Source organism: Corythoichthys intestinalis, chromosome 6 (assembly GCF_030265065.1).
Source record: "Corythoichthys intestinalis isolate RoL2023-P3 chromosome 6, ASM3026506v1, whole genome shotgun sequence".
Taxonomy (NCBI): domain Eukaryota; kingdom Metazoa; phylum Chordata; class Actinopteri; order Syngnathiformes; family Syngnathidae; genus Corythoichthys; species Corythoichthys intestinalis.
The window spans coordinates 12,538,350-13,494,458 of record NC_080400.1 but is presented as its reverse complement, the minus strand read 5'-3'; the positions used below and the strand labels follow the sequence as shown (position 1 = coordinate 13,494,458).

Here is a 956,109-nt window from a genome sequence, read left to right as displayed (position 1 = left end):
TAAAAATTCAAGGGGGCGCCACTGAGACATTTTGTTCCTTTTTTTCGCAATGTTGCAAAATAATCGAAATTTATGCGAAGCCGCAGTATGTGCAAATTCTGGTGAGTTTTTGAGCATGTTCAGGCCTCCAAAATGGCCATTTTCATTTGCCGAGGTGAATAAATAATAAGAATCCTTTGCATCACATTAAGGCTCTCGCACATTTAGTGCTCGGGCTCTAATTCCGGTTGAAGTAGGCAATGTTTTGACAAAGTTAAAACTGCAAAATTAAAGCAGAGGAACTCACGAAATCTCCATAAATGGATTCAGCAAGATGTAGATGAGACGCAGATGAGACAGTATGATTTTTCTTATCAATTCGTTGATCATTCATGGACAACATTATAACCTGTCAGCCTGTGTTGACGTGAGGTATAGATTGATACGCCGGCCACTTGAGTGACTAAAACGAGATGAAATTACACATTATATTACATTTGCCGAATATAGAAGGGCTGACACGGATTTTGTTGTTACAAGGACATACTACAAGGTATGTATTGTACATATAAACAAAAAATAGTATGTCATTCTTTTTTATAGCAGATAATGATCGTAATAAAAAAAAAAAAAAAAAAACATTTGGACAACTTGATTCCATTTGTTTCATTTAAAATGATTGGTGCATGTGCAAAATAGGTCAATAAATCACAATTTGTAAAATGTTTAGAAAAATATTAACGAAGGTTGAGCATACGAGGAATGTGTTATCAGACAGCAGAGCTTAAGGGAGCCAAACTTTCACCCGACATTACGAGACCCTCGGTGGCATTCAGACGGGCTTTCTCCCGCTGTTCTCGGTAATTCCAGCTCCAATAGCTTATCTTAAAGTTGCTGGAGTTAAAAAGTTTGTACCGTATTTTCGGACTATAAGTCGCACCTGAGTATAAGTCGCACCCGCCATAAAATGCCCAAGGGAGAGGAAAAAAACATATATAATTCGCATTTTGGGGGGAAATTTACTTGATAAAATCCAACACATAGAACAGATATGTCATCTTGAAAGGCTATTTAAAATAAAAATACAATAGAAAACAACATGCTGAATAAGTAAACAGTATGATAATGTTACATGATGCATGAACAACAAAATGCGAACGTGGCCGGTATGTTAACGTAACATCGCTATTAAGAGTTATTCAGATAACTATAGCATAGAGAACATGCTAACAAGTTTACCAAACCACCAGTGACCCTCCAAAGCACCAAAATAAAATTTGAAATGATATAATAATGTGTTAATAATTTCACACATGAGTCCCCCAGCCAAAATATGAAAAAAAACTGACTTATAGTCCGAAAAATATGGTAGTTGGATCTTGGGATCGAGTTGACAGTCCGCCACAAGGCGAACCACCGTCTATCCCAGCCCCTGGGTCTTGGCCGCCCCCCGGGTCTTGGCCGCCCCCGGGAGTCGAGCTGTCCATCATCAAATGCATGTAGTCTCGATATTTGTCCATCAATGTACAAGTCGTCTACCCTTGCAAAACAAAATTTTCCAGCTGTAAACAAACGAACAAAAATTTTGTAGTAAAAACTGTTAAACTTCATAATCACAATCATCATCGTGATATCAATAGCAAAAGTAACAAGTCGTTTCATGTTCCAGATTTTAGGTTTCATATTTTTAATTCAATTCAATTTTATTTGTATAGCCCTATATCACAACAAGGTTGTCTCACAGGGCTTTGCAGAGTCAATATGATACAGAGTCAGATACAGTAAATGAATTAGATGAAGTTCATGTCCTGGGCATCCCCCATCCTTAGACCCTCCATGGTGGCAAGGAAAAACTCCAAAAACCCAGTGGGAAAACAGAAACCTTGGGGAGAACCACAGTCAGGAGAGATCCACTCCCAGGACGGACAGGCCATAGATGCACCAGGACTGATGATGGGTATTAGCATAAGGAGTCCAGTTTGTAGAGATGCAATGGGGTGAGGGAACAAGAGGGGGTCCATCTAGCCAGATGAGACGGGGGGCAACGAGGACGTCCATCCAGCCAGGGGTCAGGATAGTCAGGCGGCTGTGGCTGAAGAATAGCCCCTCCCCCAGAGGGGAAAGGGGACACCTCGTGACTAGTGATGAAGAGACTAGTCAACTAGATATTAGAATTAGAAAAGAGAAATAAAGGTAGAGTGAGAAACAGGGGATAGGACTCAGTGGCTGTACTTTCCCCAGCATTATAGCTTCTACTGCAGCTTAGACTGAATGGTGAGTCCAGTCTGTTTTCAACTAGCCTGACCATAAGCTTTGTCAAATAGGAACGTTTTTAGTCTAATCTTAAATGTACAGACTGCATCGGCCTCTTTAACCCTTGAGAGTCGAAGGACGCGCCGGCGCGTCCTCAGCGCACGTCGTCTTTGAAGCGCCCTCACGTTTTATTTACGTCACCCACATGCCGTTGGTTGGTCTCGTTTTAAAGTGCGGAAGTTGCGGTTTACTCTCGTTATTATTTGAAGTCAATCGACCAACTAAAACGTGAGATATTGTCATTTAAGTTTTATAGTTTTATTGCCCTCTCAAAAAATCATTAAAACGCTGCATGGATCATTTGTTTATGTCTATATTGCCATCATTTCTTGTCCTTTTTCAAAACGGAAGCTCCATGAAAAAATCACAAATCAAACGAACCCTTTCGAAGTCACAGTGGAAGCACAAAATGCATTTTTTTTTTTTTTTTTATAAATATAACTGCCGTGCGAGGTTCTACCGAACGAGAGGGAGGAGTGTTCTGAAGCAGCGAGGTGGAGAGCGACGGCCGTTTGGATCGAGCAGCGACTTTGTGTGACTTTGAGAATGAACGGAAAACTAAATTTAGCGCAAGCAATTGTGCTTTTTGATCAACTTTAGGAAGAGGATGATCCAAATTCGTCATCATCGTCTTCTTCGGAAGAGTCCTCGAGTGAAGATAGTGACGGATTTGAACACGTGGGTGACGCCATCGACGAGCAGAGGTAAGCCAACTCACTTTTTTTTTTTTTTTTTTTTAATGCTGAAAAGGTTTCTTTTGAAAGTTTCTTTTGATATTGCAAGACAAAGTTAATTTTGATGCAATATAAGTGTGTGTTTGTGTATATAATAATAAAATGTGCATATCAGATCAAAGTCGTACGTGCACTGTGGGTATCCCAGGCAGGAATTTATAATTTGTGGTGTTCTTCTTTCTATATGAAGATTAGGGATGTAGCACATATTCAGCTATGGTATTTTTTCTATTGTCATAGATATAGATTTCCATTATTATTTATTGCTGTATATATTTTTATTTTATACTTTATTATTTTCATAAATACTGACTTTTTTTCATGTACATTTATAGTGACAATGAAAGTAAAGTGAAATGAAAATGGAAGGGTGGAAGGAGGACCGACACCCCATGGAAGTGTGGGCTGTGTGATGTAGCCCTGTGTCTAATTCCAGGACGAAACTGCTTTTCGGAGTGGCATGCCTGAAAAAAATGTAACTTGTTTATTGTAAATATTTTTGAAAAAACTTTTTTTTTCCAATGTTATATATATATTTCCCCCCCACAATCAGTCTTCTCAATTTGTGTATATAAATGTGTGTTAAAGAAGCTTGATTGTGTGTACATAGTTTTCATCAGGTGATGGGCCGCAATACCTAAACTCTTAAAGAGATGGCCTCTAAACACTTTTTGTGTTAGATGGTATATATTTTTTCACTGTTCTTCACTGTTAGGTCTGCTGTATATAACCTGTTTTGACTAGAGCATGTATAAAGGCAAAAAACGCCTATGGCTATACCTGTTGTTTATGTTGAATTGTCAAATATAAGACTATTTACTCTAAATTTTTTTGGTTGAATATTCATCCTAACATGTTGAATAAATATTACAAAGTTTCAAAACGGTTCGTTACGCATGTTTGGTTGTCAATTGGACATCAATATTAAAAATTTTGACAAAACGATTTTGGAATTTTTGGTCTTTTTGGGCCCAAAATGATGATTTATAATTGGTCAGTGAAGGAAACAACAGTTTGGACATGAAGTTCAAGGTGTCACAAAAAAGGGACCAAACCAGGCCATCGTAAACAATTCTTTCTTTGAATAATAAAGGCAACTTCAAAGGCATGCAAAATCAGACAAAATAGGCCCAGACCTTAAAGGGTTAATATTAGCTGGAAGATGATTCCATAAGACAGGAGCTTGGTAGCTAAAGGCTCTATCTCCTACTATACTTTTAGAGACCCTGGGAACTACAAGTAAACCCGCATTCTGAGAACGGAGTGTTCTGCGGTATGGAACCAGAGTATCTGTGAGATAAGATGGCCCCACACCATTAATGGTCTTTAAATGTAAGAAGGAGGATTTTAAATTTAATTCTAAACTTGACTGGAAGCCAGTGAAGCACGGGGGCGATGTGCTCTCTTCTATTAGTTCCTGTTAAAAGTCTTGCTGCTGCATTCTGGACTAGCTGAAGACCTTTTAGGGAACTTTTAGGACAAGCTGCGAGTAAGGAGTTACAGTAATCCAATCTTGATGTAACGAACGCGTGAATTAAATTTTCTGCATCGTTTTCGGACAGAATATTTCTAATTTTGGCTATGTTGCGCAGGTGAAAAAAGGCTGCTCTGCAGGTTTGTTTAATATGAGCTTTAAATAATAGGTCTGGGTCAAATAGAAATCCTAGGTTTTTAACTGTGGTGCTGGAGGCTACACTCACATTGCCCAGAGTGACTATCTGGGCAGTTAGAGAGTCTCTCACACTTTTAGGGCCTATTATAAGGACGTCTGTCTTTTCAGGGTTAAGTAAGAGATAATTAGTGCTCATCCAGGTATTTACATCTCGGACGCAGGTACTTAGTTTATCCACTTGCCTGATCTGATCAGGTTTAATTGATAAATACAATAGTGTGTCATCAGCGTAACAATGAAAATTAAGTTATGTTTTCTGATGATATTGCCTAAAAGCAGCATATACAAGATGGGCCCAAGGACCGACCCTTGCGGCACACCATAACTGACTGGAATACGGTGATGATTGCTTATTTACATTGACAAACTGGTACCTAAATAGGATTTAAACCAGCAGAGGGCTGCTCCTCTAATGCCTATGTCCTATTCTAGTCTCCGCAATAAGATATTATGGTCGATTGTATCAAAAGTTGCATTCAGATCCAACAAAACCAGAATTTTAGAGAACATAACTTCCATAACACAGTAGCAGCATGACTACACGAACACCCAGGACCCGTGATATATTTACAGCCTGCAGTTTCGATGTCTCCGTCCGGTGTTACACAGCACCCATGGTTAGTGGTACGAAGCATTGAGGGACTGGCTTGGTTCTACATCTGCCTTCATTAAGAGAAAATTCCCGTGTTCATGTATGTGGACACATCCAACTTTGTGGCTTTGCAGGTACTGGAATGCCTCGGAGCTTCCTAATGGCGTTTCCATCCACTGTCATAGAGTCCATAAAATACGATAATATTTTACTTGTGGTCACCCTCGGCCACTTCTTCATGTTGTCTACCCATGTCGAGATGGCAGAAGGATGCGGTATTTCCAAATCGTGGTTTTTCAGGGTTTTTAGTGAGTGATGCCACTCCAGCGCCACTGAAGTCAAGGCAAGCTAGGCACTAATAACGCACAGCTGCACCGCTACCGTAGCATCTCTCTCGCTTTTTCATGACGTAATTGCTGCATACATTCCGATTTGAGAGACTGGACAGTACAGACCGCCACGACAGTCTGGAAAAATGTGGCCCAGATCGGATTTGAACCACATACGAAAGTGACCCAGATCGGATTTGAACCACATACGAAAGTGACCCAGATCGGATTTGAAATGGTCCAGTTCTATGCAACTTGTCACGTTCAGACCGTCAAATTAATGCCTCACTCGAGGCGGAAAAACACGAAAAAATCGGATTCATGCATTAAGACCTGTAGTATGAACGTAGCCATAGTGTCATCCAGCAAATTACTATGTCCCTTGAAATGGATGGAAAAGATCCGCTCTGGACATAAATCGAGTTTGTGACGAAATTTGCCAGATGACACTTAATGACATCTGTCATAAACATTCATTAATGCCCATGACAATGTCATGTCATAATTATGACGGTTTTTTGAGGCCGCTGTCTAATAAAGTGCTACCCAAATAAATCAACAAAAAAGCCACACTGGACTATAACACGCAGGATTCAAAATGAGGGAAAAAAGTAGCGGCTTGTAGTCCGAAAATTACGGTAAACTGTAAGAAATGTAGTGATCCAAGTTCCCTCCCTAGTTTTTATTTGATTTATTTGGTCTTAAAGCAGCCCAATGGAGCTTTCATTTTTTGTTGCTATTTAGGTGTAAAATGACCAACTTTTGGATTTATGTTCTTAATAAGAACAAATAGTAATTACTTAAAGTAAATGGAATAATCTCACGCAGTAAACTGTTAACTAGGCTTTAACACTCAAAACAAGATGGAGAAAATTATTCTACTAGATTTAACAAAAAAAATATCAGATTAAGACATTATAAATTTGCAGTGTGAAAGTTTGTATAAGTCAATACAGATTTATTTTGCATTATTCATTTAGTTTATGAATTAATTAGGCTCATAGTAGTAAGAAAGGTCGCTCTGACCCCCGTCCACTCAATCTGTTTGGTTTTATTAATGTCCTGTCCCCAGCAAAAAGTGTACATGCAGGTTATGCTGTTATATGGTCCCTACCAATATTGAGACCAAAACTATGCCTTTGATTCTAACACACTGATAATTTTCACAAAATGATGCTATTGGTCTGGCCCCATTATGTGTGTTGTTTTTATGCATTAACCAATTCAACTCAGTCACTGCCAGATGTTTTCAGAGCAGCCAACCCAATACTGAAAGCTATTTTGGAGCAATTTGATAGATTTTTCAAATATTCTTCACTATATACACCAAATTCATGTATTATTTATAGGTCAAAGCTCTGCTTACAGTTCTTCTCATTTCATTTTTTTTTTTTTTTTTTTTTTGTAAATGTACTTTATTCATCTTGTTTTAATATATTGTTTTCTTAATTAAATGTGTAGTTCGCTATGTTTTATAACATTTTTTTCAAAATTACAAAATTTATGTTGTCATGAGTGCAAGTGCCACTCCCATGAGAAAATAATCCCTGATGCACATAACACGATTGCTGAAAAGTGCCATTGTTTTGCTTACTAATTGAAATTTTCCTAACATTTTATCTACTTACAAAAAGAATGCCGTGGTCTATTTATTTTTCGCTCCGAGGGGTACGAGACATGTTTGTGACTGATGCCCCTACTGCTGTTTGGAGTGCAGATTTATGGCAGCACCGCATGTGTCAACCTAATTTGCACTCCTACCTTTTTGCCCATTAATTGTGGTTTCTACATGCTTAATGGGCTGTTTGCATATCAATACATCTGCCTGTTGTGACAGGTCCGGTGATCGATTTAAACAACGAGCGTTTAGTATGCACAAGCAGTAGTACTTTATGCGGCTCAATCTTACCCCTGAAAGTAGAAGAGTCAGATAAATAGCATTTCAGGTCGTAAAAATTCAACGATGTGGCATAAAATTGCATTTGTGTCTTTCTATCTTGTTTAATATTGCACTACACTATACTTCTGTTGCAACTGTGGCTGAAGATGAACCTGTCTTTGGTAACCATAGCAACATAAGAACAGCTTTAAATTGTAGAATTTGCAACGTATTTCAAAATGTAAAGCAAATTGCTTGAACACTAGATCCCTAATGTTGACACCTAAACTCCTTACATGCCAAATCCTACATGTCAGCCTAAAATTTACCTCAAAATGCACCATCAAAGCCCAAACCCTATTCTCTACCACTAACCCCCTAACCCAGGGGTCGGGGACCTGTGGCTCGCGAGCCAGATATGGCTCTTTTGAAAGCTGCATCTGGCTCACAGACAAATCTTTAACTCATTTGCTCCCAAAAAAGTATGAATATGTTCTATTTTTAATTGTTTTAGTGTCCCAAAGACGTATTTATACATCTTTTAGTTTTTTTTTTTTTTTTCACAAGAGACATCTCTAGGTTCTGATGCAACTTAGCTCTGAAGCACAACGCTGAAAATCCATTTTAAAGCAATAAAACTGGCCACTGAAGGGCGGTAGCGCATTTGGTAAGACCTGCAACCCGATTCAACCGAACGAAGGGTCGGGCCGCACGGCCGGGGCGCCAGCGGAAGACGACCGAATGGACGTACAGGATGCCAGCCGGCGGACAACCGAGCAGAACAACCTGGAGGATGCCCAGGATGCCAGGCGCTGGACGACCGAGCAGAACGACCGGGACCAGCACTGCAGCGGACTATGCCATTGAGTCCGTGCTGCTCGCCGAGCAGAGCTCGTATCGCCGTGCTAGGCCGCTCGCGTCCCTCGCATCCTCCAGTGTCCCGCGAATCAACCGGAAACGCGCACGGCCAAACCAGTTCCCCCCCAGGAACACAAGTTCCCCAGGCGAACTCTGCCACGAGGCAGTGGTCACCACAAAAGAAAGACTCAAAGAAATCCATCTTGATGAGACAGACGGCGATGAGGGAAAAGTTTACCCCGGCTGTCGCGGCCACAACAGCGTCATCTCTCAGTTCAATAGTTTAGTTATGTGTAAATAAATTGTTACTTTGCTATCAAAAGCTCTGTTTGTCTTGTTGTTTGTTATTTTGTAGAAGGAAAACATTATTCAGATGTTTGGGGTGTCACAAAAGCTAAAAATAGCTGTGTTAAAGTCAAAGTTATGTTTGAAATGTATGCTTTTACAAAAAGCTGAATTTCTGTGGAAATTGGAAAATTGCTCAAACTAAGCTATTTTCTAATGCTGATATCTAAAGAATCGAAAAAGATATGAACTTTCTTTTTTCATGATGAAACAAGAGAGTCTAATCTTTCTTTCGGTGGGTTCCATGTTAAATAGCAATAAAACAGAATTTTCTGTGGGCTTTGCAAAATCAGTCAAAATCCAGTAAAACGGCCTGGAGCGAAGGGGGTTGCTCCTCCGGTGAAAATGGCTGGGAATGAATGAGTTAATTTTCACAGTCATGTTTACTTGCTATCCGAATGTTTTATGTGAATGAGAGAAGTAAGTATAGTGTTGAAGTGTGCCTTAACAATGTATAAACCTTTTTAGTAGATGACAGTTCCCCAGCTAATAATCTCGTTGTATTCACAAGCCGACGCGAGCTAACCGCTAGCTGCCGAGTGCTAATCGCTAATGCTGATCGTTGGCCCCTTTGGCTACATTGTCGAGGCTTAGAGTTTTTTATGTTTCCAATTCACTTATTAATTAATCTTATTTCCTTTCCTGCTTAATGTGTATGCTGAATGTTGTCAATGATGAGCATTGTATGCATTGTGTGAGCAATGTATTTCATTTTTATTGTATTTAAAGTTGATCTGTTAATTTAGGCAGATACTAGTATGTTTATACAGTATATGCTCGTGTATATAATATCACTGACATGTTGCATAATGTCATACTGTATTTGCAGAAAAACTACACACACACCTAGGCTCATCATCATTAAAGTAAACAAAATAAATCCTGAACGGCCTGTTGATTCTCTGAACGGAGTGACAACTTCATAACTTTACCGGCTTTATTCCATGCACCCACAGAGAAATCCAAATTAGCGCTCTTTTTCATACATGTCGTTGTGTCTATCGATCTATTTATCTCTCAATCAATCGAGACACTGTTCAAGTGGCGTTGAAGTATTTTGCTTTCGAAAATAGAGTCCGATGTCCGTGAGATCAGTTTTCAGTTTTGTTTTCCGTGTTCTCAGCTAATTTTAGAAACCCTTTTGAGAAGATGGCAAAAAGAAAAAAAAGACGAGGAGGATCGGACTTTTCAGCAGGACATAAGGACATAAATGCGGCACTGTTTTTTTTTCTCTCGCTTTGGATGGGTCAACAGATGTAAGCAATTTATCCCAGTTCAGTGTGATTGCAAGGTTTTGACTATGAAAGGGACGACAAGAGGGGAGGATTTGTTCAAGTCCTTCACTTAGTCCGCTAAAGAAAAAAATCTACCGATGGATAAACATGTTTTGTTGTGCACTGATGGCGCTCCGTGCGTGGTGGGGAAAAACAGGATTCGTGGTGCATCTTTGTGAACATGAAAAGAGACGCATCCTACGTTTCTCAATGCCTGTATGAAGCTTAACCCCTCCAAGTATCAACTAGACTTAAAAGCCATCAGCAAAACCATCCAGCACCAGAAGTTGCATTAATGGTAGGAAATACTCATCATTGATTAGCAACAGCATAACAGTGTTATTAAAAAGAATTCAGAGACTATGTGTACCTTAAAAGTGTAGAACTTAAAATATATTGTATTTTTAGTTTTAAACATATTGTATGGCTCTCACGGAATTACATTTAAAATTATGTGGTGTTCATGGCTCTCTCAGCCAAAAAGGTTCCCGACCCCTGCTCTAACCATATACCCCATACTAATCACCATTACCTTAATCCCAATTTCAAATTTGAACCTAACCGTCACCAAATTGCTTTGAAGTAAAATGGTTTAACTGTGAAAAATAAAATTACAGTGGTACTTCTACTCATGTCTCTACAAACGTTATTTTCAGGTGATGACACATTTAAATGGGAAAAATATTGCCTCCTGTTCAGAAAGGGCACTTTCACATCAGACCAAGAGGACCAGGGTCCAGTTGGAGAGCTACCTTGCAGCAACACTTGCAAATGAGTTGTTGAAAACCTTCAGAATTAACATTGCATCAACCGAACTAGCATCACTCGACAAAAGGCATGCTTGGACAAAAAGAAGAGGAATTACCTCCCTCCTGGGGCGTGAGAGAGCGCAGAGCGTCACAGCATGGTGCTGTGATGCTGCACGTAATTAATGTAGCATAGCATTATTTAAACATATTAAACTGTATATAGTGGGGCAAATAAGTATTTAGTCAACCACCAATTGTGCAAGCTCTCCTACTTGAAAAGATTAGAGAGGCCTGTAATTGTCAACATGGGTAAACCTCAACCATGAGAGACCAAATGTGGGGGAAAAAAAGAAAATCAAATTGTTCGATTTTTAAATAGTTTATTTCCAAATTAGAGTGGAAAATAGGTATTTGGTCACCTACAAACAAGCAAGATTTCTGGCTGTCAAAGAGGTTTAGCTTCTTCTAACGAGGTCTAACAAAGCTCCACTCGTTACCTGTATTAATGGCACCTGTTTTAACTCATTATCGGTATAAAAGGCACCTATCAACAACCTCAGTCAGTCACACCCCAAACTCCACTATGGCCAAGACCAAAGAGCTGTCAAAGGACACCTGAGACAAAATTGTAGACCTGCACCAGGCTGGAAAGACTGAATCTGCAATAGGTAAAACACTTGGTGTAAAGAAATCAACTGTGGGAGCAGTTATTAGAAAATGGAAGACATACAAGACCACTGATAATCTCCCTCGATCTGGGGCTCCATGCAAGATCTCACCCCGTGGCGTCAAAATGATAACAAGAACGGTGAGCAAAAATCCCAGAACCACAAGGGGGGACCTAGTGAATGACCTACAGAGAGCTGGGACCACAGTAACAAAGGCTACTATCAGTAACACAATGCGCCGCCAGGGACTCCAATCCTGCAATGCCAGACGTGTTCCCTTGCTGAGGTCAGTACACGTCCAGGCCCATCTGCGGTTCGCTAGAGAGCATTTGGATGATCCAGAAGAGGACTGGGAGAATGTGTTATGGTCAGATGAAACCAAAATAGAACTTTTTGGTAGAACCACAGGTTTTCGTGTTTGGAGGAGAAAGAATACTGAATTGCATCCAAAGAACACCATACCCACTGTGAAGCATGGGGGTGGAAACATCCTGCTTTGGGGCTGTTTTTCTGCAAAGGGACCAGGACGACTGATCTGTGTAAAGGAAAGAATGAATGGGGCCATGTATCGAGAGATTTTGAGTGAAAATCTACTTCCTTCAGCAAGGGCATTGAAGATGAGACGTGGCTGGGTCTTTCAGCATGATAATGATCCCAAACACACAGTCAGAGCAACAAAGGAGTGGCTTCATAAGAAGTATTTCAAGGTCCTGGAGTGGTGTAGCCAGTCTCCAGATCTCAACCCCATAGAAAATCTGTGGAGGGGGTTGAAAGTCCGTGTTGCCCAATGACAGCCCATAAACATCACTGCTCTAGAGGAGATTTGCATAGAGGAATGGGCCAAAATACCAGCAACAGTGTGTGAAAAGGTTGTGAAGAGTTACAGAAAATGTTTGGCCTCTGTTATTGCCAATAAAGAGTACATAACAAAGTATTGAGATTAACTTTTAGTATTGACCAAATACTTATTTTCCACAATGATTTGCAAATAAATTCTTTCAAAATCAAACAATGTGATTTTCTGTTTTTTTTCCCACATTGTCTCTCATGTTTGAGGTTTACCCACGTTGACAATTACAGGCCTCTCTAATATTTTCAAGTGGGAGAACTTGCACAATTAGTGGTTGACTAAATACTTATTTGCCCTACTGTATATATATCCATCCATATATACATATACTAGTATATGGCGGAAAACACTCAGGTGACTTAAAGTTCCGCTCTGAGACCCCCTGGGTGCGCTCAAAGCGGACCGAGACCCACGATTTTTGAGCGAACCCTTTACCCAGAAACTTATATCCTTATTCTAACATGAACCCCAGCCTAACCCATGAAAGACAAGAACAATGTTTTAATTTTGATCAAACCTTAAAAAAAAAGGCTAAAAACAAACTGTACGAGCACACAAATATTTGAAATAGAAAACAAATCCAGTTAAACAGTTCCCGACATCAAAAAACTATAATAGATGAAACATTTTATACATTTGCTGTTACTCAAAATTCATCCCGTCTTAAAAAAAAAAAAAAGATGTCTCATTTTCACATATTTGCATTATTTAATCGTGAAAGACTAAACAAGGTCATGGCTAGCGTAAAAACTCATTTCTTTTTAGTGATTGTGTCTCGTGTCTGATGACCCAAACTGCTTCATTAACATCCTTCCCAAATGAGGAGCTAATTAAGCTAACATCTGCGTGGCTTCATCTTTGGAAAACGCACGTTGCAGATGTACATGTGAAAAAAATTCTGTTTATTTATTTATTCTTGTACTTTTTTTCAGTCTTGGTTTCAGTAAACGCATGTGCTGCAGATCAGGTGTCTTCAGAGTTCTGATTTTAGACAACAGCTGAGAGTAAATCTTGAGATACTTTATATTTGTTAATCTTTCGGCTTTCTTTAATGAATTGAAAAGAAATGGTGATAGTGATGTGATGTTGTAATTTCATTTACACTTAAGAACATGTTATTTCCGTCGACGTACTTCCGATTTGCTGTTTTACATAACATAGAAAATGGCCACTCGCACCTAGCAAACGAATGCGAATGTGTTGAACTGTCATGCCAAGTTGTTTTAAATTTAATTTTTCAATACTTTATTCATAGTGTGAATATATTATCCCTTTTTTGTCAATTCTCGGTATTTGAGACACCAGAACTGTGACTTGAGTCAAAACATGGAAGCAACCCAGATAGCAGACCGACATTGAACAAGTGATGATTTTCAATCAAAATCATCAGTATAGTTGACATAGAAATTTTCTGCGAACATTGTTGAATCAATGTATCAAATAAAGTGGTATGAAAAAGTATTCGAACAGTTTGTAATTTCTCACATTTCCACATAAAATCACCATCATATGTGATCTGATCTTTGTCAAAATCACACAGATGTCAAGACAGTGTCTGCTTTAACTAAACCTTCTGCCTAAGGAGACTTAAAAAAAAAACAATTGAAACCAATTTTTTACCAAACAATTTAATTCCGGTGTGTGCCCAATCACTGATGAATGGTTTAAAGCTGCCCTGCCCACTATAAAACACACACCTGGTAAGAGTTGTCTTGATGAGGAGGATTGCTTGATATGCATCATGGCTAGGTCAAAAGAGCTGTCTGAAGACCTGCGATCAAGGATTGTTGATTTGTATAAAGCTAGGAAAGGATACAAGACCATCTCTAAAAGTCTGGATGTTCATCAATCGACAGTCAGAGAAGTTGTCTACAAATGGAGAGTTTGACACTGTTGCTTCTCTCTCAATGAGAAGCCGTCCTCCAAAGATGACGCCAAGAGTTCAGTGCAGAATAATCAGACAGGTGAAAAAGAACCCTAGAGTCTCTGCTATGACTTCCAAAAATAAATGGCCAAGTCCAATATCTCTGTGCACACATCAACTATATGTAAAACTGGAGCCAAGAATGGTGTTTATGGGAGGACTCCACGGAGGAAGCCACTGCTGTCTAAAAAAAGCATTGTTGCTCGTTTAATGTTCGCAAAAAGGCCAGTGGCGCCTCCAGAAATTTTTCATAGTGGTGGCCAGATGAGGCCACTTAAAATCTTGGGGTGGCCAAAACTAAAAGCCATAATTTAAGGTTTTCATTATATTATTTCAGTAAAAATGTCAGGGGAAAACTATCAGAAAGACTTAAGGACACGGCTACTGATATACTTTGGTGTATTGTGTAATATTTGATGTCACTAATAATTTAATGTGCATAGTCCATAACTGTCCAGTCAACATTTTGAGTTCCACAACATTTCTGTTTTATTGTGTTATGTATATATTAGGCATAAGGTGTACATTTAACTAGGGCTGTCAAATGTATAAAATTTTTAATTGAGTTAATCACAGCTTAAAAATTAATTAATCGTAATTAATCGCAATTCAAACCATCTCTGATATATGCCATATTTTTCTCTAAATTATTGTTGGAATGGAAAGATAATACAAGATACATATATAATAATAATAATACAATAATACATATATACATTCAACATACTGTACATAAGTACTGTATTTGTTTATTATAACACAAATCCAAAAGATGGCATTAACATTATTAACATTATTTCTGTGAAAGGGATCCACAGGTAGAAAGACCTGTAATTCTTAAAGGATAAATGTGAGTTTGTATATTGTGACTATGTATGTAAATGTAAATGTAAATGTGATGGTTTACATACTTATTTTTCCCCATCTGTCATTTTCTGCATACTATCCTCATTAAAATATGAAAACCTATAAATGTTTGGGTGGCTTTAGTTAAAGCACTGTTTTTTTTTTCATCTGTGCGATACTGACAAAGATCAGATCACATTTGATGGTGATTTTATGCAGAAATGTGACGAATTCCAAAAGGTTCATATACTTTTTCATACCACTGTACCAATGACACATGGCAGCGACGTTGAAACAACGTTGTTCTATGTGTAATCCAGGTTAACACTGTCACCAAATTAAGAGCCCATTGATAAAGACAACCTTAAAAAGATTACATTATTAAACATTAAATTGGAAAGTTGTTTAAAAATCTATGTTTAAAAAAAATCAGTATACTAACAATTATTTGATTTAAAAGAAATAAAAATTAAAGATTTCCGCTACGCTTTTATTTTGAAAATCTTAATTGGCGAAACGCACTAACCTGTAGAATGCACACTTTCACCGCTATTGCTAATGCTCGTTCATAATTGAGGAAGAGATTAGGGAATCGGTGAGTCCACTTAGAGTACTGCTAAAAAGATTAAAATATCATCAATATATGATACTAAAACATTTTTTTTTAACCGTGAAAGGTGTATTTTTGGATTATTCACAAGCACTGTTCATCTTGGTGACAAACTGCTTGCTGAAAGGGACTTGGTGAGTTCGAAATTTTACTTTGTTATATTTGGTGAATATTGAGTTCATATTGTATTAGTCAGTGTATGCTAAAAGTATTAATTCGTGATATTTCTGTCACACGATTGTTGAAAACCGAGAAAGGGTGGTTAATTGAACGTATGACGTCGCAAAATGTCTCCTTTTTCTCTAGCCTAGCCACCTGCTCTGTCAGTTTATAAACTACGTGTGTCACTGCACTTTTGTCGACTTCACTCGACGATAACTTTACTTTTAGTCATGCTTAGAGCTCTTTAGTGTGCGAATTAGTTTATTTATTTATGTATTTTTGTGAATTCGATAGGCTATTAAAATTTGATTCAGAAGTGACGGAACAATTGTTGGAGAGAGAAATTCCAACCGAGATACAAGATGGCGAACTAATCCAAAGACGAACCATTGAACTATGCCTCACGCAGGAGCGAGACGCACGCGAGACTTCGGTTTGACATCCTTCAATCTGGTAGGATCCACCATCTTTTTTGTTGCCCCAGCAGAGGATTTTTCCCCTCCTCTGGATCACTAGAAAGCAGCCAAAAAGACTGTTAAAAAAAAAAAAAAAAAAAAAAAAAAGGACATTGATACAGCGAAAAGACAGACTCCTTTCTATTGGAGCTGTTCAGCCTTTTGCTGAATTATTTTGAGTGTACTATTTTTGTCAATTTTAATTTTTCATGCATCTGTCTTTAATACTTTAAGTGTTATTGACTTAAGAATTTTGTTGATCAACAAAAGCAAAACCATTTGATGGAAATAATTGAATATTGAAACTCAAAATAGAAAGCAAACGTCTTTAAAATTGAGGAGATTGAAGAAATCAATTGATTAAAAAGGAAAATTAGAAATCTGAAAAACAAAAACAACCCGGGTTGATAGATCCTAAAAATAATCAAAAATAACTGATTATAAGATAGGAAAAATAGTTGATAAATGGATCCTACAAATAATAAAAAATAACTGATTATAAGATAGGAAAAGTAGTTGATTGATAGATCCTACAAATAACGGTAATCAAAAGTAACTGATTATAAGATAGGAAAAGATCTTAACGGGAAAAAACTGACTCATTCAAAATAACTGATTATAAGATAGGAAAAATAGTTGATAAATAGATCCTACAAATAATAAAAAATAACTGATTATAAGATAGGAAAAGTAGTTGATTGATAGATCCTACAAATAACGGTAATCAAAAGTAACTGATTATAAGATAGGAAAAGATCTTAACGGGAAAAAACTGACTCATTCAATCAGGGAACAAATTTCCTTTTTTCGAAATTTGTAATTTTCAATTCTTGGTTAATTGTATGTCCATTGTATGTATGTTGTATGTGTTGTTTTGTATATAAAAAAATAGGCCGGCAGTTCAAAACCATAACTTGTCAGAGTCATTTATTTGATTTATGCATATACTGCTTCAGTAATTGAACCTAGAACTAGCCCATAGCATAAATAATTGACTGTAATCACGTCATAGGTGTTACATATGATATGTCAGTCGATAGTTGGGTTAATGTTTTATAGTTGATGAACTAATGTTGACAAATAGTTAATTCGTGATTGACTGGGAAATATGATTGGAAAGTCATCGAATTATGGATGAGCGGGAGTTTTGGTTGAAAAATAGTTGTGTTCTTGGTTGACCAGGAAGACAGCGACTCACCTCGAATGAACTCCACTGGAAATGCCTCATTTAAGGATAGCCATATTTAAAGGTAAGCCTGCTGCACTTTTTCAGTGCCTTTAACAGCAATGACGGTATGGAACGGTAGAAAGAACTGCGTTTGTAATTAATACTTGTATATAAAACCCTTTGCCTGTCGCAATGTGACAAAATTGCTAAAATTGTGAGAAAGTGTGGCATTTGCTGTGATTGGCATTCAAGCGAAGACCTACTTAGCTTGAATGTTAGCTAAGTAGAAATTCAGGCAAACTAAATTCCTTTTCCAATTCAAATACTGAAATCGCTAGATATTACACAACCGAGCCTAGTCTAAATGAATTTATTGAATACAAAGACAGTGCAGGCATTTTTCCATTGTAGCTAGCACCTTTCTCACATGTAGCCCTAATTTGGTTTGAGATTGGTTGAGAAACTCACTTCACCACAAAATACTGAAGCATGTTAAACTAACCCATGATATCTGCTTGAATTCCATGATATGAATTGACAGCGAATGCCGTTTTGTTTGTATTCTTCAGATTCACTGAAGAAGCAGATGGGGATGGACGTGTCAGAATACGCATTCGCTGCTGTTGTGCAGAAGTTGCCACGCTATGCTCCATCCCGCGTTTGGTGGCAAAGTTCACAGTGAAGCTCGTCAGACTGAAAAGGAGGCATGAGTTGAAATATGTTTCCTAAGCGTTGTTAAAAATAATTTGAAATCTAGACATGTTTTTACTTTAATTATTTTTTTAATATAAGTCGGCCTAGCTGTTTCTTCCGTCTGTAAATAAAGCAGGACCTTTAAATAAAGGCATATTTGAAAGCAATAATAGTGTCATGGTTGAAAATGAAGGAAAACATAACATTTATTCAGCGTTCTTCCAATATTATTAATAATCAAAATGACATTGAGGTTTTTTAAGGATGAAACAACATTAACTGAGGGTGCAACAGTGGTGACAAATCAACGTCGAGTGTCAATGTTGATTGAACGATATAAGATCGAGAGCGGAATGATGATCAAACACCTTTTCAAAGTCTGTCCGCTATCTGGGAAATCTGACTCTTCACATAGAGGTCCTTTCAGTTCTTGTACACTCCTTCTAAGCAGATGGGGGACACCATGATGCTTAGCCTGGAGAAGAAAAACTCCCGAGAAGAGCATTGAGTGTAGCCCATCTTCACACAACCATCTGCTGGGCCAGACTTGCGCTCTATCTCCTTATGTTGCATAGTCTGTTGAGTCTCGTTTTTTCGGGGGGGGGGGGGGGGGGGGGGGGGTTTGGACAGCACAGTGTCAATGTTGTATCATATGTCATGATACTCTTACAGCAACTATAAGAAAAGAGAAACTCTGGACTGGTTGCCTGTGTAGATATATTTAACACACTTACCGTCACTCAGTAGGAAATGAGCCAATGTGGCCTGGACCAAAGTCATGCTACTGTATGTTTATTCAATTTTAAAAAATACAATGGTACCCCTACTTACGAACATCTCTACAAATGGAATTTTCAGGTCACGACATGCCTCGAACGCAATATATTTCCTCCTGTTACAGAAAAAAAAATTCAGGATACAAGAGCCAAAAATGCAGTACAGTACTGTAAAAGATACGTATGTACTTTCTGCTTTTAAATGTTGCGCCATAAGATCCTGCTGCCCTACTTGTCATTATCTTTCCAATCATGCTTCAGTAATGCGATTCTGTTCTCTTATTGGCCTATTGTTGATGACGTTTCAATTTGGGTGTCACTGTATGATGACATGCACAGGCGTGATGGTGTTGTTGTTATAGCGGGCTCGACATCTTCGCTAAAAGAGCAAAAGTCTTTTCTTTTGTCTCACCAACAGGCATGAAAATCTCTCACCTTTCGGCGAAATTCGCCGTTATGAAGTCAAAAAGGGTAACCTACATGAAATGCGTAGATCCGGCAGAAATTATTTTTGGGAAGGTGGGGGGGGGGGGGGGGGGTGTTTGGGAGATTTTATTTAATTATTATTATTATTATCATCATGTGATTAATGTAAACTGAGCACTTCAGAAATCAGTCCTTTAAAAAAGTGACACTTGGACAATTAGCAAATCCTTCAGCTGCTTCGCTGACGAGAACCAATCATAGGCCCAAACTGCGTTCCATTATTCCAGTCGTGTGCACGCGCACTCTTTAAGTGTACATGGAGTGCTTGGAGAGCCTTTGGTTGCATTGCAAAGATGCGAAAACAAAAAGCAGGCCTTATCCACACCGGGGCAGACCAGAGCGCAGCGTACACACTTGCCTGCATTTGCCAGCAGATTGAATTTGATGAGTAATGGTTTCAATCGTTTTCATATTTTGCGATATAATGAAGTTACTGCCATTTGTTGCAGCTTGCGTTGAACATCCCAAAGCTAGGCAAATCTCCCGTGAAAAAATAGCTCCCGTTAAATTAGCGTCAAGCTTGTGTATTTAGCGGTAATATAAACGAAGAAACACACTGTTGAGTCAAATTAAGCGGCATGCTCTCGGATGGAGGGGGGGCGCCTCGCATTGCTCCCGTCGTCCGCCTGCGTGTTTAATGTATTTATTCAGATTTTATATTGGAAAAAAAGATACATTTATAAGACATGCCCCCCCCTCCCCAAAGTATCATTTATAAATGGCATTTAAGCAATTCAAAATGTAAGAATTATGAAAAGTTTTAAACATGTTACTACCCCACCGAATTACTTTTAAACAAGAATAAAGTAGTAATAAAATGTTTGGCTTTATTAAATGCTTCATAGTGAGTCTACTCAAACCCTCTCAGGCTGCTCACTTTGTTAAAACGATGGTTGACACATGTGCAGATATTTTCTATGATTTAATTTTTTATTGAGTTTAAAAAAAGTAATAATAAATAAAATTTTTGTTTGAAGCAACTCATTTTTTGATTGAATAATAAAGACACAAATGTCCTAGCCAAAATGTGGCCCTAACGCAAAAACAACATTACTTCAATGGAAAAAGTTCAAGAAAAAAATCAAAGAAAAATGGTTTTCAAATGCTTTTTTGTCTAATTTATTGTTGTAATCAAAAACATTTTTTTTTTTTTTAATTGAAGGGACTGTTTTGGGATTAAAAATATTTTGATCGAAGCAACTTTTTTTTTTTTTGATTGATTGAATAATAGACACAAATCTACCTCCATAGTTATTGAGAAAGAAATTAAGAATGCTTTAAAAATAAAAGCCACCGGGGAGTCTGATTTTTTTTTTTTTTTTCCCCAAGATTTATATTTTATTATATAGACATGCCTCGTAAGGAAAGGAGATTGAGGGATAAAACAAGGAGTTGGATGAGGCTGCTAAAGGGAGTGGATACCTCATCAGCTGAGTGAATGGCACACTTGGTAAGAATAAGTTTGCAAGGATAGTCGGGTATAAAATACAATCATAAACACAATGACAATTGATTATTAGGCGCTAGAGTTGTTAAGTATGGATAATAATGAAATAATAGTTTTGAGAAAACTGTGCCGTTGGTAGCTCAGTGACCATCTGATGTGTTTTTTTTTTTCAGATGAACAAGTTGAGGCAGGAAATTTTGATGCAGAGGTTGAAGGAAGAAAAGAGGGAGACTGACTGAGTCACACCCAGAAAGTGTTGATGACAGTGTTGATTTCTATTCACTGTTGCCCCCTCCCAATTAAAGTATGTGACAGTCGAAGCCAATTATTATATAAAGCTGGTTAAAAATGAAGTTATGTTGTTTGAAGGTGTATTAAATACTTGTTCGTGTGCCCCTTTTGATTTACGAGCACCCGCCCCTCCACCGGTCTCTGTATGGCTCTGCTGAAACACAGTGTGGGTCGACAGAGCTCAATATTTTGTTGGGTTATACAGTGTATCGAAACATATTTCCTCCACACCGTTCTCAGCTTTTTAATCACTGACCCATTTTCATGCCTGCACCAAGAGTTTTTTTTTTTTTGTCAGCCCACACACGGTTCACTACATTAGTAGCACATTAGAGCACAGGTCTCCTCGCGTTTTTGTATCATGAAGAGTGAGATAGGAGTAAGGGACGCACTTTGTCCCGTATTATGATGAAAATTGAAAATAGTGTTTTATTTGTAGAATGAACAAATACTAGTATGGTGCTTTTCAAGAATATGTAGGAGGGCTAATTTCCCCGCCTCTCCTGCTTTCTGAAGAACGAGCTGACAGAACAATGACAATCCTGCTCATCTCATTGGTCGAGGAGGTACTGTCACTTGCCATGAGGAAAACAGAAGACAACAAGCGTGGGAGATAAGAGGTTTGACTGAAGCGCGAGTAAAAAGCATGTTCAAAATGATGATCACTTGTTCTTTTCTGTGTACTTTATTTTCACTATTTGTATTATAGTTTTGTGTTCTGTCAATTATGTTTGCGAAACTGTTACTGGTGCGGAGGTGACTTTAAACGTACCTAAATTGTTAAAAAGAAAATAAACTTCACCTCAATGGTTGCAAATTTAAAAAAGTATTAAAAAAAAAAAAAAAAAAAAAAAAAAAAAAAAAAAAAAAAAACCTCAAAAACGCACCCCCAACTCCTACACACAAAAGGCTTCAGACCTTAAGGGTTGAACAGTTTTACATTTTTTTTAAATTTAGCATTACTGATGTTAATTTTGTTTGTACTAAAAATGAATTGCTGATGATTGTTTTCAATATGTACCTAATGAATTAAGTTTTGAGTAAAATTGTAGTACTATATAATTTTAGTTAGAAAAAAAAATCACTTATCACATCGAAAAAAATAATCAACTGGTGACTGTTATCGGGCTGGTTGGCTCCACAAATGACGTGTACCTTATATTTTGCTACAATGCAAGCTAACTATATATAAAATGTTACACATTGTTAACATGTGACATTTTCATTTTCGTCTCGTTCTCGTCTTGTCAGACGAAAACTGGCATTCGTCTCGTTATGTTTTAGTCACCCACAAGACATTTTTAGCTTGTTATCATCTCGTTATCTTCAACAAAAAAAGTTATTTGACAAAATATTTTCATTATCGTTGACGAAAACAACACTGGACCTGCAGTCCCAATGAACTGAATTGTAATCCCGCAAACTGGTTTGGACATGGACCTCATTATGTATTGACATGACATATTTCCCATTTACTGCGCCACTCACGCCTTCCTAAAGGGGGCCTTCCAACACTGCGCTTCATTTATTAGCAGTCGGTCACATGCCCCGAGCTAACACCGGATTTAGGTTGAAAAAGTATGAAAGCTGTACTGCATACAGAAAGGATGGTCTCAGGAGTGATTTGTTCGAGAATTCAGGTTAATAGTTATATTTTTCGTGCCATGCATGCATTTTGAAACGTTGTGGGAAAAAATCAATGGGAGAAATTAGCCACTCCAGCATTGGCATTATACTTTAAATATTTAAGCAAAATAAATGCTGTCTGCACTTTTTTTTTTTCTTTTAACCAAGATTTGAGACTAGTACGTCCATATATATAAAGACTTCAAGGATTTAAGCATTTATTCACAAGAATTTTCACTGGAAAAAGCTCTTTGTTTTACATATGGCGGCCGCTAATTTCCTTACTGACTACCATCATACTTTGCAATAATTACGTAAAATAAATGCTACCTTCACTTTTTTTTTGTTTTTGTTTTGTTTTTAACCAAGCATTGAGGCTCCAGTACGTCCATGTCTATGAAGAATTCAGAGATTTAAGCATTTATTCACAAGAATTTTCACCGGAAAAAGCTCTTTGTTTACATATGGCGGCCGCTAATTTCTTTATTGACTACCCTCATAGTTCGCAATAATTACGTAAAATAAATGCTACCTTCATGTTTTTTTTTTTTTTTTTGCTTTTAACCAAGCATTTAAACAGTTTTACGTCCATATCTGTAAAGAAATCAGGGATTTAAGCATTTATTCACAAGAATTTTCACCGGAAAAAGCTCTTTGTTTACATATGGCGGCCGCTAATTTTCTTACCAACTAGCCTCATAGTTCGCAATTACGTAAAATAAATGCTACCTTCACATTTTTGTTGTTGTTGCTTTTAACCAAGAATCGAGACTGTTTTAACGTCCATATTGATAAAGAATTCAGGGATTTAAGCATTTACTCACAAGAATTTTCACCGGAAAAAGCTCTTTGTTTACATATGGCGACCGCAAATTTCCTTAATGCCTACCCTCATAGTTCGCAATAATTACGTAAAATAAATGCTACCTTCACGTTTTGTTGTTGTTGATTTTTTTAGCTTTTAAACAAGCATCAAGACTGTTTTACATCCATATCTGTAAAGAATTCAGGAATTTAAGCATTTAGTCACTAGAATTTTCACCGGAAAAAGCTCTTTGTTTACATATGGCGACCGCAAATTTCCTTAATGCCTACCCTCATCGTTCACAGTAATTACAGAAGATAAATGCTACCTTCACGTTTTTTTGTTTGTTTGTTTGTTTGTTTTAGCTTTCAACCCTTTAAGGTCTGGGCCTATTTTGTCTGATTTTGCATGCCTTTGAAGTTGCCTTTATATTTCAAAGAAAGAATTGTTTACGATGGCCTGGTTTGGTCCCTTTTTTTGTGACACCTTGAACTTCATGTCCAAACTGTTGTTTCCTTCACTGACCAATTATAAATCATCATTTTGGGCCCAAAAAGATCAAAAATTCCAAAATCGTTTTGTCAAAATTTTTAATATTGATGTCCAATTGACAACCAAACCTGCGTAACGAACCGTTTTGAAACTTTGTAATATTTATTCAACATGTTAGGATGAACATTCAACCCAAAAAATTTAGAATAAATAGTCTTATAGAGCCTACCCACGTACCACGTGCTCGCTGTATGGTTCCGCCCACTTGTCCGTCAAAACATAGTGTTAACCTGTTACGGCTACGTACATTTCTCCTATTTACGGCGTGTTTTTCTGCTCCTTAACATTAATAATCAAAATGGTGAAGGCGTGAGTGGCTGTTGGTTGCACTAACAGAGAAGATGGAAGGAGAGACTTGAAGTTTTACCGTATTCCGAGGTATCCAAAGAGGAGAGCGAAATGGACGGCTGCAATTCGACGTGAAAACTGGACACCAAAAAATCACCACAGACTATGTAGTAGTCATTTTATATCCGGTAAGATGCATTTAATATATATTTAGAGGGTTTTGGCCTGACAACCACAATTAAGATCATTGCTAGGCTAATCGCCGACAAAATACGACGTACTACGACAGTTTCAAATTCAAGATGTTTGTGACTTCCCTTTCTTCCACCATTGTTATTTTTTGAATAATATTTAGCTGGTACCAAGTGAAAGAAACTGGGCTCGTCTACGGGGCTGACAAATAACCACAATTAAGATCATTGCTAGGCTAATCGCCGACAACATACGACGTAGTACGACATAGTTTCAAATTCAAGATGTTTGTGACTTCCCTTTCTTCCACCATCGTTATTTTTTGAATAATATTTAGCTGGTACCAAGTGAAAGAAACTGGCCTCGTCTACGGGGCTGACAAATAACCACAATTAAGATCATTGCGAGGCTAATCGCCGATAACATACGACGTAGTACGACATAGTTTCAAATTCAAGATGTTTGTGACTTCCCTTTCTTCCACCATCGTTATTTTTTGAATAATATTTAGCTGGTACCAAGTGAAAGAAACTGGCCTCGTCTACGGGGCTGACAAATAACCACAATTAAGATCATTGCTAGGCTAATCGCCGACAACATACACGTATGTATGTAGTGAGTGCTATCGCTAAACCATATAAACATTAAAAGCCCTAGCTCCATTGACAAATGACATGAAATACATTAGACTTGACAGTGGATGTTAGCAAGAACAAAAGATTTTGAATTGAAAATTTCGTAACTCACCTTCCGAGCACAAGATTCCTGCCGAATTTTCGTGTGCGAGGACCTGTTTCACCCAACCAGCAACGTAGCATTTATAAGCCTCCAAGCTCTTAAAGTTTTTCAAACTTTCGTGAGAATAGGCTGATTTTGTGTGGACAAGATAGTTGTAAATATCAGGGTCAGGCAGAGACAGTGAAGGCAGCCGGTCAAAAATCATCGATCTAGGCATCAAATATGGATCTGGCGACTGTATAGAACGAAGCTTTTCCACATAACGCCTTTTATGCAACAGATCCAGTGAGTTTGCGGCATCAGAAAGCACCGGGTCTTCCATGAAATGCATTTTAAATTCCGCCATCAATTGAAAACAATGCTAATACAGAGTCAAAATGACGGACAAGTGGGCGGAACCATACAGCGAGCACGTGGTACGTGGGTAGGCTCTATATTTGACAATTCAACATAAACAACAGGTATAGCCATAGGCGTTTTTTGCCTTTATACATGCTCTAGTCAAAACAGGTTATATACAGCAGACCAAACAGTGAAGAACAGTGAAAAAATATATACCATCTAACACAAAAAATATTTAGAGGCCATCTCTTTATGAGTTTAGGTATTGCGGCCCATCACCTGATGAAAACTATGTACGCACAATCAAGCTTCTTTAACACACATTTATATACACAAATTGAGAAGACTGATTGTGGGGGGAAAATATATATATAACATTGGAAAAAAAAAATTTTTCAAAAATATTTACAATAAACAAATTATATTTTTTTCAGGCATGCCACTCCGAAAAGCAGTTTCGTCCTGGAATTAGACACAGGGCTACATCAGACAGCCCACACTTCCATGGGGTGTCGGTCCTCTTTCCACCCTTCCATTTTCATTTCACTTTACTTTCATTGTCACTATAAATGTACATGAAGAAAAAGTCAGTATTTATGAAAATAATAAATTATAAAATAAAAATATATACAGCAATAAATAATAATGGAAATCTATATGTATGACAATAGAAAGAATACCATAGCTGAATATGTGCTACATCCCTAATCTTCATATAGAAAGAAGAACACCACAAATTATAAATTCCTGCCTGGCATACACACAGTGCACGTACGACTTTGATCTGATATGCACATTTTATTATTATATACACAAACACACACTTATATTGCATCAAAATTAACTTTGTCTTGCAATATCAAAAGAAACTTTCAAAGGAAACTTTTTCAGCATTAAAAAAAAAAAAAAAAGTGAGTTGGCTTACCTCTGCTCGTCGATGGCGTCACCCACGTGTTCAAATCCGTCACTATCTTCACTCAAGGACTTTTCCGAAGAAGACGATGATGACGAATTTGGACCATCCTCTTCCTCAAGTTGATCAAAAAGCACAATTGCTTGCGCTAAATTTAGTTTTCCGTTCATTCTCAAAGTCACACAAAGTCGCTCGTTCGATCCAAACGGCCGTCGTTCGCCACCTCGCTGCTTCAGAACACTCCTCCCTCTCGTTCGGTGGAACCTCGCACGGCAGTTATATTTATAAAAAAAAAAAAAAATGCATTTTGTGCTTCCACTGTGACTTCGAAAGGGTTCGTTTGATTTGTGTTTTTTTCATGGAGCTTCCGTTTCGAAAAAGGACAAGAAATGATGGAAATACAGACATAAACAAATGATCCATGCAGCGTTTTAATGTTTTTTTGAGAGGACAATAAAACTATAAAACTTAAATGACAATATCTCACGTTTTAGTTGGTCGATTGACTTCAAATAATAACGGGAGTAAACCGCAACTTCCGCACTTTAAAACGAGACCAACAACGGCATGTGGGTCGCGTAATTAAAAGGTGAGGGCGCTTCAAAGACGACGTGCGCTGAGGACGCGCCGGCGCGTCCTTAGACTCTCAAGGTTTAAGCAAGCATCAAGACTGTTTTACGTCCATATCTGTAAAGAATTCAGGAATTTAAACATTTATTCACTAGAATTTTCAACGGAAAAAGCTCTTTGTGTTTCCACTCGGTCAGCTTTGACTGCGATAGGCCCCCTATGAATCGGCCCCACGCCTCGTGTCCTGGCAATACATTATGAAGTCTATGGTTTGAATTGTTCCAGTTTAAAACTGAATTGTCCTTGAAGCGTATCGCACCCTGCATCTCCAGATACGTATTGAATCATCCTCAACGGAGGGATGTGCACACAAAAGGTTGTGGGTTTCAAATTTGGCTTTCAAGGATTTGAGAATTCATGCCATGGTTCTCTGTCTGTACAGGTGTACCTAATGTTGTGTCCCATGAGCCTCTTGTTTGATAGTTGGCTGCCTGAGGAAGTCACTTGGCAAACTCTCAATTGTGGCATTAAAACTCCATCAGTGCCCAATGAAGACTGATGGCTTTTGTTGGTGTAGTGACATCTGCACAACACTGTGGATCACTTCAACTTCTCAGCATTGGCTGCTGGAAGGGGGCAAAAAAAAAACAAACAAAAAAAAAAACCCCGAAGACTTAAAAAAGATAGAAGGCCACAAATAGAGAAGAAAGGACATAGTTGAAAAAGGGCAAACCATTCGTCACTTTCTTGTCCAGGAAAGAACAATATCATTAGTCTCCTGACATTTCAATATGGTATTAACCTTTCTACTGCTAACTATTCATCCAGTTCATTAGTCTATTTTCTTTTTTTTTTTTTTTCTTTTGATAAAATAATAATCGATACAGACGACCCCAGACCAATCAAACGTGCTTCCTTTATCTGCTCCGAACAATGAAGGCCACTCGCATAAGGTGTGAAAAGAGGCTGAGATGGCTACACGCCAGCTAGGAAAAATCGATTGGATGAAAAAAATGAGTCAAGGCCGCAGCAACACTGTGAAAATTTGTTAAATGAAAAATATTTACTCTTTTTCACCAGGCAGAATCAATTATTGCCTTGAAACTCTAATTCTAATTCATTGAATAAGATGTATTCATTGCAATTGTATGCAACTTACTATAATTAAGCTTTTGTATTGGATGTCATTAGAATGTGCAGGTGTCCTTAATGACATGTCTGCTGAGATGTTTGACCTGATGGAACTATCAGCATGTCTTCTGAGCTTTCCATTTTCATCTTGCATGCCCCGTATTAGGTCCAAGTTTTAATCACCTGGACATAATTAGAATGATTCCTTGTCTTAATATATATTTCAATCCACCTGTACAATTACGATATCCTCCCCCCAACTATCTTCCTCACTAGATCGGCAGCAATTAAGCACCATGTTGAGAGAACGAGGAAATTACTTCTTTTGTGGTCTCATTTTTCACACGCGTCAACAATTAATGCATCACGACAGTGTGTGTACACAAAACCCCCATCACCCCCCCCCCCCTATATATTTGCATATTACACCTTCACTCATTAGCCACACGCTGTTATGAGATGAGGGGTCGTCTTTAGGGCACAGCAGTGCTGAACCGTTGCAGAGGCGTGGCAAGCAGACAGGCAAGAGAGGAAAATGCTCGGAGCCCTGGCTGCTAGGGGCGCCCCGACAACTGCCAAGATGTACTCCACAGAAACGACAAGAATTAGCCATTAGAAATGACACAGTGGTGTCGTTTCAAATGATCAGTGGCGTACCGCAAGCAACACGTCACTTTTGCACATTAATATTCATGACGTGAGCAACAGTGGCGGTCTTGGCAATTTTGGGGCCTAAGGCGAACATATCCAGGGGCCCTCTTCATGGGTCAGGGGTTAAAAAGGTGAGAAGGGTGTGGAGGAAATATGTTCCGGTACACTAGGGCTGTCCTAAACGACAAATTTTCTCCTGATTAGTCAGCCGACTAGTTTTACGATTAGTCGACTAATCTAATAATTTACTTTTTTTTTTTTTTTTACTAATTTAGCAATGAAATTTTTGTTGACACTTATTAATTCACAAAACCATTTTGGAACACTTAAATTCTTTATTAAATTACAAATAATCATGTAAATAACAATAATTAATCACAAATAAGCAATGAGGTTAAATGCTGATAGGATTTACTAGTGCAAAAGAATGGAAAGTAAACAGATTCAGAACACTGACTTTGCCTTTCCAACATTATTCAAAACAATTATTTTAAAAAAAAATCTAGCATTATTATAGTATACTACTATATATAATAGTAATATAATAATTATAATAATTATTCATTGCCAATCATATTTGTCATAGTGTCATTTGAAAGCTATTCTTAGTGTAGAATCTGTATTCTGTAGTATTTACTCTAAATATTATAATATTAATTCTGAAGTATGTGTGCTTAACTCCAGAAACCGTTATTTATATGACGAACATGACGCGCTTTTATTTTGAAAAGTTCACCGGAGGTACGTTCGCTAAACTGCTAACCGAAAGCGTTACACTCCGTAGAAAAAAACATTCTTCGTCATTGCTTGTGGTGTCACTAATAGATTTAATTTTTTTTTTCGTTAGCAAATGCTGTTAACCAGCTGTTGAGTGTTATTGTATGACTGATTGGAACTGTACTGCATTGTTTCGCCACAGGGTGTGCTGTCGTATATTTTATGTTCGGTGTGAAGAAGAAGAAAGTTAAAAGAGGCATTAGCGTCCTGTTCTCAACTTCTCCCTCACTCACTGCACTTTGGCTCTCATGGAGAGCACGTTCGTTCATCTGTTAGAAATAAACGATAGCCGATGTGCAAATTAGCAAGTGAGCGGTAAAAATAGCGAGCTTGGTGTGAAAAACGCGGGAGAGCGAAGTGAAGCTAACGAACAGCTAAGCGGAGCTAAGCGATGGTAAACGAAGCTAAGCGAAGCTAAACGGCTCTAAATGAAGCTAAGCGACTCAGTCCGTCGTCGTGGAACAGTCCATTGTAGTGTGTGTGTGTGTGTGTGGGGGGGGCGATAATATAAATGCGGCATTCAAATGGCTTTCTTTTTTGTTTTGTTATTTGTTTGTTTGGTATGCTGGCATAATTATACATGACGAATAGTTGGGGGTGCTACTGGCTCCGGTGGCCCAAGCCCTTGTTCGTTGGGGCAAGGGCAGCTGGTTGGGAGCCTCCTACTGGTTGGGGGCCTAAGACTTTGCCTGAAAAGTAGATCCGCCTATGGTTAGCAATTGCTGCTAGGTGGGTCAACCTCCCGTTTGTCCTTAAAAGTAAATACATGGAAATAGTGTACAAACAAGTTGTTTACTGAGATGATGTCTGTGGTGCCCAACTCACTGGTAAAGATGTGGAAGAATATAGAAATGTTCAGTTAAAGAGATGGCTTGAGTGTCGAGGGCTGAAAAAGACTGGGATAAGAGCCGATCTGATCCAGAGTTAGCTTTTTTATGGACAATTTTTTTCTTGTGTGCATTGCCTTTCGCCACTGACAATGACATTCTCCTGTTTCAACAATCTATCCTTTACCACCATATGCCATTTCTTTCTTATATTTTATATCCTCTGGTTGTCTTACGTCTTTGACCTTTCTTGGGGGCAATTTACATTGCTGTTTTTGTGTAGCGATCGCAAATGCTACACAGTGACAGCCAACGAGCACTTTAAATTTTTTCATCATCAACAAATCATAATTCTATCATTAATTGACATTCCCCTCTTACTAAAGGTGTTGTTTTTACAACAGAAAAGGCAACAGTGGCAGTCAGGTATCATTTTAATTTTTTTTCAGGTCATTCTTTGTCAGCACGGCAAAACGCCACGCTGAAAAATAAGTAAAAATATCAAAATAGCTTACCTTTTCTTCCTCTGTAGGACCATGGCCCCCAAAAGAATGTTTACTGCATATAAAATGGCTTCACTTTGCTGGCATTAAAACTGGTCTTTTGGACGTCCGCGCAAGTTGATCCATTCTTCACATTTTTTACACCCAGTTTTTGGTTTCGGGAAACGTATGAAGAAAAGATCCTTCATTTGTCGTAATGTCTAGAGTCGTTTGAACAAGTTCCATAGCAACAGTGTTTGATCGGCATGTTCTTTTTTTTTTTTTTTTTTTTTTAAAGATTAACGGAGAAAACAAGCAGAAATAACATGGATTGCATGCGAGGGCGTGTCTATAATGGCCGACTTCCGCGTTACGATGGCGACGTCACAGACTAAAAATAGCATTCGTGTGGTACGCAATTCAAAGGGGGCTTTATCAATGACACCGCCTTAGCAATTACCCTCATGCGAAGCCTCCACTCCATCTGTGGCAATCTGCACTTGACGCCATTATTGGGGACCTCGCTTATGTTTCGTATTGTATTGTAAGTGTATTGATAATCAGACTATTTTTATGTATATGACTTCCCACTATGTCTGGTTTACTTGAAAAAATGAAAATGAGTTATCCTTCTGGAGCTGAAAAGAAAAAGCAGAGAAACGCAATGGAAGAAAAAAGAAAGATGGTGGTAAGTGCATTGCTGTCTACTGTTATTGACTGGTTGTGTCCCTATTACGGACTCAATAGAGCAGCGGCTGAACAAACTATTCCATTCCACAAAGGGCCGTGGTGGGTGCGGGTTTTTGTTCAAACCCATCATGAGGACAGCACTGAAATCTCATTTGTTAAACCAGTGCTTCTCAATTATTTTGTTACGCCCCCCTCAGGAAGATGTAAACATTTCACGGCCCTCAACTCTCTGCAACAACTGTAAATAGTACCATTTGACTTATGCCCTATATTCTGCTTGTTTTCCTTAAACTATGGTATAAGTGCGATTTATTTTGTATTGGGTGTGTTAGAGTAATACAAACAGTCAAACAGTAAATACGAGAAACAATACTATTCCCTGATTAATTATATTAACTGTGTTAGGGTAATGCAAAAAGTTAGACGGTGCCTACGAGAAAAGGTACGATCTCCTTCACTCTTTGGCTGCCATTGATGGCAATAGAAGTCCAAACCATTTTAACTGGGATGGGCTGGAAGCCATCATTCGATCTAAGTGGGACATCACTGAAGGGCTACATGTAAAATGCACGGCTCAAAATACAAGCACTTGTACTGGACTAAAAATACTGCGCTGGTAAAAAATTGATACATTTTAATTTTTGACAGCAGTACAAAATAACTGAAATGTTACTCTTCCAAACATTTGGATCTCTCATACACACTATATTTTCTCCTCTTTGTTGTTGGTATGGACGCGTTGTGATGACATCACAGATGGCCTGACTTTCTTTCATTTCCTCCTGTCGTTTATCATTACCCAGTAGACTGCTGCTATCTCGTCCTCGCAACACAGATCTGTGACGTGTCTACCCAGTCCATCCATGAAGTCCTGAATTAGCTGAAAAGCCAGTTTATCACACTCCTTTTTTTAAGTAGAGACTGTTCAATCAAGGAAGGAAGCGAGAATAAAGAAGAGAACATGGATGTTTGAGGTTTTAAGCTTGGCTACGAAGTAATTCAGTCCAATTTTACCTTTCTGCCGTAAACATAAGCTATCTATCTTGATCTATTGTCAGCCTTTTTGGAACATTTAACCTGGACCTTGACCTCCTTCGCATCCTCGCTTTCCTTCTTCCGTGCTGACCCTGAAAGATGCGTCCCATTGCTTCATCACTGTCAGTCCTCTTCATTCTTAGTGATTTGCAACAGACCATTTATGCAGGGGCAGGAAAAAAAATCCATCTATTGATCAATCTGTTAGTAGCTCTATTCATCTGTCAGTCAGTCCGTCTATCCATCTGATCAAGGAAAGTTAAAAAAAAAAAAAAAAAAAAAAATTCAATCCTAACCTTTGTTTGAAACTCTAATCTACATTTAAAACGCTAAATGTAAAATGGAGACTCTACTGTCGAATATCGGTTTGAACTCATAAATTAAAATCCTAAAGTGCAAAACAGAGTTTTTGGATGTTGATTTTGGGTCAGCTCCTATGGAGCCATTCCGACTCAGCTTTGAAAGTGAACAGCTCTGAATGAAGAACCCTACATTCAAACCCCAAACCAGTTGCAGTGGTGTGAAAAAGTCTCTGAACCTTTTGGAATTTCTCACATTTCTGCATAAAATCAAAACCCAAACATTTCTAGGTTTTCCTATTTTAAGAGGATAGCATGCAAACAATGACGGGGGGGAAAAAAGTCGGTGAACCCTCTGCCTAAAGAGACTTAAAGAGCAATTGAAACGAATTTTTGGCAAACAATTTAAGACAGGTGTGTGCCCAATCACCGATGAGTGGTTTAAAGCTGCCATGCCCACTATAAAACACACACCTGGTAAGCATTGTCTTGATGTGAAGCATTGTTTAATGTGCATCATGGCTCGGTCAAAAGAACTGTCTGAAGATCTGCGATCAAGGATTGTTGGTGTGTACAAAGCTGGAAAGGGATACGAAACCATCTCTAAAAGTCTGGTTGTTCATCAATCGACAGTCAGAGAAGTTGTCTACAAATGGAAAGAGTTTGGCACACTGTTGCTTCTCTCCCAAGGAGTGGCTGTCCACCAAAGATGACACCAAGAGTTTAGTGCAGAATACTCAGAGAGGTAAATTTAAAAAAAAAAAAAAAAAACCTGGAGTATCTGCTAAAGACTTACAGAAATCACTGCCACAGTCCAATATCTCTGTACACACATCGTGTATATGTAAAACTATGGCCAAGAATGGTGTTTATGGGAGGACTCCACGGAGGAAGCCACTACCGTCTACAAAACACATTGTTGCTTGTTTAATGTTCGCAAAAAGGCACTTGGACACTCCACAGAGTTATTTGTGGACTGATGAAGCCAAAATTGAATTGTTTGGGAGTAACATACAACGTCATGTGTGGAGGAAAAATGGAACAGGTCACATACATCAACACCTCATCCCCACTGTGAAGCTTGGTGGAGGGAGCGTCATGATTTGGGGCCGTTTTGCTGCCTCAGGGCCTGGACAACTTGCAGTCATTAATGGAAGAATGAATTCAAAGGTTTATCGGGACGTTTTGCAGGAAAACCTGAGGCCGTCTGTCAGACAGTTAAAGCTAAAAAGAGGATGGATGCTGCTACAAGACAGTGATCCATAACACAGAATTAAATCAAATTCAGATTGGTTTCAGAAGAACAAAATACCCTTTCTGGAGCGGCCAAGTCAAAGTCCAGAGTTGAACCCCATTGAGATGCTGTGGCATGACCTAAAGACAGCGATTCATGCAGTTTTGTAGTGAAGAATGGGCCAAGATTAGTCCTGATCGATGTGCCAGACTGATCTGGAGCAACAGGAAGCATCTAGTTGCAGTAATTGCTGTCAAAGGGGGGGTGCACAAAATATTAAATGTGATGGTTCACTTGCTTATTTTCCCCCCCTTCTGTCATTGTTTGCATACTGTCCTCATTAAAATATGAAAACCTATAAAAATTTAGCCTGGAACTCCAGACTCACCGCTGTTCCAGCTATAGAGTCTGGCGACCGTTCGGTGGATCAAATTCCCAGGGTGGAGCAAGCCACAGCAAACAGACAGCGGAGTGGACCAATCAGCGACGGCCGGACGTGACGTTGGTAAAGCGACAAGAAACTTTAGCGCGAGGACATAAATATACGAGGAGAGCGGAGAAGTTTATTCAACATGGCAACCGCGAGACAGTTGCTGGGGTTTTAGTGACTGGATGTGCTTTTGGTCATTTAAAACTGAATTTACCGTGGAATGGAAAATATTCTCGGCTCTCCCGTTCTTCATCTGTGTTGTTGTAGAGACGACTTCCGACACGCAAGAGTGATGTTGCTCGTCAAGAATACGTCACGCAAATAAATCTGATTGCACAGTCGATTTCATTCGGGCTCGAGAGGCCATTAAGGGGCTGGATCCCAGACTATTCTCACTGTGTTTGAAAAATACAGGGAGAACAGTCTGGTCATGGCAGGAAAATAAATGTTTGGATGGTTTTAGTTAAAGCAGACAGTTTTTTTCATCTGTGTGATTTTGACAAAGATCAGATCACATTTGATGTTGATATTATGCAGAAATGTGAGAAATTCCAAAAGGTTTGAATACTTTTTCACACCACTGTATTTCCTTGATCTGGACACTACAGACTTTTACTGTGCTTTTTGTATTACTTTATGTAACAGGGCTCTCTTTGCAGTACTTTACGTAAGAGTTTGCCAGGTCTCATTTTCATCCCCTATGGGCTGGAAAGTGTCCCGTCAGCTCGGCTTTGTTCACATCACGGCACTCACTGGATCACACGGCGTGAACGTTCTTCTGGTTCCCCTGTCAGTTGCACCAGGACCCGACCTCCACGTCCTCGCTAGTTTGTCTTGTGTTTGTTCAGCCGTGAGATTTGCGGCAGCAGCGTGAAACTTCATGGAGGAAGTGAGTGGGAGCTGCGTCGACTAAGTCTCAACAGTAACCGTTTGTGCTCCAACTCCAAACACTGCTTTATCAGATCAGAGATTCCCGTTTTATTCCTCCCCCATAGCTTATCTTGCTAAGACATTATATAATGAACCATGTCAGTGCCAGTGTTTATATAAATTATACATAACTCAATTAGCCTACATAATGATCTGATTTTAAAAAAACAACAACAACAAAAACTGGAAAATGAAACCCTCAGACAGCAGTCAGCAAACAGACAAGTGTGTCAATATTTTTGTTTAATGACGATCCACACAGACACAGGTAATTTTGTCCTCACATAGAGGTACAGTTTGGAATTTAAAAAATGACGAGTAAATGCACAAGCCTCAAATCTTAATCCAGCTACTACCCATAAACTCTAAAAACCTTCTCTCCTGGAGATACATTTGCTGTCAGTCGTTCATCACAATCATCGTGGGGCCAGTTGTCCTAAGTGTTTCTTGGTCATACTTCTTACATCAATTTGGGCGTGATTGGTACATGCATTTGCGGATCTATTATTAAGGCGAAGTAGGTGATCGCCTTAGGCCCCCAACCAGTCGGGGGCCCCTAACCAGCTATCCCTTCCCCAACGAGCAAGGGCCTGGACCACCGGAGCCAGCAGCATCCCCAACTATTTGTCATGTATAATTCTGTCAGCATACCAAACAAACAACAAAACAAAAAAGAAAGGCATTTGAATGCTGCATTTATGTTATCTCCCCCACACACACGCACTACAATGGACTGTTCCATGACTACGGAATGAGCATAAGTATAGAGTAACAATCAAATTTTTTTTATTGAAGTTGCTAAGCCTGTCGCGATATGCAATGAATCCATTTATCGCAAGGTAAATAAAAATGAGGGCGGTAATTTTCACGGCAGCATTTTATCACCGCATGTGTGCGTGCTTACATTTGTGCCTGCGCGTAGATGACATATGAGACTCCAGTTTCTTTCGCAAATGTTTATTGGTCAATCAACACGCCGTAGAATTACAGTTCAGACATAAAAATTAGGAAAAACATCTATATTAAACACTGTTAACGTTAGTATCGCTACATTGAGGCTAATGGGGAAAAAGACAACCTACTTAACCTGCTATAAAACATTGTCAGTCTTCTCCAAAACGCAAACTTGTGGTTAAAAGGTGACACTTCAAACATGAAAAATCGCTGGTTAGCAGTGTCATACGCTGGTGATATGATGTAAAGAGCAGACGTGACTTCTGCGGCGTAGAATAACTTTTTTAATACTCAACAACACTTGCGCGCTTCACACTAGATATCATGAACAAGCAACTTAGATGCGCTCCGTTAGATCACTCCAAGTCCCATGCCATTGGCTGCCTGAGTTCGGGTGATCATGGGACACGTAGTCCATATACTACAAACAGCATTTGCTAACAAAAAATGAAAAAAAAAATCTATTAATGACACCACAAGCAATGACGAAGAGTGCTTTTTACAGAGTGTAAAGCTTTCAGTTATCGGTTTAGCGAACATACTTTCAGTGAACATTTCAAAATAAAACCACACCATGTTCGTCATATAAATAACGATTTCTGGCGTTAATCCCACATGCTTAGAAATATAATATGCAAATACTATAATACTACAGAATTCAGATTCTACACTAAGAATAGCTTTAAAATGACACCCTTCATGAAAAACATGATTGGTAAAGAATAATAATTATTATTATAATATTACACATATTATACTTTTTTTTTTTTTTAAGAATTGTTTTGGTGTACTTGGGATGGTATTCATCATCCTTCTTCCCCAAACACTATGAGTGGAATTAAGACCGTAAAGTTCAATTTTAATCTCATTTGACCACATGACTTTCCCCCATAACACCTCTGGATCATCCAAATGGCCATTGGCAAATTTAAAACAGGCGTTGACATATACTGGTTTTAGCAGGGAACCTTCCGTGCCATGCGTGATTTTTAATCCATGACATCTTAGTGTATTACCAACAGTAACCTTGGAAATGGTGGTCCCAGCTCCTTTGGGGTCATTAACCAGCTCCTCCTGTGTAGTTCTTGGATGATTCCTCACAATTCTTAGGACATTTGAGACCCTATGAGGTAGATCTTGCATGGAGCCACAGTTTTAGGGAGATTGTCAGTCATGTTTAGCTTCTTCCATTTTCTAATAATTGCTCCAACGGTGGATCTTATATCACCAAACTGCTTGGCAATTGCATCATAACCCTTTCCAGCCTTGTAGAGGTCTACAATTCTGCCTCTGGTGTCTTTGGACAGCTCTTTGGAGTGTATGGTGTGGACAGGTGTTTATATGCAGATAATCGCCTCAAACAGGTCAAAAAGTCAGACTCAAAAATTCCACCTGTCCGAATCAAAATGTATGTTACAGAGTTTGAAAAAACCTTTAAACTTCACATTGTGTGACCTTTTTTGTTTTTTGGGGGGGGAGAAAAAAACAAAACCATGAAAAATATCACCAGCTACTTTGCCAAGTAATTAATTACTCTTACATCCAGTTAACTGAGTTACTAACACAATTACTTTTTGGGAGAAGTAATTTGTAACTGTAATTAATTATTTTAAAAGTAAGATTAACAACACTGGTGCTGATGAGTACAGATTGGGAGGAGATCACTTTATTTATGGTTTAGTTTATGGATGACTTGACACATTATGCAAGCATTTTGAAAGTAGTTGTGTTCTTTTAGTCTCACAAGGTCGTGGTGGTGGTTGTGGTGAAATTAGTTGGAGCATGCAACTCGGACCATGTTAGGGCACGTAGTGTTTTTCTGTAGTGTTTCAAGCTTTTATAGGTTGGAAATGTGTTGCATTATATGATATTACAATATTTTAAATGTGGTTCAAATAAAGATTTATATAGAGTGAGAAGGGGAAACACCTACAAATCTCGATTACACCCTCTGTTGGTCATCCAAAAAAAGCAATACGGATTATTCATAAGGCAAAATGCACAGCACATACACATGAGTTATTCATCAAATCCAAGTTATTGAAGCTGTATGATTTAACAAATTTCAAAATGGGACAGATGATGTACAAAGCCTCATCTAATAGCCTTCCGTATAACTTGCAAAGTCGTTTCCAGGCTAGGGAATCGAAATACGATTTGAGGGGAGAAAATGTGTTTAAACTTAACTATGCTAGAACAACACTAATATCATTTTCGGTTCCTTACTTTGGTGTAAAGCTTTGGAACAAACTAGATTCTGCTGTGACCAGCCCGGAAAACACCTTAAAGTCTGGATATTGTGGAGGATAGCTAGAGTAGATGGTGGCTGCTGTGTCTGACCACACTCGAAGTGGAACGATATCGAGGATGTTTCCTTTTGGTGCGCTGCTGGCAGCTACTTTTCTGATTGTACCAGGTGGGACAGTGATCGCTGGGACGGTCCTTATGAAGGACCTAGCGACGCTAGTCCCCCAGGCCATGAGTCCACAACCGGAATGGCGGTACAACTGTTAGGTTTTGTGTTGGGTTTTTCCTAGTGTGACTTGTCTCTGTGATTACCCATTGATTTCACCTGTGTGTGTTCTCCCAGCGTATCCTGCGATCTGCATCCACCTGTGTTACCCAGCTGTTCCTCGTCTCGTTACCCCTTGTCTGCGTGTGTATATAATGACCCAGTTCCTTGTCACCCCTTGTTGCGTCATTGTCTATGTCTATGTCCGTCTCTGCCAAAGTCAAGTCCGTTCCAAGCCCTCGTGTATCCGTCCCTCCGATTTAAGTAAGTTTTGTTTGAATCTTGCCCTTTTGATCCCCAGTGGTTTTGGTTGTACTTTGTGTTTTTGTTAGATATCATTAAAACGTTTTTTGAGTTCACTGCCACCTGCCTCGCTGCCTTTTTCGTTTTCCCTGCATTTGGGTCCACACAACCTGCCTGCCTGCCCGCGTACCTGACAGAATGACGCAGCCAATTGTGGACCCAGCGGGAAAAAGCCGGCACCGGCGTGCACGCCGACGACCATCCGCCCGTTCCCCTGATTATATTCTGCCTCGCCACGTTTTTTTGGATTCTGATTTTTCGGTCTTTGAGGAGGATCATAATTTATATGATCTCCAATTCTCAGATTCTGATTCAGACCCTGATTTTGATTTCACAGCCTCTGTTTCCTCTGATCATTTTTCTTTTTACCCCCCTACCTCTGTGTCCCGTTCGGAGCTCCTTGCCAGAGACTCCTACCTGGGGTCCCGTTGGGCCATATATCGGGGACCCCCCCGGGGTGGTCTGCGGGGTCGCCCAGGCTCATTGCGGCCTAATGGGGCTATTATGAAGCCCCTGCCACCTGAAGGCGCTCGGCAAAAGCCTCGGCGTGGTCGTCAACGCCGACGGTGTGCGGCTGAGCTGACGTCGTGGCTTCCCGAGGCTCCCGCGCCGACTCCCCGCAGTCAAGTTCCTCCAGCGCCGACTCCCCGCAGTCAAGTTCCTCCAGCGCCGACTCCCCGCAGTCAAGTTCCTCCAGCGCCGACTCCCCGCAGTCCTCTGCCCGCGCCGGGTCCCCGCGGCCAAGTGCCCGCACCGGCTCCCCGCGGCCAAGTGCCCGCACCGGCTCCCCGCGGCCAAGTGCCCGCACCGGCTCCCCGCGGTCAAGTGCCCGCGCCGACGTCCAAGCTGCCCGAGGTGCCAGTCCCGGCGCCTCGTCGCCTAGTCCCTGTCCCGGCACCTCGCCGTCTGGCCTCCGTTCCAGTGCCCGCGCCGACTCCCCGCAGTCCAGTGCCCGCGCCGACGTCCAAGCTGCCCGAGGTGCCCGTCCCGGCGCCTCGTCGCCTAGTCCCTGTCCCGGCACCTCGCCGTCTGGCCTCCGTTCCAGTGCCCGCGCTGACTCCACGCAGTCCAGTGCCCGCGCCAACGTCCAAGCTGCCCGAGGTGCCCGTCCCGGCGCCTCGTCGCCTACTCCCTGTCCCGGCACCTCGCCGTCTGTCCTCCGTTCCAGTGCCCGCGCCGACTCCACGCAGTCTAGTGCCCGCGCCAACGTCCAAGCTGCCCGGGGTGCCCGTCCCGGCGCCTCGTCGCCTAGTCCCTGTCCCGGCGCCTCGCCGTCTGGCCTTCGTTCCAGTGCCCGCGCCGACTCCCCGCGGTCTTTTGAGCGCGCCGAGCACTCCTGTTTTCTCCTGCGACTCCGCTGCTGTCCCGCCAGCAGATTCCTGCGACTCCGCTGCTGTCACGCCAGCAGACGACGACGACAACGACTCAGGCGCTGTCACGCCAGCAGACGACGACGACAACGACTCAGGCGCTGTCACGCCAGCAGACTCCTGCGACTCCGCTGCTGTCCCGCCAGCAGACGACGACGACTCCGCTGCTGTCCCGCCAGCAGACGACGACGACTCCGCTGCTGTCCCGCCAGCAGACGACGACTCCGCTGCTGTCCCGCCAGCAGACGACGACGACTCCGCTGCTGTCCCGCCAGCAGACGACGACGACTCCGCTGCTGTCCCGCCAGCAGACGACGACGACTCCGCTGCTGTCCCGCCAGCAGACGACGACGACTCCGCTGCTGTCACGCCAGCAGACGACGACGACTCCGCTGCTGTCACGCCAGCAGACGACGACGACTCCGCTGCTGTCACGCCAGCAGACGACGATGACTCCGCTGCTGTCACGCCAGCAGACGACGACGACAACGACTCAGGCGCTGTCCCGCCAGCAGACTCCTGCGACTCCGCTGCTGTCCCGGCAGCAGACGACTCCGCTGCTGTCCCGCCAGCAGACGACTCCGCTGCTGTCCCGCCGGCAGACGACTCCGCTGCTGTCCCGCCGGCAGACGACTCCGCTGCTGTCCCGCCAGCAGACGACACCGCTGCTGTCCCGCCAGCAGACGCCGAAGTTCCTGGCCCTCGCCCCGACGATGCTGCTCCCCGCTTCTTGCCACGGCTTGGCGGCATGAAAGACCGAGCACTGCCTCGTCTGGGACGCCCACCTGATCGGCCCGTGCGGTCGCCCAACGTCTGGCGCCCTGGACGCCCTCCAGATCGACCCTTGCGGTCAACCCATGTCTGGTGTCCTGGACGCCCGCCTGACTGGCCCTGACGGGCTGGTGTTGCTCCCTCCCCCGAGCAACCTTCTGACTTTTTGTTTCTTCAGGACGTCTGGGATCCGTCCTTTGAGGGGGGGGTACTGTTAGGTTTTGTGTTGGGTTTTTCCTAGTGTGACTTGTCTCTGTGATTACCCATTGATTTCACCTGTGTGTGTTCTCCCAGCGTATCCTGCAATCTGCATCCACCTGTGTTACCCAGCTGTTCCTCGTCTCGTTACCCCTTGTCTGCGTGTGTATATAATGACCCAGTTCCTTGTCACCCCTTGTTGCGTCATTGTCTATGTCTATGTCCGTCTCTGCCAAAGTCAAGTCCGTTCCAAGCCCTCGTGTATCCGTCCCTCCGATTTAAGTAAGTTTTGTTTGAATCTTGCCCTTTTGATCCCCAGTGGTTTTGGTTGTACTTTGTGTTTTTGTTAGATATCATTAAAACGTTTTTTGAGTTCACTGCCACCTGCCTCGCTGCCTTTTTCGTTTTCCCTGCATTTGGGTCCACACAACCTGCCTGCCTGCCCGCGTACCTGACAACAACCTACTACGAAGCTGCGCAACCTTGAGATGAATGTTCGTCGGGAGTCAGAATGAAAACTGCGACGAAGATTAAGTCGACAAAAGGAGGGTGGCGGACACGGCCTACCATCGGTCCTCAGCTATTTCCTATCTTCTGGATCGAATCAACTGAATAAACTAAATACTGAATTAGGAACTAATCTACTGGATCTAATCAACATAACGAGCACATTGCCACGATCGACAATGGACTATTGGGAAAATGAACAATCAGACGGGATGGTTACTATAAAACAAAACAAAACTTGTAATCACTACGAAATCTGAATGTCAAAAATTGATATTCGATATTTTCTGCGTCCTATATGGTATACAGGGGACGGGTTTCAATAAGCTTCGGCTTCTCCCGTCAGCCCTTTTCGGGTTGAATTAATTGTAAACACATATAAATGCTGTATGTTTGTTTGGACTTGTCATGCCTGAAGGGGAAAAAAAATAATAATAAAAAAAATAAAAAATAAAAAGTGCGGAGATTGGGATATACAGTAATGTCGCAATTTAAAAAACAGCTGCATATTTCGACAGTTTATATGTGAGCTCATCAATATGTTTTTTTTTAATTAAGGTACTCATCAATATGGACCCCCAGGAATTTTGTAGAGCAGACTCTTTCAATGGTTTCTCCATTAATGTTCAAGCAGATTTCTTTGATAGGCTGTTATTTATAGGAGCGAAACCCAATGTCATTTGTTTTATTGATATTTAGAGAGAGTTTATTACATTTTAACCATGTGTCTATTTTCCTTAGTTCACTATTTATGGTTTGCTCAAGTCCAGAGGGATTTTTATGGGAAAATAATAAATTTGTATCATCAGCAAACACTGTATTGGCCCGAAAATAAGACTGTGTTTTTTGCATTGAAATAAGATTGAAAAAGTGGGGTTCGTCTTATATTCGCGGTCTAGACGTTATACCCATTCACGACGCTGGATGGCGGCAGATACTGTTTCATTGAAGCGATGTTCTGTAATGACACATCTCAGTTACTCTCAAGTTAAACCAGTTTGCATTATTTTATTGCACTGTTTTTCCTTATTCAGATTTGTTTCAAGACTACAGTTACAGTCAGAGGCGTAGCGTCCCATTAGGCATATGCAGGCAATTGCCTAGAGCCCCCAGCCAGCAGGGGCCCCCAGAGGGCCAACAGGATTGGCTTTATGGAAGAACTTTATGAAAAGTCCTTTCTGTAATAGTTTATGTTGGTTTTCACAGGCCACCTCATTATTCATGTGACTACTTAAAGAAATGGTGATTTTTCCAAGAAAGTCTATTAATGGGTCTATCGTATTCCTCGTTGAATACTCTATAAGAAAAAATATAACATATATGCATCTAAAATAATCCTAAACGATTTTATTAGCAATTTTAATACTCCTTTTAGCAAGGTTCCTATGCGGTATGCTGCTGCGTACGTTGCCATAGCAACCAGTCCTGTTATTGTCCTACGTCACTAGCATTGCATATTCTGAGAACCAGAATAGGCGTAAGCGTAAGGTGCACATTTCGAGCAGAGGACGGCCAACCCACCTGTTAGAGGATTAATCTGTGCCTCCATGAATGAATGTAAGTATTTCCTCTTCATGCCATAAAGTTCTTATGATAAGTTCTAATGAGCGTTCTTTACATTATATTCGCATTGCACATTTGCTTTAAGAAGGAAGGTGTTCGTTTAGCATCTTAAAATGATGTTGTACACCCATATGAGTGTAAAGTGCTTAGTTTTCGCCACTTTTATGGCCAAGATGACCACACACAGCGCGCACTCGAACCCCCCTCACCTTCGTGTTCATTTTACTGCGCAAATATGTATGTGTGTCACGTGACTCAGAGTGAGACTGGGCGGCGATCGGGCCTTTTTTTAATTGGCAAAATGAAGAGAAGTTATCCGTCTGGAAATGAAAAAAGGAAAAAAAAAAGCAGAAGGCAAGGCAAGGCAAATTTATTTATATAGCACAATTCAACACAAGGCAATTCAAAGTGCTTTACATCACATGAAGATCATAAAAATCACATTTAAATCAACACAACGTAAAAACCAAGACAAAAGATCGCATTTAATCACAGAATAAAAATAAATAAATAAAAATAAAACAAAAATAAAAACAAAACAAAAACTACTACTAATAATTGAAATCAGCAATGGAGATAAGCACAAGAGGAACAGAAAGCAGGTAGATTGAAATATATAGACAGTTATGGATATGCAGTGCTAAACAAAAGTGGTTTTAACCCTGATTTAAAAGAGCTAACAGTTTGAGCATACTTCAGACGTTCGGGTAACTTGTTCCAGATGTGAGGAGCATAATAACTAAATGCTGCCTCACCCTGCTTGGTTCTTGTTCTTGGAACATGCAGAAGACCGGTTCCAGACGACCTTAGGGGTCTAGATGTCTCATAGGAATCTAACAAGTCAAGCATGGATTTTGGTCCAAGGCCATTAAGTGTTTTGTAGACGAGCAGTAGTATTTTATAGTCTATCCTTTGACTCACTGGAAGCCAGTGTAGCGATTTCAAAACCGGTGTAATGTGGTCCAGCTTCCTTGTATTTGTGAGGATTCTGGCTGCAGCATTCTGTACTAGCTGCAGCTTCCTGACTGATTTTTTATCAAGACCTGTAAATATACCGTTGCAATAGTCCAATCTGCTGAAAATGAATGCATGCATAAGTTTTTCCATGTCTTGTTGAGTCAGAAGCCCCTTAATTCTGGTTATATTTTTTAGGTGGCAATAAGCGGATTTAGTGACGGACTTTAGATGGCTATCAAATTTTAGGTCTGAGTCAATAATTACGCCAAGGTTTCTGACTTGATTTGTAGCTGTAAGTGACATTGTGCTAAGTTGGCTGCTTATCTTTGACCTTTCCTTTTTTGGCCCAAAAATGATCACCTCTGTCTTCTCCACATTTAACTGGAGAAAATTCTGGCACATCCATTCATTGATTTGATGAATGCATTTACTCAGGGAGACTAAGGGACTATAATCATGTGGGGACACAGAAATGTACAGTTGTGTGTCATCTGCATAGGCGTGATAGGAGATGTCATACTGTTCCATTATCTGAGCTAACGGAAGCATATAGATGTTAAATAAGAGTGGTCCAAGAATTAACCCTTGAGGGACTCCACACGTGAATTTGGTTCGTTCTGACTGATAGTTTCCGATTGACACAAAGAAATCCCTATCATGTAAATAGGATGTGAACCACTGAAGAATAGTGTCAGTAAGCCCTACCCACTGTTCCAATCTGCTGAGTAGTATGTTGTGATCAACCGTGTCAAATGTGGTGCTGAGATCCAATAGTAGCAGAACAGATGATTTGCCTGCATCGGTATTCCGACGAATGTCATTTAGGACGAGGAGAAAAGGAAGCAAGACAGCAGTGAGTGTACTATGTTACTGTAGTTTTATGTCCTAATGTATCTGAAGCACTGCAGACTAGAAGTAGTAGTAGTATTTTTATGTCCTAAACCAAATAACCGCCTTGACTTGTTGTAACTAGCTTGTTAGCGTTTGCTAACAGCATTGCAGCGTGCTAGCGTTTCTTCATACATAAAGTCCCCCTTACTTGCACATGCTCAAAGGGCCCCATGTTGGCTGTTGCCTGGGGCCCCCGCGGACCCTTGCTACGCCTCTGGTTACAGTTAGACTTCACTTTGATGGTTAATGCAGTTATTGCAATTTTGTTGTTTTATCACAATGGATTGGTTTATTAACATTTCAAAAACCAGAAGCCATTCATTTACGTATGTGATTGCACTTCAGTTTACATATTTAAATGTTCAGCTATTAAGATCTGAATGAGGCAAAATAACATACTTTTTCTCTCAAATATAAAATATTGTATAATCATTTGTTTCAGATGTACTGGAATTATTTTCTGTATAAAAATTGGTGTTCAAAAAGTATTTTTTTCAAACGAGTCTTGAAAAAGAGGGGGTCCTCTTATAATCAGGGCCGTCTTTTATTCGGGCCAATACGGTAGTACTTTATAAAACACGGATGGGGAATTAACAAAGTCATTAATGTACATGATGAAGAGGAGCGGCCCTAAGATGGAGCCTTGGGGGACTCCATGATTGATGAGTTTGTATGATGATTCTGAATTATTTATGTTGACATACTGATGCCAGTCAACGCTAGTGCGAAGCGTGCTAAAGAAAATACAACTTGGAGCATGTACTGTATGAAAAAAAAAACCCTCAAAAGAATATTTCTACTATAAGTAACTTGAGTACAACCTTGGCTGTGGAATGAATTCATCTCTTGCGTCAACATACACGCCATTGAATGAGTCAATCAATTGCCAAATCTCTGAATTCTCTTCATGCCAAGCTTAAAGCTGATAGTGAGAGACTGTACAATGCTACACAAGTTTTATTGCTTCGGCAGAAATAACCATCCGTACAGAAGGTGCAAGAAAAAAAAAACCAGCATCGTTCCCATGCATCTTCTCATCATTCCACCGTCTCCTCGTGTTAATTTGCTGCTTCAGTGACACACATCATTGAGGGGGGGGGCACCTTTTTATGCCCTCCTCCCACCCCTCCTTTGTACAAGTCATACACCCACTCAGCATTCAAATTATGAAGCATAATAACGACAACGATGCACTTATAAAGGCTTTGCTTCATGCCTGACATGAATGCCGCCATTGTGTTCACGGCACCCACGCGTGCACCGACCTCTGCCACCCACCCACTGCCGTCGCCCTTTCCATATCTCATCTTTAGGAGCCGAGACACGTACCGAGCTGCTGGGTTGAATTATTTCATTTCCATGAGAAAAAAATGCTCGTTTGTTATCATGTCACACATTCAGAGGTGGCCCATATTACAGGCTTTCAAGGAAGGAAGGTGAGTGGGTTCCCCTTCCCCGAGACAAAGTGCCATCATTACTCATTCAGTGATTCATGCACATGACTTATTTTTCTGCTCTCAGCTGCTTTTGTTGTCAAACAAGCCAAACACTGAAGAAAACACTCAAAAATGAGCTAAATGAGCTGTTTTCCTTGTTGTAGCCAAATGAAAATTAAACCTTGTGCTATTTTATGGCAATCTGCACAAACAAATGTCCCTCCTGAACTCTTGCAATTATTATTATTGTTTCATTCTCTGTTTAACAAGGTAAGCTTTTTGAGAACAGTTTCTAACGTCTGATGCCAACCTGGAGAGAATTTAGGAGTCAGGATTCAAACTGCCACTTGACAACCTGCTCTACAACTGAACCACCACTTTGTAGACCGCAGCCATAGACTTTATAATTATATTGACGGGGCGCGTGGCCGATTAACCCTTTAACACCTAAGCTTTTTTGGCCGAATTTGCATGCATTTGATGTTACCTTTATATTTCAAAGAAAAAATTGTTTACAATGGCCAAGTTGGGTCCCTTTTTTCAGGACACCTTGAACTTAATGTCTAAACTGTTGTTTTCTTCACTGACCAATTATAATCCACATTTTGGACCCAAAAAGACAAAAAAAAAAATCCCAAAATTTTTTTTCAAAATTTGAAATGTTGATATCCCATTGACAACCAAACATGCTCGACCAACCGTTTTGAAGCTTGATAATATTTATTCAACTTCTTAGGATAAACATTCAATAGAAAAAATAAGATTGAATAGTTTTATGTTTCACAATTCAACACAAACAGCAGGTATGGTCATAGGCGTTTTTGGCCTTTACACATACTATGGTCAAAACAGGTTATATACTGTGCAAAATAGTGGGGAAAAAAAACTATATCATCTAACACAAAAAGGGTTTGGAGGATATCTCTTTGTGAAGTTAGGTGTTGTACCCATCACCTTATCAAAAGTATATACGTACACGCAATCAAGCTTCTCGAACACACATCTACATAAAAAGTGAAAAGATTATAGTGAAGAAAAAAAATATATATAACATTGAAAAAAAGTATTTGAAAAAATATTGGCAAGTAGTTCAGTTCAATTCAAATTTTTCAGGCATGCGACCCAATACTTTTTTTTTTTTTGCGCACTCAATAAAGCTTCTTCTTCCAATGTCACACCGCCTACTCTTTCGCCGTTTGCGCGCTGCTGTCACTACTACTCGCCGAGACGCCGACTCATCCCAAGAAAACAACGACAAATACGGATCATCTTCTTCTTTGAGTTGATGAAATAATGCATTAGCTTGCGCTAAATATAGTTTTAGATTCATTTTGCACGTTTCAAAGTCGCTCGCTCAAACCAATCCGCTGTTGCTTGCTTTGCATGCCTCCCTTTCAATAGTTGGCGCTTCGCTCAGAAATTTATTAAAAATGATCACATTTGGTTCGTCCTTCCTGACATCACAACGGCTCTTGGGATATGTAGTCTTTTGTGCTTCTTTCGGTTTTGAAAAAGGACAAGAAATGATGGAAATATGGAGATGGATACATGGTCCGTGCAGCGTTTTAATGCATATTTATGAGTGCAATAAAACTATAAAACTCAAATGACATTATCTCCCATTTTTCTGGGATGATTGACTTCAAATAAAAACTGGTGTGGACATCAACTTCCGCACTTTCAAACGAGACCAACCAGCGGCACGTGGGTGACGTAATTACAGCGTGACGAAGCTTCAAAGCCGATATGCGTAAACACGTCGCTGCCGACCCGTTTGGTGTTAAAGGGTTAATAGGGGGCCTGCATTGTTGGCGTGGCCATCCAAGCTGATCGAGTGGAATCACAAAGAGCTTTTTCCGTTGAAAATTCTTGTAAAAAAAAAAAAAAAAAAGCTTAAATCCCTGAATTCTTTATATTTATGGACATATAACAGTCTTGATTCTTTGTTAAATGCAAAGCAAAAAACATGCATTTACCATTTATTTTACAAAAATATGTCAAAGTACGATGCTAGTCTGTCATTCTATGTGAACAAATCACTTCTGAGACCATCCTTGGTCAAAAACGGTCAAAAAAAAAAAACGTTTACGTGAATAGGTCGAAGTACAATGCTAGTCTGTCAGTCAATGCTGCAGCCGCCATATGTAACCAGAGCTTTTCCGGTGAAAATTCTTGTAAATAAATGCTTAAATCCCTGAATTCTTTATAGATACGGACGTAAAACAGTCTTGTATCTTGGTTAAAAGCAAAAAAAAATGCAGGTAGCATTTATTTTACGTAAATAGGTCGAAGTACGATGCTATTCTGTTAGTCAATGTTTCTGCCGCCATATGTAACCACAGCGTTTTCCAGTGAAAATTCTTGTGAATAAATGCCTAAATCTATGAATTCTTTATAGATATGGACGTAAAACAGTCTCGATTCTTGGTTAAAAGCAAAAAAAAAAAAAAAAAAGTGCAGGTAGCATTTAGTTTATGTAAATAGGTCGAAGTACAATCCTAGTCTGTCAGTCAATGTTGTGGCCGCCATATATAACCAAAGCTTTTTCCGGCGAAAATTCTTGTGAATAAATGCCTAAATCTATGAATTCTTTATAGATATGGACGTAAAACAGTCTCGATTCTTGGTTAAAAGCAAAAAAAAAAAAAAAAAAAGTGCAGGTAGCATTTAGTTTATGTAAATAGGTCGAAGTACAATCCTAGTCTGTCAGTCAATGTTGTGGCCGCCATATATAACCAAAGCTTTTTCCGACGAAAATTCTTGTGAATAAATGCTTAAATCCCTGAATTCTTTATAGATATGGACGTAAAACAGTCTCGATTCTTGGTTAAATGCAAAAATAAATGTGCAGGTAGCATTTATTTCACGTAAATATTGCGAACTCGAAGTATAATGCCAATGCTGTAGCGGCTAATTTCTCCCATTGATTTTTTTTCACAACGTTTCAAAATGCATGCATGTTACGAAAAATAAATAATTACCTTGAATCCTCGAACAAATCATTCCTGAGACCATCCTTCCTTTTTGTATCCGGTACAGTACAGCTTTCGTATTTTTTCAACATAAATCCGATGTTGGATAATTGCATGTACCGCTGCGACCGACTGCGAATAACTGAAGCCGATTGTGGGATGGCCCCTTACATGAAGGCTTGGCGGACTGAAGGTCGAATCTGACCCGTCAATATCATTATGAAGTCTATGCTTATTTCATTGGCTCCCGTTAAAGGCAATAGACACCTAATGATCAATTACACGTGTATCACTGTCAATGGCACTGAAACATGGGCATTAACTGACAGCTTTTCAGTTTAATTGCAGAAATGGCAAATCTCTTAGGAACAAAAATCTTCCAAAATGATCAGTGATTATAATTAAAAAACGTTCATGTTGCACTTAACCGAACAAGGCTTTTCATTTGCTTTTAAAATAAATATATATATTAACGCAGCAAACAGATGTCCCGCTATTAAAGACAATTAAAGCAGCAGCTACGCCATCTGATGTCTTCCATGATGAACAAACTAACGAGCGCCAACCAACAAATTTGGAACGTCAGACTTTTGTTTTTCTTTAAATAAGTTATTTACCGTATTGGCCCGAATATGACTCCCCTAATTATAAGACAACACCCTCTTTTTCAAGACTCAAGTTTGTAAAAAAGACTTTTTGAACACCAAATTTATTTTTCTACAGAAAATAATTACAGTACATCTGAAACAAATGATTATAACAATATATTTGAGAGAAAAAGCATGTTATTTTGCTTCATTCAAATCTTAATATCTGAACATTAAAATATGTCAACTCAAGTGCAATCACATTCGTAAATGAATGGCTTCTGGTTTTTAAAGTGTAAATAAACCAATCTATTGTGATAAAAAAAACAAAATTGCAATAACTGCATTAACCATCAACCATCACTGTAGTCTTGAAAAAAAACGGAATGAGGAAAAACATTGCAATAAAATAATGCAAACTGGTTAAACTTGAGAGTAGCTGAGATCTGTCATGACAGAACATTGCTTCAATGATATCTGGTGCCATTTAGCGTCGTGAATGGGGAGAGTAGCTGAGCTCTGTCATGCCAGAACATCGCTTCAATGATATCTGGCGCCATCTAGCGTCGTGAATGAGTATAACGTCTTGACCGCGAATATAAGACGACCCCCTCTTTTTCAGTCTTATTTCAATGCAAAAAACACTGTCTTATATTCGGGCTAATAGTGTAATTTTTTTTTATTTACACATAGCATTCACATTCAATTAATTTCTTTTGTATTTGTATGGCATTTGTAGGCCACAGTTTCTGCCTCATGTTGCCATGGAAACAACTTGGTTTCATGTGGCATTCTTTTGTATTAAACAGACTGATTTTAACTTGAAACCCCGAACTGAATTCCCCTTGAAACCTCCCACCTCGGTAAAAGAAGCCCCAGAAGTGTTTTAAAACCCTGCTACACCGTTGTTTGCCACTAAAGGCGGCCTTCAAAACAGAGCAATATCAAAGTAAAGCTGTTTAAAACCACACACTTTTATTTTGGATTGTATGCGGAGGCGGCACCATCGTTTTGGGCAATGTTCACAATGTCTTAGAGTGGATCATAAGTGGAAAACACGCTGTTACATTTTTTTTAACTTGAATGTAGAGTTGAAACTTGAACACATTGCAGTTTTGTGATAGTGATGAATGCAATTTACCAGTGTTGTTTTGGTCTGTTTGCTGCCTCAGGGCCTGGACAACTTGCAATCATTAATGGTAGAATGAATTCAAAAGTTTTTCAGGATGTTTTGCAGGAAAACCCGTGGCCGTCTGTCAGACAGTTGAAGCTAAAAAGAGGATGGATGCTGCAACAAGACAATGATCCATAACACAGAAATCAACTTCAGAATAGTTTCAGAAGAACAAAATACACGTTCTGGAGTAGCCAAGTCAAAGTCCAGACTTGAAGCCCGTTGAGATGTTGTGGCATAACCTAAAGACAGCGATTCATGCTGATCTGCAGCTACAGGAAGCTTCTGGTTAAAGTTATTGCTGCCAAAGCGGGGCCACAAAATATTAAAATGTGATGGTTTACGTACTTATTTTCCCCCCTTCTGTCATTGTTTGCATACTATCCTCATTAAAATTCTATAAATGTTTGGGTGGTTTCAGTTTTTGCAGACATTGTTTTTTCATCTGTGTGATTTTGACAAAATCAGATCACATTTGATGGTATTTTTTGCAGAAATGTGAGAAATTCCAAAAGTTTCAGATACTTTTTCATACCACTGTTAATACAGTTTCCTTTCCCTTACACTCACACAAAATAACTTCATTCACAAAATTATGCAGAGCTAAAGTCATTTCCTTCACTCAAGACACCTTTATCACTCCAGGCGTGTAGAAACTCAACTTTTCGAAAAACTGTGGAGTCAAAGTCTTACTTTCTAAAACTGACAACAGAGCCCATCAAGTTTCCTAAATGCAGGATGACTGGATGCCCATATATTAGGAGTGTGACAAAATATCAAAATAGTGATATATCGTGATACTTTGTATCCCAAAAGGTTATCAATATGCTCCTGTCAAGAATTGAGATATCGTTTCATAAAGGTGTCAATGTTTAAAAAAAAAAAACAAACAAAAAAAAAACATCAAGTTGCTACCAAAATCTTCCACCAAAATAGTGTTTCAGTTAACTCTAAGGCTGCCAGTGACTGTGCTCGACGCCCAATCCATTTAGACAGGGAACGTTCGTTTATTCAAAACCAGATCATTCACAGTCATTCGGTCAGATTTTCGGGGCATTAACAGGTCACTTGCTGTTCATTTTAGGGCATTTCAAGGTCATTTCCTGTTGCATTTGAGTCACTGCCTATTCATTTGGGTGATTCCCAGGTCACTTCCTGTTCTGTAACTCAAAATAAAAAGGAAGTTACTGTAAATCAACAGCTACAGTGGGGCAAATAAGTATTTAGTCAACCACTAATTGTGTAAGTTCTCCCACTCGAAAATATTAGAGAGGCCTGTAATTGACAACATGGGTAAACCTCAACCATGAGAGACAGAATGTGGGTGGGAAAAAAATCACATTGTTTGATTTTTAAAGAATTTATTTGCAAATCATGGTGGAAAATAAGTATTTGGTCAATACCAAAGGTTCATTTCAATACTTTCTTATGTACCCTTTGTTGGCAATAAGGGAGGCCAAATGTTTTCTGTAACTCTTCACAAGCTTTTCACGCACTGTTGCTGGTATTTTGCTCCATTCCTCCATGCAGATCTCCTCTAGAGCCGTGATGTTTTGGGGCTGTCGTTGGGCAACACGGACTTTCAACTCCCTCCACAGATTTTCTATGGGGTTGAGATCTGGAGACTGGCTAGGCCACTCCAAGACCTTGAAAGGCTTCTTACGAAGCCACTCCTTTGTTGCCCTGGCTGTGTGTTTGGGATCATTGTCATGCTGAAAGACCCAGCCACATCTCATCTTCAATGCCCTTGCTGATGGAAGGAGATTTTCACTCAAAATCCCTCGATACATGGCCCCATTCATTCTTTCCTTTACACAGATCAGTCGTCCTGGTCCCTTTGCAGAAAAACAGCCCCAAAGCATGATGTATCTAATTGGAAATAAATTCTTTAAAAATCAAACAATGTGATTTTCTGTTTTTTTTTTTTCCACATTCTGTCTCTCGTGGTTGAGGTTTACCCATGTTGACAATTACAGGCCTCTCTGGTCTTTTCAAGTAGGAGAACTTGCACAATTGGTGGTTGACTAAATACTTATTTGCCCCACTGTAAATGACCTTAAATGGCCCAAAATGACGTCATTGCCTGGCATTGGCTGCCACTTCCCTCCATAGATGTTCAATCCGTTTGAAGTGGGAGGGATGGCAGCGAATGAACATGCTGCCCCCCTCCCAGTTCAAACGGATTGGACGTAACTCATTCCAATTCACAGCAGAAGCTTGTTTTTCTGTTCATTAGTTGTTTGTAGAATATCCTAGAATGATTTCCTGACCAATGTATCGATAATCATTGTATCGCCATATCGTCAGATCATTGTTATCGTGAGCTTTGTATCGCAAATTGTGTCGTATCGTGAGGTAACAAGAGGTTCCTACTCCTACTTTATAAACGCATAGGCCCTACAAACAAGAAGTAGATTGGAGAAAAATGCATTTTAGCGTCGCAGAAGTGAGAAAGTGTTGGAGATAAACTAAGCGCAAAAAGTTGCTTAGTCGGCAAAAGAGAGCAGAACCCATTAATGATTCCTGCTGAGCGACCTGACCGCGTTCCCCCCGGAGCGCCTGCACAGGAAGAGGTGTGAAATGGGCTGCTGATGAGTTTGTTTAACGGGTCAGAATGAATGCGCTGAACCTTTGAATTCACAAAGCGTCCACGCCATCAAAGGAAAAATGTCTTTTCTCACTCAGCGTGAGCTCGTCACACTTTTACTTTTTCACGTTTGTTCTGCAGCCACAGCACAACAGCAACAAAAACTTGTGTGCTTGCAATAAAACAATCCACATTTTCAGGTTACAAGGAATGCCTGACTAATGTGGATTTTATTAACTTATGTAAATGCATGAATAAAATATTTTCATACCATCCCCTTTACACGTACTTGTATATGAAAGTACTTTATTTAGAGTTGCGGATTTAGGCCAAAATGGGTCATAACTAGAAATGTGACCGAAAATTTGGCGCCGAAAACCTTCGGCCGAAAATAGCTAAAATTGCATTTTCGGTTTCCTGTTTAAAGACTGAAAGTTTACCATTGAATAGTGTGAAGAACCGTAGTCCTCTTGTGATGTCATCAAAATACGGCGAAAACCAAAACTACTGGCTTAGAGCTAACATTCCTCAGTTAGGAAGTATTTCGAGGTATCAAAGAAATATAATTTATATGATAAATTTGCTTAATCGCTGTTACACGCGCACTCAGAGGTTACTTTCAATTGAGGTCCTGCGTCACATTGAGTATAGTGCATTTGAGCCTGTTCGTGAGTATTGGAGTTTAATCAAGCGAACGGTATATAAAGAAGTAGTATTTAAATTAGAGGTCGGAATCTTGGAGCACCTAATGATTCGATTATGATTCAGAGGCTATGATCCGATTATAAATCGATTATTGATGACCCCCCCCCCACACACACACACACACAGTTATTAGCTGCTTTTAATGTTTCGTACATTAGGTACAAAAATTATACAAAAATCCTCTCAGGCTTAAATAAACGACTACTTCAGTATCAAGACAATCAGTTCAAAACAAATAAAATACTCAAGTCCTCATTCTGTATCGGCAGCTTTACACTATATTCAATTTAATGTCAACCATTAAAGTGCCTGTGACAGCATGAAAAAAATCTTAAATAGCATTATTATGTGAATTAGAATCATATTTTGAGACGATTCAACTATACACAACCATTTGGCAAAGCGCAGATGACGAGAATTTAGTCTTTTAATCTGCCGTTTAGACCCGCCTGTCATAGCGCTCTAGCATCCCCAGCTGGAGGATGACGTCGGCAGGATCAAGAGTTCATCTGATTTCGAATTCAGTCCATTCAGGGGGAAGATTCAGAACAAGGAAAATATGACAAAGGGAGCAGCAAAATGTCATCGTTTCAATCTCTCTACTCCAATATTTTTACAGGATATTCTTTTTATCTATGTATTTTTCCCCAATTGCTAAATAAGTGGTATGGCAATGACAAATAAGTCTTGTGCTAAATCAGGGCTGGGCAAACAAGGGCCGTAGTGGGTCCAGATCTTTGCTTCAACTGATCTAGCAAGGAAAGTTTAACCAATGAGGTTTCTGCTGGAACGTAAAGCACCTGACTGCGATCAACTGATTGCGCTTGCAAGACACCAGCAGTGGCGCCACCAGGAGGTGGCCACGGCCCCCCCTATAAATCTGGCCACCCCGCTTGCCAGTATATTGTTAGATTGTTGTAGCATCAGTTATGCATTTCATTCCATTTGATCCCTGTTGGGAAGTACTTTTTATTTTTTTGTTCATTCAGTAATCATTATTTTTGTGTCACATTAACATTGTGTTGGAAAATATCCAGTTAAGATATGATTGCCTCTGTACTTGCTTTTATTTGTATCGGCCAGCACCTGCCTTTCCCCAGTAATTATTTTGTTTTGTTAAATGTACACCTTATGCCTAATATATACATAACACAATAAAACAATTGTTGTGGAACTCAAAATGTTGACTGGAAAGTTATGGACTATGCACATTAAATCATTTAAAGATGTCGATCGGGTCCGATCATGTCATTTTCAAAGTATCGTAATCGGCAAAAAAATATCCGACATGCCTTTTTTTAATATATATATATATGTTTTTAATTAAATCGTTTTCTAATTGTATTTAACATTACAGACAGAATGTCTTACACTCATCCAGAGTCTTTAGTTTTGGCTTAAAGTAGGGCTATCAAATTTATCGCTTTAACGGCGGTAATTTTTTAAAAAGAGTAATCACGTTAAAATATTTAACGCAATTAACGCATGCGCTGCACGACCCACTCATGCATTGTCGCGTTCAATCTATAATGGCGCCGTTTTACCTATACATAGAGCTAAAAGGCAGTAAATAATGAGTAGAGTGAATTTTGGCAGTTTTTGGAGCCTTTTTTTAAATGGCTAAAGCCTTACAATCCCTCTCTCAACAATTAGATATACCGTGGGAAGCAATGTGGGGAAGAAAGGAAAGTAGTTGATCTTTTTCTTAACAACCTATGTTATTTCCCAACGCAGAGAAGATATATCAATGGGGGCCACTACGCACAGTCAGGGTTGCACTTCCCATCATGCATTTGGGCAGAACAGTTAAATGGCTACAGTATCATTTATTGAAAGCTCAACAAATACACTAGATGGCAATATTTAGTCACAATATACAAAGTCACATTTATCCTTTAAGAATTACAAGTCTTTCTATCCGTGGATCCCTCTAACAGAAAGAATGTTAATAATGTAAATGCCATCTTGAGGATTTATTGTCATAACAAATACAGTACTTATGTACTGTATGTTGAATGTATATATTCGTCCGAGTTTTATTCATTTTTTTCTTAATGCATTGGCAAAATGTATATGATCGGGTAAAATTATCGGGAATGATTGGAATTGAATCGGGAACAAAAAAAAAAAAAAAGAGCAATCAGGTCGGGAAATAGGGGGATCGGCAGATACTCAAACTAAAACGATCGGGATCGGATCGGGAGCAAAAAAAAAACATGATCGGAACAACCGTAAAATCATTAGTAACATCAAATATTACACAATACACCAAAGTATATCAGTAGCCATGTCCTTAAGTCTTTCTGATAGTTTTTCCCTGACCTTTTTACTGCTATAATATGATGAAAACCTGAAATTATGGCTTTTAGTTTTGGTGTGCCACCCCAAGATTTTAAGTGGCCCCATCCAGCCACTCCTATGAAAAATTTCTGAGGGCGCCACTGGACACCAGATTGGTAAAAAGGTTTCCTCTTGATGGGTTGGAACAGAAACCCGCACCCACTGCGGCCCTTTGTGGAATAGTTTGCCCACTCATGTGCTAAATGGAATATGAAATATTCAAAATGCATCTATTTAGTACAACAGGGAAAAATTACTGCGTAATGGTCAAAACTGTCGACTTCTTGCACCTCTCGAACGATATCTTATGCCATCGGAGTTAGTCTGGCTTTTGTCATTTCCCTGCCCTAGCTTCGGAAAGCATAAACAAAAAAGGAGGCGTGACAGCTAGCCGACATGCTAATCCGAACCGAGCAACGTTTCCAAGTTTTATTCTCACCTTTCTAAAACGAAAAAATTACACAAAAACGACCCTGGATCATGTCACACGGCGGCGGGTGTCGATTGTCTTCACCGATCGGCAACTTCCCGGCGGCGACACCTCGTCGTTTCCCTGCTGCGGGCAGGAGTGCTCCTTGCAGGGGAAGAAGCTGGAGAATGACCGCCGGACAAACCGGCCGACGTCGGAGGAGCGCGTAGCTGCCCGGGCCCAACCTGAGGATAGTCGTCTATTGGTGGACACACGAAGAGGGCAGAAGGGCTGGAAGTCTGGACGATATGGAGAACCGCAAACGAGAGTGGGGGCTGCATAAGCATAAGCCCAGGACAGGAAAACGCATTCTCGGCGGGCACGCGAAGAGGACCGAGGGGGATGTGCGACAAGCCGCCGCCGGTCGTCAGCCGAGTGGCCTTCTCGGTGGACGCATTGAGCATTGTCAGTCACAAAATGCAAGCCACCTCCTTATTAAAATGTGTGCCGTGATCCCAGTATTTGACATAATACAAAACACGTAGTTTACTCACTTCCTCGAAAGTCCAATGCTCCCACAGTTGTCGGACTTGTTTTGGCAAATCTCCACTGTGAACGGCAACTTTTTGAATACCAAAAAGGCTCACACGCCTCTCCCTGGTGCAGCAACAAAAACCTGCAACTTATTTGGCTGGCGTGATGCGAAAAATTACGATTTAATCTGCAAAATTAGATGAATCTGCAGTCCATCTGCATGCTATAAAGCACTGCTATATTGTGAGATGCTGACCCAGATGATGTCACATTCCTATTCACCCTCAATCCAGCAAGTCAATGATCTTAATGGCGCTGGATTAAAAAAAATTGAATACATGAATCAATCGCTTCCACACACATCAAAGCGGTCGATTTCGTTCAGGAGCTAAAGATACCACATGAAATATGAAATAAACATGCTTTTTGCTGTCATAGGCACTTTTAAAGTTGTTAAAATTGCTCCTGTTAACCCATAATTTCCCTTCTGTCAACTTTCGACATGTGAAAGTTTCAAAACTTTTATCATTTAACGAAAGATTCAAGTCAAGATTTTGCTGACTTAGGAGTATTTTGGATAAAAAGTTAATTAGGTTCGCTCGGAAAAGGTTCGCTACAACAGCCTTCCAGAGAAGTCTACTGCTTTAAGATGGCGGCTGTTTACTAACGCCGCCGAGTCTGTCATTTCACATCCAGTTCTTTATACATGTGATATCTACCGTAGCATTATCTGTGGGTAGTTTGTAGTGGCTCTCGGCCGCAGTCAGGTATTATTGTTTTGCGTGGCATGAGTTGAGCCACAGCCGTGAGTTGAGCATGATGTTTACTCTCGGTCCGTTCCTTATTGCGTCCTGAGGACTGCGCTGACTGTGCTTTACTTGGCTTATTTCAATAATCAGAATTTAGATTTTTGTGAATCGTTCTTGAGTCTACCACGGCCGAATCACGGATAGTCTAAGAATCGGAAATTTTGCACACCTCTAATTTAAATGCACATTTGCTGTAGTTTAGTACAATAATTTTATGGCACGACCACTTTCTCTTTTTGTAAGATTTTTTTCACAGGACTTCCACACTCCATGTGCCAGACACCGTTAATCCGCGTGGAGCGACTTCGTCTGGCTTCTTCGCCGATAGAACTTGCCTGACTCTCAATCGATTCCATTTGTTGCACAAGAAAACACTGAGTCTTATTTTGAGGAGTAGAAAAGATTCTAATAGCCTTGTAAAGAGGTTTATTAGTTTCGGCGAGAGCGGAATAGTTTTTTGTTGTTGTTGTGAGCGACAGTTCCACACAAACATACATCGAGATCTCATTTAGCTTAACAATTGAAGGCGTGAGAGCCATTTTTCGAGTGTCCCAAACTTCCAAGTAAGCGTATTTACCAAGGTTTCATTGCCCAGTGACGTGTGTGAACAGAATGCTACAGGGGTGCTGGAAGGCAATCACAGCAGGGGGTGCTGAGGATCTTTTTTAGTGTTTCTCGACCAAAAACAGAAGTTTCGGTCCAAATTTGTCATTCTCACACGTTTTCTCCATACAAGGTGTGCCCAATAGCAGTACGCGCATGCTGAATAGTTTACGTACTACTACTAGGCTTCTACAAAGACACCATTCAATTTCACATACAGTGTGCGTCGGGAGTTTTTGTATTGGAAATAAAATCACCCGTTTATTATTACGCAAATCAGTGCAGCTAGGCGGCGCAATGTCACACTTGAACACATTTGAAAACTAAAAGGTCCAATAAGCCTCAGTTTAACACCTCCTTTTCACAACACTAAAATAAATTGAGGAGCCTGGATATAAATAACTCTCTGACTTCGAACTGAATTTTAGAAAACTTTGTTGTTTTTGTAAAGAAAAAAATGGCTAATTTGTTTTTGCACCATGTTAACGCCTCCTTTTTCAAAGTTACCTTGTCCAGTTGAGCCTTATTCAATGTGACACTGTAGCAAGGAAGTTGGTGACCATATTATTAACAACAACAACAACAACAAAAATTTCAACGTACAGTGATCTTTCGCGAGTTCGCTCTTCAAATTCCGCGCCCTCAGTCTGTTGCAGATTAGCTGTCTGAGCCAATCGCGTAGTCTCACTCTGACCCCCACCCTCCCTTTCCCTGCTCTTTGTTGGTCAGGCAGTGCACTGGAGTTGCTTATTAAAGTTAACGATGATTGACAGACAGACAGATTGGAAGGTTTGATCTTGCCAGATGCTTACTTCAAGTCAATCATCGTTTAACTCGTTTAAAAAAAAGTGAAAAAACGTGTCTTATATGTATCTCTTTCCAATGCTAAATCTGAACGAATACACACAAAAAAATTAATTTGTTTTGGTTTTGCTACTTCGCGGTTTTTCATTTATGGCGGCGAGTTCTGGTCCCCTTTAGCGGCGAAAAACGAGGGATCACTGTATATATTTAATCCCCAAAGTTAAATACTCTATTGTTTCAATATGTTTTATTTATTTTTCCACAAAAAAAAAAAAAGAATCTACCAACAATGGGCACCACACCACTTCTCGTGCCACTGGAGTGTTATGACAGTGCCAGTACCTTTGCTATGGAACGCGTTCAGAATTTGCCACAAAATGCTCACTGCTGTCGGGAACACACCCTTCCATCGGGTTTCAGAATTTCACCTTTCAAACTAAATTTCTCGAGTCCCCGGGGTTGTACAACCAATGCCAAGGCAGAGGACATCAATCGTAAAATAATGAAATAAAAAAAAATAAAAAATAATAATAATAATATAATGGTAACACTTTACAATAAGGGTCCCTTCATTAACATTAGTTAATGCATTTTTAGACAATAACTCATGTTTAAGTAACATGACAATAATTCATTTAATCCGCTAACATTTATTAATATATTAATTAACATGAGTTAATGCATTAAGTTAATGCATTAGTTAATGCATTTTAAGACAATAGCTAATGTTTAAGTAACATTACAATAATTCATATAATCCCTTATTTAACATTTAGTAATATATTAATTAACATTAGTTAATGCATAACCAGACAGTAACTAATAGTTTGGTAAAATAAAAAAAAAAAAAGGCCTATATAGGGTTAGGGTTTGTTAACTTAAGCATTTATAATTTCTTAGTTAAGGGACACTATGTGCTACACTTTACAATAAGGGTCCAGGGTGGGGGGGGTGGGGGTGGGGGGTGACTTAAGCATTTATAATTTCTTGGTTAAGGGACACGTGCTACACTTAACAATAAGGGTCCAAAAAACATTCACTAATGGTTAATTAAGGTTAAGTAATACTTATGAGGTACGTTCACGTGAAATAATACCATACTTAAGGTTAGGTTATAATATATAATATATACATATAATAACATTAATTTACATATACATTCGTGCATTAATAAATAGTTATTAAAGTATACTGGAACTAGTAAGTGATATTTTAAAATGAGAAACATTGCTCTGTGAGTCCTTGGGTGCTGCTAACCCAGTACTTCTCAAATAGTGGGGTGCGCCCCCCCAGGGGGGAGCAGAGCGATGCCAGGGGTGGCGCATGTGACCTCGGGGAACATGTTTTTTTTTTTTTGCTGTAATAGAATAACGTGTATTTGCACATCCACTCAGTGGGTGGCAGTGGCGCTCGCATTTTCAGAGTGCGCGCAGTATTTTTGAACTAAGCAAGAGCACACAGAAAAGAGATATGAAGAGGTGTGCGCCGTTTTCGAAAGCCGTTTTCCGGCCAGACTCACGCAGCGACCCACTGTCTTCTCCAGTTCTCACGTGTCCGCCCGAGAAGTGCCATTTTCGACATGGGATCGTCACGACGACCGCCCTCAACTACGGTTCTCCCTCGGCCGCCGAGAATGCGCTTTTTTCGGGCCGTTTGCCTTTTGGCTTTGACTTTTAATGCAGTGGGAGATGAGAGAAGACCACTGTTTACCGCGTCCAAAAATGATTATAGCGCACAGCCGGAAACCAGATCAATTAACACGCCACTTAAAGTCATTAGACTTCAATCTCATTGATAAGCCGCTTGATTGTTTTTCAGCGAAAACGTACCGAATATTGCCAACAATCTTCCCACTTTGTTAGTGTTATATCAGTAAACCAGTGAGCACTGTTAGCATGCTCAGTGCAAAATAACCCCACACCATTGCAAAGGTGATTCTCTGAGCAGCGAAAATAAAAACTGTCCTTCTGTCCAAAGACATTTTTTTTTCCTTCTATTCAGCTTTGTTTTTTCGGTCAATTTTTTTGGCATATTGTCCTCATGAGTTAATGTTTCTAATCAATTTGAATTTGTTATTATTTACTGATTTTATTACTTTTTTTTTCAGTATCAAATGGTCAAAAAATGTACCTTGAGTGAATTTTTATAGTTTGGATGTCTTTTTTTTTCATTCAAGCAAATTGATGCACGTTAAGTCTTTTCTGTTACAAACAAAACAATGCTAATAAAGTTACTTTATTATAATTGGATCTACGCTACTTTTTTTCTTTAATAGGAAAAAAAGGACACAATGTTAGGCAGAGGCGTACTTATAATAGTAATATTATAGACAAATGATAATATTTACAGTGGCGGCAGAGAGTTTGGGGGGGGCGCGAAACATTTACGTCTTCCTTGGGGGGGCGCAACAGAAAATAATTGAGAAGCACTGTGCTGACCTTACCTTAAACCATTACAGAATGTTTTTTGGACCCTTATTGTAAAGTGTAGCACATGTGTCCCTAAGTAAGAAATTATAAATGCTTAAGTTAACAAACCCTAAACCCTAACCCTTTATAAGCCTATATATATTTTTAATTTTACCAAACTATTAGTTACTGTCTGGTTATGCATTAACTGATGCATTAACTAATGCTTTAGTTAATGCATTAACTCATGTTAATTAATATGTTAATAAATGTTAGATAAGCAATTATATTAATTATTGTAATGTTACTTAAACATTAGCTATTGTCTAAAAATGGAATTAACTACCGTATTTTTCGGACTAGAAGTCTCACCGGAGTATAAGTCGCATTTTTGGGGGGAATTTACTTGATAAAATCCAACACATAGAACAGATATGTCATCTTGAAAGGCAATTTAAAATAAAAATACAATAGAGAGCAACATGCTGAATAAGTGTACAGTATGATAACGTTACATGATGCATGATCAACGAAATGCGAACGTGGCCAGTATGTTGTTAATGTAAATTAGTTATTAAGAATTATTAAGACAACTATAGCACAAAGAACATGCGAACAAGTTTACCAAACCATCAGTGTCACTCCAAAACACCAAAATAGCATGTGAAATGATATAATAATGTGTTCATAATTTCACATTTAAGTCGCTCTAGAGTATAAATCGTACCCCCAGCCAAACTATGAAAAAAAACTGCGACTTATTGTCCGTAAAATACGGTATTTTTAATTTTTTTACGAAACCATTAGTTACTGTCTGGTTATGCATTAGCTAATGCATTATCTAATGCTTTAAGTTATGCTAATAATTAATAAATGTTAGATAAGAAATTATATTATTATTGTAATGTTACTTAAACATTAGTTATTGTCTAAAAATGGAATTAACTAATGTTAATTAAGGGACCCTTATTGTAAAGTGTTACCAGTTTCAGCCAAGAATTTTACTTTCAGTACACCCCTCGTCATAACAGGTTGTAAGTTGTTTTAGCCGGGCTAAACCAGATTGGACCAGTTTGCACTCGCCTGAACCGGTTGACACTTTCATAGGACATTTTCATAAAAAGTATATAAACTCCAGGAGACGTTTCGTCATTTTTCAAAAATATTTTATTTGATATTGAGGCGGGTACAAGGGGGGAAAAAAAGAACATGAATTCATTTTTATCTTACAGGAACATGGCGAGATGTGTACGACCGTCAATTCTTTTTTTTGGACGAGGAGGACATGCAAGTGAATACAGAAGAAGGAGGACGAGGAAAAGATGGCTTACAAAGCAAATAAAGGGACTGTAGAAAGGACGGCGGATCGGGACTGTACACAAAGATTTCACCCGACCACTTTTTTTAACCAGCATTTTTTTCCTTTTCAATTTTTTTTCTTAAGAAAAAGGCAACACACACAAAGGCTACAAAGAACCAACAATATCAAGAGAAAAAAATAAAACCCTAAATTCTTTGGCTCCTGCGCACTGTAACCACTTCACGCAGAGCCTTGCGCACTCGACTTTACAAACCCAAAAACAAAACAAAAAAAAAGACACGTTTCTTACACCACATATCGTTATGCATATTTCACGATGGACTTTTTAATCAGCATTGTCTTTTTAAAATAAATTACAAAATGAAGCCGTGGTTCTCAAGTAAAAGTGGGGAAACAAGATCACTGGACATTTGAATTTCAATTTGGTCTTCTTAATTGTCGGAATGTGGGGGCTGCTTATGAATAGACTATGCATACATATGTATGTATATATAAATATACACATATATACATAAACACAAGCAGATGTAAAAGAACCTGAGATACTCTCTTGCACCTCATTTCAAGAAACACTGGCCACTGTGTGGGTTAAGAAAACATCACAACCTTGAGACCCTTCAGCAATTAAAAAAGCTTATACATTAAAAATAAAACATTTAAAAAAAGAAAAATCCTAAACAGTGAAAACATCGAAGAGCAGCAGAGTTTTGGTAAAAGGCAAAGAAAAAACAAGGACAACATCATCTGATGTTTTCTTTGTGTTTGTGCATGTGTATTGATGCAAAGCTTAGTCAGAATTTATGAGTTGTACATTATGAAAAAAATTACATTGGCATTTTTTTAAACTTTCAATTTTAGACATATTCACATTAAATTAGAATTCTCTTGTAATTTTCGCATCAAATCATAATTGTTTTGTATTTGACAATTCATACTGGATTTCCTGTAGGAAAATCATAGCATTGACACTTTTCAGTCACTTTATGGTCTGATTTTTTCCCTCCTTACAACACTCTGACTTTTATCCCTTTAATAATATTCATTTTTACAATAACATTACAACTGAAGTTGCAAAATGGAATTTCATTCTCATAAAAAGTAGCATTTTGAGTGTAAAGTAATAACAGTAAATTGTTAAAAACACTATTGTAAAGCAGCAGAATTTAAAGGGGAATTTTTGACATTAGGTTTAATTGTCGAGTTAGCGGGGGTATAATTAGTCGGTGGAGTTGCTTTCAACAAATTCCGTGTAGTTTGTTCGTTTTTTTTTTTTTTTTGGTGCAGGGATCCGGAGTGGCTAAGCTAGCATGAGACAATGGTGCTTGCTAGCATGCCAATAAAACAAAACGATATTAACAGATCTAACTGTTCAAATGAAGCCATGTTGTGGTCAAAGAGTAAACAATACGGTGCTTCAGGGTGACTGATTGGGATAGGCAGTCTCCTTCGTTCCAACAAAAAAAAATCAGCGGCTAAAAAAACGTGATATCACTCCGCTCTGCTTACCTCGACAGCCTCTAGCCTGCAGAGCTGCTGCATTACAAATGTTCCTGTTCATACAACAGACATGCACTGGCTTTTTTAAAATAACTTTATCCTGAAAACATAACCAACACTATTGATTTCAAGGGTCATCGGCAGAGGTGGGTAGAGTAGTCAAAAATTTTAAGTAAAAGTACCGTTACTTCAAAACAATATTGCTCAAGTAAAAATAGTCAGCCAAAAAATGTACTCAGGTAAAAAAAATATTTGGTGAAAAGAATACTCAAGTAATGAGTAACATTGTAAGTAACTGCTTAAAATGTTTGATTTTTTATTTTTTTAGCAATTTAAAAAAAAAAAAATTTTTTAATCTATGTGAACTATTATTATAGCTTGGTGAAGAATAAGATTATACCCGACACAAGCCGCATTAAGAAATAAAAAAAAATAAAATAAAATCATTGAATTCTGGCGAGAGAAAAATATCCAGGAATGAAGCATCATTCATTCAACGAGCATGAATGCCCACTAGTGGGGAAAACATATTGCCTTTTATGAAATTAAAAGTCCGTGGTCAGTCGGTGCCAAATAAAAACTGGGAGAGAGGTTAAAATCTGCACTTTTGAGTAAGGGAGTGCCAAAAATCAATTATAGATGCATTGTGATTCGACCCGTGACAGTTCAATTACGATTCATAAATGTTCAAAAACGATTATTTTTCCCTAATAACTCTGACAGCCGGTCATAGCGGAACAAAATTCAATACACGTCTGCCGCCTGGATACCTTTAACGAACGCACGCACAACGTTATGATGGATGCTGCCGGTTACTAAGCGAGAGATTTACTCCTTTTCAAAAGACTGGAAAATAGATTTGTGTATGAGACAGGCAGGGACCCGGCAGTCGTGCTTCTGTGCGCAAGTTATTTTTTTTAGAGCGAGAGGGGAACAGAGATAGTTCGTTGCTCCTTGTCTTTCAGTTGTCCAGCAGCAGTTTTGAGTCGTGTCAATTGAAAAATTTCCTGAGTGTGTTGCCAAGACCCGTGTGCGTCTATAAAAGATGAGTGCAGGAACCCTCTTGTACCGTTTGGCCTTTATTGTTGTTGTTTTTGAGATGTTAACAGGAAGTTCCGGGCGCTAAGCTAATTAGCTCATTCGCTAAAGTCTATTTCCATGTCCATTTGAGCATTGTCTGTTGGTGTGCAAAAGTTACTCCATATGCAGAACGTGTAAAACCATGATTAAGTACAGCGGTAACACTACAAACATGCGAAATAGTACAGAAATCTGGAAAAAAAGTATATTGGTTAATAGAAGTCTTATTTCTAAAGACACTTTGTTTCCAGAAAATGTGGAATTCATTCCACCAGTGTAAAATTGTATTGTAAAATGGTTAATGTTTTTGCACTTTCTTGTGTAAAAAAACAAAACAAACAAAAAGCAATTTAAGGGCAGCTTTTTGTTGTATCTGCACGTTTCCATCGTTCCTGTTGAATCATTAGGATATTCTAAATAAGTAGTGGACTTAAATTTGTTTGGCTACTTTATTAATTAGTAATGTGTGATGCATCGATAATCGTGATAACCGTGATCATCGTCAATACCGTAATCATCGTTCAATAATCGAATCGTAGCACCCTGAATCGTAATCGAAACGAATCATAGGGTGCCTAAGATAGCACAACCCTACTTTTGAGTCATATTGATGGCAGCTTTCTATGCCAAATACTTTTACATTTTTTACGATGGTTTAAAGACGTTACATGATTGAACAGGCCGCTGTGATCATAGAATGGCAAGCTTGAGTCTGATTAGGATAATGAAGTAATGTGAGTATTGTTGTAACGTCTCATTGGTGAAACTGGTTGAGCCACTTTTGGCACATCTGGCAAAAATAAATATATGAAATCAAATCTTACATGCAAAATAAAGAGGAAAAAATGTAATGTCTAGTGTAGCCCGAAGTAGCTGAGTAAGAGTAGTGTTTCTTCTTTACAAATCTACTCAAGTAAAACGTATGGCTTAGTAAAACTACTTTTATAAGTACATTTTCCTCAAAAATTTACTCAAGTAAATGTAACGTGTTACTACCCACCTCTGGTCATTGGTGATTCTCATGTGTTGTTTTTTTATTGGCATGCTAGCTAGCAATTGACTCGCGCTAGATTAGCCACTTCGGAGCCCTGCAACTAACAAATAACTAACAAACTGCATGGAATTTGTTGAAACCAACTCCACCGACTAATTAAACCCCTGCTAACTCGAAAATTAAGATGAATATCAAAAGTTTTGAACTTCCCCTTTAACTGCTGTGTATATTTGTGTTTGGTGTTCCAACGTCCACGGTCCGTCTCTATCGGGATTTAACAAGAAACCTTCTAAAAGCTGCACACAGGCGGCCAATGTGCAAGTGACTCGAATGAGGGTGGATAACATAAATTTCGGAGCATAAAAAGTTTAAGTTCTCCCCAAAAATATAAATCCAAAGTATAAATTACATAATAAACAAAACAGATACAAAATTAACATGTAAACATTTTGGAGATGCTTCACATTTGCCCAAGTGCTGAAACATCACCTCAGTGTGGTCAAATGTTTAAAACTAGAGTTAATAACAAAATAAATACCCCCAAATGAGTATTAAATGTGTAATTGGTCGCCTTAAAGTGACAGTTTTCTTTCCGAGCCCCAAGGACTTCCTGTCTGCCTCACCTTGTCGCCAATCTTTTAAAACAAAACATCTCTCTGTACATTTCTCTGTATATAATTCTCTTCTTCTCTTTACAGTACAGAAACTCCTCTTCACATCATTTTCTTCATGTCAGCAGGAGCTATGGTCTTTTTTTTTGTGCTTATCACCAAAAAGTTGCAGTGCAAAACAACAATAATTAATAATTAATAATAATAATTATAATAATTAATGGCAACTTTTTTTAAAAAGAAAATTTTATGGCACAGCAGCCACACCGTTCACATATAGTACAACAAAAACAATTAAAAAATAAACTGTTGGAGGCTTGCATAGCAACAGCAAGTTGAAAGAAGATATTTACACGGAAATTCTAAATTAAAAAAGGGCGGTCACCAGAAAGTGTGTGTTTTTTCAGACAACCCCTCCCTCCCCAAATACAGTAAAGTTTTTCCTCAAAGACCAAAACCATAGTGAGATGTACAATATGTCTGTGTCTATACATCGTACGTCGAACATGTACACTTGTGACACCCCGTCGTTCCTACCACCAGGATGTCCTTCTTTCAAGGAAGAGGACAAAACGAGAATTGGCAAGACGTCATTGTTGCCTTTGATGAGAACATGGACATGAACGGTCCACCATCATTTTTTTTCGTCAGATCTTCGTCAAGTGAAACACTCTGCAGGGGGGGAAAAAAAAAAAAACTGAATTAACGAAAAGCGTAAACCAATCTTAAAATAAGACTGCCCTAAACTATTCAGAAAGATTTTGTCGCTTTTAATAAAGCCCTAAAACATTCAGAAAGATTTTGTCGCCAATAATAATAATAATTAAAAAAAAAAAGATTTGGCAATTTGAAATGGTAAAACCATAGACTTTATAATGATATTGACTGGACACATTCCCCAGACACTGCGCCACGCCTTCAAGTAGGCCGCTTCAGTCGGTAGAAATCGGTCGCAGTTATTCTCAAACACATGCAGCAATCCAACACCGGATTTAGGTTGAAAAGTACGAAAGCTGTACCGCGTACACGCAGGAAGGATTGTCTCAGGGGTGATTTGTTCGAGGATTCAAGGAAATTATTATATTTTTCGTACCATGCATGCATTTGGAAACGTTGTGAAAAAAAATCATGGGAGGAATTAACCGCTAAGGCATTGGCGTCATAATTCGAAATATTTAAGTAAAATAAATGCTAACTGCCCGTTTTTTGCTTTTAGCCAAGAATCGAGACTGTTTTACATTCATATCTATAAAGAAGTCAGGGATTTAAGCATTTATTCACAAGAATTTTCAATGGAAAAAGCTCTTTGTGGTGCGACAGTGGCTTAACCCTTTAACACCTAAGCCTATTTTGGCCGAATTTGCATGCCTTTGATGTTGCCTTTATATTTAAAAGAAAAAAATATTCACAAAGGCCAGGTTGGGTCCCTTTTTCCAGGACAACATAACCTCCATGTCCAATCTTTTGTTTTCTTCACTGACCAATTCTAATCAGCATTTTGGACGCAAAAAGACAAAAAAATCCCAAAATCTTTTTTCAAAATTTGTCATGTTGATGTCCCATTGACAACCAAACATGTTCGACCAACCGTTTTGAAGCTTGATCATATTTATTCAACTTGTTAGCATAAACATTCAATAGAAAAAGATAAGACTGAATAGTCTTATGTTTGACAATTCAATACAAACAGCAGGTATGGTTATAGGCGTTTTTGGCCTTTACACATACTATGGTCAAAACAGGTGATGCAGTGCAAAATAGTGAGAATTAAAAAAATAAAAAAAGATAGAAATAAAAAAATAACATATAGTGGGGCTAATAAGTATTTAGTGTAAGTATTTAGTCAACCACTAACTGTGCAATTTCTCCCACTTGAAAATATTAGAGAGGCCTGTAATTGTCAACATGGGTAAACCTCAACCATGAAAGGCAGAATGTGGGAAAAAAACAGAAAATGACATTGTTTGATTTTTAAAGAATTTATTTGCTAATCATGGTGGAAAATAAGTATTTGGTCAATAACAAAAGTTAATCTCAATACTTTGTTATGTATCCTTTGTTGGCAATAACGGCGGCCAAACGTTTTCTGTAACTCTTCACAAGCTTTTCACACACTGTTGCTGGTATTTTGGCCCATTCCTCCATACAGATCTCCTCTAGAGCAGTGATGTTTTGGGGCTGTCGTTGGACTTTCAACTCCCTCCACAGATTTTCTATGGGGTTGAGATCTGGAGACTGGCTAGGCCACTCCAGGACCTTGAAATGCTTCTTACGAAGCCACTCCTTTGTTGCCCTGGCTGTGTGTTTGGGATCATTGTCATGCTGGAAGACCCAGCCACGTCTCATCTCCAATGCTCTTGCTGATGGAAAGAGATTTTCACTCAAATCTCTCGATACATGGCCCCATTCATTCTTTCCTTTACACAGATCAGTCGTCCTGGTCCCTTTGCAGAAAAACAGCCCCAAAGCATGACATTTCCACCCCCATGCTTCACAGTGGGTATGGTGTTCTTCAGATGCAATTCAGTATTCTTTCTCCTCCAAACACGAGAACCTGTGTTTCTACCAAAAAGTTCTATTTTGGTTTCATCTGACCATAACACATTCTCCCAGTCCTCTTCTGGATCATCCAAATGCTCTCTAGGGAACAACAGACAGGCCCAGACGTGTCCCCCTGCTGAAGCCAGTGCATGTCTGGCAGTGCAGGATTTTGAGTTTTGTGTTACTGATAGTAGCCTTTGTTACTGTGGTCCCAGCTCTCTGTAGGTCATTCATTAAGTCCCCTGTGTGGTTCTGGGATTTTTGCTCACCGTTTTTGTTATCATTTTGACACCACGGGGTGAGATCTTGCATGGAGTCCCAGATCGAGGGAGATTATCAGTGGTCTTATATGTCCTCCATTTCCTAATAATTGCTAATAAAAGCGTTTTACCTATTGCAGATTCAGTCTTCCCAGCCTGGTGCAGGTCTACAATTTTGTCTCTGGTGTCCTTTGACAGCTCTTTGGTCTTGGCCATAGTGGAGTTTGAAGTGTGACTGACTGAGGTTGTGTACAGGTTTCTTTTATACCGATAATGAGTTAAAACAGGTGCCATTAATACAGGTCACAATTGGAGCCTCGTTAGACCTCGTTAGAAGAGGTTAAACCTCTTTGACAGCCAGAAATCTTGCTTGTTTGTAGGTGACTCTAATTTGGAAATAAATTGTTTAATTTTCTGTTTTTTTCCCCCACATTCTGTCTCTCATGGTTGAGGTTTACCCATGTTGACAATTACAGGCCTCTCTAATCTTTTCAAGAAGGAGAACTTGCACGATTGGTGGATGACGAAATACTTATTTGCACCACTGTATTTACGAAAAATAAATGCTAACTGCCCGTTTTTTGACGCAGACAGGCCCCCTATTTATTGACCTCCGCGCCCCATGTCCCATCAATATACTGTATTTCGAAGTCTGTGGAAAATCACTCCAAAATATCACTCTGTATCACGCTATGAGTTTAAATGTTCCTGATTCGATCACTCGATTTGTCGAACTAACTAGTTGATGGATTCATCGACTACTAAAATAATCGATAGATGCAGCCCTAGAAATAATTAATTTCACCTAAATTCGCAGAGTAATTATAAAATTACAGTTAATTTCCTAAAACCTATGCACGTTAAAATAGAGTGTCAATGAATCCCCCCCAAATTGAAGACTAATATGTAATACAAAGATGAACTCATAAAAACATGACTAATGTTTAGGCTATCACGAGCCCACCTCCCAAATTGCGGCATTTAAAAAATAAATAAATTTTAAAAAACGCTGTAGCTCCCTCAACAATTGCACATTTAAAAAACTGGCTTGCGTGTTAGTCAAACTTACATAACTCTCCTGAGTACTGCCCCTGTCCATTGGTCCCCAGGAAGTCTGCGTGCTCCATGGCCGTCCACTGCTGTGGCTGCCGCGGGCCGTCTGTCTTGCGGGGGCCCGTTGAACCCTTGGAGGAGGTCGTCCCCGATGAGCTGTGGCCACCTGGTGACGGGAAGGACGGTTTATGGTATGGCAGGCATCCGTCCTCTGAGGACACAAACATTGAGACACCATCAAACACCGACGTAAGGAATAGGTTGAAAAATTTGGCGCATTTTCTTTTGCCACGACATGATCACTGCATTGATGTCTGCACAGCTGACATGAAATTGAATATGGCGAGGTCAATATGAATTATGAGACCTGAACGAGGAAAATCAATGGATAAATAAATATATAGATCTGCAAAAAATTCTCTCAGCTCGTTGTGTTAAAATGTGCAAACAGTAGGACTGCTAGAGTGCGTAAAAACAGGACAGCAAGATTTTGGGAGGGCCGAGAGAACAATGGGCACAGTAAAACTCCCGCGATGACAGCAACAACAGCAACTAATGGTCTGTTTGCAAAGTCACCAGCCTCACTAACGCCAATGAAAAGCAGATAAATGTATGGGGGTCCCGCAGAGTTCTGACGAGCTCGCCCAGATGGGGAGATCACTCTGTCTGCCGCCGTCACGGGGACAATAAAAGCCAAAGTCATTTCATCCGTTTGCGCAGAGCAACGCCTGCCAAACGTTGGCCGCGGCATTGACGAGGGAGGCGGGGAACAGGGGGGTGGCGGAGCATTTTTGAGGCTGAGAGGAGGTGAGGGACACAAGGGGACATTTGGGGGGCCAGCACAAGTGTCAGACAGTGCCATCTGTTGACGACACTGTAGCATGAGCGCTAGCTTTCACAAGGACCAAAAAAGGAGAGAATCCCCCAACTGTTGGGATATGAGACTGTTCGATGAAGCATAAATGTTAAATTATGCCTTGAAACACAGCACAACAATAGCAAAAGCATTTGTTTCATGCATTCATATCGAAACAAATATTTTTGCGGATGAGACACCAAAAAAGATCATTCAGATCATAATATATTGATGGAACACGGGCTGCAGGGCCGATTAATAGGGGGCCTATCTCCGTCAAAGCTGACCGAGTCGAAACACAGACAAAGAGCTTTTTCCGTTGAAAATTCTTTTGAAAAATTGCTTAAATCCATGAATTATTTATAGATATAGACATGAAACAGTCTCGATTCTTGGTTGAAAGCAAAAAAACGGGCAGTTAGCATTTATTCTAAGTAAATATGTTAAATGTGCTGCTCGTCTTTAAGCCACTGTGGCGCCACCTTATCACTACAAAAAGCTTTTCACGTTGAAAGTTCTTGTAAATAAATCTGTAAATCCCTGAATTCTTTATAGACATAGAAATAAAACAGTCTCGTTTCTTTGTTAAAAAAGCAAAAAAACGGGCAGTTAGCATTTATTTTACGTAAATATGTCGAATGTGCTGCTCGTCTTTAAGCCACTGTGGCGCCACCTTATCACTACAAAAAGCTTTTCACGTTGAAAGTTCTTGTAAATAAATCTGTAAATCCCTGAATTCTTTATAGACATAGAAACAAAATAGTCTCGTTTCTTTGTTAAAAAAGCAAAGAACCGGGCAGTTAGCATTTATTTTACGTAAATATGTCGAATGTGCTGCTAGTCTTTAAGCCTCTGTGGCACCGCCTTATCACCACAAAGAGCTTTTTACGTTGAAAATTCTTGTGAATAAATGCTTAAATCCACGAATTCTTTATAGATATGAACGTAAAACAGTGTCAATTCTTGATTAAAAGCAAAAAAAATGGGCAGTTAGATTTTATGTAAATATTGCGAATTATGACGCCAATGCCGTAGCGGTTAATTTCTACCATTGATTTTTTTCACAACATTTCTATATTCATGCATGGTACGAAAAATATAATAATTATCTTGAATCCTCGAACAAATCACTCCTGAGACAATCCGTCCTGTTTGTATGCGGTACAGCTTTCGTACATTTTCAACCTAAATCCGGCGTTGGATCGCTGCATGTGTTTGAGAATAACTGCGACCGACTTCGACCGACATAAGCGGAGTGTGGGACGGCCCCTTACTTACAGGCATGGCGCAGTGTCTGGGGAATAATATCCCTACGAAGTCTATGTTCAGATGATAACAAAAACTAATTAAAGTAACTAATTAAATTATTGCATTTGGAAGTATTCCCCCCCTCCCAAAAAAGTGCTTGTCAAAAGTACAAGCAATTTTGAGCAATTTCAATACAAAATTCCTGAATTTTAGTTCGATTTTAGGACAGAATGTTTATGTCTTTAATTATACGTCTGGTTTGGACCGACATTCAATCGCGGATAATTGCCCGGTTAAATCGTGCTCCTTATTGAAAGCGTTCTCCAACTTGCGGCGTTGCATCAAATTAGAGCTGAAACGAATACTCGAGCAACTTGAGAAACTCGAGTTTAAAAACTGATTCGAGTAATTTTATGCACCTCGAGGAATCGTTAAATTTTGCCAGCTCTAAGCATCACGTTTTGCCCGGATTACTTTTAATGCGGGACAACGCGCTGACGTCACGTGCGTAGAGGAAGAAGCAATTAAAAAAAAAAAAAAACTTACTGCAGCCGACAGCCGCTACAAACTACGCTGACGTTGCTAAAAACTACGCCCGCATGATGCTAGTGTGGTAGCAGGTAGTGTCCGATGCGTCTCATAGATATCGCATGTATTTAGGACTAGATGCGAAATGACAGACTCGGCCGCGTCTGGGCAGCGTTTGTAAACAACCGCCATCTTTAAGCAGTACACTTCTCAGCACTAATAAATATAACGTTACTGTCACTCCCTCACGTAACGTTAGCCCTTCGGAGGGCTAGGTTTCTATTGATTATGACCACTGTCGATGCGTGGCTAACGTGTCTTACATACAGGCTTTATTTAATCTGTAAAAACACAGTGCTGTAGAGTGATGAGGGTGTAAAATTAAAACATAATAAAGCTAACTGTCAGTTTTAGCTCAGTAGTCGTTGCTGAATAAAACACCAAGTAGCACTGTTCCCTAATGTGTTCCAATACAGCAGGTACATATTATACATTTATTTTGAACACTGCAAAAACTCAAAATCCTATCAGTACTTACAGTTTAGACTAACTTAAAACTTAACTAGAACTTAAAAATAGTTTGACACAAATGGCAATTCAATTGAAACATGTGGGAAAAACACATAGCTTTCAAGTGATGTGTGTTATCAAGCGTAATTACATTTTTAGGTAAGAAATATGTTTTTTTAAAATAAGATTTTAAGTTTTTTGAGTGAAAGCAGTGAAATTTTTTTATAGTCACATTTGAGATGCAATTGTTGGCTGTTTTCTACAATGTACATTGGAAATAAAGACTGATTGACTGAAAATGGTTCAATATTGGATTAAATGTCTTTTTTTCTCATGTATATTTATAATTGCTCTTTACCTAAAAAAAAGTTTTATCCAATTACTTGATTTATCGATAGAATTTTCAGTCGATTACTCGATTACTAAAATATTCGATCGCTGCACCCCTACACCAAATCTCACGTACCAGTCTTATAACCTCTGCGCACATCGTCGCCTCTTTCTGCAGAGCCCAGTCGCTCTTGAGCCTGCCGGTGATGCTCCAGGGTGGCACGTGTCATTTGCCTGTCGTCCGCCATAGCGGACAGTGGTCCCGACATGGGCGGGCGCTCCAGAGACGTCGCCTTTCTCTCCGGAGGGGGGATCATGCTGTTGATGCAGCGCCCTGTCTGGGCTCGGGCTTGGCCCTGGCCAGGTGGAGGCTCAGGAGGGGGAGGTAGGTCTGCTTTTGAGAGTGAACACACGTGAAACGTCAATGAAATTGCTGTATAAACAGAATGAAGAACCTCCAAAATGCAGATCGAGACCTGTGATTAAATCAATTAGTACCCACCGTCTGCGCCGGCATCTCTGCGGTGGGGTGCCGTGCCTTGGTTCCGGGGTTTGCGTGCTGGCCTTTGGGCCCTCGGGTGGCCCAAGCTATGACTTCCTACTGTGCTGCCATCTGTTGAGAAAGGACTGCCAGGCCGGTGTCTTTGGGACAAGCCTTTATCTGTGAACAGACACACAAAAAAAGCAGGCTGATTAGTAATGATGTTGTCGCAGAGGATCTCGGTCCAGAAGGCGAGGGAGGTTGCAGCCATCAGAGTTGAAAGCCAGGTAGACTCATTCACAATCTAAAAGTGCCATGCACAAGGTCTCAAAAGTGTAAAGAATAAACACCAGGAGAAGCCTTTAGAGAGCAGAAAGGATGAAGATGTGCCCCCACAGAGGTAGAAAGCCAGCACTCTTGCCAACACACCGACCTCTTTTACACCGACCACGCTTGCTGAGGCTCGTGCCGTCCAGCTGGTAACCTGCTTTGTCCGCAGCGGCCACTAGGGCCTGGGCAAAGCTGCAGTGGGTAAAGATGGAGCCGTCAGACGAGCTACCCAAGCTGGAGCGGTGGCTGGAGAAATTGCGCTCGTCCTCAGAGGCCGAGCCCCAACCGTTCACCATGGAGCCTGGAACACCGCAGTTGGTCCGTAGGTAAGATTTTGTTGGGAATACTTGTATTCAACTGCTAATGGCTGAAGTAGCTCTCATAAAATAATCACGTAAGTTAAAACCATCTAACTGCAATTAAATACCGGGATTTAAACGGGTAGGTCCAGGCAAATTTTTCAGGTCGACGGACACGGAGATAATGTTCGGGTTATAAAATCTCACCCCCATTCCTCCCCCGCACAGAGAGCAGCGAGTCGCCAACACGGAACAAGTCTGAAAGTGTTCAACCCGGATAATTCCCGGAACATCTCCCTATGTCTCAAAGCCATGACACGGGTAAATCCCACGTCATTTTACACAGGAATTTACCGGGCTATAAGTCTGATTGGGGCTTGAGGGGTCTAATATGTTATGGTTTTATATAGGGTTACAAGCCAAAACTGATTGTTCGGTCTGAATCTTACGGTTTACCCCTCTTTTTCAAGACTCAAGTTTGAAAAAAAGACTTTTTGAACACCAAATTAATTTTCATACAGAAAATAATTACAGTACATCTGAAACAACAATATATTTCAGAGAAAAAGCATGTTATTTTGCCTCATTCAAATCTTATCTGAACATTTAAATATGTAAACTAAAGTGCGATCACATTCGTAAATTAATGGCATCTGGTTTTTGAAATGTAAATATACCAATCTATTGTGATAAAACAACAAAATTGCAATAACTACGTCAACCATCAAAGCAAAGTCCAATTGTAAATGTAATATTGAAAGAAATCTGAATAAGGAAAATCATTGCAATAAAATAATGCAAACTGGTTAAAGAGCATACGACAGGAGAAAAAAAAAAGTCTTAAATGGCATTATTATGTGAATTAGAATCATATTTTGAGACGATTCGACTATATACAACAATTTAGCAAAGCGCAGATGACGAGAAATTAGCCTTTTAATCTGCCGGTTAGCCACGCCTACCATTATAGGGCTTTAGCGTCCCCAACAGATGGATGACGTCAGCGGTAGACTGGGCTCATCAGTTTTACTATTCAGCCCATTGAGGGGAATTATTCAGAACGAGGAAAACGCGACGAAGAGAGCCGCAAAATGTCATTGTTTCAGTCTCTCTACTCCAATATTTTTACAGGATATTCTTTTTATCCAAGTATTTTCCCCAATAGCTATATTGATGGCTTGAGAAGGACCAGTCAGCCCGTCGAGGGGGAACTAATCACAACGAGGAAAACGCGACGAAGAGAGCTGCAAAATGTCATTGTTTCTGTCTCTTTACTTCAATATTTTTAATAGTATTTTCCCCAATTGCTAAATAAATGTCATGGTCATGACAAATAACAGTCTTGTGCTAAATGGAATATGAAATAATAAGAATGCATTTATTCAGGACGACATGGCAAAATTACTCCGTAATGGTCAAAACTGTCGACTTCACCTTTACTGTCGCACCTCCCCAACGATATTTTATGACACCTAAATCGGACATATGTAATTTCCCTTCCCCGGCTTCGGAGAATGTAAACAAACCAAAAGGCGTGACAGCTAGCCGACATGCTAACCCGAACAGAGTGATGTTTCAAAGTCTTCGACATGCTAACCTGAACAGAGTGATGTTTCAAAGTCTTCGAAGCGGAAAATCACACATAACGAGCCTGGATTTATTGACATGACGACTGGGTTGTCGATTGTCTTCGCGGATCGGCAAACCGCCCGGAGGAGGGTGGCTGCAGTTGTTGTGCAGCTAACGTGCTGCTAATGTGCATGAGTAGAGCTTTTTACATGCCTATCAATGATCAAACGTAAGTAGTCCTTTATTTAAAGAAAGTTTGTAGTGTTTACTTTGTAATCGCTGTATTCGTATTTGACATAATACAAAACAAGATGTTTACTCACTTCCTCGTAAGTCCAATGGTCCCACAGTAAATTTCCACGGTGAATGGGAACCTTTTGAAACTCCAAAAAGGCGCATACGCCTCTCCCTCATACAGAATGATTTTTCTGCAGCCGTTTGGCTGGCGTGATGCGAAAAATAAACGTATTAATCCGCAAAATCAGCTGAATCCTTTGTCCTCATACACAACAGTACGCTGTACAGTGAAGAGGACGCCTTCTACCGTACACGTCACAGCGCCCTCCTCCTCAATGCAAGACCGAAGCTGGAAGTCACTCATTTTCATGGCGCGGGATTAAAAAAACTAAATAAATATAGGGATCGCTTCCACACACATGCAAGCGGTTCATATTATTCAGGAGCATAAAATGCAGCGTTTATTATGAAATAAACATGCCTTTTCGTGTCCCGTGCACTTTAAACTAGTAGCTGAGATTTGTCATGACAGAACATCGCTTCAATAATATCTGGCGCCATCTAGCGTCGTGAATGGGGAGAGTAGTTGACATCCGTCATAAAAGAACATCGCTTCAATGATATTTGGCGTCATCTAGCGTCGTGAATGGGTATAACGTCTAGACTGCGAATATAAAACGACTCCCTCTTTTTCAATCTTATTTCAATGCAAAAAACACCGTCTTATATTCGGGCCAATACGGTAGTTTGCTGTCTTTTTACGAAACAAATACATATGTAGTACTTGAGCGATCAAGTATACATTTCCTATTTTACACTATGCCCCTCATGGTCATTCAGTGGACTGGCATGAACAGTACAGCGGCTTGTTGTCTTGTCATGAAACTTTTCACAAATGAAGAAAAAAATGTCACCAGTTTGTCATGGTGTACCCTTTGACCCAACTTTGACCTTCCTCCGCCCTCCTCCCGCATTTGCCTTGTTAGCACTCTGCGCCCCCCAATAATGTGAGCAGAGCACTTGGGCAGACGCCACGTAAGAAACGTGTGCCAAAGCAGGCCCACTGAAAGCTGTCATATTAACTGACTGCTCTCGCGCTCGCCAAAATCCCAGATTTTTACTGGCGGGCGGACGCCTCCCCCCCCTCATTTCTCTAAAAGTGGTCTTGACTTAAAAGGTATACAGAGCACAAAAGATACAGTCCCTTTTCATACACAGACAGCAAAAACCTCAAGCTTGAACCTCAAGAAAAAAATTACAATTGTCCATGTTGATAGTATAAGATGTAGATATAGTACTGTATATCATTAACTGTAATTCAAAAACACATTTAATTTCAGATCATGCAGTGATTCAGACTCTTTACTGGTCCGTTGTGGGGAAAAAGGAGCTGTGCCAAAAGGCGACACTCTTTATTTACCCTTCCATCTACGTTCCTACCCTCACCTAGCGCCAGTGTCATGATCGAAAGAACAAGATCCCGGATACAAGTGGCTGATATGAGTTTCCTCTGCAGGGTGTCTGGCATAAGCGGAGTTTAAGAGCGGGCCAGCCCCCCCGGTGGCCGAAAATTGTCATTGCATGTAATTGACTTTCTATACCCTGTATATGCTTTTAAAATTAAGAGTTTTCTGTCTTCTGATATAGTGTCTATATAAGTTGTTAAGCAATGGAACAAATAACAAAAATGAACAAAAAAAAAGGAATAAAATATAAATATAAAATATATAACAAAAAAACATTTTTAAAATGGGTCACTTTTTTTTTAGAACAGATCATGTGACTAGCACCTTAGACTGTCATTTGCTTTGTTTAGCAAAAACCACCCGAGGACTGAAGAGACAAGAAGGATATATGTAATTTTTTCATACCTAAGCTTTCAAAAGCGACAACTACTACTGAGCATTAACCGAGGATTGAAAATGTGGACGGTGAGCGGAGTTTCAATTTGCCCCACTAAAGACGCACAACAACAAGTAAAACAGAGCCACCCCCGGTGTCTTGCCAATGTAGTTCTCCCGTCAAAAATTGTGTCCCCTGGCCGCGAGAGCGAACACACACACATTAGTTGTAAGTTATGTCGACTCAATTATTTAAAGCCAGAAAAGAACCACAGTTGTACATTTTGGACATCAATGTTTATTTAACTGGAGAAACTCTATAGAGGACTTGAATTACAGTAATAACAGTTATAGGTCATCCTACGAGTAAAACAGTGAAGTATTTTATGTTTACTATAACATATGGATGTGGATGTGTTTACTTCTGTGGTGAAGGGTCATATGTACAGAACTTCAAAAGTTGTGTTATAGAAGCCAACCAATGCTTGAGTAGCTCAAGCTAGTGTGCTATGCTATACACATATTAGTTGTGTATATAAGTTTATTGTGCAGTTTGTTGTATATTGAGTATTGGATATGTGTATTTTTCTGTTGTACTTTCACAATATTAAGACCAGTGTCTTCCCATAAAAGCAAGGAAAGACCAAGCCTTGTGGTTTATGGAAGTGCATTCATTTTTAGCTGGCTGTCGGGCAGTGCAGAGCGAACCGCACTGTTTTGTTCATGTCATTTAGAAAAATCTGATGAGATCAAAGGCAAATCTATGTTGAATCCCCCACTAGTTTTTTTTTTTTTTTTTTTTTTTTAAAACCTCCAGGTGTTCAAAAACTTAACTCAAACTCAAAAAAGGTTATACATTTAAAAAATTATTTATTATCGGTTATCGATATAGGTATCGTCTTTGAGGAGCAGGAAGTTATCGATATCGGTTTCAAAAAATGGATATTGTGCACCCCTATTTTTTTTATGGATGGGCCATGTTATAAAACCTCATAGATAACTACATCACCAAAAATCAAATCAGTGCAGCGCAAGGGATACAATTTTTGATGGGGGTAACTACATTGGCACGACACCGGCGGGCGTACCAAATTCAATGGATGACAATCTTGCCGAAAAGTATAGCTGTCCTAAGCAGCCTGATTTAGAATTCACTTAAGAATGATGGGAAACAAAAACCGCTCATTTTCAACTTAGTATTATAAGTATATTTGTTGTAAGTTAATTTTATTGTTGACATTGCGTTTCGGGGTCATCAACATGTTGTGCCCGCCCTGCTCCAAAAGTCAAACTCCGCCTATGGTGTCCGGGCTCTTTTAGAGATAGGGTGAGAAGCTTAGTCATCCTGGAGGGACTCAGGGTCGAGCTGCTACTCCTCCGCGTTAAGAGTAGCCAGCTGAGGTGGCTCGGGCATCTGGTTCGGATGACTCATTGACTGCTCCCTGGAGTGTTCCGAGCATGTCCCACTGACGGGAGTCCCTGGGGATGACCCTGGACACGCTGGACAGACAACGTCTTTCAGCTGGCCAGGGAACGCCTTGGGATCCCACCAGAAGAGCTGGTTGAAGTGGCTGGGGAGAGGGAAGTCTGGGCTTCCCTGCTAAAGCTGCTGCCCATGCCCCGACCCAGGATTAAACAGTAGATAATGAATGGATTGATAGAGGTTCCACAAGGAGAACAAAATACAAATACAGTGGTACCTTAGTGATGGTCTGTGACACAAAATAGCATGTTTATTTCATATTACAAACGATATTTTATGCTCCTGAATGAAATGGACCGCTTGGATGTGTATGTGATCGATATATTTACTCAATTTTTTGAATTCCGCGCCATGAAAACGAGTGAATTCCGGCCGGAGTCTGGATTGAATTGAATTGGATAGAATGCGAATGTGATGTCGGCAGACTAATCATTTTCACAGCACACTATTACTACAGTATGCAGAATAACTGCGTATTCAGCTGATTTTGCGGATTAATTCGTTTATTTTTGCGTCACGCCGGCTCAATGTGCTGCAGGCTTTTGTTGCTACACCAGGCTGAGTGGTGTGAAGCTTTTTGGATTTTCAACAGCTCCTGTTCACGGCAAAGAATGGGCAAAACAAGTCCGACAATCTAGAGACCATTGGACAGATGATGAAGTTAGCATGTCGCTTAGCTCACAAGCCTCCTGTTTTGTTTACACTCTTTCCTCTGTTTCCAAAGCCGGGGCAGAGAAATGACAAAAGCTGGAGTAGCTCCCATGGCATAAAATACCGTTCGGGATGTTTAAGAAGACGACAGTTTTTACCATTATGCAGTAATTTAGCCCTGTCGTACTGAATAAATGTGTACTGAATAAATGCGTTTTTAATATTTCATATTCCATTCGGCACAAGACTTATTTGTCAATACCATACAATTTTTTTAGCAACTGTGGAAAAATACTTAGATAAAAAGAATTTTCTGTAAAAATATTGGGTACAGAGACTGAAACAATTACATTTGGCTGCTCGCTGTCGCATTTTCCTCGTTCCGAATCTTCCCCCTCAATGAGCTGGATTCTAAATCATCTGAAATCGTTACTCTGACGACGTCATCACCCAGATGGGGGCGCTAGAGCGCTATAATGACAGGCAGGGCTAAACAGTTTAAAAAACTAATTTCTCGTCATCTGCGCTTTCCCAAATTGTTGTATATAGTCGCATCGTCTCAAAATATGATTTTAATTCACATAATAATGCTATTTAAGATAAGTCACAGGCACTTTAAACTTACATTTTCAAAATTACAATTTACCTCCTTTATTATCTTGCTTTCATTTTTGCGTCATTATGATGCAAAACACCATTGTCAAATAAACCATGCGTTGAAATAAGAATGTTTTACAGTTTAAGTTAGGAGCAGACTTGGAAAGGATGATGATGCAGTCCAGACCTCACATCAAAAGAGACGAATGAACTCATCTTTTGCAGTATGGATGGTAATGTGATTATAATTTATTTAGATACACTGGGAAATCCCCTTCAAAGAGCTTCCACTTCAAGAGTTGCGCCTTCTCCGGCAAAGGTTGCAACATACTTTCACTTCTGCTGCAGTCAGAAAGTTCTGAGATGAAAGCAAACTTCTCAAAAATATATGCTTGCGTGAGGTGGAGGAAGCTATCAACCGCCCACCCTCTCAGCCACCATTTTTTCTTCTTCTTCTTCTTTTTTTTTTTTTTTTTTTTACAGCTGAAATCCAAGGTGGTAACTACTTTGAGCCCTCCATCTTGCCTCCTTTTATCCTTCCTTTTTGAAATTCCTTTTCAGAGTTTCTCTACGAGACAGAAAGACAGCGATTTCCACCGGGTCCAATCCTGCCGTGAAGAATAGTACAGATAATGAAGTGGAGGCAGTGGCAGGCAAAAGCTGCTAGAGCTTTGGAGGTGGAACACTGCCTCAGCATATCACATCACAGAATGACTTTTTTTCCTCCGTACGTTCTTTTTTTCCCCCGCTAACAGGCACTTTCTACTGCAGCGCTTCCATTCGGAGAAATAGCGGCGCAATCAAAACTGACGGTATTGTAACGCAATTTGATAAAAATTCAATCAAGTTTTCTCTTTAAGCTCAGGGGAAAAGTTGCTCTGGGTTCAAAACCAACTTAGGATTACTTATGCCACTCAACTTGAAAAGAATACAGGTCTTAAAAAAATTAAATATTAATTGACTTCAACTAATGGGAGCCAGTCCCAGCCATGGTTTGATCCCCCAATGCTGTTAGGCGGCCATACCTTGTCAAACCAGCTGGTGTCTTCCTGATGGTAACATTTAGAGGTGAAAAACAACTTTGAAAAACAGATTACCAAATTTTTGGACTACAAGTCGCACCAGCCAAAAAATGTGCAATGGAAAGGAAAATAACATATATACCATATTGGCCCTGATTATAAGAGGACCCGCTCTTTTTCAGGACTCAAGTTTGAAAAAAGACTTTTTGAACACCAAATTATTTTTTATACAGAAAATAATTACAGTACATCCGAAACAAATGATTATAACAATATATTTGAGAGAAAAAGCACGTTATTTTGCCTCATTCAAATCTTAATATCTGAACATTAAAATATGTAAACTAAAGTGCAAGCACATTTGTAAATGAATGGCTTCTGGTTTTTGAAATGTAACTAAACCAATCTATTGTGATAAAACAACAAAATTGCTATAACTGTATTAACCATCAAAGTGAAGTCTAACTGTAACTGTAAAAACTCACCTTTTTAAACTAGCTTTTAACTTATAATTATTTTCTTTGTTTTGTTCTGTTCACGTTGTTTGCTGTTTCTGTTCCTACTGTAAAGCGTCTTTGAGCATTGGAAAAAGCGCTCTACAAATAAAATGTATTATTATTATTATTATTAACAAATCTGAATAAGGAAAAACATTGCGATAAAATAATGCAAACTGGTTAAACTTGAGAGTAGCTGAGATATGTCGTGACCGAACATCGCTTCAATGATATCTGGCGCCATCTAGCGTCGTGAATGGGGAGAGTAGCTGAGATTTGTCATGACAGAACATCGCTTCAATGATATCTGGCGTCATCTAGCGTCGTGAATGCGTATAATGTCTAGACCGCGAATATAAGACGAGTATAACCAGAGTATAAGTCGCATTTTTTAGGGGAAAATTATTTATTTTTTGCTTCCTTTTTTTTTTTTTTTTTTTAAACAAACTCTTGCTGTGCTTCTTATTGAATAATGGGTATTTTGGATAATTATTTTACTGTTTTGAATGTACTTAAAAATGAATGAAAGCGGTTGGTTGTAGGTTTTCTTTTTTTTTCCCCACACAAACATGCAGGTGTGGACGCAATTATTTTCCCCCGACGTAATAGGGCAGAATTCTCATTTTTTAAAAAAAACCCTGCTACGTTTAGACATGGCCTTAGCTTGGGGTGGGGATGTATCAAGTATTCAAAAAAGTACAAGTTATCCAATCTTCTCAATATTTGTCAGACAGTTGCGGGAACACGAACATTTCTTAAGAACATAAAGTCTGGTCCCCATTCATCTTTATTCTGCTGTTTTACATATTCCTCAGTATGTCTAGTTGAGGAATGATACCTTATGTTGTAACTCTTGAGCAATGCATATTTCTCTGTGCATACAATATACGTATTTTACAAGCATAAACAATGAACGTAGGTTCGCAGCAGTGTTTCTTTCTCTCTCCCTCGCCCAGAGACTCTGCGTAGCTGTCAGTCTTCTTCTGGCGTGTGAGCGCTCATCTTCGCGTAAACAAGTGGGCGTGAAAGCGCCACAAACTAAAAGCATGCATTTCAATATAAAAAAGTCAATAATACAATTGAACACACATTGACAAAGGCAGAACGCGAACGTGGCCATAGCTATTAAGAGTTATTCAAATAACTATAGCATAAAGAACATGCTAACACGTTTACCAAACCATCAGTTTAAGTGTAAGGACGCGGGTGGAATACCCCACAGCAACAGAAAAGATGATATACACGGGTGTTGCCTCTGTAGAGATATTTTACAAGCATAAACAATGAACGTAGGTTTGTAGCCGTGTTTTTCTCTCGTTAACTCATCCACTCACTCAGAGCTGCGTAGCTGTCAGTCTTCTTCTGGCGTGTGAGCGCTCTTCTTCACGTAAACAAGTGCGAGTGCGCCCACACGTGGGCGTGAAAGTGCCACAAACTAAAAGCATGCATTTCAATATGAAAAAGTCAATTATACAATTGAACACACATTGCCAAAGGACAATCTTATATGATGCATGAACAACAAAATGCGAACGTGGCCGGTATATTAACGTAACATAGCTATTCAAAAAACTATAGCATAAAGAACATGCTAACAAGTTTACCAAACAATCAGTGTCACCCCAAAACACCAAAATAAAATGTGAAAAGATAGAATAATGTGTTAATAATTTCACACATAAGTCACTCCTGGGTATAAATCGCAGCCCCAGCCAAACTATGAGAAAAGCTGCGACTTGTAGTCGAAAAATACGGTATATCCACACAATGTTTGTGATATGCTGCATAATGCTCTATGCAAACTACCAATTTTGTATTTGTCTAAAACAATGACAAATCTATCGAGCCTTGACAGGAAGTGTACTGTTATTTGTACAGCCAGCGAACAGTAGCCGCTATAAATCTTCTGCCGTCACAACTGGCACCATTTCTATCTTCCCCTTATCCCCCCCCTGCTCTGGGTGTCAAGCGACAGGATGGGGGGGTTGTGACCGACGAAGAGATTAGAAGAAATAGTGCTGTCTTCGGAGTAATACAGTGCAGGCGAGATGTGGCAGATTAGGGCGCCATTGCCACTTTATATTCCCTTAAATACATCAGTTGCAGCATGTGTCAGCACAAGCAAAACCACTGTTCCATCATGCAATGGAAAAGTACTTTACCCGCCACTGACGGGTCGGAGCAGCGAGCCAAACCTTTTATTCCCTTTGGATATTTTCTGCTTCTTCTTTTTTCTCTTCTGCTTTCAACCCATTTCCTGATAGACTTTCTCCACTTAAATTGGTCAAAGGGGAAAGGCGTCCCTCGTTTTACATCGCACCAGCCAATTTGATGGCCAAACGCTGGTTGTTTCTTTTATGCGGTCTTTTGTGGCGGTCAGTGTGTTAGCGGTAGTGGCCATGTCGTGCCCTTCATATGTCCCAACCCTCCCCTCTCTTGACAGATGGCAGTAAAAGTTTTCAGAGAGTTGTAAAAATGGAAATGGTATGGAATGGAAATACTGCCACACGTGAATTTTATTTCAAATCTCCTTCATGAGATACAGCCGCACGGCGCCAGACACCCTTTTAATTTCCCTCTCACTTGCCTGTTTAAAATTCATGGACTTTCTTATCGTCTTTTTTTTTTTTTTTTTTTTTTTTTTGGGGGGGGGGGGGGGTAGGGGGGTGATAATTATAATTCCCCAGAGTGTGCCAGAGGTGCTTAAAAACTTGATGGAGGGACATTGCTTGTTCATGTTCTTATATAAATTAACCCATTGCAGAGCCATGTGCAACACGCCGCATGAACGACAACAATCAGGAAACTGTCACAAGAGATGAGAAAACAACTGAGACGTGACGCCGCAGCATATTCATTAATGTTGGGGAAAAAAAGAACTGAGGAAGACTGAAACACATTAAAGACTGTGAAATTTTAAAAAACTGACACGTTAAGAAAAGGCAGCCTTAAATACAAGGGCGTACAATGGGGCAAATAAGTATTTAGTCAACCACCAATTGTGCAAGTTCTCCTACTTGAAAAGATTAGAGAGGCATGTAATTGTCAACATGAGTAAACCCTAACTATGAGAGACAGAATGTGGAAAAAAAACCCAGGAAAACACATTTTTGGTTTTTAAATAATTTATTTCCAAATTAGAGTGGAAAATAAGTATTTGGTCATCTACAAACAAGCAAGATTTCTGGCTGTCAAAGAGGTCTAACTTCTTCTAACGAGGCTCCACTCATTACCTGTATTAATGGCAACCGTCTTAACTCATTATCGGTATAAAAGACACCTGTCCACAACCTCAGTCAGTCACACGCCAAACTCCACTGTGGCCAAGACCAAAGAGCTGTCGAAGGACACCAGAGACAAAATTGTAGACCTGCACCAGGCTGGGAAGACTGAATCTGCAATAGGTAAAACGCTTGGTGTAAAGAAATCAACTGTGGGAGCAATTATTAGAAAATGGAAGACATACAAGACCACTGATAATCTCCCTCGATCTGGGGCTCCATGCCAGATCTCACCCCGTGGCGTCAAAATGATAACAAGAACGGTGAGCAAAAATCCCAGAACCACACAGGGGGACCTAGTGAAAATTATGTCCGCCAGGGATTCGAATCTTGCACTGCCAGACGTGTCCCCCTGCTGAAGCCAGTACACGTCCAGACCCGTCTGCGATTCGCTGGAGAGCATTTGGATCATCCAGAAGAGGACAGTGAATGTGTTATGGTCAGATGAAACCAAAATAGAACTTTTCGGTAGAAACACAGGTTCTCGTGTTTGGAAGAGAAAGAATACCAAATTGCATCCAAAGAACACCATACCCACTGTGAAGCATGGGGGTGGAAAAATCATGCTTTGGGCCTGTTTTTATGCAAACAAACCGGGACGACTGATCTGTGTCAAGGAAAGAATGAATGGGGCCATGTATATAGCGATTTTGAGTGAAAATCTCCTTCCATCAGCAAGGGCATTGACAATGAAAATGATTCCAAACACACAGCCAGGGCAACAAAGGAGTGGCTTCGTAAGAAGCATTTCAAGGTCCCTGAATGGCCTAGCCAGTCTCCAGATCTCAATCCTACAGAAAATCTGTGGAGGGAGTTGAAAGTCCGTGTTGCCCAACGACAGCCCCAAAACATCACTGCTCTAGAGGAGATCTGCATGGAGGAATGGGCCAAAATACCAGGAACAGTGTGTGAAAAGCTTGTGAAGAGTTACAAAAAACGTTTGGCCTCCGTTTTTGCCAACAAAGGGTACATAACAAAGTATTGAGATTAACTTTTAGTATTGACCAAATACTTATTTTTCACCATGATTTGCAAATAAATTCTTTAAAAATCAAACAATGTGATTCCCCCCCCCCCCACATTATGACTCCCATGGTTGAGGTTTACCCATGTAAAAATTACAGGCCTCTCTAATATTTTCAAGTGGGAGAACATGCACAATTAGTGGTTGACTACATACTTATTTGCCCCACTGTAAGTTTGCATAGGGACGGAAGGGCATACCAAGGGGGCAACTGGGTATGTTGTCCCGGGCCTCAGGACCATAGGGGCCCCTGAATGACTACTTTACATTAACATATTTCTTTTTTATTTAAATCATTGTCTGATTAAATATTATGTTCTACTCGATATATACATAAAAACTTTAACATATTCAATACTTCAAATATATATTTTTCCCCCTTTTTTTGCACAACGCCCCCACCCTGTCTTAGCAGAGAATGGTTTGACCCCGCTCTGGCGCACTCAAGTGCTACACATTTTCTTGTCTTTGCCAGTGACTGTAGCTGGAGGAGAGCGAGCCTTCAGTAAAATGAAAATAATAAAAAACTACCAAGGCTCCACCATATGGATGTTTCCGAACTGCACTTTATGGTAAATTGCGGGGCTCTCAACTCCACACCGTAGTGTGGAGTGGATGGGTGGACGGCTCGCTTGTCGTCACTTTGTCCGGAACTTCCTTCAGGATGGGTAATTTAGATTGCCTTCCATAAAAAATAGTACATTTGCAAAGACTACAGTAAATGCACCACATGTTACACTAATTCATATATTGTAAGACTGCCCTCAAAAACTGGTTGAAAACATCTGCCCACCTGTCAAAGAGCTGTCCAGGTTGTCCATGCTAGACCCTGGCGTGTGCTCGATTCCACGGGGATGCCTGGCTCCGTACCCTTCATCTTCCTCGTCGTCGTCTTCCTCGCCTTCGTCGTCCGGCAGGTCCGTCTCCATGTCGGACACCATTGTGCTTGACACATAGCCCACCGGAGGGGCCGGAGCCTGGGGCGGAAGGGCCCCCCCTTGAATGTGCCTGTCAAGCAAGGAATGTTAGAATTATGAGTGGGAACCTCTTGGTCCCTCACGATATGATACGAATTGCTTTACAAAGCTCACAATAACAATGATCTGACGATATGGCAATACAACGATTATCGATACATTGGTCAGGAAATCATTATTCTGCAAAGAACTAATAAACAGAAAAACAAGCTTCTGCTGTGAATTGGAATGAGTTTATCACTAGTAGACATCCAATCCGTTTGAACTGGGAGGGTGGCAGCGAATGAACATTCGTTCATTCGCTGCCATCCCTCCCTACTTCAAACGGATTAACGTCTCTGGCCTTCAGTTGCAGCCAATGCCAGGCAATAAGGTAATTTTAGGCCATTTAAGGTCATTTACCTGTTTATTTTCAGTAACCTCCTGTTGATTTTGGGGTATTTTATGGGTCACTTCCTGTTTATTTTGAGTTACAGAACAGGAAGTGACCTCGGAATCACCCAAATGAATAGGCAGTGACTCAAACTCAACAGAAAATAACCTTGAAATGCCCTAAAATGAACAGCAAGTGACCTGTTAATGCCCCGAAAATCGGACCGAATGACTGTGAATGCTCTAGTTTTGAATGAACGAACGTTCCCAGTCTAAATTGATTGGGCGTCGAGCACAGTCATTGGCAGCCTTAGTTAACCGAGACCAGAGGCGTCGCATCCTATTAGGCAAACCAGGCAATTGCCTAGCACCGCCAGCCAACAGGGGCCCTAAGAGGGCCAACAGATTTAGCACACGCAGCTTTACTGCACTGTTGCAGCGACAAGTGTAGGGCGTGTTTCCCAGGGCAGCTGTGGTTACAATAGAAGCTTACATCCTCTGAGTGTGGAGTGAATGAATAACACAATGGGGGTGGGGCACTTTGAGTGTCCTAAAAAGCGCTCTATGAGAGCGAAGCGTTATTAGACTTTTATTAAATATGCTATTGCTCCAAGTCCAACTGTCCCCCTTACTTGCACACGCTCGAAGGCCCCATGTTGCCTGGGGCCCACGGAGACCCTTGCTACGCCTCTGACTGAGACACTATTATGGTGGAAGATTTTGGTAACAACTTGATGGTTCTTTTTTTTATTATATTTCATTTAAAAAAACATTGACACCTTTATAAAAACGATACCTCAATTCTTTACAGGAGCATATCAATAACATTTTGGGATACAAACTATCACGATATATCACAATTTCGATATTTTGTCACACCCCGAGTAAGAACCAGAATAATCATGCTGTATAAGCATCCCGCTAATTCTACCGAACATACACAATGACCCATTAATGTGGAATGCAAAGAAGTGTGCGTTCCAGAGTCGGAGGAGGGTCGTCGTGCTCTACATTGCTTGTGTTTGATGTTGGCGTGTAATTACCAACATTCTTGTTTTGTCACAAAAGCTCTCGAACCAACTTAGTCATTAATGCAACTAACATGACATCTAGTTCCTGACAATAACCACTCACTCTGTGCATGATTACCAGTGAATATCCGAATATCAGCATCTGTTCATCCTTTTCAGAAAGAAGCATGGCCTTTATCTGACTTGCATGAGCACAACAGCGCTGGAATGTATTGCATGTTCGTGTGTGTAAATACGAAGACATGGGGTCTGGAAGCACAGTAGCAAGAGTGCCATTAAAATGAAATGATTAATGGGTTTATCTCCACTGCACACACAGGCGACACAGAGAGTAAATGTTAGAGCAGCAAAAGAATCAATCCTGCTGCCGCTGGCGAATATGCGTACAGTAAGCGTTTTAAAATCCCATACAAATATACGTACAGGTTGTGTGTTTTTTTAAACTGTCAGGCTGAAGTAGCAGTTTATATTTAATGGTGTGAGTGCATTTTTTTCGCTTGCTGCAGGCATTTTCTCTCCCAGAGAGAATTTGTGCATCGTGTTCTTCAGAGAATTTTACAATTTTCTGTGGGAAGAAAAATTTTGAACAGGAGGGCCTTTTTAAAAAATAAATAAATAAATAAATAAACAGCAAAACCCTAACTGGAGGTGATAGCAAGTGAGAGCAGAATTAAAGACGCCACAATTTTAATGTGATATTATCGCGTACTTCCTTTTGATCCAAAAACTCCATGTAGCATGTATCACTGAGTGTCAAAATACAGCTGTGAATGGCCACAGCTGGATTTTTGGGGGATTTTATGGGTGAAACATGGTAATATAACAAGGGTCGCGATGCAGAAATCGCAGACATCAAAGAGTGGTTGAGATTTTTTTTCTACATATATTTACCCTTTTAAACGTTGTTTTTAATTTTTCTTTGTTTGGATCGATTATTTATCATCTAACATATCGGAGAAAATGCGACAGTAACAAAAAAAAATACAATTAAGCGATAGTTATGAGGTACATATCCGTGACTTTTTTATAGACACCATTTTTTTTCATTGTGACATTATTTGCTTAAAAGTTTAAAATATGCAAGTGAATAATTTTTTTAAAGTCGTTTTTTTATTTTTAAACAAAATATTTGACATCAATTAATGATTCTAAGTTAAAAATGACAGACATTTTGAATAATAAATATAAATAATTACCTTCGTTTTATGGCTGAGTTGAAACAAAAGCAGTTGCGCGATGTCTGTAAACAGGGGTTTCCAGGGTAAGACGGACAAATTAAAAATAGTTTGGGGGCTTAATGCGCCACGAATCTGCTATGGCAGCATATAGACATATTGTTCTATCAAAAAAACAGTTGTTTTGGCTTAAAATACAGCAGTTTCTTTTAAAAAGGAGTGCAACAGCAGAAACTGCTTTTTCAGTTTTCCACCATATATATATATATATATATATATATATATATATATATAAACAAACTAAACTGTCCGTTTTACCCTGAAAACCCCCGTTTACAGACGACGCGCAACCGCTTTTGTTTCAACCCAGTCATAAAACGAAGGTAATTAATTATATTTATTATTCAAAATGTCTGTTGTTTTTAGCTTAGAATCATTAATTGATGTCTCATATTTCGTTTAAAAAAAAAAAAAAAAAAAAAAGACTTAAAAAAAATATTCACTCGCATATTTTAAACTTTTAAACAAATTATGTCACAATGAAAAAATGGCGTCTGTAAAAAAGTCACGGATATCTACCTCATAACTATCACTTAATTGTATTTTTTTCATTACTGTCTCATTTTCTCCAATATGTTAGATGATAAATAATCGTTCCAAACAAAGAAAAATTGGAAAAAAAAACTTTTAAAAGGCTAAATATATGAAAAAGAAGAGCTCGACCACTCCTTGATGTCTGCGATTTCTGCATCGCGACCCTTGTGATATGACCATGTTTCACCCATAAAATCCCCCCAAAATCCAGCTGTGGCCATTCAAAGCTGTGTCTTGACACTCGGTAACACATGCTACATGGACTTTTTGGATCGAAACAAGGTAAGTCTATGATATCTCGTTAAATTCATGGCGTCTGTAATTCTGCTCTCGCGTGCTCTCACCTCCAAATAGGGTTTTGCTGTTTAAATTTATTTATTTTTTTTCAAAAATGCCTTCCTGTTAAAAATGTTTTCTTCCCCCAGAAAATTAAGATTTTAAGCTTTCCAATGATGTATCACACATGCGTATAGCACAATTTTGAAATTTGACCAAATTGGGGGTCTCAGAGCGGAACTTCAAGTCACCTGAGTGTTTTCTGCCATGTATATATATATATATATATATATCACTTTTTCAAAGTTTACTACAGGTTTGTGACAGTTGACAATCATTGTGAAATTGTAAGATGTTGCTTGTTCGCTGGTGCTGTAACGCTCGAGTGCTGTAAATGCTTACTTTAGTCTATTCAAAAACTTGCTGTAACGCTTGAGTAACGCTCGAGTGCTCTAAATGCTTACTTTAGTACAATATACAATACAAAAACGAATGAAGCAAGCAATCATAGTTGAGTGTACGGTGTTGTTATTATGTTACCATGTTTGCTTGGCCATGTCCATTTGGTAGGCTCGGGTCAGCTCGTCCAGATGTGCCTGGAGCATGGGCTGCATCTCGTCCCGTGGCGACGGGGTGAGGGTAGCCGTGGACTGCTGTCCGAAGGAGACGGCGGCTGGGGAAGACGCCACCCCCCGGACGGGCGGGGTGGGCACACGCTCCTCCTCTTCTTCCAGCTCATCCTCCAAGCCCTGATGGAGGTACGTCTGCACCGGCATCGGCGGACCCCAACCGTCGCTCTCATACCTGATCGGGAAATAAAATGAATTTCAGGAGAATAATTTCTTTAACAAAAGTATGCAGAGGACACACCTAAATATGGGAAATTTCATGTTTACCTAACTCAGTGCTTCTTAATTATTTTCTATTATGCCCCCCACCAAGGAAGACGTAAACGTTTCGCGTCCCCCAACAACTCTCTTCTGCCACTGTAAATAGTACCATATGTCTCTAAAATTATTATTATAAGTATAAGATCTGCATATAAAAAAGTAATATAGATCAACTTAGAATAAAGGATAACTTTATTAAAATTGTTTTGTTTGTAAAGGAAAATACTTTTTGGAAAAAAAAGTCACATCCTAACTGTAAAAATACATTCAAGGTACATTTTTGACAATTTCATACTGAAAAATAAAATTTAATAAAATCAATAATAATTAATTCAAATTGATTAGAAACATTATCTTGTGACGACAATATGCCAAACAATTTGAGCGAAAAAAACAAAAAATAGAACAAAAATGAAAGTGTTATTGGACAAAGGGCCAGTTATTGTTTTTGCTGCTGGCAGTATCAGCTCCTTTGCTATGGCATAGGGTTTGCACCGGGTATGCTAACAGTGCTCGCTGGTTTACTGATGTACAAAAGGGGACGATTGCTGGTAACATTTGGCGTTTTTGCTTAAAAATAATCAAGCGGCCAATCAATGGGATCGTGGTCTAATGTCTTTAAGTGACTTCTTAATTGATTTGGCTTCCCGCTGTCCACTGCAAACATTTTTAGACATAGTCAAGAGACTGGTCTTTCCTGGTCTCCTACTGTATTAAAAGTCAAAGCTAAAAGCCAAACGCTACATACGCTTCGTTATATATCCTTGTCTATCTCTTCATATCTTCAGTGCTCTTTGTTGTGTGCTCTTGTTTGGTTCAAAAATACTACGCACAATCTGAAAATTAGAGTACCATTGCTACCCACAGTGGGTGTGCAAGCACACTTTATTCTAATACGGCAAGAAAATATGTTTCCCCGAGGTCACACACTTCACCCCCGGCATGGCTCTGCACCCCCCTGAGAGGGCGTGCCCCACTATTTGAGAAGTACTGACCTAACTGTATGGGATTTGCTAGCTCATGACTCATGATAGAAGGAAGAAAATTTACATAAAAGAAATTTGTCAGTGCACCCTAGTGTAGAATAGTACACCTTTAATCTGCTGCCATGAAGAGATTTACAGCACACATTGCCCCTCATTTGGCACCCAACCTAATAAAGGAGATGACTCTCCGAGATAGGAAACAGAGAGCAAGGGGACATGTGAGCTACCTGACAGAGGCACCCCAAAAGAGATGTTTCAGTGTTCGTGACATTCAAGCCATCATCAAGACTCCCATGTGGAATCAGGCAAATAGATTCATTTGAAACCATATGTGTTAGTTGTGGATTTATTCTGCATTCATGAATGCGTCCTATAGATTAGGGCAGTGTTTTTCAACTTTTTCTGAGTCACGGCACATTTTTACATTGGAAAAAATCTTGCGGCACACCATAACCCAAAAATGTTCCAAAATTACTTTCTGTACAGTATATTTAATTATAAATTGTTTTCTCAATATTTTTTTACTTACTCAGTATGAAACCTGTGTCTGTTTAGATGAACACAATATCCTGGCAGGAATCTTATTCAACAGCTCTCTGTACTTCTCTATTTTTTTAAATTTTTTTTTTTAGCAGTTAGACTTGAAAAGCTCAGAATTATCAGAGAGGGGGACTTTACCAATGTCTTTAACGCCTTCAGGGCCAAGCATCTCGCTGACAATGGCTTTGCAGGCAGGTAATATTAATATCTCTGCCACAGTGTGGGACTTTTTGGATTTAGCAACAAGTTCAGCAGCAAGGTAACTGGCTTTGAGGACTTTCTTTGTAGTTTTTCTCAAAAAAGTTGCCTGTCTCTCTGTGTTTTCACGAAGGCCAACAAACTAGTCCATTGACTTGTTTTGAAGCAACGGGTGTTTCATTTGGAGATGACATATAAGCTCGCTTGGCACCATGGCGCTGTTGGATAGCTGCTAGTGTCGTGTTCAAGAACTGCTCGGATTTCTAGCCATCAGCCACCTTCCTGTCCTCAACAATGTGTTGGAATAAAACACGGGGAGGATTGTCCCATATGGATAAAATGGAAAGGACACTTTCGTGTATATTGACACTTGACGAGGCTAATCAAATGATGTACAATGCCCTCCATAATTATTGGCACCCCTGAAAAAGATGTGTTTCTTAGCTTCTAATATATATTTTTTTTATTCAAATAATATGGGACCTTAATGGAAAAAATGAGAAAAATCCAACCTTCAAGACAAGTGCATTCATTCAGTGGGGAAAAAAAATCCCACATAAAGACAAAATTATTTGACATCAAATAATGTGTGTCACAATTATGAGCAAGCCTGGTGTTAATACTTTGTACAACCCCCTTTTGCCAACAAAACAAGGTCTGGGGACTGAGATGGCCATTGGAGGAGCTTGATTTTGCGTCTGGTGAACCATTTGTGTGTAGATTTGGCCATATGTTTAGGGTCATTGTTTTGCTGAAAGACCCAGTGACGACCCATCTTCAGCTTTCGGGCAGAGGGCAGTGGGTATGAGGTGCTTTTCAGCATGCGCATCTTTCGTGGCACGCCAGACTCACTTAGAGTGTTTGTTGCCAAAAAGCTCAATCTTGGTCTCAGGACCGTGTGTAATTTTGTGTGAGACCAAGAAGACCGGTTGAAAAACACTGGATTAGGGAATGGGTCTGGAGCCATATGCACATTATTATTTTTTTAATGATATAGATGCTTCTCTTTGCTGCAGATCCACGGCTTTACAAATATCAGCAGTGGTGAAAATATGAAATTCTTGGACAAAAGTATTCCGAAAACTGTCAATTTGACAAAACACAAATTTTGGGTTACATTTTTTAGAGGTAAGATCGGGCCTAAAAAACCCAGCCCGACCCGGCCTGAGCCCAATCAATTATCTTGATTTGCAGGCCCGTATCCTGTACCCTACCTGTAACATTTTTTGCCAGTACTGATATGATCTCATTAAACCTACCCGTCGTGGTGCTCATTGGGATAGTGGTCCATGTCTGTGCCAGGAAGCGGGTGAATGGGGGGAGGGGGTAAGGGGACATTGGCCCAATTGGAACCGTTGACTTTCGGGGGCTTAGAACCGGCCTTTGTCTTCTTCTTCTTTCCTCCCTTGCCACCTAAAACAGACCATTTCTATTAGAGAACACGTAGTAGTAAATATAAATCAGACTACACAAAGAAATTCTTATCCAATTAGAGGCAATTTCAGCACAGGCAAAAAAAAAAAAGACGAAAACCCTTGAAAATGTCAGTGAATTGGAGGCTTTCAACAAGCTGCTGCCTACACACAAAAATTCAAGGTTGCCTGATGAAAAGCATCCTCCCATTGATCGATTGGCTGAAAAGCCTCCGATCTCCATAGAAACAGCAGCGAGGAGCCGTTGACAGACCTTGGTGCTCCACCCATCTCTCACCCAACCTTCTTTCACTCCACGCTTTTGGTTCCACAGTGGAAAAAAAAAAATCTCACTCTCTGCCGCATCATCATAATGAATGGCTTGTGTGGAGTCGGTGTGGTCCTAATGCAATTCGCCCAGAGTCTATTACTACTTTCATTTCTTTTATTACACCAGAGAGCCACTAACCCCATCCATTTTCACCCGCATCCTTCCAAAAACTGATTCCCCTTCTGTCCCATCCGTCTTTGTACAGCTGCCGGCTGGGTCAGCAACGTGTTTTATACAAGAAACCCCCTTTTTTCCCCTCCTCTGTTAAAAACACACTTCAAAGACTAATTTTGTCGTGGTTCATGCAGTATTATCCCTAAAAGACACCCAAAGGAAATTTTATGCTATTCAAAACTCATTTTCAAGCCATTTTAGATCTGTCACATGAATGTAGTTCCATTTTAAACACTGTTTGGACAAAAAATGTTAAAGTAACACACACAAAAAGGTTAAAATGTCGAACAATGTATTATGCAAAATACCAAAATTTGACTTTGCTACAATACATGCGTAAAGTACATTTACATCTTTGGTAAAACCGTACTACAGATAATATCTAAAAATAATAATGACCAAATAATGAATAAGATTGCAAAAAAATCAAAATGTGAGGAATAACAGACCAAAATATTACTCATTCACTGTCTTTGAAGGATCACATATCAGTCCCCTTGACAGCGATAGAAATTGCATCCATTTTGAATGGGAGGGCTGGCAGCAAATGGATTTAACATTTATTGCCATCAGGAGCAGCCAGCAACTTAATTCACAAAATAACGTTCATGATGTCAAAGAATAGTAGGAAAGTTGTTGATATATATATGTATATACTGTATTTTTCGGACTACAAGTCGCACCTGAGTATAAGTCGCGCCAGCCATAAAATGCCCAAAGAAGAGAAAAAAACCATATATAAGTCGCATCGGCGTATAAGTCGTATTTTGAGGGGCTATTTACTTGATAAAATCCAGCACATAGAACAGATATATCATCTTGAAAGACACTTTAATATAAAATACAATAGAGAACAACATGCTGAATAAGTGTACAGTGTAATGTTACATGATGCATGAACAACGAAATGCAAATATACTGTCCTCACCAGGACGCTACGGCTCGGTTCTGGCTATACAGTGAGCTAAACTCCAAAATGACTATGGTGGACGTCCATATAATTTGCTGAATCAATTTTGTCCTTGATACCAAACAGGTTCGCATCAACGTAAATAAATGATAATTGGGTGCTATTACAGCAATGACACAAACGTTTAGCATGAGTTCGCTAGCATTAGCACATCGTTCAAACTACCACACAACTGGCTCTAAGTGTCCGATTGTGGGTGGAGAAAACAAAACAACAGAAAAGATGATACACAGAGGCGTTGCCTCTGTAGAGATATTTTACAAGCATTAACAATGAACGTAGGTTCGCAGCCGTGTCTCTCTCTCTCTCTCCCTCTCTCTCGCCCACTCGCTCTCGTAGCTGTCCGTCTTCTTCTGGCGTGTGAGCGCCTTTCTTCACGTAAACAAGTGCGAGTGTGCCCCCACGTGGGCGTGAAAGCGCCTAAAACTAAAAGCATGTTGCCTGGCACAGCCAGACTATTCTCCTTGTATTTTTCAAACACTGTGAGAAATAGTCTGGGACCCAGCCCATTAACGGCCTCTCGAGCAAGGTACAACATCAATCGTCCAATCAGATTCGTTTATTTGCGTGACGTGTTCTTAATGAGTAACGTCACTCTTGCGCGCCAAAATTCGTCTCTACAACAACACAGATGGCGTACGGGAGAGCCGAGAATATGTTCCAATCCGCGGTAAAAACCAGTTTTAAAATACCCAAAACACATCGAAACAAGTCATTGACAACAGTCAACATGGCTCGCGCTAGTCATTTTGAATAAACTTCTCCATTCTCCGCTCACGCTAATTACTTGTCGCTTTAACAAAGTCACGTCTGCCCGTTGCTGATTGGTCCACTCCGCTGTCTGTTTGCTATGGCTTGCTCCGCCCTCGGAATTTGATCTGCCGGACGGTCGCCAGAATCAATCTCTGGAACAACGGTGAGTCTTGTATACCAGGCAAAAAGCATGCATTTCAATATAAAAAAGTCAATAATACAATTGAACACACATTGCTAAAGGCAGAACGCGAACATGGCCATAGCTATTAAGATTTATTCAGATAACTATAGCATAAAGAACATGCCAACAAGTTTACCAAACTTTCAGTGTCACTCCAAAACACCAAAATAACATAAAAAATGATATCATAATGTGTTAGCAATTTCACACATAAGTCGCTCCTGAGTATAAGTCGCACCCCCAGCCAAACTATGAAAAAACTGCGACTTATAGTCCGAAAAATACGGTACATTGATTATGTACACTGCTGGCCAAAAGTATTGGCACCCCTGCAATTATGTCAGATAATCCTAATAGAAACTAATACATCATCAATTACTGACAGTTAGGGAAAAAGACTAGTTCGTTATCATCCAATAATTCACACTCGCCTTCTATTTGCAGCAAAGTGACGTTCAGTGAAATATTGCAAAAAGAACAAAATTTATTGTATTATTATATTAGATATATTTTCTATGTGGGTTTAAATCAAACGACTGTAAATCTACTAGTGTGTAACTGATCAGATGTACACGAGTCCTTTTCTTCAGTTTATTCTACTGGAGTTTGAACCAACACTGTTGCTGTGGCAGTCAGGTGTGCTGACTACTGATTCTGACTACATTCTAGCTTCAGCTGCTAATACACTCTTTTAAGCTCTCGGGGAGTCATGTTATCCTAACCTTCTAAACTAGGGGTGTGACAAAATATCAAAATGGTGATTTATCGTGATACTTTGTATCCCAAAAGGTTATCGATATGCTCCTGCAAGAATCGAGATATCATTTTAAATAGGTGTCAATGTCTTAAAAAAAAAAAAAAAAAAAAAAAAAAGAACCAACAAGTTGCTATCAAAATCTTCAACCATAATAGTGTCTCAGTTAACTCTAAGGCTGCTTTGACGGTGCTCGACACCCAATCCTTTTAGACTGGGAACGTTTCAGGGTATTTATAGGTCACTTGCTGTTCATTTTAGGGCATTTCCAGGTCATTTCCTGTTGAGTTTGAGTCACTGCCTATTCATTAGGGTGATTCCCAGGTCTGAAACACAAAATGAACTGGAAGTGACCCATAAAATACCCCAAAATCAACAGGAAGTAACTGAAAATCAACAGTTAAATCACCTTAAATGGCCCAAAATTAACTCATTGCCTGGCATTGGCTGCTACTGACGGCCATAGACGTTCAAACGGATTGGACGTCTACTAGTGATAAACTGTTTCCAATTCACAGGAGAAGCTTGTTTTTCTGTTTATTAGTTCTTTGCAGAATAATGATTTCCTGAACAATGTATCGATAATCGTTGTATCGCCATTAGTGCTGCAGCGATTAATCGATTAACTCGAGGATTCGATAAGAAAAAAAATATTCGAATTAAGTTTTTTGCCTCGAGTATTCGTTTAATTAAAGTGGCGTTGTAATGGTTTATTTTGTAAGTGTTTACATTTAGTTTTATTGATTAGGGTGGATACAATGCCCTCTGATCTGGCTCATTTCACATGGCTGAATTATTGCTCCCTGTTAAGACCAACGTAAGTTTTTGTTTGGGCTAATGTTTTTTAATGCATTCGTTATTTAGTCTACAGGTATAGTTAGCCGTTTTTGTTGGAATATGAGTCCGAACCATTTGTCAAGAGCATTGTAAAAAAACCGTTAGTATTGTATAGCATTTAAGCTAGCGAACTTTTGCTATGTAAGTTAGCCAATTGTTCTTTTGTTGTACATAGATCCTCATTTTCATTAATTCATTCATTTTCCATGTATTTATTTTTTTATACCGTTTGAGGCTCATTCCAGGTATTTTAATTTTTCATGTTCTTTAAGCGATTACTCGATTATTCGAACTAACTAGTTCATCAATTAATCAACTACTAAAATAATCAATTGCTGCAGCCCTAATCGCCATATCGTCGGACCCTCGTTATCGTGAGCTTTGTATCTCAAATCGTATCGTATCGTGAGGTGTCAAGAGGTTCCCACTCCTATTCTAAACACAGAGCACCTTTTCCAATAAGTCTGCAGATAAAGGTGGTGGGGGGGGGGGGGGGGGGCAATGAGAGAAGGTGCGACATGATGTTACCACCATCAAAACTGGTTACATATCAATTCCAATATCATACATAACAATATTTTTATTTGCTAGCATTTTTTAGGTTTTAAAGTACATTTTCCAATCTTAAGGGTTGGAGATAGGCTTTGGAATTAGAATTTCAAAGTATATTTAATGCAGATTTGATACTCCTCGTGAATTAAATGCTTCTTCAGGGCGACACTTGACTTGAGCAATAAACATCAGCAATAATACAAATGACCCTCTTCTGGTTCTTCTTGGAAAAAGGATGGTGGTCTGGCACCACAGTTACCCTCCAAATATGAAAAGTACAGAGCGCGAGGGCTGCGGCCGGGCAGCGAGACATGAATTACACAAGTAGTCGAGCCATCTTCTCCGACGTACAAACCAAAGGGGCCTCTCTGCTCTTCAGTGAGCTTTCTAAATATAGTCACCCTTTTTCATATTTATACCCCAAGGTTTTTGGGCACTCCCAGCATACCGAGTAAGTGCAGGATGTGCGGGCCTGACTCCCGCTCTGTTTTCATTGGGTGCTGAGATGGGGAAGCCGCAGGGCAGCGACTCTGAGCCGCACATAACTCGTGAGCGGTGACGGCTATCAAAATAACCATAAAGCATCTTGTATTTTATTTGGCTTGGTGGACAAAAAAACAAACAAAACAGTAAGGTGAGATGACAAAGAATATATACGCTATGCTTACGACAGCACTAACACACACAGCACATGCACTGGAACTTTGGAGCAGTCCAAGTTGTTTGGTTTGGTTGGTTCATATCCGTATGTGGACCGAAATAACAGGTTCTCGTGGGAATTTGCTTGGAAATTGTACGGAACGTTAAACACTATTATTTTGTAACATAGCGTAACGAGTGTCGATAATGCATCTCCGCATGGAGGAAGATGGCGTATATGCTATGTTATTAAAACATCATTGAAAGTTAGATAGTTTGCCACACAAATGCAGTCTACACCCATGAGTTTTGCAGGATTCAAGACATAATTATCAAACACAATTTCACCAAAATATAATGCCCACTGTATATTAATAGTGCTACTGATCACTAATATACCCTACCCACCGACGTCACAAAACCACGTGCTCGCTGTGTGGTTCCGCCCACTTGTCCGTCATTTTGTCTCTGTATTAGCATTGTTTTCAATTGATCGAGGAATTTAAAATGCATTTCATGGAAGACCCGGTGCTTTCTGATGCCGTAAACTCACTGGATGTGTTGCATAAAAGGCGTTATGTGGAAAAGCTTCGTTCTATACAGTCGCCAGATCCATATTTGATGCCCAAATCGATGTTTTTCGACCCACTGTCTTCGCCCTGTCTGCCTGACATCTGCTACGCTGATATTTACAATTATCTTGTCCACACAAAATCAGCCTATTCTCACGAAAATTTGAAAAACTTCAAGAGCTTGGAGGCTTATAAATACTTCGTTGCTGGTTGGGTGAAACAGGTCCTCGTCCACGAAAATTTGGCAGGAATCTATCTTGTGCTTGGAAAGGTGAGTTACGAAATTTTCAATTCAAAATCTTTTGTTATTGCTAACATCCACTGTCAAGTCTAATGTATTTCATGTCGTTTGTCAATGGAGTTAAGGCTTTTAATGTTTATATGGTTTAGCGATAGCACTCTCACTACATACATACGTGTATGTTGTCGGCGATTAGCCTAGCAATGATCTTAATTGTGGTTATTTGTCAGCCCCGTAGACGAGGCCAGTTTCTTTCACTTGGTACCAGCTAAATATTATTCAAAAAATAACGATGGTGGAAGAAAGGGAAGTCACAAACATCTTGAATTTGAAACTATGTCGTACTACGTCGTATGTTGTCGGCGATTAGCCTCGCAATGATCTTAATTTGGGTTATTTGTCAGCCCCGTAGACGAGGCCAGTTTCTTTCACTTGGTACCAGCTAAATATTATTCAAAAAATAACGATGGTGGAAGAAAGGGAAGTCACAAACATCTTGAATTTGAAACTATGTCGTACTACGTCGTATGTTGTCGGCGATTAGCCTCGCAATGATCTTAATTTGGGTTATTTGTCAGCCCCGTAGACGAGGCCAGTTTCTTTCACTTGGTACCAGCTAAATATTATTCAAAAAATAACGATGGTGGAAGAAAGGGAAGTCACAAACATCTTGAATTTGAAACTATGTCGTACTACGTCGTATGTTGTCGGCGATTAGCCTCGCAATGATCTTAATTGTGGTTATTTGTCAGCCCTGTAGACGAGGCCAGTTTCTTTCACTTGGTACCAGTTAAATATTATTCAAAAAATAACGATGGTGGAAGAAAGGGAAGTCACAAACATCTTGAATTTGAAACTATGTCGTACTACGTCGTATGTTGTCGGCGATTAGCCTTGCAATGATCTTAATTGTGGTTATTTGTCAGCCCAAAACCCTCTAAGTATATCTTAAATGCATCTTACCGGATATAAAATGACTACTACATAGTCTGTGGTGATTTTTTGGTGCCCAGTTTTCACGTCGAATTGCAGCCGTCCATTTCGCTCTCCTCTTTGGATCCCTCGGAATACAGTAAAACTTCAAGTCTCTCCTTCCATCTTCTCTGTTAGTGCAACCAACAGCCACACACGCGTTCACCATTTTGATTATTAATGTTAAGGAGCAGAAAAACACGCCGTAAATAGGAGAAATGTACGTAGCCGTAACAGGTTAACACTATGTTTTGACGGACAAGTGGGCGGTACCATTCAGGAGAGCGGAGTTGTGACGTCACGTGGGTAGGGTCTATACATGTAAGGCTCCTATTTTGAATGTGGGTTTTAGCCCTGGGTTTGGGTTTCAGATGAGGTGTTTGATTTAAAATTTGAGTATCAAGTCTAGCCGCAGTTGACGCCAACAGCAAAACATGAACAGAGAACGTAAAATCTTTACCGAACGTTTGTGCATTCAGGTAGAGCACGCAAAATACGTCCGCCACATCAGAATCCGATTCATTACATAATTACAGGAATTATTATATTATTATTATTACAATTTTTATTTAGAATTTATTCATAACTTTTGTATAATAATTTGTTCTGTTATCTGTCATTGCCAATTGTAATAGTACAATCAGTGTTTACTAAGGAATTAGTGCAGGTTTTTGGGCTGTGGAACGAATTAATGGAATTATAATGTATTCTTATGGAAAAATCCTGCTTGACATACGACCATTTCGACTTACCAACAAGGTCCTGGAACGAATTAAATTCATATGTAGAGGTACCACTGTATATTGCAGGTTGAATTGAAATAATTATTTATATTGCGCAATGAAGCTAATAAATAGTTGAGATAATTGGAACGTTTCACTCTAACTTTTAGGTAGAATTCAGTAAATAATTTGAGGCAAAGAAAGAAATGTTACTGTGTGTTTCAAGTCCATTTGTCTTCTGGATGTAAGCAGTAGAATACACATTGTTGAAAACTATACTGTACAGTGGTACTCTACATATGAATTTATTCCATTCCAGGACTTATGTCGAGCAGGATTTTCCCATAAGAATACAGTGCCCTCCATAATTATTGGCACCCCTGGTTAAGATGTGTTTTTTTAGCTTCTAATATATATAAATTCTAATAATATGGGACCTTAATGGAAAAAAAGAGAAAAATCCAACCTTCAATACAAGTGAAGGCTTCAGATGAGACCAAGATTGAGCTTTTTGGCAACAAACACTCTAAGTGGGTCCGGCGTGCCACGAAAGATGCGCATGCTGAAAAGCACCTCATACCCACTGTGAAGTATGGCGGTGGGTCAGTGATGCTGTGGAGCTGTTTTGCTTTCAAAGGCCCTGGGAGCCTTGTTAGGGTGCGTGGCATCATGAATGCTTTGAAATATCAGGACATTTAAAATCAAAATCTGTTGCCCTCTGCCCTCAAGCTGAATTATGCTAATTGCTCATTCTGCGGGTAAAAAATGTTATCTTTAGGGCATTCTGTACCTAACCTAAATATATATTGTTCACTCACTTAGTACTTCAGATTAAGGCAGAAGAGGTTGGGCTTCCACCAAATGACATTGTAATTTACCAATATAGTGTTAGTGTTGCAGGTGGTGGTGAGGGACACCATTAGGGAAAGAAGGGAAATGAGGATGGTACTCTCACCACTCTAGCCAGCCGAGCATCTCAAATGGTAAGTACGAGTGTGCATATGTACAGCTGTCTGTCAGACTCTTATATATATATAAGCGGTGAATGAATAAAAAAAAAAAAAAGAGGAAAACTGTTTCCAATGAGGGTTTCATGCAAGTATTCCGCTTGAAAACTGTGGTTAGTGTTTAAAACCCAAGATTTCAAATAGGACTGCTATGTGTATTAGATTAATCAACAACTATTTTGTTTTGTCGATTAGTCGGAGACATCGTCGAATTCTAAATTGTCTTATCTTTAATGTTGTATTTTTTTTTATGTGTATTTTTTTAAAACATGTTTTTTCAAGAGATTTTTTAAGGAAAAGGAAAACCTACAGTGAAAATTATGCTTCATTTTATATTTTTTAAATCAAAAAAGGAAAAAAAAAATAATTCATGAATTTATACATGTATTAATTGTGTTTATTTTGTAATTAAATATATATATAAATATTCACTGCTTGATGTAGCTTTCGATGAAAACATAGGATTAACTTTGTAATTAATCAATATTACATACAGTGGTACTTCTACATATGAGGTTATTTCGTTCCAGGACCTTGTTTGTAAGTCGAAATGGTCGTATGTTCAGCAGGATTTTCCCATAAGAATCCATTATAATTCCATTAATTCGTTCCACAGCTGAAAACCTACACTAGATCCTTAATAAATACTGTTGGTACTATTGCAAATCGCAACTACACGGAGCAAAACAAATAAATTATTAATAAAAAATGGAATAATAATATAATTATAGTAATAATAATAATACATGTAATAATGTAACGAAACGGGTTCTAATGTGGCAGACGTATTTTGCGTGGTGTACCTAAATGCACCGCGTGGCTGTCGTGTCAGCGTGAGGGAGGACTTTTTACTTTCACTTCACTTGTTCAGCTGCGCGGACAGTAGGCATGTTGTGTTGCACAAGTTCTGAAATAAATGATTAAAAACCTGACGAAGCTGGCGATTTCTTTGGCGATGTTACAATAATAATTGTCACTAGAAGCGTGCGAAATTTCCGATTGTGAGATTATTAGCGATTCGGCCGTGGAAGATTCGAGAACGATTCACAAAAATCCTAATTATTGAAATATACCAGGTAAAGCGGAACTAAAACACCGTCAGCGCAGTCTTCGGGAAGCAATGAGGAACGGACAGAGAGTAAATATCATGTTCAACTCTTGCCGCTACATTAAAAAAAAACAAAAAAAAAACAATAATACCTGACTGCGGCCGACAGCTACTTCAAACACTGCCCAGTTGCTAGTTGCTACAAACATACGGCCACATACGGCTATAGTATATATCACATATATGTAGAACTAGATGCAAAATGACAGACGGCGCCAGTAGAACATGTAAAAAGAACTAGATGCAAAATGACACACTTGCCGTTTAGTAGTTGCCGCGTTGTTAACAGCCGCCATCTTAAAGCAGTAGACTTCTCTAGAAGGCTCTGTTGTAGCGAACCTAATTAACTTTTAATCTAAAATACTCCTAAATCGGCAAAATCTTAACTTGAATCCATCTTTAAATGATGAAACAGTTTTAAAACTTTGACATGTCGAAATTAGACAGAAGGAAAATTATGGAATAACGGGAGAATTTTAACAACTTTAACGGTTGATTCACATTATTAAATTAATTGAATGTAGTTTAAAGCTGCTGATACAGAATGGGACTTGAGTATTTTATATACTGTTTTAAACTGTTAACATGATACTGAATTATTAGTTTGGTTTAGCCTGAGAGGATTTTTGAACAATTTTGAAACTAATGTACAAAACAATAGAAGCGCGGGCGGGCGGGCGGGCGGGCGGTTGGGGCGATGTTTGGTGGGGTGGGGGGGTTAACATCAATAATCCAATTATAATCGAATCGAAGCCTCTGAATCGTAATCGAATCATTAGGTGCCAAAAGATTCCCACCTCTAATTGTCACCTTAACTTATAAAGGCCTGCGAACGGAGGATGACCGCCGAGACCATAGACCGTCTACGGGCGTTTGGTTGAGCCAGTAAATGGATGCGCACCCCACGCTCATATATATATTTTTTTTATATCATTTCCATCTTCATCTCAATGGTAAGCCTCACCTTTTTACTTGTTCACCACCTGCACTAACATTGTTGGAACCCATGTTGATTTTTCACGTTTTCAAAATCCTAGGTGAGTCCGTCTTGCTGGAAAACAAAAACCGCGGCGCTGTCATAAATCATTGTATTTCGAGCATATCGTCGGATGTAGAAACAAATGGAGAGTAGGGCTGTCAAAATTATCGCGTTAATGGGCGTTAATTAATTTTTTAATTAATCCCGTTAAAATATTTGACGCAATTAACGCACTAGGCCCGCTCAGACAGATTTAAATGTCAGTACCGTGAAAGGCCAACTTGTTAATTGTGTTTTATGGAGTTTTTCTGCCCTCTGCTGGCGCTTGGGTGTGACTTGCATATGTTCTGTGGCGTAATGTCGCCCTCTGCTGGCGATTCAGTGCAGCTGATTATTTGGGCTTCGGCGCGCTTTTCTGACGTGATTATACGTCGACGCGAACTCACACTAATAGACAGTGCTATTCAGACCAGCTAACGTCCGCATCCAGTATTCAGTGGCAGTTCTCATAGCCCATCACACTGTTTGTGTCTAATACATGCATCGCTTGTGAGTTATATTCCTCCTTTGTTTATATTCATGAGCATTAGATAGTTATTGATGATGTGTATTTGAATTTGTTCACATATATGGTGAAATGCAGTTACATTATGAGATGCTTGTGAGCTAATTGGCTAGTGCTACTGCTCAAATGGACACGTGTGTGTACATTTTATGTTATTTTGTGATTTATGCAAGTTATTGACACATTGCCTTGTTATTTTCAGTTTTACAAAAATACAAGAAACGTGCTCTTGTCAAAAAGAGATGACTTCAGTAAAGCCCATGCAACTTTGCCACACCGTCTGATTTCTTTTTGGAACTTATGTTCGCTATCTGTCAATTTGTGTACTCACACACATTGAGAACAGAATAGGGCTACTAGTTTATTTTTTGATTGAAAATTTTACAAACTTTATTAACACGAAAACATTAAGAGGCGTTTTAATATAACATTTCTATAACTTGTACTAATATTCATCTTTTAAGAACTACAAGTCTTTCTATCCATGGATCACTTTAACAGAATGTTAATAATGTTAATGCCATCTTGTTGATTTATTGTTATAATAAACAAATACAGTCCTTATGTACCGTATGTTGAATGTATATATCCATCTTGTCTTATCTTTCCATTCCAACAATAATTTACAGAAAAATATGGCATATTTTATAGATGGTTTGAATTGCGATTAATTGCGATTAATTACAATTAATTAATTTTTAAGCTGTAATTAACTCGATTAAAAATTTTAATCGTTTGACAGCCCTAATGGAGAGTCAAATTTTACGTAGGATGTCGAAAATATCGTGTGTCGAAGCCATTGATGTGGAGGTACCACTGTATTTACAAATACTTGCTTTTGCTTTGAAAACAGTTAAGATGTCATAAGTACAACTTTATCCAGCGCATAGTTGAATCCAATGCACATTTACAGTGAAAATATAACGCACTAAATGGAGAACATTCAATAATATGGTTTATAGACAGGAGTACACACAAGTGGTCCGCATGCGCGCATGTGTACTGGACGTAGACAAACGCACTGGCCCTCAACGGCTTCCATACGCTTTTGCGTACCGATGGCTGACCACTGACCACTGTATTTGCAGCAGACACGAGAAAATCACTTCTCGAAATGTGACCCACTTAGTAATTATTTCTGTGTTCCCCCACCCCCGTCAAAAGACAGACACGACAGAGACGTCACCGGAGCTACTGAAAAAAAGGACTTTTGCTGAAAAGTAGCTGCAGGAGGTACCATGGCTAGAAGCAAATGATGCTCGCACAGAAATGTGGTGCAAAATGTGCCGTGAGAATCCCAATGTCACTGATAAGAGCAGCGCATTTTATGTAGGGTCAAAGAATTTTAGCCATCCAAACTTTGAAAAGCACGAAAAAAACAGAGCATGTGGCAATTAAGCAAACTATCAATGTCAGACAGGACCCCACTCGCCCTATGGACAAGTGGTGGAATAAAGTTAATGAAGAACAGCGTCATGCACTGACAAACGTGTTTTTGCTCGCATTTCACAAAACTAAACATTCACGTTCAATGAGCTCTTATAAGGAGGACATCCCACTTTTACAAAGGCTTGGAGTTAATGTGGGAGCCGCATATGAATGCCCTTTATTTTGAATTACTGCTTTTATCTTTATTTCTTTGCATTTCACTTCAAAATAATGGCAATTTTGTTGTGCCAGTTGATGTTAATCAAGCGTTAATTGTTAATATAATTAATTAAAGGTAATTGGCTCTAGTAAAGCTTGTCATAATTTTATCGCATCAGGCGGGTCGGCTCTCAAGCTCAATGAGGACCAAGTCACATCTCCAGGTCCTCCTCTGAGAACCTGGGCAAGAAAAATATGTGCATCCCTGTTTATATACCAGCTGATTAGTCGACTAATCGCAAAAATAATCTATGATTACCGTATTTTTCGAACTATAAGTCGCAGTTTTTTTACATAGTTTGGCTGAGGGTGCGACTTATATTCAGGAGCGACTTATGTGTGAAATTATTAACACATTATGATATCATTTCACATGTTATTTTGGTGTTTTGGAGTGACACTGATGGTTTGGTAAACTTGTTAGCATGTTCTTTATGCTATAGTTATCTGAATAAATAGCTATGGTGTTCTGCCTTTGGCAATGTGTGTTCAATTGTATTCTTAACTTTTTTATATTGAAATGCATGCTTTTAGTTTGTGGCACTTTCACGCCCACGTGTAGGTGCACTCGCACATGTTTAGGTGGAGAAGAGCGCTCACACGCCGGAAGAAGACGGACAGCTACGCAGTGTCTCTGAGCGAGTGGGCGAAAGAGAGAGACAGGGCTGCCAACCTACGTTCATTGTTTATGCTTGTAAAATATCTCTACAGAGACAACGCCTTTGTGTATCATCATTTCTGTTGTTGTTGTGTGTTTTCCACCCGCGATCAGACACTTAGACCCAGTTGCGTGGTTGTTTGAACGATGTGCTAATGCTAGTGAACGCATGCTAACTGTTTGTGTCATTGCTGTAATAGCACCTAATTATCATTTATTTACGTTGATGCGAACCTGTTTGGTATCGAGGACGAAATTGATTCAGCAAATTATACGGCCGTCCATCGTCATTTGGGAGTTGAGCTCGCTGTATAGCCAGGACCGAGCCGTAGCGTCCTGGTGAGGACAGTATATTCGCATTTCGTTGTTCATGCATCATGTAACATCATACTGTACACTTATTCAGCATGTTGTTCTCTATTGTATTTTTATTAGGGCTTAGCGTCCTGGTGAGGACAGTATATTCGCATTTCGTTGTTCATGCATCATGTAACATCATACTGTACACTTATTCAGCATGTTGTTCTCTGTTGTATTTTTATTAGGGCTGTCAAAATTATTGTGTTAACGGGCGGTAATTAATTTTTTAAATTAATCACGTTAAAATATTTGACGCAATTAACGCAAATGCTCCGCTCAAATTAAAATGACAGCAGTGTAATGTCCGCTTGTTAATTGTTACCTGTTTTCTGTTGTTTGGCGCCCTCTGCTGGCGCTTGGGTCCAAATGATTTTATGGGTTTGGGGAGTGAGCATGGTGTAATGACATCAACAATGGCGAGCTACTAGTTTATTTTTTGATTGAAAATTTTACAAATTTTAATAAAACGAAAGCATTAAGAAGGGTTTAAAATAAAATTTCTATAACTTGTACTAACATTTATCTTTTAAGAAGTACAAGTTTTTCTGTCCATGGATCGCTTTAAGAGAATGTTAATAATGTTAATGACATCTTGTTGATTTATTGTTATAATAAACTAAAACAGTACTTATGTACCGTATGTTGAATGTATATATCCGTCTTGTGTCTTATCTTTTCATTCCAACAATAATTTACAGAAAAATATGGCATATTTTATAGATGGTTTGAATTGTGATTAATTATGTTTAATTAATTTTTAAGCTGTAATTAACTCGATTAAAAATTTTAATCGTTTGACAGCCCTAATTTTAATATTAAATTGCCTTTCAAGATGACATATCTGTTCTATGTGTTGGATTTTATCAAGTAAATTTCCCCCAAAAATGCGATTTGTATTCCGGTGCGAATTATATGTTTTTTTCCTCTTCGTTGGGCATTTTATGGCTGGTGCGACTTATAGTCCGAAAAATATGGTGGTCAACTATCAAAACAATTGTTTGTGGCAGCCCTGGTGGACAACAATTAATTGGGTCATGACATTAATTTGAGAAAATGTAATCTTACAAGAGCATGGAAGCAGTGGAGGCTGAGAGACAGCGCAAAGCATCACTGGTGAGAGATGGTGTTAATCAAACCCGCCATGGATGTCAGCTTTGTACATGCAAATTCCAAATCAATGAAGCAATTAGAAGAGCTGTCAATCATAAGGCGGAGAACCCCCGAGGGGGCCGGGGGGGCTGTCCCGGACGCGCGAAAAAAAGAACCAACCAACCTGAGAGACTGCCGCTTCGCTCTGAGCTGTTGTGAGAGCTGGTGGTGCTGAAATCTTGCGATTGGTTGTGTGGAATTCGATTAGACAGCCCGTCGGTCAGTCGGTAGTCGGGAATGAAAAGAAGGGCTACAAGTGGGGAGTTGAAGAGGGCAACAAAAACAAAACAAAAGAAAAGCAAAGCATCACAGTGGCGTCAGGTGACGGGAAGCACGAGCACATGCAAACGCATGCAGTTAGAGCACTGGGCGAGCAGGATAACAAGGTCAATAAGGGTGGGGATTTAACCTTTGTGTTTGCTGTCGGTCGAATTGATTCGTGTTATTTTAACTCATATGCTGCTACTGATGTCACCATCAATGGCACTGAAACAAGATCATCCACTGGCAGCCCTCCCAGTTCAACGGATTGGATGTTTATGGCCGTCAATGGTAGCCAATGAGTTAACCACACTGCTGCTGGATAAAGTGGGCCCATTCAAAAATTCACATTCAGGAAAGAACACATCTTATTTGGATCTGACAAAAGTATTAATTACCTCGTTGAAAAACTAACGCGTATACAAATTCCATCTGCATTTTTTTTCTTGTCTGCAAAGTTATTAAAGCAGGACTGACACACATGGGTAAAAAATGGGTCGAGATCTGAGGGGAAGGATAAAACAGAGGGCTAACAGATGTGTTGGCTTATGTTGCTGACGCCCACAAATTATTTGTAATATTTTTAAAGGGATTAAGAAATGAATTTGAATTCACAAGGTATATCAAATACATTGAACCAATTGATAAGGTAAGATGCTAAAGGAAGTCCGTAGGGCCAATAAATGTACTGAATTAGTTGTCGTAGTATAGAAACAGACATACAAGTAAGTTCCAAAAGACACCGTATGTCTTCCTTCACGGATACAGTGGTATGAAAAAGTATCTGCACCTTTTGGAATTGCTCACATTTCTGCATAAAATCACCATCAAATATGATCTGATCTTTGTCAAAATCACACAGATGTAAAAGCAGTGTCTGCTTTAACTAAAACCAATCAAACATTTATAGGTTTTAATATTTTAATGATAATAGCATCCAAATAATGACAGAAGGGGGACAAATAAGTAAGTGAACTCTTTGCCAAAGGAGACTTAAAGAGCAATTGAAACACATTTTTAGCAAACAATTTAAGACAAGTGTGTGCCCAATCACTGATGAGTGGTTTAAAGCTGCCCTGCCCACTGTAAAACACACACCTGGTAAGAATTGTCTTGATGAGAAGCATTGTCTGATGTGCATCATGGCTTGGTCAAAAGAGCTGTCTGAAGACCTGAGATCAAGGATTGTTGAATTTTATAAAGCTGGGAAAGGATACAAAACCATCTCTAAAAGTCTGGATGTTCATCAATAGTAGGAGAAGTTGTCTACAAATGGAGAGAGTTTGGCACTGTTGCTTCTCTCCCAAGGAGTGGCCGTCCACCAAAGATGATACCAAGAGTTCAGCGCAGAATACTCAGAGAGGTAAAAAAGAACCCTAGAGTGTCTGCTAAAGAATATCACTGGCACAGTCCAATATCTATGTGCACACATCGACTAGATGTAAAACAAGAACTGGCCAAGAATGGTGTTCATAGGAGGACTCCACTGAGAGAGCCACTGCTGTCTATAAAAAAACTTAGTTGCTCGTTTAATGGTCGCAAAAAGTCACTTAGACACTCCACAGAAGTTTAGGCAAAATATTGTGTGGACTGAAGAAACCAAAGTTGAATTGTTTGGGAGTAACACACAACGTCATGTGTGGAGGAAAAATTGAACAGCTCACCAACATCAACACCTCATCCCTACCATGAAGCATAGTGGAGGTAGCGTCATGATTTGGGGTTGTTTTGCTGCTTCAGGGCCTGGACAACTTCCAATCATTAATGGAAGAAAGAATTCAAAAGTTTATCAGGATTTTTTGCAGGAAAACCTGAGGCTGTCTGTCAGACAGTTGAAGCTAAAAAGAGGATGGATGCTGCAAAAAGACAATAATCCAGAATGCAGAAGTAAATCAACTTCAGAATGGTTTCAGAAGAACAAAATACATGTTCTGGAATGGCCAAGTCAAAGTCCAGACTAGAACCCCATTGAGATGCTGTGGCATGACCTAAAGACATCAATTGATGCCAGACAGTTTTGTAGAAAAGAATGGGCCAAGATTAGTCCTGATTGATGTGCCAGACTGATCTGCAGCTGCAACTGAGAAAGCTTCTGGTTGAAGTCATTGCTGCCAAAGGGGAGAACCACAAAATATTAAATGTGATGGTTCACAAATTTATTTTCTCCCTTCTGCCACTGCTTGCATGCTGTCTTCATTAAAATATGAAAACCTATAAATGTTTGGGTGGTTTTAGTTAAAGCGTACACTGTTTTTTCATCTGTGTGATCTTGACAAAGATCAGATCACTTTTGATGGTGATTTTATGCAGAAATGAGAAATTCCAAAAGGTTCAGATACTTTTTCATACCACTGTATATAATCATGTTATTCATAATGATAAAAAGTGGAAACATTTGTCACATAACCGTGCAGATTTTATGGCTACAAAGTAAAATCAATTTGTTTTTAGACACTTAGCAAATGAGATCATACATATGCATTAGATTACAGCTAAGGAATACTGATTTCACCATTTACAAGTAATTAATATGTTTATGTGTTGGAATACGAGTCAAGCATAAGTGAATTATAAATCACGAAGGAGCCAAAGCTTGTTTATTCATGCATGGCGGAAATGTAAAATGACTTATAAAAGAAAACCTCACCCTGGCTATACTATAAAGTGTGGTTATAAATGACTACAGAGGCTTTGCATGGAAAAGAGTTTAACCGCCTTGTTCAAACCACTTTTGAGAGACGACTATAATCGGAAAATCCCATGCCGCTTCCGACTTACTGTTGTTGCAGGTGTTCTTGTCGGGTAGCGAGTAGCCCAAGTTGGCCATCTCCTGCTTAGCCTGGAGCGAGGCCTTCCATTGAGCCTCAGGAAGATCCACGGCCAGCTCGTGGATGCTGCTCGTGTGAAGGATTTGAGTAGTGGCGTAAGGGGTGGCCTGTGACGCTTGGCCCGGGCTGCTGTAGTTGCCTTTGGTAGTGAAATCGATGCTGCTGTAGATGGCTCCGTCTGAAAGCATGGTGCCTGTTTTGTCACCTTGGTTGCTTGTGATATCTGCAAGATGGAAAAATTTGGGGAAATGTAGAGCGCAAGTTCCAGAGAGCAAAAAACCAGGAAGACACAGATGTTACTGGATTTTCTGACATTGTGGTCTTTAGTTGCGCACTTTCCGAAACTAGTTTCTTCATTGCCTTCCACGTAATTTTGCCAATAAAAGTAATTTATCGGCGGAATAATGCCAACATTTTTCTGTCGTTCCTTTTCAAACAAGACTTATGATACCTGATATTGCTATGTAAGTTGAGTGGGGTAGTGGAGTCCTAAAACGTCTAGTCCCAGCAACCTTGATAATGCCTCTAAATAAAGATGTCCCGATCAATTGAGATGGATCGCTTCCGATCACGTCATTTTCAAAGTGTCGGAATCGGCAAAAAAATATCGGACATGCCTTTTTTTAATATATATACTGTATATTTTTTAATTAAATCGTTTTCTAATTGTATTTAACGTTACAGACAAAATGTCTTACACTCATCCAGAGTCTTTAGTTTTGGCTTAAAGTAGGGCTATCAAATTTATCACGTTAATGGCAGTAATTAATTTTTTAAAAAAACTAATCACGTTAAAATATTTAACGCAATTAACGCATGCGCTGCACGACCTACTCACGCATTGTCGCGTTCAATCTATAATGGTGCCGTTTTACCTATATACAGAGCTAAAAGGCAGCGTAAAATGAGTAGAGTGAATTTTGGCAGTCTTTGGAGCCTTTTTTAATTGGCTAAAGCCTATCAATCCCTCTCTCAACAATTAGAAATATCGTGGGAAGCAAAGTGGGGCAGCAAGGTAGTAGTTGAATTTTTTCTTAACACTCTATGTTATTTCCCAACGCAGAGAAGCTATATCAATTGGTAGCACTACGCACAGTCATGGTTGCACTTCCCATCATGCATTTGGGCAGAACAGTTAAATGGCTACAGTATCATTTACTGAAAGCTCAACAAATACACTAGATGGCAATATTTAGTCACAATATACAAAGTCACATTTATCCTTTAAGAATTACAAGTCTTTCTATCCATGGATCCCTCTCACAGAAAGAATGTTAATAATGTAAATGCCATCTTGAGGATTTATTGTCATAATAAACAAATGCAGTACTTATGTACTGTATGTTGAATGTATAAAGTCGTCCAAGTTTTATTAATTTTTTTCTTAATGCATTGCCAAAATGTATATGATCGGGAAAAATTATCGGGAATTGAATCGGGAGCAAAAAAATAAGCAATCGGATTGGGAAATATCGGGATCGGCAGATACTCAAACTAAAACGATCGGGAGCAAAAAAACATGATCGGAACAACCCTACCTCTAATGCTTTGTCGGAAGAAATCTAATTCATTGCTTAACTTTAATTTCCTTGTATGGTATATTAGCTGAATTACAAGGTCAATTTTAAAGGCCGACAAACCCTGGATTGGTCGACAATCCATTTATTATAACAAGAATCAGGTTTGTGAACCACTGCACTACCAATTAAGAAAAGACCAATGAAGGCGAACTTTCCTGATGATCCATTAAGGAAATGCTTTAAAATCTCCAATCCTAGTGTCTAAAAGCCCCTCCCTTCCATATTTGTATGCATCAAGCACATCAGTGGCTCTGAGTCAGAGTGAGCCCGGGAAGTGGCAAGCATCTCCCACCCTGCGTGCATGCCCAACCAAGGGAAGATGATGTAGAGCCACAGCGGAAGCGTCTGCATCTGCGCCAGCCAAGCTGAGCCTGTCCTTCACGACTGGCTGCGCCACACCGTCCTTTCGCACAGCACATCCCTCCCCCACAACCACCATCAACACCATTGCCACTACCTCCCATCTGCAGCTCGGAGGTATGGGGCTGTGACAGCAACAGGATGAAATGTTCTCCATTAGTCACCCCGGTGACAGGGAAGGGTTTACACTGTGTGTGTCCTATGCATATATGCACAGGATTCATCCATGTCGACATCTTGTAGATAAAAGCACGGAAGAGAAATCCCTCTCACCTCCTCGGCCAAAGTTGGTGAGGTCATTAGGTCCTCCGGAGCTGCTGTTGACAGGCAAGCTGGTGGCGGGCCAGGAGTCAGCCAACCAGGGGTAACCTGGGTCGCTGGGATTGAGTAAGCCTGGTCGACTGAAAAGTAATGCAAGAAGAGAAAGCAGAGTTTAGTACAGAAAAGTCGGAAAATCCATTATCAATATTTTAATCTCAGACAAATACCTAACCCCTAACCTCTACTGCAATTATTCATTATACTGTACATACAGTGGTGCAAATAAGTATTTAGTCAACCACTAATTGTGCAAGTTCTCCCACTTGAAAATATTAGAGAGGCCCGTAATTGTCAACATGGGTAAACCTCAACCATGAGAGACAAAATGTGGAGAAAAAAAAAACAAAACAGAAAATCACATTGTTTGATTTTGAAAGAATATATTTGCAAATCATGGAGGAAAATAAGTATTTGCTCAATACCAAAAGTTCATCTCAATACTTTGTTATGTACCCTTTGTTGGCAATAACGGAGGTCAAACGTTTTCTGTAACTCTTCACATGCTTTTCACACACTGTTGCTGGTATTTTGGCCTATTCCTCCATGCAGATCTCCTCTAGAGCAGTGATGTTTTGGGGCTGTCGTTGGGCAACACGGACTTTCAACTCTCTCCACAGATTTTTTTATGGGGTTGAGATCTGGAGACTGGCTAGGCCACTCCAGGACCTTGAAATGCTTCTTACGAAGCCACTCCTTTGTTGCCCTGGCTGTGTGTTTGGGAACAGTGTCATGCTGAAAGACATAGCCACGTCTCATCTTCAATGCCCTTGCTGATGGAAGGAGATTTTCACTCAAAATCTCTCGATACATGGCCCCATTCATTCTTTCCTTTACACAGATCAGTCGTCCTGGTCCCTTTGCAGAAAAACAGCCCCAAAGCATGATGTTTCCACCCCCATGCTTCTCAGTGGGTATGGTGTTCTTCAGATGCAATTCAGTATTCTTACTCCTCCAAACATGAGAACCTGTGTTTCTACCAAAAAGTTCTATTTTTGGTTTCATCTGACCATAACACATTCTCCCAGTCCTCTTCTGGATCATCCAAATGCTCTCTAGCGAACCGCAGACGGGCCTGGACGTGTACGTTCTTCAGCATGGGGACACATCTGGCAGTGCAGGATTTGAGTCCCTGGAGGCGTATTGTGTTACTGATAGTAGCCTTTGTTACTGTGGTCCCAGCTCTCTGTAGGTCATTCACTAGGTCCCCCCGTGTGGTTCTGGGATTTTTGCTCACTGTTCTTGTTATCATTTTGACGCCACGGGGTGAGGAGGAAGTTGAAAGTCCGTGTTGCCCAACAACAGCCCCAAAACATCACTGCTCTAGAGGAGATCTGCGTGGAGGAATGAGCCAAAATACCAGCAACAGTGTGTGAAAAGCTTGTGAAGAGTTACAGAAAATGTTTGGCGTCTGTTATTGCCAACAAAGGGTACATAACAAAGTATAGAGATGAACTTTTGGTAATGACCAAATACTTATTTTCCACCATGATTTGCAAATAAATTCTTTAAAAATCAAACAATATGATTTTCTGTTTTTTTTTCCTCCACATTCTGTCTCTCATGGTTGAGGTTTACCCATGTTGACAATAACAGGCCTCTCTAATATTTTCAAATGGGAGAACTTGCACAATTAGTGGTTCACTAAATACTTATCTGCCCCACTGTATATCTCGCTGGGAATTAAAGAATCAAGAACAAAAAAATGAAAGCAGTCAACATACAAATATGAAATCCACCATATGTAAGCAAGTTGTCAGGTGTTGCGCTTGAAAAACGAAAGAAATACAGCGATATATTTTTCCCTTTCACAAAGTCAGAATTCCATCAGGCACAAATCACTTTTAATCTCTGCTGTTTCTCACAACAAGTCTTTGTCACGCAAGAACATTAATTAATACATTCACTTTCAATTTCCTTAAATGTTTACTTTTTAATATATTTTGCAGCATTTTCTCCATCAACCTCTCACAGCAATGTCTAGAAAGCCTTAAATTTCTTTTGATGTGACATCAAGCGCCCACCGTGACGAATAGGACCCGCTGTGTGGGATGCTGGTAAAAACAGGAGCTGGGTAAAACGGGGGCGGGTGGCTCCATTGAACAGGTGTTCTGTGCCTCCTTATAGAGGACGTGAACCATAAAAGTCAGCCATTAAGAGTGTAACCTGTCATGGGTGACAGCACCGGGGCCATTAAGGCCAATTTACTGTACGCTCACGTCTGCACTTCATTAGTGTGGGCGACACAAAAAGAATTTGAGTGCCCCCCCCCCCCCCAAAAAAAAACTTCACCTTTCTATCAAACAAAATTCTGACAATGGCTAATAATTGAGGTATTCACAATCTTATCAATAATATCCATTGTTTTCCTTGAACCGAACTTAACCGAACCTAACCTAACCTAACCTAACCTAACCTAACCTAACCTAACCTAACCTAACCTAACCCAGTGTTTCTCAATTATTTTCTGTTACGCCACCCCAAGGAAGACGTAAATGTTTCGCGCCCCCCCCCAAACTCTCTGCCGCCACTGTAAATAGTATCATTTGTCTATAAAATTACTATTATAAGTACGCCTCGGCCTAACATTGTGTACTTTTTGTTCTATTAAAGTAAAAAAGTAACATAGATCAACTTATAGTAAAGTATAACTTTATCAACATTGTTTTGTTTGTAACAGAAAAGACAACCTGCAATTTGCCTGAATTAAAAAAAAAAAAAGTCACATCGAAACTGTAAAAATACACTCAAGTTACATTTTTGACCATTTGATACTGAAAAATTAAAATTTAATAAAATCAATAAATAATAAATTCAAATTGATTAGAAATATTAACTCATGAGGACAATATGCCAAAAAATTGACAGAAAAAAACAAAACTGAATAGAAGAAAAAAAAGAGTGTCTTTGGACAGAAGGACAGTTTTATTTTTGCTGCTCACAGTATCACCTCCTTTGCAGTGGTGTGGGGTTATTTTGCACTGAGCATGCTAACAGAGCTCACTGGTTTACTGATATAATACTGACAAAGCGGGGTGATTGTTGGTAATATTCAGCACGTTTTCGCTGAAAAACAATCAAGCGGCTTATCAATTAGATTGGGGTCTAATGTCTTGAAGTGGCGTCTCAATTGATTTGGCTTCCGACTGTCCGCTATAATCATTTTTAGACGCAGTAAACAGTGGTCTTTCCTCATCTCCCACTGTATTAAAAGTCAAAGCCAAAAGGCTGGAAAAAAGCGCATTCTCGGCGGCCGGGGGAGAACCGTAGGTGAGGGTGGTCGTCGTGATGATCCCAAGCCGAAAATGGCACTTCTTGGGCGGACACGCGAGAATGCAGAAGACAGTGGGTCGCTGCGTGGGTCCAGCCGGAAAATGGCTTTCGAAAATGGCGCACAGCTCTTCATATCTCTTTTCTGTGTGCTCTTGCTTAGTTCAAAAATACTGTGCGCACTCTGAAAATGAAAGCGCCACTGCCACCCACTGAGTGGATGAGCAAGTACACTTTATTCTACTACGGCACAAAAAAAAAAAAAAAAAATGCATGTTCCCCGAGATCACATGCGCCACCCCTGGCATCGCTCTGCGCCCCCCTGGGGGAAGTACTATTTGAGAAGTACTAACCTAACCTAACCTAACCTAACCTAACCTAACCTAACCTAACCTAACCTAACCTAACCTAACCTAACCTAACCTAACCTAACCTAACCTAGCCTAAACTGAAACTAAAATTACTATAACCTAAACTCATGATAACTCTAAAGTAACCAAAATGTAACTTTAACTTAATTGCAAACAATAATCTTCGAACCTCCGTAGCCTAAAACAAACCCCAAGCCACTGATAGCCACTGATACTTCATTCTAGCCTTCATCCACCATAAATGTGTTCTTTATATTCCTTCTATTCATATCCCATTTTTTTTCCTTTTCATCCAGAACTAACAAAAGAAAGAAAACCTAATCCACATCTGACTGTACCTTGTACCATAACCTGCTGTTCATCTTCTACTTCTATTGACATACACTTGACTCACAAACAAAGGCTATTCGAGGGGCAAATGGTCACATCAAAAAATCTGAATTCAACCTGTAACTGAACATGACTTTGTATCTATCACTGAAGGGCTCAAAACTAGAACACACACAATCTAGTATTAGATCCACGTGAGGGAAACGGCCAAAACATGCTTTCATTCTTCCTCACCTTGCACCCGTCACCCCTTATTTAAAGCATTACTTGGTAACTTTTCAGTTTTGGTGGATTTTAGCGACTCCGGTGGACAAAAGCTGTCGTGCTCTGCCTTAAGGAAGTCTGCGTTTCAAGCGCTGCGTTTTCCATGTGGACCGGCGCACACCCAAACAATGTCGTACAATCATCAATCAATCAATCAATCAATCAATCAATCAATCAATCAATCAATCAAAAATCATTCTCCCGGTCGCCTGTAGATGGATCAAACAACATTTTTGTTCCCAGTGGCTGTGTGAAAGATCAATAGTGATAAGGTAATGAATCCAGTTGTGGCTAAACAATACTAGCAGCATATGACTGTAGTATGGCTAAAACTAATCAGCGTTGACGAAATCGGTTAAGCGTGGGGGGGTGTCACGCCAGATGTTTATTGGCCCATGTTTATTCATAGACTTCATAATATATTGACGGGACATGGAGCACGGGGCAGGTTAATAGGGGGCATATCTCCATCAAAGCTGACCAAGTGGAAAGCCGAGCTTCTTACGTTAAAAATTCTTATGAATAAATGCTTAAATAATTAAATTTATAGATATGGACGTAAAACAGCCACGATTCTTGGTTACAAATAAAAAACAGGCAGTTAGCATTTATTTTACGTAAATATGTCGAGTATGCTGCTAGTCTTGAAGCCACTGTGGCACCGCCTTTTCACCCTAAAGAGTTTTTCAGGTTGAAATGTCTTGTGAATAAATGCTTAAATCTCTGAATTCTTTATAGATATGGACGTAAAACAGTCTCGATTCTTGGTTAAAAATAAAAAACAGGCAGTTAGCATTTATTTTACGTAAATATGTCGAATGTGCTGCTAGTCTTTAAGCCACTGTGGCGTCGCCTTATCAATACAAAGAGCTTTTTACGTTCAAATTTCTTGTGAATTAATGTGTAAATTCCTGAATTCTTTATAGATATGGACGTAAACCAGTCTCGATTCTTGGTTGAAAGAGCAAAGAACCGGGCAGTTAGCATTTATTTTACATAAATATTGCGAATCATGATGCCAATGCCGTAGCGGTTAATTTCTCCCGTTGATTTTTTACACAACGTTTCAAAGTGAATACATGGTACGAAAAATATAATAATTACCTTGAATCCTCGAAAAAAATCACTCCTGAGACAATCCTTCCTGTTTGTATGCGGTACAGCTTTCGTAGTTTTTCAACCTAAATCTGGCGTTGGCGCCCTGCATGTGTTTGAGCATAACTGCCACCGACTTCAACCGACTGAAGCAGAGTGTGGGACAGCCCTCTACTTGAAGGCGTGGCGCAGTGTCTGGGCAATGTGTCCCGTCAATATCATTATGAAGTCTATGGTTTATTCTGTATATCCAGGAAGCCTCCCTCTTTCCCTCCTCAGAATTTTTTTGGGTCTCTTTTGTTGCTCTCCGATCTTTACAGAATTCACGCGAAAGCGTTTGCTTCGACATCCGTTGCTATAATGAATGGGGAGAGAGGGTAGTGACGTATGTTTATAGTTTTTTTTCATGTGGCAGGGTTCCTGCTACCCTCCTCAAAGTTAATCAGTGCCAGTGAAAGCGATACAGACCCCCCCTCCCCCCAAGGTATAAAAGAGCTGTCATTTAACCAGTTGTCAGTCGACATGTTATTACAAATGTTATAAAAAATATTTTATAAAGGTTGAAACATGACCGTATTTTTCGGACTACAAGTCGCACCTGAGTTGAAGTCGCACCAGCCATGAAATGCCCAACGAAGAGAAAAAAAACATATACAGTATGTCGCACTGGAGTATAAGTCTAATTTTTGGGGGAAATTTACTTGATGAAATCCAACACCAAGAACAGATATGTCGTCTTGAAAGGCAATTTAATATAAAAATTAGGGCTGTCAAAATGATCGCGTTAACGGGCGGTAATTAATTTTTAAATATTAATCACGTTAAAATATTTGACGCAATTAACGCACATGCCCCGCTCAAACAGATTAAAATGACAGCACAGTCATTTTACACACAAGTAACAAGCCAACTTGTTACTTGTGTTTTTTGGAGTTTTGTCGCCCTCTGCTGGCGCTTGGGTGCGACTAATTTTATGGGTTTAAGCACCCATGAGCGTTGTGTAATTATTGACATCAACAATGGTGGGCTACTAGTTTATTTTTTGATTGAAAATTTAACAAATATTATTAAAACGAAAAAGTTAAAAGGGGTTTTGATATAACATTTCTATAACTTGTACTAACATTTATCTTTTAAGAACTACAAGTCTTTCTATCCATGGATCACTTTAACAGAATGGTAATAATGTTAATGCCATCTTGTTGATTTATTTTTATAATAAACAAATACAGTACTTATGTACCGTATGTTGAATGTATATATATATCCATCTTGAGTCTTATCTTTTCATTCCAACAATAATTTACAGAAAAATATGGCATATTTTATAGATGGTTTGAATTGTGATTAATTACGATTAATTAATTTTTAAGCTGTAATTGATTAAAAATTTTAATCGTTTGACAGCCCTCATAAAAATACAATAGAGAACAACATGCTGAATAAGTGTACAGTGCATGAACAGCGAAATGCGAACATACTGTCCTCACCAGGACGCCACAGCTCGGTCCTTGCTATACAGCGAGCTAAACTCCCAAATGACGATGGACGGCCGTATAATTTGCTGAATCAATTTCGTCCTCGATACCAAACAGGTTCGCATCAACGTAAATAAATGATAATTAGGTGCTATTACAGCAATGACATTAACGGTTAGCATGCGTTCGCTAGCATTAGCACATCGTTCAAACAACCACACAACTGGCTCGTCCGATCGAGGGTGGAAAACACACAACAACAACAGAAAAGATGATCCACACAGGCGTTGCTTCTGTAGAGATATTTTAAAAGCATAAACAATGAACGTAGGTTCGCAGCCGTGTTTCTCTCTCTCTCTCTCGCCCACTCGCTCAGAGACGCTGCGTAGCTGTCCGTCGTAAACAAGTGCGAGTGCGCCCCCACGTGGGCGTGAAAACGCCACAAACTAAAAGCATGCATTTCAATATAAAAAAGTCAATGCTACAATTAAACACACATTGCCAAAGACAGAACGCGAACGTGGCCATAAGTATTAAGAGTTATTAGCATAACTATAGCATAAAGAGCATGCTAACAAGTTTACCAAACTATCAGTGTCACTCCAAAACACCCAAATAACATAAAAAAATTATATCACAATGTGTTAATAATTTCACACATAAGTCGCTCCAGAGTATAAGTCGCACCCCCAGCCAAACTATGAAAAAAAAACTGCGACTTATAGTCCGAAAAATATGGTACTTAGTGTTGCTTTAAAGCAGGGATGTTTTTTCTCTGTGGTACTGTGTTGCACAGGTGTAAGAGACTGCAGAGCACCATTGCTTCGCAGTCTGGCTGCCTAGTGTGCCCTTTTTGTCTTGGCTCCAGTGGGAGCTGATGAGCTGGCTTGGAAGGGACTACAGCAGGTGGGCAGACGCCTCTAGCTCCAAGGACGAGGTGCTACAGGTTCTAATGAGAACAGAGATGGAGGCGTCTGAATCCACAGCAACCCTGGCGAGCTGTGATGGGTTCCTGAATGCCAAAGCAGGGCCGCGGGGGGAGACAAGTCATTCAAATTGATGGCTGTGCATTAGACACATCCTCACCACCTACTGCTATCACTCTACCGTGACCTCATCGACCTCCCTCTACTGATAAGTCGAGGTTTAACGGATGGGCCCAATAGGGTTTTGTGAACCCTTCTGCACAAAAGTCCACGCTAAATAATTAGTCTAACTTGTCCTTCTGCGTGCGCATGTGCGTCCCTCCTCACAACATACCCAGTTTGAAAGACGAGCACCTGACAGCTGAATGGCTGCGTCGTCCTTGTATCCGTCACACTGCAGCACTCCCGCTCGAGATAATTAGAATAAGACTGATTTCTACTGGGGATATTTGTTATACACACTCTGTGTGTGGATGGCGGGGGGTGGGCGGTGGTCATACATCTAATGAAAAGTTGACAACTAACTTTTATTCCCCTGCCAGAGTGAGAACTGATGGCAACCTTGGTGGATCAAATCTCATTGGTATCCAGTTCAGCCGATAAGCACCTCACCATAAATATACCAAGCATGATGATATTTAACGGAGAGAAAGTTCATTAATCAGGTGTTTATTGTCTCCGTCAATAAACTGTATGGAACTCAGATTAAAAGCACTGATGCGAGCAGGCGTCTGGATCAATGAGAATTCATTCTGAGAGCTATCGTTCAGTGTTCAAAGCCTGGAATTGCCATGGCAACAATGTCAACACAATAGCACACCTCGTTCTCGCTGTCTTTAGAAGTAAAATATCGTTGAAATATTGATCAAAGCTAAAATCGGAAGTTATTCTCATGTCTCGTAGAACTATGGAATAAAACTAGGGCTGTCAAACGATCAAAAATTTTAATCGAGTTAATTACAGCTTAAAAATTAATTAATCGTAATTAATCGCAATTCAAACCATCTATAAAATATGCCATATTTTTCTGTAAATTATTGTTGGAATGGAAATATAAGACACAAGACGGATATATACATTCAACATACGGTACATAAGTACGGTATTTGTTTATTATAACAATAAATCAACAAGATGGCATTAACGTTATTAACATTGTCTTAAAGCGATCCATGGATAGAAAAAAATTGTAGTTCTTAAAAGACAAATGTTAGTACAAGTTATAGAAATTTTATATTAAAACCCCTCTTAATGTTTTCATTTTATTAAAATTTGTAAAATTTTCAATCAAAAAATAAGTTAGTAGCCCGCCATTGTTGATGTCATTACACTATGCTCACTCCCCAAACCCATAAAATCATTTGGACCCAAGCGCCAGCAGAGGGCGCCAAACAACAAAAAACAAGTAACAAGCGGACATTACACTGCTGTCATTTTAATCTGAGTGGGGCATGTGCGTTAATTGCGTCAAATATTTTAACGTGATTAATTAAAAAAATTAATTACCGCCCGTTAACGCAATAATTTTGACAGCTAAATAAAACCGGTGTTGGCTTTTAACATTTTTACATGGGAAGGTCATGAAATCAAATCTACCGATCTGAATCCTATTCTTTAGATAATCATTTATTTTCCGATAGCACATTGTTTTGGCATTATAGAATAGTTGCGACTTAATTTTCTATTGTCTGATTAATAGACAAAATAAACATGGTCATGCTATGAAAATGTTGCATTTTATCTGAGGACCAGATGGGAAAGTTGCAACATCTGGAATATGACAAATGAATTGGAGAGCTCCTGGAGGCGTCCTCTATGCTCCGCTAACTTCGGATAGGAGGGGGATGTTGTTTGAGTTTGATGCATCTTTGTACGGTGAAAAGTGCTTGAGTGAGGAAAAGCCTTTGGATATGGATGGATTTGTCCAAAGCTTGTTCCAATCTTTGAAAAAATTGTTACCATGAAGCTTCGGAAAAGCATCAATATTAATCTGGTTTAAATTTGTAAGGAAATTAAAGATTCAACTGACCATCATAAATATATTTTCTGGATGTGAATAATTCTACTCTGGTACCGTAATTTCCCGAATACAAGCACCCCAAATTTACTTGTAAAATCTCGGGAAAATTATTGTCCCCGTTTATAACGCGCACCCTCATTTTAGCACCAATAAATAGAAGAATACAAAAAAACAGAGCTCGTGTACATATACAGAAATGTCATTTTACTGACTGGTGAAACACAGCACAAGCATAGCATATTGGTAGTTCAAAACATTACCATAAACTGACAATATTTACGGTAATAATATGATTTGACAACTTCTCCAATTTACCAGAATCTAGGAGAAAACAAAACAGATGTGACTTTTCTTTTAAAGGCTGCTGTATAACTTGCTCGTTTCATCATGATGAATAAATGTTTCTTCCATGGATTGATACGGTAAAATGAAAGTGAGAACGTAAGTCGGAAATCAGAGAGAGCTCATCGCTGTCGACGCTGTGACATATTGGTATTCAATGATATGTTTTTCTATGTTGTGGCACTGGTGGATCCATGCTGCTGTATTGCCATATCTATGTTGTGATTGTCTATGAGCCAGAGAGCGCTGAGGCTAGACAAAAGAGTGCCGCATTATAGCCGGACTGTCGGCATTTAAGTTCATTGAAAGCAAGAAATAAAACGTTGAACACAAGTATTGTAGTTTTTTTCAAGACAAGATAAAACAGACACGACAGTAACAATAGGAACTATTGTTATTTGGGTTTGAGTTTCCCGAGGGACAGATATAGTTGACGGACACACACAGGAAGTCTGTGTTGCTACGTTTGTTATGGTCCTGAGTTGCGGAGCTGCAATATACGTTGACTCAAATGAGTTCAAGAAACTAAATTCTGTGCTTTATGAAGAGTGAAAAAAGCAGAATTTAACACAGACGAAATCATTCGGCCGATCAGAGTGAAGTATTACCGAAACAAAATGGTGACGTCAGGTACCGTAATGGTCGGCAACGGATTGCCGCGTACGTTTCTTCAACACAACGTGGCCGTGTCAATAAAAGAAAAAACGGTATATATATATATTTATGTCTCCATCCATGTACCCGTTTATAATGCGCACCATGATTTTAGAAATTGATTTTGGGGAAAAAAAGTCTGCGTTATATTCGGGAAATTACGGTAATTCTTCCTTCAGTCCATAGACTTCACTATCAGTTGACGAGACAGCTCCTACAGACATAGCGCCACGGCTTCCCGTAGGGGACCGAGGCAGGTAGAGCGTCGAGGCAGCTTTCCCTGCAATAAACTCAAACACATGCTGTATTCAAACGCCGGATTTAGGTGGAAACAAAACGAAAGTTTTAGTCCGTACAAGCATGCAGGAGTGTCTAACGAGTGATTTCGTCGAGGATTAAAGGTAATTATTAGTATATAAAATAGCACCATGCATACACTTTAAAATGTTGTGTAATAATTGAATGAAAAAAATTACCGTTAACTTTAGCTTGAAATATTTACGCAAAATGACTGATAAATGTCCTGTTTTTTTTTTTGTTTTTGTTTTTTTTTTGCTCTTGACCAAAAATCTAGACTGTTTTATGTTCATATCTATAGACATTCCGGGATCTACCTATTATATAGTAGTACAAGAATTTTCAACTTATAAACCTCCTTGTTTTGTGATGGCTGCCATGTTGGATTTTGTATCCATACACATTAGCGTAACTTTACATTCAAATAATCCGTTATTTTTTGGACAAATGCCCGTTTAAAAAAATAAATAAAATTTTAAAAAAATAAAAAAATTGATTAAAAAACAAATAGGAAAATGCAAAATTTGCTTTTGTTGAGTAAAATTAAGATGCTTCTACATGCTTTTCTCAAGTATTAGGTTTCTGATGTGAGAACTGAGTGATTTATGAGTTGAAAACTTATGTCAAAATTGCGCTAAATCAAAAATAAGTTGCTATTTTGGGCAAAAACTTAAATGATATGTTAGATATTGTTATTAATCCTGAAAATATAAGTGATTATCTCTGCTTTTGGTGATTCTTGTGCATCTAGTGTAAAATCTGAGAATTCTATAGCCATTTTAAGTTTTTTTATACTTATATAAAAAATAATCAGGATTAGGGAATGACTTAATTTTTTGATGCCGCTTCTCATGGAGAGTCATATATGCCTAAGGGAGGTGCCTGATTTAGTTTTAGGTCACTAGCGGCTTTGGTTTTGGTTTTCTCCGCAGACCTTTCACTAACATGCACACGAATGGAGTGGTCTGCACAGAGAGAGGGCAGGGAGACGCGCGCGCGCACAAGCATACACCTTTCCCCTGGGTAATTATTTTTACATTATTACACGTGCTCAGATCCCGGCCGCCCACGCGAGGTGACAGGCAAATTCATCACTCGGGAGGGCTCCTGGCTTCGCCCGCAAAGATAAATGACAAAATAAAAGCCCTCTATGCTTAAATTGTTTCGCTTAATTCCTCTGAGGAGATTGATGAGTTCATCTAGCGATGCATGAACACAAAGATGGGGCCGGAATGTATATTTTTTGTATAATGTGCAGCTTTTTTAGGAGCTGAAGGAAGCATAAACATCTGTCGTGTGGCTCACAGGCAGCCCGCAGTGGGGCTTCTTGACGTGTACTGTATGTTGTGGATACTTTGAATTACAATGTGCAGAGCTTAGGATGGAGGATGACAAATGGAGTAATAAAGTTCCTGCCCAACTTTCTGTTTTTGTGGCCCCCAAACAAACAAACATTCATTATATGGTCAAGTAAATTTCTGATGTATTTATGCATTTATAATATAAAATATAACATATTAAACATAATGTGTTGTATGACTTTTGTTGTAATTATCCCATAATAGAAGGTGGGTATCCATGGCTTATATGTCAACCAATACAGCTTTCTTGTGAAAATTTTGTGGGTTTTTACTCACCTCCCGTTGCTCATTAGACCACCGTCGACTCTCTGGAATGTAACTACAGAAAAGGACAGAGAAAAGAAGAAGTATATTAAATTTCCATCACTGTCTTCAGTAAAAGTATATATATACACACTGCTGGCCAAAAATATGGGCGCCCCAGCAATTTTGTCAAATAATCCTCAATTTCTCCCAGAAAATGATTGCAATTGCAAATGCATTGGTAGTTATATCTTCATTTATTTTGCTTGCAATGAAAAAACAGAAAAGAGAATGGGGAAAAAAATCCAATCATTATCAATTTTACACAAAACTCAAAATATGGGTGAGACAAAAGTATTGGCACCCTTTGAAAAATCATGCGATGCTTCTCTAATTTGTGGAATTTACAGCACCTGCTACTTACCTGTAGCACATAACAGGTGGTGGCAATAACTAAATCAAACTTGCAGCCAGTTAAAATGGATTAAAGTTGACTCAACCTCTGTCCTGTGCCCTTGTGTGTACTACATTGAGCATGGAGAACAGAAAGAAGACCAAAGAACTGTCTGAGGACTTGAGATGCAAAAATTTAGGAAGCATGGGCAATCTCAAGGCTACAAGTCCATCTTCAAAGACCTGAATGTTCCTGTGTCTACTGTGCGCAGTGTCATCAATAAGTGTAAAGCCCATGGCACTGTGGCTAACCTCCCTAGATGTGGACGGAAAAGAAAAATTGACGAGAGATTTCAACGAACGATAAAGAACCTCGACTAACATCCAAACAAGTTCAAGCTGTCCTGCAGTCCGAGGGTACAACAGTGTCAACCCACACTATCCGTCGGTGTCTGGATGAAAAGGAACTCTATGGTAGGATACCCAGGAAGACCCCACTTCTGAACCCAGAGACATAAAAAAGCCAGGCTGGAGTTTGCCAAAACGTACCTGAGAAACCCAGAAACGTTATGGAAGAATGTTCTCTGATCAGATGAGACAAAAGTAGAGCTTTTTGGAAAAAGGCATCGACATAGAGTTTACAGGGGGAAAAAAATGAGGCCTACAAAGAAAAGAACACGGTCCCTACAGCCAATCATGGCGGAGGTTCCCTGATGTTTTGGGGTTGCTTTGCTAGCTCTGGCACTGGACTGCTTGACTGTGTGCATTGCATTATGAAGCCTGAAGACTACCAACAAAATTTTGCAGCATAATGTGAGAAAGCTGGGTCTCCCTCGAGGTTATGGGTCTTTCAGCAGGAAAACACATTTCAAAAAGCACTAGAAAATGGTTTGAGAGAAAGCAATGGTGACTTCTAAAGTGGCCAGCAATGAGTCCAGACCCGAGTCCCATAGAATACCTGTGGAGAGATCTTAAAATTGCAATTTGGAGAAGGCACCCTTCAAATCTCAGAGACCTAGAGCAGTTCGCCAAAGAAGAATGGTCTAATGTTCCAGCAGAGCATTGTAAGAAACTTATTGATGGATACCGGAAGCGGTCGTTCGAAGTTATTTTGTCTCAAGGTTGTGCTACCAAGTATTAGGCTGAGGGTGCCAATACTTTTGTACAGCCCATTTTTGGAGTTTTGTGTAAAATGACAATGATTTTTTTTCTTACTCTTTTGTGTTTTTGTTTATCATTGCAATCAAAATAAATGAAGATATTACTACCAAAGCATTTGTAATTGCAATCATTTTCTTGGAGAAATTGAGCATTATCTGACAGGATTTCAGGGGTGCAATACTTATGGCCAGCACTGTATATAAAAGAAACAAAAACAAGGACAATATTGAACACAGTGTATTACCGCTTCGCAGATGTTGGAGCCACCATGTCTTACTCAAGGACATGACAAGCAAAACTCATTTTGTCTTCTTTTTGCTACTGGCTTATTATCATCAGGTGCATGATTAAATCTAAAGAAAATGATTAAAAAAGGCAGCGGGATCATTAATCAAACTGTCTGAATTTGCAGGGGCCGCAGAGATAACAAGCAGCAGCTAAAAAAGTCCAAATGAGACGTCTGAATTGGAAGCTTGTTGTCTCCTGATGACAAATGTTATGACACACTCTAAATTAAAACCCTAACTCACTTAAAACCCTAATGCAGCATTGAAATCCAAACTTGAAACTAGGGTTGTTGCGATCATGTTCTTTTTCCTCCCGATCCGATCCCGATCGTTTTAGTTTGAGTATCTGCCGATCCCGATATTTCCCGATCCGATTGCTTTTTTTTGCTCCCGATTCAATTCTAATCATTCCCGATATTTTTTCTCGATCATATACATTTTGGCAATGCATTAAGAAAAAAATGAATAAAACTCGGACGACTATGTACATTCAACATACAGTACACAAGTACTGTATTTGGTTATTATGACAATAAATCCTCAAGATGGCATTTACATTATTAACATTCTTTCTGTGAGAGTGATCCACGGATAGAAAGACTTGTGACTTTGTATATTGTGACTAAATATTGCCATCTAGTGTATTTGTTGAGCTTTCAGTAAAGATACTGTAGCCATGCCCAAATGCATGATGGGAAGTGGAACCATGACTGTGCGTAGTGCTACCAATTGATATATCTTCTCTACGTTGGGAAATAACATAAGGTGTTAAGAAAAAGATCAATTGCTACCTTGCTTCCCCATATATCTTCCCAAGATATTTCTAATCGTAGGGAGAGGAATTGTAAGGCTTTAGCCAAATAAAAAAAGGCTCCAAAGGCTGCCAAAATTCACTCTACTCATTTTACGCTGCCTTTTATCTCTCTATATAGATAAAACGGCGCCATTACAGATTGAGCGCAACAATGCGTGAGTGGGTCGTGCAGCGCATGCATTAATTGCATTAAATATTTTAACGTGATACATTTTTTAAAAAATGAATTACCGCCGTTATCAGGATAAATTTAATAACCCTACCTTAAGCCTAAACTAAAGACTCTGGATGAGTGTAACATATTATGTCTGTAACGTTAAATACAATTAGAAAAAGATTTAATTAAAAAATATATGTATATTTAAAAAAGGCATGGCCGATATTTTTTTGCCGATTCCGATAATTTGAAAATGACGTGATCGGACATCTCTACTTGAAACCTTAACTGAATTTTAAAACGCTTAACTTGGAATGGAACCGTCTTAGTAGCGACCACTTAAAAAGTGTCTACTAGTATATCAAATCTTTGATTTCAGGAAGCGCTGAGTGATTTTTTTCGACGGAAATCATCAACTCATCCCCCCCGCCCCCAAAAGAAAAAAGAAACCAAGTGATCTTCTGATGTTTGTCATTTGCTCCCACTTGTTCAACACGCACAGATGAGACAGTGTGCTGTAAATTCCTCCACAGAAAGCTTTCTACACTGATCAAGGAGATGTCGCAACAAGTTCAAGCCGGCGTGAATATCCAGAGGGGACGTGGAAGGAAGGAAAGACGTAAGGGTGTCTTTGGAGAGGGCAACGCGGGAAAGGGAAACTCCAACATCAGCCTTCAGGAGTAACTATCATCACTTGGTTGAAATTCATTACATCAAAGCAGCATCTGTTTCTGGATCGAATCCTTAAAAAGAAACCTCGGACTTAAAGAGTTTTAGGCTATAAGAGGCCACAATTGTTCTCTTTTACTAAAATATGTTATAAAAAACACATAAAATATAGCTATTGATTTAAAAATCTATAATATTTTGTACATTTTGACGTACGGCGGGCGCCATGTTTTATGCGCGCAATGGACGAATCTTATGAACAATAGGACTTTTGTCTTTTTAATTTTAAGTGGGCCAAATCAATTATATTTAAAAGTAAATTGACGGAAATTGTTGCTGTATTTTCATTCTTTTAATAAGCCATGTAACTTGTTATGATCCAAGGTTTTGAACAGGAGTGATACTGGTGTGTGGCCATGGCGTACACATCTGACGTTGCTCACAGTGGTCCTCAGTTTTCTCAGGGAGTTTGTGTGTCTGATTAGACACATGAAAAATTAGAGGGAACATTGCCGGTGTTCTACAATTCCTTCCTACGTGGCGAGACATCCCACACATGTGCAAATTGGTTAAGAGCGGCGGGTACTTCCTATTTGTGTTCTATTTGAGTCTTTTATTACCTTTTCATTGCGTTAAAATACTTTTTGCATGTGTTTCCTTCTCATTTTTTTAGCATTGTGTTTTCTTGTGGTAGCTTTAAAACAGATTGTTAATCTGTTGACCACATTAGTCAGGTTGCGTATTTAAACCACCCTTATTTGATATTACTTCATTTAAGGTTTTTTTTTAAGGCGTCTTTAGTACAGTATGTTCTGTCTGTATGCATCTAAACAAATTAGGGCTGTCAAAATTATCGCGGGTAACGGGCGGTAATTAATATTTTTAATTAATCACATTAAAATATTTGACGCAATTAACGCACATGCCCCGCTCAAACAGATTAAAATGACAGCACAGTCCAATGCCAACTTGTTACTTGTGTTTTTTGGAGTTTTGTCGGCCTCTGCTGGCGCTTGGGTGCGACAGATTTTATGGGCTTAAGCACCCATGAGCATTGTGTAATTATTGACATCAACAATGGCAGGCTACTAGTTTATTTTTTGATGGAAATTTTTTACAAATTTTATTAAAACGAAAACATTAAGAGGGGTTTTAATATAAAATTTCTATAATTTGTACTAACATTTATCTTTTAAGAACTACAAGCCTTTCTATCTATGGATTGCTTTAACAGAATGTTAATAATATTAATGCCATCTTGTTGATTTATTGTTATAATAAACAAATACAGTGCTTATGTACCGTATGTTGAATGTATATATCCATCTTGTGTCTTATCTTTCCATTCCAACAATAATTTACAGAAAAATATGGCATATTTTATAGATGGTTTGAATTGCAAGTAATTATGATTAATTACGATTTATTAATTTTTAAGCTGTAATTAACTTGATTAAAAATTTTAACCGTTTGACAGCCCTAAAACAAATCAAGCTGAAAGCGCATGGTAGTATTTTGGGTGTCAAACTCACCTCTTGTCTTTTTTTCCCTACATTCGCCTAGTCTCATCCCGTCTTTCCTGTTCATTTTGCTTTTGCTGCTCGTTTTGTGAAATCTGCACAGTGCGGTCATGCTCATTAACGTTCCTCTCGGGTTCAAATTGAAAGGGTTGAATTAATGACATTTTTATTTCGCTAGAGTCATACTCTGGTAGCCCGGCAGCGTAACCCAGGGACATCACCACCATGCGACGTCAACAACAATGGCGACCTACCAGTTAATCTAATTTTATAAATTATATAAAAATGAAAACATCAAAAGGGGATTTAATACCAAAATATTTTAACTCATTATAATAGTGCTGCAACGATTAATTAACTCGAGTATTCGCTTAGAAAAGAAAAATCGAACTAAATTTTGTTGCTTCGAGTATTCGTTTAATTAAAGTGGCGTTGTAATGGTTTATTTTGAAAGCATTTCGTATTATTGATTAGGGTTGGTACACTGCCCTGTGGTATGTCTCTTTTCACATGGCTGAATCCAACTGCTCCCTGTTAAGACCAACGTAAGCTAAGTTTTTGTTTGAGCTAATGTTTTTAAATGCATTCATGATTTAGTTTATAGGTATAGGTTTTTTGTGGGAATATGTGTCTAAACCACTTGTTAAGAGCATTATAAAAAAATTTTTTAAAAAACTTTAGCATTTTATAGTACTTAAGCTAGGTGAATTTTTCTATGTAAGTTAGCCAATTGTTCTCTTGTTGTACATAGATCCTCATTTAAAAAATATATATATACCGTTTGAAGCTCAGCTCATGTATTTTTAATTTTTCATGTTCCTTATCCGATTACTCGATTATTCGAACTAACTAGTCCATCAATTAATACACTACTAAAATATTCGATAGCTGCAGCCCTACATTATAACGTTTATCTTTTAAGAACTAAAGTCTTTCTATCCGTGGTTCACTTTAACATATCTTCAAACCTTATTTTGAATTGCTCACCCTGTTTAAAAAAAAAAAAAAAAAATCAACTTAAACAGCTATGAACCCATATTTTGAAACATTACCCTAACTCGAAAACCTTTTTTTATTTTTTATTTATTTTTTTATTTTTTAAATTCGAACCATGCTAATTCGACATTGCAAAATCAACTTGAAACCTGTTTTGTAATCCCTCATTGAAAGCCTTAACTCATTCACTCCCAGCCATTTTACCCAGAGCAAGGCCCTTCGCTCCCGGCTGTTTTACTGGATTTTGACTGATTTTGGAAGGCCCACAGAAAATTCTGTTCTATTGCTATATAAACATGGAACCCACCAAAAGAAAGATTAGACTCTTCTTTCAGCAGAGAAAAAAAGTAAGTTCATATCCATTTCAATTCTTTAGAACTCAGCATTAGAAAATGGCTTAGTTTGAGCAATTTTCCAATTTCTGATGAAAAAACGGAGGAAATGAGATTTTTGTAAACGCATACATTTCAAACATAACTGACTTTAACACTGCTATTTTTTGCTTTAGTGACATCCCAAACATCTTAATATTGTTTTCATTTTACAAAATATCACAAACAACAACACAAATAGAGCTTTTGATAGCAATGTAACAATTTATTTACACCTAACTAACTGAAAGATGACACTATTATGGCCGGGACAGCAGGTTAAACTTTTCCCTCATTGTCACCTGTCTCAAAAAGATGATTTAAAAAATTTTTTTTTTTAAGTCTCTGCGGGCTTTGCTCGCGAGCAGCATGGACTCAAAGGTACAGTATCTAGTGGTCCCAGTCGTTCTGCTCGGTCGTCCGCCACCTGGCATCCATTTGGTCCTTTTCCGCCAGCGCCCTGGCTTTGCGGCTTGGTCATCCGTTGCCGGTTTTTTTGGGTTGCGGGTCTTACCAAATGCGCTACTGCCCTCCAGTGGCCAGTTTTATTGATTTAAAATGGATTTTCAGCTTTGTGCTTTGGAGCTAAATTGAATCACAACCCAGAGATGTCTCTTTTAATTAAAAATATACAAAACGTAAAAGACTTATAAATAAGTCATTGGGACACTGAAACAATTAAAAATAGAACATATTTATCCGTTTTTGGGAGCAAATGAGTTAATCATGCCGCAATTTTCCATTTAAAACCATATCCCTGCTTGAAACAGTTGTTTTCTCAAAACCACTATTTTAAAGTCTTAAACTTGTCTTGAAACCCTAACCCTTGTTGAAAAACTTTCCTTTTTTGCATTGTATTTGAAACCAACATCTCTTTAAATTAATAACTGCAATCCCAAAAACACTTTCAAGCGGCTTGACGTCTGCGGCCTCTGCCACCGTTTCTGATAAGCGCCTCATCCCACTATGAATGCAGATGAATCCTTTTTAATCAGTGCTAAAGGCAGGCAGGGCATCATCAGTGTATGCAAAAAAAAAAAAAAAGCCATCAAATCTCCTCATCTACTGATTTACCTTCTCTCAAGATGACAGTTTTAGGAGGCCAAGACAGGACACTCGCAATACATCAAGTTGTTGTCAATACCGGGAAGAGCAGAACCACTCTTCAGACTAATGTTGTAAAAATCACCTCACTAATCTTTCCACAATGTTTGACCTTGTTCAGAATTTTTAAAAAGCAGATTAACCACTAAAAAGCGTAACGTAATTTCTGATGTAATACACATTAAAAAAAAAAGAAAAAAAAATACCTGAAATTTTGAGCACGGATTAAAGTAAGTGAAAATAAATATAAATCTAACAAGGTATTTTGTGTCTCACGTATTTTGAAACATAGACTTCATAATGATATTGACGGGACACCTTCCCCAGTCACTGCGCCACGCCTTCATGTAGGGCGCCGTTGTCCCACACTCCGCTTCAGTCGGTCGAAGTCGGTCGCAGTTATTCTCACACACATGCAACGATCCAACGCCGGATTAAGGTTGAAAAAGTACGAAAACTGTACCGCATACAAACAGGAAGGATTGTCTCAGGAGTGATTTGTTCGAGGATTCAAGGTAATTATTATATTTTTCATACCATGCATGCATTTTGACACGTGAAAAAAATCAATGGGAGAAATTACCGCTAGGGCTTTGGTGTCATAATTCACAATATTTATGTAAAATAAATGCTAGCTGCCCGTTTTTTTGTTGTTGCTTTTTTTCAACGTAAAAGGCTCTTTGTGGTGATAAGACGGCGCCACAGTGGCTTAAAGACTAGCAGCACATTCGACATATTTACGTAAAATAAATGGTAACTGCCAGTTTTTTTTTTTTTTTTTTTTTTTTGCTTTTAACCAAGTATCTAGACTGTTTTACGTCCATATACATAAATAATTCAGGGATTTAAGCATTTATTCACAAGAATGTTCAATGTGAAAAGCTCTTTGTGGTGATAAGGCGGCGCCACAGTGGCTTAAAGACAATCAGCTCATTCGACATATTTACATAAAATAGCCTAAATGCTAACTGCCCGTTTTTTTTTTTTTTTTGCTTTTAACCAAGTATCGAGATTGTTTTACGTCGATATATATAAAGAATTCAGGGATTTAAGCATTTATTCAAAATAATTTTCAACGTAAAAAGCTCTTTGTGGTGATAAGGCAGCGCCACAGTGGCTTAAAGACTAGCAGCACATTTGACATATTTACGTGAAATAAATGCTCACTGCCCGTTTTTTTTTTTTTTTTGCTTTCAACCAAGAATCGAGATACGTCCATATCTATAAAGAATTCAGGGATTTAATAATTTATTCACAAGAATTTTCAATGTATAAAGCTCTTTGTGTTTCCACTTGGTCAGCTTTGATGGAGATACGCCCCTATTAATCAGCCCCGCGCCCTGTGTCCCGTCAACATAATAGGAAGTCTATGTTTGTAACTATCCGACAGTATCAGTAAATTATAGGGTTGTTCCGATCATGTTTTTTTGCTCCCGATCCGATCCCGATTGTTTTAGTTTGAGTATCTGCCGATCCCGATATTTCCCGATCCAATTGCTTTTGTTTTTTTTTTGCACCAATTCATTTCCAATCATTCCCGATAATTTTTCCCGATCACATACATTTTGGCAATGCATTAAACTTGGACGAATACATACATTCAACATACAGGACATAAGTACTGTATTTGTTTATTATGACAATAAATCCTGAAGATGACATTTACATTATTAACATTCTTGCTTTGAGAGGGATCCACGAATAGAAAGACTTGTAATTCTTAAAGGATAAATGTGACTTTGTATATTGTGACTAAATATTGCCATCTAGTGTATTTGTTGAGCTTTCAGTAAATGATACTGTAGCCATTTAACTTCTGCCCAAATGCTTGATGGGAAGTGCAACCATGACTGTGCGTCGTGGTACCAATTGTTATATCTTCTCTGCATTGGGAAATAACATAGGGTGTTAAGAAAAAGATCAACTACTACCTTTCTTCCCCACATTGCTTACCACGATTATTCTAATCGTTGGGAGAGGAATTGAAAGGCTTTAGCCATTTAAAAAAAGGCTCCAAAGGCTGCCAAAATTCACTCTACTCATTTTACGCTGCCTTTTAGCTCTATATACTGTATGGGTAAAACGGCGCCTTTATAGATTGAACGCGACAATGCGTGAGTGGGCCGTGCATCGCATGCGTTAATTGCGTTAAAAATTGTAATGTGATAAATGTAAAAAATATTAATTCTCGCTATTAACGTGATAAATTTGATAACCTTACCTTAAGCATAAACTAAAGACTCTGGAAGAGTGTAACACATTATGTCTGTAGTGTTAAATTAGAAAACGATTTAATTAAAAAAAAATATATTAAAAAAAGGCATGTCCGATATTTGTTTGCCGATTCCGATACTTTGAAAATGACGTGATCGGACCCGATCAATCGGGACATCTCTAGTAAATTATATTGTAATTTATTAAATAGATTCTAAATCATGATTTGCTATTTTACTTTGTAAAATGTAAAAAAAGACAATTGAGTTTATGGAAATTATACTTAAAGATTTCTTGAAAAAATGCATACATATACAGTACACATTGACAATGTACAGTAAATTGCTGTTATTTTAGTCTTTATTTTCCTTTTCAATTTTTTTTTCAAAATGTGAGGTTTTCGTTTCAGCCTCTAATGCAGGGGTGTCCAAACTTTTTGCAAAGGGCGCCAGATTTGGTGTGGTGTGGACCCGACCTTGGCTGACGTCCTTTACGTAAAACAATATATTTAAGCAAATTTTAGCAAGCCATTCTGTGTGTCACATTATCTTTTCGACTCTCGGGCTCTTGCGAAATACTGCTGCTGTGAAATTAAACTAGCTTCAAGTTGCTTCAATTTCTCGCTACGTATCTTCCCTGTAATCTTGTCGTACATGTCAGCGTGTCTTGTTTGGTAATATCGCCTCATATTGAACTCTTTAAAAACAGCGACTGTCTCTTTGCAAATGAGGCAGACACAGTTCTTGCGTATTTTAGTGAAGAAATAGTCCAATTTCCACCTATCCTTGAAGCGACGGCCGTCGCAGTCAACTTTTTTTTTTTGTTGATTGTCGTCATTTTACAAAATTGGGAGTAAAGGGTCACATGTGGTAACGTTGCTTATAGTGCTGCTGCCTTTTAGTGGGTAAATGAGGAGCAGCATTTAGTGTTAAGCTAGTTCTTAGTTTTTAATTAAACTACTTCATATGCTTGTAGCAGTACTGCTCACCAATTTATTAAGTCTGTGTGCGGGCAGACGTTTTATGACAGATGATTTTATGACAGAGGATGGGGGCCGGATGAAATTTGACCACGGGTCGCATTTGGCCCCCGGGCCGGACTATGGACATGCCTGCTCTAATGTGTCCTTGCGTGACTTCATGGAATCACCTTAATTACTTTAATTTAGTAAAGCTTACCAAAACATTTTTTTTTTTTTTTTTTTTAAACAAACAAAAGATTAGACAAATATAAAAACTAACTGATGCAAGGTTCAGTTTGGAACGATGGAAATAATCAGCCACCATTAATTTTCCCAGGCAATAGGCATTTTTTTTTTTTTTTTTTAACAAAAACCACTGGCCGTAACACGCCCCCACACAAGCAAAACCCAGTTGGCAAACACATAAGAGACATTTATTGGCCACAGCTGATAAGAAACAAGTTCCCAGTTTTTTTGTTTGTTTGTTTTTTTGCTCAAGGTCCACATTACACTATTAACCAAGAACTAAGCAACAATCACAACCCACCCCCGCCCCAAAACTAACCAAATTAAATCATAAACAGTTTAATTTTAATCAAACAAAAGGTCGAAATAAAAACAACAATATGGCAGGACAGATAAAAAAATGTCTGGAGGGCCCAATTCAAAAATGAAGCTGACTGTACATGGCCCCGAGGCCCTACCTTACCCAGTCTGCTTCATCGTCCTTGTAGGATTAGTGTTAGCTGTGAGCATTAGCCTGGCAGATTTTATAAGCGGGCAGAAGGCGGACACAGGGTAGGGGGGTGAGCTTTGTGGAGGGGTGAAAAGACGGGACAAATGAACAGTACCTGCAGGGGTGAAGGTGAAGGACTGAACTGCAAAACAAGAAGACAGAGAGGTTGTGTGTTAAAAGCCTGCAGAGAAAGCAGACGCTGCTTTGGGTGAGGTGGGCATGGCTGATGTGGTGAAGGTGGTCTGAGTGGTGAAGCTCGTGTAGGTGGTGGTTTGCAACCCTAACATAAGTTTCAAACACTGACAGAGGCTAGAAAGTGCTAAAACCCGCATTTTCAACTGTAGCGTGTGTTTGAACTCATTGTTCTTGTTTTAAGTACGAACTTAAATCCAACACAGTTGTTTGATATACTTATTAAGGTTTGAAACTCTAGGTTGACATTGGAATTTAAAACACAAGCCAGACTTTAACGCCATGCTTAATTTACTACCTCAACTCTGTCTTGAAATACGATACCAAAACCCAATCTAAAACCCTAAATTTTGTTTGAAACACTAACCCAAACTTAAAACAAATTTTGAAATCATGGCTTTGTCTCGTTACCCAATTTTTATACTCTAACAATTAGAGGTTCTAAAAAAATTTTGATCATTTTTAAAAATGAAAATGACTCAACTAATGTAATTTTACATGTACAAAATGAATTTGGCACTCGAATCTCCATGTCTTTTCCCATTACATGGTTATTTTTAGAGGCGCGCAAAATTTCCGATTCTTAGATTATTCGCGATTTGGCCGTGAAAGATTCGAGAACGATTCACAAACATCCAAATTTCGATTATTGAATTATACCAGGTAAAGCGGAAATAAAACACAGTCAGTGCGGTCTTCAGGATGCAATGAGGAACGGACCGAGAGTAAAAATCACGTTCAACTCATGCCGCTAGATAAAAACAAAACAAAACAATAATACCTGACTGCAGCCGTCAGCCGCTACAAACAGCGCCCAGTTGCTAGTTGCTACAAACATACGGCAACATACGGCTATGGTAGATATCACATATATCTAGAACTAGATGTGAAATGACAGACTTTCCCGCGCTAGTAAAAAGGCGCCATCTTAAAGCAGTAGACTTCTCTAGAAGGCTCTGTTGTAGCGAACCTAATTACTTTTTATCTAAAAAAAAATCTGCAAAATCTTGACTTGAATCTATCTTTAAATGATGAAAGAGTTTTAAAACTTTCACGTCGAAAGTAGACAAAAGGGAAATTATGGAATAACGGGAGCAATTTTAACAACTTTAACGGTTGATTCACAACATTATATTAATTGAATGTAGTTTAAACTGCCGATACAGAATGGGGACTTGAGTATTTTATTTACTGTTTTTAACGGTTAACTTGATACTGAAATAGTGGTTTGTTTAGCCTGAGAGGATTTTTGAACAATTTTGGAACTAGTGTACAAAAAATTCAAAGTGTGTGTGTGTGTGTGTGTGTGTGTGTGTTTCGAATCGTTAGGTGCCCAAAGATTCCCACCTCTAGTTATTTTATCTAAAACAATGCATCAGTCTGGGTGTGAGGTCACAACCATATTTGATGATCGCCCAAGCTTTCTAGTGCTGCGCTAGCTAGCTAGCTAGACAGAATGTTAAAATGGCAAAAACATAATAGAAAGCAATGGATAGCATGTTAGCAGACTGAAAAAAATCTGTCACTTATTTTTTTATGGATTTGTGTCAAAAATATGGTCTACTATCATTTTAAAATACTAGCTGTGGTATTTTATAGCATCTTTATATGCTTGAAAGCCAACCCAGGTTTTGAAAGTTAACACTCTCATTGAAACCTTATTCGAACTTAATTTGAGAAAATGATATGAATACCTATCTAATTAAAAGATACACTCAGACTTTGACATCCTAACATTTGCTTTGCACCTAATCTGAAAGCATATCCTTTGCGTGAAAGTCTGACAAAGGATTTAAACCTTAAATCTGTCTTGGAACTCACATTTAAACAATTACTTAGGAAGGTGGAGATCCCTTAAAAATGTGCTATTGGGTGGCTTAATTGGCTTCTATTGATTGCATCTTAATCAATGGCAATAAACGAGATAAAGTCCTGCCAGTGTGCACAGCCAAAGCCTGAAAAGCAGCTGGAGCTGAGAGGCCACACAAAAGCAATGAAAAACAGAAAAAAAACACAAAATGTCACAAACACAAATGAAGAGCAACATAAACTGCCTTGCACTTATTAAAAATAGTGAATGTCAGACTGCAAAGCCTCCTTTTTGAGTGTGGGTTCAGAGAGGGAGAGGAGAGTTGAACCAGCTCGACCTGGCCGAGAGGGTTCATCCCGCCCACTCGGTTTGAGCGCCCTTTGGCCACAAAACAACACATTAGGTGGGTGAGTGTACTCGGCCTACAGCGCCAGTGGTCCCAACCTGCATAGTTGCTCAGACCCTTCCTCTTCTTCCTCCGCCAGTACAGCCAGATACTGAAGCCCATGAGGATGACCCAGCAGGCGCCCCCGATACCGGCAATGAAGGCCGGCTGCTTCACCACGTCAGTGATCTGCTCTGTGATGCTATTGTTGCGGTTCCCGTGGATGATCACGTCCTGGAAAGCCTTGCCTGCATATGTGGAGAAGTGAAGAAAGCAATCAGGCAAGTGCAAAAAGCAGGTAGGCTAACAGAAATGCCAGCCATGCCAAAATGGAACATACTGTACAAGCCAATTGAGGATTTACTAGCATTAAGGCTACATTTGAAACATTAAAAATCTAACGAACACCCGCCATAGACTCCACCATGAGTTGAAAAGACAACTCCCACAGACTTTTCGTCACGCCTTCCCGTAGGAGGCCGACCCATACAGCGTTGAGGTGTCTTTCACTACTCACTGTGATAAATTCAAATACACGCCGTGGCCCTCGGGTGGCGCCCGCACGGCGTCTCCGCTAGTCTGCGTGGCTGTCGCGTGTTTGGGGGTTCGCACGCGGCTGGATATGATTGGGCGCACACAGGTGGTCCCAGTGCTGAGATTGGCGATGGGGCAGCATAGAGTCGGTTGCCGACGGGCTTACACTTACAAGGGATTCACACGATTACTGGTTTCTAGCTCACAGAGCTGATTTGCGTACACTCCACCCCTTCCAATCACTCAGCTTACAGATTCCCCCACCCCCTCCCCTTCTTTCCCTGGTCAACAGGCCCCCCACATGGTGTCAACCGGAAATACATCTAGCTGACGATAGCACCAACATATTCAAAGTTAGTGTCGGCGTTCAATGTCTTTCTTGTTGTTGTGTTTTTTTTCTTTCTTTTCTTTTCTTCTGTTCCCTCGTGACTCCTTCCTGTTCACTGCTTTGCCATAATAAACAAGGTATGTTGAATGATCACAATGGGAGTATGTCATACTCTCAATGTGAAACATTAAAACTGTTCAGACCAACCGGACACTTAGACTTCCTTTCTCCGTGTCAAACAGCTGAACAGGACAGGTTTAAAAAAAAAAAAAAAAACGCTGCGTTCTAACACCGGATTTAGGTGGAAATAGGACGAAGCTTTTACTGCATACAAGCAGGCAGGAGTGTCTCAAGATTGATTTGGTCGAGGATTTAAGGTAGTTATTATATTTTTCGCACCATGCATGCACTTTGAAACGTTGAGAATACAATGAAATGAATGGAAAAAAATTAGCCTAACTTTAGTTATAAAACTGCCCGTTTTTTTTTTTTTTGTTGCTTTTAACCAATAATCTAGACTGTTTTATGTTCATATCGATAGAAATTTCACGATTTAAGCATTTATTGGCAATAATTTTCTACTTTTATAAGCTCTTTGTTCTGTGACGGCTGCCATGTTGGATTAAACAATACTGTAACTTTGGCTTGAAATATTTACGTAAAATGAATGATAACTGCCCGATTTTGCTTTTAACCAATAATATAGACTGTTTCACTTTCATATCTTTAGAAATGTCACGATTTAAGCATTTATTTGCAAGAAATTTCTACTTAAGAAGCTCTTTGTTTTGTGACGGCCGCCATGTTGGAATAAACAATACTGTAAGTTTGGCATGAAATATTTACGTAAAATTAATAATAACTGCCTGTTTTTTTTTTTTTTTTTTTTTGCTTTTAACTAGGGCTGTCAAAATTATCGCGTTAACAGGCGTTAATTAATTTTTTAAATTAATCACGTTAAAATATTTGACGCAATTAACGCACATGCCCCGCTCAGAGAGTTTTAAATGACAGTACACATTGAAACGCTCACTTGTTGTGTTTTATGGAGTTTTGCCGCCCTCTGCTGGCGCTTGGGTGCGACTGATTTTATAGGCATCCATGAGCATTGAGTAAGTAATTATTGACATCAACAATGGCGGGCTACTAGTTTATTTTTTGATTGAAAATTTTACAAATTTTATTAAAACGAAAACATTAAGAGGGGTTTTAATATAAAATTTCTCTAACTTGTACGAACATTTTTCTATTAAGAACTACAAGTCTTTCTATCCATGGATCGCTTTAACAGAATGTTAATAATGTTAATCCCATCTTGTTGATTTATTGTTATAATAAACAAATAGTCCTTATGTACCGTATGTTGAATGTATATATCCGTCTTGTGTCTTATCTTTCCATTTCAACAATAATTTACAGAAAAATATGGCATATTTTATAGTTGGTTTGAATTGCGATTAATTGCGATTAATTACGATTAATTAATTTTTAAGCTGTAATTAACTCGATTAAAAATTTTAATCGTTTGACAGCCCTACTTTTAACCAATAATCTAGACTGTTTTACCTTAATATCTATAGAAGTTCCGCGATTTAAGCATTTATTTACAAGAATTGTCTACTTAAAAAGGTCTTTGTTTCATGACGGCCGCCATATTAGATTAAACAATACCGTAACTTTGGCTTGAAATATTTACGTAAAATGCATGATAACTGCCCGTTTTTTGCTTTTAACCAGTAATCTAGACTGTTTTATGTTTATATCTATAGAAATCCTGCAATTTAAGCATTTATTTGCAAGAATTTTCTACTTAAAAAAGCTCTTTGTTTTCTGACGGCCGCCATGTTGGATTTTGTATCGCTACACAACAGTGGAACTCAACCCAAATAAGTTGTGATTGTATATAGATAAGTGCAAATTTTGCTTTTTTTGGAGTAAAATTAAGATGATTCTGCATGCTTTTCTCAAGTATTAAATTTCTGATGTGAAAATTGAGTGATTTATTTGCTGTTGAAAACTTGCACTAAAGTAAAAAAAAAAAAAAAAAGTTTTTTAAGTATTTTGGGCAAAAAATTATATCATATGTTAAATATTGCTATTGACCCTGAAAATATAGGTGATTATCGCTGCATTTAGTGATTTTAGTGGAGATTTTTCTAGCGTCAAATTTGAGAATTCTATAGCAATTTTAAGTTTTGCTAAAGTTGTATAAAAAAAAAAAAAAATCATCGGGATTTTATTAGGGAACGACTTTGAATTTTTTGTTGGACTGTCAAACGATTAAAAATTTTTAATCGAGTTAATCATAGCTTAAAAAATAATTAATCGTAATTAATCGCAATTCAAACCATCTATAAAATATGGCATATTTTTCTGTAAATTATTGTTGGAATGGAAAGATAAGACAAGACGGATATATACATTCAACATACTGTACATAAGTACTGTATTTGTTTATTATAACTAATCAACAAGATGGCATTAACATTATAAACATTCTGTTAAAGTGATCCATGGATAGAAAGACTTTTAGTTATTAAAAGATAAATGTTAGTACAAGTTATAGAAATTTTATATTAAAACCCCTCTTAATGTTTCCATTTTAATAAAATTTGTAAAATTTTCAATCAAAAAATAAACTAGTTGCTCGCCATTGTTGATGTCAATAATTACACAAACTCATAGGCGTAAACCCATAAAATCAGTCGCACCCAAGCGCCAGCAGAGGGCGACAAAACACCAAAAAACAAGTAACAAGTGCACATGACACTGCTGTCATTTTAATCTGTTTGAGCGGAGCATGTGCGTTAAATGCGTCAAATATTTTAACGTGATTAATTAAAAAGATTAATCACCGCCCGTCAACGCGATAATTTTGACAGCCCTAATTTTTTTATGTCGCTGCTCATGGAGACTCATATATGTCTCAGGAAGGTGTTTGTTTTGGGTTTAGTTCGCTAGCGGCTTTGGTTTTGAAAATATTTAAATTTTAAGTTTTTTAAAATAGGCACCCTACGTATCGGCCTCGAACCCCGTGTCCCGCAACTGATAGAGAAGTCTATGCAACCGCGTATGAATTCTTGACCCTGGCTTGAAAATCTACTTTGTTGCATGTTTCTACACACGAATATCAGTCTTGTGCTCAAGACCACACGATCAGAGACCAAGACTTGCCAGGAACCAAGACGAGACCAAGAATATGAAAATCAATTAAAACGAATAAAACGACACTGATTTTTTTAGTCATTTATAGAAGTGATGCAATGTAAATAACAAAAATTGAATGTATTAGAATTTTTTTTTACAAGTAGTTTTTCTTTTCCTTTCCTTCCCACAAAATGTGGCCTTGAGACAAGTCTTAAGAGTAAAAACACATATGATTACTGAGGTGATGAAAGCACAACGACTCTGTAAAGCTTAGTTTTTGATACGACTTTAACATTGCTATGGTGCCAAAGTAATCCAGTGCTGTGGAAACGGGGGTCAGGACATTTTTTAACCTCAAAGAAGATGTGCTGATTTTCAGTGAAAGATATCGATCAAAGGAGCAGGACACGGATTCACGAAGATGTGCACTGAAGTATAACACGGTTAAAAAGAAAAAAAAAAAAAAACACACAACAAAGCCTATAAGAAAACTCCCTGGGTGGGCAGCTTGTTTGCTGAGCTGAGCTTCTAATTCACTCCACAGCCGCTAAAACACAGCTACGATAAATGAAAGCGGGAGAGAGAAGACTTATCGATCTGTTCGTACGCACGCTTGACACTTTTTATGGCTCCTGGAAAGGTTCGCACGCGCTGACCGTATTGACACAGGAAACACGCTAGGAGAGATTCAGGCTGAGCTCTTATGGAAGGATTATGGAAGTGACGCTGGGGAAATAAGACCAGCTACAGTATGAGTTATGGATCATATTATACGAAAAGGGGGAAAGTTAGTTGAGTCAGGAAAGTATGTAGGAGCAATGGACACTTCATTAGGTACAATGGAACTTTTATTGTCATGAGTAATAAGTCACTGCGCAGAAGAAGAAAACAGGCTTAGACTAACGTATTACTTGCTACGTTAGCAGCATGTCATGTAGAATTGTACTCGTTCATACTTATAGCCTAGTAGTAGTATAACTACCACTCCCTAAAACCATCCGCACCTGTTCTGATCTTCCCACATTCAAAAAATTGTTAAAAACTCCCCTTTTTAAACTGGCTTTTAATTTGTAATTCTTTTCTCTATTGTTATGTACTGCCCATGTTGTGTGAGCTTTATTTATTTATTTATTTCCTCGACTGTAAAGCGCCTTTGAGCACCGGTAAAAGCGCTCTATAAATAAAATGTATCATTATTATTTTATTCTGCCAATTTGATGCCGAACACAATTTGCCTGCAACTATTGCTGATCACTTCTCAGAATTAGTAAAAGAAATGTTCCTGACTCAAAGACTGCATTGGTAAGTTAATTTTATCAATTTATAATTGGACACATTAACAAACTACCTTCAAGTCAAAATGAATTGCCAGCTGAAATGCCATGAAGTGCAGCCATCAAAAGACATGATAGAAATTGCCAAAAGTGCTACATACAATTATAACAAAAGTCACTTTTAAATTTTAGTAATCATGATGAAGCTGAAGATATTGTTCCTTGATTGCACCAGGTTATATGTTACATTATTACCAATAAATTCATATTATTTTATAAATTGAGTTTTATTTTTGTTTCATATTGCACGCCATATAAAAAGTTGTAAGATTAGTCACCAATTTGTAAAGGCATACGTAGGGATGGGAATCGAAATCCGATTCCAATTCGGAACCGGTTCCGAGTGTTTCGAGGCCTCGACATCACAATGAAAAAGCCTTAACGATCCCTTTAACGATTCCTAAAGACGCGTATTGCGTCGTGACGTGTCTTGTTGTCCAGACGCACCAAACTAGCATGGCGCCAAGAACCACTCGCTCCAAAGTTTGACTACACTTCACCAGGAAAGAGGGTGAAAATGAAAGGTTACGACGGGTAAGCACGAGCATTGCAGCCATAAACATAACAATGACAGCACGTAGGTTCAAACGCTCGAAAAATTACAACAAAGCGACTTGCAGTCATTGCAAGGTGGAGATAACTGCATCGGGAGGGAATATGACTGCGTTGTCCTCACAGAGAGGCTAAGGCTCAGACCTGGCTATACAGCTAGCTAAACTCCCAAATGACGATGCAGAAGACGTTGGTATAATTTGCTGACTTTATTCAACCATCACTTGAAGAGTGAAACTAAGAATAGAAATGAAACAAATCAATTTCGTCCCCAATAACAAACAGGTTTGCATCAACGTAAATCAGCGATGATTAGCTGATTATAACAGTAATAACAAATGGTTAGCATTCGTTCGCTAGCATTAGCACATCGTTCAAACCACTACACAACTGGATTTGAGTGTCCGATCGCGAGTGGAAACACAACAACAACAACACAAAAGATGATACATACAGGCGTTGCCTCTGTAGATATTAACATTAACAAAGAACGTAGGCTCGTAGAAGTGTTTCCCTCTCTCACTAACTCGCTCACTCACTTGGATGCGGCATTTCTTCTTCGGGTGTAAGCGCGCTCTTCTTCGCGTGAGGAAGCGCAAGGGTGCCCCCACTTGAGCGTGTAAGCACCACAACAACTAAAAGGCATGCATTTCAATGTAATGGTAAATAATACACGTTAACCCAGCAGTTCCCAAACTGCGGCCCGCGGCCCAAATACGGCCCGCCTCCACATTTGGTCCAGCCATTTTGAATTTTTTTTATCTCAATCGTGTTATTTATTTCCTGGCCTTTTCCTTGAAGAATTCCGAGAGGGTTATTTGGTTATTATCTATTTAATTAATAGTGTTTTTATTATTATTATTATTATTATTTTTTTTTTATTTATTTTATTTATCTTCATTCCGTGAATAATCCAGAAAGGGTTATTTGATTGTGGCTTTCTGAAAAACAATAATTTTTTACATTTATGCACTTCTGTAATCGTCACACTTTTTCTGTTACAAACTGACCCCGGCCCCTCATCAGAGAAGGAAAAAGTTTGAGGACCCCTGCTTTAACACATATTGCCAAAGGCAGAACAACAACCTATCTGCCAATATATACCAATATTTTTTATTTCTATTAGATAAATGTTTCAGTAAAATGTTACACATTCTTGTGTATTTGCCACTTATTGCCACAGTTAACATTGAGGCTTTGGGCCTCTTTTGATCTCGTTGTGAGTTTGTAAGGCTGTGACTTCTGATTAAACAAACTCGATACCAATCAAAACATTTGTTCTTCTTTCCCCCCAAATTAGAATCGATAAGAGAATCGATAAAGAATCGAATCGTTAAGCAACATCGATAATGGAATCGGAATCGTAAAAATCCTATCAATTCCCATCCCTAGGCATACGTCACTATTTGTAAGATTGCTAACGGCCTCGGGTTGACAGGTATGGCCAATTCGTATGTGGTCTAAATCCGATCTGGGCCACATTTTTACAGAATGTGGTGGCGGACTGCCAAAGTCTCCCAAATCGGAATTCATGCAGCAATTACATTAGCAAAGAGCGAGAACAGCACGCAAGACAGCAGCAATGTAGCTATTGATTAGCATCAATGCCGAACTTGAACTCGTCTTTTACTACGCACGAGGCGGGCTTGACCGCAGTCATATAAAAATACAATGAAGAAAAGAATAAGCCTGATAATGCTCGGTTTCTTACTGTGCGCCAAATTAGCAATATTTCAGTACTGCTTACATGCTGAGTCAGGGCAAACTGACACACACACATCAGGCTTATGTGTGTGCCTCATGCACGCACAGTGCGTAGTTATTTATTTTTTAATTCTGCTGCTCATGCCGGTCGGTTTGCTCAGCCAGTGTTGTACTGCGAATTAGTGCGCATGCGTAATACTTGAATGATCATCAATCTGAACATATATGACAAAATATCGAAATTGAGCATTAAGACCTGCAGTATGCACCTAGCATTAGTAATGCGTTAGTGACAACACTAATAATAGTAGTAAATCCAAAAACTGCTTATCAATTTTTTCTGCAATATCAAATTTTATATTCATTCACGGTGATGCAAAATGTGTCACGTGACGTATGTACTTTGGCGCTTTGTGACCTGGAATTGCCACCTAGTACATTTCAGTCAGGTAGTGAAGAAATATGGGTCACACAAATCGGTTTAAGCAAATAAGTACCAGTATGTTGGCATTGTGTGGATATGGCCCTTTCCCCACACACTAAGACATTGGTGGTAGTTGAAGGGTAAAATGAAAGTATTGAAGGCAGATGTGCTGTATTACAGTGTACACTATTTTTCCAAAGTCCTTACCAATGACAATAGACTGGGGTTCACTCTTGACTCCCACCCCTGCGGTTGTGCTGGCAGCCACTTCCACCCGGTAAACCACACCCACTTGCAGCCCGCCAACTACCACCGAGCGAATAGCTGCGTCCACCGTCTTGTTGACGTGGAAACGTGTTTCGTTCCCAAGGCACCAAATCTGAAGTGAAAACAGAAGAGAATGATGATGATAATTCCAATGCAATCACAGTTTGCCTTTGCTGTAAACTAACCTTGTATTCTTGGATGATACCATTCTGATGGTCTGGCGGAGGGGGGTCCCAGGAGATACTGATAGACGTGCTGTTCTGGTTTCCAACGGTGAGAACTGTCACCTGCTGAGGTGGAGCACTGGGGGCTGCGAATCAGAAAACGATACAAGTGTTAATACAAACTAGCATTCAACTAATAGAACAGTGCTCAGACTACCGCAAGTTTGGTACGACTGAAAACTTGATGTTCCCCCCAAAAATATTTGTCATACTACAAAAAAGAAATCTTATCATGAAAAGAAGATATTACTAACTAGAGATGTCCCGATCCGATATTTGGATCGGATCGGACGCCGATATGGGCAAAAAAATGCGCATCGGTATCGGATCGGAACACGGGAAAAATTCCGATCCAGACTTCCGATCCAGTTTTTTTAAAAGTCCGGTCCGGGTTTTCCAGCGCACCGGTTTACATAATCCATTCCAGTTTTTGCTTCAATTTCCCTAAAATCCGCTCCGCATTTTACGGCACATCTTCAACACACTACATTTACATTACCGTCTCCCAATTTACCGAGAGACTTTATCAGTAAAAATGTCAGCTGTGTGGGATCATTTCACCTTAAAGGACGACAAAGACGAAGAGGCAGGGAGCAACATATGCCACAATAAAGTCAAGCGTAGTAGTAAAGCTGTAAGAAGTTTTAATACAACCAACCTAATCAAGCAACACAAACAATATGAGGAGTATGTTAAGAAAACCGAAGACAAAAAGAAAGGTCCTACGCAACTAACACTGGCAGAAACTTTTGCTATGCGTGACAAACTGGCACTCGACAGTCCCAAAGCCCAGGGAATAACAGGAGTCATTGCCGAAGAATTCATTCTGGATGACGAGCCATTATCTCACGTGAGTAAAGACGCACCATCCAACACACGATTCGGCCGTGGAAGATTCGAGAACGATTCACAAACATCCAAATTCCAATTATTGAAATATGTCAAGTAAAGCGGAACTAATACACAGCGCGGTCTTCGGGACGCAATGAGAAACTGACCGCATTGCGTCCTGAAAGTAAACATAACTTGTCTTAGACCCCCGGGTAATACCAATGCTCAAATCACGGCTTTAGCTCAACTCATGCCGCTGGATAAAAAACACAAGAATACCTGACTGCTGCTGATAGCCGCTACAAACTACGTCAACATCGTTTTACTGGAGATAATAGATATCATATGTATATAGAATAAGATGCTACACGAAAGACTCGACTGCGTTAGCAACATTGAAGTATTGAAAACCAGATGTGTTAGTAAACAGCCGCCATCTTAAAGCAGAAGACTTCCCTAGTAGGCTGTTGTGAACCTTCCAAGTGAACCTAATTAACTTTTTATCTAAAATACTCCTAAATCGGCAAAATCTTGACTTGAATCTATCTTCAAAACAATTTTAAAACTTTCACATGTCGGAAGTAGACAGAAGGGAAATTATGGAATAACGGGAGCAATTTTAACAGTTGATTCTCAAAATTAAATGAATTGAATGTAGTTTAAAGCTGCTGATACAGAATGGGGACTTGAGTATTTTATTTACTGTTTTAAAATGTAAACCTGATACTGAAATAGTCGTTTATTTAAACCTGAGAGGCTTTTTATACAATTTTTGTAACTAATGCACAAAACATTAAAAGCATCTAATAGCTTGGGAGATTTGTGGGATTTTCCACTGAAGTTGTTGGTGTGTTTTGCTTTTTTAAGACAGTTTACAATATTATTTGCACGTTTTACTGACTGACTATGCTGCCATTTCTGTTTGTTATTTATAATGTTTTGTGTTTGTCACTGAAAAAACAGGACAGTTTCTTGTTACCAACAGTTATGTGTTATTCATACTCACCGAATTCAGTTGGCTAGTTATCAAGAGTACTAAAACCTTTTTCAACATGAGTCTGACAACTAAGTAAGGAGGCTAAATAACTTTAAACTTTAACACATGCTCAGATAGGTCGGTATTGGTATCGGCCAGTATCGGTATCGGATCGGAAGTGCAAAACAATATTGGTATCGGATCGGAAGTGCAAAATCCTGGATCGGGACATCCCTATTACCAACAGTCCAAGTTTATTCGCATGGGTCCAATAGTCTCGTGGACTAATGCCTTAAGGCAATCTCTTGGTGGAAGTAGTTTATGGCCGTTCTTGTTTTTACTTATTTGTCTACCTCCCTACAAAAATGGGAAAATAAATAGCAGTTTGCCGCAGCATGTATTAAAAATAATGTTTTCTCATTTCCGCAGTGGGGCGGAAGCAGAGCTCAGAATACTGACAGGTCAATTACTCGCACACTGCCTCTCGCGCACCTCGCCACCATCCAAAATGGCACTTGTCACCCGGTAAATCTCTGCTCATCCCTCAGCGCCGCTGGCCACGTGTTCCTAAGATGAATGGGTCCCGTTATGAACCCGCCACCTCAACCAGATTAGAAACAATCTACCCGGCGAGAATCTGATCAAACGGCCGCATTAAATCCAGAGGACGGAGCAGTGGGGCTCGGCGTGCGGCGGGCATCGTGGGCAATGTCGTTCAAAGTTAATGGCAGGAATGATTTAGCGACTTATTATCATGCATATTTGTGCTAAACAATTCACATTTTTCATTAGAGGCCGCCCTCAGAGGGGGTGCTAATAGAGCCATTAGCCGTATGATGTATGGATGGCGCGAATGTGACCTCCTGTCTCTCATGTCAGTGCCACCGTCGTGCTGGATAATGAAGAAATACAAACAAATCATATCACCGCGCGCGCACACACATGGTAAAAACGCCAGTGGATGATGGGTGGGCATCAACACAAATGAGTTGGCTAAAGGTACCCCTGAGGGTAGTGAACCAGACTGTGCCAGTTATTCATGATAATCACTTCCTTATACACGGGGCCGGCCCAGGCCATTTGAGGGCCCTAAGCAAAATAATGCCAAGGGGCCCATATTTTTGGCCAACCATTTCGTCACAGTGTACTGTGAAACCCATACATGCATTCCAACACATACGTCCATATTTTGTATATTAATCATATTTTGTTGCACTGCATACTTCAAACTTCTCACCCCAAATGACATGTAATGACAAGAAAATGGATGTTTGCATGGATGAACGGCAATACGCGCCACATTATTCGCGATGCTCTATCAACAACGTATAAAATGAGGTTGCCAGATTGGGGGCCCCCTAGTGGTCAGGGGCCCTAAGCAGCTGCATAGTCTGTGTATAGGCTGGGCCGGCCTTGCTTATACAGGATAAAAAATGGTAATAATCCAAAACATGGACAAAAGTCAAAGTTACGTACACAACTGGCCGATTTAATGGAATGGAAATAGAAATTGCATTTTTTTTCATGCGCCAGCTTATAAGGACGGAAAATGGCGTCAAAGTTTTAAGGATCGTTGTGAGGATTCGCTGTGACAGAGTGGATACGAGAGCCCACTATTTATAATTGTTTCAGTGTCCAAAAGACATATTTATACATCTTTTACGTTTTTTTTTGTTTTGTTTTTGTTTTTCAACAAGAGACATCTTTGGGTTCTGATTTAATTTAGCTCCAAAGCACAAAGCTGAAAATCCATTTTAAAGCAATAAAACTGGCCACTGGATGGCAGTAGCGCATTTGGTAAGACCCACAACCCTACTCAACGGCAACGAACGGCTGGGCCGCATGGCGCCGACGGAAGACGACCGAATGGAGAACAACCTAGAGGACACCCGGGATCCCAGGCGCTGGACGACCGAGCAGAACGACCGGGACCACCAGTGCAGCGACGATGCCGTTGAGTCTGTGCTGCTCGCCGAGGAGACCCAGCAGAGACTCAAAAAAATCCATCGTTATGAGACAGGCGGCGATGAGGGAAAAGTTTACCCGGCTGTCACGGCGACAACAGCTTAATCTCTCAGTTAGTTATGTGTAAATAAATTGTTACTTTGCTATCAAAAGCTCTATTTGTCTTGTTGTTTCTGTTATTTTGTAAAAGGAAAACATTATTTAGATGTTTGGGATGTAACTAAAGCAAAAAAAAAAAAAAAAACTTAAAGTCAAAGTTATGTTTGAAATGTATGCTTTCATAAAAAGCTCAATTTTCTGTTTTTTCATCAGAAACTGGAAAATTGCTCAAACTAAGCTATTTTCTAATGCTGATTTCTAAAGAATGGAAAAAGATATGAAATTACCTTTTTCCTGCTGAAAGAAGAGAGTCTAATCTTTCTTTTGGGTTGGGTTGGGTTCCATGTTTATATAGCAATAGAACAGAATTTTCTCTAGGCCTTGCAAAATCAGTCAAAATCCAGTAAAGTGGCCGGGAGCGAAGGGGGTTGCACCGGTGAAAATGGCTGGGAGTGAATGACTTAATCTATGCTTCCTCTCTAAAGGACCATCCTGGGAAATAAAAACTTAGCCACCAGCGCCAGCCATGACTTCCCTCCGTACAGAACAATAAAATAAATAGAGACCTTTCATCTGACGAAAATCACTCCGAGGGAAATCTGTGTGAGTGCTGGCTAATGGTCAGCGAGTTTTAATCACTCTCAAAACTTGACTTCTCAATCCATCTTCGCGGAGTCTCGGCGGACACCAGAGAAGCAAGCCCGTATAGCCTATAAGCTTGGAGCAGGCTTTGCAGCGGACAGTGTTGGAGTTAGAACTGAAATAGATAGTGGTCAATCTCACTGAGGGACCAAGTTGCAGATAGGGCTAAAGCGAGAAGAGTTATCACCACTGGTCATAACAATGACACACAGGTTCTGTAGGCCTTGAGGGAGGCAGGTTAGCAGGTTTTCTCTTAGCTTCGTAGCTGTGTTGACGACAGTTCCACTACAACAGTTGGCAAGTAGGTTGCTGCTGGAGATACGGTCTCTTGGAGGAAAGGTGTGGGGGGTAAATGGACCTGTCACCATGACGGAATGTGAACAACACACATAAGCCTTCATGTGGTGAGGCGAGATGGCCTTGGTCCTCAGAATAGCCTGACAATTACTTTTAGGTCTGTTGTGGGATGGTTTTTGAACAACACTGAATGTTTTAAATAATAATTTGCAGTTTCAACATGTATTTACAGGCACATAGTGCTATTCTATTTATGATGAATGTGAACACTCCCCTCATCAGTGATTCATGCTACCACCACTTTGCTTTGTAAAAATAAAGATTATGACAACATATATATATATAAAAAAAAAAATCCCGACAGAAAAGTCTTTAACATGCTCTGTCAAGCACAAAAGGCACTATAGATACCGCGATGAATCACTTTTATTCTCAATGAGTAGAACCTTGCACAATAGATATAACCACAAGAAATAATCCAAGGAATCCCTCCTCCCCCAAAATACTGCTTATGACCATAAATTTGTCTCACAGCAAGATGTTTTTTTTATTATTTGTTCCTCATGCTGACCACACGCCATTTCAACCCTAATATATGTATATACATATTCTTTTTTATATATATATTAGAGCTGAAACGAATACTCGAGCAACTTGAGTAACTCGAGTTTAAAAACTGATCCGAGTAATTTTATTTACATCAAGGAATCGTTTAATTTTGCCAGCCCTAAGCATCATGTTTTGCCTGGACTACTTTTAATGCGGGACAACACGCTGACGTCACGTGCGTAGAGGAAGAAGCAATTAAAAAAAAAAAAGAAAAAAACCTACCGCAACTGACAGCCCCTACAAACTACGCCGACATTGCTAAAAACTACGCCCGCATGATGCTAGTTAGGTAGCAGGTAGCGTCCGATGCGTATCATAGGTATAGCATGCATTTAGGACTAGATGCGAAATGACAGACTCGACTGCGTCTGGGCAGCGTTAGTAAACAGCCGCCATCTTTAAGCAGTAGACTTCTCATTGCTAATAAATATAACGTTACTGTCACTCGCTTACGCAAATTTAGCCCTTCGGAGGGCTAGGTTTCTATTGATTATGACCACTGTCGATGCGTGGCTAACGTGTCTTACATACAGGCTTATTTAATCTGTAAAAACATAGTGCTGTGGAGTGATGAGGGTGTAAAATTAAAACATAATAAAGCTAACTGTCAGTTTTAGCTCAGTAGTCATTGCTGAATAAATGTGCTCCAATAGTATCATACATTTGAATACTGCAAAAACTCAAAATCCTACCAGTACTTACAGTTTAGACTAACTTAAAACTTAACTAAAACTTAAAAATAGCTTGACACAAATGGAAATTAAATTGAAACACGTGCGAAAAACACGTAGCTTTCAAGTGATGTGTGTTACCAAGCGTAATTACATTTTTAGGTAAGAAATATGTTTGTTTTTTTTTTTTAATAATATCTAGAAGTTTTTGGAGTGAAAGCAGTGAAATTTTTTTCTTGTCACATCTTAGATGCAATTGTTGGCTGTTTTCAACAATGCACATCGAAAATAAAGACATTGATTGACTGAAAATGGTTCAATATTGGATCAAATGTATTTTTTTCTCATGTATATTTATAATTGCTCTTTACCTTAAAAAAAAAAAAAAAGTTTTATCTGATTACTCGGTTAATCGATAGAATTTTCAGTCGATTACTCGATTACTAAAATATTCGAAAGCTGCAGCCCATATATATATATGTATGTATATGTATATATACACACATATATAGATATAAATATATATACATATACACACACACACACACATATATATATATATATATATATATATATATATATATATATATATATATATCAGGGGTCGCGTTAACCGAATATTTTCCGTCGTTGACCGATTTTTTTAAAACGGTGACGGAAAAAACTGAAGTCCATCCGTCATTTTGACCGGTTGCAATTCACACCCCAGACCACAGGGTGGCGAGTGAGCATATTAATTAGCTATTGTCTCTCTTAATGCATGACGTCGTTGGCCTTACTCTGAAAAATGTCAAGGCAACTGAGTGTCCGAAGTTTCTTCAAAAAGCCCCAAAACGACGATGGTGTTGATAAAAGAGGTGAAAAAACAGGGACTGCACAAGCGGGCACGCGATTCAAGTCCATGCACACCAGGAGGAAAGTGTGAGACTACATTCAGGCCACCTACTGGGGCCAGTCAGCTGTTTTTGTCACTGCGGAGAAAAAGTTACATATTCATCTGCTTGATGTGTGATGGCACGGTGTGGATTCTCTGTTAAGCTTGTTCGGACAGAATATTTATTTAAAATGAATGAAAACTAAATACTATTGAATATGTTGAAGCGGTATGCAATGTTAAGAGTCTTGTTAACTGTAGGCGCACTATCCTATTCCCCTCACTATCCACTCGCGGGGGCCTGCGCTTGTCAGTGATGTTCCTTATTCTCGCTACATGATTATACAACTTTAACATTTGTTAATAATACGCTCTGTGTGTAGTATCATCCATCGCTTTTCCTTTTTAAATGGGCACTTATAAGCGAACGCAAGATGTAACAACGGGAACATTTTTAAACAGGCATTTCACGGGAGAGCATTTCGACTCTTTGGCCAATCATATAGCGAGAGCGAGTGGATAGTGAGGGGACCGCGCGCGGCTCTTAAGTGTCTCTGTCACGTGACTGTCGTAGCCGGTGTAGGTTCACTATCCTCTTCCCCTCACTATCCACTCGCTCTCGCTATATAAGCTATATAATTGGCCGAGGAAATGCCTGTTTAAAAATGTTCCCGTTGTTACTTCTTGCGTTCGCTTAAAAGTGCCCATTTAAAAAGGAAAAGCGATGGATGATATTCCACGCAGAGCGTATTATTAACAAATGTTAAAGTTGTATAAACATATAGCGAGAATAAGGAACGTCACTGACAAGCGCAGGTCCCCGCGAGTGGATAGTGAGGGGAATAGGATAGTGCACCTACACCGGTAACGCGCTCGGCCAAATGGACACACAAGTACGGAAGGTGAATTATGCCAAACAAAGGGTCACCACAATGTCATTATCATCATTTTAAAAATTTAAGTGACGGGTAAAAATAGATTATGACCAGATTTTTCTGACCCGGTCAGTCAAAATGACAGACAACGAAAAAGTCTAGCGCAACCTCTGATATATACTGTATATCAGTGTTGTTGGATGCACATATTAGCATTAGCTGTGTTTTTCTGAAGGAGGTGAAGCTAAAACGGAGATCATGATTTTTATTACAACTTTTCTGTACTTGTTTTTTGGGATTGTGAAATTTAATTCCCTTTGAATTTAGCAAAGGTGTATCATGAAGACATACCTCGAAACTTAACAGGCGCAACAACTATCTGCCTTGCAGATTAAAATAGAAACTACTGTGTTACATTAACTAATTTACTTGCATATCTACGAGAGCCAGAAAACATGTGAACTTAACCAACATGCCAACTTACGAAAATGGCAAGGTACAAGCATGAGCCTGTAACATAAGCAATGGCAATTGACAGCCGAGAGCATCGGTGACTGATTCAGTTCAAGAACAACCACAAAGGTACAATTATATGAGTGACTTTTCAGGAGCAGGAAAAAACACATGTTGGGAAAATCCCCTGCATCCAAGTACATTACAACAATCTGATGAAAGCATATTTGACTGACTGCAATGTTCTTCAAGGATTGTCTGGTCACGCTCATAGGAGCTGTCGTGCTTCAGCAAAAGTAAAACTTTCCTCAAAACTCATTTGGACTTCAGAAAACGTCATTATTTTAAAGGTTTCGATTGAGGGGGAAAAAAGGTTTGTTTTAGTTTCATCTTCTGTTGATGCTAAGAATGTTAGCATTTACTTCTTTACTGCTGAAGATTTGAAGCGCTGCCTTTATTCAACTATCGAAATATGAAGCTAAGTTAATCACGAATATTACGCGACCATAGATGAATTGTAACATGCATAATTTCCACAAATTTCGGTAAATTTCTGCAATGTAGTTAATAGTAATATTCTTATTTTTGCTTAACAAAGGACCTATTTTTCAAAAGCTTAGAACTAATCTTACCACAAGCTCTTGGTAAATCCTAAAAATGATCATCAAAACCTGACACCACTCATATTCAACAGCATAGGCAGAACACACTTATCACCTATTAGCGTAATTTTCAGAATTTAAGCCTCTTCTTTTTTTCCCTCATTTTATTTGTTGATTTATTTGGGTTAATAGATAACACTTCGACAGCGACGTCACAAGACTGCCATAAGACCGTCATAATAATGACATGACACTATCATGGGCATTAGTGAATGCTTGTGTCATCCAGCATATTATGTCACTAACTCCATGTATGTCCAGCTTGGATCTTTTACATCCATTCAAAAGTGAGATAATTTGCCGGGTAACACTAAAAAAACATCTGTTATAAAATGGGCTGTCAAAATTATCGCGTTAACGGGCGGTATTTTTTTTTTTTAATTAATCACGTTAAAATATTTAACGCAATTAACGCACATGCCCCGCTCAAACAGATTAAAATGATTAATCTCCGCTTGTTACTTGTTTTTGGGTGTTTGGCGCCCTCTGCTGGCGCTTGGGTCCAATCGAATTTATGGGTTAGTACCATGACTGAGCATGGAGTATTTATTGACATCAACAATGGCGAGCTACTTGTTTATTTTTTTATTAAAAATTTCACAAATTTTATTAAAACGAAAACATTAAGAGGGGTTTTAATATACAATTTCTAAAAATTGTACTAACATTTATCTTTTAAGAACTACAAGTCTTTCTATCCGTGGATCGCTTTAAGAGAATGTTAATAATGTTAATGCCATCTTGTTGATTTATTGTTATAATAAACGAATACAGTACTTATGTACCGTATGTTGAATGTATATATCTGTCTTGTGTCTTATCTTTCCATTTCAACAATAATTTACAGAAAAATATGGCATATTTTAGAGATGGTTTGAATTGCGGTTAATTACGATTAATTTTTAAGCTGTAATCAACTCGATTAAAAATTTTAATCGTTTGACAGCCCTAGTTATAAGTATTTATTAATGCCCGTGACGATGTAATGTCATAATTATGATTGTATAATGACAGTCTTATGACACAACTGTCATTACAGTGTTACCAAATACCATAACTTGCAATTAATTAAACAACTGGAACAGTAACTGAAAAAATAATTAGCACAGAACATGGATTTTGATTGTTAGTTACATCTCTAGCGCCGCAATGCATGCTAGGAGGCATGTTGGATGACAAAGGTGTTGACAGCAGGTGGCAGCAGAGGTTGCCGGTCTCCCCCAAGGGACCAGTGATGGCCAAATGAAGCTTCTTGAAGCAATGAAGCAATGCCTTCATAGTGGTTAATTTGGTTTTATGACGGTCGTATGATGTCGCTGTCAATTAAAGTGTTACTGGGTTTATATCTTTTGCTGTAAATATCCCATAATTCCGTGAGGACAGCTGCGGCTTTTAGTCCAGTGCGGCTTACCTATGAACAAATGCCGTTTTCGTGCAAAATTTGGTGGGTGGCGGCTTATAATTTAAACTGTAATAACTTTAACTGTTTGTTTTTAATTCTATTAATGGCCAGGCTCCATCTTATTTATCGGAAATTTTAACCTTCCGTAACTCTGGCAGGACTCTTTGTTCGACCGGCCAGCTTCTTTTACATGTTTCGTGGTCGAAACTTGAACGATGGGGAGGACAATCTTTTGCGGTTGCTGCCTCTAGGCTGTGGAATAGCCTTCCTCCTGAAATCCGCACCACAACGGATCTAGGTCTTTTTAAGTCTCGGTTAAAATCACACTTTTTTAGACTCGCCTTTTATATGGATTAGGATAGCCTGGTTTTATTTGCTTTAAGGTTTTTAATGTTTTTGGTTTTTATCGGTTTTATTGTTTTATTTTTTTGTTTCATTTCTTTTTTTCTTAATGTCATTGTTTAATACTTTCCTGCCTTTTATTTATTTTGAGTCATGTTTTGTTGTAAAGCACTTTGAGGGCCTTTCAGGTTTTGTAAAGGGCTATATAAATAAATTTGATTGATTGATTGATTGATTGATTGATTGATTGATTGATCGATTGATCGATTGATCGATCGATCGATCGATCGATCGATTGATTGATTGATAATCAGGTGTGCTTTATAGTGCGAAAATTATGGTACCTGTTTGTCTTAGATGCCTGCCTCAGGTTACTTACGTTTGGGAGTACCATCGCTGTGACTGCCCTGGCCGTTTAACTGTGGTTTTATTTTGAGAAGCTTCCAGTCAGTTGATCATCCCCTCCGCCCGCCGGCTGCCTCCTCTCCCAACGTGACGTACGCTGACTGATGCCGGGCGAGCAGACGTCGTGGCCGCCGCTGATTGGCCCCCCGAGGAAGGGCGCCAACTTCAAAAACTAGCCGCTGTCAACATTGTAGGAGGTCGCATTGACAGCATTTGTGCCGCGGTCCTCCTTGCCAGCTGTTTGTTCGCCATCCATCCACTTGTGCATTTGATCGCTAGCTAGTTACACTTCTGCTTTTTTTGGTGAGGTCTTTTGTGTTATTTCATTATTGGATCATTTTTTTGTTCACACTGTACATAGAAAGCACCGAAGCAGTAGGGGTAAGCTGCCATTTCTGATCAACCCGTTTTCTCCTGTTTTGTTTAGTGTAGAAGCCAGGGTAGTGGCTGTCTTTTTGTTCCTTCTTTTTTACGATCAGGGTTTAGTTAGCGGGTGGGGTTGAAGTATAGATTCATTTTGTATGTTTTTTTGGCCTGGGCTTAGCCTAAAGCCAGCTTCTTCCACATTTTGCATTCCTTGTTTATTGCGAGTTTGACTTGTGTAAATAAATTGTGTCTACTTGTACACGTGTGACTCGTTTTATGTTACGCCTTTAGCGAGCCGTCCGTGGGACGTAACAATCGCCTAAAATTACTTCTAAAGAAAAGATGATCAACTTCCTGTTCAATTTTGGGCATGGAAAACAAAAATGGGAATGTTTCTCCAAATATTTTTCTGAAGATCCAATCACTTGAGGAGTAGTGCGAAGTAGTGTGAGTTTCTGCAATCCTGTATAAGGTTTATTTAAAAAAATTTCCTTAGTGGGTCATAAAGAAGCAATTCTGTCATGCAGAGACTTGTTTGTGTGCAACACCACTCTATGGCCTTGTCAAAGCTTGTACGAATCAAACTTGCCCATCATCTTCACATGACAGCATATGTGAGTGCTCCGATCACACCTCGGGCCTACGCCTGCCGGGTGATAGATTCGAAAACTGGATATACAAACGCGCCAATACACAGTCGTAAACAACCCTCATAAAAAAAGGCGCGACAGGCAAAAATGTGTTTTGTCTCAGTTTCCGAGAGATATGATGGGTGTCAGCCTCGGGTGGGCATGAGTCAGCCGTCACATCCCGCAACAAAATGCATCACTCTTAGCAGTCTTTTCGCCGTACCTTCCTCGGTGGTCCGCGCAGTCTTGGATTCACTGTCCATGCCTTGGAACTCGTTGAAGTAAGGTCGGGCCTTGATCTCATACACGATGCCTTTCTTCAAAGATGACAGGACCACGCCGCGCTCCGACGGGACCTTGACATCCTGCGTCTGCCAGTGTCCTGGCGATGGCAGCCCAGACGTCTGCCTGTACAGGACTCGATAACCCTGGATGAATTGGGATTGGCGATCCACCTGAAGTAGGCAGAAGAGATGGGTTGCAGGAATGAGTAAAAAAAGGCATATTTTTTAAATTTATATTGAAGGTTTTGTTCCAATTTTGAAAAAAAATTTAGTGTCTTTTAGAGGTGCACGATAATTATCGGTCCGATAATTATCGGTCCGATAATAGGAATTATGACGTCATCCCAATAAATCCGATAACATAATATATTATCGGCCATATTAATAATATTTTTGGCACAGTGTTTGTTTCCACTCCTGTTTTACCAGTATCCAAAGTTTTGTTACTGTCTTTGTTTTGTTCATTATAATAATGTTCATGTCATCATGAAAATTCTGGTTCGGTCAAAAGCAAATCTAAGCTGAATCAACCACTAGTATTTTTTACCTACAGGTGTTCAAAAACTCAGGTGAATATACATTGAAAAATTATATATATATATTATCGGTTATCGTATCGGTATCGGCCTTGAGGAGCAGGAAGATATCGGTATCGGTTTCAAAAAATGGATATCGTGCACCCCTAGTGTCTTTTATTCCTTTATTGCACATGACACTCCTTTTAATTGATTAGCGCAAATAAGTAAATAGTGTTTGTAATTTAATCGTTCATGAAATATTGAGAGGTTTAACATATGTTTGTGATTTAATCCAGTGATCCCCAAACTTTTTTGCACCAGGGACCGATGTGATGCGGGCCTTTTTTTCACTAACCGGCAATGTGTGGCAGAAAAGTACAGTAAATATAAAATAACACGGCGGGGCTTAAAAAAAAAACAACAACATTAAGTGCAGGGAAAATGTCATTAACCATACGCTGAATCAACCTTCTTTTTAACAGCGGCCTCACTTAAAGCATGACGTCAAATATCTTTGGTCGCAGGCATAATGAGTTTCTTCTCCAATTGTGAAATGTTTCTCGGCTTTAACAATATGATTTGCCCCGATGTACGATGCTCTCAGTGCATTCACTTTTGTTGCCTTGTTTGCTAGCTTTTAGCCACATATTATGCAGAATGGACTTGGTTGTAGCCTCCTCTTCTGGCTCAGCAGTTAGCCTTTTCCCCGAAAAAAAAAGCTGTCCAAAGACGTCGGTTTTTCAGTCATTTTCGCTAATGTGCGGGCTTATTATTTCCGGGAACAAATCTGATGTGCCTACGTCATTATCGAGGACAAGCGTACATAAGCATAAAAAAAATCAATGCTGTTGCTAGCTCCAATGAATTTCAATGATGACATCCTATCCAGTTTTACTATTTAATCTATTGACTAATCAGAGCAAAACGACTGGAAGTACTCCGTCCGCCATTGCTGAGGTGTGCCGCCTGCAGCACACAGCCAACAGCAGCTAACATTACTGTTTATATTGACTGATGCAGGGCAAACGCCCCAGTAATGGCGACCACATACAGTGGGGAGAACAAGTATTTGATACACTGCCGATTTTGCTGGTTTTCCCACTTGCTAGCCATGTAGAGGTCTGTAATTTGTATCATAAGTTCTCCTCAACTGTGAGGGACGGAATCTAATACAAAAATCCAGAAAATCACATTGTATAATTTTTAAATAATAAATTTGTATTTAACTGCATGAAATAAGTATTTGATACATTACCAACTAGTAAATATTTCGGCTCTTAGTTCTTTTTTAAGAACCCCTCCTGTTCTCCACTCCTTACCGGAAGTAACAGCACCTGTTTGAACTTGTTACCTGTATAAAAGACACCTGTTCACATGCTAAGACAAACAAACTCCAACCTCTCTGCAATTGCCAAGACCAAAGAGCTGTGTAAGGACATCATGGATAAAAAAAAAAAACCTGCACAAGGCTGGAATGGGCTACAGGAAAATAAGCAAGCAGCTTGGTGAGAAGGTAACAACTGTTGGAGCGATTATTAGAAAATGGAAGTTCAAGTTGACGGTCAATCTGCCTCATTCTGGGGCTCCATGCAAGATCTCACCTCGTGGGGCATCACTGATCATGAGGAAGGTGAGGGATCAGCCCAGAACTACACGGCAGGACCTGGTCAATGACCTGAAGAGAGCTGGAACCACAGTCTCGAAGAAAACCATCGGAAACACATTACGCCGTCATGGATTAAAATACTACAGCGCACGCAAGGTCCCGCTGCTGAAGCCAGTGCATGTCCAGACACGTCTGAAGTTTGCCACTGACCATCTGGATGATCCAGAGGAGCAATGGGAGAAGGTCATGTGGTCGGATGAGACCAAAATTGAACTTTTTGGTCTAAACTCGGCTCGTCGTGTTTGGAGGAAAAAGAAGGATGAGTACAACCCCATGAACACCCTCCCAACCGTGAAACATGGAGGAGGAAACATCATTTTTTGGGGCTGCTTCTCTGCCAAGGGTACAGGACGACTGCACCGTATTGAGGGGAGGATGGATGGGGCTATGTATCGCCAGATCTTGGCTGACAACCTCCTTCCTTCAGTGAGAGCCCTGAAGATGGGTCGTAGCTGGGTCTTCATGCATGACAACGACCCAAAGCACACAGCCAAGGCAAGTAAAGAGTGGCTCCGTAAGACGCATCTTAAGGTCCTGGAGTGGTCTAGCCAGTCACCAGATCTGAACACGATAGAAAATCTATGGAGGGAGCTGAAAGTCCGTGTTGCCCGGCAGCAGCCCCGTAACCTGAAGGCTCTGGAGAAGATCTGCATGGAGGAGTGGGCCAAAATCCCTGCTGCAGTGTGTGCAAACCTTGTCAAGGACTACAGGAAACGTTTGGTATCTGTGATAGCAAACAAAAGTTTCTGTACCAAATATTAAGTTTGATTTTTGTGATGTATCAAATACTTATTTCATGCAATTAAATGCAAATTATTTAAAAATCATACAACGTGATTTTCTGGATTTTTGTATTAGATTCCGTCCCTCACAGTTGAAGAGAACTTATGATAGAAACTACAGACCTCTACATGCTTTGCAAGTGGCAAAACCAGCAAAATCGGCAGTGTATCAAATACTTGTTCTCCCCACTGTAGACAAATCTCTACTCGGATTAGACAATAGAGTAGACAGTAGAGCTGGGAATCTTTGGGCACCTAACGATTCGATTACGATTACGATTCAGAGGCTCCTATTCGATTATAAAACGATTATTGATGCACCCCCCTCCCTTTTTTTTTTTTAATAAAGTTTTGTACATTAGTTCCAAAATTGTTCAAAAATACTCTCAGGCTAAACCAAACTACTATTTCAGTATCAAGTTAACATATAGCAGTAAACAAATATACAAAAATAACATTAAATAAAAAAACTCCAGTCCCCATTCTGTGTCAGCAGCTTTAAACTACATTCAATCAATTTAATGTTGTGAATCAACCGTTAAAGTTGTTAAAATTGCTCCCGTTATTCCATAATTTCCCTTTTGTCTACTTTTGACATGTGAAAGTTTTAAAACTATTTTAAAGATAGATTCAAGTCAATATTTTACCGATTTAGGAGTAGTTTAGATAAAAAGTTAATTAGGTTTGCTTGGAAGGTTCGCTACAACAGCATTGCAGGGAAGTTTACTGCTTTAAGATGGCGGCCGTTTACTAACGCCCGCATCTAGCTTTTTGCAGATGTGCTGCTACCGCTACCGAGTCTACAATCCATCTAGTCCTATATAAATGATATCTACCGTAACATTATGTAGCTTAGCTGTACTTGTAGCAGCTTTTCGGCAGCAGTCAGGTATGTTGTTGTGTTTTTTTATCTCGTGGCATGAGTTGAGCTAGAGCCGTGAGTTGAGCGTTGGCATTACCCGAGGGGCCGGTTAATGAGAAGCAGGATGTTTAGCTACTCCCGCTCCGTTCCGTCCCGAAGACCGCGCGGCCCGCTGAGTGTGTTGTACTTCCGCTTTACTTGGCATATTTCAATAATCGGAATTTGGATGTTTGTGAATCGTTCTCGAATCTTCCACGGCCGAATCGCGAATAATCTAAGAATCGGAAATTTTGCACACCTCTAGTAGACAGGCATATTGATGTGTCAAGAGGCGGTCATTAACAAATAGTTTATCATTTCTCTGTACCCCGGAAGCAAATGCGCCACAGACCAGTACCAGTGCTCGGCCCGGTGGTTGAGGATCCCTGATTTAATTCACTGTGGTGTAAAACTTTTTCGTTTGTAACTGTATTGCATCTCAGTTTTGGCCATTCAATCAGTATGATCACACCTGGGAACTGCATAACATGTCCTCTAAGCATGGCCACATTATAAAGAGGACAAGTTTTTTTTTGTGGTAGTGCACTACCTCAGATTGCTTTCACGACACTTTAGAGGCCGTTACTAATTTAATGGGTGCTTTTATCACTGGCTACAGGTACGCTTAGTTTAATGAACGCCTTGACATTAACGCACGCCGGCTGCCTGAAGAGTTACCCCCGTTAGCCGTTTCATAACGCCACCTTGAAGGACGCATGTGTGTATTCGAAATACCAACCAGCACTGAACGACTGGGAATTTGACGGGGATGATAAGAGCAAACGTGTGCCATTAAATAAAGACAAGATGCCCCCCAAACCAAAAGTAACCCCCCCTCGCTCAATGCACTCGGGCAATGGCCACATCATTCATCGTAATGGCTTGTTAACTGTACAAGCAAAAGCCCAGCTTTCCAAACGACATATTAAACAGATGCTTTTTTTTCGCCAGAGTAAATCAGTGAAATGGGATCGGCTGACTTATTAATGGAATGTTTTGGGAATATAAAAGCTCTGAGCGGAGGTTGTCACTGTTTACTGAAGGTGTGCCACACACTGATTGATGAGGGTAGGTCGCGTTTTACGTTTCAATGGATGTCTTAGTCGTTAAAAAAAAAAAAAAAAAAAAACGCCTTCATTTTAAATTAGCTCCGCGAGTCCCGAGGTAAGACTTATTACTCGGGTAAATAAACATGTCAGCAGGAAAACTGCTAATGTGGCATGCGCGCACACACGTCAATAATAGATGCATATACTATATGTGCGTCGTGTTGACTTGAGTGATTTATACAATAATAATAAAAATAAAAAATCACTTGAGAGGAATTTGTAGCTGCTCGGTAATTTGTCTCATGCGACAGAATGCGCTGATGCCGTGAAATGTAAGCGTTTGTGCATACGGTGAAGAAAGGAAGATAGATGCGTCATATCATAGCAGGAAAAATACTGTTTACTAAACACTTTATTACCATAAACATTCATTTCTGTCAGAATGAAAATAGATCTTGGGTACTAAAATTAAGATTGAGCAACAACAAGATGTTTCTACATATATTTCTAATCGGTTCTACTGTAGGTTAAATGTGTACTTTACCACCTATTCATGTTCATTTACACTTATGAAGCAAACTATAAGAATACATATAAAAAAATACCTAAGATGACCTTATAAGCATGGTCTTGTGTCTAATGCACATTTATGTGTTAAAACGAGTACACTGAAGAATTGAAAAAAAAAGACAATATAATAAGAAAAAAATAGATATTTAAATGAGACCTTATGGATTTGTTAATTTTTTGTACCATTTTGCACTCAAATCGGAAATGAAAATAGGAAGAATGCGTCAATTCACACATTGATCTCTTGTTTGCACTGTAAAGACTTAACAACCAATATTTTTGCATTACAAGTGTTTAAGTACTTTTTGTAACTTATCCATATAGGTTCATACTATTAAACTTAGACTACTTTTAGAGCGTTAGGCATGGCTGACAAAATTTATTTAGTTGATCACATTGTAGAGCGCTGAAATCCCCCCAAATCATTATCCATTAATTCCTGTTTCTGGATCCTTAACCAACCAAAATTGTTTTTGCATTCTCTTTTTTAAACTCACCGTCCATGTGACTTGGATAGCCGTGGGACTCAAGACCACGGGGTTGTGCAAGCGAACGATGACCTCGCCGAGCTCTTTCTGAACGTGTCGGTGGTCCACACCTTGAGCCGGAGGACTGATGTCTGCGATATGAGAGAGATTGAGAACAGGGCTTGAACTGATGAAACCTGCAAACTTGCTAAATCCACTGAAATGCAAAGAAAACTGCTTTTGGAAAAGTTATACTGATAACACACACCCAAAAACATAGATTTTACACACGCATTAGGGCTACTGCATTAAACTTACTGTAACAAGGCACACATGTGAAACTGATTTGGATTCAAAATTGCGTATTTTTTCAATTATTTGAAAAATAACAGTTTACAAAAACAACTAGAGCTGGGAAAAATATCATCTGGTGATATATTGCAATTCTTTAAGTAATGATCCGAGTATTAATACTTTTTTTATCAGTATCGATACTTTTTTTTTAATATGCTGCGCCAACGCAACGCCGGCCACAAGCCGACAAACTAGAGATGTCCCGATCACTTTCTGTCCTGCTGCTTTTCTTGGTTTGCAGTGTTAACGATGAGTGACAGCTTTGATGTTGCCAGAGAAGCCTGGGAGCGCTATACTTGAAAGACGCCACATCGTTGAACAGACATCGAGATCTCATTTAGCTTACCAACTGGAGGTGTGAGACCCATTTTTCGAGTCTCCCATACTTTCAAGAAAGCACATTTATCAAGGTTTCATTGGCCATGAAGCCCACCGAACAGAGTTCTACGACTACGCCGGCACCTCGCGTTCAGAATTTGTCACATAATGTTCCCTGCCGCTGGGAACGCACTAGGCCTGAACGATATTGGAAAAAACTATTGCTGCGATTTTTTTTTGGGTTTGCGATATATTGCGATATTATATTGTGATATTAAAAAAAATGTATATACAGTGCCTTGCAAAAGGCACTGTATATACATTTTTCAGTTTTTTATTTGTTAAAAAAGTTTAAATTATCCAATAAATGTTGTTCCACTTCACGATTGTGTCCCACTTGTTGTTGATTCTTAACAAAAAAAATTAAATTTCATATCTTTATGTTTGAAGCCTGAAATGTGGCGAAAGGTTGCAAGATTCAAGAGGGCCGAATACTTTTGCAAGGCACTGTATATTTTTTTCAAGAAATTTTCACAAGATGACTTAAATAGCTGTTTGGAAAGACTTTAGATGACTGACCATCACCACAGTGTACAGTCATCCCTTGTTTTTCGCGGTTAATGGGGACCAGAACCCGCCGCGATAAGTGAAAAACCGCGAAGTAGCGCACCCCCCCATTTTTTTGGGTTTTTTTTGTGTGTGTGTGTGTGTGTGTGTGTTTTGTGCCCATGTATTTATTCAGGTTTAGCATTGGAAAGAGATACATATAAGACATGTTTTTTCTCACTTTTCCCCCCAAAGTAATTTTAAAAATATATATAAATAAATGGTTTTTAAGCACTTCAAATGTCATAATTATGAGAAGTTTTAAACATAACTGTCCAACCAAATTTTTTTTGAACAAGAATAAAGTACTGTAGCAGATAAATGCTTGGCTTTATTAAATGTTTCTGTTTATCTACTTTAGCTGTGACCGTTGAAGTGACATGTAGAAATTTCAAACTCCTCATGATCACTTCTGGCATTTAAATGTCTCCAACGTCCCCACAGTACACACATTCATTCCAGCGCGGCTTCCTTGCAACTGTTTAACAAGTTAAACGATGACTGACAGATGCCCGTGTGAAGTCTGCTTCTTTGGCCAGATCAAAGCCATTGTTGTGCAGCAGTGACTGAGAGGATCAAAAGGCTGGGAGAGGGAGGGTAGGAGGCTGTGCGCAGACCAGAAAGTGAGGCGTATGTGGATCAAAAAAAAGAAAAACTATCGCACGTGCTTGCGATGGGACTATCGCGCACACGCACATCGCGATGGCGATGTTTAAACGATATATCGTTCAGGCTTACAACGCACCCTTCAAGGAGTTTCAATCGGCACCTTTCAAACAAAATATCTCAAGCCTCGGGGGTCGTAGAACATTTTGGAAGATGTTTGAGTACTTGTGAGAAGTACCATATTTTATTTCCGCCTGATTGTAAACAACAACAACAAAAAAAAAGACCAAAACAAAAGGCATTAATTGGAAAATAATTCTGGTAATTTCCGGAATATAACGCGCACTTTTTTCCCCCAAAATCAACTTGTAAAATCATGGTGCGCATTATAAACCGGTACATGGATGAAAACAGAAATATATATACATATATATATATATATATATATATATACATACAGTATATAAAAAGCGATTTTTTTTTTTTTTTTATTGACACGGCCATGTTGTGTTGAATAAACGTATGCGGCGATCCATTGTCGACCATTACGGTACGTGACGTCACCATTTTGTTTCGGTAATACTTCACTCTGATCGGCCGAATGATTTCGTCTGAGTTCAATTCTGCTTTTTTCACTCTTCATAAAGCACAGTATTTAGTTTCTTGAACTCATTTGAGTCAACGTTTATTGCAGTTCCGCAACTCGGACCATAACAAACGTAACAACACAGACTTCCTGTGTCCGTCAACTATATCTGTCCCTCGGGAAACTCAAACCCAAATAACAATAGTTCCTATTGTAACTGTCGTGTCGACAGCGATGAGCTCTCACAGATTTCCGACTTACATTCTCACTTTCATTTTACCGTATCAGTCCATGGAGGAAACATTTATTCATCATGATGAAACGAGCAAGTTATACAGCAGCCTTTAAAAGAAAAGTCACATCTGTTTTGTTTTCTCCTGGATTCTGGTGAGTTCAAGAAGTTGTCAGATCATATTTTTACCGTACATATGGTCAGTTTACGGTAATGTTTTGAACTACCAATGTGCTATGCTTGTTTCACCAGTCAGTAAAATGACATTTCTGTATCTGTACACGAGCTCTGTTTTCTTCTATTCTTCTATTTAGTGGTGCTACAATTATGGTGCGCATTATGTATGGGTACAATAATTTTTCCTAGATTTTACAAGTAAATTTGGGGTGCGCGTTATACACGGGTGCGCCTTATATTCGGGAAATTATGGTAAATAAAATAGTATTTAAAAAAAAAAAATGAAATTAGAAAAAAATAATAATTGCATTCACGTGTATTATTCGGCCTTTCGGTTTTCAGCCAAGTGTTTCCAGTACTCGGTTTTCATTTTTGGACAAAAATGGCTTTCGGTACATCCCTAATTTTGAACCAATCAGAGCTAACTATCCATGCTGATCACATGTCAGTATGTTAGCCAACGGACAACTGAGTCCAGGGTGGTTTGCTGCGCGCACGTACACATCGATGCAGAACGTCACACTCAGTTGCCATCATATTTTCGGGATCAGAGCATTGTTCCGCCCCGTTCCGGCCCCAAATCTTTTACCGGAATGGCGTAACGGTCCTTTCCGGCCCACTTTCACCCCTGCTGCTATCGTCATGTCTGTGTTTAATTTACAGGCAACAACAACAACAAAAAAACATGAGTGATGAAGAATATTTTTTAACAGACACGAATCATAGCCAAAGCAATCATGCAGGACGGGCCAAACGCGGTTAACAAATAAATAAATAACGCCAACGTCAATAAACACGTCTATATATTATTCAGAACCCTCTACCTGCATGAAGATGACATTTAAATTGACTCTGCTTTTTATGAAGAGCACGCACTCGCTTTGACGGTATTTAGCCGAAAGGCTGATTATCATATCAATGTAATCAGGAGACTGCGGCCTGGCCGCTACTGTAATAAAATCTCCAACGAGCCAGGAGGTAGTCATTTCTCTCCCTTATATTCATTAACATACCGGCAACAGTCGTAACTCAGTTAGGCCGTCCAAAAGCAGACATACTTATTTTACATAATTGCTTAAGTGTAGGGAGTAATGAGGGCAGAGATGGAGGAGTTTGACCTCTGGAAAAGTTCTGCTGTATTTCAGTGCAAAGAGGATGATCAGTATCACATTTTGAAGTGCTGGTATGGGTGGGCTATATTGACCTTCCCCTATGAGACAGTTGACAGTGTTAAAATAACACTCTCCAGATTTGGGGGCCGTTTACATGGTGACTCCAGCGGTCGCGTTAACCGAATATTTTCCGTCGTTGACCGGTTTTTTAAAACGGTGACGGAAAAAACTGAAGTCCATCCGTCATTTTGACAGGTCGCAATTCACACCCCAGACCACAGGGTGGCGAGTGAGCATATTAATTAGCTATTGTCTCTCTTGATGCATGACGTCGTTGGCCTTACTCGGAAAAATGTCAAGGCAACTGAGTGTTTGCCTGGCACGGCCAGACTGTTCTCCCTGTATTTTTCAAACACTGACAGAAAAGTCTGGGACACAGCCTCTCGAGTAGGTACAAAATCAATTGACAAATCAGATTTGTTTATTTGCGTGACGTGTTCTTCACGAGCAACGTCACTCTTGCGCGCCGAAAGTCGTCTCTACAACACGGATGGCGAACGGGAGAGCCGAGAATATGCTCCAATCCGCGGTAAATTCAGTTTTAAATGAGCTAAAACACATCGACACGAGACATTGACAACAGTCTGTCTCGCGCTAGCCATGTTGAATAAACTCCGTTCTCCTTGTATGTTTACTTCCGCGCGCAAGTCCCTCGTCCTGCCCTCGTCGCTTTGCTAATGGCACGCCTGCCCGTCACTGATTGGTGCACTCCCCTGTCTGTTTGCCTCTTGTTAAGCTTGTTCGGACAGAATATTAATTAAAAATGAATGAAAACTAAATACTATTGAATATGTCATTATTATCATTTTAAAAATGTAAGTGACGGGTAAAAACAGATTATGACCGGATTTTTATGACACTGTCAGTCAAAATGACAGACAACGAAAAAGTCTAGCGCAACCTCTGGGTGACTCTCTGAGAATACGAAAAATTTCAAATTTGCATTTACATGGGCCCGTCACCATTCGAACAATGTTGAAATTCAGCATGAAAATGATGTAGTATTCATGCCAGGCCCTAGGGGGCAGTGCAGATTACAAGGTGACAGCGAATCATGCACTTTGACCCCAACAATCGACGCAATGGCATTTTTCTTTTGTTCAAAAAGGCACAAAAATGGGAACATTCAACATATTTGATGTAAAAATATTATTAAAACAGTAAATTAAAGCCGACATTCTGCCATATTTGCTGGTTTTAATGTAGCACCACTGCGCACGCCCAATGTGACGTGTACGAGTGCTGACGTTATCGGCGCGGTCTCGCGCCGCGGGAGCTTTTGGTATTCATACGGAGCAAGCCCCTCTCAAACCCCCGCAATCGAATTCTTCCACTTTGGAGGCAGGATTCAGAATTTTTCGACACCATATGCACGTGAGGCAATTCTGCTACTCAGTCATTGCGTCTTTGTGTCGCAGAGTCGCCATGTAAACTGCCCCTAGAACTCGTGATGACAAAATACCTTGTGTTCTGACGGGCTCCGACATGGGACTCGGATCGCTCACGCCCTGGCTGTTGACCGCTCGGACCATGAACAGGTAGATAGTGTTGGGGCGTAGACCCTTGACGGTGAACTGGGTGGTCTTCACGTGATCTGCGACTGTTTGCCAGCTGTTGCTCACTGACTGGCTGTATTGGGTGACAAGAAGTGTGTCAGTCGGTGTTTAAGAAAAGGATCTGACAGGTTTTCCCAAACGTATCTAATAAGGTAAAGGATGACACAAACCTGAAGGCTTCGATGACAAAGGAACTGACGGGCGACGCGCCAACCAGCCCGGCTTGCCAGGATAGAGAAACGCTGTTCTTGGTGACATCGGTAACCTGAGGTTTGGAAGGCGGTCCTGGGAGCTCGTCGTCATTGTGGTTCTTTGTAAGAGCTATGCCGCCAGCCTCTGCATTACATGACGCCATTTATTTCACTTAGGTTTGATTTTTGATATTAGGATCAGGGGTTGAATTGCAGTTGGTATCGGCATTTCTTGAGGGTATGGTTACGGTGAGTTATTCTAATGCAGTGGTTGTTAACCTTGCTAAAAGTACTGAACCCCACATTTTTCACATGTGGATTCACCGAACCCTTAGAATTAGATAATAAAGCATTTTTTTTTTTCAAAATTCAAAACTGATGTATCTAAGCTAGTAGGCTAATAATTTAGTAAATATCCATTCAAAATTCTTCTCTTCTTTTGTACAACATGTTTTATAAACAGGTCAAAATTTGAGACCACACTGCCTATTGGTCTGTTGTATCCCCCTCATACCAAGTGTGCGTCAGCCTTCCACTGAGCAAACCAGTTCCTCCTCCCATTAGATCAAGGACTGGCAGTTAAAATGAATGGATTAAGCCTGTAAATTGGGAGCAATGCAGTCCAGAACCTGGTCTAAGAAGCTACTTTGCCAAGATTTAATCAGCGTACGAAAATAGGACTTTGCATTTCTTTACCATCGCTGAACCCCTTAGACTTACTCACCAACTGAACCCAGGTTAAGAACCACTGGTCTAATTTAAGGGTTTTGCTTGCAAACTAGGTTGGCGTTACTAACAAGGTTCAGGTTCAGTATCAGGAATTTGAGGAAAACAATTACTGTCCATTTTTTAGGTAAGGTAAGGTCAGTCCATCACACACCGACTAACTGACAATGACCGAACTATTGTGCTCCAGGTTTTAAACTTAGGTGGACCCCAAAGCTAGACCAACATAACAGCAGTCAATCAAATATGCTATGTCATATCACATGAGGGTTTACATTACATTTCTTGATACAGAGTGAGGTATAGCAATACCAGTTTTCATAGTTACATTGTTTTTTCTTTAAAAACTTAAATTGCCATGTAGTGTAAATGCACGCTGACAAAGATGAAAATCTCCAGGGTCATAAAGTACCTTTAACTTCGAGGAAGGCACTCCACGACGTCTCTCCGCTGGAGCTTGTGGCCACGCATGTGTAGATCCCAGAGTCAGAGAGCTTTAATACAACAGACAACATTTTGCGTCATTGAACTCAAAAATGTATAATCCTTACAGTGGGGCAAACAAGTATTTAGTCAACCATTAGTTGTGCAAGTTCTCCCACTTGAAAATATTAGAGAGGCCTGTAATTAGCCACGTTTACATGCTGACTTTTATTCATACCGATTCAAATCATTCCGAATGGAAATTTCACATCAGCTGTTTACATGTCACTTCATCTATTCCGATCCAGCGTTTACATGTGACTGCCTTTATTCCGAAAGGACGTTTGACAACTGCCGTCTGACATGCGCAAATTAATCAAAACAAAGCGTCACGTAGCAAAACATGGAGATCGATCGTCAGATCAGCTGCTGTTTTAACTTTTCGAGTGGAAACAAAACTTCAGAATGATACGCCGTTCATTTAAAAAGTTGTGTGGGTGCGCTGTGCGTGTGCTTGGAAGCCATGTTGCAAGTGACGTTACTTACGTCACCAAGTGACGTCACCACGTCAGTACGGAGCATGCGCAGAAAGAACGCAACCAGACACCATTCCGCTTCCCTGTTTACATGATATAATTTTACTTCTAATCGGTTTGGGAAAAGGAATATTCCACCCCTGTGAATCGGAATGAAATTCCATTCGGTTTGGGCCTGTTCATTCCGAATGAGGTGTTTATATGGAACACATTTATTCGGTTTGAACAAATATTCCGAATGTAATTGGAATATTTGGCTCCATGTAAACGTGGCAACTGTCAACATGGGTAAACCTTAACCATGAGAGAAAGAATGTGGAAAAAAAAACAAAATCACATTGTTTGATTTTTAAAGAATTTATTTGCAAATCATGGTGGAAAATAAGTACTTGGTCAATAACAAAAGTTCATCTCAATACTTTGTTATGTACCCTTTGTTGGCAATAACGGAGGCCAAACGTTTTCTGTAACTCTTCACAAGCTTTTCACACACTGTTGCTGGTATTTTGGCCCATTCCTCTATGCAGATCTCCTCTAGAGCAGTGATTTTTTTGGGGCTGTCGTTGGGCAACACGGACTTTCAACTCCCTTCACAGATTTTCTATGGGGTTGAGATCTGGGGACTGGCTAGGCCACTCCAGGACCTTGAAATGCTTCTTACGAAGCCACTCCTTTGTTACCCTAGCTGTATGTTTAGGATCATTGTCATGCTGAAAGACCCAGCCACGTCTCATCTTCAATGCCCTTGCTGACGGAAGGAGATTTTCACTCAAAATCTCTCGATGCATGGCCCAAGTCATTCTTTCCTTTACACAGATCAGTCATCCTGGTCCCTTATGTCTTCCATTTTCTAACAACTACTCCCACAGTTGATTTCTTTACACCAAGCGTTTTACCTATTGCAGAGTCAGTCTTCCCAGCCTGGTGCAGGTCTTCAATTTTGTCTCTGGTGTCCTTCGACAGCTCTTTGGTCTTGGCCATAGTGGAGTTTGGAGTGTGACTGACTGAGGTTGCGGACAGCTGTCTTTTATACCGATAATAAGTTCAAACAGGTGCCATTAAAACAGGTAACAAGCAGAGCCTCGTTAGACCTCGTTAGAAGAAGTCAGACCTCTTTGACAGCCAGAAATCTTGCTTGTTTGTAGGTGACCAAATACTTCTTTTCCACTCTAATTAGGAAATAAATTCTTTAAAAATACAACAATGTGATTTTCTGTTTTTTTTCACATTCTGTCTCTCATTGTTGAGGTTTACCCATGTTGACAATTACACGCCTCTCTAATCTTTTCAAGTAGGAGAAATTGCGCAATTGGTGGTTGACTAAATACTTATTTGCCCCACTGTATATTTCATCTCCATGGCTTCACGCAACACTAATGGGAAGCTGTTCTCTGAAACATGTTGAAATCACTCGTGTCCCAATGCCGTAAAAGCGTTGGCGGTGACTTTTACGAGCTACCCTTGCCTTCCGAGTGCTGACGCTAATTTCCTAATGAATTTCATTTCCTACTCAGCACCCTTCCATCACATCCCCAGCTTTCCCCTCCACATTTCACTGCCATCCCGCCGACCATAACAAAGCTAATTAATTTAGGGTGGGCCGCAGAAGCCTCCTGGACCGACGACAGCTGGCTATTCTGTTGGTCCTTCCATCCCTTCTCAGAGCTTTGTTTTGCTTCTGTGTGTGTTCCTTCCATTCATTCAATAACATGTCAGTGGTCGTCAGCTCTGTCAAGCGTAACAGATATTCCACTGAGACCTCACAGTGCGGAGACGAAGATGCGAGCCCTTTAAATTTAATCTACTCTAAATGTTAGTGCGTGTGGACATGTGCACGTGTGTATGTGCATACATGTGCTGTGTATCCTCCAGATGGATTCCATCCAAGCTTGAGTCCTGTTAGAGCTGTCGGTCCAGTCAGTAATACAATCAAACTATTAAGGCCAAAAATCAATGCGGCCAATTCATCTTTTTAAGACTTTTTCATGTCAATCAACTCGATGGCTTGTGTAAAAGTGTGTGTGTAAAAAGTAAAAGCGTAGCGCGATTACATACCGGCCAGACCATTGGGTACACCAGGTTAGTCTTAGTTTTTAACACTTTTAAGCAAGCGTATGAATGTAATTCACCTTTTAAAAAAATAACTATGTAAATTATATTTTATTGTACTTTGGTGTTAAAATTATTTAAACAAATGTTAGTATTGTATATCATTATCATCCATTCATTTTTTTCTGATTGCCATTTTTATTAGAAATGTTTAATCATTTAATAGAACAATTGTAATTATTACAGATTTTTGTCATTTTAATACATTCATACTATGGAAACAATTTATTGTACAATTTATTTATTATACAATTTCTATAAAATATGCCATATTTTTCTGTAAATTATTGTTGGAATGGAAAGACAAGACGGTTATATACATTCAACAGACTGTACATAGGTACTGTATTTTTTTATTTTGTTTATTATAACAATAAATCAACAAGATGGCATTAACATTAACATTCTGTTAAAGCGATCCATGTATAGAAAGACTTGTGGTTCTTAAAAGATAAATGTTAGTACGATTTTTAGAAATTTTATATTAAAACCCCTCTTAATGTTTTCGTTTTAATAAAATTTGTGAAATTTTCAATCAAAAAATAAACAAGTAGCTCGCCATTGTTGATGTCAATAATTACACATTGCTCATGGTGCTATGTGGTAAAATCAGTCGCACCCAACCGCCAGCAGAGGGAGAAAAAACACCAAAAAACGGAACAAGTGGACATGGCCCTGAGCTGTCATTTTAATGTGTTTGAGCGGAGCATGTGCGTTAATTGCGTCAAATATTTTAATGTGATTGATTTAAAAAAAATACCGCCCGTTAACGCGATAATTTTGACAGCCGTAAAAATTACTGTATATAACTTTTTTAACTGTACCATACTATTTCAATATATAAATTTAAAACATGATAATGTATTATTTTTTATGTTAATATAATGGGATTATTTATTTATTTACCTTCTTTTTTGGGGGGTTTCTTTATTTATTTGTTAAATCACTTAAATCCAGAATGATAAAAAACAAAATCTATTGGGAAGAGGAGATTTACCGTAATTTTCGGACTATAAACCACTACATTTTCCCCTCATTTTGAATCCTGCGGCTTATAGTCCAGTGTGGCTTATTTGTTGATTTATTTGGGTTATAGGTAACACTTTATTTGACAGCGGCGTCATAACACTGCCATAAAACAGTCATAATTATGACGTGACACTATCATGGGCATTGATGAATGCTTAGAGCAGATGTCATTAAGTATTATCCGGAAAATTATGTCGCTAATGCCATTTATGTACAGCTTGGATCTTTTACATCCATTCAAAAGTAAGATAATTTGCCGGATGACACAAAATGACATCTGTCATAAGCATTCGTTAATGCTCATGATAGTGTCATGTCATAATTATGATGGTCTCATGACAGTTTTATGGTGCTATTGTCAAATAAAGTGTTACCAAATACCATAGCTAGCAATTAATGAAACAACTGGAACAGTAAGTGAAGAAATAATTAGCACAGGACATGAATTTTGATTATTATTTACATCTGTAACATTGCAGTGCATGCTAGGAGGCATGTTAGATGACAATAGTGTTGCTTCATTTCTAATTGTGTATCATATTGCCTCTGTAAAGCCCTTTGAGACATCTGTTGTGATTGAGGGCTATACAAATAAAATTGAATTGAATTGAATTGACAGCAGAGGTTGAATGTCTCCACCAAAGGTGCAGTGATGGCCAAATGAAGCTTCTTCAAGCAATGAAACTTTGAACCAATTGGCTGCAAAGCTTCATGGTGGTTTCTTTTGGTCTTAGTCTTATGATGCCACTGCCAAATAAAGTTTTACCGGTTAATATCTTTTGGTGTAAATATCCCATAAAACAGTGGGGACAGCTCCGGTTTATAGTCCAGTGCGGCTTATCTATGAACAAATGACATTTTCATGTCAAATTTGGTGGGTGGCGGCTTATAGTCAGGTGCGACTTATAGTTCGAAAATGAAAGTAATCATATGTTCATTATTATGGTAATATCACTCGTAACACGCTGTATACATTATTAACACTAATACAGTATATGGCGGAAAACACTTACTGTGACTTTAAGTTCCGCTCAGAGACCCCCAATTTGTCCAACTTTCAAAATTGTCCGAAATGCACGTGTGATACATCATTGGAAATCTTAAAATCTCAAATTTCTGGGAGAAGAAAATTTTGAACAGGAGGGCATTCAAATTTTATTTTTTTATTTTTTTAAACAGCAAAACCCTAATTGGAAGCGACAGCATGCGAGAGCAGAATTAAAGACGCCACGATTTTAACGAGATATTATCGCATACTTACCTTGTTTTGACCAGAAAACTCCATGTAGCATGTATCACCGAGTGTCAAGACACAGCTGTGAATGGCCACAGCCGAATTTTGGGGGGATTTTATGGGTGAATCATGGTGATATGACAAGGGTTGCAATGAGGAAAATCGCAGACAACAAGAAGTGGTTGAGGCTTTCTTTTTCATATACAGTGCCCTCCATAAATATTGGCACCCCTGAAAAAGATGTGTTTTTTAGCTTCTAATATTTGTTTATTCAAATAATATGGGACCTTAATGGAAAAAAAGAGAAAAATCCAACCTTCAATACAAGTGCATTCATTCAGTGGGGAATAAATCCCACATAAAGAAAAAATTATTCGAAACAATGTGTGTCACATTTATGGTGTTAATACTTTGTACAACCCCCGTTTGCCAACAAAATAAGGTCTGGGGACTAAGATGGCCATGGGAAGAGCTTGATTTTGTGTCTGGTGAACCATTTCTGTGTACATTTGGCCATACTGTATGTTTAGGGTCACTGTCTTGCTGAAAGACCCAGTGACGACCCATCTTCAGCTTCCGGGCAGAGGGCAACAGATTTTGATTTAAAATGTCCTGGTATTTCAAAGCATTCATGATGCCATGCACCCTAACAAGGTTACTAGGGCCTTTGGAAGCGAAACAGCCCCACAGCATCACTGACCCAGCCCCATACTTCACAGTGGGTATGAGGTGCTTTTCAGCATGCGCATATTTTTTTAATTTAAAAAAATATATATATTTATTAAAATTAAAATTATTAAATTAAATTATTAAATGATCAAATTATTAATTTATTAAAATTAAAATTATTAAAATTATTATTATTATTAAAATTATTAGAAGCTAAAAAAACATCTTTTTCAGGGGTGCCAATAATTATGGAGGGCACTGTAGTTACCCTTTTAAACGTTATTTTTCAAATTTTCTTTGTTTGGATCGATTATTTATCATCTAACATATCAGGGGAAATGCGACAGTAACAAAAAAAAAATACAATTAAGCGATAGTTATGAGGTAGATATCTGTGACATTTTTACAGACGCCAAATTTTTCATTGTGACGTAATTTATTCAAAAGTTTAAAATATGCGAGTGAATAATTTTTTCAAGTCGTTCTCTTTTTTTAAACTAAATATTGGACATCAATTAATGATTCTAAGCTAAAAATGACAGATATTTTGAATAACAAATATAAATACTTACCTTCTTTTTATGGCTAGGTTGAAACAAAAGCGGTTGTGCGACGTCTGTAAACGGGGGTTTTCAGGGTAAAACGGACAAATTAAAAATAGTTTGGGGGCTTAATGCACCATGAATCTGCTATGGCAGTATATAGACATATTGTTCTATCAAACACACCAGTTGTTTTGGCTTAAAATACTTAGTTTCTTTTAAAGAGGAGTGCAAGAGCAGAATCTGCTTTTTCAGTCTTGTCTGTGTTTTCCGCCACATACATGTTTAAATTATGTATTTTTTGTAATTACATATTAATAATCATTTTCAGTAATTTTAGATATTTATATTCTGATATGCAAAAAATCACAATGAAAAACATCCGATTCTGAATGTTTAACATACTGATTCTTACCTTAATGTTGGTAATCTGCAGACTGCCCAATTCCTGCAGGGACATACGGGGGTCCTTCCCCAGCAAGCTGACGCCATCCTTGAGCCAGCTGACTGAGGGGATGGGGTCGCCCGACGCCTGGCACTTGAGAAGGGCGACACTGTCCACACTCAAAGTCTGGTTGGAGGGGCCTTGGCGGATGATGGGCGGCGGTCTGTCTGACAAGACTGCAACATAAGAAACCGCAACATGAAGAGATTTGAGAGAGGTAGTGGTGGTCTTGCCTGACTATAGCAATATCCTGTACAGATTAGCAGTGGGCACTTTCCGCCTTATTTTTAGACACTACTACTACAACCAGACGAGCGTGTTTGGCTGCCAGTTCCTGCCAAGTGACTCAGTGTGGTTGGGAGAAAATGCATCGTTATGGAATAACACTAGATCCAACATGGGAACCAGCACATGCTAAATACAGGGTGACACACTGTGTCTGTTTTCTGTCATAGAGTCTATGCTGTATTTAAACTCATAAATTGTCTTATCACCAACTAGAATCGGACACCATAAAATACGAACATTTTCCCACAGCTAATGAATAGCTCCAGTGAATTGATCAAAGTGACAAAAAGACAAGGTCAGATTGGGATTCCTTGTATGAAATAGTGGGTATGTCAGAGGGTGAATTCGGGGGTTAACGGCAGTGCAGCTGCATAGTCCCTCTAGCATATCACACAAGCAATATTAATTAGACACTATGGATTAATGACGCCAGACCTCCAGGGGATAATTAGCCAGTCCACTACCTCTATAACCTTTCAACATGTTATCACACCCTTCCCTTTTTCCTCTGTAACAAAAGGCTTCTTTAGAGTTATGAGAATTATTCCAAATCCACAGAAGATTTAATGCCCGCCAAAAACCAAGTGACTCAGCCGAATCGTGGTGCAGTATGAGGAGTTTGGCACCTACTTTCACACGAGTGGCTGACCATTGGCAAGTGATTTTGATGCAATTTAACATTTGAATTGCAGGTGAACAGTGTTAAAATGTTACAAAAGTAGCAGCCTAACCTCAAAAATGATTTCTCATCACATTATTTTTCACAACAAAAATGTCAAAACGTATAGAGTTTTACAATAAGAGAATTAATTTGTTCCATGCCCATTAGAGATGTCCCGATCGATCGGGATCGGGTCCGATCACGTCATTTTCAAAGTATCGGAATCGGCAAAAAAATATTGGCCATGCCTTTTTTCAATATATATATATTTTTTAAATAAATCGTTTTCTAATTGTATTTAATGTTACAGACATAATATGAGTCTTAGTTTAGGCTTAAGGTAGAGATAAAAGGCAGCGCAAAACGAGTAGAGTGAATTTTGGCAGCCTTTGGGGCCTTTTTTTAATTGGCTAAAGCCTTACAATCCCTCTCCCTACAAATAGAAATATCATGGGAAGCAATGTGGGGAAGCAAGGTAGCAATTGATCTTTTTCTTAACACCTTATGTTATTTCCCAACGCAGAGAAGATATATCAATTGGTAGCACTACGCACAGTCATGGTTCCACTTCCCATCATGCATTTGGGCATGGCTACAGTATCATTTACTGAAAGCTCAACAAATACACTAGATGGCAATATTTAGTCACAATATACAAAGTCACAAGTCTTTCTATCCGTGGATCCCTCTCACAGAAAGAATGTTAATAATGTAAATGCCATCTTGAGGATTTATTGTCATAATAAACAAATATAGTACTTATGTACTGTATGTTGAATGTATATATTCGTCCGAGTTTTATTCATTTTTTTCTTAATGCATTGCCAAAATGTATATGATCGGGAAAAATTATCGGGAATGATTGGAATTGAATCGGGAGCAAAAAAAAAAAGCAATCGGATCGGGAAATATCGGGATCGGCAGATACTCAAACTAAAACGATCGGGATCGGATCGGGAGTAAAAAAACATGATCGGAACAACCCTACAACCCTGCCACAATTGTAACGCAAACCACTCAGATGTTAACTCAAACTTTCACCACTGAAATGAATGGAAATGACATTAATCTGTTAAAGCACTTGAGACGTCAGAGGATTTTTTAAACATTTTTTTGTCGAATACAAAATGTAGTCGATAGTATTGAACATTTTGAAAAGATACAGTAATAAATCCTATATCACGGTAACGCTGTATTTACAATCATATAATAATATATTGTTCAATGTATTTCTTGTTTTGTTTGTGTATGTGTTTCTTTTCTTTTTTCTTTTGTATTTCTTTTCTTCTGTCCCCCCATAATCCCTTCCTGTTCGCTGTTTTGTCATAATAAAAAGGTATTTTGAATGATCACAATGGGAGTATGTCAGACTCTCAATGTGAAACATTAAAACTGTTCAGACTATCCGGGCACTTAGACTTCCATTCTCTGTGTCAAACAGCTGAACAGGACAGGTTTAAAAAAAAAAAAAAAAAAAAAATACAATCATATAATATATCTATGGATGGAAAACCAAATTTTTCACTAAAATCCGCAAATACACAGTATAGTACAGTAATTTGGCAAATACCCATTCAAAATTCTTCTCTTTTTCTTTTGACAGCATGTTTTATAAACAGATCAAAATTTGAGACCACGCTGCCTATTGGTCTGTTGTGTTTAGGGATGGGAATTGATAGGATTTTTACGATTCCGATTCCATTATCGATATTGCTTAACGATTCGATTCTTTATCGATTCTAATTTGGGGAAAAAGAACAACAAACGTTTTGATTGGCATCGAGTTTGTTTAATCAGAACTCACAACCTTACAAACTCACAACGAGATCAAAAGAGGCCCAAAGCCTCAATGTTAACTGTGGTAATAAGTGGCAAATACACAAGAATGTGTAACATTTTACTGAAACATTTATCTAATAGAAATAAAAAATATTGGTATATATTGGCAGATAGGTTGTTGTTCTGCGTTTGGCAATATGTGTTAAAGCAGGGGTCCCCAAACTTTTTCCTGTGAGGGCCACATAACTTTTCCCTTCTCTGATGAGGGGCCGGGGTCAGTTTGTAACAAAAAAAGTGTGACGATTGCAGAAGTGCATAAATGTAAAAAATTATTGTTTTTCAGAAAGCCACAATCAAATAACCCTTTCTGGATTCTTCACGGAATGAAAGTAAATAAAATAAAAATAAAAATATAATAATAATAATTAATATTAAAAACACTATTAATTAAATAGATAATAACCAAATAACCCTCTCTGAATTCTTCAAGGAAAAAGGCCAGGAAATAAATAACACGATTGAGAAAAAAAAAAAATCAAAATGGCCGGACCAAATGTGGAGGCGGGCCGTATTTGGGCCGCGGGCCGCAGTTTGGGCACCCGAAGAAATGCCGCATCCAAGTGAGTGAGCGTGCTAAGTGAGATAGGGAAACACTTCTACGAGCCTACGTTCTTTGTTAATGTTAATATCTACAGAGGCAACGCCTGTATGTATAATCTTTTGTGTTGTTGTTGTTGTGTTTTCACTCGCGATCGGACACTTAAATCCAGTTGTGTAGTGGTTTGAACGATGTGCTAATGCTAGCGAACGAATGCTAACCATACTGTTATTAGCAGCTAATCATCGCTGATTTACGTTGATGCAAACCTGTTTGTTATTGGGGACGAAATTTATTTGTTTCATTTCTATTTTTAGTTTCACTCTTCAAGTGATGGTTGAATAAAGTCAGCAAATTATACCAACGTCTTCTGTATCGTCATTTCGGAGTTTAGCTCGATGAGGACAGTGCAGTCTATTCCCTCCCGATGCAGTTATCTCCACCTTGCAATGACTGCAAGTCGCTTTGTTGTAATTTTTCCTCGTGAAGTGAAGACACACTTTCGAGCATTTGAACCTACGTGCTGTCATTGTTATGTTTATGGCTGCAATGCTCGTGCTTAACCGTCGTAACCTTTCATTTTCACTCTCTTTCCTGGTGAAGTGTAGTCCAACTTTGGAGCGAGTGGTTCTTGGCGCCATGCTAGTTTGATGCGTCTGGACAACAAGACACGTCACGACGCAATACGTGTCTTTAGGAATCGTTAAAGGGATCGTTAAGGCTTATTAATTGTGATGTCGAGGCCTCGAAACACTCGGAACCGGTTCCGAATTGGAATCGGATTTCGATTCCCATCCCTAGTTGTGTTCCCTCCTACCACATGTGAGTCAACCTTCCACTGAGCAAACCAGTTCCTCCTACCATCAGATCAATGACTGGCAGTTAAAAGGAATGGATTAAGATCAAGAGCCTTTCAAAAATCCACCTTAATTGTTGCCTGCTTTGTCTGTCTGTATTATTGTAAAAGAGCTATCGTTGCCAAGGCATACAGTTTTTCCATAAGAATTATACCAAGCAGTTAATTTGGGTACAATAAGATAATACCATATAAGCAGCACTTTAGGGGACACAATTTTTCGAGGTGTGTGAAAGTGATTAATAGACTGCAACTGGTTTCTAAGGCTAGGTTCATACTGCAGATCCTAATGCACAATTCTGATTTTTCTGTCATCTTTTTTTTTTTTTGCGTGGCCTTTTGTCCATCGAGCCCATTCAAGTAGTACGCACGCACACTCATTTTCAGTCTGTCCAGTTCAGGTCAGTTGTGGTTGGTCATGTCACTTTCTGTGTTAGTTATCAGTTATTTAGTTATTAAAGGGAACCTCGGACTTAAAGACTTGTAGGCTCTAATAAGCCACAATTGTTCTATTTTACTGACATATGTTCTTAGAAACATTATTATTGCCATTGATTTCAAAATCTATAATATTTATTACGGTTTGACCTACGGAGTGCACCATGTTTTATGCAAGCAATGCACACTGGGGGTGACGACGCGGTTGGGTTGGACTGTGAGAAGAGAGAGAAGCTAGTATGATGACCGGCATAATTTAGTCACATTCTGCTGCTGGTCAGATTGTTTTATTACAGAGAAGTGGGATGAATTCCCAGGGTCATACCTGCATCAAATTTTAGCTCATCAGCAGTGTCTTTAAACCGACCCTAGGCGGCTTGCCAAGATATTGACTTGCTGCCAGTTGACAGTTGTTATATCCCTTCATTGCCAGTTGCATCATTGTCGTGTCTTTTTCGTCTGTCTGCCTCTCACCATGGTTTTCCCTCAGTTTTTTTTTTTTTTTAATTTATCCTGACCTACTGTCACGGACCATTTTTGTGTCTCCCTTATCGCGATCGCGTGTTTTTTTTTTTGTGTGTGGGTTCAATACACACTTTTACGCAATCCCCATGTTATTGTTGTCAGCTTGCTGTCTGAAGAGAGCTGCGTTTTCTAATTCAGTGGTCAAGCCAGCCGTACTTTCTTTTTAGTCGCGTTTCCCTTTAAGGTTTCAACGCACAGACAGCACATGTGGGTTGCGATTGCTTTATAAGTAAAATCATGACTAACGTCATGTGGACGTATAATCCTGTGGTCTACGTGCTCGTCTGTCGCATCGGAAACGCTGGTGCGAATTCCGCTGGAGACCTTCATTTAATTGCTTTTGCTGCTTGCTTTGTTGTGAAATATTGAGAGTGCTGTCCTGCTCATCACTTTTCTGCTTGGTTTCAAATTGGAAGGGCAGAACCAACGACGTGTTTATGTAGCTAACGAGTGACACTGTGGAAATATGGCAGCGCTTCACATTGATGTCACCGCCCAGAGTGCATTGTGTCGTCAACAACAATGGCGAGCTACTAGTTGAACTAATTTTTCAAAATTTTAGAAAACGAAAACATTAAGAAGGGTTTGAATATCAAATTATAAAACTCATACTAACAGTTAATTTTTAAAAACTACTTTATGTCCGATTCCCTTTAAAATAACATAAGATGTACGGTATATAAATAAATATCATAAATATAAAAAAAGAAGTGGGACAGCTTCTTCTTTTCCAGACACTCCCTTTTATCTTTACATAGACCACCTGGCTGACACTAATGTTGTGGAAGAATGGTCTGGATGAGAATGCGGCCGCACGTTTTGGGAATGCGTGGCCGCATTCCGAGCCTGATGGATGTGCTAACGGAATGTGGGACCATAGATGGGAGGTTGGACCAAGGGGCCTTGGATTTCCGGATCAGGAATTTCTCATTACGAATCTCCTTGAACCTGGCGGACACCCCATCAGTAAATCACACAGCGGCAGCATCAACTACAGCTGGTGTGGCCGTGACCCCCTCCTACCTGACACCCTGGTTTTCCGCTTTCACCAAGCCACCCGTCTATGTCACCGGGTTTGTTAATTCTGAGTTCCTAGCCAGACAGAGGGCGTTCATCTATCTCGCAATCACAGTCACTCAATCACAGACTCTCTCAAGCAAGCAATCGTTAAACCTGAAGTCTTAAACTCAAGGACGATGCTTTAGTCCCTCTTCAAAGCAGAAAAATGATAGACGTTATACTCTGTCTTGGTTTGACTAACTGTCAGGATTATAACACTACACTATTGGAAGCACTGACCTTCATTTGCAATGTAAATTTTAATATTTGTATCCTGGTATATTATTCTATTATTTCCAAAGGTTTATTTTCTTTATTTATTGGAGTTTCTATTGTCTGCACTGCTACCTATCAGGATCAGCAGACCCGTGCCGCCCATAAGGCGAGCTAGGCAACTGTCTAAGGGCGCAGCAGCGTCCAGAAGGATGTCAAGAAAAATATTTAAATAATATTTGATGATAGCAGTATTCAAAAAAATTTACGCAAACAATAAAACTAAAAAAACAACAAAACCGTTTGTATTAAGTCTTCAAATAATAAATCATTTTTGCCCGTTCACTTTTTCCTGTACCTTCTGCCCGTTTCACTTTTTCCTGTGATGCGATTACCGTAATTTCCCGAATATAACGCTCACTTTTTTCCCCCAAAATCAACTTGTAAAATCATGGTGCGCATTATAAACAGGTACATGGATGGAGACAGAAATATATATATAAATTATATATACTGTATATATAAACCGATTAAAATTTTTTTTTTTATTGACATGGCCACGTTGTGTTGAAGAAATGTTTGCGGCGATCCGTTGCCGACCATTACGGTACGTGACGTCACCATTTTGTTTCGGTAATACTTCATTCTAATCTGCTGAATGATTTCCTCTGTGTTAAATTCTGCTTTTTTCACTCTTCATCAAGCACAGTTTCTTGAACTCATTTGAGTCAACGTTTATTGCAGCTCTGCAACTCGGACCGTAAAAAACGTAACAACACTGACTTCCTGTGTGTGTCCGTCAACTATATCTGTCCCTCGGGAAACTCAAACCCAAATGACAATAGTTCCTATTGTTACTGTCGTGTCAACAGGGATGAGCTCTCTCAAATTTCCGACTCACGTTCTCACTTTCATTTTACCGTATCAATCCATGTAAGAAACATTTATTCATCATGATGAAATGAGCAAGTTATACAGCAGCCTTTAAAAGAAAAGTCACATCTGTTTTGTTTTCTCCTAGATTATGGTAAATTGGAGAAGTTGTCAAATCATATTATTACCGTAAATATTGTCAGTTTATGGTAATGTTTTGAACTACCAATATGCTATGCATGTGCTGTGTTTCACCAGTCAGTAAAATGACATTTCTGTATCTGTACACGAGCTCTGTTTTCTTGTATTTTTCTGTTTATTGGTGCTAAAATGAGGGTGCGCGTTATAAACGGGTACAATAATTTTCCCTAGATTTTACAAGTATATTTGGGGTGCGCATTATACACGGGTGCGCCCTATATCCGGGAAATCACGGTATTTCACCAAAGACCAGAGTCTCACCACCCAGCAGACCAGCAAGCTATCTGAAGGAGCTATTTTAGCCTCTGCAATTGAGCGACATTACGGTGACAAGTCAGCTTTATGAAAAGACAAAAGCCCTCTGGGTCAGAAGAAAAAGAAGAGAGCACGAACGTGAAGAAAAACAGAGGTTTGTTGTGATGATTTTTTCAATAGCATAAGCATGTATACTTAGCGCAACTGCAAGCTAATGGTTATTTACATAGAGTTTATATGACTTACTGCTAAAGCAAAATTATACTGTATCATTAGCCAGGCTGTTATTTTCAGATATATTTTCAGTATTCAGCCAGCTGTGGATTAGTTTGAGTTAAATTTACTCCCCCTCCCATTTTAGAGAAATTTGGACAAAGTCTATGGGGGACTAAAATTGTCTTGCTTATTTTCATGTAATGTGAACCACTTTTACCTTGTGTTAAATTGTGCTTTTCTAATAAATTTGCCTTGCCTAAAAGTGCCAAGGTTAATTGAATAAATACACTATTAAATATGCAATTAATAATTTTAAACTTCTGTGGTATGAGGGACTAAAAGTGCCAAGGATTTAAATGCAAACATTTGTTATTAAATGTGTCATTAATTCGTTAAATTTACTCCCCCTCCCATTTTAGAGAAATTTGGACAAAGTCTATGGGGGACTAAAATTGTCTTGCTTATTTTCATGTAATGTGAACCACTTTTACCTTGTGTTAAATTGTGCTTTTCTAATAAATTTGCCTTGCCTAAAAGTGCCAAGGTTAATTGAATAAATACACTATTAAATATGCAATTAATAATTTTAAACTTCTGTGGTATGAGGGACTAAAAGTGCCAAGGATTTAAATGCAAACATTTGTTATTAAATGTGTCATTAATTCGTTTAAAATGGCGATCATGTTCATGTACAAAAATATATATATATATACATTTTTTTTTTGTTATCATATATTATTTAATTCCTTATTATTGGATAGTCCTGTGTAGTTGAAGTGCTTCAAGAATTTATTTTCTTTATTTTCTCTACGCCCATCAAAGATAGTGACCGGATCCAATAGACAGGTACAGTAGGTTGCAAGAATTTAGGCGCTATTATGGTTATGTCATGCAGGTTTCACAATCAACAGCTATTTGACTAATATAATGTAACATTCTTCATTCTTAACTTTCTTCTCTTTGTAGATGCTCTTCTGAACGATTTTTCTTCTACCTCTGTAAATCCTGGGCCATCTCTTACAGTGGACTTATCCACATCAGCACCAAGTCCAAGCCCACCAAGTCCAGGAAAGAAGTGCACCTTCCAAAACAACTGTCATATGCATGTGCAATAGATGCTTTTGCATCAGTGAAGACAAGGTGAGTAAGGTCATAGGTCAAGGTGACAATTTTTTTTTTTTTTTTTAAGTGTTCTGCGTGTAATAAAAATAATTGTAATAACAATTGTAATTTATTTTATTCATTTGTTTTTGAAGTGTTTTTTATTGGTGATTTTGAATAGTTATTGGAGCATTTTTCTTTTAATTTTTGCACTTGTTCGTTGTTGTCTTTTTTTATATAATAAATTACAAAGAGATAATGTGCTTTTTCAGTGTGAGTGTTTAAATATAAGTGGTGAAAATAGGGGGGGGGGGGGGGGGGGGGGCACCGCCAAAAAATATGTTGCCTAGGGTACCAAATTGGTCAGGAACGGCCCTGAGGATCAGATGACAGCCGCATGTGGGTCCATGTGAATCTACATTAAAAATGACCTTCCACTAGTTTTTTGTTTTTAGGTACATAATATTCATAGTCCTGTGTTTTTCAGTACATAGTATTTGGTTCCAATTCACATTTCCAGCTAAAATTAAAGTCTATAATTACATAACAGTAAATAATGTGATATTTTTCCTGTATAAGCTGATTAGATCAAGAATTGGTGATTAATCGACCATCAAAATCGTTTGTGGCACTCATTCTGGGGAATAATACCAACGACATTTTAAGGACCATAAAATCTGTCTAGCAACAGCCTGACCAAGAATATGAGCAATTCTGTTCCTCTCCATTACCTTTCGACATGTTTCCTTACATAATGTTTCAGTGGTTAAGTTTTTAAAGGTGCCACTTTTAGGATTTATTAACATTACACCTAAGGCAAAATCAGAGTTAAGCAGGGCTTTACCATCTGTGACTTCTAGCTGTGCCTTGGCCAGGATGCTACCTGCGACCGTCAATGCCTGGCATATGTAGTACCCGGCGTCACCCCGCTGCACCGACGTGATGGTGAGGGCGCCACCCGTTGACACGGAAAAGCGGCTGTTGGGCTGCTGGGGCTGGTTTGGAAATAACAAATTCTGTAAGAAAATAAATGGCAAAATTAGTCAATGAATGGCATCCGAAAACAATCAGAGCCAACTTTCAAAAGACAGTCATTGTAAAGTTTCTTCACCCATGACACATCACCATTAATGCAGTGAGTTAATATACTGTACCTCCTTTAAACAATCTGCATGTTGTTCTGTTTCAAGTAGATTGTAGTATTTTCAACGCAAGAACGCTAACATGTTAAATTTAATACATTCAAATCATTTGAATGCAACAAATTAACAACTGAAATGATCCATTTTAACAAATTACTACTTCTCTCTCTCGTTTAACACTTCATTATCCTCAAGAGTGAGCAGGTGGGGAAAAAACCCATCATTTTTTGTCACTTGTTCTAATTAATGAGGCTTGTTTTGGCAGTAAATAATTACCATAGCACCTCAGCGGAACTTGCCCGCCTCCATCAAAGTTCAGCGGTAGCAGTCAGACACTTTCTAAAAAATGTTAATATGCTTGTGAGTCAATGTCAGATGTTTGGTGGGAAACATCACGCCAACTAGTGATGACACGCACCTCTTGTGAGGAGCACTTTGACAGCTTGCAGGCTACAGGTGAGTGTGTGAATACATGCATGTGTGTATGTCTGTGTTTGAAGTGTATCCACGGCTGAATCATATCACCGGGCTCATCGACAAGCCCCAACTGGCTCCTAATTGGCGCTGTTGTCAAGTGTTGCGAGGACTCCCAGGTATTTGAATGGTTTAACTGCTCCAGTGAGAGATGGGATCGTTCTTATCAGTGCAATGGGTAACTGTGAAAAGCGATTAGCGCTATAGGCCAGGCACGGCGCCGATGGGTGCGAAAAATTGTGCATAAGCGGTAAAGATACTGATCAAAGATGAACTGTGAAGATCTGTGTCAGTGTGTGGAGCGCTAGAAAATCCAAAGCATTGCTTTAATAGTTAAATTTTTACTGTACGATTGGTTTTAATTGGTTCTACAGTCGTGACAGAGAGGGTCTGGTCAAAAGTGCTATGGTTCAGATGAAAAAAAAAAAAAAAAAAATTCGTAAACAGAAAAATATATCAAAAACATTAGGTGAAAACTAGTAGGGGTGTAACGGTACACAAAAATCTCGGTTCGTCACGTACCTTGGTCTTGAGGTCACGGTTCGGTTTATTTTCGGTACAGTACGAAAACAAAATGCAAAATATAAATGTGCTAGTTGTTTATTACACACTTTTGTGCTTTCAACAATAGGAACATTAGCCTATACAAAGCTAGAATTCTGCTCAAAAAGTAGCGGGTATTTAAAGATAATCCAACAACAATTTGCCTTTCAGACCCCGCGTATTGGTCAGCTTTCCTTCTGAAAGAAAGAAGAAAAAAAATGTCCTGTGCTAAAGAGAAAAGCAATCCCAATGACAAAGATTTTAACATGTATTTTACAAATGAAATCCCTCAATGAAACATTTTTTTCCTATGAACGGTTTTAAACAGTTTTATTGGTGGATTTTCTCAAGTTAGAGCGCCACACAGAAATTAATACATTTGACTGTGTAAGCAGGATGTGTGTATTATTCTTATTATTTAATTACAGGTGTTTTATCTCATTTCAATTTATTTTATTTAAATGGGCTATTATTTATTTTATAATGTGTTTATATTTTACAAATGTGTCTAGTATTCATTTATAGTTTATATTTTATGTTGTATAACTTTAGTTCCTATGTGAATATTAGTTCCTACTTGTTTTGTTTTGGTAGGACCGTAGGAGGGTTTTGTATTGAACACAGGGCCGAGTTGGTTATTATTATAGCAAAGAAGACAGCAGTAAATCAACAAAGACAAGTCAACTATGCCCCGATCTACCACTCAAGATATCTGATGGACTCAAAAAGTAGGTTACGATTGCATATTAGTTTGAAAATCGACAGGATCCATCGTATTTTTACTCGAGTGACTTCCAGCCCGATCCTAGCTACCAGTAGTAGTATTGACGCAGGAGGGCCGGGCACTGGTGTGCATTGGCTGATTGACTCTAACGCCCGCGTTTCACTGCGTTCTCGCGGCAGCCACGTTGTCGCGCCGTTGACGTTTCTGGGTTATACTGTCCTACCGTGTTGGTCCTCATTATAGTAGAGAAGACGGAGTAAATATAATCTACACAAAGAAACTGTAATCCGATCGACTCACAGCCCGAAAAGTAAGGGTTATATTACGTCAGAAACTCGTTCGGTACGCGTCCGTTCCGAACCGAGCACCACGTACCGAAACGGTTCACTTCTATTACATGTACCGTTACACCCTTAAAAACTAGACTTAAAGTGCCTGTGACGGCAAAACGCATTTTTATTTCAGATTCCACACGGTATTTTATTTTTCCTGAATGAAATGTAATGCTTGGATGTGTGAGGAGCCAATTGATATATTTATTAAATATTTTTTTAATCCTCCGCCATGAAAATGAGTGACTTCCGGCCACAGTCTGGATTGAGGAAGAAGGCGAATGTGACTTCAGCTAATAAGGGTGTGACAAAATATCGAAATGGTGATATATCGTGATACTTTGTATCCCAAAAGGTTATCGATATGCTCCTGCATAGAATCGAGATATCGTTTTAAAAAGGTATCAATGTCTATTAAAAAAAATGAATAAAAAGGAACCACCTAGTTGCTACCAAAATCTTCCACCATAATAGTGTCTCAGTTAACTCTAAGGTTGCATTGACGGTGCTAACCGCCCAATCCATTTAGACTAGAAATGTTCGTTCATTCAAAACTAGAGCATTTACAGTCATTCTTTCAGGTTTTCAGGGCTTTTACAGGTCACTTGCTGTTCATTTTAGGGCATTTACAGGTCACTTCCTGTTGAGTTTGAGTCACTGCCTATTCATTTGGGTGATTCCCAGGTCACTTCCTGTTATGTAACTCAAAATAAACAGGAAGTGACCCATAAAATACCCCAAAATCAACAAGAAGTAACTGAAAATCAACAGGTAAATGACCTTAAATGGCCCAAAATTACCTCATTGCCTGGCATTGGCTGCCACTGACGGCCAAAGGCGTTCAATCTGTTTGAAGTGGGAGGGATGGCCACCTTCCCAGTTCAAATGGATTGGACGTCTACTAGTGATAAACTCATTCCAATTCACAACAGAAGCTTGTTTTTCTGTTTGTTTTCTGTTCTGTCGTTTGTAGAATATCATTGAATGATTTCCTGACCAATGTATCGATAATCGTTGCATCGCTATATTGTCAGATCATTGTTATCGTGAGCTTTGTATAGCAAATCGTATCGAATCGTATCAAACCGGAGGTACCATGGGGTTCCCACTCCTATCAGCTAATCATCTAATAAACTAGTCATCTTCACTATACAACCATTACTATAGTGGGCAGAACAACTGTGAATTCAGCTGATTTCGCGGATTAATTCGTTTATTTTTCGCATCACGCCAGCCCAATGTGCTGCACGCTTTGGTTGCAGCACCAGGGAGAGGTGTGTGAGGCTTTTTAGGTTTCAAAAAGATCCTGTTCACCGTGAAGAATGGGCAAAACAAGTCCGACAACTATGGGACCACTGGATGGATGAGGAAGTGAGTAAACTACGTATTTTGTATTATGTCACATAATGGGATCATGGCACATGTTTTAATACGGATGTGGCTTGCATTTTGTGGGTGACAATGCTCTCTGTCCACGGAAAAGGCGAGAGTGGCCTCCTCCCTCGGCTGACGACCGGCGGCATGTCGCACATCATGGTCGCAGGCCGATAAGCACCCGTGCCCGGGCAGCCACGTGCTCTTGTCTGCGGTTCTCGATTGTGTAGAGACTTCCAGCCCTCTTGGCCCTCATCGTGTGCCTCCCGATAGAGCTCTATCCTTGGCTTGGGCTCGGGCCGTCACGCGCTTTGACGTCGGCCGGTTTATCCACCGAGAATGCGCCATTTTCGGCGTTCATTCCCCAGTTGCGTCCCCGGAGACGAGCACTCCTGCCGGGGGAACGGAGAGCTGAAACTTGCTCGCCGCCGGGGGTTGGCCGATCGGTGAAGGCTATCAGCCCTGCCGCCATTTGGGAAATGAGTCGGGGTAGTTTTGTGTGATTTTCCGTTTTCAAAAGGAGAGTAAGAGACTCGGAAGAGATGTTTGGTTCGGATTAGCATGTAGCATAGCTCTCACACCCCTCTTTTGTTTACACTTTTTCCTTGACTCCGAGTCCCTACTGGGAGAACAGGACTAACTCCGGTGGCATGAAGTACCATTCGGGAGGTTTAAAAAAGTCAGCAGTTCTGATCATTATGCAGTAATTTAGCCCTGTCGTACTGAATAAATGCATTTCTAAATATTTCAGATTCCATTTAGCACAAGACAATACAATTTAGTTAGCAATCAGGGAAAAATACTTAGATCCAAAGAATATCCTGTAAAAATATTGAAGTAGAGAGAAAAAACAATGATGACATTTTACAGTACGCTCTAGTCATCAGCCTCATGTTTGTTGTCGTTCTGAACCTTCTTTCTCTTCCAAATATGACTCAAACATATACCACAGGCTTCCTCTGGAACGACAATATCACTTGAAAGATCCACACTTGAACCAGAATTGCTGAAAAATGCTTCCTACTCCATTGGGCTAAATTCTGAAATCACTACTCCACCGACGTCATTACCGAGATGGAGGCGCCAGAGCGCGATAATGACAGGCGGGACTCATTTCTCGTCATCTGCGCTTTGTCAAATTGTTGTAGATAGTTGAATCGTCTCAACATATAATTTTACTTCCAATAATAATGCTGTTTAAGATTTTTTTTAGTGTGTCACAGTTACTTTAAGAACCAAGTAGCACACCTTATTTCAGTTCAACATGCTACCTATTTTTCCACTCAGAAAAGCTTGCATTTCCCAGCAAAATAAATAAAATGTAGATTTCAAGTGATATTTTTTCTTTAACACCATTGCTCAGGTTACATTTGAATTGTCAGTTTGGATAGGTTCATTTCAGCCTTGTAGGCATTTTATTGTGTTTCCGTGTTAAAAGGTCTCAATAATACTTTCAATTTGGTTGAAGATGTGTTTCTGTAGTATATATTTGTCTAACGTTTCTCATCTACTGTTTGATCCGGGTTTATCTGTCCAGACTATACTTTGGTGAACTGAAGTAATAAAACACCTCTATGTCGAAAAATGGAATTGTGTGCGGTTTTGTGCTCTTACTTGACTTCCTTCCTTTTGCCAGAATACTGCAGGCTGAGGGTTTCCTTTGGTCTCGCAGGGAAAAGTGGCAGTACGTCCTTGCGCCACAATCTGGTCTCTCGGACGGATAACAAACTGCGGGGCAGCTGAAATAAAAACCGGTGAAGTTAGTATTACCAACTTGATGGCATATATCAGGGTGGTGGATTACTGGAGGTTTAGGAGACGAACAGTAGACCACATTGTCAAAGCAAAATCCATGGCGCCTCAGCTCATGGATTTTGCTTTGGACGTCAACAACCATTGCCATGGTACCAGATTGGGCCATTCATCCAAAGAATGAATGGCAGTTATATTGACAATCAAAGAGGGAGTACCATTTACATCTGAGACAACATATGACTATGAACATGTGGTCTTTTCTGAGTCGGTGCAAAGGAAGTTAAATTCAAATGTTTTTTAAACCTCGCTGTCTGACAAGTTAAGTGTCAAACTTTGAAATCGAACTGCGAAAAGCCGTCGCGGTCAATACTCGTCGGCTCCATCAGACTCATGCCAGAACCACCGTAACACACCGCCAGTCGGGCCCGAGTGAGACGTCTCGGAGCTGACAACTTGACAAAGGGGTTTCGATTATAAAGTAAAAGGGAAATGATCTACCTAGATTGAAAATTTAAAATAAAGGTAAAGGAAAGGAATTCTACTCAGTAAAGAAAACAATGCAGTTCAACCTCTAGATGACTGGATTTTGAGTTACTTTCTGCAGAAAGTCACCGACATCTAGTTTATATTTAAGTAATGAATGGCTGTCAATAGGTACCTTTCTGTTGCGCTTGTCTCTATCTCATGTCTATCCAGTAAGTTTGTTGACGTGAGAATCTCTGATCTATCAAAAAAAAAAAAGTTCACTCATCTGATTGGATTTTGTAAACTGTGACTTAAAACCAAGTCTGGTATGGAACCCCAAAAGGATCAAAATTAGATAAATAAAAACATTTTGAAACAAATATCATATTGATAAATAACAGAAAATTTGTGTAACATTAAATTGTAAAATAAGGTAATATTATTATGAAAATAAAAAACTTTTTTCACAAAGTATTTTTTTTTCTTAATGCCTTTTCTCACAATAGCATTTTTTAGTTCATAATGTTGTTTTTAGCACAATAAGATTTTACAAGATTAAATGGTGTTATACTTGTATAGCGCTTTTCTACCTCTCAAGGTACTCAAAGCGCTTTACACTATATTGCCATCTACCTACTGGTGACACAGCACCAGGAGCAATGCGGGGTTCAGTATCTTGCTCAAGGATACTTAGGCGGACAACTACTCCACCACTGAGCCACGCCATCCCCAAGTGTGTATGACACCAAAAAGCATGTTTATTTAGTATTTCACGCGGTGTTTTATGCTCCTGAATGAAACGGACCGCTTGGATGTGTGTGGAAGCGATCGTTTTGTACATTAAATATTTGAATCCGGCGCCATGAAAGTGAGTGACTTCCGGCTTCAGTCTCGGGTTTAGGACGAATGCGAATGTGATGTCATCCAGGTCAGCATCTCACAATACAGCATTGCTTTATAGCATGCAGATGGACTGTGGATTCAGCTGATTTTAAACCCTGATTAATACGTTTATTTTTCGCATCACGCCAGCCAAATGACGGCAGAAAATTGCTACTGCAACTGGGAGAGGCGTGTGAACCTCTTCAAAAGGTTCCCATTCACCATGGATTTTGGCCTAAACAAGCCCTATAACTGTGGGACCATTGGACTTATGAAGAAGTGAGTAGACCTCGTATTTTGTATTATGTCAAATACTGGGATCATGGCACACGTTTTAATACGGAGGTGGCGTGCATTTTGTGGCTGACTGTCCACTGAGTATGCCACTCGGCTGATGGCTTGTTTGCACCCCCCGCCCCCATACTCGGCTTATTAGCCTCTTCGTGTGCCCGGTGTTCCGTCAAATTTTCAACACAATCAGCAATTGCAGCTTTGTGTTAAAAATGGCTGCGAATACAGCGATTACAAAATAAACAATACAAACTTTCTTTAAATAAAGGACTATTTACTAACGTTTGATCATGAACGGACATGTAGAAAAGTTCTCCTCAGACACATCCTACCATGTTAGCTCCACGCCGCTCTCTAACTGTTTATGTCTTCGCCGTGTAGTAAAGCATTATTTTACACCATATTCGTGTTGACCATGTGGCAGCTACGCGCTCCTCCGACATCGGCCGGTCTGTCGGGCAGTTCTCTCCAGCTGCTTCCCTGGCGAGCTCTCCTGTCCGCAGCAGGGGAACTAGCTGTAACTGGCTTGCCGCCGGGCGGGTTGCCAATTGGCAACCCCGCCGCCGTGTGACATGTTCCGACATGTTTTGTGTGATTTTCCGCTTCGAAAAGCGAAAATAAGACTTTGAGACGTCACGACGGTTCGGGTTAGCATGTCGGCTAGTTGTCACGCCTCTGAGTTTGTTTACATTCTCTGAAGCCGTGGAAGGTAAATGACAAAAGCCGGGCTAACTACGGTGGCATAAAATATCGTTCGGGAGGTGCGACAGTAAAGTCGACAGTTTTGACCATTATGAAGTAATTGTGCCATGTCGTACTGAATAAATGCATTTTTATTATTTTATATTCCTTTTAGCACAAGACTGTTATTCGTCATGACCATACCATTTATTTAGCAATTAGGGAAAAATACTTCGATAAAAAGAATATCCTGTAGAAATATTGGAGTCGAGAGACTGAAACAATGACAATTTGCGGCTCTCTTTGTCGCATTTTCCTCGTTCTGTATACTTCCTCCTCAATGGACTGAATTCTAAATCAGATGAAACCATGACCCTGCCGACGTCATTCTCCTGTTGGGGACGCTAGAGCCCTAAAATGTTAGGCGTGGCTAAACAGCGGACTAAAAGAATAATTTCTCGTCATCTGCGCTTTGCCAAAATGTTGTAATATAGTTCAATCGTCTCAAAATATGATTCTAATTCACATAATAATGCTATTTAAGACTTTTTTTAAAATCTTGTCGTATGCACTTTAAAAGCGTTTTTCACAAAGTAATTTTTTTTAATAATGTCTTTTTCCACAATGGCCTTTTTATTTCTCAATGTTGTTTTTCAGCACAATAAGATTTTACAAGATATAAAGCGTTTTTCACAAAGTAATTTTCTTCATTAGGGATGGGAATTGATACGATTTTTACGATTCCAATTCCATTATCGATGTTGCTTAACGATTTGATTCTTTATTGATTCTCTTATCGATTCTAATTTGGGGAAAAAGAAGAACAAACATTTTGATTGGCATCGAGTTTGTTTAATCAGAAGTCACAACCTTACAAACTCACAACGAGGTCAAAAGAGGCCCAAAGCCTCAATGTTAACTGTGGCAATAAATGGCAAATACACAGGAATGTGTAACATTTTACTGAAACATTTTTCCCATAGACATAAAAAATATTGGTATACAGTGCCTTGCAAAAGTATTCGGCCCCCTTGAATCTTGCAACCTTTCGCCACATTTCAGGCTTCAAACATAAAGATATAAAATTTTAATTTTTTGTCAAGAATCAACAACAAGTGGGACACAATCGTGAAGTGGAACAAAATTTATTGGATAATTTAAACTTTTTTAACAAATAAAAAACTGAAAAGTGGGGCGTGCAATATTATTCGGCCCCCTTGCGTTAATACTTTGTAGCGCCACCTTTTGCTCCAATTACAGCTGCAAGTCGCTTGGGGTATGTTTCTATCAGTTTAGCACATAGAGAGACTGACATTCTTGTCCATTCTTCCTTGCAAAACAGCTCGAGCTCAGTGAGGTTGGATGGAGAGTGTTTGTGAACAGCAGTCTTCAGCTCTTTCCACAGATTCTCGATTGGATTCAGGTCTGGACTTTGACTTGGCCATTCTAACACCTGGATACGTTTATTTTTGAACCATTCCATTGTAGATTTGGCTTTATGTTTTGGATCATTGTCCTGTTGGAAGATAAATCTCCGTCCCAGTCTCAGGTCTTGTGCAGATACCAACAGGTTTTCTTCCAGAATGTTCCTGTATTTGGCTGCATCCATCTTTCCGTCAATTTTAACCATCTTCCCTGTCCCTGCTGACGAAAAGCAGGCCCAAACCATGATGCTGCCACAACCATGTTTGACAGTGGGGATGGTGTGTTCAGGGTGATGAGCTGTGTTGCTTTTACGCCAAACATATCGTTTTGCATTGTGGCCAAAAAGTTCAATTTTGGTTTCATCTGACCAGAGCACCTTCTTCCACATGTTTGGTGTGTCTCCCAGGTGGCTTGTGGCAAACTTTAAACGAGACTTTTTATGGATATCTTTGAGAAATGGCTTTCTTCTTGCCACTCTTCCATAAAGGCCAGATTTGTGCAGTGTACGACTGATTGTTGTCCTATGGACAGACTCTCCCACCTCAGCTGTAGATCTCTGCAGTTCATCCAGAGTGATCATGGGCCTCTTGGCTGCATCTCTGATCAATTTTCTCCTTGTTTGAGAAGAAAGTTTGGAAGGACGGCCGGGTCTTGGTAGATTTGCAGTGGTCTGATGCTCCTTCCATTTCAATATGATGGCTTGCACAGTGCTCCTTGAGATGTTTAAAGCTTGGGAAATCTTTTTGTATCCAAATCCGGCTTTAAACTTCTCCACAACAGTATCTCGGACCTGCCTGGTGTGTTCCTTGGTTTTCATAATGCTCTCTGCACTTTAAACAGAACCCTGAGACTATCACAGAGCAGGTGCATTTATACGGAGACTTGATTACACACAGGTGGATTCTATTTATCATCATCGGTCATTTAGGACAACATTGGATCATTCAGAGATCCTCACTGAACTTCTGGAGTGAGTTTGCTGCACTGAAAGTAAAGGGGCCGAATAATATTGCACGCCCCACTTTTCAGTTTTTTATTTGTTAAAAAAGTTTAAATTATCCAATAAACGTTGTTCCACTTCACGATTGTGTCCCACTTGTTGTTGATTCTTGACAAAAAAATTACATTTCATATCTTTATGTTTGAAGCCTGAAATGTGGCGAAAGGTTGCAAGATTCAAGGGGGCCGAATACTTTTGCAAGGCACTGTATATTGGCATATAGGTCGTCTTTCTGCCTTTGGCATTATGTGTTGAGAAGTGTATTATTTACCATTATATTGAAATACATGCCTTTTAATTTTTATGTTGCTTTTATGCTCAAGTGGGGGCGCCCTTGCGCTTCCTCACACGAAGAAGAAAACGCTCACGTGAAGAACAGCGCGCTCTCACGCGAAGAAGAAGTGCCGCTACAAAGCATCCAAGCGAGAGAGCGAGTTCGTGAGAGAGGGAAACACTGCTGGGAGCTTACGTTCTTTGTTTATGTTTGTAAAATATCTGCAGAGGCAATGCCTGTATGTATCATCTTTTGCGTTGTTGTTGTGTGTTTCCACTCGCGATCGGACACTTAATTCCAGTTGTGTAGTGGTTTGAACGATGTGCTAACGCTAGCAAACGCATGCTAACCGTTTGTGTTATTACTGTATTAGCAGCTAATCATCGCCGATTTACGTTGATGCGAACCTGTTTGTTTAATGGGGACGAAATTGATTTGTTTCATTTCTATTTTAGTTTCACTCTTCAAGTGATGGTTGAATAAAGTCAGCAAATTATACCAATGTCTTCTGCATCGTCATTCGAGAGTTTACCTAGCTCTATAGCCAGGACTGAGTCTTAGCGTCTCGGTGAGGACAGTACAGACCAGGGGTCGGCAACCTATGACACGCGTGTCAGCACTGGCACGCGAAGGGTTAACCAGTGACACGCGAGCGCATGGCAAAATAATAAAAAAAAGTTTTTTTTTAACCTGAAATTAAGACATTTTTAGTTGCACGCCCTGTTATTTAGGGCTTTACAGGAGCGTCCCTCCCGACCCCTCTGCCTATAGCGTTATTTGCGAACAATTATGGATTTTGAGCACACTTCCAGCTCTTCAATTTCTCGATTCCTGCGATCGTCGTTTTTTTTTTCCTCTGCGCGCTCAATACTGCGCGCTCAATTCAGCACCCGCTACTAACGTGTCACGAAGCCAACCAGTCAGAGAGCTGGTGGAAGTACACAGTGTTACCAATCTGCTTTTTTTGATACTGTTACTCCAAGCCCCAGCGTGGAGGCTTCAACTTTGAATTGAGATCCCGATGTCACACCCTCGCCCCGGCGCGGAGGCCGGTCGCTTAAGATACGGGGCTGTACACCCCTGTCCCGGTGCATCGCAACACTCCGGTTGGACCCCGATTGCCAGCCGTCAGGTCAGGGCAGCGGGTGAAGCGATGCTTGCACTGTAGTATGGAGTGGACCGGCGATTAACGTGGCTCGTTGCCATCGATTCGTCCGGTGCTTACTTCGGAGAGGTGGCAATGTGTATAAAAACACTGTGACGCGTTGGATGGCGTTTTACTGGAGACTTTTATTAAACAAAATAAAAACCAGCGGGGGACACACCCTCTTCTCTCCTTTTCACGGCGCTCTCCGCTCTCTCTCAACACCTTCCTTCGCTCCCTCTCTTTTTCTCGCCCAGACGCCCAATTCTTCTTCTACGCTTAACTAGCAGGCCGATCATATTGTAGGGGACAGCGGCCCCTTGGGGATACCGGTAACAACTGGTTGCCTGGTTACTTCTGGTAGCTCTTTTTGTGCATTATGCCTCGAGAGAGTTGTGTGTCGCACAAGAAGTGTCAAACGCCACTACGAGACAAAACATGAAAATTCATAGAAAGCAGGGCCAAGGAACACATTAAAGTAGGTATCTTTTATATTTGTAATATAAAATCTAAAATTGTGCATATAATTCACTGTTTAAGTTGCTAGTGAACAAGACAAAATGTAAGAGTCGGCTGTTCTGACTTTGAAGGCTCTCTGTACTGTGAGAGACCTGCACTGAGAATCACACCTGTTCCCCTTTGCGTGCTGGGGTGTGTGTGTGTGTGATATGTTTGCATAAAATGGTGCAGCTGTACAGCTGTTATTACTGTTGCACTTATTTTCAAGTTTTGATATTTTCGACAATATGCATTAGTTTTTAGTTAATTGATGAAGGCGAATGGTAGTTATACAAATTAAATGTATGTCCATGTCTTTTTAAATTTGGAGTAAAATTACAGCTCTGCTGAATATAAAAATTCGGATGCGCGTCATTAATCTTGGGGTGGCACACTGATTGACAAGAAATTTTGAAAGTGGCACTCCACACCAAAAAGGTTGCTGACCCCTGGTACAGACGTATTCCCTCCCGATGCAGTTATCTCCACCTTGTAATGACTGCAAGTCGCTTTGTTGTAATTTTTCCTCGTGAAGTGAAGACACACATTCGTTTGAACCTACGTGCTGTCATTGTATTGTTTACGGCTGCAGTGCTCATGCTAAACCATCGTAACCTTTCATTTTTACCCTCTTTCCTGGTGAAGTGTAGCCAAACTTTGGAGCGACTGGTTCTTGGCGCCATGCTAGTTTGATGCGTCTGGACAACAAGACACGTCACGTCACGTGATGACGCAATGCGCGTCTTTAGGAATCGTTAAAGGGATCGTTAAGACTTTTTCATTGTGATGTCGAGGCCTCAAAACGCTAGGAACCAGTTCGGAATTGGAATCGGATTTCGACTCCCATCCCTATTCTTCATAATGTCTTTTTCCACAATTGCCTTTTTATTACATAATGTTGTTTTTCAGCACAATGAATTGTGTTCTGTCCATCACATAAGGCGGAGGCAGTTAAGCGATTGGCTGGATCGTGGAGTCTGGTTGTTAGCATTTGGTAGTGTCGATGAACTGTTAGGTAAACTTCCAGAAAGCATCTCATATAAAAAGCACTGCCTTTCATTACTATCCAGCTGGTTTGCAACTTCTCTGGGTTACGCTACCAAATGCTAACGCTAGCCAGACTACACTATCTAGCCAGTCACTTAACTGACTCCTCCTTATGTATTTGATTGACAGAAGACAATTTATTGTGCATATAAATGACATTACTAAATACAAAGGCGATTGTGGAAAAGGCATTATGAGAAAAATTACTTTGTGAAAAACCTTTTTGTAAAATCATATTGTGCTGAAAAACGACATTATGAAATCAGAAGGCTATTGGAAAAAGGCATTATGAAATAAAATAAAAAACATTACTGTGTAAAAATGCTTTTTATCTTGTATAATCTTTTTCATAATAATATAAACTCATTTTAGATTTTAAGGGCCATATTATATTTTGTGCTCGTTATTTATCAAAATGGTATTTCTTTCAAAATTTATTTAATTTTGGCCCTTTTGGGGTTTCATATGTACGTACCCAACTGTGTTATTTTTGTTCCTATGCTTATTTTTCTGTTACGTGTTTCACTAAATTGTTTACAATGCAATGGGTAATGGATTTACTAGACAATTACTGCACTGCAACATTGTGTCCCCTCCCATGCTTCTTATTACTTCTCAAGTCTGACAAGGCAGCTGGTTCCAGTAAGGTCCAACTCGGTCCCATTTGGCTGCTTTTGCTGTGTAATCCCTCCGTCAGTGAGGATCTGTGTGTCTGTGCGTGGAGGGGGGGATGTATTTGTGAAAGACACACACACACATCCACACAGTTGGGAATGGTACAGATGGCCACAGATTTACAGCCTTCTCGCTTGGCCTTGTGCAGCTTGGATATCTTGTGGCTCTCAAAGCCCGGGACTGATACTGAGCTCCTAAATCACACTCTGGCGGGGACTCCACTCCCTCCCTGCCTCCCTCGCCTTCCGCCATCCCACACACTGGATTGATAAACACATCAAAAAACCTGCGACGAGCCGACTTGTCCTTTCTCACGCTCTCTCCTTTTCGCCATTTTGAATCATTTACTTCTTTTACAACTAAATCTAACAGCAATATTTATTATTTGATACTTTTTTAACCCTGTATGGATGATATGACTATTTATTAAAAGGACAAATATAAAACATTGTGAGCATTAGCTAACGACTATGACAATACAGGTAGTCCCCGGGTTATGACGTACCCGATTTACGTGATTTCGACTTTACGATGAGTGTCTTCCGCCACCTCTCAGCATTGATAGTAAGTACAGTATTATTTGTCATTTAATTAGCTATTTATTAGGTTTAATTAATCTAAATGGTCAATCTCTAAAGGAATTGCGATGCATATCTGGTATTTCATTATACTACAGTATAGTATGTGCGGTCTGTTTTCCTTTGTTGCACTCACGCTACGCCAGTGCTAGTTTCTGTTAATTTCGAGCGTTGCTTTCACGTTGGGAAGCGGAGGTGAAAATAAGATAAGACTTTATTAATGCCTCATTGGGGAAATTCATGCATTGCAGCAGCCCAGGCAGCGTACAATCAAATGAATAACATATCGCCAAACTATAAGAACTATACAAAAGGTATATACAAACAGTGTTGTTAATCTTACTTTAAAAAAGTAATTAATTGCAGTTACAAATTACTAAGTAACTAGTAATTGTGTTAGTAGCTCAGTTACCTGAATGTAAGAATAATTAGTTACTTGGCAAAGTAACTAGTGATAATTTTCATGTTTTTTTCTCAAAAAACAAACAAACAAACAAACAAACAAAAAAAACAGATCACACAATGTGAAGTTTAAAGGGTTTTTGGGACAATTGGCCCTAGCCCAATTCTTTACCTAAACTTAACTAGACACAGGGGTATTGCGGATATTGCGATAACAAGATAGCAACCTTTGCTATGTGTGGAAGTCATTTAATGTTGTGAATTAACCGTAAAAGTTGTTAAAATTGCTCCCTTTATTGCATTAGTTCCCTTCTGCCTACTTTTGACATGTGTTAGTTTTAAAACAGTCTCGTTTAAAGATAGATTTAGGTCAAGATTTTGCCGACTTAGGAGCATTTTTCATAAGAAGTTACTTAGGTTCACTAGGAAGGTTCTTTACAACAGAGCCTTCCTGAGATGTGTACTGCTTTAAGATGGCAGCTGTTTACTAACGCATCTAGTTCTTTATTATACATGTTGCTAATGCAGCCATGTCTGTCATTTGCGTCTAGTTCTGTACATATGTGATATCTACCGAAGCATCATGTGGGCGTAGTTTGTAGGCGATCGGCTACAGTCAGGTATTATTAGAGCCACCTAGCATAGTAGCATCGCGTTTCCAACGGCATCACCCTCCCTTTCCTCCTCCCCACTCCTGCTCTGCTCTCTCGTCTCCGTGAGTCCGTCTTTCTCATTTTCTCGCGTCAGTCAACCAACATAGTAACGCATAGTAACCCACGCCTTTCCCGCTTCAGTAACTATAACAGCGTTGCCAAGATGAGAAAAGTAATTCATTAGATTATTCACTACTGAAGAAAATAGTAACGTTAGTAACGCCGTTATATTCTAATGCCGTTATTAACAACACTGTATTCAAATTACCTACGACTAAAGTACAAATGGAATCAAACGACTGCAGATCAGCACTATGTCAGGAACATACAAAAACAGTACCTGTCATTGTTCTTATGTTTAATGTACAGTTAATTATGAGCACAGACCTCTGTTCTTATAAAGTCTAGGCAAAGAAACGGTTAACGGCGCGGGCTAGGCGATACCTCCCACCCCCTCTACCCCCGTTAAATCACTATTAGCCCGCTAGCTTATAAAGCAGCGTTCGTTTTCAGGGTTAGGACCGGCTTGACCGGTGCCACTGATAGCAGCCGTTTTCCAAGATTTGAAACTTATTATTATTATGCAGCCATTGAGGTATGTTTTAGTAAGCAAATATGTCTCTATTGATTTAATTTATAGCATTATTGTATGCTTTTTGTCACCATTATACAGTGGTACCGCTACATACAAAGTTAATTTGTTCCAGGACCTTGTTTGTAAGTCAAAATGGCCAGATGTTGAGCAGGATTTTCCCATAAGAATACATTATATTAACCTGACAAAGCTGGCGATTTGTTTGGCGATGTTACCACAATAATAATTGTCAGCTTAATTTATAAGGACTGGTGAACGGTGATCGGAGGAGGACCGTGGAGATGTATTGTTGAGCCACTTCACGGATGCGCACCTTACGCTCATATTTTTCTTTAATTTGCATCATCATTTCAATGGTAAGCGTCACTTTTTCCTTGTTTCACCACCTGTACCAACCTTTTTTTAAACCTGTGTTAATTCATCTCACAAGAAAATCCGCCGTGTGTTCCTGAGCGGTGCTGTCATGTAGTGGTCTTTCGAACATGTCGTCGGATGTAGAAACAAATGGCCAGTCAAATTTTACGTCGGAAGATCGTGTGTCGAAGCAATCATATGTCGTGGTACCACTATATTATATTTCTAATCGTGTATTCATAGTTTTACTGTGACAAATTAATAAATGTCAAAGAAAAACTATGGTGTGATCGGTGTTACCAGAGGGAAATAGTATATTTATCTATCTTAGTTTTTACCGTACTTTCGGACTATAAGTTGCAGTTTTTTTCATAGTTTGGCTGGCGGTGGGACTCGATGGTGGGATCGACTTATGTGTGAAATTATTAACACATTATTATATCATTTCACATGCTATTTTGGTGTAACACTGATGGTTTGGTAAACTTGTTGGCATGTTCTTTATGCTATAGTTATCTGAATAACTCTTAATAGCTATGGCCACGTTCGCGTTCTGCCGTTGGCAATGTGTGTTCAATTGTATTCTTGACTTTTTTATATTGAAATGCATGCTTTTAGTTTGTGGCGCTTTCACGCCCATGTGGGGGCGCACTTGCACTTGTTTACGTGAAGAAGAGCGCTCACACGCCAGAAGAAGAGGGACAGCTATGCAGCTCTGAGCTAGTGGGCGAGTTAGCGAGAGAGAAAACACGGCTGCAAACCTACGTTCATTGTTTATGCTTGTAAAATATCTCTACAGAGGCAATGCCTATGTGTATCATCTTTTCTGTTGTTGTTGTGTGTTTTCCATCCACAATCGGACACTTAGACCCAGTTGTGTGGTAGTTTGGAAGATGTGCTAATGCTAGCGAACGCATGCTAACCGTTTGTGTCAATCCTGTAATAGCACCTAATTATCATTTATTTACGTCAATGCGAACCTGTGTGGTATCGAGGACGAAATTGATTCAGCAAATTATACGGACGTCCACCGTTTAGCTCGCTTTACAGCCAGGACCGAGCCGTAGCGTCCTGGTGAGGACAGTATATTCGCATTTCGTTGTTCAGGCACTGTACACTGTACTTATACAGCATGTTGTTCTCTATTGTATTTTTAAATTAAATTACCTTTCAAGATGAAATATCTGTTCTGTGTGTTGGATTTTATCAAGTAAGTTTTCCCCAAAAATGTGACTTATACTCCGGTGCGACTTATATATGTTTTTTTCTCTTCGTTGGGTATTTTATGGCTGGTGCGACTTATACTCAGGTGCGACTTGTAGTCCGAAAAATACGGTACTTTATTTATATTAATATGACATACTGTATAATACATGTTTTGGATAGTTAGTTGAGATTTAGGGGATATGTAGGGGTATTTAAAGGGTTAATTCCAACTTCTGTGGAAATTCGGGTTACGTCGCCATCGTAGGACTGGGACTCATTCATAACCCTGGGACTACCTGTATTTTTTATGGTATGCTAGGCTTATGATAAGTACAATAGTGTTCAAAAGATTAAATATTTTCGTGGCCAGTAAAATTGACAGATCAACCAGGTCACCTCTCATCGACTGTCAACACCAGAATTACTAGAATATTAATTCGTAGAGTTGTAAACAAATCAAATCAAAATATGCTGTAAAAATACAGAAAGGTTCTGTTAACATCAGGTCTAGTGATGCTAACCTATGTAGCTTCAGTGTCAATAAAGGAATGCCTAAATTGCCACTACCGCTGGTTCTTTTTGTTTATCACTATGACTTGATTCAGATTTTTACTTGTGTTTGACTCTTTTTTTGTCTGCCAAGGTTGGAAAAATTAGTTGATCAAAGTGGGAAAATGGAAGCATTTGATAGTTTTACAGCTGGGTTTTTAGTTCAGACCACATTAATGACATGTGAAACTGTTTCCTGTCCACTCCCCAGGAAAAAAAAAAACATTGGGTCCCATATTTAATTCATGACCAGTCACATTGTCAGGAGTGATGAATAGACAGACAGACAGGCAAATGACCACAGGAAACCACATTTAAAAGGTCCAACTGCAGCTTTCTAATTTTTCCTATGGGGGGGTGGATAACAATCGTAAGAGAATAGCAATGTGATTGGTCAATTGATTCGGTGATGTGTGTTAAAATCAAAGGTGCATTGGGATGCAAAGACAACATGCGGCATGGATTCAAATCAGAAGGATGGTTACTTACCGACACGGCCGTCTGGAGATGCGACAATGGAAGAGTGGACACATAAACATACAAGAAAAAAAAGGAAAACAAATCAAAGACATTTAACAAAAACAGAAGATAGAAAATATATGAAACCAAAGTCAGAATGAATGACATGTTGAAATAAAGCAAGACAGGAAAGGTCCAGATTTTGCTCTCAAGACACCCACATAATCATGGTTTGGAATTTGTGAATGTAAATAGATTTTAGGTTTTATTCTGGTACGTATGTTCTGATATTCATTGAAAAACAGTTTTTTGTGTCGAAGTAAAAAATATAGAAATGGTGCATTGGTGTAATCTCATGGCATCTTGGTGTCATGGAGTCATGCTGAAGTAAAGAAGGAGCTTCATTTAGTCGCTGGACCTTTTCTGTCTTTGTCAATGAACACTACAATGCTATGTGTGGTTTGCAAAAAGCCAGGCGAGGGTGCGAAAACCTCAAGCGTGCCAATATTTTACTTTTAAATCCCTAGATTCAGCAGAAAGAGTTGCCCCCCCTTCACGGCGCCTTAAAGCGCTCCTCCATTGGGACCTTCAACACTTCTGGTTTAATGGTGGCAAGAGTGCCGACAATAGCGGGAAATTATGGTTAGGACCTTTTTATTAACCCCACAAAACCCCAGGTGAGGCACTGGCGCAGGTGCCGGTAAACTGTGAAATAGCTTCACCAGTGACTGGTTGATTGCCGAGACGACGACAACCGCAGGAGAGAAAAGAAAGGGGGGGGGGGGGTGAAGTAGGATGCCAAGAAAATGTAAATAATTAAACAGATTCATAGACTGCTGAAATCTCTGTAATTCCACGGGCGTCAGCATTCAATGCAAACCTTTGGGTTTGGCCATCTGAATGCTCTGTTTGTTCTAGTTAGAAGTGTAATCAACAAGAAAAACAAAGAGAAGGTGAAAGGGTGAAAAATGCTTATTATTCTTCCTCACACTGCAAAGAAAAGAATACTTAAAAACAAAACAGGCTCAAACATTGATTAGGCATGAGAGTATATATCAGCTTTATCAAATATTTTTGTTGCAAGTTCTGAAGGAAAAAGCATTTTTTTGTGAAGATTTTTTCCATTTTGCTACAGTTATCATTCAGAAACAAACGAGGTCATTTGCTTTTGACAGCTCAGGCCTTGCAGCTTTTCTAAACATATTATTCCGTTTGGCATGTCTCGCCAATTCAGAAGCTTAATGGCCGTCACACTGCTCCGACATGTATGTCGAATACAATTGACATTATCCATGGCAAGTTTCTTGAAACAAAAGCTGTACCACCACTTCCAAATATACCAAAGCTCAGGCATTTGCAGAAAATCTATTGGTTGGTTTTTACTGTACTTGAAATTGACTGAATGCTTCGCAGAGTGATTAAGCTTTTTCTCATTGAGACAATGTTTTACAAAGACTTCAAAAGAATATGACTATGCCATAGACCTCATAATGATATTGACACATTCTCCAGACACTGCGCCGCACCTTCAAGTCGGGGGCCGTCCCACACTCCGCTTCAGTCGGTCGAAGTCGGTCGCAGTTAATCTCAAACACATGCAGCGATCCAATGCCAGATTTAGGTTGAAAAAGTACGGAAGCTGTACCGCATACAAACAGGAAGGTCTCAGGAGTGATTTGTTTGAGGAGTCAAGGTAATTATTATATTTTTCATACCATGCATGTATTTTGAAATGTGAAATACAGGGTTCAATGGGAGAAATTAACCGCTACGGCATTTGCGTCGTAATTCGCAATATTTACGTAAAATAAATGCTACCTCCCCATTTTTTTTTTTTTTTTTTGCTTTTAACCAAGAATCGAGACTGTTTTACATCATTTTAACATTTTAACAAGAGATTAAAAAGACACTCACCAAGTCACCGCACTAAATGCTAATGCTATGCTAACGCTACTAGTTTAGTGTGTGATGATCAATCAGCACAGATCTATACAGGCTAAAGCAATACGACATTGCCAAGAAAACAACTTACCAAGCACCACTTGACATGTGTTTCACAAAAGGAGCCTGGAATGAGCACATGCGTACTCACCGCCGGTGAGTAAGCCTGTGTGTGTGTGAGGCGCAGCAAATCACATGAGTGACACGGCCAAACACTGCTAAGATGCGTGCCAACTACACATACCATAGGAAAATATCACACATTGTGAACTTATGACGGACACTATGGCGAATTTTATATCCCGTTCTCGTCTCGTCAGAGGACAACTGGCATCCATCTCGTTATGTTTTAGTCCCCCAAGACACATTTTTATCTCATCATTGTGACGTCATCGCCATGAAAAAAATTGTTCGTTGACGAAATATTTTCGTTATTGTCATCATTGACGAAAACAACACAGTGGCCAGCTGAAGGCAAGAGAACAATATGCTTACGAAAACTGAGCTGTCAACTGTCGATGACCTCGTATTTGTATGCATGGAGAAGTCTAAAATATCTTAATTTACGCGCTGAAATGAAGGACCTAACCAATTTAAGGATTCAAGGTTTCTACCTAAGCGAGCTTCCGTTACCTCGTACGGTAAGAGTGGCAGAAGCCTCCAGCTTGCCGACGCGGTTCTCTGCCACACAGCTGAAGGTGCCCTCGTCGCTGACTGATGCCTTCTTCACCCTCAGCACGTAGTCGTCCTTGTCGTATTTGATTTCATACCTGTCAGGTGTAACAGACTCAACGTGAGGTCTCAGGAAAAAAATAAGGACAACCAAAGTCCGGCTACTCATTCTAACAAATGGAGTTTGCAAGGCAGATCAATTATTCAACGACGTTTGCTCGGAACCCTGCAAACGTCTTCAATATTCATGAAGTGTTTTTTTTCGCAGGGAATGCGTGGTGCATCTTCATAAAGGGAAAGGCGGCCTAGGTCTGACTGAATGCTTTGAGTAAGCACACAAAAGGCAAAAGTGTTTTCAATTCGACAGCAGTAATCATATATGTGTGCATTGTATAAGCTGTTGACAAGATGAGCATGTGGTGAAGAGGGAATGGAGGAGGTTGCTGTGCTGGCTTGAAAAATGTCTGCTATCTTTAATTTACTATAATAAACCAATTGAGATGTATACAAAAGGGGATGTGTGAAGACCAATTAACAGAATGAACAGAATGAATAGCATTGCGTGCTTTTTCACCAAGTGGCATGGTTCAGTTGTTGCGTAGGCAGTAGCACAGTACAGACAAGTGTGCTCAATCCACCTTCCGTTTCAATTTATATGGAACAGTCTAATATTCTGGGAACCCATGATATAAATATGACATTAAAAAAAGTACTTTGATAGAAGCACAGCTTTAGTAACTTCAATTTCAGAATACTTTGGTGGTGATAGCAACTTCTTCAATCTATTAATGTGAACTAATGGGTACGTGAGGCCGAAATATTTTGGGGCCGTTTTTCTCTGACCAAATTGCAAAAAAGAAAAAAAAACTGAACATGGGGACACTCTAAGGCTAGGTTAAAACAGCAGGTCTTAATGCACAATTCCAATTTTTTGTCTTATCTGTTTGTTTGTTTTTTTGCCGTGCCTGTTCAGACTGCATTTGTCCATTGTGTTCGTTCAAGTATTGGGCATGTACACTATGGCTAGGTTCATACTGCAGGTCCTAATGCATTAATTCAGATTTTATCGTGTTTTTCCGATTCGAGACATTAACTTGACCGTCTGAACAGGACAAGTCCCATAGAAGTGGACCATTTCAAATCCGATCTGGGTCGCTTTTGTATGTGGCGTAAATCCGATCTGTGACACATTTTTCCAGAATGTGGCGGCGGTCTAAACTGCTAAGTCTCCCAAATCGGAATTCATGCAGCAACTACTTCAGCAAAGAGTGAGAGGCACGGAGGACGGCAGTGATGTAGCTGTAGAGGGAAGAGGCGAGCTTGACAACAGTCAGGAAAAAAATAAAATGGGGGAATGCTCGGTTTTCTTTCTGTGTGGTAAATGTGCAGTACTGTAATTCAATATTGCTTACATGGCCGAGTGTCGGAGCAAACTGACTATGTGTGTGCGTGCATGCAAGACGCACACACATACGGTGCAAGCACTTTATCAATCCTTATAAACTTTGGATATAAGACTAAACGGGATTATTAATGTCCGTTACTTATGTCTTCCTTTTGGAAATTGAAATATGATCACCCTGGAATGACGTACAGCCAGCATGTGTGGTCATTTGTTTGATGCTTCTGCGCATGCGGGTCAATTTGCTAAGCGCGTGTCAGACTGTGAGTTAATGCGCATGCGCAGTACTTGAACATGCTCAATGGACAAAGGCAGTATGAACAGGCATGCCAAAAAAACAAATCGGAATTGTGCATTAGTACCCGCGGTATGAAGCTAGCCTAACTCGCAGTCCGACATGCACTGAGCAAACTGAACTGCATGCGCAGAAGCATCAAAACCAATGACTACACATGCTGGCTGTACGTCATTCCAGGGTGATCATATTTTTGATTTCTAAAAAGAGTTTGCCCCGAATCGGCCATGTAAGCAATACTAAAATATTGCTCATTTGCCGCACAGAAGGAAAACTGAGCATTATCAGTCTTATCATTTTCTTCATTTGATGTTTTCATGACTGTGGTCAAGCCCACCTAGTGTGGAAAAGCCGCGTTCAAGCTAGGCGCGAACGCTAATGCACAGCTACATTACTGCCTTCCTGCCTGTCGCTCTCGCTCTTCGCTGCATTAATACCAACTTGGTAGACTTGACGGTTCAGACCGCCGCCACATTCTGGAAAAATGTGGCCCGAATCGTATTCAAACCACATATGAAAGTGACCCAGATCGGATTTGAAATGATCCACTTCTATGCGATGTATCCCGTTTAGACTGTCAAGTTAATGCCTCACTCGAGTTGGAAAAACACGAAAAAATCGAATTCATGCATTTAGACCTGCAGTATGAACCCAGCCTAATATAGATCATTTCTAACTCTACAAAGTTAAAATACGAGTGGAAACGCAGAAGCACAATCTTCATTTTCAGGCAGCAAAAATGTCTACTGTATTAACCCGAACTGAACTGTGTGGTGGAACTGTAGCTTCATTTTCTTTCATTTCTAATACACAATTTGGATTTTTATGATGCTATGAAACTCAATAATCCGTGTGTGTTTTCAAAAGTTACGCAGCACTCGAGAGTAACTTATAAGGTTCATTGTTGCTTTTGTCCGATGGAGTGGGATTTCATTATACATAGTCATAAAACAGTGATGGACTGTATTCTTTTAAAAGCCCACTGTGTGTACCATGTGCTAGGAAGTGAAGTCGTTTACCGTGGGTGATTCTTTGCACAATTACATCTGGCATGAAAGCACAGTTTGCGGCAATACTTTTTGGAACATTGTCACTACAGTCCATTTCCCCCAAAGCTGGAAAAGCCATACATAGTCCATACACTACATAGAGTACATCATGCACAGTACACCACCCTCCTGATGGCCGCTTGCTACCAGAAGCTCAATCCATCTAGTTGATCCGCGGAATTGTTTTTCTTTCATGACATTTCTCCAGTGAGCGTTCAAAGGCCGCTTTATTGGGAGCGAATTCCTGGCTGCTCCCTGCCAGTTCTACCTCTCTAGCACAGGTACTTAAGAAGCCATAATGATTATTTGACTGAGTCATGGTTGAATGATTTGTTCCTGACAAAGGGGAAGCAATAGTGGATGTATTGTGGGGAGCCGAAAAGTGATGTTTCAGGAAAAAGAGCTGGCTTGAAGGAATGGGAACACTATAGAAGCTAAAGGGTAGTTATTGTCTGCATATTTTAGCTTTTAAATTCTAAAATACCCCCATATGTATGTGCAGTACAGAATATCATGTCTTCATCAACATATTCCTCTACTTGATTCCAAAACACCAACTGAATCTGAGATGTTTTACTAACTTGACTTTTTTGGTTTGTTGAATGGAATCATTTCATGAGGGGAAAAAATATCAGATTGCCTTTTAATAAAATCATGTTGGTCAGTATTTGATTTTGTTTTTCAATTAACTTTTTTTTAGGTGTTAGGGATAGAAAAACACAAAAATATAAATAATACAATAATGTTGATTATTGTCATTCTTAAAAAAAAAAAAAAAAATCATAATAATTTTCTCTTATAGACAAGTTTCCTGAAATAGGGGCAGTGCCGTCTTGGAAAATTTCTGCATCGAACTTCCGGTTTAGAAAAACTTCATGAGTTGTGGTTGAAGTTAGCAGTGTGTTTGCGAGGTTAAAGCCTCACAATCAAGCCAGAGGAACCCACGGAAACTCCGAATATGGATTCAGCACGACGTAGATGAGACGTGGATGAGATTGTATGATTGTTCTTATCAATTCATTGATCATTCGTGGACAAAATTATAACAACCTGTCAGCCTCTATTGACGTGAGGTATAGATTGATACGCCAGCCACTTGAGTGACAAAATGAGGTGAAATGACAAATTATATGACATTTGCCGAATGCGGATGGGTTGACACAGATTTTCTTGTTACAAGGAAACAGTATTAGGTATGTACATATAAACAAAAGCAGTATGTCATTCTTTTTAATTGCATATATTGATTGCAGTAAAACATTTAGACCAGGGGTCCCCAACCTTTTTTGCACCACGGACCAGTGTGGTTTGGGTCTTTTTTTCACGGACCGGTGTCCTGTCAAATTTTGCACCCTTATAAAATTTTGCTCCCAAAGCTTTTGTGGCATTGAAAAAAGCCCTCTTTTATATTCAGTTGGACTCTCAATGTTATGCAATGGTGCTAAAAAACTATTTACATCATAAACATACATGTGCAACACGGAAATGGCGTAAATTAATGCTTAACAACACGGCAAAGTCGTTAAGAGAGAGGGCTACGTGCAGTTATTCTGTGCACCTAACATGGCAAACGTAAGTTAATATTTCTTTATTTAAAGAAAGTTTGTAGTGTGTACTTTGGAATCGCTGCATTCGCGGTCCTTTTTAACGTTACGAGCATGCCAACTTTGTCAGAACACCAGCAATGTGCGGCAGAAAAATACAGCAAATATAAAATAGCATTTGTTTTTAGCCCCGTCGTGTTAAGTGCAGGGAAAAAATACAACTCACCCGCTGAATCAGTAGGAGGCCTGAGTTTGTTTCGTTGAGACGAGATGGTCCCGAGATGGGAGAGTGAGAGAAGCTAGCATCACAAATACACGATGTTGGAAATTGTAGCACAGTTTTCAGCACGCTCCTAGCGATGTCAGGATATTCCGAAATGACTTTAATCCAGAACTTCGGTAGAGTTGTTGTCTCAAATGTACGTTTAAGGTCGCCGTGATTTTGCGATCGCAACAAGCTGATATTCCTGTTGCACAGACATGCTTGAATCACTCGATTTATTCACATACGGGTCACGAATTCATTCCTTCGCAGTTCGTGGGTCTTTAGTGATTGGGAAGTAGCATAAATGTTGTTTTATTCGAGGTTGTAGGCACATCTTCTGGCTCGTCAGGTTCCCTTTTCCCCGTAAAAAGTCTGTCCAAAGACGTCTGTTATTCAGTCATTCTAGTGTAGGGGCTAAATATTTCCGGGAAGCAATGTGATTGTCGACGACCTACGTCATCCGTTATTATCGAGTCCAAGCGCGAATAGATATACAAAACGAGATTTAGTGCTAACAGCCCAATCAATGCATTTCTATGACGACCTCCTATCCTGTAGTTGTATATCGAGAGTAGACAGGGATATTGGTGTGTTAAGTGGCACAGGCCAAAGTCAATTGGCCAAAATGCAGTCGTTAATAAATTATTTATTATTTCTGCGCGGCCCGGTACCAAATGTGCCACAGACCGGTACTGGTCCGCGGCCCGGTCGTTGGGGACCCCTGATTTAGACAACATGATTCCATTTCTTGTTTTATTTAAGATCATTGTACATGTGCAAAACAGGTCAATAACTTAAAATTTATAAAATTATTAGAAAAAATAGCAGACGAGAATGTGATATCAGTCAGCAGATCTCCGGAGCGGCTTGAGATTCTCGCCAAACTTTGACCCGACATAACGCATACCCTGGGCGGCCTACAGACAGGCTTTTTCCCCGCTGTCCTCGGTAATTCCATCTCTAATAGTGTATCTGAAAGTTGCTGCAGTTAAAAAGCTCGTAGTTGGATCTCAGGATCGAGGTGAGACACAGTCTCCAGCAACCCGAGCCTCCTGGCCACCCATGGGGAAAACGCATGTAGTCCTGATATATGTCCATCAACGTACAGTAGGTAAGGCACATCAACTAATCTTCCCTTACCTAACAATGTTTTCCACCTGTAAACAAACGAACAAAAAACTTGTAACACTTGCTTTTATGCGTTGACATAATTGTGCCAGCTTCACATACTGATTAGCAGCAGGCTAGCAGCAGTGTCGTACATAATATTAAAGATCATCATAATTACATTCAAGGCGGCACGGTGGCTGAGTGGTTAGCTCGTCTGCCTCACAGATCTGCGATCAAGGGTTCAATCCCGGGCTTCGGCCTTCCTGTGTGGAATTTGCATGTTCTCCCCGTGCCTGCGTGGGTTTCCTCCGGGAACTCCGGTTTCCTCCCACATTCCAAAAACATGCATGGTAGGCTGATTGAACACTCTAAATTGTCCCTAGGTATGCGTGTGTGCGTGAATGGTTGTATGTCTCCTTGTCCCCTGCGATTGGCTGGCAACCAGTTCAGGGTGTCCCCTGCCTACTGCCCATAGTTAGCTGGGATAGGCTCCAGCACCTCTGCGACCCTCGTGAGGAAAAGCGGCATGGAAAATGAATGAATGAATGAATAATTACATTCATTATCGTAATAACAATATCAAAGGCAACAAGTCGTTTCTTGCGCAAGATTTTAGCTTTAGCTTGTTTTTAGCACAGGACACATGAAAATGCAGACATACCTTCTATAACACAGTGGCAACATGGCTACAAAAACACCCGTTTTTTGTGGTGGCATGAGTTTGGTTCCACATCTGCCTTCATAAAAATGTTCTCCTCCCCTGTCGTTATGATGGCAGATGGATGCGGTATTTCTAAATTGTCTTTTTTAGGGGATTTGATGAGCAATGTTACTTCAGCTTTACCGTTGTTTTGAATGGACACATTCTAAATGGAAGTTGCTTGCAAAAATAAGGAAGTAAAGCGGAAGTACCTCAGAAACTTGTCTATACAATTTTTTTGTCCTGACTGAAAATTGAACTTTGTACCACAAAAACAATCCTCTATCCTCAATAACTTAATAAATCCTCCAACACAGATCCAATAGATATTTTCGGAGGATACTTGGAAAAAATACCGTATTGGCCCGAATATAAGACGGCCGTGATTATAAGACGACCCCCTCTTTTTCAAGACTCAAGTTTGAAAAAGACTGCTTGAACACCAAATTAATTTTTATACAGAAAATAATTACAGTACATCTGAAACAAATGATAATAACAAATATTTGAGAGAAAAAACATGTTATTTTGCCTCATTCAAATCTTATTATCTGAACATTTAAATATGTAAACTACAGTGCTATCACATTCGTAAATGAATGGCTTCTGGTTTTTGAAATGTAAATAAACCAATTTATTGTCATAAAACAACAAAATTGCAATAACTGCATCAACCATCAAAGTCTAACTAACTGTAGTCTTGAAACAAATCTGAATAAGGAACAATTTGCAATAAAATAATGCAAACTGGTTAAATTTGAGAGTAGCTGAGATCTGTCATGACAGAACATCGCTTCAATGATATCTGGCGCCACGTAGCGTCGTGAATGGGGAGAGTAGCTGAGATCTGTCATTACAGAACATCGCTTCAATGATAACTGGCGCCATCTAGCGTCGTGAAGGGGTATAATGTCTAGACCGCGAATATAAGACCCCCTATTTTTCAGTTTTATTTCAATGCAAAAAACACCGTCCTATATTCGGGCCAATACGGTAGATAGTATCAGTAAACAGTATCCCTCATTCATCATTTGATTTAATTTTATATTTGCACAATAATCCGGTATTATTCATAATTTTCTCCATTGTAAGAATAAAACTGTCAAAATAAAGCACTGTCAGTACATACTGCTTCAGTTTATCTACTAGATCTATCACTCATGGGTGCTTGGTTGTTTTGGTTTTGCGTCCAGAGATCAAAGGCAGTTTTTATGAACTTCCAATTTTGAGTCTGAATCTCACTATGATTTGCTGTGGCCACATTGAATAAGACACAACAAGGGAACAGTAGCTCTTTCTGTGACCAAAACTCTGTTTTCTATTACAGTATGAATGCCATTACGGAACAGAGCCAAACTGACTCTTCTTTTCCACTTTTCCACTCACACTCACTCACAGAGAAAAGTAGAAAATCACCCAAGACATCTTTTTGGAGTTGTGGGAGTGTAAGCAAGTGTCAAGACAAGAAATGTACTTTCCCATCAGATGTGTTTAGCAAAAAGTGCCTCTGAGATGAAAACCCCTCTACAGTAAATGTAAAATTCCTCACGTGGTTTAAGAGAATCAGCATTTAAAGGAGAATAAATTAGGATTTTCCTTCCGAATATAAAATTGCTGTGACATTTTTTTGCTAAAGGGAACCTTGGACTTAAAGACTTGTAGGCTCTAATAAGCAACAATTGTTCTCTTTTACTAAAATATGTTACAAGAAACACATAAAATATTGCCATTGATTCAAAAATTGTAGTACATGTTTAGTACATGTTTTGACCTCTGGAGGCTGCCATGTTTTATGTGCGCAATGGACGCTCGGGGTGATGACGTAGTTTGTCACCGATAAGACCAACACTTCCGGTCTTCTGCAATTCCTCCTGCACAGTGAGACGTCCAACACATGTGCACATCGGTTAAAAGCGGCGAGTACTTACTATTTGTGTTTTTATTGAGTCTTTTATTATCTTTTCATTGCCTCAAAATAATTTTTGCATGTGTTTCTCTCTCATACTTTTAAACATTGTGGTAGCTTTGAAGCAGATTGTTGAGCTGTTGACTACATTAGTCACGTAGCATATTTAAACCACCCTTATTTGATATTACTACGTTTAAGTATTTTCTTAAGGCATCTTTAGTATGTTTGTATGGATCTAAACAAAATAAGCTGAAAGTGCACGGTGGTACTTTGGTGTCAAATTCGCCTATCATAAGATATTTCGCCGGTGTAGCACATTTTGGCAAAACACCGGTTTTGTCATACTCTTGTCTTTTCTTACCCCGTCTTTCCTGTCCATTTTGCTTTTGCTGCTCGTTTTGTGAAATATCAGTGCTGTCATGCTCAAAAATGTTCTTCTCGGGTTCAAATCTGAAGGGTTAAGCAGATGACATGTTTATGTTGCTAGAGCAGGGGTCGGGAACCTTTTTGGCTGAGAGAGCCATGAACACCACATTTAAAAAAAAAAGTAATTCTTTGAGAGCCATACAATATGTTTAAAACTAAAAATACAAGTAATGTGTGCATTTTATGTAATTTCAACACTTTTAAAGTACAAGTGTTTGGGTTAGTCACTGATTTTTTTTTTTTTTTTTTTTAAATAACAACGTTACGCTGTTGCTAATCAATGATGAGTATTTCCTACCATTAATGCGACTTCTGGTGCTTCATGGTTTTGCTGATGGCTTTGTAGTCTGGCTGACACTTGGTGGGGTTAAGCTTAATGCAGACATTGAGAAATTTAGGATGTGTCTCTTTTCATGTTCATGAAGCGCCACAAATCCTGTTTTTCCTCACCACGGACGGAGCACAATCAGTGCACACAGAAACAAGTTTATCCATCGGTTGATTTGGACAACTCTCGTTGTCCCTTTCATAGTCAAAACCTTGCAATCACGCTGAATTGGGATACATTGCTTACATCTGTTGACTCATCCTAAGCAAGAGATAAAACGGTGCCGCATTTATGTCCTTCACTTGCGTTGCCTCAAATTTTATTTGACATTGTGACGGTCTTTATCCGAAAAGTCATCAAAAACTCTCCAGAAAGGCAAATTCCTCTGTCAGTTCCTGCTGAAAAGTACGATACTCCTCGTCTTTTTTTCTTTTTCCTATCTTCTCAAGAGGGTTTCTAAAATTAGCCGACAAATGCGGAAAATGAAACTAAAAACGAGAGAAGTTTACTTCACACACATGCGGACATCGGACGCTATTTTCGAAAGCAAAATGCGGCAACCCCACTTGAACAGTGTCTCTGCCTTATCTGCATTTCCAATGCGATTGATAGATAAATACATAGATAGACACAACGACATGTACGTTTGCCACTTTCCCACTAAAATTACTGCGAACTGGCTTTCTAGTCACCGGTTGTAGTATACGGACTACATGTCCCATGATCACCCTGGGCTCATAGAGCCAATGGTAAGGGACTTGGGGGATCTAACGTAGCACATCTAGGTTGCAATTTGATGATATCTAGTGCAAATTGCACGAGTGTTGTTGAAGCATTAAAAAACATAAGCCAAAAAAGTCACGTCTGCTCACTACTACACAACACCAGCATATGCCTGGTGACCGTCGCCGTTTCGCGCAATGCGCAAAGGAGTATGACGAAACTTTTTTTTTTTTTTTAAATAATTAAAGATTTGTCTGCGAGCCAGATGCAGCCGTCAAAAAAGCCAGATCTTGCTCGCGAGCCATAGGTTCCCCCGAAACCCACACTAGAGTCATACTCCGGAAGCCTGGCAGCGTAACCATGTGACGTCACCGCCCTGCGACCTCAATAACAATGGCGACCTACTAGTTAAAACTAATTTTACAAATTGTATGAAAACGAAAAAATCAAGAGGGGTTTTAATACCAAATTATTTTTAACTCATAGTAACGTTTATCTTTTAAGAACTACGTGTCTATCTATGGATCCCTTTAAAACAGAACAGGCCCACTCATATACTGACGAACCGATACACGTAAGGCAGCAAGATTATTGACACTCCTTGAGCCAGCAGTTAATACAATAAACTTGACACAAAAATAGGATCTTTGCACTATGTGAAACGTTTCTGACAACATCATCTTGTGGGGTTATTTTGCTGTATGAGGGATGGTTACACTTCACAAAACACTGTAGATGCCGTAATGAAGAAAGAACATTACGTTGTTATACAGTAATTTACTATATATCTTTCAAAATGCAAATTTTCCTTTAAATTTTATCGTTTGTGGAAGTGTGGGGGGCAGAATGCTTTCAGCCTCATACACTAGCGAGAATCTGTCTACTTCCTTCAGCCCACTCTCGGTGTTGTTTCATTTTGACTCATTTCATAACAACTGACCTGGACCTTGCCTCAAAACAGATCAAAAGTGTACGAGAACCCAACGACCTATGGGAGGGAATCAATTAACTGCACACTACCCTCAGCATGGCTCTGAAGCGGAGTTGAATCGCTCGAGTTCTTTTCCTTTTTTTTTTTTTTGGCGCCCAATTGCTGGGACCAAAAGTTCATCAGGTTTTTTAGTGTGGCGGAAATAAAGATGCAATCTGCTCAGGGTCGCTGTGTCACAGAGAAAAATACTAGTATAAGAGACTATTTGCTGCCAATGGGTTGGAAATGAAAAGGAAATACTGGAGGAAATCAACTTGATTAGAATTTCTCTTGTTTGGCATTTTTTTCCTGTAGGAATTTTAGGTCTGAATTTCAGTTTTGTGGACTTCTAAGCCGATTTTTTTTTTTTTTTTTTCTCCACGTTTGCACTAAACTTTTTAACCTGGCCTCGGATTAAAATGAAAAAAAATAAAAAAATTAAAAATGAAATAGCAAATCTAATGAGTGAATGATTAAAAATAAATAAAATACATAAAAATGCACACAAAAAAATTGAGAAGGATGAAATAATGGGTTGATTCAAGTAATACAAAATGATATTAAGGAAACTGTTAAACAAACAAACAAAAAAAACCCGAAAAAAAAACAATGATTTTGTTTGTGAGGCAAACAAAAAAAAGACATTTTTGAAAAAATGACGGTGAAAATACAATTTGATAAGGTCATAAAAATAAAATATTATTATTATTTCTTTATTTTAAGTTTTAAAATTCTAAATCTCACATAACTAACACTTTAACGATATAAAAATGAAGCTAGCCAGCTAGCAGCTATTCCGAGCAACTACCGTATTTTTCTGACTATAAGTCGCAGTTTTTTTTCATAGTTTGGCTGGGGGTGCGACTTATACTCAGGAGCGACTTATGTATGAAATTATTAACACATTATTATGTCATTTCACATGGCATTTTGGTGTTTTGGAGTGACACTGATGGTTTGGTAAACTTGTTAGCATGTTCTCTATGCTATTGTTATCTGAATAACTCTTAATAGCTATGGCCACGTGTGGCGCTTTCACACCCATTTGGGGGCGTACTCGCACTTACGCGAAGAAGAGCACTCACACGCCAGAAGAAGACTGACAGCTACGCAGCGTCTCTGAGCGAGTGGGCGAGAGAGAGAGAGAGAGAGAGAGAGAGAGAGAGAGAGAGAGAGAGAGAGAGCGAGAGAGAGAGAGAGAGAGCGAGAGAGCGAGACGGCTGCGAACCAACGTTCATTGTTTATGCTTGTTTATGCATCATTTATTGCTTGTAAAATCTCTACAGAGGCAACGCCTGTGTGTATCATCTTTTCTGTTGTGTGTGTTTTCGACCCGCGATCGGACACTTAAAGCCAGTTGTGTGGTTGTTTGAACAACGTGCTAATGCTAGCAAACACATGCAAACTGTTTGTGTCATTTATTTATGTTGATGCGAACCTGTTTGGTATCGAGGACGAAATTGATTCAGCAAATTATACGGACGTCCAGCATCGTCATTTGGGAGTTTAGCTCACTGTATAGCCAGGACCGAGCCGTAGCGTCCTGGTGAGGACAGTATATTCGCATTTTTTTTGTTCATGCATCACGCAACATCATACTGTATACTTATTCAGCATGTTTTTCTCTATTGTATTTTTATATTAAATTGCTTTTCAAGATAACATATCTGTTCTATATGTGGGCTTTTATCAAGTAAATTTCCCCCCAAAATGCGACTTATACTCCAGTGCGACTTATATATGTTTTTTTCCTCTTTGTTGGGCATTTTATGGCTGGTGCGACTTATACTCAAGTGTGAATAGTCCGTAAAATACGGTAACTTTTTTTCTGCGTGGTAGCTGTCACTTAGAAGCACTTCTGAATCAATAAATTGCTTATGCAGAATAATTTCAATGCATAAAGTGGGTGTTAAGGTTGCACGAGTCTGCTAAAAACAGCATTAAAGGCAAGTCGCAGGCTGCAATAGGTCTGCTTGATGATTCACCTCTGTATAGAATCTCATCTCACATGCTCTATATGTACAATTAGCCTTTTAAAGATGTGATATCTTATTACCTGAGTGGTGTTTTCAATATCATATGTGTAGTGTATTTCCTCACTTTTTGTTCTCCACCATTCTATAATATTCCTTGCATCCATGTAATGAAGCACTCCAAGGAATATATAAGCTCAACCGGCCGTTGAAATAAAGCATCTGTTATGATTTGACAACTTCATTTGCCGTTTATGGATCTTTTCACTGGCTTGTGCCAGATTGCTGTTTTAATTGTTTCTGCATGCGTGCACGCCTTACAATCCTCTGTGGGGTTCTTATAATATTGCAGCAACTGGCCTGATATATTTAGATCATATTACCAAAAAAAATGTACTCAAATGAAGACTGTGATTGTGAAAAGGAGCAGCAGCTGATAGTGTCCTGGCGTGAAGAATGTGCCAGCCAGTTTGTATTGCAGCCTCTGACATTATGAATGTGCTATTTGCTCAGCTGAGGCTCCAGCTTGCCTTCTCTGACATCCATGCAAACATGCGAAAAAAATTGGACAGCACATAAGGGAACAAGTGCCACACTTCTGCAATTTATTATTACAAGCTGAAGGCCTGTCAAGGCGCCACTCAACTTGTTATTGTTCTTCATGTGGACTCTAACTTTGAAGTCCGACTCCTCAGTCATTCGTCATCATCTTGAAGCCTGGTAGCTATGTAGCATGGGCCAATATGTATTGATTCTTGGATTTTAATTTTTTTTTATTAGGGCTGATTAATTAAATGCAGCCTAATGCCTATATTGCCTGTAGACTGCAGTTAACCAATAGAGGCCATGTGAGCATTCCTATGAAACACTTGTATTCATAGGAAGGACAGGATCGTATTTTAGAAAAATGGAACAGCTCACCAACATCAACATCTCATTTCCACCGTGAAGCATGGTGGAGGGAGCATGATGATTTGCTGCCTCGGGGCCTGGACAACTTGCAATCATTAATGGAAGTATGAATTCAAATCTTTATCAGGATGTTTTGCAGGAAAACCTGAGGCCGTCTGTCAGACAGTTGAAGCTAGAAAGAGGATGGATGCTGCAACAAGGCGATGATCCAAAACACAGAAGTAAATCAACTTCAGAATGGATTCAGAAGAACAAAATACAAATTCTGGAGTGGCCAAGTCGAAGTCCAGACTTGAACCCCATTGAGATGCTGTGGCATGACCTAAAGACAGCGATTCATGCCAGACATTCCAGGAATCTGAACTACAGCAGTTTTGTAGAGAAGAATGGGCCAAAATTAGTCCTGATCGATGTGCCAGACTGATCTGCATCTACAGGAAGCATCTGGTTGAAGTTATTGCTGCCAAAGGGGGAGCACAAAATATGAAATGTGATGGTTCACTTACTTATTTTTCCCCCTTCTGTAATTATTTGCATATGATCCTCATTAAAATATGAAATCCTAAAATGTTTGGGTGGTTTTAGTTAAAGCAGACACTGTTCTTTCATCTGTGGGAATTTGACACAGATCAGATCACATTTAATGATGCTTTTATGTAGAAATGTGAGAAATTCCAAAAGGTTCAGATACTTTTTCATACCATTGTACCCTAATGTCATAATATTATGATTCTCATTAAAGTTTTACTCTTCTTTGACAGCACTGTTAAACTCTAACTGAAAACATTGTCTACCACACGTTTTTAAAAGCTGTTAAATGCCAGGGACAGAGAAAACAAATTATTTTAACTTCACTTACCTTCTATGGCAAGCTACTATTATTGTTATCATGTTTAACTGTTATGCGACTGACTGATGTCTGTCCCATATGGTTCAGTTTTTTGGTCACTCATCTTACTCTGTGAAACCATTTCCAGCGCGAGCTGCCTTTCACAAACTTGTGTAAGTTTTTTTTTTTTTTTTTTTCATATCTAAGGGCAAAAAGTCCTGGCAGCCAGTGGAAAAAAAGAAAACCTTATCAGACGCAAACACGCCGCCCACACGTTATCCTTGAGGATGATGTAATCAGCATCTGTAGCGATCACTGTTTAAGTCAGCGGTGTCATATCGATTCCACAAAGGTGCCGCAGTAGGTCCTGGTTTTTGCTCCAGCACAGACAGTTCAACCAATGAGGTTTCTGCTGAAAGAAGCAGCACCTGACTGCAATCAACCTGTTAAATTTGCAAGACACCAGGTTGGTGAAAAGGTAATCATCTCATTTGGTTGGAATTAGGGCTGTCCCAAATGACTAATTTTCTCCCGATTAGTCAGCTGACTATTTTTACGATTAGTAGACTACTCTAATAATTAAAACATTTTTTTATTTTATTTATTTATTTTTTTACTAATTTAGCGATGAGATTTTTGTTGACGCTTATCATTTAACAAAAATATTTTGGAACACTTGAATTATTTAATGAAGTACAAATAAACACGAAAATAATCATGATAAATCGCAAATAAACAATGAGTTCAAATGCTGATAGAATTAACTAGTGCAAAAGAATGGAACGTAAACAGATTCAGAACACTGACTTCGCCTTTCCAACATGATTCAAAACAATTCTTAAAAAAACACCTAGCATTAATATTATAGTATAGTACTATATTTAATAGTATAATAATAATTCTAATAATTGTTCATTGCCAATCAGATTTTTCATAAAGGGTGTCATTTTAAAGGTATTTTTAGTGTAGAATCTGAATTCTGAAGTATGTGGGATTAACTCCAGAAATTGTTATTTATATGACGAACATGACATGCTTTTATTTTCAAATGTTCACCGGAAGTACGTTCGCTAAACAGCTAACTTCAGCTTTACACGCCGCAAAAAAAGCACTTTTTGTCATTGCATGTAGTGTCAGTAATAGTTTTTTTTTTTTCTTTTTTCATTTTTTTCGTTTGCAAATGCTGTTAAGCAGCGATTTTTCATGTTTGAAGTGTCACCTTTTATCCACAAGTTTACTTTCACGAGACGACTGCCAATGTTTTATAGCAGGCTAAAGTAGGTTGCCTTTTTTCCATCATTCACCTCAGTGTAGCAGTGCTAACGTTACAGTGTTTAATATAGATGTGTTTTCTTATTTTGTATGTCGGAACTTTAATTCTACATCGTGTTGATAAGAGAAAGGAACTGGAGTCTCATATGCCATCAGCATGCACGCACGTGCGCAGCGATAAAACGCAGCCGTGAAAATTACCGCCCTCATTTTTATTTGCCGTGCGATAAATGGACATTGGACTCATTGCATACCGCGACAGGCTTAGCAACTTCAATAAAGCATGTAGTTAGTTAGTTAGTTAGTTAGTTAGTTAGTTAGTTAGATGTACTTACAAACTGGGTGACGGCGCGTTAGGTGTTCATTCACGGCTGACCGGAGCCAAGCTTGGCATTGAAGAGACAGGACACAAGAGTGTACCTTCCTTTGTTTCTTGGAAATCAGTCAATGTTTTGGACACTGTGGTGCGCTTTTTTGACTTTGTGCAGCTTTCCCCACTTGCATACAGAGCGTCCGACATTCTGAACTTTCCACGCATATATTTTTTTAACCCTTCATTAACCGTCGACGGGATGTTGTGCTCGTCGACGGATTTACGTCAGCGATGACGTTGACTATGTCAACTAGTCGGGACAGCTCTAGTTGGAATGAAATTCAGCACCCATTGCGGCACTTTGAAGACCGGTTTGACACCCCTGGTTTAAGCCCGCAATGACATTGATTTTTGCCGTTTCACCCCAGAGACTCACAAGAGCCCATGCACAAGTCATAGTAACTGTGAAAATGTATGGAGTTTAGGTCTCCCAAAATATATAATCTGCATATGTGGGCAAAAAAGGTTGAAACAAATTGTTGTATTTATTAGTTTTGGAAAAAAAACACTCCTGTGGGTGTTTTATTTTGAACGTCACAGGTTGGTCAGCTTACCTCCCACGAGGAACATCGACATCGTCCCTCCTCCAGCGCACGTTAGGCTGGGGGTCTCCCTGCACCTGGCAGCGGAACTCTACCATCTCATCTTCAAGCACTACTTGGTTGATGGGGCGGCGGAGGAATGTCGGTCGCTCTGCGAATGTAGAAATATAGTATGCCGTTTTAAAAAGATAATGTACAAAGTACATCTTTGATGGTTACTTTGGGTAAGTCCTGTAAACAAGACAATAGACGTTAGGCCTTGTTTTAGACTGGAAAAGACCGAGCAGCTTACCATATAGAATTTGATAGAGTAAACCCATTTCGCATACTATAAACCATATCTCCTTAAATTAAAATGCAATCTTTTACACATAAAACAAGCAGACATGACACAGCAAAATAAAATAATTTTCACGTAGCACACGTCAGCAAGTGAAACTCAACATGTGTGCTACATACAAATTAGTTTTGAGCAATAAAAGTCGGAATGGCTGATTCGACACCTTAAAGGCCGAAACACACAGAGTCCGCCGCGCTACGCTCAGCTCCGTTCCGAACGACGCAACAAATATGTTTGTATTGTAGTCAATACGAAGTAGTACACATGATCGGCTCAGCTCCGATCCAGATGCGCCTGAGTCCGCCTCTCTGATCTAAAACTAAAATACGTACGAGGTCTATTTTCTTGTCCGTCAACCTGTGGCCGGATCAAGCCCTGCTGTTTAGCACGCACCAAACAGGAAATAGAACGGCAACAATATCCGATCTTTAAAAGTAAATAACGTTACAAAAGTATTATGCATCTAATTTTAACCATATTTTATTGAAATTTACACAAAACAAAATATATACACGTGCAAGGGATGTACAGTGCTCGTGTATCTCCAAACAATATATTTTAAAATGACAAAAGGAAAAGACATTCTTCCTATTGTAGCGTCACTCGAAAGCGCTGCATTGGTCGTCAGCGCGACGTATTGGTGTTTTCGATGAAAGCGATGTTCTGTCATGAAAGATCTCAGCTACTCTAAATTTAACCAGTTTGCATTATTTTATTGCAATGTTTTTCCTGATTCAGATTTGTTTCAATACTACAGTTACAGTTAGACTTCACTTTGATGGTTAACCCTTTAACACCTACGCCTATTTTGGCCGAATTTGCATGCCTTTGATGTTGCCTTTATATTTCAAAGAAAAAACTGTTCACAATGGCCAAGATGGGTCCCATTTTTCAGGATATCTGAACTTCATGTCCAAACTGTTGTTTTCTTCACTGACCAACTTTAATCCAAATTTTGGACCCAAAAAGACAAAAAAATCCCCAAATTTTTTTTCAAAATTTGTAATGTTGAAGTCCCACTGACAACCAAACATGCTCGACCAACTGTTTTGAAGCTTCTTAATATTTATTTAACTTGCTAGGATAAACATTCAATAGAAAAAATAAGATTGAATAGTTTTATGTTTGACAATTCAACACAAACAGCAGCTATGGTCATAGGCGTTTTTGGCCTTCACACATACTATGGTCAAAACATGTCATATACAGTACAGTGCAAAATAGTGAGAAAATTATATATGTTATCCAACACAAAAAGGGTTTGGAGGATATCTTTTTTTGAAGTTAGGTATTGTACCCATCAAAGGTATATATGTACATGCAATCAAGCTTCTCAAACACACATCTATATAAAAATTGAAAAGATTCATAGTGAAGAAAAAATAATAAAAAACATTGAAAAAAAAGTATTTTCAAAAATATTGACAAGTAGTTCAGTTCAATTCAATTTTTTTTAGGCATGCGACCCAATAAAGTTTTTTTTTTTTTGCGCACTCAATAAAGTTTGTTTTTGAACATGTCACTAAACTGCGTCACATACAACGTCACACAGCCTACTCATCCGCCGTTTGCGCGCTGCTGTCACTTCTACTCGCCGAGACGCCGACTGATCCGAGGAAAACAATGACAAATACAGCTCATTCTATTCCTTGAGTTAATGAAGTAATGCATTAGCTTGCGCTAAATTTAGTTTTCGATTCATTCTGCACGTTTCAAAGTCGCTCGCTCAATCAAACCGCACCGTTGCTTGCTACGCGTGTCTCCTTTCCCTTAGCTGGCGCCTTGCTCGTCAATTTATTAAAAATGTTCACATTAGGTTCGTCCTTCTTGACATCACAACGGCTCTTAGGATATGCAGTCTTTTGTGCTGCTTTCGGTTTTGAAAAAGGACAAGAAATGATGGAAATATGGAGATAGACACATGGTCCATGCAGCGTTTTAATGCATATTTATGAGTTCAATAAAACTATAAAACTCAAATGACATTATCTCCCGTTTCACTTGGTCGATTGACTTCAAATAAAAACTGGTGTGGACATCATTTTCGGTACTTTCAAACGAGAGCAACCAGGGGCACTTGTGTGACGTAATTACAGCGTTACGAGGTTTCAAAGATGATATGCGCAAACGTGTCGCATCCGACACGTTCGGTGTTAAAGGGTTAATGCAGTTATTGCAATGTTGTTGTTTTATCACAATAGATTGGTTTATTTACATTTCAAAAAGCAGAAGCCATTCATTTACAAATGTGATTGCACTTTAGTTTACATATTTAAATGTTCAGATATTAAGAATTGAATGAGGCAAAATAACATGCTTTTATCCTCAAATATATTGTTATACTCATTTGTTTTGGATGCACTGTCATTATTTTCTGTTTAAAAATTAATGTGGTGATCAAAAAGTCTTTTTTCAAACTTGAGTCTTGAAAAATAGGGCGTCGTCTTATAATCAAGGCCGTCTTATATTCGGGCCAATACGGTAGTTGCTCCTGATTTTAAGACACACAGAATGGTAAATGGTAAATGGTGTTATACTTATATAAGAGAACAGTCGGTGGAAATCAAGCTTACCAAACACGGTAACTTGTGCTGTCTCGCTGTCGCGCTCTCCCACCATATTGGTGCCCACACATATGTACATGCCGGCATCGCTTTTCCTTGTGTTTGAGATCATCAGCTTCCCTCCACGGATCTAAAAAAAAAAAAAAACATAAAAATGGAATGTTTTGTCCTCAAAGACATTGTCTTTGAATCAGTGTGTTGGGCACTCACCGTGACTCTGTCATCCTTATCCTCAATACGCACTTTGTCCTTCTTCCAGTAGATGGTGGGTTCGGGGTGACCTCTTGGAGGAATGCATTCCAGGATGGCCGGCTCGCCCGCTGCCACCACCACGTCGGTCGGGTTCTGCCGGAAGTCGTCTCGCAGCACTAAAAGGGAGGTTGGAAAATGACAATCTTAAGCTATGTGGATCATTACCATCAATACCATTTCTCTGGCATGTCACTCGCATGATAGCCCTCTGTGTTATGTGTGTCAGACTGAAGGTCTGTATTGTCTAATTTACCAATCAATTCATGAACTCTATTGATCAGGTCAAAATTGTTGATCCACAAACTGATGATTTCTTGGACCCCTTACTGTTGAGTGAACCATATTAATCCTGACTCCTTAAACGACACAAGGCAAAGACACGGGAAGATAATAGGAGGTAATGGGGGTCCCAATGGAGGGAGGAGAACAAACACAGATGGAGTGCCCTGAAGCTGGATGCCATTCACATGTGAAGGATAATAAGGGGGTTGCACATACATGAAGCCCCCTACAGACTGGTGTTGAAGGGGAGAAAAAAAACACTGTAAGTCTGATGCATAAAGGGTCTAATCACCCTCAGGTCGGCCTTTCATCATAGCCAGAACAAACGCTCATCATCAAAAGTGGTCGTCACACATACGTACGTACATGCATACCCACATGTTTGCACACACATTCAGACATGAATGCAAATCAAAGATGCTTTCAACATTCAAGTTAGGTTTCAAACTGATTAGTTTTTAACTCATTTGCTCACAAAAACATATAAATACGTTCTATTTTTAATTGTTTACGTGTCCCAAAGACGTATTTATACATCTTTTACGTTTTTTTTCACAAGAGACATCTCGGGGTTCTGATTCAACTTCCAAAGTACGATGCTGAAAATCCATTTTAAAGCTATAAACTGGCCACTGGAGGGCAGTAGCGCATTTGGTAAGACCTGCAACCCGATTCAACGGAACGAACGGCTGGTCGCACAGCTGGGGTGCTGGCGGAAGACGATCGAATGGACGTCCAGGATTCCAGGCGGCGGACGACCGAGCAGAACAACCGGGAGGACGCCTAGGATGTCAGGCGATGAACGACCAAGCAGAACGACCGGGACCACCAGTGCAGCGGACGATGCTGTTTACCCCCGCCTTCGTGGCCACAACAGCGTCATCTCTCGGTTAGTTATGTGTAAATAAATTGTTACTTTGCTATAAAAGCTCTATTTGTCTTGTTGTTTATGTTGTTTTGTTAAAGGAAAACATTAGTCAGATGTTTGGGATGTAACTAAAGCAAAAAATGTTGTATGTATAATGTTAAAGTCAAAGTTATGTTTGAAATGTATGCTTTCACAAAAAGCTTAATTTCTCTGTTTTTTTCATCAGAAATTGGAAAATTGCTCAAACTAAGCTTTTTCTAATGCTGATTTCTAAAGAATGGAAAAAGATATTTCCTGCTGAAAGAAGAGAGTAATCTTTTTTTCGGTGGGTTCCATGTTTATATAGCAATAGAACAGAATTTTCTGTGGGCCTTGTAAAATCAGTCAAAATCCAGTAAAACGACCGGGAGCGAAGGGGGTTGCACTGGTGAAAATGGTTGGGAGTGAATGTGTGAAGCTTAAGAATACAAAACATGTAATGGTAGTAAATCTAATCCTTTGTCGAAACCTTATCTTAAAACCCTAACCTAGGCTTTAAACCTGATTGTAAAGCCTTACCTTGAACGGTGGCCCTAATTTCAAACCCTAAACCTCAATTGAAATGAGAAACCTTGATAACCTAAAACCCTCATTTCAAACCCTAACTCTTTCTCGAAACTCTAAATTGACTCCTAACTATTGCTTTAAACCTTAACCTTGGTTTCAAACCCTATATTGAAACCTTAACCCTTGTTTCAATCCCTTTTTTAAAGCACAACCCAGGCTCAGAAGAAGAATTAAAGAATCCATAGTCCCATTGAGGGGGGTCACACTGACCTCTTCCCGCTACCTGCTCTCAAACCCCCACCCCCTCCAATGAATCTAATGGCACTTTGGGAATCCCGGATTCCGCAGCCGCATACCTCCTACGGATGAAGAGGTCCGCAAACTGCTTGGAGGATGTTTGAAGATGCTTGAGGGGGGCTAAATTAAGGGCTGGCTACAGGTCCTTATGTAGATTCCGAAGGGGCGATTGTCGCCGGGATTATAAAAGGGGATAACTGGCCGATGTGCCCTTCTTAGCCTCTCCACAGAGATATGCCCCTCTTATATATTTCCACTGGGAACAGCGGACGCTTTCAAACCAATTATCCCGAGGTACAGAGTAGGACTTTGGTGTGATGTGAATGCAAATGGAGGTACTCCACAACAGAAGGTGTGTTTCCATGTCTCCCCCATGCAGGACTTGTAAGGTAATTAACCAAAGACCCTAAACACCCCTTTCCAGTATGATGCCCTCCATTTTGTTTGCTTTAGCCATGGATGAACACCGTTGTTTCGTAAAAGTATGGACTGGTGTATGCCACGCACAATATGTTGTTTGTGTTTAACTGTTCCCCTTCATTCAGTCCTGATGGCACCCAAGGGAGTTGAGTCACACACATTAGGTGGATGACTGAACGCTAATCTAATTTTATTTTATCTAATCTGCACATGACTACATGCATCCAAAAACTCGCAATAAAAGCAACAGCCAATGAAAGCTTGATCCTGAGCTTCAAACCCGAATTAATGTGCTTCCAAATTTTTAATTTGGTAAATCTGGGTTGCCTTGATACACCAATTACAAACCCTTATTTGGAACGCTAAACCGAGGCTATAAAACCCAATTTGAAGCCACAATATTTGCTCTGTTTCAATTGTTTTTGCTGTTGTTATTTTCAATTCAATTGCTTAGTTTTACTTCTATTTCCTGTCCCAACTGTCTTTGTTTTTTAACTTTTGTTGTTGTTTTAATGTTATTTTACGTACCACTTTATCTCTGTTTGTGGATCTTTGCATGATGTAGCAGGGGTCCCCATCTGCCGGGCCGCGGACCGGGGCCGCATAGAAATAATCATTTAATAACGACCGCATTCTGGCTGAATTAACCCTGGGCCCCTGCTTAACACACCAATATCCCTGTCTACTCTAGATATAATACTACGGGATAGATTTGAATGTCGTCATAGAAATCCATTGATTGGACTGCTAGCAGTACATCTTGTTTGTGTATATAATATATCTATGTGCGCTTGTCCTCGATAATAACGTATTGCTAGGCCGCGGGCGCAGCACACTTGTTCCCGGAAATAATTAGCCCCCACACGAGCGATGATGTCTGAAAAACAGACGTCTTTGGAGATATTTTTACGGCGAAAAGGGCACCTGACGAGGCTACAACCTCGAAGACCCACAAACTGCAAAGGAGTGGATTCGTGACCCGTTTGTGAATAAACCGAGTGATTTGAGCATGTCTGTGCAACAGGAAGATCAACTTGTAGAGATCGCAAATGACGGCGACCTTATTAAACGTACATTTGAGACAACAACTCTACCGAGGTTCTGGATTAAAGTCATTCTGGAATATCCTGACATCGCTACAAGAGCATTGAAAACCTTGCTACAATTTCCAACATCGTATCTTTGTGAAGCGGGCTTCTTAATTAATGTTTAATGACGAGGCAAAGTCGTTAATGGTGAGAGCGGTGTGAAGTTGTTGTGTGCAGCTTACATGGCAGGATGCATCTGAGGAGAACTTTTCTACAAGTCCTTTCATGATCAAACGTAAGTTAATATTCCTTTCTTTCAAGAACGTTTGGAGTGTTTACTTTGAAATCGCTGCATTTGCTCATTTTGCGGCTTTGTTTAACGTTAAGCGCATGCGCAGAACCGCATCAATGCAATTTTTGATGGGTTGCAAAATTTGTCAGAACACTGGTCCGTGAAAAAAAGACCCAAATAACACCGGTCCGTGGTGCAAAAAAGGTTGGAGACCCCTTATGTAAAGCATTTTGAATGACCTTGTCTGAATTTGTGCTATACAAATAAATTTGCCTTCATATAATGAATTGAAAGCCTAACCTAATCCAATTCAAATTTTAATCAATTCTAATCATGAAGTAAAAACAGTTACTCATTTTTGGACTATAAATTCAGGGATATGAACAAAGATTAAAACCCCATTTTGAAAACCTAAAACTTTCATTGGAAGCGCTAACCATTAGTTAAAACGTACTTGGAAGATCCAGTATGACTTGATTAATTTGAAACCCTAATTTTCAAACCTTAATTTGAAACCTTAAATTCATCCCTCTTCAACATTGCTTATCCTGTCGATGGTGCCTTTCCAAGTTGACATCAGGCAAGAAGGAATACAGTGATCCCTCGTTTTTCGCAGTTAATTGGAGGGGGGGGGGGGGGGGGTCAATGTATTTATTCAGATTTAACATTGGAAAGAGAAACATATAAGACATTTTTTTTCCCACGTTTTCCCCCAATGTATAATAATTATTAAAAAAAAAAAAAAACTATATATATATATATATATATATATATATATACAGTATATATTAGGGCCGTCAAACGATTAAAATTTGTAATCGAGTTAATTACAGCTTAAAAATTAATTAATCTTAATTAATCGCAATTCAACCATCTATAAAATATGCCATATTTTTCTGTAAATTATTGTTGGAATGAAAAGATAAGACACAAGACATATACACATACATTCAACATACGGTACATAAGTACTGTATTTGTTTATGATTAAAATAACTCAACAAGATGGCATTAACATTAAAACATTGTCTTAAAGCGATCCATGGATAGAAAAACTTGTAGTTCTTAAAAGATAAATGTTAGAACAAGTTACATAATGTTTATATTAAACCCCTCTTAATGTTTTCATTTTATTACAATTTGTAAAATTTTCAATCAAAAAGTATACTAGTAGCTCGCCATTGTTGATGTCATTACACCATGCTCACTCCCCAAACCCATAAAATCATTTGGACCCAAGCGCCAGCAGAGGGCACCAAACAACAAAAAACAAGTAACAAGTAACAAGCGGACATTATACTGCTGTCATTTTAATCTGAGTGGGGCATGTGCGTTAATTGTGTCAAATATTTTAACGTGATTAATTTAAAAAATTAATTACTGCCCATTAATGCGATAATTTTGACAGCCCTAATATATATATATATATATATATATACATTTAAACATGTTACTGTCCAACCGAATTATTTTTAAACAAGAATGACGTAGTAGAAAAACGCTGGTCTTCATTAAATGCTTCAATTGAGTGAGTCCACTAAAATCCGCTCAAGCTGCTCACTTACACACAATGAGTTGCCATAGAAACTGTTTAACAAGTTCAACAATGATTTACGCATGTGGCACTTTTGAAGTTTGTGTCTCTGGCATGATCAAACACAAAAATCTGTCAATCATCGTTTCACTTTGAAAATCAACTCCAGGGCATGTGCTCGGGACAGCTCATCTGTATTTTTTCATATATTTTTTTTTAATTGAAAAATAATCTGCGATGGACTGAGGGCCCGAAGTAGAAAAGGATCACTGTACTCGACCTTTAACTGGTTGGACTGTGTGGGAAGTCATATCAAACTCAGGGTTTCGACCCCTATTTCAAAATCCAACCTTGACTTGAAATCCCAAACTGACAACCAACACCTTGTTTGAAGCTCCAACCTTGGCTTGAAACCCTGTTTTCAAAGCTTAACTTAAAGGCTAGAGCAACAACATCCCAAGTGAATAAAGACTGGTATATCGCTACGTCAACATCATCAACACCAATCAAATGTATCACCTCTAGGGGCACACTATCCGTACACACAGATGCTTTTCAATGTTCTGGAGGCGCATGACTCAATGCTTTTGTTTTAAAAGAACAAAGTATGCTGGCTGATAAGCGAGCGTGTATTTGATGTCAGGAAAGTGAACTCGCTCTTGCTCAATGGCCCTGAAGGCATGCAGACCTGGATCAACGATAATTGCATTTCTATCCACTACGGGAAAGACTCCCAAAAACACCTCACCTCCTGCCGAGTTCCAGGATTCCACAAACTCTGCCGTCTCGCTTATTAATATTTATATATTTTGTTCCATTTACACCCCCTGCACTCTGTTGGCAAGCGGTATGTGCAAATCGGGCTGCAGGCTAAACAGGATCCGTATCTGAGAAGTACTAATCTCCCTGTATTTTTATTTATGTATTGGGCAAATATGAAAGGAGTGGGCTGGTTCGAACACTGCAAAGCGCAAGTGCAGGTCTTCCGCTTGGCTCGCCAGCAACACCTTGAACTCAAGGCACTGCAGAGCAGCCCTTGGGTTGTGGGTGTAAGGGGCGGGTGCAGGAAGACGGCCAGAGGTCGTTGCCAAAATTGCTGAAAGTAGACTCCCACACGTGTGTTACTTCGTAGAGCGAATTTTCACATCATTAATGATATGCTAAAGGGAAGTACAAAGAAATAAGTAGTAAAACACTAGGACATCAACATTGTCAGGACGTAAAAGTGTGAGGAAACTAAAATATAAACTTAATCTGACTTGAAACCAAAATTTGGACCACTCATCCTTGCAAAGTTGAAACCCGAAAGTAGGCTTCAAAGTAGGGGTGTGACAAAATATCGAAATGGTGATATATCGTGATACTTTGTATCACAAAAGGTTATCGATATGCTCCTGCCAAGAATCGAGACATCGTTTTAAAAAGGTGTCAATGTCTAAAAAAAATAATATAAAGGAAACCAACAAGTTGCTACCAAAATCTTCCACCATAATAGTGTCTCAGTTAACTCTAAGGCTGCATTGACGGTGCACGACGCCAAATCCAGAGCATTCACGGTTATTCTGTTTGATTTTCAGGGCATTTACAGGTCATTTCCTGTTGCATTTGAGTCACTGCCTATTCATTTGGGTGATTCCCAGATCACTTCCTGTTCTGTAACTCAAAATAAACAGGATATGACCCGTAAAATACCCCCAAATCGACAGGAAGTAACTGAAAATCAACAGGTAAATGACCTTAAATAGCCCAAAATTACCTTATTGCCTGGCACTGGCTTCCACTGACGGCCATAGACGTTCAATTCGTTTGAAGTGGGAGGGATGGCAGCGAATTAACGAATGTTCATTCGCTGCCACACTCCCAGTTCAAATGGATTGGACGTCTACTAGTGATAAACTCATTCTAATTCACAACAGAAGCTTGTTTTTCTGTTTATTAGTTGTTTTTAAAATATTATAGAATGATTTCCTGACCAACGTATCGATAATCGTTGAATCGCCATATCGTCAGATCATCGTTATCTTGAGCTTTGTATCGCAAATCGTATCGTGAGGTACTGTGGGGCAAATAAGTATTTAGTCAACCACCAATTGTGCAAGTTCTGCTACTTGAAAAGATTAGAGAGGCCTGTAATTGTCAACATGGGTGAACCTCAACCATGAGAGACAGAATGTGGAAAAAAACAGAAATCGCATTGTTTGATTTTTAAAGAATTTTTTTCCAAATTAAAGTGGAAAATAAGTATTTGATCACCTACAAACAAACAAGATTTCAGGCTGTCAAAGAGGTTTAACTTCTTCTAACGAGGTCTAACGAGGCTCCACTCGTTACCTGTATTAATGGCACCTGTATTAACTCATTATCGGTATAAAAGACACCTGTCCACAACCTCAGTCAGTCACACTCCGAAGTCCACCATGGCCAAGGCCAAAGAGCTGTCGAAGGACATCAGAGACAAAATTGTAGACCTGCACCAGGCTGGGAAGACTGAATCTGCAATAGGTAAAACGCTTGGTGTAAAGAAATCAACTGTGGCAGCAATTATTAGAAAATGGAAGACATACAAGACCACTGATAATCTCCCTCGATCTGGGGCTCCATGCAAGATCTCACACCGTGGCGTCAAAATGATAACAAGAACGGTGAGCAAAAATCCCAGAACCACACGGGGAGACCTAGTGAATGACCTATAGAGAGCTGGGACCACAGTAACAAAGGCTACTATCAGTAACACAATGCGCCGGCTGGGACTCAAATCCTGCAATGCCAGACGCGTCCCCCTGCTGAAGAAAGTACACAAGTAAAGTTGATTACTGAATTGCATCCAAAGAACACCATACCCACTGTGAAGCATGGGGGTGGAAACATCATGCTTTGGGGCTGTTTTTTTTTTTTTTTTTTTTGCAAAGGGACCAGGACGACTGATCTGTGTAAAGGAAAAAATGAATTGGGCCATGCATCGAGAGATTTTGAGTAAAAATCTTCCATCACCAAGGGCATTGAAGATGAGACGTGGCTGGGTCTTTCAGTATGACAATGACCCCAAACACACAGCCAGAGCAACAAAAGAATGGCTTCGTAACAAGCATTTCAAGGTCCTGGAGTGGCCCAGCCAGTCTCAAGATCTCAACCCCATGAAAATCTGTGGAGGGAGTTGAAAGTCCGTGTTGCCCAACGACAGCCCCAAAGCATCAGTGCTCTAGGGGAGATCTGCATGGCGGAATGGGCCAAAATACCAGCAACAGTGTGTGAAAAGCTTGTAAAGAGTTACAGAAAACGTTTGGCCTCCGTTATTGCCAACAAAGGGTACATAACAAAGTATTGAGATGAACTTTTGGTATTGACCAAATACTTATTTTCCACCATGATTTGCAAATAAATTCTTTAAAAATCAAACAATGTGATTTTCTGTTTTTTTTCCCCAACATTGTCTCTCATGGTTGAGGTTTACCCATGTTGACAATTACAGGCCTCTCTAATATTTTCAAGTGGGAGAACTTGCACAATTAGTGGTTGACTAAATACTTATTTGCCCCACTGTACCAAGAGGTTCCCACTCCTACTTGAAAGCCTCATTTGGAACCCTAATTTGAAATATTAATCCCCGTTTTAAACACATTCTTGAAAGATTAATTTAAAACTGAAAGCATTGTTTAAAGCCTTAACCCTGGCTTGAAAGGCATACAATACTGATTGATTAATTACTATAATTAATGGATTAATTATATCTAATGATTTCATCTTTTGCTGGCTGAATGTGGTCAGGCAAAGACGGTGGTTGAGGTGTGATATTATGGTCCAGCATACCCACCTAATATTACTCATGTCGCGGCTATGACACTGCTTGTCAGTAAGATGAGTGGGCAGCCTTGACTGAGGCATCCTTGTAGCCTGCATACTCTGATAAGTGCTGACAAGACACATTCATGCACAGTAGTGCACCTATTGGATGGTTAGAGGGCACCTTCACTGAGACACCAAAGACCAATCCCTGATGGAAAATTAGCAAAACTAGTTTAACCAATCAACATGAAACCAGTCGGACGTATCTGTGTTCTTCAATTCTCTCAGCTTTATTTCAAGATTTTAATTTTCTAGGGTGTAATAACACACAACAAATGCTTCATACACATCCTGCATACATTTTTCCAGGCTTTGAGTTTGTTAAACTTGGTCTGGAATAAAATTTGTTGATCCAAGAATTCTTTCAGAAGATAAAAATTTAATGGGGGCTAACCATTTCCTTTTTGTTTTCTCATTCGTCAAAACTCATTATTTGAGTTGATCCATTTTTCCGACCATGCTTGCTTTTCTTTGTGTTAACAACAGCCCTCTACCTCAGATTGGTTTAACTCTATATTAGCTCATCATAATTCTATTTGCGTTTGTCTTGTACCACTTCAAAAACAACTGCTGCTCTGATAAATTAGCTCAAATGATCTAATAGTCAAAGCAAAACTTTGGGTATTTGACAGCAATCATTATTGCATTATCATGAGAAGAAAAGTAATTTAATAGATGAGCACATTAGTGACAAAGCTTAGTAACATTAGTCACTAACAATATTTATTTAATAGCTACTCCCATCATTACTCCATGTACATTCATAGAGTTTTTACAGATACTCACAATTCCTGGCAAATTACTTGAGAATGTTACACATTCTTGCGTATTTGCCATTTATTTCCACAGTTAACATTGAGACTTTGGGCCTCTTTTGACCTCGTTGTGAGTTTGTAAGGTTGTGACTTCGGATTAAACAAACTTGATACCAATCAAAACGTTTGTTCTTTTTTTCCCCCAAATTAGAATCAATAAGAGAATCGATAAAGAATCGAATCGTTAAGCAATATCCATAAGGGAATCGGAATCGTAAAAATCGTATCAATTCCCAACCCTACTGCCTGAGAGTCTCTCCTATGAAGTCACCTACTTGAGAATAAGTTCGAAATTAGATCTATAATAAGCTGTAAGATTGCATCTTTTTTTTTTATAACACTTCAAAATTCGTGCGTCTTTCTTTTTCTTTCTTTCTTTCTTTCTTTCTTTCTTTCTTTCTTTCTTTCTTTCTTTCTTTCTTTCTTTCTTTCTTTCTTTCTTTCTTTCTTTCAGCGTACAGAAGAAGCCTACGTGCTTTTATAAAAACTGTTCTCGGGTCAGGGGGCTAAGAAACAAGAGAAGCAGATTAGAACAGCACTTCAAGCCTAGAGGCCTACTCCTGCACCAACCGTCACAGTCTGATTGGAAAATCACACATACACACCCTCGCACACAATATCTGGACTCACTGTAAAGAAGTAGCTTGGAGCTATGATATAATTTCATTGGAGTGGAGTCCTTACAAAGAGTGCTATTACAATGTTTCCAATTCTGCCCTGAGTGGCGAGTTAGTATATATGTCACCAGACAAAATAGACCAGCGTGTTGTCGCCATTTGCAGTAGTCTTGATGCTGAAGGCAGGAGAGGGATAATAACACACTCCGTAGAGGAGATGGGCTCAATCTGTTTTCGCCTTCCTCACTGACCTTTGTACTCCTGCAGTCCAGATGCAGAAATTACCCCCTCAGCATGACAGCCAGCAGCAGGTTAAAACACATACACACACCAGAGGGAACAGCTGGAACAAAATCGCCATTTGAGAGACTTGTCATTAGCAAACGTCTTTTTCATCCATTTTCTACATTTTTTTTTCTCCAGCCCGGATGTGCCACTGTGACTGAGGCGTTGCATTTTGCACCATCACCCTCACAACCCTGCTCATTTTCAGTCATCACTCTGACTGTAGATGAAGCAATGCGCACGCTTTCACTGAACCGCGGTCGACTGAGCACCCCGATAGCATCTCCCAATGCCTTCTTCCTCTATCTAAACCGGGGGGACAGTAAATAACACTGTCACTTTTTAAAGTGATAAGATGCGGCCAATGAGGTACGGATGACACTGATACCTCAGTGGGAGAAATTCAAAAGGAGGCGATATGATGGTATGAAATGTGCATCTTTTATATATGTAGGTGCCTCAGAGGCAAGATGGAAGAGCATATGCGCTTTGATGAAAAAGAGGCGAGACAATAGACACAACACTGAGGTGTGATGAGAGGAGGCTTATTCAAGGTCAAACTGAAGAAGCGGTAAAGACTCCAGAGGTTCTGGTTACACGGATGGTGAGAAATTTTGAGAACACATTGTGCTCATTTAGGAAAAAAAGAGAAGTAAACAGCTTCATGCAGTTATTAACTCATTCACTCCCAGCGATTTTCACCAGCGCAACCCCTTTTGCTCCCGGCCGTTTTACTGGATTTTGACTGAGTTTGCAAGGCCCACAGAAAATTCAGTTCTATTGTTATATAAAAATGGAACCTACCAAAAGAAATATTAGACTCTCTTCTTTCAGCAGGAAAAAAAAGTAAGTTCATATCTTTTTATATCAGCATTAGAAAATGGCTTAGTTTGAGCAATTTTCCAATTTCTGATGAAAAAAAAAACAGAAAAATTGAGCCATTTGTAAAAGCATACATTTCAAACATGACTTTAACACAGCTATTTTTCACTTTTGTGACATCCCAAACATCTGAATAATGTTTTTCTTCTACAAAAAAAGCTTAAACAACAAGACAAATAGAGCTTTTGATAGCAAAGTAACAATATATTTACACATAACTAAACTACTGAACTGAGAGATGACGCTGTTGTGGCCGCGGCTGTATCGGCAAATGGGGTAAATTTTTCCCTCATCACCATCTGTCTGTCTCATCAAGATAGATTTTTTTTAGGGCTGTCAAACGATTAAAATTTTTAACCGAGTTAATTACAGCTTAAAAATTAATTAATCGTAATTAATCGCAATTCAAACCATCTATAAAATATGCCATATTTTTCTGTAAATTACTGTTGGAATGGAAAGATAAGACACAAGACGGATATATACATTTAACATACGGTACATAAGTACTGTATTAGTTCATTATAACAATACATCAACAAAATGGCATTAACATTATTAACATTCTCTTAAAGCGATCCATGGATAGAAAGACTTGTAGTTCTTAAAAGATAAATGTTAGTACAAGTTCTAGAATTTTTTTGTTAAAACTCCTCTTAATGTTTTCGTTTTATTAAAATTGGTAAAATTTTCAATTAAAAAAAAATAAACAATAGCTCGCCATTGTTGATGTCAATAATTACACCATGCTGACTCATGGTGCTGATAGCCATAAAATCAGTTGGACCCAAGCGCCAGCAGAGGGCGCCAAACACCAAAAAACAAGTAACAATCGGATATTACACTCTGCTGTCATTTTAATCTGTTTGAGCGGGGCATGTGCGTTAATTGCGTCAAACATTTTTAAATGATTAATTAAAAAAATTAATTACCGCCCGTTATGGCGATAATTTTGACAGCCCTATTTTTTTTCAATCTTTCTTTTGTAGTGACCACTACCTCATAACATAATTCACCTAGGGAACTTGTGTGGGGCATGTGCCTTATGTTTACATCGTTCTCCACATTTTTCTCACGCTTTTTAGTTCTTCCAACTTCCATTTCCTGACGACAGTGATCCCTCGCTACTTCGCGCTGCAAACTTCGCGCCCTCAGTCTGTCGCGGATCCGTGTCACTGTCGCTCCCTCCGTCTTTGCCCTCTGATACCTCAGGCAAGCACTGCGTGCATTGGAGTTGCTTATTGAAGTTAACGATGGTGACAGATGATTGCACCGGTTCTGGTCCCCATTAATCACGAAAAACGAGGGATTACTGTATTTCTCTTCATTCATTTCATTTCATGGTCTGATATGAATTCTTACCAAATGCGCTACTGCCCTGCAGTGGCCAGTTGTATTGCTTTAAAATGGATTTTGAGCGTTGTGCTTAGGAGCGAACCTGCATCAGAACCTAGAGATGTCTCTTGTGAAAAAAAAAAACCCGTAAAAGACGTATAAATACGTTTTTGGGACACTGAAACAATTAAAAATAGAACATATTTATACATTTTTGGGAGCAAATGAGTTAAAGGCTCCACACACTCTTTTCCAGATGCAAATACTTGTTGTTAACAAACTTGACCCTACCCAGATTTGGTGGACAAAAAGCTGAGAAATCAGCTGCTCCCCATCTGCTTAGGACAGTGGTTGTCAAACTTTGTTTTACTTTAGTTTTTGTTTAGTTTAAAAGCTGCACTCGAATAATGATTCAAAAAGTTTTTTACTCAGCGGTTCTCTTTGGTGACTCACTTTATAGGAATGATTGAGCAAGCCCACTACACATAAAAACACTCATAATTTTCATTTGTTCTGTTTAAGGAAGTGCCAAAAAAATCGATTTTTAGATGCATCGCAATTCGACACGTGACGTTTCGATTACGATTCATAAATGTTCAAAAACAATGATTTTCCCTTTTAACTTTATGACAGCCGCTCGTAGGGGTACGAAATTCAAGACACGTCTGCCGCCCGGACACCTTTAACGGACGCACGCATAAAGTTATGATTGATGCTGCCGGCTAATGAGCGAGAGATTTACTCCTTTTCAAAAGATTGGAAAATTAATTTGTGTATGAGACAGGCAGGGACCCGGCAGTTGCACTCCTGTGTGCAAGTTATTTTTTAGAGCGAGAAGGGAAGCGAGATAGTTAGCTGCTCCTTGTCTTTCAGTTGTCCAGCAGTAGGTTCAAGTCGTGTTAATTGGAAAAAGTTCCCAGTGTTTTGCTAAGTCCCGTGTCCGTCCATTAGAGGTGAGTACACTAACCCTCTTGTAATGTTTAGCCCAGCGGTGTCTAAACTTTTTGCAATGGGGGCCAGATTAAAATGTGTGATTAAAATGTGGGGGGCCGACCTTGGCTAACGTCCTTTACTTAGAACACTATATTTAAGCAAATTTTAGCAAGCCATTCTGTGTTTCACATTTGCTTTATCATTTGTTTTAATTATTAAATTTCAACAAACTCGCAACTAGCCTTTGTGGTGTTCCCTTTCGATTCTCGGGCTCCTGCGAAATACTGCTGCTGTTAAAATAAACTATCTTCAAGCTGCTTTAATTTCTCGCTACGTATCTTCCCTGTAATCTTGTCATACATGTCAGCTTGTCTTGTTTGGTAATATCGCCTCACATTGAACTCTTTAAAAACAGCAACCCTTTGCAAATGAGGCATACACAGTTGTTGCATATTTTAGTGAAGAAATAGTCAAATTTCCACCTATCCTTGAAGCGTCGGCCGTCGCAGTTAACTTTCTTTTTTGTGTTGATTGTCGCCATTTTAGAAAATTGGGAGTAAAGGGTCACGCGGGGTAATGTTGCTTAGAGTGCTGCTGCCTTTTAGTGGATAAATGAGGAGCAGCATTTGTGTGTAAGCTACTTCATATGCTAGTAGCAGTGCTGCTGACCAATTTATTAAAATCTGTGTGCGGGCCAGATGTTATTGATTTTATGACCGAGGCTGGGGGCCGGATGAAATTTGACCAGGGGGCGCATTTGGCCCCGGGGCCGGACTTTGGACATGTCTGGTTTAGCCTTTATTATTGTTGTTTTTGAGATGCTATTAGTTAGCGCCGAGCGCTATGCTAATTAGCGACTTCGCTAATATGTATTTACATGTTGCGCATTGTTTGGTGGAGTACATAAGTTACTCCAGATGCAGAATGTTTAAAACCAGGATTAAGTACAGCGGTAACACAACAAACGTGCAAAATAGTACAGAAATCTGTGAAAACAAAGTATATTGGTTAAAAGAAGGCTTATTTCTAGAGACAATTTGTTTGTTTCCAGAAAATGTGGAATTCGTTCCACCAGTGTAAATTTAATTGTACTGTTGAGATAAATAAGAACTGCTTTTGAGACAGCTAATGTTATTGCACCTTCTTGTGAAAAAGAGTATCTCAAGGTCAGCTCTGTGTTGTATGGGCATGTTAAGAAATAAGTACTGCCTTTATTATGGTTAATATATTTGCACTTTCTTGTGTTAAAAAAAAAAAAAAAAAGAGTTTAAGGGCAGCTTTTTGTTGTATGGGCATGTTTCCGTTGTTCCCATTGAATACGTAGGATATTTTAAATAAATAATTGACATAAATTTGTTTGGCTACATTATTAATTAATAATGTACGATGCATCGACAATCGTGATAACCGTGATTATCTTTAATACCGTGATCCACGTTCAATAATGGAATCGTAGCACCCTGAATCGTGATCGAATCGAATCGTGGGGTGCCTAAGATGGCATACCCGTAGTTCAGCTAATTATCCTACAGGGGCGCCAGTTTTGCCAAAACACTACCAATAGGGGCAAATTGGTTGTAATGTCTCCAAATTCAATGTCATTACAGCAGGATTTTGAAAGCTAAGTATTTGTTTGAGGTGCTAAAAAGTGCACCCAAAAAACGAATGTTGCTGCTGTAAAACCATAATTGACTTTTAATGGACCTTTACCCTTCACAGGCCCCAACAATGGAAATACAAACTCACACTGCAGCTCTCTGGTAATGTATAGCTCATTAAAATGCTAGCTAAAACTCATTAGAAATCACTTGAAGAAGTAATAGCTTCATTACGGTAATGTGCTGAAAAGCAAAGGAAAAGACAAGAAACAAACGGAGACGGCAAGAGACAGCTTTTCTAATCATTTAATTGAGTTGTGAATGGAACTCATTTGCATAATAAATAATGACGTGTCGCAGCCTTCATTGCAGTCGTTAACGCTACATTCTCTCGCCTCCCCCAAAATCATTCTGGAGGCTTTTCACTTCTTGTTGACGCTTATGATTGTGTTTTTCGGGGTGGGGGTAGATGATTTGGCTAGCGGGGTTGGGGTTGGCACATGCCTCCAGTGTGCCGTATCCCATGCTGGCTGATACTGATGAACAATGTGCCCGTGGGACTTTGTGCCCACTCCGATAAGGTCCGACGCCGAGTGTGACGGCTGTGCTCAAGTCTTGAGTGGACACTTTGCAGCCAGGAGGGGGTAAAAAGACATGAAGGAGAGCGAAGGAAAGCAAAGGAAGAGAAATGTTGTTGGCGTAAGGGGGGGCAGGGATTGATTTCCTGCCAGCGTTGGCGGAGGGCAGCACAGATTTCGTTCGGGAGCGGGTGCTTCCTGTACTTCAGGGTGTGAAGAGGAAGTCGAGTGAAACGAAAAATTTAAATCTGGATGCTACATTTGAAAGCTATAAAAGAAGGTTCATGGTCTAAGCATCCTACTGTATATATTCAACTATCCTTTCCTGTTTTTTTTTTGGGTTGGCAGTACTGTTGGGATGATGTACCTTCTTTATATCAGGCGACAAGAGTAGGGTGACCATATTTTTTGATTTACAAAAAAGAGGACACTCAGCCCAGCCTCAAGATACTTGAATTTTACTCAAAGTTCACTCAAAGATGCCTATGTAACTTTAATATATTTAAAGGGTGCCTCCCCTGTCTGGATAGAAAAATGCAGTTTTATATTAAAAAAAAATATATATATAGCTATATTGTATATAAAGAAACAAATTCAAATTCTCAGAGGTTACTCAACAGGCTTTATTATTCCTAGAAAAAAATAATCGAACAATAAAAACACAAAACAAAAAAAATGCGATATAAATAATGATAAAAAAAAATATATATATATATATATATATATATTAGGGCTGTCAAAATTAGCGCGTTAATGGGCGGTAATTAATTTTTAAAATTAATCACGTTAAAATATTTGACGCAATTAACGCACATGCTCCGCTCAAACATTAAAATGACAGCACACACAGAGAAATGTGTACTTGTGTTTTTCTGAGTTTTGTCGCCCTCTACTGGCGCTTGGGTGCGACGGATTTTATAGGCTTCAGCACCCATGAGCATTGTGTAAGTAATTATTGGCATCAACAATGGCGTGCTACTATTTTTTGATTGAAAATTTTACAAATTTTATTAAAACGAAACATTAAGAGGGGTTTTAATATAAAATTTCTATAACTTATACTAACATTTACCTTTTAAGAACTACAAGTCTTTCTATCCATGGATCGCTTTAACAGAATGTTAATAATGGTAATGCCATCGTGCTGATTTATTGTTATAATAAACAAATACAGTACTTATGTACCGTATGTTGAATGTATGTATCCATCTTGTGTCTCATCTTTCCATTCCAACAATAATTTACAGAAAAATATGGCATATTTTATAGATGGTTTGAATTGTGATTAATTGCGATTAAATAATTTTTAAGCTGTAATTAACTCGATTAAAAATTTTAATTGTTTGACACCCCTAATATATATATATATATATAATATAATGCAGACCCATGGAAATGTAGTTCAGTCAATACACACACACAGTTGGCTATTTGCCGACTAAACATTTTTATATATTACTATCACGACAATTGTTGTTGACATTGGTATTCCCACTCAATTGTTATTCACATTCAATGTTCTTGATTGCACACAAACAATAACCAAAATAAACTGACAAACAATTCAACCAGCACGTTTCCAAACGCAGTAGTTTAAAACTACATTTCCCACAATGCCTAGCGCGGCTTAGCTCACTGACAGCTACCCTGTTAGCGAGCACCGGTAGCCGAGGCAAAATGAAACATTGCTATAAAAGTTTACAATCTTGGGCAGCGCAACGATGCGACACCAAACGGGACTTTACAGATCACACCAGTACAAAGCCGAAAAATAAGTTTGGCAAGTGTACATACCGATAGCATGTGAGCTCATGTCGTGACAAAGGTTTGTTTGTGAATTAGAATTCACAACTGATGCCATGATAAAGCTAGCCTGTGACTGCGCACGCATGTGCAAATTTGTATCCAAAGTAGAATAAAGGTATTTTTGTCTTAATTACTCTTTTGGGTACATGAGCATTTGATTATATGCGTATTGTTCGTAATAAAAGTCTTAACAACTGGGCAGGCTCTCTGGGAACACATCACAGGCAGCTCAGTACTGCAGTATTCTGTGCAAAGCATCAGTCAGTTTGAACAAACACTAATTGCTCCCGTGAAAAGTAATGAAAACCGGACATTTTCATGAATTTATAAAACCCCGCCGGACAGGATGTGGAAAGTGGACATGTCCGGGCTTTTGTTCACCCTACAATAGAGTATCATTTAAAGGTAACATTTGAAGGTCATTTGATGGTGTCGACATTCAAAGACTCCTTCAAGCGTGAGATTCCACATTTCCTGAAGCTGATCAAACTGGTAAGTTCCTACTTCTGTACTACATTTTATGGCTACACAAAGGGGTAGGGTTAGGGGTTGATTCTAAAAGACTCCCACAAGCGTCCAATCCCTATAAAGTTGAAAACATTTGGGGACTTCTCGCCTCATTGACATGTTGCTTGCTAAGAAGTGGAACAATCGAAAGAAAGAAGAAAAAAGAAGTCCTGTGCTAAAGAGAAAATGCAATTACAATGATTTTAACATGAATTTTACAAATAAAATGTCTCAATGAATCTTTTTTTTTTCTCATGAAAGGTTTTAAAAACCATTATTAATGAATGTTCTCAAGTTAAAGAGTGACTTCCGGTCTGCCCGATCCTACCTAGTTCAATTGATGCAGGAGGGTTGCGTCTCGCAACAAATAATAAACTCTACCGTTTGTTTCGGGTGTAACGCGTTGAACGCTTGTGGGATGCGTCTGAAACGCTGGACGCCTCACTGGAGAGGTGATCCGGGCATGTCCACCTGCGGGAGGAGCTGCGGACGACCCAGGACACGCTGGAGAGACTACAGTGGGGCAAATGAGTATTTAGTCAACCACGAATTGTGCAAGTTCTCCCACTTGAAAATATTAGAGAGGCCTGTAATTGTCAACATGGGTAAACCTCATTGTTTGACTTTTAAAGAATTTATTTGCAAATCATGATGGAAAAAAAGTATTTGGTCAATACCAAAAGTTCATCTCAATACTTTGTTATGTACCCTTTGTTGGCAATAGCTGAGGCCAAACGTTTTCTGTAACTCTTCACAAGCTTTTCACACACTGTTGCTGGTATATTGGCCCATTCCTCCATACAGATCTCCTCTAGAGCAGTGATGTTTTGGGGCTGTTGTTGGGCAACACGGACTTTCAACTCCCTCCACGGATTTTCTATGGGGTTGAGATCTGGAGATTGGCTAGGCCACTCCAGGACCTTGAAATGCTTCTTACGAAGCCACTCCTTTGTTACTCTGGCTGTGTGTTTGGGATCATTGTCATGCTGAAAGACCCAGCCACGTCTCATCTTCAATGCCCTTGCTGATTGAAGGAGATTTTCACTCAAAATCTCTTAATACATGGCCCCATTCATTCTTTCCTTTACACAGATCAGTCGTCCTGGTCCCTTTGCAGAAAAATAGCCCCAAAGCATGATGTTTCCACCCCCATGCTTCACAAAGGGTATGGTGTTCTTTGGATGCAATTCAGTATTCTTTCTCCTCCAAACACCAAAACCTGTGTTTCTACCAAAAAGTTCTATTTTGGTTTCACCTGACCATAACACATTCTCCCAGTTCTCTTCTGGATCATCCAAATGCTCTCTAGTGAACCGCAGACGGGCCTTGACCTCAGCAAGGGAACACGTCTGGCATTGCAGGATTTGAGTCCCTGGCGGCGCATTGTGTTACTGATAGTAGCCTTTGTTACTGTGGTCCCAACTCTCTGTAGGTCATTCACTAGGTCCCCCCATGTAGTTCTGGGATTTTTGCTCACCGTTCTTGTTATCATTTTGACGCCACGGGGTGAGATCTTGCATGGAGCCCCAGATCGAGGGAGATGATCAGTGGTCTTGTATGTCTTCAATTGTCTAATAATTGCTCCCACAGTTGATTTCTTTACACCAAGCGTTTTACCTATTGCAGATTCAGTCTTCCCAGCCTGGTGCAGGTCTACAACTTTGTCTCTGGTGTCCTTCGACAGCTCTTTGGTCTTGGCCATAGTGGAGTTTCGAGTGTGACTGACTGAGGTTGTGGACAGGTGTCTTTTATACCGATAATGAGTTAAAACATGTGCCATTAATACAGGTAATGAGTGGAGCCTCATTAGACCTCGTTAGAAGAAGTTAGACCTCTTGGACAGCCAGAAATCTTGCTTGTTTGTAGGTGACCAAATACATATTTTCCACTCTAATTTGGAAATAAATTCTTTAAAAACCAAACAATGTGATTTTCTGTTTTTTTGTCCCCACATTCTGCCACTCATGGTTGAGGTTTACCCATGTTGACAATTACAGGCCTCTCTAATCCTTTCAAGTAGGAGAACTTGCACAATTGGTGGTTGACTAAATACTTATTTGCCCCACTGTATGTTTCTCGGTTGGCCTAGGAACGCCTTGGGATCCCGCCAGAGGAGCTGGTTGAAGTTGCTGGGGAGAGGGAAGTCTGAGCTTCCCTGCTAAATCTGCCGCGCTTGCAACTCGACCCTGCATTAAGCGCTAGATAATGGATGGATGGATGGATTTCTAATAATTGTGTCCAATCCGAAATGTTGTGAAAGTTAATAGTATGTTTTCTTTTTGTTTTTTTGTTTTTTTTTAATAATATTTTGGAATCAAATTCTTTACAGGGCATTTACGTGCATGTGAACACCAATCCAATGACATTGAAGTAGGTATTGCCCTTCCACAGCGAAAGATAATCCTCAGTATTAACAGAATGGATTCCAGCACATGCACACAAAGAATGACACAGAGAGACATATGAAAAGTGCGTGGCACACTTTACACAACAATTTCTATACGCAGCAAAGCCCTATGTCCTATTTTTGCAGTCTTCTATCTCCATATAATCATTAATTGCCTCTTTTTTTCCATTAAAAAATTATATTTTACAGCAGTCTATATTTTACACTGTTCGGTTGCTTCCTGTTTTATTGTTTTGCTCAGTAATTGGATTGGCAGTAACGGGCTAGCGAGCAGAGTGAGCTTTTAGGAGCTTATAAAAAGGTGTCACTCGCCGTTTTAATTGAGCTCTCGGCGGGAGATGAGCGCCTCTTATCGGACTTGCTGGTATGATCGCATGACAGTGCAAAAGTAATGCTTGCTAACAGGGAAGGGTTTCAATTTAACCAAGATGGAATAGAGTCGTTTTCTAAATACGTTCAAATGTTTTGGTTTAATATGTATTTAATATGTATGCATTTTTATACTACAGTATATTTTTGAAATATTTTTCTACATCTATTTGTGAATTTTGCAAGTAATTCTTGATGATTTACCTTTTTTTTTTTATATATATAAAATTGCTGTCTCCTATTATGTCTATTTTTAAACATACATTTTTTAAAATTCATTTTGGTGGATTTTTAATGAGAAAAATCTGTGTTTTAGATATAAATTTGATATAAAATACTGCCTTTTTTTGCCATAATATCAGAAATAGACATCATAATGATACTGACGGGTCACATTCAACAGACACTGCGCCACGCCTTCAAGTAGGGGCCCGTCCTATACTCGGCTTCAGTCGGTCGAAGTCGGTGGCAGTTATTCATCACATGCAGCGATCAGACGCCGGATTTAGGTTGAAAAAGTACAAAAGCTGTACCGCATTCAAACAGGAAGGATTGCCTCAGGAGTTATTTGTTCGAGGATTCAAGGTAATCATTATATTTTTCGTACCATCCATGCATTTTGAAAAAAATCAATGGGAGAAATTAACCGCTACAGGATTGGCATCATAATTCGTAATATTTACGTAAAATCAATGCTAAGTGCCTGTTTCTTTGCTTTTAACCAAGAATTGAGACTGTTTTACATCTATATCTATAATAAACCCAGGGATTTAAGCATTTATTCCCCAAAAAATTCTACGTAAAAAGTTCTTTCTTGTGATAAGATGGCGCCAAAGTGGCTTAAAGACTAGCAGCACATTTTACATATTTACGTAAAATAACCAAGAATCGACACTGTTTTACGGCCACATCTATGAAGAATTCAGGGATTTAAGCATTTATTCCCAAAGATTTCAACGTAAAAAGCTCTTTGTTGTGTTACCGCGGTGCCACAGTGGCTTAAAGACTAGCAGCACATTCAACATATATACGTTAAATAAATGCTAACTGCCCTTTTTTTTGCTTTTAACCACAAATCGAGACTGTTTTACATCCACGTCTATGAAGAATTCAGGGATTTAAGCAATTATTCCCAAAAATTTCAATGTAAAAAACCTCTTTGTTGTGATAAGGCGGCGCCACCGTGGCTTAAAGACTAGCAGCATATTCGACATATTTACGTAAAATAAATGCTAACTGCCCGGTTTTTTTTTTTGTTTTTTTTTTGCTTCAGACCAAGAATCGAGACTGTTTTACGTCCATATCTATAAAGAATCCAGGGATTTAAGCATTCATTCCCAATTTCAACATAAAAAGCTCTTTGTTGTGATAAGGCGGTGCCACAGTGGCTTAAAGACTAGCAGCACATTTGACATATTTACGTAAAATAACCAAGAATCGAGTGTTTTTTATCCATATCTATAAAGAGTTAAGGGATTTAAGCATTTATTCCCAATTTCAACATAAAAAGCTCTTTGTTGTGATAAGGCGGTGCCACAGTGGCTTAAAGACTAGCAGCACATTTGACATATTTACGTAAAATAACCAAGAATCGAGTGTTTTTTGTCCATATCTATAAAGAGTTAAGGGATTTAAGCATTTATTCCCAAAAATTTCAACGTAAAAATGTCTTTGTTGTGTTAACGTGGCGCCACAGTGGCTAAAAGACTAGCAGCACATTCAACATATATACGTTAAATAAATGCTAACTGCCCTTTTTTTTTTGTTTTTAACCACGAATCGAGACTGTTTTACATCCACGTCTATGAAGAATTCAGGGATTTAAGCAATTATTCCCAAAAATTTCAATGTAAAAAACCTCTTTGTCGTGATAAGGCGGCGCCACCGTGGCTTAAAGACTAGCAGCATATTCGACATATTTACGTAAAATAAATGCTAACTGCCCGTTTTTTTTTTTTTTTTTTTTTGCTTCAGACCAAGAATCGAGACTGGTTTACGTCCATATCTATAAAGAATCCAGGGATTTAAGCATTCATTCCCAATTTCAACATAAAAAGCTCTTTGTTGTGATAAGGCGGTGCCACAGTGGCTTAAAGACTAGCAGCACATTTGACATATTTACGTAAAATAACCAAGAATCGAGTGTTTTTTGTCCATATCTATAAAGAGTTAAGGGATTTAAGCATTTATTCCCAAAAATTTCAACGTAAAAATGCCTTTGTTGTGTTAACGTGGCGCCACAGTGGCTGAAAGACTAGCAGCACATTCGACATATATACGTTAAATTAATGCTAACTGCCCTTTTTTTTTGCTTTTAACCACGAATCGAGACTGTTTTACATCCACGTCTATGAAGAATTCAGGGATTTAAGCAATTATTCCCAAAAATTTCAATGTAAAAAAACCTCTTTGTTGTGATAAGGCGGCGCCACCGTGGCTTAAAGACTAGCAGCATAATCGACATATTTACGTAAAATAAATGCTAACTGGCCGTTTTTTTTTTTTTGCTTCAGACCAAGAATCAAGACTGTTTTACGTCCATATCTATAATGAATCCAGGGATTTAAGCATTCATTCCCAATTTCAACACAAAAAGCTCTTTGTTGTGATAAGGCGGTGCCACAGTGGCTTAAAGACTTGCAGCACATTTGACATATTTACGTAAAATAACCAAGAATCGAGTGTTTTTTGTCCATATCTAGAAAGAGTTAAGGGATTTAAGCATTTATTCCCAAAAATTTCAACGTAAAAATGTCTTTGTTGTGTTAACGTGGTGCCACAGTGGCTGAAAGACTAGCAGCACATTCGACATATATACGTTAAATAAATCCTAACTGCCCTTTTTTTTTTTTTTTGCTTTTAACCACGATTCGATACTGTTTTACATCCACGTCTACGAAGAATTCAGGGATTTAAGCAATTATTCCCAAAAATTTCAATGTAAAAAGCTCTTTGTTGTGATAAGGCGGCGCCACAGTGGCTTAAAGACTAGCAGCACATTCGACATATTTACGTAAAATAAATGCTAACTGCCCGTTTTTTTTTTTTTTTTTTTTTTGCTTCAGACCAAGAATCGAGACTGTTTTACATTCATATCTATAAAGAATCCAGGGATTTAAGCATTCATTTCCCAAAAATTTCAACGTAAAAATCTATTTGTTGTGTTAACGTGGCGCCACAGTGGCTTAAAGACTAGCAGCACATTCGACATATTTACGTAAAATAAATGCTAACTGCCCGTTTTGTGTTTTTTTTTTTTTTGCTTTTAACCACGAATCGAGACTGTTTTACATCCCGTCTATGAAGAATTAAGGGATTTAAGCATTTTTTTCCGAAAAAATTTCAACGTAAAAAGCTCTTTGTTGTGATAAGGCGGCGCCACAGTGGCTTAAAGACTAGCAGCACATTCGACATATTTACGTAAAATAAATGCTAACTGCCCGTTTTTTTTTTGTTTTTTGTTTTGCTTTTAACCATTAATCAAGACTGTTTTACGCCCAAATCTATGAATAATTCAGGGTTTTAAGCATTTATTTATAAAAATTTCAAAGTAAAAAGCTCTTTGTGTTTCCACTCAGTCAGCTTTGACGGAGATAAGCTAATAAGTCAACAGGACACCGTTGACACCCACTTTTTAGTATTCAGCTCGCATATAATGTGTTCTTTGTTTGTGTTTATTTGGCAATTTGTATTTGTCTCATTTGCTCTCGGTTGATGGTCATTTTTAAAGCAAAGTGTGATGTCTACCGCAGTAAAGTGAGAAGGATGTCAGGCGGCGGAGCCAGGAAGGTATTTATTTCCACATCAATAACTTGCGTCCACTTAAAGGATATGTGAATGTGCTGCCAGGGATCTTAAATGGAGTGTGAAAAGAAAATGTGCATGTCTTTACAGAGACGTGAAAAAACTGACCAAAGTATTTCTGCATTTTATGTCTGATAATATAATAATATATAATATAATATAATAATATAAATATATGAAAATATAATATTCTTGCCCCATTATTCAGCATTTTTCCTTTAAATAGTTCTAACATTTTTTAGGTTTTTGTTCAGGTCATCCTATCTAATATTTAGGATTTTTGGTTTTTTCCTCCTTTATTTCCAGCCTTATTTTTGTATGTACTTGCACAGAGAAGAGAAAGATGATTAAACTGCAGCATTTGTTTGTGTTGTTGTCTCGTTGTTCTCATTGTGACAATGCCCCACCCATCAGCCTTGTGCAGTCAAGTGGTGCAGACGCAGTTTGCCGAGAAACACAGAGCAAATTGGAATCTTAAGAGGGGGAAAAATGAGCTTGTACTACTGTATGTCATGCAGTAGTGTTTTTTTTTTTTTTAGGAGCGACAATGTGCAACAAGGAATGGCTTGCTGTTTTGAGTCCTCTTCTTGAGCTGCAAATGGCACGCTTGGATCGTCTTTCCTTTCGATCGATACTGCCCGAGGGGGTAAAATCCAACACCTCCACTGTAGATTACTAGTGAAACATATGCCATACGGTGAGAACCTTTTGGTCAACCGGCAAATGAAACATAAAAGGTCAATATAGCCCAAACGTAGGATTGTGAAGCCTGGATTCAAGTCGGCACTAAATCAACTGCAGTCCACGTGCGGAGACGTTTAAAAAGATTTATTGATCGCTTTCTAGATCTGAACTCTGGCAGAAGAGCAAATATTATATAGCTAGGGTTCATATAGCCAAGGTTAACTTTCAAACGTGTATAGTACCTTGGCACATGAATTTATAGTGAGGGGCTGAGATACGAGAGAACTGATTGTTTTTGTTTATTTAGCATATCAGAGACTTTTTATAGGATTTGGAGAGAAAGTCTGAGAGGCCAGACTAGGATGGTTTAGGCATATCCAGAGGAGAGATAGTGAGTATATTAGCAAAAGGATGCTGGATTTTCATATACCAGGCAGAAGGTCTAAAGGACGACCAAAGAGGCGGTTTATAGATGTAGTTATAGAGGACATGAAGATAGTTGGTGTGAGCACAGAGGATGCAGAGGACACAGTTAGATGGAGTAAACTGATTCGCTGTGGCGAACCCCGAAGGCAAAAGCCAAAAGGAAAAGAAGATTTACTTTAAAGGGTATGACAACACCTGGGGAAATGCTAATATTCTATCATTTATCCATAAACGCATGCCTTTTGGATTCATATCATGCCACTTCATGTAATTACACACGTCGCAACACCAAGAAAATGATAGGAAATTTGGATCGATTGTCAAGCTAAAAGGACCCGCCCACGAGATCCCGGAAATCTAGCATATTGTGTGCATGACGTCACTACAAGGAAACAACCGGCTCAGTGCTTGGTACTGAATGGCGGCGATGATAGCGGACAATTTTGTTTCTAGTTGCAGCGACGAATCCGACGTAACGAACATTCTTCAAATGGTGACGAGGAGAGTTATGAACCTTTCTTTGGTGTTATCAATTTGAGCCCAAATTAAAGTCAATGCAGCCTAATGAAAGGATCATTGAGAGGAGTAATCACACTGATGAAACACCGGCAACATCGTGTGGGAAACACCGAATGGTTTGTTTTGCATTTCTTTTTTGTGAAGCTGATACACCGTGACCGCAAAATAATGTAATGTATGGAATAATTATCATTCATTGTGCTAACATAGGTTTTCGCTCTGCCAACAGACACACATATGAATGGGATTCGAGGATTTGTTCTATATATTTTACGAGCGATAATTTATACATGTGTCCAGTCCTATATCCAATGCGTCATATGTTTTTATTATAAAAGAGTACTCACTCTGGCCATTTCAAGCTTGGCTGCTCCGCTCCTTTGGTTAGCCTGGGGTGGTCTCATCAGAGCCAGTCGTCCTCTTTCTTGATATCGCGGGACATTTAGGTGGCTGCGCGTGTATGGTGGCTGCTTTCATCAGTAATTTCTTAGCAAAACCTGATTTCATTTGTCCATAGTTCGAATAGCTTTCAGGTGTTAAATGCGCACCACACAAAACCGTGCCGGAGGCTGGGTCTGCAAAATTAGCCCTCTTAGCACGGACGAACTTTACTCATTGTCTGCGTAGTCCAGCTATTTTTCTCACGTTTGGGAACTCATGGGTACTACATTGCAACAAATGGCTATTTGTAGACCACAGAGCATGACAGGTTTGAATATTCACCATTTTAGCGATTTTTTGACAAAACACGAACGCAACTCTCTCGTCGATAAACAACGAAGGCACCTGCTTCGACCTTTTGTTTCCTTGTTGTGACGTCTCCGCCCCATTCGGCTGTTTCCGGAATACTTTCGGAAATGTTGGTAATTTTCGATTTATTTTCGATAATTGCTCATGAATGCGATTTATTTATTTTTGTTAACTTTATGAATATTTATTATCTTGCCACATAACGGTTCTATTGATATCTCACAGCTCCTTAGTGTTTTAATACCCTTTAAAGATGGGCTATTGTGTGGCATAGACTTCATAATTGATATTGACGGGGCACGGGGCCTATTAATAGGGGGCCTGCATTGAGCTTTTTACGTTGAAAATTATTGTGCATAAATGCTTAAATCCCTGAATTCTTTATAGATAAGGACACCAAACAGTCTCGATTCTTGGTAAAAAGAAAAAAAAAACGCGCAGGTAGCATTTATTTTACGTAAATATGTCGAAGTACAATGCTAGTCTGTTAGTCAGTGTGGTGGCCGCCATATGTAAACAGACCTTTTTCCGGTGAAAATTCTTTTGAATATTGCTTAAATGCCTGAATTCTTTATAAAAAAGGACGCAAACGTCTCAATTCTTGGTGAAAAGAAAAAAAAAACGTGCAGTTAACATTTATTTTACGTATGCTCGCACGGAAATGCGGTACAAAATGTGCCGTGAGAATCCCAATGGCGCCGATAAGAGCAGCGCATTTTATGTAGGGTCAAAGAATTTCAGCCATCCAAACTTTGAAAAGCACGAGAAAAAAAAAACAGAGAGCATGTGGCAATTAAGCAAACTATCGATGTCAAACAGGACCCCGCTCGCCCTATGGACAAGTGGCGGAATAAAGGTAATGAACAGCGACATGCATGTGTTTTTGCTCGCATTTTACAAAGCTAAACATGCACGTTCAATAAGGTCTTATGAGGAGGACATCCCACTTTTAAAAAGGGTTGGAGTTAATGTGGGAGCCGCATAATGCCCTTTATTTTGAATTGGTGCTTTTTATTTCTTTACATTTCACTTCAAAGTAATGGCAATTTTGTTGTGCCAGTTGATGTTAATCAAGCATTAATTGTTAATGTAATTAATCAAAGTTAATTGGCTCTAAGTAAAGCTTGTCATAAATTTATCGCATCAGGCGGGTCGGCTCTCAAGCTCAATGAGGACCAAGTCACATCTCCAGGTCCTCCTTTGAGAACCTGGGCAAAAAAATTATGTGCACCCCTGTTTATATTGTATATTTTATGTAGTATAACTTTAGTTCCTATGTGAATATTATTTCCTACTTGTTTTGTTGTGGTAGGAGGGTTTTGTGTTGAACACGGGGCCGTGTTGGTTATTGTTATAGCAGAGAAGACAGCAGTAAATCAACGAAGACAAGTCAGTGCCCTGATCTACCACTCAAGAGATCTGATAGACTCCAAAAGGGTGTTACGATTGCATATTAGTTTGAAAATTGACCGGATCCACCGTATTTTTACACGAGTGACTTCCCGTCTACCCGATCCTAGCTACCGGTAGTAGTATTGACGCAGGAGGGTCGCGTCTCACGTCAAATAAACTCTGCCATTCTTTTTTCGTGCGTCGTGTTGAGCCGCTTTTGGGACACGTCTAACATGCGGACGCACTGGGACAGGTGTGCATTGGCTGAGTGACTTTAACGCCCGTGTTTCACTGCGTTCTCGCGGCAGCCATGTTGTAGCGCATTTGACGTTTCCGGGTTATACTGTCCTACCGTGTTGGTCCTCATTATAGTAGAGAAGACGGAGTAAATATAATCTACACAAAGAAACTGTAACCCGATCGACTCACAGCCTTGAAAAGTAAGGGTTACATTACGTCAGAAACTCGTTTGGCACACCTCCGTTCCGAACCGAGCACCACATACCGAAACGGTTCAATACAAATACATGTACCGTTACACCCTTAATCATCACATCATTTTTCTTAACGTAAACACTAAACAGTATGCAAGGGCTAAAAATGCGTGGATATCAGAACCACCTTCATGAAGATGAACCAAAAGTGAGTGTTTTACTAAAAATGGAAATATTTCAATTGCAATCTAGTAGCAATGCTGATACAGCAGATCACTGCTCCATTACACTTATGTAAACAAACGATCAATTTCAGTTGTGAGCCAGCACACGCACGCACACACCCCTACACACACACACGTGCACACAGCAACTACGCAACAAATTCACTCACGTTTGCTACGAAGAGATTTATCGCAGCTGATCCCGGCCTGGCGTCGTCCCGCCGAGGACCGCTACATCTCGCAAGGCGGAGGCGGCGTGACAGGCCTCGCTCGCTTGTTTCGCAATCCAATTTGTGCTAATTGTGTTACGGTGGGAGTAATTGTGTTACTTGCATCTGTAATGGGCTCTCCGGCTTGCTGCACTTGCATATTGTATACATTTACACCGGCCTGATGTAACATTCTAATATGGGGGGGATTTATTTAAAATAGAGACTGGATAAGCATTCTCTCTTGTCTGAGGCAAAGGCATACAATCGAGTAGATTTTCAAAACAGTGGGGCTGTGGGTAGCTGGGTAGGTTGTGGGGCGTGGATCAAACAGAAAAATCCACATTTCCTTTTGACCACCTTTTACGATTGTATTAATCGGTGATGCAGCTGTTTCCATCTCGGCTATGTTAATCTTTTCAACAAAGGAACAAAGATAATGAGAGAACTCGTAATCTGGAGCTCTGTATACGCAAGAGTTGTGTCAACAGTATCGACGCCACTGCGGAAGGGATGAGATATCGTCCGAGGGCTCCCGTGACCTACATAGCAAGGACAAGACAGCAGCTCCACAACAGCAGCAGTGATCCCGCAGCTCTCCGGGGCACACATTCTGCAAATCATCAGTATGCATTTCCATTTCCATCCCACGCCGTGTCCTTTATGGCTGGCTTTCATATCAACAGATTGCAACTATCCTACATCGCTCACTCACAAAATATAGTATTATCAATAGCTGCCACGCAACACGCAATCAATAGTCATTCCTGCTGACAATTGTCAAATAATTCAATGGGCTATGGCTACTGGGCTAGAACTTGTAAAAGAAAGTAATCACACTTTGTACTTCAAACAACAATAAGTAATTTTTCAACCTTCATAAAATATTTTCATAACATTTGTGATAATATGTTGACTGACAACTAGTTGGATGGCACCTCTTTTATATCTTGAGGGGGTCTGTATCGCTTTCACCAAAACTAACTTTGAGGAGGGTGGCAGGAACCTTGCCACACAAAAAAAAACTACAAATGTGCAAACTACTTTACGGCATACGTTACTTCCCCCTTTCCTCTTTCATTATGAAGACGAAAGTCGATGCAAACAATTTCGCGCGAATTCTGTAAAGATGGCAGAGCAACAAAAAAGACATGGCTGGGTCTTTCAGCATGACAACGATCCCAAAGGAGTGGCTTCGTAGGAAGCATTTCAAGGTCCTGGAGTGGCCTAGCCAGTCTCCAGATCTCAACCCCATAGAAAATCTGTGGAGGGAGTGGAAAGTCCGCGTTGCCCAACAACAGCCCCAAAACATCACTGCTCTAGAGGAGATCTGCATGGAGGAATGGGCCAAAATACCAGCAACAGTGTGTGAAAAGCTTGTGATGAATTACAGAAAACGTTTGGCCTCCGTTATTGCCAACAAAGGGTACATAACAAAGTATTGAGATGAACTTTTGGTATTGACCAAATACTTATTTTCCACCATGATTTGCAAATAAATTCTTTAAAAATCAAGCAATGTGATTTTCTGGGTTTTTTTCCACATTCTGTCTCTCATGGTTGAGGTTTACCCATGTTGACAATTACAGGCCTCTCTAATATTTTCAAGTGGGAGAACTTGCACAATTATTGGTTGACTAAATACTTATTTTCCCTACTGTACTTTCGCCACATCCCTAGTTTAAAGCAGCATTTTTTTGTTACAAATTCAGATTTCGAGCTTCAGTTATGGTTTTAGAAAAATAGAAAAACCCGAAAAATCTTAAGTATTTGTACTTTAGCTACTACTACCGATGGAGAAAATGGCTGTAAAGTGCTGGTTACAAGAGAGAACATGTATAGGATTAAATATTGTGTAATGATTAAAATAGCCCAGGGGTGCTTTCCGCTGACACTGAGTGTCATTGGGAATCTATACATCATTAAAATGATGACTGGCTTGCTTAGTCTGTGCTTTTTGGAATCATCCCTCTGTTACATGATTGTTATCGCATGTAAATCTTATCTCAGAGACAGCATTGAATCAATACTAATTGGTTGCTCTTTCAAATTAGACACACTGGACACACCAATGCATTTATGCCGGTTTTTGACACTTATCAAAACCTTAACGACGTGCTCTCCATTGCACATGAAAACCTAACTTGTTCAGGTTTATTTTATTTTCATTCATTCATTCATTCATCTTCTGAACTGCTAAACCTCAAGGTGGTCTTAGGGATGCTGGAACTTATCTCGGGTAACAACGGGCAGTTTATTTATTTTTTTAATCAAACAGCATACATCATACAGTACCTGCATGCACAGACGGAAACTGAGAAGAAATAAAATTACAAACCAACTGTCAAGTAGCAGTCCAATTTCTCCATTGTGGTGACTTTTTATTATTTTGTTGATTGTTATTAGTCGTGTTCATTTCTACTGTTCTAGGTGGTGGTTACCATGGACCAGTGCTTAATTTGTAAATCATAAGGTGCCGGAACGCAAAGTACATATGACAGCGCAGGGATGACGAGACAGGCACAGGTCCCAGAACATACGCAAAAAATGGTGCTGAAAAAAACACGCAAATGCCCATTTGCCATGCTGTGGGACTTACAAGCCTCAATTTCAGATAATATCCATGGTATAAATGTTATGACAATAGTTTACAATTATTTAGTCTATACTCTGCACAGCCAGCAATTAGTTTCTCAACAGGTCTAACGTGTAAAACATAAAAAACAGAGATTACAATAAACAGGTGGGTTTGAGGAAGCTGTCTGATTGTTCAGTTGCCATGTATTAATCACGACATACCATGGCTGGATGATTAATACATGGCTAGGGCCTCATCACTAAATGTATCACTACGCCATTATATTAGTGCCTTGAGTCTGTGGTTTACAAACATATTTATCCTTTAATTCAATTAACCTACAACACCTCCCCGAAGGACGAACCGAACGTAGGAGTGACAACGAATGAGCCACGGAAATCACTTGTCCACATCTTATTATTTCTTTACACGAGAGGTGCCGGATCTGCTCAAATAAGTCCCGGAACACAAGGAGGCCAAAATCAATGGGTGCCGGATCTTGTTCCGGCAAGATCCGGCACAAATTAACCCCTGCCATTGACACACGTACACGTTTACATTGTGCATTAAGCCCTCCTTTTAGACTGCTATTTTATTTTACTGATGATATTAGGTGTACCTAATGGAGTGTCCAGTTAGATGATGGAGAACCATTTTACGCTCAACTAATGTTTGCCTTTGGGTAAAACTGAACTTTTTATTACCACATTAGATGCTTTGAACCTATAAATTTCCAGGATATCTTCAAACAATAAAGTCTCCCCCTGCCTCGGGCGGGACAAAAACATAAATGGCCATGACTATATCACGGAATCCTTTAAACGGCAGAGACGATTCCATTAAGGCTCGGATCAAAGGTGACTGTTCCTGCCATTTAGGATGGAAGGTGCAATTTTTCCTCTGATTAATTCCGGGTCCTTGAAAGGTCACTCGCGTACAGTGACATTTGAAACGGTCATGCCTCACACCAGAGAGCTCGACGCAAGGGAGCTGTTAGGAACGTCGGTGATGTTTGCAGTCGCTGTTTTAGTCGCCACTCAAGCCGCATTGGGGGTCCCCGTGACTCCCATAGCAGGTGTCCGTATGCGTGCACATGTGCAAGCGTATAAAGAATAGTATGCTACATAAGTGTGTTAACCCTCCCATTCTAGCTCCATGGCTGTGTTTTCAGAAAATAGGAACAGCAGACGCACTACCCCATGGGCAATAAAAGAGCATTGTGAGTTTGTGCATGCACTTTTATCAGTTTTCTCTGCTGGGAAACATCCATAGGCGGAGTTTGACTTTTGGGGCAGAGGGGGCACAATATGTTGATGACCCCGAAACGCAGTGTCGGCAATAAAATTAACTTTCAAGAATATTTATAATGTAAGTTGAAAATGAGCCTTTTTTTGTTTTCCCATCATTCCTAAAGGGAAATCAGGCTGCTTGGGGCTATACTTTTCGCCAAGATCGTCATCCACTGAATATGGTACGCCCACCGGTGTCGTGCCAATGTAGTTACCCCAGTGTGGGTGGAGCCACTGCACTGCACTGATTTGCTTGATTTCCGTGTTTTGCTGATGTAGTTATCTACAAGGTTTTAAAACAGGGGTCCACAAACATTTTCCTGTGAGGGCCACATAACTTTTCCCTTCTCTGATGAGGGGCCGGGGTCAGTTGGTAACAGAAAAAGTGTGACGTGTGCCTAAATGCAGAAATATATTGTTTTTCAGAAAGCCACAATCAAATAATCCTTTTTGGATTCTTCACGGAACAAAATAAAATAAAATAAAAATATATTATATAATAATGTATAATAATAATAATAATAAACAATAACACTAAGAATTAAATAGATAATAACCAAATAACCCTCTCTGGGTTCTTCACAGAAAAAAGCCAGGAAATAAATAACACTATTGAAAAAAAACAAAAAAAAAACTGTCTCTGGTATTGTTCAGGGGGCCGGACCAAATGTGGAGGCGGGCCGTAGTTTGGGAACCCCGCTTTAAAACATGGCACATCCATCAAAAAAACCCAACATATTTTTCTGTCGAATACCATAACATACGTACTGAACGTTAAAAAAGGCAACGTTTCACTGTTTTACTCGTAGGATGACCTAGAACTGTTCTTACTGTAATTCAAGTCCTGTATGGAGTTTTTCCAGTTTAGTAAACGTCGATGTCCAAAATATATAACTGTGGTTCTTTTTTGGCTTCAATTAATTGTTTAAGTTGACGACCCTCATACCTAATGCGTGCGCGCTCCCGTGGCCAGGACACGATTTTTGACGGGGGTAACTACATTGGCAAGACACCGGTGGTGGCTCTGTTGTACAATTAGCGTCTTTAGTGGGGCAAATTGAAACTCTGCTCACCATTTTGACGGTAGTCTCTAGCGTTTCATGGTCCACATTTTCAATCCTTGGTTCTTGCTCAGTAGTTGTTGTCGCTTTTGAAAGCTTAGTTTAAAAAAAAAAAAAAAAAAAAAAAAAGTATAGCCTATCCATCTTGCCTTTTCGGTCCTCGGGTGGTTATGGCTAAGCATACAAATGACCGTCTAAGGTGCTAGTCACATAATCTGTTCGGAAAATAATATTGACCGATTATAAAAATATCTTTTTTTGTTCATTTCATTAATTTGTTTTTGTTTTATTGCTTTACAGCTTTTATTGATAATATTTTATCAGAAAATTCTTAATTTTAAAATCATATATTGTATAGGAAAGTCAATTACATGTAATGAAACTTATCGGCCACCAGGAAGTGGAAGAAGTGAGTAAATTTTGGGGTATTGATGTCAAAGGTCATAGGGGTCAGAAAATGAATTTTGATATTTCTCAACGAATAAAGGGATTATTATCAAACTTGCAGGATATGTTTGTGATATGAAATGGAAGATGCCATCACACCCCAAAGGTAATGAGGCCAAAGGTCACAGGGGTCAGAAAAGGAATTTGGCAATGACTCAAGAACAAAAAAAGGGATTATTATCAAACTTAGAATACAATATGTTTACGATATAAAATGGAAGATCTGGTGATATAAATTTGGGGGTAAAGAGGTCAAAGAGGTCAGAAAAAGATTTTTTTGTGATAACTCAACAAAAAGATATGAATAATATGAAACAGAAGATATCAATACATTTTAGAGGTGATGTCAGAATAGGAATTTCAAGATAACTCAAGCAAAAAAGAAATTATTATCAAATTTACAAGGTACATTCAAATGTGAAACGGAAGAGGTGAGGTCTAAACATTTTAAATGTGGCAGACATTGCACAACGGTTGACTCTCGCTAACCTACTGCAATCACTTTACAGTATTTTCACATCTACAGGCAACAACAAACAGCTACTGCTAGGGCATTAATTTTCTCAGCATGGCTCTGTCTTCATCTTCCACGAATATTTGGTGTTTAGTATTTAAGATTGTACCATAATTGCATCTCCTAGTAAAAGTAAGAGACAGAAATGAATGTTCTTTTTTGTGGCTGTGTATGAAATTGTATGTCTTGACACGGAAATTATGCTGTGGCACCAATCACTTGGTCCATTTTTGACATGGCTTAGCAGTTTTCCCATTTTTACTAATATTCATAATCGATGGTAGCAAATCTGCCGCAATATCTGTCAGCTATAATTAAAATTGTGCTAATTGCTTGACTTCAGGAAGTTTTGCCAATGTGGCAGAGATTGATACTATTTGATTAGTAAAGACCAGCTGATCATTTCCAATTTCTATTAACATTATTGAACACCAGAGGAAATTTGAGTGACTTTTCTATCAATATTATTGACGTTAGCGCTCAATGCAAATTAGAAGCTATGAAGAGAGTGGAAACTAGTTGGAGTGTTTTTGTTGTTCTCCATCTATCAGTATTCAGCCTGCTGCCATGAATAACTGAATAACAGGAGCCATGATAGCACAAAAAGCTGTCTTTTTCATAACGCATGCTGAAAGTGGGAGGGAAGCGATGTTTTAAATGCAGAGCAGGCAAACTGCTCATGCATGACTGCTTCCTCTATGTCCGTTTCCACCCATCACAGGAGAAGACAATGACAATAATGGCACTTTTATAACACGTCTTCCATGAACGAAAGTCGCCAGTGGGAGAAGGCATGTTTGTTGTGTTTGATTTAAAAAGTGGGGCAAGATAGTCTCACTGAGCTACTCGCACACTTCTGAATTAAATACAAGGGGGCCAAAAGCAGGGGTGGAGGTGAAGGGATGTGCGAGATGAGGGCCGTGTGGAAATAACAGAAAGGTGACATGCAAGCACTCTGCCTAGTGTTGTGTTTTCCATGGATGCAAAACAAACAAAAGCATTGTAGTGCACGCTAAAAAGCAGTCATTAACACATAATTTCGCAACATAAAGGCGCTCACGTGACTTTTAGTCGATCAACAAATTGCTCACTAGCTATTACCATAATCGCTTCATGGTTGGCCATACTTTGTAAATGCATGTGCTATTAATGCCAGCAATTACACGCTTTAAATGCAAGTAGGGTGACGAAGGCATTCATCCAAAAAGGTTGTGAGGGACCAAAAAGCTCATTTTGTCATTAGAACAAGTTGGATCCAAGCAGCTTGGGTAGAAGATGTTTTTCATTTTTAATTCTGTACTGGGGTAAGGTAACATTTTTATGTGGCTGTACTCTATTTAAATCTACTATTGTGGCATTGTCGACTTTAACTTAACCCCTTCTTGCCAAACGTATCTAAGTGTATTTTATACACTTAGAATTTCATGATTTTGAGACTAATTCAGAATCTTGAAAGATATATGATGGGAAAAAAAGCAGGATTTAGCAAGTATTATAGATATTAGAGCGCTTATTACACATATTATTTTTACAAATTTGAAAAAAAGGTTTAAGTAAGACCTTATTTTTCAAATTTTGTGATTCTCTGATAATTGCTTCATATTGCAGGCATTAAAGCAGTGGTCCCCAAACTACGGCCCGCGGGTTGTTTTCAATAGTGTTATTTATTTCCTGGCTTTGTTCTGTGAAGAACCCGGAGAGGATTATTTTGTTATTATCTATTTAATTAATAGTGTTATTATATTATATTATATTATATTATATTATATTATATTATATTATAGTTATTATTTTCATTGTATTTTCTTTTGTTCCGTGAAGAATCCAGATTTGATTGTGGCTTTCTGAAAAACAATACATTTTTTCCATTTAGGCACTCCTGCAATCGTCACACCTTTTCTGTTACAAAGTGACCCCGGCCCCTCATCAGAGATGGGAAAAGTTACAGGAAAAAGTTTGGGGACCACTGCATTAAAGGGTTAAAACTTGAAACGCCTAAAAATATATCATTAACTTAATTTAAAACAGTAGTAAAATCATTACTGTGGTCAATACAGTATAAACTGATGGCCAAAAGTATTGGCACCCTCAGCCTAATACTTGGTAGCACAACTTTTAGACAAAATCACTGGGAGCAACCGCTTCCGGTATCCATCAATGAGTTTCTTTCAATGCTCTGCTGGAATTTTAGACCATTCTTCTTTGGCCAAGTGCTCCACGTCTCTGAGATTTGAAGGGTGCCCTCTCCAAACTGCCATTTTCAGATCTCTCCACAGGTGTTTTATGGGATTCAGGTCTCGACTCATTGCTGGCCACTTTAGAAGTCTCCACTTCTTTCTCTCAAACCATTTTCTAGTGCTTTTTGAAGTGTGTTTTGGGTCATTGTCCTGCTGGAAGACCCATAACCTCTGAGGAAGACCCAGCTTTATCACACTGGGCCCTATGCTGACAAAAATATGTTGGTCGTCTTCAGATTTCATAATGCCATGCACACGGTCAAGCAGTCCAGTGCCAGAGGCAGCAAAGCAACCCCACCCCAAAACATCAGGGAACCTCCGCCATGTTTGACTGTGGGGACTTTCTTTTCTTTGAAGCCCTAATTTTTTCCCCCTTGAAACGCTATGTTGATGCCTTTTCCCAAAAAGCTTTCTCAGTTTTGGCGAACTCCTGCCTGGCTTTTTTATGTCTCTGGGTCAGAAGTGGGGTCTTCCAGGGTATCCTACCTTAGAGTCCCTTTTCATTCAGACACCGATGGATAGTACGGGTTTACATTGTTGTACCCTCGGACTGCAGGACAGCTTGAACTTGTTTGGATGTTAGTAGAGGTTCTTTATCCACAATCCGCACAATCTTTCGTTGAAATATCTTATCACTTAACTCACTTATTGATGACACTGTGCACGTTAGATGCTAGAGGCATGCAAAATTTCCATTTCTTATATTATTTGCGATTTGGCCGTGGAAGATTCGAGAGCCTTTCACAAACATCCAAATTCCGATTATTGAATTATACCAGGTAAAGCGGAACTAAAACACAGTCAGCGTGGTCTTCGGGATGCAATGAGGAACGTACCGAGAGTAAATATCATGTTCAACTCATGCCACTAGAGAAAAAAACAATCATAACTGACTGCGGCCAACAGCCGCTACAAACAACACCCAGTTGCTAGTTGCTACAAACATACGGCCACATACGGCTATGGTAGATATCACATATATGTAGAACTAGATGGGATTAACAGACGACGGCAGCGTTAGAACATGTATTAGAGAACTAGATGCGAAATGACAGATTTGCCGGTGTTAGTAAACAGCCGCCATCTTTAAGCAGTAGACTTCTCTAGATGGGTCTGTTGTAGCGAACCTAATTAACTTTTTATCTAAAATACTCCTAAATTGGCAAAATCTTGACTTGAATCTATCTTTAAATCATAAAACAGTTTTAAAACTTTGACATGTTGAAAGTAAACAGAAGGGAAATTATGGAATAACGGGAGAAATTTTAACAACTTTAACGGTTGATTGACAACATTAAATTAATTGAGTAGTTGTAGTTTAAAGCTGCTGATACAGTATGGGGACTTGAGTATTTTATGTACTGTTATTAACAGTTAACGTGATACTGAAATAGTAGTTTGGTTTAGCCTGAGAGGATTTTGGAACAATTTTGGAACAAATGTACAAAACATTAAAGGTGAGGGGTGCATCAATAATCGATTTATAATCGAATCGAAGCCTCTGAATCGTAATCGAATCGTTAGGTGCCCAAAGATTCCCTCCTCTAGTAGACACAGGAATTCAGATCTTTGGAAATGAACTTGTAGCCTTGAGATTGCCCATGCTTCCTCACAATTTTGCTTCTCAAGTCCTCAGACAGTTCTTTGGTCTTCTTTTTCTCCATGCTCAATGTGGTACACACAAGTACACAGGACAGAGGTTGAATCAACTTTAATCAATTTTAACTGGCTGCAAGTGTGATTTTGTTTTTGTCATCACCTGTTGTGTGCCACAGGTAGGTAGCAGGTGCTTTTAATTACACAAATTAGAGTAGCGTCACATGATTTTTCAAATGGTGCCAATAATTTTGTCTGGCCCATTTTTGGAGTTTTGTGTAAAATGATAATGATTTTTTTCCCCATTCTTTTTTGTGTTTGTTCATTGCAAACAAAATAAATTAAGATATTACTACCAAAGCATTTGTAATTGCAATCGTTTACTGGGAAAAACTGAGCATTATCTGACATAATTGCAGGGGTGCAAATACTTTTGGCCAGCAGTGTATGTGTGAAAACCACTTCAAGGTCATAAATATAAGACAATCAGATTACAGTATTTTTCGGACTATAAATCGCAGTTGTTGTTGTTTTTTTTTTTCATAGTTTGGCTGGGTGTGTGACTTATACTCTGGATTAACACATTATTATATCATTTCACATGTTATTTCGGTGTTTTGGAGTGACAATGATAGTTTGGTAAACTTGTTAGCATGTTCTTTATGCTATACTTATCTGAATAACTCTTAATAGCTATGTTATGGTAACATACCGGCCACGTTCGCATTTCGTTGTTCATGCATCATGTAACATTATCATACTATACACTTATTCAGCGTGTTGTTCTCTATTGTATTTTTATTTTAAATTGCCTTTCAAGATGACATATCTGTTCTATGTGTTGGATTTTATCAAGCAAATTTCCCCCAAAAATGCGACTTATACTCCGGTGCGACTTATATATGTATTTTCCCTCTTCGTTGGCCATTTTATGCCTGGTGCGAGTTATACTCAGGTGCGACTTATCGTCCGAAAAATACGGTATATATATAAAAAAAAAGACACTCAATGTGGTTGTGCTTAAGATGCTGTGAGAAAATTCCACATTGAGAGCTAATAGAGGTTCCATGACTAATACATTTGTGAGACTGAAATGGCTTCGTAGTGAACGCCTTTTTGAGAACTAATGGCTGTTCTAGTCTTCAGTGGAGCATCTCTGAACACTCTCCCATGAGCCCTTGTTTCACTGTCAAACTGGCCCCTTCATTAATAGCAGACACTTAAATGAACACATGGGCTATCAATTAGCTAGGCCAAGGCCATGCACTGAGTGCTCAGTTAGGGCGGATGGAGGCTTGGAAGAAAGCGTTCAGGACATATGTTAGACGTTTATGATGGATAATGTCGTGTCGCCCCTTGTTTATTTTTTTAATATCTAGAATGTGCCCACTTGAGTAATTGTTGCTTATCCATCTGGGGGATGTCTTTTATCTTCCTTTGACCATAAAAACAAGGCAAGACAAGCGTGTACAAAGCAATACTAAAAAAAAAAAAAAAAAATCAATAAATCAATAAAAAAACAAATAAATAGATTTTTAAAAATAAACTTTTTCATTAAAAAATACTTAAAGTATTGGCACGGATAGAGGGTAGATGAGGCAGGATGATCACTTTAACATTTGCGATAAGCAGACTACAGTAGCAGGGATGTATGGATTTACACATGATCTTGCGCATCCATCTCATGTGTCCATCTATCTCACCCGTTTCACTGATGAGTTAATTTCCCTCCCATCACCCGTTGTCTGAGCGCCTCTTGACGAGCCGCTAGATTCTCCTAACAGGACCCTCTCGCTCGGTGCGATTGATCGACTCTGCACCAGGCTGTCAGATGCGATCGATACGTCATTCCTTCAGTAACAAGAGAGCGCTCGTATGCCGCCTCTTCCTTCCCTCCTGCATTGCGTTACCCCCCAACTACGGCTATCTTATTATGATTTCTCGCCGCGAATCGATGTGGTAAAAAACAGGCCCAACGTAAAGCACAATGCAATTAAAGCGGCGGCTAATCTCCTTGTTGATTCCTTGCTGTCTCCTGCACTCTGCAGCCAGCAAATCAAACACAAATGATATTTAAGAGGATTTTGCGCTGTGGTTTGGACTTCTGTTTAGTATGTTTTGAATTTGGGTGTAAGGTTGGATACTTGAGCAAAATTAAGGCACATTCTGCACATTGTGGTCCTAACTGTAAGCTTATCAAATACAGTGGGGCAAATAAGTATTTAGTCATCCACCAATTGTGCAAGTTCTCCTACTTGAAAAGATTAGAGAGGGTTGTAATTGTCAACATGGGTAAACCTCAACAATGAGAGACAGAATGTGGACAAAAAACCCAGAAAATCCCATTGTTTGACTTTTAAAGAACTTATTTCAAAATTAGAATGCGTTATGGTCAGATGAAACTAAAACAGAACTTTTTGGTAGAAACACAGGTTCTCGTGTTTGGAGGAGAAAGAATACTGAATTGACTCCGAAGAACATCAGACCCACTGTGAAGCATGGGGGTGGAAACATCATGCTTTGGGGCTGTTTTTCTGCAAATGGACCAGGATGACTGATCTGTGTAAAGGAATGAATGAATGGGGCCATGTATTGAGAGATTTTGAGTGAAAATCTCCTTCCATCAGCAAGGGCATTGAAGATGAGACGTGGCTGGGTCTTTCAGCATGACAATGATCCCAAACACACAGCTAAGGCAACAAAGGATTGGCTTCGTAAGAAGCATTTCAAGGTCCTGGAGTGGCCTAGCCAGTCTCCAGATCTCAACCCCATAGAAAATCTGTGGAGGGAGTTGAAAGTCTGTGTTGCCCAACGACAGAACCAAAACATCATTGCTCTAGAGATCTGCATGGAGGAATGGGCCAAAATACCAGCAACACTGTGTGAACAGTGTGTTTGCTAGAGAGCATTTGGATGATCCAGAAGAGGACTGTGTGAATGTGTTATGGTCAGATGAAACTAAAATAGAACTTTTTGGTAGAAACACAGGTTCTCGTGTTTGGAGGAGAAAGAATACTGAATTGCATCCGAAGAACACCATACCCACTGTGAAGCATGGGGGTGGAAACATCATGCTTTGGGGCTGTTTTTCTGCAAAGGGACCAGGATGACTGATCTTTGTAAAGGAAAGAATGAATGGGGGCATGTATCGAGAGATTTTGATTTTGAGATTTAATTTTACACCTTATGCCTAATATATACGTACATAGCACAATAAAAAAATAATTGTTGTGGAACTCAAAATGTTCGCTGGACTGTTATGGACTATGCACATTGTATCATTAGCAACATTAAATATAACACAAAAAAACAAAGTACTGTATATCAGTAGGCGGGTCCTTCAGTCTTTCTGATAGTTTTCTACTGGACTGTTTACTAAAGCAAGTGGCCAACCCTCTGAGAAAATTCTAGAGGTGCAAAAATCAAAGAGAAAAAGACAGAAGCATTTTAAAATGTTTACTGTTTATAGGCAGACTGGATTTTGGATCTTTTTTCATCAGAATTGTAAAGGCATCACCTCATTGGCAGAAGAATTGATAAGCGCTGTTCAGGAATGAATTGACAAGAAATCATGCATTCACAAGGCTAATTTTGTGAGAACGATGCTCTTAACGATGGAATATTACCCTTTTATGCTACAATGCTCCAGAAAACATATTTCCTATTCGTGGTTCCAAACAGTCTCATCTGTTTGTGGCGAGAGAAAGATCATTTCTGCAATGTCATCACATTAGCATTTGGTGCAGAGAGGCCAAAAATAGATGCCGGGCTAATTTGATCATTGAATCAAAGATTTAACACATCTATGCAGTCTGGCCTGGGGTTTGATGGGTCCGTCCGTCTGCTTGGTGGTGCGCAGGGCTGTGCAGGTCGGCAATGTGGAACAGCACAAGCAATTAACAGATCCCTCCGCGCATCGGCTCGCTTTGTAGTTCGGCTTTTGAAGGAGGTGCGCTCGGCCTGATTGGTGGCCCCTCTGATGTGTTGTTTGCGAATCTTTCAATAGGGGGAGAATTGCTAACGAGGCCTCATCTATTACGTTGCCATTTGAGATGTACTGTAATTAGTCTAATAAATGGTGGAGATGGACTGGAGCCCGGCCAAACAAGAGCCGCTCAATATGGGCTCCTGTGTTCACCACCGGGTGGCAACAGCAGGGAGATGAAGTGGAAGCAGACTCCCTTGAGGCAGGGAGACAGGTCTGCTATTCAGAGAGTCACAAGGCTAAAACTAGCTGGCAGCGATTTGGTCCGTTAATTACAAAGCTTGCTAGTAAGTTTAGCTAGGCGGATGGTTAGTTAGTCAGTTTGCAAGCTATTAAGGTGGTCAGACTGTTCAGTAAATAACTCACTAGTCCATCCAGCATTTTATTTATTTATTCATTTATTTTGGTTAGCATTTTTGCTGTTCGGGTATCAAGAAACATTTTTGAAATAGAGTCACCATCCCTCTTTTTCTAGACATTGAGGCTCTAACATGATGGATTAGTCAGGATTCGAGTCGCGGCCAATCTTTTCCTCGGGTCACAGCGGGGTCGGGTCAGGTGTGACTCTGTTAACCGCTTTAACCGACCTTTCACACCCAGGGGTTGAGTTCCCCCAACACAGGGTGGGAAGGGGCCTCACGGGTCGCAATTGTTTGCATTGGACCTCAAGAGTGATTTACTCGATCATAATGAGCCGTTTGTCTTCAAGTTGAAGGTGGGTGGCCAGATCTTTCTTCTTGGATCTTTCTGCTTTCACGCATGAGTCTCTACATTGCAATGACAGGTGGTAAAAAAACAAACACGGCCCCTTTCCTACTCAGTCCACGACATGATGAAAGTGGAAATGGAGTGTAAAGAGGAAAAGGTACTCAATGGAGACAGCAATGTGTTGGTCCATTCGGACTCCTTGACATGAGCAGCAGCTGCTGGCATCAGTATGCAACACTGATCAATCAATGGAGCCCGGAGGACTTTTCCACTCTCTCAACATCATGGCCTGGCCATTAACGAGCAGATCTTAAGGGCTGTCCACTCTTGCTCGTAGACACGTGCTGGAATTACCAGCTGTGAACCAACGCAATGTTTAGGGGGCGAAAGAAAGTTTATAAATCTGCAAAAGCAAGGCGATCAGAGGCTGAACAAAGAATCGAACACAATCAATGAGAGGGGAAAAAAATGAAAAGGTAGCCAATGTGTCAGAGAAAAAATATACAGGGTGTCCATAAAGTCTCTTTACTACAGCTGGGAATCTTTGGGCACCTAACGATTTGATTACGATTATGATTCAGAGGCTCCGATTCGATTATAAAACGATTATTGATTCATCCCCCCTCCTTTTTTTTTTTTTTTTTTTTTTTTTTTTAAATGTTTTGTACATCAGTTCCAAAATTGTTCAAAAATCCTCTCAGGCTAAACCAAACTACTATTTCAGTATCAAGTTAACATATAACAGTAAACAAATATACAAAAATAACAGTAAATAAAAAACTCCAGTCCCCATTCTGTATAAGCAGCTTTAAACTACATTCAATTAATTTAATGTTGTGAATCAACTGTTACAGTTGTTAAAATTGCTCCCGTTATTCCATAATTTCCCTTCTGTCTACTTTTGTCAACGTTTTAACACTATTTCATCATTTAAAGATAGATTCAAGACAAGATTCTGTCAATTTAGGAGTATTTTAGATAAAAAGTTTATTAGGTTCGCTACAACAGAGCCTTCTAGAGAGGTCTACTGCTTTAAGATGGCGGTTCTTTTCTTTTGCCGGAAAGTCTGTCATTTCGCATCTCTGTTCAATAATACATGTTCTAACACTGACGTCGTCTGTCATTTTACATCTAGTTCTACGTATATATGATAACTACTGTAGCCGTATGTTTGTAGCAACTAGCAACTGGGCGTTGTTTGTAGCGGCTGTCAGTCGCAGTCAGGTATGATTGTTTTTATCGAGCGGCATGAGTTGAACATGATATTTACTCTCGGTCCGTTCCTCATTGCGTTCCAAAGACAACACTGACTGTGTTTACTTCACTTTACTCTACCTGGTATAATTCAATAATTGGAATTTGGATATTTGTGAATCGTTCTCGAATCTTCCACGGCCGAATCGCGAATAATCTAAGAATCGGAAATTTCGCACGCATCTACTCTTTACCATTTCAAAAATGTATTAAACATGCAATTGATATTTTATTCAGATTTGTTCTATTGTATTCAGCGTTTATTTTTATTTTTTTACCTCTTTTAATACACTTCTACATGGGCACCATTAGTTGCACGAAGCACAAATGACTGTTCTGCAAATGTTTACCTTGACCTTTTAACTGAATGTGTAGCACCAAAACTGAATGACCTTCAACCAACCATTCTTTTTCAGCAAGATGGTGCACCACCACATTGGGGGCTGCAAGTTCGTGGGTTCTTAAATCAAACATTTCCAGACCTCCAAAATCAAACATTTCCAGACCGGTGGATTGGAAAGGGTGGGCCAATTCCTTGGCCACCACGTTCACCAGATACTGTATCACTCCCCTGGACTTCTTTCTATGGGGCTATATTAAAGATATCGTGTATCGAACAAAGATAAGGGACATTAATGACCTTAAGAGAGGGATTACTGATGCCATTGCCACAATTGATGAGGGCTATGCTACAGCGAACATGGCAAGAATTCGAGTACCGTCTTGATGTGCTTCGTGCAACTAATGGTGCCTATGTAGAAGTGTATTAAAAGAGGTAAAAAAAAAAAAACCTCCAATAAATGCTGAATACAATAGAACAAATTAGAATAAAATATCTAATCAATTGCATTTTTAATACATTTTTGAAATGGTAAAGAGACTTTATGGACACCCTGTACTGCCTCTTGTTTGGGTCTACACCAGGGGTCCCCAAACTTTTTTCCAGTGAGGGCCACATAACTTTTTCCTTCTCTGATAAGGGGCCGGGGTCATTTTGTAACAGAAAAAGTGTGACAATTGCAGGAGTAATGTAAAAATGTAAAATGTAAAAATGTATTGTTTTTCAGAAAGCCACAGTCAAATAACCCCTTTTGGATTCTTCACGGAACAAAAGTAAATAAAATATTTTAAAAAATAATATAATATAATTAGGGCTGTCAAAATTATTGCGTTAACGGGTGGTAATTAATTTTTTGGATTAATCACGTTAAAATATTTGACGCGATTAACGCACATGATCCGCTCAGATTAAAATGACAGCACAGTGAAATGTCATGTTGTTAATTGTGTTTTTCGGAGTTTTGTCGCCCTCTGCTGGCGCTTGGGTGCGACTGATTTTATAGGCTTCAGCACCCATGAGCATTGTGTAAGTAATTATCGACATCAACAATGGCGGGCTACTAGTTTATTTTTTGATTGAAAAAATTAACAATTTTTATTAAAACAAAAACATTAAGAGGGGTTTTAATGTAAAATGTCTATAACTTGTACTAACATTTATCTTTTAAGAACTACAAGTCTTTCTATCCATGGATCGCTTTAACACAATTTTAATAATGTTAATGCCATCTTGCTGATTTATTGTTATAATAAACAAATACAGTACTTATGTACCGTATGTTGAATGTATATATCCATCTTGTGTCTTATCTTTCCATTCCAACAATAATTTACAGAAAAATTTGGCATATTTTATTGATGGTTTGCATTGCGATTAATTGCGATTAATTATGATCAATTAATTTTTAAGTTGTAATTAACCCGATTAAAAATTTTAATCGTTTGACACCCCTAAATATAATATAATATAATAATAACACTATTAATAAAATAGATAACCAAATAACCCTCTCTGGGTTCTTCACAGAAAAAGCCAGGAAATAAATAACACAAGTTAAAAAAAAAAATTTTTTAATTGTTCAGGGGGCCGGACCAAATGTGGAGGTGGGCCGTAGTTTGGGGACCCCTGGTCTACACACTCGTAAATTAGAAGCCAGGCACCTGGACAGGTATTCTATTCCCGCTCATTTGAGTGCACAGACACAGTGAAAAGCCATTCAAATGTAAAAGAAGGAATAAAAAGGACAAAGGCTGTAATATTCTAACAGGCCATATAAATTACAGGCATGGTAAAACAATAAAAAGGTAAACAACAGTAAAAGCTGAAGGGGAAAAGGGCTTTTAAACATTTAAGCACGGCGGTGGAGGATGCCGCCGGCTGACCTGTAATGGCAGAGTGAAAAGGGAGGTGGCAGCGAACTTATAAAAGCGTCATAAAATAAGGGAGAGCGTAACTTCACTTGGTTAGCAATTTGCTGTAATCCACAAAAACATTTTAACAATAAAATTTGTCAGAATAAAGGTAATGATGTTAAAAATATTTAATGTTAATTAATCTATCTGAAATGCCACCATACACTGCTGGCCAAAAGTATTGGCACCCCTGCAATTCTGTCATATAATGCTCAATTTCTCGCTGAAAATGATTGCAATTACAAATTCTTTGGTAGTAATATCTTTTATCATCATTTATATCATTTATTTAGCCTGCAATGGAAAAAAAAAAAAAAAAAAAACTATAGAAAAATTAAATAATCATCGTTTTCCACAAAAATGGGCCGGACGAAAGTATTGACACCCTCAGCCTAATACTTGGTAACAATTGCGAACAGCCACTTCCGGGATCCTTCAATGAGTTTCTTACAAGGCTCTGCTGGAATTTTAGACCATTCTTCTTCGACTAACTGCTCCAGGTCTAAGATTTAAAGGGTGCTTTCTCCAGCCTACCATTTTCAGATCCGCCCACAGGTGTTCTATGGGATTCAGGTCTGGACTCATTGCTAGCCACTTTAGAAGTCTCCAGTGCTTTCTCTCAAACCATTTTCTACTGCTTTTTGAAGTGTGTTTTCCTGCTGGAAGACCCATAACCTCAAGGGAGACCCAGCTTTCTCACACTGGGCCGTACATTATGCTGAAAAAAATGTTGGTACTCTTCAGACTTAATAATGCCATGCACACGGTCAAGCAGTCCAGTGCCAGAGGCAGCAGAGCAACCCCACCCCAAAACATCAAGGAACCTCCGCCATGTTTGACTGTGGGGACCGTGTTCTTCTCTTTGAAGGCCTCGTTTTTTTCCCCCTGTAAACATTATGTTGAATTCTTTCCCAAAAAGCTCTCTTTTGTGTCATCTGGCCAGAGAACATTCTTCCAAAACGTTTTTGGCTTTCTCATGTAAGTTTTGGCAAACTCCAGTCTGGCTTTCTTATGTCTCAGGGTCAGAAGTGGTGTCTTCCTGGGTATCCTACCATAGAGTCCCTTTTCATTCAGACGCCGACAGATAGCACGGGTTGACACTGTTATACGCACGGACTGCAGGACAGCTTGAACTTGTTTGGATGTTAGTCAAGGTTCATTAAACCTACAAGCTCTAATCCAACTAAGGGAATCAAACTACGACCTGAGAGGAACCAGGTTGTTTTCCTATTGGGCAACTAGGACAACATTAAAATCTTTCTCGATTACGAACATTGGGGCTCGCCTATGGAATACACGTGATGCAGCGCTTACGAGTATAAAATCATTGAGTTACTTCAAAAAGATGTACAAAGAAACTATCATAAATCGTTACATGGACCAAAATGAGACATAGCTGCACTGCACACACACATTCGCAACAAATTGTTCCCACAACAAAAAGGCAAACAAAGGATGATTAAATGTCAGGGACAGAGACTAAGACATAACATTGCATGCTGAAGATATGCCCTCCAGCAAATTTAGATCACTGATCTGCTATTGCAACGTGTGCGCTGTGTTTAACCTGCTGTGAGATGGAGCTCCTTGACTGGACACTAAGCTCATTGGACAAAATCTTTTCTACAGTGATCAACCTATCCAATGAACCTACTCAAATTGACAATATTGCGAAATGCCATGGAAATCAATGACTTTTGGAAAGATATATGAGTAAAAAAATGGACTATGCAACATTAACATGCTAGACTGTGCCTCCCGGGCTGTTGGGGGACGGGTATCGATAAGCATATGCTTTTTTTCCCCATCTTCCTTTGTCTGTCATTGTCTTTTCGGGCAAATTACTCCATGTTCTGTGTCAATGTTTCTCTTTCTTGGCCAAACTATCCCACACTCTGTAACTGTCAATGTTACTGATGATGATGACAATGACAATAAATTCATTCATTCAATTATCCACCATTCGCACAATCTTTCGTCGATATCTCTCGTCAATGTTTCTTTTCCATCCACATCTAGGGAGGTTAGCCACAGTGTCATGGGCTTTACACTTATTGATGAAACTACGCACAGTAGACACAGGAACACAAGTCTTTGGAGATGGACTTGTAGCCTTGAAATTGCCCATGGTTCCTCTCAATTTTGCTTCTCAAGTCCTCAGACAGTTCTTTGTTCTTCTTTCTTTTGTCCATACTCAATGTGGTGCACACAAGGACACAGGGCAGAGTTGAGTCAACTTTAATCCACTTTAACTGGCTGCAAGTGTCGTTTAGTTATTGCCACCACCTGTTATGTGTCAAAGTTAAGTAACAGGTGCTGTTAATTACACAAATTAGAGAAGCGTCACATGATTTTAAATGAAGATATTATGACCAAAACATTTGTATTTGCAATCATTTTCTAGGAGATTGAGCATTATCCGACAGAACTAAAGGGGTGCCAATACTTTTGGCCAGCACTGTATCTGATTGGACTACATGTGGGTAGGAGCTTCTCTAAGTCCTGCGTCCATACCTATATGGTTCTTGAGTTAATATTTTAATTGATTCATGTTAGAGGATCTGGTATTTAATAACTGACTGAAATAAAAATTGTAGGCAAGTCCATTAATATGGTGAACACTTTGGTCATCGTGTGAAGATGAGTTGCATCTATTATTGGCTGCTCCACTACATTAGATAACTTTTCATTATCGTGTTTGGTTGTTTGTTTGTTTTCTTTCCTGACAAGGTGCCAAAGCATATCAAACACTAAAATGTTCGAAATGGGCATCCTTAGAAAAAAAAATTGAGAGAAGGGCTTGGGACAGGACAACTCACTCACCTACCATCTACACTGTGACACTACACAACCATGGGGGAGACGTTCTAATTTTACTGCTGCCTGACACCCATTCAGCTTGAGTGATGAGTGGCTAGGGGTGCACGTAAGCATACAGTGCACGTGTGGAGAAAATAATGGTAAAGCGGTAAACTCCAAGTGAGGTTGCCTGTGTTGACAGGCCCATTAACTGGCCTCTGCCTGCCATTTCAGTCTTGTGTCACGCCGGACCATTCCAGGGGAAATATAGTGGGCTCACAACATGGCTATCTTGGCCTTCGGTACACTCCACCGCGCTGTCGGCCCCCCACTAGGGCCATCCTTATCCACTGTCTGCTTACCAATGAGAGAACCAAACTGCCTTCGTGTAATTGGATTCAATTTCACCTGTCATCAGGTACTCTTCTCTATAAGGCTTGATGAGAATATGCACAGAGCCTTCGGGGCAAGTTAGAGGCAATGGAGGAGATGCGACCAGAATTGTGGGGGAAGCCCCCATGGGGATCAGGAGACCTCCACTGAGATTGACCGAGATGAAGATAAATAGACCATTTTGGTCCATCTATGAAGGGTTCACGTTGGGAAATGGTGGTCGGTTGATAGACTTGAAGCCTAATTGGCTGCATAAGTGACTTTTTAATGATTCCATTAATTGTAAAACACAGCGTTGTTTTCGTCAACGATGACGATAACGAAAATATTTTGGCAATGAACAATTTTTTTCATGACGTGACGTCACGATGAAATGCTGAAAACCTGTCTTGGGAGACTAAAACATAACGAGATGGATGCCAGTTGTCGTTTGACGACATGAGAACGAGTCTTAAATTTACAATGTGTGATATTTTCTTATTGTACGTGTAGTTAGAACACATTTAGCAGTATTTGGTCATGTCACTCGTGTGACGTGCCGTGTCTCCCGCTCCACACACAGGCTTAGGCGTGTGCCCATTCAAGTGCTGCTTGGTAAGTTTTTTTTTCTTATATTGGCTACGCCATGTTTCTTTAGATCTTTAATGGTCTGTGCTGAGTGATCATCACACACTAAACTAACTTGGAGCGTTATCATAGCGTTCACGTTAGCATGGGCATTTAGTGTGATGACTCGGTGTCCTCTCTCGGAAAACATTTTACATACAGTTCGTGGCGTCTAGTTGAGTTTAATTAATAGCAAATAATGTGTTGTTTTCCTGCTGAGTGTGTATTATCATCACGAAAATGTTGATGTCCTTGTAGACTACAGTTACTGTATGTGCTCGTCTGTCATGTCCATTCGAAATTGTTGGAAACCTTTTATTTATTTATTCATGGAATAAAGGTTTATAGACGAAAACACTTTGAGAATTATCGACTAAAACTAGACGAAATTTGAGTTTTCGTTGATTAAAAGTAGACGAAGAGGAACAGAAATGACTAAAATATGATTAAGACTAATACAGTGGGGCAAATAAGTATTTAGTCAACCGCTAATTGTGCAAGTTCTCCCACTTGAAAATATTAGAGAGGCCTGTAATTGTCAACATGGGTAAACCTCAACCATGAGAGACAGAATGCGGGGGATATAAATCACATTGTTTGATTTTAAAGAATGTATTTGCAAATCATGGTGGAAAATAAGTATTTAGTGAATACCAAACGTTCATCTCAGTACTTTGTTATGTACCCTTTGTTGGCAATAATGGAGGCCAAACATTTTCTGTAACTCTTCACAAGCTTTTCACACATTGTTGCTGGTATTTTGCCCCATTCCTCCATGCAGATCTCCTCTAGAGCAGTGATGTTTTGGGGCTGTCGTAGGGCAACACACTCTTTCAACTCCCTCCATAGATTTTCTATGGGGTTGAGATCTAGAGACTGGCTAGGCCACTCCAGGACCTTGAAATGCTTCTTACGAAGCCACTCCTTTGTTGCCCAGGCTGTGTGTTTGGGATCATTGTCATGCTGAAAGACCCAGCCATGTCTCATCTTCAATGCCCTGCCCTTCAATTCCTGCTGTTGGAAGGAGATTTTCACTCAAAATCTCTCGATTCATGGACCCATTCATTCTTTCCTTTACACAGATCAGTCGTCCTGGTCCCTTTGCAGAAAAAAATGCCCCAAAGCATGATGTTTCGACCCCCATGCTTCACAGTGGGTATGGTTTTCTTCGGATCCATTTCAGTATTCTTTCTCCTCTAAACACGAGAACCTGTGTTTCTACCAAAAAGTTCTATTTTGGTTTCATCTGACCATAACACAGTCACTCATTCCTCTTCTGGATAATCCAAATGCTCTCTAGCGAACCGCAGACGGGCCTGGACGTGTATTGGTTTCAGCACGGGGACACTTCTGGCAGTGCAGGATTTGAGTCCCTGGTGGCGCATTGTGTTACTGATAGTAGCCTTTGTTACTGTGGTCCCAGCTCTCTGTAGATCATTCACTAGGTCCCCCTGTGTAGTTCTGGGATCTTTGCTCACCGTTCTTGTTATCATTTTGATGCCACGGGGTGAGATCTTTCATGGAGCCCCAGATCGAGGGAGATTATTAGTGGTCTTGTATGTCTTCCATTTTCTAACAATTGCTTCTACGGTTGATTTCTTTACACCAAGCATTTTACCTATTGCAGATTCAGTCTTCCCAGCCTAGTGCAGGTCTACAATTTTGTCTCTGGTGTCCTCCGACAGCTCTTTGGTCTTGGCCATAATGGAGTTTGGAGCGTGACTGACTGAGGTTGTTGACAGCTGTCTTTTATACCGATAATGAGTTAAAACAGGTGCCATTAATACAGGTAACGAGTGGAGCCTCGTTAGACCTCGTTAGAAGAAGTTAGGCCTCTTTGACAGCCAGAAATCTTGCTTGTTTGTAGGTGACCAAATACTTATTTTCCACTCTAATTTTGAAATAAATTCTTTAAAAAAAATTAATGTGATTTTGTTTTTTTTTTCTCCACATTCTGTCTCTCATGGTTGAGGTTTACCCATGTTGACAATTACAGGCCTCCCTAATAATTTCAAGTAGGAGAAGGTGGTTGACAATTGGTGGTTGACTAAATACTTATTTGCCCCACTGTAAGTATTTTCGTCCAAAAGACTAAGAGTCATACGAAAATTAAAATGGCTGCCAAAAACAATACCGGTTGGTGAAATATAAATATTTAGTGTGCAGCTTATTTCTGAATATTCAGAAATTCCAATTTTGCTGGATTACAATGAAACACTAGGGCTAGGACACTAAATAGCACTTCAACGAGAAATAATATCTCTACCCATGCTTTGGAAGCTAGGTTCGGTGAAGATCTATATTCAGGCACCACTAGAAGAAGAAAAAATATATAAAAATCCAAAGTTTAGCCAAGCACAACACAAATTAGCTTAACTAATTGCATTACTGTCTGATAAGCGGCAAAGTGTTTCTCTATGCTTCACACCCAAAGATCAGCCACATTAATCAACACATGTATCAAGAATGGTGTATGAGGCTACCTCCATACAACAGAAGAAACAGGCTAATTTAAAGAAACAAAAATAATTCGAAGTGATATTATTTGTTATTCTAGGGACATTTTGAGCACTAAAAAAGTTATGAATTGCTTCACATTGGGTGTAAAAAAAAAACAAAAAACACATTCTTCTTCTTTGGCCCTTAAAGCCTAAAAACTACTGAAAAGGAGTGACAATCCAACTGCGTGTTTGCCTATGGTCGGTCAAGTTGTTTCACCAAGAATTGGGTACAGTACACCCACTCTAAGAGAGGAAACTAATCTGAGTAATGTTTTGAACATTGACCTCCAGCAGCCGGAAGGAAATCGATCACACGCCTGAATTCATGCTTAATCATAGCACCACGGATTAACTCCAACACAGGAAGATTTGTAGTGTGTTGAGCGAAAACAAGAGAACAGTGTGAACGTTGTAATTCAGTGTTATGGATTGAAGACACCCTCAGACAATAACCCTGCAGAGAGGAGTGTCAACATGCTTCCTCAAACAACAATACCGAGTGGACGTGACAAAAGATGGCACGAATAAGAATGACTCTGCCGTCTGCCGTTGGAGGCTTCCTTCAGTTCTATTGAGACAGGGCCCACTGTCAGCCGGAGGGCTTTTACTGCTGACTGACAGGACTAATCATGCCTGGCCTCTGATTGGAGAAGAATGAGACACAGATAGCCATTAAGGGAATCCATCTGAGAAATGGTTTTAAAGCCTATGATTTGCTACCAAGGCAACAGATGGAAAACATTTATTGTTGTAGACTTGGGCAAAGTCTGAAATAATACTAGGTCACAGGACTGTCAAACACAATTTTCTTTAAAACAGTTTTTAAAGGCCTAATTGTTGATTAAAAAAGGGTAGAACAAACAAATATTCTATTTAGCGTATTTTTCGGACTATAAATTGCAGTTTTTTTTCATAGTTTGGCTGGGGGTGCGATTTATACTCAGGAGCGACATGTGTGAAATTATTAACACATTATGATATCATTTCACATGCTATTTTGGTGTTTGGAGTTACACTGACGGTTAGGTAAACTTGTTGGCATGTTATTTATGCTAGAATAATAATGAATAATAATAATGAATAACTCTTAATAACTATGGCCACGTTCGCGTTCTGCCTTCGGCAATGTGTGTTCAATTGTATTATTGACTTTTTTATATTGAAATGCATGCTTTTAGTTTGTGGCACTTTCACGCCCACGTAGTGGCGCACTCGCACTTGTTGACGTGAAGAAGAGCGCTCACACGCCAGAAGAAGACGGACAGCTACGCAGCTCTGAGTGAGTGGGCGAGTTAGCGAGAGAGAAACACGGCTGCGAACCTACATTCATTGTTTATGCTTGTAAAATATATCTACAGAGGCAACGCCTGTGTGTATCATCTTTTCTGTTGTTGTTGTGTGTTTTCCACCCACGATCGGACACTTAGAGCCAGTTGTGTGGTTGTTTGAACGATGTGCTAATGCTAGCGAAGGCATGCGAACGCATGCTAACCGTTTGCTGTAATAGTACCTAATTATCATTTATTTACGTCGATGCGAACCTGTTTGGTATCGAGGACAAAATTCATTCAGCAAATTATACGGACGTCCAGCATTGTGATTTGGGAGTTTAGCTCGCGGTATAGCCAGGACCGAGCCGTAGAGTCCTTGTGAGGACAGTATATTCGCATTTCGTTGTTCATACACTGTACACTGTACACTTATTCAGCATGTTATTCTCTATTGTATTTTTATATTAAATTGCCTTTCAAGACGACATATCTGTTCTGTGTTGGATTTCATCAAGTAAATTTCCCCCCAAAAATGCGAAATACTCCGGTGCGACTTATGATTTTTTTTCTCTTCGTTGGGCATTTTATGGCTCGTGCGACTTATACTCAGGTGCAGCTTAAAACACAAATATGTTCTTCTACAATTTGGTTGAATTAAAAACAGGCAAAACAAACAATTGTGTCAAATTATTCAACCCACAACTTGAACAAAACTACAATATAATGCTAAATGATGATTTCAATTCCTTGCAGAAAAGGTAGAGTTTACTTAGATCAAGGGCAATGTTTTATTCATAAAAAATGTATTTATTAAAGGGTACCACGGATAGAAAGATATGTATTTCTTAAAAGATAAATGTTAATACGAGTTACAATAATTTGATATCAAAACCCCTCTTAAGGTTTTTTTTAAAATACAATTTGTAAAATCATTTTAATTATTAGGTCGCCATTGTTGTTGGTGTTGCAGGACGGTGACATCACATGGGTACGCTGCCAAACTTCCACAGTATCACTCTTTAACTACATAAACATGTCATCGGTTCTGCCCTTCTAATTTGAACCCGAGTGAAACATGAATGAGAATGACAGCAAAAGCAAAATGAACAGAAAAGACCGGATGAGATGAGTAGCGTTCATGTGTCAAGTTCGCCAGTGACAGCACTCTCTTCCTCTAGTGAAGACCAGGAGAGTGTTTGAAGATCTTCACGATAAACTTGTGTGTGATCAAACTTATTCCAATATTATTATGGAGCTGTTGTGTGCTTTTCATATGATTAGGGTATACAGTGAAACACAGCAGTTTGACTATTTTTGCAGACAGCCCGTGCATCACAGCACACGAAAACATTGATGCAGTTTGCCTGTACCAAGACGTCTAATGTTGCTAATGACATCTTACCTTATTTTTGTTACCTAAAAGCAGATGTCCAGATTGTTGATGATCCTGGCGGTGTTCTCAGATTTATCAGACTTATCAGATGTTGCTCCAGAAGCTTGCTTCCCCGTGAATAAGTAACACGTAAAACAAATAAATGTATTAAACTTAGTTTGACTGCTGGCTATTCGAATCATTTTCTGCCCAAAGGATTATAATGACGCCTTATTTTGCACATTGAGATCTATGAGAAAGGTGAGTGGACACAGTTGTTCAGATTCGTAGTTCAGTTTATTGGCATAAGCTTCGGCAACTCCTCCTTCATAACATACAATTGAGCGTAAGTATCATATAGTGAAAATACAACAAAAATAATATTCATATCTCTCAAAAAATAATGTTCAAATTAAGATGCTGGGAGCCATTGTAAGGTGTCTTATCTTCTCAACATACAATTGAACATCAGGCACAGTGGACCCTTACTGGGGAAGTAAAGGAAAACTACAGCGTCAGTCAAAGGACAAAACTCACTCATTGGCTTGATCTCTAATTAAATTAAAACTAGCCAATGACACCTTGTGGCATATTTAAATCACTACCTTACATCGTTAAAGAGTAACACTGTGGAAGTACGGTCACTGTGGCCATGTGACGTCACGGCCCTGTGACGTCAACAGGAATGGCAAGCTACTAGCTAATTTTTAGGTTAAAAATTTGACAAATTAATTAAAATGAAAACATTACGAGGGGTTTTAAATTCAAATTATCATAACTTGTACCAACAATTGTCTTTTAAGAGCTACGTCTTTCTATCCGTGGTTCCCTTTAAGAAATAAATTACACATTATACCACAATTAATGCATGATTCATTTTCGTCAGGCAGAGGGGCAATGGTAAACTTAATCGTCGAAATGAATTCCAAAGTGCTTGTTTAGTACACGACGATGTATTAGTGATACTGCAAATGAGACTACAGACTGCATGTTGTGGCGGCTTTGTAAGGCCTCTGGCTGACGTAGCGGGAAGCCTACACAAAGCAAGGCAAGCGCGATTACACTTTCTGAGAAAATGAAGAGACAAAAGACAAAACGGGACGGACAACAAAACCGTCTGGCTTCAGGGGAGAAATGGGGTCTTTATCTGGAGGCACCATGTGGGAATGATAATGACCATCTTGGATTCAAACGAACAAGCATTCATCTTTAACCCCCAAAACTCCTAATCCCCCTAACACCCGCAGGAAAAGGGGAGAAAATGGCGCTTTGAAGGCCACGCATGGGGATGAAACAAAAGACAAGCCATTCCTCGCCTGCTTCTCGTGGCGAATTAACAAACCCTCGGAATTCCATCCATCTGCTCTTCAGCATTAATACCCTCTTTTTTCCCCCAAACATATACCTTTTAACTGCTTTCCCCGCCCGCTTTACTTGCCTTCAATCACACTAATACCTTTTCCCAAGTGATGAATCATTCAATTCTTTTTTTTATTTCCTCGATTTATCATAGCGAGAAGTCCAGTCTGGTCTGCACCCCAACCCCCAACACACACACTGTGCTTTAGGCTGCTCCAACTGTCCCCTTCAACAAACCAACATTCTTTCCTCCCCACGCTGCCCTTAAAGCAGCCATCAGGAAGAAGAATGGCACAGGTTAAATGGGTCCTTTTTAACCCTTTGACTCGTGATCTCCCAACACTAAATACTACTGTCAAAAGTGAATTAAAAGAACACTTTGTTCTAGTGTAGAAGACATACAGACTGACTCACCTCTGATTGGAAAATAGCCTGACCAAACTCCATCTCCAAGAAAGGCTTCAAATCCTACTACAGGCTTGAGGCCCTAATTTGAAAATCAATAGTGATCCCTCAACTACTTTGCGCTTCAAACTTTGCGCCCTCAGTCCATCGCGGATTATTTTAAAGAAATAAATAAATACAGAGAGCCATCCAGATCCGATCACGTAGTCTCATTCTCCCTCCTGTTGCTCCTTGTTGGTTAGGCAGTACACTGGTGTTGCTTATTAAAGTTAATGATGACTGACAGATGTTTAATGTCTGATCTTCCCACAGATGCTTGAAAGCTGAAACTTCAAAGTGCAATGCATGCGTCAATCGTCTAACTTGTTAAACAGTTGCTGTGGCAACTCATTGTGTGTAAGTGAGCAGCTTGAGCGGATTTGAGTGGACTCACTCAATGAAGCCTTTAATAAAGACAAGCATTTTTCTAATTTATACTTGTTTAAAAATAATTCTGTGGGACAGTAACATATTTAAAACAATAACGGTACACAAAAATCTCGGTTTGGTACGTACCTCGGTTTTGAGGTCACGGTTCAGTTCATTTTCGGTACAGTAAGAAAACAAAATGCAAAATATAAATATGCTAGTTGTTTATTACACACCTTTGTGCTTTCAACAATAAGAACATTAGCCTATACAAAGCTAGAATTCTGCTCAAAAAGTAGCGGATATTTAAAGATAATCCAAGAACAATTTGCCTTTCAGACGTATTGGTCAGCTTTCTTTCTTAAAGAAAGAAGAAAAAAAGAAGTCCTGTGCTAAAAAGAAAAGCAATCCCAATGACAAAGATTTTAACATGTATTTTACAAATGAAATGCCTCAATGAATCTTTTTTTTTTTTCATATGAACGGTTTTCAAAAGCTTAATTGGTGGATTTTCTCAAGTTAAAGCGCCACACAGAAATAATTTAATTTAATTGTGTAAGCAGGATATGTGTAATATTATTATTTAATTACAGGTGTTTTAGCTCATTTCAATTTATTTTATTTAAACGGGCTATGATTTATTTTGTGTGTGTATTAGGGCTGTCAAAATTATCGCGTCAACCGCCGGTAATTTTTTTTTTTTTTATTAATCACGTTAAAATATTTGACGCCATTAACGCACATGCCCCGCTCAAACAGATTAAAATGACAGCACAGTGTCATGTGCACTTGTTACTTGTGTTTTTTGGAGTTTTGTCGCCCTCTGCTGGCGCTTGGGTGCGACTGATTTTATGGGTTTCAGCACCATGAGAATTGTGTAATTATTGACATCAACAATGGCGAGCTACTAGTTTATTTTTTGATTGAAAGTTTTACAAATTTTATTAAAACGAAAACATTAAGAGGGGTTTTAATAAAGAATTTCTATAACTTGTACTAACATTTATCTTTTAAGACCTACAAGTCTTTCTATCCATGGATCACTTTAACAGAATGTTAATTTAATGCCATCTTGTTGATTTATTGTTATAATAAACAAATACAGTACTTATGTACCGTATGTTGAATGTATAAATCCGTCTTGTCTTATCTTTCCATTCAAACAATAATTTACAGAAAAATATGTCATATTTTATAGATGGTTTGAATTGTGATTAATTACGATTAATTAATTTTTAAACTGTGATTAACTCGATTAAACATTTTAATCGTTTGACAGCCCTAGATTATATTTTACAAATGTGATGTAGGATTCCTTTATATTGTATATTTTATATTGTATAACATTAGTTCCTATGAGAATATTAGTTCCTACTTGATTTGTTGTGGTAGGAGGGTTTTGTATTGAACACGGGGCTGTGTTGGTTATTATTATAGCAGAGAAGACAGCAGTAAATCAACAAAGACAAGTCAACTGTGCCCTTATCTACCACTCAAGATCTCTATCATCTGATGGACTCAAAAAGTGGGTTACGATTTCCTATTAGTTTAAAAATCGACCGGATCCACCGTATTTTTACACGAGTGATTTCCGGTCTGCCCGATCCTAGCTACCGGTAGTAGTATTGACGCAGGAGGGTCGCGTTTCACATCAAATAATAAACTCTGCTGTTCTTTTCACGTGCGTCGTGTTGAGCCGCTTCTGGGACGCGTCTAACACGCGGCCGCACTGCGACTGGGGTGCATTGGCTGATTGACTTTAACGCCCGCATTTTACTGCGTTCTCGCGGCGGCCACGTTGTCGCGCCGTTTACGTTTCTGGGTTACACTGTCCTACCGTGTTAGTCCTCATTATAGTAGAGAAGACGGAGTAAATATAATCTACACAAAGAAACTAACTCGATCGACTCACAGCCTTGAAAAGTAAGGGTTACATTATTCGTTACGCCTCCGTTCCGAACCGCACCACGTACCGAAACGGTTCAATACAAATACATTTACCGTTACACCCTTAATATATACACATTTTTCTCAATTATACTTTGGGGAAAAAAAAGTGAAAAAATGTCATAAATGTATCTCTTTCCAATGCTAAATTTGAGGAAATGAAAAACAAAAAAAATTGTGGGGGGGTCTCTACTTTGCTGTTTTTCATTGTTCACGGGTGGTTCTGGTCCCCATTAACTGCAAAAAATGAAGGATCACTGTATGCAACCCTAGTTTGAAGCTTTATACCCAGACTAGATACCCTAAACCATGTTTAAAACCCAGTGATTAAAACACTAACCATGGCTTTGAAAATTAATTTGTAACCCTAGTTTTAACCCCTTAATCAGTCTAGTAACCCTGATCCTGGCTTTAAAACCTTATTATTGAACTAATACCATTAAAAAAAAAAAAACTTAACCCGTATTGGAAACCCAAAGATTGGGTGTGACACCCCAATTTAAAGCCTCATTTTTACCCTGAACGAAACATTCTCATGTACCAATGCACAAATGTCACCAGGAAACACCAATGCAAGAAAAAATGCTCAATTTAAAAGGAATGAAAACTCTCAACAAAAGCAGATATAGGTCATAGTGTGAAGGCAGCACAATTCCACCCGTGCGCTAAATCTGATTATGTGTCAGAAGTGAAGGCAGCAAGCAAAGCTAAATGACCCGACCGATGAGTAAGTGGATAAATAAAGGAGTGAATCTCGCAGTGGCTGCCTGCCACAAGCGCCAGATTATTTGTGTACACAAGCTGCCGCGCTGCCACAGGCTTCGTTCGTTTCCACACTCGGCACAAATTACTGTACGTTCGCTTGAGTTCTGCGTTGGCGAGCTAATTACACCTTGGTTCGCTCTCCATCGCTTTACTGGCTGATGAGGTGAGTCACCAGGGATGCAGATGGAGATGTCAGTTTCTCACCTGAAGGTCTCTCATGCCAAAGATTTAATGGAGAATGGGCTTCAGTGTGGCAAAAAGGATTGGTGTAGCATATAATCGGGCTATTATTAGACCTGACGTTTCTTCCCTAAACACATTTATGGTACTATCCCGTCATCCACTGAGGGGGCTTCTTACATATGAAATTTCACATCCTCCTTTCACCCAAGCCGGATCAAACCACTTTGAGCAAATATAGTTTACAGGTTCTAAAGTGCAACATGGCTTCAAAACCTGCATCTAAATCCATAAGTGCAACATATTCTTCAGTAAAGTGTACTACGGTCCTAACCTTAACCACATCCCCTTTTAAACATGGCAATCCAAACTTTGACTCTTACTGGACTGAGCCGTTTTGAAGAAATGTACTTTACAGATGACAAACAGCACGTTACTTTAAAAAATTTATGAGTTATAGTTACTCACTACTTCTAACAAAAAAGAAACTTAGTCACTGAATTACTCTTTAGTAAAAGTAACAAGTTACCAGGGAGAGTAACTATTTCCGTGACTTTAAAAAGAAGTAAGAATTTGAAATTTTCTGAGCAGTATTCAAGTCAGTTGAATAGAGAAGAACAGACAGGTAGTTGTGTTATTGAACCTTGTAATATTTATTGCACCTCACCAGCAACAGATTTATCCTACACTTGAAGTGCAACAAAATTAAACAGATTTGAATTGCTTACCACATATGTCAAGAAAAAGCTTTGCCCCGGGACATAAATTACACTTTACATGCACATTCTTTCCTTTAATTTCGACCAACTTGAAATAGTGTTAATATCTCCACCTCGTATAGGACAAATTTTCCTCTGAATGCTCTGCCATCATATCCCTCTGCATCTGTTTTGCCTGTGTGTTTGCCGCACGCGCTGTTCCAGTTTTTGTGCGAAAACACTGGCTCTGAAGTTTTTTTTTTGTTTTTTTTTTCCCCCGGCTCTGAAGTACGTGCGCTATTAGGCTCGAGTGTTTACGTCACAGAATGGGGGCTCACGTGAGATTTGACAACAACGCAGCCATATTGGATGCAGGTCTGACTCGCGGGACATTAAACTTTAACTTGCCAGTTCGATAAGGTGACAAACCCGTTACTAAGGCGAAGAACAGGTATGTGATCAAACTTAAGGATGTGAACAATGTTGACCCTTACGAGCAAGCCGAAGACAAATGGAGTAAAGATGTCAACGGGCTTTCACAATAACGCGAAATGGACATTCTGCTGTATTTATTGTTTGGAGTATGTTACTAAACTCATCAGCGATTCCGAAATTACAAATCGCTACAAAGCTACGAACAGTTTTGCTGCGGATGGGTGCAGGACCTGCACATTATGACCGTATGAAACGGCAACTCCATCGTTCTTGCAAAGGTAGGCTATGTGTTTTTACTATTTTCATTGCCATGAACCTGAACGCACCCCACGTCTTGGATGACAAATAAACATAGCAGAGTAGACTCGCTACGGCTGGTAGTTTCTTCAATTTATTCAAAGTAAGTAACACACCGCTTTTGACCGTCAGCAACGGTAATGGCGTTGTAACGGCGGAAAAAATAATTAGTTCGATTACCCCGTTACTGAAAAAATAACGCCGTTACATAACGGCGTTATTCCCAACACTGATGACAAATAATCCCACAACAGACTCTTCCTATCCCAAACCGTTCATATGGGAAGATGCACAAAAAGGACACTTCAAAGAAGCTATTTAAACCTTTTAGCAGGGACCCATTTGGACAGCATACACATACACACACATACAATCAACTATGGACAGTATTAAAATTCTGGTTACATTGGATTTGATATGAGACACCTTAGTAATGTTATTCAAAGAATCAGCATATTATACATACATTAGGGTGACCATATTTTGATTTCCAAAAAAGAGGACACTCGGCCCGGCCTCGAGATACTTGAATTTTACTGGAAGTTCACTCAAAGATGCCTATATCACTTTAATATGTTTAAAGCGTGCCTCCTCCGTTATGGACAAAAAAATTCAGTTTTATTAAAAAATATATATTGCCATATAGTATATATTATATACAATATGGAATTAAGTTTTTACTCAACAGGCTTTATTCTTACTAAAACATAATAAAAACGCAAAAAAAAAAATATGATGCAGACCCTTGGAATATAGTAGTCAATACTAGGGGTGTGACAAAATATCTAAATGGTGATATATCGTGATACTTTGTATCCCAAAAGGTTATCGATATGCTCCTGCCAAGAATCGAGATATCATTTTGAAAAGGTGTCAATGAACCCACAAGTTGCCACCAAAATCTTCCACCATAATAGTGTCTCAGTGAACTCTAAGGCTGCATTGACGGTGCTCGACGCCCAATTCATTTGGACTGGGAATGTTCATTCATTCGAAACCAGAGCATTCGCAGTCATTCTGTCCAATTTTCATGGCATTTACAGGTCACTCGCTGTTCATTTTAGGGCATTTACTGGTCATTTTCTGTTGAGTTTGAGGCACTGCCTATTCATTTGGGTGATTCCCAGGTCATTTCCTGTCCTGTAACTCAAAATAAACCCATAAAATACCCCAAAATCAACAGGAAGTAATGTACAGGTAAATTACCTTAAATGGCCCAAATGATCTCATTGCCTGGCATTGGCTGCCACTACCGGCCATAGACGTTCAATCAGTTTGAAGTGGGAGGGATGGCAGCGAATGAACGAATGTTCATTCGCTGCCACCCTCCCAGTTCAAATGGATTGGATATCTACTAGTGATAAACTCATTGCAATTCACAGCAAAAGCTTGTTTTCTGTTTATTAGTTTTGTCAGGAAATCATTCTTGGATATTCTAGATAATGTCTGAGTTTAAAAAAAACAGAGCAGTATATTTTGACAGTTTATTTGTATCATCAATATGGTTTTTAAAATTAAAGCACACATCAATATGGACCCCCAGGAACTTTGTAGAGCCGACTCTTTCAATGTTTTCTCCATTTATGTTTAGGCAGATTTGTTTAGTGGCTTGTTTTTTTTTTTTGGAAGCAAAACACAATGCAATTTGTTTTATTGATATTTAGAGATGTATTACATTTTAACCATTTGTCTATTTTCTCTAATTCACTATTTGCTCAAGTGCAGTTGGATTTTTATGGGAAAGGAACAAATTTGTATTGTCAGCAAATATTACTTTATGCAAAACGGATGAGGAATTAACAAAATCATTTCTGTACAGGTTGAAGAAAAGCGGCCCTAAGACGGAGCCCTGGGGGACTCCATGTTTGATGACTTTGTATGATGATTCAGAATTATTCATGTTGAAATACTGATGTCTTCTAGACAGATAACTACGGATATTGAGTTTGTTGTGGACTACTCTTTCTAAAACCTTGGAGAGGGTAGGCAGAATTGATATTGGTCGGTAATTGCTCAGACAATTTTTATCCTCAGATTTAAAGATTGGTGTGATTCGTGCAATTTTTGAGGGACCACTCCAGAGAGTAGAGATTATAGATGATCTTTATTCAGGAGTCACACAGGGTGTCCATAGCACAAAACCGACAGAAAAATGACATAAGAAAACTCAGGAGCAGAAACTAGAAAAGAAAGAACATTAAAAAGGCAAAAACTACATCTATAACTATTTGTAGGGTAGATTGATGCGGTGTGTAAGAGGTGCAGTAATAATGTTGGAGATGCTTTTCAGATGCTTTTTCCTTAACCATAATCCCTCAAACAAATGGACTCGAGAAGTACAAAAGAGATGAAAATGTTGCATAAAAAGGGATGATAGATTACTTGCATTTTCGTTCCTTATGTGGTCCCATTCTGTCACCATTCTGTCTGTGGTAACGCTGGAGTAACTTGATGCGCTGTAAAAACAGCACTGCCAAACTTCCTTCTGGCTTGCCCTGTCTGTCCTTTGTGCCAACAATCACAAGGAGCTCTAATTCAACGGCACTCTTTGAAAAAAAGACTGGCCAAACAAACACTTTCGTGCACAGCCTCCAGTCGGCGAACAGTGTTGTTTCTTAAAAGGAAGATGAGGGGAAAAATGAAAATGAGTACAGATGATTGCCCTTCGTTCTCGAGACATTATTCCTCATTGTGTAACCATTAATCCAATTGAGTACTTCTCTTAATATATGGGCAGACACAATTTTTCTCATTAGCTTGGCTGTAGCATAACGTCAATGATAAAAGTGGTTGGTTGAAAATGTGCTAGGAGATGGAAGCTGATGGTGTGGACCTTGTGGGTAATTGAGTTCCCCATCCTCTCATTAAAGCGGTAAAGCAATACAGAATAGAAAAAAAAGTTGTCACACTGAGCAAGAGGAATGGGCCACTTCCTAAACATTTGTACTTTGTACCAAATGTTTGGCAGGTAAACAGCATTTCAAGTCACTTTTTTTTACCAGATACTGTGGACATTGTTGTCAGGGCGCAAAGTTGAGGGTGCATAGAAGCACTTTGATGAACTGGTTAATGATTGCAAGAATGAAGCAATCCAAGGTCTCTTGCGTTGACATAGATTATTTTAGCCAAATTTACCTTGTGTTTTCTAATTGCTCTGCAGACTTAACCTTACTTAGTAGATACAGCATGTATGTGTGTGCGGTCTGTTAAATGTAAAGGTTATGGGATATCATTTCCAAAATGTCCTCCACGAAAGACTGGTGGTTTTCAGTCTATCTAGACATGAAGTGACTGGAAAAATCTGTCGCGTAACATAGTAACTCAAATAACAACTTTCCCTGAGGCAGTCAGGCGACAATTGCAGGAATGCATTGTAGTAGAGCTGTAGCTATCCATTATTTTAGTAGTCGATTAATCTTTCAACTAGATAGTTTTGAATAATCAAGTAATTGGATCACGAGCATTCAATGGTTTGCAGAATAATTTTTAGGAGATTAAAACAAAGGCTTGCTCAAGGTTGCACTTTCAAAAGAGCATTAAATGCCAAGTCATAATGAAATTACCGAGTGTTTCTTCAAACTATGCATAAATGCACTTTCATTAAAAGATACATTTAAATACCTGAGCTTATCACCAAACGGAATAAAAAATAAATACATGAGAATCTACAACGAGAGAACAATTGGTTAACTTGCATAGCAAAGTCGGCTAGCTTAAATGCTATAAAATGCTAACTTTTTTTGCTAGCGGCAAAATAAACTAAATTACTAATGCATAAAAAAACAAACGAAACCGACAAAAACACCTTATGTTGATCTTAGCAGGGAGCGGCTGGATTCAGCCATGTTAAATGAGTTATGTCATATTCACTGTTTCCACTAGAGGACAGTGTATCCACCCAAATCAGTAAAACTAAATGCAAACACTTTCAAAACAAACCAATACAATGCCACTCTAATTAAACAAATACTCGAAGCAGCAAAATTTACATTTGAAGCTTTGTTCTAGTCGAATTACTCAAGTTAATCGGTTAACAGTTGCAGCATTACATTGTAGCTTCAATTCCTCACTAAATCACATTAAATGAATGAATCAAAATGACACAAAGCTTACATTATACTAGATCCAACAGGTTTCTTAACCTCCTCCTGGTCAGGTTGCCAGAAATAAACCCACAAATCCACACTCACTCATTCTAAACAACTTCTGGATAGTTTGCAGCTTTTATTCAGACAGTAAAAAAGAAATATGTGGTTTTGGCACAGACACCAAGCGCTTACAGCACGGCTGAGCTGCCGTCTGCTGCGCGAGACGAAAAAAAAAAAAAAAAAAAATCAAGCCGCAAAAGTGCGACTGAGGAAGATGACAACGAGCTGAAAGGGTCAGCTAAGAAAGCTTGATGATTTTCTATCCAAAAAGTGAGCATACGGGTACTTTATTTCACACAGGGAAATGGGAATCAACTTTTAAGTATTCATTTGATTAGTGATAACAGACAGCAGCTCAACCGCGTCATAACCTGTTTGCATTAGCAAAGAAGCCCTGATGAATTCCGACTCTGAGGGGGTGACATGTTGCCATATCACCTTGCAGAATACTCAGCATGAGCCACACTGACCAAGAGAATATTTGACAGTATGCTCATATTGCTTATATATATAGAGTGAACACTAGGGTTGGGCATTATTTGAATTTGAACGGTTCCGGTTACAATTCCGATTCCACGTTTTTATTCCGGTTCCAAATGATTCTCGATTCCGATTCTTTTAACAGGCAGGGTCAAAAAAATTGCAAAGTTTATATTAATTTCTTAACTTCTCGATTATTTTTTTTAATTAGATGAACTTTCAATTAAGTTTGCTATGAATTTTTTACAGGGCTATTTTCAACTTGTATATGGCGGAAAACACAGACAAGACTGAAAAAGCAGTTTCTGCTTTTGCACTCTTTAAAATAAACTGCTGTATTTTAAGCCAAAACAACTGTTGTGTTTGATAGAAAACAATGTGTATATGCTGGGATAGCAGATTCATGGCGCATTAAGCCCCCAAACTATATTTAATTTGTCCGTTTTACCCTGGAAACCCCCATTTACAGACGTTGTGCAACCGCTTTTGTTTCCACCCAGCCATAAAACGAAGGGAATTATATTTATAATTCAAAATGTCTGTCATTTTTAGCGTAGAATCATTCATTGATGTCTAGTATTTCATTAAAAAAAAAAAAAAAAAACTTAAAAAAATTATTCACTCGCATATTTTAAACTTTTAAACAAATCTATCGCTTAATTGTATTTTTTTTTTGTTACTGTCGCACTTTCTCTGATATGTTAGATGATAAATAATCAATCCAAACCAAAAAAAAAAAAAAAAAAAAAAAAAAAGGAAAAAAAAACGTTTAAAAGGGTAAATATGTGAAAAAGAACATCTCGACCACTCCTTGATGTCTGCGATTTCTGCATCGCGGCCCAGTTATATGACCATGTTTCACCCATAAAATCCCCAAAACATCCAGCTGTGGCAATTCACAGCTGTGTCTTGACACCGAGTGCTACATGCTACATGAAGTTTTTTGATTGAAACAAGGTAAGTATGCGATAATTTCTCGTTAAAGTCATGGCGTCTTTAATTCTGCTCTCGTGTGCTCTCACCTTGAGATAGGGTTTCGCTGTAATGCCAGCAATATGAAGCAATTATCAGAGAATCCCAAAATTTGAAAAATAAGGTCCCAATGAAACCTTTTTTTCAAATTTGTAAAAAGAAAAGTCAAAATGAATATGTGTAATAAGCGCTCAGATATTTATAACCCTTGCTAAATCCTGTTTGTTTTTCTTGTGGAACCTGCAGATGCATGTGTTGACTTGCATCCATCATCCCCCCCCCCCCCCCCCAAAAAAGAAACGTGACAATTCTGAATTAGTCTCAAAATCATGAAATTGTAGGTGTATCAAAAATGTGATACATTTCGCAATTTAGGGTTAAAATTTCTTTTTTTTTTTTTTTTTTTCTTTAAATGCCCTCCTGTTCAAATGTTTCTTCCCCCAGAAAATTGAGATTTTAAGCTTTCCAATGATGTATCACATGCATATCAGACAATTTTGAGTGGGGTCTCAGAGTGGAACTTCAAGTCACCTCTGCCATATAAATATCCGTCTTTGAACTTGAATATAATGAAGTTTCTTTCCACAGGAGTGCTCTTTCACAAAGATATATTTAAGATTATTTTTCAAAAGCTCATGGAGAAAACATTTACACATATACTTTTGCCTATGTTTTAGAGTGTCTTATGCTTCAGGCATTTATTGTATTGCATCATTTGTTTCAAGTCGTATTTCTACCACTATTCAGTTACCTTTTTGTCATTTATGTGAAGCGAAGCAACATGTTTTTGTGCTAATCTAAATTAGCCACTTCATTTGATTTGCTGATAATGGAGGTAGTCTTCATGTGGCTTCTCCTTCGTAGTGTTCGGCAGCTATTTTTTCTGTCGGCGGTCACGGCATCGAAACTTCGAACGTTTCCAGGAGAACCGGAGTGTTGGTCCCGGGTCCTCGCATTCTGAATAACCATACGCTACCTTGAAAGCTATCACAAGCAGTGTTGTTAACTCATTCACTCCCAGCCATTTTCACCGGAGCAAGGACCTTCGCTCCCGGCCGTTTTACTGGATTTTGACTGAGTTTGCAAGGCCTACAGAAAATTCTGTTCTATTGCTATATGAACATGGAACCCACCAAAAGAAAGATTAGACTCTTCTTTCAGCAGAAAAAAACTAATTTCATATCTTTTTGCATTCTTTAGAAATCAGCATTAGAAAATAGCTTAGTTTGAGCAATTTTCTAATTTCTGATGAAAAAACGGAGAAAATTAGCTTTTTGTAGACGCAAAAATTTCAAACATAACTGACTTTAACACGGCTATTTTTTGCTTCAGTTACATCCAAAACATCTGAATAATGTTTTCCTTTTACACAATAACATGAACCAGCCAAATAGAGCTTTTGATAGCAAAGTAACAATTTATAAACACTTACCTAACTGAGAGATGACGTTTGGTGGCTGTGACAGCGGTTAAACTTTTCCCTCATTGCCGACTGTCTCGTGGTGACCACTGTCTCGTTCGCCTGGGGATCTTGGGGGGGGGGGGGGGGTGTTGGTTTGGCCGTGCGCGTTTCCGTGCAGGACACTCGAGCGTGCGGCGGACCTGAGCAGCAAGCCTGAGGAGGGGCTCTGCTAACTTACTAGCACGGTCACCATAAAGTTGTACTGGTTGAATCGGGTTGAGGGGTCTTACCAAATGCGCTAGTGCCCTCCAGTGGCCAGTTTTTTTGCTTTAAAATTGGTTTTGAGGCTTGTTTTTTTGTTTCTGAGATAGATCGGAAGCTATAAATGCTTCTTGCAAAAAAAAAAAAAAAAGCTAAGCTAAATTAGCCACTTCATTTGATTTGCTGATAATGGAGGTAGTCTTCATGTGGCTTCTCCTTCGTAGCGTTCGGCAGCTATTTTTTCTGTCGGCGGTCACGGCATTGAAACTTCGAACGTTTCCAGGAGAACCGTAGTGTTGGTCCCGGATTCCATCGACGCTCGATGCCCAACCCTAGTGAACACCCATATAGATCCCTAACTCATGTGTTCGCACGTTCATACATGATTCATGCAAGAATGAGTCATGCTGAGAAATGCAAGATTTCATTTTAACCCTGATGTCAAAATCTCACGAAAAGCACTAATGTCCCTGGGTCCATTTGACTCTTACTTATTATTACTTTTAAATAATTGTCAGACAATTTATAGTGTTATTTGGCTCTCATAAACTTAATATTCATCAATTGAAATATACTATAAACTATGTACATTAACTGTACGGACATTGGTTACATCATTTTGTTATAAATGTTTAAGTACCTAAAGACCGCATTTTCAAGATCGCAACTCATGAGAGTTTTGCAACTGTTATATAAAAAGTTAAAGCACATTTATATTTCAATGTTTTCGAACAGTGAGCAATCCAAACGAGAAATCAAAATTTTACTTCTCTTGAATTTGTGCCATTTGCCAATATCTGATCCAGAATCCACATGAAAAAGCCATAATACTACCCAAAACACACTCAATGTCAGTAGCACACACGCGAAAAGTTAAATCTGTCAGACGCTGGAAATTTTTGGATCGCTTACAGGCTTGGAAGGGTTCAAACACACACATAGACACACAACTCAAGCGTCAGCAAGTGTGGATGTCCAAGAAAAAGATGGTGACGAACAACCAAGACTTGCTGCACCGCTTCTGCCAACAATCACAAAGAAGCTTCTGAAACACTGCGTTTACTGATAGTCATTTACAGCCTGTCATATCATCAAATACCTCCGGAGAAGAATCATAATAATAAACCTTTGGTTTTATTAAAGGCTGATTGTTTTGACAGTTATTGAAAAATTTCACTTAATCACCTTCCAAGTACGCCTTGGGGGACACAAAACTGAGAATCCAACTCTTAGTGTGTCCATTTAGCAATATGGGATATTGAATGGGGTAAATAAGTATTTAGTCAACCATCAATTGTGCAAGTTCTCCCACTTGAAAATATTAGAGAGGCCTGTAATTGTCAACATGGGTAAACCTCAACCATGAGAGACAGAGTATGGAAAAAAAAAAAAAAAAAAAAAAAAAACAGAAAATCACATTGTTTGATTTTTAAAGAATTCCAAATTAGAGTGGAAATAAGTATTTGGTCACCTACAAACAAGCAAGATTTCTGGCTGTCAAAGAGGTCTAACTTCTAACGAGGTCTAACGAGGCTCCACTCGTTACCTGTATTAATGGCACCTGTTTTAACTCATTATTGGTATAAAAGACACCTGTCCACAATCTCAGTCAGTCACACTCCGAACTCCACTCTGGCCAAGACCAAAGAGCTGTCGAAGGACACCAGAGACAAAATTGTAGACCTGCACCAGGCTGGGAAGACTTAATCTGCAATAGATAAAACGCTTGGTGTAAAGAAATCAACTGTGGGAGCAATTATTAGAAAATGGAAGACATACAAGACCACTAATAATCTCCCTCGATCTGGGGCTCCCTGCAAGATCTCACCCCGTGGCGTCAAAATGATAACAAGAACGGTGAGCAAAAATCCCAGAACCACACGGGGGACCTAGTGAATGACCTGCAGAGAGCAGGCTCCACAGTAACAAAGTCTACTATCAGTAACACAATGCGCCGCCAGGGACTCAAATCCTGCACTGCCAGAAGTGTCCCCCTGCTGAAGAAAGTACATGTCCAGGCCCGTCTGCGGTTTGCTCAAGAGCATTTGGATGATCCAGAAGAGGACTGGGAGAATGTGTTATGGTCAGATGAAACCAAAATAGAACTTTTTGATAGAGACACAGGTTCTCGTGTTTGGAGGAGAAAGAATACTGAATTCCATCTGAAGAACACCATACCCACTGTGAAGCATGGGGGTGGAAACATCATGCTTTGGGGCTGTTTTTCTGCAAAAGGACCAGGGCGACTGATCTGTGTAAAGGAAAGAATGAATGGGGCCATGTATCGACAGATTTTGAGTGAAAATTTCCTTCCATCAGCAAGGGCATTGAAGATGAGACGTGGCTGGGTCTTTCAGCATTACAATGATCCGAAACACACAGCCAGGGCAACAAAGGAGTGGCTTCGTAAGAATCATTTCAAGGTCCTGGAGTGGCCTAGCCAGTCTCCAGATCTCAACCTAATAGAAAATCTGTGGAGGGAGTTGAAAGTCCGTGTTGCCCAACGACAGCCCCAAAACATCACTGCTCTAGAGGAGATCTGCATGAAGGAATGGAGCAAAATACCAGCAACAGTGTGTGAAAAGCTTGTGAAGAGTTACAGAAAACGTTTGGCCTCCGTTATTGCCAACAAAGGGTACATAACAAAGTATTGAGGTGAACTTTTGGTGTTGACCAAATTCTTATTTTCCACCATGATTTGCAAATAAATTCTTTAAAAATCAAACAATGTGATTTTCTGTTTTTTTTTTCCACTTTCTGTCTCTCATGGTTGAGGTTTACCCATGTTGACAATTACAGGCCTCTCTGATATTTTCAAGTGGGAGAACTTGCACAATTAGTGGTTGACTAAATACTTATTTGCCCCACTGCATATGGTGTAATGCAACCAAAGGAGCCATGAAAAAAAGCTATTGAGCTATGGTCCAGCAAGATGGAGACCGTCTGGTTGACCTTGGTTTCTCTCTGAGGAGATAATGGCAAAAAGGGTCAAGAGAATTATACCCAAGCAAGAGCAGACATTGGATTTAACAAGCAAGGATGATTTGTTGAGAAGAGTGAAAGCAAAACCGAAAGAGGGAGTAAAGCAACATTGCTACCAAGCAATGCTTTGAATTTATTTTGTCAAAAGATAACACGTTACTTGTTAGGAGTGTGACAAAATATCGAAACGGTGATACATCGTGATACTTTGTATCCCCAAAGGTTATCGATATGTTTCTGCCAAGAATCGAGATATCGTTTTAAAAAGGTGTCAATGTCTAAAAATAAATAAATAAAAAAGGAACCAACAAGTTGCTACCAAATCTTCCACCATAATAGTGTCTCATTTAACTCTAAAGCTGCATTGACGGTGCTCGACGCCCAATCTATTTAGACTAGAAACGTTCGTTCATTCGAAATCAGAGCATTCACAGTCATTCTGTCCGATGTTCAGGGCATTTACAGGTCATTCACTTGGTGTTCATTTTAGGACATTTTCAGGTCATTTCCTGTTGAGTTTGAATCCCTGCCTATTTATCTAGGTGATCCCCAGGTCATTTCCTGTTATGTAACTCAAAATAAACAGGAAGTGACCCATAAAATACCCCAAATTCAACAGGAAGTATCTGAAAATCAACAGGTACATGACCTTAAATGGGCCAAAATTTCCTCATTGCCTGGCATTGGCTGCCACTGACGGCCATAGACGTTCAATCCGTTTGAATGAACGAATGTTCATTCGCTGCCACCCTCCCAGTTCAAACGGATTGGACGTCTACTAGTGATAAACCCATTCCAATTCACAAAAGAAGCTTGTTTTTTTGTATATTAGTCGTTTGTAGAATATCATAGAATGATTTCATGACCAATGTATCGATAATCGTATCGTCAGATCATCGTTATCGTGAGCTTTGTATTGGAAATTGTATGGTATCGTGAGGTACCAAGACATTTCTACTCCTATTACTTGTTGCTTACTCTTAACACTTCGCCTTTACCCTCTAATCGCCAAAGTGGCATAATATTTGCAACTCTTGGCTTGTTAAAGTCAGCCATGTTATTGTCGCAATTTTACCACTATAGTGGTTAAAGGGTTGCTGAAGTAGCCTGAACTAGCGTCTTTCCTTTTGCCTTATTCTAACGTGAAACCCTAACCAAACTGCACTCAACCACTCAAAGACCCATGGCTTATGGGACCTGTCGATGTGAAAATGATGCCTTTTTATGGCTATAATGGAGCAGGACACAAGGACCAGGACCTCGCCTCCGTAGGGCCAAGACTACGTGGCTGAACCAGCTGTTGAGGGCGGAAGGATCACCGCAAATAAAAGTTTAACGACTCTTTTGACACAACACGGTGCAACTCTGTCCTCCATATGGAGTTGCGGGAGGCCAGGCTTTCTGCCCTATCTCCGCAAGGGGACTCATCAAACTTCTCAGCTGCTCCGCTCTAACTGCGTCCATCTGCTGCCAAGTATCCCACCCAAACAGGGACTCGCATTCTGAATAACCATACGCTACCTTGAAAGCTATCACAAGCAGTGTTGTTAACTCATTCACTCCCAGCCATTTTCACCGGAGCAAGGACCTTCGCTCCCGGCCGTTTTACTGGATTTTGACTGAGTTTGCAAGGCCTACAGAAAATTCTGTTCTATTGCTATATGACCATGGAACCCACCAAAAGAAAGATTAGACGCTCTTCTTTCAACAGAAAAAAAAAAGTAATTTCATATCTTTTTCCACTCTTTCCACTCTTTAGAAATCAGCATTAGAAAATAGCTTAGTTTGAGCAATTTTCCAATTTCTGATGAAAAAACTGAGAAAATTAGCTTTTTGTGAGCGCAAAAATTTGAAACATAACTTTGAGTTTAACATGGCTATTTTTTGCTTCAGTTACTTCCCAGACATCTGAATAATGTTTTCCTTTTACAAAATAACATGAACAACCAGCCAAATAGAGCTTTTGATAGCAAAGTAACAATTTATTCACACTTACCTGACAGATGACGTTTGGTGGCTGCGACAGCGGTTAAACCTTTCCCTCATTGCCGACTGTCTCGTAAAGATTGAAATTTTTTTAGTCTTTTTTTTGTGGTCACCACTGTCTCGTTCGTCTGGGGAACTTGTGTTCCTGGGGGGGGGGACTGGTTTGGCCGTGCGCGTTTCCGTGCAGGACACTCGAGCGTGCGGCGGACCTGAGCAGCAAGCCTGCGGAGGGGCTCTGCTAACTTATTAGCACGGTCACCATAAAGTTGTACTGGTTGAATCGGGTTGAGGGGTCTTACCAAATGCGCTACTGCCCTCCAGTGGCCAGTTTTCTTGCTTTAAAATTGGTTTTGAGGCTTGTTTTTTTGTTTCTGAGATAGATCGGAAGCTATAGATGCTTCTTGCAAAAAAAACAAAAAAAAAAACGCAAAAGACGTATAAATACGTTTTTGGGACAATGAAGCCTTTAAAAATAGAACATATTTATACGTTTCTGGGATCAAATGAGTTCATAACGGCGTTAGAGTATAACGGCGTTACTAACGGCGCTATTTTTTCCAAGTAGTGAGTAATCTAATTACTTTTCTCATCTTTGCAACGGTGTTACCGTTACTGAGGACGTAAAGGCGTGTGTTACTATGCGTTACTACGTTGGTTGAATGACGTGAGAAAAGTCTCATAGACATGGACTCAGAGAGAGCGCAGAGAGGGAGTGAGGAGGAGGGTAGGGAGTTGTGATGTCGTTGGAAACGTGATGCTAAGTGACTCCAGTAATACCCGACTGTAGCCAATAGCCTACAAACTATGCACACATGATGGTACGGTAGATATCACATGTATATAGAACTAGATGCGAAATGCCAGACTCGACAGCATCAGCACATGTGGAGAACTAGACGTGAAACAATAGACTCGCCATCGTTAGTAAACAGCCGCCATCTTAAAGCAGTACACTTCTCAGAAAGGCTCTTTCGTAGTGAACCTTTCTAGCGAACCTAAGTAACTCTTTATCTAAAAAACTCCTAAATCGGCAAAATCTAGACTTGAATTATCTTTAAATGATGAAACAATTTTAAAACCCTAACCCATGTCGAAAGTAGACTGGAAGGAACTAATGCAATAACGGGTGCACTTTTAAGAACTTTAACGGTTGATTCACAACATTAAATGACTGCCGAACGTAACAAAGGTTACTATCTAGTTATCGCAATATCCGCATTACCCCTGTGTCTTGTTAAGTTTAGGGTAAATAACTGGGCTAGGGCCACTTGTCCCAAAAACATTTTGAATTTCATGTAGTGTGAACTACCGTATTTTTCGGTAAGTCGCAGTTTTTTTCCCATAGTTTGGCTGGGGGTGTGACTTATACTCTACTTACATGTGAAATTATTAACACATTATTATATCATTTCACATGTTATTTTGGTGTTTTGGAGTGACACTGATGGTTTGGTAAACTTGTTAGCATGTTCTTCACGTTTCTTTTAGTTACCTGAATAACTCTTAATTGTTATGTTACGTTAACATATCGGCCACGTTCGCATTTCGTTGTGCGTCATGTAACATTATCATACTGTACACTTATTCAGCATGTTCTTCTCTGTTGTATTTTTGTTTTAAACTGCCGTTCAAGATAGGGTTGCCACCTTTCAGAAATAAGAAATACGGGACGCCCCCCTCGCGCCCAAAGCTGTACAGGCAGAGATAAAAAAAAGGGACATCCCCAAAACTCCTAAAATGCATAGAAATGTATCTATTCATTTATATTCCTTATTGATTCAATACGGAACGCAACATTTAATTCCCAATTTCGGATCGTTCCTTATTTTAAGGGACAGGTGGCAACTCTAGTTCAAGATGACCTATCAGTTCTATGTGTTGGATTTTATCAAGTAAATTTCCCCCCCAAAATGTGACTTATACTCCGGTGCGACTTATATATGTTTTTTTTCCTCTTTGTTGGGCATTTTATGGCTGGTGCGACTTATACTCAGGTGTGACTTATAGTCCGAAAAATACGGTTAGTTTTTTTTTTTTTTTTTTTTTTAAATGAAAAGAACCCCCGCCAAAAAACATGAAAAGTAAGACCACTTACTTTTCCAAGTAAAAAATTACTCTTCCATTAAGGTAACTGAGTTACTAACTCAATTACTTTTTTGGAGAAGTAATTTATAACTGTAATTAATTACTTTTTTAAAGTAATATTAACAACACTGCTCACAAGTGCCAAATAAGCTCAATTTACTCAAATTCATCGGACCCTAAACTTCCTAGCTCTTCTTTCCTTTGCGCTCCCCTAGGAGCCCAGCTGGGCTTAAACACACACTAACGGGTGTCCTCCGAACAAATATTAACTCCTCATCCAGGGAGGATTGAGTAGAATCCTATTTCCCAATTGAGTAATTTGTGAGGCGATAGAATTGATGAGGGTATATCCTATTAGCAGCATTAGTTCTAAACCCATTTGTTCCCTTTAGCCTTTTTGCTGTCACAGACACCTCTTCTGAATTAAGGAGTTTCACAGACACAAATATCTATGCAAATGCTATATTTTAAGTAGTATTTAATGTGAATGTTTACTTACCTTTAGAAGCCCAAGAGCATTGTTGTAATGGAAAAGGTGTCAGTAGCAGACATGAGGGGAAAAGAGAAAAAAATAACTGTTAAAACAGGAAAATGTCACAAAAACGTTGAGATTATTTATTCCAAAAGGGTTAAAAATGATATTGAAAAGATAGTATTCCCTCTTGTGCATTCTGTGCACTGCCGTCTCCTTTCCTTGCATCACGTCTCCTCCTGACATCTGCTAATCCAACCGACCCCTGACCTCCCAAGGAATTGCACTCTCTCAACCTTGACCATTTCCATTCTTTATCCCGCTATGCTTTATGCCTGGCAGATCCCTATTAGCCATTATCATTCCCTTCATCCAATTCCAAGAGAAACAATTTAAATTCCCGTGTGCTGACATGCAGTCGCGGGCTCAACGCAACCAGGGTACATAAGCTGAAAGGTTTTATGTGACTGTAGCGAAATCAGGGATAGACTACCCAAGTGTAGGCTTTATTTCTTTTAGGCAGTTCCACAGTTAATATCTAACCAGAAACTCCCATATGGATACTACTTTTTCCAGATGATGTTTGTACTACATGTTAGCTCGGACCCAGTTGGTGATGTCTGCACATTGTGCCACCTGCTCAGAGACCGATGCCAGGTTATTTCTATATGTATGAACATATGGCGTGTCTAGACTGCATCTCCTAGTGGATGGGAATACAAAGATTGTCCACGGGACATCAAACTCATTGCATCCCTTAGTTGAATTTGCAACTCTTATAAACCGTTCTCCCTTTTGCTTTGAAGTTGTCATCCATTACCCAACAACGTCGGCTGGTCCTGTATGATTATGAGAATATAATAAGAAGTAGCTCCCTCCATTAAGGGTGACATGAAAAGCCGAAGCAGCTATAAAATTGTTCCTGCCAACTCAGTGGGCTGTGTAAGCTCTTTGACGCTGCATGTCAGAAAACATGATTTTAAACAGAAGCATTACTCTACAGTGGCGGAGATTAATAGGAGGTATAGCCAACTCTGTTGATTTTTTTTTTTTTTTAGCGCTTTCTGGTATAATAGCCTATTAAAGCAAAATGCAAGTGAACCAGGCCGGGATACATGGACTGTCTGATACCACCCTATAGACCTCCGCTTTCCCTCTTGAACCAATCATTTAATTATTCAACTAATTACCGTATTGGCCCGAATATAAGACGGCCCTGATTTTAAGATGACCCCCTCTTTTTCAAGACTCAAGTTTGAAAAAAGACTTTTTCAACACCAAATTAATTTTTTAACAGAAAATAATTGCAGTACATCCGGAACAAAATGATTATAAAAATTTGAAAGACAAACCATGTTATTTTGTCTCATTCCAATCTTAATATCTGAACATTTAAATATATAAACAAAAGTGCAATCACATTCGTAAATGAATGGCTTCTGGCATTTGAAATGTAAATAAACCAATCTATTGTGATAAAACAACATAATTGCAATAACTGCATTAACCATCAAAGTGAAATCTAACTGTAACTGTAGTCTTGAAACAAATCTGAATAAGGAAAAACATTGCAATAAAATAATGCAAACTGGTTAAACTTGAGAGTAGCTGAGATCTGTCATGACAACACATTGCTTCAATGATATCTGGCGCCATCTAGCGTCGTGAATGGGGACAGTAGCTGAGAGCTGTCATGACAGAACATCGCTTCAATGATATCTGGCGCCATCTAGCATCGTGAATGGGTTTAATGTCTTGACCGCGACCCCCTCTTTTTCAGTCTTATTTCAATGCAAAAAACACCGTCTTATATTCGGGCCAATACAGTTTTACTAGTGCTGTCAAATTCAATGTGTTAACGGGTAGAAATTAATTTTATAAATTAATCACGTTAAAATATATGACGTAATTAACGCATGCACGGAATGACCCGTTCATGCGTTGCCTCAAACAGTTTACAATGACGCCATTTTAGCACATTGAGCGCATAAAGGCAGTAAAATGCGAGTGGACACAGGCGTTCATTGGACCATGCCTTTTATTGGCATAAGCTTTGGCAACTTTTTCACATCAAACATAACTATTGTGGTGAACGACATGGGGAAGAATGACAGGAGACAATCTTTTTCTTAACACGCTTAATTGAACACAACGCAGAACATACTGTATACAATTTGCAGCCACCACTGACAGTCATAGTTGTCCAACTTCCCATCATGCATTTGGGTGGAAAAGTTAAGTCGCTACAGCATCATTTAGTGAAAGCACAACAAAAATAATATTCTTATCTCTCAAAAAAATAATGTTCACTAAAAGAAAAGCGCTCAATGCATGGGGAAGAATGACAGGAGACAATCTTTTTCTTAACACGCTTAATTGAACACAACGCAGAACATACTGTATACAATTTGCAACCACCACTGACAGTCATAGTTGTCCAACTTCCCATCATGCATTTGGGTGGAAAAGTTAAGTCGCTACAGCATCATTTAGTGAAAGCACAACAAAAATAATATTCTTATCGCTCAAAAAAATAACGTTCACTAAAAGAAAAGCGCTCAATCAATGGGGAAGAATGACAGGAGACAATATTTTTCTTAACACGCTTAATTGAACACAACGCAGAACATACTGTATACAATTTGCAACCACCACTGACAGTCATAGCTGTCCAACTTCCCAGCATTCATTTGGGTGGAAAAGTTAAGTCGCTACAGCATCATTTAGTGAAAGCACAAAAAAAATAATATTCTTATCTCTCAAAAAAATAATGTTCACAAAAAGAAAAGCGCTCAATGCAAAGAGAACTGACATTCCCAATCAAAATAGCTGTGCAAAATACACCTTAAACCTACTCAGACTTTGCCTTGGCTAGATCTCTAATTAATTTAAAACTCGCCATTGACACCTTGTGGTGTATTTCAATCACTACCTTTGTAGATAAAGAGACCGTGGAAGAACGGCAGGGACCCCATGTGACGTCCCGCTCGGCGACGTCAACAATGGCGAGTTATTAGTTTATTTTTTGGATTGAAAATGTTACAAATTTTATTAAAACGAAAACATTAAGACGGGTTTTAGTATAAAATTACTATAACTTGTGCTCAAATTTATCTTTTAAGAACTACAAGTCTTTCTATCCATGGATCCCTTTAACCGAGAGAATGTTAATAATGTTAATGCCATCTTGTGGATTTATTGTTATAATAAACAAATACACTACTTATGTACGGTATGTTGAATGTTTATGTCCGTCTTCTGTCTTATCTTTCCATTCCAACAATAATTTACAGAAAAATATGGCATATTTTACAGATGGTTTGAATTGCGATTAATTACGATTAATTAATTTTTAAGCTGTGATTAACTCAATTAAAAATTTTAATCGTTTGACAGCCCTAATATTACACCAATGGTACACTGAAATCAACAGGTGTTTATTTTGCACATAAAACCAGCAACACTTTTAGTGTTTAGAAATACTTTGACCAATAATTAGATGTTTAGCTAATTTGTGAGTTTATTTTAAAACACAACAAAAGCACAAAAATATCTTACCTCATTTACAACCATTGCTGGTGCAAAAGAGGTAAAATTGTTGAAGTTTAACTGGGAAAACTGGCAGTGAATGATGAACACGCACCTGCTACTGATAGCAGATACACATCTTAAATCAATTCACTCATCTATACCTACCTATCTCCCAACTATATATGTGCCGATTAGCGGTTTCAGGGTATACCATGATATGAAAACGTCAGTTTCAAAACCGCAAAAATTTTCCATTATACAGTCCCTATGTTTTTAGCTGTTTTTTATGTCCCAAAAATGCAGGGGGAAATCCCTCGCTTGAAGCTGCAAGGCTCAAACCTCCCCCGCCGGTTGTTGCTCAGCTGTGCTACACGGTGGCTGGAGGAGGTGAAACTCCTGAACTTTTTCCACTCATCGAAGAAAACGAAATCGCTGGTACGGAAATACTTCAGCTACAGAAAAGTTACAGACGGCCACAGCTTAAAGGAGGAGGGCCAACCGACATGTAAAACATGTTTGCCTTGGGTGGCTGCTAAGGAGGCAATACCTCCGATATGATTTCGAATTTATACAAAATTAAAGGTTAGCAAACACTGTCATGAATGCTTCCCACTAGCTACGTGAGTTAACTCAGGTGTTTAGTGTCTCTAGCAGTGGTAAGACATGTTTTTTTTTTTCCTCTCTGGAAACTGTCTGTGTTGAGAAAGAAAGCGTGTGTATAGTGTAAATATGATACGAGTCATACACACATGCTTCATATGGGAAATAATTCAATTTTTTTTTTTTTTTTTTTTCTGATGGTAATAATGTTGAGCTGTGGCTGTACGCTGATCTAAAGGAGCTGCATTTATTTTGATTTCATATATAATATTTCAGTTATTTTGTTGTCGTTTTTTTTTTTTTTAATTTACTTTAGCTTATCATTATAATTATGTTCCAATTTGCTAATATATTTTGATTTAATTCAAATCCTGTTTTCTGGGTGTTTTTTTTTTTTTTTTTAAACATATATCTCAAACATTTTCCAAAGGTTATCATAGTGTCACAATCTCAGACCGGCACATGCCTACTTTTCACCTGAATAATTGATTAACAATAGTATTTTATATTGATGTGTGTTTTCCACTGGACACCTTTTGAAAAACGGACACCTGGCCATTTCGGAGATACTTGCATATATTTTCCATGGTATGCAATATTACTTTCCACAACTGCAACAAAGATGAGCTGAGAGTAAAGAGAGAGGAAACGGCACCGCCCTCATCTCATTTCATGCATTTCTTCCTTCTGACGGGCTGGTAGAGCTGAAGTGATAGAAGTGAAGTACTGCAGAGAAGTGGATTTGCGTGGAAAATAGCCAAAAGGACGTTGGCTTCATCTCTCTCAGGTCAGCGTACTAAGCGCTTAGAGAAACTACCATCATTCCTAAGTAAGGATAACCAATCAATTTCGATAGCCGCCCCAGGGCAGCCACTATCCTGGACCTGCCACTCCCTATTTTTGCCGGAAAGAGGGAAGCTTATGTGTTGAGTTGATCGGAATTAATTGCTTGAGATGTGACCTTGCACAGTTGGCGGGAGGGTTTTTATTTGGAATTGTTGCAGTTGGAAGGGGATTCTCTGGGCGATTATCTTACAAGAGGAAGGTATACAGCCCAACTTTCCTGTGGGACTGAGAAGATAAGAGCCCCCTATTAGAAGAAAAGGGAAAAGATGCGGATTTAAACCTCCTGGTATATCAGTTGGAGATGGAAACCCATATCCCCATTTATTTGCAATGAAATAGGTTGAAATATGTTTTCATGTTTCAATCTAAAAATTTTAGCTACAAAAATCAAGCGGAGATCTTCAATTTTAGTCCCCTTGGAAATTAGTGCAAGGCAATCGTTTGTACTAAAACAAATGTTGTATGCTTTATTTTTTTCTCCCTGATCATTGAACTGATATTGCATCTCAAAGTAGACAGCTGAAAGTAAAATGATCTGTAAAAAACTCCACCCACGTACAGTGATAAAAGTACATGGTATTGATTCTCGAATATGTTGTTCAAATTTGGTAGCAATCAGGAAAAAAAAAGTTTTTGTCTTCGAAGGACTCCAGGAAATAGACAAACATCTGCTTCAATCTGAAACAGCACGTTCTGTGTCCTTTCTAGGAAGCCTTACACTGACTTTTTTGTGGGTATTGTCATAGGAGCAGGGGTGAAAGTGGGCCAGAACGGTCAGGAACGCAGTTACGGTATAAGATTCAGGGCCAGAACGCAGTTCCGGTATAAGATTCAGAGGCGGAATGCTATTCCGGTAAACGGTGCTTTGATTCCAAAAATATGACGGCAACTGTCAAAATGCTATGTAAAAAAAAATGCCAAGCTGCCACACATGCATTTAAGCTCCAAGAAGAAAACAATCTAACACCATCAGATTTACATACACAAGTGTTAACAACAAGCATAATAAAGTGCTTGCGTAGCGTAATCCGTTTCCACCAATATTCATTATTGATTTTATTCCACGGACAGCATGGAGGTTTCCCCAGCTGCTGCAGTTATTCGAGTCTGACGATGATGAGCTACGTCAATGTGCTAATGCACGCAGCAAGCAAAACGGCTGGACTCGTTTATCCGTTCAATTGGCTGACATACTGACATGTGATCAGCAGAGATGATTAGCTCTGATTGGTTCAAATGTGCATGTTTTCTGGAATAGCAAAAAAATAAAATAAAATAAAAAAATAGCTAGATGAATTGATGCGACAAAAAAAGGGCAATGCAACATAAAATGGATCAAATCTTTAAGAGCAATGAAAGAGTTGAGGAGGCTTATGTATCATATTTAGTTTTATTTACTCTGATGGGGAGGTTCAGAACATCTTAGCTGTCAATGTGCACTTTGGTCTAATATTTGTTCATTTATGTTAGGCTACTTATTCATTTCCTTATGATTTAAATAAGTCAATGTTTGCGCAATCTTCAAAATATATTCCATTTCACTCTGCATAATATGAGTCATTTGTACTTATTTTTCTGAATGTATGTTACTTATATCTTTATTATTAAAAAAAAAAAAAAAAAAAGTAAATGTTTACATCAACTTCAATTTGAATATATATCCTATGTTCTTAAGTAGTTAAAATTGAGATTTAGCATTTAGTATGTGAGGAAATGAGGGAAAATACAAATTAGGAGAGTTTGTTAACTTTTATTTTGCAAATCATTAAAAACTACAATTTTGAATGGAAATCAGTTTTTGTATGTGTTATAGAAATAACTGCTAAAACAGTTTTCTTTGCATTTCAGTAGTTAAAGAGGTTTGAACCCCCCCAAAAAAAAGAAAGAAAATTTCGGGCTCCGTGGCGACCTTCACGTTGGGGAGTTCTGGCAAGAAATTCTAGCCACTTTCACCCCTGCATAGCAGACATGCCTACCAAAGTGCATGTTGCTAAATGATACTGGCATTAGCGCATTCATTCATCCTCTGAACCTCACAAGGATTGCGGCGGTGCTGCAGCCTATCCCAGCTAAAAACAGGTAGGATGAACGACACACCCTAAACTGGTTGCCAGCCAGTCACAGGGCCGAGCATCATTAAACCAGTTAAAATAAAACAAAAAAAAATGGGGGGGCGGCGTCACTAAAACAATTTAGCAAATTAAGCTTGAAAAATGCTACCCGCTACTTTTTTTCATTCATTTTGAATCCTGCAGCTTATAGTCCAGTGACCAGTAACCGGCTTATGTATTAATTTATTCGGGTTAATAGGTAACACTTTATTTGACAGCAGCGTTATAAGATCGTCATAATTGTGACATGACACTATCATGGGCATAATTGAATGCTTATGACAGATGTCATTAAGTGTCACTAACTCTAGTTATGTCCAGCTCTGATCTTTTATATCCATTCAAAAGTGAGATAATTTGCCAGATGACACAAAATGACATCTGTCAAAAGCATTCTATAATGTTCATGGCAGTGTCATGTTATAATTATGATAGTCTTATGGCGCCACTGTCAAATAAAGTGTTATAAGAATAACACTAACTAAAACCATAACTAGCAAATAATGAAACAATTGGAACAGTAACTGAAGAAATAATTAGCACAGAACAGGAATTTTCATTGTTATTTTCATCTGTAGCGCTGCAATGCATGCTATGAGGCATGCTGGACAACAACAGTGTTGACTGCAGGTGGCAACAGAGGTTGATTTTCTCCCCCAAAGGAGCAGTGATGGTCAAATAAAGCTTCTTGAAGCAATGAAGCTTTACATCCAATTGTTTCAAAGCTTCATGGTGGTTCATTTGGTCTTATGACAGTCGTATGATGCCGCTGTCAACTAAAGTGTTACCGGTTAATTGGTTAATATCTCTTAGTGTAAATATCCCATAATACAGTGAGGACATGTGCGGCTTATAGTGCAAACATTTCAGTACAACTGATTATTACAAGGGAAAAACAAAAATTAAGGTTTGTTCTTAAATTGGTTTATGTTTTTTAATTTTTTTGCATTTTTAGACCTAATCAGTTCTAGCAAGATGCCAGCATTGTTAAGAAAACAAGATGACATGTTTATACTTGTGCACACCCTTTTTTATGTAATCAGAAGTACAACATCCATCTTGAGCCAATTATCTTTGCTAAAATATGCACTAGTGAACTTCAAAGAAAAGATGATACATATTTGATATAATGACATGGTTTTTGCCCCGAATCCTGTTATGAAAGCTCAACTGTGGCTTCTTTTGGGTCTTGTCGCAGTAATTAAACAAGAATCCGTGATGTCTTTGCTGTTATTTTTATGCCAGCCGTCCGAGTCAGGATGCAAAGCAACTCTGCGCGGTCTGCTTGCGGTTCCTGGAGTGAGCCTTGGCATGGATGTGTGTTACAAATACAGCTCTTTCCATCCTTAACTCTACTAGGCCAACACCACGGGCGAGTCTTCTGTTCCGACGGCCCGCATTTGACTCTGACCTTATAACGATGTAATTTTCCACAGTGAAGAAACCAGGTCTACACGCACACTGCATCTTTTTATTCTTGCTGGTCCACATCTGCTTCTGTGTTGGTTATTAGTGTGCACTTAAAAATACACATCCAAAAATAAGGCATCTGCACATGATCAAAGTCTTTGTGCTGTGGTTAAAACAAAGTCGAGAGAGATCCAAGTGGAGCGGGAAGCACAAAAATGTTTATCTTGAAGTGAAAGACAGGAGCTTGGAAGGAGCTGACAGTACATAAAAGAAAAAGAAATACTTTCTATGGTTTGCAAATGAAAAAATGCAGTAAATAGAGTATTTGCACACAAATCATTAACAGACAAACAGAAGGGAAATAAGGTGAATTTGATATTGCTCGTTGCGCCTTTGTTTGCGTTAAGACTCCCGTTTCTGTCTCCTCTCGCAATAATAAAATATATTTAGCATGTTAACACACGCCTAAACAAACACCCACAGCTGCGTGAAGGTCAAAGGTGAGGGAATGCATAATCAGGATGAGCTGTTCAATGATAACTGCTGTAATATAACATCAGCGCTTTGCTGGTAAATCAATTTTTTTTCATGGCCCATACCAATAAAGTGCATTAAGATAACGCTAAGCTGTATGTGTTGAAATTAGCCGTTGATGGGAGATGCCATCTTAACATTTGAAGAATTGTGCTATAAATAAATATATGTCAATAGATTTTTTTCTGGGCCATAGCAATAAACAACATTAGGATTAAAACTAAGATCTATTTAATGTATTTAGCCATCAATAGAAGACACCATTTTAAAAACTTTGAAAATGGTAAAACTGTGCATGCATGAACAGGGTCCGATCACGTCATTTTCAAAGTATCGGAATCGGCAAAAAAATATTGGACATGCCTTTTTAAAATATATATATATTTTTTAATTGAATTGTTTTCTAATTGTATTTAACGTTACAGACATAATGTGTTACACTCATCCAGAGTACTTTTGGCTTATAGTAGGGCTATCAAATTTATTGCGTTAACGGCAGTAATAAAAATTTTTAAATTAATCACGTTAAATAATAAAAGCATGCGCTGCATGACCCACTCATGCATTGTCACGTACAATCTATAAAGATGCCGTTTTACTTATAGATAGCGCTAAAAGGCAGCATATAATGAGTAGAGAGAATTTTGACAGCCTTTGGAGGTATTTTTTATGTGGCTAAAGCCTTACAATACCTCTCTCAGCAATTAAAATAACGTGGGAGGCAATGTGGGGAAGAAAGGTAGTAGTTGATCATTTTCTTAACACCCTATGTTCTTTCCCAACGCAGAGAACATATATCAATTGGTGCCCCTACGCACAGTCATGGTTGCACTTCCCATCATGCATTTGGGCAGAAGTTAAATGGCTGCAGTATCATTTACTGAAAGCTCAACAAATACACTAGATGGCAATATTTAGTCACAATATACAAAGTCACATTTATCCTTTAAGAATTACAAGTCTTTCTGTCCGTGGATCCCTCTCACAGAAAGAATGGTAATAATGTAAATGCCATCTTGAGGATTTATTGTCATAATAAACAAATACATTACTTATGTACTGTATGTTGAATGTATATATTCGTCCGAGTTTTATTCATTTTTTTCTTAATGCATTGCCAAAATGTATATGATCGGGAAAAATTATCGGGAATGATTGGAATTGAATCGGGAGCAAAAAAAAAAGCAATCGGATCGGGAAATATCGGGATCGGCAGATACTCAAACTAAAACGATCGGGATCGGATCGGGAGCAAAAAAACATGATCGGAACAACCGTTACTTTTTTAAAGTAACGTGCCCAACACTGATGATTATAAACAAGATGAAAAATGAATGTCAAACTTGAAAAAACACTTATCCACTGTGAAGGTTGAATGATTTTGAACACAACTGTATATGTATTAAAATATATGTTAAGTATTGATAGGCAACATGTTTTGCGGTATTCCATACGGTCTTTGCTAAAACCCTTCAATTACCTTCTCAAGACCCCTCCCCAACCACGAGGCAGCTTCCTTGCAAAAGGACAGCATCAAGAAGCAATGGGCCGCCTGCCTGAAACTGCCAACATGTCACCACAATTACAGACGGTACCTGCCCCGCCGGACCCACCCACACTCGAGCGGGAGCCTCATTACTTCCACTGGCATCCACTCGGCCGTGAGCTGCAGTCGAGGGCCTAGCCGTGAGCACTTTGCGGAACTGAAGCAGAACCACAGGAAGGGGGAAAAATGTTCCAGTGATTCTGCTGTTTGGAGAGCCAATTAGATTACAGAAGGGCAGGTCTGTGGTTAAAGAGCACCAATTCACAAAACATCTGCTGCCAGGCTGCCAAAGTACACATGGTAAACGTCTGGAGCAGCAGACAGGCAACTTGATTGAATCTCGTGTATAAATGCTACATTGAACGGAAATGAGCGCCATCTAAAAATACTCGTCTTCGAGAGGACAAACGATTACTTGCTGTGTTTAGCTTTTTCTGCAGATGAACCCTTTCGCTTGGCACTGGCACAAAACCTCCAGCTGCGCCTTTGCCGCCATATGCATGAAAAAGGCCCATCAAATAACATATTTCTTTCATTCCAGGCAATTTCCCTAATCCGTGATGAGCTGCAGGGGAGAGGAAACATTATGGCTGGATGGCGGGGGAAAGCAGGTGGTGCAGACACGGGACTTTTGTCGAGTAGCATGTTGCTATGGGTGAGTAGGGGTTTATCTCAATGCATTATTGGGGATTTCTGAGTTGCAAAACATTTTTATTAGATTTTTGCTCCAAGAGAAACATCTAAAAAGTCTTGAAGTGCCACCTAAGGTCTATGAAGCCTCTCATTATCCCTAAAAACCTGGTAAATGAAGTATAATACAGCAAACTGGCTTGTTATAAAAGCTTCAACACAATTGCACTACCGCCAGTGCATCTAGATGGAAAGTTGCCATTCTTTGTTGGAGAAAAACAGAAGGTGATGGTCTGATGACTGGTGGATTTTTTTTCATAAAGTTGAGGTCAGGGTGGTAGTTCTTTGGTTGAAGGGGGGTGGCCTCCAGAAAGAGGTCTGTCTAATGTCTGTCAAGCCACCACAAGCAAGTTTCTGACAGCTCTGAGACGTGAACGGCAATAACGAGGTACAGGGGTGGATTCCACTGTGTCAGCATTTTAATTCTCTGCACTCTGACAAACCTCTGGGCTCTGGAGGGAGACAAGGAGAGGCTGAAAACAGGAAAAGGAGAAAGGGAACAAGCGTTCTGATGGCAGTAGTGTGGAGGTGCCAAGGGCAAGCTTGTTTTTTTCAGTTTGTTTTTGTTAATTTTATTTATTTTTATTTTCTTTTTAGCAAATATCATTTCAACTTGCGATCTGTGATGGAGTCATCTTTTATGTTGTGCTGTAAATATTTAGGGTAAAGTTGTTTTTTCTTTGCTTCAAAGATAAATTACTACTTCAAGATTCACATTGTATCATGGATACTTTATGTTTAAAGCCCGGATTCTTTGGGGGAACTGATATTCACCACCTCTCCGTAAAGTAAAGTACATCTGGATAGACTTCAGATAACCTACGAAACTAATTGGGACAACGGTATTGAAAAGCTGGATAGATGGATTTGTGATGTCTTTAGCAAAAAGACAAGTAACATAATGGTAAACATACAGTGCAGCGAATGCACTAAACTTAAAGTGTCGGCAACCCAAAATGTTAAAAGAGCCACATTGGAGCAGAAAAAAAAAAAAAAACATACAATATGTCTGGAGTCGCAAAAAAATAAATATATAAAAAGAATGAAAGCCTTATAATGAAGGCATCACATTAACAACATTGGTCATAATTAATACAAAACCTAGCCCTCCGCTAGGCTAACGTTACGTTAGCAAGGCACAGTAACCTTAATCGTATTTATTAGCGCTACGTTAACGTAATTTTATCTTGTCCCGGGTATCGTTCCTCCGCTCTCGGAGTAAATATGGTGCCTTCAGTGGAACGGGGGCTAGGCGGGTTTTTGGAGCGGTCATCGGTCGCAGGGTCAAGCTGGGGCTGCGGAAGCATTGGCCGGGCCGGGCAGGGGGAGTGTTACGCAACAGGGGGTGCAACAGTTCAGTTAGCCCACGGTTCGGTTTGTACCTCGGTTTTGGCATCTCGGTTTCGGTTTGCGTTTTGCTTTTTTTTTTTTTTTTTAAACTGCTTTTATTTTGCTTTTAAGAAAATGAAATAAACACTTAAAATGTAAACATTTTCGACTGCTAAAATGCCTCTTAGCTCTTTGGCTAGTGTAGTGACTGACTACTGAAATACACAGTAGTAAAAAAGTTAACTTGGCAAAGTAACTGGTGTTACTTTTCATTTTTTTTTTTTTTCTTTTTTAAAAAAACAAAAAACAAAAACATAGTAACCTTTGCTATGTTTGGAGGTCATTTAATGTTGTGAATCAACCGTTAAAGTTGATAAAATTGCTCCCGTTTTTGCATTAGTTCCCCTCTGTCTACTTTCGACATGTGAAAACTTTAAAACTGTCTCATCCTTTAAAGATAGACTCAAGTCAAGATTTTGCCAATTTAGGAGTATTTTAGATAAAAAGTTACTTAGGTTCGCTAGGAAGGATTTTAACATAGGAGCCTTTCTGAGAAGTGTAGTGCTCAAACATGATGGCTGTTTACTAATGCTACCGAGTCTGTATTTTCACATGTAGTTGTATATGCATGAGATATCTAGGCGTAGATTGCAGGCTGTCGGCTACAATAAGGAAATATTGGAGCGACCTAGCCTAGCATCGCGTTTGCTAAGCGTCACAACAAACACTCTTCCCTCTCCGTGTGTCTGACTTTTCTCGTGTCATTCAACCAGCGTATTAACGCACATTGTCTCGTTGCCGAAACGGTGACAAAATCCGAACAGAAGAAAAAAAAACGTAATGCACGTACAGATTTTGAACGTAACGTACGGCATACACATTTAAAAATCAGTGCTCACTTGTACAAATTATGCCGAGACCGTACAACTTGACAGGTATGAATTATAGTGGACCGTCACAGTTGGGTAGTAGCACTCTGTAGCATGGGACGTGCAACTATCAGTGGTCAGGGAGAAACTATGTGCTTTAGCGAAATCATCTTCGATGACTGCGTGCCATTTCATAAATGTCGGGGATTACGTTGTTGGAGAAATATGTCGGCGAGGGAACAATGTAGCGTGGGTCAAGCGTTGCAAATAAATTAATGACGCCCGCCGTGTGTTTTCAACTTGTGTCATCTTCGGGGTTGTCCTTCTCTGAGAAAGTGATATCTGTGGGTGATGCCGGTTAAGGTGGCGGAGTCATGTTATAAGTGTTTCCATTAGCATAGGGAACAAGCACTGAGCAATGCTTGCAAATTGTTTAATATTTTTTTCAATATTTTCTCTCCCTCCGCATTGTAGTCCACAGGGAAACCGAAATGTTGCCACACCGCAGATTTGAAAGAAGCCAGTGCTTCCTCAAAATTCGGTCTCTCCACTCCTCCGCTCGCCATAGCTTTTTGTTTTCTTTCTTGTTTCACTTCCACTTCGCTCGTAAGCGAGAGAGGGTGTTACTCGGCTTCTATTACACAGGTGCTTGACAGCAATCGGACATTTACTCGTAGGGCGGGAATTTCTCAACATCTGTGCTTCACGTCACACACAGGCACACAGAGCTCGGCCAATTCATTCCACAAGCGTTCGGAATAAATTAATTGCAAAACCGAAAAGGTGCGGTTCATAAAGGCGTATTGAACCCTACAGGGCGAACCGTACGGTTCGGTTCTGAACCGCAAACCGTTGCACTGCTAACTGTCATACAGTGAAAACATGAAACAGTGTTCGCCTTGATATTCAGCTGGAAATGCTCTCACACTTTTGAAATGTTCAGCTTTTTCTAGGTGCCTTTCACTTCATTTTCATCGGCTTCTTCGTCGTTACCTCTATATTCATGCATGGTTGAAATCAAATATATGTGCTGCCTCTCCCCTCTTCCTCTACACACGTGACATCAGCGCGTTGAGCCACATTAAAGTAGTCCAGGCAAAATGTCATGCTTAGAGCAGGCAACATTAAACGATTCCTCGAAGCGGAGAAAATGCCTCAATCAATTTTTAAAATCGAGTTACTCAAATTATTCGAGTAATCGTTTCAGCTCTACTTTGATGTTGTCGTTAAACCAGGTAATTTCATTCTCAAGCCATTAAATCAACCGCAACTGGAATTTTCTGTCTTTCTTTTAAAAAAACAGAAATGCCTTGTTGCAATGGAGGTAATTTTTGAGAATGGAGAAGACACTAGTTAAATGGAGCTTGTCTCTTCCTCTGCATATGGAATACCAGCTACAAGGGAGTTTCCATTACTTTTTGGCAAACAATTTTGGCACTGACAATAAATAGTGAGGGAGGGAGACAGTGGGTTGGAAAGGGGGGAAATGAAAAATGGCCAACTTCCAAGTCTCCTATCCTTCTCTTTATCTGAACCCTGCCCTCACACTCTGCCTGGCTGCCCGCCAGCAAGACTGATTTATTATTCCTGCATACTGGTTGCATCCTCTCGCTGGCCACTTTTCAACAATATTGCTTTCTGTGCTCCTGTTTTATGTAGCATGTCTCCTACAGCAAACATCATTACTCGCACTGTCTGCATGGCACATCACATGCATCTGCCTCTTCTTTTATAAAAAATATAAGTAATAATAATGTTATAAAACAATAGGGGAGGTAACAGTGGATGTAAACATCAAGGTTATGTGGCAGATTTGGGAAAACATTTGAAAGAAATCTGATCTGATCATTGTAGTTTGTTGTTTTTGATTGTTTCAGTAAAAAATGTTTACACCATGCCTGTGTTTAGAAAAGTATGGCCTAAAGACTAAAATACTGACGGGCAGAGGTGGGTAGTAAAGTGTTATATGTACTTTTTGAGAAAAATGTGCTTTTAAGAGTAGTTTTACTAAGCCATACATTTTATTTTTACTTGAGTAGATATGTGAAGAAGAAACTCTACTCTTACTCCGCTACTTGGGCTACACTAGTTGATACATGTTTTCCTCTTCATTCTACATATTACATTTTACTTCTTACTACTTTTTTGCCAGAGACATCAAGAATGGCTCAACCAGTTTCAACAATGAGACGTCACAACAATAATTACCTTACTCTACTATACCAATCAGACTCAAGCTTGCTGTTTTATAGTCACGCCGTGTTCAATCTGTTCAATCACGTAGTGTCTTTAAAGCACCATAAAAAATATAAACTAAAAGTATTCGACATAGAGCGCCGCCGTGAACATGACTCGAAAGCACGGATTTTAATCTCTCTCCCAGTTTTATTTGGCACCGATTGACCACTGAAAACAAGAGATATGATCCTTTTAATTTCTTAATACTAACTATGAAGGAACTATACACTATTCAAACTAACAACTATTTCCTCCACTAGAGAGCACTCATGCTCTTTGGACGAATAATGCTTAATTACTGTAGATTTTTTTTCTCTCGACTGAATTCAGTATTTTTGTTGTTGTTTGGCTTATTGTGGTTATGTAATATGTTATAGTTCAGTATCATAATAACAGTTCATTTACGTAGATAAGTTTGAACTGAGAAAAAAAAATACCATTGTTTAACCTTTTAATACCGAACGTGTCGGCGGCGACGTGTTTACGCATATCATCTTTGAAGCCTCATCACGCTGTAATTACGTCAACCACGTGCCGATGTTTGCTCTCATTTGAAAGTGCGGAAGTTGATGTCCACACCAGTTTTAATTTGAAGTCAATCGACCATGTAAAACGGGAGATAATGTCATTTGAGTTTTATTGTTTTATTGTACTCATAAATATGCATGAAAACGCTGCGTGGACCATGTGTTTATCTCCATATTTCCATCATTTCTTGTCCTTTTTCAAAACCGAAAGCAGCATGAAAGACTACATATCCCAAGAGCCGTTGTGAGGTCAAGAAGGACGAACGTAATGTGAACATTTTTAATAAATTGCCGAGCGAGGTGCCACCGAAGGAAATGGAGACATGCGAAGCGAGCACCGGACGGTTGGATTGAGCGAGCGACTTTGAAACGTGCGGAATGTATCAAAAACTAAATTTAGCGCAAGCTAATGCATTATTTCATGAACTCAAGGAAGGGGATGAGACCTTTTTGTCGTTGTTTTCCTCGGATGAGTTGGCGTCTCGGCGAGTAGATATATATATATATATATATATACAGTGCTGTGCAAAAGTTTTAGGCAGGTGTCCTGCCTAAAACCTTTGCACAGTACTGTATTTTTTTTTTAAAAAATCACTATTTTGCACTGTATATAACTTGTTTTGACCATAGGATGTGTAAAGGCCAAAAACGCCTATGACTATACCAGCTTTTTGTGTTGAATCGTCAAACATAAAACTATTCAGTCTTATCTTTTTCTATTGAATGTTTATGCTAACAAGTTGAATAAATATAATCAAGCTTCAAAACGGTTGGTCGAGCATGTTTGGTTGTCAACGGGACATCAACATGACAAAATTTTGAAAAAGGATTTGAGGATTTTTTTTTGTCTTTTTGTGTCCAGAATGTTCATTATAATTGGTCAGTGAAGAAAACAACAGATTGGACATGGAGTTTATGGTGTCCTGAAAAAAGGGACCCAACCCTGGCCATTATGAACAATTTTTTCTTTGAAATATAAAGGCAACGTCAAAGGCATACAAATTCGGCCAAAATATGCTTAGGTGTTAAAGGGTTAAACAACCAACATACTTAGCAGTTACTTACAATGATACTCATTACATGACTATTTTTTTAGCCAAATACTTTTGTACTTGAACTTTAGTACATTTCTTGGATGATTACTTTTATTTTTACTTGAGTAACATTATTTTAAGGTAACGCTCCTCTTACTTAAGTAACATTTTTGGCTACTCTAACTCTGCTGACAGGTGAGCGATGGTGATAGAGTAGGCACAGAGGAGTGAGTCTATCACTTCTTACTCTTCCCATCAGAGGCCCTGATATGAAGTAGAAACCTGGGAATGAGCGAGCAGGCGCTTGGGAATTGGGAATCATCACTTATGCACATCTGTGCAGTGAGTTGTGGCTTCAGAAAAGATAAATCTACCGTCGGATGACAGATGATGGATATGACAGCCTGGAATTGCCACCAATTGCAACCATCGCGACACCAGTCTAGACCACATGACCCCGGCCAACCAACCCCCACTCCACCCTTGTTCTTATCAAGAGACTTGCCTACCCCAGATTGACATGTACGTACAGGCCACCTCGATCTTTTCAACACTGGAACTGATCTGGTGAAATGGGACATCTAACAATCTCCGTTTAGATCAAAAGCAAAGCAACTCAGATGAAAAAACCCTGGCAACAATAAGATTGGGGAGGGATCCCTGTGTGTTTCAGATCACAGTGCTATCACACTAGGAGTGCAATAAGCCCCCATAATGACAAGAACCCAAATGAAAACACACAGAGATCAATGCGGGATATTGCAGTGCGTTGATTTCCTATTGAGAATTCATGTGAGAAGATTTGTTTGGACAGATTTCCATTACATGAGTGTAATATTCATTGTGAGAGAGAGTATAGAATGTAGTCCAAAAATCAAGCACGTCCGTATTCTCTTCTTCTATGACGCGTGATAATGACCTTTTAAATCACACTTGACACTTTAAAGCCGTCACAAGGCAGACTCTCTAGCAATATCCCGAGCAGTGATATTAAAACCAATTCTGGTAATCTTATTGCTTTGTTTGATGACTTGCATTAGGGAACCCATCCCCCTTGTCATCTCATCCCCAGCCACCATATAGCATCCTGCTTTCCCCCTGGAGATCATCCGATCCCACCCAGATTTGCCCTTGTCCTGACACTGGTTGCTATTGGTGCTGTTGCCAAGGGCAGGCCACAACAAGGTGGTTCAGAGTAGAAATTGCACGACAGTTCTTTGGATATTTGTGCGGATTGAGCGTCACAACATGTCTGATTTATTGCCGCTCTCTGTGAAGGTGAAGTCAAATGAGGTGTCAAAACCCATGGTGTGAAATGTACAATGTGGTGCAAGGGCACACGTCAGGCTGATGAGACTCTCAGACTTGAATCGAGTGAAAAGGCACCACAACAGGTTTGCTAATTAGTGTAGCACATATGTCTTCATAATGACACGAAATCACCTGAGCATAGCAGTGACCATACGGCGATGGTCGGGTGGCAAAACAGCCTGAAATATTGCTGGGGAGTGGAATATAAAAAGGACATTATATGCAAAAAAGGCTTTCACAGCTAAAACACGCATGACACAATTGCGAATTGTGTTTGTAGTCTCCGGTGGCATAGTTAGGTGTTGCACCTTGGATTAGAAGTGGCTCTAATTGGCCCGCTGGGTACCATTGGGAGTGGGGAGGGGTCTTGTCGTGACAGTGATTTCCTGCTCAAATATATCATCCACGCTATGTGTATGAAGTCTCAACACTATTTGACTCAATGCTAAGTCTTTTGTCATTTGTGTGAGTATTTACCGATATTGATTGGAACATTTTTGTTGTGGACAAAAGTGTTCACTCCAACATAACACAATCATTTGATCGCTGCATGCCATTATAGCATAATAGGCTTGCATACACGGAGTTTAAGCCCCCCTCACCCCACGGTGGCCGAAGAGTGTCTATGCATGTAACTGACTTTCCTATATATGATTTTAAAATTAAGAGTTTTCCGGTAAAATGTTGTCCATAAAAGTTGTAAAGCAATAAAACAACAAAATTGAATGAAATGAACAACAAATATATACATCTTTATAACGGGTTACAATTATTTTCCAACAGATCATGTGACTAGCACCTTAGATGGTCAGCTATAACCACCTGATGACCGAAGAGGCAAGATGCATATATGTAATTTTTTCAAACCTAAGCTTTCAAAAGTGACAACAACTACTGTTTTTTTTCGTGGTTAATGGGGACCATAACCCGCCGCGATAAGTAAAAAAGTAGCGCCACGCTGCAAAAAATACATTTTTTTGTTAGGGCTGTCAAAATTATCGCGTTAACGGGCATTAATTTAGTTTTTTAAAATTAATCACGTCAAAATATTTGCTGCATTTAACGCACACGCCCCGCTCAAACAGATTAAAATGACAGCAAAGTGTCATTTCCACTTGTTACTTGTGCTTTTTTGAGTTTTGCCGCCCTCTGCTGGCGCTTGGGTGTGTCTAATTTTATGGGTTTCAGCACCATAATTATTATTGACATCAACAATGGCGAGCTACTAGTTTATTTTTTGATTGAAAATGTTTATTTACTTTACTACTTTTTTTTTTACTAAATTTTTTATTACTTTATTAAAACGAAAACATTAAGAGGAGTTTTAATAGAAATTTCTATAACTTGTACTAACATTTATCTTTTAAGAACTACAAGTCTTTCTATCCATGGATCGCTTTAACAGAATGTTAATAATGTTAATGCCATCTTGTTGATTTATTGTTATAATAAACAAATACAGCACTTATGTACAGTATGTTGAATGTATTAATTCCGTCTTGTGTCTTATCTTTCCATTCCAACAATAATTTACAGAAAAATATGGCATATTTTATAGATGGATTAGATGATTTATAGACTCAAATCCGCTCAAGTTGCTCACATCCACACAATGAGTTGCCACAGCAACTGCTTCACCAGTTAAACGATGATTGACGCATGCAGCGCTTTGAAATTTCGGCTTCCAGGCATCTCGGCAAGATCAAACCTTAAGGTCTGTCAATCATCTTTAATTTTAATAAGCAACTTCAGTGCACTGCCTGACCAAGAAAAGGAACAGGAGGGGGAGAGAGACTACGTGATTGGGACAGCTCATCTGTATTTATTTATTTTATTTTTTAATTGAAGAAAAAAAAAAATCTGCGATGGACTGACGGGTGCGGATTTTGAAACGCAAAGTTACGAGGGATCACTGTACCACCATTAGTTCGGTACCAGTAAGGTTCCTGTTAGTTTTATGCTATGAGGCTTTCCAAAATGGCAATTCATTAGTTATGTTCATCTTAACTAAAACAACAACAATTTTGAGAGAGCCATTACAATGCCTGAACAATTGGTTTGGTTTACTTTGGTGCGGTTACTCCCTTGAGAGGATGTTGCCTTAGTGAGAGAGGCACAGCCACTGTAATGATGCTAGTCGGGCATGTAGAGGCTTGTTCTCTGTCCCAACTTCCAAAGGGTTACTACATGGGGGGAAAAAAAGCACTGAGCTAAAAACACTCAAGGGAACAATGGACTCCCGGGAACTTTCCTTATTTCCAGATTGGATTACATAAACCAGGGAACCCGCACAGGTTGACACGGGTGGGTCGGTGGGAGAGGGCAGGTCGGTGTGGGGGGTTCAATGAGTGTCGTCAGGGAAAAGCCGTACGTGGCACAGACGGAAGCTACGCGTCCTCAAACCCACCACTTAAGCAAAGAGGCACGCTGAGATTCAGATTGGAAGGCTTCAAATTATACCCGAGAGCCTGCAGCTTAGTTAGACGGGAGGGGATTAACGTCGACTTCACATCAAGAGCTTTTCTGGTTGCAATATCCATAAGAAAAATATGCACACACGCACATGCAATTGCTAGAGTTGTCCTCAACCCCAGCGGCGGGCTAGGACAGGAAAGGCAGGGTGCCAACAATGTTAAAACGGTTCATAAACTCTGAAACAGCACTTGGAATTGAGGCCATGCTATCCCTGGGATTCCCCAAGGAGACTGGCGCTGTTTAAAAGAGCTTACCAAAAGTGTAGATCAGTGGTTTGGACAGCAGTAGATGCAGATTCAAGAAATATTATTGAGGGTGGGAGGACAATAGACAAAAAAAGAGAAAAAGAAAAAACTGCGCAGTGCATGAAATAAATAGGGAAATCCTAATCTCCACAGCATACTAGGCTTAAACTATTGTGTGGCAAAAGCCTGGTAAATATCTTTGGATTCTTTAGTAATAAACCCCCACCACTGCTACATCTCAAACTCTCTCGGGGGTTTCTGTCTGAGCCACCATATTGTCATCGAAGACCTTGCTGTAGTGAGAAACCCCATGATCACGTCCCAAGAGGTTGGACTATTACGCAGAGGACCGGCTGTTGCGTTGCTCATACAAAGGTAGAGGAAAAAAAGAGGGAAAAAAGACATATTGCCGTCTTAAAATTTGAGAGTTTAAGGGTTCAGGGTTAGGATAAGGTTTATGGTCAACGTTGGTGGTTCAGTCTTTAATCATCTTATAGCTGTGTTCTAAAGTATTCAACCCCACTGCTGTTTAGTGCTTTGACATTTCTGACAGTTTTTTTTTTTTTTTTTAAATCTCTTTCGTAGATAAAATAAGGATTTAAATATAATCTAGACAAATGTAATTGTCAAATTTACAAGTTTTAATTTGATCTGATTAATAATAAAATGAAAAAAATAAATGATACAGCAACACTATACTGCAGTGGGGGTTGAATCACCTTAAACACAAGTTTAAGGAAACTATTTTCCCTATACTGGAAACTAGGGGTGTGACAAAATATCCAAGTGGTGATATATCGTGATACTTTGTATCCAAAAAGGTTATCGATATGCTCCTGCCAAGAATCGAGATATCGTTTTAAAAAGGTGTCAGTGTTTAAAAAAAAAAAAAAAAATCTTCCACCATAATAGTGTCTCAGGTTAAGAGCACCATTGACGGTGCTCGACGCCCAGTCCATTTAGACTGGGAACGTTCCTTCATTCGAAATAGTGCTGCAGCTATCGATTATTTTAGTAGCCGATTAATCGATGAACTATTTATTTCGAATAATCGAGTAATCGGATAAGGGACATAAAAAATTAAAATACCTGTGCTTAGCCTCACACGGTATGTACTGTATATATATAAAAAAGATCTATGTACAACAAAAGAACAATGGGCTAACTTACATAGCAAAAGTCCGCTAGCTTAAATGTTGTAAAATGCTAACGCTTTTTTACAGTGCTCTCAACAAATGGTTCAGACACATATTCCCACAAAAAATGGCTAAATATACCTTTAAACTAAATTATGAATGCATTCAAAAAAATCATTAGCTCAAAAAAACACTTAGCTTATGTTCGTCTGAACAGGGAGCAGATGGATTCAGCCACGTGAAATGAGGTAGACTAGACGGCCGTGTTTTCACCCAAATCAATGACAATAAATACAAACACTTTCAAAACAAACCACTACGACACCACTTTCATTAAACGAATACTCGAAGCAGCAAAATTTAATTTAAATCTTTTTTTCTAATCGAATACTCGAGTTAATCGATTAATTGTTAATTCGACACCAGAGCATTCGCAGTCATTCTGTCCGATTTTTCGGGGCATTTACAGGTCACTTGCTGTCCATTTACAGGTCATTTCCTGTTGAGTTTGAGTCACTGCTTTTTCATTTGGGTGATTCCCAGGTCACTTCCTTTTCTGTAACTCAAACAGGGAGTGACCCAAAAAATACCCCAAAATCAACAGGAAGTAACTGAACATCAATAGGTACCGTATTTTTCGGACTATAAGTCGCAGTTTTTTTTCTCATAGTCTGGCTGGGGGTGCAACTTATGTGTGAAATTATTAACACATTATTATATCATTTCACATGTTTTTTTGGTGTTTTAGAGTGACACTGATGGTGATGTTAGCATGTTCTTTATGCTAAAGTTATCTGAATAACTCTTAAGAGCTATGTTATACTAACATACCAGCCACGTTCGTGTTCTGCCTTTGGCAATGTGTGTTCAATTGTATTATTGACTTTTTTATATTGAAATGTATGCTTTTCGTTTGTGGCGCTGTCACGCCCAAGTGGGGGTACACTAGCACTTGTTCAGATGCCAGAAGAAGACGGACAGCTACGCAGCTCTGAGCGAGTGGGCAAGTTAGCGCGAGGGAGAGAAACACGGCTGCGAACCTACGTTCATTGTTTATGCTTGTAAAATAGCTCTACAGAGGCAACGCCTGTGTGTATCATCTTTTTCTTGTTGTTGTGTGTTTTCCACCCGCGATTGGACACTTAGAGCCAGCTGCGTGGTTGTTTGAACGATGTGCTAATGCTAGTGAACGCATGCTAACCGTTTGTGTAATTGCTATAATAGCAGCTAATCACTATTTATTTACGTCGATGAGAACCTGTTTGGTATCGAGGACGAAATGGATTTGTATTATTTCTATTTTTAGTTTCACTCTTCAAATTACGGTGTCATAAAGACGGCCAAAATAAAGTCAGCAAATTATACGGACGTCCAGCATCGTCATTTGGGAGTTTAGCTCGCTGTATAGCCAGGACCGGCCGTAGTGTCCTGGTGAGGACAGTATATTCGCATTTCGTTGTTCATGCATCATGTAACATTATCATACTGTACACTTATCCAGCATGTTGTTCGCTATTGTATTTTTATTTTAAATTGCCTTTTAAGATGACATATCTGTTCTATATGTTGGATTTTATCAAGTAAATTTCCCCCAAAAATGCGACTTATACTCCGGTGTGACTTATGTTTTTTTCCTCTTCGTTGGGCATTTTATGGCTGGTGCGACTTATACTCAGGTGCGACTTATAGTCCGAAAAATAAGGTAAATTATCTTAAATTGCCCAAAATTAACTCATTACCTGGCAATGGCTGCCACTGACGGCCATAGACGTTCAATCCGTTTAAAGTGGGAGGTGGATTGGATGTCTACTAGTGATAAACTCTAATTCACAGCAGAAGCTTGTTTTTCTGTTTATTAGTTGTTTGTAGAATATCCTTGAATGATTTCCTGACCAGTGTATCGATAATCATTGTATTGCCACATTGTCAGATCATCATTATTGTGAGCTTTGTATCGCAAATCGTATCGTGAGGTACACAGAGGTTCCCACTACTGCTGAGACCCCAGACATTAAGGAGGGCGACTCAAGAATTTTCCCACTATGCAAGCAAGAACTTTCCCACTATGTTGCGCTTTAAATTAATTGATTTCAAGCTGAATAGTCTGCTAAAGACGAGGCTTTAAACAGCCCCCGTCTCTCTTGAACTATCCACTGGAAGCCTCTCTGGTGGATACTTAAAAAAAATAGAGGCAGGGCCTCAAGATGGAAGCACTATAATCATCTCCCTCTACATGTACGGGAGATGGGTTGTGTCTGGGTGGTCGGAAAAGGGAGGAGCTGGGGGAAGATGCATCCAAAACGAAGGGGCTTTTCTGTGTAGCTTGACAGCGCCTGTGTGTCTACGGCAGATGGACTATTGTCAGCAGAATCCTGGGGAGTGGGTGCCCTGTGTGCCCTGGGTGGCCTATTCTTTATCACGTACTTCACCTTTCTGTCCTCAGCCTTGGGCTTGGCACCGTACTTCTCCTTTTTTGTCTTTTATTATTTTCAGAGAGGTCATTTTTCTCTGTTGGTGTTGTCTGAGGGACACGTCGGACAGACAACAGAAGATTGTTGATTCGACGCGTTTGGCGGTCTGTCCGTCCTCCAGGATACACACACAAAAAAAAAGCAAGAATCATGGGATGAAGACAAATAATGGAAACACCTTAAAAAACAACAAAAACTAATTTAATATGGTGTAGGTCCGCCTTTTGCGGCAATTTCAGCCTCAATTCTCCCAGGTATTGATTGATACAACTGGTGAAGTGTTTTCAAAGGAATTTTACGCCATTCTTCAGTTAGAATACCATCTCACTCTATTAGAAACGATGGCGATGGAAATGGTCGTCTTAACTGAATCTCTAAAACTGACCATAAATGCTCAATAATGTTGAGGTCTGGAGATTGTGCCGGCCATACGAGATGCTCAACTTCATTAGAATGTTCCTCATGCTATTCATTAACAATTATGTTTAATGATTATAATGCCAAAATGTTAGGTGTATCCATTATTTTGTCCAACCCCTGTACATAGACGTCATAATATATCGACGGGACTATCTCTGTCAAAGCTGACCGAGTGGAAATACAGACAACAAACTTTTTACGTTGAAAATTCTGGTGAATAAATGCTTAAATCCCTGAATTCTTTATAAATATAGACGTAAAATAGTCTCGATTCTTGGTTAAAAGCAAAAAAAAAAATGGGCAGTTAGCATTTATTTTACGCACCGTATTGGCCCGGATATAAGACAGTGTTTTTTGCATTAAAATAAGATTGAAAAAGAGGGGGTCGTTTTATATTCGCGGTCTAGACATTATACCCACCCACAACACTAGATGACACCAGCTATCATTGAAGCGATGTTCTGTTGACAGAGCTCAGCTACTCTCCCCATTCACGACGCTAGATGGCGCCAGATATCATTGAAGCGATGTTCTGTCATGACAGATCTACGCTACTAGTTCAGGGTTCACTAAATCTGGAACTCGGTGCCACTTTTCCTGTCGTGTTTTCCACGTCGCTCTCCCCTAACACACCTGAATCAAATGATTATGTCATCAGCAACCTCTCCAGAAGCCTGATAATTAACCTGATTATTTTAATTCGGCTGTGTTGAAGGAGGGAGACATGGAAAACACGACAGGGAAATTGGCACCGAGGTCCGGATTTAGTGAACCCTGTACTAGTTTAACCAGTTTGCATTATTTTGTTGCAATGTTTTTCCTTATTCAGATTTGTTTCAAGACTACAGTTACAGTTAGACTTCACTTTGCAATTTTGTTGTTTTAGCACAATTGATTGGTTGATTTACATTTAAAAAATCAGAAGCCATTCATTTACGAATATGATTGCACTTTAGTTCACATATTTAAATGTTCAGATATTAAGATTTGAATGACGCAAAATCACATGCTTTTTCTCTGAAATATATCGTTTAAATCATTTGTTTCAGATGTACTGTAATTATTTTCTGTATAAAAATTAATTTGGTGTTCAAAAACTCTTTTTTTCAAACTTGAGTCTTGAAAAAGAGGGGGGTCATCTTATAATCAGGGCCGTCTTATATTCGGGCCAATACGGTAAATATGTCGAATGTGCTGCTAGTCTTTAAGCCACTGCGGCGCTGCCTTATCACCACGATGATCTTTTTATGTTGAAAATTCTTGTGAATAAATGCATAAATCCATGAATTATTTATAGGTATGAACGTAAACAGTCTCAATTCTCGTTTAAAAGCAAAAAAAAGGGCAGTTAGCATTTATTTTACGTAAATATGTGGAATGTGCTGCTAGTCTTTTAGCCACTGCGGCGCCGCCTTATCACCACAAAGAGCTTTTTACATTGAAAATTCTAGTGAATAAATGCTAAAATCACAGAATTCTCGATAGATATGAACGTAAAACGGTCTCGATTCTTGGTTAAAAGCAAAAAAAAAAAAAAAAAACAGGCATTTAGTATTTATTTTACGTAAATATTGCAAATTATGACGCCGTAGCGGTTAATTTCTCCCATTGATTTTTTTCACAACGTTTGAAAATGCATCCATGGTACGGAAAACATAATAATTACCTTAAATTCTCGAACAAATCGCTCCTGAGACAATCCTTCCTATTTGTATGCAGAACAGCTTTCGTACTTTTTCAATCTAAATCCGACGTTGGATCGCTGCATGTGTTTGAGAATAACTGCGACCGACTTCGACCGACTGAAGCAGAGTGTGGGACGTCCCCCTACTTGAAGGCATGGCCCAGTGTCTGGGGAGTGTCCCGTCAATATCATTATGAAATCTATGCCCTCTATGTAATCTAAGATACTGGTGTTCACTGGGCAATGCAAACTAGCCATAACAACCTCATTGAAAAAATGGAGAAAATGCAAGTCGAAATTACTGCTAAAGTAATCTTACTATTAGGGGTGTAAATAACCAATTTCATTATAATTTGCTTAAAATGACTTGAGATTCTATGGTAAACTACTTTCCAAAATTATGTCGTACTCAGTTCTTTGGTTTATCTCTGGACACTTCAGTGTCATAGTCGTCCATGTCTATATCAGCTAAAAAGATTTTTTAAAAAAAGGAAATGACTGATAACGAGAGCAAGTACACCTCACTGAACCACCGACATGCATAAGGGCATTGCAGAGACATCAAATCAAAGCCTCCTCCTAATGATCAACCTGGAAACCTAAAGCGAGCATCACGATGTCTTAAATAACTTAGGCCATTAAATAAGAATCTTGCTACTTGAGCCATATGGTAGCATTTTTCTGCCTCTCTGTGGTTTTCTGTCCCTGCTCTGTTAGAGCCATTAATTACATCACTACTTTAAAGATGAAATACTGTATATCAGGGCAATTCAGAGCGATCCGTTTACAGCCCTTAGGAAGGTTTCCAAGAACACCAAAGACGTTAAAGTTGGTGTCCTGTATCCTCCATGTGGGTGAGACTTTGTTGGGGAAATAAAAATGAAAAAACTCCCATAAAATTCCAGTTTCAAGTCTTTGATGTTGTCTACTTGAGTGTTACAAGGTTGAATGAGGTGCCTCGAATAACAATCCTTAGACGTGCATGTTAATACCTTGAATCAGCAAAGGCTCATACAGGGAAGTTTTCCAATAAATCCTGGGATTATTTACGATTCCCTATAAAAGCTCCCGTTAATTACAGCATTTGAGACTTAAAAATTACAGATTGTGAAGCTCCTGCTATACTTAGAGTAGGAGAGGCATTGCCTGGCTACTCAATGAAGAGAAGAAGAGGAGAGCAGAACAAGAGCAGGAGCAGGATGAGGCCTCATTGACTGATGTGGTTCATGGCCTGGTGCTTGAGTATGGCCCTAAAATGGAGCCATGTGGTGTGCCAGCGTTGGGCATGAGCAGCACACCAAAAGGGTTTATTAACAAAGACCATGTTTCAATCAAATGGCTTACATTTTTTCCAACTATGATGGGATGGAAACAATACAGCACAGTGTCATTGCAATTACCTCCGTAAGCTAAATTTCAACTGTACATTTGTTAAAGGCAACCACGGATAGAAAGACTTGTAGTTCTTAAAAGAAAAAGGTTTGAGTTAAATTAATTTGATATTGAGACCCCTCTCGATGTTTTCGTTTTTATACAATTTGTAAAATTAGTTTATTTAGTTGGTCACCATTGTTGTTGAGGTCACAGGGCGGTGACGTCACTGGGTTATTCTGCCGGGCTTGCAGAGTATGACTCTGGCAACATAATCATGTCATCTGTTCAGCCCTATAAATTTGAACCCGAAGGGAACATTAATGAGCATGACAGCACTGTCAATATTTTACAAAACGAGCAGCAAAAGCAAACTGAAGAGGAAAGACAGGATGAGACGAGACGAGAGTAGGACAAAGCTGGTGTTCTGCCAAAACGTGCTACTCCGGTGAAACGTCCTAAACCCAAAGTGCTACCATAGGCTTTTAGCTTGTTTTGTTTAGATGCATACAGACAGAACATACTAAAGATCAGAGGTGGGAATCTTTGGGCACCTAATGATTCGATTACGATTCAGAGGCTCCGATTCGATTATGAATCGATTAGTGATGCACCATCCCCCAAAGCTTTTAATTTTTTGGACAGTAGTTCCAAAATTGTTCAAAAATCAAAGTTTTTAAACTTCTGGATTTTAGACACTACCAGTGTTGTTGATAATGGCATTAGAATATAACGGCGTTACTAACGCATTATATTTTCTTCCAGTAGTGAGTAATCTCATTACAACGCCGTTACCATTACTGAGAAAAGTCTGAGAGAGACGGACTCACGGAGATGAGAGAGCAGAGCAGGAGTGGTTAGGAGGCAAGGGAGATGTAACGCCGTTGCAAACGCGAAGCTAGTTGGCTCCAATAATACCTGACTGTCGCGGATAGCCTTCAAAACTACGCCCACATGACGCTACGGTAGATATCACACATTATAGAACTAGATACAAATGGCAGACATGGCGGCATTAGCAACATGTATAAAGAACTAGATGCGTTAGTAAACAGCCGCCATCTTAAAGCAGTAGACCTCTCTGGAAGGCTCTGTTGTAGAGAACCTTCCGAGCGAACCTAAGTAACTTCTTATCTAAAATGCTCCTAAATCAGCAAAATCGTGACTTAAATCTATCTTTAAATGATGAAACAGTTTGAAAACGTACACATGTCGACGGTAGACGGAGGGGAACTAATGCAACAATGGGAGCAATTTTAACAACTTTAACGGTTGATTCACAACATTAAATGACTTCCACACAGAGCAAAGGCTACTATCTAGTCATCGCAATATACGCAATACCCTTGTGTCTAATTAAGTTTAGGGTAAAGAATTGGGCTAGGGCCAATTGCCCCAAAAACTCTTTAAACTTCACATTGTGTGACCTTTTTGAAACGTGAAAATTATCACCAGTGACTTTGCTAAGTAACTAATTACTCTTAAATTCAGGTAACTGAGTTACCAACGCAATTACTTCTTGGGAGAAGTAATTTGTAGCTGTAATTAATTACTTTTTTTGAGTAAGATTAACAACATCACACGACTAGCATTCACTCGTCGTCCGCTCGCCATTCATTCGGCAAACACATCTGCAGTCATACATAAACATACTTAACGATTAACATATTTCTGAACTATATTAATACACAGTAAACATCACAATCATCCTAAAATAAAGCAATCCGCTTAGATACACAGTCAAATTATACTCTTTCTCTCACCTGAAACAAGACAAAAATTACTGTACTAGTTTACAATGTCTGTCTCGCATTGCTACAAAGACGGCTCATTTCTTATTCACTCTAAAATGCAAACATTTATTGCCCATGCACGCCAAGAAGCCAGCGCTTCCCCCTGCTGGTTCAAAACCCTAAGTACAACAGTCTTTTCAGTCTGAAATTTGTGTATATTTTCCACAAACATAACAAAATAAGATGAAACAATTTAATCATAGGGTGAGATCGATCTGTGGACACAACAAAATATTAAAATAACTACTTTACTATTATTTATTATTTAATGAATTTAAATTATTATTATTTATATAAGTTATTAAAAATAATTTAGAGGCTTATTGCATTTTAAAACATAAAATGCACATATTACTTGTATTTTTAGTTTTAATCATATTGTATGGCTCTCACAGAATTAAACTTAAAAGTCTGTGCTGTTCCTGGCTTTCTCAGCCAAAAAGGTTCCTGACCACTGGGTTAAGGTAACCTACTTTAATCTGATGCATTTCAAAGTATTTGAAACAATTCTTGGAAGGACGAGTAGCGATTCTCAGCATGTTCTTTGTTTGCGTAATGCTAACCTTAATTACACTTAATTGTGTGTTTAGTTATTTGATTCTTTTAGCATCAAAGGAAGCCCAAATAAATTCATGTCTTCACTCGTAGGTTAGTGGAACAGTATGATATACAAGGATATTCATTGCGTTGTTTGTGGATTTCATTTGAGGCAAAAATTAATTAGGAGGTTACTGAGGACTTAAGCCACAGTAGCGATAAACAGTCACTTAGAACCTATATGTTAGGATGTAGGCGAAAAAGCTTTGTAAATTATCGACCTCCCATGTGTTAGGGACAAGGGCTTAGTTTTGGTCTCAACATTGGTGGGGACTATATAACAGCATGACCTGCATGTACGGGACATTAATATGACCAAATGCATTGGGTGAACGGGTGTCAGCGCTACATTTCTCACAAATATGAACCTAATTAATTGATAGGTTAAATTAACAATGCAAAATAAATCTGTATTCACTAACATACTACATATTTACGATGCTAACGTTCATATGTATTGGTTCAGGTGATATACCGTCAGATTCAAACATTTTTCAAAAACTACTAAAGAAAAATTTTTAAAAATTCCAGAATGTCTGGATTTTATTACTAAATTTAAATGTTCAATATTTGAACATAACATAAATTACATTACAATACACAATAAAAACAAACTTCTTAATAACCTCTAACTATCTAGGAATGAAAAAAAAAAACATTTGTCTTCAGACCACTCAACATTGTCTAAATAAAGAGATTAAATATAACTGAACAAACTTCTTAGGGAATAACAAAAAAAAAAGAAAAAAAAGAAAATTGAGCCAACTCTACTGCTTTTGTCCACAAGCACAGCCAAACTCAACAAAAAAATAAAAGCTCCTTCGGGTTGCTTTAAACTCACATAAATAAAATAAAAATACAAATTGGGGAGAAGGGGGTTAACCTCAAATCACTACATTACTCACAGTTTAATTAACGTTAACGTAGAAAACATATACAGGAGGACACTTCTCTCTAAGCAGCTTTCTACTCAATTTTTGCAGGTAAGCAAATTTACACAGTTTAATGTTATGCTAACTCCGATGCAGGTCGGAATTTCAGTGGCAAAATTAGTGGTGTGTTCCTCACCTCGACAACATTGACGTCTTTTTACATAATTGTATTTGTTGTATTTATTGTATTGCATTGTATTTCTGTCAGGACTGTGAATTCAAACGTGCGTTTGAGGAACAAAAATGGAGTTGCACATTCAGCAAGTGAAAAGGGGTAAATGTAAGTCTGAACATAATGAAAATAATTCACTTACTAATGGTAGGTTCAATTCTATCCGTACAACATATGAGAAGACATTCTAATACGTAACTGAACTCATTAAATAATGCAAATAAGGTTGCTTATGCCTTATGCTTATGCCTCACCATTTACCCGTACAACAGCTCCAGTGGAAGAACTTGTAAATAGTTTCAGTTCCAGTGTGATGACTGTAATTGACACTATTGCCCCGATTAAGACAAAAACTTTGTCGAGAAAGAAGAGGTCACCCTGGAGAAATGCCATACTAGCTTTAAAACAAAAGCAAGATTGTAGACGAGCAGAACGCAGATAGCGAAAAAACAAACTCCTAGTTTTTTATGATATCTACAAAGAGAGTCTTCGCAAATACAACCAGGAATTGAAAAATGCTAGACAGTCATATTTTTCAGAGATCATTAGTAGAAACACCAACAATACTCGCACACTATTTTCTGTTGTTGATAAATTGACAAACCCACAAGCATCAATACCTCAGGAATTGGCATCTGAGGTGTCCTGTAATGATTTCGCAGCATTCTTTACACACAAAGTACTAAAGATTAGACAGACTGTGTGCAACTCCAGATTAACAATTGTTACACTAAATGCCTCCCAAAATGTCCCCCACGTCAATCTTAGACAGTTTAGCCTCTTGGACTATGCCACTTTAACAGAGATTGTGTCAAAATTAAAGCCCACAACATGCTGCCTTGACATCCTTCCTTCAAACTTTTTCAAAACTGTTTTTCATTGCATAGCCCCAGACATACTTCGGATTATAAATACTTCTCTCCAAACAGGAGAGTTTCCACAGACTTTAAAAACTGCAGTAATAAAACCTCTCCTAAAAAAACCTAATCTGGATGCCTCAACCATTAGCAATTACAGGCCAATATCAAATCTGACATTCCTGGGGAAAATTATCGAAAGGGTTGTGTTCAAACAGATCCAGACTTTTATGATGCAAAACAATCTTTTTAACTCATTTCAGTCTGGATTTGGGCCACAACACAGCACCAAGACCGTGCTTATCAAAGTCCTAAATGATATTCGTCGGAATACCGATGCAGGCAAATCATCTGTTCTGTTACTATTGGATCTCAGCGCCGCATTCGACACGGTTGATCACAACATACTACTCAGCAGATTGGAAAAGTGGGTAGGGCTTACTGACACTATTCTTCAGTGGTTCACATCCTATCTACATGATAGGGATTTCTTTGTGTCAATCGGAAACCATCAGTCAGAACGAACCAAATTCACGTGTGGAGTCCCTCAAGGGTCAATTCTTGGACCACTCTTATTTAACATCTATATGCTTCCGTTAGCTCAGATAATGGAACAGTATGACATCTCCTATCACGCCTATGCAGATGACACACAACTGTACATTTCTGTGTCCCCACATGATTCTAGTCCCTTAGTCTCCCTGAGTAAATGCATTCATCAAATCAATGAATGGATGTGCCAGAATTTTCTCCAGTTAAATGTGGAGAAGACAGAGGTGATCATTTTTGGGTCAAAAAAGGAAAGGTCAAAGATAAGCAGGCAACTTAGCACAATGTCACTTACAGCTACAAATCAAGTCAGAAACCTTGGCATAATTATTGACTCAGACCTAGAATTTGATAGCCATCTAAAGTCCGTCACTAAATCCGTTTATTACCCCCTAAAAAATAAAAAACCAAGCAGGGTGAGGCAGCATTTAGTTATTATGCTCCTCACCTCTGGAACAAGTTACCTGAACGTCTGAAGTATGCTCAAACTTTTAGCTCTTTTAAATCAGGGCTAAAAACGCTTTTGTTTAGCACTGCATATCCATAACTGTCTATATATTTCAATCTACTTGCTTTCTATTCCTCTTGTGCTTATCTCCATTGCTGATTTCAATTAAATCTGAGTAGTAGTAGTTTTTGTTTTATTTTTATTTATTTATTTTTATTCTACTTGTCATTAAATGTGATCTTTATGTATAATATTATTTCCGGTTTTGATTGTCTTGGTTTTTACGTTGCATTGATTTAAATGTGATTTTTATGATCTTCATGTGATGTAAAGCACTTTGAATTGCCTTGTGTAAATTTAATACATTTGCCTTGCCTTGCTTAAAAGTTGGTGGGGACAATTTGAGCATCCTGAAAAGTTGGTAGTGTTATGTCCCTATCGTCCCTATGCCAACGCCCTTGGTTAGGGATAATATTTTCGAGTTGGGATACTTGGGTAAATTATCTATTGGCACTAAGTCAAAATACAAGCCCATGGATTCATCCAAAAATTAGCTGCTTAAGAACCCAAAACAGATGACAACTTGTTAAATTAGCCTCCCAATTTTCCACTGCCCCGTAATGAGGCTCTAACAAGCGTTAAATCTCCCTTAATTATTTGACTATACGGGCAGCATTAGAGTTTTTTTTTTTTTTTTTTTTTTTAACTTAACAAGCCACATACACCAGAATGGCTCCCACTGTGTGACATATCTTCTGCCTTATTGATCACCTCTTTGCAGGGTCTGGCCAGGCCGTGAAATGCAGACAGTGGGATGCTAAAGAGGGTTAATCCCGGTCAACTTCGCACTCATTATCTGAATTATCAATGGCCTTTAGTGAGGGAAAAAAAAAAATACTGCAAAATGTGCGGATACAGGGGTGGTCCCCATGTGTTGAGGGAGATAAACCCACTCACTCCCACCACCTCTCCAGAAACGCCCCAAAGCTGCTGAGCACCCCTGAGGACGTCCCTGGTGTCATAGGTCAAGCCAGTGGTCAGATTTAATGCACTGCATAGTGTCAACTCCATCATATGTTCATGTGAATTCTTTTTGACCATGTAGCATTCAATATCAGGACAATTTCCATGTTGGCTGATGGGTGATCTACTCTCTCTTTTGTGTGTTATTCAATGTGAAATTCATCAGTTATCTAGGGAGGTGAAATATAATTTATAATTTGGACCACTCTGTATATATAGCCTATAATGTTTCCGAGTGACTTTGTAGAGGTCATGGACTCCATCTGAGGTGCTGTTTGTAGAGGTCAGGCCTGCCATTTTTCATTTGCACGCATATGGCCTGAGGGCCTGCGGTAGAGAAGTGAGGTGCGATGTTACACCAGCTCAGACTGCTGATGCCGTGTTGAGAAAGAAAGTCCCTCAGGTGGAGAAAAAAATACTCAACTCTACAGGGCATCTTTACAGGCTTAGCATAAAACTTGACTAATCCCTGGGATTCTACCTTGTTCCAGCCTCGCTTAACAGCTGCCTACTGACTGCATCTGTTTTCAAGCAATACTTACCAAACTGGTATCAGACACTTAAAACAAACCTAATTACAGCACAACAATGGTGTAATTTGCACAAAATGGCTTCCGCAAAACCAAAATGCATGAGGTCCTATTGAAATCAGAGTATGGTTCTTTCAGACTTCAGACAGACACCAAAGTTCATGTTGTTGATCTGTGGGACTGGTTTATGTGTCTCATTCTATTTTTAATTCATCCCCTCAAAATATTCAGCTAACTTTAAAAATCTCTGTAATCTGGTACCCACATCTTCCTGTATACCAGCTTCCGATTGTGGCTCATTCAGGCACATTCTTTATATGGACTCCATCATTGTAAAAAACAATAAATGAGAAAGAATCATTTAAGAAGATTCCATGCATCATGATATTCAAGGCAGATATGTCCACTAATCTACATGTTGAACAATGAAACGTATTGTGGACTAGAGGCGTGCGAAATTTCCGATTCTTAGATTATTCGCGATTCGGCCGTGGAAGATTCGAGAACGATTCACAAATATCCAAATTCCGATTATTGAATTATACCAGGTAAAGAGGAAAGTAAAACACAGTCAGCGCGGTCTTTGGGACGCAATGAGGAACGGACCGAGAGTAAATATCATGTTCAACTCATGCCGCTAGATAAAAAACACAATCATACCTGACTGCGGCCGACAGCCGCTACAAACAACGCCCAGTTGCTAGTTGCTACAAACATACATACGGCTACAGTAGATTTAATATATATGTAGAACTAGATGCAAAATGACAGACGACGTCGGTGTTAAAACATGTATTATTGAACAGAGATGCCAAATGACAGACTTTCCGGCGTAGGTAAACAGCCGCCATCTTAAAGCAGTAGACCTCTCTAGAAGGCTCTGTTGAGCGAACCTAATTAACTTTTTATCTCAAATACTCCTAAATCGGCAGAATCTTGTCTTGAATCTATCTTTAAATGATGAAATAGTTTTAAAACTTTGACAAAAGACAGAAGGGAAATTATGGAATAACGGGAGTAATTTTAACAACTGTGTAACAGTTAATTAACAACATTAAATTAATTGAATGTTGTCCAAAGCTGCTGATACAGAATGGGGACTGGAGTTTTTTATTTACTGTTATTTTTGTATATTTGTTTACTGTTATATGTTAACTTGATACTGAAATAGTAGTTTGGTTTAGCCTGAGAGGATTTTTGAACAATTTTGGAACTAATGAACAAAACATAAAAAAAAAAATAAATAAATAAAAAAAGGAGGGGGGTGCATCAATAATCGTTTTATAATTGAATCGGAGCCTCTGAATCGTAATCGTAATCGAATCGTTAGGTGCCCAAAGATTCCCAGCTCTATTGTGGACTTAATTCTACTTGAGTTGTCCAATATTATTGGGTGATAGAAGAAAACATTTTGAGAATTGTCGACTTAAACTAGACGAAATTTGAGTTTTTGTTGACTAAAACTAGATGAAACGAACACATTTTGAAATAACTTACAGTATACCGTATTGGCCCGAATATCCCATTGGCAGTGTATCAAATACTTGTTCTCCCCACTGTATATATTTTTTGCATTGAAATAAGACTGAAAAAGTGGGGGTTGTCTTATATTCGCGGTCTAGACATTATACCAATCCACGACGCTAGATGGCGCCAGATATCATTGAAGCGAATGCTGAACTTGTGGAGTAATGTTCTGTCATGAGCGATCTTAGCTACTCTCAAGTTTAACCAGTTTCCATTATTTTATTGCAATGTTTTTCCTTATTCAGATTTGTTTCAAGACTACAGTTACGGTTAGACCTCACTTTGATGGTTAGTGTAGTTATTGCAATTTTGTTGTTTTGTCACAATGGATTGGTTTATTTACATTTCAAAAACCAGAAGACATTCATTTACGAATGAAATTGCACTTTAGTTTACATATTTAAATGTTTAGATATTAAGATTTGAATGAGGCAAAATAACATGCTTTTCTCTCAAATATATTGAGAATCATTTGTTTCAGATGTACTGTAATTATTTTCTGTATAAAAATTAATTTGGTGTTCAAAAAGTCTTTTGTCAAACTTGAGTCTTGAAAAAGACGGAGTCGTCTTATAATCAGGGCCGTATTATATTCGGGCCAATACGGTAAATGACTAAGACTAATAAGTATTTTCGTCCAAAAGACTAAGACTAAGACGAAAATTATAATGGCTACCAAAAACAACACTGGAGAAGTTGTCACCAGTTGGTTTTCATATGTCAACCTTTTAACTCATCCACTACGCTGAAGCTGTGTGCCTTTGCATTTGGAGTTGATCCGAAAAACTGATGTTTGCACTATTTTGATTTCAACAATAAATATAGTGGTGCAATACAGGCACTCTTTTTCACAGAAGGTTTATTTAGAAAACCTTGAAGTTGTTACATTTATCATTAATAAAGCATTCAGTGGGGCATCACAATAAATAGTCATTATATATTAAGTCCACGACTGCATATATCGGTATTGGCTTCATATTGGTATCGGATTTTTGGAATTGGACAATATCGGGATATCAGTTAAAAAGTCATTATCGTACAACTTTAATTTCTACTATCAATACAGGGACGGTTACTGGAATGGGCAATAGTGCAGAGTGACGGAATACAACACTCAGCGTTTGACCCTCTCCCTGGAGCTAATATGACTACCCCCTCCCTCCGACCAAGCAACTCGATTCTTTACCACAGCCTCAGGCTATGGACCCCTAGCTCATTAGGGGGTGCTGACAGGTCCAGTCGTCACCATGATCCCTCATCATTAAACCATGTAAATCTGCCTGTCACACATACGTACGTGTATGCCACTGACACACACGTATGACAGGGCGGGTGAAAAGGGGTTCCAATTGCATTCACCTGAGATATTAGAGGCACTAATACTTGTGTCACCGAGAAGGTCCTGCTCATACATATGATAATAAACGCATGCATGAAAATAAAATCATATGAGATGCTGTCTTCTGACGTTCATGCAGTTGAAGTGGAATAAGGAAAGTCGCCAATAAAAAGTTACTATAGTAGTTTTATCAAAAGAAAACTGATGTTTGGATCAAGAACAGCATCATTAGCACTGACTCATCTCAGGTGTCTAGGCATGTCTACCAAAATCATTACTGTAGGTAATCTTGACGTGAAATGTTGAATCGATCCAAATTGCTTAAAAAGAACCACTGACAGAAAGACTTGTACTTCTTAAAAGATACCGTATTGGCCCGAATATAAGACGGTCTTTTTAGCATTGAAATAAGACTGAAAAAGTGGGGGTCGTCTTATATTCAGGGTCTAGACATTATACCCATTCACGACGCTAGATTGTGCCAGATATCACTGAAGCGAATGCTGAACTTGAGGAATAATGTTCTGTCATGACAGATCTCAGCTACTCTCAAGTTTAACCAGTTTGCATTGTTTTATTGCAATGTTTTTCCTTATTCAGATTTGTTTCAAGACTACAGTTACAGTTAGACTTCGCTTTGATAGTTAATGCAGTTATTGCAATTGTGGTGTTTGGTTTATTTATTTCAAAAACCAGAAGCCATTCATTAACTAATGTGATTGCACTTTAGTTTTAATATTTAAATGTTCAGATATAAAGATTTGAATGAGGCAAAATAACATGATTTTTCTCTCAAATATATTGTTATAATCATTTGTTTCGGATGTACTGTAATTATTTTTTGTATAAAAATTAATTTGGTTTTCAAAACGTCTTTTTCCAAACTTGAGTCTTAAAAAAGAGGGGGTCGTCTTATAATCAGGGCCGTCTTATATTCGGGCCAATACGGTAAATGTTAGTATGACTTATAATAAGTTGATATACAAACCCCTCTTAATGTTTTTGTTTTTATAAAATTAGTTTAACTAGTAGATCGCCATTGTTGTTGACGACGCAATGCGCCTTGGCTGGTGACGTCACTGGACAGTGCTCCTACTGTGTCACTCTTTAGCTACATATAATGTTGTTGGTTCTGCCCTTCCAAATTGAACCGAGCGGAAAAGTGATCCGCAGGACACAAATGTCGATATTTCACAAAACTAGCAGCAAAGCAATTAAATGAAGGTCCCCAGCGGAATTCGAGCCCGCTTTTCCCGCCGATAGACGAGCGTGTAGACCACAGGACTATACTTCGGTATATCGTTGGAGTCATGATTTTCCTTATAAAGCAATCGCAACCCACATGCATTGTCTGTCTGTGCGGTAAAACCTGAAAACGCAACTGAAAAGAAAGTGCTGGCGGCTAGCTTGACCACGGAATTACAAAACACGGCTCATTTCAGAAAGCAAGCAGACAATGAGAATATAGGGATTGCGTAAAAGGGTTTATTGAACACTCAGAAAAACATGCGATTGTAAAAAGGGAGGCACAAAAAGGGTCCGTAACAGTAGGTCGGGATCAGTTTAAGAAACCCGGTCAGAGGCAGATATAAGGGATATAAAAACTGTCAAATAGCAGTAAGTCAATATCTCGGCAAGCCGCCTAGGATCGGTTTAAAGACACTGCTGATGAGCTAAAATTGGACCCAGGTATTGAACTCATTCCACAGCTCTGTAACAAAACAATCTGACCAGCAGCTGAATGTGACAGAATCACGACAGTTGTCATACTAGCTTTGCCTATTAGCTAGTACAGCTATTCTCCCAGTCCAATCCAACCGCGTCATCACCCCGAGAGTGCAATGCGCACGTAAAACATGGGGATCTCGGTAGGTCAAAACATGTACTAAATGATATAGATTTTTAAATCAATGGCAATAATATCTGTTTCTGATAACATATTTTAGTAAAAGAGAAATATTGTGTGGTAATTAGAGCCTACAAGTCATTCCGTCCATGGTTCCCTTTAATGTCTCTTTTTAAAAAGACATCCCCACATGCTAGAAAGCATGTGTAAGGCGAGGTAGGCGAAACAAAAGCAGAGAATATGGAGGGCCAAGCATCTGGCGGGTCCCCACTGAAGACTGCTACATGTATAATTCACACTCCTTTCCTTTCCTGCAGCCATGTAAACGAGCCCAGACATAGCATATGGAGACCGAAGAAGGAAGTAGGAGAGGGTTTAAGATTGGCAAAAATACAGAATGAGATGCCACAGGCGGAAAAAAGCTAATGTCGAGGGGGTGCGTGGGCCGGGAAGCAAGCAAACAAGTCTGGCTTGTTGGTTTAACCGCATGACAAAATTCACGCACTGTTCATTACATATTGTGGAAAACTTCCAGCCACAGAAATGAGATGTTTGTCATAATTTTAGAGTAAAGTGAGCAGTATATACTTACTATACATACTATAGCAATACGTTTTTAATTTTGTGTCCATACTTTTTTTTACAGATGCAAATATCTAAATCAGGGGCCCCCAAACTAGGGCCCGCCTCCACATTTGGTCCAGCCCCCTGATTTTTTTTTTTTTTTTTTTTGTCAATAGTGTTATTTATTTCCTGGCTTTTTTCTGTGAAGAACCCAGAGAGGGTTATTTGGTTATTATCTATTAATAGTGTTATTATATTATATTACATTATATTATATATTTTAGGCTGTCAAACGATTAAAATTTTTAATCGAGTTAATCAAAGCTTAAAAATTAATCCTAATTAATCGCAATTCAAACCATCTATAAAATAGGCCATATTTTTCTGTAAATTATTGTTGGAATGGAAAGATAAGACAAGAGGAATATATACATTCAACATACTGTACATAAGTACTGTAATTGTTTATTATTACAATAAATCAACAAGATGGCATTAGCATGATTAACATCGTTAAAGCGATCCATTGATAGAAAGACTTGTAGTTCTTAAAAGATAAATGTTAGTACAAGTTATAGAAATATTATATTAAAACCCGTCTTAATGTTTTCGTTTTAATAAAATTTGTAAAATTTTCAAACAAAAAAATAAACTAGTAGCTCGCCATTATTGATGTCAATAATTACACAATGCTCATGGATGGTGCTGAAACCTATAAAATCAGTTGCACCCAAGCGCCAGCAGAGGGTGACAAAACACAAGTAACAAATGGACATGACACTGTGCTGTCATTTTAATCTGTTTGAGCGGGGCATGTGCGTTAAATGCGTCAAATATTTTAACGTGATTAATTAAAAAAATTAATTGCCGCCCGTTATAGCGATAATTTTGACAGCCCTATATATTATATTATATTATATTATATCTAGGGCTGTCAAAATTATCGCGTTAACGCGTGGTAATTGTTTTTTTAAATTAATCACGTTAAAATATTTGACGCAATTAACGCACATGTCCTGCTCAGAAATATTCTGCCTTTTGGTAGGTTTTACAGCAAGGCTTTTTGTGCTGTCCAACAGCGAACTCTTGTGGTCGCTTTGCGACATGGTTTATTGTTTTCAGTCCAGTTCAATATGGCTGCACGACGTCTCGGGCTGATAATGTTGTGCTTATATGATCCTTGGACAAGATTTGTCCGTAAGTATGGTTGTTGTAAAGAATGTACATATTATGTTAGTAAGCGAAATGTTATATTTTTTGTATGAGACGCTTTTTGTTTATGTTTAGTGAACCTGTATAGCGTGCTAAGCTAACGTTGTTGCTAATGCAATGCTTGTGTACTTTTTTTTTTTTTTTGTAGTTTTACGACGGTCTAAAGAGGACAATGGTTTGATGCCATTTTATTAATAAATCAGATGAAAAAGGAAGAAGTCTAATTATTAAGGCGTCGTTCACGAGCTGTCTAGCTTTGGAAAAAGTAGACGCTTTGGAGTGAGGACAGCATAGACAGATTTAAATGACAGTAGAGTGAAATGCCCACTACAGTCCTTATGTACCGTATGTTGAATGTATATATCCATCTTGTGTCTTATCTTTCCATTCCAACAATTTATTTTACAGAATATGTATATAATTTACAGAAAAATATGGCATATTTTATAGATGGTTTGAATTGCGATTAATTGCGATTAATTAATTTTTAAGCTGTAATCAACTCGATTAAAAATTTTAATCGTTTATATCATATTATTATTTTTATTGTATTTACTTTTGTTCCGTGAAGAATTCAGAAAGGGTTATTTGATTGTGGCTTTCTGAAAAACAATACATTTTTACATTTAGGCACTCCTGCAATCGTCACACTTTTTCTGTTACAAACTGACCCGGCCTCTCATCAGAGAAGGAAAAAGTTATGTGGCCCTCACAGGAAAAAGTTTGGGGACCCCTGAACTAAATACTAAATGCACGTGAGAACAGACTGCCTGGAGATAAAGCTCGCATCGATTATTTTTAAACAGCGAGTTATGAATACAAGGTGGTATATTTATAAAGATTTAGTGAGGGACCAATTGACTCACAAGAGGGAAAACAAAAAAATGGGATATAAATAGATATAACTCACCTGATAGTTGACAATTGCAGCAGCACACCAGGCAACATGAAAGACACAAAAAGAGAAGATAAGTTTAAGCGTATTAATTAACAATTCAACAAATTTAGCACAACACGAGCGGGTCAAACTGAACCACATGAAAATGTAAAACACCCCCATTTTTTTTTTTTTTTTTTTTAATGACCATTGCAAGAAATCCATGTGATGTGCTCATGATGTGTTTATTTTATTCACATTTATTTACAGTTAGTGCAATGAAGTGTGAAAAATAAATTCTGTTTCACCGCCTTTAGAGTCACACGAACAATATCCGACATATTTTTCTACAATTTGTTTTGATATCCGCACACAAAAAGTGGGAGTTGAAATAAACACTGACTGAATAATTAGCATGGGGTTTGGATATCACATTGATGATCATTTTGGGTCTGCTGAAATAACAAATGTAACAGGAAGTTTCGAGGTCTGCTTATAAATGGACATCAAATATTTATTAGTCTCACCAGGAAGATTAGATTGACATGAGATCCAATACGTCCCTAGAACAGGGGTTAGAATTACATGGAAGCCCCCACTAAAAGGGTTACATCATCCATTCCAACTCCAAGTTATAAATCCAACCTTGCCAATGAAATGCATGGTAAGAGGCAATAACGATGATAATTCAATTTGATATGGTTTAATAAAGAAAGTAACGGTTAGCGGCTGCTATTTTGAGGAGCAGCTCATTACTATTCCTCATGGACTGCCTTTGAAGTGTCGCATAAGGAACGCATTTATTGACGATGGTGGGGTGACAGGGGTCAGTTGTAGCTGGTGGTCTCCATGCCGACCTTTCCTGTGTATGCCTGCAGCAGTAGCAGATGAAAATCTGCATGTGGTTACGTACCTCCTGTTTCTTTTGCTGTCACTGAATGGTACACAGATGTCACTACAAAGACTTATTTTTTAGGTTGTTGAACTGAAGGGATTTGGGTATTGAATTAGTGTACAGTGAGGAAAATAAGTATTTGAACATCCCGCGATTTTGCAACTTCCTCCACTTAGAAATGATGGGCAGATCTTAAAAAAAAAAAAAAAATCACAGTATATGATTTTTTTTTAACACACAGAGTTTGAGCTTCCTCTAAAGATTTTCTATTGGGTTTTGATATGCTTTTTTATAAAGCCACTCCTTGGTCATTCTGGCTGTCTGCTGCGGGCAATAGTCATGTTGTAAGACACAGTCACGAACCATTTTCGATGCTCTAACTGAGGGTAGGAGGTTATTCCCTAAAACTTCACAATATGTGGCCCTGGCCATCCTCTACTTAATATAGTGCAGTCGTCCAATCCCATGTGCAGAAAAACACCCCAATGCATAATGCTACCACCCCCATGCTTCACAGTAGGGATGGTGTTTTTTGGGATGGTGATCATCATTCTTCTTCCTGTAAACACTGAGTGAAATTTTGATCTCATATGACCACATGACTTTCTCCCATGACTCCTCTGGATCATCCAAATGGTCATTGGGAAACCTAAAACAGGCCTGCACATGTGCTGGTTTAAGCAGGGGAACCTTCCTTGTCATGCATGATTTTAAACCATGACAACTTAGTGTATTACAAATAAAAACCTTGGAAACGGGTTCCAAGCTCCTTTCAGGTCATTGACCAATTCCTCCTGTGTAGTTCTTGGCTGCTTCTTCACATTTCTTAGGATCATTGTGACCTTACCATGTGCATGGAGCCCCAGCCCGAGAAAGATTGACAGTCATGTTTAGCTTCTTCCATTTTCTAAGAATTGCTTCAACATGGATCTTATACTGTATCATCAAGCTGCTTGGCAATTGTCTCGTTACTCTTTCCAGCTTTGTAGAGGTCTGCAATTCTGTCTCTGGTGTCTTTCAACAGCTCTTTGGGGTGCATGGAGTGGACAGGTGTTTATATGCAGCTAGCCGCCTCAAACAGGTCAAAAAGTCAGACTCAAAAAGTCTACATCCACGCCATTTATTTATAAGAATAAGTGGACTTTTTAAAGGCGATTAACAGGTCTTTCTCACAATTCTAGCTAATAAGCAGGTGTTCAAATACTTATTTGCAGCAGTATAATACAAATGAATTGTTAACATATAAGCAGTGTTGGGAATAACGCCATGATAAATAACGCCGTTTTTCAGTAGCACGGTAATCTAATTTTTTCCGCCATTACAGTTACTGACGGTCAAAAGCGGTGCATTACTTACTCTGAATAAATTAAAGAAACTACCAGCCATAGCGAGTCTACTCTGCTCTGTTTATTTGTCATCCAAGATTTGGGGTGCGTTTAGGTTCGAGAATAGCGCACGTGTTTTGTGCTTTTTCTTAGCAAAGATGTACCACACAGGATGTGCTGGACACTCTGTTTCTTTAATAGCACATAAAACTTCAACATTAACACAAAATTACGGCTCTCGGCAGGCCGTGTCTCTAACTCACTCCCGCATCATGTGAGCAAAACAATATTGGCGCCGTGTGCACTTTAGGGTGCCTCGGATAATTCTGTATCAGGATTTTACAGCACGTACATCTTATGACTCCAAGCTGTTTGTCCCTGCTCATTCAATTAGACAATGCTTTCTAAAGCTTGCCAGCGTTTCTGTTTTTGCTACACCTGAATGCTAGCCTCGTTCCCATCCCCCACTGTCAGCCAGTAAGAATGCTGCTTCCATCTTGAGGATGGCAGACGATTTGAGGGTGACAGGAAGAGTAGGGGGACAAGGCTACCTGAATGCACCACCTGGATAGATGCGATGGAAGTGATTGTGATTGGCTGAGGGTTAGAGTCATGTGTCATGTTAAGCCAATCAGAGCTGGTGTTTTCACACACAAACCGGAACAGCGCGTGCGGCAAACACACACACGCAAAACAGATGCAGAGGGATACGATGGCAGAGCATTCAGAGGAAAATTTGTCCTTTACGAGGTGGAGATATAAACACTATTTCAAGTCAAAATATTTGAAGTACAGTAGGCTATGTCTACTTGACCAGTTGTCTCAGGTTGTGGGAGTTAGATTTAATTGATTAAACTTGCTTTATATTGTTTATTGCTGATTGTAATTTTATTGTATTGTTTACTGTTTATTTTTGTTGCACTTCAAGTGTATGATAAATCTGTTGCTGGTGAGGTGCAATAAATATTACAAGGTTCTATAACAACTACCTGTCTGTTCTTCTCTATTCAACTGACTCGAATACTGCTCGGAAAATTTCAAATTCTTTGACATACAACTTTTTTTTAAAGTAAAGGAAATAATTACTTTCCTTGGTAACTAGTTACTTTTACTATAGAGTAACTAAGTTACTAACTTAGTTACTTTTTGGAAGAAGTAGTGAGTAACTATAATTACTTTTTTAAAGTAATGTGCCCAACACTGTTTATAAGTGGTAGAACTTGAAAAATTGCAGGGTTTTCAAATACTTATTTCCTCACTCTATGTCCAAATTTTGTGAAACAACAATAAAATGATCATAGCAAACATTTTTAATCCCCTATCCCAGAATCTTACATAAGACCGTTTTACCCGCAGACACTCAGGAAGTTTGATATTGAACAGCCGAGCCCGTCAAATAAATTTATAGTGCGTTATTCTGTTGTTTGAAGGCCAAGCGACAAATCTGAATACCCCCAATTCAAAACATACCGCATACCCACAAACAATTGCATGCGGATACAGTCTGTCAACATGTTTATCAGGCTGTCAGTCATTTGCCAGCAGCACCATCACCACCACAATGTTACAAGCGCGCCGGCATTGTTCTGTCATAATCTTGCCTCTAACTGCTAATTTTACTAGCGGCAGATAGGGCAGTAAAGTGACTTACTTCAAAAGACAGAAGGAGGAGGGGACATGGGCAAACAGATAAAAAGCACGGTTGGATAATGGCGACACAGTGGCCTCGGCGTGCTTTTAGCACTAAATAAATATACCTACGAACGGTTAATGCAGGTCGGCAGGGATGATATTTGATAAGCACGCTGAAGTAGATGCTATCAGGGCAGCTCGCTACAGTAGGAGCATTTAATTCCCGTGTTCTGCTCCACTTCAACAGGCAATGCTGGCACTCGTCCTTGTCTCAAGATCTGTTTGTTTTGTTAGATTAAGAGGAACACTGCAGTGCAGGGTTGAATTTTTTTTTCATTTTTTTAATTTATTGATGAGCACTTCCATTTACATGGGTAGTTTTTCCAGTTCAATACATGATTATGGAAAAATACATTTTCCAAAACAATATCTAAGTTCCTCGTGGGGGGTTAAACTGCCATTTCCAATCATTAACAATCGACATTTTAGGAAAAATATGCAGTTTAAGACATCCTCCATACATTTTTTAATCATTGAAATGCCCTGTCATTAACCCTTTAATGCCTGCAATATGAAGCAATTGTCAGAGAATCACAAAATTTGAAAAATAAGGTCTTAATGACACTTTTTTTTCACATTTGTAAAATGAACTTACAGCAGAAGAATGAAGATAGCTTGTTTTTCTGTTTATTAGTAGTTTTGTAGAATATCCTGGAATTATTTCCTGTCCAATTTATCGATAATTGTTATCATCGTTATCGTGAGCTTTGTACCGCAAATCCTATCGTGAGGTACCAAGAGGTTCCCACCCCCACTGTAAATAAGATCAAATTTTAGTTGACACAGTTCACAAAGAAGATCTGAGCTTATTCTAGACAGGGCTTTTTTTACGACTGTTGTAAAATATGTATAAATGTATAAATAAGCATAAAAGAGCATTTTAATCTGGTTTAGGGTTTAAGCCTCATTCAGGCCTACATCTTGCACTTGAAGCTTCCTACTCGTGATTGCCTCTGACAGGACGCATGACTGGAAAAGAGGGGTGTCCAAATAATCCCCCTAGTTGACCACGTGGCCTTGCTTAACCTACTTTTGGAAAGGCAGGCATAAGTAATGACCTCATCAAAAGAAGAGGAAATGGGGTCCAGCTGAGGAAAACATTGCCTAGCCTGGTTGGAAGCCCGGGACAGGTGCAGAGGTCAATAGACTTCCTTCCATGACCAAAGTCAAACAAGCGCTTTGTGTTGTTTCTACGTAGACAAACTCCGCTGTTACAATTCCAACAAAGAATGCAAACAAGATGCATACACGCGTGAACACTTTGAGCTCTCCCCTACCATCTAAGACATTGGTCTCGGCGGGTGCGGGGATGGCAGTGAGGTGTGAAGACTCTGATGGGATCACCAGGAGCCGTGGCCTCTTTCATCCAATTACTCAACGATCCGGCCTCGGACTAATCTCCTTTCCCGAAAGCACCGAGGGTCGGAATCCAGGCAGAAAACAGCAGGTCGCCCACCGGGCCACGCGAGCTAATCTTTGGGTCGCTGACATGTGTTCGCTTCATTGCTTTTATACATACTAATACATGTCTGTGTCTAGCAGGTTTATATAAATCTATTGAACCTCCAGTTTTCTCAAAAGAAAAACATACTGTATGAGGTTTGGATTTTACAGTGAATAGGAAAAGACAGCTTAGGTGTTGAAATAAAGAACAAAACCATGAAAAGCAAGACTAAACTAGGGCTTCTTATACTGAAGAAAAAAAAAAAATACTGCACAAATAAGAAAGTCTGATACAAATTGAATGTAAGTTACTTTCTCAATCATGTTTCCATGTACATGATACATTGACCAATTTTAAGACGAATTTTCTGATAACAATGTGTCAGGTTATAAAGGGTAGAGCCGGGCGGTTTACTTAAAATTTACCGTTACCAAAATGGTTCACGATGACCGACGTAATTTTGACCATGTTGGTAAATTCGTTTTTTTTTTAATGAAACGAAAAAATACCATATTGGCCCGAATATAAGACGGCCCTGATTATAAGAAGACCACCTCTTTTTCAAGACTCAAATGTGAAAAAAATGTTTGAACACCAAATTAGTCAGTTGCGTCAGTTGCGGGGGACAGTAGGCATGTTGTGTAGGAAAGTTCTAAAATAAATGATTAAAAACCTGACGAAGCTGGCGATTTATTTGGCGATGTTACAATAATAATAATTGTCACCTTAACTCACTGGTGTCAAACTGACTCCATAAAGGGCCAAGTCGGTGCAGGTTTTCTTTCCAACCAATGAAGAGGACACCTTTTGACCAATCTGATCTCTTACATGGGTAATCAGTTAAACTTTGTCAGGTGCTGCTTGTTTCAACAGAAAATTAATTGGTTAAACTGTTTGCGCGGTATCGGTTGGAACAAAATCCAGCACCCACTTGGCCCTTTGTGGAACTGGTTTGACACCTATGCCTTAACTTATAAAGACTGGCGAACGGAGGAGGACCACCGAGCTCGTAGCCATTCTACGGTTGTATTGTCAAACCAGTTTAGGCAAGCTGATAGCACGCTCATATTTCCCGATCATTTCAAACTTCATTTAATGGTAAACCTCACCTTTTTTTTCACCACCTGAACTACATCATGATGATTTCTCTCACAAGAAAATCCACCGTGTGTCCGTCTTGTGGGAAAACAAAAACATTGCCGGGCTGTCATAAATCGTCTTATTATGAACATGTCGTCGGATGTAGAAACAAATGGCGAGTCAAATTTTACGTCGGCTGTCAAAAAGATCGTGTGTCGAAGCAATCGTATGTCAAGGTAACACTGTAGTTTAATTAATATGTGGGGTGGATCGTATTTCAGTATATGCTCCAGAAAAACAAAAACAAAAAAAAACCTTGAAACCTTAAGAAATCATGTCACAGCAGCCATTACCAATAAGTTGTCTGATACTCGGTCCTCTGTTTGAAGTGCACTATTCAAGCCCCTCTTGCTGTAAGTCATTTGTGTTACAATGACTTTTTTTTCCCCCCACAGTGGCCATAGCAATATTTACAATGCTGTACATTGTTCATGTCATACAAGTCGTTCTAAATGTTCATACTTGAATGTTTATTGTTTATTATGTTTTAATTACATGTACAATTTGAAAATGTTAAATTGAAAGCTGGTAAATAAATCAACGAGAAACGGTTAATTTGTATTTCATGCATTGATACAGATTTTCAAAATACTATGTCACAGTCCGCTTGGGCGAATTTATCGTCATTTATCGTTATCGAGGTAAATCCACTTAATTTATCGTGATAAGTATTTAAGGCCATATCGCCAGCCCTATAAAGGGGTATTCAAACAGGCCCTCAAGCACCACAGTGGGTGCGGGTTTTTATTCCAACCTATGAAGGAGATAGCTTTTCTACTTGGTTAAATTGTCTGTGCTGAATCAGTCGGAATAAAAGCTTGCACACATAGTTTGTTCACCCGTTGTTAATAACATACAAAGATGTATGTACTTAAGTTTGGAATGTCTCAGGTTAATCTCACTATGTTGGTATTACTTTCACTCAAAAATAACATGAATAGCTGAAATACACCACCTAATCTTTTATCTTCTACTCATAAACTATGCTAATCTTAAATCTAAAATGATGATTCAATTAAGATGACATGAATAATTTTGCTAAATGGGAGGAAACTGGAGAACCACAGGGAAAAAAAAAACATGTTGGCTCCCGGATTCAAAGGGAAAAAAAGTTTAATGGCCTTTGCAGAATGTAAAACAGCAACTACATATGTAAAAGGGTAGATCCAATCAAAGTCAGGTCAGTGTCGCTTTGCTTGTGGATCCGTCATCGTCCATCCGTCAGCCACCTAATGAGAATTAACACCTCAAAAAACAGGACGGGATTTCCATAAATTAATCAAGATTGAAAATGACTGATGGCTCTAAAGGCACTACTAAAAATACTGAGCGGCCCACAGGCCTGCCTTTGATCCCCGAGCTCAAATTCAATTGATTCTAACGCTTTCAGACAGCTTCCTCTGTGTCCTTCAGATCCCAAGCAATGGTTTCATCAGGCCCTCATTGCACGGCTCTGCCTAGAGCTATCTGCATGGAACCCCCCACCACCCTTAACCCCCAGTTTCATAATCCGGTATTAGAAGAAGCCAGCATTTCTGTCTCAACAAATAAGCAAGCAAAGGTGTTTTCCCAAAATATGTTAAAGGCCTTTTCACATCATCGAAGAATAAAGCATTCTGTGTGAATTCCGAGTTGTGCATCATAACATCCTGCCTGGGTGGTAATGAATTTTTGATTTTCAAGCCGTGGCAGAATGGTTTAATTTACTGTTTAACTAGATTGGTACTCAGCAGAGCGTAGACCCTTTTTCCGACCCCCCGCCGAGGCCAAACAATCCTAATTTGGATCAGCTCCTGTGCTATAACTCCGTATGTTGGAATCTTGTCAAATAGAATTATGTAGTATCAATTGAGAGTGTAAGGTAATACTGAGGATATTAAATGCAAAAAATATACCTATAAAAAGATGTTCTAAGTAGGGGTGTCTTGGATCTGATCACGTGATCAGAAATCAGGTCGATGGCATCGTTTTCCATTTTCTGCAACACTCCCGGAAAAAGCCGAAAAGGAAGTACTGTAAAGAGACTTTTTTTTTTCGGTATTGGATCGGGAGTCTGTATCGGCAGATTATCAAAATCAGGTGACTCGGACTCAGGTGCAAAATATGCGATCAGGACATCCCTACTTTTAAGTCAGTATTTTTAAAAATAAAAGTAGTTTGGCTTATTAATTCTGAAAAGATTCAAGAAAATTATGGGAAATCACCTCAATATGAAGAATCCTCTCCTGATGGCATAAATACTGCCTCTCAAATGGATGTAGCTGTTTAAACAGTCAATAATTCAGTGTTACATGTGTGAATCTGTGCAATGATGGTTTGTTTGTATTTATCCTTGCGTTTATTTACTTAGTGATTTTTTGTTATATTGATATGCATGTACAGTTATGAATTATATGGAGATGCGTCTTATGTATAAAATTCATTGTATTTTGAATGTGTAAGGGTGGGAACCTTGTAAGCTATACTTCTTCTCACTCCTTTTCAGATGTTTTTGTTATTTCAAATAATAATTTTTGTGTGGATTATTTTGTTTTAACACTTGAAATAAAATCAATCAATCAATCAATAGCTGAATGTTTTGGTTTTTGCCATTCTCAACTCAGCAATGGGGAGAATATGTGCATAGTTCTTGGTGATTGAATGCCCAGGAGTACAAATATAGGTCAGTTTGGAAATGTGGTTCAGAAAAGCAGATTCTCAACTTCTATCTATATCACCATCATATTCAACAAACTATGTGACGTCTAGTTCATCTCAACCTTACAGAGTGAATCTCAGGTTTTAATTTTCTAAGGAAAACTCCTGTCAAGACAAATATTGGTTCAGTGATGGTACAGTGCAGGAATCAGTGAGTAAGTTTGGCCCTGGACAATTTTTTCCCCCTGACAATTCAATAGCGGGCCAATCTTACGTTTTCATCTTGCAAGCCTAGCATTTTCTACTACTAGAATGAATAGATAAAAATATTTCTTCCCATTTATATTACTTATTTTTATATACAAACAACTCTTAATGAATATAATCACTTACACAGTGAAACAATTTCCGTTTTAAATAATAAAACTCGTCAAAGGCCCCCCGCCACCCCATTGAAAAAAACCCAACAACAACAAAACCCCAAATTTTGGGGTTTCGAACAGCGAATATGCGGGATTTCACCAATTATGTATCAGTGGAATTCTGTGGCTAACACATGTGGCGTCAACATGTTGCACAAACAAAAAACAGCATTGAATCTATGCCTGGTAGAATCCAACTGACTGCAGCCAGGCGGCCAGCCTAGATGCCTTCACCACAACAGTTATCCCTCAAGGGCAAAGACGCTGGGTATTTGTTACCCTGGCCATACTGTCACAACCCCAAAACAGCTGCTCCTCATCCTGTAGCCGACACTCACATCTGGTGTCAAGGCTGCCAAAAGGCCTGACAACAAAGACTCCATCTCTAATCCAGCAATCAGGATAGCCCTGCTTTTTTTTTTTTTTGGTCAACATACGGTCATTTCAATGTAGCTAAAGGGGAACGTTGACCTCCATCATTCTAAGGGCTGAGCACCTGTCCGCCACGTATCTGAGGGTGCTCCCCCCACGCTTAAAGGTGAAACAATATATTTCTTTTTATAGCAGAGCTTAAGGTCTCCTCCAACACGCCTCCGACACTAAATTACTCCACACAGCATCACCCGGGCACCCATTAGCCATTTCAATCTGGCTGCCTTTACCATGACAAGCCCCATGGCCATTCAGAATGGTAATGATGGTGTGTACTCCTCATGCCATAGTCTCCTAGAAATGCAACCCCCCCAAATATGTGAATCACATATATACCACTCTATATTCAACATTGGTCATGGCATTTTTGTGCGGACTCTGCATGCATGGTATTGACTTCTCCAGTGGGGGTTGTCTTCAAGAGGCAACCCTTGAATCTTGACGTCAACCCCCCCTTGCCTCTTTCTGTCTCTGAGCAGACTCCCCCATCCATTAGCGACGGAAAGGGGCGGACACCCTGTAAATTATAGACGAGCCCCACCAGTGAACAAAGGCCCGTCCATTCTGCATTCACCCCCAGATCTGCATTCCTTTGTGGGCATTTTTGACAAAACGTGACAACATTCTCTCAAAATAAATGAAAAACAACTGAACCGTATGGACGAGTTTCCTGAGCGAAAACTGGGCGGCGCCATCTTTGAAATTTTTTGCTACGGACTTCCGGTTTAGGCAGAACAACATGAAGTGCGATTGAAGCAGTGTGTAGATAAAGTTAAAACTGCAAAATCAAACCAGAGGAACTCATGTATAAGGGTGTGACAAAATATCGAAATGGTGATATATCCTGATATTTTGTGTCCCAAAAGGTTATTGATATGCTCCTGCCAAGAATCGAGATCGTTTTAAAAAGGTGTCAATGTCAAAAAATAAAAAATAAAAAGGAACCAACAAGTTGCTACCAAAACCTTCCACCATAATAGTGTCTCAGTTAACTCTAAAGACCGAGTTATACTTCCGCGTCAGACCTGCGCCGTCAAAGAAGACCCGAGTTACGACCCTGCGCCGTAGCCTGACGCCCGCCTCTCGAATTTTCTAACCTTCGCGTCGCGTAGACGTGTATGACGTGGCAAAAAACGGACTGTGATTGGTCCGCTTAGACTATTGATTCTGGTTTAGCGCGAAATCACCGCCATTGTAGAATAGAATCAAACATTATTTTCTACACGCAAAAATGGACCAAGCCGACGGGAGTATCATCGAAGAGCAAGTCTCGTCAAGACATTATTGTGATTGCCAAATGGCAAGGTCAGCAATTGAAAAAAAAATAAAAAATGGAAGAACCACCGAGACGTGTGTGTTCGGAATCGAGTGGCCACACGAAGTGGTGACCCAGTCGGCCAAAAACTGCCAACTTTTTATCACTTTATGTCGTATTTTTGGTTGGTGCACTTCATCATTTATTGTGTACATATGTTTGCTGTGAGTCTGTGACTTATTTACGTGTCACACTTCAAGTATATGAAGAATAAAGCACAAATTTGGTGTTGAAAAGAGTTGTTTTGATCTTTAATTTTCAATAACAGACAGGTCACACACGATACATCATCAGTGATTGAGAGTGCCTTAGTGCTTTTTATGATAACGTTAAAATCAAGGCTCCCAACGCAGTTTGGGAAGTTCCATAGACGCCAGAAATCTGCTATGGCTTCCCACTGGCTGGTTGTAGGACACGGCAAACAAATCGGGCTGGAGGGCTTTGCAGACCTTGAACGCAGTGCTCGACACCAGTTTGAAGCTAGCCGCCACAGCTAGCTCTCTCCACCCGAGTCTAAAACTCTCTGTGCGGCATCAAAAGTTGGCCAGACCGCCTCGAAACCGTCTTCTGCGTCGCCTGCCCCTCAACATTTGTATGTTCAATATTTATTCAGTGTTGATGAGCAGAATATTTACTTTAAAGAGTTCCATCTTGCATTGTTTATTTTTTTCTCCGACTAGCGGAAGTCAACAAGCATGCCCCAAAACCGTACAAACATAACGCCACATCCCTCTAGTGGCTTGGCGGTGAATTACAGAGCAACGAGTTCCCTCACCGCAGAACTATCGAATGTCGAATGACGCCGTAGTCGCTGCGCCGTCACCGCAACGCGGGAGTATAACTCAGGCTTTAGGCTGCATTGACGGTGCACGTTGCCCAATACATTGAGACTGGGAACGTTCATTCGAAACCAGAGCTTTCAGTCATTCTGTCCGATTTTCAGCGCATTTATCGGTCACTTGCGGTCCATTTTAGGGCATTTACAGGTTATTTCCTCTTGAGTTTGAGTTACTGCCTATTCATTTGGGCGATTCCCAGGTCACTTCCTGTTCTGTAACTCAAAATAAACAGGAAGTGACCCAAAAATACCCCAAAATCAACAGAAAGGAACTGAACATCAACAGGTAAATGAACTTAAATGGCCCAAAATTACCTCATTTATGGCAGTCTTTGGCTTCCAAAGACGGCCATAGACGTTCAATCCATTTGAACATACAGTACATTAGTTAATTCGCTGCCACCCTCCTAATTCAAATGGATTGGATGTCTACTAGTGAAAAATTTCCACTTCACAGCAGAAGCTTGTTTTTCTGTTTATTAGTTGTTTGTAGAATATCCTAGAATTAGTTCCTGACCAATGTATCAGTAATCGTTGCATAGCCATATCGTCAGATAATCGTTATCGTGAGCTTTGTATCGCAAATCGTATCGTAAGGTACCAAGAAGTTACCACTCCTACTCATGGAATATCCAAAAATGGATTCAGCACGACGTAGATGAGGCTATGGGACTTTCTTTGCTGTGCGTGAACTCCTGGAAGCGCTTATATATGTGGTTGGAAGTGGAATGTTTTGATCAGCTACCAGCTTGTAGCTACAAAGCGCCAGTGTGGATCTACCTCGCCATACGCCTTAAATCGAAAACAGCAGCAGACAATAAGGATGTGATTTAACCTAAAGAATCCACCTAAAACATTGTATGTTTGTTCTTATCACTTCGTTGTTTGTTCGTGGAAAAATTCTAACAATCTGTGCACCCTGTAACATGCGGTGTAGATTGATACAGTGGCCACTTGAGTGACCAAAATGAGGCGAAATTACAAATAATGTTACGGTTGCCCAATGCGGAAGGGCTGACACAGATTTTGTTCTGACAAGGAAATACTACAAGGTATTTTTCATCTGGTTATAGTTATTGTATTATGAGGTCGTCACACATGTACTGTACATATAAACACAAATAGTATGTCATTCTTTCTTATTGCAGATATTGAGTACAATAAAACTTTTGGACAACATGATTCCATTTCTTGTTTTATTTAAAACAATTGGTGCAAGAACAAGAACCAAGCAGGGTGAGGCAGCATTTAGTTATTATGCTCCTTACCTCTGGAACAAGTTACCTGAAGGTCTGAAGTATGCTCAAACTGTTAGCTCCTTTAAATCAGGGCTAAAAACGCTCTTTTCTTTAGCACAGCATATCCATAACTATCTATATATTTCAATCTATTTGCTTTCTATTAAAGTTGCACCGATACCGATACCAGTATCGGCAGCGGGCGCCGATCCGGCCCGAATTGATGGTATCAGTATCGACGAGTACAAACATTTAGGGCGCCGATACCATCTACTGGCATCACTTGAATGCAAATATTCTGTCCTCCCAACGTGAGGTAACTTCCAAATCATTACATCTGTAAGTCTTTGTCTCGCCATTACCAAACAAAATTTACACCTTCGTCTTCGATATGACGGATGTACACTACAATGCATATCCGCGATGTTTCACTGCTCATCTAACATGGCATTCACAAATGATTAGCATACGTAAGCTAACATTTGCTTTTGTAGCGCCGATGGCATCAGAAACATTAAGACCGTGGGAGACTAAGCAAACTCATGGTTTCATGATGAACAATGAGTGGCAAATTAAGAGCACCATACTTCAAACTCGTCCTGTTTATGAAAGTCGATTGTCATATGTTGTGCAGTAACGAGCAGAAGTGACTTCTGTGGCCAGAAAACACTGAAGCGGCGCAGCGCGCACTCTAGATATCATCAAATAGCAACCTAGATGTCCTAAGTTAGATCCCATGCCAACTTTCGCGCGCACACACTAGATATCATCAAATAGCAACCTAGATGTGCTACATTAGATCCCATGCCATTAGCTGCGTGAGCCCAGAGCGACGCTTAGTCCATATACTACATTGATGAAATAGAAACCGCCATGACTGAATGGAAGTTAAGCAGGCCAAATCAATCCATACCAGTGACTATAGATAATGCTGCAAATACTGTTAATTCAGTACATGTTACAGATGGACTCGGACCACAAATAGGATGTTTTGCTTATATGGTAAATATAGCTGCTAAGAGAGCTGCAGCAATCAACAGTGTGCCCCACTTTACAAACAGTAGAGATTGTTCTCAGCACTTATATACAAAATTTCGTCAGATCAGTAAGAAGTAAGCACATAAATATTATGCACTAAAATGCTTGTTTATATGATGGCACTGTTATTTTTGGTTGTTAGCAAATCAAAAATAAATAAATAAATAGTAATAATAATAATAATAACAGTTGTATTTTCTGTTTCAGAGCATTAAATGTATTGAATTGTATCGAAAATCGTACCGAACCGTGACTTAACTGTATCGCTGCATCCCTTATACTGTGTGTATATATATATATACAGTGGTACCTCTACATACGAATTTAATTCGTTCCAGGACCTTGTTTGTAAGTCGAAATGGTCGTATGTCGAGCAGGATTTTCCCATAGGAATACATTATAATTCCATTAATTCGTTCCAAAGCCTAAAAACATACACTAAATTCTTAATAAATACTGCTGGCACTGTTACAAATGGCAATTAAACATAGAAAAACAAATAAGTTATAAATAAATAAGTCAGAATAATATAATAATAAGAAGAATAATTAATAATTATTCCTGTAAATAATGTAACGAATTGGATTCTAATATGGCGGACACTTTTTACTGTCCCTGAACGCACCGCGAAGCTGACGTCATAGTGAGATAGGTCGGTGCGGTAGAGATAATACTTTCGTTTTCTTGAGAGCAGTCAACTGCTTAAGACAATGGGCGTTTTGTGTTGGATAAGTTCTTAAATAAATGATAAAAACATGACGAAGCTGGCGATTTCCTTGGCAATGTTACCACAATAATAATTGTCACCTTAACTTATAAATAGTGGCGAACGGTGGTCGGAAGAGGACCATGGAACTGTATTGTTGAGCCAGTTCAGGGACGCGCACCCCAAGCTCATATTTTTCTATAACTTGCATCTTCATTTCAAAGGTAAGCATTACTTTTTTCCTTGTTTCTCCAACTGTATCAACTTTTTTTGAAAACTGTGTTGATTTCTCACACAAGAAAATCCACCGTGCGTTCGTTTGCAGTGCTGTCATGTCGTCGTATTTCGAGCAACTCGTCGGATGTAGAAACAAATGGCGGCTCAAATTTTACGTCGGATGTCGAAAAGATCGTGTGTCGAAGTGATCGTATGTAGAGGTACCACTGTATATATATATATATGTTGGGGTTTTTTTGCTAACAGAGTGGTATCGGAATGGTATCGGTATCGGCCGATACCGCACAGTCAGGTATCTGTATCGGTATCGGGCCCAATAAATGGTATCGGTGCAACACTACTTTCTATTCCTCCTGTGATTTATCTCTAGTGCTGATTTCAATTATTGAAATTAGTAGTAGTATTTTTTTTTTTCTTATTCTATACGTAATTAAATGCAATTTTTATGTATAATTTTATTTCCTGTTTCGATTGTCTTTGTTTTTACGATCTATTGATTTCATGTGATTTTTATAATCTTCATGTGATGTAAAGCAGTGCTGTATAAATAAATTTGCCTTGCCTTGCCATGTGCAAAATAGGTAAATAAATCACAAATTATAAAATTAATAGAACAATATTGACAAAGGTGAAGGCCCATAGTTAGCTGGGATTGGCCCCAGCACCCCGTGACCCTAGTGAGGATAAGCGGCTCAGAAAATGAATGAATGAATGAATGAATTTTGGTTGTGGTGACTATTAGCCATTTCTTCATGTTGTCCTCCCATGTCGCGATGACGGCAGATGGATGCAGTATTTCCAAATTGTCTTTTTTGAGAGATTTTGATGAGTGATGCCACTCAAGCTCTATTGTTTTTTTTTGGGGGGGGGGTTAGAGAACTTGGAAAACGGAAGTCGCGAGCAGAAATGCGGAAGTAAAGAAAATGTACCTTGGAAATTTGTCTACACTTGAATCACTCCATTTTAGGGTAGGGGTGGATCTGCACTATGTACTGTGACAACCAAAACGGAAGTCAAGGTGTCACCCATTTAGAGACTTTTCCATTACCTCTAGTGACTGTTTTGAAAGAAGTGACTTGTAACTAGTCCAATGACTCTATGCGGCTTTATTCGAAAATATGAGATATCCTCAGGAGCAGGAAATGTTCACCCCTCCGTGTCCTGACTGCAAATCAATGATGCTTGCACTTGAGCCACCTTTGGCAATTTTAACAATATCCTCATCCCATAAGGCAAGTACTCATAAAGATTCGATTGGATTCTCTCCCAGAGGCTGACTATCATCACCAAGCCACCAAATTACACTCAATACAAATACAGCCTCTCAACCGCCACCATGTCGACAAATCATACGACAAAACATCCAGTTACGTGCCTTGAATCTGTGCTTACACTGCATGCTTACAGAGAAGGTTTTTGATGTAACTTTAATAATAAGGTTAACCTCAAATCAAACAATAGGGCGGTGTCTGTGCACTTTTTAAACAGCAGACAGTTACAGCTGACCTTAGCAAGCCAGAAGATAAATCGGCCTATGTTTGCACAAAGCAGCGTTTATGAGAACAATGAGTCTGAATCATCTGCTCGGGGAAAATGAATGGCGATAATTAACATTGCCCCTCTCACAGCATCCTTTCCCATTAAAACTTGAATTAATGGAAGCACCAGATAAAGACGTGAAATATTCTCTGTCACCCCGATTCTCATTTCCAGAATGAGTCAATTCTTAAAAGGTGCCATTACCGATTATCCTATTTTTTATATGCAATCCAGATGGGATTGAGCGTCATAGGCTCAAACTGACGTCTGGTTGAGAGTATCTGTCGGGTACAGTCCCAGACTGTGACCAATAAAGTATATCCAGAGAGAAAATTGAATTTAGGATGAGCTAAAAAGTGAGAGGGTTTTCAAAGGTAACACAGCATGAAGCGTCCTCTCAGCCTCTCTTCAGCTTTGTAGTCTTTCTTTCCACCCTCATCCATGAACCCCGTGACCGCCTGGGTGAAGCTGCATTGCAAGGCCTCCAGGTTTAAATGAGATGCCTTCACACCCACCGATATTCCCCCTAGATGCGCTTCCGTCTAATCCTCAAACACTGTGTACGTGTTCATCCATTAGCAGCCTGGCCCGGAGGCCTGTCTGCCGCACCCCCCGACCTCTTCGCCCTCTCCACGGAGAAGATCGGGTTAATATTATATTGGTGAAGGGAGACATTTCTTATTTATTGAAAGGCAGTCTAGCATGAAAGAGTGTTTGCAGGGCAACCCCAGTGAATTACCTGACCCCGTCTCAGCAGTCTATGGCAAGATGGAGGCCCAACCAGAAACTACCTGCAGAACTATGTGGCTTTTCGATGCTAACAAACAGAGCTCTGGCGTCGTAAAGTCGAAATCACGCCAGTTGTGTACGTCGTAACTAGATATGTCCCGATCGCGTCATTTTCAAAGTATCGGAATCGGCAAAAAAATATCGGCCATGCCTTTTTTTTAATATATATACTGTATATTTTTTAATTGTTTTCTAATTGTATTTAACGTTACAGACATAATATGTTACACTCATCCAGAGTCTTTGGTTTCGGCTTAAGGTAGGGTTATCAAATTTATCCCGATAACGGAGGTAATTAATTTTTTTAAAATGTATCACGGTAAATATTTAACGCAATTAATGCATGCGTTGCACGACCCACTCACGCATTGTCATGCTCAATCTGTAATGGCGCCGTTTTACCCATTTAGAGAGATAAAAGGCAGCCTAAAATGAGTAGAGTGAATTTTGGCAGCCTTTGGAGCCTTTTTTTAATAGGCTAAAGCCTTACAATCCCTCTTCCTACGATTAGAAATATCATGGGAAGCAATGCAGGGAAGCAAGGTAGCAATTGATCTTTTTCTTAACACCTTATGTTATTTCCCAACGCATAGAAGATATACCAATTGGTAGCACTACACACAGGAATGGTTCCACTTCACATCATGTATTTGGGTTGAATGGCTGCAGTATCATTTACTGAAAGCTCAACAAATACACTAGATGGCAATATTTAGTCACAATATACAGTCACAAGTCTTTCTATCCGTGGATCCCTCTCACAGAAAGAATGTTAATAATGTAAATGCCATCTTGAGCATTTATTGTCATAATAAACAAATACAGTAATTATGTACTGTATGTTGAATGTACTCTATATATTCGTCCGAGTTTTATTCATTTTTTTCTTAATGCATTGCCAAAATGTATATGATCGGGAATGATTGGAATTGAATCGGGAGCAAAAAAAAGCAATCGGATTGGGAAATATCGGGATCGGCAGATACTCAAACTAAAACGATCGGGATCGGATCGCGAGCAAAAAAACATGATCGGAACAACCCTAGTCGTAACCTGGGGACTACCTGTATTCATTTTTTCAAAAAATGTATTACCATATTTTTCTGACTATAAGTCGCACCTGGGTATTAGTCACACCAGGCATAAAATGCTCAACGAAGAGGAAAAAAACATGGCGGGAAACACAGACAGGACTGGAAAAAGCAGTTTCTGCTCTTGCACTCCTCTTTAAAAGAAACTGCTCCATTCTAAGCCAAAACAACTGTTGTGTTTGACAGAACAATATGTCTATATGCTGCCATAGCAGATTCATGGTGCATGACGCCCCCGAAATATTTTTAATTTGCCCATTTTACCCTGGAAACCCCGTTTACAGACGTCGCGCAACCGCTTTTTGTTTCAACCCAGCCAAAAAGGTCATTAATTATATTTATAATTCAAAATGTCTGTCATTTTTAGCTTAGAATCATTGAAATCTTAAAAAAAATATTCACTTCCATATTTTAAACTTTTAAACAAATGACGTCACAACGAAAAAAATGGCGTCTGTAAAAAAGTCACTGATATCTACCTCATAACTATCGCTTAATTGTATTTTTTTTTTTGTTACTGTCGCATTTCCTCCGATATGTTAGATGATAAATAATTAGGGCTGTCAAATGATTAAAATTTTTAATCGAGTTAATCACAGCTTAAAAATTAATTAATTGTAATTAATCGCAATTCAAACCATCTCTAAAATATGCCATATTTTTCTGTAAATTATTGTTGGAATGGAAAGACACAAGACGGATATATAAATTCAACATACTGTACATAAGTACTGTATTTGTTTATCATGACAATAAATCAACAAGATGGCATTAACATTATTAACATTCTGTTAAAGGGATCCATGGATAGAAAGACTTGTAGTTCTTAAAAGATAAATGTTAGTACAAGTTATAGAAATATTATATTAAAACCCCTCTTAATGTTTTCGTTTTAATACAATTTGTAAAATTTTCAAACAAAAAAATAAACTAGTAGCTCGCCATTATTGATGTCAATAATTACACAATGCTCATGGATGGTGCTGAAACCTATAAAATCAGTCGCACCCAAGCGCCAGCAGAGGGCGACAAAACACAAGTAACAAATGGACATGACACTGTGCTGTCATTTTAATCTGTTTGAGCGGGGCATGTGCGTTAAATGCGTCAAATATTTTAACGTGATTAATTTAAAAAATTAATTGCCGCCCGTTAATGCGATAATTTTGACAGCCCTATATATTATATTATATCATATTATTATTTTTATTTTATTTACTTTTGTTCCGTGAAGAATTCAGAAAGGGTTAATTGATTGTGGCTTTCTGAAAAACAATGAATTTTTACATTTAGGCACTCCTGCAATCGTCACACTTTTTCTGTTACAAACTGACCCGGCCCCTCATCAGAGAAGGAAAAAGTTATGTGGCCCTCACAGGTAAAAGTCTGGGGACCCCTGATCTAAATACTAAATGGTACGCGAGAACAGATTGAATGGAGATAAGGCTCGCATCGATTATTTTTAAACAGCGAGTTATGAATACAGGGTGGTATATTTATGACAATTTAGTGAGGGACCAGTATACTCACAAGAGGAAAAACAAAAAATGGGATATAAATAGATATAACTCACCTGATAGTTGACAATTGCAGCATCACACCAGGCAACATGAAAGACACAAAAAATGAGAAGTTTAAGCGTATTAATTAACAATTCAACAAATTTATCAATCCATGGATAGAAAGACTTGTAGTTCTTAAAAGATAAATGTTAGTACAAGTTATAGAAATTTTATATTAAAACCCTTCTTAATGTTTTCGTTTTAATAAAATTTGTAAAAATTTTCAAACAAAAAGTAAATTAGTAGCTAGCCCTTGTTGATGTCAATAATTACACAATGCTCATGGATGGTGCTGAAACCTATAAAATCAGTCGCACCCAAGCGCCAGCAGAGGGCGACAAAACACAAAAAAACAAGTAACAAATGGACATGACACTGTCATTTTAATCTGTTTGAGCGGGGCATGTGCGTTAATTGCGTCAAATATTTTAACGTGATTCATTAAAAATTTAATTACCGCCAGTTAACGCGATAATTTTGACAGCCCTATAAATAATCGATCCAAACAAAGAAAAATTGAAAAAAAAAAAACGTTTAAAAAGGTAAATATATGAAAAAGAACATCTCTACAACTCCTTGATGTCTGTGATTTCTGCATCGTGACCCTTGTTATATTACCATGTTTCACCCATGAAGTACCCAAAAAATGCGGCTCTGGCCATTCACAGCTGTGTCTTGACACTCGGTGATACAAGCCACATGGAGTTTTTGGATCGAAAAGGGGTAAGTACGCGATAGTATCTTGCTAAAATTGTGGCGTCTTTAATTCTGCTCTCGTGTGCTCTCACCTCCAGTTAGGGTTTTGCTGTTTAAAAAAAATGTTTTTTTTTTTCAAAATGGCATCCTGTTCAAAATTTTTCTTCCCCCAGAAAATTGAGATTTTAAGCTTTCCAACGATGTATCACACATGCATATAGGACAATTTTAAAATTTGACCAAATTAGGGGTCTCAGAGTGGAACTTCAAGTCACCTGACTGTTTTCCACCATATATAAGTCGCACCGGAGTATAAGTCGCATTTTTGGGGGAAATTTACTTGATAAAATCCAACACTTAGAACAGATATGTCATCTTGAAAGGCAATTTAAAATAAAAATACAATAAAGAACAACATGCTGAATAAGTGTACAGTATGATAATGTTACATGATGCATGAGCAACGAAATGCGAACGTGGCCGGTGTGTTAACGTAACATAGGTATTAAGAGTTATTCAGATAAGTATAGCATAAAGAATATGCTAACAAGTTTACCAAACCTTCTGTGTCACTCCAAAACACCAAAATACCATGTGAAATTATATAATTAGGGCTGTCAAACTATTAAAAATTTTAATCGAGTTAATTACAGCTTAAAAATTAATTCATCGTAATTAATCGCAATTCAAACCATCTATAAAATATGCCATATTTTTCTGTAAATTATTGTTGGAATGGAAAGATAAGACACAAGATGGATATATACATTCAACATACGGTACATAAGTACTGTATTTGTTTGTCATAACAATAAATCAACAAGATGGCATTAACATTATTAACATTCTGTTAAAACGATCCATGGATAGAAAGACTTGTAGTTATTAAAAGATAAATGTTAGTACAAGTTATAGAAATGTTATTTTAAAACCCCTCTTAATGTTTTCGTTTTAATAAAATTTGTTAAATTTTCAATCAAAAAATAAACTAGTAGCCCGCCATTGTTGATGTCAATAATTACACAATGCTCATGGGTGCTTAAACCCATAAAATCAGTCGCACCCAAGCGCCAGCAGAGGGCGACAAAACTCTAAAAAACACAAGTAACAAGTGGACATTGCACTGTGCTGCCATTTTAATCTGTTTGAGCGTGGCAAGTGCGTTAATTGCGTCAAATATTTTAACGTGATTAATTTTAAAAATTACCGCGCGTTAACGCGATAATTTTGACAGCCCTAATAATAATGTGTTAATAATTTCACACATAAGTCGCTCCAGAGTATAAGTCACACCCCCAGCCAAACAATAAAAAAAAAAAACTGTCACTTATAGTCCGAAAAATACGGTACTGTATGTATTTTATCCTCTTGGAAAAAGCAAAAAATAAATGAATAAATAAGGTCAGTAGAAGTTCAATTCAAATTTAAATGAATTTGATCTTTAGTGTTATTGCATGAATGTGCCTATAATAAAAAACTCAAAATTGTTTTGAATGATTAAAAATCAACACGACCTTTGATTCAAGGGTCATTATAGTGGCGGAGCCACGCAATGACAAGAAGCACTTGATCGGACGACTGCGAACTCACAAAGGACAAAGAGGGTGTCGAGACAGGAAGTAATCAGGAAACTAAACACACTGACGAACGAGTAGCATTCAAGTGAGGCGGCGGCACGTTATCATAAGTGTGCAAAACATGCCGGCCTTTAGTAGTCTTACTAAAAGCCTCCACAGAGACAATCGTGTCAAGAGTGCTTATCATCATCAAACTCCACCAGACTGAGTACTGCTGCCTAAGTGCCGCCATCGGAAGAAGTCTCTACATTAGTTCCATGCTATCACCATCCTTGGCACATACTTTTTAATCATTTACCGCAAAATGTCGTGTATAGTATGCAGTTTTATGTGTAATGCACCATCAAAATCACCCTTCATTGCCAATCGTGGCCTTGTGGAAGCTGCATCTTGGTTGTTTTTCCTTTGATATGCAGGAGAACTTAGGTTTCAAATGTATGTTCTTAACTGTTATATTGAGAGAAGCCATAGACTTCATAATGATATTGATGGGTCAGATTCGACCTGCACTGCGCCACGCCTTCAGGTAGGAGGCATCCCACAATCCGCTTCAGTTATAAGCAGTCAGTCGCAGCGACACATGCAGCGATCCAACACTGGATTTATGTTGAAAAAGTACGAAAGCTGTACAGCATTCAAACAGGAAGGATTGTCTCAGGAGTGATTTGTCCGAGGATGCAAGGTAATTATTATATTTTTTGTTTTTTCACAAGAATTTTCAACGTAAAAAGCTCTTTGTTGTAAGGCTGCTGTATCAATAGCCACGTTTACATGTTGACTTTTATTCATACCAATTCAAATCATTCCGAATGGAAATTTCACATCAGCTGTTTACATGTCACTTCATCTATTCCGATCCAGCGTTTACATGTGACTGCCTTTATTCCGAAAGGACGTTTGACAACTTCCGTCTGACATGCGCAGATTAATCAAAACAAAGCGTCACGTTGCAAAACATGGAGATCGATCGTCAGATCAGCTGCTGTTTTAACTTTGCGAGTGGAAACAAAACTTCAGAATGATACGCCGTTCATTTAAAAAGTTGTGTGGGTGCGCTGTGCGTGTGCTTGGAAGCCATGTTGCAAGTGACATTACTTACGCAACAAGACACCATTCCGCTTCCCTGTTTACATGATATAATTTTACTTCTAATCGGTTTGGGAAAAGGAATATTCCACCCCTGTGAATCGGAATGAAATTCCATTCGGTTTGGGCCTGTTCATTCCGAATGAGGTGTTTATATGGAACACATTTATTCGGTTTGAACAAATATTCCGATTGTAATTGGAATATTTGGCTCCATGTAAACGTGGCAATAGTCTGATAGACTAGCATCATTCTTCTTTTTCTTTTTTTGCTTTTAATCAGGAATCGAGACTGTTTTACGTCTATATCTGAAGAATTCAGGATTTTCACAATTATTCACAAGAATTTTCAACGTAAAAAGCTCTTTTCTGTGATAAGGCGGCACCACAGTGGCTTAAAGACGAGCAGCGCATTCGACATATTTACATAAGATAAATGCTAACTGCATGTTTGTTTGTTTTTTTGCTTTTAACCAAGATTCTAGACTGTTTTAAGTCCATATTCTATAAAGAATTCAGGGATTTAAGCATTCATTCACAGAAATTTTCACCGGAACAGCTGTTTACATAAGAGGGCCGCCACATTGACTGGCAGACTAGCATCGTACTTTGCCATATTTACGTAAAATAAATGCTAAATGCACGTTTTTTTTTTTTGTTTTTTTTTTTTGCTTTTAACCAAGAATCGAGACTGTTTTACGTCCATATGTACAAAGAATTCAGGGATTTAAACATTTATTCACAGGAATTTTTACCAGAAAAGCTCTGTTTACATATGGCGGCCGCCACATTGACTGATCGACAAGCATCATACTTCGACATATTTATGTAAAATAAATGCTAACTGCACATTTTTTTGCTTTTAACCAAGAATTGAGACTGTTTTATGTCCATATCTATAAAGAATGCAGGGATTTAAACATTTATTCACAGGAATTTTCACCGGAAAGGCTAGTTTTAAATATGGCGGCCGCCACATTGACTGACAAACTAGCATCGTACTTTGACATAATTACATAAAATAAATGCTAAGTGCACATTTTTTTTTTGGGTTGCTTTTAGCTAAGAATCGAGACTCTTTTACGTCCGTATCTATAAAGAATTCAGGGATTTAAGCCCCCGCGCCCTGTGTCCCGTTAATATGATTATGAAGTCTATGGAACACCTTTCCTAAGGTTTCTTTCATATCATCCCAAGGCCACCTGCACACCCATTGATACATTTGAACTTGTCGAAGCTGGGCAATTACAAATTAAAGTAATTGGCCCTTGCACCCCTAATGACTGACCATTTACCAACTCGGCACAACAGAAAAACTAGTGCCACCAGCTTGCTGTGTGCCACATATTCAAACCAATAACACGACACGTTTGTTAGTGGAAAAGAAAATTGAATCTAAAAGTGGAAACCTCTTGGTACCTCAAGATACGATACGATTTGTGATACAAAGCTCACGATAACGATGATCTGACGATATGGCGGTACAACGATGATCAATGCATTGGTCAGGAAATCATTCTAGGATATTCTACAAACAACCAATAAACAGAAAAACAAGCTTCTGCTGTCATTGGAATGAGTTTATCACTTGTAGACGTCCAATCCATTTGAACTAGGAGGGTGGTCATCCCTCCCACTTCAAACGGATTGAACGTCTATGGCCGGTAGTGGCAGCCAATGCAAGGATATGACGTAATTTGGGGCTTTTTAAGGTCATTTTCCTGTTGATTTTCAGTAACTTCCTGTTGATTTTGGGGTATTTTATGGGTCTCTTCCTGTTTATTTTGAGTTACAGAACAGGAAGTGACCTGGGAATCACCCAAATGAATAGGCAGTGACTTAGAAAATGACCTGTAAATGCCCTAAAATGAATAGCAAGAGACCTGTAAATGCCCTGGAAACCGGACAGAATGACTGTGAATGCTCTGGTTTCGAATGAACGAACGTTCTCAGTCTAAGGGGCCGTTTACATGGTGACTCTCCGAGAATAAGAAAAATTTCAAATTTGCATTTGCGTCTCCATTCGAACAATGTTGCAATTTCGCATGAAAACGATGTAGTATTCATACCAGGCCCTAGAGGGCAGTGCAGATTTACAAGGCGACAGAGAATGATGCACTTTGACCCCACCAAGCTCCCTCAGCCCGGAAAAAAAATATGCCCGCCCACTCGAAGCAATGGCATTTTTCTTTTGTTCAAAAAGGCACAAAAATGGAAACATTCAACATATTTAAAAATATTATTAGAATAAAGTACATTAAAGCCAACATTCCGCCAAATTTGCTGTTTTTATTATTTAGTAGCACCGCTGCGCACGCCCAATGTGACGTGTACAAGTGCTGACGTTATCGGTGCGGTCTCGCGCCGCGGGAGCCTTTGATATGCATGCCAAGGAAGCTCCCCTCAATCCCCCGCAATCGGATTCTTCCACTTTGGAGGCAGGATTCAGAATTTTTCGTCTTCGCCGACAACATATGCACGCGAGGCGAGTCCGCTACTCAGTCAATGTGTCGCAGAGTCGCCATGTAAACTGACCCTAAATGGATTGAGCATCGAGCACCGTCAATGCAGCTTTACAGTTAACTGAGACACTATTATGTTGGAAGATTTTGGTAGCAACTTGTTAATTCATTTTTCTTTTAGACATTGACACCTTTTTAAAACTATCTCGATTCTTGGCAGGAGCATATCGATAACCTTTTGGGATACAAAGTATAACGATATATCACCATTATCGATATTTTGTCACACCCCTAATTGAATCTGTCATATAATAATATGAAAGATGGATTGAATCTGGCTCAATACCTAGAATTTTGCTGTGAAAGATCAATTTACGCAACCATTGCACTCCGTTGTCTCGTCGTCTTATACGCAACGAATTGCCGTCAGGAAAAGAAAAACAGACAAGATTGTTATTAGGAATTGTTGAGGATTTGCATTTATTTTGTAAGATCTTAGGATATCCTGCTATCAAAGCACCACTGCACGGTTTTCGACTATTTGCGGCTATTCAGTTGTGATGTTGATAGCAGTAAGGGGGCATTATCCACTTTATTAAATCACCTCTTTTTGCTCAGGGGCATGTTGATGTTTTCACTTCAAAGATGCATAAATATTCACAGTGCCTTGTAATTGATTGCGCTGATTCTTGGCTGATAAGGTAGCACGATTCCAGGATGGGGTTTGAGTTAATAGCTCGGAGGTTAGATTGGGGAGGGGTTGGTTGGTGCGAGTGTATAGCCCCTGACCCGCATACTTACTCCGCTTTTGACAGAGCTGCAGGCCACAGTCGATAATGGAATATTCAGGTGAACGGAAAAGCGAGGGAAGTGTGATTCATTGATGGAATAAGGAAAAATATGCTGATGTTTTATTGTGGATTAAAAAAAAAATGCTAGCAAAGGTTATGTAGCCCTCTCTTTAAATTGTGTCAGCACACTGTCGTGAGAGGACTCCATCATGTATATTTCATGTTAGCTAGCCCTCAGTCGAACACAAGACACTCAAGCGTTCCTAGATTTCCATACAAACAGAATGCAGCATGTGCATGCAGGCACAAACTGTTCATGCATCCAGTGCAAAAATGTCTAAAATGTCTTGTAGATTACTTATAGTATCAATTTCTACATTTAGAGAAAATTAAATAATATTGTGAATTGATTAATTAGGTTAAACTGAATCATTAAATGAAACAAAGTCTACTCTCGAGTCAGTAGCCACGTTTACATGGAGCCAAATATTCCAATTGCAATCGGTTTAGATGTTCAAACCGAATAAATGTGTTCCATATAAACACCTCATTCGGAATGAACAGGCCCAAACCAAATGGAATTTCATTCCGTTTCACAGGGGTGGAATATTCCTTTTCCCAAACCGATTAGAAGTAAAATTATATCATGTAAACAGGGAAGCGGAATGGTGTCTGGTTGCGTTCTTTCTGCACATGCTCCGTACTGACGTGGTGACGTCACTTGGTGACGTAAGTAACGTCACTTGCAACATGGCTTCCAAGCACACGCACAGCGCACCCACACAACTTTTTAAATGAACGGCGTATCATTCTGAAGTTTTGTTTCCACTCGAAAAGTTAAAACAGCAGCTGATCTGACGATCGATCTCCATGTTTTGCAACGTGACGCTTTGTTTTGATTAATCTGCGCATGTCAGACGGCAGTTGTCAAACGTCCTTTCGGAATAAAGGCAGTCACATGTAAACGCTGGATCGGAATAGATGAAGTGACATGTAAACAGCTGATGTGAAATTTCCATTCGGAATGATTTGAATCGGTATGAATAAAAGTCAGCATGTAAACGTGTCTATTGATGTCACCAACTTAAAACCAAACAAATTTCTATAGCCTGTTACAAAAACCCGAAAGATCCTCAAAGTGCTTTGCAACAACGATAATTATAGTTCATTAAAAATAAAAGATGGGAAAGTACCGTATTGGCCCGTATATAAGACAGTGTTTTTTGCATTGAAATAACACTGAAAAAGAGGGGGTCGTCTTATATTCGAGGTCTAAACTTTATACCCATTCACGATGCTAGATGGCGCCAGATATCATTGAAGCGATGTTCTGTCATGACAGATCTCAGCTACTCTCAAGTTTAACCAGTTTGCATTATTGTATCGCAATGTTTTTCCTTATTCAGATGTGTTTCAAGACTACAGTTACAGGTAGACTTCACTTTGATGGTTAATGCAGTTATTGCAATTTTGTTGTTTTATCACAATAGATTGGTTTATTTACATTTGAAAAAAAAAAAAACAGATGCCATTCATTTAAGAATGTGATTGCACTTTAGTTTACATATTTGAATGTTCAGATATTAAGATTTGAATGAAGCAAAATGACATGCTTTTTCTCTCAAATATATTGTTATAATCATTTGTTTCTGATGTACTGTAATTGTTTTCTTTAATATAATTAATTTGGTGTTCAAAAAGTATTTTTTCAAACATGAGTCTTGAAAGAGAGGGTCTTCTTATAATCAGCGCCATCTTATATTTGGGCCAATACGGTATTATACAATGACATAGAGAAAAAAAAAAAAAAAACACGAAAGCAAAAACAACACATCGCGATAAAAGACAAAACAGCAAATAAAATAAGACAAAAAAAGAGAAACGAAAGAAATAAAACCAGGCTACCCTAGTCTGGAGGAAAGACGGGTCTAAAAAAGTGGGTCTTTAACCGCGATTTAAACAAACCAAGATCTGCAATGGTGCGGATTTCAGAAGGCAGGCTATTCTACAACCTGAGGGCAGCAAACGCAAAAGATCGATCACCACACTATTTAAGTGTTGACCTTGGAACTTGCAAAAGAAGCTAGCTGGTAGAATGAAGAACCCGGAGCTACGGGCTACGAGTTACGGAGGGTTAAAATCCGCAACAAATAAGAAGGAGACTAAAGAGAACTAAAATTTAAAAAAAAAAAAAAAAAAAAAAAAAAAAAAAAAAAAAAATAGAACGTAGTCCCCGGGTTACAACTTCTGTGATTTCGACTTTGCAACGCGTGTCTTGTCTTTTTCTTTTGTTCGTTTGTTCGTTTTTGTTTTTAAGTCACGTAACATTGTTTCATCGGCCACCTCTCAGCACTGATGGTAAGTACAGTATATTATTTAATGTTGTCATTTATTAAATCTAAATGGTGATCTCTACATTCATCGCTATGCATATCTGGTATTTCATTATTCTACAGCGTATACAGCGTATATTCCGCTCTGAGACCCCCAATTTGGCCAACTTTCAAAATTGTTCGATATACATGCGTGATACATTGGAAAGCTTAAAATCTCAATTTTCTAGGGGAAGAACAATTTTGGACAGGGGGGCACTTTTTTTTAATGTTTTTTAAACAGCAATATCTGGTGGCGAGAGCACGCCAGAGCAGAATTACAGACGCCATGATTTTAACGAGATATTATCGCGTATTTACCTTGTTTTGATCCAAAAACTATGTAGCATGTATCACTAAGTGTCAAGACACAGCTGTGAATGGCCACATCTGGATTCGTTTGGGATTTTATGGGTGAAACATGATAATATAACAGGGGTCGCGATGCAAAAATCACAGACATCAAGGAGTGGTCGAGATTTCCTTTTTCATATATTTACCCTTTTAAACGTTTTTTTTTTTTTTTTTTTAATACAATTTTTCTTTGTTTGGATCGATTATTTATCATCTAACATATCGGAGAAAATGCGACGCTAACAAAAAAATTACAATTAAGCGATAATTATGAGGTAGATATCCGTGACTTTTTTACAGACGCAATTTTTTTCATTGTAACATAATTTTTCAAAAGTTTAAAGTATGCGAGTTAATAATTTTTTTAAAGTCTTTTTTTATAAACGAAATATGATATATCAATGAAAGATTCTAAGCTAAAAACGACAGACATTTTGAATTATATAATTAATTACCTTTGTTTTATGGCTGGGTTGAAACAAAAGCGGGTGCGCGACATCTGTAAACGGGGGTTTTCAGTTTTCAGTCAAATAGTTCGGCGGCTTCATGCACCATGAATCTGCTATGGCAGCATTGTTCTATCAACCACAACAGTTCTTTTGGCTTAAAATACAGCCGTTTCTTTTAAAGAGGAAAGGAAAGGTCAAAGATAAGCAGGCAACTTAGCACAATGTCACTTACAGCAACAAATCAAGTCAGAAACCTTGGCGTAATTATTGACTCAGACCTAAAATTTGATAGCCATCTAAAGTCTGTCACTAAATCCGCTTATTACCACCTAAAAAATATAACCAGAATTAAGGGGCTTCTGACTCAACAAGACATGGAAAAACGTATGCATGGATTCGTTTTCAGCACATATTACACACACACGCACACATATTTACGGGTCTTGATAAAAAATCAGTCAGGAAGCTGCAGCTAGTACAGAATGCTGCAACCAGAGTCCTCACAAATACAAGGAAGCTGGACCACATTACACCGGTTTTGAAATCGCTACACTGGCTTCCAGTAAGTCAAAGGATAGACTATAAAATACTACTGCTCGTCTACAAAACACTTAATGGCCTTGGACCAAAATACATGCTTGATTTGTTAGATTCCTATGAGACATCTAGACCCCTAAGGTCGTCTGGAACGGGTCTTCTGCATATTCCAAGAACAAGAACCAAGCAGGGTGAGGCAGCATTTAGTTATTATGCTCCTCACCTCTGGAACAAGTTACCTGAACGTCTGAAGTATGCTCCAACTGTTAGCTCTTTTAAATCAGGGCTAAAAACGCTTTTGTTTAGCACTGCATATCCATAACTGGCTATATATTTCAATCTACCTGCTTTCTATTCCTCTTATGCTTATCTCCATTGCTGATTTCAATTATTATTATTAGTAGTAGTTTTTATTTTATTTTTGTTTTATTTTTATTTATTTATTTTTATTCTATTTGCGATTAAATGCGATCTTTTGTCTTGGTTTTTACGTTGTATTGATTGAAATGTGATTTTTATGATCTTCATGTGATGTAAAGCACTTTGAATTGCAGTGTTTCCCCTAGGATTTTTTGAAGCTGTGGTGGTGGGCTGCATCGGAGTCGGACAGCCTCACCATGTCGTGCCACAGCGAATTTTTTTTTCTTCATTTTTTCCCCCAAGAAGAACCATAACAAAGATATATTTGAAATATTTCATTAGCCAGGCTAATGTTGTACCTCTCAGCTACAGTACATGTATGTAAAATGCGTAGCTGATTACAGCTACGTTACCCGATGTACTAATGCGACTTTTTTTCTCGTGGCAATAGTACGACTTACATCTCGTAGTGACTCAGGGTTGGCAACCCAAACTGATGAAAGAGCCATATTTGACCCCAAAAAAAACAAAAAAAAAAACTGATACAGTATGTCTGGAGCCACAAAAAATTAAAAGCCTTGTACAAGCCTTATAATTATCGATACTAGCTATATTAGCCTACTATAGAAATGACTAAGTTGGCTAGAAATACGTAATTAGCCTTCATGATTAAATGTTTATTTTCCCTGCAGTGGATCCTATAGAGAATGACGCACCACGTGACTACTCTGTTGTACTATGCCACCACAAGTTTAACTTCATTACAATATTAATGAATTGAAAGAATGTTTGTGTCATGTTTGTCCTCCTAGAAATCCTATTAAAACAAAAAAATATATTTCCCTCCCCCATCTTTTTCCATTTAAAAAAAAAAAAAAAAAAGCTCCGAAGCATCGCTAAAGAGCCGCATGCGGCCCGAGAGCCGCGGGTTGCAGACCACCGTCGTAGTCCTCCTTTTTCCTTTTATTTGACCCTCATAAGTACTACATTACCACAACAATAACAGTCCTTCTGTCAACTGACCCATTTAGAGCACTGGGGGAATTCTAATAGCCGTGTAAAGAGTTTTACTTGATTCGGTGAGAAGGTGAATAGTTTTTTTCCCCGTTGTTCGTAAACTAAATTTCCACACAAAGGCACGTCGAGGTACCATTAACTTAGCAAGGAGAGGTATGAGAGTCATTTTTCGAGTGTCCCAGAGCTCGCGAAATTTGGGTGGGGGCGCGCATTTATCAAAGTTTCGTCAGCCGTAATTGTCTGAAGTTGGCGCGCCGGTGTTGTGCCGAAAAATAGCCACTCCACGTGAAATGTCCTCCCTGACGGGAGCGCCCACACGTCACTCGTACAAACAGCCTTTTCTTACCAATCGATGGAACCAGAAACGACGTTCTTGTACCGTGAATATGTATCATTTTACTCTGCTTGAACTGATAAATCGTTTACTGTGACCAACGCTCTGAAAATAGAGCAAGGCTTTATTTTGGGCCCCGCCTCTCCGCAGTCTCTCAGCGCAAGTTAGTCAAAGTTTGCTTTCCGTCCAAGACGGCAGTCCACCGCTCACTTTCGCCGAAAAGTCCGATCCAAATTATTGTAATGCCCCGGATATGGGCAAGAAGGAGAGAAGTCTGTATTTGCTTACCCACTTTATTGTGGTAACAATAATAAAGAAAAACAATAACAAAATAACAGCGGGCTGCTACGACATGCGACCGCTATCTCTCGCTATCTCGCTCGTTCTCCCATTCTTCCTACTCGTTCCCCTTGCGTCTCTTAAGGGGGGGCCTGCATAATTACGAACATTAGGCTACAATACACAATGAATAGGTGTCCGCTGAACTCCTCCCACTCGGCTGCCGCTAGTTTGAAGCGGCCTTAAAAAAATTTTTTTATTTAAATAAATATATAAAATACATCTCATTTGCCAGGCGTGGCGGCTTTCATTTTAGTGTGGCGGTGCGCCACAATCTGTTGAATATAGGGGAATCCCTGAATTGCCTTGTGTTGAATTGTGCTATATAAATAAAATTGCCTTGCCTTGCCTTGCCTAAAGAGGTTTTGCAAGAGCAGAAAGTGCTTTTTCAGCCTTGTCTGTGTTTTCCGCAATATGTGGTCTGCTTTCTTTTGTTACAGTCGGACTTGTTTGAAGACACTCCAGCGCTGTTTCCTGTTAGTTTCGAGCGTTCTTTTCACGTTGGGAAGCGGGGGTGAATGTCAGGTAACATTTCATGAAGGCAGAGAAACGGTAAACGGCATGGGCTCGGGGATAGTCGCTCGCTATTAGCTCGCTAGCTTATTGAGCGGTGTTCGTTTTCACCGCTGGACTGGTGCCACTAATAGCTGTCATTTTCCTTGTTGAATTGCCCACGATTTGGACCTTATTTCCATCGGTATTATTGTGCAGCCATTGAGCTTTGTTTTTGTTAGCAAATACTGTATGTCTCTATTGATATACTTTATAGCATTATTGTACTTTTCTTTGTTATTATTGTGTTTTATTTTCTAATGGTGTGTTCATAGTTTGACGGTGACAAATTAATAAATGTCAATTGTATGAAGAATTATGGTATGATCGGTGTTACCAAAGGGAAGTAATATCTATTACATTTTTTCCTTCATTTTATTAATATTGATGTATAATACATGTTTCTGGATAGTTGGGTATTTAGGAATACTTAAAGTGTTAATTCCGACTGAAGTGGAAATTCGGGTGACGTAGCCAGCGTGGGAACGGAACTTGTTCGTAACCAGGGGACTACCTGTATTTTCAATTGCATTAAGTCGGAAAATTGAGATGAAATCATTAGGTTCATATTTATTAGACAACCTCCTAATGTACAAACTGTCAAAAATGGTTTAGCAATTCTTACTAAAGGGAAGAAAACTTGCCTGGGATAAGAAATGGATTAAGTGCAGCTTTGGGTAAATAAACCTTCTAGTGTGGAGCAGTTGACAAAGCTATTATGATATTAAACCTTCTCAAGCTTGCTCCCTTGACTCATAAACAGACAATCACATCCTACGCTGGCACCGAATTGGGAAATACAGTGCTTGTGTTGCTGTTGTTTTACACAGATGATATGCAACATCTCTTAACACATTGTGAGACAGTGAATAAAGAAGTATATTGTCCACCCCCCACCTTCATCAAGTGCCTGAAACCAAACTCCTCAAGCAAAATAGGTCAGGGTAAATTATTCAGAATGATCAATATTGACACAAGTTTCACATTTTATCGCAATAAATCTTTCACTATGTCACCGACAGGGAATTGTGTCACACAAAATTAGTGGAATTGCTTCACTTTGGCTCATTATTATTAATGCTTGAACATACGACAGCATGCAAGAACAGGAAGTACTGCATCGAACTTTTTTTTTTTAAATTCCTCAGGAAATAATGTATTTCCCCAATGCCCTTTTATGCATATTTCAGGGTACTTGCAACATTTTACAAGTCCAATTTAATGTTATTTAAGACATTTTTTAGACCTTAAAAATATAATTTAAGACCAAAAAGTGTTCTGATGATTTTTGATGAAGAAAAAAATATATATATATATTTCACTGTAAACACAGCGCTGCTGCCACAGACTGCTGGTGTTTTTCTCCTCTCATGTGCGACTCGACAGCTTGGACCCCCATTGTCCCTAACGAAAGTAACGAAGTCTTTTTGCAGACTTTGCATCGGGCACTGCTGTTATTTTCACTAGATGCCAACCACCTATTATAGAAACCATCTTCCAACCATTTTTGATTAAATTTATACTTCCCCATCTCTGCATATTCCCACTCACCTCTACAACCGCAAATAACCAGGAAATGGCATCGTGGCGACAACTCTATTCGCTGACGTACACTGAAGTTGCGGACAAAATTTATTAATCCCAAACTCTTGTATTTAGTGAACACCCATTACTAAAATAAATACACACCATTAGAAGTTTTGCAACATATTACAGTATTTAACCTGGAGCATATTCTGGAAATTTAATAGCTACTGCAATTTTCCATTAAATTAAAGACAATTCAAGACCTTGATTATTTGGGTTTTAAATTTAAGACATTTTAAGACTTTTTAACAACCCGCAGCCCTGTATTTGCTTAACTCATTCACTCCCAGCCATTTTCACCGGAGCAACCCCATTCGCTCCCAGCCGTTTTACTGGATTTTGACTGATTTTGCAAGGCCCACAGAAAATTCTGTTCTATTACTATATAAACAGGGAACCGCCAAAACAAAGATTAGACTCTCTTCTTTCAGCAGGAACAAAAACAAAAAAAAAGTTCATATCCTTTTCCATTCTTTAGAAATCAGCATTAGAAAATAGCTTTGTTTGAAAAAGTTTCCAATTTCTGATGAAAAACAGAAATTGAGCTTTTTGTAAAAGCATACATTTAAAACATAAGTTTGACTTTAACACAGCTATTTGTTGCTTTTTTGAAATCCCAAACATCTGAATAATGTTTTCCTTTTACAAAATAACAAACAATAAGACAGAGCTTTTGATAGCAAAGTATCAATTTATTTACACATAACTAAACTATCGAACTGAGAGATGACACTTTTTCCCTCATCACCGCCTGTCTCATCAAGATTGTTCTTTTTTTTTATCTTTCTTTTGTAGTGACCACTACCTCATAACAGAATTCACCTAGGGAACTTGTGGTGGGCATGTGCCTTGTGTTTTACATCGTTCTCCACATTTTCCTCACGCTTCTAACTTCTTCCAACTTACATTTCCTGACTATTTCTCTTCATTCATTTCCTTTCATGCTCCGATATGAGTTCTTACCAAATGCACTACTGCCCTCCAGTGGCCAGTTTTATTGCTCTAAAATGAATTTTGAGTGCTGTGCTTTGGAGCGAAAAAAAAAAAGAACGAAAAAGACGTATAAATGTTTTTGGGACACTGAAACAATTAAAAATAGAACATATTTCTATGTTTTTGGGAGCAAATGAGTTAATGTGTATTTATATTTCAAATGGCAATATTAAATAGAGGGAAAGAATATGTATACTGTAAATTTTCTGACTAAACCCACACCTAAACAGCATTCACCAAATTTCACAAGAAAGCTTTATTGCTTCATATATAAGGCACACTGGATTATAAATAGCATCTCTTCACGTTATATTATGGGATATCTATATGAAACCTAAACTTATACAGGTAGTCCCCGGATACGACGTACTAGATTTACGTGATTCGTCTTTACGGTTCCGGAGGCTCATCCACCGCTTTGTCTCCAGTCGGTTATTTAAAAAAATATATATATACATGATAATTAAAACAGACGTCCTTAAGTGTCAGTGGTATAACACTGTCATCAAACAGTCATAATTATGACATGAGACTGTCATGAGCATTAATGAATGCTTATAACATATTATTTTGTGTCATCCGGCAAATTATCTCACTTTTGAATGGATGTAAACAAGCTGGACATAACTGGAGTTAGTGACATAATTTGCCAGATGACACAAAAAAATATCTGTTATAAGCATTCATTAATGCTCATGACAGTCTCATGTCATAATTATGACTGTCTGATGACAGTGTTATAGCACCACTGTCAAATAAAGTGCTACCAAAATCCTATAACTGGCAATTAATGAAACAACTGGAACAGTAACTGAAGAAATAATTAGCACAGAACATGAATTTTGATTGTTATTTACATCTGTAGCGCTGCAATGCATGCTAGGAGGCAAGTTGGACAACAACAGTGTTGACAAAAAGACCCAAAAAGACATGCAGCCCAGGGTAAATACAATCAAATGTACTAAATACAACCACAAAATATGAATAAAAATATGAAAAATATAAAACTAAATCTTTTTTTTTTTAAATCACAAAATTAAATTACATTTAAAAAAGTAATCAAACACATCCATCAAAATGTATCTATAGGTCTTAGAAAGAGTTTAAATGATGTTCCAAGGAAATTAAATATCATTAAACATATATTGAAATGAATCCCTAATTAAACATATTTAATCAGATAACTAAAAGCAACTTAAATTTAATATAATTGGATAACAGAAATAATATAATATTGTAATTCAAATAAAAAAATCAAATGAGATCTGTTCAAAGCAAATTTAACCATTTAATTAAAGTACCCCAAGGCAGAATAGGTCACAATAAATGATTCAGACTGATCAATATTTACAGAAGCATCCCATTTACTGCACTAAATCATTGCACGCTGAAATTCACTGAATTTCACCTATTATGGATGCTTGCATGAACACCCTAAATAAATAAAGGAAGTGTATTTTGACATGAAGTGAGTGTACAGATGGGCTGCATGAGGTGGAAGAGGAACTGGTAGCAGGTTGGCAAATGTATGCCAGAGATGTTTATACCTTTCAATAAGAGAGCCTGAATGAAAATCAATCCCCCTCACCCTGCTTGAGATGGCCAATCAAAACACGATGTTTAAATGGTTCCCCCTGGATGACGCAAGGGGAAGGTGTCATCCCCGCCGCCGCTAAATATCACTACACCCAGAGGTTCTCGGCGTGGATAAATGAGAAGCGGCACGTCGAACACACTTAGCAGTTAGCAGTAAATCAAAGAGCTTGTGTTTGTGTGAATACGTTTATGTGTACCGTTTGAATCTTCCTCCCAACCTCTAGTTTGTATGTTTGTTTCTTTGGCACAATGGAATTGAATCAAAGTGGACTGTTGTCAGTTTTTGGCTGACATGCCCCTTATAAAGTTTTTTATTTAATTATATTAAAGTAATTCATTGTGTTTTGGCTAAGTGTTAAATCACCCGAGATTATTTTAAGTTTACATAAATGTCGGGTCAAAGTTGATTGTTAGAATAGATTACGTCACATATAAACCATTAACCAAGGATCCGCAACTGTAATGACAAAAATGTGCACGTAAATATCGCAATTGACTTGGATGACCCAGATAAGGATAAGCAGTACCGTAATTTTCGGACTATAAGCCGCTACTTTTTTCCTTCATTTTGCATTTTATAGTTCAGTGCGGCTTATTTGTTGATTTATTTGGGGTAATAGGTAAACATTTTTGACAGCGGTGTAATAACACTGTCATATGGCCATCACAATTATGACATGACACTATCATGGGCATTACTGAATGCTTATGTCATTAAGTGTCATCCGGCAAATTATGTTACTAACTCCATTTTCCAGCTTGCATCTTTTACATTCATTCAAAAGTGAGAAATTGCCGGATAACATTAAATGACATCTGTTATAAGCATTCATAAATGCTCATTACAGTGTCATGTCATAATTATGATTTTCTAATGACTACCTTATGGTGCCACTATCAAATAAAGAGTTACCAAATACCAAAACTAGCAATTAATGAAACAACTGGAACAGTAACTGAAGAAATAATTAGCAAAGAACATGAATTTTGATTGAATTTACATCTGTAGCACTGCAATGCATGCTAGGAGGCATGTTGGACAACAACAGTGTTGACAGCAGGTGGCAGCAGAGGTTGACTCTCTCCCTAAGGGAGCAGTGATGGCCAAATGAAGCTTTGAACCAATTGGCAAATGGTGGTTCATTTGGTCTTATGACATTCGTATGATGCCGCCGTCAAATAAAGTGTTGCCGGTTAATATATTTTGGTGTAAATATCCCATAATACGGTGAGGACAGCTGGGGCTTATAGTGCACTGTGGCTTATCTATGAACAAATGCCGTTTTTGTGCCAAATTTGGTGGGTTGCGGCTTAATAGTCAGGTGTGTTTTATAGTGCAAAAATTATGGTATGGCGGAAAACACTTGGGTGACTTGAAGTTCCGCTCTGAGACCTTCAATTTTTGCCAACTTTCAAAATTGTCCAAAATGCATGTGTGATATGTCATTGGAAAAATTAAAAAATAAAATCTCAATTTTCTGGGAGAACAAAAATTTTGAACAGGAAGGCATTTTTGAAAAGATTTTTTTATTTCTAAACAGCAAAACCCGAATTGGAGGCGAGAGCACGCGAGAGCAGAATTAAAGACGCCACAATTTTAACAAGATATTATCGCGTACTTGTTTCGATACAAAAACTCAATGTAGCATGTTTCACAGAGTGTCAAGACACAGCTGGGAATGGCCACAGCTGGATTTTTTGGGGATTTTATGGGTGAAACACGGTGGTTTAACAAGGGTCGCGATGCAGAAATCGCAGACAGCAAGAAGTGGTTGAGATTTTCTTTTTCATATAGTTACCCTTTTAAACGTCTTTTTTTTTGATCAATTATTTATCATCTAACATACTGGAGAAAATGTGACACTAACAAAAAAAACAAAAAAAAATACAATTAAGTGATAGCTATGAGGTAGATATCCGTAACTTTACAGACGCCAAATTTTTCATTGTGATGTAATTTGTTTAAAATATGGGAGTGAATGATTTTTTAAAGTTTTTTTTTTTTTTTTTTTTTTTTTTAAACTAAAATTTAGACATCAATTTATGATTCTAAGCTAAAAATGACAGACATTTTGAAGAATAAATATGATTACTTACCTTCTTTTTATGGCTAGGTTGAAACAACGACGACCGTTAAAGGGGTTTTCAGGGTAAAACGGACAAATTAAAAATAGTTCGGAGGCTTAGTGCGCCATGAAATTGCTATGGCAGCATATAGACATATTGTTCTATCAAACACAACAGTTGTTTTGGCTTAAAATACAGCAGTTTCTTTTAAAGAGGAGTGCAAGAGCAGAAACTGCTTTTTCAGTCTTGTCTGTGTTTTCCGCCGTATATAAAATTCATGAATGAAAATAATTGTCTTCTAAATTAGGAAATAGGTCAATTTGACCCAGGGGATGTTAACACCTTCGTTTTACGGTCCCCCATCATGCAAGTCACCCTGACAATTTAGAGAAATAGCATTGGTTGACATTTAATAAAATACAACAACAACAACAAAAACATTAGGAGCCATGATGCTAAATTGTACAGCTATTTCTTCTTAGAACGTGACGTTTCATCATTTTATTCCTCCTTACCTGCACCAAATGAATAAAGGAGTCAAAGCGGTGCATTTAATGGGAGTCGACACTATGGGTGGGGGAGAACCTAACCTCTCCGGAGACAACACTGCAAATGAGCTGATAATTAAATTTTTAACTTCATTAGTGAAAGTGTGGAGTAATAACTGGCACAGTCGGACCGCCGTCTACATCTCTATCCTACGGTTGTCTAAACTAGTGAGAGGAGCTTGTCGGCACCGCGGGAGACGGAGGACACATTCTCATGCAATCTTAACGCCGGCTTGTCGTTTGAGTTCACTGTTGGGTTTACCGAATACAGAAGGCATCTGGCTACAGGTGCATGCATGCGTGTGTGTGTGTGTAGGATCAGGCAGCTTTAGCCTCCAGCTGCTGATGCCACGGCCCCCACCTTCATGCTCACTGATCCAGGTAATTACCTCGTCCAACTGACCCTCACCTACCGTACACACACAGACGCGCACGCGATCTCACAAACAGCAGTACACTGGCATAACAACGGTGTAGAGGTTCTCTAACTTTTTACATCAAGTTGCACCAAAAATATACTCAGCTCTGCAAGAACTAATACCATAAATGACATTTAAATACAGTACAAAAGTAGTAAAATAATCTTTCCACGGTCTTAAAAGTCCAGACACTTCAGATTTTCAATATTGAGGTAAAACAGTGCCACACACCTCCCAGGAAGTGCTGAGGTTTAAAGGGAACCACAGATAGAGAGACTTGTAGTTCTTAAAAGATAGAACGAGTTAAAATAATTTGATATTAAAACCCCTCTTGATGTTTTAGTTTTACAATTAGTAAAATTAGTTTAGTAGGTTGCTATTGTTGTTGATGTCGCATGGCCGTGACGTCAATGGACTACGCTGCCAGGCTTCCATAGTATGACTAGTGACATAAACATGTAATCTGTTCAGCCCTTTCAATTTGAACCAGAAAGGAACATTAATGAGCAGGACAGCACTGTCGATATTTCACAAAACGAGCAGCAAAAGCCAAATGAAGAGGAAAGACGGGATGAGACAAGACGAAAGTAGGTCAAAACCGGTGTTCTGCCAAAATGTGCTACACTGGCGAAACGTCCTAAAAGAGACGAATTTTGCACCCCAAAGTGCTACTGTGCGCTTTCAGCATGTTGTGTTTAGATGCATACAGGCAACATACTTAAGATGCCTTAAGAAAATACTTAAATGTACTAATATCAAATAAGGGTGGTTAAAGTATGCTCTGTGACTAATGAGGTAAACAGATCAACAATCTGCTTTAAAGCTACCACAAGAAAACACATTGCTTAAAAGTATGAGAGGGAAACTCATGCAATAAGTATTTTGAGGCAATAAAAAGGTAATAAAAGACTCAATAAAAACATAAAAAGTAAATACCACTTTTAACCAATGTGTGCATGTGTTGGGCCACTCGCCGCGAAAAAACCATGGCAAGCAACGAAGGGATCAAGAATACAAACTGTCAAATGGCAGCAAGTCAATATCCCAGCAAACTGCCCAAGATCGGCTTAAATACACTGCTGATGAGCTGGAATCGGATGCAGGTACAATGTCGGGAACTCATCCCACAGGTCTGTAACAAAACAATCAACGAGCAACTGAATGTTACAAAATCATGCCAGTCGTCATACTAGCTTCGCTTGCCTGTTGGCACAGCTAAGTCCAGGTCAACTACGTCATCATCCCGAGCGTCCATTGCGCGCGTAAAACACGATGCCCTCCGTAGGTCGTATTATAGGTTTTTAAATCAATGGCTATATTTTATGTGTTTTATATTATTATTTATATATTTTAGTAAAAGAACAATTGTGGATTATTAGAGCCTACAAGTCTTTAAGTTTGAGGTTCCCTTTAAAGTGGCACAATTTTTTTTGTTTTTGTTGTTTTTTTTTTTTTAGGGCTGTCAAACGTTTTAAATTTTTAATCGAGTTAATTACAGCTTAAAAATTAATTAATCGTAATTAATCGCAATTCAAACCATCTATATAATATGCCATATTTTTCTGTAAATTATTGTTGGAATGGAAAGACGCAAGATGGATATATATACATGTTCAGCATGCGGTACTTAAGGACTGTATTTGTTTATTATAACAATAACTCAACAAGATGGCATTAACATTATTAACATTCTGTTAAAGTGATCCATGGATAGAAAGACTTGTAGTTCTTTATGAAAAATGTTAGTACAAGTTATAGGAATTTTATATTAAAACCCCTCTTAATGTTTTCGTTTTAATAACATTTGTAAAATTTTCAATCAAAAAATAAACTTGTAGCCCGCCATTTTTGATGGCAATAATTACTTGCACTATAAAATCAGTCGCACCCAAGCGCCAGCAGAGGGCAGCAAAACTCCGCAAAACAATTAACAAGTGGGCCTTTCACTCCTCTGTCATTTAAATCTGTCTGAGCTGGGCCAAGTGCGTTAATTGCGTCAAATTTTTTAACGGGATTAATTTAAAAAATTAATTAACGCCCGTTAACGCGATAATTTTGACAGCCCTAGTTTTTTTACATTATTTTTGATAACCTTGGCAGCAATTTTACCAGGTTTGCACAGCAATTTACATAGAAAGTGCCCAGAAAGTGATTATTTTTAAGCCATTCTAGCTGGTCCTTGTCTTTGCGTTTCTGAAAAATCCTTTTTCTTATAATTATGCACTGCATACTAAGAAACAGCGTATTAGTCTAACTTGAATGCTCTTTACTCTGAACAGCCAGTGGAGCGGGTGTGTCGGTGGGCAGCATGTGGGCGACGTTCGCAACGCACGAGGTGACTTTGACATATTGTGAGACACCGACAACAAAGTTCTTCAATGACACCAAACGTCACTATTTTACAATTATCCAAAAATAAGATCTTCACTTGACTCTTCCGCTTCAATGGCTTTCTATGCTAGCATTAGAAAAGTTCCAAAAAATTGATTATTACATGCATCGCGATTCGACACGTGACGATTCGATTATGATTCATAAAGGTTCAAAAACGATGTTTTTCCCTCATAACTTTAAGGCAGCCGCTCGTAGCAGAACGAAATTCAAAACACGTCTGCCGCCGGGCACCGTTAACGGGTGCGCGCACGTTATGATTGATGCTGCTGGTTACTGACAGAGATTTACTCCTTTTGAAAAGACTGGAAAATACATTTGTGTATTAGACTGGCGGGAACAGCTTTTGTACCCAAGTTATTTTTTTTTAGAGCAAGAGGGGAGGAGAGATAGTTTCTCTTTCCTTGTCATTTAGATGTCCAGCAGTAGTTTTAAGGTATTTCAATTGAAGAACGTCCTGACTGTGTTGCTAAAACCCGTGTGCATCTATAAGAGGTGAGTACACGAACCCTCTTGTACTGTTTAGCCTTTATTGTTGTTGTTTTTGAGACATTAATAGTAAGCGCTGAGCGCTAAGCTAATTAGCTAATTCGCTAACGTGTATTTCATATGCAGAATGTGTAAAACCACAATTAAGTACAGCGGTAATACTACAAACATGCAAAATAGTACAGAATTCTATGAAAACAAAGTATATTGGTTAAAAGAAGTCTTATTTCTAAAGACACTTTGTTTCCAGAAAATGTGGAATTCATTCCACCTGTTTAAATTTTATTGTATTATTGAGAGTAATAACTAGGCCTACTCCCTTTAAAATGGTTAATGTCCTTGCACTTTTTTGTAAAAAATAAAAAATAAAAAAGCAGTTTTTTGTTGTATGGGCATGTTTCCATCATTCCTGTTGAATTATTAGGATTTTTTTTTTTTTTTAATAAATAATGGACATAAATTTGTTTGGCTACTGTATTAAGTAGTAATGTACGATGCATCGATAATCGCGATGATCCCGATCATCGTCAATACCGCGATCATCGTATAATAATCGGATCGTAGCACCCTGAATTGTAATCGAATCGAATCGCGGGGTGCCTAAGATGGCACACCCCTAGTTAGCATGCATGCAGAGAGCTGTATTTCAGTAAGGAGCATTGTTGTTTTCGTCAACAATGACTATAACGTGACGATGACGAGCGTTAAATGTGGCTCAGGAGCAAGGGTCGCGTTAACCGAATATTTTCCGTCGTTGACCGGTTTTTTAAAACGGTGACGGAAAAAACTGAAGTCCATCTGTCATTTTGACAGGTTGCAATTCACACCCCAGACCACAAGGTGGCGAGTGAGCATATTAATTAGCTATTGTCTCTCTTGATGCATGACGTCGTTGGCCTCACTCGGAAAAATGTCAAGGCAACTGAGTGTTTGCCTGGCACGGCCAGACTGTTCTCCCTGTATTTTTCAAACACTGAGAGAAAAGTCTGGGACCCAGGCTCTCGAGTAGGTACAAAATCAATCAACAAATCAGATTTGTTTATTTGCGTGACGTGTTCTTCACGAGCAACGTCACACTTGCGCGCCGAAAGTCGTCTCTACAACAACACGGATGGCGAACGGGAGAGCCGAGAATATGTTCCAATCCGCGGTAAATTCAGTTTTAAATGAGCTAAAACACATCGACACGAGTCATTGACAACTGTCCGTCTCGCACTAGCCATGTTGAATAAACTCCGTTCTCCTCGTATGTTTACTTCCGCGCGCAAGTCCCTCGTCCTGCCCTCGTCGCTTTGCTAACGGCACGTCTGCCCATCGCTGATTGGTGCACTCCGCTGTCTGTTTGCCTCTTGTTAAGCTTGTTCGGACAGAATATTAATTAAAAATGAATGAAAACTAAATACTATTGAATGTGTCCTTATTATCATTTTAAAAATGTAAGTGACGGGTAAAAATAGATTATGACCGGATTTTTATGACACTGTCAGTCAAAATGACAGACAACGAAAAAGTCTAGCGCAACCTCTGCTCAGGAGACTACAACATAATGAGACGAATTCCAGTTTTTGTCTGACGAGACCACATTGAGATGAAACTGCGACATAGTTTCTGTCAAATGTTCACAATGGCCTATTTAAGACAGTTCTAAGCAGGGGTGAAAGTGGGCCAGAACGGTCAGGAACGCAGTTCCGGTATAAGATTCAGGGCAGGAACGCAGTTCCGGTGTAGATGGTGTATTCCCCTCACTATCCACTCGCGGGGGCCTGCGCTTGTCAGTGACGTTCCTTATTCTCGCTATAAGATTATACAACTTTAACATTTGTTAATAATACACTCTGTGTGTAGTACCATCCATCGCTTTTCCTTTTTAAATGGGCACTTATAAGCGAACGCAAGAAGTAACAACGGGAACATTTTTAAACAGGCATTTCACGGGAGAGCATTTCGACTCTTCGGCCAATCATATAGCGAGAGCGAGTGGATAATGAGGGGAAGAGGATAGTGAACCTACACCGGTATAAGATTCAGGGCCTGATTGCTGTTCCGGTATACTCTGCTTTGATTCGAAAAATATGATTGCAACTGTCAAAACGCCATGTAAAAAAAAATGCTAAGCTGCCACACATGCATTTCATTTCTAAGAAGAAAACAATCGACCTACTAATATCAGATTTAAATACAGAAGTGTTAACAACAAGCATTATAAAGTGCTTGTGTAGCGTAATCCGTTTCCACCAATATTTATTATTTATTTTATTCTACGGACGGCATGGAGGTTTCCCCAGCTGCTGCAGTTATTTGAGTCTGACGATGATGAGTCACATCAATGTGCGAATGCACGCAGCAAAGCAAAATGCCTGGACTTATTTATCTGTTCAGTTGGCTGACATACTGACATGTGGTCAACAGAGATTGTTATCGCTGATTGGTTCAAATTTACATGTTTTCTGGAACAGTAAAAAAAAAGTTTGTTGAATTGATGCAACAAAAAAAAGGGCAATGCAACAGAAAATGGATCAAATCTTTTAGAGCAAGGAAAGAGTTGAGGGGGCTTATTTATCATATTTACATCTTAGCTGTCAATGTGCACTTTGGACTTATATTTGTTCATTTATGTTAGGCTACTTCTTCATTTCCTTATGATTTAAAAAAAAAAAAAAAAGTCTATGCGCGATCTTCAAAATATATTCTATTTCACTCTGCATAATATAAGTCATTTGTACTTATTTTTTCTGAATGTATGTCATTTATATCTTTATTAAAAAAAAAAAAAAAAGCAAAAGTAAATGTTTACATTAAGTTCAATTTTAATATACATCCTATGTTCTTAAGTAGTTAAAATTGAGATTTGGCATTTAATATGTGAAGAAATGTGGGAAAATGAAAATTAGGGGTTATTGCTGTTTTTGTTAACTTTTATTTTGCAAATCATTGAAAAAATACAATTTTGAATGAAAATCAGTTTTTGTATGTGTTATAGAAATAACTGTGCCAAAACAGTTTTCTTTGCATTTCAGTAGTCCCCCCCCCCCCCAAAAAAAAAAAAAATTAATTATAAAATTTCTGGCTCGGTGGTGACCTTCACGTCGGGGAGTTCCGGCAAGAAATTGTTGACACTTTCACCCCTGGTTCTAAGACAGTTAAACTGATAAGAATTCATTGATTTGCTCTGAAATTAATGTTAAAAAAATAATAGAAGAGTAGGGACAGACTAAGAGTATCAATTTGCAAACAAAAAGTGGATAACTATTAATTTCCACTATTTATCAGTGGCAAATGTCCAGGTGTTTGAAATCGCTTTATTCCTTCCACCATTCAAACACTGGCGAGCCAACGTGTGCCAAAGTACTCCACTACCATCTTAATTTCAATCCCCACTTTGGATGGTATTAAATGTCTGTCACTAGTTTTTCCCCCAGCAAATAAGACCAGCAAAACACATTACAGTTCACCATTGTGGTGGGTTGAAGTAGATTTACCTTCTCTTTTACAAATGATATCAAATCAAGCAAAGGGAAAATCTGTCAGCTGTGAAATTACAGCTTCTCTCTTGTTTCTCTAGAAAGAGAGAAAGCAGGAGATGGCAACTGGAGGGCTCAGCATGACTCCCATCCTGGCTCGTCGAGGACAATCTCGCTAAGGTTGATTGAGTACGCAGCCCAACCTTGGCCCCCCGATGATGGCGGCCACCAAGGCCAGTAAAGGGTCACGACCTTCTCTCCTGGTCTCACCTCCAGGGTCACTTGACTCCAAATGTCTCTCTTTTTATTCACTAGCGCAGACAGCTTTATGTTAGCAGCGATTATTGTTGATTACCCCAGGCAAAAGTGAAAGTGAAACAACTGTATTTTGGCATGTTAGTTCAAAATAAGTAAACATTTTGTGGAGGAGTACTGTCTGTTTAATTTCAAAGTTTATTTATTGAAGTAACCTGAAAATTGAAAATATATATCAGCAATGATATCCGCAAAGCATAAGCACCAAATACATTCTTGAGGTGGGTAGTAATATGTTACATGTACTTCATCACATTTACTTGAGTAACTTTTTGAGGAAAATGTACTTCGAAGAGTAGTTTTACCAAGCTATACTTTTTACTTTTACTTGAGTAGATTTGTGAAGAGAAAACGCTATTCTTACTCCACTACTTTGGGCTACTTTGGGGGGGGGGTGTGCATCAATAATCGTTTTATAATCAAATCGGAGCCTCTGAATCGTAATCGAATCGTTAGGTGCCCAAAGATTCCCACCTCTACTTTTCTATGACTTTATTAAAAATTTCTATCAACTGGGCTTTATAGCAAATATGGAAGGAAAGTATGCATGTGCACTAGAGATGTCACGATCGATTGGCATCCCGATTGATCAGGTCCGATCACGTCACTTTCAAAGTATCGGAATCGGCAAAAAAATATCGGCCATGCCTTTTTTTAATATATATATTTTTAAATTAAATCGTTTTCTAATCGTATTTAACGTTACCGACATAATATGTTACATTCATCCAGAGTCTTTAGTTTAGGCTTAAGGTAGGGTTATCAAATTTATCCCGATAACGGCGGTAATTAATTTAAAAAAAAAAAAAAAAAGTCACGTTAAAATATTTAACGCAATTAATGCATGCGCTGCACGACCCACTCACGCAGTGTCGCGCTCAATCTGTAATGATGCCGTTTTTACCTATGTAGAAAGATAAAAGGCAGCGTAAAATGAGGAGTGAATTTTGGCAGCCTTTGGAGCCTTTTTTTAATTAGCTAAAGCCTTACAATTCCTCTCCCTACGATTAGAAATATCATGGGAAGTAATGTGGGGAAGCAAGGTGGCAATTGAACTTTTTCTTAACACCTTATGTTATTTCCCAACGCAGAGAAGATATATCAATTGGTAGCACTACGCACAGTCATGGTTCCACTTCCCATCATGCATTTGGGCATGGCTACAGTATCATTTACTGAAAGCTCAACAAATACACTAGATGGCAATGTTTAGTCACAATATACAAAGTCACAAGTCTTTCTATCCGTGGATCCCTCTCACAGAAAGAATGTTAATGTAAATGCCATCTTGAGGATTTATTGTCATAATAAACAAATACAGTACTTATGTACTGTATGTTGAATGTATATATTCGTCCAAGTTTTATTCATTTTTTTCTTAATGCATTGCCAAAATGTATGTGACCGGGAAAAATTATCGGGAATGATTGGAATTGAATCGGGAGCAAAAAAAAAAGCAATCGGACGGGAAATGTCGGGATCTGCAGATACTCTAAACCGATCGGGATCGGATCGGGAGCAAAAAAACATGATCGGAACAACCCTATTGTGCACTCTACACCTGTCCTTTTGGCCCATTTTCATTCCATTGCCAATCCACCATGCAGTGGCTGCGTCAGCTGGACAGGACTGGACTAGAGGGGGGAGGGGGATCAATGCTGAGGGAAACAGCATCATAATGACTCGGATTAATGATGAAAAATTTGGTGTCATCCAGCCAGCTCCTGGTTATTTATCACATGGGGAACGTGGAGGCTTTGCCAATAGTTGCCTCTTTGCCTGACCTGGCTGAGAGGAGAAAGAGAAGGAGGAGGAGGAGGAAGTGGGCTGGCCGAGTGCAAATGTGGCTCCAGCTGGAGGCCTAATGGTGGCGGTCTCTGGGGCATTCATCCAGAAGAGGATGGATATGCTGACACCGATGCTGAAGCTGTTGCTCCTACTGATTTTAATAAACTAGAGTAAAGGGTCTATGCAACTGCTGTTGCTAAAGTGTATGGTTTATGAGAAACTGAAAGACTGGACACTTTGTCTTGAATATCCTACACCTATTCTCCATTACAAGAGCTGATAACAGAATGTCTGATTCTGTGGGCGGGGATTTATTCGCAACCTGTGGGCTCCAGATGACTGGGAAACAAGGATTTTACAAGTCTGCTCTGCCTCCAGTATTATGTCTGAAGCCTGCAAATTCTCGGCTCAACTTTAATCCCCAAATCTCATGTTGGTATTTTACAAGCGGGACGTTGAGCCCAAACTGGCTTAGATTGGTAATGGGAAAGGGTTTTGTTGATGATGGTAAAGGAAGAGAACTTAGGGCTCTTTCACATTAGACCCTAGGTGTCCAAACTATTCCAAATAGGGCCACAGTGGGTTCTGGATTTCATTCCAACAAAATGAGACGACACCTTTTCAACAATCTGGTGTCTTACAAGTGGAACAAGATACATTTTGAAACTTTTTTTTCGGAAAATTGCCGTTTACAGGCGAACGGAAAATGTTTCGGGGCCGTTTGAAAAATTCCCATCGTCACGCGAAAATTCCAGTCGTGTTGATACTTGAACAGTACCGTATTTTTCGGACTCTTAAGTCGCACCTGAGTATAAGTCGCATCAGCCATAAAATGCCAAACTAAGAGGAAAAAAACATTTAAGTCGCACCAGAGTATAAGTCGCATTTTTTGGGGAAATTCACTTGATAAAATCCAACACATAAAACAGATATGTCATCTTGAAAGGCAATTTAAAATAAAAATACAATAATGCACAACATGCTGAATAAGTGTACAGTATGATAGTGTTACATGATGCTTGAACAACAAAATGCGAATGTGGCCGGTATGTTAACTTAACATAGCTATTAGGAGTTATTCAGACAACTATAGCATAAAGAACATATAGGCAGAGTTTGATTTTTGGGGCAGGGGAGGCACAACATGTTGATGACCCCGAAATGCAGTGTCAGCAATAAAATTAACTTACAAGAATATTTATAATAATAAGTTGACAATAAGCGTATTTTGTTTCCGATCATTCTTGAGGGGAATTCTAAATTAGGCTGCTTCGGCAATACTTTTCGCCAAGATCGTCATCCATTGAATAGGGTACGCCCGCCGGTGTCGTGCAAATATAGTTACCACAGTCAAATAGTGTATCCTCTGAATGGAGCCATATGGAGGTAGATTTGTGTCTTTATTGTTCAACCCACGATAAAGTTGCCTCAAAAAAATATATATTTTCAAAAAGAAAAATCACTTCAATCAAAAAAAGAAAAATTTCAATCATAGAAAACGTTTTTGAATGAGAAAAAATATTTGAGATTGAAAAATTTGCATTTGAACACTTAATTTTTCATTGAAAAAGTTTTCTTTGAATGAAGCAATCCTTTTTGTGTTTGGGCCATTTATGGGTAGGAAATTTGGGTCTAAATGATTCAATCCCAAAAAAATGTTAATTCAATCAAAAAAAAAATAAAGTATTTTCAATCAAAGAAAAAAAATCATTTGAAAAATAAAATTGCCCTCCCCTAATTTTTTTTTTTTTTTTTAATTTTATGCAAGGCAAATGACCATCTAAGGTGTTAGTCACATGATCTGTTTGAAAAGTAATTTTCATTTCATTCATTTTTGTTGCAGTTTTATTGCTTTACTTTTCAGCCTCCGGGGGAGCCTGCCTAACCCTGGTCCCCCCTTAAAATCCGCTTATGAAAGAACATGCTAACAAGTTTACCAAACCATCAGTGTCACTCCAAAACACCAAAATAACATGTGATGTAATAATGTGTTGATAATTTCACACATAAGTCGCTCCAGAGTATAAGTTGCACCCCCAGCCAAACTATGAAAAAAACTGCGACTTATAGTCCGAAAAAAAAGGTACAATAAAGTTGCAGAACAACATTATCTGGCCTTTCCCAAAAGGGAAAGACCCAGATAATCAGTTGACTGCAGTCAGGTGCTGCATGTTTTAGCAGAAACTTGGAAAATTGATTAAACTGTCTGTGCTCGATTGGTAGGAACAAAAACCAGGACCCACAGCGGCCCCCTAAGGACTGGTTTGGACACCGCTGCATTAGACCAAGAGGACCAGGGTCCAGTTGGAGAGCTACCTCGCAACAACACTTGCAAATGACTTGTTGAAAAGGTTCGTATTCATACTGCGCCAACGAATTTTCCGGGTAGCATCACATGGACGGAAGGCGCACACATTGATTGGACAAATTTAGAAGAGAAAATACCTAAAGCGGATCGAGACCCACTATTTTTGAGCGGAACAGAGTTTGTTTGTTTGGTCCGAAGTACGGTTCGGATATGCGTTCACATTTCGAAAACGAAGCGGACTATCTGATAAAAATAACTCTGGTCTGTTTAAAAAGGACCAAACAGTGCTCGTGTGAAAGCGCCCTTACAGTCTTGAGCTTTTTTATCTTCACATTGCATTGCCCACAGTGCTTTACAGGTTCGTATTCACCTATTCTCAGAGAAAATTATGCCACGATGGGCATCGGCAAACTGACTTGGAGCAATTAAGGGTTAAGTGTCTTGTCCGACGACATAGACAAAATGAAACCACTGACCCCCTTTGGTTACTGGATGACCTGCTTTACTAACGTTTTTACCTTTGACTTTTACAGGCATGCAAACTGGTTCGGGGTGAAAAAGGTGACAATAACATGGACACACGGCATGCGCGGAAAAGTGCATTTCATAGTGCAACCAGAGACATCTCGAATTAAACACAGTACATAATAATTTAACTAGGGGTGTCAAACGATTAAAATTTTTAATCGAGTTAATTACAGCTTAGAAATTAATTAATCGTAATTAATCGCAATTAATCGCAATTCAAACCATCTATAAAATATGCCATATTTTTCTGTAAATTATTGTTGGAATGGAAAGATAAGACACAAGATGGATATATACATTCAACATACGGTACATAAGTACTGTATTTCTTTATTATAACAATAAATCCACAAGATGGCATTACCATTATTAACATTCTGTTAAAGCGATCTATGGATAGAAAGACTTGTAGTTCTTAAAAGACAAGTTATAGAAATGTTATATCAAAACCCCTCTTCATTTTTTTGTTTTAATAAAATTTGTAAAATTTTCAATCAAAAAAATAATAGCCCGCCACTGTTGATGTCAATAATTACTTACACAATGCTCATGGGTGCTGAAGCCTATAAAATCAGTTGCACCCAAGCACCAGCAGAGGGCGGCAAAACTCCGAAAAACACAACAAGTACACCTTTCACTGTGCTCTCATTTTAATCTGTTTGAGCAAGGCATTTGTGCGTTAATTGCGTAGAATATTTTAACGGGATTAATTTAAAAAATTAATTCCCGCTCGTTAACGCGATAATTTTGACAGCCCTAAATTTAACATATACAAGTCTAAATCTGTCATCCTGAAATCATAACATGTAATACGCATTAAGTAGCTAATTATACAAAATCTAAATGATAAAAATATAAAGTATGTCCCATTTGTATTAAGCAGAGAACAGCTGTACAGCATAAAATATGAATGTACAGGTACGGTATAAATTCCATTCACTTATTAAGCGCAGGAATTGATCGAACGACACGATTGAATAATTTATGAAGACTATTATAGGCCATTACTCAAATTTTTAGCTTGAAGAAGTTAACAATTTTTGACATTAATCCCTTACCTGGCTGCAATTTCCAACGGGTCTGGTGTTCGGGCATCCCTTACTACGCGGCGAAACGTCCTACACAATGCTCAGCGTGCTTGCGCATGCATCCACACGCATGCGCACATGGGTTAGAAGCGGCGAGTACCCACTATTTTTGTTTTTATTTAGTTATTTAGAACCTTTTCACTGCCTCAAAGATACTTTTTGCATGTATTACCCTCTCATACTTTTAACCATTGTGTTTTTTGTGTTAGCTTTGAAGCAGTTGACCACATTAGTCACGTAGCGTATTTAAACCGTCCTTATTTGATATAAGTACATTTAAGTGTTTTCTGCAGGCATTTTTTTAGTACGTTATTCCTGTATGCATCTAAACAAAACAAGCTTAGAGCGCACGGTAGGACTTTGGGTGTCAAATTCGACTAATTTAGACGTTTCGCCGATGTAGGAGATTGTCAAGAGATGTTGTCAAGAGATGAGAGTGGCGGTGATAGGTCTAGGTCATAGGACTAGAGTAGTTTCGAGCATGGACTACGGTTTTGAAGTTAACGGTTTCACTCGCTCGTTGACATGCCCCCCCCCTCCATTTTTTTCTCCTCGGATCTACGTGATTCATAAGAATGTCCCATTTTGATTTCAAAACGGCGAAATTTCGCCAAAAGGTGGCAAGTTTGCATGCCTGCTTTTAACTTGCATGGGGTATGGTAAAAAGTTTTACGATCTTTTTGAGGGTTTACGAGGGCCAATTTATTATTGTAAATTTTTTTTGCCTTTCCCGCTTCATTGTGTTGATATCTCCTGTAGAAGAAAACGACCACGCTCCCCACCCAACATCAGTGATTCCTTAGCGTTCTGTCTACTGTGTCGCTGTAAACGGCATGCGGACATGGCACTAATGGACACAAGGACACGATCCAGGAATGTGGAGCATAAGCAGATATCGCGACCCAAAGCTGGGATAGCGGGGAGCAATTAACTGTGCATCACAGGAAGAGCACAGGTGTGTGTGCGCTGGTGATAAGGACACCGGCGCAGCCATTACTCATCAGGCAGCCACAACTGCAAATAGACTGCCAGTGGATGACGACTCGACTCTGGCAGCTCGCTTAAGCTTTTTGCATTTTTCCCCTTTTGCTGGAGAGAAGAGTGTGTGGCGGAACAGAGTGGATAACGGATAGATAGCAATGAAAAGTGCATTTCATCATGCCGGAACGGACAGGAGGGTGGTGGTGGCGGTGGGGGGGGTTATTGGTTTATGCAACATTGGTAAGGGAAGAAATCCAGTTTACTTGCTTAACTGTATTGCTTGGGAACACTTGTATAGAAAAAACAGTGGAGTTTACCAAGGAATCGAAGAATTAAGGAAAATTTAATCCAAATTAATTCAGAATATCAACATAAACTGACTAAAGAAGAAAGAGGAATCCAAATTAAACCTTGAACACATACAGTGGGGCAAATAAGTATTTAGTCAACCACTAATTGTGCAAGTTCTCCCACTTGAAAATATTAGAGGCCTGTAATTGTCAACATGGGTTAACCTCAACAATAAGACACAGAATGTGAAAAAAACAGAAAATCAAATTGTTTGATTTTTAAAGAATTTATTTGCAAATCATGGTGGAAAATAAGTATTTGGTCAATACCAAAAGTTCATCTCAATACTTGCTTATGTACCCTTTGTTGGCAATAACGGAGGCCAAACGTTTTCTGTAACTCTTCACAAGCTTTTCACACACTGTTGCTGGTATTTTGGCCCATTCCTCCATGCAGATCTCCTCTAGAGCAGTGATGTTTTGGGGCTGTCGTTGGGCAACACGGACTTTCAACTCCCTCCACAGATTTTCGATGGGTTTGAGCTCTGGAGACTGGCTAGGCCACTCCAGGACCTTGAAATGCTTCTTATGAAGCCACTCCTTTGTTGCCCTGTCTGTGTGTTTGGGATCATTGTGATGCTGAAAGACCCAGCCACATCTCATCTTCAATGCCCTTGCTGATGGAAGAGATTTTCACTCAAAATCTCTCAATACCCATTCATTCTTTCTTTTACACAGATCAGTCGTCCTGGTCCCTTTGCAGAAAAACAGCCCCAAAGCTTGATGTTTCCACCCCCGTGCTTCACAGTGGGTATGGTGTTCTTCGGATGCAATTCAGTATTCTTTCTCCGCCAAACACGAGAACCTGTGTTTAAACCAAAAGGTTCTATTTTGGTTTCATCTGACCATAACACATTCTCCCAGTCGTCTTCTGGATCATCCAAATGCTCTCTAGCGAACCGCAGACGGGCCTGGACGTGTACTTTCTTCAGCAGGGGGACACGTTTGGCAGTGCAGGATTTGAGTCCCTGGCGGCGCATTGTGTTACTGATAGTAGCCTTTGTTACTATGGTCCCAACTCTCTGTGGGTCATTCAGTAGGTCCCCCCGTGTGGTTCTGGGATTTTTGCTCACCGTTCTTGTTATCATTTTGACGCCACGGGGTGAGATCTTAAATGGAGCCCCAGATCGATGGAGATTATCAGTGGTCTTATATGTCTTCCATTTTCTAATAATTGCTCCCACAGTTGATTTCTTTCTTACCTATTGCAGATTCAGTCTTCCCAGCCAGGTGCAGGTCTACAATTTTGTGCTTGGTGTCCTTCGACAGCTCTTTGGTCTTGGCCATAGTGGAGTATGGAGTGTGACTGACTGATGTTGTGGACAGGTGTCTTTTATACCGATAATGAGTTAAAACAGGTGCCATTAATACAGGTAACGAGTGGAGCCTCGTTAGACCTCGTTAGACCTCGTTAGAAGAAGTTAGACCTCTTTGACAGCCAGAAATCTTGCTTGTTTTTAGGTGACCAAGTACTTATTTTCTACTCTAATTTGGAAATAAATTCTTTAAAAATCAAACAATGTGATTTTCTTTTCTTTTTTTTCACATTCTGTCTCTAATGGTTGAGGTTTACCCATGTTGAAAATTACAACCCTCTTTAATCTTTTAAGGTAGGAGAACTTGCACACTTGGTGGTTGACTAAATACTTATTTGCCCCACTGTAGGTATGTATCATAAAGAGTAACTCAATTTCACAGAAAATAAAAGTATAATGCTTCAAACTGCCTCTATAGAATAAGATTTTTACCATGGTCCTGTTGATGTGCAGATATTCTACTTCATCAACAAGATCCAGTGGTTCATCTGCAGTCACAGCAGGGCAGCATCAATGTGCCCCAACTTTCTTAGCTTTGCCGTTCTGACGGTCAGCACATCGTCACTGGGCTTGAGGGGGGCAGAGGAGATCCTGTCTTTCTTGTCCGCCCGGTTGGCGATTCAGCACGACAAGCAGATGCGAGCTGCTTTGGTGTGTCACAGCATGCATATGGATATACGGGTTCAGGCACTTGACAAGGGATTGAGACCTGCAAAGGTATTGGCGGCGCTCTGGGACAGGGGGAAAAGGGCATCTCTCTGCAGAGACAAACTCATTGTCATCTTTGACATTTGTCTGCTTCGAGTCAGTGTGCTACCTTTTCAATTCGCCCTGCGTGTCGCAATGACATGATGTATGGAGTAGGACATGCTGGTAATCATTTCAATGTGCGGACAAAGGCAATGAAATGCCACTCGGTAAAGCACAGACCTCCACTGATGAAGATAATCCTGGACCCTGGCCATTGCACAGTTTTGTGGACCAATCAATCGATTTTCTGAGGGGATTTTTCTAACTAGGGTCAAAGTTTACTCATTTGCTCCCAAAAACGTATAAATTTGTTCTATTTTTAATTGTTCTAGTGTCCCAAAGACATATTTATACGTCTTTTACGTTTTTTTTGTTTGTTTGTTTGTTTGTTTTTTTACAAGAGACATCTCTGGGTTCTGATTCAATTTAGCTCCGAAGCACAAAGCTGAAAATCCATTTTAAAGCAATAAAACTGGCCACTGGAGGGTGGCAGCACATTTGCTAAGACCCGCAACCCGATGCAACGGCAACGAACGGCGGGGAGCCGGCAGAAGACGACCGAATGGAGAACAACCTAGAGAACGCCCGGGATGCCAGGCGCTGGACAACCGAGCAGAACAACCAGGACCACCAGTGCAGCGGAAAATGCCATTGAGTCCGTGCTGCTCGCCGAGCAGACCCCACAGAGACTCAAAAAAATCCATCTTTATGAGACAGGCGGCGATGAGGGAAAATTTTACCCGGATGTTGCAGCCACAACAGCATTATTTCTAAGTTAGTTATGTGTACATAAATTGTTACTTAGCTATCAAAAGCTCCATTTGCCTAGTTGTTAGTTATTTTGTAAAAGGAAAACTTTATTTTCAGATGTTTGGGATGTAACGAAAGCAAAAAATAGCTGTGTTAAAGTCAAAGTTATGTTTGAAATGTATGCTTTTACAAAAAACTCCATTTCCCTGTTTTTCATCAGAAATTGGAAAATTGCTCAAACTAAGCTATTTTCTAATGCTGATTTCTAAAGATTGGAAAAAGATATGAACTTAATTTTTTTTTCCTGCTGAAAGAAGAGAGTCTAATTTTTCTTTTGGTGGGTTCCATGTTGTTATAGAAATAGAACAGAATTTTCTGTGGGCCTTGCAAAATCAGTCAAAATCCAGTAAAACACCCGGGAGCGAAGGGAGTTGCACCGGTAAAATGGCTGGGAGTGAATGAGTTAACTGGAGTTAATTTAAATTTACGAGGGATGTGCCATGACCAAAAACCGAATATTGGAAATACCTGGCCGAAAAACCAAAAGGCCAAATAATACACATGTATACAAGTCATTTTTTTTTGTTTTGTTTTTTACTTATTCTATTTCATTGTTTTCCTATTAATGCCCTTTGCCATGGCCTTTTTTTCTTTTTACAATCAGGCGGAAATAAAATAATGTCCCTTCTCACAAGTACGCAAACATTTTCCAAAATGTTCAACGACCCCTGAAATTCGAGATATTGTGTTTGAAAGGTGCAGATTGAAACCCATCGGGAGGATGCATTACTGGCGGCAGTAAGCATTTTGTGGCAAACTCTTTAACACCGCGTCCTATAGCCGAGGTGCTGGCATCATCGTAGCATTCTGTTTGGTTTTGCTGCAAGCGAGGGATTTCTTCCTGCATTTTTGGGACATAAAAAAATACTAGGGCTATCAAAAGTATCGCGTTAGCAGCCGGTAATTAATTTTTTTAATTAATCACGTTAAAATATTTGACGCAATTAACGCACATGCCCCGCTCAAACAGATTAAAATGACAGCACAGTGTCATGTGCACTTGTTACTTGTGTTTTTTGGAGTTTTGTTGCCCTCTGCTGGCGCTTGGGTGCGACTGATTTTATGGGTTTCAGCACCATGAGAATTGTGTAATTATTGACATCAACTATGGCGAGCTACTAGTTTATTTTTTGATTGAAAATTTTAAACTTTATTGAAACGAAAACATTAAGAGGGGTTTTAATATAACATTTCTATAACTTGTACTAACATTTATCTTTTAAGAACAAGTTCTTTCTATACATGGATCGCTTTAGCAGAATGTTAATGTTAATGCCATCTTGTTGATTGTTATAATAAACAAATTAGTGATGCAACGATTAATCGATTAACTCGAGTATTCGATTAGAAAAAAAATATTCGAATTAAATTTTGTTGCTTCGAGTATTCGTTTAATTAAAGTGGCGTTGTATTGGTTTATTTTGAAAGTGTTTGCATGTAGTTTTATTGATTTGGGTGGCAACAATGAATATGATCTTATGATCCAACTCATTTCTCATGGCTGAAACCAGCTGCTCCCTGTTAAGACCAACATTAGCCAAGTTTTTGTTTTAGCTAATGTTTTTTAATGCATTCATGAGTTAGTTTATAGGTATATTTAACAGTTTTTTTTCCCCGTGGCAATATGTGTCTGAACCATTTAAGAGGATTGTACAAAAACAAAAAAAAAACTAGCATTTTATAGCATTTAAGCTAGCACGCTTTTTCTGTGTAAGTCAGCCAATTGTTCTTTTGTTGTACATAGATCCTCATTAAAAAAAAAAAAATTCTATACCATTTTAGGCACAGCTCAGGTATTTTAATTTTTCATGCTCTTTATCCGATTACTCTATTATTTGAACTAACTAGTCCGTCGATTAATCGACTAGTAAAATATTCCATTACTGCAGCCCTAAAACAAATACAGTACTTTTGTACAGTATGTTGAATATATATATCCGTCTTGTATCTTATCTTTCCATTCCAACAATAATTTACAGAAAAATATGGCATATTTTATGGATGGTTTGAATTGTGATTAATTACGATTAATTAATTTTTAAGCTGTGATTAACTCGATTAAAAGGTTTAATTGTTTGACAGCCCTAAAAAATACCTAATACTTATGGACGGTATGATGGAAATTTTTTACGGTTTTGAAACTGTGACGCTTCCACACCACGGTATACCTTGAAACCGGTAATCGGCACATGTCTATTGCTGACCCCTGTTATAGAGTTTTCATGAAACCTGTTTTTTATAATTTGGAAAACAAGCAGAAGGCCTAAGCAGATAGTCAACCCAGAAACTCTGGCCTGTGCGGCAGATGTGCTAACCACTACATCAAAGTGCTGCCAAGCGGAAATCAGTACTTAAAGAAAAGTGCTGCAATGAGAACTAGAGTTTGATGGAGATCGGTTGAGCAGTTTATTTTTATTTATGTATATATTTTTTTTAGCATAATCCCACTCACAGACAAAACAGAGGAACAAAAATCAGAAAGCATCCTTTGCAGAGCCAATTTCAGTGTTTGTACCAAAACATCATTTCCATTACTTTTTTTCTTCTCAATGAAAAACAGCTTACGGATGCAGATATCAACCACCCTTTGTTCCCCACTCAAACTAGGCTCCGAAAACCCACGGCAGCTTTTCAGTTCAATTGCTGGCAAAGAAGAAATAAAAACTGGGTCTTATTTGACTACAGTGGCGGAGGCGGCGCTGAGGCTATAATTCACGGTGGAAAACAAATCTGGCGCGGTTAAAATATGCAAATGGAATATTCTTGGACTACTTGCACAGACAACGACAAGCAGTGCAAACAAGGAGCAGAAAAAAGCTGGCTGACACCTCAACAGAACTACCCCAAACCCCCTCCCTGAAACCACCAATTGCCGACCCATCACCTGCTTGGCACCGCCTTAGTTTAATTAGCTGGCGGTAATCAAACTGCGTGCAGATTAAGACCCCTTAAAATACTGTAGGCAGATGATAAATCCTCAGGAGAGACAAAGGCCTTGCTGAGCAAAACAAAATGCTGAAACTGTTTATTATGTTGACTTGCGGGTGAAGATTGGGAGCGAGAGACGGGGGAGGGGTTTTGTTAGGGGGCTTATCGCCAATATAAAATTTTTTTTTTAATCCGTGAGGAAGAGTGAGTGATGTGAAAATCCCCAAACATAGAAGAAGAATGTGATAAATAGACAAAATAACTGTGTTAACCAGTGTTTTTTTTGGCAGCCATTTTAATTTTCGTTTTACTCTTCGTCTTTTGGACACAAATACTTATTAGTCTTAGTCATATTTTAGTCATTTCAAAATATGTTTCGTTATTGTCTCGTTTTAGTCAACCAAAACTCAGACAAATTTTGTATAGTTTTAGTCGACAATTCTCAAAATGTTTTCGTCTATGAACTTAAAAGTTTTAGTCTATAAATAAATAAATAAATTAGGGCTGTCAAACGATTAAAATTTTTAATCGAGTTAATCACAGCTTAAAAAATAATTAATCGTAATTCAAACCATCTCTAAAATATGCCATATTTTTCTGTAAATTATTGTTGGAATGGAAAGCTAAGACACAAGACGGATATATACATTCAACATATTGTACATAAGTACTGTATTTGTTTATTATAACAATAAATCAACAAGATGGCATTAACATTATTAACATTCTGTTAAAGCAATCCATGGATAGAAAGACTTGTAGTTCTTAAAAGATAAATGTTAGTACACGTTATAGAAATTTTATATTAAAACCCCTCTTAATGTTTTCGTTTTAATAAAGTTTAAAATTTTCAATCAAAAAATAAACTAGTAGCTCACCATTGTTGATGTCAATAATGATTACGGTGCTGAAACCCATAAAAGCAGTCGTACCCAAGCGCCAGCAGAGGGGGACAAAACACCAAAAAACAAGTAACAAGTGGAAATGACAGTTTGCTGTCATTTTAATCTGTTTGAGCGGGGCATGTGCGTTAAATGTGTCAAATATTTTAACGTGATTAATTTAAAAAATAATAATAATAATTACCGCCAGTTAATGCGATAATTTTGACAGCCCTAAAATAAATATGTAAATAAATAAATAAAAGGTTTCCAACAATTCTGAATGAAGACAATTCTGAATGAACATGACAGTTGAGCACATAACTGTAGTCTACAAGGACATCACATTTTCATGATGATGATTAAAGACGCACCGATACCGATGCCAGTATCGGCAAGGGGGGCCGATCCAGCCCGAAATGGTGGTATTGGTATTGGCGAGTACCAACGAACAGGACGGCGATGCCATATAGCCATGCCCACCATTATAGGGCTCTAACGTCCCCAACAGATGGATGACATCGGCAGGGTAATGGTTTCATCTGATTTACAATTCAGCCCATTGAGGGGGAATAATTCAGAACACAAAAGGTCATCGTCTCTCTACTCCAATATTTTCACGGGATATTTTTTTTTTATTGAAGTATTTTTCCCCAGTTGCTAAATAAATAGTATGATCATGACAAATAACAGTCTTGTGCTAAATGGAACATGAAATAATAAAATTTATTCAGTACGACGGCAAAATTACTCCATAATGGTAACTCCATAAGGGTAAAAACTATCAACTCCACCTTTACTGTCGCACCTCCCCAACGACATTTTATGCCACCGTATTTAGTCAGGCTTTGTCATTTCCCTGCCCCGGCTTCGGAGAATGTAAACAAACCAAAAGGCATGACAGCTATGCGACATGCTAACCCGAACAGAGTGACGTCTCAAAGTCTCATTTTCGCCTTTCAAACTGAAAAATCACACAAAACTAGCTTGGCTCATATCACACGGCGGCGGAGTAGTCAATAGGCTTTGCCGATCGGCAAACTGCCCGGTGGCGAGCAAGTTACAGCTCGTTCCCTTGCTACAGACAGGAGACCTCCCTGGGAAAGCAGCTGGAGAGTACCGCCGGACAAACCGGCCGTCGTCGGAGGAGCGTGTAGCTGCCACATGGTCAACATGAATATGGTGTAAAATAATGCTTTACTACACAGCCAAGACATAAACAGAGAGCGGCTTGCAGTTTTTTTGCAGCTAATATGGCAGGATATGTCTGAGGAGAACTTCTCTACATGTCAGTCCATGATCAAACGTAAGTAAATAGTCCTTTATTTAAAGAAAGTTTGTAGTGTTTACTTTGTAATCGCTGTATTTGTGGTAGAGCCTAGTTCGGGCCTAAAAAATCCAGCCCGACCCGACACGGCCCGCTGGTATTGAGGCCCGACCCGGCCCGAGCTCGATCACATAACTAGATTTGCAGGCCCGAGCCCGAAAACCCCCTTTTTTTTTTTTTTTTGAGTGACGCGGAAAAAACGCAGCAGCAGCAATTTATTTTCATTTCTTTGAGTTGGCAGAAAAAAACGCAAGTTTTCTTAATGTTTAAATAATCTACATATTTTTTTGAGAATTATCAAAGCATTCACACAACGAAATAACGCTGGGAAAGTTTGTTAAACATATTTCTGAGTGTGTGGGATATTGTTCTCACATGGACGCGCCTCTCTGACAAGGAAATGAAAATGAGGGCGGCGCCTCGGCCATGCGCAAACGGTACAGCGGGAGGACAAGAATAAAAAGCGGCCGGCGCCACGGCGTTCGTGCACACGCACAAGCAGAAGCGCAATACAGAGAGCCTGCGCTCCATTTTTTTTTTTTTTTTTTTAATTTATTAGTCCGGCATGGCGGCCCGACCCGAACTGACCCGAACGTGAATGCTTAAAATGTGGGCCCGACCCGACCCGACATTCGGGTCGGGTCGGGTCGGGTTCGGGCACAAAATCTAACCTCTAATTTGTGGTCATTTTTCTAACACAATGTTGCCATTTCTGATGGGGTTGAAAATTTGACAGAAAATCGGGCACGCGAAGAGGGCAATAAGCAGAGTATAGTGAGGGTGTGCAAACAAGCCGCTAGTTGTCGGCCGAGTGGCATTCTGGAAAATCAGCCACAAAATGCAAGCCACCTCCGTATTAAAACGTGTGCCATTGACATAATACGATGTTACGCACTTCCTCGTATGTCCAATGGACCATTACACAGTAATAGGGCTTGTTTGGCCAATATCTGCGGTGAACGGGAGGCTTTTGAAACCGAAAAAGGCTCACACGCCTCTCCTTGGAGCAGCAACAATTCTCTGCGGCCGTTTGGCTGGCGTAATGCGAAAAATAAACAAATTAATCCACAAATTCAGCTGAATCCGCAGTCCATCTGCATGCTATATAGCAATGCTGTATTGTGAGATGCTGACCCGGGTGACGTCACGTTCGCTTTCGTCCTAAATCCGAGTCTGAAGCTGGAAGTCACTCATTTTCATGGCGCGGGATTCAAAAATTGAATCTATAAAACCATCGCTTCCACACACATCCAAGCGGTCCATTTAATTCAGAAGCATAAAACACCGCGTGAATAGTGAAATAAACATGCTTTTTGGTGTCATACGCACTTTCAACAAAGTCTGGAGCCAGGAGAGGACACCAATGAATAAGCGTGTGAGTGTTGTAGCACGTCACACAAGTGGCACGACCAAACACTGCTAAATGCGTTCTAACTCCACATACTAGTGCAAAAAGAAAATATCACACATTGTGAATTTCTGATGGATACAATGGCGAATTTTCATCTCGTTCCGTGTCATCAGACGACAACTGGCATCCACCTGTGATGTTGACGAAAACAACACGGGTCCGAACACCACGCAAGGTATTAAGGTGGGTTTAAAACTAGTCAAGGTTAGGGTATGTAATTAAAGATTCGGGCCAGGGTTAAGTAAGGGTTTCAAATTAATCTATCAAGAATAGGATTCTTGTTAGGAATCCAACTAGGGTTCGAGTTTCAAAGGGATATCGCCAACTACTGACCTGGTTAGCATATTACACCTTCCAAATTTAACAAGGTTGTTGCGATGAAAACCGTTGGGTAGGGTAAGACCATATCCACTATCCAATCTAATCCACTTTTACTGTGTTTTATAAGAACCTTCCCAAGAGGCATACTTGCTGAAAAATTAATGTCCATTAAGAAGGGAAGATTTGCTTACAGCTCCATAAAAAGCACAACACCTAATCAATACGGAGAAGCTCCTTGGCCACGATAAAGACACCTTGTGGTTTTCTCTTTGCATTAACTATGTGGTGCTGGACAAGAATGTTGCCTTTGTAATTACGCTTTAAAAAGGTGCCGCAAGAGTAAATTCATTACACAGCCAACTTGCCCTACAAGCCCACTCTCTCCATCTTTTGTCTGACCCAGCACGATGCGTACAGACAGGGCCCGGAGACACGCCAGCATAGTCAGCAAGCTTCCCCGTAGATCAAGCATCCCGACGGGGCTCCAACCCCCAACTTGGCCCCTTTCTCATTTGAACCCTCCATGTAAACCCTAATGTTGAATACATGCAAAGAAAAGACACACGGTATAATACAGTGAAACATCCATTCATCTTGCTTCGGGCTGCTTTTTTCTTTCCACGAGCTTCCCGACAATGACCCCAATATTTCCCCCACACACATCCATAAGAGGTGCAGCATGCAAATAGTGATCCTGAGGAAAAGTCCTATTCCATATTTTGATGTGCAGTGATCCCTCGCTACTTCGCGCATCAAACTTCGCGCCCTCAAACCATCACAGATTTTTTTTAATTAAAAAAAAAAAAAATATATATATATATATATATATATATATATATATATATATATATATATATATATATATATAACATACTAGTATAAAATAGGGCTGTCAAATTTATCGCGTTAATGGGCGGTAATTAATTTTTTAAATTAATCACGTTAAAATATTTGACGCATTTAACGCACATGCCCCGCTCAAATAGATTAAAATGACAACACAGTGTAATGTCCACTTGTTACTTGTGTTTTTTGGTGTTTTTTCACCCTCTGCTGGCGCTTGGGTGTGACTGATTATATGGGTTTCAGCACCATGAGAATTGTGTAATTATTGATATCAACAATGGCGAGCTACTAGTTTATTTTTTGATTGAAAATTTTACAAATTTTATTAAAACGAAAACATTAACGGGTTTTAATATAAAATTTCTATAACTTGTACTAACATTTATCTTTTAAGAACTACAAGTCTTTCTATCCATGGATCGCTTTAACAGAATGTTAATAATGTTAATACCATCTTGTTGATTTATTGTTACAATAAACAAATACAGTACTTCTGTTCCATATGCTGAATGTATATACAGTATCCATCTTGTGTCTTATCTTTCGATTCCAACAATTATTTACAGAAAAAAAGGCATATTTTATAGATGGTTTGAATTGCGATTAATTAATTTTTAAGCTGTAATTAACTCGATTAAAAATTTTAATCGTTTGACAGCCCTAGTATAAAATAAATTAATGCTGTGTTTTATAGAGCTGTAGTCTCACACTTTGGCTCCTACCGCCGTTTACATGGTGACTCTCCGAGAATACGAAAAATTTCAAATTTGCATTTGCATTTGCGTCTCCATTTGAACAATGTCGCAATTCCGCATGAAAACGATACAGTATTCATGCCAGGCCCTAGGGGGCAGTGCAGATTTACAGAGCGACAGAGAATGATGCACTTTGACCCCACTAAGCTCCCTCAGCCCAGAAAAAAATATGCCCGCCCACTCGAAGCAATGTCATTCTTTTGTTAAAAAAGGCACAAAAATTGAAACGTTGAACATATTTAATTTAGAAATATTATTAAAACAGTAAATTAAAGCTGACATTCTGCCATATTTGCTGTTTTTAATGTTTCGTAGCACCGCTGCGCACGCCCAATGTGACGTGTATGAGTGCAAAATTAACGGCGCGGTCTCGCGCCGTAGGAGCCTTTGATATGCATGCCGAGGAAGCCCCCCTCAGTCCCCCGCAATCAGATTCTTCCACTTTGGAGGCAGGATTCAGAATTTTCCGTCTTCGACGTCTTCATTGCGTCTTTGTGTCACAGAGTCGCCATGTAAACTGCCCCTTAGTCAGGCAGTGCACTGGAGTTGCTAATTAAAGTTAACGATGATTGACAGATGTTAAGATCTTGCCAGAGACGCTTGGAAGCCGAAAAATCAAAGCACCCGATGTGTCAATCATCGTTTAACTTGTTAAACAGCAGCTGTGGCAACTCGTTGTGTGTACGTGAGCAGCTTGAGCGGATTTGAGTGGACTTACTCAATGAAGCATTTAATAAGGACACGCATTTTTCTACTTTATTCTTGTTTACAAATAATTCGGTGGGATAGTAACATGTTTAAAAAATATTGTAATTATTACATTTAATGTGCTTAAATAACATTTATTAAAATATATATTGAAAACACAAAAGTTTTTTTTTTAATTATTATATTTTGGAGGGAAGAATAGGGAAAAAACATGTCTTGTATGTATCTCTTTCCAATGATAAATCTGAATAAATACATTGAACACAGATTTTTTTTTGGGGGGGGGGGCGGTACTTCGCGGATTTTCATTTATCGTGGCAGGTTCTGGTCCCCATTAACCACGAAAAACGATGGATCACTGTAAAACCAAAATGCGATTCTGTTTGGGGGGAGTATGTAAGCTGCAGTCCTCGCTAAAAAGAGGCAGAGGTCAAAACAAAAATTGATGCCATTGATTCCCCGAGAGTCGGAAAGGTAGAGATGAAATGGAGTGGCAGGTCGCGGAATACTGGTTGATGACCAAGGGCAATTGAATAAAGCGTCAGTCCTTGAGATTGCCGCATAATGAAGCACTGCACGACAATGTGAATCAATGACTTAAGAAAAAATATATATATACAATAATAATAATCTTTTTCTTAAGTCAAACCGTTTCACTCTATGACTGTGTTTTGCAAACAGACTGAGTACCGTATTTTTTGGACTATAAGTTGCAGTTTTTTTTTCATAGTTTGGCCGGGGGTGCGACTTATACTCCGGAGCGACTTATGTGTGAAATTATTAACACATTATTATATCATTTCACATGTTATTATATCATTTCACATGTTATTTTGGTGTTTTGGAGTGACACTGATGGTTTGGTAAACATGTTGTTTATGCTATAGCTATCTGAATAACTCTTAATAGCTATGGCCACATTGTGTTCTGCTTTTGGCAATGTGTGTTCAATTGTATTATTGACTTTTTTATATTGAAATGCATGCTTTTAGTTTGTTAGCATGTTCTTAATGCTATAGTTATCTGAATAACTCTAAATAGCTACAGTGGGGAGAACAAGTATTTGATACACTGCCAATGGGAAAACCCATTGACAGTGTATCAAATACTTGTTCTCCCCACTGTATGTTACGTTAACATACCGGCCACGTTCGCATTTCGTTGGTCATGCATCATGTAACATTATCATACTGTACACTTATTCAGCATGTTGATCTCTATTGTATTTTTATTTTAAATTACCTTTAAAGATTACATATCTGTTCTATGTGTTGGATATTATCAAGCAAATTTCCCCCAAAAATGCGACTTATATGTTGTTTTTTTTTCCTCTTCATTGCGCATTTATGGGCTGGTGTGACTTATAATCAGGTGCGACTTATAGTCCGAAAAAAAAATTCCTAACTTAGGTTGAGGTGAAAGTGTGCTAACACAATTTAGGTCCGCCTTCTTTTCTGCGTTTTCTCCTCCACAGTCCTTTGACTATGATTTTCTTATCCAATTTTGTGAGGGATGCACTGTTATTATTTTTAAAAACATCTCCCAGCCCAAGACTCTGCATGCTATTGCTTATGCTTTTTAATTTTTTGAGATGTTACGATACAAACCCTCAGAAACCAAGATCAGCATTTAAAATATGGCCTTCGCAATCTGCTTTGTTTAATGGGGTATTCACTGCCATTATCCTTCACAGTATAGTATACAGTAAGGGTGTAACGGTACATGTTTTTGTATTGAACCGTTTCGGTACGTGGTGCTCAGTTCGGAACGGAGGCGTACCGAACGAGTTTCTGACGTAACGTAACCCTTACTTTTCGAGGCTGTGAGTCGATTGGGTTATAGTTTCTTTGTGTAGATTATATTTACTCCGTCTTCTCTACTATATTGGGGACCAACACGGTAGTACAGTATAACCCAGAAACGTCAACGGCGCGACAACGTGGCCGCCCTGAGAATGCAGTGAAACGCGGGGGTTAAAGTCAATCAGCCAATGCACACCAGTCGCAGTGTGGCCGCGTGTTAGACACGTCCCGGAAGCGGCTCAACGCGACGCACGCAAAAAGAACGGCAGAGTTTATTATTTGACGCGAGACGCGACCCTCCTGCGTCAATACTTTTACCGGTAGCTAGGATCGGGCAGACTGGAAGTCACTCGTGTAAAAATATGGTGGATCCGGTCGATTTTCAAACTAAAATGCAATCGTAACCCACTTTTTGAGTCCATCAGATCTCTTGAGTGGTAGATCGGGGCACAGCTGACTTGTCTTTGATTTACTGCTGTCTTCTCTGCTATAATAATAACCAACACGGCCCGTGTTCAATACAAAACTCTCCTACCACAAAAAAACAAGTAGGAACTAATATTCACATAGGAACTAAAGTTATACAAAATAAAATATGCAATATAAATGAATACATCACATCACATTTGTAAAATATAAACACATAATAAAATAAATAATAGCCCATTTAAATAAAATAAATTAAAAGGAGCTAAAACACCTGTAATTAAATAATAAGAATAATAGATACATCCTGCTTACACAATTAAACTCATTAATTTCTGTGTGGAGCTTTAACTTGAGAAATTCCACCAATAAAGCTTTTGAAAACCGTTCATAGGAAACAAAAAAATGATTCATTGAGGCATTTCATTTGTAAAATGCATGTTAAAATCTGTCATTGGGATTGCTTTTCTCTTTAGCACAGGACTTCTTTTTTCTTCTTTCTTTCAGAAAGAAAGCTGACCAATACGCGGGGTCTGAAAGGCAAATTGTTGTTGGATTATTATCTTTAAATACCCGCTACTTTTTGAGCAGAATTCTAGCTTTGTATCGGCTAATGTTCCTATTGTTGAAAGGACAAAGGTGTGTAATACACAACTATCACATTTATATTTTGCATTTTGTTTTCTCACTGTAACGAAAATGAACCGAACCGTGAGCTCAAAACCGAGGTACGTACCGAACCGAGATTTTTGTGTACCGTTATACCCCTAGTATACAGTAATAAAAATGGTATTTGCTACTGATCAATCCGTCAGATACAGCCTTGCTTTGGTGGACAATTTTTTCCCCTGCATTCTATTTTTATGCCTTCGAAAGCCCACTAATGTCAGACATGTCAAATTTAGTGACACCTCAAAAATCTCACATGTCTGGGAGGGGCGGGCTGTATTGACAGCTTCCACGTACATTATTAAGTATGAACAACAACTCTTCTAAATGATCAATCCGTTTTGAATCATTTACCAGCAAGCCATATTCCCTGCATCTCTGAGAATCGCACAACCATGTTACAGCCCCTCTGTTACTGTATGTCTGTCAGTGTATCTGCCTTTGGGAAAGAATGAAAACAAAAATGCATTCAGCCTCTCATCTCCTCTTCTTCCTCAGCATGTCGGCCTGTGTGTCTGTGAAGATTCATCATGCATCCTTAGGACTCGATCAAGAGGAAAACACCCTCCCTCTTGCTCTGCCTCCTCCGGCTCTTCTTGCCCTCATCCAACATTAATGGTTCTTGGTTTTTTAATGAGGAAGTGAGTGTCCCTGTGCACCATGTCCGTAGAGGGCTTGCAGTGAAAGGGGGGTAGGGTTAGGGTGGTGGGGGATGCCGAAAAGATGTACTAGTGAAAAAAAAGAAAAAAAAAACATCCCCTGGCTCTTCAGCCTCAAATGCCAGCCTAGTGGGATAGGATGGAAAGAAGCAATGGGGGTGGTGTTTGTTAGGCCCAGAGAAGAGTGTGTTCGGAGGGTGTATTCTCTCGGTAAATATTGCCATGCCCTCAATCAGCCCACAATGAGGAAAACAAGCCAACTGCAGCGATCTGATCTGGCCGGCTTGGATTAGACGAGTCACGTATGAGTTCTAGCACGCATTGTGAGCCAATAAATGTTTTTGTTTTCTTAATTTTCCAATTTAATTCCTCCATTGTTGACAATTGTAGTGTCCTTCTCTCCCTAAACATAACATACACCTTCAAGACAAAACTTCACAATGATGAGTGATAGCTAATCTCCATTTAAGTGAACCACTACACCATAGTAATACTCCCATTCATCTTAATACCTAATGACTCAGGGGTCAGCAACCTGCGGCTCTGGAGCCGCATGTGGCTCCTTTGCGCTGCCCTAGTGGCTCCCTAGAGCTTTTTCAAAAATGTTTGAAAATGGAAAAAGACTGGGGAGGAAAATATAGTTTTTGTTTTAATATGGTTACTATAGAAGGACAAACATGATACAAACATTCTTCTAATTAATTAATATTGTAATGAAGTTAAACTTGAGGCCGCATTGTACAACAGAGTAGTCACGTGGTGCGTCATTCTCTATAGGATGAATAGAAATAAACACTTAAGCATGGAGGCTCATTATGTATTTGTATAGAGCTGCAGCTATTCATTATTTTTAGTCATCGATTAATCTATCAATTAGTTCGAGTAATTGGATTGGGAACATAGGACATTCTTGGAGTTGTAAAACAAAGGCTTGCTAAGATTGCTCTTTCAAAAGAGCATTAAATTAGAACAGAAAATAAAAATTTTCGAGTGTTTTTTCAAACTTTGCAGCTAGCACTTTCATTTCACAAGAGCAATAAATGCATTTCTAAATAAATTATAATACCTTAGCCTCAAACGGTCTAAAAAAATAATGAGGATCAAAGTACAACAAAAGAACAATTGGCTAACTTGCATACCAAAAGTCTTCTAGCTTAAATGCTATCGAATGCAATGCTCTTAACAAATCGTTCAAACATATTCTCACGAAAAACTGCTAAATAAACCTCAAAACTAAATTATGAATGCATAAACAATCATATTAGCTCAAACATAAATTGACAACCTGATGTTGGTCTTAACAAGGAGCAGCTGGATCCACCCATGTTAGATGAGTTTTCTAAAATTGACTTCCCACTAGAAGGTAGTGTATCCACCTAAATCAATAAAACTAAAGGCATACACTTTCAAAACAAACCTTTGCAAGGCCACTCAAATTAAACGAATCCTCGAAGCAACAAAATTTGATATGAAGATTTTTTCTAATCAAATTACTCGAGTTAATCGATTACTCTTTGCAGCACTATATTTGCAGCCAACTTATTCATTTTGATAGTAGGCTAATATAGCTAATATAGATACATACATCATGGGTATCCTTCATTATAAGGCTTATAGAAGACTAATTTTTTTGCGGCTCCAGACAAATTTGTTTTTTGGTCCAATATGGCTCTTTCATTATTTTGGGTTGCCGACCCCTGCCTCGTGTAGTTGTGTTTCTGGGTTAACATTTCCAATGTATAAAGTAGTTTAATGCGTTTAGTTCATGGGAGTGTGGCTGTTTGTCATTACTCCCCTTGCTATCTAGGTGCTGAATCATCTCGACAATCACTCACTCGCTCTGGCGTGTTTTTTTTTTTTTTTTTTTTTTTAATATCTTAGATTTATGGTTTAATAAGCACTTGGTTGCTCTGTGGAGAATGCTGTTGCTTGTTGTAGAGGCATCACGGCTAAATTAAAGCAACCTTTTTTGCAAACTAAAGGAAAAACATGGGCGGGAAAATTTATGTCACGAAAGTGAACTTTTATTATGTTGAGACGTTGTGTGCTTTGGCGTGGTTTATTTTTGGAAGGATCGCAGGGGTCATTGTCCTTTGTCACCGATTCTGTTCTTAACTTTTATGGACAGCATTTCTAGGCGCAGCCGAAGCGTTGAGGGTGTCTGGTCTGGTGGCCTCAGCATTGGATCTCGTCTCATGATGTGGTGCTATTGGCTTCATCGCGCTGTGACCTCCATCTCTCACTGGAGCAGTTCACAGCCTAGTGTGAAGTGGTTGGGATGAAGATCAGCACCTCCAAATCTGAGACCATGGTCCTCCGCCGGAAAAGGGCGGCGTCCCCTCTCCCGAGTCGGGGATGAGATCCTACCCCAAGTGAAGGAGTTCAAGTATCTTGGGGTCTTGTTCACGAGTGAGGGTAGGAGGGAGCGGAGATCGACAGGCGGATCGGTGCAGCATCTGCAGTGATGCGGACTCTGCACTGGTCCATAGTGGTGAAGAAGGAGCTGATCCAAAAGGCGAAGCTCTCGATTTACCAGTCGATCTATGTTCCTGCTCTCACCTATTGTCTTGAGCTGTGGGTCATGACCAAAAGAAAAAGATCCCGGATACAAGCGGCTGGAATGAGTTTCCTCCGCAGGGTGTCTGGGCTCTCCCTTAGAGATAGGGTGAGAAGTTCGGTCATCTGGGAGGGACTCTGTGTTGAGCCGCTACTCCTCCGCATTGAGAGGAGCCAGTTGAGGTGGCTTGGGCATCTGGTTCGAATGCCTCTCTGGAGAGGCGTTCCGGGCATGTCCCACCGACAGGAGGCCCCGGAGAGGACCCAGGACACGCTGGAGAGATCATGTCTCTCGGCTGGCCTAGAAATGCCTTGGGATCCCGCCGGAAGAGCTGGTTGAAGTGGCTAGGGAGAGGGAAGTCTGAGCTTCCCCGCTAAAGCTGCTGCCCCCACAACCCAACCCCGGATTAAGCGGCAGAGGATGGATGGATGGATGGATGGATGGATGGATGGATGGATGGATGGATGGATGGATGGATGGATGGATGGATGGATGGATGGATGGATGGATGGATGGATGGATGCATGGATGGATGCATGGATGGATGCATGGATGGATGGATGGATGGATGGATGGATGGATGGATGGATGGATGGATGCATGGATGGATGGATGGATGCATGGATGGATGCATGGATGGATGCATATTTTGGGGTTTTACCCTTTCAATATTGATTTTCTTTATAATAGTGGCTCTACTTTTAATGCACAATAGAACCAAAAAAAAAATGTGTTTAAGTATAAGCATGACCATTGATGTCACTAACGCATTACTAAGTAACGCGTCATTGTTATCTGATTACTTTCTTTCAGTAACGAGCAATCTATCGCGTTCATTTTTCCAAACCAGTAATCTGATTAGTTTCCTTAGTGTCTGTGCATTACTATTTTGTTATTGCCTCATAATGTATGTAGAATGAATATTGTAGTCATGTACGAAGAGCATTTTGAAAGTCAGAAAGGAATCGCTCATAGTTACTTCCTGTTTTGGTTTGGAGTCACACACACTAAGTGATTTGAGACTGAGAAAGGCATGTGGAGCGAGGTTGCACATTCGAGCCGAGTGCAGCCACCATTTTAGATGTGCGAGGGAATGTTGATCTGTGTGTATCCATGAATGAACGTGAGTATTTTTCCTTCATTCTGGAGGTTTCGAGCGATAGGGTGGAGCCGCTAAATGCGCGGCCGCTTCATGGCTTTGCTGTTGCAATGGCAGGTAGTCGGGGAGCATTGTGAACATCATATTCGTGTTGCACATTTATGACTTGAGGCGACGTGTTTGTTTAGCATCTTTGTGATGTGTTGTAAGTCCGATTGAGTGTAAAATGCTTAGTTGCCGCCACTTTTTGCGGCCAAATTGACCGTGTGTGTCTACGGCGTACTTCTGGGTTGTGCACGCGAATTTGCGCCCGCCCCCACCTTTGTGTTTATTGCACTGTGCAATTCATTTGTGTGTTGTTGATTATCGTGCAGTCAATTTGCATTGTTTAACATTGGCACTGATAAACTGTTAAACCTAACCCCTAAACCCTATCCTGAACTTCAGAATTTTTGACATAAGGTTTAATCATTTGTATGTCTCCGGAGTGGCTAAGCTAACACGAGTCAATGGTGGTTGAAATCAACTCCATTGACTAATCAAACCCCGGCTAACTCGAAGATTAAGTCTCATGTGAAAAATTCCTATCCCTTTGAATTCAATTATCGGAAAGTGCGATGACATTTTTCTGATGTCATTCTTATGTTAAGGCAGCAAAGGGAGAAAAATTGATAAAAAGTAACAGAAAAATTACCTTTAAAGTAACTTAGTTACTTTGATGATGAATTAGTAAAGTAACTACTTTATTGTAATTACTTTATTGAGGTGTAATCAGTAATTAAATTACTTTTTCAAGCAATCTGAAACAACACTGAGTATGACCAATATTATATGAACATTATACCAATATTATAATATTATTATATTTCATTATTAATGAATGAAGAAGCGATGAAGATTTTAAAAAATCGTAATGAACAAATGTTAAATTGTACTATAATGTTAAAAACTGAACAGCATTTAGACATAATAAGAAGGAACCTACATCGTGAAAATTTCTACTGCTGTACAACAACAAAGGAACACATAATAAGTCCAAATAAAGATCTTAATGTGAAAGATGAAAGCAAATATGACTGGACAGCATTTTCACAACACGCGACCTTTTTGTAATTTGTTATTCAAAAGACACTCCCAGATTAAGCAAACCTTCAGGCGTCAAAAAATAAATTAAAAAAAAAAAAAACTAACTCCATACTGTGCGCCGTGTATTAGCACACAGTCCAAACATGCGTAAGACACTTGTTTGATGCACCGCTCAGCCGAGCCCCCGCGCTGTGCTCCGCGTGCTACAAGCACATGGCCCGCATTTTGAAATGATGTGCAACAAAGACACTGAGATGCTGGTAGCCAATTAAATAAAGGAAATGGCCTTCATCATTGTATGATTAATGGAGCGCTCCATTAGTGTGGGATAATGCAACCTCCAACCCAGCATCACTTCTTCCCTACCTGTGTGCGTGTGCGTGCGTGTCTGTCCCCAGGGTGTCGTAGCTGGAGGTATTCATCTCTCCCTCCTCCCTCCCGAGTGATAATTCCGCGGTTATTCAGACAGGAACGGGACGGGGCGGCGGCTGGGCCTGTGATAAAGCACTGTGGCCTTTAGAAATTCATTTACAGACGCTATTCATCGCATTCCCATTCAGTGGCGACGAGACCTGCCGGGCACGCTGGGAGAGTTGTTACCGAGCTGCGATTCGTGCACTCAAGACTCGTCTCAATGTGACAATTATTTTCAAAAAAAAAAAAAAAAGAAAAATAGGGTGGCACAAAATGGGAGAAACAGCCCCATCCAAGTAATTCTCCTGCATAAAGGGAGTTACAACTTAAGTGCTCTAGGATGGAATGGAGGAGATAAAATGTGAATGTGTGCATATCGGGGGAAAAAAACAGAAAGAATACTTATTTTTTTTTTTTTTTTGAACGGAAGAGATTCACGACTTCCTGTTTAAAACTGTACAACAGACTGTTTGGATTGCTCATGATTGGGATCCAAGTCATTTCTGTTCAAACAACAGTGGTACCTCTACATACGAAGTTAATTAGTTCCAAGACCTTGTTTGTAAGCCGAAATTGTCGTATGTCGAGCAGGATTTTCCCATAAGAATACATTGTAATTCCATTAATTCTTTCCATAGCCCGAAAACCTACACTAAATCCTTAATAAATACTGCTGGTACTATTGCAAATGGCAACTACACATAGCAAAACAAATGAATTATAAATAAAAATTGGAATAATAATACAATATAATAATAATAATAATAATTCCTGTACTAGTGTAACGAATCGGGTTCTAATGTGGCAGTTGTGTTTTGCATGCTGTACCTGAACGCACCGGATGGCTGAGGTACTGAGATAGGTGTGGGGGAGATTTTACTTTCACTTTTAATGTTGTTGTTGGCGTCAACTGTGGCAGACAGTAGGCGTTTTGTGTTGCACAAGTTCTGAAAAAAATGAATAAAAACCTGACGAAGCTGGCAATTTCTTTAGCAATGTTACAATAATAATTGTCACCTTAACTTATAAAGACTGGCAAACGGAGGTCGTAGGAGGACCGTCAAGATTGTAGACATTCTACGGTCGTGTTGTCGAGCCAGTTCACAGACGCGCACACCACGCTCATTTCCATCTTCATTTCAATGGTAAGCTTTTTCATTTTTTTCACCACCTGCACTAACCTTCTTGGAACCCATGTTGATTTCTCTCACAAGAAAATCCACCGTGCGTCCGTCTTGCGGGAAAACTGTCACAAATCGTCGTATTTCGAGCATGTTATCGGATGTAGAAACAAATGGTCAAAAGTCAAAATTCATGTCGGATGTCGAAAAGATTGCGTGTCGTATGTCCAGGTACCGCTGTAGTTTAGGTTTGTGTAAACCATTTCAAATGCAATGCGGGTTCTATTACGCTGACAGCCATTATCAGTTAAACAAGGCACACATTGAGAGTCTCAATCGAAAATGGAGCCTTATTATTATTGAAATAGATTGCCTGATTTGGTAGAGCAGAATCTTTAGCTGCCTAAAATGAATAAATAAATAAAATTAAAATAATTTTTTTTTTTTTTTAAAAGTTGACATATGTGATGGTTTTTAAATATGATTGAGAAGACACACCGATGAGAATGCATTCGTGCACATCATATCATCAATGTCGGGCCAAAACCCCAGAAATCCAAATCGGCAAACACAAACTTAAACGATGCAGTATTTGGTAATTCGAGCAGAAAGGCATTTTTTGATATTCTGAAAAGTACCGTAATTTCCCGAATATAACGCGCACTTTTTTTCCCCAAAATCAACTTGTAAAATCATGGTGCGCATTATAAACAAGTACAGGGATGGAGACAAAAAAATATATACAGTGGGGAGAACAAGTATTTGATACACTGCCAATGGGAAAACTCATTTTAAGTATTTGATACACCCAAGTATTTGGGTGTAAACCCACTGTCCCCATCTCCCCACTGTGTATATATATATATATATATATATATATATATATATATATATAAAGACCGATTTTTTTTTTTTTTTTTTTTATTGACACGGCCATGTTGTGTTGAAGAAACATCATATGCGGCAATCCGTTGCCGACCATTACGGTACGTGACGTCACCATTTGGTTTCGGTCATTGCGAGCTAGGGAAGGAGTCGGAGGCTCGAACAACGGAGCTAATCCGTGTTGCTTTATTGACATTTAGGCTGCAACAAAATACGGTAACAATGTCTGTCTCACATGCAACCCGCGGAATATAACTATCTTTCCGGCTGTTCCCTCAACAAAATACCTCCTCCCGGGAACTATACAACATGCCAACATAAGTTCCGCCGCTGAATTCTGTTATAACTCGCTACACGGTAATATTTCACCTGATTGGTCGAATGATTTAAGGTTAATATCTGCTTTTTTCACTCTTCATAAAGCACAGAATTTAGTTTCTTGAACTCATTTGAGTCAACGTTTATTGCAAATGTAACACACAGACTTTCTGTGTCCGTCAACTATATCTGTCCCTCGGGAAACTCAAATCCAAATAACAATAGTTCCTATTGCTACAGTCTAGTGTAGAGCGATAAGCTCTTTCCGATTTCCGACGTAAATCCTCACTTTTATTTTACCGTATCAATCCATGGAAGAAACATTTATTCATCATGATGAAACGAGCAAGTTATACAGCAGCCTTTAAAAGAAAAGTCACATCTGTTGTTTTTTCTCCTGGATTCTGGTAAGTTGAAGAAGTTGTCAGATCATATTGTTACCGTACATATTGTCAGTTTACGGTAATGTTTTAAACTACCAATGTGCTATGCTTGTGCTGTATTTTACCAGTCAGTAAAATGACATTTCTTTATCTGTACACGAGCTCTGTTTTCTTGTATTCTTCTATTTATTGGTGCTAAAATTAGGGTGCGCGTTATACACGGGTGCAATAATTTTCCCTAGATTTTACAAGTAAATTTGGGGTGCGCGTTATACACGGGTGCGCCTTATATTCGGGAAATTACGGTAGTGCTTTTGTGTACGCCTGACAGCGATGATATGACAAATTAATAACCATGTTTCTGCTATCACAACGAGATCAACTACTAGTCCAAAAAGCCTCCATCAAATTTAGAATGCTTCCTCTTTCAGACTTCATTGCAGTCTATTTAGATTGTGGTCCGTGGTACAAATTATTGTCGGTCATTTGTACAAGTTAAAGGACCCAAAGAGTGGCTAACAAAACCTCTGGCCTTCTACATCAAAACTTTTCAAAAGGATTATGGTTGAGAGATGAGTATTCCTAAAGGAAGGATTAAGCGTAATCCAAACCGGAATCTGTTTTACCATGTGGAATGGTTTCAGTCTAATAGCAGGCTGGAACATCAAATGTCCTCTAGCATGGTCCCCCAACTGCCCTTCAATGACCGGGTCACACCCCCAACACAAACACACCTCCCAAAAACATCTGTTCACCAAAGTAAACCTCCCACCCCCTTCCGTCTCTAAAGAGCACTCTGCAGCCACACCCCTCCGCCATCAAGTCAAACTCCACTTAGCGGTCCATCCAGACTGGACCCCCACCACCCACACCCCTAAGCAGACCACTCCAGCTGGCCGCTCTACATCCATATGTACTCCCTTCCCCTTCAGCCAAAGCCTCAGGATAGTCCCCCAAAATTAGGGGGTGAGACAGTCTTGGCTCCACAACACAACCCCCACAGAAGTTTCTCCATTGCCAGGCATGCTGATTGGACCCCAACTGCTGGCGCCTGCTAATCGGTGATCCACTCTTACAATCACCCAAAATCCACCGTGCATCCAACCACTACGGAAAATAAACGTGAATATGTGAGCATTAATAGGCATAGCCGTGCGCTAATTGCACACTGGAACAGGATCATGTCTAATCTCAGAATCCATTAGGCGCCAACTGCTGCCAAGGCAGGCAAATAAATGACAACAAATGCGTGATTTAGTCAAGCGTGAAGCAAATGGAGACCGACAGCAACAGGAAGGGTTTGACGCAGTGACGTGGCAGATGTTACTCACACCTGGCAGGGAGGGGGACTGATGATGAGGGAGTGGTTGGTATGACATTTTTATGGTTATCATCACTAGGGCTGCAGCTATCCATTATTTTAGTAGTCGATTAATCTATCAAATAGTTCGGATAATCGAGAAATCGGATTGGGAACATTTAAATGCGTTGCAGAATCAATTTTATGAGATGAATAAACCAAGGCTTGCTAATATTGCATTTTCAAAAGAGCATTAAATGCAAATACTAAATAAAGTTTGAGTATTTTTTCAAACTATGCAGAATTGCACTTTCATTTAAAAATAAATTAAAATACCTGAGCTTAAAATAAATAAATCAGGATCATACCAAAAGTCTACTAGCTCAAATGCTATAAAATGCAAACTTATTTTTTACAATACTCTTAACAAATTGTTCAAACACATAATCCCCCCAAAAACGGCTAAAAATGCCTATAAACTAAATTACGAATGCATACAAGAACAGCTCAAACAAAAACATACCTTATGTTGGTTTTAACAGGGAGCAGCTGGATTCAACCATGTTGAAGGAGTTATGTCATATTCACTGTTCCCACCAGAGGGCAGTGCATCCACCCAAATCAATAAAACTGCAAACACTTAAAAAAAAAAAAAAAAAAAAAAAAAAAACATTCCAACGTCACACTAATTAAACTAATACTTGAAGCAGCAAAATTTGATTCAAAGGTTTTTTTCTATTCGAATTACTCGAGTTAATCGATTAATCGTTGCAGCACTAATCATCTCCACATATTTGGCCCTTTCAGAGGTGTGATGGCAAAGATGGGAAGTAACAAAGTAGCTCTTGCTCTTCAAGTAATTTGAGCTTTTCTATCATTTAATCTTTTGGTATAGTGTACTTTTATGCTCACTTTTAAAATCTACTTTGAAAAGGTCAGTGAAAAATGCTATAGAGATGTCAATGAGAATTTGAGGACTTGAAGTAAGGCTGCAACAATGAACCAATGAAATCGATAAATGAATTAGTTGCCAACGAATTTGATCATTGATTTTTGCCGGCAGCTATGAGCAGTCCCGTTTGGGTCCTTGTTTGTGTGTACTGTGAGGCAATGCACGTGCCAGTGATTAGGGCAAAAGATAGAGAGCTCACTGCTACACTCAGGTTGGGTTACTGAATAAATAACATTACGAAGTGTCGAGCGACTATTCTACATAAACATACAACGTACATAAAACATGTTTTTGTAGACAACAGTTAAAGCAACACTAGGTAACATTTCAACCTTTATAAAATAGTTCGTAACATTTGTGATATGTCCACTGACAACTAGTTGGATGACACCTCTTTTTATCTTGAGGGGGTCTGTATCGCTTTCACCAACAGTAATTAACTTTGAGGAGGATGGCAGGAACCAAGAAAAAATACAAAAATGTGCTGACTGCTCTACGGCATACGTCACTTCCCCCATTCATTATAAAGACAGAAGTCGATGCCAACGCTTTCGCGCAAATTCAGTAAAGATGTCAGAGCAACAAAAAAGAAAAAATGTTGTCTGAGGAGGAAAAAGAAAAGAACGGCTACCAGGATATACAGAATAAACAATGGCCTGGCTTTCACTCCCTGGTGCGAACCCACACACCCCCGCCCCCAACCGAATTTTAGCCACACGGTTGCAAACCATCATATGCTATTGTTTAGCCACAAATGGATTTATTACCTTATTACTTTTCATCCTTCACACAGCCGCTGGAAAGAGAAATATTGTTTAATCAATCTGCAGGCGACCGGTAGATTATTTTTGACTGATTGGTGATTTTATGACACTTTTCGGATGTGTGCTGGTCCTCATGGGAAACGCAGTCTTCCTTAAGGCAAAACACTACCTCTTTTGTCCACTGGCGTCGCTAAAATCGACCAAAACTGAAACCTTCCAAGTGTTACTTTACGTCAGGAAGCTGAAATAAAATATTCTTTTTGAAGGAAATACCCATTCATTTTGTCTTCATTGTTACTTAAAAACACGCCTAAAACAACTTCACGTTAAATTTTGACGGTAATTGAAAAAAGTGACATTTACCCGATAAATTGATTATTCATTTAATTAATTGTTCGCTTAAAGAATAATCATTAGTTACAGTCCTAACTTAAAGTATTATTTGGAAAAACAAGACCAACAGGGATATGGAGAAACACAAACCAGGCAGCATCATAACAAAAAATTAAAAAATGACAGCTCAGCTATTTGAAAACTTGTTTTATTTTCTGTGACTACAAAAGACAACATTAATAAAATAAAGCATTGGCAAAGTCCCAAATGAGCGTGTCACAGGGAAAATTCATTGCTCATTGTTTCATTGATCCTTTGCAAGCTTTCATCTATCATAGACCCGTTCAATATGTTAGTGGCTGAATAGTTGTCGCCACCACATCATAATTCTTCACACTGACAGTGGAAAGCTTCACAATGCAACTTGACCAAAACAAACACATGTTAATTCCGAAATCAATCCTATAGCCTAGTAATTAAGCATCCAAATGAGCATGGAAGTTGATGTTGTAGTGGTACACTGCGGCAGCGGCGGGGAACACGTCTAACATCTGTTTCAGATTAATGATTCCTGGTGCTGCTCCCAAGCTACTCTAATATTCACAAGGGCTACCAGCTAGGAGAGTAATTGGGATGTTTTTGCAATGTCTTCCGATGTAGCGCCAACATACAAGGCAACAGAGAGCTTGCTTGCACATTTTGCAACCACTCATCAAATATGTACTGAAAGCATGGAGTTGTGGCCAAAATATCTGTGTGCTGCGATTAACGGGAAAATAATTAGCTATTTGATATACCACGTTTTGAAATAGTTAGTTTAAAAATGCTGAAACAAATTCAGTTCAACAGCTCTTATTTGATTTCCAATTCAATTGTCAGAGCAAGTAATGTGACACGAAACCTCCACGAATGTTTTTAGTGGCTGACATCAATTCATTCTTGAACTGATGTTAGAAGAAGAAGCAACAAATTTTGTAGGAATGTGCCGAAAGCAAAATTCTCGGCCGAAACCGAATATTGGAAACACTTGGCCAAAAAAACCATAAGGCCGAAAAATACACACGTTGTACATTAAAAAAAAAAACAAAAACATATATATATATATATATATATATATATATACACACATATATATATGTAAAATTCTTGTGAATAAATGCTTAAATCCCTGAATTCTTTAAAGATATGGATGTAAATTAGTCTCGATTCTTGGTTAAAATAAGATTTAAAAAAAAAAAACATGCAGTATAATTTATTTTATGTAAATATGTCAAATGTGCTGCTCGTCTTCAAGTCACTGTGGCGCCAACAACAACAACAAAGAGCTTTTTACATTGAAATTCTTGTGAATAAATGCTTAAATCACTGAATTCTTTAGAGATATGGACGTAAAACAATATAAATTATTTGTTAAAAGAGTAAAGAATCTGGCAGTTCGCATTTATTTTACGTAAATATTGCGAACTATGATGCCAATGACGTAGCGGCTAATTTATCCCATTGATTTTTTTCACAGCGTTTCAAAATGCATGCATGGTACGAAAAATATAATAATTACCTCGAATCCTCAAACAAATCATTCCTGGGACAATCCTTCCTGTATGTATGCGGTACAGCTTTTGCACTTTTATCCTAAATCCAGCGTTGAATCACTGCATGTGTCGCTGCGACCGACTACGAATAACGTATTTTTCGGACAATAAGTCGCAGTTTTTTTTCCATAGTTTGGTTGGGGGTGCGACCTTCAATCAGGAGCGACTTATGTGTGAATTTATTAACACATTATGATATCATTTCACGTGTTATTTTGGTGTTTTGGAGTGACACTGGCTTGGTAAACTTGTTAGCATGTCGTTTATGCTATATATCTGAATAACTCTTAATAGCTATGGCCACTTTCGTTTTCTGTCTTTGGCAATGTGTGTTCAATTGTCATGACTTTTTTGTATTGAAATGCATGCTTTTAGTTTGTGGCGGTTTCACGCCCAAGTGGGGGCGCACTCACACTTGTTTACGCAAAGAAGAGCGCTCACATGCCAGAAGAAGATGGACAGCTACGCAACATCTGAGCAAGTGGGCGAGAGAGAGAAACACTGGTGCGAACCTTCATTGTTCATTGTTTTTGCTTGTAAAATATCTCGACAGAGGCAACGCCCGTGTGTATCATCTTTTCTGTTGTTGTTTTCCACCCGCGATTGGACACTTAGATCCAGTTGTTTGGTTGTTTGAACGATGTGCTTATGCTAGCGAACGCATGCTAACCGTTTGTGTCATTGCTGTAATAGCAGCTAATTATCGTTAATTTACGTTGATGCGAACCTGTTCGGTATCGAGGACGAAATTGATTTGTATTTTTAGTTTCACTCTTCAAATGATGGTGTCATAACGACAGCCAAAATACAAGTCAGCAAATTATACGGACGTCAAGCATTTTCATTTGGGAGTTTAGCTCGCTGTATAGCCAGGACTGAGCCATAGCGTCATGGTGAGGACAGTATTAGAGCTGGGAATCTTTGGGCACCTAACGATTCGATTACAATTCAGAGGCTCCGATTCGATTATAAAACGATTATTGATGAACCCCCCCTCCTTTTTTTAAAAAAAAATTTTTTTTTATTTTTTAATGTTTTGTATATTAGTTCCAAAATTGTTCAAAAATCTTCTCAGGCTAAACCAAACTACTATTTCAGTATCAAGTTAACATATAACAGTAAACAAATATACAAAAATAACAGTAAATAAAAAAACTCCAGTTCCCATTCTGTATCAGCAGCTTTAAACTACATTTAATTAAATTATGTTGTGAATCAACTGTTACAGTTGTTAAAATTGCTCCCGTTATTCCATAATTTCCCTTCTGTCTACTTTTGTCAAAGTTTTAACACTATTTCATCATTTAAAGATAGATTCAAGACAAGATTCTGCCGATTTAGGAGTATTTTAGATAAAAAGTTAATTAGGTTCGCTACAACAGAGCCTTCTAGAGAGGTCTACTGCTTTAAGTTGGCGGCTGTTTACCTACGCCGGAAAGTCTGTCATTTCGCATCTCTTCAATAATACATGGTCTAACACTGACGTCGTCTGTCATTTTGCATCTAGTTCTACATATATATGATATCTACTGTGGCCGTATGTTTGTAGCAACTAGCAACTGGGCGTTCTTTGTAGCGGCTGTCAGCCGCGGTCAGGTATGATTGTTTTTTTTATTAATCTAGCCGCATGAGTTGAACATGATATTTACTCTCGGCCCGTTCCTCATTGCGTCCCAAAGACCGCGCTGACTGTGTTTTACTTCCGCTTTACCTGGTATATATAATTCAATAATCGGAATTTGGATATTTGTGAATCGTTCTCGAATCTTCCACGGCCGAATCGCGAATAATCTAAGAATCGGAAATTTTGCACGCCTCTAGACAGTATAGTCGCATTTCGTTGTTCATACATCATGTAACATTACCAATACTGTACACTTATTCAGCATGTTGTTCTCTATTGTATTTTATATCAAATTGCCTTTCAAGATGACATATCTGTTTTATGTGTTGGATTTTATCAAGTAAATTTCCCCCTAAAATGCGACTTATACTCCGGTGCGACTTATAGTCTGAAAAATACGGTAACTGAAGAGGATTGTGGGATGGGCCCCCTGCTTGAAGGCGTTGCACAGTTGCTGGCCGAATTGACCCGTATCTATGATTTTCTTAATCTTTGTATGATTATCATGATATTAGAGTCTGGAACCAGCACATGTCTGGTTATAAGTTAATCAAATTATTTGAAAGGAAACTACACTACTAAATATAAAAAGAAGACAAATGGATGAGGTTTTTCACGCTTGTGCAGGAACTTCACAAAAGGATCGCATTCCATTTACACCAGTATCTTCTGCTGGAATCAAAATCAAGTTAGCCATCTCGATCATTAATTGATTGTTAAATTTTCCAATCATTACTCAATGATTGCTTGAGACAGCCATCCCTATTAAGTTTTTACAAGAACATTAATTGCATCCTAAGTCATTCAGCTGCAGTAAATGATGCTTTCTTGGCGGGCTGTTTAACAACAAAGTAATGTGAAGTCGGCCACACAGATTAATGCTTGCTTGGCAGACTAATGGCCTCGGTGCTTTAGATGCGAGAGCAATCGCCTGTACTGCGCCATGTATCAACACTCGCTGACGCGCCCATCCCATGGGCGAGCACCGCGCTTAGCCCCCCCCAACCCCAACATGCCAACATAATGAATGAACGGACAATTGAAGGCTTGCTAATTGATTACGGGGAAAACAGTATTACTCAGCCGGTGATGGCAGCTCCGAGGGGTTAAGAGACACTTTGTCGATGCTTTATATTACACTAAGTCCAAGCCAAAAGGCCTTTGAATAGCCCAGCCTGCATGTCTTGTAATGGGGTAGTATTATGGTACACGTAATAGTTGTATTCTTCCATTATCCGCTAACTTGTTTTACTGCTGTAATTTCCATAAATTCAACAGATGAACGTGTTGTACATCTTTGCTGCGGGCGTACACCAAACCCAACCAGGTGTGTCCGCTACTGATGAGAGAGCACACAGGGATTTTTCAAGGCTTAACACCTCCGGGCTTTTGCGCAACGAAGTAGAGAGAAGCCGCTAAGGTAAGAGGTGCATGTAGAGGACCATTGTCTTTGATTAACTAATTAGGAGACATTATCAAAGCTAAACAGAAGTCATTACCAATGGGCTTTGGTGGGGAAGCGCTCATTTCCCCACAGACCGCCAGCCTTTCCTCCTTTCCAAGCTTTCCGCCCGCTCGGCCACAAGCTCAAGACACTTATTACAACCATACCAAGTGATAATGCCTTTCAATGGTGAACTTTAATTGACTTTCATGTGAAGAAAGCAATGCAGCTCATACTATTTAAGTCACTGATAGATCATCTGATATGCTACGAGACATCCAGATAATTGGAACCAAATTGTTAACCCCCAGGTTAATGTTTTTTTTATTGTTCGTATGCTTAATGTACATTATTGTAATTAAATCTTGAATTTCAGTCAGATTTAATCGGTAAACCTCTTCATGATGGCGCCACATGCATTTCTGGATAGTCAGAGACTGATTGATCTCTGAAGGCAATAATATTTAGAAACGTCTGTCTCCCAACCTAAAGGTGGTGAGTTCGAACCGTTTGATCCCCTGCCCTGGTGATCATATTGAAGTATCACTAAGCAAGATATTAAATACAATAATGCCCCTGATGCTGCGTCATCTACAGCGGTATGAAAAAGGATCCGGACCTTTTGGAATTTCTCACATTTCTACATAAACTCACCATCAAGTGTGATTTGATCTTTGTCAAAATCACACAGATGTAAAAACAGTGTCTACTTTACCTAAAACCACCAAAAAATGTATACATTTTCATATATTAATGAGGATAGCATGCAAATAATGACAGAAGGGGGACAAAAGAGTAAGTGAACCCTTTGCCAAAGGAGACTTAAAGAGTAACTGAAACCAATTTTTTTTAACAAACAATTTAAGTCAGGTGTGTGCCCAGTCACTGATGAGTGGTTTAAAGCTGCCCTGCCCACTATAAAACACACACCTGGAAAGAATTGTCTTGATGAGAAACATTGTCTTATGTGCACCATGGCTCAGTCAAAAGAGCTGTCTGAAGACCAGCGATCAAGGATTGTTGATTTATATAAAGCTGGAAAAGGATACAAAACCATCTCTAAAAGTTTGGATGTTTATTAATCGACAGTCAGAGTAGTTGTCTACAAATGGAGAGAGTTTGGCACGGTTTCTTCTTTCCCAATAAACGGCCTTCCACCAAAGATGACACCGCGAGTTCAGCTTAGAATACTCAGAGAGGTAAAAAAAGAACCCTAGAGTGTCTGCTAAGACTTACAGAAATTACTGGGACAGTCCAATAACTCTCTGCACACATCAACTATATGTAATACTATGGCCAAGAATGGTGTTCATGGGGAGGACTCCACACAGGAAGCCACTGCTGTCTAAAAAAATATTGTTGCTCTTTTAATGCTCGCAAAAAGGCACTTGGACACTCCACAGAAGTTTTGGCAAAATACTTTGTGGATTGACGAAATCAAAGTTGATTTGTTTGGGAGTAACACAAAACATCATGTGTGGAGGGAAAATGGAACAGCTCACCGACATCAACACCTCATCCCCACCGTGATGCATGGTGGATGGACCATCATAATTTGAGGCTGTTTTGCTGCCTCGGTGCCTGGACAACTTGCAATCATTAATGGAAGAATGAATTCAAAGGTTTATCAGGATTTTTGCAGGAAAACCTGAGGCCGTCTGTCAGACAGTTGAAGCTAAAAACAGGATGGATGCTGCAACAAGATAATTATCTTAAACACAAAAGTATATCAACTTCAGAATGGTTTCAAAGTCCAAAATTTTAAATGTGATGGTTCACTTACTTTTTTATCCCCTTCTATCATTGTTTGGATACTATCCTCATTAAAATATGAAAACCTATAAATGTTTTGGGTGGTTTTAGTTAAAGCAGACAGTTTTTTCATCCGTATGATTTTGACAAAGATCAGATCACATTTGATGGTTGCTGATGATTTTATGCAGAAATGTGAGAAATTCCGAAAGGTTCGGTTACTTTTTTATAACACTGTGGTTGTGAATGAGGAAACACTATAAAAGCATTTACTGTACCTTCATGGTAGAGAAAGTCTATGAAGTGAAAGCATGTTTACCATTTTTAACATACACTTCGTCATGTCACAGTAAAGCGTAAAAGAAATACAGCCAAACGTGGCACAATTTTGTAACGGAAAAATTCTCGGAAACGTCTTGGAGTTTACATTTCTTGTGTCGGGCAAGTGCAGGCTGCACGCAGCACATGTTCATGCAGTTAGGCAATGAGAGGTATAACTGTAATAAAAAAAATATCATAATTTGTTCTAATTATAAGTAAAGGACAGGTATGAAATTGCAATAAACAAAGTTTTCAAAGTGTTGATCATTTCATGTTGCTACTTGAAATTCACAGGAAGAGTTGCAATCTTGTGAAGACTGAGAACACCAGTGCAACCATAATGTTTAGTTTATGGGTTACCGATAAAACGTGATAAAAATTTCAGACGGTTCCATTTTACAGTTTGAAATTGAAACAAGAATTATGACCATGTCGTAATTTCAGTATCTCCAGGGGGGAACGCAGTAATTTTCACAGCATCCACAGTACACCACTAAAGCAAACTACATATATTTTTGTATATCACTCTACTTTAATATTCTACACCACTGAATGTTTGGGACATTTGGTCCATTTTGGTACTGTTAGTATATTGTCTTCTAATTGTCCTCCAATATTTTTTGTTGTATTCACCAATGATGTACGTTCACTGGACTTGGTTGAGGGCAGTTCCCACTAGGCCTGAACGATATTGGAAAAAACTATTGTTGCCATTTTTGGGGGTTAGTTATATATTGCGGTATTATATTGCGATATTTGAAAAATGTTTTTTCACTTTTTTCCCCAAAGTATGATCTTAAAAAAGGCATATATTATTACATATATTTTAATAAATGTTTTTAAGCAATTCAAATGTAATACTTATGAACAGTTTTAAATATTACTGTTCCACCATATCATTTTCAAACAAGAATAAAGAACTGTAGTAGAAAAATGCTTGGCTTTATTAAATGCTTCTGTTTACCTACCTTGGCTGTGATTCCTGGAGTGACATGTATAAATTACACTTCACTTCTAGCGTTTATAGCCACGACATAACATGTCCAGCTGCCTCAAACGTCTCAACACACACACACATTCATTCCAGCGCGCGCTTCCTTGTGCAGCAACTGTTTAACAAGTTAAACAATGATTGACGTATGAGGCGCATGTGAAGTCGGCTTCTCTGGCAAGATCAAAGACAACCATCTATCAACATCGTCAACTCATTTGCTCCCAAAAACGTATGAATACGTTTTATTTCTAATTGTTTCAGTGTCCCAAAAACCTATTTATACGTCTTTTACGTTTTTTTTTTTTTTTTTTTCACAAGAGACATCTAGAGGTTCTGATGCAAGTTCGCTCCAAAGCACAATGCTCAAAATCCATTTTAAAGCAATAAAACTGGCCACTGTAGGGCAGTAGCGCATTTGGTAAAAATTCATTTTGGATGTTGATGAGACAGGCGATGATGAGGGAAAAGTTTACCTCATCTGCCGATACAGCAGCAGCCACAACAGTGTCATCTCTCAGTTCAATAGTTTAGTTATGTGTAAATAAATTGTTACTTTGCTGTAAAAAGCTCTATTTGTCTTGTTGTTTATGTTATTTTGTCGAAGGAAAACATTCAGATGTTCGGGATGTCACAAAAGCACAAAATAGCTGTGTTAAAGTCAAAGTTATGTTTGAAATGTATGCTTTTACAAAAAGCTTCATTTATCTGTTTTTCATCAGAAATTTATTTAAAGAATGGAAAAATATATGAACTTCCCTTTTTTTTCCTGCTGAAAGAAGAGAGTCTAATCTTTCTTTTGGTGGGTTTCATGTTTATATAGCAACTGAATTTTCTGTGTGCCTTGCAAAATCAGTCAAAATCCAGTAAAACGGCCGGGAGTGAAGGGGGTTGCTCCGGTGAAAATGGCTGGGAGTGAGTGAGTTAACTTTAATGAGCGAGTGCCACAGTGACTAAGGAACAAAGAGCTGGTAGAGGGAGGGAGGCTGTGCGAGCGCATGAAGTTTGTGAGACAAAAAAACAACCTAAAAAACTCGCACGTCTTTGCGATGGAACTATTGTGCATGCGCACATCGCGATGGCGATGTTTAAACGATATATCGCTCAGGCTTAGTTGCTCAGTCGAGGTATTAATGGTTAAGAGAATGTATAGATATTTTTGCATTATTGTTTCTTTTTGTACTACTTCCAGCATTATTTTGCACATGCACCTGTTAATCCTGCCACTTTCTGCGAGTAAATCTCTTCTGATGCATTCCTTTTAGCAGTATTGATATAATACGTACTGATAACCAGGACTGCTGTACGTGTGGGCTATAGTGGTGGTAAGTTATTTCCATACTGTTTCACTGAGATATCCTGGTATGGATTGCTGTTGTTCATGTGTAGCGAGTGTAGATGATGATCTGAAGGCATCACACCAGGAGAGGTGGTAGAAGGCGAAACAAAGACAAGGCGGCTCGGTCAGGACGGATCCTTCCGACCTAATTAAGTCCTTTGGGCCTTTGGGCTCCGCTGATCAGGGACTTGTTACAGGAATCCGGTTTCATGGTTTCCAAACAAGAAGGTTTCAGAGAAGGGATTTACAGTCCTTTGGGAGACTCTGCTAACCTTTCTGTGACTTTTGTGCTTTTCTATTGGTTGTTGTCCCCCCAAGTGTTCTTATATGTTGAGTCCAATTATGATCAGACGGAGACACGAGTTGAGTGCGACGATTTAAGTATGATGATCCTTTGTGAAATTTGTAATGAATTGACCGTGTCTAGTATTCATATGAATATACGCATAATTAATTAAGCATGGAATAATGGTCTGTCCACATTAGATGGCATACACAGAGATGGCTTTACAATTCAAATGTCCTTGCTTCTGATTGGGCTCGTTTAAGCGAAACCGCCTGTATGTGTTTGACCATATACTTCACTATCAGTTGACGGGAAACAAGACACAGGGCTGCGCCGTAGTGCGTAAGCGGATTTTAAGGGGGGGCCAGCGCCCCCCCCCGTGGCCGGAAAGTGTCATTGCATGTAATTGACTTTCATATATATATATATATATATATATATATATATATATATATATATATTTAGAAAAACTGTAAAGCAATAAAACTGCAACAAAACCGAATGAAATGAACAAAAAAAAATATTTTTATAATGGGTCAAAATTATTTTTCTAACAGATCATGTGACTAGCGCCTTAGACGGTTATTTGTTTTGCATATAATTTTCATTCAAATACAACAATTAATATTAGGGGAAGGCAACTTATTTTTCAGTTGAAAATAATTGAATGATTGAGACACAAATGTCCTACCCTTAATATGGCCCAAACACAAAAAGGATTGCTTCAATCAAAAACTTTTTCAATGAAAAAATAACTGTCGAAAGACAAATTTTTCAATCTCACATATTTTTTTGCATTCAAAAACTTTCTATGATTGAAATGTTTCTTTTTTTGATTGAAGTGATTTTTCTTTTTAAACATATATATTTTTTAAGCAATTTTTTGATTGAATAATAAAGACAAAAATGTCCTAGCCAAAATGTGGCCCAAACACAAATCAGCACTACTTCAATCAAAAAAAAAAAACAAAAAAAAAAGAAATCAAAGAAAAATAGCTTCCCCATGCATTTTTTTCTGAGTTTTTTGAGTTTCAATTTTTTTTTTTTTTTTTTACATTCACTTTTTTTAATTGAAGCATTTTTTTGGTTGACAGTATATATTTTGATTGAAGCAACTTTTTTTTGATTAAATAATAAAGACACAAATCTACCTCCATATGGCTTCGCTCAGGGGATACAATTTTTGACGGTGGTAACTACATTGGCACGACACCGGCGGGCGTACCATATTCAATGGATGACAGTCTTGGCAAAAAGTATTGCCTTAGCAGCCTGATTTAGAATTCCCCTCAAGAATCATGGGAAACAAAAAAAAAAAGCTCATTGTTAACTTATTATTATAAACATTCTTGTAAGTTTATTTATTGCTGACACTGCATTTTGGGGTCATCAACATGTTGGACCCCTCCCTGCCCCAAAAGTCAAACTCCGCCTATGCCGTAATGGTCCTATTTTTAAAAACTTAAAATTCAAATATTTTCAAAACCAAAACCGCTAACGACCTAAAACCAAAACAGACACCTCCCTTCGGCATATATGGGTCTGCAGGAGCAGCGACATCAAAAAATTAAAAGTTCCTAATAACATCACGATTAATCATTTTTATATAAGTATAAAAAAATAAAAAAAATCCTAAAACGGCTATAAAATTGTCAGATTTTAAGCTAGATGCACAAAAATCACCAAGTGCAGAGTTATAAACACCTACGTATATTTTCAAGATCAATTGAAATTGGGGCTGTCAAACGATTTAAATGTTTTAATTGAGTTAATCACAGCTTAAAAATTAATCATAATTAATTGCAATTCAAACCATCTCTAAAATATGCCATATTTTTCTGTAAATTATTGTTGGAAAGGAAAGACAAGAAGGATGTCCGACCGCGAAGGAACAATGTAACGCCGGTCAAGCATTGCAAATAAATTAACGAAGCCCGCTGTGTGTTTTCTCTGGTGTCATCTTCGGGGTTGTCCTGCTCTGTGAAAGTGATATCTGTGGGTGATGCAGGCTGAGGTGCCGGAGTCATGTTATAAGTGTTGCCATTAGCATAGGGAACAAACGCTGAACAATGCTTGCAAATTGTTTTTTTTTTTTTTTTTTTTTTTCCAATATTTTCTCTCCCTCCGCATCGTAGTCCACGGGGGAACCGAAATGTTGCTTCACCGCAGATTTGAAAGAAGCTGGTGCTTCCTCAAAATTCGGTCCCTCCACTTCTCCACACGCCATAGCTATTTGTTTTCTTTCTTGTTTCACTTTCACTTCGCTCGTAAGCGAGAGAGGGTGTTACTCGGCTTCTATTATACAGGTGCTTGACAACGATGGGACATTTACTTGCGGGGCGGGATTTTCTCCACAGTGGTGCTTCATGTCACACACAGGCACACATAGCTCGACCAATTCATTCCACAAGCATTCAGAATAAATTAATTGCAAAACCCAAAAGGCATTGTTCATAAAGGCGTATTGAACCGTACGGTTCGGCTTTGAACCGCAAACCGTTGCACTGCTAATATATATATTTATATATACACACACATATATGGCGGAAAACACAGACAAGACTGAAAAAGCAGTTTCTGCTCTTGCACTCCTCCTTAAAATAAACTGCTGTATTTTAAGCCAAAACAACTGTTGTGTTTGATAGAACAATATGTCTATATGCTCGCATAGCAGATTCATGGAGCATTAAGCCCCCAAACTATTTTTAATTTGCCCGTTTTACCCTGGAAACTCCCGTTTACAGATGTCGCGCAATCGCTTTTGTTTCAACCTAGCCATAAAACGAAGGTAATTAATTATATTTATTAAAAATGTCTCATTTTTAGCTTAGAATCATTAATTGATATCTAATATTTCGTTCAAAAAAAAACAAAAAAACAATAATAATAATAATTCACTCGCATATTTTAAACTTTTAAATAAATTACGTCACAATGAAAAAAATGGCGTGAAAAAGAAAACCTCAACCACTCCTTGATGTCTGCGATTTCTGCGTCGCGACCGTTGTTATATGGCCATGTTTCACCCATAAAATCCCCCAAAAATACAGCTGTGTCTTGACACTCAGTGATACATGCTAAATGGAGTTTTTGGATCGAAACAAGGTAAGTACGTGATAATTTCTCGTAAAAGTCATGGCGTCTTTAAAGTGCCTGTGACACGAAAAAGCATGTTTAGTTCATAATACACGCGGTATTTTATGCCCCTGAATGATATGGGCCGCTTCGATGTGTGTGGAAGCGATCGCTATTTTTATTTAGTTTTTTGAATCCCGCGCCATGAAAATTAGTGACTTCCGGCTTCGGTCTTGCATTGAGGAGGAGGGCGCTGTGACGTGTATGGTAGAAGACGTCCTCTTCACGCTACAGTGTACTGTTGTGTATGAGGACGAAGGATTCAGCTGATTTTGCGGATTAATACGTTTATTTTTCGCATCACGCCAGCCAAACGGCTGCAGAAAAATCATTCTGTATGAGGGAGAGGCGTATGCGCCTTTTTGGAGTTTCAAAAGGTTCCCATTCACCGTGGATATTTACTGTGGGACCATTGGACTTACGAGGAAGTGAGTAAACATCTTGTTTTGTATTATGTCAAATACGAATACAGCGATTACAAAGTAAACACTACAAACTTCCTTTAAATGAAGGACTACTTACGTTTGATCATTAATAGGCATGTAAAAAGCTGTCCTAATGGTCATTAGCAGCAGCCCGTTAGCTGCACAACAACTCCAGCCACCCTCCTCCGGGGAACGACCTGTAAATTGCTCTCCGCCAGGCGGTTTGCCGATCCGCGACGACAATAGACAACCGGGTCGTCATGTCAAATAATCCAGGATAGTTATGTGTGATTTTCCGCTTCGAAGACTTTGAAACATCACTCGGTTCGGGTTAGCATGTCGGCTAGCTGTCACGCCTTCTGGTTTGTTTACATTCTCCGAAGCCGGGGAAGGGAAATGACATACGTCCGATTTAGGTGTCATAAAATATCGTTCGGGAGGTGCGACAGTAAAGGTGAAGTCGACAGTTTTGACCATTATGGAGAAATTTTGCCATGTCGTCCTGAATAAATGCATTTTTCTTATTTCATATTCCATTCAGCACAAGACTGTTATTTGTCATGACCATGCCATTTATTTAGCAATTGGGGAAAATCCTTGGATAAAAAGAATATCCTGTAAAAATATTGAAGTAAAGAGACAGAAACAATGACATTTTGCCGCTCTCTTCGTCGCGTTTTCCTCGTTGTGAATAGTTCCCCCTCGACGGGCTGACTGGTCCTTCTCAAGCCATTTATATAGCTATTGGGGAAAAATACTTGAATAAAAAGAATATCCTGTAAAAATATTGGAGTAGAGAGACTGAAACAATGACATTTTGCGGCTCTCTTCGTCGCGTTTTCCTCGTTCTGAATAATTCCCCCTCAATGGGCTGAATAGTAAAACCGATGAGCCCAGTCTACCGCTGACGTCATCCACCTGTTGGGGACGCTAAAGCCCTATAATGGTAGGCGTGGCTAACCGGCAGATTAAAAGACTAATTTCTCGTCATCTGTGCTTTTCTAAATTATTGTATATAGTCGAATCGTCTCAAAATATGATTCTAATTCACATAATAATGCCATTTAAGACTTTTTTTCTCGTGTCATATGCTCTTTAATTCTGCTCTCGGGTGCTATCACCTCCAGATAGGGTTTCGCTGTTTAAAACTTTTTTTTTTTTTTAAATTCATACCCTCCTGTTCAAAAATTTTCTTCCCCCAGAAGATTTTAAGCTTTCCAATGATGTATCACACATGCATATCGGACAATTTTGAAAGTTGGCCAAATTGGGGATCTGAGAGCGGAACTTCAAGTCACCTGAGTGTTTTCTGCCATATACACACACACACATACATTATATATATATATATATATATATATATATATATATTAGGGATGTCAAAATTATCGCGTTAACGGGCGGTAATTAATTTTTTTTAATCACGTTAAAATATTTGACGCAATGAACGCACATGCCCCGCTCAGACAGATTTAAATGACAGTGCAGTGAAATGCCCACTTGTTAATTGTGTTTTGTGGAGTTTTGCTGCCCTCTTTTGGCACTTGGGTGCGACTGATTTTATAGGCTTCACCACCATTGTGTAAGCATTGTGTAAGTAATTATTGACATCAACAATGGGGGGCTACTAGTTTATTTTTTTTAATTGAAAATTTTACAAATTTTATTAAAACGAAAAAATTTAGAATTTTAATACAAAATTTCTATAACTTGTACTAACATTTATCTTTTATGAACTACAAGTCTTTCTATCCATGGATCGCTTTAACAGAATGTTAATAATGTTAATGCAATCTTGTTGGTTTATTGTTATAATAAACAAATACAGTCCTTATGTACCTCATGTTGAATATATATATCCATCTTGTGTCTTCTTTCCATTTCACCAATAATTTACAGAAAAATATGGCATATTTTATAGATGGTTTGAATTGCGATTAATTATGATTAATTAATTTTTAAGCTGTAATTAACTTGATTAAAAAATTTTAATCGTTTGACAGCCCTAATATATATATTTTATTTATTTATTTTATTTTTTTCGTTTCTGGAGACATTGAAAACCGAGCCAAGCCTTACTTAAAGCTGTGTTTTCTTGTAGCCTGGAGCAGAATCGTGTAAGGATGGAGGGGGAGGGAGGGGCACAGGAGCCACCTGATGCCATCATGGGTCCTCATGTGGCCTCCTTTTGTAGACCGGAGTGCCAGACCAAAGAGAAATGCAGAGACAAAGAAGAGACACGACTCTTTGCGGGACACCCTTGTGCCATCACATCTCCTCACAAAGCCATCATCTGGCCCCTGACGCCTCGTTAGCCTGCACCCTGTAGCCCTCACGTGGCAGAGGGCTTGACTACAGGCCCCCTGCTGGCTCCGGCCCTTTGCTACAAGCATGGTGTTGGCCATTATGAAATGCACACATAGCATACAGGGCTGTAGAACAAAGCACAGGAGGAGACAGGCAAGTGCAATAAAAAAACACCTGTATAACAAGGGTTTCAAGGTCGTTCTAGAGCCTTTTTCATTGGTATCTGCAAAGGTTGTTAAAGCTGATCCTTTCAGATGATGTTCACAATAAATATGCCTCAAGTGACTGGTGAGGTTCTGCTCCTGCGCATGCTTTAAAAGAATTGTTTATTCTACGAATGAAAAAAAATTATAGCTATTTGTTTGTGGAAACAAAACACGGCCATTTGAAATTTGGCAGTCATTTTCACCACTCGTCACAACTTCATGTGAAGCAGTGTTCCTTATCGCATACAAGAATCAAGCCAAATAAATATACGGGCATTCATTCTTAAAAAAAAAAAAAAAAAAATAGCATTGGAATGTGGCTCCAAAAGCCCAGTGAAGCTCATATTGATGCAAATAAATGAATTTCTGCCAGGAGCCAAGCATTATCCATGAATGCAAAGCCTAATAACAGCCGAAATTGAGGGATAAACACTCTGAACACAGACACGCTACATGGAGTTATTGCAGAAATATCCATATCGGCAGTGCTATTGGACACAATTTCATGTGATATTGTGATTTTAGGTGCAGATAAGGTATCAAGTACAGCGGATCATTATAAAATGCATCGAGAGTATATTCCCAACATTACAGAAGTACATAGCCCCAAGACATTACTGCCAATATGCAATTTGGCCTGAAAAAAAGGCTTAAAGGTGCAAGCAACCATGATCATATTGTACCCTCTGACTGTCAAGGGTACACAGAAGTTGAGTTGTTACAGCCACACATTTACTTTAGTAGGGGGCACCTATTAATCTTTTCTGAGTGTGGTCAGCATCACAGACAAAACATTTTCGTACAGCACTCACCTTGTGAAGTTAATAGGGGTGTGACAAAATATCTAAATGGTGATATATCGTAATACTTTGTATCCCAAAAGGTTATCAATATACTCCTGCCAAGAATCGAGATATCGTTTTAAAAAGGTGTTAATGTTTAAAAAAAAAAATTTTTTTTTAAAGGAACTAACAAGTTGCTACCAAAATCTTCCACCATAATAGTGTCTCGGTTAACTCTAAGGCTGCATTGACGGTGCTCGACGGCCAATCCATTTAGACTGGGAATGTTTGTTCATTCGAAACCAGAGCATTCAGTCATTCTGTCCGATTTTCAGGGCATTTACAGGTCACTTGCTGTTTATTTTAGGACATTTACAGGTCATTTCCTGTTGAGTTTGAATCACTGCCAATTCATTTGGGTGATTCCCAAGTCACTTATTGTTCTGTAACTCAAAATAAACAGCAAGTGACCCATCAAATACCCTCAAAATCAACAAGAAGTACTGTAACTGAAAATCAAGCACATATCACCTCATATCAATCTCAAGCACATACTGTATTGATCTTTAAATGTACATTTGAAGGCGAAGTGGCTGGTTTCCTTTGACGTTACAAGCATGTTATTCTAGGACTTTTACGTTAGTCTCTGCAGGGGGGAGGGTAGCCAAAAATTTACTCAACTAAGAGTAGCGTTACTTCAAAATAATATTGCTCAAGTAAAAGTAGTCATCCGAAAAATGCACTCAAGTACAAGTAAAAAAGGTATTTGATGAAAAGAATACTCAAGTAATAAGTAATATTGTGAGTAACTGTTACATTAAAAAAAATAAACAATGGTATTTTTTTTCTGACCACAAAGCTATCTTTATGAACTGTTGTTATGGTCCTGGGCAACAACACATCACATAACTACACTAAGCCAAAGAAAAAAAAGAAGAAAAAAAAATCATTGAATTCCGGCGAGAGAAAAAAAAAAAGACAGAAATGAAGCATTATTTGTCCAAAGAGCATGAGTGCCCTCTAGTGGAGAAAATAGTTCCTAGTTTGAATAGTGAATCGCTCCTACATAGTTAGTATTATGAAATTAAAATGATCATATCTCCTGTTTTCCATGGTCAATCGGAGCCAAATAAAGACTGGGAGAGAGGTTAAAATCCGCACTTTCGAGTCATGTTGAGGGCAGCGCTCTATGTGAAATACTTCATTTTCTACGGTGCTTTAAAGACGCCACATGATTGAACAGGCTGGCTTAATCATAGAACGGCAAGCTTGCGTCTGATTGATATAACGGAGTCATGTAATAACTGTTGCGACGTCTCGTTGGTGAAATTGGTAGAGCTACTCTTGGCATTGCTTGCAAAAATTATATATATACAGTACGTAAATCTAATATGAAGTGCAGAGAGGAAAAATGTAATGACTCTTGTGTAGCTCAAAGTAGCAGCGTAAGAGTATCGTTTTTTTCTTCACAAATCCACTCAATCAAAAAGTATGGATTAGTAAAACTACTCTTAGAAGTACCTTTTTCTGAAAAAGTTACTAAAGTAAGTGTAAAGGAGTACATGTAACGTGTTACTACCCATCTCTGGTCTCCTGTGCGAGCTACTGCCATATATTTATGGACAAAAACAATTTATAAAACCTATTTTGGTGTCTACCCCCCATGAACTTGACTATTACATTCTTTCCCTTTCAACAGCTGTCGCCTCACATGTTGCCATCCTGCTACCTGCCACTGTTCATCACCAACATCAATCAGGCCTTCCATGCTGCGTTCTAATGGGTTTGCACCCACCACCATCCCCCACTTGGACCATCAGCCCTCTCAAAATTACAACAAGGAAAGGTCACCCCATCCAATTAGAGAATCATCTAGGATGCAACACTGGAGGGTCATTCCCAGATCCCTTGGAGCACATCATAGATTCTCCATTTGGCCGAGAAGGAACAACCAGCACTGTTTGGAGTCTGACTGGTTGACTGATTGCAGCACCCTTAACCGAGGTGCCGGATGCAACTATAATAGAAGACAATGGGCAAGATGTATACCATGGTCAAGATTGATACCCAGTGTCGCGGCATTTGAAAGTGCAGCAATTGGTTTGTCCCGTATGATGAAGCGTGTCATTGTCGGTTCATGTACTGACCCCATGGCGACCTCCCTCTAGGGCCAAATCGATAGGTCTCTGATCGGGATTAGATCAAGCACCACCTAATGATTGCATCCTCATTACTATCGGAGAAAGTTGTGTAGCCTCACACTTTGGAACCCATGGTGGATTTAGCATCCACTAGCGAAGAAGAGCCTTTGGGGCCACTGTTTATCTTGGTGCAGGGAAGACGCACAAGAGAAGGAATTATACACACACACATACACACAAAGAAGGATAGGGTGGGTCAGTGGGCTTTGAGCCAATCTGGGCCAATTAGGGACAAGTGACAGCACAGCTACATGCTCTTGACACAACTAGACCATAGAATGCTTCCCCGAACAGTACCCACACCCCATTTCTGTCTAGCTTGAAAAGCAACTATTCTGAAATAAGACAACACTCCACCACATCTGCTGACAAAACAGCTGAGGATGAAGGTTTAACACTGTAGTTACCCCCGGTCCTCTATCCCAAACCTCCAGCTTGACTTCTCTGTCCGCTATGCTCGACCGGCTCTTTTGACGTGTGACGTTGCTGAGCAGCAATTTCGCCGCCCTCTGACCCCTTGGTTTAAAATTTGTGAACCTGAGACAAGAAGCCAACAGCTTGATAGTGGGGGCACATGGATTAAGGGGCAGGGTGCATGGGGTTGGGTTGGCTGGTTCAAATGACCACTGGCAGCTGTGATTGCCGCACTGCCTTCTTGCTGTCAGCACATAATGATGCCTTCCCAGAGTCCAAGGAAGTGGGAAGCCACCTGGTTGTAGGCCTGTTGGTGACTCCGGCACTAGGTCTTGTGATTAATGAGACTGGAAACAGCGCGACAGGGAGCTTGGCAGGACACACCACACCAAAGCTAACACCTAAAAGCCACCTCACGATCTTTGTTAGGCATGAAAAAACAAGCCCAAAAATGCAGGCAAACACTATCCAAGCTGCATCCTCATCTTGTTCACCCTTGACTAAGCATCAAGTGCATAAAATATGTGACTACTTCTGCTGGGTGGGTGGGGAAGAGGCAAGCAATGTGGCTGATGGGGGATGAGGGACAGTCAGTGGGAGGTTGTGGGTCACACTTCACGCCTGCCACTCAAAGAAGTTAATGATACAATGTTACCAAGCCCAGTACATCCCACTGTGAGTGACAGAGGATGAGGGTGGCGGTCATACTGGTACACTGATGTAGTCTGGAAAGGTGGAATGCAAATGTGGGCGAGTTAATAGTAAGTAAAATTGAAAGAATAATTGAACAGGACTTTGTTAGTTGGGGTCCCTCTGAGTCAGAGTGTTTTAACCAAGCTCTGAATTTGTAAAGTTGAGTGATAACACAATTTTTTTGTGGTTTTCAAACTCCTTCAGCATGCTCTGTGTGCAATCAATGATGAAAACCTGTTTGGCAATCCAAGGTCAATTACCTGTCTATGACTACATGGTCCAAATTTTGTTTAAAAAAAAAAAAGACAAGAACGAAAAAAAATCCAAAATATCTTTGACAAGTCTGTCTTTGGGGGACCCCTTAAAATGGCAAATATCAGCTTTGAAAAGGTTGCTGTATATCAAAATGGGAAACGTTTGCATTTTTACATACATGGTTTCTTTAGACTTTTCATGATAAATGCACCTACTGCATTTTATGTTGTCATATCAACTGACTTTGAAACTAATTTTAAAAAAATATACATATATCCGAGGCCAACCTTTGAAAGGGTTTTGAAAAGGACAAAATGACAAAGAAATGGCTGCTTCAAAACTAAAATGGAAGACTCCAAGTTTTTTCAGACAGTGGTAGTCAAGTATAGCAGGTTTACTTACGATAAACATCTTGACCAAGCCTCCCGTTTCTACGTTGATCTGGATTAAGGTTTACTTATGATAAACATCTTGACCAAATCTCCCGTTTCTACGTTGATCTGGGTTAAGATTTTCTATATAGATATTTTGTTTTATTTTTTTAATTATCAGGGTACCCTCTTAAAACTGCATGATTTGGCCATTATCGCCGCGCCTGTCAGCTTTGAATTTGAGACAAACAAAATCACTTTTTTTTTCTTCCCTAGCCAATAACATCTTTGGCTTCATCTGCGTCCTTTATTGAACTAAGCGACCGATTCCACTTGTATTAGAAAAGTGTGCTAATTTAATTTTCAATAAACTGCTATCTAGCCATTTGATTTGTTTTCACCGGTAGAATGGAAGTGTGTTGGCCTGCTGGTTTTAAATTGTTATCAATGACAGCCAGTTAGAGAGCAGCAATTTAGAAAGATGTGGAACCAATGGAGGGAAGAAGGAAAGGGGGAAGATGTTCAAGGAAGACAAGATGCTGAGAACTGATAACCAGTGCAAGGGTGGCAAAGGTCTGGTGTATCCCTGAAGTGTCTGAGGTCCTATTGTCATGTAAAAACAAGCGTGAAAGAGTCGGAAGGGTTAAGACTGGTGGACGTCACAATAGCTTTCGGGAGCCATTTGTCATAAAGCAGGAAATGAGCTGAAACTGACAATGATTTATGTCTGAGTTTGCCACATTCACATGAGAAGCATAGAAGTGTAGGAACAAACACAATGACAGATGCCTCATATCCCCCCGGCCTGAAAATGAAAGATGTCTGCTTTTCTTGGTCTGAGGAACCACTACTGTAGATGTTGCCGTTTTCGGCGCAGTTCTTAGGCCTCCTCGGGGTCGGCTGATGGTCAATCGATGGCCAGTCAGGGGTCGTGTCTAGAGCAGTGCCAAAAGGTCACATATCTGGACCCATCTAGGTTATTAACATGCCATGTATGGAGATAAATCATGCCGACAACTTCCCTGTCTTAGGGATTCCACTGGTTTGATAGGAGCTCTTCCTCACCCTAGTCTTTTAACTTGTGGACAGAGGTTTTCATTTATACATGTATCCATTTATCTTTATATGATACCACTTACCTGTCACAAGCTAATCACAACTGCAAATGTTTTGTTAAAAAAAAAAAGTGACATAACTTCATGAATTTTGGATTTGTTCCAAGTTTCAATCCATCCATCAACCAACAGTCAGTCTACTAATTGATTATTTGCTTTATCATTAAAGTAGGGCTGTCAAACGATTACAAATTTTTAATCGATTTAAATCGATATATACATTCAAAATACTTTACAAAAATACTGTATTTGTTTATTATAACAATAAATCTACAAGATGGCATTAACATTATTAACATTCTTTCTGTTAAAGGGATCCACAGATAGAAAGACTTGTAGTTCTTAAAAGATAAATGTTAGTACAAGTTATCGTAATTTTATATTAAAACCCCTCTTAATGTTTTCGTTTTAATAAAATTTGTAAAATTGCCGATCAAAAAATCCCTGCCGTTTTTCCACAGTGTCTTTAACTACGTAGGGTAGTGATTGAAATACACCACAAGGTGTCAATGGCAAGTTTTAAATTGCTTAGAAATCAAGCCAATGAGTGTGTTTTGTCCTTCGACTGACGCCGTAGTTCCCTGTTTCCATTGTACTTCACAGGTATTTGAGTCCTGGCTTCACAACGTACGAGACCTCTGATAGTTTGTATATTGTGACTAAATATTGCCATCCAGTGTATTTGTTGAGCTAAACGAAATGTTTGAAAAGAGTTTGACCAAAGTCTGAGTAAGTTTTAAGTGCATTTTGCATAGCTATTTTGATAGGGAATTAACATTATTTTTTGAGGGATAGGATTATTTTTGTTGTGCTTTCACTAAATGATACTTATGTTTGTTGTGAAGAAGTTGCCAAAGCTTAAGCCAATAAACAGCGTGTCCACTCGCCTTTCTCTGCCTCTTAGCTCTCAATGTGTAAAAGACGGCGTCATTGTAATCTGTTTGAGGAAATGCATGAGCGGGTCATTCCGCGCATGCGTTAAATGCGTCAAACATTTTAACGTGATTAATTTTTAAAATTCCCGCCCGTTAACGCAATAAATTTGACAGCACTACTATAAAGCTTGCGTTTTGTGTCAATGTGTGTAAGTTGCAGTGCCAAAACATTCTCAATTAAATCAATAACACATCAGTTGCATGAACTAACAACTACCTAATTGCAAATGTATCCAACTATGCATACTTACAATATTTTTCGCAAGCTAACACTAAGTAACAGCAGCGGCAGCCAAATCGATATTCATAAAGTGTCAGAGTTATAATTCACAGGTATGGTCCACATGCACACCACAGGGACCTTTTAAAAGGAAAAAGGAAGGGGGGAAATGAAAATGCAAATGACACAGTTGATGCCAGTGTAGATATGTTGGGCAATTAAGTCTTTCTTTGCTTCATTACTACGTAATGTCCTGAGGTTCATTTTTCTCCATAACTATGCCATTTAGCTCTCAGACGGCACAATGTTCACTTTGCTACTTAGTCTAAAAAAAAATTTCAATGTCAGTTTGTAACCATGCATTAGCACCAATGACTTTAAAAATCCATGTTTAGAAATGAAGTGGATATAAACATTAGAGCATTACGATCAGAAGCGTTAACAAGCCGCAAAAACCTTGTTGATGACTCAAAGTTAGTCCGATCAACCACAACCAAAAGCCAGAACTTAGGGCTGATGCATTCCTTGTAATACTGTCTGTTAAACAACAGATTTCTCCGAATCTTATGCCAGCGGTATCTTTCCAAACATACCCTTTTCTTTAAGCGTAGACAAAGAGAAACACAGGAGGCACCTGCATGTGCGTTAATAGCTTTGCCCCGGACGGTGTTGAGCGAGAAGGCCAGCAGCAGAGGCTACGAGATAAGATTCTACTTAGCATTTGAATGGGCTTTTTCTGATTTCTATTCAGTTGGCCTTTTGCCACGCTTAAGTGATCTGTGCAAGAAGGTCTGCTTTTCTTGCACGGCCAGCCAATGTGTAGTCTCGTATTTGGCTATAAGGCAACGCATGTCAACGCTACCGTTTTTGGCTGACCGGTCGTCAGTCTTGGTCACAGCTAGTCACGCTCGCACCTGCGCAAGCAGGTGGTCACGCATACCGCAGCCACGATTTCCACTCTTTCTGTGATGTCATCTGTCTGCACCTGGTCACTATGCATTAAGAATGTATGAAGTAGCCTAAGGCATTCTTAAAGGGAACCTCGGACTTAAAGAGGTGAAGGCGCTAATAGGCCACATTTGTTCTCTCTTAATAAAATATGTTTTTATAAACACATTGAATATTGACAGTGATTTTAAAATGTTTAATATTTATAACATGTTTTAACCTACCGAGGGCGCACTGTTTTATGTGCAATGGACGTTCGGGGTGAAGATGTAGTTAGCCTGAACTGGGAGAATAGCTGTGCTAGCTAGCTAGCAAGCGAAGCTAGTATGACAACTGGCATGATTTTGTCACCTTCTTACAGAGCTGTGGGATGAGTTCCCGACGTCGTACCAGCATCAAATTCCAGTTTATCAGCAGTTTCTTTAAACCAATCCTAGCCTGGTTGCCAAGATATTGACTTGCTACCATTTGACAGTTTGTTTTCTCGATCCCTCCTGTGAGAGAATTTTATTCATGCTTAAAACACAACCATTATACATTTCATACTTTGTATGCATTTGCATGAGAACATTATAGCATAGAGTATTATTGTTATAATAATCTGTTGTAATATTTTTGAGCGTGCCTTCTCATAGCCTTGACGATCGTAGACGGTATCACCATATGCCCAAATATGGACTGCTATGCTCTGTTGTTTTCCCAATGTGCCCTGATTGAATGCAAGGGAGTACAGTGGTTTCTTATCTTCGTTCGACCCGGCACCAGTGTTCAAGGTCTCAGCTCCAAGATGTTTTTGTATGAAAAAATACTAAGGCTTGTGAGATGATGAGTTTCGTTTCACGGGGCGCTTTGGCACCGCCCTTTTTAACAGTATAAATGTCCAGCTTCTATTGTACAGCTTCGTACTTTCTGGCTGATCTCAGCTCCTAGCTGAGTCATATCATTTTGTACATGTGATATATCATGTTATACAAAAGTCTTCGAAGGCAAAGCAGGCAATCCATGGCTGTCTGATTCATTATTCTCATTTTGTTATCTGTTGATACTTGTCTCGGCGTTTAAACTTGAGCTTCCCTTACACCTAGGTTGTTGCCTTGGTTTTTTTACGTGGTGAGACATCCAACGCATACGCACATCGGTTAAAAGCGGTGAGTGTTTACTACCGTAATTTCCCGGATATAATGCGCACTTTTTTTTCCCCAAAATCAACTTGTAAAATCAACTTGTAAAATCGTGGTGCGCATTATACACTGGTACAGGGATGGAGACAGAAATATATATATATAATATATATATAAAGACGATTTTTTTTTTTTATTGACACGGTCATGTTGTGTTGAAGAAACGCATGCGGTGATCTGTTGCAGACCATTACGGTACCTGACGTCACCATTTTGTTTCGGTAATACTTCACTCTGATTGGTCGAATGATTTCGTCTGTGTTAAATTCAGCTTTTTTCACTCTTCATAAAGCACAGAATTTAGTTTCTTGAAATCATTTAAGTCAGCATTTATTGCAGCTCCGCAGCTCGGACCATAACAAACGTAACACAACACAGACTTCCTGTGTCCGTCAACTATATCTGTCCCTCGGGAAACTCAAACCCAATTAGCAATAGTTCCTATTGTTACAGTCTAGTGTAGAGCGATAAGCTCTTTCCGATTTCCGACGTAAATCCTCACTTTTATTTTACCGTATCAATCCATGGAAGAAACATTTATTCATCATGATGAAACGAGCAAGTTATACAGCAGCCTTTAAAAGAAAAGTCACATCTGTTGTTTTTTCTCCTGGATTCTGGTAAGTTGAAGAAGTTGTCAGCTCATATTATAACCGTACATATTGTGAGTTTACGGTAATGTTTTGAACTACCAATGTGCTATGCTGGTGCTGTGTTTCACCAGTCAGTAAAATGACATTTCTGTATCTGTACACGAGCTCTGTTTTCTTGTATTCTTCTATTTATTGGTGCTAAAATTAGGGTGCGCGTTATACACGGGTACAATAATTTCCCCTAGATTTTACAAGTAAATTTGGGGTGCGCGTTATACACGGGTGCGCCTTATATTCAGGAAATTACGGTATGTGTGTTTTCATTGAGTCTTTTACTACCTTTTCGTTGCCTCAAAATACTTTTTGCATGTGTTTCCCTCTCATACTTTTGAGCATTGTCTTTTCTTGTGTGAGCTTTAAAGCAGATTGTTGATCTTCTAACCACATTAGTTACGTAGCGTATTTAAACCACGCTTATTTGATATTACTACGTTTAAGTATTTTCTTAAGGCATATTTAGTATGTTCTGCCTGTATGCATCCAAACAAAACAAGCTGAAAGTGCACGGTACTACTTTGGGTGTCAAATTCGCCTCTTGTCGGACATTTCGCCAGTGTATCACATTTTGGCAGAACACCGGTTTTGTCCTACTGTCGTTTAGTCTCATCCTATCTTTCCTGTGCATTTTGCGTTTGCTGCTCGTTTTGTGAAATGTTGACAGTGCTGTCCTGCTCAATAGTGTTCCTATCGTGTTCAAATTGAAAGGGCTGAACAGATTACATGTTTATGTCACTAGTCATACTCTTGAAGCCCGACAGAGTAGTCCAGTGACGTCACTGCTTTATTGTTTTATTTGCTGGACTTTTATTGCGATGCGCCGTGTTTGTTTTATTTTTTTTTGTTTTATTTTTTAAATGTCATTGCATAATATTTTCCTGCCTTTTAGTTATCTTGAGCCATGTTTTGTTGTAAAGCATTTTGAGGGCCTTTTGGGTTTTGTAAAGGGCTATATAAATAAATTTGATTGATTGATTGATTGATTGATTGATTGATTGATTGATTGATTGATTGATTGATTGATTGACTGCCCTGCGACGTCAACAAAAATGGCGACCTACGAGTTAAACTATTTTACAAATTGTATAAAAACAAAAACATCAAGAGGGGTTTTAATATCAAATTATTTTAACTCATACTAATGTTTGTCTTTTAAGAACTACAAGTCTTTCTATCTAAGATTCCCCTTAACATAAAAAACAGAGGTTTGTTCGTCTATAGCAAAGAAATTTAGTGCTGTCTGCCAATAATTTAAACCCTATACAATCGCCATGTCTGACTGAATGCCTTTTGACAACCGGAATGGGATGGTTATCTTTTTAACAGGTTTTACCCACATCAGCGTTCAACTTTTTTGATGTAGATTTGAAAGCCGAACAGAAAGTGTACTAAGAGTCACAAATGAAACCAAGACCTTGTATCTCTTCCTTCCTCTACGAGTTGGAGTCCAACAGGTCTAGGGCAATCGGGAAACCACTTTGTCTTTATCACACAAGGTGAGCCTCAACTCGATGCCTGACTTCCTATTGTAACAATGCAATGGTCAGGCTGCAAACTGTGAATAAAATCAATACTTTATGAGAGTGATCAGATGCTGTATCACTTTCAAGTGGTTGGAGAGGAAGCAAATGACAGGGGGAGGAAGAGAAAGAGTGATAGTGGGAGATGAGACAGGAGAATCAGGTTTCAAACCCTGGCCTGCAGCTGTCCAGGGCAATAAGTGTCCCTTAGAGCGAATGTAATCTGAGCTCAATGCAATTTTGGACTGTGCCGTAAAGAAATCACTAAGTCATAACATATCCGGGGATGCAATAACTCTGAATGGTTATGGTGGTGTGTGGGAAGATTTAATTATTAAGCCAACTGAAACCTATTTGAACAAAGCCAGAGAAATGGCACCTGTTTTAGTAAATGGGTAGTATGTGATCACAGCCTCTCCTTCTGCCTAATTCCATCCTTTTAACCATTCATCTACCTCTCCATCATCTATCCCTATCTATCCTTCCACGCAGACTACATAATGAGGCTGAAATGCAGTCTCCTCCACTCCCATGGGGCTACTTTCATGGGGGATCTGTCCTTAATAGCTGAAAGAAAATCATTTTACTTTAGCTATTTTCGTGTGTGCATTTCAGGTACCTTTACCATCCACACGAGCAGAAATAATGCGGTCGGTGAACACCTTCAAGCCAGATTACGGAACGTATGGTCGCAAGATGTGTAACCAAGGACATGATGCCATTTTCAACCACAAAGCCACACATCATCTCGCCCACCCCCCCCCCCCCCCCAAACGCAGAAGGATCAATTCCAACGATATCCACTTCAAAGCCAAATCGTCCAGCACCTGAACTTCAACCCTTAACGCAGTAACCTTTTTCCTCGCGCTCTGTATGATGGATTATCATTTTCCACCGGACTCCAGGGGTCTCTGTGTAGGTGCCCGGGGGAGAGGTTGCATTTTCTGGCCTTAAGAATTATGGTACTAAGGTGGGTGGGGAGAGCAAAAGGTTCTTTAGGGGTCACAAGATCCAGGCAACCCATGTGAGATCTACAGATCTCTGACTGAAGGTCATAGTTGTTCATTAATAGTATTATGACTGAATTGTTTTCTGACCCACTCGTCAGCAAAAAAAAAAAAAAAAAAAAAAAAAAAAAGACCCGTTATATTCTGCTGTAAGTACTACAGCCTGATAGAACATACTGAACGAAGACTTTGTTCAGTCGTCAAAATAATTCTGCTTCATTGAAGAAAGGCAAATAAATCACACTAATTCATTCAATCTTAAATGTAAAATCTGAGCGGAATTCAGCCATTAAAGCAGAAGCCTTCGAGCAAGTCTGTGCTTTGCAGTTAGTCAATAATCTGCCTGTAGGTTCATATCAATAATTTAGAGTGGTGTCTGCTGGCCAGCAGGCAGGGGCATGTTCATTTAAATCTCCTATTACACATTTTTTGTGACTCACTGCATGTTAAAACCACCCAAAAAAGCACTCGCCAAAAATAGATAAAATTAAAATCCGTATTTTAACCTCTCACGTCAATTACTTTGAGCACATCTTCTTGAAATTCCTGCTCCCTTTTTTAGCATCACAGCAGGGTCAACATATTTAATCTACATATGGCGGAAAACACATACAAGGCTGAAAAAGCAGTTTCTGCTCTTGCACCCCTCCTTAGAATAAACAGCTGTGTTTTAACCCAAAACAACTGTTGTGTTTGATACAACAATATGTCTACATGCTACCATAGCAGTTTCGTGGCGCATTATGCTAGCGGACTTTTTTTTTTTTTGTCCGTTTTACACTGGAGACTCCCGTTTAGAGACACTGTGCAATAGAGGTGTGCGAAATTTCAGATTCTTAGATTATTCATGATTCGGCCGTGTAAGATTCGAGAACAATCCACAAACATCCGAATTCTGATTATTGAAATATGCCAAGTGAAGCGGAACTAAAACACAGTCAACGCGGTCTTCCGGATGCAATGAGGAACGGACCGAGAGTAAACATGCTCAGCTCATGGCTCTGGCTCAACTCATGCCACTAGATTAAAAAAACCCAATAATACCTGACTGCGGCCGACAGCCGCTACAAACTACACCCACATAATGCTACGGTATATATCACATGTATAAAGAACTCGATGCGAAATGACAGACTTGGCGGTGTTAGCAACACATGTATAGAAAACTAAATGCAAAATGGCACACTCGCCGGCGTTAGTAAACAGCCGCCATCTTAAAGCAGTAGACTTCTCTGGAAGGCTGTTGTAGCGAACCTTCCAGTGAACCTAATTAACTTTTGATCTAAAATACTCCTAAATCGGCAAAATCTTGACTTGAATCCATCATTAAATGATGAAACAGTTTTAAAACTTTCACATGTCGAAAGTACACAGAATGGAAATTATGGAATAACGGGAACAACTTTAACAACTTTAACAGTTGATTCACAACATTAAATTAATTGAATGTAGTTTAAAGCTGCTGATACAGAATGGGGACTGGAGTATTTTATTGACTATTTCGAAATGTTAACTCGATACTGAAATAATAGTTTATTTAATCCTGAGAGGATTTTAGTACAATTTATGCAACTAATGTACGAAACATTAAAAGCAGCTAATAGGTGTGTGTGTGTGTAGGGGGGGGGGGGGGGGGGGGCTTCAACAATCGATTTAAAACGGAACCGTTCCCTCTGAATTGTAGCTGTAATGAAATTGTTGGGCGCCCCTAGATTCCCACCTCTACTGCGCAACCGCTTTTGTTTCGACCCTGCCACTAAAAGAAGGTAATTATATTTATTATTTGAAATGTCAATAATTTTTAGCTTAGGATAATTAATTGATGTCTCGTCACAATGAAAAAAATCGTGTCTGTAAATGGGTCACGGATATCTACCTCATAACTATCGCTTAATTGTTATTTTGGTTTTATTACTGTTGCATTTTTTCCGATATTTTTGATGATAAATAATTGATCCAAACAAAGAAAAATTGAGGAAAAAAACGTTTAAAAGGGTAAATATTTGAAAACGAAAATTTTGAATACTTTTTTTTTTGTCCATGATTTCCGCGTCGCGACCCTTGTTATATTACCGTGTTTCACCCATAAAACCCCCACAAAGTCCAGCTGTGGGCATTCACAGCTGTGTCTTAACACTGATTAAGGTAAGTACGCGATAATAGCTCATCAAAATCGGCATGTCTTTAATGATGCTTGCTTATGCTCGCACCTCGAGTTACCGGAAAGCCACAAAAACACGTACATTGCAGTCCAACGCTAGCACGCGACTTATGGACATACCAGGCTAACTGACCAGCGTGCTATCCATTATCTTTTTGACCTTTGTTGCAGTTTGGATTGCTTATTATAGGATTTTTTCGATGTATTAGATACATTAGATGTTAAATCATAAAGCCTAGGTGCTAGGCTTCAAGGCAAAATACAAGAAATAGATTGTGTTATGTACTAACATTTACATGTTCCCTTTATGCATATGGAGTCTTTTATTCTCAGTCAAAACAGTCATGCATTCAACTTCTTTTATCATAATTGAAAAAATATTTTTAAAACCCACTGCAAAAATGAACATAATATACTATTGGAATTTAACCCTTAAAATTCCCCTGGAAATGTTTTTTCTTTGCACAGATTAAAATCAAGTCAAATCAAAAAATGTATGCAGTAAAGTTAATCATGAAGCTAACTCACTGTTTAGTCATGTTTATTTACAAAATAAAACACAGGGCTAAATTAAATCTACATTTACTCACACACCAATTTCCTTTATTATTGTATATCCACCCACATGTCTAAGTGCATTCATATTGATTATCACAGATTTGCGTAGACAAAGGGGTATCATCTTGATGTTTTATTTATTATGTACCAGAATAGATGTCCCAAAAACTTTTTTTTAATATGAGAAACTTAAAGAAAATTTCAATCTACTTTAGAATGTGAAAAAAAATGCCCTCCAGTTCAATTTTTTTTCCTTCACCCAGAAATTTTTTAAGCTTTCCAATGATGTATCACACATGCATATAGGACAATTTTGAAATTTGGCCAAATTGGGGATCTCAGAGCAGAACTTCAAGTCACCTGCTCTTGCACTCCTCTTGAAAAGAAACTGCTCTATTTTAAATCAAAAGAACTGTTACGTTTGATAGAACAATATGTCTATATGCTGCCATAGCAGATTCATGACTCATTAAGCCCCCAAACTATTTTTAATTTGTCCGTTTAACCCTGGAAACTCCCGTTTTCAGACATCGCGGAACCGCTTTTGTTTCAACCCACCCATAAAGAGAAGGTAATTAATTATATTTATTATTCAAAGTACCTGTCATTTTTAGCTTAGAATCATTAATTGATGTCTCGTATTTCGCTTAAAAAAAAAAAAGACTTTGAAAAATTATTCACTCACATATTTTAAACTTTTAAACAAATTATGTCACGAAAAAAATGGCATCTTTAAAAAAAATCACGGATATCTACCTCATAATCAGGACCAGCCCAGCCCATACGCAGACTATGCAGCTGCTTAGGGCCGCTGACCACTAGGGGGCCCCCAATCTGGCAATTGTTTGATTTATATTTTATTTTGTTTATTACAGTTTGCCTTATTTGACTTTTGTGAGTTTTGATACTTGATTACAAGCTTAAAAAAATAAAAGTTCTTCCTTAACTTCTTTCTTTCCTCTTTTAGAAAAAGGTTTGGCGCTATCTACTGTAACTACTGACAATCATTTGGGGTGAGAAGTTTGAAGTATGCAGTGCAACAAAATCTGATTAATATACAAAATATGGACGTACGGGTTGGATTGCATGTATGGGTTTCACAGTACACTGTGACGAAATTGTGAGCCAAAAATATGGGCCCCTTTGCATTATTTTGCTTAGGGCCCCCAAATGGCCTGGGCCGGCCCTGCTCATAACTATCGCTTAACTGTATTTTTTTCGTTATGGCGTATTTTCTCCGATATGTTAGATAATAATCGATCCAAACAAAGAAAAAAAAAAAAAAAAAACGCTTAAAAGGGTAAATATATGAAAAAGAAAATCTCAACCACTCCTTGATGTCGGCGATTTCTGCATCGCGACCCTTGCTATATTACCATGTTTCACCCATAAAATCCCCCCAAAATTCAGCTGTGGCCATTCTGTGTCCTGACACTCGGTGATACATGCTACATATAGTTTTTGGATCGAAACAAGGCAAGTGTGCGATATCATTAAAGTCACGGCCAGTGGCGCCCCCAGGGTGTGGCCACGGCCACCCCTATAAATTTGTTGGCCACCCCACTGGCCGCCCCGCTTGCCAGTATATTGTTTGATTGTTGTAGCATCAGTTATGCATTTCATCCCAAATGCAAATCTGCCAGCACCTGCTTTTCCCCAGTAATTATTTTGTTTTGTTAAATGTACACTTTATGCCTAATATATACATAACACAATAAAACAGAATTGTTGTGGAACTCAAAATGTTGACTGGACAGTTATGGACTATGTACATTAAATCATTAGTAACATCAAATATTACATAATACACCAAAGTATATCGGTAGCCGTGTCATTATGTCTTTCTGATAGTTTCCCCCTTACCTTTTTGCTGCAAGAATACAATGAAAACCTGAAATTATGGCTTATAGGCTACGTTCATACTACAGGTCTTAATGCACGAATCCGATTTTTTGTCATATCCGTTTTTTTGGCGTGCCCGTTCAGACTGCCTTTATCCATTGAGACCGTTCAAGTATTACGCATGCGCACTAATTCGCAGTCCGACACGCGCTAAGCAAGAAGACCCGCATGCGCAGAAGCATCAAAACAAATGACAGACGTCATCCGTCATTCCAGGGATATCATATTTTGCTTTTCAAAAGGTGGACACAAATAACAGACATAAATAATCCCCGTTTAGGCTTATATTCAAAGTTTATATGGATCGATAGCATGCACGCACTGTCCGTGCACGTCACACACACATACGGGCAGTTTGTCCCGACTTTCGGCCGTGGAGGCAATGTTGAAATATTGCTCACTTGGAACAGAGAGAAAACTGAGCATTCTCAGGCTTATCCTCAACCCATTTTTATTTTTTATGACTGTTGTCAAACTCAGCCTTTCCCCAAAAGCCGTGTTCACTGCAAGCTAGGCGCTAATAACGCACAGGTGCATCGCTACGGTAACGACTCTCTCGCTATTTGATGACGTAATTGCTGCATTAAATCAGATTTGCGGGATTGGACAGTACAGACCGCCGCGACAGTCTGGAAAAATGTGGCCCAGATCGGATTTAGACCACATACGAAAGTGACCCAGATCGGATTTGAAATGGTCCCGTTCTATGCGACTTGTCACGTTCAGACCGTCAAGTTAATGCCTCACTCGAGTCGGAAAAACACGAAAAAATCGGATTCGTGCATTAAGACCTGTAGTATGAACGTAGCCTTAGTTTTGGTGTGCCACCCCAAGATTTTAAGTGGCCCCATCTGGCCACCCCTATGAAAAATTTCTGGAGGCGCCACTGGTCACGGCGTCTGTAATTCTGCTATCGCGTGCTCTCACCTCCAGATAGGGTTTTGCTGTTTAATTTTTTTTTTTTTTTTTTTTTGAATGCTCTCCTGTTCAAAATTTTTCTTCCCCCCCCCAGAAAATTGAGAATTTAAGCTTTCCAATTATGTATCACACATGCATATAGGACAATTTTGAAATGTGGCCAAATTGGGGGTCTCAGAGCAGAATTTCAAGTCACCTGAGTGCTTTCCGCCATAAACAATAAAACTATAAACTGTGACAATGGACCACTTTGAAAACGGTGATCAAACTTTGACGTCAAAGTGTGCCCACAAGTGAATGCAAATTTCTTGAAATGGTTATCACATTTGAGCATTTGCATTCCCCATTGGTCTTGGATACTTGCTTTCGATGGGATCTATGACAAACTTGATCACAATAAAAATGCCTGTCCGTAGCGTGTGCTCTGTACAAATGAAGACACCCACTCTTACGTATTTTGAGCTGTTTTTATGCAAATATTTATTCTTTTCTCAAAGTGGAGAGGTGAGGGCACAAAAATGGGGCAATGCCAAAAGCAAGGCAGACAAAAGCTATGGAGCCTCATTGTTGGCGGTGGAGAGGCCATCAATAACAGTGTCACTATAAAAGAGTGAAAGCAGAAGAGTGTGAGAGGAGGCCGTATAATGGAACAAAAACCACGCAGCCGATGGGTGCTTCGTCTTTGCCGGGCACTAATGGGCGTGAGAAGAGGCGAGCTCAGCATTCGTGCGCTGACAGCTCACTTCTTCCTCTGATGGGCAGCACGGTGTCCGTGTTTAATCCGCTTAATAAACTTTGGTGTGACTTAATGGTAAGAGAAGAAAGAAGAGCGAGAAAAAGGTTAAAGCCTTTCAGGTTGAAATAAGTTATAAAAGCACACACCAGTCTTTTTTTTTTTTTTGCACAGGTATCCGAAATACAACTTGAGTACAGAATGAGTATTTTCACAACCAGTGGTAAAAAGGCACAAAAATACATTTTATCGTTGGATGCTTGTTGAAATTTGCTCCGATGAGCTTTGAATCTCCAAGTGCGAGTGTGTGAATCAAAACTGATAATAACACCTTCTTCACCCGGGCTGTACGGTCATGGAGATGACATCTCTAATCGGGAATGTGTCCTCGCTCGCACTTTATCGGAGGAAGCTGTTCCCCCACACCAATGCAGCACCCTCCTATCTGGTGACAACATTCTCACCTTTTCTGCTTTAGGTAACGCATCACAGCATATTTATTTGAAAAACCTGTTTTACTCAACAATGTGAATTTAGGTAAGCATGTCTACCATTGGTAGATCCAGTAAAACTGAAAAACGAAATACAGTGGTACCTCTACATACGAAGTTAATTCGTTCCAGGACCTTGTTTGTAAGTCGAAATGGTCGTATGTCGAGCAGGATTTTCCCATTACAATACATTATAATTCCATTAATTGATTCCTCAGTCCAAAAACCTCTCCTAAATACTTAATAAATGCTGCTGGTACTATTGCAAATAGCAATTACACAGAGCAAAACAAAGAAATTATGAGTAAAAATCATATGAATATAATAATGCCTTTAATTATGTAACAAATCGGGTTCTAATGTGGCGGACGTGTTTTGCGTGCTGTACCTGAACTAGATGTGGGAATTTTGGGGCAACTAACGATATGATTACGATTCAGTGGCTACGATTCAATTATAAATTGATTATTGATGCAACCCCCCCTGCCCCAGCTATTAGCTGATTTTAATGTTTCGTACATTAGTTAGGAAAATTGTACAAAAATCCTATCAGGCTTAAATAAAGCACTATTTCAGTATGAAGTTAACAGTTCAAAATAGTCAATAAAATACTCAAGTCCCCATTCTGTATCAGGAGCTTTAAACGACATTCAATTAATTTAATGCTGTGAAACAACCGTTAAAGTTGTTAAAATTCCATAATATCCCTCCTGTCTACTTTCGACGTGAAAGTTTTTAAAATGTTTCATCATTTAAAGATAGTCAAGATTTTGCCAATTTAGGAGTAGTTTAGATAAAAAGACAAAGGAGGTCTGTTAGGAAGGTTCGCTACAACAGCCTTCCAGAGAAGTCTACTGCTTCAAGATGGCGGAAGTTTACTAATGCCGCCACGTCTGTCATTTCGCATCTAGTTCTTTATACATGTGATATCTACCGTAGCATTATGTGGGCATAGTTTGTACGCCTATCTTGGAGACCAGTGTTTGATTCCCACTTTGAGGGTCACATCAGGAAGGGTATACTTCGTAAAAACATGTGGCAATTCTATCCTATAAGACGACTGTTTCACTGTGGAATCCCCTGAGGAGATAAATCCGAAAGGGTGGATGGGACTTAAAGGTGAAGTCATTGAAGAGATATTTCCGATTGCTACCAAAGTTTAACCAAAATGTGAGGATTTTCTTTCATTTATTTATTATTATTTTTTTTTAGTCCATTTAATAGTTGAATGTAAGTCGTCAGCAATTACTTACATCACTTGCAGCTAGGCATGTGCCGGTATGAGATATTGAGGCATGATAACCTTAAGCAAAAATACCGCGGTTTCACGGTATCACGGTATTGCAATTACAACTCTAAAATGTGTTATTTGGGTTAAAATGGGTTTTAAAAAAACTTTTTTCCATTGAATAGGATTTTTTTATTTTTCAAAACATATTTGCAAATTGGAACATCAACATGAATGTACTGTTAAATAAATAAAATAACAAAAAATAAATAACTGAAATATTTTAAATGAAATTGAAATAAATAGACTCAGCCCACAGCCACAGCTCAAGTTGCTCAACATTAGAACAAGAACACTTCAGTAATATAGAACTGTGCTTAAACAATATATGATCGAATTGATTTGATGTAAAAAACACACCACTACTACTATTAATAAGTTGAATATTAATGGAGAGAAAGAGCCTGTGTGTATGACTCGTATTATTATTTACACATTATACACACAGAGCAAAAAAAACCCACAGGCTATATTATGAAAATGTTATTTTCAATGGCGGAAGACTTTACAAAAGTAGGCTAATGATAGAGAGGAAACTACTAAGCCGTTTTGGCATGCTAACTAGCCATGTTACCTGCCTCATTAACAAGCGTACATTATAGTAATTTTTTTACCATTGCTAGACACTGTAAACATGCTGGAGTGAACTCTTGTAGCTCATGACGGCATTTATTTACCGTATTTTTCAGACTATAAGTCGCACCCGAGTATAAGTCGCAACAGCCATGAAATGCCCAACGAAGAGAAAAAAATATAAGTCGCACCGGAGTATAAGTCGCATTTTGGGGGGAAATTTACTTGATGAAATCCAACACATAGAACAGATATGTCATCTTGAAAGGCATTTTAAAATAAAAATACAATAGAGAACAACATGCTGAATAAGTGTACACTATGATAATGTTACATGATGCATGAACAACGAAAAGTGAACTTGGCCGGTATGTTAATGTAGCATAGCTATTAAGAGTTATTCAGATAACTATAGCATAAAGAACATGCTAACAATTTTACCAAACCATCACTGTCACTACAAAACACCAAAATAACATGTGAAATGATATAATGTGTTATAAATTCTACACATAAGACGCTCCAGCATATAAATCGCACCCCCAGCCAAACTATGAAAAAAAACTGCGACTTATAGTCCGAAAAATACGGCACCTTAAATTTTGTGTAAAGTGACGGATGACAGTCATGTAAATGTGAAATCATATTGGAGGTCCTGCTGTCCTTCCTCCTCTAAGCTGTCAGTTTCTTTTCGGTAACCGAAGTACCCCATTCTAGCGAATTTGCCTTTTTTGAGGGGGGAAAAACTCAGGTGGAGCTTCACCAACAGACACAGGACAGAGCAGCAACCGGAGGGGGAGGGGTGAGCGCACCCGCTCCAAGCCACAGATTTGTCGCTGCATTTTCGGGACATATCGCAAATACCGTATTACTGTTTGACGGAAAATTTTAGTGGTTTTGAAACCATGACATTTTTATACCATGGTAAACCTTGAAACCGGCACAATTCTACTTGCAGCCCATGTTGAGCAATAGCTCTTACGTACAGTATATTGGATCCCATTAGAACATGCAGGTGTTCCTAATATTGTGGCTGGTGAGGGCATATTTAAATACAAATTAGGCCCAACTAAATGTTCTGATTTTACATCCTAACTGTGGCATGCATCATTAATGTGTGGTAATGATTACATTGTTGCTTGGATCTTCATTAGCTTTCATTATGACTCGAGGAGTTCCACGTGGGATTAAATGAGCGTGCCGTTTTTTTTTGTTTTTTTTCTGTCTTGGCTGTTTGCGTGTTGATTGTGTGCACTTGCCACAGCCACCATCACATTTCTGAAAAATCATAATGAGCCCAGATGAGCTCTTGTGAAAGACTTAAACCTGGCTCCCCACCTGCTCTGCTCCTCCCGGGCCGCTCCCTCTCTTTATTAGCTTCTCCTCCTCTTCCTCTTCGTATGTTTACTACTTCCCTCACTCTTCCCTCTGCTCCATTTCCCTGCTAATTACCTCACCGAATGCAACCGACCTCACCGCTTAATTGGAGAACCGGTACATTAGGTGATATCAGTGGAGACTTTGTTTGAAAGAAAAAATTTCAACCCAATCCCATTTGAGGAAGCATTTAGAAAAGCATCTGTTTCATTTGCATATTAAGTCATTTCCTCACAAATTTAAACAGTTCCCAGGTGTCTTAATAAAAATGTCTGCGACACGCGAGCAGCCAGTTTATGGAACTTCGTGGTTATTTGGATATGTCAGCATATTGATTGGGGGTTTTTATGCTTCTGTTGCTTTCACCAATACTGCAGCTTTGCTTTGCATTATATACAGTGCCTTGCAAAAGTATTCGGCCCCCTTGAATCTTGCAACCTTTCGCCACATTTCAGGCTTCAAACAAAGATATGAAATTTAATTTTTTGTCAAGAATCAACAACAAGTGGGACACAATCGTGAAGTGGAACAACATTTATTGGATAATTTAAACTTTTTTAACAAATAAAAAACTGAAAAGTGGGGCGTGCAATATTATTCGGCCCCTTTACTTTCAGTGCAGCAAACTCACTCCAGAAGTTCAGTGAGGATCTCTGAATGATCCAGTGTTGTCCTAAATGACCGATGATGATAAATAGAATCCACCTGTGTGTAATCAAGTGTCCGTATAAATGCACCTGCTCTGTGATAGTCTCAGGGTTCTGTTTAAAGTGCAGAGAGCATTATGTAAACCAAGGAACACACCAGGCAGGTCCGAGATACTGTTGTGGAGAAGTTTAAAGCCGGATTTGGATACAAAAAGATTTCCCAAGCTTTAAACATCTCAAGGAGCACTGTGCAAGCCATCATATTGAAATGGAAGGAGCATCAGACCACTGCAAATCTACCAAGACCCGGCCGTCCTTCCAAACTTTCTTCTCAAACAAGGAGAAAACTGATCAGAGATGCAGCCAAGAGGCCCATGATCACTCTGGATGAACTGCAGAGATCTACAGCTGAGGTGGGAGAGTCTGTCCATAGGACAACAATCAGTCGTACACTGCACAAATCTGGCCTTTATGGAAGAGTGACAAGAAGAAAGCCATTTCTCAAAGATATCCATAAAAAGTCTCGTTTAAATTTTGCCACAAGCCACCTGGGAGACACACCAAACATGTGGAAGAAGGTGCTCTGGTCAGATAAAACCAAAATTGAACTTTTTGGCCACAATGCAAAACGATATGTTTGGCGTAAAAGCAACACAGCTCATCACCCTGAACACACCATCCCCACTGTCAAACATGGTGGTGGCAGCATCATGGTTTGGGCCTGCTTTTCTTCAGCAGGGACAGAGAAGATGGTTAAAATTGACGGGAAGATGGATGCAGCCAAATACAGGAACATTCTGGAAGAAAACCTGTTGGTATCTGCACAAGACCTGAGACTGGGACGGAGATTTATCTTCCAACAGGACAATGATCCAAAACATAAAGCCAAACCTACAATGGAATGGTTCAAAAATAAACGTATCCAGGTGTTAGAATGGCCAAGTCAAAGTCCAGACCTGAATCCAATCGAGAATCTGTGGAAAGAGCTGAAGACTGCTGTTCACAAACACTCTTCATCCAACCTCACTGAGCTCGAGCTGTTTTGCAAGGAAGAATGGGCAAGAATGTCAGTCTCTCGATGTGCAAAACTGATAGAAATATACCCCAAGCGACTTGCAGCTGTAATTGGAGCAAAAGGTGGCGCTACAAAGTATTAACGCAAGGGGGCCAAATAATATTGCACGCCCCACTTTTCAGTTTTTTTAATTGTTAAAAAAGTTTAAATTATCCAATAAATTTTGTTCCACTTCACGATTGTGTCCCACTTGTTGTTGATTCTTGACAAAAAAAATTAAAATTTTATATCTTTATGTTTGAAGCCTGAAATGTGGCAAAAGGTTGCAAGGTTCAAGGGGACCGAATACTCTTTCAAGGCACTGTACCTTGTAGTGCTAGCGGCATTAGTAAGAAAAGTAAATTGCCATCTCTTCCCAGGTAGCAGAGATGGAGTGTGAGACAATAGGTGAGTGTGCATGTATTTGTTCAGGATTCACTTTTCCTTTACAGAGGCAGCAAAAAAATGGATTGTGTAATAATTAATCATATTTTTCGGACTACAAGTCGCACCTGAGTATAAGTCGCACCAGCCAGTGGCGCCCCCAGGGGGTGGCCATGGCCACCCCTAGAAATTTGTTGGCCACCCCACTGGCCTCCCCGCTTGCCAGTATATCGTTAAATTGTTGTAGCATCAGTTATGCATTTCATCCCAAATGCAAATCTGCTAGCACCTGCTTTTCCCCAGTAATTATTTTGTTTTGTTAAATGTACACCTTATGCCTAATATATACATAACACAATAAAACAGAATTCTTGTGGAACTCAAAATGTTGACTGGACAGTTATGGACTATGCTATTCATTAGTAACATCAAATATTACACAATACACCAAAGTATATCAGTAGCCGTGTCCTTAAGTCTTTCTGATAGTTTTCCCCTGACCTTTTTACTGCAATAATATAATGAAAACCTGAAATTATGGCTTTTAGGGGCAGTTTACATGGCGACTCTGCGACAAAAAGACGCAATGACTGAGTGACTTACTCGCCTCACGTGCATATGGTGTCGGCGAAGACGAAAAATTCTGAATCCTGCCTCCAAAGTGGAAGAATCCGGTTGTGGGGGGCTTCCTCGGCATGCATATCAAAGGCTCTTGCGGCCAACACCGCGCCGTAATGTCAGCACTCGTACACGTCACATTGGGCATGCGCAGTGGTGCTACTAAACATTCAAAACAGCAAATATGGCGGAATGTCGACTTTAATTTACTGTTTTAATAACATTTTTGAATTAAATATGTTGAACGTTTCTTTTTTTTTGCCTTTTTGAACAAAAGAAAAATGACATTGCTTCGAGTGGGCGGGCATATTTTTTTCCGGGCTGAGGGAGCTTGGTGGGGTCAAAGTGCATCATTCTCTGTCGCCCTGTAAATCTGCACTGCCCCCTAGGGTCTGGCATGAATACTAAATCGTTTCCATGCAGAATTGCAACATTGTTCAAATAGAGACGCAAATGCAAATGCAAATTTAAAATTTTTCGTATTCTCGGAGAGTCACCATGTAAATGTGCCACCCCAAGATTTTAAGTGGCCCCATCTGGCCACCCCTATGAAAAATTTCTGGAGGCGCCACTGGCACCAGCCATAAAATGCCCAAAGAAGAGAAAAAAAACATAAACAAGTCGCACCGGAGTAGAAGTCGCATTTTTGGGGGAAATTTACTTGATTAAATCCAACACATAGAACAGACATGTCATCTTGAAAGGCAATTTAAAATAAAAATACAATCGAGAACAACATGTCAAATATGTGTTCAGTGTACAGTGCATGAACAACGAAATGAGAATATACAGTCCTCACCAGAACACTACGGCTCGGTCCTGGCTATTCAGCGGGCTAAACTCCCAAATGACGATACTGGACGTCCGTATAATTTGCTGAATCAATTTCGTCCTCGATACCAAACAGGTTCGCATCGACGAAAATAAATGATAATTAGGTGCTTTTACAGCAATGACATGACACAAACGGTTAGCATGTGTTTACTAGCATTAGCGCATCACTCAAACAACCACACAACTGGCTCTAAGTGTCCGACTCTTGGGTGGAAAACACACAACAACAGAAAAGATGATACACACAGGCGTTGCCTCTGCAGAGATATTTTACAAGCATAAACAATGAACGTAGGTTGGCAGCCGTGTTTGTCTCTCTCTAACTAGCCCACTCAGTCAGAGCTACGTAGCTGTCGGTCTTCTTCTGGCGTGTGAGCACACTTCTTCACGTAAGCAAGTGCAAGTGCGCCCCCACGTGGGCGTGAAACCGCCAGAAACTAAAAGCATGCATTTCAATATAAAAAAAGTCAAGAGTACAATTGAACACACATTGCCAAAGGCAAGTTATTCAGATAACTATAGCATAAAGAACATGCTAACAAGTTTACCAAACCTTCAGTGTCACTCCAAAACACCAAAATAACATGAAATGATATCATAATGTGTTAATAATTTCACACATAAGCCGCTCCTGGGTATAAGTCGCACCCCCAGCCAAACTATGAAAAAAAACTGCGACTTATAGTCCAAAAAATACGGTACACTTGACAGCAATTCTAAGACCCAAATAGGTCGGTATGATACATCATTTCCCTTTTTTTGAATTTTCATTGTGTGTTTCTTTGCCGATTAATCATGCATTACTGTCACATGAACATTACTCAAAACGAATATAGAGTTACCTCTACATACGAAGTTAATCTATTCCAGGACCTTGTTTGGAAGTCAAAATGGTTGTATGTTGAGCAAGATTTTCCTATAAGAATACATTAAAGTTCCATTAATTCGTTCCACGGCCTGAAAACCTACACTAAATCCTTAATAAATACTGCTGGCACTATTGCAAATAGCAATTACACAGAGCAAAACAAATAAATTATAAATAAACATTGGAATAATAATGTAAAAATACTAATGATAACTACAAACTGCAATTTCTGGAGAAATTACGATGGGGCTTTGATGTGATAGATACAGATCTATCATTTCACTTCCTTTTGATTTGGGAATATTTCGGGGACACATTCTGTTGATATGATGTCACTTCCAGTTGATCGATTTACTTGGGCACCAGTTAAATGTCAGTGAGCTGTAATAGTAAGTTTTTGTTCAAAAACCACAACCAGTTTTTTCTGCCATTGAAAATGAACGGGAAATTTGGACGTACATGGCCGTCAATGGTATGGACGTGGATGGCTGTCAATGGCATCGACTTACTTGGGTGCCAGATTAATGTCAATAGGCTGTCAAAGTTAAATGGTCAAAAATCACAAAGCACTTGGTTTTCCTTCCATTGAAAATGAATGGGAAATTTGGACGTATATGGCTGTCAAATCACTGACATCTTATTAGAAATGAATGGGCAAGTTTTTGGCTAATTTTGGGGGAACTGTCGATTTTTTTTTCAAATTCTCAAACTTTTATACCCGTTACAGTCCTGGAAGTTTTGATGTGTAAATTTTGTGATTTGGTCAAAAATTGTTGGACAAGTAGCGTTTTGAATTTTTTTTTCTTTTCAAATAACCTGTGTTTACGGGTGAACGGAAAATTTGTGGGGGGGGGTTGGTCGTCCAAAAAAATCCCTACATCGCACAAAAAATTCTGGTCATTTCGATATAGGAACGGTGCCGATCGGTCAAACGTTTAGAGCTGTGCAACACGCAGAAGCAACGCCATTCAAAAAAAACAAAGGAATTTCACTATAGAGGCCTTTGCTTTGCAAAGCCCTATCTAATAATAATACCTGTAATAATGTAACGAATCAGGTTCTAATGTGGTGAATGTGTATAGTGTGATGTACCTGAACGTGGCGTGTTGTGTTGCACAAGTTTTTAAAAAAATGATTAAAAACCTGACAAAGCTGACAATTTCTTCGGCGATGTTACAATAATAATTGTCACCTTTGCTTATAAAGACTAGCGAACGGAGGTCGGAGGAGGATCGTAGAGATCGTAGACATTCTACGGCCGTAATGTCAAACCAGTTCACGAACGCGCACACCATGCTCATATTTTACGATCATTTCCATCTTCATTTCAATGGTAAGCGGCACCTTTTTACTTTTTTCACTATCTGCACTAACATTCTTGGAACCCATGTTGATTTCTCTCACACGAAAATCCACCGTGCGTCATAAATCGTCGTACTTCGAGCATGTCGTTGGATGCAGAAACAAAGGGCAAGTCCAATTTTACGTCAGATGTCGAAAAGATCGTGTATTGAAACGATCGTATGTCGAGGTACGATTGTACAGTACCTTTCAAAAAATGAACTCACATATACTAAAGAGAATGGATTTATATCGTCCTTGGAAAAAAAGAATACAAATAGAAGTTATTGTATCTTAAAGTTTTGTACAAAAGACATCCAGTACAATCGCCATACAAGGGAAAAGGCCAACTTAAGCCTCATTTGTCTAAAATGCAGCCCTGTGCAAGTCAGAAGGCTGAAATAGCATAAAACTATTAAAAGTGCAACTGTTCGCCCTTTCTACTTGTATACTCAGGTGCAAGGGTGTGTAACACTACTTGAAGACATGGAGCCAATTAACATTTACCAAGCGAAGCTCTAGACCCAGGTGTGCAGTGTCACACTGATAGACGCTCACACACACATAGATATATATAGATATGTATACCGGACCAGCAATTTATTCAGCAGCACTGCAGCTAGCGTTCCTGACACACTGGCTTCACAATGATTTATGAAGCTGCTCATTGACCCAGTTCATTCGGAAAAAGAGAAAAGGGGGGCACATCCTTCCTGTTAAGCGACAGATCTATCGCGCCGTGCTGACTCTCGGGCACTTTTGCAGGGTTTGAGATGACATAGCTGCTCACTGAATGTACAGTACTTGTCTTTGAAAGCAAAATGGAAGGAAAACAAAGCAGCCCAAGAACACGGTTCTAATCTGAAGTTGGGGTGTGTATTGCCTCACATCTAGCGATACGATTCGTATCACAACTCACAGGTCATGATTGGATTCAATCCCGATTAATCCCGATACTACGCTTGAAGATGATTATTGCGATATTTGTATACCACTTTAGAAAAAAACAAATCAAAATGGACATGAAAGCATATGCGCAGTTTGACTTTTGTGGGGTGGGGGCAAAACATGAATAAAGAAATTCCAAATATCCATCTTGACTCTAAGGTGCTAGTCACGTTATCTGTTTGAAAAATATTTTTGACCCATTAAGAAATATTTTGTTGGATTTTTGTTGCATTGTGTGTATTTCATTCATTGTTATTTCATTGCTTTACAACTTCTATAAACAACATTTTACCAGCTACGTCTTTATATTAAATTCATATATATATAGGAAAGTCAATTACTGGAATGACATTTTCGGCCACTAGGGGGCCCTCAATCTCTGCGTATGCATAAAAGCAGATTTTTGTCAATTTATTCCAGAAACCTTAAACTGCTTTTTTATTTGTTTATTTGTTTATTTATTTTTACAAGAAAGTGCAAAAACATTAACCATTTTAAAGGGAGTACTTATTTCTCTCACCAATACAATAAAACTTACACAGGTGGAATGAATTCCAAATTTTCTGGAAACAAAGTGTCTTTAGAAATAAGACTTCTTTTAACTAATAGGCTTGTTTTCACAGATTTCTGTTCTATTTCACAGGTCGTGTTACCGCTGTACGTAATCATGGTTTTACACATTCTGCATATGAAATACACGTTAGCGAATTAGCTAATTAGCTTAGCGCTCGGCGCTAACTATTAACATCTCAAAAACAACTACAATAATGGCTAAATAGTACAGGAGGGTTCGTGTACTCACCTCTTATAGATGCACACGGGTCTTAGCAACACATTCAGAACATTTTTTTTTAATTGAAATGCCTTAAAACTACTGCTGCACATCGAAAGACAAACAGCAACAAACTCTCTCTCTTCCCCTCTTGCTCTAAAAAATAACTTGCGCAGGGTCGTGCTTCTGTCCCTGCCTGTTTCATACACAAATTTATTTTCCAGTCTTTTAAAAAGGAGTAAATCTCTCTCTCAGTAACCAGCAGCATCCATCACAACGTGCGTGCGCCAGTTAACGGTGCCCGGGCGGCAGACGTGTCTTGAATTTCGTTCTGCTACGAGCGGCTGCCATATAGTTATAAGGGGAAAATAATAGTTTTTGAACCTTTATGAATCGTAATCGAATCGTCACGTGTCAAATCGCGATGCATGTGATCATCGATTTTTTTGGAACTCCTCTAATTGTTGTTGAAGTCACAGGGCGGTGGCTTCCAGAGTATGACTCTAGCGACATAGACATGTCATCTGTTCAACCCTTTCAATTGAAACCCGAGAGGAACGTTAATGAGCATGACAGCACTGTCAATATTTAGCAAAACGAGCAGCAAAAGCAAAATGAACAGGAAAGACTGAGACGAGAGTAGGAAAAATAAATAGTGGTCTGCCAAAATGTGCTAAACCGGCGAAACTTCTACAAGATTAGAATTTGAGCTTGTTTTGTTTAGATGCATAAGGAGAGAACATACTATACTTCTAATATCGTTTTTCAAATTGTAAAAATGTACCAATATTTCTGAATTATTTTCGTGGTCTTATTTGTATTTATCTCCAAACAAAACTTCATTAAAATCATTGTTTTACATATTTCCCCCCAAAAATACTAATGAAAATCTCCACAGCAGAAGAAAAACCCAGAGCAGTCCATTGCGCCATTCAATGCATTTGTTAGTGTTGCACATAATATTTAAAGAAAACATGGTTAAGACCTACTCCCCAAGATGACTCCTATTAATAATACAGAGAGAGGTGTCTCTTAGAGGCGTCACCCAACCCTCCCCCATCCAGTCTTCCCTTCCTTTTTCCTCCACTTTTCCTTTTTCCGATGGAGCCCAGCGTGATGTCCGACGTTCAACAGCGAAACTCCTCTCTGTGGACACCGACTTCAATCTGTTTCAGAGCTGCAATTCAATTATCTCACGAGGGTCCATGCTCAGCCACTCGTGAACAGAAAGAGGGGGCTGGGGTAGCGGGTGAAGGTGTGCAAAAGGGGGTTAGGGTGTGTAGAAGCTCAGGAGACACGGATGGCTGGGAGGGGACTGATCAGAAGCGCAAAATCATTTTAACATGGATTTAAACGTTACTCTTTCTTGTGCCATTAGCTTCGGTTTTACAATCACTAGAGGGATGTCAGGGCCTGATAAAGCTAATCACGTAGGCAAGCTAAAGGCAGGGAGATTAGGAGGCCCCGCCACCCGTCCACCAAAACAAAATCCCTTAAACCCTTCCTGAAGGTTTTAGTTGAAAGCAAAACATACATTAAGACCTGAAAATGAGATAACTGAATGACCAATAATGTATAATATTGTTGGTGGTACGTATATGCAGTGGTATGAAAAAGTATCTGAACCTTTTGGAATTGCATAAAACTGCATAAAATCACTATTAAACGTGATCTGATCTTTGTCAAAATCACACAGATGAAAAAACGGTGTCTGCTTTAACCAAACCACCCAAACATTTATAGGTTTTCATATTATAATGAGAATAGTATGCAAACATTTACAGAAACGGGAAAAAAATCACATTTAATATTTTTTGGCCCCGCTTTTGGCAGCAATAACTTCAACTAGATGCTTCCTGTAGCTGCAGATCAGTTTGGCACATCGATCAGGGATAATTCTGGCCCAATCTTCTCGACAAAACTGCTGTAGTTCAGTCGGATTCCCGGAATGTCAAAAGAATCGCTGTCTTTAGGTCATGCCACTGCATCTCAACGGGGTTCAAGTCTGGACTTTGGCTTGGCCACTCTAGAACGTGTTTTTTGTTCTTCTGAAACCATTCCAAAAATGATTTACTTCTGTGTTTTGGATCTTTGTCTTGTTGCAGCATCATCATCTTTTTAGCTTCAACTGTCTGACAGACGGCCTCAGGTTTTCCTGCAAAACATCTGAATAAACTTTTGAATTCATTCTTCCATTATTAATTGCAAGTTGTCCAGGCCCTGAGGCAGCAAAACAGCCCCAAAAAATGATGCTCCCTCCACCATGCTTCACGGTGAGGATGAGGTGTCGATGTTGGTGAGCTGTTCCATTTTTCCTCCACACATTAAATTGTGTGTTACTCCCAAACAATTCAACATCAGTCCACAAAATATTTTTGTCAAAATGTCTGTGGAGTGTCCAAGTGCCTTTGTGCGAATATTAAACGAGCAACAATTTTTTTTTAGACAGCAGTGGCTTCCTCCGTGGAGTCCACCCATCAACACCATTCTTGGCCGTAGTTTTACATACAGTTGATGTGTGCACAGAGATGTTGGACTGTGCCAGTGACTTCTGTAAGTCTTTAGCAGACACTGCAGGGTTCTTTTTTACCTCTCTGAGTATTCTGCGCTGAACTCTTGGTGTCATTTTTGGTGGACGGCCACTCCTTGGGAGAGAAGCAACAGTGCAAAACTCTCTCCATTTGTAACAACTTCTCAGACTGTCCATTAATGAACATCCAGGCTTTTAGAGATGTTTTTTTTATCTTTTCCCAGCTTTATTCAAATCGACAATCCTTGATCGCAGGTCTTCAGACAGCGCTTTTGACCGAGCAATGACGCACATGAGACAATGCTTCTCATCAAGACAATTCTTACCAGGTGTGTGTTTTTTAGTGGGCAGGGTAGCTTTAAACCACTAATTATTGATCGGGCACACACCTGACTTAAATTGTTTGGTAAAAATCCGTTTCAATTGCTTTTTAAGTCACTTTAGAAAGAGGGTTCACATACTTATTTTTCCCCTTTCTGTGATTGTTTGCATGCTATCCTCATTAAAATATGAAAACCTATAAATTTTTCAGTGGTTTTAGCTAAATGAGACACTTTTTTTTCATCTGTATGATTTTGACAAAGATCAGATCACATTTGATGGTGATTTTATGCAGAAAAGTGAGAAATTCCAAAAGCTTCAGATACTTTTTCATACCACTGTATTCCAAAATGTTTCAAATATCTGACAGTTTAGTATAACTCTGACCTTTTGCAATTTATTTCTTAGATCTTTTTTTTTTTCGCTTTTCCCTTCAGGGTCGTCTGTAACAGAAAAACCGGTACCAAAACACAAAAAGTCCAGCAGAAGTTTAATTGACTTTTTGTGCTTTTGTATTGGTCTTGCTTAGACAGAACTCAACAAATGCTGAATTTCTTAGCAGGGATGTCATGTTTATGACGATTCATTACTGCGCGATTACCAATATACAGCGTCCAGTATAGAACAGAATCTACAATTTGCCATTTTGGAAAGAACAAAACTTCCAATTGTTTGGAATTTAACATTGCACATTTATCTTTTGCACATTATTTTCCTTTAATAGCAATCAGTCTCTCTGAAGGGCTTACAAACTAAAATAGAAGAGTGCTGATGCTCAGAGGCGTCACGTCCCATTAGGCAAACCAGGCAATTGCCTAGGGCCCCCAGCCACCAGGGGTCCCCAGAGGGCCAACAGATTTAGAACACGCAGCTTTACTGCACTGTTGGAGCAACAAGTGTAGGGAGTGTTTCAATACCATAGAATCATTTGGCAGATTATCTAATGATTCGGTTATCAATCCCAATCAGCAGTAACCATGTCACATAGATTATACATGTTTAAGATAGTCCAATCAGTTATTAATACCACTTGATTGTTTTAAGAGTGACTCACCAAGTACTCTCTGGAAAATCCTTGCCGAGTTGTTTAACGCTGATTTTCACAGGCCACCTCATTTTTCATGTGACTACTTAAAGAAATTGTGATTTTTCCCAAAAAGTCTATTAATGGGTCTATCGTATTCCTCGTCTAATACTCTATAAGAAAAATACAACATACATGCATCTAAAATAATCCTAAACTATTTTATTAGCAATTTTAATACTCCTTTTAGCAAGGTTCCTTGGGTATGCGTACGTAGCCATAGCAACCAGTCCTGTTATTGTCCTTCGTCACAAGCGCTGCGTATTCTGGGAGCCAGAATAGGCGTAAGGTGCGCATTTCAAGCACAGGACGGCCACCTGTTAAAATGTGTGTAAGTACATCCATATGAGTCAGTGTAAAGTGCTTAGTTTTCGCCACTTTTATGGCCAAGATGGCCGTACGTGCACGCACTCGCACCCCCCACCTTTGCGTTCATTACACTGCACGAGTATATATGTGTGTCACGTGACTCGGAAGGGCCCCATGTTGCTTGTTGCCTGGGGCCCCCGGGAACCCTTGCTACGCCTCTGCTGATGCCTTTACTAGAGATACATATTTTGAGTCTAATCCTGAAAGTTTTAGCTTCCAAATTTCTCATTGAAAGGTGAAACTAGACACGGATGGTGATCTTTGTTTTTGTTGTTGAAACTACTACGGTTTGACATACTGGAAACAATTGAGGCTAAAGTATTAAACTTCACAGCTATCCATTTCTTCCTAAATAATTCAGCAAATTATTTCAGGTCACACATCTTGTATGAATCTATACGTCAATGGTACAGCCAGTCATTTTGTTTTTTACCTATGACATCTACCATTGCAGCCCATGTAGTACAAGATGTTACATTTTTTATAATGTTTCCCTGAGGTCATTCATACTCTGCTTTTTGTATGCTGGTAATTGGCCCAACCTTAGCTGTTTTTATTCGACACTGGATTATACAACAGATAGTTCATGGAATAAGGCAGAAAAATACGACAAGAAGGTAAAACCAAAAATGATTCACTGACTCAATTTTTTATGAATCTTCATTTAGACCCAGAGAGCTCTTCTTATAGCGATCAATAGATCAAGCTGCTGTTGCAGTGTCACACCTGGGGGGGCTTCTTGTAAGGCCCGTGGGAAAGCAGGGGGACTAGATCAAAAGGTGGGAATCACCCCCCACTATATTCTCTAACACATAAGCCAATTTCCTCCAGATCACAAGTCGGGAATAACTGGAAAATACACTTAAAGGTAAATAGAAGATACTACTCAGGGCAAAGGAGCACAAAGAACCACCCATTGTGTCGTTAGAATCAGTCACAGCCAGGTAGTACAGTTAATTAAACCTTAGCCATAACCTTTAAAAAAAAAAAACATTGTAGAGGAATTATGTTTCCAATACAAAGTAACAGGATGCCTTGAGTCCCTGATCCCAAAAGGAAGCCCACCTGAAGCCCTTCTTCAAAGGTCATTTGATCTAAGGATCACATTTTTTGCCCGTCACTCACAACTGACACAACTCACAGAGCCTGGGTAAAAAAATATCCATTACAACTTTGATCCCCGACTGGCGGATTTGCGTCCATGTTCTGTGAGCTGCCTACTAAAGACACTCAATGTTTAAACTCTGCTGTTGCAAGCGAGGAAATTTCCCACCCAAAACAGCAAAATAGCCATGTTCCTCAGTCATATGTCCTTCAGAATTCTTGGTGAGTCTTGTTATTAAATATTAAGGGTGTGACAAAATATCGAAATGGTGATATATCGTGATACTTCGTATCCCAAAAGGTTATCAATACGCTCCTGCCAAGACTCGAGTTATCGTTTTAAAAAGGTGTCAATGTCGAAAAAAAAAATAAAAAGGAAAAAGTTATAATAGTATCTCAGTTAACTCTAAGGCTGCATTGACGGTGCACGACGCCAAATCAACAGGTAAATGACTTTAAATGGCCCAAAATTACCTCATTGCCTGGCATTGGCTGCCACTGACTGTCATAGACGTCCGATCCGTTTGAAGTGGGAGGGATGGCAGCGAATGAACAGTTCATTCGCTGCCATCCCTCCCACTTCAAACGGATCGAACGTCTACAAGTGATAAACTCATTCCAGTTCACAGCAGAAGCTTGTTTTTCTGTTTATTAGTTGTTTGTAGAATATCCTAGAATGATTTCCTGACCAATGTATCAATAATCGTTGTCTCGCCATATCGTCAGATCATCGTTATCGTGAGCTTTGTATCGCAAATTGTATCGTATCGTGAGGTACAAAGAGGTTGCCACTCCTATTAAATATATTTGTCAACCAAATGCCATATTTCATCAATCAGAATTGTTTCAGAGGACAATATTTTTCTAAAATTTTGTCATAATTAGCCCTTGAAATGGTTAAAAAGACCATTAACGATCCACAATGATGTAAAATCCTCATATTGCTTTTCAATTTGGTACAGCCATTGCTTTCATGATCTAGGCAACTAATGTTTGTGAAGCTAATTTTTAATTGACATTCCAGGGTGCGCTACTAGATGAAAATTCAGGAGTCTTATTTAGGACGCCTGAAATACAAATACCGTGATTTCCTGAATATAACGTGCACTTTTTTCCCCCAAAAGCAACTTGTAAAATCACGGCGATCCGTTGCCGACCATTACGATACGTGACGTCACCATTTTGTTTCGGTATTACTTCACTCTAATCAGCCGAATGATTTCGTCTGTGTTAAATTCTGCTTTTTCCCCTCTTCATAAAGCACAGAATTTTGTTTCTTGAACTCATTTGAGTCAACTTTTATGGCAGCTCCGCAACTCGGACCATAACAAACGTAACAACACAGACTTCCTGTGTCCGTCAACTATATCTGTCCCTCGGGAAATTCAAACCCAAATAACAATCATTCCTATTGTTACTGTCACGTCGACAGTGATGAGCTCTCTCGGGTTTCCAACTTACGTTCTCACTTTCATTTTACCGCATCAATCCATGTAGGAAATACTGATTCATCATGATGAAACGAGCAAGTTATACAGCAGCTTTTAAAAGAAAAGTCACATATGTTTTGTTTTCTCCTGGATTGTGGTAAGTTCAAGAAGTTATCAGATCATATTATTACCGTACATATTGTCAGTTTACGGTAATGTTTTGAACTACCAATGTACTAGGCTTGTGCTGTGTTTAACCAGTCAGTAAAATGACATTTCTGTATCTGTACACGAGCTCTGTTTTCTTGTATTCTTCTATTTATTGGTGCTAAAATTAGGGTGCGCGTTATAGACGGATACAATAATTTTCCCTAGATTTTACAAGTAAATTTGGGGTGTGCGTTATACATGGTTGTGCCTTATATTCAGGAAATTACGGTAATCCTAAGCACAAGAGTTTAAACAGGAACAGTGATAAAACTAAAATAAAGATAAAAATCTCAAATTTAGCAAACTAAATATTAGTTGCGTGTAATATCTCCTGTCTGGTGATACGATTCCTATTACGATTCATAGGTTTTATATCAATTTATTCTTGAAACCTAATCAAGCACTCAAGTAAACATGTTTTTGCCTTGTCACGTTATCTCCATCTCCGCCATGTTGAAACTTATGTTCCGTAGCGCCAAATCCTGCGAGACTATAGTCTAAAGAGGCCACCCAGGATAACTCTTGCAAAATGTTGTTGCTTCAGCAGAGGGCAAGACAAGGCAGCTGCGCACTGCCAACTAGTGGACAGGAGTAGAAGTGAAGCCAGTGTATTGTTTCTTTACAACAAAAACACACAAGTCAGGATGAGTAGAGACTGATTCGGAATCGATACGAGAATTGCGTGATGTAATATCACAATACATCTCAGCACCCTTGCTAAACATAGTGGAGACACACATATTTGTGTTAGGAATTTGTATCTTTGTATCATGTACCTTGTATCTTTCATCCATTATTGAGAGTAATTACTACTACTAAGTATAAACTGCATTCCGTCCAATTGCCCTTATAAACATTTTTTTTAACCAAAGAAACAAATGCAACAAGAGGGTTACCTTGTATACAGTAGGTGGAGTATTTAAAATCTAAAGAACAAACACTAGTCAATTCTCAAATTTAAGACGAAATCTAGAATGTACTGAATAGCACTCCAAGTAATCATTGCTTTTCCCTCGAATGTACTGAATAACACTCCAAGTAATCATTGCTTTTCCTTGACCTCCACTCATTATGTATAAATAGTGATAAAACACATGCACAGAGAGTAATCATTCAAGCAAATGACTTCCATTTTATGAGCTGAAAGAAATAAAGGGAAGCAGGGCATGAAGGAAACAGCTTCAGGACTCACATGCTACTTCCAAGGAGGCGTTGCGACTGATGGCCTCGCCCAGGTAGTTGCGGGCCACACACACATAGGCGCCCTCATCGGGTTTGCTCCGCCGCCCGTGCACGATACGCAGAAAGAAGAGCGAGCCGCTAGGCAGCAGCATGCGGTGCGAGCGCGGGTCGTCCTTGTCCGTCTCCACCCGTTCACCATCCTTGTACCACTCCACTGTGGGCGTGGGCCGGCCCTCCGCTTTGCAGTTGAGGGTGGCCGGCTCACCCTTGGACACGATCAGATCAGAGGGGTGCTCGACGATCCGAGGTGGTGAGTCCTCCTGGCGCAGACGGGATCCTAGAGGAGTGTGGGGAAATGTAAGCATTTAAAGTTCAAGAAACTGTACAGAATGGACATGTGATTTCACGCCAAAACCGATTCAAATAAAGTCGGCACTGTCAATGTCTGCAATTGAGGGAATCTTTTAACATCAGCTCCAAATATTATTCATGGCTCATGTATTTTCATGTGCCAGCTCGAAAACATTTGTGACTTAATATTTTTTTGTTGGTCAGTAATAAATTCAACTTTTTTTCAGTTACCAAGTGTTGTACTCAAACTATACAATCAAAGACTTGCCTGAAGCCAGAACTCAATATGACAGGCTGTAGTGGACCACACATACACGTGGACACTGGTGTTTCAACTTAAACTTGAAAATTCAATTTAATAAAGTCACAAAAGAAAACAAATATAACATCTTGGGCCCGACATTAAAGAGGCCAACACAACAAAAGGCTTCAACCAAACTGACCTCTACACACATCTCTTTGGCCGTTTAAATCAGGGCGGACTCAACTAACGACCACCTGAAGGAGGTATGACAAATTAACCAAACATTGTAAACTTAATAAAACGACAACAGATGGAAAATATACATATATTCTAACAATAATTAACTAATGTGCATTTAAACAAACAGTGAAAACTACTCCAAACAGTCATAATTAAAATCAACTTCAATATCCTCCCTTCAGAATGGTAGGTGCCAGATCTTACACAGCTGTGGTCGTTACCTCAAATTGACGAATAAAATCCAGTAAGTATTCAGACAAATATTCACTAAAGTGTGCTCCCATTTGGAAAATACATGTCCAAAAATATCACATAAATAATTAACTAAATCTTGAAACACTAAATTGTGGTGGTAGTGGTAGCCACCACACAGGCAATACAGGACAATAGAAATCAATTGTTTACTCTGTTAAGGTTGCAGAAATTATAGGGGTGTTGGAATGTTAGTAACACAAAAAACGAATGTTTTTTCTTCTCTTTAAAAACATATAATTTAAAGACAGATAATCCCGAAACTGCAAGCCAGTCAGGTCCAAGATAAGACTTCTGGGAGTCGAGACTGAGACAAGACTAAGAAATTAAAATATTGTCCTGAGACAAAGCGTTACAACACTAACGTTTAAGGGGTGTAACGGTACACAAAAATCTCGGTTCGGTACGTACCCCGGTTTTAAGGTCACGGTTCGGTTCATTTTCGGTACAGTAAAAAAACATAATGCAAAATATAAATGTGCTAGTTGTTTATTACACACCTTTCAACAATAGGAACATTAGCCTATACAAAGCTAGAATTCTGCTCAAAAAGTAGTGGGTATTTAAAGATAATCCAACAACAATTTGCCTTTCAGACCCTTCCTATTGGTCAGCTTTCTTTCTGAAAGAAAGAAGAAAAAAGAAGTCCGGTGCTAAAGAGAAAAGCAATCCCAATGACAAAGATTTTAACATGTATTTTACAAATGAAATGCCTCAATGAAACATTTTTTTTTCTTATGAACAGTTTTCAAAAGCTTTATTGGTGGATTTTCTCAAGTTAAAGCGCCACACAGAAATTAATAAATTTAATTGTGTAAGCAGGATGTGTGTATTATTCTTATTATTTAACTATCGGTGTTTTAGCTCATTTCAATTTATTTTATTTAAATGGGCTATTATTTATTTTATTATGTGTTTATATTTTACAAATGTGATGTAATATTCATTTATATTGTATAATTTATGTTGTATAACTTTAGTTCCTATGTGAATATTAGTTCCTACTTGTTTTGTTGCGGTAGAAGGGTTTTGTATTGAACACGGGGCCGTGTTGGTTATTATTATAGCAGAGAAGACAGCAGTAAATCAACAAAGACAAGTCAACTGTGCCCCGATCTACCACTCAAGAGATCTAATGGACTCAAAAAGTAGGTTACGAATGCAAATTAGTTTGAAAATCTACCGGATCCACCGTATTATTACACGAGTGACTTCCGGCCCGATCCTAGCTAGTAGTATTGACGCAGGAGGGCCACGTCTCGTGTCAAATAATAAACTCTGCCGTTCTTTTCGCATGTGTCGTGTTGAGCCGCTTCTGGGACGCGTCTAACACGCGGCCGCACTGCGACTGGTGTGCATTGGCTAATAGACTTTAACGCCCGCATTTCACTGCGTTCTCGCGGCAGCCACTTTGTCGCGCCGTTGACGTTTCTGGACTGTACTACCGTGTCGGTCCTCATTATAGTAGAGAAGACGGAGTAAATATAATCTACACAAAGAAACTGTAACCCGATCGACTCACAGCCTCGAAAAGTAAGGGTTATATTATATCAGAAACTCGTTCGGTACGCGTCCGTTCAGAACCGACTACCACGTACCGAAACGGTTCAGTACTATTACATGTACCGTTACACCCTTAGTAACGTCAAAAGTCTCACAAGACAATACTTGGCAAGCTTTTCAGAAAAAAAAAAAAAAATATATATATATATATATGAAATCAATATAGATTTTTCTGGTGGTGTTATCACTTGTTTCGGAACTACGACTCACTAACTCACTAAGCAACACTATGCCTTGGGTTAGACAAATGCATAAAAAACCCATAGCAGATCTTTTAATCAGCATTTGAACCCGGACAAAAAGCAACCATCTGCTCTTCTCTCCGCTACAAGCGCAAGCTTGTGGGTAATTGGACCCAAGGGTGACCAGTGAGCGCAAGCATAAAAAGTGCCCACATCGCTGCTATGTACACAAAAGATATTTCACGAGGAGGTGCAAACAAGTAAAAACTGTTGAGTCCACCATTGTCAAGATCAGCGTGTGATGTGAATATTTATGCTGAGAGGTCTCGGCTCGTGTCAAAAGCTAATCCCCCCCGAGGGGGTGGCGAACCTTGCCCTACTCCCATTTTTATTAGGGCTGGCAGTGGGTGAGCACTGGGAGTCTGGAAGCTAAGATAATACTCTCAGTATTGTGTGTGTGAGTCTGAGTGTGTGTCCATTTCCTGTGACGCTGTATTGCTGTAACATGTTTAAATGGCGAAAGCCAGGGGAACCATTCAATGATCAAAAAGCCGGAGGTCTGCCATCAAACAGTGGAGATGATAAATGAGAAACGGAGCTTTAAACTTTTTACTTTCATCCGGTTGACAGCCAAAATGTTAATACCAATTCTGTTATGGTGTGGGGTCACATTGACTCATGTTGGCAGGAAAACATGTTGAAGTTTTAAACTGGAAATTATATAATTATAATGAAAAAAAGCTCTTCATCAGGGGTCCCCAAACTACGGCCCGCGGGCCGGCGCCTCCACATTTGGTCCGGCCCCCTGAACATTTTTTTTTTCTTTTTTCCCAGTTGTGTTATTATTATTATTATTTCCTGGGTTTTTTCTGTGAAGAACCCAGAGAGGTTTATTTGGTTATTATCTATTTGATTTATATTATATTTTGGTCTGTCAAACAATGAAAATTTTTAATCAAGTAAATCACAGCTTAAAAATTAATTAATCATCATTAATCGAAATTCAAACCATCTATAAAATATGCCATATTTTTCTGTAAATTATTGTTGGAATGGAAAGATAAGACACAAGATGGATATATAAATTCAACATACAGTACATAAGTACTGTATTTGTTTATTATAACAATAAATCAACAAGATGGCATTAACATGATTAACATTCTGTTAAAGCGATCCATGGATAGAAAGACTTGTAGTTCTTAAAAGATAAATGTTAGTACAAGTTATAGAAATTTTATATTAAAACCCCTCTTAATGTTTTTGTTTTAATAACATTTGTAAAATTTTCCAACAAAAAATAAACTAGCAGCTCGCCATTGTTGATGTCAATAATTACACAATGCTCATGATGCTGAAACCCATAAAATCAGTCGCACCCAAGCGCCAGCAGAGGGTGACAAAATACCAAAAAACACAAGTAACAAATGGACATGACAGTGTGCTGTCATTTTAATCTGTTTGAGCGGGGCATGTGCGTTGAATGCGTCAAACATTTTAACGTGATTAATTAAAAAAAATAATAATAATTACCACCCGTTAAGGCGATAATTTTGACAGCCCCATATATCATATCATAATATAATATAATATAATATAATATAATATAATATAATATTATATAATATAATATAATATAATATAATATAATATAATATAATATAATATAATATTTGATTGCGGCTTTCTGAAAAACAATACATTTTTACTTTTAGGCACTCCTGCAATCGTCACACTCTTTCTGTTACAAACTGACCCGGCCCCTCATCAGAGAAGGAAAAAGTTATGTGGCCCCCACAGGAAAAAGTTTGGGGACGCCTGTTTTAGAACAAATACTGCATAGAGGAGTTCCATTTCTGAAAAAAAAAGGCTCCTTGCGTCAATAAATTTAATAAACTATTTTCAACAGAAGCCCCAGGGGGTACATTAATAGTACATTAATATTCCACCCACTTTATTTCATACTAGTTTGACTTTAGAATTTTCCAGGCATGAATATTGGTCAGGGGTTAAAAAGGTGAGAAGGGTGTGGAGAAAATATGTTCTGGTACACTGTACAACTAGGGCTGTCCCAAACGACTATTGTTCTTTCTTTTCCAATTAAGTGTGCAAGAATATATTTTATTCATGCTTATAAAACACATTACTGGTGTGATACTATATTCATTTGTTAGACTGTATTCATCCATGTTCATGTGCTGTATTTTTTTGAACATAATACGAAGTGGTGTTGTTGACTGTGTTATCAAATTTTCCCTCCCTTTTGGTGCCAGCCACGGCCAGGTTCTCAAGGTTGTAAGCTGTGGAAAATCACCAGTGTCGATACTTAAGTTTCACTCTCGTTTTTCCAGGTATCGTTTCACAGTAAGCATCCAGTTTTGAGAAACAACATCAAATAAGGCACTTCCCAAACTGTTGCTATTCTGAACTAACCAATCACTGCACGCTATGTACTCACTTTCTGCATATTCATGTGTTACCATGTATTATCATGTCATTTTGCCAAATAAAAAGCGTGCACGCCGAGAAGGGAGTCAGAGATCGTCCCCGTGCACGTAAACTGAAACTCGAGTGGCTTCTGACTGGGATGTGAGATTTCCGTTTCCTTGTGACTGTCCTTAGAATAGAATACTGGTTGTGTTTTATTTCCTAACATTAAGTTTTGTTGACACAGCAAGCAATTCACAAAAGCATTTCAGAACACTTAAATTCTTTATTAAAGTGCAAATAAACACCTAAATAACAACTATAAATCACAAACAATGAAGTCAAATGCTAATAGCATTAACAAGTGCAAAAGAATGAAATGTAAACAGGTTATGAAGACTGACTTCGCCTTTCCAACATGATAAAAAAAAATTATTGAAAAATATATCTACCAGTAGCAATGCTAATGTTTACAGTGTTCAATATAGATGTGTTTCCCTTTTTTGTATGTCTGAACTTTAATTCTATGTTGTGTTGATGACCAATAAACATCTTTGAAAGGGACTGGAGTCTCATATACCATCAGCACACACGCGCGCACGCGCTGCGATGGAACACAGCCATGAAAGAAAAACACCCTCATTTTTATTTACCGTGCAATAAATGGACTCATTGCATATCGCGACAGGCTTAGCAACTTCAATAAAACATGTCGTTGGTTAGTTAGATGGACTTACGATCTGCCAGCTTGTAATTGTCTCCTGTCGTCTTCCAAAATTACAACGGAGTGACGGCGCTTTAGGTGTTCATTCACGGCCGACGTGCACCCAAGCTTGGCATTGAAGAGACAGGACACAACAGCGTACCCTCCTGTTTCATTGAAATAAGTCAATGTTTTGGCCACTCTGGTGCGCTTTTTTTGGCTTTGTGCCGCTTTCCCCGCTTGCATACCAAGCGTCCAACATTAAAAAAAAATCTCCTGACCCCCAACCCCCCCTTAAAAAAATTTCTCCTCGGATCTACATAATTCACGTAGGTCACCCTTTTTGACTTCAAAACGGCGAATTTCGCCAAAAGGTGGGAGATTTTCATGCCTGATTTTCTGTCATTCACCCAAAAAATAGCGCTACACAAAGAGTTATTCTAGTAGAGGCTGCATTCTTTTGGTGAATGGTTGAACAAACAGCAGGTCACATTGACCCGTGAATATTTATGTTCAACAAATACAAACATTACATGAGCACTATCCCGCTTTGTCCAGAAATTTGCTGTTGCTTTTGTTGGTTACTGAGCCGAGTTGACGACAGTGCCCTACCCTGAGGCAGCACACAAGGCTAATAGAATGCAGTGTACCACATAGACCATTGTGCATATGTAAGGGCTAATCTCAGAATGGAGTGAAGGGTGAAAAAAAAGAAAGTGGGAAAGGCCAGTGCTTTGTCTGGATAGATATGCACATGTAGCGCTAGCCCATCCACTTAAATCTCCCTGGGGGGGAGAAGGGACAAGCTGCACTCTCCCCAATCGTTTATAGTTCGTCAGGTCTGTGGGAGTGCCAACACTGTGGCTGCTTCTTGGAAGCGGGTTGAAACTTCACTGTTCGGGGATCCGACATCAGATGGTGGCATATTGACCCACGAACAGAAGGTTGTCTGTACTCCCTTCTGCCTAATTTGTGATAATTCCTCCTATTTTCCTGCCATTGATTGATGATCAGGCCTTGTATCTTGCTAAATGAGTCCTCAGACAGGGCTTAAAAGAACAGGTATTGCAGCTACCCCAGTACCTGATTCAATCCAAACATAATTAAAATAATGCAGTTGGAGAAAATGTGAAGCCTAAGGAGAAATTATTCAACCTAACTTCAGCAAATTTTTTAGAGTATTTTAGCGCTACAATGATTAATTGATTAACTCGGGTAATTTGATTAGCAAAAAAGCTTTGAATCAAATTTTGCTGCTTTGAGGATTCATTTAATTAGAGTGATGTTGTTATGCTTTTTTTTTAAGTTTTGCATTTAGTTTTATTGATTTGGGTTGATACACTTCCCTCTGGTGGCAATAGTGAATATGCCGTAACTCGTCTAACGTGGTTGAATCCAGCTGCTCCCTGTGAAGACCACCATAAGGGATGTTTTTGTTTGAGCTAATCAGTTTGTTTATATATTCGTTATGTAGGTTAGAAGTATATTTAGCAGTTTTTTGTGGGAATGTGAGTTTGAACAATTTGTTAAGAGCTTTATGAAAAAAAAAAAGTTTGCATTTTATAGCAATTAAGTTAGCGGACATTTGCTATTCAATTTAGCCAATTGTTCTTTGGTTGTACTTAGATTCTCATTTGTTTTTTATACCGTTTGAGGCTAAACTTAGGTATTTTAATTTGTTTATAATTCATTTATATCTCTTGTGAAATGAAAGTGCGACACTGCATCGTTTGAAGAAACACTCAGGAATTGATTCACATTTTCATTTTCTTTTCAAAGTGCAATTTTCGCATGCCAGAATAAATTTGTTTTACATCTCCTAAAAATGTATTCTGAAACGCATTAAATGTTCGTAATCCGATTACTCGATTATTCTAACTATCTAATTGATAGATTAATCGATAGCTGCAGCCCTAGAGTATTTCCACGAAAAAGAGGGCCCTTTTTCAAACGCCAACAATATGCTATAGGTGCCATAATTATGACTGGCTCAAATTCAGCAATGCACTCTGCAATAGTTGCCACTAAACATTTTCTTGATTGTCCATTAATAGTTGTAGATTAATTTAATAGTTCGTTAGTTGATTCATTAATGGCAGCCGTACTCATCAACTGTGCAAATTACGATACAAAGTATTACGTCAAAAACAATGTGACAGTTGTGTGATTAAGAGATGTGGTAACTTTTAAAATCCAGGGTTTCCCCAACATAGAAAATTTGTGGCGCACCGCCACACCAAAATAAAAGCCGCCACGCTTTAAAAATGGGATGTTCTTTTTTTTAAGATACATTCTAATTTATAATTTGTATAATTTAACAATACGTCTAAATGAATATCTATAGCTCATAATTTATGCACTATTTGCCAGAAGTCGTATGAAATAGCACGTCAAATACAAATTGTTCCATTACACGTTTTATTTTGAAAATCACATTGGTTCTCCTGTTGCAAGCGTAAGTCTGACGATGGTGGCGCGGAGTCAGGAGAAAATCCACAGAAAGGTCTTTCAAGTTAATGGATGTAGTTCTGGTTTAAACCAGTGAAAATGACCTTAATTTTGACATTGACATGATGTTTAGGTTCTTTTTGGTGTGTTTTTTACCCAAATTGTCACATTCTAGCATAGCATTTGTTCGTTGCTAATGTCACTGGTAGTAATTTTTAGATGAGTATTTTGAAGTATTTAGAAAAGATTTAAGTTGTCAAATGACGAGGGTCCATCAACAGGACTATTATTGTTGTGATAATGTAGTGCTTATTAGGGCCAAATTAAGAAAAAGAAAAGAGATGTAAGTCATACTATTGCTTCGAGGAAAAACAGTCATATTATTAAGTATGAGTATGTAATGTAATGTCATCAGCTACACATTTTACGTACATGTACCATAGCTGAGAGCTACGACAAAGCATTAGTATGAATCGTTCTATTGATTTTAATTTGAGGAAGATGAGGCAAAATATTAAGGATTTCCTTATTTGTTAAACCGAGTCTAAAACACAAGACGCTTTCAATATTGTTGATTTTAGCGGAGGCGGCAACATGCTACGTGAAGTACGTAGCTGCTTATTCAGCTACATTAGCCCTACCTAATAATACGATTTTTAATTTCATACTATTGATTCAACATTCATTCTTGTAGTAATAGTTCCACATTTTTTATCTTGCCTCATCTACATCAAATTATTATCCATAGAATGATTCATGCTAATGCTTCATCGTAGCTCCCAGCTAAGGTACATGTACGTAAAGTGCGTAGCGGTTTCCGGCTATATTACACCTACGTAATAATACTTACTTTCCTTTCGGAGCAAATTTAATCTCGTAGTCATTTTATTTATTTATTCGGCCCCAATACTCCATTGTAAATGTAGACAGTCACGTTTCCAAATATTTCATTAGCCTGGCTATTGAAATATTACAAGCAGATCTTTGTTATGGTTCTTCGTGGAAAAAAAAAAAAAAAATGTTTTAAAAAAATTCTCATTAGTCATGATATGAAGCAATTTCGCCGCGGCACAACATGTGGGGCTGTCCGACTTTGATGCAGCCCACACCACCATAGCTTCAAAAAAATCCTTGGGGAAACCCTGAAATCAACGCCTCAAAATGTGCGCTGTACTCAAGTCAAACCAAATAGCGCAGTGTCTTCCCCTGTCTTTCTCTGCAAACGCTAAATTGGGATGACCATATTTTGATTTCTAAAAAAGAGGACGCTCAGCCCGGCCTCCAGACACTTGAATTTTACTCGAAGATCACTCAAAAATGCCTATATGACCCACTTTTTCAGGCTTTATTCTTGAAAAAAAAAAAGGAAAAATGATTAAATATAATGCAGACCCATGGAAATGTAGTCCAGTCAATAAACACACGCAGCAGGCTATGTGGCAACTCAACAATTTTTTAAAATTACTATCACGACAATTGTCGTTGACAAATTGTTATTCCCACTCAATTTTTATTGTCATTCAATGTTGTAGATTGTACGCAAACAAAAACCGAAATAAACTGACAAGCTATTCAACCAGCATCTTTCCAAACGCAGCAGTTCAAATCTACATTGTCCATTATGCCTAGCGCGGCTGAGCTCACTGATTGCTACCCTGTTAGCGAGTGCGGGAGCCGAGGCAAAATCAGACTTAACGATAAAAGTTTACAAACATCGGCAGTGCAATGATGCGACACCAAACGGGAATTTACAGATTACACTAGTACAAATCTCCGACAGAAGTCAACAGTTGCCATTACATACGTATTTATCGTAAAAAAACAAACAAAAAAAAACTAAGAACTAAGAAACACAGCTATTCAGAATATAATAATAGCATTCAACCAAATAAACTAACGCAGAACAATTACAAGAATCATACAATATGCTGCATCTCTGTGTACACATATAACCCTATACACAACAGAAGACACGTGATCGACATTAACAGGAGATAAACTTACAGAAAGGTGCATGGAGCCACGTCTTTTAGAGCTTATTGAACTCTTTACTGTAGTCTGATCTCTCACCAAACCGTCAGTAGATGGTGGTAATTCCCCATGAAACAAAGGGTAAACGGCCAACAAAAAAGAAGATCTATTCCTTCCCTACTAGTAGGAGCCATGTGAACGCAGGCAGGCGCTGCCCCTTAGCGGCCGGAGAGATTCTCTTCAAAATTGGTCCCGTGAATTATCATAAAAAACTGACATTTTCTTGAATTTATGAAACCCGGCCGGACGCTCCGGAGAGCACGTAATAAGAGGACTTGTCCGGGCAAAAGAGGACGTTTGGTCACCCTAGCTAAATGCTGTTTCTGTTGCTCTTTTTAATGCAGTCATTACTGTTGTGCAATCAGGCACCCTCTGAGTTTGCGGAAAGGGCACTTTACCAGGTCTCAAACACACACACACACACACACACACACTCAAATCAAAATGTTGGGGTCACCCACCCAAACCACAAACCAACAGCCTTCTGTTTGCAATAAAACTAGAAAGAGTTTAACAGCCAGTCATCCAACACTGGAGCTAAACAGAAACCCACAGATGAGCAGATAGCTAATGAAATCAGAGAAGGATTACTGAACCAGAAGCCTGCTTTGTTTTCTTTCAGATTACTTATATCAGCTTCACTGGAGTCTGCTGTAATTTTCCTAAGAAATACAACAAAACAGCAAGCGTCAAAAAAGCTTGGGGGGGTTTAAAGTTTAGTGTTTTTAAAGCTCTGAATGGTAAAACACAGCATCTTTGCCAGATTCTAATGACCACAGAGCTACATGTGGTCTTTCCCATTATTCGTCTCACATATTTATTCATGTGCGCAACAGAAGGCGGTGAACCTTTGATGATCATTGTCTAATTACTTTCATTAGCTCCTCAGAGAAATTTGAGCCCACAGACCACAAAACAATTGATTGGCGAGTGCTGGTCTCCAACAGGGCATAGAAAGAAAGGAAGGTCTCCCTTAAGACATATTCTGCCAACAGAGATGCACTAGTGATACTGGTTACCAATAGTAACCACCTACCCTGCCCCCCCCAAAAAGTTTTAGTTGCCATAAAAACAGAACAATTCAGCCCAAAAAGAAATGGCTTGCAGAGAAGCAAAAAACCTGCCAGGATAATAAAATCTTCTAAAAATCTAAGGAATAACTCAAAGATTGTCATGGGATGACTGATGCACTTCTACAGACTGTCTCCTTCCCATCCTTCTACCAGACTCATATCCGTCATGTCACTGCAGAGGGAAGTGGCTACAGCAAGGGAATGATGTTATTGACCATGCGTGACTTTGGAGCTGTCCGCCATGACACTTGAATGAAACTGGTCGCTAACCTGAGATTAATCTTCTCACTTTGTCAAATATGAACTGTACCATATTCCCATATTGTGGTTAGAAAGGATCATTTCTGCAGGTGTAGCGTAAGACATGCATGGGAATATTTAATTTTCATTCATCCCAAGAATAACTCCTATGTGTACGCCATTGACGGACGCCTAGCCTCTCTTGATGAGATCTGTTCTACGTGTTTGCTCTGCATACTATCACCCCTTTGTTAGTCAGTCTGCCCTCGAAAGATCTATACTCTACAAGCAAACACAGGGGTAATCCTAGAAGCTACGCTATCGCATCCTGCTTTGCCTCCCAACAACGATCAGATAGAGTTGCACTCAGACGGTGTATTTCTAGACACGGAGTATTGACTTGGCGACGTGATTTGTTTGCCCTCTTCTTTCCCTTTACGGCTAGAATTTATTCATGTAGACGCGTGTGAGAAAGAGAAGATCTGATTCTTGTATTTCAACAAACTTGGTTAGTTTACTCTCACTCCACAATCTCGATTGCAAGCTTGATGCTATCTGTTTTTTAAGCAATCTGGTCTTTAAAAATGTGAAAGGTTGCGAAAGTGAATGTTAAGAAAAATCTTATGAACAAAGTGGAAATATATATTTAAGCATCACTTTACACAGGCCTGAAAATGGGTCAGGGGTTGTTTTCCGAAATTTACAGGTTCGCGGTGAATCGGTAACAGGCACACTTTTGCAAATTAGACAATGTTTATTGATTAGAAAATGCAGAATAAATGAGATTTATTGATTACAATCCCACAAGAGCAAGCAAACACGCATCAAAAACAAGAACAAATGGCAACGATGACGCTAGATTTGAGTTTATCAATCCCAGAATCCCCGCGTTACCGCTACAGCAAAACAGAATGTCCCTTAGAAATGAAAATCGCTTACCGTGACAAATGAGCGGGGAGGCAACACACTCCGGCAAGGCGCCAAAGGAAGTCCGCCAGCGGGTCACGTATGGATCGCCCGGCTTTGTTCCTTCATCGCCTTACAGGAGTGTGTTGGCTCCCCGCTCATTTGTCACGGTAAGCGATATTCATTGCTAGGGGACATTTCTTTTTGCTGTAAAGGTAACGCGGGGATTCTGGGGTTGACAAACTCAAATCTAGCGTCATCGTTGACATTTGTTGATACTTGTTTGCTTGCTCTTGTGGGATTGTAATCAATAAATCTCATTTATTCAGCATTTTTCTAATCAATAAACATTGTCTATTTTGCAAAAGTGTGCCTGTTACTGATTCACTGCGAACCTGGAAATTTTGGAAAACAGGGGTTAAAAAGGTGAGAAGGGTGTGGAGGAAATATGTTCCGGTAGGGCTGTCCCAAACAACTAATTTTCTCCCGATTAGTCAGCCAACTATTTTACAACTTTTTTTTTTTTTTTTTACTAATTTAGCAATGACATTTTTGTTGACGCTTATTAATTCACAAAAACATTTTGGAACACTTAAATTCTTTTTTAAAGTACAAATAAATATTTAAATAACAATAATTAATCACACATGAACACTGAGGTCAAATGCTGACAGTAGGCCTGAACAAATTTGGAAAAAACAATCGTTGCTATTTTTGGGGAGTTTGCGATATTATATTGCGATATTAAAACGAGAAACATTTTCACCAAATAACTTTATAATAATGTTTGTAACTCAGTTTAATCCAGGATCTGCACACTTGCAGCGTTCATAAAGTAAAACAAAAGTTTAAATGTTGAAAAAAAGGGAAAAAAATTGCACGTCCTGCGATGTGACTATTGCGCATGCGCACATTGCGATGGCGATGTTCAAACGATATATTGTGCAGGCTTAGATGATAGCATTTACTAGTGCGAAAGAATGGAATGTAAACAGATTCAGAACACTGACTTCGCCTTTCCAACATTATTCAAAACAATTCTTATTAAAAAAAAAAAGTCTAGCATTATTATTATAGTATGCTACTATATATAATAGTATTATAATAATTATAATATTAATTGCCAATCATATTTTTTTTTTAGAAAGGGTGTAATTTTAAAGTTATTCTTAGTGTAAAATCTGAATTCTGTAGTATTATAGTATTTACATATTATGGTATTAATTCTTAAGTATGTAGGATTAACTCCAGAAATCGTTATTTATTTATATGACAAACGTGACATGCTTTTATTTTGAAATGTTCCCCGGAAGTACGTTCGCTATACTGCTAACAACTTTAAATTCCGCAAAAAGCAGATAATGAAGCAGATCACTAATAGATTTTTTTTTTTTTCGTTTGCAAATGCTGTTAACCAGCGATTTTTCATGGTTGAAGTGTCACCTTTTAACTGCAAGTTTGCGTTTTGGAAAAGACTGCCAATGTTTTATAGCAGGCTAAAGTAAGTTGTTTTTTTTCCCCCATTAGTCTCAGTGTAGCAATGCTAACGTTTACAGTGTTTAATATTAGAGATGTGATGCCGATCGATCGGGTCCGATCACGTCATTTTCAAAGTATCGGAATCGGCAAAAAAAATATCGGACATGCCTTTTTTTAATATATATATATATATATTTTTTTTTTTTTTTTTTTAATTAAATCGTTTTCTAATTGTATTTAACGTTACAGACATAATATGTTACACTCATCCAGAGTCTTTAGTTTAGGCTTAAGGTAGGGTTATCAAGTTTATCCCGATAGCGGCGGGAATTAATATTTTTAAAAATGTATCACATTAAAATATTTAACGCAATTAATGCATGTGCTGCACGACCCACTCACGCATTGTCGCGTTCAATCTGTAATGGCGCCGTTTTACCTATATAGAGAGCTAAAAGGCAGCATAAAATGAGTAGAGTGAATTTTGGCAGCCTTTGGAGCCTTTTTTTTAACTGGCTAAAGCTTTACAATCCCTCTTCCTACGATTAGAAAATTGTGGGAAGCAATTTGGGGAAGTAAGTTAGTAAGTGATCTTTTTCTTAACACCCTATGTTTTTTCCCAATGCAGAGAAGATATATCAATTGGTAGCACTACGCACAGTCATGGTTCCACTTCCCATCATGCATTTGGGCATGGCTACAGTATCATTTACTGAAAGCTCAACAAATACACTAGATGGCAATATTTAGTCACAATATACAAAGTCACATTTATCCTTTAAGAATTACAAGTCTTTCTATCCGTGGATCCCTCTCACAGAAAGAATGTTAACAATGTGAATGCCATCTTGAGGATTTAATGTCATAATAAACAAATACAGTACTTATGTGCTGTATGTTGAATGTATATATTCGTCTGAGTTTTATTCATTTTTTTCTTAATGCATTGCCAAAATGTATATGATGGGGAAAAATTATCGGGAATGATTGGAATTGAATCGGGAGCAAAAAAAAAAGCAATCAGATCGGGAAATATCGGGATCGGCAGATACTCAAACTAAAACAATGGGGATCGGATCGGGAGCAAAAAAACATCATCGGAACAACCCTATTTAATATAGATGTGTTTTCTTATTTTGTATGTGTGAACTAATTCTACGGCGTGTTATTGACCAATAAACATCTGGACAAAACAACTGGAGTCTCATATGTCATCTACACGCACGCACAAATGTATGCAGGCTCGCGGTGATAGATAAAACGCAGCCGTGAAAATTACTGCCCTCATTTTTATTTACCTTGCGATAAATGGACTCATTGCATATCGCAACAGGCTTAGCAACTTCAATAAAACATGTCGTTAGTTAGTTAGATGGACTTATCCACCCCCCCCCTAAAAATTTTCTCCTCGGATCTACACAATTCACGTAGGTCACCCTTGTTGACTTCAAAACAGCGAATTTCGCCAAAAGGTGAGTGATTTTCATGCCTGTTTACACCAATGCCAGATCCAAAATTCTGAATTTCTGCAATGTTGTGATACAAAATTGAGTGCTAACATTTCGGTGCTTTTGTTTTCGTTCAGTGCATGATAAAAGCTGCTTTGGAGAAATAAACCTAAAAACTCCAAATACTAGAGCGTGTGGCTTCTTGAAAATGTTCCGCTGAGAGAGGAGATGAATGGCATCAATTGTTTCTCGCTTCTCCCTCATTCATTGTAATCGCCTCACCTGCATTGCCGAACGCTCTCAATGGAGAACGGAAACAAGTATGTGTTTGTTACTTCAAGAAATAATACTCATGTCAGTGACATGAGAGGTGTTACCGAGAGAGTAATAGGGTGGGCCGACGTGAGACCGTACTGCTTTAAATCAATGAAGACAACCTGCCTACTTTCCACATCATTCTTTGCTTCACATGTGAGAGAATCTGCCTTCTTTCGCTAGCCAGGGGAGGAACCGGAGTAATGCTTTATTTGTTTAAGGTGCAGCCTTGTAACTAAAATATGGCTCATGATGATAAAGAGAAGGAATAAGACCTTTTCACAGTGATTGTAAAAAAAATGGTGTCATGCCTAGGGGTGTGACAAAATATCGAAATGGTGATATATCGTGATACTTTGTATCCCAAAAGGTTATTGATATGCTCCTGCAAGAATCGAGATATCATTTTAAAAAGGTGTCAATGTCTTAAAAAATAAAAAAAAAAGGAACCAACATATTGCTACCAAAATCTTCCACCATAATAGTGTCTCAGTTAACTCTAAGGCTGCCTTGACGGTGCTCGACACTCAATCCATTTAGACTGGGAACGTTCGTTCATTCGAAACAAGAGCATTCAAAGTCATTCTATCAGTTTTTCAGGGTGTTTATAGGTCACATGCAGGGCCAGCCCAGCCTATACGCAGACTATGCAGCTGCTTAAGGCCCCTGGCCACTAGCGGCCCCCCAATCTGGCAATTGTTTAATTTATATTCTATTTTGTTTACTACAGTTTGCTTTATTTGACTTTTGTGAGTTTTGATACTTGATTACAGCTTAAAAAAAAAAAAGTTCTTCCTGAACTTTTCTTTCCTCTTTTAGAAAAAGGTTTGGCGCTATCTACTGTCAGTACTGACAATCATTTGGGGTGAGAAGTTTGAAGTATGCAGTGCAAAAAAATCTGATTCATATACAAAATATGGACGTATAGGTTGGATTGCATGTATGGGTTTCACAGTACACTGTGACGAAATGGTGGGCCAAAAATATGGGCCCCTTTGCATTATTTTGCTTAGGGCCTCCAAATGGTCTGGTCACATGCTCTTCATTTTGGGGCATTTCCAGGTCATTTTCCTTTTGAGTTTGAGTCACTGCCTATTCATTTGTGTGATTCCCAGATCACTTCCTGTTCTGTAACACAAAATGAACAGGAAGTGACCCATAAAATACCCCAAAATCAACAGGAAGTAACTGAAAATCAACAGGTAAATAACCTTAAATGGCCCAAAATTACTTCATTGCCTGGCATTGGCTGATACTGATGGCCATAGATTTGAACTGGGAGGGTGGCAGCGAATTCGTTCATTCGCTGCCATCCCTCCCACTTCAAACGGATTGAACGTCTACTAGTGATAAACTCATTCGAATTCATAGCAGAAGCTTTTTTTTTTGTTTATTAGTTGTTTTTAGAATATCCTAGAATGATTTCCTTGACCAATGTTTCGATAATCGTTGTATCGCCGTATCTTCAGATCATCGTTATCGTGAGCTTTGTATCGTTAACTGTATTGTATCGTGAGGTACCACAAGGTTCCCACTCCTAGTCATGCCACACGGGCTGACAAATATACCCCAAGAGAATTAGAAATAAACCTGTCTTCCTTGCAAATCCAACATTAGAAACAGTTTTCATTTGTCAGTGCTTTTCGGATACAAGCAGCCGAAATGAGTTTCCATCGCAGGGCGTCCGGGCTCTCCCTTAAAGATTAGGAGGTTGAGAAGCTCGGTTATCCGGGAGGGACTCGGCGTCGAGCTGCTACCTCTCTGCGTTGAGAGGAGCCAGCTGAGGTGGCTGAGGCATCTGGTTCGGATGTCTCCTGACGTCTCCCTGGAGAGGTGTTCCAGGCGCGTCCCACCAGCGAGAGGCCAGGGGCGACCCAGGACACACTGGAGAGACTATGGCCTGGGAACTCCTTGGGATCCAGCCAGAGGAGCTGGTTGAAGTGGCTGGGGAGAGGGAAGTCTGGGTTTCCCTGCTAAATCTGCTAACCCCGCGACCCGATAAGTGGTGGGTGGGTGGATGGACGGACGGTCGGTCGGAGTTCTTTTCATATAGAACTCAGGGGCAGTTTACATTGCAACTCTGCGACACGAAGACGCAATGACTGTGTTGCGGAGTTGCCTCGCGTGCATATGGTGTCAGCGAAGACAGAAGGCAAAGACGAAAAATTCAGAATCCTGCCTCCAAAGAGGCAAGGCAAGGCAAATGTATTTATATAGCACAATTCAACACAAGGCAATTCAAAGTGCTTTACATCACATGAAGATCATAAAAATCACATTTCAATCAATACAACGTAAAAACCAAGACAATCAAAATCGGAAATAAAATTATACATAAAAATCGCATTTAATCACAAATAGAATAAAAATAAATAAATTAAAATAAAACAAAAACCACTACTACTAAAAATAATTGAAATCAGCAATGGAGATAAGCACAAGAGGAATAGAAAACAAGTAGATTGAAATATATAGACAGTTATGGATATGCCGTGCTAAACAAAAGCGTTTTTAGCCCTGATTTAAAAGAGCTAACATTTTGAGCATACTTCAGACGTTCAGGTAACTTGTTCCAGAGGTGAGGAGCATAATCACTAAATGCGGCCTCACCCTGCTTGGTTCTTGTTCTTGGAACATGCAGGAGACCGGTTCCAGACGACCTTAGGGGTCTAGATGTCTTATAGGAATCTTACAAATCAAGCATGTATTTTGGTCCAAGGCCATTAAGTGTTTTGTAGACCAGCAGTAGTATTTTATAGTCTATCCTTTGTCTCACTGGAAGCCAGTGTAGCGATTTCAAAACCGGTGTAATGTGGTCCAGCTTCCTTGTATTTGTGAGGACTCTGGCTGCAGCATTCTGTACTAGCTGCAGCTTCCTGATTGATTTTTTAATCAAGACCCGTGAATATACCGTTGCAATAGTCCAATCTGCTAAAAATGAATGCATGCATAAGTTTTTCCATGTCTTGTTGAGTCAGAAGCTCCTTAATTCTGGTTATATTTTTTAGGTGGTAATAAGCAGGTTTAGTGACGGACTTTAGATGGCTATCAAATTTTAGGTCTGAGTCAATAATTATGCCAAGGTTTCTGACTTGATTTGGAGCCTTTTTTGGCCCAAAAATGATCACCTTTGTCTTCTCCACATTTAACTGGAGAAAATTCTGGCACATCCATTCATTGATTTGATGAATGCATTTACTCAGGGAGAGTAAGGGACTAGAATCATGTGGGGACACAGAAATGTACAGTTGTGTGTCATCTGCATAGGCGTGATAGGAGATGTCATACTGTTCCATTATCTGAGCTAACGGAAGCATATAGATTTTAAATAAGAGTGGTCTTCAAGAAGAAGAATTAGATTGCGGGGGGCTATCTCCGCATGCATATCAAAGGCTCCCACGGCGCGACACCTCGCCGATAACGTAAGGACTCGTACACGTCACATTGGGCGTGCGCAGCGGTGCTACTAAACATTAAAAACAGCAAATATGGCGGAATGTTGGCTTTAATTTACTGTTTTAATAATATTTTTAAATTAAATATGTTGAATGTTTCCATTTTTGTGCCTTTTTGAACAAAAGAAAAATGCCATCGCTTCGAGTGGGCGGGCAAATTTTTTTCCGGGCTGAAGAACTTTGGTGGGGTCAAAGTGCATCATTCGCTGTCGCCTTGTAAATCTGCACTGCCCCCTAGGGCCTGGCATGAATACTACATCGTTTTCATGCGGAATTGCAACATTGTTCGAATGGAGACGGGCCCATATAAATTCAAACATGAAATTTTTCGTCTTCCCGGAGAGTCACCATGTAAATGGCCCCTCAGTGAAGTGGGAGTTCAACTATCCATTCCAGGATTGCAAATACAGTGATAGAGTCTGACGACAGATTATGCAGTTTACATGGTGACGCTGCAACACCAAGACGCAACAATTGTGTTGCGGAATGGCCTAGCCTTTAAATGGCAACAGCGAAAACGTAAGGCGAAGACCCAAACCTTTGATTCCGGGCGCCAAAGTGGAAGGATTCGATTGTGATTGCGATTTAATTTACTGTTTTTCATCATATTTTTTATTTAAATATGTTTAATGTTTGCATTTTTTGAGCCTTTTGGAGAAAAAGAAAAATGCCATTGCGTGGAGTGGTATGTTTTCTTCCGGGTTGAGGAGGTTGATGGTGTCAAGGAAGTGCATCATTGGCTGTCGCCTTGTAAATCTGCACTGCCCCGTAAGGCCTGGCATGGAATCTACATCGTTTTCAAGCAGAATCATGACGTCGTTCAAATGGAGAGGGAACGATATAAATACACACATGAAATTTGTCGTATTCTCGGAGCGTCACCATGTAAACGGCACTTATGTTTTCAACACACACATGTGCCATCTCAGTAAGTCTTTAAACTTCACAATATTGTTGTATCCCTACAAATAGTTGATACATGAAGCATACCATAGCATCTTTAACATTTTCTCAATAAATAGGCGTGGCAGTAATGCCATCATGACTTTGTAAAATTTCTGGCAACATCCCTAAGAATTGCTCTCCAAACACCAAGGGCCTCAATTAGTGGGTTGCCAAACCTCACAACAATTGACAAAAAAATTCACAATTTACTCATTTACTTTCGTTACTTCAAATTTGCACATCAAATCCAACACCTCAGTTCTACGTATATTGCTTATGCACAGGGCAGTAGGTATGGTATTACTTAGGCGGGTGTTGCAGCTAAACTACTTCGCAGTTCAAATGTTCAAGGGCGATATTAAGGCTTCATTCCAATCGAGAGGTTGACTGGGAGCCAGCAGAAGCATTAAATCAACTAAGAAACTCGCCATGATGCCATTTATGAAGCAGCTCTAGGAGGAAATACTTTGAAGCCCTATCATAGCCTATACACCTCTTAATGATTTAATCAGGCATTGAACTGCCCACTTAATGGCTCCCCTGAAAACCTAATTGTGGACAATGTGGGAAAATTTCACGCCAACTAAAGAACCAGTTTGGGTAAAGGTCAGGGTCCCCAGAAACATTTCATATCAATTTTGCTTAATTACAAGTACTTGTACACAAAAGCTAGGTGAAATTAGGCCGCCTATAGAAACATTAGCATATATTAGCACGTGGGTTACACAACAAGGATATTTAGAAAAGTAGTACCAAATCAGGACTAATAAATGCAACTGGGAGACACAAAATATAAAGATGTTATTATTCAATCCCATATTAAACAAAAAATAGCGCTGCACTATATACAGTGGGGCAAATAAGTATTTAGTCAACCACTGATTGTGCAAGTTTTCCCACTTGAAAATATTAGAGAGGGCTGTAATTGTCAACATGGGTAAACCTCAACCATGAGAGACAGAATGTGGGAAAAAAAACAGAAAATCACATAGTTTGATTTTTAAATATTTGCAAATCATGGTGGAAAATAAGTATTTGGTCAATAACAAAAGTTCATCTCAATACTTTGTTATGTACCCTTTGTTGGCAATAACAGAGGCCAAATGTTTTCTGTAACTCTTCACAAGCTTTTCACACAGTTGCTGGTATTGTGGCCCATTCCACCATGCAGATCTCCTCTAGAGCAGTGATGTTTTGGGGCTGTCGTTGGGCAACACGGACTTTCAACTCCCTCCTCACCCCCTGGCGTCAAAATGAGAACAAGAACGGTGAGCAAAAATCCCAGAACCACACAGGGGGACCTAGTGAATGACCTACAGAGAGCTGGGACCACAATAACAAAGACTACTATCAGTAACACAATGCGCCGCCAGGGACTCAAATCCTGCACTGCCAGACGTGTCCCCCTGCTGAAGAAAGTACACGTCCAGGCCCGTCTGCGGTTCGCTAGAGAGCATTTGGATGATCCAGAAGAGGACTGGAAGAATGCGTTATGCTCAGATGAAACCAAAATAGAACTTTTTGGTAGAAACACAGGTTCTCTTGTTTGGAGGAAAAAGAATACTGAATTGCACCATACCCACTGTGAAGCATGGGGGTGGAAACATCATGCTTTGGGGCTGTTTTTCTGCAAAGGGACCAGGACGACTGATCTGTGTAAAGGAAAGAATGAATACAGCCATGTATCGAGATATTTTGAGTGTAAATCTCCTTCCATCAGCAAGGGCATTGAAGATGAGACGTGGCTGGGTCTTTCAGCATGACAATGATCCCAAACACACAGCCAGGGCAACAAAGGAGTGGCTTCGTAAGAAGCATTTCAAGGTCCTGGAGTGGCCTAGCCAGGCTCCAGATCTCATCCCCATAGAAAATCTGAGGAGGGAGTTGAAAGTCCGTGTTGCCCAACGACAGCCCCAAAACATCACTGCTCTAGAGGAGATCTGCATGGAGGAATGGGCCAAAATACCAGCAACAGTGTGTGAAAAGCTTTTGAAGAGTTACAGTAAACGTTTGGCCTCCGTTATTGCCAACAAAGGGTACATAACAAAGTATTGAGATGAACTTTTGGTATTGACCAAATACTTATTTTCCACCATGATTTGCAAATATTTAAAAATCAAACTATGTGATTTTCTGTTTTTTTTTCCCACATTCTGTCTCTCATGGTTGAGGTCTAACAACGTTGACAATTACAGGCCTCTCTAATATTTTCAAGTGGGAGAACTTGCACAATTAGTGGTTGACTAAATACTTATTTGCCCCACTGTATCTGACATCTATCGAAACGGTATCAGCATCTTAGTGATAGGATGTTTGGTCACAAGGTCAGGAGCTTTGCCATATTTTTACCTATGGAACATCTGTTTTATAAAAAGATTGCAAACTAAATCACTGTCAATAACTAGCAGACAAACTCATATAGGCCAACATGAATACAGTTTGTGTGTGTGTCACAGGTGTTTATTGTGTTCGTACAGGTGCGTGAGACAGGTGAGGGCATGGTCTTACCCTTACGGTGGCCTCAATCTGCACAGGTGCACGGCCATGTTTGAATTCCTCCCCCATGACAGACACTAGAGCCAATCGGTGCATACGTGCGCCAAGCACAACAAAGTTTTAGCATCTTTAAGTACAAATGAAGGTCATAAATTTCCAACCACCACAGACACTTTGTTGTTCAGTGCTGTCCTTTGAAGGGGAAAACAAAAGATCTGAGACATTTTGAGCCTAAATTATCTGCTTGCACACTGCCTCCTACCTAGCATTAGCATTAAAATTAGCATTCCTTTGATGAAACCCCATTCCAGTCAGTGCTGTCGTGGCAGGGGTCCCTATTGCACTACATAGCAAAATCAAACATTCTTATTATGGGAAGAAAAGCCAAACTGTGTCAAGAAAAACACACGCTGAACATCAACATTAAAAGACAATAATTCAATGAAAACACTCGACCAAACTGTTAGCATGGCAATGCATTACGGAGGGCTAACTTCCATGTCAAGAATTTGACATTACGCTGGTCAAACGCAGTATTACAATAGTGGATAATAAGCTGCAACTGGTAAATTACCAAAAATAGAGAAAAGTAAAGCAATACAGAGTAACAACTTAAACAAGTGCAGTCTTGATATGTGTTAGGTTTTGTATTTGTTTTCTCCTAGTGTAACTTGTCCCTGTGATTGCCCATTGATTTCACCTGATGTGCCTTCTCCTTGCCTATCCCCCTGTGCTCACCTGTTCCTTGTTGTCCCGTTAACCCTTGTTTGCTTGTGTGTATATAAGCTCCCATTTTCTGTTCACTCCTGGTTGCGTCATTGTCAATGCCTGTGTCTGCGTCAAAGTTGAAGTCCTGTCCTAGCCCTCGTGTTCGTCTCAGTAAGTTTTTGATATTCAGCCTTTGTTAGTGACCTAAGTTATCTGTTGATAGTTTTTTGATCACCACAGCCTTTGTTTTGTACTTTGTGCCTTTTGTTAGTTATCATTAAAGCCTTTTTGAGTTCTCTGCCACCTGCCTTGCATTTTTGTTTCACTGCTTTTGGGTCCACACAACCTACCTGCCTGCCCGCGCATTCCCTGACAGAATGACGCAACCCCTAGTGGACCCAGCGGGAAACAACCGGCACCGGCATGCTCGCCGACGGCTTTCTGCCCGTTCCCCCGATTTTGTGTTCCCTCGGCATATATTTTTGGAGTCTGATTCTGACTCAGACCTGGATTTTGATTTCACGCCCTCCGTTTCCCCTGGTAATTTTTCCTTCCACCCGTCGCACTTTGTGTCCCGTTCTGAAATCTTGGCCAAAGACTCCTACCTGGGATCCCGGTGGGCCATCTATCGGGGACCCCCCCGGGGTGGTCTGCGGGGACGCCCAGGCTCACTGCGGCCTAATGGGGCTATTCTGCCGCCCCTGCCACCTGAAGGCACTCAGCAAAAGCCTCGGCGTGGCCGTCAACGCCGACGGCGGGCGGCGGTGCTGACGTCGTGGGTTCCCGAAGCTCCCGCGCCGGCTCCACGCAGTCAAGTTCCTCCCGCGCCGGCTCCACGCAGTCAAGTTCCTCCCGCGCCGGCTCCACGCAGTCAAGTTCCTCCCGCGCCGGCTCCACGCAGTCAAGTTCCTCCCGCGCCGGCTCCACGCAGTCAAGTTCCTCCCGCGCCGGCTCCACGCAGTCAAGTTCCTCCCGCGCCGGCTCCACGCAGTCAAGTTCCTCCCGCGCCGGCTCCACGCAGTCAAGTTCCTCCCGCGCCGGCTCCACGCAGTCAAGTTCCTCCCGCGCCGGCTCCACGCAGTCAAGTTCCTCCAGCGCCGGCTCCCCGCAGTCAAGTTCCTCCAGCGCCGGCTCCCCGCAGTCAAGTTCCTCCAGCGCCGGCTCCCCGCAGTCAAGTTCCTCCAGCGCCGGCTCCCCGCAGTCAAGTGCCCGCGCCGACGTCCAAGCTGCCCGAGGTGCCCGTCCCGGCGCCTCGTCGCCTAGTCCCTGTCCCGGCACCTCGCCGTCTGGCCTCCGTTCCAGTGCCTGCGCTGATTCCACGCAGTCCAGTGCCCGCGCCAAAGTCCAAGCTGCCCGAGGTGCCCGTCCCGGCGCCTCGTCGCCTACTCCCTGTCCCGGCACCTCGCCGTCTGGCCTCCGTTCCAGTGCCCGCGCCGACTCCACGCAGTCTAGTGCCCGCGCCAACGTCCAAGCTGCCCGAGGTGCCCGTCCCGGCGCCTCGTCGCCTAGTCCCTGTCCCGGCGCCTCGCCGTCTGACCTTCGTTCCAGTGCCCGACGACTCCGCTGCTGTTCCGCCAGCAGACTCCTGCGACTCCGCTGCTGTTCCGCCAGCAGACTCCTGCGACTCCGCTGCTGTTCCGCCAGCAGACTCCTGCGACTCCGCTGCTGTTCCGCCACCAGACTCCTGCGACTCCGCTGCTGTTCCGCCACCAGACTCCTGCGACTCCGCTGCTGTTCCGCCAGCAGACTCCTGCGACTCCGCTGCTGTTCCGCCAGCAGACTCCTGCGACTCCGCTGCTGTTCCGCCAGCAGACTCCTGCGACGCCGCTGCTGTTCCGCCAGCAGTCTCCTGCGACGCCGCTGCTGTTCCGCCAGCAGTCTCCTGCGACGCCGCTGCTGTTCCGCCAGCAGTCTCCTGCGACGCCGCTGCTGTTCCGCCAGCAGTCTCCTGCGACGCCGCTGCTGTTCCGCCAGCAGTCTCCTGCGACGCCGCTGCTGTTCCGCCAGCAGTCTCCTGCGACGCCGCTGCTGTTCCGCCAGCAGTCTCCTGCGACGCCGCTGCTGTTCCGCCAGCAGTCTCCGACGACGACGCCGCTGCTGTTCCGCCAGCAGTCTCCGACGACGACGCCGCTGCTGTTCCGCCAGCAGTCTCCGACGACGACGCCGCTGCTGTTCCGCCAGCAGTCTCCGACGACGACTCCGCTGCTGTTCCGCCAGCAGTCTCCGACGACGACTCCGCTGCTGTTCCGCCAGCAGTCTCCGACGACGACTCCGCTGCTGTTCCGCCAGCAGACGACGACGCCTCAGTGCCTGGTCCGCCCGACTCCGACGACGACTCAGTGCCTGGTCCGCCCGACTCCGACGACGTGCCTGACTCTCTTTACGATGACGACGACGTCGCTCCTCGCTTCCTGCCACGGCTTAGTGGCATGAACGGCAAAGTCCTACCTCGCCCGGGGCGCCCGCCTGATCATCCTGTGCGGTCACCCAACGTCTGGCGCCCCAAACGCCCACCCGGTCGACCCGTGCGATCGGCCCACGTCTGGCGTCCTGGACGCCCGCCTGACTAGCCCTGACGGGCTAATGTTGCTCCCTCCTTCAGCATCCTTCTTCTCGCCGTGTTTGGGACTTTGTTTTCATCGGGACGTCTGGGATCCGTCCCTTGAGGGGGGGGTACTGTTAGGTTTTGTATTTGTTTTCTCCTAGTGTAACTTGTCCCTGTGATTGCCCATTGATTTCACCTGATGTGCCTTCTCCTTGCCTATCCCCCTGTGCTCACCTGTTCCTTGTTGTCTCGTTAACCCTTGTTTGCTTGTGTGTATATAAGCTCCCATTTTCTGTTCACTCCTGGTTGCGTCATTGTCAATGCCTGTGTCTGCGTCAAAGTTGAAGTCCTGTCCTAGCCCTCGTGTTCGTCTCAGTAAGTTTTTGATATTCAGCCTTTGTTAGTGACCTAAGTTATCTGTTGATAGTTTTTTGATCACCACAGCCTTTGTTTTGTACTTTGTGCCTTTTGTTAGTTATCATTAAAGCCTTTTTGAGTTCTCTGCCACCTGCCTTGCATTTTTGTTTCACTGCTTTTGGGTCCACACAACCTACCTGCCTGCCCGCGCATTCCCTGACAATATGACTCTACATGTCACTACAGCATGTCCTGAATAAACCATCACTGTATCACCATGCTACCATCAGTGTTGGGAAAGTTCATTTTCTACATGAACTAGTTCAAATTGCAGTTCACAAATTTTAAAATGAACTGTTCAGTTCATAGTTCATAATTCAATATTTTGAACTAAAGTTCATGGTTCCAAAAAATGAACTTTTGTAGTTCAGTTCTTTTTGTTCCCCAAAAATTGTTGCAAGCTATTATTGGCAGTGTCCATATAGAACCACAGACAGCAATTCATGTATCCTTTTTAATACTGAAACTATGTGTCAGATTCATCTTCATATTCAATTTCAAATCCTTGTCCAACCAGGGTTTACACTAGCAATGAGTGGGCAGCCCTCAGATTACTGGGATTTCCATGCTTTGCTGCCACTCATTCAGTCCACACAATAGCAGCTCTACAGCTTTTATTTACAGTATATTTTCATAAGCATAAGCAAAACCTTGCTGCTATTGTGCTGCCACAATATACTGTAGAACTAGGTTGTCTAGCTGCGGCTGGAAGAGACAGAAAACGGGGCCGCTCTGGTATGCTGTTAGTGGTATTTGGGTGGCAGAGGTACTGCTCTGGCCAACCGTTGCCGTCTCTTTCTTGATCGCACATGCTCGCAGTCGCAGATACCTAGCAAGGCTTGTCGCATGCTTTATTTCGATGTGCCGTTTAAGGTTGGCTAAAGACTTACCGACGTACGGAGGGTCTTCTTCAATCCAGGTGGACAAAGTTTACAAGTAAACGTTATATTTTTGCCATCCGGGTCGGTACTGACTTTTTCGTAAAACTCTTTTAAATGCTGGTACTGTGTAGAAAGTTGCTCTGAGCGGGCCGGGTTTCGAGAGCTGCCAGTTTCTGTGTCCATGCTGCCGTTGTTGTGATGACGTATTTGCTTAAACAATACGGCCGTGACAGGCAGCTTGGGTTGCCAGGTTGGATAATTTTCCGCTATTAAGGTTAATTTTTTTATTGTGTGTTTTTAGCCTATGGCTTTATATGCAGTTTTGTCGGTAAGGCTCTAAATGTGATAAACTCATGAACGAAGTTATGCGCACCGCTCACAACCGCTAGAATGAGCGCGTTCACAGTAACGTTCATGAGACAGAAATATGATGCGTTCAATTCACGTTCGCCGAAAATATGAACGTGTTCATGAACGATCGTTCATTGAACGCGTTCATGCACAACACTGGCTACCATTATATTAACGCTCAATTATATGCCTGCGTATGTAACTTTAGCTTATTGGACTAGGGCTGCAGCTATCGAATATTTTATTAATCGAGTATTCTACTGAAAATTCCATCGATTAATCAGATAAAACATTTTTTTAGGTGAAGAACAATTACAAATATACATGAGAAAAAAAGACATTTCAACAAATATTGAACCATTTTTAGACAATGTCCTTTTTGTAGATGCAGTGTTGTTAATAATGGCATAGGAATATAACGGCGTTACTAATGGCATTATTTTCTTCAGTAGTGAGTAATTTAATTGATTACTTTTCTCATCCTGGAAACGCAGTTACCTTTACTGAGGCGGGAAAGGCATGCGTTACTATACGTTACGATGTTGGTTGACTGACACGAGAAAAGTCTGAAAAAGACTGACTCATGGAGACGAGAGAGCAGAGCAGGAGTGGGGAGGAGGCAAGGGAGTGTGACGCCGTTGCAAACGCGATGCTACTATGCTAGGTGGCTCCAAGAATACCTGACTATAGACCCTACCCACCGACGTCACAAAATCACGTGCTCGCTGTATGGTTCCGCCCCCTTGTCCGTCATTTTGTGTCTGTATTATCAATGGTCTCAATTGATCGGGCAATTTATAATGCATTTCATGGAAGACCCGGTGCTTTCGGATGCCGTAAACTCACTTGATGCGTTGCATAAAAGGCGTTATGTGGAAAAGCTTCAGTTTATCCATTCGCCAGATCCATATTTGATGCCTAAATCGATGTTTTTCGACCCGCTGTCTCCGCCGTATTTGCCTGACATCTGCTAGCTAGCCTGATATGTACAACTATCTTGTCCACACAAAATCAGCCTATTCTCACGAAAGTTTGAAAAACTTTAAGAGCTTGGAGGCTTATAAATACTTCGTTGCTGGTTGGGTGAAACAGGTCCTCGTCCACGAAAATTCGGCAGGAATCTATCTTGTGCTTGGAAAGGTGAGTTACGAAATTTTCAATTCAAAATCTTTTGTTATTGCTAACATCCACTGTCAAGTCTAATGTATTTCATGTCGTTTGTCAATGGAGTTAGGGCTTTTAATGTTTATATGGTTTAGCGATAGCACTCTCACTACATACATACGTGTATGTTGTCGGCGATTAGCCTAGCAATGATCTTAATTGTGGTTGTCAGCCCAAAACCCTCTAAATATATATTAAATGCATCTTACCAGATATAAAATGACTACTACATAATCTGTGGTAATCGTTTGGAGCCCAGTTTTCTCGTCAAATTGCAGCAGCCCATCTCGCTCTCTTCTCTCCGGGTCTCTCGGAATCCGGTAGAACTTCAAGTCTCTCCGTCTTCTACTTCTATCTTCTCTGTTATTGCAACCGACCGCCACACACGCCTTCACCATTTTGATTATTAATGTTAACGAGCAGAAAAACACGTCGTAAATAGGAGGAATGTACGTAGCCGTAACAGGTAAACATGATGTGTTGACGGACCATTGGGCGGCACCAGTCAGGAGGAAGGAGTTGTGACGTCACGTGGGTAGGGTCTATAGCCGATAGCCTACAAACTACGCCTACATGATGCTTCGGTAGATATCACATATATACAGAACTAGATGCAAATGACAGACACAGCGGCATTAGCAACATGTATAATAAAGAACTACATGCGTTCGTAAACAGCTGCCATCTTAAAGCAGTAGACTTCTCAGGAAAGCTCTGTTGTAGAGAATCTTCCTAGCGAACGTAACTTTTTATCTAAAATGCACCTAAATCGGCTAAACTTAACTTAAATCTACAGTATCTTTAAATGATGAAACAGTTTTAAAACTTACACATGTCGAAAATAGACATAAGGGTACTAATGCAATAACGGGAGCATGTGTTGATTCACAACATTAAATGACTTCCACACATAGCAAAGGTTACTACTATGTAGTCATCGCAATATTCGCAATACCCCTGTGTCTAGTCAAGTTTAGGGTAAAGAATTGGGCTAGGGCCAATTGTCCCAAAAACTATTTAAACTTCACATTGTATGACCTGTTTTTTGTTTTTTTGTTTTTTTTGTTTTTTAGGAAAAAAAACATGAAAATTATCACCAGTTACTTTGCCAAGTAACTAATTACTCTTACATTCAGGTAACTGAGTTACTAACGCAATTAATTTTTGGGAGAAGTAATTTGTAACTGTAATTAATTACTTTTTTAAAGTAAGATTAACAACACTGTTTAGGTGTACATTGTTGAAAACTGCCAAAAATTGCTTCTCAGATGTAACTAGAGAAAAAAAACAGCAAATTCACTACTTTCACTCAAAAAACTTAAAATCTTATTAAAAAAAAAAAAAAAAAAAAAAATCTTACTTCTTACGTAAAAATGTCATTACGCTTGATAACACACAACGCTTGATAACACACATAACTTAAAAGTTAAGTGTTTTTCCCACGTGTCATGGAGTAAAGTGGTGCCTTCTGTGAAGCGGGGGTTAGGCGGGTGGGTCGGGTTTAGGGTTTGGTTAGGGCTTAGGGGCCGCGGGGAGCCGAGGCCAGGCACAGGTAGTGTTACATGTTAGTGAATACATGAAACAGTGTTCGCCATGGTGTCCAGCTTGAAATGCTCCCACCATTTTGACATTTTCTGCTTTTTCTTGGTGCCTTTTTCTTCGCTTTCGTCAGCTTCTTCGTCTTAACCTCTATATTCATGCATCATTGAAATCAAATATATCTGCCGCCTCTCCTTTCGTCCTCTACGCACGTGACGTCAGCGCGTTGTGCCGCATTAAAAGTAGACCGGGTAAAGCGTCATGCTAAGAGCTGGCAAAATTAAAATATTCCTTGAGGCGGAGAAAATACCTCGATTAACTTTTAAAATTGAGTTACGCGAATTAATCGAATAATCGTTTCAGTCTTTGGTCATCATCTCACTATATCGTTCTATCTTCTGGCGACACACTATTTGCCAAAGTTTATTGACTTTGTCTCTCTTTCACGGCAATGCAGCAAAAACCTGCCAGATGTCAGTCAACAGTAAAGCCAAGACGCCATAAAACCTTCTGTTTTGCTTAAAATTTCCGAAGCTCAAGTGTGATAGAATATGGAGGAATGAGATTCCATAAATCAAATCTACGGCTACTCTTTTAAACATGGCTAACATGACTCATGAGTTATTCTAATTGTTCCTTTTTGTATTCTGTTAAAAAAACAGTAGACTATGTTCAAATAAAAATCTAATCTCATGCAAGCATTAGGTCATTTCTGTTTTTCTTCCTTGGTCTGTAAATGTCAGGGTTATGCTTCACTGATGCTTAATAAAGCAAAGGTAAAACGCGGGCAAAAAGTGTTCACGACCCTGCAATATTTGCCGGTCCTACGGAAAAAAAAAACAAAGAAATAAGCCACTGACATTTCCCCCTTTCTTCTACTTTTGTGAAAAGGTAAAATCATTACAGCGGGAACAAGGCCCAGTGCTGGCTGCTGAAATCCGAGCCTCCCTGTTGCCAGATTTGGCTATTAGCAGATCATAGGAGCTGACAGACCCCAGTGTTACCACTCATGTTGATCCCAACCGAGCACAGGCTCATTCGCACTCTTCATTTGCTCATCTCGCCACTCGCTTTGCTCCTGTTTAACTCTAAATGCCTCTTTACCACGTCTTTGGTCTTGATCGCCGCTCACTTTTTGATGCTAATCAAAGAATAAACACTGGGAGTCTTGACGAGAGTTTGGCCGACAGTTAGGGGGGGCAAGTGTTTCCAGTGGATCTCAGGATGAACCTTCCTCATTACACCGCGGCCCCATTCGGGCAAATGAGCCGCCATTATGATAACGCAGCCAAAATGCGGTCCACTGATGCAGAACGATCACATTTGGGGCGCAGCGAGACACGGCGGCGGCTCTCCGTCGTGCCTTGGCCCTCACTTTGACTCAAGGAGGCATTAATCCGAAGCTCGCATGACATTCGATTTTACTGTTGGCTTCCAATGTACATCCTCTCCATTTTTTCCTATGATATTTAATACGCCTGTTATGTGGGGGTTAAAACTGACCTATTTTGAAAAGTTGAAAACAAGTTTCAAATTGTTTTTGTGGTTGTTGTTGATATTTTTGGTTGGGGGGTATGTATAGTTACCGATTACTGCTGTTCAAGTTTCTTTCCAAAAGAATAGTGGGGGGTTCCCTGTTTTGTCTTTTTTCGGTTTAACACTTTTTTTCGAAATGAAAACATTAACCCAGAAAAATTTGTAATTGTTCCTGAGAGAACACCTAACAGCCATTTTCATTTGCAGTACTTTGGCGACTAATTTATTATGAAGTTGATTGTAATGTCAGTTAAAATTATTATAATAATGCTAATGCATATGTTGTCGTTTAAAGCACAGCTCATTAGGGCTGCAGCTATCGATTATTTTAGTAGTCGATTAATCGATGAACTAGTTAGTTCGAATAATCGAGTAATCAGATAAGGAGCATAAACAAATAAAATACCTGAGCTGAGCCTCAAACGGTATAAAAAAAATAATAATAATAATAATAAAGGAGGATCTAAGCTAAGTACAACAAAAGAACAATTGGCTAACTTACATAGCAAAAGTCCACTAGCTTAAATGCTATAAAATGCAATTTTTTTTTTATTTTTCAATGCTCTTAACAAATGGTTCAAACACATATTTTCACCAAAAAAAAAAAAAAAAAAAAACAACGGCTAAATATACCTATAAACTAAATTACGAATGCATAAAAAAAAAAAATTTTTAAAAAAACATTAGCTCAAACAAAAACAGCTTGTGTTGGTCTTAACAGGGAGCATCTGGATTCGGCCATGTTAAATGAGTTCTGTCTTAATCACTGTCGCTACCAGAGGCCAGTGCATCCACCCTAATCAATAAAAGTAAATGCATACACTTTCAAAATAAACCATTACAATGCCACTTTAATGAAACGAATACTTGAAGCAGCAAAATTTTAATTCGAATCTTTTATCTAATCGAATTACTCGAGTTAATCGATAATCGTTGCAGCACTACAGCTCATATTAATCAAGGGAAATTATTTTAAGGGAACGTAACAATAGGGTTCACCACTTGTACGTTAATTATTAGGAGTGGGAGGCTCTTAGTACCTCATGATACGGTACCATTTGCGATACAAAGCTCACGATAACAATGATCTGACGATACAATGATTAGCTATACATTGGTCAGGAAATCATTCTAGGATATTCTACAAACAACTAATAAATAGAAAAACAAGCTTCTGCTGTGAATTGGAATGAGTCTATCACTAGTAGACGTCCAATCCATTTGAACAATCCGTTTGAATCCCATTTCAAACGGATTGGACGTCTATGGCCGGTAGTGGCAGCCAATGCCAGGCAAATGAGGTAATTTTGGGCCATTTAAGGTCATTTACTTGTTGATTTTCAGTTACTTCCTGTTGATTTTGTGGTATTTTATGGGTCTCTTCTTGTGTATTTTGAGTTTCAGAACAAGAAGTGACCTGGGAATTACCCAAATAAATAGGCAGTGACTCAAACTCAACAGAAAATGACCTGTAAATGCCCTAAACTGAACAGCAAGTGGCCAGTAAATGCCCTGAAAATCGGACAGAATGACTGTGAATGCTCTGGTTTCGAATGAACGAAGGTTCCCAGTCTAAATGGATTGGGCGTCAAGTACCGTCAATGCAGCATTAGAATTAACTGAGACACTATGGCTAGGTTCATACTACAGGTTTTAATGCACGAATCCGATATTTTCGTGTTTTTCCGACTCGAGTTAGGCATTAACTTGACGGTCCGAACGGGACAAGTCACATAGAATTGGACCATTTCGAATCCGATCTGAGTCACTTTTGTTAGTGGTTCAAATCCGATCTGGGCCACATTTTTTCAGAATGTGACTGGCGGTCTGAACTGTCAAGATTCCCAAATCGGAATTCATGCAGCAATTACGTCAGCAAAGAAAAAGAGGCACGGAGGACGGCAGCCATGTAGGCATTAGCGCCTAGCTTGAACTCTGCTTTTAAGCACGAAGTGGGCTTGACCACAGTCATAAAAAAATAAAATGAAGAAAAGAATAAGCCTTACAATTTTCGAATTTCATTCTGTGCGCCGAATGCCCAGTCGGGGCAAACTGACGCACAACCGTCATTTCACGCACACACGTCAAGGCTCATGTGTGTGCGTGTAAGCGTTCTATCAGTCCATATAAACTTTGAATATAAGACTAAACGGTGATTATTAATGTCTGTTATTGGTGTCCTCTTTTTGGAAATCAAAATATGATAACTCTGGAATGACATACAGCTAGCATGTCACATGTGTAATTTGTTTTATGCTTCTGTGCATGCGGGTCTCTTTGCTAAGCGCATCTCGGACTGTGAATTAGTGCGCATGTGTGATACTTGAATGGTCTCAATGGACAAAGTCAGTCTGAACGGGCACGCCAAAAAAACAGATATGGCAAAAATTTGTGCATTAACACCTGTAGTATGAACCTAGCCTATAATGGTGGAAGATTTTGGTGGCAACTCGCTGGTTCATTTTTATTTATTTTAGACATTGACACCTTTTTAAAACGATATCTCGATTCTTCGCAGGAGCATATCAATAACCTTTTGGGATACAAAGTATCGCGATATATCACCATTTCGATATTTTTTCATACCCCTATTAATTATAAAATTTGATTAGGCACTGCAACCACATACTTCCCCATAGACTCTTGTGGATTACAGTTTCTCTGAAAACAACCGTGAAACCACAACCTTAGCTGCCAAGGCGGTCGGGTGGGGGCCATGGGCTGCCGAGGCCGCAAAAGACCTACATCTACAGTTATTTATCTGAAAAGTGCAGGTTTCCCACTTTCAGCATCTGTCAGCACGACGTCATGAGAGGCCCGGAATAGCACAGCCACAAGGTCATAAGTGCAGGCTCTTATCCACCTGAGAAAGGAACTCAACAGCTACCGACTAACGGAGTCCTAGAAGTAGATACTGGATTACTTTAGCTCTCAGCGAGAATGTGCACTTGTCACACTTTTTTGCCATTGAAAAGGATAGACGTCAAATTCAGGGGTGAAACGAATCTAACGATACATCCATCTGGATCAATACATCGCTTGGCTAAGCAATGCAGGAATTAACTGCAAAAATTGATCAACAGCATCATCTTTTACAAGTGGAATTCTCAAAATTGTCAGATGAAATGTTGAAATTGCAGAACATGTTAATATCATATCATCTGATGGACGAAATCAAAACACGACAGACTTTGTAATATCGGCAAATAATGCTTCACCCAAATAACCTATATTGTATCGTATCTAGTGTTGCAAAACTTAATCGATTAACTCAATAAGTGAATTAGAGAAAAGATTCGCATTAAATGTTGCTGCTTCAAGTATTTGTTTAATTAAAGTGGCGTTGCAATGGTTTCTTTTGAAAGTGCTTGCATTTAGTTTTATTGATTTGGGTGGATACGCTGCCCTGTAGTGGCAACAGTGAATATGACATAACTCATTTCACATGGCTGAATCCAGCTGCTCCCTGTTAAGACCAACATACGCTAAGTTTTTTTTGTTTGAGCTAATGTTTTTTAATGCATTCGTAATTTAGTTTATAGGTATATTTAGCCTTTTTTTTTTTTTTTTTGTTAAAATATGTGTTTGAACCATTTGTTAAGAGAATTGCAAAAAAATAAAAAATAAAAAGCATTTTATAGCATTTAAGATAGCTGACTTTTGCTATGCAAGTTGGGCAATTGTTCTTTTGTGGTACTTAGATCCTCATTTATTTTATGTTTTTTTTATACTGTTTGAGGCTCAGCTCAGGTATTTTCATATTTGATTTCATATTACTCGATTATTCGAACTAATTTATCGATTAATCGACTACTAAAATAATCGATAGCTGCAGCCCTAATCGTATTTTCATGAAATTGGTGATTTACACCCCAAGTTGAATTCATTTTGACTGGCAGTATGCGTTCATTCAATATTGCCGCCAATGACAGCGAAGGAATTAACAAGTGAAGCGAAACTCGACTATAACACAACTAACGTGCGTATCCTAAACGTAACGTCTCTTACGTAGCATCCATGGATAACGTCGACGATGTATAAGCCCCGCCCCTACCCATTAATTTACAATGTACACCCCCTTCTTGAGTCACAACAACATCTCTCGCTCACCTTTTCTCGCCCCGTGTGTTAATCACAGCGCCTGACGCCATTCACAAGCCTTGGCTTTGTTGTTGGAGAATACAACTCCAGACCCCTTTTTTTGTCTGCCTAAGTGGACTCTTAGAGGGGAAAGCCCCTCCCAAAGACCCCTCAGATTACCTCTAAAAAAAGGATGGAAGGGGGTGGAGTGGAGAGGGGGCACGTGATTAGGAAGATCCACCGTGACGAGCAATGCCATAGGCCCACTGCTTAGCAACCGGTGGCCCAGCACTAAGAACCCCGAGAAAAAGTACAAGAGAGGGTGGGTCTCCTATACTGTATTTCTGAGCCCTATTGCCCTATGCAAAATTTTTTTGGTTAGGATTAACCGAAATATCCGAGAGCATCCTGCATCTAGAGTTTTTGGGGACTCCGTAGACAAAAGACAGAAACATTCCTCAATCCATCTTTATCGTAACAAACACAAGTGTAGAAGCAGCTGCGATGAACAAAAGCAGCCGTTGACGGGTAGCGGGATTTTGCATTCAATGTACAACAAAAAAACTTTGCATGAACCGTTGGCTTGTATGAACAGAAGCGCCTGACCAGCTATTTGGACTCTTTGAAAGCAGGTGTTTGTGCAACAAGGTGCTGCTGGCGATAAAGTTGACTCAATGTGACTTCAAAGTCTTTAAAAAGCAATAAAACCCGCTGTCGACGTCATTCAGACCACCTGTGTGAGTCATGGTTTCATTCCCTTAAGGTCTCGGTAAAGCGTGAATCACGACGGAGTAAACAAATAGGCACCGCCTTAATTCCACCGGCTGAGAATATAAACAATTTCATATACTTAAAAGATGAATCACCTCACCAGAAAGTAGAAAAACCTCAAAGCCATTGAGTCAGCCTTCCAGTTTTTATCATTGCCTGCCATCGACAGCGATGGTCGTCCAATCCATTTTGACTCAGAGGGGATAAGGTTTTGATGCATTTATTGTGTTCTAGTCATGGGGTTGCTGGTTCAAAAGCCAACATGGGTGGATTTTTGGCAGGGTTATCAGTACAAAGACCATGGAAGATTTGAAACAAAATTCAATTAGCTGTTTATAGTTGATAATAATTTGAGGAAACAACCACTTGGGACAAATTTGGCCAAAATCAAGCCTCATAGTCACAGGTTCTTTCCATGAAATCACATAGCAGTCTACGGCACATATCACCAGCAGTTGACAACGCCTTCATTCCACCGTGAGCCCATCCAGATTTCAGAGAGGTGCTTTCAATTTTATTATAATTCAAATACCAGAAAAACTGTATATGGTTATATCCCAGAGGCAAAGTGATATTGACCAAACAGTGTACAGTGTATTCTCGAATAGTGGAAATCCATGCAGTATTCACAACAGGTTCAAACAACCTTCTTTTGCATTTCACTACCACCACCACCATCATCATCATCATATTCAACAGCAGTTACACTTTATATTCATGTTTTAATTTTAAAATGTTGGCCCTGCATGACAAAGACAAAAAGTTCTTGTTTTTGCTTAGAGTTTTTCTTTTAAATTTGATTATTTTCAAGTCCATTCTGTCACTTTAGTATAATCATATACATCACTTTTTGACTTTTATAATAGAATTATTACTTTAACCTTGAAAAATACGATTGAATGCAAAATTCTGATTTTGTCATTTGAGTTATGGAAGAATTTGGTTATTTCATACATGGTGTCTCATTTTACAAGGGAGAACTACAAACTTTTAGACATTAAGCAAAACCAATAGTTGTCTCTAAGTAGCCTTGGGTTTAAAAACAAAAAAAAAACAAAAACAAACAAAAAAAAACACGTGTTTAACTTACCATCCACTTGAAAGCACAATAATCCACCCACCAGGATGAACGCGAGTGGACTCATTCTAGCATATTAAAACATCCACGATTGGCGCGCAATTCCTCCAATCTTGAACAGTAGGGGGGAATTAACAATGCGTGGATTTATTCCGAGTGAAAAATGACAAAACGACAGTTAGTGTCCTCAAAAAACGAAATGATCCATGAAAAAAGTAGGTCATCCGGCTACTAGGGCTCGTTCCTCTCAAGTCACGTCTCTCTCGGGTTGTGAGTCCCGTTTCGGTCCAGATACTCACGGGGTCCTGCGAGCCCTGCAAACCACTGGAAAAAGTCCACTCAAGGCACCGCGATCGCTTATGCACTTCTTCAGCTCCACTCGTCACACGCGCCCCGGACACCTTACTGCCGTCGGACGTCGTACGTCGGGTGCAGTGACGCACAGCGCGTGCATCAACCGCAACATTCCCCAAAGACAACAGCAAGTTTTTCAACAGGAAAACGAATCCCTCCTGAGCGAGAAGAGTGCTGAAACAGGGTGGTAAGTGTTGGTGAGTCTTATCAGAAGAGCAACAATAACAAAAACATATCTTCCTGTCCTTGTGCCGCCGACACCTCCTTCTTGGACGCACGTAGCGCGCACACTCTTTGCGCAGCCGGCATCGCCCGCACACCAGCAGGGGAAGGGATGGGAAGCAGTAACGGGCGGGGGATGATTAACACTAATAAATCCACTTTGTGACCATCTTCTTTGGAAAGGAGACTTTAAAGGGTTGTATATACTCTCAGAAACGTTTTACGTGTTACTTACAGCTGATTTTGTAGAATGATTTGTTGACCATAATCAAGGGCGTAGTTTTGGTCTCAAAAGTGGTGGGGACTATATAATAGCATGACCTACACTTTTTGCTGGGGATGGGACATTAATAAGACCAAACAGATTGGGTGAAAGGGTGTCAGGGCTACATTTCTCACAAATATGAACCTAATTAATTGATAAGCTAAATGATCAATGCAAAATAAATCAATTGATTTCCATACTACATACATACTATACTAAATTTCATATGTATTGGTTCAGGTGATACACTGTTTGATTCAAACATTTTTTCAAACTACTAAATAAACATTTTGAAAACTTCCAGAATAAATGTCTAGATTTTATTAGCAAGAAAATGCAGTCTTCTTTCAGGTAAAACACTACTGCTTTTGTCCACAAGCACAGCCAAACTCAACAAAAAAATGAAAGCTACTTTGGGCTGCTTTAAGACCACATAAATAAACTTCAAATCGCTACATTTCTCGCAATTTAATTAACGTTAACGTAGAAAACACATACACGAGGACACTTATCTCTAAGCAGCTTCCTACTCGATTTTTGCACATTATAAAATTCACACAGTTTAATGTGATGCTAACTCTGATGCAGGTCAGACTTTCAGCAGCAAAATTAGTGGTGTGTTCCCCACCTCCACATCCAAATCGCTTACCGTGACAAACGAGCGGGAGCCAACGCTCGGTAAGGCGGCGAAGGAAGTCCGCCAGCGGGTCACGTACGGATCGCCTGGCTTTGTTCCTTCGCCGCCTTACCGGCGCATTGGGTTCCGCTCATTTGTCACGGTAAGCGATTTTCATTGCTAAAGGAACACCTGGTTGTGCTTTAACGGTTTCGCGGGGATTCTGGGATTGACAAACTCGATCTAGCGTCATCGTTACCCTTGTAATGCTTGTTTTTGATACTTGTTTGCTTGCTTTTGTGGGATTGTAATCAAATCTCATATATTCTGCATTTTCTAATCAATGAACATTGTCTATTTTGCAAAAGTGTGCCTGTTACTGATTCACCGCGAACCTGGAAATTTCGGAAAACATTCAGCAAGTGACAAAGGGTTAGATTTAAGTCTGAACATAATCAAAACAATTCACTTAATAAGGGTAGGTTCAATTCTATCCGTACAACATATGGGAAGATGATCTAAATTATCTATATAACTGAACTCATTATATAATGCAAATAAGGTTGCTTAAAAGTCAGTGGGGACAATTTGAGCATCCTTGAAAGTTGGTAGTGTTATGTCCCTACCGTCCCTATGCAAACCTACGTCCTTGACCATAATCCATTTTAATGCCAACCCCTAAACGGGTTTTAATAACCCATTTTGGGTTAATTTCAACCAAACTGCTTGTCAAAAAATAACCAACTACAACTTGGATTAATTAACCCCCACCCCCCAACATTTGGGTTAAGAGTAAACAAATTTGTGTTATTATCAACCAAATTTCTGGTCAAAAAGTGATCAGAATTTGGTTCCAAATAATCCAAAATGCCAGTCAATCCCTTTTTCATATAAAGAACTAACCCAATTGTTTTTTAGAGTGAAAAAGCGACACCTTGGAATGTGGGTGTGTGTTTTCAGTGCAATTATAGAACAAAACAAAGAGGGGAAAATACAATTTTACTCAGACACATGTCCTTGAAATGTTTTAAGAATAAAAGCCGTATTTTTGCACCATTGCTTCTTCTAATTGTTTTTTGTTTTTGTTTGATATGAAGTGATCATTTGCTGTGGACACTACATTTGGGCCTGAACACTACAATAAAGGTCAAACTTGGCTTTTAAAGTAGTTTTTTAGCGCTAATGTAAACCGGTTTATCATGTGATAATGTTGTTCATCATGTGCACATCTTGAATTATTAATAATTAATGACTTGACTGACCAGAGAGAGCCTCCCTCTGTACCCCGCACCCCTTAAAAAATAGTAATAATAGAACCATGCCAAAACAATGCAATGGGATTTCAATCTAAAGTATTCTCGTTATTCTAATGATTCTTTATGGCTGGCACTGACACACTGAGGCAGCAGTTGTGACACAAGCTGTTGAGGTTCACAGAGAGGGAAGGAAGGGGGGAGGAAGGAGGAAAAAGGGAAGGGCTGCGGTGCATGTGGTCTGCCCAGCAACCTCCTCCTCATGATAGTGAACTTTGAGCTCCCCCTACTGGTGAGATTAGCAACAACCCCCAAGGCCGCCCCTCCATACTATACAAACTATATAAATGATCTTTTTTAAAAAAGAAATATTCATGAAAATATGAATGTTCAGTTCGAGCTTAGCATTAGGTTTATTATTGTCGTTGTGGTGTAGAGCTGCACTGCATCACACTGAGAGCTGTTTTGAATATTTCAGTGACCTTGTTGAGCAACATAATGGATTTCCCCTAAATGATTTTGCCTTAAAGCACCACCACAATGGATTAGCCATAAAATAGTCAAGACGTGATGAAAATGAAGATGTTTGGCTTTCATCTTAGCAATAATATTGCTGCAATTCTGAAATGGGAGGTGGCCTTGAACACGACAAAAATATTCAAACATTTTGCATTTTCATTTTTCAACCTAATGGTTGAGGTGTTATTTGATAGTTTAATGATATACCTTATTATTGAAACAAACATGTAGAAATACACAACAGGACACCTTTATTCACTACAACTACAACAACTAAAAAAAAAAAGTCTTTAAAGCAACACTAGGTAACTTTTCAACCTTTATAAAATATTTTCATCACATTTGTGATGATATGACGACTGACAGCTAATCGAACGACACTCTTTTATATCTTGAAGGGGTCTATATCACTTTCACCGATACTAATTAACTTTGAGGAGGGTGGCAGGAACCCTGCCACAGAAAAAAAAACTACAAATGTGCTGACTACTTTACAGCATACGTTACTTCACCTTTTCCCCATTTATTATAAAGACAGAAGTTGATGCTAACGCTTTCGTGCAAATTCTGCTAAGATGGCAGAGTAACAGAGACAAAAAGTTTTGTCTGAGGAGGAAAAAAAAGGGCGGCTACCAGGTTATACAGAATAAACATTGGCCCAGCTTTCACTCGCTGGGTTGATGCCCCCCACCACTCCCCCCAACCGAACTCATCAGCGCTGAAGAGTTTGGGTAGGATAGGGGGATTAGCCACACGGTCACATGCTATTGTTTAGCCACAATTAGATTCATTACCTTATTCTCGCTGCTCAGCCTTCACCGTGTACAGATTCACTCTCTGAGCTCCTGAAGCACTCTTATCTTAACCGATAAGCGCTCAGGGCCAGCAAGCTCGACTCCCAGTATGGCTCCAAAGAATTTGAAACCTGGAGACTTCGATGAAATAAAATCCTCCATACAGAAGTTGGTGAAACCTGGAGACTTCGATGAAATAAAATCCTCCATACAGAAGTTGGAGGTCTCCTTGACTGGCCCAAAACCAGAATCAAGAAATTGTCAGAGAGCTCCAGTTAATTCGCGCTGAAAACGAGAAACTCAAGCAGACGGTTGAGGAGAGAGATGTTCGCATCAAGAGACTGGAAATTTTGGCTGATGATCTCGACCAGTGCCGACGCGCAAATGAGCTCATCATTTCTGGATTACAACTGACGCCTGGCCCAGGGGACACAGTGGCGCAACTGGCAATTGCTAAGCTGAAAGAGTATGAAATAAACATGGAACCGCTGGACATCCGTCGCTGCCTTCTGCTCCCATCTGGGGGGAGAGTACCGGCGACGGTGCTCATGAAGCTGGCAGACCACAAGACCAAGACTGCCCTGCTTAACCAGCACCGCCACCTGAAAGGGTCGAAGATTTTTTTGAATGACAACTTGAGTCGCCGAAATGCCGAAATTGCAAGAAAAGCACGTCAACTTAAGAAAGCTGGGAAAATAGCCAACACCTGGGTCTCGGATTGCAGTCAAGCTATTACGAGTCTTGACCAGCTGACTACAATAGCTGGATAACTGTAAATACCACACCATGCCTGAATGTGCGTCTTTAGTTGTATGGGGGACGGGAAACTGATAAGCATATGCTTCATCCCATCCGCCCTTGTCTTCTTCTTCAGTTCCTTCGGGCAAATCATATCACATTTTGTAATTGTCAATGATTGTCAATGATACCGATGATGATGACAACAAAATTCCATTCATTCATTCATTCATTCATTCATTCATTCATTCATTCATTCATTCATTCATTCATTCATTCATTCCTTTTCATCCTTCACACAGCTGCTGGAAACAAACGTTTAATCCATCTGCAGGCGACCATCATGATTTTAAGACACTATGCGGGTGTGCGCTGCTCCTCATGGGAAACGCAGCACAGGTCCTCATGGGAAACACAGTCTTCCTTAAGGCAAAACACTACCGCTTTTGTCCACCAGCTTCACTGAAATCGACTAAAACCTAAAAGTCACCAAGTGTTGCTTTAAGGGTGGAGCTAAAAAGGCGTTTGTGGTCATAAAAAATTGTTACTTGTATTAGCTTTCTCAACGGGCACCACTGATTAGTAGAACATATAGTCATTGGGTAAATAAGAGCCCTTCAATCAGCTGATTTTTGTATCTATAAAATCTGTTGTGGTGTTTGTAAAACGGCAAAATTAAAAATGAAAAATGGCCCAAAAATGCAATGGAAAAATTACAGTTATCCCTCACTACTTTGCACTTCAAACTTCGCGCCCTCTGTCCATCAATTTTCAATTAAAAAAATAAATACAGATGAGCTGACCCGAGCCAATCGCGTAGTCTCACTCTCGCTCCCTCCCTCTCTCTCCCTGCTCTTTGTTCGTCAGGCAGTGCACGTACATTGGAGGTGCTCATTAAATTTAATGATGATTGACAGATGTGTTTCATCTTGCCAGAGTCACTGACTTCAAAAGCGCCGCATGCGTCAATCATCATTTAACTTGTTAAACAGTTGCTGTGGCAACTCATTGTGTGTGTGTGTGTGTGTGTGTGTGTCAGTCAGGCATGAAAATGGGTCAGGGGTGAAAAAGGTGAGAAGGGTGTGGAGGAAATATGTTCCAGTAGCGCTGTCCCAAACTAATTTTCTCCCGATTAGTCAGCCGACTATTTTTACAATTAGTCGACTACTAATTTTTTTTTTTTTTTTTACCAATTTGTCATATAAATCGTTATTTATATGACAAACGTGACGTGTATTTATTTTGAAATGTTCACCGGAAGTACGTTCGCTAACAACTTTACACTCTGCAAAAAACACTTTTCATCATTGCTTGTGGTGTCACTAATAGATTTGGTTTTTTGTTTTGTTTTTTGTTTTCTTTTTTTTCCTTCGCAAATGCTGTTAACCAGCGATTTTTCATGTGTCACCTTTAAACCGCAAGTTTGCGTTTTGGAAAAGACTGCCAATGTTTTATAGCAGGCTAAAGTAAGTTGTCTTTTTTTCCCCATTAGTCTCAGTGTCCCAATGCTAACGTTTACAGTGTTTAATATAGATGTGTTTCCTTATTTTATATGTGTGAACTGCAATTCTATGGCGTGTTGTTGACCATTAAACATCTAGACACAACAACTGGAGTCTCATATGTCATCTACACGCACACACAAATGTATGCACGCACGCGGTGATAAAACGCAGCCGTGAAAACTGCCGCCCTCATTTTTATTTACCTTGCGATAAATGGACTCATTGCATATCGCGACAGGCTTAGCAACTTCAATAAAACATGTCGTTAGTTAGTTAGTTAGATGGACTTACAACCCCTGCCCCTAAAAATGTTCTCCTCGGATGTACACAATTCACGTAGGTCACCCTTTTTTACTTCAAAATGGCGAATTTTGCCGAAAGGTGAGGGATGGGAGGGAGGGTGTGTTCCAATTATAGAGGAATCACACTCCTCAGCCTCCCCGGTAAAGTCTATTCAGGGGTGCTGGAGAGGAGGGTCCGTCGGGAGGTCGAATCTCGGATTCAGGAGGAGCAGTGTGGTTTTCGTCCCGGCCGTGGAACAGTGGACCAGCTCTACACCCTCGGCAGGGTCCTCGAGGGTGCATGGGAGTTCGCCCAACCAGTCTACATGTGTTTTGTGGATTTGGAGAAGGCGTTCGACCGTGTGCCTAGGGGAATCCTGTGGAGGGTGCTCCGGGAGTACGGGGTACCGAGCCCCTTGGTAAGGGCTGTTCGGTCCCTGTACGAGCGGTGTCAGAGTCTGGTCCGCATTGCCGGCAGTAAGTCGAATTCGTTCCCAGTGAGGGTTGGACTCCGCCAAGGCTGCCCTTTGTCACCGATTTTGTTCATAATTTTTATGGACAGAATTTCTAGGCGCAGCCGAAGCGTTGAGGGGGTCCGGTTTGGTGCCCTCAGCATTGAATCTCTGCTTTTTGCAGATGATTTAGTGCTGTTGGCTTCATCAAGCCGTGACCTCCAACTCTCACTGGAGCGGTTCGCAGCTGAGTGTGAAGCAGTTGGGATGAAGATCAGCACCTCCAAATCCGAGACCATGGTTCTCAGTCGGAAAAGGGTGGAGTGCCCTCTCCGGGTCGGGGATGAGATCCTGCCCCAAGTGGAGGAGTTCAAGTATCTTGGGGTCTTGTTCACGAGTGACGGTAGGAGGGAGCGGGAGATCGACAGGCTAATCGGTGCGGCGTCTGCAGTAATGCGGACTCTGCACCGGTCCGTAGTGGTGAAGAAGGAGCTGAGCCGAAAGGCAAAGCTCTCGATTTACCAGTCGATCTACGTTCCTACCCTCACCTATGGTCACGAGCTTTGGGTCGTGACCGAAAGAACAAGATCCCGGATACAAGCGGCCGAAATGAGTTTCCTCCGCAGGGTGTCCGGGCTCTCCCTTAGAGATAGGGTGAGAAGCTCGGTCATCCGGGAGGGACTCGGCGTCGAGCCGTTACTCCTCCGCGTAGAGAGGAGCCAGCTGAGGTGGCTCGGGCATCTGGTTCGGATGCCTCCCGGACGCCTCCCTGGAGAGGTGTTCCGGGCATGTCCCACCAGCGGGAGGCCCCGGGGACGACCCAGGACACGCTGGAGAGACTATGTCTCTCGGCTGGCCTGGGAACGCCTTGGGATCCCGCCGGAGGAGCTGGTTGAAGTGGCTGGGGAGAGGGAAGTCTGGGCTTCCCTGTTAAAGCTGCTGCCCCCGCGACCCGACCCCGGAACAAGCGGAAGATAATGGATGGATGGATGGATGGAGGTGAGGGATTTTAATGCCTGGTAAGTACAATGAGCAGCTTAAGTGGATTTGAGTGGACAAACTCAATGAAGCATTTAATAAAGCCAAGCATTTTTCTACTTTATTCTTGTTTAAAAAATAATTCGGTGGGACAGTAACATGTTTAAAACTCACCATAACTATTACGTTTGAAGTGCTTTAAAAAATTGAAATATATATATATATATATAGATATATATATATATATACACACATTTTGTTTATTATACTTTGGGGAAAAAGTGAAAAAACATTTCTTATACTGTATGTATCTCTTTCAAATGCTAAATATGAAGAAATGCATTGAACCTACAAAAAAACAAAACAAAAAAAGCATTTTTTTTTTTTTTTTTTTAAACCACAAAGTAGCGCACCCCCCCACCCAAAAAAAAAATGGGGTGGGGGTGTGGCGCTACTTTGCGGTTTTTCACTTATCACAGTGAGTTCTGGTCCCCATTAACCGCGAAAAATGAGGGATTACTGCATAATGAAATGGAAATGTATTGTATTTCCTTGTAAGATCGGGTTTTGACACACATTGTTTTCGTCAATGACGACGGTAACGAAAATATTTTGTCGACGAACAATTTTCTTATGACGATGACGAGATAAAAACGTGTCTTAGAAGACTCAGGCTACATCTAAACTAGGACGTTTAATGGCTTTAAACGATCAATTTATCAGACTATATGGCATGTTGCCTGCACAAATGTACCTCTTGTCCGGAGATTTTACGACACAGGGTAGGGGACCGTGTAATTTCATAAACTACGGAAGCACCACCTAAAGTAGCCGGGGTATCCGTGTACTAATCAGAGTCAAAGAAAGTGACGTCACACAGCGCGCCTTTGCCATTTTATGTGTGGCATTACGGCATTGTAAAAAATGAAGGGGAATGGTACAAATGCGACTTTTCTGCTCCTCTTTTTACAACTAAAACAGCTTGGAAATCTAATGCTTGAATATGTCCGGAGAAGGAAACCCAGGACTTGAATTTATTTATTCATCTTTCTTGCTTCATTTGCTGTTTCTGATTGTGTATCATATTGCCTCTGCAAAGCCCTTTGAGACAATGTTGTTGTGATCTAGGGCTATACAAATAAAATTGAATTGAATTGAATAGAAGACATCGAACAATTCCAAAAAATTCAGAGGTGATTCGCATGGTCGATGACGTCACACACGAAATTGCTCCTTTTTGCGCATGATGCAGGCGTTCCGTGTAGGAGCGGGGCATTTATGCTGTAATAGGGTGGCAAACCTCCTTTTTTGTCCAGACATGTCCACTTTTCACATTCTTTCCGGGGCGGTTTTATAAATTTATGAAAATGTCCTGTTTTCATTATTTTTCACTGGACCAATTAGCCTGTGGTGAAATTGACTGACACTTTGCAGAGAATACTAAGGTACTGTCCTTCCTGTGACGTGTTCCCAAAGAGCCTGCCCAGTTGTTAAGACTTTTATTACGATCAATACGTAGAAAGTCAAATGCTCATGCACCTAAAAGAGTAAATAAGATGAAGATACTTTTATTCTACTTTGGAAACAAATTGGTGCATGTGTGCGCAGTAAAAGACTGGCTCTATCTTGGCGTCAACTGTCAGTTCTCATTGACAAACAAACATCCGCTCACATGCTATCGGAATGTAGACTTGCTAAACTTACTTTTCGGCAACTGTTGACTTCTGGATCTGCATTATATATATATATATATATATTTTTAATTGTTCGGTTATTTTCTTAGGAATAATAATAAGCCTGTTGCGTAACCTATGAGAATTTGAATTTATGTCTTTGGTTATATACTATATGGCTATTTTTGTTTTTTTTATAATGGTGAATTTTTCTATCCAGATGGAGGAGGCACATTTGAACTATATTAAAGTGATATAGGCATCTTTGAGTGAACTTCGAGTAAAATTCAACTATCTTGGGGCTGATTGTCTTCTTTGTTGGAAAATCAAAATATGGCCACCCTCGTTTATAAATGCACCATAGACATAGTGCGGACAGTTATAAAATATTTTCTGAATTACAAGGCAAAAAATTATCCGTCCTAGTGTAGACGTAGCCTTAAACATACAGTAGGGCAAATAAGTATTTAGTCAACCACGAATTGAGCAAGTTCTCCCACTTGAAAATTTTAGAGAGGCCTGTAATTTCTAACGTGGTTAAACCTCAACCCTGACAGACAGAATGTGGGAAAAAAAAACAGAAAATCACATTGTTTGATTTTTAAATAATCTATTTGCAAATCATGGTGGAAAATAAGTATTTGGTCAATACCAAAAGTTCATCTCAATACTTTGTTATGTACCCTTTGTTAGCAATAACGGAGGCCAAACATTTTCTGTAACTCTTCGCAAGCTTTTCACACACTGTTGCTGGTATTTTGCCCCATTCCTCCATGCAGATCTCCTCTAGAGCAATGATGTTTTGGGGCTGTCGTTGGGCAACACGGACTTTTAACTCCCTCCACAGATTTTCTATGGGGTTGAGATCTGGAGACTGGCTAGGCCACTCCAGGACCTTGAAATGCTTCTTACGAAGCTACTCCTTTGTTGCCCTGGCTGTGTGTTTGGGATCATTGTCATGCTAAAAAAAAAATTCACGTCTCATCTTCAATTCCCTTGCTGATGGAAGGAGATTTTCACTCGAAATCTCTCGATACATGGCCCCATTCATTCTTTCCTTTACACAGATCAGTCGTCCTGGTCCCTTTGCAGAAAAACAGCCCCAAAGCATGTTTCCACCCCCATGCTTCACAGTTGGTAAGGTGCAATTCAGTATTCTTTTTCCTCCAAAAACGTAAACCTGTGTTTCTACCAAAAAGTTCTATTTGTGTTTCATCTGACCATAACACATTCTCCCAGTCCTCTTCTGGATCATCCAAATGCTCTCTAGCAAACCGCAGACGGGCCTGGACGAGTACTTTCTTGAGCAGGGGGACACGTCTGGCAGTGCAGGATTTGAGTCTCTGGCGGCGCATTGTGTTACTGATAGTAGCCTTTGTTACTGTGGTCCCAGCTCTCTGTAGGTCATTCACTTGGTCCCCCCGTGTGGTTCTGGGATTTTTGCTCCCCGTTATTGTTATCATTTTGATGCCACGGTGTGAGGAGGGAGTTGAAAGTCCGTGTTGCCCAACGACAGCCCCAAAACATCACTGCTCTAGAGGAGATCTGCATGGAGGAATGGGCCAAAATACCAGCAACAGTGTGTGAAAAGCTTGTGAAGAGTTACAGAAAACGTTTGGCCTCCATAATTGCCAACTAAGGGTACATAACAAAGTATTGAGATGAACTTTTGGAATAGACCAAATACTTATTTTCCACCATGATTTGCAAATAAATTATTAAAAAATCAAACAATGTGATTTTCTGATTTTTTTTCCCACATTCTGTCTCTCATGGTTGAGGTTTACCCATGTTGACAATTACAGGCCTCTCTAATATTTTCAAGTGGGAGACCTGGCACAATTAGTGAATGACTAAATATTTATTTGCCCCACTGTATCTTGCCATTGTACTTCCCTAATTAGACAAGGTTTTGCCAGTTTTAAGATCATTTAGGGATAAGTTCAAGAGGCAAAAAAAAAAAAAAAAAAAGGAAAAATACACAAATTGCTTAATTCATTAGTAGTTGACCACAACGATGCAAGTTATTAATGGACTTAGCCCCCCCAAAGGAGTTTTAGTAATTACAAATGAGGCGATTCCAATAGGGTCCCTCACACTTTTATGCTCAGGCCCCTTAAAAAAAAAAAAAGTCAACGCAGACAAAGAGCTTCAGAAGCAGCACTGAGATGCTTAGATGTGGCTATGCTATGATTTATACTGTCGAACAAAGACCCCCGCAGTCAAAGAGGTTTTGCTCTGGGCTGTGCTGTGAAAATCATCCTCTCCCAATAAAGAACACACAAGAGCAACAACATGACAGTGGCGGCTTTGGCGAGAGGAACCACTTCTGTGGCCTTTAATAACAGCTCTGACAAGCATACAAGGATTCCTCTGTTAAGTTTCCACAGTGGCATGTTGCAGCTTGTTCTACTAAGGCCAACAAAGTTGCTCCAAAGTTTGTTAGTCAGCAGCTAGCTATTTTCAGTCGGCTATACGCATTTGTCTTTGGTCATCTTGTGAGTCAAATAAAGATGTTATTAATGTAAGCTGTGGGCAACCACAATTGTAAATATTTAGAAGGAATTATCAATAAAAAGGTGCCTTGAAAAAACAATTAACTAGAGCTGTCCCGACTAGTCGACATTGTCGACGTAAACGATGACGTAAATCCGTCGACGAGCACAACATCCCGTCGACGGTTAATGAAGGGTTAAAAAAATATATGCGTGGAAAGTTCAGAATGTCGGACGCTCGGTATGCAAGCGGGGAAATCGGCACAAAGCCAAAAAAAGCGCACCAGAGAGTCCAAAAAAATCGACTTATTTTTAAAGAAACAAAGGAGGGTACACTGTTGTGTCCTGTCTCTTCAATGCCAAGCTTGGCTGCACGTCGGCCGTGAATTATAACGACAGGAGATTGTAAGTCCATCTAACTAACTAATGATATGTTTTATTGAAGTTGGTAAGCCTGTCGCGATATGCAATGATTCCATTTATCGCATGGTAAATAAAAATGAGGGCGGTCATTTTCACGGCTGCGTTTTATCGCTGCGTGCGCGTGCGTACATACATTTGTGCGTGCGTGCTGATAGCATATGAGACTCCAGTTCTTTTCTGTCATCAACACGCTGTAGAATTAAAGTTCAGACATACAAAATAAGAAAACAAATTTATATTAAACACTATATACGTTAGCATTGCTACATTGAGGTGAATGGGGAAAAAGACGACCTACTTTAGCCGGCTATAAAACAGGCAGCCTTGTCCAAAACTTGCTGTTAAAAGATGACACTTCAAACATGAAAAATCGCTGGTTAACAGCATTTGCAAAAGGAAAAATTACTCTTACTACTATTACTGACACCACATGCAATGACAAAAAGTGTTTTTTTTTTGCGGAATGTAAAGCATAAGTTAGCGGTTTAGTGAGCGTACTTCCGTTGAACATTTCAAAATAAAAGCATGTCATGTTCGTCATATAAATAACAATTTCTGGAGTTAATCCCACATACTTCAGATTCTACACTAAGAATACCTTTAAAATGACAACCTTTATGAAAAGTCTGATTGGCAATGAATAATTATTATAATACTATTATATACAATATACTATAATATTAAATCTAGGTATTTTTCTAAGAATTGTTTTGAATCATTTTGGAAAGGTGAAGTCAGTGTTCTGAATCTGTTTACATTCCATTCAATTCTATCAGCATTTGAACTCATTCTTTGTGATTTATTATTGTTATTTATCTGTTTATTTGTGCTTTAATAAAGAATGTAAGTGTTCCAAAATGTTTTTGTGAATTGATAAGCGTCAACAAAAATTTCACTGCTAAATTAGTAAAAAAAAAAAAATGTTTTTGTGAATTGATAAGCGTCAACATACATTTCATTGCTAAATTAGTAAAAAAATAAAATAAATAAAATTTTTAATTACAAGATTAGTCGACTAATCGTAAAAATAATCGGCTGATTAATCGGGAGAAAATTAGTCGTTTGGGACAGCCCTACAATTAACCTAACTCTGGAGGTTTTCAAGATACGAGGAATTGTCAGGTTGGTTTCATGCTTTGACTTGTGAGCCGAAACTCATCTCACAGGTAACGGATGTGATCCTTCAAATTGTGATCCTTCAAAACGTGTCTAAATCTGTTTGTTACTTATTCTAGTTAAGATTTTCTGTCAAACTGATAATAAAACGAAGAAATTTACAAGTTATGAGGGTTTTGGGTAACAAGCGTAGTGAAGGAACAAATTAAACAAGCCAATATTGGAATTAATAATGATAAAAAGTAGTTTTCCAGACAAATCCTTAAATGATCATTCAGCTCTGATGTAATGTTCTACACATATAGTAAAAGCAAGAAAAGCAAAAAAAATGTTATTTAGACAGATAATACAGGGTTTCCCCTAGGATTTTTTTGAAGCTGTGGTGGTGGGCTGCATGTTGATGACCCCGAAACGCAGTGTCAACAATAAAATTAACTTACAAGAATATTTTTTAATTAATAAGTTGAAAACAAGCGTTTTTTGTTTCCCATCATTCTTGAGGGGAATTCGCTTAGGACAGCTACACTTTTCGCCAAGAACGTCATCCACTGAATCTGGTACACCCGCCGGTGTTGTGCCAATGTAGTTACCCCCGTCAAAAATAGTTTGCCCTGGGCGGAGCCACTGCGCTGCACTGATTTGTTTTATTTCCATCTTTTGGTGACGTACTTATCTGTGAGGTTTTAAAAATGGCCAATCCATCAAAAAAAACATTTTCTGTCGTATATCGTAACGTACGTACTGAACGTAAAAAAAGGCAGTGTTTTACTGTTTTACTCGTAGGATGACCTATAACTGTTATTACTGTTATTGAAGTCCTGTATGGAGTTTCTCCAGTTTAATAAACGTTGTTGTCCAAAATATATACCATATTTTTCGGACTATAAGCCGCACCTGAGCAGGGGCGGACTGGGACCAAAAAGCAGCCCTGGACTTTGACTCAGACCAGCCCACAAGAATCGCTGTACGAAGGGAAACACAGACCCTCTCAGGGGGTCCGGGGGCATGCCCCCCTGGGAAAATCTTTTTTTTTTTTTTCTTACATTTTATTGTAAAATACGTAAATTTCGTGCAGGGTTAGGGGTTAGGGTTAGCCACTTCTGAGTTGCCTTGGCTGTGTGCTTTGGGTCGTTGTCATGCTGGAAGACCCAGCCACGGCCCATCTTCAGGTCTCTCACTGAAGGAAGGAGGTTGTCAGCCAAGATCTGGCGATACATAGCCCCATCCATCCTCCCCTCAATACGGTGCAGTCGTCCTGTACCCTTGGCAGAGAAGCAGCCCCAAAAAAATGATGTTTCCTCCTCCATGTTTCACGGTTGGGATGGTGTTCTTGGGGTTGTACTCATCCCTCTTTTTCCTCCAAACACGACGAGCCGTGTTTAGACCAAAAAGTTCAATTTTGGTCTCATCCGACCACATTACCTTCTCCCATTGCTCCTCTGGATCATCAGTGGCAGTGGCAAACTTCAGACGTGTCTGACATGCACTGGCTTGAGCAGCGGGACCTTACGTGCGCTGTAGGATTTTAATCCATGACGGCGTAATGTGTTTCCAATGGTTTTCTTCGAGACTTTGGTTCCAGCTCTCTTCAGGTCATTGACCAGGTCCTGCCGTGTAGTTCTGGGCTGATCCCTCACCTTCCTCATGATCAGTGATGCCCCACGAGGGGAGATCTTGCATGGAGCCCCAGAATGAGGTAGATTGACCGTCACCTTGAACTTCTTCCATTTTCTAATAATCGCTCCAACAGATGTTACCTTCTCACCAAGCTGCTTGCTTATTTTCCTGTAGCCCATCCCAGCCTTGTGCAGGTCTATTATTTTATCCCTGATGTCCTTACACAGCTCTTTGGTCTTGGCCATTGTGGAGAGGTTGGAGTTTGTTTGTTTGAGCATGTGAACAGGTGTCTTTTATACAGGTAACAAGTTCAAACAGGTGCAGTTACTTTCGGTAAAGAGGGGAGAACAGGAGGGGCACTTAAAAAAGAACTAAGAGCCGAAATACTTACTAGTTGGTAATGTATCAAATACTTATTTCATGCAGTTAAATACAAATTTATTATTTAAAAATTATACAATGTGATTTTCTGGATTTTTGTATTAGATTCCGTCCCTCACAATTGAAGAGAACTTATGATACAAATTACAGACCTCTCCATGGCTTGCAAGTGGGAAAACCAGCAAAATCGGGAGTGTATCAAATACTTGTTCTCCCCAATGTAGGTGGCTCTATTTAGCCAAATATTAATTTATGCCACCAAATGAATCTGGAATGGCGTCAAAGTTTGATGACAATTTCAAAGATTCTCAAGAAAACTCGAGAAAAAAAATAGCCCCCGATACCTGTTTTACTGATCGACAGGAACTAGTTTGGTCATCGCAACAATTCTTAATTGAAAATGAACTGAGTTGGCAGAGGGAATTGTTTCAGTACATACTCCTTTGGAATGAATCTACCGTATTTTTCGGGCTATAAGTCGCAGTTTTTTTTCATGGTTTGGCTGGGGGTGCGACTTATACTCAGGAGCGACTTATGTGTGAAATTATTAACATATTATGATGTCATTTCACATGTTATTTTGGTGTTTTGTTGTGACACTGATGGTTTGGTAAACTTCTTAGCTTGTTCTTAATCCTATAGTTATCTGAATAACTCTTAATAGCGATGGCCACGTTGCGTTCTGTTTTTGGCAATGTGTGTTCAATTGTATTATTGACTTTTTTATATTGAAATGCAGGCTTTTTGCTTTCACGCCCACGTGGGGGCGCACTCGCACTTCTTTACGTGAAGAAGAGCGCTCACACGCCGGAAGAAGACAGACAGAGTGGGCGAGTTAGAGAGAGAAACACGGCTGCGAACCTACGTTCATTGTTTATGCTTGTAAAATATCTCTACAGAGGCAACGCCTGTGTGTATCATCTTTTCTGTTGTTGTTGTTGTGTGTTTTCCACCCGCGATCGGACACTTAGAGCCAGTTGTGTGCTCTTTTGAACGATGTGCTATTGCTAGCGAATGCATGCTAATCATTTGTGTCATTGCTGTATTAGCAGCTAATTATCATTTATTTACGTTGATGCGAACCTGTTTGGTATCGAGGACGAAATTGATTCAGCAAATTATACGGACGTCCAGCACCGTCATTCGGGAGTTTAGCTCGCTGTATAGCCAGGATCGAGCCGTAGCGTCCTGGTGAGGACTAGGGATGGGAATCGAAATCCGATTCCAATTCCGAACCGGTTTTGAGTGTAAAGGGGCCTCGACATCACAATGAAAAAGCCTTAACGATCCATTTAACGATTCCTTAAGACGCATATTGCGTCGTGACGTGTCTTGTTGTCCAGACGCATCAAACTAGCATGGCGCCAAGAACCTCTCGCTCCAAAGTTTGGCTACACTTCACTAGGAAAGAGGGTGAAAATGAAAGGTTACGATGGTTTAGCACGAGCTTTGCAGCCGTAAACATAATAATGACAGCACGTAGGTTCAAACGCTCGAAAGTTTGTCTTCACTTCACGAGGAAAAATTACAACAAAGCGACTTGCAGTCATTGCAAGGTGGAGATAACTGCATCGGGAGGGAATGCGACTGCACTGTCCTCACCGAGACGCTAAGGCTTAGTCCTGGCTATACAGCTAGCTAAACTCCCAAATGACGATGCAGAAGACGTTGGTATAATATGCTGACTTTATTCAACCATCACTTGAAGAGTGAAACTACAAATAGAAATGAAACATATCAATTTCGTCCCCAATAACAAACAGGTATGCATCAATATAAATCAGCGATGATTAGCTGCTAATACAATAATAACACAAACTGTTAGCATGCGTCTGCTAGCATTTGCACATCGATCCAAACAACTACACAACAGGATTTAAGCGTCCGATCGCGAGTGGAAACACACAACAACACAAAAGATGATACATACAGGCGTTGCCTATGTAGATATTTTACAAACATTAACAAAGAACGTATGCTCGTAGCAGTATTTCCCTCTCTCACTAACTCGCTCACTCGCTTGGATGCGGCATTTCTTCTTTGCGTGTAAGCGCGCTCTTCTTCACGTGAGCGCGTTCTTCTTCGCCTGAGGAAGCGCAAGGGCGCCCCCACATGAGCGTGAAAGCACTATAAAAACTAAAAGGCATGCATTTCAATATAATGGTAAATAGCACACTTTAATTGTTAAAGTGTATTATTTCCCCAAACTATGGCCCGCGCCGGCCCGCCTCCACATTTGGTCTGTCCCCCTGAACAATACCAGAGCATTTTGATTTTTTTTTTTTTTTTCCTTCTCAATAGTGTCATTGATTTCCTGGCCATTTTCTGTGAAGAACTCAGAGAGGGTTATTTGGTTATTATCCATTTAATTAATAGTGTTATTATTATTTATTATTATTATAGATATATATATATTTTTTTTATTTACTTTTGTTCGGCAGGCGGCACGGTGGCTGAGTGGTTAGCACGGCTGCCTCACAGTTCTGAGATCAAGGGTTCAATCCCGGGCTTCGGCCTTCCTGTGTGGAGTTTGCATGTTCTCCCCGTGCCTGCGTGGGTTTTCTTCCGGGAACTCCGGTTTCCTCCCACATCCCAAAAACATGCATGGTAGGCTGATTGAACACTCTAAATTGTCCGTAGGTATGAGTGTGTGCGTGAATGGTTGTATGTCTCCTTGTGCCCTGTGATTGGCTGGCAACCAGTTCAGGGTGTCCCCCGCCTACTGCCCGTAGTTAGCTGGGATAGGCTCCAGCACCTCCGCGACCCTCGTGAGGAAAAGCGGCATGTAAAATGAATGAATGGATTACTTTTGTTCCGTGAAGAATCGAGAAAGGGTTCTTTTATTGTGGCTTTCTGAAAAACAATAATTTTTTACATTTAGGCACTCCTGCAATCGTCACACTTTTTCTGTTAAAAACTGACCCCGGCCCCTCATCAGAGAAGGGAAAAGTTATGTGGCCCTCACAGGAAAAAGTTTGGGGCTCCCTGCTGTAATACATATTGCCAAAGGCAGAACAACGACCTACAGTGCCTTGCAAAAGTATTCGGCCCCCTTGAACCTTGCAACCTTTCGCCACATTTCAGGCTTCAAACAAAGATATAAATTTTAATTTTTTGTCAAGAATCAACAACAAGTGGGACACAATCGTGAAGTGGAACAAAATTTATTGGATAATTTAAACTTTTTTAACAAATAAAAAACTGAAAAGTGGGGCGTGCAATATTATTCGGCCCCCTTGCGTTAATACTTTGTAGCGCCACCTTTTGCTCCAATTACAGCTGCAAGTCGTTTGGGGTATGTTTCTATCAGTTTTGCACATCGAGAGACTGACATTCTTGCCCATTCTTCCTTGCAAAACAGCTCGAGCTCAGTGAGGTTGGATGGAGAGTGTTTGTGAACAGCAGTCTTCAGCTCTTTCCACAGATTCTCGATTGGATTCAGGTCTGGACTTTGACTTGGCCATTCTAACACCTGGATACGTTTATTTTTGAACCATTCCATTGTAGATTTGACTTTATGTTTTGGATCATTGTCCTGTTGGAAGATAAATCTCCGTCCCAGGCCCAGGTCTTGTGCAGATACCAACAGGTTTTCTTCCAGAATGTTCCTGTATTTGGCTGCATCCATCTTCCCGTCAATTTTAACCATCTTCCCTGTCCCTGCTGAAGAAAAGCAGGCCCAAACCATGATGCTGCCACCACCATGCTTGACAGTGGGGATGGTGTGTTCAGGGTGATGAGCTGTGTTGCTTTTACGCCAAACATATCGTTTTGCATTGTGGCCAAAAAGTTCAATTTTGGTTTCATCTGACTAGAGCACCTTCTTCCATATGTTATGTGTGTCTCCCAGGTGGCTTGTGGCAAACTTTAAATGAGGCTTTTTATGGATATCTTTGAGAAATGGCTTTCTTCTTGCCACTCTTCCATAAAGGCCAGATTTGTGCAGTGTACGACTGATTGTTGTCCTATGGACAGACTCTCCCACCTCAGCTGTAGATCTCTGCAGTTCATCCAGAGTGATCATGGGCCTCTTGGCTGCATCTCTGATCAGTTTTCTCCTTGTTTGAGAAGAAAGTTTGGAAGGACAGCCGGGTCTTGGTAGATTTGCAGTGGTCTGATGCTCCTTCCATTTCAATATGATGGCTTGCACAGTGCTTTTTGAGATGTTTAAAGCTTGGGAAATCTTTTTGTATCCAAATCCGGCTTTAAACTTCTCCACAACAGTATCTCGGACCTGCCTGGTGTGTTCCTTGGTTTTCATAATGCTCTCTGCACTTTAAACAGAACCCTGAGACTATCACAGAGCAGGTGCATTTATACGGAGACTTGATTACACACAGGTGGATTCTATTTATCATCATCGGTCATTTAGGACAACATTGGATCATTCAGAGATCCTCACTGAACTTCTGGAGTGAGTTTGCTGCACTGAAAGTAAAGGGGCCGAATAACATTGCACACCCCACTTTTCAGTTTTTTATTTGTTAAAAGTTTAAATCATCTAATAAATGTTGTTCCACTTCACGATTGTGTCCCACTTGTTGTTGATTCTTGACAAAAAAATTAAATTTCATATCTTTATGTTTGAAGCCTGAAATGTGGCGAAAGGTTGCAAGATTCAAGGGGGCCGAATACTTTTGCAAGGCACTGTATATGCCAAGATACCAATATTTTTTATTTCTATTAGAAAAAATGTTTCAGTAAAATGTTACACTTTCTTGTGCATTTGCCACTTATTGCCACAGTTAGCATTGAGGCTTTGGGCCGCTTTTGACCTTGTTGTGAGTTTATAAGGTTGTGACTTCTGATTAAACAAACTCGATGCCAATCAAAAGGTTTGTTCTTTTCCCCCAAATTAGAATCGATAAGAGAATCGATAAAGAATCGAATCGTTAAGCAATATCGATAATGGAATCGGAATCGTAAAAATCCCATCCCTAGTGAGGACAGTATATTCGCATTTCGTTGTTGATGCACTCTACACTGATTCAGCATGTTGTTCTCTATTGTATTTTTTATATTAAATTGCCTTTCAAGATGACATATCTGTTCTATGTGTTGGATTTTATCAAGTAAGTTTCCCCCAAAAAGACTTATACTCCGGTGTGACTTATACATGTTTTTTTTTCTCTTCGTTGGGCATTTTATGGCTGGTGTGACTTATACTCAGGTGGGACTTGTTGTCTGAAAAATACGGTACGATCACAAAAAGGTAGTCAGGAAAGATTGTAAGGCTTTTTTGTCTATCTACCTCATGTAACTTAGTGTCAAAGTTTGGCCATAATTTTGAGATTTTATCATGAAAAAAGAGGTGCGAGGGCCCCTTCATCACTGCTTGCTGCTTTAATTTTACTTGGCATGGTATCAATGAGGACATTTGTGCTATCGCCCATCACGTCTCATCAGGGTGGCTGATGGAAAAAGGGAGGGGGATTGCAGAAAGGTCATTTAGTAAGACGAAAAGCCCGCCTTCAAACATAAACAACGGAGAGTATGGCTCCACTGACGGAAAAGTAACTAGAGTATAATTCTCCCCCCACCTCCGCGAACACCCCCTCTAATGCAGCCATTTCAATCAGCCTAGCAACGACAGCAGCTGATATATTTCACCAGTTCCTAAATATCAGCAAACGTGAATTTATTTTAATTAAAAAAGGCGACTCTGGTGGAACTTAAAGCCATAAAAATGAGATGTAGGGCAGACTTAATGTAATCTTGTGCTCAATAACTATTGTGGTGCCAGCATCAGCAATACCAAACAAACAGGGTTTTTCAATGGATGAGATGAACCGGTCATGAATTAAGGCGATGTCCCCAATTCCCAACAGGGATCATTTGTTATTTTAACGAATCAAGGCACACGCATTGTCACTTTGCTGCTAAGTTATGTGTTTGTAATCGGATGAAAAGTATAATAAAATCACTCCCATTGTTGCGCTTGTACCATCTGCTTGTATATCGATGGATCCCTGGCAGATCTTATTTATTATAGAGATTGTGTCTTACAGAAGCACTGCACAGAAAAAAATTCCAGCTATAGAAATTGTGGGTGTAGGCTACCAAAAGGTAATTCGGAATGTGATTCGGAATCACTGAACCACCCTTAGAAACCTTTCTGAAACTGAACAGTCAAAGTTTTAGAGCTTCATATGAGTTAAAACAAAATTAACCACAAGGCCTTTTTTTTTTTTTTTTTTTAAAGAACCCAACTAGAGCTGTCCCGACTAGTCGATGACGTAACTGCGTTGACGGGCAAAACATACCGTCGACGGGTAATGACGAGTTTAAAAAATTTACATGCGGATAAAGTTTAGAATGGCGACGCTCGCGATACAAGCGGTTGTTAATGGAACCCCCAAGGGGCCGCTGTTATTTCAATTTGACCGGCGTTGTCAGATTGAGCAAAGAGGGAGAAAGTGGGCGAGCGAGCGAGAGAGAGGGAACGAGATCGGTGAGTTGGAAAAGTGCGAGGGTAGCGCCGAGTTGAGTGGCTTCATCCCCTACGTTTTTCTTTTGGTCAATAAAAGTATCCATAACAAGCCATCTGATGCCTCTCGGTGTTTTTATGTACGCCGCCGCCTTCCTGAGGAGGAAATCGGACGAACCCAGACAAACCGACGACAATGAGCCAAGTGAATCGCCGGTGAGGAGTTGAAAACACTGCAAATTTCCAAAAAGGGCAGAGTTGGTAACACGTGAAAGCGGCATTAAGCCAAAGAAGTGGACCAGAATAGCCAGAGCCTGGAATTATTTCAAGGAAAATATGGAGGGTGCCACTTTATTGTTTGCTATGCTGAGCTCGCATACCACGGTAGCACGTCGGCTAAGAACGAACACTTGAAGCGAGTTGCCTTTATGTGCGTCGTATCAACGTGCATTTTTATTTAATAAAATAATTAATATAATTATATATATATTTTTTAAATTATTATTAAATTTATTAGGATCATGGAAGCTCCCACTTGGGGAAAATATATACAAATATACTGTATATACATAATATAATAAAAATATATATGGAAACAGCACTGGCCTGCTAACTGTAATCCATGACTGCACTAATGTTAGTTATTTAATATTATAAAGTTTTACATATAGTAGTATACTATAAAATTAATACTATAAATTTATTTTTTTTTACTGTGGGTATGTTAGCCTTTCATTCAAAATAATTGTGGTAATATTTCAGTGTGCCCTCCACTTGATCTATTTTCAGATTAAAACAAAAGTTGAACAGATCTTCCCATCCCCCAAAAATGCTCACACAAAGTATTCTGAAAATAGTTGTCTGGGACATTGCAATTCATTTTAACATTTAGAAATATATAGACAATGACATACCACAAAAAGAGTAAGAATTGTTTTGACTCGTGTTAAAGAGGTGAAGTCACAGTGTTTCCGTTTACATTTTTTTGCACTAGTTAATGCCAGCAGCATTTGACCTCATTGTTTGTGATTTATTTTTGGTATTTATGTTATTTATACGTTAATAAAGAATTTAGGTGTTTCAAAATGTTTTTGTGAATTAATAAGCTTGAACAAAAATTTCATTATTAAAGTAGTAGTAAAAAATAAATAAATTTAAAAAATTATTAGATTAGTCGACCAATCGTAAAAATAGTCGCCCCTGACTAATCGGGATGAAATTAGTTGTTTGGGACAGCCCGAAACCCAACTAGGGCTGCACCTATCGAATATTTTACTAATCAAGTAATCGACTGAAAGTTCTATCAATTAATCGAGTAATCGGATAAAACCTTTTTTTTTTTTTTTTTTTTTTAGGTAATGAGCAATTATAAATATACTTGAGAAAAAAAGACATTTAATCCAATATTGAACCATTTTCAGTCAGTCAATGTCTTTATTTTCGATTTACGTTGTTGAAAACAGCCAACAATTGCATCTAAGATGTGACTAGAAAAAAAATTCACTGCTTTCGATCAAAAAACTTCTAGATCTTATAAAAAAAAAAACATATTTCTTACATAAAAATGTAATTACGCTTGATAACACACATCACTTGAAAGCTATGTGTTTTTCCCACGTGTTTCAATTTAATTTCCATTTGTGTCAAGCTATTTTTAAGTTCTAGTTAAGTTTTAAGTTAGTCTAAACTGTAAGTACTGATAGGCTTTTTTGCAGTGTTCAAAATAAATGTATGATACCTGCTGTATTGGAGCACATTAGGGACCAGTGCTACTTGGTGTTTTATTTAGCAATGACTACTGAGCTAAAACTGACAGTTAGCTTTACTATGTTTTAATTTTACACCCTCATCACTCTGTAGCGCTGTGTTTTTACAGATTAAATCAAGCCTGTATGTAAGACACGTTAGCCACGCATCGACAGTGGTCATAATCAATAGAAACCTAGCCCTCCGAAGGGCTAACGTTACGTGAGCGAGTGACAGTAATGTTATATTTATTAGCGATTAGAAATCTCCTGCTTAAAGATGGCGGCTGATTACTAACGCTGCCCAGACACAGCCGAGTCTGTCGTTTCGCATCTAGCCCTAAATGCATGCGATATCTATGAGACACATCGGACACTACCTGCTACCACACTAGCATCCTGCGGGCGTAGATTTTGCCAACGTTGGTGTATTTTGTAGCGGCTGTCAGCTGCGGTAATTTTTAAAAAATTTATTGCTTCTTCCTCTACGCACGTGACGTCAGCGCGTTGTCCCGTATTAAAAGTAGTCCGGGTAAAACGTGATGCTTAGAGCTGGCAAAATTAAACGATTCCTCGAGGTGAATAAAATTACTCAGATCAGTTTTTAAACTCAAGTTACCCGAGTTGCTCGAGTATTCGTTTCAGCTCTAAACCCAACCACACGGACAAGCATGTCAGTAAAAAACAGTGTTGTTAATAACGGCGTTAGAGTATAGCGGCGTTTCTAACGGCATTATTTTTTTCAGGAGTGAGTAATTTAATTAATTTCGTTTCCCATCTTTGGAACACCTTTACCGTTACTGGGGATGTGAAGTGGCTCATTACTACAATATGGTTGAATGAAGTGCAAGTTGTCTGATTTTGTCACATATCCACCTGCCTGCCCTGGAGAGAGCAGAGCGGGAGGGCGAGGAGGGAAGGGGCTGGTAATGGCGCGTTAGCATAGCATTCAGGTTCTCGTTAGCATTTGCATTTAGCGTGGCAAGCATCATCTTAAACTCTCGGGCATTTTTTTAAAAATTGAATTTGTGGCGCAAAGGTGGGGGACAATTAATTGAAAATAATGCACTGTTTTCCTGCAGAGTGTGCATTATTTTTTTATTATTATTATTTTTTAAATTTAATCTTTATTTTATCAGGCGGTCTCATTGAGATTAATATCTCTTTTACAAGAGAGGCCTGAGCACAAAGAAACATTCACAAATATCAAACAACACAAAATACACTAACGGAAACAGTTACAATAATCAGTAAAAACATCAGACAAAAGAGATTTAAAATCACCAAGATGAATGATTGACTGTAGTTTAAGAGTACATTGCAATTCGTTCGTATTTACCTGACGTTTCGGCGAACGCTTCCGCCTTCGGACTCTGACGAAGGCGGAAGTGTTCGCCGAAACATGTCAGGTAAATAAACCACTTACTATTGCCTGAGATGAAAGAAAAGTTTTGACGAATTTATAAGTGTAGGCAAAATGAACTCAATACAACTATGATCAGGGATTGCCATGAGTTAGCTTTCTGCTAACGTCGCAAGCTTCTACTGTTCATTCAACAACACGATCGGGGTTTTATCTCAAGTTACCTTTCGGCTAACGTCGCTACCTTTTACTGTTCATTCCACAACAGTTGGCAGCTCTGTTTTGACAAAGTAATCAGCATCTATCCAAAAATCACACTTACTTTTTTGCAAATCCTTGATCATAAGCAGACCGTTTGAAGAAGCAGGCATCTTCGAAATGTTTGTAGCAGAGAACACTACTCAATGATGGCGTGAAATTCATTCGCTTCGTGCGAACGAAAGATGTCCGTTTACGTGCCCTGCTATCCTTTGGCCACTCATACAATTTTTCTTTAGATTGAGAACAATACATCGCCACACACCGCCATGGCATCTTACCAAGAAGCAATCCAACAATACTGTTCTATGGCGGACATCCCTCGCAGTTCTCTGTGTGACGCAATTTTCGAAGATTTCCGAAGATTGTCGAAGAAAAGCATTTTTGTTGTCAAGGGCGTTGCTATGGGTTAAAGAATCTGGAAGGGTTGTGTTAAAAAAAAAAAAAAAAAAAAACAGCAATATGCTCATAATTGTTTAGCCATTGATATTATTCAAAAACATGGTTGGCCAACCTTACTTCACATTTGGTCTTTAACCTTCACCGAACCCCTGAGGCTTACTCACCGAACCCCAGTTAGTGATCCTCTAACTTAAAAACATGTAAGCTCTAATAAACCACAATTGTTCTCTTGTACTAAAATATGTTGTTAGAAACACATAAAATGTTAAATCAATGGCAATATTTTATAATATTTAGTCCATATTTTGACCGTTAGTTGGCGCCATGGTTTGCGGGCTCGCAGTGATGACGTCATTGGGATCTTTCGTGTTCGATAATTGCTTATTGCTGCCTAAACTCTAAATTTTCTGGATCCGACGGTCCCACCGCGTCTGCAATATTGGTTTCGGATCTGTCCATTTTTTTGATTCGTCGGTCCCACAGCGACTTTTCGGATCAGTCTATTTTATGGAATCGACGGCCTAATCGCGGCTGCGACATTGCCATGGTATCGGTCTAATTCCTGGATCTTCGAGTGCGTAAAAAACACAGATTTGGATTACTATTGCTATCTTTTTTGTTGACTATTCTTCGTGGGAAATAATACTAAATAATTAAAGCACTATGGCACGCTACAGTGACGACAGTGACTCTGACGTGGACCTTACAACAGTGTTGGGAGTTCGTCAGGGAACGCGTGTTTTCGTACTGCTGAGCTCCCGAGTGAAGAGAGGGTCAAGGTGGAAATATTATTTTTTGTGAATAAATGTGCATAAGTGGAAGCTTCTCCCTTTTTTGGTACTTTTATACACGTATCCTAGCTACCACGCGTTACAATGTACAAGACATGGATTACACAAGGTGTGCTCTTTGGCCTGTACTGTAAGCACATGACAGCTCTGGATGCTAACAATCTACATAATTATATTGGGATAAGTTTGAAAACGCAATATGCTTACCTTGAATATCTGCTAATAAAACCGAACAGCATACACTCTCGCTCACAATCGGACTTCCCAACAGGACTTTCTCGCATCAGCAGTTTTACCCAACTTTTGTCTTATCAGGTATTTGCTGCACGCATCTTTCCCTGAAGCTCGTCTTGTGAACGACCGACAGTGCTGTCCTGCTCTTCACTTTTCAGATCTGGTTCAAATAGGAAGGGTAGAACTGATGACATGTTGGGAAAGCTAAGAGTGACACGCTGGAATTTCGGCAATGGGACCAGTGACGTCACGCACTGCGACGTAACAAGAATGGCGACCTAAAACTTAAAATAATTTTACAAACTTTATTAAAACAAAAACATTAAGAGGGGTTTTAATATCAAATTATTATAACTCATACTAACATTTATCTTTTAAGAATTGTCTTAAAAACAGAGGATCCCTTTAAGAACCACTGTGCTAGACTGTTGCCATGTTTCTCTCCGTCTGAAGATAAATAGAACTGGATTTCCAAAAACATCATCTAAAAGTACAAGAGAAGCGACATGTTCCAGGGGACATTTGCTGTTGCGATCTCAATGCAAAGCACAAACAGGCTGCTGTGATTAGATGTGCACTTGCAGCCAACCTGGGAACTGGGGGGGTTAGACGAAAGTGTTTTTAATTGTGTGCCAGGTCAGAGGTTCAGGTAGCAGCATCACTCATGATCAGATGGGAGTGGTATTTGGGGAGCTCTTAGCGGGATCTCTTTCATGGTCCAAGTATGCCTTCACTGGCTCAGAGCGGGGATGATTAGGAGCTGGATGTTGGCGGGCGTCTGTGGAATGGGGGTGTGAGGGTACGGAGGGGTGATTAATGTAGATGTCAGTAGCGGCCCTCCCTCCTGCGCCGCCTCCTCGGCATGCGTAATGACACCTGGGGAAGGCGGAATAGGCCCTACCTGCCGCCCGGGCTCCCTGAGCAGGGCATGATTCTTCCCCATGATCCTCCTCTGTCAGCACTCCTGTCAGCGGGCTCAGATCAGGGACCCTTATTAATGGCCCTCTATGTCAAACACAGATATTAAGCTGTGCTCTGCAGCGCACTATCCTTTGGCAATAACGCCTACAAACACACACAAAAATCGGCCCTGTGCGGCACATACATACTTTTAGCCTCTTAACATTTACGGATTTATTTGAAAGGAGCTCATGGGTCTATTACATGTGTAATTTCCCAGCCTTTAATCCACATGATAGCGGAAAAGTGACAAACCTCACCGTCCCTAAGATGTATTGGCCAACGGTGCAAATGATTGCCGCTCAGGACGAAATAAGGTCTATGTAGAAAGGTATATTGCTACAGTGTTTCATTTCCACCCACGCGTTTGTGGCATGCGGAACACGTCGCATCAGCCAGGACTCATCGGCCCCATCTATTTCTTTGGTGTATATTACTATGTTGGCAACATGACACATGGATGTGATGTATGAGAATAGTTGAGAGACAAAAGGAAGGTGATTTGACTGGAAAGAGGCCTCAGTTAGCACTTCTGAATGTTAACAAGCTGACAACAAACAGCATTGCATCAAATGTTATAGTTACCTGGTCTTTCCTTTGGAAAGATCAGGTATATGTTATTCTGTTTTTTTTTTTTTTTTTTTGAATGGGAATCCTTCGGCGCGCCGCGCAGCCCGAACCGCTTGACCGATCAGCACCGTTCAAGTGTCGACACGTCCGGAATTTTCGCGCGACGCAGGCTTTTTTTCAAACGGCCCCGGAAAATTTTCCGTTCGCCTGTAAACGGCAATTTTCCGAAAAAAAAGCAATTTTCAAAATGTATCTAGTCCTACAATTTTTGATCAAATTACATAATTTAGTTATCTATAAATTTGGGTACGGCGAGGGGCATAAAAGTTGTATACAGAATTTGGAAAAAATTTACGGTTCCCCGGAAATTTGACAAAAACTTGCCCATTCATTTTTAATGAGAAAAGAAAGTATCAACATGCATCTAGTCCTACAATTTTTCACCAAATCACACAATTTGGGCATCAAAAATTCCAGGACGGTGAGGTCCATAAAAGTTATTAACACAATTTGGGAAAAAAATATACGGTTCCCCGGAAATTTGCCAAAAACTTGCCCATTCATTTTTAATGGGAAAAAAAAGAAAAGTTTCAAAGTGTTTCTAGTCCTTCAATTTTTGACGAAAACACACAAGATGGGCATCAAAAATTCCGGGATGGCGAGGGGCATAAAAAGGGCTAATAGGGATGTTTTGTCTCTTCTCAACATTTTTCTAAGGACTTCCTCAGCATCTTAGCCTTAATTCACGACCGGCCCCCTCCTCTGACCTCGTCTGTGGAATTTCCCTGTTCAGGTGAAAAACATATTTTTTGCCACGCTAATGAGCTGACCTACATTCCCCCTTTCCTCAAACACTTCTGCTTGAAACCCATCACAATTGTCCTCCCCCGGCACGTGACAATGGACCTCGACAACCGGGAGGCATTCGTGACAGAACAGGATAAACAACGGCTGAGCGATGAGCAAGCCAGTTTGCTAATGAGTGAGAACTAAAAAGTCTTGGTGGGAGTGAAAAGGGAGGAAGAAAGGCACTCAAGTATCTCCTTGGCATCCTTATCATTAAGCAAACGGTCTTCCCACACAGAACCCGCATCTGCATGCCTCATCAAGCAGGGCTCCGATGCCTCTGGTCACTCATTTTGCCGACTAAACAACTGACCAGGCAGAAAAAGTTTAAAAGCAACACGCTGGGAGCAGTCGGTGGACAGTTTCAGATGCAGTCAGATGCTGTTGTGCTACTCGTCAAGACGGTAAAATCGCCCACTAGGGTCGTATTGAGCCAGCCTGTCTGAGTTCATTACCAAGAAGAAGAGTTGCATAAAGGCAGGGCTCGTTTAATGCCACAATCTATGTAAGAGAACAAATGAGGATCCGCTTCAGGATGGTAAAAAGTCTCTAAGACACATAAGATGGAATAAAACGTCCGTTAAAACAAATCACCGTATTTTTCGGACTATAAGTCGCACCTGAGTATAAGTCGCACCAGCCACTAAATCAGTGGCGCCACCAGGGGGTGGCCACAGCCCCCCCTATATATTTGTTGGCCACCCCACTGGCCACCCCGCTTGCCAGTATGTCATTAGATTGTTGTAGCATCAATTATGCATTTCACCCCAAATGCACCTGCTTTTCCCCAGTCATTATTTTGTTTGTTAAATGTACACCTTATGCCTAATATACAGTGGGGCAAATAAGTATTTAGTCAACCACTAATTGTGCAAGTTCTCCCACTTGAAAATATTAGAGAGGCCTGTAATTGTCAACATGGGTAAACCTCAACCATGAGAGACAGAATGTGAAAAAAAAACAGAAAATCACATTGTTTGATTTTTAAAGAATTTATTTGCAAATCATGGTGGAAAATAAGTATTTGGTCAATACAAAAGTTCATCTCAATACTTTATTATGTACCCTTTGTTGGCAATAACGGAGGCCAAACGTTTTCTGTAACTCTTCACAAGCTTTTCACACTCTGTTGCTGGTATTTTGGCCCATTCCTCCATGCAGATCTCCTCTAGAGGAGTTATGTTTTGGGGCTGTCATTGGGCAATACGGACTTTCAACTCCCTCCACAGACTTTCTATGGGATTGAGATCTGGAGACTGGCTAGGCCACTCCAGGACCTTAAAATGCTTCTTACAAAGCCATTCCTTTGTTGCCCTGGCTGTGTGTTTGGTATCATTATCATGCTGAAAGACCCAGCCACGTCTCATCTTCAATGCCCTTGCTGATGAAAGGAGATTTTCACTCAAAATCTCTCGATACATGGCCCCATTCATACTTTCCTTTACACAGATCAGTCGTCCTGGTCCCTTTGCAGAAAACCAGCCCCAAAGCATGATGTTTCCACCCCAATGCTTCACAGTGGGTCTAGTGCAATTCAGTATTCTTTTTCCTCCAAACACGAGAACCTGTGTTTCTACCAAAAAGTTCTATTTTGGTTTCATCTGACCATAACACATTCTCCCAGTCCTCTTTTGGATCATCCAAATGCTCTCTAGCTAACCACAGACGGGCCTGGACGTGTACTTTCTTCAGCAGGGGGACACGTCTGGCGGTGCAGGATTTGAGTCCCTGGCGGCGCATTGTGTCACTGAAAAAGCTTGTGAAGAGTTACAGAAAACGTTTAGCCTCCGTTATTGCCAACAAAGAGTACATAACAAAGTACTGAGATGAACTTTTGGTATCGACATAATACTTATTTCCCACCATGATTTGCAAATAAATTCTTTAAAAATAAAACAATATGATTTTCTGTCCCCACCACACACACACACACATTTTCTGTCTCTCATGGTTGATGTTTACCCATGTTGACAATTACAGGCCTCTCTAATATTTTCAAGTGGGAGAACTTGCACAATTAATGGTTGACTAAATACTTATTTGCCCCGCTGAATACATAACACAATAAAACAGAATTGTTGTGGAACTCAAAATGTTGACTGGACAGTGATGGACTATGCACATTAAATCATTAGAACATCAAATATTACACAATACACCAAAGTATATCAGTAGCCATGTCCTTAAGTCTTTGTGATAGTCTTCTTCTCACCTTTTTACTGCAATAATATAATGAAAACCTGAAATTCTGGCTTTTAGTTTTGGTGTGCCACCCCAAGATTTTAAGTGGGCCCATCTGGCCACCCCTATGAAAAATTTCTGGAGGCGCCACTGCCAAAAATGCGCAATGAAGAGGAAAAAAAACATATACAGTAAGAAATCTAATTGATAAAATCCAACACATATGTAACCCGACCCGTGCGACCCCTCTCTGTACACCACGATGCTCTGCGTTGTGTATTTTTGTTGGTTCAGTGATGACGGGGTGTATGGCAGAAAGGACGAGTGGGCACGGGCGTTCTGATTTGCAGATTGGACCACGCCATTTAATGGCACAAGAAACTCGGCAACTTCTTCTTCACCAACCTTCATGAAATACAATGGGGCATCATTGTCATATACAGTATTGCAAATAAAACAAAAATAATATTCATATATCCCAAAAAATAAAGTTCACAAAAACAAAAGTGCTTCAATCTGCATAATAGAAGGCAATATACTCAGAGCTAAAGAACAATGAAAAGAAAACTACTGGCATTCACAGATTCACAGTCAAAATAAATATGCAAAATGCACATTAAACTCAATTAAACTTTGCTCAAACTCTTTGTAAACATGTTAGCAGCCCGTTTAGCTTAACAAATAGACTGGATGGCAATATTTAGCCACCTTATACCAACTTCGATGCTGGGAGCCATTAACACACGTCTTACCTTCATGAAATACCATGGGGCATAAGGCCCAATGACGCCAGCACTGGAAGGAAGAGGAAGCTACGGCGTCAGTGAAGGGTCAAAATGCACAAATTGTCTTTATCTCCCAGTTAATCAAAAACTCGCCAATGACATCTGGTGGCGTATTTAAATCACTAGCCTACACATAGAACAGATATGTCATCTTGAAAGGCAATTTAAAATAAAAATACAATAGAGAACAACATGCTGAATAAGTGTACAGTGTACAGTGCATGAACAACGAAATGCGAACGTGGCCGGTATGTTAATGTAACATAGCAATTAAGAGTTATTCAGATAACTATAGTGTAAAGAACATGTGAACAAGTTTACCCAACCATCAGTGTCACTCCAAAACACCAAAATAACATGTGAAATGATATCATAATGTGTTAATAATTTTACACATAAGTCGCTCCTGAGTATAAGTTGCACCCCCAGCCAAACTATGAAAAAAACTGCGACTTATATCCCGAAAAATACGGTATACTAAGACACTCGGTGAGTGTCCGTGTCATCTCCGTTTAAGTCTTCCCAGGAAATTGCTTGCACACGTGAGGGCTACCCTTTCAATCCCAGGATTTTAAGGGTGTTTAGGTATGTGTGAAAGGGGCTTTAGTCAACATATTTATGTATAACATTATATCTAACAATATTTTTAACAGAAAATTGTTATTTTTATTGCTTATTATGATTGTAGTGAATAGGCTAAATGTCCCTGGTTGATATGGTTTAGATCAAGTATGACTGCAAAATGACTCACAAACAATGTCCACGAACCAGAGGCTGAGCTGCACTGTGTTTGACAGAAGAAAGCAGTGACAAAAACATGAATTCACTAAAAGCTTACAGAGTGCAAAACATTGACGGCTTCAAACAGAACGTCCCGCCCTCTCTTTCCAATCAATTGACGGCTGTCTGCATCGGTGCTTCGGCAGTAATCGTTCTCCCGTGAAAAGTGAAAAGTGATTTACAGCCCCAGGTCAGAATCAACCTCAAATGGAGCATTTGGGGGAACCCCCCTATTTTCCAACCAATGCTGCACCAGGGACACAGTGACCTTTTTGGGGAGAAATGATAGACCTACCCCCAACAATCCCCCTAAACCGTCAGTCAGACAAATATTAAGCAACGTGGACTGTACCAACCTCTTCACAAATGCATACTGTATATTAGCTAAGTCCACAAATGTAGAAGAAAAAGGGCAATTTCAGTCAAATGCAATCCTTATTATACAAGTACAGTTGTAATTGACCACAATTTATACAGTGGGGCAAATAAGTATTTAGTCGAGCACCAATTGTGCAAGTTCTCCTACTTGAAAAGATTAGAGAGGCCTGTAACTGTCAACATGAGTAAACCTCAACCATGAGAGACAGAATGTGGAAAAAAACAAAAAAACAAAACAGAAAATCACATTGTTTGATTTTTAAAGAATTTATTTCCAAATTAGAGTGGAAAATAAGTATTTGGTCACCTACAAACAAGCAAGATTTCTGGCTGTCAAAGAGGTCTAACTTCTTCTTACCAGGTCTAACGAGGCTCCACTCGTTATCTGTATTAATGGCACCTGTTTTAACTCATCGTTATAAAAGACACCTGCAGAGAGCTGGGACCACAGTAACAAAGGCTACTATCAGTAACACAATGCGCCGCCAGGGACTCAAATCCTGTACTGCCAGACGTGTCCCCCTGCTGAAGAAAGTACACGTCCAGGCCCGTCCTCGGTTCGCTAGAGAGCATTTGGATGATCCAGAAGAGGACTGCGAGAATGTGTTATGGTCAGATGAAACCATAATAGAACTTTTTGGTAGTAACACAGGTTCTCGTGTTTGGAGGAGAAAGAATACTGAATTGCATCCGAAGAACAACGTACCCACTGTGAAGCATGGGGAAGGAAACCTCATGCTTTGGGGCTGTTTTTCGGCAAAGGGACCAGGACGACTGATCTGTGTAAAGGAAAGAATGAATGGGGCCATGTATCGAGAGATTTTAAGTGAAAATCTCCTTCCATCAGAAGGAGCATTGAAGATGAGACGTGGCTGGGTCTTTCAGCATGACAACGATCCCCAGGGCAACAAAGGAATGGCTTCGTAAGAAGCATTTCAAGGTCCTGGAGTGGCCTAGCCAGTCTCCAGATCTCAACCCCATTGAAAATCTGTGGAGGGAGTTGAAAGTCTGTGTTGCCCAACGACAGCCCCCAAACATCACTGCTCTAGAGGAGATCTGCATGGAGGAATGGGCCAAAATACCAGCAACAGTGTGTGAAAAGCTTGTGAAGAGTTACAGAAAACGTTTGTCCTCCGTTAATGCCAACAAAGGGTACATAACAAAGTATTGAGATGAACTTGAGGTCTTGTATGTCTTCCATTTTCTAATAATTGCTCCCACAGTTGATTTCTTTACACCAAGGGTTTTACCTATTGCAGATTTCGTCCTCCCAGCCTGATGCAAGTCTACAATTTTGTCTCTGGTGTCCTTCGACAGCTCTTTGGTCTTGGCCATAGTGGAGTTTGGAGTGTGACTGACTGATGTTGTAGACAGGTGTGTTTTATACGGATAATGAGTTCAAACAGGTGCCATTAATACAGGTAACGAGTGGAGCCTCGTTAGACCTCATTAGAAGATTTGACAGCCACAAATCTTGCTTGTAGGTGACCAAATACTTATTTTCTACTCTAATTTGGAAATAAATTCTTTAAAAATTAAACTTTCAGTTTTTTCCCCCCACATTCTCTCTCATGGTTGAGGTTTACCCATGTTGCCAATTACGGGCCTCTCTAATCTTTTCAAGAAGGAGAACTTGCACAATTGGTGGTTGACTAAATACCTATTTGCCCCACTGTATTATCGGGCCTATTAAAGATATTTTTGGCACGGTGTCGGATTGGAATGTGTGCGTTTGTTTCCACTCCTTTTTTTTTTTTTTTAACCTGTCCTGTTCAGCTGTTTGACACAGAGAATGGAAGTCTAAGTGCCCGGGTTGTCTGAACAGTTTTAATGTTTCACATTGAGAGTCTGATATACTCCCATTGTGATCATTCAAAATACCTTTTTATTATGACAAAGCAGCGGACAGGAAGGGATTATGGGGGGACAGAAGAAAAGCAACACAAGAGAAGAAAGAAAAGAAACACATACACAAACAACAACAAGAAATACATAGAACATCTAGACTAATTAATATTCTGGTGCCATCGTCAGCGAGATGTATTTCCGGTTTACACCATGTGGGGGCCTATTGGGCAGTGAAAGAGGGGGACAGGGGTGGGGGTGTCTATAAGCTAAGTGATTGAAAGAGGTAGAATGTACACAAATCAGTTCTGTGATCTAGAACCCAGTAATCATGTGAATCTCTTATGAATGTAAGCCCGTTGGCGACCAACCCTACGCCGCCCCATCGCCAACCCCGGCACCAGGACCCCCAACCCGAGCATGCCCTACCGCATCCAGCAGCACGCGAGCCCCACCGGACGCGCGACAGCCACGCAGACGGGCGGAGAAGCCACGCGGGCGCCAATCCAGGGCCACGGCCCCCACCCAGCCAGCCCGGGGAGGGAGGGTGGGCAGGGGGTTTGTGGGGTCAAGCACAGCCCATCCCTCCTCCCGCAGCCCAGCAAAGGAGCCATCGTCCCCCTCCCGGGATCCAGGGTGGTCCCCCGGGCCACCCGCGCACCCATCAACCGGCCTTCAGGGATGGCAGGAGGGGACGCACCACCAATCCCACGTCTACCCAGCCGCAGCCCCCCAACCGGCACGGCACGCCACGGGACCCCCAGCGGCCCACCAAGCCCAAGGCAGGGCAGGGCCCCCCGCCGGTGCAGGCAACACCCCGCTGATACACCGGCGCCCAGCCAGGGACCCGCGATGGAGCGCAGGGCGGATGTCCAGTCAGAGAAGAGGGGAAGGCGGAGGCAGGAGAATGCCGAGGAACCGCCACGGGGCGATGCAAGATCGTAGCCCAGATCCCCCACCCCACTCCCGCGGCCGGCAGCCCAGGCAGAGGGGAGGCCACACCCCAGGAGCCACGCCATAAGGAAAAAGTGTGGGACCCACCTACCACCCTATCACTGTGGCTGCCAGGTTCCCGGCTGGCAGCCATCACCCAGCACTGTGATGGGATTGTGAGGGGAGGGTAGTGCAATGTATGCATTAAAATAGGAGAGCTTGGCTTGGGGCAGTGGAACCGCAGCATGGAATTTCTGCCCAGCCGGCTGTCCCACCGCCCTTTGCCGGAGCTCTCTTGTGGAGTATGATGTGTGTGGTGCATTAAAAAAAGGTGCAGGGATGGCGGGGCCTGTCGTGAGGGGGCAACCGTGAGGTACCCCCCCCCCCCCCCAACAGGTCCCAACCATCCCACAACCTTGGTGTGTGGTGCATTAAAAACAGGGGGGAGCCGGGCCGGGACTGTAAAGCCCCGTCCCAACTCTCCCCGGAGAAATGTATGAGCATGTAAGTGCCAGGGTGAAAGATATTTACAGTGCCGAAGTGCGAAGTGCGTGAGTTAAGAGGCAGGCTCCCGCGGGCGTGGCCCCGTCCACCATAACCACCGGCCGCAGGGCGGGATAAGCGTCAGGGCCCCAATCAATCCACCCACGGCGCCTCCGCGAACGCCCCCCCCCACCCACTGAGCACTCACCCTGCACTTCAAGCAGGCGCCACGCCGAGCGCCGGCGACCAGGGGACGTCCACCCCACCGACAAGGGACAACAAGCCCCACCCAAGGCCCCGCGGGCCCCATTGACGGCCCAGCCGGGAGGGGGGCAGCGGCAGCCGCCGCGGCCCAGAGAGGCGGACGGGGCCAGGGACAGACCAAGGAGACGGAAGCGCACCCCCCACTACCCACCCCCGGGCCAGGAGGGCCGCACGGTATGACACCAGAGGGCACCTCCCTGGCACCCAGTACAGGGAGACGCGGCTCTGGCCGGGCGGACCCGGGAGGGAACCATGGCCGCTGCATTCACCCCCTGGCCCCCACCCCAACTCCATTCCATTCCACCCCGGCCGGCCGGGGAAGGGCCGCGGCCCCGGACCGGCACCCGCGCGGCACCCCCACCCGCCCACGACACCAGCACACGCTCGACGGGACGGGACCTTTGTTTCCACTCCTGTTTTTCCTGTATACCAACTTTTCTTACTGCTCTGGAGGCCGTATTTTTCCTTCACAGAGTTTGCATTTTGCAGTGTTATGTTTACAAGTTCTTGAGAGGCCTTTTGGTTATGAAGTGCGTTATAAATAAAATGTATTATTATTATTATTATTAGTATCGATAGGCTTGCTGTTCTCTAATTGCCAGGTTAAGAAAGTTGTTTCATGGACCAAGACGACAAAAGTCTCCTCTCCAGTTGCACCAAATGTTTTGTCTGCTGACAAAGCACAATACCTGTTGGGTTTATGTTTGTTTTATATCAGTGCTCATTGATCCGGGGAACACATTGTCAATGATATTGACTGATTGATTGTGATCGACTCAAATTATATTTATTTGAAAAAATTAATATGGGCACTTTATTTGAAGTCAAAACTGTTTTTGTCTTTGTTTTGTTATTTATATTATAATAATGTTCATGTCATCATGAAAATTCTGGTTCGGTCAAAGGCAAATCTAGTCACTAGTATTTTTGACCTACAGGAGTTCAAAAACTCAGGTGAATATACATTGAAATATTATACATATGTTATTGGTTATTGTATCAGTATCGGCCTTGAGGAGCAGGAAGTTAGCGATATCAGCATCGGTTTAAAAACATGGATATCGTGCACCCCAAACGTTACACACAAAAACTTGAAACATTTCTACACAAGCTGTGAAAATTTGAAGTCATTCCAACAAAAATCGTCAAAAATATTGGCCTATGAAATGGAGTCAAACATTTTGGAACACACTCTTCCACCAGCCGACCTACCTGCACAGAGAGTGCCGAGTCGGTAACATGGGACAAGTCTGTGAAAGTGTCCAACCCGCGTTATTCCCGGGATATCTCCCCATGTCTGAAAGTTATGACACGATCAAATCCCGCATCAGCTTAAACGGGAATTTACCGGGATATAAATCTGACAAGGGCTTATGTGACTGTTTCTCTTGCCAGTTACTCATAGTGACATATACCAAGCGTATAAGAAATATAATTTGAGCAATAATCGACAGAGTCAAAATCCGCCTTTTGTCTCTGAGCCGCTATATCACACGTAGTATGGATCGTCACGGCACCCTCTAATGAAGCCAGGTTTGTTCCGGCTCCATCCCTCAGGGCCACAGCGGCCTCATACCCTGGCCTTGCCACTTCACACTCTAATTGCTGCCTCATAAGCAGCAAATCCACTTAACAGCAGCAGCATATTGATCGCTGGCAAGCACGCACCGAGGCGGCCGGGCACCTCTCGGCCTTGGGTTGCCGGATGAGGTGCAGGGAGGGAGCTTTTACAACCTGAGGGACAGCCTGCGCCCAATAAAGAGCAGGTCCCTGTGACAAAATAAATACCAAAAGAGGGTCAAAGTAATGCAATTACTGCTCCGCAGCCCTGACCCCGACTTTAGCGGAACAATAGGCGGCAGGATGAAGCGCGTGTCATTACAGAGCCAAGCCAGGCGACCTGTTCAATTTGCTTCAATAATGAGCACTGAAGAAGCACTTCCCTCCATCCCAGCAGAGCCATTATGACAGCAAGCGAACTTCGCACCTAGACGCAAACACACCTGGAAGCTGAGGATGGCAAAAAGAGATGCCTGTAAATTTCCAATCAATACAAGAGTGCTACCTTTGCAGTTAAAATGCTTCCCATTAATCTAAATTTCTCAGCACAGAACATGCGCCGTCAATTAGTACCTTTATGCCAGCTGTTTTGGACCATTCTATCCTTTATAAATCAACAATAGAACACTGGTTCATTTCACAAAACGTTTGAACAAAACGTGTGTGTATTTGTAAAAAGAAACATAGTCAGAATAAAAGTGACTTTGCTTCAGGTAATTATTCAATCGCAATCAAAATGACAAACAGAGAACTACTCCATAATCTTTATCTTAAAGTGCCTACGACAGGATAAAAACAAATCTTAAATAGCATTATTATGTGAAATAGAATCATATTTTGAGACAATTCGACTATATACAACAATTTGGCAAAGCGCAGATGACGAGAAATTAGTTTTTTAATCTGCCGTTTAGCCACGCCTACCATTATAGGGCTCTAGCGTCCCCAACAGGAGGATGTCGGCAGGGGAATGGTTTCATCTGTTTTACTATTCACCCCATTGAGGGGAAATAATTAAGAATGAGGAAAATGTGACGAAGAGAGCTGCAAAATGTCATTGAAGTATTTTTCCCCAGTTGCTAAATAAATGGTATGGTCATGACAAATAACAGTCTTATGCTCAATGGAATAAGAAATATTAAAAATGCATTTATTCAGTACGACATGGCAAAATTACTCCATAATGGTTAAAATTGTCCACTTCTTGCACCTCCCAAACTATATTTTATGCTAGCGGAGTTAGTCCGGCTTTTGTCATTTCCCTGCCCTGGCTTTGGAGAGCGTTAACGAAACAGGAAGCGTGGGAGCTAGCCGACATGCTAACCCGCACAGAGTGATGTTTCAAAGTCTTATTCTCGGCTTTTGAAACGAAAAATCACAAAAAACTATGACATGACTATGACTAACATGTCACACAGCAGCGGGGGTTTTCAATTGTCTTCGTCGATCGGCAACCCGCCCGGCGGTGACCAAGTTACAGCTGATCGGACTCGTTCCCCTGCTGCGGGCAGGAGAGCTCATTTGCCGGGGAAGCAGCTGGAGAATCACCGCCAAACATACCGGCCGACGTTGAAGTCAACACGAATATGGCGTAAAATAATGCTTTGCTACACGGCGAAGACGTAAACAGTGAGAGAGCGGCGTGCAGTTGTTGCGCAGCTACCATGGTAGGATGTGTCTGAGGAGAACTTTTTTACATGTCTGTCTCTGATCAAACATAAGTAAATAGTCCTTTATTTAAAGAAAGTTTGTAGTGTTCACTTTGTAATCGCTGTATTCGTGGCCATTTTTAACACAAAGTTGCAATTTCTGATGGGATGGAAAATTTGACAGAACACCAGGCCCACGAAGAGGGCAATAAGCAGAGTATACCACTCTCCCGGCAGGCACGCATTCTCGGTGGACAATCAGCCACAAAATGCAAGCCACCTCCGTATTATAATGTGTGCCATGATCCCAATATTTGACATAATACAAAATACCATGTTTACTCACTTCCTTGTAAGTTCAATGGTCCCACAGTAGTAGGGCTCATTTTGGCCAATATCCGCCATGAATGGGAACCTTTTGAAACCCAATAAGGCTCACATGCCACTCCCTGGTGCGGAAACAATTTTCTGCAGCAAATTTGAGTGGCGTGATGCGAAAAATAAACGAATTAATTCGCAAAATAAGCTGAATCCACCGTCCATCTGCATGCTATAAAAGCAATGCTATATTGTGAGATGCTGACCCGGGTGATGTCACATTCGCATTCCTCCTCAAAACAGGAAGTTATTCATTTTCATGGCGCGGGATTTAAAAAATTGAAGAAATAAAAGGATCGCTTCCACACACATCCAAGCGGTCCATTTCATTCAGGAGCATAAAATACCATGTGAAATATGAAATAAACATGCTTTTTGGTGTCATATGCACTTTAACCTCCCAACCTTAAATGGCGTACCGCAAGCAACACGTCACTTCCGCTCATTAATATTCATGACATTAGCTACTGTTGCTAAGTAGGGACAAGCCACCGTTTGTCCCTAATAGGAAATTAATGGAAATCATGTACAAAGGAGATGTTTAGAGAGCTAAACCTACCAATTCTCTCCGAAAATGATGTGCCTGGTGCCAAATTCACTGGCAAAGATGTGGAAGAACATAAAAATGTTCAGTTAAAGAGCTGGCTTGAGTGTCGCAGGCTGAAAAAGACGAAAAAAAACGAGCCGACCTCAGCATAGCCGACGCGACTGACAATGACATTCTCCTGTTTCAACTAGCTATCCTTTACCATCAGCCCTGTCTTTCTTATGTAGCCTCTGGTTGTCCTACGTCTCTTACCGTTCTTGGAGGTAATTTAGTTAGCTTTGTGTAGCAATCGCAAATGCTTCTTAGTGACAGCCAGCGAACACTTTTAATTTTTTTATTGATAACAAATCTTAATTCTATCATTTATTTACACTTCCCCCTTACTATAGTTGTTATATATATATTAGGGCTGTCAAACGATTAGATTTTTTAATCGAGTTAATTACAGCTTAAAAATTAATTAATCGCAATTAATCGCAGTTCAAACCATCTATAAAATATGCCATATTTTTCTGTAAATTATATATTTATATTCTGTAAAATAAACTGTTGGAATGGAAAGATAAGACACAAGATGGATATGTACATTCAACATACGGTACATAAGGACTGTAGTGGGCATTTCACTCTACTGTCATTTAAATCTGTCTATGCTGTCCTCACTCCGATGCGTCTACTTTTTCCAAAGCTAGACAGCTAGTGAACGACGCCTTAATAATCAGACTTCTTTCCTTTTCATCTGATTTATTAATAAAATGGCCTCCAACCATTGTCCTCTTTAGACCATCGTAAAACTACAAAAAAAAAGTACACAAGCATTGCATTAGCAACAACGTTAGCTTAGCACGCAATACAGGTTCACTAAACATAAACAAAAAGCGTCTCATACAAAAAATATAACATTTCGCTTACTAACATAATATGTACATTCTTAACAACAACCATACTTACGGACAAATCTTGTCCAAGGATCATATAAGCACAACATTACAACGTAGGCGTCAACCCGAGACGTCGCGCAGCCATATTGAACTGGCAAAAAAACAATAAACCATGTCGCAATGCGACCACAAGACTTCGCTGTTAGACAGCACAAAAAGCCTTGCTGTAAAACTTACCAAAAGGCAGAATACTGTCTGAGCGGGACATGTGCGTTAATTGCGTCAAATATTTTAACGTGATTAATTAAAAAAATTAATTACCGCCGGTTAACGCGATAATTTTGACAGCCCTAATATATATATATATATACAACAGAAACGGTAACAGTGGCAGTCAGATACCATTGTAATTCTTTTCAGGTCATTCATTGTCAGACAGAAGCAGTACAGCACAACGTGACGCTAAAAAAAATAAGTTAAAAATATAAAAATGGCTTATCTCTTTGTCCTCTGAAAGACCATGCCAACACAACAAAATGTTTACTGCGCATGAAATGTGAATGGATTCACCGAGCTGATATTAAAGTTCCGCGCAAGTTGATTCGGTCTTCACATTTTTTCCTTCCGAGTTTTTGGTTTCCGGAAACGTATGAAGAAAACATCCTTCATATGTCGTAATGTCTAGAGTCGTTTCTACAAGTTCCAAAAAAGCAATGCGTGATCAGCATGTTCGTCTTTGAAAGATTACCGGAGAAAATTAGCACAAATTACGTTGTTTCTATGCGAGGGCGCGTCTATAATGTTCCACTTCGGCTTTACTTCCGCTTTACGATGCGACGTCACGGTCTAAAAATAACATGCGTGCGGTACGCCATTAAAGGCGATATAACAGTGCCATCTACTGAGATCTGCTAGTAATTACAGTTTTGACAAAGCTGAGTGTCACAGACAAGTTTCGTGGGGCCCTTTGGTGGGCCTATCTTTCAATTAGATGCCACAAAGAACAATTGAACAAAAACATGACAGTTACCAGCTGTGCATTGAAGGCACGGTCTCATAGCATTCAGTGTCAGTTCCTCAGCAACCCAGCATACACCTGCATGTCGACTGTCCATGACAGCTTGACCCGCTCTGCCTATCCTGCCCTTCCCGACGACGCCAGTCTCCAACCTGATCACCCTGCTCAGCATGACCTACTCAACCCGACAACACCATTTCTCCAATTCCTGATGATTTTCTTTGCCATAAAAACCTCAAAACCTCAAAAACTTAAATTATAGGCGCTATAAAAGTGCCATCTACAGAGATCTTTTAGTAATTACACTTTTTACAAAGCTGAGTTTCACAGACAAGTTTGGTGGGGCCCTTTGGCGAGCCTATCTTTTGAAAGATATCCTTGATATTTAGATGTTGATGAAAATAAATGGATTCTAGTTGACGAATACAAAAGGTTTGCAGTATAATACAATATATGTACAGCATGTTAACTGGATGTATAAAAATTTATTCAATCATGCCTCTTGCCAGTCATTTGTGACAATAGAAATAAACAGAGCAACAATAAATTAAAGAACACCAAAACCCATCAATGCTGCCTTTTTCATGCGCCGAGTGACGGAATGAGGTCAAGAACGAGAAGCTTAGCGCTGCTTCCGCCAAAGATGATTATCCTCCCTCGTTCGTACGGCGAAACATCAAAGTCGAAAGCAATCAAGATTTGGTATTTTTTAATTCGGTAATCTGCTTTAACGCGGGACTAAACGATTCTTCTATCCCGCCTTTGTTGTCTTAATCTGGCTTATTTTCAACCCCCGACGTCTGCTCCTCCGAGAATAGCTTCTTTATCCCGATCGCAGTGATTTAAAAATGGCATGATAGACATGTACTTTCGTCTAAACCCATTTTGTTGTTGAGTTTTAATGAAACCGCGTAACAGACACTATTCCTTTAATTAAATGGGTCAAGAGAGAAAAGATGAAGTCATAAAGTCAGAGAGAACTCACCTAGACTCGCACTTTCTGCCATTCAGCAGTGCCTCATCATTATTAGAAATATATATGGCAGAAAACACTCAGGTGACTTGAAGTTCCGCTCTGAGACCCCCAATTTGGCCAACTTTCAAAATTGTCCCATATGCATAGGTGAAACATCATTGGAAAGCTTAAAATCTCAATTTTCTCAGGGAAATTTTTTTTGAATGGGATGGCATTTAAAAAAAAAAAGAAAGAAATTAAACTGCAAAACCCGAACTGGAGGCGAGAGCACACGAGAGCAGAATTAAAGACACCACGATTTTAACGAGATGTTATCGCGTACTTACCTTGTTTTGATCCAAAAACTCCATGTAGCATGTATCAATAAGTGTTAAGACATAGCTGTGAATGGCCACAACCAGCTTTTTGGGGGATTTTATGGGTGAAACATGGTCATATAGCAAGGGTCGCGATGCAGAAATCGCAGAAAACAAGGAGTGGTCGAGATGTTCTTTTTCATATATTTACCCTTTTAAACCTTATGTTTTCATTTTTTTTGTTTGTTTGAATCGATTATTTATCATCTTACATATTGGGGAAAATGCGACAGTAACAATAAAGGAAAAAACATTTAAGTGATAGTTATGAGGTAGATATCTGTGACTTATTTACAGACGCCAATTTTTTCATTGTACGTAATTTGTTTAAAAGTTTAAAATATGCGAGTGAATGATGTTTTAAAGTCTTTTTTTTTTTTTTTTTTACTTAATATTAGACATCAATGATAATTCTAAGCTAAAAATGACAGACATTTTGAATAATAAATAATAATTACTTACCTACTTTTTATGGCTAGGTTGAAACAAAAGCGGTCGCGCAACGTCTGTAAACGGGGGTTTCCAGGGTAAAGCGGACAAATTAAAAATAGTTTGGAGGCTTAGTGTGCCATGAATCTGCTATGGCAGCATATAGACATATTGTTCTATCAAACACAACAGTTCTTTTGGCTTAAAATACAGCAGTTTATTTTAAAGAGGGGTGCAAGAGCAGAAACTGCTTTTTCAATCTTGTCTGTGTTTTCCGCCATATATATATATATTTTTTAGAGCTGTCAAAATTATCGCGTTAACGGGCGGTAATTAATTTAATTAATCACGTTAAAATATTTGACGCAATTAACACACATGCCCCACTCAGATTAAAATGACAGCAGTGTAATGTCCGCTTGTTACTTGTTTTTTGTTGTTTGGCGCCCTCTGCTGGCGCTTGGGTCCAAATGATTTTATGGGTTTGGGGAGTGAGCATGGTGTAATGACATCAACAATGGCAAGCTACTAGTTTATTTTTTGATTGAAAATTTTACAAATTTTAATAAAACGAAAACATGGTACATGATAAATACAACATTGAATTCAGTAATGAGTAAAATCACAAAACTGATGAGTATATACAATAAACCACTTATTTAGAAGTAAAAATACAAGGGCTGTCAAAATTATCGTGTTAACAGGCGGTAATTAATTTTTTAAACTAATTACATTAAAATATTTTACGCAATTAACGCACATGCCCCGCTCAAACAGATTAAAATGACAGCACAGTGCAATGTGCACTTGTTACTTGTGTTTTTTGGAGTTTTGTTGCCCTCTGCTGGCGCTTGGGTGCGACTGATTTTATGGGCTTCAGCATCCATGAGCATTGTGTAATTATTGACATCAACAATGGCGGGCTACTAGTTTATTTTTTGATTGTAAATTTTACAAATCTTATTAAAACAAAAACATTAAGAGGGGTTTTAATATAAAATTTCTATAACTTGTACTAACATTTATCTTTTAAGAACTACAAGTTTTTCTATCCATGGATCGCTTTAAGAATTACATTGGAAGTAAAAATACCGTATTTTTCGGACTATAAGTCGCACCTGAGTACAAGTCGCACCAGCCCAAAAATGCGCGATGAAAAGGAAAAAAAAAAACAACATATAAATCACATGGGAGTATAAGTCCCATTTTGGGGGGAAATTTACTTGATAACATCCAACACATTGAACAGATATGTCTTCTTGTAAGGCAAATTAAAATAAAAATACAATAAAGAACAACATGCTGAATAAGTGAAAAGTATGATAATGTTCCATGAAGCATGGACAACGAAATGCGAACGTGGCCGGTATGTTAACGTAACATAGCTATTAAGAGTTATTCAGATAACTATAGTATAAAAAATATGCTAACAAGTCTATCAAATCATCAGTGTCACTCCAAAATACCAAAATAACATGTTCAATGATATCATAATGTGTTAATAATTTCACACATAGGTCGCTTCACAGTATAAGTCGTACCCCCAGCATAACTATGAAAAAAACTGCGACTTACAGTCAGAAAAATGTAGAAGTGCATGTGCATTTTTTAGTGCATTTGAGTACAGTGAACTCATTAACATGTTCGAGAAACTAGTCTGATATGATTTGAGCTTTATGACGCAGCGCGGTAGCCTGCTTGAAATAGCAATCAGAATACTGTGGTCATTAAGGGATGGACATGGTCAGCAACAAGACTCAGAATGTGGGATTGCAACAATGTTCAGGATGTACTAAGGGGCCCAAAGTTTGTCAATAAAATTTCCCTCACATCATTGTAACACCATCACCAGCCTGAACTTTTTATTAGGGCCCGAGCACTAAGCGTGCGAAAGCCCTATTCAAATGCAAAGGTTATTATTATTTTTTTCTCGTCAAATGAAACTGGCCAATTTGGAGGCCGGAACATGCTCAAAAACTCAAAATTTGCACCTACACGTGGCTTTGCATAAATTTCGATAATTTTGCATCGTTGCGAAAAAAAAAAAAAAAACGTAAAAACTGGCTCAGTGGCGCCCCCTTGAATTTTTAAAAAAATGCCTCTCCATTTAGGTTTTTTCGACGTAGAGCGATGACATTTGGGGAGTTGATACCTTGTGCAAAACTGCTCCAAAAAGTCTCTTGCACCCATATACCAAACCCAACAGGAAATCGGATATTTTTGATTGAATGTGGAAATTTTATCAATTTACAGGGTGCACATTTGTGACCTTGGTGCCTAGAGAGTTAGTGGGATTCTTCTCAAAATTTGTGAGAATGTTCATGAGACATATGAGATCCTAAATTCTCAAAATGGTGAGTTTTCAATCAAGGACCTGACCTGGGCAGGGTGCAATTTTTTTCTGGGCAAAACACCGAAGTCAGAAAGTGACTAATAACTCTCTGATAAAACGTTTAATCTTTCAATGCCTGGCATGTATGTGAGGTATCCCAGCCTGAACACGACTGCATTGAAATATTACTCATTCGGCCTTCTGCCCCCTAGTGGGAACAGGAAATGCCTTTTTTTTACGAGACAGGCTCCTCCTCCAAGGGAAAAAAATCTATTGACCTCAAACCTGCATCAGGGGAGCCTTAAGACATGTGTTCAGGTGCCTGATGAAAAATATTGAGGTTTCGTTGAAGCAGAGGGTCCAACAGGAAAGTGAAAATTAAGGCGCCATTTCGTCTTGCCAAAAATTTTGAAAAGACATAGCTCGGCAGACATAAAACATATCTGCGCCAAACTTCCCATGCTTGGTGAGAGTCTTACCCTGAAGGGTCCTGTAGGGCCATTTGCATCAACCCTACACCGCCAACTAGTGGTAACAGAAAGTCACTCATTTTACTGATACATGTCCAGTTCTTGTCAGGTTGGTCATTGTAGTTACAAGAACTTTTGTAAGACTACAATTTTAAGGCCCATGTCCACGTTTCGGATGTTGCCGTGATGACCCTTTGTTCGCCATTAAAAGGAAGTATATTTTTTAGGGACTTAGGCAGCTTACAGAGCCACGGAATTTGGCACACTTGGTCAAATTTGCCCAATTATAATATTCATTTTGGTTTTGAATAAGGGCATCATTGCACAGCTCAGTAGCGCCTCCTTTTTTGAAGTACTCTATAATAAGGTTTTTTTTCCCCTCCTAGGTGTGTAAATTTATTTCTCATCCCAAAAAAAGGCGAGTTTCAAGCAGTTTAGGTTCTCATTAGATGATCAGAAGGGGGCGATCTGCCACCACAACGACCTGCGTGCCGTCCAAGTTTGAAGTCTGAGTTGCGCCAAAATGCGAGGGCCCGTTCAGTCCTGCTTGCAGGCCTAGTTTTGTTTTATTTCTTGTTCTTGGCTTTCTCATTTGACTACCAAATGTTTTAGTTTTACCTTGGTCTCGGTAGGTTGAGGTTTTGGGAAAGTCTTGGTCCTGGGGAGTGTGGTCTTGAGGGCAAAACTATTTTTGTAATATTGTAATATTCAAATTACCGAACGAGAGCAGCAACAGAGTACTTATTTGTCCGTAGGACAAAACTAACCAATTAGCGATTTTAACTAACAGCTGCAGATATTCAGATAAATAAAAGTCATCAGGCATCAATGAGAGTGACCATGACCAGCGGCTTTCAACACAAATGGGGCCAGCGTGGCCAGTGAACAGCAAGTGTTCCTTTTTCCGTCTGTTCAATTATAAAACACCTGAATAGTTTACGTTCTATGACACCTGTCTAGAAAGGTGTCAAGACAGGAACACTAAGTGCTTCTGGAAAAAAAAAAAAAAAAAAAAGCAGAAGAAAAAAGACTGTTTGTTACGGAACTCAGCCTGCCGTTTTGTGCTGTTGGTATTAAAGGCTTCGAGAAAACAAAGAAGCAGCCTTGAATCTACAAGCTTATTTATAGTTCACTGCATGCTGCGCCATTGAGAAGGCGACCCTGAGACTTTACTGTTTGCCATCAAGGTCCAACACATAAAACTGAAAAGTTCATCTCGGCTCTAAAGTCGTGATGTTGTTATACCTTTACAACGAGAGGAGATGGAAGGCCACGGACAACGTTTTTACTAGCCAACTTTTAAAAAAACTTGGGAGAGTACAAGCTATAGGATAAGACCTGTAAAATATATCCATGTCTGTATGTACAGGTCAGTTCTTCCTTGCTGTTTCCTTCCTTTTCCTGGTTGAGATATTTTGTATATTTCCATTGTGCAAGGTTCTGGATATTCTAAATAACTCATGAAAGCTGCCGATACCAAGCTTTCCAGACAGTACGAGTACTGCACTGAGATCGCTGCTACAAAGTAGTTATGTGTACTTCATAATAATTATTCGCTATTTAGCTTTGTTGCAATTGACGATGATAAACAACAAATTTATTTGAACTGGATTTGAAATGGATCAATTTGAATCCATTTGATAGGAATGACATCCAGTGATCACTCTTAATTTTATGGCACCAATATATGACAGGTTAGTAATGATATCTGGAGTCAAAGTAATGGAAATTAATTAGAGTACAGATGCAGAATAATGGCTGAGATACCAACTAGGCCTGAACGATATTGGAAAAAACTATAATTGCAATTTTTGGAGGGTTTGCGATATATTGTGATTAGGGGTGTAACGGTACACAAAAATCTCGGTTCGGTACATACCTCAGTTTTGAGGTCACGGTTCGGTTCATTTTCGGTACAGTAAGAAAACAAAATGCAAAATATAAATGTGCTTGTTGTTTATTACACACTTTTGTGCTTTCAACAATAGGAACATTAGCCTACACAAAGCTAGAATTCGGCTCAAAAATAGAAAATACAATATTCTGAAATGTAGATATTTTGAAAAACAAAATAAAAATAACTTTGGCTAAGACTTTTTCTTTAAAATAAATATCTGATGTGCAAAACTGAACAGTTGCAACACTGAAGTGTTGTTGCATCTATATTCTTTTTTTAATTTGAATTCCCCACCCAGAGGGCCAACCATCTTCCATGTTAACATTTAACCGTTACCCACACTGCTCACTGCACTTCTGAGTGGTGCGACGGCCCTGGCCGTTTAATTGTTATCTTTTTCGAGACTGTCAGTCATCTGATCACCGCATCCGCCAGCTGGCTGCCTCCCCTCCCAACGTGGCGTACTCTGATTGACGCCGGACGGGCAGACGACGTCACCACCGCTGACGGGCCACCCGAACTAGCCGCTGTCTGACATGTTTCCATTATGCAGCGCTTTGTTTACATTTGCGGCAATAACGACACTTGCTTTACTGCAGCTAATCCGATACACGGTAATACGGCTCTATTAGGCCGTTGTTTGAGCTTGCATACCCGCGTGTGTTGTATTGTGCCTGAGTCTTGTTAACCAAATAAAGGCAGCGTTAACAAAAGTCATCTGACCGCTCGTCATTTTACAGTCAACAGAGTTCGCAACTTCGCATTTGACAGCATACGTGCCGCGTACCCCCTCGCCAGCTGTTTGCTCGCCATTCATTCACCTGTGCATTTGATCGCTATTTTGTTACACTCCCACTTTTTCGGTGAGGTATTTTGTGTTCATTCGTTATTGGATCGTTTTTGTTCACCACTGTAAATAAGAGCACCGCAGCAGTAGAGGTAAAGTGCCGTTTTCGTTCAACCCGTTTTGTTTAGTGTAGAAGCCAGGGTAGTGGCTGTATTGTTTTTTTCCTTTTTTTTATCAGGGTTTACTTAGCGGGTGGGGTTCAAGTGTAGTTTCATTTTGTTTGTTGTTTTGGCCTGGGCTTACGCTGAAGCCAGCTTCTTCCGCATTTTGTATATTTTGTTCATTGCGAGTTCGACTTGTGTGAATAAATTTGTGTCCAATTGCAACTTGTGCGCGTGGCTCGTTTTATGTTATGCCCTTAGCAGCAGTCGTCCGTGGGACGTAACAGTGGGATTATGGGAAGCATGAGCGGGCATTCCGCGCTTGCGTTAAATGCGTCAAATATTTTAACGTGATTAATTAAAAAAATTAATTACCGCCCATTAACAGGCTAAAGGACTATCAGAAAAACTCGTCAAAAACTCGTTCCCTTAATTGTGATATTATATTACGATATTAAAACTACAAGAATTTTCACCAGATAACTTTAATAGCTCTGTTTGGGATAGGCCTGAACGATATGAGAAAAAAAATGAACATTGCAATTTATTTTGCCAAGGCTCCACACTTACTTTTTGCATTGGTTGCATTGGTTGCACCTAATGTTTTTCCAAGGGTGCACCAGCACAAAATGTTGGCGCACCCACATTTTTCATTGCATCACCTTTAACGCCACAGTTTTAATTACTTCCCAAAACATTCAAATAATTCCTTTATTCATTCATCTTCTGAACCGCTTATCCTCATCCACTCGCTTAACTCCAGGCATAAGGCGGGGTACACATGAACAGGTTGCCAGCCAGTCGCAGAGCACATACAGTGGGGCAAAAAAGTATTTAGTCAACCACTAATTGTGCAAGTTCTCCCACTTGAAAATATTAGAGAGGCCTGAAATTGTCAACATGGATAAACCTCAACCATGAGAGACATAATGTGAAAAAAAAAAAAAAAACAGAAAATCACATTGTTTGATTTTTAAATAATTTATTTGCAAATCATGGTGGAAAATAAGTATTTGGTCAATACCAAAACTTCGTCTCAATACTTTGTTATGTACCCTTTTTTGGCAATAACTGAGGCCAAACGTTTTTTGTAACTTTTCACAAGCTTTTCACACACTGTTGCTGGTATTTTGGCCCCTTCCTTCATGCAGATCTCCTCTAGAGCAGTGATGCTTTGGGGCTGTCGTCGGGCAACACGGACTTTCAACTCCCTCCACGGATTTTCTTTGGGGTTGAGATCTGGAGACTGGCTAGGCCACTCCAGGACCTTGAAATGCGTCTTACGAAGCCACTCCTTTGTTGACCTGGCTATGTGTTTGGGCCATTGTCATGCTAAAACACCCAGTCATGTCTCATCTTCAATGCCCTTGCTGATAGAAGGATATTTTCACTCAAAATATCTCGATACATGGCCCCAATCATTCTTTCCTTTACACAGATCAGTCGTCCTGGTCCCTTTTCGGAAAAACAGCCCCAAAGCATGATGTTTCCACCCCCATGCTTCACAGTGGGTGTGGTGTTCTTCGGATGCAATTCAGTATTCTTTCTCCTCCAAACACGAGAACCTGTGTTTCTACCAAATAGTTCCATTTTGGTTTCATCTCACGATTCCGATCCTGTGAAAAATGGCATGATCGGATCGGGGACATCCCTAATTTGTTTGTTTAATCCAGGCGTGCTGTATATAAAAGGGATCCAGGATGTGGACACTTGCTGCTTTTATGAAGTAAAACAAAAGTTAACATGCTAAAAAAAAAAAACACACACAAAAAAACAATTGCATATCCTGCTATGTAACTATTGCGCATGCACACATTACGATGGCGATGTTCAAACAATATATTGTGCAGGCCTAATACCAACACCAGTATTTGTAATAGTGTGGCCTCATTACATGGCTGAAAGAGAATATTCGGGGCAACAATAAATGTGCCCAGGTCAAATGCGGCAATTCAAAACATGACAAATGGTCAGAGCAAAGTGTAACGATGCCTGAGAGGCAGTGTCATACTGGCTTTGAGAAGAAAACAGCTTTTGCTTTAATAAGGCTGGTTGTTCCGAAAGCAACTATTGATTTCCACAGTGACAGCTCGTCGGCCGCTGACTGACCCATTCTAGATCTCCGCTCCTCATCACCAAAGCTAAATTGAGCTACAAACAAGTTGGCTTTGTCACTGAAGATCCCAGCTCGGCGCCGAACACAACCACAGGCCAATTTATTTCCATCAGTCGGAACTTTATTTTCCTTCATTCCCCCTCTGGAAATGTGAAATTTCACTATAATAGATCCATGACTTGACAAGCCTAACGCACAATTCCATTTTTATTGCCTTCATCCTGATGAGAGATTCATTTAGTGTTTTTAGGGTAGGGATTATGTCACAAGCCACTTAACTCATTCACAGTCATCAACGGAAGTAGATGCCTAATCCATTTCAACTGGGAGAGGCTCCCAGTCCGAATGGATTGGACGTCTGTCATAGTCCAAGGCAGCCAATGAGTTTGAATTTCCAAAAGAAAAAATATTAGAGAATATATTTAAAAATCCAATACATTTAAAGTAGGGCTGTCAAATTTATCGCGTTAACGGGCGGTAATTAATTTTTTAAATTAATCACGTCAAAATATTTGACGCTATTAACGCATGCACAGAATGGCCCACTCACGCATTGCCTTAAACAGATTACAATGACATTGAGAGTGAAGAGAATGCCACCGGCCGCTTGGGGGCAGCGCGGTTCCATACTAATGTTATTCCTTCTAATACTGGGAGAATTATTAGTTGTGAGACGTTAATGCTGTTGCATTGTGCTATTTGTGCTCCACACATACAGTTGTGGTCAAAATTTTACATACACTTGTGAAGAACATAATGTCATGGCTCTCTTGAGTTTCCAGTTATTTCTACAACTCTTGATTTTTCTCTGATAGAGTGATTGGAACAGATACTTCTCTGTCACAAAAAACATTCATGAAGTTTGGTTCTTTTATGACTTTATTATGGGTTAACAGAAAAAGTGATCAGATCTGCTGGGTCAAAAATATACATACATGGATCTGAAAAAGCGAGTCATTGACTTGAACAAGTCAGGAAAGTCACTTGGAGCCATTTCAAAGCAGCTGCAGTTCCCAAGAGCAACAGTGCAAACAATTGTTTGTAAGTATAAAGTGCACGGCACTGTTTTGTCACTGCCACGATCAGGAAGAAAACGCAAGCTATCACCTGCTGCTGAGAGAAAATTGGTCAGGAGGGTGAAGATTCAACCGAGAATCACCAAAAAGCAGATCTGCCAAGAATTAGAAGCTGCTGGAACACAGGTGTCAGTGTCCACAGTCAAGCGTGTTTTGCATCTCCATGGACTGAGAGGCTGCCGTGCAAGAAGCAAGCCCTTGCTCCAAAAGCGGCACCTTAAGGCTCGACTGAAGTTTGCTGCTGATCACATGGACAAAGATAAGACCTTCTGGAGGAAAGTTCTGTGGTCAGACGAAACAAAAACCGAGCTGTTTGGCCACAATGCCCAGCAATATGTTTGGAGGAGAAAAGGTGAGGCCTTTAACCCCAAGTACACCATGCCTACCGTCAAGCACGGTGGTGGTAGTATTATGCTGTGGGGCTGTTTTGCTGCCAATGGAACTGGTGCTTTACAGAGAGTAAATGGGATAACGAAGAAGGAGGATTACCTTCAAATTCTTCAAGATAACCTAACGTAATCAGCCCGAAGATTGGGTCTTGAGCGCAGTTGGGTGTTCCAACAGGACAATGACCCCAAACACACATCAAAAGTGGTAATGGAATGGCTAAATCAGGCTAGAATTAAGGTTTTCGAATGGCCTTCCCAAAGTCCTGACTTAAACCCCATTGAGAACTTGTGGACAATGCTGAAGAAACAAGTCCACGTCAGAAAGCCATCAAATTTAACTGAACTGCACCAATTCTGTCAAGAGGAGTGGTCAAAGATTCAACAAGAAGCTTGCCAGAAGCTTGTGGATGGCTACCAAAAGCGCCTAATTGAAGTGAAAATGGCCAAGGGACATGTTACCAAATATTAGCGCTGCTGTATGTATATTTTTGACCCAGCAGATTTGATTACTTTTTTCTGTTCACCCATAATAAAGTCATAAAAGAACCAAACTTCATGAATGTTTTTTGTGACAAAGAAGTATCTGTTCCAATCACTCTATCAGAGAAAAATCAGAGTTGTAGAAATAACTGGAAACTCAAGAGAGCCATGACATTATGTTCTTCACAAGTGTATGTAAACTTTTGACCACAACTGTATTTCTGTAGGTTTAATTTCTTTTAGTGGCAATTATGTGTCTCTTTTTGGTATTTTGGGCAAGATATGTACAGAGATATACTGTATATGTTATAAAGGCGAGGGGACACAGGCGTTCATTGGACCGCACCTTTTATTGGCATAAGCTTCGGCAACTCTTTCACAACAAACATAATTATCATTTAGTGAAAGCACAACAAAAATAATATTCCTATCTCTGAAAAAAAAAAAAAAAAATTCACAAAAAGAAAAACACTTCAGTCTGTAGTAATGAGGCCCTATTCTCACACAGTTAAACAACAATGCAAAGTGAACTGGCATTCCCAATCAAAATAGCTATGAAAAATACACATTAAACTTACTTAGACTTTGGTCACTCTATTCTTATTATTGTTATTTTTATTCTTATTATTATTATATCAACTCTACTTTTGATTGAAAATTTTACAAATTTTATTAAAACAAAAACATTAAGAGGGGTTTTAATATGAAATTACTATAACTTGTAACCATAACATTTATGTTATAAGAACTACAAGTCTTTCTATCCGTGGATCCCTTTAACAGAAAGAATGTTAATAATGTTAATGCCATTTGTGGATTTATTGTTATAATACAGTACTTATGTATAGTATGTTGTATGTATACATCCGTCTTGTGTCTTATCTTTCCATTCCGACAATAATTTACAGAAAAATATGGCATATTTTAGAGATGGTTTGAATTGCGATTAATTACGATTAATTTTTAAGCTGTGATTAACTCGATTTAAAATTTTAATCGTTTGACAGCCCTAATTTAAAGGAAAAGATACATCCAAGGTCATCCTCCACTCTTGGTGGCAAAACATTTCAGCATGCAATGCTGCGGTCGACGTGGCAAATTCATAGCTCAAACCAATTTCACCCAAGGAATCAATATGGCTGAAATATTGGCTTTTTATGAGTTGCTACATATAGCTATGGGCCAAGTCTGTGCAGTAATGTGTTCATTCAGATTTGATTTAAACAGCCATAGACTGAAGGAAAGTAACTTACAAGACAACGATGGAGGATTAAAACAACAGCTGTGACTATTATCATTACAGTATATTCAGACAACAACGTTCACCGCAAATGATCCAGAATAATGTAATGTCGCAGCAATGTGAACAGGCAGATACTGCTCGCTTCACTGGCATGTTTGAAAGGGGTTATGCAAGTACAGTGGTACCACTACATAGGCAGTTAATTCGTTCCAGGACATAGGCGGGGTTTGACTTTTGGGGCAGTGGGGGCGAAACAGGTTGATGAGTCCAGTGTTGTTAATAACGGCGTTAGAATATAACAGCGTTACTAACGGCGTTATTTTCTTCAGTAGTGAGTAATCTAATTAATTACTTTTCTCATCTCGGCAAGGCCGTTACCGTTACTGAGGCGGGAAAAGCGTGCGTTACCAACATAGGCAGAGTTTGACTTTCGGGGCAAGGGGGGCACAACATGTTGATGACCCTGAAACGCAGTGTAAGCAATAAAATTAACTTACAAGAATATTTATAATAATAAGTTGACAATGACCGTTTTTTGTTTCCCATCATTCCTGAGGGGAATTCTAAATCAGGCTGCTTTGGCAATACTTTTCGCCAAGATCGTCATCCATTGAATATGGTATGCCCGCCGGTGTCGTGCCAATGTAGTTACCCCAGTCAAAAATTGTATCTCCTGGGCGGAGCCATACAGGGGTAGATTTGTGTCTTTATTATTCAATCCCAAAAAAAGTTGCTTCAATAAAATGTTTTTTTTAAAAAAACATGCTTCAATCAAAATAAATATTTTCAATGAAAAAAAAAGTCGCTTCAATTAAAAAAAAAGTGAATGCAAAAATAAATTTGAAACTAAAAAAAATGCATGTGAAAGCTTTTTTTTTTTTTATTATTTGAGTCAAGTTTTTTTCTGATTGAAGTAATGTTTATTTGTGTTTGGGCCACATTTTGGCTAGGACGTTTTTGTTTTTATTCAATCAAAAAATAAGTTGCTTCAAAAAAAAAAAAAAAAAAAAAGAAAAATTTCAATCATAGAAAGCGTTTTTAAATGCGAAAAAATATTTGAGATTGAAAAATTTGCATTTGAACACAAAAATATCAAAGAAAAATCTTTTTTTGGGGTGGAAATTATATGCAAAGCAAATGACCGTCTAAGGTGCTAGTCACATGACTTGGTCGAAAAATAATTTTGACCCATTATGAAAATATATTTTTTCATTTTTGTTCCAGTTTTATTGCTTTACAACTTATATATATATATGTATAGGAAAGTCAATTTCATGCAATGAGACTTTTCGGCCACAAGGGGGGCCCTCGCCCCCCCTTAAAATCCGCTTATGGTTACTAAGCGTTGCGATGTTGGTTGTCTGAAAAAGACGGACTCACAGAGACGAAAGAGCAGAGCAGGAGTGGGGAGGAGGCAAGAGAGTGACGCCGTTGCAAACGCGATGCTACTATGCTAGGTGGCTCCAATAATACCTGACAGTAGACGATAGCCTACAAACTACGCCCATATGATGCTTTGGTAGATACCACATATATACAGAACTAGATGCAAATGACAGACACTGCTGCATTAGCAACATGTACTGTATAATAAAGAGGTAGATGCGTTAGTAAACAGCCACCATTTTAAAGCAGTAGACTTCTCAAGAAGGCTCTGTTGTAGAGAACCTTCCTAGTGAACCTAAGTAACTTTTTTTCTAAAATACTCCTAAATTGGCAAAACTTAACTTAAATCTTTGAATGATGAAACAGTTTTAAAACGTACACATGTCAAAAATAGACAGAAGGGAACTAATTCAATAACGGGAGCAATTTTAACAACATTAACGGTTGATTCACAACATTAAATGACTTCCACACATAGCAAAGGTTACTATCTAGTTATCGCAATATCCGCAATACCCCTGTGTTTGGTTATTAAGTTTAGGGTAAAGAATTGTAGTAGGGCCAATTGTCCGAAAAACCCTTTAAACTTCACATTGTGTGAAAAATGAGTGTTTTTTTGTTTCCCATCATTTTTGAGGGGAATTCTAAATCATGCTGCTCAGGAAAGCTATATTTTTCGCCAAGAGTTATCCATTGAACATGGTACGCCCGATGGTGGTAGAGCTGTTGTACAATGAGCGTCTTTAACGGGGCAAACTGAAACTCCGCTCACCATTTTGGCGGTCCTCTCTGGCATTTCATGGTCCACATTTTCAAGTCTTGGTTCTTGCTCAGTAGTTGTTGTCGTTTTTGAAAGTTTAGGTTTGAAAAAATTACGTACTATATCCATCTTGCCTCTTCAGTCCTCAGGTGGTTTTGGCTAAGCAAAGCAAATGACCGTCTAAGGGTCTAGTCACATGATCTGTTCGAAAAATAGTTTTGACCAATTATTAAAATAATTATTGTTTATTTATTTTTGTTGTTTGTTTTATTAATTTACAACTTATATAGACAATATTTTACCGGAAAACTCCCGGCATCCCCCCTGACTCCCCTTTAAACTCCGTGCATGCTCCAGGACCTGGTTTGTAAGTCAAAATGGTCGTATGTCGAATAGGACTTCCCCATAAGAATACATTCTAATGGCGTACTGCAAGCAACCCGTCACTTCCGCTTAATAATATTAATGGCGTTAGTCAAGGCCGGCCCAGCCTATATGCAAACTATGCAGCTGCTTAGGGGCCCTGACCACTAAGAGCCCCCAATCTGGCAACCTCATTTTATAGGTTGTTAATAGAGCATCATGAATAATGTGTCGCGCATTGCCGTTTATCGGTGCAAACATCCATTTTCTTGTCATTACAATCTGGCAACCTGGGGAGTGACGTTGAACCTGCTTTGCAATGATTGGTGCTCAAACTTGCTTGAAAAATAGATGCATAAATATGTCAAAGAGAATGTACCCTTCTGGAGCAGAGAAACAAAAAATCTGATTAATATACAAAATATGGACGTATGGGTTGGATTGCATGTATGGGTTTCACAGTACACTGTGACGAAAAATATGGGCCCCTTGGCATTATTTTGCTTAGGGCCCCTAAATGGCCTGGGCCGGCCCTGGCGTTAGTTACTGTTGCTACGGAACCTGAGTTTGTCTCACCACCGTTTGCCTGCCCTCGCATAGAAACAATGTTAATTCTGCTACTTTTCTCCGGCAATCTTTCAAAAATGAACATGCCGATCACTCATCGCTTTTTTGGGAACTTATAGAGACGACTCTAGACATTACGACATATGAAGGATGTTTTCAACATACGTTTCCTGTAACCAAAAACTGGGAGGAAAAAATGTGAAGAATGAATCAACTTGCGCGGACTTTTAACGGCAGCTTGGTAAATCCATTCACATTTCATATCCAGTAAACATTTTGTTGGGTTGGCATGGTCTTTCAGAGGACAAAGAGGTAGGCCATTTTGATATGTTTAACTTATTTTTTTAGTGTGACGTTGTGCCGTGCTGCTTCTGTCTGACAAAGAATCAGCTGAAAAGAATTCAAATGGTATCTGACTGCCACTGTTACCTTGTCTGTTGATGAAAAAAAAAAACTTTAGTAAGGGGGCAGTGTAAATAAATTATAGAATTAAGATTTGTTATCAATAAAAAAATTAAAAGTGTTCGTTGGCTGTCACTGAGTAGCATTTGCGATCGCTACACAAAGTATAAATTAACCCCAAGAACGGTCAGAGACGTAGGACAACCAGAGGATATAATATATAAGAAAGACAGGGCTGGTGGTAAAGGATAGTTTGTTGAAACAGGAGAATGTCATTGTCAGTCGCATAAGAAAAAGGTGTTGATTATAAAGCCAAGACTATGCTTAGGTCGGCTCGTTTTTTTGTCTTTTTCAGCCCTCTACACTCAAGCCATCTCTTTAACTGAACATTTTTGTGTTCATCCACATCTTTGCCAGTAAATTTGGCACCAGGGACATAGTTTTCGGAGAGAAGTAGTAGGTTTAGCTCTGTACACATCTCCGTCGTACACGATTTTCATTCATTTACTATTGGGGACAAGCTCACATTTGTCCCACGCTTAGCAACAGTAGCTAACGTCATGAATATTAATGAGCGGAAGTGACGTGTTGCTTGCGGTACGCCATTGCCACTGCTAAATTAGCACATTGTTTTACTATCTGAATAACTCAGCACTTTACACTGACACCGACAATAGGGTTAGCGGTGCCTTGCCTGGTCAGCCAGCAAAAAAGCAGCCAAAGAGCAATTGTTATGGCAATGAGATTCCATCCAAGTCAATAGATTTACATTATTAACATAGTGCTGCTTTAAAGCCTGCTGGAATGAGCGTCACTGACCCAGCCCCCCCAGCAGTGTTACACTCATTAACGACCTCAATTTGCCTTAATGGGTTTCTCTATCACGAGTTCCATCCGTCCATCACGCCAGACTGTATATTTCTGCTCATGTAATTAATCCATTCATCTCAGAAAAGACACGATCAATGCGGTCCCCGGAATGAGAACCGGCCACGGGACCCCGGGCGAGTGAAAGAATGTGACGACAGAACTATGTTTAGTTTGCTTGCATTGACGGAATAAATGTCGCGCACAAGCCTTCAGCCTCTAATGCGTGTTACAAAGTCAATACACATTGAGCTCTGCTCCGTATGATAATGTTTTTCCGAGTAAATCTGCCTATTATGTTTCCAAGCTAAATGTCATGCGTGGCATGTACTAATATCAAAAAATCAATTCCAAATATATGTATCAAAAGGGAAACTAATGGAGTAGTTTCTACTGGAACCATAATATTGAACATGATGTTTTTTGCTTAAAAAAAAAGAAAATACATGTTTGGGTTGATTTGATTCATTTTGAGGTGTGTTTGCTGTGTGGCAATCATGTACCACAGTCACTCCCACTGACCCCAACGTTGAACCCCACTACCACCACCCTTCTAGATTTGGCCTGAGGATCAATAAGTAATTTTTTGGGGCTGATTAGTTTGCAGCAGGAAGGTGGTTACTGTCGTCTCTGTCCTGAGGATATAATCAAACACTACAAAAAAAAAGAGGTAATATCGCTGCTGTTCTTGGCCTAATAGTATGGCACGCGATGTGTTTTTAAAGAGGATTATTAGAGGCAATGGTGTGGAAAAAAAGAGTAGCGAGCAAGGGAACAATAGTAATATTAGTTGTGCAGTGTTTGTTGTTTAAACAGATACACTGGTACCTCTACATACGAAGTTAATTCGTTCCAGGACGTTGTTTGTAAGTCCAAAGGGTCGTATGTCGGGCAGGATTTTTCCATAAGAATACATTATAATTCCAATAATTCGTTCCACAGACGAAAAACCTACACTAAATCCTTCATAAATACTGCCGTTACTAGGGGTATAACGGTACACAAATCTCGGTTCGGTACCTACCTCGGTTTTGAGATCACGGTTCGGTTCATTTTCGGTACAGTAAGAAAACAAAATGCAAAATATAAATGTGCTAGTTGTTTATTACACACCTTTGTGCTTTCAACAAAAGGAACATTAGCCTATTCAAAGCTAGAATTCTGCTCAAAAAGTAGCGGGTATTTAAAGATAATCCAACAACAATTTGCCTTTCAGACCCCGCCTATTGGTCAGCTTTCTTTCTGAAAGAAAGAAGAAAAAAGAAGTCCTGTGCTAAAGAGAAAAGCAATCCCAATGACAAAGATTTTAACATGTATTTTACAAATGAAATGCCTCAATGAGTCATTATTTTTCTCTTATGAACGGTTTTCAAAAGCTTTATTGGTGGATTTTCTTAAGTTAAAGTGCCACACAGAAATTCATAAATTTAATTGCGTAAGCAGGATCTGTGTATTATTCTTATTAGTTTATTTCATCATTTTAATTTTCATCATTTCAATTTATTTTATTTTAATGGGCTATTATTTATTTTATTATGTGTTATTAGGGATGTCAAAATTATCGCATTAACGGGCAGTAATTAATTTTTTTAATTAATCACGTTAAAATATTTGACGCAATTAATGCACATGCCCCGCTCAAACAGATTAAAATGACAGCACAGTGCAATGTCCACTTGTTACTTGTGTTTTTTGGAGTTTTGTCGCCCTCTGCTAGCGCTTGGGTGCGACTGATTTTATAAGCTTTAGCACCCATGAGCATTGTGTAATTATTGACATCAATAGCGGGCTACTAGTTTATCTTTTGATTGAAAATTTTACAAATTTAATTAAAACGAAAACAATAAGAGGGGTTTTAATATAACATTTCTATAACTTATACTAACATTTATCTTTTAAGAACTACAAGTCTTTCTATCCATGCATCGCTTTAACAGAATGTTAAAAATGTTAATGCCATCTTGTTGATTTATTGTTATAATAAACAAATACAGTACTTATGTACCATATGTTGAATGTATATATCCATCTTGTGTCCTATCTTTCCATTCCAACAATAATTTACAGAAAAATATGGCATCTTTTAGAGATGGTTTGAATTGCGATAAATTACAATTAATTTTTAAGCTGTAATTAACTCGATTAAACATTTTAATCGTTTGACAGCCCTAGTATATATTTTACAAATGTGATGTAGCATTAATTTATATTGTATATTTTATGTTGTATAACTTTAGCTCCTATGTGAATATTAGTTCCTACTTGTTTTGTTGTGGTAGGAGGGTTTTGTTGAACACGGGGCCGTGTTGGTTATTATTATAGCAGAGAAGACAGCAGTAAATCAACAAAGACAAGTCAAGTGTGCCCCGATCTACCACTCAAGAGATCTGATGGACTCAAAAAGTGGGTTACGATTGCATATTAGTTTGAAAATCGACCTGATCCACCGTATTATTACACAAGTGACTTCCGGTCTGCCCGATCCTAGCTACCGGTGGTAGTATTGACGCAGGAGGGTCACGTCTCACGTCAAATAATAAACTCTACCGTTCTTTTCGCAAGCGTCGTGTTGAGCCGCTTCTGGGACGCGTTGGTTGCCAGTATTTTAACGAACTTCTTGCGTTTCTTGTGGTTCAAGGACAATGATCCATCAAGCGACATTTTGGAGTACCGGATGACAGTCCACGTTTTTGGTAATAGTCCATCACCTGCAGTGGCCATCCATGGTCTCCATCAATCTGTCCAACTCAGTGAGCTTCATGTTGACCCCGATGTCAAAAGTTTTGTCATGCGAGATTTCTACGTCGATGACGGTTTAAAGTCTTTGCCGACAGTCAAGGCTGCCATCGATCTGCTAAAGAGAACTCAGGATGTTCTCTCCAAATCCAACCTGCGACTACACAAATTTACAGCAAACTGCAAAGAGGTCATGGAAGCTTTTCCAGTTTACATACAGCCTTTTTTTTTTTTTTTTTTGGGTGTACCGTCATATCTTTTGCATTGTCGCCGTATATTTAACGGTCAACTACTGGCGACCACAGCTGCCAGTATTTTACCAGAAATTTTACAGATTTTTTTTAACAGTATTGGCATGAGCATCCATATGCTCATTTCCATGGGGATAGCACTGTTAACCGATTGAAAGTAGGGCGCAGGTTGTTATGCAGATATTTGCATGCGCACCTCGATGCTGATCCAGAGGGGTCTTGGGATTCACATCAGGCAAAAAATGGGCCAAATACATGTACAATTGTCGTTTATGTATTCTCTTCGGGTTCGAAAATCAAGATAAGACCTTTGAACTACACCATCAGGTCGTAAATCAGTGGTCTTGCAAAGTCACAAAGACTTATTTAGTACATCAAAGCCATGCGTTCTCAGTCTTCTGTGTGTAAATGCATGATCAACTTTCATGTGCCGGGGTGCTGCAGAACCACGTTAAAACTACCCTCCCCTGGGTCCCATAATCTGGCCCATAAATTGGGTGAGTGCTTAACAGCAAGTTGGGGACTGGTTGTCGCATATCATACTTTAATTTAAATCTGAGTACACCTCTAATGATTTATGAGCAGGTTGTTAAAAATTACAGATTGGATGTGCGAGATAGCGACTTGTTGGGATGATGTTTGTCCATGCATGAAACTGATTGGCCATTTTTTAAGGTTAAGCTACATGTAGAGGCTAAAGTTGAACATAGGGTTGCTACAGAGAACAATCTTAGGGGAAACCTCAGAGTTAAAGACTTGCAGAACCTAATAAGCCACAAGTTTCCCCTTAAAATAAAATATGTTATTAGAAACACATAAAATATTCCCATTATTTTAAAATGTATAATATTTAGTACATGTTTTGACTTACAGAGGGCGCTATTTTTTAAGCGTGCAATGGACGCTCGGGGTGATGAAATAGATTGCCACTGTCACTTGACAAATACTACCGGGTTACTGCATTTCCTTCTACACATGCCCTCATCTGTTAAAATCAGCGATTAGTTACTATTTGTGTTTTTAGTGAGACCTTTATTACCGTATCAATGCTTCAAAATACTTTTTGCATGCGTTTTCCCTCTAATACTTTTAAGAATTGTGTTTTTTCGTGGTAGCTTTAAAGCAGATTGTTGATTTGGTGACCACATTAGTCACATAGTATATTTACACCACCCTTATTGGATTATACAACGTTTAAGTATTTTTTTAAGGCATATTTAGTATGTTCTGTCTGTATGTATCTAAACAAAACAAGCTTAAAGCACATGGTAGTACTTTGGGTGTCAAATACGCCTCTTGTAGGACGTTTTGCCAGTGTAGAACGTTTTGGCAGAACACTTCCCCCACCCTACTCTCGTCTCGTCTCATCTAGTCTTTCCTGTTCATTTTGCTTTTGCTGCTCGTTTTGTGCAATATAGACACTGCTGTCATAGTCATTAATGTTCCTCTCGGGTTCAAATTGAAAGGGTTGAACAGATGACATGTTTATGTTGCTAGAGTGATACTCTAGAAGCCCAACAGTGTAACCATGTGGCGTCACCGCCCTGCGATGTCAACAACAATGGCGACCTACTAGATAAACTAATTTTACAAATTGAATAAGAACAAAAACATCAAGAGGGATTTCAATAGCAAATTATTTCAACTCATAATGACATTTATTTTTTAAGAACTACAAGTCTTTTTTTTTTTTTTTATCCGTGGATTTCTTTAAAAATTACTTTGCTCTCCAACTAGCTACCTCCAACATACCATTAAATAGGGTAAAAATTTGATGTTTTCTTCTCCCTTTAAAAAGTAGATATTGACTGCAAGGGACTACAAGGTCTAAGGAGATCATCAATGAGATAGGGAAGATGTATAAAGCAATGAGGCTGGTTCTACGGGATAGTGGATTTGACTAGGTGGGCTGAAGATTTGTTTATCGTCAAAAATTGAAAGTAGTGTAAACAACTTTTAAACAATCTGCTGCCAATGTTGTGTCACTCATCCCTAATAGGCACTGAACATTAATAGGAGGGCTCTTGATAATATGCAGACCCAACTGGAGTGCATTTACTCAAGTATTACTCTGGTATGGCTCCCGTTGAACACATAACATGAAATGGCTCTTCCCCAGTGTTTAATCTATTTGGTGTCAAAAGACCAGCTCCCAAGGGAGCCACAAAAGGAGTTGCTTCATGAGCTAAAAGCGCACTACACCACCTTCATAGATTTATCACACAAATGACCAGGTAACCAAAATTAAGCATTCCTTCCAATTTTCCTGTTTCGCCCCCCCAAAAGATAAAAAAAAAATCTTTCAATGTTCACCGTGACAATACATGCTATCTCTTGTCTATAAAATTGCTATAAGAACAGTAACACTGTTGGTATGTTTTGCCAAATAAACTTGCAAAAATTTGCAACTCATTTTCGTCCCATGAGATTTCAGCATCTCATAGTTTTAGGGCTGTCAAACGATTAAAATGTTTAATCAAGTTAATCACAGCTTAATTAATTCATCGTAATTAATCGCAATTCAAACCATCTCTAAAATATGCCATATTTTTCCGTAAATTACTGTTGGAATGGAAAGACACAAGACTGATATATACATTCAACATACTGTACATAAGTACTGTATTTGTTTATTATAACAATAAATCAAAAAGATGGCATTAACATTATTAACATTCTGTTAAAGCGGTCCATGGATAGAAAGACTTGTAGTTCTTAAAAGATAATGTTAGTACAAGTTATAGAAATGTTATTTTAAAAACCCTCTTAATGTTTTCGTTTTAAGAAAATTTGTAAAAATTTTCAATCAAAAAATAAACTAGTAGCTTGCCATTCTTGATGTCGCCGAGCGGTGACGTCACAAGGGCTCCCTGCCATTCTTCCACAGTGTCTTTAACTATGTAAGGTAGTGATTGAAATACACCACAAGGTGTAAATGGCAAGTTTTAAAATTATTTAGAACTCAAGCCAATGAGTGTGTTTTGTCCCTCGACCGATGCCGTAGTTCCCTCTTTACTTCCATCCAACGTATATCATTTGAGTGCTGGCTTCACAACGTACGAGACCTCTGATCGTTTGTATACTGTGACTGAATATCGCCATCTAGTGTATTTGTCGATCTAAACGACAGCTAAACGAAATGTTTGAATAGTTTGTCCAAAGTCAGAGCATCATTAATACAGATAGAAGCGCTTTTCTTTTTGTGAACATGATTTTTTTGAGAGATAGGAATATTATTTTTGCTCTGTATTCCGTCCTCAATGTCTCTGAGTACACAAATTGACAGATAGCGAACAACAGACGCTCCAAAGAGGAATCAGACGTTAAGGCAAAGTTGAATGGGCTTTACTGTAGTCATCAATTCTCTTGACAGGGGCACATTTCTGATTATTGTAAAACTGAAAATAATAGACATTGATCCAATAACTAACCAAAATAACACAAAGTACACACACACACATTTCCATTTGATCAGTAGCACTAGCCAATTAGCTCACAAGCAACAAATAATGTAACTACATTGCACCATATATGTAAACAAAATGAAATGTACATCACCAATAATTACACAATGCTCATGAATATATACAAAGTAAGAACGCAACTCACAAGTGATGCATGTATAAGAGACAAACAGTGTGATGAGACAGCGAGAACTGCCACTGAATACTAATACATAACAAAGTATTGAGATGAACTTTTGGTATTGACCAAATACTTATTTTCCACCGTGATTTGCAAATAAATTCTTTAAAAATCAAACAAAGTGATTTTCTGGTTTTGTTTTTTCACATTTTGCCTCTCATGGTTGAGGTTTACCCATGTTGACAATTACAGGCCTCTTTAATATTTCCAAGTGGGAGAACTTGCACAGTTAGTGGTTGAGTAAATACCTACGGTATTTGCCCCACTTTATATCCCACTTGGCAGAGCGTAAAATTCTGACCATGAAAGGGCCACTGCCAATTCTGTGGTGGAATGGCAATCAAAATTTATTTACATTTTTCCAGTACAGCCAAAAAAAAAAAAACATGGCAAGTTCTGCATTAAAGACATGCACTTACATAAAGTTGTGAATTTTCGGACCTGCCCATCACAAATGAATGCAATTGAGTGCCACTATGAGTTTATGCTAAAAGGTTGAAAGCCGTTTTTCTTGCTCAATGTGCTACAAGACTAGTGGAGGGTGGGTGAGGCATAGAAAAGAGGCTCTGAGGAGCACCCACCGTCATGGCTTTGGTTTTACAAGCAGCGCCCAAATGAAAGCAATTACGTCGTAATGCGCACCATAAACCTGAAAGAGAAGGGCCTCAGGGAGGTTCTTTGGGGGGCAGAGGGTGGACGGGACAAAATACATTTACATGCACGTAGCTTTAAAGTGAGTTCATGGCCATATTAACAAGAAAACTGAATTAGGAATATACAGACACTCAAAGTCGTATCATGTAATCGTATCAGCCCCCTACCCACCGTTGCCTGATGGAAACCGTGGGGAACCTACGCGTAACGGAAAGGATTTCAAACAATCTCGATTCCCATTTCAGGGGGTTAATTGCTTGGTGCAATGCCAAAGTGATGCAACGAGAGAGAAAATTTCACTGGGACTGTTTCGATTGAATCCAAAGAAAAACCTTGAAATGCAGCAGCCTACGAATCTCGTCGAGTGTGATCACAACAAAGCCATGTTTTGCCAAAAAGCCGACAGTACGCAAAGGTCAGCATCGTGAAGTGGTGTTATGATGTCCAGCTATGAAAGGAGATAAGTCCATTAGATAGGGGAGCATGAACTACATGGAAGAAACACAGCAGTTTGGTGCCGAGGCATAGCTGTAATTTTAACAAGGGCTGAGTGATGGCGTAATAGAAGCTGTTTCCTTTTCGTGACCCCACCTCGTCCGCTGGCTAAAGGCGGCCATAAATAAGAAAGACCTAATAATGATGACAGGCTGAGCAAAGGCCAATTGGATGACCCAAATCTTGGCCAGTTAAAACCTATAATAGCTACTAGGAGTGGGAACCTCATGTTACCTCACGATACGATACGATTTGCGATACAAAGCTCACGATAACGATGATCTGACGATATGGCGATACAACGATTATCAATACATTGGTCAGAAAATAATTATAGGATATTCTACAAACAACTACTAAACAGAAAAACAAGATTCTGCTGTGAATTGGAATGAGTTTATCACTAGTAGACGTCCAATCCATTCAAACGAATTGAACGTCTATGGCCGTCATTGGCAGCCAATGCCAGGTAATGAGGTAATTTTGGGCCATTTAAGGTCATTTACCTGTTGATTTTCAGTTACTTCCTGTTGATTTGGGGGTATTTTATAGGTCACTTCTTGTTTATTTTGAGTTACAGAACAGGAAGTGACCTGGGAATCACCCAAATGACCTATAAATGAACAGCAAGTGATCTGTAAATGCCCCGAAAAATCGGGACAGAATGACTGCGAATGCTCTGGTGTCTGGTGTCTTAGTGCTGCAACAATTAATCGATTAACTTGAGTATTCGATTAGAATAAAAGACTTAAATTTTGCTGCTTCGAGTATTCGTTAAATTGAAGTGGCGTTGTAATGGTTTGTTTTGAAAGTGTTTGCATTTATTTTAATTGATTTGGATGGATACACGGCCCTCTAGTCTTCCTCATTTCACATGGCTGAATCCATCTGCTCCCTGTTAAGACCAAAATAAGCCAAGTTTTTGTTTGAGGTAATGATTTTTTTTGAATGAATTCGTAATTTAGTTTAAAGGTATATTTAGCCATTTTTTGTGGGAATTTGTGTCCGAGCCATTTGTTAAGAGCATTGTAAAAAAGCATTTTATAGCATTTAAGCTTGCTGACTTTTGCTATGCAAGTTAGCCAATTTTTCTTTTGTTGAACATTGATCCTCTTTTTTTATATACTGTATATACCATGTGAGGCTCAGCTCAGGTATTTTAATTTTTCATGTTCCTTATCAGATTACTCAATTATTCAAAATAGTTAATCGATTAATCGGCTACTAAAATAATCGATAGCTGCAGCGCTATTTCGAATGAACGAACGTTCCCAGTCTAAATGGATTGGGCGTCGAGCACCGTGAATGGCAGCCATAGAGTTACCTGAGACACTATTATGGTGGAAGATTTTGGTAGCAACTTGTTGGGTCCTTTTTTTTTTTTTTTTTTAAACACTGACACTTTTAAAAACGATTATCTCGATTCTTGGCAAGAGCATATCGATAACCTTTTTGGGATACAAAGTATCACGATATGTCACCATTTCGATATTTTGTCACACCCCTAATAGCTACAATATATAAATGGTGAGATGCTATTTGGCAAAAACACACAGCAGTAGCATTAATATCTCTTACTCTGAACAACTGCATTTCCACAGAACTTTCATGCTTATAATCAAGGGGCATCAGAACAAGACAGTCTACTATTGACTTTTGACGGCAATTAACGTCCAATCCTTTTGGATTTGACACCCATTGCTCTCAATTGCCTAAAATTTCACCCATATTAAAGCGCAATCTGTCCATGTTATTCGCAATCTGAACCTATGATTTTTTAAGAATTTGCCATCTTTTATAAGCTTTTAATTTCGTGGTTTCTTTCAACCAGTGGCAGCCCGCTCATAAACAATTTTCAGTAACACTTTGCAATAAGGGTCCCTTAATTAACATTAGTTAATGCATTTTTAGACAATAACTAATGTTTAAGTAACATTACAATAATTCATGTAAATGCTTATCCAACATTAATATATTAATTAACATGAGCATGCATTAGCTAATGCCTAAACATACAGTAACTAATTAGTAACTAAAATTAATTAAAAATTAGCTAATGGCTAAACATACAGTAACTAATTAGTAACTAAAATTAAAAATTAAAATTAAAATTTAAAAAAATATATACAGTGGGGAGAACAAGTATTTTGATATGGGAAAACCCATTGGCAGTGTATCAAATACTTGCTCTCCCCACTGTATAGGCCTAGATGGGGTTAGGGTTTCGGGTTAGGGTTTGTTAACTTAGCATTTATAATTTGTTAGTTAAGTGACGCATGTGCTACACTTTACAATAAGGGTCCAAAAAGCATTCAGTCATGGTTAATCAAGGTTAGGGGGGGGGGACTTAAGCATTTAGAATTTCTTAGTTAAGGGAAACATGTGCCACACTTTACAAAAGGGTCCAAAAAATTCAGTAAATGTTAATTGAGGTTAAGTAATACTTATGAGGTACATTCACGTGAAATAATACCATACCTAAAGTTAGGTTAGCAGGACCCAAGGATTCACAGAGCAATGTTTCTCATTTTTAAATAACAATCACTTACTAGTACCAGTATACATTAACAACTATTTATTAATGCACTAATGTAAATGTGAATTAATGTTATGTATTATATATATTATATATTATAACCTAACCTTAAGTATGGTATTATTTCACGTGAACATACCTCATAAGTATTACTTAACCTTAATTAACAATTACTGAATGTTTTTTGGACCCTTATTGTAAAGTGAAGCACACGTAACCCTTAAAACGGGTCCCCAAACTACGGCGCGCGTGCCGGATATGGCCCGCTTCCATATTTGGTCCAGCCCCCTGAACAATACCAGAGAGCATTTTGATTTTTTTTTTTCCCCAATAGTGTTATTTGTTTCTTGGCTTTTTCTGTGAAGAACCCAGAGAGGGTAATTTGGTTATTATCTATTTAATTAGTAGTGTTATTATCATTATATTATTACATTATATTATGTTATATTAGTATTTTTAATGTATTTACTTTTGTTCCGTGAAGAATCCAAAAAGGGCTTTTTGATTGTGGCTTTTTAAAAAACAATACATTTTTACATTTAGGCACTCCTGCAATCGTCACACTTTTTCTGTTACAAACGTACCCCGGACCCTCATCAGAGAAGGGAAAAGTTATGTGGCCCTCACAGGAAAAAGTTTGGGGACCCCTGCCTTAAGAAATAATAAATGCTTAAGTTAACAAACCGTAACCCTATATAGGCCTATATATTTTTTATTTTATTTTACCAAACTATTAGTTACTTTATGGTTATGCATTCACTAATGCATAAACTCAAGTTAATTAATATATTAATAAATGCTAGATAAGCAATTATATTAATTATTGTAATGTCACTTAAACATTATTTATTGTCTAAAAATGCATACGTCGTCGTCGTCTCCAGCTTATCTGAATCCGGGTCGCGGGGGCAGCAGCCTCAGCAAAGAGGCCCAGACAGCCCTCTCCCCAGCCACTTCCACCAACTCATCTGGGAGAATCCCAAAAAAGTTCCCAGGCCAGCCGAGAGATATAATCCCTCCAGCGTGTCCTGGGTTGGCCCCAGGGTCTCCTCCCAGTTGGACATGCCTGAAACACCTTCCGAGGGAGGCATCCAGGGGGCAGCCTAACCAGATGTCCAAACCATCTCAACTGGCTCCTCTCGACATGAAGGAGCAGCGGCTCTACTCCGAGTCCCTCCCGGATGACCGAGCTCCTCACCCTATCTCGAAGGCTGAGCCCGGCCACTCTGCGAAGGAAACTCATTTCAGCCGCTTGTATCCGCGATCTTGTTCTTTCGGTCATGACCCAAAGTTCATGGCCATAGGTGAGGGTAGGAACATAGATTGACCTGTAAATCGAGAGCTTCGCCTTCCGGCGAAGCTCCCTCTTCATCACGACAGACTGATTAAGCACCCGCAACACAGCGGACGCCGCCCCAATTCGCCTGTCAATCTCACGTTCCGACCTACCCTCACTCGTGAACTAGATCCCGAGATACTTAAACTCCTCCACCCGGGGCAGGAACTCACCCCCGACCTGGAGCGAGCAATCCACCCTTTCCGGCTGAGAACCATGGCCTCAAACTTGGAAGTGCTGATTCTCATCCCAGCCGCTTCACACTCGGCTGTGAACTGTTCCAGCGAGAGCTGGAGGTCGTTGTGTGATGGAGCCAGAAGGACCACATCATCCGCAAAAAGCAGATATGAGATCCTCCCACCACCGAACTCGAATCCCTCCACCACCCGGCTGCGCCTAGAAATTCTGTCCATGAAAGTCACGAACAGAACCGGTGACAAAGGGCAGCCCTGGCGGAGTCCAACCCTCACTGGGAACAGGTACGACTTATAACCGGCCACACGGACCAGACTCATACTCCTGTGGTAGAGGGACTGGATGGCCCCCTAGCAGAGGGCCACGCCATACTCCCGGAGTACCCCCCACAGGGTGCCCCTGGGGACACGGTCATAAGCCTTTTCCAAATCCACAAAACACATGTGGACTGAAATGGCAAACTCCCATGCCCCCTCAAACACCCTCGCGAGGGTAAAGAGCTGGTCCGTGGTTACACGGCCAGGACGAAAACCACATTGTTCCTCCTCGATCCGAGGTTCAACTATCGACCGGAAATAATGCATTAACTAATGTTAATTAAGGGACCCTTATTGTAAAGTGTTACCCAATTTTCAGACAATTTCCCACAGCACACCTGATGATTTTAAACGGCACACAACTAAGAACCACTGTTATCCATAATAACTAATTCCATGTCCACCAATTAGTTTATTAACCTTTACAGACATCCATTTGGCCAAACCACACAATAAACACCATAACAGATAGGGGCCGCATCTCATCTTCGCCCCATTCAAGACTGAGCGCCTTATCTTCAGGAAAACACATTTCCGACATAGTTTTTCCTGCTGACTACAGGCTTGTAGGGCTTAAGCCCGAGTTCAGCGCACCGCGTCTCCCATTTGTAAGTGCTGCATCTTCCCCATCCCCGCCCGTCTCAACCTGAGAGGAAGCCTCAACAACAGGCCAAGACACTGGGTCTGCACCAACGGTTATTTACAGAGCATGTCGAGTTATTAAATTTTAAACCCACTAAGAAGAGCATATTCCGACAATGAATTATAAATGACACAGTCTAGAGTCTCATATTATGACCTCTATTCCAGTAAACCTATCACGGTGGTTTTTACTCAACTGTAATATCAACTGAGAGAGTGAGCAAAAAGGTATATATATGATAGCAGTATGAAGTGGAATTTAATCCTGCTGTGAATTGCAGGGTGCAAGGGTTTGCGGGTCTTAAACCTCCGCTAATTAAGAAATCATCACATGGTCTGAAACCAACAATTTTATTTGTTTGGTCTTAAGGGAGTTGAATTGGATTGCCCGTTTACCATCTGTCCAAAATTGGAAAATTCATTAGAGACCCATTGTCCTTCAGTGAAATTATATTTTTACTCGGTAAGCCCTTGAGTTGGGAATTACAGAGCTCTTCTCCTGACAACATTATAACACTGTTTCAAAACATTTATTTGGAACAAAGTCACTGTTATATTGTTCGAAGAAAATTCATGCTAATCTTTCTCATTGTTTTTAAAATAGCATCATTTTTCACCTATTGGAGAATAGCTTCATTTCATTAATAACGGCATTTAGCTCATTCGTTGCCATTGACTCCAACAGACTTTTTTAAAAAATTGTCATGTTGATGTCCCATTGACAACCAAACATGCTCGATCAACTGTTTTGAAGCTTGATAATATTTATTCAACTTGTTAGCGTAAACATTCAATGGAAAAAGATAAGACTGAATCGTTTTATGTTTGATAATTCAACACAAACAGCAGGTATGGTCATAGGCGTTTTTGGCCTTTACACATACTATGGTCAAAACAGGTTATATACAGTGCAAAATAGTGAGATTTTTATACATATATATATATATGGCGGAAAACACAGACAAGACTGAAAAAGCAGTTTCTGCTCTTGCACCCCTCTTTAAAATAAACTGCTGTATTTTAGGCCAAAAGAACTGTTGTGTTTGATAGAACAATATGTCTATATGCTGCCATAGCAGATTCATGGCGCACTAAGCCTCCGAACTATTTTTAATTTGTCCGTTTTACTCTGAAAACCCCCGTTTACAGATGTCGCCCAACCAATTTTGTTTCAACCTAGCCATAAAAAGGTAATTATATTATTTATTCAAAATGTCGGTCATTTTTAGCTTAGAATAATTAATTGATGTCTAAATCAACTAAATCTACTGGTAGTTCCCAGGGTTTCTAAAAGTACTGTCGGAGCTAGAGCCTTTAGCCACCAAGCCCCTGTTTTATAGACTCATCTTCCAGCTAATATTAAAGAAGCCGAGACAGTCTGCACATTTAAGATTAGATTAAAAACGTTCCTATTCGACAAAGCTTATGGTCAGGCTAGTTGAAGTCGGAGTAGACTCACAGTTTAGTCTAAGCTGCTCTAGAAGCTATAATGCTGGGGGAAGTACATCCACTGAGTTCTATCTCCTTTTTCTCACTTACCTACCACTTGTCTTACTTTATTTCTATTTTCCATTGTTAATATATAGTAGTCTAGTCTCTTCATCACTAGTCACCCGGCGTCCCCTTTCCCCCCTCCCCTCCGGGGAGGGGCTATTTTTCAGCTGTAGCCTCCTGACTGTCCGGACCCCTGGCTTGATGGACATCCTCGTTGCTACCCCCGTCTTATCTGGCTAGATCAGGGGTGGGCAATTAATTCCACAAAGGGCCGCAGTGGGTGCGGGTTTTTGTGGCAACCCATTAAGAGGACACCTTTTCACCAATCTGCTGTTTTACAAGTGCAATCAGTCAATTGCAGTCAGGTGCTTCTCATTTCTGCTGAAACCGTATTGGTTAAACTATCTGTGCTGGGTCAGTTGGAACAAAGACCAGGACCCACTGCGGCCCTCGAGGACCGGTTTGCCCACCCCTGGGCTAGATAGACCTCTTCTTGTTCCTTTAGTCCACTGCATCTTTACGGACTGTAACTTCGCCTGCTAATTCCCATTAGCAGTCCTGGGGCTTCCTGTCTATCCGTCCTGGGAGTGGATCTCTCCTGACTGTGGTACTCCCCAAGGTTTCTCATTTTCTCTCAAAGACTCTGGAGTTTTGGGAGTTTTTCCTTGCCGACATGGAGGGTCTAAGGATGGGGGATACCCAGGACTTGAACTTTATTTATTCATCTTTGTTGCTTCATTTGCTGTTTCTGATTGTGTATCATATTGCCACTGCAAAGCCCTTTGAGACAACCTCGTTGTGATCCAGGGCTATACAAATAAAATTTAAAATTGAAATTTTAGTTAAAAAAAAAAAAAAAAAAACGAATTAAAAAAATTATTCACTCGCATATTTTAAACTTTTAAATGGATTACATCACAATGAAAAATTTGGCGTCTGTAAAAAAGTCACGGATATCTACCTCATAACTATCACTTAATTGCAATTTTTTTTTTTTTTACTGTCGCATTTTCCCCGATATGTTAAATGATAAATAATCAATCCAAACCAAAAATATTGAAAAATAACGTTTAAAAGGGTAACTATATGAAAAAGAAAATCTCAACCACTCCTTGTTGTCTGCGATTTCTGCATCGCGACCCTTGTTATATCACCATGTTTCACCCAAAAAAAAAAAAAAAAAAATCCGGCTGTGGCCATTCACAGCTGTGTCTTGACACTCGGTGATACATGGAGTTTTTGGATCGAAACAAGGTAAGTACGCGATAATATCTTGTTAAAATCGTGGCGTCTTTAATTTTGCTCTCGTGTGCTCTCGCCTCTAATTAGGGTTTTGCTGTTTGAATCTTTTTTTTTTTTCCAAAATGCCTTACTGTTCAAAATTTTTGTTCTGCCAGAAAATTGAGATTTCCAATGATGTATCACACATGCATTTCCGACAATTTTGAAAGTTGGCTAAATTGAGGGTCTCAGAGCGGAACTTCAAGTCACCTGAGTGTTTTCCGCCATATACATCATCTAACACAAAAAGGGTTTAGAGGATATCTCTTTGTGAGGTTAGGTATTGTACCCATCACCTTATCAAAAGTATATACATGCAATCAAGCTTCTCGAACACACACATCTATATACAAATTGAAAAGATTGATAATGAAGAAAAAAAAAAATCAAATATAACCTTGAAAAAAAGTATCTTAAAAAATAATGACAAGTAGTTCAGTTCAATTTTCTCAGGCAAGCGACTCAATAAAGTTTTTTTTTTGCGACTCAATAAAGTTTCCTCTTTCACAGGACACAGAGCTACGTCACACAGCCCACTCTTCTGCCGTTTGCGCGCTGTCACTTCTACTCGCCGAGACGCCAACTGATCGGAGGAAAAACAACAACAAAAACATCTCATCCTCTTCCTTGAGTTATTGAAATAATGCATTAGCTTGCGCTAAATTTAGTTTTCGATACATTTCGCACGTTTCAAGGTCGCTCGCTCAATCCAACCGGCTTCGCATGTCTCCCTTTCCATAGGTGGCGCCTCGCATTTTATTAAAAATGTTCACATTAGGTTTGTCCTTCTTGACCTCACAACGGCTCTTGGGATATGTAGTCTTTCGTGCTGCTTTCGGTTTTGAAAAAGGACAAGAAATGATGGAAATATGTAGATAAACACATGGTCCATACAGCGTTTTAATGCTTATTTATGAGTGCAATAAAACTATAAAATTCAAATGACATTATCTCCCGTTTTACTTGGTCGATTGACTTCAAATTAATACTGGTGTGGACATCAACTTCCGCACTTTCAAATGACAGCAACCAGCGGCACGTGGGTGACGTAATTACAGCATGACGAGGCTTCAAAGATGATATGAGTAAACATGTCGCCGGCGACACGTTCGGTGTTAAAGGGTTAACTTTGTTGTTCTACTGAACCCCACCAATTTCACATGCGCATTAACAGAACCCTACTTTAGTGTTAAATAAAAATGTGTTTTTTTGGTTCGGTTTGTTAATGGGTACAAATCAAAGAGCAGGCAGAGTGCCCTTATCTCCAAATTTGGCTCTCTTCACCATGAACTCAGCAAACGTTGTGTTCTTATATTTCCCATCTCCATGAAGCTTCTCGAAGTGTTCCTTTAGTTTTGCCGGTGTGAGGCTAGAGTTGCTCAACTTGGCATTGCAAATCATGCAGCTAGGATGCTGACTTCCATCCCGTTCCTGATACATGAGAATCCATATTGTATATATTCTTCCGACCACTTTCTTTTTGCACGACAAAGTTAGAATGGCTTAAAATATGAAGAAAGTACCCGTATTGGCCCAAATATAAGACAGTGTTTTTTGCATTGAAATAAGATTGAAAAAGAGGGGGTCGTCTTATATTCGCGATATAGACATTATATCCATTCACGACGCTAGATGACACCAGATATCATTCAAGCGATGTTCTGTCATGACAGCTCTCAGCTACTAGTTTAACCAGTTTGCATTATTTTATTGCAATGTTTTTCCTTATTCAGATTTGTTTCAAGACTACAGTTAGACTTTGATGGTTAATGCAGTTATTGCAATTTTGCTGTTTTATCACAATAGATTGGTTTATTTACATTTCAAAAACCAGAAGCCATTCATTTACGAATGTGATTGCACTTTAGTTTAAATATTTAAATGTTCAGATATTAAGAGTTAAATGAGGCAAAATAACATGTTTTTTCTCTGAAATATATTGTTATAATCATATGTTTCGGATGTACTGTAATTATGTTCTGTAAAAAAATTAATTTGGTGTTCAAAAAGTCTATTTTCAAACTTGAGTCTTGAAAAAGAGGGGGTCATCTTATAATCAGGGCCGTCTTATATTTGGGCCAATACGTTATTCAAATTAGACTTATGGTGAGCGGTCATTTCCTTTCGACCAATTTTCAAACCACTGAGTGCATCTTCAAGCACACAGATATGACCAAAAGTATCTCCCCTCTTAAAGTACAAGAGTTCAATCAGTGCTTCTATTTTTTTATTTTTGCCAGTCGTAACCCCCCCCCCCCCCAAGAAAAAATGCTTCAACTCAGTACTTCCACTTACTCTAACTTATTGTAATTGCAGTGTGCGTATACGTCATCTGATTTCCCCAGCAGCTGCAAGATGTTTATAGACTATTTGTTTTGTATTTTGCATCACTTGCTGTAAATTAGCAGCCTCGGAAAGAGAAGGTTCGACTGAGAAGATTGGAGAGGAATGCGTGTTTTGGTTGAAGGGAAGCAGCTGTTTGAAGACTCTAAACACTTCCATGATGACGGCCATGCACACTTGATAATGATGACCCTGAAACTATTAGTCTGAGAATCTGGGATTTGACATCCATGCCCTGCTATTTGGCCGTAATGAGAGGCAGGGGCGCCGTATAAGGGTGAAAAGTGATATTGATTCTAAGGGCCCATGCCCGTATGTGGCCCACAAAGAAATTTAGAACATTAGGGAATCGTTTGCAAAATAAAATATTAATCATTATAAATTTTTTAGAAATAAAACAAAGGGTTGCTTTTTCTTGTTTTGTTTTTGGCAAAAAGTAAACACCCAGAGAGCATATGTATTTCCAGTCACCCCCCGCCCCAACCCCCGTATTTTCATTAAATGGTTTGGTCCGCCCTTCCTTCGATCAGATCGGGAGCAGCGGTGCACATTTACACTAGTCAATGACTAGTCAATGAGTGTGCTGTACTGCAAAAATGTTTTCAAAACAAAAATCGGGTAATCAAAAGAGGAAAGAAAAGAAAGCAAAACAGGAGAGGGGTAGAAAAGGCCAACAGGATGTGACAAAGTACTTCACAAAGGAAGGTTGGAGTCTTGTGTCAGTGTAGCGCTGAAAATTAACCTGTTATCTTAGCCCACTCTAGCCCCATCTGGAACCTCGCGATGTCTATTACAAAGCTCTGAAGCGAGGAATAGCTGAGATCTGTCATGACAGAACATTGCTCCAATGATATCTGGCGCCATCTAGCGTCGTGAATGGGTATAACGTCTAGACCGCGAATATAAGGCGACCCCTTTTTCAGTCTTATTTCAATGCAAAAAACAGTCTTATATTCGGGCCAATACAGTAATTTGATCAGAAAAGAGGCAAAGATTCTGTGATCCACAGACTTGAATGACATACTATTTGTGTTTATATGTAAATGTGTGATGAGCTCATAATATCATCACTATAATCGAACCAGATGAGCAATACCTAGTAGTATTTCTTTGTAACAACAAAATCTGTGTCAGCCCTTCTGCATTCGGCAACTGTAATATTATTTGTAATTTTGCCTCATTTTGGTCACTCAAGTGGCCGGCGTATCAATCTACATTTCATGTTAACACAGGCTGCACAGATTGTTGGAATTTTGTCCACGAACGATAAACAAAGTGATAAGAACAAACGCACAACACAGAAAGTCCTCATCTAAGTCATGCTGAATCCAGTTTTGGAGATTCCTTGGGTTCCTCTAGTTTGATTTTGCAGTTTTAACCTTGTCTACACACTGCTTACGTCAACTTCACTTCCTGTTGTTCTGTCTAAACCGGAAGAAAATGTCAAAGATGGCACCGCCCATGTTTCGGAAACTTGTCTATAAAATTAATGTTTTAGCAGGTATGGATACTGAAACTGGATCACCCACTGATTCAAGGTACCAGATTTTCTCATTGGCCTATTTTAAGAAGTTGCTTAATTTCGTTTAACTAATAATAATAATAATAATAATAATACATTTTATTTCTAGAGCGCTTTTCAAAACACACAAAGACGCTTCACAAGAGACATGGAATCCCAGTACGATAAAAAGGTATTAAAAGGATAAAAAAATTAAAAGCACAATAAAAAGAAGTAAAAATATAACAGCTAGGGGTTATGGTGGGTAAGAAAGAGTGAACAGGTGTGTTTTCAGTCTAGATTTGAAAAGTGATAGAGTAGATATGCTGCGGAGATCAGGGGGTAGGGAGTTCCAGAGCTGGAGGGCGTAATGACTAAAAGCTCTGGAACCAAAGGTGGAGAGGCGGACACGGGGGACGGAGAGGGGAAGAATAGTGGTAGAGCAAAGTGAACGGGTTGGATTGTTTAGACGGAGAAGATCGCAAAGGTAGGGAGGGGCCAGGGCATGGAGTATTTTGAATGTGATGATGAGGATCTTGTAATTGATTCTTTGTTTGACGGAAGCCAGTGAAGTTGACGGAGGATGGGGGTGATGTGGTGTGTTGCGGGGGTTCGAGTGATGAGGCGTGCTGCTGAGTTCTGGAGGAGCTGCAGTTTCTGGAGGGATTTGTTAGGGAGACCGAAGAGCAGTGAGTTGCAATAATCGAGCCGGGAGGTTATTAGATTACAGACCAGAGTGGAAGCAGTATGGCGGATGAGAGAAGGGAGGAGGGAGAAAAGTTGCGAAAGTGGAAATAGGCTGATCTGGTGATGCTGTTCATATGTGACCGGAAGGAAAATGTGCTGTCGAGGATGACACCCAGACTCTTAACCTGAGATGAAGGAGAGATCGGTAAAGTAATAGAGAACTTATCGACATTAGAGAGCGTTGCGGTTGTACCAACTAAGAGGACTTCTGTTTTGGAGCTGTTAAGTAGGAGGAAGTTGGAGGAGAAGCAGGAGTTAATGTCATCTAAGCAGAGGGTGAAGGAGGAAGGTGGGAGGGAGGCGGTTGGTTTTGAGGATATATAGAGCTGGGTTTCATCCGCATAACAGTGAAAGTGAATGTTGTATTTGCGGAAGATGGAACCGAGGGGTAGAATGTGGATGATGAAGAGGAGCGGCCCCAGGACAGAGCCCTGGGGCACACCAGCGGAAACAGGGAGGGAACTGGATTGATGGGGGCCAAGTTTGACGAATTGTGTGCGGTTGGAGAGGTAGGAAGTGAACCAGGAAAGGGGTGTGTGGGTGATACCAATGGAGGAGAGTCGGTTGAGAAGGATTTTATGGGAAATTGTGTCGAAGGCGGCAGTGAGGTCGAGGAGGACGAGAATTGATAATAAACCGGAGTCGGATGCTATGAGGAGGTCGTTTGTAATTCTAAGTAAGGCTGTTTCAGTGCTATGGAGGGGGCGGAAACCGGATTGAAAGTGCTCGTAAATGTCATTGGTTTTCAGATCTAGGTACACCAATTTAAAGGGAATGAGAGGGTTCAGTTTGATTGGCAGCAAATGGAATCAAAATAGAAATAATCTTTCAAATTCACCTGCATTTGCACATAATTATCAACAACACCCCACAATGAAAATTCTTGAAACAGCTGATGAAGATCAAGTAGGCCTAATCACGGTTTCAACTCTGGGTAACTTCTTTTTTTACCTAATCTGGTTTGGTGGCAAGATGCAATAAGTTGCGGCATACTGGTTGGTACAAGTAAAAACCACATGATGTCATATATATCTCCTCAGGGTGTTCAAATTTGAGCAGAGCAAAAAAGAACATCAGCATGGCACGTGTGATGCATCTTTCTGGCAGTAGCTTTCTTCTTCAGACACATCCGTCAGCATGGTGGAGCCACACTGTGCCGGAGCAAACATGCTATTTACCACGTCATGCGGATATGATTGTGTTTGTGGGTAAATGACTGGTGGTTATCATAAGTAGTGAAGGCAACTGTGCCTGCAGAAGGTGAGAGTCATGCTGAAAAAAAAGATTACCGTTACAGCTCCCTCCCCCTAACTGGATAGCTGACATTATTTTTGCAACACACCATTTGAGGCGAAACACATCATATGCAGGTTTCCCTTCCGATAAAATGTGAGAAGCAAGTCAGTGTTTGTAATTGCATTATCATCTGTGACATATAGGTATTTAAAAAAATAAGTCAATTCTGTCATGGCAGTGGTCGGGTTTCACATGGTTTATAATTGCTCGATTTCCATTTAAATGAGGTTCACAACACACTGTTGGGGGGCCGAGAGATGTTTGTGCTTTCATGACGTTGAGCATATTAACAAAGGCAGAGGACATTTGAAATCTTCCGCTGTGAGGTGAAAAAGATAAACTAGGAAATTGCAATAAATTTAAAGGGCAGTTACATTGTATTCAATGGCTGAAATTGCACGATGGAGTTCAACTGACCCAAATCCATCATGTAGCCCATAAATAGTTTATTTTACAGCTTGGATGTGTTGTTTTTAGGACACAAACAATACTGGCGAGGGGAAACAGGGAAAAATACAAACGGTAACACTAATTATGTTATAACTAGTTAATAGATAATTAGTAAACTTAATGAATGATTTATTGTTGATTTGTTAAGTGTTTATTAACAGTTAACAATGTAAATGATGCCTTATAGTTAATATATGATAAATAATCTGATTCTTAATGAGTAATAAATGACTTGTAAGATGTATATCAATGATTTATACCTGCACCTTATAAATTAGTAATAGCGTGATCGCTCGTCTTTTGTAGTTAATGGGGACCAGAACCCGCCGCAATAAGTGGAAAACTGCGAAGTGGCACCCCACCATCCCCCCATTGTGTGTGTTCAATGTATTTATTCAGATTTAGCATTGGAAGGAGATCCATAAAAGACATGTTTTTCACTCCCCCCCCCCCCCCAAAATATAATTAAAAAACAACAAAAACCTTTCATATACTTTATATTTTAATAAATTGTTTTCAAGCACTTGAAATGTAATAATTATGTTTTAAGCATGTTGCCATCCCATCGAATTTTTTTTTAAACAATAATAAAGTAGAAAAATGCTTGTCTTTCTTTCTTAACAAGCTTCTGCTGTGAATTGGAATGAGTTTATCACTAGTAGACGTCCAATCCATTTGAACTGGGAGGGTGGCAGCGAATGAACCATTCGCTAAACATGCACGTTCAATGAGCTCTTATGAGGAGGACATCCCACTTTTACAAAGGCTTGGAGTTAATGTGGGAGCCGCATAATGCCCTTTATTTTGAATGAGTGCTTTTATGTTTATGTCTTTACATTTCACTTCAAAGTAATGGCATATTTGTTGTGCCAGTTGATAATCAAGCAATAATTGTTAATATAATTAATTAAAGGTAATTGGCTCTAAGTAAAGCTTGTCATAGTTTTATCACAGGCGGGTCGGCTCTCAAGCTAAATGAGGAGGACCAAGGCACATCTCCAGGTCCTCCTCTGAGAACCTGGGCAAAAAAAAAATATGCGCACCCCTGATTATGATGGAAGATTTTGGTAGCAACTTGTTTGTTCAGTTTTATTTTATTTTTTTTAGATATTGACACCTTTTTAAAACGATATCTCGATTCTTGGCAGGAGCATATCGATAACCTTTTGGGATACAAAGTATCACGATATATCACCATATTTTCTCACACCCCCAGTGTGTACTGTAGGATGCGAGAGAGTCGACGGCAGTGTCCGCTGACATACACAGTATGATATGAATGGGATACCATACGCGGTGCCCAGACTACCGTAAGTGCTACACTCAATTTTCTTTGGGTGGGCAGAGCGTGTCCGTGGGCGGGCACTGCCCACCCCTGCGCCCCCCGGTAACGCCCCTGCCATGATTGATCAACTTATCGCCAATTATCAATTTGATCAACTATTTTGGTGGTCAAATGTTTGGAGACAATATTCTCTATTGAATCTCTCTTTTTCTAGCATCTTAATTGTCAATATTGTCGCATGCATTTGTCTTTTATTCCCCCCTCCACATTTTTATTAAAAAAAACAAAACAAAAAAAAAAAAAACATGTAATTCTTTTTATTCATTTATTTGAAAAAATATCTTTTAATTAAAAAATAAAAATAATAATTAAAAATAAACGGTAAATAAGCATACTCTCATATCTGTAGTCCTCAATGATAATCTTTGTCATTAATCAAAATTTGAATACTTTGTTTTTTCTGCTTTGTTTTTTGTTCCACTCAGGGGTCACGTTAACTGAATATTTTCCGTCGTTAAACGGGTTTTTAAAACGGTGACGGAAAAAACTGAAGTCCGTCCGTCATTTTGACAGGTTGCAATTCATACCCGAGACCACAGGGTGGCGAGTGAGCATATTAATTAGCTATTGTCTCTCTTAATGCATGACGTCGTTGGCTATTCTGTCAGAATATTGTAGCGTCACCGGGGTCTGGCGGCGGCACCGTGATTGACACATCAACGCGAGGTTCTTATTGGTGCACCCGGTGTGCCAGCGCGTCATCCAATTGGTGGACTAGATTGCCGCCTGTGTATAGACCCCAATCACATGACGTCACAACTCCGCCCCCCTGACTGGAGCCGCCATATTGTCCGTCAGCTCGTCGTGTTTACACATTACCGCTACGTACATGCCTCCTATTACGGCGTGTTTTTCTGCTCGTTAACATTAATAATCAAAATGGTGAAGGCGTGTGTAGCGGTTGGTTGCAGTAACAGAGAAGAGAGACGGAGAGACTTGAAGTTCTACCGTATTCTGAGAGACCCGAAGAGGAGAGCGAGATGGACTGCTGTAATTCGACAAGAAATCTGGGCACCAAACGATCACCACAGACTATGTAGTAGTCATTTTATATCTGGTAAGACACATTTAATATATATTTAGAAGATTTTGGGCTGACAACCACAATTAAGATCATTGTGTGACGTTGGTGATTGGGGTCTATATAGTTGCCTCTTTTTCTTTGGGGGCGGAGTTGTTGTTTTGTTGGTGTTGTTGGCGGTAAGCAGAGTAGGAGAGGGAGAAAAATACCACGACTTCCGTGTCTAATTTTTTGCCGCCAAGCAAGCGTTACAATATAATATAAATGAATGAAAACTAAATACTATTGAATATGTCATCATTATCATTTTAAAAATTTAAGTGACATGTAAAAATAGATTATGACCGGATTTTTATGACCCTGTCAGTCAAAATGACAGACAACGAAAATGTCTAGCGCAACCTCTGGTTCCACTATACATTTTCAGCTACAATGTTATTCCCAGTGCAATGAAAAGTAACATGTACGCTACATATGAGCCGGTTAGTCGAGTATAAATCTACGTTTGTGGAAGCCCTAGTGTCACTGGCAATGACAAGGTTAAACTACAAAGGCCCCTTTAGTCATTTTAGTTACGATTACATCCCGACAAACTCTTTATCTTTGCTCCAGTAGCAGAGTAAACAGTTCTTGGCAATACAAGCAGCAAGTGAGGCGCTGACTACAGGACCCCTTACAAATGGCTGTGATTGAACAACAACAAAACAGAGCATGATCCCCGGGTCAGCCGAGCAATGCGCAGTGTTCTCTCTTCTCTTCTGCACTAGTTTCATCCAGCACTCCTGACCACTCATTACAGAGGCTCGGCTTTCCCCAAAGAAGCCATTATGTGGTCCCCAAGTGTACTCACATGCCGCGTCACCGTCGCAGAAAACAGGAGAAGGTGGATTAGGTGGGCAGCAAAAGTCGCTTATTTCCAAGTGACACACCGTGGTTTGACACAAACACAGGGACCGAGTAAAGCACAGTAGTAGGATTGGAAAAAGATGAGAAACTGCAGTAGAGAAGGCTGACTGGTTTCTACTGTAAAACACAAACATAGTTATTCTCGCAGTCGGACATCCAGGCATTATATATCATCAAGCGTCGCCAAATTGAAAAGGGGGCAAAACACGAGTCACAAGCAGTTGCTCTGTCGTGCATTGTAGCACAAACGCGTGGAACTTTTGTCCTATTTGCGGTCTTTTTTTCTGTCGGAATGTCTAAAAGTTGCTGTGTTGCGGGTCGTAACACAAGGAAGAGTTCGGAGCCGCATTTGAAGTTCTTCATTCTTCCTCGTGAGAAGAAAAGAAGTAAATGGCTGAAAGCAATCAATCGAGGAACAGTAAAGGAAGACGGTTCCGTGGACCATTCTCGCCTGTGGCCCCAATTAGCTGCTAGGATTCAATAGACTAGGCAGTGGTTATTATTACCATAACCGACAACTTGCAAAGCGTTATTTTTGTTTTGCCGTGAACTGCTCTGATTGGTCCATCGGTATATTATTGGCCTGGTGGGAATTGGTTATTTTGCCGTGACGTGACTCATGGACGGCGTTTTTGCCTCGTGACACCCCATTTAGCTCTACCACGGTTCATGGTTAAATAACGCTTGGAGGGGAATTATCGGTTACGGCAGAAATAATCACTTTGTATATACTACCAATTTTCTCAGTTCCTCACAGTACATATTCCACGTATTATTGCAAGTCATTGTTGTGGTCCCCAATTAAAAATAGTCACTTTTTCTCTAGGTGCTATGGTCAACATGGAGAACCACCTATATTGCATCCATTGACTGAAATGCCTTACCATTTATTTTTATTTGTTTAAAAACAAAAAATGCCTACAATTGATGAAGGTCAACTTACTGGGTGACATTATGAGGTAGTTGTAGATGTTTCCGAAGTCCACTGCAGGCCATTCCTTTGGATTGTTTATCCAGCTATCAGCTGCGACTTTGTATGAGCAGATTTGCAAGCCAATAAACGCTAATTTTAAGTTGTATCGCCTCCTCGCGTCTGTCAGTAGTGACTCGTGATAATAATAAGTCATGTTAAAGACGTTTTTATGAAAAAAAAGACGCAAAACACAGCTGAAATATATGAATTTCAGACGTTTGTCTACGGATGTTTACCTGTGGGTGCCCCCATTTCAAATTGTCGACACGTTGCTATGCGAGATGACGTCATCGTGACATCACGCCGACTGCGAGAATAGTTCTTAACACATTCATTCCAATTGACAGCAATAGACATCTAATCGATTTCAACTTGCAGGGTACATTCATCAAGCGTGACCCAATTTAGAGCAACGTCTGAGAATGGTTTTTCTTCTAGATGCTCATTTCTAACACCCACACCCTCATATCGTCATCCACGACAGCTTTTCTTCTTCCGTCACGTCAAGGACAATCAGTCTCAGGCTGCGTTCAAAGTGGATGAGATGACTCGTTTTGAATGTCGGTGAATGTACTGTAGTCAGTGCTAGATTCCTTACATTCATGCTACATGTGAAAATAGGGCCTTTGGTCTCACATGTATTATTTCAATACTTATTTTTACCTCCAACTTATATAAAGTACCAGTATATTAAAACAAATGAAAAATAGGCAGGGTTTCCCCTACAGTTTAGATATTGTGGCGCACCGCCACAACAAAATAAAAGCCGCCACGCCATGCAAAAGAGATGTTTTATTTATTTATTTATTTTTTTAAGGCCGTTTCAAACTAATGGCAAACTACCGTAATTTCCGTACCATTGAGCGCCCCGGATTACAAGCCTCACCCAGTACATTTTTAAAGGAAAAAGCATTTTGTACATACATAAGCCTCTCCTGACTATAAGCCGCGTGTGCCCACATAGTAAACTGAAATATTTATAAAGAAATACACAGTTTAAATACCATATTTTAACGAATCGGGTTATGGTACAGCGCGTGACTTACAGGTAAGGGAGGTGCGGAAGAGCAAGAGACGTGCTGTTGTTGCGGGTGTGTCTGTGTGTGTGCGTCGGCTGCTAGAGGCAGCAGTCGTGTGTTGTTCGACGAGTTTCCAAAATAAAGAATTGCAACCTAACTTAACGGGTTACTCTTTGTCATCGTTACAATACCTTAACTTTTCTTTCCAAACAGCGCCAGCAACACGGCACTTAGCTGACTCCTCAAGCTCACTCCTTAGCGTGTCGTCCTCTTCGTCACGTAGCAGACCGGCTTTTCGAAACCCGTTGGTGATGGTGGATTTTTTTTCACGCTGCTCCACGCTGTCAAACTTTTGAAAAGTTGCTCTTCGCATACGGCCACTTTTGTAAACGATCTGACGCCGCTGGCCATCCAAGCCTTCAATTCAACTCGGCACGTCATATCCATTTCTTCTAGCATGATGCGGGTATGCTAATTCTACTAATGCACAAAGATGAGGGTCTGCTACTTTTATTTGTGCACAAAGCACAAAGTTAAAATACGGGTAAGAGTGCCAACTAGTGTCTTCCTCGACACATATATTCCACGTGTCTTATGCTTGCATTTTATGCTCGAGCGCTCCTGGCGGTCATTAGAAAAATTGATAAACTGGCCGCATCATTGCATACGCCGCAGGATTCAAAATGAGGGAAAAAAGTAGCGGCTTGTAATCCGGAAATTACGGTAATGTAAGGGGCTCAACGGCAACCTATTCATTGTGTATTGTAATGTCCGTAACTATACGAGCCCACCTTAAAAAGTGACGATCAGACAGGGAGCTGGGACATAGAGGGAAGCGAGGAAGAGATAGCGGTCGCATGTCGTGGAAGCCCGCCGTTATTTTGTTATTCCTTTTCTTTATTATTGTTGCCACAATAAAGTGGCTAAGCCAATACAGACTCCTGTCCTTCTTCCTCTCATCCGGGGCAGTACTGTATTTTGGATCGGACTTTTCGGCGAAAGTGAGCGGTTGACGGCCGTCTTGGACTGAAAGGCATGTTTGAATGAATTTGCGCTGAGCGGCGGGTCAGAGTGTCGCCGTGCTAATGTGTCAACAACTCATTCAATCGCAGAAAATGCAGGGCTGTTACAGCGGACGCATATGTGCAATCACGGCTGACGAACCCTTGATAAATGCGCTTTTTTCCCCCCCAAGTTTCACGAGCTCTGGGACACTTGAAAAATGTCTCTCATACCTCTCATTGCTAAGCTAAATGATACCTCGATGTGCGTTTGTGTGGAAAAGTAGTTTACGAACAACGACAACAACATAAAAAACTATTCACTTTCTCATCGAAATTAGTAAAACTCTTTACACGGCAATTAGAATTTCCCCCTACACCTTGAAATGGCTCCATTACAAGGACGTAGGTTTGTTCTCAATATTGGTGGGGACGCTATAACAGCATAACCTGCATGTACACTTTTTGCTGGGAACAGGACATTGATAAAACCAAACTGATTAGGTGAACGGGGATCAGGGCTTAATTTCTCACCAATATGAACCTAATTAATTGATAGGATAAATGATCAATGCAAAACTAAATTTTTAATGACTTGTACTAATTTTCACACTGCAAATTTATAACGTTTCAATCTGATGATTTTTAAAAAAAATCTATTCGAATAATTTTTTCCATGTTTTTTTGAGTGTTAAAGACTAGTTTACAGATTAATGGGTCAGAATATTCAATTTATTTTAGGTAAATATTACCATTTGTTCTTATTAAGCCTATACATCTAAAGGTTAGTAATTTTCACCAAAATCAAGGGGAAAAATGTTTTCAAATAATGTTTTGAACAATATCACTTGTTGAATTAAGAACATTCCTGACGAAATATAAAAAAGGTTTTTATTTATTTATTTTTTTGCTTAAAATAAGTGAGTTAAAAAATAGCTGTCTGAAAATAATCTTATTTCAAGAAATCTGAGTAAAATTTACTTAAAGAACTGGCAGATAATTTCACTTATTTCTAGTAGATTGAAAACAAGGGAATTTAGTCATCTGCCAATCAAACGTGTGTTTGAGGGGGAAAAAATGGTGTCGGTCTAAGTCTGAACATAATTAAAGTAATTCACTTAATAATGGTAGGGTCAATTCTATCCTTACAAAATATATGAAGACAATCTAAATGACCTCCATAACTGAACTCATTATATAATGCAAAAAGGTTGCATAAAAGGCAGTCAGACTCCGATGCAGCCCACCACCGCAGCTTTAAAAAAATCCAAGGGGAAACACTGATAGGCATGAAAATCTCTCACCTTTTGGCGAAATTCGCCGTTTTGAAGTCAAAAAGAGTGACCTACGTGAATTGTGTAGATCAGAGAACATTTTTAGGGGGGGTTGGGAGATTTTTAAAATGATAATTATTATCACCATTATGTTGTGATTAACTTAGTAAGGGTGCGCCAAAAACGATTATTAGATTCTTCTGTGCTCATTATTTTTTAGAGCGAGAGTGGAAGAGACATAGTTCGTTGCTTCTTGCCTTTCATTTGTCCAGCAGTAGGTTCAAGTCGTGTTAACTCATTTGCTCCCAGAAACGTATAAATACGTTCTATTTTTAAATGTTTCATTGTCCCAAAAACGTATTTATACGTCTTTTGCGTTTTTACAAGAAGCATCTATAGCTTGGGATCTATTATGAGAAACAAAAAACAGGCTCCAAAGCCATTTTAAAGCAATAAAACTGGCCACTGGAGGGCAGTAGCGCATTTTGTAAAGACCCGCAACCCGATTCAACAGCAATGAACGGCCGGGCAGCACGGTCGGAACGCTGGCAGCATGATGCCAGGCGGTGCTCCGACCGGACAAAACAACCGAGAGGACGCCTGGAAGGCCAAGCGTTGAATGACCGAGCAAAACGAGTGGGACCCCCAGTGCAGCAGCTCGCCAAGCAGACCCCGCAAAGACGCAAAAATACTCCATCTTTGTGAGACAGACAACGATGAGGGAAAAGTTTACACAGCTGACGCGGCGACAACAGCGTCATCTCGGCGACAAAGCGTCATCTCTCAGTAGTCATGTGTAAATAAATTGTTACTTTGCTATCAAAAGCTCTATTTGTCTGGTTGTTCATGGTATTTTGTAAAAGGAAAACATTATTCAGATGTTTGGGATGTAACTAATGCAAAAAATAGCTTTGTTAAAGTCAAAGTTATGTTTGAAATGTATGCGTTTACAAAAAGCTCATTTTCTCCGTTTTTTCATCAGAAATTGGAAAATCGTTCAACCTAAGCCATTTTCTAATGCTGATTTCTAAAGAATGGAAAAAGATATGAACTTACTTTTTTTCTGCTGAAAGAAGACAGTCTAATCTTTCTTTTGGTGGGTTCCATGTTTATTTGCAATAGAACAGAATTTTCTGTGGGCCTTGCAAAATCAGTCAAAATCCAGAAAAACGGCCAGGAGCGAAGGGCCTTGCTCAGGTGAAAATGGTTGGTAGTGAATGAGTTAATTGTAAAATGTCCCTGGTGTGTTGCTAAGTCCCGTGTGCGTCTACAAGAGGTGAGTACACGAACCCTCTTATAATATTTAGCCTTTAATGTTGTTGTTTTTGAGATGTTACAAGTTAGCGCCGAGCGCTATGATAATTAGCGACTTTGCTAACATGTATTTCCATGTCAAATTGTTCGTTGTTTGGTGGTGTACAAAAATTATTCCAGATGCAGAACGTGTAAAACCAGGATTAAGTACAGCGGTAAAACTACAAACATGCGAAATAGTACAGACATCTGAAAACAAAGTATACCACCTTGAGTTTGACATGTAGCCTATAATCTGCGAAGACTCACACAAATTTACACTCCCAACCGAGAGTGTACAAACACCACCATGAAGATTTCTCACTGTTGCCCATCCTGCAGTGTGACTATTCACTTCATTTCACATCGTGTCACGCAGGAATGTAAAAGAGAGGAAACGCTAACACAATAACAGAGCTTTCTGGATTCATGTGGTCACCTTCGCCGTTACAAATCAAATGTCCCTTAACTCCCAAAACCAGCCCAGTTTAACGCTGTTGGCTGACCTGCCTTGATTGTAAATCGAAGAACCAAAAGAGCTGGCCACTGAATAAGAATTATTATAGAGACAGAACATGTGTTATCTTGTCAATCATCTCTTCTAGCGAGCAAGTCTTCCCCTCTGTCAATATTTTGTCGTTAACGAACAGGTGTTGTAATACGCGCCTGATAGTTTACACCCAGGCAAACAAGTGAGCAGACGCAAGACCCCCGATGCATTGCTTAGCCACATTACCCGATTCACATAGGCCCAAATTTGATTACAGACTCATTACCGGCTAGATCTCGGGCATGGAATCATGGTGCTGCATCATAAAGTGTTCATTTAATGCCAGATGAACCGAGCTACGCTGTCAAACATGGCTTGACTTTCATGGTAAGACATGAACAAAGCATTCAGTGGTTATAATTTAGGTTAACATTGATAAAGAAGACCAACTATGCGTGCAAGGCTGCATTTATCAATTGGCGATTTTGTGTCTTTTGTCATTTCAATAGAATAAATTTGTACGCTTACCTAGTTCCATAAGGTACCATCCAGGACGAGCGCCAAAGGGGAAAAAAAAAAAGAAAAAATTGAAGTTAGTTTTCAGGGTTGTCCTTTTAGATATGGCAATCAGAAAATTGGAATTGTCATCACAGGTTGACACCACAAAGAAATGTTCCATTAGAAACCATGAACAATTTTAGTTTTGCTATGAGAGCATTAGGGCAATAATATTATGAAACATCACCGTTTTTAACCCAATTACAGCATTTGTCCAAAATAGAGACGGAATTTTGTTATATATGATGTTAATTTTAATCATGTGTTAATCAAGCCAGATCATTTAAGAGAAAAATTTACTGAAATACCTCAATAACTGAGTGACTGTCAACCAAACTAAGGCATTTCACAAAAAGATAGGTGTGTCATGGTAACACTTTATAATAACTATCCGTTTTACTAGTTAATAGATCATTGGTAAACCGTTGATAAATGATTTATTGTTGATTTGTCAAGTATTTGTTAACAGTTTGTTAAGCATTTACAGGGTGTTCCAATATGGTTGACCCCATTCTAAATAAAACGATATACACTTTATGTTGAAGGTCATAAGTTTTATTGGTTAAAAAAGACAGAAATACCAAACGTTACACACAAAAACTTGAAACGTTTCTACAAAAACTGTGTTTCAGGTTAAGAACTGCCATTCACTTCAAAAGAAAAGGCTTTTTTATAAGGCTTTTTGCAGGTGGCGTTCATATTAAACATTTATGAAAATCTGTCACAGAACCAACAAACATTTGTACTTTTCTTTGTAAATTTAACCAATAAAACTTATGACCTTCAACATAAAGTGTATATAGTTTTATTAAGATCCATTAACTAGCATGGGCATTTAGAATGGGGTCAACCATATTGGAACAACCTGTAAATGCTTAACAAACTGTTAACAAATACTTCACAAATCAACAATAAGTCATTTATCAACGGTTTACCAATGATCTATTAACTAGAATAACGGATAGTTATTATAAAGTGTTACCTGTGTCATATACCATATGCATTTTTACTAGGGCTGTCAAACGATTAAAATTTATAATCGAGTTAATTATAGCTTAAAAATTAATCGTAATTAATCGCAAATAGAACCATCTCTAAAATATGCCATATTTTTCTGTAAATTATTTTTGGAATGGAAAGATAAGACACAAGATGGAGATATACATTCAACATATGGTACATAAGTACTGTATTTGTTTATTATAACAATAAATCAACAAGATGACATTAACATTATTAACATTCTGTTAAAGCGATCCATGAATGGAAAGACTTGTAATTCTTAAAAGATATATGTTAGTACAAGTTATAGAAATTTTATATCAAAACCCCTCTTGATGTTTTCGTTTTAATAAAATTTGTAAAATTTTCAATCAAAAAATAAATTAGTAGCCCGCCATTGTTGATGTCAATAATTAAACAATGCTCATGGGCGCTTAAGCCGAAGGCGACAAAACTCCAAAAAACACAAGTAACAAGTTGGCATTGCACTGTGCTGTCATTTTAATCTGAGCGGGGCATGTGCGTTAATTGCGTCAAATATTTTAACGTGATTAATTTTAAAAAATTAATTACTGCCCGTTAACACGATAATTTTGACAGCCCTAATTTTTACAACACAAAAGTGCACTTATACGCGTATTTTCAAAACAAACATTTGGCATTAATCATGCATATTTTTACCATGTGTCAAATTAACCAAATTAGAGGGTTTGACCTAAAAATATACTCAACATGCATCAATGTGTCAACCAAATTAAAGCATTTTTACATATATTGCAGTATAAAAATTAGGGGTGTGACAAAATATCGAAATGGTGATATATTGTGATACTATGTATACCAAAAGGTTATCGATATGCTCCTGCCAAGAATCGAGATATCGTTTTAAATAGGGTTGAGATCTGGTCTATTTGCAGGCCATGACATTGACTGGTTGAGTCTTTCTCCAAAGAATGCTTTAACAGTTTAAGCTCTGTGGTATGATGCATTGTCATCTTGGAAAATGACAAACATACTTTCAATTGAAGGGATAAGAAAGCGGTCTAAAATTTCAATGTAAACTTGAGCATTTATTGAAGATTTAACCACAGCCATCTCCCCAGTGTCTTTGCCTGACATGCAGCCCAATATCATCAAGGACTGAGGGAATTTTGATGTCTTCTTCAGGCAATCATCTTTGTAAATCTCACTGGAACGGCACCAAACAAAAGTAGGGCTGCAGCTATCGAATATTTAAGTAATCGAGTAATCGACTGAAAATTCTATCGATTAATCAAGTAATTGGATAAAACATTTTTTCTTTTTCTAGGTAAAGAGCAATTATAAATATACATGACAAAAAAAGACATTTAATCCAATATTGAACCATTTTCAGTCAATCAATGTAGGGCTGTAGCTATCTAATATTTTAGTAGTCGTTTAATCGATGGACTAGTTAGTTCGAGTAATCGGATAAGGAACATAAAAAATTAGAACACCTGAGCTGAACCTCAAACATTGTAAATTTATTTTTAAAAAATGACAATCTATGTAAAACAAAAGAACAATTGGCTAACTTACATAGAAAAAGTCCACTAGCCTAAATGCTATAAAATGCCAAAGTTTTCTTTTTTACAATGCTCTAAACAACTGGTTCAGACACATATTCCCACCACAAAAAAAACGGCTAAATATACCTATAAACTAGATTATAAATGAATTAAAAAAAACATTAGCTCAAACAAAAACTTAGCTTACGTTGGTTTTAACAGGGAGCAGTTGGATCCAGCCATGTGAAAAGAGGCAGACCAGAAAGCAGTTAATCCACCCTAATCAATAAAACTAAATGCAAACACTTTCAAAATAAACCATTACAACGCCACTTTAATTAAAGGAATACTCAAGGCAACAAAATTTAATTTGAATATTTTTTTCTAATCGAATACTTGAGTTAATCGATTAATCGTTGCAGCACTAAACAAAAGTTCCAGCATCATCACCTTGTCAAGAGTCAAGAATCTGCATTGGACAAGGTGTCAAGAGTCAAGAATCTGTATTGGACTGTGTGATGATGCTGGAACTTTTGTTTGGTGCTGTTCCAGTGAGACCTTAAATAGCCCAAAATTACCCAATTGCCTGGCATTGACTGCAACTGACGGCCATAGGCGTTCAATCCGTTTGAAGTGGGAGCCACCCTCCCAGTTCAAATGGATTGGACCTCTACTAGTAATAAACTAATTCCAATTCACACTAGAAGCTTGTTTTTCTGTTAATCAGTTGTTTGTAGAATATCCTTGAATGATTTCCTGACCAATGGTTCGATAATCTTTGTATCGCCATATCGTCAGATCATCGTTATCGTGAACTTTGTATCACAAATCTTATCGTATTGTGAGATACTAAGAGGTTCCCACTCCTAATAAACATATACTGAAATATTGTATATAGTGACGTTAGTAAAATGACGAGGGCAGGACGAGGGACTTGCGCGCGGAAGTAAACATACGAGGAGAGCGGAGTTTATTCAACATGGCTAGCGCGAGAGACTGTTGTCAATGACTCGTGTTGATGTGTTTTTGGTCATTTAAAACTGATTTTACCGTGGATTGGAACATATTCTCGGCTCTCCTGTTCACCATCTGTGTTGTTGTGGAGGCAACTTCCGACGCGCAAGAGTGACGTTGCTCGTTAAGAGCACGTCACGCAAATAAACGAATCTGATTTGTCGACTGATTTTGTACCTGCTCGAGAGGCTGTTAATGGGCTGGTTCCCAGACTATCCTCTCAGTGTTTGAAAAATACAGGGAGAACAGTCTGGCCGTGCCAGGCAATATACTGTACCATGTGCATTTCTTTCAACAGAGCATTTATCTCCCCCAACCAGGAAAGTTCAGAATTTTGTTCTGTGCCATGATTATTTTCCCCACATATTGACCTAATTTCTGCAACAATATACCGAAATACTAGGAGGTTTTGCCATGCCTTGAGTTGACTTCTGTTAAGTTTGTGCCCCAGTGTGTCTTGTACATGTGATTACCCACTGATTTAACATGTTGTGGCCTGCTCCTTGTGTGTGTTGACCAATCCGCTGCCTCTTGTGTCACCCACCTGTGCCTCATTGTCTCGTTACCCCATGTCTGTATTTAGGTTCCCCATGTGCTGTCTGTTCTTGAAGCGTCATTGTCCCAGTGTCTATTTCAGTGTCTCAGCCCCTCGTATTCCTGTAACCTCATCCTGTTTGGTTTTTGTTTTTATGCTAGTCTTTTGTTTGCCTTTTTGTTCTCTTTTTTTGATTCCATTGTCTTTTGTTTGTACTTTGTTTTTGTTAACTTCAATTAAAGCAGTTTTAGTCGTATCCACCACCCTCTTGCCTTGCCTCTCGATATGCTCCCACCAAGAATCCATTCAAAAAGGTGTAACTGGGGAAAAAAAAAAACCTGGTTGATACCAAAATCTTTCAGTAGAATAGTGTCCAAATTAGCTTACTGGCTGCTATTGACAGCACTAGACATTCACTTTATTTTGACTGAACCGGACGTCCAGCGCTGTCAATGGCACAGAAACCAGAGCATTGAGTCAGACTTGTGGGCACTTACAGGTTACTTTCTGTTGATTTTGAGTCTCTTCTTATTTATTTGGGGACATACCGTAATAGAGTCGGTTCCTTTTCAGTAATCCAAAATCAATAACGAGTAAAGGCCCCAAAAGTAAAACCAAGTAATTGAAAATTTGCAGGAAATGACGTGAAACCCCCAACAAGATTAACTCTAGTTTATCTAGTGATAAACTCATTCCAATTCGCAGCAGATGATGAAAATACCTTGTTTCTCTGTTTATTACTTGTTATGTAGAATATCCTTAAAGGATTTCTTCTATGTATGTATCTTGTACTGTATGTATTCCACGTATCGATAATTGTTGTAACGCCATATCGTGAGCATTGTATTGCGTATCGTATCATGAGGTACCCAGAGGTTCCCATCCCTAAGAAATACCCTTTCTGCCATGTGCATTCTTTCTACTGTAAAATAAAATTTAAGCTTCTCTCTAAAGAATGCTAAAAAAAAAAAAATCCTTTCACTCATTTGCTCCCAAAAACATATAAATACGTTCTATTTTTAATTGTTTCAGTGTCCCAAAAATGTATTTATACGTCTTTTAGGGGTTTTTTTTGTTTGTTTTTTGTTTTTATTTATTATTTATTTATTTATTATTATTATTTATTTTTTTTAAAGAAGCATCTTTAGGTTCTGTTGCACCTAAACTGCAATCCACAATGCTCAAAACTCGTTTTAAAGCAATAAAACTGGCCACTGGAGGGCAGTAGCGCATTTTGTAAGAACTCATCTCGGGCCAAGAAAGGCAGTGAAGAAAAATAGTCAGGAAATGGAAGTTGGAGGGATCTTGTGAAGACGCGTGAGAATTTGAGAAAAATGTGGAGAACGATCGGGAAAAAAAAGACAAACGGCACTGGAGGAGTGTTTTGAAAAGAAAAACAAAACAGTGGTCAAAGAAGGATTAAAAAAAATCTATCTTGATGAGACAGACTGTGACGGCCACAACAGCGCCACACGTGTTCTGCGGAGCCCACGTTGAGTTACTCCTGAGCCCGAGGTTGAAACCAACGATGAAGATGGTGAAAAAAGTGAAACCGATCTTGATCCGGACTCATCACATTACTGGGAGCCACCTCATTCATCCGGGAGCAGCCAAGAGCCTTCCCCGTTGGTATGTGCACAAATAGTCCAACAATTCAATAGTTTAGTTATGTGTAAATAGTTACGTTGCGATCAAAGCTCCATTTGTCTTGTTGTTTCTGTCATTTTGTAGAACGAAAACATTATTTAGATGTTTGGGATGTCACAAAAGCGAAAAATAGCTGTGTTAAAATCAAAGTTATGTTTGAAATGTGTGCGTTGACAAAAAGCTAATTTTCTCCGTTTTTTCATCAGAAATTGGAAAATTGCTCAAACTAAGCTATTTTCTAATGCTGATTTCTAAAGAATGGAAAACGATATGAACTTTTTTTTTCTGCTGAAATAAGATTGTCTAATCTTTCTTTTGGTGGGTTCCATGTTTATGGAGCAATAGAACAGAATTTTCTGTGGGCCTTGCAAAATCAGTCAAAATCCAGTAAAATGGCCGGGAGCGAAAGGCCCTCCTCCGGTGAAAATGGCTTGGAGTGAATTAGTTAAAATGAATAAAATATTTCCAGTGAAGCTTTAGCTTTGCCGAAACAAAATAGCAACCTTTAAACTTTCTTCCACATTCACAATTTATTGTGTCCAGTTGGCAAAACCTAAACAATCAAACATTATTCCATAATTTAGCCCCAGTCCTAATAGGCTAGGTCATCATTGCATGTAGAGAATCGCCATTGTGATCGAATCAATAGAAATGGAAGGCAAGCGTTGTGACTACTTTACTGCAAAGGATGAAGGCAGCATCATCTTTCATGTTAACAGTCGACTGCCATTTCCTTTTTTTTTTTTTTTTTTTTAGCCGGCAAAGATCTGTTGAGGAGCCACAGTGGGTTCTAATGAGATGTCACTTGATTTAGGGCCAGCTTGGCTGCAAGACTACACTGTAGCCCCCCAGCTCCCGCCAGTCGATAGGAATCAATAAGGCCCCCGTGCAATTATTAATACAGTCCCGGGCAGTTAGATGCGAATGAGACAGATGACATACAGACTAGATTGATCGAGAGGAAAATGGATTTCATAAAAGCGTTCAATGCCTTCATTATATTGCACACAATGGTCACCGCATTGTAATTCCATGTAGAAACATGAAGGGGAAATTGACTTGATAAATGTTGTGTTATAACAATGCATTAAACTACAGAGTGAAATCATTTTTTAAAAATGTAGTGCACCTGCTGGAAAAAAAAAAAAAAAAACAATTTTCCACATCCAAATTGAAGCACAAATATTTTTTCCTATCACTTTGGCAGTATTACGGCGAAATAAATTTTCATTTTAGTGCTTTCCCATTCTTGTGTGTGTTTACGTGAAAATTGGTTGGAATTTATGTGCGCGATTCCTCAGAATTGGCTCAGAGGCACCCCTAAATTTTTCTGAGGGATAAAATCTATCGATAAAGCTAAGTTGAAGTTAGTAACATGAAATCTGGTCGACATGTATGTGAACTCACTTCAAAAGAAGCATATGATATACAGTGGGGTAAATAAGTATTTAGTCAACCACCAATTGTGCAAGTTTTCCTACTTAAAAAGATTAAAGAGGCCTGTAATTGTCAACATAGGTAAACCTCAACTATGAGAGACATATTGTGGAAAAAAACCCAGAAAATCACATTGTATGATTTTTAAAGATTTCCAAATTACAGTGGAAAATAAGTATTTGGTCACCTACAAACAAGAAAGATTTCTGGCTGTCAAAGAGGTGTAACTTCTTCTAACGAGGTCTAACGAGGCTCAAATCGTTACCTGTATTAATGGCACCTGTTATAACTCATCTAGGACATCTGTCCACAATCTCAGTCAGTCACACTCCAAACTCCACTATGGCCAAGACCAAAGAGCTGTCGAAGGGCACCAAAGACAAAATTGTATACCTGCACCAGGCTGGGAAGACTGAATCTGCAATAGGTAAAACGGTTGGTGTAAAGAAATCAACTGTGGGAGCAATTATTAGAAAATGGAAGACATACAAGACAACTGATAATCTCCCTCGATCTGGGGCTCAATGCAAGATCTCTCCCCGTGGCGTCAAAATGATAACAAGAACGGTGAGCAAAAATTCCAGAACCACAGGGGGACATAGTGAAAGACCTACAGAGAGCTGGGACCACAGTAACAAAGGCTACTATCAGTAACACAATGCGCCGCCAGGGACTCAAATCCTGCACTGCCAGACATGTCCCCCTGCTGAAGCCAGTACACATTCAGGCCCGTCTGTGGTTCGCTGGAGAGCATTTGGATGATCCAGAAGAGGACTGGGAAAATGTGTTATGGTTAGAAGAAATCAAAATAAAACTTTTTGGTAGAAACACAGGTTCTCTTGTTTGGAGGAGAAAGAATACTGAATTGCATCCGCAGAACACCATACCCACTGTGAAGCATGGGGGTTGAAACCTCATGCTTTGGGGTTGTTTTTCTGCAAAGGGACCAGAACGAGGGATCTGTGTAAAGGAAAGAATGAATGGGGCCATGTATTGAGAGATTTTGAGTAAAAATCTCCTTCCATCAGCAAGGGCATTGATGATGAGATGTGGCTGGATCTTTCAGCATGACAATGATCCCAAACACACAGCCAGGCAAACAAAGGAGTGGCTTCGTAAGAAGCATTTCAAGGTCCTGGAGTGGCCTAGCCAGTCTCCTGAGCTCAACCCCATAGAAAATCTGTGGAGGGAGTTGAAAGTCCGTGTTGCCCAACGACAGCCCCAAAACATCACTGCTCTAGAGGAGATCTGCATGGAGGAATGGGCCAAAACACCAGCAATAGTGTGCGAAAAGCTGGTGAAGAGTTACAAGAAAACGTTTGGCCTCCGTTATTGCCAACAAAGGGTACATAACAAAGTATTGAGATGAACTTTTGGTATTGACCAAATACTTATTTTCCACCATGATTTGCAAATAAATTCTTTAAAAATCAAACAATGTGATTTACAGTTTTTTTTCCCCCCACATTCTGTCTCTCATGGTTGAGGTTTACCCATGTTGACAATTACAGGCCTCTCTAATTTTTTCAAGTGGGAGAACTTGCACAATTAGTTGTTGACTAAATACTGATTTGCCCCACTGTACATGTGAAAACAATTTCCCGGGTCGGCTGACACAGAGATGACACGGATATTTACAGAGTTGTGTCTTCGTATAATGTCCGGGACTTTCCCAGGAAGCGGTTTGTGGGAAAGCAGGGGTTAAATTCACGGGTCACAGCATGATGGCTGATGACGTAAACATCACGGTGGGCCGATCGTCACTTCCTCTTTCTTCACAGTACAACAAAAAGTGGTACGCAAACATCGCATTTATCAACATAGCAAGCTGGAAATGGCAAAATTAAACTGAAAACAGAGAAATGAAATTGCTATTGGATCATAGAGCTGAGGAAGAGTCCATCGTCCATCTTTGGAAAGTGTGTGCAACTGCAGAAACAAGGTTGTACCTCAAAGCAAAAAACAACGGAGGGATGACTTCAAGGGTTTATTAAATACAAATAAAAATACATGTAATCGCGGAAAAGGGGAACAACACAATGGGTCGGTGACAGTGGGTGGACGGGGATCATTAGTACTAACCTAAGCGGTAGGCAGAGAGCTGATAAGACAACAAAACAAATACTCTCAAATACCAGCACAATTTCAAAACAAGGGTGACAGACGAACAAGCTAACAAATGCACGAAATTCAAGAGTACAATCTGTCGAATGGTGCCCAGCAAGTTAATATCTCGGTACCCTTCTCTTGGATCACCTGGGCTTAAATTCAGTCTTGATGAGCTTGAATTGACTGCGGGTATGACGTCGTGAACGCACCATGCATGCACTTTAAAACATGGGAAAAAATTTAAATGAATGGCAAAAAAATTGAGTAACTTTAGCTTGAAATATTTACGTAAAATGAATAATAACTGCACGTTTTTTTGCTTTTAACCAAGAATCTAGACTGTTTTACGTTCATATCTATTAAAATTCCTGGATTTATTTACAAGAATTTTCAACTTAAAAAGCATTTTGTTTTGTGATGGCCGCCATGTTGGATTTTGTGTCCATACACTTTTGGCGGAACTTTACATTCAAATAATGAGGTCATTTTTGGCTAACTCCCAGTTTTTGGCAAATTTTGGCAAAATTTGGTAATTTAGACATTTCTGCGTCCATTAAAAATATATATATATATATACAGTGCCTTGCAAAAGTATTCGGCCCCCTTGAATCTTGCAACCTTTCGCCACATTTCAGGCTTCAAACATAAAGATATGAAATTTAATTTTTTTGTCAAAAATCAACAACAAGTGGGACACAATCGTGAAGTGGAACAACATTAATTGGATAATTTAAACTTTTTTAACAAATAAAAAACTGAAAAGTGGGGCGTGCAATATTATTCGGCCCCTTTACTTTCAGTGCAGCAAACTCACTCCAGAAGTTCAGTGAGGATCTCTGAATGATCCAATGTTGTCCTAAATGACCGATGATGATAAATAGAATCCACCTGTGTGTAATCAAGTCTTCGTATAAATGCACCTGCTCTGTGATAGTCTCAGGGTTCTGTTTAAAGTGCAGAGAGCATTATGAAAACCAAGGAACACACCAGGCAGGTCCGAGATACTGTTGTGGAGAAGTTTAAAGCCGGATTTGGATACAAAAAGATTTCCCAAGCTTTAAACATCTCAAGGAGCACTGTGCAAGCCATCATATTGAAATGGAAGGAGCATCAGACCACTGCAAATCTACCAAGACCCGGCCGTCCTTCCAAACTTTCTTCTCAAACAAGGAGAAAAGTGATCAGAGATGCAGCCAAGAGGCCCATGATCACTCTGGACGAACTGCAGAGATCTACAGCTGAGATGGGAGAGTCTGTCCATAGGACAAAAAACAGTCGTACACTGCACAAATCTGGCCTTTATGGAAGAGTGGCAAGAAGAAAGCCATTTCTCAAAGATATCCATAAAAAGTCTCATTTAAAGTTTGCCACAAGCCACCTGGGAGACACACCAAACATGTGGAAGAAGGTGCTCTGGTCAGATGAAACCAAAATTGAACTTTTTGGCCACAATGCAAAACGATATGCTTGGTGTAAAAGCAACACAGCTCATCACCCTGAACACACCATCCCCACTGTCAAACATGGTGGTGGCAGCATCATGGTTTGGGCCTGCTTTTCTTCAGCAGGGACAGGGAAGATAGTTAAAATTGACGGGAAGATGGATGCAGCCAAATACAGGAACATTCTGGAAGAAAACCTGTTGGTATCTGCACAAGACCTGAGACTGGGACGGAGATTTATCTTCCAACAGGACAATGATCCAAAACATAAAGCCAAATCTACAATGGAATGGTTCAAAAATAAACGTATCCAGGTGTTAGAATGGCCAAGTCAAAGTCCAGACCTGAATCCAATCGAGAATCTGTGGAAAGAGCTGAAGACTGCTGTTCACAAACACTCTCCATCCAACCTCACTGAGCTCGAGCTGTTTTGCAAGGAAGAATGGGCAAGAATGTCAGTCTCTCGATGTGCAAAACTGATAGAAACATACCCCAAGTGACTTGCAGCTGTAATTGGAGCAAAAGCCGGCGCTACAAAGTATTAACGCAAGGGGGCCGAATAATATTGCACGCCCCACTTTTCAGTTTTTTATTTGTTAAAAAAGTTTGAATTATCCAATAAATTTTGTTCCACTTCACGATTGTGTCCCACTTGTTGTTGATTCTTGACAAAAAAATAAAATTTTATATCTTTATGTTTGAAGCCTGAAATGTGGCGAAAGGTTGCAAGGTTCAAGGGGGCCGAATACTTTTGCAAGGCACTGTATAGTCTTTTACGTGTTTTTTAATGTAAAAACAACGTGGGTCAGATAGTCGGCAAAACGTGCTGAGGCAATAGTGACATTGGAATTTAACCTAAATAAGTTGTTATTATATATAGAAAAATGAAAAATTAGCCTTTGTTGAGTATAATTAAGATGATTCTGCATGCTTTCCTCAAGTATTAAGTTTCTGATCCGAAAATTGAGTGATTAGCTATTGAAAATGTATGTCAAAGTTGCACTAAATTAAAAAAAAAAAAAAAAAACGTCGCTATTTCGGGCAAAAACTTATATGTTAAACATTGCTATTTGTCCTGAAAATATAGGTGATTATCCCTGCATTTGGTGATTTTTGTGCATCTAGCGTAAAATCTGAGAATTATTGAGCCATTTTAAGTTTTACATAAAAAATAATCAGGATTTTATTAGGGAACAACTTTGGAATTTTTTTATGCCGCTGCTTGTGGAGACTCATATGTGCCTAAGGGAGGTACCTGTTTTGCTTTTAGGTCACTAGCGGCTCATGTTTTGAAAATATTTGAATTTGAAGTTTTGAAAACTTCAAATTTAATTCAAGCCCCGTTTCCCGTCAACTGATAGCGAAGTCTATGACCAAATATTTCCTCTGATTGGAGATCAAAGATCAAGTGTACACGGCCATTAGGATCTCTTTCAAAAATAGCTGCGGTTAGCATGAATTCTAGGATGATTTTATGTTGTAAGTTTGAGGCACTAAAAAAAATGAATGGTATCTAAATATTTCACAGCATCTTTAAAACAGTTGAAACCCAAAAGATTAATGGCTTGTAAAAGAGCAACCATAAAAACACAGAAAAATATCAACAAAAGAATGCCTTGAGAAGAAAGTTCATGTTTGGAGAGACCCAGTCAAATTCTTGACTTCAACTCGCTAGAAGATATGTGAAATGAACGAGACATTAACAATGACTGCATTCAATACGCAGCCTTCACAGAAACAATGCAGTCAATATCGCACATCCATCACGTTACTAATGGAGACCGAGGTTCTCGCTTGTCTGAGGGAGTCTCAGGTGTCTCTCCCAAACGAATATTCACCCCGCAGACAAAAAAGAAATCCTGGCTCTCCCTGTGGACCCGGTGGTACTAAATAACAGCGCATTAGCAGCAGTAAAGGCAAACACAGCATTGGGCTTTGTTTGAATAACCTCCAACTCTCCGGCTCAACGCAGCGAGTGCTAATAAAGCCGGCTTAAGAGTCGCTAAACCAGACAGCTTCATCACTGAGAGAAGAGATTCAAACCAGGCGATATTTTGTTGTTGACCCTGTGCGTCTTTTATTTGTTTAAAGGTGCACAATGTAGGATTTGCTCTTCAGTTATTCATGAAATGCCCATAATATTTCAAAAGATTTTAAAGCAACATGTTTTTGGAAAATACTTCTAAAACGTATTTTCCCATTTTAAAAGACTATTTACGCGTCACAAATTTGTTCCTGTTTTGCTTCCGTGTTCATCATCTGCCAATCATAAGACCAGTTCCTAGTGTTTGTCCAGGTTGCCATAGTTCTTTAGGCACCGTAAACTACGACTGCGCCAACTATGACAAATAGTCTGAATTACTATATGTCTACCATTCAAGCAAAAAAACTAGAGATGTGACCAAAAATACTTAAAATGTCATTTGCGGTTAAAAGCAGGGGTGACAGTGGGCCGGAACCGGCCGGAACACTGTTCCGGCAAGAGATTCGGCGCCTGAATGGGGCGGAACGGTGCCGTGATGCCAAAAATATGACAAACTGTAAAAAACCCATGCTAAAAACAACCTGTCTGGCTGTCACACAAGCATCTCCAAGAGGAAAACGATCTACTAAGGTCAGATTAACATACACAAGGGTTAACAACAAGCATAATAAACTGCTTGTGTATCGTCATCCTTTTCCAGTGATATTTATTGTTTATTTATTCCACGGACAGCACTAAGTTCTCCCAGTGTGTTGTGTCGATGTGTGCATGCGCTTAGCTAACCACCCTCCCTGGCTGGGACTCCAGTTGCCGGTTCAATTAGCTGACTTACTGACATTTGATCAGCATGGATAGTTAGCTCTGATTGGTTGAAATGCACATGCAAAAGAACCACCTTGTTGAATTAATGCGATAAAAAAGGGCAATGTAACGGAAAATGGATCAGATCTTTAAGAGTTGAAAAGACATTTTAGTTTGTCTGATGGGGAGGTTCAGAACAAGACGTTAATAACTCTAATGCCTGACCCCAGAAAAAATGAACAGAAAATTCAGATTTTTTGAATTTGAAAGCTTTGGGGTCCTTAAGCATAAAAAAAATATAAACATTTTTTAAAAATTAATTTGTGTATATGTTCTCTAATGTATATCCTAATGTATCATAATTGTATCAAATATAACTAAAGTGAGATTGAACACAATATATATATATTTTTTACTGCAATGAGGTCCAAAAATGCTCATCTCATATGTGATACATTTGGCAGTAAAGTTTATGTGCACTTTGGACTTATTTTTGTTCATCTTTATTCATTTATTTGTTTCATTTAGGCTACTTATTTCCTTCATAATATATATATATATATATATATATATTTTTTTTTTTTAATTTTTTTTTTAAGTCAACATTTATGTTGTATTCAAAATATATTTCGTTTCACTGTGCATAATGTAAGTCATTTGTATTAATTTTTGTCAGTTATGTTACTTTAAAATACATTTTGAATGAAAATGTTTCTCATGTATGTCTTGTTACATTAAGTTTAATGCAGTAGCATGTGTAAAACCATTTTTTGTTTCATTTCTGTGGTTTTAGGAGATTCGAACCCCGCCCAAGAAAAAAATCTCAATTGATTCCACTTTTGCACAAAAAAAGGGCAAATCTTATTTCGAGGAATACAAGGGATTGTAACAACCTTTGAAAGAGCTTTACTAGTTTCGGCGAGAACAGAACAGTTTTTTTGCTGTTGTTGTGAACTACAGTACCACTCAAACGTACATCGATATCTCATTTACAGTGGTATGAAAAAGTATCTAAACCTTTTGGAATTTCTCACATTTCTGCATAAAATTACCATCAAATGTGATCTGATCTTTGTCAAAATCCCACAAATGAAAAAAAAACTGCTTTAACTAAAACCACGCAGAAATGTATAGGTTTTCATATTTTAATGAGGATAGTATGCAAATAATGACAGAAGGGGGGAAAATAAGTAAGTGAACCGTCACATTTAATATTTTGTGCCCCCCCTCTTTGGCAGCAATAACTTCAACCAGACGCTTCAGATCAGTCTGGCATATCAGTCAGGACTAATCTTGGCTCTTTTCTCTCTACAAAACTGCTGTAGTTCAGTCAAGATTCCTGGGATGTCTGGCATGAATCGCTGTCTTTAGGTCATGTCACAGCATCTCATTGGGGTTCAAGTCTGGACTTTGACTTGGCCACTCCAGAACGTGTATTTTGTTCTTCTGATACCATTCTGAAGTTGATTTTCTTCTGTGTTTTGGATCATTGTCTACCATTGTCTGTGTTTTGGATCATTGTCTGACAGACGGCCTCAGGTTTTCCTGCAGAACATCCTGATAAACTTTAGAATTCAATCTTCCATTAATGACTGAAAGTTGTCCAGGCCCCGAGGCAGTAAAACAGCCCCAAATCATGATGCTACCTCCACCATGCTTCACGGTGGGAATGAAGAGTTGATGTTGGTGAGCTGTTCCATTTTTCCTTCACACATGATGTTGTAAGTTACTCCCAAACAATTCAACTTGGGTTTCATCAGTCCACTATTTTTATTTTAAATTGCCTTTCCAGATGACATATCTGTTCGGTGTTGTATTTTATCAAGTAAATTTCCCCCAAAAATGCGACATACTCCGGTGCGACTTATATGTTTTTTTCCTCTTCGTTGGGCATTTTATGGCTGGTGCGACTTATACTCAGGTGCGACTTATAGTCTGAAAAATATGGTAGTCTGTAATTGAAATTAAAATGGATGGAGCAATGAAATAGTCTTTGCGGATGCTTTGTGGAAGTTCTTTGCCTGGTTGCTTATATATGTTGAGAAAAGTAGCCCTCCCTCACCTCTATCATGGTGATATAAACTAACTTGGCTCTCGAATCATGGCTCTTTTAATCGCCATTACTAAATGCCGGCATTATTACATTGAAAACATCTTGTATAAAAATTAAAAAATAAGATACCTTCTGCAGAGGACTCGTCGCTTGCCACTTAAAGTTCTTTTCCTGCACTTTCTACGATGTGAAGCAGTATTCTGGCAACCCGAAGGGGGAGGGTTTTGTGCCAGTCAATATTGTGATCTAGTTGCAGTAGCAATTTTGTCCAACAATCCTACATTGTGTACCTTTAAGTCCAGTGTGAGAGAATTTTATTCATGCTTAAAACACAACCATTATACATCATATTTTGTATGCTTTTGTTATGCTTGCATGAGAACATTGCAGCATAAAGCATCATTGTTATATCAATCTGTTTGAGTGTACCTTCCCATAGACTGTATCACAATATGCCCTGAATGAATACAAGGGAGGACTGTGGTTTCTTATCATCGTTCTAGCCGGGACCGGTGTTCAAGGTTTCAGCTCAAAGATGTTTTTGTATGGAAAAATACCCAGGTTTGTGAGATGATGAGTGTTTTTTTCTTAATTTTCTTAATTTCGTAATTTTCGTTTCACGGTGGGCTTCCGCACCGCCCTTTCAACAGTATAAATGTCTAGCCTCTATTGTACTTCTTCGTACTTTCTGGGTGATCACAGCTCCTGGCTGTGTCACATCGGTTTGTACCCGAGAGCTCTTGTTCATAAAGTCTTCGAAAAAAAGCAATCCATGGTTGGGGTCGTATTCATTTCTCTAATCGAGCTATTGAGGTAACACTTGTCTTGGAGTTCAAAGTTGAATTTCCCTGACATCCAGGAGTATACATGTTATTTGAAAACTTCAACAACATCTGGATGAAATGGTGTATTTGATACGATTTTAGCAATAATGCTTATCTTACTAAAATAATTTTTGATTTATATATGCTTGGAATGGTTGAGATTTTGGAGGTTAAATCTCGTCTTGTGTGTGTTCTACTGTATGTTTATATCGCATCAATTAAAATTAATTTAAACAAAATTCATAATTTGTGAAAAATAAATTTATCCCAGAATCGATTAGAGAGATTTTCTGTTTATCTAATAAAATAGTTACTGACATATATATGATAGATAATTGAAATTATTGTTTATGATGATTTCTTTGGTCCAACTTTCAAAACTGGATAGAGAATTCTAATCCAAATAATACCACACCAGTAATTGCACATCATATGCGGGATTAGATGAGGAGGGGTAAAATTCACACACATCATTATTATAATGATACAACGTTTAAGCGTCTGACTACAAGCGGAACACTGTTTAATTAACATGTAGACGAGGGTAGCATCACGGCAATCCCCCCTGCTGGGGTTTAAGTTGAGCTTTAGCAGGAAAATATATGTAATGTCAAGAATGTGTTGCAGCTGAGATATCAATGCAGGTTGCATTTGTACACGTTTATTCTGTGCATGAACTGCTGTGTGAAACCAGCAAAAACTACTTATTGATCTGGCTTTGCCTCATGATTATGATATAATAGAGGCTGACTCCCCATCATCCCTTTAATGAAATTAGCTCGTGTCTTAGCAGAAAAATGTCCGTTGGCAAAGCGAGGCGACAAAGACTATCATCTTCAAAAGGTTACTCGCTGAATGCAAGTTCATCGCTGTCCCGCAGCCACAATCGTAATGTTAGAAGGCGAGGGCTTCAATTACGTCTCAATTTAATTTCAGCTCATTAACTCAATGTGATTGCTGTATTTTAATATTATAATAGCGGGCCAAAACTCATTTGTCATAGAGATTTCAGCTAAGTGAAGATTTGCTGTTAGAGTTGGCTGTTTGTGACAAAAGGATATCTATCGGTGATGGTTGGAAGAAAACGAATATAAAATTCAGAAATATTAACTAGAAATAAATGGTACACTTGCTGAGTTACAAGAGCCTCAGGCCCATACGGTGAATGTCACAGGAGGCGCTTACACTGTCATGAGGCCACACTCCCTAATTCAGTGTTTTTCAACCTTTTCTGAGTCACGGCACGTTTTTACATTGGAAAAAATCTCGCGGCACACCACAAAAAGAAAATGTTCCAAAATTACTTTCTTTATAGTAAATTTATTAAAAAAAAAATATATATATATATATATATATATATATCAGGGGTCGCGTTAACCGGATATTTTCCGTTGTTGACCGGTTTTTTAAAACGGTGACGGAAAAAACTGACGTCCGTCCGTCATTTTGACAGGTTGCAATTCACACCCCAGACCACAGGGTGGCGAGTTAGCATATTAATTAGCTATTGTCTCTCTTAATGCATGACGTCGTTGGCTCTTCTGTCAGAATATTGTAGCGTCACCGGGGTCTGGCGGCGGCACCGTGATTGACACATCAACGCGAGGTTCTTATTGGTGCACCCGGTGTGCCAGCGCGTCATCCAATTGATGGACAAGATTGCCGCCCAATCACATGACACCACAACTCCGCCCCCCTGACTGGAGCCACCATATTGTGTGTCAGCTGTTCATGTTTACACATTACCGCTACATACATGCCTCCTATTACGGCGTGTTTTTCTGCTCGTTAATATTAATAATCAAAATGGTGAAGGCGTGTGTGGCGGTTGGTTGCTGTAACAGAAAAGATAGACGGAGAGACTTGAAGTTCTACCGTATTCTGAGAGACCCGGGAGGATGAGAGCGAGATGGACTGCTGTAATTCGACAAGAAATCTGGGCACCAAACGATCACCACAGACTATGTAGTAGTCATTTTATATCTGGTAAGATGCATTTAATATATATTTAGAAGATTTTGAGCTGACAACCACAATTAAGATCATTGTGTGACGTTGGTGATTGGGGTCTATATTGTTGCCTCTTTTTCTTTGGGGGCGGAGTTGTTGGCGGTAAGCAGAGTAAAAAGGGAGAAAAATACCACGACTCCCGTGTCTAATTTTTCGCCGCCAAGCAAGCGTTACAATATTAATTAAAAATGAATGAAAACTAAATACTATTGAATATGTCATCATTATCATTTTAACAATTTAAGTGACCGGTAAAAATAGACTATGACCGGATTTTTATGACCCTGTCAGTCAAAATGACAGACAACGAAAATGTCTAGCGCAACCTCTGCTATATATATATTTATATATATTAGCGCTGTCAAACGATTAAAATTTTTAATCGAGTTAATTACAGCTTTAAAATTAATTAATCGTAATTAATCGCAATTAATCGCAATTCAAACCATCTATAAAATATTATAAAAATATATAATTATATATATATATTCTGTAAAATAATTTGTTGGAATGGAAAGATAAGACACAAGATGGATATATACATTCAACATACGGTACATAAGGACTGTAGTGGGCATTTCACTCTACTGTCATTTAAATCTGTCTATGCTGTCCTCACTCCGAAGCGTCTACTTTTTCCAAAGCTAGACAGCTAGTGAACAACACCTTAATAATCAGACTTCTTCCTTTTTCATCTGATTTATTAATAAAATGGCCTCAAACCATTGTCCTCTTTAGACCGTAGTGAAACTACAAAAAAAAAAAGTACACAAGCATTGCATTAGCAACAACGTTAGCTTAGCACGCTATACAGGTTCACTAAACTTAAACAAAAAGCATCTCATACAAAAAATATAACATTTCGCTTACTAACATAATATGTACATTCTTTACAACAACCATACTTACGGACAAATCTTGTCCAAGGATCATATAAGCACAACATTACAACGTAGGCGTTAGCCCGAGACGTCGTGCAGCCATATTGAACTGGCAAGAAAGCAATAAACCATGTCGCAAAGCGACCACAAGACTTCGCTGTTAGACAGCACAAAAAACCTTGCTGTAAAACTGACCAAAAGGCAGAATACTGTCTGAGCGGGACATGTGCGTTAATTGCGTCAAATATTTTAACGTGATTAATTTAAAAAATTAATTACCGCGCGTTAACGCGATAATTTTGACAGCCCTAATATATATATAATATAGTATATAGAATATTCAATGCGATATTGGATAATTTCACACGATATCGGATAATTTCTAGTGAGTCTAGAGTAGTCAGACGATCTCTGACGGCACACCAGTTGAAAAACACTGCCCTAATTAATCAAATACATCCATCCATCCCTATCGGCTTTTTAAAAAATCTATATACTGTACTCCTTCCTTCCTACTGCAACTCCGCCCAATGACGTAAAAAAAACAAAAAATTTGATATTTGATAATTCCACACAATATCGGATAATTTATCGCGGCACACCAGACGATCTCTCGCGGCACACCAGTTGAAAAACACTGCCCTAATTAATCAAATTCATCCATCCATCACTATCGGCTTTTAAAAAATATATATATATTATCATTGTGATTGGGTATAATGTTATACATGTGCATTTTGTATAGCTTTATGAAATCGTCAGAGCCTGGCATGACAACATGTTTCCAAAAAATACCGCAATGAGAAATGCCTAGAAGCATATTTACGACCTATTTCTGTATTAAATACGTATGCAGATTAGTATAAGTTTTATGTTGTCATATTAAATATAATGCATTCCGGATAATGGAATGACCATGAGGAATTTTTTTTTTTTTTTTTGTTAAAGACTGATACAATGACAATATTGTAAATACTAGTACATGCATGTTAATATGGAAAAGGTGGTGGCCTAATAAATTCATAATCATCAAGTTAGTTGGGGGTTCAATTAGTTGGTGGAGTTGAGTTTAAAAAATTCAGTGCAGTTTGTCAGATATTTGTTAGTTTCAGGACTCCAAAGTGGCTAAGCTAGCAGGAGTCAATGGTACAATCTTAGCATGCCAGTAAAAAACGATATTAACAGATCTAAAATTGTCCAATAAATTCAAAATGCATGTCATTGTTCGAAATACCCATGCAACCAAAACAATGTCACACAAAACTGCCGTAATGAATTTCATTCTGCGGATTATTTTTAAAATTCGCAATGCGACCACAATAAAGAGGAGTACTTCAGTTCCTCGTGCTCATGCTGCATTTGAGGAAGGTGGGAAATCAGACTCATCCCACTCGGATGGTGCCAGTTGTGACCTCATAGCATTCTAAGCGAATGTAAACAGCAAAAATGACTGATCGTGACAAGTTGTTTCTTTTGGTCATCAAAAGACATATTGAGCTCCAGCAAACCTGCTTTCTCATAAGCGATCAAATAGTGGTAGAAAAACGAAGACTGAGAAAAATAGTACATACTGTAAACTGTAGGAGTGGGAACATCTTGGTATCTCGCGATACGATTTGCGATACAAAGCTCACGAAAACGATGGTCTGACGATATGATAATACAACGATTATTGGTCAGGAAATCATTCTAGGATATTCTACAAACAACTAATAAACAGAAAAACAAGCTTCTGCTGTGAATTGGAATGAGTTTATCACTTGTAGACGTCCAATCCATTTGAACTGGGAGGGTGGCAGCGAATGAACATTCGTTCCCTCCCACTTCAAAAGGATTGAACGTCTATGGCCAGTAGTGGCAGCCAATGCCAGGCAATGAGGTCATTTTGGGTCATTTAAGGTCGTTTTCCTGTTGATTTTTAGTTATATCCTGTTGATTTTGGGGTATTTTACTGGTCTCTTCCTCTATATTTTGAGTTACAGAACAGGAAGTGACCTGGGAATCACCCAAATGAATAGGCAGTGACTCAAACTCAACAGAAAATGACCTGCGTATGCCCTAAAATAAACAGCAAGTGACCTGTAAATGCCCTGAAAATCGGACAGAATGACTGTGAATGCTCGTTTCCAGTCTAAATGGATTGGGTGTCGAGCACCTTCAATGCAGCCTTAGAGTTAACTGAGACACTATTATGGTGGAAGATTTTGGTAGCAACTTGTTCGTTCATTTTTATTTTAATTTTAGACATTGACACCTTTTTAAACAATATCTTTATTCTTGGCAGGAGCATATTGATAACCTTCTGGGATACAAAGTATCACGATATATCACCATTTCGATATTTTGTCACACCCCTAGTAAATTGCCTCTTTTAGTTTAACTCAGTGCTTCTCAATTATTTTCTGTTACGGCCCCCTCCCCCACAAAGACGGAACTGTTTCACCCCCCCCCCCCCCCCCGCCTCCCAACTCTCTGCCGCCATGGTAAATAGTACCATTTGTCTCAAAATTATCAGGACACCTCTTCATAACATTGTCCTTTTATATTAAAGGAAAAAAGTAATATAAATCAACTTACAAGAAAGTATACCTTTATTAACATTGTTTTGTCTGTAACAAACAGGCGCATCAATTTGCCTGAATAAAAAAGTCACATCCAAACTGTAAAAATACACTACAGGTACATTTTTGACCATTTGATACTTGAAAAATAAAACTTAATAAAATCAATCAATAATAATAAATTCAAATGAAACGACAGTGTCATTGGACAGAGGGACAGTTTTTATTTTTGCTGCAGGCAGTATCAGCTCCTTTGCTATGGTGTTGGGTTATTTTGCACTGAGCATGCTAACAAACAGTGCATGCTGGTTTACTGCTGTAATCATTGTTGTGACCTCATAACATTCTAAGCGAATGTAAACAGCAAAAATTACTTATCGTGACATGTTGTTTATTTTGGGCCAACAAAAGACAATTTGGACCTCCAGCAAACCTGCTTTCTCGTAAGCGATCAAAAAGTGGTAGAAAAACGAAGGCTGAGGAAAATAGCACATAGTGTAAACTGCCCCCTTTAGTGTAGCTCAGTGCTTCTCAGTTATTTTCTGTTACCCCCCCCCCCCACACACACACACACAAAGACGTAAACGTTTCACGACCCCCCACTAACCCTCTGCCGCCACAGAAAATTGTAACATTTGTCTCAAAATTACGATAAGTACACCTCTTCATAACATTGTACTTTTATATTTAAGGAAAAAACCCAATATAAATCAACTTAGAATAAAGTTTACCTTTTTTAACATTGTTTTGTCTGTAACAGAAAAGAGTTCAGGCACATCAATTTGCCTGAATAAAAAAAGTCACATCCAAACTGTAAAACCCTCCACTACAGGCACATTTTTTGACCATTTGATACTGAAAAATAAAGCTTAATGAAATCAATCAATAGTAATAAATTCAAATTAAACGACAACATCATTGGACAGTTTTTATTTTTGCTGCAGGCAGTATCAACTCCTTTGCTATGGTGTTGGGTTATTTTGCACTGAGCATGCCAGGAGTCCCCATCTGCCGGGCCGCGGACCGGTACCGGTCCATGGCGTATTTGCTACCGGGCCGCACAGAAATAATCATTTATTAACGACCACATTCTGGCCGAATTAACCCTGTGCCCCTGCTTAACACACCAATATTCCTGTCTATTCTAGATATAATACTACGGGATAGATTAGAATGTCGTCATAGAAATCCATTGATTGGACTGCTAGCAGTACATCTTGTTTTGTGTATATAATATATCTATGTGCGCTTCTCCTTGATAATAACGTATTACTAGGCCGCCGGCGCAGAACATTTGTTCCCGGAAATAATTAGCCCCCACACGAGCGAAGATAACTGGAAAACAGACGTCTTTGGAGATATTTTTTTACGGCAAAAAGGGCACCTGACGAGCCAGAAGATGAGCCTACAACCTTGAAGACTCACGAACTGCGAGGGAGTGGATTCGTGACCCGTTTGTGAATAAACCGAGTGATTCGAGCATATCTGTGCAACAGGAGGATCAGCTTGTAGAGATCGCAAACGACGGCGACCTTAAACGTACATTAGAGACAACAACTTTATCGAGGTTCTGGATTAAAGTCATTCCGGAATATCCTGACATCGCTATGAGAGCATTGAAAACCTTCCTACAATTTCCAACATCATATCTTTGTGAAGCGGGCTTCATAATTAACCCTTGAGAGTCGAAGGACGCGCCGGCGCGTCCTCAGCGCACGTCGTCTTTGAAGCGCCCTCACGTTTTAATTACGTCACCCACATGCCGTTGGTTGGTCTCGTTTTAAAGTGCGGAAGTTGCGGTTTACTCTCATTATTTGAAGTCAATCGACCAACTAAAACGTGAGATATTGTCATTTAAGTTTTATAGTTTTATTGTCCTCTCAAAAAAACATTAAAACGCTGCATGGATCATTTGTTTATGTCTATATTTCCATCATTTCTTGTCCTTTTTCAAAACGGAAGCTCCATGGAAAAAAACACAAATCAAACGAACCCTTTCGAAGTCACAGTGGAAGCACAAAATGCGTTTTTTTTTATAAATATAACTGCCATGCGAGGTTCCACCGAACGAGAGGGAGGAGTGTTCTGAAGCAGCGAGGTGGCGAGCGACGGCCGTTTGGATCGAGCAGCGACTTTGTGTGACTTTGAGAATGAACGGAAAACTAAATTTAGCGCAAGCAATTGTGCTTTTTGATCAACTTGAGGAAGAGGATGGTCCAAATTCGTCATCATCGTCTTCTTCGGAAGAGTCCTCGAGTGAAGATAGTGACGGATTTGAACACGTGGGTGACGCCATCGACGAGCAGAGGTAAGCCAACTCACTTTTTTTTTTTTTTTTATGCTGAAAAAGTTTCTTTTGAAAGTTTCTTTTGATATTGCAAGACAAAGTTAATTTTGATGCAATATAAGTGTGTGTTTGTGTATATAATAATAAAATGTGCATATCAGATCAAAGTCGTACGTGCACTGTGTGTATCCCAGGCAGGAATTTATAATTTGTGGTGTTCTTCTTTCTATATGAAGATTAGGGATGTAGCACATATTCAGCTATGGTATTCTTTCTATTGTCATACATATAGATTTCCATTATTATTTATTGCTGAATATATTTTTATTTTATACTTTATTATTTTCATAAATACTGACTTTTTTCATGTACATTTATAGTGACAATGAAAGTAAGGTGAAATGAAAATGGAAGGGTGGAAAGAGGACCGACACCCCATGGAAGTGTGGGCTGTGTGATGCAGCCCTGTGTCTAATTCCACGACGAAACTGCTTTTCGGAGTGGAATGCCTGAAAAAAATGTAACTTGTTTATTGTAAATATTTTTGAAAATGCTTTTTTTCCCCAATGTTATATATAAATATATATATATATATATATTTCCCACAATCAGTCTTCTCAATTTGTGTATATAAATGTGTGTTCAAGAAGCTTGACTGTGTGTACATAGTTTTCATCAGGTGATGGGCCGCAATACCTAAACTCATAAAGAGATGGCCACTAAACACTTTTTGTGTTAGATGGTGTATTTTTTCACTGTTCTTCACTGTTTGCTCTGCTGTATATAACCTGTTTTGACTACAGCATGTATAAAGGCAAAAAACGCCTATGGCTATACCTGTTGTTTATGTTGAATTGTCAAATATAAGACTATTTATTCTAAATTTTTTGGTTGAATGTTCATCCTAACATGTTGAATAAATATTACAAAGTTTCAAAACGGTTCGTTACGCATGTTTGATTGTCAATTGGACATCAATATTAAAAATTTTGACAAAACGATTTTGGAATTTTTGGTCTTTTTGGGCCCAAAATGATGATTTATAATTGGTCAGTGAAGGAAACAATAGTTTGGACATGAAGTTCAAGGTGTCACAAAAAAAGGGACCAAACCAGGGCATCGTAAACAATTCTTTGAAATATAAAGGCAACTTCAAAGGCATGCAAAATCAGACAAAATAGGCCCAGAACTTAAAGGGTTAATGCTTAACAACAAGGCGAAGTCGTGTGCAGTTGTTGTGTGCAGCTAACATGGCAGGATGTATCTGAGGAGAACTTTTCTACATGTCCTTCCATGATCAAACGTAAGTTAATATTCCTTTCTTTAAAGAAAGCTTGTAGTGTTTACTTTGGAATCGCTGCATTGGCGGCCATGTTTAACTTTACGCGTATGCGCAGAACCACATGGTTGCAATTTTTGATGGGTTGCAAAATTTGTCAGAACACCGCTCCGTGAAAAAAAGACCCAAATAACACCGGTCCGTGGTGCAAAAAAGGTTGGGGACCCCTGTGCTAACAAACAGTGCATGCTTGTTTACTGCTGTAACATTGACAAAGAGGGACAATTGCTGGCAATATTCGGCACGTTTTCTCTGAAAAACAAGCGGCTGATCAATGTGATCGGGTTCTAATGTTTAAGTGACATTTTAATTGATTAGACTTCCCGCTGTCTGCTGCAAACATTTTTACACACAGTAAACAGACTGGTCTTTACTCATGTCCTAGTGTATTCTTTTGTGTGTGCTCTTATTCCGTTCAAAAATACTGCTTTTCGACTACTCCTTTTTTTCGACTTCGCAACTAAGACCTCCCAGTTCGAGTGGCGTTCCAATGATATATTTCCAAGTCGGAGGTGGGAAACTCAGACTTCCCACCTTCATCGAATGCAGCATCAATCTGCTGAGTTGACTGAAAGACGGCAACGTGGAGAAATGTGCATTTAGAGCAGACATGTCCAAAGTCCGGCCCGGGGGCCAAATGCGGCCCGTGGTCAAATTTCATTCCGGCCCCCAGCCCCTGTCATGAAATCAATAATGTCTGGCCTGCACACAGACCTAATAAATTGCTCAGCAGTACTGCTACCAGCATATGAAGTAGCTTACACACTAAATGCTGCTTCTCATTTACCCTCTAAAAGGCAGCAGCACTCTAAGCAACATTACCCTGCGTGACATTTTACTGCGATGGCCGATGCTTCAAGGATAGGTGAAAATTGGACTATTTCTCCACTAAAATACGCGAAACTGTCTGCCTCATTTGCGAAGAGACAGTCACTGTTTTTAATGAGTTCAATGTGAGGCGATATTACCAAACAAGACACGCTGACATGTACGACAAGATTACAAGGAAGATACGTAGCGAGAAATTGAAGCAACTTTAAGCTAGTGTAATTTTACAGCGAGAAGAGTTGAAAGAACGCCACAAAGGCGAGTTGCAACACTTTGTGGAAATTATTGATTAAAAAAATAATAAAGCAAATGTGACACAGAATGGCTTGCTAAAATTTGCTTAAATATATTGTTCTACGTAAAGGACGTCAGCCAAGGTCGGCCCCCCACATTTTTACTACACCAAATCTGGCCCCCTTTGCAAAAAGTTTGGACACCCCTGATTTAGAGGCTTTAAAACCAGACACAAGAAATGGCAAAGGAAAGTTTCCACAAATTCTATATGAAAAACGAGGAACAATATAAACTGTGTTTAACTCATTCACTCCCAGCTATTTTTATCCGAGCAAAGCCCTTCACTCCCGGCCGTTTTACTGGATTTTGACTGATTTTGCAAGGCGCACAGAACATTCTGTTCTATTGCTATATAAACATGGAACCCACCAAAAGAAAGACTAGACTCTTCATTCAGCAGAAAAAAAAAGTTAGTTCATATCTTTTTCCATTCTTTAGAAATCAGCATTAGAAAATAGCTTAGTTTGAGCAATTTTCCCATTTCTGATGAAAAAACAGAGAAATTGAGCTTTTTGTTTTCCTTTTACAAAATAAACAACCAGACAAATAAAGCTTGTGATAGCAAAGTAAAAATATATATGCACATAACAGAGATGACGCTTGGTGGCCACAACAGCGGGTTAAACTTTTCCCTCATCGCCGCCTGACTCTTAAAGATGGATTTTTTTAAAGTCTTTCTTTTTTGGTGACCACTGCCTCGTTCGCCTGGGGAACTTGTGTTGCTGGGGGGGGAACTGGTTTGGCCATGCGTGTTTCTATGCGGGACAATGGAGGGTACGGGGCACGCGAGCGGGGAGCACGGCGGCGCGGGCTCTGCTCGGCGAGCAGCACAGACTCAACTACGCTGTACTGGTTGAATCGGGTTGGGGGTCTTACCAAATGCGCTACTGCCATCCAGTGGCCAGTTTTATTGCTTTAAAATGGGTTTTGAGCTTTGTGCATTCTATCTTAGATACATGGGAACCTATAGATTGTAAAAAAGAAAAAAAAAAGGCATAAGACGTATAAATACGTTTTTGGGACACTGAAGCAATTAAAAATAGAACATATTTAGGGAGCAAATGAGTTAATTGTGCCATTGACTCGCGCTAGCTTAGCTGCTTTGGAGGCCTGAAACTAACAAATAACCAACAAACTGCACAGAATTTGTTGAAATCAACTCCTGAGACTACTTAAAACCCCACTAACTCGAAGAATAAGCCTTAATATAGCTATTTCTCGCAGTCGTTTTCAGTGAAAAAAACTTACCATCCTCCTAATGGACCATTAACTTAATGACACAGTATGACATAACAATCACCCTCGCTATAGCCACATCCAAACAAAATATTCAAAACTATGTCACTTCTTGCTGCACACTAGCATCATGCAATGGGGTAAATGATGTTGCAAAAAATCCCACTATATTCCATTATAAACCATACTAAAGCCACTACATACATTTAAAACAAGAATTAGGATCATCAGCAAGCTTTTGGTACGCCATTGTTTTAGCAATTTGAAAAAAAAAACGACTAAAGCAATAATTTTACTTTAATGCCGTAACATGTGGACAAGGAGCACTTTCTTCTTATGACAAAACAAAATGTTGGAACTTTTCCAACCCTTCTCAATGAGGCCTACTTTCAAATCTGGATTCCAGGTCTTTTAATATCACAAAGCAACATGATAGAGCAAAATCAACACCACTGTTTTTTTATGTTTGCACTGGCACACACCAATGAATACAAACTTTGAGGCAACTGTTGTTGGCAGGAATTTAAAGCGACACATCTGGCGGCGGCCCTGACACGTTTGTGCTTGGCCGACTCAAAGTGACCCAGCGGGGGCCGCTCTTCCAAATAAAGCCTTCTGTCTATTGGAGCCTTCCAAATGCAATTACCTTGCACGTTTCATTGAAAGGTGTGATCGGGCCGATCAATCCTTTTTTTTTTCTTTTTTTTTTAAACGCGCACGTGTTTGAGCGGTCACCTGCCGGCCAGTTGGTGGCCCGCTCATATTCTTTTGAGGCGAGGCGGGAGGTTAATTAAGCAATTGTTAGTGAACACACAGGTCATCAGCTCAATTCATCTGTACCTCAGTCCAACTAGAACAGAAACGACGCGGTGCCCGTTCGCTCCACCGCATAAATCCCATGTCAAGAAAATGAGCGCATATGGCACAATAGCCAACATGTGGCAAATGAGCAATTTATCTTCAGCGGCCCGTTTGCTGTACTGCCACAGCCGAGTGTTGCTATAGCAACAATGTGACTACCAGAGGGGAACTTTGGGAGGGGGCATATTACAGCCCATTATTTTACACACAGGCAAGGCCGAAAAATGCTTGACAGATTACAACCGGTTTCATTATTAGACTTTTTGTGACGTTCAGAGGCAGGGGCGCCGTATAGGGGTGAAAACTGATATTGATTTTAAGGGCCCATGCCCTGATGGGGCCCACAAAGAAAACTAGAATATTAGGTAATCGTTTGCAAATTTAAATATTAATCAATATAATATTAATAGGAATAAAACAAAGGGTTTCTTTTTATTGTTTTGTTTTTGGCAAAAAGTAAACACCCAGAGAGCATATGTATTGCCAGTCAAACCCCCGTATTTTCATTAAATGGTTTGGTCCGCCCTTCCTTCGATCAGATCGGGAGCAGCGGTGCGCATTTACACCAGTCAATGACTTGGAGCATGTGGTACTGCAGAAATGTTTTCAAAACAAAAATCAGATTATCAAAAGAGGAAAGAAAGCAAAACAGGAGAGAGGTAGAAAAGGCCAACAGGATATGACAAAGTACTTCACAAAGGAAGGTTGGTGTCTTGTGTCAGTGTAGTGCTAAAAATGAACCCGTTAACTTAGCCCACTCCAGCCCCATCTGGAACCTCGCCATGTCTGTTACAAAGCTCCGAAGTGAGGTCCCACCTCACTAAGAAATACAGGATTTTCCTGGCCTCAATGAGCGACATTCACCTATTCAAAAACATGAATTTCAAATAATGACAGCATTTTTTGGTAGCCTATAGATGTTGAAAGTTGGTGTGGAATTTTTTTTTTTTTAAATCGACTTGGATCCAGTTTGTCAAGAATTTATTGAATTGAATTTAGTTTGGCATCAATTGAATTTAGTTTGTTAACAAGGGACCTCGCTTCAGAGCTCAAGTTTCCAGGTGGCACTGTGCCTACTCCATAATGAAATACTGTAATTGTTTGCTAGCTAGTGTTTGCTCCATCTTTTAGCTTACATTTAGTCCGTACAGCAGGCAAACCCTTAGCAAGCTCTTCATACTAAAACAGTTGTATACTGTATACTGTAACGTATACTGCAGGATAGTTAAATTAAAACATTTCTTCTAAGTCATTCTTGTATTTGCTTTGAGAATATTTCTAATTATATTTAGATTGTAAAAGATGGCCTTCAGTACATTTCTTATAGATGATATCAGTCTATTCATTATTGGTCTATACCAGTGCTTCTCATTTATTTTCTGTTATGCCCCCCACGGGAAGACGTAAACCTTCCCCGCGCCCCCCCCACTCTCTGCCGCCACTATAAACATACTGTAGTATCATTTATATATAAAATTCTTATTATCATAAGTACACCTCTGCATAACATTGTGTTCTTTTCAATATTAAAAGAAAAAAGTAATAACGATCAACTTTCAATAAAGTGTTAGAAAAAAAAAAAACATCTATACGGTAAAAATCCGGTCAAGTTGCATAGTTTGACCATTTGATACTAATAAGTAAAATGTATTAAAATCAATAATAATACATTTAAATTGATTAGCAACATTAACTCATCAGGATAATATGCCAAACAATTAGACCAAACAAACAAAAATTAATAGAACAAAAAGGACAGTGTCATTGGACGGAGGGACAGTTTTTATTTTTGCTGCGAGCAGTATCAGCTCCTTTGCTTTGGTGTTGGTTTATTTTGCACTGAGCAACCAGGTATGCCACCTTATATGATGCTGACAGAGCTTGCTGGTTTACTTAGGTAACACTGACTAAGCGGGAGGATTGTTGGCTATATTTGGCTCGTTTTCGCGGAGAAAAAAAAAAAAAAATCCTGCTGTCCTCTGCGAACATTTTTAGACAAAGTAAACAGACTGGTCTTTCCTCATCTCCCACTGTACTAAAAGTCAAAGCCAAATGCTGCATACGCTTCATCATATTTCCTTGTATTAGCTTTTCATATCTCTGGTGCTCTTTGCTGTGTACTCTTGTTTGGTTCAAAAATATTGCGCACACGCTGAAAATAAGAGCGGCACTGCCACCCACTGAGTGGATGTGCAATGACACTTTATTCATGTACGGCAAAAAAGTATGTTCCCCAAGGTCATACGCGCCACCCCCAGCATCGCTCTGCGCCCCCCTGGGGGGGCTCACCCCACTATTTGAGAAGTACTGCTCTATACGTTGTATGTTTACATAAATATATTTTCATCTTAAATTAATGCAGAAAATGCACAAATTAATGTGGATTCACCAGAATGCAGGAAATTACGTAGTTGATACTCTAAATGTGTGTGTGTGTGTGTGTGTGTGTGTCCCAGCATTAGTGGTGGTGAAAGTGATATCTTTCATGGGGCCCAAAATCCCTGGCAGCGCCCCTGTTCAGAGGGCATGCATGTAACCAGTCATGAGGGGTAAAAGTGGGCCGGAACATTCCGATTTGCCGTACCGGTAAAAGCTTAGGGACTGGAACGATCTGGTACGGTGCTTCGTTCCTGAAAATATGACAGCAACTGTCAAACCCCCATGTTAAACAACCTCCGAGGCTGCCGCACATGCACTTCCAAAAAGAAAATCTACTTATGTCAGATTTACTTACATGACAACAACTGACTTAAACAACAAGTCTAATAAAAAGGTTCTGAATTGTTCCAGTGTACTTGTGTAGCATAATCCGTTTCCATCTATATTTATGATTTATTTATTCCACAGAGTTCTGTCCACCAGCTCCATCTTAGTGTATATGTAGCGTCACATCGATGTGCGCTGCAAACCATCCTGGACTCGGGCTACTTCTACACTAGGAAAGGTAACTTTCTCCAGGGTATTTTGCCGACTATTTTTATACCTATCCGCACTATGTTTAAGGTGCGTTTAAGGTCCCCCCGCTTCTGCAAGGTACGCCTGCATTTGCGCAAACTACGCAAGTGAAGAAAAGAGCACTCTCATGTGTTACGTCATCGCCCGCACGGTTTACCTCCAGTGTTGTTGATAACGGCGTTACTAACGCCGTTATTTTTTTCAGTAGTGAGTAATCTAATTACTTTTCTCATCTTGGCAACGCCGTTACCGTTACGCCCACGTGATGCTAGAGTAGATATCATATATATAGAACTGGATGCAAATGACAGACACTGTGGAATTAGCAACATGTATAAATAAAAACTAGATGTAGACAGCCGGCATCTTAAAGCAGTAGACTTCTCAGGAAGGCTCTGTTGTAGAGAACCTTCTTAGCGAACCTAAGTAATTTTTATTTATAAATTGCTTCTAAATTGGCAAAATCCTGACTTAAATCTATCTTTATATGATGAAACAGTTTTGAAACTTACACATGTCGAAAGTAGACAGAAGGGAACTAATGCAATAGCGGGTTTAAAGTTTAACAACTTTAACTGTTGATTCACAACATTAAATGACTTCCACACATAGCAAAGGTTACTATCTAGTTATCACAATATCTGCAATACCTCTGTGTCTAGTTAAGAATTGGGCTAGGGCTAGGGACCTAGTGAATGACCTACAGAGAGCTGGGAGCACAGTAACAAAGGGTACCATCAGTAACACAATGCACCGCCAGGGACTCAAATCCTGCACTGTCAGACGTGTCCCCCTCCTGAAGAAAGTACACGTCCAGGCCCGTCTGCGGTTCGCTAGAGAGCATTTGGATGATCCAGAAGAGGACTGGGAGAATGTGTTATGGTCAGATGAAACCAAATTAGAACCTTTGGGTAGAAACGCAGGTTCTCGTGTTTGGAGGAGAAAGAATACTGAATTGCATCCGAAGAGCATCATACCCACTGTGAAGCATGGGGGTGGAAACATCATGCTTTGGGGCTGTATTTCTGCAAAGATCTGTGTAAAGGAAAGAATGAACGGGGCCATGTATCGAGAGATTTTGAGTGAAAATCTCCTTCCATCAACAAGGCCATTGAAGATGAGAAGTGGCTGGGTCTTTCAGCATGCCAATGATCCCAAGCACACAGCCAGGGCAACAAAGGAGTGGCTTGGTAAGAAGCATTTCAAGGTCCTGGAGTGGCCTAGTCTCCAGTTCTCAACCCCATAGAGAATCTGTGGAGGGAGTTGAAAGTCCGTGTTGCCCAACGACAGCCCCAAAACATCACTGCTCTAGAGGAGATCTCCATGGAGGAATGGGCCAAAATACCAGCAACAGTGTGCGAAAAGCTTGTGAAGAGTTACAGAAAACGTTTAGCCTCCGTTATTGCCAACAAAGGGTACATAACAAAGTAGTGAGATGAACTTTTGGTATTGACCAAATACTTATTTTCCACCATGATTTGCAAATAAATTCTTTAAAATTCAAACAATGGGATTTTCTGTTTTTTTTTTCCACATTCTGTCTGTCATGGTTGACGTTTACCCATTTTGACAATTACAGGCCTCTCTAATATTTTTAAGTGGGAGAACTTGCACAATTAGTGGTTGACTAAATACTTATCTGCCCAACTGTATTCCATATCAGTGTCAACAATTTAAGAGTCATTTGGAATCATTTTTGCTATTTTATGTTCTTAAATTATATTCTAAAGTAGTTAATATTGAGGGTTTTTTTTTTTTTTTTTTTTTTTTTTTTTTTTGTTATTGTCCATCGCAAGATTTGTGGAAGCAGCAATTTGATGTCAAATGGGGGCCACAAAATAAAGTCCCTTCGTCAAAATAAGTATCTGTAATTTTAAAAACTACCTGTTGATTAGGGAATAAGTCAAGTCTCTATCAAATGAATATTTTACATCTTGCTTTTACTCCATTTCAGGTTTCACTCATGTTCTCTACCCTGCAGGGCCAGACACAAAGAAAAGCCAAGATTGGGTTTGGCCCATCAAGGACATAATGGCACTGCAGGATGGATTATTAGATCTTCAGCTACAGCTGGGGTACAAACTGCCGTGTTGCTCCTCCATGGGGACCGACTCCAAGCATCTAATGCAATCAGTGCAACAAATCACATGTTCGGGTGTCGCACCCGGCTCACAAAGACTTTCGCAGCAGGTCAAGTTATCAGCGTTACAATGTGATTTGGCTTCCGAGAGTTCTGATTGCAATTCACTTTATTCTTAACCGAGGGGGAACCATATTCAAGGTTAGGGAAATAAAACGAACACAAACAACAGTATTTTTAAATGCTAGTGTTTTTAAACTGCTCTGCTACTTCAAACAGCATAGTGTAAAAACAATTTTGAATATTTAGCAAGTGTGTTACAAACTGGTATCAAATTCTCGATGTTTGCTTCAAAAAAAAAAAAAAATAATAATAATAATAATTTAAAAAAAGACTGAAAATAACCAATTTGACTCCAAATGGCTCTGTTAAATAATAATGACAGTCTTACGCTGTCTTGAAAAGAATGGCTTTTTGAGACCATTTAAGGGCCCACAAATAGAAAGAAACGGACCACCCATGAAATCTGTAATGTCTAGTTCTCACTGATAATTCTAAACTATTCTAGAAATTTGACACATTATTTCCAAAAGTTCTGAGGAATGTGGGTTTGCTGGGAGTTTGCCAGGGCTGGCAAATGTAACCAAGGGAAGCACTTTGCGGATGGTCAAGTGTGTTGATACTTAAGGTATGAGTGTTTTGCATTATGAGCACAGTCACACACAGGTTAAATTCTTATCTCAATGCAACGGCTTTGTCACAGGGCACCAATGGACAGCTATTCCAATATACATCTACACTGTCATTGAATGGGAATCGATCCCATGCTGACATAGCCAACGTTTGTGGGAATGTGACTAGTAAAATTCAGACATGAATATAATCTAGTCAATAAAATCACAAATAACAATGAAAAAGAAAAGACACATCCATAATACTGTATGTTGTTGAATATTTACACTGCAGGCAAAATGTATTTCACCCCTGCAATTCTGTCAGATAACGCTCAATATCTCCCAGAAAATGAGTGCAATTACAAATGCTTTGATAGTAATACCTTCATTTATTGTGCTTGCAATAAACACAAAAGAGAATGGGTAAAAAATTCAATCATAATTATTTTACACAAAACTCCAAAAATAGGCTGGACAAAAGTATTGGCAGCCTTTGAAAAACCATGTGATGCTTCTCTAATTTGTGTAATTAACAGCACCTGTTACTTAGCTGTGGCACATAACAGGTGGTGGCAATAACTAAATCACACTTGCAGCCAGTTAAAATGGATTAAAGTTGACTCAACCTCTGTCCTGTGTCCTTGTGTGTACCGCATTGAGCAGGGAGAAAAGAAAGAAACCCAAAGAACTGTCTGAGGACTTAAGAAGAAAAATTATGAGGAAGCATGGGCAATCTCAAGGCTACAAGTCTCCAAAGACCTGAATGTTACTGTGTCTACCGTGTGCAGTGTCATCAATGAGTGTAAAGCCCATGGCACTATGGCTGACCTCCCTAAATGTGGACGGAAAAGAAAAATTGACGAGAGATTTCAACGAAAGATTGTGCGGATGGTGGATAAAGAACCTCGACTAACATCCAAACAAGTTCAAGCTGTCCTGTAGTCCGAGGGTGCAACAGTGTCAACCCATACTATCCGTCGGCGTCTGAATGAAAAGGGACTCCATGGTAGGATACCCAGGAAGACCCCAGTTCTGACCCAGATAAAAAAGCCAGGCTGGAGTTTGCCAAAACATACCTGAGAAAGCCAATAACGTTTTGGAACAATGTTCTCCGGTCAGATGAGACAAAAGTAGACCTTTTGAGGAAAAGGCATCAACATAGTTTAGGGGGGGACCAGCCATTCAAAGAAAAGAACATGGTCCCCACAGTCAAACATGGCGGAGGTTCCCTGATATTTTGGGATTGCTTTGCTGCCTCTGGCACTGGACTGCTTGACCGTGTGCATGGCATTATGAAGTCTGAAGACTACCAACAATTTTTGCTGCATAATGAAGGGAAAGCTGGGTCTTCCTCAGAGGTCATGGGTAGGGATGGGAATTGATAGGATTTTTACGATTCTGATTCCATTATCGATATTGCTTAACGATTAGATTCTTTATCGATTCTCTTATCGATTCTAATTTGGGGAAAAAGAAGAACAAACATTTTGATTGGCATCGAGTTTGTTTAATCAGAAGTCACAACCTTACAAACTCACAACGAGATCAAAAGAGGCCCAAAGCCTCAATGTTTACTGTGGCAATAAGTGGCAAATACGCAAGAATGTGTAACATTTTACTGAAACATTTATCTAATAGAAATAAAAAATATTGATATATATTGGCAGATAGGTTGTTGTTCTGCCTTTGGCAATATGTGTTAAAGCAGCGGTCCCCAAACTTTTTCCTGTGAGGGCCACATAACTTTTCCCTTCTCTGATGAGGGGCCGGGGTCAGTTTGTAACAGAAAAAGTGTGACGATTGCAGAAGTGCATAAATGTAAAAAAATTATTGTTTTTCAGAAAGCCACAATCAAATATAATAATAACCAAATAACCCTCTCTGAATTCTTCAAGGAAAAGGCCAGGAAATAAATGACAATATTGAGGAAAAAAAAAATTCAAAATGGCCAGCCCAAATGTGGAGGCGGGCCGTATTTGGGCCACGGGCCGCAGTTTGGGGACTACTGGGTTAACGTCTATTATTTACCATTACATTGAAATGCATGCCTTTTAGTTTTTGTGGCGCTTACACGCTCAAGTGGGGGCGCCCTTGCGCTTCCTCACGCGAAGAACGCGCTCACGTGAAGAGCGCGCTTACACCCGAAGAAGAAATGCCGCATCCAAGCGAGTGAGCGAGTTCGTGAGAGAGGGAAACACTTCTACGAGCCTACGTTCTTTGTTAATGTTAAAATCTACAGAGGCAACGCCTGTATGTATCATCTTTTGTGTTGTTGTTGTTGTGTTTTCACTCGCGATCGGACACTTAAATCCAGTTGTGTAATGGTTTGAACGATGTGCTAATGCTAACCATTTGTTATTACTGTTATTAGCAGCTAATCATTGAGCGTCAGCTGTCGCAGTCAACTTTTTGTTGTTGTTGTTGATTGTTGCCATTTTAGAAAATTGGAAGTCAAGCGCCACACGGGGTAACATTGCTTAGAGTGCTGCTGCCTTTTAGTGGGTAAATGAGTAGCAGTATTTAATGTGTAAGCCACTTCATATGCTGGTAGCAGTACTGCTAACCAATTTATTAAGTCTGTGTGCGGGCCAGAAGTTATTGATCTTATGACAGAGGCTGGGGGCCGGATGAAATTTGACCACGGCCGCATTTGGCCCACGAGCCGCACTTTGGACATGTCTGGTCTACAGCGATGCGCTCTTTCCGATTTCCGAATTCAGTCCTCACTTTTATTTCACCGTATCACTACATGGAAGAAACATTGATTCATCATGATGGAACGAGAAAAAGTCACATCTGTTTTGTTTTCTCCTGGATTCTGGTAAATTGGAGAAGTTGTCAGATCATATTATTACCGTGCATATTGTCAGTTTACGGTAATGTTTTTAACTACCAATGTTCTATGCTTGTGCTGTGTTTCACTAGTCAGTAAAATTACATTTCTGTATCTGTACACGAGCTCTGTTTTCTTGTATTCCTATATTTATTGGTGCTAAAATTAGGGTGCACGTTAAACACGGGTACAGTAATTTTCCCTAGATTTTACAAGTAAATTTGGGGTGCGCGTTATACACGGGTACGCGTTATAATCGGGAAATTGCGGTATTTAAATGTTCAGATATTAAGATTTGAATGAGGCAAAATAACATGCTTTTTCTCTCAAATATATTTTTATAATCATTTGTTTCAGATGTACTGTAATTATTTTCTGTATAAAAATGTGATGTCCAAAAAGTCTTTTTTTCAAACTTGAGTCTTGAAAAAGAGGGGGTCGTCTTATAATCAGGGCCGTCTTATGTTCGGGCCAATACGGTAATGCATTCCGGTTTGAGAGAAAGCACTGGAAACTTTTAAAGTGGCCAGCAATAAGTCCAGACCTGAATCCCATTGAAGGTTGTGCGACCAAGTATTAGGCTGAGGGTGCCAATACATTTTTGGACTTTGAACCCCACGTTGCTCCTGGTGCTGCGTCACCAGTAGGTGGATGGCGAGATAGTGTAAAGCGCTTTGAGCGCCTTGAAAGTTGGAAAAGCGCTATATAAGTATAACACCATTTACCATTTACCATTTGTGTAAAATGTAGGGCTGTCAAACGATCAAAATTTTTCAGTCGAGTTAATCACAGCTTAAAAATTAATCGTAATTAATCACAATTCAAACCATCTATAAAATATGCCATATTTTTCTGTAAATTATTGTTGGAATGGAAAGACAAGATGGATATATACATTCAACATACTGTACATTAGTACTGTATTTGTTTATTATAACAAATCAACAAGATGGCATTAACATTAACATTCTGTTAAAGCGATCCATGGATAGAAAGTCTTGTAGTTCTTAAAAGATAAATGTTAGTACAAGTTATAGAAATTTTACATTAAAACCCCTCTTAATGTTTTCGTTTTGATAAAATTTGTAAAATTTTCAATCAAAAAATAAACTAGTAGCTCGCCATTGTTGATGTCAATAATTACACAATGCTCATGGTGCATAAAATCAGTCACACCCAAGCGCCAGCAGAGGGAGACAAAAAACAAGTAACAAGTGAACATGACACTGCTGTCATTTTAATTGGTTTGAGTGGGGCATGTGCGTTAATTGAGTCAAACATTTTGACGTGATTAGTTAAAAACATTAATTACCGCCCGTTAACGCAATAATTTTGACAGCCCTGGTAAAATAATGATTTTTTTCCCCCGTTCTGTGTTTTTTCATTGCAAGCAAATTAAATCAAGATATTACTACCAAAGCATTTGTATTTGCAATCAGTCTCTGGGAGAAATTGAGCATTATCTGACAGAATTGCAGAGTGCCAATACTTTTGCCCAGCAGTGTATATCACAACTCATTTTGATCTGAGAATCTTTCATTTGCTAGACTGCTCGCAGTTTCAGTTGATAATTTTTAAATTATGAATGTTCTCGTGACTAGTATATTTTTTCAATAAATAAGAAATGGACACAGATGAACGAGACACACGCTCCCTCTCACCTCCCATCATTTTAATTCATGTCACATGCTAATGTAATTTTTGCAACCGATGACCTTGAGCTGCCAACATACTGAAAGTACTTTGTGTGTTTTTAATGAGACAAAAAAGTAATGACCCCATCGTGCAAAGCACATACACATAGAGCAGCAGCAAAGTGACAACATTCCGATGTGCATCATTCCAATGGCACACGCCAGAGTGCCCATCTGTTGTTGTAAATTATGAATGAGCCATTAAATTTTTATCCACCTTAAATACCTTCCATTTTTTTCCCCGTGATGAGACATCGGGGTGCCCCCGCTAGAAATTAGAGTTTTAATTTCCATTATAAAAACGTGCAGTGTCTGTCTGGCTGTCTTGCAAGCTTTTTGACTGAGGCTCTAAGGAAGCGCATGTAATACATTGTCTGTGCATAAATGCTGCCACCTGGTGATACATCCAGGCATGAGAACTAGGACGCGCCTCTGAATTGTGTGAGAGTGTGTCATGCCACAACCTCACCATTACCGTCAGATGCAACACATTTGACAGGAACCATGCCTATTCAAAAAGGAGACTCATTTTAAATGAACAGAATGCTGACGTCAGTTCTTCTGGGGAAATATATTCTTGGAATATACTGTTCAATTGGGTTTTGCAACAGCAAGGCAAGTTCAGAAATATGTGTTTCAATGGGAAGCTTGGTAAGGTAATCACACAGAATGAATGAAAACAAAAGGCATTACTAAATGTGAGAAAGCAAGAGCATCCTGTGAATACTGTTATAATGGATTCTGGTTAGGTTGTATCCTGGGGGTCCACGCATCAATTTAAAATAAATAAATAAACACACTCACACACAGACAGAAAGCTGATAGTAATCTGCTTCTGTGATGGGGGCGCATGCAATTCGTCATTGTTTTTATGGCTAAATCGGCAAATGATAGTTTTTTTCTAGTGGTGTAAACTGAACATTACCATAGAAATGGCCTCTTATAGGCATGCGTGAGGGCAAAACTGGATAGAGGTGGGGGTGAGGTAGTGGATATATATGGTGGTGCTAATCCTGTTAGCTTCCCCCAGTGGCATCTGAAAAGCGCGGCGGCCACCAGGAGGGACATTTTAGCAACACTGCCTCAGGGTGTGTAATATAGCCCTCTAATTTCATAACTTTGCTCTAAAATCCCCATTTTCACATGTCAAAAAAAGAGCACTTCAAGCTGAGTAAATGACTTGCAAACAGCCATATAAAATGTTAATTGTCCATCTAATAAGCAAGAATGTGAGGGGTTCACTGCAAACTTATTTGCAAATCTACTTTATTGTCTCTTCAAGAAGATTTATGAGAAACAAATCACTCCCCGCTAGTTACATGGAGGAATTAGCTACTTTCATACAAATTATTACTGAATAAAACTAAAAGGGAACCTCAGACTTAAAGACTGGTTGGTTCTGATAAGCTACAATTATTCTCTTTTACTAAAATATGCTATTAGAAACAGAAAATATTACCATTGATTTAGTTGCCTACGACAGGATTTAAAAAAGTCATAGAATTATTATGAGAATTAGAATCATATTGAGACAATTAGACTATACACAACAATTTGGCAAAGCGCAAATTACGAGAAATTAGTCTTTTAATCTGCTTTTTAGCCACGCCTACCATCAAAAGGCTCTAGCGTCCCCAACAGGAGGATGACGTCGGCAGGAGAGTAGTAAAACAGATGAAACCATTCACCTCACTGAGGGGGAATTATTCACAATGAGGAAAATGCGACGAAGAGAGCCATAAAAATGTCATTGTTTCAATCGCTGTACTCCAATATATTTACAGGATATTCTTTTTACCAAAGTGTTTTTCCCCAATTGCTAAATAAATGGTATGGTCATGACAAATTTTAAGGATTGTATTTTCTTGTGGTAGCTTTAAAGCAGATTGTTGATCTGTTGACCACATTAGTCCCGTAGCATATTTAAACCATCCTTATTTTATAATACTACATTTAAGTATTTTCTTAAGGCATTTTTAGTATGTTCTGTATGCATCTAAAGAAAAAAAGCTAAAAGCCTACGGTAGTACTTTGGGTGTAAAATTTGCCTCCTGTTGGAAGTTTCGCCGGTGTGGCACATTTTGGCACAACACAAGTTTTTTTCTACTCTCATCTCAACCAGTCTTTCCCGTTCATTTGGCTTTTGATGATATATCGACAGTGCTGTCATGCTCATTAATGTTACTCTCGGGTTTAAGTCGAAAGGGTTGAACACATGACATGTTTATGTCGCTAGAGTCATACTCTGGAAGCTCGGCAGCGTAACCATGTGATGTCACCGCCCTGCGACATCAACAACAATGGTGACGTACTAGTTAAACTAATTTTACAACTTGTATAAAAACGAAAACATTTAGAGGGATTTCAATATCAAATTATTCTTCATTAATTATTCATGTCTTTCTATCCGTGGATCCCTTTAAAAAATATATATATATATATATATATATATATATATATATATTGGTTGCTATTGTTTGCTATTGTTTGCTGTTCCTACCCTACATGGTGCCCTGCGCGACAAGACGCTTTGGCAACCCCCTTAAAAAAATATATATATATATATATATATATATATATATATATTAGGGTTGTTCCGATCGTGTTTTTCTGCTCCCGACATTAATAAAACATACACTCATGGACGAAATTATTGGCACCCCTGAAATTATTCCAGAAAATACAGCATTTCGCACAGAAATTAATGAAATTACAAATGTGTTCAGTATGAATGTGTTTATTTCTTGGATGCGCATTGGAAAAATAAAAAAGCTGAATAGAAAAGCCAAAAAGTACACAATTCTACACATAATGCAAAAAATGAGTGGACAAAATTGTTGGCACCCTCAACTCAATATTTGGTTGCGCATCTTTTAGAAGAAATAAAGGAAAGCAATCACTTCCTATAATCATCAAGTTTCGTGCACCTCTCAGATGGAATTTTGGACCACTCTACTTTTGCGAACTGTTCCAGCAATTTTGAGATCTCTCCATAGTGTTCAATATAATTACGATCCAGACTCATCGATGACCCCTCAAAATTCTCCAGCACTTTGTCTCCAACCATTTCTTGGTGCTATGTGAGGTATTTTTTGGGTCATTGTCCTGTTGGATCAGTCATGAAGGCTGACGCAGTCCTAGTTTTCAGACACTATACCCTACATTCTGGCCCAAAACTTTTTGATAGTCTTCATTTTTCATGACTCCTTGCACAGTCAAGGCACCCAGTGCCAGTGGTAGTAAACCAACCCCAAAACATCATTGGACCTCCACCATGTTTGACTATAGGCACTAGAGATGTGCGAAATTTCCGATTCTTAGATTATTCCCGATTCGGCCCTGGAAGATTCGAGAACAATTCACAAACATCCAAATTCCGATTATTGAAATATGTCGAGTAAAGCGGAAGTAAAACACACTCCGCGCGCCGCGCGGTCTTCGGGGCGCAATGAGGAACGGAGCGAGAGTAGCTAAACATCATGCTTGTCATTGCCCGGCCCCTCGGCTAATGCCAATGCTCAACTCACGGCTCTAGCTCAACTCATGCCGCGAGATTAAAAAAAAAAGAAAGAAAAAACAACAACAACAACATACCTGACTGCTGTCGACAGCTGCTACAAAGTACGTCCACATAATGGTACGGTAGATATCATATTTATATAGGACTAGATGCAAAATAGACTCGGTGGCATTAGCAGCATATGTACAAAAAGCTAGATGCGACCGTTAGTAAACGGCCGCCATCTTAAAGCAGTAGACTTCCCTGCAAGGCTGTTGTAGCGAAACTTCCAAGCGAACCTAATTAACGTTTTATCTAAAATACTCCTAAATCGGCAAAATATTGACTTGACTCTATCTTTAAAATAGTTTTAAAACTTTCACATGTCGAAAGTAGACAAAAGGGAAATTATGGAATAACGGGAGCAATTTTAACAACTTTAACGGTTGATTCACAACATTAAATTAATTTAATGTTTATTTATTTATTTAAGCCTGCGAAGCTTTTTTTTTTTTTTTTAACTAATGTACAAAACATTAAATGTGGCTAATAGCGGGGGTGGGGGGGTGTAATAAATAATCGATTTATAATGGAATCGTAGCCTCTAAATCGTAATCGAATCGTTAGGTGCCCAAAGATTCCCACCTCTAATAGGCACTGTGTTCTTTTCTTTGTAGGCCTCATTCTTTTTTCTGGCATTAAACCCCCCCCCCCCTTAACCAAACCCGTTAGCGCTGGCGAGTTCAGGTGGGGTGGGGGGGATTAGCCACATGGTTGCTAACCGTCATATGCTACTGTTTAGCCACAACTGGATTCATTACCCTAAACTATTTATCCTTCACACAGCCGCTGAAAACAGAAATGTCGTTTAATCCATCTGCGGGCAACCGGGAGTTCATAATTTTACAACACTGTGCGGGTGTGCGCTGGTCCTCATGGGAAACGCAGTATTCTTTAAAGCAAAACACATTCACAGTAGAGGGATGATTGGATGTCACATGGCTGGATGTCTATCGCTGTCATTATCACTAGTGAGGAAACTACAAAAAAATATTAATTTGAGGCTGTTTGTAACATCATAGAATAGCAGCCCCATGTTGGGGCCTAGAATCATACTGGAGCGCAAGTTATCAATGCACATTATCCATGCTATTAAACACCAAAGGGGTAAACAAACCATTTTCATGGAAATATACCAGAACAGGCTGCAACCTGTTATCAGATAATACTGTCTTTGATGTTTAGACATAGTGAGGCAGCATGTTACTTGTATGCCAAGGTTTAATTTCATGCACTTGTTTCCGAGAACCGTAAATAATTGACTATTAATAATTAAATAACAATAGAATTTACCAAATCCTAGAGAGTTACAGCACATAGTCCATTATTAAAAAAAATCCCACTTTAGTGTCTTGGTGTATTTATCATCCTTCTATGCGCAGCAGAGTGGCATCACATAGTGCTGCTGCCTGTGTGTCCTCCTACCCCACCCTGTGGTCCGTCTTTGTTCTGCTCCTAACACAGTGATTCGAAGGGAAAATTGTAATACACCGGGGTTAATACATCAACGCATGAGGGCAGGCGGGGGGTTTGTTTGGTCTAATCAATCAGGGCAGCCGGGGAGGGTGGAGCACATTAGGAGGGAACTGTGCTCATTACCCCGACAAATCATACACCCTGTGTGATGTATTACGCATTGATAATCCAGCCAGTCTTATGGTAAATATGTTTGGTTTCATGTCTAAAAGTGAGCCGCAAGTGGAGCCCTTTGAAAAGAAGTCGTTACGCCAAATAACATCCGTCTAGACTCAAGCACCCTCAGCCTGGCTCTCAATATAAGTAATATAGGCTGCGCGGTAAACAAATGTACGCTTCCAAAATGTGTAGCTTCGTAGCGCGGCCCGGAAATCAGCGTGGCAGCCAAACATCATTTTGAGCCACCGGTCTTTTACGGCAAATAATAAGGACACCTTTTGTTTTTGACAGAACAAGCATTGTATCGCTAAGAGGCTTACGCATGTTAAATTTAGTCGGTGACTGGAAGACTGGACCTGTCAGGAGCTGAGGCTCATCCTGTCCTATACTGTATGTCTCAACAGAGGAATTATTCAGCACTAGAAGAGGGAAACCGTGCTTTTATGTGGAAGCAAAACAACAGCGACAACAACAAAAGAGCTGAGACCCCCGAACACAATACAATAAACACGAAAAGCCAATACATCATTGAACATTACACATGGTAAAAATGCACGAGGGGCATTTGAATATATTTTTTAACAAATGTTCTAATCTGGTTGCTGCACAAAATGCACGTGGCGGGCTATGAAGAATGAAATACAGTGTGTTTGGGGTAAAATTATACATGGGATTTTAGACATTTATGTATTTATCGATTTGATTACATAATTGCTTAATTTATCAATGTAGCGATCCAGATTAATGCACTGTATCATTATAACCATAGCATACAGTATGTTATGGCGAAACGCTTCAAGATGCTATGACCATGTCAAAAAATGAAAAAGACAGCAAAAATGCATACACGGAGATTATGGGGGGGGGCATAGCCCCCCTGGTGGCAGAAAACAGACCTGTTAAGTTTCACGATTTGGTCGGGAGACTCCCGATTTTGACCCCAATGCTCACGCCTCACGATTAGAAAGCCAAATCTCCCGATTTTCCCAAAATGTCAATTTTTTTTTTTTTTTTTTACGTTTTTGTTTGTCACCGTTTTGTAACGATACCATTCGGCCCGATTCGGAAAGTGACCAACAACGAATAGCCTGGCCGTCTCCGACTTCCCTGCCCTCACTCTCCTTCAGAGCTGGAAAAGCCCAACCAATCATCTGACAGGGAGGGAAGAGGCGAAGCACCACCGACTTCCCAAGATGCTGGCACTAATAAACCGGCTTTTAGACTGGTTCAAGTCTTTATTTTGGAAGGAAGAGATGGAGCTGACCCTGGTCGGCCTCCAGTATTCGGGAAAAACGACGTTCGTCAACGTAATTGCCGTAAGTCTTACCTGCCAGCGATAGCTAACTAGCCTAATGCTAATAGCATTAGAGCTAATGATGGGAGAACGATGAGGAAGAAGTCGCTGCTTTACTCTGTGTTTTTGTGGATCATCATGGAATATTAAACTACTGCGGTCCTACCCCCACAATATATGAATTTAAGTAAGAAAGCATATCGTTACTTACTTGAAGTTTAATCATTTAGATTCGCTATTATGCTAAAGCTAAAGTGTATACTATACACTTTATTACATTATATCATTATTACTGTGCTGAAACAAAAAATATAAAGTTTCAATTCTAGGTTACAATTCAATTAAAAAACTGCCATGACAAAGATACTTTTAAAAACAAATATGATTAATTTTCTAAATGATGTAATTAATGTTTTTAATCTTGCTGATTTAGTCTGACGAAACCCTAATTGGAGTGATGGTTGATGAGATGAAGAGGCTGCTGAGGGAGCTGATGTCCAAATTTGTGCAAATGGATGTGATCAGGAAAGCTGAGGATATCCTAGATGTTGATTACAGGAACAAGGAGAACTGGCATGACACAGGCAACATAGCAGTATCACATGATGCCAGACAATACATGGAGCAAGTTGAAGACTATCTCTGATGCCACCAAAAAGAGGTTCTTTGACAGTGTAGTTAATTTTTACACAAGTGTTGTGACCAAAATGAACTTGAAAAAAAAATGGTTGCATTTTGTCTTAGCGATTGTCGCGCGCGCGCGCGTCATCGGGGTTGGCAAACAGAAATCTCCCTATTTGCAATTTCTACAACTTAACAGGTATGAGAAAATACCATTGCATGTAATTGACTTTTCAATACAGTATATGAATTTAAAACACAGATTTTGTAATATATTGACGGGCGACGGGCACGGGGACGATTCATAGGGGGCCTATCTCCGTCAAAGCTCACCGAGTGGAAACGCTAAGAGCTTTTTTCGTTGAAAATGTTAAAATGTTAAAAATGTTAAAATCCCTGAATTCTTTATAGATACGGACATAAAACAGTCTCGATTCTTGATTAAAAGCAGAAAACGTGCAGGTAGCATTTATTTTACGTAAATATTGCTAACTATGTGGCTTGTCAGTAAGGAAATTAGTGGCTGCTGTACGTAAACAAAGAGCTTTTTCTGTTGAAAATTCTTGTGAATAATTGCTTAAATCCCTGAATTCTTAATAGATATGGATGTAAAAGAGTGTCAATTCTTGGTTAAAAGCAAAAAAAAACAAAAAAACATGCAGGTAGCATTTATTTTACGTAAATATTGCGAAGTATAATGCCAATGCTGTAGCGGCTAATTTCTCCCATTTTTTTTTTTTCACGTTTCAATGCACGCATGGTATGAAAAATACAATAATTACCTTGAATCCTCAACCAAAACACTCCAGAGACAATCCTGTTTGTATGCAGTAAAGCAGTTTGCAGTTTTAAATTAGTCTAAACTGTAAGTACTGATAAGATTTTGAGGTTTTTGCAGTGTTCAAAATAAATGTATAATACCTGCTGTATTGGAACAAATTAGCGACCAGTGCTACTTGTTGTTTTATTCAGCAATGACTACTGAGCTAAAACTGACAGTTAGCTTTATTATCTTTTAATTTTACAACCTCATTACTCTACAGCGCTTTGTTTTTACAGATGAAATAAAGCCTGTATGTAAGACACGTTAGCCACGCATCAACAGTGGTCATAATCAATAGAAACCTAGCCCTCCGAAGGGCTAACGTTACGTGAGCGAGTGACAGTAACGTTATATTTATTAGCACTGAGAAGTCTACTGCTTAAAGATGGCGGTTGTTTACAAACGCTGCCCAGACGCGGCCGAGTCTGTCATTTCGCATCTAGTCCTAAATGCATGCGATATCTATGAGATGCATCGGAGACTACCTACTACCACACTAGCATCATGCGGGCGTAGTTTTTAGCAATGTCGGCGTAGTTTATAGCGGCTGTTGGCTGCGGAAGGTTTTTTTATTTCTATTTTTTATTGCTTCTTCCTCTACGCACGTGACGTCAGCGCGTTGTCCCACATTAAAAGTAGTCCTGGCAAAACATGATGCTTAGAGCTGGCAAAATTAAACGATTCCTCGAGGTGAATAAAATTACTCGGATCAGTTTTTAAACTCGAGTTACTCGAGTTGCTCGAGTATTCGTTTCAGCTCTATTTTAGTCCAGAGGACTGTCCCACTCTGTTGAATAATGTCACTCCAGTGTATGACTTCAGCCAGCATCTCATGCCAACCGAGGTGGCGCATAGAGGCCTCTAAATGTCAGAGACTCCACTGATGACGGCTTTTAGCGGAAAATTCTGGCATTTTGTACAGTTTATGAAAAAACCTGAGGGTTTCAGCCTGAAACGTACCTTCCTAATCCTCGCAACAGGAATTCCTAGCAGGTAAACGCCGTTCATCACCTGCTAAAATGACATTAAGCTTTGTCCATCATATCTTCTGGTTTTGAACAAGTCTTGTTTGATGTCAAAATGCAAAGCCCGTGCACAGTCACATCTGCTTAATGTGTTTTTAAGTATTTGTCCGCATGGTTGTCAGTTCATGACAGTCACTCCCTACCAGCACCGCCAGTCAGGCAGTGTGAGCGGGAGGCAACTGTGTGGAGGAAGGAAGCTTGTCACAACTGTCTCACAAGCTGATGTTAATATGGCAACGCTAAGCTGGCACTGGGTTTAAGCAGCTTACAAAGTAGCGAGGAATGAACTTCGATGATTCCACAACAGTTTTTTGCGAGACGTTTTTTTTTTTAAATCCCAGAGAGTGCCAGTACATAACCCACTCTCATTGCTGGCCTCTCGTGTCAAAAAAGTGCACATGGTATATGAGGAATTCCAGTGTATTTAGGAATAAATCAGTTTGACACAAGGGCGTAGGTTTGGTCTCAACATTGGTAGCGACCAGTGTTGTTAATCTTACTTTAAGAAAGTAATTATAGTTACAAATTCTCCCAAAAAGTAATTGTGTTAGTAACTCAGTTACTGTACCTGAATGTAAGAGTAATTAGTTACTTGGCAAAGTAACTGGTGATAATTTTCATGTTCATGTTTCATGTTCATGTTTTTTTTTTTTTTTTTTTTTCACATGTCTAACCCCCCCACCCCTCCTCAGCCGTGCGTAAGGTTACGTGACGTCACCACGCTAAGATGCGCGTCGACAAATGCGACCGAATTCATTCAGTTCAAGGAAGTAAACAATGCAGAGCAACATGGAAGCCTCCTTTCTCCACGGGTGGAAAGGAGCTGGCAGGTCTCATCATCTTTCCAATGCTTGGACATGTTGTTCAATGTGGTGCGCTACTAGCTCCTTATTCTACTAGTTTTGTTGTGAGCATCGAGGTAACTACGGTTGTGGGGCGTGTTAAATGGGAGGCGACTGGCATGTTGTTATGACGCATCACGTAAGAGCCTACGTCACCATGTAGATTAGGGTGTTGACTGTTGACCCGGAGTTTTGCTTTCACACTGCATGACGATCAGAGCCGAGGTGATTCTACTGCGGGTCGCTTGGCGGGTTGATTGACACGGGTCGAGGCGGGTCGCTGCACCTTTCCCACTGCCACCAAAAGCCAATTGTTAGTGGGTTGACACAGGTTTTTTGGCCAGTGGGAAAGGGGTATAATTTACCCTTTACCCTGAATCAACTGTTAAAAGTTGTTAAAATTGCTCCCATTATTGCATAGGTTCCTTTCTGTCTACTTTTGACATGTGGAAGTTTTAAAACTTTCATCATTTAAAGATAGATTCAAGTCAAGATTTTGCCGATTTAGGAGTATTTTAGATAAAAAGTTACTCAGGTTCGCCAAGAAGATTCTCTACAACAGAGCCTTCCTAAGAAGTCTACTGCTTTAAAATGGCCGCTGTTTCCTAACGCATCTAGTTCCTATACTGTACATGTTGCTAACGCCCCCGTGTCTGTCATTTCGCATCTATTTCTATAGATATGTGATATCGACCATGTCTACCTTATCTACCATATCATGTGGGCGTAGTTTGTAGGCTATCGGCTACAGTCAGGTATTATTGGAGCCACCAAGCATCACGTTTGCTCGGCGTCACAACTTTTTTGCCTCCTACTCACTCCTGCTCTACTCTGTCGTCTCAGTGAGTCCCGTCTCCCTCAGACTTTTATCGCGTCATTCAACCAATGTAGCAACGCATAGTAACACACGCCTTTCCATCCTCAGTAACGGTAACAGCGTTGCCAAGATGAGAAAATCAATTAGATTACTCATTACGGAAAAAAAATAACGCCGTTAGTAACGCCGTTATATTCTAACGCCGTTATTAACAACACTGGTGGGGACAATATTACAATGCAATTACAATGCAAACAATGATCCAAATAAGGGATGAGTAGCTTGACTTTGTTGTGCCTTGTGGAGGCTGGCCTGACCGCAGTAGTTTTGACGGTTAGCAAGTTTAATGTTATGCTAACTGTTGCAGGTCGGACTTTCAGTAGCAAAAACAAAAATAATAATAATACATTTTATTTATAGAGCGCTTTTACCAATGCTCAAAGACGCTTTACAGTTGAAACAATGAAAAGGCTAACACAACATGAGCAGTACAAAACAACGGCGAAAACAATTACAAATTAATAAGCCTATTTAAAAAGGTGAGTTAACAATTTTTGGGATGTGAGAAGCTCTGAACAAGTGCGGATGGGTTTAAGGAGTGAGTTCCAAAGGGAAGGGGCAGCACTGGAGAAGGCTCTGTCCCCCCCAAAATTAGTGGCGTTTCCTCTTTTTACATGACTTACAGTGGTTGCTGCTGGCCGGAAAAAAAAAAATCCTACTCCCCTCCTCTCCGAAAGGGGTGGCATGTTGTCGACATGAATCTGTTGGGGTTGTGTGAGTATGTCTTTGTGACCCGACGGTGGGGGCTTCAAGTCATCTGCCAACCAAACGTTTGTTTGAGGGGGAAAAAAATGGACCGGCACATTCAGCAAGTGAAAAGGGATAAATAAGTCTGAACATAATGAAAATACTTCACTGAATAATGATAGGGTCTATTCTATCCTTACAACATATGGTAAGACAATCTAAATTAACTATACAGTATATTTAAACTCTTTATATAATGAAATAAGGCTGCTTAAAAGTTGGTGGGGACAATTTGAGCATCCTGAAAAGTTGCTAGTGTTATGTCCCTACCGTCCCTATGCAAACCTACGCCCTTGGTTTGACACTTGGTGAAAATGCACAATATAAGAGGAGTCTGAGTAAGTTTTGAATAGAAATGCTCTAATATGTTTGACACATGGTTTAATTTTTTTTTTTCTTTTAGGGGAAAATCCTCTTTCTTGGTTGACGCGTGGTAAAATGCACCTGTATGTAAGGAATTTCGATATTTTTTGCGCACGTAATTTGACCACTTTAATTGCCTGCTTCACCTCCATGCCTGCGGAAGCCTGTAGAAATCAATACTCATCTGGTTCATTGCAAATCCCTCAATTAACTCGGGGACCAAGTGAAAAATCTAGCCAGTTTCGTGCTTTCCATGTAGTCTCTTATCTCCTGCTGAGGGGATGATAATAAAAACGCCTTCCAGTGCAAGCACCAAAGACCTGATCAATAGGAATTGGCAAACAGGAGGAAACGCCAGCTCATAAATTTAAAGCTGTGTCAGGACATACATTTTCCTCTTTGCTGTTGAATCCTATGAATGGCTATTAAAACTATCAATCTGTCCGATGGCACTGGTAGTTAAAGGTGAAATGTAATTCCAGGTGTTAGATACGATATGAAGAACACCACGTGTCCATCATCCTGATGTCAGGATGGGCTGAAGCAGACGATATTTTATTGTTTAAGCGTTATGCTTTTATGGATTTCCTGTCACTTTGTCAGACATCAGCCGTGACCCCAAGATGGACCTTGTCAGATCAGGGGTACGGGATATGATACCCACACCCCAGATACTTGCCCCTTTTGTTTTCACGGCTTTGACACCCCTCCCCCTTTTTTAATTCATTTTTTCTCCTCCAAGATGCTTTTGTTGAGTTATGGTGAAAAAAAAAACAAAAAAAAAACTTATTAATAATTTTTTGCACAATGCACAAATTCGGCTGACGTTCATTTTCACTGCAATTTCACTGCAATTTGTAGACCCTTGCTAAAATGTTAACTCATTCACTCCATTTTCACCGGCGCAACTCCCTTCGCTTTAGGCCATTTTACTGGATTTTGACTGATTTTGCAAGGCCTACATAAAGTTCTGTTCTATTGCTATTTAAACATTGAATCGAAAAGAAAGATTAGACATACATACAATTAACTATTGAAAATTTCATTCTGATTACATCGGATTTGACGTGATACCTTAGTAATGTTATTCAAAGACTCAGCATGTTAAGAATACATTGCAAGGAGGTGAGTTTTCCTTTTTTTTCTTAAAATGGAGATGGAATGTGACATTTTAAGTGTTTCATCCAGTTCATTCCAAATCTGTGGTCCTCTGCACACAATGCCAAAGCTTGTAGACTTTAGCCTTTTGTTTTTCCCAGTGATGTTATTTTTTTCTTCTGGTAGTATATGCTTGCTGAGGAGTACAGATTGTGATGAGATCACTTAATTCATGGTTTAGTTTATGGATGACTTGATACATTATGCAAGCATTTTGATAGTAGTTGTGTTCTTTTAGTCTCAGAAGGTGGTGGTGGTGAAATATTAATTTAGTTGGAGCATTAAATTCAGACCATGTTAGGGCACGTATAACTTTTTTCTGTAATATTGCACCATAGGCAAGGCAAGGCAAGGCAAATTTATTTATATAGCACAATTCAACACAAGGCAGTTCAAAGTGCTTTATATCACATGAAGATCAGAAAAATCACATTTAAATCAATACAACGTAAAAACCAAGACAAAAGATCGCATTTAATCACAAATAGAATAAAAATAAATAAATAAAAATAAAACAAAAATATAACAAAAACTACTACTAATAATAATAATTGAAATTAGCAATGGAGATAAGCACAAGAGGAATAGAAAGCAGGTAGATTGAAATATATAGCCAGTTATGGATATGCAGTGCTAAACAAAAGCGTTTTTAGCCCTGATTTAAAAGAGCTAACAGTTTGAGCATACTTCAGACATTCAGGTAACTTGTTCCAGAGGTGAGGAGCATAATAACTAAATGCTGCCTCACCCTGCTTGGTTCTTGTTCTTGGAATATGCAGAAGACCCGTTCCAGATGACCATAGGGGTCTAGATGTCTCATAGGAATCTAACAAGTCAAGCATGTATTTTGGTCCAAGGCCATTAAGTGTTTTGTAGATGAGCAGTAGTATTTTGTAGTCTATCCTTTGACTCACTGGAAGCCAGTGTAGCGATTTCAAAACGAGTGTAATGTGGTCCAGCTTCCTTGTATTTGTGAGGACTCTGGCTGCAGCATTCTGTACTAGCTGCAGCTTCCCGACTGATTTTTTATCGAGACCCGTAAATATACCGTTGCAATAGTCCAATCTGCTGAAAATGAATGCATGCATAAGTTTTTCCATGTCTTGTTGAGTCAGAAGCCCCTTAATTCTGGTTATATTTTTTAGGTGGTAATAAGCGGATTTAGTGATGGACTTTAGATAATATAATCAAACAATAATTACGCCAAGGTTTCTGACTTGATTTGTAGCTGTAAGTGACATTGTGCTAAGTTGCCTGCTTATCTTTGACCTTTCCTTTTTTGGCCCAAAAATGATCACCTCTGTCTTCTCCACATTTAACTGGAGAAAATTCTGGCACATCCATTCATTGATTTGATGAATGCATTTACTCAGGGAGACTAAGGGACTATAATCATGTGGGGACACAGAAATGTACAGTTGTGTGTCATCTGCATAGGCGTGATAGGAGATGTCATACTGTTCCATTATCTGAGCTAACGGAAGCATATAGATGTTAAATAAGAGTGGTCCAAGAATTGACCCTTGAGGGACTCCACACGTGAATTTTGTTCGTTCTGACTGATAGTTTCCGATTGACACAAAGAAATCCCTATCATGTAAATAGGATGTGAACCACTGAAGAATAGTGTCAGTAAGCCCTACCCACTGTTCCAATCTGCTGAGTAGTATGTTGTGATCAACCGTGTTGAATGCGGCGCTGAGATCCAATAGTAACAGAACAGATGATTTGCCTGCATCGGTATTCCGACGAATATCATTTAGGACTTTGATAAGCACGGTTTCGGTGCTGTGTTGTGGCCGAATATGATATTACAATTTTGTCAATGTGGTTCAAATAAAGATTTAGAGTGAGAAGTGCGGAGGGTGGGCTATAATGTCGCAGTTTAAAAAACAGAGCTGCATTTTTCGACAGTTTATTTGTGAACTCAATGTTTTTTTTTTTATATATATAATTAAGGTACTCATCAATATGGACCCCCAGGAATTTTGTATAGCAGACTCTTTCAATAGTTTCTCCATCAATGTTTAAGCAGATTTGTATGATAGGCTGTTTTTTTATAGGAGCGAAACACAATGTAATTTTTTTTATTGATATTTAGAGAAAGTTTATTACATTTGAACCATGTGTCTATTTTAGTTCACTATTTATGATTTGCTCAAGTTCAGAGGGATTTTTATGGGAAAAGAATACATTTGTATCATCAGCGAATAGTACTTTATGAAAAACGGATGAGGAATTAAAGCCATTAATGTACACAATGAAGAGGAGCGGCCCTAAAATGGAGCCCTGGGGGACTCCGAAGTCCCTCTCTCTCACTCCGTCCCTGTGACCCGGGAATTTAACGCCTGCTTTCACACATACCGCACACATAACTGCTAGGTAATTGAAAACTACAAAATGTTTTTAGGCAAGTGAAATTTTTTTGACGAAAGGTAAAAACGAACACAATGCATGAAAAATTAACATTTGGGACTAATATAATTTGGTTGTTACATGGTACAACATGCATACAAAGTATGAGGAGTTTCAGTATTTTTTGCATTTGTATTTTAGATAAACATTTATTTGACATGGTAAAATGCATACTAAGTATGATGTCAGGAAATAAGGTTTGTTTTAAACAATATATAAACCTTTTTTAATCTACTGTAGTTTAACATGATAAAAGTGTACACAGTATACCAATACATGGAATTTAAACATTTTCATACAAATGTTCTAATCTGGTTTAAAAATGGAAATAGTTTAACTGCATCTCAAGTATATTCAGGGAAAACTATTTAATTCCATGACAAATGTGCAATGGAAAACCTGCCCCTTCTCACTGCTACCTACCCCATCATCAACATCACCCCACACCCATTTGCCCTTTCTAAGTGGCAGGAGATTCCAGGCGTCCCCACACTTTCACCCAAATTTCTCCCTGCAATGATAATACCCCCCAATAACAGGCATAATCCCAGCATGCTGCGCTCCTCAATTACAGTCTTTAGGAGGATGGGATTAGGAGGAGAGGCGGCGGGAGGGAGAGAGGGGGTTGGGAATGGGAAGGATGCTGGAATGAGGGTGAGTTGGGGTGGTGGGGTGATGGGTCCGGGCTATTTTTTCCTGCCATGAAAGGCTGCAGATGAAGAGACAGGCACAGCAGCAGTGGGTAAATCCCAAATAGCCTGTCACCAGCCGACAGCGCAGCGAAGCGTGCAGAGCGCAGACTGGCAGGCCGGCTTGAGCTAGAGGGAACGGGAGGTCGCTTGGAGATGTTAAAGCTTGGCCAATTTGACTCCGGTGAAGGAAGTTGAAGAGAGAATGACGTGACATAAATAAAAAAAAAGTTTATTATATGGAAATTCAACATGCTCTGATTGGTTGTCACGTGGTAAAAATGCATGTTGCGTGAGGATTTCAAGTGTGGGGGAAATGTAATATTGTTAACATATGGTAAAAAAAATCTAATTGAGGAATCACAGTGTAGATTTTGAAAAGCTGGTAACTACCATAATTTTCGGACTATGAACCTTTTTTATTCACCCACTTTGAACCCTGTGGTTTGAAGTCCAGTGCTGCCCTTTAAAGGATTTTTACAGTCTCATGAGCTTTGGTTTAAGAATTTCATAATTTAATGTGACACCTGTGTTTTATAGTTCAGTGCACCTTGTAGTCCAGAAAGTACAGTATCTTTCTTAAGATGTTAATAATTAAAATTGATATGATGCATTTGGGGTCCTTGTAGATTTTGGCGGCAAATCTTCTATTACTATGACTGTGTGCTTAATCTCGCCCGATGAGATTTACTGGTGGCGGAAACAATAATTTTGTCTGATTTATTAATTGTTTTTAGCAATTTTGAGGCCATTTCTTTACCAAGCGCTTAATATAAACTCATTCTTTCTCTGCGTCCTCCCACTAAATTTGACTGATGTGCAATTTAAAGCCCCCCCCCCCCCCCAAAAGTCAAACAGACAGATTATACTATGATGTTCGACATGTGGTAAAGTGCATATAATCAAGAAAGAATTTGAATATTTATTCTGGGACATATTTTAATTAAAGTTCACATATGGTAAAAAAACATCACTTTGTATCTACCATCTCCCTGCAGCTATATTATGGACAAATGCCCTGTGGTTTACATTAGGCATGTGCCAGAATCAGATTCTGACGCTATGATAACCTTAAGCCAGAATATCTCGGTTTCACGGTATTCACAGCTCTAAAATGTGTTACTTTAAGATACAGTATCTGGGTTTAACCCTTTAACACCGAACATGTCGGATGAGACACGTTTACGCATATCATCTTTGAAGCCTTGTCACCCTGTAATTACTTCACCCACGTGCCACTGGTTGCTCTCATTTGAAAGTACGGAAGTAGATGTCCACACCAGTTTTTATTTGAAGTCAATCGACCAAGTAAAACGAGAGATAATGTCATTTGAGTTTTATAGTTTTATTGCACTCATAAATATGCATTAAAACGCTGCATGGACCATGTGTCTCCCTCCATATTTCCATCATTTCTTGTCCTTTTTCCAAAACCAAAAGCCGTCTCGGCGAGTAGAAGTGACAGCAGCGCGCAAACGGCGGAAGAGTAGGTTGTGTGACGTGTGTGACGCAGCTCAGTGGCCTGTTCATGAACAAACTTTATTGAGTGCGCAAAAAAAAAAAAAAACTTTATTGGGTCACATGCCTGAAAATTTTGAATTGAACTGAACTACTTGTCAAAATTTTTGAAACCACTTTTTTTCAATGTTATATATTTTTTTCTTCACTATGAATCTTTTCAATTTTTATATAGATGTGTGTTCGGGAAGCTTGATTGCATGTACATATATACCTTGGATAAGGTGATGGGTACAATACCTAACTTCACAAAGATATCCTCCTCCTTGCTAAGGAATTATGCTACATTCAGACCAACGTTATAACATCGTGTGAAAACGTCTTGTTCGTCGCCAAAAGCACTTTTGTGTTAAGCCTTTATGAAGCCAACAGTCAAAGTCCGCAAAACCAACTAATTCCGGATCACGTCACGTAAAAACAAAGGCAGTAATGTAACAAATTCGGTTGCATGAGTGCTTCTGGTTGCAATGTTGCTATGTTTAATGTTGTGTTTTCTGGGCTGTCCCTAAACACATCGCATGTCTGACCGGCATGAGACGGAGGAGTGGACTAGTTGGATGGAGGAAGAAGGCCGTTTTGGTATATGTTTTGGTTTTGTTGGAGTCTGCTACGGCCCACAGTAGTCGTGTTCCGTGCTTTTGGTTAAAAATAAATCATTGAAAACCCTAACCATCCATCCATCCATCCAGTAATAATAATACAGCATCTCATTTTTTTTGTTTTAATACATACAATTGTTTTGTTTTTGTTTGTTTTTTTAGTATTTTGATGTAAATTTCGATTAACGGTGAAATCTTATTTACATGAAAATTTAGTTTACGTCGCTAGAAAATTGACAAGTGGTAAAATACAGATGGATTATGACTCATTTCAGTAAATTTTGCAAAATTCTCTTTTAGATTGAAATGGTATACAAGGATTAAAGTATTATAGTGGATATTTGCCATAATTATTTTGTCACAGTGTAAAGGTCATGATTTTTCTTCAATTTTAGCAGAGGTCTGAAATAAAGCAGTTTGAAGTCGTCAGTCAGAGAGCCACATAGATGTGCACTTTGAAATAAGACGCAGAGGGCTTATATCCCTTTTTCACTCCCCTCACAGTCCCCGCGTTTGGCATTTAGAGAATCCCATAGCTCAAATAAGCATCCCCCCTACCTTTCATCCTCCCTTTTTACTGGTGGATGCTGAGAGAGGCGAGATGAGAGCTCATCAACAAAGAGGCAGAGTAGCGGCAGTCTCAATCCCTGTCACACTAGCAGCCAAGAAAGCCAAGTGGCACATTTGACTAAACCCGGCAACCCGTATTTCATGAACTAGAGTCACAACCCACATTCATCAGGATGCACATTTACAGACGAATTCACCATTCATTCGATATATCAGGATCACAACAGGCGATCAAGTTAATCGCAGTTATTCTGAGGCACGTAGTGGACCTTGCCCTAGACTGATTGGCAATCAGTTGGGAACTTGTGAATGGGGCACTGAGTAGCGAGCTGCAAGGAAATCTAGTTGTGTGAACCACTAAATTATCACTGCACCTAAGCCTATAGCTGAATTTAAATTGCTTATCATATCTGCAATTGTAAACTGCTGCTAGCTGTATGAAATCCAGGTATGTGAACCACTTGAACATCCCCTGCCAAGGCTGTACTGTAACCATGCAGTCACTGCTGATCTTACCTTTTACTTACAACAGTCATGCGTCCAAATGCATTACTATCAATTCTTTTGTTGAACTTGAGCCTAGGCTAATTTTCTTTGGCAAAGCAGAAAATTAAAACATCCAATCTATATTCGCACCTTACCAATCACTCACAAAATATAGGACTAGAACAGGGGTGTCCAAACTTTTTGCAAAGGGGGCCAGATTTGGGGTGGTACAAATGTGGGGGGCCGACGTCCTTTACGTAGAACAATATATTTAAGCAAAATGTAGCTAGCCATTCAGTGTGTCACATTTGCTTTATAATTTTTTTAAATGAATAATTTCAACAATCTCCCAACTAGCCTTTGTGGCGTTCTCTTTCGACTCTCGGGCTCTTGCGAAATACTACTGCTGTGAAATTAAACTAGCTTTAAGTTGCTTCAATTTCTCACTGCGTATCGTCCCTGTAATCTTGTCGTACATGTCAGCGTGGCTTGTTTGGTAATATCGCCTCACATTGAAATATTTAAAAACAGCAACTGTCTCTTTGCAAATGAGGCACGACACAGTTGTTGCATATTTTAGTGAAGAAATAGTCCAATATCCACCTATCCCTGAGGCGTCGGCCATCACAACTTTTTTTTGTTGATTGTCGCCATTTTAGAAAATGGAAGTAATGGGTCGAACGGAGTAATGTTACTTAGCCTTTAAATACCTGCAACATGAAGCAATTATCAGAGAATCCCAAAATTTGAAAAATAAGGTCCTAATGAAACTTTTCAAATTTGTAAAACGAAATGTCAAAATGAATATGTGTAATAAGCACTCTAATGTCTATAACCCATGCTAAATCATGTTTTTTTTTCTCAAGGAACCTGCAGATGCAGGTGTTGACTTGCATCCATCATTTTTTTTTCAAAAAGAAATGTCAAAATTCTAAATCTCAAAATCATGAAATTTTAGGTGTATCAAATGTGATACATTTGGCGATAAAGAGTTAAAGTGCTGCTGCCTTTTAGTGGGTAAATGAGGAGCAGCATTCCGTGTGTAAGCTACTTCATATGCTGGTTACAGTACTGATGACTAATTTATTAAGTCTGTGTGCAGGCCAGACGTTATTGATTTTATGACAGAGGCAGGGGGCCAGATGAAATTTGACCACGGGCCGCATTTGGCCCCCGGGCCAGACTTTAGACATGTCTGGACTAGAATGTTGTACACTTTGATGTCTGTGCTCTCATTTAGCATCAAAGTTTGCTGGAGTGCACTTTTCACACTGCACATCATTTAATACTGCAGGGTCTCATTGATTGATCAGAAATTCAAATGCATGAGTTTTGCTTTGTCGGCTTTATAGTATATTTGCATACATACAGTACTTATACATGTAATATTACAACATATTTTTTATATACTCACATACAGTGTATAGCAAAAGTGAGTACAACCCTCACATTTCTGCAGATATTTAAGTATATCTTTTCATGGGACAACACTGACAAAATGACACTTTAACACAATGAAAAGTAGTCTGTGTGCAGCTTATATAATAGAGTTAATTTATTCCCCCCCCCCCCCCCAAATTAACTCAAAATATAGCCATGAATATCTAAACCCCTGGCAACAAAAGTGAGTACACCGCATGGGAACTACGTAAATCCCTAAATGTCCAAATTGAGTACTGCTTGTCATTTTTCCTCCAAAATGTCATGTGGCTCATTACAGGAGTGCTGTCAGCATTGCTGCAGAGATTGAAGAGGTGGGGGGGTCAGCCTGTTAGTGCTCAGACCATACGCCGTGGTGGATGGTTTTAGTTAAAGTGCGTACGACAGGAGAAAAAAAGTCAAATAGGATTATTATCTGAATTAGAATCGTATTTTGAGACGATTTGACTATATACAACAATATAGCAAAGCGAAGATGACGAGAAATTAGTCTTTTAATCTGCCGGTTAGCCATGCCTACCATTATAGGGCTCTAGCGTCCCCAACAGGTGGATGACGTCAGCGGAGTCACGATTTCAACTGATTTAGTATGCAGCCCATTGAAGGGGAAATATTCACAAAGAGGAAAACGCGACGAAGAAAGCCGCAAAATGTCATTGTTTCAGTCTCTCTACTCCAATATTTTTACAGGATATTCTTTTTATCCAAGTATTTTCCCCAATAGCTGAATAAATGGCATGGTCACGACAAATAACAGTCTTGTGCTAAATGGAATATGAAATGATAAAAATGCATTTACACAAGACGACATGGCAAAATTACTCCATAATGGTCAAAACTGTTGACTTCACCTTTACTGTTGCACCTCACGAACAATATTTTATGCCACATAATCGGGCTTATGTCATTTCCCTTCCCCTGCTTCGGAGAATGTAAACAAACTAAGAGGCGTGACAGCTAGCTGACATGCTAACCTGAACAGAGTGATGTTTCAAAGTCTTCGAAGCGGAAAATCACACATAACTAGCCCGGATCATTTCACATGACGACTGGGTTGTCGATTGTCTTCGCCGATCGGCAAACCGCCCGGCGCATAACAATTTATAGCTCTTTCCCCAGCTACTACAGACAGGAGAGCTCGCTTGGGAAGCAGCTGGACAATGACCGCTGAACAAACCAGCCGGCATCGGAGGAGCGTGTAGCTAGTCCTTTATTTAAACAAAGTTTGTAGTGTTTACTAGGTAATCGCTGTATTTGCGGCTATTTTTAACACAAAGTTGCAATTTCTGATCGGTCAGAAAATTTGACAAAACACCAGGCACATGAAGAGGGGAATAAGAGTATAGTGCTCTCCCGGCGGGGGGATGTGCGACAAGCCGCCGGTCGTCGGCCCAAATACATGATGGGAAGTGGTGCAACCATGACTGTGTGTGGTGGCTGTAAATGCTATATATCTTCTCTGCGTTAGGTACACCACAGGGTGTTCAGAAAAAGATCAACTCCTGTCATTCTTCCCCACGTCGCTTCCCACAATATTTATAGTTGCTGTGGGAGAGATAACAAAGCTTTTGCCAATCAAAAGCACGGCCCCAATGAATGCTTGTATCTACTCCACTCACTTGACACTGCCTCTGATCTGTGTATATCAATAAAACGGAGCCATTGTAGGCTGTTTATGGCAATGCGTGAGTGAGTCGCACCGCAAATGCGTTAATTGCGATAAATATTTTCACGTGATTAATTAAAAAAATTAACTACCGCCCGTTAACGCGATAAATTTGACAGCCGTACATTTAACAAAACAAATTAAATGCATTAATTTGGGATGAAATGCATAACTGACGCTACAACAATCTAACGATATACTGGCAAGCAGGGTGGCCAGCGGGGTGGCCAACCAATTTATAGGGGTGGCCGTGGCCACCCCTGGCCAACCCCTGGTGGCGCCACTGACTAAAGAGTGGTTCAAAATAATGCTTGGCACATCTAAGAGGGAACTTTGCTTAAAGATAACAACATGAACAACTGCATTAGTTTTGTCTTCGCTTCCACACCAAGAAACCAAAAAGTACTAAGCGAAAGTGCAATGTGATTTTTTAACTGGCTCCCAATTAACCACTAAATACAGTATATCAAATTAATTCACAGCACCTGCACAGGTGGTCAGACGAAAACCTTGGATTTGTACAATGTGGGGGGAAAAAAGAGCATTCCATTAAACATTGAAAATCAGCCTGTTTGGCTGAACTACAAAGCAAAAAACAATAAAAGATTTTCCATTTTAGTTACAAAGGCGACTGATGATTGAGTTTTCGTCAGTTCTTTACCATCTAAGATAAAATAATTTTTAACAGCGAATCAAATATTTTAGCTGCTGCTTTGGTACCTGACGTCCTTCAGAGAGAACCCTTCATGTTCTCCTCTTAAGTTATGTTCCACTGATCCGGCACTGTCCTCATGTCAATTTCGAAAGCACATAGACGCACACCCTGATCGCCGTGGCTACTGAAGCGTGATGAAAAAAAATATGTGTGGAAAAAGACAGAGGAGAGTTGAGACGCTGGTAAACAAAAGAGAAGCCGATGAAGCTGATAAAGTGTTTTGATCAGATAGCTGCCGTGCTCATTGGTCCGGTGGGTCCAACGCGCTCGCTGATGTGCATCGGTCGGACATGCCAACCGGCTAAACAAATACACAACTGAGGCTAAACTGACACATCCGTCTCATATTTGTTTTTCACTGCATACAGGGTTCTATTTTGAAGCTTGTCTGTCAACCTGATCTCTCATTTCACCCATTAAACGGCGCAGAGAACAGATAGTCTTTTCCAATGAAGCGCACACTTTAACACAATGCTTTCCATTAGCCTGTTTTAATCAAGTCCGAGTGGCTCTTCAGATCATGAGATTACCGCACACAAATCTCTATGTTGCCACTAAATACACTTAATGCTATAAATGCACTGAGATAATTGAGTCACACCATTCCTATCCCCAGTTAAATACACTGAAATATAAACTAAAGGTAAAGTATATTATTTATTAAGTGATTTGCCCTGTTGAACCACATAGGCTTGATACAGTAAAGTGTGTGTTGAGTTATTGAGGTTGATTTCCAGCAATCAACTGTTTGTCTAGGAGGTTGAACAAGCCGTCTGGTTTATAGATTCCCTCAGAAGGGACTTGCAATTAACGAAAGGGATTAACGTTAAGACACAGAAGGTGGGTTTTTGAATCACTTTCTGCTGAGAACTGCTACCCACTAAGATGAAAGAAAATAGCAAAATAACTAAGATGGTCAACATTTCAGAATTCTGGCTTCGGAAAAGTCAATGACTATTTTGTAACAATGTGGGTTAAAAAAAAAATAAAAATCTCAGCCGATAGGGGTGTTGAACTGACTTAGTGCTGCAACGAATAATCGATTAACTCCAGTAATTTGATTAGAAAAAATATTCAAATTAAATTTTGCTGCTTCGAGTATTCGTTTAACTTGCAATTTCAGCCATTAGCTGAGGAGGGGGTTGGGTGAAACCTTCCTGAGTCAGGCAACTTTGAGACACTGTTACTTCTTACTTGACACTAAACTGCTAAACTTCTGAGGATATATTAATAATAGTATTTTAATAATTCTAATGTATTCGGATGTATTTGTTTGAATACCCTTTACATGTTAAAAAAACATTTTTGAAAAGATAATTTAACAATTTGCTGTGGATATACATTGATTCACATAGATTATTTAGAAATACTAAAACTAAGCACACCAAGCAACAGTGGTAAAAAGAAAAGCACCTCACATGAAATTGCTGGAAGAAAAATACAGTGGGTCAAATAAGTATTTAGTCAACCACTAATTGTGCAAGTTCTCCCACTTGAAAATATTAGAGGCCTGTAATTGTCAACATGGGTAAACCTTAACCATGAGAGACAGAATGTGGAGAAAGAAAAAAAAAACAGAAAATCCCATTGTTTGATTTTTAAAGAATTTATTTGCAAATCATGGTGGAAAATAAGTTTTTGGTCAATACCAAAAGTTCATCTCAATACTTTGTTATGTACCCTTAGTTGGCAATAACAGAGGCCAAACGTTTTCTGTACCTCTTCACAAGCTTTTCACACTGTTGCTGGTATTTTGGCCCATTCCTCCATGCAGATCTCCTCTAGAGCAGTGATGTTTTGGGGCTGTCGTTGGGCAACACGGACTTTCAACTCCCTCCTCACCCCGTGGCGTCAAAATGATAACAAAAACAGTGAGCAAAAATCCCAAAACCACACAGGGGGACCTAGGGAATGACCTACAGAGAGCTAGGACCACAGTAGCAAAGGCTACTATCAGTAACACAATGCGCCACTGGGCACTCAAATCCTGCACTGCCAGACGTGTCCCCCTGCTGAAGAAAGTACACGTCCAGGCCCGTTGGCTGTTCGCTAGAGAACATTTGCAGTGTTTCCCACCAATGAAAGAGACTGTGGCGGCCCGCCACAGTCTCGTTTGGGCCCGCCACAGTCTCGTTTGCGCCCCCCCCCCCCCCCCCGCCGAAAAAAAAAAAAAAAAAGATACTAATCAGATGCGTCAGTCAGCCGATTACACAGCTGTAGCCCACTCCACTCTACTACCCGCGCGAGTGAGAGCAGCATTTTAGAGTAGTATTTTATTTATTTATTTATTCATTTAAGAGACGCAAGGGGAACGAGTAGGAAGAATGGGAGAACGAGCGAGATAGCGAGAGATAGCGGTCGCATGTCGTAGCAGCCCGCTGTTATTTTGTTATTGTTTTTCTTTATTATTGTTACCACAATCAAGTGGGTAAGCAAATACAGACTTCTCTCCTTCTTCCCCATATCCGGGGCATTACAATAGTTTGGATCGGACTTTTCGGCGAAAGTGAGCGGTGGACGGCCGTCTTGGACGGAAAGCAAACTTTGATTGAACTTGCGCAGAGAGGCGGGGCCCAAAATAAAGCCTTGCTCTATTTTCAGAGCGTTGGTCACAGTAAAGTATTTATTAGTTCAAGCAGAGTAAAATGATACATATTCACGGTACAAGAACGTCGTTTCCGTGTCCATCGATTGGTAAGAAAAGGCTGTTTGTACGAGTAACGTGTGGGCGCTCCCGTCGGGGGGACATTTCGCGTGGAGTGGCTATTTTTCGGCACAACACCGACGCGCCAACTTCAGACAATTACGGCTGACGAAAGTTGGATAAATGCGCCCCCCCGCCCCCCCAATTTCGCGAGCTCTGGGACACTCGAAAAATGACTCTCATACCTCTCCTTGCTAAGTTAATGGTACCTCGATGTGCGTTTGTGTGGAAATTTAGTTCACGAACAACGGGGAAAAAACTATTCACCTTGTCACCGAATCAAGAAAAACTTTACACAGCCATTAGAATTCCCCCAGTCCTGTAAATGGGTCAGTTGACAGAAGGACTGTTATTGTTGTGGTAATGTAGTACTTATGAGGGTCAAATAAAAAGGAAAAAGGAGGGCTACGACGGCGGTCTGAAACCCGCGGCTCTTGGGCCGCATGCGGCTCTTTAGTGCTGCTTCGGAGCTTTTTTTTTTTTTTTTTTTAAATGGAAAAAGATGGGGGAGGGAAATATATTTTTTGTTTTAATAGGATTTCTAGGAGGACAAACATGTTACAAACATTCTTTCAATTCATTAATATTGTAATGAAGTTAAACTTGTGGTGTCATCGTACAACAGAGTAGTCACGTGGTGCGCTATAGGATCCACTGCAGAGAAAATAAACATTTAATCATGAAGGCTAATTATGTATTTCTAGCCAACTTATTCATTTTTATAGTAGGCTAATATAGCTAGTATTGATAATTATAAGGCTTGTACAAGGCTTTTAATTTTTTGCTGCTCCAGACATACTATATCAGTTTTTTTTTTTTTTTTTTTTTTTTGGGGGGGGGGGGGGGTTGGGGGGGGGAGTCAAATATGGCTCTTGCAACAGTTGGGTTGCCAACCCTGAGTCACTACGAGATGTAAGTCGTACTATTGCTACGAGAAAAAAAAGTAATCAGCAACGCATTTTACATACATGAACCGTAGCTGAGAGCTATAACATTAGCCTAGCTAATGAAATATTTCAAATATATCTTTGTTATGGTTCTTCTTGGGGGGAAAAAATAATGAAAAAAAAAAAAAAAATTCGCCGTGGCACGACATGGTGTGGCTGTCCGACTCCGATGCAGCCCACCACCACAGTTTCGAAAAATCTTATGGTCAGAGAGCCTCTCACCACAGTCTCCTAAAATCCTGTGGGAAACACTGATTTGGATGATCCAGAAGAGGACTGGGAGAATGTGTTATGGTCAGATGAAACTAAAAAAGAACTTTTTGGTAGAAACACAGGTTTTCGTGTTTGGAGGAAAAAGAATACTGAATTGCACCACACCCACTGTGAAGCATGGGGGTGGAAACATCATGCTTTGGGGCTGTTTTTCAGCAAAAGGACCAGAACAACTGATCTGTGTAAAGGAAAGAATGAATGGGGCCATGTATCGAGACATTTTGAGTGAAAATCTCCTTCCATCAGCAAAGGCATTGAAGATGAGACGTGGCTGGGTCTTTCAGCATGACAGTGATCCCAAACACACAGCCAGGGCAACAAAAGAATGGCTTCGTAAGGAGCGTTTTAAGGTCCTGGAGTGGCCTAGCCAGTCTCCAGATCACAACCCCATAGAAAATCTGTGGAGGGAGTTGAAAGTCCGTATTGCCCAACGACAGCCCCAAAACATCACTGCTCTGGAGGAGATCTGCATGGAGGTATGGGCCAAAATACCAGCAATAGTGTTTGAAAGGCTTGTGAAGATTTACAGAAAACATTTGGCCTACGTTACTGCCAACAAAGGGTACATAACAAAGTATTTACATGAACTTTTGGTATTGACCAAATACTTATTTTCCACCACGATTTGCAAATAAATTCTTTAAAAATCAAATAATGTGATTTTCTGTTTTTTTTTCCACACATTCTGTCTCTCATGGTTGAGGTTTACCTATGTTGACAATTACAGAACTCTGTAATATTTTCAAGTGGGAGAACATGCACAATTAGTGGTTGACTAAATACTTATTTGCCCCACTGTAGAGCCTGAAACTCATCCCTCAGATCGACAAGGTCAGCGCCTAACCAAATCTGATGATATCCCTACCCGAAAGAGATTCCTAGGCAGTTGGAAATTTATAGATAGCCCTGCTCCCATAGTCCTCAAACTCTATTAAAGACAGCATTGAGTCCCCACTTTTTAATTATCTTTGTTATCATCCACGTCTGAGCAAGTAATGATTGAGCGCTGCAAGTACAGTAGCATCCTTCCCCAGAGATCAGTAACAACACATCTATCTGCCTGTCCTTCATATGCTGCTGTCATGTGTGACACCATGTCCTTGTTGCCAAGAGAGCCCGGCGAGATAAATGTGTTTCCTAACCTTTACCGATGTCTCTCGCTTTACCGTCTGTCTCCTTCGAGCTCTTAAGTTCAATCTGTAGGTGTTACAGATGTTAGCACGTTAGTGGTGTCGCCACCGGGTTGCGCCTTGATTCTTACAACAAAGATTTTCATGACCAAAACTTTTAAAATGGGTAAAAGGCTGTTTTCTAACTAAAATGGCAAACTTCGAGAGTCTTTTTGGGCCTGGGCGTTTAGACGCTTTTGTGGGTCAACTGATGATAGACATACCTCCCAAATTTCAAGCTGCTAGGTGAAACTGCTTCTGTCAGAGAGGGGCTCCCGCCATGTCGTAATTGATGGACACAACAGTACTGAGTCAAGGTCGGTTGCAGAATTGTCACCTCACACTAAAACGGATCCAGGTTTAACCTCACCCACACTGTCAAAGAGTGCAGTATGTGCACCCTCTCAATATATGTCAGCACTGTAATTGACTGGTGAGTCTTCATAGGTGGAAACCCACCTCTTGCCCCTCACCCAATGTCAGTTGGGACAGGAATAACAGGACAAGTCCATCCATTATGGATGGATAGTATGGGAGTGACAATCCTTGTATTCCATTACACTAGAAATATTGTGACATCACAGGACGCGTATCATTTCACCCTTCAGGCCATATTTAAGAAATTATTTCTAAAAATATACATATGCAGGTGTTGGACAAAATAATGGAAACACACGACATTTTCGCATCAAAATCATTGAACATAATTGTTAAAGAATGGCATGAGGAACATTCGAATGAAGTTGAGCAACTCGTATGGCCGGAACAATCCCCAGACCTCAATATTATTGAGCATTTATGGCAGACATGTCCAAAGTCCGGCCCGGGGGCCAAATGCAGGTCGTGGTCGAATTTAATCTGGCCCCCTGCCTCTGTCATAAAATCAATAACGTCTGGCCCGCACACAGACTTAATAAATTGGTCAGCAGTACTGCAACCAGCATATGAAGTAGCTTACACACGGAATGCTGCTCCTCATTTACCCACTATAAGGCAGCAACACTTTAACCCTTTATCACCAAATGTATCACATTTGTTACACCTAAAATTTCATGATTTTGAGATTTAGAATTTTGACATTTTTTTGAAAAAAAAAAAAAAATGATGGATGCAAGTCAACACATGCATCTGCAGGTTCCATGAGAAAAAAAACATGATTTGGCATGGGATATAGATATTAGAGTGCTTATTACACATATTCATTTTGACATTTCATTTTAGAAATTTGAAAAAAAGGTTTCATTAGGACCTTATTTTTCAAATTTTGGGATTCTCTGATAATTGCTTCATGTTGCAGGTATTTAAGGGCTAAGCAACATTACTCCGTGTGACACATTACTTCCATTTTCTAAAATGGCGACAATCAACAACAAAAAAAAGTTGTGATGGCTGACGCCTCTGAGATAGGTGGAAATTGGACTATTTCTTCATTAAAATACGCAACAACTGTGTCTTGCCTCATTTGCAAAGAGACAGTTGCTGTTTTTAAAGATTTCAATGTGAGGCGATATTACCAAACAAGACACACTGACATGTACGACAAGATTACAGGGACGATACGCAGTGAGAAATTGAAGCAACTTAAAGCTAGTTTAATTTCACAGCAGTAGTATTTTGCAAGAGCCCGAGAGTCGAAAGAGAATGCCACAAAGGCTAGTTGGGAGATTGTTGAAATTATTCATTTAAAAAAAATTATAAAGCAAATGTGACACACTGAATGGCTAGCTAAATTTTGCTTAAATATATTGTTCTACGTAAAGGACGTCGGCCCCCCACATTTGTACCACCCCAAATCCCCACCCTTTGCAAAAAGTTTGGACACCCCTGATTTATGGTCAGTTTTAAAGATTAAATTAAGATCGCCATCGTCTCTAAAAGAGTTCGAGGGTATTCAAACTGAAGAATTGCTTAAAATTCCTTTGGAAACAATTCACAAGTTGCATGAAGCAATACCTCGGAGAATTGAGGCTGTAATTGCCGCAAAAGGCAGACCTACACCATATAAAATTAGTTTTTGTTGATTTTTTAAAGGTGTTTCCATTATTTTTTCCAACCCCTGTATATTTTGCAAATATATAACATCATGCCAATTTAGAAAAACAAAAAAAAAAACAACTAAGAAAGAGCACGGTCAGAGTTGCCACTCTTGGTCTAAACCAGTTCCGTATTTATCGGACTATAAGTCTTTTTTTTTTTTTTTTTTTTTTTTTTTTTTTTTTTTTTCTCTCCATAGTTTGGCTGGAGGTCCAACTTATACTCAGGAGAGTCTTATATGTGAAATTATCAACACATTATTAGATCATTTCACATGTTATTTTGGTGTTTTGGAGAGACACTGATGGTTTGGTAAACTTGTTAGCATGTTCTTCATGCTATACTGTAGTTATCTGAATAACTTAATAGCAATGTTACGTCACATTAGGGATGTCCTGATCCAGGTTTTTGCACTTCCGATCCGATACCGATATTGTTTTGCACTTCCGATCCGATGCCGATACCGAACTATCTGAGCATGTGTTAAAGTTATTTAGCCCCCTTACTTAGTTGTCAGACTCATGTTGAAAAAGGTTTTAGTACTCTTGATAACAACTAGCCAGCTGAATTAGGTGAGTTTGAATAACACACAACGGTTGGTAACAAGAAACTGACCTGTTTATTGAGTTATGATTAGCTTGGTTGTATTAAAACTTCTCACAGCTTTACCACTACGCTTGACTCTATTGTGGCATATGTTGCACTCTGCCTCTTCTTCTTTGTCGTCCTTTAAGGTGAAATGATCCCACACAGCTGACATTTTTACCGATTTAGTCTCTCGGTAAATTGGGAGACGGTAGTGTAAATGTAGTGTGCTGAAGGTGTGCCGTAAAATGCGGACCAGATTTTAGGGAAACCGAAGCAAAAACTGGAATGGATTATGTAAATCAGTGCGCTGGAAAACCCAGACCGGACTTTTAAAAAAAAAACTGGATCGGAAGTCTGGAACGGAATTTTTTCCATGTTCCGATCAGATACCGATGCGCATTTTTTTTCCCATATCGGCGTCCGATCCGATCCAAATATCGGATCGGGACATCTCTAGTTAACATACCGGCCACATTCGCATTCCGTTGTTCTTGCAAGGCAAGGCAAGGCAAGGCAAATTTATTTATATAGCACAATTCAACACAAGGCAATTCAAAGTGCTTTACATCACATTAAAACCATAAAAATCACATTTAAATCAACACAACGTAAAAACCAAGACAAAAGATCGCATTTAATCACAGAATAAAAATAAATAAATAAAAATAAAACAAAAATAGAAATAAAGCAAAAACTACTACTACTAATAATCATTGAAATCAGCAATGGAGATAAGCACAAGAGGAATAGAAGGCAGGTAGATTGAAATATATAGACAGTTATGGATATGCAGTGCTAAACAAAAGCGTTTTTAGCCCTGATTTAAAGGAGCTAACAGTTTGAGCATACTTCAGACGTTCGGGTAACTTGTTCCAGAGGTGAGGAGCATAATAACTAAATGCTGCCTCACCCTGCTTGGTTCTTGTTCTTGGAACATGCAGAAGACCCGTTCCAGACGACCTTAGGGGTCTAGATGTCTCATAGGAATCTAACAAGTCAAGCATGTATTTTGGTCCAAGGCCATTAAGTGTTTTGTAGACGAGCAGTAGTATTTTATAGTCTATCCTTTGACTCACTGGAAGCCAGTGTAGCGATTTCAAAACCGGTGTAATGTGGTCCAGCTTCCTTGTATTTGTGAGGACTCTGGCTGCAGCATTCTGTACTAGCTGCAGCTTCCTGACTGATTTTTTATCAAGACCTGTAAATATACCGTTGCAGTAGTCCAATCTGCTGAAAACGAATGCATGCATAAGTTTTTCCATGTCTTGTTGAGTCAGAAGCCCCTTAATTCTGGTTATATTTTTTAGGTGGTAATAAGCGGATTTAGTGACGGACTTTAGATGGCTATCAAATTTTAGGTCTGAGTCAATAATTACGCCAAGGTTTCTGACTTGATTTGTAGCTGTAAGTGACATTGTGCTAAGTTGGCTGCTTATCTTTGACCTTTCCTTTTTTGGCCCAAAAAGGATCACCTCTGTTTTCTCCACATTTAACTGGAGAAAATTCTGGCACATCCATTCATTGATTTGATGAATGCATTTACTCAGGGAGACTAAGGGACTATAATCATGTGGGGACACAGAAATGTACAGTTGTGTGTCATCTGCATAGGCGTGATAGGAGATGTCATACTGTTCCATTATCTGAGCTAACGGAAGCATATAGATGTTAAATAAGAGTGGTCCAAGAATTGACCCTTGAGGGACTCCACAAGTGAATTTGGTTCGTTCTGACTGATAATTTCCGATTGACACAAAGAAATCCCTATCATGTAAATAGGATGTGAACCACTGAAGAATAGTGTCAGTAAGCCCTACCCACTGTTCCAATCTGCTGAGTAGTATGTTGTGATCAACCGTGTCAAATGCGGCGCTGAGATCCAATAGTAGCAGAACAGATGATTTGCCTGCATCGGTATTCCGACGAATATCATTTAGGACTTTGATAAGCACAGTCTCGGTGCTGTGTTGTGGCCGAAATCCAGACTGAAATGAGTTAAAAAGATTGTTTTGGATCATAAAAGTCTGGATCTGTTCAAACACAACCCTTTCGATAATTTTCCCCAGGAATGTCAGATTTGATATTGGCCTGTAATTACTAATCGTTGAGGCATCCAGATTAGGTTTTTTTAGGAGAGGTTTTATTACTGCAGTTTTTAAAGTCTGAGGAAACTCTCCTGTTTGGAGGGAAGTATTTATAATCTGAAGTATGTCTGGGGCTATGCAATGAAAAACAGGTTTGAAAAAGTTTGAAGGAAGGATGTCAAGGCAGCATGTTGTGGGCTTTAGTTTCGACACAATTTCTGTTAAAGTGGCATAGTCCAAGAGGCTAAACTGTCTAAGATTGACGTGGGGGACATGTTGGGAGGCATTTAGTGTAACATTTGTTAATCCGGAGTTGCACACAGTCTGTCTAATCATTAGTATCAAGTAACATTATCATACTATACACTTATTCAGCATGTTGTTCTCTACTGTATTTTTATTCTAAATTGCCTTTCAAGATGAAATATCCGTTCTATGTGTTGGATTTTATCAAGTACATTTCCCCAAAAAATGCGACTTGTACTCCGGTGCGACTTATACTCATGTGCGACTTATACTCCGAAAAATACGGTACATACACTGATCTGTAAAAACCAGTACTCATTTTAGCATTTCTTCAGGTATGCGCCACAGAAGTGTGGACACCTGGCCTTCATTTTTCCTTTGCAAGCTTAAACATTTGCTTTTCTCCGAATTATTTATAGCTCATAAATATGTAAATGTGTCACAGCAAGCGTTGAGGGTGTGAAGGAAATGGTTTTAAAATCGCCGCACTAGAACTTTATTTTCCATGCATATCTTTCTCTGCTTTGAAGGCTGCCGAGGCTGAGAGTTTGAATCAAACGTTTTTTAATAGATCATATTTTTTGGGGGGGGTGGATACGCAAAGATAGGCGCATTATATCCTTCTCTAGATGAGATGATTACACTTCAGATTGACAGAAAAACAATGGAAATGCTTTTACCTGCCCACATTGGAGGCTAAAAATCTGTATTAGGTATCAAAATGTGAGTACTTTTGTTACACTATATGCTTCAATGTGTTTGTAGTCTGTGTTTGTGTGTGGGGGGGTGCATGTGTGTGTGGTCACCAGTCACTCCCAACACAAACAAGTTTGCCTTGTTTACTCTTTCGTGTCAAATTAAAGCTGTGATTCAACATATTGCATTTTTACCAAATAGTGGCCAGGGGGTGTATGATATATTTACACAAGGACAGATGGGATGAAGCATTGTTTGTGGGTTGTGGGGGGCTTTATTTGTTCAAATTCTTAGATTAATATGAAACATTGGTGATTTTAGATTGTTCTAATCAGTGTTGTCACTAACGCGTTACTGTGTAACACATCATTGTAATCTGATTACTTTCAGTAACGAGCAATCTGACGCGTTCATTTTTCCGAACCAGTAATCTGATTAGTTTCCTTACTGTCTGTGCGTTACTATTTTGTTATTGCCTCAAAATGTATGTAGAATGAAGAATATTTTAGTCATGTATAAAGAGCATTTTGATTAGAAAATGTTAGGTTCCCACTACGCGTTCGTTTTCATGGTAACCGCTCATGGTTACTTGCTTTTTTGGTCTTGAGTCATATGCGCTAAGTGTTTTGGGATGCGTGAGGATCGCGAATGCAGACTCGGGCTGAGTGCAGCCACCTGTTGAGATGTGCAAGGGAATGTTGATCTGTGTGCGTCCATGAATGTATTTTTCCTGCATTCTGGAGAGTTCCAGCGATACTGCATGCGGAACAGTTTCGTAGCTATGCCGTTGCAACGGTAGGTTGTCATTGGCAAGCGTTGTTTACATTGTATTTGTGTTGCACATTAATACCGTGAGGTGACGTGTTTGTTTCGTGTCTTTGGGATGTGTTGCAAGTCCGATTGAGTGTAAAGTGCTTAGTTGCCGCCACGTTTTGTGAGAAAATTGACCGCATGTGTAAACGGCGTATTTCCGGGTTGTGCGCTCGCGTTCATGCCTACCCCCACCTTTGTGTTTATTACACTGTGCAATTTGTGTGTTGTTGATTATTGTACAGTCAATTTGCATTGTTTTACATTGGCACTGATATTCTATGTTAATCCCGAAACCCTAACCCGACGTTCAGAATTTGAATTAGACTAAATCGTCAAGTTAGCGGGGGTTTAATTAGTCGGTGGAGTTTATTTCAACACATTCCATGCAGTTTGTCAGTTATTTGTTAGTTTCAGGGCTCTGGAGTTACTAGGGTAGCTTGAGTCAATGGTGGTTGAAATCAAATCCATCGACTAATAAAGCCCTCACTAACTCGCAGATTAAGCCTTATGTGAAAAATTTAGATCTTCCCCTTTAAATTCAATTATCAGAAAGTCAATTGAATGCATTTTTCTGTTGTCATTCTTATGTTGAGGCAGCAAAGGGAGAAAAATTGGAAAAAAATAACCGATAAATTACTTTTAAAGTAACTTAGTTACTTTGATAATAATCAGCAAAGTAACTAGATTACGTTTTTGAGGCATAATCAGTAATTAAAATCACGTTTCCAAGTAATCTGTGACAGCAATATAATATAATTCAGAATTGCTCAGTTACTATAGGAAAGCAAGCTATTGATGTTGCACTTTATAAAAACAAAAGATTTGTGTGGCTGCGTATCATCTTTATGAGGTTGCATACATTACTGTTCTATTAGTTGCAATTACAGTTGCACTCGGCATAGTTTGTTTCCACAAAATAAGATGTTGTTGTCGATGTCTGTGTGGTTGATTACCTAAAATGACACTTTTACTTGCACTGTTCTGAAAAACACAATGAATATAAATATTTGCCTTCATTAGTACGGCATATTTGAGAATCTTTTATTAGTTAAGAATTTCCATCTTCCGATCTGTCGTTTGGGATTCAATTGGACCCCCCTCCCCCCACACTGTAGTAATTCTTGTCCCTGATCTGATCACTTGATCGGAAATCAGGCCGATCGGTCCATTTTTCAGAAGTTTGGAATCGGGTGAAGAGGATCGGGTTTTTAATTAAAATCAATCAATAAATAATTAAATGGCTAAAAAGTAACAAAATAATCCAGAAACACAATGGCATTGCCAAAGAAACAAAAAATATATACATTTTATAGTCAACAACACTGCCAGAAAAAGCTGAAGAGGTCGCACTGTAAACGGTACAGTACTGCAACATTTTTAAAAAAAGGAAAAAAAAAAAAAAAAAGCAGCAGTCAGCAATGTTAGAATTCAAGTTGAATTCTTTGTGTAAACACTTATTGAGTGGGTTTATCCTCTTCGGTTTGTATAAACAGTTACCGGAAATTACAAGACATTGTGTGACTCATTTTAGATTTTTACTTTACCGCTTCACACTGACTCACACTGAAAAAAGGAGCAATTTCCAATGAAAACAATTGTAAATGCAAATAACCTGTTAGGAACCAACTGTTTTAAGTGCTTTTTTTTCCTCATGATTCACGCTTTCCTTGCTACTTCTTCCCTGTCCATCATCCCTCCCTGCTGTAGCTATAAAAAATACCCTCCACCCAACAGACACCATGTAAGAGTACACTGTGGTATGATGGAGCGTGTTGCACTGCATCCATATTTCAGAGGTGTATCTCCGGTGTCACCCTGTATCTCGTCTGCTGAGGCAAACCTAGAGGATCCGACCCCCCATTTTAACAGTTGGTGGCTTGTTTTGTGGAAAGGGTGGGACAATATCCATGGATGTATTATTATAGTTTACCCATTTACCCAAGTTTGGTGTATAAAGTGTAGTGTATATTCATATAAGTGGAAAAATTACAAGACCAGGATTTTACAAGGGATTAGATACTGTAATGTATTAAAATGCCTGTGACACGAAAAAGCATGTTTGTTTCATAATACACGCGGTATTTTATGCTCCTGAATGATATGGACCGCTTGGATGTGTGTGGAAGCGATCGCTATATTTTTGGGCTGTCAAAATTATCGCGTTAACGAGCGATAATTAATTTTTTTAATTAATCCCGTCAAAATATTTGACGCAATTAACGCACAAATGCCCCGTTCAAACAGATTAAAACGAGAGCAGTGAAAGGTGTACTTGTTGTGTTTTTCGTAGTTTTGCCGTCCTCTGCTGGCGCTTGGGTGCGACTGATTTTATATGCTTCAGCACCCATGAGCATTGTGTAAGTAATTATTGACATCAACAATGGCAGGCTACTAGTTTATTTTTTGATTGAAACTTTTACAAATTTTATTAAAACGAAAACATGAAGAGGGGTTTTGATATAAATTTTCTATAACTTGTCTTTTAAGAACTACAAGTCTTTCTATCCATGGATCGCTTTAACAGAATGTTAATAATGGTAATGCCATCTTGTTGATTTATTGTTATAAAAGAAGAAATACAGTACTTATGTACCATATGTTGAATGTATATATCCATCTTGTATCTTTCCATTCCAACAATAATCTACAGAAAAATATGGCATGTTTTATAGATGGTTTGAGTTGCAAGTAATTGCGATTAATTACAATTAATTTTTAAGCTGTAATTAACTCGATTAAAAATGTTAATCGTTTGACACCCCTACTATATTTATTTAGTTTTTTGAATCCCGCGCCATGAAAATGAGTGACTTCCGCCTTCGGTCTTGCATTGAGGAGAAGGGCACTGTGACGTGTACGGTTGAAGGCGTCCTCTTCACTTTCCAGCCGTACTGTTGTGTATGAGAACTAAAGATTCAGCTGATTTTTTGGATTAATACGTTTATTTTATGCATCACGCCAGCCAAACGGCTGCAGAACAATCTTGCTGTATGAGGGAGAGGCGTGTGCGCCTTTTTGGAGTTTCAAAAGGTTCCCATTCACCGTGGATATTGGCCAAAATAAGCCTGACTACTGTGGGACCACTGGACTTACGAGGAAGTGAGTAAACATCTTGTTTTGCGTTATGTCAAATACGAATACAGCGATTGCAAAGTAAACACTACACACTTTCTTTAAATAAAGGACTACTTACGTTTGATCATTGATAGGCAAGTAAAAAGCTCTCCTCATGCACATTAACTGCACGTTAGCTGCACAACAACTGCAGCCGCCCTCCTCCGGGGAACGAGCTGTAAATTGCTCTCCGCCGGGCGGTTTGCTGGTCCGCAAAGACAATCGACAACCCAGTCGTCATGTCAAATAATCCGGGCTAGATACTGTATGTGTGATTTTCCGCTTCGAAGATTTTGAAACATCACTCGATTCGGGTTAGCATGTCGGCTAGCTGTCAAGCCTCTTGGTTTGTTTACATTCTCCAAAGCCGGGGAAGGGAAATGGCATATGACCGATTTAGGTGTCATAAAATATCGTTCGGGAAGTGCGACAGTAAAGGTGAAGTCGACAGTTTTGACCATTAAATAAAGTAAGTAAATTTTGCCATGTCGTCCTGAATAAGTGCATTTTTATGATTTCATATTCCATTTAGCACAAGACTGTTATTTGTCATGACCATGCCATTTATTTAGCAATTGGGGAAAATACTTGGATAAAAAGAATATCCTGTAAAAATATTGAAGTAAAGAGACTGAAACAATAACATTTTCCAGCTTTCTTCGTCGCGTTTTTCTCCTTGTGAATAGTTCCCCCTCGACGGGCTGACTGGTCCTTCTCAAGCCATTTATTTAGCTATTGTGGAAAAATACTTGGATTAAAAGAATATCCTGTAAAAATATTGGAGTAGAGAGACTGAAACAATGACATTTTGCGGGTCTCTTCGTCGCGTTTTCCTCGTTCTGAATAATTCCCCCTCAATGGGCTGAATAGTAAAATTGATGAGCCCACTCTCCCACTGACGTCATCCACCTGTTGGGGACGCTCGAGCCCTATAACGGTAGGCGTGGCTAACCGGCAGATTAAAAGACTAATCTCTCGTCATCTGCGCTTTGCTAAATTGTTGTATATAGTCAAATTGTCTCAAAATATGATTCTGATTCACATTATAATGCTATTTAAGACTTTTTTTCTCCTGTCGTATGCTCTTTAAGGACTAGATGAAGCAGCATGTGTTTTGTGGCCCAAGGGGCTTCTTCTGTTCCAGGTAACTGTAAATAATAGTATGTTTGTGGTCTCAAGGTGGCTCAGACCGGTGCTTCTCAATTATTTTCTGTTACAACCCCCCCCAATCACTTACACGTTTCGCGCCCCCCCCCCCCCCAACTCTCTGCCGCCACTGTAAACAGTATCATTTGTCCATGAAATTATTATTATTATAAGTACACCTCTGCCTAAAAATGTGTCCTTTTTTCTATTAAAGAAGCAAAGTTACACAGATCAACTCACAATAAAGTATAACTTTATTAATATTGGTTTGGAACAGAAAAGCCTTAAACCGCAATTGAAAAGAAAAAAAAAAGGCACATCCAAACTGTAAAAATACACTCAAGGTAAATTTTTGGACCATTCAATACTGAAAAATGTAATAAAATCGATAAACAATAATCAATTTAAACTGATTAGCAACATTAACTCCATTGGACAATATGCAAAACAATTTGACCGAAAAAACAAAAATGAATAGAACAAAAACGACAGTGTCACTAAGGAAAAGTTTTGTTTCTCCTCGCATTATCAGCTCCTTTGCAAAGGTGCGGGGTTATTTAGCACTGAGCACGCTAAAGAGTGCTCGCTAGTACTGATATAACGATAACACTAAAAAAGCGGGACGATTGTTGGCAATATTCGGCACGTTTTCGCTGAAAAACAATCAAGTGGCTTATCACTGAGATTGGGGTCTAATGTCTTAATCGATTTGGCATCCCGCTGTCCGCCACAAATATTTTTAGACACATTAAACAGAATGGTCTTTTCTCGTCCGTCTCCCACTGTATTAAAAGTCGAAGCTAAACGGCCCGAAAACCGCACATTCTCGGCGGCCAGGGGAGAACCGGAGGTGACGACGGTCGTTGTGACGCTCCCAAGCCAAACATGGCGCTTCTCGGGCGGAAACGTGAGAACCAGAGAAGGCAGTGGCTCGCTGCGTGAGCCTGACCCAAAAAAGGCACACAGCTCTTCATATCGCTTGCTGAGTGCTCTTGTTTACTTCAAAAATACTGCGCACACTTTGAAAATGAGAGTGCCACTGCCACCCACTGAGTAGATGTGCAACTACACTTTATTGTAGTTGCAAAAAAAAAAAAAAAAAAGTACGTTCCCCAAGGTCACATGCGCCAACCCTGGCATTGCTCTGCGCCCCCCTGGGGCGGGCGCGCCCCACTATCTGAGAAGTGGCGTATTTTTCGGATTATAAATCGCACTAGCCATAAAATACCCAACGAAGAAAAAAAAAAAACATAAATCGCATTTTTGGGGGAAATTTACTTAATGAAATCCAGCTCATAGAACAGATATGTCATCTTGAAAGGCAATTTCATACTTAAATAAAATAGAGAACAACATGCTGAATAGGTGTACAGTATCATAATTAGAGATGTCCCGATCCGATATTTGGATCGGATCGGACGCCGATATGGGCAAAAAAATGCGCATCAGTATCGGATCGGAACACGGGAAAAATTCCGATCCGTTTTTTTTTTCAAGTCCAGTCCGGGTTTTCCAGCGCACCAATTTACATAATCCATTCCAGTTTTTGCTTCCATTTCCCTAAAATCCGGTCCGCCTTTTACGGCACACCTTCAACACACTACATTTACATTACAGTCTCCCAATTTACCGAGAGACTTTATCAGTAAAAATGTAAGCTGTGTGGGATCATTTCACCTTAAAGGACGACAAAGACGAAGAGGCAGAGAGCAACATATGCCACAATAGAGTCAAGCGTAGAGGTAAAGCTGTAAGAAGTTTTAATACAACCAACCTAATCAAGCATTTCACGAAATACCACCACAAACAATATGAGGAGTATGTTAAGAAAACCGAAGACAAAAAGAAAGGTCCTACGCAACTAACACTGGCAGAAACTTTTGCTATGCGTGACAAACTGGCACTCGACAGTCCCAAAGCCCAGGGAATAAAAAGAGTCATTGCCGAAGAATTCATTCTGGATGACGAGCCATTATCTCACGTGAGTAAAGACGCACCATCCAACACGCGATTCGGCCGTGGAAGATTCGAGAACGATTCACAAACATCCAAATTCCGATTGTTGAAATATGTCAAGTAAAGTGGAACTAATAAACAGCGCGGTCTTCGGGACGCAATGAGAAACTGACGGCATTGCGTCCCGAAAGTAAACATAACTTGTCTTAGACCCGGGTAATGCCAATGCTCAACTCACGGCTTTAGCTCAACTCATGCCGCTGGATAAAAAACTCAAGAATACCTGACTGATGCTGTCAGCCGCTACAAACTACGTCAACGTCGTTTTACTGGAGATAATAGATATCATATGTATATAGAACCAGATGCTACATAACAGACTCAACTGCGTTAGCAACATTGAAGTATTGAAAACCAGATGCGTTAGTAAACAGCCGCCATCTTAAAGCAGAAGACTTCCCTAGTAGGCTGTTGTGAACCTTCCAAGCAAACCTGATTAACTTTTTATCTAACATACTCCTAAATCGGCAAAATCTTGACTTGAATATCTTCAAAACAGTTTTAAAACTTTTACATGTCGAAAGTAGACAGAAGGGAAATTATGGAATAACGCGAGCAATTTTAACAACTTTAGCAGTTGATTCGCAAAATTAAATGAAATGAATGTAGTTTAAAGCTGCTGATACAGAATGGGGACTAGAGTATTTTATTTACTGTTTTAAAATGTTAACTTCATACTGAAATAGTCGTTTATTTAAACCTGAAAGGCTTTTTATACAATTTTATTAACTAATGCACAAAACATTAAAAGCATCTAATAGCTTGGGGGATTTGTGGGATTTTCCACTGAGGTTGTTGGTGTGTTTTGCTTTTTTAAGACAGTTTACAATATTTGCACGTTTTACTGACTAACTATGCCATTTCTGTTTGTTATTTATAATGTTTTGTGTTTGTCATTGAATAAACTGGTCAGTTTCTTGGTACCAATCGTTGTGCGTTATTCAAACTCACCTAATTCAGTTGGCTAGTTGTTATCAAGAGTACTAAAACCTTTTTCAACATGAGTGACAACTAGTAAGGAGGCTAAATAACTTTAACACATGCTCAGATAGGTGGGTATCGGTATCGACCAGTATCGGTATCAGATCAGAAGTGCAAAACAATATCGGTATCGGATCGGAAGTGCAAATACCTGGATCGGGACATCCCTAATCATAATGTTACATGATGCATGAACAACGAAATGTGAATATCCTGTCCTAACCAGGACGCTACGGCTCGGTCCTGGCTATACAGCGAGCTAAACTACCAAATGACGATGCTGGACATCCGTATAATTTGCTGACTTAATTTTGGCCGTCATTATGACACCATCCTTTGAAGAGTGACACTAAAAATAGAAATAATACAAATCAATTTCGTCCTCGATACCAAACAGGTTTGATTCAACGTAAATAAATGATAGTTAACTGCTATTACAGCAATAACACAAACGGTTAGCATGCGTTCGCTAGCATTAGCACATCGTTCAAACAACCACACAACTGGCTCTAAGTGTCCGATCGCAGGTGGAAAACACACCATAGTAGAAAAGATGGTACACACAGGCGTTGCCTCTGTAGAGATATTTTACAAGCATAAGCAATGAACGTAAGATTGCAGCCGTGTGTCTCTCTCTATCTCGCCCACTCGCTCAGAGGCTGCGAGTCGCACCCCAGCCAAACTATGAAAAAAAACTGCGACCTATAGTCCGAAAAATACGGTATGGGTGTCCTGAGCTTGCCTTGGAAGTTTTTTCTGTTAACAGCCAAATCTTAATTTAATTGATATTGCTAAACTCATAATTTAAATCCACACGTTAGCATTTTATTTTGTCGTCATGAAGCAAACTTTAACCAAGCATGTCTTGTGAAGGGTGCTGGAACCATTGGAAAAAAACAGCACTCGGCAATTAGGCGTTCATTTGTCACAGCAGCTCGCTCTGTAATTAAATGTAGCACCAGCAGTGGGGAACTGAAATACCGTCTTATTAAAGTGATGACCAATAATGGGGAGCTGCTAAAAGGGGGCCTGCACACCCAGTGTATAAACCTGTGCCCCACTGAAAACTGGTAACACGGCAGATTAGCCTTTAATCCCTACACGCACCCTACTTGTCGGGAAAACACGGTTTACTAATTACCTTTTAAAGTACATGAAATTAGCGCCTACCTATGTTAAATTATTCTGGTATGATGTGGAGGATGGAGATTTGGGAAGGAGGGTTGCACAGTGATAGGCCGGATGAGCTCATTAATTATGAAGTTGCCGGGCAGGATTGGGTCGACGTGGGAGCGTTAGAACGCCACTATGTGGATTAACCATACGGCTTTAAAACCACTACCATGGGAACTGTAGGCTGAGTACTCCATTGAGGAATTGTTGCCTTCTGGGTAAAAAAAAAAAATCCACACACCAACACAAAGATGGCTCATTTGATAGTGTCAGGGATTGTGGATTTTAAATAATTTGGGATTAAAAGGGAGATTTGCAATGAAAGCCTTCCATAACATATTCAAGCGGCGATTCTGCTCTCTCAGAATGTTACTACCAGGTTTTTCTGTGTTAAAATGTACAAGTAACATGCATTAAATACATCAACTGGATTGAAGTCAGTCAGAAAATCACCCTTAGGCATAATTAGACATTCAATGGCGTACCGCTGGCAACACGTCACTTCCGCTCATTAATATTCATGACATTAGCTACTGTTGCTAAGAAGGGACAAGCCGCCGTTTGTCCCTAATAGGAAATGAATGGAAATAGTGTACGAAGGAGGTGTTTACAGAGCTAAACCTTCCAATTCTCTCTGAAAATGATGTGCCTGGTGCCAAATTGACTGGCAAAGATGTGGAAGAACATAAAAATGTTTAGTTAAAGGGATGGCTTTAGTGTCGAAGGCTGAAAAGGACGAAAAAAACGAGCCGACCTAAGCATAGCTTTAGCTTTTTTTATCGACGCGACCAGTGTTGTTAATAACGGCGTTACAATATAACGGCGTTACTAACGGCGTTATTTTTTTCAGTAGTGGGTAATGTAATTAATTACTTTTCTCATCTTGGCAACGCCGTTACCGTTACTGAGGACGGAAAGGCATGCGTTACTATGCGTTACTATATTGGTCGAAAAGTCTGAGGGAGACGGACTCACCGAGACGACAGAGCAGAGCAGGAGTGAGGAGGAGACAAGAAAGTTGTGACGAGGAGCAAACGCGATGCTAGGTAGCTCCAATAATACATGTTGTAGCCGATAGCCTACAAACTACGCCCGCATGTTATGGTAGATATGGTAGACATGGTAGATATCACATGTAGATGCAAAATGACAGACATGGCACTAAATGTGTTAGTAGACAGCCGCCATCTTAAAGCAGTAGACTTTTTAAGACGGCTCTGGTTTAGAGAACCTTCCTAGCGAACCTAAGTAACTTTTTATCTAAAATACTTCTAAATCGGCAAAATCTTGACTTGAATCTATCTTTAAATGATGAAACAGTTTTAAAACTTTCATATGTCGAAAGTAGAGAGAAGGAACTAATGCAATAATGGGAGCAATTTTAACAACTTTTAACAGTTGATTCAGGGTAAAGGGTAAATTAGGGTAAAGAATTGGGCTCGGGCCAATTGTACCAAAAACCTTCACAAAAAACTTCACATATTGTGGCCAATGTTTTTTTTTTTTTTTTTTTTTTTTGGGAGGGAAAAAAAAAAAAAGTAATTATCACCAATTACTTTGCCAAGTAATTAATTACTCTTACATTCAGGTAATTGAGTTACTAACGCAACTACTTTTTGGGAGAAGTAATTTGTAACTATAATTAATTACTTTTTTTCAGTAAGATTAACAACACTGGACGCGACTGACAATGACATTCTCCTGTTTCAACAAGCTATCCTTTACCATCAGCCCTGTCTTTCTTATATATCCTCTGGTGGTCCTACGTCTTTTACCGTTCTCGGGGGTAATTTAGTTAGCTTTGTGTAGCGATCGCAAATGCTACTCAGTGACAGCCAATGAACACTTAATTTTTTCATTGATAACACATCTTAATCCTATAATTTATTTACACTTCCCCCTTACTAAAGTTTTTTTTTTATACATATATAACAGAAACGGTAACAGTGGCAGTCAGATGGCATTGTAATTCTTTTCAGGTCATTCATTGTCAGACAGAAGCAGTACGGCACAACGTTACGCTAAAAAAATAAGTTAAAAATATAAAAATGGCTTACCTCTTTGTCCTCTGAAAGACCATGCCAACCCAACATAATGTTTACTGCATATGAAACGTGAATGGATTCGCCGAGCTGGTGTTAAAGTCCGCGCAAGTTGATTCGGTCTTCACATTTTTTCCTCCCGAGTTTTTGGTTTCCGAAAACGTATGAAGAAAACATCCTCATGTGTCGTAATGTCTAGAGTCGTTTCTACAAGTTCCAAAAAAGCAATGGGTGATCGGCATGTTCGTTTTTGAAAGATTACCAGAGAAAAGTAGCACAAATTACATTGGGTCTATGCGAGGGCGGGTCTATAATTTCCCACTTCGGCTTTACTTGCGACGTCACGGTCTAAAAATAGCCTGTGTGTGGTATGCCATTGTCATGATATTATTGCTCGCTGTTTGCTTCACTCTTTTTGCAAATTGAGCATAATTTACATTACCTTGCTCAGGAGAAATACATACAAAATGGCCTTAGGGTTAAAAAGGAAAATGGGAATTTCATGTCATTGTCATTTTGTGAGCCCTCAAATGTCACCACGTCTTTTTCTCAGTAGAATCTTTTGCTGCATGAAGATGATCATAGGACAAGTAATTAGTACGAACAGATGGTTGTCAAAATAATAAATTGTCTCACCAAATAAACAGCAGAACCCTAATAAAGGTTCCAAACAATCTGTCGTGCTGCAAACAATGTTTATGTCAATGTCTATTTATTACCATGTGTGAAAAAAAATGTCAATTTAATATATCTATAAACTATTAGATTGATCTTCCTGCTACAGCGTTTACGTGATCTCGTTGGCAATGACTGGCATCTTTTCATCCTAATCACGACAAGTTAACCTTGATATGAAACGCTACCCAGGGGAGCTCTGGCACTTTTTTCCCCCCACCCATTCCAGTTTCTGAAGGCTGACAGCGTTACCAATAATAGCAATAAAAGGACATAACTGTCTGATGATAAATGGCCAGATAAAGATGGGCGGGTTAAAAAAGGAAAGCTAATGATGGAGATTTGAAGAAGAAAAAAATCTGCAATCATTTTGCATTAGGGAACTAAAACGTCCACTGTTGATTGACGTTTCTCCAAAAAACCTCTTATATGGAATGATTTTGTTTCTAATATGGGGCATCGTTGCCATCTGGTGGCAGTTTTGCAGAAGTAAAATTGTTTCCAAACTTGCCATTCACAAGACTGTGTTAAACCCTTCCCCACACCTCACCTGTGAAAACCGAAATTGACAAGCGAACTCATCAATGGGAGCGAAGGGAGGTCAACAACTCATAAGAGGTACAATCACGTTAACTTTTTCAGAGATGACGATAAACATTAGGGGTGTGATAAAATATCGAAATGGCGATATATCGTGATACTTTGTGTCCCAAAAGGTTATCGATATGTTCCTGCCAAGAATCGAGATATCATTTTAAAAAGGTGTCAATGTTGAAAAAAAAAAAAATTAATTAATTAATTTAAAAAAAAAAAAAAGGTTGCTACCAAAATCTTCCACTATCATAGTTTCTCAGTTAACTCTAAGGCTGCCATTGACGGTGCTCGACGCCCAATCCATTTAGACAGGGAACATTTGTTCATTCAAAACCAGAGCATTCACAGTCATTCTGTCCGGTTTTCCAGGTCACTTACCGTTCATTTTAGGGCATTTACAGGTCATTTCCTGTTGAGTTTGAGTCACTGCCTATTCATTTGGGTGATTCCCAGGTCACTTCCTGTTCTGCAACTCAACATAAACAGGAAGTGACCCATAAAGTACCCCAAAATCAACAGGAAGTAAATGAAAATAAACAGGTAAATGACATTAAATGGCCCAAAATGAATTTTGATGTCTTCTTCAGGCAATCATTTTTGTAAATCTCCCTGGAACGACACCAAACTAAAGTTCCAGCATCATCATCTTGTCAAGAGTCAAGAATCTGCATTGGGCAAGGCGTCAAGAGTCAAGAATCTGCATTGGACAAAGTGATGATGCTGGAACTTTTGTTCGGTGCTGTTCCAGTGAGACCTTAAATGGCCCAAAATTACCTAATTACCTGGCATTGGCTGCCACGGACGGCCATAGACGTTCAATCTGTTTGAAGTGGGATGAACGAACGCTCATTGCTGCCACCCTCCCACTTCAAATGGATTGGACGTCTACTCGTGATAAACTCATTCCAATTCACAGCAGAAGCTTGTTTTTCTGTTTATTAGTTGTTTTTAGAATATCATAGAATGATTTCCTGACCAATGCATCGCAAATCGTTGTATCGCCATATCGTCAGATTATCGTTATAGTGTGCTTTGTATCGCAAATCGTATAGTATCGTGAAGTACCAAGAGGTTCCCACTCCTAATAGACATCCAATTGTGCAGCTGTTTTCACCCTTCTACTGTGAATTAAAAATGGGTTTGTCGCTGGTAGACGTCCAATGAGTTGAGAACTTGACAAGTATGTATTTAAAAGTGCATGTGACACGAAAAAGCATGTTTATTTCATAATACACGCGGTATTTTATGCTCCTGAATGATATGGACCGCTTGGATGTGTGTGGAAGCGATCGCTATATTTATTTAGTTTTTTGAATCCCGCGCCATGAAAATGAGAGACTTCCGGCTTCGATCTTGGATTGAGGAGGATGGCGCTGTGACGTGTACGGGAGAAGGCGTCCTCTTCACTATACTGCGTACTGTTGTGTATGAGTACGAAGGATTCAGCTGATTTTGCGGATTAATACGTTTATTTTTCGCATCACGCCAGCCAAACAGCTGCAGAAAAATCTTGCTGTATGAGGGAGAGGCGTATGCGCCTTTTTGGAGTTTCAAAAGGTTCCCATTCACCGTGGATATTGGCCAAAACAATCCCGACTACTGTGGGACCATTGGATTTACGAGGAAGTGAGTAAACATCTCGTTTTGTTTTGTATGTCAAATATTAATACAGCTATTACAAAGTAAACACTACAGACTTTCTTTAAATAAAGGACTACTTACGTTTGATCATTGATAGGCATGTAAAAAGCTCTCCTCATGCTCATTAGTAGCACGTTAACTGCACAACAACTGCAGCCGCCCTCCTCCGGGGAACGAATTGTAAATTGCTCTCCGCCAGGCGGTTTGCCAATCCGCGAAGTCAATCGACAACCCAGTGGTCATGTCAAATAATCCAGGCTAGTTATGTGTGATTTTCCGCTTTGAAGACTTTGAAACATTACTCGGTTCGGGTTAGCATGTCGGCTAGCTGTCACGCCTCTTGGTTTGTTTACATTCTACGAAGCTGGGGAAGGGAAATGACATATGTCCGATTTAGGTGTCATAAAATATCGTTCGGGAGGTGCGACAGTAAAGGTGAAGTCGACAGTTTTGACCATTATGGAGTAATTTTGCCATGTCGTCCTGAATAAATGCATTTTTATTATTTCATATTCCATTTAGCACAAGACTGTTATTTGTCATGACCATGCCATTTATTTAGCAATTGGGAAAATAACTTGGATAAAAAGAATATCCTGTAAAAATATTGAAGAGACAGAAACAATGACATTTTGCAGCTCTCTTCGTCGCGTTTTCCTCGTTGTGAATAGTTCCCCCTCGACGGGCTGAATAGTAAAACCGATGAGCCCAGTCTCCCGCTGACCTAACAGTTTGACCTGTTGGAGACGCTAGAGCCCTATAATGGTAGGCGTGGCTAACCGGCAGATTAAAAGACTCATTTTATCGTCATCTGCGCTTTGCTAAATTGTTGTATATAGTCGAATCGTCTCAAAATATGATTCTAATTCACATAATAATGCCATTTAAGACTTTTTTTCTCATGTCGTATGCTCTTTAAGCCTAATGTCAAAAATTCTGAACTGCCCCTTTAAAATAGAGTGCTGTGCACTTCGTTTCCTTAGAAAAGATTACTCGTAATCATTGTATTTATTCCTATTATGCAAGTTGGCAGAAATCATGAATAAATTATGAATTGTGTTAATTTAAGACGTTCAACAATACATTGTTTGCATTTTGCCCACATATTCATCACCTACTGGCTGTAATCCTCCGTTTGACTGCAATGAATTAGGACTGTATAGTAATTAAACGAAACTCTGGCTGGCTTTGTTGAGAGCTTATCTAGGCTTTAGAACGATCACAAGTGCCTCCTCAGCTCTTCATCCATTGCATAAAAGCCAAGCTCTGAGTTTTGCTTCAGAGACATCTCCTTGGTTCTGCAAAATAACATTCGTCGATGTTTTACGACCAAGAGTTTGTTGGAGGTCACTTAGCGCATTTATAATCAGGTGAGAAAGAAGCTTAGCCAAGGTGACAAAGACAGACATCCTTTTTGTGGAGCCATTGAGTTTCTTCAAGTAGACTAATTAGGAGCAAACCAAGGAACGTGGGTTCGCCGGTCAATCCTTGAGCCCTCATCAGCCCCACCCGGTGGCCCTGGCTTGTCGATGAAACATGGCCCGCATGAGAAAGTTTATGAGACAGCACACAGACGCACACATAAAAAGATGGAGGCCACACGGAGAGCACCAGACGGCTGGCGTAAATTGACCAGCTGCCTCAGCTGGCAAATAAGTTTAGTGAGGGACAGTTTTGTTGTTTGGATGCGGGTTGAGCTATACTTTATACTTTTATTGATCTGTATAAATCTGTTGACTGTGGTCATGAGCAAACACCAGATCTGCATTACACTTTTAGTTAGGGTTGTCATAGCCTTGGAACATAAGTTTTGTCAAAACCTCAGGCATTGAACAACATTCTGCATCACCCTCTACTTCCATTGCAAACCAGCAATGACCCATCACCTTTATGCTTTCTATTAAGCCTATGGTGAGCCTGAGTGATACGTCATTAAATTACAACTGTAAGAGATGTGAAAGTAGCTCATTCATGGATCAATGCATCAATGAATCCCAATTCACGCAACAGCAATACAAACAGGTGAAGGTAAAACATGAAATGTTAAATGTTAAACAATGGTTTTACCAAGTTGACCTGTGTCACATTCTGCTGCTGGTTAGATTGTGTTTTGTTGCAGAGCTGGTTGTGGGGGCATTCCCAACGTCGCACCTGCATCCAATGCCGCCTCATGAACAAGGTATTTAAACACTGCTGATCCAAGAGAAGGGTACAGACATAGGCGGATCTACTATTCAGGCGAAGTAGTATCAGTTTTAATTTACCATCAGTGGGCATGAGAAAAAACATTTTCACTCATCCTCTGAATCCTCTGAGACAACAGTCACTTAATCAGCACATAAACTAGAGCAATTAGAATGCTTTTTGCTTGAAGAAATAAGCACATTCAAGCCCTCTTAAATGTGTGCTCAGATAAACAAAGAAATTAAAGTGTTTTAAGGAGGACATATTGCAGGAATTTGATATTTTAAGGCTTTTACACAAATTGTCGGATCTTGATTGTAAAATAAACAGCCCAATAAATCTTTGATGAGCTGCCCATTTGTAAGAGTACGTGTAATTGTTAGCTGTAACAAAGTTCACAAGAGTGTAACCAAGATAGCCACCATTTTCAAGTAAAACCAAATATGTCAGGGGAAAAAAACAGAGCTTCATTCTTTGGCTTTGCTTCCGATAAAGGCAGTGGCGCCACCAGGGGGTGGCCAGGGGTGGCCACGGCCACCCCTATAAATTGGTTGGCCACCCTGCTTGCCAGTATATCGTTAGATTGTTGTAGCATCAGTTATGCATTTCATCCCAAATTAATGCATTTGTTTTGTTAAATGTAGGGCTGTCAAATTTATCGCGTTAACGGGGGGTAATTTTTTAAATTAATCACGTGAAAATATTTATCGCAATTAACGCATTCGCGGTGCGACTCACTCACACATTGCCGCAAACAGCCTACAATGGCTCCATTTTACTTATATAGACAGATCAGAGGCAGTGTCAAGTGAGTGGAGTAGATACAAGCATTCATTGGTGCCGTGCTTTTAATTGGCAAAAGCTTTGTCAACTTTCCCACAGCAACTATAAATATTGTGGGAAGCGACGTGGAGAAGAATGAGAGGAGTTCATCTTTTTCTGAACACCCTGTGGTGTACCTAATGCAGAGAAGATATATAGCATTTGCAGCCACCACACACAGTCATGGTTGCACCACTTCCCATCATGTATTTGGGCAGAACAGTTAAGTCGATACAGTATCATTTACTAACAAGCTCAACAAATACACTAGATAGCAATATTTAGTCACAATATACAAACTCACATTCATCCTTTAAGAATTACAAGTCTTTCTATCCACAGATCCCTTTCACAGAAAGAATGTTAATAATGTTAATGCCATCTTGTGGATTTATTGTTATGATAAACAAATACAGTACTTATGTACAGTATGTTGAATGTATATATCCGTCTTATCTTTCCATTCCAACAATAATTTACAGAAAAATATGGCATATTTTAGAGATGGTTTGAATTGCGATTAATTACGATTCATATTTAAGCTGTGATTAACGCGATTAAAAATTTTAATCGTTTGACAGCCATAGTTAAATGTACACCTTATGCCTGATATATACAGTACATAACAATAAAACAGAATTGTTGTGGAACTCAAAATGTTGACTGGACAGTTATGGACTATGCACATTAAATCATTAATAACATCAAATATTACACAATACACCAAAGTATATCAGCAGCCATGTCCTTAAGTCTTTCTGATAGTTTTCCCCTGACCATTTTACTGCCATAATATAATGAAAGCCTGAAATTATGGCTTTTAGTTTTGGCCACCCCAAGATTTTAAGTGGCCCCATCTGGCCACCCCTGTGAAAAATTTCTGGAGGCGCCACTGGATAAAGGTAATACTAGGTTGTATTTGTGTTTGCCTATTTGTAGCCTAAAGAAAATATGAAAGTCTTAACCCAATAACAACACTAGAAGGCACGAGTGACATTTGAAAAAGTAATTGTTATTCACAGACTCACGGCTGTGACCTCAGCGCATGCGCACTTCCATTTAGAACGTTGGCCTTTCTAACTGAGGAGACAAAGTTTTGTTCGCTCCAGAAAAAAAAAAAAAAGCAAAACAGAAAAAATTGACGGATGCATCAACTGCTGCCCAGCGTCATGTCTTTTGTTCAAAGCTAATTCGAACAGTCGCGTGGTGTAAATACTGAGCAGAGACCACTCTAAGACGTGGAAACAATTCGCTAATTCGCTAATACTAAATTTACATTCATGTCTAACAGCTAGCGCCTTATTCATCCAGGCCAAAAGTACGGTGGCCGAGAGGTGTCAGGTGAAATGCAAAGTCCAGGCACTTTGCAAATAGAAAAAAGCACAAACCCCAATAGTAAACACTTAAAAAAATATATATATATTTTTTTTTTTAAATGCCCGAATGCAAGCTGCCACAACACGATCCCCAATTCCTAAAGCGCGTTTCCAAATTGGCAGAAGCACGAACTCCAATTGCCACAACACAAAAGCAAATGGGTCGCAGCACAAATGCAAAAGGCTCGCAAGACGATGACGCAGCCTATCAGACGAAAATTTATATAAAAATGATGTCAGTCGTTTGTGCTGCAACAGTTTTGTAGACACAGTGTCATGCTTTTATTGAGATATTAATTTCGAATGGTGACGTCACTTGTAGCTTTTCCTTACCTTAGCTCCCCGCGGCTAAAGGAGCGTACCAACTCCCTCAATTTGTGCATTTCTGCTTGTTTCTTTTGCAAAGCGTTTGCAATTGGGGTTCGTGCTTTTTTTCTATTTGCAAAGTGTTTGGACTTTGCATTTTGCCTGACACCTCTCGGCCACCGTACAAAAGCCTTGTGTGACAGCAAGAGGACCAGGCGTCGTCAGTTAAGACTATTGGGTGAGATATTTTTTTCTTAAAATGTACGGCTGTTTAAAATGTTGTAATGTAATTTACGTTTTGTGTTATGAAAAATGTCATTTATTGCACACAAAATGCTTAGGAATGAATAGAAGTTTTTTTTTTTGAGTGATTACTCAATATTGTTTGAAAATGTTTTACAACATAAATGAAACTGAAAAGATCGAAACTAAAAATTGTACACAGGATCTGTGTTAAATACAGGTCAGGTTTATTTTCTGATTGGAAATGGATGAGAAATGGATCATCAGAGTGAATTCACTATGTCGAGCTACCCAGAGTGATTTGACAAACCAAAAACATCGACAATTCTGGAATAACAGACGGACTGTCTGTCTGGTAGGATTGTGTCACTCATCGGATTGATACATAATCCCCCCCCCCCCCAAAAAAGTGCACTCCAACGAACATTAGGAAAAATTATTGCAATCGTAAAAACTTCAGACATTGATTGGACGCCAATGCAGGTAATGTTGGAAAATTTTTACTTTAACATAGCAAATTCACTGAGACCCAACACGATTATTTTTTGTTGTTGTTTTAAAGTTTTGTTTGTTATTACCGGTTCATCGTTGTTAAATGTTGAAATTTTATCATATTGTTCATTAAAAAAATATACACAAATAGGTTTCCAACTGCCTAAACCTGATGTTTGACGTGGTCATCGTATCTAAATCAGTAAAGCCGAACCTAGAACACAGTTCCTATCGTTATACATACAGAAGGGTATAGATAGGGGTTTGAAGGGAATAGTTACCTTTCTCGCACACACCATATATTTTTTTGCATTAGTCTAACACATTCATTATAGTACAGCATGTAACCATAGTTTAGGCAGACTTCACTCCATGCCCTTTGACACAGTAAAGTGAAGCACCATATCAGCCCTCGCCTGATAAAACGAAGGAAAGGACATCAACCGCTCTTCGGTGGGTCAGGGCACTCTTGCCCTACCGAGGCAACAACACATTGACGCCTTGGACGTCAAGACATGCGTTGGTAGCCGTGGCAACCACGAAAGATGACGCACAGACTTAACCGCGGGAGGGAGGATCCCAAGACAACACCCAGGCACGCCTTCGGCCCGGCCCACTCCACCGTAGCAAACAAAAGACTGAACATTTAGATAACAACTGTCGCTTCTCAGGGACATTTCTATGTAGCCGTTGTTTTGCCGACTCTGGATCCAGCATTGTCTCTCAGTCTTCTGTTTTGCCTTGTTTTTGACCATTGTCGACGAATATATTGTCAACCTGTTTTCGGTGAGCGTTCTTTAAACTGTTCAGAATGGAATCAGTACAAAGGGTTAACACTGGAGTGGATGCGCGGAATATTGGCCACTCCCGGCCGATTTGTGCGAGCGGTGCCAGCGGAACACCATTTGGTTTGCCGGTCGCAGTTTCCGCGGCTTGGCCGGTGGACCGAATTCCTTCAGGTTACATATGCATTTATAATTTGTATTGATCTACCATAAAAAAGAGCTGCAACCATGAGTTAAAATCCTAATGGCGGTTGCCAGTTGATTTCAGAACACATATCGACAAGCATTTAAACCCTACGGGCAGTTTAGTGTGTTAATAATTTCAGATTATTGGTATTTTTACAAAAACATGCCACAAACTTGTAGTAAAGACCAGTGTTGGGAATAACGCTGTTATAAATAACGCCGTTACATAACGGCGTTATTTTTTCCGTAACGAGATAATCTAATTATTTTTTCCACCGTTACATCGCCGTTACTGTTACTGACTGTCAAAAGCTGTGCGTTACTTTGAATAAATTGAAGAAACTACCAGCCGTAGCGAATCTACTCTGCTCTGTTTATTTGTCATCCTAGACTTGGTGTGCGTTCAGGTTCATGGCAATGAAAAGAGTAAGCACACATAGCCTACCTTTGCAAGAACGATGGAGTTGCCGTTTGATACGGTCATAATGTGCAGGTCCTGCACCCATCCGCAGCAAAACTGTTAGTAGCGATTTGTAATTTCAGAATCGCTGATGAGTTTAGTAACATACACCAAAAATAAATACAGCAGAATGTCCATTTCGCATAATTGTGGAAGCCCGTCGACATCTTTACTCCATTTGTCTTCGGCTTGTTCGTAAGGGTCAGCATTGTTCGCATCCTTAAGTTTGATCACATATCTGTTCTTCGCCTTAGTAACGAGTTTGTCTCTTTATCGAACTGGCAAATTAAAGTTTAATGTCCCGCAAGCAAGACCTGCCTCCAATATGGCTGCGTTGTTGTCAAATCTCACGTGAGCCCCCATTCTGTGACGTAAACGCTCGAGCCTAATAGCGCATGTACTTCAGAGCCGGTTGTTTATATGGGAATTGTCTCGCCCTATGTTTGTATATGTGTATTTGTTGTTAATAAAGTTTTTTTTAAACAAATTTCAGAGCCGGTGTTTTCACAAACAAACCGAAACAGCGCGTGCGGCAAACACACACGCAAAACAGATGCAGAGGGATATGATGGCAGAGCATTCAGAGGAAAATTTGTCCTTTACGAGGTGGAGATAGAAACACCGTTTCAAGTTGGTTGAAATTAAAAGGAAAGAACGTGCATGTAAAGCAGAGGTTGCGCTAGACTTTTTCGCTGTCTGTCATTTTGACTGACAGGGTCATAAAAATCCGGTCATAATCTATTTTTACCCGTCACTTAAATTTTTAAAATTATGATAATGACATTGTGGTGACCCTTTGTTTGGCATAATTCACCTTACGTACTTGTGTGTCCATTTGGCCGAGCACGTTACCGGCTACGACACAGTCACGTGACAGAGACGCATAAGAGCCGCGCGCGTTCCGGCTTGAATAGAGTTTTCACAGAGAGCAGCAGAGCTACAGCGGCTGGACACAGCAATTCGAGCTAACAAGACTCTTAACATTGCATACCGCTTCAACATATTCAATAGTATTTAGTTTTCATTCATTTTAAATTAATATTCTGTCCGAACAAGCTTAACAGAGAATCCACACCGTGCCATCACACATCAAGCAGATGAATATGTAACTTTTTCTCTTCAGTGACAAAAACAGCTGACTGTGGCCCCAGTAGGTAGACTACATATGGAACAATGAAATTAACAGTTCACCTGCTGTGGCCTGAACGCAGTCTCACACTTTCCTCCTGGTGCGCATGGACTTGAATTGCGTGCCCGCTTGTGCAGTCCCTCTTTTTTCACCTCTTTTATCAACACCATCGTCGTTTTGGGGCTTTTTGAAGAAACTTCGGACACTCAGTTGCCTTGACATTCTTCCTAGTAAGGCCAACGACGTCATTCATCAAGCGAGACAATAGCTAATTAATATGATCACTCGCCACCCTGTGGTCTGGCATGTGAATTGCAACCTGTCAAAATGACAGATGGACTTCAGTTTTTTCCATCACCGTTTTAAAAAATCGGTCAACGACGGAAAATATTCGGTTAACGCGACCCCTGATGTAAAGTGTAATTTATGTCCCGGGGCAAAGCTTTTGTCGACATCTGTGGTAAGCAATTCAAATCTATTTATTTTTGTTGCACTTCAAGTGTAGGATAAATCTGTTGCTGGTGAGGTGCAATAAATATTACAAGGTTCTATAACACAACTACCTGTGTTCTTCTCTATTCAACTGACTCAAATGCTGCTCAAAAAATTTCAAATTCTTTGACATAAAACAACTTTTTAAAGTAACGGAAATAGTTACTTTCCCTGGTAACTAGTTACTTTTACTATAGAGTAATTCAGTTACTCAGTTACTTTTTGGAAGAAGTAGTGAGTAACTATAACTAATTACTTTAAAGTAACGTGCCCAACACTGGTTAAGACACTTGGGGACCTATTTAAAACAATTCTTCAACACGGAGTATTGTTTTGTGCCTCACTGTAAGGTGAACTCATCATTGCAGCAACTCCTGAAGCTGGAGGTTCGAAAGGAAGATAGGCGTAATGAAGGAAACGCAATAAGGAAGCAATAACGCCGGACGGGCAAGTCAGTCGGGCCCAGGGCATTTCCTCTGTTGAGTCATAGATGACCTGCTTTCCCGTTATCAATAATACATTCACACACTTGCAGTTGTGGCAACAGTCAGAAATGTGGACTTGATATTAAAGGCCCTCCCTAGTTATGTTCAGTGAAGCGTGTACTGGGAAAAAAGAAAAATTGTCCGGCAACTTCGTCTAACAATGGAACTTGTGCCCTTTATCTGAACTAATGCTAATAAGTACATGCAAATATACTGCTATCTTTTGACTCTGAAATTCGTGTGTAGTCTGTAAGAGAAAATAGATCTTTTCCATGGGAGCTGTCAGGTTATGGGCAGAGAAACTCCTTTCTCATGTTCTGAACGACTTGATTGAAACCACACCCCAGATTGACTCGGTTGTGTAATTTCACACTTGATGGATGGGCATGCAATCTTGAGACCAAACTATTTGTACACAGGAAAAAGCATTTAGGCCTGTCTATTTTCCTGTGTTCTTTCAAGACTGAAACAACGCTAGTCATTATAGGCAGGTCTTTTCAAGCATCGGTCAGGCAAAATTTCAAGGCCAAAGTCTACCAGACCGTAGCTTTAACAACTCTGATGCAGACAGGAATGAGTTGAGAACTTGACAAGTATGTATTTTAAAGTGCATGTGGCACGAAAAAGCATGTTTCATAATACACGCGGTATTTTATGCTCCTGAAGGATATGGACCGCTTGGATGTGTGTGGAAGCGATCGCTATATTTATTTAGTTTTTTTTAATCCCGCGCCATGAAAATGAGTGACTTCCGGCTTCGGTCTTGCATTGAGGAGGAGGGCACTGTGACGTGTACAGGTGAAGGCGTCCTCTTCACTAAAGAGCCGTACTGTTGTGTATGAGGACTAAGGATTCAGCGGATTTTGCGGATTAATACGTTTATTTTTCGCATCACGCCAGCCAAACGGCTGCAGAAAAATCTTGCTTTATGAGGGAGAGGCGTTTGCGCCTTTTTGGAGTTTCAAAAGGTTCCCATTCACTGTGGACATTGGCCAAGCCCTACGACTGTGGGACTATTGGACTTACGAGGAAGTGAGTAAACATCTTGTTTTTTATTATGTCAAATACAGTGATTACAAAGTAAACACTACTAAACTTTCTTTAAATAAAGGACTACATATGTTTGATCATTGATAGGCATGTAAAAAGCTCTCCTCATGCACATTAGCTGCACGTTAGCTGCACAACAACTGCAGCCGCCCTCCTCCGGGGAACGAACTGTAAATTGCTCTCCGCTGGGCGGCTTGCTGATCCGCGAAGACAATCGACAACCCAGTCGCCATGTCAAATAATCCGGGCTAGTTATGTGTGATTTTCCACTTCGAAGACTTTGAAACATCACTCTGTGTACGGGTTAGCATGTCGGCTAGCTGTCACGCCTCTTGGTTTGTTTACATTCTCCGAAGCCGGGGAAGGGAAATGACATGTGTCCGATTTAGGTGTCATAAAATATCGTTCGGGAGGTGCGACAGTAAAGGTGAAGTCGACAGTTTTGACCATTATGGAGTAATTTTGCCATGTCGTCCTGAATAAGTGCATTTTTATGATTTCGTATTCCATTTAGCACAAGACTTATTTGTCATGACCCTGCCATTTATTTAGCAATTGGGGAAAATACTTGGATAAAAAGAATATCCTGTAAAAATATTGAAGTCAAGAGACAGAAACAATGACATTTTGCAGCTCTCTTCGTCGCTTTTTCCTCGTTGTGAATTATTCCCCCCCGACGGGCTGACTGGTCCTTCTCAAGCCATTTATTTAGCTATTGGGGAAAAATACTAGGATAAAAAGAATATCCTGTAAAAATATTGGAGTAGAGAGACTGAAACAATGACATCTTGCGGCTGTCTTTGTCGCGTTTTCCTCATTCTGAATAATTCCCCCTCAATGGGCTGAATAGTAAAACCGATGAGCCCAGTCTACCGCTGACGTCATCCACCTGTTGGGGACGCTAAAGCCCTATAATGGTAGGCGTGGCTAACCGGCAGATTAAAAGACTAATTTCTCGTCATCTGCGCTTTGCTAAATTGTTGTATATAGTAGAATTGTCTCAAAATATAATTCAAATTCACATAATAATGCTATTTAAGACGTTTTTTTCTCATGTTGTATGCTCTTTAAGTCTCGCACAATATTCCATAGGTGGCGGCCAAACGTGCTGAAGGAGGTCAATTCTGGGTTTTGTCTGTGCGCTTCACATGGCTGATGGCAGTAGAAGTTGCATACGCCTAATAACTGTCATAAAAGAAACAAAAGGCAACTAGAGACAAGAAACGGCAATAAATGACACATCCTCCCGGTAGTGTAATAACTTCGCCATCCATCAGTCAACCCGCGTCCACATTTCTCCCTCTTCAGTCGCACTTTTTCCTCCCTGGGGACGAATTACTTCAACGGACAAAAGGGATTGATTGAGTTCGCCCACTGTTTGATGTTTGTTTTAGCTGGAATGAAATCTTGCTGTCCCCCTGCTAGACCTCTGGCAAAGACTATATCTGCGCTATAAATTACAATATGATACCGCGCCCCAGTGTAACAAACAGGGCCGCGTGTTTGGCCTTGAAATTCATCCGCCACCTTCTCTTCCCTCCCAAATTCACCCCTGTGCTAGCGGTGAGATCGATTTCACACAAATTGTGTATGAATGATGGCTGGCACGTCTCCAGTTCCCTGCTGAGACGGCAGGGTGGTTACACATAGACATGGGGAGGTTGTGGGAGAAGGGTAGGAATGGAAAGCAACCTTGAAAAGGAATTTGAGCCATTAAAAACAATGCTGACGTGTTAAACTTGAAACTGAAAGAACAAAAGCATACATTCATCATTTTTTTATATATAAATCAACACCACAGGTGACAAAAAAAAAAAAAAAAAACAGGTTAGCATGGTTCCATGTGTGCTGCCATGACAAGCATAACTATGGCTTGACGACAACTAAGATTTCTAATATTTTTGACTGTTTTCTTTCTTTTTATCAACTTACAGTGGGGCAAATAAGTATTTAGTCAACCACCAAGTGTGCAAGTTCTCATACTTGAAAGGATTAGAGAGGCCTGTAATTGTCAACATGGGTGAACCTCAACCATGGTAAATGGTGTTATACTTGTATAGCGCTTTTCCGCCTTTCAAGGCCCTCAAAAAACTTTACACTATCTCGCCATCCACCTACTGGTGACGCAGCACCAGGAGCAATGTGGGGTTCAGTATCTTGCTCAAAGACACTTAGAAGAGTTCATCAGGGCAGGGAATTGAACCCACAACCTCTGGGTTGGGGGACAACTACTCTACCACTGAGCAACGCCACCCCATGAGAGAATGTGGAAAAAAAAAAAAAAATCACATTGTTTGATTTTTAAAGAATTTATTTGCAAATTAGAGTGGAAAAGTATTTAGTATTTAAGTAAATTATTTAAGTATTTGGTCACCTACAAACAAGCAAGATTTCAGGCTGTCAAAGAGGTCTAACTTCTTCTAAAGAGGTCTAACGAGGCTCCACTCGTAAACTGTATTAATAGCACCTGTTTTAACTCATCATCGGCATATAAGACACCTGTCCACAAGCTCAGTCAGTCACACTCCAAACTCCACTATGGCCAAGACCAAAGAGCAGTCGGACACAGAGACAAAATTGTAGACCTGCACCAGGCTGGGAAGACTGTATCTGCAATGGGTAAAATGCTTGCTGTAAAGAAATCAAATGTGGGAGCAATTATTAGAAAATGGAAGACATACAAGACCACTGATAATCTCCCTCGATCTGGGGCTCCATGCAAGATCTCACCCCGTGGCGTCAAAATGATAAAAAGAACGGTGAGCAACAATCCCAGAACCACACGGGGGACCTAGTGAATGACCTACAGAGAGCTGTGACCACAGTAACAAAGGGTACTATCAGTAAAACAATGCGCCGCCAGGGACTCAAATCCTGCACTGCCAGACGTGTCCTCCTGCTGAAGAAAGTACACGTCCAGGCCCGTCTGCGGTTCGCTAGAGAGCATTTGGATGATCCAGAAGAGGACTGGGAGAATGTGTTATGGTCAGATGAAACCAAAATAGAACTTTTTGGTAGAAACACACGTTATCTCGTTTGGATGAAAAAGAATGCTGAATTGCACCATACCCACTGTGAAGCATGGGGATGGAAACATCATGCTTTGGGGCTGTTTTTCTGCAAAGGGACCGGGTTTGGAGAAGAATGCATCCGAAGAACACCATACCCACTGTGAAGCATGAGGGTGGAAACATGTTTTTCTGCAAAGGGACCAGGACTTATCGAGAGATTTTGTGTGAAAATCTTCCATCAGCATGGGCATTGAAGACAAGACGTGGCTGTGTCTTTCAGCATGACAATGATCCCAAACACACAGCCAGGGAAACAAAGGAGTGGCTTTGTAAGAAGCATTTCAAGATCCTGGAGTGGCCTAACCAGTCTCCAGATCTCAACCCCATAGAAAATCTGTGGAAGGAGTTGAAAGTCCATGTTGCCCAACGACAGCCCCAAAACATCACTGCTCTAGAGGAGATCTGCATGGAGGAATGGGCCAAAATACCAGCAACAGTGCGTGAAAAGCTTCTGAAGAGTTACAGAAAATGTTTGGCCTCCATTATTGCCAACAAAAGGTACATACCAAAGTATTGAGATGAACTTTTGCTATTGACCAAATCTTTATTTTCCACCATGATTTGCAAATAAATTCTTTAAAAATCAAACAATGTGAGTTTCAGGTTGTTGTTTTTTTCCACATTCTGTCTCTCATGGTTGAGGTTTACCCATGTTGACAATTACAGGCCTCTCTAATATTTTCAAGAGGGACAACTTGCACAATTAGTGGTCGACTAAATACTTATTTGCCCCACTGTACCTTTTGAAATTTAAGTACAGCAGGCATTAGGTCTCACTTTGAAGCAGCTTACCTCACGTCACATCTTTTCGAATTACAGTTGTACCGCTACATATGAAGTTAATTCGTTCCGGGACCTTTTTTGTAAGTCGAAATGGTCGTAGGTCGAGCAGGATTTCCGCATAGGAATACATTATAATTCCATTAATTCCTTCCACAGCACGAAAATTTAAATCCTTACTAAATACTGCTGGTACCATTACAAATGGCAATTACACATAGCAAAACAAATGATTATAAACATCGCAATAATAATATAATAATAATTCCTGTAATAATGTAACGAATCGGGTTATAATGTGGCGGATGTGTTTTGCGTGCGGTACCTTAACGCACCACTTGGCTGACGTGACAGTGAGATAGGTGCGCAGTAGAATTTTCATTTTTAATGTCCTGTGGTTTTTGGTGTCAACAGCGGTGGACAGTAGGCTTGTTGTGTTGCACAAGTTCTGAAATAAATGATTAAAAACCTGACGAAGCTGGTTATTTCTCTGGCGATGTTACCACAATAATGATTATCGCCTTAACTTATGAAGACAAACGGAGGTCGGAAGAGGACCGTCGAGATCGTCGACATTCTACAGCTTTATTGTCGAGTCACTTCACGGACGCGCACACCACGCTCGTATTTTTCCATCTTCATTTCAATAGTTAGCGTCACCATTTTCCTTTTTTCACCACCTGCACTAACATTCTTGGAACCCATGTTGATTTGCAAGCTCTGCAGTTGCCTGATAACAATCCTGATAATTTGATTCAGGTGTGTTGGAGGAGGGAGACATGGAAAACAAGCTGGATTGCGGCTCTCGAGGACCAGGGTTGACCACCACTGTTTTAGAGCGAGAGGGGAAGAGATAGTTTGTTGCTTCTTGTCTTTCAGATGTCCAGTTCTAGTTTCAAGTCATGTCAATTGAAAAATGTCCTGAGTGTGTTGCTAAGACCCGTGTGCGTCTATAAGAGGTGAGTACATGAACCCTCTTTTAATGTTTAGACTTTATCGTTGTTGTTGTTATTGAGGTGATAATGGTTAGCGCCGAGCGCTAAGCTAATTATCTAATTCGCTAACGTGTATTTTATATGCAGAACGTGTAAAACCATGACTAAGTACAGCGGTAACACTACAAACATGCAAAATAGTACAGAAATCTGAAAACAAAGTATATTGGTTATAAGAAGTCTCATTTTTAAAGACACTTTGTTTCCAGAAAATGTGGAATTCATTCCACCCGTGTAAATTTTATTGTATTTTTGAGCGAAATAAGTACTCCCTTTAAAATGGTTAATGTTTTTGCACTTTCTTATATGAATAAATAAATAAATAAAGGAGCTTAAGGGCAGCTTTTTGTTGCACGGGCATGTTTCCATCGTTCCTGTTGAATCATTAGGATATTTTAAATAAATAATGAACAAAATTTTGTTTGTCTACTTTATTAAATAGTAATGTACGATGCATCGATAATCGTGATAGCTGTGATCATAGTCAATACCGTGATCATTGTTCAAGATTCGAATCGTAGCACCCTGAATCGTAATCTAATCGAATCGTGGGATGCCTAAGATGGCACACCCCTAGTGGAAAAATCACCAATATCATTGCTGCTGCTATGTTCGCTGTGGATAGTCTTCTCTTTGCATATACGTCACACCTCCGGGTTTGGGCAGGAACTATTAACAGAGTGCAAAAAAACTAAAAAACGCAAATTATCCTCGTAGTTATGCGTTAAAAATGACTTGGTTGTTTTGACAAACTCGTCCAAAGTTTATATTACATATCCGAAAAGCTTTTCAGCTGCCCTTTAAGAGAAATTGTGAAAAGTTCGACTTCACACATACTAAAGTTGAAGATTAGTGTATTTGTTCATTAGATTAGTTCCTAATGGATGTGACAGATTATGTTCATTGTCTCCTCCTTTCACACGGGACCTCGAGGCAGAACAAATTTTATCACCAGGGATATGCCGGGTGTCTCCTCGAAAGTGGTGAGGCATTGACCAGATCTCCGTAAATCTTTCCAATCTGACAGCTCACCATACACCTATACAAATATGTACAACCACATCAAGGATGCTACAAGCGGTAGAAATTTGCAGTGTAACATACATCAATGCATCATGCAAGATGCATCAGGAATAAATAAAGCCCCAAATGTATCTTGAGTTGTTTTCAGGTGCGGTTTCACCTCACCCGCTTTTTCCACTCTCATCATTTGTGGGTGTGAAAAAACCATAGCTTTGATGAAATTACTTCATTTTTGCACAAGTAATGGCAGGAGAGAAAGTTGAAATCACATCCAGTTTAGATCCCCTCAGCATTAATATTGCATACGGGCCTTTATCTTCCCGCTCTGACCTCTTAAATCACATCACAAAGGCGCGGTCGTAGAGTTAAGACCTGCTATGCCTCCATCCATTCTTCTTCATTACCCATGATTGTATCTTTTTCCCCAAGAATCTCAAGGATTATTCACAGGAAACTTTTCTTCCGTTTCAAAATGGCCTGGTTTGAGTCATATGATCGTGAATACGATGGAAATGCACTGTTTACGGTCACGATGTGGACCCAAATGCAGGGAATTTCAACACTTGTAGCCCAGAGAAAACTAATATGAAGCTACATTTAGGCAAATTAGCTTTAATTAAATATGTCGCAGTAATCAGAGGTTAAGGCTAGTAACAAAGCATCTATGGTGACATCACTTTATTCATTACATTTATCTTTTGGTTTTGATGTAATAGCGATTCTCTTTTGCCCTGGAACCTCGGCCAGTCTAGCTGATCATGTCATTGACTGAGGATCTTGTTGTCCTGGAGGTTATCTATTACTGAGTGAATGTCATGTCCAGCTTTGGCCTGTTCTAAAAAGAAAGCTTCAAGGTAGGCTAGGTGGACAAGGGACTTCATGAAAACCGGGAGATTTACAACATTGCCCCATTTGTCATACCAGTGTACACAGTGAAAACGTGATGAATCGTCTAGTTGGTGGCATCCGTCAGGCGTGCGGTGATTTATGACCTTAATAACCAAGTACATTCGCAAGCCTGTTATTTCTTTGTTGCTGTTTTGACAGAAATACAGCAGGCAAAACAAAAAACCAGCTCCATTTAGCCTCTTTCAAAAACACATAAACCCCCCAACTGTGTACTCTCAAATGAACCATTTGAGCCTTTGGGCAGAAGTTTTCCTATTTGTTGCTGAAAAAGGTAATGAAAAGTGCGCCTGTTTTGAAAAATAAGATTAACACCGTTAATAAACTCAAATAATCCGTGTTGCGCAATGTGAGTGTGACTAGAAGACAGTGGATTGACAAAAGTGTACCGGTAATTGGGATTTTTGTTTTTTTGAAGAATTAAAGTAGAAATCCACCAGACATTTACCTGACTCCTACAAATCTAATCCTTGATACTTAATATAAAAAGTAGGGCTGCAGCTATCGAATATTTTAGTAATCGAGTAATCTACTGAAAATTCTATCGATTCATCGAGTAATCGGATAAAACAAATATATTTTCAGGTGAAGAGCAATTATAGATATACATGAGAAAACAAGACATTTTATCATTTTCAGTCAATCAATGTCTTTATTTTTTATGTATATTGTTGAAAACAGCCAACAATTGCATCTCAAATGTAACTAGAATTTTAAAAAATGACTAATTCACTGCTTTCACTCAAAAAACCTTTAGATCTTATTTTTTAAAAAGTATATATATATATATATATATATATATATATATATATATAAACACACCTAAAAATGCCTTTACGCTTGATAACACACATCACTTAAAAGTTAGGATTTTTTCCCACGTTTTTCAATTGAATTTCTATTTGTGTCAAGCCATTTTTAAGTTCTAGTTAAGTTTTAAGTTAGTCTAAACTGTAAGTCCTGATAGGATTTTGAGTTTTTCACTGTTCAAAATAAATGTATGATACAGGCTGTATTGGAGCACATTAGGGACTAGAGCTACTTGGTGTTTTATCCAGCAATGACTACTGAGCTAAAATTGATAGTTAGCATTATTGAGTTTTTATTTGACACCCTCATCACTCCACAACGCTATGTTATGTTAAAGCCTGTATGTAAGACACGTTAGCCACGCATCGAGAGTGGTCTTAATTAATTGAAACCTAGCCCTCCGCAGGGCTAACGTAAGGTGAGCTAGTAGTGACAGTAACGTTAATCTTATATATTAGCGCTTAGCGCTCTTTATTAGCGCTTAGCGCTCTACTGCTTTAAGATGGCAGCTGTTTGCTAACGCAGCCCAGACGCGGCCTAGTCTGTCATTGTACATCTAGTTCAACATACATGTGATCTCTATGAGACTCATTAGACGCTACCTGCAACTAACGTAGCATGTGCGGGCTAGTATTTAGCAACGTCGGCGTCGTTTGTAGCGGTTGTCGGCTGCAGTAAGTTTTCTTTTTTGCTTCTTCCTCTACGCACGTGACATCAGCGCGTTGTCCCGCATTAAAAGTAGTCCGAGCAAAACGTAATGCTTAGAGCTGTCAAAATAAACGATTACTCGAGGTGAATAAAATTACTCGGATCAGTTTTTAAACTCGAGTTACTCGAGTATTCGTTTCCGCTCTAATAAAAAGTATACATTAAAGCATACTAGGGGTGTAACGGTACATCAGTCTGGATCAGTACATCAGTTGATTAAGCTTCGATACAATTGCATTGGTTGAAACGTAAAAAAAAAAAATCAAATAAAATAACATGGTCATCATTTAGACGTGCTATTTTCATAAAAAAAATTTTCATTCAAAAATCCAAAATGCTTCCGCAACAAGATTGCCAAAAATATGAAAATTACTTTTCTATTTCTATACATTTCTATCTATCTTCTATGTGAAATGACTAGGGATGGGAATCAAAATCCGATTCCAATTCGGAACCGGTTCAGAGTGTTTCGAGGCCTCGACATCACAATGAAAAAGCCTTAACGATCCCTTTAACGATTCCTAAAGATGCGTATTGCGTCGTGACGTGTCTTGTTGTCCAGACGCATCAAACTAGCATGGCGCCAAGAACCACTCGCTCCAAAGTTTGACTACGCTTCACCAGGAAAGAGTGTGAAAATGAAAGGTTCGACGGGTAAGCACGAGCATTGCAGCCATAAACATAACAATGACAGCACGTAGGTTCAAACGCTCGAAAGTGTGTCTTCACTTCACGAGGAAAAATTTCAACAAAGCGACTTGCAGTCATTGCAAGGTGGAGATAACTGCATCGGGAGGGAATACGACTGCGCTGTCCTCAAAGAGAGGCTAAGGCTCAGTCCTGGCTATACAGCTAGCTAAACTCCCAAATGACGATGCAGAAGACGTTGGTATAATTTGCTGACTTTATTCAACCATCACTTGAAGAGTGAAACCAAGAATAGAAATGAAACAAATCAATTTCGTCCCCAATAACAAATAGGTTTGCATCGACGTAAATCAGCGATGATTAACTGCTAATAACAGTAATAACAAATGGTTAGCATTCGTTCGCTAGCATTAGCACATCGTTCAAACCACTACACAACTGGATTTAAGTGTCCGATCGCGAGTGTAAACACAACAACAACAACACAAAAGGTGATACATACAGGCGTTGCCTCTGTAGATATTAACATTAACAAAGAACATAGGATCGTAGAAGTGTTTCCCTTTCTCACTAACTCGCTCACTCGCTTGGATGCGGCATTTCTTCTTCGGGTGTAAGCGCGCTCTTCTTCACGTGAGCGCGTTCTTCTTCGCGTGAGGAAGCGCAAGGGCGCCCCCACTTGAGCGTGTAAGCGCCACAAAAACTAAAAGGCATGCATTTCAATGTAATGGTAAATAATAGACGTTAACCAAGCAGTCCCTAAACTGCAGCCCGCAGCCCAAATACGGCCCGCCTCCACATTTGGTCCGGCCATTTTGATTTTTTTTTTTTTTCCTCAATCGTTTTATTTATTTCCTGGCCTTTTCCTTGAAGAATTCAGAGAGGGTTATTTGGTCATTATCTATTTAATTAATAGTGTTTTTATTATTAATTATTATTATTATTATTATATATTATTATTATTTTTATTTTATTTACTTTCATTCCGTGAAGAATCCAGAAAGGGTTATTTGATTGTGGTTTTCTGAAAAACAATAATTTTTTACATTTATGCACTTCTGCAATCGTCACACTTTTTCTGTTACAAACTGACCCCGGCCCCTCATCAGAGAAGGGAAATGTTTTGTGGCCCTCACAGGAAAAAGTTTGGGGACCCCTGCTTTAACACATATTGCCAAAGGCAGAACAACAACCTATCTGCCAATATATACCAATATTTCTTATTTCTATTGGATAAATGTTTCAGTAAAATGTTACACATTCCTGTGTATTTGCCACTTATTGCCACAGTTAACATTGAGGCTTTGGGCCTCTTTTGATCTCGTTGTGAGTTTGTAAGGTTGTGACTTCTGATTAAACAAACTCAATGCCAATCAAAACATTTGTTCTTTTTTTCCCCCAAATTAGAATCGATAAAGAATCGAATCATTAAGCAATATCGATAATGGAATCGGAATCGTAAAAATCCTATCAAGTCCCATCCCTAGAAATGACAACATATTATAGTAAATAAATTAATGAATGAATTAGGGCTGTCAAATTTATGGCGTTAACGGAACAGGCGCCGCACCTTTTACTGTCTTAACCTTTGGCAGTCACTACTAACAGTCATGATTGCCCAACTTCCCATCATGCATTTGGGCAGAGCAAGAGACTATCTTTTTCTTAACACGCTTAATTGAACACAACGCAGATCATATTGTATACTAGTTGCAGCCACTACTGACAGTCATGGTTGCCCAACTTCCCATATTGCATTTGGGCGGAGCAGGAGACGATCTTTTCCTTAACACGCCTAATTGAACACAACGCAGAACATACTGTATAGCAGGGGTCCCCAACCTTTTTTTGCACTGTGGACCGGTGTTCTGACAAATTAACCCATTAAAAATTACAACGATGTGGTTCAGTGCATGCGCGTAAAATTAAACATGGCCCCAAATGTAGCAATTCCAAAGTAAACACTACAAAGAAACTGTAAAGAAAGGAATATTAACTTAGTTTGATCATGGAAGGACATGTAGAAAAGTTCTCCTCAGATACATCCTGCCATGTTAGCCGCACACAACAAAGGCACACCGCTCTCTCACCATTAACGACTTCGCCTTGTCGTTAAGCTCATGATGTTAATGAAGTATTAATTGCACGTTTTTACAGTTGTAGAACTGCATTGCGACACTTTAAGAGGCCTTCGTAATATTCTGAAATTACATGAAACATTCATCCGATAAATTATTTCCTTCAATTTCAGTGTCCTTACGTTTTGTTCACCACTACTTTTGCTTTGCATTAATTTTTTGGTTTTATCTCCATTTCCTGATTTATTTATTTATTTATTTTACTTTTTTAACTGCCTTGATGATTTAATGCGACTTTAGTGTGGCATTTTATTTGTGTTTTTTGGATTTAAAGCAACACTTTAGCAAGCAACAAGTTTCAGTTTTGGTTGAATTTAGCGATGCCGGTGGACAAAAGCGGTCGTGTTTTGCCTTACGGAAGACAGTTTCCCATGAGGACCAGCGCACACCCGCAAAGTGTTGTAAAATCATCAATCAAAAATCAACCCTAACCTGCAGATGGATTAAACAACATTTGTTTCCAGTGGCTGTGTGAAGGATGAAAAGTAATAAGGTAATAAATCCAGTTGTGGCTAAACAATAGTATAGAACGGTTAACACCCGTGTGGCTCAGTGTTGCTAAATCCCCACCAGAAATCGTCAGCGCTAACGAGTTCATTTGAGGGGGAGGGGGGTTTCACACCAGCTAGTGAAAGCCTGGCCAATGTTCATTCTGTCATAGACTTTATAATGATATTGATGGGACATGGGGCAGTCTCGATTCTTGGTTTAAAGCAAAAAAAAAAAAGACGTGCAGTTAGCATTTATTTTACGTAAATATGTCGAAGTACGATGCTAGTCTGATAGTCAATGTGGCGGCCGCCTTATGTAACCATAGCTATTCTGGTGAGCTACTCTGGTGAAAATTCTTGTGCATAAATGCCTACATCCCTGAATTCTTCATAGATATGGACGTAAAAGTCTCGATTCCTGGTTAAAAGGAAAAAAAAAAAAAAAAAAAATGCAGTTAGCATTTATTTTACGTAAATATGTCGAAGAATGAAGCCAGTCTGTTAGACAATGTGAGGGCAGCCTTACAACAAACAGCTTTTTATGTTGAAAACTCTTGGGGGGGGAAAAAAACAAAAAATATAACAATTACCTTGAATCCTCGAACAAATCACTCCTGAGACCATCCTTCCTGTTTGTATGCGGTACAACTTTCGTACTTTTTCAACATAAATCTGGCGTTAGATTGCTGCATGCATTTGTTTGAGAATAACTCCTCTAGATGTGGGCAGGACCCCTACTAGAAGGCGTGGCGCAGTGAAGGTCGAATCTGACCCGTCAATATCAATATGAAGTCTTTGATTCTGTATATCCTGGAAGCCTTCCTTTTTTTTCCCCCTCCTCAAACAAAACTTTTTGTCTCCTGTTTGCTGTACCATCTTTACAGAAGTCGTGCAAAAGCGTTCACATCGACCTCCGTATTAATAATGAATGGGGAAAGGGGGAAGTGACGTGTGCTGTAAAGCAGTCGGCACATTTGTAGGTTTTTTTTTTTTTTTTGCTCCTGCCACCCTCCTCAAAGTTAGTGTCGGTGAAAGCGATGCAGACCCCTTGAAGATATAAAAGAGGTGTCATCCAACTAGTTGTCAGTCTACATTTTATCACAATATTATGAAAATAATGAATTTTGGCAGCCTTTGGAGCCTTTTTTTAAATTGGCTAAAGCCTTTCAATCCCTCTCCCTACAATTAGAAATATCGTGGGAAGCAATGTGGGGCAGAAAGGTAGTACTTGATCTTTATCTTAACACCCTATGTTATTTCCCAACGCAGGGAAGATATATCAATTGGTACCCCTACGCACAGTCATGGTTGTACTTCCCATCATGCATTTGGGCAGAACAGTTAAATGGCTACAGTATCATTTACTGAAAGCTCAACAAATACACTAGATGGCAATATTTAGTCACAATATACAAATACACATTTATCCTTTAAGAATTACAAGTCTTTCTATCCGTGGATCCCTCTCACAGAAAGCGTGTTAATAATGTAAATGCCATCTTGAGGATTTATTGTCATAATAAACAAATACAGTACTTATGTACTGTATGTTGAATATATATTCATCCGAGTTTTATTCATTTTTTTCTTAATGCATTGCCAAAATGTATATGATCGGGAAAAATTATCGGGAATGATTGGAATTTAATCGGGAGCAAAAAAAAAAAAAAATCAGATCGGAAAATATCGGGATCGGCAGATACTCAAACTAAAACGATCGGGATCGGATCGGGAGCAAAAAAACATTAGCGGAACAACCCTAGTTAAAAAGTTGCCTATTGTTGCTTTAAATGTAAAGTAAACCACTTGGAATTACCTTGTGTTGAATTATACTTTACAAATGTGCCAAGTCTTGCCTTGCCTTATGATAATGAGCAAACTTTCAAGTGTGTACAAACCATAACTACTGTTCATTGATATTCAAATGGAATGTGAAGTTATTGACATAGATATATGTACCAAATGTTTGTGGAAAAAGTAGGATAAATGCACCTGTTTCCCCTCCCGCCTAGGGTGTAATATAGACATATGCGGCATCTCGAATCGTACAATGGGGGCATCCATTATACATGCAAAGCAATAAAAAGATAATTAGGAATCCCCCGACCGTGTGCCGTCATTTGGCAAGGCTCTTTAACGCGCATACGTTCTGATGAGCCCCGGCTAATCTTCACAAGAGACGAGGAAATTGGCTTCCTTGGCGTAGCCTGTACGCTTCCTTGTTTCATCTGTGGACCTGCCAGCTTTGAAATCCACATGAAAGATTGGCGGTTGGAACAGAGGGGGAAAAAAAACACTCAGCAGCAGGCGTTCTAAAGTGTTTACCTACTTAGCCTTACCGTGAGGACCGATTGCTTTGTTTAGTCTGAACCAAAGATAGATGAAGCTAATAAGCGAGAAATGAATTAATGTGTAATCAAAAGTTGATGAGCGCAGAAGACTCACAGCCAATATTCCACTGTGTGTTGGCATAAGTTTGAAAAAGCCGCTACTAGATCGAAAACTAGCATATTTCTTCGTCAACGTCAACCCCGACAGTCCCGTCTCAGTGACTTACGTACAGGACAGCCATAGGCGGAGTTTGACTTTAGGTGCGGGGGGGCGCAACGTGTTGACCCCAAAACGCAGTGTCAACAATAAAATTAACTTACAAGAACATTTATAATACGTTGACAATGAGCAGTTTTTGTTTCCCATCATTCTCGAGGGGAATTCTTAAATCAGGCTTCTTAGGCAATACTTTTCGCCAAGATCGTCATCCATTGAATATGGTACGCCCGCCACTGTCATGCCAATGTAGTTACCCCTGTCAAAAATTGTATCCCCTGGGCGGAGCCATATGGAGGTAGATTTATGTCTTTATTATTCTATCCCAAAAAAAGTTGCTTCAATCACAAAAAAAAAATGTGAATGCAAAAATAAATCTGAAACTCAAAAAAAAAAAAAATGCATGTGAAAGCTATTTTTGTTTGATTTTTTTTTTTTTTTTTTTTTGATTGAAGCAACTTTTTTGATCGAAGTAATGTTGATTTGTATCTGGGCCACATTTTGGCTAGGACATTTTTTGTCTTTATTATTCAATAAAAAAAAATTGCTTCACAAAAATATATATTTTCAAAAAGAAAAATAACTTCAATCAAAAAAAAAGAAACATTTCAATCATAGAAAACGTTTGTAAATGGGAAAAAATATTTTAGATTGAAAAATTTGCATTTGAACACTTAATTTTTCATTGAAAATGTCTTTGATTGAAGCAATCCTTTTTGTGTTTGGGCCATATTATGGGTAGGACATTTTTGTCTAAATCCTTCAATCCCAAAAAAGATGCTTCAATCAAAAAAAAAAAAAAAAAATACATTTAAAGAAAAAAATCATTTGAAAAATAAAATTGCCCTCCCTATTTTTTTTTTTGTTGAAAATTATATGCAAAGCAACTAACCGTCCAAGGTGCTAGTTGCATGATCTGTTCGAAAAATAATTTTGACTCATTATAGAATTTTTTTTTTTTTTTTTTTTTTTGTTCATCTCATTCATTTTTGTTGCAGTTTTATTGCTTTACAATTTTATATATATAGGAAAGTCAGTTTCATGCAATGACACTTTTCAGCCACCAGGGGGGCTGGCCCCCCTTAAAATCCGCTTATGAGGACAGCGAGCTAACTTAGCATGAAAGGGGCCATCATAGACATTTTTGTATCAAAATATAGACGACTGCAGGTGACAGGCAAGTTACTGAGCCAGAATTCTGACTTGATCCCCCGCTCATCAAGTCAGTCCGATTCTTACATTATGTTTATCCAAGAATGTCCCGATTCCTTAGCTCTGACTCGAGTCCATATTCTAATTGCGATGAAGAGACAAATGGGACTGTTGATAATGGCAGCAACCAAGTGAACAATGGTGCTTTTGGCGAAAAAAAAAAAAAAAAAAAAAGGCGCACTGCCAGCGCCACCACCTTGATGGATGACCATGCCTCCAGTTGTGTGTCTAAAACATGCACTCGCACAACAGAGAGTGTGATTAATTACTTCAAGCGTCCCTCTACCCTGTGACTCAAAACAAATTAGCCACCACCTATGTCAGCAATGTACAGTACATGCCTGCATTGTAAAACACAAGAGAAATCACACAAAGGAGACTCATGCTGATAGGAGCCCTTTTTTTAAGAGTAACATATTTTCAAAGCAAAGTATGAAAAAATATATATATTTTTTCTAAATATTGTAATGTAATACGTAACAGTCTTGCAAGACCATGTTTTACTGGAGAAATCACAGTATTAAAGGAATCCACGGATAGAAAGACTTCTGGTTCTTAAAAGATCAACGTTATTATGAGTTAAAATAATTTGATATTGAAACCCCGCTTGATGTTTTCGTTTTTATACTATTTGTAAAATTAGTTTAACTAGTAGGTTGCCTTTAGGGATGTGACAAAATATCGAAATGGTGATATATTGTGATACTTTGTATCCCAAAAGTTTATCCATATGCTCCTGGCAAGAATCGAGATATCGTTTTAAAAAGGTGTCAATGTCTAAAAAAAAATGAAAAGGAACAAACAAGTTGTAGGCTGCATTGATGGTGCTTGACGCCCAATCCATTTAGACTAGGAACGTTCGTTCATTCGAAACCAGAGCATTCACATTCATTCTGTGATTTTTAGGGCATTTACAAGTCACATGCTGTTCATTTTAGGGCATTTGCAGGTCATTTCATGAGTTTGAGTCACTGCCTATTCATTTGGGCGATTCCCAGGTCACTTCCTGTTCTGTAACTCAAAATAAACAAAAAGTGACCCATAAAATATCCCAAAATAAACAGAAAGTAACTGAAAATCAACAGCTAAATGACCTTAAATGGCCCAAAATTACCTCATTGCCTGGCATTGGCTGCCACTGACAGCCATAGACATTCAATCCGTTTGAAGTGGGAGGGATGGCAGTGAATGAACGAACGTTCATTCGCTGCCACCCTCCCAGTTCAAATGGATTGGACGTCTACTAGTGATAAAATCATTCCAATTCACAGCAGAAGCTAGTTTTTCCTTTCATTAGTTGCCTGTAGAATATCCTAGAATGATTTCCTGACCAATGTATCGATAATCGTTGTATCGTCGTGAGCTTTGTATCGCAAATCGTATCGTATCGTGAGGTACCAAGAGGTTCCAACTCCTAGTTGCCATTGTTCTTGACGTCACACGGCAGTGACGTCACATGGTTACGCTGCCAGGCTTCCAGAGTATGACTCTTGTGACATAAACTTGTCATCTGTTCAACCTTTTCAATTTGAACCCGAGAGGAACATTAATGAGCATGACAGCACTGTCGATATTTCCCAAAACGAGCAGCAAAAGCAAAGTGAACAGGAAAGACAGGAAGAGACAAAATGAGAATAGGAAAAAAAAAAAGTGGTCTGCCAAAATGTGCTAAACACGCAAAACGACTTATAAGAGGCAAATTTGACAGCCAAAGTACTACCGTGCGCTTTCATCTTGTTTTGTTTAGAATTATACGGACAGAACATACCAACGATGCCTTAAGAAAATACTTAAATGCAGTTATATCAAATTAGGGTGGATTAAATTGCTGGGTGAATAATGTGGTTAACAGATGAACATTCTGCTTTAAAGCTTTCACAAGAAAACACAATGCTTAAACATATGAAAGGGAAACACATGCGAAAAGTATTTTGAGGCAATGAAAAGGTAATAAAAGACTCAAAAACAGAAACAGTAAATACTCGCCGCTTTTAACCGATGAGCGCATGTGTTGGACGTCTCAGCGCGTAGAAGGAATTGCAGTAACCCCGTAGTATTCGTTGGAAATAGTACCTTTTCTCGTAGGCACCGTCTAACTGTTTGCATTACTCTAACACACTTAATATAATCAGGGAATAGTATCGTTTCTCGTACTTACTGTTTGACTGTTTGTATTACTGTAACACACCCAATATAAAATAAATAGCTCTTATACCATAGTTTAAGGAAAACAAGCAGAATATAGGGCATAAAGATACATGACGCCTTCTTATCACGGAAGCCCAACGTGTGCGTCATGCAATTGACTCGCAATCATTTCTCCCAGACAGTCCAGAACAACTGGCAGGACGCTCTGTCCCTACACAAGGAACACCAGAGATCACCCGATATCCAACTGATAACACGACTAACAAAACTCCAAGAGCCCCTTTGACGCTGAGGTGGCAAAATCCACAACCTTCGTTGCTCAGACAACAATAACCCCCCGAATCTTACTGTCCAATACACAAACAGACAATAATCCCAAACACACCCTTCTCCCTGCCCACAGCCCGCCCCGTGAGAGCCTTTAAAAGACTGAATGTTTAACTCATTTGCTCCCAAAAACGTATAAATACGTTCTATTTTTAATTGTTTCAGTGTCCCAAAGACGTCTTTTATGTTTTTTTTCATGAGAGACATCTCTGGGTTCTGATTCAACTGAGCTGAAAATCCCTTTTAAAGCAATAAAACTGGGCACTGGAGGGCAGTAGCGCATTTGGTAAGACGCGCAACCCGATTTAAGGGCAACGAACGGCCGGGCCGCACGTTCAGAGCGCCGGCGGAAGGACGCCAGGCGGCAGATGTCCGAGCAGAATGACCGGGACCACCAGTGGAGCGGAAGATGCCGTTGAGTCCGTGCTGCTTGCTGAGCAGACCCCGCATAGACTCAAAAAAATCCCTCTTTATGAGACAGGCGGCGATGAGGGAAAAGTTTACCCGGCAACAGCGTCATCTCTCAGTTAGTTATGTGTAAATAAATTGTTACTTTGCTATCAAAAGCTGTATTTGTCGGAAAACATTCAGATGTTTGGGATGTAGCTAAAGCAAAAAATAGCTGTGTTAAAGTCAAAGGTATGTTTGAAATGTAAGCTTTCACAAAAAGCTCAATTTCTCTTTTTAATCAGAAATTGGAAAATTGCTCAAACTAAGCTATTTTCTAAATTTTTGGTGATTTCTAAAGTTTTGGAAAAAGATATGAACTTAATTTTTTCCTGCTGAAAAAAAAAACTAATCTTTCTTTTGGTGGGTCATGTTTATATAGCAATAGAACAGAATTATCTGTGGGCCTTTCAAAATCAGTCAAAATCCAGTAAAAGGGCGGAAAACGTTTCGGTGAATATGTCTGGGAGTGAATGAGTTATCTAATCGTGGTCATTTGACTGACCTTGCCTCCCCACCTGAGTGTTTGTTTCGCCTTGTCGTTATGATCGCTGTCGACCTGAATAAATTGTCAACTTGTTTTTGGTGAGCCTTCTTTAAAACTTTCAAAATGGAGTCAGTACAAAGGGTTAAGACTAAGGTGAACGCACGGAGTTTGGCCTTCTGGCCGGATTGCTGGGTTATCGCCGGCCCGGACCGGTTCGGCTGGCGTAATTCCAGCGATCTGGCTGAAAGGTCAGATTCCTTCATTGTCGAGTGACGGTGACAATCTACGACATCACCCCTAGCGTCCACTGCAGGTATAAAAACATGGCGCCCTCCGTAGGTCAAAACATGTACTGAATATTATCGATTTCTAAATCAATGCCAATATTTTATGTGCTTCTAATAACATATTTTAGTGAAAGAGAACAATTGTGGCTTATTAGAGCCTACAAGTCTAAGACCGAGGTTCCCTTTAAAGAGTGATGATTTTACAAACTGATTTATTCATTACCATGTTAGGTCAAGACTAAAGGCTTGACAGTATTTTAAAATCCTACAATACCAGCAGATGCCTGAATGCATCTGTCAACATTGCTATTGCCATCTTTTTCAGAATAACAGTTTAAAAAAAAAAAAAAAAAAAGCGCTGGCTTGGAGTTGATAGACTTTTTTTCTTTCGACTGCTTTTCAGCTCGCCTTGAAATGTTGGCGCAGATACTAATACAATTCCGTTTGACAGACAATTTGAGCCAAAAATAGATCTGTCAGCATCCACAGTATACTTAACACACACCCCAACGACTGGCTTATACACAGCATGTGCAGCTCTTGCTTTGAGACCTTGATGTGACAAAACTCAAAGAAAGAGCGCCGCTTTCGCCCCCACAAGGCTGATCGCTGTGAAATGGAATGGAAACGATGCTACCTGTAGCCTGCAACAAGAAGACAAGTGGGTTGGGATGGGGGGAAAGTTTGGGGGTGCTAAGGGCGTCATTTTATCCAAAGCTGTCGTTAGATGGACACGCTACAGGGTGGCGGCAGCCACTTCAGACGAGCATCTCTCCTCGCATGGGAGATTAACGCTTCCAGGGAGCGGTCACGCCAGCAATGGATAATTCCACATCAGCATTTTAGTAACACAACGCTAGATTATGCGCGGTTGAGATGAAAGACTGCATCTCCCCGTCCACATTTCCTGCCATCACTTGTTTACTGAGCAACCTTCAGACTGTAGCTTGGCGCCAAAGTCGAACTGGCGGGGTTCAAACAAAATGCCTGCTCGCTAATTATCTGCAATTCCTCATCAGAGGACCCCAACTCTCTCCCCACCCCTACATACTACATAAAGTCTTTTGCAATAGAAGCCATTTGCATAATAATTGCAACTTGGCTGTGCACAGCGTGAATAACGGAGAAAATGGCGCTGGCTACTTAGAGAACAGATAAGGCTTCTTAAGGAGTTCTATTGTTTATTGGTCATCTGTGTGTGATTACTGGTTATTATTAGCAATGAACATTTGACTATGAGGAAAACAAATTATTTGAACAGAATACAGTAATCGCCTGCATATTTGTGGCTAAATTTGGATAATTCGTTATTTGGTGAACACCTATTTTCCATTTTCGTGCCATTTTTAAGTAATACCAAGAGCTTTACGAAGTCAGGCCACACCATAAGAAAAACATGGGCAATTACAAACATTTGGAGTGGGCCTTTGAAAAAAAAAAAAAAAAAAAAAAAAAAAAATTATATACTGTATTTGTGTTGCAACTAGAGATGATATCGAATCGGACGCCGATCTGGGCAAAAAATGCGCATCGGTATCGGATCGGCCAACACGGAAAAATTCCGATCCAGACTTCCGATCCAGTTTTTCTTTTTTTTTTAAAGTCCGGTCCGGGTTTTCCAGCACACCGATTTACATAATCCATTCCAGTTTTTGCTTCGGTTTCCCTAAAATCCGGTCCGCATTTTACAGCACACCTTCAACACACTACATTTACATTACCGTCTCCCAATTTACCGAGAGACTTTATCGGTAAAAATGTCAGCTGTGTGGGATCATTTCACCTTAAAGGACGACAAAGACGAAGAAGTGGAGTGCAACATATGCCACAATAAAGTCAAGCGTGGTGGTAAAGCTGTAAGAAGTTTTAATACAACCAACCTAAATCAAGCATTTAGCGAAATACCACCACAAACAATATAAGAGGTATGTTAAGAAAACCGAAGACAAAAAGAAAGGTCCTACGCAACTAACACCGGCAGAAACTTTTGCTATGCATGACAAACTGGCACTCGACAGTCCCAAAGCCCAGGGAATAACGAGAGTCATTGCCGAAGAATTCATTCTGGATGATGAGCCATTATCTCTCGTGAGTAAAGACGCACCATCCAACACTTAGAAACACGGTACAACATGCCCAGCCGTAATTACATCCTTGAGCGATCCGGCCGTGGAAGATTCGAGAACGTTTCACAAACATCCAAATTCCGATTATTGAAATATGTCAAGTAAAGCGGAACTAATACACAGCGCGGTCTTCGGGACGCAATGCGGTCAGTTTCTCATTGCGTCCCGAGAGTAAACATCATGCTTGTCATAGACCTGGGTAATGCCAGTGCTCAACTCACGGCTTTAGCTCAACTCATGCCGCTGGATGAAAAACACAAGAATACCTGACTGCGGCTGACAGCCGCTACAAACTACGTCAACATTGTTTTCCTGTAGATAATAGATATCATATGTGCTGTATATAGAACTAGATGCAAAATGACAGCGTCGACGGCGTTAGCAACATTGAAGTTTTGAAAACTAGTTGCGTTAGTAAACAGCCGCCATCTTAAAGCAGGAGACTTCCCTAGTAGGCTGTTGTGAACCTTCCAAGCGAACCTAATTAACTTTTTATCTAAAATACAGTTTTAAAACTTTCACATTTCGAACGTAGACAGAAGGGAAATTATGGAATAACGGGAGCAATTTTAACAACTTTAAGAGTTGATTCGCAAAATTAAATGAATTGAATGTAGTTTAAAGCTGCTGATAGGGGACTTGAGTATTTTATTTACCGTTTTAAAATGTTAACTTGATACTGAAATAGTTGTTTATTTAAATCTGTGAGGCTTTTTATACAATTTTTGTAACTCATGCACGATACATTAAAAGCATCTAATAGCTTAGGGGGTTTGTGGGATTTTCCACAGAGGTTGTTTGTGTGTTTTGCTTTTTTAAGACAGTTTACAATATTATTTGCACGTTTTACTGACTGATTATGCCATTTCTGTTTTTTATTTATAATGTTTTGTGTTTGTCGCTGAATAAACAGGTCAGTTTCTTGTTACCAACCATTGTGTGTTATTCAAACTCACCTAATTCAGCTGGCTAGTTGTTATCAAGAGTACTTAAACCTTTTTCAACATGAGTCTGACAACTAAGTAAGGAGGCTAAATAACTTTAAACTTTAACACATGCTCAAATAGGCCAGTATCGGTATCGGCCAGTATCGGTATCTGATCGGAAGTGCAAAACAATATCGGTATCGGTTTAGAAGTGCAAAAACCTGGATCGGGGAATCCCAAGTTGCAACAATTCATCGGTTACCTCGAGTAATTTGATTAGAAACAAGATTCAGACCAAATTTTGCTGCTCTGAGTATTCGTATAATTAAAGTGGCGTTGTAATGGCTTATTTTGAAAGTGTTTGCATTTTGTTTTATTTGGGTGGATGAACTGCGTTCTAGTTGCAACAGTGAATATGACATAACTCATTTCACATGGCTGAATCCAGCTGCTCCCTGTTAAGACCAACCAGATGTTTTTGTTCGAGCTAATGGTTTGTAATTTAGTTTATAGATATATTAAGCCATTTTTGTGGGAATGTGCTTGAACCATTTTTTAAGAGTATTGTAGAATTTTTTTTGTACCATTTTAATAGCATTTAAGCTAGCTGGCTTTTGCTATGCAAGTTAGCCAATGTTTCTTTTGTTGTACTTAGATCCTCATTTATTTATTTTTTTATACTATTTGAGGCTCAGCTCAGGTATTTTAAGTTTTTTTTGTTCCTTATCGGATTACTTGATTATTCAGACTAACTAGTTCATCGATTAATCGACTACTAAAATAATCGATAGCTGCAGCCCTATACTGTATGAATGTATAACATAAAATATTTTATTTCGTGGCAGGACTCAATCTGTTTTATGAAATTGTGTGAGCTGAACTGAAATATCATATGATTTTGTGATAGTGAACGAAACTAGCAACAACCAACCTATAGTCTGTTCAAGCGGTGCATGGGCTGATTTGCTTAGTAACGTTCTTTTCCTCATAACTATTAAATATGATCTGAAGACAAAATTTAATGTCCTCTCGTTCAGAATGCGGAACCATTAGTGCTGAGGACTTGTTAATATTTTAACATAAGGTTTTGTGGCTACTTTCCCAGAAGCCGCTTTCGTACTGAGGCCTGTGTAATATTTCCTGAGGAATTCATGACATTTTCAATAGGCGCCATACCTTAGGAAGAAGATGGCAAAAAAAAATGAAAATTTTAATAATAATAATAATAATGGCGTCAACTCTGCTAAATGCCTGTCGTAAGACCCATTTAAGGAAATCAATGAACTCTTTAAAAGAATACAAGAGTTTGGCCAGCACAGTAGAAAGTTTTTTATAGACCCTACTCACCTACATCACAAAATGATGTGTCGCTGTATCCGGCCGCCATATTGTCCGTCATTTTTAAGCCCTATTCTCAATGGTTTCAATTAGTCGTGCAATTTATAGAGCAATTCATGGAAGCCCCGGTGTTATCTGACACTGTAAACTCATTGGATGCGTTCCATAAAAGGCTTTATGTGGAAAAGCTTCAGTTTATCCATTCGCCAGATCCATATTTGATGCCTAAATCGATGTTTTTCCACCCGCTGTCTTCGCCCTCTCTGCCTGACATCTGCTACCCTGATATTTACAACTATCTTGTCCACACAAAATCAGCCTATTCTCACGAAAGTTTGAAAGCTTGGAGGCTTATAAATACTTCGTTGCTGGTTGGGTGAAACAGATCCTCGTCCAGGAAAATTCAGCAGGAATCTATCTTGTGCTCAGGAAGGTGAGTTACAAAATTTTCAATTCAAAATCTTTTGTTCTTGCTAACATCCACTGTCAAGTCTAATGTATTTCATGCCATTTGTCAATGGAGCTAGGGCATTTAATGTTTATATGGTTTAGCGATAGCACTCTCACTACATACATATATAATATGTAATAAATATGAAGTGCGATAGCACTACTCCAGATTGTCCCTAGTTGAATTTATTTTTTGGCTTTTGACCTCAATAGTGAAATTGTAAATTAATTGTATGACAACTGTCTTATTATCCCTTATAATTATATATTTTCAGGTAGTTCATTCACAACGTCTGAGTGTATGTTGTCGGCGATTAGCCTAGCAATGAGCTTAATTGTGGTTGTCAGCCCAAAACCCTCTAATTATATATTAAATGCATCTTACCAGATATAAAATGACTACTACATAATCTGTGGTAATCGTTTGGAGCCCAGTTTTCTTGTCGAATTGCAGCAGCCCATCTCGCTCTCCTCTCCGGGTCTCTCGGAATCTGGTAGAACTTCAAGTCTCTCTGTCTATCTTCTCTGTTTTTGCAACCGACCGCCACACACGACTTCACCATTTTGATTATTAATGTTAACGAGCAGAAAAACACGCCATAATAGGAGGAATTTACGAAGCGCTAATGCAATAACATGACGAGTATACGGACAACATGGCGCGGGGGTGTGGCTGTGACGTCACGTGAGTAGGGTCTATAGCACTTTGCAGGACACTCAGATACTTTACTCCGCATTATTCATTCACTCCACACTAGGTGGCAATGAGCTATATGCAGGGGCAGACTGTGGGATGGGGTGGATAGGCCCGGGATTCATTGAAAGACTTCATGGATGGTGTTGGAAGCCATCCAGCCAGCAAGACAGACAGAGACTACTAATATTCACTAACCTTGGCCAGAACTTATTCAGAACTGTGGATTTACAGTTCCACAGAAATGAGAATTGTAAACTGTTCAAAGTATGCATGTAGGACTTTAATTCAAATGTTCTAAATTTTTGTACAGTAAAAATGCATAGTTTTGAGTATGTAAGTGTAGTCAGAGAGGTCCACTAACAATAATCACCAACCTTGGCCAGAATTTATTCAAAATTATGGATTACAGTACCACAAAAATGGAAACTAACCTGTAATGTGATCAAAGTCCACATGTTTGACATTTAATTTAAATGTGTTTTATGTATATCTGTACAGTAAAAATGCATTGTTTTGAGTTTGTGAGTAGTTAGAGAGGTCCACTACAAATATTCACCAACCTTGGCCAGAACTTATTGAAATTTGTGGATTTTACAGTAACACAAAAATGAGAACTGCAACCTATAACCAGATCACAGTCTACATTTAGGACATTAAATACAGGTTTTCTAAATATTGGTACAGTACAAATGCATAGTTTGGAGTATGGGATTAATCAGAGGTCTACTACTGACTTTTTCAAAATTGTGGATTTAAAGTACCACATAAGTGATAACTGTAGCCTGATTAAGTTCACATGCAGGACTTTTATTCATTTTCCCAAATCTTATACAGTAAAAATGCATAGTTTTGAGTATGGGAGTAGTCAGAGAGGTCCACTACAAATATTCACCAACCTTAAGCAGTATTTTATTCAGATTTGTGGATTTAAAGTGCCACAAAAATGAGAACTGTAACCCACCATCTACTAAAAACGACCTGTCACTCAGGGGAATCGCATAATTTTGTACTGACGTGACAGCGCACGTAGCGCACATGTAGATGGAGCGGTTTTAAGATCAGGCGACTCTTTCCATTTAAAATGACGACAAAGGTGGCGTTATATATTTAAAGGTGGCGTTATATATTTTAAAGTGTTGAGAGTGTTTTTAAGAGTTGGGAACAATGCGAGCACACAGAAGTCAATTGCCTTGCCGCTCGCTGCATTTACCGTAATGCTTGGATTGCGCTAGTGCGTTAGTTTTAGGGTCCCGCTCATTTGATCATGGGCCAACCAGGGAAATCCCCATATGCCAGTTCGCCCTTGGCTATATGGAATGTTCCCTGCAAGAAACAGAATAAGAACTAAGAAAAAAAATCAGAATGAACTTACACTCGCTGTGATAACCTCTAGCTCAACTATATACTGTAACTAAAAACTAACCACGCCAAAGTCAATTAAACATGGCCCAAAAGTGCAAATAATTAAAGAACTTTCCCAGTTATTACACACACACGCACACACACGTAGCGATTAATGATTTGACATTTTAAAGAGTGCAGCCAAATTAATTTTCCCTGCCAAGGAGGTTATGTTTTTATTGCTGTTCCATAAAACTTTGTGAAGTTCAGGAATATGGGCCAACATAGAACCAAAGAAATGCTTATGTCAATTAGTGAATTTGATAATTGCATATCACCATTTTCATCTCAATTGGAGCATTGTTTTTATTTTATTTATTTATTTATTTTTTATGGCTGTCAAATGATTACATTTTTTTAAACAGAGTTAATTACAGCTTCAAAATTAATTAATCGTAACTAATCGCAATTCAAATCATCTCTAAAATATGCCATATTTTTCTGTAAATTATTGTTGGAATGGAAAGATAAGACACAAGATGGATATATACATTCAACACACGGTACATAAGTACTGTATTAGTTTATTATAACAATAAATCAACATGATGGCATTAACATTATTAACATTCTCTTGAAGCGATCCATGGATAGAAAGACTTGTAGTTCTTAAAAGATAAATGTTAGTACAAGTTATAGAAATTTTTATATTAAAACCCCGCTTAATGTTTTCATTTTAATAAAATTTGTAAAATTTTCAATCAAAAAATAAACTACTAGCTCACCATTGTTGATGTCAATAATTACACAATGCTCACTCATGGTGCTGAAACACATAAAATCAGTCGCACCCAAGCACCAGCAGAGGGCGACAAAACACTAAAAAACACAAGTAACAAGTGGACATTACACTGCTGTCATTTTAATCTGTTTGAGCGGGGCATGTGCATTAAATGGGTCAAATATTTTAACGTGGTTAATCTAAAAAAATTAATTACCGCCCATTAACGCGATAATTTTGACAGCCCTAGTTTTTTTCCTTTTTCTTTTTTTTTTTTTTTAATAACAAGAACGTAATTAACGCAATTTTAAATGTCATTCAGTTATATATTTTTGTAGTTTTTCCCTTGACTCCGTGTGAACCAAACCAGGAACTAAACAGCAAGATACGTGGCAGTCTATTTTTTATGCTAGTTTGGCACTTCCTTTTTGCTGCCAAGTCATTTAAACCTTTTCAAATACAGTGTTACCTCTACATACGAAGTTAATTCGTTCCAAGACCTTGTTTGTAAGTCGAAATGGTCGTATGTCGAACAGGATTTTCCCATAAGAATACATTATAATTGCATTTATTCGTTCCACAGCGTGAAAATCTACACTAAATCCTTAATAAATGCTGCTGGTACTATCGCAGATAGCAATTACACAGAGCAAAACAAATAAATTATGACTAAAAATCGGAATAATATATGTAATAATATCGTATTTGTCCGAATATAAAACTGTTTCTATGCATTGAAATAAGATTGACAAAGAGGGGGTCATCTCATATTCGCGGTCTAGACATTATACCCATTCACGACGATAGATAACGCCAGATATCATTGAAGCGATAATCCCATGACAGATCTCAGCTACTAGTTTAACCACTTTGCATTATTTTATTGCAATTTTTTTCCTTATTCAGATTTGTTTCAAGACTACAGTTACAGTTAAACTTCACTTTGATGATTAATGCAGTTATTGCAATTTTCTTGTTTTATCACAATAGATTGGTTTATTTACATTTCAATAACCAGAAGCCATTCATTTACGAATGTGATTGCACTTTAGTTTACATATTTAAATGTTCAGATATTAAGCTCTGAATGAGGCTAAATAACATGCTTTTTCTCTAAATATATTGTTATAATCATTTGTTTCAGATGTACTGTAATTATTTTCTGTATAAAAATTAATTTGGTGTTCAAAAAGTCTTTTTTCAAACTTGAGTCTTGAAAAAGAGGGGGTCGTCATATAATCAGGGCCGTCTTATATTCGGGCCAATACGGTAATACCTGTAATAACGCATACCTGTCAACCCGAGGCCATTGGCAATCTTACAAATATGCCCTTACAAATTGGTGACTACGGTAATCTTACAACGTTGTTATATAGTGTGCAATATGAAACAAAAATAAAACTCAGTTTAATTTATTGTTAATATTGTCACATATAACCTGGTGCAATCAAAGAACAATCAATATCTTCAGCTACATCATGAGTACTATAATTTAACCGTGACTTTTGTTATAAATGTATGTAGCACTTTTGGCAATTTCTATCATATCTTTTGAAGGCTGCACTTCATGGCACTTCAGCTCGCAATTTAATTTGACTTGAAGGTAGTTCGTTAGTGTGTCCAATCATAAATTAAAAAGGTCAATTGATAAAATTAACTTACCGATGCGATCTTCGAGTCAGGGAATATTTCTTTTGCTAATTCTGAGAAGTGATCAGAAAAAGTTGCAGGCAAATTGTGTTCGGCAACAAATTGGCAGAATAAATCTCCGCCTTGGTCACTTTTCATTCTGCAGACCTTATCTTTATGACCAGTGTTGTTAATCTTACTTTTAAAAATGAATTCATTACACTTATAAATTACTTCTCCCAAAAAGTAATTGAGTTAGTAACTCAGTTACCTGAATGTAATAGTAATTAGTTACTTGGCAAAGTAACTGGTGATACCCCCTCCCCTTTTTTTAACCCCTAAAAAAACAAAAAACAAAACAAAAAAAAGATAAAAATTGTAACCTTTGCTATGTTTGGAAGTCATTTAATGTTGTGAATCAACCGTTAAAGTTGTTAAAATGGCTCCTGTATTTGCATTAGTTCCCTTCTGTCTACTTTCGACATGTGAAAGTTTCAAAACTGTTTCATCCTTTAAAGATGGATTCAAGTCAAGATTTTGCCGATTTAGGATTATTTTTAGATAAAAAGTTACTTAGGAAGGTTCACTACAAACAGCCTTTCTGATAAGTCTGCTGCTTTAAAATGGCAGCTGTTTACGAACGCCGCCGAGTGTCATTTCGCATGCATGTGATATCGAGGCGTAGATTGTAGGCTGTCGGCTACAGTCAGGAAATATTGGAGCCACCTAGCCTAGCATCGCGTTTACTACAGCGTCACAACCAACACTTCTCTCTCCGTGTCTCTGACCTTTCTCGCGTCATTCAACCAACGCAGTAAAGCAGATTGTCTCGTTGCCGAAATGGTGACAAAATCCGGAGAAAAAAAAACAGTGCTCGAAAAACGTACAGATTTTGAACGTACGGCGTACACATTTAAAAATCAGTGCTCACTTGCACAAATTACGCCGAAACCGTATAACTTGACAGGTATGAATAATGTAACGAATGGCGTTGTAATGTAGTGAATGTGTTTTGCGTGGTGTACCTGAACGCACCGCGCGGCTAACTTGACAGAGTGAGGGAGGGAGGATTTTTTACTTTCACTTTGTTCAGCTGTGGTGGACAATAGGCATGTGGTTTTGCACAAGTTCTGAAATAAATGATTAAGAACCTGAGAAATCTGGCGTTTTTTTGGTGATGTTACCACAATAATAATTGCCACCTTAAATAATAAGGACTGGCAAACGGGGGTCAGAGGGGGACCGTCAAGATTAGACATTCTACGGCCGTATTGTCATAAATTGTCATATTTCGAGCATGTTGTCGGATGTAGAAACAAATGGCGAGTCAAGTTTTACATCAGATGTCGAAAAGATCGTGTGTCGACGCGATCGTATGTCGAGGTACAACTGTACAGATCAAAGACAAGATTAACTAATCAAATATCAACTTCACAGGATAGGGGGTTTATTTTGCAATAAGATACTTCTAATGAAGTCAATAATGCAGAATTGATAATCAAGGACATGTAAAAAAGCGTGGGCATCTATGAAGCTGTACAGACTGGGCCCGATCCAAATTGAGCCCGCTCAGCCTTGGCAGTAGTTTCTACCAACAGCAAAAACAATCTGATTTGTGAGCCAAACGGAGCATCTGAACAAAACAAAAAAAAAGAGCAAGCAACAAGAAACAAACTCAAAACAACATTATTGTTTGTGTTAATTAAAAACGAAAAGAAAGGGAAACAAGCAGTGTGTGTGTGTTTGTGTGTGTGTGGGGGCGTTGTTTCCTTTTTTAAAAACTCTTGGAGGAAAATATTATACATTACATATTTTCTCTTTTTGGAACTTACAACATCAATAAGGAAGTGTAGCTCTTTACCCTTCTCTCTTAATCTACAATCATTCCAAAATTATAATTCCTAGCTGCTTATTATTAGCTATAAAGATGGTTACATTACTTACGGACCACGGTAGTTACAAATTGGCACACTCCACCTTCTTAAGCAGTATTTTTGGGAAAGTTCATTTTCCACATGAACTAGTTCAAATTGCAGTTCGCGAATTGTAATATGAACTGTTCAGTTCATAGTTGAAAATTCTGAACTTTTGTAATAATAATAATAATTCTGAACTTTTGTAATAATAATAATAATAATAATCGTAATACATTTTATTTATAACACACTTTACATTTGAAAAACAAATCTCAAAGTGCACATTACCATGTAAAAAAAATAAAAAGACAAATAAAAGGATAAAAAGCAAAGACAAACACAGTTAAAATCAGATACAAATCAGATAAAAGATAAAAAGGTTCATTTTTAGTCCCTTTTTAAATGCATCCACTGTCCCACAGACAGCAATTGTTTAATCCACTCTAACACTGAAGCCGTGTTAGATTAATCTTCATATTCAATTTCAAATCCACGTCGGTACTGACCTGTTCGTGAAACTCGCCTAAATGTTGAGAGACAGTGAGAACGAAAACTGGTATTTGCCATGTGGCAAAATGGATTTTGCCATGTGGAATTTTTTTGCAATGTTACAAAATGGATTTTGCCATGTGGCAAAATGGCTTTTGACATGTGGCAATATTGATTTTGAACTGTGGCAATAATGTTTTTGCCATGTGGCATATTTTTGGTATGTGGCAAAATGGATTTTGGTTTGTGACATTTTTATTTTATTTTATTTTTTTTGTATGTGCCATTTTTTTGGGGTGTATGGCAGTTTTGCAGGCCATGCACGTCCATGCCATTGACGGCTTTGCAGGTCCAAATTTTCCATTTATATTCAATCGAAGAAAAATGTGTGGCTGCGATTTATGACCATACACTTAACGTTACAGCATTGACATTCAACTGGCAACCAAGTCAGGCTATGCCATTGACGGCTATGCATGTCCAAATTTTTAATTCATATTAAATGGCAGAAAAACACGTGTGGCTGTGATTTTATACCCCCCAAAAAATGCCACAAACCAAAATACATTTTGGCCCAAAAAAAAAAAAAATGCCACATGGCAAATCCATTTTGCCACATGGCGAAATCAATTTCGGCACATGGCAAAAAAAAAACTGCCACATGGCAAAATTTATTTGCCACATGGCAAAAAAATACCACATGGCAAAATCCATTTTGCCACATGGCAAATACCACTTTTGGTTCTCGGCCCTACTGTAAATGTTGGTACCGGGCCGGTGTTGTCAGACTTTTTTAACCCCATCAGAAATTGCAACTTTGCAGTTCTGCACATGCGCGTAACATTAAAAAAGGCTGCGAATACAGAGATTCCAAAGTCCATCCATCCATTATCTACCGCTTAATCCGGTAATACTTTCACAACTTCAGGATATATAGTATCGAATCTGTCATTCAGCACCACACGTTAATCAATAACAGACTTTACAACTTGCGGATAAAGTGAGTACATATAGAACTCCCTCATAAACCCAGAACCACATTTGCATGCGCCATTTCACCCCTAAAAGACAAGCGGGTGTAACTTTCCACATCATAAGCAGCTGTGCTCCAGCACCAGCAGGGAAGCTGCAAGCTGGAGATCTTGCTCTCCTTTCAGGGGAATCCTTTATTAGCCGCGAAGCCTGTTTCGGATTTCAAGCATCTCCGTATACTTCTGCCCCCCCGTCGGGGCCTGATGAGAGCAGTAGACCCTCCCCAGGCAACTCGAGTTCTTTACCGCCTCCCACCCGGCAGCAGCACCGCCGAGCACGGTCCCGCCACGGCTCTAATCTGCGATTGGAAGCTGCGATGGGCTAATGCTATTGGACACCCTCCCACCCGCTTCCAAAGCTCACCTCTCGAACAGTTGAATAGCATGTAAAATGGGTGGGACGATCACAGTGGGCTACAACTTCTCTCCGGAGAAGAGAAGGAGGATTATTCAAGAAGGGGGGGGAGGGGGTGATTCACCCACTCAGTTAAACCGTAGCAATGATTTTGGAGAACAGCCCACACAAGCTTAGAGTGGGAATGAACAGGTGACTGATCTCGAGAGTCCTCTCGGGATGAAGTGTTACAAGCTTCATACAGAAACGGTCACTTCAAGAAGTCTGCAATGGAGCGAATGATTGGATGATTCAAAAAGCCTCCTGACACAGTGCGTAAAGTTTTGGAACTTCTAAAAGACGGCACAGTGCCAGACGCAGGCTCTTGAAATAGTAAAAACCACAAACAAGTGCACATAAATCACTGCAGGTGAGCATCTGAGCAAAACACAACAGCGACAACTTTCAGATCCCTCGCATTGCGCTGAGTGGGAGTTGTACCCGCCAGGGATGGTTTTTTTTTTCCCTCCACAGCTTGGGGATTGTACATCTCACATAAATCTCTTTAGAAACTGGGACACCTCTGTTTGAAATATGTGGACCATCAGCAGCTGCGTATATTCCAACTGAAGTATAAGTTCTTACAGTGTTTCGCTACAAATATCGGGTTCATCAGTCATGGCACCTCCGTTTTGCAGAGTTGCATGTCATGAATCAATTGGTCACGGAAATCCTCATTCAAAACAGAAATCTCATCGTGATCAGAAGTCTTGAACTGATTTTTTTTTTATATGTTTATATGTTTTATAATATACTTTGCTTGACTTGTAGGTCAGTTAACTTTCCACGGGACAAGGTTCTAACTCAATTTACTAACCTATCAGTTAGGCCTGTCGTGATAACAAATTTTAGTCGGCGATAAATTCTCTCATAAATTATTGCGATATGCGATATTATTGCGCCCCCCGAAATTTTTTTTAACCAATTTACAATAACACAATAAGACGACAGTATATATTAATAATAGGGCTGTCAAAATGATCGCGTACACGGGCGATAATTTTTTAAAATAATCACATTAAAATATTTGACGCAATTAACGCACATGCCCCGCTCAAACAGATTAAAATGACAGCAAAGTGCAATGTCCACTTGTTACTTGTGGTTTTTGGAGTTTTTCGCCCTCCGCTGGCGCTTGGGTGTGACTGATTTTATGGGCTTAAGCACCCATGAGCATTGTGTAATTATTGACATCAACAATGGCAGGACACTAGTTTATTTTTTGATTGAAAATTTTACAAATTTTATTAAAACGAAAACATTAAGAGGGGTTTTAATATAAAATTTCACTTGTACTAACCTTTATCTTTTAAGAACTACAAGTCTTTCTATTCATGATCTATTTAACAGAATGTCAATAATGTTAATGCCATCTTGTTGATTTATTGTTATAATAAACAAATACAGTACTTATGTACCGTATGTTGAATGATCCATCTTGTGTTATCTTTCCATTCCAACAATAATTTACAGAAAGATATGGCATATTTTATAGATGGTATGAATTGCGATTAATTACAATTTTTAAGCTGTAATTAACTCGATTAAAAATTTTAATCGTTTGACAGCCCTAATTAATAAGTAATATTAAGTACACTCATTTAAACGCAATAAACATTTACTCTTAAATTAAAAAATACTTTTTAAGAAATCACAACTAAAAATAGACCATGCCTCTTTTAAGTAAAAGACAACAATATCAATACCGTACAGAAATACAGAATAAATAAAATGTCGTTTTCAAGGAAAGCTAAAATTGCACTTCAATAACTTAAGCATTTAGGCACAGAGGTATAAAGTTGTAGTAACACCAACAATTGCACTTCATTAACAACAGAGAAAAATAGATTAATTAAGCAGCAGTAACAAAAATTTGGCTTCTCTAAGGCTAGGTTCATACTGCAGGTCTTAATACACATATCCGATTTTTTGTCATGTCTGGTTTTTTTTTTTGGCGTGGCCGTTCAGACTGCCTTTGTCCATGGAGCCCGTTCAAGTATCACGCATATGCACTAATTCGCAGTCCGGGATGCGCTCAGCAAAGTGACCGCATGCGCAGACACATCAAAACAAATTACACATACTAGCTGTATGTCATTCCAGGGTGATCATATTTTGATTTCCAAAAAGATGACACAAATAACAGACCTTAATAATCCCCGTTTAGTCCTTTATTCAAAGTTTATATGGACTGATAGAACGCATACACGCACGCACATAAGCCTTGACTTGTGTGCGTGACATGACTTGGGTGTGTCAATTTGCCCGGTCTCGGACATGTAAGCAATACTGAAATATTGCTCATTCAGCGCATAGAATTAAAATAGAAAATTGTCAGACTTATCCTTTTCTTCATTTATATTTTTATGACCGTGTTTAAGCCCGCTTCGTGCATAAAAGCAGAGTTCAAGCTAGAAGCTAATGCACAGCTACATTCCTCCCATCCTGCCTGCAGCTTTCACTTTGCTGAACCAGTGTTTCTACCAAAAAGTTCTATTTTGGTTTCATCTGACGATAACACATTCTCCCATTCCTCTTCTGGATCATCCAAATGCTCTCTAGCAAACCGCAGACGGGCCTGGACGTGTACTTTCTTCAGCAGGGGGACACGTCTGGCAGTGCAGGATTTGAGTCCCTGGCGGCGCATTGTGTTACTGATAGTAGCCTTTGTTACTGTGGTCCCAGCTCTCTGTAGGTCATTCACTAGGTCCCCCTGTGTGGTTGTGGGATTTTTGCTCACCGTTCTTGTTATCATTTTGACGCCGCGGGGTGAGATCTTGCATGGAGCCCAGATCGAGGGAGATTATCAGTGGTCTTGTATGTCTTCCATTTTTTAATAATTGCTCCCACAGTTGATTTCTTTACACCAAGCGTTTTACCTATTGCAGATTCAGTCTTCCCAGCCTGGTGCAATTTTGTCTCTGGTGTCCTTTGACAGCTCTTTGGTCTTGGCCATAGTGGAGTTTGGAGTTTGACTGACTGAGGTTGTGGACAGGTGTCTTATACCGATAATGAGTTAAAACAGGTGGCATTAATACAGGTAGCGAGTGGAGCCTCGTTAGACCTTGTTAGAAGAAGTTAGACCTCTTTAGCCAGAAATCTTGCTTGTTTGTAGGTGACCAAATACTAATTTTCAACTCTAATTTGGAAATAAATTATTTAAAAATCAATGTGACTTTGTTTTTTTTTTCCACATTCCGTCTCTCATGGTTGAGGTTTACCCATGTTGACAATTACATCCTCTCTAATCTTTTCAAGTAGGAGAACTTGCACAATTGGTGGTTGACTAAATACATATTTGCCCCACTGTATAAAAACATGGCGCCCTCCATAGGACAAAACATGTACTAAATATTATAGATTTTTAAATCCATGGCAATATTCAAGTGTTTCTAATAACATTTTAGCAAGAGAACTGTCGTGGCTTATTAGAGCCTACAAGTCTTTAAGTCAGAGGTTCCCTTTAAAGCAGACATGTCCAAAGTCCCCAGGGGCCAAATGCGGCCCGTAGTCAAATTTCATCTGGCCCCCAGCCTCTGTCATAAAATCAATAAAGTCTGCCCCACACACAGACTTAATAAATTGGTCAGCAGTACTGTTACCAGCATATGAAGTAGCTTACACACTAAATGCTGCTCCTCATTTACCCACTAAAAGGCAGCAGCACTCTAAGCAACATTACCCCGTGTCACCCTTTACTCCCAATTTTCTAAACTGGTGAAAAAACAAACAAAAAAGTTGACTGCGACGCCAGACGCTTCAAGGATAGATGGAAATTTGACTATTTCCTCACTAAAATCCGCAACAACTGTCTGCCTCATTTGCAGAGACAGTCTCTGTTTTTAAAGAGTTCAATGTGAGGCGATATTACCAAACAAGACACGCTGACATGTACGACAAGATTACAGGGAAGATACTTAGCGAGAAATTGAAGCAACTTGAAGCTAGTTTAATTTCACAGCATTTCGCAAGAGCCTGAGAGTCGAAAGAGAACGCCACAAAGGCTAGTTGTGAGATTGTTGAAATTATTAATTAAAAGAAATAATAAAGCAAATGTTACACACAGATTGGCTTGCTAAAATTTGCTTAAATATATTGTCCTACATAAAGGACGTCAGCCAAGGTCGGCCCCCCCACATTTTTACCACACCAAATCTGGCCCCCTTTGCAAAAAGTTTGGACACCCCTGCTTTAAAGTGTCCTTCGTTGTTTGCAGGTGTTATTGTGTGCTTGATTATCCATCTTATGTTAGCAAATGCGAGCCATTTTTCATTTTATTTATGAAGTCTAATTCAATTGTCACTCACTATTGAATTTGTTACTTGTGAACACATAGAGAAAAGACCACTTTTATGTGTTTTTTTTAATTAAATAAGTGTTACAAAGCTTTAGCTGGTTGCCTTTGTAATAATTCTTTAATTGTCTTTGACTAATATCCCATTATTGAAGACCACTGTGATCATTTTGATTGCATTTCCACGCTGTTTAGTCTCTAGTTGTAAATATGGCTCTTTTTTTTTCCCTCTCCCCTGTTCAAATTGTGGCTTTATGAAGACCGGGATGACAAATGAAACGTAAAAGGCAAGCTGAAGGACGACGGATGGCGTGAGAATCAGTCATTCTTCGCCCTTAATTGCACACGACATTTCATTTCGGAGAGTGGCGTGTCATTTAATCAGATGTATCCTCGAGTATCTAATTAGTCAAGGTGAAAAATAAAGAGCATAAAAATGCCATTTGTTTTGTGGCGTTTAAACACTGAGGCATCACCATACAAGGATGAGTAAAAAGTGGGTTTTGCTGCTGCTGTGAAGCATAGACTGCGTATTGGGGGTGTTAAATGCCACCGAGAAAGCTATTTACAGACATTACGACCTCGCAAATAGAAAACTTCTGGCCGACTCCTTTGTCCATCAACACCGAACCCGGTCGAATAAATGAAAAAATGACATCCCCACCTCTCTTCGGAAAGGCAATTAATGTCAAGTGTAAAATTGTCAGGGTTGTTGAAGCCCGGAAAGTATGGCTAATATCCCTCATTAGGATAATAAGGGCTCAAACTCTTGTATAGGCTTCATTCTGGCTCTTGTGTGGCTAAAGAGCATACAACATCATTCAGTCAATGCAAGCCAGTCATTTGCTAGATAGAATTTCCTCTCCATAAATTTCTCCGTAATACTTCTAGGCACAATTGCTTGCTATATTGAACCTCCTTAAAACCGGGCTGTGACATTAAAATGCAGCTCGATCAGGCCTGGACCTAATGAGACATTTTTCCCTATTCTTGCTGTAGATGGTTGATGTTCTCCAATGAGTTCAAACTGCCACTGTAAGGAGGGGAACGAAACCTCCCCAGACTTCACATCAACGTGGGTCCTAAAGAAGTGTGAAGTGTGAAAACACTTAACAGAAAGGTGGGTTCATTTTCCAGCTGCACAGCCAGAAGATATGCAGCTTTCATTAGTACTAATGTCCAAATAGACAACGCAAATGCATTCACGCTTTACTTTCAGATAACTAAGAGCCACAGGAGGGCTTCAACTGCAGGAATTGTGTGGTTATATGAGTTCGAGTCCTCCCGCTGTGGATTAGATTGACTTTGATTTCCGAGCATTGATTGTTCATTCAAATACCTTGAAGCACTATATAAATGGATTTTTCTTTGTTCTTCAGATGATATGGGTATATGACAAATTCAGTGGTGTTACCCGGATGCCAGGTTTGGGTGGGCATTTGTCTTACCTGGGGGCGGGGGGCAAAAAAAAAAAAATCTAAAATGCTCAAGTACGTCGAAATCCAGCGTAGGGCTACTGCACCTTAAAACATGTTTTGTTTTCTCGAGATAACTGTTGTTGTGATTTGGTCTAAACAAATAAAAGTTGATTTGATTTGATTTGACTTAGAACCAAGGGCGTAGGTTTGGTCTCAAAATTGGTAGGGACGCACTAACAGCATAACCTGCATGTACACTTTTTGCTGGGGACGGGATATTAATAAGACCAAACAGATTGGGTACATTTCTCAAAAATGACTGGTTCCTACATACAAAAAAAGTTATTATTATTTTCATTCTTTTTTTTTTTGGGGGGGGGGGGGGGGTATATGTGCATAGGCTGCAAAGATTTTTTTTTTTTTTTTAATGATGTAGAAAATACATTTTAATTCACGAATAAATGCAGAAAATGCACCGGTGAATTAACATTAACGGTACAAAACATACAGGAGGACACCTCTCTAAGCAGCTTCCTACTCGAGTTTTACAGGTTAGCAAGTTCACACAGTTTAATTTTATGCAAACTCTGATGCTGGTTGGACTTTTAGTAGCAAAATTATTAGTGGTGTGTTCCCCACCTCCACAACATTGACATCTTTTTACTAGGGCTGTCAAAATTATCGCGTTAACGGGCGTTAATTATTTTTTTAAATTAATCACGTTAAAATATTTGACGCAATTAACACAGATGCCCCGCTCAGACAGATTTAAATGACGGTACAGTGAAACGCTCACTTGTTAATTGTGTCTTATGGAGTTTTGCTGCCCTCTGCTGGCGCTTGGGTGCAACTGATTTTATAGGCTTCAGCACCCATGAGCATTGTGTAAGTAATTATTGACATCAACAATGGCGGGCTACTAGTTTATTTTTTTGATTGAAAATTTTACAAATTTCATTAAAACGAAAACATTAAGAGGGGTTTTAATATAAAATTTCTATAAATTGTACTAACATTTTTCTTTTAAGAACTACAAGTCTTTCTATCCATGGATCGCTTTAACAGAATGTTAATAATGTTAATGCCATCTTGTTGATTTATTGTTATAATAAATAAATACAGTCCTAATGTACCGTATGCTGAATGTATATATCCATCGTGTCTTATCTTTCCATTCCAACAATAATTTACAGAAAAATATGGCATATTTTATAGATGGTTTGAATTGCGATGCCCGAGCCACCTCAACTGGCTTCTCTCAACGCGGAGGAGTAGCTGCTCGACACCAAGCCCCTCCCGGATGACCGAGCTTTAGGCTGTAATTAACTTGATTAAAATTTTTAATCGTTTGACAGCCCTACTTTTTACATTACTTACAGTGGCTGCTGCTGGCCGGACAAAAAAAACTAATATCCCTCCTCTTCAAAAGAGGCGGAGGAGGTGGCATAATGACATGCATTTCTGTCGGGATTGTGAATGTGGGGTTTCCAGTCATCAGCCAATCAAACGTGCGTTTGAGGGGAAAAAAATGGACCGACACTACTAAATAGCAAGTGAAAAGGGGTAAATGTAAGTCTGAACATAATGAAAGTAATTCACTTAGTAATGGTAGGGTCAATTCTATCCTAACAACACATGGGAAGATAATCTAAATTACCTTTATAGCTGAACTAATTGTGTAATGCAAATAAGCTTGCTTAAAAGTTGGTGGGGACAATTTGAGCATCCTAAAAAGTTGGTAGTGTTATGTCCCTACCGTCCCTACGCAAACCTACGCCCTTTCTTAGAACACATCCATAACTGAACACTATGGACATGCAGGGGACAATGTTTTTTTTCAGGTAACCTATTGTGGTTCCTCGGTTTTATTATTATTATTATTATTATTATTATTGTAGTTATTCTTTGTTCCACAGCCCCTTTGAGCTCAATTTGACCCCCCTATTATGTTTTAAAATACACCAAAATTGCTTGACACAAATGGAAATTCATTTGAAACACGTGGGAAAAACACCTAACGTTTAAGTGATGCGTGCTATAGCGTAATGACATATTTAAGTAAGAAATAAGATTTTATTTTATAAGATCTAGTTATTTGAGTGAAAGCAGTGAATTAGACTTTCTAGTCACATCTGAGATGCAATTGTTGGCAGTTTTCAACAATGTACATCGAAAATAAAGACATTTATTGTTTGAAAATGGTTCAATATTAGATTTAATGTCTTGATTTCTCATATATTTATAATTGAGTTTTTTATTCGATTAATCGATCGAATTTTCAGTGGAATACTCGACTAAAATATTCGATAGCTGCAGCCCTAAAAAACACAACAACAAAACATGTTCCTCTGCTTACACTGTACAACCACTATAGCCTACTACCTTTTAGACAGTTGGTGGATTAAATACTGTTTGCAGGGGTCAGCCAAGCGGTTACTTCGCTTTCTCCAAAAATCACAGCCAATCGTCACATCATAGGACCGAAGGTAAAGCATCAGTGGCACACTGGAAGTGTTTGAAAGAAAAAGCTTCAATATATCTAAACATCCCAGGTTACTGTGGCGGCCAAACAGCGAGCATGCGAAAACATCAAACAGCAAACACGGAACAGGAGAGGCTGCCAGTTTTGAAATCAGGTAGCGCAGCGTTGCCGTGGGAAGTGCCGTTTCACTGATGCCCTGGCCATGGCACCCTAAATCTCTTGTCAGCCTGTCGGCTATGGTAAAGGCCAACCTGGTGGTTTATACACGCTTTGATATTTCAGACATGCGGCCTCCCTTCTGGCCTTCCAAACCGTGGGTGAAGGATTAGATGTGGTGGGATTGCGGAGGCCCCCCAACCCCAAAGTGAGCCTTTTTTTTATGCCTGCCTTGCTGCAAGCTGTTTCTTGACTTCCCAATGTTTGACTTCCGCCATTCTAATTTGTCTAAAAAAATAAAAATAAACTGAGCAGCACGACAGACAGAGCCCCCACAAGCTGCCTCATCGAGTTAAGAAGGTGATTCTGATCCAAAGCCACTTGGCCCCTCCATCTGTTTGGCCCCGGAACCTGGGCATCTGCTAGCTTCTATTGTTGGGCTACGTCAGATGACAGGCCAGGACCTCACGGGGGAGGCTCGGTCGGCTCTCACGGACAGTTACGGGTGTTCGTGCGAGAGCATAAATGTTTGCGACTGCCTAAAAGGGGCCAAGGAGCAAGGCCAAGTGTTGGCTACCGCCACAGTCTTTGTTATGACGGCAGGCGAGGTTGGGAAGCGACAGTGGCCGACGGGAAAGGGGGCCTTTAACCCTCCCGGCACAATTGCTTGGGTGACCTCCAGCAACACAGTAACAACTCTTTCAAAATGGGAAATGGTGACACTGCCAGGAGGGCTGGGAAGATTCCAGATGCACTAAGGCAGATTTACCTCAATTCAAGATTGTAACGTAGCAGACTTTTACATATACAACTGAGATAATGCATTCAAAGTGGTGAATTTAAACAAAGTAGCACAATATTCTGTAAAACTATTGCCTGGAAGTCTAAGTGTCTTTTGATGTGTAGCGTATGCTGAATCAAAACATGTTTAACTAGAAATTGCAATTTCTGGAGAAATTACTATGGGGCTTTGCTGTTGGGAGATACAGATCTTAGCCCCGCCCAGGTTGATTTAGGCACTTTTCAGGAACAATATTTGGGGATACAAGTTTTTTTTTGCTATTAGAAATGAATGGGAAATTTTGACTTCCATGGCCGTCAATGGCATCGACTTCCATATGCGTCAATGGAATCGGGGACATTTGGGGGACACGTCCTGTTGATAGCTTATCATTTCCTGTTGATTTGGGATATTGGTTTTTTTTTCGCCATTGAAAATTAATGGGAAATTTGGACGTCCATGGCCGTCAATGGCATCGACTTACATATGCATCAATGGAATCAAAGTACATTGGCATCAATAGAATCGACATACATGGCAGTCAAAAGCATTAAACAAAGTAAATGTCATTGGAAATGAATGGGAAATTTGGATGTCCATGACCGTCAATGGCATTGAAATTTGGTAAAAATTTGTAGGACTAGAGACATTTAGAATTTTTTTTTTTCTTCGAAAAATCGGCAAAAAAAAATCTGCATTTATGGGTGAAGGGAAAGTTTTTTGGCATGATTAGAAAAAGCCCCTGCGTCGCGCGAAAATTCTGGTCGTTTCAATATTCGAACGGTGCCGATCGGTCAAACGGTTTGGACTGTGCGGCGCGCCGAAGAAACTCCATTTAAAAAAAAAAAAAAAAAAGAATTTTACTATCTGGCCCCTTTGCTATAGCATAGCTCCATATAATAAGATAACTGCTCTCTGTCTGAGATTAAGCCCAAATTCAAGTGCTTCCAAACTTTAGGAAAATGTCACAATTATACTATTTTTTTGTTGTTGTTGTTTATTTAACTGAAAAATGTAAAGCACCTGAGTATAAGTCGCACCAGCCATAAAATGCCCAACAAAGAGGGAAAAAAAAAAGATATATAAGGCTGAAACCACACAGGTGATTGACTTGAAGTTCCGCTATGAGACCCCCAATTTAGCCAACTTTCAAAATTGTCCGATATGCATGTGTGATACATCATTGTAAAGCTTAAAATCTCAATTTTCTGGGGGAAGAAAATTTTGAACATAAGGGCATTTTTTTTTTCTGTTTGTTATGTTTTTTAAACAGCAAAACCCCATCTGGAGGTGAAAGCACGTGAGAGCCGAATTACAGACGCTATGACTTTAACGAGATATTATTGCATACTTACCTTGTTTCGATCCAAAAACTCCATGTAGCATGTATCACTGAGTCAAGACATGGCTGTGAATGGCCACAGCTGGATTTTGGGGGATTTTATGGGTGAAACAAGGGTCGCGATGCAGAAATCGCAGACATCAAGGTGGTCGAGATTTTCTTTTTCACATATTTACCCATTTAAACGTTTCTTTTTTTCTCTCTTTTTTTTTTTGTTTTTTTTGTTTTTGTTTGGATCGATTATTAATCATCTAACATATCGGAGAAAATGTAACAGTGACAAAAAAATAAAAAATACAGTGAAGCAATAGTTATGAGGTAGATATCCGTGCCTTTTTTACAGACGCCATTTTTTTCATTGTGACATAATTTGTTTAAAAGTTGAAAATATGTGAGTAATTATTTTTATTTTTTATTTTTTTTATTAAATATGAAACATCAATGATTCTAAGCTAAAAACGAAAGACATTTTAAATAATAACATTCATTACCTTTGTTTCATGGCAGGGTTGAAACAAAAGCAGTTGCGCGACGTCTGTAAACAGGGGTTTTCAGGGTAAAACGGACAAATTAAAAATAGTTCGGGGGCTTAATGCCCCATGAATCTATTATGGCAGCATATAGACATATTGTTCTATCAAACACAACAGTTGTTTTGGCTTAAAATACAGCAGTTTCTTTTAAAGAGGTGTGCAAGAGCAGAAACTGCTTTTTCAGTCTTGTTTGTGTTTTCCGCCATAAGTCGCACCGGAGTATAAGTCGCATTTTTGGGGGAAACTTACCCTGATAAAATCCAACACATAGAACAGATATATCATCTTGAAAGGCAATTTAAAATAAAAATAGAATAGAGAACAACATGCTGAATAAGTGGTCAGTATGATAATGCTACATGACGCATGAACAACGAAATGCGAATGTGGCCGGTATGTTGACGTAACATAGCTATTAAGAGTTATTCAGATAACAATAGTATGAAGAACACGCTAACAAGTTTACCAAACCATCAGTGTTACTCCAAAACACCAAAATAACGTGTGAAACAATATAATAATATGTTAATAATTTCATACATAAGTCGCTCTAGAGTATAAGTCGCACCCCCAGCCAAACTATGAAAAAAAAAAACGACTTATAGTCCAAAAAATACGGAAATTAGCCACATAATTTAGATAATTCTCTTACTACCTTTTAATTTTCACTGTGATCCGGCAGCCCTCACACCACATTATGTCCCGACTGCTTCAAGTTCTCCCAGCGGGACTGCTGTTCCGGGTCAAAAATTTCTTCTGCATCATTTAGGCCATTCTGTTCTCATGCCCCGTATTAACTTTTTCTTCATCAGGTAATTAATCCCGTACTTTTTCCCTCTTGGATGCTTTTAACTGCCAGTGACGGAAGAAAAGTTGCGAGGAGCAGCGGTGTTGCACGTTTTAAAAACCCACTCTGTTTGGTTCCTTTATTCAACTATTCTGCTTCTTCTACATTTAACTTTTCATGCATTTTGCAGGGGTGAATAATTAAGAATGTTGATTCCCTCATCATGAAATATTAATGCACTGGGGATGCATAATTAAATACTATAATTCCAGGATTTCTGACATGCTCCTTGTTTAATTATCATTTTGGGAGACTGCTTGAATATAATGGGAGGAGACAATAAGAAGGAATGAAAAATACAGCAGGCAAGTGGGGGAAAACATGACTTATCTAATACAAAACATTCCAGTGTCTGACATAGACCGTCCTATCATTTGAAAAGATTTACAGATGATCAAGGTGAGTGACCGATAATTCTAAAAGATTAATTGTTCAATGGTGTACAACAATATTGTCATTTTCCCATCTTTTAAAATACTGTAATCCAAAACCGAAACCCTAACCTCTAAAAACACAGTTTTAAGAATTGTTTTTCCAATTGTACTTGACTTAAAAAGTTTAACATGATGATAGAAACTTAAGTTTTAAATACGTCTGAACCTGAAGGAATCTGACCTTTTTAGCCAGACTGCCAGAATCACGCCAGCTGAACCACAGGACCCGCGCTGGCGCAGCTCCAGCAAACCGGGTCGGCGAGATCCAGACATCCCGGCCAAAAGCCCAAACGCCGCGCGTTCACCTTAGTCTTAACCCTTTGCACGGACTCCATATTGAAAGCTGGAAAAAGACTCCGAAGCACAAGTTGACAATTTATTCAGCTCGATAGCCATCAAACAGCAAGGCGAAACAGAAACAGACTCAGGCGGGGAGGCAAGGTCACCCACACGTCAACAAAAGTTCCAAAGAAAAATGACAACGCTTAGTTTAACATTCATTCTTTTGAAGGCTCTCGCTGGGTGGGCCGTGGACAGGAAGAAGGGTGTGTTTGGGCGTTAAGGTCTGTTTGTGGATTGGACAGGAGGACTCGGGAGTTTCTGCTGTCAAGGCAACCGGGGTTGTGGATTTTGCCACCTCAGCGTCAAAGGGGCTTTTAGAGTCTTGTCAGTTGTGTTATCAGTTGGATATAGACCCTACTCACCAAAGTCATAGAATGACGTGTCGCTGTATCCGGCCGCCATATTGTCCGTCATTGTTTATCCGTATTCTCAATGGTTTCAATTTGTCGTGCAATTTATAGTGCAATTCATGGAAGCCCCGGTGCTTTCAGACGCTGTAAACTCATTGGATGCGTTGCATAAAAGGCGTTATGTGGAAAAGCTTCAGTCTATCCATTCGCCAGATCCATATTTGATGCCTAAATCGATATTTTTCGACCCGCTGTCTTCGCCCTCTCTGCCTGACATCTGCTACCCTGATATCTACAACTATCTTGTCCACACAAAATCAGCCTATTCTCACGAAAGTTTGAAAAACTTTAAGAGCAGCACTCTAAGCAACATTACCCCGTGTGACCCTTTACTTCCAATTTTCTAAAATGGCGACGATAAAAAAAAAAAAGTTGACTGCGATGGCCGACGCTTCAAGGATAGGTGGATATTGGACTATTTCTTGAATAAAACACGCAACAACTGTGTGTGCCTCATTTGCAAAGAGACAGTCGCTGTTTTGCAAAAGGTTTGGAAACACCTGTTAAACTGATGATCCGTAGACGAGACCAGCTTCTTTCACTTGGTACCAGCTAAATATTATTCAAAATATAATGATGGTGGAAGAAATAAGCATCTTGAATTTGAAACTGCATGTTGTCGGCGATTAGCCTCGCAATGATCTTAATTGTTGTTGTCAGCCCAAAACCCTCTAAATATATATTAAAGGCATCTTACCAGATATAAAATGACTACTACATAATCTGTGGTGATCGTTTGGTGCCCAGTTTTCTCGTCGAATTGCAGCAGTCCATCTCGCTCTCCTCTCCGGGTCTCTCGGAATATGGTAGAATTTCAAACTTTCGTGAGAATAGGCTGATTTTGTGTGGACAAGATAGTTGTAGATATCAGGGTAGCAGATGTCAGGCAGAGAGGGCGAAGACAGCGGGTCGAAAAATATCGATTTAGGCATCAAATATGGATCTGGCGAATGGATAGACTGAAGCTTTTCCACATAACGCCTTTTATGCAACGCATCATATGAGTTACAGCGTCTTAAAGCACCGGGGCTTCCATGAATTGCTCTATAAACTGAACGACTAATTGAAACCATTGAGAATAGGGCTAAATAGAGACGGACAATATGGTGGCCGGATACAGCGACACGTCATTCTGTGACGTTGGTGAGTAGGGTCTATAGGGCGTTCTCCGGTGTTCCTTGTGTTGGGACAGGTTGTCCCGCCATTTGGTCTGGACTGTCCGATAGAACTGATTGTGAGAGTTGGTGGTGCAAACGTGGGATTTTCAGCTGGGATTTTTTTATCAATCTTGCTCAGTCAGTTGCATGACTCATACGATGGGCTTCCATAATAAGAATGCATCATGTATCTCTTATGCCATATATTCTGCTGTTTGTTTTCCTTAAACTACGGTATAAGTGCTATTTATTTTTTGTTGGGTATGTTAGAGTAATACAAACAGTCAAACCGTAAATACGAGAAAGTATACTGTTCCCTCATTGATTATATTAAGTGTGTTAGAGTAATACAAACAGTCGATCGGTAAATACGAGAAAAGGTACTATCTCCTACCAACATCTCAATCACTGGTAATAGTGGTCATCTAGCCCATGTTCATTTTTTAAAGTCTAACAATGTCAAGCTATTTTTATGTTTGTCCCGCTTGATTGGGTGGTTAGCACAGAGGACACGATGTCAACTCGGCCTCTACAATTTTTATTCATTTGAATAATCCACATAGCAGAATAGCAGGTTGAAAACCATGAAGGAAAACGAAAAAGTGAAAAGAGTGAAAAATGTGTGTACTTTTTATAGTGAAATATTTACATTCAACTAATAAAAATATTGGTGTCATTAACTTAAACAATTCCTCACCTGTTTTTAAACTAGACCAACTGATTAGTCAACTTATTAATCATCATTAATTTCCTAAATTCAGTCAAGCCTGTTTTACCATAAAGTAGCCTGTCATTGTTTTACCTCCCAAACCTAAATATAACGTGTTTTTTTTTTTACCTGAAAATAAAGATCTTTTATCATGTTTTTCTAAACAAATTCTAACAGAAAACACCTACAGAAACAAAGGGCACCATCTCAGGCCACAAACATATTACAGGCTGCCTCCATACTTAAATTAAGAATCGTCAGCCTATAGGCAAGTTTGCTGAGTGAATTATGGGCGGCTCCATCTTGGAAAATGTCTGCTCCGAACTTCCGGTTTAGAAAGAACAACATGAATTGCGGTTGAAGTAAGCAGTGTGTTGACAAAGTTAGAACTGCAAAAATCAAGCCAGAGGAACCCACGCAATCTCCAAAAATGGATTCAGCACTACGTAGATGAGACGTAAATTAGATTGTATGATTGTTCTTATCACTTCATTGATCATTGGTGGACAAAATTATAACAACCTGTCAGCCTGCGGTGACGTGAGGTATAGATTGATATGCCGGCCATTTGAGTGAGCAAAATGAGGTGAAATTGCTGAAGGCAGAAGGGCTGACACGGATTTTGTTGTTACAAGGAACTACTACAAGGTACTGTATGTACGTACAGTATAAACAAAAGTACTAAGTCATTCTTTCTTTATTGCAGATATTAATCGCAATAAAACATTTAGACAATATGATTCCATTTCTTGTTTTATTTTAAACGATCGGTGCATGTGCAAAACAGGTCGATAAATCGCAATTTATAAAATTATTAGAAAAAAATATCATTTGAGAATGTGATATCAGACAGCAGAGCTCCAGAGCTGCTTGAGAGCCTCGCCAAACTTTGACCCAACATTACGCAGACCCTCGGCGGCCTACAGACAAGCTTTCTCAAGCTGTCCTTGGTAATTCCAGCTCCAATAGAGTATCATAAAGTTGCTGCAGTTAAAAAGCTCATAGTTGGATCTCTGGATCGAGCTGTTGGCCCGCCGTGAGGCAAGCCTCCGTACAGCAGTTGTAGTAAATATTATTAAAGATCATCATATTTAAAATCATCATCGTAATAACAATGTTAAAGGCAACAAGTCGTCTCATGCGCAAGATTTTAGCTTTAGTATTTTTTGAGCCCCGGACACATGACATTGCAGGGATAGGAAGAACATATCTTCCATAACACAGCAGCAAATTGGCTACAAAAACACCCGGTTTTTCTGGTAGCACGAGCTTGTTTCCACATCTGCCTGCATGAACATGTTGTCCTTCCCTGTCGTGATGATGGCAGATGGATGCAGTATTTCCAAATTGTCTTTTTTAAGGGATTTTGATAAGTGATGTTACTCCAGCTCCACTGTTGTTTTGGATGGAGAAATTCTACAACGGAAGTTGCTTGCAGACATAAGCAAGTAAAGCGGAAGTAACTCGGAAAATTATTTATAGCTCTTCAACTTCTAAACTCATTAAGGCTCTTATTTTAGCAGCCTGATCACTCATTTTCAGTTTTCATTGGAATGAGAAAGTTCTGCAAACTCACCAGCAACGTCTCTGTGCTCTTCCAGTGCTATCTTGTATGAGTGCTTACAGACGCACCTGATTTCCATTCCCCATCAGTGGAGCATTAGGTGAAGGTGGCGTCCACCTAGTGGCACCAGGGATTACTACATTGAAGTTCTCAATTAGTCAGTCAGTGGTAGAGACAGAAAAGGAAAATTCATGGAAAATAGACAAAAGTGTAAAGATTTGCTGAAGCTGGATATTTGGATCTTTCTTCACTACGACAGACAAAAAACAAAAAGACTTTTGTCAGGTGACTTTTGGCAGGTTTTTTGAATCACTGCACAGTACAAAAAAGTCAACCGGTTAATTTCTCCCTTGCTTTAAATGATAGATGGCTGCTATTAGGAGGTGAATAATATACGTCGAGAGGATTTATTGCATACCGCGTGGCAAAATGCTCACTACTGGCAAACACCAGCAAACAACTTCCTTTGTGAGTGGCTACATGCCTGACGATCAATGACTTGTAAGCAATTCATTCAGACTTGTTATCATTAAATGTGATTAATATTTCACTGCCTCCTACTGATGGAAAGAATGCCAAGAAGGGCTAAATATTTAACCTTTAAAGCATCCTACGAGAATATTTCTTGAATGATTTGTAACTGCTGCTCCTACAATTAGGCCAAAATTGACTACAGATTTGTCCAAATGGGAGTTATGTTATCACTTTTGATCAGTCAATAGGATATCAAAGTAAAATCTGATGAAATGCCATCTATCATTTAGTAGAACAAGCTGTGCTCTCCTGCTGTACTCGCAACGGGACAGAAAACACTGGCGGCAGCTACATTTACCAAACACTAATGATGGAACATGGAATTTTTAATGACTTTTAATATATTTTACATTACATGTCAAATAGAAACACCCTCAGTGACTCTGCCATTTTACGAGTCTTGCCTAGCAATTGCGCCTGATGAGCAATTTTCTCAGTTTAACAAAAAAATGCATGTACGCAATGAAACAAGACTATTTTGAGGTGTTTTTTTTTTTCCTTTTCACTTGCATTTTCTAGGATGGCAAACAAAACACATATCCATAGCAACTCAAAAAGTAAATCCTTTAAAGGGAACCACGGACAGAAAGACTTGTAGGTCTTAAAAGATAAACATTATAATGAGTTAAAATAAATTGGTATTGAAACCCCGCTTGATGTTTTCGTTTTTATACAATTTGTAAAATTAGTTTAACTAGAAGGACACCATTGTTGTTGACATCACAGGGCGGTGACGTCACAGGGTTACCCTGCCGGGCTCCCAGAGTATGACTTTTGTGACATAAGAATGTCATCTGTTCAGACCTTTCAATTTGAACCCGAGAGGAACATTAACTCATTTGCTCTCAAAAACGTATAAATATGTTCTATTTTTAATTGTTTCAGTGTCCCAAAGACGTGTTTATACGTCTTTTACGTATTTTTTCCACAAGAGACATCTCTAGGTTCTGATGCAACTTGGCTCCAAAGCACAATGCTGAAAATCCATTTTAAAGCAATAAAATTGACCACTGGAGTGCAGTAGCACATTTGGTAAGACCCACAACCCGATTCAACGGAACGAACGGCCGGGCCGCACGGCCGGGGTGCCGGCGGAAGACGACCGAATGGACAACCAGGAGGCCAGGCGATGGACGACCAAGCAGAACGACCGGGACCACCAGTGCAGCGGACGATGCTGTTGAGTCCATGCTGCTCGCCGCGCAGAGCCCGCACCGCCGTGCTCGGCCGCTGGCGTCCCCCGCTACCCTCCAGTGTCTTGCGACTCAGCCCGAAACGCGCACGGCTAAACCAGTTCCCCCCCAGGAACACATCATGCCCCACACAATTCCCCAGGCGAACTCCGCCACGAGGCAGTGGTTACCACCACAAAAGAAAGACTACAAAAAAAAAAAATCCATCTTGATGAGACAGGCGGCGATGAGGGAAAAGTTTACCCCGGCTGTCGCAGCCACAACAGCGTCATCACTCAGTTCAATAGTTTATTTATGTGTAAATAAATTGTTACTTTGCTATCAAAAGCTCTATTTGTCTTGTTGTTTATGTTATTTTGTAGAAGGAAAACATTATTCAGATGTTTGGGATGTCACAAAAGCAAAAATTAACTGTGTTATGTTTGAAATGTATGCTTTTGCAAAAAGCTCAAGTTCTGTTTTTTCATCAGAAATTGAAAATTGCTCAAACTAAGCTATTTTCTTATGCTGATTTCTAAAGAATGGAAAAAGATATGAACTAACTTTTTTCCTGCTGAAAGAACAGAGTTCAATCTTTCTTTACGTGGGTTCCATGTTTATATAGCAATAGAACAGAATTTTCTGTGGGCCTTGCAAAATCAGTCAAAATCCAATAAAACGGCCAGGAGCGAAGGGGGTTGCACCAGTGAAAATGGCTGGGAGTGAATGAGTTAATGAGCATGACAGCACTGTCGATATTTAACAAAACAAGCAGCAAATGCAAAATGAACAGGAACGACAGGATGAGACGAGACGAGAGTAGGACAAAACCTGTTTTCTGCCAAAATGTTCTACACTGGCGACAGGTCCTACAAGAGGCGAATTTGACACCCAAAGTACTATCGTGCACTTTGCGCTTTCAGCTTCTTTTGTTCAGATGCATACGGACAGAACATACTAAAGATGCCCTAAGAAAATACTTAAACATTGTAATATCAAATAATGCTGGTTTAAATACACTACGTGACTAATGTGGTCAACAGATCATAATATGCTTTAAAGCTACCACATGAAAATGTATGAGAGGGAAACACATGCAAAAAGTATTTTGAGGCAATAAAAAGTTAATAAGAGTCAATAAAAACACAAATAGTAAGTACTCGCCGCTTTTAACCGACGTGCGCATGTGTTGGACGTCTCGCCGCGTAAGAAGGAATTGCAGTAACCCGGTAGTGTTCATCTACTGCAGGGGTCCCCAAACTTTTTCCTGTGAGGGCCACATAACCCTTCTCTTCTCTGATGAGGGGCCGGGGTCAGTTTGTCACAGAAAAAGTGTGACGATTGCAGGAGTGCCTAAATGTAAAAATGTATTGTTTTTCAGAAAGCCACAATCAAATAACCCTTTCTGGATTCTTCACGGAACCAAAGTAAATAAAATAAAAATGATATAATATAATATAGTATAATATAATATAATTAGGGCTGTCAAACGATTAAAATTTTTAAGCGAGTTAATCACAGCTTAAAAATTAATCGTAATTAATCGCAATTCAAACATCTCTAAAATATGCCTTATTTTTCTGTAAATTATTGTTGGAATGGAAAGATAAGACACAAGACGGATATATACATTCAACATACTGTACATAAGTACTGTATTTGTTTATTATAACAATAAATCAATAAGATGGCATTAACATTAATATTCTGTCAAAGCAATCCCTGGATAGAACGACTTGTAGTTCTTAAAAGATAGATTTTAGTACAAATTATAGAAATTTTATGTTAAAACCCCTCTTAATGTTTTCGTTTTAATAAAATTGGTAAAATTTTCAATCAAAAAAATTAACTAGTAGCTCACCATTGTTGATGTCAAGAATTACACAATGCTCATGGTGCATAAAATCAGTCGCCCCCAAGCGCCAGCAGAGGGAGACATAAAACACAAGTAACAAGTGGACATGACACTGCTGTCATTTTAATCTGTTTGAGCGGGGCATATGCGTTAATTGCGTCAAATATTTTAACGTGATTAATGAAAAAAATTAATTACCACCCGTTAACGCGATAACTTTGACAGCCCTTAATATAATATAATATTATATAATATAATACAATATAATATAATCAGGGGTGCACATAATTTTTTTGCCCAGGTTCTCAGAGGAGGACCTGGAGATGTGACTTGGTCCTCATTGAGCTTGAGAGCCGACCCACCTGATGCAATAAATTTATGACAAGCTTTACTTAGAGCCAATTAACTTTGATTAATTATATTAACAGTTAATGCTTGATTAACATCAACTGGCACAACAAAATTGACATTACTTTGAAGTGAAATGTAAAGAAATAAACATAAAAGCACCAATTCAAAATAAAGGGCATTATGCGGCTCCCACATTAACTCCAAGCCTTTTTAAAAGTGGGATGTCCTCCTCATAAGACCTCATTGAACGTGTATGTTTAGCTTTGTAAAATGCGAGCAAAAACACGTTTGTCAGTGCATGTCGCTGTTCATTACCTTTATTCCGCCCTATTCCGCCACATGTCCATAGGGCGAGTGGGGTACTGTTTGACATCGATAGTTTGCTTAATTGCCACATGCTCTCTGTTTTTTTCGTGCTTTTCAAAGTTTGGATGGCTGAAATTCTTTGACCCTACATAAAATGCGTTGCTCTAATCGGCGACATTGGAATTCTCACGGCACATTTTGTACCGCATTTCCGTGCGAGCATCATTCACTTCTAGCCATGGTACCTCCTGTAGCCACTTTTCAGCAAAAGTCCTTTTTTTCGGTAGCTCCGGTGACATCTCTGTCGTCTGTCTGTCTTTTGACGGGGTGGGGGAACACGGAAGTAATTACTCAGTGTGGCCTTCCTCATCGACATTTTGAGAAGTTATTTTCTCGTGTCCGCCGCAAATAGTGGTCAGCCATCGGTACGCAAAAGCGTATGGAAGCCGTTGAGGGCCAGAGCGTTTGTCTACGTCCAGTACGCATGTGCAGACCACTTATGTGCACCCCTGAATATAATATAATATAATATAATATAATATCATGTAATGTAATATAATATAATAATACTGTATTAATTAAATAGATAATAACCAAATAACCATTGCTCAGTTCTTCACAGAAAAAAGCCAGGACATAAATAACTCTATTGAAAAAAAAAAAGAAAAAAAAAAAAAAAAATTTTTTTTTTTTTTTTACAATTTTTTTTTTTTTGTTTTGTTCAGGGGGCCGGACCAAATGTGGCTGCGGGCCGTATCCGGCCCGCGGGCCGTAGTTTGGGGACCCCTGATCTACTGACTGTGGGATAATGGTGCCACCAGGTGGGTGGCCAGGCCTGGCCACGCCCCCCAATGAATTTGTTGGACACCGCACTCGCCAGTATAATGTCAGATTTTAGTAGCTGCGGAACTCAAAATGTTGACTGGACTATTATGGACTATGTACATTAACACAATATAATAGTATACAATATACAACACAACACAATCAACAAAAGTTATGTCAGAAGGTGTGTCTTGAAGTCTTTCTGACAATTTTCTACTGGCCTGTTTACTACTACAACATAGTAAAAACCTGAAATGATGGCTTTTATTTTTTTGGTGTGCCACCCCAAGGTTTTAAGTGGCCCCATTTGGCCACCCCATGAAGAATTTCTGGAGGCGCCACTGATTTGGAATAGGCAGGATAGCACTACTCCAACCACTTGTGGTCGTTCCATGATTTTCTTGCCTGTGAGTGAACGAGGGCAGGTGTATTCCATTTACGTCTTTTGCTCCCCCTCCGCCCACTTTCCCTCCGCCCTCCAAGTGGCCTCAGTGTGATGTCATAGCAAGTGCTCAGGGCAAGTGAGCGAGGGCAACTCAAACCGTGATTGGAACGCAGCCAGGGTTAAGGCCCAAGTACACTGCATGCGTGATCGTTGCGGTTCCGGTCCGGTTCAGTGTTGCCTGCGTGCCACGCAGTCCGTCAAAAACAGGCAAATCATACCGGCTGCTGCACGGCTGCGGTCCGCCAACTCCGTCCCCTCGTGAGCTCTCGCGTGATCGCGCGCGATCATGTGCCATTTAAATCAACGACAAACACACAGAGTCTGTAGTATGTAGTCATCAGAGAAGCAGAGAGAGAGCACATTTTTTTTCTTGCATATTGATAATGTAACGTTTGCTAAGCGGAAGTTTGGCCGCGAAAACAACACACGAGCTTCAACGCCTTTTTCCTCTTTTTCTTTATTAACTTCCCGCCACCTCACCAATGCAAAAACAACAACTACAGTGGGGAGAACAAGTATTTGATACACTGCCAATGGGTTTTCCCATTGTCAGTGTATTAAATACTTGTTCTCCCCACTGTATTTACACCGACGCTATCTAGTCCACCAATCGGAGCGTCGCGCTGGTGCACCAGCACACCAATGACAGCCCCGCGTTGGTGCATAAATTAACCCACCGATGACAGCCCCGGCGACACTACAATATTTTATTTGTGTCTGTCTCTTAATTCCAGATTGACTGCATCATGTTGAGATCAGGGCTCCGTGTGTGGAGGGAAGGAGGGCTATTATGCCCTTGGTTGTGTCGGTGCGTTTATATCTTTGTGCACATTTAAAATTTATGGCACATAACATCTCATAGAGCTGTTATAAACAACTGATAAATAATCTGTCATATTTATAAAATGGATAGCGAATTATATTCGACATGAACTAAAAAAACAGCGTACTTGGAATTGGTGTCTCAACACTGCAGATTCATGTGGCCAGCGCAAACTGTTGTTTTTTCTATGAAGAGTCAAGTGAAATGTAGGAAAGAAAGAGAAACTTCTTGAATAGACCACCAAGTCGAAACTTGTGGGTGTCTCTTTTTTCTCTTTCGTCTCTTTTTTCTCTTTCGTACTTTCCCCCCTCGACTCTGTATACAAACCGAGATTGTTTGTACGCGGGGCACGAGAATTTCTGCAGTGGAACCACTTCCAGATACGCTCTTTTTTTTTTTTTTTTGCTTAGCACGTCGTGTTTGATATCATTGCCAGAAAAACACACATAATAGGACACTTTGCAGTTTCGCTTTTAATGGTGTCCTTATAGTAATATCTGCTGCATGTATATCACTTTGTGGCTTTCCACCTCCATGATGAAGCGCTCATCATCCATTTTCGCTCGTGTTTAAACCGTGATTAGGCACCTGGGCTTTTGACGTCAGGCCCAGCTCCGCCCATTTTGCCGGATGCGTGTCCGGCAAAAATAGAAAATAGCCTATACCATCCGGCGGGCATGCGGCACGCCGGAGGTGGTTCGCAGTCAAGCCGGAGCACTGACGCGGCCGGTATACGTTGAACAATAGGATATAATGGGAACGGATTGGCTCCGGCGCTATTTTTTACCGGAGTCGGACCGGAAACGCAACGATCACGCATGCGGTGTACTTGGGCCCTTAAATTTCTCGTCATTTCATCGTCGCTTTGCCAAATTGTTGTATATAGTCGATTTGTCTCAAAATATGATTGTATTTCACATAATAATGCTGTTTAAGATTTTTTTAATGCTGTCGCAGGCACTTTAAAACATTACATTTTTCATCTTTTAATTTAATCAAAATGGCCTTTACATATACAGTTGTGGTCAAAAGTTTACATACACTTGTGAATAACATAATGTCATGGCTCTCTTGAGTTTCCAGTTATTTCTACAACTCTGATTTTTCTCTGATAGAGTGATTGGAACAGATACTTCTTTGTCACAAACAACATTCATGAAGTTTGGTTCTTTTATGACTTTATTATGGGTGAACAGAAAAAAGTGATCAAATCTGCTGGGTCAAAAATATAGATACAGCAGCGCTAATATTTGGTAACATGTCCCTTGGCCATTTTCACTTCAATTAGGCGCTTTTGGTAGCCATCCACAAGCTTCTGGCAAGCTTCTGGTTGAATCTTTGACCACTCCTCTTGACAGAATTGGTGCAGTTCAGTTAAATTTGATGGCTTTCTGACATGGACTTGATTTTTCAGCATTGTCCACAAGTTCTCAATGGGGTTTAAGTCAGGACTTTGGGAAGGCCATTCGAAAACCTTAATTCTGGCCTGATTTAGCCATTCCATTACCACTTTTGATGTGTGTTTGGGGTCATTATCCTGTTGGAACACCCAACTGCGCCCAAGACCCAATCTTCGGGCTGATGACGTTAGGTTATCTTGAAGAATTTGAAGGTAATCCTCATTCTTCATTATCCCATTTACTCTCTGTAAAGCACCAGTTCCATTGGCAGCAAAACAGCCCCACAACATAATACTACCACCACCGTGCTTGACGGTAGGCATGATGTACTTGGGGTTAAAGGCCTCACCTTTACATATTGCTGGGCATTGTGGCCAAACAGCTCGATTTTTGTTTCGTCTGACCACAGAACTTTCCTCCAGAAGGTCTTATCTTTGTCCATGTGATCAGCAGCAAACTTCAGTCGATCCTTGAGGTGCCGCTTTTGGAGCAGGGGCTTCCTTCTTGCACGGCAGCCTCGCGCTTGACACACGCTTGACTGTGGACACTGACACCTGTGTTCCAGCAGCTTCTAATTCTTGGCAGATCTGCTTTTTGGTGATTCTTGGTTGAATCTTCACCCTCCTGACCAATTTTCTCTCAGCAGCAGGTGATAACTTGCGTTTTCTTCCTGATCGTGGCAGTGACAAATAAGTGCCATGCAGTTTATACTTACAAACAATTGTTTGCACTGTTGCTCTTGGGACCTGCAGCTGCTTTGAAATGGCTCCAAGTGACTTTCCTGACCCGTTCAAGTCAATGATTCGCTTTTTCAGATCCATGTAGAGCTGAAACGAGTACTCGAGCAACTCGAGTAACTCGAGTTTAAAAACTGATCCGAGTAATTTTATTCACCTCGAGTAATCGTTTATTTTGACAGCTCTAAGCATCACGTTTTGCTCGGACTACTTTTAATGCGGGTCAACGCGCTGTCACGTGCGGAGAGGAAGAAGGGAAAAAAAAAAACTTACTGCAGCTGACAGACGCCACAAACGACGCCGACGTTGCCAAATACTAGCCCGCACGATGCTACGTTGGTAACAGCTAGCGTCTGATGCGTCTCATAAAGATCACATGTATGTTGAACTAGATGCGCAATGACAGACTCGGCCGCGTCTGGGCAGCGTTATTAAACAGCCGCCATCTTAAAGCAGTACAGCGCTAAGCGCTAATAAAGAGCGCTAAGCGCTAATAAATACTGTAAGATTAACGTTACTGTCGCTACTAGCTCACGTAAAGTTAGCCCTGCGGAGGACTAGGTTTCAATTAATTATGACCACTGTCGTTGCGTGGCTAACGTGTCTTACATACAGGCTTTAACATAACATAGCATTGTGGAGTGATGAGGGTGTAAAATAAAAACTTAATCATGCTAACTATCAATTTTAGCTCAGTAGTCATTGCTGGATAAAACACCAAGTAGCACTGGTCCCTAATGTGCTCCAGTACAGCCTGTATCATACATTTATTTTGAACACTGCAAAAACTCAAAATCCTATCAGGACTTACAGTTTAGACTAACTTAAAACTTAACTAGAACTTAAAAATGGCTTGACACAAAGAGAAATTCAATTGAAACACGTGGGAAAAAAATCCTAACTTTTAAGTGATGTGTGTTATCAAGCGTAACGGCATTTTTAGGTAATATATATATATATATTTTTTTTTTTTTAATTTTAAATAAGATCTAAAAGTTTTTTGAGTGAAAGCAGTGAATTAGTCTTTTTTTTTTTTTTTAATTCTAGCTACAATATACATCGAAAATAAAGACATTGATTGACTGAAAATGGTTCAAGATTAGATGAAATGTCTTGTTTTCTCATGTATATCTATAATTGCTCTTCACCTAAAAATATATTTGTTTTATCCGATTACTCGATTAATCGATAGAATTTTCAGTCGATTACTCGATTACTAAAATATTCGATAGCTGCAGCCCTAGATCCATGTATGTATATTTTTGACCCAGCAGATTTTATCACTTTTTCTGTTAACCCATAATAAAGTTATTAAAGAACCAAACTTCATGAATGTTTTTGTGACAAAGAAATATCTGTTCCAATCACTCTATCGGAGAAAAATCAGAGTTGTAGAAATAACTGGAAACTCAAGAGAGCCATGACATTATGTTCTTCACAAGTGTATGTAAACTTTTGACCACAACTGTAAATGATACGAAAAGGAAATTAATATTCAGTAATTATGAAACTTCACTGTAGTGAAGGACTAAAATCAGTGCTAGTACTTTTACTCGTGTTTTTTCAACAATGATCTGAACACAGTGTGACTAATTTTGCCACTTCTGGGATTCAGTGGGAATTTTGGAAGAAACATCACACTTGGCGTGTAAAGTGTGTCAAGTGTGTCTCCTGTACATGTGAGGGTGGGAAATGTGGGACGGACGGGGAATGAAAATAAAGACACTTGAGACATTAAATGAGTGCATATCGACAGGATATGTTCTCAGGTAGCATCAAAAGTAGCATCCGATGCCCTGGGAGGAGCTACCGAGATGCAGGGACGCAACAAAAGGCGGCCGTTAACTCCTCCACGCGTTAATTAGCACCCAGAGGAAGTAAAGGGAGTGCGTTGAGGGGTAAAGTGGGACAGGGCGTTTGGGAGGATGATGACTGCGAGGTTAGCAGGGGATCCCCCATGGTGGAGCATGCACTCCAGAGAGGATGCGACTATGGGAAAAATAATATAATTCTAAAATGAATGCCAAGATGACATACTGAAATTCTACCTTATTTCCTCCTCAAAAGATGAAGGAACAAAAAAAAAAAAAACATTGATAAAAACCACCAATACACAAAAACATTTTAAAAATAAAAGTACAGAAAGTGAAAAATGTTTTTGATGTGATTTATTTATTAGAGTTAGTGGGAATTGTTTGGCTGTGTGAGCAATATGGTTATTTTACCGTGGCAAACTTCAACCACTCACTGTATGAGCCAATCCACAGATAAATTAATTAATTCTGCTTGTCGCAATGCATGAATAACTGTGACATGAACGTTTAACACTGTACTTTTTTGTTCTTAACAGCTACGCAAACAGTGGCATCCAACTGCTTTCGCCAAGCTTGCGGCAGAGAAATGTGAGAGCATCGGTGTGTGAGGGGCGACATGGCAGAAGAGACCATCTGTGCTCAATATAACATACTTGGGTAAATAAATTGTGACAGGAAAAAAATGTCTTTCTCACCCAAGTTTTCACTTATATGATTTTTTTTTTTTTTAGCCTGAACATATCCATAGAGGAAAAACACACAAAACACAAAACTCTCGGTTCGGTACGTACCTCGGTTTTGAGGTCACGGTTCGGTTCATTTTCGGTACAGTAAGAAAACAAAATGCAAAATATAAATGTGCTAGTTGTTTATTACACACCTTTGTGCTTTCAACAATAGGAACATTATACAAAGCTAGAATTCTGCTCAAAAAGTAGCGGGTATTTAAAGATAATCCAACAACAATTTGCTTTTCAGACCCCGCGTATTGGTCAGCTTTCTGTCTGAAAGAAAGAAGAAAAAAGAAGTCCTGTGCTAATTAGAAAATCAATCCCAATGACAAAGATTTTAACATGTATTTTACAAATGAAATGCCTCAATGAATCTTTTTTTTTTTCTTATGAACTGTTTTCAAACGCTTTATTGGTGGATATTCTCAAGTAAAAGCGCCACACAGAAATTAATAAATTGTGTAAGCAGGATCTGTGTATTATTCTTATTATTTAATTACATGTGTTTTAGCTCATTTCAATTTATTTATTTAAATGGGTTATTATTTATGATGTGTTTATATTTTACAAATGTGATGTAGTATTCATTTATATTGTATAGTTTATGTAGTATAACTTTAGTTCCTATGTGAATATTAGTTCCTACTTGTTTTGTTGTGGTAGGAGGGTTTTGTATTGAACGCGGGGCCGTGTTGGTTATTATTATAGCAGAGAAGACAGCAGTAAATCAACAAAGCCAAGTCTACTGTGCCCCGATCTACCACTCAAAAGATCTGATGGACTCAAAAAGTGGGTTACAATTGCATATTAATTTGAAAATCGACCGGATCCACCGTATTTTTACACGAGTGACTTCCGGTCTGCCCGATCCAAGCTAATGGTAGTAGTGTTGACGCAGGAGGGTCACGTCTCACGTCAAATAATGAACTCTGCCGTTCTTTTCGTGTGCGTCGTGTTGAGCCGCTTCTGGGACGTGTCTAACACGCGACCGGTGTGCATTGGCTGATTGACTTCAACGCCCGTGTTTCACTGCGTTCTCACGGCGGCCACGTTGTCGCGCATTTGCCGTCTCTGGGTTATACTGTCGTACCGTGTTGGTCCTCATTATAGTAGAGAAGACGGAGTAAATATAATCTACACAAAGAAACTAATTTTCCCTCCAAAATGTCACCTGACTCGTTACAGGAGTTCTGTCAGCATTGCTGCAGAGATTTAAGAGGTGGGGGGTCAGCCTGTTAGTGCTTAGACCATACGCCACACTCTACATCAAATTGGTGTGCATGGCTGTCTCCCCAGGAGGAAGCCTCTTTTGAAGACGGTACACAGGAAAGCCTGCCCGTCTCATCAGACCATAGGATATGGTTCCAGTAATCCATGTGGTTTGTTGATATGTCTTCAGCAAACTTTGCGGGCTTTCTTGTGTACCGTCTTCAGAAGAGGCTTCCTCCTGGGGTGACAGCCATGCACACCAATTTGATGTATGGTCTGAGCACTAACAGGCTGCCCCCCCCCCCCCCACCCCTTCAATCTCTGCAGCAATGCTGACAGCACTCCTGTAACGAATCACATGACATTTTGGAGGGAAAATGACAAGCAGTACTCAATTTGGACATTGAGGGATGTACATATTTACTAAGGGGTGTACCCACTTTTGTTGCCAGGGGTTTAGATATTAATGGCTATAATTTGAGTTATTTTGAGGGGAAAATAAATTAACTCTATTATATAAGCTGCACACGGACTACTTTTCATTGTGTCAAAGTGTTATTTTGCCAGTGTTGTCCCATGAAAAGATATACTTAAATATCTGCAGAAATGCGAGGTGTGAGTACACACTGTATGAACGTAAAACAGTCACGATTCTTGGTTAAAAGCAAAAAATGGGCAGTTATCATTCATTTTACGTAAATTTTTCAAACCAAACGTACATTAATTTTTTCCATTGATTTTTTTTTTTTCACAACGTTTCAAAGTGCATGCATGGTGCTTTTTAATATAATCATAACTACCTTGAATCCTGGACCAAATCACTCTTGAGACATTCCTGCCTGCTTATATGCAGTAAAACCTTTGTCCTTTTTCCACCTAAATCCGGCGTTAGAATGCAGCGTGTGTTTGAGTTTATCACAGTGAACGCCAACTCAACGTTCTGCCGGGGTCAGCCCCCAAACGGAAGGCGTGGCGCAATGTCTGTGGGAGCTGTCTTGTCTCTTGACGGTGGAGTCTATGGGTAATTTAAATAATGATCTAATCTCATGGCCATGTAAATCACTGCTTTAGTTTTTTTTGGGGGGCTGTTGCTTTTTCCCCCAGACAATTCTGTTTGGCTGTACTGTATATTTATCTTGAATAACTACCCAGGTTCTGTTTGGCAGGCACAGGCAAAGTCAAGATAAAGAACACCTGATATGCAGCAATTTGCAAGGAAGACCGTACAATAGAAGTTTATGATTATGTCTTTATTTTTAATCCAAAGTATTTACCATAAAGTAAAACACATTCATGCTTGTTCATGTTTGTTGCTACATGTTCAAACACACAACTGTCGATTACTTCTAGTCATTTTGTTTATGTCTATTAATTCCCGTGTTATGCGAGAGCTTTCAGAAATAGAGTAATTATCAACGAACCCCGGTCGTTTTAAACCCAAAACAAATGAATGAGATCCCACCAAATGAATGCAGCGATCTACATGAGATGCAGAAGAAATACTTCGGCGGTGCGCTTTTGTCAGCCAACGGCAACATTTCTGCTTTCAAGGAATAATTAAGCCTCCCATTATTAGGACTATGGGTGTAGCGCTGGTAATTATCACTTCATAGATATTCCATTCCACGAGAACTTGCCTCGTGCGTGATTTTAATATTCTATTTCTTTTTTCTTCTAACTAATCCTGTCATGCAAAGAAAAAAATGGTTTGCCATCTGTGCGAATACTATACTTTAAATTTGCTTATCACTACTGATTTGTAATAGTGGCTAGAAATCCAAATGAGAGGGGTGGGTAAAATTCTAGTGGTTTAACTCTTTAAAACCTGAGCCTATTTTGTCCGCATTTGCATGCCTTTGATATTGTCTTTATATTTCAAAGAAAGAATTGTTCACAATGGTCTAGTTGGGTCCCTTCTTTCAGGACACCATAACCTTTATGTCCAACTGTTGTTTTCTTCTCTGACCAATTAAAATCAATATTTTGGACCCAAAGAAGACAAAAAAATCCCCAATTTTTTTGTCAAAATTTGTAATATTGATTGATTCATTCATTCATTCGATATTGCCTCATAATGTATGTAGAATGAAGAATACTGTAGTCATGTACGAAGGGCATTTGAATAGAAAATATTGCTCTTCAGTTGGGAAGTGACATCACATCTCACGTTTTCTCAACGGAAAAAAAACGGGTCACGTGTATTACCATGCTGTTTAAGCGCTGTCTGTCACGGCGGTCAACAACATAGCCTCGCTGCCTCGTCAGAATTCTACCAGTGAAAGACAGTAGATAAACCACAAATGGCTGCATTTGCTCACTGGAAATACAGCCATTAATTCACTTTTCTGTCAGTAAAGTAAAGTGTCATGACCCTGTGGGTCAATTGTTCTTTTTTCCTGCTTTTTCCACTGTGTGTGTGCGTGAGTTGGGTGGCTGATTGGTGAATTAGGTGCAGGTGTTGCTGATTCAGCCAGTCCTGATTGGTGCCCCCTGACTGGCCAAGGTGTGGACTTCCTGGGCTACTAAAGAAGCTTGCCACAAGCACTCTGTCTCCTCGCCAGCCAGACCAGCATTCAGAAACGCCAGTTCGTGTGTTCGGTTTCCAGCAGTGATTTCTATTTCGAATAACCTTTGTATGTAGTGTAAATAGTTGAGCAGTAATGTAGGAGGGAGATGCCTTTTTGTTTTGCACAGTTTTTTCCTGTTTTTTGTTGATAGGAGTTAGGTAAAGGAAATGTCTTTAATTTGACCTTTTTTCTTTTTGTTAGGGAAAACAGAGTTTTCATAGATTGTTTTGTTTGTTATTTTGGCGAATGTCTCCCTCTGAGCCAAATAAAGAAACTGCTCTTGACTTTTTTTGTTTTCACTGGTTTTTCTGGGTGAGGGTTTGACGGGAGGAGCACACCCCATGTTGCGTCCTGAAACCCCTAGACCGGGGCGTAACATGATTTGGGGGCTTGTCCGGGCGTCGGACCAGGGACCCCTCGCACCCTAAGCAAGAATCATACCACTAGAATAAAAATATATCTGTGCGTTGCAAACTTTGCGCTGGCTCAAAAAGACTGTCGACCGCTAAAAACTCGACATCCAATTCAACAAGGAAGTACTTGGAATTACAGCACAACGTGACAAAATTCGAAACAAAGCTGACAGGTAACGAGACAGCCAGCACTTTTACAGTTTTTAACCGGCCTTTATGTACATTTTATAGTTAGCGTTTGTAATCATAGGCGGAGTTTCACTTCTGTGGGACTGGGGGCAAAACATATGGATGACTCTGAAACAAAAGTCAAAAGTTTGTTTGTTTTCTTTATTTCTACGCTTTTGTTTTTCATTTGTATTTTGTTTGTAATTTTTTGTTTTTATATGTACATTAAAAATTGAATAAAAATATTTGAAAGAAAAAAAAAACTTTGGACACACTTCTTTTTTGCGTACTGTATTATATATTTTCTCTAATATTGTAAATACTCAAGACATCAACACTACGAACAAACGTGTGGAATGGCAACAAAAAAAAGGAATATTTGAAAACAGGTTTTATATTCTACATTCTTTACACCTTTTAGGTGTGTCCAAACTTTTGGCCACTGTATATTGTATATATACTGTATATTCAAATACATATCTTGACACTGTTCGTGTTCAACTGTTCAAGCTCAGTTGTTGTTGGTAGCAAAGGATAGTCGATAATGTGCTAGTCTAGTTGTGCTAGTAGTGCTAGTAGTGATCTGTTCGAAAAATTATTTTGACCAACTATGAAATACGTTGTAGGACTCTTGTTCATTTTAATAATTTTTTCAACTTTTATAGACAACATTTTAACAGCTAGGTCTTTATTTTAAAGGGAAAGTTCAAAATTTTTGACATTAGGCGTAATCTTGGAGTTAGCTGGGGTATAATTAGACGTTGGAGTTGATTTGACTAAATTCCGTGCAGTTTGTCAGTTATTTGTTAGTTTCAGGGCTCCGGAGTGGCTAGGCTAGCGCGAGTCAATGGTGGTTGAAATCAACTCCACCGACTAATTAAACCCCCACTAACTCAAAGATTAAGCCTTATGTTAAAAATTCAATTACATGCGATGAAATTTTTCTATTGTCATTTTTATAATGAGGCAGCAAAAGGATAAAAATTGTTAAAAGGTAACTGATAAATTACTTATAAAGTAGCTTAGTTACTTTGATAATAAAGTAATCAGTAAAGTAAGTAGATTACTATTTTAATCAGTAATCAGTAATTAAATTACTGTTTAAAGCAATCCGCGACAACACTGCCCATTGACAACCAAACATGCTCGACGAAGCGTTTTGAAGCTTGATAATAATTTATTCAACTTGTTAGGATAAACATTCAACAGTTACAAAACGAAAAAAAGTTAAGGGTAGGGTGAGGATTAGGGGACTGATTTAGTGTGAGGATAAGTATTGACAATAATGGTGACGATAGTCATGGTTTGAGGTGAGGTTGGGTTGGCATTGACTTTAGGATTAAAGGGATATAGGTTAGAAATCAGTAGAAATTGAGGTGTAGGATTTAAGGTGGGCGTGTTGATGGGGGGTTTTAGGGTTTTGGGGACAAAGCAGGGAAACTTAAATAAGGTTTAAGGATAGGATTAGGGTACGGTTCAGAATAGAATAGAATAGAATAGAATAGAATAGAATAGAATAGAATAGAATAGAATAGAATAGAATAGAAAGCCTTATTATACGGATATACTGTATAATAATAATAATAATAATGTACAATATATTATTGTACTGAGTACAAGATTTAAAGGTTCGCCATACCATGCACCACATCAAACAAAACTACAGTAAAGCTAATAACACAATATACTTTCTCGAATGGAGTCGTTGATTCATATTCTATATTAACCTTGGAATAGAATAGATTGCCTTTATTGTCATTTGATGACCGGGTTAGGTTAGTGTTATGGCCATAGTGTTTTAAATCGGATGACACCAATGATCATTTTCTAAGAGGTAGTAAAGCTATTTGGATCATTTCGCACCAAAAGTGGGTCACTGTCCATATAAACAGGAAATACTTCATGCCAGATTATTAGCTACCTGCAGCCGTCATGGTGGAGGTGAAAGGAGAGGATGTAGTGGGGGAGGATTCTGCAATTTATTAGCCTCCGGCAATTAGCCGGGAAGTGCTACAGGCCCTTTTGATCGCAGGGATGCTTAAATATGGAAGAGATAAGAGAGGCACAGATGTAGAAGCCCCACACCTCGAGGTAGACACTAGCTAGATAGATAGCAGAAGCTCCTAAAGGCTCAGATAGGCCACACAGGACCGATTCGGTGGTTGATAACATCTGTCAATCAGGCCTGGAGCTTGATTAATACATGCAGCTCGCAGGGAAGAAAACGAGGCCAACTTGGGGTTCACAGGGTTGTGCTCTGCCAGCCGGGTCGACTTTGCTTGTCACTTCGACTGCTCCATTCAGGCCAAGGTCAAAGCTGATCTGTCAGGGTCTTATGGTTTCCATCACTGCTGTGATGAGAGACTAGCTACTGTCCACGAGCCTGTGTGTCACTGTCATATTTGAAGTCTATCATGCTTCAGGGAAAATCCACCACATACATTCTTTTTGTTGTTGTTGTTGTTTCACCATAACATTTGGAGTTGAATAACTGAAGCACATCAAGTCAGAGAATATTGCCAAAAGATATCAGATTTTATTTTACAGTTGTACCTCTACTTACGAACGTCTCTGTATACAGAATTTTGGGATTACAACGCACCTCAACTGGAAAATATTGCCTCTTTTTACGAAAGAAATTTCAGGATAGGAAAGGCAAAAATACAGTACTGGATATTACTCAAAGCTCCGAATATAAGACGGACCTGATTATTTTCAAGACTCAAGTTTGAAAAAAAGACTTTTTGAACACCAAATTAATTTTTATACAGAACATACATACAGTTCATCTGAAACAAATGATTATAACAATATATTTTAGAGAAAAGACATGTCATTTTGCCTCTTTCAAATCTTAATATCTGAACATCTAAATATGTAAACTAAAGTGCAATCACATTCGTAAATGAATGGCTTCTGGTTTTTGAAATGTAAATAAACCAATCTGTTGTGATAAAACAACAAAATTGCAATAACTTGCTTAACCATCAAAGTGAGGTCTCACTGTAACTGTAGTCTTGAAACAAATCTGAATAAGGAAAAACATTGCAATAAAATACTGCAAACTGGTTAAACTTGAGAGTAGCTGAGATCTATCATGACAGAACATCGCTTCAATGATATCTGGCGCCATCTAGCGTCGTGAGTGGGTATATTGTCTAGACCCCGAATATAAGACGACTCCCACATTTTCAGTCTTATTTCAATGCAATAAACACCGTTTTATATTCTGGCCAATACGGTACTTATAGCTCTTCTGCCATTGGCTATTGCCTAGCATCTTCCTGGCATTCCATTGGCTAAGAGGCAACTCTACTGTATGTGCATATCCTATGGTCCTCTTCATTTGCCTGTTCTGACAGCTTTACATGAGTGTATTAACTTTTATTCACTATGGACCCCATGAAAGTGATTGCCATTGTTGATAATGAAAACAACCATCATTTTTATATTTTACTACATTATGCACAACTCTCATTTTATGTTTATTGTGCAATGATCGAATTGTTACATGTATGTGCTACATGTTTTGATCGAATTTTTACATGTATTTGCTACGTTTTGATGCATTTGTATGCTTTAAAAAGATTTGTCTGGATTTTGGGGGGATTGGAACAGATTAGGGCATTTACTGTACATGGAAAACATGTCTCTCCTTACTGAATTTTCAGTTTACGAAACTACTTCCAGAACCAGTTAATTTTGTAAGTAGAGGTACCACTGTATTTTATTTTTTTAATCTTTTTATATATTTTTTTAACCTGTCCTGAGTCTGAGTGTCCTTATGGTCTGAACAGTTTTAATGTATTTATTTATTTTATTGTCATCATAATCGGTATCATTGCAGATACAAGCTTTGTGATATGATTAACCTAAAGAAACAAAACCGAAGAAAAAAGACAAGGGCTGATGGGAGAAGTATATGCTTATCAAGTCCCGTCCCCTTCAACCAACCAAGGACGCACAGTCAATACATGGTAGCATTATACATTGCGATACATGAACAGCTTTTTTTTTTTTTTTTTTTTTTTTTGTCTTCACATGAATTTTCTTCCCAAGAGTCATTGATTGGACGTAACACTTAGTTAAAGTTGTCGATCAATTGTGAGTTCATCGATTAGTGTGATTGTCAGATTTGTAAATCCAGACGTGAAAGTGTTGGCCGGACATGGGCGTTGGCTTGATGTAGGTCGCACTGTTGACGAAAAAAATAAATAAAATTCTGTCCAGAGAACTCAGCGACCAGTTCAGCAACTCCATTGTACACAATTGTTGCAGTTCAAATCAAGTAGACAGCATGCTAGTCAGCAGTTAATGTTCTGCATTTACTACGGGGCTTATTTTTAGGGGAACACTATGTTGTCTCTGTGTGTCTGGCAGTAGTTTTATAGTATTAAGGTAAATCATGGTAGCAACTCATAATACTGTCCTTGTATATCCTTTTAAAGGCAGCTAGTGACCCTATGCTGGTCAGTGCTGGGTCAATAGCATTCCAGAGGCGAGCGCCAATGTTAGTAACCAAAAATGATTTTAAGGTAGTTCTAACTTATAAGATAAGTCAACAACCTGCTCTCTCTAAAGTCGTAATTGGATTCCCTCACTTGGAATCGAATTTGTAAGTAAAACGGGAGACAATTTGAGTGGGCCTTGTACATCATCTGAACAGTTTTGAAGTGTATCAAATCATGAAATTTTAAAAGCTTGGATTTGATGTATCACATGGGAATATGATATACTCCCATTATGGCTATTCATTGTTATTTTTAATTAGGAGAAAGCAGCCAGCAGGAAGGGGTTATGGAGGGACAGAAAGGAAAACAAGAGGAGAGACAGAGGAGGAGAAGAACAAACAACACAAATACACTAAACGCCACACTACCTATGAATATAGTGGTGCTATCGTTAGCTAATTGTGTTTCCTGTGGACACCATAAAAACATAGAGAGATTTTAAGATTTTAAATGGTGTGGTTAAGGGGTTTGGGTTTGGTTCCATTAGGTCAGCACTTGTCAAATAGTGGGGTGCGCCCCCCTTGAACCCTGTGAAACGGGCATTGCTTTTGCCATGTAAAGTGTAATCAAACATCCATGGCAGCAAGTAGTGCAGTTATGCGCCTCCAGGCAGTGCGGGACTGTATGGTGAAGACAGCAACTATAGGGTTAATCTTGTCAAACCTCTTAGCACTTTAGCGGTGACTGACGTCGGCAATATAAAAATTAAGCTGTCCTCAGGCCACTGTCACTGAGGTCTCTAACAAACCCCTCGAGAGACACCATGAAGAAGTCTCCCAAAAGCTAAAATGAGGAGATATGACGAAGCTTATCTGGCGCTTGGCATTATAATAAATACCGTGGGACATGATGAAAGACCGGTGTGCTTGCGTTCTTAAAACTTTAGCAGCAACCAGCCTTTTTTTCTCTTTTGAGGGGTGGGGCCTTTACAAAAATAATTGAGAAGCACTGCATTAGGTAGTTCCTTTTTTTTGAGGGGGTTGGGGGTTAATACATTGATTTCGGATGAATGACACATTGTCTCAATTCCATCCTTTGCATGGAATGACGCCTTGTTATATCAATTCCATCCATTGCATTGAATTAAATGATAATGACACCAGATTATATTTTTCCAGGCCAGCTTCCATAAAACCAGCCAGTAGCTCCAGTTCAACGATGCAAACTTTTGCCAAAAGCTCCCTCCCCTTATCTTTGGATTACCAGTGACCACATTTTAATTGGAAAAATATCTCAAGTAATTAAAGCGACTCCAAACGAACTCCTTAATAAGTTTACCACACATTTTATTGAAGCACCGCCAGGCTGATCCGCTTTGTTTTACTGCACCTGTCCTTGAAGCCTTTGTACTAAATCACTAACATCTTTACGTTACAGCATTTGCCTCAATGACCCGAGAAAGAAAAAGTAATTCTCTGTAAGTTTTTAATGTTTGATTAAGATAAAGCCCAGCTTGTCTGCTCTCATTCCCGACTCTCCTCTGGAGTCAATTGTGTTTGGTGGGGAACTGCGGCAGATAAAAGGCGAGAGCCGATGACTTCTCTAATCAGTCTTTTGGGGCGACGCGGGAGAAAGGAGTACGCTCACCCCACAACGGTGAGGGGGAGGAAGAATACCCCACACACACATTTGCACTGGCTGGGCAGGACAGTAGTTTATTTTTCTTGTAGAAGTTGATGGTTACCATAAAGATGACACATTCTGTGTGGACTTTCCTGGAGTCTAGATTATAGCCGGAATACAGTGGGGCAAATAAGTATTTAGTCAACCACTAATTGTGCAAGTTCTCCCACTTGAAAATTTTATAGAGGCCTGTAATTGTCAACATGGGTAAACCTCAACCATGAGCGACAGAATGTGGGGAAAAAAATCACATTGTTTGATTTTTAAAGAATTTATTTGCAAATCATGGTGGAAAATAAGTATTTGGTCAATATCAAAAGTTAATCTCAATACTATGTTTTGTACCCTTCGTTGGCAATAAAGGAGACCAAACGTTTTCTGTAACTCTTCAAAAGCTTTTCACACACTGTTGCTGGTATTTTGGCCCATTCCTCCATGCAGATCTCCTCTAGAGCAGTGATGTTTTGGGGCTATCGTTGGGCAACACAGACTTTCAACTCTGTGGCGTCAAAATGATAACAAGAACGGTGAGCAAAAATCCCAGAACCCCACGGGGGGACCTAGTGAATGACCTACAGAGAGCTGGGACCACAGTAACAAAGGCTACGATCAGTAACACAATGCGCCGCCAGGGACTCAAATCCTGCACTGCCAGACGTGTTCCCCTGCTGAATAAAGTACACGTCCAGGCCCGTCTGCGGTTCACTAGAGAGCATTTGGATGACCCAGAAGAGGACTGGGAGAATGTGTTATGGTCAGATGAAACCAAAATAGAACTTTTTGGTAGAAACACAGGTTCTCATGTTTGGAAGAAAAAGAATACTGAATTGCACCATACCCACTGTGAAGCATGGGGGTGGAAACATCATGCTTTGGGGCTGTTTTTCTGCAAAGGGACCAGGACGACTGATCTGTGTAAAGGAAAGAATGAATGGGGCCATGTATCGAGAGATTTTGAGAGAACAAATCTCCTTCCATCAGCCAGGGCATTGAAGATGAGACGTGGCAGGGTCTTTCAGCATGACAATGATCCCAAACACACAGCCAGGGCAACAAAGGAGTGGCTTCGTAAGAAGCATTTCAAGGTCCTGGAGTGGCCTAGCCAGTCTCCAGATTTGAACCCAATAGAAAATCTGTGGAGGGAGTTGAAAGTCCGTGTTGCCCAACAATAGCCCCAAAACATCACTGCTCTAGAGGAGATCTGCACGGAGGAATGGGCCAAAATACCAGCGACACTGTGTGAAAAGCTTATGAAGAGTTACAGAAAACATTTGGCCTCTGTTATTGCTAACAAAGAGTACATAGTATTAACAAAATATTGAGATGAACTTTTGGTATTGACCGAATACTTATTTTCCACCATGATTTGCACATAAATTCTTTAAAAATCAAACAATGTGATTTTCTGTTTTGTTTTTTTTCCACATTCTGTCTCTCATGGTTGAGGTTTACCCATGTTGACAATTACAGGCCTCTCTAATATTTCCAAGTGGGAGAACTTGCACAATTAGTGGTTGACTAAATACTTATTTGCCCCACTGTATGTGGTAAAACTGTGACTACAGTTACAATCTACTGTTTTGTATTGAATGGATATCTAATTGACTAATCGATCTCGGCAATTGTCCATCTCTATTCAAACATTCAAAGGAGGAGTGTAGCAAACTTGAGAATATGTCCTTGTTTTCACGTGAACTAAAAGTATCCAGCTTTTGGTGTCTTTAATGAGACATTTTCAATTTCTGGCACACATCCATCCATTACCAACTGCTTAATCCGGGGTCGGGTCGCGGGGGCAGAGAAGCCCAGACTTCCCTCTCCCCAGCCACATTAACCAGTTCCACCGGCAGAATCCCAAGGTGTTCCCAGGCCAGAGGAAAGACCAAGGCTAGGTTCATATTACAGGTCTTAATGCACAAATCAGATTTTTTGCCATATCTGTTTTTTTGGCGTGCCGGTTCAGACTGCCTTTGTCCATTGAGACCGTTCAAGTATCATGCATGTGCAATGATTCACAGTCCGAGATGCACTCAGCAAAGGGACCCGCATGCGCAGAATCATAGTAATAATAATAATAATAATACATTTTATTTGTAGAGCGCTTTTACCAATGCTCAAAGACGCTTTACAGAAGGAACAGAAACAGCAAACAACGTGAACAGAACAAAACAAAGAAAATAATTATAAGTTATAAGCTAGTTTAAAAAGGTGAGTTTTTAACAGTTTTTTTAATGTTGGAAGGTCTGAACAGGTACGAATGGGTTTTGGGAGTGAGTTCCAAAGGGAGGGGGCAGCAGCGGAGAAGGCTCTGTCCCCCCTAGTTCGGTGTGTTCTTTGTTTGGGCGGTGCGAGGATGTTTCCATTAGAAGAGCGGAGGTGACGGGAAAGGGTGTGGGGACAGAGAAGGTCTGTGAGGTAGGGCGGGGCCAAGTTATTGACTGCTTTGTAAGTGAGAAGGATGATTTTGAACTGAATTCTGTATGAAATAGAAAGCCAGTGCAGTTTGTGGAGGACGGGGGTAATGTGGTTTCTATAGGGGGTCCGGGTGAGAAGGCATGCAGCAGTTTTGGATATATTGTAGTTTATTGATGAGTTTGGATGGAGAACCGAAGAGAATGCTGTTGCAGTAGTTGTCATATTTGTGTGTGTCTCAGTTCTTTTTCTTTCCTTTATGCAGCACCTGATTGAGCCAGATTGGCGGGGTAATGCGACACACCTGTGCTTGATTAGGAAAGCTCAGTATTTAAGGAAGCTTGTCACCATCTGCAAGTGTCGGACTATTGCTTGCTATTTGCCTTGCTTACCGCCTGCGTGTTCATCGTCATCCTTCGAGTTTCCCGACGTTCTACGGTCGTATTCTGGTTTGGTCATCTTTACTTTAGTGCTCTTTTGGGCTTTGTAGTCAGAGTCTTGTACTGTGTTATATTCATGCATTCTAGCGTGCTCCCTTAGTTGTACTTTGTTAAACTCGCATTTTTCGCGTGCTCCCTTTGTTGTATTATATTATATCCGCGTTTATTGGTGTGCTCCCTTTGTTGTACTTTATTATAATCGCGTTTATTGGCGTGCTCTCTCAGTTCTACTCGCATTTTTGGCGTGCTCCCTTTGTTGTACTTATTAAATACAAACATTAGCTCTACCTGATCTCCTTGTCTATTTTTGGGATCCACATCAACGGCTTGCCGTTCATAACAGTAGTCAAGTCTGGAGGTTATGAAGGCATTGATGAGGGTTTCAGCAGTAGAGAAGATGAGGGAGGGGCGAAGACGGGCTATGTTCTTGAGGTGGAAGAAGGCAGTTCTGGTGATATGGTTGACGTGGTGGTCGAATCTGAGTTTATTGTCAAAAATGATACCAAGATTGCGGGAATGTGTTGAAAGAGGCAGGGTGCAGTTGTTGAGGGTGAGGGAAAATTGACTGTCTCTGATGTGGGCTGCAGGGTCGAAGATGATTATGTCTGATTTGTTACTGTTGAGTTGAAGATAGTTTTCTTGCATCCAGGAATTAATTTCACTGAGGCAGTTTTGAAGTGTGGATTGGGTGCTGTGCGAGATTTGTTGTGTGGTTATGTAAATTTGGATGTCGTCAGCGTAGCAGTGAAATTGGAGTCCATGTGTGCGGATGATCTGACCAAGGGGGAGGATGTAGAGAATGAAGAGGAGGGGACCTAGAACTGAACCTTGGGGGACACCTTGTGGTAGGGGAACAGGAGGCGATGTGCAATGATTGATGGCGATGAATTGTTGTCAGTCAGTGAGGTAGGAGCGAAACCAGGAAAGTGCGGTACCAGTGATGTGTAAAGATTCTAATCTGGAGAGCAGGATGGTGTGGTTGAAACATCAAAACAAATTACACATGCTAGCTGTATGTCATTCCAGAGTGATCATATTTTGATTTCCAAAAAGAGGACACAAATAACAGACATTAATAATCCCCGTTTAGTCTTATATTCAAAGTTTCTATGGACTGATAGAACGCATACACGCACACACGAGCCTCGAAGTGTGTGCGTGAAATGACGTTGGTGCGTCAGTTTGCCCCGATTCGGCCATGTGTGCAATAATAAAATATTGCTCATTCAGCGTACAGAATGAAAATCGAAAATTGTAAGGCTTATTCTTTCCTTCTTTTTATTTTATTTTTTTTATGACTGGTCAAGCCCGCTTCGTGCTTAAAAGCAGAGTTCAAGCTAGGCGCTAATGCCTACATGGCTGCCGTCCTCCGTGCTTCTTGCTTTTTGCTGACGTAATTGCTGCACGAATTCTGATTTGGGAGTTTGACAGTTCAGACCGCCAGTCATGTTCTGAAAAAATGTGGCCCGGATCGGATTTGAACCACATACGAAAGTGACTCAGATCGGATTTGAAATGGTCCACTTCTATGCGACATGTCCCGTTCAGACCATCAAGTTAATGCCTGACTCGAGTCAGAAAAACACGAAAAAATCGGTTTCGTGCATTAAGACCTGTAGTATGAACCTAGCCATAGTCTCTCCTGCATGTCCTCGATTGCCCTCCGGGTCTTCCGCCGGTGGGACATGGCCGGAACACCTCTCCAAGGAGGCGTCCAGGAGGCATCCGAACCAGATGCCCAAGCCACCTCAACTGGCTCCTCTCAACACGGAGGAGTAGCGGCTCGACAGAGTCCCTCCTGGATGACCGAGCTTCTTACCCAATCTGCAGAGGAAACTCATTTCGGCTGCTTGTATCCGGGATATTGTTGTTTTGGTCACGACCCACAGCTCATGACCATAGGTGAGAGTACAAAGGTAGATCGATTGGTGAATCGACTGCATCGCTTTTTGGCCAAGCTCCTTCTTCACCACTACGGACCGGTGCAGTCCGCATCACTGCAGACGCTGCACCGATCCGCCTGTCAATCTCCTGCTCCCTCTTACCCTCTGGGACACCTAGCAACCTTTTTTGAATGCAACATTTTGCTGTCCTTCAGCTCAATGAACAAGTTCGGTAGCATTAAACACTGTGTACAGGCGTCAAACAGCATAAAAATTCCTGCAGAACAAATTACAATGAAACGTACAGTTGAACAAAGGAAAATAGCCATCTATACCCAAGGGAGCTAATATAAGATTCAAGACTTCAACTGTTGTTTCATCTTTCTGGAGCTTTAGTCTGTCCCAGACATTGTCTTGAGATTTAGGAATTCGGTCCATTGCGTCCTGAAGCTTTTGCTTCTCAAGTCCCTGAGAACTATTTTCCCTCTAGGAGTGTTCTGCCCAATTCTGTGTCATTGCCTTGAAAGGATATGTGATATAAAAGCTTTATGCCATGAAGTACATGTCATTTGCACAGCTGACTCAAGTATTCCTTGCCAAATTGCTGAAACAGAATTTATTCTCCATTCATGTCTGCATCCTTTAGAGTTGCCAGGAGTGTTAATACTAGACGGTTGAAATGTTATGCAACTTTAAATCAAATGCGCTATGAACTAACTGCTACAGCAACTGCCTGGGTAAAAAAAATAATTAATTAGTACAAAAAAATAGATTACCGGTGCATAAATTAACATTTGTGCTGGTAAACCTGATTTATGACTGTATTTTAATTAGCAAATATCCTTCCAAAACCATTTCTATCTGGCATATGCAAAATGTTTCCTCTAAAAATTGAGAAAAAATATCAAGAAATAAATACCGTATTGGCCCAAATATAAGACGGCCCTGATTGTAAGATCACCCCCACTTTTTCAAGACCCAAGTTTGAAAAAAAGACTTTTTGAACACCAAATTAATTTTTATACAGAAAATAATTACAGTACATCTGAAACAAATGATTATAACTATATATTTGAGAGAAAAAAACTTGTTATTTTGCCTCATTTATTCAAATCTTAAAATCTGAACATTTAAATATGTAAACTAAAGTGCAATCTCATTCGTAAATGAATGGCTTCTGGTTTTTGAAATGTGAATAAACCAATCTATTGTGATAAAACAGCAAAATTGCAATAACTGCATTAAAGATCAAAGTGAAGTCTAACTAACTGTAGTCTTGAAAAAAATCTGAATAAGGAAAAACATTGCAATAACATAATGCAAACTGGTTAAACTAAAAAAAAGTAGCTGAGATCTGTCATGACAGAACATCGGTTCAATGATATGTGGCGCCAACAAGCGTCGTGAATGGGGAAAGTAGCTGAGATCTGTCATGACAGAACATCGCTTCAATGATATCTGGCGCCATCTAGCGTCGTGAATGGGTATAATGTCTGGACCGCGAATATAAGACGACCCCCTCTTTTTCAGTGTTATTTCACTGCAAAAAACACCGTCTTATATTCAGTCCAATACGGTAAATATATTGTACTGAGATAAATGGCAATGTGATATGGCATATATTGTATTTCTCAGGATTAGAGGCTGGCCTTAAACCCTGTATGCCCACTCTGTCTTTCATTTCGGAGGACCCAATTCACAGCTAAACATGTCAAACCACATAAAAAAGAGCAATCAAATATGATTATTTTATTTCATTATTAATCATTATTATTATATGTTTTTGTCCACTATTTTTGGTAAAAATAGATTTTTGTTTGCCAGTGTCTGGGTGGCTCAGGATCTATCTACCTGTGCTAGGACCAAGTTGACCAAAATTGTGTTGGACCGCCTGCACCCAAAATTACATGTGATTTAAAGTGCGTACGACAGGAGAAAAAAAAAAAAAAGTCTTAAATGGGATTATTATGTGAATTAGAATCATGTTTTGAGACGATTCGACTATATACAACAATTTAGCAAAGCGCAGATGACGGGAAATTAGTCTTTTAATCTGCTGGTTAGCCTACATTGTAGGGCGCTAGGGTTCCCAACAGGTGGATGACGTCAGCGGAATCATGATTTCATCTGATTTAGTATGCAGCCCATTGAGGGGGAATTATTCACAACGAGGAAAACGTGATGAAGAGAGCCGCAAAATGTCATTGTATCAATCTCTTTACTCTAATATTTTTACAGGATATTATTTTTATCCAAGTATTTTTCACCAATAGCTAAATAAATGGCATGGTCATGACAAATAAGTCTTGTGCTAAATGGAATATGAAATGAATGCATTTATTCAAGACGACATGGCAAAATTACTCCATACCGGTCAAAACTGTCGACTTCACCTTTACTGTCGCACCTCCCGAACGATATTTTATGCCATCTAAATCAGACTTACGTCATTTCCCTTCCCTGGCTTCGGAGAATGTAAACAAAACAAGAGGCGTGACAGCTAGCCGACATGCTAACCCGAACCGAGTGATGTTTCAAAGTCTTCGAAGCGGAATATCGCACATATCTAGCCCGGGTCATTTCACATGATGACTGGGTTGTCGATGGTCTTCGCCGATCGGCAAACCGCCAAGCGGAGAGCAATTTACAGCTCGTTCCCCTGCTACTACAGATAGGAGGGCTCGCCGGGGAAGCAGCTGGACAATGACCGCCGAACAAACCAGCCGACGTCGGAGGAGCGTGTAGCTGCCAAATGGTCAACACGAATATGGCAAAATAATGCTTTACTACACGGCGAAGTCGTAAACAGCGAGAGACTCAGTGGAGGAGGGCGACTGCAGTTGTTGTGCAGCTAACATGTGCAGCTAATGTGTATGAGGAGAGCTTTTTACATGCCCATCCATGATCAAACGTAAGTAGTCCTTTATTTAAAGAAAGTTTGTAGTGTTTACTTTTTAATCGCTGTATTCGCGGCTATTTTTAACTCAAAGTTGCAATTTCTGATCGGTCGGAAAATTCGACAGAACACCAGGCACATGAAGAGGGGAATAAGCCGAGTATAGTGTTCTCCCGGTGGGGGGGATATGCGACAAGCCGCCGGTCGTCGGCCGAGGGGACAATGAGCATGTCAGCCACAAAATGCAAGCCACCTTCGTGACAAAATGATCCCAGTTTTTGACATAATAAAAAACACGATGTTTACTCACTTGCTCGTAAGTCCAATGTCGCAGTTGTCGCACGCTTGTTTTGGCAGATTTCGACGTGAATGGGAACTTTGTGAAACCCAAAAAGGCTCACACGCCTCTCCCTGGTACAGCCACAAAAGCCTTCATTCGTTTGGCTGGCGTGATGCGAAAAATAAACGAATTGTTCCGCAAAATCAGCTGAATCCGCAGTCCATCTGCATGCTATAAAGCAATGCTGTATTGTGAGACGCTGACCCGGGTGACGTCACGTTCGCATTCGTCCTAAACCCGAGACTGGAGCCAGAAGTAACTCATTTTCATGGCACGGGATTCAAAAATTGAATCTATAAAACGATCGCTTCCGCACACATCCAAGCAGTCCATTTTATTCAGGAGCATAAAACACAGCGTGAAATATGAAATAAACATGCTTTTTGGTGTCATACTCACTTTAAGGCCATTTTTCTGGGCATATCATAAAGGACACACCCTCTCTACACCAGTGTTGTTTTCTTCAACGATGACGATAACGAAAATATTTCGTCGACGAACATTTTTTTCATGATGATGACGTCACGATGATGCGCTAAAAAATGTGTTATGGGAGACTGAAACATAAGGGGATGGATGCCAGTTGTCGTCTGACGAGAAAAGAATTAAATGAAAATTTGCCATAGTTTCCGTCATAAGTTCACAATCTGTGATATTTTCTAATTGTATGTGTAGTTAGCACGCATCTTGCAGTGTTTGGTCATGTCACTCATTTGACGTGCCTCCCCCCGCACCACACACACGCGCGTATGCCCATTCAAGGCTCCTTTTGTGAAACACGTGTCAGGTGCCGCCACAACGACAGCACACAGCAAAGAGTAATGGAGATATGAAAAGCTAAGACAAGGAAATATGACGAAGCGTATGTAGCATTTCGCTTTTGGCTTTGACGTTTAGTACAGTGGGAGACGAGGAAAGGCCAGTCTGTTTGTCTAAAAATGTTTGCAGCGGACAGCAGGAATTATTTTTTTCAGCAAAAACATGCCAAATACTTCCAACAATCTTCCCGCTTTGTCAGTGTTACATCAGTAAACCAGCGAGCACTGTCAGCATTAAATAAGGTGGCATACCAAGTTGCTCAGTGCAAAATAACCCCACACCATAGGAAAGGAGCTGATACTGCCTGCTGCAAAAATAAAAACTGTACCTTTGTCCAATGACATTGTCGTTTTTGTTCTATTAATTTTTGTTTTTTCGGTCTAATTGTTTGGCATATTGTCCTTGTGAGGTAATGTTGCTAATCAATTTGAATTTATTATTATCTATTTATTTAATTACATTTTATTTTTCAGTATCAAACGGTCAAAAAATGTATCGAGTGTATTTCTAAAGTATGGCTGTTTTTTTTTTTTTTTTTTTTTTACACTTTATTGTAAGTTGATCTATATTATTTTCTTCTTCAATATTAAAAAGAATACAATGTTATGCAGAGATGTACTTATAATTAGGGTTGTTCCGATCATGTTTTTTTTTGCCCCTGATCCGATCCCGATCGTTTTAGTTTAAGTATCTGCCGATCCCGATATTTCCCGATCCGATTTTTTTTTTTTTTTTTTTGGCTCCCGATTCAATTCCAATCATTCCCGATAATTTTTCCCGATCATATACATTTTGGCAATGAATAAAACTCAGACGAATATATACATTCAACATACAGTACATAAGTAAAGTATTTGTTTATTATGACAATAAATCCTCAAGATGGCATTTCATTATTAACATTCTTTCTGTGAGAGGGATCCACGGATAGAAAGACTTGTGACTTTGTATATTGTGACTAAATATTGCCATCTAGTGTATTTGTTGAGCTTTCAGTAAATGATACTGTAGCCATGCCCAAAGGCATGATAGGAAATGCAACCATGACTGTGCGTAGTGCTACCAATTGATATATCTTCTCTGCGTTGGGAAATAACATAAGGTGTTAAGAAAAAGATGAATTGCTACCTTGCTTCCCCACATTGCTTCCCATGATATTTCTAATCGTAGGGAGAGGGATTGTAAGGCTTTAGCCAATTAAAAAAAGGCTCCAAATACTGCTAAAATTCATTCTACTCATTTTATGCTGCCTTTTATCTCTCTATATAGGTAAAATGGCGCCATTTCAGATTGAGCCTGACAATGCGTGAGTGGGTCGTGCAGCGCATGCATTAATTGCGTTAAATATTAAAACGTGATACATTTATTAAAAATTAATTACCGCCGTTATCGGGATAAATTTGATAACCCTACCTTAAACCTAAATTAAAGACTCTGGATGAGTGTAAAATATTATGTCTGTAACGTTAAATACAATTAGAAAACGATTTAATTAAAAATTATATATATATTAAAAAAAGGTATGGCCGATATTTTTTTTGCCGATTTTGATTCCGATACTTTGAAAATGACGTGATCGGACCCGATCGATCGGGACATCTCTACTTATAATAATAAGATTTTTATACAAATGATACTACAGTATATTTACAGTGGTGGCAGAGAGTTGGGGGGGGGGGGCGCGGAACGCTTAGGTCTTCCTGGGGGGGGGGCATAACAGAAAATAATTGAGAAGTAGTGTTTTACCCTTTGAACTCTGTGCTGAGTGATCACCACACACTAAACTAACTTGTAGTATTAGCATAGTGTTTGCGTTAGCATAGCGTTTGCTTTAGCATTAGTATTTAGCGCGGTGACTCGGTGAGTGTCTTCTTAAACTCTCGGAAAACTTTTTACATACAGTTTGTGGCATCCAGCTGAGTTTAATTAATTGCAAATAATGTGCTGTTTTCCTGCTGAGTGTGTATTATCATCATGAAGATGGTAATGTCCTTGTAGACTATAATTATGTGCTCGTCTGTCAATGTTCATTCGAATTTGTTGGAAACCTATTATTTATTTATTCATTTATTCATGGACTTAGACTTTTGAAGTTTATAGACGAAAACATTTTGAGAATTGTCAACTAAAACTAGACAAATTTTGTCTAGGTATTCGTTGACTAAAACTAGACGAAGACGAACAAGGGCTGTCAAAAACAACATTGCCCTACACCTACCACCCAGTATGGCACAGAACGGTCTTCCAAATTGACTCACAGGTGCACAAAATTCCATATGTACCAGTTTTACCCTTGATCTTGAGCTGCGCTGTCTATACAGGCTGAAACACTGTAAAATAATCATATGAGAAGCTGACGGGCTGCCACTGTGAAGACGTGTTGAAAAAATACAAAATGATTTTACTTCTTTCCCCCTCATCTTTTCCACAATTCACCTATGCAGTCACCACCCGTCACCTCGCATCTGCTCACTCATCTATTTGAGTCACAGGCAATCCCTTCAGCTGTTACTTCGATACAGATTTGGGGGGCGTGCATGGGCCCGAATGATCTCGTCTTAATTGGAACAGTGCACCGATATGCAAATTACAAATCAGAAAAAAAGTGCAGCGGGCAACTGGAGACGATATCAGTAGCAGACGTCGAACGCTGCCAGCTCTTGTTTTATCAGCAACAAATGGAGGGAAAAAGAGGCTGTTGGTGTTTTGTGCGTGGTGAGCAATGTGTATCAACAATTAGGTCAGCGGTGGCTTGAGTGACAAATGCATTGAACTGGCTCAGCTTGAAAATGAAGATTTGGCAGTTTTACTTCATTGAAAGCCCTCCTTTCTTTTCAGAACTTTCTTTAAATAGGTGCTTGAAGAATTCGCTTCATGTAAAAGCAAAAGGTTTTGAGGTGTTTAAGGTGGGATGTCATTAGATTAGCTGCATTATTGACCTAATCACAAACAAAATACATCACCAAGGTCTTACAGTTGAGCAGTGGTGGAATGTAACAAAGTAAAACTACTTTATTACTCTACTTACATTTTTGTCTATTTGTACTTTACTTGAGTACAAATATGAAAGGGTACTTTCTACTTTTACTTCACTACATTTTACAGCAGTTATCTTTCTCTCAAACCATTTTCTAGTGCTTTTTGAAGTGTGTTTTGTGTCATTGTCCGCCTGAAAGACCCATGACCTCTGAGGGAGACCCAGCTTTCTCACGCTGTGCCCTACATTATGCCGAAAAATTTGTTGGTAGTCTTCAGACTTCATAATGCCATGCACACGGTCAAGAAGTCCAGTACCGGAGGCAGCAAAGCAACCCCAAAACATCACACATCAGATGGGGGTGGGGGGCAACTTCACAGAGGTCCATAGAGATGACAGACAAAGCACATATAGCAATATATAAAGTGTCGTCCTTTTTTTTTTTTTTTTTTTTTTTTTTTTTACTTCCGGGTCGTCCTCTTGCAGTTATGCATTTGTGCGGTGGCTTTTTGCATTCGTCTTGCAAGCCATTCACAGTCAAGTTGCGAGCCATTTGCATTCATTTTGTGGTAATTGTGGTTCGTGCTTTTGCCAATTTGCAATCGCGCTTTGGAAAGTGTGAGTCGTGCTGTGCCAGCTTGCATTCATGCTTTTTTTCTTTTGCAAAGCATTTGCAATAGTATACCGCACAAATGCTATTTTCAGACCGCAAGGCTACATGACAACACCATCGTAAACCGGAAGGGGGTCAACATAGAAGCGCGCTCGCATTCAACCCATGCTAGTACTGCTTGTTTTCTGGTGGTGTTATATGGTGTTATACTTGTATAGCGCTTTTCCACCTTTCAAGGTGCTCAAAGCGCTTTACACTACATTGCCATCTACCTACTGGTGACACAGCACCAGGAGCAATGTGGGGTTCAGTATCTTGCTCGTATTCTTGCTCTTACTTAGGCGAGTTCATCAGGGCAGAGAATCGAACCCACAACCTCTGGGTTGGGGGACAACTACTCTACCACTGAGCCACGCCACCGTTTTCTGCCGGTAATCATTCAAAAAAGACCATGCCGAGTAAACACTGCTGCTATGGAACTTGTAGAAACGACTCTAGCTATTACGACATATGAAGGAGGTTTTCTTTAAACGTTTCCCTAAGCCAAATAATGTGAACAATGGATCAACTTGTGTGGACGTCCAAAAGACCAGTTTAACGCCAGCAAGGTGAAGCCATTTTGCTGTGATGCTTCTGTCTGACAATGAATGACCTGAAAAAAATTAAAATGGTATCTGACTGCCACTGTTGTTACTACCTTTTCTCTTGTAAAGAAACAACTTTAGTAAGGGGGAAGTGTAAATAAATCATTAGAATTAAGATTTGTTATTGATAAAAAATTAAAAGTGTTCATTGACTGTCACTGAGTAGCATTTGCCATCGTTACACAAAAATAGCAATATAAATTTGATACATTTTGAAACTTTTTTTTTTTTCCGGAAAACTGCCGTTTACGGGCGAATGGAAAATTTATCCTGGCCGTTTGAAAAATTCCCTGCGTCGCAAAAAATTCCGGTCATTTCGATACTTGAACGGTGCCGATCAGTCAAGCGGTTCGGGCTGTGCAGCGCGCCGTTTTTTATTCATTAAAAATTAAAAGGAAAATTTATGGCAAATTTCCGGAGAACCGTAAATTTTTTCCAAATTCTGTATACTTACTAACATACATAATAACTTTTATGCCCCTCACTGTCCCGGAATTTTTGATGCCCAAATTATGTGATTTGGTCAAAAATTGTAGGACTAGATCCATTTTGAAACTTTTTTTTCTGAAAATTGCCGTGTACGGGCGAACGGAAAATTTTTCGGGGCCGTTTGAAAAATTGTCTGCGTCGCGCAAAAGTTCCGGTCATGCCGATACTTGAACGGTGCCGATCGGTGCAACGCTCCGGGCTGCACGGCACGCCGAAAAAACGCGGAGAATAAGATTAATAAAGAAAGAAATAAAGAATAAGTAGGCTAAAGTTGCAGAACAACACTATCTGGTCTTTCCCATTGGGAAAGACCCAGATAATTACCCCCAAGAATGGTCAGAGACGTAAGACAACCAGAAGATATAATATATAAGAAAGGGCATATGGTGGTAAAGGATAGCTTGTTGACATGTCATTGACAGTGGGGTAAGGCAATGCACACAAGTAAAAGGTTTCGATAAAAACGCGACCTCTTTTCCCCATCTTTTTCAGCCCTCGCCACTCAAGCCATGTCTTTAATTGAACATGTTTGTGTTCTTCCACATCTTTACCAGTGAATTTGGCACCAGGGTCATCATTTTCGGACAGAATTGGGTTTAGCACAGTGAACATCTCGTTAGTACACTATTTACATGCATCTAGCATGAGGGACAAAAAGTTTTCCCCCACTAGCAGTTACGTGTTACTTGTGGTACGCTATTGGGGTTGGTGCATTTTTCTATTTGCAAAATGTTTGGACTTTGCATTTCACCTGAAACCTCCCAGCCATCGTAAAAGTACCTGTTACCTCTCGCGAGTGGAACAATAGGGTACGATTGCCAGTTAAGCCCATGTTCTGTACTAGGGTCCCCCAATCATCCAGAATATTAACAACATCACAATGAATATTTAACATCAACACTCCTATTGTAAGAAAGCAAAAGGTTACACATTTTACAAAAAAATGGTTTGATAAGGAATTGCTTAACTTGTTCAAGTAGTTTATTAAGTCTTACCTAATCGTTAATTTAAGCAGTTGTGTAAAACCACTTGAAATCAGGTTCTGGCATAAATACTATGTTCCATTTTTGAGTGTCTCTGGAATCCAAAGATGTGTAAAGTGTGAAATACACTTTGTGAAATTCAAACTTGTAAACCACTCAGTCATTTTTTCTCAACTGTAAATCTTTAACACTAGAAAACCCAGCAGAGGCCGACTTGGCCTTTCCCAAGACAAGTAGTCCTAATATTCTCCCCTTCTCACGACACAAATTCAGCCTGTTACTGTTTTTTCTTCTACTAACTTCAGACACAATGACCAAAATTCATGCTCCATGCCTCTGAGTCAGTCCTTCTAAATTATAGACACAATTCCACTCAAATTGCAGTTCTAAAACGCTATATTTCAAAACAATGTAGACATTTGGCCATTTTTTTCTGTTTTTCTATGTAGTGTAGGAGAAGTGAGTTAAAAAATGTATGAAAAGTGCAAAACTCCATAAATAAATGGAAATAAATAAATCGGACTATTAGGAGTACCAGAATTCTCGGGGACTTCTAGTGTTAAATAAACGATTGTTTTGCTCGCAAGAGCCCTTTCTGAATTTTACTTTTTATAGTCTGTGGTGTTAAATGCCAAAAATGAATATTTGTAGCTACTAGGGTTGTTCCGATCATGTTTTTTTGCTCCCAATCGTTTTAGTTTGAGTATCTGCCGATCCCGATATTTCCCGATCTGATTGCTTTTTTTGCTCCCGATTCAAATTCCGATCATTCCAGATAAATTTTCCCGATCATATACATTTTGGCAATGCATTAAGAAAAAAATGAATAAAACTCGGACGAATATATACATTCAACATACAGTACATAAGTACTGTATTTGTTTATTATGACAACAAATCCTCAAGATGGCATTTACATTATTAACATTCTTTCTGTGAGCGGGATCCACGGATAGAAAGACTTGTGACTTTGTATATTGTGACTAAATATCGTCATCTAGTGTATTTGTTGAGCTTTCAGTAAATGATACTGAAGGCCATGCCCAAATGCATGATGGCAAGTGGAACCATGACTGTGCGTAGTGCCACCAATTCATATATCTTCTCTGCGATGGGATATAACATAAGGTGTTAAGAAAAAGATCAATTGCTACCTTGCTTCCCCACGTTGCTTCACATGACATTTCTAATCGTAGGGAGAGGAATTGTAAGGCTTTAGCCAATTAAAATAAGGCTCCAAAGGCTGCCAAAATTCACTCTACTCATTTTACGCTGCCTTTTAGCTATTATTACCTTAAACCTACATTAAAAACTCTGGATGGGTGTAACATATTATGTCTGTAACGTTAAATACAATTAGAAAACGATTTAATTTAAAAAAATATATATATATATTTAAAAAAGGCATGGCCAATATTTTTTTGCCGATTCCGATCCTTTGAAAATGACGTGATCGGACCCGATCGATCGGGATGCCGATTGGGGCATCTCTAGTAGCTACGATAAAACTCATGAAAAGGTTAGAAACAGGTTTTTCGGTTAAACAGATCTGCATTCACCATTCACTTAATGAAACACAACATAAAATCCAAATCAGCTCTGCATTGTCTGTTTCAGAGACATATCATGTGCAACCCAACGAAAAATTGACTAAATTAAAAATAAACACCATACACTTTAAATGCGCAATTAATACTGTCTGCTTTTGAGTACATAAATGCCCTCAGCTGCTGTTTGAAGACATAGGATGACATGCAAAATGGTCTTTAGATGGCAAATAAACACTTATTCCATCTCTAGAAGTGTAAGAGTGGGTCCAAATGGCGCCTCGCAGCGCATTAAAGTCTCCTGGTTCCAGTCGGCATTGAAGCTAAAGGATAAGAGCTTCTCTGAGAGCCAGACGGCTTTTCTTCCGCTAGATTTGCATAACCGACCGAGACGCGGCTGGCTCCGAATTCAAAGGGAACGGAAAAGGAAACAAACAGCCACAAAAGCAAATGAAGGTTTTGTGTTGGAATAATCCAAGGATTGCTCTCCAAATCTTTGAAATAGTTTGCAGTAGGCGTCCGTGTTTCGCAGAAAGAAATATTTGATGCCTGGTACGTGCTCGAGAATGAACGCAAATTGAGAGATTGAACTAGTTACCAAAACAGAAGTTCTAAAGTCTCCAGGATTTTGTCATTTTAAAAAGAAAAATAGCCACGACATGTGCTTTTTTTATCCTAGTTTTGCTGATTGATTCGTTTCTCGATTGTAAAGCTCTTAAAGTAGGAGACTGCGGAGTCGTCGCCTCTGTGGCAATGCTGATCCCCACCCAACCTTCACCCCCAAAAATTATTCCAACCCCTGCTCCATGGATTAAGGCTAGTGAAACGATTCAGCTGTGACATGCATACCTGCTGCGAAGCGCTACAAGTATGTTTTTCGCACGGTCGCTAAAATTTCAAGACGAAATCAAAAGCTGTCAGGGGAGAGCAGAGAGACACTCGAGGTTGGGAGGGGGTTCTCACTGACTTTACTGACTGAGCGCACATTTCTGCTCTTCATCACTGCACCGAGTAGCAAAACAAGGTGATTTGATGTGTCATCAGATGCTGTTTTCTAAGCTTCTTTGGGTAGCACTCCTTGCCGATGATAACCTGATGCCTTCTGCTTTGTAGTTTGCATCAGCTCAAGACTGAGCATCAGGGGCGTTACCGGGGGGGGGGGGGGGGGGGCAGGGTTAGGGCAGTGCCCACCCACGGACATGCTCTGCCAACCCAAAGAAAATTGGATGTAGTACTAATGGCAGTCTGGGCACCGCGTATGGTATCCCATTCATATTAGGGATATCCCGATCCAGGTTTTTGCACTTCCGATCTGATACCGATATTGTTTTGCATTTCAGATCCGATACCGATACTGGCCGATACTGATACCAGCCTATCTGAGCATGTATTAAAGTTTAAAGTTATTTAGTCTCCTTACTTAGTTGTCAGACTCATGTTGAAAAGGGTTTTAGTACTCTTAATAACAACTAGCCAGCTGAATTAGGCGAGTTTGAATAACACAGAATGGTCGGTAACAAGAAACTGACCTGTTTATTCAGTGATAAACACAAAACATTATACATAACAAACAGAAATGGCATAGTCAGTCAGTAAAACGCGCAAATAATATTTTAAACTGTCTTAAAAAAGCAAAACACACAAACAACCTCAGTGGAAAATCCCACTAACCCCCCAAGCTATTAGCTGCTTTTAATGTTTTAATGTGGGTTTTAATGTAAAAATTGTATAAAAGCCTCTCAGGCTTAAATAAACGACTATTTCAGTATCAAGTTAACAGTTTAAAACAGTAAATAAAATACTCAAGTCCCCATTCTGTATCAGCAGCTTTAAACTACATTCAATTAATTTAATGTTGCGAATCAACTGGTAAAGTTGTTAAAATTTCTCCTGTTATTCCATAATTTCCCTTCTGTCTACTTTTGAGGGGGTCAAAGTAGGGCTCAAAGTGTCGGCGAGACAAAGAATGACTGCTAGGGGGCGCTACATAGTGTATTTGGAATTTGTCTTTACGCAGTATCAAAGACTGTACCTGTCTTGACCTGCCTGTCGATTGTGGTGCATTTTGAAGCATTCTAAGGGGTTAAAATTGAGCTAGAAGGGGCTGCGGAACAAAGAATAGCTATAATAATAATAATAAAACCAAGGAACCACAATAGGTCACCTAAAAACAAACATTGTCACCTGCATGTCCATACTGTTCAGTTATGGATGTGTTCTAAGTCAAATAAAATCAAATCAACTTTTATTTGTTTAGACCAAATCCTAACAACAGTTATCTCAAGGAGAAAACAAAACATGTTTTAAGGTGCAGTAGCCCTACGCTGCATTTCAACCAACTTGACCATTGTAGCTTTTAAAAAAATTTTTTTACATCCTGGTACTGCTGAGCATTAAGGGCTCGACACACAGGAGACGAAATGCAAAACTCATCGCCGTTGAGCTGAAAGCCAACACATGGGGCGCAGCGTTGCCAACTCTCCAGTCAGGAAAATAGCTATTGGCTGTCCTAAAAGTTGCTATATGTTGCTAGATGACGTCATCACCTAATTTGCATGTAATTGCAATGAACACTGTAGGAGAGAGGAATAACATCGCGGAAAAAGCTAATAGTGACTTTAAAAAAAATACCAGAAAAAGTCCTTAGTTTTGTCGCTAGTCACTTTGGAAAGTCACCAGATTTAGCGTGAAAGTCGCCAAGTTGGTGTAACCGGCTTGTAACGTGCCGCACCCCGACGCGATCCGCTCCAACCTCTCTGACTAGGATGGTACACGAATCCAAGCTCCGCTGCACGACGCGCTGTATGTCGACAGTGTAGGGACGCTAACCACATAAAGCTCGAGCCAACGGCACAGCCGCCAACAGTGTTGTTAATAACGGCGTTACAATATAACGGCGCTACTAACGGTGTTATTTTTTTCAGTAGTGGGTAATCTAATTAATTACTTTTCTCATCTTGGCAACGCCGTTACCGTTACTGAGGACGGAAAGGCATGCGTTACTATGCGTTACTATATTGGTCGAAAAGTCTGAGGGAGACGGACTCACCGAGACGACAGAGGGGGGAGGAGGCAAGAAAGTTGTGACGCCGAGCAAACGCGATGCTAGGTAGCTCCAATAATACATGTTGTAGCCGATAGCCGACAAACTACGCCCGCATGTTATGGTAGATATGGTAGACATGGTAGATATCACATGTACTGTATATAGATATAACTAGATGCAAAATGACAGACATGGCACTAGATGCGTTAGTAGACAGCCGCCATCTTAAAGCAGTAGGCTTTTTAGGACGGCTCTGTTGTAGAGAACCTTCCTAGCGAGCCAATTGTACCAAAAACCTCCACAAAAAACTTCACATAGTGTGGCCAATGTTTTTTTTTTTTTTTTTTTTTTTTTTGAGGGGGAAAAAAAAAAAAAGTAATTATCACCAATTACTTTGCCAAGTAACTAATTACTCTTACATTCAGGTAATTGAGTTACTAACGCAATTACTTTTTGGGAGAAGTAATTTGTAACTATAATTAATTACTTTTTTTCAGTAAGATTAACAACACTGGCCGCCAACATCCCTACTTGAAGGCACTGGAGAAAAGGTTTTCCACGCTCTGCCTCACACACACAGACGTGCGTGTACCCGTCGCACTCACCCCCTGAAAACCTTCGCTGCCGATCCGGGTCACGGCACCAATGTAACCGGCTTGAAATGCGCCGCAACCTCTCTGACTAGGCTGGGACGCGAAACCCAAGCCGCGCTGCACGACGCGCTCAATATCAACAGTACAGTTGTACTGTATGTATGTATGTATGTATGTATGTATGTATGTATGTATGTATGTATGTATGTATGTGTATGTATGTAGTATGTATGTGTATGTTTCCACAGCCTCTAAATGCACATTGAATGAATGAATGAATGAAATATTTATTGTCATCATCATCGGTATCAATGACAACATTTCGCCATGTTGCCGGCCGTCAGTTAACTCAGCAGACTGATGCTGCATTCGAGGAACGTGGGAAGTCAGAGTTTCCAACCTCTGATCTGGAAAAATATCATTAGTACGCGTCCACTATTTGATCGCTTATGAGAAGTCAGGTTTGCTGGAGGTCAAAATGTCTTTTGAAGGCCAAAATAACAAAAAAACTTGTGGCGATCAGCCATCTTTGCTGTTTACATTCGCTTGGAATGCTTTAAGGTCGCAACTGGTACCCTCCGAGCGGCATAAGTCTGACTTTCCACCTTCCTCGAATGCAGCGTGAGAACAAGTGACCGAAGCACTCCTCTTTATTGGGGTCGTATTACGCATTTTTAAAAAATTATCCTGTAGAATGAAATGAGTTACGGCAGCTTGGTGTGACATTGTTTTGGCCGTGTGGGTGTTTTGAAAAAATGGTCTGTTTTGAATTCATTTGACTATGTTGGATCTGTTCGTAGATCTGTATCGTTTTTTTTTATTGGCATGCTATAATGATGCCATTGACTCGCGCTAGCTTAGCCACTCTGAAGTCCTGAAACTAACAAATAACTTGCAAATGAAACGGAATTTGTTGAAATCAACTCCATCAACTAACTAAACCCCTGCTAACTCGAAGATTAAGCCTAATGTCAGAAATCTTGAGCTTCAGCTTTAAGTACCTCTAAATACAAAATAACAGTCCAAAAACATGTATTTTACATAGTAGGGAGGGGAGAGAGGGGGATCATGGCCGCTCAGGTCACCTCTCTTAACACGAGCCCACTGTCCAAACTCAAAAAACGGATTAGGACTTGCAAGATAAGTCAGCGCTGGTGAAGAAGCAGCAGCATAAGAAAAAGAAAGTAGGAAGTCCAAAAAAGGCACATTGTCGGCCAGGGAAGAGCCAGTGGTTGGGGCAGGCGTCATGACTTTCCCAAGCCGAAAAGGGCACTTCTCAGGCGGATACATGAGAACCGGAGATGACAGCAGGTGGGACCTGACGCCATCAGGAACTGCAGGACGGCGGCGACGGTGCTTGGGGAGAACGCATAGCAAAAACTAGGTACTGTTTACCCGACTAAAAAAAAAAAAAACACGACTGGATACAGAAACTAAACTAACGAAACTTTGGCCTCGGAAAGTCAAAATCGTGTATTTCGGGTACGTCGTAACTACCTGTATTGTTATATCGTTTCGCTGGTCCGGAATTTCACGTGCACGAACGTTGCGTGTCGCTTCACCAATAAGAGGGTTGGCGATTTTCGCCTCTTCTCGCCCGTGCCATAGAAGTTGTATTGGACGCGAGAGACGTCGCTTCCCTTGTGTCAAGCCCATTAGACTGAGCTGATGCCAATATTTTGAATGAAGCACTAGTAACCTGTGTTTTGTCAGCCACCATTTCAGGGTGTGCCGCGAATAATCAATCAGATCAATCAAATGTATTTATATAGCCCTTTACAAAACTCGAAAGGTCCCCAAAGTGCTTTACAACAAAGACATACATGGCTCATAGTAAATAAAAGGCAGGAAAGTATTATAAATGACATTACGAAAAAAAAAGAAGCGAAACAAAACAACGCATCACGATAAAAGTCAGACAGCAAATAAAACAGATAAAATCCGAAAACATTAAAAACCCTTAAGAAATAAAACCAGGCTACACTAATCTGGGTGAAAGGCGAGTCTAAAAAGGTGTGTCTCTAACCGAGATTTAAAAAGGCCTAAATTCGTAGTGGTGCGGATTTTAGGGGGAAGACTATTCCACAACCTGGGGGCAGCAACTGCAAAAGATCGGTCTCCCCACTGTTTGAGTTTGGACCTTGGAATGTGCAAATTAGGTTGGCCGGTAGAACGAAGAGTCCTGCCAGAATTACGGATGGTTAAAATATCCGATACGTAAGAAGGAGCCTGGCCATTAATAGAATTAAAAACAAACAGTAAAAGTTTGAAATCAATTCTAAAATGACTGGAAGACAGTGGACTAATGATAGCATGGGGGTAATACGTTCACGTCTAGGTGTATCTGTTAAAAATCGAGCAGCAGCATTTTGAACAAGTTGGAGACGAAAAATTGAGGACTTGGGAAGACCAACATAAAATGTGTTGCAGTAGTCCAGCCTTGACCTTATAAAAGCGTGAATTGCTTTTTCAAGATCGTGGCGACTAAGAAAAGGCTTCACTTTGGCCAAGAGACGGAGCTGGAAAAAACTTGCTCTTACAACAGAACTAATCTGTTTTTTTAAAGTTGAGCCTGCTATCAAATATCACTCCGAGATTTTTAACATGTGTCTGCGTTGGGAAAGAATGCAGGGTGTTAAGAAAATGATCAACTACTACATTTCTTCCCCACATTGCCTCCCACAATATTTTTAATTGCTGAGAGAGGGATTGCAAGGTTTTAGCCAAATAAAAAAAGGCTCCAAAGGTTGTCAAAATTCTCTCCTCATTATACGCTGCCTTTTAGCTCTATATACAGGTAAAACGGCGCCTTTATAGATTGAACGTGACAATGCCTGAGTGGGTCGTGCAGCGCATGCTTTAATTATTTAATGTAATTAATTAACAAATTAATTATCGCCGTTAACGCAAGAAATTTGATAGCCCTACTTTAAGCCAAAACTACTCTGGATGAGTGTAAGACATTTTGTCTGTAACGTTAAATACAATTAGAAAACAATTTAAATTAAAAAAATATATATATATATATTAAAAAAAGGCATATCCGATATTTTTTTGCCAATTCCGATACTTTGAAAATGACGTGATCAGAGACATCTTTAGTCTCAGGGGCCGATACAGCTGCAGGTCATCAGCATTAAAATGAAAAGAAATATTATGTTTTTTTATTATGGATCCTAAAGCTAGGAATAAGGATCAGTGTTGTAGAAAATGATAGAAAACTATAGTTTACATAATATGAGTCGAGATGATAATAATAACAGAAGCAGTAGCTACTAACATATTCACCTCAGCATAACTAATGGCGAAGGAAGTACAGGGATGAGCAAAACATGCTTGGACAGAGATTAATTACCTGCAACGTTATATGTAAATGAAAAGGCCGAGTTGCGCCAGTAAGTCAAGCTGCCGGCGCAGCGGTAACGTTTTCCTCACTGATGCTCCTGCACAGCTGGACACGGCTGGCCAGCCATCGTGCCAGATTGGGGTCACACATTCAGCCAACCTAGCGCACTGGTCAAGTGGAAATAGGGAGAAATTTAGTTCAATTTTTCTTGTCATTCTTAGCTGGTTTTGGCGGGAACCATTGGTTCATACAGCTTTAGCATATTGAGTCCTGAGCTGGAATACTGTCATCACTTTGATTTGCTCAGACAGTCGACACAGACATTAAAGCATTTGAAACACTTCAGTGTAAACCATTAAGGCCGAGTTATACTTCCGCGTCAGACCTGCGCCGTCAAGGAAGACCCGATTTACGACCCTGCACCGTAGCCTGATTGATTTTTCAAACCCTAGCGAATGACGTGGCGGAAATTGGCTGTGATTGGTTCGCTCAGACTGTTGTTTCCAGTTCAGCGTGAAATCACCGCCATTGTAAAACATTATTTTTCTCGACGCAAAAATGGACCAAGCCGACGGGAGTATCATCGAAGAGCAAGTCTCGTCAAGACATCATAAAGTTTGCCAAATGGCAAGGTCAGCGATTGAATAAAAAATGGAAAAACCACCGAGATGTGTGTGTTCGGAATCGAGTCGCCACATGAAGCGGTGACCCAGTCGGCCAAAAACTGCCAGCTTTTTATCACTTTATGTCGTATTTTTGGTTGGTGCACTTCATCATTTATTGTGTACATATGTTTGCTGTGAGTCACTGACTATTACGTGTCACACTTCAAGTATATGAAGAATAAAGCACAGGTTTGGTGTCAAAAGAGTTGTTTTGATCTTTAATTTTCAATAACAGTTCACACACGATACATCATCACTGACTGAGAGTGCCTCGGTGCTTTTTATGATAACGTTAACATCGGGTGACCAAACGTCCTCTTTTGCCCGGACAAGGCCTCTTATTATGTGCCCTCCGGAGCGTCCGGCCGGGTTTCATAAATTCATGAAAATGTCCGGTTTTTATGATTTTTCACGGGACCAATTTGAAGAGAATCCCTCCGGCCGCTAGGGGGCAGCGCCTGCCTGCGTTGACGTGGCTCCTTCTTGTAGGGGTGGGAGAAGGAGTAGATCTACTTCTTCTTTTTTGTTGGCAGTAGAGCTGTCCCGACTACTCGACATCGTCGACGTCATCGATGACGTAAATCCGTTGACGAGCACAGCATCCCGTCGACGGTTAATGAAGGGTTAAAAAATATATGCGTGGAAAGTTCAGAATGTTTGACGCTCTGTATGCAAGCAGGGAAAGCGGCACAAAGCCAAAAAACGCACCAGAGTGTCCAAAACATTGACTTATTTCAAAGAAACAAAGGAGGGAACACTCTTGTGTCCTGTCTCTTCAATGCCAAGCTTGGCTGCACATCGGCCGTGAATAAACACCCAAAGCGCCGTCACCCAGTTTGTAAGTCAATCTAACTAACTAATGACATGTTTTATTGAAGTTGCTAAGCCTGGCACGATATGCAATGAGTCCATTTATCGCACGGCAAATAAAAATGAGGGCGGTAATTTTCACGGCTGCCTTTTATAGCTGCGCACGGGCGTGCGTGCATACATTGGTGCGTGCGTGCTGATGGCATATGAGTCTCGAGTTCCTTTCTGTTATCAACACGCTGTAGAATTAAAGTTCAGACATACAAAATAAGAAAACACATCTATATTAAACACTGTAACGTTAGCACTGCTACACTGAGGTGAATGGGGGAAAAAGGCAACTTACTTTAGCCTGCTATAAAACTTTGGCAGTCGTCTCGTGAAAGCAAACTTGCGGTTAAAAGATGACACTTAGACATGAAAAATCGCTGGTTAACAGCATTTGCAAACGAAAAAAATGACCAAAAAAAAATCTATTATTGACACTACATGCAATGACAAAAAGTGCTTTTTTTTGAGGAATGTAAAGCTCAAGTTAGCGGTTTAGCGAACGTACTTCCGGTGAACATTTCAAATTAAAAGCATGTCATGTTCATCACATAAATAGCGATTTCTGAAGTTAATCCCACATACTTCAGAATTCAGATTCTACACTAAGCCTTTAAAATGACACCCTTTATGAAAAATCTGATTGGCAATGAATAATTATTATAATACTATTATATATAGTACTATGCTATACTATTAATGTGAGGTGCTTTTTTAAGAATTGTTTTGAATCATGTTGGAAAGGCGAAGTCAGTGTTCTGAATCTGTTTACATTCCATTCTTTTGCACTAGTTAATTCTATCAGCATTTGAACTCATTGTTTATTTGTGATTTATTATTGTGATTTACGTGTTTATTTGTACTTTAATAAATAATTTAAGTGTTCCAATATGTTTTTGTGAATTGATAAGCGTCATCAAAAATTTCATTGCTAAATTAGTAAAAAAAAAATTGTTTTAATTATTAGATTAGTCGACTAATCGTAAAAATAGTCGGCTGACTAATCGGGAGAAAATTAGTCGTTTGGGACAGCCCTAGTTGGCAGTTTACTCTTTGTTTCATGGGTAATTACCACCATCTACTGACGGTTTGGCGAGAGATCAGACTACAGTAAGGAGTTCAATAAGAAGTTCTAAAAGACGTGCATCCATACACCTTTCTGTAAGTTTAACGCCTGTTAATGTCGATCACGTGTCTTCTGTTGTATTTAAGGTTATATGTGTACACAGAGATGCAGTATATTGTGTCATTCTTGTAATTGTTCCGCGTTAGTTTATTTGGTTGAATGCTAGTATTATATTCTAAATAGCTGTGTTTCTTATGAGTTTTTTTTACGATAAATACGTATATAATGGCAACTGTTGACTTCTGTCGGAGATTTGTACAGGTGTAATATGTAAAATCCCGTTTGGTGTCGCATCTTTGCGGTGCTGATGGTTGTAAACTTTTATAGCAAAGTCTGATTTTGGCTCCCATACTCGCTAATAGGGTAGCAATCAGTGAGCTCAGCCGCGCTAGGCAATTTATGGGCAATGTAGTTTTGAACTGCTGCGTTTGGAAACATGCTGATTGAATAGCTATTCAGTTTATTTCGGTTATTGTTTGCGTACAATCTAGAACATTGAATGAGAATAAAAACTGAGTGGGAATAACAATTTGTCAATGACAATTGTTGTGATAGTAATTTAAAAAAAAATGTTCATTTGGTACATAGCCTACTGTGTATGTGTATTGATTGGACTACATTTCCATGGGTCTGCATTATATTACGAGGGGCATTCAAAAAGTAATGCACTCAAGTGCATTGCTCGTACAGGATTTTACCAATCTTGTTTATATTTGGCACAAACATGATAGGACACACCTTTTTGCGATTGTTATATATATGTTGTTGTTTTTTTTCAGGTTTTTAAAGCTTAAACTAGCTTCCAAAATGGCTGCCCCTCTTGAAGCTCGTCAGAAACAAAGAGCTGTAATCGAATTCCTTGTTGCAGAGGGAGAAACCCCTCTGAAGATTCACAACCGGCTGGAATATGTCTACAAGGATGATACCATAGCCTATAACACTGTAAAACGATGGGTACATTGATTTTAAAAACAGTACCGAAGACCATGAAGAGGTGGGTAAAGCCAGCATAGCCGATAAGCCCCGTAGTGGTCGCCCATCCACCTCTGTCAATCCTGACAACAAAACTTATGCTGATGAGTTAGTTTAAGCTTTAAAAATCTGAAAATAAGAAGAACACATATAACAATCGCAAAAAGGTGTGTCCTATTATGTTTGTGCCAAATATAAACAAGATTGGTAAAATCCTGTTAGAGTAATTACTTTTTGAATGCCCCTCGATGATTTTTTAAAATCATTATCCTTTTTTTTTTTTTTTTTTTTTTCATTGTTTGATTATTTTTTAGGAAGAATAAAGCCTATTTAGTAACCAGTTGAGTAAAAAAAAAAAAGTGGGTGATATAGGCATTTTTGAGTGATCTTCGAGTAAAATTCAAGTATCTCAAGGCCGGGCCGAGTGTTCTCTTTTTTGGAAATCAAAATATGGTCACCCTAGTTAACATCAAGGCTTCCAACGCAGTTTGGGAAGTTCAATAGACGCCAGAAATCTGCTATGGCTACCCACTGGTTGGTTGTAGGACACGGTAAACAAATCGGGCTGGAGGGCTTTGCAGACCTCGGATAAAACGCTGGACGCAGTGCTCGACGCCAGTTTGAAGCTAGCAGCCACAGCTAGCTGGTTTTCACCCGAGGTTAGAAGAACTCTATGCGGCATCAAAAGTTGGACAGACCGCCTCGAAACCGTCTTCTGCGTCGCCTGCGCCTCAACATTTGTAGGATCAACATTTATTCAATGTTGATGAGCTGTAGATCCACATTAAGCGTTCCATCTTGCATTGTTTATTTTTTTCTCCATTAAACTAGACAAGAGGAAGTCAACATACATGCCCCAAAACCGTACAAACATAACGCCACACCCCTCCAGTGGCTTGTTGGTGAATTACAGAGCAACGCGTCACCTGGCCGGAGAACTATCGAATGTTGAATGACGCCGTAGTTGCTGCGTATTTTTGGTTGGTGCACTTCATCATTTATTGTGTACATATGTTTGCTGTGAGTCTGTGACTTATTTACGTGTCACACTTCAAGTATATGAAGAATAAAGCACAGATTTGGTGTCAAAAGAGTTGTTTTGATCTTTGATTTTCAATAACAGACAGTTCACACACGATACATCATCACCGATTGAGAGTGCCTCAGTGCTTTTTATGATAACGTTAAAATCAAGGCTCCCAACACAGTTTGGGAAGTTCCACAGACGCCAGAAATCTGCTATGGCTTCCCACTGGCTGGTTGTAGGACACGGCAAACAAATCGGGCTGGAGGGCTTTGAAGACCTTGAACCCAGTGCTCGACGCCAGTTTGAAGCTAGCCGCCACAGCTAGCTCTCTCCACCCGAATCTAAAACTCACTGCGCGGCATCAAAAGTCGGCCAGACCGCCTCGAAACCGTCTTCTGCGTCGCCTGCCCCTCAACATTTGTATGTTCAATATTTATTCAATGTTGATGAGCAGAATATTTACTTTCAAGAGTTCCATCTTGCATTGTTTATTTTTTTCCCCGTTAAACTAGACTAGCGGAAGTCAACAAGCATGCCCCAAAAACGTACAAACATAACGCCACACCCCTCTAGTGGCTTGGCGGTGAATTACAGAGCAACGCGTTCCCTCACCGCAGAACTATCGAATGTCGAATGACGCCGTAGTCGCTGCGCCGTCACCACAACGCGGGAGTATAACTCGGGCTTAACTCAGGCTTTAGTCCACCATGTTTCTATTTCTAGCTGTGTTGATCATCCACGCATTGCCTTGTCTCTCAAATTAGCTTCATCAACTTAAGCCATGTTTTCGTCACTTGAACATACTCTCTTGACAACATATCCTTCTTCAGAGCCTTTCAGATATAAACTTTTGTTCTTTTCATTTTTTCTAAACACGCACTGAAGCAGACCCAAGGGCTAGTGGAAATTACTACTACGTCAAAGGCAAAAGCTACTTCCGAATAATTCTTGACCACCTGCTTGGGCCAAAACTAATGCCTTTTGCCTCCTATTTTGAAGCTGAAAGCCAACAATGTCCCAGAGCTACCATTCTCTCCTCGTATTTGAGGAAGTGGCAGCAAACAAGACATCCATCACACTGACAGACAAAACAAATTACAAGGGAAACAGAACCTTAATATGTCAGCAGAGCTAATGGTGTCAGGGCGAGGAGAGGGGGTGTCTATCCAGACACGAGCGCTTGCACAGCCCTTTGCTTATGAGTGCATAAAAACACCAAAAGGCAGGGGTTGAGGGGATGGGTGACTTTTGGATACACGCTATTAACGTTGCATTAGAGCAAGATTCATAAACGTCCATTACGGCGCAGGCCAGAGCGCACAGGTGAGGGTTTTTTTTGTTTCTTTTTTTCAATGAATGATGCAGTGTGACTCCAGACAATAAAAGTGTAATTACATGCCTCGGGCTTTGGTGGCGGTGCTGGTGACAGGTGGGTAGAAATGAGGAAGAAGGGATTACCTTCACTTTTCATTGAGCTACAGCAACGTCACCCCCGCCCAGGTGGGGGGGGGGGGGTCACCTTGGATGAGAGGCCATCATTTTTACCAGTCATTAAACCCCTAATCCAACCTGGGTGTACACACTTGATCTCGTCTTTCACAGCGCCCCTTAACTTCAAAACAAGGCATCATTCGTGGGAAAGGCAACAGTGTACCAGAGGTCCTAAACAGCAGGACACGGGACCCGATCTGGAACCTGAAGCTTTTTTTAAATGAAAGCAGAAATATTTACTGTGGTATGAAAAAGTATCTGAACCTTTTGGAATTTCACATATTCCTGCATAAAATCACCATCAAATATGATGTGATCTTTGTCAAAATCACACAGATGTAAAAACAGTGTCTGCTTTAAATAAAACCACCCAAACATTTATAGGTTTCCATATTTTAATAAGGATAGCATGCAAACAATGACAGAAGGGGGTGAAATAAGTAAGTGAACCCTCTGCCGAAGGAGACTTGAAGAGCAATGGCGTACCGCAAGCAACACGTCACTTCCGCTCATTAATATTCATGACATTAGCTACTGTTGCTAAGTAAGGACAAGCCACCGTTTGTCCCTAATAGGAAATGAATGGAAATCGTGTACGAAGGAGATGTTTACAGAGTTAATCCTACCAATTCTCTCCGAAAATGATATGCCTGGTGCCAAATTGACTGGCAAAGATGTGGAAGAAGATAAAAATGTTCAGTTAAAGATATGGCTTTGGTGTCGAAGGCTGAAAAAGACGAAAAAAACGAGCCGACCTAAGCATAGCTTTAGCTTTTTTATCGACGCGACTGACAATGACATTCTCCTGTTTCAACAAGCTATCCTTTACCCTCAGCCCTGTCTTTCTTACATATCCTCTGGTTGTCCTACATCTCTTACCGTTCTTGGGGGTAATTTAGTTAGCTTTGTGTAGCGATCGCAAAGGCTACTCAGTGACAGCCAACGAACACTTTTAATTTTTTCATTGATAACACATCTTAATCCTATAATGTATTTACACTTCCCCCTTACTAAAGTTTTTTTTTTTTTAATACATATATAACAGAAACGGTAACAGTGGCAGTCAGATACCATTGTAATTCTTTTCAGGTCATTCATTGTCAGAAGCAGTACGGTACAACGTTACGCTAAAAAAATAAGTTAAAAATATAAAAATGGCTTACCTCTTTGTCCTCTGAAAGACCATGCCAACCCAACATAATGTTTTATGCATATGAAATGTGAATGGATTCACCGAGCTGGTGTTACAGTCTGCGCATGTTGATTCAGTCTTCACATTTTTTCCTCCCGAGTTTTTGGTTTCTGGAAACGTATGAAGAAAACATCCTTCATGTGTCGTAATGTGCTGGAGTGTTTCTACAAGTTCCAAAAAAGCAATGCGTGATCGGCAAGTTCGTTTTTGAAAGATTACCATCGAAAAGTAGCACAAATTACGTTGAGTCTATGCGGGGGCGGGTCTAAAATGTCCCACTTCGGCTTTACTTCCGCTTTGCGAGTCGACGTCACGGTCTAAAAATAGCCTGCGTGCAGTACGCCATTGAAACTAAGAGTGTGACAATATCTCGATACAGCGATATATCGCGATATTTTGCAACCCGATCGGTTATCGATATGCTCCCGCCAAGTATCGATACTTTTATTTGACATATTGGCCATTGGATGCTGTAAACTGCTCAATGTTTGTTGAGCAATTCCTTGGCGGTCCACTAGGAGCGCTTGAGAGTGGCGGTGAAGGTAAAGTGCGCACAAGTCGTCTAGAGAAGAAGAGAGGAAGCTCCAAGTGGGTTGAAAAAAATAAAAAAAGCTTCGTGAGAATGGTGGAGGAAAAAGTGAGAAAAATATTGCTACAAATCACACATATGGACACACTTTAAATTTTACACCAACAAGAAAGGAAGTAAGGTGAACAAGGACTTTGCTGTATGCAAGAATTGTCTAACAAATATAAGGTTCACTCGCGGCTTGTGACGAATTGGGCACTGGATTTCTTCACTGCTTCCCTTTCATCACTTGAGGTAAGAAAGTTTTACAATGTAATTGATTTTTTAATTTACATGTATTATTTTGATGACATTTGGTGTTGAGTGATATAAAATAAACAAGCACCCTAAACTGGATGAAAATGAATATCGAACAACCCTACATGATTTTACTGATTTATTTGATATTTTTTTAGAACCACTTTCCATCTAGTTTACGACACAAACTGTTATTACTGCCATTTTGATACAATAAGCCATAAAAATGGCTTGAATAGCTTCCAAGATATATAAGGTGATGTGCATGATAATTAATGTAGCCTACATATTAAAATTAGGTAATTATTGCATTTTTAATTTCTATACATTCAATTCATATTTTTTTAATTCACTCAATGCTTCCAAAACACACAAAAATCAGGATTTCAACTCAAAAGCTATTAAGTAGCTAATATTTTTTTAATTTATTTATTTTGTTTTTAAGGTGAGGAAGAATGTGACTGACTGAGTCCGACATCTCAAATGCTGAAGCAGATATGTTCAAACCAATACTTTTGGCAACAAAGGTCATGTACGAATAAAAGACCCACCAATTTTATCATTGCCCCACTCCAAGCTCAACTGATGGCTGACACCTACAGCACTGTTAAAATGTTTTCAAAAGATTTAAAACTTTAAAGAAATTAAGGGTGCCATTCAACATGATCTGTCAAAGAAATATCAGTGGTTGTTGTTTGTTTCCTCTATATGTGCAGGGACACAATTTGCAGTAGATTTATATTTTACAGCAATGTTGCACTAAAAATGTGTCACTGTTTAATAAATGACTTAAACAGTATTTTCTTCTATTTTAAAACATTTTTTTTTTCATTTCAACTGTTGTATCGTAGAATATCCTGTATCAAATTTCTGACCAATATATCGATAATCGCTGGATCGTGATATCGTGAGATAATCGATATTGTGAGCCTTGTATCGCGAATCGTATCGTATCGTGAGGTGTCCTGAGGTTCCCACTCCTAATTGAAACCCATTTTTACCAAACAGCTTAAGTCAGGTTTGTGCCCAATAACTAATGAGAGGTTTAAAGCTGCCCTGCCTTCTATAAAACACACACCTGGTAAGAATTGTCTTGATGAGAAGCATTGTCTGATGTGCATCATGGCTCGGTCAAAAGAGCTGTCTCAAGACCTACGATCGAGGATTGCTGATTTGTATAAAGCTGGGAAAGCCAAACCATTTCTAAAAGGATGTTTATTTATCGACAGTCAAAGAAGCTGTCTACGAATGGAGAGAGTTTGGCACTGTTGCTTCTCTCCCAAGGAGTGGCCATCCACCAAAGATGACGCCAAGAGTTCAGCGCAGAATACTCAGAGAGGTAAAAAAAAAAGAACCCTAGGATGTATATATGGTGTTATATGGTGTTATACTTGTATTGCGCTTTTCCACCTTTCAAGGTGCTCAAAGCGCTTTACACTACATTACCATCTACCTACTGGTGACACAGCACCAGGAGCAATGTGAGGTTCAGTATGCTAAAGACCTACAGAAATCATTGGCACAGTCCAATATCTCTGCGCACACATCAACTATATGTAAAACTATGGCCAAGAATGGTGTTCATGGGAGGAAGCCACTGCTGTCTAAAAAACATTGTTGATCGTTTACAGGCATGAAAATGGGTCAGGGGTTAAAAAGGTGAGTAGGGTGTGGAGGAAATATGTTCCGGCGTTCTGCCAAAATGTCCTCCGTCGGCAAAACGCCCTACATGAGGCGAATTTGAAAATTTAAATTTTTCACATAAGGCTTATTATTCAAGTTAGCAGGGGTTTAATTAGTTGAAGGAGTTGATTTCAACCACCATTGACTCGCGGTAGCTTAGCCACTCCGGAGCCCTGAAATGAACAAATAACACGCAAATTGCACAGAATTTGTCCAAATCAACTCCAACGACTAATTAAACCCCGGCTAACTCAAAGATTAAGCCTAATGTAAAAAATTCTGAACTTCCACTTTAAAATAACGACATTGAATATGGCCATTAAAATGTTGTCTATAAAGGTTTTAGAGCAATAAAACTAACATCAAAAATGAATGAAATGAACAAGAATCGTTCAAAGTATTTCATAATGGGTCCAAATTATTTTTCGAACAGATCAAGTGACTATAGCACCTTAGAGACAGCCGTTTGCTTTGCTTAGCCAAAACTACAGCTGAGGAGGCAAGATGGATATTTAGAATTTCTTTAACCTAAGCTTTAAAAACCTTCAACAACAACTGAGCTTGAACCGAGGATTGAGCACGAGCAGTATCATAAAGTCCTGGCTGTCTTGTTACCTGTTGTGCTGTAATTCCAAGTGGTGCTTGAATTGGATGCTTCTAGCGGTCGACAGTCTTTTTGAGCCAGCGCAAAGTTCGCAGCGCACGGAGATATTTTTGTCATCTTTACTGGACAAAAATGTGAAGTAGTGTGAAGTAGAAGAAGTAATGGCTGTGTTTCCAGAGTGCAAATGCAGCAGTTTGTAGTATATCTCCTGCCTATTTCATTGTATCCTGGCGAGATAGCAAGGCTATGTTGTCTTGGCCGCAAACTCCCAGTGCTCACAGCTCACGCATCACGTTTTTTTTCCATCCCCGATTAGAAAATAAGACATGTGATGTCACTCCCAGGACTACAGTATTCTTCTTTCTACATACATAATGGGGCAATAACAAAATAATAATGCACAGGCATCAAGGAGAGTAACTTTAATTAGATTACTGATTTAGAAAAATGAACGCGTTAGATTGCTCTTTACTGAAAGTAATCAGATTACAGTTACGCATTACTCACATAACGCATTACTGACAACACTGCTTTTATATTACCGTTAAATACACAAGCTTGACGCTAACTTAACGGGAGCTATTTTTTCACCAGAGATTTGGCTAGCTGTCATACCGCAAAATATGAAAACGATTGAAACCATTACTCACCAAATTCAATATGCTGGCAAATGCATTCATCTAAAAAAAAATTGGGAGTGAGACCTCTCCTCGTCCAGCGAACGTGAATTTGTGCTTAGGACAAGATCATCAATCGCAATTAGCGATCTTAGACGCTCCCGCAACTAATGCTTCACATGCAAAGCTATATACTGCTTTGTTCTAAGCAAAAGCAATTCCGGTTCCTGCAGTGCTTTGGACGTGATAGGAAATCATGCCCACAGACCTTTTTTGTCAGGTATCTGCTATAAAATTATCTATATTAATTGTTTGAATTAGGGTTGTTCCGATCATGTTTTTTTGCTCCCGATCCGATCCCGATCGTTTTAGTTTGAGTATCTGCCGATCCCGATATTTCCCGATCCGATTGCTTTTTTTGGCTCCCGATTCAATTCCGATCATTCCCGATGATTTTTCCCGATCATATACATTTTGGCAATGCATTAAAAAAAAAATTAATAAAACTCGGACTAATATATACATTCAACATACAGTACATGAGTACTGTATTTGTTTATTATGACAATAAATCCTCAAGATGGCATTTACATTATTAACATTCTTTCTGTGAGAGGGATCCACGGATAGAAAGACTTGGGACTTTGTGTATTGTGACTAAATACTGCCATCTAGTGTATTTGTTGAGCTTTCAGTTCAGATACTGCAGCATGCCCCAAGGCATGATGGGAAAGTGGAAGCATGATGGGAAGTAAAACCATGACTGTGAGTCATGCTAACAATGGATATACCATATATGCTTTGGGCATTTAGATATGGTGCACAGACAAAGAGATTTTGCTATTTAGCTTCCCCGAATTGCTGCCCATGATAATTCTAAACAAATGGACAGTTTGCAAGGGCTTAATCAATTGCGGGGTAGATTCAAAGATTTGCCAAAAGTCGCTTTATGTGTTTAATGCTGAAATTTATCTCTCTATGTCGGTAAAGTGGCGTCACATTAGATTGAGTGTGTCAAGGAGTGAAAGGGTCGTACAGCGCGAATAGTAATAGCTTTAAATACTTTAATGTGTCACATTGATCAATCAAGGAAATGCCGCCGTTTTCGGGATATTTATGATAACCTTATGATAAGCCTAAACTAACGACTCTGGATGAGTGTAACTTATTATGTCTGTAACGTTAAATACAATTAGAAAACGATTTAATTAATATATATATATATATATATATATATATATATTAATAAAAGGCATGGCCGATATTTTTTTTACCGATTCCGATACTTTGAAAATGTCGTGATCGGACCCGATCGATCGGCCTCCCGATCGATCATCGATCGACATCTCTAGTTTAAATGTGTTGCGCTGCACTTGCAAGGCAAAGCAGTTACTGAACATGTTTTCAGATTGAGGGCAAGACCCCCCTCCAACAGACAAAGTGAGCATGATGAATCAGACAATAAAAACTCAAGTGTTGGTTGCTCGTCTTGATTCTTCTCCAAATATTGCATGGTGTTGATTACGTTCATTTACAATATCATCCTTTGAAATACCTGAGGCAATGCACAGGTGCGTATCATACATTTGCGGCAATTAATTGGCGTTCCCTTCATAAAACATTAACGACTGCATGTTTAAACATAAATCAAACTGTATATATACGGCAATAAAATTGTCACATAGGAATTTAATCTTCTTTGTTCAGAAAAAAAGTTTATTTATTTGACCAAACATTTAAATTGGTACAACCTTTCAGAGATAAATGCCAGCTTTGATAGGGAGCATATAAAAAATACAATGAAACTCATCATGGCCAACCCTACTGGAAATTTTTTTATGTCCCTATCATTTTGAAGAAAAGGATAGAATAAGGTTAATTTTACCAACCTTCGCCATCTAAATGCAAACAATGAGCGAGGTTCACACGGAAGAATAGCATTGCCATGCTCAAACAAGGCTATTTAAATTGCAATAAAGATGAGTGAGAGTGATTCTGCAAGTAGGAAAAGGAGCTTTTCATAGGTGGAAAACAGAAAATGCAATGAACCACAACAGCGCTTGTATAAAATACATTTTTCATTTTACATTGCATTGGCTAAGGCCTAAACACTTAAAATAGGGCTGCAGCTAGGGTTGGGCATCAAACATCAAGCATCGATGGGACCCGGTTCTAACACTCCAGTTCTCCCGAAACCGTTCGAATTTTTAAATTTCGATTCCATGTTTCGATGCCCCGACCGCCGAGCGGAAAAAAATTGCTGCCGAAAAAGCGAGTGTTTGTTCATTACAACTTGATTACAACCAAGGACACGGTGAGGTGACGCTCAAAAGTTTGGCTTAACTTTACAAAAAAAAAAAAATTACCAGTCAGCTTAGTGCAACATTTGCAACACAACTTTATCATGCAAAGGTGGCTGCACGAACAATTATGCACGACCGGCTTCAATACGAGTGCCAATTGTATAGCTAGCTGAGTGCTACGTATTTGACACACTTCGCCGTCAGAACCAGATAAGTAAAACAATACATTACGTCTGTCTTCTGCTGTCTCAGCGACACGACCCCGGATTAAGCAGTGGATGGATGGATGGATGGATGGATGGATGGATGGATGGATGGATGGATGGATGGATGGATGGATGGATGGATGGATGGATGGATGGATGGATGGATGGATGGATGGATGGATGGATGGATGGATGGATGGGTGGGTGGGTGGGTGGATGGATGGACGAATGGATGGATGGATGGACGGATGGATGGATGGAATAGTACGAGAATAAATCGTATTATTTCGTCGGGCTATGGTCGATGTCATGTATATAGAACTAGATGTGAAATGACAGATTTGGCGGAGTTAGATCATGCAAAGAGAACTAGATGCGAAATGACACTCGCTAGCGTTAGTAAACAGCCACCATTTTAAAGCAGTGCTTACTCCGTTAAGGTAAACAATATTAAAAGGATATTTGTTTTAGAATCTGTTGTGTTGCCTATTTAGAAATATGCAGCCATATGAAGCGTTCAATTACTTTTTTAATGAACTCGTAGCAGTGAAAACGTAGCATCACATCACATTGCATCCTTGCCAGACGCTCTCATCTCTTCTTCTCCGCGTTATACGTATACTCCTGCAGCGCCACTCACTGGCCTAACTGGTATTGTCACAACATAAACATATTCTGTTCTGTTTACAGACACATGCAATGTTTTTAAAAATAAGGAAACCTTATTATTTTGCCTCATCTACATCAAATTATAACCGATAGAAGGATTTATACTAATGCTTCGTCATAGCTCCCAGCTAAGGTACATGTATGGCACAAAAATATGAGTAAATGTTTTCTCCGTGAGCTTTTGAAAAACAAACATCTTTGTGAAAGTGCACTCCCGTAGAAAGAAACTTCATCACATTCAACTTCAAAGACTGATATTTATATACAAGTTAAAAATAGCCCTGAGAGAAGCTCATATGATTCATGAATTTCATTTTGATTGTATTAAAAATAAATGATCATAAAAATAAATAATGAAATGATAATGATAATAATCAATTATAAATTCATATAATTAAAAAAATCGAGAAGTTAAGACATTAATTTAAACTAATAAATACTTAAAACTATAAATTTCTTGACCCTGCCTCTTTTTTTATTTTGGTTTTTTAGTTTGTTTGGTTGACCCTGCCTCTTATAAGAATCGGAATCGAGAATTGTTCGGAACCGGAATCAAAACATGGAACCTGAATCGGAACCGGAATCGTTCAATTTCAAACGATGCCCGACCCTAGCTGCAGCTATCGAATATTTTAGCCATCGACTAATCGGATAAAACTTTTTTTTTTTTTTGTAAAGAGCAATTATAAATATACATGAGAAAAAAAAGACATTTCACTATTTCACTCAATATTGAAACATTTTTAGACAGTCTTTATTTTAGATGTACATTGTTTAAAACAGCCAACAATTGCATTTCAGATGTCACTAGAAGAAAAAACAATCACTGCTTTTACTCAAAAACTTCCTAATTCTTATCTAAAAATGTCATTCCGCTTCATAATATACATCACTGAAAAGTTTTTCGCTTGTGTTTGAATTTCCATTTGTGTCAAGCTATTTTTAAGTTCTAGTAAAGTTTTAAGTTTGAGTCTAAATTGTAAGTCTTGATAGGATTTTGCATTTTGCAGTGTTCAAAATATATGTATGATACCTGCTGTATTGGAGTACATCCATCAATGACTACCGACCCAAAATTGACAGTTAACTTTATTATGTTTTTATTTTACATCCTCATCTCTCTACAGCGCTGTTTTTACAGATTAAATAAAGCCTTTATGAAAGACACGTTAGCCACGCAACGACAGTTGTCATAATTAATAAACTAGGGCTGTCAAACGATTAAAATTTTTAATCGAGTTAATCTCAGCTTCAAAATTAATTAATCGTAATTAATCACAATTCAAACCATCTCTAAAATATGCCCTATTTTTCTGTAAATTATTGTTGAAATGGAAAGATAAGACACAAGACGGACATAAACATTCAACATACTGTACATAAGTACTGTATTTGTTTATTATAACAATAAAACCACAAGATGGCGTTAACATTATTAACATTTATATGTATTTTGCATCGCTATTTGATTAGGAATGCCAGTTCTCTTTGCATTGAGCGCTTTTCTTTTTGTGAACATTATTTTTTTGAGAAATAGGAATATTATTTTTGTTGTGCTTACACTAAATGATACTGTAGCGACTTAATTGTTCGGCCCAAATGCATGATGGGAAGTTGGGCAACCATGACTGTCAGTGGTGGCTGAAAATGGTATACAATACATTCTGCGTTTTGTTCAATTAGGCGTGTTAAGAAAAAGATTGTCTCCCACTCCGCCCAAATGCATGATGGGATGTTGGGCAACCATGACTGCCATTAGTGGCTGCAAATAGTATTCAATACGTTCTTCGTTGTGTTCAATTAAGCATATTAAGAAAACATTCTCTTGCTCCCCCCAAATGCATGATGGGAAATTGGGCAACCATGACTGTTAGTAGTGGCTGCCAAAGCTTAAGCCAATAAAACGCACAGTCCAATGACCACCTGTGTCTACTCGCATTTCTCTGCCTTTTCGCTCTCGATGTGCTAAACCGGTGTCATTGTAAACTGTTTGAGGCAACGCATGGACGGAATGAACCGTTCATGCGTTAATTGCATCAAATATTTTAAGTTTTAAGGTTTTTTTAATTACCGCCCGTTAACACGATAAATTTGACAGCCCTATAATAAACCTAACCCGCTGCAGGGCTAACATTACGTTAGCAAGGTATAGTAATGTTAATCTTATTTATTCGCGCTACGGTAACTTAATTTTACCTTGTCCCAAGTATCGCTCTGCTCTCGGAGCAAACGGGGTGCCTTCGGTGGAGCAGGGGCCGGTTTTGGTGGTGGTCAACGGCGCAGGGTCCAGCCGGGTGTGCTTCACTTTGTAAAGGCAATTATTGAAACAACATTTGGAAAGGTTAAAGTTAACTTCAAGGCATCAAAACCACACAATCAAAAAGGTTTTTCACTGATGTCGTTTTTTTCCATGGTCACAGAACATAAGTTATTATTCTGCAACCTAGAGTAGCTTCTCTCATCTCGTGAATCAATGGAGCTTTGGGGGGAAGAATGAAAAGGGGGGAAAAAATACTTCCGTCACATCAAGACGCAGTTCGATACTTGTGCTTTTCAACCCAAAGACCACGCTGCAAACACGGATCCTGACTACACACAACAAGCACACTTTTACACTCACTCAAACTGACACTAATACTCCAAGAGACCCAAAATCAGGGTCTTCCTGAGCACTTAGCAGTAGGAAATAACATCTATTCCAGACAGGAGGTGCCAAAACAACCATCTGTGATCTTTGGATGGATGTGCTCTAAATAGAATTCTGATTTTGATATGAATCATCCATAAAAGTGACTTTTTAATTGCTTAAATGCTGTACACATATTTGGGTCTCTGGAGTGTGTGTCCACCAATTAAATGGGAAATAGCACAACCAAGAACATTTTGTTGTGAGCTGCCCATGGAAAAAAAATGTTAAAATATGACAAATGAAATTATAATAAAGCTCAAATTTCACCTACAGACAGTAAAGTTAACCCCCATTCATCATGTTACAGATCTATTCGCAATAGGCAATAATCTATAATATTGAGAGACCATTTAAGGATATATACACGGGGTCACAAAAACAAACAAGAGGCTACATGTTTGATTTTTAAAGAATTTATTTCCAAATTACAGTGGAAAATAAGTATTTGGTCACCTACAAACAAGCAAGATTTCTGGCTGTCAAAGAGGTCTAACTTCTTCTAACGAGGTGTAACGAGGCTCCACCCGTTACTTGTATTAATGGCACCTGTTTTAACTCATTATCGGTATAAAAGACACCTGTCCACCAGAGACAAAATTGTAGACCTTCACCAGGCTGGGAAGACTAAATCTGCAACAGGTAAAACACTTGGTGTAAAGAAATCAACTGTGGGAGCAATTATTAGAAAATGGAAGACATACAAGACCACAGATCAGCTCCCTCGATCTGGGGCTCCATGCAAGATCTCACCCCGCGGTGTCAAAATGATAACAAGAACGGTAAGCAAAAATCCCAGAAGCACACGGGGGACCTAGTGAATGACCTACAGTGAGCTAGGACCACAGTAACAAAGGCTACTATAAGTAATACAATGCGCCACCAGGGACTTAAATCCTTCACTGCCAGACGTGTCCCCCTGCTGAAGCCAGTACACGTCCAGGCCCGTCTGCGGTTCGCTAGAGAGCATTTGGATGATCCAGAAGAGGACTGGGAGAATGTGTTATGGTCAGATGAAACCAAAATAGAACTTTTTTGAAACACAGGTTCTCGTGTTTGGAGGAGAAAGAATACTGAATTGCATCCGAAGAACACCATACCCACTGTGAAGCATGGGGGTGGAAACATCATGCTTTGGGGCTGTTTTTCTGCCAAGGGACCAGGACGACTGATTTGTGTAAAGGAAAGAATGAATGGGGCCATGTATCGAAAAATTTTGAGTGAAAATCTCCTTCCATCAGCAAGGGCAGTCTTTCAGCATGACAATGATCCCAAACACACAGCCAGGGCAACAAAGGAGTGGCTTCGTAAGAAGCATTTCAAGGTCCCGGAGTGGCCTAGCCAGTCTCCAGATCTCAACCCCATAAAAATCAGTGGAAGGAGTTGAAAGTTCGTGTTGCCCAACGACAGCCCCAAAACATCACTGCTCTAGAGGAGCTCTGCATGGAGGAATGGGCCAAAATACTAGCAACAGTGTGTGAAAGCTTACGAGTTACAGAAAACGTTTTGCCTCCGTTATTGCAAACAAAGGGTACATAACAAAGTATTGAGATGAACTTTTGGTATTGACCAAATACTTATTTTCCACCATGATTTGCAAATAAATTATTTAAAAATCAAACAATATGATATCCTGGTTTTTTTTTTTCCACATTCTGTCTCTCACGTTGAGGTTACCCATGTTGACAATTACAGGCCTCTCTAATATTTTCAAGTGGGAGAACTTGCACAATAAGTGGTTGACTAAATACTTATTTGCCCCACTGTATACTAACAATGTATGACACTAGTCGTGACAATCCTCTATATCGCTATGCAACATGTGAATGTTCCACATTTGGAACAAATGGAATCGGTGTTCTCAAACCCACAGCAGCGCAAATCACCCACCAGATCAGCATTAGGCAGGAAAATAGTGACCACATTTTTAAAACACATCTGAACCAATTAAAACACACTTTCATGCTGTTTGTGAGTTTCCCACAAGATCACCTCGGGAACAGTTGATTTGGTCCGCAGTTTGCATCCAAATGTGACTCTCATTAAAAAAATAAATAAAATAAGCAAGAGTTGGATTAAAACAAACTAAAAGTCTGATAATCTATGTGAAAAATGCTTTGTATTGAGGCGGTATCTGTAAAAACGAGCATGACTTCCTATTTGCGGCAATCTGACTGAAACGAGGGATTCCACTCGCGCTCATGGTCAACTCAATCACAGCAACTTTTTGATAGCGCAGTCATAACTGGAACATAACCGATAACAGAGCCACGATTTTAATCAATCAATCTTAGTAATGAAAATGGGAAGTTAATCCATTGTCACGCATTATTGGACTGCAAATGAAGGTCTTTGGGGTTAATTAACTAGCGGGCTAAGGACAATGTTAATATAAAACGGCCCTAATGCGGGGCAGGTAATCACGCTCTTGGGAACATTCTGCTTCACTTAGTCTCAATGTAGGAAAAAAAAAGTTTAAGCCTTAAAGTTATGTTATACTATAACTTCCATTTTAGGTTAACTTTCTGCTGAAAACTGACACCCTATAATACTCCAGAAGAGTAACGACTTGAAAATGTGTTGAAACGAAACAAATGGTCACCGCCTCTCATTTGATTAAAACTCAATTGCCCAAATCCACCATTTCCCAAGCCTGTGAACCAATTAATTTCATCATCATTGACTGGCTGGAGGAATCTTTATTACTCGGTAATGAGCAATGCTTGACAAGATGATTGGTGACTAGCAGTATTACTTTACTCGTCATTTCATGCAGTCAGATGACTGGGCGAAGAATCCCATTACGTGAATGATTACCTTCTGTTATGAAGTTTTCTTCAAAAGTCTGAACAATTACATTAAATAAAGCTGCAATCAACAATAAATCAGTCTCACCCCCTCCGAGTCATTTTTGCATTTGCGTGTTGAGGACTTAATTACATTATGCATTTACGGAATTTTACAAGGATACACCAGATGCAAACAGAGTTACGTGGCAGAGCATCAGGATATTAGAAAGATAGAAATTCCAAATAGAAGTATGCTGCTCTTTTCTTCATATTGAGACATTATCTCCTACTCTGTGCACTACGCATTTTGTACAAATCTTTATTTGAACCTCATTTGCAATACTGTAATATCATATGGTCAGAGTTGGGTACAGTAGTCAAAAATTTGACTCAAGAGTAGCGTTACTTCAAAAATAATATTACTCAAGTAAAAATCCAAAAAATGTTCTCAAGTACAAGTAAAAGAGTATTTGGTGAAAATAATACTCAAGTAATGAGTAACGTGAGTAACTGCATACAATTTTGTTTTTTTAAACATTTTTTTTTCTCAACACAAGGTTACGTATCTATATGAACTGTTGTTATAATGATACTGTACAATAACCCATTACATAACCACATCAAGCCAAAGAAATACAAAAAAATAAATGATTAAATTTCATCGAGAGGAAAAAAAGGACAGAAATGAAACATTATTTGTGGACTGTTTTTCTGTTCAGTATGCAATGGACTTTGTCTTTGTAGATGCTACAATATAATGATAATTTGTTTTTTGTTTTTATTACCAAAAAAACAAATAGTCACTTGCCCTAAACTTTTCTTGAATGACGTATCCATGTGTGTGATTTTTTTCAATCAAAACAACTAAAGCAAAGAAGAAGAGGGAAGAGATTTAGAGCCTAACCTGCATATTGAAAAATCTATCTATATACTGTATATTAGGGGTGTAACGGTACACACAAGTCATGGTTTCGTACAAAAGGAAAAAGGCTTTTTTTTTTCACAGCATTTGAAACTTAGTTTGTATACCGTTACACTCGTATATAGGTGAAATAAAAAAAAATAAAAGTAAAACGGTGAGCCGGTTTTTTTTTTTTAATGTAAAAACAGTTCAATTCAATCAGTTAATATAAGGCAGAAAACACAGACAAAACTGAAAAAGCATTTTCTGCTCTTGCACTCCACTTTAAAAGAAACTGCTGTATTTTAATCCAAATCAACCGTTGTGTTTAATAAAACAATATGTTTATATGCTGCCAGAGCAGATTCATGGCGCATTAAGCCCTGAACTATTTTTAATTTGTACGTTTTACCCTGAAAACCTCTGTTTACAGACGTCGCGCAACTGCTTTTGTTTCAACCCAGCCATAAAACGAAGGAAATTAATTATATTTATTATTCAAAAAGTCTGTCATTTTTAGCTTAGAATCATTAATTGATGTCTCATATTTCGTTAAAAAAAAAAAAAAGACTAAAAAATTATTCACTCACATAATTTAAACTTTTAAACAAATGACGTCACAATGAAAAAAATGGCGTCTGTAAAAAAGTCACGGATATCTACCTCATAACTATCCCTTAGTTGTAATTTTTTTGTTACTGTTGCATTTTCTCCGATATGTTAGATGACAAATAATGGATGCAAACAAAAAAAAAAACAAAAAAAATTGAAAAAAAAAAAAAAACGTTCAAAAGGGTAAATATATGAATAACAAAATCTCGACCACTCCTTTATGTCTGTGATGTCTGCATTGCGACCCTTGTTATATTACCATGTTTCATCCATAAAACCCCCAAAAATCCAGCTGTGGCCATTCACAGCTGTGTCCTGACCCTCAGTGATACAAGCTACATGGAGTTTTTGGATCGAAACAAGGTAAGTACACGATAATATCTCATTAAAGTCATGGCGTCTGTAATTCTGCTCTCGCGTGCTCTCACCTCCAGATAGGGTTTTGCTGTTTAAATTTTTTTTTTTTTTTTTTAAATGCCCTCCTGTTCAAAATTTTTCTTCCCCCAGAAAATTGAGATTTTAAACTTTCCAATGATGTATCACACATGCATATTGGACAATTTTGAAAGTTGGCTAAATTGGGGGTCTCAGAGCGGAACTTCAAGTCACCTGAGTGTTTTACGCCATAAACATATGTAATGTGAAAGACGTTATAGAATGGATCGGGCAATAACATGTAAAACATGAAAAGTAATGCCAGTTATTTTGCAGAGTAACTAATTACTCTGACGTTGAGGTAACTGAGTTACCTGACTAACTCAATTACTTTTTGGGAGTAGTAATTTTGTAACTGTAATTGATTACTTTTTAAAGTATGATTAACAACACTGTGGCAACTTCGATCAACAGCCTCTACTAGTTCAAATGGATTAGACCTCTACTGCTAGCAGACAAATGGTATGGTCTAACAGTACGGTATTGAAACGTGGCAGCACACAATAAGCAAGTGTCTCCAAGGTGGTCAGATAGATGAATAACATTTTTGTCAAAGTGTCAAAGGATCCAACTTGGCAGCTGATGCGATTGAAATACAGAAAAAAAGCAGCACAGTGTAATGTAAAATGCATAGGTGGCCTTTGTAGACCTTAATCTTAGCTTTCGAAATCCCTGACTTCCTATAAATACTGCACTGACGTGCTTCTTGCAAGGCTCACTCCGCATCTCCTGGTGTCTAAAGAAAAGAAAGCGACTGAGCGAGAGTGAAACCAAGGGAGTAAGAGAAATTGTAGTCTTTTTATCCAACCTTTAGATGTGGACTTAAATTACGTTCTCTAGGCTTGAGGAAATCTTGAGTAGTTAATAATTGAAATGTAAATGCGCTTGATGTTGTAGTTTTGATTCTGGAGTTGCAACCAAAGTTACAGCAATTGTACTGTATTCAGGTTCTTCAGTATAGTAAAGTCACAACTTTAATCCCATACAATGTCGATGTGGCTAATCGGTAGACAAACTCCATGCAACTCAGCTTCTGGCATGAGGGACATCCCTACGGTGGTGTGTCAAGGGAAATGTCAGTGCATCACTCAAGAAAAAAAAAACGGTGAAAACCCAACATTGAGTGGCATTTAAATGGCCTCTACTTGGCTTTCCTCATTAAATAAAAGCAATAAAAATTGCTTGTGTTGTAACTCTCATAGGTATAGCTCTCGAGACTTGTCTTAAGTCAACATTTAGTGTCTTGGTCATATTACTGTCTCGACTAGGGCTGCAGCTATCGATTATTTTAGTAGTTGATTAATCTATCAATTTGTTAGTTCGAATAATTAAGTAATCAGATTGGAAACATTTAATGTGTTGCAGAATAAATTTTAGGAGAAGTAAAACAAAGGCTTGCTAAGATTGCACTTTCAAAAGAGCATTAAATGTGAACACAAAATTCCCAAATGTTTCTTCAACCTATGCAGAATTGCACTTTCATTTAAAAATAGATTAAAAAACTGAGTTTAGCCTCAGACGGTATTAAAATAAATAAATGAGGATCTAAGTAGAACAACAACAAACAAACAAAAAAACAATTGGCTAACTTGCGTAACAAAAGTCCGCTAGCTTCAATGCTATAAAAAGGTAACTTTTTGTTTTTGTTTTACAATACTCTTAACAAATAGTTCAAACACATGTTCCCACAAAGAAAAAAAAACCAGCTAAATTTACCTATAAACCAAATTACGAGTGCACAAAAAAAGCTTATGTTGGTCTTAACAGGTAATAGCTGGCTTCAGCTATGTTAAATGAGTTATTTAATATGCACTGTTGCCACTAGAGGGCAGTGTATCCTTTAGGGGTGTGCCATCTTAGGCACCCCACGATTCAATTTGATTACGATTCAGAATGCTACGATTCGATTTTTGAACGATGATCACGGTTATCACGATTATCATTGTACATTACCACTTAATAAAGTAGCCAAACAAATTTATGTCCATCATTTTTTATTTTTTATTTTTTTTAAATATCCTTCAACAAGAACGATGGAAACATGCCAAATCAACAAAAAACTGCCCTTAACCTGCTTTTTTTTTTTTTTTTTTTTTTTTTTTTTTTTTTTTTTTTGCAATTGCAAAAACATTAACCATTTTAAAGGCTGTACTTATTTCTCAAGATGTCCGACAACACACAGCTGAATTGAGATACTCTTTTTCACAAGAAGGTGCAAAAACATTAGCTGTTTCAAAGGCAGTACTTATTTCTCTCAACAATACAATAAAATTTACACTGATGTAATTAATTCCACATTTTCTGGAAACAAACAAAGTGTCTTTACATATAAGACTTCTTATACCATACCATACCATACCATATACCATATACCATATTGGCCTGAATATAAGACTGCCCTGATTATAAAACGACCCCCTCTTTTTCAAGACTCTAGTTGGAAAAAAGACTTTTTAAACACCAAATTAATTTTTATACAGAAAATAATTACAGCACATCCGAAACAAATGATTATAACAATATATTTGAGAGAAAAAACATGTTATTTTGCCTCATTCAAATCTTAATATCTGAACATCTAAATATGTAAACTAAAGTGCAATCACATTCGTAAATGAATGGCGCTTGGTTTTTGAAATGTAAATAAACCAATCTATTGTGATAAAACAACAAAATTGCAATAACTGCATTAATCATCAAAGTGAAGTCTAACTGTAACTTTAGTCTTGAAACAAATCTGAATAAGGAAAAACACCGCAATAAAATAATGCAAACTGGTTAAACTTGAGAGGAGCTGAGATCTGTCATGACAGAACATCGCTTCAATGATATTTGGCGCCAGCCAGCGTCGTGAATGGGTCTAACGCAGCGGTCTCAAACCGACTCCACAAAGGGCCGCAGTGGGTCCTGGTTTTTGTTCCAACAGATCCAGCACAAACAGTTCAACCAATGAGGTTTCTACTAACATAAGCAGCACCTGATTGCAATCAACTGATTACACTTGTAAGAAACCAGATTGGTGAAAAGGTATTTGTCTCGTTTGGTTGGAATGAAATCCAGTACCCCCTGCGGCCCTTTGAGGACCGGTTTGAGACCACTGGTAACGTCTAGACCGCGAATATAAGACGACCCCCTCTTCTCATTATTTTAATGCAAAAAAGTCTTATATTCGGGCCAATACGGTACTTTGTTTTGACAGATTTCTGTACCATTTGGCATGTTTGCAGAGTTACCGTTGTACTTAATCCTGGTTTTAAACGTTTTGCATCTGGAGTAACTTACGTATGTACTAAGCCTGAACGATATATCGTTTAAACATCGCCATCGCGATGTCCGGGTGCGCGATAGTCCCATCGCAAGCACGTGCGATAGTTTTTATTTTTTTTAATCCACATACGCCTTGCTTTCTGCTCTGCACAGCCTCACACACTCCCTCTCCCAGCCCTTTGTTCCTCTCAGTCACTGCTGGCACTTGCTTATTAAAGTTAACGATGGCTTTGATCTGGCCAAAGACTTCACACGGGCATCTGTCAATCATCGTTTAACTTGTTAAACAGTTTCTGCAAGGGAGCCGCACTGGAATGCATGTGTGTGCGTGTAGAGACGTTGGAGACATAAATGTCAGAAGTGATCATGAGGAGTTTGAAATTCCTACATTTCACTCCAACGCTCACAGCTAAGGGAGATAAACAGAAGCATTTAATAAAGCCAAGCATTTATCTACTACAGTGCTTTATTCTTGTTCAAAAATGATTTGGTTGGACAGTTATGTTTAAAACTGATCATAATTATGACTTTTGAAGTGTTTAAAAACCATTTATTTGTATACATTTTTTAAAATCACTTTGGGGGAAAAAGTGAGAAAAAAACATGTCTTATATGTATCTCTTTCCAATGCTAAATCTGAATAAATACATTGAGCACGAAAAACACATACAAAAAAATAATAAAAAATTGATGGGGGGACCCATTTTGCGGTTTTTCACTTATCGGGCGGGTTCTGGTCCGCATTAACCACAAAAAACAATGGATCACTGTACACTGTGGTGATGGTGAGTCATCCAAAGTCTTTCCAAACAGCTATTCAAGTCATCTAGTGAAAATTTCTTTACAAAAAAAAAAAAAAAATTAATATCGCAATATAATATCGCAATATATCGCAAACCCCCAAAAAATCGCAACAATAGTTTTTTCCAATATCGTTCAGGCCTAGTATGTACACCACCAAACAACGCACAACCAAGCGAAGTCTCTAATTAGCATAGCGCTCGGCGCTAACTAGTAACATCTCAAAAACAACAACATTAAAGGCTAAACAATACAAGAGGGTTCGTGTACTCACCTCTGATAGACTGACACGGGACTTAGAAAAAACACTAGGGACTTATTTCAATTAACACAACTTCAACCTACTGCTGGACAACTGACAGACAAGGAAAAACGAACTCTCTCTCTTCCCCTTTCGCGGGCGGCCTGCCTGTCTCATACACAAATTATTTTCCAGTCTTTTGAAAAGGAGTGAATCTCTCGCTCAGTAACCGGCAGCATCTATCATAACGTTGTGCGTGCGTCTGTTAAAGGTGTCCGGGCGGCAGACGTGTCTTGAATTTCGTCCCGCAACAAGCGGCTGTCAAAAGTTATTAGGGAAAATCATCGTTTTTGAACATTTATGAATCGTAATCGAATCGTCACGCGTCGAATCGCAATGCATTTAATAATCGATTTTTTGCTACTCTCTTAGTATCCACCCAAATCAATAAAACTAAATCCAAACGCTTTCAAAACAAACCATTATAACGCCACTAATTAAACGTATACTCGAAGCAGCAAAATTTTATTTGAAGCTTTTCTCTGATTGAACTACTCGAGTTAATCGATTAAGCACTAGTCTCGACCTTCAAAGTCTTGGTCTTGACATGAACCAGGTGGGTGTCTTGGTGTCGAATTGTTACATTGACGGACATGGACGTCCAATTTTCCCAATCATTTCTAATGGCGTTTACTATGTTTAATGCCGTTGACTGGCATTATTGTCCATTCTATTCATAGACCTGAGTGGGGCTAAGATCTGTATCTCCACAGAGGAAAGACCCAGGTGCAATTTCTCCCGAAATTGCAGTTTCTAGTAAATAATGTTTCATTGTTCGCACTTCTTCAAAACTGTTGGTTGAACAAAGAAGATTTCAACACTGCTTTGTGGCAGTATAGTAGCCATTTCTAAAAGGACCGTCTACTTCAATCAATAGGCTATTGAGAATACATTTTCTTCATGTATCCATTAGTGTTCAGTTGTGTTTAAGTAAATGAGTCAAACATGAATTTCTACTTGAAAGAGTGAAAGGCTTCAATCATCATTAAAGTCATTCATCTTGTTTTGTCAAGGGTTCTGCCTTGGTCAAATGGCACATAATGGTTTGTTTACTCTGTCTTGAAATCTGTCTTCAACCATTAGGAAGTACATCTAACGTCAAGCTGAAAAGGTTAATTAAAACTTATCGTCTTCCATTGACGGCATTAGACGTCCAATTCCGTTTGCTGGTAATGGCAGTGAAATATTAACTGCTAGGCCTCCCACTCCAAATATCCACTTGTCCAAAATGAAACATTGGAACTGACTTCAGCCCAAATCAAAATGGATCACAAAATGAATGCTAGTTTCACTTTTCCACACACAACTGTAAGTCAGCTTTGCGTTTACATGTTCCTCCTGTCTTCTCCCTGAAGTGTAACATTTTGAAACGCATTCCCGCCCCTGAGCCGGAAGAGGCTGTTTCCTGACACGCCATATTGGACAAGACAGTAACACGGAACATTTAGAGGCGGACGGCAAGGGTGTAGTGCGGCGGACGAGCCTAGCCAGCTGCGATAATGATGTATAATTTAATTGAAGGCTGTGCTTTTCTATCCTCTGTAGGACTCAAACTGCTCTTCTCTCTCACCCATGCATTATTCAGATAATGGTGACCCTGAAATAGAAAAAAAGCTTCTTATGTCTTTAAACTTTTATCGTCGAGAGCAAAGAGAGGTAAGGCGGTACGCCGAGAGAGCGAATGAGTCAGAGTAGGTCGAGTCGCGGATAAACTTACTTCCGTTTCCATTCCTGACTGCAGACGTCATTGTCCCGGCAACTGGTGCTGTAACACTCATGTGTTGTGACCACATTTTTAAAGTCTTGGTCTCATCTTGGTCGTGGATGGTCAGGATTTTTTGTTACTGATTTTCTAATCTTCAATTTAAATGATTTCTTCTTAATCTTGTGTTCCTAAATTTCTAACACCCTTGTAAATAACTGAAAACTAAAAGAGTCAGACAACATTTGTCAGGAAACGAGGAGGCAGGTGGTGTGTGGACCCAAACGCAGGAAAAGGGAAGCGAGGCAAAAAAAGGTGGTGCAATAATGTTTTAATGAATGCCAACAAAAAACAAAGTACCAACAAAATGACCGGGGAATCCAAAAAGTCTTAACAAACAAAAGTCAGGCTAACAAATCAACTTACTTTAGAAGCAGGACGAGGAACACGAAAACTGGGGAAAACGCTGTCATGAATGTGGACATGCAAATTGAAAATGACGCAACAAGGAGTGAAAAGAAACTGGGAGCTTATATACACACACACAGAAAAGGGTTAACGACACGACGAGGAACAGGTGAGGATGCAGATTAAAGGATACACTAGGAGCAGGCATAACAGGTGAAATCAATGGGCAATCACAGGGACAAGTCACACTAGGAGAAAACCAACATAAAACCTAACAACATTTGTAAATTGTTTCATATGGTCTTAGCCTAGGTTCATACTACAGGTCTTACTGCACAAATCCGATTTTTTGCCATATCCGTTTTTTTGGCGTGCCCGTTCAGACTGCCTTTGTCCATTGAGACCGTTCAAGTATCACGCATGCGCACTAATTCACAGTCCGAGATGCGCTTAGCAAAGAGACCCACATGTGCAGAAGCATCAAAACAAAATACTAGGCGCTAATGCCGACATCGCTGCCGTCCTCCATGCCTCTTGCTCTTTGCTGACGTAATTGCTGCATGAATTCCGATTTGGGAGTCTTGACAGTTCAGACCGCCAGTCACGTTCTGAAAAAATGTGGCCCAGATCGGATTTGAAACGGTCCACTTCTGTGTGACTTGTCACGGTTAATGCTTCACTCGAGTTGGAAAAACACAAAAAAATCGGATTCGTGCATTAAGACCTGTAGTATGAACGTAGCCTTAGTCTTGGTCTCGTTTTGGTTTCAAGCAAAACTCTTGGATAGCGTGGTTTTCAGTACAACACTACTACAACGGTTGAGAAAACCTGTAAGGCAGTGCAACAGCCCTTAACACTAGCAAGAAAGCAAAGGATGTTTTTCACCATCTCAAATATATATGGTGGAAAACACTCAGCTGGCTCTAAGTTCCGCTCTGAGACCCCCCAATTTAGCAAAATTTCAAATTTGTCGTGTATGTATTTTTGATACATCTCTGGAAAGCCGAACAATTTTGAACAGGAGGACATTTTTAAAAAATTAAATCCCTAAACCCAAACTCAAGGTGAGAGCATGAGAGAGCATAATTAAAGACACCATGATTTTAGATTTTTTATTTTAGATATTATCGCGTACCAGGGGCGTTACCGGGGGGGCCAGGGACACGCTCTGCCCACCTAAAGAAAACTGGATGTAGTACTAACGGCAGTCTGGGCACCGCGTATGGTATCCCATTCGTATAACACTGATGTGTTCTAAGTTTTAACCTTTGCGTTGTTACCTCCTCGTCCATCTTTAAAAAAAAATTTTTTTTTTAAATGTTGGTTTTGTTCCTAAAGGCCGCTATACACATTTACACATATTTTGATTTTTTTTTTTTTTACATTTTATCAAAGTTTTCACCAGAATTCACCTGACTGTTGAGTTTGGTGAGTTTTGAAGCATTCTGAGGGGGTCAAAGTAGGGCTCAATGCGTCGGCGGGAAAAAGAATGACTGCTAGGGGGCGCTACATAGTGTATTTGGAATTTGTCTTTACACGGTATCAAAGATTGCCCCTCTCTTGACCTGCCTTGCCAATTTTGGTGCATTTTGAAGCATTCTATGGGGGTCAAATTGAGCTCAAAGGGGCTGCAGAACAAAGAATAACTATAATAATAATACAACCGGGGAACCACAATAGGTTACCTACAAAAACATTGTCACCTGCATGTCCATACTGTTCAATTATGGATGTGTTCTAAGTCAAACAAAATCAAATCAATTTTTTATTTACTAAGGATGCAGCTATCGAATATTTTAGTATTCGATTAATCGATAAACCATTAGTTCGAATAATCTAGTAATCGGATAAGGAACATGAAAAATTAAATTAACTGAGCTGACCCTCAAACGGTTTAAAAAAATAAATAAATTAGGATCTATGTACAACAAAAAAACAATTGGCTAACTTACATCGCAAAAGTCCGCAAGTTCAAATGCTATAAAATGCTAAAACTTTTTTTTAATGGTCTTAACAAATGGTTCAGACACATATTCCCACAAAATAGGCTAAATATACCTATAAAATAAATTACGAATGCATTAAAAAAAAAATTCCTCAAACAAAATTTTGCTTATGTTGGTCTTAACAGGGAGCACTTGGATTCAGCCATGTGAATTGAGGCCGAATAGAAAGCAGTGTATCCACCCTAATCAATAAATCTAAATGCAAGCACATTCAAAATAAACCATTACAACGTCACTTTAATTAAACGAATACTCGAATCAGCAAAATTTAATTCGAATTTTTTTCTAATCGAATACTCGAGTTAATCGATTAATCGTTGCAGCTGTAGTTTAGACCAAATCACTACAACAATTATCCCAAGGAGAAAACAAAACATGTTTTAAGCTGCAGTAGCCCTACGCTGGATTTCGACCTACTTGAGCATTGTAGCAATTTTTTTTTTTTTTTTTTGCGTTTTTCTCCACCCCCCCAACCCCAGGTAAGACTAACGCCCACCCACACCTAGTATCCTGGTAACACCACTGTTGCGTACTTACGTTGTTTCCGACCGAAAACTCCATGTAGCATGTCTCACCGAGTGTCAAGACCCAGCTGCGAATGGCCACAGCCTAACTTTTTGGGGATTTAATGGGTGAAACACAGTAAAGGGTCGCAATGCAAAAATCGCAGACATAATCAAGGAGTGGTCGAGATTTTCTTTTTCAAATATTTACCCTTTTAAACGTTTTTTTTTCTTTGTTTGATCGATTATTTATCATCTAAAATATCGAGGAAAATGCAAAAGTAACAAAAAATACAATTAAGCGATAGTTATGAGGTAGATATCTGTGACCTATTTACAGACTGTTTTTTTCATTCTGACGTAATTTGTTTAAAAGTTTAAAATATGCAAAGTGAATGACTTTATAACGTTTTTTTTTTTTTGTTGTTAACCAAATATTAGACATCAATTAATGATTCTAGGCTAAAAATGATAGACGTTTCGAATGATAAATATAATTACTTACCTTCTTTTTATGGCTGCTTTGAAACACAAAGCTTTGCACAGTGTCTGTAAACGGGGGTCTCCAGGGTAAAAGGGACAGATTGAAAATAGTTTGGGGGCTTAATGTGCCATGAAACTGCTATGGCAGCATATAGACATATTGTTCTATCAAACACAACAGTTCTTTTGGCTTAAAATACAGCAGTTTATTTTTAAGAGAACAGAAACTGCTTTTTCAGCCTTGTCTGTGTTTTTTACCATATCTAAGTGACTATCTAGTGCTTTTAGTTTTCAAAACCCTTCAATGTCACTGACCAAGGCAGAGTGATTGAAAAAACAAGATAAAATGCTCTTATGTTTTTTTTTTTTCTGTAGAGATGTAAAGTAGATAGGATAATATTCGTTTTACATCAATAGTCTGCTGTCTTTGAACGCAAGGGAGGCCAAATGCTCTGATTTGACCTGATAGTCTGCAAGTGCGCTTAAGACGCTCATGTTTAAAAATACCTACTTCTAAATGTTTTACAGCAAAACGTGTACTACTTCCCTGCCATCATCTCCCACCATGTGAAGAGAAGCAAGATGGAGGGCGGGAATTTAGAGCAGAATGAGCAATCATGCATGAGTAACGCCATAAAGACAATCTTCTACTGTACATATGATGGAAAGCAGCTGGGTTTAGCCAAGTCAAGAATGAGTTGAAGGCCCAGTTGTGGGTAAGGGAGAAAAAAGACTTCACCTGCCATAATTATACGGTTATACGGGCATCTAATTTGTCGTGATGGCAATTAGGAGCCTGGCAATGAGCACTGGACTGGGCACTCGGTGTGAATCCATTATTTTACAGCCAACATCAACAATTGCTCATTACCTAATAACCAAACTTTTGAAAATGTACACAGTGCATATCAATCAGGAAAACACAGGAGTTAAATGTTTATTTCATATTTCACACGGTATTTTATGCTTCATAATAAAATAGGACCGCTTGGATGTCTGTGGAAGCGATCGATATATTTATTCAATTTTTTGAATCCCGTGCCATAAAAATGAGGCACTTCCTCGATTGAGGAAGAATGCGAATGTGACGTCAGCGAACTAATCATCTTTTGTATACAACCAATGCTAAAGTATGCAGAACGACTGCGGATTCAGCTTATTTTGCGGATTAATTTGTTTATTTTTCGCATCACGCCAGCCCAATGTGCTGCAGGCTTTTGTTGCTGCACCAGGGAGAGGCGTGTGAGCCTTTTTGGGTTTCAAAAAGATCCCGTTCACCACGGGGAATGGCCAAAACAAGTCCGACAACTGTGGGACCATTGGACCGATGAGGAAGTAAGATACTGTACATGTTTTATATTATGTCAAATACTGGGATCATGGCACACGTTTTACTAAGGAGGTTGCTTGTATTTTGTGGGTGATAATGCTCCCTGTCCACCGAGAAGGCCACTCGGCCGACAACCGGCGGCTTGTCGCACACCATGGTCGCCGACTGATAAAGGCGTGGTCTCGTCTCCGGTTCTCAATTGTGTCCAGACTTCCAACCCCTCTCGGTCCTCTTCGTGTGCCCACCAATAGAGTACTATCCTCAGCTTGGGCTCGGGCAGCCACGCGATCCTTCAGAGTCGGCCGGTTTGTCTGGCGTTCATTCTCCAGCTGCGTCCCCGGCAACGAGCACTACCGGGGCCGCAGCAGAGGAACGACGAGCCGAAACTTGTTCGCCACCAGGGGCTGGCCGATCGGTGAAGGCTGTCACTCTCCCCGCTGTATGTGACGTAAGTCGGGGTAGTTTTGTGTGATTTTTCGTTTTCGAAAGGTGAAAAAGAGACTTGGAAGAGCTGCTCGGTTCTGATTAGCATGTAGCCTAGCTCTTACGCTTGCTTTTTTATTTACACCCGTTCCTCCATCTCTAAATCGCTGGGAAGGAAATGACAAGAGCCGCCACTAACTCCGGCGGCATGAAACACCGTTCGGAAGGTTTAAGAAGTTGGCAGTTTTGACCATTGTGACGTAATTTAGCCCTGTCGTACTGAATAAATGTATTTTTAATATTTCATATTCCATTTAGCACAAGACTGTTACTTGTCATGACCACACAATTTATTTAGAAATCAGGGAAAAATACTAATGGGAGGAGTTCGGCAAGGCCATGGAAAACGACTTCCGGACGGCTTCGAGGAAATTCTGGTCCACCATCCGGCGCCTGAGGAGAGGAAGGTGGGCTCTTCGATCTCTGGGGTTGAAGTCACTGAGGCGGTTGGAAAGCTCCTCGGTGGCAAGGCTCCGGGGGTAGATGAGATCCGCCCGGAGTTCCTAAAGGCTCTGGATGTTGTAGGGGTGTCGTGGCTGACACGTCTCTACAACATCGCGTGGACATCGGGGACAGTGCCTCTGGATTGGCAGACCGGGGTGGTGGTCCCCCTTTTTAAGAAGGGGGACCGGAGGGTGTGTTCCAATTATAGAGGGATCACACTCCTCAGCCTCCCTGGTAAAGTCTATTCAGGGGTGCTGGAGAGGAGAGTCCGCCGAGAAGTCGAATCTCGGATTCAGGAAGAGCAGTGTGGTGTTCGTCCCGGCCGTGGAACAATGGACCAACTCTACACCCTCGGCAGGGTCCTCGAGGGTGCATGGGAGTTCGCCAGATCTACATGTGTTTCGTGGATCTGGAGAAGGCGTTCGACCGTGTGCCTCGGGGAGTCCTGTGGGGGGTGCTCCGGGAGTACGGGGTACCGAGCCCCATGGTAAGGGCTGTTCGGTCCCTGTACGACCGGTGTCAGAGTTTGGTCCGTATTGCCGGCAGTAAGTCGAATTCGTTCCCAGTGAGGGTTGGACTCCGCCAAGGCTGCCCTTTGTCACCGATTTTGTTCATAATTTTTATGGACAGAATTGCTAGGCGCAGCCGAAGCGTTGAGGGGGTCCGGTTTGGTGACCTCAGCATTGAATCTCTGCTTTTTGCAGATGATTTAGTGCTGTTGGCTTCATCAAGCCGTGACCTCCAACTCTCACTGGAGCGGTTCGCAGCTGAGTGTGAAGCGGTTGGGATGAAGATCAGCACCTCCAAATCCGAGACCATGGTCCTCAGTCGGAAAAGGGTGGAGTGCCCTTTCCGGGTCGGGGATGAGATCCTGCCCTGTTCAAGTATCTTGGGGTCTTGTTCACGAGTGACGGTAGGAGGGAGCGGGAGATCGACAGGCGAATCGGTTCAGCGGCTGCAGTAATGCGGACTCTCCACCGGTCCGTAGTGGTGAAGAAGGAGCTGAGCCGAAAGGCAAAGCTCTCGATTTACCAGTCGATCTACGTTCCTACCCTCACCTATGGTCACGAGCTTTGGGTCGTGACCGAAAGAACAAGATCCCGGATATAAGCGCCCAAATGAGTTACCTCCGCAGGGTGTCCGGGCTCTCCCTTAGAGATAGGGTGAGAAGCTCGGTCATCCGGGAGGGACTCGGCGTCGAGCCGCTATTCCTCCGCGTAGAGAGGAGCCAGCTGAGGTGGCTCGGGCATCTGGTTCGGATGCCTCCCGGACGCCTCCCTGGAGAGGTGTTACGGGCATGTCCCACCGGCGGAAGGCCCCGGGGACGACCCAGGACACGCTGGAGAGACTATGTCTCTCGGCTGGCCTGGGAACGCCTTGGGATCCCGCCGGAGGAGCTGGTTGAAGTGTCTGGGGAGAGGGAAGTCTGGGCTTCCCTGTCAAAGCTGCTGCCCCCGCGACCCGACCCCGGAACAAGCGGAAGATGATGGATGGATGGATGGATGGATGGATGGATGGATGGATGGATGGATGGATGGATGGATGGATGGATGGATGGATGGATGGATGGATGGATGGATGGATGGATGGATGGATGGATGGATTGATGGATGGATGGATGGATACTTGGAGCCGAAGAATATCCTGTAAAAATATTGGAGTAGAGAGAAAACAATTATGACATTTTATAGTATGATGTAGACATCAGCCCACTGTTTGTTGTCGTTCTGAAACTTTATCCTCCTCCAAATACCACTCAAACATATGTATATGGCTGTATGCCACAGGCTTCCTCTGGATCGAGAATATCACTTGAAAGATCCACACTTGAACCAGAATCGTTGAAAAACTATTCTTTCTCCATTGGGCTGGATTCTGAAATCATTACTAGGCCCACATCATCACCCAGGTGGAGGTGCCAGAGCGCAATAATGAGAGGTGGGGGTAAACTGCATATTAACTCATTCACTCCCAGCCATTTTCACCGGTGCAACCCCCTTCGCTCCGGCCGTTTTACTGGATTTTGACTGATTTTGCATGTCCCACAGAAAATTCTGTTCAATTGCTATGTAAACATGGAACCCACCAAAAGAAAGATTAGACTCTCGTCTTTCAGCAGGAAAAAAAAGTTAGTTCATATCTTTTTCCTTTCTTTAGAAATCAGCATTAGAAAATAGCTTAGTTTGAGCAATTTTGCAATATCTGATGAAAAAACAGAGAAATTGACCTTTTTGTGAACGCATACATTTCAAACATACCTTTGACTTTAACACAGCTAGTTTTTGCTTTAGTTACATCCCAAACACCTGAATAATGTTTTCCTTTTACAAAGTAACATAAACAACAAGACAAATAGAGCTTTTGATAGCAAAGTAACAATTTATTTACACTAGGGCTGTCAAACGATTAAAATTTTTAATCGAGTTAATTACAGCTTAAAAATTAATTAATCGTAATTAATCGCAATTCAAACCATCTATAAAATATGCCATATTTTTCTGTAAATTATTGTTGGAATGGAAAGATAAGACACAAGATGGATATATACATTCAACATACGGTACATAACTACTGTATTTGTTTATTATATCAATAAATCAACAAGATGGCATTAACATTATTAACATTCTCTTAAAGCGATCCATGGATAGAAAGACTTGTAGTTCTTAAGATAAATGTTAGTACAAGTTATAGAAATTTTATATTAAAACCCCTCTTAATGTTTTCGTTTTATTAAAATTTGTAAAATTTTCAATCAAAAAATAAACTAGTAGTTTGCCATTGTTGATGTCAATAATTACACCATGCCCACTCATGGTACTAACCCATAAAATCAATTGGACCCAAGCGCCAGCAGAGGGAACCAAACACCAAAAAACAAGTAACAAGCGGACATTACACTACACTGTCATTTTAATCTGTTTGAGCGGGGCATGTGCGTTAATTGCGTCAAATATTTTAACGTGATTAATTTAAAAAATTAATTACCGCCCGTTAACGCGATAATTTTGACAGCCCTAATTGACACGTAACTAACTGAGACATGCCGCTGTTGTGGCCGGGGGTAAACTTTTCCCTCATCGCCACCTGTCTTATAAAGATGGATTTTTTTTTTTTTGTCTTTCCAGCACGGACTCGACGGCTTCGTCCGCTGCACTGGTGGTCCCGGTCGTTCTGCTCGTTTGTCCAGTGCCTGGCATCCCAGGCATCCTCCCGGTTGATTTGCTCGGTCGTCTGCCGCCTGGCATCCTGGACGTCCATTCGGTCGTCTTCCGCTGGCGCCCCGGCCAGGCGGCCAGCCGTTCGTTCCGTTGAATCAGGTTGGCGGTCATACCAAATGCGCTACTGCCCTCCAGTGGCCGGTTTTATTGCTTTAACATTGATTCTTAGCTTTGTGCTTTGGAGCTAAGTTGAATCAGAACTGATGTCTCTTGTTAAAAAACATCAGTAAAAGACATATAAATACATCTTTGGGACACTGAAACAATTAAAAATAAAGCGTATTTATATGGTTTTTGGGAGCAAATGAGTTAAAAGACTTGTGCAGAGTCGAATCGTCTCAAAATATTATTTTCCTTTCAATAATAATACGATTTAAGTTTTTTTATGCCGTCACAGGCACTATAAGTGTTTGTTAATGTTGTTAAGTAAACTATATTAGGTAAAATGAGTTTTTCAATGGTGTTACCATTGTTTGGTAATTGGTGTTACCTCATTCATTTACTTATTTACTTACTTACTACGTATTTTTAAACCATAGTAAGATATGATTGATCAGTCAAGACTTGCTCAATTACAATCAAACATAATATAAAAGCCTGAATATTTTTCTTTTTCAGAAATATATCAAAATGTGTATCAAACTGTTGGAACTGTGTGCAAATCATTTCGACAAGCTGAAGTCGCAAAGAAGTAGCTCTCAGTCGTATTTCTGCTCAACTATGACCAAGCCTTGCCTGCAATCTGAAATCACAAAGATCAAGTAAAGATCAAGGCTTTTGCGAGTCAACACCAAGACCAGAATGAGATCAAGGCTGAGTCTTTTGGGAATCGAGTCCGGGACCAGACCAAGTCCTTCAAAATGTGGTCTTAAAGCAAGGCCGGTGTGTACAACATTAACTCTTAATTTCAAAAAGGTTCCAGATTTTGCCAACGGATTAGCAAAGTCATATCTAGACATATGAATGCCACCTAAATTATGAGTTTTTTTTTTTATCATGCTGTACACAGAATGAGCTGTGCTATTGCTGAGGAGTGACATCACCATGAAACAACCAAATGCTAGCAAGCCACACTAATGGACAGTCATTCTCATCTGAAATTGTTGAAAAAGATGAGACACTGAATTATTAATCGTCAGCTGATGTATAAATATAGCTATGTAAATTCATCCCTTTTTGTCTTCTGCCACAAGGGAGGTGCACGACGGTTAAAGAGTTATATAACAAAACTTGGACAAACATAGCAAAAGGCATAATGTAATTATTTCCTTAGCCTTGAAAATCTCATAACAGCTCCGAGCAGGGCCGCAACATCCTTTGCTTAATGACAAGCTCGTCCTCTTAGTACCCGCGTATGTATGCAGTTGCTCCCACGCAATTCAGCTGGTACATGTGACATGTATTTTTCAGAAAGTGTGGGCGTTGGTGAAAGTTATTCTTCTTCACATGTGAATTCTTAATTATGATGCAGGTATGAACAGCAGCCCTAGCTCGTGCCTTTCTTGCCCTTTAAATTATCAGACAGGAACTTTGTTAGTCATCATTTTGCTGGCTTGTAAGTACTTGAAAAAGAACAACAAATCATCATCATCTCATCAGTCAAAAAATAACAAATGACCCAAGATCACACAGCATGTCAACACAAGAACAGAGTGTGAGTGATTTTACCCCCGATCCACCACAGCCCTCACTGTGCCCCCTTTACCCCCCGGGACACGAGTCAAAACACATTAATTAAAATTAAAGACACTGATTTCATTTTTCTGTCAGGCTGTTGCCTAATATTCCGCCCAATTAGTTTGTACAGCAATTCAATCCCTCTGGCCAACGCTGTGCTGTCCTGCTGTGGCCCAGAAGCGAGTGGCATCATGGGGGGGATGTTGTACTTGATTCACTATTATTCATATTCAAAATTAAACATTGCCACAAAGTTAAACCGACAAGAAAAAAGTTAATGGATTGAGGTTTCACATGTAAGCCTTGGTGGCAGTTAAAAATTTTTCAATGGTTATTTTAATTATCGTCTTGTTTGGGGGGTTTTTTCCCCCCGCAAATCACTTTTTTACGCCTGACTTTTTGTTAAATTGCGAGACAAATAGATGAGTTTTAAGTTTTTTTGAGTTTTGGCTAGGGCCAATTGCCGCAAAAACCCTTTAAACTTCACATTGTGTGACCTGTTTTTTTTTTTTTTGTTTTTGTTTTTTTTGAGGAAAAAAAAAAAAGAAAATTATCACCAGTTACTTTGCAAAGTAACTAATTACTCTTACATTCAGGTAACTGAGTTACTGACACAATTACTTTTTAGGAGAAGTAATTTGTAACTGTAATTAATTACTGTAATTTCCCGAATATGAGGCGCACCCGTGTATAATGCGTACCCCAAATTTACTTGTATAATCTAGGGGAAATTATTGTACCCGTTTATAACGCGCACCCTAATTTTAGCACCAATAAATAGAAGAATACAAGAAAACAAAGCTCGTGTACGGATACAGAAATGTCATTTTACTGACTGGTGAAACACAGCACAAGCATAGCACATTGGTAGTTCAAAACATTTGATATGACAACTTCTCCAACAGACCAGAATCTAGGAGAAAACAAAACAGATGTGACGCTTCTTTAAAAGGCTGCTGTATAACTTGCTCGTTTCATCATGATGAATAAATGTTTCTTCCATGGATTGATACGGTAAAATGAAAGTGAGAACGTAAATTGGAAATCCGTGATAGCTCATCGCTGTCGACATGACAGTAACAATAGGAACTATTGTTATTTGGGTTTGAGTTTCCCGAAGGACAGATATAGTTGACGGAAAAAGGAAGTCTGTGTGCTTACGTTTGTTATGGTCCGAGTTGCGGAGCTGCAATAAACGTTGACTCAAATGAGTTCAAGAAACTAAATTCTGTGCTTTATGAAGAGTGAAAAAAGCAGAATTTAACACAGACGAAATCATTCGACCGATTAGAGTGAAGTATTACCGAAACAAAATGGTGACGTCACGTACCGTAATGGTCGGCAACGGATCGCCGCATACGTTTTTTCAACACAACGTGGCCGTGTCAATGAAAAAAAATTGGTTGATATTAGGGGTGTCAAACGATTAAAATTTTTAATCGAGTTCATTATAGCTTAAAAATTAATCGTAATTAATCGCAATTAATCGCAATTCAAACCATCTCTAAAAGATGCCATATTTTTCTGTAAATTATTGTTGGAATGGAAAGATAAGACACAAGATGGATATATACATTCAACATACGGTACATAACTACTGGATTTGTTTATTATAACAATAAATCAACAAGATGGCATTACCATTATTAACATTCTGTTAAAGCGATCCATGGATAGAAAGACTTGTAGTTCTTAAAAGATAAATGTTAGTACAAGTTATAGAAATTTTATATTAAAACCCCTCTTAATGTTTTCGTTTTAATAAAATTTGTAAAAATTTTCAATCAAAAAATAAACTAGTAGCCCGCCATTGTTGATGTCAATAATTGCTTACAAAATGCTCATGGGTGCTGAAGCCTATAAAATTGGTCACTCCCAAGCGCCAGCAGAGGGCGATAACACTCCGAAAAACACAACAAGTACACATTTCACTTTGCTGTCATTTTAATCTGTTTGAGCGGGGCATTTGTGCGTTAATTGCGTCAAATATTTTAACGTGATTAATTTGAAGAATGAATTATATACAGTGGGGAGAACAAGTATTTGATACACTGCCAATGGGTTTTCCCATTGACTGTGTATCAAATACTTGTTCTCCCCACTGTATATATATATATATATATATATTTCTGTCTCCATCCATGTACCCGTTTATAATGCGCACCATGATTTTACAAGTTGATTTTGGGGAAAAAAAATATGCGTTATTTTCGGGAAATTACGGTACTTTTTTAAAGTGAGATTTACAACGCTGCTAATATACGACCAAGGCTAATAAGTATTATTGTCCAAAAGACTAAGACTAAAACAAAAATTAAAAGGGCTGCCAAAAAAAAACACTGGTTCCAAGTTAGAGGGCGTAGTTCATTTGAACTTTTGATATCGAGAAAATAAAACCAAATAAGTTCGTGATGCAGAAATATAAGAAATTCTAAAAGGTTCACACATTTTCCCTCCAGCTTTATTTTATTTACTCTCAATAATTTCTAAAGAAAGTTTGCAATGTTGCCATTCTTTTTCCACTTTGCGTTAAATGTACTGGTGGCTTTTTATTCACTTGCTAGTCTATTTTTGTCTGTACCCAACCTGTTCAGCGACAGAGCCAATAACTTGATGTGTCATCCATCAATAGAAGGCGACTCTGCCGCCGACTTACTCCTTCTTCAGCTTTCCAGATCTGATACACTAACTCCCATCCCAGATGTCACAAACAGTATGTTCGACTGTGGGCAGGACCTAGCGGTATTGTTGCACGCTTCCTTCCTGCCTGCCTCAGCAAGCCGCTGTTTAGTCAGACAGGCTTTTCGCAAGCCCGGCAGCAGGTGGGCTCAGGATATAGCCAAGTCAATTTCCCCAGACAGGCTAACAGGTATTCAGGGGGCGCTTACCTCATGTCAACAGAGCACATCGGGTGGTGGTGATGTGCGCTCGAAAATAGGTGGGTTGTCTGTTTGAACCACGGGTGGAAAATGTATAGTCACGTTCAGGCCGAATTTACACCTTACGGTGCGAAATAATTCACTGGTTTCAATTCAGGGTTTCACAATTTTGAACTTTTGGAAGGTTGAACTAATCCTTAACCCATCTAAAAAAAAATCCCAACCAAATCTACACAAACATTGTTTCTCTCCTTTTTTTTTTTTTTTTTTTTTCAATGAATTGAAATGTAATGTAATGAAAAGGCACATCTGACCGGAAGCCGCACACACTTATTTTTACAAGACAACAGTACGGTTTTTGTAGATACTTTATACAAGCCACATAAGCAGTGCTTAATTTGTAAATCATAAGGTGCCGGAACGCAAAGTACATATGACAGCGCAGTGGTGACGAGACAGACACAGGTCCCGGAATATAAGCAGAAATGGTGCTGAAACAACATGCAAATGCCCACTTGCCATGCTGTGGGACTTATAAGCCTCAATTTTAGATAATAATAATAATAATACATTATATTTCTAGAGCTTACATGCAATGATGAACTACGCAATGAGCGATGCCAACTTGAGTTGATCATTCATTTGATGCATACAATCAGAATAGATTTACTTTTGTTCTCATAACATAAAGTACATGGCACAGTAAAACCATAAACTTCCCGAAATGAATATTTTTTATTCCATTTTCCATCCATTTGCCACAGAAAACACCTAAGTGTCTGTGACAAGCAGTTAAACGCTGCCTTGCTGCTGCTGATTCTGTTACACGCTTGTATTTTGATATGCCATCTTTAAACTATGTGTTCCGTGTGCATCATTGCCTCCAAATAACAACCTGCACGTTTTCACTCTGATTTCATCACCCAAATCCTTCAGTATTCCTTCTTAAAAGCCCTTCGGACTTGAAAGGTGACAGTAAAGTTTATCATTTCCATCTCCTGGCGAACGGCAGCTGTGATTGTACCCGGCTCTGAAGAGGAATACAATGCAATCCTGAAAGCAGTGTGTCATGACTAGAAGGGAAAAAAAAAACTAACTCCCCGCAGCTATTTTGATCATTTTCCAAATTGAAAACTCGCTGCCAGCGCAATAAAATGTAACAGACACGAATTTAAGATAAAGATTTAGAGTCCTTCTCCACGTGAAGAGCCAAATAGGAGGTTTACCCCCTAAAGGGATTTGTATCGCTCAATAGATAGTGATATGGACTCATTTAGCCCAATACCATCACAAGCGGAGGAAGTAACCAATAGGAAAAAAATGTATCTTTCAAAAAAACCATAGACTTCACTATCAGTTGATGGGACAAAGGGCTCGGGGCCGATTCATAGGGGGTCTATTTTCAAAAACTTAAAATTCAAATATGTTCAAAACCAAAGCCGCTAGTGACCTAAAACCAAAACGTGCACCTCCCTGTGGCATATATAAGTTTACATGAGCAGCGACATCAAAAAATTCAAAGTTGTTCCCAAATAAAATCCCGGATCAATTATTATTATTATTTATTTATTTATTTTTTTTTATACAAGTATAGCAAAACTTTAAAATGGCTATAAAATTCTCCAATTTTATGCTAGATGCACAAAAATCACCAAATGCAGACATAATTACCTATGTTAAATATTGCTATTGATCCTGAAAATATATCAAGTTTTTGCCCAAAATAGAAACTTAATTTTTTTAATTTAGTGCAAGTTTAACAGCTAATAAATCACTCAATTTTCACCTCAGAAACTTAAGACTTGAGGAAAGCATGGAGAATCATCTTAATTTTACTCAACAAAAGCAAAATTTGCATTTTTCAACATACAATCACAACTTATTTAGGTTGAATTCCAATGTTACTATTGCCTCAGCATGGAGGAGTCTTGCCGGCTCTCTGGCCCTTGTCGTTTTTAAATTGAAATGTTACAAACAAACAACAAAAACATGTAAAAGGCGAATTTTTTTTGTATGGACACGGAAATGTCTAAATTACTTTTTTTGGGGGGGGGGCAAAAAAGGGGCAGTTGGCCAAATATTACCTGATCATTTGAATGTAAAGTTCCGCTACTGTGTATGGATACAACATGGCGGCCATCATAAAACAGAGCTTTTTAAGTTGAAAAATCCTGTGACTAAATGCGTACATCCTAGAATTTCTATAAATATGAACATAGAACAGTCTAGATTCTTCGTCAAACCCTTTCTTTTATCCCAGGCAATTGTAGGTCGTTTTATTTACCTGACATGTTTCGGCGGGCACTTCCGCCTTTGTCAGAGGGTCACTGATGTTGGTGTGACGCGTCTTTATCAGCTGATGGATGAAGGCGTGACTCACCTGCCAGAATGACAGGAGAGTCACGCCATCTGCTGCCCATTCACTCTTCCAAGATGCTGTTCCAGGTCGTAGAGAGCATGTATGCCCCCTCGTCCCTGTTGATGGTCCTCGGGCCCCGCTTGCGGATCTCAATGGCCTCCCTGATCCAGCGCTGATGTTTGTTTTCTTCGGTGCGGATGACTCTGGCCTTTTCCCAGTCCATGATGTGGTTTTCCCTTTTGCAGTGATCGGTGATGGCTGATTTGTGATGTTCTTGTTGTGATTGTTCTTTTATTGCCCTTGTTTGTCTCATTGTTGTCTCCTTTTCACATTCCTTCTTGTGTTCTGTTTTTCTTGTAATGAAGCTCCTCCCTGTCTCCCCGATGTATGATTTATTGCATGATTTGCATGGAATTTCATATATTGAGTTGCATTTGTTTTCTGGATGGATTTTGTCCTTTGGGTGGACCAAGTCGAGTGAATGGGCAGCAGAGGGCGTGACTCTCCTGTCATTCTGGCAGGTGAGTCACGCCTTCATCCATCAGCTGATAAAGACGCGTCAGACCAACATCAGTGACCCTCTGACGAAGGCGGAAGTGCCCGCCGAAACATGTCAGGTAAATAAAACTACCTACAATTATCTGGGATAAAAGAAAGGGTTTGACGAATTTATAAGTGTAGGCAAAATGAACTCTATACAACTAGTCTAGATTCTTGGTTAAAAGCAAAAAACGGTCAGTTATCATTCATTTTACGTAAATATTTCCAGCTACAATTACGCTATTGTGTAAAGCCAACATGGCGGCCATCACAAAACAAAGAGCTTTTTAAGTTGAAAATTCTTGTAAATAAAAGCGTACGTCCCCGATTTTCTATAGATATGAATATAGAACAATCTACATTCTTGGTTAAAAGCAAAAAAAAAAAACAGGCCGCTATTATTCATTTTACGTGAATATTTCGAGCTAAATTTGCGCACAATTTTAACATGCATTTTTTTCACATTGTTCAAAGTGCATGCATGGGGCTATTTTATCTAATAATAACCTTGAATCCTCAACTGAATCACTCTTGAGACACTCCTGCCTGCGTGCGTGTTGTAAAACTTTTGTCCTTTTTCCACCTAAATCCAGCTTTTGGACGCAGCATTTGAATTTATCACAGTAAAAGCCAAACGCTATGCTTGGATTGGCTCCAACGGGAAGGCATGGCGCAATGTTTGTACGAGCTTTCTTGTCAACTGATGGTGAAGTCTATGAAAAAAAACACACACTAAAAGTATCAAGGGGATGTAGGTTTAGGCATAGTCTTCATAATTATATTGACGAGCCGCAGGGCTGATTAATAGGGAGCTTATCTCCGTCAAAGCTGAGCAATTGGAGACACAAAGAGCTTTTTACGTTGAAAATTCTTGTGAATAAATGCTTAAATCCCTGAATTTTTTATAGATATGGATGTAAAACTGTCTAGATTCTTGGTTAAAAGCAAAAAAACCACACAAAAAAAACGGGCAATTACCATTTAGTTTACGTAAATATGTCGAATGTGCTGCTCGTCTTTAAGCCACTGTAGCGCCACCTTATCACCACAAAGAGCTTTTTACGTTGAAAATTCTTGAGAATAAATGCTTATATCCCTGAATTCTTTACAGATATGGATGTGAAACAGTCTGGATTCTTTGTTAAAAGAATAAAGAACCGGGCAGTTTATTTTATGTAAATCAGAAGATCCATGCCAGTTCGTATCTCTCGAGAAAACATGAGGCTCGCTGGCGATACTTTGGTAGTTGCGTGCACAGATGTTCGGTATTTGAGGAGAAATTCGTGTAGTCTCTGATGGAGTGTACTTTGCCCTTGTGATGCCTTGAGAGCATGTTTGAGGGTCTGCACAAACCTCTCTGCCAAGCCGTTGGTTGCCGGGTGATAGGGAGCCGACTTAATGTGTTGAACCCCATTGGCTTGCAGGAATTCAACCATTTCCTTTGATACAAATTGGGGCCCATTGTCTGAGACGAGTTGTGCAGGGGCTCCGAAACGACTAAACATCTCCCCTAACTTCTCAATTGCCTTTTCCGATGTGGTTGATTTCATGATAGCTACCTCTGGCCACTTACTATGGGCATCGATAGCAACCAGAAACATTCGATTTTCAAAAGGCCCCGCAAAGTCAATATGAATGCGGTGCCAAGGGTCCTGAGGAAAATCCCAAGGATGAAGTGGGGCTGCAGGTGGATTGTTGCGAATCTTCTGGCAAGATGAACAACTTTTTACCGTCTCTTCGATCTGTTTATCTAATCCTGGCCACCAAAAATAACTTCTCGCCATTTCTTTCATGTTAACAATACCACTGTGACCTGCATGCAGTTGCGCAAGCATTTTAGCACGCAATGACTGTGGCACAATCACTCTCCTTCCCCACAGCAAACAACCCGATTGAACAGAAAGTTCCCACCTCCAATCCAAAAAAGGTTTGAGAGCGGTGTTCTCACACTTGGTTTGTCCTTTAATTACCATGTCCATGACGACTGACAGGTCGGGATCGTTCCGAGTTGCACGTTTCACTTGCGACGCTGAAATTGGTGCATGTTCAACATTTCGGAAATAGAATATGTCCACTGAGGTAGGCTCATGTTTGGTGACAGGAAGCGGCAACCTCGAAAGTCCATCAGCATTGCAATGCAAATCAGATTTACGATACTTGATGTCGTATGAGTGAGCTGACAACAACAAAGCCCACCTCTGAAGACGTGCAGCAGCTAGTGAAGGGATTCCTGCATGAGGTCCCAAAATCGTTGTCAGTGGTCTGTGATCCGTTAACAGAGTAAACTTCCTTCCATACAAATATTGGTGGAACTTCCTCACACCAAAAAAAATGCTCAATGCTTCTCGTTCTAATTGAGCATATCTGCTAGTCTTTAACCCACTGTAGCTTCGCCTTATCACCACAAAGAGCTTTTTACGTTGAACATTATTGTGAATAAATGCTTAAATCCCTGAATTATTTATAGATATGTACGAAAAACCGTCTCCATTCTTGGTAAAAGCAAAAAAACAGGCAGTTAGCATTATTTTACCTAATAGTGCGAAGTATGACGCCAATGCCATTTTGGTTAATTTCTCTCATCGATTTTTTTCAGGTTTCAAAATGCATGTATGGTACAAAAAATATAATAATTACCTTGACTCCTCGAACAAATCACTCCTGAGACAATCCTTCCTGTTTGTATGCGGCACCGCTTTTGCACTTTTTCCACCTAAATCCGGTGTTGGATCACTGCATGTGTTGAATAACTGCGACAGACTGAAGCGGACTGTGGGACAGCCTCCTACTTGAAGGCGTGGCGCAGTGTCTGTGAAATGTGTCATGTCACTATTATTGTGAAGTCTATGGCTAAGCCTTAAACAATCACTACCAGCCGTCTTAGGTCAAATAAATGGATGTCTTTGGCCGTCATAAGCGGCCAATGAGTAAATTGGCGCACAATTTACCAAAAAGACAAATGTGTTTCTAGTGAAGCGCTTCAATAACGTTTGTAAAAAACATATAAACACCCTTGCTAAAATGTAATGACTTACTCTAAATAGTTCCTCAAACAGTGATCCTCACGACCATTCAATGTAACATCCATTACCTTTGAAAATACTTATGGCGGAAAACACTCAGGTGACTTGAAGTTCCGCTCTGAGACCCCCAATTTGGCCAAAATTCAAAATTGTCCGATATGCATGTATGATACATCATTTGAAAGCTTAAAATGTCAATTTTTTGGGGGAAGAAAAATGTTGAACAGGTGGGCATTGTTAAAACAAACAAAAAAAATTTTAAACAGCAAAACCCTATCTGGAGGTGAGAGCACGCGAGAGCAGAATTACAGATGCCATGACTTTAACGAGATATTATCGAGTATGTACCTTGTATCGATTCAAAAACTCCATGTAGCATGCAGCACTGAGTGTGAAGACACAGCTGTGAATGGCCACAGCTGGATTTTTTGGTGTTTTTCTGGGTGAAACCTGGTAATATAACAAGGGTTGCGATGCAGAAATCGCAGACATCAAGGAGTGGTCGAGATTTTTCATATATTCACCCTTTTAAATGTTTTTTTTTTTTTTCTTGTTTGGATCGATTATTCAACATCAAACATATCGGAGAGAATGCGACAGTAACAAAAAAAATACAATCAAACGATATTTATATTCACTCATTCATTTTCCATGCCACTTTTTCCTCACGAGGGTCACAGAGGTGCTGGAGCCTATCCCAGCTAACTACATGCAGTCGGCAGGGCACACCCTGAACTGCTTGCCAGCCAATCACAGGGCACAAGGAGACACTCATACCTACAGACAATTCAGAGTGTTCAATCAGCCTACTACACACGTTTTTGTGATGTGGGAGGAAACCGGAGTTCCCAGAGAAAACCCACGCAGGCACAGGGAGAACATGCAAACTCCACTCAGGAAGGCCGGAGCCCGGGATTGAACCCTTAATCTCAGAACTGTGAGGCGGACGTGCTAACCACTCCACCACCGTGTCACCATTTTTTTAATCGTGACATAATTTCTTTAAAATATTCAAATATGCGAGGGAATAATTTTTTTTAAGTTTTTTTTTTTTTTCGTCATCATCAATTAATGATTCTAAGCTAAAAACGACAGATATTTTAAATAATAATTATAATTATTTACCTTCGTTTTATGGCTGAGTTGAAACAAAAGCGGTTGCGCGACGTCTGTAAACGGGTGTTTTCAGGGTAAAACGGACAAATTAAAAATAGTTCGGGGGCTTAATGCGCATTGAATCTGCTATGGCAGCATATAGACATATTGTTCTATCAAATACAGCAGTTGTTTTGGCTTAAAGTACAGCAGTTTCTTTTAAAGAGGAGTGCAAGAGCAGAAACTGACGTTTCAGTCTTGTCTTTGTTTTCCACCATATTTGATTTTGAAAAAAATACCCCAAAATTGCATGTATAAATACCACTAATACACCACAACTACCACAGTTTTACATCCACTATAAACAAACTTTTGACAAAATCTTCTGGATTGTTTCTTGATATACAGTATGTAAACAGCTGAAATCATGAATAGTGAACTGCAAATAAGCAGACAATTGCTGTATTATATTTTACTGTTTGCAACTGTGATTGTTATTAGCATTATTGCAATAGTACCATTGCTGCTGTGGTCATATCGGTCCTAACAATAATCTAGACCTGACATTTTTACAATGTTTCATATCTCTAAATGGGTAAATCCGTTTTGAGTAAACTGGTGTTTTTTCTTAGGATAACTGTGCTCACATATAGAGCTCTTACAGTCCGGTTATAACTGCGGAGGTCACTGCCCTCTATTTCACCAGAGGACGCACATAGCAGGAGGCTCACACTCTGATTGCATTCTCCCTTAGTATGGATTCATTTGTGTGCCAAACTATTTGATTCATCATCGCTAACAACCGCCTGATAATCCACTGAGTCCTTCAAAGTTTCATCTGACAGAAAATAACTTGATTCTCGACCTACTTCCTATGTTAATTTGAGAATTAATGCAGCATATAAACACAAAGTAGGAGGGGTAAAAGTGGACATAAAAAGAGAATCTCTTTCATTAAGCAAAATTGCGCAGCGTGAAATATCAATTGAAGAGCGAGCGCCAACTCATTAGGGGTGAACTTCAGTTCGTGGCATCTGAGAAGTGCAAGGTGGAAAACATCGGGAGCAGAAAAAGAGTCAAACTAGTGAGGAATAAAATAGCTGGTCCTGGGCACTGTGGCTCTTTGAAGACACTCAGAGATCCCACTGAGCGCTAACAATGTCAACGGGGCTGCATCTCAGCCTCCTTGCCGAGATTAGAGGGTCCCTTTAATCCGACAAAGGGGATTAAATCCGATAAGAGAGCAAAGGGGTAACGCTCTCACGGAGGAGAGTCGTCACTGCGCTAGGTTGTTCTTAGAACCAAACATCACAGGTCATAGACATTGAGCATCCAAGGGGAACTGCATAGGCTACTGAAATGATACTAAATTAGTTTTTAAGAACAGAGATGACCAAACTGTGAAGACAGTTGTTCTAACAAGTATGTCTAAAACAAACAAAAAAACTCAGTGATCTCACTACTAACTCCATTCCTAAGCATTTCATTGCAAATGACTTTTCAAAGTACAGCAAATGGCTGATTTAGCCCTCTGATTTTGCTGGAACGACACTAAGGTTCCTGTGCTAATTAAACTCTGACGCATTTCTAATCAACTGTGAAGGAACTAAATTAAAATCTCACATTTAACTCCATTATTAACCACTTCATTGCAAACTAGTTGTAAAAGTACAGTAAAAACCTGACCTCCTGTTATGTTTGTTTTCCGGTAATGGCATCAATGTCCCGGAGTCAATTTGCCCACAAATTTAATGACCCAAACTTGTCAGAAAACAAAACAAAACCAATCAAATTGATCCCACCGAAAACTCCATCACTAACCATTCCACAAATACTTCCTCAATGAATACAAATGGCTGATTTTGTCCCATCATTAAGCAAAATAGTTGCTAACATACAGCAGACGGCTGACTTAGCCCTTCTTTTGAGTCTGTCCCAGGAATTGCATTGATGTCAATGGGTCAGTTTGCCTTTAGGTGTGTTAAATTATTCAGACATCAGAAATTTAAAAAATGTTTTCAAATTTTGTCTCAAAACTAGCTAGAGAGTTCAGATAGATGACATTGGCAGTAATAGCGAGCCTTCAAAAGTCTACTGAGGCAAAGTCAGCTTTGGTGTCATCAGCATCCCACTCAAGACCACCTCGCATAACATCATATCTTACCTCCCTTGTTCCATCTCCCTTTAGTCCGAGCCTGGCAGGTGGCTTCGGGACACCCGGAGAGCACCAGAAGAAACAAAACAAGTTCAAACGTGAGAAGAAATCCAGACTTGGCCCTGGAAAACATGTCCAAGAGTTGCTGGTAGCCTGAGACACTCTCACATGGCTCCTGGAGCGGGAAGCCACGCGCGGGCTGTCATCCGTCACGCTGGTGTCAGCAGTTAGGTCTGCAGCTCGGCGACCATCCTGCTGGTGCTGCTGCTCAAGCTGCTTCTGTGCGATGCCTCCAGCCGGGGGCTGGTCCTCACTGGTGCTGATGCTTCATCTCAGCCTTGTGCCGAAGAGCTGTGGGGCAACCGACGGTAACGCGCAGCCTGCCACGCGACAACACCACACTCGGCGCAGTGCATCGGAACTCACGCTCGCACACACCCACCCACCACTCTCTCTCCACCGCTCTGTGTCGCCTGATGCCGCCGCTTCGGATGCCGACACTGCTGCTGGAATATTCTCCCTCCTCTATCACATAGGGGGGGAAATTCATTCCCTAGCAATCAAGCTTCTTCTGCTAGAGGTGGGAATGTTATTCCCCTTCTGCACTCTAAGAAGGGTGGATGGGAAAAAGAAAAAAAAGGTATCGCAGGGGACCAAAGGTTGTCCTGAAAAAAAAAATAATAATAAATAGAAACACATCCACTTTTGTTTTGATGACCTTGACCGGCAATGTGGACAAGATTAACCCCAGCAGTGTACGCTTAACTGGAGGCAAGAGGCACAGGAACAAGAAAAGGTGGGGAGGGCAAAGAGGCAAACTAAATCCCTGAGTAAATTTAGTGGGAGGTACTCGGCTCCAAGCCTGTCAAATTTTCCAAACTAGATTCTAACCTAATTTTAAAATGACTAACTACAGTGACAGGGCCGTTCCTGACCAATTTGATGCCCTAGGCAACATATTTATTGGCGCCCCCCTCCTCCCTATTTTCACCTCATATATTTAAACACTCACACTGAAAAAGCACGTCATCTCTTTGTAATTTATTATATAAAAAAAGACAACGAACAAGTGCAGAAATTAAAAGAAAAAATGCTCTAATAACTATTCAAAAGCACCAATAAAACACACACCCAGTGTGGAGAAGACAGAGGTGATCATTTTTGGGCCAAAAAAGGAAAGGTCAAAGATAAGCAGGCAACTTAGCACAATGTCACTTACAGCTACAAATCAAGTCAGAAACCTTGGCGTAATTATTGACTCAGACCTAAAATTTGATAGCCATCTAAAGTCCGTCACTAAATCCGCTTATTACCACCTAAAAAATATAACTAGAATTAAGGGGCTTCTGACTCAACAAGACATGGAAAAACTTATGCATGCATTCATTTTCAGCAGATTGGACTATTGCAACTGTATATTTACGGGTCTTGATAAAAAATCAGTCAGGAAGCTGCAGCTGGTACAGAATGCTGCAGCCAGAGTCCTCACAAATAGAAGGAAGCTGGACCACATTACACCGGTTTTGAAATCGCTACACTGGCTTCCAGTGAGTCAAAGTATAGACCATAAAATACTACTGCTCGTCTACAAAACACTTAATGGCCTTGGACCAAAATACATGCTTAATTTGTTAGATTCCTATGAGACATCTAGACCCCTAAGGTCGTCTGGAACGGGTCTTCTGCATATTCCAAGAACAAGAACCAAGCAGGGTGAGGCAGCATTTAGTTATTATGCTCCTCACCGCTGGAACAAGTTACCTGAATGTCTGAAGTATGCTGAAACTGTTAGCTCTTTTAAATCAGGGCTAAAAACGCTTTTGTTTAGCACTGCATATCCATAACTGGCTATATATTTCAATCTACCTGCTTTCTATTCCTCTTGTGCATATCTCCATTGCTGATTTCAATTATTATTATTAGTAGTAGTTTTTGTTATATTTTTGTTTTATTTTTATTTATTTATTTTTATTCTATTTGTGATTAAATGCGATCTTTTGTCTTGGTTTTTACGTTGTATTGATTTAAATGTGATTTTTATGATCTTCATGTGATGTAAAGCACTTTGAATTGCCTTGTGTTGAATTGTGCTATATAAATAAATTTGCCTTGCCTTGCCCACCAACACAAACCTATTTAAAGACACACAGAACACTTTAAAATTAAACTTTTTGGTAACACTTTATAACTATCCGTTTTACTAGTTAATAGACCATTAGTAAAATGTTGATAAATGATTTATTGTTGATTTGTGAAGTATTTGTTAACAGTTTGTTAAGCATTTACAGGGTGTTCCAATATGGTTGACCTCATTCTAAATGCCCATGCTAGTTGATGGATCTTAATAAAACTATATACACTTTATGTTGAAGGTCATAAGTTTTATTGGTTAAATATACAAAGAAAAGTACAATTATTTGTTGGTTGTATGGCAGATATTCATAAATGTGTAACATGAGCGCTGCCTGCAAAATGCCTTATCAAAATGCATTTTGTTTTGAAGTGAACGGCATTTCTTATAGATGGAAGATAGAAATGCCAAACGTTACACACAAAAACTTGAAACGTTTCTACACAAACTGTGTTTCAGGTTAAGAACACCCTGTAAATGGTTAACAAACTGTTAACAAAAACTTCACAAATAAACAATAAATCATTTATCAACAGATTACAAATAATCTATTAACTAGTAAAACGGATAGTTATTATAAAGTGTTCCCAACTTTATCAACAGTTTACTAATGATCTAACTAGTTAAATGGATAGTTATTAAAAAGTGTTACCAACTTTTTTTTTTCACCTTGACCTATAACTTTACTCACCTTGTCTTCACTGATGCAAAAGCATTTAATGCACTTTCATATAACCGTTGTTTTGGAAGGTGCACTTCTTTCCTGGACTTGGACTTGGTGCTGATATGGATAAGTTGGCTGTAAAAGATGGCCCAGGATGTACAGAGGTAGAAGGAAAATATTTCAGAAGAGCATCTACAAAGAGAAGAAAGTGGAATGTTACATTTTATTAGTCAAATAGCTGCTGATTGTGAAACCAGCATGACATAACCATAATAGAGCCTAAATTCTTGCAGCCTACTGTACCTGTCGATTGAATCCAGTCACTATCTTTGATGGGCGTAGATGAAAGAAAATAAATTCTTGAATCAGGACTTGACACAGGACTATCCAATAATAATGAATTAAATAATATATGATAGCAAAAAAAAAAGAATATATTGAATATTTTTTTAGGGCTGTCAAAATTATCGCGTTAACTGGCGGTAATTATTTTTTTAAATTAATCACGTTAAAATATTTGACGCAATTAACGCACATGCCCCGCTCAAACAGATTAAAATGACAGAACGGTGTCATGTCCACTTGTTACTTGTGTTTTTTTGTTTCCCTCTGCTGGCGCTTTGGTGCGACTGATTTTATGGGTTTATGCACCATAATGTAATGTAATTATTGACATCAACAATGGCGAGCTACTAGTTTATCTTTTGATTGAAAATTTTACAGATTTTATCAAAACGAAAACATTAAGAGGGCTTTTGATATAAAATTTCTATAACTTGTAGTAATTTATCTTTTTAGAACTACAAGTCTTTCTATCCATGGATCGCTTTAACAGAATGTTAATGTTAATGCCATCTTGTTGATTTATTGTTATAAAAAGAAATACTTATGTACAGTATATTGAATGTATATATCCGTCTTGTGTCTTATCTTTCCATTCCAACAATAATTTACAGAAAAATATGGCATATTTTAGAGAATTTGAATTGCTTTTAATTACGATTAATTAATTTTTAAGCTGTGATTAACTCGATTAAAAATTCTAATCGTTTTACAGCCCTAATTTTTTTACATGAACGTGATCGCCATTTTAATGAATTAATGACACATTTAAAAAACAAATGTTTGCATTTAAATCCATGGCACTTTTAGTCCCCCATACCACAGAACTTTGAAATCATTGATTGCATATTTAATGGTGTATTTATTTAATTAACCTTGGCACTTTTAGACAAGGCAAATTTATTTGAAAAGCACAATTTAACACAAGGTAAAAGTGGTTCACATCACATGAAAGTAAGCAACACAATTTTAGTCCCCTATAGACTTTGTCCAAATTTCTCAAAAATTGGAGGGGGAGTAAATTTAAACTAATTTAAACTGAAACTAATCCACAGCTGGCTGAACACTGAAAATATTTCTAAAACAACAGCCTGGCCAATGATACAGTATAATTTTGCTTTAGCACTAAGTCATATAAACTATGTAAAGCTAGCCTGCAGTTGTGCTGAGTCTATGTGCTTATGCTGTTGAAAAAAATCATCACAACAAACTTCTGTTTTTCTTCACGTTTATGGTCTCTTCTTTCTTTTTCTTCCGACCCAGAGGGCTTTCGTCTTTTCATGAAGTTGACTTGTCACCGCAACGTCGCTCAATTGCGGAGGCTAAAAATAGCACCTTCAGGTTGCTTGCTCGTCTGCTGGGTGGTGAGGGAGACTAGGGTCTGTGGTGAAATTATCGCATCACAGGAAAAAGTGAAACGGGCAGAAAGCACACTAGAAATATTATTTCATTATTATTTAAAGACTTATTATGAACAGTTTTGTTGTTCTTTTGTTTTATTGTTTTGTTTAATTTTTTGAATACTGCTATCATCAAATATTATTTGAATATTTTTCTTGACGCCCTTAGGACGCTGCTCCGCCCTTAGGCAGTTGCCTAAATCGCCTTATAGGCGGCACGGGTCTGTACAGTGAAAGTCCAACTAAAACTCTTAATCAGAGGTCATCAACCAACAAACCATTATCGCCTTACAATAACTCCATCCCTTATTCTTAGTAATCTCTCCTTCTAGTGCTGCAACGATTAATCGATTAACTCGAGTAATTTGATTAGAAAAAAAAGCTTCAAATAAAATTTTGCGGCTTCGAGTATTCGCTTAATTAGAGTGGCGTTGTAATTGTTTGTTTTGAAAGTGTTTGCATTTCGTTTTGTTAATTTGGGTGGATACACTGCCCTCAAGGGGCAGGAGTCAATATGACATAACTCATTGTACATGGCTGAATCCAGCTGCTCCCTGTTAAGACCAACATATGGTAGGTTATTGTTTGAGCTAATATGTTTTTTAGGCATCGTAATTGTTAAGAGCATTGTTAAAAAAAAGGGGGGGGGGGGTTAGCATTTCATAGCATTTAAGCTCACGGACTTTTGCGATGCAAGTTAGCCAATTGTTCTTTTGTTGTACTTGTATCCTCATTTACTTATTTTTTTGCTTTTTTTATACTGTTTGATGAATGAACGTGCAATTCTACAGTTTCAAAAAACACTCAGGAATTTTATTTTGTATTCACATTTAATACTCTTTTGAAAGTGCAATCCAAGCAAGCTTTTGTTTTACATCTCCTAAAATGTACAGTGGTATGAAAGAATATCTGAACCTTTTAGAATTTCTCACATTTCTGCATAAAATCACTATCAAATGTGATCTGATCTTTGTCATAATCGTACAGATGACAAAACTGTCTGCTTTAAATAAAACCTCCCAAACATTTATAGGTTTCCATATTTTACTGACTATAGCATGCAAACAATGACGGAAGGGGGAAATATAAATAAGTGAACCATCACATTTAATATTTTAGCAAATCATGATACTCCCTCCACCATGCTCCACAGTGGGGATGAAGTGTTGATGTTGGTGAGCTGTTCCATTTTTCCTCCACACATGACGTTGTGTGTTACTCCCAAACAATTCAACTTTGGTTTCATCAGTCCACAAAATATTTTATCAAAAGTTCTACGGAATGTCCAAGTGCCATTTTTGCGAACAATAAATGAGCAATAATGTATTTTTTTTAGACAGCAGTGGCTTCCTCCATGGAGTCCTCCCATGAACACCATTCTTGGCCATAGTTTTACATATAGTATACATATGTGTGCACAGAGATATTGGACTGTGCTAGTGATTTCTGTAAATCTTTAGCAGACACTCTAGGGTTGTTTTTTACCTCTTTGAGTATTCTGCGCTGAACTCTTGGCGTCATCTTTGGTGGATGGCCACTCCTTGGGAAAGAAGCAACAGTGCCAAACCTTTTCCATTTGTAGACAACTTCTCTGAATGTCGATTGATGAACATCCAGACTTTTAGAGATGGTTTTGTATCCTTTCCCAGCTTCAATAATCCTTGATTGCTGGTCTTCAGACAGCTCCTTTAACACAGCCATGATACACATCAGACAATGCTTCTATTCAAGACACTTCTTCTCAGGTGTGTGTTTTATAGTGGGCAGGGCAGCTTTATACCACTCATCAGTGACTGGGCCCACATCTGACTGAAATTGTTTGGTAAAAATTGGTTTCAATTGCTCTTTAAGTCCCCTTAGGCAGAGGGTTCACGTACTTACTCTGTCATTGTTTGCATGCTATCCTCATTCAAATATGAAAACCTATACATGTTTGGGTGGTTTTAGTTACTGGTGCACGATAATTATTGGTCCAATAATAGGAATTATGACGTCATCCCGATAAATCCAATAACATTTATAATAGGACCAATAATATGTACTGTTCTGGCTTTACAGTTTCTAGTATGGGAAATCAGTTGACCATTTGCGGGCCATTGCTCCCACCTGCTGGTCAGAATAATTCACTGCATCTATTTTTTGTTACAGTAGTTTGGTTCAATCACTTACACATTGCGGTGTCTAGCGGTAGCATTGACAGTCGTGAATGCTTTCTGTTACGTTTCCACCTCGGAAATATATGTATGTATTTTATGTTTACTCTTACATATGGATGTGCAATATATGTTCACTTCTGTGGTGAAGGGTCGTATGTACAGAACTTCATAAGTTGTGTTATAGAAGCCAGCCAATGCTTTAGTAGCTCAAGCAAGTGTGCTATGCTATACATATAATAGCTGTGTATATAAGTTTATTGTGCAGTTTGTTGTATATTGAGTTTTGAATATGTCCATTTTTCTGTTGTACTTTCACAACATTAAGACGAGTGTCTTCCCATAAAAGCAAAGAAAGACCAAGCCTTGTTGTTTATGGAAGTGCATTCATTCTTAGCTGGCTGTCGGGCAGTGCAGAAGTGAACCGCACTCTTTTGTTCATGTCATTTTGAAAAATCTGATGAGATCAAAGGCAAATCTATGTTGAATCCACCACTATTTATTTATTTATTTATTTTTTTATTTGTTTATTTAAACCTCCAGGTGTTCAAAAACTCAGGATATACATTTAAAAAATTATATATTTATTATCGGTTATCGGCTTTGAGGAGCAGGAAGTTATCGATATCAGTATCGGTTTCAAAAAATGGATACTGTGCACCCCTAGTTTTAGTTAAAGAAGATACTGTTTTTACATCTGTGTGATTTTGACAAAGATCAGATCACATTTGATTTTGATTTTATGCAGAAATGTGAGAAATTCCAAAAGGTTCAGACACTTTTTCATACCACTGTATTGTCCAACGCATTACATTTTCCTACTTTTACTCGATTATTCGAACTCACTAGTTCATAAATTAATCGACTACTAAAAGTAATCGATAGCTGCAGCCCTATCTCCTTCTATTAAATGTAACCATCCATCATCCGATATTATTTACCATACCTGGTGACTAAACCACAAATCAGTCTTCTAACCTGAAGTAGCACTTATTCTAAGAATTCACTAGTCCACTTTGAACCATGGACCAATGTGAAACACTGTATACTAACTAGTAAGTGTCTCACAGGACCAAAAGATAGCCTGGCAAAAATAAGTTATCGTTTGCATTTGTGTAAATGACCATGACTGGCAGCAGTGGCGACTGTATCACCCCCGGTGATGAAAGGTTTAACCTTGACCTAAGGCCAGGAGACACAGAAACAAGAAATTGTGTAAAAGCTAGAGTCAGTCCATAGTACCTAATCTTACAATAAAGCTGACCTGCCCAAATATTGTTTTGCATACCTCAAGGGACTCTGGTATGCGGGCACAAGATGCATCTTCCATATTACTCTCCACTACAGCATCTCCTTGTGCAGAATTTGCTGAATAGTTGGGCGATGCATAATGACACGATCTACAGCAATATCTTGTTTTAGGTAGGGCTGTCAAAATTATCGCGCTAACGGGCGGTAATTAATTTTTTTTAATTAATCACGTTAAAATATTTGACGCATTTAACGGACATGCCCCGCTCAAACAGATTAAAATGACAGCACAGTGTCATGTCCAATTGTTACTTGTGTTTTTTGGGGTTTTGTCGCCCTCTGCTGACGCTTGGGTGCGACTGATTTTATGGGTTTCAGCACCATGAGCGATGTGTAAATATTGACATCAACAATGGCGAGCTACTAGTTTATTTTTTGATTGAAAATTTTACAAATTTTATTAAAACGAAAACTTGTCTACTTCCAGTACGCATGCGCGCATGCGGACCACTTATGTGCACCCCTGTATAATATATATATTATATATAAACTAGGGCTGTCAAAATTATCTCGTTAACGGGCGGTAATTAATTCTTTAAATTAATCACGTTAAAATATTTGACGCAATTAACGCACAAATGCCCCGCTCAAACAAATTAAAATGACAGCAAAGTGAAATGTGTACTTGTTGTGTTTTTCGGAGTGTTATCGCCCTCTGCTGGCGCTTGGGTGTGACCGATTTTATAGGCTTCAGCACCCATGAGCATTGTTTAAGTAATTATTGACATCAACAATGGCGGGCTACTAGTTTATTTTTTGATTGAAAATTTTACAAATTTTATTAAAACGAAAACATTAAGAGGGGTTTTAATATAAAATTTCTATAACTTGTACTAGCATTTATCTTTTAAGAACTACAAGTCTTTCTATCCATGGATCGCTTTAACAGAATGTTAATAATGTTAATACCATCTTGTTGATTTATTGTCTTAATAAACAAATACAGTACTTATGTACAGTATGTTGAATGTATATATCCGTCTTGTGTCTTATTTTTCCATTCCAAAAATAATTTACAGAAAAATATGGCATATTTTATAGATGGTTTGAATTGCGATTGATTACGATTAATTAATTTTTAAGCTGTGATTAACTCGATTAAAAATTCTAATCGTTTGACAGCCCCAGTTTTAGGTCTTTGGAGTTGGTCGGTGGGTTGCCTCTGCTTATCTGAGTTTTTTTTTCTCCTGTCTCTCTACGCCTTAACTAGAAAAAGTGGCTGTGGTCTTCCATTTCTTCACTATATTCCTCACAGTGGAAACTGACATCTAAAATCTTTGAACCACCTTTTTGTATCCTTCCTCTAATACCCTTTCTCATGATTGGCTTCAGCTGTGTATGTAGGTCAAAAATCAATTAGCTTACTTAACAAAACTTGTGTTCCAATAACTAGTGATAAAGATACTCAAATTAAGTCAACAACTGTGCCAAATATGTACCCAGCTTCTTTGGTATAAATAACCAGTGCATACTTTAAGTATTTTTTATGGACATTTTACTTTGCAAATATTGCTGTGTTCGTCTGTTGATGATACGGTATATTTAACTCAAATAGCTGATACAGAGGACCAATGAATTAAAAGGAAAATCTAAAAACTTATCAGTGGTGCCCATGCATTATTTGTATATTTTTGTATTGTTTTTCTCTTTACCCTTCTTGTAGCAGTTGATTTTGGCATGAAAGAAATAAAATAAGATGAGGTAATGTTGGGTAAAAGTCTTAGGATGAAACCTTTTTTAAGAGATTTTTTTTTTTTTTTGGGGGGGGGATGTTTTTAGCTTTGTATGAGAATCACAAATGTTCAGCCTCTTTTCAAAAAGATGCGAATTACATATGCTCAGCCTCTTTTCAAAAAGATTTACATTAAAAACTGTGATCTGGATTGAATCCTCCATGAGTGTTTCAAAGCAAGGTTATTAAATCCAAAATACATTTTTAAAAAATCACTGACTAAAAACTTCTACTATTGACTATTCAGAAAACTTAAATAAGAAATATTAACATTACACAACATCAACTTTATCAAATCAATGTTTTTCAATTCATTTTTGCAGATAGGTAGTTTTACTGGAATCTTATTCTTGAAAATAAACTTTATCACACTAACCCAAACATTTTTAGTTCCTAATCTCTACAACTAAATTTGTGATTTAATTTCCTGCACTAACAAAAAATGCACATGCACTATTTTAAGTTTTGAATAGGTGTTTTTGATTGTATATACAGTGGAGCAAATAAGTATTTAGTCAACCACCAATTGTGCAAGTTCTCCTACTTGAAAAGATTAGAGAGGCCTGTAATTGTCAACAGGCCCGGAGTGACTAATCGGGAGCTTCTGGACGATTCCAGAAGGGCCGGCCGGCCAGATGGGCCGGTCCGCGTTTTATTTAAAAAAAAAAAAAAAAAAAAAAAATTACACTGTTATCATTTTTTGTTTGGTATTTATTTATGACAGTGTCACTGAGTATAACTTACATTCTGTTACCGCGGTCCCTGTGGGCCGTCTTAAAAAAAAAAAAAACAGTATTATTTTTTTTTCCAGACTCATCCTCACGTGTGCAGACGAAAAATACAGCATGCAGCTCCGCCCCCTAATTGTAGTCTGTATTGAGCCAAATTAGCTGCTATCTCGGTGCTCGGATGGATAAAAAGAGCAAGGGTGGCGCTGAAAAATAAGAATTAAAAAGAGAAAAGCACTCGTGAAAGAATCGGCAAAATGCGCGAAAATAGCTAATTTTTTTCATGCAACGACCTTGCTGCCTCAAACTACAGAGGATTACAACGAAAGTGGTAAGGCCAGATGGCGAATAAAATGCAACTTGCACCGTGTGATACGACAATATGTAATTGTGGAAACTTTGGCTTCTTGTAGCACCTCACAAGGGATATGTAGCAGCAAGCATTAGCCATAATGAACACACCACAGGTGCAGAGCTGGAAGGTAGGATTGCCATGTCGTTCAGCGAGTGAACATTAGAATTAATATAATCAATTACGTGGCGTTTTTAAAGTGGAAATGGAAAATGGATAATAGTATCATTAGAAGTTGTTACAATGTGCAATACGTATTCTTTATTTTTCATATTGTTATGTTGCTATGTTTGTTTTATCTGTAAGCACTCATTTTGTTAATATTTGATGTTGCAGAAAAGGTCTTATTTATTCATTTATTTTGGGGCTGCCAAAATTATCGCGTTAACGGGCGGTAATTAATTTTTTTAATGAATCACGTTAAAATATTTGACGCAATTAACGCACATGCCCTGCTCAGACAGATTTAAATGACAGTACAATGACATGCCCACTTGTTAATTGTGCTTTATGGAGTTTTGCCGCCCTCCGCTGGCGTTTGGGTGCGACTGATTTTATAGGCTTCAGCACCCATGAGCATTGTGTAAGTAATTATTGACATCAACAATGGCGGGCTACTAGTTTATTTTTTGATTGAAAATTTTACAAATTTTATTAAAACGAAAACATTAAGAGGGGTTTTAATATAAAATTTCTATAACTTGTACTAACATTTATCTTTTAAGAACTACAAGTCTTTCTATCCATGGATCGCTTTAACAGAATGTTAATAATGTTAATGCCATCTTGTTGATTTATTGTTATAATAAGCAAATACAGTCCTTATGTACCTTATGTTGAATGTATATATCCATCTTGTGTCTCATCTTTCCATTCCAACAATAATTTACAGAAAAATATGGCATATTTTATAGATGGTTTGAATTGCGATTAATTACGATTAATTTTTAAGCTGTAATTAACTCGATCAAAAATTTTAATCATTTGACAGGCCTAATTTATTTTTCAAATGTATCATTTAATATAGTTTTTTTTAAAATCCATTTTTAAATTTGTTCAAAATATGTTGTGTTGCACTTGTTAAAATAAAGCCACCTTGTTAAACAACCATGACCTGCACTGAATTGGAATACACAGAATTACAGTACACGGCTTTAGAGAACACTGAACTTAACACGTGTATGCATAATGACATAATTTTAAATGAGTGGGCCGGTCTGAGGCATGAAATTCCAGGGCCGAAAATGAGTCCCACTCCGGCCCTGATTGTCAACATAGGTAAACATCAACTATGAGAGACATAATGTGGAGAGAAAAAAAGCAGAAAATCACATTGTTTGATTTTTAAAGAATTTACAGTATTTCCAAATTAGAGTGGAAAATGAGTATTTGGTCACCTACAAACAAGCAAGATTTCTGGCTGTCAAAGAGGTCTGAGTTCTTCTAACGAGGTCTAACGAGGCTCCACTCGTTACCTGTATTAATGGCACCTGTTTTAACTCATTATCAGTATAAAAGACACCTGTCCATAACCTCAGTCAGTCACACTCCAAACTCCACTATGGCCAAGACCAAAGAGCTGTACACCAGAGACAACATTGTAGACCTGCACTAGGGTGGGAAGACGGAATCTGCAATAGGTAAAATGCTTGGTGTACAGAAATCAATTGTGGGAGCAATTATTAGAGCAATTATTAGAAAATGGAAGACATACAAGATAAAGGGAATAGTTACCTTTCTCGCACACACCATATAACTGTTTGCATTACTCTAACAAAATCTTCCACCATGATAGTGTCTCAGTTAACACTAAGGCTGCATTGATGGTGCTCAACACCCTATTCATTTAGACTAGGAACGTTCGTTCATTCGAAACCAGAGCATTCAGTCATTCTGTGATTTTTAGGGCATTTACAGTTCACTTGCTGTTCATTTTAGGACATTTCCAAGTCATTTCCTGTTGAGTTTGAGTCACTGCCCATTAATTTGGGGGATTCCCAGGTCACTTCCTGTTCTGTAACTCAAAATAAACAGGAAGTGACCCATAAAATACCCCAAAATCAACAGGAAGTAACTGAAATTCAACAGGTAAATGACCTTAAATGGCCCAAAATTACCTCATTGTCTGGCATTAGCTGCCACTGACAGCCATAGACGTCCAATCCATTTGAACTGGGAGGGTGGCAGCGAATGAACAACGTTCATACGTTGCCTTCCCTACTAGTGATAAACTCATTCCAATTCACTGCAGAAGCTTGTTTTTCTTTTTATTAGTTGTTTGTAGAATATCCTAGAATGATTTCCCGACCAATGTATCGATAATCGTTGTATCTTCATATCGTCAGATCATCGCTGTCGTGAGCTTTGTTTCGCAAATCGTATCCTATCGTGAGGTACCAAGAGGTTGTCACTCCTAAGTGAGCCTGTGTTCTGTGTTTACTTAAGGGATGCAAAGTCCCTCTGTTACCTGTCGCGAGCGCAACAGTAGGGTACAATTGCCAGTTAGGCCCATGTCCTATTGTAAGAAGACAAAAGGTGGGTACACATTTTCCATTCGGTCGTCTTCACGGTCATTTGTTCCATTGAATCGGGTTGCGGGTCTTACCAAATGCGCTACTGCTCTGCAGTGGCCAGTTGTATTGCTTTAAAATAGATTTTCAGCATTGTGCTTTGGAGCTAAGTTGGATCAGAACCTAGAGCTGTCTCTTGTGGAAAAAAAAATGTAAAAGACGTATAAATACGTCTTAGGTACATTGAAACAATTACAAATAGAACACATTTATACGTTTTTGGGAGCAAATGAGTTAAGGAGTACAAGACATTGCAATAGCCTTGTAAAGAGCTTTACTCGTCTCGGCGAAAACGGAATAGTATTTTGTTTTTGTTATGAACACACTATTGTTCCACACAAACGTACATAGAGATCTGATTTAGCTTAGCAACTGGAGCTGTGAGGCCCATTTTTTTGAGTGTCCTAAACTTCCAAGAAAGCGCATTTATCAAGGTTTCATCGGCCGTGACGTCCATCGAGCAGAATGCTACAATGACGCCGGCACCTCTGGACGCGTTCAGTTACTTGTGAGAAGAAACAATATTTTTTTTTAAAAAATTTTTTAAAAGGGCAAAGGGCATCAATCGGAAAATAATGAAATAATTTAATTTTTTTTTTTTTTAATGAAATTTATACATGTGTATTATTCAACCTTTCGGTTTTCCGGCCAAGTGTTTCCAATATTCGCTTTCGGCCAAGAATTTTGATTCCTGTGCATCCATAATTTTAAAGGGCAGTTGAAGAGCTTTTCGCATTTTGGTGTAATTTTAATAATGAGGAATATACCGGTAAACTTTGGACGAGTTAGTCGAAACAACCACGTCATTTCTTACACGTAACTGCGAGGATAATTTACATTCTTTAAGTTTTTTAGCACTCCATCAATACTACATTCCCAAACCTGGAAGTGTGACATACAGTGCTGGCCAAAAGTATTGGCACCCCTGCAATTCTGTCGGATATTGCTCAATTTCTTCCAGAAAATGATTGCAATTACAAATGCTGCATTTATTTTGTTTGCAATGGAAAAAAAACAAAAGATAATGAAGGAAAAAAATTAAGTCATTATCATTTTAGACAAAACTCCAAAACGGGGCCAGACAAAAGTATTGGCACCCTCAGCCTTATACTTGGTAGCACAACCTTTAGACAAAATAACTGCGAACAACCGCTTCTGGTATCCATCAGTGAGTTTCTTACAATGCTCTGCTGGAATTTTAGACCATTCTTCTTTGGCCAACTGCTCCAGGTCTCTCAGATTTGAAGGGTGCCTTCTCTAAACTGCCATTTTCAGATCTCTCCACGGGGATTTTATGGGAGTCAGGTCTGGACTCATTGCTGGCCACTTTAGAAGTGTCCAGTACTTTCTCTCAAACCATTTTCTAGTACTTTATGAAGTGTGTTTTGGGTCATTATCCTGCTGGATGACTCATGACCTCTGAGGGAGACCCAGTTTTCTCACAAATTTGTTTGTAGTCTTCAGACTTCATAATGCCATGCACACGCTCAAGCAATCCAGAGGCAGCAAAGCAACCGCAAAACATCAGGAAGCCTCCGCCATGTTTGACTGTGGGGACCGTGTTCTTTTCTTTGAAGGCGTCCTTTTTTTCCCCCTGTAAACTCTATATTGATGCCTTTTCCCAAAAGGTCTACTTTTGTCTCATGGTGCTATACTTATATAGCGCTTTTCCACCTTTCAAGGTGCTCAAAGCACTTTACACTACATTGCCATCTACCTACTGGTGACGCAGCACCAGGAGCAATGTGGGGTTCAGTATCTTGCTCAAGGATACTTAGGCGAGTTCATCAGGGCAGAGAATCTAACCACCAACCTCTGGGTTGGGGGACAACTACTCTACCACGCCATCCCCATCTGTCTCGTCTCATCTGACCAGACAACATTTTTCCAAAACATTTTTGGCTTTCTCAGGTAAGTTTTGGCAAACTCCAGCCTGGCTTTTTATGTCTCTGCGTCAGAAGTTGGGTCTTACTGGGTATGCGATCATTGAGTCCCTTTTCATTCAGACACCGACGGATAGTACGGGTTGACACTGTTGTACCCTCGGACTGCAGGACAGCTTGGGCTTGTTTGGATGATAGTCGAGGTTCTTCATCCACCATCCGCACAATCTTTCGTTGAAATCTCTCATCAATTTTTCATTTCAGTCCACATCTAGGGAGGTTAGCCGCAGTGCCGTGGGCTTTACACCTATTGATGACACTACGCACGGTAGACACAGGAACATTCAGGTCTTTGGAGATGGACTTGTAGCCTTGAGATTGCCCATGCTTCCTCACAATTTTGCTTCTCAAGTCCTCAGACAGTTCTTTGGTCTTCTTTCTTTTCTCCATGCTCAATGTGGTACACACAATGACACACGACAGAGGTTGAGTCAACTTTAATCCATTTTAACTGGCTGCAAGTGTGATTTAGGTATTGCCACCACCTGTTATGTGGCACAGGTAAGTAACAGGTGCTATAAATCACACAAATTAGAGAAACATATGATTTTCAAAGGGTCCCTGTTAGGTTTTGTGTTGGTTCCCTCCTAGTGTGTCCATGTGATTGCCCATTGATTTCACCTGTTGTACCTGCTCCTAGTGTATCCTCCAACCTGCATCCTCCTGTGTCACCCAGCTGTTCCTCGTTGTCTCGTTAGCCCAGGTCTGCATGTGTGTATATAAATAAGCTCCCAGTTTCTTTTCACTCATTGTTGCGTCAATGTCAAAGTCTAAGTCCTGTCCAAGCCCTCGTGTACCAGTACCACCGAATATAAGTTTTGTTTGAACATTGCCTTTTTGATCCCCAGTCCTTTTGGTTGTACTTTGTGTTTTTGTTAAACGTTTTTTGAGTTCACCGCCACCTGCCTTGCTGCTTTTTGTTACCCTGCATTTGAGTCCACACCACCTGCCTGCATCCCTTGACAGTGCCAATACTTTCGTCGGGCCCATTTTTGGAGTTTTGTGCAAAATGATAATGATTAGTTTTTTTTCCCCATTCTCTTTTGTGTTTTTTCTTATTGCAAGCAAAATAAATGAAGATTACTACCAAAGCATTTGCAATTGCAATCATTTTCTGTGAAAAATTGAGCATTATCTGACAGATTTACGTGGTGCTATACTTTTGCGTTGGAGTACTGGTGAGGCCTTCGGGAATTGACGTCATCAAGTAGCGGCCGGCAGAGAGGCGCGCCCCCTGTTGGTAAGGTGTTGCTATGGCAGTAACTCAAAAACTACGTGGTCAATTTAAAAAAAATGGGGTAATGTGAGTTTTAAGACAGGGTAAAGAGTTGACTGACATTAATTATTTATTCCTTTTCATGACCGTGTCTGTTTCGGTTTCACGTATTGCGTTCAAGAGAGTGTTGAAACCCACTGATTGTACAATAACCTGCGGGTTTATTGTGTTCTCTTCACCCTCTATCTTTGCCCAGTATTATTTTTTTCCATCAAGATAGCATCCACACTTCAAAGCCTCATAACCTCGGAGCTTTGTCAGCGCTACAGCGCCTGCTGCTCCCAAGTTCATAAAACAGGCTTCTCACAAGTGGGTGGCTCCAATAGGGATCAACACCTCAGATTTAATGTCCTAATTACAGCTTTCCGAGCCATATTTTTTGTTCATACACGCGGCACAAATTAATATTCACACATAATCCTTGCTCATTTTCTACCTGCCCACCTGATTTTACCGTTCCGTCACGCTCTCCCAGGCTTCCCGCTAATAACAATCAGTGAGAACATAATTAATGTTTCCACACACTCAGGGAGAGAGAGATGTCTGTTGTTCTGTTCCAAGAATTTAACGGGAACATCTGTCAGTTGCACAAACATTATTACTAAGAACCACTTATCATCTCTTATTCTGTCAGAAGATACATTTTGTAGCAGGCAAGGTAAAAGCTCTGACTGGACTCGGAGCTTTCTTTGTAAGGTTGAAATGTTTCCTCAAGCGTTCGCTGTCAAAGGTAACTGTTTTTAAAACTAACAGCTCTCAAGTGCATGTAAAAAAAAAATAAAAAAACTCATGTCATGTCTCTTAAGAATTGAATATTTTTCAGAATAAAGTTAGATATGGCATGAACTGTATTTTCAATGAAATATGACCTGACAGCTTCCAACCATAATTAGGGTTGTTCTGATTTTATACTCATTAGGCACTTTATTAAGTACACCTTGCTAGTACCGGGCTGGACCCCCTTTTGCCTTCAGAAGTGCTTTAATCCTTCATGGCATAGATTCAATAATTTAGTGGAAACATTCCTCAAATAGTTTGATCCATACTGACACGATAGCATCAGACATTCAATTCACACACCAAAGGTGCTCTATTGGAGTGGGATTCAGTGACTGTGAAAGGCCATTGGAGTACAATCAACTCAATGAGATGTTTAAGAAACTAGTCTATGATTCGAGCTTGACACCACAAGCCTGAACTGTTGATACGAGGCTGTTGGATCCGTGCTTTCATGTAGTTGACCATAAATTCTGTCAAGTTCTGTTTTCCTTAACGGACTATTTTCTGTAAACCCTTGAGATGGTGATGCACAAAATGCCATAAAACAGCATGTTCTGAAATACTCAAACCAACCCGTCTGGCACCAACGACAAGTGTTGTCATTAACCCTTTAACACCGAACGTGTCGGCAGCGACGCGTTTACGCGTATCGTCTTTGAAGCTTCGTCACGCTGTAATTACGTCACCCATGTGCCGCTGGTTGGTCTCATTTGAAAGTGTGAAAGTTGATGTCCACACGAGTTTTTATTTGAAGTCAGTCGACCAATTAAAACGGGAGATGTCATTTGAGTTTTATAGTTTTATTGCGCTCATAAATGTGGATTAAACGCTGCATGGACCATGTGTCCATCTCCATATTGCCATCATTTCTTGTCCTTTTTCAAAACCAAAAGCCGTTGTGATGTCAAGAAGGACGAACCTAAAGTGAATATTTTGAATAACTTGCCGAGCGAGGCGCCATCTAAGGAAAAGGAGGCATGCAAAGCGAGCAACGGCCGGTTGGATTGAGCGAGCGACTTTGAAACGTGTGGAATGAATCGAAAACTAAATTTAGCGCAAGCTAATTCATTATTTCATCAACTCAAGGAAGACGATCGGCCGTATTTGTCGTTTTCCTCGGATAAGTCGGCGAGTTAGAAGAGCCACAGGCTGACAGCAGTGCGCAAACGGCGGAAGAGTAGGCTGTGTGACGTTGTGTGTGATGTAGACGTAGCTCCATGTCCTGTGGCCTATACTACGAACCGAGTTCAACCTCCCCAGAAGTAATCCAGTTTACCAGCGGGTAACCGGAGTTGACAAAACCTGGTTGTCTAGTTTGTGATCAATCGGTGCTACGACGCTGATTATGAGGTTGATTAGTCGAACCTGTGTCAACCCAGTCAGAGTTACTGCGCGTTCACATAAAAGGGGGCGGAGAGCAGAGTCAAACACTACTTGTGACGATGGCACGGTCACCTTACTTCACAGAGGAGGAATGCGCGATGATTAAAATCCACCCTCACCGCGAAATCCAACACCGATTCGGCGAGTTGAGCGCGACGGGTCTGTTGACAGCGAATTTACAGATCGTGTGATTTGTGAATGCGTCAATATGCCAGTTTACTTATGTCCATGAAAAGAAATAAAGCCTGCTGTCAGGACAATAAAAGAAGATTTGGTACGTTAACAGTAAGAAATAATTTATCGCGCATCACCACATGAAGCAGGATGATTGTATGTTTAGTCTCCTTGACTGTATGAATACGTATGTTCTTTTTTTTAGTTTGGGCCTAAAAAATCCAGCTCGACCCGACCCGAGTCCGATCAATCAACTTGATTTGCAGGCCCAAGCCCAACCCCCCCTCCCAAAATTTTATGTTATATTTGTGAGGACTCAGGAGAAGAAGAAAATGCCGGGATGCCATGCGTTGTTGCGTAAATTAAAGCCCGTCTTTTGTAACGAATTTTCGCTGACAAACAAGACTGTAAGATGCATATTCAATAAACATATCTTTTATATTTGTGCGTCTGTCCTATCAGTGGATTTGACAATTTAATCTCTTCGAGTTGGCAGAAAAAAACGCACGTTTTCTCAATGTTTAAATAGTCTACATATTTCTATGATTATTATAAATATTTACACAACGAAATAACGCTGGAAAGTCCGTTAAATATATTTCTTGTATGAGAGCAAAGCTCTGCATTCGTTTACATTCAGCGATTTCAACAATCAATTTGAAGCGTTTCCATACCCCACTCCGAATCGCACGGCATACAGTGTTCTTACGCAGATATTCAGCATCACCGATGGACTCATGGAATACATATATTGTTCCTGGCAAAAGAGCGCACGGACAGGCACACAAGCTGAGCGGTTGTGAGGGCCTGACTCGGCGGGTTACATTAGTGACGTCCGCCTCGATCAGTTGGCACAGGTAAAGAATTTCCTCACTTGAAAATATGTCTTTCATGGAGAACATCTTCCGGGTACGCCAGCGAATTTTGGCGGTCCCGAAATACCCGTGCCCTCCGGAGAGAGCCCCTCACAATCCGCGCGCCAATGTCGTATGGGTCGTCCAAGTACGCTGTCATTGTCAGGAGGACACGTCCGCGGAGGGGTGCTGTTTAAATAGAGCGTGGTTAATTGGAATCCTGATGTTAAGCAAGATCTAACTCTGACACGACCAGGTTTGGCGTGTGGCGTGTGTTGCCATGGCAACACTTCTCGGTTCCAACATATCCACCTTTCGTAGTCTCGCATAGCCGCGAACTTACGTCGCACGTGATAAAGTTACTCTCGAAGTTACCCTGCTAAGCCAGAAAACCGGCTTCGTAGTATAGGCCACTGTTCAAGAGGAAACTTTGTTTTGCAGTCCTCAAAAAATTTAACAAGTTTGTCAATATTTTTGAAAAGAATTTTTTTCAATGTTATATTTGATTTTTTTTCTTCACTATCAATCTTTTCAATTTGTATATAGTTGTGTGTTTGAGAAGCTTCATTACATGTATATACTTTTGATAAGGTGATGGTGTCATGGACGAGACGGAGGACCCAGTTGCGTATCGCAGACACAGGATTTTATTGATCTTGACAGGCAAAGGAAACTATGAGGTCAAGCGGTAATGGCTACTTGGCATGCAAACATATGCTGAGTCGCTGAGGACCTGACACTGAATGCTGTCTGTTCGAGGCTTATATAGTGTTCTCAGTTGTTCTTTGCGACATAATACACAGGGTACACAGGACATGTGACGAAAGCCTTGTGATGCATGAGTGTGATGCAATACGCTGAAACATTAATAGCAGCAACATTAATACATGACAGATGGGTACAATACCTAAACTCACAGAGATATCCTTCAAACCCTTTTTGTGTTAGATGATATATATATATATATATATACAGTGGGGAGAACAAGTATTTGATACGCTGCCAATGGGTTTTCCCATTGACTGTGTATCAAATACTTGTTCTCCCCACTGTGTGTGTATATATATGTATATATATATATGTATGTATATGTATATATATGTGTGTATATATATATATATATATTAGGGCTGTCAAACGATTAAAATTTTTAATCGAGTTAATTACAGCTTAAAAATTAATTAATCGCAATTCAAACCTTCTATAAAATATGCTATGTTTTACTGTAAGTTATTGTTGGAATGAAAAGATAAGACACAAGATGGATATATACATTCAACATACGGTACATAAGTACTGTATTTCTATATTACAACAATAAATCAACAAGATGGCATTACCATTATTAACATTCTGATAAAGCGATCCATGATTAGAAAGACTTGTAGTTCTTAAAAGATATATTAAAACCCCTCTTCATGTTTTCGTTTTAATAAAATTTGTAAAAATAAACTAGTAGCCCGCCACTGTTGATGTCAATAATTACTTACACAATGCTCATGGGTACTGAAGCCTATAAAATCAGTTGCACCCAAGCGTCAGCAGAGGGCGGCAAAACTCCGAAAAACACCTTTCACTCTGCTGTCATTTTAATCTGTTTTAGCGGGGCATTTGTGCGTTAATTGCGTCAAAAATTTTAACGGGATTAATTTGAAAAATTAATTACCGCTCGTTAACGCGATAATTTTGACAGCCCTAACATATATATATACATATATCATATTATATATTTTTTTTTTATTTCATTTCATTCCAGGCAGTTACATTCATCTTCACAAATACAAATCTTTGCTTTCAAGAAACAACAGAGACAAAAAAAAAAGACACAAAACAAAACAAAACAAAATGCCTGAAAGGGAGTGGGACGAAGAAAACTTATTAAATCCCACCCCGATTTCTCAATAATCATCAAAATAAATAACTATTTTCCTGCAACCTGTTTCTGTTTAGTTACATAGAATACATCCTTCCCTGACACATGTAACGGGAGGGCCGAACCCTCAATATCGATTCCCTTAGTCAAAAGAGAGAAAAACAAGAACAACAAACCCAAAATATGTGTATATATATATATATATATATATATATATATTTATATATAGATATGTGTGTGTGTGTGTGTGTGTGTGTGTGTGTGTGTGTTTGTGTGTGTAAATATATACAAATACACACACACTTATATTGCGTATATCCATACCAGTATGGTAAAAAGACCTACATAAACAGTGATGTACATTTAAGACCCTTCCTGAATATACTTAGACCAAATTAATTGTTTATAATGAAATTTAAATATGTGAATATTTTTACACTCTCTTAGTGATGAACTCAGATTGTTCCATAATTTAACTCCTCTTACAGACACACAGAAGCTCTTACGAGTCGTTCTAAATCTAGGAAGTACGAACTCCCCGTAAGCTCTTAAATTGTGAGCTCTTTCACGAATGGTGAAATGTGTTTGTAACTTTGCGGGTAATGTGTTGTTGAAAGCTTTATATAGAATTATGGAAGTGTTGTAATCGACTAGGTCTTGAAATTTAAGCAATTTAGATTGAAGAAATAGTTCATGGGTGTGATCCAGAAATCCAGTCTTATGAATGATGCGAACTGCTCGTTTCTGTACTATGACTAAAGGATTTGTCGTATTGCGATAGGTATTCCCCCACACTTCCACACAGTACGTAAGATATGGGAGAATCAAGGTACAGTACAGAATACGGAGTGCATTGTGATCAAGATATATTTTAACTTTGTTCAAAATTGAAAGGCTTCTTGAAATTTTGGTTTTTATATGTCTGATGTGGGGTCTCCAAGACAGTTTGTCATCAATTATAACTCCCAAAAATTTATTCTCACTAACATTTTCAATTTGTATACCTTCAATACTAAATGTTGGTTCTGTATCAATTTTTGCATTCCCAAAAACCATTGCTTTAGTTTTACTTATATTCAATGATAATTTATTTATATCCATCCATTCTTTAATCAAGTTTAGTTCCCTGTTTTTCCCTGATATTTTTTTCTGATTTTGCACTGTATACAACCTGTTTTGACGATAGTATGTGTAAAGGCCAAAAACGCATATGACCACACCTGCTGTTTGAGATGAATTGTCAAACATAAAACTATTCAGTCGAGCATGTTTGGTTGTCAATGGGATATCAACATTACAAATTTTGAAAAACGATTTTGGGATTTTTTTTTTGTCTTTTTGGGTCCAAAATGTTGATTATAATTGGTCAGTTTGGACATGAAGGTTATGGTGTCCTGAAAAAAGGGACCCAACCTGGCCATTGTGAACAATTTTTTCTTTGCAATTTAAAGCCAACATCAAAGGCATGCAAATTCAGCCAAAATATGCTTAGGTGTTAAAGGGTTAACCAGTGTTGATACCCTCACTTTAAAAAAGTAATTAATTACAGTGACAAATTACTTCTCCCAAAATGTAATTGAGTTAGTAACTCCGTTACCTCAACATAATAATGATAAGGCTAGGTTCATACCACAGGTCTTGATGCATTAATCCGATTTTTTTGTCATATCTGTTGTTTTGGCGTGCCCGTTCAGACTGCCTTTGTCCATTGAGCCCGTTCAAGTATCACGCATGTGCACTAATTCGGAGCCCGAGATGCGCTGAGGAAACTGACCCGCATGCGCAGGAGCATCAAAACAAATGACCACAGCTCTCCTATTTTAATGCATACATTGCACTACCCTCCCTACACAATCCCATCACGGTGCTGGGTAATGGCTGCCAGCCACAGTAATCGGGTGGTAGGTGGGTCCCACACTTTTTCAATATGGCGTGGCTCCCGGGGCGTGGCCTCCCCTCTGCCTGGGCTGCCAGCCGCGGGAGTGGGGGGGGTCGGGGCTCCGAACTTGCGTCGCCCCGCGGCCTGGGTGTCCGCCCTGCACTCCACCAAGGGTCGCTGGCTTGACGCCGGTGTATTGGCTGGATGTCGCCTGCTCCGGCGGGGGACCCTGCTCTGCTCTGGGCTTGGTGGGCTGCTGGGAGTCCCACTACGTGCTGTACCGGTTGGGGGGCTGCAGCCGTGGCTCGTGGGCCGGGTGGGTGGACAGGAGTGGGGGCGGCCGTGAGGTTGGTGGTGCATCCCCTCTTCCGATCCTTGAGGGGCGGTTGATGGGAGCGCGGGTGGACCACCCTGAATCCCGAGGGGGGGCGACGATAACCCCTTTGCTGGGCTACGGGAGGAAGGATGCACCCCCCCCCCCCCCCCCCCATATTCGTGTTGCCGAAGTGGCAGCTATGCGATCCTTCGACGTCGGCCTGTTTGTCCAGCGGTACTCTCCAGCTTCTTCCCCAGCGAGCTCTCCTGTCTGTAGCAGGGGAGCGAGCTGTAACTTGCTCGCCACCGGGCGGGTTGCCGATCGGCAAATACAATTGACAACCCCGCCACCGTGTGAATTGATCCGGGCTAGTTTTGCGTTATTTTTCGCTTCAAAAAGCGAAAATAACACCTTGAGACGTCACTCGGTTCGGGTTAGCATGTCGGCTAGCTGTCACGCCTCTTGGTTTGTTTACATTCTCTGAAGCCGGGGCAGGGAAATGACATCAATGATATCATTCAGTGGGTGCGACAGTAAAGGTGAAGTCAACAGGTTGGACCATTATGGAGTAATTTTGCCATGTCTGACTGAAACAATGACATTGTACAGCTCCCTTCATCGCGTTTTCCTAGTTCTGAATAATTCCCCCTCAATGGGTTGAAGTCTAAATCAGATGAAACTATGACCCTGCCGACGTCATCCTCCCGTTGGGGACGGTAAAGCCTTATAATGGTAGGCATGGCTAAACGGCGGATTAAAAGACTAATTTCTCATCATCTGCGCTTTGCCAAATTGTTGTATCTAGTCAAATCGTCTCAAAATTCTAATTCAAGATTCAAATTTACATAATAATGATATTTAAGACTTTTTTTTTTATCCTGCCGTATGCACTTTAAAGGCTTGCGTTACTATGTGTTACTACGTTGGTTGAATGAGGTGAGAAATGTCTGAGAGACACGGAGAGAGCAGAGCGGGAGGGGGGGGGGGCTGTGACGCCGTTGCAAACACGATGCTAGGTGGCTCGGACCGTTAGCATAGCATTCACGTTCTCACTAGCATTAGCATTTAGCGTGGCGGGCTTCATGTTAAACGCTCAAAAAACTTTTTATATACACTTTGTGGCGTTCAGGTGGGTACAGTTAATTGAAAATAATGGACTATTTTCCTGTTCAGTCTGCATTATCATCACCAAGTGGGCGTTGTCCTTGTAGATGCTAAAATCTAATAATAGTTTTTTATTACCAAAAATTGTCACTTGCCCTAAACTTTTCATGAATGACGTATCCATAAACCTTGTGTGATTAAAAAAAAAAAAAAAAAAAAAAAAGGGGGGGAAAATCAAAACAACTAGAGCAAAGATAGAATAGGGAAGAGATTCAAGTCTAACCTGCATATCGAAAAATATATCTATAGATATTAGGAGTGTGACGGTACACAGTCACGGTTCAGTACAACAGGAAAAAGGCTTTTTTTTCTCAAAGCATTTGAAAGTTAAGGTTTGTATACCAATGCCTTTTATATAGGTAAAATTTTAAAGTAAAAAGGTTGACCTATGTTTTTTTAGAATGAAAAAGACAGTTCAATCAGTTACTAATAAACATATTTGTTGTGAAAGACGTTATAGAATGGATCATGTAATAACGCGTAGAACATGAAAAATAACGTCAGTTACTTCGACGAGTAACTAAGGTTCATATTGCAGGTCTTAATACACGAATCCGATTTTATCGTGTTTTTTTGACTCGAGTGAGGCATTAACTTGACGGTCTGAACAGGACAAGTCGCATAGAAGTGGAACATTTCAAATCCGATCTGGGCCACTTTCGCACTGTATGTGGTTTAAATCTGATCTGGGCGACATTTTTCCAGAATGTGGCGGGCAGTCTGAACTGTCAAGTCTCCCAAATTGGAATACATGCAGCAATTACGTCAGCAAAGGGCGAGAGAGACAGGGCGCTACGGTAGCAATGCAGCTGTGCGTTAAGAGCGCCTAGCTTGCATTGAACTCGGCTTTTGGGGAAGGACGGGCTTGACAACAGTCATAATAACATAAAAATGGGTTGAGGATAAGCCTGAGAATGATCGGTTTTCTCTCTGCTCTATATGAGCAATATTTCAACATTCTTTACACTGCCGAGAGTCGGGGCAAACTGCCCGTATGTGTGTGTGACATGCACAGAGAGTAGGAGTGGGAACCTCTTGATACCTCACGATACGATACGATTTGCGATACGAATCTCACGACAACGATGGTCTGGCGATATGGCGATACAACGATTGTCGATACATTGGTCAGGAAATCGTACTAGGATATTCTACAAACAACTAATAAACAGAAAAACAAGCTTCCGCTGTGAATTGGAATAAGTGTATCATTAGTAGACGTCCAATCCGTTTGAACTGGATCCCAATTCAAACGGATTGAACGTCTATGGCCGGTAGTGGCAGCCAATGCCAGGCAATGAGATAATTTTGGGCCATTTAAGGTCATTTACCTGTTCATTTTCAGTTACTTCCTGTTGATTTTGGGGTATTTTATGGGTCCCTTCCTGTTTATTTTGAGTTACAGAACAGGAAATGACCTAGGAATCACCCAAATGAATAGGCAGTGACTCAAACTCAACAGAATATGACCTGTAAAAGCCCTAAAGTGAACAGCAAGTGACCTGTAAATGAATGAATGAATTTATTGTCATTGTCATCATCATCAAAATCATTGACAGTTTCAGAGTGTGGAATTTGCCCGAAAGAAAAGACTATGACTGACAAAGGAAAGACGGGAAAAGCAAATGCTTATCGATACCCGTCCCCCAACAGCCAGGGACGCACAGACAGCATATTTGTGTTACAGTCCAGTTATCATCTTCTTTTTATTTTTTTGTTTTTGTTTTTTGTTTTTCACATATCGTTCAAAAGTCATTGATTGCCATGGAATTTCACATACTGTCAATTTGAGTGAGTTCATTGTATCAGTTGATGTCCAAGTAGGTGTAGGGAGGGAAGGTCGGGGGTGTCATGGAGGCTCACGTCTGCTGTATCCGCTTCAGAAGATTAGTCATCATCCTCCCTTGCCCGGTTTCCTCGAGCGAGCCTTTCGTAACCCTGGAGCTCCGTGATGATTTTTGTGACCATTTGAGCGGTGGCATCACTTAACGCTGCTTGTTCCTTCGTCTCCTGTGACAATTTGTCGCAACCTCCATTGCCTCGTTGAGTTGACTCTTCATTCTCCTCGATAATCGGTGAACCCAGAGGGCACCAAGAAGCAACAGGAAGGCGAGCGCCATCAGAGAGCCAAAGATAAAGAGGTCCTCGACGTCGTCAATCTGGAGAGACGTTAAGCATATTGGCCTCCATTTTCCCCAAGCATCCTCCACACTACCAGACGTGAAGGTGTTGGCCGGATATGGCCGTTGGCTTGGTGTAGGTCTCATCGTAGAAAATATTTTGTCCAGAGAGTTGAGTATCCAGTCTACAAGCTCCATCTTACGGCTAAATGCCCTGAAAATCGGACAAAATGACTGTGAATGCTCTTGTTTCGAATGAACGAACGTTCCCAGTCTAAATGGATTGGGCACCGTCAATGTAGCCTTAGAGTTAACCGAGACACTATTATGGTGAAAGATTTTTTTAAAAATATATTTTTAGACACTGACACCTTTTTAAAACGATATCTCAATTCTTGGCAGGAGTATATCGATAACCTTTTGGGATACAAAGTATTACGATATATCACCATTTCAATATTTTGTCACACCTCTAACGGACAGTGCGTGCATGCTATCAATCCACAGAAACTTTTAATAGAAACCTAAACGGGGATTATTCATGTCTGCTATTTGTGTCCTCTTTTTGGAAATCAAAATATGATTGCCCTGGAATGACAGATGACAGCCAGCATGTGTAGTCATTTGTTTTGATGCTTCTGTACATGCGGGTCTTCTTGCACAGCGCATGTCGGACTGCGAATTAATGCGTATGCGTAATACTTGAGCGGTCTCAATGGACAAAGGCAGTCTGAACGGGCACGCCCAAAAAACATATGACAAAAAATCTGATTTGTGCATTATAACCTGCAGTATGAACTTAGCCTTAGTTATTTTGATAATAAAGCAATAAGTAAAGTAACTAGATTACCTCAAGGTGTAACGGTACACAAAAATCTCAGTTCGGTACGTACCTCGGTTTTGAGGTCACTGTTCGGTTCATTTTCGGTCCAGTAAGAAAACAAAATGCAAAATATAAATGTGCTAGTTGTTTATTACACACCTTTGTGCTTTCAACAATAGGAACATTAGCCTATACAAAGCTAGAATTCTGCTAAAATAGTAGCGGGTATTTAAAGATAATCCAACAACAACTTTCCTTTCAGACCCCGCGTATTGGTCAGCTTTCTTTCTGAAAGAAAGAAGAAAAAAGAAGTCCGGTGCTAAAGAGAAAAGCAATCCCAATGACAAAGTTTTTAACATGTATTTTACAAATGAAATGCCTCAAGGAATCTTTTTTTTTTTTCATGAACGATTTTTTAAAAGCTTTATTGGTGGATTTTCTCAAATTAAAGCGCCACACAGAAATTAATAAATTTAATTGTGTAAGCAGGATCTGTGTATCATTCTTTTTATTTAATTACAGGTGTTTTAGCTCATTTCAATTTATTTTATTTAAATGGGCTATTATTTATTTTATTATGTGTTTATATTTTACAAATGTGATGCAGTATTCATTTATATTGTATATTTTATGTTGTATAACTTTAGTTCCTATGTGAATATTAGTTCCTACTTGTTTTGTTGTGGTAAGAGGGTTTTGTATTGAACACGGGGCCGTGTTGGTTATTATTATAGCAGAGAAGACAGCAGTAAATCAACAAGGACAAGTCAACTGTGCCCCAATCTACCACTCAAGAGATCTGATGGACTCAAAAAGTGGGTTACGATTGCATATTAGTTTGAAAATTGACCGGATCCACCGTATTTTTAGACAAGCGACTTCCGGTCTGCCCGATCCTAGCTACTGGTAGTAGTAGTGACGCAGGAGGGTCGCGTCTCGCGTCAAATAATAAACTCTGCCGTTCTTTTCGCGTGCCTCGTGTTGAACCGCTTCTGGACGCGTCTATTACGCAGCCGCACTGCGACTGGTATGCATTGGCCGATTGACTTTAACGCCCGCGTTTCACTGCGTTCATGCGGCAGCCACGTTTTCGCAGCGTTGACGTTTCTGGGTTATACTGTCCTACCGTGTTGGTCCTCATTATAGTAGAGAAGACGGAGTAAATATAATCTACACAAAGAAACTGTAACCCGATCGACTCACAGCCTCGAAAAGTAAGGGTTACATTACGTCAGAAACTTGTTCGGTACGCTTCCGTTCCAAACCGAGCACCACGTACCGAAACGGTTCAATACAAATACATGTACCGTTAAACCCTTAGTAATCAGTAATCAGTAATTAAATAACTTTTTCTAGTATTCCGTGACAACACTGCCAACGACCATGTCACATTCAAAGTCATATAAATTACCCTTTTCCCTATTCTGATGCTCGGTTTGAACAGCAGCAGATCTTCTTGACCACGTCTCCATGCCTAAATGCATTGACTTGCTGTCATGGGATTGGCTGAAGTGAAGTTTGCATAAACAAGCAGTTGGGCAGGTGTGCCTAATAAAGTGGTCGGTGAGTGTATGTTGCGCATTGTGTTCTATGGTAAGAGCTTGTGTGTGTAACCTTTGCGTTAAATTGTTGCATACCCTCGATTTCCTGAATTGATGGATTATTTCCACTATGTTGTGCAAAGTAAATCAAATTATGTGAGTTTGTATTAACGGTCAGCCAATCTCTTAAATGTAGCTACATAATAATTAACCCCTAGAATCAATATTAATCACATGTGGAGTGAAGGGTAAAAATATGATGAGTCAACTATATAATTAATCCGTTATACAGTGATGACAAGCCCTCTGAGGGCAGCCACCATGCTGACAATCGTTAAAATTGTTTAGATTTCAGGTTAAAAATGTGTGAATATTTAATTTTTTTGCATTAAAAAGCTATATAGACAGATCACTCAAAGCATTGGCTAGAAGTTGTACAGTAGATGCTGTGATTGAATCAAACTCTGGGTTGTGTCATCAGGCTGGCTTTGATGTGTGAGGGGCCCCCTTGTGTAAAATTAGCTGGCACAGACAAGAATCTGGCGAAAGCATTGCTGGAATTAGCATTCAGCGGCTTTGTTTTAGGTCCCCTGTGAGCCGAGATTCTAAAATAGTTTTTACATCAAAACATGGAGGAACGAGACAAAGAATAAAAGACCACATTCCCTCATTTGAGCTGAAGTATGGTAGATAGTTGAATAATTGAGCTATTTACTAACATTTTGTGAACAATGGGCTGAACTGATAATGCGAGGACACGACCCCTTCTGCACCTTTCGACATTATTTAAACATTGCATCAAGATGATTGGTAATAGGCTTGCACAATGTATATCGTTTTAATATCGCCATCGTAGAATTTACGATCATTATCATTTTTGTTAACACAAAAACTTTTGGCTTACTTCATAAAAACAGAAAGTGTGCGGAGACATGGATTCCTATATCCCTTTTGTATACAGCAATCTTCATCATTTACAGATAAACCTCCTTAGCCTGGATTAAACCGTATTATATCGTGGTTTAGTAATTTTTTGCACTTTCAGTTCTTAAATAAATGAATAAACACATTAAAGTAAATTGAAGGACCTTAAATCTATAAGAATAAAAAAAATACAGAACCTAAGATAAAATTTTAAATTTTAGGCACTTCAGATGTAATACAGTAATTATGTACAGTAAGTTTTAAACATGTTACTATCCCACCAAATTATTTTTAAACCACTCTCTAAATCCACTCAAATCTGCTCATGCTGCTCACTAACACACAATGAGTTGCCACAGCAACTATTTAACAAGTTAAACGATGTTTGACGCATGCGGCGCGTTGAAGTTTCGGCTTTCAAGCATCCGTGGGAAGATCAAACCTTAACGTCTGTCAATCATCGTTAACTTTAATAAGCAACTCCAGTGCACTGCCTGACCAACAAAGAGCAGCAGGAGGGAGAGTGAGACTACGTGATCGGCTCGTCTCATCTGTATTTTTTATTATTTTTTTTTTAATTGAAAAAAAATCTGCGATGGACTAAGGGTGGGAAGTTTTAAGCACAAAGTAGCGAGGGATCACTATACTGGATGAATACACTAATACAAAAACATGGTGAGTCAACCAAAGTCTTCCCGCACAGAGCTATTCAAGTCATCTGGTGAGCTCCGTCGCGGGGCGCTGGCTGGGCGCCGGTGTATCGGCTGGATGTTGCCTGCTCCGGCGGGGGACCCTGCCCTGCCCTGGGCCTGGTGGGCCGCTGGGGGTCCCATGGCGTGCCGTGCCGATTAGGGGCCTGCGGCTGTGGCTTGTGGGCCGGTTGGGCGGGCGGGGGTGGATGTGATGTTGGTGGTGCATCCCCTCTTGCCATCCCTGAAGGCCGGTTGATGGGTGCGCGGGTGGCCTGGGGGACCACCCTGGATCCCGTGGGGGAACGATGGCTCCTTTGCTGGGCTGCGGGAGGAGGGATGGGCTGCGCTGAACCCCCACCCTCCCTCCCTGGGCTGGCTGGGTGGGGGCCGTGGCCCTGGGTTGGCGCCCGCGTTGTGTCTCCGCTCTTCTGCGTGGCTGCTGTGCGCTTGGTGGGGCTCGCGTGCGGCTGGATGTGATAGAGTGCTCGGGTGGGGAGTCCCGGTGCCCGAAGTTGTGATGGGGCGGCATAGGGTCAGTCACCAACTGGTTTACACTCACAAGGGATTCACACGATTACTGGGTTCTAGATCACAGAGCTGATTTGTTTACACTCTTCCCCTTTCAATCACTTAGCTTATAGACTCCCCCAATCCCGTCCCACTCTTTCCCTGGTCAACAGGCCCCCCACATGGTGTCAACCGGAAATACATCTAGCTGACGCTAGCACCAACATATTAGTAGTTAGTGTAGACATTCAATGTATTTCTTGTTGCGGTTTGTTTGTGTTTCTTTTCTTTCTTCTCTTGTGTTTCTTTTCTTTTGTTCCCCCATAACCCCTTCCAGTTCGCTGCTTTGTCATAATAAACAAGGTAAATTGAATGATCACAATGGGAGTATGTCATACTCTCAATGGGAAACATTAAAACTGTTCAGACCAACCGGGCACTTAGACTTCCATTCTCCGTGTCAAACAGCTGAACGGGACAGGTTTTAAAAAATAAATAAATAAATACAATAAAATAAAGTTTTAATATTGTAATGTATATCGCAAACCCCCAAAAAGTCAATATGTAAGTTTTTTTCAATATCGTTCAGCCTTAATAGGTAATGTTGTCTTTTCCATGGTGACCATCAAATCATAAATGCATACTAGTAGCTGCTTTAAAATAGAGCGGTTTTCATTCTGGATTACACAGGTACCTATCCCAGGCCTATACCACATGTCCTGGAAGTATTATTTCTATCTTAGTAGAATTAAAGTGAATTCTCAGCATATTGCGCCCTGACCCTGAGCACTAACAAGAGACCACTCAAGGAGGTTCTCAGATGGTTCATATGATATACTTCGGCATGAGACTCCGAAGAGACTTGCCCACCCACAGAGATGCTGTAATGTCTTTTCTGTGACAGACAGCGCAAAGACTTGAGCACAGGTACAATGCAGCCATATTTCGAGGATCTCGTCAGGGCAGACAGCCAAGTGAGAAAGCTGTTACAAGAGTCTAACTTGCTGTGGACATACGCTTGGATTTGTTTGTCCAAGTCATTTTTGTGACCTACTTACTAGCAGAGGTGGGTAGTAACAGATTGACCAATATGGGTTTTTTAGGACCAATACTGGTCATTAGTAGTTAGAGGGTCCAATAACTGATTTTTGGAGTCGATATTCATCTGCAGTAAAAGTGTAAAAATTGGCGTAAAAATTTGAATACTGCAAGCACTGAACTTCGTTGAACTGCCTAAAGTTGGGGTCGGCACCCAAAAATGAAAGAGCCATATTGGACCCAACAAACAAATATGTCTGGAGCCGCAAAACAATTAAAAGCCTTACAGCAACACATGCTGTATATATCTGTGTTAGCTATAGTAGCCTACTATCAAAATAACTAAATTGGCTAAAAATACATAATGAGCCTTCATGATTAAATGTTTATTTTTCCCTGCAGTGCATCCAACGCACCACGTGACTACTCTGTTGTATGATGCCACCTTAAGTTTAACTTTATTACAATATTAATGAATTGTTTCATTGCTTTCATGTACTCACCATCTGTGAACGGTTTTCCACGCTTTATTATCTCCCGGTTTGCAGCAAAACTTGCAGCAGTAGTGGAGTTTTGCGCTGCAATCCACTTCTTAAATTTAATTTTGCGCTCCTCTAAACTTCAGAAGAAATGCAATCGCACTTTTTCTCTCACTCCCACCAACAAGGTACTCGGCTGCAAATGTTGCATGCCTTCCTTGGAAAGGTCTTACATTACTCTTTTTGTTATTTGACAACTTCTCGCAACAGAGTAAACGTTCAGGCAATCCTTCCGCATTGGCAATGAATGCAACTGATTCGGTCCAAGAAACGTTGAATACTCTTTTCTCCTCAGTTATTTTTCTCTTTTTCCCTTTCGGATCCATGACCCATCACACAGCTGCTGGTTTGTTTACAATAGCCACCTGCCTGTCATCCCGCCCTGCTGATAGAAACATGTGCCGCAGTATTTATTCTACACATTTTTACAGCATTGAAAAACATTAAAGTGATCCTCTAAATTAAATACATGTAAGCTCTAATGAACCACAATTGTTCTCTTGTACTAAAATATGTTGTTAGAAACACATAAAATGTGAAATCTTTGGCAATATTTTATAATATTTAGTCCATATTTTGACCGTTAGTTGGCGCCATGGTTTGCAGGCTCGCAGTAATGACGTCATTGGGATCTTTCCAAATGTGTAGCGTGTTCAACAATTGCTTAATGCTGCCTAAACTCGCGAGATAAATGCCACGATGTGCTGCTTTTGTATGCAATTTTCCAATGAAATGGAAACAGGGGGACTGAAGTGAGTGGTCAAGGTAGAATTATTATTTTTAGTGAATAAATGTGTATAAGTGGAAGCTTCTCCCCCTTTTTGGTCCCTGTATGCACGTATCCTACCCACCACACGTTACAACTGGCGCCCGAACATTTTTCCTGGATCCTCAGTCAAGTAAGGGATCGGTCTATTTTTTGGATCCGACGGTCCCACCACGTCTGAAATATTGGTTTCGGATCTGTTCGTTTTTTTGATTCGTCGGTCCCACAGCGGCTTTTCAGATCAGTCTATTTTGTGGAATCGACGGCCTGATCGCGGCTGCGACATTGCCATGGGATCGGTCTAATTCCTGGATCTTCGAGTGAGTAAAAAACGTGGATTTGGATTACTATTGCTTTTTTGCTTTATTGCTTTTTTAAAAAATCTTTTTTGTTGACTATTTTTCTTGGGAGTTTTCCCCAAATCATACTAAATAATTAAAGCACTATGGCACGCTACAGTGACGACAGTGACTCTGACGTTGACCTTACAACAATGTTGGAGTTCGTCAGGTAACGCGTGTTTGCGTACTGCTGAGCTCCCGAGTGAAGCTTGGTCAAGGTGGAAATATTTTTTGTGAATAAAAGTGCATAAGTGGAAGCTTCTCCTCTTTTTGGTACTTTTATACACGTATCCTAGCTACCACGTGTTACAATGTACAAGACATGGATTACACAAGGTGTGCTCTTTGGCCTGTACTGTCTGTAAAGCACACGACAGCTCTGGATGCTAACAATCTACATAATTATATTGGGATAAGTTTGAAAACGCAATATGCTTACCTTGAATATCTGCTAATAAAACCGGAGTTCCGACCAGCATACACTCTCGCTCCCAACCGGAGTTCCCAACAGCACTCTCTCGCATCACCAGTTTTGCCCAACTTTTGTCTTATCAGGTATTTGCTGCACGCATTTTTCCCTGAAGCTTGTCTTGTGAACGACCGACAGTGCTGTCCTGCTCTTCACTTTTCAGATCTGGTTCAAATAGGAAGGGTAGAACTGACGACATGTTGGGAAAGCTAACGAGTGACATGCTGGAATTTCGGCATCGGGGCCGGTGATGTCACGCACTGCGACGTAACAAGAATGGCGACCTATCACTTAAAATAATTTTACAAACTTTATTAAAACAGAAACATTAAGAGGGGTTTTAATATCAAATTATTAGAACTCATACTTACATTTATCTTTTAAGAATTACTTGTCTTAAAAATAGAGGATCCCTTTAAGAATGTTTTTTTTTTTTTGTTCTCCTACAAGAAACCATAACAAAACAAAAAACATACAGTATTTCCCTCCACCATCTTTTTACATTTTTGACATTTTTGAAAATGCTGCAAGGAGCTACTAGGGCAGCGCTAAAGAGCCACATGCGGCTCTTAAAACACGGGTTGCCGACCCTCGGCCTAAAGCATGTTTATTGAATCACAAAAATAGAATAGCTCCAAAAGTGCTTGAATTTCCTGGACTCAGAAACATCTCTTGTAAAGTTGAATAAAAGGTTAAATAAATAGCTCTCTGAAATGTTTCCACAGAAAATAGTCCTGATGACATCGTCTAAGTATCCATGAGCAAGATATTAAACCTCACGTTGCTCCTGGTGCTGCGTCACGTGTAGATAGATGAGGATATAGTGTGAAGCCCTTTGAGGGCCCTAAAAAGGTGGAAAGGTGCAACACAAGTGCAACTCCATTTACCATTACCATTTAAGCAATCAGAGGACATGGTGAATACTAGTGTAGGAGACAGAGACGTGGCTGCATCTGAGCCAGAATAACCTAGTTTAAAATGGATTTATTCATATTGGCCGTTCGGATTTTTAAAAAAATAAATAAATAAGGCAGATACCGATATACGGTCAAATAATCGGTTTATCTCTAGGAGTAACTAAGTTACTTGAGTAACTTTTTGAAAAAAAAACAACAACTTCTAAGTAGTTTTACTAAGCCATACTTTTTAATTTTACTTGAGTAGACTTGTGAAGAAGAAATGTTACCCTTACTCCCCTACTTTGGTCTACACAAGCCGTTACATTTTTTCCTCTGTATTTTCCATATTAGAGCTTACTTTGTTTTGCCAGAGGTGGCTTAACCAGTTTCACCAATGAGACGTTGCAATAATAATCACATGACTCAATTATGACAATCAGACTCAAGCTTGCCATTCTACGATCACGCCGGCCTGTTCAATTACGTGGCATCTTTAGAGCAGCGTAAAAAAAAAAAAAAAAAGAGTGATCCCTCGCTACTTCACTCTTCAAACTTCGCGCCATTGCAGATTTTTTTTTTTTCACTTAAAAAAAATAAATGAGTAAATACAGTATTCTAAAGAGACGTCCCGATCCGATCACGTACAGCCTCTCTCTCCCTGCTGCTTTTCTTGCCCAGCAGGCAGCTGGAGACTAAGTTTGCTTGTTAAAGTTAACGATGATTGACAGGTGTTAAACTGTGATCTTGCCAGAGAAGCTTGGGAGCGCTAACTTAAAGGCGCTACATATGTCAATCATTGTTTAGCTTGTTAAACACTAGCGGTAGTGTGCTGTGGCAACTCGTTGTGTGTCTGTAAGTGAGCAGCGTGAGCGGATTTGAGTAGACTCACTCAGTGAAGCATTTAATAAAGACAAGCATTTTTCTAAGTTATTCTTATCAAAAATAATTCAGTGGGACAGTAGCATGTTTAAAACTTATCATAATTATCACATTTGAAGTGCTTTAAAACCATTTATTAAAGGGCAACTGAAAACCTTTCCGGATTTTGGTGTGATTTTATGAATATAAACTTTGGACGAGTTCGTCAAAACAACCATGACATTATCAACACCTAATTGTAAGGATAATTTGCGTTTTTTTAGTTTTTTTGCACTCAGTTAATGGTCCCCTCGCAAACCCGGAAGGGTGACGTAGATTGCCCAACGCAACAGAGAAGACTATCCACAGCTAGCATAGCAGCAACAACGATGTCAGTGATATTTCCACCAAAGGTAACCATTCAGGATCGCTCTTTCGTGACGCTACCGATGGCAAAGGCTCCCAGGAAAGATGAACTACAATTAATCCCTACATGTTTGAACCTGAGGCGTCAGATGACGGCGATTTACTTGACACAGCAGATGGCGTCATGACGCCATTTGACAGCTCGACACTTCACGAACGGGAGAGTGAGTGGTAAGCCTAAATCCAGCATCGTGATTTTTTTATTAGAGAGAATGCGATTACATGGTTGTATATTTTTCCATGCTCTCCACATAGCTAAAACTGGATATTAGGTAATGGGACAGCTCCTACCGATCTAAATATGGTAAAGCTAGCCCAAATGTGGCTAAATGAATGATATGTTATTGAAAAATAAATCACAAAATAAATGACAAAACGATTTTATTTTCCAGGTGTTGCTGTAAACCGTCAAGTAATTACCCTTCCAACATTATGCCTGTTTCGTCAGGAGATCCCAGACGTGACAGCCAAACTTGAGGAGGCTGAAGCACTGACAGGGGCATGAATTACATTAAAAAAAATAAAACCAATAATTGTAAACAACATTGACACATTTTGTTGGCTGTTTAATGTATTCTATTGGTATATAATATATTGTAATTATTTTACATTCTGAAAAAATATTCAATAGGCCACAATAATAAATGATACCAGATTTATGTTGAATCAGCATCAGCTTTCGCTGTCATATTGTGACACAACATATGAGCTAAGTTATACCAAGCACACAATGGCACACATAAAAGAACATAAATTTAGTAAGCAAAACAAAGTTAGGATAGCAACGGACTAGCGCAACATTGAAAAATGATAATGGCAGTGGGAAATATGTATTTATATGATAAATATGTATTATATATGAAGGTAACTAGATTTTTCTTTTAAAAAATGTGTACTGTATATATGACTAGTTTATGATTTCATGTCATCAAAATTTGCTACATTTATTTCTCCTAAGTCATCGTCATCTGATGTCACAGACGGAAGAAATTCAGCATCTGGCAGGCCTCATAGAATCTCTTCAGTCGTCATCCCTGGACACCGAATCACTTGGGTCATCATATGACTCGACCCATTCTCTCTTGATTTTGGGAAACTGGGTGGCGACTGACTTGCAACGCTTTTTTCATCGTGTTGAGGGTTTCCGCCACTTAATTTTTTATGTTTGGCTTCCTGGAGAAAAAAAAAAATCACAGCAGCATGAAAATATTGGATGAATCCTAATTTTGATTTAATAATAATTTCTTGGTGATCAAATAATAATGCCCCAGTCAAAGCAGCATCTATTTGATGCTATTGTTCCCTCTTCAAATAGGCAGACCTTGATGTTGAAGTATAACAAGTTATTGTTTTATTGAGATGTATTTGATACATTAGGGCCTGACAGGTGGATTGTTTTGTTGTTATAGGCTTTATATCTACCCTGCGACAGGCCAAAAAACAACGCACCAAGGACCTATTTGGTGCTGGGGACATTTGAATTTACATAATACCTATTGATGTAGTAATCAAATCACATGAGTAGACGACATGTCAGCCAACCTATCTACTAATGACTGGCCAACAGCAACAACAAAAAAATGTTGCACTTCAACGAACAGGCAGTAGGAGTCCCCCTCGTTTATCAAAAAAAGCCATTAAAGTGCCTGTGACACGAAAAAGCATGTTTATTTCATAATACGCGCGGTATTTTATGCCCCTGAATGATATGGACCGCTTGGATGTGTGTGGAAGCGATCGCTATATTTATTTAGTTTTTTGAATCCCGCGCCATGAAAATGAGTGACTTCCGGCTTTGGTCTTGCATTGAGGAGGAGGGCGCTGTGACGTGTACGGTAGAAGACGTTCTCTTCACTATACAGTGTACTGTTGTGTATGAGGACGAAGGATTCAGCTGATTTTGCGGATTAATACTTTTATTTTTTGCATCACGCCAGCCAAACGGCTGCAGAAAAATCATTCTGTATGCGGGAGAGGCGTATGCGCCTTTTTGAAGTTTCAAAAGGTTCCCATTCACCGTGGATATTTACTGTGGGACCATTGGACTTACAAGGAAGTGAGTAAACATCTTGTTTTGTATTATGTCAAATACGAATACAGCGATTACAAAGTAAACACTATAAAATTCCTTTGAATAAAGGACTACTTACGTTTGATCATTGATAGGCATGTAAAAAGCTATCCTCATGCTCGTTAGCAGTTAGCTGTTAGCACGTTAGCTGCACAACAATTCCAGCCACCCTCCTCCAGGGAACGAACTGTAAATTGCTCTCCGCCGGGCGGTTTGCCGATCCACAAAGAAACTCGACAACCGGGTCGTCATGTCAAATAATCCAGGCTAGTTATGTGTGATTTTCCACTTCGAAGACTTTGAAACATCCCTCGGTTCGGGTTAGCATGTCGGCTAGCTGTCACTCCTTCTGGTATGTTTACATTCTCCGAAGCCGGGGAAGGGAAATTACATATGTCCGATTTAGGTGTCATAAAATATCGTTCGGGAGGTGTCAAAGTAAAGGTGAAGTCGACTGTTTTGACCATTATGGAGTAATTTTGCCATGTCGTCTTGAATAAATGGATTTTTTTATATTCCATTTAGCACAAGATTGTTATTTGTCATGACCATGCCATTTATTTAGCAATTGGGGAAAGTACTTGGGTAAAAAGAATATCCTGTAAAAATATTGAAGTAAAGAGACAGAAACAATGACATTTTGCCGCTCTCTTCGTCGCGTTTTCCTCATTGTGAATAGTTCCCCCTCGACGGGCTGACTGGTCCTTCTCAAGCCATTTATATAGCTATTGGGGAAAAATACTTGGATAAAAAGAAAATCCTGTAAAAATATTGGGAGTAGAGAGACTGAAACAATGACATTTTGCGGCTCTCTTCGTCGCGTTTTCCTCGTTCTGAACAATTCCCCCTCAATGGGCTGAATAGTAAAACCGATGAGCCTAGTCTACCGCTGACGTCATCCACCTGATGGGGACGCTAAAGCCCTATAATTGTAGGCGTGGCTAACCGGCAGATTAAAAGACTAATTTCTCGTCATCTGCGCTTTGCTAAATTGTTGTATATAGTCGAATCGTCTCAAAATATGATTCTAATTCACATAATAATGCCATTTAAGACTTTTTTTCTGGTGTCATATGCTCTTTAATGTTCTACTTACGTCTTTGTAAAACCAAGGTTGCATTGTTGTAGGTTTTCAAAGCTGTCGTGGCTGAAATGATGAAAACAATGACCCGATGGGGACCTGTATGCATGCTAACAAAAACGGTCCAAACCTTTGCAGGAGAAGTTTTTTTGGGACCGCTCCTAGAGTCTGGAATCTTCCTGTGAGTAATTCATCGCTACACATCGAGATGGCTTGACGAATCCCACGAGTAAAACCCAGAAAATGTGTGCAATATATGGCGAGGATAGCGTGGTGCTATATTTCCGTGTTCATAGTGGTGGCGAGGCTTCCTGGAAGTTACGTCATGAGGTAGCGGTCAGCAGGACGGCGCGTCCCTCGTTGCTATGGTGTTGCTATGGCCATAACTCAAAAACTACGCGGTCAATTATTTATTTATTTTTTAATGTGACTATTTGAGAGAGCGAATGATGCATGTAATACAATTCAACTGAGTAAAACACTTTAGAGCGAAATCTGAAAAGCTCTTCAGTTGCCCTTTAATATACTAATATATTATTATATATACACATAAGATTTGTTTTTGGGGGGCGCATGTCTTATATGTATCGCTTTCCAATGCTAAATCTGAATGAATACACTGAACACACAAAAAAATATGGTGGGGTGGTGTTCCCCATTAACAAAGAAAAACGAGGGATCACTGTACGTATATGACATAGAGCGCTGACATTAATATAACTCGAAAGCACAGATTTTAATCGCTCAGTCTTTATTTGGCACAGATTGACCACGGGAAACAGGAAATATGATCATGTTGTTTTCATTATAGGAAATATATGTTGTTCTTTGGAAAAATGATGCCTTATTTCTGAAGATTTTTATTCTCTTTCGCCAGATTTCTTTTTTTTTTTTTGTATTTCTTTGGCTTAATCTGGCTTTGTAATAGGTTATAGTGCAGAATAATAATAACAGTTTATATAGATAATACTGTTCTGAGAAAAATACCACTGTTAAAAAAAATATATATATATATATATATCGCAAGCAATTACAATTTAACATTACATTACATGAGTATTTTTTCACCAAATAGACAAGTTTCCGAAGTACTTCCGCTTTACTTCCACATTTCTGCTCACTACTTTAGTTTTACACTTTCTCTAACCAAAACAACAGTGGAGCAGGTGTGGAATTACTCATCAAAATCCCTCAAAAAGACAGTTTGGAAATGCTGCATCCGTGTGTCATCATCGCGACACGGCAGGACAACATGGCTAGGAGTCGCCACAACCAAAATAAGATTTGTATTTTATTGATTTAATGGCAGTGGATGGAAACGCAATCAGGGACCTGAAAAGCTCTGAAGCATTCAGTTGAATCTAATACATAAATATGGGAATTCTGTCTTCATTAAGGCAGATGTGGAACAAAGACAGTGCCAACACAAAGCAATAACATGTAAAAATATGTTCAATTTGACCACAATTCTACAGTATGTTGTGTCACATCTGAGACATCATTAGTTTTGCATTAGTTTCAATGATAAAGAAATGGAAAACATGGTCATACACGGGCTTTTAACCCTAAATGCATAAATTCAAGTGTTACACGTTTTTTGTTCATTTGTTTACAGGAGGAAAACACTGTTAGGCAAGGGAAGACATCTTAATGTGCCTCACAATAACACTTATGTTGATGGACATATATCAAGATTTCGTGCATTCATGCTCCCTTGATGATGGAAGGCTCGATTTATGCTCCACCTTCGTTAATATTTTTCTAATAATTTTAGAAATTGTGGATTTATTGATCTTTTGCACATGCATCAATTGTTTTAAATAAAATATGAAATGGAAACATGTTGTCCAAAAGTTTTACTGCGATCAATATCTGCAATAAAAAGCAATGAAATACTATTTGTGTTTATATGTACTTTTGCGATGAGCTCATCATACATACCATAACTATAACATAACTAGATGAAAATGACCATATAGTATTCCCTTGTAACAGCAAAATCCATGCCAGCCCTTCTGTATTCGGCAATTGTAATATTTTTTATAATTTCTCCTCATTTTGGTCACACAAGTTGCCAGCGTATCAGTCTACACCCTATGTTAACACAGGCCGCACAGATTGTTAGAATTTTTTCCACGAACGATCAACGAAGTGAAAAAAAACATGCATCTTTTACATCTTACATCTTTTTGGTGGACCCTTTAGCTTTAAAACACATCCTTAACTTATTGTTTGCTCACGTATGACGAGGTAGATCCACACTAGCGCTTTGAAGTTGGACGCTGTTCAAAACATTCCACTTCCAAGCATATACGTATATATAGGCGCTTCCAGGAGTTCACACAACCAAGTACAGTCAAAGATGGCACCGCCCAGTTTTCGTGGAGGAAATTTGTTTATACTTTTTTTTACTTCTACTTGAATACATTTTTTTTTGGACGACTATTTTTAATTTTACTTGAGTAATATTATTTTGAAGAAGCGCAACTTTTACTTGAGTAAAATATTAGGCTACCCTACTCACCTGGATGACATATTTTTATGGGTTGTTTTTTTTTTACTTGCAAAAATCCACTATCCACTTGCACTATAGAAGGTGACAGTGAATCCTAAATCAGCCGCATGGGCCAGTCTAAGCCTAAAACAAGACCAGAACGTTTGGGAGTCGAGACAGACACAAAAACCATTATAACGTGGTCTCGAGAATGGAGTCAAGACCACCCTTGAGAGTTACAACACTAGAAACTAGAAACTGCAATTTCTGGAGAAATTACTCTGGGTCTTTGCTGTGTGGAGATACAGATCTTAGCCCCGCCCAGGTTGGTTTGGGGACATTTCGGGAACAATATCTGGTCACTTCCTGTTGATTTGGTGACATGTGGGGGCCTGGTCATATCAGGTCATTTGGGGACGTTTGGGGGGCGTGGTCTAGTCATATCTGGTCATTTGCGGGCGTGGCCTGGTCATATCAGGTCATTTGGGAGGAGTGGCCTGGGCATATCAAGTCATTTTGGGACATTTTGGGGCGTGGCCTGGGCATATCAAGTCATTTTGGGATATTTAGGGGGCGTGGCCTGGTCATATCAGGTCATTTGGGGCGTGGCCTGGTCATATCAGGTCATTTGGGGAGATTTGGGGTTGTGGCCTGGTCATATCAGGTCATTTGGGGACTTTTGGGGGCCGTGGCCTGGTCATATCAGGTCATTTCGGGACAACTGCTGCTGCGGCGTATCTTAGTGAGCTATAGTAGCACCTGAATTGGCTTCACATAGTCAACTCATTGATTACCATTGACAGCGATAGAAGTCAACGGCATTGAAACGTGCCATTCACCCTCTTCATTTGTCAATAGTTAATGTTCAGTTTTTAGCTTCTGCCACTTGCATGACCCCTGATGTTAAGACGGCCTTTAGAAAACAGCACCTGGACTCTACAGTTAACGCCTATATGACTGTAAAAGAACCCTCACAAGAATAGCCCCGCTACAACTGGCAACGGGTGCAAAGCAGTCAGGATGTGTCGCAGAAGAGAAACGCTCCGCATCCGTCCTGTTACGTTTGACAGCTTATCACCCCCAGACAAGAGCCCTCTGGATAAATGTGGTCAAGCAGGAGAGGAGGCCGACTGCTGGCTGCTACTGTTGCAGCGGCGTGGGTGCAGAGCGCCGATAAGGATGAAGCTCTACTGGGCAAAATGGGGGAAGCGAGGCGAGGGGGGCCCGCGGGCCGAGACGCTCAGCCAACAGCCGCGCTTGTCTCCAGCTAAGGTTGGCTAAACCTCTTTAAAAATTTACACCCAGGCATTTACCATACTCAGCAAATATGGGTTAAAGCACACGCGTATGTGTTTTCTGTCGTGTGTCACGTTTTTATAGCAAGCCAGAAAGGATGGCGTGCAACGCTGGAGAGTGTAGGAGGACGTTAAAACAAAAGATGGGGAAATTTTGTCGTCTTGACTTGACGATGGCGTGAAATTTGCTTTCTTGGTGAAAGCACAATGAATTGAACCCCCCCCCCTCCATTGCCTTGATGGAGATCTGGCTCTTTTTTGTATGTGTTTTTCCTCCTCGGCGCATCTGCCTGCCTAGATACTGGATAATCTGCTGGCTCGCAGCGTTCTTAATCCCAGCAGCCAGCTCACTCCGCCCATCCGGGACGGGAGCAATTTTGGGAGAGTGAGGATGCTGTGTGGAAAGCATCGGGAAAACTAATTTCAATCTAAACAAACATGACACTTCTTGCCATTTTGCTTTTTCAACAAAAAAAAAAAAATAGAATCACCTTTTTGGTGGAAAAAATAGTTCATTTTAACTACATCCAAACTAGATTTTTTTTTTCTTTAAAAAGCGTGACATTTTCCACAAAAAATATATACAACCCCTAACAAAAAATATGGAATCACCAGTCTCGGACGAGCACTCACTCAGGCATTATATCATGTAGAACAAACACAGATAAAAAGCTTGAAAAAATAGTGAATTGGTTCAAAAGTGCAACTCTTTAGCTTTCAGAAACACTGAAATGAATAAAAAACATCGTGGTGGTCAGTAAATGTTACTTTTATAGAGCAACTGCAGGGAAACATATATGGAATCACTCCATTCTGAGGAAAAATATATGGAATCCACCACAGGTTTTCAATAATTTGCAGGCCATGACATTGACTGGATGAGTCTTTCTCCAAGGAATGCTTTAACAATTTTAGGTCTGTGGCGTGATGCATTGTCATTTCGGAAAATGACAAACATATTTCAATTGAAGGGATAACAACAACAAGCAACATGGGGCCCTTCGAGCCTGTGCAAGTTGGACTTTGAGCAATAGAAGAAAGAGTAGCAACACAAAAATACCACCATCGGATGCGGCGGTATATACCTTTGTGTCAAATTAGTAGTCAGATTGGCCCTACGACCCACCAAATTCAAATGATTCCGTAAAAACCACTGATTGGTGGACTACCGACCGAAATGAGTATTAAATTTGCTAATAAAATTGTTTAGGATTATTTTTAATGCATATATGTTATATTTTTGTTATAGAGTACTCGACGAGGAATACAATAGACCCATTAATAGACTTTTTGGGAGAAATCACCATTTCTTTAAGTAGTCACATGAATAATGAGGTGGCCTGTGAAAATCAACGTATAACAATTCGGCAAGGACTTACCAGGGAGTACTTGGTGAGTCTCTCTTTCAACAATTATGTGGTATTAATAACTGATTGGATTTTCTTAAACATGTATAAATTACGTGACATAGTTAGTGCTGATTGGGACTGATAACAGAATTGTTAGATAGTCTGCCAAATGATTCCATGGTATTATAACACTACCTATACTTGTCGCTGCAACAGTGCAGTAAAGCTGCGTGTGCTAAATCTGTTGGCCCTCTGGGGGCCCCTGCTGGCTGAGGGTTCTAGGCAATTGCCTGGTTTGCCTAATAGGACGCGACGCCTCTGGCAATGGCGTCACCCTCCCTTGCCTCCTCCCCACTCCTGCTCTGCTCTCTCGTCTCCGTGAGTCCGTCTTACTCAGACTTTTCTCGCGTCAGTCAACCAACATAGTAACTAGGGGTGTGACAAAATATCGAAATAGTGATATATCGTGATACTTTGCATCCCAAAAGGTTATCGTTATACTCCTGCTAAGAATCGAGATATCGTTTTAAAAAGGTGTCAGTGTTTAAAAAAAAACAAAGGGACCAACAAGTTGCTACCAAAATCTTCCACCACAATAGTGTCTCAGGTAACTCAAAGGCTGCCATTGACGGTGCTCGACGCCCAATCCATTTAGACTGAGAACGTTCATTAATTCGAAATAGGGCTGCAACTATCGATTATTTTACTAGCAGATTAATCGATGAACTGTTGATTTCGGATAATCGAGTGATCGGCTAAGGAACATAGAAAATTAAAATACCTGAGCTGAACCTCACACGGGTTATATTAAAAAAAAAAAAAAAAAAGAGGATCTATGTACAACAAAAAAACAATTGGCTAACTTACATAGCGATAAAATGCTAATGCTTTTTTACAATGCTCTTAACAAATGGCTCAGACACATATTCCCACAAAAAATGGCTAAATATACCTTTAAACTAAATTACGAATGCATTCAAAAAAATCATTAGCTCAAACAAAAACTTAGCTTATGTCGGTCTTAACAGGAAGCAGATAGATTCAGCCATGTGGTCTGAGGTAGACTAGAGGGCCGTGTATCCACCCAAATCAATGAAAATAAATGCAAACACTTTCAAAACAAACCATGACAACTCCACTTTAATTAAACGAATTAGGGCGGCAGCTATTGAATATTTTAGTAATCGAGTAATCGACTGAAAATTCTATCGAGTAATCGGATAAAACAAACATATTTTTAGGTGAAGAGCAATTATAAATATACGTGAGAAAACAAGACATTTCATCTAATCTTGAACCATTTTCAGTCAATCAATGTCTCTATTTTCGATGTATATTGTTGAAAACAGCCAACAATTGCATCTCAGATGTAACTACAATTTTAAAAAAAGACTAATTCACTGCTTTCACTCACAAAACCTTTAGATCTTATTAAAAATATACATTTTATATAATATATATACCTAAAAAAAAATGCCGCTATGCTTGATAACACACATCACTTAAAAGTTAGGATTTTTTCCCACGTGTTTCAATTGAATTTCTATTTATGTCAAGCCATTTTTAAGTTCTAGTTAAGTTTTAAGTTAGTCTAAACTGTAAATCCTGATAGGATTTTGAGTTTTTGCAGTGTTCAAAATAAATGTATGATACAGGCTGTATTGGAGCACATTAGGGACCAGTGCTACTTGGTGTTTTATCCAGCAATAACTACTGAGCTAAAATTGATAGTTAGCATTATTGAGTTTTTATTGTACACCCTCATCACTCCACATCGCTATGTTATGTTAAAGCCTGTATGTAAGACACATTAGCCACGCATCGACAGTGGTCATAATTAATAGAAACCTAGCCCTCTGCAGGGCTAACGTTATGTGAGCTCGTGACAGTAACGTTAACCTTATTTATTAGTGCTTAGCGCTCTTTATTAGCGCTTAGCGCTCTACTGCTTTAAGATGGCGGCTGTTTACTAATGCTGCCCAGACGCAGCCGAGTCTGTCATTTCGCATCTAGTTCAACATACATGTGATCTCTATGAGACTCATCAGACGTTACCTGCTATCAACATAGCATCGTGCGGGCTAGTATTTAGCAACGTTGGCGTCGTTTGTAGTGGCTGTTGGCTGATGTAAGTTTTTTTTTTTTTTGCTTCTTCCTCTACACACGTGACATCAGCGCGTTGTCCCGCATTAAAAGTAGTCCGAGCAAAACGTGATGCTTCGAGCTGTCAAAATAAACGATTACTCGAGGCGAATAAAATTACTCGGATATGTTTTAAATTCGAGTTACTCGAGTTGCTCGAGTATTCGTTTCACCTCTAAAACGAATACACAAAGCAGCAAAATTTAATTTGAATCTTTTTTTCTAATCGAATACTCGGGTTAATCGATTAATCGTTGCAGCACTAATTCGACACCGGAGCATTCGCAGACATTCTGTCCGATTTTTTGGGGCATTTACAGGTCGCTTGCTGTTCATTTACAGGTCATTTCCTGTTGAGTTTGAGTCACTACCTAATCATTTGGGTGATTCCCAGGTCACTTCCTGTTCTGTAACTCAAAATAAACAGGAAGTGACCCATAAAATACCCCCTAAATCAACAGGAAGTAACTGAAAATCAACAGGAAAATAATGGCATTGGCTACCAATGACGGCCACAGACATTCAATCCTTTTGAAGTGGGAGGGATGGCAGCGAATGAACGAATGTTCATTCTCTGCCACCCTCTCAGTTCAAATGAATTGGACATCTACTAGTGATAAACACATTCTAATTCACAGCAGGATCCAGTTTTTCTGTTTATTAGTTGTTTGTAGAATATCCCACAATGATTTCCTGACCAATGTATCGATAATCGTTGTATCGCCATATTGTCAGATCATCGTTATCGTGAGCTTTATATCGCAAATCGTATCATATCGTGAGGTACCAAGAAGGTCCCACTCCTAATTCAAAGACACTCTATTTTACCTCCTTCTACATCTCATTCGAACCATTCCAAGTCTCACATTCTATTGTACATTTCAGCAAATCCATTAATGCATCCAATGCATCATTCACACGCAGTTTCTAAAGAAATTGCAGTCTCTTCACTTATTTATGTTATTATTACACTTGCATTATGAATAAATATAGTCAAATATTCAAAACATAAAGGACCATTTATTGCCTCTAAATCCCATATAAGTGTGCTCAATCACTTTTCGATGAACATTTGTGTGGAAACAACAAACAGTAAATGATAACGTGTCAAATAATCATAAATTACGTTGGTCACAGCCCCTGCCCTGTATTACACTTATCAGCAATTCAATCAAAATGTGAGTACAGGCGACTCTACTCCATATGCAAATGTTATGTGCAGGCAGGCGCAGCTATTCAGAAAACACAGTGGGTCAAAGCAAGGCAAAGTGCAATTACTTTAGGATTACATTCCCTTACATACGGCATAAACTTGTACACACAGTATGCGCTTAAATGTGTGTGTGTTATGGTCCAAGCTCAAAGAACAGAAGCGTAATAAGAATCCCAATGAGTTAGTGATGGCTGTCATAAAGTACAGCACGGGCTTCTATTTACAACCCACCATAAAAGTGCCTGCCGGGCGATTTGTGGAGGAGGAGCTCCACCTTTTTTGTGTGCCAAGGGCGGGTTCATAATGAACATTTTTTTCTAATAGTTTTTGTGACCTCTCTCTTTAAGATTTGTGGTCACCTCCCTCAATCATAGCAGCACTAAATGTGTGTTTGTCAAAGAAAAGTGAAGCTGGAAAATTTGGGGAAACATTCTAACCCCGGTTTTACAACAGGCGCGTCGGCAACGCCTCTGACACTCGCCCCCAATTTTAAAAGGATGCGTGTTACGAGCAGAGCGTCTGTGGAGCGGTTCAATCGATTCCTGCGATGATTCCAGGATCATGAGAGAGTCGGAGCAAGGCCGGCCCAACCTATACGCAGATTATGAAGCTGCTTAGGGCTTCTGACCACTAGGGGGCCCCAATCTGGCAACCTCATTTTATACGTTGTTAATAGAGCATCGTGAATAATGTGGCGCGCATCGCCGATTATCTATGCAAACATCCATGTTCTTGTCATTACAATCTGGCAACCTGGGGAGTGACGTTGAACATGTTTTGCGATGATTGGTGCTTAAACTTGCTTGGAAAATAAATGCACAAATATGTCGAAGAGAATTTATCCTTCTGGAGCAGAGAAACGAAAGAAGAAGAAAATTGGGAGAAGCAAAGAAACAACAGTATCAAGGTAATAGAGCATGTTGTTTATGTTGTTGTTGTTGTGCAAGACACCCTGACTTGAGCGTTGTTGTCAGCTGAGCTTGTCAATATGTCGTACTGGTAATTGCCATTAGCCGCAGGGTGAAGGCCCGGAGTGAATCAAGTAAAGCCGAGCAGGTTGTCACCTGTCGGCAACGGCAAATGTATGGCTTCCGCTGATTGTAGTAAAACGAAATATTGGCATTTGGACTGGAGAGCGTGGATATAGGAAAAGTCTACACTAGGAATGGCATTAAACGTGTAATTACTTGGGTTATACCACATGTCGGCTACACTAGTATGCCTATTATCGGGATTAGTTGTTAGACGGGTAATGTTACCCGCCGCCTACGCGCCGCTTAATATGGACTGCTGTCACCGTACAACATTCGGATACTCAGCAAGGGACGTCATGCCGTCACTGTTTTTAGTGCGGCATGACAGCATCGTAACAATGGACGCGGACGATCATGACGTGGCATTCCTGCTCTTTTCTTTCCACACATTTTTCTTGAACCTTCAAACTACGTCTCAATAATATGCTTCAATTCAGGGCCCATTTGGGGTCCTGCCATCGCGGATGAGGTGGAGATGAGCGTTTTTTAGAGCCCGTCTCCAGAGTTGTCTCCGATCAGCCAGCAGTGGGGCTGGCCCCTCCCAACTCAATGTCGACCAACATGAGTACTGTAAATAAAATGCGTAGAGGAAAATTAAACCCCGAAAAGTGACCTGCCTAGTACTCCCAGTCAAAGAGGCGCGCGATCAGTTTTTCCCAGACATAAGGATGTCAGGCTTCCGTTGTTTTGTAAAGATTTATTTCAATCACAACACGGCGCCTGCACGTAAAAGCAGAGCATGCTCTCCCTTCAACTCTCGCTCCTCTGTGATGCATTTAATTGGTATCACGAAAAAAAACAGTGATCACAAAATAATGACAGTCTAGAAGAAGCATTAATTTCAAAATTTGGCCTAGGAATGAGTTTCCGTTTCAGAGATAAACCGCGCGGGCGATGACGTAACACATGAGGCTTCTCCTTTTTATGCATGCGTAGTTTGCGCAAATGCAGGCATACCTCGCAGAAGCGGGGAGGCCCTTAAACGCACCTTGAACGAAGTGTGGACGGGTATAAAAATAGTCGCAAAATACCCTGGAGAAAATTATCTGTCCTGGTGTAGACGTAGTCATTTATAGTCATTTCATTTATATCGGACATTATTATCAAGTAGTATAGACCCTACTCACGTGACGTCACAGCCACGCCCCCGCGCCATGTTGTCCGGATACTAGTCATGTTAATGCATTAGCGCTTCGCAAATTCCTCCTATTATGGCGTGTTTTTGTGCTCGTTAACATTAATAATCAAAATGGTGAAGTCGTGTGTGGCGGTCGGTTGCAAAAACAGAGAAGATAGACGGAGAGACTTGAATTTTGACCGTATTCCGAGAGACCCGAACAGGAGACCGAGATTGACTGCTGCAATTCGACGAGAAAACTGGGCTCCAAACGACTACCACAGATTATGTAGTAGTCATTTTATATCTGGTAAGATGCATTTAATATATATTTAGAAGGTTTTTGGGCTGACAACCACAATTAAGATCATTGCTAGGCTAATCGCCGACAACATACACTCAGACGTTGTGAATGAACTACCTGAAAATATATAATTATAAGGGGATAATCAGACAGTTGTCATACAATTAATTTACAATTTCACTATTGAGGTCAAAAGCCAAAAAATAAATTCAACTAGGGACAATCTGGAGTAGTGCTATCGCACTTCATATTTATTACGTATTATATATGTATATAGTGAGAGTGCTATCGCTAAACCATATAAACATTAAAAGCCCTAGCTCCATTGACAAATGATATGAAATACATTAGACTTGACAGTGGATGTTAGCAAGAACAAAAGATTTTGAATTGAAAATTTCGTAACTCACCTTCCGAGCACAAGATTCCTGCCGAATTTTCGTGTACGAGGACCTGTTTCACCCAACCAGCAACGTAGCATTTATAAGCCTCCAAGCTCTTAAAGTTTTTCAAACTTTCGTGAGAATAGGCTGATTTTGTGTGGACAAGATTGTTGTAAATATCAGGATATCAGATGTCAGGCGAAGCCAGCGGGTCGAAAAACATCGATTTAGGCATCAAATACGGATCTGGCAAATGGATAAACTGAAGCTTTTCCACGTAACGCCTTTTATGCAACGGATCCAATGAGTTTACAGCGTCAGATAACACCGGGGCTTCCTTGAATTGCTCTATAACTTGCTCGACTAATTGAAAACAATGAGAATAGGTCTGAAAAAGAGGTACAATATGGCGGCCGGAGACAGCGACACGCCCATTTTGTGACGTAGGTGAGTAGGGTCTATATGCCATGTATCAGCCTACGGTGAATCTATTTAATTAGTTGCGCACTCCCCACAGTACACTTTTTTTTTTTTTTTGACAAATATTTTCCTGGGCTGAATTTTGTTCCATGTAATCATATTTTGTTCTTTGGATGAGTAGCGAGTATTTAAACAGGGTTCTTACAGGTTTCTTCAAGTTAAATTTAAGACTTTTTAAGACCTAATTAAGACAATTTTAAAAAAACTTAATACCTATTTGAATGAATGAAATGTTTATTGTCATCATCATCAGGATCATTGACGATTAGAAAATGTGATATGATTAGCCCGAAGAAAGAAAGAACCGAAGAAAGACAAGGGCGGACGGGAGAAGCATATGCTTATCAATACCCGTCCCCCTACAGCCAAGGGCGCACAATCAAACATGGTAGAGTTGCATACATCACATTACATGAGCTTTTCTTTTTTGTTTTCTTTTTCACATGAATTAATTATTTGTGAATTAATTAATTGAGAGTCAAAGTCCAGGGCTGCTTTTTCGTGCCAGTCCGCCCTCCGGCTGCAGCTCTAGCTGCTAACTGGCTAGTGTTAGCTGCGTTCGCTTCGCTTACATGAGCAACTTGCTGGCTGGCTTTGGCTTCTGTCTTTTCAACATCGTGAGCAGCTGGCTAGCTAAAACAGGCAGATTGAAAAACGCCAGCAATGAAGGGAGTTAGTTTCTTTCCTCTCATGGAAGTTATGTGTTTGGACGATTTAGCATGGGACTCTAGCGCCTTCATACTCAATGTACCCAGCTGAATTTCTTTTTTTTTTTTTGCATACGATGCAAAAAGCCTCGAACACACTGCTATCCGCTAGTTTGAGCCAAAGGTGAAAGGATTGGTTACTCAACCATGCTTTGTTGTATTTACATTTCCCCATCTCTTTAATATGAAATACATGGCTAGGTGTAAAAAAAAAAACGTGTCTGTAGTGTAGAGCATGACATTTTGTCGGGACTCCCGTCGTGACACGGCATTCACGCGGGAATTCCGAGGTCGGGACGGGACGTTAATGAGCATGCAGTAGCGGGAGTGACATCGATCTGTCTAATATCAGTGATATTTTTCAGCTGGTTGCACAGCACACGTAATTGAAGAAGCAGCCATATTTGTAGTCATAATTCAGTGACCCAACGCTGTTTTGACTTGGGTAAGTAAGTCAAAAGAACTACACAATATCCCATAATCCATCAGTGCTTGTGTGGCACACAGTTAAAGTCAAAACAGCTATTTTAATATTTTGTTGTGTCCACAGATCAAGAGTGGGAACTTCTTGGTACCTCACGATACGATATGATTTGCGATACAAAGCTCACGATAATGATGATCTGACGATATGGCGATACAACGATTATCGTTACATTGGTCAGAAAATCATTTTAGGATATTCTACAAACAACTAACAAACCGAAAAACAAGCTTCTGCTGTGAATTGGAATGAGTTTATCACTAGTCGAGGTCCAGTCCCACTTCAAACTTGAACGTCTATGGCCGTCAGTGGCAGCCAATGCCATGCAATGAGGTAGTTTTGGGCCATTTAAGGTCATTTACCGGTTGATTTTCAGTCACTTCCAGTTGATTTTGGGGTATTTCATGGGTCACTTCCTGTTTATTTTGACTTACAGAACAGGAAGTGACCAGGGAATCACCCAAATGAACAGGCCGTGACTCAAAATCAACAAGAAATGACCTGTAAATGCCCTAAAATGAACAGCAAGTGACCTGTAAATGCCCCGAAAATTGGACCGAATGACTGAATGCTCTCGTTTTGACTGAACGAACGTTCCCAGTCTAAATGGATTGGGCATCGAGCACTGTCAATGGCAGCCTTAGAGTTAACTGAGACACTAATATGGTGGAAGATTTTGGTAGCAACTTGATGGTTCCTTTTTTTTTTTTTTTTCCCAAATATTGACACCTTTTCAAAACAATATCTCGATTCTTGACAGGAGCGTATCGATAACCTTTTGGGATACAAAGTATCACGGTATATCACCATTTCGATATTTTGTCACACCCCTACCACGGATTGATTCACACTATGTTTAAAATGTTTCATTTCATTCAGAACATGAAAACCATAGCATAGCATGAGAACCTGAAACTGAGAAGGTTGGGTGTGATAGGGAGCGTGCCCCCAATAACTGTAACCGGACTAGTGTCCCGGTACACGGTGCTTTGATTCTGAAAACATGACAGCAACTGTCAAAACGCTAAGCTGCCACATATGCATTTCAGCTCCAAGAAGAAAACAATCTACCAACATCAGGTTTACATACACAAGTGTTAACAACAAGCATAATAAAGTGCTTGTAATCCGTTTCCACCTATATTTATTATTCAGTTTATTCCACGGACAGCATGGAGGTTTCCCCAGATGCTGCAGTTATCCAAGTCTGACAATGACGTGTCAAGTCAATGTGCGAATGCACGCAGCAAAGCAAACACATGGACTCATTTATCCGTTCAATTGGCTGACATACTGACATGTGATCAGCAGAGATGGTTAGCTCTGATTGGTTCAAATGTGCATGCTTTCTGGAACAGCAAAAAAAAAAAAAAAAGCTTGTTGAATTGATGCGACAAAAAAAGGGCAATGCAACATAAAATGTATCAAATCTGTAAGAGCACCGAAAGAGTTGAGGAGGCTTATCATATTTAGTTTTATTTGCTCTGATGGGGAGGTTCAGAACATCTTAGCTGTCAATGTGCACTTTGGACTTATATGTGATCATTTACGTTAGGCTACCGTATATTTCGGACTACAAGTCGCACCAGCCATAAAATGCCCAACGAAGAGAAAAAAAAAACACAAGTCGTATAAGTCGCATTTTGGGGGGAAATTTACTTGATAAAATCCAACACATACAGTAGAACAGACATGTCATCTTGAAAGGCAATTTAATATAAAAATACAGTAGAGAAGAACATGCTGAATAAGTGTACAGTGTACAGTGCATGAACAACGAATATACTGTCCTCACCAGGACGCTACGGCTCGGTCCCGGCTATTAAGCGGGCTAAACTCCCAAATGACGATGCTGGACATCCATATAATTTGCTGAATCAATTTCGTCCTCGATACCAAACAGGTTCGCATCGACGTAAATAAATGATAATTAGGTGCTTTTACTGCAATGACACAAACGGTTAGCAGGCTTTCGCTAGCATTAATACATCGTTCTAACAACCACACAACTGGTGTTTCTGATCGTGGGTGGAAAACACACAACAACAACAGAAAAGATTATACACACAGGCGTTGCCTCTGTAGAGATATTTTACAAGCATAAACAATGAACGTAGGTTCGCAGCCGTGTTTCTCTCTCGCTAACTCGCTCACTCAGTCGGAGCTACATAGCTGTCGGTCTTCTTCTGGCGTGTGAGCGCTCTTCTTCACGTAAACAAGTGCAAGTGCGCCCCCACGTAGACGTGAAAGCGCCACAAACTAAAAGCATGCATTTCAATATAAAAAAAGTCAATAATACAATTGAACACACATTGCCAAAGGCAGAACGCGAACGTGGCCATAGCTATTAAGTTATTCAGATAACTATAGCATAAAGAACATGCTAACAAGTTTACCAAACCTTCAGTGTCACTCCAAAACGCCAAAACATGATATCAACAATGATATCATAATGTGGTAATATTTTCACACATAAGTTGCTCCTGAGTATGAGTCGCACCCCCAGCCAAACTATGAAAAAAAACTGCGACTTATAGTCCGAAAAATACGGTACTTATTCATTTGCTTATGATTTTTAAAAAGTCAATGTTTGCGCGACTTAAAAATATATTCCATTTCACTCTGCATAGTCATTTGTACTTATTTTTCGGAATTCTTTACTATTTAGGAAAAAAAAAAAAAGAAGAAGAAAAAAAAAAGTGAATGTTTACATTAACTTCAATTTGAATATATAAGTATATAAGTAGTTAAAATTGAGATTTGACATTTAGTATGTGAGGAAATGAGGGAAAATAAAAATTAGGAGATGGAGGTTGGGGTTATTGCTGTTTTGGTTAACTTTTAATTTGCAACTCATTGAAAAAATACAATTTTCAATGAAAAATAAATGGTAAGAAATTCAAGCCACTTTCACCCTTGGTGAAACTCCACCTTCATTAAATAAAAATAAAACTGCCACCGACGGGGATTTTTAAGAGGAAGACACTGCCTAAAGAAAAGTCGAGCTGCCGTGTTATGATGGAGAACTAGCCAAGCTCTTCAATTCAGATACAGAAGATGAGGACTTTGATGGATTTGTGGCTTGATTAAGATTGGTATTAGTACTTTGTTAAATTTCTTAATTAAGTACAACTGAACTCAGTTTTGCCCCAGGTGCCTTTAAAAAAAAAAAAACACTACAACACATGCTAGCAGTGTGGTTTGTGTGTTAAATACATAAAAATCACCCGAAAATGAGCCTGCGCCTTTTAATACGGCGCATCCTATGGTGGCGAAAATACGGCAAATAACAGCTCTTTTTACACCTTAAAAAAAGCACAATTTACTTACTTTTTTCTTCCTTTTTTTTTCTAAAAAATTAATGAATCAAATGTCTTGATTTTTTTCCAAAGCTCTTTTCTTTTCCATTCAGGAGTCGCCAAAATGAATCCGTTGTCTCCATCAAACCCTGTCCTCTGCATTTTACTATTCTAAAATTTTCACATTTTCTCATCTTTAAAAAGACCATTAAAGACTATGAACAATCTTCACGGTGAAGCTGCACCTTTTTGTGAAATTGGCATATTTTTGCGCCATACTTGAAAATTCTTGATCTTTTTCCCCAATTTAAAAAACATATTAGGGCTGTCAAACGATTAAAATTTTGAATCGAGTTAATCACAGCTTAAAAATTAATTAATTGTAATTAATCGCAATTCAAACCATCTCTAAAATATACCATATTTTTCTATAAATTATTGTTGGAATGGAAAGATAAGACACAAGATGGATATATACATACAAAATACTGTAGATAAGTACTGTATTTGTTTATTATAACAATAAATCCACAAATGGCATTATTACCATTCTTTCTGTTAAAGTGATCCACGGATAGAAAGACTTGTAGTTCTTAAAAGATAAATGTTATAGTAATTTTATATTAAAACTCCTCTTCATGTTTTCGTTTTAATAAATTTGTAAAATTTTCAATCAAAAGTAGAGTTAATATAATAAAAATAAGAATAAAAATAACAATAATAAGAATAGAGTGACCAAAGTCTGAGTAAGTTGCCTGTTCATGCCAGTTCGCTTTGCATTGTTGTTTAACTGGGTGAGAATAGGGCCTCATTACTACAGACTGAAGTGCTTTTCTTTTTGTGAACATTATTTTTTTTGAGAGGGATAGGAATATTATTTTTGTTGTGCGTTCACTAAATGATACTTATGTTTGTTTTGAAGGAGTTGCCGAAGCTTATGCCAATAAACAGCGCGGTCCAAAGAACGCCTGTGTCCACTTGCATTTATAACATATATATCTCTGTACATATCTTACCCAAAATACAACAAGAGACACATAATTGCCACTAAAAGAAAGAAAACTTACAGAAATATGCGTGGAGCACAAATAGCACAATGTAACAGCATAAACGTCTCACAACTACTAATTCTCCCACTAGTAGAAGGAATAACATTAGTATGGAACGGTGCTGCCCCCAAGCGGCCGGTGGCATTCTCTTCACTCTTAATGTCCATAAACGGCGTCATTGTAATCTGTTTGAGGCAATGCATGAGCGGGTCATTCAGTGCATGCGTTAACTGCGTCAAATATTTTAACGTGATTAATTTTTAAAAATCAATTAACGCCCGTTAACACGATAATTTTGACAGTCCTAAAAAATGTTTTGTATTCAGTCGTTTTCTTGCAAATCTTCCTATTTTTATGTTTAAAAATAAAACGTTTCCACTACGCATGATGTGAAATGATCTTCGCTCGCCTGCCGTCGAGGCCAATTTTGGATTTCACAATTTGGATGAAGAGCTCCGCTGCCGGCACGGCCGCTGCTGATCAAGGTCATCGGCTCTTCAGACAAATAGCGGCGCGCACTCGATATCACCACACTCAATTTAATAACACTTTTCAACAGCTCGCGCCCTCGCTCTGTTCCCCTCTACCCCTCCCAGCCCGCTCATTTCTCAAAACACTATAACGTCTCAATTACACACGCTGCTGCGGTCGGCAGAATTAAAATAGTGTTATCCAAGCCCTGCGCATTAGCGGCGCGCCATAAAGCAACGTTACATCAGTCACTTGTAATAGACGCTAACCTTAATGACACTATTAAGATCGGTCGCTGACGGAGGAGGTAAGTCACACGTTAGCGCAAAAACACATTATCGTTAAGCTAATGCAAGGAAAAACAACTGACCGAGTTTCCTAACTGATTCCAAGAAAGAAGTGCAGAAGTTGATGTATTTTCTTACTCGGTTTGAAAAAACATGTCAAGATAAGCATAGGTGGGTAGAAACAAGTTACATGTACTCCGTTACATTTACTCGAGTAACCTTTTTGAGAAAAAATTTACTTCGAAGAGTAGTTTTCCTATGCCATACTTATTACTTTTACTTGATTCGATTTGTGAAGAAAAAATGCAAGTCTTACTCCGTTACTTTGGGCGACACAAGATTTGTTTCATTTTTCCTCTTTATTATACTAAACATATTAGATTTATTATTTTTGCCAAGAGTAGCTCTACCAATTTCACCAATGAGACGTTGCAACAATAATCACATGACTCCATTACACCAATCTGACGCAAGCTTGCCGTCCTATGATCATGCCGGCCCGTTCAATCACGTGGCGTCTTTAAAGCACCGTAAAAAATGAGGTATTTCACATAGAGCGCTGCCCTCAACATGATTCGAAAGCGTGGATTTAGACCTCTCTCCCAGTTTTTATTTGGCACCAATTAACAACAGAAAACCGGAGATATGATCTTTTTAATGAACTATCAAGGAACTACTCACTATTCAAACTAGGAATTATTTTGTCTACTAGAAGGCACTCGTGCTCTTTGAATGAGTAATGCTTCATTTGTTTCATTTATCTCTCGCCGGAATTCAATAATTTTTTAAAATTATTTCTTTGGCTTAATGTGGTTATGTAATGGGTTATTGTACAGTATCATTATAACAACAGGTCATATAGATACAGTGGGGCAAACAAGTATTTAGTCAACCACCGATTGTGCAAGTTCTCCTACTTGAAAAGATCAGAGAGGCCTCTAATTGTCAACATGGGTAAACCTCAACCATGAGAGACAGAATGTGGAAAAAAAAAAAAAGAAAATCACATTGTTTGATTTTTAAAGAATTTATTTCCAAATTTAGGGTTGGGCATTGTTTGAAATTGAATGATTCCGGTTCACATTCTCGATTCCGATCCTTTTAAGAGGCATGGTAAGAAAAAGGTTTAAAAAAAAAAAAAAAAAAAAAAAAAAAGCAGGATCAAAAAAATTGCATCGTTTATATTAAAGTCTTAACTTCTCGATGATTTTTTCAAATAAAATGAACTCACGGGGCTAATTTTAACTCTTATATAAATATCAGTCTTTGAACTCGAGCATTTTTTTTCCGCTCGACGCTCAGGGCATCAAAACAAGAAATCGAAATTTAAAACTTCTAACGATTCTGGGAGCATTGGAATGTTAGAACCGGTTCCCAACAAACCCTATCCAAATTAGAGTGGAAAATAAGTATTTGGTCACCTACAAACAAGCAAGATTTCTGGCTGTCAAAGAGGTCTAACTCCTTCTAACGAGGTCTAACGATGCTTCACTCGTTACCTGTATTATTGGCACCTGTTTTGACTCATTATCAGTATATAAGACACCTGTCCACAACTTCAGTCAGTCACACTCCAAACTCCACGAGGGCCAGGACCAAAGAGCTGTTGAACGACACCAGAGACAAAATTGTAGACCTGCTCCAGGCCGGGAAGACTGAATCTGCAATACGTAAAACGCTTGGTGTAAAGAAATCAACTGTGGGAGCAATTATTAGAAAATATAAGACATACAAGACCACTGATAATCTCCCTCGATATGGGGCTCCATGCAAGTTCTCACCCCGTGGCGTCAAATTGATAACAAGAATGGTGAGCAAAAATCCCAGAACCACTAGGGGGGACCTAGTGAATGACCTACAGAGAGCTAGGACTACAGTAACAAAGGCTACTACCAGTAGCACAATGCGCCGCCAGGGACTCAAATCTTGCACTGCCAGACGTGTCCCCCTGCTGATAAAAGTACACGTCCAGGCCCGTCTGCGGTTCGCTAGAGAGCATTTGGATGATTCAGAAGAGGACTGGGAGAATGTGTTATGGTCAGATGGAGCCAAAATAGAACTTTTTGGTAGGAACACAGGTTCTCGTGTTCGGAGGAGAAAGAATACTGAATTGCATCAGAAGAACACCATACCCACTGTGAAGCATGGGGGTGGAAACATCATGCTTTGGAGCTGTTTTTCTGCAAAGGGACCAGGAAGACTGATCTTTGTAAAGGAAAGAATGAATGGGGCCATGTATGGAGAGATTTTGAGTGAAAATCTCCTTCCATCAGCAAAGGCATTGAAGATGAGACGTAGCTGGGTCTTTCAGCATGACAATGATCCCAAACACACAGCCAGGGCAGCAAAGGAATGGCTTCGTCAGAAGCATTTCAAGGTCCTGGAGTGGCCTAGCCAGTCTCCAGGTCTCAACCCCATAGAAAATCTGCGGAGGGAGTTGAAAGTCCATGTTGCCCAACGAGAGCCCCAGAACATTACTGCTCTAGAGGAGATCTACATGGAGGAATGGGCCAAAATACTAGCAACAGTGTGTGAAAAGCTTGTGAAGAGTTACAGAAAATGTTTGGTCTCTCTTATTGCCAACAAAGGGTATATAACAAAGTATTGAGATGAACATTTGTTATTGACCAAATACTTATTTTCCACCATGATTTGCAAATAAATTCTTTAAAAAATCGAACAATATGATTTTTTTTTTTCCACGTTCTGTCTGTCATGGTTGGGGTTTACCCATGTTGACAATTACAGGCCTCTCTAATCTTTTCAAGTAAGAGAACTTGCACAATTGGTGGTTGACTAAATACTTATTTGCCCCACTGTATGTTTGCATTGTTGTTTAACTATGTGAGAATAGGGCCTCATTATTACAGATTGAAGCACTTTTCTTTTTGTGAACATTATTTTTGTAAGAGATATGAGTATTATTTTTGTTATATTTTCACTATATGATACTTGTGTTTGTTGTGAAGGAGTTGCTGAAGCTTATGCCAATAAACAGGACGGTCTGAGCTCTCTCTGCCTGACACCCCATTGTGGACTACAGAGTCAATCAAGGGACAAAACGCACTCATTGGCCTGATCCCTGATTAATTTAAAACTCTCCATTGACACCTTATGGCGTATTTAATTCACTACCTTACATAATTAAAAAGTGACACGTTTTTTTTTTTTTTTGGGGGGGGGGTGACACATGGAATTCCGACAGCGTGGCCATTTTACGTCACCACCCAGCAACATCAACAACAATGGCGACCTATTAGTTAATTTTACAAATATTATTGAAACGAAAACATTAAGAGGTGTTTAAATATCAAATTATTATAACTCATACTAACATTTATCTTTTAAGAACTACATGTCTTTCTATTCGTGGTACCATTTGGAAACAAATAAAAGACAAAGATAATCGTTTTACTTCTGTCTTATTTTCAGTGTCCCAGAAAATTCCTTCTTACATTAATCATTTTAATAGTGATCTCAATGTATATGTATGACATAGTTCTACCAAGGCTAAAAATAAATCAAACTGGTTGGGCTCTGATTTTGGAAAAACATTAAATGGGGTTTGTAACAAAATCCAAGAAAGAAGCACATAGTCTTTGATGAGACAAGGTTGATGGATTTAGTCGCTTGGTTTGAACAATGACTGGCATTATTGATGTCTCAATGTAAAAAAAACAGAGAAAAGGAAATCAAATTAAGCACTAACTGCGCCACAAAGTCTAAACTGCATTTTTATCCTCTCAGCTTTTGTCACAGTGGTCGCCCACACAAATCACTGTCAAAGCCGGGAGAGGCTGAGAAAGTAGATAAAATGGCGAAAAAGAGAAATGTTGCTTGTCAAGGAGGCGCCGTGACAAACGTGCAATCAGGCTCCGGAGTCGTCTCGATTGCCCGTCGATATCGTAAATCTCCTCCCGAGGCAACGGTGGAGAGGAAGTTTAGGAGAAACGCTGGCACGGGACATTTGCAAATGCAAACAATGCTCAATGTTAAATGCTGAAGCTGAGTTACAGTGTTGTTGGCTGCACCCATTTGCGTCAAGAAAGTGTTTACATATAATTTTATTTTTCTTCCTACAAAATATGGCATTTTTCCCCCCAAAAATCCAGACTTATTCATTTTCTCAAAAATGTCAATTTTATTCTTTAAGGATTTTGTACGCTTATATGACTTTAAATGAAACTAGCCTTGCAATCAAGATTGTACCTCCTGATTAATTGATTCATCATGCAGTCATACGCAAAGATTAATGGGAGGCCGGGGGTCATAGCCCCCGCTGGTGGCCCCAACATGTCATGGCATGATTGACTTTCCAAGATATGAATTTAAAATTAGGACTTTCGGTAAAATGTTTTCTATAAATATTGTGAAGCAGTAAGACAGACAACAAAAACAAATGAAATGAACAAAAAAATAATAATTTTTAGGGCTGTCAAAATTATCGCGTTAACGGGCGGTAATTATCTTTTTTAATTAATCACGTTAAAATATTTGACGCAATTAACACACATGCCCCGCTCAAACAGATTAAAATGACAGCACAGTGCAATGCCAACTTGTTACTTGTGTTTTTTGGAGTTTTGTTGCCCTCTGCTGGCGCTTGGGTGTGACTGATTTTTATGAGCTTAAGCATCCATGGGCATTGTGCAATTATTGACATCAACAATGGCGGGCTACTAGTTTATTTTTTGATTGAAAATGTTACAAATTTTATTCAAACGAAAACATTAAGAGGGGTTTTAATATAAAATTTCTATAACTTGTACTAACATTTATTTTTTAAGAACTACAAGTCTTTCTATCCATGGATCGCTTTAACAGAATGTTAATAATGTTAATGCCATCTTGTTTATTGTTATAATAAACAAATACAGTACTTATGTACCGTATGTCGAATGTATACATCCATCTTGTGTCTTATCTTTCCATTCCAACAATAATTTACCGAAAAATATGGCACATTTTGCTTAACCAAAACAAACCACTTGAGGACAGAAGAAACAAGATGAATATTAGGATTTTTTTTCAAACCGAAGCTTTCAAAAGTGAACACAACTACTGAGCGAGAACCAAGGATTGAAGATAAGGACCATGAAACGCCAGAGAGCACCGCTAATATGGTGTGCAGCGTTTCCAGTGTTGGGAATAACGCTGTTACATACCGCCGTAATGTTTTTCAGTAACGGGGTAATCTAACTAATTATTTTTTCCGCTATTACAACGCCATTACCGTTACTTACGGTCAAAAGCGGTGCGTTACTTATTTTGAACAATTTGAAGAAACTACCAGCCGTAGCAAGTCTACTCTGCTCTGTTTATTTGTTTATTTGGGGTGCTTTCAGGTTCATGGCAATCAAAATAGTAAACACACATAGCCTACCTTTGCAAGAACGATGGAGTTGCCATTTGACACGGTCATAATGTGCAGGTCCTGCACCCATCCGCAGCAAAACTGTTCGTAGCGATTTGTAATTTCGGAATCGCTGATGAGTTTAGTAACATACACCAAAAATTACAGCAGAATGTCCATTTCGCGTAATTGTGGAAGCCCGTGGGCATCTTTACTCCATTTGTCTTCAGGTTGTTCGTAAGGGTCAACATTGTTCACATCCTTAAGTTTGATCACATATCTGTTCTTCGCCTTAGTAACGAGTTTGTCTCTTTATCGAACTGGCAAGTTAAAGTTTAATGTCCCACGAGCCAGACCTGCTTCCAATATGGCTGCGTTGTTGTCAAATCTCACGTGATCCCCCATTCTGTGACGTAAACGCTCGAGCCTAATAGCGCTCGTACTTCAGAGCCGGTGTTTTCACACACAAACCGGAACAGCACGTGCGGCAAACACACACACACGCAAAACAGATGTAGAGGGATATGATGGCAGAGCATTCAGAGGAAAATGTGTCCTTTACGAGGTGGAGATATAAACACTATTTCAAGTTGGTCGAAATTAAAGGAAAGGACGTGCATGTAAAGTGTAATTTATGTCCCGGGGCAAAGCTTTTGTCGACATCTGTGGTAAGCAATGCAAATCTGTTTATTTTTGTTGCACTTCAAGTGTAGGATAAATCTGTTGCTGGTGAGGTGCAATAAATATTACAAGATTCCATATCACAACTACCTGTCTGTTCTTCTCGATTCAACTCACTCGAATACTGCTCAGAAAATTTCAAATTCTTTGACATACAACAACATCTTTTTAAAGTAACGGAAATAGTTACTTTCCCTGGTAACTAGTTACTTTTACTGTAGAGTAATTCAGTTACTAACTCAGTTACTTTTTGGAAGAAGTAGTGAGTAACTATAACTAATCACTTTTTAAAGTAACGTGCCCAACACTGGGCGTTTCAGTTAGTCCCACCAACGACGCTAATTGTATAACAGAGCCACAACCAGGCCTAGCATATCCAATGGACAATGATCTTGGCCAAAAGCATAGCTGTACTAAGCAGCCTGACTAAAAAATGATGGGAAACGGAAAATGCTCATTTATAATGTATTATCATAAATATTCCTGGCTGCAATATTCAGTCAAAAAGGATGCCGTCTTCTGTTTTTCCTGCCACCATTTTCAAACTCACCACAAAAATCTTCTCCACAGAAAAACGCGCATGCTCGCACACGTACGCACACTGACACACACATAGCTGGGATGCCTGTATCAACGAGTATGGGCTAAGCTACTAACCGAGCATGTACTGTATCTTGTAAGTTAATTTTCTTGCTGACACTGCAGTTCGGGGTAATCAGCATGTTTTGCCGCCCCCCGCCACAAAAGTTAAACTCCGCCTATGCATGCAATAGTGTCTTGCAAACCTCACTTGTCCAACCACTTCTTCGGTCATCTGATGTTCCAGCCAATCAGGTGCAAGAAGCGGGAGCTTTGAACTTGACAAGGAAGCAACTAACGGTTTGAATACAATGTCGGAGTGCAAAGGGTTCTTGTAGATGGTTCAAATTGCTGACATTTTGTCAGCGATTCACTTCATTTTCTCGTTAAAAGAGGAAAGATCGTCACTAAAAGCTTTTCAAACGGCAAACAAAGTTTTCTCAAGTGTGACGAGAAGAGACATCGTCCAGTCAGCAGCCGTAAATTTTTTGAAGGTTCCTCCCATGAATCAGGTCTTGATTGGATCTTTCCCAGATTGATATACAGTGGTATGAACAAGTATCTGAACCTTTTGGAATTGCTCACATTTCTGCATTAAATTGTCTGCTTTAACTAAAATCACCCAAACATTTACAGGTTTTTATATTTTAATGAGGATAGCATGCAAACAATGACAGAAGGGGGAAAAATAAATAAGTGAACCCGCTGCCTACGGAAACTTGACGAGCAATTGAAACCAATTTTTACCAAACAATTTAAGTCAGGTATGAGCCCAATCACTGATGAATGGTTTTAAGCTGCCCTGCCCACTATAAAACACACACCTGGTAAGAATTGTCTTGATGAGAAGCATTGTCTGATGTAGGGCTGCAGCTATCGAATATTTTAGTAATCGAGTAATCAACTGAAAATTCTATCGATTAATCGAGTAATCGGATAAAACAAATGTATTTTTAGGTGAAGACCAATTATAAATATACATGAGAAAACAAGACATTTCATCTAATCTTGAACCATTTTCAGTCAATCAATGTTTTTATTTTCGATGTATATTGTTGAAAACAGCCAACAATTGCATCTCAGATGTAACTAGAATTTAAAAAAAAGAATAATTCACTGCTTTCACTCAAAAAACCTTTAGATCTTATTAAAAAAAAAAAATTATATATATATATATATATATATATATATATATATATATATATATATATACTGGACTGTCTCAGGAAATTAGAATACACAATATTCTAATTTTTTGAGACAGTCCTGTGTATATATACAGGACTGTCTCAGGAAATTAGAATACACAATATTCTAATTTCCTGAGACAGTCAGGAAATTAGAATATTGTGTATTCTAATTTCCTGAGACAGTCCTGTGTATATATATATATATATATATATATACCTAAAAATGCCGTTACGCTTGATAACACACATCACTTAAAAGTTAGGATTTTTTCCCACGGGTTTCAATTGAATTTCTGTTTGTGTCAAGCCATTTTTAAGTTCTAGTTAAGTTTTAAGTTAGTCTAAACTTTAAGTCCTGATAGGATTTTGAGTTTTTGCAGTGTTCAAAATAAATGTATGATACAGGCTGTATTGGAGCACATTAGGGACCAGTGCTACTTGGTGTTTTATCCAGCAATGACTACTGAGCTAAAATTGATAGTTAGCATTATTGAGTTTTTATTTTACACCCTCATCACTCCACAACGCTATGTTATGTTAAAGCCTGTATGTAAGACACGTTAGCCACGCATTGACAGTGGTCATAATAATAGAAAAATAGCCCTCCGCAGGGCTAACGTTACATGAGCTAGTGACAGTAACGTTAATCTTATTTATTAGCGCTTAGCGCTCCTTATTAGCGCTTAGCGCTCTACTGCTTTAAGATGGCGGCTGTTTACTAACGCTGCCCAGACGCGGCCGAGTCTGTCATTTCGCATCTAGTTCAACATACATGTGATCTCTATGAGACTCATCAGACGCTACCTGCTACCAACGTAGCATCGTGCGGGCTAGTATTTAGCAACGTCGGTGTTGTTTGTAGCGGCTGCCGGCTGCAGTAAGTTTTGTTGTTGTTGTTGTTGTTGGTTTTTTTTTTTTGCTTCGTGCTTTGCACGTGACATCAGCGCGTTGTCCCGCATTAAAAGTAGTCCGAGCAAAACGTGATGCTTAGAGCTGTCAAAATAAACGATTACTCGAGGTGAATAAAATTGAATAAAATCAGTTTTTAAACTCGAGTTACTCGAGTTGCTCGAGTATTTGTTTCAGCTCTAGTCTGATGTGCATCATGGCTTGGTCAAAAGAGCTGCCTGCGATCAAGGATTGTTGGTTTGTATAAAGCTAGAAAAAGATACAAAATCATCTCTAAAAGTGTGGATGTTCATCAATCGACAGTCAGAAAAGTTGTCTACAAATGGAGAGAGTTTGGCACTGTTGCTTCTCTCGCAAGGAGTGGCCGTCCACCAAAGATGATGCCAAGAATTCAGAGCAGAATACTCAAACAGTATTTACTCCTAGAGTGTCTCCTAAAGACAGGGGATCAGGGCCGTGCTGTGGAATGCCTCTTCAGTCTCTCACTCATCTCATTTGACCTCTCTCCTTTTGTATAATGGGGAGAGCGCCTTGATTGCATTTGCCTCATCAGGTGTTACCTGCAATTGCCTGCAGGTGGGTGGTCGCCTCCCAGGGGTGTCGCCATCTAGGGTGCTGAACCTGTGGTGATGTATTGGCACCCTCAGCCTAATACTTGGTAGCATAACCTTTAGACAAAATAACTAAGAACATCCGCTTTTGGTATCCATCAATGAGTTTCTTTCAATGCTCAGCTGGAATTTGATACAATTCTTCATTGGCCAACTGCTCCTGGTCTCCGAGATTTGAAGGGTTCCTTCTCCAAGCAGCCATTTTCAGATCTCTCCACAGGTGTTCTATGGGATTCAGGTCTGGACGCATTGCTGGCCACTTTAGAAGTCTCCAGTGCTTTCTCTCAAACCATTTTCTAGTGCTTTTTGAAGTGTGTTTTTGGGTCATTGTCCTGCTGGAAGACCCATGACCAATGAGGGAGACCCAGCTTTCTCACAGTGGGCCCTACATTATGCTACAACATTTGTTGGTAGTCGTCAGACATAATGCCATGCACACGGTCAAGTAGTAGAGTGCTAGAGGTAGCAAAGCAACCTCAAAACATCAGGGAACCTCCCCCATGTTTGATTTTGGGCACCCTGTCCTTTTCTTTGAAGGCCTCTTTTTTTTTTCTTGTAAACTATGTTGATGCCTTTTCCCAAAAAGCTCTACTTTTGTCTCATCTGACCAGAGAACATTCTTCCAAAACGTTTTTGGCTTTTTCAGGTAAGTTTTGGAAAACTGCAGCCTGGCTTTTTTATATCTCTGGGTCAGAAGTGGGGTCTTCCTGGGTATCCGACCATAGAGTCCCTTTTCATTCAGACGCCGACGTATAGTATGGGTTGACACTGTTGTACCCTCGGACTGCAGGACAGCTTGAACTTGTTTGGATGTTAGTCGAGGTTCTTTATCCACCATCCGCAAAATCTTTAATTGAAATCTCTCTTCCGTCTACATCTAGGGAGGTTATCAACAATGCCGTGGGCTTTACACTTACTGATGACACGGTAGACACATGAACATTTTGGTCTTCGGAGATGGACTTCTAGCCCGAGAGATTGCCCATGCTTCCTCACAATTTTGCTTTTCAAGTCCTCAGACAGTTCTTTGGTCTTCTTTCTTTTCTCCATGCTCAATGTGGTACACACAAGGACACAGGACAGAAGTTGAGTCAACTTTAATCCATTTTGGCTGGCTGCACGTGTTGCATGCATTACATGATTTTTCAAAGGGTGCCAATACTTATGTCCGGCCCATTTTCGGAGTTTTGTGTAGATTGATAATGATTTTTTTTTTCATTCTCTTTTGTGTTTTTTTTTTTTTTTTTAATTGCAAGCTAAATAAACAAAGATATTACTACCAAAGCATTTGCAATTGCAATTATTTTCTGGGTTTTGCAATGTAATTGATTTTTTTTTTTATTTACATGTATTATTTTGATGACATTTGGTGTTGAATGATATAAAATAAACCAGGACCCTAAACTGGATGAAAATGAATATCTAACAAGCCTACATGAATTTACTGATTTATTTGATATTATTTGAGAATGACTTTCAATCTAGTTTACTACACAAACTCTTATTCCTGCCATTTTGATACAATAAGCTATAAAAAATTGTTTGAATAGCTTCCAAGACATATAAGGTGATGTGCATGACAATTAATGAAGCCTACATATTAAAAATAGGTAATTATTGCATTTTTAATTTCTATACATTCAATTCATATTTTTTTAATTCACTCAATACTTCCTACATTAAAAAAAAAAAAAATCAGGATTTCAAACCAAAAGCTATTAGGTAGCTAATATTTTTTTGTTTTTATTTTGTTGTTTTTAAGCTGAGGAAGAATGTGACTGACTGAGTCCGACATCTCAAATGCTGGAGCAGATGGTGGAAGTGCTCAAACTAGGGCTGTCAAACGATTAAAATTTTTAATCGAGTTGATTACAGCTTAAAAATTAATTAATCGTAATTAATCGCAATTCAAACCATATATAAAATATGCCATATTTTTCTGTAAATTATTGTTGGAATGAAAAGATAAGACACAAGACGGATATATACATTCAACATACGGTAAATAAGTACTGTATTAATTTATTATAACAATAAATCAACAAGATGGCATTAACATTATTAACATTCTCATAAAGCGATCCATGGATAGAAAGACTTGTAGTTCTTAAAAGATAAACGTTAGTACACGTTATAGAAATTTTATATCAAAACCCCTCTTAATGTTTTCGTTTTATTAAAATTTGTAAAAATTTTCAATCAAAAAATAAACTAATAGCTCGCCATTGTTGATGTCAATATTTACACCATGCTCACTCATGGTGCTGAAAGCCATAAAATCAGTTGGACCCAAGCGCCAGCAGAGGGCGCCAAACACCAAAAAACAAGTAACAAGCGGACATTACACTCTGCTGTCATTTTGATCTGTTTGAGCGGGGCATGTGCCTTAATTGCGTCAAATATTTTAACGTGATTAAAAAATTAATTACCGCCTGTTAACGCGATAATTTTGACAGCCCTAGCTCAAACCAATGCTTTTGGCAACAAAGGCCATATACGAAGAAAACACCCACCAATTTTATCATTGTCCCACTCCAAGCTCAACTGCTGACTGACACCTACAGCACTGTTAATTTTTTTTTTTTTTTTTAAACATTTAAAACTTTAAAGAAATTAAGGGTGCCATTCATCATGATCTCTCAAAGAGATATCAGTGGTTGTGGTTTGTTTCCTCTATATGTGCAGGTACACAATTTGCAGTAGATTTGTATTTTACAGCAATGTTGCACAGAAAAGGCGTCGCTGTTTAATAAATGACTCAAACAATATTTTTTTCTATTTTGAATGATCTTTTTTTTGTTTCAACAGTTGTATCGTAGAATATCATGTATCAAATTTCCGACCAATATATTGATAATCGTTGTATCGTGATATCGTGAGATAATCGTTAGCATGAGCCTTGTATCGCGAATCGTATCGTGAGGTGCCCTGAGGTTCCCACTCTTTATTGATGTCAATGGCTGTAAAACAGAATCACTTAATCCCAACAATCCCAGTTCAAATATACTTGATGCCTATCACTGTCAGTGGCAGTGAATAAGTTAACCAGCATTTATCTTTGAATTTACAGTTACATTTCACGCACGTAAACCTTTAGACGTGATCAAATTCCACATACAGAATGCGGACGCGTCGAGCAGAAAATAGCAGGATGCGGACGCGTCGAGCAGAAAATAGCAGTAGATAATGCTATGGAAAGGAGAGAAATGGGCAGTTATCTGAAGTCAATGTGCGTCGACAAATAAATCATGATCTCACTTCAGCTGCGGGCGCTCATTCATTTGAATGGCGCACGTTCGCAACGCGCCAGACTGACGGCCAATCGATCTTCGGGTAAGGTGCCGATGTGTTATGCGTTCTGCTGCTTCGTTTGCCGCGAGAATGTAAAGTGACTCTGGCGGGCTTGTTTGTAACACAAAAATAATAACGCTGGCGGAAATGTCAAAGGTAGACTCGGGGATCGGGGGTAGAAAAGCTCATGAAAAAGGTTGTGTTCATTGGTCAGGTCAATGGAATAGTGTGTTCGATGTAATATATGCGCACCGAATCGACCAAACTTGCAGACAAATAGTTTGAGTCTTTTCCATTATTTCGTAATTATATGTAGAACATGGGGTTGATTCATTAAATGCAGCCACTTCTCCAAAAAGAACTCCCATTTGGAGTCATATGGCAATGATTTTTGTTGCCACCTTTTAACAGTCTGGATTTTGACTCAGCCCAGCCCACAAGAACCGCTGTACGAAGGGAAACATAGACACTCTAGGGCAGGGGTCTCCATCCGCCGGGTCCGTGGCGCATTTGCTACCGGGCCGCACAGAAATAATTAGAGATGCACGATAATATCGGTCACCTATAATTATCGGCCGATAATGGCAATTATGACGTCACACAGATAATCCAGATAAAACGAAATTCAACCGATAATGCAATCCGATAATTATATACTTGCCTCCAAATGTGCGCAATCAAGTTTTGTCCAATTCTGTTAGTTTTAAGGAGATGTTTTTGCAGTGTAGTAATGTGATATATGTTAGGAATGGCTTACTTTTAAAGGCATTTTTGTACAACTTGGGTGTTTACTCTCTAAGTAATTGTTGCCAAAAGCTTACCATTACACAATGTCATTGCCATTGTTTAGATCTTGGAATTTATTACTTGTTCACATTTGATGTGGAAATAAATAGCACTAAATTACATTTTTGTACAGTAACATTTGATCTTTGTATACTTTAAAATTTTACATACATATTTGAATAGAATTATCGGTGTGACATTATCGGTTATCGGGTGGAAGGGGCAGGAAATTATCGGTTATCGATATCGGTTGAAAAATGTATTATCGTGCATCACTAGAAATAATATTTTATTAACGACCGCATTCTGGCCGAATTAACTTTGGCCTATGCCCCTGCTTAACACATCAATGTCCCTGTCATCTCTAGATATAATACTACAGTATAGATTAGAATGTCATCATAGAAATCCATTGATTGGACTGCAAACAGTACATCTTGTTTTGTATATATATAATATACAGTGCCCTCCATAATTATTGGCACCCCTGAAAAAGATGTGTTCTAATATATTTTTTAATTCAAATCATATGGGACCTTAATGGAAAAAAAGAGAAAAATCTAACCTTCAATACAAGTGCATTCATTCAGTGGGGAAAAAATCCCACATAAATACAAAAATATTAGACATCAAATAACGTGTGTCAAAATTATTAGCACCCCTGGTGTTAATACTTTGTACAACCCCCTTTTGCCAACAAAACAAGATCTGGGGACTGAGATGGCAATGGGAAGAGCTTGATTTTGTGTCTTGTGAACCATTTCTGTGTAGATTTGGCCATATGTTTAGGGTCATTGTCTTGCTGAAAGACCCAGACCCAGTGACGACCCATCTTCAGCTTTCAGGCAGAGGGCAACAGATTTGGATTTAAAATGTCCTGGTATTTCAAAGCATTCATGATGCCATGCACCCTAACAAGGTTCCCAGGGCCTTTGGAAGCGAAACAGCCCCACAGCATCACTGACCCACCCCCATACTTCACAGTGGGTATGAGGTGCTTTTCAGCATGCGCATCTTTCATGGCACGCCAGACCCACTTAGAGTGTTTGTTGCCAAAAAGCTCAATCTTGGTCTCATCTGACCAAAGCACACGGTCCCAGTTGAAGCCTGAGACCAGGCCCGGAGTGACTAATCGGGAGCTTCTGGACGATTCCAGAAGGGCCGGCCGGCCAGATGGGCCGGTCCGCGTTTTATTTAAAAAAAAAAAAAAAAAATTACACTGTTATCATTTTTTGTTTGGTATTTATTTATGACAGTGTCACTGAGTATAACTTACATTCTGTTACCGCTGTCCCTGTGGGCCGTCTTAAAAAAAAAAAAAACAGTATTATTTTTTTTTCCAGACTCATCCTTACGTGTGCAGACGAAAAATACAGCATGCAGCTCCGCCCCCTAATTGTAGTCTGTATTGAGCCAAATTAGCTGCTATCTCGGTGCTCGGATGGATAAAAAGAGCAAGGGTGGCGCTGAAAAATAAGAATTAAAAAGAGAAAAGCACTCGTGAAAGAATCGGCAAAATGCGCGAAAATAGCTAATTTTTTTCATGCAACGACCTTGCTGCCTCAAACTACAGAGGATTACAACGAAAGTGGTAAGGCCAGATGGCGAATAAAATGCAACTTGCACCGTGTGATACGACAATATGTAATTGTGGAAACTTTGGCTTCTTGTAGCACCTCACAAGGGATATGTAGCAGCAAGCATTAGCCATAATGAACACACCACAGGTGCAGAGCTGGAAGGTAGGATTGCCATGTCGTTCAGCGAGTGAACATTAGAATTAATATAATCAATTACGTGGCGTTTTTAAAGTGGAAATGGAAAATGGATAATAGTATCATTAGAAGTTGTTACAATGTGCAATACGTATTCTTTATTTTTCATATTGTTATGTTGCAATGTTTGTTTTATCTGTAAGCACTCATTTTGTTAATATTTGATGTTGCAGAAAAGGTCTTATTTATTCATTTATTTTGGGGCTGCCAAAATTATCGCGTTAACGGGCGGTAATTAATTTTTTTAATGAATCACGTTAAAATATTTGACGCAATTAACGCACATGCCCTGCTCAGACAGATTTAAATGACAGTACAATGACATGCCCACTTGTTAATTGTGCTTTATGGAGTTTTGCCGCCCTCCGCTGGCGTTTGGGTGCGACTGATTTTATAGGCTTCAGCACCCATGAGCATTGTGTAAGTAATTATTGACATCAACAATGGCGGGCTACTAGTTTATTTTTTGATTGAAAATTTTACAAATTTTATTAAAACGAAAACATTAAGAGGGGTTTTAATATAAAATTTCTATAACTTGTACTAACATTTATCTTTTAAGAACTACAAGTCTTTCTATCCATGGATCGCTTTAACAGAATGTTAATAATGTTAATGCCATCTTGTTGATTTATTGTTATAATAAACAAATACAGTCCTTATGTACCTTATGTTGAATGTATATATCCATCTTGTGTCTCATCTTTCCATTCCAACAATAATTTGCAGAAAAATATGGCATATTTTATAGATGGTTTGAATTGCGATTAATTACAATTAATTTTTAAGCTGTAATTAACTCGATCAAAAATTTTAATCATTTGACAGGCCTAATTTATTTTTCAAATGTATCATTTAATATAGTTTTTTTTTAAATCCATTTTTAAATTTGTTCAAAATATGTTGTGTTGCACTTGTTAAAATAAAGCCACCTTGTTAAACAACCATGACCTGCACTGAATTGGAATACACAGAATTACAGTACACGGCTTTAGAGAACACTGAACTTAACACGTGTATGCATAATGACATAATTTTAAATGAGTGGGCCGGTCTGAGGCATGAAATTCCAGGGCCGAAAATGAGTCCCACTCCGGCCCTGACGAGACTGTTCGTATTTTTGTGTGAGACCAAGATTGAGCTTTTTGGCAACAATGTCCACAATTCAGAATTGTGGACATTAGGCTTATTCTTTGAGTTAGCGGGTTTAATTAGTCGGTGGAGTTGATTTCAACAGATTCCATGCAGTTTGTCAGTTCTTTGTTAGTTTCAGGGCTCCATAGTGGCTAAGATAGCTTGAGTCAATGGTGGTTGAAATCAACTCCATCGACTAATTAAACCTCCACTAACTCGAAAATGAAGCTTTATGTGAAAAATAACTGATCTTCACCTTTAAAATATATTACCGGAAAGTCAATTACATGCGAACGACATTTTTCTGTTGTCATTCTTATGTTGACGCGGCAAAGGGAGAAAACTTTTGCCTGGCACCGCCAGACTATTCTCCCTGTATTTTTCAAACACTGTGAGAATAGTCTGGGACCCAGCCCATTAACGCCCTCTCGAGCAAGAACAAAATCAACCGTCCAATCAGATTCGTTTATTTGCGTGACATGTTCTTAACGAGTAACGTCACTCTTCCACGTCGGAAGTCGCCTCCACAACAACACAGATGGCGAACAGGAGAGCCGAGAATATGTTCCAATACACGGTAAAATCAGTTTTAAATTACCAAAAACTAGGGCTGTCAAATTTATCACGTTAACGGGCGGTAATTAATTTGTTAATTAATCACGTTAAAATATTTGACGCAATTAGTACATGCACGGAATGACCCGCTCACGCATTGCCTCAAACAGATTACAATGACGGCGTTTATGCACATTGAGAGTGAAGAGAATGCCACCGGCCGCTTGGGGGCAGCGCCGTTCCATACTAATGTTATTCCTCGTATAATAGTGGGAGAATTAGTAGAAAAATAGTGTTCACAAAAAGAAAAGCACTTCAATCTGTATTAATGAGGCCCTATTCTCACACAGTTAAACAACTATGCAAAGAGAACTGGCATTCCCAATTAAAATAGCTATGCAAAATACACATAAAACTTACTCAGACTTTGGTCACTCTATTCTTATTATTGTTATTTTTATTCTTATCATTATTATATTAACTCTACTTTTGATTGAAAATTTTACAAATTTTATTAAAATGAAAACATGAGGGGTTTTAATGTAAAAATACTATAACTTGTAAATATAACTTTTATCGTTTAAGAACTACAAGTCTTTCTATCCGTGAATCCCTTTAACAGAAAGAATGTTAATAATGTTAATAGCATCTTGTGGATTTATTGCTATAATGAACAAATACAGTTCTTGTTAGGCCTGAACGATATTAAAAAAACTATTGCTGCGATTCTTTGGGGGTTTGCGATATTATATTGCGATATTAAAAAAAAATATATATATTTTTTTAAAGAAATTTTCACTTGATGACTTGAATAGCTGTTTGGAAAGACTTTGGATGATGCACAATGATCAGTGTACAGTGATCCCTCGTTTTTCGCAGTTAATGGGGACCAGAACCCGCCGCGATAAGTGAAAAACCGTTAAGTTGCGCCCCCCAAATTTTTATTTTTTTGTGTGTGTTCATTCCAAAGCGACTTCCTTGCAGAAACTGTTTAACAAGTTAAACGATGATTGACAGCTGCTGCGCTGTGATGTCCGCTTCTTTGGCAAGATCAAAGATACCAGCATCGTTAACTTTAATAAGCAAGTGCTGCAGTGACTGTGAGGTTCAAAGAGCTGGGAGAGGAAGGGTGTGAGGCTCTGTGCAGAGCAGAAAGCAGGGCGTATGTGGATTAAACAAAATAAAAACTATCGCACGTCCTTGCGATGGGACTATCGTGCAAGCACACACCGCGATGGCGATGTTAACGATATATCGTTCATGCTTAGTTCTTATGTACAGTATGTTGTATGTATAGAACCGTCTTGTGTCTTATCTTTCCATTCCAACAATAATTTACAGAAAAATATGGCATATTATAGAGATGGTTTGAATTGCGATCAATTATGATTAATTAATTTTTAAGCTGTGATTAACTCGATTAAAAATTTTAATCGTTTGACAGCCCTACCAAAAACACATCGACACAAGTCATTGACAACAGTCTGTCTCGCGCTAGCCAGGGCCATGCTTGTCGCTTTACCAACATCACGTCTGCGCGTCCGTGATTGGTCCACTCCGCTGTCTGTTTGCTGTGGCTTGCTCTGCCCTGGAAATTTGATCTGCCGGATGGTCGCCAGACTCAATCACTAGAACAGCGGTGAGTCTGGTGTACCAGGCAAAGAAAAATTGGTAAAATGTAACTGATTAATTACTTTTAAAGTAACTTAGTTTTTTAAATAATAAAGTAATCAGTAAAGTAACTGGATTACTTTTTTGAGGCGTAATTAGTCATCAGTAATTAAATTACTTTTTCAGGTAATCTGTGGCAACACTGCATATGACACACAGAGAAAGTGCTGACAATTTTCTAATCAGACGGATACTGGCAAATCATCCAAGAAATGTGTTATCGTTATGTCATCGCCATGAAGAAAAAAAAAACGGAACGTTTTCATCATCCTCGGCGTCAATGAAGACAACGCTGGTCAATCGCGGTCAAGTTAAGAAAAGGAGCTTCCCTTGTTGGTAGTTTGAACTGACAACAGCTGGTGCCATCAGTAAAAACCCTGTCATCTTACAGACAGACACATCCTGGTTAACTCAAATCCCCTCAGGCTGCAAGCATCCCAGCTTCACATTCCACGAGCACGTTTGATCACTCCAAATTGAATGAGTGGAATAATAAGCTCGTCTGTATGATATGTACCCCCTCATCCCTTTTCCTCCTCCTTTTCTATATCTCCGGTTGAAAATGAGACTGCAGGAGAAGTGCACTCTGACTGAAGTCAGGTGTTTCTATAATCACATTCCCCTTCCTCAACACTCTTTTGCTCTCTTGCAGAAAACAGGATCAGTTTTCATGCGGAGTTGGGGGCAGGGGGAGCGGCACAGCCTTCTGGTGTTCATTTGTTGGCTTATGCAGGGGAGAGCATGCCTGCCTTGAACACAGCACCACAAAGCGGGGGATACACCTGATGTGTCGAAATAAGCTTGGCTAACCTTTGTACCATCCATCGCAGAGGCGCCCAACACATCCAACGCGATCGACTATTTCCAGGATAGTGTCACTCCATAGTGTCCTCGTTTGGAATTTAAAAAAAAAAAAAAAGAAAAGTCAGTCAGTCCTTTCTTGCCTCCTACACTGCTGGCACCCATGTGATTCTGTCAGATAATGCTCAATTTCTCCCAGAAAAAAATTAAATCAGCACCCTCAAATCAAATTAGAACCCTCAGCCTAATACTTGGTAGCACAACCTTTAGACAAAATAACTGCGAACAACCACTTCCGGTATCCATCAATGAGTTTCATACAGTGCTCTGTTGGAATTTTATTAGGGCTGCCAAACGATTAAAATTTTTAATCGAGTTAATTACAGCTTAAAAATTAATTAATCGTAATTAATCGCAATTCAAACCATATATAAAATATGCCATATTTTTCTGTAAATTATTGTTGAAATGGAAAGACACAAGACGGACATATACATTCAACATACGGTACATAAGTACTGTATTAGTTCATTAGAACAATAAATCAACAAGACATTAACATTATTAACATTCTCTTAAAGCGATCCATGGATAGAAAGACTTGTAGTTCTTAAAGGATAAATGTTAGTCCAAGTTATAGAATTTTAATATTAAAACCCCTCTTAATGTTTTCGTTTTATTAAAATTTGTAAAAACTTTCAATCAAAAAATAAACTAATAGCTCGCCATTGTTGATGTCAATAATTACACCATGCTCACTCATTATGCTGAAAGCCATAAAATCAGTTGGACCCAAACACCAGCAGAGGGCGCCAAACACCAAAAAACAAGTAACAAGCGGACATCACACTCTGCTGTCATTTTAATCTGTTTGAGCGGGGCAAGTGCGTTAATTGCATCAAATATTTTAACGTGATTAATTTTAAAAAAAATAATTACCGCCCGTTAACGCGATCATTTTGACAGCCCTAAATTTTATACAATTTTTCTTTAGCCAACTGCTCCAGGTCTCTGAGATTTGAATGGTGCCTTCTCCAAACGGCCATTTTCATATCTCTCCACGGGTGTTCTATGGGATTCAGGTCTAAACTCATTGCTGGCCACTCCAGAAGTCTCCAGTGCTTTCTCTTAACCATTTTCTAGTGCTTTTTGACATGTATTTTGGGTCATTGTCCTGCTGGAAGACCCATGACCTCTGAGTGAGACCCAGCTTTCTCATACTGGGCCCTACATTATGCTGCAAAATTTGTTGGCCATAATGCCATGCACACGGTCAATCAGTCCAGCGCCAGAGGCAGCAAAGCAACCCCAAAACATCAGGGAATCTCCCCCATGTTTGACTGTGGGGACCGTGTTCTTTCGTTTGAAGGCCTCGTTTTTCTCCCGTTAAACACTATGTGATGCCTTTTCCCAAAAAGCTCTACTTTTGTCTCATCTGACCAGAGAGAATTCTTGCAAAACGTTTTTGGCTTTCTCAGGGAAGTTTTGGCAAACTCCAGCCTGGCTTTTTATGTCTCTGGGTCAAAACTGGGTTCTTCCTGTGTATCCTGCAAAAAAAAAATATATATATATACCTACAATGCTCAATTAGGTCGAAATCCAGCGTCGGGCTTTGGTCTCAACAAATAAAAGTTGATTTGATATTATTTGACTTAGAACACATCCATAACTGAACAGTATGGATATGCAGGTGACAATGTTTTTTTAGTTAACCTATTATGGTTCCTCGGTTTTATCATTATTGTTATTATAGTTATTCTTTGTTCCGCAGCACCTTTGAGTTCAATTTGACCCACTTAAAATGCTTCAAAACGCACCAAAATCGGCAGGCAGGTCAAGATAGGTGTAATCTTTGATGCCGTGTAAAGACAAATTCCAAATACACTATATAGCGCCCCCTAGCAGTCATTCTTTGTCCCGCCGACGCTTTGAGCCCTACTTTGACCCCCTCAGAATGCTTCAAAACTCACCAAACTCAACAGCCAGGGGAACACTGGTGAACACTTTGATAAAATGTAAAAAAAAAAAAAAAAGTATGTGTAGCGCCCCCTAGGAACAAAACCAACATTTCTTTTTTTTTTTTCTCTCTTTTTTTTTTTTTAAATTTTTTTTATTAAGGTGAAAGAGGAGGTAAATGTTAACGCAAAGGTTAAAACTTAGAACACATCGGTACAATATGAATGGGATACCATACGCGGTGCCCAGACTGCCGTTAGTACTACATCCAGTTTTCTTTGGGTGGGCAGAGCGTGTCCACCCCCCGGTAATGCCCCTGGATGCCAATATTTTTGGCCAGCAGTGTATATGATTTGTTCGACATGATCGATTGCTATGCAGTGGTTCCTCTACATACAAATTTAACAACAAACAATGAAATTGTCATAAATCGTCATATTTCGAGCATGTCGTCATATGTCGAGACAAATGACGAGTCAAATTTTCCATCGGATGTCGAAAGGATTGTATGTCGAGGTACCACTGTACAGGTACTGTATACCATTCAAGCTCTCCCGGAGCAACCAATGTCAGCGCCCCTTTAGTCTATCACCCACCCTTCCTGGCAGTTAGCCTTTGACTGACATATATTACAGCAAACTAGATCTTGTTTTTGCATGACATACAACATGTGGTGCTTTCGATCTTGTTCGCAAGTGTAAAATATCAGTAGCATGCGGTAAATTTGAGAGCGGGAGCCTAATCAAATAAAACAATACATATCACTTCTATATGGAATCGTACAATGAACCCCCCCCCAACCTCCTTATAATGTCATATTGGCGCACTTTTGGGACATTTCATACCGATGAAGACGTAGCTGAGACAGAGAAAGGTAAAAGAGTGAAACTGTCACATCATACTATAGTTACTTTTTTTTCGAGGCTGTTTTTCAAAGCACTTTGCTGTGAATGGGTTTCCATTCAGTGAACAACATAATGACAGTAAATATTTTCAATTGTTGTGTGCCGTCAGGGTGAATTGTGCTAAAATACAGTATATTTGTGTGCACAAAAAAAACTAAGCACTAGGTTTTTTTTTGTTTGTTTGTGTTTTTAATCAGTTTTGATATCATATCCCTATTTTCAAATGGCTTTACCTCCTGCCACTCCGAACACAATGAACCAAAGCATTGGCTCTAGTATGTGTTGCTTGTGGACCTGTGTTGTTTTCGTCAGCGATGACGATAACGAAAATATTTTGTAAACGAAAACTTTTTTCATGACGATGACGAGGCGATAACCAGCTAAAAACGTGTTTTAGGAGACGAAAACATAACGAGCCTAATGCCAGTTTTTGTCTGACGAGACGAAAATGCACAATGGTTTCCATCACATGTTCACAATATGTGACATTTTATGTGTCGTTAGCCTGCATGGTAGCAGTCTCTGCTTGTGTCACTGTTGTGACGTGCTGCCCCCCCCCACTACCACCACCACCAGTGCAGTGTCCTCTAGTCACAAGGCTTGCACACGCGGTAGGATTTGTTTTCTCATATCTTAGCCAGAGAGAATATGCAATGTGGCTTTAGCCCATGGGTCTGCAAGTCCGGTACTCGAGAGGCGCTATCCAGTTTGTTTCGTATGTCTCCCTCCTTTAACACACCTGAATCAAACGGATCAGCTCATCAGCAAGCTCTGCAGGAGCCTGATACCGATCCTGATTATTTGATTCAGGTGTGTTAAGGGGAGGGAGACATGGAAAACAAGCTGGATAGCGGCTCTCGAGGACCTGACTTGCAGACACCTGCTTTAGCCTTTAAAGGTCTGTGCTGAATGATCATTACACACTAAATGTAACTCGTAGCATTAGCATAATATTAGAAGCTAACGGTGAGGGTCCTCTTAAAATCTCTGACAACTTTTTTTACATACAGTTCATGATGTCCAGGTGGGTATGATAAATTAAAAATATACTGTTTTCCCGCTGAATGTGTATATGTGCTTGTCCGTCAGTGTTCATTCAAAATAGTTGGAAACCTTTATCTGTTTATTTATTTTGAAAAACATTTTGGTAGCCTGGACTAAAACTGGACAAAATTAGTCTCGTGTTTTCGTCAACAAAAACTAGGCAAAGACAAACGGATTTTTGACTAAAATATGACAGACTAATAAAGGGGTATCAAAAAGTATCTTAATCTTTTGGAATTTCTCACATTTTTGCATAAAATCACCATCAAATGTGATCTGATCTTTGTCAAAATCACACAGATGGAAAAACTGTGTCTGCTTTATCTAAAACCACCCAAACATTTAAAGGTGTTCATATTTTGACGAGGATAGCATGCAAACAATGACAGAAGGGGGAAAAATAGGGAAGTGAACCCTTTGCCTAAAGACACTTAAACAGCAATTGAATTTGAAACCAAATTTTTACCAAACAATTTAAGTCAGGTGTGTGCCCAATCACTGATGAGTGGTTTAAAACTGACCTGCCCAGTATAATACACACCTGGTAAGAATTGTCTGGATGAGAAGCATAGTCTAATGTGCTTCATGGCTTGTTCAAAAGAGCTGTCTGAAAACCTTGTATAAAGCTGGGAAAGGATACAAACCATCTCCAAAACTCTGGATATTCATCAATCGCCAGTCAGAGAAGTTGTCTACAATGGAGAGAGTTTGGCACTGTTGCTTCACTCCCACGGAGTGGCAGTCCACCAAAGATGACGCCAAGAGTTCAGCGCAAAATACTCAAAAATAAAAAAAGAACCCTAGAGTGTCTGCTAAAGACTTACAGAAATCACTGGCACAGCCCTATATCACGTCAACTATATGTAAAACTATGGCGAAGAATGGTGTTAAAAAAACATTGTTCCCCGTTTCATGTCCGCACTTGGACACTCTACAACAGTTTTGGCAAAATGGACTGATGAAAGTTGAATTGTTTGTTAGTAACACGCAACATCATGTGTGGAGGAAAAATGGAACAGCTCACCAACATCAACACCTCAGTCCCACCGTGAAGCATGGTGGAGGGAACGTCATGATTTGGGGCTGTTTTGCTTCCACAGGGCCAGGACAACTTGCAATCGTTAATGGAAGAATTAATTCAAAGGTTTATCAGGATATTTTGCAGGAAAACCTGAGGCCATCTGTCAGACAGTTGAAGCTAAAAACAGGATGGATGCTGCAACAAGACATTGAGCGAAAACGCAGAAGTAAATCGACTTCAGAAGGGTTCCAGGAGAAATAAAATACAGGTTCTGGAGTGGCCAAGTCAAAGTCCAGACTTGAACCCCACTGAGATGCTGTGGCATGACGTAAAGACAGCGAATAATGCCAGACATGCCGGGAATCTGACTGAACTACAGCAGTTTTCGAGATCAGTTGTGATCGATGTACCAAACTGATCTGCAGCTACAGGAAGCGTCTGGTTGAAGTTATTGCTGCCAAAGGAGGGGCCACAAAATATTAAATGTGATGGTTCACTGGCTTATTTTCCACCTTCTGTCATTGTTTGCAAACTGTCCTCACTAAAATAGGAAACCCTGTAAATGTTTGGGTGGTTTTAGTTAAAACAGACAGTTTTTTCATCGGTGTGATTTTGACAAAGAGCAGATCACATTTGATGGTGATTTTATGCAGACATGTGAGGAATGCCAAAAAGTTCAGATACTTTTTCATACCACTGTAAGTATTATCGTCCAAAAGACTAGGACGAATATTAAAATGGCTGCCAAAAACAACACTGTTGAGGTCTGTCAAGCAGCACAGACTCGCTGGTACTATGGACAGACACAGCGTCACTTTCTGTCTCACTGGACAACTGATCGACTTCATCAGAGAGTGAATATTTCTCTGCAGAATCAGAGTTATCCATGACTTGACGATATATATCGGTAAAAACGGTTTTAAAAACATTTCCTCTGGGCATAGTAAGTAGTAATAATAGTCATAGTTATCTGCCATCTTTTGGTTCAAAATAGTAACTACATGAAGCACCATATTTGCAGCTCTGGCTTGTTAAAGTCAGCAATGTTGTTTGCTTAAGTAGTTAAATACATATTGAGATACAGTAATATATTACGTACAGTATATAGTGTGGTATAGATTATAGGTTATACAGCACAGGTTAATCATTTTGAGTTAAAGTAATTCCTTGACAAAAATGCATTACTTTACTATTTGACATGTTACAGACAGACCAAAGAAAACCTCAACTGCATTATAGCAAGAAAGTGTCAGGCACTCGACAAGAGAGTTCTGGGAAAAACACATTTGAGCTCTGTGGGGCTTTGAGCCTGTGCTAACAGTGCTGACAGTTGGCCCGAGTGACTGGAAAGTAGCTCAAAATCGAATGAAAGCGACCCGCAAAGGGCAGCAATATATTTTTGACATTTGTCATTGTGCTTTGTATTTTGTCCTTCATGCCAAGGAAATCTAGCTTGGAGATTTTTGGATAAGAGGAAGGTCACGTTTTGGAAGAACAATGGTGATTCGAGATGAAAGTATAGAATTTGTTCCGTGACTTTGCATGTAATTTGATACTCTCTGTAACGAAGGGGCATCAAACTCATTTTAGCAACATATATAGCAATGTGATCTCAACCGGACCAGACCATAATACACTTATCTTGTAGGAAAGCTTCATTCAAATCATACAATAAAATACAGTGGGGGGTTGAGTTAAATATGTCAGTTTACATTGCATATGTCATTGACTTTTTTTTTGCACCTTTCAATGCGCTCAAAGCACCCTACACTACATCACCATCCACCAACTGGTGACACAGCACTAGGAGCAATGTGGGGTTCAGTATCTTGCTCAAGGATACTTAGGCAAGTTCATCGGGGCAGAGAATTGAACCCACAACCTCTGGGTTGGGGGACAACTACTCTACCACTGAGCCACGCCATCCCCGTAGGATGGGGCCCAATCTTTGAGCTTCCTCGCACATAGCCACGCCATCCCCATGTTTACTGTTTTTTGTGCTTAGTTTATAATATGGTAGATTTCTTCAGTGCCACCATGTGGCATTTTGAGTACAAAATTAAAGTGCCTGTGACAGCAAAAGGCATGTTTATTTTTCGTGTTCTACACAGCATTTTATGCTCCTGAATGAAATGGACCGCATGGATGTGTGCGGAAGCGATCGATATATTTATTTATATTCAATTTTTGGAATTTTTGGGCTAGCATTATACATGTTTGATTAATTTCACAAATGTAGCACTATTTTGGCGTTTGAGAGCCAAAGGTCTATTCAACTATTGTCTACTAGGGTTTAGTAGACTATTCACTTTGTACTAGTCTTTTTCCTATTTTGCAAAGGTAAGCAACAGCCTGAGAGCAATGATTTCACATCCAATTATGTAGCTCTTTGGGAAAAAAATAAAAAATAATAAAATAAAAATTTAAAAAATTATATATATATATATATAAACAGGGTGGTATCGGTATCGGCCGATACTGCACAGCCAGGTGTCGGTATCGGTATCAGGGCCAAAAAATGGTATCGGTGCAACACTAATTTTCACAGGCCACCTCATTATTCATGTGACTACTTAAAGAAATTGTGATTTTTCCAAAAAAGTCCATTAATGGGTCTATCGTATTCCTCGTTGAATACTCTATAAGAAAAATATAACATGCATCTAAAATAATCCTAAATGATTTTATTAGCAATTTTAATGCTCCTTTTAGCAAGGTTCCTTGGGTATGCGTACGTTCCCATCAGAGGTTGCGCTAGACATTTTCGTTGTCTGTCATTTTGATATATTTATTTATATTCAATTTTTGGAATCTCGCACCATTAAAATTAGTGGCTTCCTGCATTTACGAAGAATGAGAATGTAATGTCATCAGGATAAATATCTTGAGTATACAGCAAATACTACAGTATGCAGAACGACAGCGGATTCAGCTCATTTTGTGGATTATTTCGTTAATGTTAAAATCACGCCAGCCCAGTGTGCTGCAGGTTTTTGTTGCTGCACCAGGAGAGGTGTGCAAGCCTTTTCGGGTTTCAAAAAGTTCCCATTTACCACGGATAATGGCCAAAACACATCCGAAAACTGTGGGACCATTGTGAGGTGAGTAAGCTACGTGTTTTATATTATGTCAAATACTGGGATCATGGCACACATTTTAATAAGGAGGTAGCTTGCATTATGTGGGTGAACTGAAAATACTCCCTGCCCACCGAGAAGGGCACACGGCTGACAACCGGCGGCTTGTCCCACACAATGGGCACCGTCCTTTAAAGTCGGGCCCGCCGAGAGTACGCTTTTCTCAGCTTGGCCACGAGCAGCACCAAGCTCAGATGTCGGCCGGTTTGGCTGGCCGATCCAGCCCGCTCGGTCCTATTCGCGTGCCCGCCGAGAATGCGCTTTCCTCAGCTTGGCCACGAGCAGCACCCCACTCCGACGTCGGCCGGTTCGTCAAGAAAGGACTATTTTCGCCATTCGAGCACTGCTGTGGCCGCAGCAGAACGACGGTCTTTCTTCCGTCTCCCCGGGCAGGGAAATGACAAAAGTCGGACTAACTCCGGTGGCATAAAATACTGTTCGGGAGAGGAAGAAGTAGCCAGTTTTGACCATTATGCAGTAGTTTTGCCCTGTCGTACTATACAAATGCAATTTTAATATTTCATATTCCATTTAGCACAAGGATTTTATTTGTCATGACCATACCATTTATTTAGCTATTAGGGAAAAATACTGGGATAAAAAGAATATCCTGGAAGAATATTGGGAGTAGAGAGATTGAAAAATTCATGACATTTTGCGCATGTGCACTCGCTGCTACTAAACATTCAAAACAGCAAACATGGTGAATTGTCGGCTTTAATTTACTGTTTTTATAATATTTTTAGTTCTAACATATTTACTGTTCTTATTTTTTTGTGCCTTTTAAAGCAAAAGAAAAAATGGTGGACGCTTTTGCTTTGAGTGACGGGGTATGTTTTCTTCCAAGCTGAGGTAAAACTGTACTGCCCCCTAGGGCCTGGTGTAACAGGGGTATATCAAATTTGCAAATATTGTGTGTTTCTATTTTTTAATTACACAAAATTTGTTATCTTATTTTCTATTTCATTTTCGTCAATCCTCCTTCAAAGTTGGAACTTCTTGTTTGTATGTTGTTTGTTTCCCCTATGTCGGTTATTACCGCGACACCTGCTGCTTTAAGTTGAGTGCACTTTATTAGTTCTCCCCTTTTCTGTGTGGATGTCAAAGGGGAGGTAGGTGCCTTTTGGCTGCAGAGAGTTTTGTTGGAAAATGTCATTTCCAGGCATGCATTCATGTATAAAAACGCGTCGCATCTTTTTTTTTTTTTTTTTTTTAATTTTGAATTTGAACTTCTATGCGACTTGTCCCGTTCAGACAGTAAAGTTAAGGCTTCACTTGAGTTGGAAAAACACGAAAAAAGCGGATTTGTGCAGTAAGCAGAGGCGTCGCGTCCCATTTGGCAAACAGGGCAATTGCCTAGGGCCCCCAGCCAGCAGGGGCCCCTAGAGGGCCAACAGATTTTACACACGCAGCTTTACTGCCCTGTCGCAGCGACAAGTGCAGGGAGTGTTTCAATACCATGGAATCATTTGGCAGATTATCTAAAGATTCTGTTATCAATCCCAATCAGCACCACATGATTGTTTAAGGAGTGACTCACCAAGTACTCTCTGGAAAGTCCTTGCCGAGTTGTTTTACGTTGATTTTCACTAAAGATGCACCGATGCCGATACTGGTATCGCCAGGGGGCGCCGATCCAGCCCGAAATGGTGGCATCGGTATCGGCGAGTACCAACAAAGACGGCGCCGATACCATTTACCGGTCCATTATTATAACGTTTAACCGCAGCCTTTTTTTTCCTCCTGGCGCTCACTACACTCTGTCTCTGTGTTGTGTGATGACACGTGAGCACCAAGCAGCTATCGCTATTGGCCTGCTCCAGACCAATGAGAGCGGGCCAATAGCCACTCCTAACCAGTGACAAGGCCGCTTTTTCATATGGAGGAAACACAAACCAGGAGAAATGGCGGCGGTCGGGAAGTATTTCAAAATAGAAATCCTGTCGATTAAAATCAATGACTGCATGCAAGATTTGCGGCCTGAAAGTTTCGAGATGTGGAATTAAATCGGCAATTTCAATACCTCGAACCTGATAAAACATTTGAAGACTAAATGTGAATGAACACAACGAGTTTGAGCCTGCAAGAGCAGGAGTGGTATCCAGAGGAAGGGCGCTGGACCGGAGCAACAATCTCTGGTCAGTTCACTACGTCTACTTTACTTTTATTGTGTTTCACTGAAAGAAATGCCGCAGTAATTTGGGAACTGTTTCCAAAGTAGGGTTGCCACCTTTCAGAAATAGAAATAAGGGACTCCCCCCCTCCCGAAAAAGGAGGCTAATAGAGAGACGGGATGCTGTGGTCAATTATTATTACTTATAATTGTTAGCGTCCACAAAGGACACAAGGTTGGAACTCGAAGCAGACAGCAAGTGGGGGATACATACAAGGGTTTAATGATTGCAAACAAAAAATAACACGCAATCGCGGGATAGAAGAAATAACAAAAGGAGTCCGTGACAGCAGGTCGACTACAAACTCGAAGGTTAACTAAGACGATAGGCAGCGAGCCAAAAAGCCAAAATAAAAACACTCAAATACCTGCACAGGGTAGAGGTTACAAACGAGAGCAGCACACTAACAGAAAAAAACCCAATGCAGGGGCGTAACAAGCAAATGTAGCGAGACTATAGTGCGAGATGTCAAATGGCGATCAGCCAGGCAAACATCTTTGAGATCACCCGTGCTTAAATGCTGCGCTGATGAGCCTGCGTTGGATTCAGTTGCGACGTCAGGAAAGCCCCCATGACCAGCCCAGCAACAAGACACAATCTAACCAGCAGCAGAATGTGACAATAATTTCATGAAAGTTGCACTGTTTGGCCTTTGAGAGGTTTAAAAAGGTTTATTCAGTTCATTCTGAGTTTATTATCATGAATTTATTTTTACTTTCTTACTGTTGGGCTAGCATTATACATGTTTGATTAATTTCACAAATGTAGCACTATTTTGGCGTTTGAGAGCCAAAGGTCTATTCAACTATTGTCTACTAGGGTTTAGTAGACTATTCACTTTGTACTAGTCTTTTTCCTATTTTGCAAAGGTAAGCAACAGCCTGAGAGCAATGATTTCACATCCAATTATGTAGCTCTTTGGGAAAAAAATTTTAAAAAAATAAAATTAAAATTAAAAAAATTATATACATATATATATATATATATATATATATATATATATATATATATATATATATATATATATATATATATATATATATATATATATATATATATATATAAACAGGGTGGTATCGGTATCGGCCGATACTGCACAGCCAGGTGTCGGTATCGGTATCAGGGCCAAAAAATGGTATCGGTGCAACACTAATTTTCACAGGCCACCTCATTATTCATGTGACTACTTAAAGAAATTGTGATTTTTCCAAAAAAGTCCATTAATGGGTCTATCGTATTCCTCGTTGAATACTCTATAAGAAAAATATAACATGCATCTAAAATAATCCTAAATGATTTTATTAGCAATTTTAATGCTCCTTTTAGCAAGGTTCCTTGGGTATGCGTACGTTCCCATCAGAGGTTGCGCTAGACATTTTCGTTGTCTGTCATTTTGACTGACAGGGTCATAAAAATCCGGTCATAATCTATTTTTACCCGTCACTTAAATTTTTAAAATGATAATGATGACATATTCAATAGTATTTAGTTTTCATTCATTTTTAATTAATATTGTAACGCTTGCTTGGCGGCGAAAAATTAGACACGGAAGTCGTGGTATTTTTCTCCCTCTTTTTACTCTGCTTACCGCCAACAACACCAACAAAACAACAACTCCGCCCCCAAAGAAAAAGAGGCAGCTATATAGACCCCAATGACCAACGTCACACAATGATCTTAATTGTGGTTGTCAGGCCAGAATCTTCTAAATATATATTAAATGCATCTTACCAGATATAAAATGACTACTACATAGTCTGTGGTGATCGTTTGGTGCCCAGATTTCTTGTCAAATTGCAGCAGTCCATCTCGCTCTCCTCTTCGGGTCTCTCAGAATACGGTAGAACTTCAAGTCTCTCCGTCTATCTTCTCTGTTACTGCAACCAACCGCCACACATGCCTTCACCATTTTGATTATTAATGTTAACAAACAGAAAAACACGCCGTAATAGGAGGCATATACGTAGCGGTAATGTGTAAACACGACCAGCTGACACACAATATGGCGGCTCCAGTCGGGGGGCGGAGTTGTGACGTCATGTGATTGGGGTCTATACACAGGCGGCAATCTAGTCCACCAATTGGATGACGCGCTGGCACACCGGGTGCACCAATAAGAACCTCGCGTTGATGTGTCAATCACGGTGCCGCCGCCAGACCCCAGTGACGCTACAATATTCTGACAGAATCGCCAACGATGTCATGCATTAAGAGAGACAATAGCTAATTAATATGCTCACTCGCCACCCTGTGGTCTGGGGTGTGAATTGCAACCTGTCAAAATGACGGACGGACTTCAGTTTTTTCCGTCACCGTTTTAAAAAACCGGTCAACGACGGAAAATATTCAGTTAACGCGACCCCTGGTTCCCATAGCAACCAGTCCTGTTATTGTCCTACGTCACAAGCGCTGAGTATTCTAGGAGCGAGAATAGGCGTAAGGTGCGCATTTCGAGCAGAGGACGGCCACCTGTTAAAATGTGTGCGCCCATGAACGAATGTAAGTACATCCATATGAGTCAGGGTAAAGTGCTGTTTTTGCCACTTTTATGGCCAAGATGACCGCATGTGCACACGGCGCGCACTCGCACCCCCCCACTTTTGTGTTCATTATACCGCGCGTGTATGTATGTGTGTCACATGACTCAGAAGGGCCCCATGTTTAAGAGGAGGAGCTTTGTTTATTCAGGCCATAGGCCTGTCTAGTGCAATTTAGAATTTTTGACTGCGAACATGAACAAATGACCCGCAGATTGTCCTCTTTCCTGTTTGTTGAACGTGTGAACTTTCCTTGAAGGTGAGCCAAATTATTAACGGGAAATATGGCCGCCGCATTGATGGACAGCGGCATTACATTTAACAGTCCTACTTGCCCTGATTAACGAGACAGGCCGACGTGATTAAGATGTCTCTGATTGTGCTGTCAATCTTCCAAATGGACGGGACCCCAGCGCTCACCCCCATGCCGTCGCGGTCTAAATGGGCCGACAGAGGGGAGGCGCCGCCTGCCTTTCCAGCTCTCGGTCATTTAAAAAAAACCGCCACTCGTCACTAAATCTCCGCCGGCCCATCTGTAGATGGGGATGCGAGTCCACTCGGGCTAGCCATCACCTTTACGGTCCCTCGTTGATACGGCACTCCATTAGCATTAACGCCAGGCTACAAGCTGGGAAATCGAAGATGATCTCGGAGAGGCAGTAATAGCAGAGGTGGAACACTCTGCATTTGATGAGGGCATGTTTAAGTACTTAGTATGTAATATCAGCTTTGGCTTTTCTGTTCTGTGAGGTGCACTAGCCTTCAAAGTGGAACTCAATACATTTCAATGACGATGAGTAACTCGTTTCTATTTGGAATTTACATTGAGAATCATCAAATCTTTCCAAACAATGTTGAAAACAGTGTTGTTAATCTTACTTTAAAAAAGTAATTAATTACAGTTACAATTTACTTCTCCCAAAAAGTAATTGAATTAGTAACTCAGTTACCTGAATGTAAGAGTAATTAGTTACTTAGCAAAGTAACTGGTTTTACTTTTCATGTTTTTTTTTTCCATTTAAAAAAAAAAGGGTTTTGGGACAGTCACCCTACACCAGTACTTCTCAAATAGTGGGGCGCGCCCCCCTGGGGGGGCACAGAGCGATGCTCTGCCAATGCAGAACATGCTTTTTTTTTTTTTTTTTTTTTTTTTTTTTTTTTGGGCCGTACTAGAATAAAGTGTACTTGCACATCCACTCAGTGGGTGGCAGTGGCGCTCTCATTTTCAAAGTGCGCGCAGTATTTTGGAAGTAAGCAAGAGCACACGGAAGAGACTCATGAAGAGCTGGAGACTGAGAGCTGTGCGCCGTTTTCGATAGCCGTTTTCCGGCCGGACTCACGCAGCGACCCACTGTCTTCTCCGGTTCTCACGTGTCCGCCCGAGAAGTGCCATTTTCGGCTTGGGATCGTCACGACGACCGGCCTCATCTACGGTTCTCCCTCGGCTGCCGAGAATGCGCTTTTTTCGGGCCGTTTGCCTTTTGGCTTTGACATTTAATACAGTGGTAGACGAGGAAAGAGCACTGTTTACTGTCTCTTAAAATGATTATAGCGGACAGCCAGTAGCCAAATCAATTAAGACGCCACTTAAAGAAATTAGACCCAATCTCATTGATAAGCCGCTTGGTTGTTTTTCAGCGAAAACGTGCCGAATATTGCCAGCAATCGTCCCGCTTTGTCAGTGTTATATTAGTAAACCAGTGAGCACTGTTAGCATGCTCAGTGCAATATAACCCCACATCATTGCAAACTGGAGGTGAAACTGGGAGCAGCAAGCAGCGAAAATAAAAACTCCTTCTGTCCAAAAACACTTTTTTTTTCTTCTTCTTCTATTCAGTATTGTTTTTTCGGTCAAATTTTTTTGGCATATTGTCCTCATGAGTTAATGTTTCTAATCAATTTGAATTTGCTGTTATTTACAGATTTTATTTTTCAGTATCAAATGGTCAAAAATGTACCTTGAGTGTATTTTTACAGTTTGAATGTGAGGTTTTTTTTGTTTTTTTGTTTTTATTCAGGCAAACTGATGCGCGTCAAGTTTTTCTTTTCTGTTACAAATGAAACAATGTTAATAAAGTTATATTTAATAAGTTGATCTCTGTTATTTTCTCTAATAGAAAGAATACAATGTGAGGCAGAGGCGTACTTATAATAGTAATATTATAGACAAATGATACTATTTACAGTGGCGGCAGAGTTTGGGGGGGGCGCGAAACATTTACGTCTTCCTTGGGGGGGCGTAACAGAAAATAATTGAGAAGCACTGCCCTAGTCCAACTCTTTACCCTAAACTTAATTAGACACAGGGGTATTGTGGATATTGCGATAAGTAGACAGTAACTTTTGCTATGTTTGGAAGTCATCTAATCTTGTGAATCAAATCTTTCATTTTTTGATGAGTTTGGCTGTGCTTGTTGACAAAAGCAGTAGTGTTTTACATGTAGGAAGGCTCCTTTTTATTTATTTTTGTTATTTCCTTACTAATAAGTTTTTGCAGTTACATTTAATCTTTATTTAGACAATGTTTGGTGGTCTGAAGATAAATGTACAGTGGGGCAAATAAGTATTTAGTCAACCACTAATTGTGCAAGTTCTCCCAATTGAAAATATTAGAGAGGCCTGTAAATGTCAACATGGGTAAACCTCAACCATGAGAGACAGAATGTGGGGGAAAAAAACAGAAAATGACATTGTTTGATTTTTAAAGAATTTATTTGCAAATCATGGTGGAAACTAAGTATTTGGTCTATACCAAAAGTTCTTCTCAATACTTTGTTATGTACCCTTTGTTGGCAATAACGGAGGCCAAACGTTTTCTGTAACTCTTCACAAGCTTTTCACACACTGTTGATGGTATTTTGGCCCATTCCTCCATGCAGATCTCCTCTAGACCAGTGATGTTTTCGGGCTGTTGTTGGGCAACACAGACTTTCAACTCCCTCCTCACCCCGTGGCATCAAAATGATAACAAGAAGGGGGAGCAAAAATCCCAGAACCACACGGAGGGACCTAGTGAATGACCTGCTGAGAGCTGGGACCACAGTAACAAAGGCTACTATCAGTAACACAATGCGCCGCCAGGGACTCATATCCTGCACTGCCAGACGTGTCCCCCCGGCGTCCAGGCCCGTCTGCGGTTTGCTAGAGAGCATTTGGATGATCCAGAAGAGGACTGGGAGAATGTGTTATGGTCAGATGAAACCAAAATAGAACCTTTTGGTAGAAACACAGGTTCTTTTGTTTGAATGAAAAAGAATACTGAATTGCACCATACCCACTGTGAAGCATGGGGCTGAAAACATCATGCTTTGGGGCTGTTTTTCTGCAAAGGGACCAGGACAACTGATCTGTGTAAAGGAAAGAATGATTGGGGCCATGTATCGAGAGATTTTGAGTGAAAATCTCCTTCAATCAGCAAGGGCATTGAAGATGAGACGTGGCTGGGTCTTTCAGCATGACAATTATCCCAAACACACAGTCAGGGCAACAAAGGAGTGGCTTCTTAAGAAGCATTTCAAGGTCCTGGAGTGGCCTACCTACAGTAATCTCCAGGTCTCAACCCCATTGAAAATCTGTGGAGGGAGTTGAAAGTCCGTGTTGCCCAACGACAGCCCCAAAAAATCACTGCTCTAGAGGAGATGGAGGAATGCATGGAGGAATGGGCAAAAATACCAGCAACAGTGTGTGAAAAGCTTGTGAAGAGTTACAGAAAACGTTTGGCCTCCGTTATTGCCAACAAAGGGTAATAACAAAGGATTGAGATGAACTTTTGGTAATGACCAAATACTTATTTTCCACCATGATTTGCAAATAAATTCTTTAAAAAATCAAACAATGTCATTTTCTGTTGGTTTTTTTTCCACATTCTGTCTCTCATGGTTGAGGTTTACCCATTTTGACAATTACAGGCCTCTCTAATATTTTCAAGTGGGAGAACTTGCACAATTGGTGTTTGACTAAATACTTATTTTCCCCACTGTATATTTGATTTTTTGCTTTCTTGGATAGTTAAGAGATTATAAACAAGTTTGCATTTATTGTGTATGTTAAAGTATTGCAATTTAAATTTGCTAATTAGATCCAGATATTTATTCTGGAAGCTTTCAAAATCTTTAATAGTTTTTGAAAACAAAGGTTTGAATCAAATGTTGTATCACCTGAACCAATACCTATGAAATTTTGTATAAGTCAATACAGATTTATTTTGCATTGATCGTTTAGCCTTTAAATTAATTAGGTTCATATTCGTGAGAGATTTAGCCCTGACCCCTGTTAACCCAATTTGTTTGGTCTTTTTAATGTACCGTCCCCAGCAAAAAGTGTACATGCAGGTTATGCTGTTATATCGTCCCTACCAATGTACCAAACCTACGCCCTTGCATGAGCCATTATACATTTCACCATACGATAATCGCAGTAGCATCTGCTTGTGAAAATTGTGTGCTTGTATTTCATTTCAATGGATTTCATCACACGTGATCAAGCCGCAAATATCTTTCTTTGTTGCTCTCTGACGTCTCACAAGATCTGTTCTCAACTTTTGATCTTTGAGGCTCGCAGGTATTTGTTGCTACATAATCATTCCATCACTTACACACACAAAAATTTAGTCGTAAAACTTTGCTAAAAATTACCAGCAAAAATAATGAAGTGCACACATGCTGGGCAATAAATGAGTTCAAAGCTGCTTAAACAGCAAACAAGCTCTAATTTATGAGGGTGGGGAACATTTGCCAGCCGACTGTAAATACATAATCCGTAGAGCGGGCACGATATTGTATTGTTTGATCTGACCACTGGAGCATGTTGTCTGCCGAGCGCGTTTTCATTTGGATTTGCTCTCCAAACATAATGTCATCATCATTAATCAGCTGAGCTTTTCGTTCCTTAATGTGATGAATGGCCCCTCCTGCTGTGTTTGTATGTGAGCAAACAACATACGGACGCGTCGTTTATCAACAAAATCCAAT

At 39.4% G+C, this 956,109-nt stretch overlaps 1 protein-coding gene across 6 annotated transcripts; it reads right to left on the bottom strand.

The window, feature by feature from the left end:
* Window positions 1-64,169: 64,169 nt before the first annotated feature.
* On the bottom strand, window positions 64,170-861,102 carry LOC130917051 (roundabout homolog 2-like). 6 transcript variants are annotated; one of them, XM_057838104.1, is made up of 31 exons: window positions 860,811-861,102; window positions 490,767-491,093; window positions 235,835-235,992; window positions 235,634-235,754; window positions 232,733-232,871; window positions 216,060-216,196; window positions 213,516-213,527; window positions 200,167-200,291; window positions 194,808-194,979; window positions 184,871-185,076; window positions 178,326-178,407; window positions 177,167-177,332; window positions 176,903-177,069; window positions 171,420-171,541; window positions 165,376-165,607; window positions 153,016-153,140; window positions 152,771-152,942; window positions 144,600-144,788; window positions 142,269-142,295; window positions 130,804-130,846; window positions 118,075-118,202; window positions 115,812-116,084; window positions 112,897-113,022; window positions 97,446-97,599; window positions 94,113-94,376; window positions 89,941-90,155; window positions 76,750-76,947; window positions 76,338-76,496; window positions 75,972-76,229; window positions 72,380-72,574; window positions 64,170-69,181 (listed from the first exon to the last, which is right to left on the bottom strand). In XM_057838104.1, coding segments are annotated over exons 1-31 (4,818 nt in total). In that variant the 5' UTR covers window positions 860,935-861,102; the 3' UTR covers window positions 64,170-69,179. The 6 variants fall into 6 exon arrangements, with proteins under 6 accessions (XP_057694087.1, XP_057694088.1, XP_057694092.1 ...); XM_057838105.1 differs by lacking the exon at window positions 860,811-861,102 and adding an exon at window positions 528,637-529,256; XM_057838109.1 differs by lacking the exon at window positions 860,811-861,102 and adding an exon at window positions 518,115-518,300.
* Window positions 861,103-956,109: the final 95,007 nt, after the last annotated feature.

Coding starts and splice junctions, on each gene's coding strand:
- LOC130917051 (XM_057838104.1), bottom strand. CDS start 860,934: ATGTTTTCCAGGGCCAAGTCTGGATTTCTTCTCACGTTTGAACTTGTT. Junction 130,847..142,268: donor CTTCACCTTCACCCCTGCAG/GTACTGTTCATT, acceptor CCTTTTCTGTAG/TTACATTCCAGAGAGTCGAC. Junction 94,377..97,445: donor CCCAATGAGCACCACGACGG/GTAGGTTTAATG, acceptor TTTCCCGATCAG/GTATGAGAGCGACGGTTGGG.